At 38.6% G+C, this 975175-nt stretch overlaps 4 protein-coding genes, 1 long non-coding RNA gene and 2 pseudogenes across 29 annotated transcripts; 4 read left to right on the forward strand and 3 right to left on the reverse strand.

Moving 5' to 3' along the window:
* Positions 1-6410: 6410 nt before the first annotated feature.
* On the reverse strand, positions 6411-9890 carry GARIN6 (golgi associated RAB2 interactor family member 6). The gene is made up of 2 exons (XM_004330433.2): positions 9276-9890; positions 6411-6647 (listed from the first exon to the last, which is right to left on the reverse strand). The coding sequence occupies exons 1-2, from the start codon at positions 9888-9890 to the stop codon at positions 6411-6413; spliced, it is 852 nt and encodes a 283-aa protein (XP_004330481.2).
* Positions 9891-122482: 112592 nt separating this feature from the next.
* On the forward strand, positions 122483-166974 carry LOC141275830 (uncharacterized). Its single transcript, XR_012324241.1, has 4 exons — positions 122483-122621; positions 151438-151626; positions 165825-165964; positions 166920-166974. It is a non-coding gene; the product is annotated as an uncharacterized lncRNA (long non-coding RNA).
* Positions 166975-433701: 266727 nt separating this feature from the next.
* Positions 433702-850633, forward strand: ANKS1B (ankyrin repeat and sterile alpha motif domain containing 1B). Of its 17 annotated transcripts, none has more exons than XM_033866212.2 (13): positions 433702-433905; positions 507471-507569; positions 536193-536345; positions 764300-764407; positions 766691-766870; positions 787723-787797; positions 794033-794161; positions 796047-796118; positions 810994-811005; positions 812340-812426; positions 820692-820829; positions 845771-845938; positions 849413-850633. In XM_033866212.2, exons 1-13 carry the CDS (start codon positions 433702-433704, stop codon positions 849521-849523), a joined length of 1536 nt encoding a protein of 511 aa, XP_033722103.2. In that variant the 3' UTR covers positions 849524-850633. The 17 variants fall into 17 exon arrangements, with proteins under 17 accessions (XP_033722103.2, XP_033722108.1, XP_019773989.1 ...); XM_033866217.2 differs by having other exon boundaries at positions 849416-850633; XM_019918430.3 differs by having other exon boundaries at positions 787726-787797.
* LOC101324417 (AP-3 complex subunit sigma-2 pseudogene) lies at positions 573505-574138 on the forward strand (annotated as a pseudogene).
* APAF1 (apoptotic peptidase activating factor 1) lies at positions 849579-955807 on the reverse strand. 8 transcript variants are annotated; one of them, XR_012324237.1, is made up of 29 exons: positions 955670-955807; positions 952636-952809; positions 952316-952502; positions 951457-951654; positions 934344-934527; positions 932258-932385; positions 932017-932148; positions 929793-930031; positions 928871-929038; positions 927502-927633; positions 923655-923768; positions 922783-922967; positions 918641-918767; positions 917259-917384; positions 915185-915316; positions 911823-911948; positions 903007-903168; positions 899302-899430; positions 896550-896675; positions 892209-892328; positions 890051-890167; positions 888248-888373; positions 875877-875996; positions 875437-875562; positions 873669-873794; positions 871278-871424; positions 860532-864352; positions 851622-853492; positions 849579-849714 (listed from the first exon to the last, which is right to left on the reverse strand). XR_012324237.1 is itself a non-coding variant. In XM_019918393.3 (27 exons), the coding sequence occupies exons 2-27, from the start codon at positions 952771-952773 to the stop codon at positions 866827-866829; spliced, it is 3747 nt and encodes a 1248-aa protein (XP_019773952.1). In that variant the 5' UTR covers positions 952774-952809; positions 955670-955807; the 3' UTR covers positions 864499-866826. The 8 variants fall into 8 exon arrangements, 3 of the variants coding, with proteins under 3 accessions (XP_019773952.1, XP_073644413.1, XP_073644414.1); XR_012324236.1 differs by lacking the exons at positions 849579-849714; positions 851622-853492 and adding an exon at positions 855348-860180 and having other exon boundaries at positions 860532-860676; positions 863163-864352; XR_012324238.1 differs by lacking the exons at positions 849579-849714; positions 851622-853492 and adding an exon at positions 855348-860180 and having other exon boundaries at positions 932258-932370.
* Positions 946041-946154, reverse strand: LOC117314422 (U6 spliceosomal RNA; annotated as a pseudogene).
* Positions 955808-956547: 740 nt separating the features above from the next.
* On the forward strand, positions 956548-974878 carry IKBIP (IKBKB interacting protein). 2 transcript variants are annotated; one of them, XM_004328305.4, is made up of 3 exons: positions 956548-956723; positions 962546-962663; positions 973921-974878. In XM_004328305.4, exons 1-3 carry the CDS (start codon positions 956548-956550, stop codon positions 974674-974676), a joined length of 1050 nt encoding a protein of 349 aa, XP_004328353.1. In that variant the 3' UTR covers positions 974677-974878. The 2 variants fall into 2 exon arrangements, with proteins under 2 accessions (XP_004328353.1, XP_019773957.1); XM_019918398.3 differs by lacking the exon at positions 973921-974878 and adding an exon at positions 967034-969488.
* Positions 974879-975175: the final 297 nt, after the last annotated feature.

A 975175-nucleotide genomic window follows, 5' to 3' on the forward strand; every position in this document is an offset into this window, starting at 1 on the left:
ATTTATTGTTTATTTTTTATGAACTAGTTGCTGTCAAGCAACTAATTTTATCCGCATACAGCCCTATCAAGTAAGAACTGTTATTATGCCTGCTTTGCAGATGAGGAAACTGAGGATTAGTAAGATTATGTGATTTGCTCAGTCACACAACTTGCATGTGGCAGAGCCAGGAATGTATATCTGTTTGTATATCTTAAATGTATGTTTGTTTGACTTCAAGGCTTTTGCTCTTTGCCAGAGAGATGATGCAGTCTATCATCTCAAAGCGTGTGTGAAATAACACAATACACAAACTCTCAGAGCTATAGACGTTCAGAAGAGAGCAACATCATTTCTATTTGTGGGAAATCTGGAAAATATACGTAAGAGGTGAAATCTGAACTGTATTTTGAGGAATCAATGGGATTATAAGAGAATAATAGCTAAAGACAGTAGTTAATATTTACTGAAATCTTACTATGTTTCAGGCACTTTATATTCATTACCTTATTATCAGGAAAAAATTCTGAGGGAGGTACTACTGTACTATTTTCCCACTGCATAGGTGAGGTAAGTGAGGGGGACAGTGGTCATATCTGATGAAAATTACACTACTAAGTAGGCTAATAAGTAAGAGAGTTAGAACTTGAATCCAGGACTAATTTTAGAGCTTAAACTCTTAACCAGTACAATAGCTATATGGAGAAGTGAGGTGGGGGCATGAACAAAACATGGAACAGATTAGGAAAGGGTAAACAATTCCATTTGGGTATAGTCTGGGGTGAGTAAAATAGAGTAAGAAAAAGAACTGAAAAATAGTTTGATCATGAAACCTTGAGCCATATTAAGGAATTTTGATATTATTTGCTGTACAGTGGGAAATAATTGGAGATTTATGAGCTGGGGAGAGACATAAGCAGAGTTTTTCTTTGTGGAGGAGAAAGAGACAGAGGAAGAAAACTGATTAATCTATAAAATGTTGATAATTCTTAGCCAAGTATGTAATCATTTATAGAGCCGTACGTGTCAACCATGATGGTCAGACCAATGACTGATCATTAGTTGGTGAAGGAGATGCCCATTTGATCATTCTGTTCATTTTTGTAGACAGCATTGATCAAACATATACATGCTCTAGAGTCAGGTAGTGTGGATTAGAATCCTTTTTCTGTCACTTACCAGCTCTTGACCTTGGGTTTTACTTGACTTCTCTGTGCCTTAGTTTAGTATTGGCCTAAAAGCATTGTGTGAATTAAAATAATGAATAATAGAGTGTTCAATAGATTGTAGCTATTGTTATTATTGTATCTTACAGACAGTAACTGATTGAAGGACTACTGAAGTTCATAATTTCTCAGTTATTGAAAATTGATAAAGGGAAATTTAAGATGTGAATATAAAAATAAGTCATTTTATGAAGTCTTATTTTCTGTTTTTAAAAGTAACAGCTTTTGGGGGGAGGTGGGTGCTATTTATAATTCAGAATGTAAACTATCTTTACTAACTTCAGTAATCATGATCTATCAATGTTGTACACTGAACACTACATTCTGAATATTTTTAGACAAACCTACTGTCTTTCCAGTTTTTTAAAAAAATTCAGTCTGCTGAGTATTCAGCAGGCTCTTTGAATGTGGAATTTTTCTTCAGTTCTGACAAAATTTCTTGCATTTGTACTTTGACAACTTCTTCTCACCTTTACATGAAGCATTCTTCGTTTGATCCCCTAATTTTCTTAACTTTTAATGTCTTTAGATCTTTTGTTCTGTCCTCTGGGAAATTTGCTGTGACTTATTTTCCAGCGGTTCTATTGGATTTTATGCATTTATTTGTTTTGTAGCATTCTGTTCTTGTTTTAGGGATGCAAATATCTTCTATCTCTCTGCGGATATTATTTATAACTTTTTTCTGTATATTTATGTTGTTCTGTTAAAGCAGCAGTTCCCAACCTTTTTGGCACCAGGGACTGGTTTCATGGAAGACAGTTTTTCCACAGATGGGGGGAGGGGGATGGTTCAGGCGGTAATGCGAGTGATGGGGAGCGGCAGATGAAGCTTTGCTCACTTACCTTCTGCTGTGTGGCCCAGTTCCTAACAGGGGTCTCTGGGGGTTGGGACCCTTGTTTTAAAGGTTTCCTTCCAATATGTGGTGATCCTTGTGTTTTTGTTCATATTTAACTAAAAAATTAGGAATTGTTTATGTGGATGGAGTTTGTAGAGAGGGGGCTTCACAGTAGGCATTAAGGCATAGATGCCCCACCATTTTCCTAAATACGTACAGATCACTTTTCTTGAGAGGTCCATTTTTGCAGAGAGGAATATATTCTTGGATCCTACCTGGAGGATATGAACTTAGCTCTCATGTTCTCTAAGACAAATGTGGGAAGGCACTGGGGTAGGTTGAGAATCTTCATTTACTACATAGATGTTCACTTAATTTCATTGTTTTTAACGAGGAACCCCTCGGCTTATTGTACATAGATTCTTAAAATTCATAATCCCTTTGCTTCAACCTCATCAGAATGTAAACCTCCAATTTCTTGTCAGGTGGTAAAGGTTTAGTTTCTCAGTTGGCTGAGGTGGAGTTTCCATTCTGTTTCAGCTCCACCAGCACCTACACCTTCACAGGTAGTCAGTCTCTCTAATTCTTAACCCCTTTTGAGGGCGTTGAATCATGAATAGATCTGCTTCTTATTCTTCCTCCTTGCAGGCACTTTGTTTTCAGTTTTCTCAAGTTTGCTAAGTTAATTTGATAAATCATCTGTTTATCATTATCTAAACGTTTTCTTGATATTGCTCATCTGCTAACATCCCTCCAGTTGTCCTTGTCCTTATGGTTTAGACCATTTTTACAAAAGTTTTGCTGTCATTTAAGTGGGATTTGGGAAGTAGTAAAAGTAAATATGTATGTTTAACATGGAAGTCCTATTATTAATTTTAAAAGTATTACCCCTCTTATATGTATAACACAAAATTTTATGAAGCTCATGTTTTTTCAGAAAGGAGACTATCATTTTGGTGATAGTGAAAAATGGGCTTTTTATCAATTCCTGTTTCAATAAAGTATTTCCATGCTATTTCTCTGATTGCATTAGAAATCATAATATTTTTCTCATTTGTTGCTATTCCTGTATTTTCTTGGGTCATTTCCATGTCCTGTTCTTCAATACAAACTTTGTAATTTACCAGTCTTTTTCATCCAGCTTTTTCACTGTCAGTTTTCTTTCACTTTCAACTTCGAGTTGAATTATACATGCTTTCTGGCTGATTCACGTGGCACAGCCACATAACTATGGCTAGAATTAAGCTGACTTCTGCTTGCTAACATACACCATAAGAAATTTATGTAATTTAATTGATGTTAAGATATCTAAATGACACTGATATAATATATACATTGATATAATTAATATAGACATATAAATTTAATTTCAGAGAACTTCATCTACAATAAATTTGTCACCAGGAGAAGTGGAAGAAGAAGATGATGATGAAAACACTTGTGGGCCCTCAGGACTCTGGGAAGCATTAACTCCTTGTAATGGCTGTAGGAACCTTGGCTTCCCCATTCTTGCACAGGTAATGGTTTGCTTTCTTAAGGTACAATAAAACATAAAAATGGTTGCCTATGTTTTTAAGTAAATTTCTTTTCTTCCCCTCTGCAAATCCAATTAGTGTCTTCTTCACTTCGTAATTTTTCTTCAGTTGAAGGTCAGTAAAATGCTTATGTAATTAGCTGTACATGTATGCATATGCAAACACATAGTCTATATAAATTTTTGTGCTTGTTTTATTTTTGTCATGATGCTAGTTCCAGAAAAATTGAGTTGCTTATGAAGTTTTAGTATCTATGATTTGGAAATATTTCATTAAAAATGCTATTTTGAAATTAAATCACAATTTATATTTAAATAATAATAAAAATGATTTAAAAGGAAGCATATGAAAACTCTTTAAAAGCAGCAGTGATTATTTTTCTTAGCACAATGGAATATCATAGAATAATGTGTGCCACTGAAGATTATGCACTACAATTCAAAAATGAGACCACAACACTAAAACATCATTTACAATTTTGAAATCATTTCACTACTCATTAAGTCACTTTTAATTCTATTGTGTCACCTTCAAATTTTTGTTGTGTACTGTGGTCTGCGAGCCCTTAGAGGAGTTTCAGAAATAAATAAAATAAGCCAAACAGAATTAGGAAATGTGAAGCCACAAAGAAAATATCTCTACATGAAGACGAAAAAGCACTTAATATGAAAAACAGTGTAATGGCAAAGGTATGTATATGTAGCCACGTAGAACATGAGTGCAAAAATAATCTAGGACAGAAAATAACTCATCATATCTCAAAAATATTATTTTCTGTTTTGCAACAAATATGAAACAGTTTTGTCTAAGAAACCATTACATGTTTTTACATGTATGTCATAATTTGATCACAGCCACCCAAATTACAATATAAATTTATTGTAGCACACTAACTGGGATAATCAAATCAGCATATAGTACTTAAAGAAACTCTTCACCTTAATATGAACTATTTATAGAACTTTATGACAATTTATACTAACCATTAAAGAATTATTATCAATATATACTGGGCTATGAGATCCATAAAGGTAGAGACTATGTGTTGCTTGGTGTCTCCGATCTAATGCCAACATTGTTCCTGGCATGTTGTCAGAATTAAGTAGTAGTTGAATTAAATAATAAACAAATGTGTATGTTCTGTAGGGTTTCATTTCTTCACTTAAAGTTTTTACGTGTAGAGTTTTACCTCATATACAGAAGGGTGTACGAGAAAGGAAATTAAGAAACATAGGTTTTAATTTTATTAATATTCTCTTATCTGCTTAACAATTTATCAATAATTGAATGTTTTTACCTATTTTTTTGTTTTATAAAATTAACACCTTTGTATTTTTTATTTTAAAAGTAGAATTCTTATAAAGTAGTAGGGCTCTAAGCTATCAGTAATATATGGCTGTATCTGGGTTCTCCATTACCTTACTAAAATTTACTTTTATTTTTTTAATTTTAATTTATTTTGTTTTATTAGGTTTGGTAGTAGGCTTGGTAGTAACTTGCTTTTGGTTTACAATTTTTAAATATTTTTCTTTGACTATTTTTCTGTGGAGACTTGCATTGCTCCAATAGGTATTGAGTATTACTATTTTAGTAGTTACATTTACCATAAAATGTTTCCCAGCCTGCAGCTTTTCTTTTTTTCTTAATATTGTATGAGCGTATGTTGTGTAGTTTTTTAAACTATCAAATTCATTAAACTTCTTGGTCTTATTTTTTTGATCCATTTCATCCAGAATTCCTTTTAACAAATTTCAAATATGGCTCTATATTTGTTTTTAACTTGTTGATATATGGTTTTTCTATGACTTTCCATTTGGCAATAACTCCCATTACTTTCATTATATTTCATCCTGTTTGTCGTGGGGTTTCTTCTGAACCTCTTAATTTTCCTATTTTTAAAAACAATGACCCCCCTTTTGATATTTGTACATATATATGGCAGGAGAAATCATTATTGTATTAAAACTATTAACTGACATTGTCTGCTCTTTAAATTTATATTTTATAATTACTATGTCAAGTTTAAAAAGTATTCTTATTGGGATTTTAATTGTTACTGCATTAAATCTATAAATTTACTTGAGATGCACTATGTTTTTTTTTAATGTCTTCAATCTAACAAATCAAAAGTAGAATTCTTTTACCAGCGTTCTCTTCTAGCCTTCTTTTACTAATGTTCTCAATTTGTGATGAGCTCCCCTTTAACATTTATATGTGTGTGTGTGTGTGTATATATATATATATATATATATATATATATATATATATATATATACACACACACACATCCATATATATATATAATTACAATAAAATGTTTAATGTGTGATGGTGCAAAACTATAAAAATACTTTATTATATTTCACAACAAAATTAATGTGCAATGGTTGGCACACTAGTATAGCTTAATACATTTATAGTTTAAAACTTTGATGTCATGTTGCTTTCTAGGCTTAATTTACCTTGTCCTGCCTCCTATTGGTTGCTTCTGTCCCTGGTTATGTATTTTGGAAGTTTTAGAATTTTCTTTGGCTAATAAATGTAGATCATAGATGGATCGGGATCTTTGAGAGTAATCTTTAGCATTTTATTCTGTCATCTGTTCATTTAATCACAATATCAAGTGAAGGGAAGGTTACAGATAGTTCAGAGCCTGATTGTAAATCCCTATTTAGTTTTATTACTACCCTTTCCTGTTAATAGAGCATGTTATTAGAGCAGAGAATTTGAGTTGAGTTGTATGGTGGATGATATTGCTTTCCTCCACCATCTTAGATGAGATGTCCACCTCTGCACCATGTGCAGTGCAGGGCTTTGAGGCTCTTTCCTAAAGAGTCAGTCCTGATGGGTGGAGACCCTCTGTTCACCATCCTGTTCACTCATGTAGCCTTCACTCGGTAAGGTTGAGATGAGGGGTCTGGATACTAAGTCTTTTAGCTGTTTTGCAACATGCTTGCCAGCAGTCTCTGCTCCTGCAATCACCATACTCATGCTGCACCATGGGGAGATGCCAACAGCTCTTATTGATGGGCTAGAAGTACCCTCTGAGGACAAGAGGACTTGCAGTCCTTGCTAACAACAATATTAAGACATGTTGAAAGCAACCACTATGACCATGCTGACTGTACTTCCTCCTGGATCTAGGAAGGCTGCTCCTGCTGGGGCTGTGTTTCTCTTTTGAGTCTGCAAACATGGTTGCAGTCATATGCACAGCACCAGTGGTGGTGCCTGTTGTTACAATTGCTCCTTTTATCAGGCTCTGTAGGCTTTGTAACTGCAGAATTATGTGAACTCTTAAATGCAGTATAAGTGGGAGGCATGATGAATTCATTCCTCCCCAGCATAATCATAATAGGTGGCCCCAAACACTTCAGGGTTTATGTGAAGGCTCCTGATGCTCACTTGATCTTGATTCCTTCCATAGAAATAGGTAGCATTTGCCTAGGGAAAGACAAGTAAAATAAAGTGAGACCAGAAAGACTGCTCCCTTCTATTCCTATAGCTAAACAAAAGAGCTTATAAGAATTTTGAGCTCTCAAGTCCACTCTCCCATTTGATGCAACAGTGCCCCCTACAGTATCTCCACAGTGACCACAATGATCATCCAATTTGCTTGGACAGTTTGTGTCAGTGAGAACACTTACTAAAATACATTTTTGTTAGTATTTCTGCTGGTCAGGTGGTATGTGCTTTAATATTTTGATAGCTACTAGCAAATTGTGCACATCTCACTGTCACTGATGTATACAAAAATCAGTACAAGGCAGTCACAGGGAGACATACATTCTGCAACATGTCAGCTTAGCTGGGTTGGAGTATGTTCAAGAATAGATTGGATGATGAAATTAGAACACTCCCTAACGCCATACACAAAAATAAACTCAAAATGGATTAAAGACCTAAATGTGAGGCCAGACACTATAAAACTCTTAGAGGAAAACATAGGCAGAACACTCTATGACATAAATCACAGCAAGATCCTTTTTGACCCACCTCCTAGAGAAACGGAAATAAAAACAAAAATAAACAAATGACACCTAATGAAACTTCAAAGCTTTTTCACAGCAAAGGAAACCGTAAACAAGACGAAAAAACAACCCTCAGAATGGGAGAAAATATTTGCAAATGAATAAACGGACAAAGGATTAATCTCCAAAATATATAAACAGCTCTTGCAGCTCAATATTAAAAAACAAACAGGGCTTCCCTGGTGGCACAGTGGTTGAGAGTCCACCTGCTGATGCAGGGGACACAGGTTCATGCCTCAGTCCGGGAAGATCACACATGCCGTGGAGTGGCTAGGCCCGTGAGTCATGGCCGCTGAGCCTGCGCCTCCGGAACCTGTGCTCTGCAACGGGAGAGGCCACAACAGTGAGAGGCCCGCATACCGCAAAAAAACCCCAAAAAAACAACCCAATCAAAAAATGGGCAGAAGACCTAAATAGACATTTCTCCAAAGAAGACATACAGATGGCCAAGAGGCACATGGAAAGCTGCTCAACATCACTAATTATTAGAGAAATGCAAATCAAAACTACAATGAGGTATCACCTCACACCAATCAGAATGGCCATCGTCAAAAAATCTACAAACAATAAATGCTGGAGAGGGTATGGAGAAAAGGGAACCCTCTTGCACCGTTGTTGGGAATGTAAATTGATACAGCCACTATGGAGAATAGTATGGAGTTTCCTTAAACTAAAAATAGAACTACCATATGACCCAGCAATCCCACTACTGGCATATACCCAGAGAAAACCATAACTCAAAAAGACACATGCATCCCAATGTTCATTGCAACAGTATTTACAATTGCCAGGACATAGAAGCAACCTAAATGTCCATCAACAGATGAATTGATAAAGAAGATGTTGCACATATATACAATGGAATATTACTCAGCCATAAAAAGGAACAAAACGGTGTCATTTGCAGAGATGTAGATGGACCTAGAGACTGTCATAGAGTGAAGTAAGTCAGAAAGAGAAAAATATATTAATGTGATATCTATCTATATCTATCTATCTATCTATCTATCTATCTATCTATGGAACCTAGAAAAATGGTATACATGATCTTATTTGCAAAGCAGAAATAGAGACACAGATGTAGAGAACAAATGTATGGATACCAAGGGGGAAGGGGGGGGTGAGATGAATTGGGAGATTGTGATTGACATATATACACTATTATGTATTAAATAGATAACTAATGAGAACCTACTGTACAGCACAGGGAACTCTCCTCGGTGCTCTGTGGTGACCTAAATGGGAAGGAAATCCAAAAAAGAGGGGATATATGTATATGTGTGGCTGATTCACTTTGCTGTATAGAGAAACTGACACAGCAGTGTAAAGCAACTATACTCCAATAAAAAAATGAGAAAAGCTAGAGAAACATAAAAAAAAGAATAGATTGGATGGTCAGGATGCTGCAGATGGCAATACAATATTGGATATGAAATTAAGGGTTGCTGACAGCTAAGGAATCTCTGAAATACAGCCTTGGGAAACACTTTGGAGAAGTACTAGGAACCTCCTCAGTGTGCCATGGCCTCCAAATGAGGCTCATTTGGCCCTGAGTCCTTCCAAAAATCCATGTATTTTCCAGGTGAGCCTGTGTACCAAAGCCTCTGCAGGACCTTTAGCTCTTCTCCCTAAGCACCTTGGCCTCGTCTTTTAGAGATTGCGGAGTGCTTACCACTGGGCCCTTACTCTCTTCCTCAAACCCAGTTATGTCCAGAGTGTCCCTAGCTGGAATGACCTGGGTGCTGCTGTAAGCCTCCACTGGTGGTCTCAGGATGTAAATGAGGTTTTCCCACTGAATGAAAAGATCTCTTGTATCTGAAGGGGGACACAGCTGAAGGTAGAAAGAGCGGCCAGTGGTAAGCTTCAGGTGGAGCGGTTGTTTTTTACTGTTATGGATGGATATCTTTACAAACTTCAAGGGAAGCAGCCTGGTTAGCTCTAAGATCTGTGTAGGCTTTTTACCTCTTTCCTGGGTGGCAGGGCCATATCTGTTATAGTCATCACAGATACCAGCTGGTCGGGCCAGCAGCATGACATCAGGTAGTGTGAGGCGGGGGCTGGTACGAACGATGCCGACAGTCACCATTCGGGCCCAGTTGTGCACATCAATCACTTCTCCTTTTCTGCTGACCTGTATAAAGTCACTCTCAAACACTGGTGCATAGTGGAATATAGGGTACTCCCCCTTGTACAGGTGTCGCTGCAGTTTCCCCATGGAGGTATTAAACTTGCTCATTGCAAGGCTGCCTTCGGCTTTGTAGTATGGTAATGTATATTGGCTGTTCATCGCTATCTTTTATCAAGACAGCTCCTAGAGGCTCCTCCGCACCTTCCTTACCACACCTTGCAGGGCACCCTGTTTCCCTGGTCTCGCTGGCAGGTGGGCTAGCAGTGGTCTTCTGCAGGCTTTGTCTCTGAGTGACTGAGGACAGGGTGGGGGAGCTGATTACTAACTGCTCAGTGCTAGAGACAGTTGCTCCTGGACCTGACTGTGCCCTGCCTAGAGCATGGAGACGTCAGGACATGCAGAGGTTGAGGCCCCAGTAGATATCAGGGTGCACAGATGTTGATGTGCACAGATATTGGTATTCAGTCGTAATTCCACTGCACCTCTCCTCCAGAAACTGTAGCTTCCAACTAGGCCTAAACCCCTCACAAGGCCACACAGATCAGCAGACCACCCCTCCTCCCATGGGTGGATCTAAGGATCTTAATACGTACTGACAAATTGCTTTCAGAAAGGGTTAGACAAACTTTCTGTTAGGTATGAGTTAAAACATGCATACTGTCTTATCCAGCACTTCTAACTGCAGACAGTTAGAATTAATTGTAGACAGTTTACCTTAAAGAGAATTGGACAAGGTGGTAAACAAGCTGGACGTACAGAATGTTTATCAAGGTTTATTGTAGCAAAAAATATCATAAACAGGATTAATATCTTACAGTGAGGATTTGGTTAAATAAATTATGGAGCATTCTATGGAAGAATACTCTGAAGCCGTAAGAATGATTATGTAGTTCCCTATTTATTGAAATGAAAAGATATACCTGATTTTTTTTTTAAAGAAAAAGAGCAAAACAAACATTTCGAACTAGCTTTATACTTGTGGTCCAATTTATGTAAAATCGTCTGTGTATGTGTGTTTGGGTATGAAAGTATAATATGTTCAGTGAAATGTTTAAAGTACTTATTTCTGGATGGTGTAAATTTTATTTTCTTTATAATTTCTATTTTTTTATTAGGATATTATTTCTATTAACAGGAAGAGTAAAGCTATTTTTATTAACAATATCTATTTTTACAGCCATCAAAAATATTATGTTTTGACACACCCTCAAAATGCTGAGATTTTCCCTAGACATCTGTACCCTGACTACATGGTGAAAAGAGCCTTAAACATCACATTTATGCTCTATTCTTTACTCATTATCAAATTGGCCTACTAAAAAAGTTCTGAGAAATTTTGCCAGCTATTATAAATATTATAAATTCAGTAAGATTAAAATATCTTTATTGGCATGACAATATACATAACATGCACATACGTATGCACATAAAGCATAGTTTTTGAGTCTTCAGTTCTGTAAGTAAAAATGAACATTTTCTTCCCTTCATATTGAAGTATCTGGTTATTTCTGGTAATATGAATATTTTATTCTTTATTTATTGAGAGGCCTAGTCACATATCAATAGCAATTCTTACTGGCCTGTCCAAAGTCTTTATATTTTGATTTCCACTTCACGTCTACATTATTTATAATTAGCAAAAAGAATAAGCCTAACATACGTTTACTAATCAAACTAACCTTTCAAATGTATCCAAGAGGTTCTGGTATTTGTTGAAAGGAATAGGTACCACTGGATACAGTATAATTTAATTTAGGTGCTTTTTAAAAAGTAAAGTGAAGATATACCGATTTTCTTAAAAACACTTTTATGCTGTGCACGTATGTTACAAGATATTTATCTTAGGCTTCCACTAGACCACTGAGCTAATTGCCTTGTCTCCAGGGAAACCAGAAGCTATATTACTTGTAGGGCCTAAGGACTTTCAGGATTTTTTCCTAACCAGTTATTAGACCAACAACAGTAGAACCTCTCTTACTTGGCCTGGTAACTATGAGTATCAGTGTAGTGTTCTGGCAAATATGTCTATTTTCATGAGTCTGATGAAGTTTATCTTAAATTCCTCTAGGTATTTAGAAAACTATCTTAATATTTGCTTCAATACTTAAGAAGCTCAGATGGCTAAATAAAAATCTACCTGGAACTGAGATTAATAAATTCTTGGGAGACTAACCTAAGAAAACATTGGTACGATTTATGTCAGAGAATGTTTTGCCTATGTTCTCTTCCAGGAGTTTTATGGTGTCATGTCTTATGTATGTTTTGAGTTTATTTTTGAGTTTATTTTTGTACATGGTATGAGGGTGTGTTCTAACTTCATTGATTTACATGCAGGTGTCCGACTTTCCAAGTACCACTTGCTGAAGAGACTGTCTTTTTCCCATTTTATATTCTTGCCTCCTTTGTCAAGGATTAGTTGACCATAGGTGTGTGGGTTTATTTCTGGGCTCCCTATTCTGTTGCATTGATCCGTATGCCTGTTTCTGTACCAAAAGGTAACATGCACCCCCATGTTCATAGCAGCACTGTTCACAATAGCCAAAACATGAAAACAACTTAAATGTCCATCAACACATGAATGGATAAAGAAGTTGTGATTGTATACGTATACACAATACTGTTCAGCCATAAAAAAGAATGAAATAATGTCATTTACAGCAACATGCATACAACTGGAGATCAGCATACTAAGTGAAGTAAGTCAGAAAGAGAAAGACAAATACCATATGGTATCACTTATATGTGTAATCTAAAATATGACACAAATGAACTTATCTACAAAACTGAAACAGACTCATAGACAAAGGGAACAGACTTGTGGTTGCCAAGGGGAAGCGGGGAGGGAGAGGGATGGACTGGGGTTGGTAGATGCAAACTATTACATTTAGAATGGGTAAACAACAAGGTCCTACTGTAGAGCACAGGGAACTATATTCAATATCCTGTGATCAACTATAATGGAAAAGAATATAAAAAAAGAATGTCTACGTGTGTATTACTGAGTCACTTTGCTGCACAGCAGAGATTGGCACAAAACTGAAAATTAACTATAACTTCAATAAAAAAATTTTTTAAATAAATTATTTTTATGTAAATGCAGCAGCTCTTAGCTTTTCATAGTTAGTCATTAGACATTCTTAAAATAAATTTATGTTCCTTCTCCTCTACATAAGAGTCTGTGTCACTGGGTAAATTATTTAACCTCCCTGGGCCTTATATTTGTCATCCTTGACATTGAGATGATACTTTAGGTATCGTTTAACTCCAGAATAGTTACGGTTTTGGATAGGGGTTTAACTTTTCCCCTGTAATAAAACTACTACATACTTTGGAAATATTCCAAACAAAAATAATAAAGAATTATTCAGATATTAACAGCTCTGGGAATTTGTGATGCAATACATAATCTTATTCTGTTGCTGAATTTCTTCTTGCCAAAACTTTTAAAAGAACCAACATTTGAAATATGGAAATGGCAAAAATGTTAGTTCAGTAAGATGAGCATTCAGTGGGGGCAGTGCTTAAAACTATGTAAGTGAAAATATGAGTTAAACATTTTAAACAGAATTCAGTTAATAATGGACATGGCTGTAGTAGGCAGATTAATTCCCTCCAAAGATGCCCATATCTAATCTTTACAACTTGTGAATATGTGACCTTACATGGCAAAGGGACTTTGCAGATATGATTAAGTTAAGGATCCTGAGGTAGGGAGATACCCTGGATTATTCAGGTGGACCCAGTGTGAGCCCAATGGTCCTTATGGTGATCCAGTGGGTAAGACTTTGTGCTCCCAATGCAGGGAGCCAGGGTTTGATCCCTGCTTGGGGAACTAGATCCCGCATGCATGCCGCAATTAACAAGTCCACATGCTGCACTAAGAAGCCCGCATGCCACAACTAAGAAGCCCACATGCCACAACTAAGAAGTCCTCATGCTGCAACTAAAGATCCCACCTGCTGCAATGAAGATCCCCTGTGCCACAACAAAGACCCAGTGCAGCCAAAATAAATAAGTAAGTAAATAAATAAATATTTAAAAAAGAAAAAGGATAGAGGGTCAAAGTCAGAGAAGGATATGTGATGATGGATACAGAGGTTGAAGTGATGTGGCCATGAACCAAGGAATGTAGTTGGCTGAAAAGTAGGAAATGCATTCTCCCCTAGAGGATCCAGCCCCACCAATATCTTGATTTTAGCCCTGTGAGAATCATTTTGGACTTTTGACATTCAGAACTATAAGAGAATAAATTTCTGTTGTTTTAAGCTACTGAGTTTGTGATAATTTGTTATAGCAGCCCTGGGAAACTAACACACATTTTGGTACCTAGAAGTGGGATGCTGCTGTAACAAATACACTAAAATGTGGAAGTGGCTTTGGAGTTGGACAGTGGGTAGGAGCTGGAATAATTTTGAGTAGCATGATAGAAAAAGCCTAGATTGCCTTGAACATAAACGTGACTATTAAAGATTCTTCCAGTAGGGCTTATAAGTAACTGATATGGTACAGAAAACCTATTTTGTCTTAGAAAATACCTAAATTGTCATAAACAGCACCATACTCAATGCTGAAAAGCAGAAAGCAGTTCCTTTAAGATCAGGAACAAGACGAGGATGAACACACTTACCACTTTTATTCAGCATAGTTTTGGAAGTCCTAGCCACAAGAATCAGAAAAGAAAAATAAAAGGAATCCAAATTGAAAGGGGAAGAAATAAAGCTCTCACTGGGAATTCACTTGCAGTCTAGTGGTTAGGACTCTGCACTTCCACTGCCAGGGGCACAAGTTCAATCTCTAGTCGGGGAACTAGGATCCTGCAAGCTGCATGGCGTGGCCTAAAAACAAAATAAAACAAAACCCCCCCAAAACAACAACCAATTCTCACTGTTTGCAGATGACATGATACTATATGTAGAAATCCTAAAGTTGCCACCAAAAAACTGTTAGATATAATAAATGAATTCTGTAAAGTTACATGATAAACAATTGATATACAAAAATATGTTGTTTCTATACACCAACAATGGACTATCAGAAAGAGAAATTAAGGAAGCAGTCCCATTTAGAATTGCATCAATAAGAATAAAATACCTAGGAATAAATCCAACCAAGGAGGTAAAAGACCTGCTGTTCAGAAAACTATAAGCCTCTGCTGAAAGAAATTGAAGATGACACAAAATAATGGAAAGATACACTGTGCATATGGACTGGAAGAATTAATATTGTTAAAATAACCACACCTCCAAAGGCAATCTACAGATTCAATGCAATCTCTGTCAAAATACCCATGGCATTTTTCACAGAACTAGAACAAATAATTCTAAAATTTTTATGGAAACACAAAAGATCCTGAGCAGCCAAAACAATCTTGAGAAAGAACAAAGCTGGAGGTATCATGCTCCCTCATTTCAAACTATACTACAAAGCTATAGTAATCAAAATAATATTGTACTGGTGCAAAAACAGACACATAGATCAATGGAACGAAATAGAGATCCCAGAAATAAACCCACACTTATATGATCAATTAATCTCTGACAAATGAGGCAAGAACATACAATGGGGAAAAGACAGCCTCTTCAATAAATGGTGTTGGGAAAACTGGACAGCTACATGCAAAAGAATCAAACTGGAATACTTTCTCACACCATATACAAAAAAAACCCCTCAAAATAGATTAAAGACTTAAATACAAGACCTGAAACCATAAAACTGCTACAAGAAAACATAGACAGTATGCTCTTTGACATCAGTCTTAGCAATATTTTTTTGGTTATGTCTCCTCAGGCAAGGGAGGTAAAAGCAAAAATAAACAAATGGGACTACATTGAACTAAAAAGCTTTTGCACAGTGAGCTAAACTATCAACAAAAGAAAACAGCCTACTGAATGGGAGAAAATATTTGCAAATGGTATATCCAATAAGGGGTTAATATACAAAATATACAAATAACTCATTCAACTCAACATCAAAACAAACAACTTGATTAAAAAGTAGACAGAGGATCTGAATAGACATTTTTCCAAAGAAGGCATACAGATAGTCAACAGGCACATGAAAAGATGCTGAACATCACTAGTGGTCAGGGATATGCAAATCAAAACCGCAAAGAGATACCAGCTCACACCTGTCAGGATGGCTGTTATCAAAGACAACAAGAAAAAAAACCCAAAAAACAAATAACCAGTGTTGGCTAGGATGTAGAGACAAGGGAACCCTCCTGCACAGCTGATGCGAATGTAAACTATTGTCGTTGCTATGGAAAATAGTATGGCAGTGTCTCCAAAAATTAAAAATAGAACTAACAGACAATCCAGCAAATCTACTCCTGGGTATTTATCTGAAGAAAATGAAAACAGTAGTTTGAAAAGATATATGCACCCTTATGTTCATTGCAGCATTATTTATAATAGCCAACATATGGAAGCAGCCTAAGTGACTATCAATGGATGAATGGATAAGAAGGTGTGGTATATACATACACAATGGAATATTACTCAGCCATAAAAATATTCTTGCTGTTTGTGACACCGTGGATGGACCTAGAGGGTATCATGCTAAGAAAAATGTCAGGTAAAGAAAGATAAATACCATTGAATGTAAATGAATGAGAAAATATAAACAGATTCATAGATACAGAGAACAAACTGGCGGTTTCCAGAAAGGAGGGGGTGAAGGGCTGAGTGAAATAGGAAGAGAGGTTAAGAAGTACAGTCTTCCAGTTATAAGTCATGGGGTTGTAATGTGCATCATAGGGAATATAGTCGATAACACTAATAAATTGGTATGGTGTTAGGTGGTAACGACTTATTGTGGTGATCGTTTTGTAATACATAAAAATATTGAATCACTGTGTCATACAGCTGAAACTAATATAATATTGTAAGTCAATTATACTTCAATAAAAATACTTTATTGCTAAAAACTATCCATCATCTGATCTGAGTCTTCAGAGAGTTACAATCTTTTTGCTGGTGGAGGATTTTGCCTCAATGTCAATGGCTGCTGACTCATCAGGGTAGTATTTGCTGCAGGTTGGGGTGGCCGTGCCAATTTCTTAACATAAGATCATAATGAAGTTCGCTGCATCAACTGACTCTTCCTTTCATGAATGATTTCCCTGTAGCATGCAAGGATGTTTGATAGCATTTTACCCACAGTAAAACTTCTTTCAAAATTGGAGTCAATCCTCTCAAACCCTGCAGCTGCTCTATCAACTAATAAGTTTATGTAATATTTGAAATCCTGTTGTCATTTTAATAATCTTTACAGCATCTTCACCAGGAGTAGATTCCATCTCAAGAAACCACTCTCTTTGCTCATTCGTAAGAAGCATCTCCTCATCCATTAAAGTTTTATCATGAGACTGCAGCAATTCAGTCACATCTTCAGGCTTCACTCCTAATTCTTGTTCTCTTGCAGTTTCTACCACATCTGCAGTTACTTCCTCCACTGAAGTCTTAAACTCCTCAAAAGTCATTCATGAGGATTGAAATCAACTTCTTCGAAACTCTTGTTAATGTTAATATTTTGACCTCTTCCCATGAATCATAAATGTTCTTAGTGGCATCTAGAATGGTGAATCCTTTCCTGAAGGTTTTCAATTGACTGCCCAGATGCATCAGAGGAATCATAATCTATGACAGCTTAGCCTTACAAATGTATTTCTTAAATTGTAATACTTGAAAGTCAAAATGACTCCTTGATCCATGGGCTGCAGAATGAATATTGTGTTAGCAGGCATGAAATCAACATGAATCTTGTACATCTCTATCGGAGCTCATGGGTGATCAGGTGCTTGTCAGTAATATCTTGAAAAGAATTTTTATTTTTTCTGAATAATATCAACAGTGGACTTAAAATATTCAGTAAACCATGTTGTAAGCAGATGGACTGTCATCCAGGATTTGTTTTTCCATTTTTAGAGCATAGACAGAGTAGATTTAGCATAATTCTTTAGGGCCCTAGGATTTTAAGAATGTTAAGTGAGCATTGGCTTCAACTTGAAGTCACCAGCTGCATTAGTTCCTAATATGAGAGTCAGCCTGTCCTTTGGTGCTTTGAAGCCAGGCATTGACTGCTCTTTACCTATGAAAGTCTTCTTCTTCCAATATAAGGCTGTTTCTCTAAATCGAAAATCTGTTGTTTAGTATAGCTACCTTTATTAATTATCTTAGCTAGATCTTCTGAATAACTTGATGCAGCTTCTGCATCAACACTTGCTTCTTCACCTTACACTTTTCTTTAATTTTTTTTTTTTTTCCAGCACGCGGGCCTCCCACTGCCGTGGCCCCTCACGCCGCGGAGCACAGGCTCCAGACGCGCAGGCCCAGCGGCCATGGCTCAGGGTCCAGCCGCTCCACGGCGTGTGGGATTTTCTCGGACCGGGGCCCGAACCCGTGTCCCCTGCATCGGCAGGCGGACTCCCAACCACTGCGCCACCAGGGAAGCCCCACCTTACACTTTTATATTTTGGAGACAGCTTCTTTCCCTAAACCGCATGAACCAATTTCTGCTAGCCTTAAACTTTTCTTCTGCAGTTTACTTATCACTCTCGGCTTTCATAGCATTGAAGAGAGTTAGGGACTTGCTCTGGATTAGGCTTTGGCTTAAGGAAATGTTGTGGCTGGTTTAGTCTTCTGTCCAGACCACTGAAACTCTCTACATCAGCAATAAGGCTGTTTCACTTTCTCATTTGTATGTTCACTGCAGTAGCACTTTAAATTTTCTTCAAGGGCTTTTCCTTGGCATTCACAACTTGGCTGATTGGCGCAAGAGCCCTAGCTTTTGGACTGTCTCAGCGTTCAGGGTGTCTTCCTCACTAAGCTTAATTGTTTCTAGGCTTTGATTTAAAGTGAGATAACATGCGACTCTTCCTTTCACTTGAACACTTATAGGCCACTGTAGAGTTATTAATTGGCATAATTTCAATATTGTTGTGTCATGGAAAAAGGAGGCCTGAGGAGAGGAATAGAAAGGCTGGTTGGTGGAGCAGTCGGAACACACACATTTATCCACTGTTTTCCTTTTTACTTGGGCACTGTTCATGGAGCTCCCAAACAATTACAATAGTAACATCAAAGATCACTGATCACAGATCACCACAATATAATAATAATGAAAAAGTTTGAAATATTGTGAATTATCAAAATGTGACATGGAGACATGAAGTGAGCAAATGCTTTGGAACAAAGGCAGTTATAGACTTATTCATTGCAGGGTTGCCAGAAACTTTGAATTGGTACAAAATCTGTGAGCACAGTTACGTGCATCGCAATAAAATGAGGTATGGCTGTAAATGTATAATAATGTAAACGTATAATGTGTATAAGTATATATGCATATATATATATATATATATATATATATATACAGTGTGTATTTTTAATTCTGTAATTTATCCTGGGTTCCTTCCCGCTCCCAAATTAATGATCAGTTGTACCAGCACCATTCATTGAATAGTCCAGCCTTTCTCAATTGATTTTTTTTTTTTTGGCTGCGTTGGGTCTTCGTTGCTGTGCGCAGGCTTTCTCTCTAGTTGTGGCGAGCAGGGGCTACTCTTCGTTGTGGTTCTCAGGCTTCTCACTGCAGTGGCTTCTCTTGTTGTGGAGCACGGGCTCTAGGCACATGGGCTTCAGTAGTTGTGGCACGTGGACTCAGTAGTTGTGGCTTGCGGGCTGTAGAGTGCAGGCTCAGTAGCTGTGGCATATGGGCTTAGTTGCGCCATGGCATGTGGGATCTTCCCAGACCAGGGCTCGAACCCATGTCCCTTGCATTGGCAGGTGGATTCTTAACCACTGCGCCACCAGAGAAGTCCCTCTCTATTGATTTTAAATGTTACATTTGCGTACATTTCCCTGTTGAACTTAAAAAAAAATTGTGGTTAAATACACATTTAATATAGTAACCATTTTAAAGTATACCACCACTCTACTTTCTATCTCTTGATTTTGACTGCTCTACCTCACTTAAGTGGGATCATATCAGTATTTGTCTTTTTGTGACTGGCTGTTTTACTTAGCATAATGTCCTGAAGGTTTATCCACATTATAGCATGTTTTAGAATTTCCTTCCTTTTTACAGCTGAGTAATATTCCATTGTATCTGTGTACCACATTTTGTTATCCATTCATCCACTGATGGATTCTTGGGTGGTTTCCACCTTTTGGGTCTTGTGAATAATGCTTCTGTGAATATGGATGTGCAAATACCTCTTTGAGATCCTACTTTAAGTTCTTCGGATAAATACACAGTAGTGAAATTTCTGGATCATATGGAAATTCTAGTTTTAATTTTTCGAGGAACCACCAGACTGTTTTCTATAGTTCTGCACATCATTCATTTCCACCAGCAATGCACAAGTGTTCCAATTTCTCCACATTCTCATCAACACTTGTTATTTTCTGTTTTTTTTTTTTTTTGATAGTAGCTACTCTAATGGGCTTCAGGTGACATTTCATTGTAATGTTAATTTGCATTTCTCTAACAATTAAGTGATGTTGAGCATATTTTCATATGCTTGTTGGTCATTTGTATATCTTCTTTGAAGAATCTCTATTCAAGTCCTGTATCCATTTTAAACATTTGATTGTTATCTTTTTTTTTCTTTTTAGTTTTAACATCTTTATTGGACTACAATTGCTTTAAAATGGTGTGTTAGTTTCTGCTGTATAACAAAGTGAATCAGCTATACGTATTCATATATCCCCATATCTCCTCTCTCTGTGTCTCCCTCCCACCCCTCTAGGTGGTCACAGAGCACCAAGCTGATCACCCTGTGCTGTGTGGCTGCTTCCCACTAGCTAAATATTTTATATTTGGTAGTGTATATATGTCCATGCCATTCTCTCACTTCATCCTAGCTTACCCTTTTCCTCCCGACGTCCTGTAGTCCATTCTCTACATCTGCATCTTTATTCCTGTCCTGCCCCTAGGATCTTCAGAACCTTTTCTTTTTTGTTGTTTTTAGATTCCATATACATGTGTTAGCATACGGTATTTGTTTTTCTGTTTCTGACTTACTTCACTCTGTATGATAGACTCTAGGTCCATCCACCTCACTACAGATAACACAGTTTCATTTCTTTTTATGGCTGAGTAATATTCCATTGTATATATGTGCCACATCTTCTTTATCTGTTCATCTGTTGATGGACACTTAGGTTGCTTCCATGTGCTGGCCATTGTAAATAGAGCTGCAGTGAACATTGTGCTACATGACTCTTTTTGAATTATGATTTTTTTCAGGGTATATGCCCAGTAGTGGGATTGCTGGGTCATATGGTAGTTCTATTTTTAGATTTTATAGGAACCTCCATACTGTTCTCCATAGTGGCTGTATCAATTTACATTCCCACCAACAATGCAAGAGGGATCCCTTTTCTCCACACCCTCTCCAGCATTTATTGTTTGTAGATTTTTTGATGATGGCCATTCTGACTGGTGTGAGGTGATACCTCATTGTAGTTTTGATTTGCATTTCTCTAATGATTAGTCACGTTGAGCATCCTTTCAAGTGTTTGTTGCAATCTGTATATCTTCTTTGGATAAATGTCTATTTAGGTCTTCCATCCACTTTTTTTTTTTGCGGTACGCGGGCCTCTCACCACTGTGGCCTCTCCCGTTGTGGAGCAGACTCAGCGCAGGCTCAGCAGCCATGGCTCATGGGCCCAGCTGCTCCGCAGCATGTGGGATCCTCCCAGACTGGGGCACGAACCCATGTCCCCCACATTGGCAGGCGGACTCTCAACCACTGCGCCAGCAGGGAAGCCCTCTGCCCATTTTTTGATTGGGTTGTTTGCTTTTTTGATATTGAGCTGCATGAGCCGCTTGTATATTTTGGAGATAAATCCTTTGTCAGTTACTTCATTTGGAAATATTTTCTCCCATTCTGAGGGTTGTCTTTTCATCTTGTTTATGGTTTCCTTTGCTGTGCAAAAGCTTTTAAGTTTCATTAGGTCCCATTTGTTTACTTTTGTTTTTATTTCCATTTCTTTAGGAGGTGGGTCAAAAAGGATCTTGCTGTGATTTATGTCATAGAGTGTTCCACCTATGTTTTCCTCTAAGAGTTTTATAGTGTCTGGCCTTACATTTAGGTCTTAATCCATTTTGAGTTTATTTTTGTGTATGGTGTTACAGAGTATTCTAATTTCATTCTTTATATGTAGCTGTCCAGTTTTCCCAGCACCACTTATTGAAGAAACTGACTTTTCTTCATTGTATATTCTTGCCTCCTTTGTCATAGATTAGGTGACCATATGTGCATGAGTTTATCTCTGGGCTTTCTGTCCTGTTCCATAGATCTATATTTCTGTTTTTGTGCCAGTATCATACTGTTTTTTGTTTTTTGTTTTCAAATTGAAGCTTCTTTTATTTTTTATTATCACATCCCACTAAAAATATAAATAGTTCCCTGTGCTATATACTACATCCTTGTTTCTTATCTATTTTTTTTACATCTTTATTGGAGTATAATTGCCTTACAATGGTGTGTTAGTTTCTGCTTTATAACAAAGTCAATCAGTTATACATATACATATACATATGTTCCCATATCTCTACCCTCTTGCGTCTCCCTCCCTCCCACCCTCCCTATCCGACCCCTCTAGGTGGTCACAAAGCACCGAGCTGATCTCCCTGTGCTATGTGGCTGCTTCCCACTAGCTATCTATTTTACGTTTGGTAGTGTATATATGTCCATGCCACTCTCTCACTTTGTCACAGCTTACCCTTCCCCCTCCCCATGTCCTCACGTCCATTCTCTAGTAGGTCTGTGTCTTTATTCCTGTCTTACCCTTACGTTCTTCATGACATTTTTTTTTCTTAAATTCCATATATATGTGTTAGCATACGGTATTTGTCTTTCTCTTTCTGACTTACTTCACTCTGTATGACAGACTCTAGGTCCATCCACCTCATTACAAATAGCTCAATTTCGTTTCTTTTTATGGCTGAGTAATATTCCATTGTATATATGTGCCACATTTTCTTATCCATTAATCCGATGATGGACACTTAGATTGTTTCTGTCTCCTGGCTATTGTAAATAGAGCTGCAATGAACATTTTGGTACATGACTCTTTTTGAATTATGGTTTTCTCAGGGTATATGCCCAGTAGTGGGATTTCTGGGTCATATGGTAGCTCTGTTTGTAGTTTTTTAAAGAACCTCCATACTGTTCTACATAGTGGCTGTACCAATTCACATTCCCACCAGCAGTGCAAGAGTGTTCCCTTTTCTCCACACCCTCTCCAGCATTTATTGTTTCTAGATTTTTTGATCATGGCTGTTCTGACTGGTGTGAGATGATATCTCATTGTAGTTTTGATTTGCATTTTGATTTGCATTGATGTTGAGCATTCTTTCATGTGTTTGTTTGCAGTCTGTATATCTTCTTTGGAGAAATGTTTATTTAGGTCTTCTGCCCATTTTTGGATTGGGTTGTTTGTTTTTTTGTTATTGAGCTGCATGAGCTGCTTGTAAAATTGGAGATTAATCCTTTGTCAGTTGCTTCATTTGCAAATATTTTCTCCCGTTCTGAGGGTTGTCTTTTGGTCTTCTTTATGGTTTCCTTTGCTATGCAAAAGCTTTGAAGTTTCGTTAGGTCCCATTTGTTTATTTTTGTTTTTATTTCCATATCTCTAGGAGGTGGGTCAAAAAGGATCTTGCTGTGATTTATGTCATAGAGTGTTCTGCCTGTGTTTTCCTCTAAGAGTTTGATAGTTTCTTGCCTTACATTTACGTCTTTAATCCATTTTGAGCTTATTTTTGTGTATGGTGTTAGGGAGTGATCTAATCTCATACTTTTACATGTACCTGTCTGGTTTTCCCAGCACCACTTATTGAAGAGGCTGTCCTTTCTGCACTGTACATTCCTGCCTCCTTTATCAAAGATAAGGTGACCATATGTACATGGGTTTATCTCTGGGCTTTCTATCCTGTTCCATTGATCTGTATTTCTGTTTTTGTGCCAGTACCATACTGTCTTGATTACTGTAGCTTTGTAGTATAGTCTGAAGTCAGGGAGCCTGATTCCTCCATCTCCGTTTTTCATTTCAAGATTGCTTTGGCTATTCGGGGTCTTTTGTGATCCCATACAAATTGTAAAATTTTTTGTTCTAGTTCTGTGAAATATGCCAGTGGTAGTTTGATAGGGATTGCACTGAATCTGTAGATTCCTTTGGGTAGTAGAGTCATTTTCACACTGTTGATTCTTCCAATCCAAGAACATGGTATATCTCGCCATCTATTTGTATCATCTTTAATTTCTTTTGTGAGTGTCTTAAAATTTTCTGCATACAGGTGTTTTGTCTCCTTAGGTAGGTTTATTCCTAGATATTTTATTCTTTTTGTTGCAATGGTAAATGGGAGTGTTTTCTTGATTTCATTTTCAGACTTTTCATCATTAGTATATAGGAAGGCCAGAGATTTCTGTGCATTAATTTTGTATCCTGCTACTTTACCAAATTCATTGATTAGCTCTAGTAGTTTTCTGGTAGCATCTTCAGGATTCTCTATGAATAGTATCATGTCATCTGCAAACAGTGACAGCTTTACTTCTTCTTTTCCGATTTGGATTCCTTTTATTTCCTTTTCTTCTCAGATTGCTGTGGCTAAAACTTCCAAAACTATGTTGAATAAGAGTGGTGAGAGTGGGCAACATTGTCTTGTTCCTGATCTTAGTGGAAATGCTTTCAGTTTTTCACCATTGAGGACGATGTTGGCTGTGGGTTTGTCATATCTTTATTATGTTGAGGAAAGTTCACTCTATGCTTACTTTCTGCGGGGTTTTTATCATAAGTGGGTGTTGAATTTTGTTGAAAGCTTTCTCTGCATCTATTGAGATGACCATATGGATTTTCTCCTTCAATTTGTTAATATGGTGTATCACATTGACTAATTTGTGTATATTGAAGAATCCTTGCATTCCTGGGATAAACCCCACTTGATCATGGTGTATGATCCTTTTAATGTGCTGTTGGATTCTGTTTGCTAGTATTTTGTTAAGGATTTTTGCATCTATGTTCATCAGTGATATTGACCTGTAGTTTTTTTCTTTGTGACATCCTTGTCTGGTTTTGGTATCAGGGTGATGGTGGCCTTGTAGAATGAGTTTGGGAGTGTTCCTCCCTCTGCTATATTTTGGAAGAGTTTGAGAAGGATAGGTGTTAGCTCTTCTCTAAATGTTTGATATAGAATTCGCCTGTGAAGCCATCTGGTCCTGGGCTTTTGTTTGTTGGAAGGTTTGTAATCACAGTTTCAGTTTCAGTGCTTGGTATTGGTCTGTTCATATTTTCTGTTTCTCCATGATTCAGTCTTGGCAGTTTGTGCATTTCTAAGAATTTGTCCATTTCTTCCAGGTTGTCCATTTTATTGGCATAGAGTTGCTTGTAGTAATCTCTCATGATCTTTTGTATTTCTGCAGTGTCAGTTGTTTCTTCTCCGTTTTCATTTCTAATTCTATTGATTTGAGTCTTCTCCCTGTTTCTTGATGAGTCTGGCTAATGGTTTATCAATTTTGTTTATCTTCTCAAAGAACCAGCTTTTAGTTTTATTGATCTTTGCTATCATGTCCTTCATTTCTTTTTCATTTATTTCTGATCTTTATGATTACTTTCCTTCCGCTAACTTTGGGATTTTTTTGTTCTTCTTTCTCTAATTGACTTAGGTACAAGGTTAGGTTGTTTATTCGAGATGTTTCCTGTTTCTCCAGGTAGGATTGTATTGCTATAAACTTCCCTCTTAGAACTGCTTTTGCTGCATCCCATAGGTTTTGGGTCATCGTGTCTCCATTGTCATTTGTTTCTAGGTATTTTTTGAATTTCTCTTTGATTTCTTCAGTGATCAGTTCGTTTTTAAGTAGTGTATTTTTTAGCCTCCATGTGTTTGTATTTTTTACGGATCTTTTCCTGTAATTGATATCTAGTCTCATAGAGTTGTGGTCGGAAAAGATACTTGATACAATTTCAATTTTCTTAAATTTACCAAGGCTTGATTTGTGACCCAAGATATGAACTATCCTGGAGAATGTTCCATAAGAACTTGAGGAAAATGTATATTCTGTTGTTTTTGTATGAAATGTCCTATAAATATCAGTTAAGTCCATCTTGTTTAATGTATCATTTAAGGCTCTTGTTTCCTTATTTATTTTCATTTTGGATGATCTGTCCATTGGTGAAAGTGGGGTGTTAAAGTCCCCTACTATGAATGTGTTACTGCTGATTAACCCTTTTATGGCTGTTAGTATTTGCCTTATGTATTGAGGTGCTCCTATGTTGGGTGCATAAATATTTACAATTGTTTCATGTTCTTCTTGGATCGATCCCTTGATCATTATGTAGTGTCCTTCTTTGTCTCTTGTAATAGTCTTTATTTTAAGGTCTATTTTGTCTGATATGGGAATTGCTTCTCCAGCTTTCTTTTGGTTTCCATTTGCATGGAATATCTTTTTCCATCCCCTCACTTTCAGTCTGTATGTGTCTCTATGTCTGAAGTGGGTCTCTTGTAGGCAGCATATATATGGGTCTTGTTTTTGTATCCATTCAGCCAGTCTGTGTCTTTTGGTGGGAGCATTTATTCCATTGACATTTAAGGTAATTATCGATATGTATGTTCCTATTCCCATTTTCTCAATTGTTTTGGGTTCGTTATTATAGGTCTTTTCCTTCTCCTGTGTTTCTTGCCTAGAGAAGATCCTTTAACATAAGTTGTAAAGCTGGTTTGGTGGTGCTGAAGTCTTTCAGCTTTTGCTTGTTTGTAAAGGTTTTAATATCTCCATCAAACCTGAATGAGATCCTTGCTGGGTACAGTAATTTTTCAGCTTCATCACTTTAAATATGTCCTGCCAGTCCCTTCTGGCTTGCAGAGTTTCTGCTGGAAGATCTGCTGTTAACCTTATTGGGATTCCCTTGTGTGTTATTTGTTGTTTCTCCCTTGCTGCTTTTAATATGTTTTCTTTGTATTTAATTATTGACAGTTTGATTAATATGTGTCTTGGCGTGTTTCTCCTTGGATTTATCCTGTATGGGACTCTGTGCTTCCTGGACTTGATTAACTATTCCCTTTCCCATATTAGGGAAGTTTTCAATTATAATCTCTTCAAATATTTTCTCAATCCCTTTCTTTTTCTCTTCTTCTTCTGGAACCGCTATAATTCGAGTGTTGATGTGTTTAATGTTGTCCCAGAAGTCTGTGTCCTCAGTTCTTTTCATTCTTTATTCTTTATTCTGCTCTGCAGCAGTTATTTCCACTATTTTATCTCTAGGTCACTTATCCATTCTTCTGCCTCAGTTTTTCTGCTATTGATCCCTTCTAGAGTATTTTTAATTTCATTTATTGTGTTTTTCATCATTGCTTGTTTCATCTTTAGTTCTTCTAGGTCCTTGTTAAATGTTTCTTGCATTTTCTCTATTCTATTTCCAAGATTTTGGATCATCTTTACTATCATTATTCTGAATTGTTTTTCAGGTAGACTGCCTATTTCCTCTTCATTTGTTAGGTCTGGTGCATTTTTATCTTGCTCCTTTATCTGCTGTGTGTTTTTCTGTCTTCTTATTTTGCTTATCCTACTGTGTTTGGGGTCTCCTTTTTGCAGGCTGCAGGTTCGTAGTTCCCATTGTTTTTGGTGTCTGTCCCCAGTGGCTAAAGTTGGTTCAGTGGGTTGTGTAGGCTTCCTGGTGGAGGGGTCTAGTGCCTGTGGTCTGGTGGATTAGGCTGAATCTTGTCTTTCTTGTGAGCAGGTCCACGTTTTGTGGTGTGTTCTGGGGTGTCTGTGGACTTACTGTGATTTTAGGCAGCCTTCCTGCTAATGGGTGGTATTGTGTTCCTGTCTTGCTAATTATTTGGCATAGGGTGTCCAGCCCTGTAGGTTGCTTGTCGTTGAGTGAAGCTGGGTGTTGGTGTTGAGATGGAGATCTCTGGGAAATTTTCGCCATTTGATATTACGTGGAGCTGGGAGGTCTCTTGTGGAACAATGTCCTGAAGTTGGCTCTCCCACCTCAGAGGCAGAGCACTGACTCCTGGCTGAAGCACTAAGAGGGTTTCATCCACATGGCTCAGAATAAAAGGGAGGAAAAGTAGAAAGAAAGAAAGAAAGAGAGAGAGAGAGAGAGAGAGAGAGGGAGAGAGAGGGAGGGAGGGAGGGAGGGAGGGAGGGATGAAGGAAAGAAAGAAAGAGAGGATAAAATAAAATAAAATAAAGTAAGGTAAAATAAAATAAAGTTATTAAAATAAAAAGATAATTATTAAGAAAAAAATTTTTTTAAAAATTAAAAAAATAAAAACCAGACAGGTAGAACCGTAGGACCAATGGTGAAAGCAAAGATATACAGACAAAATCTCACACAGAAGCATACACATACACACTCACAAAAAGGGGAAAACGGGAAAAAATAATAAATCTTGCTTTCAAAGTCCACTTCCTCAATTTGGGATGATTCGTTGTCTATTCAGGTATTCCACAGATGCAGGGTACATTAAGTTGATTGTGGAGATTTAATCCGCTGCTCCTGAGGCTGCTGGGAGAGATTTCCCTTTCTCTTCTTTGCTCGCACAGCTCCCAGGATTCAGCTTTGGATTTGGCCCTGCGTCTGCCTGTAGCTCGCCAGAGGGCATCTGTTCTTCGCTCAGACAGGATGGGGTTAAAGGAGACACTTATTTGGGGGCTCTGGTTCACTCAGGGAGGGGGGAGGGAGGGTCACGGAGTGCAGGGTGAGCCTGCGGCGGCAGAGGACGGCATGATGTTGCACCAGCCTGAGGCGTGCCGTGCGTTCTCCTGGGGAAGTTGTCCCTGCACCCCGGGACCCTGGCAGTGGCAGGCTGCACAGGTTCCCCGGAAGGGAGGTGTGGATAGTAACCTGTGCTCGCACACAGGCTTCTTGGTGGCAGCAGCAGCAGCAGCCTTAGCGTCTCATGCCCATCTCTGGGGTCTGCGCTGTTAGCCACAGCTCGCGCCCGTCTCTGGAGCTCCTTTAGGCAGTGCTCTTAATCCCCTCTCCTCGCGCACCAGGAAACAAAGAGGGAAGAAAAAGTCTCTTGCCTCTTCGGCAGGTCCAGACTTTTTCCCGGACTCCCTCCCAGCTAGCCGTGGTGCACTAACCCCTTCAGGCTGTGTTCACGCCGCCAGTCCTCTCCCTGCACTCCGACTGAAGCCCGAGCCTCAGCTCCCAGCCTCGCCTGCCCCGGCGGTTGAGCAGACAAGCCTCTCGCGCTATTGAGTGCTGGTTGACACTGATCCTCTGTACGGAAATTTCTCCGCTTTGCCCTCTGCACCCCTGTTGCTGCACTCTCCTCCGCGGCTCCGAAGCTCCCCCGCTCCGCCACCCGCAGTCTCTGCCCACGAAGGGGCTTCTAGTGTGTGCAAACCTTTCATCCTTCATGGCTCCCTCCCACTGATGCAGGTCCCGTCCCTATCCTTTTGTCTCTGTTTTTTCTTTTTTCTTTTGCCCTACCCAGGTATGTGGGGAGTTTCTTGCCTTTTGGGAGGTCTGAGGTCTTTTGCCAGCGTTCAGTAGGTATTCTGTAGGAGTTGTTCCATGTTTAGATGTATTTCTGATGTATCTGTTACTGTTTGAGGGTCTCCTGCTGCTACTGTTGGGGGGCAGCAGTGGCTCACCATGGGGACAAGGGCACTGGCAGCAGAAGTTCTGGGAAGTACTCCTCGGTGAGCCCTCCAGGAGTCTGCCATTAGCCCTACCAAAGGGCTTGTAGGCTCTCGCTTATCTATTAACATACTGTTTTGATGACTGTAGCTTTGTAGTATAGTCTGAAGTCTGGGAGCCTCATTCCTTCAGCTCTGTTTTTCTTTCTCACGATTGCTTTGGCTATTTGGAGTCTTTTGTGTTTCAATGCAAATTAAAAATTTTTTTTGCTCTAATTCTGTGAAAAAATTCCATTGGTAGTTTGGTAGGAATTGTATTCAATCTGTAGATTACTTTGGGTAGTATAGTCATTTTGAGCATATTGATTCTTCTGATCAAAGAACAATGTATCACCTCATACTGGTCAGAATGACCATTATCAAAAAATCTACAAACCATAAGTGCTAGAGAGGGTGTGGGGAAAAAGGAACCCTCCTACACTGTTGGTAGGAATGTAAATTGGTACAGCCACTAAGGAGAACAGTATGGAGGTTGCTTTAAAAACTAAAAGTAGAGCTACCATATGATCCTGTAATCCTACTCCTGGATATACATTGGGAGAAAACCATAATTCGAAATGATACATGCACCCTAGTGTTCATTGCAGCACTATTTACAATAACCAGGAGATGGAAGCAATCTATATGTCCATTGACAGAGGAATGGATAAAGAAGATGTGATACATATATACAGTGGAATATCACTCAGCCATAAAAAAGAATGAAATATTGCCATTTGCAGCAATATGGATGGACCTAGAGATTGTCATACTGAGTGAAGTCAGTCAGACAGAGAAGGACAAATACCATATGATATCGCTTATATGTGGAATCTAAAAAAATGGTACAAATGAACTTATTTACAAAACAGAGATAGAGTCACAGATGTAGAAAACAAACTTACGGTTACCAGGGTGGAAAGCGGGGGTGGGAACAGGGATAAATTGGGAGATTGGGATTGACATATACACTACTATATATAAAATAGATAACTAATAAGGACCTATTGTATAGCACAGGTAACTCTTTTCAGTACTCTGTAATGACTTATATGGGAAAATAATATAAAAAAGAGTGGATATATATATAACTGATTCACTTTGCTGCACAGCAGAAACTAACACAACATTGTATATCAAGTATACTTTAATAAAAATTTTTAAAAAGTTTATGTCTAGGTGTGGGGTTTTAAAAATGTGTCATGGTGCACATAAGTCATCCCATTTGATATCAAGATTTTGTCCTTCAGTTTTGGAAAATACTTTTCTATTTTTTTTCTTTGATTTATTTCTTCCTTCACTTTTATGCTTCTCTTTTTACCTGAGTATTTACTAATTTGGTGTTGAAGTATCTGCATTCATCATTTTTGTCTTTCATTTTTCCTCTCTTTGGTTTTTCATTCTCTACTTTATTTTCCCATTCTTCATTGATTTTTATATTTTAGTATCACATTACTTCCTAAGAGTTTTTTTTTCTTATTTTGAGTTTTTTTTTTCTGAAAACATCCTGTTCTGTACTTTTTAAAAAATAAATTTATTGGGGCTTCCCTGGTGGCGCAGTGGTTGAGAGTCTGCCTGCCAATGCAGGGGACACGGGTTCGAGCCCTGCCTGGTCTGGGAAGATCCCACATGCCGCGGAGCAACTAGGCCCGTGAGCCACAGCTACTGAGCCTGCGCGTCCGGAGCCTGTGCTCCGCAACAAGAGAGGCCGCGATAGTGAGAGGCCCGCGCACCGTGATGAAGAGAAAAAAAAAAAAAAAAGAAAGAAAAAAGAAAAAGAAAAAAAAAAAGAAATAAATTTGTTTATTTATTTATTTATTGCTGTCTTGGATCTTCATTGCTGTGTGCTGGCTTTCTCTAGTTGCGGTGAGCCGGGGCTACTCTTTGTTGTGGTGCACGGGCTTCTCTTGTTGCAGAGCATGGGCTCTAGGTGCTCGGGCTTCAGTAGTTGCGGCTCGTGGGCTCAGTAGTTGTGGCTCTTGGGCTCTAGAGTGCAGGCTCAGTAGATGTGGTGCATGGGCTTAATTGCTCCGCAGCATGTGGAATCTTCCCGGATCAGGGCTTGAACCCATGTTCCCTGCATTGGCAGGCAGATTCTTAACCAGTGTGCCACCAGGGAAGTCCCCTGTTCCGTACTTTTTGGCTATGGATATTTACTTGTAAGAGCTGTTGTAAGAATGTATTTCAAATCTCATGAGTCATATTGCAGAAAGAATGCTTTTATGCTTAGCAGAGAAGGTAAAGTTGGTAGGCTTCTGGTCAATCAGCTTATAAAGGGAGTAACCATTTGGCTGAGTTAGAGGTGACAAGTGCATGACCACAGAATATTTTTTGACAGAGTGGAACACGTTGCAAGTTTTGAGTTTTTAGTGAGTTTTTAGCTAATTTTTTCAGGATCTTAATTCATTAACATGGTGTTTGAGAATTACCTACAATATGGCTCATGTTACTCTCCCCTCTGTCATGCTGAAAACTAGAGTAATTGCCAGGAGCTGGAACATATATCAACTTTCCAGATTCTGAGCGTTTCCATAAGTCTTTTTCCAGTACCTGAAATGCTCTTCATTTTTTCAAAATCTATTAACCTACCCATCCGTAGTAGGTACACAACAAATATTTCCTCTCATGCTTTTCAAACCGAAGAGACATATGGTGTCTGTATGCAAATTTGGAAAAGGAATAAATGAGAAAATAAATATTTTCTCTTGAAGACCTTCCCTGAGAAAAAAAATGATTACAACTGGAAGAATAATAATTCCCTAGTTTGGATGTGTTCTAAGAAGGCATGCTTGGTGCCCTACCTCATCTCTCACAAGCAGCCTTTAAGATGAAGAAACTGAGGTGCAGAGAAGCTAATTAACTTGTTTATGGTGATATAGTTATGAACTAGCAGAGGTGAATATTCCATCTCGGGTCTATTTGGCCCTACAGCCCAGAGGTCCTCCTTATTTTTTTAACTCTTTATCATTCAATCATGCCTTCTAAGAGTACTATTCACATGTATATCTTCAGATGTTTTTTCAACAAAAGCGTGGAAATTGGTTGACCCAGCCCTTCCTCCCTTGGAAAAGGGCATATCTGATTGTGTCAAAGATAACTGCTGAATGTCAGTTGATCATCAGTTCTATTAGGAAAAGAATTAGTGACAGTTTCTGATTATTTTAGTGTCTCCAGAAAATTCTTTTGTGGCTTATTCTGAGTTTGATCTTAGTTGCAATTAGGAATGGATTCTCTATTTACATTTAGAAATCCATTTCATATTTCTCTGTTTTTCTCTTTGTTAGTTTAATTGCATGGGTTATTCTTTCATTACTTTGCCTGCCTGATATTTCATTGTTGAATATCTGCATTTTAATTTTAAATGTGGTTCCTTTTCATATAATCTGGAAGTATGGATAGGATTTTAAAAAATGGTAACAGCTTGGTATAATCAAAGGAGTCAGGTAGACCTAAGTTTAAATCTTAGCTTTGCAACTTAGTAGGAATATGCCTTTGGTCAATCTAATAACCTGTCTATACTTTTTTCATCATTTGTAAAAGAGGGAACTTATACTTACCTCATAGGGTGATATGGAAGTTAGAGAATGTGTTTAAAACACATAGAATAATGCCAGACCCATAGTAGCCTCTCAATAAATGGCAGCCATTATTTTTTGATCCCTTTTAAAAGTATAAACCATTATACCTTTTAAGAAGTCATCTGCTTCAATATCCCCAGGGATGAAAGCATGTTCTGTAAATTCCCCGCTCTAACAGACACAAGCTGTGGGACCTCAGAAATAAATTAGTTCGAGTCTTTATTTCATCATTTGTAACATGAGGATAATAATATTACCTACATCCTAGTGACATAGTGAGGAATAAATGACATATACTGCTTATATTAAGTACTTGTAATAGTGTATAACACTCAGTAAATGCTCAATAAATGTTAACTAGTAGTAGAAACAGTAAGAGTAGAGCACTTCCTAATAATAATAAATCCTGAGTCACCTGCTGTATTTTTTCCATAGCAAAAGTTCAAATTCTTCCTTATCTGTGATAATTAATCATAATGAAGAATATAATGCAATGTGAATTACTTTTTAACTTGATTTAAAAAGTAATTTTAGGGCTCCCCTGGTGGCGCAGTGGTTGAGAGTCCGCCTGCTGATGCAGGGGACATGGGTTCGTGCCCCGGTCCGGGAAGATCCCACATGCTGCGGAGTGGCTAGGCCCGTGAGCCATGGCCGCTGAGCCTGCATGTCTGGAGGCTGTGCTATGCAACGGGAGAGGCCACAGCAGTGAGAGGCCCACATACCACAGAAAAACCCCCCCAAAAAACAGTAATTTTAAATTACAGTAATTTAGCCAGCAACCCACTCTAGCTACCTACCTACACTTGTAAGCCCTTAATAGATATTTGCTGAATGAATCGTCTGTGGCATGGGTCTGCAAACTCTCTCTTGTACAGGTCAAGTAGTGAATATTTTAGGCTTTGATGCCATATGATCTCTGTTGTAATTTATTTAATAAAAACCTTGTTTATGAAAATGGGCAGTAAGTTGGATTTTTGCTGAAGTTTACTGACCACTGGTCTATGGAATAAAGAAATTAGAACCCTAACACTGATAGTGAAATCCATGTCAGTATGGGTCTACTTGGAAATACTTCCAGGTGAGAAAATGTTTTATCCTGTCGAGAAAAATGGAAACTTAGAGAAAAGGCAAAAGTGTATTCCCTATAGGTAAGAAGTCTCTAAAGTGCCAGTTTCTAAACTTTTAAGCTCAAAGCACAATTTCTCAGAGATAATTTTAGATGTTCAACTTAAACACATTTTTCAGCAACTGAAACCACATTACAGTTGGTATAGAACTACTCTGGATTTTTAGAAACTATATTCTAAATGAGAGGTATACCCTCTGTGGCATGTGAGATGGGTACTTCTTCCAAGTGTTAGTGAACAACTAGTTGGTGCAAAACTATTAATCTATAGAAGTTAAGGCCCAGTGCAAATGCTTTTTCCTTCCTAAAGTCTTACTCAGTCCTCCCCTGCTAGAAACAATCTCCTTTTTCTTAATATTCAAATAACTTATTTTTGATATCTGTGGATCTCTCCCGTTTAATATTGTTATTTATATAGTTATCTAGTATCTATTCTTTTAGGTTGTAAGCTGCCTGAAGGCAGTGTCTGTGTTTGACAGATGTTTATGCTCCAGCATGCTCTGCCTTATGCCTTGCATGCAGCAGGCACTCAGGCCATGCTTATTGAATTCCGAATTTTTTTGTGTCCTTATAGGGAGATAAGCTAGAATGGTATAAAAAGCATTCTCTTTGGCAATCTGAGTTCTAATTCTCTCTTGATCACTTGCTAACAATATATCCAGCCTCTCTGAATCAGCCTTGATTTGCACATTTGTAAAATGAGCATAATTCCAACACTACATTGTTTTGTGAGGATTAAATGAGTTAACAAATGTCAGGTGCCTACAGAAAACCTAGCATATAAAACATTAGCCTTTATTATGTCTAAAGGATGTTTTCAGTTTTTCTTTTTGTTTTATCCACTATTCTATGATACAAATATTCTAAAAAGGACTAATTAATAACTTAATAAGTAAATGTCAACAATGCAAAAAAAGGCAAATGACATCTCCATTGAGTGGGAATTAATAAAATGTTATCATGTTGTTTTCTGCATCTGTCAACAATTTTTTTTTTTTTTTTTTTCTGTTCGCGGGCCTCTCACTGTTGTGGCCTCTCCCATTGCGGAGCACAGGCTCCGGATGCGCAGGCTCAGCAGCCATGGCTCATGGGCCCAGCCGCTCCGCGGCATGTGGGATCTTCTCGGACCGGGGCACGAACCTGTGTCCCCTGCATCGGGAGGCAGACTCTCAACCACTGCGCCACCAGGGAAGCCCCCATCAACAAATATTTTATCCATTATACTTCTTACAGTTACCTTAGCAGTGAAGATGAAGCTCTATTTAATTTGAATGAACTTCTAGAAGGAGTTCTATTTCTTGCTTTAATTCTGTGTCCAAAGTGAGATTTGGTTCTACTTACTAGGCTTCTACATTCTGAAAACAGGTAAAATTAATAGGAATTATAAGGAAACTTGTTAAAAGAAAAAGTGGTATCCATTATCTTTTTATATCCTAGTAATGATCAATATGTATTTTATACTGGAAGGGAGAAACAACCATAAATAGATGAAAGATATCACCAGCCTTATTCTTTTCTTTATTTCTGACATGTTTGTGTCTAGGTATGATAATGCACCACAACTCTTCTGTGAGACTCTGCAATCCAGCCCTGCTCAGACTAGGTCAGTGATATTCCCTTCTCCATGTGCCTCTTTCCCCTGTTCTCCTGCTTCTTACCAAACCCAGCTTTCTAGGATGGTTTTGCACTCAGCCTAATTGTGTCAGTCAGCCCCTGCAGCCTCTTGCTAGTAGCTTAACATATTAGAAAAGTGAGAAAAAAATTGCTTCTTACTGCGTGCAAGGGTGAGAGGCTGGGGTTGGTCATGAAGGGGATACATAGGACTTTAGGGAGAGAACAAGTGAAAAGGGAGAGGAAATAATAGGTGGGTAATAATGAAAGGGAAATGGTAGGGTAGATGGAGAAGAAAAAAGAAATGAAAAAGGGGAATGTAGGTTGCATTTGTAATCTTTGGCTGCAAGTGGTATATTGATTTTTCAAACATATAGTGATGATAGGAATACAAGGTGGAAGATTGTTACCTGAATGTGGAGAAGAAATTATAGAATATTATACACCTTTGATGAGCTGTTGTTCATTGCAACAAGTGGACAGCTGGCTACCTAAAATACATTGAAAATTTATTATTTTAGGGGCTGATCATTTTATGATAATCAAGTTTGTAATTTACTCTTAAATTGTTTTATGCTTTAGCAACATATAGTTAGCTTAGAAACCAGTATATATTTCATTTCATTACATTTCTTAATGTAATCTTTAGATTTTCTCAGGTCAGAACATTTCAAAGACAAGTATTTATATAACTTCTTAGATACAGTTAATAAGGCTGGTTCATTTTAATGCCTCAATTACTTCATCTATATATTGGGTTGGCCAAAAAGTTCATCCGGGTTTTTCATAGCTTACAGAAAAGCCCGAACGAACTTTTTGGCCAACCAGTACAAGAGGATTATAAATACTTAGACAGTTCTTATATGTTTAAGATAACCTCAGAAACAGCTTGGCATATCAGAAGTGCTTCTGTTGGAGATTATTTTGTTTTGTTCCTCAAAAAAATAGAAAAGGTAATATCAAAGGGCTTGCCAATTTTGTCTGTCTTTTAATTTCAGAATTTTATTTCATATTAACTTTTCAACATGAACGTTACAATTTCTTAATTCTAACTTGCTTTCATAGTTCTTTTTCCATATGTATAGTCACTTTAAAATATATTCTTATATACTTCCTCTTTACTGGATTTTTAAAATGAATTTGTTTTTTACTAGTTTTAAATAGCTCTATTGATACCTTGATATTGGGGCTCATGACAGGATAAATTCTGGGGACACTGATCATTGTCCAGCATTTGGAAGAACCTAGGCCTTGTGGACTATAAGAAATAAGTTACATCGTTCTATTTCCTTTTTCATTTTATTCTGCTTAATGAAATGTTGCTGTAGAAGAAAACATATCATAATACAGTCAATATAACAGTTTAATAGACTTAAAGAAAGAATCCTTTAATTGAGGATTATAAATGCCCTAATTGCAGCCATTCCTTTGGGGGCTATCTGAGTAAGAAGCTGCCTGGCATATTGCAGACTAGAGCATGGAACCAAGTATTCACCCTCTGCAAGGAGACTTTATGGACTAATCTCATGATGCCTCAGCCACCACTAGATGCCCGTTCTCTCAGGTCATCTATCATCACCCAAACTCTCATCTTTTTATTTCTCTCATCGAACTCAAATTCCCTTCCCTTATTCCCTACTGTCCGTAAATCAACCAAACCCTTATATTCTTATCCTCTCCTGTGAATGTTTCTTCATGTCTTGGGTTTATTCAGAAGTATTTATATTTATTTGCATATATATTAATTTATATCAGCTGCATTGTTGCCATGAAATTGGAAGACTAAACCATCTGTGTATGTTTGTAAAGAGAGTCCTAAGCCAATATTGGTACAATGGACAGCTACTATTCTTATCACTCCTTTTCTTAGGTAATCATCCCTTCAACTTATATTTACTGTTTTCTTGCTATATATTGGATATTATTTTAAGTGAGGAGGATACAGTGGTAAACATTTTTCATTCTAGTAAGGGAGACAATAGCAAGTAAAGAAATAAACAAGAAGTTTTGATAGTGATAAAATCTATGTAGAAAAAATGTAAAAGTAATGGAAATGAGTGATGGGGGCAAGAAATAGACGGAAAATTACATTGCATAGTCAAGGAGGGCCTCCCTGGGAAGGTGACATTTGAGTTGAGACCTAATGACAGGAAGGGGCTAGCCACATGAAGATATCTGTGTTAGGCAAAGTGAAGTTTCAGTTCACTTTGGGGCACTAAGGCAGAGGGGCTGCCCTATAGTGAGTTGGGGAAGTGTTAGAGGTTGAGGTCAAAGAGGTAGTTAGGGGCCAAATTTTATTGAGCTTTGTAAATCTGGGTAAAGAGTTTTGACTTTTTTGACTTTATTCTAATTCAGATGAGAAATCATCAGAGGATTTTAAGCAAGAGTTTATTTGATTTAATTTACATTAAAAATCACTCTGTATACTCCTGCCTGATTATATTAAGTATGTATCTGTGTTCATATGTGTTAGTAAAGACAAACTACCCAAGCAGAGCACCAAATTGTCAAGAAGGTTTGGTTGTTCCCTGGCTTGTAAATTAGCATTCTGCAACATATATGTTTAGTTTTTTATTATTGAAAGTATTATATGCTCTTTCAGAAAAGTGTGAAAATGAAGAAAAAATTATTGACAGTCATTTTTCAAATGAAACAATTTTGATGAATTTTTGTATTTTTTTCTTTGCAAGTTTGTGAATATGTATATATACACACACATATCTATATACATACACATGCATACATATATAGTTGTCATCATGTTTTATATACATTTTGCAGTTCTGCTTTTTTATTAAACATAGTCTATAGTTTTTATAAACATTTTTAATGAGAGAATATGTCACTAAGACATAGAAACAGTGCTGAAGAGGTAATTTTCAAGATGGAATACAAGAATAGATAGGAATTCTCCTCATTCACTGAAGATATTTTAGATAGATTCTGTGAGATTCATTTCATGGTAGACTGGGAAAGAGGCTTTAAAGCAACATTTTTTTTCTGAGTAAGAATTAATCCAGAGAATCAAATGGAATGTTTTTTGTCTCTTTGAATTAATGAAAAGCATGGGATTATTACTACTGATCTGATGTGAGAAGATAAATGAGACACGGATGAAACATGACTGAAAACCATGAACATGATTATTGCAGGTACAGGACATGTTTCCATGTGAACATACTCAGTAGAGAGATCCAATAGGAGAGATCCCACACATATGCCTCATGCATAAGAAAATTCAATTTTCAAAAAAATTGTTGGAGCATCTGTTACTTGTGAGTATAAAGAATATGGAAATCCTCTACTGAGAATGGCTTCCTTACTCAGAAATAGAGAATTAATTTGATTAGCCTCACTGATTAGGAAGTGGCTAACTCTACTTAGGAAAGGCAGGTGGTACTGATAATATTACAGAGAGGTCTCTCAGTTTTAAGGCTGCCATGCTGTATTACAGACACTGAGTTAAGCACAGGACATATCCTTAATGCATTGCCATTGGCTCTAGGCTGTCACTAGACAGAGCATGTTAATCCATTCCTTGAAGGGTCTCTCTGCTTTCTCTTCCTTTATAGCCTCTTTCATTGGGTGAGCGGGATCCTGAGGTATCTCTTTCTTTTTGGCTCTACTGCCCACAGCTGCTTAATCGAGACAGGCCAGAGAAGTAGAAAGTAGACAGCGTTTTCACACTTAAATTTGTATGCAATACAGGGAACATGCCTTGACTTTTCAGATGGAACAGAGTATGTTTTGAATTTATTTGCGATTTATTGATAAATTCACAGGGTGTATCCACATTCCATAATGGTTTGAAACAAATGAAAGAAAAATAAGTTTATAGTTGATTTTATCCTAAAAATAAAGTTATATAAGCATACTGAAATGAGGTAAGGTAAGCAAAGAACTTAGTAAGAGCTTGACATATAGAAAGTGCTCAAACACTACAGACTCTGGAGCTGGATTTCCAGGATTTAGATCCCATCTCTGTTTCTTACTGGTTGTGTGACCTTGGGCAAGTTATTGAAACTCTCTGTACCTGTTTCAATAACTATAAAATGATAACAATAATAGTACTGCTCATAGGGTTGTTCTGACAATTGAATGAGTGACTATGTAGAAAGTGTACAGAACTGTATCTGACACACAAGGAGTTTTAGATGTATTAGCTCTTATTTTGTGGTATTGTTATTTAAGAAGTTATAGGTCACTTTTGTGTCACAAAACACAATAAAATGAATACTATGTCAAATAAAAATATATCAGAAATCTTTTGCCTTCGGTAAGATAAAGGTTTTTCTTATTTGGAATAAGAATTTTCTCTATCAGCTCTGTATCTCTGGTTTTTTGAACCCATACATTTTATGACTTTATATAATTTTAGACTTAGGAAAAGGAGCTGTTGGGCTTCAGATCATATTCTCCCAAATCCAGCTAAATTCTACTGACATTTTTACAAATTGACAAATTTGTTCTAATCATCTTGTTTAAATGAATATCGTGAATAAGAAATATATAATATATTCTTTTTTATTAACATCCTTATTGGAGTATAATTGCTTTACAGTGGTGTGTTAATTTCTGCTGTATAACAAAGGAAATCAGCTATACATATACAAATACCCTCATATCTTCTCGCTCTTGCATCTCTCTCCCACCCTCCCTATCCCACTCCTCTAGGTGGTAATAGAGCACCGAGCTGATCTCCCTGTGCTATGCGGCTTCTTCCACTAGCTTCTGTTTTATATTTGATAGTGTATATATGTCCATGCCACTCCTCACTTTGTCCCAGCTTACCCTTCCCCTCCCCATATCCTCAAGTCCATTCTCTATGTCTGTGTCTTTATTCCTGTCCTGCCCCTAAGTTCTGCCCCTAAGTTCTTCAGAACCACTTAAAAAATATATTTTTTTTAGATTCCATATATATGTGTTAGCATATGGTATTTGTTTTTCTCTTTCTGACTTACTTCACTCTGTATAACAGACTCTAGGTCCATCCACCTCACTACAAATAACTCAATTTCATTTCTTTTTATGGCTGGGTAATATTCCATTGTATATATGTGCCACATCTTCTTTATTCATTCATCTGTCCGTGGACACTTAGGTTGCTTCCATGTCCTGGCTATCGTAAATAGAGCTGCAGTGAACATTGTGGTACATGACTGTTTTTGAATTATGGTTTTCTCAGGGTATATGCCCAGTAGTGGGATTGCTGGGTCGTATGGTAGTTCCAATTTTAGTTTTTTAAGGAACCTCCATACTGTTCTCCATAGTGGCTGTATCAATTTACATTCCCACCAACAGTGCAAGAGGGTTCCCTTTTCTCCACACCCTCTCCAGCATTTATTGTTTGTAGATTTTTTGATAATGGCCATTCTGACCAGTGTGAGGTGATACTTGATTGTAGTTTTGATTTGCATTTCTCTAATGATTAGTGATGTTGAGCATCCTTTCATGTGTTTGTTGCAATCTGTATATCTTCTTTGGAGAAATGTCTGTTTAGGTCTTCTGCCCATTTTTGGATTGGGTTGTTTTTTTTTTTTTGATATTGAGCTGCATGAGCTGTTTGTAAATTTTGGAGGTTCATCCTTCGTCGGTTACTTCGTTTGCAACTATTTTCTTCCATTCTGAGGGTTGTCATTTCATCTTGTTTATGGTTTCCTTTGCTGTGCAAAAGCTTTTAAATTTCTCTAGGTCCCATTTGTTTATTTTTGTTTTTATTTCCATTTCTCTAGGAGGAGGGTTAAAAGGGATCTTGCTGTAATTTCTGTCATAGAGTGTTCTGCCTATGTTTTCCTCTAAGAGTTTTATAGTGTCTGGCCTTACATTTAGGTCTTTAATCCATTTTGAGTTTATTTTCGTGTATGGTGTTAGGAAGTGTTCTAATATCATTCTTTTACATGTAGCTGTCCTTTTTGCCCAGCACCACTTATTGAAGAGGATGTCTTTTCTCCATTGTATATTCTTGCCTCCTTTATCAAAAATAAGGTGATCGTATGTGTGTGGGTTTATCTCTGTGCTTTCTGTCCTGTTCCATTGATCTATATTTCTGTTTTTGCACCAGTACCATACTATCTTGATTACTGTAGCTTTGTATTATAGTCTGAAGTCAGGGAGCCTGATTCCTCCATCTCCGTTTTTCTTTCTCGAGATTGCTTTGGCTATTTGGGGTCTTTTGTGTTTCCATACAAATTGTGAAATTTTTTGTTCTACTTCTGTGAGAAATGCCACTAGTAGTTTGATAGGGATTGCACTGAATCTGTAGATTACTTTGGGTAGTATAGTCATTTTCACATTGTTGAATCTTCCAATCCAAGAACATGGTATATCTCTTCATCTGTTTGTATCATCTTTAATTTCTTTCATCAGTGCCTTATAGTTTTCTGCATACAGGTCTTTTGTTTCCTTAGGTAGGTTTATTCCTAGACATTTTATTCGTTTTGTTGCAGTGGTAAATGGGAGTGTTTCCTTAATTTCTCTTTCAGATTTTTCATCATTGGTGTATAGGAATGCAAGAGATTTCTGTGCATTAATTTTGTATCCTGCTACTTTACCAAATTCATTGATTAGCTCTAGTAATTTTCTGGTAGCATCTTTAGGATTCTCTATGAATAGTATCATATCATCTGCAAACAGTGGCAGCTTTACTTCTTCTTTTCTGATTTGGATTATTTTTATTTCTTTTTCTTCTCTGATTGCTGTGGCTAAAACGTCCAAAACGATGTTGAATAATAGGGGTGAGAGTGGACAACCTTGTCTTGTTCCTGATCTTAGGAATGGTTTCAGTTTTTCACCACTGAGGATGATGTTGGCTGTGGGTTTGTCATATATGGCTTTTATTATGTTGAGGTAAGTTCCCTCTATGCCTAATTTCTGGAGGGTTTTCGTCATAAATGCGTGTTGAATTTTGTCAAAAGCTTTTTCTGCATCTATTGAGAAGATCATATGGATTTTCTCCTTCAATTTGTTAATATGGTGTATCACATTGATTGATTTGCGTATATTGAAGAATCCATGCATTCCTGGGATAAGCCCCACTTGATCATGGTGTATGATCCTTTTATTGTGCTGTTGGATTCTGTTTGCTAGTATTTTGTTGAGGATTTTTGCATCTATGTTCATCAGTGATATTCGCCTGTAGTTTTCTTTCTTTGTGACATCTTTGTCTGGTTTTGGTATCAGAGTGATGGTGGCCTTGGAGAATGAGTTTGGGAGTGTTCCTCCCTCTGCTATATTTCGGAAGAGTTTGAGAAGGATAGGTGTTAGTCCTTCTCTAAATGTTTGATAGAATTCGCCTGTGAAGCCATCTGGTCCTGGGTTTCTATTCGTTGGAAGATTTTTAATAAAAGTTTCAATTTCGGTGCTTGTGATTGGTCTGTTTATATTTTCTGTTTCTTCCTGGTTCAGTCTTGGAAGGTTGTGCTTTTCTAAGAATGTATCCATTTCTTACAGGTTGTCCATTTTTTTGGCATAAAGTTGCTTCTAGTAATCTCTCATGATCCTTAGTATTTCTGCAGTGTCAGTTGTTACTTCTCCTTTTTCATTTCTAATTCTGCTGATTTGAGTCTGCTCCTTTTCTTTCTTGATGAGTCTGGCTAATGGTTTATCAATTTTCTTTACCTTCCCAAAGAAGCAGCTTTTAGTTTTATTGATCTTCGCTATTGTTTCCTTCATTTCTTTTTCATTTATTTATGATCTGATCTTTATGATTTCTTTCCTTCTGCTAACTTTGGGATTTTTTTTGTTCTTCTTTCTCTAATTGCTTTAGGTGTAAGGTTAGGTTGTTCGTTTGAGATTTTTCTTGTGTCTTGAGGTAGGATTGTATTGCTATAAAATTCCATATTAGAACTGCTTTTGCTGCATCCCATAGGTTTTGGGTCGTCGTGTTTTCATTGTCATTTGTTTCTAGGTATTTTTTGATTTCCTCTTTGATTTCTTCAGTGATGTATTGGTTATTTAGTAGTGTATTTTTTAGCCTCCATGTGTTTGTATTTTTTACAGATTTCTTCCTGTAATTCATATCTAGTCTCATAGTGTTGTGGTCAGAAAAGATACTTGATACAATTTCAGTTTTCTTAAATTTACCAAGGCTTGATTTGTGACTGAAGATATGATCTATCCTAGAGAATGTTCGGTGAGCACTTGAGAAGAAAGTGTATTCTGTTGTTTTTGGATGGAATGTCCTGGGAATATCAATTAAGTCCATCTTGTTTAATGTATCATTTAAAGCTTGTGTTTCCTTATTTATTTTCATTTTGGATGATCTCTCCATTGGTGAAAGTGGGGTGTTACAGTCCCCTACTATGATTTTGTTACTGTCGATTTTCCCTTTTATGGCTGTTAGCATTTGCCTTATGGATTGAGGTGCTTCTGTGTTGGGTGTATAAATATTTACAATTGTTATATCTTCTTCTTGGATTGATCCCTTAACCATTATGTAGTGTCCTTCTTTGTCTCGTGTAATAGTCTTTATTTTAAAGTGTATTTAATTCTCATATCAGACAATATGAGAATTGCTACTCCAGCTTTCTTTTGATTTCCATTTGCATGGAATATCTGTTCCCAGCCCGTCACTTTCAGTCTGTATGTGTCCCTACATCTGAAGTGGGTCTTTTGTAGAGAGCACATAAAAGTGTCTTGTTTTTGTATACCTTCAGCCAGTCTGTGTCTTTTGGTTGGAGCATTTAATCCATTTACGTTTAAGGTAATGATAGATATGTTTGTTCCTATTACCATTTTGTTAATTGTTTTGGGTTTGTTATTGTAGGTCTTTTCCCTCCCTTGTGTTTCCTGCCTAGAGAAATTCCTTTAGCATTTGTTTTAAAGCTGGTTTGGTTGTGCCGAATTCTCTTAGCTTTTGCTTATCTGTAAAGGTTTTAATTTCTCCGTCGAATCTGAATGAGATCCTAGCTGGGTACACTAATCTTGGTTGTAGGTTTTTCCCTTTCATCACTTTAAATATGTCCTGCCAGTCTCTACTGGCTTGCAGAGTTCCTGCCGAAAGATGAGCTGTTAACATTATGGGGATTCCCTTGTATGTTATTTTTTGTTTTTCCCTTGCTGCTTATAATATTTTTTCTTTGTGTTTAATTTCTGATAATATGATTAATATGTGTCTTGGCGTGTTTCTCCTTGGATTTATCCTGTATGGGACTCTCTGCACTTCCTGGACTTGATTCACTATTTCCTTTCCTATATTAGGGAAGTTTTTAATTATAATCTCTTCAGATATTTTCTCAGTCCCTTTCTTCTTCTGGGGCCCCTGTGATTTGCATGTTGGTCCTTTTAATGTTGTTCCAGAGGTCTCTCAAGCTGTCCTCAATTCTTTTCATTCTTTTCCCTTTTTTGTTCTCTGCAGTAGTTATTTCCACTATTTTATCTTCCCGCTCACTTATCCATTCTTCTGCCTCAGTTTTTCTGCTCTTGTTTCCTTCTAGAGAAGTTTTAATTTCATGTATTGTGTTCATCATTGTTTGTTTGCTCTTTAGTTCTTCTAGGTCCTTGTTAAACATTTCTTGTATTTTCTCCATTCTATTTCCAAGATTTTGGATCATCTTTTGTATCATTACCCTGAATTCTTTTTCAGGTAGACTGCCTATTTCCTCTCCATTTGTTTAGTCTGGTGGGTTTTTACCTTGCTTCTTCATCTCCTGTGTGTTCCTGTGTCTTTTCATTTTGCTTACTTTACTGTGTTTTGGGGTCTTCTTTTTGCAGGCTGCAGGTTTGCAGTTCCCGTTGCTTTTGGTGTCTGCCGCTAGTGGCTGAGGTTGGTTCAGTGGGTTGAGTAGGCTTCCTGGTGACGGGGACTAGTGCCTGTGTTCTGGTGGTTGAGGCTGGATCTTGTCTTTCTGGTGGGACGGATCACATCTGGTGATGTGTTTTGGGGTGGCTGTGACCTTATTATGATTTTAGGCAGCCTCTGCTAATGGGTGGGGTGGTGTTCCTGTGTTGCTAGTTTTTGGCACAGGGTGTTTAGCACTGTAGCTTGCTGGTTGTTTAGTGGAGCTGGGTCTTAGGGTTGAGTTGGATATCTCTGGGAGAGCTTTCTCTGTTTGATATTTCGTGGAGCCGGGAGGTCTCTGTTGGACCAGTGTCCTGAACTCAGCTCCTCCACCTCAGAGGCACAGGCCTGACCCCCGGCCTGAGCACGAAGACCCTGTCAACCACACGGCTCAGAAGTAAAGGGAGAAAAAAAGAAGAAAGAAAGAAAAAACAAAATAAAATAATTTCAAAAAATTATGAAAAATATAAAAATTCATAAAAAAAGGAAAGAAGAGAGCAATCAAACCAATAAACAAATCCACCAATGATAACAAGTGCTAAAAACTATACTAAAAAAAAAAAACCCAAAATTGGACCAACAGAACCCTAGGACAAATGGTAAAAGCAAAGCTATACAGACAAAATCACACAAAGAAGTATATACATACCCACTCACAAAAAGAGGAAAAGGAAAAAATAATATATATTTATATATATATAAAAAAGGAAGAGAGCGACCAAGTCAATAAACAAATCTAACAATGATAATAAACTCTAAATACTAAACTAAGATAAACATAAAACCAGAAACAAATTAGATGCAGAAAGCAAACCCGAAGTCTACAGTTGCTTCCAAAGCCCACCGCCTCAATTTTGGGGTGATTTGTTGTCTATTCAGGCGTTCCACAGATGTAAGGTATATCAGGTTGATTGTGGAGGTTTAACCCACTGCTCCTGAGGCTGCTGGGAGAGATTTCCCTTTCTCTTCTTTGTTCGCACAGCTCCTAGGGTTCAGCTTTGGATTTGGCCCCACTACCGCATGTAGGTCGCCTGAGGGCGTCTGTTCCCACCCAGACAGGACAGGGTTAAAGTAGCAGCTGATTCGGGGGCTCTGGCTCACTCAGGCTGGGGGTAGGGAGGGGTACGGAATGCGGGGTGAGCCTGCAGCAGCAGAGGCCAGCATGACGTTGCAAGAGCCTGAGGCGCGCTATGTGTTCTCCTGGGGGAAGTTGTCCCTGGATCATGGGACCTTGGCAGTGGCCGGCTGCACAGGCTCCTGGGAGGGGAGGTATGGAGAGTGCCCTGTGCTCGCACACAGGCTTCTTGGTGGCTGCAGCAGCAGCTTTAGCATCTCATGCCCGTCTCTGGGGTCCGTGCTGATAGCTGCGGCTCGTGCCTGTCTCTGGAGCTTGTTTAGGCGGTGCGCTGAATCCCCTGTCCTCGCGCACCCCGAAACAGTAGTCTCTTGCCTCTTAGGCAGGTCCAGACATTTTCCCGGACTCCCTCCCAGCTAGCTGTGGTGCACTAGCCCTCTTCAGACTGTGTTCCTGCAGCCAACCCCAGTCCTCTCCCTGGGATCTGACCACCGAATTGCGAGCCTCAGCCCCCAGCTCCCACCCACCCTGGAGGGTGAGCAGACAAGGCTCTCAGGCTGGTAAGTGCTGGTTGGCACCGATTCTTTGTGTGGGAATCTCTCCACTTTGCCCTCTGCACTGCTATTGCTGCACTCTCCTCCATGGCTCTGAGGCTTCTTCCCTGCCACCACCTGTCTCAGCTAGTGATGGGGCTTCCTAATGTGTGGAAACTTTTCCTCCTTCACAGCTCCCTCCCAGAGATGCAGGTCCATCCCTATTCTTTTGTCTCTGTTTTTTCTTTTGCCCTCCCCAGGTACGTGGGGAGTTTCTTGCCTTTTGGGAAGTCTGAGGTCTTCTTCCAGCGTTTAGTAGGTGTTCTGTAGGAGTTGTTCCATGTGTAGATGTATTTCTGATGTATTTGTGGGGAGGAAGGTGATCTCTGCATCTTACTCTTCCGCCATCTTGAAGGTCTGTCCCTCACTCGTAATTCTTATAAGCAGTAACATCTTAGATTTGATGGAGAAAGGTCCTTTTGCAAAAGCACTTTTTTCCCTCAAGTCTATGTGCACGTGTCATGACAATACCTCGAAATGTCCCAGGAAGGCCTTCTGGGTGCTGGAGTAGGGAATCCGCGGGCGCCGGGCTTCTAAAGAGACAGCAAGAGCCAAGAGCTGGGCACAGGGTTAAGGGTGGAGAGCCAGCATTGGAGTAAGGGCCAGGCAACTACAGTTTTTCCCCTGGTATCAGAGGGATCTGTCCCAGAAGCTGGATGACTTGCTTACAATGGACGGTTTGTTGCGGGAGTGCGAGATGGGCACACCGTGGGGGGAGGTGGCAGGGCAGGAATCGGCCTCCAGCTCCTCTAATATATTCTTCATGCTACTGAGATACAATTGGTTTAGACATTCAGAACATTTGAATGAGAACTCATGTGTGAGAGAGTGGAATGGACATATATACACTACCAAACGTAAAATAGATAGCTAGGGGGAAGCAGCCGCATGGCACAGGGAGATCAGCTTGGTGCTTTGTGACCACCTAGAGGGGTGGGATAGGGAGGGTGGGAGGGAGGGAGACGCAAGAGGGAAGAGATATGGGAACATATGTATACGTATAACTGATTCACTTTGTTATAAAGCAGAAACTAACACACCATTGTCAAGCAATTATACTCCAATAAAAATGTTAAAAAAAAAAACGCGTGTGAAAAACTAAGTTATTGATGATAGGAATAACAGTTAAGCTATGAAATGAATTTCTTGTAGAATTTCACAGATTGATACTTTACTAATCTTGCTTTAAACAATAAACTCCAAGGACATACATTAAGTGTGATGCATGATTTCTCCAATCATAGAAACCTTCCTTCTGAACTGATTTTCTCATATATTACCTCATTAAGGATTCTATGTCTAATGCCTCCATTAAAGCTCTCTCATTGTTTTTTAAAATTTCAAACTGGAAATTAAAACAATTTCATACGAGCTTTTTTGTAACATGATCCATATAAGATTTTATCCGAGACGGATGTGTACCAGGCCTAGTCTCAGGGTCTGCTGGCCCTGTCTCACCTATCCCAAAGGCCTGAGGTTATTTGCTTTCAGATTCAACCTTTATTTTTTTAATCTAATTTTTATTTTATATTGGAGTATAGTTGATTTACAATGTTGTGTTAGTTTCAGGTGTACAGCAAAGTGATTCACTTATACATATACCTATTCTTCTCAGATTCTTTTCCCATTAAAGTTTTTTAATTGATATGTAATTGACCTTACAACACTATGTTACTTCCAGCTGCACAACATAACGATTTGAGATTTCTGTATATTGCAAAGTGATCGCCATGGTAAGTCTAGTTACCATCTGTCACCATAAGAAGTTATTACAATATTACTGACTAATTCCCCTTGCTGTACATTTTATCCATATGACTCATTTATTTTGTGACTGGAAGTTTGTACCTCTTAATCTCCCTCACCTATTTCATTCATCCCTCCACCCTTCCCCCACCCCTTTGGCAATCACCTGTTTGTTCTCTGTATCTATGAGTCCACAACATTTTTAATTTTATAAACAAGGAGACACTTATAGAAATTTAGGTGGGGTGATAGATAAGCTCTGGGTATGCTGAAAATACATATTAGTGTGTACTTTTAAAGAAAGAATGTTTTAGCCTTGGTGGAGAAACTTTGAATGGTAAAGTGATGGTTATGTTAAGTGTGTTATGTATAACATGTGGAGAAAATGTAGAATTTGGAGGCCTGGGATTGAGTTAGCTCTGTAGCTGTCTAGAGTGTCCCACCTGGACAGCTATTTAACTGCTATGACTTTCATTTTTAAAAATCTGTAAAATAAAGTTATTATACTGTATCAGCATATCCTAAGTGGTGTTGTGATTGCTAGTTTTGATTTCTAGTCTATTATTAGGCATTACTGAGATAAAGATTCCATGGTCAAATATGTTTATGGAATTGAAGAGGTTTCTTTGAGTTGATGTATATGATAAGTATCTGCAAAAGGGGGAAGACAGCAAGCAGAGTTTCTTAACTTTCATGACTGCAGAACCTTTTTCTGGTAGTGACACTATTTTTGGAATACCCTTTGGGAACTTCTGAGCTAGATTATCTTATAGATATCTCTTTATAGATAATTATCTATAGATAATTCTGTTTCTGTTACATTTGCTAATATACTTTTACTTAAGCTGTGGAATATAAGGCATAATTATTAATATTCTTGACTTCCTTGAAAAGAGTTCTATAATAAAAATTCCTGTTTTCTATTTTCATTCATTGTCACAAGCCTCTACCCACCTGGCATCTTTTTTTTTTTTCTCGCGGTACGCGGGCCTCTCACTGTTGTGGCCTCTCCCGTTGCGGAGCATAGGCTCCGGACGCGCAGGCTCAACGGCCATGGCTCACGGGCCCAGCCGCCCCGTGGCATGTGGGATCCTCCCGGACCGGGGCACGAACCCGTGTCCGCTGCATCGGCAGGCGGACTCTCAACCACTGTGCCACCAGGGAAGCCCCACCTGGCATCTCTTATATTCAATATAAAAAGGTTGAATCTTACAAATTAACTTTTCAAATTAGGATGTATTTTCTTTTTGGTGTGAAGCAAATTGTATTTGTAAAATACCACAAAAGGCAATTTCTTAGTTACTTTTTCTGCTTTTACTAAATGCATTAATATAATGAGATACTGTAAAAATTAAGCTAAAGATACAATCTTATTATGTAAAATTATCTTTTTCTCAGGCAGTGTTTAAAATTTGAGGGATGGAATAGAGTTATTAAAGGAAATATAGCAAGGGGATCTCATTTATGAAAATAAAACTGTATTGGTAAGAAAGAGGTAGAAATTTTAATTGGAAAAGTTTACACAGAATTAAAAATTTGGTAAAAAATTAAAAACCATTTTCATAGGCTAGAATAAAAGACTGAAATATGTTTTAGAATCTACTTTCGGATGATCTTTATCATCCCCATCTATTGAGCCCTACTGGACACTGGTACCACAATAAAATATTTTTGCTGACTCCATCCAAAGGGGCTTTTAATCTGGTTAGGGGCATAGAATAGATAAAAGAAATGCAGGACAGCATTTGCTGAGTTCCAGATTTTACAATTATGGCAGAAATAATGAAGAGACGTTTTGACCGATAGTTGGTATGGTCGCAGCAAATATCCTTGAATTAAGTAGAATTCAAGCTGAAGACTGACCTTTGAAAGCAGAGAGAAGGGAAGACATTACAGGGTAAAAGGAGTGATGTTAGAAAATAGGCAGGAATTCTTATGTCTTACAGGAAGCAATTCACAAATCATTTACACTGAGACAAAGGATTTTGTACATGAAGAAGAGAAGTGATATGGGGCTTCCCTGGTGGCACAGTGGTTGAGAGTCCGCCTGCTGATGCAGGGGACACGGGTTCACGCCCCGGTCTGGGAGGATCCCACATGCCACGGAGTGCCTGGGCCAGTGAGCCATGGCCGCTGAGCCTGTGCGTCCCAGAGCCTGTGCTCCGCAGCGGGAGAGGCCACGGCAGTGAGAGGCCCACGTACTGCAAAAAAAAAAAAAAAAAAAAAGAAGTGATTAAATAGGGCTGGAGATGTAGGTAGGGAATTCAGAGGACCTTAGAATTCCTTTGATTTTCTCAGGCTTTAGTTTAGATTAACTTAGACCTGCTTAGAAGCAATTTTTGACCCACTTAAGTTTTGAAATCCCTCCTGAGCTAACTTTGTGTCTTAGCATGAGTGACTGATGTCTCCTGAAGCTAATGGTTGAGGCATTGTTTCTCAGAGCAGGTATCTCTGGCCCAGAACAACACATCTATGAATAGTGATTTGATGACCACAGAAGCACCTGCTTGTTAAATCCTCAGAATCCAGAATCTTCCTGTAGCTTTTTTGTTCTCAGTCTCTGCCTGGTGCTCGCTTTTCAACAAAATTTATTGAGCACACCCTGTGCTCTCATAAAGATGATAATTTCTTTCTTCCCTTCCCACCAGTACAAAATACTACAGTTATGTGATTTGGTTTTGTGGGAGAAATGATGTAGGGCTTGGGCAGTCATGGGATGGAAAAGTTTTAAGCACCACTGGGCTAGGGTAAATTTTCATCATTGGTTCTCTAGAGGATTCATATAAGTAATAACTTTTCCTTTCCAAAGCCTTTTAGGATTGGCAGGTCTGTTCAGCATTTATGAGGTTCCTAGCACTAGGACCCTAATTACTTATGCCCAGACATAAATAGAAAAGTAAACGATCTGTTTTCTCTGAAGTAGACTTCAGTAAGTTAATTTTCCAAAATGGTGCAGGCAGTGTCTAAAGAAAGTTAGCTAATTAGATACAATCTAGGTACTCAACAATGACCAAGTTGAAGCATTCATGAAAGCATAAAAATTATGGAGGAATTGCCTTGAAACACATTGGTACCAGCAAAAAAGTAGTTTCTACTAACATCAAGTTGTTGACCATTTGAAAGTTTCCACCATAATCATGGCCAATGATTCCTAAATCTAAAATTCCAAATTTAGATGTACACATCTAAATTTCTAAATCTTTCTCTTGTTCTCCAGACTTACATATCCAGTATCTACCAGCATCTTAATTTGGATGTCACACAGACACTTCTTAATCAGCAGGTCCAAAGCCAAACTCATCCTGCCCCTCTGCACCTCCTCCAGTATTCCCTATCCTCACTTGCTCCCGCTATCTACCCACTTGCCCAAACTGGAAATTTAGGATTTATCCTGAATTGCCCCATCTCTTTCTCTATAGTCAGTCAGTAATAACCATATTCATAACTTATCCATCTCTTCCTTTTCTCCCTGAATAATTAAAAAAAGAGTCTTAAAATCTCAGGCCTTCTACTAATTTCTTTTCAAAATATTTATATTTTATATTAATATTTAATATTTTAATATTCAAAATATTAACTCTGTAAGGATCTTTCTCTAATATGCAAATATCACAGTGTCATGCTGCAAATCAGAACACTTCAACTGTACCCATCACCTATGAGATAAACTTCTCTGTAGCCAATCCAGTCATTATCATCTGGTTCCTGCTCAACTTTCTAGCCTCTTCTACTTTCTGCTATCTTACTTCTCCCATCTGCCACACCTCTCACACCCTGCATGATTCCCATGCCTCCTCCACCTCCACGAGCCTGGGTGACTCTTATCTCTGTTCTAGTAGGCTGAAAAATGACCCCCAAAGACATTGGGTCCCAATTCTTCGAACCTGTAAATGTTACCTTATTTGGAAAAAGGAGTCTTTGTAGATGTAATTAAATTAAGGATCTTGAGATAGGAAGGTTATCCTGGATTATCTGGGTGGGCCCTAAATGCAATCACATATACTCTTTTTTTTTTTTTTTTTTGTGCGGTATATGGGCCTCCCACCGTTGTGGCCTCTCCCGTTGTGGAGCACAGGCTCCGGACGTGCAGGCTCAGCGGCCATGGCTCACGGGCCCAGCCACTCCGTGGCATGCGGGATCTTCCCGGACTGGGGCATGAACCCACGTCCCCTGCATCGGCAGGTGGACTCTCAACCACTGCGCCACCAGGGAAGCCCCACATATACTCTTATAAGAGAGAGACAGAGGGAGATTTTACAGATACAGAGAAATTTCAAGATGCTGGCTTTGAAAATTGGAGTGATATGGCCACAAGCCAAGGAATGCTGGCAGTGACCAGAAGCTGGAAGAGGCAAGGGACGAATTCACCCCCAGAGTATGGCCCTGCCCACACCTTGATTTTTGCCCAGTGATAATGATTTCAGTTTTGTGGGCCTCCAAAACTGTAAGAGAATACATTTTTGTTTCTTAAGCCACAAAGCGTGTGGTAGTTTGTTACAACAGCTATAGGAAACTAACACAACTGTTACTGAATCCAACCTTATATTGTTTGAGGCACAACAGGCCAATAAATCCAGAGATGAGTTGTTGGGGTAAGGAATAGTGACTTTATTCGGAAAGCCTGTAGACGGAGAAGGTGGTGAACTAGTGTCCCAGAGAACCATCTTACCTGAGTTAGAATTCTCGCTGCTTTTATAGTAAAAGGGGAGAGGGTATGGCTGGTTGTTGCAAACTTCTCAGGTGCTGGGATCCTTTGCAGCTGTCCACCTAGGTCTGGTCACAATGTTCCTATAAACCTCCAACAGGACAAATGTTATTCTCCGTTCTGCAACTTTTTATCTCTCTATGAGTGGAAAAGTGTTACACCTTTAAAGGTCACAGCCTTGAGAATGGGCTATCTTGTATATTTCAGGCTCTAGGCAACATTTTTTTACTAAGGTTCAGAGCCCGCATGACTAAGCACAGGCAACAGAGCACAAGGGTTAGAGCTAAAGGAATAGATCCAGTATGGAGTCAGCTTTGTTCTTCCCTGTTACACAACTTCTATTCCTGTTATTTCCATGAATTCTTACTGCTCTAATACATTATTTACCCTCAACCTGGAATGCCTCTTCTCTGTCTCTTTGTCTGAAAAATTCCTGTTTATTTTTAGTGCATACTCTGTAAAGTCTTTCCAACTCTCTCTGGTAAGTCAGCACTCTTTCCCATTGTGCCTGCTGCTTGTTTGTTTGTTTTGTTGTTGCTTTTTAATATTCCTACATTTATTGTAGGAGTATAAGAGATAGTATAACTACCTCAATGGTTAGGGATACTGGCCACTTGATTCAGTTAGAGATGGTTTGAGTAACTTTGTGCAGGTTATGTTTCTAAGCTTGTTTCTTTATTTATGAAATGGGAATAATAATGGTACCAACCTTGTACATTTGTTATGAGGATTGAATGAGATAATCTATGTAAATATGATATCTGGTAAATAGTATGTGCTCAATAAATGTTAGCTGCCCATAGAGAACTGTATTTTAATTGTTTTCATGATTGTCTCTTAACTGGAGTATGAGCTCTTTGAAGAAACGGAGAATTATTTTTATACCAAGTGCCTGGCTAGTAGTTTGATTAGTATTTAATGGATAAATAAATAAAATGTATCTTTTACCATAGGCCTTACTATTAAATCATTATTCTCTTACCTGGAACTCTCAAAATGCCTAATCTGGTTTTCCTTCATCCTTCAAAAATGTGACAGTATATTTTTATCTGTAGAATTTGACAGCATATTAGCTCTCATCTCTATAATGGAGTTCTTATGGAGTTCTTTAAGACTCAGATTGTAATTCCCTACCTCTTGGTAGGGCCTTTAAAAACCAACTTTGTACATAATTCAAGAGATCCACATTTCCTTGCCCCTGTTTTACTTTATACTGAGTTCAGAGGTAGGCTGGCTGAGGGACTTAAAAGAAAAAGCAGGGCTTCCCTGGTGGCGCAGTGGTTGAGAGTCCGCCTGCCGATGCAGGGGACGCAGGTTCGTGCCCTGGTCCGGGAAGATCCCGTATGCCGCGTAGCGGCTAGGCCCGTGAGCCATGGCCGCTGAGTCTGCGTGTCCGGAGCCTGTGCTCCGCAACGGGAGAGGCCACAGCAATGAGAGGCCCACATACCGCAAAAAAAAAAAAAAAAAGAAAAAAGAAAAAGCAGTTTAACATTTAGTTAAAGAAAACTTATTCATGTGTGCAGCTCATTTGTATGGCTTTGCAATCATAGAAGCCAAGAAGTACAGAACTATTCAGTTTTATTTAACAGAAGTATTCAGGATTGCTGATTGCTGGAGATGCTATCATCTGCCTCAGTGTCCATTTTATAGGATCCATTTGACATTTTTAAAAGTCTATCAAAAATGATTGGTATCATTCATCAGAAAAATCTATTATTGTTGAAATCATCTTTGTGGAAATTCTCTTAAAATAATAATGGACATTTTTCCCTGAGGAAGCTTAAATGCAGAGTTACTTTGTACTCCATACTATTGTAAATGCCTTTCAAAATAAATGAAGTAGAGAGAATGTCTTACATGATTGCATTAAAGATCAGAAGTATGTAGAAGAGGGCTTCCCTGGTGGTGCAGTGGTTGAGAGTCTGCCTGCCGATGCAGGGGACGTGGGTTTGTGCCCTGGTCCGGGAGGATCCCACGTGCCGCGGAGCAGCTGGGCCTGTGGGCCATGGCCGCTGGGCCTGCGCGTCCAGAGCCTGTGCTGCACAATGGGAGAGGCCACAGCAGTGAGAAGCCCGTGTAACGAAAAAAAAGAAAAAAAAAAAGTATGTAGAAGAAATACTTGACAGGCTAATGACTTGAATATAATCTTGGGATTTGTTTAGTTGAGTCTTCACAAAACTCTTCATTCCTAAGGGAGTATGTTCAAATTTCCTAAAACTATTTAGTAAAAGATATGACGTAATGGTGTGTGTTCATGTAATATACTATGGTGTAATTATCTTTTTATCTCTCTCTCTTTCTCTATAACATTAAATACTTTGCAGTGATTATGTGTTACTCATATAACCTACTACCTAGCTACTATCTGACATATACCTAGTACCTAGCAGACTGCCTGGCACATTGTTAGTCATTAGGCGAATGCAATAAAAAAAACAGATAATACTGACTGTTGGCAAGGATGTGGAGAAACAAGCCCTTATGCACTGTTGATAGGAATTTAAAATTGCGCACTTACTTTGGTGAAATAGTTTTGTGGTTTCTTAAGCAGTTAAACATAAATTTATCATATGACCCAGCAATTCTACTCCTGGGAATCTGTCCAAGAGGAATGATTCTATTCTTTGCTCATCAGTGGCCTCTCTTGGTCTCCTTCCTTGTCTCCCACTCTAATCCCAACAACATAGATGCTTCCTTACTTCTCTTTTTTTGTCCTGTCCTAGGTCAAAGTAATCTAGCTAAATTAAAGATCTACATGGGTAAAGTCCAAAAGCATGAGGAGGTAGAGGTATTTTTATATATAGTAATAACTGATTTGGTAATAAATATCCACGAGAAAATTGGTAATCTTGAGAAAAAATCTAATGTACATTTTTGGGCTAGATATAGGTTCATTTTTTGGTCTCACAATTAAGGAATCACAGAATTTTACAGATAAATCATATTTTAGAGATTAAAATTACATGAAATAACTGTTAAAGCTACTGTACTGGGATGAATAGTGTCCCCCTCCTGAAAATTTGTGTCTCCTGAACCTTCAGAATGTGACTTATTTGGAAATATGCTCTTTGCAGATAATAATTAGTGAATATGAGGTCATGCTGGAGTAGGATGGATCTTAAATCCAATAAGACTTGTGTCTTTATAATAAGAGGAGAGAACACAGAGAGATACACAGATGAAAAAGGGCCATGTGATGATGGAGGCAGAGATTGGGGTAATGCAGGTGTAAGCCAAGGAATAGTGGGGATTGCTGGTATCATGAGAAGGAAGAGGCAAGGAAGAACTTTTCCCTAAAGCTTTTAGAGGAAGCACGATCCTGCTGACATCTTGACGTCAGACTTCTAATCTCCAGAACTGTGAGAGAATACATTTCTGTTGTTTTTTTCAATTTTTTGCTGATTTTACTAAGTTGTGGTACTTTGTTATGGTAGTGCTAGGCAGCCAATACACCTACATATATTGAAAATAACAACATACGTGTTTATTCATATCCAGGAGTTGATTAAATGATTTGTTTTGGGAAGGAAGTTTTTGGCTTTAAAATCATTTCATTAGCCAAACCTGGAGCCCAGCAACTCATATTTCAGAGATGCCATGCATCTATTTAAACTGATGTCACACATCTGCCAAGGAGTCAAACTGTGTTGACTGTAGACACTTGGAAAAATTTAAGTAATTTAGAAAGTTGATGAGTAAATTCTCTACAATTAATTCAGTTATAGAATGGAAGGATTCTATGACTTTCAACAACACAAAAAAGATGTATGCCATGTATTATGTGCAAAGCATGTGTGTTTTATCTTAAATTGTTTTAATTTTAAGTTGTTAAAAGGTGTCGTATGGGGACATTTTTAAATCCAGGTAGATTTACTTGAAACCTTTTCCTTTGATATGAGTTAATGTGTGGGATCATACAGTTAAAGGAATGATCTCGGAATGCTTAGCTAGGCTGTGGCAATGCTAGTTTGTTAAATTGAACATCCTTAGTTTTGTATTTTCTAAAACCACTTGATACATGATACTATTGATAGACTTTCTCATTTTCTAAAAAATACATTTTACATATTTCAGTATTTATTTATTTATTTTTGGCTGTGTTGGATCTTCGTTGCTGCGTGCGGGCTTTCTCTAGTTGTGGTGAGCGAGGGCTACTCTTCCTTGTGGTACATGGGCTTCTCATAGCAGTGGCTTCTCTTGTTGCAGAGCATGGGCTCCAGGCATGTGGGCGTCAGTAGTTGTGGCACTTGGGCTTGGTAGTTGTGGCTCACAGGCTCTAGAGCGCAGGCTCAGTACATGGGCTTAGTTGCTCCGCGGCACATGGGCTTAGTTGCTCCGCGGCATGTGGGATCTTCCTGGATCAGGGCTCAAACCTGTGTCCCCTGCATTCGCAGGTGGATTCTTAACCACTGTGCCACCAGGGAAGTCCCTATTTCAGTATTTAAAATGATATATTCATCTCATTAATTTTTACTTTTTGCTAGGAAAAGAATATAAAATACACCAGCAATTATACTATTTATCACATAATTTGCTGATGATACCAGAGCAGATGCTCATTAGAGTTCTTCAACATAGTTGTACCTATTGCAATAGGGAACAAACTTGTTAAGGTCCTTCTAACTGTATGTCCTGTGTTGTGCTGGCAACTGTAACACAACAGTTTGGGACCTCTTAACTTAAAATATTTCCAACAAAGCCAAATATTGTCAAGAATCAAGTTTCAGCTTACGAAGTCCTTCCATTTGGATCTCATGGAGTTGTTGTCTCATTTAATTCTCGTATGACCATATGAGTTACGTATTAACGTCTATTTCACAGTTGAGTAAATCTGAGGCTAATTGTTGTTATGTGACTTCCCCAAGTGGTAGAGCTCTTATTTGAGCCCTAGTCTGCACCAAAATCTATATGCTCTTTCAGGAATAACATATTGCTTTACCTTGTTTGGATTGAGTTTTAAAGCTTGTTTAAATTTACCAGACTTTATGCAAAAGATTAGAATTTGAATCCCGACTCTTCTATTTATTAACTATGTAACATTAAGCCAGTTCTCTTAACCTCAGCTTTATCTGTAGTAATCATAGCTAACTTCATCGTTCGTTGTGTGCCACTTGTTCTAAGCACTTCACAGTTGAAGTGATTCATTTAATCTTTATAACAACCCTATGAGGCAGATAAATGCCCCTATTTTACACATGGGGAAAATGAGATTCAGAGAGTTTAAGTAACTTGCCCAAAGTCACAAACTACTCAGTGACAGTGCATGGACTTTAGCATCAAAGCCTGTGTGCTGTGCTGCCTCTCTGTGAAGACAGAGATGTATAACACTCATCATGCAGCCTGGTTGTTAGCATAAATGGTGATGTGTCTGTAAGCATTTTGTAAACCAGAAAGGACTAAGGAAAGGTTAGTCATTATGAATAAGAACACTTTTCTTTAATTGTGGGGAAATGTCAGGGTAGGCAGTTTCCTTATAATAAATTTCTATGGAATTTAAATGCTATTGTCACATCCTAATCCTACTGATAAATTTCTTGAAATATTCTTTGAAGCAAGATGTGCATTTTGCCTCATTTAACAAATGAAACTAAGTGTAAATGTTGTCTCCTACTAGTTTAGCAATTCATGTTTTATAATTACTTCTTGATCGCTTGAATTGCTTTAACTAAGGATCATTTGTTGAAGTCAATTAGTGTTTTCTTTTATTAATATGCTAGTATTTGCATGAGAAGAATTCTTAAATATTTTATTTGCTATAGTGTGGTATTTATTGCAGAGAACATCTGTTCCTTTTTGATGCCTAACCATTTCACTAATGAGATGATTTTAGGTATTCTTCATAAATTATCTTATTGGGTGTCTGAATTTCAAACATTTTTCAATAAGACACTGAAATTCTAATTGCAAAATTCTGGGTTCAGTTATCTATATTTGGTCTCTGACAACCAAGGTTAATATTTTCTTTGGTAACTGTAATGCCACTTCACTTGATGAGGACTTTCATAGTCTACCTCCTTTTTCTTCTTCATCATCATCTTAATTTTCCTCTTCTTTTTTTCTTCTCTTCTTCCTATCCCCCTCCATGTCTTCTGTGGTTCAACCTTTTGATAGCCTGTATTACAAAATCTCCTCTCTAATTTCTGGCCAAGGATAAAAAGAAAAATAAAATTCTTTTCACTTTTTTTCCATTTCCAATCTTTCTTCAGATGTTAGGTCAGATCCCTTCTTCGAGTTCTGGGGTAAATAACAGAATGAAATTCCCTCACCACCCAGTAGTGAATTAATGGTCAGGCTCCTTCCATTTGGTGCTTTGTCATGACAGGACCATTCACCTCGAAGTGTTAATACTTTAGATATCATATTCACACGTTTCTAGTTGTCATTATGTAGATTGTTTCCTTGATTTAGATAATTCACCAAGATGGTCTGATCATACAGTTTTGTTAAAATGAACAGAGCTGAAACCTCTCAAAAAGGAAAACATCTTTCTCATCATAATAAAGCCACCATGATATTACTAAGAACAGAGGAGAGTCTTAAAGTATAATATCGTACTCTCCTTATTCACACAGGTTCTTTGGAAATGTGAACCCATTTTGCAGTCCATTTGAGTGTTATTTTAAATAGTTGTACACATTATTTGCTCTATTTATGAAATGTCATCATAGATATGAGGGTCTATATTCCAGTTGTGTGGGCGAGCAAGACTCACTGGCTTTGACTAGGACTGCATTGTGCCTCCTTCTCCCTGACAACCACCATCACGTTTGTGCCACCCTTTAGATCTGGGCCTTGATTGGTGAAGCCGAGAAGTATTCCTCACCCTTGAGAATGGAAAGAACATGTTAAAAGGGACCAAAGTAGCAATTCTAAATGTTTTGGGGTAGGACACTTGTATTCCCTTCAGAATTTTCCGCACTGTGGGAAAAATAATTACTCCTAGAAGCTACTTGTTGTTGGATTGATGAATAATTTTAAATGTTGTGCTGCAGTATGAAAGGAAGGTTCACCAAAAACAGATTTTGTTTATAAGAATAGATTATTATTTTAACCAACACAGAGTGTATGAAAATAACACTTGTTATGTGTCTGAAAACTGTAGTCATGGTTACTTTGACCATAAGAATATATTTTCTCTCCTCTTTATCCTGGAAAGAAATCAAAACATCTGTTTCTGAGATTTTAGGACAATAAATGGCATTAGTTTTTGTTCCAATTCAAGTATAAAGTATTTATATCAAGTGAGATAATTTCTTCAGCAAAGATGTATCTAAAAGGAATTTTAATAATTCTCTTTGATTCCTCTGGGACTAGTTCTGCAAAGTTATTGGAACAATAACTAGCCATCAAATAATAAGATCAGAATTATAGGTTTTATGGGTTTGATTACTGTTTATATCTATATATATAAATTATTTAACCAGCTTTTAAATACATATTGGGTACACGGCACAGTACCAGTGCTATGGAAGATACAAAATAAAAGAAAGGAAAAAATTATAATTGACCTGAAAGGCCTTGAACTCTAAGGAAATACAAGATATTTCTAGAGTAGAACATTGAATTTACAATAATCTGTTCAGTTTGTATGTTAAGTGCAAAGACAATTCAAAGTAAGAAAATAAACATTTAGAGTCAGGGTGATCTCCAAAAAATCAGAGATTTTAAATCTATTTTGTTCAGAATATTGTTTCTCTGATTACCACAAAAATACATGTTCATTGAAGAAAATTTGAAAAAGAAATTGCCTATTAACACCCTGAAATAAACATTGTTTGCTTCAGTGAATTCAGCTAACACTTTCTCTTTTACCTGTAGCTATTTTCTACCTGGAACATTCTTCCCAACTCTCTTCATCTGGCTAATTCTTGCTCATCCTTCAGGGCCTTATTTTAAATGGCACTTGCCCTCAAAAAAGTTTTCACACCTCCTGCATTAGGTCCTCTGCTGATATGCTCCTATTTAATCTCTGGGCTTCCTCTACATTCATGTAATATTTATGATTCTGGACTCTGTGGATGCTGGGAATACAGTGACAAACATGATAAACAGGATCTCTATCATCATTGAGTTGGCAATTGTAATGGAGACAGATAAGAAACAAACAAACAAAAAATGAATATATACATACAATTTTGTTGTAATTACATATAAATGTATATTCCTTACTAGACCACCAGCTCCATAAGGTGAAGACCATGCCTATTTTGTTTAGAGAAGTATATAGTAAATACATGTGTATGTGTGTTTTAAATGAATGGACACTGAAGGCATGAACAAATAAGTTAACCTTTTTGTGCATTTTCTCATATTAATTCATGTACATAAGTGTATGGTCAGGCCACCCAGGATGGCTGTTCTCTTGTTCTCTGTACATCCTCTGCTCAACCAATCCCTGCCTCACCTACACCCTACTCACATGACTGACCTTCCTACATACATGCCCCAGGCCCCAACTAATGATTGTTCTAGCTTTAGATAAGAACTCTCCACTCTGCTTAAAGGGGCATGCCCCTCTGCTGGTTTCCCTGGTAACTGATGAGCCAACCTGAAGTCAATTCCCCCATAACTTGTAACCTCCCCCTGCCCCTGTGAGCGAAGACTGCCGCCATGTCCTGCCAGCCATGTGCCACACACAGTGGGGTGTTGCTCCAGGACCTTGCTTCAGACGTGTAAGCTCCCCATCCATTAAACCCTTATGTCTCTGTTGCCGACTCTGGACTCTTTCTTCAGTCTTAAAGCTGGGCAAGTACAGGCCTTCCAGGCCTGCATGGTTAGCCCGATAATAAAATACAATTTTCATATATACTCAAAATTGGAATCTTTCTATGAATACATAGTATACTTTTTCCATTTAACATTATGTCCTATGTGATTAAATGTTTTAATGGTTGTATAATATTTAACTATAAGAATGTACTAGAATGATTTTTAATCATCACCTATTGAGATTCTTATTTTCACTCTTTTCCTGACTCAGAACTACACATTCATTTAGATTGTTGCCAGTAGTTTACTGTTACGAATTATGTTCTGATGAATACCTTTATGCATAAATCCTGTATCTTTGATTATATTTACTTGGAAATATTGAATCACCGGACAGAGGTTATTATCTTTTTAAGGCTTTTATATAGATTGCCCAATTGTATTCCAGAAAGGTAAGTTGTAGTTTATTAAGGGACAATTTAGATAATTTCATTAGGTTTTTTCTTTTGTTGGCTTTTTTAATCCAATAGCATTTCAATGAAGAGACTATGTAATGTATGCTTGGATTGTTTTATTTTTCTTCCCCCCTACTCAACACTTTCCAGCAGTGTTTCAACTTCTCCTATCTTTTGAGGTTAGCCATGTGATTAAAATGATCTTTTAATATTCAAAATATTAATTTTGTTGTAAGATTTTTTCTTTGTTTTTTTTAAATTAATTTTTATTGGAAATTCTTTAGGTTTTGAAACTAGCAATGGATATGACCTAATCAAAAGGAGGCTGGCAGGTGCAAGGGCACTGAACCGAGAAGTATCAACAATTAATTGTATCAACTAGAAATGCTTGTGTTATATTGTGGAGTGACGAGGGATAGGCTTGGAACTCTTGGGACAAGTGAATGCTAGATGAGAGAATTTCAGTTTTTTAAAATAGATGTTTGGAAGCCACTGTAAGATTTTGAGAAGGAGAGGGATAAAACTGTTTCTGGAGGTAAACATGTCTTTACTCAGATTAGTAACTTGGTGACTTTAAGCAATTGAATTTACTACTTAAATTTCAGCTGTGTTTCACTCACTTTCCAAACGGCTTAGGGAATCCAGATACCTTTCTGTTCTCTGTCGCATACCACTACAATGGTGGGAGATTTGTGGGAGGCTATTTCAAGTCTTCTCTACTCAGATACTTCTCTGAACCATTTTTAACCCACTGCATGGGCACACCATGTTGGACATAGCATTCCTCCCTCTCCCTCCCTTTCTTCCTCCTCCCCTCCCTTTCTTCCTCCTCCCCTCCCTTCCTTCCTCCCTCCCTCCCTTCCTTCCACTTATATTTATTAACAACATGCATGATTCTATGAAAAGCCAGCTTGAAACCTGGTCGTTCTGACTCTCAAGAGCAGTGTGTTCTGAGGACAGCTGCCTGTAGCTCTCTCTTGAACTCCACTGGTGTGTACACCTTGATGATGTTGTGGTACTGGCCTTCTGGCACCATGTGATCTGGCCCTTCCCTCTCAAAGGGGAATAGACTGGGGTCCCATTTGATGGCATCCGCATGTAGCTCCCTGGGATGCAAGTTGCAACCCCTGCAGAGCTTCCTGCTGGGGCCAAACATGGACCTGATGACATCCCTCTCCATCTTATGCTCTCACTGCTTATACAGGGAATACTTCTTTAGAAGCTGAGCTCTCATCTCATCTCTTCCAAGAGGAGTTCCACCTGAGGCTGCCGTTTCGCTTTATCCAAGAACTCACAGGGCTAATAAAATCCTCAAAGGGAATTAGCTCCTCGCTAGGCGTTTCTCTTTTTCAAATGTTCCTTTGCTGCTTGGTTTTTTTAAAGATTTAACTACCTCTCTCACAGAGGTTCTGCTGTCATGGGAACAAGTTCCCAGAAGGTCAGCAATGAAACTTTCTGGTAGGTGTCTCTAATCTATGTCTGCCAAATTCCCAAAGTGGCCATGGCCTTTAGGCTGTTTCCAGGCACACACCCTTTTGCAGTCAGGGCCCATGTGCCCCACACAGAGATCCAGACATAGCATTTCTTTAAAGAGAGTTTAGAATGTCTCTTGTTTGTGCCAGGGAAAGTGAGGAATAAATTTCACTGAGTAGAGATTCCCCTAATCTTATCGGGAAATGGAAGGTATCATAATTGAGGAGGAATGGAAACATTCATTGGTTTAATATTTCCAAAATATTGTCTCTGTTACATTATTATTAGATGTGGCATTTAAGAAAGTTTATCATGGCACTAAACTCAAGGTGAGCTGAGCGTGAAGACAGCGTGGAAGTAGGTCATATACTCTGTGCTTACCTCTAGGAAACCATTTAATTAGAGTATGATATGCTGCCCCGTAAGAAAGTTCTAGAAAATCCAATATAATTTGTAATTTCTCTGGGAAAAATCCTCAGAATATAATTTTTCTTTACTGAGAGTGCACCTGAAGTATTATCTTTATGTATAAAAGATTAAATTTTTTTCTCTAAACACAAATTTCTGGCAGCACTCTATTTTTTTTTTTTTTTTTTTTTTTTTTTTTTTGCCGTACGCGGGCCTCTCACTGTTGTGGCCTCTCCCGTTGCGGAGCACAGGCTCCGGACGCGCAGGCTCAACGGCCATGGGTCACGGGCGCAGCCGCTCCACGGCATGTGGGATCTTCTGGGACCGGGGCACGAACTCGCATCCCCTGCATCGGCAGGCGGACTCTCAACCACGGCGCCACCAGGGAAGCCCTGGCAGCACTCTATTAATCATCATAAACTTTCTCCCAGAGTTCAAAAATCCTTTTAGAAAGAGGGGAGAAAATGAATATTTTTCCTCTGTAGAATGTAAATGAACCTTTGGTGTAAGTCATGTGGCTCTATATCGAATAACCAGGCAGTTTATTAATTCTCAGGGTTTTTTAGCTCAAAGCATTTTTATGTGCATTGTAATTTGTCTTGAAGACTCAGTAGTGGTGTTGTACTGTTCTTTTTTCTATTTCCAGAGCTGAAACTTCAGATACTTGTTCTTTTCTATTAAGTTTGCATTGTTTCATTATATTTACCCTTAATATTTCAAGATTTTCTTCACAGTAGAAAGGATAGGCAGTACATTATAATATCTAACCCAGTGTGACTTGTACACTTATGCTGAAGATCTATTTAGTTCTCATCACTCCCTCTCCTCCTTTGGTGCCTACATTAATCTTTTGGTTCTTTCCTTTACTGCTTGACTGGATGACTTCTCTTTATCCTTTCAGTCCCTGAATGTTGATATTCACCACAATTGTATACCATGGATTCAACTATTTTCTACCTAAATATTTTTCCTGAGCTACAGATCCATTTAAAACTACTTATTGTATCAGCATCTTGGTCTGAATGCATCAGAAGTGCCTTATGTTGCAACATATCCAAATGTGAAAGTTCTTATATTTTCCTCTAAATTGCCTTGAAGCATTGTCATCCACCCTTAAGAAGCTGGAACATTTAGCATTTTCTGTGATCTGCTCTTTTCATTGCCATTGCACTAATTTAGGACTCATTTTCTCTTTACTGAGGTCACAAAGTTAGAAAAGATCTTATTATAATACACAAGTTTGATTCACTAAAATAAAAAAATAAAGACTGAACACTATAAAAAGGTTAGAGATGACATATTATACATCTTAATGAGCAATGATGAGCATTGTAAAATTATTCCATTTGTAATCACTTGATCCTTAGAAACTTCTTAGACTTTCTATTTCCCTCAGTTTCAGTGTCATGGCTGTACATTGATTTGCTTTTTCGTAGATATATTCATACTGAGAGGTCTTTTTCAGTATGTGCTCCTGTGTCAGATTGTGATGTTATGACATGTGATTATTGACTTCTACCACCTCAGTGTCAATGTGATCCTCGTGAAATGATCTTACAGTATATTGGAAGCATACTCTATGTATGTACCAGCAGCCTCTCTTCTTATAATACAAAAGGTAGTAAGATCTGATGCAATAGCTTCTTTACCTGCTCTGCTTTTGTTTTATCTCCTTTTTGTATTGCTAGGTAAAATATCTAGGTAGAAAAATCTAGATATCCTTTTTGTATTGCTGTCCCTTGCTCCCACTTTTTCTAATTATTCTCATCAGTAAAAACTTAAGAGTACAATCAACATCCTTTTAATAGCAAAAAGGATATATATAATACATTTTAATACAATGGATTTTTACATAAAAGGATTTGAATTTGGGAATGCATTACTGTACTTCATAGGGCTTTGTGTTGTTAACCCAATTTTCATATGCTTATGCTCATGACATTATAAAATTAAGGTGCTGTTAGCCTTTTCTGGATAAATTGTTAAATGCCTAATTTCTCCGTCTATTCTTTCTGTTTCCTTCCTTTTCTGCCTGCCTTTTTAAATTGTTACTTCTGGCAGGTGCATATTTTCCAAAATGAACACTGTTGTGAAAAAAAAAAGAGTCTCTGGGTTCTTTAAGAGCAGAAGGATGCACTTCATTTTAGTTTCTTCAGAGAAGGTGATCTCAAGAGGTCAGTGCAAACATTGCCAGGTACATTTTAAATAGTCATATGAGGGAGCAGATGTGCGCCAGTGTTGCCCTGAGGAAAAGGTATTAGTGATGTATACCTGGATCTATGTCTGTACTTTGTTTCCTCAACTAAAGTTAAAATACCTGGGATCCCACAATATTTTTGTTGTCTATCCTACCACATGGGGATATAGTATTGTGAAAGGAGATTCATAAATATTTGTTGATCCATGATCTAACCCTGCCTGAGTGTTTATACAATGCCACGTATGCTGAAGAAACAACTTGGCATTAACTGGGAAAAAAAGCCCAGCATTTATTTGTTGCTTATCTATGATTTACATAATTTTCCAATTTTACTTCACAGTCATTTATTCATGAATAAATGGAGTAATTCTAATGGGGATAAAACAGGACTGATCATAAAATAGTGTTAATAATTTATTGGAAATCTAAAGAAGCTAGATATAATATGTTTCAAATCAGTACCATTCATTAACTTTTAGCCACTGTATTATGTACAGCACCTAGCCCACTGAGAATAGTAAATGTTTATAATTAATTATAGTAATTCCCCTTTCCCATTTTATTCTCGAGGTCTACTTTGAGAAAAGAAATGGCAGTTTATATACTTCCATTTATATTTGTTGTGTTTCTTTAGGTTTTTCATTACTTAGCTCAGATACCAAGAATCAGTTGTTTTGTTTACTTCTTACAATAAAACAAAAACAAAAACAAAAAAACCTCCTACATTTTGGTTTCAGTGATTAACTGTGGTGTTCCCAGAGTAATGTAGTGTATATATAACAAAAGAATTAATGGTATAATCTTCTGGGAGTATACCTGTATGTGCTGTGTCTCTTCCTCCATCTTTAAGTCTTAGAGCACTTGGTTCCTGACAAAGCACTATATTTGGTAGTGGTACAAGAAGCATTTCTCATTTCTGGAACTAGATGCGTTCCTGCAAAGCCTTATGTAAAAGTATATGTTAAATATAATAAAGGGGGCTAAATATTTCAGGAAAATGCGGAGTGGAATATTTTGTGAAATACAGCCATCTTCACTTTTTTGAAAATAAATAGCAAACATTAATTTTGGTGCCTGACACTTTATTTCTTGTTGTTGTATTGACATGTAATTTATTTATAATGAAATTCATCTATTATAGTTATACAATTTGTTGAGTTTTGACACGTGTGTACTATATTGAAACTACCACCACAATCAGGATATAGATTTCCATTATCTGAAAAAGTTCCCTTATGTAAATTTGCAGTCAGTCCCGTCCATACCCAGGCCCCAAGCATTCTTTGATCTGTTTGCTTACTCTATAGTTATGCATTTTCTAGATGTTCATATTAATACAGTCAAGTAGTGTGCATTCTCTTGTCTTGGCTTTATTCACTCAGCATGTTTTTGAAATTCATCTGTGTATCAGTTGTTTGTTCTTTTTATTGCTGAGTAGCATTGCTTTTTATGGATATAGCAAAATTTGTTTTTGTGTGGACATAAGTTTTCAACTCCTTAGGTAAATACCAAGGAGCATGATTGCTGGATTATGTGGTAAGGATATATTTAATTTTATAAGAAACCATCCAGTTGTCTTCCAAAGTATCTGTACCATTTTGCATTCCCACCAGCAATGAATGAGAATTCCTGTTGTTTCACATTTTCCCCAGCATTTGATGTCATCAGTCTTCTGGATTTTGGCCATTCTAGTTGGTGTGTAGTGGTATCTCATTTTTAATTTTAATTAAGTCAGCTTATCAATTCTTTTTTTCATGGATTATGCCTTTGGTGTTGTTTCTAAACAGTCACCACCAAACCTAAGGTCATCTAGATTCTCTCCTATGTTATCTTCAAGGAGTTTTATAGTTTTGCACTCTATATTTAAGTCTATGATCTTTTTTTTTTTTTTGATGTGGACCATTTTTAAAGTCTTTATTGAATTTGTTACAATATTGCTTCTGTTTTATGTTTTTTGGTTTTTTGGCCATGAGGCTTGTGGGATCTTAGCTCCCCAACCAGGGATCGAAGCTACACCCCTTGCATTGGAAGGCAAAGTCTTAACCACTGGACGCCAGGGAAGTCCCATGTGATGTATTTTGAGTTAATTTTTGTGACAAGTGTAAAGTCTGTGTCTAGATTCTTTTTTTGTTGTTGTTCATTTGTTTCAGCACCATTTGTGAAGAGACTATCTTTGACCCATTATATTGCCTTTGCTCCTTTGTCAAGGATCGGTCAACTATATTTATGTGGGTCTATTTCTGGACTCTCTGTTCTGTTACATTGATCTGTTTGTCTGTTCTTTCACTAATGCCATCCTGTCTTGATTACTGTAGATTTATAATAATAATTCTTAATTGCTAATGTAAATGGTATTGTGTTTTTAATTTCAAACTCCACTGTTCATTGCTGGTATGTTAGGAAAGCAATTAATTTTTGTATATTAACTTTGTATCTTGCAACCTTTCTGTAACCACTTAGTTCCAGGAGTTTTTGGTTGATTCTCTTGGACTTTCTACATAGGCAGTCATGTCATCTGCAAATAAAGACAATTTTAATCCTTCCTTCCCAATCTATATACGTTTCATTTCCTTTTCTCTCCCAGTGGCATTAGGAAGGATTCCAGTACAATGAAAAGTAGGGTATGAGGGTTATTCTTGTCTTGTTCCTTATCTTAGTGGGAAATCTTTGAGTTTTTCAGCATTAAATGTTTTAGCTATAGGTTTTTTGTAGTTTTTTTTTTTTTTTATCGATTTGAGGAAGTTTCTCTCTATTCCTAGTTTACTGAGAGCTTTTATCATGAGTGGTTGTGAATTTTGTTAAATACTTTCCTGCATCTATTCACATGGTCATGTGATTTTTCTTCTTTAGTCTGTTAGTGTGATGGATTACATTAATTGATTTTCGAATGTTGAACCAACCTTGCATACCTAGAATAAATCCCACTTGGTTGTAGTATATAATCCTTTTTCATATTGTTGCATTTGATTTTCTAATATTTTGTTGAGGATTTTTGCATCTATGTTCATGAGACTATTGGTCTTAGTTTCTTTCTTTTGCAATATTTTTGTCTGGTTTTGATGTTAGGGCAATGCTGGCCTCAGTGAACGAATTAGACGTATTCCCTCTGCTTCTGTCTTCTGAAAGAGATTGTAGAAAATTGGTATAATTTCTTCCTTAAATGTTTGGTGGAATTTAACCAATGAACACATCTGGGCCTAGTGCTTTCTGTTTTAGAAGATTATTAATAATTAATTCAATTTCTTAATAGATAAAAGTCTGTTCGGGAAATTTGTGGTATGGACTCTAAAGAGACTAGGAGTGTCTGTTGGAGCCCAGAAGCGGGGGGATGATAAACTTGAGTGTTCCTCTTTAGTTTCTTCAATTGCAGGGGAAGGCAGTAGTTTCTGACTCAGGAAAACAATCTCAGCAACATGTGGAACGATATTGAGCTGCTAACGATGATACAGGAAGTGGGTACCTAAGTGTTGGTTCAAGAAAAGAACATGGAACTGCTTTATATCAAGTAGATTTACTAGCAAACATCTCCTCTGGAAAGTTACTGAAGTGGATGTGGTTGGCGAGTGTCAAGAAGGAAAGTTTCTTTTGGTTGGGGAGCGAAGTGGCAACTTAAAAAACAAACATTACTCACCAACGCTTTTGTTCAGAAAGCTAACGATGAAAATCAGTGTACTTACCGAATCTTATTGGGGAAGATAGTTCAAATGAAGGCAGCTTTTATATGTTGCTTCTTACAAACGATGGATTTTTTTTGTATTACAAACCTTCAGCTTGTAAAAATTCAACAAGCGATTGAAAAGGTAGACTTCCATATGGCAAAAAAGTTACAAGGACAAATCAAGTCCAGTTTTATTTCTACTGAAAATTATCATACCCTTGGTTGTCTCAGTCTTGTGGCTGGTGATTTAGCAAGCGAAATCCCTGTGATAATTGGGGGAACCGGTAATTGTACATTCTCAAAATGGGCACCAGATTCTTCTAGGAAAGGGATGACCTAAGTTAAGAGTGTTATTGATGCAGAGATTATTGAAGTTGCAAAGAAGTTCCAGCTGATGGACAATCTACTTTTTGTTTTTGATACCAATAATGTGCTGAACTTATGGGATATTTACATCCTAACTCCCATATGGAACTGGCCCTCCCTTCACATAGCAGAGTTTCTTCTCACCATAGAAGCAGATTAGCCTTCATCAATCATGTGGCAAGGGGTTACAAATCTCACATTAGTAGCTCTGACAACTACTACTGCTAATAAGATGAGAAACTTCATGGTCTATTCATTACCTATGATGGAAATACTGTATTCTTTGGAAGTATCTAGTGTTTCTTCTTTGGTCCAAACAGGAATTAGCACAGATACCATATACCTTCTGAAAGGAATTTGCAAAAATGATCCAGAACTGTCTGAAGACTCAGTCTCTGTTTTAGTACTCAGATGTCTTACAGAAGCTTTACCAGAAAACAGAGTTGGTTACTTCACAAACACAGATTTGCTGAAGCCGAGAGCTTTGCCATTCAGTTTGGACTAGATGTTAAGCTTGTTTACAAAGTAAAATCAAATGACGTATTGGAGAAACTAGCTTTGAGTTCTCTGGACACCAGTGAGCAGGCCAAATGGCAAAAACTTGTAGATGAAGCTAAGGAAAATCTGCATAAAATCCAGGACTATGAATTTGTGGTGAATTACTGCTTGGAGGCTCAATGGATAACCTATGAAACTACCCAGGAAATGCTAATTATGCCAAAACCAGACTTTTGAAGAAAGAAGATAAAACTGTTCCTGTCTATTCTGATGGCTTAAAAGAGGTACTGAGGGCTCATGCAAAGTTGACTACTTTTTATGGAGCATTTGGACAAGAAAAATTCAGTGGTAACTCTTGGATTGAATTTCTGAATAATGAAGATGACCTTAAGGATATTTTTTTACATCGAAGAGAGGGGAACCTTGTTTGTGCACAGTACCTTTGGCTGAGACATCGGACAAACTTTGAAAGCAGATTTGATGTGAAAACGCTTGAGAACTTGCTCAACTCAATTTCTACACCAGTCTCCTTGCAAAAGCTTTGTCCATGGCTTAAAAATGATGTGATCCCATTTGTGAAAAGGACTGTACCTGAAGGACAGAAAATTCTTGCAAAATGGTTGGAACAAGCAACCAGGAACCTTGAACTAACTGATAAGGCAGAGTGGCCAGAAAATGGGCTTCAACTGGCAGAGGTATTTTTTACAGCAGAAAAACCATATGAGTTAGGATTGGTGACCTCTTGGTGTTGGAGTTCCTTGGATTATCAAAACACAGAAGAAGTATGTCAGTTAAGGACTTTGTTAAATAACCTGCAAGAGTTAATCACACTGCATAGGAAATACAACTGCAATTTGGCCCTCTCTGATTCTGAGAAGGAGGATACAACCACCGTTGTATTCCGAATGTTTGATAAAGTGCTGGTCCTTGAGCTTAGTCCTTCCATCTTCTAGAAGTTTATAAGCGTTTACATGAGGGAACATGACTTGCAGGAGGAGGAACTGCTCCTTCTGAACATAGAGGATTTATTGACGAGATGTAGCTCAAAGTTCACCTCATTCTTTGATACAGCATGGGAAGCAAAAGCTATGGCAGTAATAGGATGTTTATCTGACACAGATGTAAGTAAATAGTGATCATATAGATTTTCCTTCCGAGCATTGCATCCTTTCTTAAAACTTTTTTTCTGGTCACAAAAGCAACATATATTTGTTAGGGAGAATTTGTGTAACATGAAAAAAGAATAAAAAGAAAATAAAAACAAAACAAAACAAAAAGTCTATTCAGGTTGCCTATTTCTTCTTATGTGAGTTTTGGCCACTTGTGTCTTTTAAAGCATTGGTCCCTTTCATCTAGGTTACCAAACTTGTGGGCATAAAGATGTTTGTAGTATTTCTTATTTATCCTTTTAAAGTCCATGGTATTTGTAGTGATGTACCCTCTTTCATATCTGATATTAGTCGGTTTTGTCTTTTTTTCCTTAGTTAACCTGGCCAGGGGCTTATCAGTTTTATTGATTCTTTTTCCCAAAGAACAAGATTTTGATTTTACTGATTTTCTCTACTGGTTTTCTGTTTTAAATTTCATTGATTTTGCTCTATTTTTTAAAAAATATCATTTGGAATTCTACCTTATGGTCTGGTGTTTTATTTTATTTACTTATTTATTTAAAAAAATTTTATTTATTTATTTGGTTGTGCTGCATCTTAGTTGTGGCAGGCGGGCTCCTTAGTTGCAGGTCTCGGGCTCCTTAGTTGCGGCATGCAGGCTCCTTAGTTGTGACATGCAAACTCTTAGTTGCAGCATGCATGTGAGATCTAGTTCCCTGACCAGTGATTGAACCCGGGCCCCCTGCATTGGGAGTGCAGACTCTTATCCCCTGCACCACCAGGGAAGTCCCTGATTTTGCTCTAATTTTTATTATTTCTTTTCTTCTGCTTACTTTGGATTTAACTTGCTCTTCTTTTTCTAGTTTCCCAAGATGGAAGCTTAGATGATTGATTTTAGATCTTTCTTCTTTTCTAATCTATGCATTAAAAGGTATAAATTTCCCTCTACCCACTGCTTTCCCTGGATCCCACGAATTTTGATAAGTTTTATTTTCATTTCATTTAGTTCAGAATATTTTTAATGTCTCTTGAGATTTCTCTTTTGACCTATGTGTTGTTTAGAAGAGTGTTATTTAATCTCCACGTATAATATTTGGGAATTCTCTTTCTGTTATTGATATCTCGTTTAATTTTGTTGTGATCTGAGAGCAGATATTGTATGATTTCTATTCTTTTAAGTTTATTTATTTATTTTTTATTTTTTGCGGTACGTGGGCCTCTCACTGCCGCAGCCTCTCCCATTGCGGAGCACAGGCTCCAGACAGCGCAGGCCCAGCTGCCATGGCTCACAGGCCCAGCCGCTCCGCGGCATGTGGGATCTTCCCGGACCAGGGCATCAACCCGTGTCCCCTGTGTCGGCAGACGGACTCTCAATCACTGCGCCACCAGGGAAGCCCTTTTAAGTTTATTAAAGTGTGTTTTATGGCCCAGAATATGGTCTATTTTGGTGAATGTCCATGTGATATTGAGAAGAATGTGTATTCTGCTGTTGTTGGATGAATAGATCTATAGATCTGGTATACCAAGTTGATTGGTGGTATTGAGTTCAACTATGTCCTTACTGATTTTCTGCCTGCTGGATCTGCCCATGTCTGATAGAGGGTGTTGACATCTCCAACTAAAATAATGTATTCATCTATTTCTCCCTGCAGTTCTATCAGTTTCTGCCTTCTGTATTTTGACACTCTATTGTTAGGTGCATACACAATAAAGATGATTATGCCTTCTTGGAGAATTGACTCCTTTATCATCATGTAATGCTCTTCTTTATCCTTGATAACCTTCCTCACTCTGAGGAGGTTTTCTTTTGATTTTATTTCCCCAGTGAAATAACAAACATGGCTATTAATTGAGAATGACATGAGAAATGGTATGCTGGAGGAGAAAACTGAAAGTCTGAAAGAGTCATATTGGAGAGTGGAAAATACATTTTTCTCTGAACAATGTTAGGCTGCTTTGTTTGGTTTTAGGCAGAGAGTTACATTTAGCCAGGATTGGGATTTTTCAGGTAAGTACGATAAAGAGAAAAAAGAGGTTGATTATGATGAGTGAATGTCACTATAAGTTATAAATTCTAAATTACTCCTGGCCATAGAAAAATATATAAAGTTTCATTTTATGAGGCTAACATAATGCTGGCACTTAATCCCAACTAAGATAACACCAAAGTAAAAATTTTTTAAAAATTAACTCTCTCATGTCTATGTATATCTAGGTATAATATTACAAGAGAATATAGCAATTTAATCACAAGATGATGCCCATGACCTAGTAGAATCCATTCTAGGACTGAAAGGATGGTTAAACATCAGGAAATCAATAATATCTTTCATTGCATCAATAAATTAAGGAACAAAAAGCTATATTAGTATATCAGTAGATACTGAAAATCTATTTGTGGACTAAATAGATTTTCAGTATATATTATGATTTTCTAAGACTCTACTCTTACGGGAATTTTAGCAAGTAGCTTGATTTGGATAGCATCATGTTCTATCTATTTAAGGCAACATACTTGCTCTTTTAAAAGTTTTACCTGATCAATCTCCTTATCCATAAAATAGAAATTATAAAATAAATGGAGATATTATGCTTAAATTATTTTGTGATTTAAATGATATAACACATTCAAAATGCATTGTAAGAATTAAAATGTGACATATATGTTTAATTATTGAAACATAATTATTTGTCTTATTAAAGCTCCATATGCACCTATAGTTGCTGTTATTGCAGATATGGGAATTATTATAATGTATAAAAATAATTACATATATCTACAGTTTTCTTGGGTTTTTAGGCTTACCACCTGAATTTTACCGATTTAATGTTGCCTCATAATTATATTACAGTATGAAAATTTATATTTATTGTTCTCCCAGCCTGAAGTAGTTTCCCTGTTGAATAAGCCCACAAGTACCTTGAATGCAGCACTTCAAATTTTATACATTTTGGTTAAAAGTGAAATTTCCAAATATTAGAGACTATAACTGTTGAATTTAACTTAATAATACATTAGAATTATAAAATCGATTTGAATTATAAAATTGCATGGCTTATATTTGAATAACCAGGTTTACAGAGCATGCATTAGATTTCCTGGCATAAGGTCAATCCCATGTTATCTCAGAAAACTTCAGGAAAACGTAGTGTGGGAGATGGAACACTTATTTGGAAACTTAAACTTTTATATAGTAATTAACATTTATTTTCAACTTTTAGAAAAATTTTATTTACATTTTTTATCCTTGTTTAATTTCCATTCAAGATTCTTTTAATCCAATTGCTTAAAATTTTTATGATTGCTTATTAATATTGAAAATATAATACTTGATTCCTAAACATTGGAATATAATTAACAGTAAGGGGCCTTCATCTTACAGATGGAGAAACTGAGATTCAGAGAAATTAAGCTCCCAGGGTCATAGATCTAGTTAGTGGCAAATCTAGTACTATAACCTAGTTTTCCTGATTGTCATCCCATCTCATTCTTATTTATCTTACACCAAATTCTTCTCAAATCTCTCATGGACTGGGTGTCACATGCATATATTTTATACATATTTGGATTTTATTTGATTGTTTATTTGGGGGTAGTCCAGAGAGCTAGGTAAAATGCTTTAAAAATTAAGTCTTCATAGACTATTAGACTAGCTCCTAAACACACCATTTATGTGTTTGTCTTTAGAATGTTCCATTCCCTTCTTTTTGTTTCAGGTCAACCAAGTCTTATTTATATAAAGAACACCTGTACCTAATAATAACCTGGCTATAGGAAGCCCTTAGGGCAACTCTATAATTATTGAAATAATCAAGTCCCTTTGAGAAAACTCATTTTCTGAATGATGCTATTCTCCAAAGTGTTGGATTAAACTACCTCAATTGGTAGAGATCTCAGATTTCAGAAAGCCCTTTAAATGTAGAAGAATACAAATATAGGAAACGTGTTTGTGTAGTGTATTTGGACGCTTCTGGGTTTCCTCATCACAGCATACTTAAAATAAACATTTGAGAGTTAGACAGAAATAATACCACTCTATGCAGACTGAATACTTGTCAGACACTACCTTCTCTTATTGTGATTCTAACAACACTTAATCATTATATATAAATATAGAACAGAGTTGTTCTGACCAAAATTTAAATAATATCAGTGGTACCAGTTACTGAGTCTCCAAAGTCCTTTTTAAGGGTTGAGGAGAAAGTAGGATGTGGTTAGGCTAGATTTTATAAACATGTTATACTAACTCATATTGTTTTCAAAAAGACATTTAGATATTTGAGCTTTTAAAAACTGGAATAATTCACCATTACATTATAATATCTCAATAATCTAAAAGTCTGTATAATGCACAGAAGAGCTGTACATTGTACTTTTAATAAGAAAAGTAAATCTTTTAAAAATCTCTTATAAGGTTAGTTTGAAATGCCTTATGGGGTTTGCTTTTAAGGAAGGCCTCAGCAACTTTAAAAATAAATTTGAGAACTACTTGGAAAGATGCCTAACAAGCTCTATTTTATCTGCTTTGGGAAATATGACTTTTTCCCTATTTTCTTAGATTTATTTGCTTAACATAAGTAGAACAGAATTTATATATATTATTAAACCTATCTTAAAAATTGATCATAAAAGTACATGCCTTAAATGTATTTTTAAAAAGTACATGCATGTACTTTTTTAAGGCATACTAATATCCAATTTTCTTATTATTGAAAAGTTCAAACATATTATAGAAGTAGAGAGAATAGTATGATGAAGTTCTTTGTACCAGTCACCCAGCTTCATCAGTGATCAACATTTTACCAATCTTGTTTCATTTATCCTCCCTCTTTTTTTTTTTTTCTGGAGTATTATAAAGCAAACCCCAGACAACAATCTTAACAATAAGCAATATTGTTGCTTATTAGATATGAATCTTTACACAAACTGGTGAGTGAAAGATGTTCAGAAAGTGTAAAATAGAGTGGGAGCAGAGGGGTCACACTTACTCCGGCTCCTTGGTAAACAGTGGCAGAAGTAATATGCAAGGCTTAAGAATCCTTACTCTTCACTCCTTGCCAGAGCAACCGAACAATGTTTGGTTGTGTCATGTGCACTTGTGCCCTTGTGGGGAATGATGATGGTAAGGTCCGTATGAGATGCTGAGCAACGCACCCTGCAACCTTGTTGCTGGATGGGGTTCCCTGAGATAACGACTCCTAACTGACTAGGGTATAGGAGGCTTGTAGTAGTGCTGTTGAGATCAATACCTGTGGAACAGAAGTGAAATGGAAGAAGCAGGACTGGACAGAGGGAGAAGTTGAGCTGGAAAGTAGTCTCAACAGAGGCCTTAGCCAACCCTATGGTAAATTCTGATCAGGACGGCAGACCTTCGGATCAGTAACTGGGGCAGTCCAGGGGCAGGTCACCATGGAATGGGGGTGGATATTGGATATTGGGTGAGGAGGTTGTCTTCAGCCAAGGCAATCCCTATTTATTGCTGATTACAACAAACAGCTTTCCATAAGCAGCACTCCCAGCAGCCTGGGGAATAAATCCTTCCTCCCTGAAGTGGAATCTGGGCAGCATATCAGAGTATCCACTGCACATATTTTTAGCAGGAAAATCTGTTTGTACATTTTAGGTTTTTCCTAGGTAGGAAAGTTATTAAATGCTTTTATGTGCTAGGTATTTTACATACCTTATTTTTAAAAATTTTTTATATTGGAATATAGTTGATTAACAATGTTGTGTTAGTTTCAGGTGTACAGCAAAGTGATGCAGTTATACAATTTACACACATTATTTTTAATCTTCACATCAGCTCTGTAAAATAGCTATTATATTTTTATGATAAGGAATCTGAGAGGGTAGGTGGCCTGTCCAAGTTTACACAGCTGGTATGCATGGAAGAATTGGCATTCTAACCAAATTCTCTCTGACCCTCCAGCTTTTACCACCATGCAGCATAGCCTCCCACTCTACTACAGTACTGTGTCAGCACAACTGTAATTAAAGCTCTCAGCACATGCATTATTCCTTTACTTTTTCTTTTTATCTACCAGTTAGATTAGCAATGTATGTTTTTAAAATTTAAAGTAATGTTTAAAACCTTCCAAACCTATTTGAAATTCAAGCAAAATGACTCAAGGTCTAGTAGATTTCCCAAACAGGTTGAAACATGTTCTCTATACTTCTTTTGAGCTTATTGAAACGAGGAGGTTAAAATAAAACTAACCAAAGGCATATTAATGCCTCTGTGATGATTTCTCTTTTGGATATGATGTGCTCTGGAGGAGAGCACTAGATAGTCAGTATGAATCATTGTCGTTATTCCTAGCCTTTTTAGCTACTGAATGGGAATAGAGGAGGCTGAGTTCTATTCATAACTCCTTCAGTATTCCTCCCTGAGTGATCTAGGGAAAGCCACTTAAGCCACTACATGCTTTATTTTCCTAACTTGAAAATGGCTGTAATAATATCCACTTTTCCCTTACTTTAAGTGACAGTTATAAGAGCAGATTAGATGCTTTGTGAATGCTTTGAAGCAGCTCCTTAGGAACATGATGTTTCTTAATACTTTCTGTTAGCTAATCAAATTTGTGAATTACAATCTCTCTATTATTTTCTTAGAGAATATAAAAATCTGTAGAAATATATTGCAAATGAATTTTATAAGCAAACTCATTAATATATTACTGAGAATTTTCAACAGCAGTCAAATAAACTAATTGAGTTTGAATATTAGAAAGGCATTTGACTGTTATGGTAAGCAAAATAATGGCCCTCAACAATGTCTACACTTTAATCCCCAAACCTGTGAAATGTTGCCTTACATGACAAAAGAGACTTTGCAGATGTGGTTAACCTGAGCATTTTGAGATGGGAATATTATCTTGGGTAATCTAAGTAAGTCCAATGTAATCACAAATATGCTTACAGAAGACAAGAATATCAGAATAGGAGAGAGATTTGAATATGCCATGCTGCTGACTTTGGAGGTAGAGGAACGGACCATGAACCAAATAATGCATTTCATCTCTAGAAGCTGGCAGAGGCAGGATAACAGATTCTCCTAGAACCCCCAAAAGGAATGCAGCCCTGATGACAGAACTATAAAATAATAAATTTGTGTTTTTTTAAGCCAGGAAATTGTGGTTATTTATTACAGCAGCAATAGGAAACTAATGCACAGTACTGTCATTTCATTTAACCACTGATCTTGGTTCCTATGAAATAAAAAATTGTCCTTGTTGTCAAGTCTGAGAACCACACCTGGAAAGTGGCAGGGGGTGGGTGTGTGTGTGCCTCAGGTTGCCTCCAGTGCATCTGTCCATCTCCAGATTAAATGCAGTCTCGGTTGGTAAGCCCTCTCCTAGAAGGTTTGTCCGATTACCACTTCTTGGTTAGTTAAAAGGTGGAGTATGAGCAATTATGCTCCTCTAAGAATTTCTTAGGAAAGTCTTTCCATTGAGATTTCTGTTCTACTTAGATCACAGGATGATTGGCTGCCCTTTTGTGTGTCATTGTCTTGGTCCTGATGCCTTTATCCACTCTCAGTTCCTCCTCCGAATATCTCCTGCTTCTCCATATTAAAAATCCTTTAGGGACCTCTTTATCCTCCTTCTTTGGATCAGTTCCACTGTCAATATTCTCTGCTGCTAAACTAAGGCTGTTTAGCACCACTGGAGAAAATCATGCACCTATATGGACGTATCTTGGGAAAACCTTATGATCTACAACTAAGTATGTTTGTGTATGTATGTATGTGTGTGTCATGATGGGGAAGTTGGGAGTGAGACAGCAGTTTTCTTCCTATCTTAAAGGGATATATATAGAGAGGGATTTTTAGATGTAATTAAGGTCCCTAATCGATAGATTTTAAGTTAATCAAAAGAGAGATTTTTTACTAGATGAGCTTGACCTAATCAGATGAGCTCTTTAAAGAGAGATGTTCCCTTGCTGGCCTAGAAGAAAGCAGAGTTGTAGTGTAAATTGCCTTTGACTAGGAGAGAGGCAGCCTGTAGAAACTGAAAGCCTTAGTCCTACAGCATCAAGGAACTGAATTCTTCCAATTATCTGAATGAGCTTGGAAGAGAACCCTAAGCTCTAGATGGGAATCACAGACCTGGAGCCCAGAATACAGCCTTCGAGGCTCTGAGCAGAGGTCTTATCTAAACTATGCCCAGACTCCTGAGTCAAACAACTTGGAGAAAATAACTGGATGTTGCTTTAAGCTGCTAAGTTTATGGTAATTTGTTATGCAGTAACAGAAAAGTAATACAGATTTTGGTATCAAGAGAGGCGTGTGGGGCTTCCCTGCTGGTGCAGTGGTTGAGAGTCTGCCTGCCGATGCAGGGGACACGGTTTCGTGCCCTGGCCCGGGAAGGTCCCACACGCCGCGGAGCGGCTAGGCCCGTGAGCCATGGCCGCTGAGCCTACGCGTCCGGAGCCTGTGCTCCACAATGGGAGAGCCCACAACAGTGAGAGGCCCGCGTACCACCAAAAAAAAAAAAAAAAAGAGAGGCGTGCTGCTATAATACATACCTAAAATGTATGAGTGGCTTTGGGATGGGTCAATAAGCAGAGGCCTATTGGAAAAATTTTGAGGAGCATAATAGAGGAAGCCTGAATTATTATGAACAGACAGTTGGTAGAAACCTTGACTTTGAGAACACTGCCCTGAAGGGCTCAGAAGTGAGGAGAATGTTATTGGAAACTGGAGGAAGAGGGATCCTATTATGTGCTGGCAGAAATATTAATGAAATATGTGAAACATTGTGAAATATGAATTTACACGTATAGCTAAGGAGATTTCCAAGTGAAGTACCAAAGATGACGCCTGGTTTTCTCTTGTTGCTTATAATAACATGTGAGTAGACAGAGGTAAATTGAAGGAAGAAATGTTAAACAAAAATGAACTAGGATTGAATGATTTTGAAAATTCTCAGCCTGTCCAAATGGCAGAAGATGCTATGTCTGCCAAAAGTATGGTATCAAGAAATAATTGAGTGTGTGACCATACAACCTTTTGCATTGAGAAAGATCAAAATGTCAGAGTATTCAGTCACACAAAAGCCCTCTCAGGAGATTAAAGGTATGCCTCATTGATCTTCTACATCAAACCAGGGTACCTCTGGGAGGCTTAAGAGTATTGTTCATTATCCATCTTGTCAGGAGGCCAAGGTATAGAAAAGGGATAATATTGAAAGCATCTGTGGATATGGCATTTCTCTACTAGAGTGAATCCCTGTGAAATCCATGGAAGACCCACAAAGTTCTTGAGAAATTTATTTCAGCAAAAACATTGCCAGCTTAGGCTGAAAGAGATAGAGAAGGCACAAAAGGAAAGGAGGCTGTCAAATCTCCAAAATTCTACTGGCAGGAAGCAGGCTGATAAAACTGCTGGGCAACAAACATATGCTACCTTTCGTGAAAAAGGAAAGATCACTCGAAGGGCCGAACCAAGAAGGATGGAGACTTCAGAAAATGGAGCTGAGAGCCAAGGAGAATAATTCCCAGGCCTTGAAACCTAATCAAGAAAATCCCATTTGCCCACTGGATTTCAGAACTGCTCTGGAACAGTGACTCTTTTTTACTCCCCTCTCTCCCACCCCTTTTGAACTGGAATGTAGATAGCTGTTATCCTATGCCTATCCTACCATTATTTGTTAAGAAGGTGGGGGGAAGATAACTTGTCTCTTTAGGTTTATAGGTCCATAGATGAAGAGGAATTGTGCTTCAGGAGCTGAACATAATGATTACACCCAAGCCTTATCCCCACTTGATTCAGATGATGTGGTTTCGGACTTAGAGCTGATGAGATGTTGGACTTCGAGCGGATCTGTCTTATTTACTACAATGTGTTCAATTCCATACACATAGTGCTTGGTGAATAACAGCTTATGGAATTTGTATAATTCTTCCTGAGCATTATTAGCTTGAATATCAATTTTGAAACAATAGGGAAATTAATTTTTATGATTATTTAAGAATAAGAGTCTGGTTTTTAGATAATGTTTAATTCCCACAAGTAAATGCCATCCTAAGGAAACTTGGTTGGGCACCCAAATATGTTTCTCCGGGAGACAAATAACTCTTCTGTTTCACTGAAAACCTTCTTTAGAATTTTACAGTTATCTTTTCTTTACGTGAAATCCCATGATTAATATAGAAGGTAATTAGGAGTCAGGCCTGGGAGAGACAAGGTGATCATGTTAGAAGGGTTGTTGGTAAAAGTAGTACTGGTGAGTGTAATTAATTTTAACTTCAAGAAATCTCAAGGCATGGCAAGGAGGAGATTGCAGTAATCTAGGTAGGTACTGATTCTAGTTTGTTGTGCTAAAACCAGAAATGAGTTAGGAATTAGTGGAAGAAGTAGTCCTTATAAGGATTATTAGTGGCCAGAAAATCAAAATGTGCTGTTATCCAGATAAGAATAAATTGTATTTATATATTTATTTTGGTTAGATTAAAATAGGTGTAGATTAAAATAATGCATATCTAGAACTGCAGAACTACAAAATAGAGAAAATACATGTCTATCCTATATATCATGGACAACCACTAACATGCATTTCTTAATTAATTCTCTGGTTTTTTTTTCTAGCTATGAATATACATTATTAATTTTATTATTTATTTATATGAAAATTGAGATTGTTTTATATTTAGTTTTGTAACTTGATTTTTTCACTGAGCAATCAATTTTGAGAATTTTTCTGAAATTAGATTGATCGATCTACCCCATTCTCTTTAATAACATTGCATAAATATATTAAAACATATATCTATTCTGCTGTTGATGAATATAATTTGACTATTCAATTTTCGTTTTGTAAACAGTTCTGCAATAAGTATTTTTCTATGTGCATTTTGGCATATTTCTGTGAGCTCAGTAATTCCACATGTAGGTATGAACTCCAGAGAAACTTTCATTCACCATGCATGGAAGTGTCAGTTGCACACTGTAATACTGAAGAAAAAAACAACAATAATCACAAAACTGGTAAAATCCAAATTTCCATTTTTTGGGAACCAGATGAATAAATGATGAAATGTCAATGTCTAGAAAGTGTAAAGCATAGTAGATCAATAAACCTCAGTTACTGTATCTAGCAAATGAACAAAACGTTCAAACGTGACGTTGAGTGATGAAAGCAAGTGACAGAATAAGTACATGACACCATTTTTGTAGTTTTAAAAGCACATACATCAGTACAGTACTTTGTTGTTTGTGGACAAATACTCAGTAAAAGCATAAAAAGATGGGTGGAAAAGATATATACCAACTTTATTTTAAAGGTTAGCTTTAGGAAAGGAGGGAGAGAAATGGGATCCAGGTAAAGTTCTAAGGGTATTACAACTGAATATGGGGCATTTTATTTTCTAAGAAGTCATAGAAATCTGTGTTTCACTTTGAAGAATGTGTGTATATGAAAAGAAAAGTGTATCTATGGAAGTAATGTTATAGCAAAGATGTTAAGATCATTAGATAGTGCTATTCTGTGCTTGGAGATTATAGGAAATTAACATCACAGAAAGAGGAAAATAAACAAGCAGAACTCACCATACCTTCACAGTCAATTAGAGATCAATCCCTCTTCAAAAAACATTATATTAAACGTGAAGCCATCTTCTAGCCTGTAAGAGCAGTCAAATTAGTACCCCAGATATGCCTCCGTTTTGAATTCCTTCTTAGTATTTTCATAAAGATGTTTACTTTAAACATTTTTGTGGTCTATATTACTCCCTCCTTTGCTGAACAACTGAAAAATTTGACTGAGACGTCCATTATATGTCTTTTCTTCTACAGTTACTTAATGAATCTTACTTTTAATTCCAGTTTAAAGTCCTCTGTGGGTGAAGATTTTATCTTAACTCTTTTTTGATATTACCTTTGAGCTTAAGTACTTCTATATGATTTTTCCCCCCAACTTAAGCAACAGTGCTTATCTTCACCACCCACTGAGATCTTCTTTGTTTTTAATGATGGTAGGTACCTCAGTATCATAGAAAGATCTCAGACTTTGGTTTATTAACTGTGTTACGTGGACAGGTTCCCTATCTTGCTGAACCCCAGTTCCCTCTTCTGAAAGTAAGGATAATAATAAAATCTACCCCACTGGATTGTGCAAAGGGTAAATAAGAAAATAGCTGTAACTCACCAAGTTGACATAGTGCCTGTAACACCAGCCTTTCAAAATATGCTAATTTTTATTTCCTTTCCCTACCCTGAAACAGAAAATAATAACATTAATTTTATGTGATTGTTTTAAATTATTTTTACATAAATACTTTAATTTAGGTAGCTCTTAATAGTCATCTACTTACCTGGTTGAGAGAAGTGAGGAATCCAGAACAAGTATTTGAGACATGCATTGATTTTATGTGTAAGAAGCAAGTTCCAGAATATTGTGCAAAACCAGTCCTGAATTAAAAACCTAAGCCTTCATTTTGCTGTACAGCAGAAACTAATAGAACATTTTAAATCAACTATACACCAATTTTAAAAAAAAAAAGCTCCAATAAATAAATAAATAAATAAATAAAATAAAAAGAAGGCGGGACTCAAAAATAAATAAATAAATAAAAACCCCTAAACCTTCAAGCCTAGCCTTGTACAATGCTCAATCAAGATGAAACAAAAATGACAATTCCAATCTTCAGTCAGAATGACCTAAGATGCTTACCCCTTTAAGGCTCTGAGCTTCCTTTCTTCATGGGTTATGGGATCAGTACAATAGCGAGTAGACGTTCTATCCCTTAGTTTAAAGCCTTTAGTAGATTATTTAGTAGATTATTTAGTAGATTATAAGCGAACACTACTTTTGGAGATTTTGTATATTATCTGCTCACTCAGGATGATATAGTCACTGCCTCCACTTCCTGTATTTTTCCCTTACCCTCCTTTTGGTTGATCTATTTACTGGTTCTGTAAATACAGACCCTTTAAATGGAGAAAGACTGTTTCAACATATGATGGTTAAAAAAAAATCTCCAACTCACATCCAGTCCATGGTTACCTATCTTTCCTTTCTCTTCCATCCCCTCTGCACTCGTTCAAAAACACATAACTATACCTTCTAAAGTATCTCATAGGCTTCTCATTTAGGTTACTTTTCTCCTTTAAGGTTGCTTTTTTTGTTATTCGTGGAGTTGAATTTGGATCTCTTTCTATTGCAGCTCATACAGGCTTAGGTGTGTCTTTAGGTACAGCTGGATCCAGGGGCTCAGATGAAGCCATCTGGACTTAGTCTCTCTCCCTCTCTTTTTCCCTCTGTGTCTTGGCTTTGCTTTTTTCTGTGTTGGCAGCACTCACAGACTTGCTTTTATTACATGGTTTCTACCAGCATCTCCAGGCTTACACTACTTTAACAGTTCTACCAGAAAGAGAGTTTCTTTCTCAGTTGCCCAGAAAGTCACAAGATTGAGACCCAGTGAACAGATTTTAGAATATATGGTTAGAATGCAGTGTTCCATGTGGGGAGGGCTGACTATTAAATCAGAAGAGGTAAGCAGTAGCCAGATTCTGAATAACCTTGCAAGCTACCTTAAGAAGCAGGACATATTCAGATTTTCATTTTAGTAAGATTACATAGGAACATAGGAGCTAGAAGTTATTGGATAGAGTAAAAACCATTAGGGAATTGTTGCTGTAATTCAGTTCATAGATTTTCATGGTGTGAAAAAGGTTACCGGCTGCTGTGATGGAGAGGAATATCTGCCCTTCCACTTTAGTTTCTCCATTACTTCAAGATGCACCTCAGATGTCATCACCTTTCTGAAGTCTCTTCTGCCTGTCCCAGACACTTCCGCCTGTGAGGTGAGTTCTTACAGTACCTGTCCATCAAACTACCTATCCCTCTAACTCGTAATAAGCATATCCTAAGAATCTGGCCTTGTGCTGTGTTATGGGGATACATCATAAACACAGTTTCCTGTCATGAAGGGCCTTACTTTTTAGTGGAGATCATAGTTCATTGTGAAAAGTGCTTTGATGGAGACAGAGGGCACCAAAGAACCACAGATATAAATTAGTCTGGGGTGTGGGGAAGGGACTTGTAGATTTCAGGAAAGATTTTTTTTGGATGATATGATGCTGATGAGCATAATGCTGCATTTGAAGAACTGCAGATTATTTTATATAGCTGAAATGAATGGTGATAGAGGTGGGGGTAGAAATGGTGAGAATGAAATTAAAGAAGTAGTCCAAAATCATGTATGTTAAGTGTTTACTTACACCACTGAGGGTGGTATCAACAATTACCAGCTTCCATGTCTATTGTCAGATGGCCCCAGGGGTCTGGGACGCTTAGGTTAGGGTATTTCGGAGTCTGAGTGGAACTTGAAATAGAATGCCACTTTTTTGTTGTTAAAAAATAATGCTTAGGATAGAGGGGGGCCTTCTGAATAAAATAGAATATATCAGGGCATAAAACTTAAAGTAATGATCAAATAAAGGAACACAGCAGAGTTGGATAATCAAGGGCAAGTGGCAAGACTAAAGGGGACTGCAGGGTAAAGAAATTTCCTGAATCTCTGAGCACTCTTCGCACTTCTCTCCAGAAGCTTTTTTCTAGAAGTTGTTTTTTGGAATTGGGCTCCTATACACATGAGGTTAGTGACTGGGAGTAGGGACCATATCTCAAAGGTGAAGTTTCTCAGACATAACTGTGCAAAATAATTTCTACCCAACTTCAAAATTTTGATTAAGTAAATCTAGGGAGAAGATAGGAATAAGAGTATGAATTTTGAGCAAGTACCACTGGTGATATCATGCAAGTGCTAGTTATCCTTCCACTGCTTTATGTAACCAGTATGTCTGTGAATCCTATAATTTTATTGAGACATTGAGAGAAGTGTTACACAGGAAGCTCAGTGGACAAAACACCATGGGAACTACTAGAGATCTATTTTATCTTTTATTAACTAATGAACTGCATGCTCCTCATGCAAAGTTGTTTTATCTAATTGCTATTACTAAGCTCAATTTCTTCATCTTGTACTCAAAATTCTTTGTCCGACACTTTGATTTTGCAATATTTGGTTTTCTCAGTCCATGCAGAACATCCCTAGAGCTGTCAGATAAGCACTTGTTGAATAACAAAAATAAAGGAAGATAGGAAGGAAAGAAAGAGGGGAGAGAAGGAGGTAGGAAGGGAGGGAGGAAAAATGAAATAAATTATCTTAGCGTATCTTGATTTAGCAAATTCCATTGGTTTTTATGAATACCTGTTTATTTGCTAAGACCTCAAAATTCATCTGCTAACTCAAAGAATTTTGGCAGGGACTGATACCAAACTTCCAACTCTTTTGCCTCAATTTCTATTTTAAAATTTGTAATGAAGATTTGCCCATCTTATTCCATGCAAATGGAAATCAAAAGAAAGCTGGAGTAGCAATACTCATATCAGATAAAATAGACTTTAAAATAAAGAATGTTACAAGAGACAAGGAAGGACGCTACATAAAAATCAAGGGATCAACCCAAGAAGAAGATATAACAATTATAAATATATATGCACCCAACATAGGAGCGCCTCAGTACAAAAGGCAACTGCTAACAGCTATAAAAGAGGAAATTGACAGTAACACAGTAATAGTGGGGGACTTTAACACCTCACTTACACCAATGGAAAGATCATCCAGACAGAAAATTAATAAGGAAACAAAAGCTTTAAATGACACAAAAGACCAGATAGATTTAATTGACATTTATAGGACATTCCATCTGAAAACAGCAGATTACACTTTCTTCTCAAGTGCGCACAGAACATTCTCTAGGATAGAACACATCTTGGGTCACAAATCAAGCCTCAGTAAATTTAAGAAAATTGAAATCATATCAAGCATCTTTTCCAACCACAACACTATGAGATTAGAAATAAATTACAGGAAAAAATTTGTAAAACACAAACACATGGAGGCTAAACAATACATTACTAAATAACCAAGAGATCACTGAAGAAATCAAAGAGGAAATCAAACAACACCTAGAGACAAATGACAATGAAAACATGACTATCCAAAATCTATGGGATGCAGCAAAAGCTGTTCTAAGAGGGAAGTTTATAGCACTACAATCCTATATCAAGAAACGAGAAAAATCTCAAATAAACAATCTAACCTTACACCTAAAGGAACTAGAGAAAGAAGAACGAACAAAACCCATAGTCAGTAGAAGGAAAGAAATCATAAAGATCAGAGCAGAAATAAATGAAATAGAAACAAAGAAAACAATAGCAAAGATCAGTTAAATTAAAGCTGGTTCTTTGAGAAGATAAACAAAATTGATAAACCTTTAGCCGATGTCATCAAGAAATAGAGGGGGAGGACTCATATCAATAAAATTAGAAATGAAAAAGGAGAAGTTACAGTGAACAGTGCAGAAATACTAAGCATCATAAGAGACTACTGCAAGCAACTTTATGCCAATAAAATGGACAACCTGGAAGAAATGGACAAATTCTTGGAAAGGTATAACCTTCCAAGACTGAATCAGTAAGAAATAGAAAATATGAACAGACCAAGCACAATTAATGAAATTGAAACTGTGATTAAAAATCTTCCAACAAACAAAACTCCCGGACCAGATGGCTTCAGAGGTGAATTCTATCAAACATATAGAGAAGAGCTAACACCCATCCTTCTCAAACTCTTCAAATCAATTGCAGAGGAAGGAACACTCCCACACTCATTCTATGAGGCCACCATCACCCTGATACCAAAACCAGACAAAGATACTACAAAAAAAGAAAATTACAGACCAGTATCACTGATGAATATAGATGCAAAAATCCTCAACAAAATACTAGCAAACAGAATCCAACAACACATTAAAAAGATCATACACTGTGATCAAGTGGGATTTATCCCAGGGATGCAAGGATTCTTCAACATACACAAATCAATCAATGTGATGCACCATATTAACAAATTGAAGAAGAAAAACCATATGATCATCTCAGTAGATGCAGGAAAAGCTTTTGACAAAATTCAACACCCATTTATGATAAAAACTCTCCAAAAAGCGGGCATGGAGGGAACCTACCTCATCATACTAAAGGCCATAGATGACAAACCCACACCAACATCATTCTCAATGGTGAAAAACTGAAAGCATTTCCTCTAAGATCAGGAGCAAGACAAGAATGTCCACTCTCACTACTATTATTCAACATAGTTTTGGAAGTCCTAGCCATGGCAGTCAGAGAAGGAAAAGAAATAAAAGGAATACAAATTGGAAAAGAAGTAAAACTGTCACTGTTTATAGATGACATGATACTATACATAGATAATCCTAAAGATGCCACCAGAAAACTACTAGAGCTAATCAGTGAATTTGGTAAAGTAGCAGGATACAAAATTAATGCACAGAAATCTCTTGCATTCCTATACACTAACAATGAAAGGTCAGAAAGAGAAATTAAGGAAACAATCCCATTCACCATTGCAACAAAAAGAATAAAATACCTAGGAATAAACCTACCTAAGGAGGTAAAAACCTGTACTCGGAAAACTATAAGACACTAATGAAAGAAATCAAAGATGACACAAACAGATGGAGAAATATACCATGTTTTTGGATTGGAAGCATCAGTATTGTGAAAGTGACTGTACTACCCAAAGCAATCTACAGATTCAATGCAAGCCCTATCAAATTACCAGTGACATTTTTTACAGAACTAGAACAAAAATTCTTAAAATTTGTATGGAGACACAAAAGCCCCCAAAGAGCCAAAGCAATCTTGAGGGAAAAAAACGGAGCTGGAGGAATCAGGCTCCCTGACTTCAGACTATACTACAAAGCTACAGTGATCAAGGCAATTTTGTACTGGCACAAAAGCAGAAATATAAATCAATGGAACAGGATAGAAAGCCCAGAGATAAACCCACGCACCTATGGTCAACTAATCTATGAGAAAGGAGGCAAGGATATACAATGGAGGAAAGACAGGCTCTTCAATAAGTGGTGCTGGGAAAACTGGACAGCTACATGTAAAAGAATGAAATTAGAACCCTCCCTAACAGCATACACAAAAATAAACTCAAAATGTATTAAAGAGCTAAATGTAAGACCGGACACTGTAAAACACTTAGAGGAAAACATAGGAAGAACACTCTTTGACATAAATCACAGCAAGATCTTTTTTGACCCACCTCCTAGAGTAATGGAAATAAAAACAAAAATAAACAAATGAGACTTAATGAAACTTAAAAACTTTTGCACAGCAAAGGAAACTATAAACAAGATGAAAAGACAAACCCTCAGAATGGGAGAAAATATTTGCAAATGAATCAGCAGACAAAGGATTAATGTCCAAAATATATAAACAGCTCATGCAGCTCAATATTAAAAAAACAACCCAATCAAAAAATGGTCAGAAGACCTAAATAGACATTTCTCCAGTGACGACACACAGATGGCCAAGAAGCACATGAAAAGTTGCTCAACATCACTAATTATTAGAGAAATGCAAATCAAAACTACAGTGAGGTATCTCACACCAGTAGAATGGGCATCGTCAGAAAATCTACAAACAGCAAATGCTGAAGGGAGTGTGGCAAAAAGGGAACCCTCTTGCACTGTTGGTGGGAATGTAATTTGGCATAACCACTATGGAGAACAGTATGGAGGTTCCTTAAAAACCTAAAAATAGAATTACCATATGACCCAGCAATCCCACTACTGGGCATATACTCAGAGAAAACTGTAATTCAAAAAGACACATGCACCCCAATGTTCATTGCAGCACTATTTACAATAGCCAGGTCATGGAAGCAACCTAAATGCCCATCGACAGATGAATGGATAAAGAAGATGTGGTACATATATACAATGGAATATTACTCAGCCATAAAAAGGAACAAAATTGGGTCATTTGTAGAGACATGGATAGACTTAGACTGTCATACAGAGTGAAGTAAGTCAGAAAGAGAAAAAAATATATCGTGAATTAACACATATGTGGAATCTAGAAAAATGGTACAGATCAACCAGTTTGCAAGGTAGAAATAGAGACACAGATGTAGAGCACAAACGTATGGACACCAGTGGGGGAAAGTGGGTGGTGGTGGTGGTGGGATGAATTGGGAGATTGGGATTGACATATATACACTAAAATGTATAAAATAGATAACTAATAACTTGCTCTATAAAAAAATAATAAAATTGAAATTAAAAAAAATTTTGCCCTTCTTTAGTCTTCTGTCACCCATCACACTCACTGTGATTTCTGAAGAATTACAGAAGATATTCACAACCAATATGTGTAGGTTCTTTTAGAGTCCTGAGGTATAGTGTACGTGGGCCGGAGACTTGGACTTCATTCATCTGGATTGATGGTCTCTAACTAGTATGACGTATCTTGAGTTTCAGTTCTTCTTTATATTAAGTGATATTCTATTTCCAGTTTGAAGACATTTCTTCTTGTTGGAACAGGTAGAATTAAAATTGGATGTGGTTGATTCTGCCTTATGGCTATCATTTGTTAAAGTCAAATTATTTTGTCTAGGAAGTTAGTATAAGCCTTCCTGTTCTTATAACTGTGAATATAACAAGGATAACAATGGTAAAGGCTTTTTGTCACCCATAATATTTTTATATTAGTTATATAGATGATATAGAGGTTTCAGATTCCTGAAGAAAATAGTCTAGTTTGGAAAACTGAGCACAACTCTGAATTATGTTTTCAGAATATTTTATAAACCGACCTTTAATAAGCTCTATTTCATGTCCTAGTAGTAGTTCTACAATAGGTATTTAACATAGTCATTGTTGCACTAATGTTGTTGAAAATTTACATGTAGTTTTTCTTGAGTCATATTTAACTATGTGATGGTATCCTTTTATTTGAAAGGTTTTTCTAGTATAAATTTTCTTCTAATATGGCTAGTAAATCTGGATTTTTATATATTTTTAATTTATTTTTTACTTTATATATTATATCACTCAGTTTGGATATAGGCATCTTATAATCTATTGTGTGAACTGAAAACTAAGGTACTAATGGGGCAAAAGGAGAGAACGAAATAGTTAGTTGGGGCTGGAGGGCATTTTAAGCAAGAACTGAAGGATTCTAATTGCTAGATGTGACATAATTATGAACGATGTCTGGTAAAACGATAGGTAAATCACTGCCTATTACTGATCTTCTCTAAGCTCTGCCCTCACGTCCACTTTCCCACTATTATATTTCTCCATTATATGTTCCCATGGCAGTTCTCCACTATTATACTTACCACAGTTGGAATGATTTACTTAGTGTTTAAAGTCCTAGCTAGACAATTTTGTTCCCTGTACTTATGTACTTGGCATATAGTAGGAACCCAGTATTTGTAGAATGAATATTTTTTAAACTTCTAAAATAATAATCATATCCCTAGTTTGTATGGGAGCTAATAATTGTTGAATGGCTGACCAAAGGATTGTATATGGTTAGCAAGGACAAAGGCAAAGAACTCTATCTTTCTCAGAATATTCCTTTTCTGTATTACTTTTACTTTTCACATATCTACTACCCTCTCTTGTTCTCACTCCAAAATTTCTCCATTTGAGAGTGCTGATGAATAAAGTGCCTTACTAATATTGACCCTCTAAGAAGATTTATGTTTTTAAAGAAGTTAGTATCTGAAAGAATACATTATTAATGATAAGATTTAATACACTTGTCAGAGATGGGAAAGATATTTTGTGGAATGGGTCCTTTTTGCCTCTTAAAAACCACATTCATGGTCCTGTCCCTCTCTCTCTCTCTTTCTTTTTTTCTACAGATATTTTTTGAGCACCTAATTTGTAAACTGTTGGGAATTAGAAAGCAAAATGTTTAAAAAGTGATGTGAGGGAAAGGGTCATTGGTGGAGAACCTTCCAAGACCAGGCAGAGGAATTTGGATTTGACGTTTCATGCCAAGGAAGTATTGCCTTCTTCAGCTAGAGAGTGACAGCAAAACTTCTAGAGGTTATTTAGCTAAAGTCAGTGGAACAAATTTTGATGATATGCTGTTGTATATTTCATGCTTATCTTTAAGAAGACAAGACAAAAACTAGGGAATGCTAGACCAATTTTTTAGCTAAACAACAGACAATTCAGTATTGTTCTGCAATGGGCAGCACAGTCTGATATTTTTAGTTGATTATATAAGGCAAATTTTGTTGTTATAGGTTTATAATTCCTCTCATTTAGCTATATATATATATTAAAGTTATTTGCAGCATACGAAAACATCAGAGAAGGGCATAAAAACATAGCTCAAAAGCAAAACCAACTCTCCTACAAACATTTTTGCAATTTGCAATTCCTTATTTGTTTTGCATGAAGGTATCCACTATAATAAATGTAGCATAACCTCTTTACCTTCTACCTTTAAAGACTGCTTCTCTGGAATGTAATTCTGAGATATATAAATGTTAAGTGAAAAAGAAAAAAAGTACTTGATATTTTGGAATATTTGAACAGTATATTTCTAATAGATTTTTTATGTATATAGTACTTGGAGATAATTCATTTACTCAGTAACACTCAGTTCAATTCACTAAACATTTAAGACTGAAGTGTTAGTATGTTGAACATGAAAGGCTCTTTGCCAGTCAGTAGAGTAGCTCATCTTCTGTCTCCTAGGGATACTCTTTCAGGGTCACCCACTACCCCACATAGAACCTCTGAACAGATTAGAAAAGAGCACCCCACGTGATTGATTCAGACCCCAGAGAGAACTATTGCTTGGTTGTAGTGTTCGGGCTAGAATTTCAGCCCCCAATTGCCTCCTGGGCCTGGCACCTCACAATCATACACAGCACCTCTGAGTGTTCATTGAAGTTTCCATGTTCTTCCTGGGCTTTTGTTGCTTGTTGTTCGTTTATAGAATAGTGGTCGTTTCTCCTGGGCAGAAAGATAAACTTTTTAAGGTAAGACCTTGTATTTTATATCAAAAGAAAATAAAAAAAACAGAATGAATGAACAGTACCAGGCATTTTTCATGTGTTAACTCATAATCTTCACAAGAGTCCTTTGATGTATGTGTTATTATACAAAGTTTAGTGATTAGAAAATAATGTTTAGTGGTTGGGTGACTTGCTTAAAGTCAAAAAGCTAAAAGGCAAAAAGGACAAACTCAGATGCAAGAATAGCTGCCTTAGGTTTAGTTCTGACATCAAACAGCAAACAACCTTCAACAGCCCACTTATCCCTTTGCCCCCAAATAGTACAATCACGTAAACAAACTAAAACTCATCCAACCTCATAAAGTGCCCACCAAGGAGCATGGTGAGAGAAAGGCATGAAATGGTTATTTGAATAATCCAAGGGACTGTTTTTTGTATTTTGTTTCCCTTTTGGCGTTGTTTATGTCCTTAAGGAAAAAATTCAAGAAGTAAAAGAAAGGAAGAATTCTGGGCTTGCTTTAGTCCCTTGTGAAATAAAGTAATCGATAAATGTTGGTTGAATGTTGAATACATTTGCTATAATCCATCAGAAATTAGGTATGTGCTATAACACTTTAACCTGGGAGAAAGAAAAAAAAAAAAGTCCACTTGCTTTTTCAGACCTAGAAATAGGACTAGCCAGTGGTGCCTAGAGTGGCCTGTTTTTGTCCTTTCAAGAAGAAAGGATCAAATAATTAAGATGTCCTGGCAATTAACAGTATTTTAGGAGTACATCAGTAGTTCTATGAATTACAGTAACCTCTCTCACTTCCAGTAAGTTCACCCGATGATAAATGGAGTCACATAACCAAAGAGACAGATAATTTAGCTAAGGCTCAAGGGGAGCTACAAGAATAATCAAATAACGAGAAAGTGTTTTGCAGAGGAAGAGTTAAAATAGCAGGCTTTTTCAGCCTGAGGAAGGACTTTTGAAAGAGTATTTTTGAAAACTACAAGAGGTTGTGCAGTAGAAAGGTTACCAGCAGGAGCCCATGGTGCATCAAAATCAGATGTGGAGCTTTCCAAAAATACAGATGCTCAGGTTCTACCTCACCCCAGAGCTGCTGAAGTAAAATTTCAGTGGGGGTAGGGCATGGGTGGGGCTCAGACCTATATGCTTTTTTTGTTTGTTTTGAAGTATAGTTGATTTACAATATTATGTTAGTTTCAGGTATACAGCAAAATGATTCAGTGTTTTATATATATATATATATATATATATATATATATTTCAGGTTATTTTCCATTATTACAAGATATTGAATAAGTTCCCTGTGCTATATAGTAAATTCCTGTTGTTTATCTATTTTTATATATAGTAGTTTGTATCTGCTAATCCCGTATTCCTAATTTATCCCTCCCCCACTCGCTTTCCCCTTTGATAACCTAAATTTATTTTCTGTGTCTGTGAGTCTGTTTCTGTTTTGTATACAGATTCATGTGTATTATTTTTTAGATTCTACATATAAGTAATGTCAAGTAATATTTGTCTTTGTCTGATTTCACTAAATATTGTTGCAAATGGCAATATTTCATTTTTTATAGCTGAGTAATATTTCATTGTGTGTGTGTGTGTGTGCATATATATATATATATATATATATTTATATACCACATCTTCTTAAGTCAATCTTATGTTAATGGAAACATGGGTTGTTTCTATGTCTTGGCTATTGTAAATAGTGCTGCTATGAACATTGGGGTACATGTATCTTTTCTATTTAGAGTTTTCGTCTTTTCCGGATATATTCCCAGGAGTGGGATTGCTGGATCATATGGTAGCTCTATTTTTAGTTTTTTAAGGAACCTTCCATACTGTTTTCCATAGTGGCTGCATCAATTTACACTCCCATCAACAATGCAAGAGAGTTCCCTTTCTCCACACCCTCTCCAGCATTTATTATTTGTAGCCTTTTTGATGATATCCATTCTATGTGTGAGGTGATACTTCATCATGGTTTTGATTTGTATTTCTCTAATAATTAACGATGTTGAACATCCTTTCATGTGCCTGTTGGCCATCAGTATGTCTTCTTTGAAAAAAATGTCTATTTAGGTCAGACCTCTCTGCTTTTTAAAAGCTTCAGTGATATTCCAGACACACCGCTAGGGTTTGGAACAATTGCTTTTGTCTCTTGGTCTCCCATCACAACTGACTGATCACCTGTTTGTAGACTCCTTATATTCCAGAGTCTCTTGTCATGAGATGCTTAGTGCAACTCATAGGCGGTGTAATGAAGCTTTCCTGAAAGGAAGTTCATATTGTGTTCCAGGAATGATGCTAGTTCTTTTACACAGGATATTTTATTTCATTCTCAAAACAACCTTTTGACAAAGATATTATCATACCCATTTAATAAATAAAGAAAAGAAGCTGCAGGGCTTTAGTGACTTGCCATACAAAATAAAGTACAGAAACCAGAATTTGGATCCAGAGCTGTTGGACTTCAAAACCTGCACCAGAAAATAGATCTGAAAATCTAATGCAGATTGTAATAAAAAAACCTATTAGATTGGTTGTTACTGATATCAGAACTGAGGAAGGAGAACTGAAATAACTGACAACTGACATATTTACTGATTTCAGTATTTGCCCATGGCAACAAACTATATGGTCATTCACATATTACCCACACTTATTCAGATATTAGCACGCAGTAGGTGGCACAATCCAAATACAAAGTAGTTTGGGGAAAAAAGTTGCTTTTTTTCCCCTTTTCTCGTAACACTTTGAATATCATAGTCATTCTTTTTATCCTTAAACATAGTGGCAACATCTTTAAATTGAACTACCAAATCTTGATCCCCAGCAGAGTTTAGGTTATACTTTTCTGTTTATGTCATTTGATCTTGGTCTTGCTAATGCCACAGGCTCCTCATGTGCTTACTAGACAGATAATTTAATTTTAGTATCTCTCATTAGTCTGAGTATTCCATATTGGTGTTCCTTTTTTTTTTTTTTTACCAGGAAGTTAGCATATACCTTTAGATGGTATATGCCATTTATGCCTAGAGATGTTTTTTTGACCTGACTGCTATGTCCACTGCACTCACCATTAGCCATTTTTGATTACTCACATACACACACATCTACATAAATGCACAGAATAATTACTTTATATAATACTTTTGATTAACTCCATCTTTTGCAATTTTCTTGGGATTGAGGCCTATCTATTATAACTGCTCTTGGATATACAGTTTAGTGATGAATTTATCTTATTAGTGCCATGCTTTTTCTTGAGACGCTGGCATTATTGCTTTTTAAATTCTTATCTATCAGAAAATTATTGAAGACTGTGGTGTTTAGGTAGGGGAATTTGGCAATGTTTGGTTCTCTGTTACCAGTGACAGTATTTAACTTTGTGACTATTGCAATGTAAGTTGATATCCTACTCCTATGTTCTTTTAGTTTTTGATAGTTTTACCCTTTTAATTTTTAATATTCATCTTTCATGCACATAATGTAGATTTTTGAAGGAATCCATTCTATAGTATACCAGCTCTGCCTAAGAAGTTATTTCACACAGGTTCTTAACTGAATATTTAAGTATCATTTTTTTCTGAAAACCAAAGAGGTCAGTAATCATTTATAGAACTGAATTGTCTATGAGTAGCTTTGAAAATAAATGTCTCTGTGCCCATAAATCTTGGATAAAAGACTTGTAAGTTGTTGAAAAAAATGTTTGTTTATAGACTCTTAAACAGAAGTAGCCGATGCTTTTTATTTTTCTGATGTTTAGATTTTTAGATTAAAAAATTTTTATTTTTCTGACTGAAATCTACCTTCAGAAAGAAAAATGTGCATTTTAGGATAATATGATTCTGGTGATTCTGTTGCATGTGTGAGTGAGATTCAGATCAGTGTTCCAGAGACAATCAGAACACTGTGAGATTCTAATTACTCTGAGATAAAAGTAAATTCTTTCACAAAGCCATGTGAGAGTTCTGAAACTATTCTCTAATAAGTTATGTGATTTTATAGGGAGCTACTATTTGGTAATATGAATAAAGTCATAATTCTTAGGGTCTAAACTTCACTCCAATAGTCTTTCTTTCATGGTGTGGGAGAGAAAAGCACATTTTGATCATGTCAGATTTATATAATACATTATATTCCTCTAATAACCCAGTTACACCAATCTTCTATCTGTTTCTATGAGGTTTTTTTTTAAGATTCTACATATAATTTTTTTAAGTTTCCACGTAGAAGTGAGATCAAACAGTATTTGTCTTTCTGTATGTAATTTATTTCGCTTAGCATAATGCCCTCAAGGTTCATCCATGCTGTTGCAAATGACAGGGTTTCCTTCTTTTTTATGGCTGAATAATATTCATATATATATTTAAATTAATTAAACAAGGAGGCCATTAGACTGAGGTTACTCTAATGCTGTAGCAGCCTAAATAAGCAAAACAGAATCTAAGCCTGTAAAATTGGAACCTAAGAACAATCAACCACAAACAACTAACTGGCTTCAATATATAGCCAATCAATAATTTCCTTACTTTGCTTCTGCCTTTTCTCTAGAAAAGTCTTTCCTCAAATTCTTGTCAGTGGGGTGTAGCCCTTCTAAATACTTCCAGTTTGGTGCTACCTGATTAACTTGATTTTTGCTCAAATAAACTCTTAGATTTTTAATATGCCTCAGTTTATCTTTTAACTATATGTGTGTGTGTTTTAACCATATATGACTATATATATATAACATTTTCTTTATCCATTTATCCCTTGACAAATACTTAGGTTGTTTGCTTGCATGTCTTGTCTATTTTAAATGATGCTATAGTAAACATGGAGGTGCAGGTATCTTTTGAAGATAGTGATTTTGTTTTCTTTGGATAAATACCCAGAAGTGGGATTGCTGGATCATATGGTGGTTCTATTTTTAATTTTTTGAGGAACCTCCATATTGTTTTCCATAGTGGCTGCACCAACTTACATTCCCACCAATAGTGGACACAGGTTGCCTTTTCTCTACATCCTCACCAGCACTTGTTGTCCTTGTCTTTTTGGTAACAGCCATTCTAACATGTGTGAGATGATGCCTCATTGTGGTTTTGACATGCATTTCCCTGATGATTAGTGATGTTGAGTACTTTTTTATGTATCTGTTAGCCATTTGTATATATTTTTGGGAAAAATGTTTATTCAGATCCTTTACCTATTTCTTAATTGGGTTACTTGGGGTTTTTTGCTACTGAGTTGTATGAGTTCCTTGTATTGTATATTTTGGATATTAACTTCTTAGGTTTGCAGATATTTTCTCCTGTTCCATAGGTTATCTTTTCATTTTGTTGATTGCTTCTTATATATATTTGAAAAGAGTTTGTGAAGGATTGATGTTGTTTTCTGAAATGTTTGGTTGAATTCACCGTTAAAGCTATCTGGGTCTGGCCTTATATTTATGGGAAGTTTGAAAGTTACTATATCTCTTTGCTTGTTATAGATTTGCTCAGAATTTCTATTTCTTCTTTAGTCAGTTTTAGTATTTAGTATCTTTCTAGGAATTTGTGCATTTCTTCTAGGTTATCTGATTTGTTGGCATAAAGTTATTCGTAGTATTCTCTTACAGTCCTTTTTATTTCTGTAAGTTTGATAGTGATACCCCTCTTTTATTCCCAGTCTTAGTAATTTGAGTCTTCTCCCTTTTATCTTGGTCATGCTAGCTAAATTTTTGTCAATTTTGTTTATCTTTTTCAAGATCCAACTTTTGGTTTTATTGATTTTTTTCTGTTGTTTTTACATTCTCTATTTTAATTCCATCTAATCTTTATTATCTCATTACTTCTAATTTGGATTTCCTTTTTTCCTCTAGTTTCTGAATTTTAAAGGGTATGTTATTGATTTGAGATATTTCTCTTTTTTTATTATAGCTTTATAGCTGTGGACTTCCCTTTAAGCACTTATTTATCTGTATCCTATAAATTTTAGAATGTTGTGGTTTTCTTTTCATTCACCTGAAAGTATTTTCTAATTTCTTTGTGATTTATTCTTTGACTCACTGGTTATTTAGGACAGTGTTTTTTAATCTCCATGTATTTGTGAATTTCCTAAGTTGCTTCTTTTATTGATTTCTAATTTTATTATTTTGTGGTCAGAGAATATACTTTGTATGATTTCATTCTTTTCAAATTTATTGGTACTTATTTTGTGGTCTAACATGCAGTCTATCCTGGAAAATGTTCCATGTGCACTTGAGAAGAATGTGCATTTGGTGGAATGCTCTATATATAGATGTCTGTTAGATGTAGTTGGTTTATGGTGCTGTTCAAGTGTTCTGTTTGTTTCTTGATCTGCCTGATTGTTCTGTCCATTATTGAAAGTGGAGTATTGAATTCCCCAACTATTATTGTTGAATTGTCTATTTTTCCCTTCAGTTCTCTCAGTTTTTTTTTTTTTTTTTTTGCGGTGCACGGGCCTCTTCACTGTTGTGGCCTCTCCCATTGCAGAGCACAGGCTCCAGACGCGCAGGCTCAGTGGCCATGGCTCATGGGCCCAGCCTCTCCGTGGCATGTGGGATCTTCCCAGTCCGGGGCACGAACCTGTGTCCCCTGCATCAGCAGGTGGACTCTCAACCACTGCTCTACCATGGAGGCCCCAGTTCTCTCAATTTTTGTTTCATGTGTTTTGGGACTCTCTTAGGTGCATATGTGTTTGTATATGTTCTGTCCTCCTGATGGATTGACCATTTTATCTTTATAAATTTATTAAATGTTCTATTTTAAATCTCTAGTAACAATTTCTGTCTTAAAGTTTCTTTTGTCCAATATTAGTATAGCCACTCCATCTTTCTTTGGGTTACTGTTCACATGGTATATCTTTTTCTGTCTTTTTACCTTAAATCTATTAGTGCCCTTGAATATAAAGTATGTCTCTTGTAGATGCTATGTAATTGGATTATTAAAAAAACAAAACAAAACTATCCTGCCAATCTCTGCCTTTTATTTGGAGTGTTGTATGCACTTCACTTAATGTAATTACAGATAAAGTAGGACTTACGTCTTCCATTTTATTATTTGTTTTCTATGTATTATATACTTTTAATTTCTTTTTTCCTCATTTACTGCCTTTCTTTGTATTAAATAGATATTTTCTAGTTTACCATTTTAATTTTCTTGGAGTTTCTTGTATTATTTTGTTATAGTTGTTATTTTCTTAGTGGGTGTTCTATGATTACAGTTAATATTTTAACTTAAAACAATCTATCTTGAATGAATCCCAACATAATCTCAATAGTAGTCAAAAACTTTGCTCCAGTATAGCTTCATTTCCTACCCCCTTTTGAGTTATTTTCATACAGCTCTAGATTTCATTTACATCTTTTTACATTATAAACATATCAACCCACATTTATAATTACTGCTTTATGCAGTTGTTATTTTAAAATAATATATGAGGTGAAAAGAATTACAAATAAAAATACATTTATACTGTCTCTCATATTTACCTATGTAGCTACTTTTACCCATGCTCTTTATTTCTTCATGTGGATTTGAGTTACTCTCTAGTGTTCTTCTAATTCAGGTTGAAAGTCTTCCTTTAGTATTTCTTTTAGGGCATGTCTACTAGCACTTCTCTCAATTTTTGTTTATCTGGCAATGTCATAATTTACCTTGAATTTCTGAAGGATAGTTTTGCTGAATACAGAATTCTTGGTTGACATTTTTTTCTTTCAGCATTTAGAATGTTCCAACTCACTGCCTGTAGACTCCATGATTTCTGAAAAGTTAGCTATTAATCTTATTGGGGATCCCTTCTACAAGATGAATTATTTTTCTCTTGTTACTGTCTCATGATTCTTTCTGTCTTTGTTATTCAACAATTTAACTATGTGTCTATGTGTAGATCTCTTTAAATTTATCTTTCATGAAATTTGTTGAGATTTTTGGATGTGTAGATTAATTTTTTTCCATCAAATTTGGGAAGTTTCTGGCCATTATTTTTTCAGAAATTCTTTCTGTTCCTTCTCTCTCTCCTCACTTCTAGGACTCTCATTATGCATCTGTTGGTATACTTGTTGCTGTTGCACAGTTCTCTAATGGTCTGTTATTTGTATTTATTCTTGTTTCTTTCTTTTCCTCAAACTGGATAATTTCAATTGCCCTATCTTCAAGTTTGTTGATTCATTCTTCTGCCAGCTTCAATCTACTTTTGAGTCCCTCTTGCAAATGCTTCATATCAGTTATTCTAATTAACAACTCAGAATTTCTGTCTTTTCCATTTTTAAAAATCATATCTCTATTGATACTGATTTTCTCTGTTTTCCGTTAATATCTATTCTTATACATTTCTTTAATTCTTTACAGATGATTCCTTTGGTTATTTGAACATATTTATAATATATGATTTAAAGTCTTCATCTAGTAAGTTCAAAATCTGTTCTTCTTGAGGGACAGTTTCTGCTGTTTTTTTCTCCTTTATATGGGCCTAATTTTCCTGTTTCTTTATAAGTCTTATAACTTATGTTGAAAATTGGACATTTAAAATCATATAAAATGGCAACTCTGGAAATCAGATTCCTCCCTTCCCAGGGTTTTTGTTGTTGTTGCTTTTGTTCGTTTAGTGACTCTCCTGGATTAATTCTGTCAAGTCTGAATTGTTTTTCACTGTGGCCATTTAAGTGTCTGCTGCATTAGCTTAGTGGTTACCTTACAATTTGACAGAGATTTTCTTAAATACCTTGAACCAATAAGTCTGCCTATGCCATGGACTCTGTGTGTTGAGGTCTGTCCTCAAGTTCTGGCAGCTTCTATATCTGCCTTAGCTTTACTTCCTCCTTGCACAGAACTAGTTCAGCCGGAGGTAAGAGATCAGAGTCTTCTCAGATTTTTTTCTGGGCATGCACACAGCCCTCCACATGTATGTAGCCTTTTTGGTTCATAGAAATATGCTGGAGCTTTTCAGAGACCTCTATAGGCATCTCTTTCTCCAGAGTTTCCTTTTAAGGTTTTTTGGAGAGCCTTTTATTAGCCATTGCTGGTATCACTGGCTCCAGCAGTTGTGATGTTAAACAGCTGCAACATTAAACGATTGCTGTTAATTCATTTTAACAAACACCTAGAAGATAGCGCCTTTCTCACTGAGTGAGCTCTGCATCAGGTCAAATAAAAACAAGCCCTGTAAATAGGCCTTTTCCAGGGGGCTGCTGAACATGTTAAATCTGGAGAATTCTCTGTGGCTGTAAGGATGTTTGCAGCACTCCGAAGCCATTCAACCCTCCCCCCACCCCACACACACACCCTAGTGGCTTCTTGGCTACTGGTTTAAAGACTTACTATTATTGAGAGGCTGCTAATTTTCTCCCTGTGGAACTGAGAACAAAGAAATGGGAATGGGGCAAGTTAGATTGCCACAGTGCTCACTGTTTGTACAAAAAGTCTGCTGATTTTCTGGGATAAAGTTTACATAGATTGCTACAAGTTTTTGTTATTTCCAGAGTTCTGAAAAAATTGATTTTTGACATTTTTTTGTGAATGTTCTTGTTCCTTCTATGGTGGAGTAGATTTTCAGAGATCCTTACTTCTTCTAGAAGTGCTTCCTCCCTGGCTTTTAAGAGAGTAAGCACTCCTTGCTTCTTAGAACACAATGCTTTTTTGTCGGATGAAGCAGAGTGCTGGCAAGGAGTTGACTAGAAGGTGAAATAAAGTAGATGAGATTGGTGAGTTAAGGGCTAAGCTAAAGAATTTTGTTTTGAGTAAAATTTATTTGGGAGGTACTTGAATTCATAGACCATGAATAATGTGAGGATAATGATGTTTGAAGATTATTCTAATGGTTTCACATAGAGTGAAATACAGCTGTACGAGAAGGGAGATGAGTTTAGAGGCAGTGCCAATAATCTACGTGTGTGGTGCTAAGGCCTGTCTTAACATGGCAGCTATGGACATAGAAACGCAAAGGTGGGTTAGTCATGGGATTTGGTGATCGACCGGATCTGTGGAGTAATGGAATAGAGGAGTTTCAAAAGATATAAATGTTGCTGCTCTGCTTCACAGAGATGGTGGTAGAGTAATGGTAATGAGGATAATGGAAAGCAGACGTGTGGCAAACTTTTATTTTGACATCTTCATTTCACTAACAGTCTCTTCTTAAGTTCCTTTGGCCAGTCATGGGATCATAAAGATTAAATGAATAGGTGTTGGATTTTAAAGCCAGGGTCTTATACTGTCAAAAGCTAAATATTATCAAGAGGCTTCCTAAATCACATTAATTTAGAAAAAGGAGAAGAAGAAAAGGAAAGTTTTTTGTTTGTTATTTTTAAAGTCTAAAGATATTCCAAAATGTTTATTATGTTAACTTACTTTTCTAACATGTGATTCTCTGGTAAAGCAGATGGAAGAAATCTACAGTTTTGTATTATTGAGCTTTAATTGCTGTGTGTAGAAATGATAGGTCCATAGCCTTGAATGTGTATTAATAGAGTGTATTTTAGTAGTGTATCTTTCATAAGTGAAAGAGTCTTGGGTTCAAGCACCCCTTGCTTCTTAGAACACAGTGCTTTTTTGTCAACATGTGGATTTATCATGATTTCAAATGATTTTCCTCCTTTGATTTTCCATAGCCCTTGAGGAGAGAAAGCAATAAATGAAAAATGAGATGATTATCAATGAGATGATTGCTTTAATCTCTATAATTGAGAAATGTTAATTCCTGTGTGGGATCAAAGTCCGATTTCTGGACTCTTCCCTAACCTAGGAACATTTCTCATTCAGTTGTTCACTTCATATGTGCATCTAACAAGGCTGAAACTGGAGATAGCAATACATATATCCATGTTGCCCTTGCACCATAGTCTTCTTCAATATTTTAAATAATTATATTATTCATCAGTGTTTGTGTTCTTCCAAATTTTTCAAAACATTAAATTACAGATTTGTATTATTTACCTTATTTGGAAGCTAAAGTAACAAAAATCAATTACGGTATTACCTTACTTGTTTCCATGAGTAGAGAGTAAATGACTACAAAAGAGTTTTCTTATAATTAATGTTTCTGTTAGAATAGCTCAAGGAATGGAAGGCTTTGCAGGCTATTTAGGCTGTCTTCCTTATTCTTAAGACTTAATTTTTCTTAATCTTGGTTATTTATGTTATTTATTTATTCATCTTTTTGTTAGTTGGTTAATCCAATCATTTAATATAAATTTAAAATTTTTGAGAATCTACTTTGTGCCAGGATTGTGCTGCATTGAAACACACAAAGAAGCACTATTTGGAGCACTTGCTCTCTGGGAAGACAGAATTTAGAAGTAGCTAGCAATAAAAATATCGAGTATCAATATAGGATCTGAAAATCTAGTGTGTTGTGAGATACTGAATTATCTGTATAGAATATTACTGTTGTTTTTAGATTCAGAGAAGAAAGAAAGCCATATAGGCAGTAGTACTCATGAAATGCTTCAGAGACTAAGTAAAATGTATGATTGGTTGTGAAAGAAAAGGAGAATATCTGTAGGCCTAGAAGAGTCCACTGATCCTCAAAAGAGATGATGACAGCATAAGCAAAAAGACAGAGGCAGGAATGTGACATTCAGGATGGGGGCTACCAAATACATCAGCCTAACAGAGGGTTCCTTTTGAATGGTATCCTTGGGGAGGCATTGAAAGCCTTAAGAAGTAGAACAATTACTATAAAATTCATATTTCTATTCAACAAATATTTATTGGATGATAACTGTTGTCCTCTGATAGTACTACAATCTGGGGCTATAGGCACCTACGTTTTAGGAACGATATGAAGCTATAGATCTCAAACTGGACCACTCTATGGAGGTACTATAAAGGGCTTGCAATTTCATACAGACACAAAGCTTGTCTGTAGATTACATAAATCATAGGTCTTACATATCCATATCCATTTTTATTATTTTCAAATGTGTATAAGTTTTGCTGTGATTAATAAAATGGAAATTTATTGTTGCTTTTTGCTCATGTACTTGTTTCAAACAACAGATTCTAAAAGTATAACTTACCTACTAGAGTTGGGCAGAGAATGCAGGATTCTTTCTCTTTGCTTCATATTTTCATGTGGAGAGACATTGATCAGTTTACCTGGGCTTCTCTCTGATCCAACTCACTCCTCAAGGGAGTTAATTGATTTGTAAATTTGGAAGCAGGAACTGAGCATGTGTCACTAATTCTCTTCATGATCTTCTCATCTGCAGAGAGTATGTGCAGTTAAGTTTAGCAGTAAGACACCTACCTGTTCAGGTTTGGGAGAACTGAGGCTAGTTTGTCTAATTCTGAGATATAGTAGTAGAAAGCTTGTATTGCCTTGTACCTAAGCCATGTTCTCTAGTATCTGCTCTGTCACTAGCCTATGTTGACATTTTAATCCATTTGCCTGAGTCCTTTGTTTTTATCCACGGTTTGGCTAACTGCAGTCTCTGAGCCAAATCTGACCCACGCAGGCCAAATCTGGCCAGCCTCTTCTGTTTACATATTATGTGTGTCTCTTTATTGCTACAGCAGCAGCATTGAGTAGTTGCAACAGAGATCATATGGCCTGAAAAGCCTAAATTGTTTACTCTCTGGCCCTTTGCAGAAAAGATTTGTCAACCCCTAGACTCTTATCTACAATTTGGGCAGGGAATAAGGAAGTCATTTATTGTACTCCCTAAATTTCTAAATTAATTCTAATATTATCACATAGGGGTTTGTAAAATTTTTTACTTTGAAAAACATGTTTTATCATTCAAAGTGGCGGAAACCCTTTTTGTAAAAATGGAATGGACTCAGAGGTGGGAGACTGAAGGCCTATTCAAAGTAACATAGGCATGAGTCGATGAAGTTTGAGCTAGTTTGGTGATTATGGAAACAGAAAAGTAATACTGGGTTTAGGAGTTATTATGAAGTGCAAATTTTATAAAAGTTGGTGACTCCTTCTTTATAGTAACAGTAAGCATAACAACAGGAGAAAGCAAAATGTCTCCAAGAGTTCAAACCTAGGTGACTGGGTGAATGTCCTGGGAGCAGTATATAATGTATTTTCTTATTCTGTCTGCCTTGTCTTTGGCCCTTTAAGTCACACATTCACTAACACCAGGAATAAAGATCCCAAGCATAGTTACAGTAGTCACCCAGGACTCTTCACCATTACCAGACCTACCAAAACTAAACATATGTCTATGCAACTTCACCATCAATCTACCAGTTTGTTCCTATAAATTTGGCGATGCCCTTTGTCTTCTCATTATTTAACTTAAGTCTCAGTTATTTTTCTAACAGGCTTTAATAGGTTTATCTCCTGGCTCCCTATACCTAGTTGTGAATACTTATATGTATGTGTATGTATTTTTATGTTTGAATATTCAGTTTTTCAGTTCATTTATTTGTTCAGTATTTATCTATTTTTTTTAAAATAATTTGTTTTCTGCCTCTTTCCGAGAAAGAATATGAGGCTTGGACTCCTCACATTGCAAAGAAATCCTTTCATATAAATAATCTTGGTTTCTTTCATTCTTTTTTTTTCTTTTCTTTTTCGACAATAATTAATACTTCCTAGACAATGCATTCCCTTATTCTTTTAGCCTCAAGGTTGTTTCATAAGATTTTTCCTCTTTGTCATCTTGTTATTGGTGAACTACATTCTGTTTATTTTGACTCCTTATGAAGATTATCTAGGTTTTTTATTGAGGATTTGTACTGAGCTGATCCCTATTTAGTTTGCATGGCATTTGACATATTTTCAGTTGCATTTGTGCAGTTTATTAAAGAGCTTATTCTTGTGATTCCAGCCATCTTCAGTTTCACCTGGGGTATGCAAATTTCTACACAACAGTACCAGAAATAAAAATCAAAGTTAATTTATATTTGAAATGGTATCATCACCTTCCTCAGGTGGTATTTAGGCTCACGGAATTTTTTTCTGAAAATAACATGTATTATAGTTTCAAAATAAAGATCAGGCAAAAACAAAACAGAATATGGTCACATTCCCCAGTGTTAACCAACAAGAGTTTCTAATCATTCCTTCCAGAAATATTCCATACATATAGGTGTGTACACTTTCTTTTTATAGAAACGTGAACATACATTATATATTATTCTTTCCTTTGTTTATTTGTTTTAGCTCAACATACTAGTACCTATGCATTCGTCTCACTTTTTGAATGCCTGAATAGTAATAATGGCTACATCTATTGAGCATTTAGGCACTTAGGCACTACATTAAGTACTTTATAAAATTCATTTCATTTCAAATGTATTTCATTAATTTTATTATTTTATTCACAACCACCACCAACACTTTGAGGTAGATCCTATTAGTATTCTATCCTAATATTACAGATGAAGAAACTGAGACTTTGCTAAGGCAGCTGCTTTGCTAAAAGTGGTAGAGCTAGGATTCTGACTCCACACTCTTTAATTACTATTCCAGTGTTTTTCAAGTATATTTCATCAACCATCTGCAACAATATGACCTGGGAAACTTGTAAAACAAGATCTCCAGGCTCATTGTCAGAGATTCTGATTTAGTAAAAATTTGGGAGAGAGTCACAAGTCTTGAGTTATTAACAAATGATCCAAAGTAGGTTTTATATAGTCTAAAATCTGTGGACCTCTGCATTATATATACTACATTGCCTCTTTATATGAATGGTATTTATTTATTAAACAGTCTCTTAATGATGAACCTAATTTCCAGTCCTTTAATATTATAAACAGTGCTTCAGTACACATTCTTTACATGTACATTTTTATTTGTATTTGTGAATTTAATTGTAGGAAGGATTTCTAGAAGTAGAATTTCTGGGTAAAAGAGTATGTGCACTTAAAATTTTGAAACACTTTTGGGAATTTTATTAAGAACAGCTAATCTTCTTTTCCTTGCTAGTCCCTAGTTAATTATTAATTTTCCAAGAGTAAAGATTTTAGAACACTAAAAGAGACTAATCAAAAGTTTTTTGAAGCCAGTTCCTTTTTTTAATCCTGTATTAGTTTACTAGGGATGCTGAAGCAAAGTACCACGAAGCTGCATGGCTTAAACAACAGCAATATATTTTCTGACAGTTCTGGAGGCTAAGAGTCTGAAATTGAGGTGGTGGTAGAGCCAGTTTCTTCTAAGGAGAATGTGTTCCATGCCTTTCCCCTAGCTCTGGTGGTTTGTTGGCAACCTTTGGCATTCCTTGGCTTTGGCAGCATAACTTCAGTCGTCACATGGTGTTCTCCCTGTGTACATGTCTGTCTCCAAATTTCCCCTCTTTATAGAGACACGAGTCATTGGATTAGGGGCTAACCCTAAATGACTTCATCTTAATTTAACTAATTATGTCTGCAACACCCTTATCGCCAAATAAGATTACATTCTGGGGGTTAAGACTTTGACATTTGACTTTTGGGGAGACACAGTTGAACCCAAAACATACTCAAAATAACATTCTCAGTACCCACACTGGTTTCTCAGCACTTATCTGGTGAGATTTCTATTGTGGTTTCAAATGTATAATTGACATCTCCATCTTTGAAGTCACCTCATCTTTGATCAAGAGAGTCTTAACTAAGAATCGATCTCCAGGGACACTGATTGGTAGCACTTTCCAAAGGGGGGCAATATCCTGACACCACTTACAACTCATATGATTGCCATTTGTAAAATCTGATTACAGCTTTTCTCATTCATGGCACTAAGAATCAGGCTTCCCTCCACATACTCCCCACCCCCATTTCATTATTTAACAGAAGCATTCAAAGTAGCATGTGTACATATATTTTTAGAAAGCAAGAGTGATAATCATGCAGTGCACATAAATGGTGCCTTGCAATACCATGCTCTAGGAATAATAATGGCAGTTTATCAATCTCATCTGTTCCCAGGTGAAGGAAAGATTTTAACATGGCAGAAGTCCAGGAGTCAATGCTGTCTAAAGATCTGCTTTCTAAAGGTCTACTCTAACAATTGACAAATTAGCCTGAAAGAGATTTATATCAATTCACACTTCAAATAAAACTATATAGAGTACCCATTTTTCCAAACCCTCACCAACACTGTGTATTATCTACAGCAATTTGATCAGGAATGGTATATCATGTGTTGCTTTAATTTACATATGTCTAATTAGAAATGAGATCAAGCATCTTTTCATACAAGAAATTTTTAGCTATTTATCATGAACTGCTCCTATGCTTTGCCCACTTTTCTCCTTAGGTTGATGATCTCTTTAATCCCAATTTGTAATTCTCTTTATATAATAAAGATATTATAGCCCTTTGTCACATGTGTCAAAGAATTTTCCCAAATCTGTCATGTTTCTGAATTTTTTTTTGTATTTTAGTGGCTTTATAGAAGTTTCATGTTTGTATGTACTCCAATTCACCAGTCTTTTTCTCTACAGCTCTGATTATGAGTCTGGTTATAGCTCCTTGTCAAAGGCCATTCTTATTTTAAGATTATTTTACAGGTGTATTTACTTATTATTTAAATATTTATCTGTAATTTATTTTGTTTTAAGAAATGAAGTATTAATACAGTTTTATTATTTCTTTCCAAATGACTAGTCAGTTATCTCATTGGCAATTATTATATAATCCATTGTTTTCCTACTGATTTGAAATACCATCTTTATAATATAATAAATTTTCACAAGCATTGGCGCTTTGTCTTTTTAAATTCTCTCTTCTATTTTATTGCCTTTCAGTTATTGCACCAGAACCATTTATAATTTATTTAAATATCTGATAAATGCTGATCTCCACACCCTCCATTACTTTTCTCTTTTCAAATTGATACCTAGCTATTGTCAGACATTTATTTTTCCAAATGCACTTTAGGATCACTTGTTAAGATCCAAGATGGGGTGGGAGGGAAACTATTGCAATACTACTGCATTAAATTTAAGACTAAGTGAAAGTGAAAGAATCACTATCTTTAAAATATTGAGTCATATCATAATATAGCAAGGTGTATTTTTCCATTGGAGTCCAATTTTAATGTTCCTCTCTCAACCCTTAATAATTTCTGTTGCCTCCCTATGTGTGTTGCCTTCTGCTGGTATTATTGTATTAGTTTCCTATTGCTGCAGTCACCAATGACCACAAACTTAGCAGTTTAAAAAACCCATAACTTTATTATTTTACAGTTCTGAAAGTCCAAAGTGTGTCCCACTGGGCTAAGTCCAAGGTGTTGATAGGGCTTCATTCCTTTCTGGAGTCTCTAGGGGGAGAATCTGTTTTCTTGCCTTTTCTATCGTCTATGAGCTGTGTTCATTCCTTGACTCATGGCTGCCTTACACCTTCAAAGCCAGCAATGGTCAGGCAAGTCTCTTACATTGCATCAGTCTGACACTGACTCTCCTTCCCTCTTTCATTTATAATGACTGTTGTGATACTGGGCCACCTGGATAATCCAGGATGATCTCCCCATCTCAAGATCCTTAACTTAATACATCTGCAAAGCCCCTTTTGCCATGTGACATGATATATTCACAGGTTTTGGGGATTAGGACATGGACATCTTTGAGAGGCTATTATTTTGCCTACCATTGTTATCAATTCTCCTTTCCCTAGGGTGGTTTTGTCACTCATTTTTCTCTCCCACTCAAAATCTCTTATTTTCTTAATATTCCATATTTATGTTGTAGTCTTCCTTATTTTAATGGCATTGTAAGTCTTCAGGGCATACTTTTCTTGATACTGCAGGACATGTCAGAGCAGCAAGACCACTTCCAAAAGTTTTCACCTACTGTGAATCATTTAGAATTGTGAGTCATCTCTAACTTTGAAAGAGCCATAGCCTACACTCCCTTGCATTAGTATTACTTTTCCCATTATCAGAAAAAGAATTCAGGAAGCAGTGAAAATATGCAGGTAGCTTGTATCATAGTACTAGCATAATAATTCTATTCCCACTGTCTTTTTTACCTAACATCTTCAAACTCATCTAAGTCAAACCACCATCTTCTATTCTTAGGAGATGCTTTGTATTGATCAGACTAGGCTTGAAGACTTTCAGTGGCAGAGAACCTGCTACTTGCTAAGCAGCCCATTTCATACTGGGAAGCTCTGGTAGTCAGCCTTGTTACCATCTATCTGCACTCTTTCTATCAATTCTAGTCATTCTTCTGTTTTTCAAATACTTGTGATACGTGTTTTCCTGCACCTTTTCTTATTCAATCTTTCCCCACATGACATGGGTTTGATACTCAGCACTTTCCTTACCCATGTGCAGAGAAGATAGTCCATTTCGTCTTTGCAGCTCCTCAAATGTAGGCCCCAGTACCAAGCTAAGTGTACCAGGTGTGGTTTGCTGCAGTGCTGGTTAAGCTGCTTCAGTTTCCCCTATGTGGTTAAGAAATAGCTGTATTAATAGGCAGGTTCACAGAGATGTCTTGTCAAAGTAGTCTAGAAAAGCCTCTAGGTCACCTTAATCCTAATTTAAAAAGCTACATCATTGGTACTATTGAGAAATGACCATGCCCATACCGGGTCCCTGATTGTTGCTAATAAGGTTTTTCGATTAATACAGTCTTGCACCACTTTCCAAAGGATGGTCAACATCATACAGGTAGCCTGTCTTTTACAAAATTCCTAAACCAGGGCTTCCCTGGTGGCGCAGTGGTTGAGAGTCCGCCTGCCGATGCAGGGGACACGGGTTCGTGCCCCGGTCTAGGAGGATCCCACATGCCGCGGAGCGGCTGGGCCCGTGAGCCATGGCCGCTGAGCCTGCGCGTCCGGAGCCTGCGCGTCCGGAGCCTGTGCTTCGGAGCCTGTTCTCCCGCAACGGGAGAGGCCGCAACAGTGAGAGGCCCGCGTAATGCAAAAAAAAAAAAAAAAAAAAAATTCCTAAACCAGATTATTCCCAATTCTAATTAACACAGAGGAACGGGCGCTGTCACGTTCCCTGGTTTAAATATCATTCTTATATTAAATCAGCCATTGTCACATTATGTCTTTAACTGGTGCGTTACACTCTGACTCATACTGTCAGCTGTAACTCCTGTTTCTTTTTTCATAGTATTGCTAATCTATATACCCACATACTGAATTTTTAAAAGTCATTTCTGTACTGAACCATAGGACCTCATATTTAATCACTAATAAACTTTGACTTGTTAGAATGAGCCCACTCCTGATGATTTTAAACTCTTATAGGAACACAGTGCAAACAACAAGTGAAAGCATATTTTGTAGACTTTTTATTACTAAAGTTTATTTTTCTTGAGGGGCATAATATTAATTTATTCAGTGCTCTCAGTATGCATCTTTTTTTAAGAAGCACTATTTGGTTCATACATTGCACAACTAACTATAACAGGTAGGATAAAAGTGACTAAGTAAGCATCAAAGCTAAACAGTCTCTCAGGGGCTATGAAGTTAGGCAGTATGAAGTTAGGGACCTGTTTAGGATTTGGGGACAAGCCATTAGTCCCTCAGAAAAGAGTTAGCAAAGACCAAGGCAGAGAACACAGTCTTAGGCATGCTACCATTATAAAAATTCAAGCACAGAAACAAGTCTGGGATTCAGGAACCAGGCATTCAAATAAAGGGAGACGCCAAATATCAAGAAAAAAGCAAAAGCTGCTAACCAAATTGGAGCCATATTTTGCTAGACTAGGTACAATGGAGCCTTGAAAAGTGAATCACAAACTGTTGGACCTCAATTCTTTTAATCTCTCTGGTCCATTGCCAGGATTTACCATCAAGAGTATTGTGGCAATTAACCTGTGTATCAAAATCCACATTTCTCACAATAAGGAAGAGGGCTTGAAAAGGCTAAGAGGTTGGCAGGGTTAGATACTACCTAGCAATGGGCAGAGTTGCCTCTTTCCCTTAGTTATGGCATAAAGATCTTGTCATAGTCCTTTTGTCTGGGATACAATAGTATGAAAACTAGATTTGCTGAGATAAGACCTAGGTTGTAGCCCCAAAACTTTCATTAACCAGATGTTGATTAATATTGGACACCTAATAATTCCAAGCCTTAGTTTCTGAATGGGGATAATAGTAATATTAGGAGGATTGTTATGAGAGCTAAATGCGAATCATCTGGCTAAATGAAATACTGTTTACTTTGCAGACTGTAAAACACTTCATAAGTTGCTATTCTTCTTACAGTGATTTGAATCTGTGATAGATTTTGAATGACATTATTTCAGATTTCATTAATTCAACAAATGTTTATTAAGTGCATACTATGTGAAAAAGATGGTTGTAGTCTTTGCCTCTATGGTTCTTTAATTCTAGATGAGGAATCAGGCCTTAAAATACTGACTGAAATGTTAGCTATTTTATATATTTATTTTTTAGCATATATTTGTCGAGTCCTACTATGAACATGGCACTTTGCTAGGTACTAGACAAGCAGGTCTTTAGTTATTAACCCCATTTAACTTATAGATTAATGGGATTATGTTTAACCTTTAGTTTATTCTTCCAGATCTTGTTATTTTAATGAGTTTACTACCTGGATCATTAATGCATTTAATGAAATCATTCAGCATGGAAATTCTGAGATATTATGAAAGACCATGTTAACTGTTTAAAAAGAATCAGTAGGTACTATGACTAGAACATTTTATGATTCTGTCATCAAATAAAGTTATAATGAAAGGAAATGAATTTATTTTGACCTGACTTACTCTTAGTAACTCATGCTTGTGTTTGAAAGTGAATTAATTGGGAGAGGAGCAAGACTAGAGGCAAGGAGACCAGTTTGGAAGTTGTTTAGCAGTTCAAGTGAGATACAATGGTGACCCGGACCAGGGTTGTAGTGGTGGTAGAGAGAAATGAATGTGTTTGAGATACCTAATTCAGTGTTGTATATGGGACTTGGGGAATGAGTGGGTATGATGTTGAGATAATGATTTAAGGAGAAATTGACAAAAATGTTTAAAGATGTTTTTTGAAAAATAAACATGAGGATAATCATCAGTGCTTTGATAAGGATGAATATGAGGAGAGACATAGCCTACCAGATAGTAAAATTAATTTTAAGCCTTCAGTAATCAAAGCAGTATGATTGTGATATAGAATAGACTGACATATGGAACAATTAGAAAATCCAGAAACAGATTCAGTTATATGTAAGCATATGGTATATAACTATTGTCACAGGAATTCCATTTCAAAAGAACTAGTTGAGCATGTAAACAAAGATATATGCACAAGAGTGTTCCCTTAAAAGAAAAACATTAAAATTTCAGTATGATAAGATTGACTAAATAAATTATGGCTGTGCGTGTACTGGGACTTAAATTCATCATGTAGACATGTATTTGTCATTGAAACTTGTTCAGAATACATTACTAGAGGTAAATACCAAATCAGAAAACATTACATATAATATCTGTATATATTTATATTTAATATCCTTATGTAAGACTTACAGAAAATCTCTTGAACTTTTATCCTTCTTGGGGTGGGAAAATGCAATGCCCTCCTTAAGATTTCTGTAGAATCTACAAGGCATCCAATCTCAATTCTCATGATCACCTCTTGCTATAAATTCCTATTTGTGTAGAACTTTTGATTCCATTCATTTTTCACATCTTGTGTCTATTCTTGATTCTCTGTCCCATGACTACTGGAATAGGTAATGTACCCTGGTTACTTGTATGAATGTACTTTGTACAGGAATATCCATAGCAACATTTTTCTTAATAACAAAACATCTGGGAAATGTTTAAAGGTCCGTTGTTGGGAGAATGTGTAAGTGAATTTGTGGTATACCTATATGATGGACTCCTGCATCACACTGAAAATAAATGAAACTCAGAAGCATAATATTGATTGAAAAAAGTCACAGAAGAGCAAGAGCATTTTATATTATATATATGAAATTCAAAAGCATACAGTACGAAACCATTTATTCTTTATTGATACCTACATACATAGATAAATTTTAACAGCAATCCAGGGAATTATAAACAACGTTCAGAACAAGATTTAGCCCTGGTTGCCAAGGGAAGGGGTGGGAATGGAAAGGGGAGCATGGGATGGGAGGGGCAGATCTCAGTGGTAATGATCAATCTCTTAAACATGGACACACGTGGATATATTTTATTATTTTATAATCTCATATATCCTCTTTCAAGGGATACTTGTCAGGTATTTCGTTGAATGCCCTGCTTTTTCGGTAATATAAAATATTTGGTTACAAAGGTACGGCTTTGCTATCTTTGTTTTACTGTCTCCTCCTTGCTATCTTTGTTTTACTATCTCCTTCCCTTGGGGCCCTCACTTTCCATAAGGAAGCCATGTGCGTACTGTAGACTTCTACGCCTATGAGAAATGATGGCACTCTCTTAAGAAGCAGAAGAGAGTGTACTTCATTATTGTTTAAAATAGTTGGTCTTTCCTTTGCACACACCCACATGTCTACACACAGGAAGCCATCTGGGAGAATATACACCAAAATGTTGCTGTTAGTTATCTGAGCATGCTGGGTTTTCATGTGATATTTTTTTCTCTTTCTTTATAGTTTCTAATATTTCTCTAATAAATATATATACTTAATATACTAACTCACCCTGTGTGGTTAAATTTCAAAGTAGTTTTCAAGGCCTTTAAAATCCTCATAATTCTTTATAAACATAGTAAAAGTCCAACTTAATCAAATTCATGAAGAATGGGTTGTTCTAATTTAATTTTAGGATGAACTAGGGTTTAAGCTGGAGACTCTTCTTTCATAGGCTCATTACAATCTTACTGTAATCTCATTTTTTTCACTTTTGATATGCAAAGCAGTAAACAATCATTTAAAAAAACCAGAAGAGTAAAGTAATTTACATCTTTAAAAGGCATTATCCTTTTCCTAACTGGTATTCAGATTTGTTTGAAAGGACATTAGAGACTGTTCAGTTGATCAAAATATTTACTGAGGACCCATTATGTGGCAGGAGTTATATTAGATTCTGGGGATAGAGTGGTGAACAAGAGAAATTCCAGCTTTCATGGAGTTTACAGTCACCTGGTGTGTTTTATACATAATTTTATCAATAGATAGTTCCGTGTAAACATTTCCACTTAATGAGGAGTTCTGTTGCTTTCTAGTGCTATTTTTAGCTAATTATTGTATCAGTGCATTTTTTTAATATTTATCTTTGCCTGTTATTTTATTTTATTTTTTAATTTATTTATTTACTTTTGGCTACATTGGGTCTTCGTTGCTGCGTGTGGGCTTTCTCTATTTGCGGCGAGCAGGGGCTGCTCTTTGATGCAGTGCGTGGGCTGGGCTTCTCATTGCGGTGGCTTCTCTTGTTGCGGAGCACAGGCTCTAGGTGCGCGGGCTTCAGTAGTTGTGGCATGCGGACTCTAGAGCACAGGCTCAGTAGTTGTGGCGCATGGGCTTAGTTACTCTGCGGCATGTGGGATCTTCCTGGACCAGGGTTCGAACCTGTGTCCCCTGCATTGGCAGGTGGATTCTTAACAACTGCACCACCAGGGAAGCCCTGTCAGTGCATTTTTATTTTAGAAGATAAGCAATATTGTTAATTCACAGAAAACTATTTTTTGTGTTGCCCCAAATTTGCCCTCCTTGACTAATAAACATTGCTCTTTGTTCTACTTTTAAGAACTTTAGAATAAATCTACCACAACAACTTATCCCCTTTCCCACTTTGTGGGATAGCTCTTGAAGGACAGACTTTCAAATATGTTGAGAAAACTATTATGCAGCTGTAAGGCTTCTCTGGGATAGAACACTGCAGTTCCTTTCATCATTTCTTCTGTGACATGGTTTTTAAATCACATACCATCCTGATTGCTTTCCTCTGGACGCTTTCAACTTTGTCACCCTTTGTTGTTAAAAATAAATTACTCCCAATTTCCTGCTTTCAATAGAGTAGAGTGAACATAATTGACTCTTTGATGTGTGAGGGTCTGGTATAGTCTGAAAGCAATTACACTGACCTTGAATACTTATTCTGCTATACTGTAAGTATCATTATAGAAAAAAATAGGAGCTTGTACTAAATCTTTACCAACCCTTGGATATATCTTAGAAGATTTTTTGAAAGTGAGTTAATTTTTCTTCTTGTTTGTTTTTTTCTTTTGATAGTGAAGTATGGTTTATAAAGATAACAAATATCAAAAGTAAAACATGATTAATTGTGAAATTCACCATGCAGATAATCTGTTTTTCTTTTCTAGTAAACTGTGAACTTTCTGAGGGCAAGGATTATGTCTTATTTGTTTTTTTAAATCTCCAGCAGTTAGCACAGTCCTAGATGTATATGATAGATGCCCAATAAATATTTGCTGACCATTAATGCCTTATATAAGAAGTAAAGATCTTGTAAAATGAAACAAATTCCAGTTTTTAGAATATATTGAAGAATCAGTAATATAAAATTGGACCTTAATTTTATCCTAACCTGAAAAGAGTAACCTTAGTATATTAGTTAGCAGTATTCAGCAAGGAAGTGTGTTGGGTGGGAACGCATTTACTTCTAAGTGACTGAAAACCCAATTAGCAGTGACTCAAACAATCAGAACTTTAATATTTGCTTAAGAAGCCTGAAGAAACTGGTCCTGGGGCTATTTGAGCAGCTCAGTGATACCATCTAGGTCCCAGGCTTTTTTACCCTTCTGTTGCCATTCTTGGCCTGTTAGCTTTTTGAGGTAAGAGGCTTACTGCCTATGGTTACAACATGCCTGCCCCCTCCAGACATCAAGGCTGCATGCAGAGAGAGGAAACCAAGGAAAGCCAAGGCTCTTAAAAAGCCTCTTTACATGTCTTTTCTTTGAAGAAAAAATATTTTTCCAGAAGCCTCCCAGCAAATTTCCCCTTATATCTAACTGGCCAAAACCTGAGTCATATCTCTAGGAAGCAAGCAAAGGAGTAAAGTTGTGGGAATGACTGTGGATTAGTTAAACAACAGTTTATGCCACAAGTAGAAAATACACATATATTACAAAAAGATCTCATGACAGGAGATCAGGACCTCCCCTGATAACGTCAGGGGAACCAAATTATAAAGACCCTTCTAAAAAGATCACTGATAATATTGGGGTTACACTGTTGCATAACTTATTCAAACAGATGAACCATCACCTGTCAATCACTTTTAGAAGAACTGACGAACCTTATTATTTTTTCTAGTTTTTATAAATTAAACAGGCTGTGTCTTTATCACAAAGCTATTTTTATTTTTTCTCCTTCCTTTCAGGAGTCCTATCCAAAGAAGAGGAATTACACTATGGAAATTGTACCATCTGCTTCTCTGGATACATTTCCTTCAGAAAATGAGAATTTTCTATGTGATCTCATGGACACAGCAGTTACAAAGAAACCTTGCTCCTTAGAAATTGCAAGGGCCCCTTCTCCAAGAACTGGTAATATTTCTTACTGACATTTGGACCAATTCAATTTATATGCCTGCATATGTGAAGATGTGTCATTAATATTTAGATTTCCCACAATATTTAAAAAATGAAAGTGCCCCAATATAGTCACGATGATTTTTACTTTTATTTTTTTGCATTTTGAAGTGAGTCCAGGTAAGTTAGAGCATTTTTGATGTGAAGTCTCTTAACTTCTTGACAAGACCCTCATGGAGATGGTTCTGTCATGGTGAAGACACTGAAACATTTTAACAGTGAAAAACCTTCTAGGTCAGATACAAAACATTGGGTCCTTTAGAGTTCATAGCAAATTTGGTAGCAAGAGTATTTCAATATACTTTCCTGCATCCTATCTGCTTTCAGGTTATCAAAGCATACTCAGCTACTTTGTGTATTTTATCTCTTTTGTGGTATTTTCAGATCCATTGTTTTATTTTTTGCATTATAAACTGGTGAGCAAGGCAAACAAATATTATGCCTATTTTACTGATAAGGAGATTGGAGCTAAGTGTCTTATTTAAGATCTATACATTGGGGGGCCTTTGCTTGAACATGAGTTTTTGACTACCATCATGTTTGCATTCTGTTCCTTTGCCACTGCCTCTAAGAAAGAATGCACAGTAGTTAACATGAAAGCTAATGAGGGAGGAAACCTTCAAGTGGGTGGTCAGCATATTCAAAGCTGCAAAGAAGTTGATAGGAGAAGTTCTGAGGAGAAGCTTTTTTTTTTTGGTTTGATAATCCAATTGCTGCCTATCTTTGAATAGTAAGTTTAAGAAGTGATGTGATAAAACCAGATTTCTGGAAGTTAACAGTGAGACACTCGGAAATGCAAAATAAGGAAATGGGATTGGAGAATACAGGTTACCCTTTGAAGAGGATTAGAAGAGATTTGATGCTAACATGAAAAGAAAGTGGTATGAAGGAGAAGTGGATAGTTTAGTTTAGGATAAGTAAGACTTGGTCAGGTTTACAAGTTGGAGGAATTTGCTGGTGGAGAGCAAGAGATTGAAGACAAAGAGTAAAAAGAGAACTGAATAGGTAGAAATTAAGACTGAGCTAGTCTAAGAAAACACAGACATTGCTTCTCTCAGAGAGAAGAGAAGATAGAGCATTATGAATACAAAGAAAATAGGTACTTCCATATGGGTTCAATTTCTGAGTACTGTAAAAGGTTATTGACTGAAAAGAAGAGCTAGATGTTGAGAAGCGTTAAAGTAAAATTCAGATATACCATTTTAAGTAATAGGGTATGGTACTTTATAGAAGTGAACAAGTAGATTTTTGAGAAGCATTGAGGCCAGGGTGTTGTATGAATCATAAGCATGCAGAAAGAATATTTTAGGATGAGGTAAGAGCATAATCATGAAAATAGTTAGTTTATTGAGCATTTACTGTGTGCCAGATACTATTATAAGTGCTTTATATACATTATTTCACATAATCCTTACAATGCTGTAAGGTAATAATGCCATTATTCCCAATTCACAGTGAGGAAAGTGAGGCACCAAAATATTAGGTAACCTCCCAAGGTTACGTGTTAACAGCGGATGGTTCTGGGACTTGAGCTTGTGTTGTCCACTTGTACTCTTAAATACTATCTATGTTAGTTATGCTGCTGCATTATATTAGGAGATAAAGTGGAATAGAAAGTGTGAACCAAGTACTGAAATCGTCAAGAAATGTGGAGGTATGCCTGGAAGTCCACATATGATAACAATAAAATCAGAAAAAGTATGTTATAATAGGATAGCATAATCATCAGATGAGCAGCAGATTTCGGATGAAAGTAGAATAGTGAGTGATTCAGAAGCAATCATGGAGAGTGAAGACAGTGCTGAGAGATGATAAGAATGTGAGTTGAATGAAAGATCTTCTGTAGGAGAGGTCATAGGGGAAAATAGTGGGGAAATCAGGGGCAAAGCTCAGTTAATGTAGGAAAATGGACGGTATATAAGTATGAAAATTTAAAAGAGCCTTAATTAGGGAATGGGGGTAAGGGTGTTAAGTTAGGGTTGGTGGAAGCAGGAATGAAAGCATTGTGTATTCATTAAACAATCAAAAACGAATTGAGTTCCTTCACATGCCAGGCATTGCTTTGCATGCTGAGGATACAGGGATGAAAAAGACATGGACCCAGGTAACAAGGCTAATAGGCTTAGAAAAACTCTCCTGCTGAAAACCAATAGACGTGCTGGATAAAAATACAGAAAAGGAAAACTTAAAAGCATCAAAAAGGTGACAGGAAGATTATGTAAAGCGAATAACATTTAAATTAGGAACTTCTTTTTATCAGTATATTAGTAAGAAATAATCAGGCAGTACATTGGTGAAGGTGGGAAGCCAGTGGAGCATTAAAGCCACTTTTGTCTTGAGGGAATTTGCTGAACCTGCTGTTGAACTTTGGTGCTCAGTCCTCTATGGATTTGTGTACAGAAAACAAATCTCTGTGCCTGCTCAGCATGAGGATTCTAACAGGAAATCCTTCCTCCATAGAGCTAGGAGCACAGGGGCTACACCCTCACAGTAATCAGAAATAGTCCTGCCTCATAACCTTCATTCTGAGGAGACTGCAAGGTCTGAAAAGATGATTTGTTGTGAGCAGAACAAGGGGAGAAATTCCTGAGGAGTTGTAACCATGAGCTGGTCCTCACACAGGTTTGCACCCAAAACGTATCATCCATATGGTCTAAAAAACATCAGTCCATGAATTTAGTTTAAAGTAATACCCTCAGTCATCAAGCAGAAGCAAATGTAAACGTCTAGAGAGGAATGTATTATCTTCCTAGGCCCCAAATAATTCCTATAAATACTTTTGCAATTCAGATGATCAGTTTACAAAGATTAAGCCTGAAAGAAAAAGATCCCCAAACAAGAATCAACAGAAATAAGAACGAACAGATACACACCTGAAAGACTTCACATACTGGAATTATCAGATATAGACTATAAAATGACCATGCTATTATAAATAAAAGGTAAGCTTGAAGGTATTTTGAGGAATATAAGATGGCAGATATTTTTGCTGTCATTTTTGGAAAATATAATCCTGCACAGTCTGCCCTCTGGTCACAATGATTTATATCCTTTTCCTATGCAAATTGCACTCATTTTTTCCCTCAGCATTCCCAAACATCAGCTCATTACTGCATGAACTCCCAGACTAGGTTCAGGTATGTGTGAGTCGTCCTGGTGCAGTTCTTATGGTATAGGTCCTTGACTACCTTTGCTCTTGGCAATGATGACCTGTGAACTAAAGAGACAAGTTACCAGTCTCCTGTCCCATAACATATAAGAGTGGGAAAGGCATAGGAAAACCACAATTGACACTCCCATTCAAACACAGGGAAAATAGGGCATGCAGCCATCACTAGTCTGTGGGAATTCTGAATCTAATCAAGCACAGTTACTTGATTAAGGCTTAGTACAATGGAGTAGTAATTGGTTTCTCTGGCTCTTGGTTCCACCCTCCAAGTCATTCTTCTTTTTCCATAAAAAGTAAACCATGTTTACAGCTCAGTATCTTTCTCACTTGCTTACTGTCTATAGAAGATTAGGGGTCAAAAGACCTCTTTTCATTTTTTATTATCTCTTTTCATTTTATATTACAGAGATAATCTACTGATCTACTTTCTTTTAAAACTTTGTGGACTTCCTGTGTTTCAATTTATACTCCATTAGACAAAAGCTTATATTTCAGATAAGTTTTTCTCTGCCTTGTGCTCCTTATAAGAATTCTGTGAGACAATGTCCTTGAGGTTCTTAGGAACCCTGTTATTAAACAAGGAGGATCTGTGAGGCATGCCCTTAAATCCTTAGACGGTCTTTTGTCTGGCTTAAAGTTTCTACGTGGCACTACCTGAGATCTTTCTTAGGTCTTAACATATGATCTTGTATCTCACCCACATTTGGTCATTGGCCTTATTTCTTTGAGGATTGTTTGCCATTTGGAGCAGCTAGAAATGAGAAACCCGTTTGGTTTTGTACCCAGAAATTTCTGGCCTCTTTGTATTTAGTGGGTCATTCTTTAGTTCCTCTCTCTACTGGCATGTTATCGTGGGCAGCCAGATGAAGCTGGGTTGACTTTAAATATTCTGCCTGGAAATCTCTTTAGCTAGATCATAGAATTCATTTGGTTCAGTTTCTTTTCTCAGTGTTATTGCAGAAGTCAATGTTGCCAAACTTTCCTCTACTTTATAAATGACTCCCTGCCTTTAGGTTCCAATTATTACATTTGCTGTCCTATTTAAGCCTTCAGCAACAACTTTCTCATAGCTTTTTAGACTTCCACGAATCCTCTCCTTGGCCTTTAGCCTTTCACAAGCACTCATTTTGAGGCTCTTCCAGCTTTTGCCTGCTGCCTCGTTCACAAAATTAGTGCCATGTATTTTAAATTTTTATTATGGCAGCACCCTGTTTTCAAGTATTAGAATCTGTTCTGCTTATTGATTGCTATATAACAAACCACCTCAACACTTAATGTTTGAGCATTTATTCTGCTTATAAATCTGCATTTCGGGAAGGGCTTGGCAGGGATAGCGTCTTTCTGCCCCAAGTGGTATCAACTGGGGCAACTTGACTGGGGGCTGGAGGATCTATTCTCAAGACCGATCCTTACTCATGTGGCTGGAATGGCCTACTTGGACTTCAGCATGGTATGTAAAAGTGTTCCAAGAGGAAGTATCCTAAGAGAACGAGGCAGAAGCTATGTTACTCCTTATAACTTAGCTTCAGAAGGCAACATCGCTTCCATTGTAGACAAGAGCCTGCATATATTTAACTGGAGGGAATTTAATTCCCCTTCCCTTTTATGGAAAAGTGTTATCTAAGTCATATCGTAAAAAGATATTCTTACAGATACATTTGGAAAATACAAACTTCAACAATGCCTGCGTTGTTCGTTGTTATTGTTGTTTTCTAAGTGGGATAAGAGTTAATTTGCATGGGTACATAATTTTCCCCAATTGTGTTCAATCATTTGGATTCAGTATAAAAGAAACCAATTTACTCAGCTGACCCAGGCTTAATTTATAATGATTGGTGGTCTTTGTACTTTGGGCTGTGATTGTGAATCCTAGGGTTGAGGGAGTCCAGAATTAAAAATGGAAGAATTTTTTTTTAATGATAGGAATACAGATGAATATGAGAGTCAGAGCAGTTTCTGTTCCAGTTCTAGATGGAACCTTATCAAGTGAACCTCACAAAATTCCCCTCCATAAACAACATAGCAGGTAGAAGGGAGCATCAATATAACTGTCATCTGGCTGGATGAGGAAACAGCTCACGTCTTTTCCTTCTGTTGATTCCATTAACCTGTACCTTAGGTTTTGCCTGGATCCAGTTACTTCCAAGTCTCTCATTCTGCTATGCTTAGCTTTGCCTTCTTAGGACCAACTAATTAAGCTCATGAACTTAGGGGAAGTTATGGACTTCTCTTAGAGTTACTGATGTTTTCCCTTTGTTAGTAAGTCCCTTATTATCTAAAGGTAGGACTTCTAGAAGAGGAGACCTCTCTTGATGCACATGAGTCATTTGGAGGCCCTCAGATTGAACTGGGTAGGTAACTACCCTACAGTTCCTCACTTAATAAACATTTATAGAGTGCCTCTGGTGTTCTAGGTCTCATGCTGCATGTTTCAGAAGAAACAGAGTGAAAGGTAAAAGTCCTGATACTTAGGAGCTTAGAAGTGTTAAAATTAAGGGTAATAAGTTCAATGAGAGAGGTGAGCGTAAGGTGTTCCAGGAGAGTAGAACAGGAGGTAGTGCCTGATCTGAGCCTCAAAGAAGGAAGAGTTAGATGAATGAATGGGAAATATATGGCTCTCTAGGCCAGGGAATAGTGTGTCCAGAAATTCAGATGTGTGGAAGAACTGCTGCATTCACAGACTATGCCCAATATAGCATGGTTAGAGCATAGAATGAGACTAGGGAAAAATGCATTAAAAAAGAAGTGACATGCTGAAGGTTGGATAGCAGAGTCAAACCACTGACAGACTTTAAGGAGGGACATGATAGATTTTTGTGTTTTAGAACGATCTCTCAGGAAGCAATGTGGGGGATAGATTGAACAAAGGCTAGAGGCAGGAGGATTAATTAGGAGATCAATGTGCAGTCTCAGCAGAAAATGATGATGGCCAGGAGAAAGCCAATGCCAACGAAGAGGGGGAAGCGGGAACAAAGCTGAGAGGTATGTAGGAGTGAAGCTCATCCCTTCTCCCCGTGGGATTCTGCCATTTGGAAAATAGTAGCCAAGGGAACTAAAGAATTATATCTTAGGGTATGTATTCTACAGTTTTTGGTTAACTGTGCTGGATAACTTGGCTCAGTTTTACAGACAAAATGAGGATTTCTACACATACAGGAACTGCATTCTGAAGCTTTTCCTGGAGAGAAAGAAAGACAGTGAGGAATAGAGAGAGACAAAGATAGAGATGGAGAGAGTGGAGGGATGACCATTTCTTTAGAGGGACGGTGATAAGTTGATTTGTGCCCCCATCCCCCCTACCATAAAGGTATATTGGAACCCCTAGTACTCCTAGTACCTCAGAATGTGACCTTATTTGGAGAATTGGAGACAGGATCTTTATAGAGATCATCAAGTTAAAATGAAGTCTTTAGGTGGACCCTAATCCAACATGACTCATAAAAAGGAAGACACAGACATGTGCAAAGAGGGAAGACAGTGTGAAGAGACATGGGGAGAAGATGGCCTTGTAAAAGTCAAGGAGCGAGGCCTGGAACAGATCCTTTCTTCACAACCCTCAGGAAGAACTAGTTCTGCCAACACCTTGATTTTGGACTTCCAGCCTCTAGAACTGTGAGAAAATACATTTCTCTTGTTTTAAACACCAGGTTAGTAGCAGCCTGAAGAAAGAAATACAGGGGCTGTAACTGAGCACACAAACTCAATACCTAGATGGGAGAGGTGAATTAGGGTATTGGGGTCTACAGGGGCAGATCATGCCCGGACTTGCTTGTCTCAGAGGCTGTGCAGCCTGAGGGTCTTGGCTGTAACTGCTATTGTCATTCATGGGTATGCAATATGTATTTTTCTCAGAAAATCAGTTAAGTATGGATGTTAGTTCCCTCTCTGTGGTCTCTTTTACTTATTAACTAGATGAGCTAGTATAAAACAGGTCTCATCCTGACCACAAGAAAAAATTTTTTGTCATATCAACTGGTTTAATTTAAATACGAAAGCAACTTATTAGTAAATCTGTATTCAACAAGATTTTACAATTAAACCAGAAAATGAAGCATACTCCTGCAAGGAGCATTTTACTCATGCCTCAATGACTACATATTTATATAGAATAAAGAATATTGCTCTAGTACTAGGCTCATTAAATAAAGATGAACAGAAGTCCAGTCCTTGCTTGGTAAATTTTCTAAGACTTATGTTTACTCAGTCAGTATTGAATCATATTTATTTCCCTTATTGCATTGAGCAAAGTACCTTACGTAATCGTAGTGGTGACTCAGTTACATAAATGAATGAATCATTAAATGAGTGAATGAATGAATGAATATCACCCTTAAAATAAAATGGCTATGATAGCAGAAAAATCCCTTATGAAATAGTCAGGTGCCATCAAAGATAGTGTTTTCTTATCTGCCTTTCATTTACACAGGGGAGTTTTTCCATTTTATGGTTACTAGGCAACCTGTTATTTTGAATCACTTAGTACGGGCTTTGCTTACTATGGATGCTCAATAAATCCATTTTGATTAATGAGCAATTTACAACAACACCAGTGAAGACTGTTCCAATCCTGTTGGATAAGAATAAATGATCTCTGATAAAAAGGACACAATCAATAGTACCATGCCAGGATAGTGTGCGTCTCGGTTACCTTTATTCAATTTGCTAATGTGCTCACTGAACTATGGTCAACCTGAAACAAAAATGTCATGTGGTGAATAATCCTCCACACCTCACTAAACCTCCCCCAGTATCCTGAAATAGGTCGTAGTGTGAGGGTGGTTCTATAACTTATTTATACCAAAATATTTTTTGAAACGGTGAAGCTTTCTTAATTCTAATGCCAAATTTTTGAAATTAAAAGAATTCAGACTGGACTAGGGCTAATGTTTATCTCTGCTAAGCAAGTGGGTAGTGTCAACATGAGTTCTGTGGGTATGTTTAACTCATTTAAGATAGCAAACTATCTTTAAGCCCCTTGAAAGCATTCTTCAACATACAAACACTGGCCTTGCTGATAAGAACCATTTTTATCAAACAGCAATTATTTATTTGCCATTGTCTCTGTGCTCAGTGCTGTCTTAGCCATTTATTAAGGCAGATCTCTGCGTGGTAAATTTGTAACCCAGTGTTAGTTTATAGAAGGGCAAAGAGAGAAAACTAGGGCAGCAGTACCTGCAGTGAAATCCTGGTAAATTAACCATTCTTTCATCCATATGGACAGTTAACTAATTTGAAAATGTAGTCATCTCAGTTTGATCAAATTGGGGGAAGTTTGTTTTATTTGGAAAACTACGTCCTAAACAAAAAGAACATTATCGCTTTTTTTCCTCAAACCAATTCTACTTGTTCTATACATGAATAACATGAATCATAGAATCATAAGATTTCTAAAAATACAATGAACTCTTATTAAAGTGATTATGTGGGGGATATAAGCTTTTTCTGATGTCATATATGGTATCCTGTGGAACAGAGATTCTCTGCAATGTCAGAATATGTATAATAATGAGGTAAACATTCATTAATTCATAAATTCATGCTCACCAAATTCAAGCAGGCCCTCCACACTGCATCTGTCCACTCTTCCTTTACTCTCCTCAAACCTCAGATACTTTATCCTACCTTGTCTCTTACTCTCAGCAGATGACCTCATAGTTTAATTAATAAAGAAAATTGGAGCAACAAGGACCTAATGTATGGCACAGGGAACTGTATTCAATATCTTGTAATAGCCTATAATGGAAAAGAATATGAAAAAAAATATATGTATGCATAACTGAATCACTTTGCTATACACCTGCATCTAACACAACATTGTAAATTAACTGAACTTCAAAAAATATGGTTAAAAAAAAAAGAAAATCAGAGCCATCAGGTGGAAGTTTAACGTCCTCCACCAAGTCTACAAGTACAACTGCCCCTGTACCTTCTCCTGCCTATTCCTCCTGTTAAAATAGAGGGTATTTTTCTCATGCTATGTATGGAAGGTCAGCTCCAACCTCTGTGCTCTAAGTCTCTACCTTCCCAGTAATTTGACCCTTTCATTCACTCCTTCTCTCTCCTGTGGTTTTTGTTGTTGTTTTTTTAAAATTTATTTATTTTATTTGTTTATTTTTGGCTGCGTTGCGTCTTGGTTGCTGCGCGTGGGCTTTCTCTAGTTGCGGCAAGCAGGGGCTACTCTTCGTTGTGGTGTGCAGGCTTCTCATTTTGGTGGCTTCTCACGTTGCAGAGCAATGGCTCTAGGCACGCGGGCTTCAGTAGTTGTGGCACACGGGCTCAGTAGTTGTAGCTCACGGGCTCAGTAGTTGTGGCTCATGGGCTCTAGAGTGCAGGCTCAGTAGTTGTGGTGCACAGGCTTAGTTGCTCCATGGCATGTGGGATCTTCCCGGACCAGGGCTCGAACCCGTGTCCCCTGCATTGGCAGGCAGGTTCTTAACCACTGTGCCACCAGGGAAACCCTCCTGTGTTTTTAATTGTCCTTCCCTGGGCCATGCACAGTAACATTTAAATCTGTTTAAGTTCTTTTTTTGTTTTTTTTTTTTTTTGCGGTACGCGGGCCTCTCACTGTTGTGGCCTCTCCCGTTGTGGAGCACAGGCTCCGGACGCGCAGGCTCAGCGGCCATGGCTCACGGGCCCAGCTGCTCCGTGACATGTGGGATCTTCCCGGACCGGGGCACGAACCCATGTCCCCTGCATCGGCAGGCGGACTCTCAACCACTGCACCACCAGGGAAGCCCTGTTTAAGTCTTTTTCATTTGAAAAACAATAACGAACAGAAGAAGCAACTAATAATGAAAGCGACAAATAAAGAACTAAAAAGTTCCCTGATCCCACTTGATTCCTCAGCTGCTATTCTTCTCTCTATCCCCTTCACATTCTTAGTATGTTCATTTTCTTCCTTACCTTTCACTTCTCAGCCCACCTTGTCAGGTTTCCAGTCCTCACTGCTCTGTTGAAAGGTGCTTTCTAGGAGGCCAGTGCCTCATCCATTAGGCTACTGGGGCTGACGAAAGGTGCTTTCTAAAGGTACCAATGACCTTGATGTCACAAAATCTAAAGGACATGTCTCAAACCTCATTTTTCTTCACCTCTCAGCAGCATTTCACGGGTTAGTGACACCTCCATCTTGACATCTTTTCTTCCCTTTGCTGTCCAAGGGAGATTTTCATCTTATGCTGTTCTCTCTATATATTGACAGCCGATATTTTTCTGTAAGGTTCTAAAAGTTGGGAGTTCCTCAAGGCTCAAAGTCCTCCCTTTTCTATTTACTTTTCCCTCTTCCTAAGTGATCTCATCCATAGTATGGCTTCTGTTACAGTCAACATGCTGAAGACTCCCAACTATTTCTGGTCTAGATCACTTCCTCTCAATTCCAGCCTCATCCATCTGTCCATCTATTGAATGTCTCCACTTATATGTCTCAAAAATACCTTGACCCCAAAATTACACTTATGTCTTTCCTTCCAAACTTGCTCTTCATGCAGGGTTCCTTCTCTTAGTAAATGACTTAATCATTCATCTGATTGCAGAAGGCTGTGTGTCATTCTTTCCATCTCCATCTTCGTTAGCTTCCATATTCAATCAGTCACCAAGTCTTGTGGTTTTTAACTGGAATAGGTTGTAGGGTGAGGGTAATTCTGTAACTTACTATTGATCCCTAACTACTTCTCAAATCTATCTGCTTCTCTTAATCTCTACCATCACCAATTACTCTTCTGGATTATTTTAATAATAAAATATTATTTGCCTATTTGCCTTCCTTGAATTTATTATTCATGTTGCAGCCAAATCTGAGTGCATCACTCCTCTCTTAGTGACATGCCACTGCTCTTAGAAAGATGACCCAAATCCCTAGTAAGGTTCAGAAGGCCCTGAATAAGGTGATATATTTTTTTCCTTTTCATTTCACACAATGTCCTCATGTCACACCAGTCTCTACCTTTCCAACTGGCCCTCTTTAGTTCCTTTTAGTTCTTTAATAGGGGCAGCTCCTTTCTATCTGTGGGCCTTCACATGCCTGAAGCAATGTCTGTTTCTACTGTCCCTTTTCCTTCTCCTTCTCCCAAGTAAATAACTTGTATTATTATTCAGGGAAACCCTCTTTGTGGGAACCCACACATACCTGTGCCCCAGACTAAGTATGTATATGGATGCCTCTGTTTTCTAATTTTTTAGCACCTTCTAATTTTATTTTCCTTTAGACCCCGTAGTTGTTTTTATTTTTTTATTTTTTATTTTTTATTTTTTTTTGCGGTATGTGGGCCTCTCACTGTTGTGGCCTCTCCTGTTGCAGAGCACAGGCTCCGGACGCGCAGGCTCAGCGGCCATGGCTCACGGGCCAAGCCGCTCCGCGGCATGTGGGATCTTCCCGGACCGGGGCACGAACCCGTGTCCCCTGCATCGGCAGGCGGACTCTTAACCACTGCGCCACCAAGGAAGCCCTAGACCCCTTAGTTTTGATTGAGATTATGTAATTATTTTGGGGTTACTTACTGTAATATCTGTTTTAGTTTTTTGTCTTGTAGAGTTTACCATCTTGCCTGTTCTCCAATTGCAACCATAGTTTCTAGCAAAATCGCTGCCACATAAAAGACACTCAGTAAATATTAATGAAAAAATAATAATAGCTAATGTTATTGTCTACTTATTTTATGCATATTAACTTATTTAATCTTAAGCTATATATGAAGTAAATAGTTTTATCATTACTATTTTGCAGAAAGGAAAACAAGGCACAGAAAAGCTTGGAGCTTTTTAGAAAATGGCAGTGCTGGACTTTGCATACAGGATATTTTACTCTAGAGATCATATTCTTAACCGCATTCACAGTTCATTAATTATTTATTTAGTTAAACACGTGATTCTGAGTTGTTTTTTTTTTTGATTTGCAGGATAAATCTTGAATTTCTCCTTTCAATAGAAAGAGTTGGAAACTTGTTTAGTGGTTTGGGATAGAGCTGTATTGTGCCCATCTGTGAAGTGGTACTGAGGAATGTTCTAATCAGTCTAAAATAAGTGGATGAATTGGAGACAACCCCAAAGTCAAAACAAGTGAATGCCTAAGTAATAATGATAAAAGGATAAAATCATTAAAAATAATGTTTTCAAATAATATCTACTTATTCAAATTTTTATAATGGCACATAGTTGCCCCTGAATAAATAGCTGTTGAATGAATGAATGTCTATTTACCATTTGATACAAATTTGGTTGCAAACTAATATTATGTGTATGTGCAAGGAAAAAAAAAAGACCAGGAAGATATCATAGTCATTTTACTATCTCTAGATGCTAGGATAACATGTAATTTTATTTTTTTTCATACCTTTTTTTATTGTCCAAACTTCCTACAGTTAACACATACTGTTTTTATAATTAGAAAATTAAAAATAGCTTAGTCATCTAGAAAGTTAAAGTAGCTCATGTCAAAACAATTCCCATTTATCTAGTTAATGTTAAACACGTAGGTGATTTCCATCTTTGACGAAAGAAAGTTGAATAGGCTAAGGATGGATACTGTCTATAAAATACTGAAACTTCCTTGCAATAAACCTTTATCTGTTAAAGATTGGTTTTTAACCTATGGTTTTGCTCATATTCAGAATATTTTAATTTAGATTATCTTGTTTGGTGGACTGGTTGAACACTTGACAAGAGTTATTCTCAATGCTTGTAAAAGAGAAAATATTATTATAGCTCATGGGAATTTACAATTGTGCAGTTTCAATCCACTCTGATGATTAAGCTGTTATTTCTTGGACTCCCTTATTAATGTTCTGTTTAGCAGCTTCTACATATAGCATTAAGTTGGAAATAACATTATACTAAAATTATAGTCTTAAAGAAATCTTGTATAATGCTTATAGTCTTATATTTAAAATCTTTTTTTTTTCTCCCTACGCTGTCTAGACATGTCAAATTCATCTACTGGCAAGCTCACTAATTCATTTTACAGTCTTTTCCATAGAGGCTGTGTTATTAATGTAATATTACACTAAGACTGCTAGTTCTCTCTTTAGGGACTCCTACACTCTTAATTAAGTAACATTAGCAAAATTAACTGCCACCCAACTACAGTCACATTATACATTTAAAAAGTAACCATTTTACATTAATATATTTTATACTAGATTTTATCCAATATATTACATTTTACATTTGTATTACAATACATAAATCTGAGAAACTCATAATAGATTGTTTTGTTTTTCTGTTGGTCTCTCAGAAGTAGTTTATAACAAATGGAAAAGACAGAAATAGTTTCTTCTTTTGTATTACTTTTGGGTATTGACAGACAAAGTTTGAATAGTTAAGAAGAGTAGAGAATTAAAAGTAATTTTATTTAATCTCAGTCAAGAATTAATGCACTAAAAATTTCCAGATCTATCATTTCATTACGTTTATCATCGTATCTCCTGTTGCAGTAGAGGAAACTGCATCAAAACAGATGAATAATTTGTTGAAAGAGATGAGAATTCACTGTGACTGTCAGCGTATTTATTATTCATAGCTCTTCCCCAGTGCTGCAAAGCACTGTTTAGAACTATTTTCATAAGATTCATTCATTTATTCATTCATTTGTTCCACAACTATTTATTGAGGACTTACTATTTTCCAGGTCCTTAGGTGTATGAGACATGAAGAAAAAGAAAACATATTAGACATGAAAAAATAGGAGAGGTTTTATCTATAATATATTGCTAAATAAAAGCTCAAAGCATTCTAGATACTGGGAGTCAAAAGGACTCAAATAGACCATTATTGCATCCAGAGTTACATATTTTCCTGCCAGAGTTGGCCACATTCATTCTCTGTAGGAGATCCTATTCTGTTCTTTATACACAGAACCCAGAGAAGAAACTGCAGGTGCCATTTAATCACATAGGCTTTCTATGCTTTTAATTTCTATAGAACCATTCAATTCATTACTAGATAGTCATCTAGTGTCTCTCACCTGTGAATAGAGGAAATGAAATGAGAATAAGGGAATGCTAAAAACTATGCCACAAACAAGTCAAGAGAAGTGAACTAGCTAGCATTTCTTTCCATAGAAAATTGAAAAGTACTAAGCAGACATTGTCCAAGGCAAGAATGAGGTTCCTGGATCATCATATCAGGTGAAACATACTTTGATTACTGTAACCGAGTGTGGAAAAATGTGATTCATCTAAATTCTGAGACATAGCAACACAGAAATTTTTCTGAACAGATAAGCTTATTTTGAATATCTTTTAACTAATTGTTTGCCTTAGGAAATCCTGTTGGACTGTTGTTATTTTTTAGTATAATATAAAAATTTTCAACATAGCCACTAATACAATGCTTACTTTTTCTTCTAGTAGCTTTTTAAAAATAAGTTTATGTTCTCATCATAAAATTAAATAAATTATTTTAGTAATTTTGTGCAAGAAAAGTATTTTCCCCGAATCCTACCTATCAGAGAATCTAATGTTAACATTCTGATTTATTCCTTTCCCACTTTTTTTGTTGTTGTTGCTCTGCACAGCTTTTCCATAATTGAGAATGAACATCTGGTATACATACGTTTGTATTGTATTGATTTTTAAATAAATTATATGTTTTTCTGATCATATAAGTATAATATGACCTGTCAACTTGGCAAGATCTGTCAGATTTATTTTAAAGTGACCCTTCCCCAATTTTCCAGTGTATCAAAACAATGATGAAGGATAAAATATATAATGAGAAAATTATAAATTTTGGCTTTGCTGAAAAACAAAGACAATATCTCCATGCTCAATCAGATCAGAAACACAAAATAGAAAGTGGAATCTAAATGGCAGACCAGCTGGTGACTGGGCCCAGCAATGGGAAGGGTCTGTAGGGAGATTGTATCCCTCAGGGTAATGGAATCTAAAAAGTGCTTCACCTGAAGTGGGAGCCAGAAGTCAGGCCTACTGCTGAAGTGCAGCTAGGGTGTTAAATTTCCCCCAGAGAGTAAGAAAAGTGCACTAAAGAACTAGAGAAACAAATACATTTAATGACTTTTGAATTTTTTTTTTGTTTGTTAAAAGCATTTCCAGTAAAAATTTTAAGAGAAACCACTAAAAATTAGAAACATATTTTTATATCTTCCAAACCAATAATGGAAAATAAAAGAATAAAGGAATCTTTATTAATGATAAAGTCCCTAAATCTGGAAAAAATAAGTAAAGCAAAGAGTAACCCTGGTGAACCAGAAATACAAAATAGAAAATAATTAATGAAAGACAAAGATGGTCATATTGGATGTAATTTAAAAAATCTTACTATGTGTTTTTTACAGGAGTCAAATCTAAATGAAAATGATACAACTGGGGTTAATAAAGCAAAAGATCAAGCAAAACCAACCTAAAGAAAGACGTTGAAGCAATATTATCAACCAAAATATAGTTGAAAGTTAAAAACAAAAGAGTTAAATAGAGGTACGGTATAACAACAAAAGGGTAAAACACAATACCAAGAAGGTTAAAGTCATAAATTTTTTCACACACAGCCTTGCCTTGAAATATTAGAAGCCAAAATTGATAGGACTTTGAATAAAAACTGAAATTCACAATTTGTGTAAGATTTTAATATTACCATATGTCAGAATATTGAAAAATGAAGAAACATAAAAGTGTAGACTGTTGAATAATACAATTAACAAGCTTGATTTGATATCTAGAACTCTGTACCCATCAATAGACAATACATTCGTCTTCTCACGCCAGCATAAACACTTAGAAAACTTGACCGTTTACTAGGTCACAGAGGCAGTCTCAACACATCAGGGAATCAGGCCCCCATCTCAGATTATAGTGTAATGAAATTAGGAATCAACAATAAAAAATGTAAATCATTATATTTGAAAAGTTTTTATCCCCCATTATTGGATGGCTTACAAATTATAAAAGAAATATATGCTGTACTACTGAATTAAAGCCTATAATACAATACATAATTTTATAAAGGAATCCTAATCATTTCCCCCATTTCGCCTGACCTTATTGTTCCCACTTCCTAACCCACCTTCATTTAAACAATGCTAACAGCTCAGTCTATATCCTTTAACTGTCTCCTTACACATACTAGCATGGAAAAGCACAAATATATATATACATATACATTTTGTTCATTTTTACCAAAATAGAATCATACATACCCATTAGTTTGCAACTTTCTTTTTTTTTTTAACATCTTTATTGGAGTATAATTGCTTTACAATGGTGTGTTAGTTTCTGCTTTATAACATAGTGAATCAGCTATACATATATATACCCATATCTCCTCCCTCTTGCGTCTCCCTCCCACCCTCCCTATCTGACCCCTCTAGGTGGTCACAAAGCACCAAGCTGATCTCCCTGTGCTATTCAGCTGCTTCCCACTAGCTGTATATTATTGTAACCATTCATAGAGAGTGCAGTTGTCTGCAAGCAAAGACTGTCTTTTCACTGTTAATCAGCTGTAGAAACTTGTAGGTTCTCTCCATGCAGTCATACAGTTTGAGAGGGCTAGGAGGCATGAGTTCCAGTAGACCAAGAAAGGCCTGGGGCTTTCCTAAAATGACCAGGGCTTCCCCATTCCCCTCACCTCATCTTCTTTTTCACCTTGTACTTCAATGTCTGGTGAAGTAAAGAAAAGAAATAGAGACTGGAATATAGTATGTCACAAATTTCATGATGATGGCAACTGTAATTTGCTATGGCACAGCAAACTGAAAAAGCGTTTGTTGTCTAAAAAAAATGTAAAGATAAGTTAAGTGTAAAATAATGAGGTACATTCAGTAAACGCACAGTAAATTTGATAAGAAATTTGCCCTCAACATTCAAAGAACCTGTGGAAATTACTTGCTTAAAATCAGAATTAAATGTCCAACAAAACATCTTAAAACTATTTTTAGTAGGATCCAAGCTTGTAATTTAAATTTATGTAATACCCCTTTGACTTTCTATTAATAATGCTGAGTCACGAGAGAACTTACTTAAACTGGGCAGACATAGTTTTGAAACTGAAAATATTTAATGTCAAATCAAATCAGTTCTTCTAAAAGTGATGAAAGAATTTTGTCAATGTGGATATAAATATTAAAGGAAAGTTATTGTTAAATTCAATTCAGTTATTTGAAAGATTTTAAATATGTTTAGAATAACTTGGTCATATGAATCTACTTCTTCCACTGTAATTTTTTTTTAACATCTTTATTGGGATATAATTGCTTTACAGTGGTGTATTAGTTTCTGCTTTATAACAAAGTGAATCAGTTATACATATACATATGTTCCCATATCTCTTCCCTCTTGCCTCTCCCTCCCTCCTACCCTCCCTATCCCACCCCTCCAGACAGTCACAAAGCACCGAGCTGATATCCCTGTGCTATGCGGCTGCTTCCCACTAGCTATCTACCTTACGTTTGGTAGTGTATATATGTCCATGCCTCTCTCTCGCTTTGTCACAGCTCACCCTTCGCCCTCCCCATATCCTCAAGTCCATTCTCCAGTAGGTCTGTGTCTTTATTCCTGTCTTACCCCTAGGTTCTTCATGACATATTTTTTTCTTAAATTCCATATATATGTGTTATCATACGGTATTTGTCTTTCTCTTTCTGACTTCACTCTGTATGACACTCTAGGTCTATCCACCTCATTACAAATAGCTCAATTTCGTTTCTTTTTATGGCTGAGTAATATTCCATTATATTTATGTGCCACATCTTCTTTATCCATTCATCCAATGATGGGCACTTAGGTTGTTTCCATCTCCATGCTATTGTAAATAGAGCTGCAATGAACATTTTGGTACATGACTCTTTCTGAATTATGGTTTTCTCAGGGTATATGCCCAGTAGTGGGATTGCTGGGTCATATGGTAGTTCTATTTGTAGTTTTTTAAGGAACCTCCATACTGTTCTCCGTAGTGACTGTACCAATTCACATTCCCACCAGCAGTGCAAGAGTGTTCCCTTTTCTCCACACCCTCTCCAGCATTTATTGTTTCTAGATTTTTTGATGATGGCCATTCTGACTGGTGTGAGATGATATCTCATTGTAGTTTTGATTTGCATTTCCCTAATGATTAATGATGTTGAGCATTCTTTCATGTGCTTGTTGGCAGTCTGTATATCTTCCTTGGAGAAATGTCTATTTAGGTCTTCTGCCCATTTTTGGATTGGGTTGTTTGTTTTTTTGTTATTGAGCTGCATGAGCTGCTTGTAAATTTTAGAAATTAATCCTTTGTCAGTTGCTTCATTTGCAAATATTTTCTCCCATTCTGAGGGTTGTCTTTTGGTCTTGTTTATGGTTTCCTTTGCTGTGCAAAAGCTTTGAAGTTTCATTAGGTCCCATTTGTTTATTTTTGTTTTTATTTCCATTTCTCTAGGAGGTGTGTCAAAAAGGATCTTGCTGTGATTTATGTCACAGAGTGTTCTGCCTATGTTTTCCTCTAAGACTTTGATAGTTTCTGGCCTTACATTTAGGTCTTCAATCCATTTTGAGCTTATTTTTGTATATGGTGTTAGAGAGTGATCTAATCTCATACTTTTATATGTACCTGTCCAGTTTTCCCAGCACCACTTATTGAAGAGGCTGTCCTTTCTCCACTGTACATTCCTGCCTCCTTTATCAAAGATAAGGTGACTATATGTGCGTGGGTTTAACTCTGGGCTTTCTATCCTGTTCCATTGACCTATCTTTCTGTTTTTGCGCCAGTACCATGCTGTCTTGATTACTGTAGCTTTGTAGTATAGTCTGAAGTCAAGGAGCCTGATTCCTCCAGCTCTGCTTTTCTTTCTCAAGATTGCTTTGGCTTTTCGGGGTCTTTTGTGTTTCCATACAAATTGTGAAATTTTTTGTTCTAGTTCTGTGAAAAATGCCAGTGGTAGTTTGATAGGGATTGCACTGAATCTGTAGAGTGCTTTGGGTAGTAGAGTCATTTTCACAATGTTGATTCTTCCAATCCAAGAACATGGTATATCTCTCCATCTGTTTGTATCATCTTTAATTTCTTTCATTAGTGTCTTGTAATTTTCTGCATGCAGGTCTTTTGTCTCCTTAGGTAGGTTTATTCCTAGATATTTTATTCTTTTTGTTGCAGTAGTAAATGGGAGTGTTTTCTTGATTTCACTTTCAGATTTTTCATCATTAGTGTATAGGAATGCAACAGATTTCTGTGCATTAATTTTGTATCCTGCAACTGTACCAAATTCATTGATGAGCTCTAGTAGTTTTCTGGTAGCATCTTTAGGATTCTCTATGTATAGTACCATGTCATCTGCAAACAGTGACAGCTTTACTTCTTCTTTTCCGATTTGGATTCCTTTTATTTCCTTTTCTTCTCTGATTGCTGTGGCTAAAACTTCCAAAACTATGTTGAATAAAAGTGGTGAGGGTGGGCAACCTTGTCTTGTTCCTGATCTTAGTGGAAATGCTTTCAGTTTTTCACCATTGAGGACGATGTTGGCTGTGGGTTTGTCATATATGGCCTTTATTATGTTGAGGAAAGTTCCCTCTATGCTTACTTTCTGTGGGGTTTTTATCATAAGTGGGTGTTGAATTTTGTCGAAAGCTTTCTCTGCATCTATTGAGATGATCATATGGTTTTTCTCCTTCAATTTGTTAATATGGTTTATCACATTGATGGATTTGCGTATATTGAAGAATCCTTGCATTCCTGGAATAAACCCCACTTGATGATGGTGTATGATCCTTTTAATGTGCTGTTGGATTCTGTTTGCTAGTATTTTGTTGAGGATTTTTGCATCTATGTTCATCAGTGACATTGGCCTGTAGTTTTCTTTCTTTGTGACATCCTGGTCTGGTTTCGGTATCAAGGTGATGGTGGCCTCGTAGAATGAATTTGGGAGTGTTCCTCCCTCTGCTATATTTTGGAAGAGTTTGAGAAGGATAGGTGTTAGCTCTTCTCTAAATGTTTGATAGAATTCACCTGTGAATCCATCTGGTCCTGGGATTCTGTTTGTTGGAAGATTTTTAATCACAGTTTCAATTTCAGTGCTTATGATTGGTCTGTTCATATTTTCTATTTCTTCCTGATTCAGTCTTGGCAGGTTGTGCATTTCTAAGAATTTGTCCATTTCTTCCAGGTTGTCCATTTTATTGGCATAGAGTTGCTTGTAGTAATCTCTCATGATCTTTTGTATTTCTGCAGTGTCAGTTGTTACTTCTCCTTTTTCATTTCTAATTCTGTTGATTTGAGTCTTCTCCCTTTTTTTCTTGATGAGTCTGGCTAATGGTTTATCTATTTTTTTTACCTTCTCAAAGAACCAGTTTTCAGTTTTATTGATGTTTGCTATCGTTTCCTTCATTTCTTTTTCATTTATTTCTGATCTGATTTTAATGATTTCTTTCCTTCTGCTAACTTTGGGGTTTTTTTTGTTCTTCTTTCTCTAATTGCTTTAGGTACAAGGTTAGATTGTTTACTCGAGATATTTCCTGTTTCTTAAGGTGGGCTTGTATTGCTATAAACTTCCCTCTTAGAACTGCTTTTGCTGCATCCCATAGGTTTTGGGTCATCGTGTCTCCATTGTCATTTGTTTCTAGGTATTTTTTAATTTCCTCTTTGATTTCTTCAGTGATCACTTTGTTATTAAGTAGTGTATTGTTTAGCCTCCATGGGTTTGTATTTTTTACAGGTCTTTTCCTGTGATTGATATCTACTGTCATAACATTGTGGTCGGAGAAGGTACTTGATACAATTTCAATGTTCTTAACTTTACCAAGGCTTGGTTTGTGACCCAAGATATGATCTATCTTGGAGAATGTTCCATGAGCACTTGAGAAAAATGTGTATTCTGTTGTTTTTGGATGGAGTGTCCTATAAATATCAATGAAGTCCATCTTGTTTAATGTATCATTTAAAGCTTGTGTTTCCTTATTTATTTTCATTTAAGATGATCTGTCCATTGGTGAAAGTGGGATGTTAAAGTCCCCTACTATGAATGTGTTACTGTCGATTTCCCATTTTATGGCTGTTAGTATTTGCCTTATGTATTGAGGTGCTCCTATGTTGGGTGCATAAATATTTACAATTGTTTCATGTTATTCTTGGATCGATCCCTTGATCATTATGTAGTATCCTTCTTTGTGTCTTGTAATAGTCTTTATTTTAAAGTCTATTTTGTCTGATGTGAGAATTGCTACTCCAGCTTTCTTTTGATTTCCATTTGCATAGAATATCTTTCCATCCCCTTACTTTCAGTCTGTATGTGTCTCTAGGTCTAAAGTGGGTCTCTTGTAGACAGCATATATATGGGTCTTGTTTTTGTATCCATTCAGCCAATCTGTGTCTTTTGGTGGGAGCATTTAATCCAGTTACATTTAAGGTAATTATTGATATGTATGTTCCTATTCCCATTTTCTAAATTGTTTTGGGTTCCTTATTGTAGGTCTTTTCCTTCTCTTGTGTTTCTTGCCTAGAGAAGTTCCTTTAGCATTTGTTGTATAGCTGGTTTGGTGGTGCTGAACTCTGTCAGCTTTTGCTTGTCTGTAAAGGTTTTAATTTCTCTATCAAATCTGAATGAGATCCTTGCTGGGTAGAGTAATCTTGGTTGCAGGTTTTTCTCCTTCATCACTTTAAATATGTCCTGCCACTCCCTTCTGGCTTACAGAGTTTGTGCTGAAAGATCAGCTGTTAACCTTATGGGGATTCCCTTGTGTATTTGTTGTTTTTCCCTTGCTACTTTTAAGATGCTTTCTTTGTATTTAATTTTTGACAGTTTGATTAATATGTGTCTTGGTGTATTTCTCCTTGGATTTATCCTGTATGGGACTCTCTGTGCTTCCTGAACTTGATTAACTATTCCTTTTCCCATATTAGGGAAGTTTTGAAGTATAATCTCTTCAAATATTTTCTCAGTCCCTTTCTTTTTCTCTTCTTCTTCTGGAACCCCTATAATTCGAATGTTGGTGCGTTTAATGTTGTCCCAGAGCTCTCTGAGACTGTCCTCAGTTCTTTTCATTCTTTTTTCTTTATTCTGCTCTGCAGTAGTTATTTCCACTCTTTTATCTTCCAGGTCACTTATCCGTTCTTCTGCCTCAGTTATTCTGCTAGTGATCCCATCTAGAGTATTTTTCATTTCATTTATTGTGTTGTTCATCATTGTTTGTTTCATCTTTAGTTCTTCAAGGTCCTTGTTAAATGTTTTTTGCATTTTGTCTATTCTATTTCCAAGATTTTGGATCATCTTTACTATCATTATTCTGAATTCTTTTTCAGGCAGACTGCCTATTTCCTCTTCATTTGTTAGGTTTGGTGGGTTTTTATCTTGCTCCTTCATCTGCTGTGTGTTTTTCTGTCTTCTCATTTTGCTTATCTTACTGTGTTTGGGGTCTCCTTTTTGCAGGCTGCAGGTTCATAGTTCCTGTTGTTTTTGGTGTCTGTCCCCATTGGCTAAGGTTGGTTCAGTGGGTTGTGTAGGCTTCCTGGTGGTGGGGACTAGTGCCTGTGTTCTGGTGGATGAGGCTGTATCTTGTCTTTCTGGTGGGCAGATCCACGTCTGGTGGTGTGTTTTGGGGCGTCTGTGGACTTATTATGATCTTAGGCAGCCTCTCTGCTAATGGGTGGGGTTATGTTCCTCTTTTGCTAGTTATTTGGCATAGGATGTCCAGCACTGTAGCTTGCTGGTCGTTGAGTGAAGCTGGGTGCTGGCGTTGAGATGGAGATCTCTTGGAGATTTTCTCCATTTGATATTACGTGGAGCTGGGAGGTCTCTTGTTGACCAGTGTCCTGAAGTTGGCTCTCAGGGACACAGCAGTGATTCCTAGCTGGAGCACCAAGAGCCTTTTGTCCACATGGCTCAGAGTAAAAGTGAGAAAAAGTAGAGAGAAAGAATTAGTAGAAGTAGGAAGAAAGAAAGAAAAGAAGGAAGGAAGGAAGGAAGAAAGAAAGAAGAAAAGAAGGAAAGAAAGAAAGGAGGGAGGGAGGGAGGGCCGGTGGGAGGAAGCAAGGAAGGAAGGAGGGAAGGAAGGAAAAAAGAAAGAAAGAAAGATAAAGTAAAATAAAATAAAGTTATTAAAATTAATTATTAAAAAAAATTAAAAGAAAACGGACGGATAGAACCCTAGGACAAATGGTGGAAGCAAAGCTATACAGACAAAATCTCACACAGAAGCATACACATACACACTATCAAAAAGAGGAAAAGGGGAAAAAATCATAAATCTTGCTCTCAAAGTCCACCTCCTCAATCATCAAGTTGATTGTGGAGCTTTAATCTGCTGCTTCTGAGGCTACAGGGAGAGATTTCCCTTTCTCTTCTTTCTTCGCACAGCTCCCGAGGTTCAGCTTTGGATTTGGCCGTGCCTCTGCGTGTAGGTCGCCGGAGGGCGTCTATTTTTCGCTCAGAGAGGACGAGGTTAAAGGAGCCACTGATTTGGGGGCTGTGGCTCACTCAGGCTGGGAGGAGGGAGGGGCACGGAGTGCGGGGCAAGCCTGCGGCGGCAGAGGCTGGCATGATGTTGCACCAGCCTGGGTGCAACGCGTGCCATGCGTTCTCCCAGGGAAGTTGTCCCTGGATCCCGGGAACCTGGCAGTGGCGGGCTGCACAGCCTCCCTGGAAGGGAGGTGTGGATAGTGACCTGTGCTCGCAGACAGGCTTCTTGGTGGCGGCAGCAGCAGCCTTAGCGTCTCCTGCCTGTCTGTGGGGTCCACGCTTTTTTTTTTTTTTTTTTTTTTTTTTTGGTCCACGCTTTTAACTGCGGCTCGCACCCGTCTCTGGAGCTCCTTTAAGCAGCGCTGTTAATCCTCTTTCCTCACGCAACAGGAAACAGAGGGAAGAAAAAGTCTCTTGCCTCTTCGGCTGCTCCAGACCTTTTCCTGGACTCCCTCTCTGCTAGCCGTGGTGCACTAAACCCTTCCACTGTATAAAATCTAAATACAGATCATATATTTCCAATGAAAGTTTACTGTCTGAATTGAAATATGCTGAAAGTGAAAATTACACTTCAGGTTATAAAGACTTCGTACACAAAAAGGAATATAACATATTTTATTAGTAATTGGAATAATATTTTGGATAAGTTAGGTTAAACAGATATATTAATAAAATTATTTTTATGTAGTTAAAATTTTTTTAAAAATGTGCCTACTGTCTAATTTAAAATTATATACATGCTCACATTATATTTCTGTTGGACAATGGTGCTATAGAAAAAATTAAATAATTCTGTCTTCTAGAATGGTCGATCTAAATCAGTTTTTTTTTTGTGACATCTTTATTGGAGTATAATTGCTTTACAATGGTGTGTTAGTTTCTGCTGTGTAACAAAGGGAATCAGCTATAAATATACGTATGTGCCCATATCTCCTCCCTCTTGCATCTCCCTCCCACCTTACCTATCCCAGCCCTCTACGTGGACACAAAGCACTGAGCTGATCTCCCTGTGCTATGCGGTTGCTTCCCAGTAGTTATCTATTTACATTTGGTAGTGTATATATGTCCATGCCACTCTCTCACGTTGTCACAGCTTACCCTTCCCCCTCCCCACGTCCTCAAGTCCATTCTCTACGTGTGTGTCTTTATTCCTGTCCTGCCCCTAGGTTCTTAAGAACCTTTTTTTTTTCTTAGATTCCATATGTATGTGTTAGCATACGGTATTTGTTTTTCTCTTTCTGACTTACTTCACTCTGTATAACAGACTTTAGGTAGATCCACCTCATTAAACATAACTCAATTTCGTTTCTTTTTATGGCTGAGTAATATTCCATTGTATATATGTGCCACATCTTCTTTATCCATTCATCTGTTGATGGACACTTAGATTGCTTCCATGTCCTGGCTATTGTAAATAGAGCAGGCAATGAATATTGTGGTACATGACTCTTTTTGAATTACAGTTTTCTCAGGGTATATGTCCAGTAATGAGATTGCTGGGTTGTATGGTGGTTCTAGTTTTAGTTTTATGAGGAACCTCCATACTGTTCTCCATAGTGGCTGTATCAATTTACATTCCCACTAAAAGTGCAAGAGGATTCCCTTTTCCCACACCCACTCCAGCATTTATCGTTTGTAGGTTTTGTCATGATGGCCATTCTGACTGGTGTGAGGTGATACCTCATTGTAGTTTTGATTTGCATTTCTCTAATGATTAGTGATGTTGAGCATCCTCTCATGTGTTTGTTGGCAATCTGTATATCTTCTTTGGAGAAATGTCTGTTTAGGTCTTCTGCCCATTTTTAGATTGGGTTGTTTGTTTTCTTCATATTGAGCTGCATGAGCTTCTTGTATATTTTCGAGATTAATCCTTTGTCAGTTGCTTTGTTTGCAAATATTTTCTCCCATTCTGAGGGCTGTGTTTCCGTCTTCTTTGGTTTCCTTTGCTGTGCAAAAGCTTTTAATTTGCATTAGGTCCCATCTGTTTATTTTTGTTTTTACTTCCATTTCTCTAGGAAGTGGGTCAAAAGGGATCTTGCTGTGATTTATGTCACAGAGTGTTCTGCCTATGTTTTTCTCTAAGTGTTTTACAGTGTCTGGCCTTACATTTAGGTCTTTAATCCATTTGGAGTTTATTTTTGTGTATGGTGTTAGGGAGTGTTCTAATTTCATTCTTTTACATGTAGCCGTCCTGTTTTCCCAGCACCACTTATTGAAGAGGATGTCTTTTCTCCATTGTATATTCTTGCCTCCATTATCAAAACTAAGGTGATCATATGTGCCTGGTTTTATCTCTGGGCATTCTATCCTGTTCTGTTGATCTATATTTCTGTTTCTGTGCCAGTACCATACTGTCTTGATGACTGTAGCTTTGTAGTATAGTCTGAAGTCAAGGAGCCTGATTCCTCCAGCTCTGCTTTTCTTTCTCAAGATTGCTTTGGCTTTTTGGGGTCTTTTGTGTTTCCATACGAATTGTGAAATTTTCTGTTCTAGTTCAGTGAAAAATGCCCTTGGTTGTTTGATAGGGTTTGCATTGAATCTGTAGATTTCTTTGGGTAGTTTAGTCATTTTCACAGTTTCTTCGAATCCAAGAACATGGTATACCTCTGCATTGTTTGTATAATCTCTAATTTCTTTTTTGAGTGTCTTATAGTTTTCTGCATACAGATCTTTTGTCCCTTGACGTAGGTTTCTTCCTAAGCATTTTATTCTTTTTGTTGCAATGGTAAATGGGAGTGTTTCCTTAATTTCTCTTTCAGATATTTCATCATTAGTGTATAGGAATGCAAGAGATTTCTGTGCATTAATTTTGTATCCTGCTACTTTACCAAGTTCATTGATTAGCTCTAGTAGTTTTGTGGTAGCATCTTTAGGACTCTCTATGTATAGTATCATATCATCTGCAGACAGTGACAGCTTTACTTCTTCATTTCTGATTTGGTTTCCTTGTATTTCATTTTCTTCTCTGATTGCTGTGGCTAAAACTTCCAAAATTATGTTGAATAATAGTGGTGAGAGTGGGCAACCTTGTCTTTTTCCTGATCTTAGTGGAAATAGTTTCAGTTTTTCACTATTGAGAACAATGTTGGCTGTAGGTTTGTCAGATATGGCCTTGATCATGTTGAGGTAAGTTCCTTCTGTGCCTACTTTCCAGAGGGTTTTTATTATAAATGGGTGTTGAATTTTGCCGAAAGCTTTTTCTGCATCTTTTGAGATGATCATGTGCTTTTTCTCCTTCAAATTGTTAATATGGTGTATCACATTGATTGATTTTGGTATATTGAGGAATCCTTGCATTCCTGGGATAAACCCCACTTAATCATTTTGTATGATCCTTTTAATGTGTTGTTGGATTCTGTTTGCTAGTATTTTGTTGAGGATTTTTGTATCTGTGTTCATCAGTGATATTGGCCTGTAGTTTTCTTTTTCTGTGGCATCTTTGGTTTTGGTATCAGGGTGATGGTGGCCTCGTAGAATGTGTTTGGGAGTGTTACACCCTCTGCTATATTTTGGAAGCGTTTGAGAAGGATATGTGTTAGCTCTTCTCTAAATTCTTCATAGAATTCGTCTGTGAAGCCACCTGGTCCTGGGCACTTGTTTGTTGGAAAATTTTTAATCACAGTCTCAATTTCAGTGCTTGTATTTGGTCTATTTTTCTTTTCTATTTCTTCCTGTTTCAGTCTCGGAAGGCTGTGCTTTCCTAAGAATTTGTCCATTTCTTACAGGTTGTCCATTTTATTGGTATACAGTTGCTTCTGGTAATTTCTCAAGATCTTTTGTATTTCTGCAGTTTCCGTTGTTGCTTCTTCTTTTTCATTTCTAATTCTGTTGATTTGAGTCTTCTCCCTTTTTCTCTTCATGACTCAGACTAATGGTTTATCAGTTTTATTTATCTTCTCAAAGAACCAGCTTTTAGCTTTATTGATCTTTGCTATTGTTTCCTTCATTTCTTTTTCATTTATTTCTGATCTGATCTTTATGGTTTCTTTCCTTCTGCTAACTTTGGGGGGTTTTGTTCTTCTTTCTCTAATTGCTTTAGGTGTAAGGGTAGGTTGTTTATTTGAGATTTGTATTGTTTTCTCAGGTAGGATTGTATTGCTATAAACTGCCCTCTTAGAACTGCTTTTGCTGCATCCCATAGGTTTGGGGTTGTTGTGTTTTCATTGTCATTTGTTTCTAGGTATTTTTTGATTTCCTCTTTGATTTTTTCAGTGGTCTCTTGGTTATTAAGTAGTGTATTGTTTAGCCTCCATGTGGTTGTATTTTTTTACAGATTTTTTACTCTAATTAATATATAGTCTCATAGCATTGTGGTCGCAAAAGATACTTGATAGAATTTCAGTTTTCTTAAATTTACCGCGGCTTGATTTGTGACCCAAGATATGATCTATCCTGGAGAATGTTCCATGAGCACTTGAGAAGAAAGTGTAATCTGCTGTTTTTGGATGAAACGTTCTATATATATCAATTAAGTCCATCTTGTTTAATGTATCGTTTAAACCTTATGTTTATTTATTTATTTTCATGTTTGATGATCTGTCCATTGGTGAAAGTGGGATGTTAAAGTTCCTACTATGTTGTGTTACTGTTGATTTCCCCTTTTATGGCTGTTAGCATTTTCCTTTTGTATTGAGGTGCTCCTGTGTTGGGTGCATAGATATTTACAATTGTTATATCTTCTTCTTGGATTGATCCCTTAATGATTATGTAGTGTCCTTCTTTGTCCCTTGTAATAGTCTTTATTTTAAAGTCTATTTTGTCTGATACGAGAATTGCTTCTCCAACTTTCTTTTGATTTCCATTTGCATGGAATACCTTTTTCCATCCCCTCACTTTCAGTCTGTATGTGTCCCTAGGTCTAAAGTGGGTGTCTTGTAGACAGCATGTATATGGGTCTTGTTTTTGTATCCATTCAGCCAGTCTGTGTCTTTTGGTTGGAGCATTTAATCCATTTACATTTAAGGTAATTATCGATATGTATGTTCCTCTTACCATTTTCTTAATTGTTTTGGGTTTGTTATTGTAGGTCTTTTCCTTCCCTTGTGTTTCCTGCATAGAGAAGTTCCTTTAGCATTTGTTGTAAAGCTGGTTTCACGGTGCTGAATTCTCTTAGCTTTTGCTTGTCTGTAAAAGTCTTAATTTCTCCATGAAACCTGTATGAGATCCTTGCTGGGTAGAGTAATCTTGGTTGTAGGTTTTTCCCTTTCATCACTTTAAATATGTCCTGCCACTCCCTTCTGGCTTGCAGAGTTTCTGCTGAAAGATCAGCTGTTAACCTTATGGGAATTCCCTTGTATGTTATTTGTTGTTTTGCCCTTGCTGCTTTTAATATTTTTCTGTGTATTTAATTTTTGATAATTTGATTAATATGTGTCTTGGCGTGTTTCTCCTTGGATTTATCCTGTTTGGGACTCTCTGTGCTTCCTGGACTTAATTGACTATTTCCTTTCCCATATTAGGGAAGTTTTCAACTATAGTCTCTTCAGATATTTTTTCAGTCCCTTTTTGTTTCTCTTCTCCTTCTGGGACCTCTATGATTCAAATGTTGTTGCATTTAATGTTGTTCCAGAGGTTTCGGAGGCTGTCCTCAATTCTTTTCATTCTTTTTGCTTTATTTTGCTCTGCAGTAGTTATTTCCAGTATTTTATCTTCCAGGTCACTTATCCTTTCTTCTGCCTCAGTTATTCTATTGATTTCTTCTAGAGAATTTTTAATTTCATTTATTGTGCTGTTCATTATTGTTTGTTTGCTCTTTAGTTCTTCTAAGTCCTTGTTAAACGTTTTTGTATTTTCTCCATTCTGTTTCCAAGATTTTGGATCATCTTTACTCTCATTACTCTGAATTCTTTTTCAGGTAGACTGCCTATTTCCTATTCATTTCTTTGCTCTGGTGGGTTTTTACCTTGCTCCTTCATCTGCTGTGTATTTCTCTGTCATCTCATTTTGCTTAACCTACTATGTTTGGAGTCTCCTTTTCGCAGGCTGCAGGTTCGTAATTCCTGTTGTTTTTGGTGTCTGCTCCCAGTGGTTAAGGTTGGTCTAGTGGGTTGTGTAGGCTTCTTGGTGGAGGGACTGGTGCCTGTGTTCTGATGAATGAGGCTGGATCTTGTCTTTCTGTTGGCCGGACCGCATCTGGTGGTGTGTTTTGCAGTGTCTGTGACCTTATTATGATTTTAGGCAGCCTGTCTGCTGAAGGGTGGGGTTGTGTTCCTGTCTTGCTAGTTGTTTGGCATAGGGTGTCCAGCACTGTAGGTTGCTGGTCGTTGAGTTGAGCTGGGTCTTTGCGTTGAGATGCAGATCTCTGGAAGAGTTTTGCCGTTTGATATTATGTGGGGCTGGGAGGTCTCTGGTGGACCAATGTCCTGAATTTGGCTCTCCCACCTCAGAGGCTCAGACCTGACACCCGGCCAGTGCACCAAAACCCTGTCAACCACACGGCTCAGAAGAAAAGGGCGGAACAAAAAGAAAGAAAGAAAGAAAAATAAATAATTATTTAAGTTAAGTTATTAAAATAGAAAAAGATTATTTAAAATAAAAAAATTAAAGCATAATAATAAAAGAAAGAAAGAAAGAAGAGAGCAACCAAACCAAAAAACCAATCCACCAATGATAAGAAGCGCTAAATCTGAAATCTACAGTTGCTCCCAAAGTCCACCACCTCAGTTTTGGGATTATTCATTGTCTATTCAGGTATTCCACAGGTGCAGTGTACATCAAGTCGATTATGGAGATTTTATCCACTGCTCCTGCAGCTGCTGGGAAAAATTTCCCTTTCTCTTCTTTGTTTGCACAGCTCCTGGGGTTCAGCTTTGGATTTGGCCCTGCCTCTGCATGTAGGTCACCTGAGAGAATCTGTTCACTGCCTTTTGGGAAGTCTGAGGTCTTCTGCCAGCGTTCAGTAGGTGTTCTGTAGGAGTTGTTCCACATGTAGATGTAGTTTTTATGTATTTGTGGGGAGGAAGGTGATCTCCACGCCTTATTCCTCAACCATCTTGAAGGCCTCCCTAAATCATTTTTTCTTAATTAGTTTGTAGAAAATTTTCTTTTAGCCTTACAATCTGTTACTCGTACTGCCATGCTAATTCTTAGGATTGCTGTCATTTTTGATAAGACCCCTCTTTCATATATAAGCTATAAGGTTTGGAAGACCTTTCCACACACTAACTTGTATACATTTCAAATATTTCTCCCCCACTACACAAGTATATCTGATACATGAATATTCCTGGGCCATAGTCATATCACAGTATGACTCATACTGAAACCTTACAGTCACATACAAGGTGAGTTGGCACAGGAGATGGCAGGAGTATTGCTAGAAGCCATTCTTACATGTGAGCTGTACACGGAAGGTGACTTCAAACCTCATAAGTATACCCCACTAAACTTAAACTAAATGTATCCAAAACTCATTTCCTTAGCCAGATCCCCAAAATGTCTTCAGCCATTGTAATACTACCCAGAACAGAGAGAATATGATAGAGAAATTGGAGTTGAAAGAAACAGAGTTCTTAACTTAACTGCAATTAAAATATTTCACTTTTACAAAATTTACAAGAACATTCCAGAGCCCCACCTAAACCCTTGGAAGGGGCCCATCAAAGTGCTGAACCCTGAGGCTTAAACTTCAATATTTGCCTCTGAGTGTAAACATTTTATTTCACAAAAATGGAACCATGTATATTTTCCTACTTATTATTTTTCTCACTGAACAATATTTCAAAGGACTTCCTTCAAGTCAGTTGGTATTGCTATAATTCATTCTTTTAAAGTTTGCATATTTGATGGTATTATGTATCATGATTTATTCCACCTCTGTTGATGATCATTTACTTCATTTTGCATTGTTTTCCCACTGTGAACAAAACAGCAGCAGACATTGTTGTGCACTAGTCTTATATGAAGGTACTTTTATTTCAATGAGATAAACTTCAGTGTGGGTCAATATAAGGATCATACATTCCAGTTTTCCTGGAATATTCCCTTACATGCTTGTTGACCTGGCATAATTGTTACTAGCACTCTCTTTCACTTTCAGAAGTGTCCCAGTTTGTATGATAATTGTGTGCATACCCTAGTGAAAGGATATGTATACTTTAATACCAATAATAATAGTAGCTAATATCATTGGGCAATTTTTTTATGTGCCAGACATTGCTTAAAGCACCTTGCATGTATTATCTCCTTTAGTTTCCACAAACATGCTATTATTCTTATTTTACAGATAAGGAAACTGAGGCACAGAGAAATTAAGTAACTTACCCAAGGTCACATTGCTAGGAAGTGTGGAGTCATAGTTTAAACCCTACAGCCTGGCTCCAGAGTAGGGTGGCTAATCAAGTCCCAGGACTAAAGGGGTTCCAGGATGTAGAACTTCCAGTTTTAAAACTGAGAAAGAACCTAGCAACCCAAGGTAAGTTGGTCACGCTATCCAGAGGCATTAATCTTAATGCTATTGTTTTCCAGAATGGCTGTATCTGTTTCTGTTACCAACTGTAGTTTGAGAGTAGCTTTTTCCTGCACAACTGTGATATTAAGACTCAAGATAACTTTCAATGATCCCACCTCCCAGTATTTATGTCCTCAGAAAAATCTCTTCCCCTTGTGTGTGGACTGGACCTAGTGACTTGCTTCTAATGGACAGACTATGGCAAAAATAATGGGTGTCACTTCTGAGATCAGGTTACAAAAAAGCTCTGGCTTCCGTCTTGTTAGCTCTCTCTTGCTTTCTGGCTTACTCTGATGGAAGCCACCGTCTACATTGTGGGCTGCTCTGTGGAGAGGTCCACATGACAAGAAACTGAGGGAAGCCTCTATTCAATAGCCAGTAAGAAACTAAGGCCCTCAGTCCAGCAGTTCTGTGAGAATCCAATGCTGCTAACAATCATGTGTGTGAAGCCAACTGCTCCCAGCCAAACCTCAGATGAGACCACAGACCCAGCTGACATCTTAATTGCAGCCACCTCTGTTTTTATTAGGGGATAATTTCTTCTGTATATATGTGAAACAACTGATATACTTGATTATATTACTTTCATTTTATGTTTCTTATTGATTTTAGTTTATTTTTTCTCTTTTATTCTTTTTTAAAAATTATTTTTCTGGTTTCACTGAGTTGCTAGTAATTTTTCCCCTTTGTTCACTTAGGATGTTTACTGTTTATTATAACAATAATGATGACCTTCCCTTCCACAGTCTCATAATCAAATATTTATTTTTCTAGCCTCAGATGAAAACAAGATACCAAATGTTTACTAAGACACTCTACTTTCCCCACTGATAGCTCTTTTGCCCTATGTACTAGTTAGGATATAAATTTGACTGCTGTAACAGATATCCAAAATAAATATGGTGTAAACAAGATATAATATTATTTCTCTCTCAGGAAGCATTCTAGGCATAAGCAGACCAGGGTTGGCATGTTGGCTCCATAATCTCAAGGATCCAAGCTCTACATTGTTCCTCTGCCAGCCTTAGGTTGTTCTCATTCACACCTTTTTCTCATGGCATCATTCAAGCTAAAGGGAAGAGGAATTAGGTGACAGGAAAGACACAGCCAGATCGTTTAAGGGCATACTCTGGAATTTGCACACATTGCACATTATTTCTGCTTAGCCAGAACTTAGTCATATGGCCATTGCTTCTTGCAGAGGAAGCTAGGAATTCTAGGTAGACTTGGGTCTAGCTAAGAACTGAGGATTCAATATTGAAGAATAAGAGAAGAGTAAGGGTGATAACTAGCAGCCTCCTACATTCCCCTGTAATATGGGACTTTTACAATAATTTTAATTCCCCGCTTTCAGCTCTTCTCAGAAGTAGATGTAGAATGTTCCTACCTCTTTCTTCTCTCCTTTAAACACCCAACTTCTGGAATTTTAATGGAATATTCATTGCAGTATTTCTCACCTATTTGAAGATTCTTTATTTAGAATCTTTGTTTTCATTATTTAACCATTATAAGAGAGTCTATTAGATAGATAGATAGATAGATAGATAAATATATAGTTTTATGTTTCATCATAAAAGTATGTTTCATCATACTTTTTTCCTTTTATACATCACCTATCTTAAGTGTCTGTTCTGTCCAGAGTTCTTTCTTAAGTATTTTTTCAGATGATAGTCCATTATCTTCTAGTTTTTAGTGTTGCAGATGAAAAGTTTAATGCCAGTATCATTGTCCATTATAAATAAAGTGTTATTTCCCTCTGGGAGACTGTAAGATAACCCTTTCATCCCAGAGATTTTTGCAGTGTATGACTATATATACAAAGCGTTTTGATTAATCTTGCCTAGAACTTTAAGATGCAGACTAAATACTTTATTCACTGGGGGAATTTTTAATTATACTTCAAAATTATTGATATATATCCATCTATTTCTTTTTTTTGGAATTCCTACTATTTGTATAATAAGTCTCCAGGATTTCTACCTTCATAAAATGTGTGTGTGTGTGTGTGTGTGTATATATATATATATTTTTTTTTTTTAACTTTGTAGTTTGAAGTATTTCTTCCACTTCATATTCTAGGGCACTAATTCAGTTGTTTTTGTGTGTTTTTTTTTTTACTAACTTTAAGTCATCTGAATTTTTCTGACCAGTTACTTTTTCCCCCTACAAAGTCTTTTTTAATATGCTGTACTTTAATATTTTTAAGCTCTCTTATTATTATTTGTGTTAAAATTTTTTATCTATCTCTACTAGCAGCTCTATTTTGTTAGAAATTCATTCTCAATTTTCTGTTCTTTCTTTCTCTGGTTGCTGGACCCTCTTAGGTACTTGTTTGTTTTATGTTTGTTTGTTTCTTGGTCTACTCCTTAAGGCTTAGATTTAGTTGTTTCAGAGCCTTAAGGGATGGCAGTCTCTACAATAGTGGAACATTTCGAAATCTCTGACGCTTAGAGTAAGCTGTATAGCAGTAGGCAGATCGACTATCAAAGCATCAGGAGAAAGCTTACCTGTAAACCTTTTCCAGCATTTTAGGTGAAGACACCTAACTTAGAACACCTGTTCAGCAAGTCCTTTGTTCCTTGGGGTATATGAAAGTGTACACCATGTAGGTTAATGCCAACATTTTCCCTAGAGTACCACATTCTCTGCCAGATAAGTTCTCCCTGGGATTATGGCATTCTGCACCTTGCCTGTGAGCATTTCTACACTAGTTCTAAGACTCTCATCTATCCCAGAGAGGAAACAGTGTTGTAACAGCTTTCTTGCTCTTCCCTCCAGACACAATTTGCCAGTTGGCTCCAGGAGCTGCACGGCTTGGGTTAGCTAGATGGTTTGCAGTAAGTTAAGGAAGCACATCTAAGCTACCATCTTTCTAGAACCCTCACTTGTAAATTTGAAAATTAAAAAGGAATATATTTCAAAGTAACTCAAGGATTAAAGCAAAATCATAAAGGAAATTAATCAATATTTGAAAAGGTTAATAATATTTATACATCCCTAGCAAGACTGATCAAAAGGAAAGAAAGAAGATACAAATAAATATTATTTAGAAACAAAAAGGAAGATGTAACCAAAGATTCAAGAGAGATTTTAAGAAGCCATAAGGGAATTCCCTGGCTCTCCAGTGGTTAGGATCCTGCGCTCTCACTGCCAAGGGCCAGGGTTCAATCCTGGGTTGGGGAACTAAGATCCCACAAGTTGTACAGCGAGGCCAAAAAAAAAAAAAAATTAAGAAACCATAAGGTGATATTATGAATGTTTTTATTCCAAAAATCTTTAAGACAAGATTAAATATACAAATTTGTGGAAAAAATAGAAATTACCATTCATAACTTTATACAAATAGACATTAACAGAAGGGAATTGATACTGCAAACAAATGATCAAGTTGGTTTGATAGAGAGGACCTTCAAGACGGTGGAGGAATAAGACATGGATATCACCTTCCTCCCCACAAATACATCAAAACTACATCTACATGAGGAACAACTCCTACAGAACACCTACTGAACCCTGGCAGAAGACCTCAGACTTCCCAAAAGGCAAGAAACTCCCCACATACCTGGGTAGGGCAAAAGAAGAAAATAAAAACAGAGACAAAAGAATAGGGACAGGACCTGCACCTCAGGGAGGCAGCTGTGAAGGATGAAAAGCTTCCACACACTAGGAAGCCCCTTCACTGGTGGAGAAGGGGGGTGGGCGGGGGGGGGGTTCTTCAGACCCACAGAGGAGAGCGCAGCAATAGGGGTGCAGAGGGCAAAGCGGAGAGATTCCCACACAGAGTATCAGTGCTGACCAGCCCTCACCAGCCTGAGAGGCTTGTCTGCTCACCCGCTGGGGTGGGTGGGGGCTGGGAGCTGAGGCTTGGGTTTCGGAGGTCAGGTCCCAGGGAGAGGACTGGGGTTGGCTGCGTGAACACAGCCTGAAGGGGGCTAGTGCACCACAGCTAGTGGGAGGGAGTCCAGGAAAAAGTTGTAACTTCCTAAGAGTCAAGAGAACATTGTTTTGGGGTGTACGAGGAGAGGAGATTCAGAGCACCGCCTAAATGAGCTCCAGAGACAGGCATGAGCCACGGCTATCAGCGTGGACGTCAGAGATGGGCATGAAATGCTAATGCTGCTGCTGCAGCCACCAAGAATCCTGTGAGCAAGCACAGGTCACTATCCACACACCCCCTTCCAGGGAGGCTGTGCAGCCCGCCACTGCCAGGGTCCCGTGATCCAGAGACAACTTCCCCGGGAGAACACACAGTGCGCCTCAAGCTGTTGCAATGTCATGCCAGCCTCTGCTGCTGCAGGCTTGACCTGCATTCCGTACCCCTCCCTCCTCCTGACCTGAGTGAGCCAGAGCCCCCTAATCAGCTGCTACTTTAACCCCTTCCTGTCTGGGTGGGGAACACATGCCCTCAGGCGACCTACACGCAGAGGCAGGGCCAAATCGAAAGCCGAACCCCAGGAGCTGTGCGAACAAAGAAGAGAAAGGGAAATTTCTCCCAGCAGCCTCAGGAGCAGCAGATTAAATCTACACAATCAACTTGATGTACCCTGCATCTGTGGAATACCTGAACAGACAACGAATCATCCCAAACTTAGGCAGTGGACTTTGGAACGACTGTAGACTTGAAGTTTGCTTTCTATATCTAATTTTTTCTAGTTTTATATTTATCTTAGTTTAGTATTTATTGCTTATTATCATTGGTAGGTTTGTTTGTGATTTGGTTGCTCTCTTTTTCTCCTTTTGTGAGTGTGTTTGTATATGCTTCTTTGTGCGATTTTGTCTGTATAGGTTTGCTTTTACCATTAGTCGTAGGGTTCTGTCTGTCCATTTTCTTTTAGTATGGTTTTTAGTGCTTGTTATAATCGGTGGATTTGTTTATTGGTTTGGTTGCTCTCTTCTTTTTTTTAAAATTACTTATAATTTTTCATTTCAAAAATATTTCATTTTTTATTTTAATAACTTTATTTTATTTTTTTCTTTCTTTCTTTTTTTGTTCTTCTCCTTTTTCTTCTGCGCCGTGTGGCTAACAGTCTTGGTGCTCTGGCGTGGTGTCAGGCCTGAGCCTCTGAGGTGGGAAAGCTGAGTTCAGGACATCTATCAACCAGAGACCTCCCAGTCCCTCATAATATCAACTGGTGAGAGCTCCCCCAGAGACCTCTGTCTCAAAACTAAGACCAGATTCCAGTCAATGACCAGCAAGCTACAGTGCTAGACACCCCATGACAAACAACTAGTAAGACAGGAACACAACCTCATCCATTAGAAGAGAGCTGCCTAAAATCAAAATAAGTTCACAGACACCCCAAAACCCACCACCAGATGTGGTCCTGCCCACCAGAAAGACAAGATCCAGCTCCATCCATCAGAACACAGACACCAGTCCCTCCACCAGGAAGCCCACACAATTCACTGAACCAGCCTTACCCATGCGGGCAGACACCAATAACAACGGGAACTACAAACCTGCAGCCTGCAAAAAGGAGACCCCCAAACACAGTAAGTTAAGCAAAATGAGATGACAGAGAAATACACAGCAGATGAAGGAGCAAGGTAAAAAGCCTCCAGATGAAACAAATGAAGAGGAAATAGGCAGTGTACCTGAAAATGTATTCAGAGTAATGATAGTAAAGATGATCCAAAATCTTGGAAATAGAATAGAGAAAATGCAGGAAACATTTAACAAGGGCCTAGAAGAACTAAGAACAAACAAACAATGATAAACAACACAATAAATGAAATTAAAAATTCTCTAGAAGGAATCAGTAGAATAACTGAGGCAGAAGAACAGATAAGTGACCTGGAAGATAAAATACTGGAAATAACTACTTCAGAGCAGAATAAAGAAAGAAGAATTGAGGACAGTCTCAGAGACCCGTGGGACAATATTAAATGCACCAACATTCGAATTATAGGGGTCACAGAAGAAAAAGAGAAAAAGAAAGGGACTGAGAAAATATTTGAAGAGATTAGAGTTAAAAACGTCCCTAATATGGGAAAGGAAATAGTCAAGTCCAGAAAATGCAGAGTCCCATACAGGATAAATCTAAGGAGAAACACGTCAAGACACATGCTAATCAAACTATCAAAAATTAAATACAAAGAAAAAAATTAAAAGCAGCAAGGGGAAAACAACCAATTTCATACAAGGGAATCCCCATAAGGTTAACAGCTGATTTTTCAGCAGAAGCTCTGCAAGCCAGAAGGGAGTGACAGGACATATTTAAAGTGATGAAAGGGAAAAACCTACTACCAAGATTAATCTACCTGGCAAGGATCTCATTCACATTTGACGGAGATGTTAAAACCTTTACAGACAAGCAAAAGCTAAGGGAATTCAGCACCACCAAACCAGCTTTACAACAAATGCTAAAGGAACTTCTCTAAGCAGGAAACACAAGGGAAGGAAAAGATCTACAATAACAAACCCAGAACAATTAAGAAAATGGTAATAGGAACATACATATATATAATTACCTTAAATGTAAATGGATTATGCTCCAACCAAAAGACAAAGACTGGCTGAATGGATACAAAAACAAAACCCATATATATGCTGTCTACAAGCAACCCACTTCAGACCTAGGGACACATACAGAGTGAAAGTTAGGGCATGGAAAAAGATATTCCATGTAAATGGAAATCAAAAGAAAGCTGGAGTAGCTATTTTCATATCAAACAAAATAGATTTTAAAATAAAGACTATTACAAGAGACAAAGAAGGACACTACATAATGATAAAGGAATCAATCCAGGAAGAAAATATAACAATTGTAAATATTTATGCACCCAACATAGGAGCACCTCAATACATAAAGCAAATGCTAACAGCCATAAAAGGGAAAATCGACAGTAACACAGTCATAGTACTGGATCTTAACACCCCACTTTCACAAATGGACAGGTCATCCAAAATAAAAATAAATAAGGAAACACAAACTTTAAATGATACATTAAACAAGATGGACTTAATTGATATTTATAGGACATTCCATCCAAAAACAACAGAATACACTTTCTTTTCAAGTGCTCATGGAACATTCTCCAGGATAGATCATATCTTGGGTCACAAATCAAGCCCTGGTTAATTTAAGAAAATTGAAATTGTATCAAGTATCTTTTGCAACCACAATGCTATAAGAGTAGATATCAATTACAGGAAAAAAACAGTAAAAAATACAAACACATGGAGGCTAAACAATACACTACTAAATAACCAAGAGATCACTGAAGAAATCAAAGAAGAAATCAAAAATACCTACAAACAAATAACAATGACAACATGATGACCCAACACCTATGGGATGCAGCAAAAGCGGATCTAGGGAAGTTTATAGCAGTACAATCCTACCTCAAGAAACAAGAAAATTCTCAAATAAACAACCTAACCATACCCCTAAAGCAATGAGAGAGAGAACAAGAAAACCCCTTAGCAGAAGGAAAGGAATCATAAAGATCAGATGAGAAATAAAAGAAAAAGAAATGAAGGAAACAATAACAAAGATCAATAAAAGTAAAAGCTGGTTCTTTTAGAAGATAAACAAAATTGATAAACCATTAGCCAGACTTGTCAAGAGAAAGAGGGAGAAGACTCAAATCAACAGAATTAGAAATGAAAAAGGAGAAGTAACAACTGACACTGCAGAAATACAAAGGATCATGAGAAATTACTAGAAGCAACTATATGCCAATAACATGGGCAACCTGGAAGAAATGGACAAATTCTTAGAAAAGCCCAACCTTCTGAGAGTGAACCAGGAAGAAATAGAAAAGATAAACAGACCAGTCACAAGCACTGAATTTGAAACTGTGATTGAAAATCTTCCAACAAACAAAAACCCCAGGACCAGATGGCTTCACAGGCGAATTCTATCAAACATTTAGAGAAGAGCTAACACCTATCCTTCTCAAAGCAGAGGGAGGAACACTCCCAAACTCATTCTATGATGCCACCCTCACTGTGAAACCAAAACCAGACAAAGATGCCACAGAAAAAGAAAACTACAGGCCAGTATCACTGATGAACATATATGCAAAAATCCTCAACAAAATACTAGCAAACAGAATCCAACAGCACATTAAAAAGATCATACACCATGATCAAGTGGGGTTTATTCCAGGAATGCAAGGATTCTTCAATATACGCAAATCAATCAGTGTGATACACCATATTAACAAATTGAAGGAGAAAAACCATATGATCATCTCAATAGATGCTGAAAAAGCGTTCAACAAAATTCAACACCCATTTATGATAAAAACCCTCAGGAAAGTAGGCATAGAGGGAACTTACCTCAACATAATCAGGGCCATATATGACAAACCCACAGTCAACATCTTTCTCAAAGGTGAAAAACTGAAGCCATTCCCACTAAGATCAGAAACAAGACAAGGTTGTCCACTCTCACCACTATTTTTGGAAGTTTTAGCCACAGCAATCAGAGAAGAAAAAGAAATAAAAGGAATCCAAATTGGAAAAGAAGAAGTAAAACTGTCACTGTTTGAAGATGATATGGTACTATACATAGAGAATCCTAAAGATGCTACCAGAAAACTACTAGAGCTAATCAATGAATTTGGTAAAGTAACAGGATACAAAGTTAATGCACAGAAATCTCTTGCATTCCTATACACTAATGATGAAATATCTGAAAGAGAAATTAAGGAAACACTCCCATTTACCATTGCAACAAAATGAATAAATTACCTAGAAATAAACCTACCTAAATGGACAAAAGACCTGTATGGAGAAAACTATAAGACACTGATGAAAGAAATTAAAGATGATACAAACAGATGGAGAGATATACCATGTTCTTGGATTGGAAGAATCAACATTGTGAAAATGACTCTACTACCCAAAGCAACCTACGGATTCAGTGCAATCCCTATCAAACTACCAATGGCATTTTTCACAAAACTATACTGACAACTTGCACGATTTGTATGGAAACCAAAAGACCCCGAATAGCGAAAGCAATCTTGAGAAACATAAATGGAGCTGGAGGAATCAGGCTCCGTTACTTCAGCCTATACTACAAAGTTACAGTAATCAAGACAGTATGGTACTGGAACAAAAACAGAAATATAGATCAGTGGAACAGGATAGAAAGCCCAGAGATAAACCCATGCACATATGGTGTCCTTTGATAAAGAAGGCAAGAATATATAATGGTGAAAAGATAGCCTCTTCAGTAAGTGGTGCTGGGATAACTGGACAGTTACATTTAAAAGAATGAAGTTAGAACACTCCCTAACACTATACACAAAAATAAACTCAAAATGGATTGGAGACATAAATGTAAGGCCAGACACTACAAAACTCTTGAAGGAAAACATAGGCAGAATACTCTGTGACATAAATCACGGCAATATCCTTTTTGACCCACCTCCTAGAGAAATGCAAGTAAAAACAAAAGTAAACAAATGGGACCTGATGAAACTTAAAAGCTTTTTCACAGCAAAGGAAACCATAAACAAGACAAAAAGACAACCCTCAGAATGGGAGAAAATAGTTGCAAGCGAAACAACGGACAAAGAATTAATCTCCAAAATAGACAAGCAGCTCATGCAGCTCAACATCAAAAAACAACCCAATCCAAAAATGGGCAGAAGACCTAAGTAGACATTTCTCCAAAGAAGATAGACATATTGCCAACAAACACATTAAAGGATGCTCAACATCACTAATCATTAGAGAAATGAAAATCAAATCTACAATGTGTTATCACCGCACACTGGTCAGAATGGCCATCTTCAAAAATTCTACAAACAATAAATTCTGGAGAGGGTGTGGAGAAAATGTAACCCTCTTTCATTGTTGGTGGGAATGTAAACTGATACAGCCACTGTTCAGAACAGTATGAAGGTTCCTTAAAAAACTAAAAGTAGAACTACTGTACGACCCAGCAATCCCACTTCTGGGCATATACCTGGAGAAAACCATAATTCAAAAAGTCATGTACCACAGTGTTCATTGCAACACTATTTACAATAGCCAGGACATAGAAGAAACCTACATGGAAGCAATCACAGATGAATGGATAAAGATGATGTGGCACCTATATAGAATGGAATACTACTCAGCCATAGAAAGAAACAGAATTGAGTTATTTGTAGTGAGGTGGATGGACCTAGAGTCTGTCATACAGAGTGAAGTAAGTCAGAAAGAGAAAAACAAATACTGTATGTTGACACATATATATGGAATCTAAAAAAAAAAAAAAAGGTTCTGAAGAACCTAGGGCAGGACAGGAATAAAGACACAGACGTAGAGAATGGACTTGAGGACATGGGGATGGGGAAGGGTAAGCTGGGACGAAGTGAGAGAGTGGCATGACATATATACACTACCAAATGTAAAATAGCTAGTGGGAAGCAGCCGCATAGCACAGGGAGATCAGCTCAGTGCTCTGTGACCACCTAGAGGGGTGGATTTGGGAGGGTGGGAGGGATACGCAAGGGGGAGGGGATATGGGATATATGTATACATATAGCTGATTCACTTTGTTATACAGCAGAAACTAACACACCATTGTAAAGTAGTTATACTCCAATAAAGATGTTAAAAAAAAAAAAGATCGTTTGATAGGATAGTTATACCAAACCTTAATGAACGGATAATATCAAGGCTGTACAAACTATTTAAGAAAATTCACAAAGTGGTGAACGGCCAACTTTGTGCTTGCATGACTTGGATACATAACTGGACAAGGAGTGTATAAGAAAAATATGTATGAATTAATCTCTAGTATGAAAATAGATGCATAGATTCTAAGCAAAATATTACAACATTGAATCCAGCAATTTATTAAAAAGTACGTCATGAGTAAGCAGGATTTACCTTACTACCTCAAGGATCTTTCAGACATCAGAAAATCTTTCAGTACATTTCCTCAGTTTAACAAATTAAGGGAGATAATTCATATGATCATTTTAGTATAGGGAAGGATTTCTTAGAACAGAAAGTTGCATTAGAAAAAGACTTATAAAATCAACTACATTAAAATTAAAAATAAAATTCATGGTTAGTGTAAGATACCGCAAAATGTGTTTAAAAAGCCACAGAGCAGGAGAAATGATTGCAATGTATAACACTGAGAAGGGTTTAGTACTACAAGATAATAAATAGACAGAAAAGACAACAAACAAAAACATTGAAACAGCTGACAAAGGCAATTAACTGAAGATGGATTCTGAAAGGCCAGTAAACATAGTTAACCCCAGTAACAGAGAAATTTAAGACCACTGTGAGATACCAACTTATATCCAGTCACCAGAATGACACAGAAGTTCTGATGACATGAAGTATTGTAAAGACATAGAAAAATAAGAAGTCTTGTACACAGCTAATAGGATTATAAATTGGTACTCCATATTCAAAGACAATTTAATAATATTTTAAGAATTTTGAAATGCACATATTCTCCTATCTAGCAATTCTACTTCCAGGAATAGTTCTTTAAAACAAAACGCTAAGAATCTGAAGGATGTTCATTGCAACATTGTTTGTAGGAACAAAAATTTGGGAAAAAATAAAATGTCCATAAGGAAGAGAATCACTGTGTAAATTTTAGTAAAATGGAGTATTATGCTTCAATTAAAATGAAAATACTAGGTTTACAAACATTTATTTGGATATATCTTGGGAACAATGTTAAGTGAAAAAAAGCAAGATTCAGAATTTTACACATAATATATTTCTGTAAGTATAAAACACAATATGTCCAGTATATAATGAATATATATTTGTTTCAACTCACGATATATTTTCTTTACTAAAAGTATAAATTCGCATATGGAGAATGTGTGCCAACTTTGTGATGGTGATCAACTCTTGAGAGAGGGGCAGTAGAATAGATTTATGACAGGGTAAAAGTGAGATTTTTATATGTATCTATAATGCTTTTTTAAAATATCCAATGTCTGAAACAAACATAAATAGTTAAAAGTAATATGTGCTCACTGAAGAATATTTGAGAAGTAGAAAAAATATTTTGAAAATAAAACATAATCTTACCAGCCGGAGATGAGTGTTATTAACATTTGGTGTGCTGCCTTGTAGGATTTTCTTTTCATGCACAATTTTACTTGGTTAAAATCAAGTATATATCTTATTGTAACCATAGTTGATATAGAAACTTTAATAAATGTTATAAGAAGGTTGGTTGTAGAGGAGCTTGTTGATGACATCATTGTTACTACCCTCAGTGATTTATCAGCATCTAGAAACCTTTTAAAAAATCCTAAAATACTTTTTGAAATCCTCTTCCCTCAAAGTATGGAATGAGGATTATTTTACTCCTTTACTATTTTGAAGTATCTAATCAGTTGATATAGTATCTTGCACCTGTTTATTCATCTAACACCCAGTACTTAGTTTTGGGGGTATAAAGAAAGTGAGAAACGTTCTTCCCTTCAAGGAGCTCACAGTCTTTATGGGGAGCCTTGTACATGAATAATTATAACATGATGAGCTTAATCTTAGACATATGAGGAAATGATGTAGGAATTGTCAGAGAGTTACTGACTGACAGCCAGAAAAGACTTCACTAAGAAGGTAGCATTTGAGCTGGGCCTGGCAGGATATTTAGTGAATTGTCATACAAAGGGAAAAAGGACCTACCTGTCAGAGGAAGAGTAGTTGCATCCTGAGAACCAGTGTCTTTTTCTGGAGTAGAAGATGAGTAAGGGGCAGTGGGAAAAGATGAGGGAGGAGAGAAGTGGTCGAGTATAAATTATGGCAAATCTTGTCTACCATGCTGAGGTGTTGGGAGCCAGCAGAGTAAAAGACCAGGAGTGCAGTCTTCAGATACCTATTTTAGAAAACTTACAAGGAATATTGATTTATAATTTCTTGAATAGATTCATAAAGAAAGAAGGGAGAAATTTCTTTAAAAATAAGCTCCTGATTTTTCAGGGATAAAGATAAATTTGTTTCAACTCATGATATATTTTCTTTAAGGTCAGATTATGATTTACTGTGATGGTTAGGCCTGTGCAATCCATTGAATTAATGGGATTAAAATTTGTCCTGTAGCACTCTCATTCCATGTGAAAGTTTTTGCACTGTCAATTCTCAGAACATTTACTATAGGTACCACTATATAACTTAACAATGGATTGTGGCAACAGTGAAAGTAGAAGGACTTCATCCTAGTCCATTCTTCTATTAAGTTTGTCTCTACTTTGCTAGAATGGTGGGATTTTTTTTGAGGGAAAGCAGGGATTTCACAGACTATAGAAAAACCTATATTACATCTTGAAGTTTTAAGTATATTTGGAAGAGTAACGTCAATATATTTCTTTCCCATTAGTAGTGCACTGAAGAGTAAACACTTTAATGGTTGTGTGTGTGTGTGTGTGTGTGTGTGTGTGAGTGTATATGTTATGTTGTTGTATGTCTACCAATTACTAACCTGTGTATACCGACACATTAATTGGTCAGTTCAGAGATGCCACGCGGTGTATGAACTGGGACTATTCCTCATCATAACTCTGCAAATTAGAAAATAGGTTTTGAGTATAATTACAAAAGGACTTCTGATTGCTTGTGAAAGAGGCCTCTTAGATGTACATACAATTTACAACATGTGCATCAGAAGCTCTGAGATCTTTTTTTGTCACCTAATGTTTTTCTTTTTAAAAAGCAAGACCCTTTGGGCTTTTAAAGTTCCAATCATTAGATACTTTTGCACTCATAAATAGTTATGACTTTGTAGCTAGTATTTAAGCAATATTTTGTTAACAAGAAAAAATGTCCTCAAGTTTCAAACAAAAATTTTCGCTAATGTGCAGTAAAAGCATCACTGTTTTTATGGGGACATATGAACAATTTGGAAAGTTTACATAAAAAAATGTGTATAGGAAAGCAGCCTATCGTCTGGATAGAGAGACTCTTCAATAAGAAACGACACAATAGTGTGAACATAGAATTATCTCTAGAATAGGAAAGATGAAAATCTTTGCTTCCAGTTAAATTTTACTCCTGCTGTGAGTATAAAAGAGAAAGATGAGTTAGGATTAAATAATACTTTGGTTCCAATTTTACTTTCTGGGCATCCTGAGACATTTCAATCTGATTTATAGAAGCATATGAAATGCAATCTAACTTTTCCGAAAGTATATCTAAACAAATTATAATTCTATACAATGTATTTCTTTTACAGTATGTGAAGTCTGTCGTCATGGATATCCACATAATTTGAAGAGCATAATAGCACATCAAAGGAAATATATGTTCAGATGATAATAATAGAATAAGACTAATTTGTGGCCACATCTTCCATCAAAATACCAGATAACCAAAGTAAATAGGGGTTTCTGGCTAGTGTAGATTACAAACAAAACTCTCTTTATGTAGTTGGTGATTTCCATCCAGTTTTCCCAGAATTTGCTGACATTTTGAGTAAAAACCATTAATTCCATGAAATACTTGGCACATGTTTAATTTACATGACAAATATCTTCTCAGAACTACAGTGTGTGTGTGCCTGTATGCACACACGTATTAGTATGAAACACACATCTTGCAGTGGGCATGTAAAAGAAGTAATGTAGTAAATTACAATCACTGCTTTCCATGCAAACTTTTTTTTTTTTTTTTTTTGGGGGGGCACGTGGGCCTCTGACTGTTGTGGCCTCTCCCGTTGCGGAGCACAGGCTCTGGATGCGCAGGCCCAGCGGCCATGGCTCACAGGCCCAGCCGCTCCGCGGCATGTGGGTTCCTCCCGGACCAGGATATGAACCCGCGTCCCCTGCATTGGCAGGCGGACTCTCAACCACTGCGCCACCAGGGAAGCCCTCCATGCAAACTTTTTTACAAATAATATTTGATAGGATACAACAGGCATTGATTAAATCACTTAAATTTAAGTTTGTTTTAATTGGCCTTTTAACTTCTTTGCTAAATTCTGAATATTTGAAAATTTGTTCTTGCCAGTACTTTACAAGTATATCATAGATAATAAGTAAATGATATGGAACACATTTTAAAAATACTGTTTTGTCCATAATACTGACTGTTCAAAAATTGAGTCCTGACTCCTCTTAAAATGAATCCATCTGTAATGGGTGATAGTGGCATAAAGACAAATTAGACACACTATGTCTGCCTTGAAAGAAGTCACAGTCCAGTAAAAGGGGAACAGACAAACAGAGGATATGGCATGTGGCAGGTGCACCGGGTGCTGTGGGACCACATAGGGGGGCACTTACCTCATACTTTAATATTTATTCTTCATTACACTCTTCTCCCCTCCCAGCCACACACTAGGTGTTTCAAGGGAGTCCTTGAGTGGATGCGTCTTTACCTGAGGCAAATGAAAGCCAGAAGGATATTCAGGGTCAAAAAATATGTGGAAAAGTGTGGAGCTTAGAGAGGTAAGAGGGAGCAGATCATGAAAAGCCTTGTAAAAATGAGAGAGAAAAAGAGAAGAGAGGAGGAGCTAGAAGTAAAGGAGAAGGTAATGAAGAATAAATTTGAATGTGCCAGTATGTATTTATTTACACTCCTGCCTAATTGTAGAAGGTAGAGAAAACATAGACGGTCTAGTATATGCTCGTGATTACCTACATAACATTTATTCCTTGACTTGCCCCATCCTTCTATCCTTTTTCTGTTCCCAGCAGAATCCTAGATACCCTGCTCTCCATGGCCATGCATTTGCAGAGGAGTCCTCTCTACCCCACCTCCCAGGGAACAGATGCTCATTAGTTTAAGCCAACTCTTGTTAGTGATTGGGTTAGATTTCAATGTTTGATATAAATCTGACCAATAAGAGTCTTTAAAAAACACACAAGAAAGAGATGACCCTCTTCTTCGTTTTGATATTATCATATCTGATATGATACTGGGAGCTGTTGTAGTCATCTTGGTGCCAGCTTGGGGATGAAGCATCCCATGGAGGAGGGCAGAGCTGAGAAAGCCACAGAGAGGAGGAGCCAGAGCTCTGATGTTTGGCACCTGGAGCTACCCTGGGTCTAGACTCCCTGTTACATGGCACAGTCGGTGTCCTCATTGTTTAGTCTAACTAAAGGAAAGTTTTATGTTAATTTCAGCTCAATTACCTGATCAATTAATGAGGAAACAGAAAATCCAGCTTCCTAACAAAAATTATGAGGCAAGATAGTAAAGAGGGAAAGTAGGGTAGGGCCATAAAATGAAGCATGGATAAGACCAAGGCAAACTGCTATCATAGTACATATGCTTCCATGTGTGTAAGAAAATGACATGTATGATACACTTACACACAGATATGCATATGCTTTTTCAATCTCCTTATATGAATTCCTGCAAGAACTCACAAAAAAATGGAAGTAGGGTGTGGCACCTTAGGATGGGCTTGGGCTCACTTATCATCATATAGCATATTATACTGTTTGAATGTTTAACCCTGTGAATATTTTGTTTTCACATTTGTTAAAGCAAAACCAGATGATATGCCATCCATATACTCATACAACATTTTGAGCAAAGTTTGAGAAAAATGTTCATACATTTATTTGTATTTCTCTTTTGTTAAGTACCTGTTGGTAGTTTTGGGTCCATTTTTTCTATTAGAGTGTTTTTTTTTTTCTTACCAAATGAAATGATTTTTAAGAACATATTAAATTGTTTGATAACATTAGTTTATAGCAGTTGGTTTTTTTCTCTCAGTGATTAGTACCTGATTGTTGAAAAAAATTACAAAAGGGACCACTGAGAAGAATTAGACTGAGTTCAATCGAGGTTGAATTCACCAGGAAGTAGACTTTGAGATGGAGATTGTCATACAGGAGATCAATTAAGAGTGCTCTCGGAAACAATGAATGTGGGAAAGAAGCAAGATGGGGCAGAAGGAGAGGTTAGCCTGTGATGAGTTCTCTACATAGGCACCTACAGACTCCCTAGGGATATCTGAAACTGGGATAGTCCTTCAAAATCATCCCAAGTTGGTGACTAGGCAGAGCCTTTATACTCCTCTGTTAATCAGACATCAGAAGCAGGCTGCTCCTGGAAGCGCATGTGACCTTGGGTCAAGCAAGTCTCTTCAGCTGATGCAGTTCCCAAAGAGGGCTGACAGGTGAAGACTGTCTGCCAGCAACACTTCAATCAGCTAAGGGAATAAATCTTTCAGATATGAAGGGCATATTAAAGTGTCTACCACAAATAGGATTAGAGTTTCACTCAGAATGTGTGGTAAAATAAGAGGAATGGATGTAGTTATTGGTAAGAGAGTTATTAAATGATGAATCATTATGTCTAAGCTGAATATGTAAAAAGTAAATATATGAGTTGATAGATTGAATGAAATTAGATGTATAAAAGGATTAGTTTATAGCAGTGGGATTGAACAACAGGTTTAGTGTGAGTGAGGGAAATGAGAGAGTGAAAATGATTAGATATTGTATCTATGGAATGGGTTCTTTGAGATTAAGATGCCCAAATGAAGCCACTGCTGTTCATAATGAAGTACCTGGTTTAGCCTCAGGTATGAGAACCTGAAAAGAGTTAAATCAAAGATCACATGAGTAGAAATCAGAACACTATTGGGCTTAGATGATTACTTAAACATCTACAAGGAATCTGAAGGTTCCAAGGTGAATGGCAGGCTTGGGGTGAAAAGCAGGACTGGGAAACATGTGCTAAGGCTTTGAGGCATAAAAGAGAGTACACTGAAGTTCAATAAATGATAGATATGAGTCAGTGCAGACTATAGCAGAGTCACTTTTACGAGTGTGAAAGAATCATGGAATTTAAGCCTGTGGTACAGAAGAATAAATCTCATTTCCACCTCCAACTACTATGATGCTTTCATCTGGGGTTTTAGCAAGTTCATTTTCTAACTTCCCTTAATGGAGAGTCGGTGCCTGCTTAGGAGGGATTCTGGCCTGGCAGGACAGTGCTAGGGTATGGCTTGGTCAGCTTGTTGTGAACACCAATTTGGAATGAGCAGAAGGATACAGGAGATGAATACTGGCAACCAATGAGAGTAAAATCAGAAAAAAGAATTTGTCGTCAAGACCAAACCCTGAAGCCCAAAATGGGGCTCAAAGCCAGTAGATCCTGGAAAACAAAAATCTCTCTGAGAATTGAAGCACAAATATATTCGTAAAACAAAAGATCCATGAATTGCCCAATGTGAGATAAAATATTTTATTTCTTTTATTTTTTACTTTCTTCATTTGCTTACAATTCAGTCCATAAAAGCCTTAGGAGGGGACCCATCTCCTCTGGCCTCCCTCTGCCTCTCATTTTCTTTACTGTGCATTGCCCCAGGGATCTATTTCATCTTGCTGGTAAAGGTCAAGGAATAGTCATTCTTGGCACCATCCTGGGAGAGGGATGGTGAAATTCTACTGTGTTCCAGCCAGGCTGAGCTATTTATACTTCACCAAAGGCATAATGCTCTTTCATACTTCTGCCCCATTGCTATTCTGTGTTCTTTGTTTAGAATGCTTCTCCCTCGTTGAGTGCTCGATGGCACTCATTCTTCAAGGCTGTGATTAAATATTTCTTCTTTACCTTCTCTTCTTACCCATAAACTAACTCCCTACCCTGGTCCCCTTACTCAGTTAGTGGCTCACTCTTCTGTGTTCCCATAGTGCCTGATATGTAGCGTGAATGACATAGTTTTGTGATTCTGTATTTTCCCTTCTATATTTTCCATTAAATAGGCAACAACTTCAAAATGAGGCTGAGAGTCTGTTTACCATTGTAGCCTAAACATCTAACATGTTGGCCATGTTATAAATGTAAGCCAAACACCTAACATATTAGTTATCTATTGCTGCATAGCAGCTTACCCCAAAACTTGTGGCTGAAAACAACAAATATTTATAATCTCACAGTTTCTGTGGGCCAGGAATCCAGGAGGGGCGTAGCTGGGTGGTTCTGGCACAGGGTCTCTCTGAGGTTGCAGTCAGCTGTTGGCCAGAACTGCCGTCATTCAAGGCTTGACCGGGTCTGAAGGATCCACTATCAAGCTGATACATGCAGTTATGGACAAGTTTCAGTTCCCAGCAGGCTGTTAAACTGAGGGCTTCAGTCCCTCACAGTGCCATGTGGGCCTCTCCAAAAAGCTGTTCACAGTACAATTACTTGCTTTCCTCAGTGCAAAAGAGCTGAGAAAGTGAGAACATGAGAGGACACACATAAGACAGAAGCCAGACTCTTTCTAATCTAATCCTAGAAATGACATCTCATCACAGCTGACCCTTGAGCAACACAGATTTGAACTGTGGGGGTCCAGTTATACTCGGATCTTTTTCAATAAATAAGTACTACGGGACTACACAATCTCTAGTTGGTTTAATCTGTGGTTGGCAGAACCTCAGATACAGAGGAACTGCAGAGACCGAGGGCCAGCTGGAAAGTTATACTAGGATTTTCGACTGCATAGGTGTCAGCATCCCTAACCCCAGTGTTGTTCAAAGGTCAATTGTTTTTCTGTATTTATTTGTTAGAAGCTAGTCAACAAGTTCAATACATAGTCTAGGGGTGAGAATTTAACAAAAGCATGACTACCATGAGGCAGGGATCAATCGGAACCATCTTAGAAGCTGCCTACCACACATTTTATCTGGGAAAATATCTGCTTAATCAATACTATTGAATATGTAAAGTGGTTGGTGATAGTCATGAAGGTTCAAGTGTTTCAGTTTTCAACATATTTGAAAGAATTGCTAATTTTTAAGAAACCATTACTAGGAGAAAGTAAAATGTATTAACTATTTGGAGTATTAAATAATTCTTTAAAATAATTGTTAAATATATGTATTTCAAATTTTATTTAATTTTGGCTGCGTTGGATCTTAGTTGCAGCACGTGGGATCTTTCGTTGCGACATAGGCTCTTCGTTGTGGTGCGTGGGCTTCTCTCTAGTTGTGGCGTGCGAGTTTTCTCTTCTCTAGTTGGGGCAAGCAAGCTACAGGGCGTGTGGGCTCTGTAGTTTGCGGCACGTGGGCTCTAGTTGAGGTGTGCGAGCTCAGTAGTTGCAGTGCGCGGGCTTAGTTGCCCTGCAGCATGTGGGCTCTTAGTTCCCTGACCAGGGATTGAACCCGCGTCCCCTGCATTGTAAGGCGGGTTCTTTACCACTGGACTACAGGGAAGTCCCCTAAATAATTGTTAAATATTAACTTCCTCAAATAGTACATAGGAAGTACTTTCTCACTGAAAATAATGAAGAGAAGATATTTGGGCTATTTTACTTATGATTTTCCTTCTTTCTTTCCCAGAAATGATGGTCATGTACCATTACTAAAAGTTACTTTAGAATCAAAAGATTCAGTTGGTCTTATTCATTTATTTATTCATCCATTCAGTGAGCATCTTTTGAACACTTATTGTGCACAGGGCATTGCCCTTGCTTTAGATATCATGTTATTTGTTTTACAAACCTTAAATGAATTTTTACTTTCATAATGAAACCTTAGTTTTTAATTGCATAGTGAGAAGAATGTTCGTGTATAATATGAATATGGAAAAGTAAATTTATAATATAGCATTCTTCTAGGTTTCTCCCTAAAAGGAAGGCCATTTCCATGGGAAGTACTTATGAGAGGGGCCTACAACCTATAGACTACAAATGAAATCTAGCCTATGCTTGTTTTTGTAAATAAAATTTTCTTGTAATAATACAGCCACACCTGGGAATTCCCTGGTGGTCCAGTGGTTACAACTCTACAGTTTCACTGCCAGGGGCCTGGGTTCAGTCCCTGGTCAAGGAATTAAGGTCCTGCAAGCTATGTGTCGCGGCCAAAAAAGAAAGGTAAAAAAATATATAGCCATACCCATTTGCTTACATATTGTCAATGGCTGCCTTTGTGCTGCAACAGCAGGGTTGAATAGTTATGAAAGAAACATCCTAGCCTGCAGAGCTTAAAATGTTTACAATCTGGACCTTTGCAGAAAAAGTTTGCCGATTTCTGACTTAAGGCCAACAATTAAAAATTATACTTTGGGACTCCCCTGGTGGCTCAGTGGTTAAGGCTCCATGCTCCCAATGCAGGGGGCCGGGGTTCCATCCCTGATAGGGGAACTCAGATCCCGCATGGCGCAACTAAGACCCAGCACAGCCAGATAAATAAATACTTTAAAAAATTATCCTTCATGATTTGCTAGACTAATAATTATTAAATACTTGACAATTATTTAGTGCTGTATTCAACTTTCCACAATAATACCTCAAGCCATCTATCTAGTTATAGTTATTATTATTATTATTATACATGTGTATGGTAATAATAGCAAGAGCTACTTTAATTGAGCACTTACTATGTGCCAGGCAATATGTTAAAATACACACATACATACACACATATCTTATTTATCCTTACAAAAACACCAAGAGAGGGCTTCCCTGGTGGCGCAGTGGTTGAAAGTCCGCCTGCTGATGCAGGGGACACGGGTTCGTGCCCCGGTCCGGGAAGATCCCACATGCCACGTAGCGGCTAGGCCCGTGAGCGATGGCCTCTGAGCCTGCGCGTCTGGAGCCTGTGCTCCGCAACGGGAAAGGCCACAACAGTGAGAGGCCCGCATACCACAAAAAACAAACAAAAAACACCAAGAGAAAAGCACTGTTTCACAGATGAGGAAACTGAGGTTAAAAGTGGCAGGATTTCAGGTTTGATTTATTTAATTCCAGAGCCCAAATTTGTTGTATATGTCTCCTCCATTTCTTAGTATTACCTCCATGAATATTATATTCTTTTCAAACTGAAATCTTCCTTATTCCACAACTGTGCCTCTTTCCCATCTTTCTACCTTTTGCTTCTCCTACTTCCAACTCTTGGAATGTCCTTTGCACTCATTTCTTCATGTCTGAATTTCACTAATCTGTCAGAGAGAACTCCTTAATCACCACCTCTTCCATGACGCCTTTCCTGAATCTCCAGCCAGAAGTAATCTCAGTCCTGTTTGTCAGCTACAGAGCAACTAGCATGGTTTCTGGTACACTTTAATTGTTCAGTGCATGCTATTGAATGATGTTAAAATTCTACTCTGTAACATTGCATATGAATTATTTTGTATTCATAGAATACTTTTCTTCTAAAAGCTCTAGTAAATTAGAAGGGTTTTTTTCCCCTAGGCTTGTTATCATAGAGAAAACTGACAGTCATAATGTATAATCTAATGCATAGAAAGGGAATGTGACAAGAAGATGTCTCATTTCAATCTGAAATTGCAAGTATCTTCAGTAATTTTCTCTAAGCAGTTTTTATACACCTCATTTCCTTTTCATCAGAAATGTTCTGTAGCTGCAGGTGTGAAATGCAGGTTGACCATGTAAAACCATCGTGGACATAGGCTGTCATTTTGCAAAGTCCACTGGATAATTGGTAGGTTTTTATAAATAATATAATAAAGGATATTTTAGGAATAAATCAGTTTCCTAAGACTCTTATGTATGTTCTAGAATATGCTTCTCATTTGGATTTTCTCCAAAAGGGCCATGGAATTATAAAAGCCAGATCACCTTTCTCCATGTAATTAAGGACATTTATGACAGTTGCCATTGACACACACACACAGGTTTTATTCATTTTATTTCACTTAGTATTTTTAAAAGATTGCAATGAGCTAAAAGCTGTGGAGAGAATAAAGGAAATATAAGTCACTGTGAAAATATAACCTAGTCTGGAAGAGATAATGAACAATGCAAGGTAGTATAAAATCAAATTTTCAGTGTAGTGCTGCATGTCATGGCTTCAGAAGATGGAGACAGAGTCTTTTCTAAATTTAGCACTTGATTACCCACTGTCTTGTACTATGTATTAAATTACTTACAAGAAACATTCAAGAAGCTTTTGCTTTATAGTCTGCATGGACTACCCAGCAGTTTTTTCTGGCTTTGATGCAAAATCACTTAACAGGGCCAGCCCTTGCAGTGAATCATTCCTCAAGGGATCATCTCTTATTCCTGGAATTAAAATTCTGTCCCTACCAATTTGTGTTAATAGCTAAGATACTGGTCTCAAATCCTGCCCAAGTACTCACAGTCATTACTCTAGATGTATTACCTACAAAGTACTACTATTTATTTTCTTGCTTTTCCCTCTAGATTTTCTTTCCTCTTCTATATTTTAATTTAATTCTGATAATATTTGGTTTAATAGGGAAAATGGAAACTCAAGTTTATTAACTGCATACTATGTCATTATGTGCTAGTTCTTTTTCATTTGTGTTCTCTCACCTTTTTCTGCACACATAAACCCTAGAATGTAGTTATTAATCCTCATTTTTAAAGAAAAACTGAAATCCAGAGCAGTTAAATGAATTGTCTAACATTGAACAGGCAAGTTTTCCACAGACTCCAGCATCTGGTATTAGAATGTGAGTTTGGATGCTTTTTTGAATTAATATTTACTAATAGACAAAGAGCGATATTTAATGTTGTATATTTTATTCTAACAAAAAGTTGAGTAAAAAGTAGCACAGAATTGAAGATGAAACAGACAATGGAATAGGATACCATGAGTGAGAAACAGAGACACAGAAATAGATTCATGAAGACTTCAAATATTGGAATTATCAGACAGATTAAAAACAAACCCACTTTACTTGCTGTTTCTAATCAATAAAAGCAAGCCTGAAAATGTTGTTAGGGAATTGAAAATGCTAAATGGTGATCAATGTATTTGAAAAAGAACCAAATAGAAATTTTAGAACTGAAAAGCATAACTGAAAGTAAGAAAAAGGTTTGATAGCAGACTAGACACAGCTGAAGAAAGAACCAGTAAGCTGGAAAATGAGTGTAAGAAACTATTCAGAATGCAATACAGAGAGAAAAACGATGAAAGTACAAAAGAGAGAATAAATGATAAGGAGAATAAAGTCTGACATTATTTCACTGGAGTCCAAAAGGAGAGAAAAGAGAAAATGGGGTAGAGGCAATACCTGAAGTGATATGGTAAGGAGTATATGCTCCTCCAATAGTCTTTGCTGTTTCTGCTTATCAAAACTACATCCTTTCAGTTCCTCAGGCCAAAAATCTTAGTCATGCCTGCCCTCTCTATTTCTCTTCTACCCTGTATCCAACACATCAAGAAATTCTATTAGTCTACCTTCAAGATACACCCAGAATCCAACCACTTATCACCAACTCAAATGCAAATGCCCTGATCTATCCTGGGTCACTGGTCTTAACAGATCTCCTTGCTTCCAGGTATTATACCATATAGTACACACAAGGGTACCCTAGGATGTTTTTATGGTTGACATTTTCTGTTTTTATTATTTTTTTCTTATTGTCTCCATGTTCTACTTTGTTTTTGTGGAGTTGGTTAACTCTGTTCAGAAGTAGAGACTGCCCATACCTTGACTATGGCAATAGTCTTCAGGCTCTGCCCCTTCCAGTCACTTTTGCATACCAATGGCATGCTAACCAGCAGAAGGGCAATGTGCCATCAATCTAGAATTTCTTGTCTTCCACTTACTGGAAATATAACTTTGTGATTGCCTTTTCTGTAAAAGGAGAATGGTAATAATAGAAACTACTTCAAAGAATTATTTTAAGGCTATTTCAATGAGCTTCAGTAAGTAAAAGGAATTTAACATGCTCCCTGAGCATAATAAATGCTCAATAACCATTAGCTATTATTATCATTACTATGCCAGTCTCTGCTTAAATATCTTCAATATTTTGCATTGCCTACAGAATTAAGCGTAAACTTAACATAATAGTAAACCTTCTTTTACTTATCTAAACTTAGCTCCAACTTCTTCCTAATGTAAAATACCAGCTTCATCTATGCCCTTTCCACCTCTGTGCCCTCATGTTTTATGTTCTGTCCCAGCTTTCTTGCCTGAAAAATGCAGCTTTTCACAACCATCTTCCTTCCCAGCCAGTCTGATTTCTTCTCCCCCTGCTTTTTCACCATGCTTCATTTATCTGTTATTAACTCTCAAGTTATATTGCATTATAATTTGTTTGCATGTCTGATGCCACATTTGATTGCATACTTCTCAAGGGCAGAGATTTAAAAAAATTTTACTAGACTTTATTTTTTAGAGCAGTTTTAGGTTTACAGAAAAATCAAGCAGAAGGTATAGAGATTCCTCATATACTCCCTGCTGCCACACAGGCATGGCCTCCCCCACTATCAACATCCCCCTCCAGAGTGGTACATTTGTTGCAACCAGTGAACCTACATTGACACATCATTATCATACAAAGTCCATAGTTTACACTAAGGTTCACTCTTGGTGCTGTACATTCTATGGGTTGGGACAAATGTATAATGACATATATCCATAGTTATAGTATCAGAGAGAAAAATTTCACTGCCCTAAAAATCCACTGTGTTCCACCTATTCATCCCTCCATACCTCCTAACCCCTGGCTAGAAATTCTTTTCCAATTTATCCTTTTTTGTTGTTGTTGTTTTGTTTTCTTTGTTTTTGTGGTACGCGGGCCTCTCACTGTTGTGGCCTCTCCCGTTGCGGAGCACAGGCTCCGGGCGCACAGGCTCAGCGGCCATGGCTCACGGGCCCAGCCGCTCTGCGGCATGTGGGATCTTCCCGGAACGGGGAATGAACCCGTGTCCCCTGCATCAGCAGGCGGACTCTCAACCACTGCGCCACCAGGGAAGCCCCCAATTTATCCTTTGAACATAACATAATACCTAATACATAATTGACCCCAAATAAATGTTTTTACATGTATGACTGAATGAATGAAAGGAGGAAGGGACAAATTAGAGAGAATGAACGCATCTTGTCATTCTTGCTGGCTGATGTTTTGTCTCTGTTTCAGTGGTTACTCATACTACCTTAGCCTACTCAGAAGATCACCCCCACAAACTACCGTCTTTCAGAACCTGGCTTATTTTTGAGATGCTTATTCAGACCCCACCATATATATTAAACCCGAATCAAGAGTGAGCTCTGGAAGCTTTTAAGACTTATTTTATGAATTATCTATTTAATTCAATGTATCACACTTGCATTTTTTGTTTCGTGAACCTGTGTCTGTATTCCTCAGTGAGACTAAATTATATTTTTGTGTGGTGGGTAAAGTTTCATCCCCTCACTTTTTATGAGCAAGAGGTGCCTTAATAAATTATTGCTTTTCACTTGGGATTGTAGACAATGGCCATGGAACAGAGAAACTTGCTGGTCTCTAATGAAGTCACAGTCTTAGTCACTTTTACGTCAGTTCAGCTAACTGTCTAGAACAAAATTATTGGGGACTAATTAAAAACATAACAAGGAAGTAAATTCTTTGAAGATTTGAGCTTACAACAGTTTTCCTAAAAAGTCATAGGGGATTGCCAAATTGTTGTTAAAATAATATAACTTCTGTGTGCTAGCAGGAATTATTTACAGAACATTTTCCATCCTTTCCCCAGTATTTTAAACATTCTAAAACTACATCTTTGATCTTATTTTGTTTTGACATAAATTCAGGAAGAAAATGTTATACATGTTGCTGATTTTTAAGTCATCATTTTCTTTATTTATGCTCCCCCAATACTGAACATAAGGGAAGATTACTTTGGATTTTTGAAATTTCATTCACTTAGTTTTTGACCATATAGGAAGATATATTTATCTGTGAGTGATAGTTTTTTTTTTTTTGTCTACATTATAAAACTATTTTGCACCAATATTTTTTCATCAAGTTTAATTCACTGGGATGCTTTTTTACAGTTTGAGGGATTTCTGGGAAAAATGCTTTGAGAAGCCTTGAATTGGGGTTTTATGAATCAGGGAGGTACGAAACTTCTCCTTTTAATAAAAATCAATACTCACTTGAAATATTATGGAAAAAAACTACTTCAATCATATAAAAGACATTTTTTTAGTTAAGGTTTTAGTCATTTGTATAATGGCAGTCTTAACAATTATGCTGGATGATCTATCATTATGAATTAAATAATAATACTCTTCCTTCTTGGAACATTTCTACACGGGAAGGTATTTACCATTTTAAAAGAAAACAAAGCATTCAATAAACATTATTTTTAAAATATACTGCTGAGTGTATTCCTCATTATGATCTTGTAATTAATACCAGTTTTAAGTTGAAATCTCAATTCATGTTTACTAAAGTAATTTCAAGTCTTAAAAGGTAAACTGAGTGATTAGGTTCATGGTAGTTCTATTTTTATTCACAGAGAATGCCTCTGAGGTAGCATTTACTGCTCCAGGAACTAGTAACCATAGAAACAGCTCCACAGGCCCAACACCTGACTGCTCACCTCCATCCCCTGACACTGCCCTCAAAAATATTGTAAAAGTCATTCGACCCCAGGTAAGTGTCCAGCATGACATCATCTGCACTATAATATATTTCAATTTTGAATCAGTGCATGTACACCATTTATATTGCAATGCCTGGACTATCTTATAATAAGTAAATGGATTTTCAGATTAAAAGAATGGACTTGGAAGAGATTGTTTCCTTCCCTTGGAGCTGATGATAGACGTTGAAATCTGTATTGGCTTTTGGAAAAACGAATTTGTATATTACATGAAAAAACAAATTACGCTTACAAAAAATGGCTATTTCACGTCATTTTTCTCTTACAACATTTTAATAATTTTGCTCCAATTATTGAACTGCTACATGTTTTCTGGTGTTTCCTTCTCCTTTTGTCTTCATTTCTCTGGATATGCCACATTGTTTGTGATCACTTCTTTATCCTTCGACCCCAGTTGTTTATATATACGTATTTTTTCCAGTTCTTTATGGCTTCAGACTAATTTTGTCTGTGTTTAATATTGCACCTCTCATTGCTCCTTATTTTCCTCCAGTGCTCACTTTCCTCTGGCTGTCTCTTTACCCTTTGTTCTTTTTTTCCATTCCTGTCACTTTTCTGTATGGGTTTCTTTCTCTTCCCCCTTCTCTTTCAGTTGGATATCCCAGTAGGCGGTTTGCAGGCAAGCTTTAGAAATATCATTGGGACAAGCTGTTCTGTGATATTTCATTGAAAATAGCACTTATAAAGCTGTTTGCATTATATTTTTGCCAACAGATGGACTCAGAACATGGAATTGGTGATGTTCTCAACCTGGCTTATTCTGAATGGGCCTCATAAAATCCAAGAGAGGGGAACTTTGGATCAGATCAATGCCATTCACTATCTACTTAGATATATAGTATGAACGAATACTTTGAGCCAATTTGCAGAACAAATATGTCTTTTAAGGTAGTTTTGGTCTAAATGAGCAATGATTTGTTTAATATCTAACCTTCTTTACCATAACTTACTTTGGATTATTTTATTATAATCATCATCCTCATCAGTAAAATGGCATTTAAGCTTTACATATCCACTACAGCTTGTAGAACACTTTCATACAAATTGTTTTGTTTAACCTTTATCAGTTCCAAGGGAATGTATATTTTAGTGTTATGGATAAGGATATTGGCACTCCAAAGGGGCTAAGTTGTGCAACTGATTGGAAGTTTCTTTCCTTTCTTTGGTATAATAATTAATTGTCTCCTGCCATCCTGTTCAGAGGGTAGAAAAATCCTCATTAGGTTGTATAACTTGTTACATCTTTATGAGGCTAAAACGTACAGGTTCATAGGCATAGGTAACATTTCACACAGTGTCCCAATATGTGCAGGAGAAAAATGTCTTCAATAATTCCTCTTCCTTCTCAGGGGAATTTGACCTAGTTCATTTAATTCAAGATATAACCCTCACTAAACTTAGATTTAGATGCTAAATATCACATTTATTATCATTGTCTTTCTCATTAGATGAAGGTGGTTCTGGTGTTATTGTGCAGCTGTTACATTTTCAGCATTTTAAACTATTTATGCAGGAGATTGCCCTATATATGTTAATAAAATCTATTACTAAACATATTTATCTTTATACCAGTATAAATTCTCTAATGTAAATGCATTTGATCATTAAATGAATGAAAAACAGATTCTTTTCTACATAATCTAATCAACTCTACAGGACCTTATTCCATGAATCCTCCTTTGCATACTCTATTTTGTTGTATTTTAACTTATTTTAATAAACTTTGAAGAAAACTAGAGGTAGTTTTAAAGCCAGAAATTTCATTTGACTTCATTCCTTGGTTCTGTCCATTTTTAAAAGTGTATGAAGGTAACTGGCTCCACTTTCCTTTCTTAGATGTTATAATGATGATTTAGGGAGGGAAAAATGAAGGGAGAAAGTCAGGAAACTAAGTCTGATAGTATTTAAATTAGAACCAATGCAGCCTGTATGTGTGTATGTTATAGACAATAACAGCTAAGGTATATAACTGGGAAAGAATATAACCTCAATTGGGCTACCCTTTCTTTCACCTCAGAGACATTGGTGCATTACTTATTTCTCCTCATGAGTCCTGATCTCCTGGGGTTCCTCATTCACTGTAGAGGGCAAAGAATAGAAAATTCAAGGGAAAGTAATTATGAAGGAGTTTTGGGGTAGGACATGTGATTTCAGGAAAGGGTTTAGAGACCAGAGGGTGTGGATGGGGGACAGCTAGATGGATAGAATAGAGGACTCCCTGGTGTGTTTTGACAAGTCACAGGTGTGTCAGGCATTGAACATTGTCAAGGACTACTGTTCCAAAGAACAGAGAATTATTAGTTAGCTTATATAAGAGCCTATACTGTGATCATAGGTTTAACCCTCTGAAGTGTTTGCTAATTCTCCTGGCTTTTCTGTCTGGAAATGCAAGAATGTGGTTTGATTGACTTGTGGGTATTCAAATACTTTTTTTTTTCATTTACTAATTAGAAAGTAATAACATGGTTGAAATGATCATTTCACTCTTAAAACTGGTGATGGGCCTTGAAAATAAAAGTATAAATGCAACTTTTATTCATGAATTTACATTTATCTGCCTGAGCATTAGCAGATGTGTTTAGCCTTATTGTGAGAAGAATGATATAGAATAGATGAGAGATAAAAACAGGACTTTTCATCTTATTCACTACAAATAGATACTGATTAGATAGAGCAAATTAGGTTACGTCTCCTTTGCCTGATGCATACCTTTATCTAGTCTACTTTCCATAACTATAAATGAAGAATATCCATTGTAACCAAGTTCTTGCTTTCAGTATGAGGTAGAGCTGATTATACATTTCATGTATTTCTGTTTGGTGTTTTAATTACTTGGAAGCTACAGACGTTGCGGTGCTTTGTTGAGTTTGATTCTATTTGGCATATTTATTAACTCATTAAGTCATAGCTGTTAGTTCTGCATCCCGTATTTGATCTTTTTTTTTTTTTTGCGGTACGCAGGCCTCTCACTGTTGTGGCCTCTCCTGTTGCAGAGCACAGGCTCTGGACGCACAGGCTCAGCGGCCATGGCTCACGGGCCCAGCCGCTCCGCAGCATGTGGGATCCTCCCAGACCAGGTCGCGAACCCGTGTCCCCTGCATCGGCAGGCGGACTCTCAACCACTGCGCCACCAGGGAAGCCCTGTATTTGATCTTTTTACCTTTGCTTCTTTGGGCTCTTTCATGTCTTAAAATCCTCCAGATTGTGAAACGTTCTATTTTCAATTCATAGAGCCTGAAAGATTTATGTGCTACTTGCTTCTCTTTGTTTTTCTCCAGTGTATTAACCCACAAGCCTGAGTTTCTCTATTTAGATGAATTCACAAGGCTGGGTTCACTTACTTATACTTGAAAATAAAATTATTTTTAAATTTGAAAAAATACTTGAAAAAATATTACCTTTAAAAAATTTAGGTAGGTCTATTGACATACAAGTTTTTTTTTTTTTGGCTACTAAATAATTATAGTTCCTTGTAATGGCTTTGTTTTTTTAAAGTTCTCCTGGTGAAAGTATCTTTTTCCCCTAATTGAAGAATACAATACAGTTTGATGGATTTTGACAGCTGTGTTTGTAGGTGTAACCACCACTCAAAGCAGGATATATATAGAACATTGGTGTTACCCCCAGAAAAAAGAGGTATACTTCATACCTCTTTCCAATCAATGGCCCCTATTCCTGCCTCAGAGACAACTGCTTTCTGATTTTTATCACTATTGTTAAGAATTGCTTATTCTTGGACTTTATAAAAATGGAATCCTAGAGTGTGTGTGTGTGTTTTGTGTATGTCCAGGTCTAGCTTCTTTCACTCAGTGTAATGTTTTGGGGATTCACTCATGTTATTCCTTTTTTTACTGAGTAGTATTCCATTGGATTAATATAGTACAGCTTGTTTATTCAGTCTCCTGTTGATTGATACTTGTGTTGTTTCCTGTTATTTTCTATTATGAATGAATATGCTGTGAAGTCATGTTCAAGTATTTGTAAATACATATATTTTCTTATAGATACCTAAGAGTGGGATTGTTGGGTAGTAGGGCAAATGAGTAGCTAACTTTATAAGAAACTTGCCAAGAGTTTTCCAAAGTAGTAGTTCCATTTTATAATCCCCAACAGAAATATCTGAGATTTTCAATTTCTCCACAATCTCTCCAACATTTACACTTACAGTTTTTTCATTTTAACCATTCTTATGGGTATGAAAGGATTTTTCATTATGGCTTTAATTTGCATTTTCCTGGTGACTAGTGATATTGAGCACCTTTTCCTGTGGCTGTTGCTCATTTTATATCGTTTGAGAAGTGCCTGTTCAAATCCTTTTTATGGGGTTGTTCAATTTTCTAATTGTTGATTTGTAGTAATTCTTTATAAATTCTCATGTAATTCCAAAACATATGAGACATTTGTCAGGTTTATGCACTGCAAATATTTTTCCCAGTTTGTGTTTTTTAGTGGCACCTTTTGATGAACAGAATATTTTAATTTTGGTGAGATCCAACTTATCAATTTTTTTTCATGGTTAGTGCTTTTTGTGTCTTGTCCAGGTTATAAATAAATGTACCCATATTTTTTTTTCTAGAAGCTTTCTGGTTCTGGCTTTTGCATTTAGTTCTGTGATCCGTCTCAAATCATTTTTGTATGGTGTGAGGTGGGAGTCGAGATTCATTTTTTTTCCTATGTGGAAAAAGACCTTCCTCTCCTCATTGAGTTGACTTAATGCTTTAGTACTGTTTACTACTTTAACTTTCCAATTCTTCATTGTTGGTATATAGAAATGCAAATGAGTTTTATATCATCCTTGTATCCTGCCACCTGGATAATTTCTTTTAAAAATTACAGTAGCTCCTTTAAAAATAATTTCCTTAGGGTTTTCTCCTCTCCTGTCACCTGAAAATAATGATGGTCTTACTTTTTTCTTTCTGATCTTTATGACTTTTATTTCTTTTTCTTACTGCTATGACTGCATTGCAGTGGTGCACGGAAGGGGTAAAGCCAGAAATCCTTGCCTTATTTGCTATCTTTGAGGTAAAGCATTCAGTATTTCAACATTAAGTATAAGCTATAAGCTTCTTGTATGTACCCTTCTACTTCTAGTTTGCTGAGAGTTTTTAGCATAAAAGAGTGTTTTTTCCCATTTTTTTCATTTTTTTTTCTGTGTATATTTAGATGATCATATGACTTTTTTCTCCTTTCATTCTGTTGAAGTGATAAATACATTCATTTACTTTTGAATATTAATCCAACTTTACATTTTTTTGGTTAGATACGTCTTGGTTATGATGTTTTACCCTTTTTATATAGTACTTGATGCAAGAGGCATTTTAGATAAAACATTACTGTGTGGAGAGATGGGTTAGACCTAAGGGAGTCAAAGATACCTGGTTGGCTGGGATTTTGGAATGATATTAATAGATATAGAAAAAACTTGAGCAGAAGTTTATTTTGATGAAGGAGAGGGTGGCATGATAAATTTGATTTTGTAAGCTTACTGAGTGTAAGGCATGATATACAAATTGGAATATTGGTGGGGAATTATGGTGAGAGAGGTAGGAGCTTAAGGTAAAGATTTTATAGTCATTTATAGAATTTGATGGTGAAGGGAGATAATACCAAAGGTAGTATGCTGGGAGATGTTTACACTTAAGGAAAAAAGTTAATATTTGTTGAGCAACTAATATAATTTAAGTTTCATGATTTTGGGGGGAATGGATATTATTATTGCCATTTTATAGGTGAGGAAATTGAGAACAAGGAAGTTTAAGTAATTTCTTCACATATACTTGAGAAAGAGGACCTTAGCAAAAGAGAGAGAGAAGGAACATTGACAGAGTATAAAGAAGGAAGACAAAACATTTTCATGAATATAAAGGGAGAAAAGAAAACTGAAGAAGAGATTAGTCAATACTGTCAAAATTTGCCGGGAGATGGAGGAAAAGGGAGATCAAAATGTCACTTTATTTGCTGATTATGAGGGCAAAGACCTTCAAGAATGCAAATTCCCTCAAGTGGAGAAGGTAGAAGCTTGAGATGCAAAGAGTTGAAGAGTTGGAGAAAAGCAATGCACTGACTGTAGATTAATCTTTTGAATAGGTTTGTGGTAAAAGGAAAGAAAGTATTATGGCATTGTGTTGAAAGATGGGCATGGTTAAGAAAACAGTTTTGATTTCATTTCAGGATGCAGGAAATTAAACCTCGTTGTAGAGAATAGGAAAGAGGACACTGAAAGTTGATTAGAGAGACATGAATGATGGAGACTGAAATGTTAAATTTTATAATAGAAGGAGTGACTAAATCTAATTAGCTCCAAAGTTCAAACATTCTGGCATTACTAGATGCAAGAGACACTTTGGATAAAGCATTGATTGTTAAAGTACTGCTTTCTTGGGCTATGCCCTCGGTGGTAGTTTTAGCTGGGTGTGTTTTTCCACTTCTTTCTTCTGTTTCATGACACAAATCAAATCTAAAGTAAGAGAAGAGGATGTTTGAGAAGTGACCCAAGGTGGAGGCAGAAAAAGAGACTATTTTAGTACATTATCATCGATAAATCATTCAAACAGGTGCTTAATGTTGAACATTATAACAACATATTTTAATGAACATAGATGGATACTAACAGGAAGCCAACCTTAGAAAATTTGAAAGTTCTGATTATTTTGAGGTACTCTTGGTACTGTCCAGATCCTACCACATAATTTAAATCCCATCCTAAGTAGAATTCAGCAGAATGAAATGATTCCAGGCTGCACTCTTTTGCAGCTAAGGAGGGACCCTATGAAGAAAAAACAAAGAGGCCAGAGGAGCAAAGAAAAGAAAAAGTCAAGGGCCCAGTTTTCTCAAGAGGCTAAGGGAGATTATTTGCAGAAAGATGAGCTGTTCCTGAACTCCAACCCATGATGGACTCTGTTTCGATCAGGTGACAACTCAACTTGAAGGAATTAAATACTTTGGGTATTCTCCTGGACTTTCTGTGTGCTTAATGAACTAATAATGAAGTAATTTAATAATAAACCATCCTATTTCTCCCATTATTAATGGTTTAGAACCGGGGTTGTATAAAATTCTTGCCAAATCTAGAATAACATTTTACTGGGCACTGTAGGGTTATAGAATACATATGCTAAAATTTAAAATTAGAAATGAGAGTGGGTATGTAAAAAGCAGAGGCATATAACTCAGAATGAGTATAGCATATTAGGTTGAAGCAAAAATAGATAAGGTATAAAAAGTTTTTCAAAGAGGTAATCTTTTAAAAATATCTTTATTATTGAGCATTGAACCATTTATTTCTGCTATTGCACATGTGTTTCATATATTTCTTATAAAAACCCTACAAGGTAGGTGTTTTTTCTTTATTTTACTGATTGGGTCTGAGACTAGGTTGAATAATTTTCCCAGTGTTACACAGCCACTGACTGGAAGAACTCTGATCTCCTAACTCCAGTAGTCTATTAATGTTAATTACTCATTAGGGAGAAAATAATCAAGATGGCCTATTGATATTCCAGAAGGATGATGAAGTTTGAGAGGAGAATAATAGATTAGAAAAAGGAAGAAGAGCGGAAGCATAGATGGCAACAGTTTGTAGCCTGAGGAAGGGAACCAAAGAAGACTGTATACTATCATTTGGAGTCTTGCAGCCAAAGCTAAGTAATAGGAGAAAGCTGAAAACAAAGATAATAAAACAATAGAAAATAATCTTATGTGAAAAAAAGAACATTTTGGAAAGGAAAAAAATGGAGGAAGAAGTCAGTGACCCCAACAATCAACCAGTAGTCTTCAACAAATTGGAATGTCCTGGAAAACTTTTTATTTTTATTGAAGGATAGTTGACTTACAATATTATATTAGTGTCACATGTACAGCATAGTGACTCAATGTTTTTATAGACTACATTCCATTTACAGTTATTACAAAACAATGGCTATATTTCCCTATACTGTACAGTATATATCCTTGTTGTTTATTTATTCTGTACATAGTAGTCTGTACCTCTTAATTCCCTACCCTCTTCTTGCCCCTCCCCATCCTTCTCCCCACTGGTAGGAGGTGGGAATCACCCCATATTTAGCCAGCATCATCCTAAGCAGATTCAAATGATTTAGGGAACTTAAAAAGTCTCCCAAATACGTTACCTAAAAGCTAAAGTTGCTATCTTCAGAGCCAATTGTGGATGAGACAGTGAGAGTGAGAGCATCGTCTCTCAAAGGTCACATTTCAAATGTGGGCAAATGTGATTTAATTGGCACTATAATAACATGTTGGGTCATTATAGGGCTTGTTCCCTATATCTGTGTGTCTCTTTCTGTTTTGTTATATACATTCATGTGTTTTTATGTTTTAGATTCCTCATATAAGTGGTAACATCAAGTATTTGTCTTTCTCTGTCTTATTTCACTAAGTATAATATTCTCCAGGTCCATCCACGTTGTTGCAAATGGCAGAATTTTTTCTTTTTTATGGCAGAGTAATATTCCATTATATATATATATATATATATATATTTATATATATATATATATATATATTCCCATCTTCTTTATCCATTCATCTGTTGATGGACACTTAGGTTGCTTCCATGTCTTGGCTATTGTAAACAATACTGCTATGAACATTGGGGTGCATGTGTCTTTTTTTTTTTTTTTTTTTTTTTTTGCAGTACGTGGGCCTCTCACTGTTGTGGCCTCTCCCATTGCAGAGCAACAGGCTCTGGACATGCAGGCTCAGCGGCCATGGCTCACGGGCCCAGCTGCTCCGCGGCATGTGAGATCTTCCCGGACCGGGCATGAACTCGTGTCCCCTGCATCGGCAGGCAGACTCTCAACCACTGCACCACCAGGGAAGCCCCATGTGTCTTTTTGAATTAGTGTTTTTGTTTTTTTTCAGATATATATCCTGGACAACTTTTTAACAAAATGCCTGGCCCTATCCCCCTGACCAATTAAATTGATATCTCTAAAGACAGGTATTTTATGCAATCATATGTAACATTTTGCTTTTAGTACCTTTTTTTTAAGAATTAAATTCTAATCATGCTCTGTCACATACCCTTCGTGTAACCTTTCTAACCCTCAGTTTGTCAGCAAAGTGAGGATGGTGTTTGCCTTGCCTGCTTCTCAGGGACATAGTAAAGCTCAAATCAGATAATATGTGCCATGGCACTGTGTAAATTATAAAGCTCTATAGTGACCCAACTTGTTATTAGAGTGGCAATTAAATCACATTTTCCCACATTTGAAATACAACCTTCAAGAGATGAACCTCTCACTCTCGCTGTCTCATCCACAGTTGGCTCTGACGATAGCAACTTTGGCTTTTAGGTAACGTATTTGGGAGCCTTTTTAAGTTTCCTGAATCATTTGAATCTACTTAGGATGATGCTGGCTAAATATGGGATGATCCCCACCTTCAACATTGCATGCCTTAGAGATGTCTCCATAAGATAGCCACGGGAAGTATAAACTCCTGAAATCTGGGATATGAGAGAATCCAATGAAGATAAATGGCTCAGTGTTGGGTCAGGCTGACCCAATGCAGGGGAAGGAAAAACCAGCATCCAGAAAGCATCCACTATGAACTGCATCTTCCATTAGTGACTAAAATCACCATCATTCTGTATAGAGATCGTGCCAATCACATGTCAGAGGAATATTAGTCATCCTCATTCCTCTTCTTTTGATGAAATCCTGGCTGAATTTGTCCACCAGGAAAATGGGAAGTTATTTGTTACTGACACTTTCAACATGTAAAAAGAATTTTCATTTCCTTTTCTAAGCATGAAGTATAATTCTCTGAATTTTGTGCCCACATTGCCATTGACAAACAGCAGACCTTATTGAAGTGGGGTTTTCTTTTGTGTTATTCAGGTTTCTTCTTCCATGTACATAAAAATCTCAGTGGATAAGGTTCTTTGTCATGTCTTTTTCTCTAGAGCATCTCTAGGCACTCTGAATAAGAATGCATAGATGAAAAATGCTCTGGAAAAAATTTCCTTAAAAAACAATATGTCCAGAAAGTAGAGTTGGCATTATTACTTTAAATGTCTTAAGTGGTAGATTAGAATTTGAAATCTAATCTCATCCCTCCTATTAGGTCATTTGTTATTGACTTGCACTGGGTAAAGTTAAAAGCCCCCAATTACCTCTGCCTCTAATTCATGGAAACCTGTTTGACCGCATGATGAATAGTGTACCTAATGTATGAGGCTGAAGCTAATTACTTCTATTTCCTGATCTTTGCTGTTCTGAAATTGTGGAATTTAGCTCTGCAAATATCACAGAGCCCATTGTTACTTTATTTGTTCATTCATTAAATAAACATTTAATTGAACTGTGCCTACCATATGATGGGCCTCATAAGAGGAGATTTGAATATGAAAATGACCTAAAAGAATCTTTAATCAATTGAGGGAGACTTGCTTTAAACAGATAATGTTTGGAATTTCACTGATGGAATTTATTGCTGGAATTCCCCATGGATCATCCTCAGACCCCCTTCTCTTCTCAGTCTACACGTACTCCTATATACTCGCGTCCAGTTCCAGAGCTCTAAATGCCATCTATATTCTGATTACTCCTAAATTTATATTCCAGCCCCAACCACTTTCCTGAACTCTAGGCTCATAACCAGCCAGCTAATCTAAATCTCAAATTAAATACCTAAGAAGCATTTTAAGCTTAACATTTGTGGCGCTAAACTTTGTATTTCAGTTAATAGCAGCTCAGGCTAAGAGACTTGACCCCATCGTTGATTCTTTTCTTTCTCTTACGCCCTCACATCCAATCCAACAGAAAACCCAAGAGGCCAGCAATCCTCAAAGTGTGGTTTGGGACCGCTTGGCAGTCTCCAAGACCCTTTCAGAAGATCTGTGAGGTCAAAGATATTTTCATAATAGTACAAAGAGATTTTGCCTTTTACACTCTTATTTTTACACCAGTACTTAGTGGAGTTTTCCATCGTTGCACTGTGTTGTTCAGTGACATCATAGCTCTGATGGCTCATGAAATGTGCACTTGTGTATTCTTATGTCTTAAAAGTATCTCAGTTTTAATTTTTTATATATTGAATATTTACAGATATTTTACCCTTATGAACAAACACTCTTTAGTGTTCTCAATTTTTAAGGGTGTAGAAGAGTCCTGAGATTAAAAAGCTTAAAAATTGTTCCTTTATCTTTCCTTTCAAAATATGTCTTGACTCAGGACCCTCTTATCATGTCGAATAAGCCATTAACATCTCTTAAGTGGACTTTTGAAAAAGCATGTAACAACCTAATTGGGAAAAGAATTTGAAAAAGAATAGATACATGTATATGTATAACTGAATCACTTTGCTCTACACCTGAAACTATCACAACATTGTTAATCAACTATACTCCAGTATTAAAAAAGGAAAAGAAAAAGCCTCTTAACCTGTTTTGTTTGCGGCACTGATCGTTGTGCCCTTATCATCCTTTTGCAAATCAGCAGATAGACTTACATAAATCAGATCATGTTATTTATCTGTTCAACCTTCTCATCTCACTCAGACTAAGGCTTACAACACCCTATATAATTTGATTCTCTCTTTAACCTCTTAATCTGTCTCCTGTCATTCTCTACCTAACTCATTTTACTCCAGCCAGGCCATCTCCCCTGCATGACCTCAGATAAGCCAAACAGCTCCTGCCTTAGGTTTTTTGTTCTCATCCTTGACTTGCCTGAAATGGCCTTCCCTCAGAGACCTACGTGGCTTATTATCTTTCTTCCTTCAGGTCATTATTCAGATGCCACCTCATGAAAGAAGCCGCCTCTGACCACTGAATATAAAGTAGCCACTATTTTACTTTCTATCTCCTTTATGCTATTTTTTCTTTATAACGTTTTTTCATTCCTGAATTAGCATTTATGTGTTGATTTGTTCTGTGTCTTTCTTCCTCATTTGAATGAACATTCCATGAGAATGAGAACTGTATCATATTATTATGATTATTATTATTAAATTCTCAGTCACAGCACCTAGAACAGCACCTGGTACATAATTTGTGCTCAATAAATATTTGAATTAATTAACTGAGAATGGTTGGGTAAAGGGCAGTGAAGACTATTCTAGGAAGGGGGTACTCAAATTGAACTTTATATTTGAATAAGAATTAGCTAGATGAAGTGGTAGATACATAGTCCAGGGAGCAGCATAGGATGCGTAGGGCATTTAAAGTTTTTTGACTTAATGCTCTGACAAATCCATCTAGGATATTCTAATGAGTCAAGAAGTCCCAAGCAGATGTTCTACCCTCTTCCCCTCAATCAGAATGTCCTAATCTCTACTGAGTATTCATCCTGAGTATTGTTCTTGGCGAAAGAAGGGTTTTCATTGTAAAATATATAGAGGAAATACAGGGTTAAACACTTTTCTTTACTGAAGAATTTTTCATAGCCTTCCCCCACTACCATCTCTGGAAACTCACTAATATTTTTCACAACTAGTGATCCATAAAACATAATTTGGGAAGCATGATCCAGGTCATTTGATATATTTCTTTGTAGCTGACCCGAGCAATTCCATTCTGGTTTGATTTTTTCACTCATTCTCTATGAATTCACACTGTTGAGAAAGGGAGCATGCTGACTCAGCAATAAGTAGTGTGATTCATTTAGTATGTTGTATATAGAGTGGTATCTATACATTGTCTACTTAATCTTGTAAGCAACCATGTGAGATAATAGGACCATTATGATTCCTATTTTATATATGAGGAAAAGTAAAATGAATATAGTGTGTATTGTATCATGCTGACAAACAAGTTTTAGATCAATTAAGTTAAATGCCTAAAACCCAGAAACCAGTAATTTGAAGGTTCTATATTTTTTACTATAATACGGTATTATTTTAGCATCATTCTCCTTTATACTGATTGAATTGTACTGAATAAATTTGCTTCAAACATTATATTAGGCTCTATGAGGAATAAAAACATTTACATAATTCTCTGGGCTTAGGAGACAAATTAACTACATTGCTTTCTTCTTCTCCCAGACTCAGAACCAATTGAGAGATGGGATGCAGGAGTTAAACTAATTAAAATCAAACATCATATATTTAACTTACTGATAGACTAATTGGCCAGTGTGATTCTAGGTATGTGGCCAGATGTGCTTGCCCCTGAATTAGACACACATCCCAACCTATCACTGGCATAGCTAGACAATCTACAAGGTGATTTTGTCACAGAAGAGCAGAGAATACATTATGCTGACATATTGGCTCTGAAGAGGAAAAACCCAGAAGGAGCAGAGATGAGCATGCTTAGTTAGTTTATTCCCCAAAGTCATTTTATAGCTGTGTAATTCTAGCTCCTTAGGGGAGAAATCAGTGAAGGGTAGGAGAATAGGCCAAGAGCGTTCCTCTAATGGAATTCCCCTTCTTGTGGAAATATGAGCCCAGAGAGTACAAGTTCAGCTTAATAAAAAGATAATAAGATATACTTCATTTGGTCCAGCAGCCTAGAGTGTTTGGATAATAAGACTTACTATACTTACTTGCCAGACATCATCTCACTCCAAAAATCTGCTCTTCCTTCCTTATATCAGTTAATGGCAGCACCATCTAGTCAGTTTCCCAAACCAGAAATTTAGGTTGCCCTAGATGTCTCCCTTACCTTCTCTTCCTCAGTCTAATTAGCCACCAAACCAGGATAACTCTGTTTCCCAATTATCTCCCAAAGCTTTTCGCTTTTCTTTTTTTTTTGTGGTACGCGGGCCTCTCACTGTTGTGGCCTCTCCTGTTGCAGGCTCAGCAGCCATGGCTCACGGGCCCAGCCGCTCCGCGGCATGTGGGATCTTCCCAGACTGGGGCACGAACCCGTGTCCCCTGCATATGCAGGTGGACTCTCAACCACTGCACCACCAGGGAAGCCCGGTTTTTCACTTTTCTTCACTCCCACTGCAATTGTCTCAGTTCATCTTCTCTTGACTTGATTTTTGAAATAACTCCCACAGTGTCTCCCTTGTTGTCATTCTCATCTGCTTCTAATTTACCTTCTACATTTCTCACTGTGATCTTCATGTTATTATTATTCTTCTATATTTTGAAACAATCAAAGAATTATATTACAGCAAAGTTAGAAACACAATATAAAGATCTTTTTCCTGGGGCTTCCCTGGTGGCGCAGTGGTTGAGAATCTGCCTGCCAATGCAGGGGACACGGGTTCGAGCCCTGGTCTGGGAAGATCCCACATGCCACGGAGCAGCTGGGCCCGTGAGCCACAATTACTGAGCCTGCGCGTCTGGAGCGTGTGCTCCGCAACAAGAGAGGCCGCGATAGTGAGAGGCCCGTGCACCACGATGAAGAGTGGCCCCTGCTTGCCACAACTAGAGAAAGCCCTTGCACGGAAACAAAGACCCAACACAGCCATAAATTAATTAATTAATTAATTTTTTTTAAAAAAGATCTTTTTCCTGGAACTATATGTAAGATGTTAACCTGATGCCCCATCAGCCCGAAATGCCTTAGTGTGCTATTTCTTGCAAAAAAAAAAAAAAGGACATTTAACCAGAAAATAACCCATCAAGATCAGATCATTTACCTTGATATATTACTACCATTTAATCGTAAAACCCCGTTCAAATTTTATCAATTGTCCTAATAATAACTTTGTGGTAAAATATACAGTCCAGAATCATACATTGTGTCTATTTGTCTTTTCTCTTTAATCTCTTTCAATCCGAAACAATCTCTCAGTCTTGTCTGGACTTTTAAAACCATGACACATTTGAAGATAACAAGTCAGTTATTTTATAGCATGTCCTTCAATCTGGGTTTATCTGATACTTCCTCATAATTAGATTCAGGCTATTCATCTTTGTTACAAAGATCCAGAAGTGACTCTGCATTGTTTTGTTGTTGTTGTTTATTGCATCCTATCAGGTGGTACATGATTCTGACTTGTCTTATTTCTGATATTGTTCACCTTGATCATTTAATTAACATTGTGTCTCCCAGGCTTCTTCACTGTAAACTTATTCTCTATTTTCTGTAACTTACAAGCATTTGTGGAAGAGTACTTTGAAACTATATTAATATCCCATTTACTACAAAACATTCAATTTTAAAATTTATTTATATGTATTTGTTTAGACCCATGTTTTCCTATTTTAGTCAATGAGTTTTACAACATTACTCTCATTATTTGTTTTGATACTTAAATAATTCCTGATTTTGCCAAAGGGAGCCCTCCTGTGTCCTTTTCACATATCCCCATCATTCTTGGAGTACTTTCTTACTTTTGGGAACAATAAGATATTCTAAACTTATATATAGTTTTCCAGTCCCAGATATGGAATCAGCCATTTTGCCAAGAAACCCTATTTAGTGGAAAATGGTAGTTAGATGCCAAGATTTACGCACTAGGTATATTTATTACTGTTAGGATGTCACCACTGCAAGACCCTCTCAGTGCACCGAGCTAGGAAATATTTACATGTTTGGACAATATGTATATATATGTATACATGTGTATATACAAGTATATTTATGTATATGCATTTATATTTATATACCCATCTTTATAGATATTGAAATTCATGAGTTCATAGTGATACTGTGATTTCAGTGTGAACACCACAGAATTCATTTTCATATTTATAATTTATTTTCTGATAGTTAGAAACATGACCTCCATTATCCGTAATGTATTTAGTTATTTGATCTGGTTCCTAACACCATTTAGGGCTATCCCCATATGTATACACCAGCCTCACCCCATTTGGATTCTGCCTCCCCGTGCCAGCCCACCCCCACATAGATGCCATTTCACGCTGCTCAGGGTGTGTCACACACCATGTAGTCCACCCTCCCCTTACCTTCTGTGTGCTCTGACTCTCTGCTTTGGGCTGAGCCTTGGTGAGTCCCCTCTTCACTCTGGCATTGCTTTGACTCTTCACCCCAGCTGCCCTCCACACACTGTTGAGATGTGTGACACCCAAGCCAGGCCTCTCCTCTGTGGGGCTACCCTCCTCACCTTGTGTAGGCTTTGTCCCCCAGTGCCAGATTCTCCCCCTGGGTGGCAAATGATCTTTTTACACTGTCAACCTGATCATGTTATTCACCTTTGTAAAATACTCCTAAGATGCTTATTACCTCATGGTAAAATCCAGACTCCTCAATAAGGCATTAATCCATTTATCGTCTTGTACTGTACTCCTCTTTATGACTACCATCCCCTGCATGCAATCACACTGAACTCTTACAACTCCTGAAAGGAAACTTGTTCTCTCACACTTTCTAACACAGTCTGGAATATGTTTCCTTCTTTCTATTCCTAGTTAACATCTACTCTTCCTTCAGGATAAGATCACCAAATTAACCCTTCCTTACTCCATCTCCAGTGAGATGCGCTTATCCATTCATCCATTTCACTCATATTTGCTGAATGAGTGCTATATACCAGACTTCATGCTAGGTACAGGAAATGTAACAGTGAGTCAGACAAAAAGAGGTCCCTGCCCTCAAGGAGCTTATGTTCCAGAGAAGGTCGATATACAATGATCAAGTAAACAATAAGTAAAGAATGTAATTTCAGATTGTGATAAATACTATGAACTAACTAAACAGAGTAAAACAGAAGTTGGAGGAGTAGCCAGTACTTTAGAACAGAGAAGGCCTCTCTGAGGGTGATGTTTGAGTTGGAACATGAATGAAGAGAAACAGTTAGCCATGCAAAGAGTCAGAAAGAGAATGTTCCAGGGAAAGGACATATCAATACAAAGGTCCTAATGATGAAATGAACTTGTGATAGAGGAACAGACAAAAGGCACGTGTATTAGGGGAAAGTGCTTTGAGATGAGCCTGCAGAAAATGGGGAACTAAGTAGGTCTTTGTAAAAATTGTAGATTTTACTCCAGGTGCAATTAGAGGCCATTGAAGGGCTTAAGCAAGGATGCGACATGATTTCATTTACATTTTTAAATGAAACAGAGAGCAAGCAGAAGTAGGGGAAATAATTCAGATGTTTTGTAGTCATCCAATAGAGAAAGTGCAGTTCTTGGATCAGGGTGGTGCAGTGGAGGTATAGAATAGTGAATGGTTTTGAGACACATTTTCAAAGTAGAACCCAAATATTTGCTGTTCTGTTGAATTCAGGGGATATAGGATGTGAATCAAGCATTTCTCGGTTTATGGCTTGAGCCACTGTGAAAATCATAGTGCTATTTACTGAAATAGTGAGGTCTAGGTGAAATCAAGGGATTTTTGTACAATTTGTTTTGTTTTGGTGTTGCTGGGGGTGGGGAGCAAGAGTCCAAGAGTGATTTTGGCTGCATAAAGTTTGAGATACCTTCTAGATGTCAAGTAAAGGTAAGGTTTTCTAGTCCTTCCACTATGTTCCTTAAGCATTATGTGTATACTTCCATATTATTTTTATATGGGTATTATAAGAGTCTATTTATGCAGCAAAAAAGATGAGAAAATTTTATGGAAACCATATTAATTACCTTACTATTTATAAAAGCAAAAATTGCAAATGATCCCCCACTATGTGAAATTTTTCTTCTTTGATTTTTGGTGTTTAGCAAAGAACTTGACAACAAATATTTGCTGAGTGGACTCAGGGATAACTGATGTAATTTAACATGACTTCTTAGGAAAGTTGTATGAGACAGGCACCAAACCATATTGCTATTTTACTTAAGATTATTTTTCCCTCAAATATTTCTTGAATATCAGAAAGACACTTTAAAACTCTCTTACATCTTCCATTGGATTCCATAAAAAATACAACAGAGATATCAACACAAACAGGTATCTACATAATAATTGCAGTTATACATGAAATAATAAATTAAGAGGATCATTAGATTAGTGAAAACATATGAGAAAAGACTATTTTAAATAAGTTTAATTACATAAACAAACACTAGACAATGCACTCTAACAAAATAGTGACAGTGATTAATAGCAACTTTAGAAGAGATATTTTCTTATCTTCTCATCCTTACACATCCTCTTTCTCTTTCTGTCAGAATAGTTAACCAATGATTGGCTCAGCAATCATTTCTCTATTAACTAACAAAATGTTTGAAATGATAGAGACACTGGCTGTCAATATTTCAAACTTAATCTTAGAGACACTAGCATTTACTTAACATAAAAGCCTCAAAAGTAATCCTGAAGGAAAAGGTAAATAGTCTTGACTACATAAAAATTAAAAGCTACACTGCATCAAAAAACCCCAATTAAAATAGGAAGCAAGTAGCAAATGAGCTAGAGATATTTATAGTAAATATAAACAAACTGTTAATACTCTAATAGGCGAAGCACTCTTACAAGACCATAAAGAAGACTAATACATCTATGGGAAAAAACAAAGAATATGAATAGATGATTCAAGAAAGAAAAAGATGAATATCTAATAAACATAAGGAGAAATGTTTTAACAGCCCTACATATCAAAGAAATTCAAAATTAAATTATAGCATTTTAGATTAAAAAATGGTTAAAACTTTTTAAAAAATGAAAATCCTATGGGACTTCCCTGGTGGTGCAGTGGTTAAGAACCCTCCTGCCAGTGCAGGGGACATGGGTTCGATCCCTGGTCAGGGAGGATCCCACATGCCATGGAGCAGCTAAGCTCGTGTGCCACAACTATTGAGCCTGTGCTCTAGAGCCTGCAAGCCACAACTACTGAGCCCACGTGCCGCAACTACTGAAGCCCACACACCTAGAGCCTGTGCTCCACAACAAGAGAAGCCACTGCAATGAGAAGCCCGCACACTGCAACGAGGAGTGGCCCCTGCTCGCTGCAACTAGAGAAAGCCTGAGTGCAGCAATGAAGACCCAACGCAGCCATAAATAAATAAACAAATAAATTTATTTAAAAAAGAAAGTTTGTTGTTAAAAAAAAAATCCTATGGTGAGTGTAAGGTGAAGGCATGTAGTATAGGCATTCTCATAAACTAATGGTGGAAATGTTTCTATAAATCTTCCTGGTAATGTGAATCAAGAGCCATAAAAAAAATTTATTCTATTTTTAATCTAGTAATTTCTCATCCATACCAATGAAATGCTCAGAATGAGAGAGAAATCTGTGAAACATATTCATTGCAGCACTATTTTAATAGCAGAAATTGGAATGAAAATTTTTCTGTTTGAATGTGAGATAGAATATTGAAAGATTAAATTATTTTTGAAAACTAATTTAATCACATCAGGAACTAACATGGTAACTCTAAAAATATAGTTTATTTTACAGTTAACAAATTTAGAGTCTGTATCTATTGATTACTTGCAAATTTGTAATAAATGTGTGCTCATATATGTGTGTATAAGTATGTATATAAAATGAGTGATTTAATTTTTTCTTTATTCTGTGTGTGTATGTGTGCATGCATGCATGTGTGCACGCATTGTTCGAATCTGCTTCTGCTATCTGTACAGGAGAAAAAAATTATCCAAATCAAATAGGAAGTGTAAAACTCAGATTGCTTCTTCAAGTGCTATACCATTTTTCCTAAGCCTGTTCATTCACTCCCTAGCTAAAAAACCCTTAAAGTAGGTTTGATCACTATTGCTTGATCAAATGTAAAGCCATCAAACTCACTAGGCGTTTATGACCAGGCCTCTGTCTGTTTCTAGCGTGACACCTTGAGCCTCTCTCCTCTTCTCTTCTCTCTACACCCATACCCCCATCCCAACTCTAGGGTCATTTTATTTCCTCCAAAGCACCATGCTCTTTCCAAACATATGCCATGTTTCTCCTCCAAACTCTTCCATTCTCTATTTCTTACTCCTTGCTCTGGCTTTTTACCTTTTACTCATTCTTTAGGACTCACTTAGACATCCCTTGCTCAAGGTTGCCCTCTCTGACATCCCACAGTGAATAAATGCCCACTGTCATCTCCTCATTCCTATACGTGAAAGGTACTTTACAATTTTCTGTGGAAAGAATGGCTAAAGAAGTTGTCAGAAATAAGCTTTGTGAGCCTAAGAATATTTAGTCTTCAAGAAAAAGTTTAAAAAAGTGGATAATTGAAAAAACTCTAAATGTAACGATAACTCAAAGTTTTCTTTAAACGGTTTAAAATTTGATTTAACTCATGTGCCTGTACTCTCTCCTGTCACTATAATTTTCTTTTTCTGAATTAACTGCTCCTGTGTACTGGAATGTTTATCATGATACTTTATGAATTTTTAAGAATAAGGGACTTCTCCCACTCCCACCCTGTAAGCGGTTTATTGTTGTCCATCTTTTTACCTGACACTGAATTTGAGGGTTTGGTATTTTCAAAAATTGTATTATTTTTAATCCATTTAATCTGTTTTGCTCATCTTCAGCTTTGAGTTATTTGGGAATATATATGTATTGAGTGCCAGGTCACCTAATGACTAATTTCCTTACTCACTCTGCTGTCCACATTTTAAAACTCTTTTAACAAGCGAGCTTCACCAAAATCAAGCAATAGTCATTAAGTTACAGAAGCAAAATTTTGTGGAAATCTAATCTTACCTAGAGAAATAGTACATGAAAATTAGTGTTGTCTGATGAAGAGCTTGTAACTAAAAATATGCAGTGTGATGTGATGGAAAGAATACTTACACTAAAAAATGCATAAAGAAAAAGTCATCCCTCAGTTTTAATTACCATTAATAATTAGACTTTTTCTACACACATATATTAATTTTAAAAATTTATGTCATAGTGTGTATATTGCTTTGTAACTTATTTTTCAACCTAAAGGATATATCCTCAGATTCTTTCATTACATGAAATATCATTTTTAATGCTTGCTTATGTGTCCATGATTGGTTAATTCACCAAAATGTTCTAATCTTATGTCAGGAAAAAAATATTCTTTCATTTGTTTCCTTGCTAGATAAAGTACAGTCTATAGGGCATGGTACTGGTGATAGATACTCTCTAAATCCCTTTCCTTCTTCAGGGATCCTTGGATGGAAACTGTGTCAAGGATGGGAAATTTTCAATGAGTTAAGAAATAAAAATGGAGACAGAATCCACTGCAGATGAGGGTCTCTTTTCCTCTGGCACTTTTGCTAAGGTTGTTTGGTCCAGGAGTCCCATGGTTTCTGAGGCCAACTTCACTGTTATGCCTGGAAATAGCTTAAAAAGTGGCCTTTGAGGACAATGTCAGCCCCAGCATCTGAGGCAAAAGAGAGGATATCATCATTAAAGTTACAGGAGACAACTTAGTCTTTAGTGTAGCCCAGGGTGCCCTCCCTTTTAAGGGGTCCCTCTGACATCTGCTAACTAGTATATTCTCCAGGTCAGATCCTTGATAAACATTGTGACAGTAGGGACTTGTAAGGTCATGCCATCAGACATGGATCAGCTTATCCACAGCCTTGGCAGTGTCAGTGGTCAGTGGATGCAGTGATGATATTTTGGGCAACACTATAGCCATCATACAAGCTTGCCATCCTTGGACTTACATGGGCAGTGATAGCATGGGCTATGGTCATTGGTCCCTTCACAATGCTAAAGTTGTTATAAATGACCTTGGCAGGGGAGGCAAGCAAAGCAGTTGGTGATACAGAAAGCATTGCTATCAACCTTGAGGGAGTTATCACAGTTCTCATGGTTCCTTATAATCACAAACACAGGGACATTGATAGAGTGGCAGAGATGATGACCCCCTTGGCTCTGTTCTTTAGGTGTGCCTCAGTCTTCTCCAGGGTGTGAAGATACCAGTGAAAACCACCATATACTTAGCACAAGCATTATTCTTTTTTCGGTTGTTGGGATCTTGCTTCTGGAAGATGGAGATGGGCTTCCCGTTTATCACACAATTTTGGTTCTCAGCCTTGATCATGCCCTTCTACTTGCATAGAAGAGTTATACTGGAAAGTGAAGAAGATGTAGTCTATAAAGGGTCACAAGTGATGATAATATCCATGGCACATTATAGTTATATAGGTTCTAACGTATTTTCCAGGTAATCCTTAAGATAGGACAATGTTTGATGACATGGGGGATTTTAACACTGCTGCTACTAGCACAATTAGAATATCCCAGTCATTTAAGAAAGAAAGAAGAAAATGAGGAAGGGAAGGAAAGGAGGGAAGGAGAGGGGAAGGAGAAGGAGGAAGAATAAAAAAATAAATAGAAAAAAGCAAAACAAAAATAAACATTATAAAATAAGATGACAGAAGTGAGACTAAACAGGACAGTTACATTTAGGAAATGTAGTGTTAAAGAGTTCCATTTTGAGAAAAGATTGTTGCATCAAAATGCAGACTAAAGTACGATGTTTGAAAGTGACACATATTTTAAAAAGTAAAAGAAAAATACTAAAAACTTAATGTGGAAAAGCATTTATTATGTGCAAAATGAAATGTAGTTGTCAAAAATATTTAAAACAGACAAAGTAGAATTCTAGATAAAATGCATTAGGAGGAAGCAGAATTTTTTATATTGATAAAGTATATACTCCATAATAAACATATAACAATCACAAACCCTATTTCCCTGCTTATAATATTACACTGAAATAAATACACCTCCCTCAGGTAGCAACTAAAATGTCACTTCCTTAAATAAGCTGTTCCTTATACCCCAAGTTATATTAGATCCCTCATTCTGTGTCTTCCTAGCATGCTCTAGTTTTTCACAGCACTTTTCACCTTTCCACTCCATGTCTGTCTTGTTCCCTAGAATATGAGGTCCATGAGGGAAGGCACTGTGTCTGTCTTTTAGTCAATATTGCTTGGTACTCTTTCACCTGGTAAGTGCAGAAGATGATAGAGCCAAGCTTGAGCTGTCCCAGCAGAGAAATTATTTTCCACTGATTTTTCTCTGTGTTTAGTGAGCCACTGCATCAAGGAACATTGATACCCAACTTTATGTTTTGTTTGGGTTTAAAATGTATCTAATGACCAACTTCTTTCTCCAGAGTTGCTATCTGGTGCATGCTATTCAAACTTCTAACAACCTCCTAACTTTCTTCTTGATGAAGTCACCACTGAGGTTCCTGGACCTCCTAATAAATACCATCCTTTATAAAATTGTTTATCCACAGGGGAGTAATAGAGATTATTGGGAGTGTGCTTTCTCCCCAGCTCCATGATCCATCAGTGCCTTGAGTCCTCATTTCTCCAAATCAGGGATGGGTAGCTGTTTAGAGAAGTTCTACCAGGGCCTCTGTCACTTACTTCCCATCAGAGACCCCCCTGACAGCTTTCTGCTTTAGGCACTCCTTACAGTTTCCAGAACAGCTATTTTAAATACTGATAAAATAAGTCTATGTGCTGTATTTTCTTCCAAACTGACTGACTCCCACTTTCTCTTAAACACTCACTCTGCAAATGGTAATGTATCAGTGGGGTCCTGCCACTGTCCTCTCCATTTAATTTAGTGATTCTGACAGTTGTTAAGAGATCTGTATTATGCTTTAACTTATCAGTGTCTCATCTATGCTAAATGTTGCAGTAAGGGAAGACAACAAATATTTATCACTCCTTTACTCTGAAGTCGGCATTATCTTGGTGCTTCATTTACATTATCTCAATTAACCAGACGATAATTATCCCTATTTACATATGCAAATACTGAACTGTAAATACCAGCACTAGGATTTGAATCTAACTCTGCCTTGCTCCAAATCCCATTCTGTCTTTTTAAAATGTTTTATTTTAATTTTTGGGGACACACCACGCAGCATGCGGGATCTCACTTCCCCAACCAGGTATTGAACCCATGCCCCCTGCAATGGAAACAAGGAATCTTAACCACTGGACCACCAGGGATGTCACCCATTCTGTCTTGCTAATAGGTGTCTATAAGTTTTATCCATAGGAACGAGCAGGAAACATACAGGTGCTTTTGAATTTAGGACACTAATGAATTGAGTGCTCAATTTGCTCATTGATATAAGGATGAAGGAAGAGATTTTATAGTTAGAGACCATATCAGAATTTAATGCTTTTGTTTCTTTAAGGGAACTCCAAGCAAAGTTTATATATAACTCTTGCCAATTCTTGATTATTTAGAAATTGGTTACTAAGTTTATGGGTTTTAAAAAATACTCACTTTATATCCATATATTCCTTCCTGTCAGCCTTTCAAGTATTCTTTTGCCAGAGATGCGACAGGGAGAAAAGAAAAACTTTTATTAATGTGAATTTTGATAAATATTTTCAAAAATACTTAGCACAAAAAGGAGTTGAAATTTTTAGCTAAAATTAATTTGAATGCTTATTTTCATTTAAAAAAAATCTCTATCATCCTATGACATAAATTCCTATAACACTGATTACATTTTATTCCAAGGGAAGTTCTATGTACTTATTCTTAAAACTTCATGTCATCTTAAATTCATTCATGTAAGTACTTGTTTGTCACATCTTTCTGGTTGAAACCTTAACTTCTTTCTCCCTTCTACTATTTATTTACTTCTTGGTGATAACCCTTATGGCAGTTGCTTTTACAAATATCCTGGGGAAAACGTTCTTTTAAGATATCATTTACTTACCAAACAAACAAAAAAACATTATTTTTATTATATAGAAAGACATTTTGGGCAATTATAGAGAAAAGGTAGCATGGTGTAACGTGACGTGTATGCATTGCTTTGAAGTATTGAGAGAGCTAGATTCTAAAACTCTTTGAAATTTAGAGTGTCCTCTGAGAAGTTTCAATTTCCCCGTCTGTAAAATGTGGTAAATAATATGTACTTTAGTAGAGCTATTTTGGTGTCTGCAGGGAAAAATATGTAGGATACCTGGCACAATGTGTATTTAATGAGAGCTACTATTAGTAAAGTAATGATGTAAATTGAGAACTAAAAAGCAGAATAATTTTTGTTAGAATAAAATGCAGTGCATACCACACCTTTATTTGTTAGCATCAAGGCCTGGCCCCACCCAAGAGCCTATAGGCTCCAGGGCTAAGATGCCTCAGTCCAAAGAACTAACTGGGCAGAGACACAGCCCCACCCATCAACAGACAGGCTACCTCTATACATGCCCCTTGACATGGTCCTGCCACCAGAGGGCCAAGACCGAGCTCCACCCACCAGTGGACAGGCACCAACCCCTGCTACCAGGAAACTTGTAGACCAGCTTCACCCACCAGGGGGCAGACACCGGAAGCAAGAAAACTACCATCGCACAGCCTGCATAATAAGTCTGCAAATACAGGCCAAACCCTACCCTAGGACAAGCTGACCCCTGGCCCTTGGGTGTTGAAAAGGGAGTACACTACTGAGACCTATTGAGTTCTCCTACAGAAGGCCACTTCTCTAAGGTTGAGAAATGTAACTAACCTACCATATACATAAAAATACAGATAGCAACATAGACACAATGAGATGGAAGAGGAATATGTTCCAGATGAAGGAACAAGATAAAATCCTGGAAGAACAACTAAGTGACATGGAGATAAGCAGTCTACCTGAGAAAGAGTTCAAAGTAATGATCGTAAAGATGATCCAGTAACTCAGGAGGAGAATGTATGTACAGAGTGAGAAGTTAGAAGTTTTTAACAAAGAGACATTATGAAGAACAACCAAACAGAGTTGAACAATACAATAACTGAAATGAAAAATACACTAGTAGGAATCATTAGTAGACTAAATGAGGCAGAAGAGTGAATCAATAAGCTGGAAGACAGAGTAATGAAAATCACTACCACAGAACAGAAACAAGAAAAAAGAATGAAAAGAAATGAGGACAGTTTAAGAGACCTCTGGGACAATATCAAGTGTGCTAATATTCGCATTGTAGGGGTCTCAGAAGGAGAAGAGAGAGAGAAAGGGTCTGAGAAAATATTTGAAGAGATAATAACTGAAAACTTCCCTAACCTGGGAAAGGAAACAGTCACTCAAAGTCAGGAAGCACAGAGTACCATACAGGATTAACCCAAAGAGGGACACACCAAGATACATTGTAATCAAAATGACAAAAATCAAAGTTAAAGAATATTAAAAGCAACAAGGGAAAAGTAAAAAATAACATTTCGGTAACTCTCATAAGACTATCAGCTGATTTTTTAGCAGAAACTGCAGACCAGAGGGAATGGCACGATGTATTTAAAGTAATGAAAAAGAAAAGTCTACAAACAAGAATACTTTACCCAGCAAGGCTTTTGTTCATATTTGGTGGAGAAATCAAAAGCTTTACAGACAAGCAAATGCTAAAAGAATTCAGCACTACCAAACCAGCTTTACAACAAATGCTAAAGGATCTACCCTAGGCAGAAAAGAAAAAGCCACAACTAGAAACAAGAAAAATTATAAAATGGAAAAGCTCACCAGTTTAGGGTTAGGGTTAGGGTTAGGCAAACATACAGTAAAGGTAGGGACTCATCCACACACAAAGCTAGTAGGGAGGTTATAAGACAAAGTAGTAAAATCATCTGTATCCATAATAAGCAATTAAGGGGTACACAAAACAACTAGATGTAAAATATGATACCAATAACAGTAATTGTGATGGGATGAGAGCACACATGTGGGCTATTTTAAATGCATTTGAAATTAAGAAGTCAGCAACTTAAAACAATCATGAATATATATAGACTGCTATATTAAAACCTCATGGAAACTGCAAATCAAAAAACTATAGTAGATATACAGATGAAAAAGAAAAAAGGAATTGAAACATAACACTAAAGATAGTCATCATATCACAAGAGAAGAGAACAAAGGAAGAAAGGGGGGAAAAAGACCTGCAAAAACGAAACCAAAACAATTAACAAAATGGCAATAAGAATATACATATTGATAATTACCTTAAATGTAAATGGATTAAATGCTCCAACAAAGAGACATAGAGTGGCTGAATGGTACACAAACAAGACTCATATATATGTCTGTAAGAGACTCACTTCAGATCTAGAGACACATACAGATTGAAAGTGAGGGGATGGAACAAGGTATTCCATGCAAATGGAAATCAGAAGAAAGCTGGAGTAGCAATATTCATATCAGACAAAATAAATTTTAAAATAAAGATTGTTACAAGAGACAAGGAAGGACACTCTGTAATGATCAAAGTGTCAATCCAAGAAGAAGATCATATCAATCATAAATATATATGCACTCAACATAGGAGCACCTCAATATATGAGCCAAATGTTAACAAACATAAAAGGAGAAGTGGAGGACAATAATAATGGAGGACTTTAACACCCCACTTACATCCAGATGAAAATCAGTAAGGAAACACCGGACTTGAAAACACATTAGACCAGATAGACTTAGTTGATATTTATAGAGCATTCCATCCAAAAGCAGCAGAATACACATTCTTTTCAAGTGCACATGGAACATTCTCCAAGATAGATCACATGCTGGGCCACAAAACAAGCCTTGGGTAAATTTAAGAAAATTGAAATCATATCAAGCATCTCTTCCACATCTCTTCTCTTGCGCGTCCGGAGCCTGTGCTCCACAGCAGGAGAGGCCGCAGCGGTGAGAGGCCCGCATACTGCAAAAAAAAAAACCAAAACACAATGATCTAAAACCTATGGGAGGGACTTCCCTGGCAGTCCAGTGGTTAAAGACTTCGCCTTCCAATGCAGGGGGTGTGGGTTCAATCTCTGGTTGGGGAGCAAAGATCCCACATGGCTTGTGACCAAAATACCAAAACATAAAATGGAAGCAGTATTGTAACAAATTCAAAAAAGACCTTAAAAATGGCCCACATTAAAAAAAAAAATCTTTAAAACCTATGGGACACAGCAAAAATAGTTCTAAGAGGGAAGTTTATAGTGATACAAGCTTACTTCAGGAAACAAGAAAAATCTCAAATAAACAACCTAACATTACACCGAAAGCAACTAGAGAAGAACAAACAAAACCCGAAGTTAGTAGAAGGGAAGAAATCATAAAGATCACAGCAGAAATAAATGAAATAGAGACTAAAAAACAATAGAAAAGATCAATGAAACTAAAAGCTGGTTCTTTGAAAAGATAAACAAAATTGATAAACCTTTAGCCACACTCATCAAGAAAAAAAGGGAGAGGACCCAAATCAATTCTATCAGTAAAATCAGAAATGAAAAAGAAGTTACAACTGACACCACAGAAATACAAAGAATCATAAGAGACTACTACAAGTAACTATATGCCAATAAAATGGACAACCTAGAAGAAATGGGAAAATTCTTAGAAAGGTAGACTCTCCCAAGGCTGAAGCAGGAAGAAATAGGAAACATGAACAGACCAATTACCAGTAATGAAATTGAATCAGTAATTTTAAAACTCCCAATAACCAACAGTCCAGAACCAGATGGCCTCACAGATGAATTCTACCAAACATTTAGACAAGAGTTAACACCTCTCCTTCTCAAACTATTCCAAAAAATTGCAGGGGAAGGAACATTTCTGAACTCATTCTGTGAGGCCACCATTAATTACCCTGATACCAAAAACCAGACAAAGATATCACAAAAAAAAGAAAATAAAAGGTCACTATCACTAATGAACATTGATGCAAAAATCCTCAAAAAAATACTAGCAAAACCCACAGATCAATCATTGTGATACACCACATTAACAAATTGAAGAATGAAAACCATGTGATCAACTCAATAGATACAGAAAAAGCTTTTGATAAAATTCAACATCCATTTATGTAAAAAAAAACACTCCAGAAAATGGGCATAGGGGGAACATACCTCAGCATAATAAAGACTATATATGACAAACCCACAGCTAACATCATACTCAATGGTGAAAAGCTGAAAGTATTTCCTCTAAGATCAGCAACAAGACAAGGATGCCCACTCTCGCCACTTTTATTCAACATAGTTTTGGAAGTCCTAGCCACAGCAATCAGAGAAGAAAAAGAAATAAAAGGAATCCAAATTGGAAAAGAAGAAGTAAAACCGTCACTGTTTGCAGATGACACGATACTATACAAAATCCTAAAGACACTGCCAGAAAACTATTAGAGCTCATCAATGAATTTGGTGAAGTTTCAGGATACAAAATTAATGCACAGAAATCTGTTGCATTTCTCTACACAAACAACAAAAGATCAGAAAGAGAAGTTAAGGAAAGAATCCCATTTACCATCGAATCAAAAAGAATAAAATACCTAGGAATAAACCTACCTAAGGAGGCAAAAGACCTGTACTTCAAAAACTATGACACTGATGAAAGAAATTGAAGATGACACAAACAAATGGAAAGATATACTGTGTTCTTGGACTGGAAAAATCAATATTTTAAAAATGACCATACTACCCAAGGCAGTCTACAGATTCAGTGCAACCCCTATCAAATCACCAATGGCATTTTCCACAGAACTAGAATGAAAAATTCTAAAATTTATATAGAAATATGAAACACCCTGAGTAACCAAAACAATCTTGAGAGAGAAGAATACAGCTGGAGGAATCAGACTCCCTGACTTCAGAGTATACTACAAAGCTACGGTAATCAAAACAGTATGGTACTGGCACAAAAACAGGTAGATTGATGGAAAAGGATAGAAAGCCCAGAAATAAATCCATGCACTTATGTTTAATCTATGACAAAGGAGGCAAGAATTTACAATAGAAAAAAGACAGTCTCTTCAATAAGTGGTCCTGGGAAACCTGGACAGCTACATGCAGAAGAATGAAATTAGAACATTCTCTAACATGATATACAAAAATCCACTCCAAATGGATCAGAGACTTAAATGTAATAATACTGGGTACTATAAAACTCCTAGAGCAAAACATAAGAAACCATAAACAAAACAAAAAGACAATATATGCAAATTGGGAGAAAATTGGGAGAAAATATATGCAAACAATGCAACCGTCAAGGAATTAATCTCCAATTGGTAGGAATTGTAAATTGGTGCAGCCACTTATGGAGAACAGTTTGGAGATTTCTTTAAAAACTAAAAATAGAGTTACGATAGGCTCCAGCATCCCAACTCCTGGGCATATTTCTGGAGAAAACTAATCTAAAAAGATACATGCACCCCAATGTTCATAGCAGCACTATTTACAATAGCTAAGACATGGAGGCAACCTAAATATCCATCGACAGCTGAATGGATAAAGAAGATGTGGTATATATACACAGTGGAATACTAGTTAGCCATAAAATAATGAATAATGCCATTTGCAGCAACATGGTTGGACCTAGAGATTATCATATTAAGTGAAGTAAGTCAAACAGAGAAAGACAAATACCATATAACATCACTTTTATGTGGAATCTAAAAAAAGTGATATGAATGAACTCATTTACAAAGCAGAAATAGACTCACAGATATAGAAAACAAACTTATGGTTATCAAAGGGGAAAGGTGGGGGGAGGGATAAATTAGGAGTTGGGATTAACATACACACACTCTCTATATAAAATAGATGAACAACAGGGACCTACTCTGTAGTGCAGAGAACTATATTTGGTGTATATATATATATACACTGAGTATATATATTGAATATATATATTGAATCACTTTGCTGTACACCTGAAACTAACACAACATTGTAAATCAACTATACTTCAATTAAAAAATAATGAAACAAAATAAAATTGGATGAGAGAAAAACTAAACACTGTAAAAGCAATCAATCTAATTAGAAAATGGACAACAGACATGGAGAGACATGTCACTGCAGAGGATATACAGATGGCAAATAAGCACATGAAAAGGTATTCAAATTTATTAACAGATAAGGAGAAGCAAATTAAAATAACAATGGGATGTCACTGTACTCCAATCAGAATGGCTAAAATCAAAAGTAGTAACACCACCAAATGCTGGCAAGGATATGAATGGTACAACAAATCTGGAAAACAGTTTGGCAGTTTCTTAAAACATTAAACACATTACTACCGTACTACCCAGCATGTGCACTCCTGAGAATCCATCCCAGCTATATAAAAACTTATGTTCACCAAAAGAACCTGTGCATGAATGTTTATAGCAGCACTATTCCCAATACTTGAAAACTGGAAGCAAACCAGATGTCCTTCAGTGGGTTAATTAAAGTGTGGTACATCCATAACATTGAATACTACTCAGCATTAAAAAAAAAAAAAGCTATTGATACACACAACAGTTTGGATGAGTCTCTAGAAAATTACTATGCTGAGAAAAACCAATCCCTAAAGGTTACATGCTGTATGATTCTATTTGTTCATCATTCTTGGCATGACAAAATTATAGAAATAGAGAACAGATTAGTGGTTGCCAGGAGTTAAGGAGGAAATGGGAGCAGGAGAGAAGTAGGTGTGGCTGTAAAAGGGTAACAGGAGGGATCCTTGTGGAATTGTTCTTTTTCTTGGCTGTATCAATGTCTATATCCTGGTTGTGATGTTGTACTATAGTTTTAATTATCTGTGGGGAAAACCAGGAAAAGTGCACATGCAATTTCTCTGTATTATTTCTTACAACTGCATGTGAATCTACAATTATCTCCAAACAACTAGTGTAAAAAATTAAGTTGTAAAAATAAAAGCAACATGCACCTTTATTTGTAAAAAAATTTTCTTTCACTTACACAGTGATATGAACTTCCCATTTGGGCTGCTCAGAACCTGTCTTCTATAATCCATTGCATAATTAAACTCCTGCTGTTCTTAAACTGAAGCAAATCATTAAAAATTTTTTTTTAAAGAAACTAAATTTGGGAAATAAAACTGGCCTTATTTGTAATTTTGGACACATTTGAATTTGACTTGAGCATCTTTGAAATACTAATGCATAGATATTTGAAATGCCTAATTCAAAAAATACTTTTTGCGAGATGGTCATGACTATTTTAATGCTGGGGGAAGCTTCTATAAGAGTAAACCTCATGGTTTAGAGATCAAAGGCTCTCCAGTTCTTCAGTGTCTACACTGACTCCAGAGCTACTTAACACTTGTATTGAATAAAACTAGAATAAAAATCACAGCTTTTATTACCCTTTCATGGCTGCATGTAGTCTTTCCAATTAAAGTTTGAATACGTTGTATGACAGGGGTCAGTTTTCTTACCTGAAGATAAGTTCTATATCTTTAGAAAAAGTCTTAATCATATTAACTATTATATCCATGATAAAAAATTGTACCCCATTTTAAAGTTTTTTTCCTTTCACTACAAAGAAAGAAAAATATAAACTGTTTCCAATTTGCATGACATCTATAATAAAAAGTTTAATAGTATCTACCCTTTACTGAGCTATTGTCTGCACTCCATCAAATCCCTTCTTTATACTGTTTTAAAAGTGATCAAGACAGAAAAATATGAGAATTCTAACTCAACATGTTGAACTGATCCCAACTATTTGCATCTTCTCCACCCTTACATGCAATTAAAATGGTAAAATAAATATAAAAATAAGAATAAATCCATAGTAGTGATGAAAAGCAGGGAATGATGCTATTAGAGGCATTTGGGAACTTTTGAAAGATAAAAACAAATGGCTGAGTAATATTCCATTGTACATATGTGCCACATCTTCTTTATCCATTCATCTGTCGATGGGGAAGGGTAAGCTGGGATGAAGTGAGAGAGGGGCATGGACTTATACACTACCAAATGTAAAATAGATAGCTAGTGGGAAGCAGCCATATAGAACAGGGAGATCAGCTCGGTGCTTTGTGTCCAACTAGAAGGGTGGAATAGGGAGGGTGGGAGGGAGACGAAAGAGGGCAGAGATATGGGAATATACGTATACGTATAGCTGATTCACTTTGTTATACAGCAGAAACTAACACACCATTGTAAAGCAATTATACTCCAGTAAAGATGTTAAAAAAAAATGGTGTTGGATTTAGGCAGGGATTAGTCCCAACAAGTAAAACACCTCAACAGCTTATACATGGAGCAGTTGACTTTATTTTCCTACCACATGGTAATAACTCTCTCAGTAAGGTGAAGTCAGGTGAAGCCCCTACTGTGGGAACTGGAGTAGGAGAGAGAAATGAAGCAGTATCCTAGGTAAACAAAAATGGTTTACCAGGAACACCAGATATTTGAGGAAAATTAGCAACCAAAAAGAGAGGAACCAAGATCAACAAATAAAGTAAATGACCTCTGAGAAAAACAAAAATTAATGCCAGAGAAAGATTGTAATCAGTTTCCTCAGAAAGATTTGGGAGATTATTGAACTCAGAAAATTAGGAACAGGTCATTTTTTAATGGAAAACAAGTTATTTTTTTAACTTGGAAAATAAGAAATGTTATTGAAAATTAAAAATAGGATCATCATACCTAAAGTCATAATAATATGCCTAAATGTTTCATGCCTTAATCTAATTTGTTCTGATGTATTCCCCAGAGCCTAGAACAGTGCCTGACACATGGTTGATGGTCAGTAGTATTTTTTGAATAAATTATAGAACACCAAATAGTAAAATATCCCAGAATATAAAACAAGAAAGATCAAAGAGATTCAATATCCATTTAATATGAACTCTAGACGTAGGAGAAGAAGCCACAACAGTTATTAAGAGAGTGTGGTACTAGCACAGGAATAGATCAGTGGGAACACAGTAGAGTCCAAAAATGTAAACCCAGTCTATATTTGGAAATTTAGTATATGATAAAGGTGGCATTTCAAATCAGTAAAGAAATAAGTGATGGTATTGGGACAGTAGGCTATCATTTGGTGGAAAAAATACTTAGAATTAAATTTGTCACCATGTACCATATACACAAAATATTTCAGGTTGATTAAAGTTCTAAAAATACTACTGGTCTAGCTTCCCATTTTTACCACCCCACCTCATCCCCATTTTAAAAAGTATAAGAAGGCATCTAATTTTATTGCCACTGACTTGACAGGACATCGTTTTGTGTTGATATAATTTATCAGTGGGCCAGTGTCTAGGAAGTCTGTCATCTCCATGTATTTCTACTGATGCCACTTGCTAATCTTCTGACATTCAGCTGTTTTCTCTGGGAACTCATTTTGAACCTTGGTTTTGCTTGGATAATTTAATATTAAATTGGATAATTTAATATCAATAAAGTCAACAATATTGACTTTTGTTAGCACCACTTTTTCTTTGTGCTGACACCACTGTATCCCTGTAGTCCTATTTGACATTTTTTTAAGGAGGTTGATGAGGTCCCTTTATAATTAAATTAAATGAATTCAAATGACTTAAAATCCACTTAAATCCAAGTAAGTGGATTTTTTAAAATGTCCATTAGTTTAAATAATTTGAAAATAGCAGAGGAAACATAGAAGTGGATATTTGAAACTTAGGTTTCAATCCAGAGAAAATTTGGAAATAAATGTACACATTACCTGAATCTCATTCTAGTTAGGAATTTTGTGTTCTCATCTTATTCATATGTGAATCATATCTGTCTGGGTTACAGTAATGTTATGAAATTCTTAGTATTGCATCAGAATGTTGTATTTCATTTATATTTTGATACAGCATAAAGATATTCTTAGGAACTTGGTTCTGACTGATGAAGATAATCCAAAATAAGGGTAGAGGATGTGTGCTATCCTGTATGTGACACCAGTAAATTCACACATTAGTCCCTTTAAGGTAATAACTAAGCTGGCACTGGCTTCATTGATGTGGGACCAGTGCAGTCTCAATAGGCCCCACGCTAAGAAGGGCCCTATGCTTGGGGTGTAATGCTTTTGCATAGCTGTCTAAAATTCTTAATTCTTATCTCTGAATTTGTATTTTGTAAGTGAAGTCTGTGGGAAGATGGATCACGTGCTGGGGCTTGGAGCCTTGGCTCATCTGTGGTCCCAGCTCCCGCCATCTCCCCATATTACTAGGTAGGATTCTTGGCCACCTGACCCCCCAACCCTAGTGCTCCCAGCCAGCTCACCAACTGCTGATACAGCACTGAGACCCTGAGTGTGGGGATGGTCAAGATTGAGTATATGTACTGAGTTGCAGGGCAAAACCCCTGGGTGCCTGTGAGGGTCTCCGCTCATCCTGTTAAGTGTCCCTGTGCCCAAGGGAATACAACAGTAAGTGGCAAATAAAAGCACCATGACAGATCTAGAGAGAGACCATGGAATAAAGGAAAAACTTTTTTCCCTGCTTTTGGAACAAAGAGCCCCACATTTCCATGTTGTACTGCGTCCAGCAACTCCATGTAGCTAGCCTTGACTCACAATCATTCATGTGTCTACTCAGTTTCAGGTCCTCAGAGATATTCCCTAATCACTGCATAGCAGGGATCACCAACCTTTTCTGTATGGGACCAGAGAATAAAATAGGCTTTGTGAGTCCTATGGTCTCTGCTGCAACTATTCAGCTCTGCTACAATCGCATGAAATATAAGTGAATGAGCATGACTATGTTCTGATAAAACTTTATTTATAAACATTGCAATTTGGGTTTTATATAATTTTTACCTGTCACTAATATTATTCTTCCATTTTTTTCAACCATTAAAAGATGTAAAAAATATTTTTAGCTCACATGCTTTACAAAAATAGTCAGAAGCCTGGGTTTGGCCCATGATCTATAGTTTGCTATCTCTAGTTAAGTAAATATGTGTGGGAACAAGTCCTTTGGAAGCTAGAAAGATATGAGTGCTGGACCATGGAGGCAGGGGAGATATTTTAGAGGTCCCACTTATCTTAAACATTAAAACTTGGCAAATTCCACTAGTAATTTCAGTGAATTTGTGAAAACGCTTTTTTTTTTCTTATACTGAATGACTTAGCAGGATTCCATCAGAATAGTTTTTTAAAAACAGAATATATTAAAATGAAAGTTTAAACAAATATTCCAGACCCATCCTCTTTTATCTCCATTTTTAATATCACTACCATCTCTTTATTCTTTTCTCCCATTGCTATTATTTCCCCACACAGATATCTCTTTTTTAAAAATAAATTTTTATTTATTTTATTTATTTATTTTTGGCTGTGTTGGGTCTTCGCTGCTGCACACGGGCTTTCTCTAGTTGCAATGAGCAGGGGCTACTCTTCGTTGCAGTGCGCAGGCTTCTCATTGCAGTGGCTTCTCATTGCAGAGCATGGGCTCTAGGTGCATGGGCTTCAGTAGTTGTGGCAGATGGGCTCAGTAGTTGTGGCACATGGGCTCAGTAGTTGTGGCTCACGGGCTCGAGAGCACAGGCTCAGTAGTTGTGGCACATGGGCTTAGTTGCTCTGCGGCATGTGGGATCTTCCTGGACCAGGGATCGAACCCGTGTCCCCTGCATTGGCAGGCGGATTCTCAACCACTGCGCCACCAGGGAAGCCCCCAGATATCTCTTTTTAATTCTGCCTCTGTCCTTTGTGTTTTGAGGCACCATCTACTTGTCTCTAGGTTTGAATACATGAACATTCCTTCCAATCTAAGCCCTTTGTGCTAACTACTTATGTAATCATGAGTAAATCATTTAAGTGAGCCACTGCATTCTGTGCTAGTTAGGATAAGTAGTTCTAGGGCCACCACAGGCAAACCCAGAATCTCAATAGTTTAACATAAAGGATGTTTATTTCAACTTCTCATAAAGCCCAAGTTGGGTTGAATGACCCTACTTCATCTTGCAACTACATCATCTGGAGAGTAAGAGAGGGATGGAGAAGGCTCACTTCTACTAACAGGTCAATCAGTCAGTTACATGGCCTCAACCTAAATGCACATAAGGCTGGGAAATAAAAGGGAACCTAGCTTGTGGTTTTGTTGAGCACTAAAATGATGTGTAAAATGATCCCTTAAAACAGGAGTTGGCCAACTTTTTCTCTGAAGAACCAGACAGTAAATATTTTAGGTGTTGTGGATAATATGGCCTGTGTCACAACTTCTCAAATCTATCATTGTAGTGTTGAGAGTAGTCAGAGACAATAAGTGAATGAATGAACATAGTATTCTAATAAAACTTTATTTTCATAAACAGGAGGCAGGCCAGATTTGGACCACAGGTCATAGTTTGCTGATCCCTTTCTTAGAGCATGACTAACATATAATGATTCTCATTTTTCATCATCTCAGATGCTCAGAGAACTTCGGGCAATGACTCCTCACTGCCTCAATGTTCCTGAAGCTGGCTAATGATAACCTATAGGCAGTTCTGAAGAAGCAAATAAGAATGAGGTCAGATGATCAATGGTTTCTTCCCTTTAGAATTTCCATTAGCCTGTCTCCCTTCCTCCAGATATGTTATTTGAAGCTATGATACAAGTGAGATCATAGTACTCTGTTCAAAGAAAGAAAGGGAAATATCATGTAGATTTGCATAACCGTATAGACTAAGAAGTCTATTCTGAGTCCCAATAGCATCCAAGCATATATCTTGTGTACTTCTGGTATAGGAGTGTATACATTTGTATTTCCCACAAAAATAACCTTATCATTTAGCATCTACCCAATTGAGAAATCTATGAGCCACCCTAGACTCCTCCCTTAAAATCAACCTACACATCCAATCAGACGCCAATATCTAAAGAGCTATAACCACATTAGCATCTCCTAAAAACATCTGCTATCTCCAACACTGTTGCAGCTGCTTTACCTCAGGACCCCATTATGTCTTGGCTGGAATTCTGTAACATCCTCCTAATTAGTCTCCCTTCCTCAAATTCTGCCCTTACCTGTTCATTCTCTAAACTGCTCAAATGATTTTACTGAAATACAAACCAAACTATGAAACCCTCTTGCTTAGAAATCATCCAGTGGTTCCTTAAAATATTCAGGTTAAAGACCAAACTCCTTAATATGGCATTAGAGGCCTTTATGATTTGTCCCCCTGCAACATCCAATATCTCATGGCTTGAATCCATCACTACCTTAGCATACTCTGCTCTACAGCCATACTGAACTGTTTGCAGTTTGCGCTCTCCTTCTCCCCATCCTCTTTTGTTTGCTTACCACCTCTGCTTCATCAAGAATCAACTCAGCCATCAATCACCTGCTTGTGGAAGCCTTTCCCAATCCCCTCCATAAAGTAGAGTTTCACCTTTTATATTTTGTGTCCACTTATCATGACGCTTATCACTCTACTATACTATACTGACACATAATCCTTGGATTGCTTGTCTCTTCCCTCATGCACCATCCCTCCTCCCACTTCAAGTCTATAATCACCTGGAGAAGAGGGACAATGGCTTACTCATTTTATTCCTATCATACTGCTTACCAAGGTATCCACAATTTAGTATACACTCAGCAAATATTTGTACAATGAATTAATGCAGAAGAATAGTTTGTTTGCTTTTATGATTGCATAACAAATTGCGCTTTTCATGCATTTAAAACGTTGGGTGGTCAAAGTTCAGAAACGTATTTAAGACACATAAGTAAAGGAGTCATACATATCAGTTGGCTTGATCCTTGTAATGTTTATGAGAGGGAACATTATATAAATTTGGTCTGTTGCCTTTATACAAAGTGAAACAAAAGCAAAACACAACACAATGAAACAAAACCACAATGATGGACACGCCTGTGTTTCCATTGCAGCCAGTGTCATATTCCATGCCTTTTAATTGCTGTTATATAGTCTAGTAGAAAGAACATTGAATATGAATTGAGATTCAGTACCCCCAAGGAGAGACATTTCATGAGAAACCAAGTCTGACATTGAACCCCAGTCTTTCATACTTCAAAAGCAACTGAGTCCTATGTGGGTACTAATTTGAATTTCATTACTGAGTTCATGTGTCATAATAATAAATGACTTACCCTCTTGTGTAACAATATATATGCCTTTCAACCTCTCCCATAAAAATAATGCAATGGTGAAAGTATAAAGCATATTATGATAATCTGCACACCTTATGTAAAAAAAGCTCTGTAAAATACATTTCAATATCATTGTCTATTTTAGATTATAGACTAAGTGATGTGTACTTTATAAAAAAAAAACATGAGCTGGAAGAGACAGGGTAACTTGAATATTCTGCAGGAAAATAATTGTGGAATTCAGTGATAAAATTAGCAAGTATTTTAGGGCAGTGAAAGTGTTAGTAAACCAAAAGTTCATTGTACTTTGGGGAAAGTAAAGTACAATAAACTATTACAAAGCGATTGTAGTTAATCTCTTATCAAGCATTACAAGAGATTGTTAATATTTCATTAATATGAATAAGAAGAATAAAAAGTAAGAAAACTTGGATTAATTCTTAGGAAATGTGCACAGTCCTAAGAGCCAAAGAGACTGCAGCTTTTCTGAAGGATGATGTTTGAAGCTCTGCTAAGCAGGAAAAAAAAAGTGAATATAATTAAAATTGTGGGAAAAACCAGAAAACTGCTCTAGGGAATAATCCATTACTGATAAAGGGTATAGAATATATCTGCTGTTACTCCATGATTTTACCTTTTGTGTTTAAATTGACTTTTCTTGCTATTTGGGGGTTAATTTAAATCCTTAAAAAAGAAGATCAAATTCCACTACAAATACCAAGTAGATTCTTAGATCCTGGAAAATGTGCTATACAACTTTACTTAATTCTAATGATGAAATCCCAGCATATGGTACTTGGGGACAATATCTAATGCCACCAATTCCTTGGACTATATAGAGAATAAAAAAAAATGGAACTGCCTTAATTATGTTTCAATGTTGTAAGGGCCCTTTTATTATTAGATTCTATATCCTCAGAGTCTGGCAAATGCCAAGTCCTTAATAAGTATTAGTTGAATGAAAGGTGACTCAAAATTGCAACATTCTGAATAGATCATTAAGAGAAATTCTGCGCACTGTATTTTTGCAGTCTTCTGGGAAAATCTAACAAAAAGTCTAACTTACTTTATCAACTATGCCATGATATTTTTTCATTAAACAGTTTTTTATTATTTAACTAATCAAGGGATTATTTAATGTCTCTCTGTGAAGCACAAGTATATTTTGTATATAAAAAACAGACAGTTTAACTGAAAAATATCACTTAGATTAAATTGATGGGGAGATTGGGCTGAAGAGGAACATGATCATATTAATACTCTCATCATGCTCATTTATTTTAGCCTAAACAACGAACATCTATTGTGTCTTCTCTGGATTTTCATCGAATGAATCACGGCCAAGAATATTTTGAAATCAGCACATCTACAGGGTGTACAAGCTTTACTTCCAGCCCTCCTGTTAGTCCACCCACCTCTTCTGTGGCAACCACAGAAGTCAAGAACAAGGGAACTGGCCATACAGGTAAAGTAGTCATTTATACAGCTATATTTTTGAGCTTTTAAAGCCAAAGCCTTTATGAGTTAGGGGACGTAAGAGGAATCTTCATATAAATCTCATTGTGTTTTTCGTTCACCTACATGTGTGGCAATGTAGAGGCTTACCATTTTTGTCAGAGTGTGGTGTAATATTCTTTTTGAATACACTAATGGCCTTTCAGTGGTTAGATATTAAAGATAGTGGTTTCATGCCAGGACTTTAATGGCACCACCCAAAATGTGTGGAGAAATGTAATCATCATCATATTTTCAGGTCTGACCTTTAAACAGAACCAAAATCTAACCTTTTAACAGTTGAAATGGTTTCGTATAGTATGTTACTATGGTTTCTTAATGTAATATGTCACCTCCATGTTACATCAAAAATTTTAGAATAGACTGATATTTAGTAATAATGTGGAAGGACAATGCTGAGTTGTTTTACATTGAAAAGTAAAACTTTTAATTTCACAAAATAAAATGTTTAAGGTGGGCATTTATCTACTTAAAAAAGTAGCATTTCATTATCTTACACTTAGATGGTTTGTTACATATTGTATTTAAGCATCTGAATATAAAGGCATTAGCACATGGTATATAATGAAAGAGAACAAGTTCCTGAGTCAGTTCTGTCACTGATTTGCTAGATATTTTCCATCAAATCACTTAACTTCTCTGATCTTTAATTTGCTCCTCTGAAAAGGGGAAATAATATCTACTCTTTGGGTAGTTGTAGTAATAAATGAGCTTATTTATGTGAAGCATTTTGGAAACTATGGAAATTAATATTCTTACTTAGTATTATCATTATTGCTTAATATTCTTTTTGCTTCTTTAATATTATTTTGTTTGAAATCTGTAGTAGTTTTAAGATAAGAAGAGCCTACTGTACATCTGTACTCATGCCAAGGTGGCTGACTTTTTCTTGACTTAAAAGTATAATCTAAATTAATGGGTAAATCTACTGTTTATTTTATAAATGATTGCATGCACAAAAAATTAATCTTTATAAAAATGTCAAGTATTAATAGAACAAAGACTAATACATAACACCTCACAAGCGAATTGTATGCTTCAAAACACTTCGAATAAGTGACCCAATGAATTTATTATAACAGAGAGCCATTTCAAAAGTAGCCTGAATTATAATTAAAGCTTCCTACTTGTTAGGCAACATATTATGTAATCTAAGTATCACTTAAGAATCATCAGAAAACGATGGGTAAAGGGGGAGACCTTTGGAGGTAGACAGACTTGGATGATATGAATGGGTTAGCATTTAACTAGAAACATCACCTTAGTATTAATATGTAGCAGATAGATTTGAGTTGAGATGAGATTGGAGGTAGGGAGGTAGGGAGCAGCAATGGAAAATATAAATGGATTTGAGAGATACAAGGAAAGAGTAATCAACAGGTCATGGCAACTGATCAGAGGTGTGATGGTGAGGAAGAAAAGTTCAAGGAAAGCCCTAAAGTTTATTGCTTAAGCAGATGAGTCAAATCTGACTACTATTCTTTGAAATATGGAATGTTTTTAGATGAGAAGGAAGAGAGGGATGGGTCATGTAGGACCTAACATAAGCCATTTTAAGAACTTTGGCTTTTACTCAGAGTGAAATGGGGAGTAATTTCAGGTCTTTCAGTAGAGTGACTTGATGTAACTTCTGTTTTATGAAAATTACTTCAAATCTTGTGTTGAGAATGGACTGGAGAAGGAGGATAAGTGTGAAAGCAGGAAGACCAGTAGGAGGTTATTGTAGCATTGCATTAAGATGAGAGAGGAAGTCAGTCAGCTCAGGTCAAAGGTGAAGCAGTGGAGGTGGAGAGAAATTGAGGGATGTTTTATGTATTTTTTAAGATTGAGCCTATAGGATTTCATGATAGAGTAGATATAGTGCATGAGATAAAGAGAAGAATTAAGGAAAACTGCAAGATTTTTGTCCTAAACAATTGTAAAAATGGTTTTTACTGTCATCTAACATGAGACAGGTCCTGGGAAGAGCAGATTTTGTGAACAGGGAGAAATACCAGTTCATTTTTTAAAATTGAAGTATAGTTGATTTACAATGTTGTGTTAATTTCTGCTGTATAGCAAAGTGATTCATTCTTTTTTTATATTTTCTTTTCCATTATGGTTTATCATAGGATATTGAATATAGTTCTCTGTGGTATACAGTAGGACCTTGTTGCTTATCTATTCTATATATAATAGCTTACATGTACTAAAATTAACCTCCCACCCCATCCCTTCCCCTGCCAAACTCCCTCTACCTTGGCAGTCACAAGTCTGTTTTCTATGTCCGTGAATCTGTTTGTGTTTCATAGATAGGTTCATTTGTGTCATATTTTAGATTCCACATATAAATGATATCATATGGTATTTATCTTTCTCTTTCTGACTTACTTCACTTAGTATGATAATCTCTATTTGCATCCCTGTTCCTGCAAATGGCATTATTTTGTTCTTTTTTATGGCTGAGTAGTATTCTGTTGTATATAAGTATCACATCTTCTTTATCCATTCATCTGTTGATGGATATTTTGGTTTTATGCATGTCTTGGCTATTGTGAATAGTGCTGCTATGAACATAGGGGTGCGTGTATCTTTTTGAATTAGAGTTTTGTCTGGATGTATGCCCAGGAGTGGGATTGTTGGATCATATGGTAACTATTTTTTGTTTTCTGAGGAACCTCCATATAGTTCTCCATAGTGGCTGTACCAACTTGGATTCCCCACCAACAGTTTAGGTGGGAATGAACTCCTTTTCTACCAGGAGTTCATTTTAAGTTTGAGATACCTATTAGATATCTGAATAGCTGTGTCAAGTAGGCAGCTGAAGTTTCAGTCTGAAGACAAAAAATGTGAACATTATCATTACATAGATGATATGGAGTAAGTGTAGATAGACGACTGAAACCTGAGCTTGATGAAAGAGGTGATAAAAGGCGACAACAGCAAAGGAGTGTGAGAAGGAACAAGGTAGGAGGACATCTTCTGGTGAGCGCTGTGTTATGAATTTAGATGACGTAAGTTATTAAGAAGGAGGGAATGGGAAGGGACATTCAACGTGGCAGAGGAGTAAGACGTGGAGATCACCTTCCTCCCCACAAATACATCAAAAATACATCTACATGTGGATCAACACCTACAGAACACCTACTGAAGCCTGGAAGAAGACCTCAGACTTCCCAAAAGGCAAGAAACTCCCCACATACGTGGGTAGGGCAAAAGAAAAAAGGAAAAACAGAGACAAAAGAATAGGCACAGACCTGCACCAGTGGGAGGGAGCTGTGAAGGCGGAAAAGTTTCCACACACTAGGAAGCCCCTTCACTGGTGGAAACAGGGAGTGGGTTGGGGGGAATCTTTGGAGCCATGGAGGAGAAAACAGCAACAGGGGTGAAGAAGGCAAAGTGGAGAGATTCCTGCAGAGAGAATCAGTGCTGACCAGCACTCACCAGCCTGAGAGACTTGTCTGTTCACCTGCTGGGGCGGGTGGGGGCTGGGAGCTGAGGCTCGGGCTTCAGAGGTCAGATCCCAGGGAGAGGACTGGGGTTGGCTGCATGAACACAGCCTGAAGGGAGCTTGTGTGCCACAGCTAGCGGGAGGGTGTCCAGGAAAAAGTTGTAACTTCGTAAGAGTCAGGAGAACATTGTTTTGGGGTGCGTGAGAAGAGGAGATTCAGAGCACCGCCTAAACGAGCTCCAGAGACAGGCACAAGCCACGGCTATCAGCACGGACATCAGACACAGGCATGAAACGCTAACGCTGCTGCTGCAGCCACCAAGAATCCTGTGTGCAAGCACAGGTCACTATCCACACCTCCCCTCCTGGGAGCCTGTGCAGCCCCCCACTGCCAGGGTCTCGTGATCCAGGGACAGCTTTCCCAGGAGAACACATGGTGTGCCTCAGGCTGTTGCAACGTCACACTGGCCACTGCTGCCACAGGCTTGACCTGCATTCCATACCCCTCCCTCCCCCTGGCCTCACTGAACCAGAGCCCCCTAATCAGCTGCTACTTTAACCCCTTCCTGTCTGGGTGGGGAACAGACGCCCTCAGGCGACATACATGCAGAGGTGAGGCCAAATCCAAAGCTGAACCCCAGGAGCTGTGCGAACAAAGAAGAGAAAGGGAAATCTCTCCCAGCAGCCTCAGGAGCAGCGGATTAAATCTCCACAATCAACTTGATGTACCCTGCACCTGTGGAATACCTGAATAGACAATGAATCATCCCAAAACTGAGGCGGTGGACTTTGGGAGCAACTGTAGACTTGGGGTTTGCTTTCTATGTCTAATTTGTTTCTAGTTTTGTGTTTATCTTAGTTTAGTATTTAGAGTTTATTATCATTGGTAGGTTTGTTTATTGATTTGGTTGCTCTCTTCCTTTTTATTTTATTTTATTTTAATTTATTTATTTCTTTTGCGGCACGTGGGCCTCTCACTGTTGTGGCCTCTCCCATTGCGGAGCACAGGCTCTGGACGCGCAGGCTCAGAGGCCATGGCTCACGGGCCCAGCCGCTCCGCGGCATGTGGAATCTTCCCAGACCAGGGCATGAACCCGTGTCCGCTGCAGTGGCAGGCAGACTCTCAACCACTGTGCCACCAGGGAAGCCCTATTTTATATGTATATATTTTTTCCTTTTTCTCTTTTGTGAGAATGTATGTGTATGCTTCTTTGTGTGATTTTGTCTGTATAGCTTTGCTTTACCTTTTGTCCTAGGGTTCTGTCTGTCCAGTTTTTATTCTTTTTTTTTTTTTGTATAGCTTTTAACGCCTGTTATCATTGGTAGCTTTGTTTTTTGGTTTGGTTGCTCTATTCTTTCTTTTCTTAATTTTTTATTTTTAATAATTTTTTTAATGACTTTATTTTCCTTTCTTTTCTTTCTTTCTTTCTTTCTCCCTTCCTTCCTTCCTCCCTCCCTCCCTCGCTCCTTCCCTCCCTCTCTCTCTCTCTCTCTTTCTTTCTTTCTTTCATTTTTTTTCTCCCTTTTCTTCTGAGCCATGTGGCTGAGAGGGTCTTGGTGCTCCAGGTGGGTGACAGTCCTGAGCCTCTGAGGTGGGAAAGCCGAGTTCAGGACATTGCTCCACCAGAGACCTCCTGGCTCCACATAATACCAAATGGCAAAAACTCTCCCAGAGATCTCCATCTCAATACTAACACCCAGATCCACTCAACGACCAGCAACCTACAGTGCTGGACACCCTATGCCAATCAACTAGCAAGACAGGAACTCAACCCCACCCATTAGCAGAGAGGCTGCCTAAAATCATACGAAGTTCACAGACACCCAAAAATATACCACCAGATGCAGTCCTGCCCACCAGAAAGACAAGCTCCAGCCTCATCCACCAGAACACAAGCACCAGTACCCTCTACCAGGAAGCCTACACAACCCACTGAACCAACCCTACCCACTGGGGGCACACACCAAAAACAATAGGAACTACAAACCTGCAGCCTGTGAAAAGGAGACCCCAAACACAGTAAGTGAAGCAAAATGAGAAGACAAAGAAACACACAGCAGATGAAGGAGCAAGGCAACAACCACCAGACCAAAAAAATGAAGAGGAAATAGGCAGTCTACCTGGAAAAGAATTCAGAATAATGATAGTAAAGATGATCCAAAATCTTGGAAATAGAATGGAGAAAATACAAGAAACGTTTAACAAGGGCCTAGAAGAACTAAAGAGCAAACAAACAATGATGAACAACACAATAAATGAAATTAAAAATTCTCTAAAAGGAATCAATAGCAGAATAACAGACAGAAGAACAGATAAATGACCTGAAAGATAAAATAGTGGAAATAACTACTGCAGAGCAGAATAAAGAGAAAAGAATGAAAAGAATTGACAACAATCTCAGAGACCTCTGAGACAACATTAAATGCACCAACATTTGAATTATAGGGGTTCCAGAAAAAGAAGAGAAAAAGAAAAGGACTGAGAAAATATTTGAAGAGATTAGAGTTGAAAACTTCCCTAATATGGGAAAGGAAACAGTCAATCAAGTCCAGGAAGCGCAGCAAGTCCCATACAGGATAAATCCAAGGAGAAACACACCAAGACACATTAATCAAACAATCAAAAATTAAATACAAAGAAAAAATATTAAAAGCAGCAAGGAAAAATTAACAAATAACATACAATGGAATCCCCATAAAGTTAACAGCTGATCTTTCAGCAGAAACTCTGCAAGCCAGAAGGGAGTGGCAGGACATATTTAAAGTGATGAAAGGGAAAGACCTACAACCAAGATTACTCTGCCCAGCAATGATCTCATTCAGATACGACGGAGACATTAAAACCTTTACAGACAAGCAAAAGCTAAGAGAATTCAGCACCACCAAACCACCATTACAACAAATGCTAAATGAACTTCTCTAGGCAGGAAACACAAGAGAAGGAAATGACCTACAATAACAAACCCAAAACAGTTAAGAAAATGATAATAAGAACGTACATTATTGATAATTACCTTAAATGTAAATGGATTAAATGCTCCAACCAGAAGACACAGACTGGGTGAATGGATACCAAAACAAGACACGTATACACGCTGTCTGTAAGAGACCCACTTCAGACCTAGGGACACATACAGACTAAAACTGAGGGGATGGAACAAGATATTCCATGCAAGTGGAAATGAAAAGAAAGCTGGAGTAGCAATTCTCATATCAGACAAAATAGACTTTAAAATAAAGATTATAACAAGAGGCAAAGAAGGACACTACATAATGATCAAGAGATCAATCCAAGAAGAAGATATAACAATTGTAAATATTTATGCACCCAAAATTGGAGCACCTCGATGCATAAGGCAAATGATAACAGCCATAAAAGGGGAAATTGACAGTAACACAGTCATAGTAGGGGACTTTAACACCCCACTTTCACCAATGGACAGATCATTCAAAATGAAAATAAATAAGGAAATACAAGCTTTAATGATACATTAAACAAGATGGACTTAATTGATATTTATAGGACATTCCATCCAAAAACAACAGAATACACATTTTTCTCAAGTGCTCATGGAACATTCTCCAGGGTAGATCATATTTGGGTCACAAATCAAGCCTTGGTAATTTTAAGAAAATTGAAATCGTACCAAGTATCTTTTCTGACCACAACGCTATGAGACTAGATGTCAATTACTGGAAAAAAACCTGTAAAAAATACAAACACATGGAGGCTAAACAATACACTGCTAAATAACTGAGAGATAACTGAAGAAGTCAAAGAGGAAATCAAAAAGACCTAGTAACAAATGACAATGAAAACACAGTGACCCAAAACTTATGGAATACAGCAAAAGCAGTCCTAAGAGGGAAGTTTATAGCAATACAATCCTATGTCAAGAAACAAGAAACCTCTCAAACAACCTAACTTTATACCTACAGCAATTGGAAAAAGAAGAACAGAAAAACCCAAAGTTAGCAGAAGGAAAGAAATCATAAAGGTCAAATCAGAAATAAAAGAAAAAGAAATGAAGGAAATGACGCAAAGATCAATAAAACTAAAAGCTGGTTCTTTGTGAAGATAAAGAAAATTGATAAACCATTAGTCAGACTCATCAAGAAAAAAAGGGAGAAGACTCAAATCAGTAGAATTACAAATGAAAAAGGAGAAGTAACAACTGACACTGCAGAAATACAAAGGATCAAGAGAGATTACTACAAGCAACTATATGCCAATAAAATGGACAACCTGGAAAAAATGGACAAATTCTTAGAAAAGCACAACCATCTGAGACTGAACCAGGAAGAAATAGAAAATATAAAGGGACCAATCACAAGGACTGAAATGGAAACTGTGATTAAAAATCTTCCAACAAACAAAAGCCCGGGACCAGATGGCTTCAAGGGGAATTCTATGAAACATTTACAGAAGAACTAACACCTATCCTTCTCAGATTCTTCCAAAATATAACAGGTGGATGAACACTCCCAAACACGTTCTACGAGGCTACCATCACCCTGATACCAAAACCAGACAAAGATGTCACAAAGAAAGAAAACTACAGGCCAATATCACTGCTGAACATAGATGCAAAAAACCTCAACAAAATACTAGCAAACAGAATCCAACAGCACATTAAAAGGATCATACACCATGATCAAGTGGGGTTTATCCCAGGAAAGCAAGGATTCTTCAATATATGCAAATAAATCAATGTGATACACCATATTAACAAATTGAAGGAGAAAAACCATATGATCATCTCAATAGATGCAGAAAAAGCTTTCGACAAAATTTAACACCAATTTATGATTAAAACCCTCCGGAAAGTAGACATAGAGGGAACTTACCTCAACATAATAAAGGCCATATATGACAAACCCACAGCCAACATCATTCTCAATGGTGAAAAACTGAAACCATTTCCACTAAGATCAGGAACAAGACAAGGTTGCCCACTCTCACCACTCATATTCAACATAGCTTTGGAAGTTTTAGCCACAGCAATCAGAGAAGAAAAAGAAATAAAAGGAATCCAAATCAGAAAAGAAGAAGTAAAGCTGTCACTGTTTTCAGATGACATGATACTATACATAGAGAATCCTAAAGACGCTACCAGAAAACTACTAGAGCCAATCAATGAATTTGGTAAAGTAGCAGGCTACAAAGTTAATGCACAGAACTCTCTTGTATTCCTATACACTAATGATGAAATATCTGAAAGAGAAATTAAGGAAACACTCCCCTTTTCAATTGCAACAAAAAGAATAAACTGCTTTGGAAGAAACCTACCTGAAGGGACAAAAGACCTGTATGCAGAAAACTATAAGACACTGAAGAAAGAAATTAAAGATGATACAAACAGATGGAGAGATATACCATGTTCTCGGACCGGAAGAATCAACACTGTGAAAATGACTCTACTACCCAAAGCAATCTACAGGTTCAATGCAATCCCTATCAATCTACCAATGGCATTTTTCACATAACTAGAACAAAATATTTCACAATTTGTATGGAAACACAAAAGACCCCAAATAGCCAAAGCAATCTTGAGAAAAAAAAAAAACGGAGCTGGAGGAATCAGGCTCCCTGACTTCAGACTGCATTACAAAGCTACAGTAATCAAGACAGTATGGTACTGGCATGCAAACAGAAATATAGATCAATGGAACAGGATAGAAAGCCCAGAGATAAACCCACACACATATGGTCACCTTATCTTTGATAAAGGAGCAAGAATATACAATGGAGAAAAGACAGTCTCTTCAATAAGTGGTGCTGGGAAAACGGGACAACTACATGTAAAATAATGAAGTTAGAACACTTTGTAACACCATAGACAAAAATAACTCAAAATGGATTAAAGACATTAATGTAAAGCCAGACACTATAAAACTCTTAGAGGAAAACATAAGCAGAATACTCTATGACATAAATCACAGCAAGATCCTTTTTGACCCACTTCCTAGAGAAATGCAAGTAAAAACAAAAATAAGCAGATGGGACCTAATGAAACTTAAAAGCTTTTGCTCAGCAAAGGAAACCACAAACAAACGAAAAGACAACCCTCAAAATGGGAGAAAATATTTGCAAATGAAGCAAAGAACAAAGGAGTAATCTCCAAAATATACAAGCAGCTCATGCAGCTCAACATCAAAAAAACAAACAGCTGAATCCAAAATTGAGCAGACCTAAATAGACATTTCTCCAAAGAGGATATACAGATTGCCAACAAACACATGAAAGGATCCTCAACACCACTAATCATTGGAGAAATGCAAATCAAAACTGCAATGAGGTATGACTTCATACCAGTCAGAATGGCCATCATCAAAAAATCTATAAACAATAAATTCTGGAGAGGGTGTTGAGAAAAGGGAACCCTCTTGCCCTGTTTGTGGGAATGTAAATTGATACAGCCACAATGGAGAACAGTACAGAGGTTCCTTATAAAACTAAAAATAGAACTACCATACGACCCAGCAATCTCATTACTGGGCATATACCCTGAGTAAACCATAGTTCAAAAAGAGTCATGTACCACAATGTTCACTGCAGCTCTATTTACAATAGCCAGGACATGGAAGCAACCTAAATGTCCATCAACAGATGAATGGGTGAAGAAGATGTGTCACATATATGCACTGGAATATTACTCAGCCATATAAAGAAATGAAATTGAGTTGTTTGTATGGAGGTGGGTGGACCCAGACACTGTTATATGGAGTGAAGTAAGTCAGAAAGAGAAAACAAATTCCGTATGCTAACACATATATAAGGAATCTAAAAAAAAAAAAAAAGTTCTGATGAACCTAGGGGCAGGACAGGAAGAGAGACACAGACGTAGAGAATGGACTTGAGGACACAGGGAGGGGGAAGAGTAAGCTGGGACAAACGTGAGAGAGTGGCATGGACACATATACACTACCAAATGTAAAATACATAGCTAGTGGGAAGCAGCCGCATAGCACAGGGAGATCAGTTCGGTGCTTTGTGTCCATCTATAGGTGTGGGGTAGGGCCGGTGGGAGGGAGATGCAAGAGGGAGGAGATATGGGGATATATGTATATGTATATGTATAGCTGATTCACTTTGTTATAAAGCAGAAACTAACACACCATTGTAAAGTAATTATACTCTAATAAAGATGTTAAAAAATAAAAGGAGGGAATGATCAACTCTGTCAAATGTAGCTGATAAGTTGAGTAGGATTAGCACTAAGTTAGAATTGACTAGTGATTTAACAATGTGGAGGTCACTGCTGGCCTTGACAGGAGCAATTTTGTTGGAATTAATGGGGCAAAAGCCCAACATAATGCATTTAGGAAAGAATGGGAGGAGAGAACTTAGTGCAAATATAAACTACCTTTTTAAGGGATCTCTTCATAGGAGAAATAAAAAAAATTAAAATAAAATAAATTTTTTTTAAAAAAAGGAGAAATAAGATGAAAGAGGAGAAAAAGAGGATGGGTTCTTTTAACCAAGAGAAGAGATGGTCTTTAGATAGGAGCATGGGGAATGATGGGTCTGGAAACACAGGATGTTTCCAACATGGGTGCAAATGCTGGAAAAGGATTCATGTGGTGAGAGTCTGTGGAAGATCTTTTCTGATAGTTTACATGTTCTTTATGAAGTATAAAGCAGCAACATCAGTTGAGAATGAAGATGGAGGAGGAGATGTGGAGGTTGAGGAGAGAGAAGAGGGGATAAAGGAGTTGTTCAAGGAGAAAGAGAGAGTGAATGGACAAATGGGGTATGGTATGATTGCCTGGCAGCATTAAGGGCCCATTTAAAGTTCAGGTTGAACTTAACGTTAGATTAGCCAATGTGGTTCTGTCTTTTTCTGCAGCCTAGTCCAGATTGAAGGGCACACGTGCAGAGCATGTGGGAGAGTTGAATTTTACATAGGTTGTGGTTTTGCTCATTGAGTATTTTGAAGTGATTGAAGGACTAGGAAATATTAATGCAGTGAGAATAATGTTTGACCATAGAATTGAAGATGGGGAAGTAGGAGAAAGAGGACAACAAGAGAGCAAGTTACCGTGAAAAATCCATAGGATAATTGGATTGGAGATTCCAGTGAGGTCAAAGGATTGCTGGAGTCAAGGTACCAAAGACGTGGGCTTGGATGATAGGAGATGGATTCAGAGAGTGGGATCCACATGAAACCAGGAATAGTTATAATTATTAGCAATCACAGTCTTAAAGCCATGGGAGTAAGCAGCTGAATTAGCCTCTCCCCACACAGAATAGCCTTAATACTGTAGTTAAGTCAGTACATTTTTTAGAAGAAATATTTGATATAAAGAACTGTATTTCTACATTGATCTCTGTTCATCTTATTTAAATAAATATTTCCATTTATTTAACAAATTGTGATATAGATGAACTTTACCTGAGTTTACCTCTCCTATACTTTGTCTCAATTTTCCTTGAAGTGCCAAGACCTCTCAGATTGTTCCCTGGCTGCCAAGGGCCCCCTGAGAGTGGTGTTCCATTCAAGATCACTCCTTCAGGGAGCTCTGGGCTCTTGACCACCATGCATCTTCTTGTGTAAAACTTTTTAATGACTGAGAGCCCATGTGATAAGGTACTTCAATCTCTTGGGGACCCCTAATTGTTGCCAAAGTGTTCTCTTCCCTCAAATAACAGTTTTTTTTAAAAACAGAGGTAGTAAGAAGTGGTGGAAATTTGGTTCTATTTTAAAGGTAGAGCCAACATATTTTTTGGATGGATTTGATGTAGGGTATGAGAAAATGAAAGTGACCGAAGGTATGACTCAAAGGAGTTGTGGCTCTCTTGACCTTTGGAAGGATGGATTTGGTATTATGATGAGGAAGCTTAGTTATGGATATGAAACGCCATTGGATATACAAGTAGGTAAGCTGAGTGCATAGGTAAGACAGTGATTTTTCAGTGGGGTAAGACATAGAGGGAGGAAACTATGTGATAATTTTATGTTTATCAAAAGTAAAGGGTATCAGTCACAAAAGATTGAGAAACAGTGCCTTAGACCACTGTGAATGACCTATGAGTGCTGAGTTCCTCAGTGAAATTGTCATGGACAGGTGTGTTATGAATTACTGGGAGAAAAGTAGCTGAGACTCACCAGTAATAAAACATGCTTCCTCTTTATGGAAGGTTGTTTCCAGAAAGCTCTGTGTAGATGAAGAATTTTGTGGGCTGGCACCTTTGGGCCTCTGCTAAGGAAGTTAACTACCCTGGGTAACTAATTATATCCAGTTTTGTTAGTAGTTTCAAACCATCACCTTTTTCTGGAGAAAACTGATGGGAGGGAGGAAATGTAAAAAGAGTGAAGTGGAAAAGTGTTTCTTTCCAAATGAGAGAAATAGCGAAAACAAAAGCTTTACGTGCACAGCAGCATAAGATGCTCTTCTGCAAGGGAGAAGAAACGTTTGAGGAGAACTAAAATTAGAATGGAGAAGGTGATATAGACCTTTCATGCTGCTCAGGGATTGCCAGAGAGGCAAACGAAGGCCTTCCTTTTAATTAGCTCACATGGAATGGAAATAGACCTCCTGAAGCTGAGATAATGTTATTCCAGCAGCCACTGGACACAGGCAGGTGAGGAAATCTTTGGCCTCCAGCCAACATGATGGCCAAAGCTGGGCTGCTGAGATGATCTTTGAGCTCCAAGCTGAGATTCAGGATGGGCTGATATGGAGGAAGGGTTAAGAGTTAGTGAGAATAATGGGTACTTACATCTTCAAGGTTTATTTCCTTAAAAACGTGCATTAAACAAATTATCTGAATTATTGATAGTTAAATTCAGTGCTTTAAGTAGACCAGGATTTTAGGTAGCCAAAAGAAAAACCATATCTGTGTAATAATAAAATATATTCTTAGTTCTTGATAATTCATGAAATGCCTCTCCTATGCTTACCTTTTTCCTGTCCCATCTAATATCACATGACTTTTCAACAGTGCCTTTCTGTGCACATTGCACATCACACAGAAGGCAGATATAGGTTAGTCGATGCTTGACAAAGAAAGAAAATATTGACTTTTCCAATACTTAAAAATATGAGAATATATAGTTAGCTGTTGGAGTAATGTGGTTTAGTTAGTGCATACAATCAGGTGAGAACTTGTTATTCTGAGTGAAAGTAGTTGAAATGAGACTATTGGTTTATTTGGGCAGCATTAAATAAATATATTCACTCAGTACATTGCATTATGAGAAAGTTCAGGGTGCTGAGAGAGTATCTAAGAGGGAGATTGATCTCATCTGGCGGTCTGCAGAGCTTTGCCATGGGAGAGTTGGGCTCTGAGAGACAAAGAGGAATTAATGTAGCTTCAGAAATGCTTAATAAATGTGGACATTATTATTATTTGTATTGCTGTTATTACAGTCTAAGCAGTAAGTAGAGCCTAGACTCTGAGAATTCAGTGCAAACAAAGAGCAGCCAGGTGGCAAGAGTCCAGGCAGGCAACCAGAATCTTAAATCTACAAAGTTGCTTGGAACAAGCAGGTCAACCTGCTGATGAGCAGAGTTGGAATTTTTGTTTATTCTATGCCCCGGTTTTATATGTCCTGGGGTGGAAGGGCAGGGAAAGCTAGAAGTTGTGTAACTGCTGGGGAGAGTCAGACTTCTACAAGTGCTCATTCATCCAACATTACAGCAGAGGTAAGAAAGCAAGTGTTCCAGAAAGTTCTTGTGTTGAAAGTCTTTTTTTAACAATTTAATTTTTATTAACTCAGTCTTCTCTTGCTTTACCTTCTGTTAATTCATGTGAAAATATAACTTCTTTGTTAGCTAGAATTTTCTTTGTAATTCAAATTCAGTGCTGCATATATCTTCTCTCTAATTTTCTTGTCTACTTTAGTTTGCTGATAGTTTTATATCTCTTGAAAAACTCTCCTTGCTATCAGTTATATTTGTGTGATATGTGTATGATCATTGCAGCTAAAAGTAAAATGGTAGGAGAAAAGCTGGTAGTAACTTTTTTTTAATAGAGGGGAAAGCCTTGGTACTTCCAGGTCATGCTATGGAGAAATCCCCTCTCTACCCCCTGTTAAAAACAGTTTCCAAACTGCTAAACCTTTTTCTCTATTCCCATCTTTATCTCTACAGTCTACTTTTGGGAGAACATTTTCCCCTTTTTTCTCCGCACCTGTCTATGTTGACTGGTGCCCTGTGTGTCTATGTGGGCCCCAGCCCCTTAAACGCAGACTTCTCTCATGTGTCTTGCCATCGTGAGCCAGCCCATGGCAGAACTTTTTCCAGATGTTCTCCTAGGTAACTTCCTACCTACTTAATAGACCAGATTTTTCCTGCCTTCCTTGTTCTAGGCTGTAGTGATCTCAACTCTTCTACCTGACTCTTGGCATCTGTGATAGGCAGAATTCTAAGATGGCCCCATGGTTCTCATCTCCTCCTCCCTGTATCCATACATTTTTGTGATGCCCCTCCTTTGAGTGTGTGTGGGACCTGTAACTTGCTACTTGCCAATGGCAAAGGTGATGAGGTATCACTTTCATAGTTACAGTATGTTTTATGGCAAAGATGAAGCGATTTTAAAGATGAAATTAAGGTCACTGATCATTTTAAGTTACTCAGAAGGGATTTTATCTTTGATGGGCTTGAACTAATCAGGTGATCCCTTTAAGAGGGCGTCTAGAGGTTAGCAACTTATAAGCAGCAGACTCTCTCTCTCTGTCTCCACGGCTGGCTTTGGAGAAGTAAATCATTGTGAGTACTGCAGCTGCACCCTGAGCCTCAGATAAGATCGCAGCCCTGGCCAATACCTGGATTGCAGCCTGGTGAGGCCCTGTGCAGAGGACCCAGCTAAGCCTTGCCCAGACACCTGATTCATGTAAACTGTGAGATGGTAGATGTATGTTGCTGTAAGCCATTGTTTGTTGTGATTCATTATGCAGAGATAGAAACTGAATGCAATGTCCAATGATCCCTTGATTTGGGAGCAAGAAAGACTCTTTCTCCATCTGCCTTATCTCAAGAAACCTCCCCTGAACAGCACTAGTCCCTTGCTCTCAGTGTGATTTGAGACGTGATTGAAAGTGAAGAATTGGAAAATTGTCTCCTTTATCCTACATCCTGAAGCCCAGCTCAATTAATGCATGTAGGCATTATCTATCATACCTTTTTTTTCCAAAATAATATTTTTTATTTTAATAGGCACTAAGTTGTAAAGCTAAAGTTCTAATAGTGAAATTTTAAGACAAAAGCCAGAGGGTGGGAGACTATATTAGGGATCATGCAGACCTGAGATCCCTAAATTATTGATGCTTCCCAACCAGGCCTCCTTCTCCAGGACTTGGCTTTTTCTCAAAGCTAGCAGAATTAATTTTTTCAAGCATATACCTGATTATGCCACTCCACTGTTTAAGAACCTCTTATGGCTTGTCACTATCTATATCAGAATGTCCAAATGCCTTAGCTTGCCCAACAAGGTCCTTGATAATTTGGCTCTAACTTTTTATTTACCTCTACCCAAATATACCGTGTACTCCTAAGAACATTGTTCTTAGAGTTCATGATTCTTGATTCATAATGTACTGTTCTGTCAGCTTGGAATGCCTTCCCATCTAATCTACGTGGTAAACGTGTGTGGAATTTGGCTAAGGGTAACCACCTTTGTGAAGCCTTCTCTAATTCCAACAATTCTTTATTCCATGTGCCCCCTTAGCACTCTTCACATACCTCTACTATTAGATATTTTATACAAAAGTATTTGTTTACATGTCTGTGAGCTCCTTAAATGCAGGGACCATGTCTCAGATAAGGTGAATCCCCAGTGCTTCTCGTAGTGACTGACTTACAATAGATGCTCAATAAATGGTAAATGATTGAATAATTGGATGAATATTTGCTTTGTTGGAATTCTACCACCTACTATGTGCCTATTTCTATCTATACAGTAAGGCCAGACTAGCTTTTCTCTTAACTACATTGCTTTCTTCTGAGCCACGGAGCCCACCTTTCGTTGGTTACTTCATGAAAATGCCTCAGAGAGAAATGTCATTTTTAATGTAAATTTTTTTTGCATAATTGATCTGATTTCACAGATGGAAAGACGGCAGTTATTTACATTGGGTGGCTATTCATTTTTCGTGGCTAATTATAAAGTAGTTGACCTGGCATTGTCAAAATCATTATTATCACTCTAGAAAGCAATGTATCTGGTAATGTGCACTAATTTTTAATTTCCTTCTCCTTTTTATTTTAGTGAACCAATGTCTAAAGCTTAATTTTTAAAACAACAGTAAAAACTTTAGTGATCCCTGTTCTTTCACAAAGTCAAAGCAATATATAGTATGGCTTTTTTTTTCTTTCTCCAAACTGACTTTTTCTTTACCACTGCTTTTGTTAGCTTCTGCATTAGCCATGTGTGAGACTGAGAATATTGTATTAGGACCTAGAGTCTTGAAGAAAATGAGAACTTTCAACATATTAGTGGTGATCAAAATCCAATAGGCAAACTGACTACCAATGACAGAATTCTAACCTCTGGCAAACAGTTCACAGAATCTAGAGTGAACTCTCATTTATATGTGTGTGTGAATTTTCCATGACGTAGTTCTTTTTACTTAGAAAAACTAGTAAAGTAGGAAGACAAGTATGCTACAAAGAAGCAACATTTATTCCACAGTCAATGATACAATTTTTATATTATCCACTGTTATAGATCTGAAACATGTCTATTGTATATCTGTGTTCTTTCGGTTAGCACAGATGTCTGTGTTCTCTTTATTAACTCAGATAATCAAGAGTGACTATGTAAAGCTAATAATAGATTTCAGATTTCCTTCTGGAAAGCACATAGCACACGTGAAAGGAAGCATTATTAACTAAACAAATCTCTCAGTTCCTAATGATTAGCATTTTGACAAGCTGTTGCCTTAGTTGAAGGATTTATATCATATATTACATAACTTCAAAGTATTTTTGTATTTCTTCTTGATTTGAGTACTAAGTAAATAGTACTAACTTTCATCTAAATGTAAAGGAAACCTTCAGTTCTATTTTAGTCCCCATAGCACATTTCCTAGACCATTGATAGGCCATAAATTTGCAACTGGGTTTTGTTTCTACTATTAATTATAATCATCTGGAATAGGGTAAAATTACAACAAATAATATATTAAGGCCTCTAAGCTGAATAGTTAGCTATTTACAAACAGTATATTTGCTCCCTGAGGTTGCCATGCAGAAAATTAAAACTAGAATATCAGATTCAAAGTGAACCTGAACCATTTCCCCATACCTTATATTTGATATAGTCCCTTTCAGGCAATTATTAGTTATTCTTAAAATTTTATCTTTAATATACTTATCTAAAACCAGATATTTAGTATTACATAAGAGCTGGTGTCATATGTTCATACTATCTAAGGAATCCCAAGCATATGAGCTATTGTGGTTAAGGCCTTAATTATTGGTTGGTTATAAATATAAAACTATATATAAACACTAAACAAAAATTAGTTGTATTATCACATTTATTAATATTACTAGATAGAGAAAGTTCATTCATTCATTTAGCAAATACTCATTTAGTACTTATGAAATACTAATACCCAGGCAAAATACTGGGTATACAGTAATGGAAAGACATGACCCCCTCTCCTCAAAATGTTGTGTTAAGGAAAAAATTAAAATCTATTGTTATTATATTATTATAATATGAACCTAGATCTGGGAGCATATAAATCTGCCTAGGAGAGTTAGGTAATACTTGTCCTATGACTTGAAGAATTTATCAAATGGATATTGTAGGAATATGGTGAGGGAGGAAAGGAAATAGAGAAAGGTAGAAAAAGCAGAGCCTTTAGAACCAGAGAAATTTGGACATAAGTCCTTATTTTGCCACTTAACTGTGATCTTTTCATTTCTTTTGAGATAATACAGATGGCCATACCTAACATAGGATTTTGCACATTGTAGGCACTCAATAAATATTATCCCTTCTCACCAACTTTGAGCCTCATGACAACCTTGCAGATAGATATTTAGAACTGATTGTATTATCAACATTTTAAAGCTGAGGAAAGTAGGTTCACAGTGCATCAGGAAACTTGCTTAAGGTCACACAACTAGGTTACTGGCAGAGCCAGGCCTAGAACCTAGATTTCTTGACAAAACTTTTTCCACTATGTTACAACAAGGATTCCGGCTTGTGAAAACGCTAATCATTAGGAACTGAGATATTTGTTTAGTTAATAATGCTTCCTTTCATGTGTGCTATGTGCTGTCCATGCATTTAATTATTTATTCAGTCAATAAACATTTCTTGAGCAACAACTAAATATCAGACATGTTACCGTGCACAGATGATACAGTGGGGAACAAATGACATTGCCTTCATTGAGCTGAGTCCATCAGAGAAACTGACTTCTTACCAGCAACTTCAATAAATCCTAATGAGTGTCGTGCAAGGGCACATTTAGGTGCTCTGGAATGTGTGGCAAGAAGACTTATTCTGATCAAGGAGGTCTGGCAAGTCCTGTGTGAGGAAGTAATATTTTTGTCAAGACCTAAAGAGTAAGCAGGAGTTATCTGGACGGAGAGGAGAGAATGTTTTTCCAAACAGTGGGAGGTTTGGCAAAGAAGTAAACGAGAACATGATGTGTTCAAGGGACTGAAACTGATCCAAGATAGCAGGATCAGAGAGCCTGAGTAAAAGAATGGCCAGGGGTGACTCTATAGAGATTGGCAGAGGTTATGTTGTAGGGGGCTCTACAAGCCATATTAAAGAGTCTGGATTTTATTCGAGGGGAAAAACATTGCAGTTTCCACACTACATAAAAAGTCTGGCCAGTGGGGAAATGGGGTCTGAAAACTGACTCCTTCTCTGTTCATCCCAGAGAGAAAACAGTTACTCTTTTTTTTCAAGTTTCTTACAAAGGCTCATATATAGCATACTATAGGCTTGCTGTGGTCCTAGTGGGAAAAGCACCTAAGGTTTTAAGCAGCAGAGTGATAACTGATTTGCATCTTTCCATGTTCATTCTAGCTGTGCTGTAGCTACTCTTAGAGACTGGGTGACACAATAAGTGAGACTGGGCATGGGTGAGTCAATGGCAGCTTAGATTGGGGCTTGTATCTCTGGGGGAGAAAAGAAGTGAGATGCTTAAGATCTAGACATTAAAGGATTTGTGATTGGCTATGGAAGTTAGAGGAGAAGGGTATGGGAGGAGAAAAGGATTCTCCTCACTCTCCTGGCTTGAGCAGAAAACCATAGGAATCTCCGGTACAATATCTAAGACTTTAATGTTGAGAGAAAGCTGCTGGAGTTATTATATGGTGGGAAGATGTCAAAATCAGCTGGAATAGAGGACACAATAAAAGCATTTAAAAGTCCTTTGGGGCCAACAGGCATGACATTACATTTAAGGTAATGGTTCTCTTTCATTCTTTCTTTTTTCCTTGCTGGAAAAGCTGTATCCCTTTGTTATTTTCATTTTACTTCATAGGCCATTGTATATTTCCATTTGTCTAAATTTGTTCTACAGGGACATTAGTTGTTACCTGACTTTAGTTTTAATTTAAAAGGAAAAAAACTCACTGTAATTATGAAGAAGATTGGGCATGTGAGCACCTGATTCATTTCCCTGGGTGGCACCATGACTCACCCTCATTAAAGCAGTTTTGCTTTGAGTTGCCTGATGCTGTATCAGTTTGGAACTTTCTGTGTCCTTTATGTGAACAATAAGATAAGTTTCTCTCATGGGTCATTCACTGCTCTTCATCTCTACCATGAGTCAGATGTTTGCATTTCAAAACATTATCCTGCCTGCAATTTTCCTCTTTATAAATTATGCAGAGAACTTCTACCAACAACAGATTCTCATTTACTGACTTTTTGGATTTGTATCTGTAAAACATGTTCTACTTGTTTTGGGATAATTCAGTGAACAGTTTTATGGCCAACAATAGGGTACTATTTTATTTGTTTTATCATCATTGTCTAAACATCAAGTACCTCATTAGATAAAAAACACAATCATTTGTAACTGAATTCAAACGCTGATGATTAAGTCACATGAAAAGCCCTCCCCTGATTCTTTGCCTCTAATTATATTAGGGTTCCTCCCTTTCACATTCAACCTCCTAGAAAGAGTTGTCTGTACCTCCTGGACTCATTTTCTCATCTCTCAGTCACTCCCCCAAAACTACTCTAATATTCCACTGAAATTTCCTCAGTTAGGGCCCCAAGACTGTTTATTCCTAAATATAATGGATAAAGTCTTTATCTTACTTGACCAATCGGCTACACTTAACCCATGAAACACTCTTTGCATGGGGCTGTGTTACACCACACTCTCCTGGTCTTCCTTCTACTTCTCTAGTGTCCATTTTGGTCTCCCATTCCTACAAGGTTACTGTTCTTCAAGGTTCGAAACTAGGTTCTCTCCTCCTCTCACTCTAAAGACTGCCTCCAGATGATCTCAGCCACTTTATATGGCTCTTTTGTTTAAACATGTGCTGATGTTACTCAAAGTTTTATCTCCAGGCCAAAGTGGAGTTCCAGACCTCTAAATTCATATTTCTCCTTGACCTCTCCACTGAGATGTACCACCAGTACTACAAAGTCAACGTCTCTGTGTTAGTTTCCCAGGCCTGCCAGAAAAAAGTACCACAAACTGGGTGGCTTAAAACAGTAGAAATTTATTCTCTTAAGAGTTCTGTATGCTAGAAGTTTGAAATCAAGGTGTCAGGGGCCATGCTACTCCTGAAGCCTCTTGGGAAAAATCCTTCTTAGCTACATCAGCTTCCAGGAGTTCCTTGGATTGTGGCAGCATAACCATAGTCTCTGTCCCCAATTTCTCATGGCCTTCTTCTCTGTCTCTATGTCCTTTCCTCTTCTTATAAACCCACCAGTCATTGGATTTGGGGCCCACCCTAATTGCCTTTGTTTATTTGTTTTATTTTTATTGTATCATAAGCTTCATGATTACAGAGAGTATACCTTTCTTCTGGAATCCCTGGAAACTAGTACAGTGTAGGTAAATGAATTGTTGACTAATAAATATTTATTAAGTAGAAGGATGAAGAAAAGAAGCAAAGCAATTAATCAGAAAGAACTAATCTGAAAAATGATAAGCAAGCTAAAGTAATTTTAGCTGTGAATTTTTAAAATGTGGCTAAATGTAATTTTTTCTAGTCAATATACTAACAAAGTACATTAAGAATCAGTCAAACCTTATTTTAAGCTCATTTAAGACCTTCTTCTATAGTCCTGCAAAAATACATCATTCTCATAGATGCTGGAAAATACAATTATATTCCCCACTGCCTATTTTATAACTGGGGCTCTTTACACCCCTTCTTTATTAATGAAAATGTTCCTGCTTTTGTTGATACTACAGGATGTGATATTGTTTCCTAAATATTTCTTGAACATATCTCCAAAAAGGACAAGATTAAGTAATTACTAAGCATTCTAATTACAAAAAAGAAAGAAAGAAAGAAAGAAAGGAAAGAAGAAAGAAAAAAGAAAGGAAGGAAGAAAGAAAGAAGAAGGAAGGAAGAAAGAAAGAAAGAAAGAACAAAAGAAAGAAACGAAGGAAGAAAGGGAGAAAGAAAGAAAAGAAGGAAGAAAGAAAAAGAAAGAAAAAAATGTATATCCTAATAAAATATCTCAAATGTCAGCACCAAAGAATGAAAGAAAGCACTGTTTGTAATGTATACCTGCTTACTTTTGCAAAACATTTAGGTCTCTTTACATATATAGCTGGCGAAAGCTCTGATTGAATATTTAGGCAACTAAGAAGTTAAAAGGGACCAGACATGCAGGGTTGTATCTACTTTGCCTACATTAATAAATTTTGTCCCATGAGAGGATCTGTGGTAGACCCTTGTGCTTGTAATAATTGAAAATGCCCTAGTTTCAACTAAATCAGACTAGGTTATATAGATGTTGATGAGAAGAGAAGTAAAAGTACCTCACTTTCCCACAGCATTCATTATGTAGGAAAATAAGGATTACTCTAGGGAGTTAATTGTGTTGTTTACAAGAAGGCAAGTCCTCAAAAGAAATACTAAGTCTTGGTAGTTTGCTTTACTTTGTGTTAGTCTACTTGGTATTAAATTCACACAATTTCAGAACACATAATTATAATATTCACTAATTAAACAGAAAAGTCAACCAAATTAGATACAGTAGGAAAATGTCTTGGCATAACCCAGTGAGTCTGCTAAGATTTATTGTCATTAAATTATCCTAAGTAGACACTAGCATTCACAGCTTAGTATTTATTATTCTTCATTTATTTTTAGTTCATTCTGACAAATTCAAGGCAGAAGATTCTAGCTTTACCGTATTGTGTGGGGGCCTCTAGGTACTTATATAATGACTTCTAAAGCCTTATGTAACAATTTTCTTCACTCAACAAGATTCATTTGTGAATTCTTAGTAATTTTAGAGTAGTTAAAACAGTTTTCTTCATTTCAGCAATAAAAGTTGTCATTTTCAATTAGATTTTTTTAGATAGGTCATCTCTATTATTATTAAGAAATGCTTTACATGTTTTGCATATATTAATTCATTTAATCCTCATGACAGTAGTAGGTACTATTGTCACCTATGATTTACAGATGGAGAACTAAAGCACAGAACCTTTAACTGACTTGCCCAATCATATGGCTAGAAGAGAGTGGAACTGGGATTTGCTTGCATGCATTCTGACTCGTGATCTATGCTGTTAGCCAGCACATTATCCTGCCGTTCAAAAATCGTATTATATCATATTTGTAATATATTTTAGAAAGTGCATATGACTTTTGTTTATTATAATTGTTATTAATTCATATACACTTGATCCCTTATTTCAGAATTCTAAATAGTGTAAGTGGATCTAGAGAGGCAAAGCTTTTCTCTCTCTGAGTCCGCCAAATGCTGGCAGTATCTGAGTATATTTCGGAAGTAGCTGCTTTGCTACAGAACTACTTTTTACTTTATTCAGCCAGTATTTAGGGAACACTTCTTATGCTTCAGTCACTGTTAGGCACTGGTATACAGACATAAAAGTCTCAGCCCTTACCTAAAAGGAATTCAAAGCCCAAGAAGTTTTCCTTAAAGGAGAGAGAAAATAGTGTCTTTAGCTTGTTGCTGACAGAGCGAAGGGAAGAAATGTCTGGTAACTTAAAGAAAGAGATAAGATACTATTCTAGCTCTCTGATGAAATTTCATTGCTTCTATCCATATCCCTCCATTGCATATACCATCCTGATGACACATGATTTTTGCTTAAAGATATCGCTATGGATTGTCACCAGGGAGATCCTAGAACTGAGTCAGGCAGTTATGTGTCAGACATCATGCAGGGGTCTTTCCCATGTATTAATTCATTCAATTTAATCCATATACTAATTCTCCCGTATAGGTATTGTCACCAATTAACATGAGGGATAAAAAAAAGATTAAGTAACTTTCCATGGCCCATGGAATAAAATAATAATTCAAAAAATGGATGCGAATGTATTTTGACCTCAAATTTAGAGCTACCAGTGGCAACTAGCTGATTATTTTTTTTGTGTATTTTACGTATAGACGCAAATAAAGCTCAGTAATGAAGGTCCAGAATCTACAAGTGTGTTCTCCTATTTTTAAAAAAACGAATTAAACCTAAAATGTCTTTTGCGTTTAGAAGATATCTTTCAGTTACTATTACTGTGCAGCAAGTCACTCTAAAACTTAATAGATTAAAACCACAGGAATTATTAAATTATCTTACAGTTTCCATGGCTCAGGGATTCAGGACAGTCTTAGCAGATTGGTATTGTCTCAAGGTCTCTTATGCAGTTGTAGTCAGATGGTGGCGAGAGCTAGAACAGTGTGGGGCTGGAGAATTTGGCAGCTGGTCATATATATTTCTTTTAGGTAGCCTCTGGGCTTCATTAGATCTCCCTGCATGGGCTATCTTGAGTTTCCTCAAAGCATGTTGGTCTCGGGGCAGTTGGACTACTTGTGTTGGTGATGCAGGGCTCCATTGCTAGTGTTCCAGATACAAGGTGGATGTAGCATTGCCTTTCTGACTTAGCCTCATAAGTCAAAGAGCATCACTTCTACCACACTGTACTGGTTACAAGTGACACAAACCCAGATTCAATGGAAGGGGAATTGGACTCTACTTCATAATGGGGGAGTGGCAAGATTCTAGATGAACACATGGGATAGGAGATATAGTTATGGCTATCCCTATAAGACACAGTCTTCTACAGTTCCTCCTCTAGCCCAATAATTCACATCCCTCCCACAGGCAAAATATGCTCACGTCTTCCCAAGATCCCTCAAAAGTTTCATCCTATTCAGCATTAGTCTCTGGCTTGAAGTTTTATCATCTAAATTAAGTCCAGGTATAAATATCATATGATATCACTTACATGTGGAATCTAAAAATAAAAATGATACAAATGAACTTATATACAAAACAGAAACAGACCCACAGACAGAGAAAACAAATTTATGGTTACCAAAGGGGAAATGAGGGGAAGGGATTAATTAGGAATTTGGGATTAACATATACACACTACTATATGTAAAATAGATAACCAACAAGGACCTTCTGTATAGTATAGCATGGGGAACTATACTCAATAGCATGTTATGACCTATATGGGAAAAGAATCTGAAAAAAATACATATATATGTGTATAACTGAATCACTTTGCTATACACGTGAAACTAACACAACATTGTAAATCAACTATACTTCAATAAAAATAGTGAGCTACTTGGCAAAATTTTAATATTAGGTTTTCAGGAATAAACCACAATTTCTTCTCAGGCTTTTAGGTAATTAAATTTGTTGCTAACATTACTGCCAAAATTGTGAATGCCATAATAAATTTTTTAGAGATGTGGGGAAAAATTAATTAATTAGTTAAGCCCAGGTACAGACCATTCTCTTTGGTGAGGTGCCTTAAGCAAAGCACTAAGTGCTATTCCTCTAGGTCTAGAGTCCTGTGAACTAAAGAGGTAGGTTATCTACCACCCATATATTCATACTATAATGATTGGACAAGTATCAATTAACCACAATAGACACTTCCATTTAAAAAAGATGGAAAATTATAGGCACAAGGCAGTCACTGGTCCATAGAAATTCTGAATTCATGCCAGGTACATGTTGTCGGTTCTGTGAGTAGGGCTCATTTCTACTCTTTGAGAGTTATTCTCCATGGCTGTTGGCTCTGCCCTCTGGGGTTTTATCCCCTCTGAGTCATCCTTCCTTTTTATTATAAGTGACTTATGTATAAAACTGAATAATCTCAGTTTGATTTCTGTCGACAGTTGTTCTATGGTCCAAAGGCTTCCTCTCATTCTGTGCTATCTCTGTCCCTTTTAGTTTTAAACTGGCAGTGTTTCCATCAATACAATTCTTAAAAACTTTGTGGGTTTTCTATGAATCTTATTGAGTTTCATTCTAATAGAAAAAAATCTACAGTCACAATCTGTTCAAGATAATCCATTCTCTACTTTAGGTTCCCTGTGAGTCTGCTGAGGGATAACATCCTTGTGATACTTGGAAGCCAGACCTATGAGGCATGCCTTTAAGATCCTTAGAAAGCCTTTTGTATGTCTTAAATATTCTGTGAGGTACAGCCTTGGATCTTTCTGAAGTTTTCTCAAATGATCTTACAGCCCCATACTGGATTTGATCTTTGGCTTGAAGCTCTTTCTTAATTAGAGGATCGTTTGCCATCTGGAGAGACTGGGAATGGCCTCTCAGTGTTTCAGTGCATAAATGGAAGTTACACAGCCTTTTCTGACCTAGCTAGGGAGGTCTTATACTATCATTATAAGCCAGTCACAAACTTGTCCCAATTTAAGGGGACTGGAAATAGACTGTAATTCTTAATGGGAAAATTGCAAGATTCTAGAACATATGAGTTGAGAGATATTGTTGTAACCATCTTCGGAAAATACAGTCGACCTCAAAAAATCACTATAATGTGATGAAACATTTTAAAGCAAACTTAACTAGTACTTAAACATGAAAATGCCTTAAAAGTAGTTACCCTGGGAAGATATATGCTTTTTCCTAAAAGTTTGCCTTTATGTAAATAATTTTTTTAACTTAACCATTGGAGTTGCTTTAAAAAATCTTTAGAAGATTCATTATGGCTGAATGCTGTATACTACTACAACAGTTTGTTGACAAAGAACACATATATGATGGTTTAATTTTCTTTGCTCTGGTTTGTTTCCAGACTCTGGAAATTTTCTTGTTGCTCTCTTTGGATCCCAGGGAATAAAACAGTCTAGTGTTTCCCTGAAGTGTTTCTTCAAAAACTACCAGCCATGCCAAAGACAGAGTATAATAGGAAGTTTATTTTGTTCAAGAATGATATCCTAAAGAACAATGACAAAGTGTCTTAACCATTCAACACTTCAGTTAATTCAAAAGTTAAATACAGATATATGTGTGGGTGGTGTGTGTGAGGTGAAAGATGTCTTAGATTAAATGAACGTGTAAATTTCTTTCATCAAAACTGTGTCCATGATTTAATCATCTAACTCAGAGCTGGACTAGGATTCAGGAGTAGGCTTCCTGGACAAACTGCAATTAACTAGCTGTGTGACTTCCTTAAAGCCTTTGCAACTTTATTTTAATTTGCTGAAAAATTAAATTTAATTTTTTGTCATCAAGAAATATTTGTTGAATATATTCTATTTAGAAGACATCCTTGTGCCGTTCAGTATTAAAGTAATTTAAATCATGGCATGGCTCATTGTAGGAGAGTAGCACTTGGACCATGCAATTTACTTTCGTAGAGAATATTTCTAAGATTATTCACTATGATCTGAACTCTCAGGTGACTTCCTTCTGAGAGATCCTCTTACTGATGCACTTGCAAGTACAAAGCAATAATCGGGATTCCTCTTCTCAGCAGACTCTCCTAACAAAACATTTTGAGCTTTTGATCTCTTACCCTTTCCACAACCCCCAAAATGAAAGTGCTGTCTGAAAAGCCCCAGACAAAGTGAACTTGTAATTAAAAAGGCTATACAACTGCCTCTTCAGAACAACCATTTGTTTGTGGTTAAAAAGCTATACTCACCTGAGTGTGTACCATAATCCAGGAGGAAAGCACATAAAATTCCCAGATGGTTGAATTTTCTGCTAAGGGATTTAAATCAGCATTTTAAATGTCATTCTACTCATGCAGTTTTTTTAAGAGCCTCAAAGTTTGGCATAAAATTGTTTTTTCATATGCATTAAGATCGTATGAATGTCTGAGGTCATAACTGAGTCAAGAAAGAAAAGATTTTCTATTAAGTAAAACACTAATGTTCAGAAGTTTATTTTGTACAGCAAGTGGCTTGACATCCATGTATTCACCCATCATTTCTCTAATTTTGTGGTTGAGAGTATTTGAAATGCACATGTACGAAATTCCTTCATTTAAAATTTGTCTTTAGTTGTACATCTCATGTTAGTTCCATGTGGCAATATTCCACATTCTAGTTCTTCATTTTCTTGGTATCTTTTACTGCTAACACCTAAGGATTTAGAGGAAGAGGGAGGAAGTCAAATTTCTTAAGTCGTAGAGTTTATTCAGTTTATCTCTCCTAACTATACCTTTCCTCAGCTGTCACGTATGAAAAGCAACATTACTCCACTCATTTTACTGAAAATAATCCCAAAGTTCAAAGAGTTAACTACAAATAATCCCAAAGTTCAAAGAGTTAACTACAAAGTTCATCTTGGTCCCATTTAGGAAGTATCATATTTAAAGCTTAGTTTACTTATTTTAGAGTTTTAGTTCATTATCTCTTTGTAAAACAAAACAATTGGAAATGTGATTTCTCATTATTTTGGAAAATTTGCATTTAGGAATTATGATATAATTATTATTAATAATGATAATTACTTATATTGAGTTTTTATTATGGATGAATCACCAAGCTAAGTGAATTCTGTTATCTCATTTTTCCAAGAATCCTAAGAGGTAGGCCATACCAAAATGAACATTGCACAGATGAGGAAACTTTCCAAGCTCAACAGTAAGAAGTGGTAGACCTGATTATTGACCTTAGATTTGTCACGTTCTGAAACCAATGCCCTTAACCACACCAGTGGTTCTCAACTGGGGACAATTTTGCCCGCTCCTGCGGGGGGACACTAGGCAATGGAAGGGGTTGCTACTGGCATCTAGTGGATACAGATTAGGGATGCTGAAGAACATCCTACAATGCACAAGACAGCCACCCACAGCAAAGAATTATCCAGCTCCAAATGTCAATTTGCGAAACCCTGATTTACCCAAACATTTTCAATACCAACTAATGGATTATCCTGAATCTAACTTTGTTCACCATGTAGACTTCAAGGTAAAGCCTATCCAAATAAAGACTCCAGGTGAACTTGAATTCATTGACTCTGGAAAATATTGTGAAGTAGACATCTTTATTGTTTGACAACAGAAAATATACAAATTTACAGGGAGATCTTCAAGATGGTGGAGATCACCTTCCTCCCCACAAATACATCAAAAATACATTTACATGTGGAACAACTCCTACAGAACACCTACTCAAGGCTGGCAAAAGACCTCAGACCTCCCAAAAGGCAAGAAATTCCCCATGTACCTGGGGTAGGGCAAAAGAAAAAAGAAAAAACACAGACAAAAGAATGGGGACGGGACCTGCATCTCTGGGAGGGAGCTGTGAAGGAGGAAGAGTTTCCACACACTAGGAAGCCCCTTCAATGGTGGAAACTGGGGGTGGTCCGGGGGAAGCTTCAGAGCCACGGAGGAGAGCACAGCAACAGGGGTGCAGAGGGCAAAATGGAGAGATTCCCACACAGAGGATTGGTGCCGATCAACACTCACCAGCCTGAGAGGCTTGTCTGCTTACCCGCTGGGGCAGGTGGGGGCGGGGAGCTGAGGCTCAGGCTTCGGAGGTCAGATCCCAGGGAGAAGACTGGGGTTGGCTATGTGAACACGGCCTGAAGGGGGCTAGTGCGCCACAGCTGGCGGGGAGGGTCTGGGAAAAACTCTGGACCTGCCTAAGAGGCAAGAGGCCATTGTTTCAGGGTGCATGAGGAGAGGACATCCGGAGCACTGCCAAACAAGCTCCAGTGACAGGCACTAGCCACTGCTATCAGCACAGACCCCAGATACGGCCATGAAACATTAACGCTGCTGCTGCGGCCACCGAGAATCCTGTGTGCAAGCACAGGTCACTATCCACACCTCCCCTCCTGGGAGCTTGTGCAGCCTGCCACTGCCAGGGTCCCGTCATCCCAGGACAACCCCCACAGGAGAACACACGGAGCGCCTCAGGCAGTTGCAATGTCATGCTGGCCTCTGGCGCCGCCGGCTCTCCCCCCATTCTGTACCCCTCCCTCCCCCTGGCCTAAGTGAGCCAGAGGCCCATAATCAGCCGCTCCGTTAGCCCCCTCTTGTCTGGGCAAAACACAGGCGCCAGAGGGCGACCTACATGCAGAGGTGGGGCCGAATCCAAAGCTGAACCCCAGGAGCTGTGACAACAAAGAAGAGAAAGGGAAACTGCTCTGTGCAGCCTCAGGAGCAGTGGATTAAATCTCCACAATCAACTTGCATCTGTGGAATACCTGAATAGACAACGGATCATCCAAAAATTGAGGCAGTGGAATTTCAGACCAACTGTAGACTTGGGGTTTGCTGTATGGGACTGACTAGATTCTGATTTTTATGTTTATCTTAGTATCGTTTTTGGCGCTTGTTATCATTGGTAGATATGTTTATTGGTTTAGTTGCTCTCTTCTTTCTTATTACTTTCTTTATTTTAATAACTTTTTTATTTTTCATTTTAAAAACTTTATTTTATTTTATTTTTTACTTTATTTCTTTTTTTTCTCCATTTTCTTCTGAGCCATGTGGCTGACAGTATCTTGGTGCTCTGGCCAGGTGTTAGGCCTGAGCCTCTGAGGTGGGAGAGCCAATTTCAGGACACTGGACCACCAGAGACCTCCTGGCCCCAGGTAATGTCAATTAGCGGGAGTTCACCCAGAGATCTCCGTCTCAATGCTAAGACCCAGCTCCACTCAACAACCAGCAAGCTACAGTGCTGGACACCCCATGCAAAACAACTAGCAAGACAGGAACACAACCCCACCCATTACCAGAGAGGCTGATTAAAATCATATCAAGTTTACAGACACCCCAAAACACACCACCGGAAACGGTCCTGCCCACCAGAAACACAAGATCCAGCCTCATCCACCAGAACACAGGAACCAGTCCGCTACACCAGGAAGCCTATACAACCCACTGAAACAACCTTACCCACTGAGGGCAGACACCAAGAACAACAGGAAATATGAACCTGCAGCCTGTGAAAAGGAGACCCAAACACAGTTAAGCAAAATGAGATGATAGAGAAATAGACAGGAGATGAAGGAGCAAAGTAAAAACCCACCAGACCAAACAAATGAAGAGGAAATAGGCAGTCTACCTGAAAAAGAATTCAGGGTAATGATACAAAAGATGTTCCAGAATCTTGGATACAGAATGGAGAAAATACAAGAAACGTTTAACAAGGACCTAGAAAAACTACAGAGCAAACAAACAATGAAGAACAACCCAATACATGAAATTAAAAATTCTCTAGAAGGAATCAGTAGCAGAATAACTGAGGCAGAGGAACAGATAAGTGACCTGGAAGAAAAAATAGTGGAAATAACTACCACAGAGCAGAATAAAGAGAAAAGAATGAAACGAACTGAAGAAAGTCTCAGAGACCTCTGGACAACATTACACGCACCAATATTTGAACTAGACAGGTCCCATAAGAAGAAGAGAAAAAGAAAGGGACTGAGAAAATATTTGAAGAGATTATAGTTGAAAACTTCCCTAATATGGGAAAGGAAATAGTCATTCAAATCCAGGAAGCAAGAGAGCCCCATACAGGATAAATCTAAGGAGAAACACACCAAGACACATATTAATTAGACTATCAAAAATTAAATAAGAAGTAAAACTATTAAAAGCAGCAAAGGAAAAGAAACAAATAACATACCATGGAATCCCCATAAGGTTAACAGCTGATCTTTCAGCAGAAACTCTGCAAGCCAGAAAGGAGTAGCAGGACATATTTAAAGCAATGAAAAGGTAAAACCTACAACCAAGATTACTCTACCCAGGAGGGATCTCCTTCAGATTCAGCAGAGAAATTAAAACCTTTACAGACAAGCAAAAGCTAAAGAATTCAGCACCACCAAACAAATTTTACAACAAATACTAAAGGAACTTCTCTAGGCAGGTAGCACAAGCGAAGGAAAACACCTACAACAAACCCAAAACAATTAAGAAAATGGTAATAGGAACATACACATATATATTACCTTAAATGTAAATGGATTAAATGCTCCAGCCAAAAGACATAGACTGGCTGAATGGATACAAAAACAAGACCCGTATTTATGCTGTTTACAAGATACCCACTTCAGACACAGGGACACATACAGACTGAAAGTGAGGGGATGGAAAAACATATTCCATGCAAATGGAAATCAAAAGAAAGCTGGAGTAGCAATTCTCATATCAGAAAAAATAAACTTTAAAGACTATTACAAAAGACAAAGAAGGACACTACATAATGATCAAGGGATCAATCCAAGAAGAAGATATAACAATTGTAAATATTTATGAACACAACATAGGAGCAGCTCAATCCATAAGGCAAATGCTAACAGCCATAAATGGGGAAGTCGACAGCAACACAGTAATAGTAGGGGGCTTTAACACCCCACTTTCACCAATGGACAGATCATCCAAAATGAAAATAAATGAGGAAACACAAGCTTTAAATGATGCATTAAACAAGATGGACTTAATTGATATTTATAGGACACCTCGTCCAAAAACAACAGAATACACATTTTTCTCAAGTGCTCATGGAACATTCTGTAGGATAGATCATATCTTGGGTCACAAATCAAGCCTTGGTAAATTTAAGAAAATTGAAATCGTATCAAGTATCTTTTCTGACCACAATGCTGTGAGACTAGCTATCAATTACAGGAAAATGTCTGTAAAAAACTCAGACACATGGAGACTAAAGAATACACTACTCAATAACCAAGAGATCACTGAAGAAATCAAACAGGAATTCAAAAAATACCTAGAGACAAATGACAATGAAAACACGACAGCCCAAAACCTATGAGATGCAGCAAAAGCAGTTCTAAGAATGAAGTTTATAGCAATACAATCCTACCTCAAGAAACAAGAAACATTGCAAATAAGCAACCTATCCTTGTACCTACAGCAATTAGAAAAAGAAGAACAAAAACCCAGTTAGCAGAAGGAAAGAAATCATAAAGGTCAAATCAGGAATAAAAGAAAAAGAAATGAAGGAAGCGATTGCAAAGATGAATAAAACTAAAAGCTGGTTCTTTGAGAGGATAAATAAAATTGATAAACCATTAGCCAGACTCAGCAAGAGAAAGAGGGAGAAGACTCAAATCAGTAGAATTACAAATGAAAAAGCAGAAGTAACAACTGACACTGCAGAAACACAAAGTATCGTGAGACATTACTACAAGCAGCTCTATGCCAATAAAATGGACAACCTGGAAGAAATGGACAAATTCTTAGAAAAGCACAACCTTCCGAGACTGAACCAGGAAGAAATAGAAAATATAAACAGACCAATCACAAGCACTGAAATTGAAACTGTGATTAAGTCTTCCAACAAACGAAAGCCCAGGACCAGATGGCTTCACAGGTGAATTCTATCGAACATTTACAGAAGAGCTGACACCTGTCCTTCTCAGACTCTTCCAAAATATAGTAGAGGGGGAAACACTTCCAAACTCACTCTACAAGGCTAACATCACCCTGATACCAAAAGCAGACAAAGATGTCACAGGCCAAAATCACTGAGGAAGTTAGATGCAAAAATCCTCAACAAAACACTAGCAAACAGAATCCAACAGCACATTAAAAAGATCATACACCATGATCAAGTGAGATTTATCCCAGGAATGCAAGGATTCTTCAATATACGCAGATCAATCAATGTGATACATCATATTAATAAATTGAAGGAGAAAAACCATATGATCATCTCAATAGATGCAGAAAAAGCTTTCAACAAAATTCAACACCCATTTATGATAAAAACCCTCTGGAAAGTAGACATAGAGGGAACTTACCTCAACATAATAAAGGCCATATATGACAAACCCACAGCCAACATCGTTCTCAATGGTGAAAAACTGAAACAATTTCCACTAAGATCAGGAACAAGACAAGGTTGCCCACTCTCAACACTGTTATTCTACAGAGTTTTGGAAGTCTTAGCCACAGCAGTCAGAGAAGAAAAAGAAATAAAAGGAATCCAAATTGGAAAAGAAAAAGTAAAACTGTCACTATTTGCAGATGACATGATACTATGCATAGAGAATCCTAAAGATGCTACCAGAAAACTACTAGAGCTAATCAATGAATTTGGTAAAGTAGCAGGATACAAAATTAATGCACAGAAATCTCTTGCATTCCTATACACTAATGATGAAATATCTGAATGAGAAATTAAAAAAACACTCCCATTTGCCATTGCTACAGTAAGAATAAAATACCTAGGAATAAACCTACCTAAGGAGCCAAAAGAACTGTATGCATAAAACTGTGAGACACTGATGAAAGAAATAAAAGATGATACAAACAGATGGAGAGATATACCATGTTCTTGGATTGGAAGAACCAACAATGTGAAAATGACTATACTACCCAAAGCAATCTACAAAAAAATGAAATCCCTATCAAACTACCATGGGCATTTTTCACAGAAGTAGAACCAAGAATTTCACAATTTGTCTGTAAACACAAAAGACCCCATATAGCCAAAGCAATCTTGAGAAAGAAAAATGGAGCTGGAAGAATCAGGCTCCCTGACTTCGTACTACACTACAAAGTTACAGTGATCAAGACAGTATGGTACTGACACAAAAACAGAAATATAGATCAATGGAACAGGGTAGGAAGCCCAGAGATAAACCCACACCATGTGGTCACCTTATTTTTGATAAAGGAGGCAAGAATATACAGTGGAGAAGAGACAGCCTCTTCAATAAGTGGTGCTGGGAAAACTGGACAACTACATGTAAAATAATGAAGTTAGAACCCTTCCTAACACCGTATACAAAAATAAACTGAAAATGGATTAAGACATAAATATAAGGCAGACACTATGAAACTCTTAGAGGAAAACGTAGACAGAACGCTCGATTACATAAATCACAGCAAGGTCCTTTTTGACCCACCTCCTAGAGAAAAGCAAATAAAGACAAAAATAAGCAGATGGGACCTAATGAAACTTAAAAGCTTTTGCTCACCAAAGGAAACCATAAACAAGATGAAAAAACAACCCTCAGAATGGGAGAAATTATTTGCAAACGAAGCAACTGTCAAAGGATTAATCTCCAAAATATATAGGCAGCTCATGCAGCTCAATATCAAAAAATCAAACAACCCAATTCAAAAATGGGCAGAAGACCTAAATAGACACTTCTCCAAAGAATATATACAGATTGCCAACAAACACATGAAAGGATGCTCAACATTACTAATCATTTGAGAAATGCAAATCAAAACTACAGTGAGTTATCACCTCACACCGGTCAGAATGGCCATCATCAAAAAATCTACAAATAATAAATGCTGAAGAGAGTGTAGAGAAAAGGAACCCTCTTGCACTGTTGGTGGTAATGGAAATTGATACAGCCACTATGGAGAACAGTATGGAGGTTCCTTAAAAAACTAAAAATAGAACTACCATACGACCCAGCTATCCCATTACTGGGCACATACCCTGAGAAAACCATAATTCCAAAAGAGTCAGGTACCACAATGTTCATCGCAGCACAATTTACAATAGCCAGGACATGGAAGCAACCTAAGTGTCCATCGAAAGATGAATGGATAAAGAAGATGTGGCACATATATACAATGGAGTATTACTCAGCCATAAAAAGGAACGAAATTGAGTTATGTTTATTGAGGTGGGTGGACCTAGAGACTGTCATACAGAGTGAAGTAATTCAGAAAGAGAAAAACAAATACTGTACACTAACATACATGGAATCTGAAAAAGAAAAAGAATTGTTCTGAAGAACGTAGGGGCAGGACAGGAATAAAGACGAAAAGGTAGAGAATGGACTTGAGGATACGGGGAGGGGGAATGGTAAGCTGTGATCAAATGAGAGAGTGGCATGGACATATATACACTACCAAATGTAAAATAGAAAGCTAGTGGGAAGCAGCTGCATTGCACAGGGAGATCAGCTCTGTGCTTTGTGACCACCTTTATGTGTGGAATAGGGAGGGTGGAAGGGAGCCATGAGAGGGAAGGGATAAGGGGATATATATATACATATAGCTGATTCACTTTGTTATACAGCAGAAACTAACACACCATTGTAAAGCAATTTTACTCCAATAAAGATGTTGAAAAAAAATTTACGAGCATATGAGCTGCAATTTAATCAAAGACAACAAGAAGCCAAGTCAAAGATGTATTAAATTTCCATTTAAAACACATAAACAACAAAAGTTAGCATATCAGAGAGACAAAGAAGGTGTGTGAATCTAGATCTTTTAAGATGGAGTTAAGAAAGCTTCCATTGCTATAATTTGTTCAATCAGAAAATCACTTTTTCCATTGATTTATACATTTCCTGGGACCTCTATATTTATGTAAATCATATGATAATTTCTAGATATTCCAACAAAAAGTCTCAATTAGCGTTTTCTTTGAATTAAAACAACCCAGTCGAAATCAGAATTGCTGGAACAGAAAAGATATAAAGAAGTGGCAGATTTATGTATACCCAAACCTCTCACCAAGCACACTGGTTAGTGTAGCTGGCTTTTTTTTTTTCCGTACTGAAGCCCGCGCGCCTAGAGCCCGTGCTCTGCAACAAGAGATGCCACCGCAACGAAGAGTAGCCCCCGCTCGCCACAACCAGAGAAAAGCCCACGCGCAGCAACAAAGACCCAACACAGCCAAAAAGAAAGAAAAGAAAAGAAGGAAGCTAAAAAGGAAAAAGAACTTCTCTCTTTAATACTTAGGAGCAAGAGGAAGATGGAAAGAGCCAAGAGTGAAATGTAATCCTCTAGGGGATTAAACTATAACCTCCTAGAATTTTGAAGAAAGGGATATTTATGGAAGGTTGTCTGCTCCCTTGCTGTATTCTAATAGGTGCTTTCTCTAGGAATTAGTAGTACATACACAGATAAACCAGAAATCAGTAAAGGCATTATTCATTACGGTCAGAAGTCAGATAATCTCCATTTATAGTTGGGGAACATTTACATACTAAGACATTAACTTTTCTTCAGTCTTAAACAGCAGTTGGAGGTATGAATTTTATCTTTTAATTCTTTTTTTTTCCTATTAGTCATCAATTTAATACACATCAGTGAATACATGTCAGTCCCATCACCCAATTCATCACACCACCACTCCCACCCGCCCGCCACTTCCCCCCTTGGTGTCCATATGTTTGTTCTCCACATCTGAGTCTCAATTTCTGCCCTGCAAACTGGTTCATCTGTACCATTTTTCTAGGTTCCACATATATGCATTAATACACGTTATTTGTTTTTCTCTTTCTGACTTGCTTCAGTCTGTATGACAGTCTCTAGATCCATCCACGTCTCAACAAATGACCCAATTTCGTTCTTTTTTATGGGTGAATAATAGTCCATTGTATGTATATACCACATCTTCTTTATCCATTTGTCTGTCGATGGGCACTTAGGTTGCTTCTATGACCTGGCTATTGTAAATAGTGCTGCAGTGAACATTGGGGTGCATGTGTCTTTTTGAATTATGGTTTTCTCTGGGTATATGCCCAGTAGTGGGATTGCTGGGTCATCTGTTTATTCTATTTTTAGTTCTTTAAGGAACCTCCATACTGTTCTCCATAGTGGCTGTATCAATTCACATTCCCACCAACAGTGCAAGAGGGTTCCCTTTTCTCCACACCCTCTCCAGCATTTGTTGTTTGTATATTTTCTGATGATGCCCATTCTAACTGGTATGAGGTGATACCTCATTGTAGTTTTGATTTGCGTTTCTCTAATAATTGGTGATGTTGAGCAGCTTTGCATGTGTTTCTTGGCCATCTGTATATATTCTTTGAAGAAATGTCTATTTAGGTCTTCTGCCCATTTTTGGATTCAGTTGTTTGTTTTTTTAATATTGAGCTGCATGACCTGTTTATATATTTTGGAGATTAATCCTTTGTCCGTTGATTCATTTGCAAATATTTTCTCCCATTCTGAGGGTTGTTTTTTCGTCTTGTTTATGGTTTCCTTTGCTGTGCAAAAGCTTTTAAGTTTCATTAGGTCCCATTTGTTTATTTTTGTTTTTATTTCCATTACTCTAGGAGGTGGATCAAAAAAGATATTGCTGTGATTTATGTCACAGTGTTCTTCCTATGTTTTCCTCTAAGAGTTTTATAGTGTCCAGTCTTACATTTAGGTCTCTAATCCATTTTGAGTTTATTTTTGTGTATGGTGTTAGGGAGTGTTCTAATTTCATTCTTTTACATATAGCTGTCCAGTTTTCCCAGCACCACTTATTGAAGAGACTGTCTTTTCTCCATTGTAAATTCTTGCCTCCTTTGTCATAGATGAGTTGACCATAGGTGCATGGGTTTATCTTTGGGCTTTCTATCTTGTTCCATTGATATATGTTTCTGTTTTTATGCCAGTACCATATTGTCTTGATTACTGTAGTTGTGTAGTATAGTCTGAAGTCAGGAAGTCTGATTCCTCCAGCTCTGTTTTTTTCCCTCAAGACTGCTTTGGCTATTCGAGGTCTTTTGTGTCTCCATGCAAATTTTAAGACTTTTTGTTCTAGTTCTGTAAAAAATGCCACTGGTAATTTGATAGGGATTGCATTGAATCTGTAGATTGCTTTTGGTAGTATAGTCATTTTCACAATATTGATTCTTCGAATCCAGGAACATGGTATATCTCTCCATCTGTTGGTATCATCTTTAATTTCTTTCATCAGTGTCTTACAATTTTCTGTATAGAGTTCTTTTGTCTCCCCAGGTAGGTTTATTCCTAGGTATTTTATTCTTTTTGTTGCAATGGCAAATGGGAGTGCTTCCTTAATTTCTCTTTCAGATATTTCATCATTAGTGTATAGGAATGCAAGATATTTCAGTGCATTAATTTTCTATCCTGCAACTTTACCAAATTCATTGCTTAGGTCTAGTAGTTCTCTGCTGGCATCTTTAGGTTTCTCTATGTATAGTATCATGTCATCAGCAAACAGTGACAATTTTACTTCTTCTTTTCCAATTTGTATTCCTTTTATTTCTTTTTCTTCTCTGATTGCCGTGGCTAGAACTTCCAAAACTATGTTGAATAATAATGGTGAGAGTGGACATCCTTGTCTTATTCCTGATCTTAGAGGAAATGCTTTCAGTTTTTCACCATTGAGAATGATGTTTGCTGTGGGTTTGTCGTATGTGGCCTTTATTATGTTGAGGTAGGTTCCACTTGCTTGAGAGTTTTTATCATAAACTGGTCAAAAGATTTTATCAAAAGCTTTTTCTGCATCTATTCAGATGATCATATGGTTTTTATTCTTAAATTTGTTAATATGCTGTGTCACATTGATTGATTTGCGTATATTGAAAATTCCTTGCATCCCTGGGATAAATCCCACTTGATCATGGTGTATGATCCTTTTAATGTGTTGTTGGGTTCTGTGTGCTAGTATTTTGTTGAGGTTTTTTGCATCTATATTTATCAGTGTTATTGGTCTGTAATTTTCTTTTTTTGTAGTATCTTTGTCTGGTTTTGGTATCAGGGTGATGGTGTCCTCATAGAATGAGTTTGGGAGTGTTCCTTCCTCTGCAATTTTTTGGAAGAATTTGAGAAGGGTGGGTATTAGCTCTTCTCTAAATGTTTGATAGAATTCACCTGTGAAGCCATCTGGTCCTGGACTTCTGTTCGTTTGAAGATTTTTAATTACAGTTTCAATTTCATAACTTGTGATTGGTCTGTTCATATTTTCTATTTCTTCCAGGTTCAGTCTTGGAAGGTTATACCTTTCTAAGAATTTGTCCATTTCTTCCAGGTTGTCCATTTTATCGTTATAGAGTTGCTTGTAGTAGTCTCTTAGGATGCTTTGTATTTCTGCGGTATCTGTTGTAACCTCTCCTTTTTCATTTCTAATTTTATGGAATTGGGTTCTCGCCCTCTTTTTCTTGATGACTCTGGCTAATGGTTTATCAATTTTGTTTATCTTCTCAAAGAACCAGCTTTTAGTTTTATTGATCTTTGCTATTGTTTTCTTTGTTTGTATTTCATTTAGTTCTGCTCTGATCTTTATGATTTCTTTCCTTCTGCTAACTTTGGGTTTTGTTTGTTCTTAATTCTCTAGTTCCTTTGCGTGTAAGGTTAGATTGTTTATTTGAGATTTTTTGTTGCTTCTTGGTGTAGGCTTCTATAGCTATAAACTTCCCTCTTAGAACTGCCTTTGCTGCATCCCATAGGTTTTGGATCGTTGTGTTTTCATTGTCATTTGTCTCTAGGTATTTTTTGATTTCCTCTTTGATTTCTTCAGTGATCTCTTGGTTATTTAGGAACGTAGTGTTTAGCCTCCATGTGTTTGTGTTTTTTACATTTTATTCTGTGTAATTCATTTCTCATCTCATAGCGTTGTGGTCAGAAAAGATGCATGATATGATTTCAATTTTCTTAAATTTACTAAGGCTTGATTTGTGACCCAAGATGTAATCTATCCTGGAGAATGTTCCGTGTGCACTTGAGAAGAAAGTGTAATCTGCTGTTTGGGGATGGAATGTCCTATAAATATCAATTAAACCTATCTGGTATATTTTATCATTTAAAGCTTCCGTTTTCTTATTTTTTTTCATTTTGGATGATCTGTCCATTGTTGTAGGTGAGGTGTTAAAGTCCCCCACTATTATTGTGTTACTGTCGATTTCCTCTTTTAGAGCTGTTAGCAGTTGCCTTAAGTATTGAGGTGCTCCTATGTTGTGTGCATATATATTTATAATTGTTATATCTTCTTCTTGGATTGATCCCTTGATCATTATGTAGTGTCCTTCCTTGTCTCTTGTAACATTCTTTATTTTAAAGTCTATTTTATCTGATATGAATATTGCTACTCTAGCTTTCTTGTGATTTCCATTTGCATGGAATATCGTTTTCCATCCCCTCACTTTCAGTCTGTATGTGTCCCTAGGTCTGAAGTGGGTCTCTTGTAGACAGCATATATATGGGTCTTGTTTTTGTATCCATTCAGCAAGCCTGTGTCTTTTGGTTGGAGCATTTAATCTGTTCACATTTAAGGTAATTATCAATATGTATGTTTCTATTACCATTTTCTTCATTGTTTTGGGTTTGTTTTTGTAGGTCCTTTTCTTCTCTTGCATTTCCCACTTAGATTAGTTCCTTTAGCATTTGTTGTAGAGCTGGGTTTGTGGTGCTGAAATCTCTTAGCTTTTGCTTTCTGTAAAACTTTTGATTTCTCCATCGAATCTGAATGAGATCCTTGCTGGATAGAGTAATCTTGGTTGTAGGTTCTTCCCTTTCATCACTTTAAGTATATCATCCCACTCCCTTCTGGCTGTAGAGTTTCTGCTGAGAAATCAGTTGTTAACCTTATGGGAGTTCTGTTGTATGTTATTTGTCGTTTTTCCCTTGCTGCTTTCAAGAATTTTTCTTTGTCTTTAATTTTTGCCAGTTTGATTACTATGTGTCTTGGTGTGTTTCTTCCTGGGTTTATCCTGTATGGGACTCTCTGTACTTCGTGGACTTGGGTGGCTATTTCCATTCCCATGTTGGGAAGTTTTCAATTATAATCTCTTCAAATATTTTCTCTGGTCCTTTCTCTCTCTCTCTTCTCCTTCTGGGACCTCTATAATGCGAATGTTGTTGCGTTGATTGTTGTCCCAGAGGTCTCTTAGGCTGTCTTCATTTCTTTTCATTCTTTTTTCTTTATTCTCTTCCACAGCAGTCAATTCCACCATTCTGTCTTCCAGGTCACTTATCCATTTTTCTGCCTCTGTTATTCTCCTATTGATTCCTTCTAGTGTAGTTTTCATTTCAGTTATTGTATTGTTCATCTCTGTTTGTTTGTATTGTTCATCTCTGTTTGTTTCTTCTTTAATTGTTCTAAGTCTTTGTTAAACATTTCTTGCATCTTCTCGATCTTTGCCTCCATTCTTTTCCTGAGGTCCTGGATCATCGTCACTATCATTATTCTGAATTCTTTTTCTGGAAGGTTGCCTATCTCCACTTCATTTAGTTGTTTTTCTGGGGTTTTATCTTGTTCCTTCATCTGGTACCTAGCCCTCTGCCTTTTCATCTTGTCTATCTTTCTGTGAATGTGGTTTTTGTTCCACAGGCTGGAGGATTGTAGTTCTTCTTGCTTCTGCTGTCTTCCCTTTGGTGGATTTGGCTATCTAACTAGCTGGCATTTTTTATCGTATAACTTTCTCAACGAAGGAAGTAGTGCACTGATGTTCATTCTGGCTTAGTCTTCTTATCTCAAGTGGAACCAGAGATCTAGGCCATTTCTGGACAAATCCCTTTCTTCTCTTCTAGTTCTTTAATCCAGTCCATCTACCCTTTGTCAAAGCTAGAGCTTTCTGTCTAAGTTCTCTGGGTCACTAATAGATCCTTGGTCTTGATGTATCAGAGTTGTAACATTGTAAGCAACAGACATCAGGAGGATCAAACAGAAGGTTTAAAAAAGAGCACAGAAACTAGCACAGCATTGTAAAGCAACTATACCCCAATTAATAAAAAAGAAAAAGAGCCACTAGGGATATCTAGGGAGCAGAGACAGGGTGCTGATATCTAGGGTGGCTGATGTAAAGGTCTCTTCAAAGCACAATTATTGAGATAAATCAACTTGAATAATTTTTAGTCTTTGTGTCACTCAATTAAACATTTGTGAATCTTTCCATGGAGTATCTGATTTACCTGGATTGGCTAAGGGAGGACACAGCACTGTGGTTGAGACTGTCACCCATCTAATAGAATAGGGGTAGTTTCTCAGAGAGAAAACATGATATTACTAGATGAAGGTGGATTCTAGTTAAGCAAAGATAGTAGATATCCACTACACTCATATTTCTTTTTTTCCTCTCCCAACTATCTTGAAACTCTGAGAAATATATTTATGCATCTTCCAATTTTCATACTGTATCTCTTGATGCCTCTACAGATTCCTTACCATCACATGTACATAATGGCATATTCCTGCCCTCCCCTTAAATAACTGCATAGTTCCTCCTTTTTCTCACTAGTGGGAAAGCCCACTACCACCTCCTCTGTGGAAGTCCAAGGATAGGAATTGGATATATGTAAAACTTGCAAAATGAGGATGAAGCTATACCTGAAATTTACTAATTGTCATCCTAGATATTTGAGAAGGTGGTTTTCACACTATGTTTCATGGTACTTCAAAATTCCAAGCTGAGGCCTCCCTGGTGGCCCAGTGGTTAAGAGTCAGCCTGCTAATGCAGGGGACATGGGTTCGAGCCCTGCTCCAGGAAGATCCCACATGCTGTGGAGCGACTAAGCCTGTGCACCACAACTACTGAGCCTGCGCTCTAGAGCCCGCGAGCCACAACTACTGAGCCCGAGTGCCACAACTACTGATGCCTGTGTGCCTAGAGCCTGTGCTCTGCAAAAGAGAAGCCACCCAATGAGAAACCTGCACACTGCAATGAAGAGTAGCGCCCACGCGCCGCAACTAGAGAAAAATCCCACACGCGGCAACAAAGACCCAACGCAGCCAAAAATAAAAATAAATAAATAAATTTATTTTTAAAAATTCCAAGCTCTTTCTAAAAGGATTATACTTGCTTTTAATACAGACCCTCACAGTTTTATCCATGACTGATTTCAGTATCACCCAGAAATTAGGGAGTTAAAGCAGGAAAGAGTGTAGCCCAGAATAGTATAGAAGGCACACATCTTGAAGGAATGCAGATATTCAAATATCCTGATGAAAGATGATTCTTATTTAAAAGTATCCACTAAAATGGAAAACAACAACAGCTAAAGGAAATGATAGTACGTCTGAAACCCTAGCCATGGTACCAGCATAGAAATGTAAAAAGCTGAGAAAACCTGACACACTGTACTTTTGCAGTAATATCTTAGGCGAGCCAGAAATTGTCACATACAAAATAATGTGGCTGAGTGCCTGTACACATGTTTAGAATTCGGGGATGAAGTGAGGAAGGAAACTAATATGCAGCAATTTTTCCACATATGGTAAAACCCTATTTTACAGCCTTGTTTAGGATTTGAAATGGTGGGAAAACAAATCATAAAATACCACTTACAAAGAAAGGAATTTTAAAAAGCAGAGATAATGAAACATTTTCTCTATATAAACATCTTATTCTTCCCTGAAATCACAAACAGCTGCAGTATATTCTGACTAATTACAACTGAATCGTAAGAATCACAGCATGATAAGAACCCTAAGTGGTATCAGTATGGTGCAAGTTGATTTTAAATCCTAAAATTCTATGTGATTGAGGTTTTATTCACACTTGGGTCATCAATTTTAAAGAAATAATGCTAGCGTTAATTTGGGTCATTTGCTAATGTACCTAAATGTTTTTAGCACTGTGGAATATTTTAACAAACATTAATAAAGCATTATTAGTTGAGATGCCACTTATTAAGAATTTATGATTATTATATACTGGTGGAGCTCACCTTTGCATTATCAGTGGAAATGGAAAATATTTTTCAGAGAAATGTTTGTTTCCTTGATAATAAGGGCTAACTATGTGTTTTCAGGCACCAGTTTAGCAGCAAAGATCTATTCTTTACATACGAAATTATAAAACTGAAGATTTTGGAGGGTCCTTGCAGATGAGGGAGTATACCAAGAGTGTAAATTTACTTACCTAATAAATGGACTAGTAACTAATTCATCTGATCCTTGACTTCTCAAATACACCTCTTCTCATGAATCTTACCTCTTAACGTGTATTTATAAGGATCTCTAAGGTTCAGGGACTGGGAAAGATTTAGTCCTACTCTCCCTTCTTCGTCAAACTGTTATCAAGTGTCCAGGACTTCCTATGAGCCCAATTCTTGTGATAAGTATGTAGAGATGATAGAGACAATACACAGTACAAAATCTTACCCTGAGCATTATGTGCTGCCTAGAGAAGGACAAATTAAAGGAGTTAAAAGCTAGAAAACAATCCAAAGTCCCATATAACTAAGAGGTAGGTTAGAACATAGAGGCTCTAAATGCCAAACAGAATGAACTAACTCTGAAAAGGAGCTGGAGTAATTTCACGAAGAATAACTTCATCCACCTTCTGGTTTTCCCTGGAATCCAAAACCAGGAACTGGATTGCAAAACGTGAAGACAATAGAGAATTTTGATGCGCAGTTTATCCTTGTCACTTAGAATCTTCCTTTTCACCTAAACTTCAATAGCGTGCATCTAAGTACTTTTAAGTCTTTTCTTCGACCTTAGACTTAGTTATATTCCAATACTTCTGTTATTTCAATATACAGTTTTCCCCCAAGATTCTGATAAATTATAGTCATTTTTAAAAGGCACTAAAATGTTATGAGACTGTGATATCTTACCTACAGTCCTAACAGGTAATTAAATTCCAGACCTGTGAAATTTTCGACTAGTCAATTAAAGTAATATTTCCTTTTCACCCTGAAACTAGTGTGTGATGAAACCAAGTACTTATTAATAAACCATTACTGGGCTTCCCTGGTGGCGCAGTGGTTGAGAGTCCACCTGCCGATGCAGGGGACACGGGTTCGTGCCCCGGTCGGTGAAGATCCCACATGCCGCGGAGCGGCTGGGCCCGAGAGCCACGGCCACTGAGCCTGCACATCCAGAGCCTGTGCTCCGCAACGGGAGAGGCCACAGCAGTGAGAGGCCTGCATACTGCAAAAAAAATAAAAATAAACCATTACCTTCCACCCAGAGGGCAAAAACTTTCTGGAACTGAGAAAGTGAGCCGTAACTATGTAATTTTAAAAGAATTCATTGAATATCTGCTGCCTGTCTTTTAAAGAGATTCTCAGAACTCAATTGGATCTGCTGGTCTTCCTAGGTTTCTGTCTAGCTCCTTTATAGTCTTTGCTTGAATCTCAGCCAAAATCCTTCCTGTGGATGGTCTCCCCAGTGACAATTGCTTCCTCTCTGGATTTCCTGGTGTTGACCCCATCACCATGTACCATAAACCATAATAGTAATAGCTGAGCTAGACTCTCCCCTGCCACCATCACCACTTACTGCTACCTGTTTTTGTAAGTCATGGCCAAATGCTCTAGATCCATAGATCTTTGTCTAATTGGCTGCGTTGTCAGCACCAACAGCTGAGACAGCTCCCAAGAGCCTTTTTGGCTCTAGAAGGTGAATCCGGTGCCACCCTCTCATCTCCGTGCATCAGCTTTCTCAGACTAAGTAATTTTTTGTGCCTCTTTAAATAGTATAAGCATGTTCTAGTCCCCTGCACACTCGTGTTCTTTGTATTCAGCCATATCCCATCCTATATTTGTACAATACCTTAACTACATTTTTATTACAAAAGGTTTCAAACAGAACAGTTGAAAAAATATGCTATTGAACAGAAGCCCACCACCCAACAACCTATAATCAACAGTTCACATTTGCCATATTTGCTTTATTTATCATCTATCTATCTATATCTATCCATCTTTCTACCTATTTCGCTGAATCTTTCAAAATAAATTTTAGAAATAATGTTACTCCTAAATATTTCAGTATGCATGTAGAAAAAGGGCATTCTCCTACAGAACCACAATATTATTTCACACCTGGGATAATCAGTAATAATGTATTAATTGATGTCTAACCTATCTATCTAATTTACCCATTTTTCCCCAAAATGCCCATGCAGTTGCTTTTATGAACCAGGGTTCTATCAAAATTCACATATTTCATTTGGTTGTTATATCACTTTAATTTCATTTGGTCTAGAGCAGTCTTCCCAACATCATTTTCTTCCCCATGATATTGACTTTTCTATGAGAGTAAATAAAATAGCTCACATTCTACATTTGCCTGATTGCTTTCTTGTTGGATTTTTAACTTGTTCCTTTACACTCAGTATTTCTTATAACCTGAAAATTAGATCTAAAGTCTTGGTTATATTCAGGTTAAGTATTTTTGCAAGAATATTTTATAGGTGATTCTGAGCACCTTATAATGCATCACATCAAGAGGCATACGATATCAGGTTTCTCCTCTATTGGTCACAGAAATTTGATCTCTTTTGTGTGGTTACCACCGGATCTCTCCATCGTTAAGGTTTATTTTTCACTTTGCAATTTGCTAGTGACTTGTGGTGCGAGTGAACATTGGGAGTAACACCATGCATTTCTCAATGGCCTTTCACATAAGAGTTTATCGTTCTTGATAAACTCATTGATGATCCTTTAAGGGAATAGTCATCTCATTGGGGTTGCAAAATTGTGATTCCTTTATAATACTATTTCTTGTACATTTATTGGTTGATAATCTTCTATAAAGAGCTTTCCATAGTAAAGTTGGTATGGGCAACAGCTTCTCCTCCAAAGGCAAAGAAATTCTTAATTATTTTCCTTTAATTATCAATGTTTAAAGTAAGAAGTTGGTATATTAGTTACCTCCAGTAGTGGCAAATAGGTGTCCCTCTTATTTTTTTCTCTCTTTCTCAGAGAACCACTGTGGACTTTTGAATTTTTATATATTTAATGTTTTCAATCAATGATAGTGAATAGTGCCAGAAAAAAATTTATATATATATAGTATTTCATATGGGTGTTTCTAATTAAAATTTAATGTTACAGTTTTAAATTATTTTATATTTGTATCTCTTTTCTTTAATAATGAAAATTTTGGTTCCTGAGATATTTACTTATTTATTTTATCCTATCATATAAAATAGGTTCTAAGTTATAGCACCAATTATTACTAATAACAATAAAACTATCGAGATAAATTTAAGATTTATTTGAAGTGCCTTTGTGCTTGGGATATATTCTAAGATTATAGTCTTAAAAATATAATCAGAATACTTGGGTCAAAAGTCACTTGAAATTATTTTTTCTCTGAGTTGTATTACTAATTTAAAGTAGAGTTAGGTTTATTTATTTTGATTTCTTTTCAGTTTTAAGTTTTCCTATTTTTAATATCTTTTCATATGTAATATATTTACATAGTTCAAAAGTGAAAATTACATAAAAAGAAAGATATACTCAGAAAATCTTGCTTCCTTCTATCTACCTCCTACTTCATTCTTCCCATTCATCTGCTATGTTACCATTTTTAAGTGTTTTCTTTCTGCAACACACACACACACACACACACACACACACACACACACACACACACACACACACACACACACACACACACTGTTCTGCACTTTGCTTTTTCCACTGAATACATCCTGAACATTATTCCAAATCAGCACATAGAGATAGTCTTCATTTCCTTTAAGGTCTGCAGAGTACTTCATTGGGCGTATGTGTCATACTTTATTCCACCATCCCTATTGATGGACATCTGAATTACTTTTAACCTTCTGCTGTTACCAAAAAAAATCCTTAAATAACCTTATGCATATGTTGTTTTGTATTTGTGGAGTTATGTCTCTTTAGGAAGATTTCTGGAAGTGAGGTTCTTAGGTCAAAGGAAAACGTGAGGATAAATTTTTTAGATACTGTCAAATTCCCATTCAGAGGGGTTGTGCCATTTTGCTCTCCCATTAGTAAAGTCTGCCTCACTGAGTTGTTTCAAATGTTCAGATATGTACCAATCTGATAGGTGAGAAATATCTCAGCGTAGTTTTAATTTTCATTTTTCATATTATGAGTGAGATTAAGCATCTTTTCACTTGTTCAGTAGCCATTTGTCTCTCTTTTTTATCAACTGTCCACTCTTTTGGCCCAGTGTTCTATTGGGGTTTTGAACTTTTCCTTTACTGTTTTACGATCTTTTTTATTAGAATAGAGTAGTTGTTCCCAGCTGGGAATGATTTTGCCTCCTGCCTGGCTCCCTTCCCTAGGACAATTGGCAATGTCTAGAAACATTTTTGGCTGTCACACCGGGGAAGGGGTTGCTACTGGTATCTAGTTGGAAAGGCCAAAGGTGCTGCTAAACGTTCCACAATGCATGGGGCAGCCGCCACAACAAAGAATTATCTAGCCCCAAATGTCAAAGGTGCTGAGGTTGAGAAACACTGAATGAGACCTTTGTGACATAAATTGTAAATATTTTCTCCTGATTTGTCCTCTGATTTTGCTTATAACGTTTTCTTTTCTAAGTAGTTTAATTTCTCACTATTTACTCTTATTCTTCTGATTTAAAGTCATAGGTAGAAAGGCTCTCCCAGCTCTCAGGTTGTAGTAGAATTCAATGTATTTTTTCTAGAACTTATATGGTTTTATATTTTACATTTATGTAAAATTGATCTTATAATTAATCTTGAGGTAGGTGTAAGGTAAGATTCAATTTTTTTGCTTTTCCTAAATGGCTCTCAGGCTGTACCAGTATTATCTATTCTAAAGGTCATCTTTTTCCCCAGTGCTTTGAGATGCCAACTTTATCATATACTCAATTTCCATATATTCCTAAATCTGTTTCTGGTTTTTCTATTTGTTTCATTGCCCTGTCTATTCATGAACCAATACCACACTGTTTTATTTATAGAGGCTTTACAACAGAGGGAATATGAAGCAGAGGATTAGTTATACAGATGATGGGAGCATAGAGAGGCCAAATGGGGGCAGTGAGGTGACCTAGAGACTAGCAAAAGCAGGAAGCCATTGGCATCCTTAGGCTGAGAGACAAAAGGAGATGGTGGTGTTATCAGAGCCCAGGGGCCAACAAAACCAAGGATACCATGGAACCGTGCAAAAGAAACAGTCACTAATGAGATGCTTTCCAAGGCAGAAAGGGAGAAAAATACCCCTGTCTTCTGCATTACTAACACTTTCCCATCTCTTACAAGAGCTCCCCATTGACTGTACAAGCCCACCTTGAAACCAGCTGATTTGGAAGCCTGGGGAAACACAGCCCACACAGGTCAGCCCCCTGTGATACAGAGAAGAACAGGAGAAGAACAAGGGTGGAAGCTTAGGGCAGATAGGTCCAGGTCCAGCAATACTGGCTCCCTTAGTTCAGGGGCTATTTCTGTTGATATGTGAAGGATTTTTTTAAATTGTTTGTTTTGTTTTTTGTTGCTGTCTTTTGTTCATTTTTAATACATTTTTGCTTTGATATGACCCTTATTTTAAATAATTTCTCTTTTCCCCTTTATATCCAAACCTCCAAGGAACACCTGAGTTATCTAGAGTGCCACCTTCTCTATCAGAAAAGGTACCTGATAGAGACCACCACCTTCAGTCTTAGCTGCTAAGTTCCTCTCTTCCAACTCTCCAGTATTCAGTACTGTGCTCCACCCGATCTTAGGCTGTTCTGAATATTTTCTCACACAGAATTGGACCAAGTTCCACCCTTAGACCCAGGCAAGTGTGGCCCTTGGCTCAGGCCCTGTGCTTTAAGGGTCCTAAGATTTGGGGTAACTTCTTCAAAATTTTTCTGAGGTCCTTTCTGGTGCCTTGGACTGAGCAGGGCTGACATTGCATAACAATGCTGTCTGGACCTGGCTCCCTCAATCCAGACCAGGATCTACATGGGCCCTAGTCCCCACTGCTTGCCTTTGAGGCACTCTATAACTTTCTGCTCTGCACGTGGAATTGTCCGATGCCCCCTGGGGGCTCGGACTGACACACTTCTGGGTTATCACAGGGCCTCATGGCCAATCCCAGTTCTAGTTGGGTAGCCTGGTGAATGTGTCACTCCTCCTGGCTACCACAGCATTTCTTTCATGGGATCACATGAAACTGATCCGCCAGAATAGTGCTGACTTGCTGATTTGGGTAACTCTCACTCATGTCAAACACAGGAGGAGTTTCAGGGCTGTGGGCTATCAACCATCAGTCATTGACCCTTGGGCTTGAGCTGTGGGCCTGTGCACCATCATTTCTCACTGGCTCAAGTTTGACCATTGTGATGACTCCAGTCTACAGCACTTGGGGGTGGCAGGGACTGCAAGAGGCAACTTGACGCTCTGCATTCCCAGCCACTGGCACCCAGAGTGCTCACCCCACCCCCTCAGCAGGCTCCATGCCATGTATCAGGTAATCCTCCTGGGTGATGATGCTACTGTCTTCTGACACCATTCAAGACTGTTGCTCAACATTGTCAGTGTGCCCTTCTGATTCATGTTCTCCAGATGATTCAGTGTTACTGTGCTCCCCAGGGTTAAGTCTAAGCCATGCTAAATGAAGGATGGATATTTGTTTTGCACAAATGGAACTTCTCTTCTTACACTGAGCATAGGCCCCTTGCCTATCTTCCCTACCTGTAGCAGTTTGTGGAAGGCAAGAGTAGAGTCAACACTGAAAGCAGTAACATTTTTAAGAATGTGATTTGGGCCTAAATAGTTCAAAAGGAACACGGTTGGAAGATGCACTGAGTTTACACTATAAAATGGCAATCAGTAAATTTAACGTGACCAGAAAACAAACGATCATTCTCATTTTCCGGAATACTCTGGGAATGATTTGCATTCATGATAATCATCAACAAAGCATGGTAACAATTTTGAGAGAGTCATTGAAGTCAGAATTTACAGGTGGCATGATAAATGATGCAGTGTCATGAGTAATAATATAACCAGCACTAAGTGAATGGTATTAGCACAGTACGTACAAAAGGATCTGTGTTGTTTAAATACATACAGGTTCTGGAGAGTCGTGATAATAACAATAACCATATTAGTACCTTCTCCTCATGGCTAAGGAACTTACTGGCTAAGAATGGTACATATGACAATAAAGAACATGAAGGCATAATTCCTGGATCTGAACAGGAAGAGGTAGTGACTACATACTGATTGTATAATAAAAAAATACGTTAAGTGCCTTTTCTCTACTGGTTGTTCTAAGTCTTCATTGATAAATCACTATACTTCACAAGGTGCATGAATTGTGTAATACACTTAAATCAACATCTTTATAGACAGTAATCCCACAAAAACAAACTATTTGCCCAGTACCTCACACCTGGGATGGTCCTGGTTGGACCTTCTTCTTTGGGGGGAATGCTTGTTGGTCCCTTGTATTTTACTACTCTGGGAAACCTGATTCACTATTCTCTTCAATGTGCGATTTCCCTCCCTCCCCACTAAGGTGAGGGCTGAGGAGTCAATTTTTTTGGTTTCAGATGATTATTTCTGCCACTTACATGTAAATCTACTCTAGTGTCCAAACTGTGCTCTGGGATGAGTTACGGTGATTTTATTTGCTCTCCTTGGTTTGATCTGAAAGATTTGTTGAATAATGTTGGAGGGATTCCATCAGGCAGCTTATATTATCCTATGAGAATTGAAACTCAAGCGTAAAATTCAGATTTTGTGAGTCCTGGAGCTTATATAATTTTGGAGGCCCCCTTTAAGAAGAATGATTAGGTACAGGTGTCTGGAAAGTTCTGGTGTAGATCAGGGGTCCTGAAGGTTAAGCATCATGAGCTTCTTGGTAAATCTGCCTTTGCTGGAAAAACCTTTTTTTAAAAAGAATTCTCAGTGCAAAATGTTATCTATTTCTTTTAAATTTCACCTTGTTAAATTTCTTCCTCTTGAGAACTTTTATCTATTATACAGTCTATTATTTATTCCTCTTGGCTTCATGTCATTTGTAAATTAGTATTTCATCTATTATTTCATTCATCACTGTAAAATAATGAATAAGTCAGTTAAAGGTTTCACTAAATATATTTTATTGAAATGTTTGTTACTAAGGGAAATAATCTCATCCTTCCTTTCCTACCCAGTTTCTATCTTCTCCTTTAAAGTCAACCTTCTTACCCTACTATAATCATCTTTTATTAAAAGTGAAAATTGGGAAGTCTGCTAAAGATTTATTTATAAGCTAGGTCAAGGAATATCTCCTTTATCTACATTGGCTGTAATGAGGTGAGGAAAGATCCACTTAATTTTTGTAAAATACTTGACTATTTCAGAGCAGATTTGTAACACTCTTCCAGGTTCTAAACATTCTCAGATGTCATTGACACATACAATTTGACACTAGTGGAATGGGTAATTATTTACTCTAAGATCAACTTACTTCAGGTATGTATCTTACAATTCCCTTAATTTAGTAATCAAATATGAATAAAATAACAAAGACTCCTTAAGAGTTAATTATTTTCATACTCCTGAGCCCCTACTGGGATAAAATGTATTTTTTAGAGGTTACTGAACTATTCAGAGGAGAAAATATAGAAATTAGCAGATAAATTGATTGATTCTTTTAAAGTATGTGACTATGAAAATTACACTGAAGCTTGATAGACAAAACACATATTTGGAAATAAACTTTAAAAAATATTATAGAAGATAGTTTCATAAATATGTGATATAATATGTTAGAAGACCATGGTAAAAAAAAAAAACAACGAAAAACTCAATTTCTTGTTTAATTTCTGCTTCTAACTAACTATGTAACTTTGGATATGATGTTTAGTACCTATAAATTTTAGACTTATGACCCTAGGGGTTTTTTTTTCATTTCTTCCATTCATTAGACTTAACATGGAGAGTGAGTTCTGAATCATGTATATATTTTCTACTTAAGACCCCTATCATGGGCAAAGTATTTTATGACTTTAAGCCTCAGTTACCTAACTGTAAAGGAAGTTCCTACCTCATAGGGTTTTTTGTGTGTGTGTACAGATTAGATGAGATAACATATGTAAAGTGTTCAGCAGAGAGACTAGCAGGTAATTAGAATTCATCCAATGTTGGCAGTTATAATTAGGCTTTATTGTGTCAAGTTATTTTCTAGGGATAGTAAAATTTCTGAGGCTACAGTTTCAATGAAATGCCCTCTACTTTTGAACATGCCAATGGATTTTGACAATATGCCATTTAATTTCACTGAACAGTTCAGTCATTGCCCTTGTGATGCTTTAGAATATGTCTGTAGTGCTGTTGATTCTTAGGATTTTCTTCATAATTATTCCAGGTTTATAATATTCTCAGAAAATATCTAAGTATTAACTTCCCTACATAGTATATATGTTTTGCTTCACCTTCTTTCCTGACATTTGGGATTACATAGAAACTTTCATGTGTTGATACAGGTACTTAGTCATCTTCTTGACTGCATATGCAAATGTAAAGGAAATGTGAAGATAAAATGTAGAACTCATAATTTTAAAGTAATTTTTCTTTTGAAATTAAATGTAGTCAAGTGCCTAGCTCTCTCCCACTCCCAATGCTGTTACAAAGTATAAACAAATCACCAATCATTCCAATGATTATGTAATTTTATAAGTTTTAAATAATAAATTTCAGCCAATTAATTAGAAAACACTATATAAGATATTCAAATTTGACCATTCAGACAGAGAAAATTCACTAAATCACACTAAAGCTAATTTATCAACCAAATCATATTGACAATATATTTTTTTCTTTATTTTGCTGAAATCCAGTGTATCTCTTTCTCCTTTTGTTGCTTATGCCTGTGGTGTTATATCTAAGAAACCATTGCCTACACTAATATCAGGAAGATTTCCGCCTATATTTTTTTGTTTTTTTCATTTTTGGCTGTGTTGGGTCTTTGTTGCTGCGCACAGGCTTTCTCTGGTTGGGGCAAGTGGGGGTTATTCTTCATTGCGGTGCACAGGCTTCTCATTGTGGTGGCTTCTCTTGTTGTGGAGCACAGGCTCTAGGTGCATGAGCTTCAGTAGTTGCAGCGCATGGGCTCAGTAGTTGTGGCTTGTGGACTCTAGAGCGCAGGCTCAGTAGTTGTAGCACACGGGCTTAATTGCTCTGTGTCATATCAGATCTTCCTGGACCAGGGCTCGAACCCATGTCCCCTGCATTGGCAGGTGGATTCTTAACCGCTGCGCCACCAGGGAAGTCCCTTGACCGTATATTGACAATAGTGCTGGATGATTGACCCCACACTTTCCATTTGTCTGTATCATTAACACAAATTCTTAACCACTTAATTCTGAGAAGTAGCTTCAGATACATCTGTTACCTTTCCTACAAGCATACCTTTCCTTCCTTTCTTTCCTATGTCTTATTGTGGCTGATACAGTATAATACCAGGTATTAAGGAAGGAACAAAAGCCCTGATAATAAGGAGTTGCTTAATAAAGTGTTTGGTACTAGACTTTCAAAAATAGTTTCTTTTTATTAGTTTAATAAAAAGTATACCTAGTACTTGATTAGTCAGCTTTTGCTGTGACAACAAACCACAAAATCTTAATGGCTTAACACCAATGAAAACTTATTTCTTGCTCATAGGTTTGCAAGTTGGCTGGACTGGACAGGACCCAGGCCAGGTTCAGCTGGTTTTGGGTCATTTGCACTATTCCATGTGTCTTTTCACTCAGGGACCCAGACTCAAGAAGCAACCACTATTTGGGGCATGCTTGCTTATGGCAGAGAGCATAATCTTAAGAGAGTGAGGGGAGGCATATAGTGCCTCTTGAAGCCTCTGCTTGGGTCACTACAGTGGTCCTTCCACCACATTCTTTAGGTCAAAGCATGTCACATGGCCAAGCCCAAAGTCAGTGGGGCAGAGAATTATACTTTGTACACAGGGAAGCTATGCCGAAGGAGGAAATGAGTAATTGTGAACAAAAGTGCAATCTTCTATAGTACTTACATTATTTGGTATATGACATTTGGCCTTCAGAAACCCCTAAATTCACACTCACATCACTAGGTGTTTTATATATAAGGCAGTCATAGAATTTTAGCATTTTTGAGATGAAGGGACTTTGAAGAATCTGTAATCCTACTGCTTCATTTAACAGATAAAGTAGTGTGACTTGGAGATGTTAAATGACTCTTGCCTCTGATAAGATTCTGTTAGTGGCAAAGATGGATGTGAAACCCAGCTTACCATTCTTCACAACCAATACATTCCGTCACCAATTGGTTAGTTATTTAGCCTAGCCTAGGTACTCTTCTGAGAAGTGAAAAAGAGTGAAACTTCTAATTCAGAGTAGAAAAATTAAGAGTTTACCATAGCTCTCTCCTCAGCCTATAAAGATTTAATAATTCAATTTTAGTTCTACTAAAATTAATTGTCCATTTACAGTAAACTGGGTTCTGCACAAAGGTCTTCAAGTCAAAAATATAGAAACATTAACACTTTACCAAAACCACTGAAAGGATAGAAAGACAAGACAGGACAAAGTACAATTGATATTTATGTGACTATCAAGATTATAAATTAAACACAAAATAATCAAAAGTAGTTTACACTAAGATTAACTAGTATCCAGTAGTTTCCCTTATCCACAGGGGATATGTTCCAAGACCCTCAGTGGATGCCTACGGATAGTATCAAACCCTATACTTACTGTGGTTTTTTCTTATACATACCTAAATATGATAAAGTTTAATTTATAAATTAGTATAGTAAGAGATTAACAATAATGAATAATAAAATAAAACCATTATAACAGTGTACTCTAATAAAGGTTATGTGAATGTGGTCTATCTCTCTCTTTCTAAAAATATCTTATTGTACAAATGTAAAGGCTTTTCCATCTTAACTTAGCACACACTGTGGCCATAACTTTTCCATGAGGTGCAACAGCAAAAGTAGCATGAATTTCTTTTTCTTTCTTCAGAATTTCATGGATAGAAGCTTTGTTCTTACCATAGATCATAGCAACATCAGCATATGATTTTTTTTCTTTCCTTCTTAAGTCTAGAATCATCTTTTTACGTAAAAGAAGCCCTTTACTGCTTCTCTTGGGCATATCCAAATTGCCAGCATCACTACTCCTGTGCTTTGGGGCCACTATTAAGTAAAGTAAGGGTAACTTGAACACAAGCCCTGCAATAACGAGACAGTGGATCTGATAACTGAGGTGCCTACTAAGTGACTAATGGGAAGGATATGTTGGACAAAGCGATGATCCACGTCCTGAGTGGGATGGAGCAGGATGGCACATGATTTCATCACACTACTCATAACAGTGCACAATTTAAAACTTATGAGTTATTTATTTCTGGAATTTTCCATTTAATATTTTAGGATTGAGTTTGACCGCAGATAACTGAAACTGTGGAAATAGAAACTGGATAACGGAAGGACTCTTGTACTGCCTGAAATAAATACAGACATACCTCATTTTATTGCACTTTGCTTTGAGCTTCACAAATACTGTCTTTTACAATTGCATTGAGCAAGTCTATTGGCACCATTTTTCCAACAACATTTGCTCACTTCATGTCTCTTTGTCACATTTTGGTAATTCTCACAATATTTCAAGCTTTTTCATTATTATTATATTTGTTATAGTGGTTTATGATCAATGATCCTTGATGTTACTGTTACCACTCAGATGATGGTTAGCATTTTTTTAGCAATAAAGTATATTTTAATTAAGGTATGTACATTTTTTAGATATAATGCTATTGCACGTTTACTGGACTGCAGTATAGTGTAAACATAACTTTTATATGCACTGGCAAACCAAAAAATTTGTGTGACTCACTTTATTGTGCTGGTCTGGAACCAAACCCTTAATCTATGAGGTATGCCCAGACATAAAAAGCAAAGAATCTGCTAAATGTTGCCTGATACTTGAAGAATTAATTTTCTTTGGGAACATTTTGACAAAGTGGTTAACGACATCATGTTGTGCATTCCCCACTACATAAAGTGAGTGGTATGTTTGTGAAAGCAGTTTTCAAAGATACTATAAAATTGATTATATATAAGGAAAGCATTTATTTAAAAACCTTTTTTGTATCTCTTTTAATAGTAAGAAAGCATTGTCGTAAACTTCAGAATTCCTATATAAATACTAATTGTGTCATTTTGATAAGCTTAATTTTCATGCTCTTGGCGCACTTCACTACAAATATTTTTTCCATCTTCTAAAAAGTAATAGTGATTTTATGAAAGTCACATAGAAATCAAGTAATAGACTCTGGGGAATAGTGAGGAGTGCTAGACTATCTACCTGAATTGTACTCTAAGTTAAATACAACAAGAAGAGAAGGATATGAAAGAGGAAGTGACCATGTATATTAACAGTAAATACCAGACATAAAAGTAGTAGATTAGTTCATTTCAAGCCTCTGAATTGTAAAGAAAATGCATAAAGTTGGATAACAGAGAGACATTTTATCCTTAGACTCCAAAACAAAATTAGAAACTGGATCATCAAAACATCTTGAATGAATAAAAAATGAAATATATTTAAGAAAACTTTTAAAAAGAATAGGGGAGAAGAGAGATCAACTTGCCTGCGTAATTCCTCTTCACACCTCACACCCTTTAGATTTTAGTTTTCATTTCACTTTCTTTGGTAAGCTTTTCTTTCTTCCCCAAGTCTGGACCAGTAGTGGCTCATAGCACCCTGTATCTGCCCTACGATAATCTATCTGTAATATAATTGCTGCTTGCTTGTCTAGTCCCATCTAGTACAGTCTTTTAACTTCATAGAGGAGGGACCATGTCAATTTTATCAGCTGTTCTATTTGTGGTATCTGGCACAACTCCTGGCTACATACACAGTAATCCAAAGTACTTGCTGAATGAATGAAGTGTGATGTGTGCACACGTTCATGTGCGTGGTGAGATTCAGGAACTTTCCCTACAAGGTATTAGAATGAATCAAACGTACCACATTAAAAAACTGTGGTACTAGCAGGTCTAGAAATTCATGGAACTTAATAGAATTCAAAGACCTTACTAAATATAAAACCATAATGAATTACTGTTACCACTTAAAAAATTGTAGTACTAGTAGAATGTAGCAATCCATGGAACTTAATAGATAGAATTCAAAGATGTTACTAAATATAAAAACATAATATTTTATAAAGAAAATATCAACATGGCATGGGAAGGATGAATTATTGTACAAATAATATTGAGAATCGTCACTCTTTAGGGGGGTAAAAGATTCCATTGGATCTAAGGCTTATGTTCAAATCAACACTGAATAAAGTATGGATGATGTTTTTGACTTTTACATGGAGAATTTCTAGTAATAAAAGAAATGAAGTTAATCACAAATAAAATGATCAGTATTAAGACTACATAAAAATTAAGCAGCATACTAAAATTAAGAGGCAGATGTTATACCAAAAAATTAACAAATGTTTACTATCTTAACAATAAAAAGATTTCTTAAAAATCAGTAAGAAAAACATCTCTGTCATTATAAAATTGGGTAAAAAAATAGACACTTTGAAGAATACATTCAATTGGAGGAACTTGTTCCACCTCACTAGTAATTAAATAAGCACAAATTAAAGCAGCAATATAATATAGTATAGTACAGTTATCCCTCTGTATCCATGGGTCCCGCATCCACAGATTCAACCAACTGCAGGTGGAAAATTTTCAAAAAAAATTCCAGAAAGTTGCAGAAAGCAAAACTTGAATTAGCCGTAGGCAGGCAACTCTATACATAGTATTTACATTGTATTAGGTATTTTTAAAGTATGTGGGAGGATGTGCATAGGTTATATGCAAACACTATGCTATTTTATACAGGAGACCTGAGCATCCATGGATTTTGGTCTCTGCAGGGGGTCCTAGAACCAAACCCATGCATACTGAGGGATTACTGTATATTAAAAATTAGAAAAAAAATTAAAACTTACACTAATTAATGCTGATAGGAGTAGGCTAAGAAATGCGTTCTTATCATGGACAGTGTTTAGAATGTGAATTGATACTTCTCTGGAATGTAATTTAGCAAGTATCAAAATCTTAAAAATGTTCATAATCTTTAAACTAGCAATTCCACATTTAGGAATTCATCCTATCATAACCAAAGATTTTGTTTGTAAATAGAGGGTTTTTATCATGTAATTCATTAAATAAATATTTATTAAATCCAAACTATGGATAAGACACTGTGTTAGATGTTCAGGATATAATGGTAAACAAAACAAGGCACATGCATCTAAGGGGGATGTACAAACACATAAACAGATGTAAGTATAATAGCTAGTATTTAAATAGCTTAAGTTTTCAGTCACTGTTCTAGGTGCTTTCCATATACTGTGTTGTATCCTTCCAACAACCTGATAAGGTAGGTGCTATTATAGTATTATTGAAGAACGAGAGGTCAAGTGATTTTTCTCAAAGTCACTCAGCCCATGCTGAAGATGGGATTTAAACCCAGGAGGATGGTTACATCCACACTGTTAACTGCTGTGTGAGGAGCGTTATAACAAAGAGTACATTGTTTATTATGCTAAAAAGTTGTCCAAAAATAGAAAAAGAGTTGAAGAAATAAAGCTATATTTAAATAATAGAATTTTATTCAGCCATGATAAAAAATGACATTTTAAAAAAGCTTTTGGTGATATGGGAAACATTTATAATTTTAGCTAAATCAACGTAGATAAAATGAATCCAATTTTGCTATTAAAAAGTGTTATATATAGATATGAGTACTATACATATTTATGTATTCACAAATTCTATATATAATTCACATTTATATATACATATTCATTTGACATTTGTTTCCCTCACTAGATTCTGAGTTGATGACATGATGCTTGAGTGGTTTACCCCTGTAAACCTAACAATTATCACTTTACCTGGACATAATAAATACTAAGTTTTAATTGAATGAGTAAATGAATGGGAAAAATAAAGTCTAGAAAAATATCCACCTTAAAATGCTAGCAGTAGTTTTCTCTAAATTCTGGAATTGTAGATTATTTTAATTTTCTTTGTTATACATTTTAGGTATTTCCATAATTCCCTCTAGTGAACATATATAGATTTAACTGACTTAGGTTTTTAGAGTGAAGCAGGTTCTAAAGGGAACTGGTGTTTAAACAGAATTAACAACCATCTGTCTTGGATGGCTTAGACATCAATCTGCTGGAAGATAGGAAATTTAACCAGATGATTCCCTGAAATTCTTGTTAGAAACAAGTTACCTGGTATAGCAGATATCAATTTATTGTCTCTCAGCTACAAATTTTTACCCCATTGCCTGCTCTTCAGAAACAGAGATGAGCCCTTTAAATATTTTTCTTTTGCCAGCCTGCACAGTTGAGGGCATTGGAGACACATAATAGGAGAAAGGGGGTTCTCCTTCCTGGTTCTGGGGTGCTTGCTCAGCAGGTTCCTGCAGTGTGAGCAACTTCTGCAGCATCAGGTCCTTGCAGTGCATGGTGGTCAGCAGCACCCTCCAGCCTGCAGTTTATCTCAGTGCCCACCTTGGGCAGTTTCATGGCAGAGTGACTCCAGCAAGGCACCTTCCAATGAACAGTTTTCCTTGGCCTTCTAGAGAGCAGATTTCCAGCAAGTTCTGGCAGGCTGATCTTCAGCAACTTACTCTGGCGTGGCACCCTAATCACTGCCTTGCCATTCAGTGAGACATGGCTGTTCCCTGACAGGTCTGGATCAGCCTTAGGGATGGGGACATCTTCAAGTACTCTGTCTTAGCCCTAGGGTAGTGGTGCTCCTTATCTGCTATTCCTGTATTCTTTAGAGCTCCCTTTACTCTACTAGCCAACCCTTCAATATGCCAATCCTCTGTTCTTTACATATTAAAATTTTCCTGTTCAGATTCTTGTATAGTAGTTGCTGTCTCCTGGTTGAACTCTGACTGATATACCTGGATTTTGTGAATTTCAATAATTTTATTATAATTTCCCTCCTCTTAACTAAAAAAAAAAAACAGTAAAGTTTATAATTAAAATACTACAATGGGTATGTTTATTATAGAAGTCAAGTACGATAATTATTCAACTATGGAAAAGGTGATATAAAGAAAGTCTCCTCAAAGCATATAAAATTCCAAATGAGCAAGTACATGGTGTAAGCTGGATAAATATCTCTAAATCAGGGAAGGAAGAAATGTAAGGTATTAAAGAAAAATATTCCCTCTGCAATGATAAACAGCATGAAAGCAGAGCTATTAGCAAAAAAGTTATTAACAGGGGTAAAACTATCAGAAGACAAAACGATATATGCAAATAAGAAATAAAATCAAAATCTCCATATACAGGCCACCAAATCAGAAAGCCAAACAAATAGGAGTGAGCTCCTTTTCTGCAGGGCAGTGGTGCTTATCTAATTCTGAACAATATGATTCTCTCAAATCAGTACTACTCACCTTTTTTCAAAGGACAACTTAAAAACAGCAGAATGAACCCAAACTTTCCTTAAGGAATAAGTTTGCCCCAGGAAAAATAAGTAAATAAAACTGCAAATGCAGATCTGAAGTAATTATTAAAAGGAATTACACAGAGAAATTTGCATTAAAGCTAAGGAAATAGTTCTAGCTCTATCCTAGTCTGCAGTTACCAACTATGAAACCCGAAGCACATTTACCTTATTTCATGGTAGTCATTGTGATGATGTAGAAATTCCATGGGCTTAGGCCTGGGATGGACTGGGTTTAAAGTGGAGATTCAAAGAATGGTTATCTAGAAAGATTTGGGGATAAGTTTATCAGTTAAAGGAAATAACACTTGTAAAAAATTTAACATATTGCATATAGTAAGTACATAATAATATTAGATATCATACTGTTATTAATAAGTAAGACAGCCAAAGATCATATTAATATTTTATTGGCATCACACATTATTATTTGTTCAAAATGTCTTTGAGTTTTTTTCTACAAACTATTGTACTAGGAGTGGTAGAAGAAATAAAGATTATTGGATATGCTAATACCTTCCCAACTTCTTAATTCCCTATCCCAGAAAGTGTTTGAATCATATACTTATCTTTTACTCTACTTGAAATCAACAAAAACTTGAGGTTTTTTTTTTTTCTGTCAACAGTTGTTAACTCACAGGTCCCCTCTTGTGTGATTGATTATGCAACTAAATCCACCGTTTAATCTTACTCATGTTAATATTGTGGGTATTTGGCCCAGGACACAACATCGTTTTGGCATTTGTTGTATTAGCTCTCTTTCTCAATGCTGTGATAACCAGAGATTTGATAAGCATTTCTTTTGGGTATTCATCTAAATTAGAGTTTTATGGTTCCTATTTAATGAGTATCTAGTATATGACAGACACTATGCATACATCACCTCACTTAATGCTCACCATGAAGAAATGTTGAGGCTCAGAGAAGTTCAACATCACATTCAAAGAAAGAGAAAGAGACAAACTTTGAATCTACATCTTTGATTTTTGAAGCACATGCTTTCACCATTATATTTATGGTTCCTAGTACATTAGAAATCACATGAAAAACAATTACATGTTTCCAAGGCTTTACCCAAGAATGTCTGATTCATCAGGTCCTGAGTGGAACCGAGGAATCTGTATTTGAGAATTGCTACACTATTCCATGCTGTCCCTAATGAACAGAAAAGGTCTAAGACTCATATCAGACCCCTGTGGTATATTACTATATCCTTCCTGGTTGTATAGATCCATTTATTAATACTCTCTGGATATAGTATACCATATTGTGCTATTATTTAACTTATAATTACTGTTTAGTTCATAGGAGATTTGTGATACTTCTTTTATGTTGCATGAAGCAGAAGAGAACCCCGTGTGCTGAAATAGGAGCTTAGCTGAAATCAAGATAATCTGCCTAAATGTAAATTCATCCATTCTTTGGATAATAATCCTAGTAGCTTCAACGGAAAAGAAAATTACTTTAGTATTCAACAAGTAATCTCTATAACAATGTAAAATAGATGCCCAAAGTGGTAGGATTATATACAAAGAAGAGCAGGCTACAATAGGGAAAATGAGAGTATATTATAGACAAATTCCATCCTTTTCCCAGTTACTCTGAGAGCTGGCACTAGGAGCTAGAGAAGAAAGCAACAGACTAGTGTCATCAAGGGAATCTTGCATAGAGGAAATGGATTGGATGTGAGCCGAAAGCTTACAAAATGGGTAGGTCCTGGTATAAAGATGGATGATATAGCAAGCAAAGTGAAAGAAAAGAACAATGACAACATCCAGGAATTGACATGCTGAGTGAAAGAGATCACAAGGAAACTAGACTGATCAAAGTTATGGTTTATGCTCTGGGTCCTGGGAAAGGAGATAAAATTGGGCCAGAATATAGAAAGCACTAAAAGCAGAATGGGGGAAGAGATTGAATTTAATTCGATATGACCAGAGGGACTCAGTGTAGATTTTTAACTATGAGATGACACGAGAAAGCACTGTATTAGAAGGTGATGATAGTTATATTCACTACCATTTATTATGCGCCTACTGTATGCCAGGATTTTTATAAGCAATAGATGGATTTATTCTCCTCCATAAATTTATGTGATTGGTATTATCTCAGTTTTGCAGATTAGGAAACTGAGACTTAAGGGAAATAAGAGGTTCACCCAACAGTTCACAATAAAATGTAGTGAAGCCAGCATTTCAACCATATACATCTGACTCTAAAGACCAAATGTGCTGCCTCACTTGAGATTGGTCTGGCATCCTTGTAAGATTTATACTGAAGAGAAGCAAAAGTTCCAGTTAGGAGAAAAGTAACCTGGGCTTGGGTCATGTGGTTTAGTTTTATATACATTGGACTTGAAGGGATAAGATCTCTGTTTGGGATTGATAGGGTACAATTTGAATTACAATATGAAGCAAATTACAAGGTCAAATCTCATAGGAATGTATCATGAAGTAAGTTTTTAAGAATTATTGAGAATCTTTAGCTATAGCTCTAACAGACTCTAAATTATTTAGAAAAAAAACTAGGTTCTTAAGAGAAATAGCTTTCATAAACATCAAGAGAAATTTAGCGGACCAATGTGCCAAAAAAAAAATTGCCAATGAGGGTTGAGGAACTCAACCTCTGGATGTTTAATCTTTTGAGTGAATAATTAATGGATTGGTCAGATCTCTCTAAGGTTTTTATAAATGGTGTGACTTTTATCTTCAGATGAGTCTTTTGCCTGACATAAGTGTCCTGTCAAGATAGGTATCTTGATTTCTTAGTAATCTATCACTTTGTTTTATATGAAACACAGATTACAAGAGATAATGAAAATAAGAAAGTAGGTTATAGTATAGTTTCATCACAGTCACTAAAGTCGAAGAAGAATTTTTTGGTGGCTGCAAGAAAGTATTTATGGCAAAACTCAATTCTGTGTGGTTTTCCTTAAGTCTTTCAGTGTTTCTCTGCCTGAGTAAGCTATTCTCATAGCACAGATTCTCTTCCAGATATTCCCCAGAATGTTTGATATTTATGTCATTCTTATTTGTGCTTTTGTTTTAAGCATTACTTCTCAATAGCATTATAAGATATGTATTTATTAAAACTGAATTATGTAGCATGAGGCATCCAAGTCAATGGCAGAAAAATGCTCTCCAAGCCAAGCTAGGCAGAATGATCCCCAAAAATAATGCCAGCAGCCCAATTTCACAAACCCTATATAACTCTTAGGTCATCTCCAGCCAGATGTGAATTAATTTAAAAACAAACATGAACCAATTTTATGAAGGTTATCCATACACAAAAAAATTTTACAGAGCACTTTTTTCTGGCCTAGCCTGGGTACCAACTGCAGCATTTGGTTCAGCTCAGCAGGTAATGTTTTTTTAAAAAGGTCTGCATACCCTTTTAAAGGATTTGCGTTTCTGGATCAGAATGAAAAGAGACCCACTTCCTTTCTTCCCTTTTATGTTCTTCCCCATCCCCACCATAGGAACCCACAGACACTATTTTCACTAACTCTCTGTGCAACCTGGGTCAAGTGATTTAACCTTTTTAAGGATCAGTTTCCTCCTCTTTAAAATGAAAGGTTTGAACTAAAATGATGTCTCTCTAAAGTCCTTTATACTGTTCAAGTTCCATGATTCCTTCTGACACAGCTTTATATTCTTCTGTTCTCTTTATATATATTTAGCAACCTGAATCTCTACCTCATAACTATACTAACACAATTTTCCATTGTTCCTTTAAACTATCCTCCTGCATTACAACCTACTTCATAAACTTTGTCTTCCTTCCAGTTACTATGACCTTGCCTAAAAGAAGTACCCTACATCTCCTGGAGAGAAAGAGAAGAGTTATTCCTTAGGTCCCCAGATCTTGCCCATCTGACTCCTCAGACTCCTCTATTGAGCAGTTGGCACAGTAACTATTTAACAGTACCCCAGCCAATGTCAGTGGCCAGTACCTTTGAGATAAGATGAATTAGGATCATCTTATTTGACACCTGAAAGTGTTTCCACTTTTAATCACCCTAAAATTATTAAAATTATTTGTTTTAAACACAGAAGTTTCCAGGTTGTCTTTTTTCAGAATTGGAAAGGACATGGTCCACAGCCGATAAATGTCAAAATAAATAGCTTCATCTGTTCCAAGAATTAGCCTAAATGTTTTTCTTCTTTTTAAGCCATTTGAAAACAGCAGTGATTACCATGAGAAAAGTGGTGCCTATTTAAGAGGTAATTATAAGAATATGAAATTGACAACAAAATTAGTGCTCTTAGTTGTTTTTTAAAATCAAATTAGCACTTGCACAGCAGACTGGATAAATCTCTTTCCTATTGCTTATAGCTAATTAAAATATTAATACATTTGAAATACAAAAAATGTGACTGATCATAAGCAAATATTATTTGCAAAAGATAAATTTATTGTGCACAGAAAATCACCTCTAAGGAAATTAGATACAAAGGGTATATTTAGTTCATGTAGTTGTTGCCCAACCTAACCTTTAAAACCAGTGGTTGGTAAGAATTTATTTTTTAGAAAGCTATAAATCTTTAATAGCAAGGGTTTAACTAAAGGAAAGAAAAATATAAAACCATGAATGTGTTTGCCAGAGTCTAATGTTCTTATAAAATTTCATTTAAGGGTCGAGCATTTATTATTTGAACCTCATTTAACAAAGTATACATGCAAATCTTATAATTCATATATTCCACAAACCTAAGAGCATCTTATTAAGTGGCAAAGATAATGCTAGGCAGTGGTAACACCACTGTAAATACATGGTGTCTGCCCTCAAAAAAATGTTTAGGTGGGGACAGAAAATAATTATGATGCAATATTATGGGTGTTACAATAGAAGGGTGTCTTAGCTCAGGTTGCTATAAGGGGGGCTTATAACCAAATTTCTTACAGATCTGGAGACTAGGAAGTCCAAGATCAAGGTGCCACAGATTTGGTGTCTGGTGAGGGCCTGTTTCTAGTTCATAAACTACCCTCCTTTTACTGTGTCCTCACGGAGCCGAAGGGGTGAGGGAGCTGTCTGTGATCTCTATTATAAGGGTGCTAATTCCACTCATGAGGACTCCATCCTCATGACCTAATCACCTCCCTACCTCTAAATACTATCATATCAAGGGAATAGGTTTCAATATATGAATTTTGGGGAGACACAAACATGCAGTTCATAGCACAGAGTATATGAGGTACAATGGGAGTAACTATGCTTGTCAGAAACGGAAGTTTTTTCAGAGGCTATAAATGACACTAAAAGAATAAGAATGTCAACAGATAATAGACAGAAAGGGATTAAGAATAGCATGGGCGAACTTCCCTGGCGGCGCAGTGGTTGGGGGTCCGCCTGCCGATGCGGGGGACACGGGTTCGTGCCCCGGTCCGGGAGGATCCCACATGCCGCAGAGCGGCTGGGCCCATGCTCCGTGGCCGCTGAGCCTGCGCGTCCGGAGCCTGTGCTCTGCGGTGGGAGAGGCCACAGCAGTGAGAGGCCCACGTGCCGCCAAAAAAAAAAAAAAAAAAATAGCATGGGCAATAGTACACACACATACATGCAAAATATTTTGTGTAGCCGGGGTATAGAGTTCATAGAGAGATTGCTGACAGTTGAGGCTAATCAGGAAGATCAGATAAGGAATGACCTAATAAGATTCATGTGTTTGTCAGGGTAAATAATACTAGGTGGCAGAACAATTCATAAATCCCAGTGGCTTAACAAATGTAAGTTTATTTCTTGCACACATAAAATAATTCAATTGCGTGTAAAGTGGGCACCTACCATGTGGTAATTCTGGAAGCCTGGCTTATTTTTCCTTATGGGGCCATCAGCTTCAAGAACTATCTGATTAATAATATCAAATGCTGCCTAGAGGTCAATCCAAAAAGACCTGAAAAGTGCCCACTGAGTATGGCAATTAAGTGGTCACTGGTGATGATTTCAGTAGCTGTTTCATTGGAGCATAGGGGCAGAAGCTACAAGGTAGTTAAAGGGTGAAAGAGAGGTGAGAAAGAGGAGCTAGTAAACACCAGCTACTCCATAAAAATCTTTGATATGAAGGAAAAGAGAAAACAAGGATTATAGATCAAGGGACATATCAAGACATATTTGAGGGATTATTTTATTATTTGTTTTTGTCTGTTTTTACCACGAGTGAAAATTGAACATGATTATACGTTGACGGGAAAGAACTACTAGTTTGTTCAGAGGAAAAGTTTGCAGATACTGAGAAGAAACTAATCATTGATTAAGTGAAGTCCCAGAGTAGGCAAAAGGCTGTGAGATTCAGAGGACAGATACAAGGGTTTAGCCTTACATTGGAGGCTTTATGCTCTACCCATTGACCTGGGAGAGAAGCAGATGAGAAAAGGAAAAGTAATTTTAAGACCATTTCATGAATGTCAGGGACAGTGTTTGAGGTTCAAGTATATATCTATGATAACACTTCAAATAATTAAGAAATAAACCATCTATTTTAAAACAATTATGAATCATGAGCTATTCAACATATTCCTGAAGGGTCTGGAAGGCTACTTTTCTTCATTGAATATAGCTCCTGCTCACTGAATGTGTTTGAACAGCGAGATATTTCATTTACAGACTTAAAAGATACACATATAAATTAATACATGATTTCAACCATTACTTTGGAATGTTTAATAATGTAAATCTTTGAAAAGTTTGAAAACGTATGTTACATGGGGTAGAGTAATTTTAAGGATTCTTCCTGTGTTAAGAAATGGAATATAATTGCATTTTTCTTTGGACAGAAATAGGGCAATTTGATTTTTTTTTTGTATTTGATTAAAAATATACTAAGGAACAAATCACAGCATTCTTTTTTTTAAACATCTTTACTGGAGTATAATTACTCTACAATGGTGTGTTAGTTTCTGCTTTATAACAAAGTGAATCAGTTATACATATACATATATCCCCATATCTATTCCCTCTTGCATTTCCCTCCCTCCAACCCTCCCTATCCCACCCCTCTAGGTGGTCAAAAAGCACCGAGCTGATCTCCCTGTGCTATGCGGCTGCTTCCCACCAACTATCTATTTTACGTTATGTAGTGTTTATATGTTCATGCCACTCTCTCACTTTGTCCCAGCTTACCGTTCCCCCTCCCCATGTCCTCAAGTCCATTCTCTAGTAGGTCTGCATCTTTATTCCTGTCTTGCCCCTAGGTTCTTCATGACCTTTTTTCTTTTTATAGATTCCATATATATGTGTTAGCATAAGGTATTTTTTTTTCTCTTTCTGACTTCCTTCACGCTGTATGACAGACTCTAGGTCCATCCACCTCACTACAAATAACTCAATTTCGTTTCTTTTTATGGCTGAGTAATATTCCATTGTATATATGTGCCACATCTTCTTTATCCATTCATCTGTCAATGGTCACTTAGGCTGCTTCCATGTCCCGGTGATTGTAAATAGTGCTGTGATGAACATTGTGGTATATGGCTTTTTTGAATTATGGTTTTCTCAGGGTATATGCCCAATAGTGGGATTGCTGGGTCGTGTGGTAGTTCTATTTCTGGTTTTTTAAGGAACCTCCATACTGTCCTCCATAGTGGCTGTATCAATTTCCATTCCCACCAACAGTGCAAGAGGGTTCCCGTTTCTCCACACCCTCTCCAGCATTTATTGTTTGTAGATTTTTTGATGATGGCCATTCTGACTAGTGTGGGGTGATACCTCATTGTAGTTTGTTTGTTTGTTTTTTTTTTGCAGTACGCGGGCCTCTCACTGTTGTGGCCTCTCGCATTGCAGAGCACAGGCTCTGAACACGCAGGCTCAGCGGCCATGGCCCACGGGCCCAGCCGCTCTGCGGCATGTGGGATCTTCCCAGACCGGGGCACGAACCCGTGTCCCCTGCATCGGCAGGCAGACTCCCAACCACTGCGCCACCAGGGAAGCCCCCTCATTGTAGTTTTGATTTACATTTCTCTAATGATTAGTGATGTTGAGCATCCTTTCATGTGTTTGCTGGCAATCTATATATCTTCTTTGGAGAAATGTCTATTTAGTTTTTCTGCCCATTTTTATAATGGGTTGTTTGGTCTTTTGATATTGAGCTGCATGAGCTGCTTGTATATTTTGGAGATTCATCCTTTGCCAGTTGCTTCGCTTGCAAATACTTTCTCCCATTCTGAGGGTTGTCTTTTCATGTTGTTTATGGTTTCCTTTGCTGTGCAAAAGCTTTTAAGTTCCATTAGGTCCCATTTGTTTATTTTTGGTTTTATTTCCATTTCTCTAGGAGGTGAGTCAAAAAGGATCTTGCTGTGATTTATGTCATAGAGTGTTCTGCCTATGTTTTCCTCTAAGTTATAGTTTCTGGCCTTACATTTAGGTCTTTAATCCATTTTGAGTTTATTTTTGTGTATGATGTTAGGGAGTGTTCTAATTTCATTCCTTTACATGTAGCTGTCCAGTTTTCCCAGCACCACTTACTGAAGAGGCTGTCGTTTCTCCATTGTATATTCTTGGATCCTTTATCAAAAATAAGGTGACCATATGTACGTGGGTTTATCTTTGGACTTTATATCCTGTTCCATTGATCTATATTTCTGTTTTTGTGCCAGTACCATACTGTCCTGATTACTGTAGCTTTGTAATATAGTATCTGATTCCTCCAGCTCCGTTTTTTCTCAGGATTGCTCTGGCTATTCAGGGTCTTTTGTGTTTCCACACAAATTGTGACATTTTTTCAGTTCTGTGAAAAATGCCCTTGGTAATTGGGATTGCATTGAATCTGTAGGTTGCTTTGGGTAGTATAGTCATTTTCACAATGTTGATTCTTCCAATCCAAGAACATGGTATATCTCTCCATCTGTGTGTATCATCTTTAATTTCTTTCATCAGTGTCTTATAATTTTCTGCATACATGACTTTTGTCTCTTTAGGTAGGTTTATTCCTAGGTATTTTATTCTTTTTGTTGCAATGGTAAATGGGAGTGTTTCTTTAATTTCACTTTCAGATTTTTCATCATCAGTGTATAGGACTGCAAGAGATTTCTGTGCATTTTGTATCCTGCTACTTTACAAAATTCATTGATTGTCTCTAGTAGTTTTCTGGTAGCATTTTTAGGATTCTCTATGTATAGTATCATGTCATCTGCAAACAGTGACAGCTTTATTTCTTCTTTTCCGATTTGGATTCCTTTTAGTTCTTTTTCTTCTCTGATTACTGTGGCTAAACTTCCAGAACTATGTTGAATAATAGTGGTGAAAGTGGGCAACCTTGTCTTCTTCCTGATATTAGTGGAAATGGTTTTAGTTTTTCACCATTGAGGACGATGTTGGCTGGGGGTTTGTCATATATGACCTTTATTATGTTGAGGAAAGTTCCTTCTGTGCCTACGTTCTGGAGGGTTTTTATCATAAATGGGTGTTGAATTTTGTTGAAAACTTTTTCTGCATCTATTGACATGATCATATGGTTTTTCTCCTTCAATTTGTAAATATGGTGTATCACATTGATTGATTTGCATATATTGAAGAATCCTTGCATTCCTGGGATAAACCCACTTGATTATGGTGTATAATCCTTTTAATGTGCTGTTGGATTCTGTTTGCTGATATTTTGTTGAGGATTTTTACGTCTATGTTCTTCAGTGATATTGGCCTGTGGTTTTCTTTCTTTGTGACATCTTTGTCAGGTTTTCATATCAGGGTGATGGTGGCCTCATAAAATGAGTTGGAGAGTGTCCTCCCTCTGCTATATTTTGGAAGAGTTTGAGAAGGGTGGGTGTTAGCTCTTCTCTAAAAGTTTGATAGAATTCACCTGTGAAGCCATCTAGTCCTGGGATTTCGTTTTTCGGAAGAATTTTAATCACAGTTTCCATTTCATTGCTTGTAATTGGTCTGTTCTTATTTTCTATTTCTTCCTGTTCAGTCTTGGAAGGTTGTGCTTTTCTAAGAATTTGTCCATTTCTTCCAGGTTGTCCATTTTATTGGCATATAGTTGCTTGTAGTAATCTCTCCTGATCCTTTGTATTTCTGCAGTGTCAGTTGTTACTTCTCCTTTTTCATTTCTAATTCTATTGATTTGAGTCTTCTCACTTTTTTCCTTGATGAGTCTGGCTAATGGTTTATCAATTTTGTTTATCTTCTCAAACAAAAACCTCTTAGTTTTATTGATCTTGGCTATTGTTTCCTTTGTTTCTTTTTCCTCTATTTCTGATCTGATCTTTATGATTTTTTCCTTCTACTAACTTCGGGGTTTTTCTGTTCTACTTTCTCTGATTGATTTAGGTGTAACACTAGGTTGTTTATTTGAGATGTTTCTTGTTTCTTGAGGCAGGATTGTATTGCTATAAACTTCCCTCTTAGAACTGCTTTTGCTGCATCCCATAGGTTTTGGGTTGTCATGTCTTCATTGTCATTTGTTTCTAGGTATTTTTTGATTTCCTCTTTGATTTCTTCAGTGATCTCTTGGTTATTAAATAGTGTATTGTTTGGCCTCTATGTGTTTGTATTTTTTACAGATTTTTTTCTTGTAATTGATATCTAGTCTCATAGCATTGTAGTCAGAAAAGATACTTGATACAATTTCAATTTTATTAAATTTACCAAAGCTTGATTTGTGACCCAAGGTATGATCCATCCTGGAGAATGTTCCATGAACACTTGAGGAGAAAGTGTATTCTGTTGTTTTTGGATGGAATGTCCTATAAATATCAATTAAGTCCATCTTGTTTAATGTATCATTTAAAGCTTGTGTTTCCTCATTTATTTTCATTTTGGATGATCTGTCCATTGGTTAAAGTAGGTTGTTAAAGCCCCTACTATGATTGTGTTACTGTCGATTTCCCCTTTTATGGCTGTAAGTATTTGCCTTATGTATTGAGTTGCTCCTATGTTGGGTGCATAAATATTTACAATTGTTATATCTTTTTCTTGGATTGATCCCTTGATCATTATGTAGTGTCCTTCTTTGTCTCTTGTAATAGTCTTTGTTTTAAAGTCTATTTTGTCTGATATGAGAATTGCTACTCCAGGTTTCTTTTGATTTTCATTTGCATGGAATTTCTTTTTCCATCCCCTCACTTTCAGTCTGTATGTGTCCCTAGGTCTGAAGTGGGTCTCTTGTAGACAGCATATATATGAGTCTTGTTTTTGTATCCATTCAGCCAGTCTATGTCTTTTGGTGGGAGCCTTTAATACATTTACATTTAAGGTAATTATCAATATGTATGTTTCTATTACCATTTTCTGAATTGTTTTGGGTTTGTTATTGTAGGTCTTTTCCTTCCCTTGTGTTTCCTGCATAGAGAAGTTCCTTTAGCATTTGTTGTAAAGCTGGTTTGGTGGTGCTGAATTCTCTTAGCTTTTGCTTCTCTGTAAAGCTTTTAATTTCTCTGTCTAATGTGAATGAGATCCTTGCTCAGTAGAGTAATCTTGGTTGTAGGTTTTTCTCCTTCATTACTGTAAGTATGTCCTGCCACTCCCTTCTGGCTTGCAGAGTTTCTGCTGAAAGATCAGCTGTTAACCTTATGGGGATTCTCTTGTATGTTATTGTTTTTCTCTTGCTGCTTTTAATATTTTTCTGTGTATTTAATTTTTGATAGTTTGATTAATATGTGTCTTGGCGTGTTTCTCCTTGGATTTATCCTGTATGGGACTCTCTGCACTTCCTGGACTTGATTAAGTGTTTCCTTTCCCATATTAGGGATGTTTTCAACTATGATCTCTTGAAATACTTTCTCAGTCCCTTTCTTTTTCTCTTCTTTGTCTGGGACCCCTATAATTCAAATATTGGTATGTTTAATGTCCCAGAGATCTCTGAGACTGTCCTCAATTCTTTTCATTCTTTTTTCTTTATTCTGTTCTGCAGTAGTTATTTCCACTATTTTATCTTTCAGGTCACTTATCCATTCTTCTGCCTCAGTTATTTTGCTATTCATTCCTTCTAGAGAATTTTTAATTTCATTTATTGTGTTGTTCATCATTTTTTGTTTGCTCTTTCGTTCTTCTAGGTCCTTGTTAAACGTTTCTTTTATTTTCCTCATTCTATTTCCAAGATTTTGGATCATCTTTACTGTCATTACTCTGAATTCTTTTCCAGGTAGACTGCCTATTTCCAATTCATTTGTTTTGTCTGGTGGGTTTTTACCTTGCTCCTTCATCTGCTGTGTGTTTCTCTGTCTTCTCATTTTGCTTCACTTACTGTGTTTGGGATCTGCTTTTCTCAGGCTGCAGGTTCGTAGTTCCCGTTGTTTTTGGTGTCTGCCCCCAGTGGCTAAGGTTCATTCAGTGGGTTGTATAGGCTTCCTGGTGGAAGGGACTGGTGCCTGTGTTCTTGTGGATGAGGCTGGATCTTGTCTTTCTGGTGGGCAGGACCATGTCCGGTGGTGTGTTTTGGGGTGTCTGAGACCTTTATATGATTTTAGGTGGCCTCTCTGCTAATGGCAGGGGTTATGTTCCAGTCGTTCTAGTTGTTTGGCATAGGGTGTCCACCGTTGTAGTTTGCTGGTCGTTGAGTGGAGCTGGATCTTAGCATTGAGATGGAGATCTCTGGGAGAGCTTTCGCCGTTTGATATCATATGCAGCCGGGAGGGCTCTGGGGAACCAGTGTCCTGAGCTCAGCCCTCCCACCTCAGAGGCCAAGGCCTGACACCCCGCTGCAGCACCAAGACCCTGTCAGCCACATGGCTCTCTGGGCTTCTATTTTGACAGTAACAATGTGACTCTGGATGGTGTGGGCCACTTTTTTCGCCAGTTGGCCAAGGAGAAGTGTAAGGGTGCCCAGCATCTCTTGAAAATGCAAAACCAGTGCTGTGGCTGCACCCTCTTCCAGGATGCGCAGTAGCCTTCTTAAGATGAGTGGGGTAAAACCCAGCATTCTGTGGAAGCTGCCATTCTTAGGGAGAAGAACCTGAACCAGGCATTATTGGATCTCCATAGCATTCTTAATATAAGCATTTTGTGCATTTTCCATTGTTTGAAAGGAGCTTAAGGGAAAGTTCTAAACATTTTTGTTTATTCATCAAGGCAAAATGTTATCTGAAATGCCTTATGAAAAGGAGGTGAAAGGAACCATTTGCCTAATTTTAATTATACTAAATTATTCTGTTAGTTTTACCATTTTACTTTTAGATAATTGGATCCATTCTGCTTTTCTCCTTTTAGAATCCACAGCATCCACAAAAGTGATGAATTCTAAAGTGTTAGGTAGGCTTTGAATATATTCTTATGAGCTTAGGGCAGTTTACCACTCTGGCCTCACTTTTCCTTTTCTAAATTGCAGATATTTACTGGCTCTTTTGGAATCATAGAATCTCGGTGTAAAAAGGAAGCTTGAAGGAATCACAAATACCCCATGCTAGTGCGTGCACAAGTTCAGTCACTCAGTGAACAGTTGATGAGATCCTACCTCTTTATCCTTATTCCAAGTCCATCTCTCCCTTACTGTCTATGTTCCAGCCACACTGACCTTCTCTCAATTCCCTAAGCTCCTTTCAACCTCAAGGCCTTCTCGCACTCTGTTCGTTCCATGTGCCTACAGTACTCTCTGCCTTGACCTGTCCCTTGGTCTGGCTGATACCTACTCTTCTTACAAGTTTCTATAATTCAGGTCACTTCTCTAGAGAAAGCTTTCCTTGCCTACCCACGAAAATTAGCTTAAATCCCCCATTTAAATGCTTTCTTATTTTCATATATCTTTTTGTCATATCACATGTAATAAAAGTTGTGTTTAATTAATGTGTAGTTTTTTATCTAATGACTCTGTGCCACTAAACACTAATCTCCATGAGATCAGGAACTATACCTATTTTGCTCACTCTCATTTTCCTAGGTCCTAAAAGAATGCCTAGAACATAGTAGATATTCAATAAAAGTTTTTGAATGAATGAAGAATAATGGTACCCAGCATTTGATACTGAAAAATACTTCCTGAGTCGTAAAGAATCCTTGTTCCTAAGAAACTCATACTCTATTAGGGCAGAAGTCATGTAAACATGTAATTATTAAACAGAATAGTGGCTAAGAAGGCAAATGTTGAATTGGAATGCCTGGGTTGAAATCCTGGCTTCTTCCCATACTAACTGTTTATCATTGAGCATTGACCATGATCTACCCAAGGCTCTGTTTCTTTATCTGTAAAATGGGGGAAATTATAGTGCCAGCCTATGGCAGATAATGCAGCTTGCCTTACTCACTACCCATTTCAATGCCATTATATCTCACTGTCCTACCATAGAGCCTGAAAAAAAAAGTCATACTTCATTTGTAAATTCCCTTCAAGCTAAAGTTCCACTTGGAACTTGGTTCCCCTGAGCAAACTTAGAGGCAGAAGGGGGCTGCAAAAGCAGCAGCCACACGTGACAAGCATGGTGGTAGAGATATCTGGTTCCTTTTAGACGGTTCCAGTTGAATGTCTTCAATCTAGACTTAGGTACTTATCCTGGTGGGTGAGTATTTCTTCTGGAATGGTCAGGTAGTGTGAGTAGTGTGTATTACTTCTGTTGGCGTTAACCCCGGATGCCTCATTTCTGATTGTGAAACTCCAAGCTTGTTTCTTTAGCCCTCCCAAAGATTCTGTGAGCTACATAGTACCTAGAAGAAATTCATTTCTGCTCCAAACAGCTAAAGAGGATTCCATAGTCTGCAGTCTACTCACTAATAGCTTATTGAAAGCGTTAAATGTAAGGGGAAGCTTTATCCTTGAGATTCAAATGCAAAGATTGCAGCAAATCAAACTAAGACAACCAATACTACATTTGTCAAACAACTTAATATTACTTTCTCTGATTTTCTATCAATGCCCTTCCTCAAAGTTCCTTAAGGTGTCAGTTTCTTGATTGAGTACCTGTATATGGGTATTGTTAGTTTTGACAAGTGCTCAATTAAGTTGCTATTAAAAATATATGTATATGCTATTAAAATATACATATACATATATATGTATTTAGAGAGAGAAATTTGGTTGGAAGAATATACTACTTGATTATATTGTATTATTTTTTCTTCATTTTATTATTTCTCAGAAATAAATGCATTATTACTTATATATCTTTAGAAAGACAAGTATTTTAGCTATTAATCCCTCCAGATTGGCATTGTCCTTTCATTTTTTGAAGAAGTTCTCACATGTACTAATCTCACAACAACCCTGTAAGGGATTTAGTAATATTGCCATTATACAACATGCAAACTGAAACCAAGAGAGATTAATAATTGGCAGAGTCAGAACTTGAATGCAAATCTTCTGTGTCATGTGCTTTCTTGCTTTACCACAGCTGATCAGTAGTTCATTAAGGGAAGTTCTCTGTAAAATTATATAAATTGTCATTACCAGGGCCAAATGAAAGACTCGAATTAGAGCCAGGGCTGTATCATTGATTAGCTCCACTATTTGGGGCAAACTAATAAACCTTTTTCATTTCATTTCTAGCTATTACATTGGGATACCACAAACTTCTGATCAAGATGGTCCCATAAATTCACAATACATAGCAATGAGAAACAAAGTATAAGGCTAAAAATCCGAAAGACAAGGCCCAATTCAAAAACCAGATAAACATTTCAGTGGACCAGAAATGCAATAGAACCCCAAATAGTACATAGGTTTGAGGGTTGGGGATTGTTAGATTCTGATCCAGTAGCTCAGTTTCTGTATGGCAGAGTGAGTAGAAGTGTTTTGTGCAAAACTGAAAATGTGATCCAAGGTTAAAAGCCAGGATCAGGGGCAAAGCAGGGGTCAGGAGGATGGGTGCCTGAAATCCAAAATTTAAAAATACATAAAGAAATTTAAAACTAATAAGTTCAGCCAATAAAATCAACAACCAAAACATGATTCTTTTCAGATAAATTAATTTCATGGACCATTCTAACAGGTATTTTTAAAAGCTTGAAGAGATAAATACATTTTATTTAGAAAAAACAATAAATTATTAATCAAAAACAGGAGAAATAAAACTATGAGAGGCAAATAGCTTAGAAAAGGAATTAGAGCTCTTAGAAGTGAAAAATAGTGATCACTAACAATACATGCTCTATTAGCTTATAAAATTGTAAGACCATTGTGAGGACTAAACAGGATTGTGCAAGCCTGTTTTTGTGAATTGAAATATCTTATACTGTGGAATAGGGAGAATAGTCTGGGAGATCTCTGCATAGAGGTCTCTAAGCTATGGGGCTGGCAAGGAACTGGGGTAACTCTAAGAGAGGGAAAGAAACATAAAAGAGAGAATATACTGGCAAATTTCACTTTATTTTAGAATTTGCCTGAAGAACCAGTCTTCTGGGACACCCTGACTAAGATCTGTATGTTAAGGAAGAAAGGATTTGTGCCTTTTTAAAGTGCCCATGAAACAGCCACTCCTATTTCTTGTAGAGAAAGGAGAAAGGGAAAAGGTACTACATAAATTAAGGCTATCACTATCTTTCCCTTTTAGGGAAAACAAAATCACCACCTGGAGAGGAAAATGTCTGGACATGGAAAGTTTATGTTTTTTCTAGTGTGCATTTATAGGGTAGTACGCATCTGAAATTGGGCATGCAAACCTTAATTTGTGTATGGTATATTTTCATGCAAATGTGACATGCATATCTTAGTGCTTGCTCTGTTCCACTCAAAAGTAGGTGGAGATATGAATATTACTGAGCAAGTATAATTTTCATACAAGAATTGTGTGGGCAGCTTCCATTCTGGTTAAGCATCTTAACAAAAATGAAAAGCTCAGATAAGAACAGTGGGATTTTGTAAGTGTTAATATTACAGCATAAATGTTTCTCATCACTCTCTATGCCTGTTGGGCCTTGAATTAGAAAGAAAAGAGCCATCCGGGCCAGAAGACAAATGGTAACATGGGGAAAATTGATAGACAGGAATGCTTTTTCCTATCTTTTAAAAAATATACATATATTTTTAGAGGAGAAAATGGTCATTTGGAATTCTCTGTTTTGGAAGTCAGGCCAAGCATGATGCTTGACCTAGATTATAAATATTCTATGTTCTGAAACTGAAACACTTGGAAATACTTTCTGATGAAATTCAGAATAATCTAACATGAGCAATAAAGCTCCACAGCCTCAGATCATATGAAGATTAAATCTGGCAGTGGTTGAAGTACATGAAGTGTGATCAAGCTGTACCTACCCTACAACTCACCACACGCTTTGTTTTGAAGAAACTGAGAACTGGAAATGTGACTTTTACCTCCCTACCACCTAATGAAATCAGGGATTCTGATCGACTAAACAAAACTTTTATTGTCTAAAACACATGCTAGTGGGAAAGTGGCTGGAAATGTGAAAAGGGAAGGCCATTTTCTTGAAAGTGAGTAATAACCAGTAAGCCTCTCTAGAAACATATCCAGGTCTGGGAAACAACAAAAAGGTGCATAGCAAACAATTCTGTGACAAGACTCCTATTCTGAGTTTGGGTGAGTTTGAGGAATGCAGATTCCATTTAGAACCAAACTATGGATGAGCTAAATCAGCAAGAACTTTTTTGCTTGGTGACCCAAAGAACTTTAAAAGCATCTCACCCAGTGATTGGTGCATAAGTAAAGGCTATATTTGGATGTGAAAATGGAGACACTTATAAAGATCTGATTTATGTATAAAATTGTGCCATCCTAAAACGAGTAATGAAACTGTGCTTATAATTATGCACCTGCTTCTTGAATCCATCCCTTAATTTCTATTCTTGGAGTCATCAGGGTTCTTATTACCTCTTGCCTAAAATATTGCAATAACTTTCTAACTGGCCTTCTTCCTTTAGTCTCTTCCCTGTCCACAGCATTCTCCTACTTAGAAATTTTCAGTGGCTCCCCACTGCCCACTAAGCACAAAACATGGCAGTCAGTATTTTCTATGATCTGGAGCCAAAGATACATTTCCAGCCTTACCTGCTATTACTTTTCTCCATGTGCTTTATTCTGCAGCCAAGTTGGCTAATCATCATTCCCCAAACATCCTCCAGAGTGATATTTCTAAAACACAAATGTGATCCTGTTATCACCTAACTTAAACCCTTCGGTGACTTCCTATACTGTTACTCTGTAGGATTAATCCCAAAGTTATTAGTCTGTGTGATCCTCTAAATCTGGTACCTGTCAAGCTCTCCAGTCTTTTCTCTGCTCATCAGACCCCAACCCACCCTCCTCCAAACCTATAATGAAGCCATATGGAGCTACTTAAAACTATCTAAATAGACCAACTTATTTCTTGCCCTTAAGCCTTTGTTAATGTTTTTCCCTCTGTCTTTTATACCCTTCCCTGCATCTTCCTGCCCTCAATGCCCCAGGGTCCACCTGGAAAAAAGAAAAAAAAACCTTATTATTTTTTCTAAGATTCATCTCAAGCTCATCTCCTTCACAAAAGCATTCCATTTCTATAAAACTTGATTGACATCTTCCTCACACGAACCCACTGTTCCTCCTGTAACCCCAGTACCAGGTACCTATTTTTATCATTAAAATGGTAACACTTCTTTTGCATTAACCATTTCCTAATATGTCTAAAACCTCATTAAGGGCAAGGACAGTGTCTTATTTATCTTTGTAATCCTAGCACTGCACACAATGCAAAGCACAGAATAGTGTTCAATAAATAGTAGCAAAGTGCTAACTCCTTAAGAATAGGGCCTGTGGGATACTCGTAGTGCTTAATGACTGTCTACTGAGAGAATGAATGAATAGACGGTGGATACTTATAACTTTCAGGCTGTCTTCATATGCAATAGTCAAGTCTCTCTCTCAGACAGTACACTGTGTGTTGTAGAGCGGTGCTTCTCAACCTTTAACATGTACATTAAATCACCTGCAGATCCTGGGGAAAATGGTATCTGTTTCAGTAGATCTGAGTTAGTAGATGCTGACGCTGTTGGTCCTCAGACTACACTTTGAGTGACAATGGAGGACTCTGGGGCAAGGGATTTCACATGAGAGGTTCAGGAGACATACAAGTAGCCAAAGGAACTCAACAGAAGGCAGGGGACTACTTAGTGGTGCCACAGGTGTTACATATCCAGGCAGGCTTTTGAGGCTATGCTAGGGGCTGAGGTTTTATCTTTACCACCTTTATTTCTCTAACCACACCACATGGTTTTCAGAGTCAGGCTTTTCTCCCCTTCACTCCCCCACCATGATTCAGCCTGTATAAAAGCTCCCCAGATTCCATTTTTAGACTAACCTGAAGCTGTTCTCCTCTCTGCTTTTCATAAACTTAAGTTCTCTCTGCTTTATTGCTTAAACCCTGGAAACCTAATCTTTCCAGTTTTCAGAAGCCTCTCCAGCTGCCTGAATTATTTTGCCCCCATTTTAATCAGAAACAGCTTTTCCTTTTCCAGCTAATGCACCAGCTTCACCTCTGCAAAGGCCAATTTCCCAGCTGCTGCTGCTGTGATTGATAAGTACAGATCTCATTCTGAAAGACTTGCTGCTCTCCCCTCCCACTTTCAAGAGAACATGAAGTAGTCAGGATTTTAAACTGTAGGGTGGCTTAGGAAAACACCAGCGTTCTTTCTGTTGACTGATCAAATGTCATAAAGGAAAAGCAAATGTAGGAGAGAAACTGGAGATTTGGCTGGCAGTTGCAGGAGCTTGTGAATTCATATATCATGGAAACTGCCAATCATTTGCTAGTGTCAATTTATAATTAGAGATGCCATTTTAAGGTGAATTTTGACATTTACTGCTACTAGTTGACTTTTTCCAGTAATGTCTAGTTTCACATTATAGCACTGTCTCTTCCTTCAGGAAGTTAAGTAAATCCAGAGGTTTCAGAGTCAATCCAGAAAACCATGAACACATCAGAAAACCATTTTACATCTTAATATGTAAGCCATTATTATCACACACACACACAAGCACAAGCAAATACATATTTATAATTTAATTATAAAATTTATAAAAGTGAAATTACAAAGTTTTATTATTTAGAATAAAGTTAAATGATTACAAAGCTTTTTTTTCCCCAGCAACATCCAATGGATCCATCAATACATTGTTTGAATAACCACATTCAAAATGCAGAAAAATAATGTATTTGAAATCTGTTGTCATATACTTTAACATTTCCTCCAAACTATGCACATAACCTAAACCCTAAGTATTAAATGGTTTACCTGCTGTTTAAAAATAGGCTTGTTTGATTAATTTTTCACTGAGGGGATAAAAATTGACCCAATTTTTTTATTAGTAATAAGCTGGCACATGCTTTAACCGAGTTTAGAGCTTCCACTGACTTCAAAGGAGGCATCAGTTTCTATTAGCTTCTTGAAGCATGAAAGACCAAACAGATTCACTACCTGAATGCTGGAAGCTTCTAAATGTACATTTATTTGCTCTAGATTTCAAACCCTGCTATCAGTACAAACAGTGTATCTTTAACATCTGTGATAGTCTGCCTCCATTAAAAATTAACCCTTCCCCACCCTCACTCTTTCTAAAACAGATACAATCTCAGAAAAATGATTCTTTGGAGGAAAATGCTATCTTTGTTTTAGAAAACAACCCCAAGTTGTAGAATTTCAGAGCTGGAATGAATCCTAATGACCATCCAGTTTCTCATTTTATAGCCAGGAAAGAAATAGAGTTCTGTAGAGTTGGCAAAGCCACATCTAAAGAGTGTTTCCTGGCACTCAGGCCAGGAATCTTTCCATAACCATTATTTACGGGATATGTGTATTGACTAAACCTAACAGCATTTAATTAGATCTCTAATCGACATATTTTATAAATAAAGCATTAACTCTTCCTAGAAGAGGTTTAAGTGTAACTGATAGCGCTCCTGGTAAAGGAAAATTTTCTTCCGTTAAGTCATACCACAGGTTTTCCCCTAGTCACTAGCCATTGGATTGAATCTTAACTACTTTTAATTCTCTTATGAGGTGAAAGAGAAATTTCTTAGATAAAGTAAGCTGAGGGGTTAAGTAGAAGCAGGATTCTGTTGTAAATGAGAGGACTAAGCACCTTGATTCTTAGGTTTGTATTTTATAACCAAAATACCAATATCAGTTTAAGGGAGAAATAAGCATAAGTTTAGGACTTCTGAACAATGATAACTGTGAATGAATTTTAAAGAGGGTACTATCTCTTGAAATTGTATCATATGAAGTATAAATGGAGTCTTTGGCTAATTTTAGAAAAATATTCATCACAAATATGATAACTGGTTGTATCTTTAACATATGAAGAGGCCATACAAATTTATCCAAGAAAAACACTTATAGCTAATAATAGAAAAGTGGCCTAAGACATGAACTAGCATTTACAATGAAAATGAAAAATACTTAAACCAGAAATGCAAATTTTAAATGGCTTATATTTTTCACCTATAAAAGTAACTAAATTTCTCTCCCTTTTTTCAATAATCCCTTTTTCTTTTATAAAGACATCTATTGAACAGAATGTGGTAAAATATACCATATATACTACATGTCCGTATTATACATATACTATATAATCTTTCTGAAAAATTTCTCAAAAGTATATATTAAGAACCTAAAATGTATGGATTCTTTACCTAGTAAATCCACTTCGATTCTTTACATAGTAAATCCACTTCAGGGAATATATATCTCAAGGATCAGATGCAAACCAATATTTGTGGAGATTGCTGCATGATTTGTAACAATAAAAAATTGCAATAAATAAAAATTCTCAAGCATAATTAATGGACTAAATAAATCATAAAATACCCAGAGTATTTTAATATTTTTTAATATTCCAGGAGAGAATATTATTTTATAGCCTTTGGAACCATGATTTCACATGATATATAAGGACTAAGAAAAATTTTGGCAGTATAATATTAAATGAAGAGAATAGTTTTCACCAAATATGGAAAGATTTTCAACCATTATTTCTTTCAAATATTTTTTCTGTCCTTTATGTGTTTATTTTGGGTAGTTTCAGTTGCTATATCTTCAAGTTGACTAATATTTTTTCTATAATGTCTAATTTTCCCTTTTTCCTGTCCAGTGTATTTTTTATCTCAGATGTTTATTTCTGGAAGTTTGAATCATGTCTTTTTTGACATCTTCCCAGTCGCTACTTCACTTTTTAAACACGTGGAATATAGTTTTAATTGTGTTTTAATGCTTTTATCTCCTCATGTGCTAATTCTAACATAGATCAGTTTTGGATCATTTTTGATTGATTAATTTGTCTCCTTATTGGGTCATATTTCCTGCCTGTTTGCACACCTAGTAATTTTTGATCAGATGCCAGACATTGTGAATTTTACTTTGTTTGATGCTGGATATTTTTCTATTCCTATAAATATTCTTGAGCTTTTTTCTGGAATGCAGTTAAATTATCAATACTTCAGAACTGTTTGATCCTTTTGGGTCTTACTTTATAATTATGTTAGGCCAGAACACAGCAGTACTAAATCTAAGGTTAATTATTTCCTACTACTAAGCAAGATCCTTCTGTGTATTCTACCTGGTTCTAATCTGGCTGATGGGAATGGGCACTGCTCCCAGCCCTGAATTATCAGTGGGCACTCTTACCAATAATTCTTTCAAGTGGTTCTTTCACCAGGGTTGGGTCATTTCTTCATTTTCCTGCACTGATCATTAGTGAGTTGAATATTTGAGGGAGTCTGTGGATCTTTGAAGTTTTATTTCTATGTAGCTCTCTCCTTTACATGCTTTGCCCTGACAACTCTAGTTGCCTTGGTCTTCCCATACTCTCAGCTCTTTCTCACCAACTCTGGGAGTCCACCACTCTGTCTGGGTTACCTGTTCCTGTAACACAGCTTGGAAACTCTCTCATGGCAGTAATCTGGGCAGTCATAGGACTCACTTTGTTTGCTGTCTCTCAGAATTTCTGTCCTTCATCTCCTTATGTCCAGTATCTTACAAACCATCACTTCTTACATTCTGTCTTCTGTTTTCTTCTTATTTTGGTCAGGAGGTCAAATTTGGTCTCTTGTCTAGAAGTGGAAGCCCTTACCTTTTTATGTCTGTTTTTCATGTGGTAAAGGAGAAGCCTTACTACACATGGAAAATATGAGAATATAAATAATCCCAAATTAGTTTAAAACAGATAACATGCAAAATACTAGCACATGCATACATATTCATGTTAAAAGAAGAAAATATCAAAATATTAGCAAAAGGGCTTGTTCCTGGGATTATATCTGATTTATACTTTTCTAACTTCATACTTTTCTAAATTATCTTCTAGTATGAAAATATATTAATGTTATACTAAAAATGAATATTACATAAGTATATATAACTTCTGGGAAAAGAAAGCACACTTCTATTTTGCTTGAAAAATCACGTAATAATGAGTAGCATGTACATATGAGTAACACATACACACACACACATAACACACACATAACACACACATCTGATTTCATAAAGGGGATGTGGTATACTTTCCAATGAACTAAACTCCCAGTGGTGGAGGTTGTAGGTTCTCCTTACAGGAGACCTTTCTTCAAAAGCTGAAAGCCCAGTTTTCAAGGAAGCAGAGAAAGAATATGTCATTGTTTGGTATTGGGATGGGATAATATCTAAGCTCCTTCCAATTCTGAATTTCTATGCTTGCTATTTCTTCTGAGAATACCAAAGCTTAGTAAATTATTAAATTTCAAGGACAGACTGATGCCTTTGGAAAGAGGTAACTTTGTACAGCCTCTTCATAGTCACAAATGAATATCTCTTGTGGAAATATCAGATAAAACAATTTCTGGGAATGCAATGAAAATGCATAACTGGCTAAATGAGCAATTTCATGTAATTGGGAGGAGATAAAAGTGAAAAGGCTAAAAATCAAATACAGTCTAACATAGACTCTACTTGAAAGGAACTTACTAAACTAAGTAGATTTGTAAGTACACTCTGAGGAACTCAGAAGAGTGTGCTCCAGAGAAAAGCAAAAGCAGAGAAGCATAGTGCTAGAAAGGATCATAGACATCTTCTGGTCCATTGTTTCCCAAATGAGGCTACAGACCGCCTGGGTTTGAATCCTGATTCTGCCACTTACAAGCTGCCTGACTTTGGGCAAGTTATTAACCTCTCTGTGCCACAACTTCCCATCTGTAAAATCAAGATTAAAATGGATGTTGTGAGGATTATATGAGTTAATGCAAATATAGAGCTTAGAATATCTGGCACACGGTAAGATTTAAATAAATATTGGCTATTCTAGGTATATATGGATGGATTTTTGTTTTGTTTTGCTTTTAACTGTTTCTTTTTCTTTTAACATCTTTACTGGAGTATAATTGCTTTACAATGGTGTGTTAGTTTCTGCTTTATAACAAAGTGAATCAGTTATACATATACATATATCCCCATATCTCTTCCCTCTTGCGTCTCCCTCCCCCCCCCCCCACCCTCCATATTCCACCACTCTAGGTGGTCACAGAGCACCGAGCTGATCTCCCTGTGTTATGCGGCTGCTTCCCACTGGCTATCTATTTTGCGTCTGGTAGTGTAAATATGTCCATGCCACTCTCTCACTTTGTCCCAGCTTACCCTTCCCCCTCCCCGTATGCTCAAGTCCATTCTCTAGTAGGTCTGCGTCTTTATTCCCGTCTTGCCCCTAGGTTCTTCATGACCTTTTCTTTTTTTCTTTTAGATTCCATATATATGGGTTAGCATACAGTATTTGTTTTTCTCTTTCTGACTTACTTCACTCTGTATGACAGACTCTAGGTCCATCCACCTCACTACAAATAACTCAATTTCGTTTCTTTTTATGGCTGAGTAATACCATTGTATATATGTGCCACATCTTCTTTATCCATTCATCTGTTGATAGACACTTAGGTTACTTCCATGTTCTGGCTATTATAAATAGAGCTGCAATGAATATTTTGGTACATGACTCTTTTGGAATTATAGTTTTCTCAGGGTATATGCCCAGTAGTGGGATTGCTGGGTCATATGGCAGTTCTATTTGTAGTTTTTTAAGGAACCTCCATACTGTTCTCCACAGTGGCTGTATCAATTTACATTCCCACCAACAGTGCAAGAGGGTTCCCTTTTCTCCACACCCTCTCCAGCATTTATTGTTTCTAGATTTTTTGATGATGGCCATTCTGACTGGTGTGAGATGATATCTCATTGTAGTTTTGATTTGCATTTCTCTAATGATTAATGATGTTGGGCATTCTTTCATGTGTCTGTAGCCAATCTGTATATATTCTTTGGAGAAATGTCTATTTAGGTCTTCTGCCCACTTTTGGATTGGGTTGTTTGTTTTTTATCATATTGAGCTGCATGAGCTGCTTATAAATTTTGGAGATTAATCCTTTGTCAGTTGATTCATTTGCAAATATTTTCTCCCATTCTGAGAGTTGTCTTTTCGTCTTGTTTATGGTTTCCTTTGCTGTAGAAAAGCTTTTAAGTTTCATTAGGTCCCATTTGTTGATTTTTGTTTTTATTTCCATTTCTCTAGGAGGTGGGTCAAAAAGAATCTTGCTGTGATTTATGTCATAGAGTGTTCTGCCTGTGTTTTCCTCTAAGAGTTTGATGGTGTCTGCCCTTACATTTAGATCTTTAATCCATTTTGAGTTTATTTTTGTATGCGGTGTTAGGGAGTGATCTAATCTCATGCTTTTACATGCAACTGTCTAGTTTTCCCAGCACCACTTATTGAAGAGGCTGTATTTTCTCCACTGTATATTCTTGCCTCCTTTATCGAAGATGAGCTGACCATATGTGCATGGGTTTATCTCTGGGCTTTCTATCCTGTACCATTGATCTATATTTCTGTTTTTGTGCCAGTACCATACTCTTTTTTTTTTTTTTTTTTTTTTTTTTTTTTTGCGGTATGCGGGCCTCTCACTGTTGTGGCCTCTCCCGTTGTGGAGCACAGGCTCCGGATGCGCAGGCTCAGCGGCCATGGCTCACGGGCCCAGCCGCTCTGCAGCATGTGGGATCTTCCCAGACTGGGGCATGAACCCGCGTCCCCTGCATCGGCAGGCAGACTCTCAACCACTGCGCCACCAGGGAAGCCCCATACTCTCTTGATTACTGTACTTTGTACTATAGTTTGAAGTCAGAGAGCCTGATTCCTCCAGCTCCGTATTTTTTTCTCTAGATTGCTTTAGCTATTCGGGGTCTTTTGTGTTTCCATACAAATTGTGAAATTTTTTTCTTCCAGTTCTGTCAAAAATGCCAGTGGTAGTTTGATAGGGATTGCGTTGAATCTGTAGATTGCCTTGGGTAGTAGAGTCATTTTCACAATGTTGATTCTTCCAATCTGAGAACATGGTATATCTCTCCATCTGTTTGTATCATCTTTAATTTCTTTCATCAGTGTCTTATAGTTTTCTGCATACAGGTCTTTTGTCTCCTTAGGTAGGTTTATTCCTAGATATTTTATTCTTTTTGCTGCAGTGGTAAATGGGAGTGTTTTCTTTTTCTTTTTTTTTTTTTTTTGCGGTACGCAGGCCTCTCACCGCTGCGGCCTCTCCCGTTGCGGAGCACAGGCTCCGGACGAGCAGGCTCAGTGGCCATGGCTAACGGGCCCAGCCGCTCCACGGCATGTGGGATCTTCCCGGATCGGGGCACGAACCCGTGTCCCCTGCATCGGCAGGCGGAGTCTCAACCACTGTGCCACCAGGGAAGCCCTATGGGAGTGTTTTCTTAATTTCACTTTCAGATTTTTCATCATTTGTGTATAGGAATGCAAGAGATTTCTGTGCATTAATTTTGTATCCTGCTACTTTACCAAATTCATTCACTGGCTCTAGTAGTTTTCTGGTAGCATCTTTAGGATTCTCTATGTATAGTATTACGTCATCTGCAAACAGTGACAGCTTTCCTTCTTCTTTTCCAATTTGGATTCCTTTTATTTCTTTTTCTTCTCTGATTGCTGTGGTTAAAATTCCAAAACTATGTTGAATAATAGTGGTGACAGTGGGCAACCTAGTCTTGTTCCTCACCTTAGTGGAAATGGTTTCAGTTTTTCACTGTTGAGAACGATGGTGGCTGTGGGTTTCTCATATATGGCCTTTATTATGTTGAGGAAAGTTCCCTCTATGCCTGCTTTCTGGAGGGTTTTTATCATAAATAGGTGTTGAATTTTGTTGAAAGCTTTCTCTGCATCTATTGAGATGATCATATGGTTTTTCTCCTTCAATTTGTTAATATGGTGTATCACGTTGATTGATTTGTGTATATTGAAGAATACTTGCATTCCTGGGATAAACCCTACTTGACCATAGTGTATGACATTTTAATATGCTGTTGGATTCTGTTTGCTAGTATCATGTTTAGGTTTTTGCATCTATGTTCGTCACTGATACTAGCTTGTTTTTTTCTTTGTGACATCTTTGTGTGGTTTTGGTATCAGAGTGATGGTGGCCTTGTAAAATGAGTTTGGGAGTGTTCCTCTCTCTGCTATATTTTGGAAGAGTTTGAGAAGGATAGGTGTTAGCTCTTCTGTAAATGTTTGATAGAATTCACCTGTGAAGCCATCTGCTCCTGGGCTTTGGTGTGTTGGAAGATTTTTAATCACAGTTTCAATTTCCGTGCTTGTGATTGGTCTGTTCATATTTTCTCTTTCTGCCTGGTTCAGTCTCGGAAGGTTGTGCTTTTCTAAGAATTTGTCCATTTCTTCCAGGTTGTCCAGTTTATTGCCATATAGTTGCTTGTAGTAATCTCTCATGATCGTTTGTATTTCTGCAGTGTCAGTTGTTACTTCTCCTTTTTCATTTCTAATTCTATTGATTTGAGTCTTGTCCCTTCTTTTCTTGATAAGTCTGGCTAATGGTTTATCAATTTTATCTTCTCAAAGAAACAGCTTTTAATTTTATTGATCTTTGCTATAGTTTCCTTCATTTCTTTTTCCTTTATTTCTGATCTGATCTTTATGATTTCTTTCCTTCGCTAACTGTGGGGTTTTTTTGTTTTCTTTCTCTTAATTGCTTTTGGTGTAAGGTTAGTTTCTTTATTTGAGATGTTTCTTGTCTCTTAAGGTAGAATCGTATTGCTATAAACTTCCCTCTTAGAACTGCTTTTGCTGCATCCCATTGGTTTTGGGTCATTATGTTATCATTCTCATTTGTATCTAGGTATTTTTTGATTTCCTCTTTGATTTTTTCAGTGATCTCTTGGTTATTAAGTACTATGTTGTTTAGCCTCCATGTGTTTGTATTTCTTACAGAATTTTTCCTGTAATTGATATCTAGGCTCATAGCATTGTGGTCGGAAAAGATACTTGATATGATTTCAATTTTCTTAAGTTTACCAAGGCTTGATTTGTGACCCAAGATATGATCTATCCTGGATAATGTTCCATGAGCACTTGAGAAGAATGTGTATTCTGTTGTCTTTGGATGGAATGTCCTATAAATATCAATTAAATTCCATCTTGTCTAATGTATCATTTAAAGCTTGTGTTTCCTTATTTATTTTCATTTTGGTTGATCTGTCCATTGGTGAAAGTAGGGTGTTAAAGTCCCCTACTATGAATGTGTTACTGTCAATTTCCTCTTTTATGGCTATTAGTATTTGCCTTATGTATTGAGGTGCTCGTATGTTGGGTGCATAAATTTTTACAATTGTTATATCTTCTTGGATTGATTCCTTGATCATTGTGTAGTGTTCTTCTTTGTCTCTTGTAATAGTCTTTGTTTTAAAGTCTGTTTTGTCTGATATGAGAATTGCTACTCCAACTTTCTTTTGACTTCCATTTACATGGAATATCTTTTTCCATCCCCTCACTTTCAGTCTGTATATGTCCCTAGGTGTGAAGTGGATCTCCTGTAGACAGCATATATACAGGTCTTGGTTTTGTATCCATTCAGCCAATCTATATCTTTTGGTTGGAGCATTTAATCCATTTACATTTAAGGTAATTATTGATATGTATGTTTCTATTACCATTTTCTTAATTGTTATGGGTTTATTTTTGTAGCTCTTTTCCTTCTCTTGTGTTTCCTGCCTAGAGAAGTTCCTTTAACATTTGTTGTAATGCCAGTTTGGTGGTGCTGAATTCTTTTAGTTTTTGCTTGTCTGTAAAGGTTTTAATTTCTCCGTCTAATGTGAATGATATCCTTGCTCAGTAGAGTAATCTTGTTTGTAGGTTTTTCTCCTTCATTACTGTAAATATGTCCTGCCACTCCCTTCTGGCTTGCAGAGTTTCTGCTGAAAGATCAGCTGTTAACCTTATGGGGATTCCTTTGTGTGTTATTTGTTGTTTTTCCCTTGCTGATTTTAATATTTTTTCTGTGTATTTAATTTTTGATAGTTTGATTAATATGTGTCTTGTCATGTTTCTCCTTGGATTTATCCTGTTTGGAACTCTCTGTGCTTTCTGGAGTTCATTAACTATTTCCTTTCCCATATTAGGGATGTTTTCAACTATAATCTCTTCAAATATTTTCTCAGTCCCTTTTTTTTCTCTTCTTCTTCTGGGACCCCTATAATTCGAATGTTGGTGCATTTAATGTTGTCCCAGAGGTCTCTGAGACTGTCCTCAATTCTTTTCATTCTTTTTTCTTTATTCTGCTCTGCAGTAGTTATTTCCACTATTTTATCTTTCAGGTCACTTATCCGTTCTTCTGCCTCAGTTATTCTGCCATTGATCCCTTCTAGAGAATTTTTAATTTCATGTATTGTGTTGTTCATCACTGTTTGTTTGCTCTTTAGTTCCTCTAGATCCTTGTTCAACGTTTCTTGTATTTTCTCGTTTCTATTTCCAAGATTTTGGATCATTTTTACTATCGTTATTATGAATTCTTTTTCAGGTAGACTGCCTATTTCCTCTTCATTTGTTAGGTCTGGTGGGTTTTTGCCTTGCTCCTTCATCTGCTGTGTTTTTCTGTCTTCTCATTTTGCTTCACTTACTGTGTTTGAGGTCTCCTTTTCGCAGGCTGCAGGTTCATAGTTCCCGTTGTTTTTGGTGTCTGTCCCCAGTGGCTAATGTTGGTTAAGTGGGGTGTGTAGGTTTCCTGGTGGAGGGGACTAGTGCCTGTGTTTTGGTGGATGAGGCTGGATCTTGTCTTTCTGGTGGGCCAGTCCATGTCTGGTGTGTTTGGGGTTGTCTGTGGCCTTATTATGATTTTAGGCAGGCTCTGTGCTAATGGATGGGGTCTGTTCCTGTCTTCCTAGTTGTTTGGCATAGGTTGTCCAGCACTATAGCTTGCTGATAGTTGAGTGGAGCTGGGTCTTGGCGTTGAGATGGAGATCTCTGGGAGATTTCGCCATTTGATACTACATGGAGCTTGGAGGTCTCTTGTGGACCAGTGTCCTGAACTTGGCTCTCCCACCTCAGTGGCACAGCCCTGATGCCTGGCTGGAACACCAAGAGCCTGTCCTCCACACAGCTCAGAATAAAAGGGAGAAAAGAAAGAAGATAAAGTAAAATAAAATAAAGTAAAATAAGTTATTAAAATAAAAAATAATTATTACAAAAAAATAATTTTAAGTAAAAAAAAAATGGACAGAGAGAACCCTAGGACAAATGGTGAATGCAGAGCTATACATAGAAAATCACACACAGAAGCATACACATTCACACTCACTAAAAGAGAAAAAGGGGGAAATATATATATATATATCGTTGCTCCCAAAGTCTATCTCCTCAGTTTGGGATGATTCGTTGTCTATTCAGGTATTCCACAGATGCAGGCTACATCAAGTTGATTGTGGAGATTTAATCTGCTGCTTCTGAGACTGCTGGAAGAAATTTCCCTTTCTCTTCTTTCTTCACACAGCTCCCAGGGTTCAGCTTTGGATTTGGCCCCGCCTCTGCGTGTAGGTCGCCTGAGGGCGTCTGTTCTTCGGTCAGACAGGACGGGGTTAAAGTAGCAGCTGCTTAAGGGGCTCTGGCTCACTCAGGCCGGGGGGAGGGAGGGGTACAGATGCTGGGCGAGCCTTCGGCGGTGGCAGAGGCCGACGTGACGTTTCACCAGCCTGAGGTGTGCCGTGCGTTCTTCTGGGGAATTTGTCCCTGGATCACGGGACCCTGGCAGTGGTGGGCTGCACAGGCTCCCGGGAGGGAAGGTGTGGATAGTGACCTGTGCTTGCAGACAGGCTTCTTGGTGGTGGCAGCAGCAGCCTTAGCGTCTCATGCCCGTCTCTGGGGTCCGTGCTGATAACCGCGGCTCGCGCCCGTCTCTGCAGCTCCTTCAAGCGGTGTTCTTAATCCCCTCTCCTCATGCACCAGGAAACAAAGAGACAAGAAAAAGTGTCAGCACAGTGATTCAGTTATACATATGCATATATCCATTATTTTTCAGATTCTTTTCTCATATAGGTTATCACAGAATACTGAGTAGAGTTCCCTGTGCTATGCAGTAGGTCCTTGTTGGTTATCTATTTTATATATGGTAGTGTGTGTGTGTTCATCTCAAGTTCCTGATTTATCCCTCCCCACCACGTTTTCCCTTTGGTAACCGTAAGTTTGTTTTCAAAATCTGTGAGTCTGTTTCTCTTTTGTAAATAAGTTCATTTGTATCATTTTTTAAATTAGATTGAATATAGAAGTGAAAAAAAAAAAAAAAGAAAAAAGAAAAAGTGTCTTGTCTTTTCGGCAGCTCCAGACATTTTCCCAGACTCCCTCCCAGCTAGCCGTGGCGCACTAGCCCCCTTCAGGCTCTCTTCACGCCGCCAACCCCAGTCCTCTCCCTGGGATCTGACCTCTGAAGCCCGAGCCTCAGCTCCCAGCCCCCGCCCGTCCCCGCGGGTGAGCAAAGAAGCCTCTTGGGCTGGTGAGTGCTGGTCGGCACCGATCTTCTGTGCGGGAATCTCTCCGCTTTGTCCTCAGCACCCCTGTTGCTGCGCTCTCCTCCGTGGGTCTCTGCCCGGGAAGGGTCTTCCTAGTGTGTGGAAACCTTTCCTCCTTCACAGCTCCCTCCCACTGGTGTGGGTACCGTCCCTATTCTTTTGTCTCTGTTTTTTCTTTTTTCTTTTGCCCTACCCCGGTACGTGGGGAGTTTCTTTCCTTTTGAGAGGTCTGAGGTCTTCATCCAGTGTTCAGTAGGTGTTCTGTAGTAGTTGTTCCACATGTAGATGTATTTCTGATATATTTGTGGGGAAGAAGGTGATCGCCACGTCTCACTCTTCCGCCATCTTGAAGCTCCTCTCACTGGATGGATTTTTTAAAAATTATTTTACATGTATTTAATGTGCATTCAAAAATATATAGCTCATTAAATCTGTGATTATATTAATATTATTGCTTAAGATCATTTGCAGAGGTGACCTAAGGTTAAAAACATTAATTTTTAATTAATCAAGCACTAATATGGTTGTGTGTGTACATTGCAAAAGTCATACTGGTGATATACAAAAGACTTAAATACAATGCACTCACTTAACAAATGAGAAAATGATGCCCAAAGAGGGGGAGAAAAGCACTTATTCAAGAAGTTAGAGGCAAAGTAAGATAAGGATCTAAATCACTTGAAAGTTCACCGCTTTTGCAATGTATTCTTCTAAACCTTCATTCCCACTGCTTACCCACACTTTGACTTCTGCTTTTGTGGATACAGTCAATAGTTCACTTTCTTTGGAGTTCCCTGTCTCCCCATTCCATGTCACTTATGCTATAAAGAAAATTTACTTCCACAGTTTTAGTAACTAGCCTTAAGTGTTAGCTCTGACAGACGTAATGAAATAATTAACTTATTTAGACCAAATGTGACAAATAAGGTGAATGTCATTCATTTAAGGTTAGAAATAAAACAAATAGCATGTTTATATAAAACATGAGAGCAAGAAATGGCTCTACTCAACACACTTCATGCATGAGAAGCATTCAATTCAGTGCTGGATTTGACCCTGTGTTAGAGTTAGGAAGACATAATGTCAAGAATCTGCACTGGTTAAAGGAGTAGAATTGCAAGAAATGAAAATCCTTGGCCATTGAATTCAACTCTTAAAAGTGAAATGGTAGTCAGGAAAGGAATATGGCTACATGAACGTCCCACAAAAATTGATTATGCATCAGGGTACGTGTTTCTCATTTAAGCTCCTGTCTAGTGGAGGTAAATAAATAATCACAGTACAGTGACACTTGATATCACAGAAATAGGTAAGGGTCAAGGAGTTAATTAACTCTGTCCAGAGGTTAATACAGGCTATATAGGCAAGCTGACACTTGAGTTGAATCTCATGGGTTAGGTATAATCTTCTTGGCAGATAAAGTCAAGGAGGAACAACCCAAGCTGAAGGAAAGGCAAATGTAAACACAGTGGGTGCGTTCAGGGCACTGCAAATCATTTGATATGGCTGGATCCTGGGCTACTCATAACAGGGAACAGCAAGACATGAAGAGGTAAAAGAAGATGAGAATATTTTGCAGAAGCTTTAGAATTTATCCCTTATGGGTAGGTTGAGATCCAAAATCAGTGTTACAGGCCTGTATGGCCAAGTAAATAGATGCCAAAGACAGTCTTATGGAGGCTCATAAACACATTTACCCTTGACTCATCTGTAATAAAAATATTTACCTCTCCATTCATTCATTAGGTTAATCTTTATTTGTCTGCCTATTGTGTAATGTATTAGTTCACTCAATGTTAATAAAAGATGGGAAGGCTCCTTGGTGAAAGTTAGAGGAATATAAATATGGTTTGTGTAGTCATTTTGGAATAGCATCTCATGAAAAGTCAGACAAGTTGATTTACTTGGAACAGACTGATCTAAAAAGTGACAGTTTGAAACAAGCAAAAAATTATTTCATCACTTTCTATGCAGGTGCCTTATAGCGCTTCTTGTTACCAATTTACAATTCATGAAGAGCAGGTAGTAAGATTGAGCACTCTTATATTATAAAATGGAAGGAACAATGTTGTCCACTGCCTGTAAAAGTTCCTAGATGTTACCAATGTATTTTGTTGATTAGCCTACATTTCTGACATCATTTCTTTTAAGATCAAGACTCCTAGTTGCTGGCCCTAACAGACAGCCTTTGGTGTAAAAAGGTGCATCCATTACAGAAGGGCAGTCCTAATGGTTTAAGAAATGACTCTAACCCAGATAGCCTTCAGCCTAGAAAACTGTAGGAATCATTCCTAAGATTTATTTTAATGTCATTGTCAAAATCTGTTCCTAAAATTCCACCAAATGTATCAACTATGCTCTCTAATAAAACTCATTACCATCTCTTTTTCATTTTTTCTTGTGATGTGGAGTGGAATAGTGTAGTTTGCTTTGAGGGAAAAATAATGCTCCAAAATTTGCACCCGTCAAGAGGAAATCACTCATTTCTGTCATTCTACTTGAGTATAAGATTCTTCAACACTATAAAAAGATGAAAAAAATGTAACAATAAAAAGTACCATGTTCCTCTTTCTCTCTCACCCTGCACTTATTTTTGGTATGGTTCTGACTTGTACATTGCAAGTACTTTTAAAATATTTTATGATTATAAAATTTAATGAAAAGCTTCTGAATATTTTAACCATTCAAAAATGCCTTGCACTTTTAAAAAATGTGGGCAGATTATTAATCCAACACCCTGAGCACTTTCCAGTTTGAGTAATTATATTCCACCTACCTAGGTTCCCCCTGGTGGTTTCAATTTGCATACAGCATTTTCTTCACTTCCAGTTCTAAATTCTGGTGGTGTTTACTTCCATACTGATACCTGAATGTAACACCAATCTCTGTACCCATCAATTTTTATGAAGCTGAGGAAAATATACTTAATACCTTCATATGTATGCCCTCATTTTTATAAAACACATTTAACATGTATATCCAGTGGCCCTATTTATATTGGCTTCCCTTTCTCTTTAACTCCATGGAGGCCCCCACTTACCCACAGAGTCTACATTTGCTTCTTTCTTTTTGTATAAATATATTTCAATATATTGCTAGTGTTCCTGGAAATGTTCTAGAGAAGTCATTTAGTAGGGGGTCATAAATTCCTCACTGGGCTATCTAGCTATAGATTAACATTGGCAAGAGTAAATTATGTTTGCTTAAGAAGTAATAAGAGCATAAGAGAGGATGGAATTAATAATAGTGCTATCTGAAAATACATTCGCTAATAAAAAAATGGCAACCACCACCATAACCACAACGTGATTAATAGATAATGTTTATTGAACTCTTACTATAGGTCAGGCATTCTTCTAAGTGTCTTAAATGTAATAACTCATTTAATTCTCACAAAGCCCCATTTAGGTAAGTGATATTATTTTTCTTTTTTTAAATATGGGGAAAACAAGGCACAGAGATTTTAATAATTTGCTGAGAATCATATAAGCAGTAAGTGACAGGGCTGTGATTCAAGCCTAGGTAATCTGGCTACAGAGTTTATGCTTTTATTAGTCAGTTTCTCCAGAAAAACAGAACCACTTGGATATAGAGATAGAAAAATAAATAGAAAATGATTTATTATAAATAACTGGCCCACATGATTATGGAGGTGGGCAAGTCCCGAGATCTCCAGGGTGAGTGGCAAGTTGGAGACCAAGGAGAATAGATGGCTTAGTTGTAGTCTGAGTTTGAAGATCTGAGAAATAGGAGAGCTGATAGTGTAGTTCCCATCCAAAAGCAGGCAGGCTCGGGAACAAGGAAGAACTGATGTTCTACTTCGATCCTGAAGGCAGGAAAAGAGCTGATGTCCCAGTCTGAAGGCATTCAGGCAGGAGAAATTTCCCCTACCTGAGGGAGGGTCAGTCTTTTTGTTCTATTCAGGCCTTCAGCTGACTGGATGAGGCCCACCCACATTACAGAGGGCAATCTGCTTTACTCAGTCTACCAATTTAAATGTTGATCTCATCCAAAAACATCCTCACAGGCACACCCAGAGTAAAATTGCACCAAATATATTTGACCACCCATGGCCCTGTCAAGTTGACACATAAAATTAACCATTACATTACTCTTAACCACTGTTCTGATATTTCACAATTATGTTGTATTCCAAAAATGAAAGATAATAGATGATATATTCTCCCATTTCAAAGCATGAGTTTGAACACCTGTTATTATTTCTAAGGGAAGGTTGATCATAAAACATAAATAATCAAATATTTTGAAGCCCACTCATCTCTAGGTTATCTTAAATCAGATTCCCAACATAGAAATCATGGCCAAAAGAGGTAAGAGCCTTGATTTTCTAGGTTTTCAAATGCTAAGAATCCATGTTCCCTAGCAACAATGTGTGGATCCACATAAAGGAACTTTCAAATACCATTTATAGTAAGGTTTTTTTCCCCCTGCATTGCCTCTTCATTCTAAACTCATGATTACTAAGAGAAAATGAGCTTTAGAGATTTTGAATAATGTTCCCAAGAGGACACCATGGTGTTTAGCCAAATGAACATTGCTCATAACATTGCTTAGGCTTATTTAAAGTGCCGTAGAGCTTCACTTTATTTTTTTTCTCATGGCTATAGTGATTATAATATATGGTTATTATAAATGGTTATTAGAATTAAGTGTTACTAACAATGAAAACTTTAGTGATTTGTCCTGAAATAAAATGGAAAAAGTATAAGTACCTTTATCTGTATTCTGCTCTATATGTGTATGTGTAAATAGGTATGTACATATCTGTTTATGTGTGAGTAGATATATGCTTTATGTAAATTTGTGTCTATACATATTCATACACACATAAAGATGGACCGTTTGATCCCTAATGGCAAGACTCATACTTTTGTGTTTTCTACTTGAAAATCCTGTCCCAAGAAAGATTTTTAGCTGATAATATCAGAATTTATAGGGTCATAAAAATTAGCCAGTTGTTATCACAGGAATACAGAATGTTTCAGCAGGATAAAGGAGAAAAACATATAATTATCCCAGTAGGTACTTATGATGCATTTGATAAAATTCCACACTCATAAGATTTAAAAAAAAAAATTAACAAGCTATGAATGGAAGATAGTATCTTTAAACTGATAAAAATTATCTATATAAAACAGATAGCAAATATATATCCCTGCTTATATTCAAATATGCTAGGGTCCTGGCCAATGCAATAAGAAGAAATAAGAGGCATAATGATTGTAAAGGAAGACACAAACTGAAATTACATGTGATCTATAAGGTTACATCCATAGAATATCCAAAAGAAACTACAATTAGGGAGTTCAGCAAAGATGCTAGGTATAAGATTGATATAAAAAAACCCAACAGCATTCCTGTGTACCTGTGGTAGTCTCATATATATGTGGTACATATTTTATGTATACAATATGTATTATAGACATATATCTCACATATAATATGAGATATATATATCTTCCTTCCTTCACAATAGCAACAAATCTATAAATTACCTAGGCATATATCTAATAGAAGGTACGCAAAACCTTTGTGAAAAAAACCTACAAAACATTTTTGAAAGATGTTAAAGATGTGAATAAATGAAGCAATAGACCATATCCAAAGTGGCCTGGTTCAGTATCATAGAGATGACATTTATCTCCCAATTTAAAATCTAAAGCCACTGTGATATTTCAGCAGTTTTTCATGAGGCTTTACAAGCATATACTAAAATTAATGAAGAACAAAGAAACAAAGTAAGTCAAAATGATTTCGAAAAATATGGGAGGATTGCCTTGCCAGATACCCAAACTATTGTAATTAAGATGATGTGGAATTGATGCAAAAATAGGCAAAGTGATGTTGACATGGAAAAGAATCTAGAAGCAAAACTTGTGCATAAATGGAAATTTTAGGATAAACTCCTGTGTAGCACCTACTCGGTAAAATAAAATATTATTTTATAATATTTGCCTCATTAAAGAAAAATAAAGCCCCTGTGAATCTCTTCATCAATCCAGTCCATGGAAAATGATAAACAACAAATTTAGGGTTGGAAGTGGGGAAATAGATTAAAGAGTGATATACAGAGAGCTTCAAATGTATCTGTAATATAGTATGTCTTAATAATCTGAAACAAATTTATAAAACTATATGGTGATTGTTTTCATTCTTATTCTCTATACATTTCCATAGAATTATAATATTTAAATTTGTTTTTTAGAAGTTAATGTAAAAACAATTATAGTCACCTCCATGTGATATATAGTTAAATAAGCCATAATCATTCACTTGTTCATTCAATCCTTTGATAAACTGCCAGCAGAAGATGGACTATGTTGATAGCGAACATGGTTTAGTTGATGCTGAGCTGTTTGGGATTATTCCATAGGAAAGAGTACTGAACCAATGATTGAGAGACGTGGATTCTCTGGTCTCAACTCTGAAATAAACAGGCTCTGTGACCTTGGGCAAGAATTAGCCTCTTGAGAACTTGCCTTCCACTGGAGTTAAATAAAAAGGTTGGACTGGATCATCTTTGAGGTAGCAACCCCCATTTGCACTTGAGGTTGTTGAGGGAGCAGTACACAAGAAACAGTAGCAAAATGAAAATCAAAGAACTGCTTTATCAGCAGCTTCACCAGTTGGTGAAGAACTTAAGGAAATTCTATATTGGAGCACAAGACTAAGGCCTCTTTGTCTTCCTGCCTTGCCCCCACCATACCCTCTGAAATCTAAATTATAGGTCTAAAATCTAAATTATGACTATAGCAAATGCTTGTGTGTAATCAAAATGTTACATGAAAGTAAAACAAAAACAGTCCCCCAAAGTGTGGTTCAACTTCTGTTACAGAAACAGAAGTTAAAGATGAATAGATGTTGAACTCAACAAGGGAGGACATTTTACCAGTTATGTAGGCTTCCATTTAAGGAATTCACTGCTCTAGGAAGAAATGAGTTCTCCATTATTGGAGTCTGAATATTGTGTGCCAGCAAAGTTGCCCATTGATTCAAGTCTTAAATGGAGAGATGGACTAGTGATTTTTAAGATTCCTTCCTACTCCAGGAATCTACTACTTTGATTCTAGGAAACTTTCCTTGATTTTTCAAGCTTTCTTGAGTACTGGTTCATTTAGAGAGAATCCCCTAAAAGATGTGACTTCTGATTTTAGCTGTAGAATTTCACTTAGCTTCCTAAGACGAATTTTGATGAAACAAGAATTCCTTGTTGTGTCCGTATTTCCAAGGACTGTGAGAATCTGAACCTCTACATTCCTCTCTTTCTCTCTAGAAATATTAAGAGTTTTTCTCTGCCCTTGTAACTGCAAGGAGCTACTTCTTTCAGATCTCAGATTCCGACAGGCCTTCATCCTATTGCTAGGAGGCATCACCATCCTAGGTAAACAGTACTTTGACACTGTTACATCATCCAAAGATTTTGCCATCAATTTAGTGATAGTCCTTGTTATCTAAGTCAAAGAATTAGGAAACAATTTAATTTCATTTAAATTAATATCAGCAGAAAATATACAGTCTGTAAAATAGATAACTCGTCTTTTTTATTAATTCAAGAGAGTGTCAAAGTAAAAGTTCATTGCTAAAATTCAAGATGACTTTTTTCTTTTTTTTTTTTTTTGTGGTACGCGGGCCTCTCACTGTTGTGGCCTCTCCCGTTGCGGAGCACAGGCTCCGGACGCGCAGGCTCAGCGGCCATGGCTCACAGGCCCAGCCGCTCCGTGGCATGTGGGATCTTCCCGGACCGGGGCACGAACCCGTGACCCCTGCAACGGCAGGCGGACTCCCAACCACTGCACCACCAGGGAAGACATCAAGATGACTTTTTAGTAAATTTAGAGATGAGCAAATTAAAATGGACGGCTAAACTATAACATTTCACATATTAAAAATGACCAGTGGGACTTCCCTGGTAGTCCAGTGGTAAAGAATCCACCTTCTAATGCACGTGACGCGGGTTTGATCCCTGGTTGGGGGGGCTGAGATCCCACGTGCCTCGGGGCCAAAAAACAAAAAAACATAAAAAGCAGAAGCAATATTGCAACAAATTCAATAAAGACTTAAACAAAAAAAATGACCAGTGCCAGACATGTCCTCAGAGCCTATGATAGACTGAACTCACTCAGACAGCCAGGCAACTTTCAATTATCTATTGATATATGAGCCCAGGGTGGCATTAAAAAAAAAACTACATCATTAGAATCCAAGAATATCTCATTTTATCCATTCTTGTCAGCCTTTTGAACCAAACCTTTCTGTAGAGCCGTCAGCAATAACAACATTGTCACATACAAGTTTCAACTCCTATTTCACTCTTTCTAAGAGGCAAAAACTAGTAAAAGTAAATAGTAGGAGGGAGAAAGGAGCCAAGAATCAATGCTGCACAGGAAGTGCTCAGTTAACAGAAAAATGATAGATTAGGGAGAGCAAAAAAGAACAAGCAGCTTCAGTGAAACCTATCCACCTAAGAAGGCCTTCTCTGGCTCCTCAATTTAAAATAATCTCTATCTTCTCTGACTTCGCCTAATTTTTCTTCATACAATTTAGCAACACTGAAATTATTTGTTTGATTACTTTTTTATTGTCTGTTTACCTCTCTAGAATGAGTACAGACACCTTGTTTTATAGTTCACTGCTGGAACTCCAGGGTTTAGAGCAATGCCAGTACGTAGTATACCCTCATTAAATATTTGTTTTAGTTAAATAGATAGATATATAGATGGTTGATTAATTAATTAATAGTTAATTAGAGCCTCAAGTAGGAAGTTGACTAAGAAAATATTTGGATTTTCTTCTTGAAACAGAAAACTAATCTGGGATAAATGGCAAATGACTGACAGAACCCACATTTCGTCTATAATGGGTTTTCTAAATTTAGATTTTTAAGGCAAGTCCATGGCTTCCTATAACATGCATCTCTTCATGTAACAAATGCAGTGTTTTAGATCAGTGGTAACTGAAGAGTACATTTCTAGTGCATGGCTCTCTTGGAGGTTGTTTCCTTGCCACATTTAAGTATTATGTGACCTTTATTCAGACATGACCATTGTGACCAGCATGTGCATTTGCTAAGATTGCTTAATAACCAGGTGGCCCTTCTGCATATGTCTCAAAAGCAAAAATTTAACCCAATTAGCCTAAAGAACATGATAACTAATCTTCTGGACCTCTCATGGCACTAGATTTTAAGTCCTGATGAAATTTTGCATTGTAGCCAGCTTTTAATATCATCTCCACTTTCAGCATGCTTTGGGTTATATAAAATGTGTTTTACTCATTGGATAACAGACAGTAAGCAAACCTAAACTAAATCTGTTTGTATTCAAAGTAAGTGACAATGGAAAAGCCACTGAATGGAGGGGAATTCGAACGATTCTTAGATGAAATTGTTTTCTTTCAAGCCACTATAATAATTCGTATGCTTGGAACATCACTGAAAAACAATGTCATATTTATTCTTCATTCAGTCCCTTCCTAAAAAAACTGTATACCCTGTTGACCTCTGAAGACTATTTTCAAGGGGAATTGGAGAAACTTACTTTAATTGAGCCTTCTTGACATTAATAGCTAAGTAAAATGAAATGCTTGGACTGCTCTTGCTTTATTGAAAGGCAAGTGGATACATTCTTTTGTAAAATACACATGTTCCTGGGAAGAGAGTGTATGAAGCACATTTTAGAAAACAGCTTTATGTTTTTAACACATAAAAGGACTTTACTGTTTAAATAACAACGCTGTGGCAAAATTCCCTTGTAAATCAAACAACTCTTGTGTCATGCAAATAATCAGCACCTCATTTTTTCTAAAAAGTCTATTTTTCACATAATGAAATCTCTTCACAGTGGAATAAATCTGCATTGTTGTCCCATTGGAAAGAGAATCTCTGCATCAATAAACACCACGTGACTCTCTTCTTTGTATAGAGACTGACACAGAATTAAAAACTAATGATGTTTCCCCACACCCATTCTCTGTGAGTCTGCTAGGAAGAGCTTTCATTGAACATGGTTCATCTATCCAAAACTGTTTGGACTGTCTGATATGCCCTTCCCACTCCACTTAAACAAATTCTGCCCTTTCCCCCTTTTAAGTGCAATCGCTTACTTTCTCCTCAACCTAGCTTCATTTGACCTTAGTCACTCCAACGCCTTACTATTGGTTTATATCTTGTGTGTGTGTGTGTGTGTATATGTGTGTGTAACACTGAACATGTCTTTATACAAGTGCTATTGAATAGTTGTCATTGTTTTTACGAATTTGGTGTTTCCTACTGACTGTAATGGATATGTCTTATTTTTGTATTTATTTTGTCCCAAGAGTTTATCTTTTTCTCTGATTTTAAATTCCATCAGCAAAGTCTATTCTCTTCACTCAGTGTCTGACATAGTATATACTCGATATTTTTGAATGAACTAATGAATGAGTGAATATATTATGTACATTTAATACATAAGTGTATTTTTAAAATAAATGGTAAAAACCCTTTTATCACAGGGTTTCCCATGACTCCATTTCCGTAATTCTAAAATGGTACACCAAATGCATTGCAATTCATAATTCTTGTTCAATATCCCTTTGTTTCCTTATTGTGTGAGTCATAATTCTACTGATACACTGAGAAGAGAACTCAGTTTTACACAAATGTTTTTGTCTGGTCACCAAGTAGCACTTTTTCATTTTTTCCAGTCTTTACATCTATATCAAAATCACAACTAAACTACACAACCAAACTATACATCTAAACTTTCATGTTTGTGCACCAAACCAGACCAAGACTCATCCATAGAGAGAATAAGCAAAAGTAAAGCTATGTTGTATATTTTATCTCCCTCTTACACCTGAGTTTTGAACACAATGCCTTACTTGCTAAAATTCTTCAGAATGTCTCCTTTTAATGGAAAGTGTTTTCTAAATATGTAAACAAAACAAAATTGTATGCAGCCAAACTGTAGATGCTCCAGGGAGTTTATTTTAATAGGCTTTTATCTATGTTTTTTGGTTTTGGTTTTTTTCATTTGCAAGTCTGAACTTCTGTGATGCTCTAATCTCAGTAGATGTTCAATAAGTGGGAGAAAACAAAAGGCCCAAGTAATGTGTCATCCACATTCTATTTAATGTTGAAATGATAGTTTACCTGTAATTACCTATAATTCATGTCTTTCTGAAAGGATAATGAACTGCTTTTATCATATTTAGCAGCCACTCATTAGATGGATCTGTAGGTCTGTATGAAATCATTTGGGCATCTTATAGGAATCCATTCCTCAGTCTAAATTCTTTTGGGATTTTAATACTCTTGATTAGATTTTCAGTTTTACTCCTTTTAATTTAGATTTTTTCCCTCCTTGTAAATTAATTAAGACATTCTTATTTTCCTAAAGCATAGTAAAAGTCTGGGTATTGCATAGTTTCCATCATGTGTTAGGCTGAACCATTCACATCAGACTTTTAGCATTCAGTGTGGCTTGCCCCAGAATTGATTTGATTATAGCCATCTGTACTAACCACAAAGACAAACTGGATAAACAGATTGGAGGAACTGTGATTTGCCCACCAAGGATAGGAACAGCAGTAGGTTCAGATCATTCATTGCCCCCTCTCTCAGAGAAGCAAGAAATCATAAAGCAAGTGCTCATCACTGAGTTTGTGTACCCAGGGAGATGTCAACAGCTAATATCACAAAGAAAATACAATTTGCTTAATAAAGAAGGGGAAAAAAGAGATTTTTAAAAGGTATTTATTTAGGAAATAAATTTATTTAGGAAAACTTGTTTTATTATTTGATTAATCTATTTGTCCTGAATATGGGCATGCATATATAGTATGAACTTTGGATCTTTGGAAAATTGGGTAACTGTTTACTCTGAAAGATAAGTTAAAGTTAATTTTATATAGTTAACAACAGAACTACAAACAAACAAATACATTATTCAAAAGTAATAGGATAGAAACTTAGGACCAAGAAAAATTAAAAAGTAATTATAGTTTTCCTTTTGTTACAGTTTGAAAGGAAAAGATTAAGATAATTTGTAAAAAGGTTTGCTATGAAAATTATGCCTTTATTTCATATGATACTGACATTTTTATGTTTTATACTAACTCATAAGCTCTCTCCTTCCCACTCTTCAGAAGTTACTAACATGAGATAGAATAAATGGCCTATAGTCAAAATTGCAAAAATAACTGAAAGGTCAGCTATAGCCTTGTACTTCACAGAGGCAAAATTTTTCTGCTAACAGCTTGTTTTAAAAAACAAAAATGTCTATGAAGATAAAAAGTGAGCAATTTTAGTCTCATTGCCCTGGATACTAAAAGCCTAGAAAATGGAGTTACAAAAGATGTAGAAACCATTCTTAATTTTTAATATTAGTATTTTCTAACCTTAAAGTAGAAACCTAAAGATAAAGTATATAACCTTTATGTCACTATAGTGACTAAGTATATAGGCTATGACTAGACATACAGGGTTAAGTTAAAATCCTATTCTCTTACTAGTGTAATCTAGGTGAAATTTTTCATCCTATCTGAGTCTGTTTGATAAAATGGAGAAATAAGAGTCCCCACCTCATAAGATTAATGCAAAGATAAAATGAGAGCAGGCATGCTGCCCAGTGCCTGGTGCATAAGAAACATTCAATAAATGTTAGCTGCTATAATTATACAAACCATAAATTATGAGTTGTTATACAAACATCCTACTAGCTCTCTCCTGACAACTTTAACTCTAGAACATCTGAAAGGTGCAAGCAAAGGTATAGGGAAAGAGGAAGACTGCCTCCAGGAGCCAAAGGCCTTCATGCAAAGAGTCCCTTTTTAGAACTTTAGTGACACAGACTCTCTCACACACACACACACACACACACACACACACACACACACACACACAAACACACACACACACGTTACATCTTAAAGTAACCTAGGATCATTAAAATGTGGGCTAATGATAATACATTTTAAAGAGCAGAGTCTCTAAGCCGCAGGGAAACTTCGTAAAAAATCTGGAGATTTAGATTGATCATGGAAAATTATATTTAAACATGATTACCATGTTGCCAGTGGGAAGTGCTTCTTGGAATAATCAGATTTGAGAAGGCTAATAATAGAACACTAGATCTGTAGACGCTTCTGAGTCACTTGGCTGAGGAAGGGGAAAGCTAGGCCCACCATGAGGCGAAAATATTGAATGAAGGCCACTTGAGAACCAAAATGAAAAGAAACCAGGGAAGAGAAGCTCACTGCTTTCATGATTTCCACTCTTTTCAATTGTAATTTTTTCCTTAAGCAATGAAATGATAAAATCTATGGCTTCTTGAAGGATGAGGACTCTGTTTTATTTATTTCTTATCCCCATTGCCTAGCATGCTTCCTAGCACATAATTAGTATGAGTTTAGTGGGTTAAATGAAGGTTCTGAGTGAGGGACACAGCACAATGAGGAAAATTCTATGGTTATCTACTACAAGAGATCTTGAGATGCCTTTAGGTTTTATATCTGTGTTGTATGAGCTTCTCAAGGATAGAATCCTGTTCATACATTTGAAGCATGGATATGGCTCAATAAATTGATTTTGTTGTTAGTTACTTTAAACAATCAAGCACATTAATAAAATACTTTTAGTTGTTGCCTCTGTTGCGTCAAAACTATGGCTAGCTTCTTTTATTTTAAATCAGATATTATTTTGGAAATAACCTAAAATTTCTCATGGACCTGAAACTGACTATAATGTTTGGGGAAAGATTTTATTTGTTTCAGTTTATTCATTTTCCTAAAGTCATTGTATTTTATCTCTCTTTTATGTGAGATCTCTTTTAAACTCTTCTAACAAAGTTAGTGAGACAAATTTAGGAGTGTGGTTTTTAAAAAATAATCTATATTTCAGAAATGTCATAATCTAGTCTGATAAACACAATTGGCAACCTTAAAGAGAACTGCAATTTTAAGTAACATTCATGTCCCCACAGTCTGCCCAAAGAAATAAGTTAATTTGTGCTAGTTAATATTATGACATTTCCACACTAGTCAAATATTTACTTAAAGGCACATTTATCAAATAGTCAATAATTCATTTGACAAATATTTAGGGTCTGCTTGTCAAAGGTACTTTCAGCTTTAGGGATATGAACTGAATAAGACAAGGAAGGTCTCTATTCATATAACTTATAAATTGGATAGTCAGAGGATAAGTAACTAAAGCAAATAAACAAGATTAATTTCAGGTGGTAATTAATGCTGTGAAGTCAATAAAACAGAATGTTTTGATATAAAGAGATGAGGAATGTGAATTTAAATTGGGTAGCCAGGGAAAGTTATCGCTGAGGATATTACTTTTGAGCTAAAACCTGAATGGTACAAAAGATCCAGTCATGGAGAAATCTGTGTCAAGAGAAAACCAAAAAATGTAAAGATCTCAAAGTGATAATAAACTTTTAATTTTCAAAGAGCAGAAAGATGCCACCCTAATCAAAATTCCAACAGGCATTTTTATAGACATTGGCAGGCAGATCTTCAAACTCACGTGTAATCATAAAACATGCAGCATAATCCAAAACAACTTAGAAAAAAGTTAAATTTGTAAGACTTACACTAACTTCAAGACTTACTATGTAATCACAGTCTCTAATATTGGTATCAGTATAAAGATAAATATATCAGTGGAACAGAATATAGAGTCCAGAAATAGATCCACATTTATATGACCAGTTGATTTTTTATTAAAGGTACAATTCAGTGAAGAAAGGAAGGCCTTTTCAACAAATATTCCTGGTAAAATTGAATATCATTAAAAAAAAGAGCATTGATCCATATCTCACACCATATAAAAAATTAACTCAAATGGATTATAAACATAAATGTAAAGCCTAAAACTTTAAAATTTCTAGAAGAAAATCTTTGTGACCTTGGATTAAGGCAAAGATGTATCTGAAAATTACACCAAAAGTGTAATTCATGAAAGAAAAATTTGATAAATTTGGACTTGATCAAAATTAAGAATTTTTGCCCTCAGAAGGACATTTATAAGAGAATAAGACAAACCACAGACTGAGAGAAAGTATTCCCAAATACCATATATGATAAAGGACTTAACCCTGAATATATAAAGAACTTTTAAATCTAATAATGAGGAAACAAACAGTTCAATTTAAAACAAAATGAGCAAAAGATTTCAACAGACCCCTCTCCACAGGAGATATACAGATATACAGATGACAAATAAGCATATAAAAAATAGTAAACATCATTAGTCATTAATCTAATACCTTTGACAAAGTTTAAGATTCAAAAGACTGTTCATACCAAGTGTTAGTGAGAATGTGGAACAACTGGAAGTGTCATACATTACATTGCTGGTGGAAATGTAAAACGGTATAAACACTTTGCAAAACAGTTTGGTAGTTCTTTTAGAAGTTAAATATATACCTACCATGTGTCCCAGCCATTTACTCCTAGGTATTACCCAAGAGAAATAAAAGCATATGTCTATACAGAAACACCTAGACAAATGTTCATAAGCAGCTTTATTTCTAACAGCCAAAACGTGGAAGCAACCCAAATGTTCACCAAAGGTGACTGGATAAACAAATTGTGCTATATCTATTAAATGGAATGCCATTTGGCAATAAAAAGGAATGCGTTATTGATATATGCAACAACATGGATGAACCTCAAAATGGTTATACTTAGTGAAAGAAGCTAGACCGAAAAAGAGCACATTCTGTATTATTCCATTTACGTAAAATTCCAGAAAAGGTAAGCATCCATCGTGGCAGAGAGCAGGTCATCTATTCTTGGGGGATGAGAAGACAAGGAAGGGCATAAGTGAGGAATTACAAAAGATCAAAAGAAAATTGGAGTTGATAAATATGTCTTTAATCTTGATTGTGATTATAGTTTAATGCGTGTATTCAGATGTCAAAATGTATCAAACAGTACACTTTAAATGTGTGCAGTTTGTTTTAGGCCAATTATATCTTTATATATACCAATATAACTGGAGAGTAGTGAAGGGGAGATGATCCAAGATGAAGTCAGAGAGGTGGCAGAGTCTGGATCACATAGGACCTTAAAGAGGAGGAGTATTTTGTTTCAAGTACCATGGGGGAGCCACTGGAAGATTTTAAGTAGGGAACTGATTTGATTTGATTTGATTTATATTTTTGAAGGACCATTGCAACTAATACATGAATTAATTGTAGAAGGGCAACAAAGAGACTGGTAAAAAGGTTTTGCAATAGTCCTGGCAATAGAAGGCAATGGTTTGAACTAAGGTTTGGCAGGAGTGGAGATGGAAAGAACGATATAGAGAACTATAAAATCTCACTAATATGAATGACTTTTTGGATTTTTTTAGATTTTAAGAACATATGGTTTGGAGTAGTCTTTGCAGAACACTGTTGTAGTCTAGGCTTCAGATTATCCAGCACATCCGTTCCATTGTCCTACAATCCATCTTATTAGTGACCTGTTTTCCAGCTGCTCTACTTTGGGCACTCAAGTACTAGCACTAAGTTAAAGCATCCAGGCCTTCCTTCTCTTTTTATTGCTGCCCAGTTTCTGCCTCCCAAATAGGCTATATATAATTTGAATCCAGTTCTGGGGAGTGGAGGGAGAGAAGAGGGGTAGGAACTTGAAAAAGAATCTACTTGAGCCTGGTGCTAGGATCAGAGGATCCCCCGAGATGCCTTACAGACTGCTTACTACCTTATGAGTTAAGTTCTGGTGTTACTCTGGCATTTGTCTCTTCTTTATGAAAAGTATCTCACTTAGTAATTCTTGTTGTGAAGGATAGACCCCAAAGTAATCCAGAACTTATCTAAAATTACTTAGGAAGATTCTAACCAGGAGAAAATAGAAAATTCATTCATATATGAATTAATTCATTCATTTAGTTTTTCCATTTATTCTTTCAATAAGTGTTTGGTGGTATACGTTGAAAGCAGAGAAATGAAATACAAGCAAGAGATTGTGGCTGAGTATTATTTCAGCTATCCCTGATTTATTCAGTAAACACTTTCTTTACTCATCCTAGGTAAAGCTGCTTTTTTATTTCAGAGCTAAAAACACACATATTAGCATCAAAGAAAGCATAGATTTTCTTCAAAAACAGATTATCTTGAATCTCTACAAGGTGTCTAGCTACAATAGGTTTTAACAGCTGCAGTGAAAGGTCTACTTAACCCAGCTATTTATATACAGATAGTTCTTCCATAACACTGAATAAATCCTTTGAAATGAAATTATTTGGTGAGCAGTTAAATGTTGAAGTAATGGTACACTAATGCCGGCTGATAAAGAACCTATACCACCCCTCATCTTTCAAACCCAACCCACCCCCATTCTAGTGATCACTCCCTCCTTTAGCTCTGAGTTCACTTACAAAACTGAGAAAGGAAGGAGCAAAGACAAGTACCCAATCATAGTGAGCTCTGTGATTAATATTTATAACTGATGATTGAAGAATAATGAGGTTCTTGCTACCATAGTCAACACTGCTGAACTACAGGATCCATATATGAGGATCTTACTGAGAGGCAAAATGGTAGGGAAGCATGAGAAATCTGGTATTTAACCAGAATTTCACCATATGTCGAGAATGAACAATTATTGAGGACATTCTGAGCTGTGTGTATGCTTTCCCATGCTACCTCTTTTCAGCCTTTGGCAATCCTATGACCTAGAAATTATTATCTACATTTTTCATTTGTAGAAACTGAAACTTGGAGAGATCACACAATAATGGCAACTTGGATTCAAAACATTATTGTTCTTCTCCTACCTTACCAGCTGCTCCTTCTCATTCCCTCTTTCTGGTTCTTTGACCCCTAAACACCAGAGTGCCCTGGGCTTAGTTCTTGATTGCCTTCTCTCTTTCTAGGTCTTAATCAGCCTCAGTAGTTTGCTGAGGACTCTAAGCTTTATATCTCTAATCTGTGTCTCTCTGCTTTTTATATTCAGCTGCCTACCCGACATCTCCACTTGAATGTCTAATAGACATCTCAACTTTTTACATGTCCAGAACTAAACTCCTAATTGTCACAGTCTTAAAACCTGTTCTCCCTATAGTTTTCCCCACCTTTAATGACAACTCCATCCTTTTCACTTGCTCATAACATCCTTGGAACCTCTTTTCCTTTCATCTTCCGCATCTAATGCATCAACAAATCTTGTTATTTCTACCCTCCTAACAGAATCTAACCATTTCTCATGCCACAGTCTTCTCCCACCTGGATTATTGTAATAGCCTTTTAACTGACCTTCTGATTCCACCTTGTCTTTCCTATAGTCTAATCTCAACAGAGCAGCCAGAGTAATTCTTTGAAAACACATGTCACTTCTCTCCCCAGAACTCTGCAAGACTTTTCATCTCATATATCAATGAAAACCAAAGTCCTTATAGAACAACACAAGGTTTACATGAACTGGCCCTACTACCTTGGTGACCTCATCTCTTACCACTCCCTCCTTTGCCTGCTTTGCTCCAGTCACACTAGCCTTGCTGTTTCTTGAACATACCAAGGATATTTATGCCTCAGGGGATTTGCACCTACTATTTCTTCTGGCTAGAATGCTCTTCCCTCAGGGAGCTGTATGGTTTACTCCCTTACTTCCTACAGTTCTCTACTCAAAGATTACTTTATTAAAGGTGCTTTCCCTGACCACCATAAGTAGCAACTTTCTCCCCTCACTGCACTTCCATCCCCCTTCCAGTCTTTATTTTCCTCTACTGCATGTATCATTATTTAGACATACTATGCATTTGACTTGATTTCTCTCTATCTCTCACCACTAAACATAAGCTCCATGGGAACAAGGACTTTGTTTTGTTCTTACTGAATGCCTAGCAGCTATAGCAGTGTCTGGCAGGTATTACTTTTGAATGCAACCATTATTTTTCATAGCTCAAATAAAGTTGAATATCAGCATTCTCATGGTTCAATTTAATTTTAATTTAAATTAAAAATTTAAATAAATATTTGTTTAATCGTAAGAATGAATTCAACCTATGACAGCCTATTTCCAAAGTCCATGTTCTGCCTAGTGTACAATTCTGCTTCTATATTCATGAAGTTGCTTTCTGACAAAATATTTCCTACCTTTCAGAAATTCTCTTCTTTGTTCAAAATCATGAAGTTTGGTACATTAGTTAATAGCTATTTGTACAGCTGGAAAAATATAATAAAAGTATCCTTGTGCTTGCTAATTGTTATGGAATTACCTACCAACAGATAGGGTTTGTCCTTTGTCTCTTAAGAAAATCCAGACTGGATGAGTCAGATCTGAACTCTAAACAGTGCCCCAGAATTCAGCTACTTTGGGTTAGATGGATAGCCTTCAGGTGAGCTAGTAGCTGGCCAAGGCACGGCACTCTCTACTCTCAGTTTATGACTCAGATTTTCCTCTTGCAATAATTTTTTAAATTTACAAGTGAAAAGCTATTTATTTGACTTAGTTGACTTTTAGTTACCCTTTGACTTAGAATGGATTTGCCTTCAGTTCCGTAAAAATCCAGCATTCAATATGTATAAATAATGCTAACTACTGTAACAGATAAACCCCCAAATCTCAGGGGATCTACACTGTACATGTTTATTTCTCATTCATGTTATAGTACAGAACAGACTGACTGGCTGGCTCTCTTCTCATTTTTTATTCAGGGACCCAAATACCTTACATTTTGTGGCCCTACCTTTCCTAGGTCCTTAGAATCCTCTTCATACCCACATTAAGGAAGTCAACTGCTTTACTCAGTCTACCGAATCAAAAGTTCATCTCATCCAGAAACATAATCTCTACAGACACACTCAGAATAATGAAATATTCAACATGTGTCTGCCTAAGTCACCCCGAGTGTCGATATCCATACAGCAAAAGGGAAAGAGAGTGGAGGATTACCTGACAGGTTTTCCTGAGCCAGGCCTGGATGTGGTGTGCATCACTTCTGCCTGCCTTCTCTTGGCCAGATCTCAGGTACATGGTCCCATCTAAATAGAGGGTGGCTGGGGACAAGTAATTCCTGGATAGCCAGCTGCTTCCTAGCAACACAACCAATTTATCTCATGGAAGAAAACATAAATCTTTGGAGGATGGCTTGATTTCTGATATTCTCACTTGAAAATTTATCTTTTACATCACAAAGTGTAGAACTACATCTATGGATTACTATCACTTTTATCAGTATGCTTGTGAATCAAGAGAATATGCTGAGAACGATCACAAAGCATGTTCAGATTATCTCATAAGTAAAAAAAGACAAATATCCATTGTGCAGGCCACTAGATAAGACTTGTTTGGGAATAGTTTCCAGGGAAAAACTTCACAATGGTCTGTTCCACCCCATAAGATGTGTATTCAATCTTACAGTGATCCAGAACTCACTTGTTTACCCATCTGAGTTCAAACAAGACCCAGCACCAATGAGTAATACATACCAATTTGAAGGTACTTAGCATCTTGAACTATATCCTGATTGACTAGGGTCTATTTTGCTTCCCAAGTTTTTGAACAATGCTGAGAACTCACGGATATTCCGCATAACCTCATGCCATCAGAAGTAAAGGGGAGAACTCTTTACTAAGCCATAAGTGCATTTTTGTTTCAATCTCCCTTGTTCCATGTATATACATGTAAGCTTAGACCCTCCCACTTTATTCCCTTAAATTTCTCTCCAGTAAACAATATTCTTTAACTCCTTCAAACCATTTTCTGCTGGTAAAGTTAGTATTTCTTTGGATTCTTGGCTGTTATTTTGCTCTGTGGCATCAAAATTGCTTTGCTAATGTTTCGAATCTTATGTAGTCTGTGAAGGAATCCAATGATTCTGTTTTTGGTTTTGCTTTTGCTTTTAATTTTGGTCATAGTAGGGGTAAGTAGGAATGAACTTCCTTTTACTGGTTGCTCTTGTGGGAAATAGACTCAAAATTTTAAATAAGACTTTGTCATTTACTAAGAACTACATGGCAGATAGGAATAAATGAGGGGGAATGCTCGGACACGGCCTGGAGACCATCACACCCCAGTTTTTTTAACACATCAAAACTACAGGTTCTCTTTTATAGATTAATACATACAAACCCCTTCCAAGAATTGCCTTGTGGTCATCACGGGAGGTAGGCTTTCATGGCAAGTAGGGGAGAAGGGACCTAGTAATATTCATCAAGAAAGAGGAACAAAGACATAAGCTAGCCAACTTAAAAAAGTGGTCACGGTGTTTATCCAATAAAATATTAAGGAACTATAAAAGGTTTTACTTATCCAGAGAAGTAAAACACTAAAGAATTATAAAAGGTTTTCAGTATTTGCTGAGGCATCAACTTTATTTCTCTAATTACAGATATATAGCACAATCTTATCACAAAGAGGATGATTTCTTCAGCTGGTGCCTATAGAATGCCAGGAATGTTTTATACATGATGATTTTATACATTCAATCATCAGAGCAACCCTATGAAGAAGGTACTATTATCCTCATTTTAAAGGTGGTGTATTAGTTTTCTAGGGCTGCCATAACAAAATACCACATACTGCCTTAAACAGCAAAATCTTAGTTTCTCATACTTCTGGAAGCTGGAAGTCCAAGATCAAGGTGCAGGCAGAGTTGCTGTCTTCTAAAACCTCTCTCCTTGGCTTGCAGATGGCTGCTCTCCTGTTCCCTCTTCGCATGGCTGTCCTTCTGGGCGTGTGTACCCCTGGTGTCACTTAGTGTGTCCTAATTTCTTTTTCTTGTGAGAACAGCAATCAGATAGGATTAGGGTCCATCCTCTCAGCCTCATTTTAACATAATCACCTCTCTAAAGGCTCTATCTCCAAATACAGTAACAGGGCTTAGGTACTGGGAGTTAGGGATTCAACATATGAATTTGGGGGGAACACAATTCGGCCCATAACTGATGGGGAGACTGATGTTCAGAGAAATTAATTTTATTTCCTATGGATAATAACTTATAAATAACAGAACTGAGATTCCAACTCAAGTATATCTGTCCTCAAAGCCTCTTTCCATTCTACTGCATCAGTCCAGCACGTTATAGCCAATGTGTAGGTAGGTGATTTAATGCCCCAAACATCCTGGTGAAATTAAATATTCACTCTGAGCTGCTCTAACTGTACTCCCATTCATCCAGAACTAATAAACTTCATCCTATGTCCATCTAACAAGTAAGAATCACTGTGATCTAATATGGCAAGCATGCTAAATGATTCTGGCAGAGAGAGCAGACATTATTTGTTGTTTTGGATCCAGGACAGAGTTGTCTCTTAAAAAGTTTACTTCTTAATCAACTAGTTCTAGCAATCTCATGCAAGCATCATCAAGTTCATTTTAATTTTTAAAATGTGTTATTGACATAGGGAGCCAATATCACCCAAAATAATTTCCTTTCTTGTCATGAAAAATTGAAATTGAAGATTAATTTAGCAACTTAGCTATATCAGCCTGAGATAGATTGTATTTTGAATGACCACAATAAGATCTTTCTGTTACGTACTCTTCTCTCATGGGATGTTGACATTTCTTCCATCAAAGGTGGGATTTATATTTCATACATTTGAATACGGTATGGCCAGTGTCTATAGCAGAAGTGACACTAAGTGACCTCCAAGGCTAGGTCATAAGATGCAATGTAGATTCTTCCTGGTTCCCTTGGGAAGATCTCTCTTAGAGCCCAATCAGCATGCCATGAGGAAACCAAAGGCCACGGAGAACCACATGTAGATGGGTATTCTAGCTGACGGCCCAAGTGCACTTCCAGTTGAAAGCCAGCATCACCACCAGATACATGAGTGAGAAAACCTTTGAAATTACTCCAGTTCCAACCACTGTCCTACTGAAACAGGATTTTAAGCTATTATTTTATATAGCAATAGATAACTAGAAAATATTTTAGTACCTGGAATTATGGTATTATCATCACAAAATCCTATGGCATTAGCCTTTGAACCAAATAGCAGGCAGAAACTGGAAGAGTACTGAAAAACCGTTAGTGAAAATCTGAAGGGCCTCTAGAAGAATGTTGGTGACAGTCTAAAAGGGCAAGTGTTAGCAGAAGCCTGAAGAAGCACCTAAGTAGTTTCTCAGTGGGGGTTTAGGGGAAAGTAAAGGAAATGTGGTTGGAAGCAGGAGGAAAGGAGACCTTTGTAATACAGTGGAAGAATATCTCACAACACTGTTGCCTCAGTAACATGGAAATAGTAAATGTACCTAATGATGATCTTACTAAGATTTCCAGGTAGAATATGAAAGGTGTCACCTAGCTTCTTCTTCCTATCTATGACAAAATGTGAGTGGTCAGAGATGAGCAAAAGAATGAACTGTTAAATATAAAGGAAGCAGAACAGGTTTTCCTTCTCAGTCTCTCCAGATGCCAAATGAATCCAAATTTAATAAATAGCTTCTGGGAAGAGTTCAGATCCAGAGCACTATTAGGGTAGTATGGTCTCAGGATGAATCCTAGGGTGTGAATATAAAACCCTTTATTAAGTCCTTAAAAAGATCAAAAACAATGCCTCATAGAAACTTTCAGACAAGAGGCCCAAGATCTCAAGGGCATGCCTTGAGACTCCACCCTACTAAACATTGTGATTTCTGAACCTTAAGGGCATCACAGGGAGTCACACAGCAGCCTCACAGGGAAGAGAAGAGAAGGGATATCTGGAAGAGATTTTGGATATGGATTTTATCTAATGGTGTGAGTTATAAATTAAATAAACACAAACCTCACAGTGTTTTTGAGGTATTTACTCTGGTAGAAGCACCCCCAACTTGGACTAAAAGAGACACAGAGAATGCAATGTTTGCTCCAAGGGCATTCTAGGCCTAGAAGACAGGTGAACTAATAGTAGATGGGCAATAAATAGTGTGATGCATGGGGAGAGATGCAAATTGTTTGATATTGCCAGGACATAAAGCGCAAGGGAAGGGGTAGTGGAAATTATGCCAGAACGGTAAACAAGGTTGAGTTGACAGAAGGCCTTCAAGTTAGTATATTCAAAACTCATTTGAGGACACGTTCATTTTTTTGTCCATGTCTGTAAATGGATTTATAGTTTTTCTATTTTTCTTATCTTCAGTAGTAACATCTGTGGAATCATGAGCTTAATGTACTATTTAATTGATGGTTTGTTGGAGCTTACATTAAAATATATTTGTAAAAATAACTATTAAATTAAAACATTCTTCCATGAATTACTTAAAATCATACCACTTACCATGCTGTATGCTTTGGGAATACTCATCTAGATAACAGGGAATCACTAAAATGCTTTGAGTAGTGGAGTAACATTAAATTTGCATTATAGAGAGCAACCCAGTGCAGAAAATGGATTTGAGGAAGATGAGGTTGATCTCAAGGTTATCAGTTAGGGAACTCTCATAGTTACGTAGGCAAGGTATTATAAGGGTCTGAATTAGGACACCGAAGATAGTTGTTATTTCAAGTATGTGCCAGATACCAGGTAAGAGTCTAGGTACCAGGAATTCAACAGTTGACATGGCTGACAAAGTCCCTGACCCCATAAAGTTTATATGCTAATTGAGGGGGATTATATTCTTTTTTTTTTTTTTTTTTTTTTTTTTTTTGCTGTACGCAGGCCTCTCACTGTTGTGGCCTCTCCCGTTGCAGAGCACAGGCTCCGGATGCGCAGGCCCAGGGGCCATGGCTCACGGGCCTAGCCATTCCACGGCATGTGGGATCTGCCTGGACCAGGGCACGAACCCATGTCCCCTGCATCGGCAGGCTGACTCTCAACTACTGCGCCACCAGGGAAGCCCAGGGGATTATATTCTAATTGAGGGGGTGGGAAGAGAGAAACAATAAGCAAGAAAACAAAAGTAATCTCAAGTAAATAAAATAGGAAAATTATGTATTAGAGAGTAACTAACTGGAGGAGGTAGGGGGCAGTGAAGGGTTAATGGGGTGAGGGCTGGAGAGTTTGATTACTTTAAATTAGGGATCAGAATTGAACTTTCTAAGGAGATGACTTTTGAGCTGAGACTCAATAATGAGTAGGAGAGAGGGAGACCACTGGATTTTTGAAATATATGGGAGATACAGTCAGATGGTCTGAGATACCAACTAGGTAAGAGAGAAGGAAAAGTCAAGGATTACCTAATTTCAGTGTTATTTTATTTATCGGCACTTCGATGATCAACATAACTGGGGCTTTTTCCAAGTTCTATGTAGCTTTACTTTACTTTCACTCCAGTTCTTTATTAACTTGATATCTATTACATGTTTGAATATTGGAGCTATCTTTCTTGAAAAAATTTAGTATTCATCACCCTTTGGTTTAATGCCAAAAATTCTCATCTGAAATGTCTCCATATTTTTATATCAAATGAAACAATGGCCCATTTGATTATTAAGGCCACCCTGGTGTCAACCATGTAAAATATACTTTTAAAAACCATGAACAAAGCTTTTGAATTTGTGAATTTAAATGAAAACTTTTGAATGAAAAAAAATCTGCTGATTTCATCCCAAATAAATTAATATAATCCCCAAGGGTTTGTTTAATGCAATTTTAAGCTAAATATATTCAATATTATGTTGGCACGATGGCTTCCTTTAGCAGTGTTGGAGACTGCATACAAAAAGCATTTAATTATGAATGCCATAATTTGCTCAATTGATGCCTCTGTTTTATCTGCAAGGCATAGATAATTTTTCCTAAATAAATGCAACCATGAAAATAATATTTAAAACAGAAAATAAAAATGTACTTGCTTGATATAAACCAAACACTGCATAGTCAAAATTAACTGCCATCATGGCAAGTAAGTGTCTTGCAAATTCAAATTGCAAAAATATCATCTGTTCATTTAGGAGCTATTTCCCAGATAAGATTTAGAGGATGTATTTTTATAAATAACTTGGGGATTTTAGTGAAGCTGATTTTAAAGTAATATTAAAATTGTACTCATTTGTTTATTTTTAATAGTTTTCAGCAAGCCATTACATAACAACCAACAGCACCTGATTTTATGCACAATGAATTCATAATGAGTATAAATTTCATTCTCCTCCCCCAAGCCAGAGTTTATTCCAAAGACAGAGCTTATTGTCTCAAAAGGAATTCCCCAATGGAAAAGATAATTAAAGTAGAGAATATTTGGAAATTTCAGGCCTCATTTCTTTTTGTCTTGAATGAATCCATGTTCTTGACTCTCATAATTGTTCAAGTTTGCACTTCTAAGATTTTCTTTTCCTTTTTTTAAAAATTCACTTATTTATTTTTATTGAAGTATAATTTACTTACAATGTTGTGTTAGTTTTGGGTGTACAGCAGAGTAGTTCAGTTATACATACATATATATGTTTTTTCATATTCTTTTCCCTTATAAGTTATTACAAAATATTGAGTTCCCTGTGCTATACAGTAGGTTCTTGTTGGTTATTTATTTTATATATAGTAGTGTGTATATGTTAATCCCAAACTCCTAAATTACCCTCCCCCAGCTTTCCCCTTTGATAACCATAAGTTTCTTTTGTATGTCTGTGGGTCTACTTCTGTGTTGTATATAAGTTCATTTGTATCTCTTTTTTTTTAGATTCCACATGTAAGCAATATTATATGATATTTGTCTTTCTCTGTCTGGCTTACTTAGTATGATAATCTCTAGCTCCATCCATGTTGCTGCAAATTACATTATTTCATTCTTTTTTAGAGTTGAGTAGTATTCCATTGTATAAACATCTTCTTTATCCATTCATCTGCTGATGGACATTTAGGTCACTTCCATGTCTTGGCTATTTTAAATAGTGCTTCAATGAACATTGGGGTGCATGTATCTTTTCGAATTATGGTTTTCTCCAGATACATGCCCAGGAGTGGGATTGCAGGATCATATAGTAGCTCTATTTTCAGTTTTTTTAAGGAACCTCCATACTGTTTTCCTTAGTGGCTGTACCAATTTACATTCCCACCAACAGTGTAGGAGGGTTCCCTTTTCTCCACACCCTCTCCAGCATTTATTTATAGTTTTTGGTGATGGCCATTCTGACCAGTGTAAGGTGACACCTCATTGTAGTTTGTTTCGCACAGGCTCAGCGGCCATGGCTCAGGGGCCCAGCCACTCCGCAGCATGTGGGATCTTCCCAGACCGGGGCACGAACCCGTGTCCCCTGCATCGGCAGGCGGACTCTCAACCACTGCGCCACCAGGGAAGCCCCTCATTGTAGTTTTGATTTGCATTTCTCTAGTAACTAGTGATGTTGAGCATCTTTTCATGTGCCTTTTGGCCATCTTGTATGTCTTTGGAGAAATATCTATTTAGGCCTTTTGCCCATTTTTTTGATTGGATTGTTTATTTTTTGATATTGAATTGTATGAGCTGTTTGTATATTTTGGAGATTAATCCCTTGCCGGTATTATGCCTTTCTATTACATTTCTCACTTTATACCACTACCAGCATGTGGGTCATTTTATGATCATTGTCTTTTTCTCCAACTCTTCAAGGATCTGAGTCAGGTCGTAAACACAGACTAGGGCACACAAACTATAAGGGGGTAAACTCTGTGTAGTAACCATCACAGAAAAGGCCAAGGTGGCATAGACACAGCAGCTAAACCAGTTGTGTGCCTTAAACATGGAAGGAACTGAGAATGAATCTGGTTTGATTTTTACTCAACCAATATTCCCACTTCTACTTACAATAAAATGGACAAGATCTACCCAGGGATGTGTCTGCTTAACAACTCAGGGCTCCCTGGCCCTCTTTTCAAGGCTCAAAACACTTACCTCATAGTTCTGCTATGAATTCTAGTAAGTGTTCAGAAGAACAAAGTTACTTTTGACATGATTACCACTGAGATTACTGTTTATAGAGATTCTCTATAACCTTAAAATACACACCTTCTCTGAGTCTTAAATGAAAGATTTATATAAACAGTTTTCAAAGGCAAGCCAAGAGTTCTTTTTATATTCCTTATACCTATTTTTCAAGTTTATTGAGTTATATGTGCTAATAAATTTAGACTGTAATATCAGGGTAGCAGGACTGTGGTAAAAAGAGCTCCAACTTCAGGATAAGAGACCCTGGGATTGAGTCCCACTTCTGCTGATTATTTTGGGTAAATTACTTACACCCCCACACATTACAGCCTACCTTTGCACCTTGCTTTCCACCATTCCCCTCCATGTTAATTAACCTCTCTAGGTTTGCTCATCATCTGCAAAGTGGAAATAGTAATAGCATATATCTCATAAAGTTGTTATAAGTCTTAAATAAGATAATGGAGATGAAGTACTTATGCTTGGTCCATAATAAAGATCCAATAAGTGTTAGCCATAATTTTCTGTTTGTCAGGGACCCTTATAAAGCAGATAATCTACCTATTTCTCTTGCATAGATCATTTAAACCATCTAAACCTCAGTTTCCTTAACTGTAAAATGGGGATAATAGAACCTATATCAGAGGAATATTTGGGGGATTAAATGAGATGATACACTTGAAAAAGCACTATAGAATTAAGTGAAAATGAGGTAGAATAAGATATTAAGAGGGATACAGTAGATTTCTTAGAAAAGCAGGCACTTGATTATATTTCTCTGGTTTACCTCCTTCTGTGTCCCCTCAAAAATGACCAACAGATATAAAAAATAAGGAGGAATAAACCTATGCCAGCATGGGAAATTAGTAATGGGTGACATTTACATGCCAGTAATTCACATTTCTGCAAGTAAGATTGAAGGCATACAAGATACATGATTCCCTGAATGTGAAGAAACAACTCTCCAATGTAGCAAATGAAGAAGACTTAGAAAGTTAAAGACAAGAATCAAAAATATACATAGGGGCAGCAAGGAGGTATCATTGGATCCTATCAAGTGCCAGCGGAAGCAGACCAACCGCCAAAAATCAGCAAGCAAGGATCAGGTAACAGGCTCACTCCTGACTTACACTTAGGGGAGACATTGTCACAGTTGGTTCCTAATGAGGATGACTGTGACAGATAAAGAATGAGGACACTGCCCCAGTTAACTCCTAGATGCTAACCTCAAATACAGAAAAGAAACATTGGAATAGAGAGAAGTCCCTCTTGTGACTGCTGTTAGTTCTGGTCTTCTCCCAACTCTTGATCAGTAGACCAGTGGTTCTCAATTCTTAGTGTGCATCAGAATGACGTGGATGGTTTGTTAAAACATAGATTATTAGACCCCACCCCCAGATATTGTATAGCAGAGCCTGAGAGTTTGCATTTCTAATAAGTTACTAGGAAATTCTAATGCTGCTTGCTGGTCCAGGGACCACACTTTGAGAACTACTGCTCTAGACTCACACTGCCCTTCACAGTAGATACTACTACATGGGACTATTTAAAATAAAAGTTAAATTAATAAAATAAATGGCACTGAAAATTTAATTCTTGACTTGTGCCAACTACATTTCAAATACATAAGAACCACATGTGGCTACTACTAACATATTGGTCAGCACAGATACGGAACATTTCTGTCATCACATGAAATTCTATTGGACAGCCTGCTCTAGACTATAAAATAAAACTTCAGTGAACAGGGCCAGCACCATGCACAACTACAGGAGACATGTTTGTGCTGTGGGTATGGAGGCCCCTGGAGTTATACAACATGGCACTCCTGGCAGTTCATCTAAGCTTTTCCCTTCTCTCTTCTATGGATCCTAAAGATGGAAAGAAGGACTCTCCTAATCTCTGACAGAACTCATCTCAGTTCTCCAAAGTAGACAAGCCAAGACCTTCCTCTGCAAGGAAGAGCATGAGGAAAAATAGCTAGGTATGTTAAATGATACCTCAAATAATACCTCAAAAAAGGAGCTTGTTCAAAAGAATCAAAACAACGCCATCCTATGAAATAAAATTACTCTTAAGAAAAAGGAATTTTCCAAAATACTAGTGTCAAAATGGATCTCAACAATATTCAGCAGACTAATGCTGTGTAAAACCAGAATAAGCAGTAATGAAGAGTCAAAGTTATAAAATCAGAAAGGCTTCATTTAGTTGAAGGATATTTATGTCAAATTCAAAACTATAATGGAGGTAAAAAAATACATTGGATCATGAGAAATCCAAGTCAATGAAGTAGAAGAGTAACTCAGGACATTCAGTAGATGTCTATAGATGTGTGTAGAGAAAGAAAAATTATAAGAGAAAAGACAAAAGAAAAAATCCAAGTGCTCTGATATGCATTTGATATAAGAATTTCAGAAGTTAGAGCATAACAGTAATGTTTTAAAAGCATCACTGCAAGAGAAAATAGAAGAAAACTTTCCTAAGCTAAAGAAAGTCTTAAATAATAAATCACAGAAGATTTACTGAATATAGGTAAAATTTCTAAAAGAAGTCGATTTCTGGGAAGTTTCTGAAATTTCATCATTTCAAGGATAAGGGGGAAAGTCCTAAAAGAATCCAATAGACATTACTAAAACAAAATAGGTTACCTGCGAAGGAATAAAAATTACTCTGATATCAGACAGTCCTCAACTCTAAGCACTCAGAATACAATGGAAAAGTATCTCCAGAATTCTTAGAGAAATGGGTTAGGACTCCAGATTCAAGAAATATGTGCCCAGCCAAGGTGTGCAACATAATAGAAAATAAGTCATTTTCAGATATGCATTTTAGAAAACAACCTATATTTTTTTTTTTTTTTTTTTTTTTTTTTTTTTTGCGGTACGCGGGCCTCTCACTGTTGTGGCCTCTCCCGTTGCAGAGCACAGGCTCCGGACACGCAGGCTCAGCGGCCATGGCCCAGCTGCTCCGCGGCATGTGGGGTCTTCCCAGACTGGGGCACGAACCCGTGTCCCCTGCATCGGCAGGCGGACTCCCAACCACTGCACCACCAGGGAAGCCCCAACCTATCTTTTTAAAATAATTGATCAAAAGATGAATAATAATAAAGATCTAAAGAATGGGCAAGGAAAATATGAATCTAAAAGATTCTGGAATATAAAATAAAACTTCTAAGAGATAGAATATATTTTCAAATAATTATTCTTAATATGTTTTTTAAACTTAATATAAATGTTAAAACTTTTTAAAAAGGTACAAAACATAAAATAATATAGTATAGACACTTTATCTAAAACCCCGGATTATTTTAATACACGTTGGGAAAGGGATAAGTTCAGGGAAGGGAGATAAGTATGCTAGTTTTCTCATTTTAGACATGCAAAATGGTTTAGCAGTCAAGAGCATAATTACCTAGTTCATATGCTGCTCCCCCAATTAGTGTCTGTGTAACTCTGGGGAGTTACCTAACATTCCTCACCTATGAAATGGGAATACCATAATACCCCAGAGTTATGTGGGACTGAAATCAGACAATGCATGTAAAGTACTTAGCACCTGTAAGCGCTTGGTATAGCTATTAACTTATAAAGAGAGAAATCAAAATATACTCTTGATTAATGGAGGAAATAGATCTGAAGATGAATAACATAAAAGAAACATGAAAGTAATGACTACAAGAACACACAGATTCTCTCTCTCTCCAAATTGTTATAAAAGACCAAATATGTATGTACCCTATACAAAGAAACAAGATCAAGTATATTACTTACTTGAGTGTTTCAAGGATTCACACTGTAGAGCCATTCAAATAAACATGTTCTCATTGTTCAGGTGATATCTAATTTGTTTTAATTACAAAAAATACATAGAGTGATCACAGTTTTGTTGAGGGAGAATATATGTGCATAGAAAAAAAGGCTCAAAAATATATATATACATAAGTATTAACAATAATCATTGCTGGGTATTAGAATTTGGGGTGTCTTTTTCTTCTCTCTTTTCATCAGTATTTATAGTGAACATATATCACTTTTACAAATAGGAAAAAAGATTATTTACTTTTAAATAGGTTTATTAGTAACCACTGTTAACATTTAGGTGGATATTACTCTAGAATTTTTCTTCACATGCAAATATATATATGTTTAATTAATTTACTTATTCATTCACTCAAAGAATATCTTTGAATTGATTGTGTTCTATGTTGCAGGATTTGTTGTAATCTCTGGATACAGAAGTAAAAACAAAAACAAAACAAAACGAAATCTCTACCTTCCTGGAGCTTAGTTTGGGGAGAACAGCATAAATAAATAAAATGTGTATTTTTGATATTGATAGGTGGCGTGGACAAGATATAAAGCAGGGAAGAGGATAAGGATTAGTGGCTGCCCTTTTAAATGAGGTGATCTGTGAGGGTCTCATTGAGAAAATAATGAAGTAAGGCCTTACTAGTAATAGACACTTGAAGAAGGTGTTGGAGGGGACCATGTGGCTGCCTAAGGGAAGACAGTCCCCGCAGAGGGAAGTACAAGTACAAAGGTAGTGATGCAAAAGAATGCCTAATGCGTTTGAGGAAAAACAGAGAGGCAAGATGGCTAGCTGTGGGTAAGAGAGAAGGAGAGTACTAGGCGCTCAGGTATAGAATTGGGGTGGAGTGTGCATGGGGCTAAGATCACCTGTGGCCCCATAGACTATTGTTATTCAGAGTGAACTAAGGTTCCAGTGGAAAGATGGAGGGTGAGAAATAGGCAGGTGACAGATATATTTTAAAGGAAGAGCCATCAGAATTCACTGCATGGTCGGGTACGGGGTGCGAGGGAAAACAAGGCATAAGAATGACTCTAAGGCATTTGCTGTACAAGTCTGGTGTTCAGGAAAGAAGTCAGGTTGAAAATAGAAATGTGGGAGTTGTCATTACTTAGGTGATATTTTAAGGCCTGAGATTGAGTGAGACTAACATGGAAATGAATGTAAACAGAGAAGGGAAGAGGTCCAAGTATACTAAGCCCTGGGGCACTTCAATGCTTAGACATTGGGTGACAAGGAGGAATGAGCACAGGACGGTGAGAAGGAACAGCCTGTGAAGTAGGATGAAAACCCGAAGAGTGTGGTACCTTGGGAGCTAAGTTAAAAAGCTTCGTACAGGAGGGGCGGTATCTGTATTAACTATATAGCTGGCGGATCAAGTAAGATGAGGATTAAGGAATATTCATTTTAGCAATGTGGAGATTTTGCTGACGTCGATAAAGGACGTTTCAGTGGAAGAATATGGAACAAAAGCCTATTTAGAGTGGATTTAAGAGGGTAGGAGGAGAGAAATTAGAATTGGCTCCTCTTCTGCGGCTGGAACACCACTTTCCATATTTTCTTACTTTAAGTTAATATTTCTCGTTCTGTTTTAAAGTGGTGGAAATTGCAACTTGATTGCATTTCATTTTTTCCTATCAGTGGAAAGTTACATGATGGCCCCAACCTGAAAAATACCATGAGATATTTTGCTAAATGAATATGCCATTTACCAACACTTCAGCTAAAGTGGATCTCTCCAGCTTCCATGACTAGGAGAAAACCCAAAGAAACATACAGCCTCTATGCTTAGGCTAACCGCTATTTTTGCAATGTCTTCTCTAATCAGTTGAGGGGTCATGTGAAAGATAGAAATAAATGATTGATTTTCTAGGCCATTTTACATATATTTAAAGCACATCTAGTTTTTCTCTACAGATCAAATGGAAACTAAATTAGGTTCCTGAACCCAATTCCAGTGTGTGTGTGTGTGTGTGTGTGTGTGTGTGTGTGGGCTTCCCACACCAAAAAGCAATTCGCGGACACCAGCGGGGTGTCCAGGAATTCAACTCAATTTGATACTATCTACCCAGAAATAGAATCAGATTCCACAGGTAAAAGGCTCAGCCTCACAAGACCATCCTCCACTTAAGACACCAGTTGCAACCCAGGTGTTACCTGTGTTTTTGACCAACCAGCTACAAATTGGAGATTCCAATGACGCCTTCTAACTCAGGATGCCAATGGCAAGTCCAGTTTGTTACCTGTACTTTCTGATGAGCTGGCTATAAATCAGAGATTCTCATGACTCCCTCTTTGGGTTCAATTAATTTGCTAGAATAACTCACAGAACTCAGGAAACCTGTTTACTCACTAGATTACCTATTTATTACAAAGGATATTAAAGGATATGAATCAACAGCCAGGTGAAGAGATACATAGGGCAAGGAGCTTCCATGCCCTCTCAGAGTGCACTTTCCAAATCTCCACATGTTTACCCACCCAGAAGCCCTCCAAACCCTGTCATTTTGGGGTTTTATGGAGACTTCAGTCATGATTCATTAAATCATTGCCCATTGAACTCAATCTCCAGCCCCTCTCCCCTACCGTCTAATCATATGGTTGGTTGTCCCAGCAAACAGGCCCCTAGTTACGTAAAGGCTTTCCAAAAGTCACCTTACTAACATAACAAAAGATACCTTTATAGCTCTTATCACAGGAACCAGGAACCTTGGACAAAGACTAAATATGTATTTCTTATAAATTTAAACATTAGCAGACCTGAGCAGTACTGCAGTCATCATCCCATCATTACCATGGCTATAGCACCAGACCCTTACAGAGGATTTTTATTTATAAGAAAATATTTATTTTTAATAAATAAATAAAATAAATAAATAAAAATAAATAAAATATTATTTTATATTTTATTTTATATTATATATATTATATATATAATATAATATATATTATATATATTACATATATATTATATATATAAAATTTTATTTTATTTATTTAAATAAATAAAAATAAAATAAAAAATAATAAATAAAATAAAATATTTTATTTATTTCATATATAAGAAATATGAAATATTTCTTATCATATCAACAACAGTGTTAATTTAAAATATAACACACAGGATATAAATTATCTTTAACATTTCTGTATATTTTCTATGGTGTGTCTTGTTAATAGCATTACCCTTTTGATGACTCCAGCTCTTCTGAAATGAGACATCTCTTGGGATGTATGTGAGAAAAATCTAGGCTGCTCATTGCTTACTCAGTGGTCGCCAGCCTTTTTGGCGCCAGGGACTGGTTTCATGGAAGACAATTTTTCCACGGATGGGGGTGGGGGGGATGGTTACAGGAATAGAAAACTCACAGGATACATTTGAATGTATAACATTCCCAGAGTTTTTATTGAGGATATTTGGGTTACTTGGAGTTCAAATTCAGAGTAGATCTTTTGAGAATTGAATCAGAGTAATTATTCACTTTCGGGTCATTAAAATAATTTCCATCCTATTTATATTGCAAAATTACTTTTTTTTTTCATTTAAAGATTAGAGATCTACTTTCTTGTTTGTCTTTTTTATTTCTCCAGAGCAGTTTTTTGTTTCACTTTGATAACCGGTTGGAAGAGTATAAAAACTGAAACCATTTTTAAAATAAGTTAAAAACCAAACGACCAACACACTTGAAAACAATAGACTTGAGTTGAAGGGGTTCTTTCCTCTTACCCCACTACAGACTCTTCTGTTTGGGAAAATACATGGTTATAGTGACTGCAGTATTACAAAGAAATACATTTTGGTAGTAGAGAAACAAAACCTCTTGGTTCCAAATTAGTTATTCACTGTGGGCCATTTATTCGTCTGGCTCTAGGCTATGGGAATTACTCCTAGCACAGAACTCCTTTTGAAATCCCTCAGTCCCTAGGGGGTCAGAGATAGATGAGAAACTGCCCCTGTGAACTTGGCTTATACAGGGGAAACAAAGAAGTTAGTAGTTGAGGGTAACAGAGGAAAGGCGCGTGGGAAGGATGAATGTAGCTAGCTTCCTTTGCTTGCAACAGGAGCTTCTTTCAATGCAAAAGGAATGCCAAGATAGATCAGGCACTCTACCAAAAAGATACAATAATTTAGTAATGCGGTCTGCCCAGGCAGCTTAGCAGCTGGAAATGAGTGAGCCTTGGGATTTGCTATAAATGCTGGGGAAATTGGCTGATAGCCCCTTTCCTATATTGAGCAAAGGGAGCAAGAGAAAAGATTATAAATGTTTGAAATCAGAGCCAAGTAGCATGATCTGCTCTGGTCCAGGGGTTGCCAGAACTCTAGCGTTCTCTGGCTTCTGCATTAAATGCTGAGTTTGGCACAGTGTGGGACTAATAGGCCAGGAAACAAGAGTTTACCTGGATGCATTTTCTGTAAGGCAGCTGTTGATCTTAAGTTGTTTAGGGAGGGAATTTTATTATATGCTGTATCCAATGCCATACAGCATTTAAGCATAGCAACAATCTTTGGGCTAATTGTGCCATAAGAATAAATACTCAAAGGTCACTGCTGATACTTGAAAAGGGGCCCACTGGGTGGTTTTCAAACTCCAAAACTCAGGATGCCCCAGTGGACAGCATATTGTGCTGACGACATAGGAAATTTTGAGGTAAGCCATAAACACAAAGCCGAATGGAATGGATAAAGGCAGGCTTTGGACCAGCCAGATTTATCTCCCATACTGGTGTAACCAAGCAAGGGCTCCTGTGCTCACAAAGCAGAAAGCCAAACTCTTGACAGTGGGCATTTTCAGGAAAGTAAGGGCTTACCGCAGGGCACCGAGCAAGGGAGTGGGAGACAAGCCTCAGATCCGCTCCAACTTGGTCTTTGAGTAAGGAGTTTTTAAAAGGGGAGGAACAAAGACTCCGGGATTAATCATTGTCTTGTGACATTTCTTAATCGTAGTTTAGGGAGTCAGGTTGTCTCTGGTTTACGATTCTCTGGCTAGGTAGTCTGTGGCTCGGGGGTCTGTGAGCTCATCTTGCCATAGAAAAATTAACATTAATGATGATATCTAGAATAGCAGTTTTAGTACATTGACGATGTTATCGACAACAGCAATTTTAGTCATCTGACTCTGGTTGATTAGTGTTCAGTTAGCACAGGATTGAGGTCAGAGGGGACAAGAAAGGAAATAAAGTTTTAAATAAAATCATAAACTCGGCAAGGGAACTTGGTTTTAGGAGGACTCAGTTTCACTGACTCCTGTATTTACTAGCTATGTTATTCTTCCACAGTTCAAAGTCATAAGAATACCTACTTCAGAGACTTTTGTGAGGATTAAGTGAGATAAAATGACCTTGAACATAGTAGGTACACAATAAATGTTGGTTCTCCTTACCTAATATGGAATCTTAGCCTTTGCAATTTTTGAAATAAATTCCTTTCCAGGGAGTTTGTGTTTTAAAGTAATTTTACATATCTTTGAAAACTTAATTGATCTTTGACCTTGAGAAATTAAGGGAACATGAATTCTATATAGTTGCCTCTGTGGCTCATTATTATTTGTTTTGACTCACACTTATCTCAGTGTGTAGGTGAGCTGGAAAGACATTCTTAATATTTGGATATAAATGATCATACTAGCCAGATCACATGAGCTACACGACTAGGGAAACGAGGCAGATAAATAAACTACAATAAGGGTCATATAATTTACATTATAAATTTTAAAAAGTAACACTTCTCCCAAATAGTTCGGTTTTTTTACTAAATTTATTTATTTATTTATGGCTGCATTGGGTCTTGGTTGCTGCACGTGGGCTTTCTCTAGTTGTGGTGAGCGGGGGCTACTCTTTGTTACGGCGCGTGGGCTTCTCATTGCAGTGGCTTCTCTTGTTGTGGAGCATGGTCTCTAGGCATGCAGGCGTCAGTAGTTGTGGCATGCGGGCTCAGTAGTTGTGGCGCATGGGCTTAGTTGTTCCGCAGCATGTGGGATCTTCTCGGACCAGGGCTCGAACCCATGTCCCCTGCATTGGCAGGTGGATTCTTAACCACTGCACCACCAGGGAAGTCCCCAAATATTTCTGATAAGACCTAGCACCCCTTTGAAGACTTACTGAGACATGATGACAGTATATATTATCAAAATTTAGCTCTTTGTTCTCTTTGGTTGATCTAGAGCTTAAACAGGACACTGACTAATGTGCATATTATCTTTTTTACTGAATATCATAGAGTAATTGGAATGCTTTAATACTTACCAAATCTCCATGAATTTCTTTTGTGTTTTTTTGTTTTTTTGGGTTTTTTTGCGGTATGCGGGCCTCTCACTGTTGTGGCCTCTCCCGTTGTGGAGCACAGGCTCCGGACATGCAGGCTCAGTGGCCATGGCTCACGGGCCTAGCTGCTCCATGGCATGTGGGATCTTCCCGGACCGGGGCACGAACCCGTGTCCCCTGCATTGGCAGGCAGACTCTCAACAGCTGCGCCACCAGGGAAGCCGTGTGTTTTTTATAAATATACATTTTAGAGCGATCTTACTAAAACAGGATTTGCTTAATTTGAATTCATAATTACAATAAGCTTTTTCTTCTTTTATCTAATTCTCAAGATAATTTATTGATTTGTATATTGCATCATACATTACAAAGTACCGACATACATGGCAAGGCAATTTATTATTAACTCTACCTAGTCAAAAATCTTTTAAAGAACCACATTGAAACCTTCAAGTCGTGATACACTGTCTTTTTTTTAATTGAAATCTTTATAAATGTAAATATTTACAATAAAATTATTTTGCTGCAAAGTATTATGGCAGACTAAGTGCTTTGAGAGATCCTTCTGCAGCAGTACAAATGTATTCTAAATATGACATGTTCTTTGAGATATTGCCTGCTCTAACAATCTTTGCTCTCTAAAAGTGTATGTTAGAAGACAAGAGAGTCAGTGTTGTGCTGAGTGCAGATGTCAACAATAGCACGGCTACTTGGACACTGTATTTTGGTTCAGTGGTAAGCTTGGTCAAGACTATTCAGGGAAACTCAGACCTTTTCTAATCACAGTGACAAGCTGAAATTAAGATCAAGTAGTGAAGTAACAAGAAATGATTTCTAATCACCTTGAAAAGCAAACTACTATAACTGGGTATCAGTAAAAATAGCAAACAGAGCAGAAGCAAGAAGAACTACAATCCTGCAGCCTGTGGAACAAAACCACATTCACAGAAAGATAGACAAGGTGAAAAGGCAGAGGGCTAAGTACCAGATGAAGGAACAAGATAAAACCCCAGAAAAACAACTAAGTGAAGTGGAGATAGGCAACCTTCCAGAAAAAGAATTCAGAATAACGATAGTGAACATGATCCAGGACCTTGGAAAAAGAATGGAGGCAAAGATCAAGAAGATGCAAGAAATGTTTAACAAAGATCTAGAAGAATTAAAGAACAAACAGAGATGAATAATATAATAACTGAAATGAAAACTACACTAGAAGGAATCAGTAGCAGAATAACTAAGGCAGAAGAACGAATAAGTGACCTGGAAGACAGAATGGTGGAATTCACTGCTGCAGAATAGAATAAAGAAAAAAGAATGACAAGAAATGAAGACAGCCTAAGAGACCTCTGGGACAACATTAAACTCAACAACATTTGCATTATAGGGGTCCCAGAAGGAGAAGAGAGAGAAAGGATCGGAGAAAATCTTTGAAGAGATTATAGTCGAAAGCTTCCCTAACATGGGAAAGGAAATAGCCACCCAAGTCCAGGAAGCACAGAGAGTCCCATACAGGATAAAGCCAAGGAGGAACACTCCGAGACACATACTAATCAAATTGGCAAAAATTAAAGACAAAGAAAAATTATTAAAAGCAGCAAGGGAAAAACGACAAATAACATACAACAGAACTCCCGTAAGGTTAACAGCTGATTTCTCAGCAGAAAGTCTACAAGCCAGAAGGGAGTGGCATGATATACTTAAAGTGATGAAAGGGAAGAAACTACAACGAAGATTACTCTACTCAGCAAGGATCTCATTCAGATTTGGTGGAGAAATCAAAAGCTTTACAGACAAGCAAAAGCTAAGAGAATTCAGCACCGCAAAACCAGCTCTACAACAAATGCTAAAGGAACTTATCTAAGTGGGAAACACAAGAGAAGAAAAGGACCTATAAAAATAGCAAACATATTTGCCTGATGACTGTAGGTATTGTTACTGGGTGTAGGAAATAAAGCAGTTATATATATAAAGTGTTTAAAAAAATAAAATGCCTAATCATGAAGATGAGTAAAAACAAGTACTATAAATAAATAACAGGCAAATTTGAAAAATAAATGGCATTTCTAGATTTGAAAAATATAACATTTGAAATTATTTTTAAAATTCTAAATGAACAGGTAAACAGCAGATTAAGCAGAGATGAAGAGACAATTGGTGAATTGGAAAATAAATTTAAAGAAATTATCCAAAGTATAGCACAGAGAGCCAAAGAGGCAAATATATGAGAGACATGAAGCAATATGAAGGATGGAATAAGCAGATTAACCTATCTAGTTAGAGACTGAGGATGAAATAATAAAGAATAAATAGGAGAAGAAAGTTTTTATAATTGCTGAATTTTCCCATAACTGATAAAAGTGTGAATTCATAGGTCCAAGAAACACACTGTATTCCAAACAAGATAGAGAGAAACCCATACCAAACCACATTATTGTGAAATTGAAAGATGTAGAGGAGATCTTCAAAGCAGGTAGAGAAATGATGGATCACCTACAACAAAAACACAGGTATAATGATAGCCAACTTATCAAGGAAAGATATAAGACAAAAGAGTAGAATAATACCTTCAAAATGTGAGAGAAAAAAAAATCAACCTAAATTATGAACTAAAAAAAAACCTTTTTTACATAAATGAAAGTAAAATATGAAGACATTCACAGTTAAAAAACTAAAAATATTTACTACCAAAAGCCTTTTTCCAAAAGAAAAACCTCAAGGATCACTTCAAGAAGGAGAATGATCTCAGGTCATTCTGAGGAAGGAATAGTGAATAAATAAAATGGAAACATGTATGCAAATTCAAATAAAAATAATCTGAATAAAATAATAACATCTGATTTGGAAAACTAACATACAGAATGAAAACACTGGTAACAGTATTTGTTAGAGAAATAGTGATCTAATCTCAAGTGATATAACATCTTAAAATTATTCAGGAAGAGGGTAGATAAGGTATTATTCACCTTTAGACTTTGTTAAGTTAAAAATGTATGGTAAAATTTTAAGGATGTCCAAAGAATAAAAATAAATTGTATAAAGTCCAAGCCATAGAGAGAAAAATGGAATTAGAAAAAAAACAAAAAGGGGAATAGAGGTGGAAAAAGAATATGAAAGATAGATATCAAAACGTAAAATAGTAGAACCAAGTCTAAATATGTAAAGCATCAAAATAAACATAAATTAGCTAAATTCACCAGTTAAAAGGAAGAGATGGTAGGAGGGTAGGAAAACAAAACCCAGCTTTATGCTCTTTAAAATAGACACATCAATATAGCTGAGGGCACACCCCCACACACAAAAAGGTAAAGATGAAAAAAGTTGTACCTGAGAAATATTAGCCCAATAAAATCTGGCATAGCTATATCAGTATCAGGCCAAAGAGACTTTAACACTGAAGGCATTACCAGAGTATGGAGAGTCACTATGAAATTATAGAAGGTTCAGTTCACGAGGAAAATATAAACAATTGTAAGGAAAAACAGTCATAAGTTCACTAAAACTGAGCGATTTCAACATACCTCACTTAATTAGTGGAATATTTTGATAGCTCAGTTAATAAGCTTATCTAATAAAATGCAAAGCTTTATAGCCAACAATTAGAGAATACATGCTATTCTTATGAAACATTGATAAAAACTGATCTTAACTTGGCTGGCTATAAGCAAGTTTCAATACATGTCAAAGACTCATTCATGTACACTACATTTTCTGACAACAATTAAGTTAAATTAAAGATTCCCATTTATATCCCCATAAATTTGTGATTTAAATATACATTTCCAAGTAACTCATGAGAAATACGTTAGGAGACACCATAATTCTAACTTTAAGATGTTTAGAATTAAACAAAAATGTAAATACTAAATAATCATCATAGTGAAAAAAGCATGAGTGGAACTTAGAAATTTTAAATACTTATGCTAGAAAGAAGAAATGCTGAAGGTTAATGAGCTAAATGCAAATTTAAGAAATTTTATAAGAAATGATAGAATTAGCCAGAGAAGTAGGAGAAAGAAAAGGGAAAGAACAGAAATGAATGATATAGAAAAACAATATACAAAGTCAGAAGTGGAATTTTTAATAACACTTTAAAGTAGATGTACTTTCTAGTAAAAATAGTAAAAAAAAAAAAAAAAAAGGGAGAATATAAATATAAAATGCAAATAAACTATGCTAGGAATGAGGAGGGATATAACTACAGATACTCTATAAAAAGATTCAAAAGAAAATAAGTAAAAATTATGAACAACTGTGGCAATTAATTTAATACTGAAAGAAATAGTCAAATTCTAGGTATTTGTAACTTAACAAAACTTCAGAAAGCTATAGAAACTCTAAATAGTCCTACAGACTATTAGAGAAATTCACTCAATTTCTCTAAACTATTAGAGAAATTGAGTGAATAATTTTAAATCTTCCCACAAAGAATATGTTAAGTCTAGATGATTTTAAAGGTAAATTAAATTAGCTTTTAAGAAACAGATCATTCCAATCTCATACAAACTCCTCGAGAGAAGTGAAGTGGGAATTTTCCCCAACTAGTCTTGAGACTAGTAATCTTCATATCAAAACTAGATAGCATAAGAAAGGAAAAATGAAAGGCCTGTTTCATTCATGAATATAGATGCAAAAATCTAAACAAAGTACCAGCAAACCAAATCTAGCAGGATAGCAAAAGGAAAATTCATTATGACCAATTCAACCCATTAATATACAGTTTGCTTAACATGAGAAAGTATGTTATTCCCACTAACAGATTAAAGGAGAAAAACTACATAATCAACTCAATACGTGAAGAAAAACATTTGATACAAACTCAAAATTCAATCATAATTTTTTAATTATAAAATTCTCATTAAAGTTGGAATAGAAAGGAACATACTTAACCTAATAAATGCTGCCTGCCGATTCAGGGGACGCGGGTTTGTGCCCCGGTCCGGGAAGATCCCGCATGCCGCGGAGCGGCTGGGCCCGTGAGCCATGGCCGCTGAGCCTGCGCGTCCGGAGCCTGTGCTCCGCAACGGGAGAGGCCACAACAGTGAGAGGCCCGCGTACCGCAAAAAAAAAAAAAAAAAAGTGAACATCGTTTTTAAATGGGGGCAAAAGCATTCTGCGGTAGATGCGATTAACGTTCTCAGCTCTTCACTCCCTCTTCTGCCATGTTCCTTTGTAGCGCTGTAGAGACAGTGGCATTTACATCCTCACTCAATTTACTTTAGGATGAGACACATGACTTTATTCTGTCAATCAATGTGAGAAGTAACAGTGTGCCAATTCCTAAGTGAGACCTAAAGAGGTATCACGTATTTCCACTGTGGAAAGAGAACACCATGTAGCCTCTGCACAACCACTGTACACTCATGAAATAATAAGAGTGAAAAAAGCAAATAATATCTTAGTATTTGTCTGAAAATTGTTTTGATCTCAGGGACCCCATGCATCCATGGACTACACTTTGAGAACTACTAGAATAATGTACATTTCCTATAAGCAAGTACAGTCTTAGACAACCACAATACAATCAAATCAGGAAATTGATGTTAATATATTACCATCTATACAAGTTTCAGACTCTATTCAAAATTTGCTAGTTTCCCCAATAATAATTTTTATGATGAAAGAATCTAGCTCAGGATCACACATTGCATTTAGTTGTAATGTCTCTTTAGTCTCCTTCCATCTGGAACAGTTCCTCTGACTTTCCTTGACAGTCATTACCTTGACACTTTTGAAGATTACAGGCCAGTGACTGTAGAATGTCCCACAAATTAAGTTTATTTGATGTTTCTACCTGAGTAGATCTAGGTTATGCATCTTTAGAAGGAAAATCCAGAAGTGATTCTGTGTTTTTCTCATTTCACCCTATCAGGTGGGGCAAGATTTTGATTTGCTCTATTCCTTTCGATGTTCACCTTGATCATTTGATTAAGATAGTGCCTCCCAGACTTCTTAAGTGTAGAGTTATTCTTTCTCTCTTAGTAACTAGTATTTTGTGAGGAGGTGATTTGAAATTATTTAAATTTCCCATTCCTAATCAAACTTTTAAATCATCCATTTATTTATATATGTTTATGGGTTCATGTTTTCTTATTTTATTCAGTGGGTTATAATCCATTACTGTCATTATTTATTTTGTTTCTAAAATTGTCCTTAGTTTAACCAGCCCATTCAAGCTGGCTTCCCTGTCATCTTGACATGCCTCTTCATTCTTGGAGCACTTCCTTGCTCTCTGGCACAAGGTTTTCCAGGCTCATCTTGTACTTTCTCTGCCCTGACTCTGATATCAGTCATTTCTCAATGGATCCCTGTTTCTTTTAGTGGAAAATACATTTAGAAGCTAAGTCTGGGCTTTACTTATTGCTATTGGGAGCTCAATTTCCCAGGCCCTCTCAATGGACAGAGTTAGGTATATATGTATGTAAATACACACATACACAAATATATATTTATATCTATATTTATTTATATCTATATCTATCCATTTTTCTCTCTCTATCTTGAAAATATATTGGTATCTCCAGTTACAAGCCAGCACTCTACTTTTCTCCCTCTTCATATTTCTAACTCCCTCCTTAAAAAGTGAGAAATCTGGCTCCTTACTGTAGTTGTTTATTTGATCACCCCTCTGTAAGTAAGCAGTTTCCCATATCTCCTGCCACCTCCTCCCCACTCAGGCATCTTTCTCATCCTGAGATTTGACTCCCCATGCCTGTTTATCTGTGTAAACACCCTGCTCACCTTCCTGGGACTCTAACACCTTATGGCAGGACATCCCACAGGTGGACACCCTCCTTTCACTGATGGGGCTTTGACATGTTATGCCAGGCCACCCTATGCATGAACACTTTCCTCTTCTGGACATGGACACCTTCCTCACCCTGTCTGGGTTTTGACACTCCTTGCTAGGCCACCCTTCTGCAGGGATATCCTCCTTTACTAGTTTTCTGACTCCTTCTGCCAGGCCACTCCTCCCGCATGGATTTCCTCCTCACCCCACCCGGGCTCTGACTGTCCATACTGGGTCACACCCCCGTGTGTACACCCCCTTCACCCTGCTTGGATTCCAGTGTACCATGCTGAGTTGCTCCTAAACATGGATACCACCCTTACTTTGCTTGGGCTCTGATACCCAACTCCAGGCTGCCTCTCCACTGAAGATAAGGATGCCATCTCACTCTTCTCCATCGAGTGACTTGAGGAGTGAATTGCTCATGGAGGGAAAGGATAAGGGGAAAGAAAATGATCAGCCACCTCATGGCTGAGCTTCTCTACTTACAGTATAGGTTGTTCTTTCAGAACTTTATTTTCTTAATTTCTTTTAAATAATTTTGAATTTTAAGTTACAGCTTTCAAATTATTTGGAGGCCACATTTATTTTTTGGTTTATTTTCATTAGCTTTTAAACATTCATTTTCTTCTCCTTTTCTTGCAATGTCTTTAAATAGGGTTGTATCAAAATCCTTTTTTGTTCCCCATCTTTAATGAGAAGAATGTCCTAGACTATTCAGAAGAGGCTTCTGTGTGAGAGCAGGCATGAGCCACAGTAGCTTTCTTCATGGCTCAAAGACTTTCCCTTTTTTGTTATCATGAAGTATTGAGATAATATGGGTACTTCTCTGCTTGATTAGGAAAGGCTTCCTGCTGTTATCTTGTTCTTTGCCAGAGTTGCATGCACCTTGCCTTACAAAGTAGTGCTCTCATATTTGAACACTGTATTTTGTTATTATTACATTGAAGGTCTCCCTCCTCCGGTCCTCTGCCTTCCATGCCACTCCCTCCTTCCCGTTACATGAAATTTCTTTCTCCGTGAGATCTCTGAGGTTTTCACCCTGTTCAATTCGGATTCTGCTCCTGAAAATTTTTCTTCAGAGTGAGTCTCTAGTTTACTAAAAGCATGTATTTATTGAATATTTCTGAGATTCTCAAGGGTTTAAGCCACTTCTAATTGTCTTTTTGTGGGATTTTTTCAAGTTCTGCTGGTTATTCTCAGATTCTATTGTTCAGCCTCCTGCTAAGTACTGGACCTTGTCATTTTAGGAATCAGAATCTGATGGCAGTTTCTGGGCCCCGTGGCTTGTAGGCTCCATCAATTTCCTTTTCTCTTCACCACTACCAGTTCTGGATCCTGCTGCTATCACATGATTTGGCTATGCCCATCCATTTTCCAGGGCCATGGAGATTCCTTGATACCTGCTTTATTGAAGATATCACCTATAGTTGGGTTTTTTTGTTTGTTGTTTGTTTTACTGTCATATGCTCATTTTATTCTTTTACTATAATATGTATTGTTTTTATGAGGGGACTTGGGGAAATTAATTTTTAAAAACGTACATTATTGTCATGTTCTTGCCATCAGAAATACCAAGTGATCTTTTAAAAGTGTAAATCAAATCATGTCAACCCTACCCCTACCTTCATCTCAGACCTCATCTCCAATCATTCTACCCCCCTATGATGGTTAATTTTATGTGTCAACTTGAGTGGTCCGTGGGGTGCCCAGATATTTGGTCAAACATTATTCTAGGTGTTTCTGTGAGGGTGTTTGGGGATGAGGTTAAACTTTAAATAGGTAGACTAAGTAAAGCTGATTGCCCTCTCTAACGCATGGGCCTTATCCCATCAGTTGAAGGCTTGAATAGAACCGAAAGGCTGATGTCGCCCTGAATGAGAGAATTTGTCCTGCTTGATAGTCTTTGAACTAGGAAACCAGCTTTCTTCCTGCCTTCATACTCAAACTAAAACATCATCTCTTCCTCTGTCTCAAGCCTACCAACCTTCGGATTAGAACTATACCATCAGCTCTCCTGGTTCTCAGGCCATAGGACTTGGACTGGAGCTATACCTTTCTCTTTCTGTCTCTCACTCTGACTTGTACACCACTCTCTCACCACTCTGTTGCAGCAACACTGGCCTTCTTACGGTTCAGAATACCCTTAAGGAGATTTTCATATCTTCTTCTCTCTGTCTGCAATAATAATGCCTATCTCATTGCTTTGTTTTACTTTTTTCATAGAACTTAACCATCATCAGAAATTATACTCTTTTTGATTTGCCTACAGTTGTGTCCTTTGGTGGAATGTAAGCATCCTGAGGGTGGGATATTGCCTTTGGTACTGCTGAAACTTTGGCATCTAGGACAGTGCCCAGTGGACAGAGGTATTTTATACGTATTTGTGAAATGAATTCAGAATTTATCAACATCAGCACTAGAATATCAACATCAGCACTAGAATCCCAAAGACATTTTTGATTTTCCAAAGAGGAATGCAATGACCCAATAAACAAAAGTTATGATCTATAATAAAAGAAGAAATTGCTAGTTTTCCATAATTTGTTTTCATCTTAACATGAAATTTAGGGTTTTATTGTTATTCAGGTATTTATATAGGTGATAAATATCAGAGACAAAGATGGATAAAAAAAAATATTGAACTTCTTACTATTGGATACTTACTCTGACATTTCTTTGAAATTCTAATTATTCTTTGAATAACTATCAGATTGGAATTCACACATATTTAGTTCTGTGCCTTAGCATGAAATATCCACTTGTCAAAAAAGAAGTGTGAAATTAAATGAGACATGTTATGAAAAACAGTTTAATCTATATACTTTGCCTCAGTTTCATCTAAAGAAATAGTAATAAAATGCAAAAGTTCTTTTCAAAGTATATTTTTAAAAATATACAAGCATGTCAAACTAATAATCTTTACTGAGTGTCTAATATAATAAATTACTACCACCTTTCTTTGTGAAAATGGAAACCCTCTAGATTAGAAATTGTTGTTGTAATAAAGAAACACATATTTAATGTGTTCTATGCCACAGGCATTGTTCTAACTCCTATACTTTTATTTTTTTCATTCAGCTTCACAATACTTTTATTTATATACTATTACTATCATTATTTCCAGATATGAAAATATAAACATTGCCAGAGTTTATTGTGAAGAATGTATTAATTCTTCTTTAAAACTTGGGATACAGGCTAAATCAGTTATCTATTGCCACATAGTAAACCACCCCAAACTTTGTGGCTTAAATCAACAGCCATTTATTTAGCTCATGATTCTGGTACGTGTTTTCTTCTCGCCTGGGCCAGACTCAGATAATCTTGCCTGGGCTTGTTCATGCAACCGTGGTCAATTGGCAGATTGTCCTGGAGTTGGTTAGTCCTGGTCGGCCTCACTCACATGTTGAAAGTTAGCTGGCCTTCAGCTGAAGTGACAGGGTGGCTGGTGTGTTAACCATGCCCTTTTATTTTGGAGGGATTTTTTTTTTTTTTTTTTTTTTTGATGCTTTGACATCTTGGGACCTTGCTGACTCTGCAGACACTGCCCCTCCCAGGGCTAGGTAATTCTTAAAGATAGTAAATAACTCACCTGAAGACACACTTTTCATATGCTAACCAATCTAAAACCATACTCTAACCACTTTCTTTATCAGGTTCTCACACTGGGCCACTACCCGCCTGCCCTAATCACAGCAGACCCAGGTACCAGATAACTAGGAACAATCCCTATGGCCTAGAGCCTAATGAAAAGACTTGAAGTAACCAGTCCTAAAACTGCTTACCCTGTTTTGTCCATTACTTCCCATAGAAAGCACAATAAAGGCTCTTGTCCATCTTTTCCCCCACTCATTCTGCCTCTTGACTAATACTGGTGCTTCCGCATGTGTCGTTTCCACCCCCAGTGACATGGCATGCTCCTTCCTCTTGGGATCTATGACTATAACAATGTCTTTTCAGTGGCAATTGTCTCCTAATCTGTTAGGCTCATTATACTTGGGGGAAAAAAAAAAGAAAAAAACTCCTACAATTTCAAACACCTGGGTAATGTATCATTTCATCATCCAGTGGGCTAGCCCGAGCTTGTTCACATAGCGGCAGGGTTCCAAGAGCTGCAAGAGAACAAGTCCCAGTCCATGAGTGCTTTTCAAGTCTTTCTTATATCATGCTTGCCATTGTCCCATTGACCAAAGCAAGGCACATGGCCACACTTAAAGTCGCTTGGGAGGAATGGATACAGGCTTGGGGTGTGGCTACAAGGAGCCTTTGCGGATTGGGGTCATAACTGCAATCAATCCACCCAACAGGAATTTCAGGAGGTTTCATATCAATTTCACATTGTCTTTGATCTGAGAAATCCTTAGGGTTTGGGCACTGAAATAAGTAGTATTTGCCTTTTCACAACTCTTGGCAAAAATGTTAACAACTATCACAATGCTCAGAACTATTATTCAAAAGCCTAGGCTTATGAGCTAATAACGAAATTCTCTTTTACTTAGAGAAGTGACTGCTTGTGACTAGAGCACATGGACAATATAAAGCATTTTGGAATGGCGATTGTAGTTGTTTTGATGAAACCACCGAAGGGATGGTAACCTAATAATGATATTCATAGGAAAATTTAAATAATATTATGCCCCTAAATATCTCATTATTGTGAACATGATCAGAAACCTCTTGACTGAGATTTACAGAATCTTTTTCTTATAATAGACTGACTCTTTTCAATTTTTCCTCTCAAACTTAAACCCTTTAGCCTTCTTCAGCAACTTCTCAGTAAAATTCTTCCCTATTTCAGAATTCTTCCTTCCTTCTACATTATTTATGCATTACTATCATCTCATACCAACCTGCTTATGCTGTAAAGCATTATAGGGGAGCCAAGTAGCCCAGGAAGAAAAAAGAGAAAATAAATTGGAACAGAACACCAGATTTTATTTTCTCTTAGTATTAGCTTACCTCCATGAAGCAGAAGAAATTCTTTTCATCCACTTTCCCCAAATTCCAGAAATAGTCATAAACAGGAGAAACATGTCTCTCCTCACAAAGAGCCTACTTGATTGTCCTTGAACCCTAGATTGTTCTTTTATCTTCATAGTAATATATTTTCCAAGCCAGTGGATATAGGAAATCTGATAGACCTTAGTTTGAATCTCAGCTTAACCACTTACTAGATGGGGAAACTTCAGAAGCTTAAGTTGTCTACATGTTAATTTTGACTTCTAAAAAATGGATATAATAGAGCATAAACTCTAGCCTTTAGAAAGAGTTTAAGGTTGCCTTGCCTTACGCTCCACCCATTCTTCTACCCCAAGAAGGATCTCTGTTGTGAGGGGAGGGAAAAATGGAGTTAGGAAGGACATAGGGTTGCTACATTACAAAGGGATGGAGTTTTTATGGGACGATCAAGTGCTTATAATAGTACGGGATGAATCAGATTGTTTCTCTTTTAGACTGTTGTCTCTCGGACCTGTCTTCCTGTCACTCTTGTTTCTTTCATCTCAGGATACCACTGTGTTAGGTCTAGGCAGGGGGATGTCTTCGTTTGGAAAAGCCAAACAGGAACCAGGGTGAGGTCTGGGGATATGTAAAGCCAGGAATGTACCTACTTCTATCAGCTCCAAGAAAGGCAAGAGTATACAGACCTGCGACCAAACTTCAATAAAGAAAGCCAATTTGTCTGTAGCATTCTTTGAGCAAATATCTATTGAGACTTATTGTAGTAGCCAATTTGTTTACATATTCTGGCCAAATCTCTTTTCTGTGAGAAAATCATGATTATTAATCATTTCACAGGATTGTTATGACGATCAGATGAGGGGATATAAATATTATCTCTAATTCAGTGCATGCATAGTAAATAGCCCATACCAAATAAATGTTACTTGTAAATTTATAAAAACTTTGGTGTCTTGGGTTTATAATAATAACTAACTTTTTTAAAGTGTGAGTCAGCAAGTCAAGTTTGAATTTGTTGTTATTATCTACCACATTGGCTATATTTTACTTTTTCATAAGATTAGGTTATGGGCTTATCAGGTAATTTAACTTTTGATCATGGCAAATATTTAGCTGAATTTTTTTTTCAATTTTGTTTTATTTATTTTTTTATACAGCAGGATCTCATTAGTTATCCATTTTATACATATTAGTGTATATATGTCAATCCCAATCTCCCAATTCATCATACCACCACCACCACCACCCCCTGCCATGTTCCCCGCTTGGTGTCCATACGTTTGTTCTCTACATCTGTGTCTGAATTTCTGCCCTGCAAACCAGTTCATCTGCACCATTTTTCTAGGTTCCACATATATGCATTAATATCCGATATTTGTTTTTCTCTTTCTGACTTACTTCACTCTGTATGACAGTCTCTAGATCCATCCACATCTCTACAAATGACCCAATTTCATTCCTTTTTAAGGCTGAGCAATATTCCATTGTATATATGTACTACATCTTCTTTATCCATTCGTCTGTCGATGGGCATTTAGGTTGCTTCCATATCCTGGCTGTTGTAAATAGTGCTGCAATGAACATTGGGATGCATGTGTCCTTTTGAATTATGGTTTTCTTTGGGTATATGCCCAGTAGTGGGATTGCTGGGTCGTATGGTAATTCTATTTTTAGTGTTTTAAGGAACTCCATACTGTTCTCCATACTGGCTGTATCCATTTACATTCCTACCAACAGTGCAAGAGGGTTCTCTTTTCTCCACACCCTCTCCAGCATTTGTTGTTTGTAGATTTTCTGATGATACCCATTCTAACTGGTGCGAGGTGATACCTCATTGTAGTTTTGATTTGCATTTCTCTAATGATTAGTGATGTTGAGCAGCTTTTCAAGTGCTTCTTGGCCATCTGTATGTCTTCTTTGGAGAAATGTCTATTTAGGTCTTCTGCCCACTTTTGGATTGGGTTGTTTGTTTTTTTAATATTGAGCTGCATGAGTTGTTTATATATTTTGGAGATTAATCCTTTGTCCGTTGATTCATTTGCAAATATTTTCTCCCATTCTGATGATTGTCTTTTCCTCTTGTTTGTAGTTTCCTTTGCTGTGCAAAAGCTTTTAAGTTTCATTAAGTCTCATTTGTTTATTTTTGTTTTTATTTCCATTACTCTAGGAGGTAGATCAAAAAAGATCTTGCTGTGATTTATGTCAAAGAGTGTTCTTCCTATGTTTTCCTCTAAGAGTTTTATAGTGTCCAGTCTTAGGTCTCTAATCCATTTTGAGTTTATTTTTGTGTATGGTGCTAGGGAGTGTTCTAATTTCATTCTTTTACATGTAGCTGTCCAGTTTTCCCAGCACCACTTATTGAAGAGACTGTCTTTTTTCCATTGTATATCCTTGCCTCCTTTGTCGTAGATTAGCTGACCATAGGTGCATGGGTTTATCTCTGGGCTTTCTATCCTGTTCCATTGATCTATATTTCTGTTTTTGTGCCAGTACCATACTGTCCTGATTACTGTAGCTTTGTAGTATAGTCTAAGTCAGGGAGTCTGATTCCTCCAGCTCCGTTTTTTTCCCTCAAGATCATTTTGGCTGTTCGGGTTCTTTTGTGTCTCCATACAAATTTTAAGATTTTTTGTTCTAGTTCTGTAAAAAATGCCATTGGTAATTTGATAGGGATTGCATTGAATCTGTAGATTGCATTGGGTAGTATATTCATTTTCACAATATTGATTCTTCCAATCCAAGAACATGGTATATCTCTCCATCTGTTTGTATCATCTTTAATTTCTTTCATCAGTGTCTTATAGTTTTCTGCATACAGGTCTTTTGTCTCCTTAGGTAGGTTTATTTGTAGGTAGTTTTATTCTTTTTGTTGCAGTGGTAAATAGGAGTGTTTCCTTAATTTCTCTTACATATTTTTCATCATTAGTGTATAGGAATGCAAGAGATTTCTGTGCATTAATTTTGAATCCTGCAACTTTACCAAACTCATTGATTTAGCTGAATATTAAAGTGACCAATCAAAAAAGTAAACTGACTTCCTTTGCTAATTTCTTTGGCCAGGTTTTTACACAGTATGTCTTTAAAAGACAAATTAGGTCATTAAAAAAAGGCATGGTGTATTTTAAATCTCAGCAAATGTTTATGTTTTATCTTAGAAAAAATTATAAAGAATAAAAATTATCATCTTTGGTTTCTTTTCTGCATTACATTTTCAAAGATCTAAAGAAATTGAAAAATAACTAATGCTATCATAGAAGAAAGAAAGATAGCTTTACGTTAGTAGCTCAACATCAGTTTCTTGTAAAAGACACTCAATTTTTAGTGATATTGCATTGTTTGCCTATGTTTAAGCCTGAACAAATCCTTTTTGTCTAAATCATATAATCTGTATAGAATTAATCTTAATTTTATATTTGAAGTAACACGTCCGGATTATTAGCCTTAAATTACTCCTAATTATACTTCTTTTCAAGATTTTGGTTTTGAATTTATTTCCTGGCAGAAGGGCAAAGGAATGTCATTATATATGATCTTGATTTACCTGCCTGATGTCCTACTGCACAATGATTCATTTACTCCAAGAGTTTGAACGTGGGTGTCCCATTTTAAGAAAACCTGATTTTATCCAATGTAAAACATATTCCCTGGGGACAAAGGAGAAGGGTGGGCAATTACTCAATTAATACCCGATTCATACCTTTGAAATGCACCCTAAAGTAATTCAGGAAGATCTGGTTCATACACACACAAACACACACACACACAGACACACACACACACACATTCATTTTATACATGGCACTGTAGCCTCATGGGTATTTCATAAAGTGAGGATATCACTGTGTAGCAACAAATCAAATGTCTGGACATTGCACAAGTTGTATCAGGGCTTTCAGAGTCCTTTATAAACAAGCATCCTGACCTTCTTTTTCCCTTTTGCAGATGATCTCTCTCAAGAGGAGGACAATGATCCCCCAAAAGAATATGATCCTGGGCAATTTGCAGGCCTTCTCCATGGATCCTCTCCAGCATGTGAGTCCCCTGAAAATCCATTTCATCTCTATGGGAAAAGAGATGAACGTGAAGAAGGAAAAGATGAAGTCAGTTTGACAAATAGTCCTTTGCCTTTCAAGCAGACTCCAATAGAAAATAACTCAGAACCTTTGGTAAAGAAAATTAAACCCAAAGTAGTCAGTAGAACAATTTTTCACAAAAAAAGCAACCAACTCGAAAACCATACCATTGTTGGCACAAGAACAACTAGGAGTGGATCCCGGAATGGGGACCAGTGGATTGTGAACACGGGGGGATTTGTGGAGAGAGCCTGTACCCTGGGAAGAATAAGGTCATTGCCAAAAGCCCTGATCGACATGCATTTATCAAAAAGTGTCTCTAAATCGGATTCTGATCTCATTGCCTACCCTTCGAATGCAAAAGCATCAAGAGTTAACTGGACTGAATCTTCAACTGCTGATCACAGTTCTAAAGGGAATTCTGAAAGAACGCCATCCTTCACTTCCGAATGGGAAGAAGTAAGATTTGTTCTTATTATTCCTTATTTAATGCTTTAGCATCGAGGCGGTTTTGGGAGAAGGATTTTCAGCTTTTTAAGTCTCTCAAAGGAAAAAAAATTAACAACCACATATAATTCCAAGTGGAAGGGAAAGGTTCCAGAGGTGTCACATGATAATTTCACAGTGAGTGTGAAAACAACACATGAGGGGAAATCTGTTGTTTCTATAGAAATTGATATCAAGCAGAAGTAATAACTAGCTATGAGGTACAAGAAAATGTTCACATTGTGTCCTACCAAGCATTGCAGCTGACAAATTGAGAAAAATATTTGTATTTTTGTTGCTCCATATCATTTTGTTACTTGCTAAACTCTTTGTTAGCTCATCTCCCTTCTTTAAAGTATCTTATAGTTTCAGAAGGACTTTTATAATCTTGATGATAAACAGAATGGTCCTGGCCTTTCTCCAAATACCATACAAAAAACACAAATTACTTAATATTTCCCTTTACAACTATTAGAGAGACATTAAAGAAAAATATGTTATAGTCCAGTATCACCAATTTAAGCTCTACTTAAAGACAAAGTCTTTAATTTCATAGAATTACTCAGAAAGCAAGTGCCCTTGTAAGGTTATAAAATATCATCCTTTTCCCTGACATCATTATTATATAATAAAGTAATGAAGTCTCTTGCTTTTTCTTGAATTTCTTCAAAGAATGGACCACACTCTTCCTTGGCATTTCATTCTAACATGTCACATTTTGTCTCTCAGAAGATTGTGCTGGTTGGATTAGGTTTTGAAGCACAGTAGGTCACTATAGTATTCTGAGAACTAGAAATGGAAATGGTTCTGGTATTGACATTCTGAATTGAGCTGTTAGAGAAAATCACTTAATCTCTCTGCACCTGTTTCAGGGTGAACAAAATGGGACCTTTAAGTAATGCTCACTGTCCTTTCTGAAACCTGCTGTCTTCCTAAGGTTGCTAGGATGATGAGGAGAGGGATTAAACCATAAATAGCTAAAGCTCTGACAGTCACATCTTCCTATACATTCCATAGTAGTAGATTGATAGTTTATTCAGATCTATCCATTTCTTATATTTATTAACTCTGTGAATAACATCTGGAGATCCTTTTTGGAACATGGCAGGATTAATTAACATTTAACTTACCTCTTAGCATCAGGTTGTCTCCATGCCTAGATTCTTGTGATTACATGCTACAAATCAGCTTGTGTCTGGTTAAACCATTTAACAAGAACTTGGTTCTAATGGTCATGCTTCACTGGTCAGATGAGATGCACGCTCTCAGAAGAGGAAGTATGCCCGAGAGGGTAGACATCGTCACGTGAATTTATCTTCAGCTCCTTCCCCATCTGAGTTTAAAGAATACACAATTTCTAACTTACTGACCCATGTAGGTCCAAACAAAGTTCATTTTAGGAAATACAAAGAAAAGGCAAGCTGATTTTGAAAGTTTAAGAAAGGGAAATATAATATGTATTTCTAAAAGCATTTCAAAAGATGTCTGCCTCCCTTTAAACCCTTCTCTGTCGGTCTCTTAATTGTTGAATTGCAATGGTAATAATATCAAGAATATATGCTTCTGGGAAAAAAAAGCATATATGCTTCTGGCATATGAAAGTATTTTAAAATGCAATGCTGTATGCTAAGTGAAATCAGTCAGACAGAGAGAGACAAATACTATATTATATCACATATATATGGAATCTAAAAAACATAACAAACTAGTGACTGTAACAAAAAAGAAGCAGACGTACAGATATAGAAATCAAACTAGTGGTTACCAGTGGCAGGGGAGAGGGGCAACATAGGGTGGGGGATTAAGAGGTACAAACTATTGGCTGTAAGATAGGCTCAAGGATGTATTGTACAACACAGGGAATATAGCCAATATTTTGTAATCACTGTAAATGGAAACTAACCTTTAAATTTTGTATAAAAAATAAAAATAAATTAAAAATTTTTAAATAAAAAATAAATAAAAGTGCAACACTATAAGTGAATGTAATAATTCCTTTATATGGTTTTTGTTTCTCACAGATTGACAAAATAATGAGTTCCATAGATGTTGGAATTAACAGCGAACTTGAAGAAATTAATGGTGAGAACACAAGTAAGGAAACCTCTCCTCTATGTTGTAAGGAATAAATGTGCTCAAGAACTAGCTCTGAAATGATAGGAGTCTATAGATAATTTCATGTTTTACCATAACAATAGTAGCTACAAATTATTTTTTTCCATTCATATCAAACAACTATAACCTCTAAACAACATCAATTATACTGATTTAGCAAACTGAGAGATTTTTCCCCATGTGCTATTTTACTATGCCAGTTAACATTAATGAAATTCCAACTTTATGTAGAGCTAAGTATGAAGCAATTCAAAATGTTCTAGAACATGGTAACAACACACTACTATTTCTCATTCCGTGAAACGTCCCATTCATCCTGGCCAATTGATTAACAACTTCTCCTAAATTGTAAGCTCCAGTATGGCAAGAACTGTGTGTTATTCATCTTCTTGTATCCCAGAATACCTAGCAGCGTGTCTCACAAATAGTCGGTTCTGCAATCACCCTTACAAGGTATTGTTTTCTTCCCTATAATTAAAGCTCAAGAGTGGAACGTCATTTAAAACTTGAAGTTAGTAGTGATAGTTGATGTTTCTGTAGAGATGATAAGATTAAGGTCTGTAGGAGAGAAGCCTAAATATATCACAGGGTAAACAGTTACAGTCCTTGTGGCCCTTTGATAGTCACCAGAGTCTTTTAAACAGCACTCTAAGTGACTGTTAAGCACAGGAAAGTTGGAGAAGCGCTCTCTTCTGGTGCACTGGGCCTGGGTAGACAAGAAGTGACATTGAAATCTGGGGTTGCAGTCAATGAAGGGAACATTCAGGTCTAAATGATACCCTTGCAGGAGCACCCCACTCCTTGCTCCTATGCTGGGACAAGTATGAACTTAAATTGTTCTAATATGGCTGGGCTCCATGTTAATTAAGTGATAATTTCTTTAAAAACGAGACAGTTTTTTTTTTCTAAAACACGTGTTTGTTTTAGATTTTAAAAACTGAAAAATTATGAAAAAAATTACCAAAATTGTGTGCATTTGTTTAGTGACACAAGCTTGATGGCATGTGTAGCTAGCTCTCTCACACAGAAATGCTGATAAACATTGAGGACTTTTCCAGTATCCAGAGAACTAGCCTAAGAATGTATGTTGCCATATAGTTCTTTCAGATATGCTTACAGAATAATTTCAAGAAAGCTGTAGGAATGCAGATTTTTGACTGATGTGAAGGTAAGAATGTATTTTCTTATCATAGTAAGTTCCCCGTTACTGAGAATATTCAAGCAGAGATTTAATGCTTCTCTGTTGGAAGACTTAGGTGACATTGAACATTCTAATGTAAAATTCTTCAGATAGTACCATAGAATTGCGAAAATATCATAAATTTTATTATAATGAAAATAAGTACAAATGTTAAAATTGCCACTCGGGCAAAATTGCCTTTGAAGGGCATTTTAATAATAAATAAATCCACAGATTATTTTCCCTTAAATTACCCTCGTTTCACCTCTCAGATCACCATCCTACCCACTGCCTTTATTTACTATTTTTCTACAGTGATAATGAAAATGAAGACTCAGTCCCCAAAGCATCATTACTATTAACAAAGACTGGTTCTGTATGCGCCTTAATTTTCACTTCTTAATTACACACTAGTTATGCACTAAGTGATTGACCATAACATGTGGCATTCCAATTGGCCATTAGGCCATTTGTGAATTACAGCTTTAGTGGTGCAGGCTTTTCCCTCTCGAGACTAGACAGAACTGGAGAAGTGATAGACAACCCCGTGAAGATGACATTCCACAAATAATGTATTGGGTACTGAGTGTGGCCAGGAAATCGCATGGTGGAATAAAAAGTCAGACAGAAGTGAATTCAAATATCAGTCCTGCTATTTACTAGCTGCTTGATCTTCGGCAACTCACTCAGTTTCCCCATCAACAGAAATGGAGATATTAATGTAGGATCGTCGTAGAGACATATGCAATGGCATATAAGTAGAGTATGATACATGTAGACATGTATTAAATTTTACCTCTCCCTTGCCCTATCATGAGGGAGATGCTGTTTTAGACAGTGTGGGCATATCAAGGTAACCACACATCAGCCCTTCTTTTAAGAACTTTACAATGTCAGCTAGTCTCACAGCCTTCATGTTAAATTTGCTGTATTCCCTGGAATTGTGGCGTGTCAGTTAGAGTGCAGGTCATAACAAGCCCGACAGTCAGATGGTACCAGAGAAGAGTAATTACTAAAAGAGAGCATAAAACTCCAGGCTACCCCAGCAAGGAGAAGAGGATAATCTAGATGTTTGTTTGTTTGTTCGTTTTGGCTGCGTTGGGTCTTTGTTGCTGTGCACTGGCTTTCTCTAGTTGCGGCGAGCAGGAGCTACTCTTTGTTGCGGTGCACGGGCTTCTCACTGCGGTGGCTTCTCTTATGGAGCACGGGCTCTAGGCGCGCGGGCTTCAGTAGTTGTGGTACGCGCGCTCAGTAGTTGTGGCTCACAGACTCTAGAGCGCAGGCTCAGGAGTTGTGGCGCACAGGCTTAGTTGCTTCTTGGCATGTGGGATCTTCTCAGACCAGGGATCAAACCCGTGTCCCCTGCATTGGCAGGTGGATTCTTAACCACTGTGCCACCAAGGAAGTCCCTTTAGAATGCATTGATTTAAATGTGCTAAATTATTTTTATGAAATCTGAGTATTCTCTTTTTGCTTGACAATGAGGAAGACATGTGCAGTAAAACCAATGGGAAGTCAATTTAGAGTGAGCACGAGGCAATGGTACTTTACCTAGTATTGTGTTGTCGGCATCTACAGTTTTGTTTTGGAAGGTCACTGAGCCAAGCACTACGACTGGCTTCATCACAGATGCATAGTTCTATGAGCATTTATGATGTTTGTTGCTAAAAACCTCAGAAGGTGATTGGGAGACTAAAATCATAAGCAGTGGAGATACATGATGGATCAAGGATCAGCATTAAATTTTCCATGCTGTTGCCCCTTATGTTTCATTGTTTTTGTTTGCCCTCCTCCCGCCGCGCTTGCATTTGCAATTTCAGGTATTTTTGTAAACAAAATATTTATTGGACCAGGAAGGGAGTTGGAACTCTTCCATCTTCATTCCTAAAAATATGAACCAGCTCAAAGTTTGAGCAGTCTCTATGAATTGTATAACTAGTTTCACCCATAGAAATCATTTTTCTCTCTTTTAAAAAAGTTCCTCAGCAATTATACAGTAGTTTGAAGCTTATCTGGCAGCCCCAACTCTCCAGGACTAAGATAGAAATAAAAGTAAATAACATTTACTGAATTTATTTTAGGTCAGTCCCTTAGGTTCTCACTCAGACTAATATTAATGGATGTTTTTCACAAACATAACGTCTGGTTTCCCACTTGAAATCAGACTTAAATGCCAGATAAATTGGCATTGGCAGTAGGATTCAGTTATATCAATACCTCGTATTATGTAGAACATCCTGCTCTTTGGTGGTGCTGCATATGTGATATGATAATACATTCTATGTCATCGTGTACAGCCATGTATAGGATTTTTTCAGAGAAAAGATTTTAAGGTTAGATAGATTTGGCTTCAGATCCCAATGTTGCATCTCAGTGGCTTTGTGACCTCTTTGATCTCAGTTTCTTCCCCTATAAATTCAGAGTTTTAACAACCACCTCATAAGACTCCTGCAAGGTTAAATTATACGATTGTACTACTGTAGCCTAAAACATAGCAGGTGATCAATAAATATAAATTCTCTTACTTTCTTATCCAGGTATGCATGACTTACCTTTCTAATTAGAGTGTACACCACACAGGAAGATACTTGGGAAATCTTTCTTTTTGATCAGTAAAAACTGTAGTTAAGATATAACTCTTCATATTCTAAGTTTTTTTCACGTGGAGTCTTTCTTGAAGTTTTATTTCTTAACCATTGTCTTTGTATCACAAGGAAGTACTTTCATGTTAGGAAATTTACCATATTCATTGGAACTACTTCATGTTGTCACACTTTCCAAGAATCAAGTTGATGATCTTCTTGATGAGATTGAGAATCACTTAAGTAAAGTGGAGGCAATAATTGGCTCCACAGGATCTGCTTATTGTTACACAACAGCAAATATGCAAAGTAACCAAGTGCCCAGACTTTACAGTCCAGGGGTGGCTGATAATCTTATAAACACCCTCCTATTTCTAAACTGGCCTCACTCATCTCCTGCTACAAGGACTTTAGGTATATGGACTATATTAGATTGATCTCAGGTACCTGAATATAAAAAATAGTATTTAGTTAAAACGTATTTTTTGAGGCTGGGATTTTTGTCCTTATACTTAAGATTGAATTGTATTCAAAGAGAAATATTCTAGAGTCTTATCTTTTAAAAATCTACTTTTGCCAATGTATGAATTTCATCTAAATTTTAATTATAAAGTATTTGTAAAGGATTTTACCATAGAGTACACTGTCTATATTGGATAGATAAAGCAACTCTTAAGTTATTTGCTTAAGAGAATACATAGCTCTGAAAGCAGCAGTTAACAATAATCCAGAGCCCTGCTTTCTAAGCTTTTGCTTCTCTTCCTCCAAGAGTCTGAGGGCCAGGTTACAGTGCAGGGTTCCTTATAGCCATAGAGACCTTCCATGGAGAGTTTCTAGGAATTTAGGGACTCGCTAAGGCAGAGTAAGTGTTCTCTCCTCCTGAGCTAAGCTCCACCTTCTCCCTGGTCTACAGGAACAGAGAGAGTTCACATGATCCTTTCCCCAAAGAGAGTCTGTTTCTAAGTGGCTACGGCAGATATCTCCACAGCCCCAGAAGCTGCTCCTCCCTGATGTTTTGGTTGCTTCCAGGCCCCTGATATTTACTCACACAGTTCAGATCTGCATCCGGAGGTTCTTTGCCATCAATGCAGCTGATAGCTGTGCTCCTGCTAAGGTTGCTGATGGGAATATCATTCCTCAAACTCTAGGAGAACAACTTTTTTAAAAAAATGTATTTACAGTTTCCTAGAGTTGCCCTATTAGAGAAATGACAAAGAGGAAAGAAGCTGAATTGTATTCCATTCTTACTGTGTGCCAGATGCTGTGCAGTTTACTCCTGTGAGCATTCAGTTCTCCAAATAACTCGGTGAGGTATTATTATACCCATTTTATAGATGAAGAAAGGCTAAGAAAGGGTAACTTGTCAAAGTCAACTGCTTCAAACCTAGTTTTGTTTCTTCCAGAAGTTCATACTCCTTTCAATAAAATATGTTACTATAAAGAACAACAGACAGCCCTTTGCTTCTTTCTCTTTAGTTCAATTCATGAGCATATGCACTATGGGGAGCCAACTGAGGTGTTTACATGTAAAACCAACCACTTTCCCTTAGCAAAGCCTAACTATTGGTATGGAAGACTTTAGCTTAAACCCCAAAGCCCTCCCAAAGCACAGGCCACATGGTCATATATTTAAATGAATCACAAGCCTGAATATCTCCTACCTCCCGAAAGTGAAAGCATATGCTAATAATGATTTGGGTTTCACTTATTTTCAGAGGAAGAATTTTCCTTGCCTCCAGTAATATTTTTTCCATGAACTGTTAAATGGTACATAAAAGCCTCTCTGTGAAGTGCTTTGCAACAGGCATAACTTATTTTTTATTTTTATTTCTTTTTACAGCACTATTTTTAATAGAACCAACTGGGGAAGGTGGGTAGTGGCATACGTTAGCATACAGGCACACTATTGTCTAAATCAAGAGAGGATTAATTTTTATTATTATTTTATGTAACACTTCACTGAGTAACTTAGTTTTTTTTTCAGATAGATTAAATCTAAGAAACTCCTTAATAATAGAATAACCATGTAACAGTATGAGGTACAGTAATCATTAGGCTAGCATGAGTTAACTAATCTTTATCAAGAGATAGTGTTTAATCAACCAAACAATTGTGTCCTTAGCACAATAGACACTAAAATTTATTTAACATCTTTTAATGACTATTCCAAATAGTCATTAAAAACTAAAATAACCTACATAATAAAGATTTTGATCACTAAAATATGGCTGAGATTCTCTGGTTTTGAAATTACAAGTAATATTCATATGTGAAATTTGTTTTCTCTTAAGTATAAAATAGTTGGGTGTTATTCTGTGGCCTAATATTTGCCTATGATGTATCAGTAGTTAGAACTGGTAAACTTTTTCAATTCAACGGAATATTTAACCTTCTAGAAGAGGCCTAGAGAGGTGAACAAGTGCATCTTCTACTGTAGTTATACTGAAATACTTTCCATAACATCTTTCATATATGATCAATCAACATCTGCTCACTACTTCCAGAGACAATGTATTCTATCACTGGGAAGCTCAAATTGTTAAAAACTCATTTTTTCAAGTCCCTTCTATCCATTTTTCTCTTAAAAAAATTTCCAGTGAAACAAAGGATGGATAATGGCCCATTATTTCTAATATATTATGAGTATCTTCAGGGTATGGCTGATATTTTTGCTAGACCATAGCCCTTTGCCCATTCACCATTAAGCTGAAAAACAGTGCAAAGAGTCTCCTTTATAGACACTTTAAAAATACTAGTTGCATGACTTCTATATAAATGTCAGTGCATTTTACAAAGTCCACCATTAACAACCTCATACTTGTAAGACAGTCGGAAGTAAAAATAATTGGGAGTAATTTGAAATATAGACAACAGGCCTTCATAAGTTATGGATCATCATAATGATTACTTTTAGATACAAATTTGTTTTCCCAAAATACAATGAAGAATGAAGTGATAAACATGGGTCACTTACCCATGAGAAAAACTTCATAGCTTATACTGGTTGTTTCTATGATACACTATTCTGGTAACAAAGGGCTTCTCATCTACCGGTATTTTTGATACTTAAGTATAAACTTCTAGAGAGCTATATAAATTTAAGAACAGTGGTACCCAGCAATATTACTTTTATGAATGTATCCTAAGGAAACAACAGGACAAGAGCAAAATATGTGTATATAAAGATGTTCATATCAGCATTGGTTATGGCCATTTAAGAAATAGAATCAAACCAAATCACCATTAATAGAAAATTTGTAAAATGAGTTACTGTAATTCCTTATGATGAAATGTTAAATAGCTAATTAAAAATGACATTGTATCTATATTTACTACCATGGAAATATAGCCATAATATACTACTAAGTGAAAAAAGTAGATAACCAAGTAAATTATATCCCATTTTTTAATACACATGCATGAAAAACATCTGGAAGGACATATGCAAAAAAATTAACTGAATATCACTGGGTGAGACTATCAGTGATTTTTATTTTCTGCTCTCCTAAATTTTTAGAGTGAGTGTACGTTACTTATATTTTCATTGTCTACATCATTCACTAGAAGAAAGTATATGCCAATTTAGTAAATAAATAAAATGGTAAACAAATTGAAATTTATGCAGTCACAAATATGCAACCACATATACATAAACACTTATATGTAAAACATATAAATGTTATAGCCATCAGTGGTGATTAAATTTTGCCAAGTGAACACCTTATTGAATACGTGATTAAGTCTTTTTATTAGTTCTAAGTTAAAATAGGTGTGTTTCAGTGGTTGCAGAAAGGGGATTCATTTGATTTAGTTTTTGTTACTGCAAAAACTATTTTTAAATAACAACACAAATTTTTAATATATCCATAACCCAACCCCGATCAAATGATTTTTTTTCTTTTGTCCATGTCCTGGTCTGTGTACATATTCTAGTGACCTTCTAGCCTTTGTCTATGTGCACAGTCAATTTTTATGTATTAATAATTTTATAGATAGAATTTTGCAATCTTCATTTTCATGTTACCATTTCACAAAACTCTGTTTTCTTACTTTTTTTCTTACCCCCTTGCTTTATCACTCCTATGAATATCCAATGTTAACATGGAGTATATACTTGTGCTTTTCTTCAGTTTCTTTCATGCAATTACAAACAGAAAGATGATAGATAGATAATAGATAGGTAGATGTTGCTTATGTTTTAAAAATACGAGGTCAAGCTATATACATTTCTCTGCAGCTTCTTCTCATTTAACAACAGTCATGGCTTTACCTTATTTTTATAATCTGTGAAACAAAATTGCATTGGTGAAGTTCACCGTCAGTGAGGAAGAGAGCTCTGATCTGATTACTACTCCCACCACTGAGCTAACTTGCTGTGTGACTTGGAAAATAACACCTCACAATGGACCTAAGTTTCTTAATTTGAAAATAAATGGTAGGACTATATCTTTTCCAACTCTATAATTGTATGACTCATGCTTTTATCTTTTGTTTTATGGGCATTCTTTGGCAGAGTGTCCTTCTTTAAAACTTTCCACTTAATTTCTTAAGGACAAATGATCAATAAATCTCAACTATGTGTATTTCAACTAGATTCTTCTAGGAATATTGCCAGATCCTCAATTTACATTGCTTTTAAAATATATTAATGTAATAAGTGCATATTTTAATTGAGAGAGGTGTGTAAGATATTTAAGTTCTTTGTTTTTATATGCAAAAGTGACTTTCTACGAAGCATCTCAGCTCTTTTAATAAACCTTATCGAGGAGCTTCAAGATGGAAGCTTACTCCTTCAAGGTGGAAGGAGTAAGACATGGAGATCACCTTCCTCCCCACAAATACATCAGAAATACATCTACATGTGGAGCAACTCCTACAGAACACCTACTGAACGCTGGCAGAAGACCTCAGAGCTCCCAAAAGGCAAAAAACACCCCACATACCTGGGTAGGGCAAAAGAAAAAAGAACATGCAAAGACAAAAGAATAGGGACTGGACCCGCACCAGTGGGAGGGAGCGGTGAAGGAGGAAAGGTTTCCACACACTAGAAGCCCCTTCGTGGGCGGAGACTGCGGGTGGCAGAGCGGGGAAGCTTCGCAGCCACGGAGGAGAGCACAACAACAGGGGTGCAGAGGGCAAAGTGGAGAGATTCCCACACAGAGGATTGGTGCCGACCGGCACTCACCAGCCCGAGAGGCTTGTCTGCTCATCCGCCAGGGCGGGCGGGGGCTGGGAGCTGAGGCTCGGGCTTCGGAGGTCGGTTCCCGGGAGAGGACTGGGGTTGGCTGCGTGAACACAGCCTGAAGGGGTCTAGTGCGCCACTGCTAGTCAGGAGGCAGTTGGGGAAAAAGTCTGGAGCTGGCGAAGAGGCAAGAGACTTTTTCTTGCGTCTTTGTTTCCTGGTGCGCGAGGAGAGGGGATTAAGAAGAGTGCCACTTAAAGGCGCTCCAGAGATGGGCGCAAGCCACAGCTATCAGCACGGACCCCATAGACGGGCATGGTATATAATAAGGCTGCTGCTGCCGCCACCAAGAAGCCTGTGTGCAAGCAGAGGTCACTGTCCACACCTCCCCTCCTGGGAGCCTGTGCAGCCCGCCACTGCCAGGGTCTCGTGATCGAGGGACGACTTCCCTGGGAGAACTTCCGCACAGCGTGCCTCAGGCTGGTGCAAGGTCATGCTGGCCTCGGTCGCCGCAGGCTCGACAAGCATTCCGTACCCTTCCTTTCCCCGGCCTGAGTGAGCCAGAGCCCCTGAATCAGCTGCTACATTAACCCCGTCCTGTCTCGGCGGGAAACAGACACCCTCATGTGACCTCCACGCAGAGCTGGGGCCAAATCCAAAGCTGAACCCCAGGAGCTGTGCCAACAAAGAAGAGAAAGGGAAATCTCTCCCAGCAGCCTCAGGAGCAGCCGATTAAATCTCCACAATCAACTTGATGTACCCTGCATCTGTGGAATACCTGAATAGACAACGAATCATCCCAAACTGAGGCAGTGGACTTTGGGAGCAACAATATATTTTTTCCTTCTTTTATTTTTGTGAGTGTGTATGTGTATACTTCTGTGTGTGATTTTGTCTATATAGCTTTGCTTTTACCATTTCATTTGTCCTAGTGTTCTGTCTGTACTTTTTTTTTTTTTTTTTAGTATAGTTTTTAGTGCTTGTTATCATTGGTAGATTTGTTTTTTGGTTTGGTTGCTCTCTTTCTTTCTTTTTTTAAATTAATTTTTAAATTTTTTAATTTTTTATTTTTTATTTTAATAACGTTATTTTATTTTATATTCTTCTTTCTTTCTTTCTTTTTTTCTCCCTTTTATTCTGAGACGTGTGGATGACAGGCTCTTGGTGCTTCGGCCAGTCATCAGGCCTGTGCCTCTGAGATGGGAGAGCCGAGTTCAGGACATTGGTCCACCAGAGACTTCCCAGCTCCAAGTAATATCAAATGGCAAAAATCTCCTAGAGATCTCCATCTCAATGCTAAGACCCAGCTGCACTCAATGACCAGCCAGCTACAGTGCTGGACACCCTATTGCAAAAACTAGTAAGACAGGAACACAACCCCACCCATTAGCAGAGAGGCTGCCTAAAATAATAATAAAGTCACACACACCCCAAAACACAACACCAGACATGGACGTGCCCACCAGAAAGACAAGATCCAGCCTCATACACCAGAACACAGGCACTAGTTCCCTCCATCAGGAAGCCTATACAACCCACTGAACCAACCTTAGCCACTGGGGACAGACACCAAAAACAACAGGAAATACGAACCTGCAGCCTGCGAAAAGGAGATCCCAAATACAGTAAGTGAAGCAAAATGAGAAGACAGAGAAACACACAGCAGATGAAGGAGCAAGGTAAAAACCCACCAGACCACACAAATGAAGAGGAAATAGGCAGTCTACCTGAAAAAGAATTAAGAATAATGGTAGTAAAGATGATCCAAAATCTTGGAAATAGAGTGGAGAAAATACAAGAAACGTTTAACAAGGACCTAGAAGAATTAAAGAGCACAGAAGCAATGAAGAACAACAATACATGAAATTGAAGATTCTCTAGAAGGAATCAATAGCAGAATAACTGAGGCACAAGACGAATAAGTGACCTGGAAGATAAAATAGTGGAAATAACTACCACAGAGCAGAATAAAGAAAAAAGAATGAAAAGAATTGAGGGACAGTCTCAGGGACCTCTGGGACAACATTAAACACACCAACATTCGAATTATAGGGGTCCCAGAAGAGAAAAAGAAGGGGACTGAGAAAATATTTGAAGAGATTATAGTTGAAAACTTCCCTAATATGGGAAAGGAAATAGTTAATCAAGTCCAGGAAGCACAGACAGTCCCATACAGGATAAATCCAAGGAGAAGCATGCCAAGACACATGTTAATCAAACTATCAAATATTAAACACCAAGAAAAAATATTAAAAGCAGCAAGGGAAAAACAACAAATAACACACAAGGGAATCCCCATAAGGATAACAGCTGATCTTTCAGCAGAAACTCTGCAAGCCAGAAGGCAGTTCCAGTATATATTTAAAGTGATGAAGGAGAAGAACCTACAACCAAGATTACTCTACCCAGCAAGGATCTCATTTACATTTGATGAAGATATTAAAACGTTTACAGACAAGCAAAAGCTAACAGAATACAGTACCACCAAACCAGCTTTACAACAAATGCTAAAGGAACTTCTCTACGCAACAAACACAAGAGAAGGAAAAGACCTACAATAACAAACCCAAAACAATTAAGAAAATCGTAGTAGGAACATACATATCAATAATTACCTTAAATGTAAATGAATTAAATTCTCCAACCTAAAGACATAGACTAGCTGAATGGATACAAAAACAAGACCTGTATATATGCTGTCTACAAGAGACCCACTTCAGGCCTAGGGACACATACAGACTGAAAGTGAGGGGATGGAAAAAGATATTCCATGCAAATGGAAATCAAAAGAAAGCTGGAGTAACAATTCTTATATCAGTCAACATAATTTAAAAATAAAGACTATTACAAGAGACAAAGAAGGACACTACATAATGATCAAGGGACCAATCCAGGAAGAAGATATAACAATTGTAAATATCTATATACCCAACGTAGGAGGACCTCAATACATAAGGCAACTACTAACAACCATAAAAGGGGAAATCGAAGGTAACACAATCATAGTAGGGGAACTTAACACCCCACTTTCACCAATGGACAGATCATCCAAAATGAAAATAAATAAGGAAACACAAGCTTTAAATGACACATTAAACAAGATGGACTTAATTGATATTTATGGGACATTCCATCCAAAAAAAACATAATACACTTTCTTTTCAAGTACTCATGGAACATTCTCCAGGATAGATCATATCTTGGGTCACAAATCAAGCCTTGGTAAATTTAAGAAAATTGAAATCATATTAAGTATCTTTCTGACCACAATGCTATGAGACTAGATATCAATTACAGGAAGAAATCTGTGAAAAAATAAAACATGTGGAGGCTAAACAATATACTGCTTGATAACCAAGAAATCACTGAAAAAATCAAAGAGGAAATAAAGAAAATACCTAAAAACAAATGACAATGAAAACACTATGACCCAAAACCTATGAGATGCAGCAAAAGCAGTTCTAAGAGGGAAGTTTATAGCAATACAATCCTACCTTAAGAAACAGGACACATTTCGAATAAGCAACCTAACTTTGCATCTAAAGCAATTAGAGAAAGAACAAAAAAACCCCAAAGTTAGCAGAAGGAAAAAATCATAAAGATCACATCAGAAATAAATGAAAAAGAAATGAAGGAAACAATAGAAAAGATCAATAAAACTAAAAGCTGGCTCTTTGAGAAGGTAAACAAAATTAATAAACTATTAGCCAGACTCATCAAGAATAAAAGGGAGAAGACTCAAATCAATAGAATTAGAAATGAAAAAGGAGAAGTAACAACTGACACTGCAGAAATACAAAGGGTCATGAGAGATTACTACAAGCAACTATATGCCAATAAAATGGACAACCTGGAAGAAATGGACAAATTCTTAGAAAAGCACAACCTTCTGAGACTGAACCAGGCAGAAAGAGAAAATATGAACAGACCAATCACAAGCACTGAAATTGAAACTGTGATTAAAAATCTTCCAACAAACAAAAGCGCAGGACCAGATTGCTTTACAGGAAAATTCTGTCAAACATTTAGAGAAGAGCTAACACCTATCCTTCTCAAACTCTTTGAAAATATAGCAGAGAGAGGAACACTCCCAAAGTCATTCTATGAGGCCACCATCACCCTGATAGCAAAACCAGACAGGGATGTCACAAAGAAACAAAACTACAAGCCAGTATCACTGATGAACATTCTTGCAAAAATCCTCAACAAAATATTAGCAAACAGAATCCAACAGCACATTAAAAGGATTATACACCATAATCATGTGGATTTATCCCAGGAATGCAAGGATTCTTCAATATATGCAAATCAATCAATGTGATACACCGTTTTAACAAACTGAAGGATAAAAACCATATGATCATCTCAATAGATGCAGAAAAAGCTTTTGACAAAATTCAATACCGATTTATGATAAAAACCCTCCAGAAAGTAGGTGTAGACGGAACTCTCCTCAACATAATAAAGCCCATATCTGACAAACGCACAGCCAACATCGTTCTCAATGGTGAAAAACTGAAACCATTTCCACTAAGATCAGGAACAAGACAATGTTGCCCATTCTCACCACTATTATTCTACAGAGTTTTGGAAGTTTCAGCCACAGCAATCAGAGAAGAAAAGGAAATGAAAGGAATCCAAATCAAAAAAGAAGAAGTAAAGCTGTCACTCTTTGCAGATGACATGATACTCTACATAGAGAATCCTAAAGATGCTACCAGAAAAATACTAGAGCTAATCAATGAATTTGGTAAAGTAGCAGGATACAAAATTAATACACAGAAATCTCTTGCATTCCTATAAACTAATGATGAAAAATCTGAAAGTGTGAAATTAAGGAAACACTCCCATTTAGCATTGCAACAAAAAGAATAAAATACCTAGGAGTAAACCTACTTATTGAGACAAAAGACCTGTATGCAGAAAGCTATAAGACACTGATGAAAGAAATTAAAGATGATACAAACAGATGGAGAGACATATACCATGTTCTTGGATTTGAAGAATCAACATTGTGAAATTGATTCTACTACCCGAAGCAATCTACAGATTCAGTGCAATCCCTATCAAACTACCACTGGCATTTTTCACAGAACTGGAACACAAAAGTTCACAATTTGTATGGAAACACAAAAGACCGTGAATAGTCAAAGCAATCTTGAGAAAGAAAAACGAAGCTGGAGGAATCAGGCTCCCTGACTTCAGACTATACTACAAAGCTACAGTAATCAAGACAGTATGGTACTGGCACAAAAACAGTAATGTAGATCAATGGAACAGGATAGAAAGCCGAGAGATAAACCCACACACTTATGGTCACTTTTTTTTTTGATAAAGGAGGCAAGAATATGCAGTGTAGAAAGAAAGCCTCTTCAATAAGTGGTGCTGGGAAAACTGGACAGCTACATGTAAAAAATGAAATTAGAACACTCCCTAACACCATACACAAAAAGAAACTTAAAATGGATTAAAGACCTAAATGGAAGGCCAGACACTATAAAACTCTTAGAGGAAAACATAGGCAGAACACTCTGACGTAAATCACAGCAAGATCCTTTTTGACCCACCTCGCAGAGAAATGGAAATAAGAACAAAAATAAACAAATGGGACCTAAGGAAACTTAAAAGCTTTTGCACAGCAGAGGAAATCATAAACAAGACGAAAAGACAACCCTCTGAGTGGGAGAAAATATTTGCAAATGAAGCAACTGGCAAAGGATTAATCTCCAAAATTTACATGCAGCTCAATATCAGAAAAACAAACAACCCAATCCAAAAATGGGCAGAAGTCCTAAATAGACATTTCTCCAAAGAAGATATACAGATTGCCAACAAAAACATAAAAGTATGCTCAACATCACTAATCATTAGAGAAATGCAAACAAAACTACAATGAGGTATCACCCCACAGCAGTCCAAATGGCCGTCATCAAAAAATGTACAAACAATAAATGCTGGAGAGGGTGTGGAGAAAATGGAACCCTCTTGCACTGTTGGTGGGAATGTAAATTGATACAGCCACTATGGAGAACAGTTTGGAGGTTCCTTAAAAAACTAAAAGTAAAACTACCATATGACCCAGCAATCCCACTACTGGGCATATACCCTGAGAAAACCGTAATTCAAAAAGAGTCATGTAACACAGTGTTCGTTGCAGCTTTATTTACAATAGCCAGTACATGGACGCAACCTAAGTGTCCATCGACAAATGAATAGATAAAGAAGACGTGGCACATGTGTAAGTGGAATATTACTCAGCCATAAAAAGAAGCGAAATTGAGTTATTTGTAGTGAGGTGGATGGACCTAGAGTCTGTCATACAGAGTGAAGTAAGTCAGAAAGAGAAAAACAATTACTGTATGTTAACGCATATATATGGAATCTAAAAAAAAAAAAATGGTAATGAAGAACCTAGGGGCAGGACTGGAATAAAGATGCAGACCTACTTCATAATGGACTTGAGGATACGGGGAAGGGGAAGGGGAAGCTGGGACGAAATGAGAGAGTGGCATGGACATATATACACTACCAAATGTAAAACCGATAGCTAGTGGGAAGCAGCCACATAGCACAGGGAGATCAGCTCAGTGCTTTGTGACCACCTAGAGGGGTGGGATAGGGAGGTTGGGATGGAGGGAGATGCAAGAGGGAAGAGATATGGGGATATATTTATATGATATATGATTCACTTTGTTATAACGCAGAAACTAACACACCATTGTAAAGCAGTTATACTCCAATAAAAAGAAAAAAAAAAAAAGAAACCTGAAGGAGAAGGAGAGAGAGAACATGACAGTTTGGAATACTCTGTGTGGTTCCACTGGCCTAGCGCAGTAGTTCTTGAACTTTCTGGTGTTGGGACCCCTTTATAGTGTTAAAAACTATTCGGGACCCTGAGAAGATTTTGTTTATGTGGGCCATATCTATGGATATTTATTGTAAAACACTGAGTTAAAAGTAAAAATTTTAAATGTGTTTATTAATTTAAAATAATAATAATAAGCTGATTAGGTATGAATATCAATAACGCATCTTTTATGAGTATTAAATGCATTTTCCAAAACAAAAAATAAATAAATAAAAACCTTATGTTGATTTATAGGAGACTTAAATGACTAGCCGAAATCATGTGCATTTTAGTGATGTGAATGGGAATAAATGCAGAATTTCTGATAACTGTACTTTGCCTGCTTCTTGAATCCACTAAGCTTCTTCTAAGAATCTTTATGGCAAAAAAGTAGTTAGTATTTCAATAGTGTATATTTTTCATTAGGTTGCAGGTATGGACCCAGTTCTCACCGTTGCCCATTTCTTACCCACTGACTTGGCTTGAGCCAACTGGTCAGGCAACACCCCCCAACACACAGGTTCCTGAACTTTGGCTTGCCCCCAAATCTAAGCAGGCACTAAAATGCAGACCGTTTTTCGTTAATAGTTGATTCCAAATCGGCTGACCACAGAAACTTTTCCTCTTATACCACCCTGCTCATGCTGTCTGCTCAGCCCCACCAGCTTGCTCTACTTCCCCTCAACATTCCTGCTAGTCCTGCTTACCTCTCCCTATAAAAGCAAAGCCCTTTTTCTGTTTGGCTTTGGAATGCCTAAAACCCTAAGGGAGGAGCGTTCTCCCTATTGTAAGTCTTTTTAAGTCTCTCCTTGCCTAAGTATGGATTTGTTTTTATTTGACAGTACTAAAAATTTCTTAGACCTGTCTCGGTTCACCTTTTAACTTCTCAGCCAGTTTCCTTTTCCTCTTTTAGAGTTAATTTGACCATAAAGGGTGTTTCCTCAGTATTGTTCCTTAGACTATATACTTAGAGATTTTCTCTGTGTAGCCATTGTTTTGAAAAATGTGTATATACTTGTATGTATGTGTATGTGACATGTGGATTGTATTCCTAAAATAATCAGAATTGAATATGTGACATAATTACATATGTGAGATATATACAGATTGATTTCTGTATCCATGTCTGATGCAATTCTGTATCAACCAAGAATTTCCTTAGAAAATTCCACCATTATCTCTTCACATCACACCAAATGTGCGTAATTATAAAACATAAGTGTAATACTAAAGTGTATTTTTTAACATAAGTGTTAACATACAGTACCAAATACCTTAACACTTACTGTTGCTGACATATGAAATGCTTGTTATAGTGACACTGAACCTTTATTATAAGAATAGAAGAATTCCTTACCTCATTTTCTCTATCCATTGACCCATCGATGGACATTTAGTTTGTTTCGGCATCTTGGCTATTGTGAATAATGCTACAATGAACGTGAGAGTTCAGATACCTGCTGAGATTCTGATTTCAATTCTTTTGGATAAATACCCAGAAGTGGGATTGCTGTTATCATGTGGTAGTTCTATTGATACTTTTAATATTTTGAGGAACTTCTATGCTGTTTTTCATAGCAGCTGTACCATTTTACATTCCCACCAACACTGTACAAGGGTTCCAATTTCTTCACATCCTCACCAACACTTATCTTTCTTCTTTTTGATAATAGCCATCCTAATGGATGAGAGGTGATATCTCATTGTAGTTTTGATTTGCATTTCCCTGATAAGTGATATTGAGCATCTTTTCATGAACCTGTTGGCCTGGAGGGCGTTATGCTGAGTAAAATAAGCCAGTCACAGAAGGACAAATACTGCAATACCAATTTTTTAATGTCTTAGTCCGTTCAGGCTGCTCTAACAGAATACTATAGACTGGGTGACTTACAGACAACAGGAATTTATTTCTCACAGTTCTAGAGGCAGGAAGTCCAAGATCATGGTGCCGGCAGATTGAGTGTCTGGTGAAAGCCTGCTTCCCAGTTCATGCAACTGTCTTTTTGCTGTGCCTTCACATGGCAGAAAGGGGCAAGGGAGCTCCAGTCTCTTTTACAAGGGCACTAATCCCATTCATGGGGGTTCTGCCGTCATGACCTGATAACTTCCTAAAGGCTCCACCTCCAGATACCATCACACTGGGATTAGATTTCAATATATGAATTCTGGAGGGCACAAACCTTCAATCTATAGCATAAGAGGTATCTAAAATAGTCAAACTCATAGAAACAGAGGGTAGAATGGTGGTTGCCAGCTGGGGGCAGGGGGAAATGGGCAGTTGCTGTTTAAGGAGTATAAAATGTTAGTTATCCAAGATGTGTAAATTGTAGAGGTCTGCTTTACAGCATTGTGCCTATAGTTAACAATATTGTATTATGCACTTAAAAATTTTTTAAGAGAGGGTAGATTTCATGTTAAATGTTCTTACCATGATAGAAGACAAAAACAAAAAATAAAGGAAAGAAAACAGGACTCTATTACCCTGTGCATTCACAACAAAAATTTCTTCTATGTGAGCTTCTCAAGCATTTAAATAAACCATTTGTACCTGGTATGTACTTTTGTTCTTTTTTCAGTGGAATAAGTGCTTGTAGTCTTCCTAGTGTTACTTAGAGTAGGATTCTGTATATTTACACGCTGCGTATCTTCAAAAAAGACTTGAGAAGACTTATGATAAAACACATAATTTTAGTAAAACAAAACCCCATTAAAACAATAGCAGGGCTTCCCTGGTGGCGCAGTGGTTAAGAATCTGCCTGCCAATGCAGGGGACACGGGTTCGAGCCCTGGTCTGGGAAGATCCCACATGCCACGGAGCAACTAAGCCCGTGAGCCACAACTACTGAGCCTGCACATCTGGAGCCTGTGCTCCACAACGGGAGAGGCCGTGACAGTGAGAGGCCCGCGCACCATAATGAAGAGTGGCCTCTGCTCGCTACAACTGGAGAAAGCCCTCGCACAGAAACGAAGACCCAACACAGCCAAAAATAAATTTTAAAAAAACAAAAAAAATAGCAAAAGTGAACTAGATAGTTTAAAAGAGAAAAAAAAAAAAATCTTAAGGGAAAAAAGAGAGAGAAAATATTCCAAAAAACCTAAATGAAGGAAAATGATTGAGACAAAGCATACAACTTGCCTCTGAGTTTCTTGGCAACCAAGACAAAAGTGGGCTACAAAACTGTCATTATAAGGCATATTTTCAAGGCGTGTAGAGAAAAGAACTCTTTCTTACCTTGAAGCTCTAGAAGGAATTTCCCCCATGCGTCATTTTATAAAAGATATACAACTAGATTAGGAACAATGCTTTCATTAGAATGCAGGAAAAGGGGGGAGTATTCTACCTATGACTTATACATAGCCAGGTGTACAGTGATAAGGTAGTACCTCTGTACAGACCTTTCTACTGGGGAGTTCTAGCTGCCTCCATGATATAAACAAGCACATGTTCTAGAATATCAATGTTGTTTTTTCTTACCCTTTCAAAAAATGCCCGCTTTTTTTTAACCTGTTCTATGTGTTAATGACTTGAGTATCAGGATTTGAGGAGTATGTAATAAAATTACAAGCACTATCTAAAATTTTATGTGACAGTGAGGTTGGAGAGCTACTCATCGTATGTGAAGGAGTATGAAATATGGCAACAGAAAATGTAAGAGTCCCAGTTCCATCCCTTACTGGTTGTGTGACCTTGGACAATTACTTCATCATTCTGAGCCTTTGTTATGTTATTCTTTAAAATGAGAATAATAATAAATTTCTTACTTCTTGTTATAATCAAATGAGATAATTTATATGAAAGTACTTGTAAACTGTAAAGGTCTGTTAGTTAGTATGATGTTACCTTTCTAGAAAGCTCTTCAACTTTTAAATTAGAGGTCACTGTGTTCATTCTTCTCTCCAGGCAACTGAATGTAGTTTATAAGCACTCAATAAAATAGTTGCTTTATATCCACACATAGACCATTCCCCCTCTAGAAGGTTTCTTAAAATAAATAAATGGGCTTTTCTTCTTGAAGTGACCAGGAAAATAGATTTTCTAGTTCATTTTTATATATTAAAGAAAAATTTGTTTACTTTATGAGCAAAATAAATAAGGCCATTTCCCCCACTAATAAAAACAGGAACAGGAAGAAATTCCAGGACAGTGAACTAAGATCAAGTATGTTTGCATATGCCTGGTTACAGCATAATTATTGACAGTTTGATTGTTTTTCAACCTACAGTCAAACTCTCCTCAACAAATTTGATAGCGTAGGCAGTAAATTATTTTTTAAATGGTTGTGCTGGCAACTGGTTATAATATGGAGCTTAGAGAGCCTGAAGGCAGGCAGGCCAGATATGCTGCTGTCACAGTCATCTAGACCCAAGGGAAATTGACAGTCTAGACACAGGTTTTAGCTATAGGAAAATGGGAAAGAGTGTCTGTTTGAATGTCCATTGTTTACTGATATTTAACCCTTTTTGAGTCACCAATTGCTTTGAGAGTCTGATGGAAAAAATGAGGCCTCTTGCAGGAAAAAAGCAAATACACTTTATTTTATTTTTATAACATCTTTATTGGAGTATAATTGCTTTACAATGGTGTGTTAGTTTCTGCTTTATAACAAAGTGTATCAGCTATATATCTATATCTCCCCATATCTCCTCCCTCTTGCATCTCCCTCCCACCCTCCCTATCCCACCCCTCTAGGTGGTCACAAAGCACCGAGCTGATCTCCTATGCGGCTGCCTCCCACTAGCTATCTATTTTACATTGGGTAGTATATATAAGTCCATGCCATTCTCTCACTTTGTCCCAGCTTACCCTTCCCCCTCCCCGTGTCCTCAAGTCCATTCTCTACGTCTGCGTCTTTATTCCTGTCATGCCCCTAGGTTCATCAGAACCATTTTTTTTTTTTTGATTCCATATATATGTGTTAACATACAGTAATTCTTTTTCTCTTTCTGACTTACTTCACTCTGTATGACACTCTAGGTCACTCTAGGTAGTGAGGTCCATCCACCTCACTACAAAAAACTCTATTTTGTTTTTTTCTATGGCTGAGTAATATTCCATTGTATATATGTGCCACATCTTCTTTATCCATTCATCTGTCGATGGTCACTTAGGCTGCTTCCATGTCCTGGCTACTGTAAATAGTGCTGTGATGAACATTGTGCTACATGACTCTTTTTGAATTATGGTTTTCTCAGGGTATATGCCCAGTAGTGGGATTGCTGGGTCGCATGGTATTTCTGTTTGTAGTTTTTCAAGGAACCTCCAAACTGTTCTCTATAGTGGCTGTATCAATTTACATTCCCACCAACAGTGCAAAAGGGTTCCCTTTCCTCCACACCCTCGCCAGCATTTGTTGTTTGTACATTTTTTGATGATGGCCATTCTGACAGGTGTGAGGTGATACCTCATTGTAGTTTTGATTTGCATTTCTCTAATGATAAGTGATGTTGAGCATCCTTTCATGTGTTCATTGGCAATCTGTATGTCTTCTTTGGAGAAATGTCTATTTAGGTCTTCTGCCCATTTTTGGATTGGGTTGTTTGTTTTTTTTGATATTGAGCTGCATGAGCTGCTTGTAAATTTTGGAGATTAATCCTCTGTCAGTTGCTTCGTTTGCAAATATTTTGTCCCATTCTGAGGGTTGTCTTTTTGTCTTTTTTATGTTTTCCTTTGCTGTGCAAAAGCTTTTAAGTTTCCTTAGGTCCCATATGTTTATTTTTGTTTTTATTTCCATTTCTCTCAGAGGTGGGTCAAAAAGGATCTTGCTGTGATTTATGTCATAGAGTGTTCTGCCTATGTTTTCCTCTAAGAGTTTTATAGTGTCTGGCCTTATATTTAGGTCTTTAATCCATTTTGAGTTTCTTTTTGTGTATGGTGTTAGGGAGTGTTCTAACTACAAATACACTTTAAAAGAAAATGTTTTGTTTTCAATCTCTTCCATATGTATATGTATGTGTGTGTAGATATATGTGTACAAACACATATCCATCTTGAGGGAGGATAAAAGCTGGTAGGCAAAGGAAATGTAAACATTAATGAAAAATTACCAGTTTAAGAAAAGATTTTCCAAACTCTTGAGAGTACTCCAGACTTTGAATTTCCAGAGTTGAAAGTTTTCGTAGGCATGATTAGTGCTAAAAATATCACCAAAGTCTCTCAGAGAAAGATATAGAGCCTCTGTTCCATTTGGGAATATCTGAGCATGAGTTCCTATCTTAAATAAACATCAGACATAGTCTAGATTTGGAAAAGGATTAAGTGGAACATTTCAAATTATGAGATGTCAAGTAAGAGAATTTCAGTGTGCTTAGGTTTGGTATCTCTAATACAAATTGAAGTTAAGATATATTTTATCTGCTCATGTATTCCTGAGTCAAATGTGGTTTTATGCACATTTTTGGTACAGTGATACAAAGACATGGGGATATGCCAGGCTTATTCAAATTCCTGTGTGCTAACTATGGTTTCCTTAAACCTGTGTGATCTTTATATCCTGAATTTCTTTACTGATCACCTGTATTCTCAGTTTTAAGATTTCAGACTGAAGAAAACTTTTAAAATTCATCATTTTTACTTTTTTTTTAATGCTGAGAAATTTTCTTTCTAAAGATTTTCATTTGAAATATATATGTATTCTTTCCCCCATTTTATCCCTCTATTTTAAGCTATTTTACAAATAGTAGCATATTCTATACACTGTTCTTCCTCTTACTTTTTAACCCATTAATTTAAATTAATGGAGATTATTCCATAACGGAACATAGAATACTTCCTGGTACTTAGTTGTATGAATGTAGCACAATTTATTTAACTGTCTCCCTATTGATAGGGATTGTTTACAGTATGTTGTTATTATAAACAATGCTGCAGTGAATAACCTTGTTTCTTTACACTTGCAGACATATATCTGATGGATAAATTCCTAAAAGTTAATTTGCTGGTTCAGTGTGCATGTGTATTTGTACTTTTGATAAGTATTGCCACATTGCCCTTCTTAGGGATTATAATGAGTTACCCCAACACCAGCAATAAAAGGAAGTCTGTTGTGTCCTGACCGATATATACAGTGTTATCAAACTTCTGGACTTTTACCTACTTGGCAGGTGAAAATAGTACCTCTGTGCCAATTCTTGTATTATGAGTGAAGTTGAGTTTCTTTTCATATGCTTAAGTTTCATTTATATTTACTTTTCTCTTTGAACTATCTGTTCATATCCTTTGCCCATTTTAGGGGGTGTTGTTACTCTATTTCTATTGATTTGAAGGAGTTTTTATTATTAGGCATACATCTCAGTGTATTTGACAAAGTTGCAACTACCTTTCCCCAGTTTTTTATTTATCTTATGACCTAACTTGCCATACAGAAATTTTAAATTATTTTGTAATTGATTTAATCAAGCTTTTAAAAAATTAATGATTTCAAAGTTTTGTGTTTTATTAGGAAAGCCTCTGTCACAACGACAATGTCTAAGAATCTTTGTATCATTTCTTCTAGTATTTTTATCATTTTGGTGTTTCTGTATTTGATCTGTATGTAATTTTCTCTTATACAAGGAATGAGGTATGGATCAAACTTTATTTTTTTCTTTTTATTTATTTATTTATTTTTTGCAGTACGCGGGCCTCTCACTGTTGTGGCCTCTCCCATTGCGGAGCACAGGCTCCGGACGCACAGGCCCAGCGGCCATGGCTCACGGGCCCAGCCGCTCTGCGGCATGTGGGATCTTCCTGGACGGCGGCACGAACCCGTGTCCCCTGCATCAGCAGGCGGACTCTCAACCACTGGGCCACCAGGGAGGCCCGGTGGGAGAGTTTTTAAGAGTGGGGTGAGCTAGTGGAAAAGTACTGAAGGACAGTTAAGGGGGAGGTTGTTCAATGTAATTGGGCCATCTGTGTTTGCTAATTGATACTTATTGAATAAGGCTCCTATCCTCCCATAGGCTCTGGGAGATAGGGGCAATATCTTTTTTGATGTCTACATTTCAAAGGGATGGCTTGCAACTCCTTGAGAAAGACATTCCTGGGTTGTAAAACCAGCAAGAGACTGGGAGAAGATTTACATCTCAAAGGGGCAGAGAAAGAACTTAAAATCTTGAGTTTTCTAAAGCAAGTGCTCCAAGAAAAGGGAGATTGGGCTTATAGGAAGAAACATGTCTAAAGTTTAGTCAAGCTGATCAGAACATTAACCCACAGTGGCTCTTCAGTGGTAACTCATTCATAATTCATTCGGTAACTCCTTCTGCCTGTAACTACCAGATCTCTCATGGGGATTCTCTTCCTTGAGAGTCATCTGATTACTCGGGACATTTCCACATGATCTTCTATATTTTTCAGTCAAGTTGAGTTAGAGGAATCACACTACTAAGTACAATGTTTTCATGTGATTTCATGTTTACATACATGTGTTTACATACATGGGCCAGAAAATGCCTAGGAGGTGCAAGTACTCACGGACCTTTCACATGCTATGGTATTTTGCATCAGGTTTCACGGGACTCTTACTAACTCTTAATTATAAGAGAAATAATTAACTTTTTAGGAAGCACTTAATATGAGCCAGTCACTGTTCTAAGCTCCTTACTTATATTAAGTCACAAATCCTCACAAATACTCTATGAGATGGTTATTACCTTCACTTTATAGACTACAAAACAGAGGAGCAGAGAGATTAAGTAACTTGCCCAAAGTCATTTAAACAGAAGCAATGAGATTTAAAGCCAGTCTGATTCCAGACCCCAAGATCTTAACTTCTGTGTTAAAATACTAGGCTCCTTACTTCTGAAACTGCAGGCAGTGGGTCAGAACCAGCAACTGCAGAGGCTCCTGGGCCTGACTACCACTGTGGCAGCCACTTAGCAGAAAATCTCATAATAGTCTTCTGTGAATTAGTAATCAGATACTTTTCATAAAGCACTGTGAAAGAATTCAATAAAGACACATAGGGAAATTAAAATAAGTCATTTTACTGTATCATAATTCAGAGGACTTAAGTGGAAACGTCTGTCAAGGTCAGGGAAATAGAAGAATCCTGGGGGAGGAAAAGTGAGAAAAATGATTTTTAAAAAAATTCAAAAAGCAAAAGTTAGAAGGAGAGCATCCTCTTTTTCTGAACAGCTTTGAAATGTTCATCTTAGCATCCTGGTGTTAATACGGCTTTTAGGGCAGAATGCTAGATAGTCCCTTCACCTCTCTGGAGTCTGTTTACGTGTTGCAGGACATGATGACTAAAGGTTCCTTTTTCTTCTTGTCACCTGAGCCCTCATCTTTGAACTCTTGTCTTATCACTGGGCTTGGGCAATAGTATATAGAGAAGGAAAAATAGAGATTGGGATTCAATTGAAGATCCATTACTTATTAGATGAGGCATCTTGGGCAAGACACAAATGCATTATAAGCCTCAGTTTTCTCATCTGTATAATGGAGAAAACTTTTTTAGAGCTGTCATAAGGAAAAAAGTGCCACTTGCACGTAATCATTCAACATTATGAATACTGATATGCTTTGGCAAACTTCCAGTCATCTTCGGCTGAAGAGCTCAGTGCAAAGCAGGAAGAGATTGGAACCAGGGAACAGGTCTATTTTCTAGGGCTATAGAAACAGCTGTCTGTGGACTTTATAGTGGTAGATGATGAACAAAAAGGATCACATGGTCAAGGAAAGGAAAAAGCAACCTAAGGTTATAGTCAGTATTAAGTCCATCTTAAGGAAGTTGAAGATACTAAGAGGAGAAAGGAAACATAGCAGAATTCAGGTAATCGAAATGAACATGAACCAGATTTTGAGAAACAATTTATATAAGTATTGGAGCCCAGCTTTAGGTTTGGACTCTGTTCACCAGGGAGGAGAACTAGTAACTCCAAGGCATCAAGAGTTCAAGAAAATTTAGCAGGTTCTCACGATAGAAGCTCAAAGAATCCCCTTTGTAAGACTGCTGCACTGGGTAGAGTGAGTCATGTTGTTTAGGGAGAGGGGAGGATGAGAGGGACAGGACCATGAGGGTGGAGAGGCTAATAACATAGCTTTTTTGGCTTCTGTAACAGAGACCCAAATTCATAGTGGCTTAAACAAGATAAAATTTACTTCTCTTTCACATTAAAGGCTAGATCAGTCATCTAAGGTGATATGGCACCTCCAAAATCATCATAGCCCATGTTCTTTCTGTCTGTTCTGCCAACTTTAACATATAGTTTTCACCTTTGACCTGAGATAATGTCTCCAGCTTTCACCATCCCATCCACATTCCAATAATGAGCAGGGAAAAGGACTGTATCTTTATTTTAAGGTCAGGACCCAAAGTTGGACACTTCATTTCCCTTCATGTGCCATTGGACAGAACTTAATCACATGGCCACACTGACGCTGAAAACTCAGCCCCTGTGCACCAGTGCCAAACTGAATCTCAGAGACAGAGTTTTGGGTGAAGTAGAAAAGAATAGCTTTATTGCTTTGCCAGGCAAAGGGGGACACAGCAGGCTCGTGCCCCTCAAAACTGTGTGTCCGGGCTTCCCTGGTGGCGCAGTGGTTGAGAGTCTGCCTGCTGATGCAGGGGACGAGGGTTCGTGCCCCGGTCCGGGAAGATCCCACATGCCGCGGAGTGGCTGGGCTCGTGAGCCATGGCCTCTGAGCCTGCGCGTCCGGAGCCTGTGCTCCGCAACGGGAGAGGCCACAACAGTGAGAGGCCCTCGTACCGCAAAAAAAAACAAAAAACTGTGTGTCCCAGCCCAGGGAGATTCTGTGAGGAGTTTTATAGCAATGGGTGGGGTTGCTCATAAGGATCAGGGTGTGTGCTGGGCCTGCACTCCTTTTATCTGGCCTCAGTTGGTCTCCTGATGAGCGTCTTGAGGTTATCAAACTGTGATCTCCTCTGGAATGAAGAATGCTAACATCTTCCATCTGTTGGGGGTTTTAGTTCTGTAAAGAGCTCAAAGGTATTGTTATGTGTATCCCTTGAGTGGGAACGAGGACCCTGCCCCAAGGGTGCACTATTGTTTCTTGGCTGCTCCTCCCTTGTCTCTGCATGACCTCTCTTCCCTGATTAGCAACTGTTCGAATCTTCCCTCTGGAACTTGGGGAAGGTCATGGAGTCTGGAGTCTATTCCCTACAAACAAGAAGGGTGGGGGGGGGGGGACATGGAAAGACTTCCATTCCCAGGAGCCCCACAGGGTCCTGCTCCGTTTCAGTTCCTCTGTAATAAGACGCTAAAAACAGATGAACTATATTCAATAATTAATGTTCAGTATTTTATCTTACTTGGAAATGACCTGGATATTCAGTAAACTTCCATCATTTAATTTAACTTAGCAAAATTCTAAAGTTTCAACTACCAAAAGATTTTGAAAGCTAATTTTAAGTATACATACCATAAAACATAATTATTACACCTAGAAACTCATCTTACATCTATTTAATTCATTGTTATCAACAATTATGATATGAAAATTTTATCAAAACAAGTTATTTTTCTTGCTGACACATTTTGTAACAGAGATGACATGATATAACAGGTAGAATATGTTTTATATTTAGTATTGATAACTCTAAGACATGCCTGTTTTAATTAAGCCAACTAATTTAAATTAGCCTTAATACTGAGTATTTTCCCAGATCATGTAAACTTGAAAAGCATTTGGGTTAGTTAGTTAGTTAGTTCGTTCATTCTCATTTATGAGAACTTTAGGAATACTTAATTTATAAACACTTTAATTCTAAACCAGTTAAATAGAGCTCTTCCTAAATTAGTTTTGGTAATACCATCTAAAGGTAGAAAAATATTACACATCTACAAAATACATATGTAGACACACGCAGACATACAAAAAGAAATCTTACAGTTTTGTTTTTTAAAACAATTCAGTCATGAGATGGGTACAAGAGTACAAAACTCACTGGTTTATAAAAGAATAGTTGGATCCAATTTTTGTTCTGGCAGTTGGAAAAGGTTAAGTTTATCTGTTCAAATGGCCAATTTTTTTTTTTTTTTTTTTGCTAATTCTTTTAGATAAGATTTTTAAGATTTCTCATTTGTCCAATTTCCAAATACCTCCATTTTCTTTTCTCCCCTTCTGATGAGAAGTTTCTCCCTAATGTTTACATTTCATATAATGGCTCTTAGCTCCTAGAGAAAATGGAGGTAGAATATCTACATTACAAAGTCATAGAGAAAGTATTCAAGTTTTTTCCAAGATAGAGTTTTGGGCACATATTTGCCTATTATCAGAGGTCTAGGGTAATTTAAAATTTTAAGTTCAGGACAGTTCTATTTCTAACACGTCAATATCTACAAGAATAGGAGAGGTTTAGGGATGGGCAAAAAGACAGGTGAGCTTTAAATCATTTTCTAGAGCCACATCTCCAGCCTTGAAGAGATTTGCAGGACAAAGTCAGTTGTTTCCAGTTCCCCAAAGAACTGGATTACAGCCTGAATGATAAATAGGTTGATCTGCCCTTCCAATTTGCTTCTTTTCCTCTGGGTACATAGTTTTATTTTAGCTTAGGAGAAAAGGTCTAAAAAAAATTCCTATCAGGCTCTGAATATCAGCTATGGTCAGGAGTTCAGACAGACTGGTGGCCTCCCATCTTATTTTATTCTTTAACTATGGTCCTTAGTTCTTCCTGTGGTATATCACTTACTTGCCCCGAATTCCCATTTTACCTTCCAGAAGGGAAGGTCTCAATCTCAGAGACCTGTAAGTCACAATTGTGGCAACTCTCAAAGGAGCATCAGGGAAGAGTAGAAACCTTACTGTCAGACTTACTAATTGGGATGTGTGGAAAATTCTACTGAGACTCATTTAATGAAGATTACCTTTGAACTACATATGAAGAAATGGTTTTCTGGGCCTTGAGGAGGTCCATGATAGGGATATGTGTGTAGAGAGAGAGTGAGAGAGGAACTCTAAATTAAGAAAGCAGAACTATTTCCAAGCACCAAAGCATCCCCTTGAATACAGTTAATAAACCAAATCAAAATAGTGTGTGGAAAAACTGAGACCTCAATGACAGAGTCAAAACTGAATCTACTCAGAAGAGTCAGATTTGGACTCTAAGGAAGTTTTAGAAAAATCTGAACCAGCTTATTTGCCTTTTTATGTATGCCCAAGAATTACATATGATTTTTAAAAATGCCTAAATAAGTATATTAGAACTCTTTTAATAAATACAAAATAAAAATTCTACATGGATAAAACAGCAGGTGTCATAGTCGAATTGGCGTCGCTCTGATGCGGCTTTTGTAAAATTATTAAGGGTAGACTGGAAATAACTTGTATTTTTGCATCAGATAGGTTCAGTTTAAATTCTGGTTTTAACACTTTCTAGCCCTGGGATCCTGGCATGTTTTTAGGTCTCACTGACAAAGTAAAATTAGTACAATGTGGCTAATAATATGTAAAATTTATTAAATCATTACTTTCATTTGGTAAGATTTTTAAACATTTAGTTTTAGTTTTTTATTTTACTATAAAGTCAAAAATATGTATCTCCTTAAAAAATCTATAGTTTCTTTGCCAGTTGATTTTGTAGTTTCAATAAAGTAGCATGTATTTTACAAATAAGCTTTGCTGTCACTTAGTAGAATAAGGGAAAAAAAAAGTCCAGGAGGTTTGGTGGAGTCCAAAGTCTTGGTGGAGATTGGTAGGTTTCCCCTAAGTACTAGTGTAAATATAGTATCTGACAAGGCCTTGACTTATCTTCTTTAAGAAGGCATGGTCTGAAACAACACCATGAGTCCCAGGATTTCATAACTGAATTTTTGTTTTGGTCTGTATGGTATGGCCTGCTAGTTTCATAATAATAATTAATAGTAACAGAATTTTTGATGGGCTTGCAGGGGAGCAGAATTCCCATTCTCCACCCCCCCCCCCCCCATGCAACCCCGTCCTTCCCCCAAGGTTACAGTTGATCTTCCTCAGATATCTTTCACTCATTCCTGAAGAACACAGGAAGATTTGAAATAAGCAGTATGGACTGAGAGGGCAGCAAAAACAAGCAGCTGAAATGACCTGCTGCCAGGCTGCCAGTGCCCCCTGGGAGCTCTTCGCTGGGTAGAGAGGAGCAGACCATGCAGACGCTGAAATGGCGCCACAGCCATCGGAAATCCTATTAGAGGAAGCAGGTCACTGGCGGGCGTAATTGGCCTTTTGTGACACTGCAGGAGTGGGAAATGAACCTCAGAAAAGTGAGAGAAACAACAGAAACTTCCATAGAATCTACTGTGCAGTTCAAAGAGGTAACATGGGGTGGTGGGAGAAAAGCTAGATTTGGGGGCAGCCAGACCTGGATGTGATTCGTTGCACTGGCACTCACTCTCACTGCAACTCTGGGCAAGGCTGTTGATCTTTGAGCATTGTTCATCCGTCTTCTCTAAAACGAGATAGCCATCATCAGTATGTCTCCAGGAGGACTAGAGGTGTGAATGTGAAGTGATTTAGCACAGAGCAGGCACTCAGGAAATCAAGTACATTAATGTTATTCAGTGTCAGCTGCCTGCAATAGGGAAGTCTCGGGGTACCCAAGTATAGCACTTGGCCCTGAAAGTGCTGAGGAGACTCCAGAGCCCTCAGTCCTTGAAAACTGGGAATTGTCTATGACCCTTGAAAGTGATGATTCTGTGTAAATTTTCTATTTTGTTTCCAAAGCCACATGAAGTAAAAATCAATGTTTGTTCAACAAACATTTATTGGGATGCCTGTCATGTGCTAGGCATTAGACTAGTCTCTGCAGTTTGAACAAAGATGAGCCAGACAAGAAAACTTATAAATGCTCTGAGAAAACCAGTGTTAGAAGAGGGAGGAGATATTTCTGCCAAGAGGTGCAGTCAGAGTAGGTTTTTATGCTGGGGCAAGTGAGCTGCTGGAATTTAAAGCATAGCTAGACTTTTGATTTGCTGAAAGAAACCGCACACATTTAAAGGCATGGAAACATATAGAATAAATATAGGAGATTGTTGGTTGGAATTTGAAATAATAGGAACAAAAGATGTAAATAGAGGTTAGAGCCAAACTGTGGCAAACCTTGCATTCCCAGGCTGCCTTTTTTAGGAGGTAGAGCTAGTGCATCGTTGGAGCCGTGTTTGGGAAGAATTAATCGGGCAGCAGCATGGAAGAACTGTGGCCACCCGCAGTTAGACAGAAATGCCACGTTAGACAAAATCAGTATACAGAATGGACTTTTTTCTTTTCTGTTTGCTGTTTTTCCCTGTAGCATGGTGCTCTGAATTGTACTTTGTGGCAGATTGGATTGCCTGGGAACTACAGAGAAAGTCAGTACTCTGCCTTAGGCCTTCTTAGGAAGATGCATACTGGGGTGGATATTTCTTGTCACTTCACCAAGAGGTTTGGGGTTTGCCTGGCAAAAAGAAACTGTCTGCCTGGGTTGTGAACCCCACAGGAAAAAGTGAAAAACAAGGCAGAAGAGCTCCAGGTCTGCTGTAGCCCAGGGCAGTAATTCTACCTCATTAACATTACAATGGGCCAGTCAACAAAAATTAGCCTGGCTTGCCCTCCTCTGGATGTCATCTGTTCCACCTTGTTCTTATGTTTCACACAGCTAAAGAATCCAAAGATGAGTGTGATCAATGAGCAAGCAGAATGGACGGGTCCCTCATATTTAAAATAAAATCATCTCTCTCTACTGAGGTGAACTTACTGCAGAAGGGGACTCGTTTCAACCACAGATATTTCTAAACAGTCACTCTATGCAAAGAATCTTGAAGGGCAGAAGGAATCTAGGAAAACTTTTCTGTCCTCAGAAAGATTAAGGCTTAATTTAGGAAAATGACTTGTACCTGAATAATGATGATTCAAGACAGTGTTTGACAGATTCCCGTGGGTTTCACCTAATGGGGCTTTAGGAGTTCAGAGGAGCAAGACTTCTCTTATTGATGGTGCTCAATACAGAAGGAGAAAGAATATGGAGGAGATAGAATTTTAAACGTTGACTGCTCATAGGAGGCACTATAATAGATTTTAAAGTCAGAATGGCCTGGATATAGCTTTGCCTCTAACATTGCTACTAGCAATGTGAACCTGGCAAGTTATTTAATTACTCCTGCCTACATCTACAGTTTGCGGATAGCAGTCGCCCACTTTGTAGAATTCATGTGAGGATCCAAAGAATAATGCGTGCAATTATTACTTAATGAAGTACTTGGCCTGTAGTAAATATTAAATTAACATGAATAGCTGTGGTTTTATTATGTTATTGCTGTGCTAGTGGATCCCCTGAAACTAACAGGATCTAACATTTTGAGGTTGTCCTCTGCCTGCTAGAAGTTGCCACCCCTAAACAGCTGTGGAGCCCCAGACAAATCACACACACACAGTCTCAGGGCTTTAATTACTCCTCTCTTAAAATGAGGGGAAATAGGCCCTAACACTCATGGTGGAGACTGTTCACAGGTGGAAGGACTTCAGATTATCAAACCCAACCCTTCATTTGACAGATGAGGAAACTGAAAGCCAGTCAATTTAAGCAGTTAGTCTGTTACCTCCTGACTGCTAATTCAGCTTTTTGTATGTTATTTCTTCACGGGCCAAGGTTGGAAGGCTGGGCTTCATCTACCCAATGGTACCAGCCAGAAGCTCCTAATAATCCAGGTCGTAAGCATGATTTAAAATATTAAAGTTCTAAAGTAACACCTCAGTTATAAAAGTTACCACAGCCATGGATTGTGGAAAATCACATATTCTTAGAGGAAAAAACAGCAGACATCTAGATTTTTATTTTTCTCTCCAGTGATATTTTATCAGTGAGGAATCTTACAAACCCACAGAGGTCAGATGACTTGTCCAGCATCACATGGCTAAGGAGTTGCAGAGCCATACTTAGAACCCAACTCTTCTGCTTCCTCATCAAGAGTTCTTGCCACTTTATCCCTTCCTTTTAGAAAAACAGATTCTGAAAACAGGAAAAAGACGGTAGCTGGAAAATAATGTTTATGACGTTTCATTGCCTTAGCAATGGCATATCAAATTTGAGCACTGTGAGTCACCTGGTAATCCAAACCCCTGCAGCATCTGCTTTTAGTTTTTTGGGGGGAAATTGTCAAATACAGGCATACAGCTCACCACAAAGTACTTAAAGGAAGAGAGGCCAGTAATGCAGGCGTATGCTTGAGTAGCACCCTGTTACTTTCACATTTATTTAAGGGCTTTCAGGTAGTTGAAATTATTGTGCATAAATCACTTTCCATATAGCATGAAATTAAAAACTTGATCTATGGGAATGCAGTGTGGTTTTAGGATGAAGGCGGGATTTCACTCACCTCAAAATAACTCCTGGTGTTTTCCCAGAGACCCATTGATTTATGTTATTTTTTGCTCTGTAGCCGTTTGGATTTGTCACACTTAGCAAAGTAATTTGGTTTCCTACAGGTTTTATTCTGTTTTGTAGAAACAAGAGAATCGTTTCATGTTTGGTAGCGTGAATGCATGCACTCAGAATTTTAGCCAGCCTCTTCAGAATGATACGGATTTATTTTTAGCCATATGCCCCCACCTGAAAGATTTATGCTGTTAAACATCGATATTTCTTGAAAAGTTATGCCCAAGGCATATTGCTTCTTCTTTCCAAGCTAGGAATTGAAATGTTTATGAAGCTTACTGAAAATTCACCAGGTCTGAAATCAGAGTTTATATCTCTTACCCAGTAACTAAGAGAAATAGATTTATTCAATCAACCATCCAATATCTATTTGCATTGCATTATTCTGGATAACCACTCCTATGGTTTCAATTGTGTTTTAACATGTTGCTACTGGGTACTTATGGAGTGACAGGAATCACGTTAATAAGACTCAGCCCCCACCTTCAGAGTATTCACAGTCTATCTGGGGAAACAAACTCATGAAAGAAATTCCCAGACATTTTAATGCAATATGGTAAGGTCTGTAAAAGAGATTAGCGCAGAATATATTCTAGAAGCTTGGAAGTGATGACCTAACAGAATGTGGCAGCATCAAGCAAGGCTCCCTGAAGGGGGCGAATCCTGAGCTGGAACTCATGGGAGGAGAGCCTGTGCCAGATGTCAAAAGTGGGAAAAAGCTGTCCCAGACAAAGGGACCAGGATGATTAAAGGCAAGATGACTTCTAAAAATTAAGCATTGTTGGAACAATGAGGTACAAAACAGGTAGGACCCTGATCATGAAGGACTAGTACCCTTTACCCTTCCTAAGGAGCTCACCGCTACCATGCTAAAGTTCCTTTTCAACCTGAGTATCTAATACAGGTTTGCAGATTGCTCGATTCAAGGTAGTTATAGTTATTAGAGGCCTCCATTGAACCATGCCTCTGAATATTCACACCCCTGTGTGGTTTCCTCACCTTGAATCTGGGTTGGCCCTGTGACTCTCCATCCCTAACAGAATTTGTTAGAAATAATGCATTTTAGTTCTGGGGCTTAGACTTAAGTCCTGGGATTCTTGACAACGTTGAGGTGCCTTGTAAAGAAAGCCGTCAGCCTGCAGAAAGATAATATGGAGAGGAGACAGTGTATATAGAGAGGCAGAAGCCTGAGACAACATGAAGACAGGAAAGCACAACTGTCCCAGCATCCCCCAGCAGCACCACCAGCTGAATATATCTACACCAATGACCTCCTGCAAGCTCAGCGGAAGAACTGCTTGGCTGAGCCCAGCCCATATTGCAATATCAGAACAAAATAAAATGTTTGTTGTTTTAATCCTCTAAGATTTAGGATTGTTTGTTACACAGCAATAGGTAACTGAAACCGAAATGTATTTACAAAGCCATATGACTACAGTAGACACTTAGTGGTCTGAGAGGTATCTGTGGGCTGGAGAGATTATTACCCTCCCATTACCATTTTAATCTACCAATGTGTTAATAAGATAAGAACTTGGTCCTGCTGAGGATTCAGTATGGAGTGGAATATTTCCAAATGCAAAAGCAAGAATTAATTAATTGCCTGATGTCCAAGTACTGAAATGAGAGCTAAGCATCATTTAAATCACATAAACTTTCTCTATGAATAGAGAGGTAGGGCTTTCCATGAAGTAGCCAGTGTGTGCACACATCTAAAGACCACAAAGGGATTATGGATGGAAAATACTGAAGTGAGATCTGCAGCACTTTCAGAGGATGAGCAGAAGGGAACTGAAAGCAGTCATCTAAACTGACCATGAGAATTAGGCATTTGTCCAGTTGGATTGCCACCTGATATATCCACTTATACTGACAGTTCTGTTGATTAAAAGCAAAATCAAAGCAGAAAGGGAGAAGAGAAACTCCAAAGAGCAGCCAGAGATGAACAGTCTATTGTGAAGACATATGCTGACCCCATTTTTATTTAGACTTAGAAGCCACTTTTACTCTGTTGAATTCTTACTAGACTCTTAATTATGTGTAGTTGTAATTAAAACTTTTTCTTTTATTTTCGGCTCCTAGCACAGTACCTGGTACATGTAGGTATGTACATGATAGGTATTAGTCGATTTGAATGAAAGAATAATGAATGAATGAAAGAATAATAAATGAATGAATAAATGAGGTCCAAATTTTACAACCTTCCTATTACACTTAGCAGTTTTCATTTTATATAATAACCCTTAATAAGTACCTATTTATTGAGTGATTAGAAATAGCCACTCCAGTTATTTCCTCCAGATAAAAAATTTTGGCATAAACTGTAGGTTAAGCCTTCTCATCCTCCTCTCCTTATCACAGATCACTACTGTAAATATTTGTTTTCTTTTGTTGAACCCTTTACTGAGGAATAATATTTATTACTTGACTTCCTTTGCAACAAAGGAGAGAAGAGATATATACGTGCAAAATTTATTATGCAAATTCCCTGTATACCTGAAAGATCACCTAAGTGAAAATACCTAAGTATTGCCATACACCAAAATAACTCCCTTTCTAAGAACTGGGTCTCTGGGAAATATAAATTCATTCAACTTTCCAGAAATAAGAAGCTTTCTTTAAAGAACTAAATCAATACCCATCCTGATAGCTTAAGTAATAACAAGTACGTTCCTTATTAGTCATTTTCAAACACATCTACCTTAAGAGTAGGTATTTGGTGCTTATGAGATATTTGACTATATCTTCAGAGTTCCTAGGGTTTTTTTTTTTTTTTGTCCCACCCAGGAAATAAAGTTTCAAAGACAGCCTGTCACTGTCATAGATTGTGAATACTTATTCTGCCTCCCTGACCATGTTCTTTAATCAATAACATCTTCTTATAGTCAGAAAATGATAAAATTCTTACAATCACTTATAAGATCCTGCATGATCTGGCTCCCAACTACCTTTCCTATTCATTTTCTACCATTCTCCCTTTCCTAACTCTGCTCCATGACAAAGGCCTTCTTATCGTTCTTCAAACATACCAACTTCACCACCACATTGGGCCTTTAATATGTTGCTCCCAGTGCCTGCAACACTCTTCCTCTAGGCAGCCCCACAGCTCAGCTTCCTCTCAGATGTCTTCTCAAATGGCTCTTTCAGAGAGGCTGTCCTCTTCTAAATTTTTCTGTTGAGCAGTAGCTCTTAACTTTTTATGGGTTACAGATTCTTTTGAGACTCTGATGAAAGCTAAGAAATCTCAGAAAAATGTATGATTGCATACAAAATTTTGCATATCATTTTGGGGTCTTTACTGACCACCCAGGGCTTGACCCTACTTCTTGGAGTCTGTAGATCCAAGATTAAAGCCGTAAGCTAGAGGTGATTCCAATTAAGAGTTCTGTTGCTATAAAAATCAAAACCTAGTCCAGAACAGGGGCCAGGTAGCAATTCCCAGAGCTAGTGAGTCTTGACTTCCATAGGTGCCATTTCGTCACTTGACTATGTTTTCTTTTGAGCATTTCCTAGCTCCTCCATACATTCAAGAAATACTCATTAAGTGCATAGGTGCTTAGGTTTGATCAGGAAAGAAAAACAGCAAAGTTTCTGCCGTTGTAGAACTCACATTTATTGCCTAATCCTAAGAGCTGCCTAGAATCTACACTCTAATGTAGTAAAACCTTACCTTTTTTATTGTCTAGTTTCTCTGAATTTAGACAAGGGGAAGAGACAGCACTAGGTCTCAGCTGCACCCCATGAACTCCTGCTACCATCCCTGCAGAGGTCACTCAGTAGATTCCCTACCTACGCATAGAGCAAGGGGAAAAATTTTACTTCTGCAGTCTGATAAATAGATACCTATACTTTAAAATTAAAGTACTAATTACATACCAAAAGTCATAAGATGGCAAAAAAAATAATAATTTGAAGCCACTTTCCCATTCCTGCTTAGAAAGACTGAACTCTGCTACACAGCTCTGCTATTAAATTTCAGGACACTAAAGACAAACATTTAGCCATGCTATCTAAATTGAAGCAGTTTTATAACAAGTCTGCAAAAATACTCTAACTGACTTGTAAACAGTGGTACCAGTAGTACCTTGGGCTAGGTATTTATAGATTCATGTGAAAAAGTTTATCAGAATCATAAATATCTTATCTGATTCAAAATTTACCTTATGAGCAGAAAGCATTTCAACTTTAATGTGTTACTTTCTCAGAATTGAATAAGTTAAGGTAGAATGAAGGTCTTTTTCTTTTATTTGTACCCCATCTTACTCTTTTGCAGGAAATACTTTCTTTAGAACTAAAGTGTTTCATTTAATTCATCTTCTTTAGGGCATTTACCAGAGTGCGTCTGTGTTAACTCCACAGCCAAGGGGCAGTTCTGGTCTGTGCCTGAACCAATTCATCGCTTTCTGTCTCTACACAGTTAGGCCTAGGCTGCTCTTCCTTTGCCCTTCTTCATCATTCTCTTCTCCCTGCCTAAAACATCCTCCCTGATGCTTTAGGTGAGATGGCATCAAGCCATTTGTTCTGCAATGGTCACACTTGAAGCAGTAATTGTAGAGACACACTGAGTGTGTGTCCATCCACAGGTTCTATAAAATAGGAAAAATATGGTGAGCCGCAGGAAGATCAGACCTGAAAGATGGAAGGTAGCTTTTATGCCTTCTCGTCTTTTCTTCAGGAAAACAGAAAAGCCCCAAAGTTCTATTTCTCTCCTGAACCTTATCAAGAGGAAGACTTACAGTGTGTCATTTCTTTCTCATTTTTCTGAAGTCACATTATGAATCTCACCACCTGTGTGAGTCAGCATTCTCCAGAGAAACAGAACCAATAGAATTTATACATATATATACATATCCTATATATATCACATATTAATATATATTATTCTATATTATAATATGTAATGTATATAATATAGATATAGATGTAGTAGAGTAGAATAGATAGATAGGTAGTTAGATTAGATAGATAGATACACAGATTTATTATAAGGAATTGGCTCACACAATTATAGAGGCTGACAAGTCCAGAGATCCGCAGTTGGCAAGCTGGAGACCCAGGAGAGCTGACGTGTAGTTCCAGTCTGAGTCCAAAACCCAGCAGGTTCAAGACCCAAAAAAAGCCAATGTTTCTGTCTGATTCTGAAGATCAGAAAAGACCAATGTCCTAGTTCAGCAGTCAGGCAGGAGAAGCTCTCTCTTATTTAGCCTTTTTGTTCTAGTCAGGTCTTCAATTTATTGGATGAGGCCCACCCACATAAAAGAGGAAAATATGCTTTACTCAGTCTTCCCTCAAATGTTAATCTCACCCGGAAGCACCCTCACAGACACACCCAAAATAATGTTCAGTCTGAGTAATGCCTGGGCACCTTGTGGTCAAGTTGACACATAAAATTAACCATCACACCATCCAAATTCACATGCTCCAATGGTAGGAAAGAATCTGGAGGAAGTGATCCATTTTCACCACTGATCACTGAGAACTGGCAGTGGAATATCAAGACTGGTACTTCATTTTTTTTTTTTAGTATAAAATCCAAAAGAAACAGTGCTCTAAGGTTATCTTCCGTCTGCTTTGAACTCTCCAGTTTAATGGTTTGTAAGGCTAAGGCTGATGATGAAAGGATAATAACTTTTTCTTTTTTTTTAATTCATGGCTAACATGAGGAAGTACTTTATTCAGCAAAAATGGTGAATTTTGTCTATATGTTCTATTTTGCAAGTGGTATGCTAGTTACCTATTGCTGCATAGAAAACTACCCCAAAACTTAATGACTTAAAACAACAATAGACTTATTATCTCTCACAGTTTCTGTGGGTCGGGAATTTGAGGGCAACTTAGCTGAGTAATTACTGTTCAGTATCTCTTGTGAGCTTGCAATCAAGAAATGGACCAGGGATACAATTATCTTCGAGTTTGACTGGGGACCTGATTCCAAAGTGGCTCACTTAAACAGCTGGCATTTTGGTGCTACTTGTTGCTGGGAGACCTCAGTTCTTCTCTAATTGGCTCCTCCACAGGACTGCTTGAGCGTCCTCACAGCACTGTCTGTCTCTCTTTCCCCAGAATGAGCAATTCAAGAGAGTAAGGTGGAAGCAGCAATATCATTTATGATCTAGCCTCAGAAGTCATACACTGTTACTTTTACAAAGTCCTATTTATCACATAGGATAGCCCTATTCAGTATGGAAGGGGACTACGCAAGGGAGTGAATTTCAGGAGGCAAGAATCCTTTGGGGATCATCTCGCAGGCTGGCTTTACATAAATATATTGGCCAGATTCTAGGTGATAACATTAGATATTAATTAATGCCATTAGGAAAAATACCATATTTTCCAAGTTTATTGATGTTTATAATTCAATCTAAAACCTTGCTACGTCAAGAAAGATTGATTATAACCAATTTCTTACCCCCCAAATTTATTAGTTCAGTTACTGACATAGGAGATTATATTAAGTAATTAAGACAAGATTTTCCTGTAATAAAATTGTGTCTGCTATCGTCAATGAATTTGAAAAATTTTCCACTATTGATTGATTTCCCAGCATTTTTATGATGATAGAAGTTAAATATATAATGTTATATTCATTTTCTTTTTTTGCAATATGCCGAACATTTTACAGTTTCCAACTCTTTCTCCTTCCTATTTAAATTTCAAAATGAGTAATCAGTGCAGTGACTTTTCATGCATTCACCAACAGTTATTAAAATGTATTATGCTTCTAACATTGTTTGACCTGTGGTTTACATTGGGGAATAGGATATAGTGTGTTAAATACTATGGCAGAATAATGCAGAGAATGTTGTGCAGCCAAAGGAAAGAAGTGGGCCTGGGGCTGATACTAAAGAAGGCTTCAGAGAGGAGCTAACATGTGAGTTATATTTTGAACAACGGTAGGCATTCACCAACAGACTGGGTGAGTGGGGAGGGTCAGTAGGGAAGATATTTTACATGAAATGGCCAGAATATGCAAAGCAAGAGTTCAGGACATGCTACTCCAAAATATGGCACCTTAGCATATTGCGTATTTTAAGCTGAAGGAGTTTGAGAAAACAACAGAAGCAAGAAGGTCACTTTGACCCCCTCTCCTCAGCCTTCTTCCCCGAAATAGGTTACAAGATCTTCATGTGAGAGGTGTCCTCCCTATACCCAGAGGAAAGGAACCCCTTTATCTACAAAGACAAAGCGATGCTGAAAAGAATCCTAATAAATAGCCCTTTGCTAAGTTTCCCCAAGTTACTACAATTACCTCATGCTCCTTAATCTGTCATATTCCTCCATAACTGTGCATAAAATGACCATTTCTTTGGGTCTTCATTTCCTTCTGAAAGCCCCTGTTTCACATAAAACTTATATTAAATAAAAGTTTATGCCTTTCTCCTATTAATCTGTCTTTGTCAGTTTAATTTTCAGACCTAGCCAGTGACCCTAAGAGAGTCAAGGAAAACTTTTTCCTCCTCTACAAAAGTATGAAATAACACGCCTAATGTGTTAGTTTCCTATCACTGCTGTACCAAGTTACCATAGACATGGGGCTTAAACAATACAAGTATACTATCTTTCAGTTCTGTGATAGGTCCTAAGTCTGACACAAGTCTCACTGGGCTAAAATCAAAATGTCAGTAGGACTGCTTTACTTTCTGGAGGCTCTAAGGAAGAACCCATTTCCTTGCCTTTTCCTTCTAGAGACTTCTAGAGGCCACCTACATTCTTTGGTTTGTGGCCCTCTTCCTTAGTCTCCAAAGCCAGCAACAGTGGGTCAAGTTCTTCTCACACTGCCATCTCTCTGGTTCTCCGAATCTGAGAAAGGTTCTCTGCACTTTAGAACTCATATGATTAGATTGGGCCAACCTGGATAATCCAAGATAATCTCCCCATCTGAAGGTCTTTAACCTTAATCACATCTGCAGCATACCTTTTGTCCTGTAAGATAACAGTCACAGGTTCCAAGAATTAGGGTGTGGACATCTTTGGGGGCCACTATTCTGCCTAACACAGCCTATTCAGAAAAGAGCAGAAAGTTCAGCATGGTTCGATTGTAGACTTCTTGGGAGTAAATGGCAAAAGATTAGGCTAGAAAAAGAGGCAGAGGCCAGTCCAAGGAAGTTCAAGAGTGCGAGGCTAGGGAGACTGGATATTACCTTGTATAAGGGATATTTGTTTTTTCATCTTCACAGTATTCCTCACCCCTTCTCTTATTAACAATGTTCCTGTTTTCCTTTAAAGAATTTCCCCTTGGGCATTCCACACTGATCAGACTGCCAATCATATATATTATCCCTCTGTCCACAGGATTGGATCTGTTTCATGGGCCTGCCCTCTTGGCCTTTGTAATTAATCTAAGGTGTAAACATATTATTCTCTGACGTATTATTCAGAGACTTTGCCTTGGACTTCATAAGTAATGAAAGAGAAGGTATCCCTTTTGGCCTTGAAGTTGCTAGCCAGGATGATAGAAAAATCTGAAATTATCCATGGCACTGACCTCTCATCCGAATCTCTGAGAGAAGCTCATCTGGTTATAAGAGATGCAACTATAAGAGAAAACAGAAGCAAGGAAGAAAGATCTGAGGACTGATTTAAATTCCTGGACCTGAAACTGTCCTTTTCTATTCAGTAGGTCACTTGCAATTGAGAAAGTCCTGAGTAACTCATCTTATGTGCTATGAGAGGTCTTTGAAATGATGAAAGCAATGGAGTGATGTGGTCAGGTTTGCCCTGGTGGCAACATACAGAATGGATTGTGGTAAAGACAGAGAGCCATTGCGATCTTCCAGGTGATGGCTGACGTGTGGTTAAATTAGAACAGCCAGGCCAAGGAAGCAGAGAATTTTACTATGGGGTGGTCAACAATGTCAAATGTTACAGAGAACCAGATAATAAAAACAAAAAGCATTCTTATCATTTGGCAAAGAGCTGATAATTGACAACCTTCACAAGAGTTATTTAAATGGGCTAGTAGGGGTTGAACTGTAGGAGATTGAAGAGTTGGTGCTTTAAACAATATTTTTACTGTTATATTTAATTATAAAAGTAAATAATTTTCACTGTAGAATATCCAACAAATGTACAAATAATAAAGAAAATGAAAATTACCAATAACCATGTAGCAATACTACTGTTAACAGTTTGATCATTCCCTTCCAGACAATATGTGATTCTGCATTTATCACTTAATATTAGTATCCTTGAAAATGTGACTTTTATTGGCTGCATAATATTCCATCATATGTGATGGTCAATTCTTTAGATATCTTTGAATATAAATTACAAGATTATAATAGTATTAGAATAACTTTTAAAAATATTTTCCCTTTTGCACCTTAAATTTGTACCTCACAATCAATACACTAGTAATTCTACTTTGAGTTCAGCTTTATTTTAAGGAGAATTTTTTTTAATTACCAACTGCCTGTGCATTTTTACTATCATGAGCCATTGGCTTTCCCTTTCCCTCTACTGAAGGAGCAAAGTGTGTCATTTAGCTTTCTTTTGTTCCTGAAATAGTAAAAGAATTCTTTTTTCTGTTTCCTTTTATGTCCCTTAGATGTGGCATCCTGTTTCCTACTGAGCTTTTTTGACCCAACTCCTACAAGCTTTTGCTATTTCTCTATGATCTCCTCAGGAATTTGCCCTACATTCCACTTTCTGTGGCATTTCCATTTGTACTTCATCTCCTTGTGAAGTTCTTTCTTAAAAAACTTTTATAGTCCTTGCCAATATTTTCTTATTGCACATATAACAAGTTGTGCTGCTGCTGCACTTTGGGAAGTGTTTTGCTTGATCCAATCAAAAACAGCATTTTTGACCAAATCATTGTTTGAGCTCATGGCATTCAGCTATTAGAAGTTCATGTTCAGGACTTCCCTGGTGGTCCAGTGGTTAAGACTGCAAGTTTCCACTGCAGGGGGCATGGGTTTGATCCCTGGTCTGGGGACTAAGATCCCTCATGGCACAGGCTTAAAAAAAAAAAGAAAAAAGTAAAAGAAGTTCATGTTCAAAATCACCAAAAAGGTAGATATTCAGAAGAGATTTATATATACAAGGAAACTAACATTTTTATTATGTTATTGGAGTTTTGTAACTTGTCTGACTAAATGCCCTATCTAGGAGGAGCATACAGTCAATAAAATCAGTACAATTAAAATTCTTGGTAAAATACAGATCATGACTCCACCATTTAATTTGTTGTCTTAGCTAACTGGGAATTCAGTAATATATAGTAAAAATATTTAAATAAAATGCATCAGTCAAAGCATTTAGAGAACAAGGTATGACAGCACTTTATTCCATGCCACTTTTTTTCCTAAAAGATCAAAATTATGTTTTCAAACTTTCTCCTATAGTTCTACCAACATGACTTAAAATTTTTTTTTTATTATGTAAAATTTCAAACATATACAAAAATAAAGAGAATAGTATTCAGAACACTCATGTACCTATCACCTAGCTTTAAAACCTATCAACAGAGGACCAATCTTGTTTTCCTCCATACCAAGCATTCACCCTTATATACACCTGGGGTCATTTGAAGAAAATCTTAGACTTATATTATCTCATCTGTTAATATTTTGTGTATAACTCTGAAAGATAAGGACTTAAAATAAGACCAAAATATCATTACCACATCTAAATAAAGATCAAACAATAATTCCTTAATATTCATGAGCCATTTGATGATTAAATGTCCCCAATTCTCTGTTTATTTTGTAACCTTTTGTTTGTTGAATCAGCTTGCTACCAATGTAAATTATATTACAATTGGTTGATAGGTTTCTTAAGACTCTTTTGATATATAAGTTCATACTGCACTTCTTTTTATTTTGTTCCTTGAAATTTATTTATTGATCAAATCATGCCAGATGTTTTAAAAGCTCTTTTATGAGTTCAATAATCTGTTATTTAAAAAATGGCTTCTCTCAAAAAAAAAAAAAAAGGCTTCTCTCAATATGAAACTCTATTTTTAAAACAATTAAATCCCTATTTAAACTAAAGGTAGTGCCATAACTGTAAGCTGTGTGAAGGAAGGAGTGGAGGTTTGTCTTCACTGCTGAATTTCTAGCACCTAGCACACTGATGAGCCACTTGAGATCTCTAGGAAATGGCCTAAACTCATTCATGTTGAGTATAAAATTCACTCACTCATTCATTCATTTGTTAAAAAAATATTTATTGAGGACTTGCTTTATGTTAGACAAATACATGTATTTATATGTTTATACAATACAGACATCAATTTCAAATGTACCTTAGTCTTCAAATATGTATAAATAAGAAATATTCCCGTGAATAGACATATTCTAGTTAAACTTATCTTTAAAATAATTATATCACATATAGAGCCTGACATGAATAATAAATGAAAATCTGTCTTCTTACGCTATTTCCCCAGAGATTCAGTGGCTGAATAGAGAGACCAAGAAGAAAATCAGATGAGTAATTCTTTCATCTATTATGTACTGAATATCTACAACTCTTATGTACACAGATTAAACATATTAAAGAGATTTATAATTTATTCCAGATATAAGGTAAACAATGAGAATAAGAGGAAAAGTCAAATCTGAAGAACTAGGAAGACACATCAGAACTTGATGACAGATTATCTAAGACATGAAAGACAGGAAAGAGTAAGAGTTAGTTCCAAAATTTCTAGCTTTCAATACTAGAAGAGTGAGGTAGTAAATTTCAATTGCTATGTAAAATAGCATATAAAAACTTTTCAATATATTGCACCCAAATTCTATTTATTATATTGAATACTAAAGACAGAAAGCTTTTTAATAATAATAAAACTATTAAAATAATTTGGTAATTTTTTACATAATAGTCACTATAATCTGTAGCCATAGAATTTAAGCAGATGCAATTTTATATTATACACAGATGGTTTATGTCACACTTTAGTTTGGGTAAAATATATTTAAATACATTTCCAATTATTTAAAATGTGATATTACGAGCACTCCTTTCTAGCATGCCTTGTGCAGTGGTAATCTTTTGTTACTGGAAATGAGCCCGTTTATATTTGTAAAATGCCAAAGAAAGAAATAATTCTGCACTCAACTCTGGTTTTTAGGAGCAGATAATATAACTTTAATAATGTATTGAATAGGACTGAACTTATTTTCCAGACAATACAAATTTGTTAACTAGAGCAAGTCGTAGATAATTGAATAATGTGCTGCCAACAGCTTAACGGCCTAGAGAAACAAATAGATTCTCACTAGATAATGTATATATCTTACTGACTTATTGAAACCCCCCAAAACACTTCAAAGATAGTAGGGAAATCATAGAAGGAAACTTTCAAATCATTTTAGCATTTTTAACCACAAAATTCCTACCATTGTTATGACCTTATGTTATTATAACATTCTCTTTGGCTCCCTATAGAACACAAACCAATTTAAAAATATGTAAAACAATTAACATTATCAATACTCTTTCCAGATATTATCACCACTGAGCTTTGCCATCTTTGTGATAAAATGTCAAAGTTTCAGTTCACTATATTCATTTCTTTGAGACTTAACATATACCAGAGAGCCTTCTATATATTATTTTTGAGCTCTGGTTTTATTGTACATATTTTTAAATGGCATAAATATATAGGGCCCTTATGGAGAATCAAAGTCAATGATCTCATTCTTTCTAAATCCACAGTCTTAGTGATGCTATGGCTACATTACGTGTCACTCATCCCATTCTGATGTAGTTGTTGGACCAAAACCATCAAGTCATTACTACGTGCTCTATTACTCTTTCTCTTATATTTGATGGTTTTTTATTATAAACGCGATCGCTGTACTTTATAACTGCTGAGCACTCTACAGTTGTCCACTTTATAAAATGTATGTGTATTGAAAAGTATGTACCAACTTCTATGCCTAGCACTTTACATGAATTATTTCCATTTAACCACAGAACAATCCTGTGATATAAGCATAATTTTTAACTCTCATCTTCGAGAAAAGGAACCTAAGGCTCTGGATGGCTAAGTAGCTAGTAAGTGGCAGAAGAGATTCAGTTCTATCTAACATTATTCTTCCAGTCGTTCTTTTGTGAAGCAAATAAAAGAAACACTCTACTAGGTACTATTGTGACCAAGAGATGATAAGACATGGCTTGCATCATTTAGGTGTTTAAAATCTGGTGAAATATAAGACATATACATACATAAGTATCACACAACATCAAAAATGAAAATCGCCATGTAAGAGACACCAGTGATGTTCTGTGGGAGTTTATAGGAAGAAGAAATTATTCCTACTGGGAGTACCCCAGAAGGTCTTGTGGAGGACATGGAAGAACAATGAAGGACTAATAAAATAAAGCCATGAGGATGTTGAAAATGAGGATGAGGTAGCCACAGGATACAGCATGTGGAAAGGCTAGCATGAGCAAAAACAGGCATCAAGAAGGCATGAAGCAGGTAACGAGTATAAGAAGACATTTCCTTAATATGGAGGGAAGGGAATATGAATGAAGTTGGGGAAGAGTAAGCCCAATAATGGAGACCCTTGAAAGCCATATAATGATGATGATGCCTATGATAACAATAGTCATAGTGGTAAAATAATGGCCGTTAACATTTATTGAGGATTTATCATAAGCTAAGCACTGTTCTAAGTATTATCTCATTTAAACTCTTAAAAACCCTATAAGGTAAATACTCATTATATAGATTCTCCTAATTTTATAGATGAGGAAAGGGACCCATAGAGATGTTTTGCCCATGGTCACATAGTAGTTTGCTTTTTACTTCTTAAACTTAGAAAAGTTGCCAGAGCTACATGGGCCTAAACCACCCTCTACTTACAAAATGCTATTAAAATCAAGGAAAGGAAGAAAGAGAATGCACGATTCTATTCTAGAGTATGTAACAAGTTAAAATGGACAGCTCTACTGAGATTAAGCATACAGTCTCAATAAACCTATTTTTTATCACCACATTTAGTTAATTCATAACATGTATTTGATTTGAGGATCACTGTGGTTCCTATAAATGAATGCTACAACCTAAGGTTTATTATGTTATTGCTAACCTCTTTGCCTACATTGTTTTTATATGTGGTGTTCTTTGTCATGCAAAAGCGTTATTTTTATTATCCTGATATGAATTTAGTCATGGATAGTTCAGAGGATTGGAAATGAGTCAAAGAGATACCTGGTTTTGGATGTACAGTTGAACTAGCACTTGGCCTTGATAGGATGTCATAAACTTTTGTTCCCACTATTTCACTCAAAGCACATCTAAAACTACAAAAATATTGTTGTTTTTATTGTTGTATTATTACATGGATGGTCCTAAGTTACTTATCCGTGACCCATTAGGTGAACTATGAGTACATAGTTATTTTCAATTAAACCATGTTTGATATAATCCACAGCAGAAGCCTACATTTGTCAAACCCCATAGAGAAGAAAATAGCAGCTCAAGATACAGTAGTATAGTCTATCCATGAAAGAAAGAAAAATTCATTAAACAAAATATATACATTGAGATTGAAAACGTAGATACATTCATGTAAAATTTCAGGCTGTGATCATAAAAACAGGAAGGAAGTTTTCACATATTAATACAACTATAGTAGAATCTGGGCAGACTTTGCTAACTATTCATGGACCTTAAAGATGTTATTTGACTGCTAGAATAATCCAACATAGAGTAAAGTATCCTGTGGACACAGTAGAAAGTCACATGTTGGAAAATGTTATCTGTATATTATTTTTTAAACCAAAATACACGGTGACTATAGCAAGGTAGTGACACAAAGCAGTGTCAGTGTTGCTCTTTCTAATACCAGCTAGCCATATAAATGCTACTGAGTTGATCTTAGTATTTTATTTTGTTTTATTTTTTTCAAGATTTTTTTGATGTGGACCATTTTTAAAGTTTTTATTGAATTTGTTACAATATTGCTTCTGTTTTTTTATGTTTTGTTTTTTTGGCTGCAAGGCATGTGGGATCCTAGCTCCCCAACCAGGGATTGAATCTGCACCCCCTGCATTGGAAGGCGAAGTCTTAGCCACTGGACTGGCAGGGAAGTCCCAGTGTTTTATTTTATTTTTATTTATTTTTATTATTATTTTTTTGCGGTACGCGGGCCTCTCACTGTTGTGGCCTCTCCCGTTGCGGAGCACAGGCTCCAGACACGCAGGCTCAGCGGCCATGGCTCACGGGCCCAGCCACTCCGCGGCATGTGGGATCTTCCCGGACCGGGACACGAACCCATGTCCCCTGCATCGGTAGGCAGACTCTCAACCACTGCACCACCAGGGAAGCCCCCAGTGTTTTATTTTTAAAAATTTATTTTAGGAACTTCACTGGTGGTCCAGTGGTAAAGAATCCACCTTGCAATGCAGGGGACATGGCTTTGATCCCTGGTCAGGGAACTAAGATCCCACATGCCACGGGAAAAGTAAGTCCACACGCCACAACTACTGAGCTTGCGTGCTGCAAACTACAGAGCCCACGTGCCCTGGAGCCTGTGCACCACAACTAGAGAAGAGAAAACCCGCACACCACATCTAGAGAGAAGCCCATGCACCACAATGAAGAGCCTGCATGTGGCAACAAAAGATCCCGCTGCAGCTAAGACCCAGTGCAGTCAAAAATAAATAAAATAAATAAATCTTAAAAAAAAATTATTTTAGAATCAAGAGGTGCTGGGGTAAAGACTTCCTTCACTGACCACCAATTTTTTAGATCTATCAACAACTAATCACTATTTTATACAGAGAGTAAAATATTGTTTACAAGGCCAAAAGCAAGAAATGAAATTGCTGTTTTATGATGTATCTTGGATCTTAGAGCTCAAACTGGCTTAAGCAAAAAGGTATTTTTTCAAAGTATAAAACAAATTTTTTTATATTTGAAAAACATGTAAGGGATATATCCAAAAATCTAAGGGAAACTCAAGTTTCAGGTGCAGCTTGATCCTGAGGTCTCAAAAGAGTACATTAGGACCCGGCCTCTTTCCCTTTCTCAGCTCTGTTCTCCTCCACGCTGGCTTCTTTCTCAGGCTCCAAAGTCTCTCTCATTAGTAAGAATGCCAACACCACCAAGCCTGTGTCCTCACAATGCCCTGTGTGTGTAGCAGGGGGAAGGTGGATTAACAAAAGCCTCTTGTTTTGAGTTTAACTTTTATTGTTGTGAATTGGGTCATGTGCTCAACCCTGAATGAAATACCCTGGTCAGGGGAGCATAAGTGGCCAGATGTATTAGCTGTCTATTGCTGCATAACAAATTACTATAAAATTTAGCACCTTAAAACAACACGCCTTTTTTTATCTCATAGTTTCTGTGGTCAGGAGTCTGGACATGGCTTACCCAGGTTCTTCTTTAGGCTTTCTCACAAAGCTTCAGTCTATGTGTTGGCCAGGGCAGGGGGCTCACCTGAAGGCACAACTGAGGAAGAATCCACTTCCAAGCTCATTTCCATGATTATCTGCAGGATTCGGTTCCTTTTGGGCTGTTTTGGCCGAGGGCCTCATTTCCTCGCTGGCTGTTGGCCAGCAGTTTTCCTAAATTCTTTGCCATGGGCCTCAACGTAGCAACTTGCTTCATCGAAGCCAGCAAGGGAGAGGGTCTCCTAGTAAGGTGGAAGACAGAATCTTTGTCTAATTTCTAATTTCTAATTTCTAATTCTAATCATGGAAGTGAAATCCTCATGATGTTGAGGCATTCCCTTTGTTAGAAGCAAGTTACTCAAGGGGAGGGCCAATTGCTTAAAGCTATTCATACCAGGAAACAGTAATCAATGGGGCCAGCTTACAAGCCACCTACCACAGCAGTTTAGAGGAGTATATTCATCCCTGAAGATGATATGCAAGAAATTCTTTCCAAAGCACAGGAACTGAGAGTGAGTGAGGGGGTAAGAGACCCAAGAAAATTGGGGTCATCATCAGAAGAAAAGGACAGATACTGCATGGTGAATACAACTGTCCATGACAGATTCCCAGATTTGACTCTGTGTTGTATAGAAAACAGAAAAGAAAGCTATTTTTCTACCTTCATGACTTTGAGTCATTATGCATCTCAACTTATTTTAAATTACCTAACTACATGTTTATATTATAGTATAAAGAGGTTTTGGTCTGTTAATTCAACATTTATAAGATGGTTCTTTTTAAAACTTCGGGTTTATGTTGTAATTTTCAGCCAATGCTTCAATATGAAGTAGATTAAATTTTTTGTATTTGAAGTTGCTGAGATTGTCTTAGGTGTGAAGGATTACACACAAGTTTGAGGTCCAAATTCTCTCGAAACTCATCCCACTTTACCTAAAGAAACATTTTATGGTTGATGGGAAAAATGAAACAAAACCAAGTCTTTAGCCCTGAATCTTCAAGATTTTGGTAGAAAATGGAAATAAGCATTAACCTTGAGGTTGAAAATATTTGGAGGCAGAGGGTTTCTGTTTTATAGAAATCAGAGATTTATCAGTTGTCTTTACCAAGAAAGTAAACAAGTCTCTGTCACAGAAGGTATTTACCCTGCCCATGAGATTTCAGAACAATTTAAATTGTCAGGCTAAGGTGATTGAATGAATTCGGTGTCTCGTCTTTGTTCATACTTAACCACAGTGCATCTGTTAAAGAGCAATGAGTGTTAAGTCTGACCCACAGTTTCTTAGTGAATTATTTCAAAAATGTACTTCATGGGGCTTCCCTGGTGGCGCAGTGGTTGAGAGTCCGCCTGCCGATGCAGGGGACACGGGTTCGTGTCCCGGTCCGGGAAGATCCCACATGCCACAGAGCGGCTGGGCCCGTGAGCCATGGACGCGGAGCCTGCGCGTCCGGAGCCTGTGCTCCGCAACGGGAGAGGCCACAACAGTGAGAGGCCCCCATACCGCAAAAAAACAACAACAAAAAAAATGTATTTCATGGATTTTAGACAGTACTTGACTGACTCACCAAGTTGATTTTTTGAAATTTGTTTATGACTCGGGCCAGTTATTATTAATAACACTATTAATTATTAATAACATTATTAATTATATTAATAACATTTATTATTAATAATAACATTGTATGTATTCTGTTTATTATAGGTAAATATTTATCATTATAGCTAATAATATTAGCTAATATTTATTATTACAGCAAATGGTTTTTATTATTTTTACTTATAATTGTTCAGTGAATACTGTATGCCAAATACTCTTCTAAGTACTTTCCATATTTATTAATTACTTCAATCTTCACAGCATTCATCTTAAAAAAATCATAGATTAATTTCCTTTTCACCACTCTGTAATGCATACACAGAACACTTGGAATTTTGGTATTGTCTTTCTGACAATCAAAGGTTGTTCATTTGCCAAGACTATCAAGCTAAGTTTGAACCAATTAGACAAAATCTTCTCTATGGGAAGAATCAACCCCTTGTGTTAACTTCTGCAGTTGAGGCATGGCAAGCTAAATTTCTTTCACAGGAAATTCAGTCAGCTCTTCAACCAGAGCTTACTTTGGAAGGTTCTAAGAGACTGAGGATATTTGGAATCCCCTCTGCTTAGAGACTGTCCCCTATATTTACTTGGGTTATTTTGTCTATTTGTTCTATAAGAGGAAGGGTTTACAGATTTCCTGTATCTCCCTACTTCCAGTTTCTTCTGGGCATTATGCTGTCTCTCACATCCTCCCAGATGATGTTTGTATAACAAAAATTTGATCATATCTCTCTGTTCTTTTTTTTCTTTTATTCTCATTTTATTGAAGTGTATTTGATATACAATATTATATGTTACAGGTGTACAATATAACGATTCACAATTTTCAAAGGTTATACTCAATATATAGTTATTATAAAATATTGTCTATATTTCCTGTGTTGCACAGTATATCATTGTAGCTTATTTTATATATGATAATTTGTACCTCTTAATCCCCTACCCCTCCTGTGCTCCTCCCCCACTTCCCTCTCCTCACTGGTAAGCACTAGTTTGTCCTCTATATCTGGGAGTCTGTTTCTTTTTTAATATACTCACTACTTTGTTGTATTTTATAGATTCTACACATAAGTGAGATCATACAGCGTTTGTCTCTGTCTGGCTTATTTAACTTGGCATAATGCCCTCCAAGTCCATCCATGTTGTTGCAAATGGCAAATATCTCTCTGTTCTTGAGAAAGAAAATAGTTACTCTTTTTCTTGGCATACAAGTTCCTTGATTATGTGTCTCCTACCCACCTACCTTGCCCTATCTCCTATGGCATTACCCTCCCCAGACATGCACATATAACCTTCAAATTCCAGTAATAATGAATCATTTAAATCATTTTTTTACTCAAATTAAATCATTTTTAACCCTCATACTAGTCCCTCTGCCTGGAACACCATTATATTAGTCAGGGTTCTCCAGAGAAACAGAATGAATAGGAAGTATAGATAGACATGTATAAGAGGATATTTATTATAGGAATTGGCTCACACGATTATGGAGACTGAGTTCCACAATCTGCTATCTGCAAACTGGAGACCAGGAAAGCCTGTGGTGTAATTCAGTCTGAGTCCAAAGGCCCAGGAATCAGGAGCACCAGTGCTGAAGTACAGGAGGAGATGAATGTCCCAGCTCAAGCAGAGAGTAAATCTGCTTTACTCTTTTTGTTCTAATAGACCTTTAATGGATTGGATGATGCCCACACACATTTGTGAGGGTGATCTTTACTCAATCTACAGATTCAAATGCTAAACTCCTCAGGAAACACCCTCACAGACACATCCAGAACTAGTCATTTACCAGCTCTCTGGGTAGCTCTTAGCTCAGTCAAGTTGACACATAAATTAACTATCACAGTCATCTTTTTATTTGCCTCTCAAACTCCTATTAAATCTTCGAGTCACAGATCAAATGGACTCTTCTGTAAACTCTCTACCCAAGCCAATTTAAGTATCCTTGCCTTCCTTCTACGTTTTAAGTATCTTGTACACGTCTCCATTATAGCATTCATCATCCTGCGTGGTAATTTTCTCCCCACTAGACTATAAGATCCTTGAGGGCAGAACAAGTTCCCTTTCCTCCCTGGTCCTAAAACAATGACTGGCACATAGGAGGCCCTCAATGACTTAAGGCTGTATACAGCTTCTCAGAGAAGATTCAAACATTTGCTAGTAAGCCTTAAAATAAGGGAAAATGAGAATGAAATCAAAGGAATTACAATTTTTTTCTGATCAGGTATGGCCTATGTATATTTTTTGTTGTCTGCTGGAAGATTTTAGCATTTTAGGCTTAAATTTCATTTCCTATTTTAGACCATACCCCAGAGCAGAAGTTGTCAGATCTGTTTTGTAAAGGCTGGTATTTCTTAAGTGCTCCATGAAGTTTTTAGTTCAAAATAAATTCAAGGCCTTAGGGAAAATTGAATCTGAGCTCCTGACTTCCCTTAGCATTTAAACACCAAAGCATGATCTTGGAGAATTTTCCTGTTTGAATCTTGTCTTTATGATCCAGAACTCTGTTGACCCACAACATTCCACATTTCCTGAAATAACTAATCCTTTAGCTTCTTCTGTTGTCTGCTACCTCTGCTTTGCATTTCTGTTTTTGCATTTCAGAATGGCTGTCCTTTTATCAGTGGAAGAAGCATTTTCCTTATTGCATCATCTCTCTTCCTGCTAATTTTCATTGTCAATTTTTCTCCATTAGGAAAATAGATATGTAGTTTATAGTTCTCAGCTCAGAGGATATTTAGGATTGGAAAAATGAGATATTGATACTTTTTAGTTAAAATAAAATCGTTAGGATCTTTGTTACACTACCCTATAAGGAATTAGCACTGTTCACTCCAAGCTCCTACACCTGTATTACAAGATATAAAAGACAGAAGAGCAGGCTCACATAGAAACCAACGCTATAGTTATTTGTTGAATGTGCAAATTTCTCTCCCAAATGTGGACATTGGCTTCTTAAGAAGTTTAGTGGACTCTTTTACCAGTGTCTTAAAAAATGACCAGTTTTTATTTTAAATATGCTGGAATAAATAACTTAGTAGACCCATTTGTTAACTATGAAGCTAGGAATAAGAATTATCCTTTCTTGCCATTCCTTTCCCCCCTTCTTTATTCTCTTTTTACTTTAAATGAATGTGAAGAGCAGACTGCTTGATGCGAAAGACCTGGCTATTGGTGCGTGTTAGACAAGACCAAGCCCTTAATGACATCATGGGGCTTGGGATTCTGATCACTTCACAGTACTATGAGCTTTCCTCTGTTATTTGTCCAGACTGCTTGCCCCATGCATTTTTGTCTGTTTGAAACAAAGAGAACTGGGCAAGGAGAAGCACTGATGACACTGATTGAGAGACTGAATGAACAACACAAGTATATATTCTACTGACAGTAGAGATAATTATACAGCCCTAGCATTTGAATAGCTCTTTATAGCTCAAAGTGGTTTTTCACATATGTTATTTAATTTTAGCTTCAAACAAAACCATAAGATAGGTGGGGTAAGGTGTCACCACACTTTACTGAAGAGGAACTAAGCCCCAGAAACTTGCCCACTAGAAAGGTACTCTTTATATTGCTACATGCTCCATCTCAAGAATAGAAAAAGCAAATATTTACATAATAGAGAAGAGCCAAGATTCAAACCCAGGCAAACCCGCTCCAGAGTCTGGGCCCTTAACCACCGTGCTGTACTACCTCTCACGGAGGCAGCATCTTCCTAGACACACAGCACAGGCATCCACACATTTCAGTCTGGAGAGGCTGAGCACCCATGTGGAAACAATACAGAAGCTGCAGTCTCCCAGAAGCACAGAAAAGCCCTTTGTTAGGGTGAAATAAAAATACCCAAGTGATAGGATTCACCCTTCTCCCACCCCTCAGTATTCCTTCTGGCTTCTTCTTATTGCTTTGTACTTCACAAGCCAAGAATCATAAATGTAAGATGAAGGCTGGGAAGGAGAATTAACAGAACAACTGGGAAACCCTTTTTAAAACAAACCTGCTGGTATGTGTCTGGGTAAACATTCTCCCTCCTGTAAAAGGGCAAGGTTCGTACCCTGTGCATCTGAAACAAAGAAGCAGGATAGAGTAGTAGCTAAAATCTTAGGCTCTAGAGCCAGGCTACCAGGGTTCTAGGTCCAACTGTGCAACTTTAAACAACATATGACCTTTCTGTATTTTATTTTTCTGCCCTATAAAGGAGATAATAACAATAGTACTTCACAGGGTTGTCATGGAAATAATACGAGTTAACACATGTAGACCATTTAGAACCTGACCGTAGTAAATGCAGGTTTGCTGTCATTTTGCATAATGAGATAATATTTAAAAGGCCTGACCTGTAATAAATATTAGCTCCCTTGCTTTACATATAGTTTAGATCACTGGAAAAACTCACATTCTTTGAAGAGTATTTGCCTTATGTCAGTTACCTTGGTGCTAGGATAAACAGCTATTTATTACATTTTTTAGGGATTAGCCAGTTTCTTTTTTTAACTCTTGTCCCAGGGCTCTCCTCTATCCCTTCCTAAATGTCATTTTCCTGTTTAACAAATTTGATAACAGTCACCTCTGCCAAATCATTTTACCCATCTTAACTGTTTCATCAACTTCACCCTAGGGACACCTCATTGAAACAGATAGTGTTTCTCTTTTGCTCATGGAACCTGGAGTCACTTAAGCTGTTTTCTCTAATTCATTCTCCTCTCTATACAGTCACAATAAGAAGTCATGTCTCTAGGTTTTAATTCCTCTAATCTCAATTGACATTTTCTAAGTAGTAAACCAGTTTTCTCCACTGGCCTATAAGTTACATATGTGCAGGGATGTTCAAAGCTATATCCCCACTGCCTAGCAAAATGCTAGGAACAAGAGGTACTTTATAAATATTTGTTGAAGAAATCAGTCAATGCTGAAGGAATTAATGATTAATAAAGTATCAAAAGAAGTACCCTACCGCCTCCCCAATTAACTAGAACCTAATTAAGAAATTATCTGAAATTAATCAGAATATGAATTGCCTTGTACTTTTAAAAGAAAAAATTAATTTTAGAGACCTAAACTGGTATCATGGATTTAATTTAATACAGTTATAACAGTTTCCAGACCATACCCTGGAGTAAGCATACATTCATTTCAGTGGCCTAGGCCTTCAATAGCTACATAATATACAATGAGAACAGTTATGAACATGTCAAAAGTGAGTTAGTATCATCATGCCCTTACCACATAGGGTAGGATATTGGCCTTTGAACTTACTCTTCCCACTGCCTCAAATTCTCTTTTTCCTAAATACCAGAACAGCTTGTTCCTTCACTACGTTCCAGTCTCTGTTCAAATTTCACCTTTTCAGAGAGGCATTCCTTGACAATTTTGTTTAATATGAGTCACTTTCTTCTCCTATCATTCTTTATTTCCTTTTCCTACTTTTGAAAAACTTTTAAAACTAGGTTTATTGAAGTATAATTGAACTACAATAAACTGCACATATTTAAAGTGTACAGTATGATGTTTAACAATTAGATACACCTGTGAAACCATCACCACACTCAAGACAATAAATATCCATCACCTCCAAAAGTTTCCTCATGTTCCTTTATAATCCCTTTCACTCCCCTTCTTTCCACCCCCAGGTAGTCACTGATCTATTTTCTGTCAGTATAGATAAGTTTGCATTCTCCAGAATTTTATGTAAATGGAATCATACAGAATCTACACTGTTCTGGAGGGTCTGGTTTCTCTTACTCTGCAAAATTATTTTGACATTTATTCCGTGTGATGAATGCATCAACTATTCGTTCCTTTTTATTGCTGAGTATTATTACACTGTGCTGGTATACTACAATTTGTTTATTCACCTGTTGATGGACTTTAGGCTGTTTCCAGTTGTAGGCTATTAAAAATAAGGCTGCTATAAACATTCGTAATAAAGTCTCTGCACGGCATATGCTTTTATTTATCTTAGGTAAGTACCCAACAGTAGAATAGCTGGGCCATGTAAAAGAGGTATATATGACTTTCTAAGAAGCTATCAAACTATTTCCCAAAGTGGTTGTGTCATTATACATTCCCACCAGCATTGTCTGGGAGTTCCAGCTGATTCACATCATTGTCAACACTTGGTGTGGTCAGCCTTTTTAAATTTTAGACATTCTAGTAAGTGGTATCACATTATGGTTTTCATTATAGGTTTGCACTTTCCTAATGTCTAATGATGCTGAACATCTTTTCACAGGCATATTTGCCATCCATATGTCTTCTCTGGTGAAATCTCTGTTCAGATCTTTTGCCCATTATAAAAATTCGTTTGTTTCCTTATTACTGAGTTTTGAGAGTTCTTTATATATTCTGAATACAAGTCTGTTATCACATGCAATTTGCAAATGTTTTCTTCTAGTCAGCAGTTTGCCTTTTCATTCTTGTAACAGTGTCTTTCAAAGAGCGGAATTAAAAAAAAATTTTTCATGAATCCTAATGATCATTTTTTCTTTTACAATTGTGCTTTTGTTACCTAACCCAAGTTCAAGATTTTTCCTAAATTAGTTTCCTAAATTTTCTTCTAAAAGTTTTATAGTTTTAGATTTTATATTTGGGCCTATGATTTTTAGCTAATTTTTATATATGGCATGAGATATGACTTGAAATCTATTTTTTCTGCATATGGATCTCTAACTGTTCCAGCATTATTCATTGAAAAGTCTCTCCTTTCTCCATAGAATTACCTTTGTCAAAAATAAATTGATCTTCTATATGATGTCAATTTCTAAACCCTTTATTCTGTTCTATTGATCTGCATGTCTGTATTAAATCAATACACCACTATCTTGATGACCATAGCTTTCTAGTAAGTCTTGGAGTCAAGAATTGACCTTCTCTAACTTTATTATTCTTTTTCAAAGTTATCTTGTTCATTCTTCGTCCTTTGCATTTCTGTATGAATTTTAGGAGAAGCTTGACAATTTCCACCAAAAAAACCAAAAAACCAAAAATTCCTCCTGGGATTCTTTTTAGTTTTACATTGAATCTACAGATAGATTTGGGAAGAACTAACACGTTAACAATTTTGAGTCCTCCGATTCATGAACACAGTATACCTTTCCATTTATTTAGGTCCTATATGATTTCTTTCAGAAATGCTTTGTAATTTTAAGTGTACTAGTCTGGCACATCTTTTGACAGTTCATTCCTTAGAATTTCATGTTTTTGATGCTATTGTAAATTGTGATTTTTTAATTTCAAGTTCTGATTGTTTATTGTTAGTATATAGAAATACAAATAATTTTCGATATTTATCTTGTATTCCTTATATCTTATTGATCTTATATCCTATTGATCTTGCTAATCTCATTTATTCTGTAGCTTTTATGTGAATCTCATGAGATTTTATATACAGATAATCATGTCATATGTGAACATAAACAGTTTTACTTCTTCCTTTCCAACCTGTATGCATTTTATTTATTTTTCGTGATTTATTGTGCTGGCTAGAACCTCCAGTACAATGTTAGATAGAAATGGTGAGAGTGGACATCCTTGCCTTGTTTCCTGAACATAGCAAGAACACATTCAGTCTTTCATGGTTAAGTGTGGTGCTAGCTATAGGTCATTTATCCCAGAGAAATGTAAACTTACTTTCACATAAAAAACTATACAAAAATGTTTATAACAGCTTTATTCATAAGAGCCAAAAACTGGAACCAACTCAGATGTCCTTCAATGGCTGAATCATTAAGCAAGCTATCGTACACCCATCATGGAATAGTCCCCAGCAGTACAGAGGAATGACCTATTGACAAACAGAATAATATGTATGGATTTCAAGGGAATCATGCCAAATGAAAGAAAGCCAATCCCAAAGGTTATATACTGTATGATTCCATTCATATAATATTCTTGAAATGACAAAATGATAGAGATGGAGAACAGATTAGTAGTTGCGAGAGGTTAAAGAGTGGACAGGGAGAGAGATGGCCATGGCTATGAAAAGATAGCAGAAGGGTTCCTTGTAGTGATACTGTCTTTATCTTGACTGTAGTGATGGTCACACAATCCACACATGTGATAAAATTGCATAGAACTAAACATATACACACACAGACAAATGAGTGCATGTAAACCTGGTGAAATATGAATAATAATGGATTTTATCAATACCAGCTATCTGGTTGTGATATACTACAGTTGTACAAGATGTTACCATTGGGGAAAACTGGGTGAGTCTATACAGAATCTCTTTCTTACTGTGTCTTATAACTGCATGAATATACAATTATCTCAAAATATGAACTTTTAAAAAAGAAAATGAAAAGTTGAGCCTAGAGATAACAGGCAAAGAACCGAATAAAATATCGTGTGGACTATTATGCAGCTATTTGAAAGAACAAATTAGAACTTATTTACTTGTTATAATTTCATAAAGCTTTGTCAAATGAGGAAAGTAGAGTTCAGAAACGTGTGGTAAGATTCTATTTTTAAGAAACAGTATCCAAAAATACCCCTACATATACTTCTCATGCATGTGTGTGTGTGTGTGTGTGTATATATATATATATATATATATATATACATGCATATATATTTGTACATAGCTGTGAGGTGTGTGTGTGTGTGTGTGTGTGTGATTCAGCAGTGGATAAATACATGTGAAGATACATACTAGTTTGTTAACATGAATTACCTTGATGAGAGAATGGATGATACAGATGGTTTGGAGGGACTCGGGCAAGGAGTAACCAAGAAAAATAGAAAAAGAAAAAAAAATAGAGCACTAAAAATACTAATACATAAAACAATAACAGTGTATTTTAATATGCAATTATGTGTGTGTTTTGTGTTGTTATAAATTTATAGAAAATTTAAGAACTGTTATATTGTTTTTATTATTATTATTCAATAACTGTAAATTATACAGATATAATTTACATATCATTCAGTTCACCCAAAGTGTATAATTCAGTAGTTTGTAGTATATTCAGAGTTGTACAATGATCACCACAGTGAATTTTAAAACTTTTTTATCATCCTAAAAAGAAACACCATATCCATCAACAGTCATTCCCCTTTTACTCCCAATTCCCCATCCCTATAGCGAGGCAACCACTAATCTATTTTGTTTCTATAGATTCGCCTATTATGGATATTTCATATAAATGGAATCATAAAATATATGGTATTTTGTGACTGGCTTCTTTCACTTAGCACGTTTTCAAGGTTTATCCATATCGTAGTATCTATCAGCATTTTACTTCTTTTTATTGCCAAATAATATTCCATTTTATGGATATATTACATGGTATTTCTCCATTCATGGGTAGAGCCTTGACCATGTGCATAGTCATCCAGGGATGATAATGATGATAGCAGAGTCCTCTTTGTATCTTTCCCTAATCTTTCTGTTAAGCTGTCTGCCTCATTTAGTATCACACTCAGGTATTAGCTTTCCCTAATTGCCAGCTGGATGCTCTCTTGTTTTTGACAATTCCCTTATACACAAATTGCTCCAGAGTCTGGTCCAATTGCATTTGGGCAGGAGTAGGTTTTGAGGCCAGTCTTTGAAGTTTGGTCTTACCCCAAGAGGGCATTTCTTAACTATGTCTTTCCCTTGTTCTCTAAAACTATCTGGCTACCATTTAGCTTTAGCTTGTTGTCCTAATGGCTTCTTTTAATCGCTTACCCCAAAATCTCCATTGTTTTTAATAATCACCTTGAGCTTGAACTTCCTCATACTCTATTTCAAATAAAATCAGTTCCTTGAGATAGAGCTGTCTGTATTTAAGGACGCTTTGGCAAAATCTTTGAGCCACTGCTCTGGGCACTGGGCAGGGATGGTAGCCCCTGATCTTCTCATCTCAGCCTGCCTTTCTAGACATGCAACCTCAGCCCTACAAGCAAGCTGGAATGAGGGCAATCAGGGCCTCACTATTCTTGGCCTCCCACAAGTAGGATAGAGCCTCCACTTTGTGAATAGAGGCTGCATGACCTCTCAGCTGTGTTCACCAGGAATTTAACTTCTATAACTTGGAGTTGGAGGGTATTAGAAATGCTGCTGGCCTGCCCCTTTAGATAAGATACCATATCCCTTGGATGGGCTCTGAGGCGAGAGGAGCCCATCCTCTTGGGCACACCCACCCAGAGTGGAGCTTCTTTCAAACTGAGCTAGGGAAGGAAGGGTGGGAGGGAACAGGTCATGGCTCAAGTGCCATAGACGCTCTCTGTTCTTACCAAGTTTTAGTAGATTTTCTTGAATAAATCTTTCTTCATCCTCTGTATGTTCTTAGGACAATTTCCAGAGACTTTAAATGGTGGTTTTGTTTTGGTTTTTTATCCAATTTTTTCCAGTTATGTTTGTTTGGCTGGGGAGAAGGTCCATGGAGCTCCTCACCATGCCATTCTGGAAGTGGAACCCCCAGAATTATTTTTTAAAAGACTATGCAAAAGAAATTCCTGGTTTCATCACATACACTGAACTTCGGTTTCCTTATCTGTAAGTGGGGCTAATAATCCACACCACAGTGCCTGGAACACAGTAGCCCTGAGCAACAACTGTTAGCTCTTCTTTCCCTCCTCTTAGCTTCCTTTTGGAACTTAAAGAAGTTCTAGTTGAATAAAGAGACCTGCCCAATAATGTGATGTCATGCTTAAGAATTTTAAGACTCCAAGAAAGTATTGCAAGTAAAGTAAGAAATGTATGTAAACACTATTTAAAAAGTGATCTTCAGACCCAAACAAGGGTTCTTTCAGTGGTTTGGCTCATGAGAAAATACTTTAACAGAACCAGAAACAGCATGATTCAAGGTCTCATTCTTCTTCCTTCCTCTCCCTCACCACCTCCTCCTACCCCAGTTTCTCCCAATTCACTTCCCCGCTGCATTAAAACCTTTCACCAACGTATGAGAATTACTGAGTTGAAACTGAATGATTGAATAGTTAAAAGAATAAAATTCAGTCAGTCTATATAAAGATTTGTAAAGTGATTAGTAACCAGTATTCTCTCTGAGCTGTTTCTGTACAGCAGCCTGAAACTTGAAATAAGGTCTCTCTCTCTCTCTCTCTCTCTCATACTCTCATTCTCACTCTCACTCTCTCTCTCCTTCTCTCTCTCTTTCTCTTAAGAAATGAGAATCTCACGAAAGCCATTTCCAATGTCATGTGTTCATTCATTTAACAAAGGCAATTTAATGCCTAGAATGTGTGTAGCACTCTTCTAGGTACTTGGTCCCTGGTTTGCATCTTAGGAGATGAGGTGAGATTTGAGGAGCTGGCCAATCAGCATATGCTTTACCAAACCAAAAAATTATTGTCATGTTTGCTCGATCTTTGTGTAGCTTATCCACCTACTCATAGCTTAAAATGATGAGGAGGAACAATGTGGATGTGACCCTAGGAGAGGCTGTAATTGGCGCCTACCTTTAACTCCACCGTGTACCAGCTTTAGAGCTGGCCAAGGACAAATAGTGTCTTGCTATCAACTTCTCATATAGGTAATATTGAGCAACCTGAATTCCTTAAAACAGATTCCTAAACTGCTACAAACTTTTTGACCTTCTTAAGAGATCTAGAACCCAATCGTTTCTATTTAAAAACCTAGGTATCTTCTTTAAATAAAAAATTCAGAGACTTGGGATAGACTTTAAAAAATTTTAATCTGAAACTAGGAAGATTTTATATAGTTTGGATTGTGAAATGAAAATTGCATTATTTGATTTAGCAGGTACATAAAGAATCCTTACTACTTTTAATATTAGCAAGACATATTCCTACATCCAAAAAATACATCTTGTACACAAATAACTATAATGTTAGACAAAAAATATTTGTTATAATAGATGGTCTGTAAATGCCACTTAAAACATTCCTGTTAGGGGAACTAGAAAGGGTTTCATAAAGGAAATATCATCTGATCCAAAGCCAAAGAAGAGGCATAAATGTGGGGACATAATAAAAGAAACCCAAGTATGTTACAGGCTGCCATTAAAGACAAGCCAGTGATCCCACGTGCTTGGAGCACTGGGGGAACAGAAATAAAATTAGAGGATTTGTAGAAATCATGAAGACCCCAAAATGTCATCAAAGGAGTTGGGAGTTTATTTTGAAGCCAATTGAAGCCATGCCAGAGTTTTTAAATAAAGAGTGATAATCAAAACTGTCTTAAAGAGATTATTGCGACATCCACGTATAAACTAGATTTTAAAAAATCAGAGGTAAGAAGACGAACACAGAGGCCGTAGTTGTATTACACCAGGTGGGCCTGAACTAAGAGAGCAAAATCACACTAGATGTCAGTTCCATAAATATGAAAGAGGAATTCGAATCAAGGAAATGGATGCAAGAGATACTACGATGAGGGATGAGTGGAACTTGGGAACTGATGTCAGCGGCGAGAGGGGGAGTGCAAGATGTTTTGCAGTTTAACGTCTGTGTGCTAGGGAGGTTGACAATGTTCTTCAAAAGAGAAAGGAAACAAAGAAAGATAAGATTTTGGGAAAGAAGGAAAGTCATGTTTCATTTATTCAATAAATATTTGCTGAGCACTTACTATGTGCCAGGACTGTTCTGGGGGGATGAGAGTTATCTTTAATTTTTAAAACACTTTATGTGTTAAAGGCAGTGTTCCCAGTCTGTGTGACTCCAAAGGCAGAGCTGGATTGAGTGAGTAGGAGTCAGCCAGGAAGTAAAATACCTTTCTAATAAATGGAGGCTTCTTGATAAGTAGTAAGAGCTCTGTTACAGGCAGTATTCAAGCCTAAATTGGATGATATTCTTCCAGGAACACTGTGACAAGGGATTCCTGCATTAAGAGAGAGGGTAGACTAACCTCTCTGCAAGTTCTCTCTCAATCTTAAGTAAGAGTCTATTCGTTCCATGATCTATTCCTATGGGTTCTATTATTAATCTCTGGTTTCTCTCAATTATTAAATAAATTAGTCTGTCTGCCATTCAGTAAAACTCACACATTTACATCTGCTATTCTTAAATTATTTTTGGTTAGGGCTCTTCTTCTTTATTAAAAAATTCTACCTAGTAATGTTACCTCTGTAGCTAATTTAGAATGTCAACCCTGGTAGACTGGGTTATAAATATCAGAGAGGAAAAGGATTTCTTGTGCCTAATAATATTTTTGTTTGGAAGAAGCCTCGCAAACGAGAAATGAATTATCTTGACTTCAAGATTGCGATGCAGTTTCTGTATTTTGCAGCAATTCAAGAAGAAAAAAAAAAAACCTCAGAGTGGTTCATTTTGATACAGCAAGGTAAAGAAAGAGAATAATTGTTCTCCAAACACTGTAAAGCTTTAGATCAGAAACATTTATCTGTGCTGCATTTAGAAAAAAAGAAAGGGAAGGGAAGGAAAGAAGAGCAAAAAGGGAACCTGTCAGGAGCTCCCCTATAAGCTATAGTTAAAGCTTTGCATTTCCTGGTGTTTCTTTTGAAACGTAAAATTCCACAACAAATAGCTCTGTAACGTGTAACCCATATGAAGATTCAATTCAGATTTAAGCACTTTGGTTTGCTTTTGAATCTTGCTATTTTCTGCATTTGTTTTGACTGCTCTCATCATTCAAGATTGACGGTTGGATGGGTGTGTAGGAGGAAGCAGCAGCAGCAGGCTTACAGCTTGCAGACAAAAAAAATCTGCCTTATCTGATGGCTATTATTGAAAATGCGAGGTGTAGCCTGGGCTGGGTAATGAAGGGGAGCGAGCGAGGGGGAGCAAGGAGCATGGAGCTGCATACTGATGAGTGTAGGAGTACTTGATAAAAAGAATTCTGGCTGCTGGCCGTGCACTGCTCATTGTGGAGTACTCCAACAATCACACAGAACGCAGACCAGCCCAAGCCGACAGCTTGATATGCCTTCTTCTGCTGCCTGGTTTTGGGGGCTGTGTGACGTACTGGTCGGTAGTAAAGATTAATATGTAAGAAATGTGGAGCTAGGATCAAGTCATACTCCACAGCCTGCCTGGCAAACTATGTTTTACTTCTGACTTTGCTCTCTCGCTGAGAACATTAATCTGTCAAGCTGGCGGGCTCCTTTGATAGCAACTTTCCCAGGAGCATGATGTGGCAATGCCACCTCTCAGCCCAGGACTACCGCTATTACCCCGTGGACGGCTACTCCCTGCTTAAACGCTTCCCTCTTCATCCTCTTACAGGACCCAGATGCCCTGTCCAAACAGTGGGACAATGGTTGGAAAGCATTGGGCTACCTCAGTACGAGAACCACCTGATGGCTAATGGATTTGACAATGTGCAGTTTATGGTAAGATGCTCTCTGTGGCCACGGAGCTGCCTTTTGTCTGTCTTTGCTTCTTATGTGTCTTACACGGCTCAGAGGCAGCCTGATTTGCACCAAAACCGGTCAATTTTATATACGTAACCGCATTAGAAAATCGGATGCCCTTAGGACTGAACTTACTGTGTAACATATAGGCACTTGCTGAGAAATGAGATCTATGTGCATCCGTATACATGTGTATTATATGAATGAACCGGTGAGAGTACTATTTATAGGCAGTGAAAGAAGATTAACATTTATATTCTCCCTGTCATTCTTTGTGTGATTTTTATAGATTTGTAATCTCAGAATACCCAGTTAGGTTATAGAACTCTTCAGTTAATTCTAGATTCCTAACACATATTATTTCATTTGCGCATCAGCGTTTAGTAATTAATTAGACAATTTGTTCTGTTTACGGTGTGCAGGTCATTTTTTTTCCTGGTAATTGTTCAATAAGCAGTTTAAATTGTGTGGATGACCTTTAGTTCGTTAGCAAACTGATTCAAATGTTCTATTATAGACAGCTTTCACTTACTTCACATGCTGATTGAAGAGCAATGAGGTATTGTTTATTACTTTATGTAGAAAACAAACACTTCCATCAATTAACTGTCAATATCTAGAAAGAGAGGCTGATGGACTAAGTACATTCATGTACTTCTGAATACTGGTCTGCCTGCAATCTAAACCTGATATGTGCAAACTTCCCACTGCGACGAATATAGGTGAGAAAGGAGGATGGGGAAACGTGCAGACCCATAATACAGCTTTCTGATCATTCACATACCTCCCCCAGTGCTCATCAGTTTCCCTTGTTAAGCTACGTCACAGTCCTTATTAGCTTTCTTTGCTTTTAAGGTCCCATGACACATATTACTGATCCCTAAATTTAGACAGAGCTACATAACATAGGCATGTAGCACAAAATGGCTTGCAGAAACAATCAATAGCTATGTCTAAATAAAATGCTGGGGCTGACACCTGAAGCCTATTAGTAACGAAATTGATAACACAGTACTGAGAGCTAGGCATGTCTTTTTATTTCCATTAGAGATTATTTTCTCCAAGCTTGACTTGACTATTGTAGATTTGAAAATTATTCAGACTGTTAAACTTCTGCTGCTTCTCCAAAAATGTGTGCCCCATGAGTTTTTCCTTTTAAAGCTGCATAAATGTAGTAAGACATATGAGCTCTATGTAACTGTATCCATAGAACTCTTTATGAAGCTGTTTTTATAATGAGACCTGCAGCTACTGTTATTTTTCTCATGTTTAAGAATACTGTCACAGATTAGACAGATATTGTGGGTATTAAAATAGGGGAAAAGTGAAATTGCTTCAATTGCTATAAGAGTCTTAGGACAGACTGAGCAGAATTAGGACAGACTTAGGACACTAAACAGGTGACACTAAGAATTAGAGGAACCGTCGAGTAGAATGAAAGTCTTCTCATTGTCGTTATATTTACTGCGCATTTGGATAAGTCTTTATTCTTTCTCCTTATCTCTACTTGAAATAAGACTCTCTCATTCCCACTTCTCAAACCTGTGTCCAAATTTATTCTGGTCCCATGAGAAGTTAGGTAGGTCTTTGGATTCTCTGGATTGTCTGCTTGGAAAATTTTAATTCAGCATAACTTTCCTCTGAATGTTAAACAGTTTTGAGTAAATATAATCCCTTTTTGAAAGCCCAATGCAAAGGTTAACCAAACATGTTTCCAATAAGCATTTGGAGATCGGAAAAAACATTCATGAATGAAATATGTATAAGCACTCCAAAATGTATCCAGGAGGCAAAAAATCCTGGACGTATGTGACAAAACCAAGGTCTGATCTTCTCCATAGATTGTTGTCTTTATTTTTAAAATCCAATTATTGTATATAATTTTTCAGAAATTAAGAAAACATGGTTAATTCAGAATAATCAAATACTTTCTACATGAAACAGAATTAACTTTAAAAATTTGAGTTATCATTCAGAGGAGTTAATTATGAAAATGAAGCAAATCATAAAAGTGTTACCAATCATCGCTTTACATGCTGCTGTACACCACTTATTTGCTGCTTGTATCATAAAAAAATCAATTTCTATTCTATAAAAATTATTTATTGATCTCCATAATCTAATTTAATTATGAACTTAGTTAAAGTACACTAATATGATCAGCCAACTTTAAGAAATAGATTTCATTAATGGTGAAAATAATCTGTTGGACTTGCTTAATCTGCACTCAGTATCATATTCTAGCTTTTGTTTTTCTTGAAGCACATTCTGACCTGCATTTATTCATCCTGTTGCCTAAGCAACAAGCACCACACTCCTATTAACTATGATGTAGTGCAGGTCTTATTCGCTTTTTAGAACAAGACAGTAGAGACATCAAAAGGATATAATTAATGTTGGTTGAAATATCATAGTACATCCATGCATTGATATATTTTATTTAGGAAACATTCTCAAGAGTTAATTTTTCATTTAATCAATATTCCATTCATGAATATGAGTTTCAAAGGGTTCACATAAGTAACTTTCAAAGTATTTACTGAAAGCTTTACAAATTTTTTTTGTTAACTCTGTTCTATGTACTCTTACACGTAAACACAATATATGGATGATTTATCCACATGGCTATGATTAACTTTAATAAAGATTTCTTACGTCAATTTCTAGGCATGGTTAGAAAAGAAGGACCCCCATTTATTTTAAAATATTTATCAATCATTGCTTCTCCTTTGGGCTCTTAACACTTATTCTTGATTTTATTGATGTGTCCATTTTTTAAAAATATCTGAAAGTCAGAATTCCAAACTTTTCTTTATGTAACTGGTCGTGGTTTGCAGAATAGTTTTGTACACAGTATTGACATTTATGTAGCCTTAAAAATGTAAAACAAATGGAAATTGGTACAAAGGACAGCTACAAAAGTACATCTGGTCACCTAAGACTTTGGGAAAGTCAGATCTATGTTGCAATCAAAAGTCTGAAACTTCAACACAGAAACCCTTTGTCTAAAGACTTATCCAGGCCCCACTCTACCTGTTCATTCCCTCTGATGTCATATATCATCAGCTCCCGTCTAGTTAGGCATGTCTACCTTCTACTCACTAACCTCTGGGAACGCCACCATGGTCCTCTGACATCCCACCTGTTTTCCCCAACTTTGCCACATATAGAATGTGTCTGTTTCAACATTACCTTTTTTCTTTTCACTAAGGAGTTTAAGTATGAAGTGATTATTGTACAAAATGCCCATGATGATTTGCTTTCTTATTATATATGTTTCGATCATCATGTCTTTTCCTAGTCTGATGACTGCTTCCTAAAATTTGTCTCAAACTATTAATATCTATTCTTGTCTTGATCTGCTCATTTGTACTCTCCCTCAACCCTCGCAGCTATTTCCTTTCCTTCCCCTCTGTCTTTTATCCTCTAAGATCTAACTCCGTTTCTACCCAGTTTGTATAGCTTTTCTTAAGGACTCCAGTCCTTAGCAGCCTCTCTTTTCTCTGATCTCATATAGTGGTTGTATTTGGCATGAAAAATAACATTTGGCATGCCATGATTCACTCTCTAGAATTAGGAGTTAAGTTTTCACTTGTATATATCTTGTCTCCCCAACTAGACTGGAAGCACTTCAAGTCCAAGTTCTGTGTATTCAATTTCCTTGCCTTTCTCACACTCCTAGCATAATGTTGTGTACGTAGAAATCTCCCCATAAAAACCGGATGTACAGCAGATTATTGTAGACGAACCTCTGGCCTCATTTTTAAACTGGAAGCCTTGTTTTGCCAGTGGGAACGTAGAGCATTAGTACCCTTCTTTCATTCATGCAACAAACACTCCTTAAACATTTTCAATATGCTAAGGACAGTGTTAATTACTAGGGATATAACAGTAAACAATATATCGTCTTTGACCTCAAGCAGGTTACAGTATTGCTCTCAGACATATCATATTATTTACATACACAATGCATACACATTCCTTCATATGCTCACACACACGTGACGTGTATACACACACTACATCATGGGGATCTTGCCCCTCATCCTACTGTATAATCACCATCCTTCAGCATATTACTTACCAGCAATTGTTTTTTCAGAAGCAAATTACAGTAGGCAATGGAAGAGGTAAAATCTATCATGGCACGGAGTAATGGAAAATAAAGATACCAATAACATCAAAACACTGGCAGTGTTATGGTAGATTTGTAGTCCAAAGACTGTATTAAGAAGTGTATGTTACTTGGAAAACTGACCCATAGCCTCACCATGTTCTAGCTAACAGTCATATTTGTAAACTCTAATCAAAAGGGGGGAAGAATGAAATTATACCAACTTATTTTTTTTAGCATCTCCTGCATTTTCTAGCACTTGCCGTCTAGGTTGACTTGGGGTGCTTTAACCACTGTTAAAATGTTCAAAATGTGCACAGAGTAAGATATAAAAATAATACCTGGAGCCCTACTTGAATTAGCATTTTTGTACACTTGGGTAGGTAGTATTCATAAAGAACTTAGTGAAGGTCAAAGTGAGTACTGCCTATTAGACATTGAAGTGGAGTCACAGAGCTCTAGGAAGTCATCCATTTGAACCAAAGATTTGAACAAGATTGATCTTTTAGTATTTAATTGAAACTTTTTTCATTTTTGTGGTACATTTTACATGCTAATAGACTTACTTCTTTTCTCCTCTTATAAATAACTTTTCTGTAATAAGAGCCCCATTTGCAGTTGACCTGATAAAAATGACCTTTTGAGTATCTTAGCAGCATATCATGATCCAAGTAGGAAGTTAAACTTGTGAAGCAGAAAAATAAATTGTCCCTAAAGGGTAAGACTAATAACCCCCATGATGTTTTCTTGTTTCAAATATTGTTTAAGAAAATGTTATAAAATTACTGAGATTTAGAGGCATAAGAGAAATATACCTGTCACACTCCCTACGCCTTCCTTCTGAAACAGGCTAGGCTCTGAGTTGAGTAGGTGGCTTTATATTGAAAGTGCAGCTATAATTTTCTAAACTCATTTAGGCCAGTAGTTACACACCCACTTTTGAAAAAAAAATCTTTTTTTTTCAACAACTGGCATTTAAAATCTGTTGGTAACCAACAGTCAAAGCCAGGAGGGAGTCATTCTTTATCTAGACAACAGCTTAATTACAAGTGTAACAGGCAACAGCCTCACAGTGGCGTGAGAGACAACTGAAGTAAGACTTCTCGCGTCCACTGTCTCACTTCTGTATGATTCGGTTTACTCACCTGTAAAATCAATGTAATGAGAGGTCCAGGAGAGATGTTCTTTGGACTTGTTATTTAATATTTTGAGCTCTTTAAAAATGCAGGGTACGATACTGGTGCTGGCAGAGCTATTAATTGTTCTTGTAGCTCTCATTAGCCTTGGAAGATTGCTTGTGCGGCAGAAAACTCAGAAATGAGGGCATGTGCAGGCATGGCCATCTGAGAAGGATGAATGGCCTTCAGAAAAAACAGTAGCCACAATTCTAATCTGGTGACACGAAGGACAAAAGAGCCTTTTCTTCCACCTGCAAGTTACTCTGATTACATATTTAAGCATTAAATTATGCTGCCCCATTTTCTAATAATTCAGTACTATAGCTACCATCCCTAACTAATGCTCACATGAAATGGCCTTTAATTTAGTCATGTACCATATTTGCATAATTTGATATCCAGTATTGAATCAAATGACCAGATCTCTGGGATGAGGAATTTACTTCGTGAATTTAAAAACTTGCTAAAACTGCTGAATTACAGACTAATTTTAAGAAATCCAGCCACAATCATTTTTCATTGCTTGAGAAATGGACAGATTTCTCAAACAGTGGCAATGACCTCTGTTGTCTCATTTCCAGTCACGTCCTTTACTTCTGTAACCCAGCCTGCGTCCCAGCCCTTCCACTCAGTTTGTTCTCTTTTAAGTCAGCTGTAACCTGTTTGTTGATAAATTACCACCCCCACCCCTTTCTCTTCTCACTTCATTTCTCTTTGGCCTCTTTCAATGTCTGATTCTCACTGTCTGCTCCCTATTGGTATTTATTCCCTCACTGAAGTTTGTTTGGGTTCTGTGACATTACACTGACCTTTCCAGTCACTCCTGTTCCCCTTCCTCCTCCTGCCTCTAAAGGTGGGTGGTGCTCAACTTGTCCATCCATCGGGGAGATCATTGGTTCTCATAGATCCGTAGCTGCCCCTACTCTTCACCTCTTTCTACCTGGCATCCAATACCGTCTAGCTACTCAGTAAACATTTCCATATACATGTATGTGTACCACACATTTAGCACAGACCTTGCATAGAATAAATGTCCAACAAGTGTTAAATGTTACTGCAGAGTGATTACTCCAAGGTGATCTTTCTAAAGCACACGTTTGCTCTAGCACTACTCTGCTTAAAATCTTTCAATGACTCTCAGTTCCCTAAGGGACATTATATTTACACAATTCTTAATATGGCTTTCATATTCAGGAAATGACCTTTCTGACCTTCCTGACCCAACTTATTGTCCAGCCTCATCTGTTATCATTTCCTCTCTTTACTGTTGTCTAGAACTGCTTTTTTCTTTCATTGCCTGGCCTTTGCACATGCTGTTGTCTCTGCTGAGAATGATCTTCCTTCCCCTCTTAATTCCTTTTACCCTTTAGTTCTTAGCCTAGTTGTCACTTCTTTTAACTGTCACTTCTTCCCTGACCTTCCACGTATGGGTTAGGAGCCCTTCTTCCCCACCTTGCTGCACCATATCACCAGTTTACTTGTCCAGCTACCCCACCACCTCCGCCCCACACAAACACTAGAACAGGACTCAGCAAACTTGTTTCTATAAAGGGCCGGATAGTAAATATTTTAGGTTTTGAAAGACATATGGTCTCTGTTTCAACTATTCAACACTTCTATTGTATCATGAAAGTGACCGTAGACAATACACAAATAAATGGGTGTGTTCAAATATAACTTTATTTACAAAAAAACAGGAAGATCTAGTCAATAGGCCATCATTTGCTGCTACCTTGCACTTGACTTAGAAATATGATTTGAGAGTTAGAAATATGCTTTGATCCTCTATATCTCCAGGTACAACCCCTGGCTTACACATGTAGACACAGTAAATGTTTAATGAAAGGAGGAAGGATGAAGGAAAGGAAGAAAGGAGAAAGTGAGGAAGGAATCAGGCACGCGGCTCCAGCAAGGTCCCTGAAAGCCTGTTTGGTTTACAGAGAATCCAGCCAATAGCTGAGGAAATTCAGAGCAAGATCCAGCCTTCAGGAGTCTGACAAGAGCAAAGAGGGTGTTTTTGCTCTTATCAGTCAGACTGGAGTATATTTTCAGCAAGGGAACAGTACAGGCATAGGAACTAGAAGAACACAGCTGCAGAGGAAGCCTGTTATTCCCTCTGTTTGGAATTCCTTTCTCTTCCTTCTTCACCTCACTGTGCAGCATTGTTCGTGATTGAGCTTAAGCGTCACTTCCTCCAGGAAGTATTCCCTAATGCCATTCTGTCATCTGGCTTACATGACTGCCCCTTCTCTGTGCACTCCTGGCATCCTTTTCTTAGCCTAAGGTAGGCCTTATTATATTTCATTGCAATTATGTTATCTGTTCAGATGTCTGCCTTCCACCCTAGAAAGTGAGATCCTTAGAGACAGAGTGGGTCTTATTTATCTTTGTATTCCTAAAGCCTGGTGTAAAGTAGCTTCTCAATAAATATTGATCGGATGGCATTGTTAAGTCTTATTTAGTTTCATGTAAATTATCCCATGTAATTCTCACCATATCCCTATCAGTAAGTATTAGTACCCCCATACTAATAACGAAGATAATGAGACTCAAAAAGTTTTTAAAATTCCCCAGCAGCACCTAGATTTTAAAACTAAACTGCTTTGACTTAGAAGTTCCCACTCAATTCACTAAAACCACACTGTTGCATCATTCCTCCCTTCGTTCACTCAGCAAATGTCTATAGAGCCCCTGTTAGATTGCAGACACTGAACAGGATACAGGCCCTGCCCTCCAAGCCCTCCTGGTTTGTCGTACTTCTGGTCCTCTGAGGGACCTCTTTATCTTACTTCTCCTTACTTTTCTACCTCCTCCGCACGACTTCTCAAGAGGATCTCTGTTTTTCCAAGACCAGAACTCTCACTGCCAAATACATACCTTCATGTTTTGTGTGATTTCCCTCCTACCTAACATAGCCTATCTCCTCCTGATTCCCTGTTCAAGAAAGACTCATTCCCTAAGACCCTGGTCTTTCTCCTCGCTCTGTGGAGACTTCCTCTACTGATCTGGACCCTGCCCAGCCCTTCAGCTTCACCTTTCACCCCTTTTAAACTCTGGGTGTGTTGAATTATTATAGTCTTACAATTGTGCCTCACTTGCTCACAAATCCATGTCTTTGCACACACCGTTCTCTGCCCAGAACAATACCTTCTTGCACTCATTTTTAGCCTGGGTAACTCTTATTTCAAAATGTGGCTCAGGGTTTCCTTCCTTAAAGGGGACCCTTTAAGACAAATTATTTGGTATTGCTCAAGTATTCTTCAGTGGCCTCTCATGGCACCCTGCTTATCATCCAGGGCTGAATTATCTGCTTCTTTACCTAACTTCTTCCCCTGAGAGAAAAAACAGTGTCTGGTTCAGTGTTACTTTCCCAGTCACTGGCACATAATTGGTCCTTGTATGAATTTGCTGGGGCTGCCGTAATACAGCACCACAAACTGGATAGCATAAGCTACAGGAATATACTGTCTCACAGTTCCTGAGGCTGGAAGTCTGAGATGTCAGCACATGTCAGCAGGGTTGGGTTGAGAGCTCTGAGAGGAGCATCTGTTCTATGCCTCTCTCCTTGGCTTGGAGATGCCTGTCTTCTCCCCATATTTTCATGTTGTCTTCCCTCTGTGTGTGTCTGTGTCCAAATTTCCTCTTCTTATAAGGACACCAGTCATACTGCATTCGGGTCCACCCTAATGACCTAACTTTAACTAGACTATCTCTGCAAAAACCCTGTCTTCAGATAAAGTCACATTCTGATGTACTGGGAGGTTAAGACTTCAATGTATGAATTTGAGGGAAGGACACAATCTAACCCATAGCAGTCCTCAATAAGAATGTGTGCATATGCATCCTCCGTTCATTATCCCTCACATTGCCAGGCACAGCCCATAATGGTTATTCAGTAGATATTTGCTTAATTGAATCAAAGTCAATCTACTTGAGGTTTACATGAAATTTAAAATGTGTAAAGGATCTGGTATTACTCTTTCATCAATGATAAATGCAATCTTCCTGATAGCTTATAGTTTTGCATGTATGGATAATCATATACATGGTCACACTTCTAGTTAATAGGAGAACTAGCAAGGCCAGAACCAAGATATTCCTACCTCTCTAGCCATGCACTCTTTCCATTTTACTTTGCAGCCTCTGTTGACCCCTAAATAAATCACATCTACAAGAAATATTCATTTGTTTGCCATCCTTATAGTTGATATCTATCTGATAGAGACACCCCAAAGGAATAGATGATTAAATAAGTAGTATTTTATAGGAAGGAAAGAAAATTTAACCAATTTAATATTACAACTACTATTTATCAAGAACTTGTTATATACTTTTTTCCATATATTGTATTTCCCTCTCCCACAAATGTTATAAAGTATATAGTGTTATTCCAGTTTTACAAATGACAAAAGTTAGTTATTGAGAGATTAAATATCTGGCCCAAAGCACTCATGATTCAAACCCAGGTCAATTTGAGTCCAAAGGGAAAACATTTTCAATAAGAGTTGCTCGGGCAACATATGTGGGCGAACTCAGAAAATATGGGTTCGGGAGAAACAAAAGTAGCATAAGCACTTTTTGTTCTTGGGGGGGGAAATGATGATTCAGAGGAGAACCAAGAAGAGAGGTAAGAGAGAAGAAAAACCTTGCCTCACGCAAAGAATAGGCAGTCTAGACTAAGGAAACTTACCGCTACACACAGGGTCATAAAAATAAAGGTATACCTCCAGGTCAAGTCTGTCCTCAGACCATGAGACCTTCTGAGTGGCAGTCATTCCATGCATGCAAGAGACACTGCATTAAACAGGAGCAATGTTCATGGAAGATATGTTTTGCCCTTGAGTATAATCCTTTCTAAGGTGTAATGAGTATGATTATAAATGGCTACAAATTCTTATCCACAAGAAGACTCAAGCTGGAGAGACATAGTAACAACATCTTACAGGTCATTGCTCACATGTCCCCGACTTCCTACTCCGATCTGTGTGTACCATACACATCGTAGACGTTGGGAACTATTCTTGCATTTAAGAGCATATGATCTAAAAGAGTACTGAGAAGCAAGAGCCCCGTGACTCTACTTATAAATTATAGAAGCATATTAGGAGGAGAGAAAAATGCAATGAATTATTAACATAGGCTTCTGAATATCAGGTCATTGATTTCTGCCCTTGAGTCCACAGAATTAAATTTCAGATGGTTAAACTTTTACCTTCTGTCAGACTGAGAAAAAATGATTAAGATTCATATCCAAAGCATTGTGAAACATCTTGGGTTTATAAGCCAATGTCTGTTTAGATGGCTGGCAGAGTTGTCCTTCCAGAGTTTTGAAGGAGATCTTAGACTTAGGAGGCCTAGAATCTAAAATATCTCAAGTTTTTCTTTGACAGGAGTTATACTGCTCATTTTTTTAATCAGAAAGAGGCATCCCCATGAAGAAGGAGCTGAGCATTTGGTATTCATCAGGCCTACATAGTTATATAACCCATCCAGTTGTCAGCTCAGAAAAGGTGAACAGAAACATGCAGGTTGGCCAACACCCACTTCATAAATCCCTCACAAGGAAGCACACAAAAGGCCATTCATACCAGTTCAATCATTTAAAAACTGCTGAATGAATAACAGTGAGGTTCTTCTGGTGGGAAATGAGATGAAGGGAATGTTATATAGTTTAAAAAATGTAATGCACTTACTTCCTGGTAAGTAGTTATGATATAGCAGAAATGAAAATACCATATTAAATTCTCATCATACTTCATAGTCTTTAAAACTCTTACATATATATTATCTCAATTAATGGGAGAGACAAAATAAATTCTACTTTCAGTTCTAGCATAAATGGTGTGACATTGGGTAAACCTTTTTCTCTGCAATCTCTGAACAAGCTCAGATATAACCTGATTTTTTTTTTTCAAAACCCTCCGTCAATGCTTTGTCTTCTCTAGATGCTTCTCCTGCTTACTATTCTTCCATTCACAGCCAAGCTTCTCATAAGAAATGTCTACACTTCCCGGCTTCCCCTTCTACTCAATACAGTCAGGCCTCAATACAGTTAGCCTCTGTCAGCATCCTGAAATTATTTTTAAGCGGTGACTAATGAACTACTAATTGCCAAATACAATACACTCTTTCCAGGCCTTACTTACTTCATATTTCTGTGGTCTTTGTTTCTGCCGACCACTCTTTTCCTCCTTGGCATCTCCTGCCCCAGCAACCACCCCTCCTCTGGCTCCTTTGTAGATTCCCCCTGCCTCTGCCTGTTCCCTAGTGTTCAGCCCTTTCCCTTTTCTCTTCTCACTCCACACATTCACCTTAGGTGACTCCACTTATACTAACAAAGGCAAATGTTTTCTACTTCCTATATTGTACTGAGCCCTCAAAGTATCTAAAAGTGGAATGATCTTTCCCCCAAAACTTGTCCCACAAAAAAAGCGATCAGTTGGATAGATTGATGATGAGAGATGAAGTGAGATGAGGCTAGAAAGGTAACCCCTGGATTTGACAACATAGAGACCACTGAGAACTTGCCAAGAGCATGTTCTGTGGAATAAAAGGCACAGAAGCCATATTGCATTGGATTGAAGAAGTGGTAGAGTAGACAACTCTTGAAAGAAGTTTTGCTGAGCATGGGAACACAGAAATAAGCAAGTAGCTAAAGAGTGATTTGGGTGTCAAAGGGAGGATTTTTTAAACAGGAGCGACTAGAGTCACGTTTGGCTACTAAATTGAATGATCAGGTAGAAAGGGAGTTATTGATACTGGAGAAGAAAGAGAGATTGACTGAATGAATAAAAGTGAGAGGTGTTGGGATCCAGGGACAAATGGAAGAATTGTCTTTGATGGGGACATTCCTATTGTAATAGGAGGGAAGACAGAGATAATGGGTACTATAATGATTTGTATATAAGATGATGAGAATATAGAGGTATGTTCCCTCCAATGGTTTCTAATATTTTCTAGCAAATTATGACACATTGGTGTGGAAGATTTGAAGGTAGAGAAGATATTAAAGAGTAATTTCAAAAAGTGGGAAAGAATTTACAAGGAAAACGGAGTAGAATTACAGGGCCATGTTGAGGGCTTGTTTGAGATTTGTAATCATTATGCTCAGTAGGAATTGGAAAGACAACTGTGCTCTAAGCTACAGAATTGCTTTCATACTTTGACTCCTTCTACGTGGTGTGAGACTGTGCATTAGTCATTTAACCTCCATGGGCATCAGTTTCCCGAATACAAACAGGAGATAGCACTGCCTGGTTCACAGGACTGTGGTGAGAAGTAGCTTAAGGCTACTTAAGGCTAGCTGCGTGCTTTCAGTAGGCAATGAATCATGATGGTGACAAGGGTGCCTGTTCCATTTAGCTGGCAAGCCACTTTGGAATTACTGACAGCACAGTGATGCTCAGAAATTGCCAAAAGGCCTCATTGCTCTTGCCCTCCTAATACACTGGATACAAAGGAAACGCTTCTGTGAATTATGCTAGGAACACCGAAATACCCACAACCAACCTATCTCAGTGACCTTATGTTGAATAACTCTAAAGGATGTCGGAAAGTTATGTCATTGTAATTCACACTTACTCATCACAGATCTTGATTAATCAACTGCACGTACACTCAAAGAACTGAGCCTTTCAGGTTTAATGGCCACGCAGCAGTGTATGCCAATGGCAGAGTACAACGGGACTTCCAAGGAACTAGATTGCATTTAGTGCTTTCCTTAAGAAACATACTCAAGGACACCCACCTGCTCACAGCAATAAAATGTTCCCTTAATTATGGTTGATCAAATTGTGATAATTAATTTTTATGAGAATATTTGAATACTCTAGAGTCTTGTAGCTTTGTTCTCAAGGATAACTAACCTAAACTTGCATCCAGACTATAAAGTACATTAACACATACTATGAAGTGTATTAACCAATGCAGACTTTGAAGACGGTAGCATTTTACAATATAAATTTATGTTTCAGATATGCATCTTTTATCCTTTAACATGTGTTGACAAACTAAAGTGGAAAGTAAATGAGCATTTGTGAAGGGGATCCCAGGAACATCTTTCTGAATGGACTCCTGGGAGGTTTATCCATTCATTCCTAAGGAAACACCTATTGAGTACCAAATATACTCATCAAACTGTGCTAATTGTGGTAGAGACTACAGAGAGGCATACTTACAAGCTCCTGTTAAAGATACTACAGTCTACTCAGGGAGCGAAGACTAACATAACTTAACAGCTAAATAGCAATACACATTCAAATAGCGATAAAGGACAAATGTTTTCACAGCATAGAACGCAACTGTGGGAGAAATGAGTGTTAGAATCTGTGAATCTCTCTAAGTCTTGAGAAGGAAGAGATGTTGATGAGCTGGAGTGATCAGGGAAGACTCTCTGGAGGAAGTAGGCTTGGGCAGGATTGTGTAAACAGTTAAAATGGGACCAATGATATAAGATTGAGTGGAATCATGAACAAAGGTGGTGAGACTGCAAAATGCATATAGTGTTTAAAGAACAAAAGAGATACTGATCTGGCAACCGTCCTAGGGATCATTCAGCGTCTCTATGAATTAAAGCATTACCTACCTTGTGAAATCGTGGTTCAGATGCTACACATGCACCATATGGAAAGACAGCTTAATGATCCATTGCTGTGCCCAGATAGGCTCACCCAGATGGCAGCACACACGTGCACATCACACATACAGAGAGCAAGGGAGGATGAGCATGGAAACATCTGTCTGACTGATTTGCCTTCTATTTCCAGACAATGCTGAAGAAAACGAAGTTACTTGAGTTACATTAGGTGTTTCTCCAAATAAGCCCATCTTTCTGAGGGTGAGCATACTATCTCAAAGCCAATAGCAAATGTTTTTTAGTAGTTTTATATCATCTGGAATATCCTCATATCCTCCAAAACTGAATTTATTCACCTGTTACATCCTTTGCTTCTTCAAAGATGTTCACAGCTCTCAGTTACCAATATCTAAAGAAATCATCCTCACTTTCACATTGGAATCATGACCACTGCCAAAAACACCTGTGACCTCCTCATTTCCAAAACTCAGCTTATTTGAAATGTTCCAAGAATTCAAGGGAGGAAACATTTGCTTAGCTGCCACTTTCATGTGAATATATTATGCTAGGGCTCCTAAATATAAAACTTGACAATAATAATAATAATAATAATGCTTATATAATGCTTATATTCAGGCACTGTTCTAAGTATTTCATATAAACTATTTCAATTCTGCTGAAATGAATAATATACCCATTCCCTCCTCTCATGAAGCTTACAATCTACTGGAGAAACAAGCATGAAAACAGACAAATTCCAATCAGCACTGTAACTGATTGGAACTTTAATTCAGAGTATAGTGGAGGCCCTCAAAATGAGTAACTCAGTAAAGGTTCCATAGAAGAGGTCAAGTTTATACTAACTCTTAACGGATTGGGAAAATTCACAGCCTGACAAAGGCTAAGTGATAGAGCAGCCTTTCAGGCAAGTGGAACAGCATGTAATTATCATGGAGGCACAAAGAGGGATATCTGGTGGTGTCTGGCTCCAGTTGGCGAGCAGGGGGCAAAACCAAAAAGAGGTAACACACATAAAACCAGAGAGGTCAACATGGGCCGGGTGGGGAAGAGACCATTTTTATTCCACTCCAACTTGGATGTACAGAGACCTCTCTGTGTAACTGAGGATGATGTGTTTATTTCTTTCTGTCTTTTGGTGCATGTGAATATCTGCTTTCCTTCTCCCCCTGCACCCTCGGTCCTCGTCGTTTGGAGTGCCTTAAGGAAAGGTCACTGCAGGGTCTTCTCCCTGTCACCCCTACAGGACCGCCCAGTGAGCACTCAATGGCTAATCATCAGCCTGTCGTTGTAGGTGATTATCTATGCTGCCTGGCAAGGCCGAGTCCAGGGATGCTAATTACATTGGCGTCAGTGGCGACTTCTGGTGTCAGAGATCCCACTGAAAAGCATTTTACTGATACTAATTCAGAAGACCGTTCTTTAGCTCAGGGAAAACAGTGCACTTTAAAAGCTTTAATCAGAGTTCACCCCATTTCGATAGCAGTCTTCAGAGCCGAAGTCTAAATACTAAAAATTAAGGCTCCTCTGCTTCCTGTTACCCCACAACCAAGACAACCACAGCACTAACTAGGGTCTTCCTCCCTTGTGTCCTAGAGAGCACTCTTGGAAATGAAAAAGAGGAAGAGGTTTAACAAATGGACAAGTGGATGTCCGTGACTGGTTAATTATTTGATTTATTACCTCACCCTCTTCCAGAAGATGGTTTACGATAGACATGAGGACAATTTAAACAACTACACAGCAGCAAGGGAATCCAGACAGTAGGACTGACAGAAGAGAACACACATTTTAAAAGATTTTTCGAAATAATACATATATATATATATTAAAGATCAAAACAAACGTACAAATAAAACGTAAATGCAAACCATTTCCTACCCTCTTAGCCCCACTCCTGGCCCCGCTCTCCAGAAGCGGACACCTTAAATGTTTCTATACTTAGTCTTCCGGGAGGTTATCCCCATGTGATATGCATATGCCCTTATTTCTGGCTCCTCAGCTTTAGATATCATTAACTGACATCTTGATATAAGAGATGAGTATTTAGCTCACTTATACCATCATCTCTTCTCTCTCCTATGTGCCCTCGTTCCCAATAGATTTGCAGATTAAATCATAGCCCACAAAGTCAGATGCTCTGAAATACCACTTCTTTTTATGTTTTAAATCAACTTAGTTTTGACTCCATGCCAGTGCCAGCATGAAATTCCACTGTCATCAGTATTGTCTCTATTGTCACCACATAATACTAGAGACCCAAGTGTGGCCAGGAAAATGGGGGAGGAAGCTGTGCTCTCTGGTGGTCCCTGCTGAAGCCCTCTCCTGTTGTCCAAGCTTGCAGTAGTACGTTGAAGTCCAGTATTTCTTCACCTTCATGCCACTTGTGGGTATGGAAATGCTTATCAGGGACGAAAACCCCGTACCTGGGCTCCTACTCCAACCGTGATGAGGTTGGACGTCATGATGACAGCCAGGAAACATACTATTCATGCAGTTATCTCAGCTAGAAACATGAGAGCTATCCTAGAACTTACCTTCCATTTATTTCTAATAATTGTTTCCTTTTTCCTGTCAGTTTCCTGTCTAATCATTGTTTCCTTTTTCCTGATTGCTTTTCCATTCTCTTGCATTTCTGCCTTTGTTTGTCCTTGGTTTTTCCACAGTTTCCATCATACTGTTTATTTTTTGGACCTCCTTTTTCCCAGGAACACCTCGCCAAGTCTTCCTGTCCCAAGCTGCACTCATTCTGTGGGACTGCCTCATGTTCATCATTCTGGGATTCTCTTCATTGCACCTCTGAATTCAATCCACTGTTTCTTGGTTGTTTCCCTCTCTCTCGATTTGATTTCTCATATTGCTGGAGCATGCACTCAAATAACTGTTTAAAAAAGAAATAACTGAGAAATAAAGAAGAAATAACCTTTTAAAAAAGAAAAAACTGAGAGGTGAACTTTTAAGCCCTTGTGAATCTAAAAATGTCTAGGTTCTGCCCCCATGGCTGATTAATATTGTGGTTTAGTATGCAATTCAAGACTGAATCTGATTTTTCTCAGAGCTTGGCAGGCGTTGCTCCTTTCTCTTGTAGCATTCGATGTGGTTGTGGAGAAGTCTGATCTGGTCCCTTTTCAGATGACCTTTTTCCCTCTCTGGAAATTTTCAGGATCTTCTTTTTATCCTTGGTGTCCTGATGTGACGAACATGTGTCTAAGTGGGTGTCTTTTTCATCTGTTCAACACTTTTTAGGCACTTTAAATATAAAGTGGGACATCCTCTTCCATTATTTCTTTGATTATTCCTATTCCTTCATCTTCTCTCTTGCCTTTTTGTAAACTCCTGTTAGCCAAATACTGGATTTCCTCAACCATTTCTCAATGTCTCTTATTCTTTCTCTCATATTTACCATCTCTTTCTATTTTTATCTTATATTCTAAGAGGTTGAGTTCAATCTTTAAATTGATTTTTTTTAATTTTGGCAATAATATGTTTACCTTCCCAAAGCCCTTTCTTCTTCTCTATTACTTTTTCATGGCACCCTTTTCTTTTTCCTTATATGTAACATCGTTTTGAACCTGTCAAGGGATACCAGTTTGAGGTTAGTTGTTTTTATTTTGAAATTCTCTTCTTGAAATTATCTCTAGAGTTAGTTCTTCTATTGTGCTTTGTTTTTAATTTGATCTTTCTCAGTCATACTATATACTCCATCCATGACTGGTAGTTTATGGTTTTCCGTTCACATTTCAGGAAGAGGCAATGGAAAGGCAAACTGGAAGCTCTGTGTACATAGAGAGAGAGAGAGAGAGAGAGAGAGAGAGAGAGAATGTGCATTGGGGTAGGAAGGCAATTGTTCCAGACGTAGACCTTCGGTTTTTCCCCACTTTCTGTCCATACCCCAAACTCTTCCTTCGTCCTTCCTTCCTTCTCTCAGGTTGAAACCTCTGGGGTTCCAGTGGGTGACTTGGGCTCCTTTTTTTTAAATTAATTTTTATTGGAGTATAGTTGCTTTCCAATGTTGTGTTAGCTTCTACTGCACAGCAGAATGAATTAGCCATACATATACATATATCCCCTCCTTTTTGGATTTCCCTCCCATTTAGGACACCACAGTGCATTAAGTAGTTTTCTGTGCTATACAGTATGTTCTCCTCAGTTGTCTATTTTATACATAGTATCAATAGTGTATATCTGTCAATCCCAATCTCCCAATTCCTCCCACCCCACCCCTTTCCCCCTGGGTATCCATACGTTTGTTCTCTACCCCTGTGTCTCTATTTCTGCTTTGCAGATAAGGTCAGCCATACCATTTTTCTAGATTCCACATATATGCGTTAATATACAATATTTGTTTTCCTCTTTATAACTTACTTCACTCTGTATGACACTCGATAGGTCCATCCACATCTCTACAGATGACCCAATTTTGTTCCTTTTTATAGCTGGGTAATAATACATTGTATATATGTTCCACATCTTTTTTATCCATTCCTCTGTTGATGGGCATTTAGGTTGCTTCCATGTCCTGGCTGTTGTAAATAGTGCTGCTGTGAACACTGGGGTGCATGTGTCTTTTTGAATTATGGTTTTCTCAGGGTATATGCCCAGTAGTGGAATTACTAGTTCATATAGTAGTTCTATTTTTAGTTTTTTAAGGAACTTCCATACTGTTCTCCATAGTGGCTGTATCAATTTACATTCCCACCAACAGTGTAAGAGGGTTCCCTTTTCTCCACACCCTCTCCAGCATTTATTGTTTGTAGATTTTTTGATGATGGCCATTCTGACTGGTGTGAGGTGATATCTCATTGTAGTTTTGATTTGCATTTCTCTAGTAACTAGTGATGTTGAGCATCTTTTCATGTGTTTGTTGACCGTCTGTATGTCTTCTTTGGATAAATGTCGATTTAGGTCATCCATTGGGCTCATTTTTTGATTCTGGGAACCCCCCCACGCTAAAGCTACCTCCATCTCACTGCACCATCCACTGCTTTCCCAGGCTTTTTCTGACTTCTGGAGACTTACTGAGACCTCTCATACTCATATAGCTTTTTGCCAGTTATCTTCATTGTTGTGAGATCAAGACATTTTTATTCCTTTTCCAGATCTTCACTGGGATCTAAGAGGAAAAAAGATAAACCAGTGGCCTCAGTACACATCTTAAAATGGAAGCCAGGGTCACAGTCACATGTTCCTACTTTATTCATTAAATGGTACCAAGTGAGGAAAGAGCAGTTGCCTCTAAAAAGCAGTAATAATACCATCCAGCCACAGTGCCTAAAGGAGCCCAGATATTTCTACCATAGAGAAGTACCACAGTGCGATGATTAAAAGGGTAGACTCTGCCTAGATTCAAATACCAGCCGTGAGACTTGTAAGCTATCTTACCTGGGGTAAGTTTCTTAATGTCTCTGTGCTTCAGTTTCCACATGTGGAAAGAGGCATGATAATAACTGCATACTAACCCCACAGGGTTAAGATAAGATTTGTGAGTCCAGGTACGTAAAGCACTTGGAACAGCAAGCTCCAGTGTTAGTCGTCATCATTGCTATTATTGTCCCAACGTCAGGACAGGGAGACATGGAGAAGCAGAGTCTCTGCAGCAATTTGACATCCTTCTTCTAAGATAGTAAAGGTAGCCCGGAGTAAATTGACTTTTAGGCATCTCTCATTACACCACAACGTTTCTAGCTGTTCTTGCCTTGGAGTCCTGAAGGAGGTGATGACACACTCAACTCAGAAAATATCGATGGACTGCTGTAAACATTATTGTGGACATGGAATATTATTTTTGCAGCAACATCTTGAACTAAGGGGAGAGAAGAGAAACGAGCGAGAGGTTATGAGGCCGACAGTACTGTGACTGTGTAGGAGAGGAAATGAGTAAATATCATAGAAGGCTTTGTTAAAAGCACAGATGGAGAAGTTATTTGAAGGAAAGGGATGCTTCCCAATTTTGTCCTGAAAGAGCTACAACTAAAAATTGCTATGGCACATGTACTCAGGTGCATATTATCATGATACCATCTACTTAGGAGACATGAAAAACTGAAATAAATACACAAAGAAAACATAACAATGCTCAGTTTTGGGGTTTTTTTTTAACATCTTTATTGGAGTATAATTGCTTTACAATGGTGTGTTAGTTTCTGCCTTATAACAAAGTAAATCAGCTATACATATACATACATCCCCATATCTCCTCGCTCTTGCGTCTCCCTCCCTCCCACCCTCCCTATCCCACCCCTCTAGGTGATCACAAAGCACCAGCTTATCTCCCTGTGCTATGCGGCTGCTTCCCACTAGCTAGCTATTTTACATTTGGTAGTGTATATATGTCCATGCCACTCTCTCACTTCATCCCAGCTTACCCTTCCCCCTCCCCATATCCTCAAGTCCATTCTCTATGTCTGTGTCTTTATTCCTGTCCTGCCCCTAGGTTCTTCAGAACCTTTTTTTTTTTTTAGTTTCCATATATATGTGTTAGCATACTGTATTTGTTTTTCTCTCTCTGACTTACTTCACTCTGTATGACAGACTATACAATGGAATATCACTCAGCCATAAAAAGAAATGAAATTGAGTTATTTGTAGTGAGGTAGATGGACCTAGAGTCTGTCATACAGACTGAAGTAAGACAATGCTCAGTTTTCAAGGAATTTTAGCTTAAACTTCAGCCCCAAGTCCTCTTTGAAATACCATTCCTCAGCCTCGAACAATGATTTTTAAAAATAGAGCTACCTGACCTGCTCTGAGTGGCTGCTTCCTGTGCTTTATTTCACTCGATCCCCACAACGTCTTTCTGAGGTAGACGTTAATAACTCTGCTGTAGTAGATGAGCAAACTAAGGCTCCGAGCAGATAAGTGACACACACCAATTTTCAAGCCCAGGTACGTTAGCATTACTTTTATTTTTATATATATTATTATTTTTAAGTTCTAACACCCCCTTTTCTCTGCCACTACACTTGTTTCCTTCCACCATTCACCTTTGAAATAAAATAACCTCTTCTGGATTTTATACCTAACTTCACCCCTCAAACGTTCACTATATTTTTTATATATATATAAAATTCTGCATTACTTTTTCTAAGTCTTTCTTCCTATTTCTTCCTCCTAGTTCATTTATTTAATGAAAGTGATTTCTGTTTGCCAGTGCACCTTCCCTTTGAGCTGCCCTGTTCTGTCGTCTGAGGACTCCTCACCTGGCTTCTTTCTCCCCAGCTTTCACCTGAGTGCCCCCCTCTCCCTCATTCTGCAGCCTCCAGAGAGGCCCACATTTCACCTCCTCCTCCCAGCCCCAGCACGAGTTGCAGTTCCATTCTTGCTTCCCACCAACATTTTCTGTTGCTATGGAAACCAAGAGGCAGTTCTGGAAGGAGGGGGAGTCTTGGAGCGCAGTCACTGCTGGCCTTGGAGTGGGAGGGAGATGGTAGGCGGCTGGGGTAGGGGGAGGAGGAGAAGAAGAGAGCCTAGAGAACTCAGGATCCTAACCCAACCAGTTCCTGATGGAGAAAGGGACTTCTCCACTCCCTCCGTGAGAGAAAGGGAAGGCATGGGGAGAGCAGCCCAGTGCCAGGCTGGCTTAGCAGCTGCATCTTTCGGATGGTTGAACAGAAGGAGACTGAGTGGGCAGCCCCCTGTGGTGATGGAGCCCAGTTCCCAGGCTGCTTGTAATCTGTCCTTAATTTGCCACTGAGGAAGTTAACTTTCTGTAGGTAGCTAAGGAAAAGGAAAGCTCAGGGGATCCATTATCACAGAATATAAGTATGCTTCCATTATAAATGAAGCAACAGGATAACTTACAGTCTCAGAAGATGATGAGACAGGGAGAAATGGTCTGTATCTAATGAAAAGTTTAAGCTAGAAACTAGGAAGAAAAGCTTTACAGGAATCTTTGTTCTGCAAAAACAGCTGAGACAAAGTACAGAGCATTTTCACTGAAGATAATTTAGTCCATGGCTTTAAGAAATTTATTATTTGAGCTTGGCAAAAGCCTGGGACCCTCAAACTTCATCATATAATTGAAAGGGTAAGGCTTCCGTGTGTACTGTGCAATCAGTTTGTACCAAAGGGGAGAAATGACTGAGAACTGGAATCAAAAAGTGGTAAGGTAGAAGCGGGAGTGAATTTACCTTACTCAGCATTAAGTAAGTTAAGAAAGCCAAACTAAAGGGACTCATGATATCCCATACAATATAATCACTCATTCTTTAAACCAAAGAATTTGGTTTGTTTGTTGGGGGTTTACTGTGTGTCAGGGACTGTACTAGACCCTGGCGATTGGGAGAGCAGGTGGGGAAGCAGAAGGAAGCATAAAACAAAGATCAATGAGCAACAGGCCCCTGTTTTTCTGGATCTCCCAGCTGATTGGAAGAGACAGACTCATAAACAAATTGTTACAATGCAACATAGCTGGTTTTCAGCGTAGCTGCCCTCCAAATGCTGGGGAACATAATGAAAGTCTTGCTTAACTCTCACTGTGGGAATCAGGGATGATTTCACAGAAGTGGTCTCTGAATCAGTCCTTAAAGGATGAGTTGAAGGTGCTAGCAGAAGCCCAGGAAGAATGTCTGGGCAGAGGAGACAGTGTGAAGAAGGCTTGAAGACATGACAGTGACAGTGGGCAGCATGTGCAGAAATATAGGGATATCGCTGGAGGCTCAGTGTGTGTGTGTGTCAGGAACGGGAGAGGCAGGAAAGGAGGTTAAAAAGATAAGTTAGGACCGGATCACCAGTCCATAGAATGCCATCCAATGGGGTTTAAACTTAATTCTGTAAAAAATGCTAGGAGTAGTACAGTGTCATGATAAGCTTTCTGGATTAATACCCTGACTTTGGTGGCATATGGAGGATGGATGGAGGGGAAAGAAGGACTATAAGCAGGAGGGCCTCTTAGGTGGTGAGAGAAAGTCATTGGCTATAGAGACAGACAGAATGTGACAGATTCAGAGATAGTGCGGCAGAAAAGTAGAGTGGCGTGGTGAGATTTAACCTTGGGAGTGAGAGAAGGAGAGGAGTCAAGGAGGACTGAGGCTTGTAAGTATGAACAGCCTAAGCAAGTAAAAGAGCCTTTTACAGAAGGATGTGTGCTGCCACCTACACTGGGTTCACATCCTATTCCTTCAAGCGCTGCAGGGGGAAAAAATCGATTAAATTTTACTCTACCAGCTTCCTTACCAAACGGTTCCTAAATGCAAGATTAATCTTTTGTGTTCCGCAAGTCAAAATCAGGTGTTAAGATACAAAAGTGGAACGAATTGCTGAAGACTGTTTTTAAAGTTAGTAAGCAAGTAGCGACCCTCAGTCTACCTTGACGTGCCGTTGAAACACATTGTACTGTGGCACGTGACAGAGGTCATACAATAGCATGGGTGAAACTAGACAATGAATCGACAAAGTTGATATAACTGGCCAGAAGATAAAAAAAGAGGATTATCATGTCCCTCTAAAATTAACCATGACTAAAATTTCAAATTAGATAAGGAGCTAGTACTTGTGATTTATTCAAATAATAAACACAGGAACAAATCCTGGATGAGCAGTCATCTTGATCACGTGCACATGTAAAAGTTTAAAAGTTTTCATCTTTTTCATTTTTGATGCAGTCCTCACTTCAAATCCAAATGTCAAACTGAACATCTTTTAAAATATTGAGGAGATGAATGCTGATGGATAGTCTTAAGTGGGACGATCAATACCATCTTGATAGCTTCTTTCCTTTTTTAAGCAGGCAGTATTATTACCTTGTTTATCTTCATATCCAAGTTAAGCAGACTCACTAAAAGGTTTAAACTACTTTTTGCATCTCTGTCCAGACTGATAGCATGAGGAGAATAGAGATCTACTTGCCAGCTTCTCTGCTCCCTATTCGGGTTCTGAATTTGAGCCTATGTCCTTCTCAGCTGGAATCACCATCTCTCCACCTCAAGACAGAGCCCTGCCTGCCCCTGCCATCCCAATTCTCAAGTTCCAGTGATACCTAAAGCAGCAGATATTTAAACTGTAACCCATTTTCTATGACTGCACATCAAACAGTTCTTGGTGCTAAGCTAGCCCTGCTGCACTGTCCCTGTTCTGATTGCTGTAGTGGACTCTATATCATTTCTGAGCCTCGGTCCTGTGCCTCCCTCTTTGAGTCGTGCTCCACCCTCCATGTCACATGGGCCATTTCTTTTCATCAGACGCTTTAGCCAGTGGTTTTCTTTGGATAAAATGACTGAGGCCCTGCTACCCACTGGCAGACTTAGGCCCTTCTGCCCGGACCTGTGAGCATCGCCTAACCCCGATAACCCCTAACCCGCCTAACCCGCCTAACCCCTAACCCCTAAGCACGCACACACATGCACTTGGATGCTTCTTTACCTTGGGCTGCCGACTGGAACTACCTGCTTGAACAGTGCTCTGCCACTGCTGTATCCTACTCGGGCACCATGCTCTACCCTCAAACTGGAGCTCCTCCAGCCACATCTTCAACTCAGTTCCCCAGCTCTTGTTCTGTCCTCATAGGAGGAAGTCCCCCTTTCCTGGCCCTGAAATAGCCCCACTTGCCCCATCCTGCTGCAGGACCTGATCATGCCCAGATAAAGGGCGTTTCTACCCTTTAGCCATCCTCCAGGCTCCCAGCCAGAGAGTGGCTCTGTTCTCTGGGACATTCTATCCTTTGGCTTGCTCAGTCACATCCGACACCATTCTCCACATTGCCACCACACAATGCCACTCTGCTAAGCTGCAGAACTTTTCTTGTTTTCCTGGATCCTGTCTCTGTACTCAGTCTCCCTTATATCATAAACAGTGGCAGGACTGGATTACTTCCACCCAACAAACTGGAAAATTTCTCGTAATGCCAGACCACAGGCTGGCGCTGAGTGGCTGAGAACCAGGTCAGAAAATCAAGTGTTGAGGACTTATTTCAACCAATTTGAGAGAAATGTACAGATGAACAGGCCAGTTCCTGTTTATCGACTGGACTCCCTGGAGCCATTCAAACATGTTCAAATTAGCCATCAGTGTGGCTAAGGGCTTCACCATAGTTCTGAGCATGTGTAACAGCATTCCAATAGGAAAGAATGAGTTCTTAGGTAAAGGCTTTCTTCCCTATTTCTTGGTCATCTGAATCAGAGCCCTAGATAACCATTCATGGTCTGTGTCCCAATTTCACCAACCATGCAGCTGAGGCAGGACACTAATGATACTGTCTCTTCATATGGCAAGCCACAACACTATTTATAGAACACAAGCGTTTGGACTAGGCTTTTTCAGACTCCGTTACAGTATGTAGCTATTGTATGTTTTTTACTTAGTCCACGAGGCGAGAAAGTATTATGCACATTTTATGGATGAAGAAATAGATTCAGAGAGGTTAAGCAACTTGCCCTAGGTCATTCAGCCAACTGGTGGGATAACTTGGAAGATCTGTGTAGGTGATATCAGTTTTAGTTTTTCATGTGTGGTTCACAGCATCTTTTATAATACAGTTTATAAGTGTCTTTTCAAATAAATTGTGTTAATTCTTATCTCAGCAAAAGAAAATTCAGTTTTATAAAAGGAAATATGATCTGGGGAGGGAAATGGCAGATGTGATCAAAAAAGAAAACCTTCTGAAGCATCTGCTAATAGAAGTTGTGACATAAACTAGGAGACTCAGGAGGCAGCCAAACATCCATGTAAGGGATTATTGGGTCTTCAAAGTTTCTAGAGAGAATGGAAGGCCGGCCAAGTATTTCCAAGACCACATGGCCCTTTGTGCAGCCAGGTTTATTGATTAGGCATTGCCGGTGAATTCCCTCTAGAGGAAAACGATCCCTTGGGGACAACCCTTTCAGGGTGATGTTATGTTTAAAGGGAATACGGTACTTTTATAAGCCTTCTCTGGATAAAGCATCATGTACCCTTTACTTCTCTGATGCTAGGGCTTTTTCCCCCTAGAAACTCATAGCTAACTGTTATCTCCTTTGCGAATGCTGGTAAATGATGACAATATATTTGGATCATTATTGCCATCCCGAAATCCGGAAGCAACTGTATTATTGGTGTCAGACATTGAAAAAAAATTAGGTGAGTGGGGGAAGTACTTGAGAATGGGTTGCTGCTAAATAGTGGACCACACTAAGATGTCAGATAGCCTTTACCATCTCTGTGGGCATCTCCAGTATGGGTCCTCTCCTATGTGAACCTTTCTCCATCATATTCAGCATCATCTCATCATGATATTTTACAGGCAAATTATTCAGTCTACTGAGGTGGGAGTTTGCCTGTGGGCTTGCTGAGGATGCCTTGAAGGATTGATATCTTTTAGCAGAAAGCTGAAATTCCACTTCTCAATAAATAACTTCTTCTTATAGCACATGTCAAGTATATGGATACTATGCTATAATCGTCTCCCAAGGTTAGGGTTTTTTTTTTTAATTCGAAGTTTCCATTATGACTCAAGCCTTAGCTGAATATTCATTTTTTCCCCCAGAATGTTCTTTGGATCTACTATATAAATTTGACGCCACCATCTACTGTTCTTATTTACATTTTATTTGGAACAAAAGGGGCTAGTTTCTTAGTCTGTTAGAAGGGAATTTGGAGATCATATAGAGTAACCCATTATTTATAAAAATAAGTAAGCCAAGGCACAGAGTGTTTGTGATTTTCCAAAAGTCACAGAGCTATTTCAAACTCCTCTTGGAAATAAGTAGGATATAAATAAAATTTAAAATAAATGTAGAACTGAGATGGAAGAGCCCAGGCCTCTGGAAACTTTGTTCTGTGTTCTTTCTGCTTCCCCTGGGCTTCTCAACATTACAAAGGGGGTATGGTGTGGTGCAAAGGCATAGTCAAGGTTGTTAGACAAAACATGACATATCTTTCCAATGCATCGGTTTCACTCAGTGATTTGCGGCAGGGTAAAGTGGGAGAAGGAGTAGAATCTCTTATTTTTGTAGAAAGGAAAATGAATATCTTATGGAATTGAATATAAAATTTGTTTAAATGTTAAGATTAAAATGCCAGACTTTAAAAATTTTCATGTTTGCAACTCGTTGCTCCAGGTTACACTCTCAGATACCCACTTTCATCATCTGCCATCCAGGGTGCCCATTCTCATCCCTCTGGCAGTGGGGGCACTGGAATGGGAAAATTTGAAGGGCTAGGAGGCACCATGAACCTTCCCGCTTAGAGAAATTAACCTGAAAGTAGGTGCCTCGGTCAGCTGTGTTCTCTTCTCCCAAAACTCCAAGAGTACTCACAATGTTTTCACAGGGCCCATAATATCTGGGACCACTGTGAACTGCAACCATATGTTCCAATTAATTTTCTTCGAATTTCCCAGGCTATTTTATGGGAAAAATAAAGACATCAGTACCAGGAGCTCTGTTTTATTGTAAGTCTCTTATGTAGTTGCAAAAAGTATTGAATGAATGAACAAGTTGCGTTGGAAGAGGGCCCATAGGTAGAATTTTGTTGCTAATATATACTTTTAAATCCCCTACCTTATCTTTATTAATACTGTGCTTTAAAAGATTGAGCTAATGGGCCCAGACAAGATAATAATATTTCTTAGTAAAAAAAATCTCAGAATACAGAGTACCAAGGGTGCTGAGAGGACTGCTGGTTATTACGGCAACACTTAAAGTCAGGCAAGTTGGCAGGCAGCATGAATTTATGACAACATGTTTATGGAACATGTATCATGCATAGAACATGCTAAACACTTTTCTAAATTGATTAGGCATGCATTTTGTTGTCATTTCATATTGCATACACAGTAAGTTAAGGCAGCTTGTAATATACCCAAGAAGGCAATTTTGTTAGTTATCTAAATATCTATATCTCTGTGTCATCCCACTAAATATTGAATGGAAGTCAGAAGAAAACTTGTTGACTAGAAATCTTTGAAGGCGCATGTAAAAACAAGAAAATATCTCCAGACAGAGTTGTAACAAACTAAGCAAATTGAATAACCCCAATGAAATTTATATTTTGTTTCCCTTAAGAAATTTCCTCCCATTTTTCTTGGATTGATTTCCTTCTCCAGAGTCTTCTATTCAAGATATTTTTAATAAATATTTTGATGTGACTTCAAATGTGGAAAAACATATATCTATTAAGTTTCAGGCACTGGATTTTTCCTGAATCATTTTATTAAGTTTTCACAAAATCTATTATTATCCCCAGTTTGCCTCAGGCTGAAGGAGACTAAATAATTTTCTCAGGATCACAGAGTGGTAGGAATGGCATTCAAACCCTGGTCTGACTCTAGAGAGTACATTTCCACTGTTACACACTGCCTCACAAGTATTTTTAAAACACTTCAGAGATCATCCCCGGTTACCTACCGAACTTGAAGTGCCTTTGCTAGGATGTTTCTAAGACCTCATTAACTCTTGGCCAAGTCTGGAGATTATATTAAAAGCCCCAAGATCAAAGGAACCAGGCCAGGCCCACCACCCATATCAGCTCAGCAGTGACCTCAGGAAACAAAACACCAAGTAAAACTGTTACCCTTGGCCTTTATGGTTCATTAAGTTAAATGTGCTTCATTTGTCAGCGTCTCCATAAAGGGAACAAAGGGGTAATTCTTTTCATTCACTTCTTGTTGGCCCTCAGCGACACACTCAGTGAGTGGCCGCTGTCCATCTTATGGAGATGGTTATTATTAACTTTTCCTCTCAACTACCAGGAGTCAGCACTGCACGTCCTGCTGATCCTGCTTCCGCAAAGTTCTCAGTAAATAAACTGGGTCATGCTGTACGTCAAAGTTTTCCTTATGACATATCATTTTCCTCTTTTCATCTTTTCATACAAAATGCAAGACCTTTAATGCAGAAATAAATACTCGAAGGTGTGCCTTTGATACCAACTTTATTTAGTACATTTAAAACTTCTTCTAGGACCTCATTCATTACCCCTGATCCTAGATCATCACATCACACTTCCAACTAACTCCTCCCCCTCAGTTTTTCTCTCCAGTGAGCATCCTCACGCTACTCTGGGTTTACCTTATGAAGCATAGCTAAAATTACATATCAGTTCCTAATCAAAATATCTACCTATTACTCATTACTTATGAAAAAAGTCTAAACTGTAAGTTTGACATTTAAAAAGTCATCCTCGTTGGATATACTTTTTCAGTTGATCTCCTTGACCAGACCCCTTTAAATCTCAGATTCATTTAGTCATCATTCCCTTGATATGCCATACGCTTTATGAGCCCTGTACTTTTCCCTAAGTTTTTCTTCTGCCTGCACACAATGTCCAGGGACAATTAGTTCCATTCCTAGGACTTTAACTACCACCAATGTCCAGATAATCCCCAAACCCATGACTTCACAGTAGATCTGGCTTCTTAATAGTACCTCAAACCCATTGCTATTCCCAAATCTGCTTCTTCTCTCATGTTTCCATGTCAGTGAATGACACCACTGTTTTTTTTTCAGTCATCTAAGCCAGAAACCTGAATGCCAGTCTCATCTCTACTATCTCCTTGTGGCATTTCCACACCCTGCTTTTTACTCTTTGTGACTTGATAATATTTATCTCAACAAGAATTTAAGTGAGGTCAGGAAATGTGTTATGTTTCTCATTAAATTTCTAGTGCCTAAATCAATGCCTTACACATACAGGATCTTAAAATTTTGCTGGCAAAAAGAAAAAAAGATAAATTCATTTCTTATGTATTCGTTATATTCACAGATACTGCTATTTTTTAATCATTAGTAGATTCAAAATGTATAAATGAAAGAAATTAAACAAGAAACATTGAAATAACAGCATGTGTAGTACTACATTTAAGAAAATCCACTTAGGGAAAAACAAGGCATTGACGTCAGACCTTGACTCACTGTACCCATGTGTCAATTCCAACTTTTAAGTAGGTAGGGCTGACAATGGAAGAGATTTTGCAAAAATGTCAGCAAGTGGTGCTTAGCATTGGAAGGATGCTTTAATATAGCTCTATTCTCACCAGCAGCAGCCCCCACAGAACAAAGAAATTAAGAATTTGCGAGTCTGGCGGAGGAATATCAGCAGTATTCTGACATTAGTTCTGTGGTTAGATGCTTAAAATCTCTATTAGTGTCTTGTCGCTGCTGTAGCAAATTACCCCAGACTGGATGGCTTAAAACAAAACAAAATTTCTTCACTCAAATTTCTGGAGGCCCGGAGTCTGAAATCAGTATCACTGGGCCAAAATCAGGGTGTAGACAGGGGCTCTCTCCCTCTGGAGGCTCTAGAGGAGGATCTGTTCCTCACCTCCTCCAACCTCTGGTACCTCTCAGCATTCCTTGACTTGCAGGGATTCCTTGGCATTACTCCAGTTTCTGCCTCCATGGTCACATTGCCTCCTACTCTTCTGTCTGTCAAATATCCCTCTGCCTCTAGCTTATAAGGATCCGTGTGATTGTATTTAGGGCCCATCCAAATCATCCAAGATAATCCCCTCATCTCAAGATCCTTAATCACATGTGCAAAAATCCTTTTTTTCTAAATGAGGTAATATTTACAGGTTCCAGGGACTAGGGCCTGACAGCTGTGAAGGCCATTATTCAGCCTGCTGCAGATACTGAAGTCTTCTGTAACTGCCAGCTTAAAGTAAATGCTCAGCCAACGGTGGATGCTGTTACTGTTTTGTTGCTGCTACTGTTGTTACCCTGAGACAAAAAAAAAAAAAAAAAAATGTTCTGAAGAACCTAGGGGCAGGACAGGAATAAAGACACAGACCTACTAGAGAATGGACTTGAGGACATGGGGAGGGGGAAGGGTAAGCTAGGACGAAGTGAGAGAGTGGCATGGACTTATATACAAATGTAAAATAGATAGCTAGTGGGAAGCAGCCGCATAGCACAGGGAGACCAGCTCTGTGCTTTGTGACCACCTAGAGGGGTGGGATAGGGAGGGTGGGAGGGAGACGCAAGAGGGAGGAGATATGGGGATATGTATAGCTGATTCACTTAAAGCAATTATACTCCAATAAAGATGTTTAAAAAAAAAACAACAACAAAACTTTTCTACAGAAAAAAAAAAAAAGTTGTATCAAGCCCTAAGTCATGTAGCTGTTTAGTAGAAACTAATCAGGATTGAAACTGGGTCTTCTGTAGCCCAGTTGAGTTCTCTTTTCAATACATGCATGAAATGACATGCTCTATTTTTATAAAGCGTGGAGTCATTTAAAAATAGAACAATAGCTCTCCAGCACAGGAAGGGATGGCTTAGAGATAGGATTTCACTAAAAGGACGTGCTCAGGTGTCCTGTACGAGGAAGCCAGCCTTACATCCTGTTTTTCCAGATGAGAAGTCGCAGAATCAACTTAAACACAGTTTTTACCACCGCTGCATTTAGGTTCACATGAGAACTTTGAATTCCTTAAAGGAGAATTTTTGCCAAGGAAGAGAGAACACAAAACTTCTAACAAGAATTGGACTTAAAGAGAGAAATATCATGCAGTTTTCTTTCTTTTGCACCAAAGAAGCAATGCTGATAAGACAGAATTAACAGCATGTCAGCAGATAAGCTCTTCAGCATCCTCTGGTAAAATCACATGTGCAAAAATCCTTTTTTTCTAAATGAGGTAATATTTACAGGTTCCAGGAAGAGAGCTTCAAACCAGGTGAAAATGTGGAGGAGACCTGAATATGATTTTGTTTAAGTACAGGTTTGAAGATTAAACACTTTTTGGTTTCCAGATTCTCATTAGTTTCACTTTTCGAAATATGCAGGAAAAGCAACAAAAATATATATTTTTTATCAGTGGAAAATCACTAGTTGGGAAGAAAATAAATTTTTTAAAAACATTCAGATCCAGATAATTATTATTGTTACAAAACCCATTTTGGATATCCAAATATTTTGAAAAAAAAAGCTAAGATAAAACTTCAAATGAAGTGTAAGTTTGTAAAGATCCAGTCCTCTTTATTTGTTATCCTGACACAAGCCTCCTTAGAGTGTGAACAAAAGCCTCGGACTATGAGGAGGGTTGGAGGATGCAACCGTTCCCACATTTGTGGAGTACATCCCTGCTCTTAGTCTTTCTTTCTGTGTCATTAGCCAAGATCTTGTTAAACAAAATAAAAATGCATTTTTGCTCATGTACACTTAAGTAATTTTAATGTTTTCATGTTAGTTCATTTTAAATACTATTTTTATTTTATCTGTTTATCTCCCTCCCCTTCCCCCCCAATTTCTTTTCCTGGGAAACTAAAACAATACATGAACAGTACACAAGAATATACTAATGATACAAAGAACGTAACAACACAGAGAAATATGGAGAAAACCAAATATCTCCTCCTGGATCCTGCTTTCTGTCTAACCCTACCCCCTTCTCAAATCTCTCTGTTCTCACTTGGTTCTCAGAAGCAAATCTCTGTGCTAGTTTTGTCGTTTCTTCCAGTGGTTGGATTCTGAAATGGAAGTGAGAATGAAGAAAATATTAAAATAGACTGTATTTTTTATCCCTGATTTCAAACTATACTACAAAGCTACTGTAATCAAAAAAGTATGGTACTGGCACAAAAACTGACACATAGCTCAATGGAACAAAATAGAGAGCCCAGAAATGAACTCACAGTTATACAAGCAATTAATCTATGACAAAGGAGGGAAGGATATACAATGGAGAAACGACAGTCTCTTCAATAAATTGTGTTGGAATAACTGGACAGCTACATGCAAAAGAATCAAACTGGACTACTTTCTCACACCATATGCAAAAATAAATTCAGAATGGACTAAAGACTTAAATGTAAGACCTGAAACCATAAAACTTCTAGTAGAAAATATAGGCAGTATGCTGACACTCATCTTAGCAATATTTTTTGAATATGTTTCCTCCAGCAAGGAGAACAAAAACAAAAACAAACAAATGGGACTACCTCGAACTAAAAAGCTTTCGTACAGCAGAGGAAATTTTCAACAAAATGAAAAGGCCACCTATCAAATGATATTTGCAGATATTTGCAAATGGTATATCCAGCAAGAGGTTAATATCCAAAATATACAAAGAATTCATACAACTCCATCTCAAAAAAATAAGCAACTTGATTAAAAAGTGGTCAGAGGACCTGAATAGACATTTTTCTAAAGAAGACATTTTTCCAACGGCACAAGAAAAGATGCTCAACATTGCTCATTATCAGGGAAATGCAAATCAAAACCACAATGAGATATCACCTCACACCTGACAAAATCGCTATTACCAGGAAGACAGAAATAACAGGTGCTGGTGAGGATGTGGAGAAAAGGGAATCCTTGTGCCCTGTTGGTGGGAATGTAAATTGGTACAGCCACTATGGAAATCAGTATGGAGGTTACTCAAAGATTAAAAATAGAAATACCAGGCAATCCAGCAATTCCACTTCTACGTATTTATTTGAAGAAAACAAAAACATTCATTTGAAACGATATAAGCACCTCAATGTTCATTGAAGCATTACTTACAATAGCCAAGATATGGAGGCAACCTAAGTGCCCATGGACAGATGAGGGGATAAAGAAGATGTGATATACATACACATATATATAAAACGGAATATTACTCAGCTATAAAGAAGAATGAAATCTTGCCATTTGTGACAACATGGATGCACCTAGAGCGTATCATGCTAAGTGAAAGTGCTTTCAGGCAGAGAAAGACAAATACTGTGTGATTTCACTTATATGTCGAATCTAAAAAATAAACAAATGACAAATCTAACAAAACAGAAACAGTCATAGATAAAGAGAACAAACAGCTGGTTGCCAGAGGGTAAGGGGGTGGGGGGTATGAGAGAAATAGGTGAGAGATATTAAGAGGTACAAACTTCCAGTTATAAAATAAATGACTTAAGAGAATGAAATGCGCAGTGTGGGGAATATAGTCATTAATAAATGTAACATCTTTGTATGGTGACCGATGGTAACTAGACTCATCATGCTCATTATTTTGAAATGTATAGAAATATTGAATCACTATGTTGTGCACCAGGAGCTAACATAGTGTTGTAGGTCAATTATACTTCAAACGCAAACAAGCAAACTCATGGAAAAAGAGATCAGATTTGTAGTTACCAGATGCGGGGGCTTGGGGGAAGGGGATTGGATGAAGATTGCTAAAAGGTACAAACTAGCAGTTATAAGATAAATAAGTACTAGGGATGTAATGTCCAGCATGATAAACATAATGAGCACTGCTCTATGTTGTACATGAAAGTTGTCAAGAGAGTCAATCCTGAGAGTTCTCATCAAGGAAAAAATTTCTTTTTCATTTCATTTCTTTTTCAGTTCTTCTACTTTGTAGCTCCATGAGATGATTGATATTCACAAAACTTATTGTGGTAATTATTTCATGATGTATACAAGTCAGATCATTGTGCTGTCTACCTTCAACTTATACAGTGCTGTATGTCAATTTTATCACAATAAAACTGGAAGGAAAACAACAACAAAAAACCTTAGATCCAGCACTTCTGGATAAATATAAGAGAACCCCAGGGAATTCTTCACTCTTATCAGCCCTTGAGTCCTAATAGTAAAAGATTAGTGAATTCCAAACTGAATATTTGTCCAAAATATCTGATCTTGTATTGTTAAAGTTGCCTGCAATCATCTTTAACTGCTCATTCATTTTCTTCTATCCTTTTATTGTGCATATGAGCGTTACTTTTGGTAGTGAACAAGAAATATGCCTAGTACTTAATTCGAGCAGTGAATAGTAGTTCATCTGCAGTCTGATGGGTGGGTGGGCACATAACATTGCCACACATAATGTTATATTTTAATGTGCTAAGTAGAATATTAACTCCATTCCTTAAACCTTTTATGAAAATGAAAAGATTTGAGTTAGTGACTGAATTTAGCACTAGGCACTGTATAGTCATCCCTTCAAGGAAGGGTGCTAAACAGAGCTGCATAATAAAAACTTTACTGCATTAAAATGTTCTCTATGCAGCATAATCAACTTACTGAGTTATCATTCCTTACTCAGTAATCATTCCTTACTGAGTTACGTCAACTTACAGAAGAAAAATTTCAAACTTTTTAGTGTTATAAAATCATCAATATACTCTTGCTTCCTCTTTTGGACAAGATAATAGAATTTTTATAATCTAAACCTAATTTATTATATGTTGCATTCAAATTTTCCATACACTCAGTAGATCTACATTATGTGATAATTATAATAGAGATTTTAAAATATAACTTTTTCTAGAATTTAATATTTTTGTATTTGAATCCTAGTACACATCAACTTAGAATTTGAGATTTTCTCTACAAAGGTTAAGTTACATCTTTCTAGTTAAATCATGCTCATTTAAAAATCCCTTATATCCAAATGTTTATTTTTAAAAATCTGTGTAGGAAAAATAGCAATAGGAGTAAAGATAACAAAAAAGACAGACTGTAACCACAAGAAATTCAAAATATCATGGGTGAAACATTTATATGAGCAATAGTAATAGTAGCTAAATTTTATTGAGCACTTAATGCCAAGAGCTAAGGGCCTTAGGTGTACCAGCTAACAATATAGTCACCACAAGCCTATAACATAAATAATATCTTGGTGTTTCCAGATAGCAAACTGAGCCTTAGAGAAATTGAGTGACTAGTCATAATAAGGAGTAGCTGTAAACTTTCTGAGTCCATCCTAAGCCAACACCCTAAAGCAGTTATCGTGCCCACTAGATAGAACCTGCAAACAACCTGCTACTGGAGCAGTAATCCCCAACCCCCAGGCCACGGACCAGTGGCAGTCCATGACCTGTTAGGAACCGGGCCACGCAGCAAGGGGGGAGCAGCAGGCGAGCGAGTGAAGCTTCATCTGCCCCTCCCCATCACTTGCATTACCGCCTGAACCATCACCCCTCCCCCACCCCCATTCGTGGAAAAATTCTCTTCCACGAAACTGGTCCCTGGGACCGCTGTACTGGAGCACCAAAGAGGAAGCAGTTAATTTTGTTTCTTGAGATCTGGGAATACTCTAAAGAAGTTCATATGATGTATCTCTGAGGCTACCAACAACAACATTTAAAAGTATTCACTATGTGTCAGATATTATTCTAAGACTTTACACATATTAAACTCATTCAACCCTTAGGGCAATCCTGTGCAGTAGAGACTGTTGGTATCTCCATTATAATAACGAGGAAATTGAAGGACAGATATTAAATAACTTATCCAAAGCCACACAGCTAGGAAGTAGTAGAGCCAGGATTCCCACCAAAGCAGTTTAGATTCAGAGCCATCATAATTAGCCTCTGTGATGAAGAGCTGAAAGAATACCGAGCATCAACATTTTGAAGTCACGGTTGTTATTTTAAATATTTTGATTTAACGATTCTATTTTTCAACAATTGCCACAGACAAATATATTTCAACATAATTCTGATAAAGTTTATGATGATCAGAATCATTTAACCTCTCTGATTTTCAGTTTCCAAATTAGTGAAATGAAATCTTAATGCCTACCATAGAGTTATTGTGAAGTTTCAGTATATGCATATGTGAATTCTTTACAAACTGCAAAGCATGTGCAAAATTTCAGAGAGCTATTGTCATTCCACTAACTAGGCACAAAAGTGAAAAGTTTAGAAGTCCAAAAGGGTGTTAAGGGAATTTGAAAGCTAAAACTTAGAGTGTATGGAGAGGGGTGATTATACGTGGAACTGAAGGTCACCTTTTGAAGGGTCTCTATTGCCATGCTAAAAAGTCTCTTAACTGGAATATAAGAATAAATAAATCTGACCAGAATAGATATACGATCTTATTTATGCTTTGAAAATAGCAGTTTGGACAATGATTTGGAATGGGAGATCACGGAAGGAGGAAGTTCAGTCAAGAACTTCCTACGAGGGACTTCCTTGGTGGCACAGTGGTTAAGAATCCGCCTGCCGGTGCAGAAGACACGGGTTTGAGCCCTGGCTTGGGAAGATCCCACACGCTGCGGAGTAACTAAGCCCATGCGCCACAACTACTGAGCCTGCGCTCTAGAGCCCTCAAGCCACAACTACTGAGCCCACCTGCCACAAGTACCGAAGCCCATGTGCCTAGAGCCCATGCTCCGCAACAAGAGAAGCCACCACAATGAGAAGCCCGTGCACTGCAACAGTAGCCCCTGCTCACCACAACTAGAGAAGGCCGGCGCTCAACAACAAAGAACCAAAGCAGCCAAAAGTTAATTAATTAAAAAAAAGAACCTCCTATGAAAGTCTAGTTTAGAAAGGGTGGGGGTTGGACCGAAGCATGACTTGAGTGGAAAGAAAGGAACAAGTCCAAGACATCGCGGAGGTCAAATAAACCTGACTCTGTGGTGTGGAGACTGAGGAAAGAGAAACAAGATATTCAGAGGTTTTGTCTCGGTAATTGAGTATGTTTCAGGACAGGGATCTAACCAGATTTATTTGTTAGCCCATTCATTCATTTAACAAATATTTATTGAGTTCCTCCTAATGCTAGCACTGTTCGAAGTACCGCTATCATGTGCTATTACTTTTCATCCTCAGTGACAACGTTTTCATTAGTCAGTTCATTCAGGAATTATTTTGAGCACTGTGTTTTGTACCAAGTACAAATTAAGAAACACCCCGAGTGTAAGTAACTGACCCAAGGCAATATATCACATAGAGTCAGGAGAGTCAGGAGTCTAAACTTATTCATCTGCCTCTTCCAACTACACCCCAGTTGTGTAGGGCAGATACTAGGTTTCATTTCAGACACATTAAGTTTGGGGATTCTGTGGGAAGTTGGAAATGCTGAGTTCTCATGCAATTAAAAAACATAGAGACACAGAATTAGTACTTGGATCTATATTGGTGATGGCTCAAGGCTTGTCTAGTTCTAAAACCTTGCATTAAAGGAGGGAATTGAAATAAATTCTGAAGATATTTTTTTAAAGAGCCAACTAAGTTGGGAAATAATCTAATGCATACTTGGGGTTTCATATAAGGTTTTATTTTACCTACTTACCCAGGCAGAAAATTATCTGCATATCTGTGAGTCCTGTGATACTGAGGACTGTGTCTTCCTTATATTTGTATCCCAGCACTTATAATATGCTTGGTATACAAGGTGTAACCAATGAATGTTTGATAAATGAATGAAAGACTGAAAAAAGGAACAAACGGAATAAAGCAAATAGGATGATGTGGAAAGAGCACATGGCTACAGGTAGAGAATTAAATTTCTCATGTTTATATATGTGACCCCTGTTTAGTCATTCTTTTTTTTTTTAACATCTTTATTGGAGTATAATTGCTTTACAATGGTTTGTTAGTTTCTGCTTTATAACAAAGTGAATCAGCTATACACATACATATATCCCCATATGTCCTCCCTCTTGCGTCTCCCTCCCACCCTCCCTATCCCACCCCTCTAGGTGGTCACAAAGCACCAAGCTGATCTCCCTGTGCTATGCGGCTGCTTCCCACTAGCTATCTGTTTTACATTTGGTAGTGTATATAAGTCCATGCCACTGTCTTACGTCCTTCCAGCTTACCCTTCCCCCTCCCCATGTCCTCAAGTCCATTCTCTAGTAGATCTGCGTCTTTATTCCTGTCCTGCCCCTAGGTTTTTCAGAACCTTTTTTTTTTTTTTTTTTTAGATTCCATATATATGCGTTAGCATACGGTATTTGTTTTCCTCTTTCTGACTTACTTCACTCTGCATGACAGACTCTAGGTCCATCCGCCTGACTAAAAATAACTCAATTTCGTTTCTTTTTATGGCTGAGTAATATTCCCTTGTGTATATGTGTCACATCTTCTTTATCCATTCATCTGTCGATGGACACTTAGGTTGCTTCCATGTCCTGGCTATTGTAAATAGAGCCACAGTGAACGTTGTGGTACATGACTCTTTTTGAATTATGGTTTTCTCAGGGTATATGCCCAGTAGTGGGATTGCTGGGTCGTATGGTAGTTCTATTTTTAGTTTTTTAAGGGACCTCCATACTGGCTGTATCAGTTTACATTCCCACCACTGGTTTAGTCATTCTTAAAGTTATGGATCATAATACCTGCTGTGCCTGCCTCCTTGGGTTGTGTGAGAGTCAGATGAGTTAATTGTAACAAGCAGTAAGCATCTTTGGTGTATCTATTGTGTACCAGGTATTGTGCCAGGAGTGGGGACCTACCAAGAATGAATAACATGATTCCTGCCTTCAAGAGCTCACAATGGAAAAGTAAATGCAACTAATAATAAAAAATGCAAGACTATGATCAATGGGCAAAAGGAAGGAGAAGCAACTATTTATATATATGGTATCAGGGAAGCCTTAGAAGAGGGGGTTGGCATGGGAGATGTAAAACGTCTGAAGCATTACCCAAATATAAAACAGTTGTATTTTCAAACTAGTACTATTTGTTACCATACACACGTTTTAATTATTTTAATTCAGATATTCCAGGGTCTAACCTGTGCACCTAAGAACATTTTCCTAATACCCATCAATTCTCAACATGGGCATAAGGAAAGCATTGTGATTCTGATGCCAGAAGCACGGAGTTGAAGTTTCAGCTGAGTTGCTTTGCTACCACACACAAGCATATTGTGTGAGCCTTTATTTCCTCTTCCATAAAATAGGATTAATATTATCAGTCCTGCGTAATGAAAACTAAAGTAGATGCATTGCATGAAAGCACTTTACAAATTTTAGAATGCCATATGAAATGTCATATAGGGAGAAATGCTAACCTTTGTGAACATGCTTTTGTCAGCAGTTTAGGGCTATAATTGCTCAATATTTATAGTAAATCAATCAAATGCTAATAAGTTCTGAATCTATACCTTAAACTTAATTTCAAAATTATCCTGAAGCACGATGATCTGTTGCTATTGACACAAGACACATGAGATCATATTACTGCCACCATCATCTTGTTGCCATGGTAACCATAGCAGGCTGGCAAGAAAGCTCCCTGACAGTTGAATTGGAAAGAACAAGAAAACTCAGCCCACTTCCTGCATTAAATGAATTACAAGTACATGTAAAGGAAGAAAAGAAAATTGCTAACCCTTAATCAACTGCTTTTATTTTTTTATACTTATAAGGAATACAGAGCAAATAGGGGACCTCACTTTCCCACACACTTGGTTTCAGCACTTTCACAAGGTTGGAAGGCGGCATTTAGGTACTGGCTATGAAAAAAAAAAACCTTAAAATACACATTAGCTTATATAATAGTCTTCTCTCAGGCTTGTGCAGTATTAGGCGGCAGCTGAGTCAAGCCTCTTTCATGTCTCTGGATTCAGAGCCAAAATAGAAAGCTATGAGGACACTAGCAAAAGTATCCTTCCAGCCTGAGAAATAGAAATGATACTTTGAAGAAATACCTTTTAATATTATATAAGCCAAACAGTGAACACCTGGGGGAAAAAAGGCTCACTTTTTCTTTCATTTGCAAGTCTTTGATACCATTAGAAAATATTTTTGATATACTTGATCCATTTGAAATGGTGAATTTTATGTGGTCAAAGAGAGCATTTCTATAGTCAGGTTGTCGTTCTGAAACTCAGTGCTGCTCAGTAAACATTTTCTGAGCTCTGGCTACAAGCCAGGTGCTGAGGCCACCAGGTGAATGTAAGGCATGCTCGTCGTCCTGGTCATCCTTGAGGGCGCCGATGTGCGGGCAGGGAGCTTGCACGCCGTGTGCTCAGGGCCCTGATGAGTGGAGGTTGGTGTAGAGTGCTCCTGGAGCACAGAGAAGGGACATCTTCATTTGAACGGAGAGTCAAAAAAGGCCACCTGGAGAAGGAGGAGCCTGAGTCGAGTCTAGAAAGAAGCATAATGGGGTAATTGATACAGTGAGGCAACGGCAATTTTCATTGTTTTTATCATTTTTTCCCCTCTTGAAATATTTAAGTTGAAGGAAGCTGCCCCGTCAAAAGTAAAAATTCTTAACCTACTTGAACAAATTCAGCATCCTTACTAATGACAAAAGTCATATTTCTGAAAGAGCACTTTAGTGTTCTAATATTTCTCAGAAATGCTATTATTTTTCCAACCAAGAAATAGAGAAGCTTCCTGCTTTATTTAAATGTATAAAAACAAAATGAATTTTTATTCTTTGCTTTTAAGCTCAACTCTGTGGCACAAAAGAAATGAGCATTAAAAGGGTAAATGAATAAATGACCTAGAATGATGATAAATATTTTAGAATTCTTCATAATATAAATCTCCAGTCAGTGCTTCTACTTCTGTCTCTGCAGCAGAAAATGTCAGTTTTCATCCAGGAAACTCTTGGCACGGTTTCTTGGCTGCCTTTGATATCAGGCAGGATGTATTTCTGTGATAGAATTTATTCCCAACTGCACCAGGCTTATCTGATTTCATGGTGGTAATTTTGCACCTCTTTAAAAATCTAATTTGTTTTATCCTGGGCTGATAGTACCACTCAGTAAGAGATAATTGACCAGTACCCTGGTGGTAAGGAGTTCAAATCTATTCATGAATTCATGCCTTCACTTTCAGTTTCTCATCTGTCTGACAGTGTCACAGGTTTCAGCTTTGCTGTGAGAAAGCCTTAAAAGCGATGCAAAAAGACCACGTGGATAAATAATAACGATGTGGGAATCTACCCTGGGCCCAGGGCTGGCTCTTTCTGATATTTATATTTATGGTCATAAATCTGCATGTGATTTCAAGTTCTGCCACTAATCTGTTGAGTTTTGGCCAATGAGTTACCTTCTCTGGGTTCTACTTTCCTCACCTTAAAGCGGGGATAATAGTACCACACAGGGTTGCTGTGAGGGTTCAGTGATCTCAGTGAGAATCAAAGTGCTTCACCAGTGTGAGGGACTATACAGATATTCATGGTCAGGGTCATTGTAGATGGAAGCGTCTGTCCACTGATTTAGCGTGTTGGTTACAAATATGAAGAGAACTGCCTGGAATTACTATGTTGGCTCTGGAACTTCCCAACTGAGTGACCTCAGTCATGCCCCCTTGCATCTCTATGCCTCAGCTTTCCCTTTTTAAAGGGGGGATAAATGGATGGATAAATAAATAAATGGTAAATAACATTATTATCATTTACACGTACTTTGAATCCTAAAACAATCATGCAAAGTAGGCAACATTGTCTCTGTTTCATAGAGGAGGAAACTAAAGATCCAGAGAGGATAACCTCCCCAGACACATAGGTATTAAATGTGGATTGGACCTCTGTCTTTGGTGTGTCTGCCTCCGAGGCTCATGTGCTACCCCACCATACTCTACTGCATCTAGCTCAGGGCCTCGCACACAGGAATTCGTTCATTCATTTACTTTCTGTTAATTGCACTGCTATTATATGTGATAGGTAAGGTAACCATTAGCTAGCTAAGCCTGTAATAGGAATGACTTTACTTGAACCAATTAGCTTTCTTTGTCTTTTTATAGAAACGGGTATTCTGAGAGACTAAGATAGAGGCTGAGCAAGTTCTGATGGATGAAAAACAGTAGATAAAGGTCCAGAGCTTGGGAAAATTCTGTTGCCCAGTGAGAGTTCCCTTCCAGCCCTAAGAGTAAAGGGAGAGGAGGAAGCAACTGCAGAAGACTACCAGCTCACAGTTTGGCCCTGATTGCTATCTGAGTAACAGGAGGAATTTCCTGCTTGATGACAGAAATGACCTCTTTGAGGCCGTTCTCTTCCCTTCCTCTTTCCCTATGAGTGATCAGTGCCGTATACCTGACTCTCCCTTCTCTTTTGTTCATTCCATGACTCTAGTTTCTCCCCGTGCTCTCTCAGCTTCTGAAATTCCCTAGAGAAGAACCATATTATGCCCACAGAATGTCCTACTGAAAAGATTATTCTTTTCTCTTTTCCCGTTTCCCTGTTAAATATCTTTACAGTTTCCCTCCTTACCCTCTTTTGTGTTTTAAACTCTGCTTTCTATTTTTTCTCATCAACCATTTCTCTAGTCACCTATCTTCGTATCTGTTCTCTTTTTAGCTCAAACCCTATTGCAATGTTTGTAATAAAATTGTCAACTTTAAAAGCAAAAAGAAACAAAATAAAACAAACACTGCCTTCTTTTTCTATTTATAATCTGTCTTACTATCTCTAATCTATTTTATTTTCCCCAATATTAGTACACAAATTCAATGACCATGATCACTCAACATTATTTTATATTCTTTTACATGCATCCCACTCTTTTCTTAAAGCCCCAGTTCCTGAAGGCATTTTTTCCCATTTAGATCATGCTTTCAGTCACTCATTTGTTCATTCTTCAAATGTTTATTGGCCGTCTACTGTATGTTAGTTACTGTGCTAACCACTGAGGATATTAGACTAAGACAGTTTCTATCCTCAAGGCACACAGTCTCGTTTGAGAGATAGGGACCTGGACCACTGGCTAAAATGCACTGTGATCAGTGCATGGAAGTTTGCACAAGTGCATTTACTGTCATCGTGGGTTATCTTCATAAGCTATTTCAGAATCATCATCTATCATGATGGTGCAATGGAGAAAAGTGTTGAAGTACAAGTCATAGAGGTTGTAAATACTGCTCTTGTAGTTATTGGCTGTGTTATCAGGATAAAGTCATTTGACTGTGCTGAGCCTCACATCTCATCTACAAGAGAATGGACCAATTCTTTATTTTTTCTATTCTTCCTGGAAGTGCTGGGGAAAGTTCAATGAGAAATATACAGAGGATAGAGATAGAGAAATCCTAGCTCTTAAAGGATGAGTTAAGTTTAATGTCTCTACAGTTATTATACAGTTATTATATTTTTTAAATCATTGTGTATTTACTTCCTTCTTCCTCTAGCTTCTATTCTCTAGATATCTATGTTATTCATCTACTCAGACCTCCCTGTGCCTTTATGGGAGTACTTCCTTGCAGAAATTCATCTTCTTATTGCAGCCTCAGAGAGGAAGAAACTGAGCCCCAGGAAGATTGTGGCTAACCTACAAGTGTGCCTGTTAGAACTCACTCATATGTTCCAGTCTGCAACCCAGGCCTGGCGGTTTCTCTCAGGCTCAATCTTGATGGAAGGCTAGTCTTATTTAGTTACTAGCTTCAGCTGAATCCCCTGAGTATAAAGATCATTAACATTGTATAAAGTATTTCTGTTTTCGTTATCCCATACTTTGGGATACAAGAAGTAATGCCAGGTGTTCTTTCCATAGAAATAGTTATCCCCAAAGACAGTCCTTGTGAAGTTATGGGATGTCAAGTACCTCTAGCTAACATTTTAATTTGTGCTTCATTTATAAGTCTGAAGCAACACGGTCAAGGCTCCTGATTTATCGTCTGGTATTCCAGTTGGCTTCTCTATACAGGAGTATGCCCAGTTAGTTTCCCATTCTCATCACTTTTACAGAACATCGTTACTCAAATAGTTAGGGTGTAGCTGCTACCCTTCAAAAATAAGAAATGGCTCCAGAGAAACAGATGTAAAAGTGGAACAATGGGGTTACCATCCATTACAGTTTCCAATATGTTAATTTATTTTGATAGCCTGATTTATTGTAATCAGTTCAGCTAGAGTATCCATCATTATGATGTAGTAGAGGTGGAGGGAACACTATAGCAAGAGCAGATATTTAGATGACTATTCTTGCTCTAATAGTTATTCTCAAAATAGTTACCTATCAGATCCAGTGAAATAATGTAACCAAAAGCTGAATTTAAAAATGCTCTACAGTGTATAAGTTTTGATTCTGACCATAATTATCCATGAGTCACTAAATTTGAACATTAAAAGACATCTTTGGAAACTAGAAACAACTTTAAAGGCACTCTTAGCCCAGCCCTACCACACTTATTATTTCTGTTGTTCAGTTATATGAGCTCAGCATAATATTTTAAAATATTACCTGCTAAGACATAATCCAAAATGTGATTTAGAAGCATACATTGCTTTAGGCCACTCAAATGTAGGAGGATGAGAATCCTCTGACCCTTGTCCTAATATTAGATTTTAACAGTGAACTGACAGCCTCTCAGTCACTTTCAGAGTTAGCCTTTGGAGTGCATAGTGGTGTCTCAGCTGTGAGTACTTCTAATATAGGCCTTCTTAGTTATTCCAGTGTGTTTTCTCCATTACACCATGATCCTAACTAATGACGCTAAGGAAAACATAGTAGACATTGGCTGTGTGGATACTAGAATAATGGGAAATTACTTTAGCTAGGCAATAAGGCTGCCAGTAGTAATTGATTCCCTCATAGTACCTGTTGAGTAAATCTCCCCCAGATGATAACAAGGAGCATCTGTACCGAAGTAACGATCTGAGCCCTCGCGGAGATTGCTGGAAAAGGCTCTGTTAGGGAGAATTCCTCACCCCAAGTCACAGTTTGACTCAGGGATATGAATTTGTTTGTGCAGAACTATATTCCCAGAAACGACTCATTTCTTGGGGGACCAATTCCAAAATTGGGTCTTGATCTTAATCAACCTCCTCAGAACCAGGTTACCACCAGTTGTTTCAACCCTAGACACTAAGCTCCATGAGAACATGGGCCATGCCTAATTTTCTTAACACCTCTGTCTCTAAGGCCTAAAATGGTACCAGGCAGGAGTAGTAAGTAAAATTTTGTTGTATGACAAAAATAAATGCCCCAGAGCAGAGAACTGTGTTGCCTGTGACCTTGTATTGTCTGCAGAACACTAAAACTATCCTCTTAATTCTTTCTAAAATGAAATCTGGCTTTCTGATTTCTCTCTATTTTTGCTGTCACATTTGTTTTCTAATTCTGAGATGTTAACTGTTCCTGCCTCACAGAAACATACAAACTAAAAGTGATAGTGTGTACACATGAGAAAATGGGCAAGCAAGCAGGTATTTTGCATGCTCGGGGTGCGTGGGAACAGTACAGAGAGGGGACTCTTGAGCTGACTTGGTGTTTCTCCTCCAGAACTTTAACGGCGTAAAAGTCCTCAGAAATATAATAATAGCTACTTCAATTTCTACTAACTGCGTTTAAGAGCATAAAAAATAAAAATACTTTTCTAGATTGTCTGCCATCACTTTTTTGCACTAGATGAATCTAAGGCTTTGTGTTCAGCTATTTGAAGATTCAAATTTCAAAATGTTCAGATTTACAAATAAAACCACACAAAGCCAAGTTCATTTAACAAATATTTACTGAGCAACCACTGCATGCCAGGCACTATGCTCAAGCTAGGGATAAAACAGTGAGCAAATTACTGAAAGGCACTCAACATTTATGGAGCTAACAGAGAAGAAAATGACTTAGTAGACAATGCTACTTAGCAAAAGTATTTAACCCAATTTAGGCAAATCAATCAAGAAATCCTAGAGGAAGTTATGAAAAGGAACTAGCTAAGCAAAACGAGTAGAGGGAGAGTGAAGAGAGATAGAAAGCATTCCGGGCAAAGAGAGCAACGCTGCGGAAGTCACGGAGTGCGAGGCTATACAGCTCCCAGGAAACCCCAGGTAATACCATGCAATTCAATATAACAAGTATTTATTTGGTATCCACTCTCTAACTAACCCTCTGTCAAGTAGCATGAAAAGTATAAAAGATGCGTATTAGTATGTATCTTCCCCTGGAGGATATGTGAGCTCATAGGATACTCCAAAGTGAAGACCTGAAAGAATAAAATAATACTTGGTCACATAGGATAAAGTGCCAAAATCAGGCCTACAGGATAAGTGGTAAAGAGGAAGAGATATCAATATTGCCTGAGGCTGATTCCAGAGAAGTATGTTACAGAATATAACAGAAATAATATATTACAGTCATTATTGCTGTTTGCCATTTAACGTCTTTTAAAAAGTAAAATCAACAAATAATTTCCGGGCACTTACCTAACCTTGCTCACCACCACCCCTCAACACACACACATATTCACATACACTCATATCTAATCTATAACCAAGTTTCTCTTGTTTGACCTTTATCATCTTTCACCTGAACTATTACAAACTTCCAGTTGTAAAATAAATGAGACATGAGGATGTAATGCACAGCATGGTGCCTATAGTTAATAATACTGTATTGCATACCTGAAAGTTGCTAAGAGAGTAGATCTTAAAAATTCTCATCACAAAAAAAAATTTTTTTGAGACTGTGTATGGTAACTGATGTTAACTAGACTTATTATGGTGATTATTGCAATATATACAAATATCAAATCGCTATGTTGTACACCTCAAACTAATATAATATTATATGTCAATTATACCTCAAGGGAAAAAAAGCCCTCTCATAAATCAATCTACCTTGAATCTCATTCTTTCCAAATTTTCCCTCCATCTTGCTGTCAGTTATCTTTTTAAAACCCATGTTTAATAGTATTCTCTATTAAAACCCTCAAAGGTTTTAAGGGCTCCCTGTTTTCTTACATAGCAAAGTCCAGTTTCATCAGCATATCATTCAAGCTCTCTCATTCTCTGATTCCAGACATGTCCAGCCTTATCCTCTTACCATCCACCCTGCCTTCCAGCCATGGTCTTTCACAGGTTTGTGCTTTCTCATACTGTGCCTTCTACCCATTAAAATCTTATTCACACTAAAAGCCCATTCCTAAATATTTATTAGTGATTATGTACCGGTGTTACATACATACATATTAGAATGCCCTACTGGATTTTGTACTCTTAGAAGACAGAGACTGTGTTTTGTTTGTTTTGTCTTTGTTTACCTCTAATTGCTAGCAAGTAAGTGTCTAATATGTATTGAATTAAATTGATGTATTTTAGAGAATAAGAATATGTATCTGCATTATATATATCTTTATCTACCTATTCTCCAGGAACTTAGAGTCCATTAATTGTAGGAGGTAGCTATTATTTACAGTGCACTGTCACTGCTAGAACAGATGTAGAAAAGCATTTACCTGCCCTTAAGGGATTTAATAGTTTAGTAAAAGAATGATATAAGAGTGAGTCAAAGAGATAAAAAGATGAAAAGACAAAATTGGAAAAAGAAAGGCATCAGGGCAATTGGTTGGTTGATTGAATCCTTTCTTGTTCTAAAAGTATGTAAAATAGCTTATAAAATAACATAAAAGACATCAAATAACTTAGCAAAACAGAGATAAGGGATATCACTCAAGTTGGACCTTGAAAGATCAATATAATTTTGAATATTGCAAGAAAAACTTGAGATGAAGGGGAGGACATAAGAAGTTGAGATAGGAAAGATGTTGAAGGAGTTCATGATGGATAACCTCAAACCACTCAAAATAGGAGGGGATCTTGTAAGATTGAGGGATATAAGCATAAGATTAGAGACTTGGAGAATTGTTATCAGGGAAACAGCCTTTTTTCAAGAAAAGGATTTGCCATCACTCTGTCAGTAGTTAGATAATGGGAATCTGTAGAGAACTCAAGCAGCTCAGTTGCCTGAGTTTTCCGACAGTTTCACACACAGCTCAGTTCAGGAATAGAGACAGCCTGAGAAATTGACATGTGCCCAAGACGGCAGAAGTACCAGCGAAGAAGGACTCCGCTGAGCACAGCATTCTGTGTCCTCACCCAGCCTCACATCCTTTCCTCCAGGCGCAGAGGCTGTGCTATCTTATTCAAGGCCTGCCCCTCCTACCTCCACCAGTTTTCTTTCTTCTGCCTGCTTCTCAAACTTTCCCTTTCCACTAGTATTTTCCTTTCTTCTGCCTGTAAACTTGCTTAAGCCCCTCCTATTCTTAAGAGAAAAAAGAAAGCCACTCACCCTTGATTCTGCTCCGTCTGCAGCTGTGCTCCAAATTTTCTCCTCCCTTACTCATTCAATTTTCTCTAAAGAGTTGTCTGTATTCTCTGCCTCCATGCCTTTTACTTCATAATCCTCTTTGATCTGGCTTTTGTTCCCACAGTTCTCCTGAAAAGGCTTCTCCTGTGATCCCTCCTGAGCGTCTCTGTAATTACCGAATCAAAGGACCTTTCCCACTTCTTTCAGGATCTCCGCCATATTTAACAGCCGGTTCATGTACTCATTTGTGAAACTGTTTACTCTCTTGGCTTCTGTGACAACCTTCTCTCTTTCCTCATTAACTTCCTCTTTTCCTTTCTTCTTTCATGGTGTCCCCATGGGTGCTTTCATCCATCTCATAGTTGCAGCTACCGTGTAATCTTGATCATCACCAAATCTACAACTTCAATCCAAACTCCTCCCCAAACTTCAGTTTCTTCTAACTGCCTGCCAGTTCCATAGGCACCTAACCACATACATAAAAAACACACCATTCTTCCCCACTGCACCTCCAAAATCTCTACCTCCTCTTGAAGTGTATCTCTCACCTGACCTTTTCACCATCAGTCACCCAAACAAGAGACCTGACAATCATCCTTGCTCCTCCCCTCCGTTCACTCCTACATTTAATCAATAATCCAGTTCAGCCAGCTTTAACTCTGTAGTATTCCTTCAACACAGAGCCATCGTTGCTACTACTGCCCTCCTTCAGACCTCCATTATCTCTTGTATTATTGGTGCAAGAGCTTCTTAAACAGGCTCCAGCTTCTAGTTTCCAGGTTTATCCCTTCAAATCCACACTTCAGATAGCCACTGGAGTGTGCTCTCTAAATTGTAAATGCAACAATCTCCCTTCCAGGCATAAAACCATTCATTTACCAGCTGCCCAGAGTTACAGGATGAAGCCCACTTGGTATCATAGTTTACAGGGCTCCCTATTTGTTCTTTCCTTACCTATTTTTCCAGCTTAATTAACAGCAAACTGCTTGCTGGTTTTCACTCTCACTACACTGTTTCTTGTCTCAGTGCTGTTGTTCATGCTATAACCAATCCATGTAATGCCCTCTTCTCCCTGCCTCTACTGTTTTCTATATCCTGGCTTCCTTTTACTCATCACTTAGTAGGTGACAGAGATGTCACACTCCCGAAAATGTCTATTCTGATCCATGCCTATGTACTTCAGGGATCTTTCCTCTGTATAGCCATAATTATTGCACTTGCTGTCACAAAAAAATAATTAGCAATTTATGTTCCTGTCTTCATCCCCACCCCCACCCTCATTAACTTTGAGCTCCTTTAGGAGAGAATGTCTTAATCACTTTTGAATTCTCAATGCTTAACAAAGTGTGTGCCCCATGGTAAGCACTCAGTACATGTTGTGAAATGATAGCATAAGTGAATGAGAAAGAAAGAAAGAGAAAGAAAGAAAAGGAAGGAAGAAAGAAAGAAAGAGGAAGGGAAGGAGGAAGGAAGGGAAGGGAAGAAGGGAGGGAGGGAAGAAGGAAGAAGGAAAGAAAGGGAGGAAGAAAAAAAAAAAGAGGAGCCCCAGAAGACCAGGCAAGTTACAATATGTCTCATTATTCTCACAATTTTTAAGCCAACCCTTAGAACTGCAAATGGAAATGATATCTAGCTAAAGTATGGTGAAGCATGTGTTAGGGTTAAATGATCCCCATAGTTTTTAAGGAAATGGCCCCATTTCTTCTTTCCCACCTTCTTGGAAAGGTAAAGATAAAACCACACACACACACACACAAAAAAAAAACCCACAAATAACTAGATAGACAGTGAGCTGTTCATGGGTCAGTCCACCCATGCTCCCTAACTGAGCTTATAGATCTGCTGCAGGTAAACCTGTGCAGCAAGGCAGGGACCAAGTAATTATGCAGAACTTACACACTGGGAGCACAGCCAGCTACATAATTTGTGGGACCCAGTGCGAAATGAAAATGTAGGGTTCCTTATTCAAAAAGCAGGGGTAAAAGTGCCATTAAAATTACATATAAAGCTTTTTAGTTTCTTCCTTGGTCTTTGTCTGGACTTGCCATGGTATTTTTTATTTACCATTTAATGTTCTGAGTAAAGAAAACTCAAAATTTTATGTTTTGGCATGAATTTTTCCATCTGTTTTTATATTATGCAATGCCAATTTTAAATGCAAATATTAGAGCATTTAACTCGTAAGCAGAATCACCACAATTACACAATTCCTATTTCACGACTTTAATACAAAGAGTGCACTGAGCTGGCCAAAAGAGCTAACACAAGCCAAACTCAGGAAAGCTGAAGGTCAGATGGAGGGAGGGAGAAGGCCCCTAGGCACAGAATCAGCGCAAGGGAGGACTCCCAGGCGAGGGATTCTTGTAGGGAGAGCGCAGACCCTCACAGGCACCTGGGACCCTGCTTCCTAAGCAGGCACAGGGGCTTCACTGCCCCCCCCAGCCCCCTGACCAATGCGAGCACCTCGGGCCAGGCAGGGTCTGGGAAGTTAAGCCAGGTGTCTCCCCTTACCAGGGCTCCATCGTCCCAATTTACGGGAAACAGGGGACCTGCAAGGAATTTTAAATCTCTGTGTCAGGACATGCTTGGTGCCTGGATCAAGGGTAAACTCCAGCCTGCTGCACGCCAGATGTGTCATGGTGATGCCAGCCAGTGTGGGCATAGGGGACAGCATGCCCTACCCCAAGGCGCATGGAGTATGAGTGTCCAACCCTAACCCTCCCTGTGCCTGTGCCCAGTCCCTGCTAGGGGTGAAGAGCCCAGTGGCAGCAAGGCCCAGGGCCCAGGGAGCAGTGAAGAGGTTCTCAGCGGAACCCATCCCCGAGAAGTGGCGAGAAACCCTAACACATACCCCGTTGTCCCAACAGTCTTCACTTACAAAATACAAATTCAGAGATTATGACGGATTTCAAGACAGCAACCACAGAGCATTAAACTCCAAACACAGGGCTCTTCTGAGCCTGAGGCCCTGCAGGACGCCCAATTAAGTGACTTGCCCATGGCCACAAAGCTAAGTAAATAGCAGAGCTAGGAATAAAACCTACAGTTTTTTCCACCACACATGCTGCCTCTTTCAGAATAGACTATTTCTGGCAAAACCAACATTAAACTAGAAGATTTACAGCTCTCTGTTCTTAACAACAAGAAAGATGGGGGAAAAAGGTAGTTCCTAGCAGGCATATTTTATTTTTAGCAATTTTACTTTATAAAGCAATTTCATAAACATTATGTACCACATCCCTAAAAGGTAGGCATCACTGCTATCTCCATTTTACAGATAAACAAAGGAAGCTTACTTGCCCACAGTCACTCTGCTATTAAAGAGCAAAACTGTGATGTGAACCCTGGATCTCCAAATTCCATATTCTTTCTATTAATCTCCAGTTCATTAGGAGAGACTGTAGGAAAGAAGGTTAATGCAGACCACTGGGCCAGTAGGGGAGATTCCATCCATCTGATCTCTGTGAGGCAGTTCCATATGGCAGACACTTGCCTACACACTATGGGATGTGGGGCATCTGGTTATCTGCTTCCATCATCCACTTTATGGTTGCCACAGCAACTCCACCACTTACTATGTGATCTAGTCAAGGTCCCAGTTACCTCTAAGCTCCAGTTTTCTCATCTGTAATAGGAGGATATTAATAGTAATATCAATTTCATAGATGTTTTCTGAGGATTAAAACAGTGTCTGGCCCACAGTCAACACTCAATGAATATTAACAGCCACTGTTTTATTATTATTATTAATTCATTTGGTGCAGTTGGCTGAGCCCAAGTCCCTGTCCTCTCTCATCATTATATAAATGTATCTCTTAATACTGAGCACTCATTTAAAGAAAATGACTTCCCCCCAAACAAGGAGAGTTATTCTTCAGACAATATAAGTATATGAGTAGATTTACTTCCTGCTAGAACCTCCAGAACAGATGCTGTGTTAGAAGGGAACATCTGGTCCAACTTTATCATTGTTTAGTTGAGAAAATTAAGTCCCAAGGAGGTTAAATGACTTTTCCGGGTTTACACAATGAATTAGTGATAAGCCAAGACTCCTCATTCAGTGCTCATTTCCAATTACTGTTGCTTCTGTAGGACAAATAACTCCATTGCTATCCTTGCTTTGAAATATACCTCTGCTTTTTATAATACAGAATGATTACGACAACTGTATATTCTTATTTTGTTCATTGTAACTGATACTGATGACCATTATAATGATCATTATACCATGGATAGTGATTTAAATTCATTTGTGCTCCTCGTACACATAAATTGAAGGATACCCCAGTATTATTTTCATAGTATGTTCTCTTTTTCCCTGCCGGATAGGAAATATTTTTGAGCCATATGGGATCCTAATTCTCTGAAAGCTTTTAGGCTATCAGATGTCTCAACTGACAGTCCTGGATGAAAATCAAATCATGAGAATTTGCAAAACTGAAGAAAAATTAAGAACATTTTGGTGTTATCATGTACCGGAAATTCCATCTTTATCCTTCCTTCAATTAGGAAAAAAAATCAATCATCCTGAAAATTAGAATTTTCAGTTCAAACTTTTCAACGCTTTCCTGCAAACTTACTTAGTGATCTTTAGACAGGGTGTTTTTATAATCTATACCTGACATTTTTATTTATTACTTTATTCTTTCAAGTTTTGTTTTATTCAGAATTTAGCAGACAGATGATAAAGAGAGCTGCAAAGGTGCTTAAGACATGATCATTTCTCCCAAGAAGTTTGCTATCCAATGAAGAAAACAGGAAATATAGTACCAAGTAGAAAGAAATAAGAGATTCTATGGCCTACTTAGAATCTGCTTTAACATAGGCAGTATGTGTCTATTTTAATAATCCCCAGTTTAATATGAAGAACTTTATGATGGTTTTGGTACCAGTTGAATATTTTAGAAGTAAAATCCAACAACTTCTCCCTTTAATTAGAAAAATTAGACAAGGGGACATTTAATAATTTTCACATGAGAAAGGGTATCTTCCTTTTCTTTCTCCTATCCTCATTCTGGTTGAGTAGTAGTATTTAGTGAGGAAATGATGGGAGAAAATGAGGAGAGAGTATCCTTCATAGCTAAAAAAGGATAGGGGTGTTTGTGTGCCTTGTACAAATTTTCCCTTTGCATTCAACCCAAAGCCAAATGGTGGAGCCAGGCCACTCTACAGCAGCCCGAAGGACTCTTCTTGATTGTGATTTTGCTCAGGTTTCAGTTTAACCCCTTGGTAGGGTTAGCCTCCTCCCTGTCTACCCACAGTGACCACCTCCTCAGACTTAATTCCAGTGTTGTTGTGTGTCTTAGTCCATCTGGGCTGCTATAACAACATACCATAGACTAGGTTGCTTATAAACAACGGAAAATTACTTCTCACAGTCCTGCAGAATGGGAAGTCCAAGATCAAGTTACTAGCAGATGCAGTGACTGGTGAGGGCCCACTTCCTTGTTCGTAGGTATCGATCGTTTCTCTGTGTCCTCACTTGGTGGAATAAGCAATGGATCTCTCTGGTGGCTCTTTTATAAGGGTACTAATCCCTTTTAAGAGGGCTCTACCCGCAAGACCTAAGCATCTCTCAAAAGCCCCACCTCCAAATACCATCACATTTGGGATTAGGTTTTAACATATGAATTTGGGGGAGGGGGAGAACATTCAGTCTAGAGCATGGTACAAATGATGTGTCCCACCACCAAATTTTAGAATGAAGCAAGTCAAAACAAAGTTTTCATGGGGGAAAAAGTGTTTTTCTACTAAAGACATTTCAAGAAAAATGTCCTCAAAACTAAAACCAAAATTAAATGTGGAGAAAAGTCAGGAATATTCTGGGCAACTGTTTCAGTAGTGTAATAATTATTCAGTCTCCACCAAAGACCTTCCAAGTTACAAAGGATCTGGCTACAAACTTTGACATTTCAAGAGTTCAGGGAAGAGCCACACACTGAGGCCAACCTAACATACTCCTAAGTGTTCTCGTTGTTTCTGCTCTGTTAAGATTATAGTGTGTTCAACTTTTGAGTATAAAATTCTTTCCTATAAAAAAAATCAAATTTGTGTAAAAATGTGCTTTCTTTAGAATTATGTGCAATCTCTGGATGTTCATCTTCTTCAATTAGAAGCTGAAAGCCACTCCCAAAGTTAAAATCTGTCAACCCCACGAACACCTCGGCAATTTCACATCCAGTGAATGTGAACAGAAACCAAAATCCATAGAAAATAAATTCCTTCAAGTAATCATTTTATGAGATTTCACAATTTTAAGTCAAAATGAGAAGAGGCAATTCTTTAGATTGACACCCCCTCCCAATTTGGTCCTGATAACATTCGTTCTTTGTAATACCCCTTCTCTGTTTTTCCTTTGTGATTATCACAACAAGGTCTCTCCAAGGTAAATTGTAAATACCCTGCCGCCTCCATTATGACCTCTATTACATGCCGTAGGCCATATCTTCATCGTTATTTTCACTGAGAGATTAACACTGGTCAGAATCACTTGGATACAAGAGGTGGAGAGAGCTTTAAATAACCTTTCTTATTCAGGGACTGCCCCCCGCCCCATAGCCCGTGCTTGCCTGCTTACAGATATCCAGTGGGGATGTTTGATTTGGGTAGTAATTGACTGTGGACCTCTCTCTATCACTTTGTATGAACAATTGACCCCACTCATCCTGGGGGAAGTCACAGCCACTTTCTTATGGACATGGAAAGGTACCAGGTGAATCTCTCTCTTTTAATCAGAAAAGCAAAAGCTTTTCCAAAGCTCCCCAGTGGGCAAATTTTGTCACATGTCCAGCCACAGCTTCAAGGGAGGCTGAGAACATTTAGCTTGTCCTGCCTCCATAGTAGAAGAAAGCAAGGGAGCGGGGGATCAGCCTACCAACAATGTCTGCCACACCTGCTGAGTCCATGGAGTATGGAGGTTTACGTTTCAATAGGTGCTACTCAGTATCTACAGTGTATCAATTTAGACCCCACGTCAAAGACTGTTCTGACTTTTATCTTTGCCATCTAGCTTCTCTTTTTGATTCAAATGAAAGATGATACTTGGTTTGGAAACTTGACTCCCCAGTGAGACCAGTTCCCATGTTCTCCAACAGGTCATATATTTTTTTCCCTAAATTTTTACTGTGGTAAAATATACATAACTTTTAAAAATTTACAACTTTAATCATTTTTTTGTTATTATAAAATATATTTTCTTTGTTTTATAATATATCCTTGTAGCTGATTTTATACAGAATAGTTTGTACCTCTTACCCCTATGTTGCCTGTCCCCCATTCCCTCTCAACACGTCATATTTTATCACCTTTTCCTCAGATTTTGGGGCTGTTGTTTCAATTTTGGTTGTGGAGCTCAACTTCCATATCACCCAATTCCTCCATCCATACTTCACACCATAGCCAAAGCACATTAAAAAAATGCAAGACAGTTTATGTCCTTCAATGTTTTCCATTGCGTTTAGAATAAAACCAGGGTCCTTATCAGGATCTGTAAGGCCCTGCATTATCTATGCCCTGTTTCCCCCTCAAAGTCATCTTACTAGCCTTTAACCACTAAATTCCAATCTTACTAGCCATCTGTCTGTTCCTAGAATATGCCTGGCTCTCTTCTCACCTCAGTGCTTTTGCCGCTTCTGTTCCTTTTGCCTGGAATTCCCTTCTAATGGCTCCTGTCAGGGTTGGGTTGCTCCTTCTAATCCTTCATGTCTTAGTTTACATTGCCACTTAACATAAGTCTCCCTTGTAATTTTTTCTTTTTAATCACAGCACTGTATTGATGTTCTTTATAGCAGTTTTTACTAACTGTGTGACCTTGGACAGATTATTAGGTTCTCCCTGTCTTCAATGCTTCATCTGCAAATCAGGGTAATAATTGTACCAACCTCAGGGGTTGTTGTGAGCAATCAACAAGGCAGAGCACTTAATAGTGCTTGGCATATATAAAACTTGGCTAACTGATAATTACTTGTATTATTTTTATTAGGTTATTTTTCTGTTTTCACCACTAGACAGTAAACTCCAAAAGTAGAGGGATCTTGCTGTCCTATTCTCAGTGTATCCCAGGACCTGGCCCAGTGCCTGGCACATAGTAAGTGCTCACAAAATATTAATTGAACAAATATATGTTGAATAAATAAATGAGTGGCAGGTCCTACCTCCGTGGTAGCTTTGACTCTGGACTAGACTCTGCCAGTTTGTTTCCAGAATTCAGTGGCCTCCTTTCTAAGGCTGCCAGATTCAGCAAAGAAAAATACACGATCCCAGTTAAATTGGAATTTCTGTCTTTTATCTGGCAACCCTACTTCCCTCACTACCACCTTCACCCTTAATAAGCAACGCTTTCTCTCTCTCCTTCCCTCTCTCCCTGCCTTTCTCTTCCTCTTTCCTCCTCTCCTTTTATGTTTATTTGGCTATTTCCGTATATAGCTCTCAGTGTCAGAAGACCTTATCATCCTTAAATCTGGAAATGTCTGGTCCTTGAGAGCACCATCTGTTTGAAGGACTAATGAGTCGCCTTTATTACTGGCCTACCAGTTCCCAGAGGGCTAAATTATCCACCTTCACCATCACAGGCTCCTTCTCAAGGGACTGCAACTCACCCTCTTCTCTCTGGATTCAGAACATGTTAAGTTAGGAACATAAATGTCCTTAATTCATTCTTGGAAATCCTCTACTTTATTATTTCCTTTTTAGACATCTTCCCTCCTAAATCCTGGCTTTGAAAGAGACCTACAGGAAAATTACCCAAACATAGCTCTGACCCTGAGAACTTTACTTTCCCAGTTGACCAGGCAGAGAGTTTGACAAGGCTCTGCAGAAGAGCTGACAAGTACCAACTCAATGCCATGTTGTCATTCCCCACCTCCCAGCATCATCCCGGTTCAGAACATGGCAAGTTACTTGGTGCTTTAGCCAGGAACACCCTGGATCACTTATATTAACATGCTTGGTTCTAGCTTACACTAAGGTAGTTGGAAGGAGAACTAACCACTTGACCTTTCAGGAGGTAAATAATATATTTGCAATAAAATGTGTTGGAGAAACCATGGCAGTCACTCTTAATGGTGTGTCAATATACACGTAAGGCTGTGTGTGAAAATAGGGTCATGGGAGTTACTTCTTGGCAGTGTAACACACCTGTTTGACTGGAATCTGCATCCAGAAAAGGTACCCTACTAAACACTTGGCTCTCTTTCTGTAGTGGAAGAAGCATGAGCATCAGAGTCTGACTGAATAAAACACTGATCCCAAATCTACCACATACTAACCATGTAAACCTGGCTACGTTGCTTCATAGCTCTGAGACTCAGTTTTCTTGTCTATGAAATGAAGATACTACCACTTATAGTAGAAGATCGTTGGAAGGTTTATAAATAGAAGGGCAGAGTATCTAGTACTTAGTGACTGGTTGATGGCCAGTAGTTAACTATGAATCATTTTTGGCACTTTTTCCTGTGTGTGGCTGTGCTGGTCATACCCAGGAGCAAATTTTGCTTCTCCAGGAGGAGCCTTTCCTTCTGGAGCTCTGCATCACCAGCGAGAGGTCATCTGCAAGAGGAGTCTGCTGTAAATACAAAGGTTCTATGTTCCTCTTCTGTTAAGAGCAGGGGGTCCAACCTAACCTAATCGCTGCTCACTTTGCTCTTGTGAGGCACTGGGAAATGTTCAGCATGTTAGATAGAAGAACAAAACTTAGATACCTGCCAAGATTATGTACAGCCTACCCAAGGAAAAAAAATTTTTTTTTAACTTTACAGCTTGTGATTGGAAAAGGACACAGGACAGCTGCTAACTGTTTTCCTTTCATCTCCACTTTTGGCATGTTCTTCTAATAGCTCTCCTGTCACACTCAGTCCGCAGTACAGTGGGAGCTAAACGAGTAGGACCGAGGAGTCCCCCCAATCCTATTCCCACCCCCTGCTCAGACTCAGCTGCTGGAAAAGACCATTTTAAGCATTTAATGTCCGCCCTACCCCTTTGGGAATGGCGTAACCCAGCTAGACACCACGCTTCAAAAGAGAGAGGCAAGTTGAAGCTTTGCAGTTAGTTAGGGAACATTTAGACTAGAAAAAACCCAGGTCCCTGCCAACCCTGATTCCATGATTCAGTGAACAGAAAGAACTGGAGCAGAGGAGGGAGGAATAGGTCAGATGGCTTTCCAAATGCTCTTCTATAAAGAGGGATTCATCATTGCTTAAACTCTGTAAAACCAAACATAAAAAATACTTTAGAACATTTGCTTTCAAATGTGAATTTCATATGGTTCAAAGTAAAATACAAACGGTTTAGGTCTAACCACGTTTTTTTTACTGAACCTTTTCTCTCCTGCACTAACCCCACTGGAGGCGGTGTCAGATGATAGTTATGAGAAAGACTCCTGTCAGCTATTGGGAGCAAGTTATTTAAGTACCTACCTCAGAGAGTTGTTGTGAGAATTAAATAAGGTAATATATCTAAGGCATTTAGAACAGAGCCTGGCACAAGAACTCAATACGTGTGCAATTTACTTTATGCTAACTTACACCAACTGCCATTAATGGGAAAATAGAAAGAAGACAATAGGTGTTCATATGCTTTATATTTTCGTGTGTATGTATCAGGAAAAAAGTAAGAACATACAAATAAGTTTTTTTCACATCAGCTTTTCTTCTTTCTTGTGTGAATTGTGGATTAACATCCTGAAAAATGAATAGTCTTCCTCTTTTGCCACTATGAAATTTTTGACCAGACAGTCTTTAATAAATATACATAATTCTAACACATGTTGCAAATGAATCATAATTTTAATTTATGATATCACCAAACCTTGCTCAATGCTTTAAGAAATGCATAACTGATTACTTAAATTCCCTTTCCCTCTCTCTCTCTGTAGCTTCAGAATAGATGTTTCAAAGGGGAAAAAGGCTTGAAAAATAAAAAGGAAAAAATTGGTTGTATAAAACTCATGATAATCATGTGAACTGTTAAATGCTAACCGTAAGAAACAAGTCTAAGATATAGTTTATTTATTCAAATATAGAACTTGCATATATATATAGATGATTTCTAACTTATTGCTCAGCGATGTGACATTTATTTGAATCAGTAATTCATGTGGTCTAAAAAATCTAGGAAACTTTCTTCATAAGCTAAAAACATGGAAATTTAGTTAAGTTGTGAACAAGAAATTCCACTGCAGTAGACAGGATATGTTAAAATGGAAGGCTAAGATAGAGATGTAAAAAATATACTACAGGGCTTCCCTGGTGGCGCAGTGGTTGAGAGTCCGCCTGCCGATGCAGAGGACATGGGTTCGTGCCCCGGTCCGGGAGGATCCCACATGCCACGGAGCGGCTGGGCCCGTGAGCCATGGCCGCTGAGCCTGCGCGTCCGGAGCCTGTGCTCTGCAACAGGAGAGGCCACAACAGTGAGAGGCCCATGTACCGCAAAATAAATAAATAAATAAATATATATATATATATATATATATATATATACTACAATATTTTCTTCTACTGCCGTTTCATTAATGTGAGAGAGGGAATTAAAATTGGAAGAAGCACATCATTCATTATCTGATCACTTATGGTAACTCATGTTTCTGTCTGATAAACTAAATAAAGCTTTGTTCCAACACTGATAAGGGATTATAAATCTGGTATTTATCACAGTAGTTATTATCGTTATCATGCAGCAAAGACATACATTGCATTTACCTGTAAACTGATATCAAATTGACTCAAAATCTTTATAGAAGCTTAAGGTAGCATGTTATTCCAAGAAAATCATATATAGTTTTATACCACTATGTTTTATACCACCATTTATGCTGTAAAAAAGCTATATTAAAAATAAACTAAAATATGTTTTTCCATGTGTGAATTTGCAAGATCGTGGTATCATTCATTCTACTACCGAAATATTCTATTTTAAATATTTAAGGCCACACAAACTGTAAAGAAGAATCTAATTTAGTTAATTATAGAGCAAAAGAAATCTCCTCCAATCAATAGTATCTTACTGATTTTTTTCAGTCTTGAACTGAAGAGAATAAATAACATCCAACTCAAGCTTATAATAAGAAGAAACCAGTTCTCTCTGGTCCTTAAATATGTTTCCTTAGCATTTTATATAATATGCAATGTGAAGGAAAGGCTTCTAAATGAATGTGATATGACATTAAGGTTATGAAAACGAGAACTTTGCAAGCTGAAATTCTCAGGGACAGAAAAGATCAGCAGAGATACTTCTGAGAAATGATTTCAATAAATAGCTATTCTACTTCAAATGGATCATTAAGTACGAAGCACTGCTTTTTATTCTACTTGGTCATCTTATTAGTTTATCACAGTTGAAAAAATCCAATACATAAGATATTCTCCCCATGGTCATAGAAACTTCAGCTTTCAACTCCTAGTGCATAAAATATTACATTACTTTTCTTCATTCCATGACTTAAGAAAGCAACAAAGACGCCCTGGATTAGACATTTCCTGTCAGTGAAAAAACAGCTGTTCTAAGAACACTGCCTTGGAACTTCGATCCTTTTAGAAAGTCATTAACTAAACAACTTTACCTCCTGATTATTATTCCTTAAATGTCTGTGCCATGTGCCTGGTAGCATGCTAAGAATATAGTGAATAATTTCTCAATTGGACTTGTCATTTTGGTAGCATAGATTTCTAGCCCCATAATGAAGAAACACTAATGAAAGCAGAACCAGCTACTAATTTGTTTTAATGACTGAAAAATTAGAAGAGAATTTGCTAAAGATTCTAAATTTAATGTTCATGAACTTTGACTAACAGGAACATCAGTTATGTCCTGAGAATGATTCATGAGTTTGTTTGCCTGCCTGTTTTGATTCCCTGTCACATCCTCGTTATTGCCCCATTTATGTGATTCAACTACAGTTTTCATGTCTTTGACTGTAGAGAGGCGCTGTCTAATAGAACATTCTATGATGACAGAAATGTTCTATATTTGCATTATCCAATATGTAGCCACCAGCCACATGTGGCCAATGAATCCTTGAAGTCAGGATTGAAAAGAATCAACTAGATACGGCAATTGAGAGGTCATTCTTAACATTTCATGGAGAAGTTCTATGGAGTTAATGGGAGTAAAAGCCTATTGGGGTGGGTTGAGGAGTAAATGGGAGATGAACAAATAGAGACATCATGTGTACAAGGAGATAAGGGGGTAGAGAGTGCAGTGTGATAGGTGGTTAGGGCAGACCTGATAGAACTCTACTCCAGACACCACTGATCTGACAGTCGCGTGAAAAATGGATGGAAGAAAGAGAAAGCTAGACTGTATGTTCAGCTTTTATTGAGAAAAAAAGGAATTAAGCTGAGATTTTCTAACATTCAGTGAAGGCAAATGATAATAAGAGAGTAAACTGTAGCTCCCTAGAAAGAATGGAAATTTTTATTGTCCTCGATAGCACAGCTGTTACCCAAGTACAAGCAAAATGGTTAGTTGCAAGATTTGAAACATGTGATTTTTCTCTGAAAATCTGTGAGAATCCATGATACTACAAAAACAAGGTATTCTCTGATTTCTCCTTATAAGAAATTTTGTAAGTTCCTAGTACTGAGATTGATTTGTCAAAAAAAAATGCATTCTTGCACTTCTCTATAATTACTCCTTAAAACAATTTAAGTTACAAGTTCTGAAACACTAAAATGTAGTTTCAAATTATACAATCTCTATTTACATAGAACGATACTAATCAAAAATTGGGCATGACTGAAATCATAGCATTTTAGAACTGAATGGGTGTTTGTTAAACGGCTTCATTTTATGGGTGAGGACCACAAGGCTCAGAAACAATATATGACTTAGCCATGTTTACCCAGATAAGACCTGGACCCAGGTCTTTAGACTCCAAGCCTGGTGCTATTTTGAAAAAAGACTGGCTAGATGATACACCAGGACATTTTTGCTATCCCTATATATTACAATAAGAAAGAAAATAGAAAATTTCCAATGGAATACCTCACTGGGGCCAGTGAATCCTTTTCTTTACATTTCCACAACTATGACCATTTCCTCTTGGGCACATTCTCACCATTTGCATTGTGCGTTTCACAGTTTTCGCTCATTTTTCAAAAGTGTTTGGTAATTGTCCTGTATGCTAGGATATTTGACCCAAAGAGAAGTTGTCTAACTTCCCTACAGTTCTTCAGAATGTTTCCTCACTTACTGAAGATAGATAAGGTGGTGGTTTAGAGGAAGAACAGTGGTCTCTAAAGTTTAAATATTTTTTAATGTGTATTTTTTGTTGTTCATTTTTTTTAAAACATCATTATTGGAGTATAATTGCTTTACAATAGTGTGTTAGTTTCTGCTTTATAACAAAGTGAATCAGTTATACATATACATACCTCCCCATATCCCCTCTGTCTTGCGTATCCCTCCCTCCCACCCTCCTTATCCCACCCCTGTAGGTGGTCACAAAGCTCCGAGCTGATTTCCCTGTGCTATGCGGCTGCTTCCCACTAGCTAGCTATTTTACATTTGGTAGTGTATATATGTCCATGCCACTTTCTCACTTTCTCCCAGCTTACACCTCCCCCTCCCCATATCCTCAAGACCATTCTCTAATATGTCTGCATCTTTATATCTTTATTCCCCTCTTGCCCCAGGTTCTTTTTTTTTTTCAAATTAAAATTGACCATTTTATTTATTTACTTTTTAACATTTTTTTAACATCTTTATTGTAGTATAATCGCTTTACAATGGTGTGTTAGTTTCTGCTTTATAACAAAGTGAATCAGTTATACATAAACATATGTCCCCATACCTCTTCCCTCTTGCATCTCCCTCCCTCCCACCCTCCCTATCCCACCCCTCTAGGTGGTCAAAAAGCACCGAGCTGATCTCCCTGTGCTATGTGGCTGCTTCACACTAGCATTCTGTTTTACGTTTGGTAGTGTATGTATGTTCATTCAACTCTCTCACTTTGTCGGAGCTTACCCTTCCCCCTCGCTGTATCCTCAAGTCCATTCTCTAGTAGGTCTGCATCTTTATTCCTGTCTTGCACCTAGATTCTTCATGACCTTTTTTTTTCTTTTTTTAGATGCCATATATATGTGCTATTTCTTTTTCTCTTTCTGACTTACTTCACTCTGTAACAGTCTCTAGGTCCATCCACCTCACTACAAATAACTCAGTTTCGTTCCTTCTTATGGCTGAGTAATATTCCCTTGTATATATGTGCCACATCTTCTTCATTCATTCATCTATTGATGAACACTTCGGTTGATTCCATGTCCTGGCTATTGTAAATAGAGCTGCAATGAACATTGTGGTACATGACTCTTTTTGAATTATGGTTTTCTCAGGGTATATGCCCAGTAGGGGGATTGCTCGGTTGTATGGTAGTTCTATTTTTAGTTTTTTAAGGAACCTCCATACTGTTCTCCATAATGGCTGTATCAATTTCCATTCCCACCAACACTGCAAGAGGGTTCCCTTTTCTCTACACCCTCTCCAGCATTTAGTGTTTGTAGATTTTTTGATGATGGCCATTCTGACCAGTGTGAGATGATATCTCATGGTAGTTTTGATTTGAATTTCTCTAATGATTAATGATGTTGAGCATTCTTTCATGTGTCTGTTGCAATCTGTATATCTTCTTCGCAGAAATGTCTATTTAGGTCTTCTGCCCATTTTTAGATTGGGTTGTTTGTTTTTTTAATATTGAGCTGCATGAGCTTCTTGTAAATTTTGGAGATTAATCCTTTGTCCATTGCTTTGTTTGCAAATATTTTCTCCTATTCTGAGGGTTGTCTTTTTGTCTTGTTTATGGTTTCCTATGCTGTGCAACAGTTCTTAAGTTTCATTAGGTCCCATTTGTTTATTTTTGTTTTCATTTCCATTGCTCTAGGAGGTGGGTCAAAAAGGATCTTGCTGTGATTTATGTCATAGAGTGTTCTGCCTATGTTTTCCTCTAAGAGTTTGATAGTGTCTGGCCTTACATTTAGGTCTTTAATCCATTTTGAGTTTATTTTTGTGTATGGTGTTAGGGAGTGTTGTAATTTCATTCTTTTATATGTAGCTGTCCAGTTTTCCCAGCACCACTTATTGAAGAGGCTGTCTTTTCTCCACTGTATACTTTTGCCTCCTTTATCAAAGATAAGGTGACCGTATGTGTGTGGGTTTATCTCTGGGCTTTCTCTCCTGTTCCGTGGATCTATATTTCTGTTTCTGTGCCAGTACCATACTGTCATGATTATTGTAGCTTTGTAGTAAGTCTGAAGTCAGGAAGTCTGATTCCTCCAGCTCCGTTTTTCTTTCCCAAGATTGCTTTGGCTATTCGGGGTCTCTTGTGTTTCCTTACAAATTGTGAAATTTTTTGTTCTATTTCTGTGAAAAATGCCAGTGGTAGTTTGATAGGGATTGCATTGAATCTGTAGATTCCTTTGGGTAGTAGAGTCATTTTCACAATGTTGATTCTTCCCATCCAAGAACATGGTATATCTCTCCATCTATTTGTATCATCTTTAATTTCTTTCATCAGTGTCTTATAATTTTTGCATACAGGTCTTTGTCTTCCTCGATAGGTTTATTCCTAGATATTTTATTCTTTTTGTTGCAATGGTAAATGAGAGTGTTTTCTTAATTTCACTTTCAGATTTTTCATCATTAGTGTATAGGAATGCAAGAGATTTCTGTGCATTAATGTTGTATCCTGCTACTTTACCAAATTCATTGATTAGCTCTAGTAGTTTTCTGGTAGCATCTTTAGGATTCTCTATGTATAGTATCATGTCATCTGCAAACAGTGACAGCTTTACTTCTTCTTTTCCGATTTGGATTCCTTTTATTTCTTTTTCTTCTCTGACTGCTGTGGCTAAAACTTCCAAAATTATGTTGAATAATAGTGGTAAGAGTGGGCAACCTTCTCTTGTTCCTGATCTTAGTGGAAATGGTTTCAGTTTTTCACCATTGAGTATGATGTTGGCTGTGGGTTTGTCATATATGGCCTTTATTATGTTGAGGATAGTTCCCTCTATGCCTACTTTCTGGAGGGTTTTTATCATAAATGGGTGTTGAATTTTGTCAAAAACTTTTTCTGCATCTATTGAGATGATCATATGGTTTTTCTCCTTCAATTTGTTAACATGGTGTATCATGTTGATTGATTTGCATATATGAAGAAGCCTTGCATTCCTGGGATAAACCCCACTTGATCATAGTGTATGATCCTTTTAATGTGCTGTTGGATTCTGTTTGCTAGTATTTTGTTGAGGATTTTTGCATCTATGTTATCACTGATATTGGCCTGTAGTTTTGTGACAGCTTTATCTGGTTTTGATATCAGAGTGATGGTAACCTCGTAGAATGAGTTTGGGAGTCTTCCTCCCTCTGCTATATTTTGGAAGAGTTTGAGAAGCATAGGTGTTAGCTCTTCTCTAAATGTTTGATAGAATTTGCCTGTGAAGCCATCTGGTCTTGGGCTTTTGTTTGTTAGAAGATATTTAATCACAGTTTCAATTTCAGTGCTTGTGATTGGTCTGTTCATATTTTCTATTTCTTCCTGGTTCAGTCTCGGAAGGTTCTGCATTTCTAAGAATTTGTCCATTTCTTCTAGGTTGTCCATTTTATTGGCATATAGTTGCTTGTAGTAATCTCTCATGATCCTTTGTATTTCTCCAGTGTCAGTTGTTACTTCTCCTTTTTCATTTCTAATTCTATTGATCTGATTCTTCTCCCTTTTTTTCTTGATGAGTCTGGCTAATGGTTTATCAATTTTGTTTATCTTCTCAAAGAACCAGCATTTAGTTTTATTGATCTTTGCTATCGTTTCCTTCATTTCTTGTTCCTTTATTTCTTATCTGATCTTTATGATTTCTTTCCTTCGTGATCTGTGGGGGGTTTTTGTTTTCTCTCTCTTAATTGCTTTTGGTGTAAGGTTAGGTTGTTTATTTTAGATGTTTCTTGTCTCTTAAGGTAGGATTGTATTGCTATAAACTTCCCTCTTTGAACTGCTTTTGCTGCATCCCATAGGTTTTGGGTCATAGTGATTTCATTCTCATTTGTTTCTAGGTATTTTTTGATTTCCTCTCTGATTTTTTCAGTGATCTCTTGGTTATTAAGTAGTGTGTTGTTTAGCCTCCATGTGTTTATATTTCTTACAGATTTTTTCCTGTAATTGATATCAAGGCTCATAGCGTTGTGGTCAGAAAAGATATCTGATATGATTTCAAGTTTCTTAAATTCACCAAGGCTTGATTTGTGACCCAGAATATGATCTATCCTGGAGAATGTTCCATGAGCACTTGAGAAGAATGTGTATTCTATTGTTTTTGGATGGAATGTGCTATAAATGTCAATTGAGTGGATCTTGTTTAATGTATCATTTAAAGCTTGTGTTTCCTTATTTATTTTCATTTTGGATGATCTGTCCATTGGTGAAAGTGTGGTGTTAAAGTCCCCTACTATGATTGTGTTACTACCGATTTTCCCTTTTATGGCTGTTAACATTTGCCTTATGTATTGAGGTGCTCCTATGTTGGGTGCATAAATATTTACAATTGTTATAACTTCTTCCTGGATTGGTCCCTTGATCATTATGTAGTGTCCCTCTTTTTCTATTGTAATAGTCTTTGTTTTAAAGTCAATTTTGTCTGATATGAGAATTGCTACTCCAGCTTTCTTTTGATTTCCATTTGCATGGAATTTCTTTTCCCATCCCCTCACTTTCAGTCTGTATGTGTCCCTAGGCCTGAAGTGGGTCTCTTGTAGACAGCATATATATGGGTCTTGTTTTTGTATCCATGCAGCCAATCTATGTCTTTTGGTTGGAGCATTTAATCCATTTACATTTAAGGTAATTATCGATATGTATGTTCCTCTTACCATTTTCTTAATTGTTTTGGGTTTGTTATTGTAGGTCTTTTCCTTCCCTTGTGTTTCCTGCATAGAGAAGTTTGAGAACTGTTGTAAAGCTGGTTTCACGGTGCTGAATTCTCTTAGCTTTTGCTTGTCTGTAAAGGTCTTAATTTCTCCATGAAATCTGTATGAGATCCTTGCTGGGTAGAGTAATCTTGGTTGTAGGTTTTTCCCTTTCATCACTTTAAATATGTCCTGCCACTCCCTTCTGGCTTGCAGAGTTTCTGCTGAAAGATCAGCTGTTAACCTTACGGGAATTCCCTTGTATGTTATTTGTTGTTTTGCCCTTGCTGCTTTTAATATTTTTCTGTGTATTTAATTTTTGATAGTTTGATTAATATGTGTCTTGGCGTGTTTCTCCTTGGATTTATCCTGTTTGGGACTCTCTGTGCTTCCTGGACTTCATTAACTATTTCCTTTCCCATATTAGGGAAGTTTTCAACTTTAATCTCTTCAAATATTTTCTCAATCCCTTTCTTTTTCTCTTCTTCTTCTGGGACCCCTATAATTCAAATGTTGGTGTGTTTAATGTTGTCCCAGAGGTCTCTGAGACTGTCCTCAATTCTTTTCATTCTTTTTTCTTTATTCTGCTCTGCAGTAGTTATTGCCACTATTTTATCTTCCAGGTCACTTATCCGTTCTTCTGCCTCCGTTATTCTGCTATTGATCCCTTCTAGAGAATTTTTAATTTCATTCATTGTGTTGTTAATCACTGTTTGTTTGCTCTTTAGTTCTTCTAGGTCCTTGTTAAACATTTCTTGTATATTCTCCATTCTATTTCCAAGATTTTGGATCATCTTTACTGTCATTATTCTGAATTCTTTTTCAGGTAGACTGCCTATTTCCTCTTCATTTGTTAGGTCTGGTGGGTTTTTGCCTTGCTCCTTCACCTACTGTGTGTTTCTCTGTCTTCTCATTTTGCTTAACTTACTGTGTTTGGGGGTCTCCTTTTCGCCGGCTGCAGGTTCTTAGTTCCCATTGTTTTTGGTGTCTGTCTCCAGTGGCTAAGATTGGTTCAGTGGGTTGTGTAGGCTTCCTGGTGGAGAGGACTAGTGCCTGTGTTCTGGTGGATGAGGCTGGATCTTGTCTTTCTGGTGGGCCAGTCCATGTCTGGAGATGTGTTTGAGCATGTCTGTGGCCTTTTTATGATTTTAGGCAGCCTCTGTGCTAATGGATGGGGTTCTGTTCCTGTCTTGCTAGTTGTTTGGCATAGGGTGTCCATCACTGTAGCTTGCTGGTCGTTGAGTGGAGCTGGGTCTTGGCGTTGAGATGGAGATCTCTGGGAGATTTTCGCCATTTGATATTATGTGGAGCTGGGAGGTCTCTGGTGGACCAGTGTCCTGAACTTGGTTCTCCCACCTCAGTGGCACAGCCCTGATGCCTGGCTGGAGCACCAGGAGCCTGTCCTCCACACGGCTCAGAATAAAAGGGAGGAAAAAAAGAAAGAAAGAAGGAAGAAGATAAAATAAAATAAATTAAAATAAAATAAAATAACGTTATTAAAATAAAAAATAATTATTAAGAAAAAAGTATTTTTATGTGAAAAATTATAAAACAGACAGGCAGAACCCTAGGACAAATGGTAAAAGCAAAGCTATACAGACAAAATCACACCCAGAAGCATACACATACACACCCACAAAAAGAGAAAAAGGGAAAAAATATATATATATATCGTTGCTCCCAAAGTCCACCTCCTCCATTTGGGATGATTCGTTGTCTATTCAGGTATTCCACAGATGCAGGGTACATCAAGTTGATTGTGGAGCTTTAATCCGCTGCTTCTGAGGCTGCTGGGAGAAATTTCCCTTTCTCTTCTTTGTTCGCACAGCTCCGGGGTTTCAGCTTTGGATTTGGACCCGTCTTTGCGTGTAGGTCGCCTGAGGCCGTCTGTTCTTCGCTCAGCCAGGACGGGGTTAAAGGAGCAGCTTATTCGGGGTTCCGGCTCACTCAGGCTGGGGGGAGGGAGGGGAACGGATGCGGGGCGACCCTGCGGCAGCAGAGGCCAGCGTGACGTTGCACCTGCCTGAGGCGCGCCGTGCGTTCTCCCGGGGAAGTTGTCCCTGGATCCCGGGACCCTGGCAGTGGCGGGCTGCACAGGCTCCCCGCAAGGGGGGTGTGGACAGTGACCTGTGCTTGCACACAGGATTCTTGGTGGCTGCAGCAGCAGCCTTAGCATCTCATACCCGTCTCTGGGGTTTGCGCTGATAGCCGCGGCTCTCGCCTGTCTCTGGAGCTCATTTAAGCGGTGCTCTTAATCCCCTCTCATCGATCACCAGGAAACAGAGGGAAGAAAAAGTCTCTTGCCTCTTTGGCAGCTCCAGACTTTTTCCCGGACTCCCTCCCGGCTAGCCATGGTGCACTAGCCCCTTCAGGCTGTGTTCACGCCGCCAACCCCAGTCCTCTCCCTGGCGTCTGACCTCTGAAGCCCGAGCGTCAGCTCCCAGCCCCCGCCCATCCCAGCGGGTGATCAGACAAGCCTCTCGGCCTGGTGAGTGCTGGTCGGCACCGATCCTCTGTGCGGGAATCTCTCCTCTTTGTCCTCCGCACCCCTGTTGCTGCAGTCTCCTCCGCGGCCCTGAAGCTTCCCTCCCACCTCCGCCACCCGCAGTATGGCCCCGAAGCTCCCCACCCACCTCCACCACCCGCAGTATCCGCCCGCAAAGGGGCTTCCTAGTGTGTGGAAACCTTTCCTCCTTCACAGCTCCCTCCCACTGGTGCAGGTCCCGACCCTATTCTTTTGTCTCTTTTTTTTCTTTTGCCTTACCCAGGTACGTGGGGAGTTTCTTGCCTTTGGGGAGGTCTGAGGTCTTCTGCCAGCATTCAGTAGGTGTTCTGTAGTAGTTGTTCCACATGTATATGTATTTCTGATGTATCTGTGGAGAGGAAGGTGATCTCCACGACTTACTATTCCGCCATCTTGAAGCTCCTCTGCCCCTAGGTTCTTCATGACCTTTTTTTTTTTTAGATTCCATATATATGTGTTAGCATACTGTGTTTGTTTTTCTCTTTCTGCCTTACTTCACTCTGTATGACAGACTCTAGGTCCATCCACCTCACTACAAATAACTCAATTTCATTTCCTTTTATGACTGAGTAATATTCCATTGTATATATGTGCCACATCTTCTTTATCCATTCATCTGTTGATGGACACTTAGGTTGCTTCCATGTCCTGGCTATTGTAAATAGAGCTGCAATGAACGTTTTGGTACATGACTCTTTTTGAATTATGGTTTTTGCAGGGTATATGCCCAGTGGGATTGCTGGGTTGTATGGTAGTTCTATTTTTAGTTTCTTAGGGAACCTCCATACTGTTCTCCATAGTGGCTGTATCAGTTTACATTCCCACCAATAGTGCAAGAGGGTTCCCTTTTCTCCACACCCTCTCCAGCATTTTTGTTTATAGATTTTTTGATGACGGCCATTCTGACCAGTGTGACGTGATACCTAATGGTAGTTTTGATTTGCATTTCTCTAATGATTAGTGATGTTGAGCATCCTTTCGTGTGTTTGTTGGCAATCTGTATATCTTCTTTGGAGAAATGTCTGTTTAGGTCTTCTGCCGATTTTTGGATTGGGTTGTTTGTTTTTTGATTTTGAGCTGCTTGTAAATTTTGGAGATTAATCCTTTGTCAGTTGCTTCATTTGCAAATATTTTCTCCCATTCTGAGGGTTGTCTTTTCGTATTGTTTATGATTTAAGGATTAATTTTTTTAAATCATTTTAGTATTCAAACACTGAAATCAAGTTTTCAGTATTACCTATAGATAGTAGCTAAATCAGACTATAGCATCCTGGTGTGTTTTGTGTTTGTGTAAAGAACCCAGGTTCTATATTTTGTATAAGCTTAAGTTGTGGACTGGTAATTTAGCCAGTGGAAAACCAGATAATGATCTAATACATAGGTGGCCAAAGTTTTTGTTTTTGTTTTTGTTTTTTAAGGGCCTTTTAACTCCTTTGGAAAACCCCTTAAAGAGTGAAAGTCAAACACAGAACGGCATCATATATCCCACTCATGACACACTAGTCCATTTCTGAAAATAATAACGCTTTCTCAAAATGAAGTCATTTATATCCTTAGCCATGCCCTATTGTGTGCACTGAGTACTTTATGAGAGCAGTGTTTCCTGTGGCATACTCCCAAGACTGGCTTATTTGTTAGCATTAGGCTTTTATTATCATGCTGCTCTACCTGCGTAGTTCTGCCTTCTCCAAGGTGGCCAGAGTAGCTTAAGCACAGGAATGTTACTATGCGTAGGTGGAATGTTTTTGTCTGGTGAGCGCCCATTGTAAATCCCTAGCTATGATGCCATTCTAATGACTTTAATCTTTCTAAGAACAGCCAATTCATCCATTTATAACATAGTCCGATATTAAATTGTTTACATTCATCTGTTCTGTGCCAGTCCAGGGAAAGACATTAGTCTTTGCACCATAGTAAACTGGCCCCTCCTCCTTTACTTTCTCAGGAAAAGGCATCACGGTCTACCCCTACTGCTGAAGCCTGGAACTGATGTGTATTCTGAGTTTCTCCATCATTCTGTGCATTCAATCACCAAGTCAAACTTCTTGATAGTTTTCAGATCCACTCACTTCTTTCAGTCTCCTGTGACCACTACCTTAGTCTAAGCCCACATCATCTATAGAACAACTACTGTGGTCTTCTAATGGTCTCCATGCTCCCATGATTGCCCTTTCCAGTTCATTCTCTTTTGCTTTAAATATTCATCAGTACCCACTGCTCTCCATAAATAGGTATTCTGTAATTTCTATTCATAAGTGTTTTTATTTCACACATTAGTAGGACAGACTTTGACTTGTCCATAGAAAGCAGTGATCTGAATTCTTGAACTTCTCTATAGATTTATTTAAAGGGAAACTCTAGCTTGCAAGCTCCAAAAGACTAAAATTTAGGGACAAAATAAGCCATTTATAGATTTCTGTGTTACAGGGAGTTCCCTGGCAGTTCAGTGGTTAGGACTCCACCCTCTTATTGCTGAGGGCCCAGGTTTGATCCCTTGTCAGGGCACTAAAATCCCACAAGCCTCATGGCACAGCCAAAATAAATAAATTTCTGTGTTGGAATATTAATCAGAGGTCAAGAAATCATTGAAATCAGAGAGTATCAGGACTAGACTGATCCTTGGAGATTATGTGGCTCAACCTCATCATTTTATAGGTAAGGAAATTGTGGCCCAGCCACAGAAAACAAATTGATCCTTCTAAATATGGAATCTCATCATGTAACTCCTTTTCTTAAAATCCGTCCAGGCTTCCCATTATGGTCAAGATGAAGTCTAAATTCCTCAGCGTGGCATACAACGTCTGTATAGTCTGGCCTTTCCTTATCTTTCCAGACTTACCTTTTGCTCCTCTCTCCAACTTATCCTAGAACTTGATGTTTCCAAGTAAACTGTGTTCTTTCTTACCCACATGACATTGCACATAATTTCTCCTAGTCCTTCCCATTTTGAATGCTAAATCCAAACCATCCTTCAGACATCTGATTAGACATCATCTCCCCTGCAAACATATCCCAGATCCCCTCTACACTACCAAGCATGTGTCACCATCATAGCATATTCACAGCATCCTAACTGCCTTTGAACAATCTGTTTCCATCACTGGACTGGAAGGAATAGAGAGTTGAGGGCAGGGACCTGCATCTTACTCATTGTTCTGTCCTCACATCTTGGTCAGGTATCTGACATCCAATATTTAAGATTAATTATTAATTCTCTTTTAACTTGCCTAGTATACTTCAATTATTCCATCAGCTCTTCTTACAAAATCTATTTTCAGAGGGAAAAAAAACTTGTTCATTCACCTCAATGCATAGGTCACTGATAGTTTTAAATGACAACTCTTCCTAGAAGCATATACATTTTTAGGGGAACAAGGTTTTGAGTCACAGGAATGAATTCCCAATGCAGATAATCCAACCATAAATAGTAAGCCATGAGAGTATTTGTGATGGAAAGAAAACTTTCCCAGAACCTTCAACACAGTCATATAGGTGATCTACTCTCACCTCACCCTCACAGAAGAATGACTCTATGTTTTTGTCTATAAAAATCAGATCACTTGTTGATTATTTTTCTCTGTATTAAGAAAATCATTGTTTACCCACAGTAAAAATGCCTGATTTAATTTATAACATTTCTGGTTTTGTTTCAGGGAAGCAATGTTATGGAAGATCAAGATCTGTTGGAAATTGGAATCCTTAATTCTGGGCACAGACAAAGAATTCTACAGGCAATCCAGCTCCTTCCAAAGGTAAGCCATGCTTTATTACCTTAGCCCTGAATATAGTCCCAGTGGTTTTAAGTCCAGGTGTGCAAGGGGTATTAGGATTTAGGACAATATGTCTGCATATTGATGCAACTCCTCAAAGCAGGTCTTCTTAGTCCAGCTAAACATTCAGACTCATAAGACTACTATGAGCCACAGTAGATCTATCAAGAAAGATATAATACAGGAAATGCCACTGGCTAGCAGGGCAACTTGAGAGTTTTTCTTCAGTGGGATTCTTTATGTCAGTACAAACATCAGTCCATGCCCCCCAGGTGACAGATCAGGTGCAAGAAGACAAGATCAATATAGGGTGGGTACAAGAACGTTCCTGGATCAGAAGCCTCATGCCCTTAAAGGCTCATCTCTTGTAATAACTCCATAGCCCTAGCCTCCAGGGACAAGGAACCTGCCTAATCACAAGTCATCACTCAGGGAAGTCCAAAATATCGCATCCCCATCAGGTATTTGTAGTTCATGTATAAATCTTCCCAGTCCAGATGCAATTTACCAACCAGGCATCATTTTAACTTTAAGTAGTATGTTACCTAGCAACAGAGTTAACCTTCTGTTTCCAGATGAGGTTTCATAAGAGCCTAAAACAACTGGTCTTCAGGATATGTAGGATTTTAATTGGTAAGGAAAGGGAAAGGCATTTCAGGGGCCAGCAGGAATCACATAGATAGAGGTACAGTCCAGGCAACAAACTGCCAGAAGCATTAGGGGAAGAGCGATACTCGTGTGGTTTAAAATCCAGTGGGATTTGCACAACACTGTGAATGTACTTAATGCCGCTAAAGTGTATACTTCAGGATGGTTTAAGGTGGCAAATTTTACATTTTGTTATTTCACCATGGTTTAAAAAATAATTTTTAAAAAAAGAAGAAAAAATCCAATGTGATTAAAACAATTTGGAGTCAGAGTTAAAACAGAAAAAGTAAGTTGGGTCAGGTTGGTATCAGGCTAAGGAATTTGAAATTTATTCTGTAAGCACAGGGGAATGGACATGACTAGACTGCTTTAGGCCAGTTAATTCTGAAGACTGTATACAAGAGGAATTAGAAGGAGGGAATGTTGAAGTTGGGTCATACACTTGGAAAAAGATTCAGGGGGCAAGAGTAGAGGCAGGGTAGCAGATGGACGGCAATAGATGCACCTAAATATATGAATTTATTATATATTTTGTATTCTCCTCTGTGCTTTTCCTTTCTAAGGAGGCTATAATTTCTCCTTCTCAGAATGGGAAAGATAAATACTAACCTTAGTATTTATAAATATATAAAGATAAATACTAACTGTTTCTAAGGAAGTGACATGATGAAATTTGCTGACAATGAACTGAGTTTCTACTGATAGAAACTTACCACTTTTGCAAATTCAAGGAAAGTCAAGCATACAAAGGAGTTTTAGTCATACAATTTTCTAAACTAAAAGAAAAAGAATAAAGCATCCTTAAAACTGTATCTGGAGGTAATTCTGGAGGTAATTAACATACTGTTCACCTCGCTACTTTTGTATCTTTACTTAGAATATTAGTTCCTCAGCAAGTTTTCTCCTCACTCTCAGCAAGGACTCCTGCACTGCTGTAACGCCAGAACCTGCCACAGTGCCTGCCCCCTAGGAGGCACTCAATAAATCAGTGAATGACTCCCCACTTGTCACAAATCTGCCTGCCATTTAAAGTTCAACTCAAACGGTTCTACATCACTTTTTTTTGTGAAACTTCTCCTAAAGTGAAACCACTTCTCACCACCTTAGTAATTATTACCCTAGTCCACACCAACCACCTCTAATCAGGCTACCACAATAGATTCTAACCTGTCATCTCTAGGTTAGACTACTTGAGTCAATTTCTCATTGGTCCTCTCACCTGGACAATGCATAGATGCCTAATCTCTGTCCTGGTTACCGTTCTTACCACTTTACGGTTGAATTTCCACACGGCGCCCAGAAAGAAATGTAAATCAGATCATGCCACATCCTGATTAAAATCTCCAGTGGATTCCCTTTCTCACTTAGAACAGAATCTTTATCATGACCTACGAAAGTCAGTAGGATCTGACCCCTTCCCACCAATATGACCTCATCTGTCACTCTCCCTTTCTCCCACACTCTAGTCATGTGGCTTTGTTCCAGAACATGCCAAACTCATTTTTGTCTCAAAGCCTTTTTGTATTGGTCTGTCTGCCTGGAAAGCCTTTTCTTCATATCTTCAAGTGCTCGCTCCTTGCACCATCAAATCTCTACTCAGCTGTCACCTCCTCACAGAGGGTTTTGTGCCCTCAAAGTCACACCCCTCACCTACTGTCACTGTCCTTCATATTGTCCTGCTTCAGTTTTCTTCATAGCACTTGTGGCTGCCTGAAGTTATATTATTTATTTGTTTGTTTTCTTCCTTATTTTTCATCTCACCCCCAGGATGCAAGGTCAATGAAATAAGGGACCTTGGCTATCTTTTTCCCTTTTATATATCCAGTCCCCGGAATAGTGCCTACCACATCAAAAAATAATTTGTGGAATGAAAGAATACCCTGCTCTTTCTTTCCTCTGAGATTTGATGGCCCTATGCTTGTTCTGTCTGAAGGTACTAATAATATTTTACTACTTTTATGTTATAAGCATCCTGAGGGCAGAGACAATGTCACATCCATCCTTGACCTTCCCACTGTGCTTAGCTCAATACATGCACATTAAAAGAATGAAAGAATGAGTGACTAAACGAATGAATATTTTTTCACATGTTATTCAAATATAAATATTTTAATCAAAGAATATCTCAATTTTTAAGCTGTGTCTATAATCCTGTACAGGCCATTTTGAGAAACAAAAGAACCTGAACCCAGAATTATTTGAAGAATAAATGACGTATTTATTTTTAAGAGAGAATATCATTCCCATTAGAGAAAACAATATAATAGAAATAACACAAAATTAAGCTTCTATCAAGAGGCTGATGCTGAAGTGCTTACTATGCACCCGGATGAGTAGAGAAGATATAAAAACATCCAAACCCGTGTTCAGCAGTACAAACAGAATGTTACAATGCTACAGATGGATGCTTTGCCTTCTTAGGTCATGAGCCCAACCTTTAGGTGGTCGACAGTGTAATTCCGCTGCCAGCACGTTCATTTGCATTCACTCTAACTTTGCACTGCCAAAAAATGGACAAAATGTCTCTTCATCTTGCTTGTGCAGTTTTGGTCCTCAGAATATTTGTGTCATCATCTGTCATGAGAAATACTCCATGATTGCTACCTGAGATCCTTTAATTAACATACTGTGTTTTGGAATTGGTGAGATTGTTCCTAAACAGAGAAAAGGTGGTTTGCTAAGTGCAATCTCAATGTGTTAGCACGGTTCCATGCATGTTTTTTATGCTTTATTTGTATTTGTTGTTTCAAGTTTCAAATACAGAAGTTTATTCTTTTGGTAACAATGTTTTTTCTATAATATTCCCTTTTTAATATTGAAGTATTTACCAGTGCAAAGATCTGAATGGTCTCCAGTTCATTTGATGCCCTGAACACAAAGAATGTGTTCCACGTAGACATCTTTAGAACAGTAATCACATTAATTCCTCTTCTCCATCCATTCTTTCCTGTGTTTTACAGTGCCTGACCTTTAGTAGCAAAGCTTAATTATCCATCTTCATCCAGCATCCACTTCCCTCACCAACCCCAACTCAGTCTTTCCTTAGGTCCGAAAGTTTCCCACGACTTTTACCCTTCTCTCTTTTTTTTTTTCTATCAAAGGGTAAGGATCTATTTTACATAAAGAAATATTACAAATTTATAAGTGAACCATAGGCAAATTAACAAAATAATTGCCAGAATAAGTTACAAGGCATAACATTTCAGGGGATACACTAATGGAAAATAAGCATGAAAAAATGCTTGGCCTCCTTAGTAATTGGTGCAATGCTAATTAAGATGACAATAAGATACCAGTTAATACCCACAAGACTGGCAAAATTAAGGCACCTCATCATTTCAAGTATGAGGGTGGTTGAGGTTCAATGGGAACCCTAGTACATCCCCATAGCGGTTTACATTTTTTTTTTTAACATCTTTACTGGAGTATAATTGCTTTACAATGGTGTGTTAGTTTCTGCTGTCTAACAAAGTGTATCAGCTATATGTATAGATATATCCCCATACCCCCTCCCTCTTGCATCTCCCTCCCACCCTCCCTATCCCACCCCTCTAGGTGGTCACAGAGCACCAAGCTGATCTCCCTGTGCTATGTGGCTGCTTCCCACTAGCTATTTTACATTTGGAAGTGAGAGAGTGGCATGGACATATATACACTACCTTTTCTCTTTTTAAGAAGGGACACATACCAAAAGTTCTATGAGAAGATGGCTTATTTTGTAGTTTCCTAGAAACTTTAAGCATATTGGGCTTTTTCTGTCCCCTAGACACAGGGAAATTATCTGATTACTTATCTGCAACGTGTAATTTACCTTTCTCCAGGTAAGAATTCTGTGTTGCCAAGTCTTTGGATAATCCTTTAAAATCTTTTTATAAGGGCATAATCTCTTTTGTCCTTTGACAGTATAGCACCTGGAGGTCAGGAATTCAAAGGATTATCATTTTAAAGGTTTGCAGGATTTCGTGTCAAGGCCCACAGTGTATCTGCTCTCTTAATCTCTCATCCTGAATTGAAAATGCATTTCAGCACGCTAGCAACTTTTATATCACATGCTCACTTCACTTTTTAATGTTTTTTCTTATACTTTCCTGTTTCATAATATCTTTTGGAATTACTTGGTAACTGTCTACACTCGCTATTTGCTCCCACTCATCCTTCAACCTACTTGGGTCTAACTAGTTCGTCTGCTGCCACCCCACATGACAGTGCTAAGGTCACCAGTGACCAGCAGAGCAGAAATTCCATAAGCTGCTTTCACCTCACCTTGGCTTCAGTAGGTTCTGATACTCTTGTCAGCTGTCAACCTCGTCCTCTTTCGGCCTCCACAATACCCAGTTATCTTCCTGCCTCTCTGCCATTCCCTCTCCTTGCCTGCTCATTCTCTCAGTTACATGTTGGAGTTTCTCAACACTCAAAATATTTGATGACTAGTAAGTGTAGTTATCACAGGACTCTTGATCATAGCACAGTTTCTGGTATTCATTGTTTTGTTCATTGCAACCCTACTTTATTTTACTGCATAATAAACACCTACATTTTTAAGTTCAGTTCAATTTTACCAGTATGTGTTGGGCTACATGGTTTCAATTGTTTTTTTCACAGAATGGCACTGAACACCTCTGTCCAGATAAATTATCCCCTTCCCCATCCTCAGTTTGAGATTTTGGTTTAAGAAAACAAAACAGAACAAAAACAGAGTTGTCTCTTATTCCAATAGAAAAACAAGATTCTCTGTTAGGTATCTATTGCTGTATAACAAGTTACCTCAAATCTTATTGGGATATAACAACATTTATTATCTCTGTTTCTGTGGGGAAGGAATCTAGGAGCAGCTTAGCTGGGTCTTCTGGCTCTGGGGTCTCTCACAGGACTACAGTCATCTTGAGACTCAGCTGGGGAAGATCCACTTCCTAGCTCACTCATGTGGTTGTAGGCAGGATTCTTATCTTTGGGAGATTTCGGTCTGAGGCCTCAGTGCCTCTCAAGCTATTTATTGGCTGAAGGCCTTCCTCGTTTCCTTGTCACATGGGCCCCTCCATAAAGAAACATGAAGCTAGTTTGAACAGCATAAGCGAGAGGACAAGAACACGCTAGCAAGATGAAAATCTCAGTCTTTCGTAACATCCCATCCTTTTGCCTATTCTATTCATTACAATCAAGCCACTAATCCAGCCCAAACATAGGAAGAGGTATTTACACAGTGTGTGAATACCAAGAGGTGGGATCATTGGGGCCATCTCAGAAGTCTTCCTGCTACAGATACACTTTATAATGATCCACTTTACAGTCTAGTTTCCATGTCTACCTTTGTGGTCAAAATGGAATAACCATTACATGGTTACAACAATAAAGGCATCTTTTATTTCCATGGGCCATCTTCATGGTACTATGATGTTCACAATTAGATGATTTAGTAACACATTAGTAATCACCATTCAAAAAAGAGGCACATGTCTCTAATCTGTAAAATTAGGTATAATGTAGCATGACATGACACAATCATACAGAAATTAGAGACCTTGAAGATTTGCCAATTGCACATAAAGACTTCATGATTTGAATGCCACTGATCTAAGTGATGCATACAAATCAGGAATCCTATAAAACATTACAAATTTTAAAAACATGTTCATTCTTCATTGGTGCCTCATTATTGAAAGGAGCATATTTTCATCTATATTAGGGAAGTGAATTGGTCAAACTCTCTCGGAAAATACTTTAAGGATGTTAGCAAATTAAACACATTTTTAAAAAACTAACACAGCTAGACAGTAAAAGGGACCATTTAACTTTAGACCTGATCAGAACAAATAGATAAAGGCAACAGTTGACCAAAAAAAGCTTGGGATACAGAGATATACTGGCAAGGACTGAAAACTCAAACACTTTTAAAGGCAAGACAATATGGAGTAGTGGAAATTGTGGCAAACTGGAGAGCATAAACGCTGCCCCCCCAAAACAAAATTGGTCTTGTTTCCACTTTATCAATTAAACAAAGCATTAGGGACCAGATTTGGTTATAGCTGTGACTTTGCTACCTCCAAAATTAAAGTCTTAATACAATAGAATCCCTAATTATTTCAGAGTTCAAAGGAGTATTATGAATGTGACATTATCTCAGTTTGGCTTCCTGCCCAGGATTCTGCTCTTAAAGACCCTAGTTCTTTCAAGGTGCTTGAAATTCAGATGTTTGTTGATTCTAGTCTTGATGGTTGATGAAGATGTGTGCAAGATTTAGGGGGAAATTGTACAACCAATGTAACTTTTTTAAAACTCTAGAAAGGAAGGTTCAGTCTTATTTCCCTGTCACTTAGAAAAATGATAGCAAACCATTCCTGCTTCTTCTGCTATTTTTCAGAAGGGCAACGACAAAACATAGGCTATAGGCACAGATTCTCTTGTTGTACCTTTTCACAGGGTAACTTTTCATTCCCCTGTGCCACACTCACTCTCCATCTATCCTCATTCTTTTTTCTTGCATTTCTTTCTTTTCACTGGCAGGCATCTTAAATTTCATGCCATTCGATGTTTGACCTACCACCCTGTGGACATCCAGTAAAAGATATACTCTCAAACACAATCCCACACACATATGTGCACAGTTAGTATGGCGGCCCTAACCTAAAGTTAATACACGACTGGACCCACGGTCTAACTGAGGGCATGGGGTATTCCACCTCCTGTAGGTATGGTCCTTGGTGGGAGAAGCTGTGGTGTTTCTAGAGTCTTTTCAAGATCTATTCAATTCTGTAAATGTCTTTTCATTCTGGGACAAACAGACATGCTCACTTAGATCAGTGTAAAAGATTATTTCGTTTTCAGGATAAATGTTGGTGCCATTGGAGAACGAGGAAGGAAGAAAGAGTAGTTGACCTTAAGGTCATTTGGAATAAATAAACTTTGAAGTGACAGCAAGTCATTCAGATCTTTCTTATTATTCCTTAGTCTATATAATCAGGTAATGAACTCTAGCCACTGTAACAAACAACTCCAAAATCTCAGTGGCTTAACATTATTAAATTTATTTCTCACTCATGCTAAGTCCATGGTGGTTTAGGCAGCTTTCCTCCAAGCAGAAACTCAGGGATCCAGGCTTCTTCCGTCATGTGGTTCTCCCATCTTGGAGTTCTTTGAGAGCTGCCCTAAGGGTAGGGGAGAGAGGAACATAGACGATCACACAGGATATTCTGTCGCCAGGCTTGGAAGTGCATCATTTACTTTAGACCACATTTGACTCACCAGAACTCAGTTTCATGACCCTTGCTAAACTGCCAGGTAAGCTGAGAAATATAGTCTTCCTTCACAGGAACAGCTAAATGGAATTCCTGAGAATCTAGCCATTCTGTGTCAGAAACTCCTTTTTTTCTTTCTGCACCTCAGCTGCTGCCTTTCTTCACACTAGTATTCATTCCTTAAGATTTATTCCTTGGAGAAGCCTTTTGAGACATCCTCTATCTGGGCTAGAGTGCTAATTTAACCTTCTGTGCTCCCATTACACCCGATAAAACTACCTATTGACTAGTTTGTGTCTCTCACTCAAGATTAGGATCGTTTTCATATTCATCTTCATTTCCTAAGCATGGAGCACCTGGATGTAGTAATGCTCAGTTAATATTTATTAGACTGGACTGAGCCAAACAAGAATGCAGATTAGAAATCAGTCCTGGGCTTCCCTGGTGGCGCAGTGGTTGAGAGTCTGCCTGCCAATGCAGGGGACACGGGTTCAAGCCCTGGTCTGGGAAGATCCCACATGCCGCGGAGCAACTGGGCCCGTTGAGCCACAACTACTGAGCCTGCACTCTAGAGCCTGTGCTTCACAACAAGAGAGGCCGCGATAGTGAGAGGCCCGCGTACCGCGATGAAGAGTGGCCCCCGCTTGTCGCAACTGGAAAAAGCCCTCACACAGAAACGAAGACCCAACACAGCCAAAAATAAATAAATAAATTTATAATTGCTTGTTTAATGAAAATTTAAAAAAAAGAAAGAAATCAGTCCTGAATAGGTCAAATTAGGACTCCCAGGTTAGGAAATTTCCCAGCTGAGCACCTTTATATTTAAATGTTTTACAAAGAAGTAAGGCAGGTCCTTCATGAATATAACACCCACAACCTGGTGGCCTGCATTTTCCTCCAGAGACCTCCTCCACCTTGCCCCCATGCTTTCTGTTTACAAGTGGAAACCAATAACCAGCCTGTTCTTCGGGAGTACATTGGGAGAAGGAATGGCCGCTATTTATAAAGCTCTTTGAGCCCTTTGAAATGACAAAGCCCAGTATACACAAAGTACAGAATAGCTATAGCTGTTTGGGCTGGATAGATATCCAAATAACTGCTAGACGTGAGAGCAGTGCAGTCCCAAGTTACTTATGGACGCTCCGTTCCAAGGTTTTTACACCATTTCAGAAAGCAAGGTGACTGCTGCATTCTTCCTAAGCTGAAGATGGAGGATTTGAAATGTTTTATTTTAAGTGAATTTATCTTAGAATACTTTATTATGTATACCAGCAAACTGAACTATCATTTTACTATGAACTGTGAACTATCATTACTATCATTTATCGTATCCCCCATGATATTTACAGAGAAATATGGGAGGAATTCTGCAAGTAAATAAATTCTGATCTATCGCCATTCCCAGCAGCTGTCATCCTTCACCTTTGAGAAGTTCACCCCCACTTAATAAAGAACAATGGCTCCCTTGGAATGGTAGTGCGATCAGTAGTAAGAGTAAAGGAATTTAGATATCTGAGCACTTTCTCTTCCTAATGTAATTCTTCCAAGAAAATCACAATTTAGAGCAGCAGAGGGCCTTAAAATATCCAGCTCAACCTCTCACCTGAGTCATTTCACAGGTGAGGATAAGCATCGGTCATACTAAATGGCTCGCCTCAAGGCAGATTGTTCCGTAGTGACAGAGCTGGAGCGAAAATCCCAGGTGTCTGTCCTCATGACAATTGCCTCCTGGGTGATACTTTGTTATACCTGAGACCCAAGGCTCTGAAGATGCTTGGGTATTTGTGAGAGAAACTGTAAAAGGACAAGAAAGAACCAAATGACGAAACACAGGAAAAGGAATTGATTATAAAATTGGGTTTCCTTTTAAGTTTCAGGCTGTAAAGGCAATTTTTACAACTTCCGTAGGCCACTAAACTCCATTCTCAAGACTGGAAGGGAAGGGCCGTAGCAGGGATCCAAAAGCCCTAGAAAAGCAGGAAGGAGACACTTGAAAGAGGAGAAAGGAAGACACAGACCACGTCAGCTGTCCAGCAGCCACTGGGGGTCAAGCTGCTTGTTTATCCTTGTAGGCGGCCTTAGAAAAGCTTCACTAGCAGTAGGAATTGCTGTGTCCAAGATGGAAAGGTATAATTAAGTAAAATAACTAAAATAATCTTATTTATTTTCTTCTTTAATCTGGATAGAGAGGAGGGAGAGATGGGCAAGATGGAAGGGCACTCTCTAGGAGAGAGTGAAGACACATCATTAGAGCATTAAACTATACAGAGATGACATTTTTACAGGATTAAGCCAGGAAGCAACATGGTGTAATAGTTGGTACCATGGCCAGAGCTCCCTGAGTTTGATTTCACCTGCCCCGTAGGGGTGTTCTAAGAATTAAATGAGTCAATATTTGTAAAGCACTTAAAATGGAACTTGGTACATCATATGTGCTGTATTCATATATATTAAGTAAAATTTTAAAAGAAGATTGAAGGTGAACCAAGAAAAAAAGTGAGGTTCCTTCAATCCATTAATTGTATCTGAAAATTATTACTTCAGGTATAAACAATAAGCAAAGTGGATCTCCTTTTATTTATTCATTTAATAGATATTTTATGAAATACCGACCACATGTCAGGCACTGTTCTAGATGTTGAGGATGGTGAGGAAACAGGACCTACAAGGTCATTCTCCTCATGCAGCTTATTTTAGTGGGGTATGCAAACAAAAATTAGTAAAAATATGTCCTATCAGGTAATGATTGGTGCTATGGAGAAATATTAAGCAAGGGAACAGACAGAGTGACAAGAAAGTATGAATGCTATTTTAGATGGATAAACTAGGATTCAGACCTGAGCAGTTTAACTGAGGTTCTTAACTATATTGTCTAAACATTATACTTCAAAGCACAATGAGGATACTAAGGGGATAATCCATTTAAGCTGCCTTCCAGGAACTTAGAATTTTCAAAAAGGAACTTTCTTGAGCTTTTATTTTAACCTAATTTAATTCTAGGTTAGCCACCTACTACTTGTGTCACCTTGGACATGTTACTTAAATTCTATAATCTGTTTCCTTATCTGTAAAATGGAGATAACAGTAGAACCTACCACATTAAGTTATTGTGAGTTATACATTTTCAAATGCATATGAAGTGTCTGTCACTTAGAAGGACTAAGTTAAAATTAGTCATAGCCACTTGTATTTGTTCAATAAGTGCTTACCAAATTAACAAAACTTAATAAATTTGGGGGGTTGCTCTTGCCTGGGGCCAAAAAGCAACAGAAAGGAACTCAATTACTGATATAAGAGAGTCTGTGACTGAAAATGCCCATGACTACTTTACAATAGTGAGCTTTCCATTCTTTTCATTTTCATTTCTCACAAGGCAGATTATTCCATTTTTAAATAAGAAAAGGGCAAAACTTCCAATTCTGATCATCATTCACTAAAATTAATTTTTAATATATTTAAGATTATTGTTTAACTCATCAGGAGCTAGAAAAGAAGTTATTTAAAATCATAACTAGGGCCTTCCTATCTAAGAGATTAAATGAATAAGCATAATAGCAAGACTGCTTCCTGTCTGTACCTCTTAGAGGTAATGTATTCAGTCCCCAGTGCTAAGTGGAAAGTGGGAAAAGGGTGGAGATAGAGAGTACTTTAAACAGCAAGGGCTTGGTAAATGTAGGTGGCGTAGAATGGAATGGAAATGAACTGAGAAGCTGAATGTTCAGACCGTGGCAGTGCTAAAGACATAGTGATTTCATAATAAAGCAGAATTAAGTAAATCTACGCAAGAGCTCTAAAACAACATACCCACCATTTTGAAGAGCCATTATCCCCTACCTTTCCTGTACAATTGAATTAAGTTCTACTTTAATAGTTGAATATAATTTGGCTCTATTTCTTACTTTTGATCAGTAGCAGTCAAGTGAGAAGTCTCTGTTCAATTTATATCTGCAAATGCCTTGAGCATCTACTTATGTCTCAGACACAGGACAAGGAGGAAAAGAAAAAGATGAAGTTACACAGTATCTGCCTTCAAGGAGATTACCGTCTAACAACAGAAGTCAGCGCAATATGCAAGGGGTTTTCATAAAAACAGAGCATGAACAAACTGTATTAGAAGTAAAATTACAAGCTTTGGATGTAGGGAAGGTCTCTTCTGTTCAGGGAATCAGGAGAAGGTTCCTGGAGGAGGAGACAGATAAATCAAAAAGGCATTTCTATGCACCTTAAAAACTTCCTTGTTTCGTGGGGTTTGGGGATAGCTCATGACACTCCAAGCAAAACGTGACCCAAAGTATTTGCTTAGCTTGTTCAGGCAGACAGATATGCTACTTTTTCTCCCATTTGTAATAACCACCCTCTGAAATATGCCATCAATCCAGCTGTGAATTTCATCCATCACTTTGCCCTTCAAGCTGTAATGAGTGAGTCAGATGCTTCAGACTCAAGCAGATGCCTAAAGTCAGCTTCAGCAGAGCAGGCTAAACTAGGACTGAGTTACTATTCTCCCACCCCTAAGCGAAGCAGTTTTTCAATACATGGTATTTCTTTGTGGTCATTTTCTTCGTTGGTGGTCAATGGGATTTTAGATTTCCATCTTTTAGGTTCTGGCTTGATGCTTGATCTTCTGTCACGCTACCTAAGAATCCATCTTTCACCTTTAGAAAAATGACTGGCCATTTTCACTCTCTGCCACAGATCTAGCATCTTCTATTTTAGTAAAAAGATGTTCAGCTTGCTTTTTTGTTTGTTTGTTTTGTTTTGTTTTTAGTTAACAGATAACGACTGCTCTTATCAGAGGAAATGAGTACTCAGTAACCTGCCAGATTCCTTCTTTCATGTCTTCAAGAGAAAATACATTTTACCTTTACTTGTTCTGTGAATTCATGGTGGCCTAAGTGCTAAATAGATAACACTTTAAATGATTTTAAGGCTATAATTTATGAATCACAGAGTCATAGCAGGTTAAAAGCTTTTTATTCGGTGCATCATCAGTTTTAACCCTCAACTCCTTGTCTACTTGGAGGCCACTGCTTTGTGGGAAAGAATTGTATTTACAGTTTTCTAATACTAATAGGTAAATGTATTATAGAAATTGTTGAATGTGAAATATTCTCCACAAATGTACAAGAGATTTTTGCAGTAAGTGTAGAGAAGATTGATTTCCCTGCCTTTCCCCGGGGACTCAATTACATTATCACCTACCAACCTTTATGGTGTCCACTTTCAACTGAATACTTTTCTAAGTGCTACTGATGTAAGCACGAAGTAACGGTTGACCTTACATCTCAAAGACTAGCATTTCTGGTAGGATTGGAGCCAGATGACAGAGAGCTAGGGCAACTCCAGATGCATAATGTCTGCAGATACCCACATGCCCAGATGATCGTCAGTGAATCTCTGATTCATCCATCCATTCAATCAGATAGTTCATTTTGGCCCTATGCTAGGTTCAGAGATAGGTATGAAAAAATGGATAAGACCTGGTTCCTGCCTCAAGGAGTCCTATCTGCTCTTTAGACAGAGATAGATATGTCGAAAACTAAACTACTATGCGAAAAAGAATGCTCCAAGAGGAGGGAAGAACTAAGTACGGAGGTCAGGGAAAGTTTTCTGGGTAGGTACCTGATGCTTGAGTTTAATCTCAAGGAATTAATAAGTATGTTTAGCAAATAGTTCATTAAGGGAATCACTCCAGAGAGAAGATGCTGCCTGTGTTCCGGCTAGGTCTAGAGACAGTAGGGAGAAATGGAAGCCCGTATTCATCCATTCTGTCTGTCTCTGTCACTCTGTTTCTCTCTGTCTCTCTCTTGCTCACTTTCATACACACACACACACACACACACACACACACACACACACCCACTCACACAGGCATTCACTTACTTCCCTATGTATTAACCCCAAGAGAAACTATGGAAGAAACTCCTCCCAAATTTCTCCAATGCACTCAAGTTTTGTTTCTTTTCTGGAACTTGTAAAAACTTTGGCAGTTAATTTTCTTATATTTGTATATATTTCAAATATATACACAGAAAATTGCATATTCCTGGAAGGAAAAACCTTAGACCCTTTTACATTTTTACAGTACCTAGAATGATGTTACATATAAATTTTGTGCTTAAAAATTCTTGTTGAATTAAATAAATAATTACTACTAAAACTATTGTTAAGAGCTGATTCTCTACTGGGGATTCACATAAGTCAAGCTGAAAATTCTTAGTTTGATGTCTGAGGTAACTAAAAATTCTGAGCTGACCAAAAACAAACAAAACAAACAAACAAACAATACCAGACTATGAAACTAGAAACATTTTCCTAAGAGCCAAGCTATTCTTTATTCCATCCAATGGTGGTGGAATAGTTCTTAGATTATTCCCTCATTATAGATATAAAAGGGGTTCTCAAGAATTCTAGGCAGGGCTTCAAAATGAGGTTACACTTCTCTGCATATTCTAGACCTTACTGAAATTTTTCCTAATGATTCATTCTGGGTCTCTCAAGTCATATGTGCACCATTAACCAGACCACTTGCTGACTGGCATCTGCCCTTCTCTGCCTCTCTAGCTTATTGTGGTTGATGGCTCCTGTCACCAAAGCTTGAAACAGTGCTACCAGAACTTACCAAAAGTGCTCTCAGTGCTGTTAATACCCACTGAGTGTACCAAATCTCTAGTAGTGACTGCCAAAGCCTGCTTCAGAGCTTGCAGGTGCCCAGTGAGGCAAAGGTACCAATGTCTGTGCTACTGGCTACCGTGCCCAGTATCTTCCCATCAAGGGCACTTTTGCCACTGCCAACTGACTGTTCTGCCAATGTCACTGCAGCCTGCCAGTGTGGGCACCATCACCAACTGCTGGTGCCCAATGTTCAGGGCACTAATATCTGTGATATGGCACCATCCCTGCTTGCTGATGAAGTTGCTGGTGCCAATTCTGCTGATTCCTTTTGTTCCCAAGTCCCAGAAATGTTTTGTGATGTAGATTTTGTATTGAAGCTTCTTCTTCTTAAGCCATGGTCCGTGGGAGCTAAGCCAGGGCCCATTAAGAGTGCCAGATCCTGAAATCCATGCATAATCACCCGTCTCCTCGAACATGTATCTCTTGTTCTATTAATCAAATACATATGCCTTGGCCACCTTCTTTAAGCAGAAGAGTCTTTTGAGGATGCTGGGTTGCTCATTGAAAACAGACCCATGCAAGACCAATCCTGCCATATATATTGCACATATATATTCTGTATATCCCCATGCTTGACAGATGAACACAGTGCTGTTCAAGATGAGGTCCATGCCACACAGATGCAGCCATCAAGCTGACAGGTTCCCATTCCACATCAGAGAACAAGGAACACTTTATTTTGTGTCTCAGGAAATCATCTGGAATCTGACCATTTCTTACCACCTCTCCTCTAGCACCCTGTCCAAGCCATTAGCCCTGCTTCTCCTGAGTTACTTCCAGAGCCTCTGAACAGGCCTCTCTGCTCCTACCCTTGCTTCCCTATGCACTTCTTAACACAGCAGCCAGAGTGATTCTGCTGAAATATAAGCCAAATCATGTCACTGCTCTGTGCAAATTCTTGCACTGGCTCCCTGTTTCCCACAGAATGAAAGCCGAACTCCTTACAAGGCCTTCAAAGCTCTACCTTATCTGGCCCCTGATTGCCTCTCTGACCTGTTCCCCGCCTCTCTCTGCCTGCACAAGCTGCTTCAACCCCCCTGGTTTCCTTGTTATTCCTTGAATGGACACCAGGCTCACTCCTTCCTGAGAGCCTTTGCTCTACCTATTCCCTCTATTTGGAATCCTCTCCCCCTAGTTGCCAACAAAGCAAATTTGCCCTCTTTAAATCTTTGTTCAAGTCTTGCCTTCTGAATAAGATGTCCCCTAACCACCCTATTGAATACCACATTTCCTCCTGTCCCCACAGAACCTCCAGCACTCCCAGACCTCCTCTTGTACTTTCTGTTGTCACAGCAATTATCACTTTCTGACATAACTTCCCTATTTATTATGCTATTTATTATGTTAATTATTTTCTGTCTCCCCAGTTAGAGCATAAACTCCACAATGGCTGACACCTTTTTATGTTGTATTCACTGATGCATCCAGAACAGTGCCTAGAATATAGTTGACATGCCCTATATATTTGTTGAGTGAACGAATGAATGAATGAATGAGTAGATGGGTGGATGGTTGGATGGATGGACGGATGGATAGATAGATGGGTTGTAGGTCCTCAATTTTGTAACTCCTATACTAATTTTTTGCCACCATTTGTATGATATCTTTTATACTTCCCAACCCAAGCAGAATATAAGTTATTCATTTGTATACTGCTAACTTTGGTTTTATGGTACATTTATCTGTTTGAAGTACTTCAGTGGGTGGTGTTATTATGCACATACCTAGAGGCTCTGAGAAAGGACATGGTTTTTAAATATCAAATAAATAGAATTGGTATTCAGAACATTCATTATCTTCTGAAGACTCAAGTTTGGGAAATTTTTTTTTAGTTGAGACTAATAACTTACAAACAATTTTCCTGACTGATAGTAGCATTGAAAATGCTACTATCAGTGCACTATATAAGCTACATGAAGCTACATGAATGTCAGAAAACATGTACTGTCAGAGGTAAAAAAAAAGGGATCCTTTGTCTTTTTCTAAACATAGTTCATATCAGTGGTGGAGCTTGAAAATGTGAATGATGGTGAACATTGCTCAGCACCTTATTCTGGTTGCAATAAATCCGCTTCATCTTTAATCTGAGCCCTTGTTTCATAAAAGAGATTTGCAACAAGGAAATAAATCAAAACAAATAGTGATATTTAACAGAGGGCTCTAGGGTCAATATGATCTCAACAAGGATTTTAGAAATGAAAAGATGGCAAAAGCATGTACTTTTATTGAATTTTTAAAAACACATCTTTTACCAAAAGCTTCAGAGAGAAGTACAATAAAATCATTCAACCCCAATGTTTATATGTGTACTGCGTAGTGGCTCTGTCGGTCCTTTCATCCACATCCCCACAGATCTTACCTGGCAGATAACTGCCAGGTTCTCAGGTGATGCTCCAGAGAGCAGTTACTCTATGTGTGCATAGAAGAAGCCTGATTGGCAGTCTGCTCACACTGTTTGCAAAGCGATAAAGAGATTGTTTTATGGTTGTTACTGTTGTTATGGTCATTTTTTTTTTCTACCACAGTTTATAGAACTTGCCTGTTTTGGCAGCTTCACTCCTTTAACTTGTGGTCAGTCCAGTGCCTTTTATCAAAGGGTTAATCCCTAACCCTGATGGCTAGAGGGTTGACTAGTCTGGCTAGTGCTTCTGTTTTGATCACCAATCAACCATATTGTGCTATTGGAAGTTGATCACCATGTGTCTTAAAAACATTTCTTATCTATGCACTATTTGTCCATTACTTCACGTCACGGTCTAAGACTTGTCAAAATAAGGGATACCTCAGGCCCTCTCACGGCTAGACCTTAGTTTATTTCTTTTATTCGCGAAATAGAAATCACAGGGCATTAAGAGATAGTACCCAGTCCAAAGCACTTCACTTTCCCTTTATTCCCCCAAAATGTAGTGCCAAGTAATATCCAGGTATCACCTCTTCACGCTCCTGCCCTATTCCTAAAGCTGGGAGTCTTCAATTGTCTAAACACTCAAGGACACAAAGTCGGCAAGGCTCAGTTGGTGGTGGGAAAAATTAGAGCGGTTACTATTATCTGCAATTTGTAAGTCCATAGTGACATCTAAACATAACTCACTTACCTCTGAGGGTTTAAGTTTCTCCCCATTCTTTTACAGAAATTGTCTCCATAAGAGAGTCTAATTGCAAACAAAGGGGCTTCAAGCAACAGATTTGTATATGTTACGTGTCTCCCTCCCTTGCTGCATATATACAACACAGAGACTTTATCACATTCTGCTTCCTAACAATAGTCACAGTGTATTAATCCTTTCAATTCCACAGAAAGAATAACATTACATGGAGTACCCAGAGTCTCAGACTCCATAAAGGGCATTTTCCCAAAGATCACCTAAAACCCCTCACGAATGAGATAATGTGTATGAAATCCCTTTGGGCTCTTTAAAGTCTCATATGATTGTTAGGTGGTGTCATCAATACTCTTATCCATTTCGTAGACATCTCTCCCGGCAAAGTTACACTGCAATAGCGCTTTAATGGTGATGAATAGACGTTTTCTGGGGCTCCATGGTCAGTGGATCTGCCTTTCTCTTTCATGTTCAATCAGTCTTTTAAGAGCCACTGATGAACAGCACAGAGATGTCTAAGCCCAGGTCTCAGAGCCTGTGGGAGATCTGATCCTCGCGCTACTTGATAGACCTGCGTTTGGACTTGGCAGCACGCTGTCTGCTAGCACTGTTTGGCCTGGTTTATTCTCAGGACTGCTGTTAGTCTAGGTCTTGGGTAGCAGCAGGACAGAGCAGAAGAGGCTAGAATAAGAAGCAGGAATAGAGGGACATACCCGACGATGTCAGCTGTCTGTATTACAAAACTCCTATCAGGGAGTCTGAGAGCACAGAGTACATCCAGGTAGAAGAGAGAAGCCGTGGTCCATTGCAGCATCATAGGCAAGTTTAAGTACCTGAGCCTGGCACATCGAGGCTGTTGTACCAGGACGTTTACAATAAGTGGTAGTCAGGTTTGTGTGTATCCGGGGAGCAGCATGCCACGCGGAAGGCTGCCCTTGCCCACGTGAGGACCTTTACCAGTATTTCACATATAAGAATCCAGCTCTCACCAAGTCCAAGCCAGGTAGCTTCTGTTAACACAGAAATTATTAACCCCAAAGTTATCTCTAACTATGCCTCTCATGCTGTAATTTCTAAGAAAGGCAAGCAAAAATCGCCAGAGCAGAAGGCAAGCCCCCTACCCCACCCCGATCTCCACTGCACTCTTGGACTCTTACTCCTTTGTATGTCTGACCTTCCTCAGCCCCGAATCCTCATTTGTCACTCCTTTCCATGCCTTTTCCTTGTAATTTCTAAAAACTCACTCTCCCTCCTTCTCTTCCCATACAAACTCCTCAGCAGAATCATTTAGATTGCACTTTCTACATCCTCATCTCTAACTCACACCTCAACCCAGCACAGACCAGCTTCTGGGTTCTTCTTAGTGAGGTGCAGAGACCTATTTGCCAGACGCCATGAGCACTTCTCCCTCCTCTTCTCAGCAGACCTCTGCAGATTCCAGCACTGCTGCCCACAGCCTCCTTGCAGCTTCTTTTCCCTCACTTCTCTTATTGTCTTGACTATTCCCTTTTTCGCCTCCTGCATATAATTCTTATCCTTCACTTTGAACACGTTGATTCTCCCTCAGGCCACTTCTCTTCCCATACTATCAATACATACCCTCTTCAGTCCCATCCATGTTGGATTTCAGCTCCCCCACGTGATAAAAATAACTAAGATTTATCAAGTGCTTCTTTGTGCTGAGCACTGGGCTAAACTCTACTTGCATTATTTCACTGAATGCCTATGACAACCGTCAGAGGTTCTTTCTCTCTCTCACATTACTAATCAGAAAATGGATGTTTAGGAAGGTTGAGTAGTTTACTCAAGGTCATACAGCTAATGAGTGGAAGAGCCAAGATTCCCACTTGTGCTGCTGCTGCTGCCCAAGGTTGTAAGTCCCCTCAGACTTCTCCCCCAAATTTAATGTGCTATTCCCCAACATCTTTAATTTCTCATGTCTCAAAATTATTCGTGTATTTCCTTCTATTTTCTTTTCTTTCTCAGCTGGTAATACCACCATGTACCCAGGTGTCAAAGCTAGAAACTTGAGGTTTTCTACATTTCCCCCTCTTATCCCTTGCATAGTTGTCACAAAGGGATGGTGGCATGATTGCCAGAAAGATACCAACAAAGGCAGTTAAAAGAAATGAAGTTTCTTTTAATGGCAACAGATATGAAAACTCATGGCTTCACAAAACAAAAGACAATGCAACATACTGTCAAGTGGAAATACAGGCTTCCTTTAAATGTTCTACGTGAAGTTGTCTTATTTAATTTTTAATTCTGTTTTTATTAAAGGCTAAGCCACTAAAATAGAGACTTCCTAGTGGTTTAAAGAACAGAATGCTTATTTCTCCCACATAATAGTCTGACAGTGAGCAGTCCAGGTTTACAAGTTGACTCTGCTCTGGGCAACTGTGGGAGGACCCAGGACCTTCCATCTGTTGCTCTGTCATCCCCTAAAGTATGATCCACAGACTGACAGCATCAGCATCGCCAGGAAGCTTGTCAGAAATGCAGAATCTCAGAGTCTGCCTTCAACCTATTGAATTAGAATCTGCAGGTTAAGATCTCACACATGATTCTTATGTACATTAAGGTTTGAGAAGCATTTCCCAAACTCTAGAGTATTGTTTTGCCCATGTGGACGAAGCTGGGCTGCAGACCCGGATGTTTCAGCTCAAGAGTAGATAAAAACAAAAGCAGCTCTAGAGCAAAGAACCTTTTAGGTTAAAGATGACCTGGAAGTTACACGCAGCACTTTCATTGGCATCGCCTAGGCTCAAATGTATTCTCATGGAAGCAACCAGAAGAGAAGCTAGTGTATCTCGAATCTAGTTAGGCAGACACGAGCTCAATTGAAGCCCCATTACTATGGAAGAAGAGAGAACAGTTTTGGGTGAACAACAATGGGTCTCTGTCTCAGTTTTGTAACACCTTGAGCTATAAAAATATCTGCCACATTTGTTATTGACCTTTTTGAGTTCCTTATTTTGATCTAATTACCATGCCACTATCCTAATGCTGGCTTCATAACCTGTTGCACTGAGAACTGTTTTTTAAATTTAATCCCAAATCTATTATAATGTAATTTCATTTTTTCTTCTTTTGTTTCCTTTTACTATCTTTATTGCCTTCCTCTTGCTATACCTTTTATCTTGTGGTTCTATCACTTTATAAGGTATTATCTTTGTCTCAGCAGATAAAGCTGGTTTCAGGCAGAAAGAATATCAGGCAGAGAGAATGACAGGCTATATTTATATATATATATATATATATATATATATATATATATATATATATATCTCCATACATATACAGCAAACCCAGAATATTTCAATAAAACTAACAAATTAAAAGAAAATAAAACTGTAGTGATCATGTAATCTTAGAAAACTCTTCTACGTCAGTGGTTTTCAAATATTTCTTTTTAAAGTAGAGAAAGCTTTCCTTCCTCTTCTTACCTGTGTAGAAGACTTAAAATATGAGCTATTCAGCTGAAGTAGACCAGGCAGTTTCAGAACCTGGACTGTTCACCTGTCTTATAATTGGCCCCCTTGAAGCCCCAGGACACCACAGAGCACTGTCCTAGGGTCAGTGATCTCTGCCTGCTGTGTAGCCTGTGATGTTAACAGTGTGTCCTCTCTGAGGCCAGGTTTGCCTTAAGAGGCTCCTGGAGGAAAGTCAATGCACATTTGGGCAGGAAGGAAGATCTTCGGTATAATGTACCAATATATCCTCATTTTTCCAGAGACTGAAGCTTTCTTCACTGCTATCTCTGATTTCTATCCCAACTTAGGTTTTCCCCAGACTTTGGGATTCAACTAGTTGAATCGTTTTGCCTTGTTGTGAACCCCTGTTACAATGCCTTCTGCCTGCCCACCACTCTGCCTCTCAGATTACAGACTGTGCCTGACTGCCATTCCTGCTCAGCAGTATGGCAGGCCCGGCAGCCCCTGGAGCTGTCTCTGTCTAGCCTTGTCCTGCCAGATGTGCCTGCTGGAAAGAGCGTTTAAACACTGCTAATTTGAGAAAGCAGTCATGTGCTCCGTGTGGGTACACTGAAGGAAAGAAGTGTGGCTGTCATCTGCCTTTAACCTGCATGTCCTATCTTGTCCTGTAATCGTTTTCTTTGCCTTTGGGCTTCTTTTCTCTCTACTGGATAAATAAATCTGACACTAATTTGATATTAATATACAAATTATAGAATTGTAAGACTTAGGAACTAAAAAGGAACTTTGAGATCATTGATCTAACACCCTTATTTTATAGATGGGAACACTGAAGCTTAGAGATGTGAAGTAACTTGCCCATAGTTACACAGATGGTTAATAGTAGAGTCAGGACTGCCAGGCTACAGAAACAAAGCCCAGTGCATTTTGTGATACAGCATACTACCTGGAATTGGTCCTTGGTATTTAATAGTTTTAAATAGTTATAAACATTACTGTTAGACCATAAAAAGAGCCCTCATTTTCATAATATGTGGTAAAAAATACAAATCTCCCCCACAAATGGATGCCACTAAAATTAGTCATTTTGTCTTCATGTGTTCATTAAATCACTTAATTTAATCAACATTTAGCAAATGCCTGCCATATGTGAGATGCTCTGCTGGGCACGTGAGAGACTACAAAAGTGGCTAAGACCTTGTTTCATCACCAAGAGGTCGACAGTCTAAAGAAGAAGACAGACATTCACCTCTCTAACTATAATAGAAATCAGACTTTAATAGAGCTATAATAGAGTTTTATGCAAATTACTACAGAAACCTAGTAGAAGGTATGATTAGTTTTGACTCGGGAGTAAGGGTAGCTTTGGAGAAGGCGTCACAAAAGAGACGGCATTTGAACAGGACCTTTTAAGAATGGAAAGAATTTCAGCAGAGAACAGGGGGAAAGTAGCATCCCTGGCAGAGAGAATAGCATGAGCAAAAGTATGGAAGTTAACTGGAAATACAGTGGATTATGCCCCAACAATCATACTCATAAAATAAAGAATTACTTCGTTGAGGATTAGTGAGAATGCAGTACATAGGTGTTTACTAGACGACAGTCACGTAACGTGGGTAGGATGTTGATGTTAACTTAGCTTCCCTAGTCTTTCTCAGTCTCATGTAGATGCATTTGCTGGTGGATTCATAAAGAGTTTGGAATATTTTATGTGTCAACTTGGTTAGGCCACAGTACCCAGATATTTGGTCAAACACCAGTCTAGACGTCACTGTGAAGGTATTTTTTTAGATGAAATTAACATTTCAATCAGTTAGACTTTGAGTAAAGCAGATTACCCTTCATAAGGTGGATGGACTTATCCAATCGGAGAAAAAGACTGAGGTCCTCCAAAGAAGACAAAGGAATTCTGACTGCAGACTGCCTTCAGGTTTGAGCTGCAGCATCAGTTCTTCCCTGAGTCTCCAACCTGCCCTGCACATTTCACACTTGCCAGGTTTGGGGGCTTCTGCATGTGTATATACACAGCCTATTGATTCTCTTTCTCTGGAGAACCCAGACTAATGCAAATACCAAGGGTTTTGAAATAAAAGAGTGACTCTATTAGTCAGTTTTCCCCTATATGTCAAAATATCAGTGGTTTATAGCAACAAAATATATGTATATATATTTATTTTCCTTACTCATGAGTCCGCGGGTCAGCTGTGGTTCAGCTAACTTCAGCCGGACTCACCTGAACTCCAGCGAGCTGGGGTAGACTCCAAGCTTCGGGCTAGATTTAGGTTTGCCCCACAAGTCTTCATCTTTCTTCTAGGACCAGCAGTTATGCAACTAGTCAACAATTGTTTTTCTTGTAATAGAGCATAGGACTCAAAAGGATGAGTAGATCACAGGAGTGCAGAGGCCTCATCTATAAACCACCACACTGATACTTCTGCCTGTTCCACTGGCCAAGCAAGTACATGACCAACATCAATGGGATGGAGAAGTAACTCCAGCCACATCAGGGTTCAATATAGATCCCTCAGCAAAGGGCACAGAGGCATAATTCTAATCCAGGAAGAGAGCGAAGAATTGAGACCAACAATTCAATCGACTTGAGAGACCTGGTTAGATATATTTCTGAAAAATAACTGTCAGCTGTGGGAAGGGCGAGTATAAAGATGCTAGCAGTCATAAACTCTTTCTGAAACAAAGTAGAAAAGACAAGGAGTGAGGGAAGTTGGGAGGGGTGAGAGAGGAAAGAAGAGTTTTGATTGGAAGTTGAAAAGAGTAGCAGCCAAAGGACTCAACATTATACAGTTTCAAAATAAGCGTGGGCCTAATTTAGGGCACTGGGGAGGAAGGGAACTAAGAGTTACTGAAGACATATGTATTCAAAACACTGCACTAGTTCACATAGCCTATGTCGTATGATCCTTACAATACTGCAGTAGATATTATTGTCAGATTCCAAAGTCCATTTTGGGAGAAAGGAACTGAATTGAGAGACATTTTGGAAATCAAATATATAAGACTTGTTGGCCTAATCAGATATGATGGTAAAACAGAATGGGGAAAGCTAGGTGACTCCTAAGCATCTAGGTGGGCAATAGTGTGGTGCTTCCCCATTAACTTAGTTGGGAAACACAAAAGGAGGGCCAGTTTGTGAGCTGAAAGAGATACATTTTTGCCTTGTGTTGGTGATACTATAGGACATCTATGTGAGATACTTTACAAATGGTTGGAAATTTGTATCTTAGAGCTCAAGAAGCCAATCCTGGAGAAACACTCCAGAAATAAAAGCAAAAAGCATGGAAAATGATATTAGCAAAGAAATGAATGTGTCTTGCACACACAGTTCATGTTCATGGAATGGCTAGCAAATTAACATACTGTTTAGACATGTGTCTAATGTAAACACATGTTTACTCATGTGTCTAATCATATGTATTAGTTTACATATAGCAAGTAGTGTGAAATTAGGTTGAAAAGATAAGTTTGTACCTGATCTCAGTTGTCCTAGGATGCTGGAATAGGACATTTGGGCTTTTATCAAGAAAGAACCACTATAGATTTTCGTGCAAGGGTTGACTTAAAGAGCCTGGCTTTTTGGCAGACTGATGTAGCATCATGGTATAAGCTGGACCAAAGGTAGGAGGCCAAGTGGAAGGCTATTGCATTAGTTTTTATAAGCACCAACAAGAACCTAAACAGAGTAGTGGCAGGAAGAACAGAAATGAAGGAACAGATGGAAGAATTGCTTTGAAGGTAATTGCTGTGCAGCGCAGTAACCATTCTGCATACCATTAAATACGTGTCAAGTTAGTTTTGTAACTTCACTTGGCACTAATGGTTTCCTGTCTTCAGGTATGCAGAGCCTTCATAATTTATTGTTCATCTGTTCACATATTTTTTCAATAAGGGTTATAATTTCTATGAGGGAGAGACTATAACTTGTTTTGTTCTCTACTATTCCACGACATTTATCAGAATAGGCACTGGCTAAATGTTTAACAAATGAGCAGCTGGATGAATGCTGCCCCTGCACATGTCAGTGTACCCATTCCTAGATTCTCTTCACGCTTGCTCTCTACCCTGCCCCCGTCTCTCATCTTTCCACCAAGTATTTCCCTCCCTCTCACCTCCTTAAGGCTGGTCTGGGAGAACTTGCCTCACAGGAGGAACCAGATTTCTGAGCAGTCTGCAGAAACTGATGTGACATTTTTTTTCCAGTCCTGCCTTCAACCAAGCTCAATTGACTCTCTCGTTACTATTTTTAATGTTATCTCAGACATATCCAGTAGCTTTCCAGTTACGTAAAATATTGAAAATTCAGTTCCTATCCATTTAAGCCTCCAGTTTTATTTTCTCCCCCCACCCCTACCCCATTTCAGGCTTCTGCCAAGGGACTGGTACCTCTCTCTTTTCTGATTCTAAGTTCCCTAGTGCTAGAGAAGGAGAGACTGGGGGGAAGGCATACTTCCTTACACTTGACTGGGTTTGGTTTGCAGAGCTCTGGTGAGTTTCCCGTCATTGTTCTTTGGCTAACGCTGATCACCAGCAACCTCTGTGTGGCAGGTGGCCGCTGGCTGCTCTCTTAAAGGAATGGAGTATGAATGCTTGGGGTGACCTGTGGGGACCCTACTGCACAGTTCTCTGGTGTGGGACATCTGACTCTACCCCAGCTTGATTCATCAAGATTCTCTAAGGTCGTCCCCAGTATCCACTGCTGGGGTGATCAGCTTCTTGGATGGCTAACAGCAAGACCTCCCTGCCAGGCTATTAATTTCAAAGCTAATGAGTCTCTCTTCCTTCCTTCTTCCCCTTTCTCCAGTTGTTTCCTTGTGTCAACTGGGACAGCCAGGGAGTTTCCTAAGGCTGGGGTGATTATTCAAGGTAGCAGAGTTGGTTCAACCACCTCTTAATAAGTCCTGGAGAATGCCCCTGGCCCCAATATTTTTGTAATTCTCTGTAGAATATGAAAGTATTTGATACCTTTGAGCTTCTGCTTTGGGTCCTAGTTGCCAGTTTTACACATATATATAGTATCCGGTTATTTGTAACTGCTGCCAAAACTTCATTTTGCAACTCCTGAGGTGTCATTTACATTTGTAACTACTGTGTAATAAACACTGAGTTAAGTGTTATGTGAACAAACGTTTAATGAGTAGCTAAAATGAGTCAGTCAATGTAAGAATGAAATACAAAAGTCTGATGTAGTTCAGACCCCAATGCAAAGTAATGAATTACATGGCAATATTAAAGCAGAGGACATTTCAACCTCAAAATGGAAAATGGATTGGAGAGTAGAGCAGTAGGAAAGAGAAAAGGAGAAAAGGGAACTTAAAAATGAAGGAGTAGGGCTTCCCTGGTGGCACAGTGGTTGAGAGTCTGCCTGCCGATGCAGGGGACACGGGTTCGTGCTCCAGTCCGGGAAGATCCCACATACCGCGGAGCGGCTGGGCCTGTGAGCCATGGCTGCTGAGCCTGCGCGTCCGGAGCCTGTGCTCCGCAAAGGGAGAGGCCACAACAGTGAGAGGCCCGCGTACCACAAATTTAAAAAAGTAAATAAATTTTTAAAAAAAAGGAGTAAATACCATCCCAGAAGAAGAAAAGAGAGAAAAAAAAAAGGTAGAAGAGATACTTGAAAATATAATTGCCTTGACCTTTGATTGCTCATGGCTAGGAAAAAAAAAACAGCTACAGATGACATTTTGGGGACATTGGGGAATGTTAATATGGACTATATATTAGGTAACATAATTTTATCAATGTTAGATTTATTGAGGGTGATGATACTGTGACTGTGTCGGAGAATGTTCTTGTTCTTGGGAGATGCTCCTGGAGTATCAGGGGATGAAGTTTCATGATGTCCGCAAATGGTTCAGGAGAAATGTCTTTCCAATGGTTCACCTAAAATTTAAAAAATAAGTGTTGTGTGCATGTGAATGAGTGAGTGGGTATAGAGTGAAAGGCAAAAGCCAAATGTAGTAACATCTGGTGCATCGAGATCCCGGGTATTCTGGAAGACATGGCAATGTACCACCTGTAACTCCCTTCAAGGAAGGACTTGCCCAGCATCAGGGAGAGTGGTCAGCAGACAGCCTCCAGCAATCAGCATCTTCAGGGTCTGCCTCCACGGCAGAGAGCCCTCACCAGAGCATGCTACTCCCAGGCAGCAACATCCAGTGACAGAGAGGCAGATCACAAAGACCTGTTCATATCCGTCCTGCCCCGGACACTCTACTAGCCTGAACTGTGCCAGAGCTCCCCAAATGGCTCACAGAGGTGCCATCAAGCCCCATCATAGTTCGGCCCCTCTTCTGCTTCCTCATCCCTCCTTCCGCAGATGTTGATCCCTAATAAACACTTTGCACCCTCCTCCAAGAAAAAGGAGTAAGGAGAATCTCAAAAATGAGAACACTGCATAGTGGCAGAAAGCCTGACATGTTTGAGATTAACATCTGCATCCCTGATGCCCAGACTAATCTTTTCTCTGCTCACAAATCAGAATCATGTAGATTTCCGTTAATATTTATCTCCTTGAATCTGAAGGAAGAGGAAAATCTATGTTGTATTTTGCCGGTTTTGCTGTTCCCATCATGAATTTCACTGAAGGATCACATCAAGTTGATGAGGTGCCAGCTGTCCTTAATAACTGAAGTATTAGATGTTATGGTAGGACATGCAAAGCAGCACACGTCTTAGAAGTGAGTTACTTCGAAAACCAAGAACTGCAAATTCAACTAAAATTTCAAATAAAAACCAAAAGACTAGAATAATCCATACAAAATTTTAATGCCAGAAGTTTCTCTTGCTTAAATTACTTTCACACTCCAATTTAAACTCAGAAACATTATGTTGCTGTCACACTTCTTTGTTCTCCTAAAGTAAAAAAATAAATCTTTATATAGCTGACAAAAAATAGGAATTTGTCTGCCAGCGAGTTCTCTATTCTTGTCTAACATACTGTAGGGTCTATGTAGAACACATGGTCCTTAAACACCCAAAAGCCTCTTCTTTACTGGCTTACCACAGCAGTATGTTTCTCCAGCATGTTTGCACTACCTACAGTACATGTCTTGCATAAGCATGAATTCCTTTGGATGTTTAAGTCATGCAGTATTTTCACATGCTTTGATGTTGTGCATATGAGAATTATCATCTACATTTTGGGAGTGCAGTTCCCTGTGCCTTCAGCACTGAATTTAAAACTGCTCGACTGACATCATTTTAAATTCCGTCCAACAGAATGCCAATAATGTCTGCAACAGAAGTTTGACATATTTAGTTCTCTCAAATATGGAGCTGATTTAGCAGCTAAATTGGAAATTTCTGGGTGCATTTTTGAAAACTAACTTAGCGTGAAATTATTAATAATTTAGAATTGTGCATAAAGTATTTTGGGTTTACTTATTTTCTTATCCAGAAAGATCTGTTGCTTCATATCAGGTAAATTTCCAAGATGCATTCTGCTGTTGGAACACAAAGTAAACAGCTTAAATTAATCCTAATGTGATTTTCTAATTACAGATGAGACCCATTGGCCATGATGGCTACCATCCCACATCTGTTGCTGAGTGGCTGGATTCCATTGAACTAGGTGACTACACCAAAGCCTTTCTGATTAATGGCTATACATCGATGGACCTGTTGAAAAAAATCTGGGAGGTTGAACTTATTAATGTAAGTTGGTCTCTTAAAGACACCTTAACGATTCAACACTTGATAATTCCTACCATAGGTGGGTAATTTTTCCCTTCTTTGTGACTCTTTGGACATCCAACAAGGATTTACAGGTATGCCTTCTGTTTTGAATATATGTCTCTCTGATTCTAGTCAAGCTCTACAATCATTGTCTCTTGAAGTTTTGGTGTGGGAACTAAGAGGACTCTCAGGGTGTTTTACATTATTTCAGAAAAACTTCCAAGCAGTTTCAGGCTTTCCGTTTTAGGAAATTTTGTCACTTTAGGATATGAACATGATAACAAATAGGCTCTCATTCTATTCTTTGCTCTTATTCATTTTTAAAGATTAAAGTTATCATTTTTAGTTTTTTATCTCTGTTATGTTTCCTTGTCTCTCTTCCTTAACTGCATATATAAACCCCAAACTTGAAGGGACTTTTTTCTTATTTTATAAGCTGCTGTAATATCAACATTTTATTTTCCAGGGCTTATACCTAATCTTAAATTGTTTGTTTTATTCATACACTTGGCATAGATTTTCTATAAAAACTGGCCAATATATGTTGCCGTGTATTTGAGCCCAAAGAGATCAACCAAATCTGTTTAACTGCTTTTTTTCTTTATAAATTTATTTATTTTATTTATTTTATTTTTGGCTGCGTTGGGTCCCCGTTGCTGTGTGCGGGCTCCCTCCAGTTGCAGCAAGCGGGGGCCACTCCTCGCTGTGGCGCACGGGCCTCTCACTGCGGTGGCCTCTCCCGTTGCGGAGCACAGGCTCTAGGCACGCAGGCTTCAGTAGTTGTGGCTCACAGGCTCAGTAGTTGTGGCTCGCCGGCTCTAGAGCACAGGCTCAGTAGTTGTGGCACACGGGCCCAGTTGCCCCAAGGCATGTGGGATCTTCCCGGACCAGGGCCCGAATCCATGTCCCCTGCATTGGCAGGAGGATTCTTAACCACTGCGCCACCAGGGAAGCCCTGTTTAACTGACTTTGATACTGATCATTTTCTTATTTTAGTTTTACTGCTCTTTTATTTCTAATGGCATAAAGGAATGAAAGAGATGAAAAGATAGCCTAATTATCATGCCTTCATATTTTATTTGGTATCATGAACATTTCTTTTCAAAAGTGAGAAATCATTTAATCTTTCAGAGAATTTCTTAGACTTAAGTTTTATATTCTAGTAACTGAAAAAAAAGCATTAATGAACTGAAAGACAAAGTGAATACATTTCTGCTGGTTCAAAAGCACTCTGTTCTAGTCTTTATGATATTTTCTCTCCAAAAGTCCAGTCTCTATGTACTGAATGTCATTAATTATTTTAAATTACGATTAATTAGTAGTAACTAATTATTCTTTGCTTTAAAAGTCTGTCTTAAAAATAATATCTTTTCTGGAACATCTATAAAAACTTTAATCTAAAAATCACTTCAAATGGAGAAAATTCTTGGCTTCTTCTTCTAATTTGCCATCAGCTACTCTTAGCTTTCTGTTCTTATCCTTTCACAAAAGCTTTCATTATTTCAGAAGGAACTCACTATCTCACTAAAAGCCTCTGATTAATTTTGTTGTTAGTCTGAGTGGAAGCAACTGAAACTGTATTGCTTTTTAGTTGCATCAAGGAGATTTTAGTTTTCCACTGAGAACTTGACACTCATTTTATGGCTACTCTTAGCCATTTATTAAAGGGGGATCTTCCACAGATCAAACAAACATGCTTCCAACTAAGTTGCTTTCTAGTCAATGAGAAATATCTCTATGTAACAGCTGAATAACAGCGCTCTGCACTGAAGAATGAATACTTTGGATAGATAGCACATGAGTCACTCAACTAGCATTACCAGTAATCCCTCATTGAAAAGAACAGATTCCAATAGAACTATATTATAAAATGGTTTCATTGAAGCAAGGATCATTAAAGTAAGACTATATGTCTCTCAAAATTCAAGTACTGAGGCTAACATTTAAGGTGTGGGCTTGGACCCACACTTTTCCCCAGTGCTATGTGTACCAGCAGCCTAGAGATGCCCGTTCAGTCACTGTGGTCAGGCCTTGTGAATGACTGCAGTGACTGCAGGGCAGTGATGCCGTAAGGCCCCATGTTTAATGCCAAGGCTCAGGGCATTAAATCACTACCCACAGGGCTAACCAGCCTTGAGCTGGGACAGAACAATGGCCTTTTCCACCCATACTAACTCTTTTTTGTTTGTTTGTTTTGTTTTTCAGTTCTAGAATTCCATTTGGTTCTTTTTTTTTTTTAACATCTTTATTGGAGTATAATTGCTTTACAATGTGTTAGTTTCTGCTGTGTAACAAAGTGAATCAGCTATATGTATACATATATCCCCATATCCCCTCCCTCTTGCATCTCTCTCCCAGTTATTTGTAGTGAGGTGGATGGACCTAGAGTCTGTCCACCCATAGTAACTCTTTTTTTCTTTTTTTTGGCTGCATTGGGTCTTTGTTGCCATACGCGGGCTTTCTCTAGTTGCGGCGAGCGGTGGCTGCTCTTCGTTGCGGTGTGCGGGCTTCTCATTGCGGTGGCTTCTCGTGTTGCGGAGCATGGGCTCTAGGCGTGCAGGCTTCAGTAGTTGTGGTGCACAGGCTCAGTAGTTGTGGCTCGTGGGCTCTAGAGCACAGGCTCAGTAGTTGTGGCACACGGGCTTAGTTGCTCCGTGGCATGTGGGATCTTCCTGGACCAGGGCTCGAACCCGTGTCCCCTGCATTGGCAGGCAGATTCTTAACCACTGCACCACCAGGGAAGCCCCACCCTTACTAACTCTTGAAGGTACTTTTGCTGTAATACAATCTGACTCCAATCTGGAGAGAAGTACCTGTCACAAGCATTATATCAGAATCGGAAAATATAGTCATTGTGTTTTAGACCTTGAGGCCAAATTCCTTGGGCCTGGAGTACAACATCTGCATCTAATACCAACCCAGTATATTTTCCTTAAAGTGAACTGATGGAATTTAAAGTTTGTGATGAATTTATGGGCAAATTCACACTCTTGAGGAGGCTTTGCAAGTCATTTAACTCCATAAATATACTTATTATGGACAAACTATCTGTACCTTTAGACTTGGAAATCAGAGAACAAAATTTTTACACCCTTTAGATCTGCTACAGAGTAGTTCATTTGATGGTTTAGGGCTGTTGGGTTTTAAAATGAGAGATAGGCACCATGTATACCTCCTGGCTGACGATGCTTTCGACTGGTCTCAAGTTCAAGACTTCATTTATCCCGACTAGTGAGGGAAAGTATCCAAATGTAAGATAACCTCATATATAATATATGGGCCCAGCAATTCTGTATTAAGTACCCATAATTTATTTTTTACAGCCAGAAAGGAATGTACGGTCACTTTGATTTAGAGCAAAGCCTTTTAGGGCAAGTCCCATCTTGAACCTTTGTAATGAGTGGCTAGTTTTAAGGAAACCCAATGGCTCCAATAACTTCTATTCTATGTAGAGTGAAGAGAGAAGTGCAGGTGGAGGCTGTCTTTGATATAGAGGTCTACTGAGGAGAAGAGAGGATGAGAAGACTGACTGCTGATGTAATTACAAATTACTTCCGCATCATTAAATCGTATTGACTAAGCCTCCAATTTCACATGGTATTATTCTTGATATTAAACAACTAATAATACATTCACATTGAGTATAGATTTATTCAAAGTATTTTCATGAAGAAATGAAAACTACACAAAGTTGTGACTTGAAAAGTACGAATACATTTGAAATTGTAATCTTTCCAAAAGTCCCCAAAGATCTTTTTCTTGGTGGAGCACATTAATGCCTTTGAAAAACAAGGTTATTTGAATAACCTAGTAAAGGTTTTAGTCACAAAGCTACCCAAAGTATAGGAATAGGAGAGAGTAGTGGAGATCTCATATCTTTTTTTTTTTAACATCTTTATCGGAGTATAATTGCTTTACATTGTTGTGTTAGTTTCTGCTGTATAACAAAGTGAATCAGCTATACGTATACATATATCCCCACATCCCCTCCCTCTTGCGTCTCCCTCCCACCCTCCCTATCCCACCCCTCTAGGTGATCACAAAGCACCCAGCTGGTCTCCCTGTGCTATGCGGCTGCTTCCCACTAGCTATCTATTTGACATTTGGTAGTGTATATATGTCCATGCCACTGTCTCATTTTGTCCCAGCTTACCCTTCCCCCTCCCCATATCCTCAAGTCCATTCTCTAGTAGGTCTGTGTCTTTATTCCCATCTTGCCCCTAGTTTCTTCATCACCATTTTTTTTTTAGATTCCATATATATGCATTAGCATACGATATTTGTTTTTCTCTTTCTGACGTGCTTCACTGTGTATGACAGACCCTAGGTCCATCCACCTCACTACACATAACTCAATTACATTTCTTTTTATGGCTGAGTAATATTCCATTGTATATATGTGCCACATCTTCTTTATCCATTCATCTGTCAGTGGACACTTAGGTTGCTTCCATGTCCTGGCTACTGTAAATAGTGCTGCAATGAATATTGTGGTACGTGACTCTTTTTGAATTATGGTTTTCTCCAGATACATGTCCAGGAACGGAATTGTGGGGTCGTATGGTAGTTCTATTTTTATTTTTTTAAGGAACCTCCATACTATTCTCCATAGTGGCTGTATCAATTTACATTCCCACCAACGTGCAAGAGGGTTCCCTTTTCTCCACACCCTCTCCAGCATTTATTGCTTGTAGATTTTTTGATGATGGCCATTCTGACCGGTGTGACAACTACCTCATTGTAGTTTTGATTTGCATTTCTCTAATGATTAGTGATGTTGAGCATCCTTTCGTGTGTTTGTTGGCAATCTGTGTATCTTCTTTGGAGAAATGTCTATTTACGTCTTCTGCCCATTCTTTGATTGAGTTTTTTGTTTTTTAGATATTGAGCTTCATGAGCTGCTTGTATATTTTGGAGATGAATCCTTTGTCCATTGCTTCGTCTGCAAATATTTTCTCCCATTCTGAGGGTTGTCTTTTCGTCTTGTTTATGGTTTCCTTTGGTGTGCAAAAGCTTTTAAGTTTCATTGGGTCCCATTTGTTTATTTTTGTTTTTATTTCCATTTCTCTAGGAGGTGGGTCAAAAAGGGAGATCTCATATCTTAATAGCAGCATTGTCAGCAGTGGAAATCAAGCATAAACTTTTAAGCCGTAAGATATTGCCAGTTTTACAGGCCTGTGTGGTCTAGACTTAGAAAATGAAGTCTTTGCCAATTATTGTTTCCCATATTCCCCAATCTATGCTTCATATTCAGAAGCTGACGTTTCATCAATAGCTCTGTTTTACCCCTGTGTCTGCCATGACCAAGAATAACATATTTAACATTACTTTCACTTTTGTATTGATATTTTAGTGTTGTATGAATATTGAGAGAGATTGTCAGGCAAATGTTTCCCTCTGCAGATGCTAGCTGGGTGAATCTCTAGCCTGAATCATAGTCCTCTCCAAAGGCTTGTTAGAATTAAAAACTAGTTAGCAGTGCATAAGTACATGAATTTTTTTTTTTTTTTTTTTTTTTTTACTCAGAAGGTTACTCAGGCCTTCCATATGGTATTACCAAGTTTACACAACAGTTTTTACTGCTATTGAAAAATCTCTACAGCTCTGCCAGGGGGAAATTTTAAATAAAAGGGCTACACATTTTCTGCATGAAGTAGGTATGGATAATTATAATCTCTATGAAATAATCCCTTTCCTAAACAACAACAAAAACGTATTGCAATTATGAAAAACAACATTAATTTATTTTATCACTGTGTACCTACTAAGGGGATTTTGATTAGATGAAATAAATTTGAACACTGTCCAATTTATACATCTGTGAACATCAATGTAGAACACATTATTAATTTCCCATTAGTTTTATCATTCATTTTTTACCAAGGAAATAATTCTAGTCCAGGCTTATGATCTCCTACAATATTGATAATGATAAAAGTACCCGGTGAAGAACAAAATAAAGTTCAGTCTTCAGTACATTCTTAAATCTCTGCTCATAAGTACAGGAATATCTTTAAAAATCCAACTCTGACAGTTGGTTGTGTTTTAAATACCTTTGGGTAGAAACAAAATAATTAAGGTAGCAATACCCATATGTGTCCCATGAAAATCCTTTGGGCTTATTTTTATAACAGAAAATTGATGAGCATATCATTTGCTTCTTGCCTAATAGCTGCTGAAACTATACTTACATCACTCTTTTGCGTAGGGCTGTCAGATTTCTTTTTTGTTTTTTCTTTTGCAATGTTGTTGATTCCATTTCTACCTTCCCAGGGAAATTTTGTGATAATCTAATCACTTGGAGATACACTAAGAAACTTTCAAAGTTAACATTCTAATTTTATGTTAAATCTTCAATAGTGTGACTTTATTTGCTTTAAATATAGTAGAAATATAGTCCTATCAGCATCAAATTTAGACTTATTACTTGCTTTGATGTTTTTATTTCATGACCAGAATTATAAAGTCACACTTTTCTCTGGCCTACCCTCATTGCTATAACTGAAATTAAATTTACTCCCAGAAGTTTTTTTGCATTGTGTCTGTGAGTGTGTGTTTGTATATGTGTGTATTGGATAAATGCAAATGATAACTTATAATCCCAACCAAGAAGAATAATCACCAAATTCACAAATTGCAGGGGAGGAATGGGGAGAAGAATATTATAATTCCATTTCCAGACCAATTATTTTAAGTAAAAGGTTATGCTTTCACTATAGGACATTAATAAATGAGAAGAATATTCATATTTCCACACCAGGGAGGCTACATTAGTCAACACTTCAAATGTTAACAACTTTAATCAAAGCCGAAGGCTTTAACTAAATAACTGGATATGAGTGTTCAAGTGTAGAGCAAACTTTATGTACGACCTGTGGATTTAAGCATTTTATTTACACTCATAGACGGTACAGCTGGCTCTTCACAAGCCTTCGGGACAGCTAGACACCGCCTCTGGGCTTCAGACTTTTTCAGACGCTATGTGTCAGGTAAAGCCCCTGGACTCTACCGCCCACACTCACTGCATCTAAATTGCAAGCTCTTCGCAGGACTCTCCAGAGGCTTGCCTCACTTGGCCCAAGTTTTGGAAGAAGCACCCTTCTACGTTCCTCATATGAGATGAACAATCCTCTTCCAAATAAATACTCACTTTCAAGTGATTTTTAGCCCTTTCACATATGGCATGGAGATTGATGATGGGCTAAGGCTGGTATTATTGATTCCACTATCTTTCAGCATGTTTTGCGTATCTGCACCTATCATGCTGCTCTCAACTTTGGAGCATTGACCTAAAATGAGATAAAGTTACATCACAATAAAATGCACTTAAACACTAAAACTTCATTGGAAGGAATATAGCTTTTCTTTTGCATTTAAAGTGAATTTGCATTCTTACAGTGCCTTGGGGTTAATATTATTGAATAAGCACTGCTAAGTGTTGATACTGGAATTAGTAAACACACACACACACACACACACACACACACACAATGAAAGTAAACAAGGCATTTGGCCCTGAAGAGACAGTCTAGACACTCAGCAACAAATTAATTTCATGAATAACTGAAACCCTCTGATTATAGCTATTAATGACCCATCTCTGTGCAAAAAAGAAAATCATGTTCTGAGTATCTAGAAATTTCTACCTTAAAAAAGTTATTTTAGTAGACACCGTTGTTTTTTCCCCACCCAGATTTCATTCACTCTTCTCCTGATTAAAATAGTAGCATTTCAAATTTCCTCTGAAGAAGCCACGTCCACCCTTCCACATTCCATGCCTGAACATACTACCCAGATCTAAGCCAAGCTCAGCATTCCAGCCTTTTCTCCCATTCCCACAGGCTACAAAGTATTCTTCATCAGGACCCTTATAGCATATGACAGGATTTTCTTCCTTTTAAGGCTGAATGTATATACCACATTTTCTTTAGCCATTCATCTGTTGATAGACATTTAGGTTCCTTCTACTCCTTGGCCATTATGGATAATGCTGCAATGAACATCAGTGTACAGACATCTCCGTGAGATCCTATTTTCAATTCTTTTGGATATATACCTAAAAGTAGGATTGCTAGATCATATGGTAATCCTGTTTTTAAATATTTGAGGAACCTCTAAATTGTTTTCCCTGTTGGCTGCATCATGGTCATTATTTCTTAAAATGTTGTTTTCTGCCTGGCCTTCTCTCTCCTCTCCTTTGGAAACTTCAATCACATGTATATTAGGCCATTTAAAGTTGGGCCACAACTCACCAATACTCTACTTATTTTTTTTCATTATTTTTTCTCTCTGTGATTCATTTGGATAGTTTCTATTGCTGTGTCAAGTTCACTTATCTTTTCTTCTTATGATACCTAATCTGCCATTATTAACATCCAGTGTACTTTTAATCTCAGAGATTATAGTTTTCATCTCCAGAAGTTAGACTTCAGTCTTTATTTTTCAGGTCTCTATTTAACATTCTCAGTCTTTTCTCTAACTTGTTGAACATAAAGAATGTGGTTATAATAACTGTTTTAATGCCCTTGCCTTCTAACATCTGTGTTGGTTTGGGGTCAGTTTCAGTTGATTGATTCTTCTCCTCAGTGTTCTTGGCATGCCTGGTAACTTGTATTGCATGCCAGGTGTCAACAAATTTTACCTTGTTAGGTACTGGATGTTTTTGTATTCCTATAAATATTCTTGGGCTCCATTATCAGACACAGAGAAGCTCCTTGGATATATTTTGATCCTTTCAGGTCTTACTTTTAAGATTTGTTAGGCAAAACCAGAGCATCAGTTAGTCTATGACTTATTCTTTGCACTACTGAGGCAAGATGCTTCCGAGTATTCTAACAATGCCCTGTGAATTTCCAGGTTTCCCGGTCTGAATAGTGCAGACTACTATCAGCCCTGTTTGAGCTCTACATACTACTTCCACTAATCTTTTCTGGCATTTTTTTTTTTAATCTGGCCTCAGATAGTTTCCTCATATGCATGTGCTGGTCAGCCCTCTGTCCTCTCTAGTACTCTATACAGAAAAGTCTAGCCACTTTAGTCTCCCTAGACTCTCACCTCCGTCTTCTCAATTCAAAGAGTCTTCCAGACTCCCTGGCTTCTTCTTCCCTGCATAATGGCCTGAGAATTCTCTCAAGGTGGTAAACTAGGACAATTTTAGGGTTCACTCTGTTTCTCATCTCTCAGATATCAATTTCCTTCATTGCTTCATTCCAAAAGTAGTGTTTCATAGATTTTGTCTCCATTTTCAGTTTCAGGTGAGAGCAGGGGCATTGGGGAGGTGGGGGGGAGATAAATCCAATCCTTGTTAATCCAGAAGCCCCAGTGCATGCTACTTACATTAATCCCTGTAGGCTAGGGCCCCATACCTAAACAACTGAGTCAAAATCTTTGGTGGTGGAATCTGGGCATTGGGAGTGTTTTAAAAGCTCCCCGGGTGATTTTAATGTGTAGCCTGGGTTGAAAACCACTGCTGTAGTCAGTGGGGAGCCATTAAAAGGATTTTAATCAGGAGAATGACATGATCAGAAGCAGTAGGCTGGGGCCAGAAGCCGACACACGTAAGAAGGAAGGGCTGACTGCGAGGGAAATAGGAGCTGAGTCAGCCGATTCTGCTCTGCAGCTATTTCTAGCCATGAATGTATTAGGCATGACAGCAGTAAAACCTGTGTGCCTCCTTAGAACCTGGGGGTGTCCCTGAATTTGGAGTCCATAAATATAGAGTCAATTTCCATCATCATAACCCTATGTATCTAGAAGAGGGCAAATTACAGTCAGTATTCAAGGGAGGCAAGGACAAATACAATACCTTTCAGAAATGCCTTTCAATAGTGGCTAAAATTGTTTCAGTTTGACCCTTAAAAGGCAAAGCCTTGGTTATCTGAAAATGTTACTTACTGTTTATAAAGTAAATGGTAGGACAGACTGTGTGTGTCAGTGTTTCAAATGCACCCTCTCTTCTTTCATCTTTATTTTAGAATCAGGTCACTTGACTTTGAATCCTATATCTGCCACTCAGTATGTGACATTAAAAAAGTCACTTATCAACTCTTGGTCTCAGTTTCTCCTTTTTAAATAGAAGATAATAATATCTGCTCCGCTGGCTTCATAGGTTTCCTGTGAGACTTCAAATCACATGAGAGTTTTTATTATCCATCCCGTTCTCTTCTCTCCCTGTTCTATTTTTCTTTTGCCTCTATTTTTTTCTTTCTCTCTCTCCCAGCATTAGGCTGGGAGCTGGCCAGCTCCCTTGGAGCATGCTTTCACAGCTTAGCTGCCATTTGCTTCTCGCTGTCAGTACTCACTCGTGTTAGAACACAGACAGCCGCCCTGTTTATTGTGCAGACTGTGGCCTCTAGAAATCACTGCTCAACCTCTCTCTTCCACCACTCCCAACTCCAACCCCTTCCCTCTGCCTTAGCCTCTCAGTCTCCCAGCACTGCTTAGTGCTGCTCAGAATATTTCCACTCCTGGAGTGGGTGAATGTGACAGGAATGACTCTGAGCTTTGTGTAGGAGCTGCAGGATAAAGCTGCAGAGAGCCTTCCCCATCCCACCTTTTTTTTTTTCTGACTGTGCTTAGGTATGGAATTGCTAGTGTCCTTTTTCCCCCAACTACATAGCATTGGTCCTTGACTCTCAGCCACCCAGTTCTATTTATTCTTGAAACAAACAACCTTGGGGCAGAGCAGGGTAGTGGCTCAGAGGATAGGGATGTACTTATTCTCAACCTATCATCCATAATCTTAAACCCTTCTAGAATCTATTCCAAAGTTTCAGTTTGACAATCCATAAGAGTGGGCACTTCTGACTGTGTTTTGAAGTAGTTCAGTATCTCCTTTACGTTGAAACTGCTCCATTTCCATATATAGTATCATTAATTATAATAAAGTCAGTTAATTTTTTATTCTGTATTTTGCTCAGATTTCTAATATGACATGAAGACTTTTGTTTCTTTAACTCTTTTCTGGAGATATTTAGGGCAGAGCCTGTTGCTAAGGAGATTCATTTGCATTGCAGTTAAATAGGTAAATACTGTAAACTGGCTCTGTGCTTTTTAGGAGCTTTGAGAGGGGGAATATTCTAATGAATTATTCTACAGTGTAGAAAATAAAAAAGGAAAAAGCCCTGTGCAAAATGCAAATGCAACACTTTTCATGCTATCCAGATGGAGAAATGCTTTGGGTCTTCCTTGGGAGAAGATCTGAGATCATACTGAAGAGATAAGCCTCTACCTCCTGAGATGAAAGGAAAGCCAAAGAGGTCTTTTTGTTAGAAGAAAACTGTTTAGAATTTTGAAGCCTGACATACAAGCTGCCATGGAAGAGATTGACAATAAATATAAACACTCAGAGTAAATCATAAAGGTTAATTTATCACCAAAGTAAGTATACAAGATTAATGTTAGAATCTACCCATTATAATAATAATTCAAAGCCAGGGAGAAGAGAGATGAGATAGGTGATTTTGTAGGATTTACATCTGCTTTAAAGATGTTTAAGGTTGATTTAGAATTTAAGTTTAGGCGTTTTAATAAATAGATATATTATGTTAAATTAGCTATCTGTGGTCTCAAATTTTTTTTGAACTCAAGCAAAGAGCTATTAACTTGAACTTGAAAGCATGTAAATTCCTTACTGTACAGACCTTATATCTGGCACCCTGCCGCCACCTGGTGGCGGCATACCTAAAGTACAGGGCCAGTGACTAAATCTAAAACAGTTTCTTAAATGCAGAAACTCGCTGCAAAACAGAAATTATTCAGTGCCAGTTTTATATCAATTCATTTTTCTAATATTAGTATAATGAAACATGAACCAGAAGAGTTTTATTCTTGTAGGCATCAAACACCAAATTCAAGCACCATGTATCTAAAATTGTTTAACAAAATGGGAAAAACCCTCTACTGTGCATTCCACCAATTAAACTAGTTTGGGATAACAGTGCCCTTTTAAATGTGTGTGCGTGTTTGTGTGTGTGTGTGTGTGTGTGTGTGTGTGTTGCATAAACATATATATATATTCTCTAGTAGAGTCTTTCTTAATTTTGTATTAATTGCTTAGGGGGGATAATTAGATTTCCTAAAACTTGAATAGGATCATTACCTTTTTAAAAATTCTACTTCATAGAAGCTGTGGGGAAAAAATGTAATAAGCATTTTACAGTCCTTACCCTCAAAAGAACTTCCAGGCTAATGGAGAAGTTAACCATTTACATTGGCTGTAAGAAGAGTAGTATTTAGGGGAGCTAAGTATAAAAGTGGTCTTTGCATCCCAAATGAAACACAGGGTCTCCTCCTGATTAGGGGATGGAGGTGGGCAGGAGAAAAATAAGGTGAGGTGGAGGAACCAGTAGAGTAAAAGGCAAGCAACAGTGGTAAAAGCACAGGGTCTAAAAAGAGGCTTCCGGGCTTTGACTCCCAACTATTTCTTATCATTTTACCATCTTGGGCAAGTCACTTAACTTTCTCTAAGCTTAAATTTCCTTGCATCTAAATTTTGTGTAATAACATTATCTATCTTCTAGATAATAGTGTTGTCAGGATTAGATAAAGTAATGTAGTAAAGCATTTTGCACAATGCTTTGCAAGTAGAAAGCACTCAATTTTTGTTGAATGGAGGCAAAATGGAGGGGCAGCTTCCAAGTGCCTAAAATTTATGGGAAGCATTATCCATTATCCATTGCGACAGCAGTGCTGTGCAACAAACTGTCTGAAAATGCAGTGGCTTAAAGCAATAAGCATTTGTTTCACTCACGAGTCTGTGGGTCAGTAATTTAGGCTGGACTTGGCTGGAAATTTTTTCTGATCCCAGCTGGCTCCCTCACATCAGGCAGGTGCCTCTGATCTGCTGGAGTATGAGCGTCAACTCACCTGGGATGGTCTCAGCTGAGACAAGTGGGGCAGCTCGGCTCTACTTCTTGTACCCCATCCTCTAACATACTCTCCCAGGCACATCCTATAGCAAAGAGAGAAACAAAAACGTGCAAGCACGTTTTCAGGCCTCCACTTGCCTCATATCTGCCAACAATTGGCCAAAGGAAGCTATGGGACCAACTGAGAATTAAGTTGAAAGGGGAGGATATATTTCACCTCTTGGTACAGTAAGCCGAAATGCACATAGCACATGCCTTGGATGCAAGTCAGATGAAAAATTAAGACCATTAGTTCGATCAATCCACCACAAAAGAGAAGTTTTGATTAGAGAAAAGAAGAGAGAATTTTAGAATTCTGGATGGTCTTATTGTTTCTAAGACTCCAATCAGAATATGTGAAATCAAAACGGTCTCAGAAAATCTGAAATGATTAGTGGGGCCCACAGGGGAAAAAAAAGATTTGGATAGGGCTTAAATGTATGGAGAATTTGTGGACAACCAACGTTCAACAACTAGAGTATAATAACTTAGATGATAAACACACTATGATAATGGATTTGCTAGAGCTATAAGAAGCTGAAAATTGTTGAATTAATTGACCATCAAACAAAATTATTTTAAAAAATTAAATACTGAAGTATTCGTCTAATGGAGAATCAATTTCTTGCCTTGCTCAGACACTTGTTGCACACTGACCCTTTGTTCAAAGTGGGAATGCAACAGATACTTTCTTAATTGAATGTGGTTCCTTAGGTAGCTGACGCCTCTAGACAGTCACAGGGAATAACAGCAACAATAGCAATAATAGGAGTTTTTGTACCTCTGTCTTCCCCTTCATTAAAAGTCAATCTTGCTCAAGATTTTGTCCTTAGATCTCCTTTCCCCAGTGCTGTGCTCTTGGACGGTATCACCTACGAAAAGCTTCGATTGGCACCTTCAGGTATTGATAGATGGCCGCCAAGTACACGTCTGCGGCTTTATTCTGGAGGTCCGGGATTTCGGTTCCCACAACCTCTCAGGTTTATTATCCGCCTTCTCGCTCTCAGTGAAGAAGGGGCGCTATGGAGTCATGGAGGAGACTGTGGGCTCTGGTGCTAAACTGCTAGGATTTGCATCCTGGCTCTGCCTTTATTATCATGATTGTTAACCACTATGAACTCCATCTGGGTATGGATGTATTTTGTTCACTCCTGTATCCCCAGCTCCTAGAACAGTGCCTCACACACAGTAGGTGGCAAATAAATATTTGCTGACTGGCCTAAGGTTGCTTATGTGTAAAGCAATGTGCTTAAAATATACTGAGATATTTCATCTCACCTTAATGCTATCAGATGCTCACTGTTGCCAACCCCATTTTACAGGTTGCAATGGATTGAATGTTTGTGCCCCCCCAGATTCATATCTTGAACTCTTAATCCCAATGTGATGGTATTTGTAGGCAGGTCCTTTGGGAGGTAATTAGATCGTGAGGGCAGCGCCCTCATGAATGGGATTAGGGTCCTAATAAGAAGAAACCAGAGAACTAGCTTGCTGTCTCCATCGTGTGAGGACACAGCAAGAAGCCAGCCATCTGCAACTCAAAAGAGGGCCCTTACCAGAACCCGACCACGCTGCACCCTGATCTCAGCCATCCAGCCTCCAGAACTGTACGAAATTAATTTCTGTTGTTTATGCCACCCAGTTTATGGTAATTTGTTATAGTAGCCTGAGCTGACTAAAACACAGGTGAAGTGCTGTCGGAAAAGAACTGGTTGAGGTTTGTTGAAAAAAGCCACCAGTCCTTCCTGTTTCACATTCACAAGTGTCCCGTACCCTGAAAGGAGTTGGATGAGGCTGGTCTTGAAACGGAGACATATCTAACAACAGAATGAACACCCACAATTTTTTCTCTCGTGTTCTCAGCCTTACAGAGAAATTTTCCAGCAGCGTTAGCCACGGTGGCTGCCTGAGGCAGCTTCGTTTCTTCCTAGTGGCAGCCGCTGGGGAACACATGTGGCTCAAGACGAACAGGAGTGCGGTTTCTTTTTTTAAAAATAAATTTACTTATTTTTATTTATTTATTTATTTATTTTTGGCTGGGTTGGGTCTTCGTTGCTGCACGTGGGCTTTCTCTAGTTGCAGTGAGCAGGGGCTACTCTTGGTTGTGGTGCGCGGGCTTCTCATTGCAGTGGCTTCTCTTGTTGCGGAGCACAGGCTTTAGGCACACGGGCTTCAGTAATTGCGGCATGCGGGCTCAGTAGTTGTGGCTCACGGGCTCTAGACCGGAGGCTCAGTAGTTGTGGAGCACAGGCTTAGTTGCTCCGCAGCATGTGGGATCTTCCCGGACCAGGGCTCGAACCCATGTCCCCTGCATTGGCAGGCGGATTCTTAACCACTGCGCCACCAGGGAAGCCCAGGAGTGTGGTTTCTGATCATTCACCTGCTGTAAATGATCTGCATCACCACCACATACACACGCGGACACACACATACCTGGGGGAGGGGGGAGTGTTTTACCACCTACCAAATGCCAAAAATTAATTACCAACTGTCCTTCAGAAATTGTACTAAAGAGGGAGGAAAGGCTGTGCCTCGACCTAGTTCACGCATTGGTCCTTGGAAGCCTAGAGAGGTAAGATGAGGTGGAAAGACTCCAAGTAAGCAAGCCAACCCCAGGTGGTACCCTTTCCCCCACAATTTCCCCCAAAGAGGTAAACAGATCGCCCCTCACATGTGTGTCTCCATGAGACTGGCTGCAGCAGAGAAGAGCAGGTTATGGTGTGAAAGCCACCTGAGAGAGCTAAGCCTATCAGTCATTCTCACCTATTGTGAGCTACTGTGATCAGAGTATCAGCTGACATATAACCTCACCCAGAAGGGTAGGATTTGGAGCTTTGAATATAGAGAAAGAGAGGAGGGGGATTTAGGACAAACTTAGAAATACAGAGAAGCACCAGAGGGAAAGCAGGCTTGGGTGGCAAAGTGAAAAGAGACTGGGTGCAGGGTTAGATGAGCCAAATTCAAGTGTTGCTTCCTTAATGCCTCTGGGGCAAGACACTTAACCTTTGTAACAGGCCTTATGTTTGTTTTGATTCATCCTCGTCACCCCCATCCCTGCCAGACACCAAGCTCCTTGAGGTTCTGACCTCAGAAGGCTCAAACTGTATACCCATCCCCCGCACCCTATACAAAGTGAGTGCTAAACAATATTCACTGCTTGAATTTCTGCCAGGGAAGAGCGGGGAAAGATACAGAAGAAGCCACAGGAGGCAAGGTGGTCAGAGTCAAGCTTTACCTCCTTGACAGTGGAGGGCCTGGGAGAGGCAGCCATTTCTGTGACCTGCCCCCCATCTCAGTGCCACCTCTGGGTGCTGCCATCAGCTGCAGATGCCTGGCATGTTGGGTAAAGATGCTTGAGTTGAAAGGCAAACTACACAATATAAGCATTTGTAGGGCCTCAGTGTGTCTAGAAGGTGTATAACTGAGGGTCTGATATATAAAGAAGTACATGCATTATTTATTTTAGAAGAAAATATGTATTGAACACCTACTATATGCCAGGCACTGTTCTAAGCTCTAGAAATAGAGGGGAGAACAAAACAAAAGTGACAGAGTCCCTGCTTTCGTGGAGCTTACATTCTAGAGAGGGAGGCAGACAATAAGCAGGTAACAAAACAAGTCAATGATATGATGTCAGATGGCGGCACATACTATGAAGAAACCTAAAGCAGGGTGAGAGGACAGAAAGTGACCAGATTTAAGGATGGTGGGCAGAAATGGCTTCTCTGAGGGAGTGTTACTTGGGAAGAAATCCGAACGAAATGTGAGAATAAGCCTTGCAAAGGTCAGCATTCCAGGCTGAGGGAACATCAAATGCAAACACCCTGGGCAGGATCATGCTTAGCCTGTTTGAGGAGCAGTGATGAAGCCAGCATGACTGTAAGAGCACGAGCAAGGGGCAAGGCTGGTAGAAGATGTCAGAGAGATGGCTGAGGACCAGGTAGTGTGGGTCATGGCTGTGTATTCTAAGAGTGAGTGGAAGCCATCGGAGAGGGTTTGAGAAAGGGTGTGTGACATGGTTTGGTTTATGTTTAAAGGCTCACTTTCTGTGCTGTGGGACGAACAGACCCTCAGGGGAAGTTAGGGGCTCTGACAGGGATGGTGAGAGTGAAAATCTAGCTGAGAGACTTTCCCAGTAGTCGAGGCAAGAGATGATGGCGCCTTGTGCTAAAGTGGTTGTGGTGAAGCAGGCGAAGCAGAATACTCAGTGAAGACAGAGCTGATGACTTAGGTATTGATTGTAGGAGAAATGACAGGAGTTGAGGATAACTCAGAGGCTTTGGTCTGAACTATTTCTTGAGATCGGGAATATTTGGGAGGAGATGTCAAGAGTTCTGTTGAACATGTAACTCTGAACTCCCTATAGGCCACACATTCGAAGCAGAAATGTCTAGAGAATTCCCTGTGGGTCCAGTGGTTAGGATTCTGGGCTTTCACTGCAGAGGGCCGGGTTCAATCTCAGGTCAGGAAACTAGGATCCCACAAGCCTGGCAACTCGGCCAAAAAAAAAAAAGAAATGTCTAGAAGCAATTACACATATATAGGAGTATGTAGCACATCAGCTTTTCTTTTCTTTTGAAATAAATATTTTTGATCTACACCTGAGAAAAACCAAAGTGTGGCCAAAGAAACGTTTCTGCACACTGCACCCTACTTAAGGCTCCACTGTCATGCAGAAGTTTTTCCTCTTTAGAACCTGCTATTACAGCAAACATTCAGCCTGCGGTTTGGGCAGAGTGGTGTGCCCTTTTTCCACCAACTCTCACCAGGCAGCATGTCCTCAGCTATTGATCTGCTATTTGTCAAAGAACTCAACTACACCTTTTTGTTTTTGGCTGCATTGGGCCTTCGTTGCTGCTACGCGGGCTTTCTCTAGTTGCGGTGAGCGGGGGCTACTCTTCATTTTGGTGCACGGGCTTCTCAGTGCAGTGGCTTCTCTCATTGCAGAGCACAGGCTCTAGGCGCACGGGCTTCAGCAGTTGTGACACGTGGGCTCAGTAGTTGTGGCGCAAGGGCTTAGTTGCTCCATGGCATGTGGGATCTTCCTGGACCAGGGCTCGAACCCGTGTCCCCTGCCTTGGCAGATTCTTAAACACTGCGCCACCAGGGAAGCCCTCGACCACATCTTTAAGACGGTATTCTTGAGTAGAAATAGGAGAATGACTATGAACTCTAAAAAAAATCGGTACCGGCTTTACACATAGTGATTGACAACCTGCCCGCAGCAGGGCTGTGAATTATTTCGTAGCTTTCCACCTGACTCTCTTCCCAGTCTGCCTGCTCACACTGATCTGAGAACACCTTAAAGGAAAAAAACCTCAGGGCCACTAGTCCTGACTTTTCAAAATCAGACATTAAGACATAATGACCTTCTTACATAGAATTTTAAGTAATTGCCTTAGCGTCTTATTTTTCATTAAGACCATTTACTTCACGATCATCTCTCTATGCTTCATATTTATCTAAGTATTTAGATGCTTTTGACTAAATTCAGCTCAGTAACCAAGGGGATCAGGTTGCCGTAAGAACATTTTGTTCAGTCTGCCACAGGTGTGAGGCACATGGTGCATTATAAGTTTTCAAGTGGCCAGACCTGTGGCAATGTGTACGTGGCCTACAAGACATTCTGAAGATAATGGGGTAAATGGGTTCTGGTATTTACATAGCCCTAGTCATCTCAAGACAAAAACATCTGCTCTGCTCCACTGTATTTCATGGACTCTAAAATGCCATCTATTATAAGATGCACCATTATTTTATGCATCCTTAAGAAAGAAAAAATGCTGCAAATTAAATTATGACACAGTGCCTTATGGTGATTCTGTCCAAGATATAAACCCATTACAAGAGCCTTGCACGGCTTTGCAATCTCTTTCATTTAGAGGGCTTTGTCAGTTTCTCCTGGTTTTGCTGAGTTCTGTGGCATGCAGTATGTAAATTTTTTTCACGTAGCACAGTAACAAGGCATAATATGATGTCATGTATTTATGGACATCTTCCTTTCTTCAGTCCCATACCTCACAGGTTGCTGCTTTTAAAGAAAATATGTAATTGCAATCTCTTCTCCAGTGAAGATATTTGCTTCACAAATATCAAATTACCGTCTTTTTTTATTTTAACCTTTCTAAGTACCAAGTAACTGTTCATATTAATGCCAAGATGTAGTGTAATCTTTTTAAACACAGTTAAAATGCTAATGATACTCACCACATGTAGGATCAACAATGCCCGTGGACTTTACTAACAACATGAACGGCTATGACCAAGTGTGTGTGCACAGGCGATGACAGTCATGTCACAGCAATTGTGAGGCACCATTGATTGTAAGATGCATTACCAGTTCAGAGATGGTAAAATGAGGGGAAAGTGTGTGTCTTGAAATCAGTGTAACACCGTACAGCATTGTGGGAAGGGTGCACAAATGAATAAAAGAGTTTAGGTCTTGAGTTAATATTTCCCTTTTGCTTAGGGAAAAAAAACCTCCCATTCTGTTTTCATTTCCATAGATATAAGATGATACCATGTTCATATGCCAAGAGAGACCTCAGATCTGTCAGGATGTGGCAGTATAAATAAAGTCCCTCCAGGAATCTGACTTTTTCAGTCATAGTAGTTGGCAGGGGTTGACATCACTGACTTATGCTGGTGCAGTCCCTCATGTCTCTCCCGCTTGAAAATCATTGTGCACATAGTGAAACTATCAAAACAACCCCCAGGGAATGGAGGTGCAGGCCCTGAGTGATTGGAATACTAAAAAGAAGGCAACTGCAAAGCTAACATCATTATAGCTGGGAGGATAGGATGGCTGCTGTCAGAACTGACAGGCTATCTGTACCAGGACAGCTCTGAGCAGCTTACCCAGGGGGACCTCGGTCCATTTCCGACTAGAACAGAAAGACCTGCAACCTGATCTTTCCAGAAGCCCAGCTACTTGCTCTTCATCAAACCCACTTGCCTTTTCCACTTCTTTCTGACATGTCCTTGCTCTGATCCCAGACTGGATATCATCTGATTCTTTGCAAACTCCAAATGTGTTCCCACCTCAGGGCCAATTCAGTAGCTGTTCCTGCTGCCTGTACTTAATGTACATCTTTTTTCTTCTTCCACATCATCTCAGCTCACTCATCATCTCCTAGGGTGGCCTTCGACCACCCAAACTAAAGTAGTATCTCCCCATCCTCCATCAGTTTCCATCACATTACCCAGAATGTATGTATGTTTGTTTGTTTTTATAACCCTGAAATCTCCTCATTTACCTGTCTACTTGCTAATGGCCCATTTCCCTCACCAGAGTGTATGTTCACTCCTGCATCCTCAAATGTGGAACATACAGAAGATGCTCAATAAATATTTGATCAATGTACAAGTGATCAATTTGATTCCTAATCTCTTCAGTAGTTTTTAAGTATTTGACTTGCTATCTTATTCTCCTCCAGCTCCCCTCCTCCTTCTTCTCTGTCTTGCATCAACATGACCTCAGATTTAAGTGACTCTATGACTCCTTAGATTACGTTGTCCAGTTCTCTTTTTCTGAAAGCTGACTCACAGCTGTAGACTCCAGATCTACTCTGGTCTCTACCCTGAGCCTTTCATGTGCAGGGTCTTCCCTACAAACCTCTTCTTCTCTCTTCCTGTTGCTGCTTTGTGTGACTGCAGAGCTCTGGGTGGCCTGTACTGATGTGTCTGTGAATGTCAGACAGACACAGCAACAGCAGCAATGATTAGGGTGTGCACTGACGAAGCAGCAGCTGCCAGACCCTGCCCCCACCCATCCCCACTGTCATTACCTTTCACACCTGCCCACATGGAATCAACACCCCAAGGTTCTTCCCAAGCAGCTGGAAGCTGGGGGAATTTCCAGTCCTTAGCACTTCCCTAGGGCATACACAACTTTATTGTTGAAGCTTTTCCAACTAATAGAAATCACTACTAGTACTGATTTTTTTTTAAAGCATATATTGATTTCTACTTTGTGGAAGGGATCTAAGATACATTAGAAGCTGCTGACTTTGTAGAGGTTCTCTCTGATGATGTCAAGCATAGGAATCTTTTTTTGCTCTGATTCTTACTAGCAGCGGTGTGTGTGCTCAGGGAAGTTAAGCAATAGTGATACAAGTTACTTTTTAAATTGATTTGAGTTTTGCAGACTAACCAGGCGAGAAGTTCCCTACAGACATTGGGCTCCACCACTCTGGAGTGTAAATGGCACATTACACTTAGAATATTATACACCAAGACGACCTAACTATAAACCTGCAGATAAGAAAAAAGTCCTATATATCCCTACATTTCCCACAAAGACTTACACATTAGAAAGTGCATAATCATTACTTGGTTGAATAAATGAATGGTATTGAAGAAGACAAGGATTAGTAAGAATGCAGGTCAGCTTTTAATCTTCTCTATACATAAGAATCACTTTGGGGGCTTTAAAAAACTATGGATACCCAGGCCCATCCCCAGACATATGTACTCAACTGGTTGTAGTGGGGCCTACACACACACACACACACACACACACACACACGCTTTTTTTTTTTTGCGGTACGCAGGCCTCTCACTGTTGTGGCCTCTCCCATTGCGGAGCACAGGCTCTGGACGTGCAGGCTCAGCGGCCATGGCTCACGGGCCCAGCCGCTTCGCGGCATGTGGGATCCTCCCGGACCGAGGCACGAACATGGGTCCCCTGCATCGGCAGGCGGACTCCCAACCACTGTGCCACCAGGGAAGCCCTACACATATATTTTTTAAAGGTCCCTGTGTGATTATAATGTATGAGCAGGGTTAAAAACAATTGGTCTAGATAGAAAGTAATTCATGCCCTAAAAATAATAATAACTCAGTCTGTGTTAAAGATTATGGTTAATAAATCACAAGAAATGTTTTGCCTAGGTGATATTAAATGTGGTAAATATTTTACTGCCATGATGTACTTACCTGTCTAAAGTCATCTATTTTTTACTTTACCATGAGAAATAAAGACTAGAACATAATAAGAAAAATAATTCTTTAAACTATGAAATCTAACACATATTTCAACAAACAACCTTAAATTCTGATCCAATATGACTTAAATCATAAACATTTCTTCACATGGGTTAAAAAAAATTCAAAGTTAATGAGATCCAACAAAGAAAAAGAATAGAATAATAGTTCTAGCACAGGAAGGAAGATCACTGTAATAGGATGAATGGTGGCCTTCAAAAGATGTGTTCACCTGGTTCCTGTGAGTGTGACCTTATTTGGAAAGAGAGTCTTTGTGGATGTAATTAAAGGACTCAAGACAAGATCATCCTGGATTATCTGGGTGGGCCCTAAGTCAAATAAGTGTCCTTATAAGAAGAAGCAGAGACACAGACAAAAGAACAAATATAGAGGAGAAGGTCATGTGAAGATGAGGAGATTGGAGTGATGCTGCCACAAGACAGGGAACACCTGGAGCCACCGGGAGCTGGAAGAGAGAAGAAGGGCTTCTCTCTGAGAGCCTTCTAGGGGAGAATGGCCCTGCTGACACCTTGATTTCGTACTTCTGGTCTCCAGAGCTGTGAGATAATAAATTTCTGTTTTAAGTCTTTCGGTTTGTGGTAATTTGCACGGTAGCTTTGGGAAATGAATACAATATTTTTGAAATAGTAGCTATGATATCAATTTTAAATGTTATGACCCAGAATTTGTTAAAGGAACCACACGTTGCAGTAGAACATATGCTACTTAGAGGCTGTCCTTGGTCAGCTGTAAATCATGAACCCCGTGACAGATGGTGTATGGCTTCTTCCCCCCACCACATTGTTAGGTTGAAGTAGAAATGTGGGCTTTAAAGGAATGGGAGCCAGATGCAGGAGAAGGGCAGGCCTGACCACGGGCATAAAGAGAATATTTAGGATTAAATTTGGTAAGGATTAACCATGTTTCAGCTTTTGAATGATACCATAGGTAACCAAGCTCAGTTTCATTCTCAATGTTCTTACCTGTGGCTTGAATCAGTCAGGAATGACACTGACTAGTAGTGGTTTAAGCAATACTGACATGTATGGGCTGGACAACACGAGGCCTGGAAGTAGGTACTTGCTAATGATGCCAACTAGGACCAAGGCCTTTCTGTCTTTCTGCTTTGCTTTCCTTAGTGTGAAGGTGCTTTGCCCTCATGCTTCTATTTTTTTTCACCTCAAAATTGCAAGGTGGCTACAGCAGGTCCAGGCATCATCCCAGCATGCACAGATGGAGAAATGGGAAAGGGAGCAAGGATAGAGACGTGTGTTTCTTTCACCAGGAAATCAAAAACTTGTCCAGAAACCTTCTATCAGACTCAGGTTTACACCTCAATGGCCAGACTGTGTCTGTGTCACGGCCCAACTTCAAGGAGACTGAAAAAGTGTCTTAGTTCTTTCCGACATTTGTAAGACAAAGCAGGCAAAGAAGAGGAAATTGGAACAGATTTTTTATCACGTGGTAATGTCTGCCACAGAGCTATAGGAACAGTTCTCAGAAAACAGCGGGTCTTCTGGAAAAGGCTCGTATTATTTATCAGTTATATGCAATGGAATGAAAAATCCTCAAACCCTGAATTCCTGGGTACATGATGTAGAACTGAAGAGGAAAAAGCAAATTTCTTTAACCAATTTGACTTGGAATATTTCTAGAAGGTATAGAATGATTTTCAAACTTTCCCTATAACCCCATCAAACTTATAATTATCCAAATCTTCTATCTATGTAGGGACTGTTAGGCATTTTAGATTAAGAGCACCAGACAAAGAGTAAAATCTTGACATTCCTTTTGAAAGTCAAAACAGAAGAGAAATGAAAAACAAGGAACCCTCTAGTTTGTGGCTGCTACTGTTCGTCTCTGTTCTACTGATTTTTGTTCTTGGCCCTTCTTGCAGATATACGCGTAATCTAGGGTAAAGGGATACAGAAAGAGGCAAGCTAGAAAGTTGCAGAGAGATGTTTATGTTCAGTACATTGTGGCCTCAGAATGGCCCTTCTTTGCCTCTGTATAACTCTCAGTCAGTGGGAGCTGGTGGAGGGGAGAGGGGTTGATTGGTTCACTTCCGTAGTCATTTACCATCTACCTACTGTGTGACAAGCACTGCGCGAGGTTCTGGAGAGACACTGGTGAGTAAGACTCATTTCAAAGTTCTTACCTTTGAAGAGCTCACATTCTGGAGGGGAGGGGAGAAAGTACAGTACAGAAAGTACAATACAGTGAAATGGGTGCTGTGTTCAGGGTGTACATAGGAACACGTATATCGTGGACCTTAAAACAAGACTAAGGCAGGGGGCAGGGGTCGGAAGCATCATCCTTGAGGAGGTATCCAGTACAAGAAGAAGGAAAGAGGGTTCTGCTTGGTTGGGAGGTAGCTGCAGCTGGATTGGATGCTGAGATCAGAATTTAACTCCTTTCTCAGAGGATGGGAGAGGGAAAAGATCTGGGAAAAGGCACCGGGGTAGATGGGGGAGAAAGGGAGGGCAGTGGGCTGTGGGCCCCATGCACAGCTACAAGGACCCAGAAATGGAACGTCAGAAGCAGGATATGCAGAAGCACCAGCTTCCCCACCATCGCCAAGAGGGGGTGAGGAGGAGCTTGGCTCCCTGGTGACTGCAGCCACACAGATGACATGGTGGTCTTTGGAGTGTGCCCAGGCTAACAACCAGTCCCCCGTCCTCCCAAAACAGAGTGAGTCAGTAATTGTGAGACCCAGGAGAAAAGCCCTTCCTTTGAGCCTGAGGGAAGAAAATGTAAGGACTGGGATCAACTTACAGTTCCCTAACTGTTGATGCCAGTGTCTAGGATAAATTCCTGTTACTTTCTGGAAGCATTTTAATAATGCTTTATAGTTGATAAACCTTTCACATATCTCAGATGGTTGTTTAATCATAACAGTCCAGTGAGATGGGTATTACCATTCCCATTTTACTACAGAGGAAGGGAAACTGCAGGGGACACCAAGGAACCCATGCATATTCACACATTTGGAATATGGTCTAAACTCAACATGAGCCAGAACTCAAGCCCAGGTCTCTCTGAATACAAGTGTCTTTCCATAGAGACCCCAGGGTCCCTATAGTTAATTCTTTTTTTCAACTTAACTACATGGTGTTTAAAGCTGCCTTCTCCCAGAACTTCTGTTAGACATAAGTACACCTCACACTTCTGGGTTTCTTGCCAAAGATTGAAAGAATATCCTTCTTATGCATTGCTGGGTTTCTGTTGAAAAGCCTTCCTCTGCTCCATGTTTTCTTAATCTACCACTGTAGATGATAATTGCCTTCCCCACCACTTACCCTGACATGTCCTTCACTGTAGATATTGTTGGTGGAGTGCCTGGGGAGAAAGGGAACTGGATTCCAAAGCACACACACGCAATTTGCCTTCCTACCTAGGCAACCTCATGAAGCTGCCACCCAACACCGGTGGTCCTGGCAACTTCCTCTGCATGATCACCACCCCCCTCTTTTCCTTGGGGATCAAGTGGGCAGTAAAGCCCTTTTCCAATGGAAACAAAGTTGAGTACCTTATTTAATATACAGCTATGGCTCAAAATGGGAGCAAATGAAAAGGTAGTTTTACTGGCTATTTTCTCTGTCAGAGACGGATCTCTGTCTTGTACAATCTGTACCTTGCTGGGGAAATGGGGCTTTACTCTTCCAATTCGGAAAATCCCACCCCAGAAGAGAAGCAGCGTGAATCAGTACACAGCAGCCTACTTTCGTGTCATCTTAAATATAATTACCTACCATTGGTTAAGCCAGCAAAATACTTAATTTCTTTTTTATTAAAAAATAATTATGCATATTTGCAAGTAGACAATTTATTAAGCATGGGCAATAACTGTAACTCCCAGTTTGGGTTTTCTTGATTTCTTTACATTGTTTTCTGTCTGCTGCATGAAAATTTTTATTTCAGTGAACTTGGTTGCAATCACAGGCACTCACAGTACCTTTTGAAGATAGAATATCATTTAGTGTTTGTTAAAAGAGTTATATAAAAGTCCCACAGCTGAATCTCTTCTAATTGTTCTTTCTTTAAAAAACAACCGAAGTTCACGTTGAAACAAATGTATAACATACAAGAGTAGCTGTCCTGACCATGAAAAGGGAGCCTTTTACCTATTTCTGAGCTGCCTTGCATAATGAGCAATTTGGAGAATGTAAGTAAATTTTTGTACATTATTTAAATTATGTTTTCCTTTTGTACAGATATGGCTATTGTCTTCCTCATCCAAAGATTCTTTTTATTGAAGTAAAATAACCTTCATAGGTGACGATATTCTGAAATTCAACAAGGAAATAATTCAGTAGGAGAAGGCTTATAATTTCCAATTTAGTGACAAACTTTTCTCTCAAACCTTTGGACTCAGCATCTCCCTGACATCTAGATCCATAAACAGTATAAGACCCAGAGGATGTCTCAGGAGTTTTATAACAGAAGCTAAATGGGAATCATACATATATACATTTTTTTAATTTTATTTTTTATACAGCAGGTTCTTATTAGTTATCTATTTTATACATATTAGTGTATATATGTCAATCCCAGTCTCCCAATTCATCCCATCACCACTACCCCTCCGGCATTTTCCTCCCTCGGTGTCCATACGTTTGTTCTCTACATCTGTGTCTCTGTTTCTGTCTTGCAAACCGGTTCATCTGTACCATTTTTCTAGATTCCACATATATGTGTTAATATACGATATTTGTTTTTCTCTTTCTGACTTACTTCACTCTGTATGATAGTCTGTAGATCCATCCACATTTCTACAAATGACCCAATTTCATTCCTTTTTGTGGCTGAGTAATATTCCATTGTATATATTTGCCACATCTTTATCCATTCGTCTGTCGATGGAGTTTTTGACTTTCATTCTTTGGAATTTCTCATTTCAGAAGTTCAATTTTTCATAATCAGAAGTTCCATTCCAGTTTTTTTTAAAGGCAAGGGACATGTGTTAACTTTATTTGTTTGTTTGTTTATTTACTTAAATTGGCCGTGCTGATTGCAGGATCCTAGCTCCCCAACCAGGGATCAACCCAGTCTCCCGGCAGTGGAATCGCAGAGTCCCAACCACTAGAGTGCCAGGGAATTCCCCAGGTCTTTTTTTTTTTTTTAACATCTTTATTGGAGTATAATTGCTTAACATTGTTGTGTTAGTTGCTGCTGTATACCAGAGTGAATCAGCTATACGTATACATATATCCCCATATCCCCTCCCTCTTGTGTCTCTCTCTCACCCTCCCTATCCCACCCCTCTGGGGGGTCACAAAGCACTGAGCTGATTTCCCTGTCCTATGCGGCTACTTCCCACTAGCTATCTGTTTCACATTTGATAGTGTATATATGTCAATGACGCACTCCCACTTCGTCCCAACTTACACTTGCCCCTCCCCATATCCTCAAGTCCATTCTCTACTTCTACGTCTTTATTCCTGTCCTGCCCCAAGGTTCTTCAGACCTTTTTTTTTTTTTTATAGATTCCATATATATGGGTTAGCATATGGTATTTGTTTTTCTGTTTCTGACTTACTTCACTCTGTATGACTGTCTCTAGGTCCATCCACCTCACTACAAATAACTCAATTTCGTTTCTTTTTATGGCTAAGTAATATTCCATTGTATATATGTGCCACATCTTCTTTATCCATTCATCTGTCCATGGACACTTAGGTTGCTTCCATGTCCTGGCCATTGTAAATAGTGCTGCGATGAACATTCTGGTACACGACTCTTTGAATTATGGATTTTTTCAGGGTATATGCCCACTAGTGGGATTGCTGGGTCGTATGGTAGTACTATTTTTAGTTTTTTAAAGAACCTACATACTGTTTTCCATAGAGGCTGTATCAATTTGCATTCCCACCAACAGGACAAGAGGATTCCCTTTTCTCCACACCCTCTCCAGCATTTATTGCTTGTAGATTTTTTGATGATGGCCATTCTAACCAGTGTGAGATGATATCTCATTGTAGTTTTTTGTTTTTTGTTTTTTGTTTTTTGTGGTATGCGGGCCTCTCACTGTTGTGACCTCCCGCTATTGTGACCTCTCGCGTTGCGGAGCACAGGCTCTGGACGCGCAGGCTCAGAGGCGATGGCCCACGGGCCCAGCCGCTCCGCGGCATGTGGGATCTTCCCAGACCAGGGCACGAACCCGTGTCCCCTGCATCGGCAGGCAGACTCTCAACCACTGCGCCACCAGGGAAGCCCCTCATTGTAGTTTTGATTAGCATTTCTCTAATGATTAGTGACGTTGAGCATCCTTTCATATGTTTCTTGGCAATCTGTATATCTTCTTTGGAGAAATGTCTATTTAGGTCTTCTACCCATTTTTGGATTGGGTTGTTTGTTTTTCTGATATTGAGCTGCATGAGCTGCTTGTATATTTTGGAGATTAATCTTTTGTCAGTTGCTTTGTTGGCAAATATTTTCTCCCATTCTGAGGGTTGTCTTTTCGTCTTGTTTATGGTTTCCTTTGCTGTGCAAAAGCTTTGAAGTTTCACTAGGTCCCATTTGTTTATTTTTGTTTTTATTTCCATTTCTCTAGGAGGTGGGTCAAAAGGGATCTTGCTGTGATTTATGTCATAGAGTGTTCTGCCTATGTTTTCCTCTAAGAGTTTGATAGTTTCTGGCCTTACATTTAAGTCTTTAATCCATTTTCAGTTTATTTTTGTGTATGGTGTTAGGGAGTGTTCTAATTTCATTCTTTTACATGTAGCTGTCCAGTTTTCCCAGCACCACTTATTGAAGAGGCTGTCTTTTCTCCATTGTATATCCTTACCTCCTTTATCAAATATAAGGTGATGTTATGTGCATGGGTTTATCTCTGGGCTTTCTATCCTGTTCCATTGATCTATATTTCTGTTTGCGTGCCAGTACCATACTGTCTTGATTACTGTAGCTTTGTAGTATAGTCTGAAGTCAGGAAGTCTGATTCCTCCAGCTCCATTTTTCTTTCTCAAGATTGCTTTGGCTATTCGGGGTCAGTCTTTTGTGTTTCCTTACAAATTGTGAAATTTTTTGTTCCAGTTCGGTGGAAAATGCCAGTGTAGTTTGATAGGGATTGCATTGAATCTATAGATTGCTTTGGGTAGTATAGTCATTTTCACAACATTAATTCTTCCAATCCAGGAACATGATATATCTCTCCATCTGTTTGTATCATCTTTAATTTCTTTCATCAGTGTCTTACAGTTTTCTGCATACAAATCTGTCTCCTTTGGTAGGTTTATTCCTAGGTATTTTATTCATTTTCTTGCAATGGTAAATGGGAGTGTTTCCTTAATTTCTCTTTCAGATTTTTCATCATTAGTATATAAGAATGCAAGAGATTTCTGTGCATTAATGTTGTATCCTGCTACTTTACCACATTCATTGATTAGCTCTAGTAGTTTTCTGGTAGCATTTTTAGGATTCTCTATGTATAGTATCATGTCATCTTCAAACAGTGACAGCTTTACTTCTTCTTTTCTGATTTGGATTTCTTTTATTTCTTTTTCTTCTCTGATTGCTGTGGCTAAAACTTCCAAAACTCTGTTGAATAATAGTGGTGAGAGTGGGCAACCTTGTCTTGTTCCTGATCTTATTGGAAATGGTTTCAGTTTTGCACCATTGAGAACGATGTTGGCTGTGGGTTTGTCATATATGGCCTTTATTATGTTGATGTAAGTTCCCTCTATGCCTACTTTCTGGACGTTTTTTATTGTACGTTGGTGTTGAATTTTGTTGAAAACTTTTTCTGCATCTATTGAGATTATCATATGGTTTTTCTCTTTCAATTTGTTAATATGGTGTATCATATTGATTGATTTGCATATATTGAAGAATCCTTGCATTCCTGGGAAACCCCACTTGATCATGGTGTATGATCCTTTTAATGTGCTGCTGGATTCTGTTTACTAGTATTTTGCTGAGAATTTTTGCATCTGTGTTCATCAGTGATACTGGCCTACATTGTGTTACTGTTGATTTCTCCTTTTATGGCTGTTAGCATTTGCCTTATATATTGAGGTGCTCCTATGTTGGGTGCATAAATATTTACAATTGTTACATCTTCTTCTTGGATAGATCCCGTGATCACTATCTAGTGTCCTTCTTTTTCTCTTGTAATAGTCTTTATTTTAAAGTCTATTTTGTCTGATATGAGAACTGCTACTCCAGCTTTCTTTTGATTTCCATTTGCATAGAATATCTTTTTCCATCCCCTCACTTTCAGTCTGTATGTGTCCGTGGGTCTGAAGTGGATCTCTTGTAGACAGCATATATATGGGTCTTGTTTTTGTATCCATTCAGCCAATCTGTGTCTTTTGGTGGGAGCATATAATCCATTTACATTTAAGGTAATTATCGATATGTATGTTCCTCTTACCATTTTCTTAATTGTCTTGGGTTTGTTATTGTAGGTCTTTTCCTTCTCTTGTGTTTCTTGCCTACAGAAGTTCCTTTAGCATTTGTTGTAAAGCTGGTTTGGTGGTGCTGAATTCTCTTAGCTTTTGCTTGTCTGTAAAGGTTTTAATATCTTCATCGAATCTGAATGAGATCCTTGCTGGGCAGAGTAATCTTGGTTGTAGGTTCTTCCCTTTCATCACTTTGAATATGTCCTGCCACTCCCTTCTGGCTTGCAGAGTTTCTGCTGAAAGATCAGCTGTTAACCTTATGGGGATTCCCTTGTATGTTATTTGTTGCTTTTCCCTTGCTGCTTTTAATATTTTTTCTTTGTAGGTAATTTTTGTTAGTTTGATTAGTATGTGTCTTGGGGCTTCCCTGGTGGCGCAGTGGTTGAGAGTCCACCTGCCAATACAGGGGATGCGGGTTCGTGCCCCGGTCCGGGAAGATCCCACATGCCGCGGAGCGGCTGGGCCCGTGAGCCACGGCCGCTGAGCCTGCGTGTCCGGAGCCTGTGCTCCGCAACGGGAGAGGCCACAACAGTGAGAGGCCCGTGTACCGGAAAAAAATATATATATATATGTGTCTTGGCGTGTTTCTCCTTGGATTTATCCTGTATGGACGGTACACTCTGTGCTTCCTGGACTTTGACTATTTCCTTTCCCATATTAGGGAAGTTTTCAACTATAATCTCTTCAAATATTTTCTCAGTCCCTTTCTTTTTCTCTTCTTCTTCTGGGACCCCTATACTTCGAATGTTGGTGCCTTTAATGTTGTCCCAGAGGTTTCTGAGACTGTCCTCAATTCATTTCATTCTTTTTTCTTTATTCTGCTCTGCAGTACTTATTTCCACTATTTTATCTTCCAGGTCACTTATCTGTTCTGCCTCAGTTATTCTGCTATTGATTCCTTCTAGAGAATTTTTAATTTCATTAATTTGTTGTTCATCATTGTTTGTTTGCTCTTTAGTTCTTCTAGGTCCTTTTTAAATGTTTCTTGTATTTTCTCCATTCGATTTCCAAGATTTGGATCATCTTTATTTATCATTACTCTGAATTATTTTTCAGGTAGACTGCCTATTTCCTCTTCATTTGTTTGGTCTGGTGGGTTTTTACCTTGCTCCTTCATCCGCCGCGTATTTCTCTGTCTTCTCATTTTGCTTAACTTACTGCGTTTGGAGTCTCCTTTTCGTAGGCTGCAGGTTCATAGTTCCCATTGTTTTTGGTGTCAGTCTCCAGTGGGTAAGGTTGGTTCAGTGGGCCAACCTGGTGGTGTAGGCTTCCTGGTGGAGGGGACTAGTGCCTGTGTTCTGATGGATGGGGCTAGATCTTGTCTTTCTTGTGGGCAGGACTGCATCTGGTGGTGTGTTTTGGGGTGTCTGTGAACTTAATATGATTTTAGGCAGCCTCTCTGCTAATGTGTGGAGTTGTGTTCCTGTCTTGCTGGTTGTTTGGCATGGGGTGTCCAGCACTGGAGCTTGCTGGTCATTGAGTGGAGCTGGGTCTCAGCATTGAGACGGAGATCTCTGGGAGAGCTCTTGCTGATTGATATTACGTGGGGCTGGGAGGTCTCTGGTGGTCCAGTGTGCTGAATTCAGCTCTCCCACCTCAGAGGCTCAGGCCTGACACCTGGCCAGAGCACCAAGAACCTGTCAGCCACACGACCAGGTACGTGAGGAGTTTCTTGCCTTTGGGGAAGTCTGAGGTCTTCTGCCAGCGTTCAGTAGGTGTTCTGTAGGAGTTGTTCCACATGTAGATGTATTTTTGATGTATTTGTGGGGAGGAAGGTGATCTCCACGTCTTACTCCTCCACCATCTTGTAGGTCCTCATAAATACATTTTTAAAATACACTGTCCTTTGAGGCTGTAGCAGTTGTCATAAACAATGCTTCCCAAATACTTTTACTCCCTAAAACAACACCTTGTTCTTCCAGTGAGGAAAAACAATGCTTGAATTGTTTGTCACCATGATCTTTGTCATTTCAAACAATAGAGAGTGAAATTCAGAGTCCAGAGAGTTATGTTCAGCTTTCACAATTGAGCTAGGAATAGACAAGTAGGAGGATATAAATTACAAAAATAACAAATGTTTATCAAACTTCTTTTTGTGCAAATCACTCTTCTAATTGTTTTACATATATTAATCATTTTTGATTATTTAAGTAATCCACTTAAAGAAAAGTATAGGAAATGACATTGGATACAGTTCCGAATCATAAAACAAAAAAGTTAATAAATGTGGAGTCTAGATTTTTCTTCATTGCTTCTGAAAAGAAGATTAACATCTTATTCCTTGATTATTCAGCGAAATATCTGTGAAGTCCGTATATCTTTTAATGTATGCCTATTCTAGAGTAGCTATAGCAATAACAATTGACATTTTTAAAGTACCTTGGAGATTATACAGTAAAATATATCTTCTATATAATCGTATTTATTTCTAACAAATACACTTTCAGGAAGGCAAGATGAGTATTAGTTTTCTGCTTTGCCTCTGAGGAAACTGTGGCTCAGAGAAGTTAAATAAATTGCCCAAGGCCACTGCAAAAACTGCAGACACAGGCCTGTATGACTCCAAGTCTGTGCTCTTTGCACCAGGCCACAATTAACCTGGCCTCCTGCAGGGGTGCAACATGGTTCTTTGGCATGAATTTTTCATCCATGGAATTGACAGCCTCTTTAATTTAGTGGAATATTTCACTTTGTTAAAGAAAACAACATGCTAGAAAGAGCCCTGTACTGTCAGTGCCCTAAGCAGCCTAGAACTGTTCAGCAAGTCCTTTGACCTCACTAGTTTGCCCATCTGGAGATGGAAGCGTTTGGATACATGATCTCTAAGGACCTCCAACTGATCAGCTCAAATAATTCTTTAATAAAATCCATTGTATTATTTCTGACTTCTTCCTTACTACCAATTTGGGTACAAATAATAAAGCTGAATTAAGAGGGAATTAAAGCTAGAGAAATGTCCATCTGGTTTTAAAGGTCAAAAAGGTGTCTCCAAGGTGACTGAGGGAAGGAAGAGCAGTCCAGATGGAGTGAATAGCTAGCTGTACAGATGTGTGAAACAGTGTGGGCCACTGAGGGAACACTATGCTTTCAATATTGCTAAAATGTAAAGTGCAAGGAAGCTTTTGCTAAGTGCTGAGGGTGATGGAAAGAGAGAAGATCCCAACCACACTGACCTCCCCTGACTAGAAGCTCTCCCTCAATAGGGTCCTAGATAGAAAGGGGAGAAGCTTCAACTTCAAATCAAGATTGGAGTTTTTCACTATTACATGGGATGAACATTTTTAACTACTAAACAGAGATTGCGTTTTCCTATCTAAAGTGATAAGACTGCTCACATTTTTATCCAGCAGCAGGAAGAAACCAACCCCCCTAAAAAAATGTAAGTAGTTGGGGAGAAAAGTTGCCTTGTGATTACAACCACAAATCACACCTGTTCAATGTATTAGTGTTATATCCATAGATATGAGTCAACCACCTAATAATAAGTAGGGTAAAACAGTTTATTAAAAATTTTTAAATTTATAATCAATGGAATAGTAGTACCTCAAGGTCACTGTTCTGTGTCATTATCTTTGTCTAGTTTTGTAAGTGCATGAGTTTAGGATATATGGAACCTCATTTCAGATCATGCTCAAAAACAAATTTTAGAATAAATGCCTGATATAAACTTTTTAAATGATTTTTTTCCCAGTCCTGCTACCCAGTCCATCATTCCCCTTCCCCATTGCCAGTTAATTGAGTGCTCTGATTAAGTGGGTTTGAGTAACTGTGGTTTGACCACATTGGTGGTTCTTAATACTGGCTACATACTAGAATCCCAATGTCTGGCTGCATCCCAGAACAATTAAATCAAAACCTCCGTAGTAGGAGCCAGGCATCAATATTTTTTAAAGCTCCCTGGTGATTACAAAGTACAGCCAAGCTTGAGAACCAGAGCTAATTTTTTAAAAACCAGACAAGCATTAGTATAAAACTGGCTGCCTGTTTTCCTTAGAATTTGTATATTACATGTTACCCTATTAAAATATTTAATTATGTATCAAAATAAAACTCTAGAAAAGGATCATGAAGACAATGAGATGAGCTTTGCAGTCATCATACTCAATTTAGATGAAAATGAAAAATAGGTCCATTCTATTCAGTGTTTATAGTCCTGGTCTTCCAATAATTAGTGAAGGAAGTCCATGTACCTGCAATGTATTAGCAGTTAAGTACTTATGATCATTAATTCAGTAAATAATGTTGAATCTAGTGAATTAGCAATTGTGTTCTGGTAAAAATGTTTTATACTGTGTCTTAGTAACAGTATCAAAAGAAGTCAGTCATTATGTGGGAAATATGTCTTCAACTTATTTCTAATAACAAGACCCATGGGAACTTAGAAATGCATGTATTAAACATTTGAAGGAACTTATCATTCTGTCTTTTAAATATGCTGATTGTTTTGATTATTTGATGTTAATATAGGAAAAACATGCTCAGGAGAGTTAAACCTGAACTCTTTATATAAATGACTTTTTCTAGATCGCTATTATTAAAGCCAGATGAAAAACAATCCAAATACACAAAAGCCCAATCTTACAAACTTATAAATTAGAGTGATAATTCACATTACAAAAAGGACTTTCTGCTTTACAAAAGGATTCATCCCAACATTTCTTTAACTATAGGCCAGATAGCTTTTTACAATACACATTCTCCTAGATGCTCTAAATACACTGTGAGATCCTAGTTATTTTAAGTAGTCTTCTGGTGAATCCTTTTGTTATGCCAATTTCCCTTCTAATTGATCTGTTTTGTAGATCTGTAATTTTTTTCCTGTAAATCTGAATTTGCTTAAAGCGCCCTTGACTTGTAGAAAAGGTCTTCTGCATTTAAGTTTTTGGTTGTAAAAACAATGGGCTTCCTGTTCAAGCAACATGGCAGAAGAGTTAACCTGAAAGCGTCCACTAAAACCATATGAAAATCTAGATAAAATAAAACAAATATATATGTATTTTTTTAATGAACTGCTAAGAAAGACAGAAAATAAATAGATTCTGCAGAGAATAGAAACTAAGACAGAACTGAAACTCAGAGTAGTAGAGCTGAGATCTGTCTACTCTGCAGGGGGGGACAGGTCCCTCAAGGTAAGTCTAGAGACTTGTGTTTTAACAACCACTGGAGGTCAGGAGACAAGGCCTTCTGTCCCTTTGAGGTATGGAGTCAGAATTGAGACCATCCACACAGTCTGAACCCGAGAAGAGCTCCATTCTTAATATAAATGTAAATAAGGACTTAAAAATAATCTGCCCATTGGCATAGGGAGATAAGAAGGTAGCTTGTCTTCTCAGCTTGGGTTCAGGGTAAGGGAATGGAGACTTCCTTGAGAACCCAGAACTATGGGCAAGCTCCTCACTTTAACTTTGAGTTATTAGTCTGGAAACGCTAAGCTGAAAACATTTACATAAAAATTGGTACCAGGCCAGAGATGCCTCAAGGTACTAAGAGAAATAAACAAAACATCTCTGAAGGGACATACCTTCAACTAAAGTAGTATAGTATGATGGCTTTATACTACATCAACCTAGCTAAGTTGAAACTATGTTTCTCAGAATCCCTTTCCTTGTGAGTCAAATCACAAAGGAAATTTTCTTGAGAATTGAAAGGCACAAATGAAGAAGCAGCCATTTTAGCACTCTGAAAGTCAGTATAGGACAGCAGGCATTGGCAATTTGCACATGTTACTGCTAATCTTTAAGTTACCTTATTGGTGTTGAGGACAACCTGAGTCTGCAATTCTCCAGTTCCCACTGGATTTTTTCCTTTGGCTTCCCTGTGTCCTGGGCCAAGTGTGGTTACAACCCCATAGTGAAGGGTGCAGGTTTCTGTAGGTCACCAGCATCATTTAAGTTGGAGATGATGGGAGATAAAGTCACATTCCACTTTATTCTCATGGGTTCAATTTTTTGTCCTTTGGGGTTCTAATATGACCTTACGGGTTCCAGTTTCTCCTTGTTCTCTCCCACTTCAAATTCACTTCTCATTCCTGATTCCCTGCCAAGCTAACCTATGATGACCTCAGGTCAAACACCACATGCAAAGTCAACAGTCTTACAAAGACTTCTTAACCTGCACAACATACAATTTCTCTAATGAATCCATTACTCTATTTCACTCATAATGATCTGTTTCCCTGATCAACTGCTAACTGATACACATAGGTTTCCTTCATATGAGCTCAAAACTAATTATGAACACAGAACCTAAGATTACAAAGCACACAAGAAAGAAGTTCTGTCTTATCTTTTTTGAAAGGGTCTTTGTATTGTCATTTGATTTTCTTTTTTCCTTCAGTCATTCTCTGGATCTATTTTCCTTAATCAAATAGGATTTCTAATCATTTAAGTTTTTAAAATACTATATTAGACGCAGATAAAGAGAAAATATGTGAAATGGAAAATAGATTTAATGAAATTACCCCAAATGCAGCAAAAGGGGTAAAATATAAGAGGCTCAAGTATATGTATACTCAATGACTAGTCAGTCTCATTCCTAGGTATATATCCCAGAGAAATTCTCAAATGGGTGTATAAAAACCATGTTAAAGAATGCTTATTTGAGCATTGTTTGTAAGTGGGAAGTTGGAGCTTCCAACACTGAAGAATGGCTAAGTGAAATATTCTGGTGCATATGTTAAATTAAGATGCAGCAATTTGATGCAGTAAACCAGATGAACACACAGCAAAATATATAGATCTTAAAAATAGAATGCTTAATATAAAAAGTGAAAAATAGAATAAACTACAGTATAATAACAGTTATATAAGTTAAAATACATACACAAGGGAAGGAGATGCTCTCTGGAAACAGCCAGTGGTGAAAGGAGCCTGGCGGGCAAAGATGATTCAGGTGATTCTGGTTTTCAATAACCATGTGAAGCCACGGCTGGTCCGCTTCTACCAGCATTTCCCAGAAGAAATTCAGCAGCAGATTATTCGAGAGACCTTCCATCTAGTTCTCAAGCGGGATGAGAACATCTGTAACTTCTTGGAGGGTGGAAGTTTGATTGGTGGCTCTGACTACAAACTGATTTATCAGCATTATGCTACCCTCTACTTTGCATTTGGTATGGATTCATCAGAGAGTGAACTTGGGATCTTGGACCTCATCCAGGTATGTGTAGCAGGTTTTTGTGGAGACACTGGATAAGTGTTTCGAAAATGTTTGTGAATTGGATTTGATCTTCCACATGGATGAGGTGCACTACGTTCTTCAGGAGGTGGTGATGGGTGGGATGGCGTTGGAAACAAACATGAATGAAATCGTGGCTCAGATTGAAGCTCAGAACAGGCTGGAGAAATCTGAGGGTGGCCTTTCAGCAGTGCCCGCCTGGGCCATGTCTGCCGTGAAAAACATCAACCTGCCGGAGATGCCTTGGAATATCAACATTGGTGATCTCAACATCAAGGTTCCCAACCTATCCCAGTTTGTCTGAGGGTAGAAGACGGCTGAACTGAGTCCTTGGAACCAGCAAAGCCAAGCCAGTCCTGCAGCAAAACCCGCTCTGCGCCCTGAGAAGTCCAGCCTTGGGCCCTGGCCCCTGCTGTCCTGGAGCGGGAAGGAGTCCTGTGTCCACTGCCAGCCTGTGCTTGCTTCTCACATGTGCAACCTTGCCTGTCTCTCGTACATGTGACCACTGCAGATGTGAGGGGCCCTGGCTTCCTCAGTGGGGGTCAGGTGCCCAAGCCACTCGCCCCCTTTACCTGCCACATGCAGCCACTCCCAGGGACTTCAGACTGTAGTGAGAGGCCCCCCTGCTCCCAGAACTCCACCACAAGGATGTTCTCTGACTTGAGTCTTCAACCTTAGCACCACGAGGCTCCCTGAGGTCCTGTAGCATTGACTTTCCTGGTGAGGTGCCGTAGCTAGAAAAGGGCTGACCCTCTAGATTTGGGGATGTCGTGAGTGGCAAATAAGGGCAGGATTTTATGAGATCCAGAGTTGCCTACTGGCTCTACTAGAGTTGGCACAGCCAGAATCCTTTTGTATAGCCACGCTGTCTCATCACCACCTCCTGTGGCATATACTCCCCACTGCCACAGCCCTGGCTCTGCTCTCCCAGGTGTTTATGTGCAGGACACAATCCAGATCATAAGCCTGTTGTTTGCCTGCCCCCCACATTTCTGCCAATAGGGAGGGCACACCCCACAGCCAGAGGGGTCCCCCTCAAAGAAAATCTTTGATCAAGTGGGATTTATCCCAGGGATGCAAGGATTTTGAATATACGCAAATCAATCAATGTGATACACCATATTAACAAATTGAAGAGTAAAAGCCATAGGATCATCTCGATAGATGCAGAAAAAGCTTTTGACAAAATTCAACACCCATTTATGATAAAAACTTTCCAGGAAGTGGGCATAGAGGGAACCTACCTCGACATAATACAGGCCATATACGACAAACCCACAGCAAACATTCTCAATGGTGAAAAACTGAAAGCATTTTCTCTAAGATCAGGAACAAGACAAGGATGTCCCCTCTCACCACTATTACTCAACATAGTTCTGGAAGTCCTAGCCACAGCATTCATAGAAGAAAAAGAAAAGGAATACAAATTGGAAAAGAAGAAGTAAAACTGTCACTGTTTGCAGATGACATGATACTATACATAGAAAATCCTAAAGATGCCACCAGAAAACTACTAGAGCTAATCAATGAATGTGGTAAACTTTCAGGATACAAAATTGATGCATAGAAATCTCTTGCATTCCTATACACTAACAATGAAAGATCAGAAAGAGAAATTAAGGAAACAATTCCATTCACCATTGCAACAAAAAGAATAAAATACCTAGGAATAAACCTACCTAAGGAGGTAAAAGACCTGTACTCAGAAAACTGTAAGACACTGATGAAAGAAAACAAAGATGACACAAACAGTTGGAAATATATACCATGTTCTTGGATTGGAAGACTCAATATTGTGAAAATGACTGTACTACCCAAAGCAATCTACAGATTAAATGCAATCCCTATCAAATTACTAATGGCATTTTTTACAGAAATAGAACAAAAAATCTTAAAATTTGTATGGAGACACAAAAGACCCTGAATGGCCAAAGCAATCTTGAGGGGAAAAAATGGAGCAGGAGGAATCAAACTCCCAGACATCAGACTATACTACAAAGCTACAGCAATCAAGACAATATGGTACTGGCACAAAAACAGAAATATAGATCAATGGAACAGGATAGAAAGCCCAGAGATAAACCCATGCACCTATGATCAACGAATCTGTGACAAAGGAGGCAAGAATATACAATGGAGAAAAGACAGCCTCTTCAATAAGTGGTGCTGGGAAAACTGGATAGCTACATGTAAAAGAATAAAATTAGAACACTCCCTAACACCGTACACAAAAATAAACTCAAAATGGATTAAAGACCTAAAGGTAAGACCAGATACTGTAAAACTGTTAGAGGGAAACATAGGAAGAACACTCTTTGACATATTTCACAGCAAGCTCTTTTTTGACCCACCTCTTAGAGTAATGGAGATAAAAATAAAACCAAACAAATGGTACCTAATGAAACTTAAAAGCTTTTGCACAGCAAAGGAAACTATAAACAAGATGGAAAGACAACCCTCAGAATAGGAGAAAATATTTGCAAATAGATCAATGGACAAAGGATTAATCTCCAAAATATATAAACAGCTCATGCAGCTCACTATCAAAAAAACAATCAACCCAATCAAAAATTGGCAGAAGACCTAAATAGTCATTTCTCCAAAGAAGACATACAGATGGACAAGAGCCACATGAAAAGCTGCTCAACATCACTAATTATTAGGGAAATGCAAATCAAAACTACAATGAGGTATCACCTCACACTGGTTAGAATGGACATCATCAGAAAATCTACAAACAACAAATGCTGAAGAGGTGTGGAGAAAAGGGAACACTCTTGCACTGTTGATGGGAATGTAAATTGATACAGCCACTATGGAGAACGGTATGGAGGTTCCTTAAAAAACTAAAAATAGAACTACAGTACGACGCAGCAATCCCACTACTGGGCATATGGCCAGAGAAAACCATAATTCAAAAAGACACATGCACCCCAGTGTTCATTGCAGCACTATTTACAATAACCAGGTCACAGAAGCAGCCTAAATGCCCATCGACAGATGAATGGATAAAGAAGACGTGGCACATATATACGATGGAATATTACTCAGCCATAAAAAGGAACGAAATTGGGTCATTTGTAGAGACGTGGATGGACCTAGAGATTGTCATACAGAGTGAAGTAAGTCAGAAAGAGAAAAACAAATATCGTATTTTAACACATATATGTGGAACCTAGAAAAATAGTACAGATGAACCCGTTTGCAAGGCAGAAATAGAGGCACAGATGTAGAGAACAAATGTATGGACACCAAGGCAGGAAAGTAGGGCAGGGGGTGGGTGCTGGTGGTGGTGGGATGAATTGGGAGATTGGAATTGACATATATAGATGAATATGTATATAATAGATAACTAATAAGAACCTGCTGTTTAAAAAAAAATTAAATTAAAAAGAAAGAAAGGATAGCAATTTTAATATGATAAAATAAAATCAAAGTCATAAATTTTTTTAAAAAAAGCAGGTTGAGCTCAGAGTGTGAGAAAATCCCAGTGGCTGATTGCAGTATCAGCTGGGCTGTAGGTGGCTTCCTGGGCATGGAAAAGTACAGTCCAAGATTTAAGCAGGTAGAAATACCACCAAAATCCTCAGAAAACTAAAACTGTTTATCTTCTAATATTCCAAACTCCTCTGCTCTGTTAAAGTTCTGTCAGTGACACTAAGATAATACTGATTTTCTAGGCTTTTTTTATCCCTCTTATTTCAATTTATATGGTTTTTGTTTGGAAGAAGGGAAGGAAGGAAAGAAGGAAGGGAGGGAGGAAGGAAGGAAGAGAGAAGAAAGAACTCCTGATGCTTTCTTATCCTAAGGCTTTGATCAAAGTTTATTATTTTTTAACATCTTTATTGGAATATAATTGCTTTACAATGGTGTGTTAGTTTCTGCTGTATAACAAAGTGAATCAGCTGTACATATACATATATCCCCATATCCCCTCCCTCTTGCGTCTCCCTCCCACCCTCCCTGTCCCACCCCTCTAGGTGGTCACAAAGCACCGAGCTGATCTCCCTGTGCTATGCGGCTGCTTCCCCCTAGCCATCTATTTTACATTTGGTAGTGTATATAAGTCCATGCCACTCTCTCACTTCGTCCCAGCTTACCCTTCCCCCTCCTCGTGTCCTCAGCTCAAAGTTTATTATTATGATCAGGATACAAAAGAGAATTTTCTTTTGGTCTAAGAACTGGTGCCTGGGGCCCAAAGCTGGGCAAAAGAGTTGTTAAGTGTCTCACATTACAAACAGAACATCTACCAAATATTTTCTTTAGGGCTCACTAAGTAGCAAAACTCTTCTTACTATATCAACACTCCTTCTCCCACAACCCAACCCACAGGTTAGTAAGGTGCCCACTGGGCAGGAAAATGCAGGCAGTGCAGTTACAGGTTATGGGTGGCTGAGGTTGCTGAGGGGGGCTGAACACGATTGAACCCTCTCATGTAAGGGACCCTAGAGAACCCACACATGTCCCTGAGACAGCTAACGCCGGGAGGTATGCCTTTGGTGTGAGCCAGAGAAGCAGCAAAACCAATGGAGGAAGCAAAATGCGTTACCCCATCCCATCCTCTCTCCCAGCCTCCAAAACAAGAAGCATTGGGTCTTGCAGGAAGCGGAAGGGAGGTATCCTAGAACTAGAGCAGCCCACATCAGGCCCTTGAGTTACAGGTCTAGCCATAAATGGAGCAGTGGAAAGTCTTGAACTGGATGTGAGGTTGTAATATTAAACGACCAGACAGAACTTTCAGTGACTGTATGTGCCTTCCCAACATGTCATTGAGAGATATCATGTAGAAGAGGTAGGAGATTGGACATAGAAGAGTTAGAAGCAGTGACTAGAGAGGAAAATGTGTTTCTGGCTTCCTCCTCACCATGGTCAGTCTCCTCAATAAACAGGTTATAGAAGTGTCAAAAAAAAAACAACAAAATCTGCTGCTGCGTTCATGAAAAGTCTAATGGACCTAGTATTCACTTGAATCTTCACATCTGTTTCCATGGAGACATCATTTCTGCCTACATATTTTCTAACTCACCAGGTCTGTGGTTTCTCAAGTGCTCTGATGCCAGATTAAACAATATGATTCTTTCATAACTAGTTCCTGATCATCTTCCTATAAAAACAGCTGGTGAGTAGGTAGACAGCTCCAACTCTTACGTCACATTCTTAAGGTAACTATGGATTAAAGACTTGGTCTTATTTGGAGAAAAACAAAAACAGTGGAACAAAAGCAAGAGAATAACCTATTTTTATGCTTTATTAGAGCAACTTGATATTCTGGATTTAATTGTGGAAGCTGTCCGTTTATGTATTTTTTGGCAGAGTGACTGAGAAGCGACACAACTTAATAGTTAGGAATTTGTGTGGTCCTTGGGGTTAGCTTGCCTGATAGACTAACAGTTAAAAGTGAGTGGGTTTTAAATATATATTAATTAATTAATTAATTAAAATATACACTGGCTTTCTAAGACTTACTACAAAATAAAAAGAATGTAAAATGCTCATTAATAGTATTTACATTGATTACATGTTGAAATCATAATATTTTGGATATATTGGATCACATAAAATATTGAAATTAACTTCATATAAAAAAGTGAGTGGTTTTAACTCAGTGCCTCAGTTTCTTCATATGAATAATAAGGCTAATAGTGGTATTTATACTAAATGACAGAGGAATAAGTGAATTAAGACATTTAAAGTGTTTAGAACATTGCCTGGCACATAATAAAAACACAATATTAATATTGTTTTATTAGTATCATCATGGTTATCAAAATCTACAAGCAGATCTCAAAGCATATTTGAGATTTTTTGCCTTCCCTTATTTCTGAGATTCCAGAAGCAATTTCAGACTGAGCCCACACATGGCAGGAGTTACAACAAAAGGAAGGAGACTTGTTTCTTTCCTTTTTTTTTTTATTGGGGTATAGTTGTTTTGCAATGTTGCGTTAGTTTCTACTGTACAGCGAAGTGAAGTAGACCTGCTTCTGATCGCAAGTCCATGGTCTGTTGAACAGGACTGTTGCCCCTTAACTTGCTTTGCCCTTTGGCATTGCACCCAGCACAGCCCACGTACAGATGGGCCCCAGATAAATGCTTACAGGAATGAGGAGGAAGAGGGCATAAACCTCATGAACATGCCCACCTGTGAGGCTCTACTCTTATCCTAATATGAAATCAAGTTCAAATTCATTCACGCAGGGCAGTGTTGTTAGCCATGACTCCTTCACAAGCAGATACTGTATCTCCTTTGCTAGTGTCTGGCACTCAATAAATATTTGTGAAATAAATGAATCAGTTAATTTCTCAAAGTACTGGTGCTATAGGATGGAGTAAGTTACAGCTAGAAGAAACAAAGCTTCAGCTGGCAAAATCTTAAGGCAAGTTAAGGAGAGAGAGCTTTGGTCAAAGCTCCATGATTCTGAAGGTTTGTGCTCTCTCTTTTCCTGCATCCCCGTGTAGTCTGTCTTAAAGTGTTTCTACATTGTAATATGACCAAAGTTATAGGATTTGACCTAAGCCTCAACCATGGGGCTTTGTTTGGAGGGGGTGGACAAGATGCTGATTTCTCTCCGTTTCTTCAGTCGTTGGAAAAAGACTTTCAGCATTATTGTTTATCCCCGCTATCTATTTATTCCCATGAAGAGATAGTATGCCAAACCCTTCAAATGTACTGAGCGGGCTCACAGCTCAAAATGCCATCGGCAAATCAAGTTTATCAGCATATGTTTTTGACTCACATCTGCTTTGAGTAGTGTGGCGCATGTGTTTGTGTGTGTGTGTGTGTGTGTGTGTGTGTGTGTCCCATCTGTATCAAGGTTTTATTTTATGTCTCATCCTTATAGAGCCCAAGGGCAAATACACATCCCTAAACAGAAATGCAAGTCCATTCACTATTCAAAGGGGATTTTGCTTTCCGTTTGCTTACCACATTTAAAGATGCACACAAAATTCAAGCCAAAGTAATCCAGAGGGAGAAGGAGAGATGCAGAAAGAGGACAGGGGAGTAAAAGGGCCAGACTTGAGGCATTCATGTCAAGTTGTGATGCAAATAATGTTCAGAAAGATGTGCATCAAAGTTAATCCTTCGTGTGGAGGCATCCACTTTATAATCCCGTAACTAAGCCTTTTATATGTTTCAAATTTTCCTTGCTTTCTGCACATGTTTTTAGGATGGATTAGAAATGCACTGAGCCTCCTCAGAGAAGGCTTGGGTGAATGCAGATGCAAAGGAGCAGTTTGTGCTGGGTAATTCTGACATGACATCCTGACTGTCACACTGGGCCAGGGCGGTGAAAGTGATGTTCTTACAATGCTCTCCAGCCCCGGTGCTGGGGCATGGTGGGAGCCAGTCATGATCACTCATTTGTTCCTTGTTTGATGAGCAGCTGGCTCCTGGTGGGAAGCCTTGGAGATATGCACCTATTAGGAGGTATCTGCTTCTCTTCTGTAGGTTCTCTTTTTCATTTTCTCTCATGTTACGGCAAGGGGCTTTTTATGACAACAGACTATTTTACTCTGTGGGAAATCTGTTCCTTCTGCTTCTGCTTCTGCCCTCACCGGATGTTCTTATCTGCTCCTTGCAAGGGCACAGGCAATTATAGAGCAATACATCTTCACCCACATAATTTCAGGCAAATATTGTAAAAGATGTGCAGATGGCACTGGAGAAAAACCTTCTGTCACTTCTATCTCTTTAGTTTAAAGGAAGAGATAGCAAGTTCTTTTTCAGTAAGCACCCTAACAGTTCATTCATTTATTCAGTGAGCCAACCAATGTTTATTCAGTGTCTACTTGATGCTGGTATGCGTGGGCCATACTTCTGATACTTGGCACCAGCACGTCAACCATCCTCCATGGGAGATTTTTCATGGGCCATCTCACCCCAACATAGCACCCACCTGGCTGCTCTTTAGCCCTCCCTCATTCGCCCCCTCCTTCTCATCTCTCCCCATTTTCTCATTTTTCTCAAGCAGAAAAATTGAGTCATCTTACTGCTACTTGGGTTCAAGCCATACCCTTTGGGTCTGATCTTCTCCTCCACTCATTCAGCCAAGATTTATTGAGAGCCCATGATCAAAATAGTAATAAAAGTAACAGTTTACCCTTATGTAGCGCTTACTTTGTGCTCTTTATATATATTATCTCCTTTAATCTTTGTAATAACCCTATAAAGAAGATACTGCTATAATCCCCATTTTCAAATGAGTATATTGAAGCAGGATAAAGTAACTTGCTCAGTCACACAACTGTTATAACAGCATGCTTTTGTCTAAAAGTAACAGAAAGCCCAACTTACAGTCACTGAAACAAATAAACATTTATTTCTCTCATATAACAATAACTGGGAAGTCATTTGTTCCGAGTGTTGGTTCCGTGGCTCAGCAATGTCAGGGCTAGCATCTCTGAGAACTGCCTGACCTTTTCCCTCATGAGCGCACAATGGCTGCCCTGTATCCAAGCATCATGTCCACATTTATGTTAAGAAGATGCGAGAAATGGTAGTGTTATCTGCTTCTGCCCCCTTCAGCAGGGAGTCAGAGCCTTCCAAGAATCCCTCGCTGCTTTTCTACTCACCTCTCATTGGCCAAGTCTATGTCATGTGGCCACCCCTAGCAGCAAGAGAGACTAGGAAAGTAAAATGCAAGGTCTTTTTCTTTTCATTTTCAAGCCTCTATAATGGAAGGCCGCAGGGCAAAAGGGATCTTGACATGTTTGTTAGGACAGCCAATTGGCAGCATATATGCAATGGGTAGTAAGTGGTTGAAGCAATGTGGGAAGCAGGAAGTCTGTGCTCCAGAGCATGCAGCTCTAACCATCGGGCTCTGTTGCACAACAGTGGTGCTGATTATTCCATGGTCAGTAAAAGAGACATGGTCCTGCCTCCATGGACCCAGGAAACAAAGAAGCACACCGGTAAATTTAAAATTGCAAATTCCTGTATGTGCTTAGAGTTAGAATAATGGGCTTTTCAAAATATTAGAAACAGCTAAACACTCTCTCGTTATTATCTTCATGGACCCTCAGAAGTCTGGCAACCTAGCTTGGGAAATGAAGCTCTTTATGCAGAAGCCCTTCATGTGGAAGCCCTTCCCCTGGACTTCTCTGAGGTCCTGTCCTTCCCTCTCTCTACACTCCATCCTATCGGTTGTTGTTTTGTTGTTATTATTCATGTGCCTCATCTTTTTCTGCATTTCTAAGTTTTTGCTCCATCTTTGATTCTCCCTTCTGTTCCTCTTCTTCCTTTTCTCTTCTACACACACATTTCTTAGCATTTTACTGGATACTCGGACAAGAAGAGGAATTGGGCTTTATTCTTGTGAACTGAATCGTTCCTATCTTAGCTCCCAAGGAGTTCAGAAGAGATCATCACTCTTGTAAAAATCACAGTTCGAAATTTCAGACCTCAGAGAGTGTCCACCTGACCTCCTTCACACTGTAGGGAGAAGAAACTCAGATGAGAATTGTTAGCAGACTAGTAGAGCTGCAGTCTCAGCGCCACAGATTTCCTCTGATGGCACCCATGCAGCCCCAGCCATGCAGCCTTGGGAGAGGCCAGCCCATGCACGTGCCTTTCACACATGGTGCCTGGCTGAAAATCACCAACCTCATAGCCTAAAGCCTACCATCTGCTTCACAGTTAAACAGCCCACCCACAGGTTCAAATCGCATCAACTTTCTCATTCTCCTTAGATCCTGGTGTTCTTTTTCTTTTGATACATAAAAAATCATGATATTCAATTAATGTTTGACTCAACATCAGAATTTACTAAAATTGGATGCTGTATAACCTTCTGCATCTCACCAAAGTATCTTTTCCCAGAATGTTTGTTATTTCTCTGAACCATCACCCCAAATAAAAATATGAAACATCTGTCACCACCACAGAGAGGCAGAGACCCAGCTGGCTCAGCCATGGGATACAGAATGGCCAGGACACACTGTAACCATATGAGCTACTTTGCTCCAAAAACGAAATTGATTATAAACGCGAGTTTGTGTACCCGCAGATTTATATAAAGGTCAAGCTGCTAGTGTAACCCCTTGGCTTGTGCTCTGCAGAGTTCTCTACTCTTGTTCATTGAAAAGATGCCTCTTGCATGAATGCAGATGAGGTTCTGCAGTTTACCTTGTTTGCCGACTTTCACGGAAAATTTAAAGTTCCAGGTGTATATCTCAGCAGCCAAATGTTTAACTCTGGCTGTGCTTCTAAGTGCAGCACCGTGCTAGTTGGTGAGTGTTTGGTGGGCAGGGACTTCTCTTCGAGTATTCAGGGACAGTTTTGTCTGATGATTAACAGTTACTGTTTCGGTTATAAGCCACAAAGAGATCATGACTACTGATTTCACTTTAAGGCTTATCTCAGCAGTTACAATTTAGTAATAACTAAAGCATAAGGGTAGTGCAGTAAATGGAAAATCCACTAGGTGGTCCTGGTGTTCTTCCAGCCAAAGCAGGCAGCACCAAGTACTTTACTCCATCACTTTGTATTCCAAAGGCAAAGCAAAATACAATAGTGAAAATATTTTGTCGTTGTTACTTAGTATTCATTCTAGATTATATGTAAATAGGTTATTATTTGTAGTGGTTGATCAAAGCTCCTCTAGAGTGTTGAGGATTTTTTCTCTTTTTTACATAGATACATGGATTTTAATCTTTTATACATTTTACATTTAATAGATTTTACATATAATACCTCTTTTAATATATTTCCATCTTTTAACATTTTTATGTTTACTAGAACTTGTTAGCTTATTAGCTATGCTTTCATGACATACATACTACCGCTTTCTCACCACTCCTCTAGCAATCTCTCTCATACAAGGACACAAGCTTCCAAAGGACGGAATGTATTGTCTTATGTGCAGCTTTCCTTCAAACTCAAAGCGATACAATTCTCAGTGATTGTTTTCACTTTTATTTTCAGTAACCTTATTTAAATATGATCCAGGTTCACAAGTTCCCCATAGAATTCTTGTTAGAAAATCATCCCTTATGTTTTAGAATATAATAATAAAATAAAGCTAACTTCAAAAATACACTTAAGTCTGCCTGGTTCCAAGAATCATCTCAAATTCTTTTTTTTTAATTGAAGTATAGTTGACTTACATCAAATTCTTAATCCTCTGTGAGATCTCCCTTTAACTCCTCCAGTTCTAGTGTCTTTCTAGTTCACAATTACTATTATCATGAAATCTCAGACGTCTTCCCCCAAAGCAGCCTGGGTAAATTCCCATGGTGCCAGACTCTAGGCAGAATTCCCAGGACAGATGACAGCTGTTCTTTCCACATCACACTGGAAAAGTGGCACAAGGACAGGTCACACATAGAACACCAGACAAATATCCATTTGCCCTTGAGAAGGTTCCAAAACAAAAGGCAGTGTGTGTGAACGTTATCAGAGGTAGTTAGAAAACATCACTATTTTTCATTTGAAGAGAAAAGAAACATGGCCCAATCTAAAATGAATACAAACTCCAAAGAACTTTGGGGTTTTTTGTTTGTTTGTTTTTAATTTTTCCTGGAGTATAGTTGCTTCCAAAGAACTTTGAAATGAACCTTTTCAACAAAAGAAATTTGGGAAATTTCAATAATAATTATATGAATACACTGAAAAGCAATCAAATATCAAAAGATTGAACAAGAATATAGTTGTTGTTGTTTTTTAACATAAGCGGGGGAGCAGGCCTGGGCAGAAGGAGTTCAGCTGTGATGTAGCACCACAAAGCCTTCAACCTCAGGAGCCCAGAAGTGCGTATTGCCCATCAGTGTCCCAGGTCAGATTGATAAGGCTGGGTCTTTTTTTTTGGCTGCATGGCTTGTGGGATATTAGTTCCCCAAACAAGATTGAACCTGGGCCTCAGCAGTGAGAGCACGGAGTCCTAACCACCGGACCGCCAGGGAATTCCGAAGAATATAGTTTTCTGAGATGGTAAGAATAATACACACCAAACATTTTCTAAGTGTTTGTTGGTTGCTTACTATGCCATTTCAATGTATGAAAATTGTCACCTATAAGAAGGTTGTAATTTTTAATATTTGGTTTTATTTTCAATAAGTTATAATTAATTATTGTTTCAGTTAATTCAAACAATGCAGAAATATATAGAATACAAAGTGAAAGGGTCTCCTTGCCATTTTCCTACTCCTTTCTACCTACCCAATACCAGTCCCCAGAGAAAGAGGTAACTTCTGTTAAAGATAGTTTAGTACCTATCCTTCCAGTAATTTTAAATGGCTATTAGCATATAATGATATGTGGTACGTTTTTGGTATATTGATGGTTATATTTTGGGGTGAAATTTTAGCATGTTTTTGTTATGATTCTTCTTAAAAATAATGTAAATATATTGTATATATTGTTCTAGTCCTTATATTTACACACTTAATTTTTTTTACCAAGGAATATGCTATTATTATATTCGTTTTCTCCAGTATACATTCCTTTTTTTTTTTTTAATTTATTTTTATTTTTGGCTGCGTTGGGTCTTCATTGCTGCATGTGGGCTTTCTTCAGTTGTGGAGAGCGGGGGCCACTCTTCATTGCAGTGCACGGGCCTCATTGCAGTGGCCCCTCCTTGTTGCAGAGCATGGGCTTCAGGCACGTGGGCTTCAGTAGTTGTGGCACACGAGCTCAGCCTCCCCGCGGCACGTGGGATCCTCCCAGCCCAGGGCTCGAACCCATGTCCCCTGCACTGGCAGGCTGATTCTTAACCACTGCACCACCAGGGAAGTCCCTACATTCCTTTTTTTAAAAAAAGTTCTCTAACTTAAAAAAGCTGCACATAATTAATATGTACAACTTGATGAGTTTGGAGATAAGTCTACTCCCGTGAACCCATAACCACAATCTGTGCCATGAAGCTATTAATGACTTCCAAAAGTGATGTATTTATTATTACATGTTATTACATGTGATATTACATTTGTTATATTATTAATTATATATTATTATTTATTATATATTATATTATTATTTGTTATTTTGTGATAAGAACATGTTGTATGAGATCTACCTTCTTAGCAAATTTTTGAGTACACAATACAGTAGTAACTATAGGCACTATGCTGTACAGTACCTCTTTAGGATCTATTAATCTTGTAAAACTGAAACGTTGTACCGTTTTATAAATACCTAGCTGTTTCCCCCTCCCCCAAGCCCTTGGCAACCACTCTGCTTCTATGAGTTTAACTATTTTAGATTCATCACATAAGTGATATCATGTAGTATTTTTTCTTCTGTGTCTGGCTTTTTTCACTTAGCATAATGTTCTCCAAATTCACTCATGTTGTTGTAAACGGCGGGATTTCCTTCTTTTTTAGTTATATAATATGCTACTGTATGCATATACCATGTTTTCTTTTACAGTTCATCAGTTGTTGTTTTCTTTTAACATCTTTATTGCGGTATAATTGCTTTACAATGGTGTGTTAGTTTCTGCTTTATAACCAAGTGAATCAGTTATACATATACATATGTTCCCATATCTCTTCCCTCTTGCGTCTCCCTCCCTCCCACCCTCGCTATCCCACCCCTCCAGGCGGTCACAAAGCACCGAGCTGATCTCCCTGTGCTATGCGGCTGCTTCCCACTAGCTATCTACCTTACGTTTGGTAGTGTATATATGTCCATGCCTCTCTCGCTTTGTCACAGCTTGCCCTTCCCCCTCCCCATATCCACAAGTCCGTTCTCTAGTAGGTCTGTGTCTTTATTCCTGTCTTACCCCTAGGTTCTTCATGACATTTTCTTTTCTTAAATTCCATATATATGTGTTAGCATACGGTATTTGTCTTTCTCTTTCTGACTTACTTCACTCTGTATGACAGACTCTAGGTCTATCCACCTCATTACAAATAGCTCAATTTCATTTCTTTTTATGGCTGAGTAATATTCCATTGTATGGATGTGCCACATCTTCTTTATCCATTCATCCGATGATGGACCTTAGGTTGTTTCCTTCTCCAGGCTATTGTAAATAGAGCTGCAATGAACATTTTGGTACATGACTCTTTTTGAATTATGGTTTTCTCAGGGTATATGCCCAGTAGTGGGATTGCTGGGTCATATGGTAGTTCTATTTGTAGTTTTTTAAGGAACCTCCATACTGTTCTCCATAGTGGCTGTACCAATTCACATTCCCACCAGCAGTGCAAGAGTGTTCCCTTTTCCCCACACCCTCTCCAACATTTATTGTTTCTAGATTTTTTGATGATGGCCATTCTGATTGGTGTGAGATGATATCTCATTGTAGTTTCGATTTGCATTTCTCTAATGATTAATGATGTTGAGCATTCTTTCATGTGTTTGTTGGCAGTCTGTATATCTTCTTTGGAGAAATGTCTACTTAGGTCTTTTGCCTATTTTTGTATTGGGTTGTTTGTTTTTTTGTTATTGAGCTGCATGAGCTGCTTGTAAATTTTGGAAATTAATCCTTTGTCAGTTGCTTCATTTGCAAATATTTTCTCCCATTCTGAGGGTTGTCTTTTGGTCTTGTTTATGGTTTCCTTTGCTGTGCAAAAGCTTTGAAGTTTCATCAGGTCCCATTTGTTTATTTTTGTTTTTATTTCCATTTCTCTAGGAGGTGGGTCAAAAAGGATCTTGCTGTGATTTATGTCATAGAATGTTCTGCCTATGTTTTCCTCTAAGAGTTTTATAGTATCTGGCCTTACATTTAGGTCTTTAATCCATACTGAGCTTATTTTTGTGTATGGTGTTAGGGAGTGATCTAATCTCATACTTTTACATGTACCTCTCCAGTTTTCCCAGCACCACTTACTAAAGAGGCTGTCCTTTCTCCACTGTACATTCCTGCCTCCTTTATCAAAGATAAGGTGACCATATGTGCGTGGGTTTATCTCTGGGCTTTCTATCCTGTGCCATTGATCTATCTTTCTGTTTTTGTGCAGGTACCATACTGGCTTGATTACTGTAGCTTTGTAGTATAGTCTGAAGTCAGGGAGCCTGATTCCTCCAGCTCCGTTTTTCGTTCTGAAGATTGCTTTGGCTATTCGGGGTCTTTTGTGTTTCCATACAAATAGTGAATTTTTTTGTTCTAGTTCTGTGAAAAATGCCAGTGGTATTTTGATAGGGATTGCATTGAATCTGTAGAGTGCTTTGGGTAGTAGAGTCATTTCCACAATGTTGATTCTTCCAATCCAAGAACTTGGTATATCTCTCCATCTATTTGTATCATCTTTAATTTCTTTCATCAGTGTCTTATAATTTTCTGCATACAGGTCTTTTGTCTCCTTAGGTAGGTTTATTCCTAGATATTTCATTCTTTTGGTTGCAATCGTAAATGGGAGTGTTTTCTTGATTTCTCTTTCAGATTTTTCATCATTAGTGTATAGGAATGCCAGAGATTTCTGTGCATTAATTTTGTATCCTGCTACTTTACCAAATTCACTGGTTAACTCTAGTAGTTTTCTGGTAGCATCTTTAGGATTCTCTATGTATAGTATCATGTCATCTGCAAACAGTGACAGCTTTACTTCTTCTTGGCCGATTTGGATTCCTTTTATTTCCTTTTCTTCTCTGATTGCTGTGGCTAAAAATTCCAAAACTATGTTGAATAAGAGTGGTGAGAGTGGGCAACCTTGTCTTGTTCCTGATCTTAGTGGAAACGGTTTCAGTTTTTCACCACTGAGGATGATGTTGACTGTGGGTTTGTCATATATGGCCTTTATTATGTTGAGGAAAGTTCCCTCTATGCCTACTTTCTGCAGGGTTTTTATCATAAATGGGTGTTGAATTTTGTCAAAAGCTTTCTCTGCATCTATTGAGATGATCATATGGTTTTTTTTCCTATAATTTGTTAATGTGGTTTATCACATTGATTGATTTGCGTATTTTGAAGAATCCTTGCATTCCTGGAATAAACCCCACTTGATCATGGTGTATAATCCTCTTAATGTGCTGTTGGATTCTGTTTGCTAGTATTTTGTTGAGGATTTTTGCATCTATGTTCATCAGTGATATTCGCCTGTAGTTTTCTTTCTTTGTGACATCTTTGTCTGCTTTTGGTATCAGGATGATGGTGGCCTTGTAGAATGAGTTTGGGAGTGTTCCCTCCCTCTGCTATATTTTGGAAGAGTTTGAGAAGGATAGGTTTTAGGTCTTCACTAAATGTTTGATGGAATTCGCCTGTGAAGCCATCTGGTCCTGGGCTTTTGTTTGTTGGAAGATTTTTAAACACAGTTTCAATTTCAGTGCTTGTGATGGGTCTGTTCATATTTTCTATTTCTTCCTGATTCAGTCTTGGCAGGTTGTGCATTTCTAAGAATTTGTCCATTTCTTCCAGGTTGTCCATTTTATTGGCATAGAGTTGCTTGTAGTAATCTCTTATGATCTTTTGTATTTCTGCAGTGTCAGTTGTTACTTCTCCTTTTTCGTTTCTAATTCTATTGATTTGAGTCTTCTCCGTTTTTTTCTTGATGAGTCTGACTAATGGTTTATCAATTTTCTTTATCTTCTCAAAGAACCAGGTTTTAGTTTTATTGATCTTTGCTATGGTTTCCTTCATTTCTTTTTCATTTATTTCTGGTCTGATTTTTATGATTTATTTCCTTCTGCTAACTTTGGGGGTTTTTTGTTCTTTCCCTAATTGCTGTAGGTGCAAGGTTAGGTTGTTTATTCGAGATGTTTCCTGTTTCTTAAGGTGGGCTTGTATTGCTTTAAACTTCCCTGTTAGAACTGCTTTTTCTGCATCCCATAGGTTTTGGGTCATCGTGTCTCCATTGTCATTTGGTTCGAGGTATTTTTTGATTCCCTCTTTGATTTCTTCAGTGATCACTTCGTTATTAAGTAGTGTATTGGTTAGCCTCCATGTGTTTGTATTTTTTAGAGCTCTTTTCCTGTAATTGATATCTAGTCTCATAGTGTTATGGTCGGAGAAGATACTTGATACAATTTCAATTTTCTTAAATATAACAAGGCTTGATTTGTGACTCAAGATATGATCTATCCTGGAGATGTTCCATGAGCACTTGAGAAAAATGTGTATTCTGTTGTTTTTGGATGGAGTGTCCTATAAATATCAGTCAAGTCCATCTTGTTTAATGTATCATTTTAAGCTTCTGTTTCCTTATTTATTTTCATTTTGGATGATCTGTCCATTGGTGAAAGTGGGGTGTTAAAGTACGCTACTATGAATGTGTTACTGTCAATTTCCCCTTTTATGGCTGTTAGTATTTGCCTTATGTAGTGAGGTGCTCCTATGTTGGGTGCATAAAGATTTACAATTGTTATATCTTCTTCTTGGATCGATCCCTTGATCATTATGTAGTGTCCTTCTTTGTCTCTTCTAATAGTCTTTATTTTAAAATCTATTTTGTCTGATATGGGAATTGCTACTCCAGCTTTCTTTTGGTTTCCATTTGCATAGAATATCTTTTTCCATCCCCTTACTTTCAGTCTGTATGTGTCTCTAGGTCTAAAGTGGGTCTCTTGTAGACAGCATATATATGGGTCTTGTTTTTGTATCCATTCAGCCAATCTGTGTCTTTTGGTGGGAGCATTTAGTCCATTTACGTGTAAGGTAATTATCGATATGTATGTTCCTATTCCCATTTTGTAAATTGTTTTGGGTTCGTTATTGTGGGTCTTTTCCTTCTCTTGTGTTTCTTGCCTAGATAAATTCCTTTAGCATTTGTTGTAAAGCTGGTTTGGTGGTGCTGAACTCTCTCAGCTTTTGCTTGTCTGTAAAGGTTTTAATTTCTCCATCAAATTTGAATGAGATCCTTGCTGGGTAGAGTAATCTTCGTTGCAGGTTTTTCTCCTTCATCACTTTAAATATGTCCTGCCACTTCCTTCTGGCTTGCAGAGTTTCTGCTGAAAGATCAGCTGTTAACCTTATGGGGATTTCCTTATGTGTTATTTGTTGTTTCTCCCTTGCTGCTTTTAATATGCTTTCTTTATATTTAATTTTTGACCGTTTGATTAATATGTGTCTTGGCGTGTTTCTCCTTGGATTTATCCTGTATGGGACTCTCTGTGCTTCCTGGACTTGATTAACTATTTCCTTTCCCATATTAGGGAAGTTTTCAACTATAATCTCTTCAAATATTTCCTCAGTCCCTTTCTTTTTCTCTTCTTCTTCTGGAACCCCTATAATTCGAATTTTGGTGCGTTTAATGTTGTTCCAGAGGTCTCTGAGACTGTCCTCCGTTCTTTTCATTCCTTTTTCTTTATTCTGCTCTGCAGTAATTATTTCCACTATTTTATCTTCCAGGTCACTTATCCGTTCTTTTGCCTCAGTTATTCTGCTATTGATCCCTTCTAGAGTATTTTTTATTTCATTTATTGTGTTGTTTATCGTTGCTTGTTTCCTCTTTAGTTCTTCTAGATCCTTGTTAAATGTTTCTTGCATTTTCTCTATTCTATTTCCAAGATTTTGGATCATCTTTACTATCATTATTCTGAATTATTTTTCAGGTAGACTGCCTATTTCCTCTTCATTTGTTAGGTCTGTTGGGTTTTTATCTTGCTTCTTCATCTGCGGTGTGTTTTTCTGTCTTCTCATTTTGCTTATCTTACTGTGTTTGGAGTCTCCTTTTTGCAGGCTGCAGGTTCGTAGTTCCCGTTGTTTTTGGTGTCTGTCCCCAGTGGCTAAGGTTGGTTCAGTGGGTTGTGTAGGCTTCCTGGTGGAGGGGACTAGTGCCTATGTTCTGGTGGATGAGGCTGGATCTTGTCTTTCTGGTGGGAAGGTCCACGTCTGGTGGTGTGTTTTGGGGTGTCTGTGGGCTTATTATGATTTTAGGCAGCCTCTCTGCTAATATGTGGGGTTGTGTTCCTGTTTTGCTAGTTGTTTGGCATAGGGTGTCCAACACTATAGCTTGCTGGTCGTTGAGTGTAGCTGGGTCTTAGCCTTGAGATGGAGATCTCTGGGAGATTTTCACCATTTGATATTATGTGGAGCTGGGAGGTCTCTTGTTGATCAGTGTCCTGAAGTTGGCTCTCCCACCTCAGAGGCACAGCACTGACTCCTGGCTGAAGCACCAAGAGCCTTTCATCCACACAGCTCAGAATAAAAGGGAGAAAAAGTAGAGAGAAAGAATTAGTAGAAGTAGGAAGAAAGAAAGAAAGAAAGGAAGGAAGGAAGGAAAGAAGGAATGAAGGAAGGAAGAAAGAAAGAAAGAAGAAAAGAAGGAAAGAAAGAAAGGGAGGGAGGGAGGGACAGTGGGAGGAAGGAAGGAAGGAAGGAATGAGCGAAGGAAGGAAAAAAGAAAGAAAGAAAGAAGATAAAGTAAAATAAAGTGAAATATAATAAAGTTATTAAATTAAAAAATAATTATTAAGAAAAAAAATTTAAAAAAAAAACAGACGGATAGAACCTTAGGACAAATGGTGGAAGCAAAGCTATACAGACAAACTCTCATACAGAAGCATACACATACACACTCACAAAAAGAGGAAAAGGGGAAAAATCATAAATCTTGCTCTCAAAGCCCACCTCCTTATTTTGGGATGATTCGTTGTCTATTCATGTATTCCACAGATGCAGGGTACATCAAGTTGATTGTGGAGCTTTAATCAGCTGCTCCTGAGGCTGCTGGGAGAGATTTCCCTTTCTCTTCTTTGTTCTCACAGCTCCTGGGGTTCAGCTTTGGATTTGGCCCCGCCTCTGCGTGTAGGTCGCCGGAGGGCGTCTGTTCTTCGCTCAGACAGGACGGGGTTAAAGGAGCCGCTGATTCGGGGGCTCTGGCTCCCTCAGGCCGCGGGGAGGGAGGGGCACGGAGTGCGGGGCTGAGCCTGCGGCGGCAGAGGCCAACGTGACATTGCACCAGCCTGAGGCTCGCTGTGCGTTCTCCGGGGAAGTTGTCCCTGGATCCCAGGAACCTGGCAGTGGCGGGCTGCACAGGCTCCCTGGAAGGGAGGTGTGGATAGTGACCTGTGCTCGCACACAGGCTTCTTGGTGGCGGCAGCAGCAGCCCTAGCGTCTCCTGCCCGTCTCTGGGGTCCGCGCTTTTAGCCGCGGCTCGCACCCGTCTCTGGAGCTCCTTTAAGCAGCGCTCTGAATCCCCTCTCCTCGCGCACCAGGAAACAAAGAGGGAAGAAAAAGTCTCTTGCCTCTTCGGCAGCTCCAGACCTTTTCCCGGACTCCCTCCCGGCTAGGCGTGGTGCACTAACCCCTTCAGGCTGTATTCACGCCGCCAACCCCAGTCCGCTCCCTGCGCTCCAATCAAAGCTTAAGCCTCAGCTTGCAGCCCCGCGCACCCTGGCAGGTGAGCAGACAAGCCTCTCGGGCTGGTGAGTGCCAGTCGGCACCGATCCTCTGTGCGGGAATCTCCCTGCTTTGCCTTCCGCACCCCTGTTGCTGCACTGTCTTCCGTGGCTTCGAAGCTCACCCCCTCCGCCACCCGCTGTCTCCGCCCACGTAGGGGCTTCTAGTGTGTGGAAGCCTTTCCTCCTTCACAGCTCCCTCCCACTGGTGCAGGTCCCATCCCTATTCTTTTATCTCTGTTTTTTCTTTTTTTCTTTTGCCCTACCCAGGTACGTGGGGGAGTTTCTTGCCTTTTGGGAGGTCTGAGGTCTTCTGCCAGCGTTCAGTAGGTTTTCTGTAGGAGTTGTTCCACGTGTAGATGTATTTCTGGTGTATCTGTGGGGAGGAAGGTGATCTCCATGTCTTACTCTTACGCCATCTTCCCCCCAAAATTCACAGTTCATCTGTTGATGGACATTTAGATTGCTTCTGGGCTTCCCTGGTAGTGCAGTGGTTGAGAGTCCGTCTGCCATTGCAGGGGACACGGGTTCGTGCCCAGGTCTGGGAAGATCCCACATGCCGCGGAGCGGCCAGGCCCGTGAGCCATGGCCGCTGAGCCTGTGCTCCGCAACGGGAGAGGCCACAACAGTGAGAGGCCCGCGTACTGCAAAAAAAATAATAAAAAATAGATTGCTTCTATGTCTTAGTTATTGTGAATAATGCTGCAGCATGGAAGTGCTAATATCTCTTCTAGATCCTGTTTTCATTTCCTTTGGATATATATCCAGGAGTGGAGTTTCTGGATCACATGGTAGTTCTCTTTTTAGTTTTTTGAGAAACCTTCATACTTTTTTGAGGCACACCAATTGACAACCTCACCAACAGTATACGAGGGTCCCCTTTCTCCATGTCCTTACCAGCATTTGTTATGTGATTTTTTTTTAAAATAAAAGCCGTCCTAATGAGTATGAGGTGATATCTCACTGTGGTTTTGATTTGCATTTCCCTGATGATTAGGATTGTTGAGATTTTTTTCATACATCTGCCGGCCATTTGTATGTCTTCTTTGGGTAAATGTCTATTCAAGTCCTTAGCCCAGTTTTTAACCAGGTTATCTGAGTTTTGGCTATTAAGCTGTAGGAGTTCCTTATATATTTTGCTGATTAACTCTTTATTAGATACAGAGTTGGCAAATATTTTCTTCTGTTTCGTAGGTTGCCTTTTCATTTTGTTGATTGTTTATTGTGCAAAAACTTTTTAGTTTGATGTAATCCCACTTGTCTATTTTTGCTTTTGTCATCTACGTTTTTGGTGTAATATCCAGAAAATCATTGCAAAAACTAAAGTCATTGCCAAATCAAAATTTGATGAAGCTTTTCACCTATGTTTTCTTCCCTGTGTTTTATGGTTTCAGGTCTTATGTTTAAGTCTTTAGTCCACTTTTTAAGTTTTTAAGTCTTACTTTTTTTTTTTTTTTTTTTGCGGTACCTGGGCCTCTCACTGTTGTGGCCTCTCCCGTTGTGGAGCACAGGCTCTGGATGCGCAGGCTCAGCGGCCATGGCTCACGGGCCCAGCCGCTCCGCGGCATGTGGGTTCTTCCCAGACCGGGGAACAAACCCGTGTCCCCTGCATCGGCAGGTGGACTCCCAACCACTGCACCACCAGGGAAGCCCAAGTCTTACAGTTTTTGTGTATGGCGTAAGATACGGGTCCAATTTTATTCTTTTGCATGTGGATGTCCAGTTATCCCCACACCATTTATTTACTATCTTTTCCCCATTGTGTATTCTTGACATCCTTGTCAAAGATCAGTTGACAGTTGTTTGCATGGGTTTATTTCTGGGCCATCTATTCTGTTCCATTGGTCTCTATGTCTGTTTTTATGCCTGTACCATACTGTTTTGATTACTGTAGCTTTGTATTATATTTTGAAATTGGGAAGCATGATGCCTCCAGCTGTGTTCTTCTTGCTCGAAATTGGTTTGACTACTCAGGGTCTTTTGTAGTTCCAAATGAATTTTAGGATTTTTTTCTATTTCTGTAAAAACTGTCATTGGGATTTTGATAGGGATTGTAATAAATACATAGATGGCTTTGGGTGATTAGACATTTTAATAATATTAATTCTTCCAATATGTGAACACAGGATGTCTTTCCATTTATTTGTGTCTGCTTTAATTTCTTTCATCAGTGTTTTTTAGTTTTTAGTGTACAAAGTCTTTCACTTTCTTGGTTAACTTTATTCCTAAGTATTTTAATCCTTGGAATTTATTGTAAGTGGAATTGTTTTCTTAATTTCATTTTTGGGTAATTCATTGTTAGTGTATAGTACCTAGAAATACAACTGATTTTTGAATGTTGATTCTGTATCTTGCAACTCTGCTAAATTCATATATTAGTTCTAATAGTTGTGTGTGGGGGGGAGTCTTTAGTATTTTCTACATATAAGATCATGTCATCTACAAAGATAATTTTACTTCTCCTTTCCTGATTTGGATGCCTTTTATTTCTTTTTCTTGCCTAAATGCTATAGCTAAGACTTCCAGTACAGTGTTGAATAGAAGTGGCAAGAGTGAGCATCCTTGCCTTGCTCCACATCTTAGAGGAAAAACTTTCAGTTTTTCACCATTGAGAATGATGTTAGCTATGGGCTTTTTATATATAGCCTTTATTGTGTTGTGGTAAGTACCTTCTAAGGGGAAGTCCCTAGGGTAAGTCACTAGTTTGTTGAGAGTTTTTACCATGAAAGGGTCTTGAATTTTGTCAAATGCTTTTTCTGCAGATATTGAGATGATCATGTGATTTTTATCCTTCTTTCTGTTAATGTGGTGTAGCACACTGATTGATCTGCATATGTTAAACCATCCTGGCACCCAGGGATAAATCTCACTTGGTCATGGTGTATGGTTCTTTTAATGTGCTATTAAATTTGGTTTGCTGATATTTTGTTGAAGATTTTTGCATCTGTGATTATCAAGGATATTGGCCTGTAGTTGCCTGTAGTTTTATTTTCTTGTGGTATTTTTGTCTGGCTTTGGTAACACGGTAATGCTCTCCTCATAAAAAGGAGTTCCCTCTTCTTTTATTTTTTTGAATGTTGAAGAAGGATTGGTATTTTCATAATTGAAAACCAATATTATTTCAATATAATTATAATGTAGTATTCCATTTCAAATAACATTCCTATGAATGGGGCTAAAATGAATATGGTAGACCTCCATTAGGAAGATTAAATATCATTTTGTTTATAATTAGTAATGTATTTATTTCACAGGGCAAAGTAATGGAGTAAAATTAATGTTCATCAGATTTTTAAACAGAGTTGAAAGTATTTTATAATTCACAGCTTTATCCTGCACAATATTCATCACTTTACTTTCAGCACTTAGCCAAAGAAATGACTTCTTAATTACCAAGATATATTGTAGTGAAGAATAAAATCTTTCCTACAGCTCACTGTTTCCTTGGCATATTTTAGAAAACCACTCATGTTCATCTGTTCATAAAGAAACAAAGAACTCGAGGTTGTGGAGAAAAGGGAACCCTCTTGCACTGTTGGTGGGAATGTAAATTGACACAGCCACTGTGGAGAACAGTATGGAGGTTCCTTAAAAAACTAAAAATAGAACTACCATATGACCCAGCAATCCCACTACTGGGCATATACCCTGAGAAAACCATAATTCAAAAAGAGTCATGTACCAAAATGTTCATTGCAGCTCTATTTACAATAGCCAGGTCATGGAAGCAACCTAAGTGTCCATCGACAGATGAGTGGATAAAGAAGATGTGGCACATATATACAATGGAATATTACTCAGCCATAAAAAGAAACAAAATTGAGTTATATGTAGTGAGGTGGGTGGACCTAGAGTCTGTCATACAGAGTGAAGTAAGTCAGAAAGAGAAAAACAAATACCGTATGCTAACACATATATATGGAATCTAAAAAAAAAGGTTCTGAAGAACCTAGGAGCAGGACAGGAATAAAGACGCAGATGTGGAGAAAGGACTTGAGGACACGGGGAGGGGGAATGGTAACCTGGGACGAAGTGAGAGAGTGGCATGAACATATATACACTACCAAATGTAAAACAGGTAGCTAGTGGGAAGCAGCTGCATCACACGGGGAGATCAGATTGGTGCTCTGTGACCACCTAGAGGGGTAGGATAGTGAGGGTGGGAGAGAGACGCAAGAGGGAGGGGGTATGGGGATATATGTATACATATAGCTGATTCACTTTGTTATACAGCAGAAACTAACACAACATTTTAGAGCAATTATACTCCAATGAAGATGTTAAAAAAAGTTAAAGAACTCATTCGATTAAGTTCCAAGCAGCAAGAAAAAACTGTGATGGCTGATAAATATATGGACAGGTGAGTGTAAAGGAAATGCCATCAGCGTGACTTATAAAGTAGAGGGACATTTCAAAAGAAACCAACTACAAAGAAGCAGCCTTTTATATTACTCATCGATAACTCTCAAGGGTGATGACAAACAAATCCAGAGACCTCAGAAACCACATTTCCTCCATGTTTTAAAGATGTGAGGGGAAAACAAACACATAAAATATCTTCTTTGTACAAATACATTAGCCCAAAGTCCTCAAAACAAGTCAAAGAGACAGACATTCCCTCATAGCTTTAAACTCAAAAAGATTTTGTAGATGAAGTAGAAACATCAGAAACTATTTGAGGGAAGAAGAAAAAAAGACACGAACAAGACAGACAAGGTCCTTGAGCATGGAGTTTCTATTCTAATAAAGAGAAACAGACCACAAGCAAGTAAACAAATAGATGAGATGATTTCAGATAGGGATAAGCATCATAAATAAAATTAAGCAGGCTAATGGACTATGGTAGAATTGGAGCACTATTTCAGGTTGAGTCATCAAAGAAATTCTCTTTAAGGAGGGTACATTTGATCTGAGTTCTGAATGATAACAAAAGAGCCAGACTTACCAAGATTTGGAAAAAAGCATTCCAGGCAGAGGGCACAGAAAATGTAAAGGCCACGAGATAGGAACAAGCATGACATTTCGAGGAACAGAAAGAGGGTCAATATGGTTAGAGTGTGGTGAGTGTCAGGGAGATATGTGCAGAGCAGTGGGCAGGAGCCAGGTAGGTTTTGTCCATCCATCCTGTAATCTACCCCAGCCCATGCTCCACGACATCTGTGGCCTGATTTGTCCATGCCATCCTTCTGTCACTTCATATGCAGTGTCTTCTATTATCTTTTTACATATAAATATTCTATTTTCTCAACCAGATTTTAAGTTCTCTAACAGCTGGACTGAATGCTGTCATCCATAGATCCTACAGTGCTTTGTGTATAAGTGTGTGTGTGTGTGTGTGTGTGTGTGTGTGTGTGTGAGAATATATGCTATCTAGATGGTACAGACTAGTGGTTTAGAATTTGAGCTCTGGAACCAAACTAGAATCAAATCATGGCTTTTATTACTTACTGGTTATGTGACTTTGGGCAAGTTAATATCCCAGTGACTTGGTTTTCTCATCAGTAAATGGGCGGACTAACTGTAGCTGCCTCATAGGGTGGTTGTGAGGATTAAAGAGGTTGCCAGATTGTATAACGCTTAGAACATTTAAGGATAAAGGGTACTGTGTCTGAGATGAAAACTATACCAGCAATGAACTATGAACCAGCAATTCAACACTTATGTATATAACCTGATTGAGTCTTGCGTATATACACCAAGAACTTGTATAAGAATTTTCATGGCAGTATAAAATTGAAATTCCAAAGTCCATCAATAGTAAAAATAGGTAAGCTGTGTATATTCATACAAAACAATTCCATACAGCAATGAAAATTAACAAACTAAGGTTATACACAGTATAAATGAATCTCAGGAATATAATGCAGTGAAAAAAATGCAAAAGAATATATACAAATGATTCCATTTATATTAGTTTCTTACATTCAAAAATATGCAAAACCTAACAATATATATTTAGAGAGACAAGCATATATGATAAAACTATCAAGAAAAGCAGAAGGATAATAAAAACAAAACTCAGGAGAGTAATTATCTGTAAGAGAGGGAGAGGGGGAGGGGATTAGGAAGAGCATGCAGAAGATATCAGAGATCATGATAATGTACTTTTTCTTACACTGGTGGTGGGTACACTGATGATCATTGTATTATCAGTACTTTTACTCCTGCTACTCAAAGGATAATCTGCAGAGGAGAGTATTGACATCATCTGGGATTTTGTTAGAAATGCAGAAACAGGCCCCAGACTGCATGAATCAGAATCTGCATTTTAATAAGATCCCAGATGATTGTTTGCACATTAAAGTTGGAGGATCATTCCTTTAAAATTTACATATATTTTATAAGTATTCTTTTGTATTTAATAAACATTTAATAAAAACTTACTTTAAAGTATTGATTCATGGAACATGATATCACATTCCAGTTATATCAGTGTCTAGATCTTTGAAATTCTTGATTTCTTTTTCTTATAATTTCCCCATACACTTATCAAAAATGAGCGCAGTGGGCTTCCCTGGTGGTGCAGTGGTTGAGAGTCCGCCTGCCGATGCAGGGGACACGGGTTCGTGCCCTGGTCCAGGAAGATCCCACATGCCGCAGAGCAGCTAGAAAAAAGTTAACACTTTTTGAGGAAGTCAAAATCCAGATAACCAACCATGTAGCATTTTAAATCTTCAGCATCCTATCAAAAACTATTAGACAAGCCAAGAGGCAAAAAAACATGACAGATTACTACCAGAAGAAAAAAATCATTCAATAGAAACAGACTTAGAAATGACAGAGATGATGGAACTAGCAGAAAAATATGTTAAGATATCTATCCAGTATGTGCAATTATTTAGCGGAAAACATTAACATGAGGAGAGAAATGGAAAATATTTTTAAAAGCCCAAGTGGAATTTCTAGAGATGAAAAAACACAATATCTGACATGAAAATTTAACTGTATAGGATTAAGAGCAGATTAGACACTGCAAAAGAAAAAAGTCCATGAACTTGAAGACATAACAAGAGAATCATCCAAAATGAAGTCTGTAGAGGAAAGAATGGTGAAAAAATTAACAGAGCCTCAGTGTCCTGTGGAATATCAGTCTTTGTTAAAAAAATAAGGGAGGGGGAGATATTTGACGAAATAATGGTCACCAATTTTTTAAAATTTGATATGAAAACTATAAACCCACAGATCCAACAAACACCAAGCAGGATACGCACACACACAGCCCACACCAAGGTACAGCATAATCAAATCACTAAAAGCATTAAAAAGAAAAAAAATAAAACCTTATGTACAGAGGAACAAAGATAAGAAATTCTGCAGGCTTTTTGTCATGATGAAAACAGTAGGACAATGGAACAAACATCTTTAAGATTTTGAATAAAAAAAAAGCTGTCAATTGCTATATCCAATAAATATATCCCTGAAAAATAAAAGTGAAATAAGACATTTTTAGGTGAACAACATCAGATAATTCATTGCCAGCAGAACTACACTGTTAGAAATGTTCAGGGAAGTTCTTCTGTTAGAAAGAAAAATGATACCACATAAACACTCAAATCTACACAAAGAAATGAAAAGTGCTGAAAATGGTAAATACATGTTTGGATATAAAATTTTAGCATTTAAAAAATTTACTGAAGAGATACTTGGCTGTTGGAAGCAAAAATAATAACAATGTATCATGAGGTTTATCATACATGGAAGTAAAATATGTGATAGCAATAGCATAAAGGATAGGGGAATAGAATTGAAACTGTTGTAAGGATCATATGTTATACATTAAATGATACACTATTAGAAGATAGACTATACTAAGCTAAAAATGCATATTGTAAACCTTAGGGCAACTGAAAATAAATAAAGAGGTATAACTAATAAAGCAATAGTGGAAATAAAATGGAATACTAAAACAAGTACTCCATTAATCTAAAATTAGGCAGAAACTGAGGGGGAAAGGAACAAAAATATAATGGAATAAATAGAAAACAAATGGCAAGATATAGATTTAAATTCAACTGTATCAATAACTACATTATATGTAAATTAAAAGACAAAGATTGGATTAAACTTTAAAGCAATACCCAACTATATGCTCTCTATGTAAAAAATCTACTTTAAACATAAAGACATAGATTAAAACTAAATGGACTATGTTTTTCCCAGTATGAGAATTTAAGCTATAAGAGATATTTGAAATCTCTCCCATATACTGTAATATATCCTGGTTTGATGAGCTCATCAAATACACCTATATCTTGAATATTATTCAGTCAATGTCAGTGTCTTATCACTCACTAAATTCTTTCTTAAGCTACCAATAATATCTATTGTCTATAAGTACATGAAGTATAAACTGTTATTTCCAAAATTTGAATTTTAGAGTGTCATAAACACTTTATTCCTATACTTAGATTCTCCAGTCTCTCTTGACCTAGAATATCCATCAAGAATGGTATTTTACTTTCCTGAAAGCATAAGAGTTTTTTGTTCTATGACAAGCATTTTTCTGGTATCAGATCTGACTGTTTCACTAACTGTAGGCCAGCCTCTATTTTATTTGGTTTGTAAATGTGAAGAATTTGATCACATCTTGTATAGTTTCCATTATAATATGTGGCATTTAAACACACAAAGTGAAGCTTGCATTTTTCATGCTTAAATATGAATGGATAAATGCCTTCAATTTTTCACAACTAAATTTAAACTTTCTGGAATCTTTGTCTTCAGAATGTGCTAATCATATACCACAAAATGGCGCTGACTTCTACAGAAAGTAACTCAGCCAAGGATGCTATGTTCCATCTTTGCAGTGAAATGCAAATTTCTCAAGAGATTGAATACGATTTTCTTAATAAAATAATTTTAAGTTTTACATTTAGGGCACGGAAAGCATACTAAAAATATTCTCTGAACTGCTGGAATTTTCAAGTATTAGAACTGATTATTTTCATTCACTTTAAATCTTCGCCTCTAAAATTTTTATTGTACAACACTGAATACATATATGAATAGCCGATGATGCTGTCTCTTTTCCTTACATTATTTATTTCCATTGTATTATTGCCAGCTAAAGATGGTCACACATGCTGACATATTTTCATTGATTGAAGAATGTCAATATTTCCTTCAACTTCTTTGTTCACTTTCTTACCATCCAACCTTGTCTTGACTTTGAAGCCATTGTATACCTGATATGAAAAGGAAATACTTTTGTAGGTCTAATAGCTAATTACTTCAAAACAAATAGTCAATATACAAAAAAGCTTTTAAATCCCAAACTACAAATGAGCAATTTTTCTGATTGAGAACGTTTATTAATTCAGACTCTTTTATTGTTTATCAAAATGAGTATGATTTAGTATGTGCCTTCCGTGCTTTTATTTTGGTAGCAAATATTTTCCCGAGCGGTGTGCATTTATTTTTCCTAGTGAAATTTTGTGGCACTTACATAAACTACATTCTCCAGTCTTTATTTCTCAGAAATGTCTGCTGGACTGTGAGTTCTCTGAGACTTTGTAACAGTGGTCCTCCTCTCCCAACACTTACAGTCTAGTATATAGCCAATCAATGTCTTTGTAATTGCAAGAGAAAAAGACCACTGAACCAGGATTAATTTTAGTCTATTTCATACACACTCTCCTTTGACTCAAAACCCCCTGCCTAGACAAGGTCCTTAAAGGAAACATCTTTCACTAGAAGGATTAACCTAGGCACCATCTCTTTACTGTGTCTTCTGAAAACAAATGAAAATGATCAAGAAGACTCGAGTAACTGCTTCCCAAGGACTGCTGGAAGTGTCTAGACTGGGCTCAACATGGCCAATCCCAGTAACTGTGCTTCGAGGGAGCGCCTATGTGAATTTATGCCTGCCCTGCCACAGCCCCACCCCTACCATATACCCAGGCTGCTGCTTTAGGAATAATTTCCTCAGGTTGACTTAAACTCCAGCCAGTAGTGTAGTATGCTTAATATTAACATGAGATGAATATCAGGCACATGGAGCATGACAAATGTATTTCCTTTTTTTCTTATAGCTTCAATTAGTTTTCACTTCGGGCACACAGAAGTTGGCTAATATACGTCTACCCTTCGTTTATTTGTACAAAGAAGTAATTGTCAACGACATGATTTGGATGTTGGGTAATGACTCAGCGTGACATATTTTGATGGACAAATGAAGCTTCACTGTTGTTTAGTCCATACCCCAGCCTACAGGAAGTAGGTGATCTGACCCTGTCTACACTCCCTTCTCTCTCTGCTCCAGCCACACTGGCCTTCTTGCTATTATGCAAATCACACTCAGCTTCTCTCACTATAGGTTTGGGTTTGCTTTTGCCTCAGTGTGCAATATTCTTTCTCCTGACAGTCATATGGCTGGTGCTTTCACTTCATTAAGGTTTTTGCTCAAATGCAACCTCCTCAAAGAGGCACCCCTGATCACCCTATCTAAAAAAGATAGCACACCCCCGCATGACTTTCTACCCCTTCATCGCACTTTTCACTGTGCTACGTATTTGTCTTTGATCATCATCTGTCTCCCCCACTAGAAATTAAGCTCCATGAGGGTAGAGACTTTATTTTGTGCACCATTGTACCAGTGCCTGACACATAGTAGTCACTCAGAAAACATCTGGTAAATGAAAGACAGGAAAGAAGGCAGGGAAGAAGGCAAGGAGGGAGAGAGGGAGAAAGAAAAATGATTATCCTTGTTGAAAGTGGAAGGTTCTCTTTATTTTTCTTAATATTCAGTTGAAAATTTTATTTTTTGAGTATCCCTATTCTTTTTCAAATTCTTTTCCCATTTAGGTTATTACAGAACATTGAGCAGAGTTCCCCGTGCAATACAGTAGGTCCTTGTTGGCTATTTATTTTATTTATTTATTTATTTAACATCTTTATTCAAGTATAATTGCTTTACAATGGTGTGTTAGTTTCTGCTTTATAACAAAGTGATTCAGTTATACATATACATATGTTCCCATATCTCTTCCGTCTTGAATCTCCCTCCCTCCCACCCTCCCTGTCCCACCCCTCTAGGTGGTCACAAACCACTGAGCTGATCTCCTTGTGCTATTGGCTGCTTCCCAGTAGCTATCTATTTTACGTTTGGTAGTGTATATATGTCCATGCCACTCTCTCACTTTGTCACAGCTTACCCTTCCCCCTCCCCATATCCTCAAGTCCATTTTCTAGTAGGTCTGTGTCTTTATTCCCATCTTACCCCTAGGTTCTTCATGACCTTTTTTTTTTTTTTCTTAGATTCCATATATATGTGTTAGCATACGGTATTTGTTTTTCTCCTTCTGACTTACTTCACTCTGTATGACAGTCTCCAGGTCCATCCACCTCACTACAAATAACTCAATTTCATTTCCTTTTATGGCTGAGTAATATTCCATTGTATATATGTGCCACATCTTCTTTATCCATTCATCCAATGATGGACACTTAAGTTGCTTCCATATCCTGGCTAGTGTAAATAGAGCTGCAATGAACATTGTGGTACATGACTCTTTTTGAATTATGGTTTTCTCAGGGTATATGCCCAGTAGTGGGATTGCTGGGTTGTATGGTAGTTCTATTTTTAGTTTTTTAAAGAACCTCCATACTGTTCTCCATAGTGGCTGTATCAATTTACATTCCCACCAACAGTGCAAGAGGGTTCCCTTTTCTCCACACCCTCTCCAGCATTTATTGTTTGTAGATTTTTTGATGATGGCCATTCTGACCGGTGTGAGATGATATCTCATTGTAGTTTTGATTTGCATTTCTCTAATGATTAATGATGTTGAACATTCTTTCATGTGTTTGTTGGCAATCTGGATATCGGCTATCTATTTTAAATACAGTAGTGTGTAAATGTCAATCCCAAACTCCCAATCTATCCCTCCCCCCACCTTTCTCCTTTTGTAACCATAAGTTTGTTTTCTAACCCTGTGAATCTGTTTCTGTTTGTAAATAAATTCATTTGTATCATTTTTTTAGATTCCACATATGAGCAATATCATATATTTGTCTTTCTCTATCTGACTTACTTCATGTAGTATGGTAATCTCCAGGCCCATCCATGTTGCTGCAAATGGCATTATTTCATTCTTTTTAATGGCTGAGTAATATTCCATTGTATATATGTACCATGTCTTTATCCATTCATCTGTCAATGGACATTTAGGTTGCTTCCATGTCTTGGCTATTGTAAACAGTGCCACAATGAACATGGGGGTGCATATCCTTTCGAACCATGCTTTTCTCTGGATATATGCCCAGGAGTGGGATTGATGGATCATATGGTAGCTCTATTTTCAGTTTTTTAGTGTACCTCCATACTGTTCTCCACAGTGGTTGTACCAATTTATATTCCCACCAACAGTTTAGGAGGGTTCCCTTTTCTCCACGCCCTCTCCAGCATTTATTGTTTGTAGACTTTTCAATGATGGCCATTCTGACCAGAGTGAATTGATACTTCATTGTAGTTTTGATTTGCATTTCTCTAATAATTAGCGATGTTGAGCATTTTTTCATCTGTATGTCTTCTTTGGAGAAATGTCTGTTTAGGTCTTCTGCCCATTTTTTAATTGGGTTGTTTTTTTGTTTGTTTGATATTGAGCTGCATGAGCTGTTTGTAAATTTTGGAGATTAATCCTTGTTGGCTGCATCATTTGCAAATATTTTCTCCCGTTATGTGGGTTCTCTTTTCGTTTTGTTCATGGTTTCCTTTGCTGTGCAAAAGCTTTTGAGTTCGATTAGGTCCCATTTGTGTATTTTTGGTTCTATTCCCATTACTTTAGGAGACAGATCAAAAAAGATATTGCTGCAATTTATGTCAAAGAGTGTTCTGACTATGTTTACCTCTAAGAGTTTTATAGTATCCAGTCTTACATTTAGGTCTTTAATCCATTTTGAGTTTGTTTCTGTGTATGGTGTTAGGGAGTGTTCTAATTTCATTCCTTTACACGTAGTTGTCCAGTTTTCCCAGCACCGTTTATTGAAGAGACTGCCTTTTCTCTATTGTATTGTCTTGCCTCCTTTGTCATAGATTAATTGACCTTGGGTGCATGAGTTTATTTCTGGGCTTTCTATCCTATTCCGTTGATCTATATTTCTGCGGGTTTTTTTGCCAGTACTGTATTGTTTTGATGACTATACCTTTGTAGTATAGTCTGAAGTCAGGGAGCCTGATTCCTCCAGCTCTGTTTTTCTTTCTCAAGATTGCTTTGGCTATTCAGGATCTTTTGTGTCTCCATACAAATTTTAAAATGTTTTATTCTAGTTCTGTGAAAAATGCCATTGGTAGTTTGACAGGGATTGCACTGAATCTGTAGATTGCTTTGGGTAATATAGTCATTTTGACAATATTGATTCTTCCAATCCAAGAACATGGAAGATTCTCTTTAGTTTCTATCACAGTTCTGCCGAGTGACTGCTGGTATGCAGTCCTTGGCTTCCTGAGCTGCTCCATCTGGATCAGCCTGTGAGGCCTACCTAGACCTCCAGCCCTCATGAGGTCTTAGGTGCTGAGTCCCTGTGGAATGTACTCTGTGGGTTGTGTACCATCTCCCTACCATCTCTACAGAGGAACTACTTCATGATTTTCTCAAAAGTTTGCCTTTTTCTACTATTTCTCCTTCAGTTCAACCACTCTAAAAGCTTCTGTACTACTAGGCTTTGTCTTTGGGAGACAAGGTGAGAATAATAATAGCTAACACTTATTAAGTATTTATTACGGGGTAAACAAGCACTGATCTAAGTGCTTTGCAAGTATTAGCTCATTGAATCAACCCCATGAAGTACTACAATCATCATATTACAGTTGCATAAACTGAGGTCCAGAGAGTTTAGGTAACTTTCCCCACCCATCCAGAATTTGAATATGGATAGTGTGACTCTAAAGCCCATGTTCTTAACTTTTACTCACACTGACATAACATAAACAGCACAGAGCTGGGATTTAGAAGACAACTGTTCTTGCTCTGTGACCTTAGACAATTTTCTTAACTTCTCCGAGTTAAGAACTCAGAGTTAATGTATACTCTCCTCACCTAAAAAAATCAAAATATTGGACTACATAATCTATAAAGGCTCTCCAACTCCTGCATTCTATGACTGGTTTATAATGAGTTGCATTAATTACCTGTCCCAAGAAAGATCCAGGTGGAAATACCTCAAAGGACAATCTTTCAGGACATTCTGCGCTGTCTATATCACCTGCTGGGGCTCTTATAATCTATGTGGTAACATCATAGAATGAAGAGAACATGATCTGGGTTTAAATCTTGGCGTTGCCACCCACATCTCAACTGTGCAACTTTGGGTAACTTACCTGACTGTTCTGAATCCATTTTCGTTTTAATTTGTTTGCTAATTGTTTTGTCTAAAATGAATCCAATACTACTAAACTTACAGAGTTTTCCAAAAGATTTAAGGATATAAAGTATGTAAACTTGGCTGGTAAACATTAGGTTACCCAATAAAACTTAATTTCTCTCTCACTTTTGCTCTCTACAAGTTTTGGGTGTTTTACAGAGATGTCCATGTTACCAAACAAAAAAAGTGGGTGGCAGGAAAATTTGAGGACTGTTTTAAACTTTTATTTGTGACCAGCTATATGCTTTATAAAATAAAGTAATAAAATCCAGGTTCGCCTATAACTTTGAAACAATATTTAACACACAACAATTTCCCCCTGTTCTCTGTAGATGCTAAAAATGACCTAGACTTCATTAGGATCACCAAGGCAGGTCACAAGAAGCATCTAGACAGTATTTCAGGAGCTTTATTAGAGTATAATTGCTTTACAATGGTGTGTTAGTTTAACATCTTTATTAGAGTATAATTGCTTTACAATGGTGTGTTAGTTTCTGCTTTATAACAGAGTGAATCAGCTATACATATACATATATCACCATATCTCCTCCCTCTTCGTCTCCCTCCCACCCTCCCTATCCCACCCCTCTAGGTGGTCGACAAGCACCGAGCTGATCTCCCTGTGCTATGTGGCTACTTCCCAATAGCTATCTTTTTTACATTTGGTAGTATATATAATTGCATGCCACTCGATCATTTCGTCCCAGCTAACACTTCGCCCTCCTCGCGTTCTCAAGTCCAGTCTCTACATCGGCATCTTTATTCGGTCCTGCCCCTAGGTTCTTCAGAACCACTTTTTTTTTTTTTTTTTTTTTAAGATTCCATATATATGGGTTAGCATACGGTATTTATTTTTCTCTTTCTGATGTACTTCACTCTGTATGACAGTCTCAAGGTCCATCCACCTAACTACAAATAACTCATTTCGTTTCTTTTTATGGCGGAGTAATATTCCATTGTATATATGTGCCACATCTTCTTTAACCATTCATCTGTTGATGGACACGTAGGTTGCTTCCATGTACTGGCTATTGTAAATAGAGCTTCAGTGAACCTTGTGGTACATGACTGTTCTTGAATTATGGTTTTCTCAGGGTATATGCCGAGTAGTGGGATTGCTGGGTCGTATGGTAATTCTATTTTTCGTTTTTTAAGGAACCTCCATACTGTTCCCCATAGTGGCTGTATCAATTTACATTCCCACCAACAGTGCAAAAGGATTCCCTTTTCTCCACACCCTCTCCAGCATTTATTGTTTGTAGATTTTTTGATGATGGACATTCTGACCTGTGTACGGTGATAACTCACTGTAGTTTTGATTTTCATTTCTCTAATGATTGGTGATGTTGAGCATCCCTTCATGTGTTTGTTGGCAATCTGTATATCTTCTTTGGAGAAATGTCTGTTTAGGTCTTCTGTCCATTTTTGGATTGGGTTGTTTGTTTTTTTGACACTGAGCTGCTTGTAAATTTTGGAGATTAATCTTTTGCCAGTTACTGTGTTCGCAAATATTTTCTCCCATCTGAGGATTGTCTTTTCATCTTGTTTATGGTTTCCTTTGCTGTGCAAAAGATTTTAAGTTTCATTAGGTCCCATTTGTTTATTTTTGTTTTTATTTCCATTTCTCTATGAGGTGCGTCAAAAAGGGTCTTGCTTTGATTTATGTCATACAGTGTTCTGCCTATGTTTTCCACTAGGAGTTTTATACTATCTGGCCTCAAATTTAGGTCTTTAATCCATTTTGAGTTTATTTTTGTGTATGGCGTTAGGGAGTGTTCTAATTTCATTCTTTTACATGTAGCTTTCCAGTTTTCCCAGCAGCATTTATTGAAGTGGCTGTCTTTTCTCCATTGTATATTCTTCCCTCCTTTATCAAAGATATGGTGACCATATGTGCATGGGTTTATCTCTGGGTTTTCTATCCTGTTCCATTGATCTATATTTCTGTTTTTGTGCTGCACCATACTGTCTTGATTACTGTAGCTTTGTAGTATAGCCTGAAGTCAGGAAGACTGATTCTTCCAGCTCCGTTATTCGTTCTCAAGATTGCATTGGCCATTCGGGGTCTTTTGTGTTTCCATACAAATTGTGAAATTGTTTGTTCTAGTTCTGTGAAAAATGCCATTAGTAGTTTGATAGCGATTGCATTGAATCTGTATATTGCTTTGGGTAGTAGAGTCATTTTCACAATGGTGATCCTTCCAATCCAAGAACATGGTATATCTCTCCATCTGTTTGTATCATCTTTAATTTCTTTCATCAGTGTCTTATAGTTTTCTGCATACAGGTCTTTTGTCTCCTTAGGTAAGTTTATTCCTAGATATTTTATTCTTTTTGTTGCAGTGGTAAATGGGAGTGTTTCCTTAATTTCTCTTTCAGATTTTTCATCATTCGTGTATAGGAATGCCAGAGATTTCTGTGCATTAATTTTATATCCTGCTACTTTACCAAATTCATTGATTAGCTCTAGTAGTTTTCTGGTAGCATCTTTAGGATTCTGTATGTATAGTATCATGTCATCTGCAAACAGTGACAGTTTTACTTTTTCTTTTCCGATTTGGATTCCTTTTATTTCTTTTTCCTCTCTGATTGCTGTGACTAAAACTTCCAAAACTATGTTGAATAATAGTGGTGAGAGTGGGAGACCTTCTCTTTTTCCTGACCTTAGAGGAAATGATTTCAGTTTTTCACCATTGAGAACGATGTTAGCTGTGGGTTTGTCATATATGGCCTTTATTACGTTCAGGTAAGTTCCCTCTACGCCTACACTCTGGAGGGTTTTTACCATAAATTAGTGTTGAATTTTGTCGAAAGCTTTTTCTCCATCTATTGAGATCATCATATGGTTTTTATCCTTTAATTTGTTGATATGGTTTATCACATTGATTCATTTGCGTATATTGAAGAATCCTTGCATTCCTGGGATAAACCCCACTTGATCATGGTGTATGATCCTTTTAATGTGCTGCTGGATTCTGTTTGCCAGTATTTTATTGCGGATTTTTGCATCTATGTCCATCAGTGATATTCACCTGTAGTTTTCTTTCTTTGTGACATCTTTGTCTGCGTTTGGTATCAGGGTGATGGTGGCCTCGTAGAATGAGTTTTGGAGTGTTCCTCCCTCTGCCATATTTTGGAAGAGTTTGAGAAGGATAGGTGTTAGCTCTTCTCTAAATGTTTGATAGAATTCGCCTGTGAAGCCTTCTAGTCCTGGGCTTTTGTTTGTTGAAAGATTTTTAATCACAGTCTCAATTTCAGTGCTTGTGATTGGTCTGTTTATATTTTCTATTTCTTCCTGGTTCAGTCTCAGAAGGTTGTGCTTTTCTAAGAATTTGTCCATTTCTTCCAGGTTGTCCATTTTATTGGCATATAGTTGTTTGTAGTAATCTCTCATGATCCTTTGTGTTTCTGCAGTGTCAGTTGTTACTTCTCCTTCTTCATTTCTAATTCTTTTGATTTGAGTCTTCTCCCTTTTTTCCTTGATGAATCTGGCTAATAATTTATTAATTTTGTTTCTCTTCTCAAAGGACCAGCTTTTAGTTTTATTAATCTTTGCTATCATTTCCTTCATTTCTTTGTCACTTATTTCTGATCTGTTCTTTGTGATTTCTTTCCTTCTGCTATCTTTGGAGGGTTTTTTGTTCTTCTTTCTCTAATTGATTTAGGTATAATTTTAGGTTGTTTATTTGAGATGTTTGTTGTTTCTTGAGGTAGGCTTGTATTGCTATAAACTTCCCTCTTAGAACTGCTTTTGCTGCATCCCATAGGCTTTGGGTTGTCGTGTTTTCGTTGTCATTTCTTTGTAGGTATTTTTTGATTTCCTCTTTGATTTCTTCAGTGATCTCTTGGTTATTAAATAGTGTATTGTTTAGCCTCCATGTGTTTGTATATTTTACTGATTTTTTCCCTGTAATTGATATCTAGTCTCACAGCACTGTGGTCAGAAAAGATACTTGATACAATTTCAATTTTCTTAAATTTACCAAGGCTTGATTTGTGACCCAAGATATGATGCATCCTGGAGAATGTTCCTTGAGCACTTGGGAAGAAAGTGTACTCTGATATTTTTGGGTGGAATGTCTATAAATATCAATTAAGTCCATCTTGTTTAATGTGTCATTTAAAGCTTGTGTTTCCTTATTTATTTTCATTTTGGATGATCTGTCCATTGGTGAAAGTGGGGTGTTAAAGTCCCCTACTATGATTATGTTACTGTCGATATCCCCTTTTATGGTTGTTAGCATTTGCCTTATGTATTGAGGTGCTCCTATGTTGGCTGCATAAATATTTACAACTGTTATATCTTATTCTTGGATTGATCCCTTGGTCATTATGTAGTGTCCTTCTTTGTCTCTTGTAATAGTCTTTATTTTAAAGTCTATTTTGTCTGATATGAGAATTGCTACTCCAGCTTTCTTTTGATTTCCATTTGCATGGAATACCTTTTTCCATCCCCTCAATTTCAGTCTGTATGTGTCCGTGGGTCTGAAGTGGGTCTCTTGTAGACAGCATATATATGGGTCTTGTTTTTGTATCCATTCAGCCAGTCTATGTCTTTTGATGTGAGCATTTAATCCATTTACATTTAAGGTAATTATCGATATGTATGTTTCTATTACCATTTTCTTAGTTGTTTTGGGTTTGTTATTGTAGGTCTTTTCCTTTTCTTGTGTTTCCTGCCTAGAGAAGTTCCTTTAGCATTTGTTGTAAAGCTGGTTTGGTGGTGCTGAATTCTCTTAGCTTTTGCTTGTCTGTAAAGCTTTTAATTTCTCCGTCAAATGTGAATGAGATCCTAGCTGGGTAGAGTAATCTTGGTTGTAGGTTTTTCCCTTTCATCGCTTTAAATATGTCCTGCCACTCCCTTCTGGCTTGCAGAGTTTCTGCTGAAAGATCAGCTGTTAACCTTATGGGGATTCCCTTGTATGTTATTTGTTGCTTTTCCCTTGCTGCTTTTAATATTTTTTCCTTTGTATTTAATTTTTGATAGTTTGATTAATATGTGTCTTGGCATGTTTCTCCTTGAATTTATCCTGTATGGGACTCTCTGTGCTTCTTGGACTTGATTGACTATTTCCTTTCCCATGTTAGGGAAGTTTTCAACTACAATCTCTTCAAATATTTTCTCAGTCTCTTTCTTTTTCTCTTCTTCTGGAACCCCTATAACTCGAATGTTGGTGCATTCAGTGTTGTCCCAGAGATCTCTAAGACTGTCCTCAATTCATTTCATTCTTTTTTCTTTATTCTGTCCTACAGTAGTTATTTCCACTATTTTATCTTACAGGTCACTTATCTGTTCTTCTGCCTCAGTTATTCTGCTATTGAGTCCTTCCAGAGAATTTTTAATTTCATTTATTGTGTTGTTCATCATTGTTTGTTTGCTCTTTAGTTCTTCTAAGTCCTTGTTAAATATTTGTTGTATTTTGTCCATTCTATTTCCAAGATTTTGGATCATCTTTAGTATCATTACTCTGAATTCTTTTTCAGGTAGACTGCCTATTTCCTCTTCATATATTTGTTCTGGTGTGTTTTTACCTGGCTCCTTCATCTGCTGTGTTTCTCTGTCTTCTCATTTTGCTTAACTTACTGTTTTGGGGGTCTCCTTTTCTCAGGCTGCAGGTTCCTAGTTCCTGCTGTTTTTGGTGTCTGCCCCCAGTGGCTAAGGTTGGTTCAGTGAGTTGTGTAGGCTTCCTGGTGAAGGGGACCAAGCCTGTGTTCTGGTGGATAAGGCTGGATCTTGTCTTTCTGGTGGGCGGGACTGCATCCAGTGGTGTGTTTTGGGATGTCTGTGAACTTATTATGATTTTAGGCAGCCTCTCTGCTAATGGGTGGGGTTGTGTTCCTGTCTTGGTAATTGTTTGTAGCTTGCTGGTCGTTGAGTGAGCTGGGTCTTAGTGTTGAGAAGGAGATCTCTGGGAGAGCTTTCACTGTTTGATATTACATGGAGCTAGGAGGTCTCTGGTGCACCCATGTCCTGAACTCGGCTCTACCACCTCAGAGGCACAGGCCTGACACCTGACCGGAGCACCAAGACCCTGTCAGCCACACGGCTGCTAGTGTTGGAGGTCTTCTACAGAGGCAGGGGATGGCCATGGCTCACTGTGAGGACAAGGACACTGGCAGCAGAAGTTCTGGGAAATCAGGAGTGGATGATATTTAGAGATACCTGTTTCAAGCTAAATACCAGCCTTTCTATTACATAGCATTATGTATTTCTTGGCAAGACCAGACTTCCATTTCTAATAATATTGTCTTTAGAACTTTTTTTGATCTCCTTCTGACTGCCAGAATGCCATTTTTAAATACCAACCTATTTCACAAATGCATAGCATAGCAAAGTGGACTTAAAAGCACTGGCTTGCTTCTCAGCTTCACCACTCACTAGCTGTGTGCAGTTGAACTATGTTCTCAACTTGGGAACTTCTCTGAGCCCCTGTTTCCTTACCTGATAAATGAAGATCATGATACAGTCAACCTTACCATGTTGTTATGAGACTTAAATGAGATAATGTATCGGCCTGACACAGAGTAGCCATTTGATGAAAACTGCTCAACTCTGAACCAGGAATATAGATGGGTTCATTCATTCTCAGCTCAGTAAACCATAAAAAGTTTTGAAAAAAAGTTAAAAGCAGGGAATAAGATTATTATTTCAATGTAAGCAAACCTAATTCCTGTCACTTGTCAGGGTAATGCAATGAAATAGCTAATACCTGAGCCATATATCTGCTCCTAACTACTGTGAAATTACCCAAAGGAGCCAGGCAAGCATTCTTTCTGTTGAGCCATTAAATTATCCCTCTTCTAGAAATGGACAACAACAGCTAGACCTTCTGTGTTCCATGGTGATTTGTTCTTCAGCCTTTTGTTCAGGCAGAGGGACAACCATTATTAACATAAAACCCTGTCTTCTGCTGGACTCTAGTGAAACGGGAGCCCCATTTATCTAGAAGTAGATGATCAAGGAGTAGATGCTGTCTACAAAGTCTAGAAGACTCACACATCCTTTCATTTGAATGTTAGGTAGACCTAGTAATCCATTACCTGTCAAAACCACATCATAAGACTCACTGGAATCCCCTTACACCTTAATGCACTTACAACAGTTTATACCCTCTCTTCCCCCAAATTTTGGGGTTGGTTTTATAAGAACAATGACAAAAGTATTTTGAATTTGAATATTACTTAATCAAAGAGGAGTTTCTAAAGTGGATGTTTCTTTAGGTTGTCTTTTTTATTGTTACTTTAAAAAATATTTCTGAGTACTTTATCTACTCTACACCAGGCACTTCCACATTAACTATCTCATTTAATTACAGTAGAACAATAGTTGTTAAGAACATGGGCTTTAGAATCAGAAAAATTGGGGTTCAAGTTCAGATTCTACAGTTATACCTAGAGATTTGTCATTATCATCTCTATTTCATGATAAGGAAATTGAAGCTGAGGGAGATTTTAAAACTTAATCAAAGTCACCCAGCCAGCAAGGGGCAGAGTTGGAAGTTCAACCAAGGTCTGCTTGACCAAAGTTTCTGTTTGCCAGGACTTTCCAATTGCTCTTACAGCACGGAGGCTTCTCAGACACTATAGTTCTAAAATGTTGCGCCACACTCTCCTTTGAGAATATTAAGAAATCTGTGGACTTTCTCCCCAGAAACATGTAATATATGTTTATTATGTAATAACGTATAATTTCAGGAGGTTAACAGACCTTTGAAACCCAACTTCTGGAGGTCAATGGACTTTAGATTGAGAATCCTTGCTTCTAAGCTGTGGTAGTTGTCATAGTGTCCAGAAGTGGTCTCTTCTCAATATTACTTAACCTTTCAGGAAGTAGTGACAGATCATGAGTCACACAGAAGGTAATCCATTCTTAGTCATTCCATATATATTTATTGGATATCTCCTCTGTGCCAGACACCGGTAAAGTCACTGAACATATAGCAGAGAATGAAACAGATGAAAATATCTGCTCCTCAAGAAGCTTACATCCTAGTTGGTTATTTTTTTACATGCCTACTCCCCACCCACAAATGGAGTTTCCAAGTTTCTTACCTCTCATGTTAAAATCTGGGCACACTTTTGCCCTGCTATAGTGTTTTATAGACTCAATTTTAATCAACATTAGCCAGATTATTTTCAATTGGTAAAGTTAACTTGAAGGAATTTACCTCAACACAGTAAAGGTCATAGATGAAAAGCACACAGCTAAATTCATACTCAATGGTGAAAATCTTTAAACTTTTGCTCTGAGATCTAGAACAAGACAAGGATGCCCACTCTCACCACTTCTATTCAACATAGTACTGAAAGTCCAGACCAGAACAGTTAGGCAAGGAAAAGAAATAAAGGAATCCAAATCAGAAAGGAAGAAATAAAATTATCTGTCTTCACAGGTGACATGATCTTATATGTAGAAAACCCTAAAGACTCCACACATAAAAAACTATTAAACTAATAAACAAATTCAGCAAAGTTGCAGGATAGAAAAATCTACATATGAAAATTGGTCACACATCTATACTAAAAACAAATTATCCAAAAGGAAATTTAAAAAACAATCCCATTTTTAATAACATCAATAATATAAAATAAAATACTTATGACTAAACTTAACCAAAGAGATGAAAGATTTGTATGCTGAAAACTGTAAAACACTGATGAAAGAAATTAAAGCAGGTACAAATTAAGTAGAAAGATATTTTGCGTTCATGGATTGGAAGATTTAATATTGTTAAAATGTTAATACTACAGATTCAATTTCTATCAAAATCCCAATGGCCCTTTGTTACAGAAATAGAAACAAACAATTCTAAAATTCATATGGAATCACAGAAGACCCCAAATAGCCAAAGCGATTTTGAGCAAAAAGAACAGAGCTGGATGCATCACACTTCCTGATTCCAAAGATAATACAAAGCTACAGTAATCAAAACAGTAAGGTACAAGCATAAAAAACATACATAGAGATAATGGAACAGAGTAGAGAGCCCAGAAATAAATCCATGAAAATAACTGTCAAAAGATCTTCAATAAGGATGCCAAGAATACACAATGGGGGAAAAGGTAGTCTATTCAATAAATAGGTTGGGGAAAACCGGATATCCACAGGCAAAAGAATGTAATTGGACTCTGTCTTATACCATACACAAGAATATATTCATGGGTTAAAGACTTAAATGTAAGAGCTGAAACTGTAAAACTCCTAGAAAAAAACACAGGGGAGAAGCTTCATGACATTCATCTTGGCAAAGATTTCTTGAATATGACACCAAAAGCACAGGCAACAAAAACAAAAATAGACATGTGGAACTACATCAAACTAAAAAGTTTCTACACAGAAAATGAAGCAGTCAACAAAATGGAAAGACAACCTACAGAATGGAAGAAAATATTTGCAAACCATGTATTGCCTGGTGGCACAGTGGTTAAGAATCCACCTGCCAATGCAGGGGACACGGGTTCAATCCCTGGTCTAGGAAGATCCCACATGCCACAGAGCAGTTAAGCCCATGCACCACAATTACTGAGCTTGCACTGTAGAGCCTGTGAGCCACAACTACTGAGCCTGCGTGCCACAACTACTGAAGCCCACATGCCTAGAGCCCATGCTTCACAACAAAAGAAGCCACCACAATGAGAAGCCCATGCACAACAAAGAGTAACCCTCGCTCACCACAACTAGAGAAAGCACGCACACAGCAATGAAGACCCAATGCAGCCAAAAATAAATAAATAAAATAAAATAAAATGTTAATTTCCAAAGTATATCTGGAGATCATATGTCTTCTGCAGCCTAATAGCAAAAACAACAAATAACACAATTTTAAACCGGGCTAAGGACTTGAATAGACATTTCTCCAAAGAAGACATACAAATGGCCAGTAGGTATATGAAAAAAAGCTCAACATCACTAATCAGTGGGGAAGTATACATCAAAACCACAATGAGATATCACTTCACACCTGTCAGAATGGCAATTAGCAAAAAGAGTAAAGATAACATGTGTTGGTGAGGATGTGGAGAAATGGGTTTGAATACAATGGGTGTACACAATGGGTTTGAATACAAATGGTGCAGCTACTGTGGAAAAAAGTGTGGCGGTTCCCCCCAAAATTAAAAATAAAACTACCATATGATCCAGCAATTTCACTTATGTGTATTCATCCAAAAGAAATGAAATTAGGATCTCAAGAGATACTAGCACTCCCATGTTCATAGCACATGATTCACAATAGCCAAAATGTGGAAACAACCTATATATCCATTGACAGATGAACTGATAAAGAAAATATGGTATCTAATATGATAATCTCAATAGATGCAGAAAAAGCTTTTGACAAAATTCAACACCCATTTATGATAAAAACCCTGCAGAAAGTAGGCATAGAGGGAACTTACCTCAACATAATAAAGGTCATATATGACAAACCCACAGCCAACATCGTTCTCAGTGGTGAAAAACTGAAACCGTTTCCACTAAGATCAGGAACAAGACAAGGTTGCCCACTCTCACCAGTATTATTCAACATAGTTTTGGAAGTTTTAGCCTCAGCAATCAGAGAGGAAAAAGAAATAAAAGGAATCCAAATCGGAAAAGAAGAAGTAAAAACTGTTACTGTTTGCAGATGACATGAGAGTATACATAGAGAATCCTAAAGATGCTACCAGAAAACTACTAGAGCTAATCAATGAATTTGGTAAAGTAGCAGGATACAAAATTAATGCACAGAAATCTCTGGCATTCCTATACACTAATGATGAAAAATCTGAAAGAGAAATTAAGGAAACACTCCCATTTACCATTGCAACAAAAAGAATAAAATACCTAGGAATAAACCTGTCAAAGGAGACAAAAGACCTGTATGCAGAAAACTATAAGACACTGATGAAAGAAATTAAAGATAATACAAACACATGGAGAGATATACCATGTTCTTGGATTGGAAGGATCACCATTGTGAAAATGACTCTACTACCCAAAGCAATATACAAATTCAATGCAATCCTTATCAAACTGCCACTGGCATTTTTCACAGAACTAGAACAAAAAATTTCACAGTTTGTATGGAAACACAAAAGACCCCGAATAGCCAAAGCAATCTTGAGAAAGAAAAACAGAGCTGGAAGAATCAGTCTTCCTGACTTCAGGCTACACTACAAAGCTACAGTAATCAAGACAGTATGGTACCAGCACAAAAACAGGAATATAGATCAATGGAACAGGATAGAAAGCCCAGAGATAAACCCACGCACAGGTGGTCACCTAATTTTTGATAAAAGAGGCAGTAATATACAATGGAGAAAAGACAGCCTCTTCAATAAGTGGTGCTGGGAAAACAGGACATCTACATGTAAAAGAATGGTATTAGAACACTCCCTAACACCATACACAAAAATAAGCTCAGTATGGATTAAAGACCTAAATGTAAGGCCAGACACTATAAAATTCTTACAGGAAAACATAGGCAGAACACTGTACGACTTAAATCACAGCAAGATCCTTTTGACCCACCTCCTAGAGAAATGGAAGTAAAAACAAAAATAAACAAATGGTACCTAATGAAACTTAAAAGCTTTTGCACAGCAAAGGAAACCATATACAAGACAAAAAGACAACCCTCAGAATGGGAGAAAATATTTGCCAACAAAGCAACTGACAAAGGATTAATCTCCAAAATATACAAGCAGCTCATGCAGCTCAATATCAAAAAAACAAACAACCCAATCCAAAAATGGACAGAAGACCTAAATAGACATTTCTCCAAAGAAGATATACAGATTGCCAACAAACACATGAAGGAATGCTCAACATCACTAATGCTCAACATCACTAATCATTAGAGAAATGAAAATCAAAACTACAGTGAGGTATCACCACACACAGGTCAGAATGGCCATCATCAAAAAATCTACAAACAATAAATGCTGGAGAGGGTGGGAACCCTCTTGCACTGTTGGTGGGAATGTAAATTGATACAGCCACTATGGAGAATAGTATGGAGGTTCCTTAAGAAACTAAAAATAGAACTACCGTATGACCCAGGATTCCCACTACTGGGCTTATACCCTGAGAAAACCATAATTCAAAAAGAGTCACGTACCACAGTGTTCTTTGCAGCTCCATTTACAATAGCCAGGACGTGGAAGCAACCTAAGCGTCCATCGACAGATGAATGGTTAAAGAAGATGTGGCACATATATACAATGGAATATTACTGCACCATAAAAAGAAACGAAATTGAGTTATTTGTAGTGAGGTGGATGGACCTTGAGACTGTCATACAGAGTGAAGTACATCAGAAAGAGAAAAACAAATACCATATGCTAACACATATATGTGGAATCTAAAAAAAAAAAAGTGGTTCTGAAGAACATAGGGGCAGGACAGGAATAAAGACGCAGATGTAGAGAATGGACTTGAGGACACGGAAAGGGGGAAGTGTAAGCTGGGACGAAGTGAGAGAGTGACACAGACATATATACACTACCAAATGTAAAATAGCTAGCTATTGGGAAGCAGCCGCATAGCACAGGGAGATCAGCTCAGTGCTTTGTGTCCACCTAGAGGGGTGGGAGGGAGACGCAAGAAGGAGGGGATAGGGGCATATATGTATAGGTATAGCTGATTCACTTTGTTATACAGCAGAAACTAACACAACAATGTAAAGCAATTATACTCCAATAAAGATGTTAAAAAATATATATGGTTTCTACATTCAATGGAACGTTTTTCAGCCTTAAAAACAACAACATGGATGAAACTGGAGGACATTATGCTAAGTGAAATAAGCCAGACTCAGAAGAAAAATGCTATGTAATACCACTTATATGATGACTCTAAAATAGTCAAATTTAGAGCAGACAGTAGAACAGAGGTTGCCAGAGGATAGGGGTTTGGGGGGAAATGGGGAGGTACAAAGTGTCAAAGGGTACGAAATGTCACTTATACAGGATGAGCAAGTCTGGAGATCTAGTGTTTTGCACTATGCCTCTATATATTATATATGTATAATATTAATATATGTATGCCTATAGTTAACACTGTATTGTATACTGGCAATTTTGCTGTGAGGGTAGATTTTATGTTGTGTCTTTATTACAAAAATCAGTAATAAAGAAGGAAGGAGGAAACTTGGAGGTGCTAGATATGTTTATGGCATAGATTATGATGGTTTCACAGGTGTATACTTATCTCCAAATTTAACAAGTTGTATACATTAAATATGTACAGTTTTTTGTATGTCAGCCATACCTCAATAAAATGACTTAACAAAAAAAGTTAAGTTGACTCACATTGGAGAGGTGGAAGTTATTCATTTATAATTTTGCTTAAGATTGAAGCAAATACTGACATCATTTCTATTTTCATTTATCCAGGCAGTCATTAAACAGATATTGATTGAATGCCTGCTACGTGTCAGGTTCTGTGCCAGTCCATACCGGCCCAATATTGGCAAGTCAGTATGGCCCTTTCTATGTTGCAGTTGTTTGTATAAGTAAAAGAGGAAAAGAGGAAATCTAACAGCATTCTAGAGAATAACATTAAGGGTGAGAAGAAGTATCATGGAGGAAAGTAAGGATCAGAGTAAAAACATGAAAATATAGCAAACAAAAAAAATAAATGAAGCAATTAAAGAAAAATATAGTGGAAAAGAAATAAATGATGGAACTTCTATGAGGAAATGAAAAACCGTAAATATATATTAGAAAGGCTTGTTACCTTGAAAGCAAAACTCCATTAGAGAAACAGAAAGCAGTAATTGAACATAGCAGTAACTGGATTGAACAGAGTAATGAATTGTACCTGGGAAATTTTCAGAGGCTGGAATGAAACTGAACAGAAAAAGAGATATAAAGATCAGATGGCCTGCATATCAATTTCAAATTGCTAGTTAGATGTCTATGTGAATGACTCATTGTTTCTCATTTTCTTTCCCAAAATCTTGTCTTTTGTAAATCCAGCAAAGCTGGCTGTGTAGTTAGGTAGAATGAGCCTGGGTCATCGAGTAGCCTCAGTTTAAGAACAAGTACGCTGAGTAGGATTGCATTTCTCTTTCCAAGCTCAGTAAAGCCCATCTTACAAAGTATTGGAAGCATGTCTCTGCACAATAATTCCCAGAAATGCATTTCACAGCCTTTAGTCGAATGAAATTAGTAGCTAATTTACAGCCCCAGAAGGTTTACCAGACACTTCCTCTTAAATGCAATTTGTGTTTAAAATAATGATCCCATGTGGTATTTGTTTTCTCATAAAGTGAACTTAAAAGTAAGCAAAAAAAGAGATTTCTGCTCCACAAAATCAATCATCTGGGATTTGATTGAGGTTCTTTACTTATTTATATGTTTCATCTGTGGTGGTTCATTTGGTTTACCTAGATTATTGCTTGGTAAAGGCAGTATATTTGCCGAGTATGAATATGGGGAAGAAAAGACAATTAAAATAAACAACAAGAAAATGCACACAAAGTGTTAGGCCCACATTTGGTAATTAAATTTGTCAGTGTTTCAGCTGAAATTTTATTATGCCCCTTTACCAGGAGGTGACACCATGAGCCTGTACAGTTTTCTTCTATCCTGCTTAGCTGTGGCACCTGGCCTTCTTCCCAGTCCTGTGCAGATTACTTTGACATTTCAGTTCATCCGGGTGGTTTCTTGTCATTTTCTACTTGAGAAAATTGGAGGCCGGAGAAACTAAGTGACTTCCCCACATTCCCATCTAAGTCGGCAGCAGAGCCAAGCTGCTGTTCTCAAGCATATCCTTCACCATCCAGGCGGTGGCTCAGCTTTGTTCCAGGTTTATTCACTAGGACAGGAGAGTGTGGGTGCTGCTGGAGAATGTTCTGGGGGCTGGATGTTACTGTGAGAAAACCAACGCATCATTAGAACACGTTCTTATGCAGTTCTCATCTCGTATTGAAAACTTAGTACAAGGGACATTATTCAGTTTTATTAACATTATCAGTGCTGTGCCCCGAAAAAACATTGCTTTCATGAAATAAAAGGAAAAAGTAAAGCAGAGTTCAGTTTTGATGATTTTCTTTTCTTTTTATTTTTAGGTTATTCTTTCCTGGTCCAGAAAGCCCTTACCCTCCCCATTCACTTCCCTCCTAGATACAAGCGCCACCTGTCCTTTCTGGTGGTCAGACAGCTTTCCATTATTAGTCTCAGCATTTTATTTAAAATCGTATGACCCAGTTGGAAACCAGAGGTCTATGGTTTCTTCCTAGGAGGTTTGAGAGAGACAAAGCTGCAAAGTTAGATCCCTTCCCCTCTCAGAGGCTGTATGGGAATGAGGAACGTGTATTTTTAACTCTTTTTTTGTAAGTACAAAAGAGAACCACAGTGGGCTTCCAGCCTGAGCCATTTCAGCCTAATTGTCTTCCTGACTTTTTTGTCTGACATGACTTATCTAGAACACTGGTTATCAAACTTGAGTGGGCATCAGAATCACCTGGAGGGCTTGTTAAACCACAGATTACTGAGTCCCACCCCCAGAGTTTCTGATTCTGTAGGTTAAGGGTGGGGCCTGATAATTTGCATCACTACAAATGCCCAGGTGATACTGATCTGGGGACTACACTTTGAGAACTACTGCCCTAGAGCAATGGTTTTCACATCTGGCTACATTAGAACTATCTAGGGGAGCTTTTTAAAAAAGACCAATGTGATAGAATAGCTCTGTATCTTTTTTTTCTTTTTTTTTTTTTGCTGCTCCAGACAGCTTCTGGGATCTTAGTTCTCTGACCAGGGATCAACCCGGGCGGAAGCACAGAGACCTAACTACAGTGGAAGCACAGAGTCCTAACCCCTGGACCACCAGGGAATATATACACTACCATGTGTAAAATAGCTAGCTAGTGGGAACCTGCTGTATAGCACAGGGAGCTCAGCTCGGTGCTCTGCGATGACCTAGTTGGGTGGGATGGGGGGTGGGGTGGGAGGGAGGTCCAAGAGGGAGGGGATATATGTATACATATAGGTGATTCACTTTGTTGTACAGCAGAAACTAACACAACATTGTAAAGCCACTATATTCCAATAAAAAAAATTTTTTTTAATTATTTTAATAAAAAAGACCAATGCTAGATCCCAGCCCCAGAGATACTCATTTGGGGGCAAAGGATGGACAATGGCATTTTACAAACTTTTCTGGATGATTCTTCCAACTGTGCTCCAAACCCTATGAGACGCTACGTGTCAAGTTCCCATTTGTAATCAGCGTGATTGGGAATGCAGCTTGAACTGGCGCTAGCTATGCCTTCCACCATAAACTCTCTGATGCCACTTCTTTCCTCAAAAATATCCTCTTGAATAGCCTTCTTTCAGATGAGGCTCAGCTACTAGCATAGGAAAACAAATCAGTAAGTACTGCCTGGGACAGCTTGCTGTATCCTATTAACCAATCTCTAGCCTGAAGAGGTTTCCAGGCATTTTGATAAAGGAATACATAATTTAGGTGATCAATTTGGGGCTTTCATTTCAGCCCTTGAAAGTGCCTCATGGGGGCTTCCCTGGTGGCGCAGTGGTTGAGAGTCCGCCTGCCGATGTAGGGGACACGGGTTCGTGCCCCAGTCCAGGAAGATCCCACATGCCGCGGAGAGGCTGGGCCCGTGAGCCATGGCCGCTGAGCCTGCGCGTCCGGAGCCTGTGCTCCTCAATGGGAGAGGCCACAACAGTGAGAGGCCCGCGTACCGCAAAAAAAAAAAAAAGAAGAAAGTGCCTCATGGTTTTGATGCAACTAATTCAATTATTAAGGAACATCACACAGCTCGATAGTTAATTAGATTTTTACAAACAAACAGATTCTCATGTCCTTTTCTCAGGTTCTTTCAATGACAAGATGAAATGAAATTTCTCCTAACACGAGTAAGATTCTACCCTTTACAATTCCCTGCTCAGGGCCTCTAATGCTACTGCTTTAACAGTTAAACAAAATGTTGTCTTGAGTTTTTTGGGTTTTTGGGTTTTTTTTTTTCTTTCCATGTTTCTTTCTCCTCCAACGTGTACACAGCTCTTAGAAAGATCATCTTCTATTCTTATTATCAGTGCCCTGAAGAGAAAGGAGCTTGGGTATTCATTTCATGTGTGTTACCTGAAAGGCAAAATATTATTAGGAAGACAATAATAATATTTCCCATTGTCATAGCGTCATTACTGTATTGTAAATGATGCTCAGATTAAACTAGAAAACATAGCATGTCACAGTAATTTCAACCAATAGATCACATTCACAAGCAATTAAATTTGTGGTAGAAATATGGCATGCATCTGACTTTTGCCCAATAATAAAAATAACTGACTTTTGCAATGAGCTGGTCACAATGTTGGGTGCTTTATAGACACTGCCTCGGTTAATTCTCCCAACAGTCATGAGTCTGGTACAGATTAGGAGACTGAAGTTCAGAAAGTAAAATGTCTTGCCTGCACCTAAGCAATCATGAATGTGGAAGGTCCTTGAAGCAGGATCACTATGGTATTCCCAGTGCCTGGAATAATGTAGCACTTGGGCACTCAATAAATATCTTTTGAATGACAGAATGAATAAATGAATCTGATTCTAGAGCCCATGTTATTTATCACCCATTAGGTATTCCTGCCCAAACGAATGGCCTGGGAGCAGATGTCTAGATATTAGCTAAGGGGCTGTGGGAAGAGGCACTTGCCACCCAGCCTCTACCAGATAATACACAGGACCACCCACTTTTAACTTAACACATGTCTGAGGCACGTACAGAAGTCTGTGGCTCTGCTTCCTAAACAGAGATGGGGCAGAGGCAGGGAAGAATCTTGCAATCTCAGTAGTAAATTCAAGTCACCAGCCTTGGGCTCTGACTAGGCCATATCCTGACACTTAATCTGTCTATTGTACACATCAGTAAAATCGCTAACATGCAGTAATAGAGACTGACAACCATGAAAACAGTTATAGCAAGAAAACTCCATCCATCAGTTCAATAGGAATCTAATATAAAGCTTTAGAATCAACACTTGTCTTATCTGTTCACTACATACCATCCATTCCCATACTATTACACGGGCAATTTTTGTTATAAAGTATAACCACAAGAGTCATCAAATCTATATAATTATTAAACAAGGCACTCATAATCATCACCTAGTCATAAGCCTTTGTAATCAGGATAGTCCCCGAACTTGATATGATTTTAATTTATAAAATGCTTTCTATAAAATGCATTCATTGGTATATCTAAATGTGGTGACAGATTAATAAATAATCAGCTCTGTATAGATGTAACTATATTTTAAGTAATAATAGAACAGGCAACCCTTTAAATAAATTAAACGTATTAACAGTGGCTGTGCTACCTCTTCTGTGCAGCAAACTGTCCTTCATGAATTATTTAAAGTGTTTACAGCTTATAAATATATTTATATGATTTTATAACTCTGATTGACAATCACTAATGAAATAGTACTTTAAGGTGTTCAGTACAATACAAAAGGAAAAGGCTGATCTAGTTATAATGTTTAGATGTGTGTATTTGTGTGTGCATGTATGGACACATATGTGGATTCAAAAGTGTGAGCAGTCATCATGGAAGGTTCACCCTGCTGTATCAGTGTGGGAGCTATGATTTTTATTGCAGCCAGAGTGACTTTATACTATTCTTTAATATGCTTCAGCAGTGATAACTTGGTCGTTGACTGCCTAATCACACTAGAGGTGAGGCAAGGAAGTATCCAATATTCATTTTTATAGCTCCATTATAAGATACACTGTCAGATGCAGCCTGCAAGTAAGTCAGAAAGGAGAGAACCAAGAGTGTTTTCAGGCTTTTTTTCTGGAATATTTGCTTTTAGTACTGTTACATCTTTATAAAATACAGTTATTCACCAGTGGAGCTTTCTAAAATCATCCAAATGCATATATGTGTGCATCCAGAGGAAGGTGGGGAGATACAGAGACAGACAGAGAGAGAAGAAAGAAGGAAGAGATAGAAGTTGGGGCCAGAGTTTCCAGAATTTCTTAGTCTGAGCAAAATGCTCATTCCTATCCTGAAGCACCCCTTCAGTGATGGATGCAGACAAATGAGGAAGGTTTTTCTTGACATTTAGCCTCATTACCTACCCCCATCTGTTTACATGTTCTGAATCCCTATGTATTTTCATTCCCAAGCTCTAGGATCTGCAAACAAGGGCAGGTCAGGAAGCATGGGCAGGTGTATATAAGGCAGTCATTCTGCCATCTTTCTGTGCAGTGGTAGCACTAAGGGACAGCTTAAAAGAGAGTCTTTAACCCCCACCTGTATCAATCCGCTACCAAGGTACTACAAATACATGTATGCTAATATAAGTAAAAACTGTGAGCCTGCTCTGCAAACTCAGCTGTAAGACAAGTTCCCTAGCACCCTTACCAATCAGATCACCACTCCTGAGGCCTTACTCTTTCAAAATCCTGGAGCAGCCACTGCACGTGTGTAATCCGGTACCTTCAGATTCATTCACTCTGCAGCAGGTTAACAATTATTTATCCTATTTGTGGAGCCCAAGGGCAGGGGAACAAATCCAGAAAAGGGAGGCTTTTCTACATCCTGGAATCAAGAAAAAAGGCCTATTCCATGAGCTATGATCTCCTAGTACAATATTGTGAACTGAATCTGGAACCTATTTAGAGATATCCTCACTTCTAGAGCTCTTAAGTTATTCAATACCTTTTAAGGGAGGAAACATTCTTAGAAGAGAGAAGGAGATTAAGAAAAGTGCTAATGCAAGGAAACAACATGAGCTGAAACTTAGAAGGTGAGTTGGTGTTCTCTAAGTGGCTGTGGGACAGAGGGAGGGAAAGGTAGTGGCAAGTTCAAGGCAAAGGGATCAAAGAGAAGAGGCGTGGATATTGAGAAAGTGTGGTTCCACGAGAGCAGGAACTAAGTCTGCCACATCCAGTACTGTATCCCCAGAGCTTAGCCTAGTGCTTGTAACATAAGAAGCATTCTCTATATATCTGAATATTGAATGAACAAACCAATTAACTACAGGTAGTTCAGTGTGGCTAATGGATGGGAGTGATGAGCATGGGGGGAGCAATAAACCTTCGAGATAAGCAGGGCCAGATCATGATGATCCTTATGGGCCAAGCTCTGGACTCGGGGCATTGTAGATAAAAGGAAGCCTTTGAGAAAATTTTAAGCAGACAAGTAACATGGCCACAGTTGCATTTTGGAAAATCACCCTGGGAGCTATTTGAGACTGGGAGACCAAGTAGGAGTAGACTGACATATAACCCGGGTGAGAAATGATGAGAACCTAATCTAAAAAAGCAAGAGTGAAGGCAGAGGGAAGAGGTGGATTCTACAGATGGTGTGCAAGTGGGACTGGTAAGATTTGGTGACCAATAGACACGGAGATGAGAAAATGGAAGGGATGACGTGTGACCCTCAGCTTGCATGCCTGCTGGTACCCTTCATTACGTTCACAAAGAGGGAGATTGGTTTGGGAGAAAGAGAATGAGTTCCATTTTGGATATGTTGAGGATCTAGGGAACATTCAAGGGAAGTTGGCCAGCAGGGGGCTAGGTATTTAGAAATAGAATTTAGGCAGGTCTGGTCTTGGTCAGAAGGGTCTGATTTCCAGTGTCACTCCCCCAGTGCTTCACATTACGAGGAACTGGTTAGAGGAAAATGTTGATTTATGTTTGAGGGAGTTAAACACAATTAAGATCCTGCTTATTCATTCATTCCACAAATACCCAACTGCCTCCTCAACATCTTCACTTGTCTAAAAGATATGTCAAATTCAACATGGCTAAAACTAAGTTCCTAATCTTCCCTGAAAAACTTCTCCACCTGCAGCAGCCTTCCCCCTTCCCCCCATCTCATTTGATGGAGGCTGCGTGTTTCTAGTTGCTCAGGCCAAAAATCATGAATGCGTGGACGCTAGGTGCCTCTCTGTCTCTCTTAATCCAAATCCAGCTACCAGAAAATCCTGTTGGCTCTACCCTCAGAATCTGACCACTCCTCAACTCTTTCACTGCTGCCTCTCTGAAAGGCAGCAGTGTATATCTCTTGTCTATATTGCAGCAGTGGCCTCATAATTGATATCCTGCCTCCACCCTTATCTCTATTCGGGCTTTTCTCAATATAGCAGCCAAAGAGGTCCTATCAAGATGTAAGATCTGACCTCACCTGTCCTATCATTCTCCCCCAAGCTCCTTGTATTCCAAACCCAAAAAACCTTCTTGCTGTTCCCTGTTCATTCCAGCACACGCCTGCCTCGTGGCCCATGTACTCACTATTCCATTCTCTGGGATGCTCCTCCCCCAGGTAGCTACATAATTCACCTCCTTCTCGTCCTTCATCAATCTCATTTTCTTCAAGGGAGTCTTCTCTAATTCCTTATCTAAAAGTATACCTCCCCAACATCCTTCTCTAATTTTTTTTCTACAGTACATATCACAGTCTAACTATATATTTCACCTATTTTTTTTTAATTTCTCTCTTGTTTTTCCTTTTTTTTTTTTTAAAGAAGATATTGGGGGTAGGAGTTTATTAATTAATTTATTTATTTTTGCTGTGTTGGGTCTTCGTTTCTGTGCGAGGGCTTTCTCTAGTTGTGGCAAGCGGGGGCCACTCTTCATCGCGGTGCGCGGGCCTCTCACTATCGCGGCCTCTCTTGTTGCAGAGCACAGGCTCCAGACGCGCAGGCTCAGTAGTTGAATTTCACCTATTTTATTTGCCTTTTTCGCTCCACTAGAATGCAATTTCATGAAGAGAATGAATTTTGTTTTGATGAGTGGCTTTTCCCCAGCATATATGATAGCACTAGAATAGAATATTATGTTGTGTAGATGAATATCTCAATATTCTATCTCAGTCAATAAATACTTGCTAGAGGAAAGGGAGGGAGGGAGGGAGGGAGGGAGGATGGATAGACTGAATTGCTATGTGCTGAGCATTATCAATTATGTACAGGATCATAAAATACAATTGACCTTTGAACAACACAGATTTGAACTGCATGGGTCCACTTATATGTGGATCGTTTTCAATAGTAAGTACTGCAGTACTACATGATCTGAGGTTGGTTGAATTTGGGAATGCAGAACTGCGGGTATGGAGGAACCATGGATAAGGAAGTTCCAATTATAAGTTATATGTGGATTTTCAACTGCTTGGAGGGTCAGCACCCCTAACCCTCACATTGTTCAAGGGTCAACTGTATGTGTTTCTGCCCTCCTTGAAATCTGTTGGCAGAAATAAGACACATTCCCATGCAAAAAGTTAAGGAACAGTACAAGTGCATGCTAGGGTCATCTATAACACTGTTGTATTCTTTGGGCTTTTATGAACCTAGTCTAGTGGGAAAATATAACAACACTATCTGTTCTCAGATTTCTCTTTGTTTCATTGATGGACAACATTTGCCACAAAGCAGACATTTCTCTGCTAAGCTCAGCAAAACCTCATATGTTTTTCAGACACAAAATGAAATTGTGAAATAGCAAGCTACATGAACACCACTTTGTTCTATAGCCATTTACCTTATCACTCCTTTTTGTTTGATGAACTTCCTAGAGGAAAACACTTTGTAACATGAATATTGAGATACTTATAGTTGAAAAAGTTCTTTTCATTTGAGGTTCCCTTGAAGTCATTGCCAGTTGAGTTCTTCCCTGTTTCTACTTTCAGCCTTCATATTTCTCATCTTCAGCCCTCAAAATTGAAATATGGTGGCAAATGAGTGAAAACAAAGAAACAGATCTCTGGTTTGGAGTGTCTTGTCAGTTTATCTGTTGTGTAGGGTGTCATAAATGTCCATTGGTTGACTATAGTAAGAAACATGCAGCAGAGGCCTCAGTTTAATCTCTACAATTTATTCACGTAACAAGTTATTCATTCATTTATTTATTAATTCAAATCAATAAACATGTGATGGGCAAGGAGCTGTTGATAAAAGGGTTACCAAGACACAGTCTCTGCCCTCAAGGAGCTCCCTGTCTGGGTGGTGAGAAAGGCATGCACACAGCTGTAATGCAGAGAGAAAGGTGTTTTAATGGGGGAGAGTGGAGATGCTATGGGAACACAAAGAAATTGTCACATAAGAGACTTGCTACTGCCTTCTTTGCCAACTTTAGGTGGAATCAGTTGACCTTCTCTTCATTGAAACAACAACCAATGCTTGTATTCACTTTCTAGGAGTCTTGAAGGTCTTTTCTCCCCTCTTCAAAGGAAATTAAGGGAAGGACACTAAAACCTATTTACTAAGTGCAGACTTTGCCATGAAATTGTGTTTGAGAGAGATGCAAAGAAACAAAGCAGGTTCCTAGACCTCAAGGGTCAGAAGGAGTAGAGATAAGTATATAGATCACTGTATAATTATTTTACATGTCTAAGTAGAATAGACTAGGACTTCTCAACCCACATGAATCACTTCAGGCATCTTGCTAAAATGCAGATTCAGATTCAGCAGGTCTGAGGTGGGGCCCTGAGATGCTACATTTCTAACCAGCTCCCAGGTGATGCCAGTGCTGCTGGTCATTCAGCGGCACTGTGAGGGGCAAAGATGTAGACAGTAGGCGCACAGAACCTCAGAGATGTGATTTAAATACTCAGGAAACACCATGTTAAAAAGATGAGATATGAGGTCGGCCCTGAAAAAATGAGGAGGATCTGAAAAGATAGACTGGAGAGAGGAAGAAATAAACTGAGTAACAAAGCAAGGCAGTGGAAGATACATTCCAAGACAGTGAACACAAGAGCTTTCCTGGAACAAAGAATTAATATGGGGCGAGTATTAGATAATACTGATGGAACCGTCAGTGGGGTCAGACTGTGGGAGGTTTGGTATGCCAGGCTGAAGAAGGATTTGTTGCTATAATCAAATGGACACCAGTGGGATTTGGAAGTGGGGGGAGAGAAGGGGAAGGGAAGTAACAACTTTCAATTTATATTTTAGGAACATTTAAACAGGCAAAGATTATTACAGCAGTTTAAGGATGAGGCAGCAGAGGCCCTGGATTGGAATATGGTGATGGAAATGGAAAAAAAAAAAAAGAACGTGTGTGACATAAAGGGCCTTAAAGATGCAACCTATACCAAAAGCCTTTAGATTCTCAAGTGGACATGATAGACATTTTGAAGGAAGAAGTAATAAGACATAATGAATGAACTATGAAGAATGAAGAAGTTAAAGGCAACAATGATTTTGAACTTAGATAATTAGAATGGTGATGGGAAAAATGTAGATTGAGAAAGGGGTAAGTTTGGTCAGAGAGCAGATGATGAGTTTGGATTTCGATATCAGGAATGTAAAGTACCGCAGAACTCCACGCGGAAACCTCTGGCAAACCATAAGAGATCAGAGGTGGAGATCGGGGGAGGGGTCATCACTACAGGCAAAGACATTACAAAAGTCAGCAGAGTGGTGATGATTAAAACCATGAGACAGGGGTAGGTCCCTGAGGGAGAAGGCTGAAGGTAGAGAGCCAAGGACTAGACTTAACAGGCATGTCCTTACTTAGGGAACAGAAGGACAAAATGAGCCAGCAATGTCAAAACAGACTGGTGAAAAGAGAAAATCTCAGTCCATTATCTGTACTATCCACACTGAACCAAACTTTTTGACACATAGCATTGTCTTAATTGACTTTAGCAGTATGTGAACACACTTGCATTCCATTTTTAGCACAGGCAATGCTACGCTTTGCTGATGTGTCCTCGAGAGTCATGGGTTCCAGCCCCACTATTGTCTTCTGCCTGCTCTGTGGCTTCAGATGACTCTCTTGACCTCTCGCCTCAGTACAATCACCAGTTAAAGGGGGATAAAAACACTACATTACTGCAAGCCTCACAGGTATTATGAAAAATGAAATTACATAAATAATTTTTAAAGTATAAATTTCATTGACACTTTTTCTAATTCATTAAGAATAAATGCAGTGTATATGCAATTCTCAAGCTACTAAGCCCGACTTAGATTACCAGGAGAAAAGACAAACAGAATTATTTTTCTAAATTAAAATAGCCAGATCTAGGTTTTTAAATGTATTCGCCAGATTTTATTAAGGGCTCATGGTATGCTCAGTTCTATGAGAGTCAGTGCACCAGATACAGAGTTAAAACCAACATGAGCCCTGCTATGAAAAGACTTAGAATCTAGTAAGGAAGAAGAGAAACACAAGTCATGAATAATAAAGCATGAATCAATACACAACAAATGCCATAAGACCCATACGAACCAAGTACAATTGATGTTCTGAGAAGAGGAAGTTTCTGGCTGAGGGCTAGAGAGGAGGAAGGCCTTGAACAAAGGTAAAATGTGACAGATGGAGAGGAAAGGGAGGGCATCCCACGTAGGCCCAGAGGGAAGAGGGCACAGACAGGGCTTGGGCAACGGCAAGGTGCGCAGTCAGCTTGGAACATGGAACAATTAGGGGAGCAGCAGGAGATAGATTGTAAAGGGCACAGATGCCAGGCCAAGAAGTCAGGACTTTGTTCTGTGAACAGTAGAGCAAGGGCAACAAAGGACCCAGAGAAATAAAGTAATGCAATTGGAGGCACGCTTAAGGTGGTTTGGCAAAGGGGCAGGCTTCAGAGAAAAATTGGAGACAGTAGAATTTTGGTGACATGGATGAATTTTTTAAGTTGCTCATTAAAACAGGACAGCAGTATTCTATGAATACTGTCACAGGCATATCCTTCCAAAGGAAATTAATTTCAACAGAAACATGGAAGTTCACCACCCTCTTTTCAGAATCATCCTATGTTTCATAGTTGAATGTAAAGTTCTAAAATAAAAGAAAAATATACTGTCCACTGAAGCCAGGAAGACTGGCCAGGGCAAAAAGCAATGTGTCAGCTCCAGTGGGTCAGGGCAGAAAGAAGATGGGTAGGACAGCTCAACTGTTGGTTGGTTCTAAACCCTTTGGATACCATAGCTTCCTTTGAAACTTTACATGTAGCCATATATATATGTTAAATTCTGCATACTATTTCAGGGGGTTTGTGGACCCCCTGTACCCTATCCATTGAGCCCCAGAATCTCAGATTAAGAATCTCTAAGCTGGAAAAGACAAAATTAAGGATGCTTCAGAAGCAACATAAGAAATAGCACATAAAAACCCACAATTACAGAAGTTGGGATTACCTACCCCAGATGTTTCTAGTGAGGCTCCTTGCCACAATTACCTGGGGGTTATTCCCATGGGTCAATCAAACTGTTTGGAGGTAAGACCCGAAAGTCTGAATTTTTAATTAATCGAGGTCATTGTGATAAGAAAGCAGGTTTTGAAACCTCTAATCTAGTTTCAGATGGGACACTCTAGTGTTCCTAAAGATCTTAGTAGAGATCACTTCAATATGTCATTATGGGTCTGAACTCTTAGGGAGTTACTACTTAAACCTGACCTTAAGGTCTCAAAGCATCTTCATTCACTCCTTTCACTTCATCCCTCACTCACATGGTCACCACGCACTCTTGGAAGACAACCATTCCATCCTTCAGCCTTTCATAATCCCAAACTCTCCTACTGTGCTTGTAGATATAGTAGTATCTAGTCCTATCATCATCATTACGGCTCTTGACTTTCCAGGGATCGGTGCTAATCCCAGTGTTCTAGAGGCTATCTCTTGAGAATGGGACATACTGGGGTTTCTACTGGATGTCCTCCCACAATTCAAGGGATGCTCATTCGGAAAGCCCCACAGGTCAGAAAATCAACAGATTTCCTTAACTCACCCTTGACCTCCATACTACTTCCTGATCTTGATTCTATGGCCATCTCTCTGTCTCTGCAGCAGCAATGGAAATAACTAAAGACTAAAGGACTAAAGAATAAGAAGGCAGTCATTTAATTCATGCCTCTGATGTCCAGCATTCTGGGTTATTTCAGGAAGAGAACCTATTGTAGAGTCAAGCTCTCTTAGGCAACCTAAGGCAGTGTCCTTTCCCATGAAGATGTAAACAGCATCTTTCTTTTTTCAGTTTCTTCCTCCTCCAACCCTCCCCCCGCCCCACCAGCCAAATTGAGCTACTTTGGACCGTGGTGGACCAATGAGGTTCAACTCAACCTCAGAGAGTCAAATTGAAAATTCAGGTCTTGAGCAAATTCTCTAGCTTCCTACCTCCTAGTTTTGAGTTTCCTTTTTTAACAGTCAGGTGACATTGCTTAACCAGGTCTGGTTTGCTCAGGACAAAAGAATGGAGGTAGCTGTACAAACCCGAGCAAACAGTAAAGGTTGTGAGGCACAGTCTCTAACATCTTCTTCACGTTTCCCAAAACACTTTAAGTTTCCAAACTGCCTCAAAAGTAGCTCATGCTCACACTTCAGCTTTTTAGAATATCATTCTGTTCCTGACATACTAGAAGGAGAAAGGGTGGGAAGTCAAGTAGATCAGACAGTTTCTCACTACCTGTGAACTCTTGGGCCTCTTGCCTACTCTCCCAAGAGCCTCCATAGTTTTTGGCGTGAAAGGGACATAATTATTCCTACCTCGTGAGGTTGTTGTGGATACTAATGTGGTCCATGATACAAAGCACGTAACATGGTGTCTGACTCAGAGGAAGCATTCAGTGTCACTTCCCATCCCATCCCCAGCTCTATTATCCAGATAACTGGTTAACCAGTTTAAATTGCAAGGTGCAAGGACTTAAAAGAATCTATCCCTAATACAGTTATACCTGCTACTCCAGAACATAACCCAACAATAAGAAGCTAGGTGATCATGTGCAAATGCACTTAACACTCAGAACCTCAGTTTCTTCATCCTTAAAAAAGATGTGTTTGTGTGAAAAATCTCCAAAGTTCCCTCCAGTTCTCCCCCTCACTGGTTCTACTCTAGAGATAAACTGACTCTCTCCAGTTATTACAATGCAACAAGTGTTGCTGCAGCTGTTTCCTAGAAAGGAAATAGCCCAGTAAGATTCAGAACAGAGGGGAAAGTATTTAAGTATAAACAGCAGGAGACCTAATCATTACAACCAGGTAGAAAGATATAGAGAAGAGACATAATGTTAAATTACAATTGGAGTGCAGGTAGAAATTACAGCAACAAAAGCAATACCAGCAGGAGAGGCTGACAGCAGGTTCTGCAATGTGAGACGAAATGTCATTTCCAAAGGTTTTTAATAATTGTGCTTCTGCTAGAAGATTTGTAATTACAAACATGAATAATCCTCAGCATATATCATTTCTAAAGATAGAGGTGGTAATTCTGTTCCAGATGAAGAGCTAAAGAATATCTCACACCGGTTGGTAAGTGACAGGCAGTAACAACCAGACAATTAGGTTGATGCATCAGCAAGATTGGAGTCGAAATATCCCATATACAGATGCTGAGCCCATCAGTGAGGAAGGGACATCATTGTCACATCCAGCGGCAGAAGGCTCCAGATAAAGGGAAACCACATCAGACAAAGATAAAGGGTGAGAACATTACTGCACAGGGTAGAACAGTCATCAGTTCAGTTTTACCTGAGTAAACTCTTGAAGACAATGGAGGATAATTTTATTTTCAAAAATCAGCCAAAAAAAATATTTTTTTAAGTGGGGGGAGGGTGGATGGAAAATGTAAAGCCCTGAATATCGAACCCTATGTTTGGTTGGGCTTTTCCATGTTTCTAACACTCATTGCTTATAGATAGATGACAAGCAAGCCAGGTAAATTTAAGAGTGAATGAGTTAAATTGCTTTCAGGTGGAGTCATCCTTGATTCCTTTCTTTCTCTCGCATCCCACATATTCTCTGTGAGGAAATCCTGTTGGCTCTACCTTCAAAACATATGCAGAATGGAAACCACTTCTTATCACCTTCATCGCCACTACCCTGTAATAGGACTGTGGCCTCCTAAGTGGGTTCCCCGCCCCTTCTCTTACGCCTCCAAAGTCTGTTCCCAACACAGCAGCCAGACTGATGGTTTTCACTCCTCAGCTCAGAACCCTTCCATGGCTCCCCTTTTCACTCAGGGTAAAAGGGAAAATCCTCCTTCCCTGGTCCAGAAGGTCCACAGGGCTCCCTGTCAACCTCCTCCCTCCTTTACTTCACTCCCACCACACCAGTTTCCTCTCTTCTCTCACACTCCCAGTGAAGGAAACTGCATTGGCTCTTATCACTGCCTAGAACTTTCTTCCCCGAATGTGCTCACATGTTCACCTCACTTGAGAGTTTACTCACATGGCACCTTTTTAACGAGGTGAAAGCTGACTGCCCTGCATAAGATTACAATCGGCAATTCCCATCTTTCATCCTACTGCTCCTGTCCTTCATCTTGCTCTACTGATTACCTTCTTTTTTAATTTAATTTTTATTTTACTTTGGAATGTAGTTGATTTACAATGTTGTGTTAGTTTCAGGTGTACAGCAAAGTGATTCAGTTATATATATATATATATATATATATATATATATATATATATATATATACACATGCTTTTTCAGATTCTTTTCCCATGTAGGTTATTACAGAATATTGAGTAGAGTTCCCTGTGCTATACAGTAGGTCCTTGTTGATTATCTATTTTATATATGGTAGTGTGTGATAATTCCAAACTGCTAATTTACCCCTGCCCTCCCCCTTTCCCTTTTGGTAACCATAAGTGTGTTTTCCAAGTCTGTGAATCTGCTTCTGTTTTGTAAACAAGTTCATTTGTATCATTTTTTTAGATTCCACATATAAGTGATATCATATGATATTTGTCTTTCTTTGACTTATTTCACTTAGTATGATAATCTCTAGGTCCATCCATGTTGCTGCAAATGGCATCATTTCATTCTTTCTATGGCTGAGTAATATTCCTTTGTATTTATGTACCACATCGTCTTTATCCTTTCCTCTGTTGATGGACATTTAGGTTGATTCTGTGTCTTGGCTATTGTAAATAGTGCTGCAATGAACATTGAGGTACATGTATCTTTTCGAATTATGGTTTTCTCCAGATATATGCCTAGGAGTGGGATTGCTGGGTCATATGGTAGTTCTGTTTTTAGTTTTTTAAGGAGCCTCCATAGTGATTGTACCAATTTACGTTCCCACCAACAATGTAGGAGGGTTCCCTTTTCTCCACATCCTTGCTAACATTTGTTATTTGTGGTCTTGCTCTACTGATAACCTTCTAACATACTTCTGAGCTTCCTGATTTATTATATTATTATTTGCCATTTTATGTCTTCATTCTAGAGGGCAGGGACTTTGTTTTGTTCTCTGACATAACCCACGTGCCTCCAACAGTGTCTGATACACAGCAGACATTTGTCTTTATTTGTGGAATGAATGAGTAAATATAACAGAAAATCCAACTAAAATTGGCTTAAACAAAAAGAAAACACTGTCCCATATAAGTGGAAGTTTAGAGGAATGTGTGGGGATCGGGAAGGACTCCACGTCCCTGTGATTCTTCTAGGTCAGCTACTTCATCAGGCTAACATCAAGATGTTGCAGAAGTCCTAGGACCAATTTGGGGTGGGAGAGGAAGGCTCTTTGAAACTCTCTCTTAAGAGTAAAAACACTTTAAGCAGAAGTGCCAGTGAACATCTGCTAGCATCTAATTGGCCCAACTTGAACCAGTTTTTTGCCGTTGATGTGCAGTGCTTTGCGTCATTGGGAAGAGGGATGGAAAAGCGTGATGGACTTAGCTAATGTTAATCAAGCCTCACCCCCAACCACATGGACACTTCACAATGGAGAAGGGGTGAGATGGATGGCAAGGAGGCAAACCCAGTGTCCACTCCTCAAAGTCAGCCAGGTGAGACAGGCAGGCAGGCAGAAGGGATAGGGGAAAGGACTTGTTCAAGAAAGAGAAGCTGGGAGACTGAACATTCTGAAAGCATCTCAACTGATTTCGCTGGGGCTGATGCTCTGCATTCAGTGGCACATGAGCTTTGTGATTTATTGGACTTGCTCAAGAGTATTAGAAGTCTTCATGCGGATGGCACAGAAGCCCTGCTCAAGTGTGACGGTCTCACACCACCCCTACTGATCATATTCACACAGTAAATATATTTAGGAATGAATGCAAAACAAATTTGTTATTGATTCCGGTTTCACTCAAAAACAAATATAACAAATGTTTCATACTCTTCCGGTTTGTAGCTGAGAAAACTGTGGCTGGAATACAGAATGCTGCTTGTTCTGTTTCTTTTGACTTATTAAATATGCGATGTGGGATAGGATGGGGACTTATGGGACATGGAATCTGATATTTCTGCAGTGTTTTGCCTTTTGCATAAACCGCACAGTAATGTTTATCACTCCTGCTGATTTTCAGTCAGTGATCATTCTTCCTAGGATTGGCTAGAGTCTATGTCTGTGTAGTCTCTTGAGAAAAGCTCTGGCGGGGGTTGGGGGGTGGAGAGCCTTGTCTAATCAAATTAGAAAATAAACAAAATTCCTGAGAGAGGAATGATTAAGAAGAAAAGGCTTTAGACACAATTTGTATGCACAATTTCAGGCAAACAGTGGGCAGATTATAACAAGATCATATCTATTCATTCTGTGAGAGGGACTTGGAAGTAAGTTACGAGCATTTAGATTCCCATACATAAACTCCCACACAAGTGATACTGTGGAGATCCTGACCTCTTAAAGCCATATAGCAAAAGAAGAACTTGACTTTTTTAACTCTAGAATTACTTCATTCTGTGGTTTGATTCTTTGGATAGTTTTTTTTTCTTTCTTTTTTGGGAAAGCAGAGTTGGGTTAGGAACACAGTTTTTTAAATGACTCACTGTATCTCCTAGGTTGTATGTATATATAATTGGATGGATAGATAGATAGATAGATGATAGATGACAGATAGATAGATAGATAGTTGTAGCAGGCAGAATAATGCCCCCCCAAAAAACACATACATCCTAATCCCTGTAATCTACAACTATATGTTAGGTAACATGGCAAGGATGAGTTAAGGCAGCAAATGGAAATAAGTTTGCTAAACAGTTGCCTTTAAAATAAGGAGATTTGGGCTTCCCTGGTGGTGCAATGGTTGAGAGTCCGCCTGCCGATGCAGGGGACACGGGTTCGTGCCCTGGTCCAGGAAGATTCCACATGCCGCGGAGCGGCTAGGCCCGTGAGCCATGGCTGCTGGGCCTGCGGCAACGGGAGAGGCCACAACAGTGAGAGGCCCGCGTACCGAAAAAAAAAAAAAAAAAAAAAAACACAAAAGAAAAAATAAAATAAAATAAGGAGATTTTTCTGGATTATCCCAGTGGGCCCAATATAATCATAAGGGCCCTTGAAATTGGAAGAGAGTATCAGAAGATGGGACCAGAGAGATGGCAGCATGAGAACTCAGCCTGACATTGGTGGCTTTGAAGATAAAGGGAGATGGGGATGAGCCGAGGAAATCAAGCAGCCCTTAAAGATGGAAAACATAAGGAAATGGATTCTCCCCTGGAGCCTCCAGAAGAGAATGTGCCTCGCCAACACCTTGATCTTTGCCCAGTGAGACTGGTGTCAGACTTCTGATCTGCAGAGCTGTAAGATAATAAATTTGTGTTGTCATTAATTTTGTAGTAACTTATTATAGCAGCCATAGAAAACTAATAGTTATCATTTTATAGAATCACACATGGCAAATAGAAAGGTACTGAAACAGCCTTGAGTTTGGAACATTCTCAAATGCCTAAGGAAATAGACTAAAGGCTGAACAAGATCCAACCAAATCCGCCTTATCAAACCAGAGCACATTTCAGGAATTGAGCTCTGCTCTCTGTGTTTATGGACGCTTCAAGACATAGCAGTGCACCCCCCAGTAATCACAAACCAGAAGGTGGCTGAATTGAACGTACAATTGTAAGAATGTAAAAGGAAACAAGAATTTTATTTGCTTTTCATACAGAGGCAGATTCTTATTTCTATGATCTCTATTTGCCTGAACATAAGAAATCTTGTCCTTTCCTTAAGAGTATGAGATTTTCTCATTTGAACTCCTCAAGAGTTTTAGATGAGGTTATAGTGTTGTTTCTGACCTTGACTTTCATATTTAATGGTGATAACTGATAGGAGTCCCCATCTGTAGGGGTGCTTGATGCATAATCATTCCATCTATTTTGAACAGATACTCACTGTATGCAAAGCACTGTGATAGGCAATGGAGCACAATAGTAAACAAGCTACATTCAGCCCCTGACTTCTCAGAGCCTAGGTGGCATGCAGGCACACACGAAGGTCATTACAACACAGTGTGGGAAGTGCTGTAATAGAAGAAGGACGCTTTGCTGAGGGGCACTCACCCTGGACTTGGCAGAGAGTGGTGGCTGAATAGCCGAAGGTGAGGATTTCTGGAGAGAGCGGGTCCCTTTTGCACTGCCTTCATCAGGTGGCTGATTCATGTTTGCAGAGCCGGGTCTTGCTCTCGTCTCTTTCTCCTGGTCAGCTTGAAGCCCTTGCTCAGGGAATCACCCTGTTTCTGGCTGAAGAATGGCACACTGGCCATTCAAAAACATCTTGCAAAGAGGAATTCAAAACATATTTCAAAATTATGGCTCAGTATGCTTTTTAAACTACCATCCGGCTATAGTTTAGGCTTTTTATTTTTAAACTTGCTGTGCCACAGCTGGCCAAATACCCTTTTGCTAATCTTTCTCTCTTTATATCCTGCCCATCACATTGTAGCTATAAAAAATAATGGGGTTTTTTTAGAAATTTGGGAAATTGCAAACAAGCATAAAGAACAAAGTATTTGTCACCACAATCCTACTAACCTGAGGGCATCTTTGGCCTCAGTTTTTAAATTATATACAGTTAATCCTCATTATTTGCAGGTTCCATATTTGCAAATTCACCTACTCACCAAAACTTAACTATAACCCCCAAATCTATGCTCTCAGCGCTTTCCCAGTCCTGCGTGGACCTGTGCATGTGCAGAGCAGCAAAAATTTTGAGTCCCCCATTGCACACCTTCCCAGCTAAGGTTGAACAAGGCCACATTCTGCGTTCTTGTTTCAGTTCTCATGCTGTAAACAAGTGTCAGTTTTGCAATCTACTTGGTGCCACTTTTTTCAGATTTTTGTGCTCTTTGTTGGTGACAGTGACCCCAAGCATAGTGCTGAAGTGCTGTGTTCCTGAGCACAGGGCTGTGAGGTGCTTCTGGAGAAAATACATGTGTTAGATAAGCTTCATTCAGACATGGATTGTAGGAAAGTGCACGGGGGAGGGGGTGTTGACTGTATTTGTAACACGAATTCAGTGTTAATGAATCAATGATACATATTAAATAAGGTGTCTTTAAACAGAAACACATATAAAACAATGCTACACATTGATCAGTTGACAAAACGGTTGTGACCAGAGGTTATATTTTCCCTCAGAGCAGAGATTCAGTATTTGATAATCCAGTGTTCATAGTGACGTGATAAAATAAAACTACTGCAAAGAGTAAGAATCTACTGTATTTTCTTTATGCCAAAAAAGAAGAAAGAAATCATACTATGTATTAATTTTTGTATCCTACCTTTTTTTCACCTAACCTTACGTTCTGAACATTTTTCAATGTTATTAAATTTACTTAATATATTTTAATGAGGTACTCAGCTAAATGGATCTCAATGATTTATTTCCCTCCTGCTTGATGTTAGCTTATTTTCAAAGATAATTCTTGTATACACATTTTTGTGTTTTTCATTTATTCATTCATGCATTCAACAAATATTTATAGAATACCAACTATATTTGAGGCCTCATGCATAAGGAAACAGTAATAAACAGGACAGACACCAGGCTCCGCCCTCCTGAAGTTCATAATCACATGAGAGGAAAAAATAATAAACAAGTATTTACACAGATAATTCATTAGACTAATAACAAGTGCTAGTAGAGACAAGTACAGGAGGATATAAAAGCATGTAAGGGAACCTGATCTTGATGAGGAAGGAGTGCCGTGATGAAGGGACATTTTCAGCTGAGCCCTGAGAGAACCCAGAACCAGAACATGCTAGACTCCTGCATTAGAGATAGAGGAATAGGGTATTCCTCTCTCTTCCTCGATCCCTCCACACCCTCCCCGCAGCAACAGTGAAAAGGTGCATCAGTGGGCTGTGCCCTCTATGTGCAGGTGACCATAGGGTCAGGCTCCCATCTGGCTGCCTGCCCACACCCTGTTCCACCCACACCCACAGAGGGAAAAGGAGTAGGGGGGCCATCAGGCTAGATGAAAGGATGCCTGCCTGGATAGGTTGCAGTACCTAGCAGCCAGCAGCCCCCACAGGATCCAGCTGGCAGGAGAGAAGGGTCAGATGTAACTGCAGGCATGCCCAGGGCGGCGCTTGGGCTCAGCAGTGGAGCGAGACTAACAGTCATGCTGCAGTTTAGCACTGGCTGGGACCACAGCAAAATACAGTCAAAACCCCCTCCCCGTGCACTTTCCTCTAACAGGGCAGCTGCTCAAAACTATCTTTCCCTGTTGTTTGAAAGCTCAAATTCAGAGTACAAATGGCCATTTAAGGATGTCGGTGTACAATGCCTGAACAAGTCCATAGTATTCAAGTTGAGAACCAATTAAAAACATTAGTTGACCTCACTTCATGCCTTAAGGGCAGCATTATTTTAAGAGGTCCAAGTCTTTACTTTGCCAAGGAATCTTTGAAACAATTTTCTTTGAGAGTATTTCTCCAAGAAATGTGTACACAGAACGTGAGACAATTCGAACATCAAGGAATTGAGATGTCGCGCAAAGCTTCATTATTTGGGAATTATTGGGGGAGCCTCAGTCTGAATCATACCAAGATGAATTTAAAAGAAATGCAGTTTGTACTTTTCTGAAAAGTAACACTAAGTTGGCTAACTAGCCATTGCCACTAGAGGTCCTGCCTGCCAGACTTCAATGAAGAGATAAGACTCCTTTGTAACTACAGTGGGCCCTTGTACCCACGGACTCCACAACTGCCCGTTCAACTAACCGCAATGAATTTGCCGTTGTGGAACCCACGGATACTGAGGGCCGACTGTACTTCGCCATTTTATATAAGGAATTTGAGCACGGGAGGATTTGGGTATCTGCCGGGGGTCCTGGAACCAACTTTCCATGGATACCGAGGGGTGACTCTAGTCCCTGAGTAGTGTGATTTGTAACACATACCACTGAAGTGCTTGGAAATACTTATTCTCTTAAAAAGATTAACTGCAGTGATCTTTGGCACACCATGAATTTGCTTAGAAAATTCTTTCATAACAGAAAAGAACCTTCAGCCCGTTATAGGCTAAATTGTTATCAATTCCAAAGCAGCAATGCCCAAATTAGTATGCAATGCTAGAAGTTAATTTCTATCCAGAAGGCTTTGATGTCCAGGATGCAAATTAATAATGGCTTATTTACCAGCTGTACACTGTGATTCTCTAAAAAATACAATGTTGACAACATTTGCACTAATCCTAATAAGGTTTGTCAAAAACATCCTTACAGAAACTTCAAATTTCTCACACTCTGGGCTAGTATTAGCTGATGCTCACTGAAGTTTTCACCCAGAGATGCAATTTGAAGCTAATTTGGCACTCACTCAGCTTTCTAGCAGTCCTCGGGTGAAAAAGAGAAGGAGAAAAAAAAAAGGTGTTCGTTGCAAAATCAGGATCAGACTTCATAAACTTTTGCGTTTTTGTTTTCTATGTAATCTAATTGAGATACACCTTTTCCCAGAGAGTATTTTAGATAGAACCCACACCACCTTGACTATAATATTAATAAAAATAATAACCCCTTACAGATGTGCCATTCATTACAGTTCTCAAAGTATTTCCTGTAAGACTCAACACAATTACCATTAACACCCACCACCTTCTCACCAAGGCCCTTTCCACTTCCTTGCGAATGACAAGCACATTTTCACCTTGCCCAGTCTTCATGCTCTGTGAGGGTTAGCTCCATGCTCTATGACATCCCAGAAAACTCTGCCTTTGTGAATATCATCAGCCATTCCTTCAGAGAAATGGTTTGGGTTTCTGAGACATAATCTGTTCTTAGTGAACCCATGCCAGGGGGTCTTAAACTCTCACATTTTCATTCATGTGACTTAGTAGTTTGGTCGCAGTAAATAACTGCATTTTGTGTATGTGTTTTTCCCACCAAAGATAAATTTTAACCTTACAAAGACAGTGTACTAGACTCTTCCACAACTGCAGTTGCATTTTTACGAAAAGCACTCGCTCTGTCTCCCGTTTTCCTGCGCACCTTTCTTACTCTATACATAACACTTGGAGCAGTGGTTCTCAGCTCTAGCTGCACATGAAAATCATCTGGGGAGATTTTTAAAAGCATAGATGCTTGGACTTCATCCCATACCAAGGGAATCAAAATTCCTATGAGTACGGTGTAGGTATTGGTATTTTTGGTAGCTCCCAGGTGAACTGTGCAGCCAGGGTTGAAAAACAGTGCCTACAAGGGTCAGTTAGGATTGCTTTGCTCACATCACTTTTTTTTTTTTTTAACATCTTTATTGCAGTATAATTGCTTTACAATGATGTGTTAGTTTCTGCTTTATAACAAAGTGAATCAGCTATACATATACATATATCCCCGTATCTCCTCCCTCTTGCATCTCCCTCCCACCCTCCCTATTCCACCCCTCTAGGTGATCACAAAGCACCAAGCTGATCTCCCTGTGCTATGTGGCTGCTTCCCACTAGCTATCTGTTGTACATTTGGTAGTGTATGTATGTTCATGCCACTCTCTCACTTCGTCCCAGCTTACCCTTCCCCCTCCCCATGTCCTCAGGTCCATTCTCTACCTCTGTGTCTTCCTGTCCTGCCCCTAGGTTCTTCAGAAGCTTTTTTTTTTTTAGATTCCATATATATGTGTTAGCATACGGTATTTGTTTTTCATTTTCTGACTTACTTCACTCTGTATGACAGACTCTACGTCTATCCACCTCATTACAAATAACTCAATTTCGTTTCTTTTTATGGCTGAGCAATATTCCATTGTATATATCTTCTTTATCCATTCATCTGTCGATGGACACTTAGGTTGCTTCCATGTCCTGGCCATTGTAAATAGAGCTGCAATGAACATTGTGGTACATGACTCTTTTTGAATTATGGTCTTCTCAGGTTATATGCTGAGTAGTGGGATTGCTGGGTTATATGGTAATTCTATTAGTTTTTTAAAGAACCTCCATACTGTTCTCCATAGTGGCTGTATCAATTTACATTCCCACCAACAGTGCAAGAGGGTTCCCTTTTCTCCACACCCTCTCCAGCATTTATTGTTTGTAGATTTTTTGATGATGGACATTCTGACCGCTGTGAGGTGATACCTCATTGTAGTTTTGATTTGCATTTCTCTAATGATTAGTGATGTCGAGCATCCTTTCATGTGTTTGTTGACAATCTGTATATCTTCTTTGGAGAAATGTCTGTTTAGGTCTTCTGCCCATTTTTGGATTGGGTTGATGTTTTTTGATATTGAGCTGCATGAGCTGCTTAGAAATTTTGGAGATTAATCCTTTGTCAGTTGCTTCGTTGGCAAATATTTTCTCCCATTCTGAGGGTTGTCTTTTCATCTTGTTTATGGTTTCCTTTGCTGTGCAAAAGCTTTGAAGTTTCATTAGGTCCCATTTGTTTATTTTTGTTTTTATTTCCATTTCTCTAGGAGGTGGGTCAAAAGGATCTTGCTGTGATTTATGTCATAGAGTGTTCTGCCTATGTTTTTCTCTAAGAGTTTTACAGTGTCTGGCCTTACATTTAGGTCTTTAATCCATTTTGAGTTTATTTGCTCACATCACTTGATCAAAATTTTTTAGAAAGGTATTCCAAAGAAATTCATGGGAATTTAACATATGTTAATAATAATGACTCTTTGCATTTGCCTGGAGATTTTAACATTTTATATTACTCTCACAGCTCATTTGCTATTTGCATAATTAATCAATATTTATGAAATATGTATCAGGGGCCACACTAGGTGCTAGAACAAAAAAGATGAAGAAGACATGACCCTTGCCCTTCAGAGATATACAGACTAGTAAATGAAGTCAAACAGATACACTTCTAGACAAGTCACAGGTGCCATGTATAGAGTACAATGGAAGTCCAAGGAGAGTCATCTGGTATACCTAGGAGGTTCAGAAAAGGACTCATCCAGGAGATAGCTCTTTTGCTGAGTCTTGAAAAATGAGTAGAGGGTCTCCAAGTGGAAGGTAGGGGGTTAAGAGAGGTTTCAGAAATTTCAGGCAGAGGGAGTAGAATAAGCAAAGATACCGAAGCTATGAAACATACTGGTGTGTTTGGTTAATTAGGTAGGAGGAAAGGTAGAAAAAGAAAAGAGGCTAGAGAGTTCCCAGGGCACTTAAATCCCATACTAAAGAATTTGGACCTTATCCTGGAGGCCACTATGATAAAAATCACATAACCTTATCAATAAAAAATTTTAGCACAACTTTTAATATACGTTTGTTTGTTTATAGTTTACCTTAATGGAATGCTATGTTAATATATTATAAAACATATGCCAAAGATAGAAATTTTTAAAAGGACAAGATTAAAAATAACTCTAAATGGAAGTTCTGATGTTGTCTCCTTCACTCCAGTGAATCACTTTGCACATCCCTGCAGTATGTATACCCCACTTTGAGACACTACAACAGACATGTAGAGTCAGCAAAGTGACTTAATCTATACTTCACAGAACCTGTGAGGAAGAAAAAGTAACAAAACTAAGCCCCAGAGGTAGTGATTTCTGGAGGTCATGCAGCTTGTTATAGTGTAGGGAGCCCTGGGACTCATGACTAAGCCCCAGGCCAGTGTTCCTCCTACTACCTCACATCACCTCCCTTGAGCTGTACTCCTGACCTCAAAGTCAGGAGGCTTTGGACGAGATACAGCTGTGTGTTCAATTATGTGATGCTTCCTTATGTTACAAAATATGAGAGAAATTCTGACAAAGAGACCATAAAACATCATTGGGATGAATATGAATTAGGACCACTGTATTGAGATCTAGGAGGGGAATCATTTATCTGAAATGAAAGAGGAATATATTCATCTCAGTTAACAGAGAGCTACCATGTACATGTAAGAATGAATTATCAATTTTTAAAGAGGGCAATATTGCATAGTAGATGGAAAGAGCATTGGCTTTGGAGTCAGGAGACCTGAGTTTGAATCCTAACTCTGCCACTTAATATGCTTTGTATGAACTTGGGCAACTTGCTTAAGCTGACTCAGCAGTGAAGCCCGGCTGGATGATTTTTCCCATAAGACTGATGTGAATACTAAATAAACTCTCAGTAGATGTTCTTTTTCCTCCCATTCCTCAACAAATAGAATGCCACAAATTGTGCTAACCACTAAAATTGGACTGAACATTATTCCATCCTACTTGGATCATGCACAAGGCAGGAATTTCTATTAAATCATTATTGTAAATTAAAGGAAGGCTTGCTTCTTATTGGAAAAAGTGTTGACTAGTTTTTTTTTTCTATATGTAATAATAGCTACCATTTACTGAAGGTCTACTAGGTGCCTAGGATTTTATTAGCTAGTATACATATAATATTTCATTTAATTTTTACAGCATCCTTAGTAGCAAGTACTGTTGTCCTTATTTTATAAATGAAGTTAATTGGTAGAGAGCCTACAGCTAGAATCTACTCTTATTTGTCCAAACTCTTCTCCCTTAACTATTACTTTAGGTTAAAGGGTATGAATCTAAAACCTTATTTCACAAACTCTTTCACAGAACACTAGCTTCTTGAGATATAAGTATTCTTTCCAGAGTCAAGACTGTCTATTGGGCTTCCCTGGTGGCACAGTGGTTGAGAATCCGCCTGCCAAGGCAGGGGACACGGGTTCGAGTCCTGGTCCAGGAAGATCCCACATGCTGCAGAGCAACTAAGCCCGTGCACCACAGCTGCTGAGCCTGCGCTCTAGAGCCCACGAGCCACAACTGCTGAGCCCATGTGCCACAACTACTGAAGCCCACGTGCCTAGAGCCCGTGCTCTGCAACAAGAGAAGCCACTGCAATGAGAAGCCTGCACACCACAATGAAGAGTAGCCTGGCTTGCCACAGCTAGAGAAAGCCCGTGCGCAGCAACAAATTCCCAAAGTAGCCATAAATTAGTTAATTTATTTATTTATTTATAAAATGTATTTGACCATGGAAACCTTTCTGGTTTCCAGGAATACATATTAACATCACCCAGGAAAAAATATTCAATAGCCACTAATTTTGGAAATGCTTATCTAAAGAAACTATGAGATTAATTCCATTTGATATGCTTTTTGGTATTATCAGAAAGCCAAAAACAGATGAAATATTGTTTTCCTAACCCTTTGGAAGATTTAGTAGGTTCAGGACAGGGAATACTGTATGGTTCTTTTCTATAGCAACAGTTCCACACAGATAAGCCTTTAGTCTCCACTGCTTGCTGCTCATCCATCTTGGTCCCTTTCACAAACATGAAATCTGTTTTGGAAAGACAAAACTAAAGGTATTATGGTTCTGAGCATCCTGGAGTTACGCCATCCTATTCAGGGTGAAATTCTCAGAACACAAAGAATGACTGTACTGCATATCAAACAACTCATGGGAGAAAACATCTCTCTTCCTATACACGTGGCTATGACTAAAGAAAGCTTGCTCCTTATAAAGAATTCTCAGTGGTGGAGCTGCAGGACTGATTGATGAGTGCTGCCTACCAGAGTAGGGGAAATGCAAAGAGAAGCTGCACACAAAACAGGAAGAGCACAGAGTGCCAATCTGCAATTCCCCGTGGTCCCCTGCTGGGGTCTGGAGGCTGTAGGAAAAGGACAAGACAAGGGGGAGAATGCAGAGAGAGGTGGGAGAGGATTGTAGCCAGTGAAAGCCAGGATGAGGTTGGTGTGGTTTTTCCACTATTGGACTGAGCTCTGTCAGGCAGACGCTGAACAACACAATATAGATTTAGAGCTTGTTAAGATCAGGTGCACAGGTATGTCCCTTCCCAGTAATCAACAGAAGGCTTTATGAAAGTATAATCTGGGGCACCAATTTCTTTCTGGGAAAAGTGCCTTCTTACACTTTCCTTAAAGAAATAGTATTTTGGTTTAGATTGTTGAGAAACCAATCAGAAAACAGAGAGGTTAAACTTGAGGGGGCCAATGCAGTGATGAAGGGCAGGATTGAGAAAGCCGCGCTTCCTTCCTATCATATACAGAAATGTCTAGGAAATATTTGACAACATAATACAATAAAATTTGGGTTCTTTTTTTCCCCAGAGGCAAAAGACATGGCTGTAACAGGATATCAATATAAATTTTAAACTGTAATACAGGGTATTCTATGTCAGATTTTAGAGTTAACCTATCCGTGCAGTATAAAGCCACTATTTGATGAAGGTGTATTATCCCCAAATATAATCCTAATAGAAAACAGGAGAAAGGAGTCTCTATTAAATTGCTGCTTTGTATTTACCCAGAACCTCAACTTTGGTTATTTTGCCTCTCCATTATTCTCATCTAAAGAAGTCATTTTCTTTTAACCCTACATAAATTTTTCAGGCCCTAAAAAATTATTTTTCCCCTTTGGCCAGTGACCAGAAGCCCCCAAGTTTCTCTAATTTTAAAGTTCTACTTTAATTATGTTCAAAATAGCTTGAGTTTGAAAGATATTGCTGATTGGGCTCTATGAAGTGCAAGAGATGTTAAACTTTACAGAGCATTCATCAACAACTCAAGTCACCAGTGTCCATGATGGACAGAATCAGGTTGATTTCACTTCCCAGGGTAGGAGAATACCCTAACAATTCTGATTATCCTCAGGCTATTACTCCTGGTGCCTTAAAAGCCATTCCTCAAATGTCATTTGCTGTCACCATCATTTTCTGCCAGCAAGGTAACTTCTGAATTGTCCCACTAGTGTAATATATAGCTAGCTAGCTAGATAGATAGATAGATCACGATGTATAATATATATATATATATATATATAATATATCCCGATGAAAAACATGAGTGCCCAAATTTACACAACATCATTTTTTATAATAGCTTTACTGAGATATAATTCACATACCATTAAATTCACTCTTCTATAGGGTACAATTCAGTGGGTTTTAGTGTATTCACAGAATTGTGCAACCATCACCACTATCTAATTTTAGAACATTTTCACTGTCCCAAAAAGGAACCTCATACCCACTGACAGTCACTCCCTGTTCCTCTCTCTCTCCATCCCATATATTGGAAATTTCTTTTAAATGGAATCATACAACATGTGATCTTTTTGATCAGTTTCTTTCATTTAGCATAATGTTTTCAAGGTTCATCCAAATTGTGGTATATATAAGTACTTCATTCCCTTTTATTTGCAAATTTTTATTCCATTGTACGCATATAACACAGTTTATCTATTCATCAGTTTTTGAACATTTGGATTGTTTCTACTTTTTGGCTATTTGAAAACTACTGCTATAAATATTTATGTACAAAGTTTTGTGTAGACATATATTTTCAGTTCTCTTGGGTATATACCTAGAAGTGGAATTGCTGGGTCATATGGTAAATCTAAATTTAATTTTTTGATGAACTGCCAAACTATTTTTCAAAGAGGCTACACCATTTTACAATCCCACCAGTAATGTATGAAGGTTAAAGTTTCCCCACATCTTTGTCAACACTTGTTATTGTCTGTCCTTTTTATTTTAGTCATCTTAGTAGGTGTGAAGAACTGTTTCATTGTGTTTTTGATTTGAAAATCAAATCCCTAATGACTAATGAGGTTGAGCATCTTTTCATGTGTTTATTAGTCATTTGTGTGTCTTCATTTAAGAAACGTCTATTCAGATCCTCTGCTCATTTTTTACTTGGGTTGTTTTTTTGTTACTGAGTTGTAACAGTTAATTATATATTCTAGCTAGAAGTCTCTTATCAGATACACGATTTGAAAACATTTTCTACATTTTTGTGGATTGCCTTTTCATCTTCTTGATGATGCCCTTTGAAGCATGTAAGCTTTTCATTTTCATGAAGTCTAATTTATTTATTTTTTTCTTTTGTCACTTGTGCTTTTGTCATATCCAAGAACCCATTGCCAAATTCAGTGTCATGAGGATTTATTCTTGTGTTTTCTTTAAGAGTTTTATGGTGTTAGCTCTTTCATTTATGTTACTGGAAATGTAGGTTAAATTTCATTTCCATTGTTAGCTCATTCATTTTGAATGTTTTATTATTAATCTAATCTCTATTCTTTTGAATGTGGATATCCAGTTATCCCAGAACCATTTGTTGAAGAACCTCATTTCCCCTCCATTGGATTGTCTTGACACCCTTTTCAAAAATCAGTTGACCATGTAAGAGTTTATTTCTGGGCTCTCTATTCTAGTCCATTGATCTATATTTCTATCCTTATGCCAGTACCACACTATCTTAATTACCGTAGGTTTATAGTAAATTTTGAAATCAGGAAGTGTGAATTCTCCAACTTTGTTCTTCATATTCAAAAGTTTTGAGGGTTTTTTTCTTTTAGCTTTCCTCAGTCCTTTGCATTTCCATGTGAATTTTAGGATCAGCTAGTCAATTTCTACAGATAAAGGCAGCTGAGATTTTGATACGGATTGCACTGAATCTGCTGATCAATTTGGGGAGTATTGCCATCTTAACAATATTAAGTCTTCTGATGAATGAACATGAGTTGTCTTCCCATTTATTTAGGTCTTCTTTAATTTGTTTCAATGATGTTTTGTAGTTTTCAGTATACAAGTCTTTCATCTCTTTTTAAAACTTTATTCCTCAGTATTTTCTTCTTGGTGCTATTGTACAAAGAATTGCCTCAATTTCATTTCCAAATTGGTCATTGATGACATATAGAAATACACTGTATTCCCTTTTATCAGGCAACGTTACTGAACTTGTTGATTAGTTCTAGTAGTTTGTGTACATGTGTTTGTGTGTGTGTATTCCTTAGAATTTTCTATATAGTCAATCATATAACATGCAAAGAGATCATTTTATTTCTTTCTTTTCAATCTGGATGCATCATTTTTTTTTCTTGCCTAATTATCCTGACTAGAACTTGCAGTATAATATTGAGTAGAAATGACAAAAGCAGACATCCTTGTCTTGTTCTTGATTTTAGGGGGACAGCATGCAGACTTTCACCACTAAGTATGATATTTTTTTTTTTTTTTTTTTTTTGTGGTACGCGGGCCTCTCACTGTTGTGGCCTCTCCTGTTGCGGAGCACAGGCTCCGGACGCGCAGGCTCAGCAGCTGTGGCTCACAGGCCCAGCCGCTCTGCGGCCTGCGGGATCTTCCCAGACCGGGTCAGGAACCCGTGTCCCCTGCATCAGCAGGCGGACTCCAACCACTGCACCACCAGGGAAGCCCCTAAGTATGATTTTTAACTGTGCAATATTGGTATATGGCTGGCCTTTATCTAGCATCAAGTGATTATTTTTTTTTACATCTTTATTGGAGTATAATTGCTTTACAATGGTGTGTTAGTTTCTGCTTTATAAAAAAGTGAATCAGTTATACATATACGTATGTTCCCATATCTCTTCTCTCTTGCGTCTCCCTCCCTCCCACCCTCCCTATCCCACCCCTCCAGGCAGTCACAAAGCACCAAGCTGATCTCCCTGTGCTATGCGGCTGCTTCCCACTAGCTATCTACCTTACGTTTGGTAGTGTATATACGTCCATGCCTCTCTCTCGCTTTGTCACAGCTTGCCCTTCCCCCTCCCCATATCCTCAAGTGCATTCTCTAGTAGGTCTGTGTCTTTATTCCTGTCTTACCCCTAGGTTCTTCATGACATTTTTTTCTTAAATTCCATATATATGTGTTAGCATACGGTATTTGTCTTTCTCTTTCTGACTTACTTCACTCTGTATGACAGACTCTAGGTCTATCCACCTCATTACAAATAGCTCAATTTTGTTTCTTTTTATGGCTGAGTAATATTCCATTGTATATATGTGCCACATCTTCTTTATCCATTCATCTGATGATGGACACTTAGGTTGTTTCCATCTCCGGGCTATTGTAAATAGAGCTGCAATGAACATTTTGGTATATGACTCTTTTTGAATTATGGTTTTCTCAGGGTATATGCCCAGTAGTGGGATTGCTGGGTCATATGGTAGTTCTATTTGTAGTTTTTTTAAGGAACCTCCATACTGTTCTCCACAGTGGCTGTATCAATTTACATTCCCACCAACAGTGCAAGAGGGTTCCCTTTTCTCCACACCCTCTCCAGCATTTATTGTTTCTAGATTTTTTGATGATGGCCATTCTGACTGGTGTGAGATGATATCTCATTGTAGTTTTGATTTGCATTTCTCTAATGATTAGTGATGTTGAGCATTCTTTCATGTGTTTGTTGACAGTCTGTGTATCTTCTTTGGAGAAATGTCTATTTAGGTCTTCTGCCCATTTTTGGATTGGGTTGTTTGTTTTTTTGTTATTGAGCTGCATGAGCTGCTTAGAAATTTTGGAGATTAATCCTTTGTCAGTTGCTTCATTTGCAAATATTTTCTCCCATTCTGAGGGTTGTCTTTTTGTCTTGTTTATGGTTTCCTTTGCTGTGCAAAAGCTTTGAAGTTTCATTAGGTCCCATTTGTTTATTTTTGTTTTTATTTCCATTTCTCTAGGAGGTGGGTCAAAAAGGATCTTGCTGTGATTTATGTCATAGAGTGTTCTGCCTATGTTTTCCTCTAAGAGTTTGATAGTTTCTGGCCTTACATTTAAGTCTTTAATCTATTTTGAGCTTATTTTTGTGTATGGTGTTAGGGAGTGATCTAATCTCATACTTTTACATGTACCTTGATCAATGTGTCCTGCAAATCACATTAATTCTCGCAGCTAATCAAGTGATTTTTTCAAGAAGGAATGTTGGACTGTGTGAAATGCTTTTTCTGCATCTATTAAGATAATCATGTCATTTTTGCCCTCTAATCTATTATTAATGTAATATATAATTAATGTAATATAGTAATATTACATTGATTGAAGTTTGTATACTGAGCAATCATGTCATTTTTTGTCCCTTATTCTATTAATATAATATAACATAACATAATATAATATAATATAATATAAATGTTACATTGATTGAAGTTTGTATGTTGAATAATCTTGCATTCCCAGGATGTGTTCCACTTGTTCATGGTGTATAATTCTCTTATTATGTTGCAAGATTCGGTTTGCTAATGTTTTCTCAAGAATTTTTTCATATATATTCTTAAGAGATATTTTCTTGTGGTGTCTTTGTCTCATCTTGGTATCAGGGAAATACTGGCCTCACAGAAATAGTTTGAAAGTATTCCCTCCTCTTCTATTTTTTGGAAGAGTATCTGAAGTTTGGTGTTAATTCTTTTATAAGCATTTGGTAAAATTCACCAGTGAAGTCATTTTGGCCTGGACTTTTCCTTGTGGGAGGTTTTTTTTATTACTAATCTAATCTCTATTCTTATTATACTCAAATTTTCTATTTTTTCTTAGTCCATTTCAATCATTGTGCCTTCTTTTGTCTATTTCATCTAGATTATCTAATCTGTTGGCATACAGTTGTTCACAGAATTTGCTCATGATAGTTTTTATTTCCGTTCCCTCTTTCATTCCGAATTTAGTAACTTCAGTATTCTCTCTTTTTTTCTTGGTCAGTCTACATAAGTATTTGTCAGTTTTCTGGATCTTTTCCAAGAATGAACTTTAGATTTTTCAAATTTTCTCTATTGTTTTACCCTTCTCTGTATTATCTATTTCTACTCTAATACTTATTATTTCCATTCTTCTTGCTTTGGGTTTAGTTTGCTTTTCTCTTTCTAGTATCTTTAGGTGGAAATTTAGGTTATTAATATGATATCTTTCTTTTTTGATATAGGCATTATAGCTATGAATTTTCCTCTAATAACTGTTTTAACTATATCCCATAAGCTTCAGTATGATAGATCTTCATTTTCATTATCTCATAGTATTATCTAATTTCCCTTGTGCTTTTATCCTTTGACCCATTGGTTATTTAGGAGTGTACTATTTAATGTATTTGTACTTTCACATTTTCTAAAAATTCTTCTGTTATTGATTTCTAATTTTAGTCCCCATGGTCAGAGAATATACTTTGCTGGATTTAAATCCTTTTAAATTTATTAAGGCTTGTTTTATGACCTAACATATGATCTATCCTGGATAAACATTCCATATACACTTGGGAAGACTTTTATTCTACTATTGTTGGGTAAAGTGTTCTATAGATGTTGTTATGTTTGGTTTGTAGTGTTGTTCAAATCTTCTGTTTCCTTGTTGATTTTGCCTTCTTGTCCTTTTCATTATTGAAAACAGGGTACTGATGTTTCCAACTATTGATATTATTATTATTCAATTCTATCATTTTTTGCTTCATGAATTTTAGGGCTCTGTTGTTAAGTACCTCCATATTTATAATTATTATGTCTTCCTCATGGATTGACCCATTTATCATTATAAAATTCCCTCCTTTGTCTCTGGTAACAATTTTTGTTCAAAAGTCTATTTTGTCTGATGAAAGTATAGCTATTCCAGGTCTCTTTTGGTTACTGTTTACATGGTATATCTTTTTCCATCCTTTTACTTTCAACCTATTTGTATGTTTTAATCTAAGGTGTGTCTCCCATAAGCAGCATATAGTTAGATCATGTTTTATAAATCTACTCTGCCACTCTCTGCCTTCTGTTTGGAGTGTTAAGTCCATTCATATTTACTATAATTAGTGGTGAGGTTGGATTTGTATCTGTCATTTTGCTCTTTGTTTTCTGTATTTATTTTTCTCATGTCTTTTTATTCCTCTATTCTTTGACTACTGCATTCTTTTATGTTAAATAGATATTTTCTAGTATACCATTTTAATTTCCTTATTGCTCTTTTACTGTATTTTTAAATTTGTGTTTTTAGGGTTTGCCCTAGGGATTACAATTAACATCTTAACTGAAAACAATCTAGTTTGGATTAATACCAATTTATATTCAGTTATATATAAAACTTTGCACCAGTATAGCTTCATTCCTCCTCTCCTCCTTTGTGTTGTTATTGTCATACAAATTAAACTTCATAATTATAAATCCATCAACACAGTTGTAAAATTATTGCTTTATGCAGCTGTCTTTTAAATTAGGCTGAAGAAGAAAATAGTTACAAGCAAAAAATACATTTAAACTGTCTTTTATTTTTATAAATTTGGTTATCTTTACTGGTGCTCTTTATTTCTTCGTGTGGATCTGAGTTACTGTCTAGTGTCTTTTCATTTCATCCCAAAGGTTACCCTTTACTGTTTATTGTAGGACAGGTCTCCCAATGATGAATTCTCTCAGTTTATCTGAGAATGTCTTAATTTATCCTTTGTTTTTAAAGGATAGTTTTGCTGGATATAAAATGTTTGGTTGGTAGTCTTTTTTTCAGCATTTTGAATATCTCATTCCATTGCCTTCTAGACACTAGCTTTTGATGAGAAGAAGCTGCTAATCTTCTTGAGGAGCCCTTGAACTTGATGAGTCACTTATCTCTTGCTATTTTCAATATTCTCTTTTTGTCTTTGTCTTTGGACAGTGTGACTGTGGTGTGTCAAGGTGTGGCTCTCTTTGACTTTGTACTACTTGCTTTTATTGAGCTTCTTGGATCTGCTGATAATTTTTTTCATCAAAATTGGGAAGTTTCTAGCCATTATTTCTTCATGCCCCTTTCTCTTTCTTCTCTCTTCTTGGACTCTCATTGTATATATGTTGGTACACTTGATAGCATTCCACAGGTCTCTGACATTCTGTTTGTTTTCCTTCATTCTTTTCTCCTCTGTTTCTCGAATTTATTAATCTCAATTGACTTATATTCAAGTTTGCTTATTCTTTCTTCTGTAAAGCCTTCCCTCAGTGATATTTTCATTTCAGTTATTATACTGCTTAACTCCAAAATTACTATTTTTTTAATAGTTTCTATCTCTTTATTGACATTCTATATTTGGTTATATATTATTTTCATATTTTCCTTTACTTCTTTAGACATGGTTTCCTTTAGTTATTTTAAATATATCTGCAATGGGTAGTTTAAAAATCTTGTCTATTAAGTCCAACATCCAGGGACAGTTTCTATTGACTGCTTTTTTTTTCTGTGTATGAACCATGTGTTTCTCTTTATCTGCATGTCTCTTAAGTTTTTGTTGAACTCTACATATTTTCAATAATATAATGTAGCACTCTGGAAGTCAGATTACTCCTTAGGGTTTGTTGTGATGCTGTTTGTTGATGCTGCTTATTTAGTGTTTTTCCTGGACAAATTATGTAACTGTATATTCTCTGTCAGAGCAACGGATATCTATGCTCAGTTACCTGAGTGGTCAGCTAATGACAGATATTTCCTTAAATGCTTTGGACCTTAGCCATTGCCAAGGGGCTATGGGTGTGTATTGGAGCATGCCTTTAATGTTTTAGCAGGCAATTTACAACTCTGCCTTACCCTTAATATCTTGCTTGCACATAGCCTCAAGGTCAGCCAGAGGTGAGAGATTAGGTCCTTCCCAGGTCTTTCCTGAGTATATACACAGCCCTGTACATATGCATGGCCTTCTAGATTACCAGGAATATGTTGGAGCATTTCAAACCTTCCTATGGACATTTTGTTCTCCAGTTTTTCCTATAAAGTTTTTGGTCATCCTCTATTTAGCCCTAACTAGTATCACTGCTTCTGGCAGCTGTGATGTTAAACAGTTGCTGCTGATTGTTTCAACAAATGCCCTGGGGATGTGGTATTTATTATAATAAATATAATAACAAATTTTGATGGGAGGAATTAATTTAGTGCAAGAAGTCTGAGAAGGAGATGACATAAGAGCTGGGGATGATTTATGGGCTGTAATTTGCCACACAGAATAGGAGAGTGGGCATTGAAGAAAAGAAGGCATCCCTAGAGCCCACAAAGTATTGAGACCTGGTAGTGCAGGGTGACTAATGCCCAGGAAGAAGTTATGCCTGGAAAGGGAGCATGACATAAGATAGTGAGGGACTTTAGCTAAGGAAGGCTTGGGCTACGGAAAACTAAGAAATTGAACCTTTAGTTCTTTAGGTAATGTAAAGTCATAGAAACTTCATAAGAAGAGAAAATATTCAATCATTAATTTATTCAACAAATATTTATTGAGTGTCTATTATATGATAGGCACTGTTCTATGCATTGGGGATGCAGCAGTGAACAAGACAGTAAGTCCTAACCTCATAGAGCTTACATTCTTGGGGGGAAGAAATACAATGAGAAAAAAATATTAAATATGTAATATAGATTTAGGTTGGGATACATACTTTAGAGAGAGCTTTGGAGCCTGGAGTTTAGGAGATGGCTGTGTAGGGATAGTCAAGGGAAGCCATCTCTGAGGAGGGCACAGTCACTGAAATAAGTCACTGAAATAAGAGCAAATCATCCAAAGTCTTGAGGAGCAGCAAACACAGAGAGGAGCAATGGCAAGTTTGAATACCTTGAGACAAGAACGGAATTAAGTTTTTCAAAGAAACACAAGAAAGCTTGGGAGTAAAGTAAGGGATAGAGTGATAAGAGATGAGGTCTAATAAAGACGCATGGGTCAGATAATGCTTGTGTATTAGGGTAAAGAGTTTTAGTTTTACTGTAAGTAAGGGTAAGGGAAGCCATTGGAGGAACTTAAGCAAGGAAGTGACATCATCTGATTTACATTTTCAAAGATCACTGGTTACCTGTATGAAAATGGACACTAAAGGGACAAGAGTAGAATAAAGGGGACTAATTTATTGGAGAGATTATGGTGGCCTGGATGAAGTGGTGTCTAGTGAGCTGGTGAAATATACTTGTATTTAAGTTACATTTTAAAGAGATTACTAGGAGAAAGAAAGGAATCAAGGCTGATTCCTAGTTTGTGAGCTTAAGCAACTGAGTGAACTGTGGTGCTGACAGTAGAGAAAGGGAAGAAGGGCAGAGGGAAAAATCAGGGGTTTGGTCTGGGACATACTAAATTTGAGATGTCTACTGGCTGTACTGGTACAGATGCCAAGTAGGCATTTGGATATTTGAGTCTAGTGCTTAGGAGAGAAGTCAGAACTGGGTGTAAAAATTTGCGAGTCACCAGCTGAGAGATGGCATTTGATGAGACACCTAGGGAATGTTCACTATAGTGAACAAATTTGTCATTTATGAATAAAATATCAGGATTAAGTTATGTTTGAAGCATCATTTTTATGTAGCCTGAATATAGATTTTTATTTCTCCCTTTATATACCCCAATCTCACCATCAGTATTTGCTGCTGCTTCCTTATAAACCAATTAGCTTCATATTGTCACTATGAATAATAATAGCCATTAAGCCCTCCTCAAGGCAAGCGGTAGACAGGACTGTTTAAGAAATGTCCTCTTTCCGTTCTTATGTAGAAGGTTCACATGGGAAGTTCTACATTATGCCATTCTGCTGTAGTTCATTATTCTTAACAAAGAATGTGTCAGTTGCACATAATGGAACTGTATTTTGTGTGTACAGGTCACTTTGGTTTGGAAAATTGTTAAGCAACCACTTTTTTTGTCTCTTTATCCCATCTGGACTTTGAATATTAAATTTTTTGGAACAGACTCAGCATTTGCATTAGCAAATAATGTACTTTGCCTTCCTACTCATTGAACTATGGAAATTAGTCTGCACTATTATTTGATAATCTGTTTCAAAATACTGTTTCAGTTGGCAGTGCAGGGATAATTTCCCCATGTGGTCGAGGCTATTTAGTGAATTAAGAAACAAAAGGAACCAGCCTTGATTCTGAATTCCTTTACAAAAGTCCTCAAAGCCCTCTTATAGAAGGAAATTTCCTTCTGACACCATTAGACATCTAGGATTTCACAAAGGGATTGCACGATCTCAGAATAAAACTAACAATACCCCTTCCACATTTGTGTTTGTGTCCCTAAGGCAATGTGTCCTTCGTTGGGTTGGTGGTGCACAAGAACAAGGTAAAAATAGCCTATAGGGAACAAAATAGAAATGAGAGACAGAGGGCTTGGGAGAAGCCACTTGGGTTTCCTAAAGTCAAATACACAAAAAACACTTGGAGTTAGTATGTATGTTCAAAAGTAAATACAGCCATTTTGTATAGAAGAAAATAGAGAGGAAAAGAGAAATAGAACCCCATGAGGAAAAAATGTATATATTCTTAAAACTTGTATTATCTAACTTATTAAGAAATAAATGACAGTGAATAAAAATGACACTTCTTTTAGACACTGGTAGGTTATTCTCTGGTAATGTGTGAAAAATAGCAACATGGAGGGACTACTGGTGCCTTTAAGCTTGAAATTATGTTGCAAGCCTTTCTGTGAAGTTGGGCGCTGTGCAGTGTCAGCACTGCAGTGGTGACTCCCTGCTTTCATTAGAGCCCTGCTGCTTCCTTTTCTCCTGTCCTGAGGGAAGAATGGGAGAAATAGGGAGAATCTAGGCATATGTGGCAGCATCTAAGTCTGGGGCCCACCATGCCTGACTCTCCATTTGCTTTCACATGTGATGCTTACTTGCAGCCCAAGTGAGAATAGACCAAGAAGGCAAAGCATAAACCTATTTTTAATGAATGCAGAAATAAATGACTCCTTTGGTGTCCCCCAAAGATATTAAGAACAAAAAACACAAGGAGAAGGAAGGCATTAAAAGAAAATAAATGGTTCTGATAAAAGTAGGGAAGATGAAAAATGAGAAACGGCTCTTATTTAGGGAACTAAATGATAACTGTGTCAGGCTCTGCTTTCTCTTAATAAAGAAGCAAAGCCCTACTTTCCCTCCATTGTCAAAGGTAGATTTTGTTTTCCTTCAAATATTGATTGGTGGCTGGGAGCAGTGATGAAGTGGTCAGCAACAATTTTATCATTTACCCAAAAGTGGTTTCTACAAATTCACTCTGTTTTTATAGCGTGCCTACTATATTCAAGTAGGAAATATGTTTTTTTGCATTTGTGTGTGAATTTCAGAACAGAAATCACTGGAAACTAAACCTTTAAGGAATGTTGGATTTATCAACTAAATTTTTTGTAACAAGCAAACTAAGGCCTCGCTTCATGCACCTATAGTTCGTCTTTTGGTATTGAAGCTCCTCCTAGACATTGAGGAACTCTCGGGGAATCTATTATGCATAATAAGAACGGCCATGTTTTTCCAGGAATTTCTAAGAAAATTCTATTTTTACAAAAAGTCCACAAATAAATCAGAACTTAAGTGTGTATACAACAACATCCATGTTAAGATCTCAAGAGAGAATTGTATCAATTTAATTCCTTTTTTTACGCCGTGACATAGTTACACTTACCTTTCTGATGAAGTAAATAGAATCAATGTACAGGGAGCAGGGGTTTGTATTGTCAAAGGAAAGCCTTCAATGAGTGACAGCTATGAACCAGGGATCAAAAAAGCCTCACTAAAAAGCACATAGATTCCATTATATTCAGAGCACGAGAGGAATAAAAGGTTAAAGTTATTTAAAAGGACAAGATGTGTGTATTTTAAAGTTGCACAAAGATACCTCTTGGAGTATGACATTATTAAATATTAACATCACAAAATAAAATTACAGAAAACTCTAAATAATGAAAACTCTAAATAATGAAAAATACCGTGCTCAAGCAGAAAACTCTAAATAATGAAAAATACCGTGCTCAAGCAGAAATGCCACTGGAGGGTAGATACACCAGCACCAAGCAATTGCAGAGTAATTCTCAATGTGCAAAAAGAAAGGACTAACTGAATCATTGTTTCCTTCTTGACATCTTGAAGTAATAAAAAATTGCAATACCAGACATCCCTCACATTTGCTTGAGGTTATAGGAGGAAAATATTTTTGCTCTGCAGGTGTTGTTTCTTTTAAGATCCATCCTGAAAAGTATAGAAATTTGGTTCAGACTGGAATTGATTAAAATCTAGAACTTCAAGCTCACTGAAAGGACGGTTCTATACTAAATGTCAAAAAGATCCTTTCAAATTAATCCTTGGAGTTGCCATCTTTATAGATGGAAATACTCCTCATTTACAATCACTTTCCTCAAATTAACTTCCTCGGTGAGCATAGCCTTTAAACAGACTCAACCAAAGCAGGCAAACGGATCCCAGCAGTGGGTCATCTAATAACTTTCTCAAATCACCCCACCCTCTCTGCTTCTTGAGTTGGAGGGTAGAATACGTAGGCATGGCACAGTGGGAGTCATGTGGTGTTCCTTGTATAATTAAAAGGCTCCTGAACGTCAAGCATTTGCCTTAAAACCTCATTAGAATACAGCAATAATTGACAGAATCTATAGAAAACACACTGAGCTACTTGAAGGGGTAGCATAACATTATACAGTAACGTGACTAGTAGGATGAATCCCAGGTGGAAAAACAGTGGTCAAGCAAAGAGGAAAATCATTGAAGGAATTCAAGAGATCTAAGATGGTTCCTTCAAACCGCTCTCACAGAAAGAGGTTAACAAGCCTCCCCCATCGGGTAACTTTGCGATTCTATCTAGACTTTGAGTTTGCTGAGGTCAGGAACTGTATTAGCTCAGTACTTGGGTTCATGATGGCATATGGTATAAACTCTGACATGTGGTAAATGCTCCCTAAATGTTTGTTGAGAAATGGAAAGCATGAAGGGAGAGGAGACAGGAAAGAAGGAAGGAGAGAGAGGGAAAGGGAATGTAAAAAGGAGAAAAGAAAGAATTGATGGCCGGGGAAGGAATAAAGAAATACTTTTAACAAGTCCTAGTAATTATTTTTTGCCTCCCTGGAATAGCCAAGTACATTATATACATGTCCTGGATCTTGTTTGAAAATCGAAGTTTGTATTAACTTGCTGCCATTCACAGCTTCTACAAGCAGCTGAAATTGCTGTCTAACTCTTGTGGAATGTAATTATCTTAGCACTTAGTAAAGCAGTAGAGTTTCAGGTATAAGGTATGCATTGAGATAGATGGTTTGAAGATACACTTCTAACGAGGGTTCATTGCAAGTCAGCCAGCTGTTTCTGGCCGCAAGCAGTTGATAAGGTAAGTGGACCAGGATTTAAGTGTTCTGTGTGCTTAGTAATACTCGTGGCTTTTTGGAGTAGATACGTCTCCACATTCATCAGACAACAGCCCCAACAGCTGGCAGATTTTTATCCAGATCTAGAAGCCCAGCCTTTGAAACACATCTGAAAGTGCCTTCTTCAAACAATCTGAGTGAACAGTGTGCTTTTATTCCTCTGTTCTCCAAGGTGTGAAATTTGCACAGAAGCTAAAACAGAGTAGGCAGAGACAGGCATGATGTATCTCACTGCGTTTCCCAGTATGCATCATACGACGACTTTCATTCATCCATCTAGCACTTGGGCCAGGCTGGTGTACATGTTAAAAGTTGTAAGGAAGTCACAGACCCCAGAGCATCAAATAAGAAGAAACAGACTTAGTATAAGCAAATACTTATAAAGCAAAGTTTAGTTAGAGGCAAAGCAGATGCTCTGAAATCTCTATCCCTATCCCTGAGAATGTTCTGAAAATAGAGCCCATCCAATAAGTGTGGATTGCTTTGGATAGTTTAGATAGAGTGACTTGAAGGCAAGGGATCAGGGATTATGGAAGTGAGTTTGAATCAGGCTCTACTACAGACTAATTTTGTTACCTTAAAAGAGTTCCTTGGCTCCCTGGGATTTAGTCACCTCATCTGTGAAATGATAGTAAAAATAGAAACGTAATCTTTTTTTTTTTTTTTTTTTTTTGCGGTACGCGGACCTCTCACTGTCGTGGCCTCTCCCGTTGGGGAGCACAGGCTCCGGACGCGCAGGCCCAGCGGCCATGGCTCACGGGCCCAGCCGCTCTGCGGCATGTGGGATCCTCCCAGACCAGGGCACGAACCCGTGTCCCCTGCATCGGCAGGCGGACTCCCAACCACTGCGACACCAGAGAGGCCCAGAAATGTAATCTTTTTAAAAAAATTTCTTTTATTGAAGTATAGTTGATTTACAATGTTGTGTTAGTTTCTGGTGTACAGCAAAGTGATTCAGTTATACATATATATACATTATTTATCATATTCGTTTCCCTTATGGTTTATCACAGGATATTGAATATAGTTCCCTGTGCTATACAGTGGGACCTTGTTGTTTATCCATTCTATATGGAATAGTTTGCATCCGCTAATCACGAACTCCCAGCCCATCCCTCCCCACTTCCCCTTGACAACAACAAGTCTGTTCTCTATGTCTGTGTCTGTGAGTCTGTTTCTATTTCGTAGATAAGTTCATATATTAGATTACACATATAAGTGGTAGGTATCATATGGTATTTGTTTGTCTTTCTGACTTACTTCACTTAGTATGGTAATCTCTAGTTCCATCCATATTGCTGCAAATGGCATTATTTCATTATTTTTTATGGCTGAGTAGAATCCCATTGTGTATATATAACACATCTTGTTTATCCATTCATCTGTTGGTAGACATTTAAGTTGCTTTCATGTCTTGGCAATTGTGAATAGTGCTGCAATGAACATTGAGGTGCTTGTATCTTTTTGAGTTATAGTTTTCTACAGATATATGCCCAGGAGTAGGACTGCAGGATCATATGGTACCTCTATTTTTAGTTTTTTAAGGAACCTCCATACTGTTCTCCATAGTGGCTGTACCAATTTATTAATACATTCTCACCAACAGTGTAGGAAGGTTCCCTTTTCTCCACACCCTCTCCAGCATTTGTTATCTGTAGACTATTTAATGATGGCCCATTCTGGTCAGTGTGAGGTGATACCTCATTTTAGTTTTGATTTGTATTTCTCTAGTAATTAGTGATGTTGAGCATCTTTTTATGTGCCTGTTGGCCACCTGTATGTCTTTTTTGGAGAAATGTCTATTAAGGTCTTCTGCCCTTTTTTCGATTGGGTTGTTTGTTTTTTTGTTGTTGAGTTGTATGAGCTGTTTGTGTATTTTGGAAATTAAGCTTTTGTCAGTTGCATCATTTGCAAACATTTTCTCCCATTCCGTAGGTTGTCTTTTCTTTTTTTTTTTTTTATGGTTTCCTTTGCTGTACAAAAACTTGTAAGTTTGGTTAGGTCCAATTTGTTTATTTTTTAAAATAATTCCATTTGTTTACTTTTGTTTTTATTTCTATTCCCTTGGGAGACTGACCCAAGAAAATATTGGTATGATTTATGTCAGAGAATGTTTTGCCTATGTCCTCTTCTAGGAGTCTATGGTGTCATGTCTGATATATATTTAAGTCTTTAAGCTATTTTTAGTTCATTTTTGTGTGTGGTGTGAAGGTGTGTTCTAACTTCATTGATTTACATGTGGCTGTCCTATTTATAAAGATAATCTTTAATTCATTCATTTAACAAATTATTTACTATGCACATATTTAGAAAGCATGTCACTGTGTAAACTCCACAAAAACAAGGACTTGGTTTTGATAACCATGTTCCTCAGTTCCTGGAACAGTGTCTGGCACATGGAGCGTCTTCAAAAAATATTGTTGAATGATATCATACAACAGATTAGGAAGAACAGGCTTCCTGGGTTTGAAATTTGGCTTCTCCACTGAGCTGCATGACATCAGGGCAAGTTGTTCCACCTCTCCATGCCACAGATTTCTCATCTATGAAGTGAGATGCTGGTAATAGGATCTATTTCATTGAGTTGGGTGAGGATTAAATAAGATACCATATATGGACTACATAGAACAGTGTCTGGCACTGTGATCAAATTGCCAGGTGCTTTTAAAATGATAAAAAATATTGTTAATTATGAACCAGTTATTATTAATCCATTAATAATTTTTATTGCTGTTTTTATTATTATCCGGCTACTGGATTAGGCACCGAGGATATAAAAATGAATAAGTCATGGCCCCTATCCCCAATGAGTTTGCTTACTAGAGGATCCAACTAATAAGCAAAATTATCCATACAATACAGGTTATCAGTGCAACAACAGGTGACTATGGAAGTAAAAGCAGGTGCTTCACAACACAATTTGTAGAATCAGTGAGTACTCCCTAGAGAAACTGATATGTGTGTCCTAAACTCAGTTTTTAAAACTAAATCCTCCCTGCCTAATGGAAAAGAAGCCTGTGTGTGGTCACCAGAAATCATTGTCTGCCAGAGTGAGTTCCCAGGTGAATCACAGGACACGTGTACAAATATTGTTCCCTTTCTCTTCCTTGATTTCCCCTTCTGTGATGCTTACTTTATAATATCAGATAGGGCGTAGAAGACGTGCTTGGTAAGATGCCTTCACGCCTCTGTAGGACGAGCTCTAACACAGTGGCTTTCAAACTGTGTTTCAGTGAGCCCTGGGGATCTACAGACGTCTCTTGGGCATGACCCCCTCTAAATCACAGGAAAACCAGATTAAGAAAGGATCTCCAGAACCTCCACGCTGCACTAACCATAAATATGGAAATTTGTGTATGATTTCTTTGGAAACGAGCACTCCACTGTGAAAGTTCACAATAATTTTTTGAAGTTTAAAATCCTTACAGAATCTGCCTTACAGATTCTTCTAAGAAACACCTTATCAGGGAGAACAAGGTTCCCTGATCCCAGGAAAGGCAAATGTTTGAGAAAGGAGATTTTGAGAAGCTTCTAATTCTAAATGATGAGTTTTCTCCCTGGCATATTTCCCAGCCTAAAAAGATATTTCTTTCTAATGCAGTGTTGTAGGAAGCATGGTCCAGCTAATAAAACATCAAATTTAGTGAATGGTGAAATATTACTAATTCTCCTGAAATATCAATTCATGATTTTTTACTTGGTTTCAAAGTGGATCACATATTCCAAAAAGTAAACGTTAAGTTTACATAAACAAACTGTAGTTACACGAACAAACTGTAGTTACTGCTTCATCTATATTAAGGAAGAAAACATGGATTGATCCATTGAGTCTACTCCATTTATAAGCGTATTGCATGTCCAGGCTATTTTTTATATCTTTGAAAGTTTGGAGAGCCATTAAGTGATAAAGAATACCAGGAGTTTCTATCATCTCTCTACACAAGCAAAATATGGTACCAAATCTGAAATACTCCCAAAGCCTGTCAAATGTAAATAGTCAAATGTAAATAGTTATATCATAAACATAGAAATACATCCTATTAATAAAAACCTATTTAACAAAAATACTTCCATTACATTTTAATTTTATTTACTAATACTTAGGTTAGCACTATTATCTCCCAGGTTATTCTAATAATAGTATGCAGTCATTAGTGTGCAGTTATTTGTTGAATTGATGAGTAAATCCTTACCATAACCCAGCTCTTTTATTAGTGACAAGGAAACAGGTTCAGGGAAATTTCACAACGTTCCAGGTCTAATAAGAGCTAGGATTGAAACACTGTTTGTTTTCCCAGATGCCTGTATTCTATCCAATGTGTCAGAGGAATTGGTACAATAAATATTGTATTACATACCTATTATGGGTTGAAATGTGTCCCCCAAAATTCCTGTGTTGAAGTCTTAACCTCCAGCCCCTCAGAATGTAACTTTATTTGGAAATATGTTCTTTACAGATATAATTGAGTTACACTCAGTGTACACGGTGGTAACTGGAGTTACCTGTTACACAGGTAACTGTGTAACACTCAGTTACACAGTGGTAACTGGAGTGGGCCCTGTTCCAATATGACTGGCGTCCTTTTATAAAAAGGGGAAGTTTATAGATAGACATGCACAGAGGGAGAATATTCTGTGACAATTAAAGCAGAGATGGAGGTGATGGTGCTACAAATCAAGGAATGCCGAAGGTCGCCAGCAGAGCACAAAAAGGTAATCAAAAAGCACGGAACAGATTTCCTCTCACAGCCCTCAGAAGGGGTGTGCCAACACATCTTGGACTTCTAAACTCCATAACTGTGAGACCATAAACTTCTATTTTGTTTAAGCCACCCAGCTTGTGGTACTTTGTTATGGCAGCCCCAGAAAAGTAATACACCATTATTTTCTGGGAGTTGGGTGTTGAATTAGTAGACTTTTTCCAATTCCTAAAGTTTCCCATTGTTGAAATGGAAAATCTAGAGTGTGGTCACTTTTTAGAGTGTGCCCCTACTCTCCTCTGGAACTTGGTGTTGTGTTATATACACTAACAGCTGAGTTCGAAATACAGTCAACTACTTCACAAACTAGCTTCCTTCCAGTCAGCACACTTTGAAAAAGATCTGCTGAAAATATAAGTTGAAGTTACCCTGGGCGCTAAATAAGGACAACCTGAAAAAAGAGAAGAAAAATTTCTCCCAAATGACAAAGAGTTCTCTTTTTTAAGAAATCTAATTAGATAGTTTTGAAAGACAAGCAATTGGAAAGTGGGTGTTAGAGTCCAGGAGGTACAGCGTTGTTTAAGTGTCCCATTGTAAATCAGTACAGATCCAGCTTAAGAACTGAGGGTTACTGACCCTTTGTAAGAGTTCAAGTAGGCTGAATTATTCTTATTCAGTAACCATGATTGCTGTTTAGTAAGAGAAGGTTCTGTACAGAGCACACAAATGGTGATATCCCTGCCCTGGATCATATGCTTTCCCTGGCTGTGTACTTCAATGGCTCTGTGTGTGCTCTATTCACTGCCTTGGTTATTGGAAGTCACTGATGGTTGACTGTACTGGAGAACTAGCATTCACATGGCTGAGATCTTTCTGGAACAGGATCACACAATTCCATTTTTTTAATTTTGTTCAAATTTTTCCTTCCTAAAGACTCAAATACACCAAAATAAATTCTAAGTGAACAAAAGAGTTAAATGTAAAACAAAAACATTTTTTGAAACTAGGAGAAAAAAAAAAACAGAGCCAAGTATTTTACTGGTCTAGAAAGGAGAAAAATATTTTCTCAGGAAAAAAAAAAAGGAAAATATCAATAAATTTGACTACTTGAAAAAAAAAATAAAAGGCAAACAAAAAAGTATGAGGAAGTATTTGCAAAATATGTCAGTGGGCATTGGTCTTGAAATGTGAAGAGTTGTTAGAAATCACTAAAAAAAATATGAATGCCCCAATAGATGAAATGGACAAAAGACGAACAAGCTCAATTCACAAAAGAAGAAATAAAAATGCCCCATAGCCTATAAAAAATGATGCAAATAATTGAGAGATAAAAATTAAAATGGTTGGGCTTCCCTGGTGGCGCAGTGGTTGAGAGTCCGCCTGCCAATGCAGGGGACACAGGTTCGTGCCCTGGTCCAGGAAGATCCCACATGCCACGGAGTGGCTAGGCCCGTGAGCCATGGCCACTGAGCCTGCTCGTCCGGAGCCTGTGCTCTGCAATGGGAGAGGCCACAGCAGTGAGAGGCCCGAGTAACGCAAAAAAAAAAAAAGAAAAAGAAAATTAAAATGGTTAATTGATCAAGTCTCAGTGTTGGTATAATATAATGGGCTAAAACAGACGATTTCGTATACAGCTGAAGGGAGTGATAAATCAGTACACGTACTCTCTTTCTGCAAAAAATGATTCATATGTGTCTCAAGAGCTTTCAAATGTGCATGCCCTTTGATCCAAGAACATGTTAAAGGAAGTAATCAAAAATTCTACAAATATTGATGCAAAAGATATTCATCATAGGATTTCTTGTAATACAGAAAAAGTGAAAATGATCTAACTTGAGGGGGATGGTTAAATAAATCGTGGTACATGTATCACGTGGTACAAATATTGATGCAAAAGATATTCATCATAGGATTTCTTGTAATACAGAAAAAGTGAAAATGATCTAACGTGAGGGGGGATGGTTAAATAAATCGTGGTACAAGTATCACGGTATGCTCTGCTTTGATGCATTCTCTTCCTGCTACCAACTAGCTTCCTCACGCCCTACTCTGTGTTTTCTGTGCCTCACAGCTTATATTTACTCATAACGTCTGCTTACTTAGGACTTCTGCTTGCGCCCGGTCCCCCCCGGGCTTCCTTCTGTTCTACTTTGGAGTCATTTTTTATTATCTCCTCCGTTTCTGTCCTTACAACCAAATAACTGACTCTATCTCTGCCTCCAAACATAAACTCCTGCGGGAGAGAATCTCACTCATTTAGCCAATTTACCACCTTCTCTGTGAAGAGGTCAGGAGGGCAGCAGGGAGGAGCAGTGGTGGCATCACATAGCCCAGAACACTGCTGCCCTGTCAGGAAAGAGTCCTTTATGTGGGGACTGTAAACACACCCGGTACCATCTTGGCCTGTGTAGCATAGTTCCACTGCCTGTGTATACTGACGTTAAAATAACGCTACGCTGAATTTGAATAGCTACTCTGCTTATTTTCTCTCTTCATTTTGCAAAGAAGGGCAGGGACCAAGATTTGTTTAATTTGGTAACCCCAGCACCTATTATGGTGCCTGGCATTCAGTACCCGTTTGTTGAATGATTGAGCTGTTAAAAGAATTAATGGAAATAATGTGATGCCTGGCGTGAGGTAGCTGTTCAACAAGTGTTCACTCTCACCCTCCTCCCCTCCTCTTTCTCCCAAGTCTCATTCCTCCTTTGTTCACGCAGGATTTGCTTCACTAAGTGGCCCCCAGACAAGAGCTACTTGCTAAGCTCAGAGCTATAAGACGTTTATATTATCAAGAGATTCGTTAGCTGGGCTAAATAACTCCTCACCCTGAATGCTTAGTGTAGTTCAGCTGATACTAAATAAAAAAAACAAACAAAAGTCTCCCAAACTCATGATCTACTTTTTGTATTAATTTGACTGGGTTTTGTTTTTTCCCCTCTTCATGCACATAGAGGCTGAGCAGACATAGAAAGAAAGACTAATAAATCACTGGGCACCAGACAGTGATGTACTGTCCACTTTCATTTGAGACATTGAGTCAGTGAAACTTTGGATTTGCAGCGGCACTGGCTCCCTGGAGCATAGACTGGGCAGGGAGGGCCCTGACACTTATGAGGGTGATGTAGGATGAATATTGAGGACCTGGGATCCAGACTGCCTGGGTCCAAAGCCCAGTCTTGCCACTTGTGAGCTGTGTGACATTGAGAAAGTTGCTTAACCTCTCTATACATCAGTTTCTCCATCTGTAAGACGGTTATAATAATAGTTGAATCTTAGGATTGTTGTAAGGGTTAAGTAAATTAGCATTTGCCAATATGTGGTATATAATGACATACAAATATTTGCTGTTATTATTGAGGGCCTGATATGTACCGAACATTTTCACACACATGCTCTCTTAATCTTTGTAATAGCACTGAGAAGTGGATGGTGATATCTCACTCTGTGATTAATAAACTAAACCAGGGGTCAAAGAGGTTAAGAGTATTTCTGCTATTCTAGCCAAGTGAGTTTCACCAAGGACCAGGTTCAACTACTGCGTACTGATAAGGCTTTGCTGGCCAGTTGATGGCCTACGCTGTCTCTGTTTTGTTAAATATTCTGAATATCATCCCTGATGGCCCTCATCAGTTTTTCATGCCCCATGTCTCACTGTAATTCCATTCGGAAAAGAAAACACCGTCCCTGACCTGTTTGGTAAGTGTCCAAACACGTTTGACCTCTTTCAGAATGTTTCTATGTGACTAATGTTCATTTACACTGTAGCAATTTGAAATCATTTCTTCCTCCATGGAATATGTTGGATAGATTGCCACCTCCCACCATCTCCTTTTATTGCCTTTCCGTAAGTGTGGCTGTCAGAATGGAGAGCAGCTCTTCACAGATGTAGTGAAGAGGACACAGCAGTAAGCTGATTTCGTTGTGATGTTCTTTTGGCTCAGCGCACTGAGGCATTTGTATATTCTGCTGTGACATCATTGTGACTTATCTTAGCTGATTGTCTGCCCGAAACCTTGCTTTGCTCCCTGTGGCTCAATGGCTCAGCAGTGAATCATTCTTTTTTCCTGTGTATTATGACTACAATTTTTGTTGCTTCCTGAATAATGAAAGAGTCATGCACAGGGCTTTCTTCTGAGAGGAGATCAGAACAATTAGCAAAGACACAATAATTGTCCAGCCACAGTGCATCCAGGATATGTGATGACAGGAGGGGTGTTAAGTAGGAAAGCAGAAAAGATGAGACCCAAGACCTGGTGAGAGAGCTCCAGAGATCCCTTTCACCCTCAGCACAGGATTGTTCAGTGTGTGCTAGACAGACTGAAGTTGCATCTAGTTGTGGTGACTGAGAGCTGGATGGGGAGCTAGGAAAGCTGGATCTTGATTCTGCCAGTTCACCACTGTGTTGCTGGTTAGTTACTTCACCTCACTGTGCTTCAGTTTTTTTCACTGGAAAAATTAATTCACTCATTTATTCATCCAGGCATTTTCCTTGAGTATATTTTTGAGTACTGTCTTAGTTTGCTAGGGCTACCATAACAAAGTACCACCAACTGGGTGGCTTAAAAAAACAGAATTCTACTGTCTCACAGTTCTGGAAACAAGAAGTCCAAAATCAAGTTGTCAGCAATGTGGGTTCCTTCTGAGGTCTGTGAGGGAAGTGTCTGCTCCAGAGCTCTCTCCTTGGCTTGGAAAAGATGGTCATCTCCTCCCTGTGTCTCTTCACATCATCTTCCTTCTATGCTTGTCTCTTTCTCTTCACATGGCATTCTTTTCATAAGGACACCAGTCATACTTGATTAGGAGTCTACCCTGCTCCAACTCATCTTAACTAATTACATCTGAATGACCCTAATTCCAAATAAGGTCACATTCTGAGGTACAGAGGGTTAGGATTTCAACATATGAATGGGAGGGGGGAACAAAATTCAACCCATAACAAGTCCCTTCTATGTTCTAAGCACTATTTTGATGCTGAGGATATAGCAGTGAACAAGGAAGACAAAATTCCTGACCTCACTGAGCATACATTCTAGTAGGAAAAGATAGACAAACAAAATAAATAAATAAAACATATAGTATGTTAATGGGTAATAAAATGCTTTAGCGAAAAGTCAAACAGAAAGGGATGGAGTAGGAGGGCCACAGAATCCTGGTGTAGGGGAGTCATTTTTAAACCGGGGGTACCTAGGAAAGTCCCAGTGAGAAGGTTCATTTGCATAGTCATGGAGAGACCTGGGGGATGGGGGAACGTTGGGGCTGGGTATGTTCCAGGCAGAAGGAACAGCAAATGCTAAGACCTTGAGTCAGAGGCGGGCCTGGAATGTTCAGTGAACAGTAGGGAGACCAGTGTGGTTGAAGCAGGTCAATAAGCGGGACAGTAGTAAGAAAAGAGGTCAAATAAAAGCAGGGGTGGAATAGCAAGGCCTCCGTAGGCCACAGTGAAGATGTTCTTTGGCTTTTATTCTGAAAGAACTGGGTGCTGGAGGATTTGAGTAAAGAAGTGATTGCTGAGAATTTGTATATGGCAAAAAATAGAGAGCAATGAGTGACAACCCCATGGATTTTGGCCTGAGCAACTGGCAGGGTGGATGTACCCTTAAAAGACATGAGGAAGACTGTAAGAAGAGCAGATTGGGGGTGGAAATCAGGAGTTTATGTTTTGACATGATAAGTTTGGCAGACCTGCTAGACAGCCAAGTGGGCTGGAGATGTATGTTAAGATAGTGTAAGTATGTTGACCGTCTGTAAGGCCATGAGCCTGTACAAGATCCCCAAGGAGTGAGTATAGATTGAGAAAAGAATCAGACCAAGGTCTGCACCTTGGGCCATCTGATACTTAGAGGTCGAGAGTATGAAGAGGAATTAAGAGGACAGAAATTAAGAGGACAGAAAGTGAGGCCAGAGAAGTAGGAAAACAAGGAGAATGTGGTCCTGAAAATCAAGGAGGAGGGTCTCAGGTCAGAGCTGGAAACTGAGTTTAGCAAGATGGAGGTCATTGGTCATCTTGACACATCAGTAGAGGGTGGAATGACAGCTGACTAGAATGAGTTAACGAGAGAATTGGGGACCACAGTACAGACTTGAGGAGGTTTGCTGTAAAGGGAATCAAAATATGGGTAGGACTAAAACCAGATATCTCATACTCATTTGAGATACTCATTTGAAAGGTCAGGTGGATGATATAAATGAGTGAAGTGGTATATTGTGATAGGATATGGTGCAGAAAGTGGAGAAATAAAGAGTAAATGTCCTGCCCAAAGGTGTTCTAATAAAAATACAAATAATAATGTGTCAAATAAAACATATCTTAAGGCCACCACTTTGCAAAGCCTAGACTAAATGATCTCCAAGCGTCCTTCCAGTCTTTAGTTCTACAAATCTAAGCCATGAGGAGAAATTAAGTCTAGGTCATGTTGAGCCCCTGAGCTGTAAATAGTCCTTCTTCTTTCTGAACTGGAGCTAAGCATTTGTCGTGATTCTCCTGGGATTTGTGATAGAGTCCCTTTTGTTCTTAACCAGCTTGTAAAAACTGGAAACCAGAATTGCAAAATGGGGACTTCTCAGCACCAACGTCCGTCCAACTGAACAGACAAATATTGGTTAAGCAACAGCTCTATATGCCAGGCACTGTGTTATTTGCCATAACATTTTGGACCATCCCTGTATTCAAAGAGTTTATGGATTAATGGGGGAGACAGACAAGTAAACAGGCACATGGTGTTGTGCTCTAGCACAGAGAGAAGCACGGTGTGGACTACGCGGGGTGCACCTTACTCAGCTGGGGGAGCCAGATCAGGAAGGCTTAGGGAAAAAAAAAGAAAATGGTTGTCTGGGTTGGGTGTTGAAGGATTAATTGGAGTTAGAGAGCATGGAAAGAGGAGAGGGTTACAAACATGACCACAGTGCGGGCAGTCTGATGGTGTGTGCTCATGCTGCCAGTGCACACTCTAGGGACCACTGTTCTCAGAGTAGTGGTGAAGAACACACGCTCTGAAGCCTGACTGCCTTGGTTCATAATCTCAGCTCTGCCACCTACCAATGACCTTGAATAAATGTCTTAACCTCTTTGCCTTTAAGTTTCTCTATCTCTAAAATGGAGATTATACTGGTACCTACTTAGTAGGGCTCTGGTGAGAAAAATGTTTAATAAAGCATCTAGAAGTGTACCTGGTACCAAGGATGTGCTGTGTGTTTGCTGTTATTTTTAGGGAAAGCTTTTAAGAGGAACAGTTTTCCAGGCAGAAAACCGGTGGAAGGATGTTAAAGGCAGCGAGAGTCCCAAAGGCCAAAGCACCACGTCGAGGCATCCCTGGGAATGCATCAAAGCGTTCAAGTGCGGAGAGACTAGAGCTGAGGCTAGAGAAGTAGAAAAGGTCAGGATCATATGCTCCTTTCTCCCTTTGCTTGTAAGAAATGACGTGGGCAGGAAGAACTTGAGGGTTAGCTCTAACCAAACCACAGGAAGACAGTTTGTGGCAGTGAGTAGGAGATAAGGGAGTTGATTTTCTAGGGCAATAAGCAGGTCAACCATAGAACACACTTGTGACCTCATCTCCTTTGCACACTTAAGACTGCAGGGAGCATTATGGAGTATTCTCATTTGGCATGAATCCAGTGGCTCATTGACCTGGGATCAACTGCTATCTTCTGCTTAAAAGACCACAATCTCCAAATTGATTGTAGTCCCAGGTAGTGCATTAATTTCTTACAGCAAAAGTAATCCAACTCATGCCCCTACTCCTCCTAAGGAACCACTCACTCTGTGTTTACTCAGTAAATATTTGGGGAAAGATTTGTGCTCATAATCTCAGTATGTAGATCAGGTTCTTGGGGTGGCACGGTTTACATTATAACCAGCACCGAGCACATCCAGACCTTCTCAGGCTGTGTAATGCCTTCTTTAGGGCCCTGAAAACCCTGGAGTCATCTCATTTTCATCATGTTGACCCTTAGATTCCACAAATACAATGACAGCTGTTCCTCACAGAGGCATAAATCCATTTTTTAACCCCAGAATCAAGCAGTAAACAGTTTTATAGTTAGCAGCCCAAGGGAACTTTGGCTAGGACCTTGTCATTAATGTAAAGTTCATCAGTAATATAGCACAGTTAAAAGAAAATCTACTGCAGGATTTTTATCTCCAGATGGTGGTGATGGGGGTGTCATTGAAATCCCGTAGCCCTTCCTCAGTTCTCCATATGTTGACAGAGAGCTGGTGCAGACATCTCCATAAATGTTACTGCTGTGTTTTAAGACTTCTGCCAACATTTTGCCTTACCATTTTCTATGATTTTCAGATTTGGCTACTTCAAGGACTAGAATGCTTCTTTGTTATTTCATATCTTCAGATCATATATTGGCACTGCTCTATTGGAGATTATTGGATCCATGACTAATTTTAAAGGCACTATTTACAAATTTCTCCAAATTTATTAAAGCCCACTGAATTCCTTCCCCTGCTGATTTACACATTACTTTATAAATCTGATAATTTGCAGCGACACTATTTCTGATGTATCCCATCTCTTCTTATCCTAATTAGATGGTTTTCCATTTTTCTGAGCTTTCAACATATTCTATTTCCCATTGAAATTAATTCTTTTTCTTCTGCTTTTTGGGGAACTTGATGATTAAATATATTTCAGGTGCCTACAAGTTATATCTCTTGCTCCTTTGTAATTCTGCCCCGTTTCCTCCTTTTGTTTATTATTTGTGTCTAAAATATCATTATTAACAATAGCAAACATTTATTGAATGTCCGTTCTGTGATGATGATGTTACGCTAAGTAAAATGGAGATATATAGAATGGGAAAAGTCACTATATATACATTGTGTGTGTGCGCGTGTGTGAAAGTTCACTTCCTTTCTATAATAGTCTCTCTTGTATTATTTAGAGCAAGCTCATATTTCCTTTCAGCCCCCTTCCTTTTGAATTCTAAGTTCTTTTTCCTTTGTTGTTTTGCTGATGGAACCTTGTTCAAAAAGGGCAAATAGGTAGATACAGAGTCTGTCAGGAAAAGAGTTAAAAAAAACCCTCTACTTTCCCAGCTAACTGTGGCCCACAGGCTGCTAATTAGCTTGATGGATCAGCACCTGGTCTGGTTTTCAACACTCAGAAGCCCATTGGCTGCTGGCAGCTGATTCCTGACTCCCTGAGGTTTGGAGATGTATCAACCTGAGCAAAGAGAGCTGGTACTTGATTAAAGGGTAGCTGCAGCCAATTATTCATGTGCTCCTTTGGACTTGACTTAGCTGAAGGAAGAGCCATGCCTTCAGACACATTTGAGGCAGCCTTTTGTTGCACAAAAGGTTGCATCTGCCTGGCACATTTTTCCGTTTTGGTGTCATTACAGTACAATGACTAGTACCAGTAACAATCCTACAATTATCTAAGAGATAACTAAGTTATGCTATATTTTGCGTATATTCTTGTTCTTCCTCCCCTTCTTTTTATTCCCTAGGAAGTTTTTGAAAGTCAATTTTTTTTATTCTTCTGATTTCAGTGGGGGGGTTTAAATATACATATGTGTTTATTTTACATATTGCTTTATGTGATACTGACACTCTATCTCTTCTGCTGAAGTTTCATTGACCAGAGAGGCATCAAGTATTGGGCATGGATTTGTATCTCTGCTTCACCACTTAGCAGCTGTGTGACCTCAAGCAAGGTTCTTAGCCTCTCTGCCCCTCAGATACCTCATCTGTAAACTGGAGAGCCTAATTTTCTACATCAATAGGTCATTGAAATGATTAAACAAAATCATATTAGCTTCCTTCCCTTGATAGTTACTACTCACATTGATCAGCCCTCAACATTAGAGTGTTCACTGTGTGCAGAGCCTGGTAGTGGGGCTTATGGAAAGATTTTAAACAAAACAGAATATCCATAGCTGCTGTTATACCCCACAAAAATGCATGAACAAAAAGTGAGATAACTCAGAGGAAACAAAGAATAATGTTATAACTCAGCATCAGCTCTACACTCATCTTCTTGCACCTGCATCTGCATGTCTACTTTCTTTTTTTTTTTTACATCTTTATTGGAGTATAATTGCTTTACAATGGTGTGTTAGTTTCTGCTTTATAACCAAGTGAATCAGTTATACATATACATATATTCCCATATCTCTTCCCTCTTGCGTCTCCCTCCCTCCCACCCTCCCTATCCCACCCCTCTAGGTGGGCACAAAGCACCGAGCTGATCTCCCTGTGCTATGCGGCTGCTTCCCACTAGCTATCTACCTTACGATTGGTAGTGTATCTATGTCCATGCCACTCTCTCGCTTTCTCACAGCTTACCCTTCCCCCTCCCCATATCCCCAAGTCCATTCTCTAGTAGGTCTGTGTGTTTATTCCTGTCTTACCCCTAGGTTCTTCATGACAATTTTTTTTCTTAAATTCCATATATATGTGTTAGCATACAGTATTTGTCTTTCTCTTTCTGACTTACTTCACTCTGTATGACAGAATTTAGGTCCATCCACCTCATTACAAATAGCTCAATTTTGTTTCTTTTTATGGTTGAGTAATATTCCATTGTATTTATGTGCCACATCTTCTTTATCCATTCATCTGATGATGGACACTTAGGTTGTTTCCATCTCCGGGCTATTGTAAATAGAGCTGCAGTGAACATTTTGGTACATGACTCTTTTTGAATTATGGTTTTCTCAGGGTATATGCCCAGTAGTGGGATTGCTGGGTCATATGGTAGTTCTATTTGTAGTTTTTTAAGGAACCTCCATACTGTTCTCCATAGTGGCTGTACCAATTCACATTCCCACGAGCAGTGCAAAAGTGTTCCCTTTCCTCCACACCCTCTCCAGCATTTATTGTTTCTAGATTTTTTGATGATGGCCATTCTGACTGGTGTGAGATGATATCTCATTGTAGTTTCGATTTGCATTTCTCTAATGATTAGTGATGTTGAGCATTCTTTCATGTGTTTGTTGACAGTCTGTATATCTTCTTTGGAGAAATGTTTATTTAGGTCTTCTGCCCACTTTTGGATTGGGTTGTTCATTTTTTTGCTATTGAGCTGCATGAGCTGCTTGTAAATTTTGGAGATTAACCTTTTGTCAGTTGCTTCATTTGCAAATATTTTCTCCCATTCTGAGGGTTGTCTTTTGGTCTTGTTTATGGTTTCCTTTGCTGTGCAAAAAATTTGAAGTTTCATTAGGTCCCATTTGTTTATCTTTGTTTTTATTTCCGTTTCTCTAGGAGGTGAGTCAAAAAGGATCTTGCTGTGATTTATGTCATAGAGTGTTCTGCCTATGTTTTCCTCTAAGAGTTTGATAGTTTCTGGCCTTACATTTAGGTCTTTAATCCATTTTGAGCTTATTTTTGTGTATGGTGTTAGGGAGTGATCTAATCTCATACTTTTATATGTACCTGTCCAGTTTTCCCAGCACCACTTATTGAAGAGGCTGTCCTTTCTCCACTGTACAATCCTGCCTCCTTTATCAAACATAAGGTGACCATATGTGCGTGGGTTTATCTCTGGGCTTTCTATCCTGTGCCATTGATCTATCTTTCTGTTTTTGTGCCAGTACCATACTGGCTTGATTACTGTGGCTTTGTAGTATAGTCTGAAGTCAGGGAGACTGATTCTTCCAGCTCTGTTTTTCTTTCTCAAGATTGCTTTGGCTATTCGGAGTCTTTTGTGTTTCCATACAAATTGTGAAATTTTTTGTTCTAGTTCTGTGAAAAATGCCAGTAGTAGTTTGATAGGGATTGCATTGAATCTGTAGATTGCTTTGGGTAGTAGAGTCATTTTCACAATGTTGATTCTTCCAACCCAAGAACATGGTATACCTCTCCATCTATTTGTATCATCTTTAATTTCTTTCATCAGTGTTTTATAATTTTCTGCATACAGGTCTTTTGTCTCCTTAGGTAGGTTTATTCCTAGATATTTTATTCTTTTTGTTGCAATGGTAAATGGGAGTGTTTTCCTGATTTCACTTTCAGATTTTTCATCATTAGTGTATAGGAATGCCAGAGATTTCTGTGCATTAATTTTGTATCCTGCTACTTTACCAAAATCATTGATTAGCTCTAGTAGTTTTCTGGTAGCATCTTTAGGATTCTCTATGTATAGTATCATGTCATCTGCAAACAGTGACAGCTCTACTTCTTCTTTTCTGATTTGGATTCCTTTTGTTTCCTTTTCTTCTCTGATTGCTGTGGCTAAAAATTCCAAAACTATGTTGAATAAGAGTGGTGAGAGTGGGCAACCTTGTCTTGTTCCTGATCTTAGTGGAAATGGTTTCAGTTTTTCACCATTGAGGACGATACTGGCTGTGGGTTTGTCATATATGGCCTTTATTATGTTGAGGAAAGTTCCCTCTATGCCTACTTTCTGCAGGGTTTTTATCATAAATGGGTGTTGAATTTTGTCGAAAGCTTTTTCTGCATCTATTGAGATGATCATATGGTTTTTCTCCTTCAGTTTGTTAATATGGTGTATCACATTGACTGATTTGCATATATTGAAGAATCCTTGCATTCCTGGAATAAACCCCACTTGATCATAGTGTATGATCCTTTTAATGTGCTTTTGGATTCTGTTTGCTAGTATTTTGTTGAGGATTTTTGCATCTATGTTCATCAGTGATATTGGCCTGTAGTTTTCTTTCTTTGTGACATCCTTGTCTGGTTTTGGTATCAGAGTGATGGTGGCCTCGTAGAATGAGTTTTGGAGTGTTCCTCCCTCTGCTATATTTTGGAAGAGTTTGAGAAGGATAGGTGTTAGCTCTTCTCTAAATGTTTCATAGAATTCTGTGAAGCCATCTGTTTCTGGGCTTTAGTTTGTTGGAAAAATTTTAATCACAGTTTCAATTTCAGTGCTTGTGATTGGTCTGTTCATATTTTCTATTTCTTCCTGATTCAGTCTTGGCAGGTTGTGCATTTCTAAGAATTTGTCCCTTTCTTCCAGGTTGTCCATTTTATTGGCTTGTAGTAATCTCTCATGATCTTTTGTATTTCTGCAGTGTTAGTTGTTACTTCTCTTTTTTCATTTCTAATTCTATTCATTTGAGTCTTCTCCCTTTTTTTCTTGATGAGTCTGGCTAATGGTTTATCAATTTTGTTTATCTTCTCAAAGAACCAGCTTTTAGTTTTATTGATCTTTGCTATCGTTTCCTTCATTTATTTTTCATTTATTTCTGATCTGATTTTTATGATTTCTTTCCTTCTGCTAACTTTGGGGGGTTTTTGTTCTTCTTTCTCTAATTGCTTTAGGTGCAAGGTTAGGTTGTTTATTCGAGATGTTTCCTGTTTCTTAAGGTAGGATTGTATTGCTATAAACTTCCCTCTTAGAACTGCTTTTTCTGCATCCCATAGGTTTTGGGTCATCATGTCTCCATTGTCATTTGTTTCTAGGTATTTTTTGATTTTCTCTTTGATTTCTTCAGTGATCACTTCGTTATTAAGTAGTGTATTGTTTAGCCTCCATGTGTTTGTATTTTTTACAGATCTTTTCCTGTAATTGATATCTAGTCTCATAGCGTTGTGGTCAGAAAAGATACTTGATATGATTTCAATTTTCTTAAATTTACCAAGGCTTGATTTGTGACCCAAGATATGATCTAACCTGGAGAATGTTCCATGAGCACTTGAGAAAAACGTGTATTCTGTTGTTTTTGGATGGAATGTCCTATAAATATCAATTAAGTCCATCTTATTTAATGTATCATTTAAAACTTGTGTTTCCTTATTTATTTTCATTTCGGATTATCTGTCCATGGGTGAAAGTGGGGTGTTAAAGTATGCTACTATGAATGTGTTACTGTCGATTTCCCCTTTTATGGCTGTTAGTATTTGCCTTATGTATTGAGGTGCTCCTATGTTGGGTGCATAAATATTTACAATTGTTATATCTTCTTGGATCGATCCCTTGATTATTATGTAGTGTCCTTCTTTATCTCTTCTAATAGTCTTTATTTTAAAGTCTATTTTACCTGTTATGAGAATTGCTACTCCAGCTTTCTTTTGATTTCCATTTGCATGGAATTTCTTTTTCCAACCCCTTACTTTCAGTCTGTATGTGTCTCTAGGTCTGAAGTGGATCTCTTGTAGACAGCATATATATGGGTGTTGTTTTTGTATCCATTCAGCCAATTTGTGTCTTTTGGTGGGAGCATTTAGTCCATTTACATTTAAGGTAATTAACAATATGTATGTTCCTATTCCCATTTTCTTAATTGTTTTGGGTTCGTTATTGTAGGTCTTTTCCTTCTCTTGTGTTTCTTGCCTAGAGAAGTTCCTTTAACATTTGTTGTAAAGCTGGTTTGGTGGTGCTGAACTCTCAGTTTTTGCTTGTCTGTAAAGGTTTTAATTTCTCCATCAAATCTGAATGAGATCCTTGCTGGGTAGAGTAATCTTTGTTGCAGGTTTTTCTCCTTCATCACTTTAAATATGTCCTGCCACTCCCTTCTGGCTTGCAGAGTTTCTGCTGAAAGATCAGCTGTTAACCTTATGGGGATTCCCTTGTGTGTTATTTGTTGTTTTTCCCTTGCTCCTTTAATATGTTTTCTTTGTATTTAATTTTTGACAGTTTGATTAATATGTGTCTTGGCGTATTTCTCCTTGGATTTATCCTGTATGGGACTCTCTGTGCTTCCTGGACTTGATTAACTATTTCCTTTCCCATATTAGGGAAGTTTTCAAGTATAATCTCTTCAAATATTTTCTCAGTCCCTTTCTTTTTCTCTTCTTCTTCTGGAACCCCTATAATTCGAATGTTGGTGCGTTTAATGTTGTCCCAGAGGTCTCTGAGACTGTCCTCAGTTCTTTTCATTCTTTTTTCTTTATTCTGCTCTGCAGTAGTTATTTCCACTATTTTATTTTCCAGGTCACTTATCCGTTCTTCTGCCTCAGTTATTCTGCTATTGATCCCTTCTAGAGTATTTTTAATTTCATTTATTGTGTTGTTCATCGTTGCTTGTTTCATCTTTAGTTCTTCTAGGTCCTTGTTAAATGTTTCTTGCATTTTCTCTATTCTATTTCCAAGATTTTGGGTCATCTTTACTATCATTATTCTGAATTGTTTTTCAGGTCGACTGCGTATTTCCTCTTCATTTGTTAGGTCTGTTGGGTTTTTATCTTGCTTCTTCATCTGCGGTGTGTTTTTCTGTCTTCTCATTTTGCTTATCTTACTGTGTTTGGGGTCTCCTTTTTGCAGGCTGCAGGTTTGTAGTTCCCGTTGTTTTTGGTGTCTGTCCCCAGTGGCTAAGGTTGGTTCAGTGGGTTGTGTAGGCTTCCTGGTGGAGGGGACTAGTGCCTATGTTCTGGTGGATGAGGCTGGATCTTGTCTTTCTGATGGGCAGTTCCACGTCTGGTGGTGTGTTTTGGGGTGTCTGTGAACTTATTATGATTTTAGGCGGCCTCTCTGCTAATGGGTGGGGTTGTGTTCCTGTCTTGCTAGTTGTTTGGCATAGGGTGTCCAGCACTGTAGCTTGCTGGTCGTTGAGTGAAGCTGGGTGCTGGCGTCGAGATGGAGATCTCTGGGAGATTTTTGCCATTTGATATTATGTGGAGCTGGGAGGTCTCTTGTGGACCAGTGTCCTGGAGTTGGCTCTCCCACCTCAGAGGCACAGCACTGACTCCTGGCTGCAGCACCAAGAGCCTTTCATCCACACGGCTCAGAAGAAAGAAAGAAAGAAAGAAAGAAAGAGAGAGAGAGAGAGAGGAAGGAAGGAAGGAAGGAAAAAATAAAATAAAGTAAGATGAAATAAAATAAAGTTATTAAAATAAAAAATAGTTATTAAGAAAAAATAATTTTTAAGAAAAAAACAAAACAAACAAAAAAATGGACGGATAGAACCCTAGGACAAATGGTGGAAGCAAAGCTATACAGACAAAATCTCACACAGAAGCATACACATACACACTCACAAAAAGAGGAAAAGGGGAAAAAATCATCAATCTTGCTCTCAAAGTCCACCTCCACAATTTGGGATGGTTCGTTGTCTATTCATGTATTCCACAGATGCAGGGTACATCAAGTTGATTGTGGAGCTTTAATCCGCTGCTCCTGAGGCTGCTGGGAGAGATTTCCCTTTCTCTTCTTTGTTCGCACAGCTCCTGGGGCTCAGCTTTGGATTCGGCCCCGCCTCTGCGTGTAGGTCGCCGGAGGGCGTCTGTTCTTCGCTCAGACAGGACGGGGTTAAGGGAGCAGCTGCTTTGGGGGCTCTGGCTCACTCAGGCTGGGGGGAGGGAGAGGTACGGAGTGTGGGGTGAGCCTGCGGCCGCAGAGGCCAACATGACGTTGCACCAGCCTGAGGCGCGCCGTGTGTTCTCCCGGGGAAGTTGTCCCTGGATCCCGGGACCCTAGCAGTGGCGGGCTGCACAGGCTCCCCGGAAGGGAGGTGTGGATAGTGACCTGTGCTCGCACACAGGCTTCTTGGTGGCGGCAGCAGCAGCTTAGCGTCTGGGGTCCGCGCTGTTAGCCGTGGCTCGCACCCGTCTCTGGAACTCCTTTAAGCAGCGCTCTTAATCCCGTCTCCTCGCGCACCAGGAAACAAAGAGGGAAGAAAAAGTCTCTTGCCTCTTCGGCAGGTCCAGACTTTCCTCCGGACTCCCTCCCGGCTAGCCGTGGAGCACTAGCTCCCTTCAGGCTGTGTTCACGCCGCCAACCCTAGTCCTCTCCCTGCGCTCTGACCGAAGCCCGAGCCTCAGCTCCCAGCCCAGCCCGCCCCGGTGGGTGAGCAGACAAGCCTTTTGGGCTGGTGAGTCCCAGTCGGCACCAATCCTCTGTGCGGGAATCTCCCCGCTTTGCCCTCCGCACCCCTGTTGCTGTGCTCTCCTCCGCGGCTTCAAAGCTCCCCCCTCCGCCACCCGCAGTCTCCGCCGGCGAAGGGGCTTCCTAGTGTGTGGAAACCTTTCCTCCTTCACAGCTCCCTCCCACTGGTGTAGGTCCCATCCCTATCCTTTCGTCTCTGTTTATTCTTTATTCTTTTGCCCTACCCAGGTACGTGGGGACTTTCCTGCCTTTTGAGAGGTCTGAGGTCTTCTGCCAGTGTTCAGTAGGTGTTCTGTAGGAGTTGTGCCACATGTAGATGTATTTCTGGTGTATCTGTGGGGAGGAAGGTGATCTCCGCGTCTTACTCTTCCACCATCTTCCCCTCATCTCTGCATGTCTATTTTCTGTCCATTTTCATTTGTACCAACAAGGATGCGAATCTCAATACCTCTCGAGGCCCCCATTAATCTAATCACACACAAAAGCATTAGTCAGTTAGTCTTTACCGAAGATTTCATGAAGATGGGAAAGTGGAGGGGTTTACAGCATACACCCAACACAAACAAATTTGTTTAAAGCCCCATTCAACACTTCTGTTCTCTAAGGGCCATATTGTCAGTAGCGTCCTCTTCCTGCACAAAGACTTTGCCCTCAGTGAGTCCTCTTTCTTTATCACCATCCTCCAATGACCAAGCAGACTCCTCTCCTTGTCATAAGCCCAGAATTTAAGCAACCCTCTTGAGTTACTTGAGTATGCCCACAGGGGTCTCACCCTTCTCCCCAGACAGCTCATCAAAATATTTCTTCCAAACAAATAACAGTGATAAAGTAACACAGGTGAATGAAGTTTTCTCCATCTCTCTATACATACACCATCTTATTTAATTCTCACAGTATCCTTGTAAGGTGATATTTTTGTACCTGTTTTATAGATGAGGAAACCAAAACTCAGAGAGGTTAGGGAACTACCCCAGTGTATAAGCCCTACCTTGTACATTTGTTGTGAAGATGAAATAGGATGACATATAATTCAGTGCTTGCCCCAGTGCAAGTCACAGAGATGGTAATGGTGCATCCACAAGCAGCAGTAGTAACAGCAGAAGCCGTAATAGTAGCAACATCCTTGTCCTATCTAGCTTCCATCACTAGCATAATGCATGTCAGTGACAGGGCCAGCTACATAGTTTGCAGGATCCAAAATGTGGGGCCTGGCCAGGGGTGGGGAAGTCAATTTCCCCTTCCCACAGACCCATAACCCCAACCTATGGCAGATGAGAGACTCCCTCCCCTGCCCCGCCAAGGCATACCTATCTCGAGGCCAGGATGTGCTTGGTCTTTGGGTTGGAGGAAGTGAGAGGCCCCTGCTGAGTCACTCACCGTGTTGCCCACCAAACACACTAAGAGTTGCTGCTTGGGGCAGGGATGGCCGTTGGCTTGCTTACCGCAAGAAGCCACAGGGTGGATGACCCCCACACCAAGACCACCCACCAGCACCAGGGGAGGAAGGAGAGTAAGGGCAGAGTAGAAGCCAGCCCCTGCCCCACCCTTCTCAATGCCACCTGATTGCTACCCCAGGCAAAGGGCAGCAGCATTTGCAGGGTGATCCAGGGAGGGGCCAGGGGTACCGGGGCAGGGCCCTGGGCGGCAGGAGGTAGGGAACAGACAGCTAAAAACTCATCCTAGGAAGGCAGTATCACACGTGCGCTGAGGTTCTAAGCCCCAGCAGATGCTCCATAGTCCCATCAGACTTCATTTACAAACACCAATTTGAAGTTAAAATTATTTAGAATTGCAAGACTGCAGAGCATTAAACCAATCTCTGGGCTCTTCTGAGAACTAGGCCCTATGGGACAGCACTAATCACATGCCCGTGAAGCCAGCCCTGATCACAGTGGATATGCAAGTGCTTCCAAAACTTTTAATGCTGTATAAATGTAAAGCATCATTGCTGTAATCACCAGTAGGAGATAATATTAGGCCCTAGCAACTCTGTCGGCTTTTACTTAGTAGCCCCAGATTTGTAAGAACAAAGGAGACAGCTGAGATATTTGTTTTTCCCCCAGGGAAGAAATATGTTCCCAGATATTTCAAGTGACCGTGGTCACGCATTCTGAAAACCAGAGTTTTCAGGGAGCATCCTTGCCCTCCCCACAGATCTCCTTGTAATAGATATACCAAGGAGGAGATCTGGATTCCTCCTCAGATCAGAATTGTGGATTCTCCCTTCTAAGCAGAAAAAGGAACTCCCGTCCTAGAGCTTCCCACAGCATCTGCTCCCCTCTACCCACCTCCCCAGCCTCCAGGAACAAGGGGCTCTCTGTCCCATACCTTCTATTAACTCAGAACTTGAAAAGCTGGGATGTCTCAGTGCCTTGAGTCACTCCTCAGTCCTGTAGGCCAGGCTGGGCTTCAGCACCCCTCTACACCCATGTTAGGCATAGATTTGATTTCATACATTTCGATAGAGCAGATCTGTAAGAGCATTATTTATATTTATAGGAGCATCCAGTGATTTGGAATAAACCAGTTATTAAACAACTTCTTGGTCTACATCATAATTAGAAAAAGCAGCGGAGAGAAAGGGGGAAAATGCAAATTAGAACATTCTCACCCTCCGTATCCACTAGGGACCCATTTAGTGCAAAGTTGTAATTTACTAAATGATAGCCTAAGGGCCTGAAAGAGTTAACGTGGCTTCCCACTTTATTTCCACCCAGAGAGTCATTTCTGCCCTAGGGGTACGAGGGCTCATCCTCCCCTCAGTGCAGAAGGTGTACAGACCTAGCAGCTTAAATGGATTTTCGCAGTCTGGCACTACAGACCCCACTTAAGTGTTCATTAGACAGGGGGTGAGCGCAAGTTCCACGAGGGGCTTTCTGCCCCTCCTCACCCCCACCCACACCTGGTCAGAAACTCCTGGGAGCTTACGTTCCTTTTATGCTGGGTTCTTTCCTCCGGAGCCAGTGAGGGTGACAGCAGCGCCACCACCACGTGTTAGGCTGGGCACTGCTCTGCAAGTGAGGGGATGTTTGAGAGCAAAGCTGGTGTCAGTCACTGTTCTGACATAGCCCCCTTCATAGCACCTTGCCTAACGCAGTAGCTGCAGGGTCATGAGGCTTAGAGTTAGGAATTTTGAATTCCAGCCATGGTTCTGCTGCTTACTAGCTGTGTGCCCTTGAGCAAATCGATGAACCTCTCAGGGACTCAGTTTCATTATCTATGAAACAGGAACAGTATTAGCCGTACTAACCTCTGGGTTGCTGTTTAGAGAATTAATTGAGAGAGTGTGTGAATATATTTTTTCAGCTAGAAAATATCTTATAACTGATCATTTTTTAAGGAGACAGCATGGCATAAAGAAGAAATCATGGGTCTCAGAGCCATACACCCCGTATTTAATTCCAGTGCTGTTAGATCTTGAAAAAATTACTTAACCTCTCGGAGCCTCCATAATTTCTTCATCCAGAAAAAAGACGGTAATAGAATAATAGTAACAACCCTCCAGGGTTGTTGAGGTAATGCATATAAAGTCCTAGTACATAGTAGGTACATAAGAAATATGTTTCTTCCCTTCCTGTCTCTTTCCCATTCCCAGAAACATCTTCCACAGGTATGCACTTCTCTTTAGCTCCAGAACCTCAAAGTCAGGCTCCGCTCCCCTGTGGCTCAGGCAAACTCTGCTGCATCCTCATGCTGAGTTCTCTGGCTCCTCTCCTCTGCCTCCCAAGGTGCTGGCAGGAAGAGAGAAGGGAGAACCTGATCTTGAGTGTTGAACATAAACGTGTTATTCTGACCTGCACCCATGTGACACAAGTCTATGCAAAAATTGTTCTGGATGATTTCTTGATTAACACTGATTCAGATTCTGTTAAAATTTTTAAAAATTTATAGAGCTCTCCCATGCCCTTGGAAGTATTGGCCCCACTGGTTTATAGTACCTCTTTAGGTAACTAGCAGAACCTTCATCTTTCCCCACACAAACTTGTTCCTTCCCTGTTTTTTCGCCATATGTCTAATATCCAGAAGTCATCTTGGACTCCACCTTCTCTCTTGCCCTCACCCTCCATTCAGCCACCAGGTCATTGAGATGCTACATCTTTGTATCTCCAGATCCGTCCCTATCTACTTTATCCCCACCCCCTCCCCCAGCCCTTACCTCAGCCCCGTATCATTTCTCACCTGGATTTCTGAAGTGGCTTCCAAAATCATTTTATATCAGATTGTTTTGAGAATTAAATGAGATAATAAATTTTACATTTGTTAGCATAACATAGCACAAGGCCCCTGCCCCCCAGTAGGTACAAAATAAATGGTAACTATACAAAAGTTTCAGAAAAGAAGTTCTCCCTTAGTTTAAGAAGACTTTTGTCGGAGTAAAAGCCCCAACAATGGGATAGGTTTCTTCAGTTGATAATGAGCTACCTGTCACTGGAAGAGTCCAAGTCTTGTTTGAGTAACTCTTTCACTAGAAGTTATAGAGGAGAGTCAAACATCAGATGGGAAGTTGAGATAAACTGTGTTTAAGTTCCCTTCCAAGGAAGTCAGGACACTTTCAATTACAAGTGCCAGAAACCCAACTCAAAATAAGGAATTTATTGGTTCACGAAAGAGATAAAGTCCAGAGGTTTCAGGCAAGACTGCATCCAGAGCCTCGAATGCTTTCACTGGAATCCTTCAGTCTCTCACTCCATACTTCCACTCTGCTCCCTCTGCACTGGCTGCACTCTCGGGCAGACCTTCCCCACAGGCAGGACGCTGGCAGCTCCAGACATTAAGTTCAGCACCCTAGCAATGCCTGTGTCATCAGCTCAGAAATGTCAGTGAAAAGAGTTCCCCTCTTTCCCAGTGTTTCCTGTACAGTTCTGGTCCTGACCCTCCCTGAACATACTACTGTGGCTGAGTGATGGAACCCGTTGTTAGGCCAGTGGATCACAGGTCCTCTCCATGGTCAGATCTTCTAGGGCTTTCTAGAATTTCATGGCTCAGGACTGGAGAGGTGGGTCCCCAGTGAAAAATCAGACTGTTGGTAACAAAAGTAGAGGGACTGGGTATTAAGCAGGAAAAAACAGTGAATATCAACCATACCTTCCTATCCTAAGATTCAGTTATTCCAACCCAAAATTATTATTTTAATATAATTAATGTTAATATAATTGTTATATTAATATTAATATAATCCATATAATGATATAATTAATCTTTAAATAAACTAGTATTAAAATAATGATTTTAATATGTATTATGTAATTCTTTCTCCCTTTGTCCCTCTAGTATATTTCAGTACTCCTAAGGTACATTACTACAGAATTAGCATAATGACATACCTAATCACCAAATGATAGGCTGTCTTCCCCTCCACAAAATCCTGTGGGGGGAAGAAACTTTATTATGAGTCTACTGTACAAAAGTTACTGTCCACTCTCAGGTGCGTGGGCGCTTCTTCACCTACACAGCTGATGAGCACACCAGAAGGTGCTATGGGAATGAGCTTTGTTATTTAGTTCAATTGATAAGTTGGAGTAGCCTCTTGATTCTGAAGGCTTATGAATTAATACTAGAGTGAACTTAATTCTTTGGTTAAATAATTATCGTGCTCCAGGTATTATGGTAGATTTTTTTACATGGGTGCACACATTTAATCCTTAAACAACATCCTTAAAGAACAATTATACCTATTTTACAGATGCAGGAACTGAGGTGCACCAAGGTTAGCAACTTGCTTAGAGCCTACAACTAGTAAATTATAGAGCCAGACTTGAACTCAGGTAGGAGCCCACAGCCTTCTTCTGTACATTATACTACCTCCTTAAGGTCTCCAATTACGAGTCTCCACTATGCTGTAAACCATATTTTTCTGAACAAAAAATCAGATCTCATGGTCTGACTCATTTAAAGGGAGCTGTCCTGGGAAAGCGGGAATGTACAGCCACTTAGTGAAAGAGACACCCACATCAGATTACTGCAGCATTGTCTTCTCATAGCTAACTTTGAAAGTTGCTGCCAGTGTTGTACACAGCTGTTTGGTTGGCTAAAGGTGTTGTTAGAAGGATGAGGTACTTAACACCTGTGCTGTGCGGCTGAGACAGATTCTCAGGGGCTGCTTGTAAGCAAAGTCTGCAAGCGAATGTCTTAGCTATGGCTCAGTGGAGCTGTATGCGGCTCAGGCCTTGAATGTAGTTAGCATCCAAAAGAAGTCCCTAGGTCTAATTCAGAAGACTGGGGCAGAACATTCCTGGCAGATGGGCTTCAGTGTTTACATTCATTCCCCCTGGATTCCAAGCCTGCTTGCCTTCAGGAAAAAGTGTAAAAGTCTCCTCTGCTCTGGGTTGTTAGCTTGGTAGTTAGATCTGTAAATATGCCCATGGTTAATAGGTAGTCTATAAGTTGTTTTAAATTTACTATCCAAATAAAGGAATTTTTCCACAGCAAAAGTATGATCATGCAATAAAAGTAATAAAATCTATGAGCATTGGAAGTCGGCCTATGCCTTACGTGTCTCATTAATGACAAGCAAGCGCTGAGTATAAGGGAGAGCCACGTTGCTTCTACAGTGGACACACACCGCCAACAGCTACACATGCCCAAACACCACTCAGAGCCTTCCCTAACGCTTACCTCTTGTGGAACTCCTTGATTTTGTCGCTTTGCCGTTACACAGAATCTTTCTCTCTGACTCACGTGCCATGCCCTCTATCTATACATACCAATTTTTTTTTTTTTTACAAAATTTAAAGTCCCACTTTCCACATATTAGAAGGTAAAATTCCACAATATCATGATTATAAATCCATATTCATAGTGCTCCTATCTCTACAATAGCTTAGTTCTGAAATATCTTTCTGTTAGAAACTTGTTCACGCGGTTAAAAAGATTTATTTGGGAGTGAGGTTTCCTGAAACTTTTCTATCCTAGCCAGCGGGCCATGTATCATCACACAGTGTAAAATGGAAAATGTGGGCTGTCCAGAGTTCTGACCTCAAACCTTCTCTTTCGTAATTATACACGTGGTTCTAGTTGATGACAGTTCCACTCCCAGGCCCTCCAACTACCAGGAATTAGCTGATAGCAAATCATATTTCTTGCCCTCACCTCTCTCCTCAGCTCCAGATTTATATTCTGTCTGCTTTCTGCATGTGTCTATTTGGAAAGCAACTAAAATTCAATGTCTCAAACTTTCTTTCAAGTGTTCAGTAAATATTCGCCTAATGCCTATCTGGGGTCAAGAGCTGAACATAAATTATCGCATAAGCAAGGTCCTTGATCACATGCAGTCTTATGAGAATATCCATAACTAAACAAATAATTACCAAAAAAAAAAGATAAATGCTATATTAGAAGAAGCAAAGTTACTATGAGAAAAAAAGAATTTTGTCTAGGCCAGTGCAGGACAAGGGATGTATTCAAATTTTCCTGGGGTAAGTTACATGTTAGTTGAAATCCATAAGGATTTCCAAAAGGAGTTACCCAGAGAAAGAGTTCCACAAAATTAGAGTCCATCTCTACTTTATCTTCCTATCCCTGAGCACCCAGCTCAGTGTTTGAGATCATAGGCATTCAGTGAATCTTGGCATAATGAGAAGTATTTTTATCCCACTACCATTTTAAAAAATCACTAGTATGGTATAAAGGATCACAGGACAGCTCTCTCTAGCAAATACACACACAAATACACAATTTAAAACATGTTCATTGGTAAGATTGATTCTAAGTTACCAGAGCTTTAATAAAAAGTCAAAAGGTTCTCAGTCTCTCTCTCCTCTTCATCACCTTTTAATCCTATTTACATCTGAGACAGCCTTCCTGGACTTGGTTTACTGAGCTGACGTATTTCCAGCTTTACGTTTTGTACGCTTGGAATCATAACTCTGAAGGATAGAGGCAGCTTCTATTTAAGTAGGTTTGTACCATGCCTGCTTTTTTCATGGTATTTTTAAGGTATTTTTCCCTTTGCTTAAAAATGTTCAAAACAATATAAGGGTAAGGAATTAAGAGGTACAAACAATCAGGTATAAAATAAGCTACAAGGATATATTGCACAATCTGGGGAATATAGCCAATATAATAGCTACAAATAACCTTTATAACCTTTAGAAATTGTGACTCACTATATTGTACACCTGTAACTTACATAATATTGTACATCACTATACTTCAATAAAAAATAAAATTTAAAAATGCTCAAAACAAACTAAAACCTGTAAAATATAATAATGTAGAATACTAAGATAAGCTAACATTGAGACAAGAAAGATCTTTTGCTTTAATATTCTTAAATATAAGAATATTTCTTCCTCCAGGAATCTCAAAGCAGTTCTGTTAAGTATATAATTCTAGTTGGCTTAAGACCAACAGTCAGAGATGAACCTATTACATCATGGAATCCCATGATTGAAGATCAGTTTTCTTCATAGTTTCAGGTGCTAAATCTATATAGGTCAATCAAAAAAGGAATGCCTGCCTTTTTGTTCATTGTCTTCCTAACCCAAGAAACCGTCCTCATACTAGATTTGCATGATTCCTCCACATAGCTCCGGATGGAATGATCAACCCTGTTGGCCTTTTCCCTTGTTTTTCTGGAAATTTTACTCAAACATTAAATCCCTTCCTGGTTGGGATTACTAACATTGAAGGTAATAGGTATCTATCCCTATTCTATCTCAGAATTCTAAGACATTTTTATCAGAGTGCATATCCCAATGCTGTGAATGTGAGAGGTGTTGAATAAATGTTTTCAAACAAAAACATTTTAGCTAACATTTTTGGAGTGCTTTTTATGTGCCAGATACTATAGTTAATTCTTTACAACATGTATAAGTGAGGGTTCAATCAGAGAAGCAGAACCAGTGGGAGGTGTATACTAAGAGATTTATTGCAAGGACTTGACCCATGTGATTGTGAGGACTGGCTAGGCAAGTCTGAAATCTGTAGGGCAGGCTCTCAGGAAGGGCAGGCTTAAACTCTTTGGCAGGGGCTGAAACTGCCGTTCACAGATGGAGTTTCCTTTTCTTTGGGGAAACCTCAGTTCTGCTCTTAAGGCCTTTCAACTGATTGAACCTGATTATCCAGGATAACCTCCCTTAGATAAAGTCAACTGATTACGGACTTTACTTACATCTACACAATACCTTTACAGCAACACCGAGATTAGTGTTTGATTAAGTAACTGGGGACTATAACCTAGCCAAATTGGCACATCAGAAAGACCACCCTACACGGGTAATCTCACTTCCTCCTGACCACAACTCTGTGAAGTCATTTCCTTTATTATCATATTCATTTTGCAAAGTGGAGAAGTGAAGCTGGAAAAAGTTAAGTAACTTACTCAAGATCACAAAACTACCAAGTGGAATAGCCATTACTTGAACCCACTGTCCTGTTTCCAAAGCCGGGAGCTTAACTATTTGCATAGTACTACCTCCAAACCAATGAATAAATCATTTATAATTCTATTCCTCTAAATCTGTACAGAGGACTCAAATCAGTGTTTTATGTATCTGTTTGAAATGCTACCACCATCTTTAGACTTTCTGAGACTAGACTATTCAACATGGCCTTCTGGATAATTTTTTAAACGCAAATTGGAGAATCCCAAATGTTAGTCCTTTCTGATATAAAATTGCTACTCTTAAATAAGAAGTTTATGTCAGAAGGGTTGCAATCCTGATGACCTGTAATGGAATGAATGCTTTACATTTCGCTGGAGCTATAGGGAGTTTGGGCATTTGCACTATAAGAGTCTTTTCTAAATTGTCTCATTTTTCAAGAAACAATGTATTACTTAATATAACCAGAGTACTAAAGATCAGTAGATACCCTCCAAGTAAAAGAACACAAGATTATATATCATTTGTATTTTAAATAACATAAATTGGAACTTGACTGATTTTTAGCAAAAAATAACTGAAGGAAAAAATAATTCTGACATTGAATATCCTGGAGAACCATAGTATCATGGTTAAGTGTCTGAACAAATGGCAAAAATTCATGGTTTTGCTCTGCTTCTAGTTAGGTTAGGTCATTGGGCAAGTGAATTAACCATTCTAAGTATCAATTTCCTTTTCTACAATATGAGAGAGTTTTAGAAGGTGATCTCTTACATCCTTTATGCTATCCTAGAACATAAAAATGTCTAAAATTTCAGCTATAAGTAGGCCAGAGAGTAAAAAGTCATTCTTCTGTGAATTATGCAATGTTTTGACTCCAACCAGTAGGAGATTATACTGAAAAGAACTTTATATTTTAATATGCATACCTGGAGGTCATCACCAAATTTCATTATTGCCATGCTGAAGTTAATTTCCAGGACTACAGTGTTTCATATGTGAGCTGATTATGCTGCATGGAGCATAATGTCCAGCCGCTCTGGACAGCAGCTTTCCCTCCCAGTTCCCTCAAGAAGAGTTTTCATTAGTCAGGCACAAATGCTGACAGGGAATTAGATTTCCATCATTCTCTAAAGGTGTTTCAGACACAAAATGGCCTACAGCCCCAAATTATTCTATAGTACAGAGGCTTCGACACAATACAAAAATGCTAGCATAACTCCTTTCTAAAGAGCCTGCAGTTCATCACTAATAAATGACATCTCTGATAGCCCAATATTGTTACCAGAGAACAATATCGAAAGAGAATGATGCTTTCTTTGGGAAGGCATTCTTTGGTTATTGGGAAATGTCATTCTTTGGTTATTTCCAAGATTGGGAAACTAAGAAAACACCTATTCCACCTCAAGTCACATGTGTTTCAGTTGCAGAGTGAGAAATAGAACTGAATGGCCTGACTTCCCAACCCATCAGAAGTTTGCTGATCTCAGAAAACAGACATCTGAACATGCCCCAGGCAAGAAGGCAGGTCATGTTCAGTCAGGAGTACACCAGTCAAGAAGGCAGCTCATGCCCAACCTGTTTCGCTTTCTATAGGTGTAAGACAGAAAATCAAAAAGCTTTATGAACCCCTTATGGAAATGAGAAATAGTTTCCATATGGCTAAGGGCTCACACTCTGGAGGTTGACAGGCATGAGTTTATATCCTAGCCCCATCCTTTGCTAGCGGGGTGGCTTCAGATACTGTTGCCCTGAACTTCACCAAAGCAGACAATGACATGACAGTAGACAAAACGGTGGACATTCAGTATTCCTTGCTTAAGAAAGTGGATGTTGTCCCATAACTGATAGTTGCACATCTCTCTAAACCTTTTTTTATCTGTAAAGCGAGAATAATAATAAAACCTACCTCATAGGGCTGTGAGAATTAAATGAGATAATTCACAGATGTCTGGCAAATAAGTGCTCAGTAAACGTTACCTATTATTTTAAAAATCGATTAACATTTCTATTTCAGTGTCTGATGTTTTGCAGTTGATCAAAATCGTTGTTCTTTGGTTTTGAGACAATAAACGCGTATTCAAAAAGTTTAGAAAGAAAATGTGCCCAGAACAACAGGTTGATTATAAGAACCGTTTGGAGTTCATCATGTCATACATTTCCTTAAGTACTTTTATGTAAAGTTTCTTCATTGCAACCTATTTTTCACAAACTGTTTGGGTGCTGTTACCTTGTGTTCAAACGTTGGTTATCCTCTGTGGGAATCTGTGGTTCGTATCCCAGATTAAGTGGGCAACTCACGCTTTTGGATGGAACGTTGAAACAACGAGGAACTGAAGTGTGTGGGTTGCCAGATATGTTTATTTGTATGTTATGGTATTAAGCAGTCTGTAAGCCACATACTATTTTTATTTATTTATGGCAAGGAAACACTATTGGCATTAAAAACATATATCCAGGAGGGGTTTCCCTGGTAGCGCAGTGGTTGAGAGTCCGCCTGCCGATGGACACGGGTTCGTGCCCCGGTCCAGGAAGATCTCACATGCCGCGGAGCGGCTGGGCCCGTGAGCCATGGCCGCTGAGCCTGCGCGTCCGGAGCCTGTGCTCCGCAACGGGGGAGGCCACAACATTGAGAGGCCCGCGTACCGAAAAAAAAAAAAGGAGAAAGGCCTTGTCATTTAAGGTCAGATGTATTACACTTCATTTAATTGGCATAATTTTGAAGAGAAACCTTTGCCCAAGTTAGTTTCTACAACTGTTGGTAGCAGTACAATGATAACTTCTGTGGGAACTGGGGGTGGGGGGAGAGGTGTTTGAATCGTATCAAAATCTTACTCAGAATCTTAACCGCGACCCTCCAAGTCTGCTGGGGGCCGATCACTGCCCTCAGAGAACAGCTGGAACGGTAGTGGCTCCGGGTGGTGCCACCACCCGTCACCCAAGTTGAGGAATGCTGTGGCTTCTCCTGCGTCGTGAACTCGAAGCAGCTTGGTTAGTGGGAGGAAACTCGAGGTGGCCTCGGGGACAGAGCAGAACCTGCCTTCTCCCCATCTTCCTCTTCCTGTGCCCAGCGGCGGCCACGGCGGCAGTGGCGGCAGCCGCCACTGCCGCTGCCGCCGCCGAGCTGGTCACCTGGGCGCCGGCGGAGCTGCCTGGCTGCTGCCTTGGCGGCGGCCTCTCGGAGGGCGAGGAGGGGGCGGCGAAGAGCGAGATATCCATAGTAACACAGGATGCGCTGGGCGCCGAGCGGGACCTAGTGCGGGAGGAGGAAGCCCCCGCGCGCCGGCAGCCCGCGGCGCTAGGCGCCCTGCAGCCCCCGCGCGCCGTGCCCGAGCCCGCGTCGCTCTCGCACTTTGGGTCCGACTGACTGGTAAGCCCTCCCGGGAACTAAGCCAACGCCTCCCACCCGCCCCGGCCACCCACCCCCGGGAGGCAACCGCAGAACAATAGAGAGCGCAGCCGGCCGCCCTGAAGACCGCGCTCGGGGGAGGACGCGCAGCCGCCGCGGACGCCGCCGCCTCCCGGGCTGGCGCGCGCCGCGTGGGGCCGGGCGCGTGCGAGGGCGCGCGGCGGGGTGGGGGGCGCCGCGGGGGGCGCGCACGCGGGCCCGGGGACCTCGCCGGGAGAGCCCGGCGCTCGGCGCGGCGCGGCCAGGCTCGGCGCCTCTCCGCCCCGTTCCTCGGCGCGCTCGCCCTCGCCTCGCGGCTCGCATTCGCTGGGGTGCCCAGAAAGATGCTCAGAGGCAACGGCTAGGGGAGCGGAGGTTCCTGCCACATGTCCGCGTCCTCGGGGGCCAGAGCCCGCCAGCCCTCGCGGATCCCGGCTCGCAGCCAGCCCGCGACCGCTGCCGTCGCTAGTGCCGAGGGGCTCGGGTGAGTAGCGGCGTGACTGCGGGCGGCGTGGGGTACGGCTACCCCGTCCACGGCCCCAGCTTTCCAAGATGCGGTTGTGGGAGAAAAAAAGGAAGCCGGGTCGGAGATCCGGAAAGGCTGCGTTAAGGGTTGCCGGGGCATTTGTTGCAGCCAGGCTGGCGGTCTCCACTGTGTGGGCCTGTTTTTGGTTTTTTTTTTTTTTTTGGTTTTTTTTCCCCCTCAAAAAACATGGTTTGGTTATTGCTTTTCTCTTTCGGGTTGGGCGCATTTTCCCTTTCCTTTCCTCATCTTCGGGGTTGCAAGGAGTTTGAAGCGGTAAATTGCCGGATATCTTTCCAAATGGTTTGACTTTCACGAGTAGATATTTTCCAAAGGTCATTTGTCTTCAGTATTAAAAAGCCACACCAATCCATGTAATTTCCAGGTGCGCTTTGAATCACTTTTGAGGAGTAGCTGGAAAACCAGACCCTGGAAGGGTTGCTGTTGAGCGTGCCCTCTCTCCTCGTATTTTTTATACATTATTAATCGGAGGGGAAAGTGGGCTTGGACTTAACCACTCTACGCCTTGGCGAACTGTATTAGAGCAGCAAAGACTGCAATTTGCTGCTTTCGTGAAGGTCGGATCAACATTTCCATTGAAATCCCAATTTCGGTGGTTGCAACTTGGGTGTAATTTTACTCCAGGCTAAAACTTGCCAAAGGCAAACAAGATGTTGTTTTTATAAGGATGCTGCCACCGCCGCGGTTTGGGGGTTTTTGTCGTTGCTGCTTCCCTCCAAGAAAACCAGCCACCTACAAACATGAGCCCTTAAAACAAATGGGCAGCTCAGGAAGGCTTTACATTTTCAGAGATTGTCCAGGAAGGCTCGTTCTCGCTGCAGTTATCATTTCTCCTCCCTGAGCGACTGAGATGTTAGTTTTAGGAGGCTAAAAATTCAGCCCCCAGGCTGCAGATAAGCACCCAACATATATGGGTAGATCGAAGGCATGTGAGCTTTGGGGTCCTTAACGATTCTTAAACACTTACTAGATTAGGATACTTGCTACTTGGACTCTTGCATGGAAAGGCAACGTGAGGAATTTAGGTACAACGTAAAGACTTTCCTCAACGTTGACACAATTACCAAAGGAGTCTATAAATCTCTCTGGGAGTCTTTACACTAGGGTAGCTTCACGTTGAAGTTTGGAGCCAGTTCTGAGCTTGTTTGGAGCTGGAAGGGAGAGAGAAAAGGAGATTAGGAAACCTCCCAGAGGTTCCTTCCAAACCTGTGTTCTTTGTACTCAGCAGATGAGCTTGGGCAAGGAGATGCCAGTGGTGTCTGGGTTATTTGAGTCCGTGGTGTCGATGGCTCTGTGACAGAATAGACTATAATGACTGGTGCTGGCATTGTCCCACTGCAAAGACTTCACAAGTGTGCCATTCTGTCATTCCACCCTGTCAGTCCTGAATAGTGCTTGGTGTGGTTGCAGTGATCCTCCTGGACTCAGATGGCGGAGAAAAGAGTAACTGGTACAAATGAAATTAAAACAGATTCATGCTACCGGGGCGACTTTGTGACGTATTTTAAAAAACATCGTTACAAAGACTTTTTTAACTTCAGAATGCAGGGGGAAATAATAATGTTGGATAAAAGCAGTGACGAGTCAGTGCTCCTTGCTCAAGGATAGGAACTTCCTCCTACAGTTGCTAATTGCCAAAACTTAATTTTACTGCATTAGAGTTACTTTGCTTGAAGCACTTTGGCACTTTTAGTAGAAGTAATATTTTTCTTCTTAATCAGTGACAGTAGAGTGATAATATATCCATGTATTAGGAATGAGCGACTCTGTATCATTACAGTTCCCCAAAGGGGGACCAGAGAAAGAGAACAAAGTATCTCACCTCTACTTGGAGATCAAATCTCCATTAAAATACTTTTGAAATATAGATACAGCATGGTACAATATTTAATAAGATATTTGGGGGTAACTAGTTTTTAACAAAACTTTGTAAGTGCATTTATTTGTCAGCAGTTTAAAATTATAATCACTGGACAGTTAGTATCAATCTAAAAGTTTGCAGGTTTAACTAAATTTGTATACATGTATTGAATTCTGATACATTTCTTTTCTGTTAATTTACTGCGTATGGTATAATTGGTCTGAAATGTTAGGGAATGGCTTTCTTTAAAATAGTAATATTTGTTTAAAGTTACTGTACATATTCTAAATAGAGTAAAAATTAGCAGACATTGTTCAGGAAAGGCATTCCCAATAATCATTTGCGATGTTATTGTCCTCTTTTAAATGTTGGCAAATGTTTACCAGTTTATTATTAACTCATACTCATTGCATCATTCATTGAATGAGGATTTTTGAGCACCATGTGTTTTGAAGCAGGTTTATCCTTTCTCTAAATGGAAAGCAGACATGTTCTTTAAATATTATATTGAAATAAATGTTTTGGCATTATCAGTATTTATAGCATTGGCAGAGTCTGTATAAACACCGGGTAGAGTTTACTGATGTCCCTAGTTCTAACCAGATGCTAATGTCAACATATGTCACATTAATATCCATCAAGCCAGTTAATGTCCCAGGAAGAATGAACAATTAGCAAAATTAATTAGGAGATCTGCTTGACTGAAGTCATTAATGGTCATCAGTAAAACATTTGTATTACCATAGGCATGTTTGATTTTTATACATTTTGGATTTATAGCAGTAATTCAGATTTAGCATTTACAAGTGCCACTACCAGTAATCAAAGTACAAGGTCTTCCATAAGCCACCAGTAATTAACAGAAGTGTGAACAGAAACCAGATTTATTTATTGGTTACCTATTTTTTTTTCCTTTCATGGACAATAGCCAGTAACAAAGCATAAGTGTTTGCGGTGGAATTTAATGGCAGTGGATAGCAGTAAGCCTTGGAAAAAGTGTTGCATGTGTATTTCTTTAAGTGAAAGAGTACTGTGATGTCTTTACTCTTGTATTAATATTTGATTTCTTTAAAATGATTGTTTTCAAAGTGCAATGCTGTCAATATATTTAATAATTTGCTTGAGAAAGAACATTTACATGAATGCATTTATCTTCCCACATATCTGTCAATAATGCATTGTTCCAGAAATCTATTTTTATGTAGATGGAATTTTCATGTAAAAATTAGCCTTCTTATAATTCTAGTGTGATCTGAAAACCATTCTTGTTCATCTGATTTTTGCTTTCTCTCCATGAAATCATGAGACGGTTTTTTTAGAAGTCAAACTATGATTAAGCTGAGTCTTTTTTTTCTTTAAAAAAAACTGTGAGAATAGTTTGTTTAGAAGAAAATTCAAAGTTAATTCCCTTAAAAATTTTATGTTTAGGCAGTATCTCCCGATTCTGGTATTTACAGAGCAAAGACTTACTGGTAGTTTTCTCATATGGGGATAGGAAGGAGTGCAGAGAAGATCAATACAGGATTTGATCTGGAAGAAGCAAAACTGCATGTTCTGATCCCCTCTGTTACTAAATGCTTTATAGTGTGTTTTTAGGTGAATCTCAAAACAGAATTTTTCTATAAATGGCTTTTGTGGATACGTCTCTTTTGGGTTTGGAATTAAGGTAACTAAACTGAAATTACTTACTTCACAAGACTAACCACAAGAACATGCTCTGGAAAATCAATGGCTGCATTGAGATTGTCCAGATACCCATGTTTACCACGTTCCAGCCCCTCTGTCACTATAGACAGCCACCTTTGAAGCATACAGAAATCAGTGGGCAACCGCAGCACAGTCTCAGCACTGCTTGGCCATATGTTTAAGTGGTACTCAGTTCTGTAGCTCTTATAACATTGGTCAGGGCTAGGTTTTGTGACCCTGTGAAAACTAAGACACTTGGCAGGAGAAAATTGTATTTTAAGACTATTTGAGCATCCTGTCATTTGAGCACATTTCAGTTAGAAGAATTTTTTTGTAACTGTAAGTTTTATGGTCTGTTTTTGGTTTCAATTAAGGCTTGAGCGTGACTTGCACATAGTCGTAATTGCAGCAGGTGGTATGTTTTGTGTTGTGTAATGTTCATAAAAGTCTCGTTTCCTGATGTTTAGAAATCATGACCATTTTGTAGTTATTCTTCCAGAAATACAAAATGTAACTGTAAAAATAAGCTGCTCCTCTTTAGCTCCATCATTCATTTCTTCAGAAAAGATGTGCAGACCATATGCAGCATCTCTTGGCTCTTAATACTTTTTTTTTTCTGTCTTAACTGTCAATTTAGTGTAAAAATAATTGGTTCAAATTGTTTTCTAGTAGTATAGCTTTCTCTCTGGAATGAAAGGTCTGGCATTGCGTCCTAAATATCTCCCAAGGCTTGGTTGGTACTCTTGTTATGAGTGATGCTATTTTTTTCACCCTACTGGTAGATCAGTCGTACACACTCATGCCAAACCAAATTTGGTACAAAGCTTCAAATTAGAAATAAATAGTCCCTCCCAAGTTTCAACATTATTTACACACTGGCTCTCCCTCCTTTTACATCCGCAGAACTATTCCAGATAGGAACCAAGCTGTCTTGGAAGATGCAAATTCTTAGTAGCTAACAGAAGGAACTTTTTCCCCTTCTTTTCCTGACCACTCATCACTGACTTTTTCTCTCCTCTCATTCACTGCTCTTAGCTCAGGTATCTTTCAAATCACATAATCTCTTTAATCCCTTTCATTAGGTTTCTCATTACTAAAACCTCCAGAAAATCTGTTATTTCCTCTTTTATGTTTTTGATACAGTGACCCAAGTCATGGCTGATAAGTATTTAGGGTGGTAACAGTGTTATGTCTGTTATCAAAGGAGCTGAAATCTATAAATTTTAAAGTTCTATGAATAAAAAACCAGGACCGGGAAGCTCTAAGGCCCTTCAAAATGGACCTGAAGCCCCCTTCAGAATATCCATAAATGTCTCCACCAATATGAAAGATAAATAATAATTGTAATTTGTTCATATTAAATAAATTAAAATATTTCTTTTAAATTGTATATTATGCCAGTGATAATTCATCATGTTGATTTTCTAGTATTTTTGTTGAATTTTCTAGAATTTTTCTAGAAAAAATTTTATTTTCTAGAATCTATTTTCTAGAATTTTTGTTGCATATATACAGAATTTTAGCCCAGTAGACATTCGTGGGCTCTAACGCTAATATTTAATTATTGTTTATACTGTGGCTTAGTTGAAGGAATTTGCATTCTGAATTCTAAACAACTGACCTAAAAGAGATTTGCCAACACAACCCTTTGAGAAACAGTATCTGTGTGTATTCAATTCATTCACTTGAGAAATTTTTACGGAATGTCTACTGTCTTCAAGGCACTGTTGTTAGGGCAGGAGATATAATGATGAACAGAATAGACAAGGTCTCTGTTTTGTAGAGCAGATATTTAATGGGGGAAGTTTAATACAAAACAAGTAAATAAATAAATGGAGAAGATGATCTCAGACAGTGGTAAGTGCTATGAAGGGCATATAACAGGGTGAAGTGCTTGAGGGTGTTCTGGAGGGGAATGATGCTACTTTTAAAAAGTTGTTCAGAGAAGGTCTCCCTAAGAAGGTGTCCATCAAACAGAGAATGGTGAGCAGGAACCAGCCATGCAGAGAAACCTGGGGAAGGAGCATTCAGTCAAAGGTACCCACTCACCTAAGTGCCCTTGGGGGACAGTCACAGTATGTTTGGGTAACAGAGAGCAGTACAGTGTGCCTGGGTCCTTGCCCACTCAGGTCAGCCTTGCTGGTCATGGCAAAGGGTTTGGGTTTTATTCTAAAAGCAACATGAAGCAAATGGAGAATTTAAAGCAGAAGTACAACAGCTTTACCTTTGGAAAGAATACACTGGCTGCTGTGGGAAGACTGGACAAAACCAGAGGCAGAACGGACATAGAGGAACCACATAGAAGGCTATTATAATAGTCCAGGTGAGAATTGATAGAGATTTGGGCTAGGGTAGTGACAGTTAACAAAGAAGAGCTGTGGGAAGATTCGGAGTATCAAATTGTGAAAAGCTTTTGTGAAGTTCTACAAATATAGGAAAATACAAAAAAGAAAATAACAATTCTCACAGTTCTCACCATCCAAAGTAATATCTTGGCATTTTTTAAGGAAAAATAATCACATTATTTTTTATATTTTGATATTTGATCATAAGACATAATTCAGGCGATGCACATAATAAAAATACTATAATTTTTAAATTACGCTAAACCCCACCACCCAGAAATAACCATCTTTAACATTAGACTAATATCATTTAAGGCATGTTTCTATGCATATATACAGAGGGATTGGTAGATGGATGCATGAATAGAAAGAAATGTTGATACTTTTATGGTAATGGCAATAATGGAATCATACTGGAGATGCTGTTTCTAAATAAAAAGTATTAAAATTTGTTTTCTTATGTTTAACAGCATAAAAAATGGAAGTAAGAAAAGCTAAGTAATTGTTGAACTTCTAACAAAGTTCTCCTTCCTACAAGTTATTTCCTAAAAGATCTCCCTTTATGTTTAAGAGAAATGGTTATGATTAACGGTTATTAAATGGCTATGGTTAAGAGAAATGAAAAATGTTAAGAGGTTTGAGCAGGAGTGGATTGAGATTTTGTAGGAAGGTTATTACAAGTTGGGACTCCTCTTTAAGAAAACAGAGTATATTTTACAAAAACATGATCATGTGAATGCTTTGCTGTGACCACCCCCAGGGCCAGCGAAAAACAAAACACCCACGTAGGTGAAAGGCCTTGAAGCTTAAGTAGCTTTACAGTAAATCCACCTCAGGGTTGCAATTATTATGCTTTTTAAACTACATATTCCAGCTTTAAGTACGTTATCACCCATCTCCTCTCCTCAGCTAATAATTTTAATTAATTTATGTTGATCATGTTGTAATGCTTGCTATTGTGTAAAAATAAAATCATAATTACTAAGCTTATTTAATATAAATTCTTCTATTCAAATAGACCCAGTGTTTCCCAGTCCTTTAGTATAGCTTCTCCATTTCTAAATAAGTTCTTTGATTCATCTCTTAATTGCCTAGATGTCATTGTCAATTGCTTTCTGTTCTTATTTCAAGAAAGACTTGTAGCTACTGCATTTCTGAGAGTTTTTGTTTTTGTTTTTGTTTTTTTAATATTCGAGGGTATCTTTCTGTTACTTTTATAATTGAAACAACATTGAGGCTGAGTATAATATTCTTGTGTTGTGCTCTCTTTCCCTTATAGTTTTGCAGCCATTACCCCATCGTTGAGTAGCATTCACTATTACTGTGCAGTCTGAAGCCACCCTTTGTAGGTGTTTGCTTTTTCTGCCTGGATAGCAAAGAATTCTTTCTTCATCCTCATAGTTCAGTAGCATAGCTAGGATATGTCTTGTTGAATGTTCTGTGTCAGAATTTTCTGCAATACAATGTGCTCTTTAAATCTGCTGACATTGTATCATATCTTTTATTATACATTTTATTCCATTTGTATTGTTACCTACTTTGGGGCCATCAATTATCCTTATTTTGGATCATCTTTGTCTCTCTTCCATATCTCTTAATTTCTTTATACTTTAATCTTTTTGTCATTTTCAGCAGCATTCACAGTGATTATGTCAATCCTTTCCTCTGTGTTAGTAATTCCATTTTCAGAAGTGTCTACTCTGTTTCTTGATGTTTCTAATTTATTGATTGATTCTAAAATGATGCTCTTTGGTCCTTAAATAGTTTCATTAGGTCCACAATCTCTCTTTTCATCTCATTCATTTGTTTCATTATTCTGTCTTTAGCTTCAATTTTTACTGAAATCATTCTTCTGTAGTAGAACGTTTGTGTGAGGAGGTCCTTCCTCTTATTTGAATAAATTTATTCTAGATTTGCTTCCTCATGCTATGACCCTTGCATTTTATATTCTTCCCTTCCCTCCTTCCTCTCTCCCTCCTTCCTTTTGTCCTCTCTCCTTCTGTCCTTTCCTCCTTCCTCCCTTCCTTGCATATCTGCCTTGCTATTTTTTTTCATCCGGCTGGTGCTTGGGGAGCTTTGCCCAGACATGGTGTAAGTAACTCCTTAGATCACTTCCCACCTTTTGGGGGACCAGTTTGATTTTTTTCTTTGAGCTATGTTTTACTGCCTGGACCTGTCCACTTTTCTGAAGTGGGAGGGAGTTGCCAAGGGAGGTAGAAATCGTGGAGAGAGGTAGCTCATGCCCTGTGCAGCCTTGATTACGTTTCCAGGGCTTTGCCTTCTCAGGTTTTGCAGAATGTCCCTGTTATCAGCATTCATTTCAGCAAACTGGGAAGGGGTAGGTGGGAGATACCAAGGACAGTCTTTTTATAATCAACTAAAGGGTTCCATGTGAGCTGGCAGCTACCCTGGAGGTAACCTAGGACTTCATGGGTCTCCTTATCACAGTGGGCAGCCCTGGAGTCTTCAGTTCCATGGAGTCAGCCCTTTACTCCCTTTTTCTCATTTCACATGTTTCCATCACTCCTCCATAGAGAGAGGAAACAGATAAGGATATTCACTGAGTGTGTGCTTTCTCTAAATTCAGGGTTATTACTGAGAATTCTCAGAGTTTTGTTGACTGTCTGGACAGTGAGAACAGGGTTGGGAATCAAGCAACACTGTGCCTCTTCATCCTGCTCCAGAATCTTCTCTTTCTTTCCTTGGCTGCCAGTGTTGAAGTTTGTTTATATTTGTTTATGTTCCTTTCCTTGATTGGTTACTGTTGGTATTTTTTTCATACTGTTTACTATTTTTTTTCCACATTTTGTTGGGTATTTGGGAAGGGAAGTTCTGTGAGGCAGTTTAAATTTGCCATTTAAATCAGACTCTGGGATATATTTTGGAGACAGAATTTAGATGTCTTGCTGATGAATTAATTTGAAAGATGAAGGGAAGGGAGGAGTTATGGATGATGCCTAAATTTTTGGCCTTAGCAACTGGGTGGGTGATGAACAGATTGGGCCAGTGTTGGGAGAAGGAATCAAGAGTTCTGTTTTAAGCATTTTAAATCTAAGAAACTTGATATCCATGTGGAAATGTCAAGCAGGTGGTTGGCTCTACTAGCCTGAAACCCAGGGGAAAGATGCTCAGCATATAGGTGGTACCTGAAAGCACATGCCTGGATGAGATCACCTAGGGAGAGAGAATATAATATTGGGAAATGTATAATGAATATGTACTAATCAGGATGTGTGGGTGTGTGGACTCTCCAGGCTCAGTGTAAACTCTTCTTAATCTGACAGATGTCTGAAATCTTTCAGTATAAATGTATCAGGTTAATGTTTGGTATGAATTAGTGAGAAATGTAGGTCAGGGAACATTTTGAAAGATGGGAAATTTTATACTTCTAGATCTACACAGTAACACAGTAAAGTGCTGCCTTTCAAAGATGGTTTAGACTTGCTTTTTAGCTCTTACCACATCAATTATCTGTATTTGAGGATGATAAAGATTTAATTTTAAACAAATATATAGCTTATTAGTTATGAAGACTCAATTTTTTCTTTCAAAATGAATCTATATATACATTTTTATTTAATACATACTTTTACAATTAAAATATAGCTTTTGCTTATAGTAGATGTACATTGTACATTTTAAAGCATTGCTATATTTGGAGGGAATGTGCTTAATGAAAAGGATACTGTTCTGGAAATTAGGAAACAAATTCTAGATCCAACTCCATCAGTAATAAAAATTAGCAGTATGAAACACACATAATCCTTTCAGTGTGACAGGTGCTGTTCTAAACACTTTACATAATATTTACTTTTTTAAGAAGTTGTATAGTCACACAGCTTTCAGCTACTTAATCTCCCAGGACTTTAGCCTCCTCATTTGTAAAGCCAGTGTTCCCTCTAGCTCTAAAATTCAGCATGATTTATCTTTAATTTTACAATTTTATCAAGAAACGTAAAAATGTTTTAATGATCTTATTAACCAAAGCAAATGGTAACAGACTCTTTTATAGTCAGGGGAAGATGAACCGTTATATCACAAAGGTTGACCAGTAAATTATGGAGATTTTGGTCGACTAGGATTGCATCCCAAACATACCTCCCCTTATGCTTTTGGTCACACTTTACCTAAAACATAAGGATTTTTTTTTTTTTTTTTTTTTTTTTTTTGGAGTTTGGGAGTTACTTGCCCAGTTGCTAGGTAACAAGGCAGATCTCTATAGCTTTATCTGAACACAAAGCAGATGATTTTTTAGTGACAATTGTTTATATCCAATATATTAAAGTATGCTGTATTGATAATGATTAAACTGTTGATTTATCTACTGTGCATTTGCAAGAAAGTGTGCAGTAGTTCACAAAGCTAGTTTTGTTCTAATCTTTCTCAAAAGCATTATTAATATTTGCCACTAAGAATGACCAGTTGTCTAGCAAAGAAGCAATAGCTAGATTGTTTATTTGATAATCCTTCCAGGTGGCTGATCACAATCAAAAGCATTGCCACACCTTTCTGATTAATTATGCTGTACATCTTCTGGGAGGGATGTTTTGTTCTTCTGTGGGGTCCATTCATATGTTATAAAGTTTGAATTTTGTGAAAATTGATATTCTTTATATTGCTTGTGGGAGCGATTCCTCGTACTATAATCATTCAGGAGATCTAGCTGTACACTGAGAAGTAGCAGTTGATTTAGAAGAATTGTCATTTTAAAACATTATCCAAATTTATTATTTTTTTTGTCTTTTGGTACAGAGGGGAGAAATCATAGCTGCACATCACCAATGTTACATAATCAGCAATGGTGTGTTGTTAGAGATCTTTTAACAAAAGTTACAATTAAAGAAAAGATCTGGGGGCTTCCCTGGTGACGCAGTGGTAGAGAGTCCACCTGCCATTGCAGGGGATACGGGTTCGTGCCCCGATCCGGGAAGATCCCACATGCCGCGGAGCAGCTGGGCCCGTGAGCCATGGCCACTGAGCCTGCGCATCCGGAGCCTGTGCTCCGCGACGGGAGAGGCCACAACAAGTGAGAGGCCCACGTACCACGAAAAGAAAAAAAAAAAAAAAGAAAAGATCTGCAATTCAAGTAGTATAACCAGTAAATTTCCATAATAAGGAAGGAAAAAATCTCCACTCTTTGTGGATTTTGTTCACAATATTTGCTTTTAATCAGGTGGATTTATTTGCTTGAATGTTTCTTAGTATATGCCAGGAAACATGTGAAGTATATGCTTATTCCAAATTCATTTTCCTCCCGACATTTATATTGGTAAATTTGGATGATTATTATATAGAAGTTATCCATTGAGTTAATAGTCCTTTGTCACAGTCTTTTCAACTAAAAGTCAAAAGGCTATTTTATACTGTAATGGAGAAGAGGTGTCTGTTGAGCCTTGCACTTTTGTGGTAGAGTGGCTGTAATTAGTACATCAGCTATGGGATAATTCAAAATTATGGTACAATTTCCTTTGTAGCATAAGAAATATCACAATAGGTAATGTTAGGATTCAGGTTTGTCTTAAAAGATTTAGTTTATAGGACAGTGACATAAGAAAATTCTTGGAGATTATTTGTTCACAAGTTATTTTTTGATGATAGCAGAAAGAATGCATTCTGTAGAATCAGAAATCACAGAGACAAAAATGAGTTATTACCTGTCTCTTGGGAGAACTCAAGGTAACCCTGTCTTTACAAGTCAGCACACCAGGAAGCTAGTTTATATAGAAAATAGTTTAATATGGAAAATTGTGCTTTAATAATACCTACTAATTAAACGCCTGCATTCAATAAAATATAGTTCTCGCTGCCTGAAAGCTATGAAAGCCACCTGGAATGATTCTGAATTTCTGTAGTCTTGAGTAAACCACAGGCAAGGCGTATATTTTATTGACTGTGGACTGAAGGCCTGAGCTATTTTCAAGACAATTAAACAGTAATTTATTTGACTCTTTACAGTGTTCAGTTATCACTGTGGCATTTAAATACCGAAAGTGAAATGGAAATCAGCCCTCTGATTTCTCCACTTTTCATATTCTCAGTGACATACAGTTTTGCCTAGTTTTTAGAAAACATTCTGTTATACAAACCATCACTTATTATACAAAAATTTTTAAATCATTTCAGGCAGGGAGTCGAAGCAGATGTCTGTTTGCCATATAACAGTAGTTCTCTCCTTATAGGGGAACTCACTGCAAGATTTCATTAGGTTTTTTTATCTTTCTCATAGTAATTTTGGGAAAAAAACCAAACCTGTGTTTATACAGAACTTTTAGAAACTTATCCATCTTGTTAAGCTAGGTAAACTTGTGAATTCCAGTTAAGGTTGACTTATTTCATATTCTTATTTTTGATTGTCATATTGTTACCAAAACCCAACTCCATGTGATTGCTACCTTCTTTTGTGTCTTATTTTAGAAACATTATTTGAATGGACTTTCTTCATCACCCTGTGTGTCTTTGTGATTATTGTTGCTATATCATTTTAAATGATTTTAATGGAAATCTTTTTTCTCTCTCTCAATACTGGAGCCTATCTCCTATAGAGAAACTAGGTAATCCTAAATATGAGCTGTTATTGTCTCACTTTTAGGCTTTACTTACTTTTGAAAAGGGTTCTGTGGCCATAGAAAATAACACATAGATTTGTCAGAAGATTAGCATCCTAGGATATGAAAGCTACATTCTGCAAAGCATTGGAGTTGGTTCTGTTTTGTATTGTTAACATATATTTTATACTTTTAATTATTGTTTATCACACTGTGCAAAAAAGAAAAAAGCCGAATAATCTAGTGTTCAACTCCCTTTTTGTTTATCCAGGCATTATGGGAATTTTAGCTGAGGGTGAGACTAATACTGAATAATCATTTCAAAAGCAAATGTCATTTCTGATTTTAAAAAATGATTCTAATTTGTGTGTGTGTATGTGTGTGTGTATGTGTGTGTGTGTGTGTGTGTGTGTGTGAGTGACTATGAAGATTCCAAGAGAATTTATTTGTCCAATATTCAGGGTGCCTGAAAGCCTAAATGTATTTATCCATACTATATGGATTAATAATTATTTTTAAGGATTTAAAGATTATTTTATGGCTCTTTTTCTCAGAACACCCTCAGACACTGTTTAAAGAATTTTCAACTGAGGTTTATCAAATGCCACAAAATCATAGGAGGGATAGGAATTGAAAAAAGGGAGGGGGGAGGGAAAGGAACAGAAAGCGGCAGAAATACATAAAGAAAAATGAGGAAGAGCAAAAAGTTTAAATTTTTATTATGTGTCAACAGAATACTTCGTACAAGTTGCTTCATTTCTTCTGAAGAATGGTGAGGAAAGATGGGCTTGGGAGTGCTTGTGATTCCTCGAATTGCGACTTACCTCCACCACTAATTGGCTGTGTGTGCTTTGGGGAAGTTACCAAATTGAACCTTTCAGAGCCTTATTTTCCTCATCTGTAAAACAGTCATGATGTTTACCTTGCACGGTTATTCTGAGGACTAAGAGGTTGGACAGACAGGTAGATGGATAGCCCTCTGACGCACAGTAGGTGCTGAATAAACCTCTAGCTGCTACTTTTGATAGTTCTTATATTTGTTAGAGACATTTTCTTTCATCCTTAGCCACCAAATATCAATACAGAACCAATTTTAAGACCATGAATGTTGCTTTCAAACCAACAGATCTGAAAACTTATAGCCAGGACAAGAACTTAAAGCCCAAAGCAAACCTAGAGTGGCTGACTGTGGCCTCCAGTTGTCCTCTGCATGGCCCCAGGGTGCCACTCCCACAGACAGTCTGTGCAATGTGATGCCAATTCAGTTGATCTGTTCTTGGTCTCTGCTTTTAAAGAAGCATAAAAATCAAGGCATGAAAAACTTTTTTTTTGTTCAAAACTACTTATGTGTTGTAAGTCCCCTTGTACAAAAGATGGGAAAATAACTTGTTTCCAGATCTGTTGGTTTTGGCATCCTCATATGAACCATCATCTCTCAAGGGGGTGCTCTGGCCAACAAGAGAGTTGATATATATATATATATATATATATATATAGAGAGAGAGAGAGAGAGAGAGAGAGAGAGAGAGAGAGGGAGAGAGAGGGAGAGAGAGAGCACCAAAGCAATCTTGAGGAAGAAGAACAGAGCTGGAGGTATCATGCTCCCTGATTTCCGACTATACTACAAAGCTACAGTAATCAAAACAGTGTGGTAGTGGCACAAAAACAGACACATATATCAATGGAACAGAATAGAGAGCTCAGAAATCAACCAACACACTTAGGGTCAATTAATCTGTGACAAAGGAGGGAAGAATATACAGTGGAGAAAAGATAGTCTATGCAATAAGTGGTGCTAGGAATACTGGACAGCTACATGTAAAAGAATGAAATTAGAACATTTTCTCACACCATATACAAAAATAAACTCAAAATGGATTAAAGACCTAAACGTAAGACCAGAAACGATATAACTCCTAGAAGAAAATATAGGCCGAACAGTCTTTGACATAAATCATATCAATATATTTTTTATCTGTCTCCCATGACAAAGGAAACAAAATCAGTGGGACCTAATTAAACTTAAAAGCTTTTGCACAGCAAAAGAAACCATCAACACAACAAAAAGACATCCTGCTGAATGGGAGAAACTATTTGCAAATGATATGACCAATAGGGGGTTAATATCCAAAATATATAAATATCTCATACAACTCAATATCAAAAAAAAAAAAAAACCTTTTAAAAATGGGCAGAAGACCTGAATAGACATTTTTCCAAAGAAGACATACAGATGGCCAACAGGCACATGAAAAGATGCTCAACATTGCTAATCATCAGGGAAATGTAAATCAAAACCACAATGAGATATCACCTCACACCTGTCAGAATGGCTATAGTCAAAACAAATGTTAACAAGAATGTGGAGAAAAGGGAAGCCTTGTACACTGTTGGTGAGAATGTAAATTGGTTCAGCCACTGTGGAAAACAGTATGGAGGTTCCTCAGAAAACTAAAAATAGAACTACCATACGACCCAGCAATCCCACTACTAGGCATATACCCAGAGAAAATGAAAACACCGATTCAAAAAGATACATGCACCACAATGTTCATAGCACTATTATTTACAATAGCCAAAATAGGGAGCCAACCTAAGTGTCCATCAACAGATGAATGGATAAAGAAGATGTAGTGTATATCTACAATGGAATATTACTGAGCCATAAAAAAGAATGAAATTTTGCCATTTGCAACAACATGAATGGACCTGGAGGGCATTATCCTTAGTGAAATTAGTCAGACAGAGAAAGAGAAATTCTGTACATTATCAATTATATGTGGAATCTAAAAAATAAACAAATGAATATAACAAAAGTTACCAGTGGGGGGAAGGAAGGGGGAAGGGACACCATAGGGGTAGGGGATTAAGAGGTATAAACTACTATGTAAAAAATAAATAAGCTACAGTATCTGAGGGTCTTCTGAGAAGAAGAGCCATAAAATAATCTTTAAATCCTTAAAAATAATCATTAATCCACATAGTATGGATAAATATATTTAGGCTTTCAGGCACCCTTCACGTTCCCACCTAGGCCTAGAGTATTTATGTTCAGTGAATATATGTAGAATAAATAATATTGGAGATTGGGGGACAGGTTTGTGCGTAATGCCTATATTGTTTTATCTCTCACTTAAAAATCTAAAATAAAAAATTAATTGTTGCCCCATTAGCCAGTATGACATTTGCTAGATTCTTCTTGATAAAGATAAGGGTAGCTAGACAGTTCTTAAAGGATGCCTTCTTGTTCCTAGCTTGAATCCTAACAAAACTAGAATGCCTTCATATACTAAACAAGCAAACACAAACAACACCAACCCCCCAAAACAAAACACAACAACCAAAAAAAAAAATCCTTGATCATTAAAAAAGAAATAATATTTCTTGTTTGTGACTTTATTAATTCACTCATGCTTACCATGTATAAGTCATCAAAGAAGAAGGGAGAAAGCCATTTTGGACTTCCTCTGCCACTAGTTTCCACTTACTAAACATTCAACCTGTTGTACTACCCCAGTAATAGATCAGGAAGTATTTCTTCAAGTTGATTTAAAATAAGCTTTGACTGATGTTGTTTTCCTATTATTTCTAGTAATGGAAGGGTCAACCTGATAATGTTGATATCTGTTGTTTGGAGGTAGTTCCTATCTCATTAGAAGTTTTAGATAATAAGAATCAAGATGGCATCACGACTCCTTCCTGGGCAGAACTTCCAATGATACTGCCCCATCGCTGAGACTGCTCTTTCCATATCTCTTTAGTCTCAGGAGGGATTTGTTAGGCTGTAGGTAGAACGCAACTCATTGTCTTCATAGGTGCCTATAGCTTAACTACATAGTGTTTTTATGAGCCACTCAGACCCAAACTGGCCCCATTAGATTGGCCGTGTTGCTATTCTGGTTAATTACTTGTCATCTAATTGCATTATTTAGCTATATATGCATAGTGACCCGAAGGCCAAGTGCTTTTCTTTATTGTACAATTACTCTGAATAAACTCACCGTGAAAGTAGAATTTAAATACCTGTTGTAAAATACCACTTCTGAAAGCCTGTTTTGGACTTTTTGCCAATGCTTTGATGCATTTTTAAAGAAAGCAATCTAAAAATATCATGTGATTTCTACCTGTACCCTAAAGCCATTAAATATTCTTTTCTGTGATTGCTCTTATGTTCAGTTTATTTAACTAAAAAGTTTGGTATCCCCATAGTTTCTGATTGTGAAGGTCTTTCTGCACATTCTTGATCATTTTAGTTTATTCTAATAATGTTCCCTATAGTCAAATGAAACACAAAAGTATAACCACTTTAGTTTTTCAGGCTTTCGGTAAGTGTTCTCTTCCATGTGAATTCAACAGATTCTATTTAACAGATAATTTATTGAGTTCTTTTTTTTTTTTTTTTTTGGCTGCCTTGGGTCTTCGTTGCTGCACGCGGGCTTTCTCTAGTTGTGGCGAGGGGGTGCTGCTCTTCGTTGTGGTGCGCAGGCTTCTCACTGCGGTGGCTCCTCTTGTTGTGGAGCACGGGCTCTAGGTGTGTGGGCTTCAGTAGTTGTGTCACGCGGGCTCAGTAGTTGTGGCTTGTGGGCTCTAGAGCGCAGGCTCAGTAGTTGTGGCGCACAGGCTTAGTTGTTCTGTGGCATGTGGGATCTTCCCAGACCAGGGCTTGAACCCGAGTCCCCTGCACTGGCAGGCAGATTCTTAACCACTGCGTCACCAGGGAAGCTCCATTTATTGAGTTCTTAATCTGGGATGAGCATTATGCTAGAATCCCAGAATACGAAAATGTGTTAAGTCCTGCCATGTGGGGAAGGAACAGCATGTAGACAGACAATCTATTCAATTACATGGTAGATTACAAGGTGTATTGGAGGCACCAAGGAGGCATTTCAGCTCTACCTAGAGAGTTCATGGAAGACTTCTCAGAGGAGGTGACAGTTGAGATGAGACTTTGAAGATGATCAGGAGTTCACCAGGAAAACCTGAGAAGAGGAGGAGGGAAGAAGGCACTGTAGGCAGAGAAAACAGCATGTGCAAAGGCACAGAGGAGTACACCATGTGGTGCCACTAGCAGTGTAGTGTGGGTGGGTATGAGGAAGAGGAGAGAAAGGAGGCTGTTAGACTTCAGCCTTCCTATGATGGGAAGGTGTGAAGCAGAGGTGTGATGTGATCATGCTTGTAGTTGGGAAGAGTCACTCTGGTGCAATCTGCATTCCTCATCCTCTGTTGTTTGTATTTAAAGACCAGCCCCTCCTTCAGTTTTTATTACAGTTTCTGTAAGGCTTGATCTAAACTGTAACATATTCCAGGCCAGATGAGCTGAGGAAGACTGAGTTTAAGGGCCACAGGCCAACGGGTGCCTACAGCAGTTATCCCCTACCTTGTTATAGCAACGTTTAGGTTGTGTCATCCCTGTGGTTCTTTTGTGGGCCATTCCTACCTCCTGTACAGTGCTCACAAAACCAATGAGCTTTGGATCACAAGCCCAGACTTGTCTTGATATTGGGTGCAGCCCCTGATTATGTAGATGATCTGGGTCCACTCACTCAGCATATACCTGAGGACCTGCTATGTGTCCCAGGCTGGGAACACAGAGCAGTGAGACAGCTCCTGCCTCCCACTATTTATTTGCAAACACGTAAACAATTCCAGTAGAGTACAATAAATGCCATAGTAGAGAAACTAAAGGAACAGAAAGGAGAGGAGAAAGACCAGGAAGGCTTCCTGCAGGAGACGGCATCTGCATCTCCTGAAGGAGGAGGCATATAAAGGTGGACAGGGTTGTCCAGGTGCCAGGCAAACAGACTGAAGAGCTGCTGAGAACTGAAGTGTGTCAGGCCAGAGTGTGATAAGAGAAGGAGCTAAAAGGTCAGAGGGGACCAGAGCCTCCAGGGCTGTACACAGTGCCACCCGGAGGGTTTTAAACAGGGAGAATTAACACGTTCAGCTTTGCAGAAGGATTGTTCTGAGAGCAGAGAGAGCACATTGGAGGACAAGATGGAGACAAGGAAACTGTGTCTGTTTCCCTCTGTTACTGAGCTCTGAGAGTGATGCTGGTAAAAAAAAAATAATGAGAGCTGTAGCCAAGTTAGCATCTACGGAATGTAGAGGTAAAGATGGGTCTAAAAGAGAGGCAAGGAAGCAGAATCGCCAGAGGCTGGAGGTTCAGTGGATGTGGAGAGGAATAAGAGGGCCAAGCTGAGGATGAAGAAGGGTGGTCCATAGTCCACGGATGGTACAGGTTTTCAGTGGCTGCCACTGCTGTGATAGTTACATTACTGGCTGGATTTGAATGCCACACTGGAATCCCGTAACCCTTAATATGCCTTCTCCTCCTTGATTCATTTTCATATTCTTGTCCAAAGAACACTTCTTTTATAAGCCCTGAAAATTGTTTCCACCTCTTTTATATCATTTTTCCTTCAAAACCTGCGAGGAAGGTTAGACAAGTGTCAGTTTCTTCATTTTGTAGATACACATGTCATGCACAGAATCACACAGCTAGCATGCAGAGTAGCGTTAGAATCCTTGCCTATTTCTTGCTCCTAGACCACATTGCCTGCTTTGAAGATACGTCATGAGATTATGTAATTCTGACAAAACAGAATTCATTTTTTGGTTTTCAGCAAATAGTCATCGATGAGCATCCAGAGGCAAATAGCATGTTTTTCTCTGAAATTCATCTCTTTTAAATGTGTTGTCTGCTCACAGTGAGTCTAGCTGGGAATGGCTAACATTTACAGGGGGCTCACTAGGTGCGTTACATAGCGTCCATTCATTTAATCATTTCACCTGTGGACTGGATACTAGCGTTAGCCCCTTGTTAAGTGAGGAAACCAAGGCACTGAAATGTTAAGTGACTTACTCTAGGTCACCGGCCAGCAGCAGTTGAGCCAAGGTTCACGCCAGGCATGGCGGCTTCCAAACTTCTCACCTAGCTTCTAACAAATACGTGAACTTAAGAGTGGACAAGTCCAGGACATAATCATTATTTTTCAGAACCTGCTCTGTTTGGTTAAGGTTTTTTTTTTAAACTTTGAAAAGAGATTTCTGAAAGCAGCAGCAGCAAACCTTCACAGCGGTGCTCGGGATCCTTTTAGAGTTGGTCACGACGGCGCTGGAGAAGGTTCATTTATCCAGAAATAGTTACAGGCGAGCTGGGCCTCATCGAGGACCAGATAAAAAGCAAGGGAGCGTCTCAGAGAGAGACTGAATGAGTTGTCCCTGCCCCAGAAATAGTTCATTTCAACTGTTTTAGTAGTTTTATTGCTAAACTTGAGGGTTCAAATTCATAATGGTAAAATCCAAAGTGAGTAAAAATCAGCCCTTTGGCACCTAAAAAATTATTTTGGGGTGAGTACATAATATGTCTTCGTTATGACATGGTATAAGTCATTAAAATCTCTACTTTCAATCTGTGTTACAGTTCACATTTACAGCAAAGAGCTTCTGGGTAACTTTCAGTGTTATTCATTTCTGGTTTCTTCTTTTATGTGTGCATTTTTACAAATATGTTTCCAACTGTATTTACTTTTCTAAATATATAAATATATTTGTTAGCTCTCATTTTTCTCTATGTTCAGAGCATTTTAACCGTGTTTCTCATCCCTTTGTCCATTAAATCTCCGTGTTTCCTGTCTGCAACTCTCATCCTTCCTTCTGCACAGATCATTAAAAAGAATATTCTGTCCACCCTACACAGCAGGGACCCTTGTGCCACCTCTTAACCACCTTCCTCCCAATGAGATTGATTGCACTGTATTGTTCCCCTCATTTATTATCTCCTCAGTCCTGCTTCAAGCCAAAGTTACTTCATTTTATGTAGGAAGTTGTATGAGATGTTCTTCCAAATGCTCTAATAAAATTCAAATATATCACATCTGCTCCGTTCCCTTAAACTAATAATCTTGTAATTCCATCAGAAAAGCAGTCAAATTTGGCGTGCTTTTTTCTTTTTTCCTTCCTAAAGCTCACCTTCTTATTTGTTTTTTGGGGGATTTTTTTGCGGTACACGGGCCTCTCACTGTTGTGACCTTTCCCGTTGCAGAGCACAGGCTCCGGACGCGCAGCCTCTGGACGCGCAGGCTCAGCGGCCATGGCTCGCGGGCCCAGCCACTCTGTGGCATGTGGGATCTTCCTGGACCGGGGCACGAACCCGCATCCCCTGCATTGGCAGGCGGACTCTCAACCACTGCGCCACCAGGGAAGCCCATCACCTTCTTATTACTTTTGGTTTATTCCCTCTAGATGTGAACAGATTTTTTATTACTCTCACAATATTGCAAACTTGCCAAATTACAATTTACAGGGTTACTTTCATCGTTTGAAAATCGGGCTCTCTTTTCCTTTTGCCTCATTTCGTGGTGCCTAAATCTGTGGATTCCTGTCGATTTTGTGTATCCTATATTAACCAGGCTCATTATTGATAGGGAATGGTGGTAAAAGTGAGGAGAGGCGGGCAGAGGCTGAGTCCCTGCTGCCTGTTATCTGAAGCCACCTTCTCACGCTACTCCCAGACCCTGTGATTCCTTCCCTCAAGTGAACGTTTGTCTAAACAAGTCTACACCCAGGTGTAGCCCTTTTGGGTTATGTTGTTCTGTCCCAAGCTCTCTGGTTCCACTTTTTTCAACTTCTCATCTGCAATTACTTTCTTCACTGTTCTTAAACTCATCGACAGGCACTTTCTTTCCGTAGAGTTTACTACGGTTTTTTTTAGCTTCATATAACTTAACACTTTTCTTCCCTCAATGAACACACACAACTGTTCTTCGAACTGTATTGGATATTTATTACTCTAGGCTTATTCCAGGAGGAGTGGAGACCTTGTTATTTCATTTATTCATTCATTTGTTCATTCTTTCAACCAACATTTGATGAGTACCTTCTAGGTTTCAAACACTGGGCTACAAAGATGAGTCTCGCCTTTGCAAGCAGTCACAGGATCTCGAAGGGAGGCAGCAGTGGAAGCGATTCTAACATGGTGTGATAGGTGCTATGACAGAGGTGGATTTACAAGTGTAGCAGGGGCACCACTCTGAGGAGATGAAAGCTCTGAAGAAGAATCTAACCATAGATCTGGGGGAATTGGGATGAGTTTTCTAGGCAGACAAAGGGGGAATGGCATTTCATGGGAAGATGTAGGCTTACAAGATGGTACTCTCAACTTATCCTGATTCCTCCTTCCAGAGCTGCCCATCTTTGTATTATTGACAGATCAAGGATAAACTAAAAGTCTGTGGGAAACACAGGCACAGAGACTGGAGAGAGAAAAATAAGTATTAGATTTGTGTATTAGTTTGTTAAGTTGCCATGCAAAATACCACAGACTGGTTGGCTTAAACAACAAATTTATTTTCTCACAGTTCTGGAAGCTCAAGAACAGGATTAAGGTGTCACCAAGTTTAGTGTCTTCTGAGCCCTCTCCCTTTGCCTTGCAGATACGCATCTTCTCACTGTGTCCTCGCATGGTCATCTCTCTGTGATGTCTGTGTCCTCATCTTCTCTTCTTATAAGGACATCAGTCTTATTGGGTTAGGACTCATCCTAGCAACCTCGCTTTAACCCAGTTACCTCTTTAAAGGCCCTATCTCCAAATTCAGTCACATTCAGAGGTACTGGGCTTCAACGTAGGAATTGTGGTGGGGAGACACGATTCAGCCCATAAGAGTTTGGATTTAGTCTTCGGTAGTGTTTGAACTAATGACATAACTGAACTTCAGAGTCACTTGACGTAACTAAAAGGGTATATGATGAGTTGTTATCTGCTGAGCAAAGCTATTTAAATGTTTTAAGTTTATACTGAATGTTACCATCTATGTCCTAGATTTCCCATGTGGCTCTGTTTAGAACTAAAATATTACAGAAGTCCTACCTCATTAAGTCCTATGTCCCTGAAGGCCCAGGACACGTGGCTGTATGTGAACCCTTTCAGTACTGCAGTGGAAGCCACGTCCCGTTCAGTAGCACTGATGAAATGATTCAGCGTCACATTGCTTAATTTCCAGTAATTTGTTCCCACTGCAGAGATAAATTCATTTGTCTTGATTTGGATGGATCACTGTATAGAATTTCAATATAGATAAGAATATAGTTAGTTAAAAACAGCTCCTCAAAGAGTGTAACTGCTTCTTGGATTTCCTCTGTGGAAAAAAAAATATATATTGTTACATATGAAAGTTTGAAAGGTCTTTGCATTATTAGACGTTCATAATTTTTCTAGTTTGCCTTTGGTGGTCTGACAGGAAAAGCGGTGTAACGACCACGTGATGTCAGTTCTGCTTTCAGCTGGGCGCCACACACCTTCGTGACTTGTGCAAGACCTTTAATTTTCCTGAGCTTTTGTTCTTCATTGGACAAATGTGGATGATCATATCCACATCCATCAAACTTATTTCATATTTTATACTCTTGTGTACTTTTCCAGTGTAGAAATTGTTACTGAAGTAATATGCAAGACAGTACTTAGATTTTAAATACCAGAGCTTATTTTTAAATATGAATATGTTATGTTTTCTAATGGAAGAGAATTGTGGATGATAGTATTTATAATGGGCAAAAAGTAATAATGTCTTGCCAAGAGGGAATTGATTTAGAAAAAAATTGGAAATTCAAAAGGTGTAAGAAACCTCACAGGTCGCTTATATTACATGAGGAAGCAGTCAAAAATTAGACCATTAGAGTCATTCCTCAGGTAAAATGAAAAAGATGTCTTTGAGGCAAATTTTTGAAAGGGAAAAAGACCTGGGCCCGCGGTTCAAAGAGGTAGGAGGAAATTTTGATTCACTGAGAAAGGAAGAAGTGAAATGGTGACACCTTTCTTGCCCCTATCCCAAGTCTGAATAATCAAAGGAATGACACAGGCAAGCCCAGAGTAAGTCTCCTCTTATAAAATCCCCTGGGAGGGACCTGTCTCATTATTGTCACGCAGAAGCATTTTGTAAGCACCACTGGAGCCGGCACAGCATTGAGCGTAGCACACAGGAGGTTGTGATCCTGGTCCTGCCTCCTTGTGCTGACTCAGGTGCGGAAGGATGTGATGGATATCCAGGCCATTGGATGCTGACAGCCAAGTGTTTGCATTTGTTATACAAGCTTTGTTAGGAGCGGGAAGTGGAACTTTGTTAGGAGATCACTGCCTCACTTCCAGTTAATTGGGGAAGATTGAGTGGATGGGGTGGAATAGCAGGGGTTTAGCCTGTTTCCTCATCAACTCCCAGCTGGACTCCCAGCTGCCCTAGCATCTCCTCCTAGGCAGCCCTGAATTCTGCGGCTTATTTAAATAGAGAAGAAAACATAACAGGAAGGACAGAGGGAGGGAGGAAAAGGAAATAAAGGGCATATACCCCAGAAAGTTCTTCTATCTGGGTCCTCTCTGTCTGGCAAAATGACCACCTTTATTGGATTGCGGGGGGGCCTGGGTCTGCATAGCCCTCAACCCGCCCATTACTGGGGACAGCTGTGAACATCCCCTTCCAGTGCTCAGGAAGCATGTAACTGGCCAGAATCGACATTTGTGTGCTGATCGTGAAAGCAGAGTAATAATCACAGTTAACATTTTTTTTTTTTAACATTTCTCATGGGTTGGGCCTCTTCTGCCTTCTTTAGGTGCATTATCTTGAATCTCTCTACCAATTCTAGGAGCTGGGTCCGTGATTACCCTCCTGTTACAGATAAAGAAACTGAGGCACGGGTTCTCCTAAACTCGCTTGAGAACACAGCCAGCAGGTGGCTAAGCCAGGGCAGGGGCCCAGGGCCTCCCTGTTAGCTTCTGCAGCCAGAGTGAAAAAGATAGACAAAGCCCTGATGTTGACGAGACTATTTTCTGGTTTTCGAGGCATTTTAGCATATTCCGTCATGCACTCATCACATGAAGCAGAAGGTTTTATTATACCCATTTTACGGAAAGAACTGAGGCTCAAAGGAGTTAAATGACAATGAGTGGTTGAATAACCAAATTATTAGAAAAGTAATGATGGACATGGTTTCTTTTTGTTTTAAAATTCGATTTCCCACATAAGACAAGGGTTGGCAAATATATATGTGTGTGTATACTATTGTGTGCTATTTGTAGCACAAAATCAGAATATTGCAAAACTTTAATTAGATTGTTGGTTGCTAAACCAATTAAAGGTGGTTGTCACAATTCTGGGAATCTCTAGAGCTCCAGGACTTTAGTTATTTTAATTTTCATCAGGACTGGGAATTAAATAGTAAAAGACAGGCCCCCAGGCATATCTTCCAGATGTAACTCCATCCTGAGTCTCCCAGCTCCTTTGTCATCTGAGTTGACCCAAGTCTCATCCTGACTAAGGAGTCCTTAAACTCCCCAGTCAAAAACTTCCTTCTCCCCAGGAAGGCTTGGGCTCAGGCCCTGCCCTCCTAAGCGAAAAGCTCACTCTCGTATGGATGGAAAGTGGTGCTGGGGGCAGAACACTCCTCCCCAGGCCCAGAGTCTGCTCATTTCTCAGCAAGTATTTACTGAGCACCAAGCATGGACTCACTGTGGATGGCACTGAGGGTGTAATTAACGATGAAGAGAAGCATAAAAGTTCCTGTCCTCGTGGAGCTTACTGTCTGTCTTTTGGACGTCCACAAGAGAAGAGGCAGATGCAAGGTTTGCTGTGCAAGAGAACAGAGCAGTCTGGGACTCGGCAGTGGGGCTCCTGATGGAATTTGGAGTCAGGCACCTGCATGCATATCTTCACTCTCCACCAGTCATCTTTGTGCTCTTGGACGCACTTAACATCTCCAGAGCCGCCTTATAAAAAATGGGTATACAGGGGCTTCCCTGGTGGCACAGTGGTTGAGAATCTGCCTGCCAATGCAGGGGACACAGGTTCGAGCCCTGGTCTGGGAGGATCCCACATGCCGCGGAGCAACTGGGCCCGTGAGCCACAGCTACTGAGCCTGCGCGTCTGGAGCCTGTGCTCCGCAACGAGAGAGGCCGCGATAGTGAGAGGCCCACGCACCGCGACGAAGAGTGGCCCCCGCTTGCCACAACTAGAGAAAGCCCTCGCACAGAAACGAAGACCCAGCACAGGAAAAATTAATTAATTAATTAATAAACTCCTGCCCCCAACATCTAAAAAAAAAATTAAAAATGGGTATACAGCATGTCTCTGAAAGGACAGTTTAGAAGATCAAATGAGAACAGCACATGAAGCAGCTAGCAGAGTGCCTAAAACGGGCAAGGTATTGAGTAAAGGTTAGTTCTGCGGCACCAAGTCCCCCATCCCTGCTTTTGTTCAGGCGCAGAGGCTTTTCCCATCCCAGTGCTCAGCTGGTAGGCTGTTGGACAGCTAGTCATAAATCGTAATAATAATCGCCCTCGTTTGTCAAGCATTTCTCACACAGGGCCGGGTCTCATGCTAAGTGTGTTAGCTACATCGCCCCATTTTGTAGATCTGCTTTTGGTGATTTCAGGTCTGTTTGGGGGCTTCTCTTCCTTCCTAGAGCTACCCAGCACATTCAGGGAAGTCTGTGTTTCTTATATGTGGTCTGTTTTCCCCAGAGTCAGTCAATCATGCCGTCAGTATTTGAGATAATTTGGGAAACCCCTTGTCTACATGGCCAGAGATTAATACCTGAATGCTCTGTACTCATTTAAAGCCTTTAGAGGGTTTTTGTTGTTGTGTTGTGTTTTTTTTTTTTTTTTTTTTTGAGGACTTCTTTCCTAACATGTGCATCCTGCAAAAGATTTTGAAAGCATGTCTCTGCAATATGCACCATCCATGGATCCTTCCACCTCCAGACAGCTGGATTCCTAGTCTGTAACACGAGGCAAGCCACTCCTGGGACGTTCCAAGCAGCCCACTCCTAACACCAGTGTTCCCGTTGCCTGTGCAGCCCACACTTGGTGGCTCTCCTCCAGCCTCCTCAGGCCCAGGGTGTGCTCTGCCATGAGTTATGGCTTTATTTATCTGAGTCTAGACCTTTTTCCCTCTAGACTTGGAGCACCCAGAGCCGCTAAAACATGTTTATTAATCAGTCTACACAGAATGCCTTTTGTCTCCTATCAAACCACTGATGGTTTGATAGGAGACAAAAGGAGAAGACTGTCACATTGAGGTGTTCGGGGAAGATGCTCTGCTGAAAGAGGTGGGCTCTTCTGAAGAAAACGCCTGGGTGGGATTCTGAGGCAGTTTCTAACTGGGGGTGGTGGGGGGAGCAAAGAATGCTTTACCTTCCATAAATGGCAGAAGCATTCAGAAGTAATATCCAGAAAGGAAACTGACTTACATTCCAGAAGATGCAATTTGCTTTAAGAAGTTTATGAAAGGAATGAAGATGACAGCTGCCTTTTTCCTACTGTTAGTTGCTGATTGCATTTGGTCATATTTCATTTTTCTGGATTCAGCTCTTTCCTGTCTGTATGATATTACCATTACATTTTTATGCCGTTTTAGATTTTCTTTTGTTGTCACGTGCAGGAAATGGATTACATTCTTCTTGTCTGTGAAGCCAAAGAGACTGTTTTGTTTGAGGATGGTCTCACCCTGTGAGTACTAAAGAAAGAGTACAAAAGCGATCAGGTGCTAGAAACGTCTGTGCTCAAGATGAGGCTTATTGTAATGGGTCCGGGTAATCCAGTTGACCTGAAAACTCATCCTAACCCATAGTGACAAAAGCAGCACAAATTATTCCTCTGCTCCTCTAGATGGCTGACTGTGGTTACAGATTCTGCTTCTGTAAGAAATTCCTTTTTAGAGGAGGTTATATGCAGTTTCTACTTTTATTTTCTTCCCTATCTTATCCACCTATATAATCCTCAACGTTCTGTGTGGGGATTATTCATTTGTTCATTCATTCAAGAAACATTGATGTAGCACCTCCTATGTGTCAAGCCAGGTGCTAAGTGCCGGGACATTAAAAAAAGCACAATCCCCACCCTGACTTAAAACCTAGCTGAGAGACCAAGAGAAGAAGAAGAAACTGTGGAGATACAGTGTGAATTTGCTGCAGGAGATAGGCAACAGTTCTCCTGGAAGCATGGTGGAGGGGTACCTAAACCAGAGAGAGGAAGGTCAGGAGAAACTTTCTACAGAAAGCAGCGTTGCAAGGAGAAAGCGGAGATGAGGCGGAGCTGACCAGATCATGCTTCTTAGCATGAGGAAGGTTCAGGAAGGGCTGAAGGAGGGTTGGAGAAGGTGTTTCAGGCAGAGGCAGCAGTGCTCACAGAGGCACAGGTGCCAGAGAGAATGCATTGTGTTCAGAGAATCTCATGCAGGGCCACGTGGCTGAGCACCAAGGTTGGGTGAGGTGTAGCAAGAGATGACAGTGGAGCGGTGGGCTTGAGCCAGGTGGGGGAGGGTCCCTAAGCCCTGCTTGAGGACCGCACACATCACCTCACAGGCAGTGGGGCTCCATGGGCCAATTCTAAGCTCATCTTAGCTACAGTGCTGTGTAGGAAACAGATGGGGGTGGGGCAAGACTGGACAGGAGAAAACCACCTGGAAAATCAGCAGATTAGTGGAGCTGAGAAAGGACCAGGGCCTGGATTGAGGTAGTAGTGAGATGGACCGACTGGGGCTCATCTGAGTGCTACAAAGGAAGGAGCATGGCGGCTCTGCTCAAGCCACACTGGCCTCTTTGCTGCTCCTTAAACGTGCCAGGAACATTTCTGCTTTGGACCTTTACGCTAGCTGTTATCTCAGCCTGAAGTGATTTGCACCCAGATATCTGTATGGTTCCCTCCTAATTTCCCCAAGTCTTGGCTCCAATACCACCCTCTCATCGAGCCTACTATGATCACACTGTTTAAAACTGCACCCGACCTCCCCGCCACGTACCTGAATCCCCATCACCCTGTCTTTTCCTCCTAATTTGTTCACCTCCTAATATCCTCTGTAAATTTAATTTTTTTTATGTTCATTGTTTATGATCTTTCTCCCCTGGCAGAATATAAGCTTCTTGAGGGCAGGAGTGGTTTGGTTTTGTTTGTTCACTCTTATATCCCAAGCTCTAGAACAATGCCAGGTGCATAGTAGCCACTCAACTAAGTAACATTTGTTGAATGCATAACCGGATGGATATTGAGATCAAAGATGAAAGAAGAGGCATAGATGTTGCCTAGTTCTCTTCTGCTTTGGACAGATGAATGAAGAGAGTAGGTAGTGAACTCCTCAAAAATGGAGAAAAGAGAAGAGGAACAGGAAATAGGGAAGACGGTGAGTCCCACTTGAAGCATTTGCCAAGTGGTCCAATCAAGCATCCCAAGATAGAAATGGAAGAGGACCTGAGGAAGATCACAGAAGGTTTAGGGTAAGGACTCGGGCGGGGCTGACTAGGAACCACAGTTAGCCATTAGCCATCATGAATATGTAGTGGCTGGTGGTGGGACTCTTCTCCAGTAGAAGGCAGCTCTGTGGGAGTGGAGAAGATGCTCGATTTGATTAGAGGCTGAAAACTTGGAAGGCCTGAGCAGAGGAAAGACAGGGGCAGTAAGCTGTAGGTATAAGCAGCATCCTGGGGTTTATCCTGGCTGAGGAAGGAAGGTGAATCATGAGCAGGATAAATGGCAGGGAAATAAAGGAGGATGTGAAGGGCGGGAGGTCTGGATGAGGTCTAACAACTCGGGTACTGAGAGTCCAGGTGACAGTTGGGAGGATAGAAGGAAGCAGCCAATCATTTTTCAGTCATCAGTCAAGAGATTTTTATCAGGCACTATATTAGTCAGTGTTCTCCAGAGAAACTAAGCCAATAGAATGTAAATACGGAGAGACTTACGTTAAGGAATTGGCTCACATGATTATGGAAGCTGACAAGTCCAAAATCTTCAGTTGGAGTGTTCATGCCTTCAGGCTGGCAACCCGTGGAGGAGCCAATGCTGCAGTCCGGCCTCAAAGGCCATCTGCTGGCAGAATTCCCTCTTTCTCGGGGGAGGACAGTGTTTTGTTCTATTCAGGCCTTCAGTTGATCAGCTGAAGCCCACCTGCATTTATGGAAGGTCATCTGCTTTACTCAAAGTCCCCTGATGTTGATCTCTTCCAATAACCCCCTCACAGAAACATCCTGAGTAATGTCTGACCACATATCTGGGTGCTAACTAGGAGTCCAGCTGTCTGGAGGTGGAAGGATCCACGGATGGTGCATATTGCAGAGACACACGAGAAAACCTCTAGTGGTTTTAAAGGAGCACAGAGCATTCGGATATTAATTTTTGGCTGTGTGGACAAGGTGTTTTTCAAAATACTTTAAATACTGATGGTATGACTGATTGTCCCTTGGAAAAAAATAGCAAATACATGAAAAACAGACTTCCTTGAACGTTCTGGTTATCTTTGGGAAAGAAGAGAAGAAATCTAGCAGAGCTGACACTGAAAATTAACCAGGCACCTGCTATGGGCCAGGTCTTATTGGGGAAACAGTAAGGATAAGATAGCTCCTTCCTTGGTGCAACATAGAGTGTGGAGGAAGACAGTGGCTCCTATGGCTACTGAGGTGAATAGCACTGAAGTCGTGCATCCAGGCCACCTCCAAGAGCATGAACATACTTTTATGTTTAAGATAAATCCGGTGCAGTGCATGCCTGTGTAAGTAATGCAAAATGTTGAAAGATGTTTATCCAACCCTTTTGTATCATTTACATTACAGTTAACTTTCTATCAAGATGACCATGGAAAGAGAATTCACTGATATTTGTGCACTATTTCCCTACCCCCAGAATTTCGCCAGTCACATCTTTAGCATTCTGTTCCTCAGTAACTAATATTCCAGTTTATTTCTATTCTGGTTAGGTCTCAGTGGTCCGTAGATGACATGAGAAAACAACATCTGTCAATCAAGTTGACATGAAAAGTAACAAGTTTTATTTATATGTAAGAATGCCCTCTTCCGCTCTTTCCCCTAATATTGAACCTATACAACCAACATACGTTATTCAATCCCTCCTTTAGAAAAGGGAGAGTAACAGATAACTTTCATGTGCCCTGTAAAGGAATTAAAAATTTACCGCCATAATCTGACTCATCAGGTCCCCACCTAACCGGGCATGGGACACAGAAATGCCTCGCTTGGCTTGTACTCAGGGCCGTTTGGGTTTTGCAGCCGATAGAGCATCAGTGCTCTAATTTGCAGAGCTGGTGTCTCCTGTCCATTGCCTGTGGAGAGGCTGTTAGCAGCAGAGGTCACAGAGGCTGGGGTCACACAGCTGCAGGAGAACCCTGCTGTTTTGTTCTTCTTAGGTGAGAGAGTTCAGAACCTCTTTATTATTAGTTATTATCGTTAATAAACATTTACTAATCCATTGAGGGGGTGAACTCCACTTACAGAACCTACAAACTTTATTATGCAGGGCAAGACTGGAATTGCTTGTATCCCTAAAAGTAGCTGGAAAAACCTATCTTTATATCTTTGTGATGAGGGTCTCCGGTCATACATAAGTCAAGGACTTCACAGTTGGTGAAAACCCCCAATGACATGGATGGGCTTTAGACCGTGTGGTCCACTGCGAGTGTGTTGGAGGTTATGTTTCATGATCTGTCGGTTTTCACATAGGGACTGTACTGGATCATTAAATTGTGAAACTCTGCGGTGGAGATCTATTATTTTGTACTAGGGCCAAAAAAAATCTGTGGGAACATACTTCTATCAAAATGCTCACGTTGCACATCGCATTTCGGAACTCTAAATGAGTCTTGAATGTGTGTTAATATGTGTACTATGTAAAGCAAGGTTTTCCTGAACAGTTTTTTGGGGAGCGAGAAACAGAGAGAAGGGGATGGGCATCTTGATTCATGCTTGAGAATTTAAGCCTATTCTTTTTTTTTTTTAATTTTTATTGGAGTATAGTTGATTTACAATGTTGTATTAGTTTCCAGTGTACAACAAGGTGAATCAGTTATACATATACATATATCCACTCTTTTTTAGAGTCATTCCTATATAGGCCATTACAGAGTACTGAGTAGAGTTCCCTGTGCTATATAGTAGGTCCTTATTATCTATTTTATATATAATAGTGTGTATATGTCAATCCCAATCTATCCCTCCCCCCCTTCTCCCCTGGTAACCATAAATTTGTTTTCTACATCTGTAACTCTATTCCTGTTTTGTAGATAAGTTCATCTGTACCCTTTTATTAGATTCCACATATAGGCGATATCGTATGGTATTTGTCTTTCTCTGTCTGACTTCACTCAGTATGACAATCTCTCAGTCCATCCATGTTGCTGCAAATGGCATTATTTCATTCTTTCTCATGGCCGAGTAATATTCCATTGTATATAGGTACCACATCTTCTTTATCCATTCCTCTGTTGATGGGCATTTAGGTTGCTTCCATGTCTTGGCTGTTGTAAATAGTGAACATTGGGATGCATGTATTTTTTCAAATTATGGTTTTCTCCAAATATATGCCCAAGAGTGGGACTGCTGGATCATATGGTAGCTCTATTTTTAGTTTTTAAGGAACCTCCATACTGTTCTCCATAGTAAGCCTATTGTTTTTCAATAAACAGATTTTCAGACTGCCGAACTTGTTCATATTAATACATATTAATACATTTCCCCAATATCTGAAAGTCAGTCATTGCTGAGTTACATTATTTGAGCAAAGGATTTTGTGTAAAAATTATCTATTCAGATTTAATGATGAAATTTCATGTTCTCATAGTGTGTTGTGAAGCGGAGTTCTCACTAATATAAATAATAACTACATAAAATTATTTTTCTTTTTTTATAAATTTATTTATTTATGGCTGCATTTGGTCTTCACTGCCATGCGCAGGCTTTCCCTAGTTGCGTTGAGCGGGGGCTTCTCTTCGTTGCAGTGCGCGGGCTTCTCATTGTGGTGGCTTCTCTTGCTGCGGAGCACGGGCTCTAGGTGCGCGGGCTTCAGTAGTTGTGGTACACGGGCTCAGTAGTTGTGGCATGCGGGCTCTAGAGCACAAGCTCAGTAGTTGTAGCACATGGGCTTAGCTGCTCCGCGGCATGTGAGATCTTCCCAGACCAGGGCTCGAACCCGTGTCCCCTGCATTGGCAGGCGGACTCTCAACCACTGCGCCACAAGGGAAGCCCCTCAGTTTTTCTTTTCTAGTAATAATAATAACTATGTTGAGTACTTACTATGTGCCAGTCACTGTTTACATACTCTGCATTGATAAGCTCATTTGATTCTCACCCAAACAACCTTATTATTAGCATTTTACAGATGAGACAACTGAAATGCAGAGAAAGTTAAGTAGCTCTCCCATGGATACACTGCTGGGAAGTGATAGGATAGGGTCTGAGCTCATTCCGAATGGCCCCAGAGTCTGTGCTCTTATACTATGCCAAGGTCAAGTCATTAGTTTTCTTTAGGAAAAGGAAACTTCAATGTCAGCATAACCACAACAAAATTTTATTACACTGAGGGATGACTAATGCAGTATAGAATAAAAGAGAACTGACACAAACTCTTAACCTCTAGAAATGGATACAGCAAATTTATCTGAATTTTAAAAAGAAGGAAAATGAGATTTAAAATATTAGTAGCATTTTAAACATGGGGAAACAGGAAGGTCAAGATGTTTTTTTTAAATCATCTGTTAGAGGAGAAAGCTAACCCCAAAATGACAGTGTTACTTTATGTCGTTCTTTTTCAAAGTGTGAATCTCAAAAACTGTGATTTGCAGTAGAAAAGCAGCATAGCAGAACTCAGAAGCCCCAAGATTCACTCCCGGCTTTTCTGTTAACTCCGGGTGACCTTGAACACATCACCCTCTTAGTTTGTTTCCACAACCTTAAAATCTGTTTCTTCTAGTAACTGCCAGAGTTCATGCCGGCTCTAATACTTTATATCTTCAGACTAGAAATTAGTGGAGAACTTGTACATGTTGTCTTAGAATCAAAATGCATTAACTTCTTTTCTAAGATGCTTATTCTGTTGTTTTCCTGATGAGATCAACAGCTAGACAGACTTTTTTTTCCAAACATTATTCATTGATCACATTAACTTCACCATCAGTGGCTCTTTGGTCATTTGATGAGGCTGGTGAAGTCTTCTATTTCTCCTCAAGAAGGTACTGTCGAGTCTTCGGAGCCATGTGGAACCGTTAGAGCAGCAAGCAATAAGGATGATCTAGTAAATAAGCAGTGCCTTCTCTGCCTCCCTTCTTTTTTTTTCCCCAAAGACACTAAATCTGTTTTCTCTTTATATCAGAAATTAGGCTACAAAAAGGTCCTCCCAGGAAATTGATAGGAGAAATGTTAAAATCAAGATACGGAGCTGATCCATCTGTATTAACAACACCTCTCCTGAGAGCTGGAAATCATGAAGTAGTAGCATAAATTTGGAAGGAGAATCTGTCATGATTTTACCATAAGAGAATCTAGTGGGAAAATTCAGGGTCCTTCCCACCTCAGTTAACCCAGGCGGGGGTAGGACAGATGAACTATGAAGCTTTTCAGATCGCTACAGTTCAGTCAATAATCCTTTTATGGACTTAAACCACTCTGTTCCTGTTGCCCCTTCACCTCTCAGAAAACAGCAACAATAGCAACTCATGTCAATGAAGGAGAAATGAGAGCACTTTTCATTTTTAGGGCCTTCAGCAGAAAAGCAGTCTGAGGAAGTCTTTTTCAATGCGCCTTTGACACTGTGACTCTCTTCTTCCTTTGACGGGCCTACAAAGTCCTGATCTTTTTCAACCCCTTCTAATTTTGTGCATATTTTAAGTGAGGGCTGTAGTGTGCTTCTCTATCTAGGTTTAATTAAGACATTAGTATTCATTCAGTAAGCACAAGGCAAGCTTTTATCTCCAAGGAGCAGAGATAGACCACAAAGGGCCAAACTAACTGAAGTAGAAGTATGGCATCTTGTCTTGAAATTCAGAGGCCCTGTGTTCGGCATTTGTGTGAAAAGCTGACACAGGACAGCTTCAGCATACAATGAGAAATTTGTGGTCCCTTTCCAATTCCTTTGTTCGAAGAATATATTTCAGTGTCTGTGCTCAGCATCCAGGTATGAAAACTGTGTATTAGGGTGTTCAGGACTGTGAAAACGCATAGGTTTTTAAATCTTTGAGATTGCAGAAATTGCATACATACATTAGCAGAACAGGTTTTTAAAGTCATTTTGGAATGAGGGAAAAACGTGAGTAGCCTACGTGAAACATATGGTAAGAATTGTTCATTCCATTTGCGTTTGTTTCCGAGAGCTGTACTTATTGCAGCTTATAAAATCGATTAAATTTGGCTTCTGTTTCTCTGGGCAATAAATTATTTTCTGTGTAATAAAGAAAACATGAGCCCAAAATATGTATGTGAAAATGTTTCTGTCACAAATAAAAATGTCAGCATTTTGACGCAAATATAAGCAAGATTGAAAAGTCTCTCTCCCAAAAAGCCAAAATATTAGGGAGCCTTTTCCATTTTGCTTACACTGATCTTAAGAAAAATAGAATATATAAATGTCAGTTGTTTAGAAGACCACATAAGCCTGTACTTTTATATCTCCTGGGCTGAAGTGATCTAAATGTCATCTCATACATTATCAATTTTAATTTGAACAACTAGAATGCATTGCATAAAAGATAATTTGTCCCTATTGTTACCACTGAAAACATTGAACCAACATTCAAATTATACTTTTCTAATCAAATTCTTAGTCTGATGAGTCCTGTTTGTTGTCATTCATAGCTTTACTTTTGATTCATTATTAATCACAGCTCACGTGTTCAACTGCTATAAACAGTTCATGATGGCTTATTTGTAGCTTGTAGGTTTTCTTTAATCTCCCCACATTGAATTGCAGTAGAACTCAATTCATTTGCTGGCATTATGAAATAGTTGATTAATGCCCAGGTTTTATATTGTTAGTCTTTGCTTTTTTTATATAAAGAACTGAAAAATCAGGATTTGCTGTTCTTGCCAGAAGCCAGTGAGAATTTTCAAAATATTTCTCTTTGAAGACTTGGGCTCTGATACTCTCACATATGTGAATGTTCTGTTGAAGTCGCTTTTGGTAGCTTGAGCTCCCGTAACTGTCTATTCTTACGTGTCAGGTCAGAAGTGCTGGCATTAGACCCCAAAGCTCTTCTAGAACTCAGCCCTTATTTTCCTCAGGAACCAGATGAGTTCACGGGGATGAAATGTCTTTGGCAAAATGTATCACAACAAGCTAGACACAACATTCTTTAGCAAAAAGGAAGTCCATGAAAGTAAGCATTTACCCACTTGCCTGAAGTTCCAGAAAGAGACAATAACCCTAAGAGAAACAGGAAGTCTTTTCAATAGAATTGGGTAATATATGCTCCTCTCATCCCATGGGAAACAGATGGCTCACAAGACGTGCTTCCTCAAGGAACACTGGGATAAGCTAAGGCTGTGTTTAGTTAGATCTGCCGGAGAGCCTAGGTTCAGACATCAGTTACCAGCGGTGCAAGAGCAGCATCCTGTCCCTGTTCCGTGGCTCCTTATCACCCGTGGAGTAAGGGTCAGATTCACGAGCAAAGCATTAAGACACCGAGTCTAACCCCAACCCATTCTTCCAGCCTCACCTCTCAAAGCACGGTTGAAAGAACCTTCTCTTCCATGCAGCTGGCCAGCTTTTCCTCTGAACATGCTGTGCACGTCCCAGACTCTCTCTTCTACTCTGAGCTATGCTTTCTCATTGATTCAAAGAGCTTTTTTTCCCAGAGCTACAATCCAGTGCTGTCTTCTCAGTGCAGTCCTCTCTAATCACCCCCATTTCCTTTTGGGGAGCACCGTAGTGCAATAGGTCCCAAACTGTGACCTGAAGACCCTGGGGGTGGGGAGAGGGCTTCAGGGAGAAAGTGGAGAGTACACTGAACTACTAAAACAACCCGAATCTGTCTGTGTACCAAACATTGTTAGGAACACGAATACAACTAAAAGTACAACTAATGTCACATAGAGGCAGGCTCTGACAGTAAGGCGGGAAAAACTCACTGAGAAAAATCAGGATACATCATAGTGTATTATGTAAAATGTAGCTACAAGCTTTTCCCTTTGAATATTCTTATTATTTTATGAACCATTCATTAAACTTTCTCTGCCTTGAAAATATGTATTATGGCCTTACATATGTTTCTTCAACTCACTTGCAAATACCTTGAGATCAGAAGCCATGCCATGCCTTCATTCGTTTCATGTTTACTGATCCCCATAAATAGCTCTCCAAAGCTTTATTTTATACTTCTTAAGCCTGTACTCAGGCCACCTTCATTCATTCATTCAATGACATTGCCTCTCACCGCACCAAGAGCGTGACGGTAACTAGACACGTTCTCTTAGAACTTACTGCCAGAGGGCAGAAGGAAACTTGGGGGTGAGGGGTATGTTTAGGGCATAGGTAGTGGTGGCAATTTCACAGTTATATACTTATCTCCAAACTCGTTGAGTTGTACCCATTAAATATGTACAGAGTTTTGTATGTCAGTCATACCTCAATAAGGTGGTTTTGTAACTGAAGTATAGTTGATTTACAATGTTACAGGTGTACAGCAAAGTGATTCAGTTATACATATATATATATTCTTTTTCAGATTCTTTTCCATTATAAGTTATTACAAGATAGTGAATATAATCCCCTGTGTTCTACAGTAGGACTCTGTTGTTTATCTACTTTATATATAGTAGTGTGTATCTGTTAATCCCAAACTCCTAATTTATCCCACCCCCACGTTCCCCTTTGGTAATCATAAATTTGTTTTCTATCTCCGTGAGTCTATTTCTGTTTTGTAAGTTCATTTGTATCATTATTTAGATTCCACATATAAGTGATACCATATGATATTGGTCTTTCTCTGTCTGACTAAAGTGATAGTTTAAAAAAAGAACTTACCGTTGCTCCATCTCTGGACTTACTCAATTAACACCCAGACTCACCTGCTCACAGAAACATGTGTCCCTCCTTCTCTCCAAAGCTAATCATTCTCTCTGTGTGCTGGGTCCATCCCCACCCTTCCTCTCCAAAGTCCATCCGTTCTTCCCTCCTCCTTTTAGCCTCAAGGCTCCCTGTAGTGTCCCCCTCACCCAGGTCCCCACTGCTGAAATCACTGTGCCTCCGCAGTATCAGAATATCTGCGATGCTCCAGGCATTGCTCACACTGTATCCCGTTCCTGACCCCCTCCTTCCCTGTGATCATCTTATAGCTCCTCCAAGACCTAGCTTAAAATATCCTTAGCTCCTTGGAAATCTCTTTTTAAATATCTTTTGATATAGGACTAATCACAGCCTGGCAGGTGCTTTCTTATGTACATACAGCCTTCTCCATTAGATTGAGAACTCACTGTACACAGGGGTTACGTCTTATGAATCGTTGTCTTCCCTATTGTGTGACTTTCTCACAGAGTTGGTATTTTAACAAATGCTTGTGGCATAATTTTGCCTTCTTTTCTCTCACCAGGTAGGACTTAATAAAAGTAAACACTCATGCCATATGTCGTTTGTGTTCTCAAATATAAACTTTCTTTTGATAACGTGCCTTCCTAAAGATTCTTCTAGACATAGAAGAAAATATGCTTTAAGAACTATTTTGTTTCATGCTTCTTTTGTTCCTAGCTGGTTGCAATCATCTGTCCTCCTGCGCTCACAGAGGTTATTCTGGATCTGCCTGTGGCCACCCTCCCTCATCTTACACAAACCATAGAACCTCTAGAAGGAAAAGGCAAATAATAGCCCTCACCACTGTCCTCACAGTCATAGTAAATCATAAAGCATAAGAGAAAGGCAATATTTACTACTCCTGCACCAGACACATGCACACATGCACATGCATGCACACAGCAGATCTATGAAGGAGGTATGAATATCAGCTCCATTTCACAGATGCAGAAAGCAAAGCTGGGAAAGGGGATCACCTTCCCTGAGATACAGCCTTAAATATTAGAGCTAGGAATCAAACTTGGGTCAACTTTGCATCAAAGCCAGTGTGCTTTCTATTCCTCATACTGCCTCAAAAATAGGGGGAAGTGATTAACGTTAATGGTTGTAAGGCTCATATGTACAACTGTGGTAGATTATTCATAGCTACACTGGGTATACATCATAAAAATATAAATTAGTCACTAAACTATGATGTATCAGGCCTCACATATGTTCCCAACTGCTGATATAAGTACCTTGCAGAACATCATTCGCTGAGGCATTATGTAATCTATGTTTGCAACCTTCATCTGAGACAGAGGACACTCCATGATTCAGATGAGAAAATCAAGGCCCAGAGAAGAGCAGATGCTTCCCAAAAGTCAGAATGATAGTCTCAGAGCAGCATAACTCCATCCTGGACTTGAGTGTATAGGTCTGACTAACCATGCTTTTTGAGAAACACAGTGCATCAACTAGTTTTTCTTGAGGGAGCAAAATTGACACTCCCCATAATTAAGGATTCCAAACCACAGACTAATTTGGAAGGGACACCAGGTTCACACAACAATACCAGTTGTAAGAAGAGGACAGCAAAGGCATTTTGCAGTTCAAAAATATTTGAAGACCTTGTTTTTAAAAAATCACCGGCCAACAGCCAGTTTTGAATTCTGCATCCCACTTTCCCAAACTTTTCCCACTGGTTATATATTTATATAAGTGGGCCCAGTTTTTAAGCCAATGCAATTCTAGATATTGTATATGGGTAGAATTATGAAAAAACAGATTATTTTAGCCTCCATTTATTTTCTTCATTTAGTACCTACTCTCTGTCAGCTATTCCATGTAGTTTGAGTGAAGAACCAGAAATGATCCTTTTCAACATCAGAAAATTAAATATGTTGCAGAATAGGCTTCTATTTTAAAAAATTGATGAATAAGCACATTAAGCAGTAACAAATGATGTGTAGGGATATTCAAGGCACTGAAGCCCTTCAGGATGAGAAGTTTAGCAAAATACAGCATCAGAAGAACAGGTTTTGGTGCTATAAATATGGCTACTGCATATTTCAACTCTTGGCAACTATAGCTAGGATGCAGAATTCATGTATCTTTATTTAGAATTGTCAGAGAAGATGTTTACTGAAAAACAAGTATTTTGCAAGGAAACAGTTTGTAAGGAGATAGTTTCCTTAAAAAAAAAATAAGGACTGTTTAGTAGGATTAAAATCATTCAGTGGGAAATGGGTGAAATTCTCAATGACTGCCATTGTAGTCAACACTGAGAAAGTAAAACTATTGCTTCCCTAATGTGTTTCCAAATGGAAAATGCACCCCACCTCTTGGAAGCCACCATTTTTGCAATGTCACTGGGCCATCAGAAATATATTCCTAGTATATCAAAAGTGTATAAAAAATACGTAAGAAATGACATTGCAATAAGGAACTTAGAATTCTGTTCTGAACGGTGATCTGGCTTTGGCTCCAGTGGTAAGGAAAGTGCAAGTGTTGAAATGTAACAGACTCAATTGCTTGCATAAGCTCCCTGAACCTCTTTCCTCACTTGTAAAATAGGGGATAATACTCCTTTCCATGCAGGTTGTAAGGATCTGATGTGATAAACTATGCGTAGAGCCTGGCTGTAAACTAGTCTTACGTGGCTTTCCAGCCATATCACTACATATCATCTACTCATTTTAACTCTTAACAATTTATTTCACTGGTAGAAATGCAGGGGAACAAATGCAGTTCCAGAACCTCCCATGCCCTGAAATATGTAAATTGTTTCCTACAGTACCATTTCCTGGAGTAGTTTCTATTCCCACCCCTGGCACATTCCAGATTCTCCTAGCAGTCGCACCACCCACTGAATGGTCCAAACACCTTCCTGGTCTACTTTGAGCAACTGTGAGTCCTTCTGTCTGCACAATTATTTTTATATGCCATGCATATTTAACTAGGAGAGCAAGGAAACTACTCCGAGGTTGAGGAAGAGTGGTGTTTCTGTGCTCCTCCTTTGGGGCTTGTGTGAGGATCATTCAGTTCCTTTGGTTAGCATGTCTTGCTAATGAGACCAGAGAGGTGGCCTCGGTCCACGTGTGAGCCAATCCACTGCTCCATTCCTGGTCCCAGATCGTAACGAAGCCTAACTGTGGAACAAGATCCCCCAGGTGCTGTGTGGCCCTCTGCTTTCCTGTCACTTGTCTCACCATCTCAGGCTTAGCATCATTTTTCCATTAGACCAACACATAGGTTCTAACAGCCTTCAACATGCCAGGCCCATGCTAGGTGCTGAGTTGAATCAAGTAGAGACACATCACCGTACTCTCCACGGGCCCTCAGTGGTGTTCAAAGACTTTGTCCGGCACAAGGATAACGCACATCCCACCCAACGGCCACTTGCTCCCCACCCAGTCCCCGAGGGAATTTTGCAGACACAAGTCGTATGAATATGGGTTTATTCAGAACCAAGGCTCTTTGAGAAAGTATTGAAAGCAAAAGAGTTGTAAACTCTCTGACTTTGGAAGGCAAAATGCATTCTTTTCCCATACCTCAAATCCAGATTTTCATGTTTTAGGAAAATTGACAGAAAAAACAACTCAACAAGTTCTCTGAACTGTGGTTGCCAGTCAAATGGTCCTAATACAGCATCCAGCTCCTCTCATCTTTTGCACTTTTCTAGAATTCCTTAACAGGAATCTGAATATATTTTCTTCTTTTTCTTTTTTATATCACCTTTTATAGAATGTTTTATATTTTTCAAAAGATTTCCATGTCTTTTTTGGTTCCTCATAATAACTCTGTGAATGAGGAAGGCAGGTTGTGGAGTATTAATGAAGCAAAAGTTAAGTTATGCTTTGGTTTCTTTGCAGAGGTACCTCTCCTCCCCAGCCACAAGCTGTCTGAATGTGGAATATACCTTATTCCAAATGTTCATTTTAAGAGGGGAGGCAATGTGATGGACTGACAAAAGCACAGGCTTTGTGGCAGAAAGATGTGTGTGTTTTTAATCTGGACTCTGCCACCTAGTTAATATGTCATCTTATTCCTCAGTTTCCCTGCCTGTAACCAGGGATAACAATACTGAACTCAGGGAGGGTTTGTGGGGATTAAACAAGGTGCCTGTGAGAGGCTCCTTTGCCCTCCCATGGCCACTTTTTCTCAACACTCAGGAGAGGCTGAACCCAGCAGCTACATGGAAAGAAATCCTCATTCACAAGAGCCTTGTCTTCCCCACCGACGCTGTTCCTCCCCCTTTCTGCAACACTGTTCTCCCAAGCCCAGTTTTCTGGAGTCATCCTTAAAAAACTTTCCTTTCCTTCACCATTTACAGCCAACACTCCCCATCCCTGCCCTTTCTGCTGCCAAATGTTTCTCAGATCCGCTCCCTCCTCTCATTGACACTCATTTGTTCATTCAGTGACTATGTATTGGGTACTTACTACATGCAGCCACTTCACTGGACTCTGGGGGTACACAGTGAACAAGAACTCATTCCTGGCCCTCATCCTCACTCACTTGAATTACTTCAATGCACTGGCCTGTGGACAGGATCTCCTTACTCCAATGCATTCTCAGTACTGACATCAAATTCAGTATTATAGAGCAATAGTGATCTCTGATCTTATCAACTCTAATCTCATCCTTTCCCTTCTTTAAAACTTTGGTTGACTTCCCAAAGACTTCACCATAATAAAAACAGTCCATATTTACTGAGCATGCACACCGTGCCAGGCATTCTTCTAAGCACTTTACACGTGTTGTCAAACATAATATATTTGATATAATATAATACATAATATAATTAAGTTGGAAGACCAAATTTCTTTCAAATGCCCTTAAATCTGGCCACAACCCACCTTCAAGCCTCCTGTCCTGCCACTCACATATACAGTTCTCCCTTGCCCAAAATGAGCAGGGACATAAATAAAATTGTAAACCCATAAACAGACATGTCATGTTCTTATGTTCTTGCACACGTCTGCACTTTTGCACGTGATCTCTCTTTTGCCTGAATTCCCTTCCCTTACTCCTCTACCTGGAAAACTCCTACTCATCCCTGAAAGCCTGTCTCCTACACCATGAAGATCTCCCACAGGCAGAGATTGTCACTCCCTACCCTGAGCTTTCATAACAGTGAAGATACTCACCTGGAGCATCTGTCACTTCATTTTCCCCGCTGGACCGGGAGCACCTCGAGGTGCTCCCGGTCCAGTGGGGAGCACATCCCATTCATTACATCCCATTCATTAATTACATCCCATTAATTACATCCCATTAATTTCTGTATGCCCCTAAGCACGACACAGCCGACGCTGGATACATATTTGCTGATGGATAACTGCGTGCTACAGGCTGCATTGTTGGGGTCCCTCACCAAGGTGTGACTCTCAGAGCAGAAGCTGCCAGTAAGAACCTAGAACCCTGGGACTGTACCAGTCTGTCAAGGGCACAGTGACCAACTTCTGTACAACATGCTGTGGTTCCTTAACAAGCTTTCTTGCTTCAGTGTTTTGCACTTTAAGTAGCAAAAGTAATAGAACTCCACGTTTAATTAAAACGTTGTTCCCCAAATGTAAAATAGGTAGCTAGTGGGAAGTAGTCGCATAGCACAGGGAGATCAGCTCAGTGCTTTGTGACCACCTAGAGGGGTGGGATAGGGAGGGTGGGAGGGAGATGCAAGAGGGAGGGGATATGGGGATATATGTATATGTATAGCTGATTCACTTTGTTATAAAGCAGAAACTAACACCACTGTAAAGCAATTATACCCCAATAAAAATGTTTAAAAAAATACTTTAAAAAAAACAAAAAAAAAACCGTTGTTCCCTTGTTCAGTGTGAGGTTAGGTCTTGGCCGGCCTGGGTGCTGTGAAGATGGCAGTATTGGCAGGCTGGGCAGAAAGAACTGGAGAGAGTCTTTTTTCCCCTTAAATGTTGCCTCTATCATCTCCATCACCTCCATTATGTGGAAAATAACTTCCAAGCCGCCAAAGGAAGCCTTCTGCTGAAATTTTAATCAAAGATCGAACTGAACATTTTGAAGAGGAGTATTTGCTAATGGAAGACCCAGCACTTATAATTTCTGATATTTAACACCTAATTTTCCATCTTCCCAAAAGTCTCCAGTTGTGGAGAACATGACAGTAGATCAGGAAGGATGGCAACACGAAGCTCTTCCACTTCCTGAGAGGTAATTCGGCAAAGAATTAAGCAACAAAAAATGCTTAATGCTGAGCTTTTGAAAATTGACTTTTTTCATTTAATTAAGATAGGGTTCTAAATAGTAAGTATGTCATGGGGGTGACTGTCCGTCTGTCTGTCTCATTTGGAAGTCAAGTAAATTTTCTGCAGGCATAATGATTTAATCGTCAAGTAAACTGAACTAATCAGACAAAGCCCATTTGTTCTCTTGTCTTAATGATCAATTCAGATACTCCAGCTTCCTAATAAATTGCTTGGCAGTCAGTCCAAATTAACTAGAGACATAAATCTATTTTGACCTTGTATATAGACAAGATACTAGCCATGAGGCCATTCCAAGGGATAACTTCAAATTCTAAGTTTAAACACTCTTGAATTTAAGCCCTTTCATATTGAAACGAATAGTTTATAAAACTCTTCTCCCTGCAAAAATCCTCATAAATGAGTGCAGTGTTACTATTTTAAAATTAAAACCATCTCTGTCAGCTTCTGCGTGACTAGAGATTTTGCAAGTAGCCATGTAAATGATTATAAAATGGGGGAAAAGTGTTTGAAAGTCGCATTTTATTAAATTCCTAGCTAGATGCAATTTGTTTTTCTTTCAAATTCACAATTTAAATTATTCAGCTTTTGGTTTGCCCAAATGCTGTCTTTTTTTAGGAAACAAAAACTAAGCCATGCTTATGTAAGATTTAAGTGCTTCATAAAACCACTGTATTAATAATACTTGGTTTTTAAATGTTGTGTTTGGAAAGGTAACATCTCTTTTCTCCCAGCCTCCTTAATTAGCATCTCTCATAAGCAACGTTTCCCTAAGAGACACTGCAGTCAAGGAGCTAAGGATCTTGCAATATTTACCTCTGCTCATGGTTTTCCCACAGGGAGCCTTCAACACATTCTGTCGGTGTTCAAGAGATATAAATACCATTTTTTATGAACCTTGATGAGAGAAGAGATTAAACCTAAATAAAAACAAGAATGAACTGTAAATGTCAAGTATCCTGTTTCTGGGGGGTTTTATGCTTTATTATACTTTGTTAAAAAGGAAAAATTGTACATTTTTAGAATGTTTTTATCAGTCAGTTTAATGTACTAAAATAAAATTTTTTTTTAAATGCTGGGGAAAGGAAGCCACTTTCATCTCAAGGAATTAAAATATGAGATTTTAGTAATTGAGGCATTTTGCCTGAAATACTGTTAGGAAATTCTTTTTTAAAATTGAGATTAAATACTTCTATGGCAAACAGTCATTTTTCATATATTGGAAATAAACTTTGGCATTTAAATTCATCATCAAAAATGACAAATTACTTGAATCCCATGAAGATTGAACCAGGAAGATTTAATTTAAGCCTGGGTGGAAAATTGTTGATGTAGTCAGTAGGTTTGATATTAACACTATGGCGTTTTCATCATTAATTATGCATCTCATGGCTATCAAGTGCCCACTATGTGAATAACATTATATTAATTAATTATTGACATGCCCTGTACTGTCGTCATTCTAGGGCAACATAAGAATGAATTACCAAGTTTTCATCATATGTTGTTTTCTGTCCAGCTTAATATTAGGATTATCTTGAAGTAAAAATGAATAATCTCTCACTGTGCGAATGACATTATATGAAGGTGTAATGAGTTCTGTGACAATTGCATATTAAACCCTGTTTTCAACCACATACTAAATCATTGTTTATTGCTTGGTTTTCATTGGAGGCTTGTAAATTATAATGAATTATATTGACAAGTAGGGGTATAACTTTTCCATTTGATAGTTCAGCACGTCCTTTTTAGAAAGCATTGCTCTTCTTTTTGCTTTTTTGCCTTGAGCTCATATATTTGATCAACAAGCTTACAAACCTGATACAAAATAAATATACTTCATTTTTTCATACACTGCGCTAACTTGATACTTTTTTCTTGGAGCATGACTAATTTGATACGGTCATTCAAAGGTCTATTGCTGTGATTTGTTTTGAGATCTGTTTTGGTCTGGTTTGGTTTAGTTTTGAGCCATTTTATAATAGCTGCATGTAAGGAATACAAAAAGAATAAGACTGGGCTTCCCTGGTGGCGCAGTGGTTGAGAGTCCGCCTGCCAATGCATGGGACGCGGGTTCGTGCCCCGGTCCAGGAGGGTCCCACATGCCGCAGAGCGGCTGCGCCCGTGGGCCGTGGCCACTGGGCCTGCGCCTCCGGAGCCTGTGCTCCGCCGCGGGGGAGGCCACAGCAGTGAGAGGCCCGCGTAACGCAAAAAAAAAAAAAAAAAAGAATAAGACTTATTTCTGCCTTCAAGATTTTGGTCTAGAGAAGGAAACATGCAAACACCTAGCTGTAGTACAGTATGACAGGTGGCAGGGAATTGGGTGACAGGGGTGTTGGTAGAAGTTTCATCTTTCACAAAGTAATATTTGAACTTGGTCTTGACATATTGAAAGATGAGTAGAGGTTCACCAGATAGAGAAGAGATGAAGGCCATTCCAAAAAGAAGGCACAGCTCATAAGCCTTAAAAACCTGAAGGACGAGTCCCATTTTATCACAGATTAAGTGCTCTGGCCCCCAAAGAATCCTTCAACACCAGAAACATCACTTCTTTGCATATCTTTATAAGAGAGTTTACAGCAGAGATTCTCATCCACTGCACAGGGCAACCTGGTCGCTCACCGTGGCTATCCCTCTCCACACCAGGATGGGAGAACAGGACTAGCACTGTCAGCCCCTAATGACTCCATCTTTTTAATGACTCTCCATCCTCCAGCTTTGTGAATCGTGGCTGGCCTAGGCAAGGAGAAGGAAGGAGAGAATATTAAAAGGAGCTTGCCCCTCTCCCTCAAAGAATTTTTTTTTTACAATAAACCCTCCATTAACTGGGACTTTTAGGTAGCTAATGTTGTCAGCCCTTGCTTTTGGTGCAAGAGACAATGACAAACAACTGCTCCTAAGTATTTATTAAAAAGAGAAAAACCTGGGATGCTGCTGGGGCTAATGTGCATTCCTCCGCCACCTTCTGCAGCAGCACTGTGGCCCAGTGACAAATGTCTTCACACAGCATGAATCAGATGCTATGTGATATTCCAGATATCAAGGAAAGAATTAAAGACCTTCAATTAACTGCACTTAGGCAGGGGAGGAGCAAAAGTTGTTTATGTATATATATTAGCTATATAGAGATTATTACATATTATGTATAATATATCATATATTTAGAATTTTTCCTAAATATTTACATATATTATACATATAGGCAATGTATATTATATGTTTAGGAAGAACATGTATTATATATAACATTTGGAATTCTTACATATTTTATATATTATATTTATATGTATGTTATATTACTAAATATATATATTTAGGAAGAATGCCAAATATATATAACATATTATGTATAATATAATATATAAGGTATATATATTTAGAAAAAATTCCAATAAAGACTCCAACAATGGGAAAAAGTGTCATATAAACCATAAGATACACTAATTAAATAATTGAATTAAGTGAAAAATTTGTACATTTTATATGCATATCATTATACTAAGGTTACTTAACACACCACCCCATTATCTAAAGGTAATTGAGGTTTTTTCAAGTAAATATGCAACACTGAACCACTAATGCAGCCCTTGAAAATTACCTTAATTTAAAAAAAAGTTTTTATTATCTAGGAATCATTACTGACTGACAGATTTCAGATTGCCCTCAAATTTCCCACTACCTTTTCCTGGCCAGGGCTTCCCCTTCTGGCATGAAGGATTTTGGAATAATAGTGAGAGTAAAAGGAATATAAGAAAACAGAATCATTTCTGTGGTAGATATATTAATGGATAAACTTGAAAAGACTTAGAATAAACTGCAGGGCTCATACTGTAGTAAATAAAGTACCAGTCTTTTAAATAAGCACATAGCCTTACAGCTAAATGAGTCTCTGGGAAAAGACCAACAACTTTTGAGCAGAAGATGTGGGCTGGGCACCATGCTAGGTACTTCTTCTAAAATTGTCTCACTTGAGCCTCACAGCGCCTCTGAGAGAGAAATGGCAGCAGGATATGATGATATACGTATAAAGAGCGTGAATTTTGGAAGTCAGCTCCTGACTTCGTCACCTACTTTGGCAACTTCCTAAAATCCCTGAGCCTCAGTCTGTTCACTTCTAAGATGGAGATAATCACCAAACTTGTAAGACTGAAACAGTAAGGTAAATGAGCTGATCTGTATTATATGTACATTCCTTTCCCCTTCTGACCTGTCATCTTATGTTCTTTCCACTAAAAAGAGGCACTTTTTTTGTGTTCAACTAAAAATTCCAATATTTCTCTGAACTGTGGCAAAGCCATATATTCCTCCATCTTGAACTTGAACCATTGATTTCTTTTGGAACCTTAATGTAGGACATTACATTTAACCATGTTAAATTGCATCTTTTTGGTGTCACCATGGCCTGTCGGCCTGTTGAGGGAATTTTGAATTTTGCATTGGCCTATTACCGTATTAAATATCCTTCACAGCCTTATGTCATTGAAAAATCTGATAAACGTCCCTCTTAGGTCTACTTTGATGCCATTAATAAAAATATTGAATAGAGCAGAATCCAGGGGCAGAGGCCTATGGCATTCAATCAGTGGTCCCCCCCTACAGGCTGTGACAGAGTCATTCATCAAGCCTCTTGGGTATAGCTGTACAACCAGCCGTGAATCCACTTAATTTTTCTCTCATAGAGCCCACCATCTTATAGATAATGAAAGACTTCATCAAGTGCTTTATTGAAATCAAAGACACTATATCTATGGCATTCTCCTGGTCTGTCAACCTCATACTAATATCCCTGTCAAAAAGAGGAAATTAATATAGTACAGCAAGAACTTATTTTTAATGAGACCACTGAAGTTTGAAGAGAGGCTGATGGCAGAGGTGTTCTTGCCAGAGAAAAGATGCCTGGCCAGTTGCCGAGGGCTTCGAGTTGTAACATGACGTCGATGAGTGACCAAGTTCCAGGGGTGGGCTCAGTCCTTCTGGTTCAGAAACTGGACTAAATCACACACTGAATGAACTTACCCTTTAGTGAGACTCATTCTGTGCCAGGCACTGGGCTACGTGCTTTTCATATATCTCATTTAATGCTGACACTAAGAGGGTAAGTACTATTTTTTTAACCCCATTATTCTGAATGAGTTAGGTGAAGCTGAGCGAGGCTAAACAATTGACCCAAAGCCATATATAGTAAGTGCCAGAATCAGGGCTCACACCCACGTCACCCTGACACCTAACCCTGCTCCCAGTCACTATGTTCGTCTGATAGAATCTTGTGCTTCCACGGTGTTGAGTTAGTTGACTCGAGAACAGCGTATCAACAAGATTTGCAGTCAGTTAATGTATGGTGGGAAGGCCTCTCTGTGGTCAAAGTCTCCCCACCCTCCATCTTTCACACTTCCTTTCCTGGTATCTGGGTACCAAGAGAACGGATTCTCTGATTGCCTCCCGGTGCACGTGGTATTGGAGGAAAGGGAATTTTGAGAGAGATCTTGTTTGGATCAATAGGAGACCTGATGAAATAGCCTCTGCCCAACGGCAGAGAATGCCTTTTAAGTGATCAAGGAGCTTCCTTTCTCCAGATTCAAGCTCTCTGTCCCAACAGTACTACCAAGGCCAGGCTTTTTAATTGTGTTTTATCCCCTGTTTTGCTGCTTGAATCTGCCCCCCACCCTTTCTTCCATGCCCACCCCACCCTGACACATACCTTCTTTGTTCAGCTGGGTTTCAGTATCTAAACAAAGTAGTCAAATTGCCGGTCTATTCCATTGGCGCTTTCTGAACCAAGTCATTCTGTCTCCATTCATTCTGTTGGTGTGATTAATTTAGTGCTTACAATGCAACCTTATTCCCTAGTGCTGAGAGAATCTCATTATCACCACCTGCTACCCCTACAGAGCCCATCATGGCTTCTAGTGAGCACTTCTCTCTTTTCAAACATTCACAAACCGTTTGCTGCAAGCATTTAAAAAGCATAAACATTTTTACCAAAGTGTCATCGCTAGGAAGATTAAGACTCTTAAAATATACATATTGAAAGCCATAGGTCCTCATTTACTGTAGACATGTAACAGAGAATGTCCTACTCACCCATTAGCCTGTAGCTAAACAGCACTCGGTACCTAGAGCAAAGCTGCCCTCTGGGTCACATTTCCCTTGAAATATCCTGGACACCCTGCAGTTCGAGTGTTGCTTATCCTTTAGTCCAGGTGGAAAATGGTACATTCCTAGAGGACAGCGGTTTCTCTCTGGAGCAACCTGAATTATAGCCTTCAGGAATGGCCTATTTACACCACACTTGCTGAATACTGAATACTGAGGGCTTTCTCCCAGCATTACTTCTTAAACAGCTTTATTGCGATACAATTATGGGTCATAAAAATTACCCATTTTAAGTATACAGTTCAGTGAGTTTTAGTAAATTTATACAGTTGTTCACCCATCAGTGCTCTTCGGTTTTAGAACATTTCCATCACTATAAAAAATTCCCGGGCTTCCCTGGTGGCGCAGTGGTTGAGAGTCCACCTGCCGATGCAGGGGACATGGGTTCGTGCCCCGGTCCGGGAAGATCCCACATGCCGCAGAGCGGCTGGACCCGTGAGCCATGGCCACTGAGCCTGCATGTCCGGAGCCTGTGCTCCACAACGGGAGAGGCCACAACAGTGAGAGGCCCACGTACCAAAAAAAAAAAAAAAATTCCCTCACAGCCGTTGCAGTCAGTCCTCACTCCCATTCCCACCCTAAGCAAACATTGATCTGTTTTCTCTAGATATAGTTTTATATTTCCTAAAAACATCAAAAAATGAATCATACAACATGTAATCTTATGTGTCTGGCTTCTTTCACTTAGCATAATGTTTTTGACACTCACGCACACTGTAGCATGTATCTATAGCCTGTTCTTCTTTATTTCTGAGTAGTACTCCATAGCCTGAATATACTAGATTTTACTCATCCATTTGCCAGTTGATGAGACATTTGGATTTTTTCCAGTTTTTAGCTATTATGAGTAATGTTGTCTAAACATTCATTTATAAATCTTTGTATGGACATGTCTCCATTTCTCTTGGGTTGCTGACTAGGAGTGTACTTGGTGGGTTGTATGATAAGAAACTGAGTCATAATGTGAGATATTGGCAGTTCTCCAAAACGTAGAGGTACCATTTCACGTTCCCACTAGCGATATGAAGGTTCCGGTTTCTCCACATCCTCACCGCCACTTGGTATTGTCAACCTTTTTTATTTTAGTCATTCTAGTGAGTATATAGGGACTCCAATTTTATTCTGTTATGGGATTCTTCAGGAGATAAAGATGATAAGGAGATAGCTGATAGGGGTGGGGGAAAGCAATGGAAGAAAAGGATTATAAAAAAAATCTCTCTCTCACTACCATCCTGCTTCCTCATCTTGAGCCTGTCCTTGGGACTAACAACAACATCTGCTTTCCTCAGAAATACTTTTTTTTTAACCCTTAACATCCTTTTTCCCTCCATATAGGGACTGAAATACAGTGAACACCCAATTCTAAAGTGCAGTAGTAGCTAGGTAGGCTAAGTAAAATCCATGCAAGCATTTTTTTTTTTTTTTTTTTGTGGTACACGGGCCTCTCACCGCTGTAGCCTCTCTCGCCACGGAGCACAGGCTCCGGACGCGCAGGCCCAGCGGCCATGGCTCACGGGCCCAGCCGCTCCGCGGCATGTGGGATCCTCCCGGACCGGGGCACGAACCCAAGTCCCCCGCATCGGCAGGCGGACTCCCAACCACTGCGCCACCAGGGAAGCCCCATGCAAGCATTTTTTAAACCTCAATTTGAACTAGTTTTAGATAGATTTTTGCCTCCTCCCATGCCAAATTCTTTTATCAGAGCTGCTGACAAGAAACAGAATCGACTGGTTTCAATTCATTGTCCCTTTCACTGTCCTACCCTCTGATAGAGGGTGTTACATGACAGTAAAGTAGCTAAACAGAAAGAAGGAAGCAGAAAAAGAGCAGAGAAGGAAACCATTTATAATCCAAAAATTGGATAACCAGGACCTCACCTAAGATTGCCTCTTGAGATTCAGTTTCTCTTAGAGCTCTTCTACAAATATGTTATATTCATGTATTTTGTATATCTCAGTTTAATTTATAATAAATGGGTGTGTGTTAATAATGAACTTTGTTAAACATAATTTCATTTACAATAATGGGCACATTGGGCACACAATATAATAGACCATAGTTTTATGATCTCAAAAACTGAAAAAAACTAAGTTGAAAAGTACCCTTAATAACCGTAAATATCTTGCATGGTTAGCAAAATATAAGCAAAATTGTGGCCTTTCTACTTCTTCAGATGCAGAGCATTTTTATGTATTAATAATACCGCAAAGAGATTGCAGCTTTCACATGCTATTAGCCCATCATCACATCTATAAGAATAACTTCACATGTGGGATATAGCACATAGTTCCCATTTTCTTTCTTTTTTTAAAAAAATAAATTAATCTTCTATTTATTTATTTATTTTTGGCTGTGTTGGGTCTTCGTTGCTGTGCGCGGGCTTTCTCTAGTTGTGGCGGGCAGGGGCTACTCTTCATTGTGGTGTGCGGGCTTCTCATTGTGGTGGCTTCTCTTGTTGCGGAGCACAGGCTTTAGGCGTGCAGGCTTCAGTAGTTGTGGCATGCAGGCTCAGTAGTTGTGGCTCGTAGGCTCTAGAGCGCAGGCTCAGTAGTTATGGCGCACGGGCTCAGTTGCTCCGTGGCATGTGGGATCTTCCCGGACCAGGGCTCAAATCCATGTCCCCTGCATTGGCAGACAGATTCTTAACCACTACGACACCAGGGAAGCCCCCCATTTTCTTTCATAACAAATTTTTCCTTCAATAATCCCAACAATTGCTCAAGTGCAATGCAAACCGAATTTCTCCTATGAAATTCCGATTTGCAGCAAGCTATACTTACAAGTAACTTACAGGGAAATTAGTTAGGAACTGATTCGTTGGTTGGTTGTTTGCTTGGTTGGTTTGTATTTTTTAAAAATCTTCTGGAGCAGTGTTTATATGAAAATATAATCAGAAAATTAGTACTTTCATCAAGAGGTAATTTAGAGAGCTTTGCAAATAAGCCTAAGATTCTCATTGATTTCAAAAAAGGCTTTCTACCTCCAGAACCCTTAAACGCTGAGGCAATTATACCATTAAGGCCTCTCTTTCTATGCAGAGATTATCTTGTTTCCTCGTAATTAGTATTTCCTGTTTACTGAGACAGACTACATTCAGAAACCACACATATCCCCAACTCCCAGCCCACCTCCACCCCCGTCTCACACTCTCCCTCTTTCTCACCACCCTCTGCTCTCTCTGGAATTGTGTAACTTGGAACCTCTTTTCCTTGCCGTAGGTTAACACAGTTGTGTTTTGGGTTTTGTTTTTGATTAAAGTATAGTTAACTTACAATATTATATTAGTTTCAGGTGTACAACATAGTGATTAGATATGTTTATGGATTATACTCCACATAAAGTCATTATAAATTATTGGCTGTATTCCCTGTGCTGTACATTACATCCTTGTAACTTATTTATTTTATAGCTTGTAGTTTGTACCTCTTATTCCCCTTCACCTGTCTTGCCTCACCACCACCACCCCCCAACTTCTCTCCCCTTTGGTAACCACTAGTTCTCTGTATCTGTGAGTCTGTTTCTGTTTTGCTATATTCATTTGTTTGTTTTATTTTTCAGATTCCACATATAGGTGAAAATATATAGCATTTGTCATTCTCTAGCTTATTTCACTAAGCATAACACCCTCCAGATTCATCCATGTTGCAAATGGCAAAATTTTATTCTTTTTTTTTTATGGCTGAGAAATATTCCATTGTATGTATATACCATATTTTACCTTCTTTATCCATTTATCTGTTGATGGACACAAGTTGCTTTCATATCTTGGCTGTTGTAAATAATGCTCCTACAAACATTGGGGTGCATATATCTTGTTTGAATTATTGTTTTCATTTTCTTCAGATATATACCCAGGAGTGGAATTTCTGGATCATATGGTAGTTTTATTTTTAGTTTTTTGAGGAACCTCCATACTGTTTTCCACAGTGGTTGTACCAATATACATTCCCACCGACAGTATCCTAAGGTTCCCTTCTCTCCACTTCCTCACCAACACTTGTTATTTCTTGTCTTTTTTACTACAGCCATTTTGACATGTGTGAGATGGTATTGTATTGTGGTTTTGATTTGTGTTTCCTGGATGATGAGTGATGTTGAGCACCTTTTCATGTGCCTGTAGGCCAACTGTATGTCTTCTTTGGGAAAATGTCTATTCAGGTCCTTTTCCCACTTCTTTAATTGGGTTGTTTGCTTCTTTGATACTGAGTTTTATGAGTTCTTTACATACTTTGGATATTAACCCCTTATCAGACATATCATTTGAAAATGTCTTCTCCCATTCAGTAGGTTGCCTTTTTGTTTTGTTGACGGTTTCCTTCACTGTGTGAAAGCTTTTAAGTTTGATAAGGTCCCATTTGTTTATTTTTGCTTCTACTTCCCCTGCCTAAGAAGACAGATCCAAAAAAATATTACTAAGACCTATGTCAGAAATTGTACTGCCTGTGTTTTCTTCTAGGAGTTTTTTGGTTTCAGGTCTTACATTTAGAATTTTTTATAAAATAAATCCATTTTGAGTTTATTTCTGTATATGGTATAAAATGTTCTAATTTCATTCTTTTACATGTAGCTGTCTAGTTTTCCCAGCACCACTTATTGAAGAGACTGTCTTTTCCTCATTGTATATTTTTGCCTCCTTTGTAGTAGATTAGTTAACCATATGTGCATGGGTTAATTTCTGGGCTCTCTGTTCTGGTCCATTGATCTATGTGTCTTTTTATGTGCCAGTACCACACTGTTTTGATTACTGTAGCTTTGTAGTATAGTCTGAAGTCAGAGCATGTGATACTTCCAGCTTTGTTCTTTTTTCTTAAGATTGCTTTGGCTATTCGGGGTCTTTTGTGGTCCATACAAATTTTAGGATTTTTTGTTCTAGTTCCATGAAAAATGTCATGGGTATTTTGATAGGGATTGCATTAAATCTGTAGATTGCTTTGGGTAGTATAGACATTTTAACAATACTGATTCTTCCAGTTCACAAACACAAGATGTCTTTCCATTTATTTGTATTGTCTCCAATTTCCAACACAGTTGTGTTTCGATGGCATCTGTCATACAAACTTATTTGCTGATTATTTAGTAGCAGTTGCTCTAAAAAATAATAGCAGAAGGAAAGAAAATCTGGAAAATCTAGTCACAGATTTTTGATTTTTTAGTTGAAGGGGTAGAGGTATAGGGAAGGACTTAGAGATGGTGGGAGGTAAGGGAGTTTTACATCACCCTTGGCAAGGCTGTGTAAAGGAATTTGGTGCTAAAATCAGAAGGAATAGAAAACTATTGAGAGTAGAAAGGAAAAGAAATAGGGTATAGTTGTTCCTTTCTTCTCCTCTTTGCCTGTCAGAGGTATCTCCCCTACTTCGTTTGTTGTCCATTGCAAAAGGGATCAGATTTGAGATTTCAGGGATGTCCCTTTAAGGTATACTTGCGTGCTAGATGCCATGAGGGACCCTAGGTTACAGTGACGCTGTACCTGACTTCCCAGAGCTTACAGTCTGGTTGAACAGGTAAGACACATATATATAACAAGAGAGCTAGCAGTACCCACCCTTGTATATCAAGTGTCAACAGCACAGGGCAGCCCACAAATACTAGAGAAGTTCAAAGAGAGAAGCGAGCAAGGAAGGCTTTAGGTGAATTTTAATCTCATCCTTGCAACATTCTAATGATAAAGAAGACAGGGATATTCTAGAGTATGCAAAGGTGTTATATATTTGGGCCAAAGAGATGCACATGACACAGTTGAAGACATGGAAGAGATTTGTCTGGTTGGAGTTAAAGACATTTTAGATTAATAGGAAAGAGGGCTGGAGAGGTGAAAGGCATGGTTCTTGATCTAAATCTACCCAGAGGTATCCATAATTGCACATTTAAGTAACAAAGATATTATTCAAAATTTTGCTGATAGGATTATTCAAGGATAGGGTAAGAAAGTTTTAAGTTTCTGTTGTACTTAAAAGAGAAATAATGCCCTAATTTAGTGCTTTATAATTTCCAGAGCAGCTTCCTAGCCATTCTCATTCAGTCCACAGAAATCCCTTTTAGTCTTGGAAGGCTGTGTAGTCATATATATTTAGATAGATGGGTGGATGATAGGTAGGTAGGTAGGTAAATGGATGGATGGATACATGCATAGATAATATGCAAGAATATATACACACACACATTTTAAAAAATATTTTTTCACCTACTGGATTGAGAGCCCTAGAGGACTGAATTTTTTTCTTCTTTGGTGCTCCCAAATTGCATTATATGTGGAAGACATCCAATAAATGTTTGCTGAATTAGATTATTATTGTCCCTTCAATATCACACCTCAAAGATGTTAAAGATCACTTAGCTAGAAGAAGAATTCAGGGCAAGAACAAAATGTCATGACTGTCTGCTCCAGAGGTCCTTCTATCCACCATACCATTCCAGACATGGATTATTACAGCCCAAGAAAGGAGAGAGCAAATGTCACAGTCAAAAATCGAATGCAAGTTCAAATGAGGATTTCTGGAATTGTGGGAGTTGAAATTGAATGACACACAGGCACTTTTGCCTTGATGCTCTCAGTGGAAAGTGTTTAGAAATTATTACCAGGAAGGGAGGAAAGCTTTCACATTTAATTGCAATTCCTCTGAGTTCTGCAGAGGAGAACAAACCTGATAAATTTCCATCTGAGCTTCCATTCTTGGCATTCAGAGCACTAGGAGTTTTGTTAGAAGAGGCCCCTCTGAAGGAAGATGAGCTCTCTAGATTTGCATGGGAGCTGCTGTCCTCACTTGGCAAATATCTAGAAAAGGGAAGGGGGAAATAATCTACCCTTTTAAAATGGAAGGGGGGTTCCGCATGCAGCGTGGAGCTGTTTCATTCAAAATACCATTTAAATAAAAATAAAATAAAAATCCCTCCCTAAATAAAAATCCAGAAATAAGAAGGATGCAGTCCCACAGTGATAACCAGAATCGCCTGTGTGCTCAGCACTGCTGCACGTGTAATCTCTGGAGGATTCCAGCTACCTGTGTAATTTCACGTCTGTCAGCTAAATCTGAACTCCAAAATATAACAAATGCAAAATGTGACACTGAGGAACATTATGTGGGTTTGTGATTTCTCCCTGGAGGACTGGGTCCAGCCGGCAATAAACGGATTGAGATTTCATGTGGAACATGGAGACAGACTGTCGCTACATGACTCTTCTTCATGACTCACGTGCATTCCTGCAGCGTTCTCTTGTGTTTTTCATATTGTGTCTATGCAAACATGGCAACGAAAATGGAAGTTGTAGGATGATAGCATTTATAAAGCACGTGGAATGTTTGATATTGAGAAAAGAAGCACAAGCTAAATTTCCAACAGGGAGGGGGGTGGTTAATGAATTATGACATACTTCTCAAAAGCAATAATATGGTAACATGGAGTTACTTTAAATGCCTGCTGAGGGTAGTATAAGTAGGAAAGTTCTTTAGGTTTAATATTGAGTGAAAAAAATTACAGTAAAAATTGTACTTACAGTATGACAACCGCAACACATAATCATGGGGACAAAATGAAAGGAAATGTACCTAAACACTAAGAGCCTAGGATAGCTCATCCTCTTATTTGTTTTTCTGTATTTCCTGTCTCTATAATGGGAACACAGTATTGTTATTATAATCAAAACATTAATTTTTAAAAAGAGAAAAACATGTTTAATTTATGTCACATTAAATTTAAAGAGGGAAGAAAAAGAAGTCTAGGTACCCTGACTTCCAGTTTGCTGTGACATATATTCTGATGTGACCTATTCAGTGTGAGGGTAATGTCATGATATTGTCTAGCAGAATTCCCACAGCTAAACCCAGAAACATAAATGACAGTGATATAATACTATAGGATTGTCACTCAGCACAGTTATTCACCTATTGCCAGGGTGTGCAAAGGGGTTTCTGAAGTTGTCTTCTTTAATTGATACTGGAGAAGATTCCCAGAGGCAGCTACTACTCTGATGAGTGAATACCAATATGCAGCAGGCCTGTGTTGTTTCAATTCCTTCCCTTTAACCCACATTTCTCATGATAGTTGTAATAAAAACCATTAAGAAAACATGCACTAACTTTAATTTTTTACCCATTGGAACTCAGCAGTTGGAACCACTTTCTTATCCTCATATGTATAATAATTTATTCTTTTTTTTTTTTTTTTTTTGCGGTACGCGGGCCTCTCACTGTTGTGGCCTCTCCCGTTGCAGAGCACAGGCTCCGGACGCGCAGGCTCAGCGGCCATGGCTCACGGGCCCAGCCGCTCCGCGGCATGTGGGATCCTCCCAGACCGGGGCACGAACCCGCATCCCCTGCATCAGCAGGCGGACTCTCAACCACTGCGCCACCAGGGAAGCCCAATAATTTATTCTTAGTTAATAGTTTGGCTCTGTAGTTTTTATGCCCAGTTTCTCTGTGTTTCCTCTTTGAATCCACCAAATAATTTGTGGCAGAAACTTGGTATTGGTTTTTTTGTTTGTTTGTTTGTTTTAGCATCTTTATTGGAGTATAATTGCTTTACAATGGTGTGTTAGTTTCTGCTTTATAACAAAGTGAATCAGCTATACGTATACATATATCCCCATATCTCCTCCCTCTTGTGTCTCCCTCCCACCCTCCCTACCCCACCCCTCTAGGTGATGACAAAGCACCGAGCTGATCTCCCTGTGCTACGTGGCTGCTTCCCACACATGTGGTAGTATATATAAGTCCATGCCACTCTCTCACATAGTCCCAGCTAACCCTTACCCCTTCCCGTGTCCTCAAGTCCATTCTCTACGTCTGCATCTTTATTCCTGTCCTGCCCCTAGGTTCTTCAGAACCTTTTTTTTTTTTAGATTCCATATATATGTGTTAGCATACGGTATTTATTTTTCTCTTTCTGACTTACTTCACTCTGTATGACAGTCTCTAGGTCCATCCACCTCACTACAAATAACTCAATTTCGTTTCTTTTTATGGCTGAGTAATATTCCATTGTATATATGTGCCACATCTTCTTTACCCATTCTTCTGTCGACACTTAGGTTGCTTCCATGTCCTGGCTATTGTAAATAGAGCTGCAATGAACATTGTGGTACATGACTCTTTTTGAATTATGGTTTTCTCAGGGTATATGCCCAGTAGTGGGATTGCTGGGTCGTATGGTAGTTCTATTTTTAGTTTTTTAAGGAACCTCCATACTGTTCTCCATAGTGGCTGTATCAATTTACATTGCTACCAACAGTGCAAGAGAGTTCCCTGTTCTCCATACCCTCTCTAGCATTTATTGTTTGTAGACTTTTTGATGATGGCCATTCTGACTGGTGTGAGATGATACCTCATTGTTGTTTTGATTTGCATTTCTCTAATGATTAGTGATGTTGAACATCCTTTCATGTGTTTGTTCGATATTGTTTTTTGAATTGAGCAGAATTGGCTCAATATCTTGGAATAGCTAAATCCTCAGTAGGTTGCCATTACTTTTCCTTTTACTCTGATGGGGTTCCTTCCTTTTACATGCAGTTAACTTTTCACCCAAGCAGTGATGAAAACCATACAGAATTCTTTTCTACCACAGTAACTATTGCTCCAGCTTTTTGAAAACTGAAGGTTTACAGACTGACTGCTCATGAATTATGGTGCCTGGGGTGGCAGGATCTCACTGTTTCCCTATCTGCTTACAACGATGATCAGATGTTAAGCTGTTCTCACTCAAGGCAAACCCAGCTGCCTTTGGACTTAAGTTTTCCATAATGACTATCTTTCTTTGGAATAGTCTTCCCGTTGTTTTGCCAATTGGATTTCTTACTGTCAACTTTGGAGTTTTGAAGCCAAATGTCACCCTCCCTACCTCTCTAACATTAGTCAACTTGAATTGAATCTTAGGTTCATGAGGACTTCTTGTCCTTTGTGTATATATGCATTTCATGAGGAATTCTGTAAGGTACACCCACCTGAGCTCTTTTGGCTTGAAGCTTTAACCCTGCCTTGAGCCTTGTCCAAAACTGAAACTGTATTATTTTAATGTTTTCAGATGATCGAGACCCAGTATAAATGTTTTGAACATGATAACTCAAAATAAAAATCACCATCTTATGAAGCATCATAATGTGTAGCTAATAGTGTAGCTAAGACCAAACAGTACAGAGGTTGATAGCAAGAAGAAGAGTGTGGTGAGTGGTAAAGAGCAGGTTAAGAATCAGGTGCAGATCCCAGACAGGATACCTGTTAGCGGTGAGACCTTCAACAAATTACTCAGTATTTCTAAGTCTCAGGTTTGGTATCTCTAAAATGGGAATGATACTGTTATAAGAATCAAATGAGATATTTACACATATATAGTACACTTGGAACAGTTTCTGGCACACCTGGAACATAGCAGATGTTCAATAAATGTAATCATCAGTATCTTCTGTAATATGGGATCATTTCTGGACTTCCCTGGTGGCGCAGTGGGTAAGAATCTGCCTGCCAATGCAGGGGACACGGGTTCGAGCCCTGGTCCGGGAAGATCCCACATGCCCCAAGCAACTAAGCCCATGCACCACAACTACTGAGCCTACGCTCTAGAGCCCGCGAGCCACAACTACTGAGCCTGCATGCCACAACTACTGAAGCCCGTGCGCCTAGAGCCCATGCTCCGCAACAAGAGAAGCCACCACAATGAGAAGCCTGCGCACTGCAACGAAGAGTAGCCCCCGCTGACTACAACTAGAGAAAGCCCGCACGCAGCAGTGAAAACCCAACACAGCCAAAATATAAATTAAAAAAAAAAAAGGATCATTTCTAATATAGAAGGAGAGTTACCCAGGCGTTCTTGACATGAACCATCACTCTGTGTTAATTTGTTCATTCTGTCCACCCATCTGTCTGTTTCCCTCTTCGGGCTAGTTGTGTGGAGGAGGCATCAATGGAGCTTAGTGTGGAGGAGGGCCTCAGCTTACCTCCTATTGGAGATTGAATGGTGGGATGGGAGAATAGGATGCATTCTTTTAGATTAGGTCTGATATTAAACTAATAGCTAGAAACCAGACCCATTACTACCAGTACATGTCACTTCAATGAGGGTTTTTCCAAGCTTAACCACATCTCATGATGCAAGGCACCAGCATATTTGTTTGACATCATTAACTTTATGAAAATGACCAAGTCCCTGTTTTTGCAGGTCAGATTTCCTTGCATCCTTAGAGACCACTAGCTGGAATGAGCACACCGTGAGATTGTGTCTTCTATGTGCTGGCACCGTGCTGATTATTCTCACAGTTTCACTCTTCATCTTTCCAACAACATTTGAGATTGGCATTAACTTCCTTATTTTATAGGCAAGAAAACTGGGATCAAAGGAATCAGGTAACTTGCCCAAAACTGAGCTGTCAGAGAGTAAACCAAAAGCAGCAATGGAAGTTACGCCAACTCAATTCTATCACAGTTATTTGTTATTTAGTGTCAGTTTTTTGTCAAAATAATTTTGAGTTGCTTTATTGCTATAAAAACATTTCTTGGCGGCTTCCCTGGTGGCGCAGTGGTTGAGAATCTGCCTGCTAATGCAGGGGACACGGGTTCGAGCCCTGGTCTGGGAGGATCCCACATGCTGCGGAGCAACTAGGCCCGTGAGCCACAACTACCGAGCCTGCGCATCTAGAGCCTGTGCTCTGCAACAAGAGAGGCCGCGATAGTGAGAGCCCCACGCACCGCAATGAAGAGTGGCCCCCACTTGCCACAACTAGAGAAAGCCCTTGCACAGAAACAAAGACCCAACACAGCAAAAATAAATAAATAATAAACTCCTACCCCCAACATAAAAAAAAAAAACATTTCTTGGGACTTCCTTGGTGGTCCAGTGGTAAAGAATCCGCCTTAGAATGCAGGGGATGTAGGGCTTCCCTGGTGGCGCAGTGGTTGAGAGTCTGCCTGCCGATGCAGGGGACACGGGTTCGTGCCCCAGTCCGGGAAGATCGCACATGCCGCGGAGCGGCTGGGCCCGTGAGCCATGGCCGCTGAGCCTGCGCGTCCAGAGCCCGTGCTCCACAGCGGGAGAGGCCACAACGGTGAGAGACCCGCGTACCACAAAAAAAAAAAAAATGCAAGGGACACGGGTTCAATCCCTGGTCGGGGAACTAGGTTCCCACATGCCACGGGGCAACTAAGCCCACGCACCACAGCTACTGAGCTTGCGCGCCTCAGCTAGAGAGCCTGCGTGCCGCAAACTACAGGGCCCACGCACTCTGGAACCCATGCACCACAACTACAGAGCCCACGTGCCCTGGAGCCCACGCGCCACAACTAGAGAAGAGAAAACCCACACACCACAACTAGAGAGAAGCCTGCGCGCTGCAACGGAAGATTCTACATGCCTCAACGAAGATCGCACGTGCCGCAACTAAGACCTGATGCGGCCAAAAATAAATAATAAATAAATAATAAATCTTAAAAACGTATATCTTTAAAAAAAACCCAAACATTTCTTAGCAGGTTTTAGGGGCCCAAGGCAGCACCATCAGCATCAGGTTCAATTCCCTACTGAGAGAAAGGCAGTGGAGATTTGGGGGGAGGAATTTATATCTAATAGAAGCTTTGGCAAAGTAATTGAGAATAAGAATAAAAGGGAATAAGAAAATGTAGTGGTTTTTAGACTTGCAGATACACTTGAAAAGGTTAATGTTGTAATTTTCCGAAATGGAGGAATTCTTTGATCTTGATGCTTAAAAAAAGAAGAAACAATGAAAGAATATAAGGGTATTTCTCTGGATTGTATGAACAGTATTGCCTGCAAGTAATCAGCCCGCGGACCACACTTAGCATATTTGTAAATCACCTGAAAAAAGGAGTATATGGTGAAATTCCCAAATTTGCAAGAACTACTAAGCTCCTCTGGGTAGTGAAATGCCAAGCTGGCTAATATGAATATAGAAGGATAACACAGGGTTACATGAGTGGGCAGAAAGATGGCAGATGGGCTTCTGCATGGACAACTGTAAGATAAGGAATGTAGGGAGAAATCATTCAAACCATCCTTCCAAGATTAAAGGGCTTTCAACTATCAGCTATAACAAAATGAAGAGGTTTTACAGTCAGTGTATATTTTTGTGCCTAGTTATTCCTACTGCAGCTAAAAAGCCAGCCCAAAATCAGGAGTGCTTAGAAAGGGCATTTTTAAAGGGGCATTAAAAGCAGGAAATAGTAGCCCACTCGTAAGGCCATGGTTCACTTATACCTGGAATGTTGTGAGTAATGTGTTCAGCAGACCTGAAGCATTTGGAATACAGGAGGAGAAGGTACAGAGAGAGTGGACTAAAAGGACTGCTTTATGAAAACAACCTGCAAAGATGAGAGGATTTATCAGCCTGGGAAGACGAAGGTTTATAAAATCAGAGGGATGTGGTGCAGGTAGACACACGCTGATTAACATTTACCATCCCCATCTTCGACAGACATGGGTCAGAGAGTGAATATAAAAGGAATAGAGCAAATTTGTGTTTATCAGAGAGGAAACATGGTGGGGTTAGGGATAAATTAGGAGTTTGGGATTAACATATACACACTACTATATATAAAATAGACAACCATCAGGGACCTACTGTATAGCACAGGGAACTCTACTCAATATTCTGTAATAACCTATATGGGAAAAGAATCTGAAAAAGAATGGATATATGTATATGTATAACTGAATCACTTTGCTGTACACCTGAAACTAACACAACATTGTAAATCAGCTATACTCAAATATAAAATAAAAATTAAATTAGAAATTAAAAATAAATTTGGGGGCTTCCCTGGTGGTGCAGTGGTTGAGAATCTGCCTGCTAATGCAGGGGACACGGGTTCGAGCCCTGGTCTGGGAAGATCCCACATGCCGTGGAGCAACTAGGCCCGTGAGCCACAACTACTGAGCCTGTGTGTCTGGAGCCTGTGTGTCTGGAGCCTGTGCTCCGCAACGAGAAGCCGCGATAGTGAAGAGGCCTGTGCACCGCGATGAAGAGTGGCCCCCACTTGCCACAACTAGAGAAAGCCCTCTCACAGAAACGAAGACCTAACACAGCCAAAAATAAATATAAAAATAAATAAATAAATAAAAAAGATTACTATTAATTAAAACCAGACATCCCAAGTTAATGAATTTAAAAATAAATAAATAAAGTTTTAATTAAAAAATAAATAAAAGGAATAGAGCATCATGCTGGTTTAAAATTGAAATCAGATTAGGCAGAAAGGCCAATAGGCTAACTGACAAATAGGCCAATAATAGTTCAAGGTAGCACAGGATGAGTGCCAAGGAAATGCGCACTTCAACCCCTTAAAACTTGAAAAGAGAAATTTTTTTAAAAAATCATTTTCACAATGGGTCATTCACTTTGGGAACTAGTTACCCAACAAGGGTTGTTCTATCCTGGTACTACACTTGTGCAGAAAGAGGTGAATATATTTCTTATGAAGGGATTTATAATTTGTTGTTTTAAAAAAGTCAGTAATATTTGGAGATACGCCCAAACTTTGCTGTTTGCCTTGGCATAAAACAAGTTTTGGAGTCAGGCAAACCATATTCAAATCCCAGAGCCACCACATACTAGCTCTTAGGTGGGCTACTTAACCACTCTGAACCTCAATCTCCTCCTCTGTAAAGCAAGAAGAACACCTTCCAGTTAGGAATGTTGGGATGAAGGAAAGAGTAACATTTGTAAAGCTCTGGGAAGGGCTGAGGACAGAGGCTGTCTGCAAGGCTTGGTTTCCTTTGTTATCTCTTCTACACTATGCCCTTTGCAGCCCTGTCAGATTCAAAAATCCCATCCTGGGGAGTCTCTGGTCAGGCAGTACTTGATTCTAATCCTACTTTGCTACTTTCATCTGTATTAACATTCATTCTTCCATATTCATTGAGCCCCCACTATTTCAAACATTGGTTTAGGTGTTTGGGAAATAGTAATGATAAAGATATACCTGCTGTCTGGAAGCTTACCTGGGGGAGAGGGCTACACAAACACTAAACCTGCAAATAAAGTTATTTCAGAGAATTATACGAAGAGGATCACAGGGTAGAGGGGTGAGGGCTCCGTTCTTTTAGAGAGGAGATGGGAAGGGCCTTTGTGAGAAGACAGATAACACTTAAACAACGTCCAAAGGGATGAGAAGGTGTCATTTGAAAATTGCTGGGGAACATTCCAGGCAGATGGAGAAACAAGGGTGGAGGCCCCAAGGCCAGAATGAGTGTGGAATGTTCAAAGAACAGAGAAGGCTGGAGGGGAGAGAGGAGGGGACACAGAGAAAGACAGAGGGCAGGCAGCCTTGTTGGAACTTGAGGCCAGCTCAGGACTCAGATTTTATTCTGAGCCGTAGGAAGCTATTAGAGGGACGAGGCTTGACTTCTACTTTGGAAGGGTCCTGTGGCTGCTTGGTAGAGAGTTAGACCCTAGGGCAGCCTGAGTGGCAGCACTGTCCCTGCTTTCTCTTCCTACCCACACTGCCTTGCCATTCTGTTCCTCTCTCTCTGGATCCGAGGGGACACACTGATTTCACACCACATCTCTCCCGGTGCAGAGGTAACTTTGCACAAATCTCTTTCCGCTCCTTTATCTTTTAGGACATGTAAAAATTATTTTTCTCAAGTGAAATATTTAACCCAAATATATGTCTTTTCAGGTTTTAAAAATCAATTTGATTGGCCACAGGAAACGTATCTTGGCATCTCTAGGAGACAGGCTGCACGACGACCCACCACAGAAGCCCCCTCGGTCCATCACCCTCAGGGTAAGTACCCAGCATGCTTGTTTTGTCCTCCACTCTTATCCTCGAAAATTATTTTGTGCAATAAAATAAAAATGATTGAAGCAGTGGGTCAGGAAGTACGGGCTGTTTTCCATGTAGCCTACCTCGCCTGTATAAAAAACTATCTCGCCTTTGATAGTGTTTTCTACGACAAGATTTGTTTTTCTCGGTTGGTTAAATATATATTTTTGAGATTTAAATTAACATCTGAAAAACCACCACCTTTAAAGAACCTCTCCGCCAGCCCGCATCCCACACACCCCTCTACACCAAGAGAAGAAATGAGTTTTCTGTCAAACTCCTCAAACCCACAGGTAGAAAATCGATGAGGACCAGAGTTAAGTAAAAGATCAATTTAAAATTAACCTTAGGGTCTTCTGTTTTTAAGAAGTGAAAATTTTTCAACTTTGCCCACTTCAAAAATTAAGAGCAGAGAATCTAGAACTTTATTTAGTAAACTGTTTCAGCTGTATTTTAGAATTATGGGGTAGAAAAACTAGGAGGAAGAGAGAAATAAAGTGGGAGAGGAAGGAAGGCAAGAAAGAGCAGAGGGAAGGAGACAGAGAGAGAGAAGATTGCCAGGCCGAATGGCAGCGGAAGGAGTAGCCAGTGGTCGCTGGTGTTCATGAGGCCTGTAGAAACGTTTCAAAAATTTACCATAAAGGCAGGGTCACCATGACCAGTTGGAGAGTTCCAACTCTGTTCTCTTTATTGAGTCCTGCACTTGCTTGCTTCTCATTCCTTTTCTGCAAGTGTCAGAAAGGGTAGTGATAATAAACGAACACAAAAGTAGCACTTAGATATCACTGCCAGCGATGAAATGCAGTCGAATGCCTCTTATCAGTGGACTTCAGCAAACAGTAACTACTGTCAGTATCACAGAGGATCGAGCAGGAGAGGAGCTGTTAAGATTTTTAAAGCTGATTCAGTTTTAAAGGAAAAGAAAATACACAAAGGCTTCAGGAAATGCAAGAGAATTGGCTCCAGGAGGGCCATGAGGAAAACTGACAATTGGGGCAGTTGGAATACACTGGTTTATTTGGAGGCTAGTGAAGGCTTAGGGAGTAGTGAAGATAGAAGAGGACCTATTTCTCCCTCAGTAAGAAAAGCCTCAAATAAATTGGGGGAAAATAAGACTAGAAAGGCATTATCGTTTTGCCTTTGTTTTGCTACACAAAAGAGGAGAAAGATATAGGCACCATCAGTGTAACCATCCTAAAATGACCCTCTTGAGGAGTAATTCCCTGCTACTTACCCTACTGTCTTTCCTTCCTCTGCTGAACCTCTCCCTCTGGGTCCCTGGAAGAGATTTAGGGAAACAGACAAATCAAAGACAGAAGTTCCCGAGAAAAAGTGTACGACCTTAATCCATCATAGGAGGTCCAGCACATCTTGGGGAGAAGTAGCCTGGAGAATCGGCACGATCCAATCCTCCACTTACTTGCACACATCAGAGCCCAGCTGTCTTCCCCCCTTTATCTTACTTCTTTTTTTTTTTTTTTTTTTTTTTTTTTTTTTGCGGTACGCGGGCCTCTCACTGTTGTGACCTCTCCCGTTGAGGAGCACAGGCTCCGGACGCGCAGGCTCAGTGGCCATGGCTCACGGGCCCAGCCGCTCCGCGGCATGTGGGATCTTCCCGGACCAGGGCACGAACCCATGTCCCCTGCATCGGCAGGCAGACTCTCAACCACTGCTCCACCAGGGAAGCCCCTATCTTACTTCCTGACCCGTTTCCCCCAGTTCTCTCTGCCATTGAAGCCCATCCTCTGTCATTACATGCATTGCTCTGCAGTCTGTGCGTGTGACATGCCGTTTCCATAGTGTCCTCTTCCTGGCAGGGATTGCCAGGCCACTCGCTGATGGAGGATCAACACCCATGAGGTCCCACTTTAGCTTTCTTGTCATGGCATCTACCATGGTGAGGCCCCTCTGTCCACATAGAGACACGGTGCCTTCCCTTGTAAACACAAGTGATAGTGTCAGGGGTGCCCAACATAGGTGTGCCTCTCTCCTGGGATCATCCATGGTGCTGGCTTAAGAAAACAGAGCCTGATTGTTGATATTGTAAACCTTCAACCTGAAATGCTTAGTGGGGAGGTATTGATTGTGCCTTTAATAAAATGGTAGAATGTCATCGATTCCTTGGCAGTTGATTCAGAAATGACTCCCCACCCCCGCAGTGTATCTTGTCAGTATTTCACAGTTTTGAAACCAGAGGTCAGCCACAAGAACATGGTATTTATTTCATGATGTATTTCCATTCAGGAACCCAGTGGTAATCACACTCCTCCTCAGTTGTCTCCATCACTTAGCCAAAGCACTTACACCACTGGTGGCTCCCTAGACGTTCCTCACATTATCATGCAGGGCGATGCAAGGAGGAGAAGAAATGAAAACTACTTTGATGATATTCCCCGATCAAAACTGGAGAGGCAGATGGCCCAGGTAAGGTGTTTGAAGCGTCTGTGCTGTTTTTGTCTTTCACCCACATCAAGCGATGCATTCCAGTTTTGAACAGTTGCTTACAATGGATGCCTACTGTGCACAACGTAACTGGAATTCTACCATTTTATGCCATGACTTTCGTTCTCTGCTCAGTTGAACTAGAATGAAATGGACCTTTCTGGGAATGGAATGTGTACACAGATCCCTGTTATCCATTTCTTTACTGAAGAAGTTATGTCTGATCTCTTTGCACCCAGAAAGTCTTTGCCCTAAAGGGAGTAATACTGTGTAAGAATCAAATCATAATGAAAAACTAAATCATAAAAGTCTAGATTATAGAATGTAAATTGGTCAGATGACAGGGCAAAAGTTGGGGGTGGGGGAGCATTAACTCCGAGAAGTGTGGTTCATTTTCTCCCAAGTTTACACATTTGTGTAGAATTGTACAATGGGGACTAGTTGCATCCATCTCATGCTGTCACCTCGAGTGGTTGAAAATGATGCTGCTGCCTGACACAGATAACTGAAGAGAGAGGTCTGTCCTGTTCAGACCTTTCCATGTTTTGGGTATGGATGTCCGTGTTTCGCCTGTCCGCAGGTTGCTGCTCAGGAACTCAGGTCAGCCATGACCAAATAGTGGTGCTCTTCCTAAAGCACATTCAGATGGGCAGCTAGCTCTGCAGCGTCATCCCGAGGCTCACAGCTATGCATTTGTTGACAGCTGTTGGCAGAATCAACCCTTTTCATCCTCATTCTAGGTTCAGACTGAGCGTTGAGAGGCTTCTCTGCCTCCCACACCTAAGATGCCAATCTTGAGGTGAAAATTTGACTGCAATTGCGTTGCCTTGGTTGTTAAATATTTTCCTCAGCTGTTTGGTGAGATACTGTTTTTTTTAAAGCCTTTGGTAAACATTCAGTGCTTGCCGCTCACGAAAGAAAAATGTGAAGAGAATGTTCTGGAAGCCATGGCTCTTCTGCCTGCATATGCCCTGGAGAGAAGGGGTCTGAGATATTGTGTCTCCTTTCAACTTGCTCAATATCAAATTGTTCTCAGGGTTCTTTGTGCAAAGAATAGCAATGTTGGGATTATGGAGAATCTTTTATTGAAGGGAGGTGGAAAATGTGGGAGAGACAAGAAAAGAATAATTTTCCCTCTCTCTCTTGTTAAGTATTGTCTTTTAATCCTTATTACTGTTTTCACTGATGCTTTTTTTAAATAAAGAATCTAAAAGCTTTTTTCCCCAAGATGTTCATACATTTCCTGCTATTTGTTAGTATCTGTGGATCACATATGTGGTTACATTTCTCTAATGACAGTCTTTCAGAGACATGGTTTGTTTTAACCTTGAACCATGTAGTCTTTAGTATTAATGCAAACTGGGTCTTTCCTGGACCCTTTTCTTCCCTGAGTAAGGGCGGAGCATCCATTAACAAGCATTATCTGTTACTGCCTGTGCCAAATTCAGGAACAGAATCACCTGTCTGAACTGCTTATGTAATTTATGCGAGTTCTCCACACAGTGCAGTTTTTTTCAGAGAGGAAATTAATTACTCTTTGGCCTGAGTATGCACATCAGAAGTAATCTAGCAATTGCTCCCTTATGATCTTTGTGAGATTCACAACCTAGGGGCAGTATTACCGTCTGAAGAGCCTAGATCTTTCTCTTGTCATTCCAATCAGAATGCATCCCTTTCTGGAATTGCCTTGCCCTTGAGAAAATTGAATGAACTTTTATCTGGCCAGGTGAGAAAGGCCAAAATGCACAAAGAGAAATGAGGTAAGCAGTGGATGAGTTGGGAGCTATGGGAGGTCTGTGTGAATGTGCTTATTTCCCTCCTGTGTACTGTTCACAATGATCGGATGACTGATGGAGACCTAGGCCTCCATCAGCAGCCAGGAGCTTATTAGAAGCTTTCTAACATCCCACTGCTCAATACAGCACTTTTGCTGCAGAATAAATAGGAGATGGCACTACAGGAATCCAATCGATAAGAAAAAGGGATTCTGGGATTGCAGCTCTTTAGGCTGTGTTAATTGCAGTTTTTTATTTGTCTTGAGACTTTCTCAGTCTAGAAATGCCAGAAATCGTGGAGAAATGAATGGGTACCTTTTAAAAAATAGAACCATTTCAAAGCTTTAACCTGTCAAAATATGAAATACTTGGTAATTTTGTTGTTGAACAGTTTTATTTATGTGACTTTTTCACCACTCAGCCACCCAATTGATGTTTTTTCTTATTTTTCTGCTTCTGGTCATTTGCTGTAATAATTTTTGAAATCCGTTCGCTTTTTTTTTTTTTAGAACCCATCAAACTGTCTCTAGACCACGTCTTCCCCAATGTTATGCCCTTAGCCAGTAAAGCTGAATTCAAGTCTTCTTCCTAAGGGCTTGAATTAGCAATTTTAGCAATTAAATTCCTGTAAGCAAGCAGCTAGTTACACCTCCTTCCCACCTGGAGCTCAGTCCCTGAGGTTCCTTCCCAAGGGGTTTCTCCCAAGGGGCTTACTTGAGGTTGGGTAACGCATGCCTAACCAGTCTGTTTCCCACTAAAAGGCCGAAGTCCACCTTCAGGCTTTCTTACTTACTTACTAAAAGAAAGGAAAACACAATTAAAAGAAAATCACCTGGACAAATCCTTGTTCTCAGAAACCCCTTTACTGCTTCACGTTTACCTGCGCCCCCAGAAGAGTGATTTGGAATTCTAGCCGTAGGCCAGGAACCTTAAGTTCTTGGCGGCTGCAGTAATTCCTGGCAGCATAGCTTTTGCCCAGCAGACGTGTGGAAGTGCTTTAACTTGAAAAGCCAATGCTGAAAGTTACATTGAGATAAATTTAATGTCCATTCCACCTATTAAATTTGTTCGTTAGCAAATATTTTTTTAAAAGGTAACACAGTGTTTGACTACTTGTTTTCAGTTCGAACCGATGTTTAAAATACTTGTCTTGGAATCCAGAGGGTTTTAAATAGTACGGCTATTGTTTGCTTTTATTCTGATGTAAGCAATATTGTGGCATCAAACTGTCTTAAATAAATATGTGAGAAACAAAATCAAGTTCAGTACTGATAGGATTTTTGAAACCATGAAATGTAATGATGTAAACACATCTAAACAATGGGTTGCCTATCATGCTGAAAACATAGCTTTCTAGCCTATAATTCTAAATTGGACTCAGCCCAGAAGTTCTGAAAGGCTCCCCTATTTCCATATCCCTAATAAATAAATGTTGCATTCACATTTGTATAATAATACCTTAATGCGTATAGAGCTTGCTTTTAAATTTCCAAAGTACTGTCACATCTGTCATCTCATTTTAGCACAGACAAGGTATCCTACACAACTATTTATGTGTGTGTAGCCCATGGCAGATCAGCTTTTAAGGCCAAGTTCTGTGGAGATGAGATAGTAAGTGAAAATATGAAAAATAATAACAGAAGGAGGAAAAGTATTTCCAGTATTTAGGACCTAATTGCAATATTTAGAAATTTTCTTGAGTGATATTTAGGAGAAGTCAAAACATCCTTAAAATGAATAATAAATGAGAGTAATGGAATTAATAAAGTTTAGGGACCACATTCTCCAAAGTTATGAAAAAAGGAAACGGAGTTTCCCAAAGTGAAACTTATAACCATTTATTTATAACCAAATACTTATGGAAAAATGAAATAATACTTCTATTTTCACAAAATAAAAAAGACTCCTAAACAGTAAGAGAAAACCCACACTATAGAAGTTCTTGTGTTTTGAATGCTCTCATCTAATTAGAAATATCAATATTGCCTGAGGCAGTTACCTTACCTGATGCGTACAAACCTTAGAAACAGACATTATCCACATTTCAAAGACTGGGAAACAGAAATTACATGACTTGGTGGGGGTAGCACAGCCAGAAAGAAACCAAATGAGAACTTGCCTGGGGCAATATGTCAGGCACTAGAAAGGCTTTGTCTAAATTGCTTCTAAATCACTAGAAAGTTGATTCAGTTGAAAGTCTAATATATCTTGATCCAAACAGTATTACTTAATAAGTACGACTAGATCAATTACTTCTTTATTTGAAAGCACTTTACATATTATATTAGTTCTACAAATGGTCGTTCTTTTGATTCTGTTAGAGGAAGAGAAATGGAAACTGGGCCACATAGAAGCCCTGCCATGGCCCCATCCATGTCTGAAATTCCACATGCAGTATCTTATTTAAACCTCACAGCAGCCCCTTCTATACTCAAGGAACCCAGCTGGGTGAGCGCTTTGCCTTGCAGCTGCTACGTGGCAGAGCCAGGACTCAAGCTGTCTGCCTGACCATGTCCTGTTCTATGGCCCCTGATGCCCGGTGGGCTACTTCTATTTTAAAATGATATAGAATATCTTAGTAACAGTTCAATACATACTAATTTCCCATATGCTCTAACAGATTATACATAGGAACAGTGAGCAGAATGAGGATAAAATTGCTAGTTGTTTAGTGGAAACTTACTGAATCAGCTCATGGTTCTCACCATAAAACCTTTTTTTAAAAAAATACTTAATTTAAAAAATTTTATTTTATTGAAGTATAGCCAATTTATAATATCATGTTAGTTTCAGGTATACTATGAGTCTGTTTCTGTTCGGAAAATAAGTTCATTGATATCTCTTTTTTTTAGATTCCACATATAAGTGGTATCATATGATATTTGTCTTTCTCTGTCTGGCTTATTTCACTTAGTAGGATAATAGTAGTAGTAGGATAATCTCTAGGTCCATCCATGTTGCTGCAAATGGCATTATTTCATTCTTTTTTATGGCTGAGTAATATTCCATTGTATGTATATAACCACATCTTCTTTATCCATTCATCTGTCAATGGACATTTAGGTTGCATTCATGTCTTGGCTATTGTGAATAGTGCTGCTGTGAACATAAGGGTGCATGTATCTTTTTGCATTATGGTTTTCTCCGGATATTTGCCTAGGAGTGGGATTGCTGGGTCGTATGGTAGCTTTGTTTTTAGTTTTTTAAGGAACCTCCATACTGTTCTCCATAGTGGCTGTATCAATTTACATTCCCACCAACAGTGTAGGAGGGTTCCCTTTTTTCCACACCCTCTCCAACATTTATTGTGTGTAGATTTTTTGATGATGGCCATTCTGACCGATGTGAGGTGATACCTCATTGTAGTTTTGATTTGCATTTCCCTAATAATTAGTGATGTTGAAGCATTTTTTCATGTGTTTTTTGGCTATCTGAGTGTCTTCTTTGGAGAAATGTCTATTTAAATTTTTTGTCCATTTTTTTATTGGGTTATTGGTTTTTTTGATATTAAGCTTCATGAGCTGTTTATATATTTTGGAGATAATCCCTTGTCAGTTGCTTTGTTTGCAAATATTGTCTCCCATTCTGAGGTCTGTCTTTTTGTTTTGTTTATGGTTTCTTTGCTGTGCAAAAGCTTTTAAGTTTAATTAGGCCTCATTTGTTTATTTTTGTTTTTATTTTCATTACTCTAGGAGATAGATCAAAAAAGATTATTTGTAGACTTTTTGATGCTGGCCATTCTGACAGGAGTGAAGTCATACCTCATTGTAGTTTTGATTTGCATTTCTCTAATAATTAGCAATGTTGAACATTTTTTCATGTGGCCATTGGCCATCTGTATGTTTTCTTTGGAGAAATGTCTATCTAGGCCTTCTGCTCATTTTTTGATTGGATTGTTTGTTTTTTTGATATTGAGCTGTATGAGCTGTTTGTATATTTTGGAAACTGATCCCTTGTCGGTTGCATCATTTGTAAACATTTTCTCCCATTCTGTAGGTTGTCTTTTCGTTTTGTTTATGGTTTTCTTTGCTGTGCAAAAGCTTTTAAGTTTAATTAGGTCTCATTTGTTTATTTTTATTTCCATTCCTCTTGGAGATGAGTAAAAAGATATTGCTGCGATTTATGTCAAAGAGTGTTCTGCCTATATTTTCCTCTAGGAGTTTTATAGTATCTGGCCTTACATTTAGGTCTTTAATCCATTTCCGAGTTTCTACAGTGTTTATTTGTTGATCCTCTTAGTGGAAACCCTTCCTGCACATTTGGTAGAACTCTGCCCTCCTCCCACGTTTGTGAAAAGCTTTGTAGGTAGCTGTGGGGTTTACTGCATATACAGAGAAGTTCTTGCCCGTGAGGGTTTCTCCAATTAGTGGATGCTGTTTCCTTAGCAGCATCTTCAGTTGGAGTTTTGATTTGGTTTCTTTCAGGCTGTGTGACCTGTACCAAGTCATGCGATTTCTCTGAACTTCGGTTTCCTTGTCTTTAAATCATGGATAAAGACTGCCTGGCAGGCTTGTGTGTGTCAGATAATTTATGTTTAAGTATATTCTAAACTGTAAATCACAATGTATATATAGATAGATAGATGATATGACTATCGATTCAGATATATCATCTATCAGTCCCTAATTCAAAGGTCCCTGATTCATTGTAGGGCCAGTTAATGCCAAAGACATTAGAAAGGTAAGTGCTCAGATGGTTGTAGCATTCTATAAAGACCATCCCTTTGTTCCAGTATTATTTCCATGCTTAGAATGTATATTGAGAATGGAATTGGAATTTTCCTCCTTATTATTTTAATTGTATAAATATGAAGGCTGCCAAGGAGCATCTTTCATCATGGAAAAGGGATCTGTGAAATGATCACAAAGCCAGGGAAAGCAGAGGAGAGATGGAAGAGTCCTCTGCAAATTCAGCATACAAAAGTATGTAGCAAAGGATATCTTACAGTAATAACACATTAATATTGTAACATGGTAAGAGAAAATATTAAGTGAGAAAGAAAAGATTGTTTTTGACTTAAATGAACTTTAAAACTTGTTTGAAATACAAAGTACACAAAATTGTTAACTAGAAAGCATGGATAGCCCCAAAATCCATGAGGCAAACACTGAGCCAGCCTATGAGAAAGAAGGGAGTAATTTATTCTTCTGTATTTTCTCTGGGAAAGGAAGCCTGGTGTTCCTAGAAATTCTACCCACTGCTCTCATGTTATGGAATTTACAGAATCAGCCTTCAAAAAATGGTACAACTGTGTTGAAAAGAACAGCATTTTACAAAGCGACTTTTCCCCCACTAAACAAGTTTTATTACTGAGTTACATTAGATTTTTTCAGATGTCCATGAGTTAGTGGCTAATTTTTAATTTAGATTTTCATCACCTCACCACTGCTCAGAAAAGTTCAGCGTGTCCATGACTTCAAAAATTTTTTCCATGAAGGTCTAAAGAGCAGCTTCTAATACTTAAGCACAGACAGATAATACATAACCCCAAAAAGAAGGTTAAGAATAAATTCAGTAAGCTCTTCCATCAGGAGCTTCTGATGTGACAGCTTGTTGAGTTGACAAGCTAACACACCAGCTTCAGTGATAACTTGGGATGTTGATGATATCTGTGCCCTGTTTCAAGCCAGGAGCTCTGGACCATCAGCCATCTATGCCCAAAGGCATCATGCCAAGCAAAAGTGGAAAAAGGTGCTTTCATACTTGGAATTTAAACCTGATGTGTTGTATACCTAGTTTGTTAATGTGGACGGTTAACTGCCTTTTCTCAAAATATATGCTCTCCCTATACTACAAAGCTACAGTAATCAAGACAGTATGGTACTGGCATGAAAACAGAAATATAGATCAATGGAACAGGACAGAAAACCCAGAGATAAACCCATGCACGTATGTCACCTTATCTTTGATAAAGGAGGCAAAAATATACAATGGAGAAAAGACAGCCTCTTGAATAAGTGGTGCTGGGAAAACTGGACAGCTACATGTAAAAGAATGAAATTAGAACACTCCCTAACACCATATACAAAAATAAACTCAAAATGGATTAAAGACCTAAATGTAAGGCCAGACACTATAAAACTCTTAGAGGAAAACATAGGCAGAACACTCTATGACATAAATCACAGCAAGATCCTTTTTGACCCACTTCCTAGAGAAATGGAAATAAAAACAAAAATAAACAAATGGGACCTAATGAAACTTAAAAGCTTTTGCACAGCAAAGGAAACCATAAACAAGATGAAAAGACAACTCTCAGAATGGGAGAAAATATTTGCAAACAAAGCAACGGACAGAGGATTAATCTCCAAAATATAGAAGCAGCTCATGCAGCTCAATATTAAAGAAACAAACAGCCCAATCCAAAAATGGGAAAAGACCTAAATAGACATTTCTCCAAAGAAGATATGCAGACTGCCAACAAACACATGAAAGGATGCTCAAGATCACTAATCATTAGAGAAACGCAAATTAAAACTACAATGAGGTATCACTGCACACCATTCAGAACGGCCATCATCAAAAAATCTACAAACAATAAATGCTGGAGGGGGTGTGGAGAAAAGGGAACCCTCTTGCACTGTTGGTGGGAATGTAAATTGATACAGCCACTATGGAGAACAGTATGGAGGTTCCTTAAAGAACTAAAAATAGAATTACCATATGACCCAGCAATCCCACTACTGGGCATATACCCTGAGAAAACCATAATTCAGAAAGAGTCATGTACCACAATGTTCATTGCAGCTCTATTTACAATAGTCAGGACATGGAAGCAACCTAAGTGTCCATCGACAGATGAATGGATAAAGAAGATGTGGCACATATATACAATGGAATATTACTCAGCCATAAAGAGAAATGAAATTGAGTTGTGGTGAGGTCGATGGACCTAGAGTTTGTCATATAGAGTGAAGTAAGTCAGAGAAAAATAAATACCGTATGCTAACACATATATATGGAATCTAAAAAAAACAGGTTCTGAAGAACCTAGGGGCAGGACAGGAATAAAGATGCAGACGTAGAGAATGGACTTGAGGACACGGGGAGGGGGAAAGATAAGCTGGGCCGAAGTGAGAGAGTAGCATTGACATATATACACTACCAAATGTAAAACAGATAGCTAGTGGGAAGCAGCTGCATCGTACGGGGAGATCAGCTCGGTGCTTTGTGACCATCTAGAAGTGTGGGATAGGGAGGGTGGGAGAGAGGCTCAAGAGGGAGGGCTTATGGGGATATATGTATGCATATAGCTGATTCACTTTGTTATACAGCAGAAACTAACACAACGTTGTAAATCAATTATACTCCAATAAGGATACTAAAAAAAAATTTTTTTAAGTTTATATGTATGCTCTCCCCTTGACAACTTTGGTGCCGGAAATTCCAGTATGATTATCGTCTTATGGGCAACATTGAAGTGTTACCGTCTATCCTGTACCACAGTCAAAAAATAATAATAATAGGAAGAAGTGGGAGAATCACTCAGATGGAGTCGCTTTTACGTTTTGATACTCATCTTACAAGTCTCAATTCTTTCATTCTCTTGTCAAGTCCATCAGTGAGGCACATTAGATGACCAGGAGTTTGTTCTGACTGACGCAATCAGACCTAAACACCTCCACTCTCTTTGCTAGGGAAGCTGTGATGTCTCCACCTACCCATCATGTGCTGGTACTTAACCAAGGAGAATGTTTCCAGTTAAAACCAGATCACGGATTTTTTTTTAAAACATGAACAGAAAGGATCCTATTTTCAAGTGAATAAATAATAAATTGGACAATATATAAAAACCCTGTTTTAGTGGAATTGACCTTGTGATATTTTGTGGTGCCTTAGGCTGGCTGGCATTGAGCGGCATGTTTGCCAAGAGGCACACCAGGCTATCTTTTTCCACTTGTTAAATTTTTGGAATGTTTCTTATTAGATTCAGTCCAGTTCTTGGGTCCACAGGTCAGTGTTGGCTCTTATAATCTGACCTTGATATGTTTTCAAGGGTAGGAGAATTCTCTTCTTTTCTCCTTCTTCCTTTTCTTTTTCCAGTATTAAAGAAAATAAAGGGAAGGTGTTTAATGTCTAGAGGAAATGGGGCTTCTTGTGCGGTCCTGTCTCAGTTACGTCCGTTTATGTATGACTAAAGTAATAAATCAGTAGGGACTCTTCTGAATGCATGCAGGTAACAGAAATCCAACTCAAGATGTCTTAAGCAGAAAAGGGCACATACTTGGGTCATTTTTGGTACAAAGTCCTGGTATCCTGGGTTCAGGTGCTCATATGACATCTTGGTCTCAGGCTCTTCATGTCTTAGCTCTGCTGTCCTCGGGGTTGGCTCTTTTCCCAATCAGGCTTTCTCTACATGAGGGGAGTTTCAAGTCCAATTCCTGTTAAACTGGAACCTGTGAGAAAGAGGGCTTATCTTACCAAGGGTTCCCCAAAAAGCCCCAGGATTGAGTCCCACTGGTTCAGATCAGGCTGGTTTGGCTCTTTTATGTGTCCTGATCTAATCACACAGGAGAGGAGCATGTGTGTGTGTGGTGTGTGTGTGCATGGTGTGTGCGTGGTGTGCGTGTGTGTGTGTGTGTGTGTGTGTGTGTGAGAGAGAGAGAGAGAGAGAGAGAGAGAGAGATGCGATTAGCCAGGCATAGGTCACATGCCTGGAGATGGTTTTAGCTCCACCTGAACCACAGGAACTGAGGGATGGCAAAGAAACTCCTCCTGTGGACAGGCTTTCATGAGCAGAAGTGGCCATGGTTTCTGGGCAGACAGAAATAGCAGTGGTGGACACCTGATTAAACCCATTCTGACATCCGAATTCCAAGAATATCTGATCGACAATTGTTATATTACATGGGTATTCATTTCATTTTTGCATACTTGATTTGATGAGCTTTTTTAAAATACTAGATTTGAAGTAATGAGGTCAGAGTTAAAAATTCTGTCTCTGATATCTGATACCTCTGTAACCTTCAACAAGCCTCTTAGCTACTCAGAGCCTTAGTTTTCTCTTCCTCAAGTGAGATTAAGGCCCCCTCACATTGCTGTTGTGAGGCACAAATAAAGTAGTAGTTATCACAGTAGTTTACAAAGTATACAGCTCTACGTTTGGGTGTTTTTAGAAATTATTATTATTTTGAGATAACTCTAGCTTCCTTCTACGCTATGCTTTTTCAACTGCAACTGGGAATAAATGCATTTTAAAGTAAAGCTCATAATATTTAGCGGTGTTTTACAAAACTATTTCTGTTTTCCAGCTGGTAGGCCCCAAACTAATACCTTTCCAGAGATGTGGAAACAATAGTTCTTAGGATTGCAAACACTGCACAGGAGGTTCCTATCTGTGTGATAACCTAGTTAGCATTGGAGCTCTTTGGAGAGGATTTATGGATGGTATCCATACTTAAGTACTTTTAAATACTTTATGAGTTAACATATATTAAAAATGTCATTATATTATATATTAAATTTTATTTTATTTCTCTTATAGTAAAGTATATGAGTGCTAGGGGTGAGGCCTGACTCTTCCTTATTTTTTAATTCCCTGTGATAAGCATTCCATAAATACTTGTTGACCAGATTACTTTACATAGGTATTAGGCACCACAAAACCACAGGTTTCCAGGACTCCAGCTTAGACACAAACTGGGATGGTCTCAAATCTTTTAGAGAAACAAACTACCTGGAATAGTAGCATATCGTCTGCCAGGCTTAGATCTGGTAGTTAGTTCATCGTCATTATCGTCAGAGCCAGCACTGATGAATACAACTTTAAAATGAGGAAACTGAGGCTCGGAGACTTTGTGTTGTTGACCCAAGGCCACAGAGATTGTAAGAAGCAGAGCCAGGATTTGAACCCAGGCTCTCTAGCTTCAGAGCCTGTGCTTTAACCACTGTGATGATGAACACCCGGGTTGTGTCTATACCAGCAGACATGACACATTCTAAAAATTCTAGAACCCCAAAAGGCTTCAGCGCAATTTTTTGTAGTCCTCTGACAAATTCTGTTACTAATAGCTAATACTTTATGTAAATGCAAAGTTAGTAGAGAATTGAACCTCTAAGGTGGTGTGGATAAACATTGTATTTAAAGAAGATCCTTTGCTCTTGACATCCAACTTTTCATTCTTTGCAAATCAGGGGTAGCAAACAATTGCTTCACATAACCAGTTGTGAAATGTTGTGACACCCCCCCCTTTCTGTATCGATCTCTACTTTGAGGCTTGAATGTAGTATCACAAAAATTTATAGTAACTTGCAGTATCTACATGCACTTATGGCTAGAGGATCCTTTTGTGCTTCTGTTAATGAAAAGCAGAGAGCTTTAGGGTGGGAGGGGGCCAGAAAATGTGTCTTGATGCAGCGCCCCTTCTAATACATCCTTAATAAACAGCCGCAAGTTTATTCCTGAGCTTGTCCCTGTAAGGCAGTCCCCACTTTGTGAGGCAGCCAGCCCCACCATCATCAGAAAAGTTCTAATGAATAGAACTCTTGCCTTATATTGAACTGAAAGAAGCCTCCTTAAAGCTCCCATGTAGTTAGTTAATGCTATCTTCTGAAAACACGAAGAGTAAATCTACTCCCTCTTGCTGAGAATAGTTCTTTAAGACTAAAGACAATTTGATGTCTTCCCTTCACTATATTAACCGCATCCACCTCTTGCCAATAGCATTCTGATAAGTGGGACGCAGGCTACGCAGCATCCGGATTCCCCAGCTCTGGGCATGTCAGTGCCGTTTTAGAACTTGGTCAATGCTCAATGTATCAGTGATCCTTCCCAACTATGTAATATGTTGCTTTTAAAAGTGTACCTCAGAAAAGTGTGCCTTTCAAGTAATTCCTCCAGTGTATTGATTTCAGTGCTGAACAAGGCAGAACTGAGGAAAAAGTTCTTCTGGAGAGACCTCTTAGGCTGGCATCATGCAAGAGGATTAAATCAACCAGACCTTGTTTCCCCATACATTCCACAAGGAAAACGTGAGGAAATAGTGCGGTCTCAGTAAACATCATTGAATGAATGTCCTGTCCAATACCTCTCTTTTTTTTTTTACCAGAGGCAGGAACCAATGTTGAGCATATAGTTAATAAATGGGTTGAAATTTTAAAAATGACATTGTCGATTTACAAGAAAGGAACATAATGTATATTTTAAAGAGATGTTACAGGCAGAGAACAATTAGTACTTTGCAAAATGGAATTTCTTTGCAGCAGTTCATGTTATGATAAAAAGCAGATCGGTGCAGTTCTGAATGAGTGATTAATATTTCTGCTAATGGCCCTGAAAAATGTTTGTATCAAGAGTCGTGGCATCCAAACTTTGAGGGAGAGCAAGTAAAACAGCCCATATTGCAAGAAACAGCATGATCCCAATTGACTTAAATTCCCTGCAACATCCAGGGAACCTGGGGAGCTGAACAGTAATATCTGGATTGTATAGACAGTGTTCCATTTTTTTTCCTCTGCTCTGTTTTTTCTTTTCCTGTGAAGAGATTTCATAAATAATTGTGTAATGTCATTTAGGGCTACAACCGTCATATTAGGGAATGCAGGTTATGTATTATCTCTACAAATGAATAACAGGTCACATGGCTATAGTTCTCTCCTATTTCAGCAGCTGAGAGCTTACTTTATGTGCTGTCAGTAGCAGAATCAGAGTTTACAGGGAAAGAGGGAAGAAAGATGGTGGGGGGTGGAGAAAAGGAGGGAGGAGGGGGGAGGGAAGGAGACAGGGAGGAGCGAAGCGGGGATGAAGTTAGTGAAAGAAAGCTGTAACTTTGGGCAGGCAGCAAGTAATATCAGAATTTGTATCATTTCAGTGTACTTATGATGAGACCGAATGCAGTGTTTACTTCCTCCCATTTTTGCTAGATTGATCCATTCTGACGCCAGCAATAATGGGTCACACATGGAAAGACAACTATTGGCCTGGCTTTTCATTTCCAGCAGGTGATTACCAATCTGTGCAAGAATTTCCCTGATACGGGGTCAAGTTCACAATCATGAAGGTTTGAGAAGACTGCTCATCAGAAAAGTGAAGAAATGACGGGAAGCAGGATTTTTTAGTCCAGCATTCCCTGCAAATAAAATAGTTGATCCAAAACCTTTCACAGAAAGGGCCAGTGGTAAGAAAGCCTGAACTTGTGACGTTCCCGACGTAATTGAAGAGGAGAATCACACATGGTTGTTAGAGAGTGTCTACACATTGCAGAACTCCCCCGTGAAGAGAGGAGGAGGATGGTTCCCACGTCTACGACGGTGGGACGGAAAAATAAGATGCTGGCCTGCGACTTCTGGGTAACTCAGGAGAGACAAAAGCTTCTGATTTCTGGTTTCCAGGCAGGGTTTGGTTGGTGCCCATGGAAGAGGAGGCTGCGAGGGCTGTCGCTGCTAAAGAAAAGAGGTGTTTTCTTTTGCATACGAGGTGTTTGGTGCATTGTTCCTTGACTGATCTGAATTTGTCTGACTCCATCCTTTGACAGATCTCATCTCGTTTTATTCTCTGCTCAAGGAGGCGCTGAGTTTGCTGGCTGCTGACCGAGACTTCCTTTGTTAGGGTGCCCATTTTTCTTTTGCCTTTGAAGCTGTTTTGTTCTCTCTTTAAGTTTGTTTTTGTTTCATTTTAGAAGAGCTGTCATCCAAGAGAAGAAATGGACTTCATTACTCTTTTAACTTTCACTCTGAACCTTTCGGATTTCTTGTTAGATTCTTTCTGGTCAATTTCTGAACACCCCAAAGTGTGAAAAATTATGACAAACATAAGGGAGAAACAGAGGAAAAGCTTTCTTTTTTTTTTTTTTTTTTTTTCCGAGCTAGAACAAGGCAGAAAATTTCATCTCTGAGAGAATCTGACCAGAGGGCTCTATTCACACAAGCTTCTTTATTAAACTAGCTACACAGCATCGCAGAATCCCGAAGGTTTTCAGAGCCTAATTGGTGTTACTGAGTGGGTGGAGCTATCGCCCACTTGCTGCTTCTAAGGCCCATCAGCCTCTGAATCCCAGTTTACCACATACTGGTCCTGACAAAGGAAAATGGATCATGTCCATAGCAATCCCTATTCCATAAACGTTGACTAAAAGCAGGGCTGACCCCTACTCACTTTGCGACCTATGCCTTGTACCCAATAGATGAGCAGTAATTATCTCTGGATGAATGTCAGGGTGCCAGGAAGACAGGTTCTTATGCTGTAAACGTTTTTCCACATTTTCAATTTGTGCCTGAAAGAATAATCCCTTTGCAGCGTAGAAAGCATAGACTTAATTTGGATATAATATGCTGGGTTTTGGGGGAAGACTTCTCCGAGAAGGTGACACTGGAGTAGAACGTGAGGTATGGGAGCTGGTCCTGCAGCGTCTGGAGAAGGGGAAACAAGGGCAGAGGCTTTGAAGCAAGAGTGTGCTTTGCTGTCCAGAACCGAGTGAGCAAGAGAGCAGAGAGGTAAGGGCGGGCATGGGAGCCGGAGGATGGAGATCCTTGCCGGCCGTTATTAGGACTCTGACTTTTCTTCTGAGTTAAATGGAGCAGAACAGCATGATCTGGCTTTCACTTTAAATGGATCGTTTGGGCTGTTGTATTGAGAATAAACACTAAGGGGGCAAGGACGAGAGCAATGAGTTTGGAAGCCTAATGGAAGAATCCAAGTGAGAAAAGGTAGTGACTTGGACCAGGTAGTGATAGGAGGGTGAGAAGATTTTAGAAGTAGATTCAGTAGGATTTGCTGCTGGAATGAATGTGAAATGTGAGCAAGAGGACGACCCCAACTGGAAGAAGAGGGTTGCCATTTGGTGAGATAAGAAAGCTTACAGGGAAGGTGAGGTGATCCGGAGCTTGGTTTGGGGCATTTAAGGTTAGGATACCTCTTAATCACCAAGATTAAGAGAGGTGTTAAGAAGGCAGCTGGATGTCTGAATCTGGAGTTCAGAGGAGAGATCTGGGCTGGAGACATAAATTTGGGAGTCGGGACAGGATGAGACCACCTGGTAAAGCCAGAGAAGGAAAAGGGATTGAGGTCTGATGCTCCAGGGACCAGAGGATGACGGGAGCCAGCAAAGGAGGCTGAAAAAGGAAGGAGTGATCAAGTGTCAGGAGGTCAAGGAAGATGACCAGTTGGATTTGACACAATGAAAAAAGCAGTTTCGGCAGAGTAGGCTCAGGTGAGGACGGGAGAAGGGGAAGCCGAGACCATATAGATACTTCTTGGGGGGATTTGCTTCTTAAAGAACAGGAATCGGAGCAGGAGCTCGGGGAGAATGTTGGGTCAAGGAAAGGGGCTTGTTTGCTTTTAATGGAAGATGTTTCAGTACTTACAGGGAATGTTCCAGTAAAGAAGGGAGAACAGACGGTGAAGGAGAGAGAATTTATTGTAAATTACTGGGTTGCTACCAACTGAGCAAAAAGAAGTCAACCTTTAGGAGAAAGACTTTGGATATAGGTAATACGCTTTTTAGTTTGTTACTAGATTTGAATGCAAACGTGTGGTATTTTCTGAACTGTATTCGTGGTAACCTGAGCTACATAATGGTAACAATAGCAATATGTGTGTTGCATTTTAAGAAAACATTTCCAGAATCAGGAGAGAGGTCTGAACTCAAGATAAAATTGTGTACCTCTAAAAGTGTGCTAACTTCATCACCAAAGAAATAAACATTAAATTATTGATATCTCAGTTCTAAGATCGCTATACCTTAACCCCCATTTATTTGGATTTCATGGTAATTCAAGTTCAGATCAACTAAATTAAGCTTCACAATGTATGAGGAAAAGGAACTGAGAGAAAATTAATAAGCAAATGAAATTGCAAAGGGTGTTTACTATCCTTTTACAGAATTGTTTCCAGGCTCGTACAAGCAGCTCTTTAGCATATAGGTGTGCCTCTCTCTTCAACAAAGTTAGCGGTGCTTTTTCAGCCTTTATCAGGAAAAACGAGACCATCTCTAACAAGAAGTCTGCAAGGTTAATCTCTGGTGCATTTCGCCAGAAGAGTGTTGTCAGTGATGTAGTTTACTGAAGGCACAAGTGGCAACAACAAAGTAGATCAACTAAACGTGATAATGAAGAGCAGTAATTAATGTTCCTATGGTGCTTGACCATTTGCCAAGAAATATCGAACACATTCTGTGATTCCATTCACTCAGTCAATACGTTTGATGGCTTCTGTATTCCAGGTCCTAGAAACAGAGATGTGAAAAAGTTCCCTCTCGCGTGAAGCTTACTTAGCACGAGCCACACGACGACCTGATGAAATAAGCAGGCCAAGTGCTATTCTTCTTCTTCTTTACACATGAGGACGTTCTGAAGTGTAATTAAAACTTAGATTTAAATCACTTCTGTTCTAGGAATTGGGGCCCCAGATGAAATTTTCTCACTGCTATTTTCTTTCTAAAAGCTTTTGAACACTCTGTAGTTCAATGCATGTTGTACCCTGAAGTATCATCTTCATAAATGTAATGAAATTCTGCAGGGGAAGCTCTTTTGCATTTAAAAAATTCATTCCAACACGCAGCCTGATAACCACGTGTCTAGAAGAAGAGCCATTTCATGTTATGAGGACACCAATTACAGCTGGTCTACCTTAAGCTACTGCTCTTACGCGCCTGGTAAAGTCTTTGCTACCGTCAGAATTACTGTGATGTCTGACATGTTATCAGCTTTTTAAAAAACCATCTCCATAACTAAAATACAATTAACTGCCTTTATTTTAAACTCTGTTTTTTGAATCTGACTTTTTACCATTTGCACTGAGGCACATAGTTATTGGAAATGAGAGAGGATTTCCTTTATCAAGTTTGAACATACCTTATAAGTGAAAAATAGTTATTGTAACACCTTTAAAAGGTATATAAGCCACATGGGAACTCTCTTCAGTGTATATGACTAGAGGTGGGTTTTATTTCTTCACTGAGAAAATCTTATATGGAGTTTTAAAAATAAAAATAATTATGGCACAAGACCCTCTCTTCCCTCCTTAACTTTCTGGTAACTTCTGTGACTGTTGGAAGATATATTCATGTAACAGGATGCTAAGGAGGAAATTGCCTGTAGGTACTAAGTATTGCACGTTCTAAAGAGAGAGCTGCTGATAAGGGAGCCAGACACCCTACTTGGAATTTACCAACAAGTGGTAAATCCTGCCCTGCACAGTCAGCCTCCTGTCCACAGAGTCAGAAGATCGGTGCTGGGGGCGGGCCAGGGGGGCAGAGAATTGTCTGAGCCACTGTGGAAAGAACCGAGGCTTCTCCTCCCTTCCCATGGGAGGGGAGAGAGTGCATCCCCATGCAACCCAAGCCTAAGGAGAAGGTCTCCAAGAGGAATGCTCACCCGAAGTGAGGGAACCAGCCAGAAGGGGAAACTGGTATCTCTCTCCCTAGGTGAACTTCTGGGAGCAGATGCAGATCAACCAACCTGAACTGAGGAAGAGAGAACTGGAGGGAGATGTCCTGGCAGAGAGGAGGATTGGTCACAGAGCAGACTGCTCTGCGTGGCAAGGATGTATATATGTGCTGTGGATGAGCAGTCAGGAGGCGGGGCTCGTGCACTCTCCCCTGCATCCCACCCAAGGGGCGTGCACGTGTCCTACCTAAGAAGGCTGGATGGGGTTGGGGAAAGTCAGGCTAGAGCCACATTTCTCACATCAGGGACTGTGCAGTAGGGACATCCCTCCCCAGCAAAGACCTCCAGAGAACCTCCACAGATACGGTAGAACCCAGGGCGGGGCAGCTCCTATGAGAAGGATCAGAGACCAAGTTAGTATTACCCTGAGAAGCAGTGACAACCAGCAGGGAGAATTCAGCCACTGTCAAGTAAGAGAGAGGCCCTTGTCCTTCTCCTGTATCCTCCGGCCCAGCTAAGTGCATGAAGGAGGCTGAGCTTGGCATGGGGGACATCCAAGGAGGACCGTGCCACCCTACCTCGGGTTTCTTTAAGCCTCAGGACTGGAGTGTGGTGGGGAAGGGCAAAGTTTGAATCATAAATGATATTGGAGTTTTATAAAAAAGTGAATTCTTCATAACTCAAAGTGACCAGGAGGTCATGCAGGCTGCCCAGAATGTCGATTGGCCTGTTGCCCACCAGGGAGGAGGGACTGGGCATGGCCCGTTTGGGAGGAGTTGACTGGAAAACAAAACTTTTAAGGTATTTGAACCCCTGTAGAGTTGAGACTGTTCCATGAACTGGCTCCATTTATATATATTTGTTTCAGGATTAGTAAACAGCCTCCATATAACTGAATATTCTCTCCGTCTTCTGGCGAGGTCAGTACTGGGCTGGCATTCCTCCCTAGCCATCCTGGCAGGCTGACACGTTGTGACACTTCCCTGTGTGACCACAGCAAGCCACTTAACCTCTCTGAATGTCCTTCTCTTCATCTGTCAGATGACAGGTGATCCCTGGGTTACTTCTAGCACTAAAAGTCTGTGAAAGTCGTAGAAGATGTAATTTCTGTAAAAGAACTATCTCAGAACTGTGGGTGACAGTGCTTTAAGGGTATCCTAGAAGTATGTTTGGCGCCGGTTAAGATGGTAGTCCTGCTGAAGCATGGAATTAATATATTTAAATCAGATGACACCTATTGGAGACGAGGCTGGGGGTTTAATGGCCCCAAGACTTAACTTGCTAGAGATTTAATTTTTGCAGAGAAGGAAGGGGAAGATGCCCCTGTGGAGAAAATAGCATGAAGTTTAGAGCAGAAACTGAGAATAGCAGAGCTGGTTTAAGTGGGAGGTGGTTGGAGGTGCCTTTTGGTCAGACCCCAGGTATCTTACTTTCTTAACAGAATGCCAATTACCTGACAGTCTGTCCCCAGCAAGCCATCCAGATGACAGAAGGGATGGAAAGCAAAGATGTAGGTGTGTGTGGAGCTGCCTTTGGAACCGGAGAGAGAGATGTTAAATTTCTGGTGAGCGTTTCTGGGAGGGTGGAGGTGGGGGAAACATTTAGCCAGGGATAAGCTTTCTTTTCCACAGTGCATTTGCTGATGATATTGTTCTTTGCTGGGGTTCTAAACTGTGTTGTGGTTCCATTCTTATCTCCTTCCTGCACTGATCTTTGTGCGCTCTGCTTGTGAATTCTGGGGATGTTCGCGGCGCTTAGCTGAATAAGTTCAGGCGTTCTGCCATTTTCTGTGATTCAATTTCATGGTGTCTTTTAGCTGATGGAGTTCAGGAAAAGAACTCTGTAAAGGTCAAGCCAGGAGTCTCGTTGGTTTATCTGGTGGTTTCTGCTATAACTCCTGGGAGGGTGTTGGTTCATTTGGCATTTGGTTCTAAGCAAACGTTACTGCCTTTGAATAATTGTTGGTTGTTAGATTGTTAGTGGTGTGGTAGAGAATCCGCATCATGGAGCAGATTCATTAGGCTCCCAGACACCAAATGGCATTCCCCAAAGTTTCTGGTTGAGGGACGGAGCTGAGCTTCCCAACCCCAGCCCCTCCCTGCTGTGCCTCCCTGGGGCCCCTCCACCACCACACATTCCCTCTGCTGGGCAGCAAACTGGCACTTCTCCCTTGTTAATCACAGAGCTTTGCTCTTGAGAGCTCTGGAGGGGAAAAATCTCTCTAGGTTTACCAACTTGAGCAATGACTAAGTTAGGAAAGTCATTTTATTGCATTGTTTGCTCTCGGTCATTTGAAGATAAGAAAATTAAAATGTTTGATCTGTGTTAAAGATTTTTTTCCCATCCTTCTTGAACTTCATAAAAATATTTATCCTCTGAAACGAATGACATGAAGAGGGAAGGTATTTCCGTTCTCTTCGGCAAATGTAAAACACAGTTTGCTTTTTCCAAGATGTGAATGGATTGGTAATTTCCCTTGACATAATACTAATGCATAAATGGTCTTTTTTTTTTCCAGCCAACCCAAAAGTGTTTTTAGGCAAAAGAATGACTTGAAAGTCAATTATTAAACCTCGGGCACCCTGAAAGTTTTTTTGGTGTTTTGAGTTGTTTTTTTTTTTAAGAAATATGATTCTTTGCTTTTTATTATTTTCCTCCTTCCCTTCTTTGATGCTACCTTGGTAGCTGCCGTGTTTTAAATATTGACAAGATGAGATAGTTTTCTGTTTATATCAGCAGTCGTCTGTCTGTGAGATATGGACGAATCAGAACGCTGGATTTCCTTTCTCAGCCATCCATCAGGTTCATAATGTAAGGTTACAAATGGTTATTTTTCTCTTCCTGAACTTGAGCTGTGTCGTGTGTTGCAAAGTGTCGTCAGTAGCTATAGGGACCATGTCCTGGCAATGCAGAAAATTTGTGATGTCTAACAACTCCTGAAATTTCTTTTGTCTCTTATACTTCATTCACTGTGCCTTGTGACTAGTTAACGTGCAAACGTTGTCCTAAAATAAGAAACATACTTGGTTTTGAAGTCTACAGTTAAAATCTGTCCCATGTGAGTTTGGCTTTCATCCCAGGTGTCTGCGTTAACTTGCTTTTACAGGAAAAAGGAAAAGGGTAAATTGATATATATATATACCCATGTATATATCAGTGTTATTCTTCCCCATTTTGTATTTCCCATGTCCATGGGCTATTCAGTCCTTTGTGCCTAACAATTCTTAAAGGTTCATGCACTTTACTTGTGAGAAATATTTGAGTATGATTTGCATGATATTATATATAAGTTTTATGCAAATATGGGAGGAGTATAGCCAGGAGAGGCACCATTACAGCTACAAAGTGGTTCTCAGCCTTTTTCTTTTTTTCCACTTGACAGTACTGAACTGATCTTTGGAATGTGTGTGAAATCATGACCTGTTTTACTCTGAGCTGCTTAATATTCAAATATTCACAGTTCACTTTGGCATACTTTTTAAAAATTCATTTTTGTTTGGAAAGGAAACATTTTAATGTCTGGGTTTTTTTTCCATTTTGTATTTTAAAATCCAATTCTATTTTCACACTCCGTTAAATTTCTCTTATTGGATAGCCTGCTGTCTAAGAGGTTGAGGCATTTGGTTGAGAATCACTAAGCAGAGCTCTTGGGGTGGCATGCAAAGGGCATCTTTTGAGGTGCCATGTCAGGCACACCCCTCCTCCTGTGCATGGGAATTTCTGGCACTTGGGGACCACAGTGTCTATACATTGCCTGGTACTGATGCTCCAGTGACCCAGCAGTTCCTCCTGAACACGTAAATTCTAACCAGTGCTTTTTCGTGTTCAGAAGTGGCCATCTCTGCTCTTTATCATCAAAAGGAACAAATTCAAGATAACCAGCTGCATTTGACCAAACCAGCATTCTTTATTCTTGAAGATGTTTTAAAAGAACTGCAGCAGCATCTTGCTTTCATGTGTGTGTGAATGTTTGTAGGAGACCTTTCCTTACATTCACATCCAAATACATGTGTACGTATTTATAAATATAGAGCTATATGTAGCCTTCTTCAAAGCTGTAGAGATAATGGAAAGTAAATGTAATTACATATATCATACATGTTTGGGTAGCCCATCTCTGTCATTTGTCAGAATTATTGAAAGTGAAACCTGAAAATAACAGTCGTCATTTAAAATCATTTTAGTTTTTCATTAAGTGTTCTCAGTAGAGACTAATGTTTGGTAATATTCAGATCTAAATTTACAAGCAGGTAGGTGGGAGCAGTTCCTAGTAGACAAGATTTAAAAGCTTCTATTTAAAGAATCAATTAAATCCTAATTTTAAAAATTCTTTAAAGAATAATACAAGGCCTGGAAAATACCATATCTTCCTGTTCATGTTAGGAAACTAAGTCATAATCATAGCTTTTAATTATCTACTGACGTCCTTACAAAACTGTTTTCTCAGGAAGTAAGTAAGAATATAGATGATGTTTCCCCTTTGTATTCTCAGAACATATAGAATATGTGATATCTTCAGTTTCCATTTTGGGGGGTAGAGAGCTATGTGATATGATGTTTTAGAATTATATGTCTGGTGCACATGAACTAAAACCTTGCAGTTTTACCACCCTTTGAAATAATGAAAAGATTAAAAGCTACATTTTGGAATCCGCCATCCAATAAAAAGCTCTGAAATTTTGCAAATTTTTTTCTGTGTTATAACTAAATTCAGTTAGCAGTTTTATACTTTCAGCTGGTGGTATGAGACATTTAATGTAATTACATTATATGGGGTACGGCCCAATTATAATCCTTCAAACTCAGCAGGCTATGAATTTCTAGCTGGCAGTTGGCAAATACCTCTTAAGCAGAATCAATTCTCCGTTTAAAACTTTAATCTCAAATTATGTTTTTCTTTCGTATTGGAAGGTTAATTTTTATTTGAGTTTGAAGGGGTAGTTAATAATGTACATTTTCCTCTGTTTAACTGATATATATTAAAGGAAATAAATACATACGTATATGCCAAGTAAACAAGCTTTTAATCCATGGCCAAATTCTCGGACTGTTAAGAGCATTCAATACGTGAACCTAAAGAAAAGATTTTTCTCTAAGTATTTTAAGCTTTAAAGAAATATCCTGAAGATACCTAGTAAGAGGGCCTTGGATCATTTTAATTTCTCTTCTGCAATTTCTTAAGCCTTTTAAAAAGCACTGCCAGTCACTAATAATTTACAGTATGACAGGCTTTTACCCCAGGCTTTTTCAATTTTATTTTGTTATTCTAACTAAATAGTATTGCTTCATTGTAACCCATGTTTAGATCTACTTTTCAGTAAATATAAGACTTGATTATAAACCATTATTTCAGGCAAAAGACTTTTTAAGTCTGTTTGATTTTTATTTAATATTTAACAAGCATTTTTAACTGGGAAAGTATTAATGTTTTAAACTTACCTGAAGAAATACAGATATTATCTAGATACGAATGTACTATTTAACAAGAGCTAATACTGGGCTTCAAAACTGAAATTATTTTCTATGCGAGGCAAAACCCCTTCTTTGCTTTTTGGTCTCTACAGCTCCTCCATATTAGCACTGCTCTACCTCTTTCCTGCATAGCTCATTCCTGCTGTAATTCAGCCTCCAAAAGCACGGAGACCTAAGGCACCCTTGTTCTCCAAGCACTTTTGTTTTTACTGTCCGTCAACCGGGTGAAGCTGAATGCCACCCCAAGGATCAAGGCCACATCTGCCCTTTACCATAGAGTAATGAGGAGTCCATCCATTCCCACTGAATTAATTCCAAAGAGAAAAATCAACACGTACAAGCAGAGTCTTCTAAATATTCTTAGATCTAAGGTTAAAAAAAATCAGTTGATGAATTTCCAGGAAGAAAGGAAAATTATTTCCTTATAAATTCAATTTTAAGAACACTTTTCCCTCTGTTTGAAAATGAATTTCTGGAAATAGCACTAAGTATGACAAAATTCAGTTTCTATTTCCAGAAAGGTAGATTCAGTCCCTGTAGGGAATTTTTAAAATATTTGCACTGGAGCAAAGTTTTCTGGGCCTCAAAGAAAATGAAGTAAGGATTCTGTTTCTCTTCCCTATAATTATCTCCCCCCATTGCACGTAGGGAAAGTGTGTCAGATCACTCTGGATTCAAAGCAGTGGTTTGTGATTTCTGGACAAAGTGGAGTCATAGGAGAGCAGATGATGGCGCTGCCTAAACAGATTAAATGGAAGCACCACTGATTTCTTCAAGTGGTTATCAAATAAGAGATGGAAATGATCTCCAGACTGAGGTGCTGTATGCTGGGGCTTGTAATTCCCAAAATGGCTGCTGCGACTTCTGTGGATGATGTAAATATTTGCATCGGCATTCTGCTTTCAGTATATGTGGAACTCACATTGAAATTCAATTATAAAAGTGCCTGAGTTAATTCAGCAGTTAGAGAATGAGTTTGCATATGATTTGCATGCTTAATGTACGAACACCTCAAATGTCCCCATAACCCCAGCTTCACCCACCCATCCCCACCCCTACCCCACAACCCTTGCCCCACAACCCATGGTACCCCCAGCTCCTGCCATGTCTGTTCAGGCTTTTCTGAAAACTGCCCATTGAGCTTGGCCAAGGTGAACCTCAGCTAAATGATGACAGGGCTAACGTGAAGATTGGATGCTTGCTTTGGGTTGTCACGTCAGCGGACACTGGATCGAAGGATCTTTTGAGGTCAACCAGCTCCTTTTGTATCATTCCACAAAGTTGTGTGCCAACTTCTGTTGTTCCGTTAACAGTGTTACCTGTGACTTAAATGTACAACACCTGTTTGCTATGTTGTTGTTGCTTTATCGAGGGAGGGGGGAGAACAGGGGAAAAGGTTAATGGGGGGAGATTAGAGGATGATTTGCTAGATGTGAGGAGAGCTTTTAGTTAAGAACTCACAGCTGCATGTTTCCAGAGTTTTACCTTATTTAAAGGTTATTACACTCAGCTTCAAAATAATATTGAAATTCGCATATTCTGCATTTTTAGTTTTATACTAGTTTTTTTAAGACCAAATCACAGCCAGTTGAAATAAAGACTGGAGAGATAAAAAAGATCCAGACATTTGAGAGAGAAGGAAAAGAAAAGATCAAAATAGGAAGTCAGAGGAAAACTTACTCCAAATTAATTAATTGCAATCAGTTATTGCTTTCACGAAATAACAGTTTGTATAAACATGAAGAAAAACTCAAGAATGAGTCAGGGATGGGTCATAAAACATAGGATTTCTGTTTAAAAATGCCAAAGTAAGTATTCCAGGTAAAGCCTTAACAATATCAACAGACGGGAGATGGGAGAACGGAGCCCTGTGAGAGTAAATCAGCAACTAGAACAGAACTAACACACAGAGTAGCTCAGGGCAGAGCGTAAGAGAGGAGCAGAGGGGTTCTGACTGGTCACACACTCTGGTGAGAAGCCAAGGAGATACTACGAGGCTCACTTTGCTCTTCCCGTGGTTGGGAGTCACCCATCTTAAGGAGAAAAGCTACAGGCTCTCTGCTTCATGAAAAGGCTTGTGCATTCCTCGGTCTCTGTGACAAGGCCTTTGCATTCCTAAGGGGCTCTAGAATTCTTTTGTTTTTTAAAGCCAGTTAGAAATTTCCAGACGGCAAAGCCTATGCCTAACCCTTTCCAGTAATGACAGCCACCTCGTATTCCTCCTAATGTAAGTCCAAACTGCACAGGGAAAAAGTGGAATGGTAGTCGTCTTCCCCAAAACACACATCCTATTTAAGCTACACCTGGAGACTTGGGGCTCTTAACCTTTTGAACTTTCTAGAGCATTTCAAAGAATTTAATGAAAGTTATGGACTTTTTTCCCCCAAAACATACACCTACATCCAAAATTTGGCATTCTTATCCCAGACTTCTTGAAAGTCCTCCTTAAGAAATCCTAGTGCCAACCCATTTGCCAGTACTTCTGTGGAACTTTGTCTCTAGCCAAGGTTTTATTTGGTTTTGGAGCTCATGAGACCTCTTTATACTCTTCCAGCTCCTGAGAAAGGTAATTTCTCATAATTCTGTAAGACCAACCAAATCCAAGTTAGAGGGAGAGTGGCTTTGGAAATCTGCCTGTTGTCTAGATTGAGTTATGTCCAACAAAGAACCAAATCTTGAACAATCAGAATCTTTACGAGGGAAAGGAGAAATCTCCCTACACAGGCCTTTGACTTTATAGATGCTCATACTAAACCATGACAGTAATAAAACATATCGAGGTTAACCTCATGGAAAATGATAATTAAAATGATAGAATGTCCTTCTGTCTTAGGTCTGTCTTTGTGGACATTTATGTACTATATGATATACCAGCATATGGGAATGTGCTTGTATTTGTGATTAGGGTCCTCAAGTACATGCATGTGCATGTATGACCAAACCTGGTATTTAAATATTTATTTTTCATTCATGCTTTAGGTTTTCTGAGGGAGCTGGCTGAGTATATCCAAGACAACCACAGTAGTATTGTATTGATACAAATGAATTCAGAGGAGGGAAACTAGGTATCATCCATTAGTATATTTTTCTTCTAAAATTCTGTTTAGTGTCACACCTACTGTATCTTTTCTCCAGAGATATAAAATTATTCAGAGTACATGGTACATGTCCTAACTGGGAACTGAAACCGATGGAACTGTGTATTCTGAATGCAAAAGCAGTTCAAACTAAACATTTCAGTCAAGTTTAAAAACAGAAAAGTCTTTCAAGGATTGTATGTTCTTTTCTGTTGGAACAGAAAATTAGTAAATCATTTATGAATATATTCATGTTTTATTTTAAAACTACTTACCTTAGGGTGTCATTCGAAAAATAGAATAGGTCAACTTCTTTCATACCTCAAAAATTAACTCAGCTTTGGGAAATATGATGCTAAGATATATAAAACCATAACAAACATATAATATACATTTGCACATTTACAGCACACAGGTATAAGATGAACTCAGGCCAGCTATAGGGAATGAACTTGGCCTACTGCTCATGTTACCTCTAGAATAAATGTGATTTTCAGACAGGAGACTGGGGAGAACCTTCCATTACCTTGCGACCTCCAAACGAAGCCACAGCCTCAACTCCAGTGCAGTACTGGCAACACCACCCGGAAAAGCTCATCTTCCAGTCGTGTGATTACAAAGCTTTTGTAAGTTACCCAGAATTCAGTACTTGGGTACCAGCAGGGATAGAGGGTACATTTCTAACCTGTTTACTTTTATATTGAAGGTATCCCCAAATGTCCATCACTGAAATTCCTAAAATGTTTTCCCCTTCTCTTTTTTCTTAAAGTAGCCTTCTCACCACAGAGAAAGTCCAAATAAATAGAGCTTTATAACCCTTTTAATCTTGTAAGCTCAAGGTCTGTTTTATCTCCTTATATAGTTGTATATTTTAAATTAAATGTGATAAACTGCTATCTTAAAATGGAAATGAGTATAAATACAGCACATATAGACATTTCCACTTACAAATCTCAAAACATTGGGTCTACTGCTCTATATAAATAGCAGATTCTTTTCATTGTCATCATTTGGATTATATTACAGTACTGGGCTTTTTTTTTTTTTTGAAATAGGAGAGAGAATCAGGCTTAGCTGAGAATTGTGAATGATATGAACAGGTAGATGTTCAAAAGTTACCATTGGTTTGGGGGCAGGTGGTTGTCATGACTACAGCAGGGAAAGTGGCTGAACCCAGGACAGAGCATTGCAACTGTCTCTCTTTAAAATAAATGTTTCAATTAGGACAAAGTTTCCTGATACCTTAAAAGATAAGGATTTCACCATGATCATTTTCCTTAATTTGATGAAGATGTGGATGTTCTGATTATCTCACAGTAGTTTGGGCTTTTTTTTCATTTTGTGCTCTCTGCACCCCTTTAACTGCTTATATCTTGAAGCATTGGACTCATTTCAATAGTGATCTTCCCAGAACTGGGGGATTGAAATGCCTCCCTCCTCCAAGGCTCAAATGCCAAATCCCTGAGCCTTTCTTGGAAGGCTTTGACCAAACCCTCTGCTATTGTGCCCTTGCACAACCTCTTCAAGTCAGAGACCTCCCGGGTCGGTAGGACTGATTCCCAACCCAGTTTTTGCAGAGTGCCAGGGTCTCCTCAGTCATGTCAGGAAAATAATTATTTTAATGCACTCTTTTAAAAAAGACATATAGAGCTCTTTCTGTTTTTTGAAGGGAATTAGAGAAAAATGATAAATGGGAAGAGCCCCGTTGAAGCTTCAAAAGGTTGAAGGGGAGTCAACTGATAGAAAGACAAAGTAGACATTTTGCTAAAAGCTATTTGCGCCCCCAGCCAGAATTTGAAGCATGCGTGACGATTTGCACCAAGGCAGTATTGGAGCCGATCACCTAACGGCAAAGTGGTTGGTCATTCCTGGGAGGAGACATTCAGCCCCATTCAGCCCCTCCAGTGTCAGTTTGCACCAAAGACTCAGCTCTCTGGGCTGTGGAACAACTGTGAATGACATTCCCCCTCCCCGCACGCTCCCAGCCTGTTCTCAAGTGGATCAACCACAGGGCACACAGCTGTGAATGAAAAAGGTCCAAAACTGCATCTCTGCCTCAGAACAGCCTAACGTTAATTACCTATGCAGCCAACTAAGTCCAAATGGGGTGCATGTTGCTTAGCTTCTCAGCTGTCTCATACAGCCCTGTAATTACATAGATAGTGATGTGATTTATTTTTGCAGACATAGCTGCCTCAAAAAACAAGGGAAAACATTTTTAGATGCCCCCGTTTTGCAGTTAAATATGATCTGAAAGATGGCGTCTTTAGAAACTGCTACAGTTTTATTATAAAGAGCAATTTACAGCTTTCAGAACTGTGCTTAATTCTGCTGCATTCTCTCTATACGTGCATTTATTTGTTAGAATTAGTTACCGTTAGTTTTTAAAAGTTATGCAGCAGCCTACAGCCAGGAAACCTGGCCAGTAGTACTTCTACAGTCTGCTTTTAAATTGCTACTCATATTTATATTCTGTTTTTCATAAATCGTTAAATTTTTTTTGTATTTCAGTATTTAGGTTCTATGCTGATAAAAGAGCTCAGGGGGACAGAATCAACCCAAGATGCTTGTGCAAAAATGCGGGTAAGTTTGCCAAACCATTTTATTTCTAGTCACTGAAATACTAAATACTGGCTGTGGATACAGATTGCCACTTTTCAGATTACTATTTTCTTCATCTGTTGGTCTGCTGAATCACATTGGTGTTATATAAAAAGGTGTTTGGGTTTTTTTCATGTTTTCATATTTGAGCTTATGTCACTGTAGTTTGAGCTGATGTCTATTTAATTCAGTTACTCTTATTTTTAAAGAGTTAAAGTAATTTTATATACATTGATCATTCTCCAGATTAGGAGAAAAATGACCTTTAGTTTACTACAAGAAAATGTTTTAAGCACCCACTTGACAGTCTGAGAATATTTATTGAAAAGACTGCCAACGAACTAAAAATTAACAAATGGAGAATATTGAGAGCACATTATAAAAAGCTCATTTTCCTTATGAGCCTTCTTAATTATTCATTTTTTAATGTAAGAAAAACATTCAACTCTGAGCTGAATCATATAAGGACACAATGTTGACAGAAACGGCAATTCCAAATGTCTGTGATTGGTGGCTGCTGGGTTCTGAGGAGTCTGTATTAGCCAAACTGATTCTCACTCACACTGCAGATCCATGTGACCTTTTTCTTTCATGTGTCCCTATTCTTCTTCCTCCATAGCACATGTGTAGAGGATATGGTGATATCTGACTGATGATACAAATTAAGAATATCGGACTTAGTCCATATAGCAACTAATCAGGGTCAAATTTAAGATCATTAGCAAGTGAACCCTAACTTTTGTCATTTATTTTATATGAGCACCTTTTGATGGGAAATACTTGAAAGCATATAATTTAACAGTTACAAAGGTAAACATGTAATGTCCATTGCTCACGAAAAGCTCAGTACATGTGAATCTTCATGAATTTGACACCTCAGTAATGTAAGCGTCATTTTAATATTTTGATCATTTCAGTAGCAGAAAAACTGAAACAGTTATCCTTCTATTTGATGTAGTTATACTTAAATTGTCAGGACCAGTGAATCTTTATCCCAGGTACTATTTAGATGAAAAACACTGTGACACGTGCAGCAACTCAAGTTCTAGTTCTGTTGCTGCTTACTTGCCTTAGGAGTCAGTTTTTAGTCATAATAATAATAACTGGTAGCATTTACTGCGTAGTTACAGTGTGCCAGTCTTCTGTGCTGAATACTTTTGAGTGTTCAGCTCATCCAGTCTTTACTACAAAGCTATAAAGATTAGTACAATTGTTGATCCCATTTTGCAGATGGAGAAACTGAGGTTTAGAGAGCTTAAGTAACTTTCTCAAGGTCCAGCAGTGAATAACTTGCCAATCTGAGACTGGGTCTGTCTGACTCCAGATCCCAAGCTTTTAACTACTACATTCATCTGCTTCTTCTGGGCCTCATTTTCTTAGAAAGTAAGGACATTGGACTGGATGCCCATTAGGGTTCTTCCTGGTTTTATAATTCTGGGAATCTTGTATACTAAATATCTATCTGATCTAAATTATGTCACCAGTGAACAATAAGAAATGGGAAAGGTTTTCAATCATCAAGCCTCATAATAATTTTAGAGCTATTTATGAAGATGTCTAAGAAATTAACTTGGCACCTCTGATTTAATACATCTGAGTCCAGCCACTTCGATGTGGTAATGAGCACAAATAGCGCATAGAGCACATAGCACCATTTAAAATACACCAAATCTGTGATTTGAATTTCGGTCAATTTCTTAAAATTAAGTGGATCTGAAATTTCATTTGGATAGCAATAGCAAAACCATTTTAATAGTCTCGGTGGAGAATAATTTAGTTAAATACTTGTCTGTTCCTTAAAATGAAAAGGCCATCTATTTAGAAGCCAGTCTTCTGTTCTTTGGGGTGTTTATCCAGTTTGCTGCCCTTGGTGTTATTTTGGGTAGTTTGCATGAAGATAAGAACTTTATCGCTTCTTAGGATATCATAAACCCTTATTTCCCATCTTGATTAAACAAACATCAGTCTTTGATACAGTAGCTGAAGTTGCACTCACTGGGTTCACCAGAGCCTTTCACAACCAGAAGCGCAGATTTGATCTGTTACGTGGAACTATTGAATTGTGAATTAGAGCTCTCACCAACTAAAAATGGTGTGGATCTCAACTTGCAGTTGATGTTCAGTTTGAACATCCAGTTGCTGTTTTCTCTCTTTTCAACATGGTTGCATTTCAGCCAAAAGTCCCAGTGTAATCCAGTCTCCCCAGGGGAAATACTTGAGGGCACAGATGATCTTAAAATTGATATACCGTAATGTCACTGTGCCAAAGTATGGTGCACTAAAACTTTACCTGGTTTCCTCTTTCAGTTCAATTGAAAAAAAAAAAAGTTTTCAATTCAACAGTATGAATTTTAGCTGAAATTAAAATTTCTTTCCCAGTAAGAAGTAAATCAGTGTAGTTCCTTATTCTGAGAACTATTTCCTTAAATGTGTTTTTGTTAACAAAGATGACTACAGTTCGGCTCCTGCTGTCACTGAGTACGATTCAGTGGAGGAGGCCAACATGTTAACAGTAATTCTAGGAGTAGCAGAAGTATCACCATAGAGGTGTCTTCATGTTGCCATCAGGCGTGGTCTCCTAAAATCAGTTTATTGGGATTAATAACAGTTAACAGTTGAGAACTGTGGGCCGGGCCCTGCACAAGTGAAATGTACATTAATTCATTTAATCATGAGGTTAAGTATTGCTATTGTCCCCACTTTCCATATGGGGAGACAAAGGCCAAGGAAGGTTAAGTAACTTGCCCAAGGTCACCCAGCCAGTGAGTAGTGGAACCAGGATTTGAACCCAGGCAGTCTAACTCCACCACCCATACTCGAATCCCCAGGCTGTACCACCTCTCACATGTGCCAGTGGAACGTTTATTGTCCTGAATTTTAAAATAGCTGAAAAGGTGGATCATTTATGTTGATAAAGAAAGAACTTTAGAAACCCTCAAAGAGTGTGGAAGATTAGTACCAACTAAATTAAACCATTTAGCTAACAAACATATGTAGTAATTTGGGCTACATTCCAATGTACTAACATAAATAAAAACTTCAGGAGTTTTTTTTGCATCCTTAGCAACTATAAATGTTTTTTTTTCCATAACACTTACTTTAACACATTCAGTTTGCCCCAGCAGAAACCAAACACAGTTTTCCCTTCTCTGATAGTCATGATTGGTTATTTTCTGAGTTTATCTAAACCTGTTTATTCATCTCTAAGGTCCCATCAGTTCTGAAATAAAGATAATTCTACACTACTCTCCTGGTGTTCTATTATACACCTATTATTTCAATTAAAAATACACCATAACTAACAGACATGTGTGAGATGATAGTCATTCATATCATTCTGCAGTATGGAATCACTTCTCTCTTTGTTTGTTCAGGTTAACCAGTCTCTTTCCTCTTCAAACTGTCTTAAGATTTTTTAATTAATAGACTTAACTTTTAGAGAAGTTTCGGGTTCACAAGAAAATGGGGCATAAAGCACAGAAAGGTCCTTCCATCACCACCACCCTCACAGTTTCCCCTGTTACTAACATCTTGCATTAGTGCGGTATGTTTGTCACAGTTATGAACCAATATCGATATATTATTATTAACTGAAGTCCATGGTTTACATTAGCATTCGTTCTTTATGTCATACAGTGTTTTGGGTTCTGACAAGTGCATGATGTCATGTGTCCACCATTACGCTACCGTACAGAATAGTTTCACAGCCTAAAAATCCCTTGTGCTCCACCTACTCACCCCTTCTCTCTGCTGCTACCGTAACACCTGACAACCCTGACCTTCTTGTTACATCCACAGTTTTGTCTTTTCCAGAATGTCATGTAGTTGGAATCATACAGTATGTAGCCTTTTCAGACTGGCTTCTTTCACTTAGCAGAATGCATTTAAGGTTCCTCTGTGTCTCTGGTGGCTTGATAGCTCACTTCTTTTTATCACTGAGTAATATTCCATTGTATGGATGTGCCACAGTTTGTTTATCCATTCACCTATTGAAGGCCATCCTGGTTGTTTCCAAGTTTTGGCATTTATGAATAGAGCTGCTGTAAACACTTTTATGCAGGTTTTCATTGTAAGATTCCCCCCATCCCCGGAAGAATTATCTTCTGAATTGTGTTTAGTGAAAACGAATCAATAGAAACCTGCAAGAAACCCTGATCATTTTGTAAGTAAAATTGTAGTTTTTGCCTTATCTTTTAGAGTTTTTTTTTTTTAAATAAAAGCCTACGAGACTATCCATGTCTTGCTACTGAGGCATCCTTTTAGGAAGGATCATTTCTATGAATTATTTTGCACCTTAGTGGTACAACTGGCTGCTTATTTCCTTTCCCATGATAGCTTTACAGACATGTCTATTTAAAATTAAAAATTTAAAACATATTAGTAATATGTCAGGAGTTGTGACAGATATCCGTTTAATCTGAACACATTCATTTCGTGCTGCCTTTATGTTCCTGGTTGGGTTTTCCAGCTAGATTTGGGCTCAGAGCCAGAGTCTTCCTTTCTAAAAGGGTTCCTGAGAGGAATCCTAGCTCTACGGTCCTGAACACGATCCTCCCCTAACATACTCCCCACAGAACATGGAACCTTCCCTCTGTCACACCTCACACAACACTGTGTGACATCTGGTCACACCTGCCCTGTGCCCCTTAGAAGGCAGGAACCGTGTGTGCTGTGTCCCCAGGGTCTGCTGATAATAGCTACCTTACGAAGTAGCTGTGATGGTTCCATGAAGTAATGCCTGTGAAGGGTCTAGCTCAGTAAAATCTTAAAACACGTGACCTCTTCCTCCAAACGTTGGAAAAACAAGTAAATTGATGGATAGATTTGCTTTGGATTATTTCATTTGTTTTTCCCCACCTCTGATGGGGTCCTTACCCTGATTTTCTATGTATACAGTATATATGAGAGTATTCAGAAACTTAGGGACCCTGCACTCTTCTTTCCAATTTTTAAAGGTCATTGCCAAAAGCAAGAAAAAAATGAAGGAACACTGTGGATACGATGTTACATGTAATTTTGCATTTCATATTTAGGGGAGGTAATTTGTTCCTAATTCTATTGGGAGTTGCTTCTTTTAACTAATGTGTCCACAGGACTGAACTTTACAAAGCAATAAATAGATTGCTTGGGCCTTTCAGTTCTCTTTGGCATGATTAGCTCCCACTTCAAGATTCTACGAGGTACAGTGTTTGGTGAAGTGAGGGATTTGTTCTGGCAACAGGAGGTCCTACTATTCCATTTTGCCTCCCTAGACTTACTCATACCCCATCCCCTAACCCTGACTTTTGCCCCAGGGAATATTTATCACTAATATATAGCACTCTCTCACTTCCCTCATTAAATGTACCATAAGGAAACATCTGCTACTGTAAGAGGTAGGCCATTCTATTCACTTTAATACTCTGAAATCTGACTTTCCCCTAATCCCATAGTTGACGGTTAGAAATGTTCACAGGTGTCACAGGTGTTTGCATTCAAGGACATTTCCCTAAAAAAAAAAAGAAAACAAAAGAAAAAGAAATATCTGTTCTCAACTGTAATAAGGTAGAAATCGGCCTTTCTGATGTAAGAAAGGAAATATTTTAAAATTATGTTTAAGTCAGGAATAAGCAAATCTTCCAGTGTACTTCGGTTTTGGAACCTCTATTTCCCAAAGGGCTTAGACAGTTTCACCATGGTTCAGACTTCTTGTTGAGTCTGTTCCCTTTAACTTTATATGCTTTTTAAACTTTTAATCTGGAAACAATTCTAAAGTTGAATTTTAATATAGATTTCCAAATAATCATCTGTGCCTTGATTGAAGTGTGAAGACCATCTTTTTTCTGTGTTTGCAAGGAAAGAAATTAATGGCAGAGAATGGATTGGAAAGATTGAAAAAAGGTAGAGTTTAGAATCAGGTGGAAATGTTAAATTAAGAGGCTCTTTCCTTAGGAGAGGCTCAAAGTGAAGTCATGTTTAGTCCTTCTGTCCTCATACAAATCCCTTCTCTGAGGAACTGTCATTTTCAGAAATAATTTCAGGGACTACTTCTTAGGAACCAGGCTGGGAAAAAAACCTAAAAACAACTGTTTTTTAAAAGTTTCTGTTGCCCAAGTTTCAGGAAGGAATCAAGTTTTATCTTTCACTCTCTCAAAAGTACTGCACGAGGCAGGTAAACAGAGGTCTAAGCCCTTGAATGTGGTGTGTGTGTCTGTGTGTGTGTATTAAGATAGCAATACACACAACGAAACAGCTGCCCTTCTAACCCCTGTCACTGTGCTTTGCTCGTGTGTACTTTTTGCTTCGTGAGTATTGTATTTTCCTAGGAGTCTACCCAGTGGAACACCAAACGGTCCCAATCACCGTATCCCATATCATCTTCATACCCCAGTTCTCTTAGTTTTTATTTTTGTTTTTATTACTCTCGTTACTGGCTTTTCTCCCATGTAACACCCTCACTGCTCCACATCACTGAAAGATGTCATGCGCCTCTTCTGTCTTTAATTTCCACTTGTCTGAAGCCCTCTTTCTAAACATAGTGAGTCAGTTGTTTTTGGTTCAGATACATTGTTCTGCTGAACATTCCCTGTTGCAGCCACCGTTTCACTGCAGTCCGAGTATGTTCCGCAGAGGTTATTCAGTTACGCTGACAGATTTTGATTTTACTTCTGCCCTCCTTTGCCAGTGGGGTGCTGTGCTTTGAAAAGCTAAGCGAAAGCATTAATCCTCAGAATAACAGTAATAGCCCAAATCTATTGATGTTCACTACATGCTAGGCACGGAATTATGTCATCTCACAACAGCTCCACAAAGGAGATGCTATATTAACATACCCATTTTACAGATGAAGTAACTAAGACAAAGGGAGGTTAAAATACCTAGCCACATAGTTTGAAAAGGGTGGAGCTAAGACAGAAATCCAAACATACCCTCCTGTGCTCTTACTGTAGTGAGTAGAGGAGGCCCTGGAGGAAGGAGCTTATCATTGGGTCCCTTCATAAATTCAGGATGACACCACACACACACACACACACACACACACACACACACACACACACACACACACACACACGCTCTGAAGCTGTACTTAAATGTGATAGACTGAAAAAGTCCGTGTGTTTTTGCACATGTTTACAGTTGACTTTGCTAACTTAAAAAATCTTAAATTTTTTAAACTTTACAGTTGCTTCTTACAAAAGCGATACACATTCACTATTATTCAACTTTCAAATAGGGATATAGAAAAGAGAAATAAAAACAACCCTAATTTTACCACCCAGAAGTGGTAAACACCCCTCTGTTAACACCTCGTTTGTACATAATCCTCCAGACTGATCAGTTATGCGTTTACAGGCATCACTTTTCGACAAAAAATGGAAATACTCTGAGCCTGTTTATAATCTATTTTTAAATACAATATATTTTGAAACATTTTTATTCCAATAACTGTTCATCCCCAATATTATTTGCGCTGGTTGAACAATATTCCAATCCATAACTGAACCAAACTTATTTAACCAGTTCCCCTTTTTGGTCATTAGGTCATTTTCAATTTTTTCCAATTATAACCAATACTTTGGGTAACATCCCTATACCTCAGTCTTTTGCAGCTGGTCTGATTATGTCTTTAGAATAAGCCACTAAATGTAGAATGACTGGGTCAAAGAGTATACACATCCTGAAACTCTGGGTAAGTATTGCCAAACTGCCTTGCAAAAACATTGTTCCAACTTATACTCCCAGAAGCAATCCAAGAAGACACATTGATGTTTGCTTGTCACACCTCTCAGGGGCATAACTTAATATCTTGGATGTGTTCCTAGTTGAGGATGAACTGGGGAACTTTTACGAGAAAACATACATCTCCAGCATGACCTCTGGGCTTATCAGCTCTATCTGGTCAACATCTATTCTAGACATAACTCTAGAATCTGTCTTCAGGACCCAAACTCTTTATTTTATGTGCAGAATGTTTTATACTTTCACAGTCCCCGAGGAACCAAGGGTGAATTAAATACTAGTTAATTGCTCTGAAGACCAAGAGCTGCAGCTAACTGCTAACTAAGGATTTTTGGAAATCACTTGTCAAGTGGAGCATAGTGTGTTTTGATAAATTAATGTCTCTCTGAGTTAATGTTAAGATGCAGTACACTGAGTCTATATGTATAGCAGCAGAGAACAGTTCTGACAGTGACTTTCAATCAAATTCATCAACTGCATCTTTAGAGCAGAAGTTCTCAAAGTGTGGTCCCCAGACTGGCAGCATCAGCAGCATCTGGGAACTTGCTAGAAATGCAAAATCTTAGGCCCTACCACAGACTTACTGTCTCGGTCTGTTTGGGCTGCTGGAACAAAAATACCGTATACTGGGAGAAATTTATTTCTCATAGTTCTGGAGGCTGGGAAGTCCAAGATCAAGGCACTGGCAGACTTGGTATCTGGCGAGGGCACTTTTCCTGGGTCATAGATGGCCGTCTTTTCACCATGCCCTCCTGGCAGAGGGGGCAAGTGAGCTCTTTCAGGCCTCTTTTATAAACACATAATCCCACTCATGAAGGCTCCACTCTCATGACCTAAGCACCCCGCAAAGGCCCCACCTCCTAATACCATCGCATTGGGCGTTAGGGTTCAACAAATGAACTTCGGGGGGATGCAAACATTCGGCCTGTAGCGCTTACTGAATCAGAAACTCTAGGGGTGGCACCCAACAGTCTGTTATTTACCAAGCACTCCATGTTACTTGAATGCTCTCGAAAGTTTGAGAACCACCGCCTTGGTCCACTGGGCATTCCAGTAAGGCTGCTGTGTAGATAGGCTATCCTGGTAGAACAGTCTGCCACAGTGCCTGGATACCAGCCAGGGCCAGAGGAATAGAGATAGAGGGCATTGCTTTGTGCTGTGCAGACCTGGCCAGGGTATGTGAGTTACTCCACAGTACAATAGCCGAGTCTTATGCCGGAGGAGGAGTTTGAATGGCTGCTGCTTGCCCACTGTCTCTTCTTGTCACGTGGCCTTACTTAGGCTCTGTATTCGCCCAGCCTTTGGGTCAGAGTCCTTGTGACCAGAAAAACCCTTGAGAGGTCATTTACCCTCATTTTCCAGCTAAATGAGACTTACCCCTAAGTCATTAGGGATAGATGAGGGAAACTCTTACTAAAGACCAGATGGAGAAACTTCCCAGCTGTCCCTAATAATCATTCTGTCCTCTCAAGAAGTCTTTCCTTCTCATCTCACTGCTTGCAGTTTGAGCCAATTTTCTGTTGCCAAAACGAAGTCCTAACCCTTCCCTCCTCGAAGCTGAACTCCACAAGATCTGTGACGCGTTTGCCACGCCATAGGAGTCTCTTGCTGCATCTCTGGTCACATCCGTGGTTCTCCTCCAAGGTCTTCAAAGGCCTCCATGCCTGGCTCTGAGTACCTCGGCCCTCTGAAAAGTCTCCTGAGTTCTCCGTGTGTCGAGAGGCTGGGGCAGTGGTCCTTCTTTATAAAACTGGCTTCTTCCTCGTTGCTGTACATGAATTCGTTTGCTCATTCCTTTAACAATCATGGATTTCAGCAGCTTTTAGATCAAACCCTATGAAATTGCTGATATTGAGCCATTTTTGACCCTTAAAAAAAATGACAACTTCATAGGGTTCACCTGAGACCATGTGCTAGTCATTATAAGAGAGACAAATCGAGAAAGGTGTGGGCTATCCTCAGGTGCCTGAGGGGAGCAGACAGCCCCACCCCAGAGCAGCGAGACGCCAAGGGACGGCAGAGGCTCACAGAGCAGGCGGGGGAGCAAAAGGAAAGCCGTCCCGTCGGCTGGGAGGCCAGAAAGTGACTTTGAAACTGAGCTCCAAAGGGTAAGAGTTCATGTTAAATGGCTGATTTGCGGTCTGTTTTTTCTCTCTTAATAATCCCCGCAGCGTAGCTGGTTTTGCTGCATACAAAATCACCACAATATTGCTTGTTTGGTGTATTTTTTTAATCATTTGAAAGTCACTTGAGGCTACCAAACATAATTGTTTGATCCTATTTTAATTTACTTGCTGAAACTGAATATAATAATTAAGTGTTGAAACTAAGGAAAATATTATATGGCAAAATTAATAATTATGGGGCTTCCCTGGTGGCGCAGTGGTTGAGAGTCCGGCTGCCGATGTAGGGGACGCAGGTTCATGCCCCGGTCCGGGAGGATCCCACATGCCGTGGAGCGGCTGGGCCCGTGAGCCATGTCCACTGAGCCTGCACGTCCGGAACCTGTGCTCCACAACGGGAGAGGCCACAACAGTGAGAGGCCTGCGTACCGCAAAAAAAAAAAAAAAAAATTAATAGCTATAACTCAGCACTGAATATCTAACTAGAAAGCGTTCTCAGGGTAGCCATGTGTAGGTTAAAATATGCTCTAAGTTGGATGGCAGTAGACCATTGGGAAATCTGTGCCAGTCTGTGCTTAAAATACTCCAGCAGTTATCGGGGTATTGTAAGAATGAAGAGTCAGTGACCTCCTCCCCACGGACTGCCTCACTCTTTTTCCTCTCTGTGCTGATTACTGGGCACAGTTGATTCCTGTTAAGAGCATAAATGTCACTCTGGACTCAAATCCAACATTACAGCTCACAGCTGAAGTGTTTCCAGTCCCAGTTATAAACCTCTTTGCTCTCATGCACACTTGTGAAAGTCCTGCTCTGAGATGCAAAGGTCCCTGCAATCTCACAAGGATATTCTCATACTGTTGATTCTGCATTAGAAAATGAGAAACTATTGATATTTTCAGGGTGTGCTGTAAGGCTAGAACAAAAGCTCAATGGCAAATTCTTACTTGATACAAATATTCCAAGCAGTTCATAATTTGTCATTTAAAAGGAAAAGAAAAAAGATGGTGAATTTTTGGATTCACCAAGGTTGATTCCTTCCTTGGTGAATCCAAAAATCCCTCTTGAAAAAAAAATGCTTTGAAAGTGTTCAGTTACTTTTCCTATTAAGTACAATATTTCAGAACAATATTCAGTCCACCTCCAGATAGAAAATTATCCCTGTTCTGTATGATGCTTAAAAACAATATAAATCCAAGTGCTAAATAAAGGACTGGCTTCAAATTGAAGATTCAAAAGTTGCATTTTATTTTAGGTTTCAGAAATGTAACATCTCTATATAACTAAATACTGTTTCTCTTAGAATAATAAAAGGATGGTCATCTTAATTCAGGAAATTGTGAAGAAAATGCAATGGAATATCACTCTATTCTTTCAGCTTTCAGTGGGAGAACAAGATGCTGCAAAGGTTAAGTTAATTTGGGGCATTACCCCTGAGTATGTAGCTGATTAGGTATGCAGAGGTCCTCATTACAAATTAGTCTCTCCTGTGAAGCTGGCACTGAAGGGAGGGGCTTTGAGGACTCCGGAAACCTCAGAAATTCCACAGAGTGGGGCATAGTAAAAAGCAACTAGAAACAAAAGGGAACCACAAAAGAAAGTTTGCCCTGAGCATTTTACTGAGGAAATGGGCCTGAAGAAGAGAATTCTGTTTATACAAATAAATAAAGCTTCAATGTTTAACATACACATATGGGAGTATTCACCATCCAGAAACACAGCAAAGCATGAAGATAGGTCCATAGAAACCAAGCTGCCTGAGAGCAGATGCTTTGTAACCTGAGCAGTGGTGTCCAGACTAGGTGCCTTTGTCCCTGGGCAGGAGAAGAAGGTGATGACAACACTGAAGAGAAGCTGGGGAGGGTGGGACTTCAGCTGCCTGGGACCTCACATTTTGATATCTGAAAAGCCTTCCTAAAATGAAGCACTTATTGGATTTCTTGCCTCCCTGGTTAGCCAGTGAAGACTCAGTATATTTACCTTCTTTCTGTGCGCTTTCATCTTTCATTAAAATTGTGTGTGAATAGACCTCTCTAAAGCTCTGTAAAGTACACCATCAGAAAATCCTCTAGATTGTAGAGTCCAGAAAGAGGTTGGATCCGTATCTCTTATAGAAATATAATGGCCTTAACAGAGGTGCATTACCCTGAAGACCTCCCACAGCCCCTTTGAACTCTGCGGCTGGCCAGATCCATCATCTTTTTATCTTGACTCAGTGGAAGAAGAAGTACAGTTTGGGCTGCAGGTTGGAACCTGTGGCCACCCGCAATACAGCCTGCATCGATGGGACCCCAGTGTGGCCTCCAGTTAGGAAAGCAGGGCTTCTTGCCACCCACGGAAGAGAAAGAAATGACCATCCTTTATCTTTTCTTCTTTGTTTAGCTTGGCTGGACATACGATGTGAAATCTTAGTATCAGGACAGAAATCCCCGCTGATGCCCTCATTTCAGCCTAAGAGCCTGTGTCCTGACCTGCCTGTCTTTCTAGCTCTCTGGTCCCCCTCTTGGCATTCATTGCACCGTGTTCTTTTCTGTGTCTGCTGTCACCATTGTCCTGAAGCTGCTCTTGATAAAATCAGCAACAAATTTTTCTACTTGCCCAAACCAGGGGTTTCACCCAGGAAACGCAGTAGAAGTAGCAGCCACTCCTATGTGTGCCAGCCGCTGTGCCAGGCACAGATTTTTAGGCCTTTTTAGTCCTCCTGGCATCAGGCACTGCTCCCACCTTCTAAGGAATCTTCTTCTGGACTTGTGATACTGCTGTCAGGTTTCAGATTCCTTCATTGACTCTTCTTACCCATTTCTTAAGTATTAACCATCCCCTGAGGGGTGATTCTTAGACCTCCTCTAGTTCACTCTTTGAGCCACTTTATCTGCTCCCATATCCTCAGCCACCCCCTCAATGTGGTTGGATTTCCAGATCTGAAAATGCTTATTTCCAGTTTTCTAGTGGACATCCCCACAGGATTATCACATTCGAGAGGGTTTCATGCAAAGGCACGTCCCCCTCCAGGGTTCCTATCTCGGCTGACAGCCTCTTTGTCCGCGGTCCTCCCGCTCGCCCATCTTCTGTCCGGATCAGTCAGCAGGTCCTCTTGATTCTTCTTTATCAGAATGGTGCCCGCCCCCCCCCTTCCATTCTCCAGAGCATCTACTTCAACTCAGTGCTTAGGTTCTCTCAATTGAATTTACACCACAGCTTCCTGCCTCCCTGCATTCAGCCTCTAGCTATTCCAGTCCATCCAACCACCAGAACTATCTTTTTGCAACAGAGATCTGATCCCTACTTAAAAGCTTCCAGTGGATCCCAGCTTGGTGGAGTAAGTCACAGTCTTCCAAACCTATTGTACCAGCCTCATCTCCCACCAGTTACCCAAACCCACTATATTATTTCTCATTTCCAGATGTTTATTATGTTGATTCTGCGGCTAAAACAGCCTCTGTGTCCTCTTCTGCCACATGGAAAATTCCTATCCAACCTTGAAGAGCCAGGTCGGTCACCCCTAGCAGGCAGCCGGTGTTAGTTGAATGAATGGATGAGGACTTGCCCACTTCCTCGTGCAGAGTGAGGCTCTCCCTGCTCAGCACTCTGGAAGCATTCTGTTCACATCTCTGTCCCATTTGTCAACATTTGCGTTATAGCTGCTCTCTGTATCAGACCAAGCCAGGAACGGTGACGTGTGCTTCATGTGCCCCTTCCTCTCCCTCTCCCATGGCAGACGTTGTTCCCAACCCTCTTTACGACAGCCCGGACACAGGCTCAGAATCCTTCTCAACACGGCACTAGACAACCACTCTCAGCAGACCGGAGTCTGCACACAGTCTGAGGTCTGTGTGACATCCCGCAAAGAAGACTCTGCATTTTTCCAGCACATGGGCCGCCTACCTAGTATAACCACTCAATTGCTCAATGAATGAGAAATGGGTTTTTCTCTTTTCTTTAGGGGGTTTTTCTTGATACTACATGAAGTGTTGGTATTTTAACCTTGGGTTAGGTGTATATTATTTCATGTTACAGATAGATCTGTCCACGAGAATGTACTCACAGCAAGAGATGAGCGAGGTGATTTGTTAAAACCCATTGTTACTCTTTGCAAAGAATTCTTCACACACACACACACACACACAGTCCACCAAACCACTGCCTGTTCCTTCCCCGTCTCTACAGATTCAGCCCACGGCCTTGCCTTACAGTCAGCACACTGCATGTTATTTCCTCTAGCCTTGCCTTCACTTAATCTTGCACATTGTTAAGAGTTGGTTGGATAAAGCATTAAAAAAGATAAAAGTATCCTTACATTCCAATTTCATAATATCTCTTTTCGGCAATCACAAAAGAAAACTGTTGAGTCTGGGTAATTTTAAAACTAGTTAAAAAGCACTTCGAGGGAGCTGCTTTTTTCTATACTGTATGAAACAGTTAATATTAAATAGTAATACTCTCAGTAATCCATTTTCTTTGTCTTTGACGCGGATATAGTAGCTATCAAAAAGGTGTGTCAAAAACAACCAGGAAAATGAGAAGCACCTTTTCCATGGCTCAAGTGAAAGATGAAATGTAATTATCATTATTGAGTTCAATGAGTTTCATTCACACTATCCAACCTTCTTTCATTCTGGTCACATTTTCAGAGTTTAAAAATGGAAAATGGGTAATAATAAATGAAGAAATCAAGAAAGTTCATATTTTTCTCGGTTTCCTTAATATACATAAGACAGCTGGTTGTGGAACACTCAAAGCAGAAGGCTCTTGCATGTCAGTCATCAGACGACTGTGCAATGCAATAAACAGAACGATGAGAAAACAGTAGAAGCAGAGGAGAGACAGGGTCTGGAAAAGCCTGCAGTAATCTCTAAAATTACAGTTTCCCTGCATCAACATATATCTGTAGAGCCTATTCTCTTTACCGTTTAATGAGTCTGTGCTGTCTGTGAATTACTGAAATGGTTTCCTCTCACCTTTTTATGTATTTTCTCTCCTATTATGTTCTCACCTGTCTTGTCTGGAAAATCCATCAGGCTAACTGTCAGGTAGGTTCTTCTTGATGTTTAATGTGATTATTAGGAGTATCCACAGCAGGAAATGAAGTAAACAGACTGTGAGTGACCTGTGATGAATGATGAAACTAACCAGAAAAGGCAGTTGCTAAATTACAGAGAAACTTTTTGCAGATGCATAAAACTGTAGAAGCTGCAAACTGTAAGCACATTCAGCCATTGTGAACATCTATCGTAAGAACTTAGCCTAAGGGATTACAGCAGCTCTGAATGATAAAGTAGGTTGCCTGCACTGTCCGGTTTTGCTGTGGCTGAAAATACAGCCTCTGCCCCCGAGGGCTCAGTTGTCATGGAGTGGTATCATATCCTATGTGGCCATGAGCAGTTCTGCTGTAAACTATCAGCTTTTATGGATTTGGCCAGGTCCAAGAAAAATTCACAACGATGTTTTTTGTTTTTTGTTTTTTTTGTGGTACGCGGGCCTCTCAGTGTTGTGGCCTCTCCCACTGTGGAGCACAGGCTCCGGACGCGCAGGCTCAGCGGCCATGGCTCACGGGCCCAGCCGCTCCGCGGCATGTGGGATCTTCCCGGACACACAAACTCGTGCCCCCTGCATCAGCAGGCGGACTCTCAACCACTGCGCCACCAGGGAAGCCCCACGATGTTTTCTTTTTAAAGATCTTTTTGATGTGCACCATTTTTAAAGTCTTTATTGAATTTGCTACAATATTGCTTCTGTTTTTATGTTTTGGGTTTTGGGCCACGAGGCATGTGGGATCTTAGTTTCCCGACCAGGGGTCAAACCCACACCCCGTGCATTGGAAGGCAAAGTCTTAACCACTGGACCACCAGGGAAGTCCCCACAATGATGTATTTTAGATCCCTGTTTTAAGTACGTATTCAGGCATGCCTTGTGCCTTGAAGAAAGAGAGAGACTAGGAAGAAATGGGGAGAGGTGGCATGTATTTTGTTAATGCTAAACTCATCCTTAGAGTTCAATCTGACGTGGCTTAACTCTAGTCAAAAGAATAGTTGTTTGAAATTGCATAAGGGACAGAGCTGTTCATTTCTCCCCTTGGGGTCAGGGAAAGGGCGTATTCCTTCACCCACATGGAACAGCGGAACAAGCTCTTTTTAGATCCTCAAGTGCAAAGCAGATACTTTATAAACCCAAACCATAGCTAAGCCCAGGAGGAGAGACATACATTTAAATTAGGGTGTGTTTGGTGTGTGTTTGATGTGTGTGTGTGTGTGTGTGTGTATTGTTTTTAGCTTGAGCTCATTTTTATCTTTCAAGAGAAAGAATTATATGCTGCAGTTGCCATGGAACACAGACTGCTCTAATAGCTTTCTAATTTTAATTTCAGAAGTCTACAGAGCAAATGAAGAAGGTCCCTACTATTATTCTTTCAGTCTCTTATAAAGGAGTCAAATTTATTGATGCAACAAATAAGGTGGGTACCGCACCTCTCTTTGGTTTAGACACCAGATGCAGTCCTGAGTCAATGATCTAAAATCCGTTGCTTCCCATCATACCCAACCTCCCCCATTTTAATCACTCCTCACCCCTGACTTTCATGATCCCTAAAACAACTGTACACACACACACACACACACACACACACACACGCACACAGGGGGGCACATCGCATTTGGGGGCTTGATCTAGGATTCCTACACATACTTTGCTTTCACTTTTCCCTGGTACCTTCCTTAGTAGACTGTAGCCACTCAGTATCTGGCACGTCCCTTTGGATCCAGAGAATATTAAAACAGAAAAAAAATCATGTCTAGTGTGAAAATGTACCAGTGTCATCATTCCTCCACCAGAGGAAGTGTATGTTACCAGGTGAAGGGCTAGAACATTTGTCTTTTCATTGCTCCAGAGATAGGCCTGTCCTTTCTTTTGATGTATATAATGAATACCTGACACAGGGAACCCATGCTCTGGCGTTTACATCATATAATTGCATTTCATTCTCAACTATTGAGATGGAAGCGAGGGTTCCAACCGTATTGTTTTCTTAAGAGACACAATCAGAAAAGAAGCTGAGGCCGTGCTGTGACTCTGCGGTGACTTTGTGCTCACAGTGGGAACAGCTTGTGGGCCCTGAGGTCAAGTGTAGACATCTGGGTTGCATTTTACTTAGAAAGTGTCCTTTCTTGGCAAAGGTGACAGAGTGCAGGTGCTAGACTAGAAAACTCGGGTATGACCACTCTCACCCTCCATCAATTCAAACCTGACCTGCTCCTCCTCCAGAACCCCCAAATGTCCTGCATTTTCGTCTTACGTCCTTCCAACCAAAAAAGTGTAGAAATAGGGGAAATGAGGTGATGCCCGTTGGTAAACACCATTTGTTTTCTGGACTGCCTACCTAGTCCTCCCAGCTGGACCCACTCCACTCTGGAGAAAGGAAACAAAAGTCATGAAACAGGTGAATTTAAACAATGGAAATTTAGGATCACGGCAGCTGGATTTAGATCCCGGGAAACGTCCCGTGGGCAGTGACCCTTGACCGTCTATAATAAACCTGAGCATCTGAATCGACCAGTTCAAAGCCTTCCCAGTTTGTTTTCTGTAATGAAGAAGATGGCCATGTCAGCAGTCCAATAAGGCCAAGCTCCCCAAGTCTACTTAGAGCCACCTCCCAGGTTTAGAAGCAGTTCTGAAACTCAAGCCGAAAGCTGGTAACTCAGTCTGGTCGTGCTAGTTGATGACACCCAAAGCACACTCAGAGTCAGATGCCTTCCGTGGAATGATGCTCCAACCCGGCAATATGTCATTGACAGTTACTGCCGTCAGATTACAGTTATGGAAACTCTGATCAGAAAAATCCCAGTTGATTTGCTTTTTTATTTCTTGGAAGCAACTTTAGGTGCTGGTGCACAAACTTCCTTTAGCCCTAGATTATAGTCAGTTGGCTTTAAAAGTTTCTAAACTTTATGGAACTCTGACTGAAGATAGCATTGCTTTCACTGTTATCTAAATTTCAAGAAAGGCTTTGGCATTTGGATTTTTGTTTTAACCTAACCTGGAGCAACTGTCTCTACCCCATTTGCACTTGAAAAACATGAATGGCAGTATGTTATTAGCTTATGAGTCTGACACTCTCTTAGATTAACAGCCTTAGCAGGCTTGGATTCTGACAGTTTCTGAGCAAGTGGTATTTGGCCTGAGAAGTTTCCAGAGTCTTAAGGCTGTCATCCTATGAAGCTGGTGGTATGACTGGGTGCGTCTGTATTAACTGCATCCTCTCTAACCCACTCTGCACCATCAGAGGAAGGAGAGAGCGCCATCGGCCCTGTGGCATTTTGCTTACAGACACATCAAGGGCCCTAGATCTTGATCTCCCAGACTTTGAGGGAATGCTTCTGCTTCAGTCACCAGTACTTAGATGAGTTATTCATAGATCTCTGCTCACTAATGACTACTCTGGAAATCTAAGCAATGAAAGATACGCAAAAGATAATTGTGTGAATAAAGACACTAAATAAAGAAGGCCCGCATTTCTTTCAAGCCCTTGCAGTGTGGTCCTCAGCCTGTTTTCAGAATCCAGAGCAAAGGCAAAGTGCATATGTTGGTAGCAGGTGGAACCAGCCTCTCTGTGACTATATGACAACGTGTGCCTGGCTGTTTTAGGAATTTGGGGACATCGACTTCAACACTGGGGCTGCACAGGGTCCCCATCCCAGTGTCCTGTGACGTAGTGACCTACCCCAGTCTAATGGTGGATAGGGAGAGGGTGGGTGACTCGGGGCCGTGGTCTAGGAGTTAGTGTGTGAGAAGCCTAAAGCAGAGAGCTTGTATTAGAAGGTGGAAGAAAGAAACGGTGTAGAGCTGCGTTGGTGGAGTTTGGGGAAGGCTGAGAAACACCACCAGCCAGGGCTGAAGGCCTGGTTTCAGGGGGCGCAGAGGAGCCAGTGTTGAAGAGCCTTCCTCAGGTTGTGGTATGAAAGGAACTGTGCTCATCCAGCAGTGTCTGCAGTGGCATCGTGCGTGCCACTTGGTCCTGTACAAAGACCAGCCTCTAAATTAAGACCCACAGCAGGAAAGGAGCAGATTGATAAACTCCAGGTCCTGCTTTCGGTTTGTACCAGAGATTCCTCCCCTGGGAAGCATCTGGGGGGAACCACTTTGATTTGAAGTGAAGGACTTGTGACGCATAGACATCTGTGAAGACCTCACAGTTTGTGGTGCTTGTGAGCACTAAGCCTGTAGTAAGACACAACCAGAAGTCACAGCTTATTGTTCATGTTTGATGCTTTCTTTTTTTTCAGATGCTCATCATTTTTTTAAATTTATATTTATTTATTTATTGGCTGCGTTGGGTCTTCGTTGCTGCACACGGGCTTTCTCTAGCTGTGGCGAGTGGGGGCTACTCTTTGTCGCGGTGCACGGACTTCTTATTGCAGTGGCTTCTTTTGTTGCAGAGCACGGGTTCTAGGCACACAGGCTTCAGTAGTTGTGGCACACGGGCTCAGTAGTTGTGGCTCGCAAGCTCTAGAGCGCAGGCTCAGTAGTTGTGGCGCACGGGCTTAGTTGCTCCGCATTATGTGGGATCTTCCCGGACCAGGGCTCAAACCCATGTCCCTTGCATTGGCAGGCGGATTCTTAACCACCGCGCCACCAGGGAAGTCCCCTGTACTTTATTGTTAACCGGTCCTCTCCTAACCGCCGCATCTCTGTAACCCTACCCTGGTCAGATAGAGGGGGTGTTCATCCTGCACTGGACGTAATCGAAGGCCTCAGACCTTCACTAAGTGACTGCCCTGCAGTCACACAGCTAGCTGGTCATGGAGAAGGACTAAAACTTAACTTTCCCACTCCCTAACCTAACGCTTTTTCACTTTCACTTCATGCGACCTTCCACCAGTCCGTTTGACATGCAGTGGATGCTTAATTAGGTGTTAATGACTTTTCCCCTCCTTTTAGCCCCCATTAGACTGTGTGAAAGATGTACCCTCCAGCAAAGCACTTCTTTCCTTTTACTCTAATATAAAGTACCAGCTTTGGCTGAGTTCATGGGGAAGGGTTAGGTGCCTAGCTGTAAACTTGTAAACCTGTTACCTAGCAACCTGGGAAATGAATTGAATCACTAAACCTGGTAAGAAGGAAGAAGCGGAAAATGATCTTGAATTAAAAATGGAACTTGGATTAGATCTATACTAAAATGTTACAGGTAAATCACACCAGCTTTCTGTAGATCCGTAGCCCAGAGGTACGTCAGCATGGCATTCTGCCAAGAGGGCTGCAACTGCTTAGCTCCAGACCCATCTTCAGATCAGCAGGGTCTTCCAAGAAGCGACACCGTCCGCACATCCAGTGCCTGGCTGAGGGTGGGTTGCATTTTGCCTTCCTGCTGTGACCCCCTCCTCAGTCTTCTCATCCAGCTAGATTAGGAACAATGCAGTGCCTGGGTTGGTTTGTTAGTTTGTTTTTAATTTATTTATTTTATTTATTTTTGGCTGCGTTGGGTCTTCATTGTTGTGCGTGGGCTTTGTCTAGTTGCAGCGAACGGGGGCTACTCTTCATTGCGGTGCGCGGGCTTCTCATTGCGGTGGCTTCTCTTGTTGTGGAGCACGGGCTCTAGGCACTCGGGCTTCAGCAGTTGTGGCACATGGGCTCAGCAGTTGTGGCTCGTGGGCTCTAGAGCGCAGGCTCAGTAGTTGTGGTGCACGGGCTTAGTTGCTCCACAGCATGTGGGATCTTCCCGGACCAGGGCTCGACCCATGTCCCCTGTATTGGCAGGTGGATTCTAAACCACTGCACCACCAGGGAAGCCCAATTTGTTTTGAATGTCAGCTTCAAACAGGGCTTATGCTATTTTTTTAGGCACAGATTAACTTGGAACTTTTGCCTAAACAAGTGCCAGTTGTTTTTTATAGCACATGTTTCTAAAAAGCTCAGAGTCAAGTTAAGAGTGTGTGCTGTCCTCATCTGCACCACCCTCTCTGCAGGTCTCCTCCAGGTAGCCCCCGACCAGGCTGCTGCCTCTATGTGGGGTGCTCTCTGGACGGGTGCTGCATTGTCTCCCTCATAAAAGGCCTGGCCTGTGGAGGAGACTCAGAGAAGGTCCCTACCTGTCGTAGTCAGGAGTGAGGGAAGCAGGGAGAGGCCAGTTTCTAGGCCCATCACTTCGTTATCACACCCCCTTCTGAGACCGTCTCTGTTAATTGGCTGAACCAAACAAGTCTCTTCTACACCCACCAGCCAGATACCTCTTTAGCTGTTTCTCTACATGATGAGAGGCAACAGACAAGAAAAAGAACCACTCCCTGCTGAAGGGTACTGAGCTGCCACATTTTCTAGCCAAAGAAGCGACAGGGTGACCCCAGTCCTGGCTTGAGCCTTTTAAAAGACCTCGTCTCCTTAGAAGGTGCTTAGATATGGAGGCTCAGCTGCATAAAGGCGTCCACTGTAAACTGAGGAACATCACCTGTACCTCATGATGATGTCAGTTTTTAATGTATGGAGGAGCCACTAATGACAGGGTGGAAAGAATGTATCCTTCCTTGACTTCTCCAAGGAGGAAACTGTGCAGTCTCCATCCTGTCTCCAGCTGTAGTCTCCTTAGTCTTGGAATCGTCGTACACATGGAGAACTAGCCTCACTGCTCTGCAGAGGTGGGCAGTGCAGACTGATGGCAGTGTCTCAGTGTTGCCTAATGCACGTTTGTGTGCCCCATGCACAGTGAGGCTAAGCAAACCGAAGGTCAGAGTTGGGAGCAGAGAAAGGTTTATTGCAGGGCCAAGCAAGGGGAACGGGTGGCGCATGCCCCCCAAATCTCCAAGCTCCTCAAAGGGTTTCAGCAAAACATTTTTAAAGGCCAGGTAAGGGAGGGGCGTCCCAGGGTATGTGATCAGCTCATGCACAGTTTTCTGATTGGTTGATGGTGATCAATCCTTAGGCACTGGAAGGTCTGGGGGCTACGTGCTCATGATCATCCGTAGTTAATTTCTTCCTTTTTGTGGTGGTTTTGAGCCTCTGAAAAACTCAGGGAATATGCATGAGATACTATTATCTGGGTACTTCTGAGAGGAGGTGCAGCAGAGGACATGAGGGAGGGGTATGTCCTGAGAAGGCCGCTGCTCAGTTACATCAGTAGTGAGATCCCAGGTCCTCAGCACATTCTAGCACCACGGATATATTAGGAAGTTCTGTTCAAAATACCTCCCTACACAGTCCATTGCTGTGAATTCATTTAAAAGCAAATTTTTAAAGTGCCAATTAGGATGACTGAGTGCCAATAACATGAGTTATTCTTAACTGATTGTAGAATGTCTGTATTAGCTTGCCTTTCCTCTAGTTTAGACCATGGGAACAGAGGAATTAAAGTTTCAGCAGTGGGAGAGGAGGCTGATTTGGGGACATGGAGCAACACAGAGGAGGGCGGGCCTCGGCGTTTAAAAGACAGCCCTGGGCTCCTGGAGATTAGAGAAGAGGGGGCCGGTTTCCAGAAAATTGGGAGGGAGGACCCAGAAAGAGGAAAAATGTCTTAGCACTATAGTAAATTACCACAGACTGGGTTGCTTAAACCATGAATATTTATTTCTCACAGTTTTGGAGGCTGGAAAGTCCAAGATGAAGTCACCAGCAGATTCAGTGTCTGATGAGAGCCCCCATTCCCTGCTTCATAAGTGGCCGTCTTTCTGCTGTGTTCTCACACGGCAGAGAGAGCCAGCTAGCTCTCTTGCCTTGTCTTGTAAAGGCACTAATAGCATTCACAAGAGCTCCACCCTCATGACCTAATCACATCCTAAAGGCCCACCTCCAAGCAGCATCACACTGGGGGGCTAGAATTTCAAGATACAAACTTGGGGAGGATGCAAACATGCGGTTCATAATTAAGAGAGATCTCCAAAGATACACTTTGCCTACTTAACAATTTTTCCCTGGGCCACAGTGCTGTCACACACCACTGAAAATTGTCAGGAGTGACATCTTGTGAATTGGCAAGATTCAGGGAATTCAGTGCAATGAAAATCACAGGGCACTTCACTGTTAACACTTTCCCGAGAAGCTGATCAACCTTATGCTAGTCAAAAAGAAAGTCTCAAGAACACAAAATGCCAATTTAGTTGAAAGTTGGAGCCAATGCTCTATTTTCAGTAATAGTGGATCCTGGATAGGTGAGACCAAATCCACAGGCTTCCCGAAGTAATAGCAGCCCCCAATTAAAATGATGGCGGAGGCTCTCAGCACCTGCTAACATACCTATAAAGACCACGCAGAGCTCATTAATTTTAAATTTAAGACTCACCGAGCTCCTAATTTAGTTTTCTCCTTGGAGAAATGCTATCTGGATGCCAGAAGAGGATCGGCACCTTCTATTTTGAAACTCTGTCTTGCAATAGGATGTTACTTGTTTATGGGATTCTGATTTCAATTTGAGTTATTTCTGACAGCGCTGCATGTAGCGTCAACATACAGGGTCACTGTGAAGAACGTCTTAATTTAATTTTCTTTTATGTGTTAATTCTGTAATTGCTTACCAACCACGTAGCTCAGTAGAGTGAGGGGCGTGAAGTACTTGCCGGGGGCGCTGGCAGGAAACGGCGTTTTGTAAGCAATTTTAGGCATTGATGGGTATACACGGAGCATTACATTCGCTCAGGTTATTTAAGACTGTGCAGTTACAAAGTAATTAGGGTAACTAAAGCATTGAGGGTTTTAGATCTATGACAACTGCACAAACATAAATGGGATATTGTGAGGTTAAGAAATGTTTGCATGATTATGTGAAATCTTTTGCTTCTGAAATACATCAGTGTATCAAAAGAAGTTTCTGGCTGGGTTTGCAGCCCAGGTGATGCTCCTTGGTTATTTTGTGCTTCGGGATAATGGTACTTAAACCTTTCCTCAGTTACCTCCCACCGATTATTCTTAGAGGCAAGTTGGAATGAGGGGGCTGGCAGGGAGATGGCTTGAAAAAGTGCTAGCCGAGAGAAAAAATGAAATTATATTCAACCAGTGAGAGAGAGGTGGGGCTGAGAGGTATTGCAACATCAGGCCCAGTTCCACTACCTGCCCTGCATAACTTACACTGTCTGAGTACTGGTTTCGCCACCTGTGAGCTGATGATGAGGATAACCACAGCACCACTCACAATGATACACAGCGGGTATAGTTAGCAAAGCGTTGTCATCCACGGGGCGCTGCATCTAGCATGCAGCGTGGTGTTTCCCTCATCCCACCCTTACACCTTAGTCTCCACGGAGTCTTCATGAGAGAGCACCTTGACGCGCCCTCGCCTACCTGCCTTGGCTCTGAGGAGCTAGGGGCCAGGCACAAGACAAAAGGTAAAAGATGGTGAGGGATCAGCCTCCCGGCAGGCAGAACAACATGGCAGGTGATCCTTTCCAGACAGAGTTAGCAGGAGGCGGCGCTGACTCTACATGGAAAATGGAAACAGTGAAATGCTTAGTAGTTACTATTTTTTTAAAGTGTCTGCCACCCAGACTGCTTCTGCACACAGCACCATGTGAGAACTGCTGCTCCAGGACAGGACTATTTTAGGTTGTTTTTAATTAAACGAAAGCATTCCTTCCAGACCTGGTGTACCTTTGCCCACAGATAGTGTGTTGAATCACTTTGAGTGTTGCTGCTCTAGAACATTCTAGGACGAGGGAAAGCAACTGCTTCCCAGATCATTTGCCTTGGTTCTAAAATATGCTGGTTTGCAGAGGAAAACAACGGTCGTTTGTGTCATTTCTTCCAGAACATAATTGCCGAACATGAAATTCGTAATATCTCCTGTGCTGCCCAGGACCCAGAAGACCTCTCAACATTCGCTTATATCACAAAAGATTTGAAGTCCAATCACCACTACTGTCACGTGTTTACTGCCTTCGATGTGGTGAGTAGCTACCCTCTTTGGACAAACTAAGTATTTCCCTGAATATACCTGGACATTATTAATTATTATTAAATTATTGCAATTTAGGTGCTTGGTTTGTTTACCAAGTTTTAAGGTATACCTGGCATAAGGTATTTTGCAGACTCAGCTTTTCTGAGTTTTTTCTGTATTTTCGTTCATTCATTAAAGTTAGAACTCCACTTCTATCCAGTATCTGAAATGTCATTGCTCAGTTACTAACCTCACTTTTCATATCAGACGAGTTCCTTTCTTTCTCTGGTACCAAAATATAGTAAATGTCTTCCAGCCTTTCTGTTCCTTTGCTCTGTCTTTTGGTTTCTTTGGTAGCCATTTCTAAGTAGTAGGGCATGATAGTCTAGGTTTGTTTGGAGGAAAAGTAAATTCAGTGCCTCATACAATATTTGTGGTTTTCTATATTGAATAGTAGTTAAATTAGACTTTTATAAATAATAATTGGGAACAGCAAGGTTTGGTTCATTTGAATATGGCCCGTATTCAGAAGTTAGTCTTGTAATGACGTCCTTATGGTGTTACACACCTATAGTCCTATTTGTCATTAAGTCTAAAAACTAGCCCATACATTACAAACTTGGAAAATGGAAGCAATTCTAGAAAATAACAAGTATTCCTTCTTGTACCTTCAGGATGGTACAAATTGCTCGAGGATAACTCTATTTTAGTACATTGGGCATTCTAAATTTGAAGCAGACAGAACAGAGACAGCTACAACCTTGAAATAATTTGTAATCAGAAGAATTCTAAAATGTCACTTTAATATGACAGTTCTGCTCTGCTCAAGTTTTGAGATACACACGTTTAAAGAATTACACAGAAACTGCAGTATAATAGATTCTTGAGGGGCCAGCCCACAGTTCAATGTCATGGGTAAGACTGCTTGAAGCGATCATTTTTAGTTCTGACAAACTCCCATGGACCAAGGACCACAGTAACCCAGAATTTACCCCATCCTAAGGGATGTTAGGCTCATGCCCAGAACGTTGTATCAGGCTGCGTGTGGCCCATCCCTTTCAAGTTGTGAAGATTGAAAACAGGAAAGAATGCTGTGTGCCTTTAATTTTTTTTTCTATTTTGAGAGGCATGAGGAGAATAATATACAGGTGGTCTGTGTTAACAGTAAGGACTGCAAAGCCAAACCCTCATAGGCTGCTCTAGATATCTCTGGATGCGTTTGTTTGCACGGGATCAACAGTGTTGATTAAAACCATGTCAGCATTTAGGTTTCTGGTGCCTTAGACATAACTTGCCATTCTTGTGAAATGCAATTGTTTCTTTTTTTAAGCATTTTTAAAAGTATATTTATTTATTTGGTTGCACCAGGTCTTAGTTGTGGCAGGTGGGCTCCTTAGTTGTGGCATGCAGGCTTCTTAGTTGCAGCATGCATGTGGGATCTAGTTCCCTGACCAGGGATCAAACTTGGGCCCCCTGCATTGGGAGCTCAGAGTCCCAACCACTGCACCACCAGGGAAGTCCCGCAATTGTTTCTTAAAACAGCGAAATTCCATTCTATCCACATACATTTTGGTTTGCATGATACCCCTTTCTCTGGGATTTGCCTTGGTGTCATAGAAAGAACAGGCTGCTCAGAGTTCACATCCCAACTCGCTGCCTGCTCCCTGGTCTTAGACGAGTTGCAGGACTTTTCTGAGTCCTGATTTCCTTTGTCTATAAAACAGGCACAGGGATTGTACCTTACAGGTTTTCTTTGGGATTGGAATGAAGGAACGTATGTAGAGCGTTCATAAGTAATGCGTGTTCAGTGTTTGCTTCCCCCGCACCACCTCTTCTCTCTCCTTGCCTGCTGACCTCACAGTTCACAGCCTGGACGTTTTCTGCTAAAAGACATAAGATAGATTTTCTAGAAGTGTACTTATGGTCCGAAGTTTTCCCACTGCCCTTGTGAAAGAATTGAAAAAAATAGAAGAAAAAATAAATAAAATAGAAACAATAGAAAGAAAGCATAGATTCTGTAGGCCTTCTATTGGTATATTGCATCTATATCGTGTTTTCATTGAATGTCAACATTAGTATTCCAGTATTGTCAGGATGAATTCCACCCTTCCCTGGGGTATTACAGCATTTCTTTCTCAATTGGTTTTAGAGTAATATATAATTTGCCTTCATAAGGCTATCCAAAACATTGTTCTCTATTGAAGCTAAAAATGATGCCCATGGGCCATCTGGCCTCTTGAGTTTTTCAAGCGTGTGTATATGCGACGCCAGAATACAGAAGTGAAATATGGGGGAAAACAGTCAACTGTTTAGTTTTAAGATCAACATGATGTTCCTGATACATTTGGAAAACAAGCAGAGAATTGCTTCACCTTTTGTTTTTTCATCCAGATGTTTGATTTAATGTAGACGTTCACTAGGTTAGGAGTCTGGTTTCAGCTCCAGAGGATTTTCGTCTTACATCACAAATCCACCATTTTAATCCTCTCTAGGTGAACAGTTTGTTTAACTTCAAAAATAGTAACAAAGGCCACCAGCCTTAACGTGGGCCTTCGAGCAATTTTGAGATGCACCAAGCTTTGCTTGCACTAAAAAAAAACCTCTTTGAGCGTGGATTTTGTATCTTTATGTAGGGCAGTTCAATATTCAGTCCAGTCTCGAAGCCTTAAAATTCTTTTGGTATGAACCAGTCCCCCAGGCTGCCCAAATGGCAAAAGAAAAGAAAAGAATACCTTAAGTATACATTTAGTCTTTCAGCTGATGTGTATGAGTACATGCACATTTTTAATTGCAGTTATTGCTACTTTGACCTTGTAGATCTTTTATGGGTCGCAGGAAGTTTTTATGAATATTTCTTATCACCAAGAAAACCCAATGATGTCTAGGAGGCTTCCAGTTTACGGAGAGTCGGATTTGAAATTCAGAGCCTTTTTTCCATAGAAATCCTGCGGTCTTGGAAGGGAGGCCCAAGCCCCCCTACTCATATGAGCACGTGAATTTAACGTAGTTCCTTGACTCTGGGACCTTGCGGAGCCCTTCATAGGCTCAGACACCGGGAGGGGGTGGAGTGAACCTGGCTTCCCAAGTTCATTTGGCTGTGGTAGCCTCTTTTGGGGAGAGCTTCTCACGGAGGTGGTGTTCTGCGGAACACACTTCAGGAAATGTTACGCTTTATCTTCTCTAAGCTTGTTTCCATGACTTAGAATCTATGCTAAATTCAGCTTGTGATATTTTCAGTTTTTAATGACAGGTAGATGGAAATTTTAAAAGACTAGAGCAGAAAGGGAATTAGGGTTCCCAAGAAAAGCCAGTATGTACCTACCGGCGCATTCCAGACCTACTCTGCATTCTAGACTCACTATGGTGGTAGCTGATTTCTAGTCACCTCCCCAGTGGGACACATCTCACCCACTACAGAACAAGAGGCTGCCCGACCTCCACCTTCCAGGCAGTGAAAACTTGGGGGAAGAGAGTAGGACTGTGTAGGAAAAAAGAATGTGTTACAAGACCAGGAGTTGTCAGGCTTAAAACAACGGATTCAGCTTTTCTCTTCTCCACTCTTATCTCAAATGAATGAAGGGGAAATCCATGCTGCTGAGATGACAAGAGGGAGAATGGGTATTTCAGCGGCCACCAGATCCCAAGGCTGCAGTGATCATCCTTAAAAGGCCACCGTAGGAAAGAGATAGATACAACCTAGATCATTTGGCAACTCTCATCTATGTATTATTCACTCCGTCTGGATTTCTAGGACATAGAATGGAGATAGGTAGATTCGAAAGATTTTGATGCATTCTCTGCAAGACTGTCAGATTTATTTTAAAAATCTGGGAGGGACCTCATTCACTAGTTCTAAAATACGAAAGGTTTATTTTGTTTAAATAGCATTAAAAGCCATGACTGCCGCTAAACCCTGGCTAATTCTCACTTCTCTATAAAGAACATGTTTGCAGTGTTTGATAATTTTAACCATGCTCATTTTTCTCTTACTTGCACCTCCCAAATTCTGTCATCTTCAGTGTGTACAGCTTAGACTGGTTGTGGAATGTGTAGAGAATGTCAAAGTCTTGATGCCGGTGGGCGGTGACGAGGCTCCCTCTTTCCTGTGCCTTCTTGCCTGAATGTGGGCCGTGAAAGGATCTAAACTGGAGAAACAGAGATGACCAAATGCAGGAAACCATGGTCCGCAGGGGGACAGCATTTTATAGTCGTTTCCATCGCTAGGGACCAGCAAACCTAAGCGCAGGGGAAGAACACCAGAGTCGACCACTCTGTCATAATCAGTCTAATGAAAGTGAGATTCCGGAGCCCTTTAATTTTCTCCAGTTTTATTGAGATAAAATTGGCATATAACACTGTATTCATTTTAGATGTACAGCATAAGGATTTGATATATGTATTGCTGCAAAATGATCAGCACAATAAGTTAGCATCCATCACCTCACACAGTTACACATTTTGTGTGTGTGTGTGATAAGAACTTTAAGATCTACTCCGTCAGCAACTTTCAAATGTACAATACAGGCATACCTGAAAGATACTGCAGGTTCTGTTCCAGACTACTGCAATGAATCGAATATCACAATAAAGCAAGTCACATGAATTTTTTGGTTTCCCAGTGCATATAAAAAGTATGTGTACACTGCACTGTAGCCTGTTATGTGTGCAATACCATCATGTCTAAAAAAACAATGTACATGCCTTAATTTAAAAATGCTTTGTTGCTAAAAAATGCTAACCATCATCTGAGCCTTCAGCGAGGCATAATCTTTTTGTAATGGTAACATCAAAGGTCTGATCACAGTTCACCATAAGGAATATAATCATAATGAAAAAGTTTGAAATCTTGCCAGAATTACCAAAATGGGACACAGAAACACAAAATGAGTAAATGCTGTCAGAAAGCTGGAGCCAGTAGACTTGCTCAATGCAGGGTGCCACAAGCCTTCAATTTTTTAAAATAGCAATATCTGCAAAGTGCAATAAAACGAGGTACGCCTGTACGGTACTGTTAACTATAGTCACCATGCTGTACATTGCATTCCTAGGACTTATTTGTCTTATAACTGGAAGTTTGTGCCTTTTGACCACTTTCACCCATTTCTCCCTTTCTTAAACTCGGAGATTCTTTTCGTGGAGTAGCGTAGGGTTCCGAATGGAAAGTACTTATGGCTTATGTTGCAGAGATTGTCCCACAGAGTGGGAATTTACAAGTGCAAAAGAACTTCCGTTATCGTTGATGTTAGTTGACCTCTGACAATGAAATTAATACTGTATGTGGAACTAGGTGGTCTCTTTCATTCTGTTTCTCCTTTTCTCCAACTGAAAATGGCCCTCAACCTGTTGGACTATGATACTATGAAAATAAATGGCAATGTAAGAAAATGCTGAAGTGCATAGAGCCCTTAAGATGGGACTGTCACACTCCCTGGCTAGTCTCCCACTTACAAAGTAGCAACCTACACTTAAGTAGAAGCCTTTCCCTGGCCCCTTGCAGCAGCTGAAACTCATCAAGTCAGTGGCAGGAGTGACGGAATAAAAATGGCACTTTGCTGGTGGTCCAGTGGTTAAGACTCTGCGCTCCCAATTCAGGGAGCCTGGGTTCGATCCTTGGTCTGGGAACTAGATCCCGCATGCTGCAACTAAGAGCCAGTGCAGCCAAATAAATTAAAAAAAACAAACAAAAAAAAACACGGCAGCACTCCCAGTCCTGTGGCCGTTATATACCACCTCCTCCCCCGCCCAAAAAAAAAAATAGATTAACACTGCTGCTGGGTTACATTTATCCATACCTCCTCTCCGTTGGCATAAACTGTTGAGAATTAACTAAGCCATAAAGCCAAAGGTGGGTGAATATTAAGAGAATAATTGTCACTCTTTTTTCCTCTCATCCCTATTTTTTTGAGGGTTGAGGGGGATGGATGTTATCAGAGCTTTAAATCAATCCCATTTTCTATGAAGTTAGAAAGAAAGTAGTCATTCTGACTTTTTTCACAGGTGGTTTTGCAGCATTCGTACATGTATTCGTTATAGCCCCCTCCCAAAGAACTGGAAATCAAATGTCATGTCTAGGGGTGACGCCTTTAGAATCAGCCTGGTTTTGAATCCCAGGTCGGCATCTCTTAGTTTCATAGTTTGGGCAAGAATGCCTGTAATCCTCAGTCTCCTCATCTATAAAATAGAGATAACAGCAGTACCCGCTGCCCAGGGTCACTGTAAGGATTCGGTGAGATGACACACGTCCGTGTCTAGCACACGTTCAGTCAGTCTTAGCTTCTAAGGGCAGGAGAGCAGCACCAGCAGTTACGGGGCTGGTTCTGTTCTTTCCTGTCAGACCTGTGTGAGGATTTATGTCCCAGTTTTCGGTTTACAACGTACATTTGATGCGGCGGTATCCCACACCTGAGATGAAAAGTCCAAGTCTGCATAAAATATATTTCTACATGTATTGAGTGCCTGCCGTGAGTCAGGCACACCGCACTGCTCTCCAGGATGTCTGAGTTCTGAGGGAGAATCAAGGACATAACCAATGGTTGCAGTAAAATCCTGTCTGTGCTCTCCTGCAGTTTTGCTGGCCCCAGCAGGGTGAGGGCTCCCAGAGGAGAGGGACACAGGGGCTGGAAGCTGAACGTTGAGTTTGTATGAACATGTGGGCATCTTGGAGGCCTGACAATTCATTAATGCACTTTGGAAAGATGAGGTGAGGCATTAGGCAGTCGTCTGCCATAAGCAGAGAAAAAGTCATTTTTATCACCTGTCTTGTCCATTTGAGAAAGATGTTCAACAAGCATTAAAATTTGGTAGGTAAGAAGCGTCTTGAATGTGATAAATGCCCCTTTGGAGGTATCACAAGTTGGCAAAGGGTTTACTGTAGCTTCCACTAGGGGCTTTTACTTTTGAAGAGTGGCGAGGAGTTGAAATCCAGCAAATCTCTCTTCTGCACACCCTTTCCCCAAGTCCCTGCCAAGTAACAGGACAAAGACGGATCGTGTTCCCCTTCTGCCCTGGCAGGCCAGCCCCTCCAGCATGGGTGTGAGAGGTCTGCTGTCCAGCCACCGTAGGCTGTGGTTCCATGTGGACAGGCGACCACCGGGCGTGAGTACATGATTGCTATAGAGAACCTGTAACTTTATAAGAAAGACTTTCTTGGTCTTTCACGGAGCTGATGACACTCATGTACTTGGGGTGAGGCATGACGTGAAACCTTAGCAGATGCAGTGGAATGCTCTGCCACCTTTAAAAATCTGGTTTTTGAAGACCATTTAATGGCATGCAAAAACCATTCATGATTTAATGTTGCGTGAAAAAGTGACTCATGAAACTGCGTGTAAATATCATTCTAATTTTGTTTTTAAATTCACATAAATATTCATATAGCTTATAAAAGTATTTGTGCATATATACAAATGTAAGAGGAAAAGAAACCAAAATGTAGCAGTGGCTATATCCCAGCAGTAGAATTTTGCAGGTGATTTTTAATTTTCTTCTTTATGTATTTTCAAAAATTTCTCCATGTACCCCCGTTATATTTAGAGAGAAATATTAATTTCATTATTCTTTTAGTTAGCTGGAATTAGCCCTAAAGAAACTATCTGCATTTTATCCAGTTGCTGTGTCAGCCCTGGGCTAGGTAGGCATCTTAGCAGAATTCCTGATACTTATTTCTAAATGCTGAAGACCTGTGATTGGGCAGTATTTGTTTCTATAAATATAATCAAGACTTAATCACTGACTTGTACTTGAGAGAACTAAGTAGGTAGAGCTAAGGAATGTCAATGAATTCTGTGAATATGGCCAGAATATTCTCAGTTATTTTTGCCTCAAGACGTGGATGAAGCAAGTTGTAGATGAAACCTACCCTGGCTCTTAAAAAACAAGATGTACAAGCAAAATACAGCCAGAGGAGAAACGTGGCTTCTTTCTGGAGGCCCCACCATAGACCCGTATTGAAAACGCTTTATCTTTAGGCCCAAAGGGCGTGCCCTGCACTGGTTCAGCATTTATTCAGCCAGGATCTACCTGTGGAGAGAAAATAGAAGGGAAGAATCCGCTGTGGCCATCCACAGGCAACCGTATCTTACCCTTGAGGTGCAAGTCCTCTTATCTTAGGAACCTGCCGGGCAGCGTCCTTTTTTCAGTTCCTCCAACATTTATTGCACACCTGCTATGTCCTAAGCCCTAGAGATGCAGTCAAATGAGAGGAGAGCCCTCAAGGAGCTCAGCCGGCTGGGGCATTTGGATCTATAAAGAGAAAATCCTAATAAATGCTTTACAGTCAGTGGAGCTGTGCCCATCTGAGCAGGGGCACCTGGCACAGCCTGGGGTGTCGGGGAAGGGGATTCAGAGCAGGCTCCTGGAAGACGTAATACCTCAGGTGAATCTTCAAGGTTGAGCAGTAACTCACCAGGCAAAGGGAGAGGTGGGGAACGGGCATATTGTTAAGAATGAAAGCCATTTAATAATAGACAAAATACTTGGCCATTTAGAATAGTTTTGGGGTGAGCGTTGCTGTGGGGACATCCCCTGTGGTGAAAGCCAGCCCTGTGGTCACTGCACTTCTGTGCACTGGCTGGTGGATTGTTGAGACCTGCAGTCCAGGCTTTGGAGAATGTGCTACTATTTAACATGGCATCAGCTATACATACACCTCTAAACTGAAGCTGTTGTTGGTTGGGTAAAAGACAGACAACAGCGTCTAATCAGAGAACCCTGGAGCTCCCAGTGGAGAGGGACCTAAAGGTCACCAGGACCAGACCCCCTGTCAGTGTCATCTCCTCAGTGGCAATGATAGGTACAGAGGCAGGCAGCCCAGGGCAGACTTAGCCCATGCAGGTGATCCAGGCATGGTCTTTACTCCCTGACACTGGTGCAGTAGACCTCTGAGGATCCTCTTAACACCCCGGGCTTCTTTGCACGGATACAGCCCTTTTTTCCTTGAATGTCTGTTTGCACCCTCTTCAGGTGCGGATAGCCTCTGCCGACCTCAGGAATTGCTTCTGCCGGCCCCCGGGAGCCAAAGAATATTCAGGTCCTGTAGCATTCTGAGACTATGGAATACAATTATTTGTTCCTTCAATTTTAGTCACTAAAATGTGGTGTGTTTTTGGTTTTTTGTTTTTTTTAATGCTAATGGAAAGTACCTGCAGGCAGATCAGAATGGTCCACTTGTAAACAGCAGCCTCCCAGCCTAAGCCGGCACGGCCACTCTCCCTGTGCTGTCCCCTCTCTCCTCAGCACACTTCCGCCTTTGTCACTTTAACCAGATGATGTGAGACTCGTGTCTGATGTACCTTGTCAGCCATTTTTTCAGTAAGGGGTTAAACAAAATAAGCTGTCGAATAAATGTTTAAGTGAACAAACAACCACCATTTATACTATACCTCCTTCCATAAAGGACTTAAGGCAGCCTACATGAATAGGTATGTTAAATCTGAAAATATAGATACACGTGGATCTGAAGTAGGGAAAATACACACTAAAAAGAAGATCAAGACCCAGGGGAAAGTTTTAACATCAACATGCCGACCACAGAATTCTACATTGTTACGAGAACTGAGCCATAGATTTAGCTCTGAGCTTCCTGAAGGTCAAGGCAAGTAGGAAAACACAGTCATTACATGCTTGATATTTCTTGGGTGAGGATACCCCATCCCCTCAGAAGACAAAACTTCAGTGAGAGTGATTCTGAAAGAACTTTTTTTTTTAATTGAAGCATAGTTGATTTACAGTTTCCGGTGTACAGCAAAGTGATTCAGTTATATATATATATATATATATATATATATATACGTATATATCTATTCTTTTCCATTATAGGTTATTACAAGATATTGAATATAGCACCCTGTGCTATACAGTAGGTCCTTGTTGTTTATCTATATTATATATAGTAGCGTGTATCTGTTAATCCCAAATTGCTAACTTATCCCTCCTTCCCCCTTTGGTAACCATAATTTTGTTTTCTATGTCTGTGAGTCTATTTCTGTTTTGTAAATAAGTTCATTTGTATCATTTTTTTAGACTCCACATATAAGTGATATCATATGATATTTGTCTTTCTCTGACTGCACTTAGTATGATAATTTCCAGGTCCATCCATGTTGCTGCAAATGGCATTATTTCATTCTTTTTTATGGCTGAGTTATATTCCATTGTATATATATACCACATCTTTAACCATTCATCTCTCAATGGACGTTTAGGTTGCTTCCATGTCTTGGCTATTGTAATAGTGCTGCTGTGAACATTGGGGTGCATGTAACTTTTCAAATAAGAGTTCTCGTCTTTTCCAGATATATGCCCAGGAGTGGGATTGCTGGATCATATGGTAACTGTATTTTTAGTTTTTTGTAAGGAACCTCCATACTCTTCTCCATAGTGGCTGCACCGATTTACATTCCCACCAACAGTGTAGAAGGGTTCCTTTTTCTCCACACCCTCTCTAGCATTTATTATTTGTAGACTTTTTAATGATGGCCATTCTGACTGGTATGAGGTGGTACCTCATTGTAGCTTCGATTTGTATTTCTCTAATAATTAGTGATGTTGAACATCTTTTCATGTGCCTGTTGGCCATCTGTGTGTCTTCTTTGGAGAAATGTCTGTTTAGGTCTTCTGCCTGTTTTTTGATTGGGTTGTTTGTGGTTTTTTGATACTGAGCTGTATGAGCTGTTTGTATATTTTGGAATTAATCCCTTGTCGATCGCACTGTTTGCAAATATTTTCTTCCATGCTGTAGGTTGTCTTTTAGTCTTGTTTATGGTTTCCTGTGCTGTGCAAAAGCTTTTAAGTTTAATTAGTCCCATTTGTTGCTTTTGCTTTTGTTTCCATTACTCTAGGAGATGGACCCCAAAACAATATTGCTGTGATTTATGTCAAAGAGTGTTCTGCCCGTGTCTTCCTCTAGGAGTTTTATAGTACCTAAGAGTTTATCGTATACGGGTCTTACATTTAGGTCTTTAACCCATTTTGAGTTTATTTGTGTATATGGTGTTAGAGAATGTTCTAATTTCATTCTTTTATATGTAGCTGTCCAGTTTTCCCAGCACCACTTATTAAAAAAAGACTGTCCTTTCTCCATTGTATATTCTTGCCTCTTGTTGTAGATTAATTGAGAAGTGTGGGGGGTTATTTCTGGACTCTCTATTCTGTTCCATTGACCTATGTGTCTGTTTTGTGCCAGTACCATACTGCTTTGATTACTGTAGCTTGTCATATAGTCTGAAGTCAGGGAGCCTGATTCCTCTAGCTCCGTTCTTCTTTCTTTTTTTTTTTTTTTTTTTTTTTTGTATTGGCTATTTGGGGTGTTTGGTGTTTCCATAGAAATTTAAATTTTTTTTCCAGTTCTGTGAAAAATGCCATTGGTAATTTGATAGGGATTGCATTGAATCTGTAGATTGCTTTGGGAGGTACGGTCATTTTAACAATATTGATTCTTCCAATCTAAGAACACGGTATAGCTTTCAATCTGTTTGTGTCATCTTCAATTTCTTTCATCAGCATCTTACAGTTTTCGGAGTACAGGTGTTTTGCCTCCTTAGGTAAGTTTATTCCTAGCGATTTTTTTGTTTTGTTTTGTTTTGTTTTTGATGCAATGGTGAAAGAACTTTTTGTCCTGGGTCTCCAGGAGGGGATATTGTGTGATGGTGTCTTCACCAACATTCATATGCTGAATCTCCAAAACACAAGATGGTTCCTCAGAGGGTCCTCCAGTGAAAGTGGAGGCAGAACACCAACAGACTCATGAAAGCAATAGGGCAGGACAGCCCAGTGGCACAAAACACTGTCTTATCTAAAGTCAGATCTGGGTTTGAATCCTGGTTCTGCCCCTGACTAGCTGTGTGAACTTGGCCAAGTTAATCAATCTTACTAATCATGAGTTTCTCACACATAAAATGGGGATGATAATTCCTCCTCTACAAGGTGGTTGTGAGGGTTAGATAATCCACGTCAGGCCCTTAGCTGGTCTCTGGGGTGTAGTTAACAATGTCATGTAGTAGCTGCTGCTACCACTGCGTTATCATCTGTATGAGAGGAAGTAGAATGTGGTTCACATTGACAGGTGGTCCGATTTGGTGCAGGGATCAAACCTAGCACGGCTACAAAACTGGACTGACTGCATGTCCATAAGCTAATGTCCACATAGAACATTTTCTGCTGGGTCTGATAGAAATTGGACAGAAGAGTCAACTCTTTGCTCTGGACTTGGAGTAGAGGCATTGGGTTTCCAGGTTAAAGGAAGAACTGAGTATTCTAAAATTCAGCTGAGCAGATGCTGGAATTGACATCCAATACAAAAACTGACCAAATGGATGGCCAGCCCCACTAGTACCTGGGGGTGAGCCATGGAAACACCAGAAAACAGGGCCTGGATTTTGCCTGGAAAACAGTTCCAAACCCTCTCTGCCAAAGAAGGAAAAGGCAGGTGATGGATAAAGAATAAGATTATTTTGAGCTAGAAGATTTCCTCTTATTTTTAATGCTCAAAATGCAAAAGCTTATTATTTTTTATGATTGTAAAATTATTCATCATTTGAATAAAGTTCAAAACATACAAAGAAGTATAAAGAAGAGAAAATTTGTCCACGATCTTAACACTTAGTGATAACCACTAGTAACGTTTTGATATATACTGTTTTCTATGCACATAGACAGATACCATCTATGTACGTGTACATAATTTTTACTGAGTCTTGTAACCAGTTTTTTAAATGCCTCCATTTTCATTTTAAATGGCTGCCTGGTATCTCACTGTGTAGATCTATGTAGTATACTTAATCAGTTCCCTATTGGGGGAAATTTTTAAACTACGATGAATGTTCTTGCAAATATGCCATTGAACCCTTGAGCCCAAGAGATTTTCAAACCAGGAGTTTCCAACACAGAAAAATCCTAGTGATGAGCCAATTAATATAAATTAATTACCTGGGTGCCCAGAGTTTTCCCTAGGGGACAGATTGCCTAAAGCCTATGCTTCAGTTATTCTAACACCAAAATGATGAGTGTGCTGGGTACAGCCTCGGTGACTAGGATGCAGGAGAACAATGGGGTACACCTCTTTGTCTCATCATGAGCCCCCTCTCCCTGACATCATTCAGGGAGCACTTCCTGGACACGTGTTAGAAGCCAGGCACCAGGGACTCAGCCCCTGACACAAGGAAGTAGCTCAGTAAATATCCGTGGTGATTGATGTTCAACTGCCAGTCCTGACTGCCTTAAGAAGCTCACAGTAAATACAGGCTGGCCTACAGATCGATCTAGTTTGCATAGAAAAACAAGTTTGCATCCCTGGATTACATTCAGAATCTGTCCTTAAAATATGATGGTCCTGCAAATACCTCTAATGTAGCAATTCTTAATCCACAGATCAAAATCCCAGGGGGAGAAGGGAAGGGCTTTGGAGATTGTAATGTGCCCCCATTGAATTGGGATTCCCTGCCTCCACCCTAAAGAGCCTCCATTGGAGAGGGAGTGTTGCCTTTCCTCCCTCACATCACCCCTCATCATGGGAGGGGCAGGGCCACCAGCTGAGAATCCCTGTGCTAAGGGTTCAGGGTTCACGTCAAATCATAACACCCTCTGCCTGGAGACTGGTCCAGGCATGAGACCCTCACTGCAGCCATGATGCATCCACCACCCAGGAGCTTCTGTATTTAATGTTTTTAAGTTGTTTGTTTTTGTTTGTTTTTTTTTAGCAGTTTGCAGAAGTCTATTTTTTTATTGAAGTATAGTTGATTTACAATGTTGTGTTTCTGGTGTACAGCAAAGCGATTCAGTTATACATATTTTTTTCATTATAGTTTATTACAAGATATTCAGTATAGTTCCCTGTGCTATACAGTAGGTCCTTGTTGTTTATCTGTTTTATATATAGTAGCATGTATCTGTTAATCCCAAATTCCTAATTTATCCCTCCCCCTCCTTCCCCTTTTGGTGACCATAAGTTTGTTTTCTTTGTGAGTCTGTTTCTGTTTTGTAAGTAAGTTCATTTGTATCATATTTTATATTCCACATATAAGTGATATCATATGGTATTTGTCTTTCTCTGACTTCACATAGTATGATAAGCTCTGGGTCCATCCATGTTGCTGCAGATGGAATTATTTCATTCTTTTTATGGCTGAGTAGTACTCCATTGTATATATAAACACCACATTTTCTTTATCCTTCCATCTACTGATGGACATTTAGGTTGCTTCCATGTCTTGGCCATTGTAAATAGTGCTGCTATGAACATTGGGGTGCATGTATCTTTTCAAATTCGAGTTTTCTCCAGATATATGCCCAGCAGTGAGATTGCTGGATCACATAGTAACTGTTTTTAGTTTTTTAAGGAACCTCCATACTGTTTTCCATAGCGGCTACACCAATTTACATTCTCACCAACGGTGTAGAAGGGTTCCCTTTTCCCCACACCCTCTGCAGCATTTATTCTTTGTAGACTTTTAATGATAGCAATTCTGACCAGTTTGAGGTGGTAACCTCACAGTAGTTTTGATTTGCATTTCTCTAATAATTAGTGATGTTGAGCATCTTTTCACGTGCCTACTGCCCATCTGTATGTATTCTTTAGAGAAATGTCTATTTAGGTCTGCCGAAGTCTTTTTTTTATCATTTATTTTTAATAGATCTTTATTGGAGTATAATTGCTTCACAATACTGGGCTAGTTTCTGTTGTATAACAAAGTGAATCAGCCATATGCCCCCATATGCCCTCCCTCTTGAAACCTCCCTCCCATCCTCCCTATCCCACCCCTCTAGGTCATCGCAAAGCACCGAGCTGATCTCCCTGTACTATGCTGCTGCTTCCTACTAGATAACTATTTTACATTCAGTAGTGTATATATGTCAATGCTACTCTCACTTCACCACAGCTTCCCCCTCCCACCCTGTGTCCTCAAGTCCATTCTCTATGTCTACATCTTTATTCCTGCCCTGCAACTAAGTTCATCAGTACCTTTTTTTGGTTTTTTTTTTTTAGGTTACATATATATGCGTTAGCATACGATATTTGCTTTTCTCTTTCTGACTTACTTCACTCTGTGTGACAGACTTTAGGTTCATCCACCTCACTACAAATAACTCAATTTTGTTTCTCTTTATGGCTGAGTGATATTCCATTGTATGTATGTGCCACATCTTCTTTATCCATTCATCTGTCGATGGACATTTAGGTTGGTTCTATGTCCTGGCTATCGTAAATAGTGCTGTGATGAACATTGTTGTACATGACTCTTCTTCAATTATGGTTTTCTCAGGGTATATGCCCAGTAGTGGGATTGCTGGGTCATATGGTAATTCTATTTTTAGTTTTGTAAGGAACCTCCATACCGTTTTCCATAGTGGTTGTATCAATTTACATTCCCACCAACAGTGCAGGAGGGTTCCCTTTTCACCACACCCTTTCCAGCATTTATTGTTTCTAGATTTTTTTTTGATAATGGCCATTCTGACCGGCATGAGGTGATACCTCATTATAGTTTTGATTTGCATTTCTCTAATAATTAGTGGTGTTGAGTCTTTTTATCTTAAGTATAATTCTAAGGTACAGTGATCAAGAGCACAACCTCTCAGAACACCTGGATTCACACACATCCCAGCTCAGCCAGGTTCTGGCCTCATGAACAAGTTATTTAACCTTCCTGAGCTTAATTCTCTCACATGCAAAACAAGGATGATAATGGCCCCACAGCTGTTTAATATGATAACTCCCACAGGGTTTCTGTTAGGATTAAATGAGATAGTCCATGTGCAACATGGCAAACAGTAAATAATAAATGTTGGCTGGTATTGTCATTAGGGTAAATGTTATTATGAATGATTCTCACAATAATCCACCTGCATGTGTTATTATCCCCATTTTAAAACAAACAAAAAATAACTGAGGGGCTTCCCTGGTGGCACAGTGGTTGAGAGTCCGCCTGCCGATGCAGGGGACACGGGTTTGTGCCCCAGTCCGGGAAGATCCCACATGCCGCGGAGCGGCTGGGCCCGTGAGCCATGGCCGCTGAGCCTGTGCTCTGCGGCGGGAGAGGCCACAACAGTGAGAGGCCCGCGTACCGCAAAAATAAATAAATAAATAAAATAACTGAGGCTCAGAGCATACTCTTCCCAGTAACTGCCCCCCACACCAGCCCTGAGGACACATGCACACAGGCTTCCTTCTTTCATTGGTGGTCTGTGTAAGGTAGAAAATAATGTCAATTGCCATAATAAGTGTGGTCCCAAAAAGAGACTCATGCTGGAAAGGCCAAGGCAGGTATTTTCCAACAAGCTAGGAGGGGCAGAAGGAGCCAGGGTCAGAGACAACCAGGTTACAGCATTTGAGGGATGAGAGGTAGTGAACATGAAGCTAAATTAGTTTGGATTTATGCCCGAGCAAGGTAGCAACCAGAGATGAGAGTGTGGTCATGCCAACTTGAAAGGACATTCCAGCTCTGTGGTTTGGGCTAGCATGTGAAGGGACTCCTTAGTGCTTACCGTGATGCTGTGACCAAAATGGGTCACAGGCATCAGCCACCTTCCCCGAGGCCGGGGCTGGGAGTGGAGGCTCCGACCTCCTGTGACTATGTACTGTTGCTGTTGTTGTCTATCATTTTATTGAAGTATAGTTGATTTACAATGTTGTATTAATTTCTGCTGTACAGCAAAGTGATTCAGTTATACATATATATATATTCTTTTTCATATTTTTTTCCATTATGGTTTATCACAGGATATTGAATATAGTTCCCTGTGCTATACAGTAGGACCTTGTTTATCCATTCTCTATGTAATAGTTTGCATCTGCTAAACCCAAACTCCCAATCCTTCCCTCCCCCACCCCCTCCCCCTTGGCAACCACAAGTCTGTTCTCTATGTCTGTGAGTCTATTTCTGTTTCACAGATTCCACATATAAATGATATATGGTATTTTTCTCTTTCTTACTTCACTTAGTATGATAATCTCTAGGTCCATACATATTGCTGCAAATGGCATTATTACATTCTTTTTTATGGCTGAGTAATATTCCATTGTGTTGATGTATATATATCACATCTTCTTTATCCATTCATCTGTCAATGGACATTTAGGTTGTTTCCATGTCTTGGCTATTGTGAATAGTGCTGCTATGAACATAGGGGTGCATATATCTTTTCAAATTATAGTTTTGTCTGGATATATGCACAGGAGTGGGGTTGCTGGATCATATCATGTGGCAACTCTATTTTTAGGGTTTTTTTAATTGAAGTATAATTGATTTACAATGTGTTAACTACTACTATACAACAAAGTGATTCAGTAATACATATATATATATATATATATATATATATACACATTCTTTTTTTATATTTTTTTCCCTCATGGTTTATCATAGGATATTTTTTTAATATTTATTTATTTATTTATTTAGGCTGCGCTGGGTCTTAGTTGCAGCATGCAGGACCTTTGCTGCAGCACGTGGGCTTCTTTTTTTTTTAATATTATTTATTTATTTGGTTGCACCAGGTCTTAGTTGCGGTAGGCAGGCTCCTTAATTGTGGCATGCATGCGGGATCTCATTCCCTGACCAGGGATCGAACCCGGGCCCCCTGCATTGAGAGCGTGGAGTCTTACCCACTGGACCACCAGGGAAGTCCCTATCATAAAATATTGAATACAGTTCTCTGTGCTATACAGTAGGACCTTGTTGTTTATCCATTCTGTATATTAAAGTTTATATCTGCTAACTATGACCTCCCATTCCATCCCTCCCCCAACCCCTTCCCCCTTGGCAACCACCAGTCTGTTCTCTATGTCTGTGATTCTGTTTCATAGATAGGTTCATTTATGTCATATTTTAGATTCCACATTTAAGTGATACCATATGGTATCTGTCTTTCTCTTTCTGACTTCACTTAGTATGATCTCTAGGTTCATCCATGTTTCTACAAATGGCATTATTTCATTGCTTTTTATGGCTGAGTAGTATTCCATTGTATATATGTACCACATCTTTATCCATTCATCTGTCAATGGACATTTAGGGTGTCTCCATGTCTTGGCTATTGTGAATAGTGCTGCTGTGAACATTGGGGTGCATGTATCTTTTTGAATTATAGTTTTGTCCGTATATATGCCCAGGAGTGGGACTGCTGGATCATATGGTAGCTCTGTTTTTAGTTTTTTAAGGAACCTCCATACTGTTCTCCATAGTGGCTGTACCAATTTACGTTCCCACCAACAGTGTAGGAGGGTTCCCTTTTCTCCACACCCTCTCCAGCATTGTTATTTGTAGACTTTTTAATGATGACCATTCTGACCTCTGTCAGGTGGTACCTCATTGTAGTTTTGATTTGCATTTCTTTAATAATTAGTGATTTTGAGCATCTTTTCACGTGCCTATTGGCCACCTGTATGTTGTCTTTGGAGAAATGTCTATTTAGGTGTTCCGCCCACTTTTCAATTGAGTTGTTTTTTTGTTATTGAGCTGTATGAGAAGTTTGTATATTTTGGAAATTAAGCCCTTATTGGTCACATCATTTGCAAATATTTTCTCCCAGTCTGTAGGTTATCTTTTTGTTTTGTTTATGGTTTCCTTTGCTGTGCAAAACCTTATAAGTTTGATTGGGTCCCATTTGTTTATCTTTGCTTTTATTTCTATTGCCTTGGGAGACTGACCTAAGAAAACATTGGTACAATTTATGTCAGAGAATGTTTTGCCTGTGTTCTCTTCTAGGAGTTTTACGGTGTCATGTCTTATATTTAAGTCTTTGTGTATAATGTGAGGGTATGTTCTAATCTCATTGATTTGCATGCTGTTGTCCAACTTTCCCAACACTACTTGCTGAAGATACTGTCTTTTCCCCATTGTATATTCTTGCTTCCTTGAAGATTAATTGACTGTAGGTGTATGGGTTTATTTCTGGGCTCTCTATTCTGTTCATTGATCCATATGTCTGTTTTTATGCCAGTACCACAGTTTTGATTACTGTAGCTTTGTAGTATTGCCTGAATTGTTGGGAGGGTTATGCCTCCTGTTTTGGCAATTCTGGGTCTTTTATGGTTCCATATAAATTTTAGGATTATTTGTTCTATTTCTGTGAAAAATGTCATGGGTAATTAGATAAGGATCACATTAAATCTGTAGATTGCTTTGGGCAGTATGGCCATTTTAACAAGATTAATCCTTCCAATCCAAGAGCATGGGATGTCTTTCCACTTCTTTGAATCATCTTCAATTTCGTTTATTAATGTTTTGTAGTTCTCAGCATATAAGTCTTTCACCTCCTTGGTGAGGTTTATTCCTAAGTCTTTTTTTTTTTTTTTTCTTTTGCGGTACGTGGGCCTCTCACTGTTGTGGCCTCTCCTGTTGCGGAGCACAGGCTCTGGACGCGCAGGCTCAGCTGCCATGGCTCACGGGCCCAGCCGCTCCGTGGCACGTGGGATCTTCCCGGACCAGGGCACGAACCTGTGTGCCCTGCATTGTCAGGCAGACTCTCAACCACTGCGCCACCAGGGAAGCTCCCTAAGTCTTTTTTGATGCAACTTTGAGGGACTGTTTACATTCCCTTTCTGACATCTCACTGTTAGGGTAAAGAAATGCAACCGATTTCTGTATGTTAATCCTGTATCCTGCTGCCTTGCTGAATTTGTACTGCTACTGTTCTAGTAGTTTCTGTGTGGAATTTTTAGGGTTTTCTATATATAGTATCATGTCATCTGCATATAAGGACAGTTTTACCTCTTCCCTACCAATTTGGATACGTTTTATTTCTTTTTCTTGTCTGATTGCTGTGGCTAGGACTTCCAATACTATGTTGAATAGAAGTGGTGAGAGTGGGCATCCTTGTTCCAGATTTTAGCAGGAAGGCCTTCAGAGTTTCACCACTGAGTATTATACTGGCCATGGGTTTGTCATAAATAGCTTTTATTATGTTGAGATATGTTCCCTCTATACCCACTTTTGTAAGTTTTTATCATAAATGGATGTTGAATTTTATCAAATGCTTTTTCTGCATCTATTGAGATGACCATGTGGTTTTTACCTTTTCTTTTGTTGATGTGATATATCACATTGATTGATTTGTGTATCTTGAACTATCCTCGTGATCCTGGGATGAATCCACCTTGGTCATAGTGTATGATCTTTATGTTTTGTTGGATTCAGTTTGCTAATTGTGACCAGCTCACAGGTTGATGGTTCCTCTTCCACCACCTGAATGAGGGTCCAGCCAGCCTTCCTTAGCACTGCATGGTATCCCAGTTATCTATTACTGCTTACTTAGCAAACCACCCCAAAACTTAGTGCCGTAAAACAACATGCACTTTATCACGTTTACGATTCTGAGAGTCAGGAATTTGGGCAGAGCACAGCAGTTCTGCTCTTCTGCTCCACAACATCTGGGGTCTCCACTAGGTAACTCAGATGACTGCAGATGCTGGGATGGCTTGACTGGAGCCATCTGTCTGGGGCCTTGGTCCTCTGTGTGGCATCTCCTGGAGCTTGAATGTCCAGTATCACTCCTTTGCTTCATATCTGGAGCCTGGGCTGGAGTGGCTGCAACTGCTGTTTCTCTCCAGGCAGCCTCTTCCCCTGGCCAGCCTGGACATACTCACAACATGGTGATCTCAGGGAGGTCAGACTTTTTATACATGGCTGGTTTCCCTCAGAGGGAATGTTCCATGAAAGCTGAGAGACCTCTCACAGTGTAACCTCAGAAGTCCCAGCATGTCACTTCTGCACATTCTGTTAGTTAAGAAAGTCAGTATAACCAGTCCAGATTCAAGGAGGTGGAGGAGCAATTAGCCCTCTCAACAGCCCCCCTCACAGCATGGCACGAGGCAAGGGGAATGGTGATGGCTGCCACCTTGGGGACAAGCTACCCACACGGGAGGGTAAGAACAGAGACTTTCGAAGTATAGTTGATGTGCAGTGCTTCAGGATTTCAGCACAGTGATTCAGTTTCATGTGTGTGTGTGTGTGTGTGTGTGTGTGTGTGTGTGTGTGTGTGTGTGTGTGTGTGTGTGTGTGTATGTATATTTGGTTCGAGTATAATGTTTAATGTAAGATACAGTGGATTGGCAGAGTTGATACGAAGTTAAGAGATTTACTTCTAGTCAGTAAGTTAACAACTTAGGCACCGGCATATATATATATTATATATATATATATACACACACACACACACACACGTATATAATGTTCTTTTTCAGATTCTTTTCCATTATAGGTTATTACAAGATGTTGTAATATAGTTCCCTGTGCTATATAGTAGGTTCCCTGTGCTATATAGTAGGACCTGTGCTATATAGTAGGACCTTGTTTTTCTATCTTATCTATAGTAGTGTGTATCTGTTCATCTCAAACTCCTAATTTATTCCTCCCCCCTTCCCCTTTGGTAATTTTTTTAAATTAATTAATTTGTTTATTTTTGGCTGTGCTGGGTCTTTGCTGCTGCGCGCGGGCTTTCTTTAGTTGTGGTGAGCGGGGGCGACTCTTCGTTGTGGTGCACAGGCTTCTCATTGCGGTGGCTTCTCTTGTTGCGGAACACGGGCTCTAGGTGCATGGGCTTCAGTAGTTGTGACGCACGGGCTTAGTTGCTCTGCAGCATGTGGGATCTTCCCAGACCACGGCTTAAACCCATGTCCCCTGCACTGGCAAGAGGATTCTCAACCACTGTGCCACCAGGGAAGCCCCATTTTGGTAACCTTAAGTTTTCTATATCTATCTGTGAGTCTATTTCTGTTTTATAAATAAGTTCATTTGTATCATTTTTTTAAGTTTCCACATGTAAGTGATATCATGATATTTGTCTTTCTCTGAATTACTTCACTTAATATGATTATCTCTAGGTCCATACATGTTTCTCCAAATGGAATTATTTCATTCTTTTTTATGACTGATATTCCATTATACACACACACACACACACACCACATCTTCTTTATCCATTCATCTGTCAGTGGGCATTTAGGTTGCTTCCATGCTGCTTTGAACATTGGGGTGCATGTATCTTTTTGAATCAGAGTTAAGAACACAGACTTTTGAGCCACAAATATTGGTTCATACCACTGCTCTGTAACTTTCTAGCTCTGTGATGTCAGATAAATTACTTAACCTCTCTGAGCCTCAATTTCCTCATCTATAAAATAAGAATAATGATATTCTACTACAGATGATGTACATTCTACTACAGATGTGGTAAGACTTAAAGGAGATAAATCTAGTGCTTGGTACAATGCCTAATATCTGCGAAGTCCTCACTTAATGGTAGCCATACTACCTATAGTGATAACTAGTAGTGTTATTACTCCAGCTTGCCCTTTAGATATTCATTCATTCACTCAGCAAACAAGCCTCTATTGTGATTGTGTGCCTACTGTGTGCTAGGCAGTCTCTGGCCCTGGCCTGCCACAGTTGTGAAGACAATGATATGTTGTAAGCAGAAACTAAGCCGGCTTTCAGGCTTTCTGAGCAGCATCCCTGGCTCTTCAGTGCCAGGCAGCATCTCTGGGGTCAGCAAGCATGGCTCAAAGGAGGAAGCAAGGGCTTGTCACCTAAGCCTCTCTGATCAGATTACGGTAACATTTTTGGCCCTTTCCTGTAGTGTCTTCTGCTCTCACAGTACTCTCTTCCCATTTCAAGTAGTGCGGATATTACTAAGGAGAGGCTGGAGAAATGAACCCGCCTTCCCATTCAAACGTGTGTCCTCAGGTCCCATCTGATGAGGATCTGTGCCCTCAAGGGCCCCGGTACTTTGGCTGCACAGGACTCCGCGTGCAGAGCCCCATCAGCAAGCAGCTGCTCCTTGTGGGCTGTCACTGGCATCCAGAATTGAAGCCTCCAACACCGAGGTGACAGAAAGTGCAGGAAAGGTAACCATCTCCAACTCTTTACAGATCACAAAAGAACTCTTAAAATGCAGCATTCGACATGAAACGAAAAGCAAGACGTCATGGAGAAAGAATGCAAGCCAAACTAAGGAAAAGCTGCTTGGCAGGAAACCTCACCGTCTGGTCTGGTCTCTGCGTCTTATCTCAGCAATTTCCTAACACCAGCAACTTCTTTACAATGAAAGGAGGGCAGAGCTTCTAACCCAGAAGCTTCCAAAAACCTTTAGCCTTCCCATCAAAATCTTGTGAAAATCTCACCTGCTCAAATGAACATCTTTAGCTTTCATTTGAAGACACTGGAACTTTAAGTAAATCTCACTTTCAGGAACTTGTTTCTAGGTTAACGATAAAGGAATTCACGCTTATTAAGCACCTTTGTTCTGGCATCAAAAAGCAACATGTTACAGAACTGCTGCATCTGCCATCTTTCCCTTAGTCCAGTTGCCCACCCAGAGCATGAATTATCTGTTACGTGTCCCTGACAGACAGACAGCCACTATCTCCACAGCACCTGTGGACAAGACAAGAGTCCGGACTTCATGGGGACAGCCAAAGCCCAAAGCCCCAGGCCCCCTTTCCAGGGGACCCATTGCACACCAGGCAATGGGCAACACTGGTGGTGACGCAAGTGCCAGGCGTAGGCACTGAGGGTTCAGCCCTCCTGGTGCAGCCACGGCCGGAGCTGTCTGCCAGCCCTCCACTGTCACTTGTCGGTGCATTACTGATTTCCTAGTCTGACGCGTGCTTGGAGGCAACCTCGGGCCCCGAGCTCCTTGCGGGAAGTGCTCAGCAGGCCGTGCAAGGCTGGGTCTCCAGTAAGCACACGTCTGTCTTGAGGGGCCACGGCTTCTTAACAAGTAGCTCAGAGGAGAAGACACGTCCTCTGTCAGACCAGTTCTCCCACTCAGAGGCGTTTACCCTCAGGCTTGGGCCTAAACCCCGGAAGTCCGGCGTGGATCTGAAATCTGGTCCGTCTGGAGATCCGTGGGCCTCTTCCACACGAGCCCTGACAGCCATGCCGCGTCTCCCTCCATCTTCGTCAAGTGAGAACAGTCCTCAGCGGATCTCCCCAGAATCATGGGAACCAAGATGTTCTGTGTGCTTGACTGGGGCGGAGGGAGCAGGGGTGCAACATCAGCAAAAGCAATTTCTGTGGTTTTGAGGAAAAAACCACACAGACTTTCTAGGGGTGTTCGTGAGCATGGAAACTTGGGACAGACCACGCCGGCTCTCAGCTGGTGCGGTGGTTGTAAGAAAGCTCTCTGTGACCCACAGGCATCCAGCTCTTTGATGCGCTGTGACCTCAGGGTCTTGTCGAGACCCTGCTTCTGTGGGGTCAGACCATGTCCTGTTTTCTCAGTGAGAGCAGACAGGGTGGGACTGTGCTCAGAAGAGAAGGCAGAAATGAAGTACGAATCTGGAGACGAGAAGCTAGACGTCCTGAGGGGAGTGATTGAAGGTCCGAAGGAAAGAACTTCTCTCCCAGACACTGCTTGGCATGGCATTCGAGCCTGACAGGATCTCCTGTCTCTTGCTGATTTGATAATAAAATATGGAGTGGACCCACAGGGAGAGCAAACGCCTCAAGAAATAGCTGGATAATTGGCTCTGTTTGCATGCTCGCTGTGAGTGTGAGACGCCACACCAGCATGACTAATGCCTCTCCCCTCTGCCTAAATTAGATTTTGATTGTGTCTCAGAGATGTTCACTGAATCACAGATGTTGGAAGTAAAAAGACCCCAACTTCTCAGGAACACCTCCTGTGGAGTGTGTGGGATCCTCCTCCCAGGCTGAGGGACCCCTTCCCTTCCGAGACCTGGGAGCAAAGCAGCCACCCCGGATGGAGCGGGCTCCGGGGTCCCGGCACAGGCTCCTTAGGTGGCTGTAAGCAAGTGCACCGCGGCAGTAACTGACGCCTCGTACAGACCCTAAATCGGACCCAGTGTCCTGTTTGTCAAATTTCCCCTGGCTCTCTGCCACATCAGGTGGAGCAGTTCAGGGTCCTTGCCGGTTCGCCCACTCGGTGTTCCTCAGCCACTCTGTTCTGATCTGGAAGATGCTATCATAAATGCTTTCTCATTTCTCTTGCAGAATTTAGCCTACGAGATCATCCTAACGCTGGGACAGGCATTTGAAGTTGCTTACCAGCTCGCGCTGCAAGCCAGGAAAGGGGGGCATTCCTCCACACTTCCAGAAAGCTTTGAAAACAAGCCCTCCAAGCCCATCCCCAAGCCCCGAGTCAGCATTCGCAAGTCGGTGGTAAGTAGAAAAGACAGATGTTCTGAAAACCTTGAACTGGAGGGGAGGGATCCTTGGTGCCGTTGGGGCTGGCGAGAATCCAGGGCCTGCCCTTCTTGTCCTTCTCTTGGCCTCATCCTGGCATGTGTCTGTCCTCCTCTCAGCCCAGTTCCTGCAAAGTCTTGGGGACCATCTGCCTGAACTTGGAGGCTCCCAAGAAAATTCCACTTCTTTTGTCCCTTGCAGCAGCCTGTGAGGGGACTGGGTGCTGCTGGCCTCCCGGGGGAGTCTTCCCTCAAGGTCCAGGCGATCTTGGGAAAAAGGATCCCTGAGGCCCCGGCTGCCATCCTCTAGGGGGCAAGCCTCTCACAAGCCGCTGGGCAGCAGAGAGGGTAGCAGAGGCTCTTGGGGAGGGCATCCCTGGTACCCAGCTAGAGGAGGCTGGAGGTGCAGGCTGTACGCGGGCCTGACAAGGAGGCCTAGGCGCAGGCTTCCTGCAGAGCGGGGACTGTTCAGAAGGTACTGCCCCTCCTCCCCGGCATCTGCCTCCCTCCAGAAATTTCCCCCCTTCCCTCCCACACGCTCTGCACACATCCTGTCCTAACAGACTTTCATGACTTCAAAGCAGCCTCCTCTGGTGGTAGCAATACCCAGAAGCTGGAAGCCTCCCGTCTGGTTTCTGCTGCCGTATGGCATCCTAGAAACTCGGGGACTCAGGGCAGCAGGCACCCTCAGAGGCATCGCTCAGCCCACGTATCCTTCCGCCTGTGACTCCTCCTCCTCCCCACCGAGCCCTGTCCCCGGAGTCGTGGGGAATTGTAGGGTTTTTAATGTTTGCAGAGGCACCACCCTTTGTGACCATGTGGCTTCTTGTTCACGCTCTTCTCTTTGGCCTCTACTCCTGTCTCCATTCTTGGCAACTTCAACATCCATGGGGCTGATCCTCCCAGCGTGTGGCCCCTCTGCTCCTTGACAGCTCACCTCTCAGACCTCTTCCCCCACCTCACCCTTCACTCCCACGCTCACCCCACATCACTGATCACCAGTAACTGCAAGCATCCTCTGACTTTCCTTCTGACCCCCAGTCCCCCCACCTCAGCCCCTCCCGGCCCCACTGGCTCCCAATCCTGAAGCACTCCCAGAACGGCAGACTTACAGGTTCAATTGCTCCCTCATTTCTCCTTCGAGGCTTAGCACACGTGTGTCCAGAACAGAATTCTTGATCTCTCCGCAAAGTTGCTTCTCTCTGTCTCTCCCAGCTCAGTAAATGGCATAACCGTTCACCATGTTGCTCAAGCCATAAATCTAGAAGACACCCTTGATTTCTGTCCTCCTCTCACCTGTGTCCACCCCACAAGCAGATTCCATCCGTTCAGCCCCTAAAACATCTCTCAGACCCGTCCACTCCTCTCCATTTCCTCTGTCACTCTTCCCATCCAAGCCATCACCACCAGTAATCTCCAAAATACTCCCATACATCTCCTAAAAACTCCCCTCCTCTGCCCGGCAACCAGGGTGACCTTCTTAAAACACAGATCAGATCATGGTACCACTGCCCCAATTTCCCACCACACTCCTGACACTCAGGCCTTCTTCTTCCTGGCAACAAACAAAGCTCACTCCCACCTAAGGCCTCTGTGCCCCGTGTTCCCTCCACCTGGCTTTGTCTCCCCCTTGTTTCTGCACGGCTGAGTCTGGCTTGTCATCCAGGGCCCAGCTACACAGAGAGGCTTCTCCTGGACCACCCAGGCTTCTCCTGGCTTATCCTGTTTATTGTCTATCTATCTTATCCCACAAGAAAAGCAAGTCAAATGTCCAGGAATTTTCAGAACATTTGGGGGAATTAGCTCTTAGAGTACAGTATTCATTCCTGTGTGGGCTGGATAAATCTGTTCGTGGCAGGGACCTCCATCTGACTTTTGTCTGGTCCCCATAGATTTCTTCCAGATGAGCACAAAGGGTGGGTGCCGTAAGAGCTCAGAATACTCATTTAGAAGCCTTCACTGAAAAATATGAAACGTACAGTGAATAATACTGCTGTCCTTTAACTACCCCAAGATCCTGTCCCCCTCAATAGGTGTCTGTGTTCCCTTTCCCTCGGCCCCAGTAGTTTATTTTTGAGAAACAGCCCATGATTAGACATGTAGAGTCCTCCCCACAGCCTTGTGGAGACACAGTCAAATTGCAGGTGGCCGACGGGCACAGACCCCCGCACTCTTCGGACAGCTCCCTTGCTCCGGTTTCCTGAGCAGAGCAGGTGGCCAGGGCCAGGGGGAGACATGGAAACACCAAAGAAAGAGGCAGCAATCTGGTGGAGAACTGCCCCAGGCCGCCCGTGAGAGCTCAGAACTCAAGCTTCACCCAGAAAGGGCCTGTTTAACCTTGTACACGCAGGGGCTGAAATGGTGTTGACGTTTTACAGCTCAGTTTGGTTCAAGGCTCACCCTGACCTGGGCCCACTCACCTCTTCACCCTCAGTTGTCTCCCCGCCAGGTGCCCTCGGCGACCTGACTGCAAGCCCTCAGCCGGCCTCTTTCCCTACCTCGGGGACCTTGCACATGCTGCTCCACACCCCCTGCCTTTACCAGGAAACTCTTGCTTCTCCTCCAGCTCTCCGTTTAGACATTACCTTAATTAACTTTTAAATAATGTCTAGTGAACAAGTATATATTGGGTGCCTACTGTTTAGTGGGTTGCCGGGAGCTTTTCTGAGTTTGAGGGAAACAGGAGTAAACAGAACAGACAGAATCCCACCTTCATAAGCATACATTGTAGTGGAGAATGAACAAATAAACATGATGTATGTGGCAAAAGGATTATAAAGAAGAGACAGCAGAGGAAAGCAGAAAAGTTGAGGTGCTGTTTTGCTTGGGGTAAGCTGGTGAGGATGTGATGTTTGAACTGCACCCTGATTCACATTAGGGCATAAAGCAGGCAGGTGTCTGGAGAGTATTCAGGCAGAGAGGTGATGAGCACAGAGGGTCTGGGCTGGGGCTTGGTGTACAGGGAGCAGCAGGGAGGCCGGTGTGGCTGGAGCGTAGAAAGGCAGGCGGACAGGGCCACCGTGGGTCACCTCGAGGACTCTGGGTTTATTCTGACTGTAATGGAAACCACTGGAGGCTTGAGAGGCAGGCAGGACATAGCCTGGTTCACCTTCTCTAGGAAGCCCCCCTGGCTCCTGACATGGGTCAGTGGCCTTCCTGGGTGCCCACAGAGCACCTTCTTCCCCCTCAAATCTCACTTCTCAGTAAAGTATTCCTACGTCTGCTCCCCACCTGTGTGCCTTCAAGAGCAAGGGCTGTGTCTCACTCACCATCCCCCCCGCCCAGTGCCTTGCAGTAAATGTGTATCAGAAGAACGAACAGAGGACTCTCACGCCCCCAACATCCTGAGGTCCTGCCAGAGCACAGTGATGGTTTCCAGGCAGCGTTAGGATGCATGCGTGCAACCCCAGGCAGGTACCGTATAACGGGCATCAGCCTTTCTGTTTTAAAGCAGATCGACCCATCTGAGCAAAAGACTCTGGCCAATCTGCCGTGGATTGTGGAGCCGGGACAAGAAACCAAGAGGGGAATAAATACCAAGTATGAGACCACGATTTTCTGATACTCACCGTCCTCCCGTCCTCGCGGTGCCTTGCACGCCGAGCAGTCCCGGAGCAGGCTTTCCACCCGGCGCAGGAGGAAGACTGCTGTTTGTGTGGCCTTGTCACGGGCGAAAGGCCACTGGCCATTCCTGGGGACGTTCTTTCTGCACCAGTGACAGAAAGTGCAACCAAGACTTTCCAGTCGTAACCCCTGAGAGAAATGAGTTGAGATTTGTGGCTCACTGTCCCGACTCCCCTCCCTGCTACCACCCAAGGTATTTCTAGTGACTTTGCCCCAACACTTGCTTTGCTGTATTTGGGGATAATACCTTAAGAAAAAAAATACAGGGGATCTCTAATACTGCCTAAAAGTATAAAAATCTTGGGTTTATTTTTCACTGTCAGCAGTTTTCAAGGTAGAATGAGAACAGAACTACCCCCAGAAAGCATCTGTAAAATCATTATCTCACCGAGTATCGTTTCATGCAAAAGGACAAAAAGTACCCGATTGCCAGGAAATCCTATTTCCCAATTTCTATATTTGTGGATTTTATATGTAATCAACTATGTCAGATAAAGAAAACCTTTACATCTATGGATTGATTCAAAAACTTAATGATTTAAAACAGAAGAATTTATTATGCACAGAAAAATGTGTCTTGTATTAAATATTTTTATTAAAAGAATGTTTCACTAACACATTGATAAGAAAACTAGGTTAGTTGTGAGGGATGTTTTGCTTTCATTTCAAATAACTAAATTTCTACTGCTACTACCAAGAGAACTGGCTTGGGCGTTGCAAAGTACGGTACCAGAGACGCTCACTAGAGCAGGAGATTTGGGCAAGCAGGCTGGCGTCTTACCGAAAGTGCTGACACAGCCATGAGCCTGCAAAGATTTTTGATTTTTTTTTTTTAACTTCACAGTTTTAAAAAAACATGTTAAACAAAAAATCTAGGGCTCCTGCTGTCAAGATTTCTGTCATGGAAACCTTGTTTGTTTGAGAAAGGTGTTAATAAAATTCTATTGCAAAAAAAAATTTTCTTTTCTAGAAAAACACAAATACAAAAAAAAAAATAGAGATTCCAAAGTAATAAAACTCTTTTCTTGAAACAAAATAAATAAATAAATGTTTGCTTACTCTTTGATTAAATAAAATTTACTTACATTTCATTAAGGTATTTTAATTTTTTTAATGTCTCTGTGGAGTATTTGTATGATACCATAATGTATATTTATGTAGAATCAAATTATATAAACAGTACCAATATCATTATAGAAAAAATAACGTATATTGTTCTAACCAATCATATTGTGAATCATTTTGGAGTTCATTATAATAAGCGATATTGATAAATTGTGGGATTGTCTTAATTTTTTTTAATTAACCAATATTATTTTAAACCTGAGATTATCAGTTACATTCATCAGTTGGTGAGTTTTAAAAACTAAATTTTATTTCAAACTGACAAATGTATATGGTTTTAGTTCAGTGTTGGAGAATTTTAATACAATATTAAATTACTTGAACTGAACAGTTCCTTGTATATATTTTGCCTATTCACTGTTGATATGTATGTAGTAAATTGAGAGTAAAATAACCCTAAAATATGGTACCAAAAAGAAACTGTATAGGAGCAAAGTAAATAGTAGCTTTGCTGAAAAGGAAACATGTAAATATGCTTGGGCTTCCAGTTATAAATTTTGTAATTTTTGTCATTATTTATATCCTATAAAAAAACACACAAAATAAAATGGAAACTGTACAGCTGCTGGTGCTTGGCATCATTCTGTGAGCACCTTCCCACTTCCACTTAGGATAGAAACAAAAGCCCAGCCTTCTCAGCATCCATAGCTAAAGGGATTTTTTCATTTGGCAAAATTGAGAAAATTTGCTCATTTCCAAGTTCAGCCAGGCCTTTAAAGCTTGAATTTCAGCCATAAAGCCCCCATTGTCTTTAATGTTAAAGTGGGCTGTAAGGAAGAATTACCAAAACAGAAATTGGTAAAAGGGAGGACTACCAAACTAGATTACTTTTATAGGACAACATCTACATGTTTGTCTTAGGCTGCCATAACAAAATACTGGGTGGCTTAAACAACAAATTTATTTCTCACAGTTCTGGAGGTCCTGGGAAGTCCAAGATCAAGGTGCCAGCAAGGTAGGTTTCATTCTAAGGCCCTTTTCTCCTGGCTTGGCTTGTTGGTGGCTGCTGTCTTGCTGTGTGCTCACATGAGCCTCTGTGGTGTGTGTCTGCAGAGGGTGAGGGAGCATCAAGCTCTCTGGCTTCTCTCCTTATAAAGGCACTAATCCCATCATGAGGGCCCCACCCCCATGACCCCATCTTACCCTAATTATCTCCCAAAGGCCCATTTCCAAATACTCACCATGGAGCATTAGGACATCAACATATGGATTTTGAGGGGACACAGATTTTCCATAACAACAGTCATTTTTCCTAAAACACATGTACCAGCTATGAGTCAAGTAATAAAAGGGTCATGTTAGAGACACACTGGAAAAATCAGTGATTCACATTCCATATCCTGTGACTTTCAGCAAAAGATCTCCCCACTGCTGGATCCAAGTTACTCTCCAAAACACATGCCAAACCAATCACGGGGTGCTCCCAGCCTGACATGCAGAGGCCTAGGGCTTTGAACCTGAAAGGGCTAAAACCATCCAGAGATGGGGCAACATTCACAGAGGCAGAAGGGCAGGTTTCCTGAAGGAAGGTTTGGGCTGGGATTTTAGACAGTAATGCTTTGCCTGGGCTAATTCAGCCCCTTTTTAATCTTTGCTAGCCACCAAGAGGTCAGCAACCCTCTTATTTATTATCTCTGTGGATCAATGCTTATTTGTATCAGTTATGATCCCAGCATGAAGTAGATGGCACACTCCAATTGGGAGAATTTAAGAGTTTAATAAGTAGAATACTAACAAAGGTCTTGGCAGCATGTAGGGAAACTAACCCTGGGCTGGTGTGGCCTGAAGGGAGTGGGAAAGGAAGCGGCTTGTGGAGGGGGCTTCCAGACAGGTGCTGTGGGCTTCAGAAAGGGATCCGTAATTTTAAAAACTCCCAGCAAACAAAAGTCCTAGACCAGATGGCTTCACAGGTGAATTCTACCAAACATTTAGAGTTAACGCCTATCCTTCTGAAACTATTCCAAAAAACTGCAGGGGAAGGAATACTTCTGAGCTCATTCTATGAGTCCACCATCACCCTGATACCAAAACCAGACAAAGATATCACAAAAAAAGAAAATTACAGGCCAGCATCACTGATGAATATAGATACAAACATCCTCAACAAGATACTAGCAAAAATACCTCAACAAAATACAAATCCAACAATACATTAAAAGGATCATACACCACGACCAAGTGACATTTATACCAGGGATACAAGGATTTTTCAATATCTGCAAATCAATCAGTGTGATACACCACACTCACAAATTGAAGAAAAACCATATGATCATCTCAACAGATGCAGAAAAAGCTTTCAATAAAATTCAACATCCATTTTTGATAACTCTCCAGAAAGTGGGCAAAGAGGAAACATACCTCAACATAATAAAGGCCATACATGACAAATCCACAGCTAACATCATAGAGTAAGTCCCCTACATACGAATGAGTTCCATTCCAAGCGCACATTTGTAAGTCCAATTTGTTCATAAGTCCAACAAAGTTAGCCTAGGAACCCAACTAATACAATTGGCTATATAGTACTGTAATAGGCTTATAATACTTTACACAAATAATACATAAAAAACAAACACAAAAATTAAAACATTTTTAATCTTACAGTACAGTACCTTGAAAAGTACAGTAGTACAGTACAACAGCTGGCATCCAGGGGCTGGCATCGAGTCAACAGGCAAGAAGAATTACTGACTGGAGGAGGCAGAGGAGGTGGGAGATGGTAGAGCTGAAGGATCGTCAACAACAGGAGACAGAGGGCAAGCTGCAACTTCATTCATGCCTGATGTTGATGGAACACATGTTTGCATCTTTGAAAGTTTGCAACTTGAAGGTTCATATGTAGGGGACTTACTGTACTCAATGGTGAAAAGCTGAAAGCATTCCCTCTAAGATCAGGAACAAGACAAGAATGCCCATTCTCACCACTTTTTTTCAATATAGTTTTGGAAGTCCTAGCCACAGCAATTAGACAAGAAAAAGAAGTAAAAGGAATCCAAACTGGAAAGGAAGAAGTAACACTGTCACTGTGAAAACCATTAGAAAACTATTAGAGCTCATCAATGAATTTGGTAAAGTTGCAGGATACAGAATTAATATACAGAAAATTATTGCATTCCTATATACTAACAACAAAGTATCAGAAAGAGAAATTAAGGAAACAATCCCATTTACCATCACATCAAAAAGAATAAAATACCTAGGAATAAACCTACCTAAGGAGGCAAAAGACCTGTACTCCGAAAACTATAAGACACTGATGAGACTCCAAGAAGTAGAGAAGAGACTTGTGGTTGCCAAGGGGTAGAGGGTTGGGGGAGGGATGGAGTGGGAGGTTGGGGTGAGCAGATGTAAGCTTTTAGATACAGGATGGATAAACAACAAGGTCCTACTGTATAGCACAAAGAACTATATTCAATATCCTATGATAAACCATAATGGAAAAGAATATTTAGAAAAAAGAATGTGGGCTTCCCTGGTGGTGCAGTGGGTAAGAATCTGCCTGCCAATGCAGCAGACATGGGTTCGATCCCTGGTCCAGGAAGATCCCACATGCCGTGGAGCAACTAAGCCCGTGCACCACAACTACTGAGCCTGCACTCAAGAGCCCGCGAGCCACAACTACTGAAGCCCACATGCCTAGAGCCTGTGCTCTGCAACAAGAGAAGCCACCATAGTAAGAAGCCCGCACCCCGCAACAAAGAGTAGCCCCTGCTCGCCGCAACTAGAGAAGGCCCGTGTGCAGCAACGAAGACCCAACACAGGCAAAAATAAAATAATTTTTTTTAAAAAGAGAAGACAAACTTAAAAAAAAAAAATGGGCTGAAGACCTAAATAGACATTTCTCCAAAGGAGACATACAGATGGCCAACAGGTACATGAAAATATGTTCAGCATCACTAGTTATTAGAGAAATGCAAATCAAAACTACAATGAGGTATCATCTCACACCGGTCAGAATGGACATCATCAAAAAGTCTCTAAATAATAAATGCTGGAGAGGATGTGGAGAAAAGGGAACCTGCTACACTGTTGCTGGGAATGTAAATTGGTACAATCACTATGGAGAACAGTATGAAAGTCCCCTAGAAAGCTAAAAATACAGTTACCATATGATCCAGCAATCCCATTCCTGGGCATATATCCAGAAAAGACAAGAACTCTAATTTAAAAGATAGATGCATCCCAATGTTCACAGCAGCACTATTTACAATAGCCAAGACATTGAAGCATCCTAAATGTCCACCAACAGATGAATGGATAAAGAAGATGTGGTACATATACATAATGGAATATTACTTGGCCATTAAAAAAATGAAATAATGTCATTTGCAGCAATATGGATGGATCTACAGATTATCATACTAAGCGCAGTCAGACAGAGAAAGACAGGTATCATATGACATCACATATGTGGAATCCTAAAAAATGATACAAATGAACTTTTTTACAAAACAGAAACAGACTCACAGACATAGAAAACAAACTTATGGTTACCAAAGGGGAAAGGGATAAATTAGGAGTTTGGGATTAACAGATATGCACTACTATATATAAAACAGATAAACAACAAGGACCTGATGTATAGCATAGGGAACTATATTCAATATCTTGTAATAACGTACAATGAAAAAGAATCTGGAAAAAATATATATATATGTATGAAACTGAATCACTTTGCTGTACACCTGAAACTAACACAATACTGTACACCAACTAAACTTCAATTAAAAAAAAAAATACCCTGATCTCACTCTGCACCATCCACCCTGCATTACCTAAACCCACTGGAAGCCATAGGGCAAGGAGCGCATTGATTTGGTCTACACAAGGCACTTCCAGAACCACAACAGGGCAGGGAAGAGGGAGGAGGGAGTCTGAGGGGCAAACAGAAGAGAGGCAGCCCTTGTACTGAAGGGATTTGCACCTCATTTTCTTGAAGGGGAAATTTGACACATTGGCAACTGAAATATCCATGGGGGTGGAGATCCTGGAATGTTAATATTATTCCAAAAAGGACTTCGATTCAATTACTCCATCTATTTTTTTTCTTCTTAAATGATACTCTATGATAAATTTGGGTAAATGAACCCAATGAAAATTATGCCTAGTTAGTTCATTAATAAGTCATGGAAGTGATTTTTTTCAAGACATACCAGATTTTCTGCTGGAATACTTGGGAATATTGCTGGTGCATAAAATGTTTGGATATGATGGGGCAGAAGACGGGCTTAGATAAAGAACACATGGCCAAAGTCTCAAAAATCAGCGAAAATTCATACTTGGACCCCAAGCAGCATTGCTCCTAAGCTATTTCTGAAAAGAAAAGAAAATTTGATAAGTGGGCTAGCCTCCAGAGTTGTTCTTCCACAGAACTGGAATACAATAACCGTGTTCAGAAGTCTGTATGGAATGAAGCCTCTTTTTTGTTTTTTAAGACATTAAGTTTTTCAGTTCCTTTTTTTTTTTTTTTTTTTTTTTTGCTGTACACGGGCCTCTCACTGTTGGGGCCTCTCGCATTGTGGAGCACAGGCTCCGGACGCGCAGGCTCAGCGGCCATGGCTCATAGGCCCAGCTGCTCCGCGGCATGTGGGATCTTTCCAGACCGGGGCACGAAGCCGTGTCCCTTGCATCGGCAGGCAGACTCTCAACCACTGCACCACCAAGGAAGCCTTTCAGTTCCTTTTTTATACAAGCTATTCACTGAGTATGTTTCCTATGAAAATTAAGTACTATGACAGTTATAGACACATTTTCTTAAAAGTGGGTAACCAAAAAAAAAAAAAAAAAAAAGTGGGTAACCAACCAGCAAAGGCTGGCAGAGTCTACCTGCCCCAAGGCTCCAACAGCCTCCCCCGCACTCCCTTCCAGCCATCCACACGCCCAGCTTGCCCCAGCAACAGGGTCCTGCTTCCCACAGAAACCAGTTCCAAAGCAGGGAATTTCATTAGGTCTGTTGCCCAATCACCATCCAGCATCCTACGAGATTCCATTAATACTCAAATTTTTGCAGTGGAATTAACCCTAAGACTTTGGTGCTGACCTGGGAAATGCCGGTTCCACATAACTGTTTCCTGTCTTGACCTCAAGCCAGTCTACTGACCGAGAATTCACTCTGTGTTCACCGTGGCTCCATTTTACTTAGAGTCGCTAATGCAGAGATGATCATTCCCAACCCAACACGCTGCACTCTGTTGCTCATAAATAATCATAGCTACAAATTATCATCCAGACAGTTTTTGTTTTTCTCTCCAAAACCCCAGACACCTATGTTTGTTTGTAAGAGCTTCATGGGCATTTAACTTCCCAAGCATAGTTAATGACTAATGATATAAAGACTTACACACACGTCAGACTGAGATAGAGATTCTCCATTTAACGGCTCCAGTAGGGTCACTCCAGCTGAAGGTGGCAGTACAGCCGCTGAGGTTTTCAGACAGCCGAGGAGCACACATGTCACTTCACAAGCCCAGAGCATCTTCCAAGTCCTGCCATACTGGAAAACTCGGAGTGATGTCTCAGCACCCGGTAAGAGCAAGCTGAGATGGAGCTGCTCTTAGCAACTTGAAGTCAGTTCACAACATGGTAATAAAAGCCATTCAAAACTATCCATATTCAGTACTCAATTTAATTGTCCTCTGGATGTCTCGGTGCTTCAATCAAATGCCCAACAGCTGCTCCCCAGGGAGCGTGCAGTTCTCCCTCTTGTTGCCTCTCGTCAATAAGACATATGAGGGACTTGCCTGGTGATGCGGTGGTTAAGAATCTGCCTGCCAATGCAGGGGACACGGGTTCGAGCCCTGGTCTGGGAAGATCCCACATGCCGCAGAGCAACTAAGCCCGTGCGCCACAACTACTGAGCCTGCACTCTAGAGCCTGTGAGCCACAATTACTGAGCCCACGCGCCCAGAGCCTGTGCTCCAGAAGAGAAGCCACTGCGATAAGAAGCCCAAGCACCGCAACTAAGAGTAGCAACGAAGAGTAGGCCCCACTCACTACAATTAGAGAAAGCCCGCGTGCAGCAATGAAGACCCAATGCAGCCCAAAATAAATAAATAAAAATAAAGATAGGGGCTTCCCTGGTGACGCAGTGGTTAAGAATCCACCTGCCAATGCAGGGGACACAGGTTCGAGCCCTGGTCCGGGAAGATCCCACATGCTGCGGAGCAACTAAGCCCGTGCGCCGCAAATACTGAGCCTGCGCTATAGAGCCCTGAACCACAACTACTGAAGCCCGCGCGCTTAGAGCCCTTGCTCCACAAGAGAAGCCACCACAATGAGAAGCCCGCGCATCGCAACAAAGAGTAGCCCCCACTCACCACAACTAGAGAAAGCCCGCGCACAGCAACAAAGACCCAATGCAGCCAAAAATAAATAAATAATTTTTTTTTAAATGCGTGCACAGTTTTCTCAGAGAAGAACAAAAACCAAAAAGCCCAACATGCTAGTGTTGGGTCAGGGGAGACTGGGAAGAAGGAAAGGCACAGGAAATTCAGGAATCCTGTTTTAGCAGACCATCTCTGGGGTGCGCACTTGGCAGGGAGAGGGAAGCCTGCAAACTCAGATACCTCCAGGCCACACAGGTGACATGAGTGAAGGTGGACTGTGATGATCCACGCATCCACCATCTCAGGGGGCGGCTGATGCTCAGCTCCAGCTGATGGCTGCCAGGCAGAAAAGACGACCCTGGCTCAATAGATTTTCTAAGAAATCAGGATTTTTATGTGAAACCACCAGACTTTCAAATGCTGGCAACAAGTTCAGTGTTTTTTTAAAAATTAAGTGTGGGCCAAACAAAACTCCTCTGTGGACTGGGCCTGGTCCATGAATCACCTGTCTGTGCCTTTCTGAGATTCCACCAAACTTCAACAACCTTCCACCTTGATTTCTAGTTATTAGAGGAGGTACGGTGGGCGGCTAGGGCTAGGGGATGGAAGAGACAGGGATGCAGGGGTCACTGACATTTGCTGAACTGTTCTTACATACTTGGTTTGTTTATGGGAGTATCAGGAGCTGAATTCAGGGACTAGTAGCAAAGACCAGAGATAAGAGTCTCTTAAAACAAGGGAGAGGTTGAATATTTTCTCATGTAACATGAACTTCAGAGATAAACAGTACAGGGCTAGAATGGTAGCTCCACAGTTGTGATCAAAATGCCAAGCTCCTTCTATATTTCTGCTCTGCCACCCTTAGCTTGTGGCATCCATCTACAAGGTCACCTCATGGGCACAAAATGGCTGTTAGACCATCATTCAGCGAATCCACATTCCAGGCAGGAAAAAAGACGGTAAGGAACAAAGGGCTCCTGCCTCCCAACTGAGTAAGGCAAGCTTTTAGGAGCTTTCCTGGAAGCTTCACCCTACAAGTTCTGCTTACATCTGCTACCCCTAGATAAGCAATTGGAAAATGTAGCTGTTGTTGATTTTAGCTGAGCACACTGCAGCTCCCAACAATACAGCAGTTGTGAGGAAAAGGGAGAGACTGGATATTAGGATGGCCACCAACAGTATCTGCCACAAAACAACAACAACAAAAAAACCAGTATCTGTCACAATGGGAATGTCACAGCACTAGGTAAAAGGTGAAAGCAAACAGACACAGGTGAGACACCTGAACAGAGAAAACAGTGACTGGAGGAGGAACTGGTAATACTGGTAATACTCCAACCTTGGCAGAGTTGCTCTATAAGCTAGCCATCAAATCCAAGCAGAAAACCCCCCCCCCCCCCCAAGCTGTGCTAATATGCACACCAGACATCTGTGCTGCTCGGGACGTTCCTGAGAGAGTGTCACAACAGAGCAGGTGGACAAACCATGCTGCAAAAGCAGACATCACAGGCACAGCTGGCTGTGGCACAGGAGTGGGACTGGCAATGGCTTGGTAGGCCATCCAGGGCAAGGGCGGAGGACATGGGTTCTCAACCTCCGCTGTGCTCTGGAATCACCCGGGGAACTTTCAAACATATGGATGCCTGGGTCCCATGCCTGGCAACTCTGAGTTAATGGGTCTGGAGTGAGACCTGGGTTTGGGGTGGGGGGTGGTTTTTGCAGTAAAGTGTGAGAAGCTTCACTCCTGGATGGACCAGGCCCTCCAGATCCCCTGAGAAGCTGGGTAGCCCACGTAGATCCCCACATCCGAGGCTACCACGGAAGTAGCTCCTTGAGAAGATTAAACCATTTGCTGAAGGCCACACAGCTGGGATGGTAGTGCAGCCAGGATTTGAACTTGGATCCACTTGACAGCCAAAGCAAAGCCGCTGTGACCCAAGGTCTTTTCCCCAACGCCACTCCTAATCCTCCACCACTCAAGTCCATGCATATCCCAAAAAGAATAATGTCTGGGACAGCTTTCCTGCTGAGCAAGGTCTGTCTCCTGGGAGCCAATAGCCATGAGGATAGATCCACCATGAGGTAGAGGAGGATGCCTGGAGTGAGGTGTCTTCTATGGATCAAAAGCCGCACAGTCCCAATCTGTAAACCAAGGAAATGTGGGCAGCAAAGGAATAGCAAATTGTAACTGGGACAAAGGTAATTATACTATTGAGACCTGTGTCAGATGTTTGACATATTTTTCAAGCCTCACAAAAACCTTGCAATTAGATGTTGCAGTCCTTATTTGACAAATGAGGAAACTGAGGCTCTGAGAGTTGGCACCTTTTCAAATGTAAGGAAAAGGAGAAAAGGAAATGAAATCAAGATGGCAGAAGAAACATATGGATCCAGTAGCCCCAGGGCTGCCACTAATTTGAAATGAACCCCCTAAAAGTTTCCAAGTAGAACAGGCTTCTCCACAGACCAGGTTGCAGTAGGGCTGCCACCTACCTTGCTCAGTGTTTGAATCATTTGTGAACTGAGACTAGGTTGAGCCGCGGCCAAGTGCTGGCAAATCCAAAGCATCCCCCAACCTCTGCTGTCTGTTTGGCTCCCATCAGAATGGCCCCTGCTGCTTTTTTTCCAAGAGCAATCCCTACGGGCACAGAGATGGGTTAGCCAGGATAACAGAAGTGGAAGCTCTTCAGCAGCAGAGACCACCTTTGACATCATCTCTGAGAGCTCAGGACTTAAGATCGGTCATGCATGACCCATGATGTGAATGAGTGAAATGAACAATGATTTAAGTGCAGAGCTGAAATGACGCTCCTGGATCCTCCAGCCCAGGGGGCTGTGGTGGAGACCAACAACCATGGACCGAAACCACAGCTCCCCACCTTGCATATGGGGCCCTAGTGATTTAACCTCTCTACACCTGTTTCCACATCTAGAAAACAGAGATAACAGCTTGCAGCCTTGTCGTTAGGATTTAATTAAATAATGTGTGGAAAGTGCCCAGCATGGGGCCTGACACATAAAAGGCCCTTAAAAAAATAGTAGCTCCTTCTTCCTTCCTCCTAAAAAGGATTTTTTATGTCTCAGAAAGTTGACAGAGTGCAGCAAATAAATCAGAAATGAGAAACACAGATCTCCAAAATCTTCCCCAGCTGCTGAAACTCACACCTTGACCCCTAGTCTGGGGTTCATTGGCCACGTTTCCAAGAGGATTCCACTTCCAACCGAAACACTCAACACATAGCCCAGTGGGTGTTTCCATAAAGAAAAGAAAATCGGATTTGGATTCTGGCCCTGGCTTTATCAGATTAACTGCCTGGGATGTAGTTCTTCCCCTGTAAGCTAGGACTGCATAGTCTGCAAACGCATCAGCTACTGTGAAGATAAAATAAGGGCTGGGGAGGGGAGGAAGATTTGAATCTGATGAATGTGAAAGTCTGCTCCAACTCCTCAGAGCAGCCACCTTGGTACTAAGCTGGAGTCTTCATTCACTGCTGGATGTTTCCCAGCTGATCAGTTGCTCAGAACCACCAAACCCAAACTCAGGCCCAGAATGCTCTCTCTAGACACTTACTCTAGCCCTGGTGATGAGAAATTACAGAGGCAGATTTTTCTTTTACTTCCACGTGATAAGCAGTTCTGAGGGCCTGACCTCATAAATGAAGTTACAATGAACACCAGCGACTCATTTTCCTGAATCATAACTGTAACGAAAATGTCCCAAGTTTTGGTCTGCTCACAATGCCATCTGACTCAGCAGTAAGTCCCTGTTGATGCCAAATGACTTCAAAGGCCTGGTCTCTGTTGAGTCCCATGTTTGATGCAAATTCTTCTGCCCCTGCCATGTGAATATATACAACTACACAACAATTCTTCTAGCGTTAAACTCATAGCCCCACAGCAAATGATTTTCTAATTTAGATGTTTTAATAGCTGTGTGGTATATCCATAGTCTTAAGGATAGAGGTTATGAGCAAGAAAATCCATTCAAGTGCTCTTAAGAGACTAAGAGTTATTAGAAAATCATTTTCTCCTTCTCTAAAGGTCGGTAAGTAAATTATAATAACAACACAAAACATATGTTGAATAATAGACTGCCATACTTGCCAACTTAAACACTCCAGGGATATGTTTATTCATTTCATATAATTTGGAAGCAGATCTTTTTTTATCCAAGTAAAGTTTTACTTTCCCCTAACGATGCTTCACAGCAAAATGCCAAACTAAAATGGGAAGATAAAGAAAATGCTGGTAATGTGCTACATCTTAATTTGACAGCCTCGTGACATCCTAGTGCAGAGGGAGAACACAGAATGCACTATGGGCATGTGGGCATACAGGAATTCCAATCATTCAGCAAAGATTTATTGAGGCTCCAACTGGAGCCAGGCTTCCGTTGGACTCTGGTACAAAACACCTAAGAGACCTGGCTTTCATTGAGCTTACAGTCTAATGCGGGACTCCATTAAATAAATTATATAGGTCAAAAAAACCACAACAGAGAAAAGAGGGGGCTACAAGAGGGCAGGGAAGCCTTCAGTAGAAGGATCATCTCAAGGAAAAAGATAAGAAGGAATCAGGAAAAAGAATTAGGTGGGGGAGGGCAGTATAGAAGAGAGAACCGCACATACAACGCCACAGAAGCAAGAGAGCACAAGCAGGTCCAGGATTTTAAAGACGACTGACATGATAAGCACTTTGGAAAGATCACGCAGAGGCATGACTGCTGGGAGAGAGAGTGATCGGGGAACTGTTGCCACGCAAGAGGATGGGATCCAAATAACACCAAGGAATGTGCAGTGAGCACTTTCTTGGTCCAAGCACTGAGATAAGTAAGCACTCTGTGAGCATTATCTTATTAAATCCTTACAACAATGCTGAGAGGGAGGAACCCCTACAGATAAGACAACTGCTGATATTTTCTGGGTTTCTTATTATCTCTTGTCCCCAATTTCCCCCAACAACTAAAATGTGTGTGTTTATTGCCTTGGCTGCTGCTGAAAACAGTGCTAGGCGTAGTAGATATTCAAGACATAGAGGATAGACAGGTGGCTGCACGAATAAACCAATAAAGGAATTTTGCCCAAGAGCACACAGAGTGAAGGACCCCACACCCGTTGCACTTACCACACTAAGCTGCAACTGTTAGTCCTTGCTGGTTCTTCTCAGTGTCCTGTGCCGGTCCCTCAGCTCACCAACCTCCAGACTGCCCTGGGCTCAGTCTGGGGTCTCCTGTCTTGTCTATCTACACCCATTTTGTTGCATCTGGTCCTGTGGTTTTTAAATACCATCAATTCACTGATGACTCTCAGATTTTTATCTCCATCACAGACTTTTCCTATAAAAGAACCATCTACTCAACAGCCTCAGGTGTCTTCCTAACACCTACCTCAAACTTACTTTGTCCTAAACCCTGCTCCTTTTACATAGTCTTCTCATCTCAGCTAACAGCAACTCTATTCTCCCAGTTGTTCAAGCCGGAGGCCAAAACCTTGGTATCATTCTTGACTTGTCCCTCTCACAACCTGTATCCGATCCATTAGCAACTCTTATTAACTCTTACCGTCAAAGTATACCCAGAATCCAACTTGTCACAGCCTCTCCTGCCGCCACCCCAGTCTAGCCGCCTTCATTTTGCCCAGATTATTGTAAAAGCTTCTCATTGGTCTCCCTGCTTCCCTCCTCACCTGTTCTCCTTTCAGCTGATCCTCAACTGGTTCCCACCGCCAAAGTGATCAAGTTACAGCTTACGTCAGATCTCCCCACTGCTCACACTCCTGCGCTAGCTACTATCTCAGGGTAGACATCCTCGCCATGGCCTGGGAGACCCTCCACAGAGCTGGCTACACGTCCTACTAAGCTCCCCTCGCTCAGTCTTCTCCAGCCACACCAGCCTCCATGCTGGTTCTGGAACAGACCAACCCGTCCCACTTTCCAGTCTTTGCACTTGCTGTACCCTTGCTTGGGGACTCTCTCCAGATACTTGCCTGACTCACTCCCTCCCTCACCTTTCAGGTCTGAACTCGAGTGTCACCTTCCAAACAAGCAGCTCCCTCTAGAACTGTAGCCCTCCTCCTCTCCTCACTTACATACCAACTAATCACTATAAATTTGACTGACTGACTTTTTTTCTGTCTCTCCCTAGCCCCCAACTGCAGGAGGGCAAGGACTTTGTTTTGCTCACTGCTATATCCCCAATACCTACAAAAATGCCAGGCAGTTCTCAACAAATATGTACTGAACGATAAAATGAATAAATGAATTCTCTTCTTTACAGGATCTTCTCCATGCCAGCCACACCAGGCATCAGAGACAAACTGAGGAAAAAGAAAATTTTGATAGAATTAAATTACAGATAGCTGACAAAGCATGGATAGAAGTTGATGGCTTTAATTTGAAGACTCTTTCACATTCGTTTTCTGATCAACAAAGGACAAGGAAGGAGTCTGAAACAATCTGAAAATGTTTTTCAAAAATATTTTAGAAATTTTATTTTTATAAAATGTTTTAAATTCGTGTATTAAAATGTATACCAACACACACCAAAAAATTATGTAAGCTGTATCATAAATACAAAACTAACAGTTTTCAAAACATACAAGACACATCCAATGTAAAAAAAAATCTTATATATACAAAATGCAATGTATTTCCAATACAAAAAAAATATGCTCAACCAAAAGTACAAAACAAAACCCTCCCCTTGACTGGCCACTTAAGCTGCTATGAAAGGCTTTTCTTCTTCCTTATGTTACCTGGTCTTTCTTCTCATTTTTCTTTTTAATTTATTTGTAAGATAAGAGCCAATCAAGGTGTTTTAAAAGCTGATGTTTGTTGTTATACTTTTACAGTCAAGTGACTTTTAATTCCAAAAGTTAATACTTTATACTCTGAGCTATAAATGAGTTCCTAAACATTGTATGCAAATCAAATTATGATTTGGGTACTCTAAGCAGAACATATCATTTACAGAAATTTCTTTTTATAAAATTAAGACTTTCATGTCACATTTGCTTATATCACAGTAAGCCCCTAAATTAATTCCTCAACCCACCATAAAACAAAAAAACAAAAAAACCTCCTTAACAATGTAAAATATTTTATTCACTCTCTGTATGGTTCCCTCAAATGCTAAATAGGAACATCTAATCTAAAATACATCTGGAGGGGTCTGTTCCCTCCCTACCTACCTACCCCACATCTACTAATATGCACCAACAATAGAAACTGGCTCAGTGTTTACCTACTGTTAATGCTAATACTCATCTGATTTAGTTGTTGTTGCAGCAACAAAAAATTTTGAATTTTGGTTGTTTTTTTTATGTAAGAACCACATCTATTGCTAATTTATCACCATTTCCCTTAACAATATATTTCAGGGAAAATGTTTAGATTTAAGCTACAATTAAAGTTCCTAATCAGGAAATCAAAAAAGCTAGTTACTGATGCTGATATGCTTTTTCCCTCCCTATCAAAACTATCTTTCCTGATTAAACTTGGAGGGAGGGAAGGAGAGAAGGAGGGTGAGAAGGGGAAGGAAAACAGACTGGCTGGAAGGTTAAAGGTGACATCTTGCAGTCACAATGACTCTTCCAGTACTGTGTAGAAAACCACAGAGAATTCTGTTGAAATTCACTAAGAGAAAAGCACTAGCAATGCCGTTCATCTAAAAGTAAATGGAATTAGAAGAAATTTTTTTTTTTTTTGCGGTACGCGGGCCTCTCACTGCTGTGGCCTCTCTCGTTGCGGAGCACAGGCTCCGGATGCACAGGCTCAGTGGCCATGGCTCACGGGCCCAGCCGCTCCGCGGCATGTAGGATCTTCCCAGACCGGGGCATGAACCCGTGTCCCCTGCATCGGCAGGCGGACTCTCAACCACTGTGCCACCAGGGAAGCCCAGAAAATTATTTTTTACTATTTTCTATATCTTGGAAAAATTCTGTTGTTAAAAATTATGATTAAAATTGGCTCCTCGCCAATTATTCAGATTTACTAACATTTAACTGTGGAGCAATTACTTTAAAAAAAGAGAGAAAAGTGAGGATTAAGAAAGGTTAAGTTCAGTCAAGTAGGAAGTCTGGTATGTAAAAAACCAGAGAAAGCAGGAGAGTGCCCAGTTCAGAGACTGACTGCTAGAGTCCAGGTCCAGCCCAGGGCTGCCATCAGCTAATGAGAAAAGGTAGACCAACAAAATCTACTCACTCCAACACACGTAACTTTTGCTTCACAGAGAGTACTTTTGAAAACTAAGACTCACTTATCAAGTGAATTAAAGGAAATTTTGCAAACTGTGCACGTAGACACAATATTTTTAAAGCAAGTTTAAGGGGTGCACATAAGTTCTGAGATTATATTTGTGAGAACTATACCCCCTTGGGGTAAATGTGGTTCAGAAATCAAGCCACTACTACCCTGAGGCACAGCCTGCATAATAATAATATTATTAAAATATATATTTCCTTCAAATTATTCTCATTAATTATGTCAACCAATTTGAATGCATCAAGGGAGAATTTTACCAGTGGTATAACAAGGTACATATTTACATTTTCATTTGTATCTTAAGGACAAACTGTTAAAAATGATGATGATGATGAAAAGTAAGATTAAAGGTGTGTTCATTTGGGAAAAGCTACATTAATAGTATTCATCCAACCACAAACACTTTCGTAATGAATGCAATACTGCAAAACAATTCACAGCTTTATAAAAAGTTGAAATACAGTTTCATTAGGATTTTTTTTCCAATTCAAAATTAAAAGAGTTCAACTTACATCGCTGCTTAACTATTTTACTCTAAAATCTTTAAAATATATAAAATACCAAGATTATCAACAGTCACATATGTTTTGAAGTCAGGGGACACATGTATTTTCTTAAGATTGGTTCCATTTGTGTAGAAGGTCTGTGAGGATTCCCCAGTGACAACATTCCACCACTGTTCAGAGAAAAATAAAATTCTTATTAGGTTGGCAATTATAGTGTGAGACAATCTGCAGTGCCAGCTGGATCCTTCACCCCATCACCTCCCCACTCCCAAACTAAAGCAAACACCAGGAAGGATGTCTAAGGTTTAATGCTGAATACAGTATTATCAACCCAGTTCACCATTCCTGATTAACCCTGGTGACTGCCTCACAGCTACCCTACACCTAAACCCACTGTAAGGCATGCTGGAGAAACATGCAGCCTACTCAGAGCTGCAGACAGAAGGCTACACAAAGCCCATTATGGCCATGGCTGGACTGAATTCTCCTGTCTGCATATCCTTCTCAGTGGAATGGAAAGAATGACCCTCTCTTCTCTAAAAATGCCCCTTTGCAGAAATGGACAGGAATTTTGGCAGATATCAAGACTACTGATAATACGGGCTGCAGGATAGAATGTTCTCTCTACTGAATCTTCCCTTTCACCAGGAGTGATTCAAGAGCCCATGACCAAGTTTTTTATTTAAATGTCTATACATTTATTTACTAAATAAATACTGAACATCTCAAATGTAGCAGGTGCTCTGGCCAAGTCCTTCCTTTCTCTTCCCAATTACTGAATTCACTAAGATTATAACAATATTTATATTCCTTTACTAAATGGAGATCATGAAGCTTACCTACATATCTCACAACTAAGATGAAGGCAAAAGAGACCACGTATATGAACACCTTTTGAAAAGGCCTCAGGTACATCAAGATTCTGAGTATTATGAATGCAATGATCACTTCTGTGTCCGTGGCAATGCCTAGCATTCCGCCTTGCTCGTGTGACTGGGTCAACTATTCATTAGTTATTAGTTATACTAATATTAGTTATTAGTAATGGTAACTGGTAAAAGTATACCTTGTGGACTTAAGTAAACCTCAATGAAGCAACATGTACTAACTTGAAATTTTCCAGGACTAACAATTTTGCTTTATAAAATAGCAGTGTAATCAAGACTGTAGAGGAGAGTCGCTAGAGGCAAATCGTAGAGGTAGTGAGGCCCTTAGAGATCACCTAGTCCAACTGCCTCACTTAACAAGTAAGGAAACCAGGGTTGAGAGAGAAGAAAGGCCTTGTCACTGTGGACAACACCACTAGCAGGTGGCAGAGATGGAAGAGTTATCCAGCTTCCAAACCAAGTGCACCCACTGCCTTTCCCTCTATTAAAACAGACCACTCGACTTGGAAACACTACCCCAGCCACTAATGTGAATATGGACTAAAAGACAATGATATTAAATAGGACTTATGCAGGGGACTTCTGGGCAGTGAAACTACTCCGTATAATACTACAATGGTGGACACGTGTCGTTATACATTTGTCAAAATTCACAGACTGTACAACACCAAGAGTGAACCCTAATAGAAATTATGGATTTTGGGTGATAATGACATGTCAATGAACATTCATCAGCTGTAACAAATGTACCCTCTGGTGGGGGATGTTGACAGTGGGGGAAGCTTGCACGTGGGGAAGGGGTGGGTATATGGGAACTCTGTACTTTCCATTCAGTTTTGCTGAGAAACTAAATCTGCTTTAAGGAATAAAGTAAATTTAAAAAAAATAGCAGGGATATTTTTGGAAGGAGGGATAAATTGGGAATTTGGGATTAACAGATACAAACTACTATATATAAAATAGATAAACAACAAGGACCTATTGTATAGCCCAGGGAACTATATTCAACATCTTGTAATAACCTATAATGGAAAAGAATCTGAAAAAGAATATATATATATAATATTATAATATATATATTATATTGTAATATATATTTTATATATATATATATATATATATATGAGTCACTTTGCTGTACAACTGAAACACTGTAAATCAACTATACTTCAATTTTTAAAAGATAGCTAACATTTACTCAGGGTACACTATGTGCCACCATGTATAATTATTTTACTTGTATTAACTCCTTTAACCCTCCCAACCCTATGAGGTAGGTGTTATTATTACACCCATTTTACAGATGAGAAAGTAGAGACTAAATCACCTTGTGCAAGATCACAAAGCTACTGAGTGGCAGATCCAGGCTTTGAATTCAGGTAGTCTGCCCCAAGTCTCACACTCCTGACCTTTATATTCTGTGGCCTCTATGTAATGGAAAACCTGAACTTATCATCATGTATTTCATATTTCAAATCAGCCTTTCTCCTCATGAGTATGAATTAATGTGGATTTCTTGTCATTCTAACAGTATGTACTCTGTGGCATAACACAAGTAAATTACATTTTTTTTTACTTATAAATAGGAATAATTTTGAAAGTTAAGAGCTTTTTAGCTACTGGATACCTACTTTATCTTACTGACATTCAATTCATACAGCTTGGATTATAAAGTAAACAGACTCAAAAGGCCTATTTTCTTGGACATTACAGCAGCTGTTCCTTTTTACTTTTAATTTGCTCTGTGCTCTTAGATAGTCTCATGAACATGCTGGGTAGATGCAGGCTGGGCTATATCACAACCAGTTTAACCATGCTAGTAATCAAACCAAAAGGAAGAACAGCCTGATTGCCACTGAAATATACAGACTGAATATATAGGCTATAGGCTCTTTCACCCTGAAGACATAACTTCAACATCAATTCTGCTGTTTATTTCAAGGTTCTCCAGGAACTCTGGAAATCTAGTCACTGATCTCTATCATATCTTGTAAGCCAGACTCACAATTATGTGATACCCTTCTATGGTGCCCAGAGCATCAAAAGACATGGTCTCTAGAAGCTCAGTGTCAAAGCTGAGCAGTTAAGTTTTTCAGCAGTTAATACGGCTGAAGACTCCCAGCTTCCAACACAAAGACAGCAATGTCGCTCCTCTAAGAATCATCCTCAGAACAGACTAAGAGTGCAGTTTATCTCTACACTAAAGGAGGACAAGTGGTGATAGTCTCACAATCCCCTAATAACTAAATAAAGGTGTACCTTTATTTAGGTACAGGTTAATGCAACATCTTGTAAGCAGCATTGTACTTTCAATGTAAACTTGTAAAGGAATCATAACATACATCCTCTCATAGAGCTAAAAACTGCCCTCTGATTTATCTTTTTTATAAGCTAGATTTTTACATTAAATAAAATTGCATCTACATAGGTCCCATATAACCAAAAACTTCAATTCAGTCATTCAAATATTTTTGAACATCTATACTATATGAGACAATTAATCAGAATCATCTCCTACAGTTGAATGTTTTCAGTAAGAAAAAACAGTATCGTTAAGATCTAATTCATTAGGGTCTAATTCATAAGGGATCTATTTTAAGTGATCAGTACAATACACAGTATCATCTTCAACCCCTTTTACAAGTAAATCACTACTCAAGACTCAGCTCAAGCATTCCCCTCCAATGGAAGCCTCTGCTAACTCCCAAAGGTAGAACTGTCCTCTCCTTTGTGCCTCTACTATCCTTATGCAAATGTGTCCCAGAACCCCTCTTACACTTAGAGACTTTATTTATTTACTGTCTGCTTCCTCCAAAGACTGTCAACCACCTGGGCAAGAACCAAGTCTTAAACATTGTGCCATGTAGCAGTGCCAGCACACAGTGGGCACTTAATACATTCTTAGTGAGTGGATGGATAAAAAGATTGCAAGCACCAAAAAATGACCCTGAGGCACCACAACACGCTCAACTGTGGCCTCAGTATTTGCTAATAATAAGTTTGTATAAGGCAATCTACTAAGTAATTGTAGGAAATTCACAACCTCTGTGAACATCAGTTTCCTCACCTACAAACCAAGAATGATAAAATTTAAGCCTCGCAAAGCTGGCTAATAAGATGATGTAAGTAAAGCATTTTGTAAACTATAAAGCAACATGCTGCCGCTGCTATTTTTATTATTATTACTACCACGACTACCACTACCATTACCATTAATACTTAAGAAAGGAAATTTCACAAATAAATTTTTTTAAAGACTCAACCAACACAGCTCACAATTAGTGAAGTAGAAAATAAAATTAAGTTAAACACCCCACTTTCTAGTCATTCTGATCGCCTAAGACTTTGTTTGGGGCAGGATGAGAGCTCTGGACTCAGAACATCCCTAACACTGTCATCAAAACTTCCAAGAGATCTGAAGAATGCAGCCTTGCAGATCTCAGTTTCGTCACTCAGAACGGGATAACAGTAATCACCCTTCCTCTCTGATGGGTTGTACGAGGCCCAACTGAGACACAGGAAGTGAAAATAATTTGGAAAGTAGGATACAGGCTGTTCTTTTCTTTCAGTCTTTGAGAAACCCTTACCTTAAGATATCCTCCAGCAGAAACAAGCATTTTGCTATCTGGAGAAAAGCAAAGGTCAGTCACCCAGCCTCCGTGAGTAGCAGCTCCTTCTTCTACTGAAATCGGAGCAAACAAATGAAGAAGCTCACCATTTGAGACATTCCATATCTATAAAAACAATACACAGTTCATTAACAGGGTTACTCAGAAGTTTTATATATCTATCTATCTCATTTGGAACATATTTGGAAATCTTTCTTAAAAATATAATTACAATTCAGTGATACCTTAGGAATTTTTTTAGATTACATTCCTGTGCAAATTTTTTAAAATTACTAATTATAATTAAAATGCATTACTTACAATATTTATCATTAACTATACTCCAAAAAATATAACTAAATGACTTAGAGTGACTGATTAGAATACTGTGACTCTTTCACTGAATAAAAGGAGTATAGGGCTTCCCTGGTGGCTCACTGGTTAAGAATCCGCCTGCCAATGCAAGGGACAGGGGTTTGAGCCCTGGTCTGGGAAGATCCCACATACAGTGGAGCAACTAAGCCCGTGCACCACAACTACTGAACCTGTGCTCTAGAGCCTGCAAGCCACAACTACTGAGCCTGCGCTCTAGAGCCCGTGAGCCACAACTACTGAGCCTGCACTCTAGAGCCTGCAAGCCACAATTACTGAGCCTGCGTGCTGCAACTACTGAAGCCCACGCACCTAGAGCCCGTGCCCTGCAATGAGAGGCCGCCGCAATGAGAAGCCTGCACACCTCAATGAAGATTAGCCCCCGCTCGCCGCAACTAGAGAGAGCCCGTGTGCAGCAACAAAGACCCGACGCAACCAAAAATTTTAAAAATTCAAAAAAAAAAAAAGAGTATGATGGGAGAAGCAAGGAATAAACAAAAAAGGCCTAACAAACTACCTCAAAAGAACAAAGAATTCTAGTTCAGGATCTACCACTAAGAATATTGACAGACACTATTCAAACACCTGAAGTATATATATTTTAAACAGTTAAGTCCCAGTAAGGTTTTATATATATATATATATATGTATGTATTTTTTTATATTTTATATGTATAAAATAAACAAGCAAGCAAGCATATACACATACATTCACTAAGATTAGTTTACTAAGCTCTTAAAAACAACCCAATTATTTATAGATATTAATATTTTCATTTATTTCCAGTGATACTTAATATATGAGCAGTACTCTAATTTTTCAAAGAAATTATACATCAGAATAAGAAAAACAGAGGCATAAATAGCAAAAGAAAATAATCAAAATCATCATTTGTAAATGTCCCCTGGGAAATCCAAGAGAATCAAATGGAAAAACTGATTATAAAGAATTCAGTAAGACAGCTAGATAGAAGATATATATATAAAAAATTAATAGCTTTCCTATATTTTGAAAAATCAAGAAAAACAGAAAATTTTTTTAATGTACTAAAGAAAATTTATAAATAACCCTTATTTAAAGAGACAATTTTTACCTTTAGGGGTTTCTGGAAAATGAAACACTGCCTCATAACCAGTAAAAGAGCGCTTTCATCCACAGGTGAAAACTCAGAGCAAAATGAATGTTCCCAAAGCAGTCCTGCCCCTTCGGCTGGCATGGCATTTATGAGAATGGTATACAGAAGGTTGGTTACTTAGTCCTCAAGCAAGAGAATCTTAATTTTCCTGGAAAGCCTATCTGATAATGCCCCTATTCCTGCATAATGCATACTGTCTCATTCTTCTGCATTATATACCTACCTATTCCTTGAATTTTAATTCCTCCTTCGTAAAAAACGAACAAAATAACATACAAAAAACAAGACTCTCCTGATTATACCAGTTACCAAAGCAGCCACCCCCAATGCCCAAACTTTTTCCATCAACCGCCCAATCCTTCTAACACAACCAGAGGCAGACAATCCCACGAGGATGGCAATAGGCTCCACTCTAAATGCTGACTACCTAATGGATATAGTCCTAAAGAGACCTTTCAGTGCAGGAAACAGCAGAATTGCAATTCATTTATAATCTAGACAACAATTTACAAAAATTATTTTCCTCACATTCTGCCACTAAAAACAATCTTTGGTTCAGGTCCAAGAATTAAGATGAATCATTCTCAAGCTAACAGCACAGAATCAACTGCAAATAACTAGGGCATCTGCCTCCTCACGTACATGGGAAATGCTTCACTTTAACTCTAAAATGAATTCTTTTCTGCAGTGAAGTGCAGCTGTGAACACAACGTGCATAAGAAACAGAACAAAGAATGCCTCATCCAACCAGAACCCTGGGGCCTGTGCTTCCCTGTCACATTAACAAAGGCCCCAGATATGGTACAGAGGGCTAGCCAAAGCTATAAGGAGAGCAGTGCTTTCATGTCAGCAAACACCCTACCCTGATTTCTCCGTTGTCATCTCCAGTTGCCAACAGGCTACTGTCCACAGAGAAGGCAGAGCAGCGCACGCAGCCTTTGTGGCCTCTCAATTCATGAAGAGGGGAAAGGAGTTCAAAACTCCAAATCTGGAAAGCAATTCAGATTGTTTAGGAATAGTAAATACACTCGAAATAAGCATGTATAAACCCTGCCTCGAGTGCTAGTTAGCCATAAATTCAATCATATGAAGTTCTAACATTCAACAGTTCATAAACTTTCATGAGAGGCCCAAATGCCAACTAGCAACCTGGTTCATTTTTTAGAGTTTCCCTTTAATTACTCAAGTAAACTTAAGCTCAAGGATCAAAGTCACAGCTTCCTTAACTTTAGACTTAGAAGGAAGAATAGCAAAGCAGTCTATGGAGTACAGCAGACTTGAGTGGAGTCCTGGCTCCACTATTTACTAGCTCCTTGGCCTAGGACAACCCACATAAGCTTCTCTGGCTTCAGTTTCTTCATCTGTATGATGGAGACAATAGCACCTATAGAGTGAAAATTAAATGAGATAATAGAGACTGAAATTCCTAGCAAAGGGCCTAACGTACGGCAAGAGTACTTTAAAGGTTAGTCCCTATACCATCCTACTATCTTAGCAGCCAAAGGCTGTTCTTTTCCTTCCAATATTCTCCCTGGTGGTTCTGTCATCACCATTTAACAAGCTTAAACTGAAAATGTGTTCCAGGCACTGTGAGCAAAGAACTGGTGGTGCAAAGATAACTGGATTCAGTCCCTGTCCCTGAAAAGTTTCTAGTTTAATCATAAATGTTTGAGCCAACAGTGGTATGAAGTAAATTAACACGAGTAATATGTAATAGGAACACGGAGGGTGGAGCAGCTAATCCTGCCTGAGGGCCAGGAAAGGGTTCACTGAAGGACTGACCTTAAATCTAGGTCGAGAAGAATGAGTCATAATGCTTCCAGGTAAAAAAGGATACAAGGTTGTATCAAGTGAAAGTTAACAGTGCACACAAAAAGATGGAAGTAGTAGTCTGGCACAGAGGGAACAATGTAGCAGAAAGAGGTGGTGATGGGCTAAGGAGTTGAGCTTATAAACCATCAGGTCACAGAGGAGTTTCAACAGGGAACTTGGGCAGCAGTAGGGAAGATAAACCGGAAGTACAGACCAGTGGCAGGTCCACCAATAAAAAAGGAGAGCCTGGTCTTCAGGGTGGGGACAAGGAAGAGAACAAGGATCCAGGAGACACTGAGGAGTAATCAATAGAGCACAAAAGACAGGAGAGTCCCAGGCAACTCCAGGGTTCACAGTTTGGAAAGACGGGTAGATAATGATGCCATTAACAAAGATGGTGAAAAAAAGAAGAGAATGGAGAATGGAGTATTCAATGTCCCCAACCAGGGAGCATCATTTCACTGGAATGTGATTTTTAAAAGCATCGATTTACATCAATTACAAAAAAATTTACTGTGGGTGTACAATTAAATGTAAATCTCTTTCAATGCTTTTTATTGCCTAAAATATTCAGTAGACACTGCCTTTGATTACTAACAGACAAAAGTTATCAGTAAGGGAGAAATCAAAAATCCTCAATGTCATTCACTTAATCTATTTGACACAGACTAAATGTCAATGGGCATCCTCCAAAAATTCACAAAATGAGACAGACATGTGGACAGAAACTTATTATTCTGTTTTACACATTAGTTGGACTCATAATACATAACAAATACCAAGGTCTTATGCGTGCACCTTTCAACCGATTGGCCTACCTTTGCAGTCTTGTCAGCAGAGGTAGAAGAATACTTGGTTGCATCAGGAGAAATATCACAAGAAAGAACTGTATCCTGATGACAGACAAAGTCTTTTTCTATTCTTCCAGTAATAATATTCCATACCTTCAAGGAAAAACTCAGAAGTTGACAATTAAGAACATTTTGTCTTACTGAGCATACACAGCCAGAAGACATCCTATAAACCAAGAGCTTTAGCACATTGGTTGTTCTGACCTCTTTAAGTGCCTTTTAGTACAAATGCTCATAAACACACAGCAGATGGATGACTGCAGTAGACAGAAAACAGGCATTTCTATTTTAGAAATTTAAAAATTTAAGTATTTACATATCAGCCACCTGCTTTTGGCTGTCACAATATAATCAATGCGATCAATATTAGAATATTTTTTTTAAAAGAAATGTGTGCTTCAAATTACCTTCACTGTTCCATCAAACGACCAGGAAAGCAATCTTGAATTTTTCAAGAGTTTAAAGTCTTTCACAGTTTCCTGATGGGCTTGCAGAAAGACATATTCCTCTGATTGCCAATTCCATACCTGAATATCAGAGAAATAAGTCTGCTATAACCCTTTCCCCATAATATCCCATTAGAGAGGTGGAGGTGTATCACTCGCTTATCTAAAGTCTTTCATCCTCATGGCACTTCAGTAAAATAAAGAAGAAAACCAAGTAAGAATACGGTATTCCCATTTTACAGACAGAGAAGAGAAAAGCTGGGGTTAATTAACTTGACTATGGGCAAAATAAAATATTTTTCCTCCTAAATAAAGTCTGTTTTCTTCAGTTGCTTGGAGAGCAGTTAATTATACCAGAAGATAGAGAAAAGTCACAATATGTTCATGAGCTCACCATCTGATTAAATTTTCCAAAGAAAATTATCCCAATTACATATTCACAGATTTCTAAACTTCACAAGTTAGGCCAAGTGTCCAGATTCTGGCTCCAATGAAGCTACTGAATCCTACTGGCCCTATTGCCTGGGAAGGTCAGTTGACCAGAGCAGCTTCAAACCAGGTCGTGGAATTTCTGAGCTTCAGAGATCTTGCCTAGGCCCTGATGCAATCCTCAAAATGACAAAAGTGATATAGTACATTATGTTTCACATGGCACTCCAGGAAGAACTCCTCAGATACAAGAGAAAGAGAAGAGATTGCAATGTTGGAGACAATGCGTTCATAGTAGGCTTGAGAAATGAGCTGGAACTATGATTCACAAACTGAGAAGGGCACTTCAAACAAAGAGAATGAATGCTAGAGTTAAAGCACAGGAGCAGGAAAATGTGGAAAGATTACAGGTACCTGTTCATAGTTCAATCTGACTGGAACAGGATACATAGAAGGAACAGTAGGGAAAAAAGTTGAGAAAGATATTCAAAGAAACAGCCCAGAGAGCCTGAAGCTAGACTTCTGAGCTGTGGGCAATCAGGGAGTCTCCCACAGAATTTTCTTCTATTTTTTAATATTAGGAATAAAAAGATAATGAAAAAGCAGCCACCATCTCAGGTATGCACATTAGTAATATTCTGGGTCTCCTTTTTGACTGGTGAAGGTTAAACAGTAGAAATGCCTTTAAGGCTTTTCTTACTGGGCTTAGGCAAAATTGTAAAAGAAATTCACCTCTCTTACCCCCTTTCTTTACTCCTCTGTCCTCCACATTTAGCAGTCACCCTCCCAGCCCCACCGAGCCCTGGCTCTCAGATATCTCCATCTTTTCTGTCTGAGTGTTCATTCACAGAAGCAGGGTATCTTGTATGAGAGCAAGGGACCTTAGAAGAGGAGCTGGAAGTGAGAGTAGTTCTAAAGAGGATGAAATGGGAATTTCAGCACTTTAAGAGCGCAGTAAGATATGCTGAGGTAGGGGGAAGAAACAGAAGCTTTCTGGCTCCCCAAATCGTATCAGGAAAAATGGCATCCTGTGTGACTAAACATAGAATACCCTGGACCACTACCACTAGGAAACTTCTGGCTCCCTCCTCCTACTGTCTGGGCTTTACTGGACTAGAGGATCAGTGGCTGTTACTAACAGCTCTTCCAGGTTGGCTGGCACTGCCATTCCCAGCTGTGTCTGATTCAATGTTCACTCCTGACTGAGGTTCTTACTGCTACCCTCCACACATCAAGAAGTCAGAGAGCCTTCCTGAGCAGATATAACAAAGAATTTGACAATCACTGAGGGGAAATGAAGACTAGCCTTAGCAGCTTTTGTTGCAGATGCTTTCTGATAAGGCAATGATGACAAGGATACCTTTTTTGTTGACCTCAAACATACTGTGCTAGTTGAATCACCTTATATAATAGCTAAACTTCCACCAGCATTATCAGTCACATGTATAAAGGTTAAGTTTGGGTATGTCTCTACAATTAGCTATAATTTTTGCAATGTATGCACACTGGAATTTTTTCAGCTATATAAATTTAAATTTTAAAAAATGCTAAAGAATCTTTTTATACTTGTAAGAATCAATATATTCTCATTCATTGGCTCAGGTAAACACAGCTACTACTTGGGCTTTATTTACATCAAGGTAAAAGATCAAAAACTACCAAAACAGGGCTTCCCTGGTGGCGCAGTGGTTGAGAATCTGCCTGCCAATGCAGGGGACACGGGTTCAAGACCTGGTCTGGGAAGATCCCACATGCCATGGAGCAACTAAGCCCGTGAGTCACAACTACTGAGCCTGCGCGTCTGGAGCCTGTGCTCCACAACAAGAGAGGCCACGACAGTGAGAGGGCCGCACACCGTTATGAAGAGTGGCCCCCGCTTGCACAACTAAAGAAAGCCCTCGCACAGAAACGAAGACCCAACACAGCCAAAAATAAATAAATTTTTTAAGAAAAACTACCAAAACAGACCTCAACTTTCACAATTCTAGGTGCTATAATCAAGAGAGCTGATTCTTCAAATTTTGGCAATAACTTTAATTGAGCTTGACAAAGATTTACCAAACCCCAACTACATTCCAGGCACTGGGGATACAAAGATGATTAAAATTAACCTCCAAAATGGCAACTATGTAAGGGGTTTTCAGATTTGTTAATTAACTTGATTGTGGTAATTATTTCACAATGTGTACATATATCAAATCATCACATTATGTGTCTTAAACATAATACAATTTTGCCAATTATACCTCAGTAAAGCTGCAGGGAAAAAAAAAAACCTCCAATTAATTATTTATTAAAACATTAAAAAACTATAAAACAAAAACCCAACCAGTCAATTCTTGGAAATACCTACCAAGATTTTTGTTGCATGAATGTACATGCATTAAAACATTTTAAATGTAAAAAGTATTCTGAGTAGAGCAGAAAAAGAGGATGAAACACAGCTCATTTCTACAAATAATCTAACTTGGATCCTAAAAATATTCCTAGAAATTATTTCTCCCTCTGGCTGAGAATATCTGATCTTCAAGGAGGTCATAAAACCTGTGAATTTAGCTGTTGACAGAAAGACTATACTGTATACAATGTCTCAGCAGAATTTCATCAGATGTAGCTTAGTTTTACACATTTCAAAGCCATCTAGAGAGGAAGAAAGGTGAATATTACACTGAGTTTCAGAGCTAATACACTAGTACCATGGGAGCCTATAGTAAGTAAGTTTCTGTACTAAAGGCAAATTTCATTCCAATCATATAGGACTCATAGAGACATAACATAAAAAGATTTTTTCCAAAACAGTTTTTAACAGTGTAGTTAAACATTGCCACTGTAGGAAATATATACATATGTATAAAATAAGAGAATACATACTAACTCCTGTTTGAACATACACATTTATCTCCTTCTCCTTCACTTCTAAAACCCCACTAAAATGACAAAGTCAAGAATGAGAAAGAAGGTAACAACAAAACATTGGAGGCTGTATCGCAGGAGAATGGTAACCAAGAAAACCGAATCTTAAAAGCATTAGAAAGACAAAAGCAACAAAACTGACACTACAGAACTCCCAAAATGCTCAGAAACTGAGGGCACAAAGTACATCCAGAGGTGGGAATGAGGGTGGGGCTAAAAAAAGATGTATCAGGAGTTGTGGGAAGATGGCAGTGATGCAGGCATCTCCTTGAAGCCTCCATAAGAGTAGCAAAGCAACTAAAATAGCAAATCCAAAAATGCACAGACAATATCAACAAGACTAATATCAACAAGACTTAATATCAACATGTTAAGTGACACAGTATCCCCCAAAACCACAAGATACAAGTAAGTGGGGACAAACTGAGAGCTGCAAGACTTGCACAGTAACAGCATTTGTATGGGTAGAAGCAGAGGGAAGCATAATGAGTCTGACAAACCTAAAAACAGGAGAATCTCAAAAGAGCCAAGCACCATCCACTGAAAAGTGCAAAGGACCAACAGGGAACAGCAGCAGAAACTGAGTGCAAGACTGACTGTACTGTGTGGCACAGTCTGGAAGGGCTAAAGCAGTCTAGACCCTATGAACTCTCAAAAATAACCAGGACAATCCTACAATGAGGAGAAACTGTTGGGAATAGAATCTAAAGTAAGAAAAACAAGGATGATGGCAGCAAAGGAAAGGGAAGGTCTCCATAAAAATGAGGGAAGGGGATAGAACAAAGGGATCTCATCAGAACAATGCCATTATTTTTAACACTTCATGAAAACAACAGAACACGGAACTGCAGAGCTGTGAAGAAAGAAATGTTGTCCTTCCCAATCCCTTCAAAAAGTTCAGGAAAACTAATTTCCTGTAAAAAGAAAAGAATCACTATTGAATCCCAAACAATGTTATTATGAGAAAAAAAAAGAATAAAGTGCTGAATAATACTGCTAAAACAAACCAGAAAGAAGAATCTCTGGATTAAAGGACACCAGCACAACTGAGGGTAGGATAGCAATTTTGAGAACAGGGGGATCAGTGAAGGTTTACACACTAAACGCTGAGACATTATACGATCCACACCCCCCTTCCCGCTCTCTTCCCCCACTTAGCTCTAAGAACCTATCTCCCAGGTTTATAACCTCCAGGAGAAGACCAGAGATTCCTCTCTAGGAATCTGACAAGACCAAGACAAAGACCTAAAGACACTGACAACAGAGTTTCCCCATCCAGATCACCTTTCAGAGGAGGTCTCAGTCAATACACAGAGCTCCCAGTCAGCCTTTTAGTATCCATCTCTGGGTAATGAATGATCACCACACAGCTGAGGAAGGCCTTTAAAATAAGAGGCCAAAACATCCAAATAGAAAAAAATTGGAGGGAAGAGCAACTATGCAGGAAAATGAGATTTTGAGGGAAAAAATACATGTAATATATATGACAAAATTTATACATTATTTATATACCCATCTATCCTCAGAGAAGATATTTCATCTACAAAACAAGAACACATGCTCTACAGAAAAATTAAACAAACAATAGAAAGGACTCTCCAGCATTAAAAATATAATGGTAGAAACGAAAAACTCAATGAAAGGGTTGGAAGATAAAGCTGAGGAAAACTCCCAGAAAATAGAGTATGGTACAGAAAGATGAAACATAGAAAAAAAAAACTAGATGATCAGTCCAGGAGATCCAATATCTGAATAAGGGATGTTACCAGAAAAAGGAAGCATATGGGGAGTGTGGGGGGTGGGAGTGAATCAAAGAAATAATTCAAGTAAATTTCTATGAATTGAAAAACTTAAGTTTCCAAACTGAGAAGGGATAGTGCAAGTCAAAAACAATGGATGAAACAAACACACAAAGGCACATCATCATGAAATTTCAAAATTCTGGGGACAAAGAAAAGATCCTAAAATCTTCCAGAGAGAAAGATTAGGAATCAAAATGGCTTCAGACTTCTCAACATGAGCTTTGAAACTTGGAAAAAGAAAAAAACAATGTCTTCAAGGATTTAGGGTAAAATAATTTCCAACTATTACCAAAGGTAGACTTTTCCTAAATTGCACTAAGGCAGAAAAGGCATTCATAGTACACTTGGTCTACTTAGTCATAACAATGACACTAATGACCTAAACAAACTTTTGTTGTGATTGTGTTGGGATGACAGGGATCGACAAAAGGGTGTGTGTATATGTTGGAGGTAGGACAAGTGGGAGGAGAAAAAGCTAAATTTTCATCTTAATATAAGGAATTCAGTAGATAAACCCTCAAACCTAAAAAATCAAGAATTAGCACTACAAGCATGCAGTATAGGGTCATGAAGGTAAACAGCAAAAGAAACATCTAAAAGCTAAAAGTGGTGCTTTAAGAGAAAGAGAAATGGGGGAGTCTATTTTTTATAATGAGCCTTGTAATACTATGACTTTTAAAAGTATGTGCACTTTTAAAAGTATGTGCATACTTTTCAGTGGATGGTACTTGGCTCTTTTGGGATTCTCCTGTTTTTAGGTTTGTCAGACTCATTATGCTTCCCTCTGCTTCTACCCATACAGATGCTGTTACTGTGCAAGTCTTGCAGCTCTCAGTTTGTCCCCACTTACTTGTATCTTGTGGTTTTGGGGGATACTATGTCACTTAACATGTTGATATTAAATGTACATACACACAAGTGCTTCCTCACAGAGGGGTTGGAGCTGCGGCAGACGCAGCACTGGGCAGCCCCTTCTCTGCCACCTCCTTCTCTTCCTGAGGGCTCCCCACTCCTCTTGCCCTCCGACGCTACCCAGATAACACTGAAGAAAACCTCTGTGCATAAATATTTCTCCATACTTGATTATTTTCTTAAGACAGGAATAAAAATGTTCAGTCAAAAGCCACGTGGCTAACAGGGTCTTGGTGCTCCAGCCAGGTGTCAGGCCTGTGCCTCTGAGGTGGGAGAGCCGAGCTCAGGACATTGGTCCACCAGAGACCTCCCAGCTCCACGTAATATCAAACGGCAAAAGCTCTCCCAGAGATCTCCATCTCAATGCTAAGACCCAGATCCACTCAACGACCAGCAAGCTACAAAAAACTAGCAAGACAGGAACACAACCCCACCCATTAGCAGAGAGGCTGTCTAAAACCATAATAAGGTCACAGACACCCCAAAACACACCACTGGACGCGGTCCTGCCCACCAGAAAGACAAGATCCAGCCTCATCCACCAGAACACAGGCACCAGTCTCCTCCACCAGGAAGCCTACACAACCCAATGAACCAACCTTAGACACTGGGGACAGACACCAAAAACAACGAAAACTACGAACCTGCAGCCGGCAAAAAGGAGACCCCAAACACAGTAAGTTAAGCAAAATAAGAACACAGAGAAACACACAGCAGAAGAAGGAGCAAGGTAAAAACCCACCAGACCAAACAAATGTAGAGGAAATAGGCAGTCTACCTGAAAAAGAATTCAGAGTAATGATAGTAAAGGTGATCCAAAATCTTGGAAATGGAATGCAGAAAATACAAGAAATGTTTAACAAGGACATAGAAGAACAAAAGAGCAAACAAGCAATGATGAACAACACAGTAAATGAAATTAAAATTTCTCTAGAAGGAATCAATAGCAGAATAACTGAGGCAGAAGAACAGATAAGTGATCTGGAAGATAAAATAATGGAAATAACTACCACAGAGCAGAATAAAGAATGAAAAGAATTGAGGACAGTCTCAGAGACCTCTGGGAAAACATTAAATGCACCAATATTTGAATTACAGGGGACCCAGAAGAAGAAGAGAAAAAGAAAGGGACTGAGAAAATATTTGAAGAGATTATAGTTGAAAACTTCCCTAATATGGGAAAGGAAATACTCAATCAAGTCCAGGAAGCACAGACAGTCCCATACAGGATAAATCCAAGGAGAAACATGCCAAGACACATATTAATCAAACTATCAAAAATTAAATACAAAGAAAAAATATTAAAAACAGCAAGGGAAAAACAACAAATAACATACAAGGGAATCCCCATAAGGTTAACAGCTGATCTTTCAGCAGAAACTCTGCAAGCCAGAAGGGAGTGGCAGGACATATTTAAAGTGATGAAAGGGAAAAACCTACAACCAAGATTACTCTACCCAGGAAGGATCTCATTCAGATTCAACGGAGAAATTAAAACCTTTACAGACAAGCAAAAGCTAAGAGAATTCAGCACCACCAAACCAGCTTTACAACAAAAGCTAAAGGAACTTCTCTAGGCAGGAAACACAAGAGAAGGAAAAAACCTACAATAACAAACCCAAAACAATTAAGAAAATGGTAACAGGAACATACATATTGATAATTACCTTAAATATAAATGGATTAAATGCTCCAACCAAAAGACATAGACTGGCTGAATGGATACAAAAACAAGACCCGTATATATGCTGTCTACAAGAGACCCACTTCAGACCTAGGGACACATACAGACTAAAAGTGAGGGAAAAAGATATTCCATGCAAATGGAAATCAAAATAAAGCTGGAGTAGCAATTCTCATATTAGACAAAATAGACTTTAAAACAAAGACTATTAGAAGAGACAAAGAACGACACTACATAATGATCAAGGGATCAATCCAAGAAGAAGATATAACAATTGTAAATATTTATGCACCCAACATAGGAGCACCTCAGTACATAAGGCAGATACTAACAGTCATAAAAGGGGAAATCGACAGTAACACAGTCATAGTAGGGGACTTTAACACCCCAATTTCACCAATGGACAGCTCATTCAAAGTGAAAATAAATAAGGAAACACAAGCTTTAAATGATACAATAAACAAGATGGACTTAACTGCTATTTATAGGACATTCCATGCAAAAACAACAGAATACACTTTCTTCTCAAGTGCTCATGGAACATTCTCCGAGACAGATCATATCTTGGGTCACAAATCAAGCCTTGGTAAATTTAAGAAAATTGAAATTGTATCAATATCTTCTCCAACCACAACACTATGAGACTAGGTATCGATTACACGAAAAAATCTGTAAGAAATACAAACACATGGAGGCTAAACAATACACTACTTAATAATCAAGAGATCACTGAAGAACTCAAAGAGGAAATCAAAAAATACCTAGAAACAAATGACAAAGAAAACACGATGACCCAAAACCTATGGGATGCAGCAAAACCAGTTCTAAGAGGGAAGTTTATAGCAATACAATCCTACCTCAAGAAACAAGAAATATCTCAATTAAACAACCTAACCTTACACCTAAAGCAATTCGAGAAAGAAGAACCAAAAAACCCCAAAGTTAGCAGAAGAAAAGAAATCATAAAGATCAGATCAGAAATAAATGAAAAAGAAATGAAAGAAACAATAGCAAAGATCAATAAAACTCAAAGCTGGTTCTTTGAGAAGATACACAAAATTGATAAACCATTAGCCAGACTCATCAAGAAAAAAAGAGAGAAGACTCAAATCAACAGAATTAGAAATGAAAACGGAGAAGTAACAACGGACACTGTAGAAATACAAAGGATCATGAGAGATTACTACAAGGAACTATATGTCAATAGAATGGACAACCTGGAAGAAATGGACAAATTCTTAGAAAAGCACAACCTTCTGAGACTGAAACAGGAAGAAATAGGAAATATAATCAGACCAGTCACAAACACGGAAATTGAAACTGTGATTAAAAATCTTCCAACAAACAAAAGCCCAGCACCAGATGGCTTCACAGGCGAATTCTATCAAAAATTTACAGAAGAGCTAACACCTAACCTTCTCAAACTCCTCCAAAATATAGTAGAGGGAGAAACACTCCCAAACTCATTCTATGAGGCTACCATCACCCTGATACCAAACCCAGACAAAGATGTCATAAAAAAAGAAAACTACAGGCCAATGTCACTGATGAACACAGATGCAAAAATCCTCAACAAAATACTAGCACACAGAATCCAACAGCACATTAAAAGGATCATACACCATGCTCAAGTGGGGTTTATCCCAGGAATACAAGGATTCTTCAATATATGCATATGAATCAATGTGATATACCATATTAACAATTGAAGGAGAAAAACCATATGATCATCTCAATAGATGCAGAAAAAGCTTTTAACAAAATTCAACACCCATTTATGATAAAAACCCTCCAGAAAGTAGGCATAGAGGGAACCTATCTCAACATAATAAAGGCCATATATGTCAAACCCAACAGCCAACATTGTTCTCAATGGTGAAAAACTGAAACCATTTCCACTAAGATCAGGAACAAGACAAGGTTGTCCACTCTCACCAGTATTATTCAACATAGTTTTGGAAGTTTTAGCCACAGCAATCAGAGAAGAAAAATAAATAAAAGGAATCCAAATCAGAAAGAAGAAGTAAAGCCATCACTGTTTGCAGATGACATGATACTATACATAGAGAATCCTAAAGATGCTACCAGAAAACTACTAGAGCTAATCAATGAATTTGGTAAAGTAGCAGGATACAAAATTAATGCAGAGAAATCTCTGGCATTCCTATACACTAATGATGAAAAATCTGAAAGAGAAATTAAGGAAACACTCTCATTTACCACTGCAACAAAAAGAATAAAATACCTAGGAATAAACCTACCAAAGGAGACAAAAGACTTGTATGCAGAAAACTGTAAGACACTGATGAAAGAAATTAAAGATGATACAAACAGATGGAGATATATACCATGTTCCTGGACTGGAAGAATCAACATTGTGAAAATGACTATACTACCCAAAGCAATTTACAGATTCAGTGCTATCCCTCTCAAACTACCAATGGCATTTTTCACAGAACTAGAACAAAAAGTTTCACAATTTGTATGGAAACACAAAAGACCCCAAATAGCCAAAGCAATCTTGAGAAAGAAAAACGGAGCTGGAGGAATCAGGCTCCTGGACTTCAGACTACACTACAAAGCTACAGTAATCAAGACAGTATGGTACTGGCACAAAAACAGAAATATAGATCAACGGAACAGGATAGAAAGCCCAGAGATAAACCCACGCACATATGGTCACCTTATTTTTGATAAAGGAGGCAAGGATATACAATGGAGAAAAGATAGCCTCCTCAGTAAGTGGTGCTGGGAAAACTGGACAGATACATGTAAAAGAATGAAATTAGAACACTACCTAACACCATACACAAAAATAAACTCAAAATGTATTAAAGATCTCAATGTAAGGCCAGACACTATAAAACTCTTAGAGGAAAACATAGGCAGAACATTCTATGACATAAATCACAGCAAGATCCTTTCTGACCCACCTCCTAGAGAAAGGGAAATAAAAGCAAAAATAAACAAATGGGACCCAGTGAAACTTAAAAGCTTTTGCACAGCAAAGGAAACCATAAACAAGACGAAAAGACAACCCTCAGAATGGGAGAAAATATTTGCAAACAAAGCAAGTGACAAAGAATTAATCTCCAAAATTTACAAGTAGCTCATGCAGCTCAATATCAAAAGAACAAACACTCAATCCAAAAATGGGCAGAAGACCTAAATAGACATTTCTCCAAAGAAGATATACAGATTGCCAGCAAACACATGAAAGAATGCTCAACATCATTAATCATTAGAGAAATGCAAATCAAAACTACAATGAGGTATCACCTCACACTGCTCAGAATGGCCATCATCAAAAAATCTACAAATAATAAATGCTGGAGAGGGTGTGGAGAAAAGGGAACCCTCTTGCACTGTTGGTGGGAATGTAAACTGATACAGCCTCTATGGAAAACAGTATGGAGGTTCTTTAAAAAACTAAAAATAGAACTACCATACGACCCGGCAATCCCATTACTGGGCATATACCCTGAAAAAATCCGTAATTCAAAGAGTCATGTACCACAATGTTCATCGCAGCACTATTTACAATGGCCAGGACATGGAAGCAACCTAAGTGTCCATCAACAGATGAATGGATAAAGAAGATATGTCACATATATACAATGGAATATTACTCAGCCATAAAAAGAAACCAAATTGAGTTATTTGTAGTGACGTGGATGGACCTAGAGTCTGTCATACAGAGTGAAGTAAGTCAGAAAGAGAAAAACAAATACCATATACTAACACATACATATGGAATCTAAAAAAAAAATGGTTCTGAAGAACCTAGGGGCAGGACAAGAATAAAGACGCAGATGTAGAGGATGGACTTGAGGACACAGGGAGGGGGAAGGGTAAGCTGCAACAAAGTGAAAGAGTGGCATGGACTTATATATGCTACCAAATGTAAAATAGGTAGCTAGTGGGAAGCAGCCACATAGCACAGGGAGATCAGCTCGGTGCTTTGTGACCACCTAGAGGGCTGGGATAGAGAGAGTGGGAGGGAGACGCAAGACAGAGGAGATATGGGGATGTGTGTATATGTATAGCTGATTCATTTTGTTATAAAGCAGAAATTAACACACCACTATAAAAGAATTATACCTCAATAAAGATGTTAAAATATTAAAAAATAAAAGAACATACAGTAGGCTTAAGGCCTCTAGATCCATAATCCTTCGTTATGGTAAACTATTCTTTTTTCACAGGATTTTATCCCTGTAATAAATATCTTACTCTTAAAGAAAGAATGAAATTATTTCAATTAGATTTTGCTACTGTAAAGTAAAATAGAAATTACATAAATGTGGCAAAAAGTATATTTATTGATTCAAATACGAAGGCAGGTGGGAGAATTCAAATGAATGCTTCATTTTCAAAATAAAGAATCTCCCACTAGAGGGTTCTGAGTCAAACTGCCTGCCTCACTCACAGAAAAATATGGGTTTCATTTATGCCCATGTGCATAATCTAAAGGGAAGCCCAAAATAATGTGATCTGAAAGTTTAAAATACATATCAGATTTGAGGCATAATCAAAGTGTCCCTTCATTAGAGTCAGCATTATGTATGTCAGAAATTCAACCTCCCTCTCACCTGAATTGCAGAGTCATCAGAGCTTGAGATAAGAGTCTTTGCATCAGCTGTGAACTGGATGTGCCGTACAGTGTTCTTGTGCCCAATCCTGGATTGGAAGATTCTGTTGTTTAGGAGTTCTAAAATCTTCAAAGTAAAAAACCAGAGAAAATTAATACGAAGAAATTCAGCAACACCCAGGCATTACAACCCCAAAATATTAAATCGAAACTAGACTACAGAAGGGTATAGAATTTCCATCTCAGTGCTTTCAGTTTAACTAAAGATACACAAATGAACGGCACAAATACAGACATGCACATCTATGCACACACACACATGCACACCCATAAACACCCTAAAATAAAACATTCACTGGAATGACCAGATGGCAGTAGGAACCAGTGGTCCTTCTTGAGTATTCAACTACCCAATTCATCAAACAAGTAGCAGTCTGAGCTCAGCCTCCAAAAAGAAAATGACATTCAAGATGGATGAGAAGGAAGAAAGAAAAAAATCCTGGATGAGAGACAAAGCAAGCTCTTTATAAAACAACACAGAGACAATGCAAGATAAAGGATGATGAGGGAGACAGGTAAAGGAAAAGAGCATACACGAGCAGGCTGGGAGGCAGTACACTGAGGAGACTTGAAAGGGCTAAAGATTAATATGCCAAATACAGAGAATAAGAAAGTAGAAAAGAAGTCAAAAAATAACAACTATGTCAAAAAGGCTTTCAAATAAACTCACACCAAAAAAAGTAAATATGTACTAAGTAAGCACTAGGGATGTAATGTACAACACGATAAATATAATTAACACTGCTGTATACTCTACAAGAAAGTTACTAAGAGAGTAAATCCTAAGTGTTCTCATCAAAAGGAAAAATATTTTTCTGTTTCTTTGATTTTGTGTCTATGTGAGATGGTGGATGTTCACTAAACTTACTATAATAAACATTTTATGATGTAAGTCAAATAATTATGCTGTATACCTTAAACTTACACAGTGCTGTATGTCAATTATATCTCAATAAAGCTGAAAGGTAAAAAAAACTCCTCTTTGTAGGGCAATATGGACTGGAGAATATTTGTGTAATTCCTTACGACAATGAATCCAAAGTAAAATAAATGTGGCCAGTGGCATAATTAATAAATTAAGAAACAATTCCAAAAAGCTCAGGTGAGAAAAGGAGTCAATATTCTTTTAAAAACTATTATGTAGCTAGAGAAAACTTGCTTTTGTGATGAATTTCACTTGTGATGAAATCACTTTTTTCCAAAATGATTTTTATTATACTCTTTTTCTCCTTACAAGCTTTTATTTTTATTTATTTGATCTTATTTGATAAATTAAGGATTTCAGGTGGTAAACTGGTGTACTTCTAATACCAAAAGTAGAACAGCGAGGACTGGTGAAATAGGTAAACATAAGGCACCTGCACTGATATTCCCGATGAACCTGATCAGAACCAACATGGAAACAACTTACACCCCTAAACGGCCAAGTTTCTAAGAAGAGAAAAAATGCTCTTTGCATAGTTAGCTAAATCTCTGAGAGTGTTTGATATATTTGGAGAACAGCAAGACAACTGGGCAGAGAATAAGGAACACAAAAAGACAAAAAGTATGAGAAAGAATAGTAAAAGCAATATGAAAAATATACAACTAATAGGATTGTAAGATTATTTTTAATCTAACAGAGGAATGACTAATTATCATAGAAAGATTTATTTAGTATATAAGTCTACAATGCCAGGTTTATCATTAATTTTAAATAAAAACTATACTGCACAGAATGCCTCTGCAGAAAAGAACTGAATACCTGAATGGCTCCATCTTCGCCTCCAAATGCAAGGTACTGAAGCTGTGGACTTAAGCAACAGCAACTCACTTGAGCTTCAGTCAGATAATCAATCTGACCTGTGTTTCCATTAATGAGCTAATGAAAAATAAGTCACAATCAAGTATTAGACTGTAAGAGCAGTTTTTGTTCTTTAGAACAGAGACTTCAACTGAAAAAATTAAAATGAATATAACCAACGAGAGCTCCCAGGGGGAACAACAAAACCCTATTCTATTCTCAGCAGCTGCATTTAGCACTTCACACTTTCGTTTCATTTCACTTTTGTGGTTCATATACATTTTCGTAAAATAAAACAAGCTTTAAAAGGTTTAAAAAGCAGCTACTGTGCCCACCACCTGAGACACATCTGTCTGATTTGCAATCCCACAGCTCGCTCCACACTGTTTCCCATTTCTTCACAAAGCCCATTTTAATAGGGCTATCGTTTATTAAAATACACTTCCCTGATATTTTTCAAGGGGTTTGGTGAAACAGGACTGAGACAGACATTACATAAAAAGACAAATTAAAATTAAAATGGGTTTTATATCCTCCAAATTACTCACCAAACAGTATAAATTAAGATTTTTTTCCGCTTTTTCTTCTAGGAGGAGGAGGCGTTGGAGAACAACCCATTAGCACAATTTGGGTTGTAATGCATAGACTAAGAGTACCAAGTTTCATAACCTGTACCCAAACTAATGATTATTCTTTAAAATCCCACTAATAAAAATACCTTATCACTCAACTAAAACATGTGACCTGGGAAAATATTTCTCAATCTTAAATAAACTAACTGTCAGATCTATCCCTCTAATTACAATTACAACCTAAAAGTCTTGAATTATTTTTCAATACGAAATAAGCAGTCACCTTCATTTCAGGTACAAAGATTATAGGGTCAATCAATCAAGATAGCTTTTCCTTTACAATATTTTACCCGGCATGTTCTGATCTATTAGACATTCAAAATGAAGACTGAATTACTAAAAGGTGATTATCTTCTTTCCCTCAAAAATCAATTTCCATACTTTTTTAAGTAGTGACTAAAAAATGTATGTTCACTTAAATGGAACTATTACTTGTCAGTTTAATTGTCCTCTAAACTCTCCCACAATCAATGACATAGAATAAAATATTTTTATAGTCAGATGACTTCTTGAAGTCTCAGTTATGACAACTATTAAAGAAAGGTTGCACAAATTTAATAAAGGTAATATAAGCATTGAACTTGACAAGAAAACTGTAGTGGAAAAAACCCCAAGTGGAAGAATCAGTCTGCTAAAAATCAGTAATGAGGAAATCACATTCAATTCCACATCCCAATTCATCCCAGAAATACAGGGCATTAGGAGCTCCTCATCGACACATTCAGGACAATAGTAAAACTTGTAAAATACAAAACAAGCCATATTTAGAGGAGTCTCACAGCTTGACTCTGACCCACACAGCAGATGAGAAGAAATTACCACACGCCATAGACAATTTATTCCCAGATCTCTGCTTCCTGAGTTTGGATTCCACCTTGACACTATAAAGCAGCTTACAGATTTTTGAAAATGAAAAGGACCTTACAGGTGAAGAAAGTGAGGTTCAGAGAAGTGATGCTATTTACTCAACATCACAGAACTGGCTGACGATAAAGCTTGAACTTGTACCTTGGTCTCCTCAGTGAACAGTCACTATTCCCTCTACTACATCAAGTTGAGCTTTGCAGCTTTAGAACTTGTTAAACTCCATCCTACCCTGTCAGTCTGTCTCAAGCTCTTGCTACATTTCACACCTTTCATGTGCGTGCTCCCTCTATTTCCCTCTCCTCTTCTCTATTCCATTTCTCTCTTCACTCTAGTTCCATTCCATTATCTCATCTCATTCTCTCACATGTTCTTGCCCCCTGTCTTCCAGTTACTAACAGGAGAGGAATGAGGTAAAGCAAGGTATCACCTTGTTTAATTCTAAATACTAGCATATGTGAGCCTCAGCTCAAGACCCACATATCTATAAAACTGATACCTACTGATCATCTGTTATATACTATACAATTACGCATGATCAAGTCCAAAAACAAACAAGAAAAATTTTGAATTGAGAGTTCAATCAAAACACTTTTTCCAACTATTTTCTAAAAAATACTCACTTGCAGACGTTTTATGTCATCAACTGCAAGAACCATCACTTCATTTTCTTGAAACACAACATCTATTTCTTGCTTTAACGCTACAGCAGAGTTCTTACATACTTTCTTTGTCTCCCAGAGCTGATTAAGAAATTAAAATACTAAAGTAAGATAACTGCATTCTCTGAAATAATGCAAAGACAAGTCTTAGTCTTAAAAACAATATACAATCATACCTCACTCTCCAAATGCCTATAATGCTAGAAAATTTTCAATTAGATTATAATTCAACAATAAAAATTTATTAATTACATAGTATAGGAAGAAGCAGTTATTATTAAGAGTAATGAATGCTAGAATCAAAATACCTTAGTAGGAATTCTAGTTCTACTGAAAGTTGTGACTTTGGGCAGATTACTTAACCTGGTGCTGCTCAAAGATAAGGACCTCCTGCTGTTTCTCACTGCTTGATACCAAGATAAGGAGCAAATCAGCTATATCACTAAACACACTGTTAACAGTATGCTTATGATACAGTTGATTTTTTTAAACAAGACTTTCTTGATGAAGGAAGCAGTGCATTGATTTACATTCTGGCTCAACCTTATTGAGACTGGCACTTTAAACAGCACTGACTTAACCTTTCTGTGACTGTTTCCTCAGCTGCAAAAAAGGATTGCTATGAGAATTAGCAAATTAACACAGGCACAGTACTTTGCCCAATGTCTGGCATACAGTAAATACTAAACAAATTTTAGCTAAACACAAATTTGTACAAAACACTGTATTAGATGCTACAGGGACAAACCAGGGTCTCCGGCCTCAAAGAGCTTATAATTTAAGATGTGTGAACAAGTCTGAGGGGCAGTGAAGCATTAGTGGTAAAGAGTTTTAAAATAACTCTGTGCTGGGAGATCAGCTGGGTGCTTTGTGACCACCTAGAGGGGTGGGATAGGGAGGGTGGGAGAGAGACACAAGAGGGAGGGGATATGGGGATATAAGTATACATATAGCTGATTCACTTTGTTATACAGCAGAAACTAACACACCACTGTAAAGCAACTATACTCCAATAAAGATGTTAAAAAGAAAACTCTGTGCTTAAATTTAAGGCACAATTTGATAAGTACCATAAGAAAACGACACACAGTCACATAGCATTAAAGGAGAAAGACATTTCCCCAAATGGAATACTAGGAAAGGCTTCACTGAAAGCTTGAGGGGACTTGTAGGGCTGTTAGGTTTTCGACAAGGAAAGATACAGAGAAGTAGGTTATTCCAAATGTAAGAAAACACATAGGGCTCCCCTGGTGGCGCAGTGGTTGGGAATCCGCCTGCCAATGCAGGGGACATGGGTTCGAGCCCTGGTCCGGGAGGATCCCACATGCCGCGGAGCGCTGAGCCTGCGCTCTGGAGCCCGCAAGCCACAGCTCCTGAAGCCCGAGCACCTGGAGGCTGTGCTCTGCAAAAAAGAAGCCACCGCAATGAGAAGCCCGTGCACTGCAACGAAGAGCAGCCCCTTCTCACCACAACTAGAGAAAGCCCCTGCACAACAACAAAGACCCAACGCAGCCAAAAATAAATAAATAAAATATTTTTTAAATACCTTTAAAAAAATACATAAGCAAAAGTACAGAAGCAGGGAAGTACAGGGTGTTTGGGGAAATGTGAGCAATTCAGTGTAGGTTACTTGTAGGAATAAAACAGAAGACAGACTGGTAGAGAATAGGCTGTACTGTAGAGAAGTTTAATGGCAGACTTCGGAGTACGTATTTGTTGGGTTGGCCAAAAGGTTCAGTTTTTTCCGTAAGATGGCTCTAGTAGCACTTAGGTGTCTTTAACTTCATTCGAAACAATTTTATTAGACTATATGTGACAACTGCCATATCAGCATGCATTTAAAAAAAAAGACTTATCAAAATTGGTGAATTTTTGTGTAGCTATTTTAATATTGAAGATGGAAGAAAAAAGCAACATTTTGGGCATATTATGCTTTATCATTTCAAAAAAGGTAAAAACGCAACCAAGGGCTTCCCTGGTGGTGCAGTGGTTGAGAATCTACCTGCCAATGCAGGGGACACAGGTTCGAGCCCTTGTCCAGAAAGATCCCACATTCCGCGGAGCAACTAAGCCCATGCACCACAACTACTGAACCTGTGCTCTAGAGCCTGTGAGCCACAACTACTGAGCCCGTGTGCTGCAACTACTGAAGTCCATGTGCCTAGAGCCCACGCTCCGCAACAAGAGAAGCCACCACAATGAGAAGCCCATGCACCACAACGAAGAGTAGCTCCTGCTCACCGCAATTAGAGAAAGCCCGTGCACAGCAAGGAAGACCCAACACAGCCAAAAATAAATAAATTAAATTAATTTATTTTAAAAAAAAAGAACGCAACTGAAACACAAAAGAAAAGATTTGTGCAGTGTATGGAGGAGGTGCTGTGACAGACCAAACATGTCAAAAATGGTTTGCGAAGTTTCGTGTTGGAGATTTCTTGCTGCATGATGCTCCACAGTCAGGTACACCAGTTGAAGTTGATAACGATCAAATCGAGATATTAATTGACAACAACCAACGTTATACCATGCGGGAGATAGCCGACATACTCAAAATATCCAAATCAAGCGTTGAAAATCACCTGCACCAGCTTGAATATGTTCACTGCTTTAATGTTTGGGTTCCACATAAGTGAAAAAAACCTTCTTGATCATATTTCCACATGCAATTCTCTACTGAAACATTCCGTTTGGGACGAAGTGAGAGAGTAGCATTGACATATATACACTACCAAATGTAAAATAGATAGCTAGTGAGAAGCAGCTGCATTGCACAGGGAGATCAGCTCTGTGCTTTGTGACCACCTAGAGCGGTGGAATAGGGAGGGTGGGAGGGAGACGCAAGAGGGAGGGGATATGGGGATATATGTATACGTATAGCTGATTCACTTTGTTATACAGCAGAAACTAACACAACATTGTAAAGCAATTATACTCCAATAAAGATGTTAATTAATTAATTAATAAAGCAAATTGTGACAGGCAATGAAAAGTGGATACTGTACAATAACGTGAAACGGAAGAGATCGTGGGGCAAATGAAATGAACCGTCAACAACCACACCAAAGGCTGGTCTTCATCCAAAGAAGGTGATGTTGCATATATGGTGGGACTGGAAGGGAGTTCTCTATTATGAGCTCCTTCCGGAAAACCAAACGATTAATTCCAAGAATTACTGCTCCCAATTAGACCAAATCAAAGCAGCACTCAACGGAAAGCGTCCAGACTTAGTCAACAGAAAACACATAATCTTCCATCAGGATAATGCAAGACCACATGTTTCTTTGATGACCAGGCAAACACTGTTACAGCTTGGCTGGAAAGTTCTGATTCATCTGCGTATTCACCAGATGTTGCACCTTCGGATTTCCATTTACTTAGGTCTTTACAAAATTCTCTTAATGGAAAAAATTTCAATTCCCTGGAAGACTGTAAAAGGCACCTGGAACAGTTCTCTGCTCAAAAAGATAAAAAGTTTTGGGAAGATGCAATTATGAAGTTGCCTGGAAAAATGGCAGAAGGTAGTGGAACGAAAGGGTGAATAAGTTGTTCAACAAAGTTCTTGATGAAAATGAAAAATGTGTCTTATTTTTACTCAAAAACCAAAGGCACTTTTTGGCCAACCCAATACTTCGGTAGACAAGGGAGCTACTATCTGTTTTGAGCAAAAATGACATGACTGGGGGCTTCCCTGGCAGTCCAGGGGTTAAGACTCTATGCTTCCACTGCAGGGGGCACGGGTTCGATCCCTGGTTAGGGAACTAAGCTCCTGCAAGCCACTTGGCAAAAAAAAAAAAAAATTACATGACTGTATTGTACATGAGGAATATACCTTGCAAGCAGCATGTAAAAAACCAAGAAAGAAAAGACTTGTAGCAGAGGCTAATACAAGAAAGGCAACAGCTAATGAGCACCTAAACTTGAAGTGGAAAAGTAGAAAGAAATGATAGAAAATGGAAAGGTATCAATAGAATCCATTAGAATTGGCAAGTAATTGGATGTGGGAATTCACGGTAATGGAAAGAGTCAAAAGTTACTCTGAGGACTCAAATATAATGTATTTAAATTAACCAAAATACAGTTTAATCATTGGACTTCTCCAGCACCTGGACCATGGTAACACTCAATTAACATGTACTGAATGAATGAGACTGCTATAGTCCACATAATAGCTCTTTTCAAGGATAAATATGAAACCAGCAGTTTCCTGTTTTACTTCCCTCAATACTTCCCATCAATTTCTTAACTAGGAGATTTAGCTTACCATCATTAAATGTCTAAAATGAAAATCTCAATATATCTCACCCTGATTGTCTGGTCATCAGAAGACGTCAAAAATGATGATCCATCAGGAGAAAACATCACACAATGGACCCAACTTAAATGTCCTCTACAATCAGCTACTTTTAAACATGAGTCCATATTCCACAACTACAGAATAAACACAACAAATAGGAAATCACATTCATAAGCATTTTGAATATATCAAGAATATTAAAAATAGCAAGAATGATCCAGCAATTCCACTTCCATGAATATAGCCCAAAAATACACTAGCAAAAATACAAAATAACTTGTGTGGATTATTCACTGCATTGTTATTTTTAACAGCAAAAAACTGGAAACAACTCAAATGACCATCAACAGGGAACTAACTGAATAAACTGCATTAATCACAAAATGGGATAATATGCAATCTTAAGAAAGTAATGAGAAAAACACCCTGATAACGACTAGTCTCTGGGATATGTTGTTTACACCAAAAAAGCAAAGAATGGTATATACATTTCTGCAGAAGGGTATATATGTTTCTCTCTCTCTCTCTCTCTCTCTCTCTCGCGCGCTCTCTCTCTCTCTCTCTCTCTCTCTGTGTGTGTATATATATATATATATATGCAAGCTATACTAAATGAGATAAAAAATGTGACTCTAGAGATGTGATATATATATAGATGGATATATAAGGCTATATATTATACACATAGATATCTGTTTATACATGCAAAAAGAAACATTAGGATGTTAAGACAAAAACGGTTACCTTCAGAAGGTAGGGAGGGAGAGTGGCAGGGAAGGGATAGGGATGAAAGTCAGACTTCCCTGAATAAAATTTATTATAAAGCTTTGATTTGGAGTCATACAAACATTTTATCCATTTTTTAAAAATCAATCTAAAAAAATAATAGGATGAACATAAGTGGTTTCCATATTTTACTTTCCACTGTCATCTAATCCTCATTTCAAATGACTGCAAAACCCTAAAACAAATGAATGTGCTAATTGTACATCTATATACTTCTCCTGTTATTCATGCTTATTACAAATTGTCAATGTCTATCACTAGCCTGGCTGTATTTTGTCCTGAGTTCTGCTGCAAATTACTCAAATATATTCCAGTCTAATGAAGTACCATATGTGCCTGAGTTCCTCTCATTACATTCTGAATTACAGACCTACTTTATGATTTCAGAACTAGCATGGACAAAACAAGTACTTCATCACATGCCCAGTAGTTTTCTATCAGTGAGTTCTATGGTTACCAATTCGTTATGTGAAATTTTCTCTGCCTTATCTCTGGAGTCCAATCTGGGACATACAGAGCTAAAGGCCAGAAATGAAAGTGGTTCCACAACTGAAAATTCTCCCTTGAAAATCCTTCTTTCTCTTCCCTTCTTGCTCTCTCTCATTTCTTTGTCACTCACAGCCTCCAAAACTAAGTCCCTATATTTCAAGAAGAAAGACAATGTTTCCAGGAGATTTTTAAGAATAGCAAGGGGTAAGGATTTTAGAAGTGACAGGAAAGGCCACAAGAAGGGCTGCTCCTCCACTCCTCCTAAAATCCAGACAAAACCCAGGAAGGGGAAATTTCCAAGCATGCCTACCTTGAGGATCTACGGGTAAGGTGTGAGATCTCCTAGTAGCTCTGAATCTTTCGATTCAAGACCTCTGCTGAAGAGAACACTGCCCACAGCACCTACTCTCTCCCATTGCTGCAAACAGGACTGGAGCTCGTTCACACTCATTGCCTCTGCTTCCAATGGGAAGATTCTCACAGGGAAGTTATTCAGTGTTAGTTGCACTGCTGTACTCAGAATTAGGAGGAGCTTACAGAGCTTATCCACTCACTCTCATCTTGCTTGTATCTCCATGCTGAAGGGCTATATAGCTCAGCCACTCTCCAGCCATACCTTCATGTATAGGGCAAGGTTGGTGAACTCACTAAAAAATCACTGAAACAGGCTCAGAACACTGAAGAAGTGCTTGCCATTGTCAAGCTTCCTTTGAAGGTAGCCTGTGAACCAAATGAATTTCCCTATTTTCCAAATAAAGGCCCAAACCCATCTTCTTGGACTGTAATCACAAGGGGCTTCAAATTACTTGGTGGTAAGATAAACTCAAGGAATGAGCAGTAACAAAGCTTGGAAAAACTAATCCATCTATGGAGAAAAAATATCAGGGAATTCATTGCTTTTGAAAAAATTAATACAGCAACTCACTGGGTAGAATTCTTCTAGGTATAGACACTGAGTATAAAATCCATCAGGTTAAGGGCAAAATTATAAATATAAACAAGAAATCATTTTATTCATTAGTGCTTAGCAATGAAAATTCTAGGTTAACCAATTCTAATTTTAACTTCCATCTTACCTTTCTCAATGATCTAAGAAATGTGAACTGGACTCATTTCTCATCATTTCTTTTACAGAAGAGTCTGTACCCATATTTAAGAGATGCCATGTTTCTGCCTAGGAAACCAATGGTCATGCCATTGTTTCCCCAGACCTTGGCACATACTGACTGTTCGATAAATGCCTGGTGAATGATGCTGTCTGTCATTCTCTGTTTACTGTCAAACCAATTCTTCAATCACTGCTAAAGTATTAAAGCTGTTAATGCGGCTTAATATCCTAAAGCTAAAGGTCATTATGCTATGAAGAAAACACTCTATAATATCTCAAGCAAACATCCTCAGCAGTTAATGGTTTAAGCAACCCATTCTTTGTCATCCTTGTACCTCTGAAGACCCAGACTTCACAGAGTAAATTCAACTACTCACCTCCACGCAGTACTGGGGCAAAGCCACCACTGCCAGATGGTTATGGGGGGAGAAGTCACAGTACTGGACAGTGCTATGATGGCCTGTGTGGATTTCTGCCAACAGGCCACTAGTGTGAATGTCAAACAGCTGTCAACATAAAATAGAGAGATATCTATAAAAGTAAATATGTTAAAAGATAAGCTATACCCAAAGTGAATCTAAATTTATTTCTAAAAGAATACCCTCCCATTTCAAACATAGAGTATAAGTCCTAAAAAAAATACTACAATTACTGATAATTGGCAAAATTATTAACTCATTAAAAAGATATAAATTAATATACATATACTTTTTAAATACTGCTTATCCTGAAACATGTTTCCTATAAAGGAAAACTTATCACAGATGATCGTGCTAGCCTAGGGAGAAATAAAACCTTTGTGAATACATGAATGGACTAGCCAAATTAATATACAGAACAGTTCTCCCTAATGCTCATTTATTCAAAAGAGAAAATGCCTACTCATAAATGAAGATGATCAAAATAATATAGGGCAGAGGCTTACTAAAATGAAATTAGTTCAATCATTTCTATTTCTCTTCAGAGCCTAAATTACTCCATTATCAATCATTTTCCCATTTTTGAACCAAAAAAAGCTATTTTTGAGTAATTCATTTCAATTTTTGAAAGATGTTTACATGATGAATATACTCTTCCAAAGTTTTTGCCAAATGATAAAAACGTTTATACCAATATACAGTATAACGATTTAAGGCCAAGCCATAGTCTTCAGGAAGGAAAAAAAAAAGTTTCCAGTGGAAGCCATGAAAATGTTTTGTGAATGCATAGCCCTGTGAGCACACATAGACGGTAAGCAGCATGGCATCAGGGGCCAACAATAAATGAAAGGAAATCATACTTAAAATGCTTCCCAGGACAAGTTGTTCTTAAAAATTAGTGGCTGACAGTCATAGAGGAAACTTGGCAAGTACAGAATAGGCAGCTGTCCCAATTATTGGGTAGCAAAAAGACCTAATAATAGGAGTGGGCTAATAACACAAGAGAACTGGAAAGAAATAGAGGAAAAGAATAAAGAGACCAAAGAGTAAGAACTGGAATCTATATGTAGTTAAGGGTAATCTTAGGGTAGCTTTATTTTAGCATGGTAAAATAAAGAGTTGGCCTATAGATTTTTAAAACAGGAAAGCATTTCACACAATATAAAATTATTTTCCTCTCTCACTGGACAGATAATTTTAAACATTCAAATTTTGCTCAACACCATTAGTCATTAGGGGAATGCAAACCAAACCATAACTTTACACCTAATATGACAGTTATAATTTTTAATAATGAAAAAAAGCAAGTGTTGGCAGGATGTAAAGAAATTGGAATCCTTGTACACTACTAGTGGGAACAGAAAATGGTATAGCCACTATGGAAAGGTCTGGTGATTCCTCAAAAAGCCCAGTATAAAATTACCATACGACCCAGAAATTCTACTCCTAGGTATATACACAGAAGAACTGAAAGCAGGGACTCAAACAGATACTTGTACACTAGTTCTTGTGGCATTATTCACAACAGCCAAAAGGTGAAAACAACCCAACAACAGATGAGTGGATAAACAAAATACAGCATATCCATATAAGATTATTACTCAGCCATAAAAAGAAATGAAGTTCTAACACATGCTACAACATGAATGAACCTTGAAAATGTTATGCTAAATGAAATGAGCCATACCCAAAAGGATCAATATTGTACGACTCCACTTATATGAAATATCTAGAAAAGGCAAAGTCATAGTTTAGATTAGAGGTACCAGGGGCTGAAGAGAGAGAATAGGGAGTTACTGCTTATTGGTTACAGTGTTTCTGTTTGGGACAATGAAAAAATTTTGTAAAAGTAGTGATATCTGCACAAGACTGTGAATGTAATTAATGCCACTGAATTGTGTATTTTAAAATGGTTAAAATGGCAAATTTTACAAATCTTCACATCTTGTAAATGTAGTGGTTCCTTTCTGTTCTTACAGACTTTAACATACTTAAAGACAAAAGGAGATATTTTTCTTTGGTTTCCTGCTAAAGGGGTAAAAACCTATAAGCAACCAAGATCCAAGGGTCATAACTACTAGATCAATAATAATAATATAAATGGCCCCTCAGTTTTTATACAAGTATATATATATTTTTTTCGATTTATTTTATTAATTTATTTATTTTTGGCTGCACTGGGTCTTGGTTGCTGTGCGCAGGCTTTCTCTAGTTGCGGTGCGCAGGCTTCTCATTGTGATGGCTTCTCTTGTTACAGAGCATGGGCTCTAGGTGCGCAGGCTTCAGTAGTTGTGGCGCACAGGCTTCAGCAGTTGTGGATCACGGGCTCTAGAGTGCAGGCTCAGTCCGTGTGGCGCACGGGCTTAGTTGCTCCGCAGCATGTGGGATCTTCCTGGAGCAGGGCTCAAACCCGTGTACCCTGCATTGGCGGGTGGATTCTTAACCACTGTGCCACCAGGGAAGGCCCCAACTATATGTATATTTCAACTGTGTTCTTTAAAACTGTAATCTCTTGGGTGGGGGAAATAGGGAGAGGTTGATAAAAGGATACAAACTTTTAGTTATAAGATAAATAAGGTCTGAGGATCTAATGTATAAAATGGTGACTATAGTTGATAACATTGCATAGTATAAGAGAGTAGAACTTAAATGTTTTCAACAAAAAAAAAGAAAGAAAAAGAAAAAAGGCAAATACATGAGCTGACACGTGTTAATTGGTTTGATGGGAGGAATCTCTTCACAGTATACGTTTATCAAATCATCACGTTATACACTTTAAATATTTTATAATATGTCGATTATACCACAATAAAGCTTAAAATAAAACAGAATAAACTTGTAATATCTCTTATTTAAGTCTTTAAAATTACCATCAGAATGGAATGGCACTGTGCCCTAAATTAGAATACCCAGCTCTCCTAATCACTGTGTAACTTTGGATACATTATTTGGCTTCTCTGAACCTCAGCTGCCTCATTATTATCATAGGGCTATTGCAATCTGCTGTGCCCTTTGTATATTTATATCAAAAGAAATTACACGTAAGAGCACTCTGAATACTACAAATGTAAACTATCACTTGAATTGAATAAAGAAGAAACATTTCTTTGCCATTTACCTTTCTTTGCATATCTTCCTCATTTACTTCATAGAAATTTCACAAACTTCTTCAGTTGTTGATAAGTATTTCTCTCAGTCACCAAATCATAAAATTTTACAGCTAAGAAATAACTTCGAAAATCACCTAAACCAATGTATTTCAAATGGGGGAAAGGGGGGAGAGTAATGCAGAAAGCATTCCATCCATATTTTAGATAAATTTGAGAAACACTGGTTAAACAACATAAATTGTTTCTTTATTGTAGGACTCCGGAGTCCTTAAATATGTTTGTACACACTGAAGTACCTCTAATAGCGGAAAGTAATACATAACATTTCCCAAACCCGTGACCATGGAGACCCTTCCTCACAAGGCCTATGGACATTCCCTGAAGCATAGTTCTGAGAACTATGGGAGGTTAGAGCATCTGCCCAAACTCGTTCAGCTATACTTTATATCAATAAACAGTATAAAATGCAAAAATCAATTAGATGTTTCAATTTTCTTTAAATTAGACTAAATTTGGCTTTTTAATTTTGGCTTTTTAAAATACTGGTACTTACAAAGACTTTATTTTTTGCTGCCACCATTATCCTAGCACCATCAGCAGACCATGAACAGCATTTCACTATCACTTCCATATCCTCATGAGGCTCCTCTGAATTTAGGAAGAACTGCTTCACATTAATGCTCTTCCTCTCGTTTGCTGATTTCACATCCCAAAGCTTCAATTTACAAAAATAAAAAAAGTTTAAGTTTGTTTTGATCTCAAATCACACCTCTAGAATTCCACCTGGCCTAAATGTCACACAAATTATTCAGTTCATCTAATGACTTATTTTTAATTATGCATAACTTTTCATAAGGCTTTTAAATTAAGTATTCCAGTTTCATTCAGCACCTTCCTAAAAAGAAAAAACTTAAGAGCACTGCCCAAAATGCAGAATGTATAACTACACAAAATGTTAAAAGAGCCTTGCACGGTGTGGAGGAGGCTAAAGATCAGGTGTTGACAGCAAGAATGAGCGTGGAAGAAAGAAGAGACTCACGACTTGCCACGGCTGCCCTCTGCTGGGCCAGGCATGAGGTTTGCTTCACATGCACAGCACAGACACTACACACAGGCACCCCCCCCCCAAGCTGAGTTATAACCTAGCAGAGCATCAGAGACATAAGGAAGTCCCTGAAAATAGAAAACAAAAATATGCCGAAAGGAAGCAAGCCACCTTGTGTGCTTGGTGGGGTCAGACAGGGCTCTAAAACAACTGGATCCTGAGGAATGGGATACGAAAGACTAAACCTCACTCGCTAACAGAGCCACCTGAGCAGCCCAAATGACAAAGGTCTTCAAGAAGATCCATCTTCACTCCCCTGGGCCTTGAGCAGTGTCCCAGTTCCACAGAATGATAATGGCTGCCATACACAGACCAAGGGTTGGCCAAGGAAAAGGATTTAAAAACAAAAAAAGCTGCTTCTCAGGCTTTAACTCAGCTTCCAAAGCACAGCTCCCAGGGTAAAACCCGATTTGACTGGCCAGGCACACGTTTACATCTCTCTTGAGTTTAAAGATTATGTACACTAGAAATACAGCCAAAACCAAAACCCTTCCCCTTGCAATAACTATAGGTAAACTGGATGAACCAAAAGAGACATCTAAAGTAGTTAGCCCTCCTTGACACTGAAGAGAGAAAATCTGAACATCAGTGCCAGAAGCTTCAGTCACATCAGTCAGATTATATGAGAAATCACACTCTGTTTCCCTCTTAATACGAAAAACAAAGCAATCATTGCCTGGATTTAAGAAAGAAAAAGAAAACTAACACAACCCAATTTCACTACATCTATCTAAACTACATCTTCTGCATGTGGACCTGACCTTAGCCACTATCCAAGGAGTGATGAAATTCCACATACTGAGGGACCAAGTACATACCAGCATTTCATTTTGAGCAAGTCACTGCACTGTATCCGAGGCCCATGTGAACCCTGGTCCTTGTGTGGTTCAAATGGCAATTTTTAAATAAAACTCACATTTTGAAACAGTTTATCATCAAGGCCTGAAAAACACATGCTTACCAACATGATATGCTATAAAACACTCAGAAGATTACAGAGCCATTTGGGACAGGAAATAATTTTATGGTTCTTCATCCTCTCGGAAAATAAAAGCTTTACAAGACTTTGACCTTGAAATGCTCTTATCCAGAATCATTTTGCAAGACCTCTGCTTAGTAAACGTCACTGTATCAGTGTGAACCAGCCAACGATACTGGCTTAACAGTAAAAGCTGCCACAAACACGGCAGTTCTTACCAAGAGTGCAGCAATGTCTGTCCCCTGCTGTTAGTGCTCTACAGTCACATTCTGATACCCATACCTGAAATCAAAATCCTGTCCCTGAAGACTTTTAACTTGTTTTTCTTTTGAGTTTTGAGAAGTCTTAATTCAATTTGAAGGGACACAGCAAAGGTTTATCATCTTGAACACATTTATTAACCACGATGCTAGTCACTTCGAGATTATATAAGTGAATCAGATATAGACACTACTCTCAAGGAGTTTATAGGCCAGTAAAGGAGGTAAGACAAACATATAAATGACTCTAACACAAGATATGCCAGATGTGTCATTTGAGAGGAAAAGATACAGCACAGTGGGAATGCTTTACCAGAGCCATGGGCTTGAGGAAACACTTTTTGCAGAGGGGGCCACCTCACTCTCCTCCCAGAAGATCAGCCTACTTTATACCAACTTAAGATGGACTTAAGATGGATTTCAATACCAAAAAATACCAGAGAGTCTAGGCTAAGGGGTCACCATAAGCTAAAGAACAAAATGGAAAAGCACAGACAATGAAAAGCGAGAACAAGTGCAGTCTGGGTGCAGCAGCAGGAGCCTGCACACTCCCCCACAGAGCCACTGCCTGCTCTGAGCCCCCTCCACATACTTTTACCATTTTCATGGTTTGCCTATTCACTTGCCTTTCTCCCCAGCTAGACCCTGAACAACTTCAAGCCAGGAACTATACTTTTTTTTTTTTTAAGTATTTAAAAACCAAATGCCTAGGGCTTCCCTGGTGGCACAGTGTTTGAGAGTCCGCCTGCCGATGCAGGGGACACGGGTTCGTGCCCCAGTCTGGGAAGATCCCACATGCCACGGAGCGGCTGGGCCCGTGAGCAACGGCCGCTGGGCCTGCGCGTCCGGAGTCTGTGCTCCGCAACGGGAGAGGCCACAACAGTGAGAGGTCCGCGTACCGCAAAAAAAAAAAAAAAAAAAACCAGATGCCTAGTACAGAATCTGGCACATAGTAAGTACTCAATAAATGATCAATAAATACATTTTAAGTGAAAAGACAAATTATTCCCATGTTTCAAGCACAGGTGAGTAGAGACAATAGCGTTACTGAAAGAAACAGGGTTCTGAAGATAGAACACATACATTCATCTCCACACCCTCCCAAAACCCACGTAAAACAACAGTAAAGAGAATTTTTCTCTCTAGGCATAATTCACAAAGTAAAGGAGAATGGAGGAAGATATTAGAGCGACAAAACTATAAAGGCTAGAAAGAAAAAAGACAAGTGATAAGGGGACTCCTTAAAATTGAATCCTGAGCTCACAGTGGAGAAAGCCAAGAAGTAGCCCAATTCACACCAGAGAACCCCCAAAAGGCTCAGGAAGTGTTGGGCCTAGCACCTTCCAGTAAAGATGGAGCTAACACAGGAGGAATCATCGAAAGTCCCTTGAAATCCCTTCCCCTACTCTGCCATCCAGATTGCCCTACTCTGGCTGAAGAAAAGAGGGTTAATCTACACCCAACACAGTTGAGAGCAGGGTCACCATTCTGAAAATAGGGAATTTAAGAGAAAGTCTATATTCCAAGTGTTGACATCTCTGCCTAGATATCTTCGTAGAACTTGCCAGCCAGACTTATACCCTACAGGAAGGGGACTGAAGATTTTTCTCTGAATACCCCACCAGATCAAGACAAAAGATTTAAAGAGTCTGACATTAGGAGTTCACCATCAAAAAATGACAGCCAGATAACACTACAGGGAAACCCACTATAAATAAGTTCACAATTTCCTATCAGTTTTTTGGTGCTGCACTCTTTAAATGTGTTTGTTTGTTTGTCTGTTTCTTATTATTTATTTTTGGCTGTGTTGGGTCTTCATTGTTGTGCACAGTCTTTCTCTAGTTGCAGCGAGTGGGGGCTACTCTTCATTGTGGTACACGGGCTTCTCATTGTGGTGGCTGCCCTTTGTGGCAGAGCACCACCAGCTCTAGGGCATGTGGGCTTCAGTAGCTGTGGTACACGGGCTCAGTAGTTGTGGCTCATGGGCTCTAGAGCGCAAGCTCAGTAGTTATGGCACACACGCTTAGTTGCTCTGCGGCATGTGGAATCTTCCTGGACCAGGGCTCGAACTCGTGTCGCCTGCACTGGCAGGAGGATTCTTAACCACTGCGCCACCAGGGAAGTCCCAGTGCTGCACTCTTTAAGCATGAGCACATATCCAAGGATCAGGCAAGTAAGATATAGCTCTCAAGTGCAGACAGAAACCAAAACCAACAAACAGAAGAAATAGCAACTATAAAAGAATATGAAAACTTAAAAAAAAACTATTACTAATACCCACAAAAATATAAAAGGTATTGTACCCACGAAAAAAGAATAATACTAAAAAAGAAACTGATCATAAGAATGGGTACACTTAAAAATATGATAGCAGAAATTAAAAACACAATAGAAGAAGTGAAAAATAAAGCTAAATAAATCTTCCAAAAAGTAGGACAAATGGATGAAGAAAAGAGAAAAATAAGAAAACATCCCTAATAGACATTCTAGAAAGAGAAACTAGAGAAGAATAAGTCAAATAATTAAAGGAAACCTCCAGAACTGAAGGACATGAATTTCCAAATTGAAAGACGCTATCGAGTGCCAAGCACAATAAATGAAGACAAACCCACACCAAGGCACATTATCATTAATTTTTTAAAGTACTGGGAATAAAAAAAGATCTTAAAAGTTTCAAGACAGGAAAATAGATCACATACGAATCAGAATGGCATCAAACATCTCAAGAGAAACTTTGGAAGCTAGAAGACAAGAGAGCAAGCAATGTCTCCAAAATTCTAAGGAAAAATTACTTTCTTCTGTATGCAAAAATATAAATTAATGGGTTTCCTTGGTGGCGCAGTGGTTGAGAATCCACCTGCTGATGCAGGGGACACGGGTTCGTGCCCTGGTCCAGGAAGATCTCACATGCCGCGGAGCGGCTGGGCCCATGAGCCATGGCCGCTGAGCCTGCGCGCCCAGAGCCTGTGCTCCGCAATGGGAGAGGCCACAACCGTGAGAGGCCCACGTACCCAAAAAAAAAAAAAAAAAAATATATATATATATATATATATACATATAAATTAAGTATGAAGCTAGAAGAAAGACACTTTTAGACAGACAAGTTCTCAAAACTTTACCTCCCAGAGATTCTTTCTTAGAAAGCTAGAGGAGATTTTCCACCAAGCGGAGAGGGTAAACCAAGAAATTCAGGAAACAAGGGTTTCAACTCAAGAAAAAAGCAAAAGGAACTCCCAGGATGGCAGCTGAACACTGGGAATAGTACCACCAATCATAATGGAGCAAGGTAGAACCCTCTAAGAAAGTTATTTCTAAGAAGAGAAAATGTCAAATCAAATACCTGATACATTTAAATTATTTAAGAAAGAACTTAGGCAAGGGATAGTTTGAAGGTGAATTAGTGGTATGCACATTTAAAAAATAATAGGGGGACTTCCCTGGTGGTCCAGTGGGAAGATTCCACGCTCCCAATGTAGGGGGCCAGAGTTCAATCCCTGGTTGGGGAACTAGATCCCGCATGCCTGTCGCAATTAAGAGTTCGCATGCACAACAAATAAGTCCGTGTGCTGCAACTAAGACCTGGCTCAGCCAAAATAAATAAATTTAAATAAATAAATGTCAACCTTTGGGCTTCCCTGGTGGTGCAGTGGTTAAGAATCCGCCTGCCAATGTAGGGGACACGGGTTCGAGCCCTGGTCCGGGAAGATCTCACATGCCACGGAGCAACTAAGCCCACGAGCCACAACTCCTTAGCCTGTGCTCTAGAGCCCGCAAGCCACAACTACTGAAGCCCGCACCCAGAGCCCGTGCTCCACAACAAGAGAAGCCACTGCGGTGAGAAGTCGGCACTTCACAACAAAGAGTAGCCCCCGCTGGCCGCAACTAGAGAAAGCCTGCGCGCAGCAATGAAGACCCAATGCAGCCAAAAATAAATAAATAATAAATAAATTTTAAAAATTAAAAAATAAATGTCAACCTTTAAAAAAAAATTAAACAAATGAAAAAAACAAAGCTTCACTGTTAAATATACAACATCTTTAATCCCAAAGAAAACAAAGTGTTGTACAGGAAAGGGGGAAAAAATCAACATATACTACATGGCCCAACTGTGATCAGTCACAATGATGTAAAAATCCTAAACACTGATCTAATCAAAATCCTGAAACATATAGGAAGTTTGGGGAAGAAAAAATGAAGAGTTCAGTTTGGAGCACAGTAAGTTTGAGGTCCGGCATATTATCTAAGTGACAGCAGTGAGCAGGCAGTTAAAGATGCAGGACACAGCACATAAGAGAAATGAGGGCTGGAGAGAACACATCTGAAAGTCACTCACAGAAGGGAGAAGAACTGAAGCCACAAGACCAGCTGAACTGGGACGGAAGAAAGGTGATGGAGGTAGGTAGTCAAGATTAGAATCTTGAGGAAACAGCTATATTTTAATGGGCAGGAAAAAGAGTTAAAGAAGAGGTTAGAGACACAGAAAGAGAAAGAAGAAAACATTCATGTCAAACGAGTAGAGTTTCAAAAAGGAAACAGAAGGGGGTGTAATACAACCAAAAGAATAAGGACTGGATAAAGAAAAATACCGGATTCCACACTCATCCAAAGAGCATTAGATTTTACAACAAAAAGAACGAAAACAAAATAAAACTGGATTTTACTCTTCAAGGGAATACAGGGAAGACAGGACCAGGCTAAAAAAGGGTTAAGTAATGAATAAGTAGTCAGAAGGTTGAGGCAAGTATAGGTGACTTAAGAAGTCTAGTCATAAAGGTCTAGTCAAAAAGAAAAACTGAATGACTCTTTCAGAGGATAACACAATCAAGGAAGAATCAAAGGTTTTTCACTTTTTGCTTGTATAATGCTTAGGAAGGGCCAAGAACATCTGTAGGCTGTGGGAAAGGATTCAAAAGAGAAAAAAAACTAAAGATGCAACATCGAGAGGAAATAACCAATGAGGCAAGGTCTCAGGGGAAGAAGGAAAAAAAGGAACAGTAGGCACAAGCAGAGGACTTCCTGGGCACTGAGATGAGAAAAAAAAGGGGAGTAGAGACTTCTTATGGCAATTTTTGAGAGGGCTCATGGCAGGGAGCTCTTGGGTGGTGTCAACCTTCTGAACAGGTATGAGGTAAGGTTATCTCCATAGAATGAAAGAGATACAGTGACATTGTTAGGGGCTTAAGAACAGCAGAAAAGGTTTGGAACAGGCACTATGGTGAATTCAGTTCGGGAAACAAATGGCAGCAAAGAAGGCCCAGCAGAGTTACACAGCTCAAACTTGTAGAACAGATAAATGGCCTGGTTTCACAACTTTCTTCAACATTAAGCAAACTAATAATAATGGAATCTTCCCAGAACTTGCATTAGCAATGGAGATAAGGTAAAAGGAGAACCTTCCTTGAGATATAAAATGCCTTCTGAAGTCATTCACTTAGTAAAAACCAAGAAATAACAAGCTCATAGGACTAGAAGAATCTTTCAGAAGAGGGTTGCCTTCACTGAGCCTCCTCTGATATGGTCATCCCAAAGAAGAGACAGATATTTGATATTTGTAGAGAATATGTCATAGAGGCCAGATCCATTTGGCTGAATATTCTAAGAATGCTCCAACATCTACTAGATGTCAGGAAATTATATCAAGTAGAATTCTACCCATAAAATTCCTATAACAAATTTATAAGTGGAAATCAGAAGACCAAGCAGCTTCCATCTATCGATATATATAGATACAGGTATATAGTAGATATGTATATATTTGTTCTCAGAACCAGATGGATGGATGTCATAAGAGAACACCTTCTGAAGAAGGCTTTGCATTTATTTTTTAAATTTATAAAGTTTTGAGGGTCATTAAAAACTACAGACAAGTGAATTGGAGGCCAAAAAAATTCCAAAAAAGACTAATGAAACATATATAGGGACAGTAGCTGAAATAAGCCCCCAAAATTATCTTGCCCAGAAGTGACAATTAATGTACTGGACAGGATCAGAGGTAGCAGAATGATGGAAAGTGAAGAGCCTTAGAGGTGTGCCTGATGAGCCTGGGTTTACCACAGTTTAGAATTTGGTACATATGTGTTCCAGCTAAAAACGGCAAGATGAAAACAGAGGTAGAGAGTTAATCTAGCATCTACATATTGGGATAAGGAAGGATGAGGAGTATATCTTAGAAGGCTGCTATCACACATGAGGGTATAACAGCATAAACCAGAGCAAACGCTACAGAATGGGAGGGGAAAAGGTAGACCAAGAGATGAGGAAGTCAAAGATGGATTGGATTTAACACCAAAGAAAGGAGAATCAATAAACAGGAGACCAGAATGACAGGAGAGAGGAATAAGAAAGTGGCATAGGGGGCTTCCCTGGTGGCGCAGTGGTTGAGAGTCCACCTGCCGATGCAGGGGACACGGGTTCGTGCCCCGGTCCGGGAAGATCCCACATGCCGCAGAGCGGCTGGGCCCGTGAGCCATGGCCACTGAGCCTGCGCGTCCAGAGCCTGTGCTCCGCAACAGGAGAGGCCCGCGTACTGCCAAAAAAAAAAAAAAAAGAAAAGAAAATGGCATAGGTTCTTATTGAGAAGTAAGGTGGAGATTTAAGGAAGAAGAATTCAGTTTTTTTAAAGACTATAAATTTCAGGAGGCTGAATAAGCTTTTTTCCCTAGCTCTGAGTTTTCCCCCATAAGATTTCGCAAAAACAGGAATACAGGAACATAAAAGGCAGAATAAATGAATGATAAATAAAAGCAGGACCTTTACAAATTTGATCCCATAGATCTCAAAAGATTTTATGAAACCATAAACGAAATACATGCTTAAAAATTAAGAATCAAAATTATATGAACTTTAAAGCATAAGGTAGTAAACCATTAATAAGCAATCATTATGACAACCAATTACAGTTATATTAAATATGCTCCTGGAAGTTGAAGGAAGAAGCTTTCTGTAGAAATGTGAAAAACAGAAACCTCTTTCCGTAAAACAATAAAATTATTTACAACCCATTTTAACAATGAACAAAAGCATACCTTTAATGTTCCATCAGCTGAACAACTAGCCAAAAGCTTATCATCTGGTGAAAATCTGCAGTGATTGACTGAATTTGTATGGCCAAACATGGTATTTCGACATTCTTTTTGATTCAGAGCCCAGAGCTATTTGAGAAAGATAAAAAGATAACTGAAAAACTAGCACTGAATGGGGAAAAGTTAGAAATCATGTGAAGTTCTTCCTTCCCTCCCAATTAAGCTTTTTCAGTTACAGGAAGCGTTCCATTCACAGTTTGACAAAGGTGTCAAACACAAAGGTGAACTTGTGATTAACAAGTAATGGGGCAGTCCTTAGATCAGCACCTAAATCTACTAAGGGACTTGAAGGTTTATCTAGGCTTCAGTCTGAGCACTAAACTAGCTAAACAATTACTGCCTATTTTAACAAAGTAGTTTGAAATCATTATTATTTTACTCAGCTGTATAACAAGTAATATGTAAAATAAACTGCCCAATTTTTTTAGATGCTAAGTTATCCAACTCTAAAAATAGTCATTTCTAAGATTTCCCTATGCAAACCTAGAGTCTACTAACTAGGATAAAATCTATTAACACTCTTAAAAAATGACTCAAAAATACAAAGACTGCAAAGATAGATATAAATACATTTGACGGGAAATATAAGGGATTAGAAGAGCAAGTTAAACCACCCTTCCTGGAAACAATCAACCAAATCCAGAAGGTGGGACATTCCACAGGATAAATGACTCAATTTTTCTAACAAATCAATGGCATAAAAAAAGAGATAGACGGGAAGGGGAACATTTAAAGAATAAAAGATTTAAGAGACATATCAACCAAATGCCACTTGAAGTTTGGATTCTGACTCCAATAAATATATGGTAGAAAGATATGCTTTGAGACTAATAAGGAAAAAAGAACATGGACGAGGTATATTATGAAATTACTGTTTATTATGTTAGGTATGATAATGGCATGGTATTTATGTTTTAGACCTCAGAGATTCATGCTTAAGTATTCTGAGTGAAATGATATGTTACCTGGGATTTGCTATAAAATGCTCTAATCCAAAAAAATGGGAGGTGGTGGGGGAATAAAATACAACTGGCAAATGTTGACAATTGTTGGAGCTAGACGATGGACACCACGAGAGTTACTATTCTCTCTCCTTTGGGGTATGTTTGAAAAGTATAAAAAATGTAAATAAAATGGGCAAGGGGGATTTATGCAAATTAGCTTAAACACAGAAGAAATCATTTACCTCCCAAAATTAATCTTAATAAAAATCCTTTGGAAATGATCAGTGAGTTAAGTCCTGTTCTTTATGTCCAACTCCATCCCTAGCTTCTTTTATCCCAGTCCCAGATAAACCCCATTCTGCAGATAATGCAAATTACATGCGAGCAGCATCAAATTTACATCTTTTCATTGGCTTCTCTCAGTTCAAAAAGCACAAGAAGGGCTTCCCTGGAGGCGCAGTAGTTAAGAATCCGCCTGCCAATGCAGGGGACACGGGTTCGAGCCCTGGTCCAGGAAGATCCCACATGCCACACAGCAACTAAGCCTGTGCGCCACAACTACTGAGCCTGGGCTCTAGAGCCCGCAAGCCACAACTACCGAGCCCATGCGCCGCAACTACTGAAGCCCACACGCCTAGAGCCTGTGCTCCGCAAGGAGAGAAGCCACCGCAACGAGAAGCCCGCACATGCACCAAAAAGCAGACCCGCCCTCTGCAACTAGATAAAGCCCGTGCACAGCAACAAAGACCCAACGCAGCCAAAATTTAAAAAAAAAAAGGCACAAGAAGTGTGACTTCCCTGGTGGCACGGTAGTTAAAAATCCATCTGCCAATGTGGGGGACACGGGTTCAAGCCCTGGTCCTAGAAGATCCCACATGCCGCGAAGCAAATAAACCTGTACACCACAACTACTGAGCCTGCACTCTAGAGCCCACGAGCCACAAATACTGAAGCCCACGCACCCTAGAGCCCGTGCTCTGCAACAAGAGAAGCCACCGCAATGAGAAGTCCGCACACCTCAATGAAGAGTAGCCCCTGCTCACTGCAACTGGAGAAAGCCCATGCACAGCAACAAAGACCCAACGCAGCCAAAGAAATAAATAAATTTTTTTTTTAAAAAAAAAGAACTTAAAGTTTATAAAAATAAGAGAATAGAACCCTTGCATAGGACATAGGATCCAGGACTTGAAAGAATACAATAAAATCAGATTTTTTTTTAAAAAAAAAAAGCACAAGAAGTAAGTCCTAATAGTCCTCATGGAAATGCAAGTGTGGAATGACCGGTCTTAAAGTAAAACTTGTCCTTATTCAAAACTGTTGACCAGGTTTCCCTGGTGGTACAGTGGTTAAGAATCCGCCTGCCAATGCAGGGGGCACAGGTTCAAGCCCTGGTCCGGGAAGATCCCACATGCCGCGAAGCAACTAAGCCTGTGTGCCACAACTACTGAGCTTGCACTCTAGAGCCCACGAGCCACAACTACTGAGCCTGCGTGCCACAACTACTGAAGCCCGTACGCCTAGAGCCCGTGCTCCGCAACAAGAGAAGCCACCACAATGAGAAGCCCACACACTGCAATGAAGAGTAGCCCCCACATGCAGCAACGAAAACCCAACACAGCCAAAAATAAATAAATAAAATAAATAAATTTATCTTAAAAAAATTATCAAACATATGTGGAACGAATATCTATTTCTGGTTTTAGTTTGGTTTAAATGTTTTTCTTTTCCTATCAGTACATTTTTTCCCTCCTCTTTCTGATAACAGACCCTCTCTTTCAAATCTTGAATCAAGCCCCAGTCATAATTCAAGTGGAGCTGACCTCACCTATTTGTCCCATTTCTACATGGCTAAAACCTGTGACCCCTGGCCAATTGAAGGATTCCATCCTACTGACCGCTAGGGTTATTCTGAAATGCGCATGTAACCCAAACCATGTCAACTAGAGTTTTCTCTATGGGAAAACTATGGGACCTGGGAAAGAGCGAGTTTCCCTTCTTCTGTGATTATGAGCTGTAATATCCATGTAAGCCTGGAGCTAAGGCTAGCCGAATCTGCTACACAGAAAGAGTATGCCTGAATCAACAAAAAGGGAAACAGAGTTTAGAGATGGAGGGGGGGGGTTAGAGCCTGAGAACGTATTTTAGGCATCTGGAATCAGCTATGCCTGAAGTCACACTCCTTCTAGACTTTTCAGTTACAAGAGCCAATAATAGATTTGTTGTTGTTGTTGCTTAAGCTAATATGAAAGTTTCTACCCCTGCAACCAAAAGATCCCTGATTAATACAATATATGAAAAAAAAGGAGATGTTGTGATGTATCTATCAAATTTATCTACATAATTCTCATTATCCACACTTACTTTGAGGAAGCAGTCATTTGAACCAGTGGCTAAGAGCAGGTGATTACTATTGTTGGTGAAGTGGCAGCAATTGACTTGCTCTGAGTGCTCGTCATAGGTATGTACTAGTTCCCCAGACATAGAATTCCAAACCTAAAGAGAATAGAGAAAATAAAATTTACAATACCCCTTATTTTCAAAGAGAAAACAGAGAGGCAAAGCAAATGTGAGCTGTTTTGCAGATTTTCCCAGACATGATACTAATGAATACCTCTCCCTTCCCTAAATTATGTCAGCATTTTGCCAGAATGTTATTTTTTTTAATTACCTGCAAGTCTACCTGCAAGTAATGTAAAACATTACATTTTTCAAGGGTAAGATTTCACATGTTCATATGACTTGACAGCAGGCAGAAAAGTGCTATAAAAGGGACGGAATAATGGACTTCAGATCAGAAAAATTAATCAGAGCCAATCTAAGACCTGGCTCTACCACTTATAAGTTGTGTGTCCCTAGTCAAGTCCTTAATTTACCTGCATTTCAGTTCCCCCCTCTGTAAAATGGGGATACCTGTACCCATCTTACACAATGCATGGTGTCAAATGACAAAGAATTTGGTAAGTGTTCTGCTGACTTCAAGGTACTAATAAATAAGTAAAGGCAAATGGCTCAGTGAAAAAAAATAAAGACTTTAGATTCTGAGGGAAACCTAGCTTTCAACCCTGGTGCCATCAGGCATTAGTTAATATGAGCCTGGGCAAATGACTTCATCTCTGAACCTGTTTCCTCATCTCTAAAATGGGATCAACACTTACTTTGCAATTGTAGTGAGAAATTGATAATGTAATATAAGAAAGTGTGTAGTATAAAGCCTCATGCAGTGTTCTCAGTAAAAAGTAATCATTTTCCTAGTTACTATGTAAGTAGTCTGTTTCATCACACAAACAAAAGAAATAAATTACCTAATGAATTTTCACTGGGCTTTTGGACTTTTAGAGATACTAATGTCCCTCCCATAGCATTTTCTTTTATCTTATCAAAGCACTCTCCAGAGATCCAAAGAGTTTATTTTATTTTAAAGTTCTGTAATAAGTATTTCTGCCTCTTCCTTTAAATTTCTTACAAATAGAAACTTGAGCCACATAGCTCTGACTCTGGACCACAGAATGGCCAGCTCCAAGTCTGACTCAGAACAGAGGTTATAGAGTGAATTAACTGGTTGGTTGTAAAGCCACGTAGAGAGTCCAATCTATCAAGAAGATTTTTCCAAAGTCTCAATTTAGTCTGGACACTCCGGGGTCCTCTTCAAGTAGATGCAAACTCCACAAAAACTCTCAAGCCAACTTTCTTGCTCCCAGGTCCACTAAGGCCCACCCCACCTAAACAGATTCAGCATTCCACACCCCCTTTGAAAAAAGCCCAAAATGAGGTCTCCCCTCCATTTATCAAATAAAATATTCCCCTAGACTTCACTTTCTCTTAAATTCCATAAAAATACTCTGGCTAAAAGCCAAATTTAGGGACAAGAAACAAAAAAAAGAATAATTAACAAAGATAAGAATTACCCTGTGAGTTTTCTCTTCTCTGTTTACTTTGTAGACTAGTAACCTGATTGTTAGTATGTTTATTCATCTAGTTTTGCATTGAATGTAAGCCAGCTCATAAAGGTAAAAAAAAATCTGGGTTGCATTTCACAAATTATATATTTTACAACAGGAATCGATCTCAGACAATAATTTTGTGCAGCAACACTTCCGACCACAGTACACTTAAGAGATTTCAACTGATATTTAACCCACAGACCTGTCAATAAGTGTCAGGCAAATTCATTAATCTGAAATTGTGTTTCCCAGCTGCCTGATAAATATAAATATCAGCTGTGTTTCCTAGGCTAATCAACCTAGGCATTTTTGCTTGTGCTTAAAAATAAAAAGTTTTAGACAGAATTAATTTACAATGGATAAAACTGGTTTGCCTCAAGTTAGCAGATCAATAGGCAAGAGTCCTTTAACTCTACTTACTCTAGTCCCTCTATTACAGAAAAAGAAAATAAATTCTGTGGTGATTACAACTCAAGAGGAAAATATTTCCCTACCTTCACTTTTTTATCCACTGAGCAGGTTGCTATAAATCTGTCATCTGCAGAGAATGCACAGCAAAGCACTTCATCCTCATGAGCCTTGATTTCTAGAAGTTTCTCTCCTGTTTCAGCTTTGAAAACCTATGTAAGCAACAATAAAATCTTTTTACTATACCTATTTAACCATGGGCCGTCATTCAATAAAAATATTTCTTTAAAAGATCTTTATCACTGTTATTTTGCAACAGAAATGAACCTTGGCAATATCACTGCAAAAATGAGAATTTCTGTCAGAATTCGTATGCCTTAACATAAAAAGAAAATCATCCTGCCCCCCCCCAAAAAAAAAGAAAAAAGGAACTTCCCTGGTGGTCCAGTGGTTAAGACTCCACGCTCCCACTGCAGGGGGCCCAGGATCGATCTCTGGTCAGAGAAGTAAGATCCCGCCTGCCGCATAGTGCAGCAATCAATCAATAGAGCTCACAGTAGCTTCAGTTTGGCAAATTCTTAACAATCAGTAGAAAACACTTCATTCAATATGCTTTCTGCGCTCAAAAGCCAAAATTAATAAAAGTAGTAATAAAGTACACATATAGAAATAAGGCTTACAAACATAATCTTGCAATCTTAAATTTAAATGTTTTAACTAGTTTTTGTTTCCTTCAAAATCAAAAGGTTGAGTACCAATTTAAAGAAAAGCACTCATTCATGTTTTCTGAAAACAAATGAGAAATTAAAATTCCTTCAAGCGCCTAAGGAAATAATCTAGTCCAGTTCCTATTTGCAGTCAGAAATCTACGCCCGAGCCTATGATAAAATAGGTATTTTACACAGTCACTGTTTTGTTTTTTGTTTTTTTTGCAGTACGCGGGCCTCTCACTGTTGTGGCCTCTCCTGTTGCGGAGCAACAGGCTCCGGACGCGCAGGCTCAGCGGCCATGGCTCACGGGCACAGCCGCTCCACGGCATGTGGGATCTTCCCGGACCGGGGCACGAACCCGTGTCCCCTGCATCGGCAGAAGGAATCTCAACCACTGCGCCACCAGGGAAGCCCCACAGTCACTGTTTTTTAATCAGAATCCTGTTCACTGTGCTATGAAGTCCTTATGTCTTTTAACAGTTATCAGTTCCTCATTACCCTTAGCTGTCACATGGATGACAAGAACTGACTGCTAGGGTAAAAGGCACTTCTATGTCACTTGGCAAGTTTAGAATTATGAAAATACACCACCATATCTTTTAAATCTATAGAGAAAGCTTTCATAAAATGTTCAAGAGATCTGAACATTTCTCTATTCCTAATGTGCAATTTTCTTGAATTTTAGAATTTAAATATATTCTAATATGCACAGTATTAGGTGCATGACTCTTTGAATTTTTCTCAAGAGAGAGGTTTACCTGCAAGTTTTTATCAGCTCCACAAGAAGCTATTCTTTGACCATCCTCAGAAAAGCAAGCATGGTACACAGCATCTGTATGGGGGCGGACGACCAAGCGGGAGAGATTCTTGATGTTTTCTTTGTTTCTAAATATAAGGGAAAAAATGAACAGAAATCCAATAAACAAGAGTAAAAGTAATTATTTTCTTTCAGTAATAAACTGTCTTTTAACATAGTTATGTTCCAAAAAACACAAAACTCTTAAAATTAAATTACCAATATGTAAATGACAGCACACATCACCTGAGGAAAAAAAGCATAATATAACAAAAGCAGCATTTTAAGATAAATGCTACGCTATATCAAGCAACCTGTCACGTACTACAAATATCACTGAGTTGGAAGAAATCTAGTTAATCAAATACATGTCAGTTTTTATTTTCCTCTAATACATTAATAACAACATGTGCAGAGAAAACATTATAAGAGGATAGCCTCAAAAAAATCTCCATCTTTTTCAAAAGGAAAGAGCTATAGCAAAATGAAGCTCATTTTCTAACTAAAGTATGACACTACACCCACCATTATGATGTGCACTTTAAAACCATTCTTCTCTAACTACAATTATTCAGATATAGAGAAAAAAAGTAATGTCATTTTCTTTGTATCTTAATCTACTAAATACTAAGTATTGCACTAGTAAAGATATTATTTCACAAAGGCAAAAGGATAAAGGAATGTGATGTATACTTAAAATGGGGAAAGTATTAGAACAGTGTCAGAATTCCACATACATACACCCCAGTCACTGTGAGTAAATATGTTAAGTGGTATCATGCTTATCTTAAGAGGAAAAGGTTAGGCATCAGATAAACCTAAAGGGCAACCCTGCTTCTACTACTTATTAGGTGTGTAAACTTATGCAAATTACTTAACCTAGTAAGTTTCCTTTTCCTCATATGTAAAATGTGAGTAATGATATCTGCTCTGAACAGGTATCACACACAAAACAGACCAAATGAAAAAAGGGAACACAAAGGCAGATCAGACTTAAACCTTGCCTAGAAAGTATTAAACTTCACTAGAATTGATAAAACAAACAACTGTAGAAACTAGAGTGATGAGAATCTGGAGGATAAACAGGTAAGCTACTGGCAAAGTTTAGAGAATCAGATTAAGAAAATATGTCCCCCGATCTATCTACTCAATTCCTCAAAGCTCGGAAAGTGACCTGTCACAATGATGGGCATGTGGCCAAAAAGTATTAGATAAATAACAAACGAATGCATGAATGATTTCTTTGAAAGATGAAATCAAATTACGTTTATATCAACCTAAACTTTCTACAGAAGAAAAAAAAAGCTTTCTAGTACTGAAAAATAAAGCATTCTTTGAATATGACCTGGTCAAACCCAGTTAAAAAGATACAGCTATTAATGACTAACCATCCTATTAGAGAACATCACAGGTTGAAATGCAGTTGATGAAGCGGAAAAAAAAAAACAGCAAGAAAAAGTAAAAATGACAAACTCAAAGTTCAAAAGAGAACAAGAACTAAACCAATGCCCATCTGATTATCAGACCAAGTATCACAATTCTATTTTAGTCACTAACTAAAACATGAATTCAGTCGATCTTCTACAAATTTCTCTTGAATATCAACTACATGGACCAGGCAAAATGCTAAATGCTATTTATCCTTTTCTTTTTTTTAAATAAATTTATTTATTTTTATCTATTTTTATTTTATTTTTGGCTGCATTGGGTCTTCGTTGCTGCGTGCGGGCTTTCTCTAGTTGCGGCGAGCAGGGGCTACTCTTCGTTGTGGTGCGCAGGCTTCTCATCGCGGTGGCTTCTCTTGTTGTGGCACACAGGCTCTAGATGCACGGGCTTCAGTAGTTGGGGCACGCGGGTTTCAGCAGTTGTGGCTCACGGACTCTAGAGCACAGGCTCGGTGCTGTGGCGCACAGGCTTAGTCGCTCCGCAGCATGTGGAATCTTCCCAGACCAGGACTAGACCCGTGTCCCCTGCATTGGCAGGCAGATCCTTAACCACTGCACCAAGGAAGCCCTATCCTTTTCTTTTTTAATCTTTTTTTTTTTTTTTTTTGGCCACACCACGTGCCTTGCAGGATCTTAGTTCCCCAAACAGGGATAGAACCCAGGCCCTCGGCAGTGAAAGCACAGAATCCTAACCACCGGACCACCAGGGAATTCCCTAAATGCTATTTATTCTTAAAAACAACAACTAACATTCATTGAGCACTTTCTATGATCTAGGTACTGTTCTAAGCAACCTATGTAGGTGTGTATGTTTGTGTATACACACACACTCATTTAATCCTCACAACAATGCTATGCATAGTACCACTAGGCAAGATAAGTTGAATAACTTTCTCCTAATGATACACAATTAAAAAATAGCAGAGCTGGGATTCAAGCCCAAGCGGTCTAGAGCCAGAGTCTGTTATTTTAACCTCCAAATGTTCTATACTATAGAATGGATAGAAATTATGGAAAAAAACAAGTAAACAGAAAACCACCGTAAAATGACACAATGCTATGATATTGAGCAAACAAGTATTCTAGAATACAGACAGATCTCAATTAATTAGGTGGCTGCTTCCAGGGAGAGTGAAACCTCTTCCCAAAAAAATGTTAAAGAATGGTGAACTCTGGGAAGTGAGAAGGTAGGGGAACATGAAGAGTCTCTGACTTTTCATTTTACATCCCTCTAACACTGATTTAAAAAAAAAAAAATCAGGAACATGGATTGCTTTAAAACAAAAATAAAATCAATGAAAAATTATAATTTAATTTTTTGAGGAATTCCCTGGTGGTCCAGTGTTTAGGACTTGGCACTTTCACTGCCGTGGGCCCAGGTTCAATGCTTGGTCAGGGAACTAAGATCCCACAGGTTGCATGGTGCGGCCAAAAAGTAAAATAAAATAAAATTTAATTTTTTTTAATTTAATTTTTAATTAAAAAAAATTTTTTTTAACTCTCTCCTTTACGGAACCTTACCAGAATCCCTCATCCATCCAAGCTAAATTACCCACTTCTCAGTTTTACCTCTATTTTATACATTACTTCTGTTGCATTTATCACATTATAATTATCTGTTTAAACTTCTTTCTTCACTAGTAGATTGTAAGCTCCTTGGGGAGAGCCTTAGCACCTAGTAACAGTGCTTTAGCACAGTAGAGAAACTCAAATATTTATTGAACTAAACTGAATTAGGGAAACCACCTATGGCAACCTGAATTATTTGGAAAGAAGGTCCAGGGCTATATAGATCACAGACGATATCAACCAGGAGGTCAATTTAGATATAAATTATACATGTGAAAAGACGACCATTCATACTTATCAAAAGGAGCATGAAAATAAAGCCAGACCCACAGTTTAAATCACATTCAGCAAGCCACATGAGCTCAGTCAAGTCTCAACCTCTCTGTGCCTCAATTTTCTCAATTGTAAAGTAGGGCAAATAATATTTACGTTATAAGGTTGTTTTGAAGATAAAATGAACAATGTATGTGAGCATACAGTATATAATAGGCATTAAAAAGATAGCAGTCTTACCCTTTCTTTTACAAATTGATAAGATAAGAACACAACTGAATGGCCTCTTAGGAGCTAGAAGAATCAGGATTCAGTGGAAGTTTAATATGGGCTATATGCAAGGCAAAGTTCTCATCACTTTATATCCAATATCTGATTTAAATCTTCACAAAAACAGCACTTACCTCAAAGGATTGTTATCTCTATTTCACGTATGAGAGAGAAGAGTAACCTGTAACTTGTTCAAAATCACAAAACTCTTAGGTTTTAGAACTGAGTCTCAAACCTAGGTTTGTAGCTTCAAAAACAATGCTCTTTGCTACTATACTGTATTACAGTAAGTGAAGCATTTATATTAATATTTAGGATGACTTGTCAAAAGTCATCTTATAGGCAAGCATCTATTTTTATGGACTCTGAAAATATGTATTTCTCCTATGGTTACTTCTCTAGAACTTTTCAATAAGTAAGAATGCTTATTAAAAGTTTGAGCCCTATCCAAAGTAGTTAAGTCTTCCTGGAGTGAACTTATTCACTACCTGAAAAATAATGACACAGTTAGTGCTGTTCCCTTTGGTTTCTCTCCTAACCTACTTACATCCATTCCAAGTAAAGCATTCCGTTATCGACCTCCTGCTTGGCCTTCAGCTTAGCTTGCTGATAAACTTCTGAAGTTTCCAGTTCACAGAGGCCCAGTTGTACAATATTAGGAAATGGCTGTCGTCCAAGAAGATGTCCATTTAAAGATAAAAACTCCTGGAAATTCTCACAGACTGTACCATCCTATGAACAAAATGAAATCTCTTAGAAATGTAACCAGAGCCCAAATCTGACATTTTTTTGTTTCTGTGATTTTGTCACTTTAAAGGCTTAAATATTCTCTATACGAGCTAAAATTAAATAGCCAACCATTAGGTAACAAATACATAGTGATCCTCTTCGGACTTTTAAACATAGGGTAAAAAAAAAAAATCTCATTATCTAAGTGCTACCTTCTTAACACATTCCCTTTCCTAAAAAAAACACTGAAGGGCTTCCCTGGTGATGCAGTGGTTGAGAGTCCGCCTGCCGATGCAGGGGACACGGGTTCGTGCCCCGGTCCGGGAAGATCCCACATGCCGCGGAGCGGCTGGGCCCGTGAGCCATGGCCACTGAGCCTGCGCGTCCGGAGCCCGTGCTCCGCAATGGGAGAGGCCACAACAGTGAGACGCTCGCGTAACCAAAAAAAAAAAAAAAAAAAAACAAAAAAAAAAAAAAAAAAAAAACACTGAACACTTTACTTCCCCAGCTTTCAAACCTCAATCCTATCCACAGCAGGAGAGGAAGCAAAATAATTAGAATAATCAAAGATTAAGTAAGGAAATTATCACTCTTCACCTCTGCTATTTTGTTCATCCTCACTATTAAACCTAGAATTAAATGTCAAAATGAGATGTCCTTTAAGGACTTATTTTTCATAATAATATATACCTTTTCATCCAACATATGCCTGTATTCCACAAATTCATGAATCAGATGAGCAGGGCCTACGAGCTCCGTTTTTGCTTTAATCCAATCCAGGGAAAACATTAAAGCACACAGTTCCTTAAAAAAAAAAAAAAAAGATCAGAAGCACTGTTAAAGAGATCAAAGAATTTTAAATCTACCATCATTATCCTAACACTAATGAGAGAAACTTAGCAGATGCCTAGAATTTAAGGACAAAAAGGAACATATCATTAATAGTTCCAAAGAAACAAAAAATGGACCTCACACCTTAATTCAAAATAAATTTCAGATGGATTTTTCAGACTTAAATATAAAATAGAAACTTCAAAAAATACTAGAAGAGGGCTGCCCTGGTGGCGCAATGGTTAAGAATTCACCTGCCAATGCAGGGGACACAGGTTCGAGCCCTGGTTCAGGAATATCCCACATGCTGCAGAACAACTAAGCCCATGCGCCACAACTACTGAACCTGCGCTCTAAAGCCCGCGAGCCACAACTACTGAAGCCCACGCGCCTAGAGCCTGTGCTCCCAACAAGAGAAGCCACCGCAATGCGAAGTCCACACACCACAACGAAGAGTAGCCCCCGCTCGCTGCAACTAGAGAAAGCCCTCATACAGCAAGGAAGATCCAAAAAAAAGCAGCCAAAAATAAAATAAATAAATTTAATTTAATTAAAAAAAAAATACTAGAAGATACAGATATTTACTCTTTTTGTAACCCTGGGGTTAAGGAAATTTTTATAAACATGACCCCAAAGCAAAATACCGAAAAGAAAAATAGTGGTGCATTTAACTACATAAAAACTCAAGTGTTCAATATAGTAAAAAACAATATAAATAAAATTTAAGACAAAAAATAAACCAGGAAAAAAATTTATTTACAAATGTATGATAGATGAAGGGTTAATATTTTTATAAAAATTCTAATAAAAGAGTAAGAAACAGATAAACACTCCAATAGAAAAACAGGCAAAGGCAATCAATGGATGAGAGCCAATTCACAAAACAAAAAGCACAAATAGCCAAAAATCTCACCAGTAATCAAAGAGAAACAACGAAGATTTACTATCTTTTAACATCAGATTTCTAAAGACTAAAAGGAATGATAAAAATGTTAGCTAGAATCAGAGGAAATGAACACCCTCATACACTGCTGGTAGTGATGTAAATCAGAGCACCCTTCTAGAGGACAGTTTAGCAATCTGTATTAAAATTCAAACTGTACACATCATTGACCCAGAATTACACTTATGTGCCCTAAAAAAAATAAGTCAGACAAGTGTGCTTAAGCAATCTGACCATCCACCAACCAACTGACCAATCATAATGTACCTATACAATTAAATAGTATGCAGCTTTAAAAATTATGTCAATCTATTATATATAAACTGACATAGAAAGATAACCCTGAACTACAATTAAGTAGGAAAAATAAGATATAAGACTACATTTCTATCATGATCCCATTCTGGTTTTAAAGAACAGGTGTGTGTATCTGAGCAGCAAAATGATCTGGAAAACTACACATAAAAGCATTAGCGGGCTTCCCTGGTGGCGCAGTGGTTGAGAGTCCGCCTGCCGATGCAGGGGACACGGGTTTGTGCCCTGGTCTGAGAAGATCCCACATGCCGCGGAGCGGCTGGGCCTGTGAGCCATGGCCGCTGAGCCTGCACGTCCGGAGCCTGTGCTCCACGACAGGAGAGGCCACAACAGTGAGAGGCCCGCGTACCAAAAAAAAAAAAAAAAAAAAAAGCATTAGCAATGGTTGTGATCTTCATTTTCTTCACTTAGTTTTTTCCTCAATTTTTCCAATGAAAGTAAACTATTATCTTTAAAAATCAGGAAAAAAAAGGTTAAAAAAAATGAAAGGAACTGAATCCTGTCACACTACCATACATATCAAAAGTTTTTAAAAGATGCATTGACCCAATAATTCCACTTCAAGAAATTTCCAAAGGAAATAATACAGGTGTGAAGACAAACAAGAATTTCATTACAGCATCATAAGAGTAAAAAAAAAAAAAAATGAAAACAACCTAAGTGTTCAACAATTAAAGTTCAGCTAAGTAAATCACAGCACAGATATTTATTGGAATACTGTCATTCCAATGTAGATTATTAAACGTAAACTGTATGTAACCAAGAGATTAAAGTACATAAGACTGAAAAATTATTCAAAGTATATATGGTTTTTTTTTAACATCTTTATTGGAGTATAATTGCTTTACAATGGTGTATTTCTGCTTTACAACAAAGTCAATCAGCTATACATATGCATATATCCCCATATCTCTTCCCACTTGCGTCTCTCTCCCTCCCACCCTCCCTATCCCACCCAAGTGGTCACAAAGCACAGAGCTGATTTCCCTGTGCTATGCGGCTGCTTCCCACTAGCTATCTATTTTGCATTTGGTAGTATATATATGCCCATGCCACTCTCTCACTTTGTCCCAGCTTACCCTTCCCCCTCCCCATGTCCTCAAGTCCATTCTCTAGTAGGTCTGCATCTTTATTCCCATCTTGCCCCTAGGTTCTTCATGACCATTTTTTTTTTTTAGATTCCATATATATGTGTTAGTATATGGTATTTGTTTTTCTCTTTCTGACTTACTTCACTCTGTATGACAGACTCTAGGTCTGTCCACCTCACTAAAAATAACTCAATTTTGTTTCTTTTTATGGCTGAGTAATATTCCATTGTATATATGTGCCACATCTTCTTTATCCATTCATCTGTTGATGGATACTTAGGTTGCTTCCATGTCCTGGCTATTGTAAATAGAACTGCAATGAACATTGTGGTACATGACTCTTTTTGAATTATGGTTTTCTCAGGGTATATGCCCAGTAGTGGGATTGCTGGGTCATATGGTAGTTCTATTTTTAGTTTTTTAAGGAACCTCCATACTGTTCTCCACAGTGGCTGTATCAATTTACATTCCCACCAGCGGTGCAAGAGGGTTCCCTTTTCTCAAAGTATATACGGTTTTCTAAAATGTTAACATTGTGAGTAGTTAATTGGTAGTCATAACTTCAAATATCTATGTGCTGATGATTCCCAAATTTTATCTTTAGTCCATAGTTTTCCCCAGAAATCCAGATTCATATATCCAACTATATGCTAAATATATCCAGTCAGATGTCTTAATGTCTACACCAGACTTAATATATTCCAAATGAGTTCCTAACCTTCCCTTCACTCCTGGTAAAATACTTGTTTGACCCACAGCTATCCCAAACTCAGTTCATGGCAACTCCAATCTTTAACTGCACAAGCTTGGAGTCATCTTTGACTCTTCTCTTTTTCTTACAATGTACATCAAATCCATCAGCAAATCATGATGACTCAATGCCAAATCATCACTTCCTTTCTCCTTGCACACTTTTTTCTTCTTCTGAGCACTTACTACCCCGCTAACATATGATAAATTTATTTGTCCCGTGTCAATCTCCCCCCAGAATGTAAGCTCAATGAGAGCAGGGACTTTGTGCCTGTGGTATATCCTTCATAATGAAGAACACCATCAGTACACAACAGGCACTCCATAAATATTTGCTGAATGAATGAATATACTTTCCCACTCTCCATTTCCTCTCAGAACTTAAAAACAAATCCATATTGTCCACAAAGGATAGCTACTGGTATGAAGAGACTGAATTTTTAGGTGGTTCATTTACTGCAGTTACTAAGGTACCTGCAGGTAAAAACAGTAACAAAATTACTTACACAGGTTATAACCCTATTTTTACTAATAAAAGAAAATTCTAAACATGGGACAAAATAAAAGTGAGATAAAAGAAAATAGTTTTTTAAATGAGTAATCTTACTTTGTGCATTTTAGCACTAGCCATGTGATAGGCCAGAAAATTGTACCAATACATGCAGTCCTCCTGATCCGGTGAAAGACAATGTAGCCGGAAATGTCTCTGGAACTGAGTGATTAGTTTCTTGTGTAGATCCTGAAACCCAAATGAAACATTTCAGAGGACAGAAACAATTTCATAACCTAAGCATCACAGAAACTCCAGCTTCCAAAGCTATTTAAGAATGTACAGAGAATCTCCCCACAAGATACTTATTAACTACAAAAGAAAAAAACAGTAACTTTACAGTTGAGAAACTTTAACCAAGTAATCAATGTTAATATCACTGATTAGATGTGTCAACACCCTGATATGATGCACTGAGAAGGACACAACAGCACTTCTGTGGTGTTATTGCCAAAAATATATAACCTTACTCTAGTCAAGAGAAAACATCAGACAAACCCAAACTAAGAGGGGCTTCCCTGGTGGCGCAGTGGTTGGGAGTCTGCCTGCCGATGCAGGGGACATGGGTTCATGCCCCGGTCCGGGAAGATCCCACATGCCGCGGAGCAGCTGGGCCTGTGAGCCATGCCTGCTGAGCCTGCGCGTCCGGAGCCTGTGCTCCACAACGGGAGAGGCCACAACAGTGAGAGGCCCGCGTACCGCAAAAAATAATAATAATAAAAAATAAAAGAATCTGCCTGACAATGCAGGGGACATGGGTTCAAGCCCTGGTCTGGGAAGGTCCCACATGCTGCAGAGCAACAAAGCCCATGCGCCACAACTACTGACCCTGAGCTCTAGAGCCCACGGGCCACAATTACTGAAACTCACGTGCCTAGAGCCTGTGCTCCACAACAAGAGAAGCCACTGCAATGGGAAGCCCATGGACCACAACAAAGAGTAGCCCCCCTCTCCACAACTAGAGAAAGCCCCTGCGCAGCAATGAAGACCCAAAACAGCCAAAAATAAATTAATTAAAAAAAAAAACCAAACTAAGGGACACTGTGCAAAATAACTAGTGAGTACTCTTCAAAAGTGATCATGAAAGAAAGAAAATCAAGGAATTTTCCTAGATTTGAGGAAACTAAGGAAATATGATGATATTATGCAATATAGAATACAGAATTGGATCTGAACCACAAAAAAGGACATTAGTGGGAAAGCTGGCAAAATTCAAATAAAGTCTGTGTATTAGTTAACATTTTATCAATGTTAATTTTCTGGCTCTCATAACTGTATTATAGTTATGTAAGATGTTAACATTGGGGGAAGCTAGATGAAAGTATATGCATAGAAACTGTATTATTTTGCAACTTTTCTATAAGTCTAAAATCATTTCAAAATTAAAAGTTAAGAAAAAAAAAAGAACGTACAGAGATGCAAGTACCTGAAGCTGGCTGTGATTCTTCTGTGTAAGGAAATCTACTTGAAGATCATGTAAATAATAAAGAAATGATTTTCCATTTCGATCACAGAACAAGAGAGACTTATTAACAAACTCCTGCAGTATGTCTTCAACTTCTTCAGTTTCCATATCCCAGAGGATACACAACACCTAGGAATCATTTTAAACATTTAATGTGCCACAATGTACAATGACCAGGATTGCACACAGGAGGTTAACAGACAAAAAATCATGTGTTAGGGCTTCCCTGGTGGCACAGTGGTTAAGAATCCGCCTGCCAATGCAGGGGACACAGGTTCGAGCCCTGGTCCGGGAAGAACCCACATGCCCCAGAGCAACTAAGCCCATGCGCCACAACTACTGAGCCTGCGCTCTAGAGCCCACGAGCCACAACTACTGAGCCTGCGCACCTAGAGCCCGTGCTCCAAAACAAGAGAAGCCACCACAATGAGAAGCCCGCACACCGCAACAAAGCGTAGCCCCCACTCACCGCAACTAGACAAAGCCCACGCAAAGCAACGAAGACCCAACACAGCCAAAAATAAATAAAACAAATAATTTTTTTAATTGTATTAAAAACATCATGTATTAAAGCCCTGAATAATATCTCCATTTCATAAGAAGCTCAAATACTCATCAAGATAGAAAAGAAAAAGAGTTCTAAAGAAGTCATATGCTTCTCCAGGTTCACTAGAACCACTGAGAACTAGGTAACTCATCTGAGTTCAACACCAAAGCCCATGATGGAAACTAAGAACAGTGGGATTTCTACACCCTCCAGTCCACCACCCTCAGGTACACAGGTTTTATCCTCCCAATATCCTCTGTAACAATATCCTCAGGAGTAAACCAAAGGTTATATGCCACAATACCCAATGATAAAGATTGTTGGTCCTTCTATTACCTTCGTAGGCACCTTAACATCTTTCTGAAGGATGGAAAGATCTGTGTAATAATCTTTGATGTCTTCTCTGAGCATTTCAACACTTATAGACATGGCTTCATCCAAAGCCTCATAATCATAAGATGAAGATTTCCTTATCTTCTTAAATTGCTTATTCTGAAGTTGTCTGAGGTAGTACTCCCAGCGGTTGGGAAAATCTCGTAGAAGTGCACCAATTAAAGACACTACAAGAGGTGAACCTAAAAAATAAAAAAAGTCAGTGTTATTACGGTATCATTTCCAAATTACCACTAAGAATCAATTTATCCTCAAGAAAGAATTTCTGCCACATGCTATCCAAAGCTTTAAAATATTTATAACTCTTGCATTCACTTCAGGTACTTATTCTAAAGAAGTCATTAGAAATAAGAAATATTTCACTTAAGGATATTCATTACAGTATTTAAAATAGTGAAAAATCTTAAACAATAACAGGGAAATGACTGAATAAAGTATATCACAATATTATGCCACTGGTAAATTTTCAAAAGATATTTAATAGGGCTTCCCTGGTGGCGCAGTGGTTGAGAGTCCGCCTGCCGATGCAGGGGACACAGGTTCGTGCCCTTGTCCGGGAAGATCCCTCATGCCGCGGAGCAGCTAGGCCCGTGAGCCATGGCTGCTGAGCCTGCACGTCCGGAGCCTGTGCTCCGCAATGGGAGAGGCCACAACAGTGAGAGGCCCGCGTACCGCAAAAAAAAAAAAAAAAAAGATATTTAATAACATGGGAAAATGCTCAAGATTTGCTATTAAAAAGGGTAAGATTGAAAATTATATATACCATTATAATCTCAATATTTTTTTCAAGGTTTTATATGTCCTGAAAGACTAGGAGAAATACTCTCATGATGCTAATAATTATCAGATTATGGATAATTTCTATTTTTTCTTTTTAAGTGTTTCAAAATGCACATGCATCACCTTCATAATGAATACAAATCAAGTATTTTTTCCTAAGGTTGAGATACTTTTTAAAAGTCAATTAACTCAAAAACAAGTTTGATGGAAGAAAGAAAAACAAGAAACTATTTCCAAGCATTAACAATGATGGAAAAAATAATCTTAAGAGCTGATAGATTTGACTATATAAAATTTTAAATTTCTGTGTGTCAAAAAAATACTACAAATGAAATTAAAAGGCAGACACAACTAGAAGAAAAACAGTTGGAAAAAATATGACAAAAGGTTAATAGTTTCCATAGTTAGAGTGTCAAAAAATCAATGAAAAATACTTATATCACAAAAGTGAGTCAAGGATAATTTTTTTTTAAATAAATTTATTTATTTATTTTTGGCTGCACTGGGTCTTCATTGCTGCACACAGGCTTTTCTCTAGTTGCTTCGAGCAGGCGCTACTCTTCGTTGTGGTGCACAGGCTTCTCATTGCGGTGGCTTCTCTTGTTGTGGAGCACAGGATCTAGGGGCACGGGCTTCAATAGTTGTGGCACACAGGCTCAGTAATTGTGGCTCGCAGGCTATAGAGCGCAGGCTCAGTAGTTGTGGCGCACGGGCTTAGTTGCTCCACAGCATGTGGAATCTTCCCACACCAGGGTTCAAACCCGTGTTCCCTGCATTGGCAGGTGGATTCTTAACTACTGCGCCACCAGGGAAGTCCAGGATAATTTCTTAAAATGCAATATTCAATAAAAAAGTTTAACTTCACTATTTAAAAATGCAAATTAAGAAGACAGCACCAGTTTTTACTTATCAAATTAGAACATTATTTTTATAAAATCCCAACCAGGGAATTCCCTGGCAGTCCAGTGGTTAGGACTCCATGCTTTCATCGTGGTGGCCCAAATTCAATCCCTGGTCAGGGAACTAAGATCCCAAAAGCCACGCAGCACAGCCAAAAAATAAAAAATAAAAAAATAAAATCCCAACCAAAAAAATTTTAAACTGTGACTCTCACTACATTTTTTATTCTTTGACAACAGAGGTCATGTCTTCATCTTACCCCTTTCATAACATATTGTGGGTGTTTGTTAAATATTATTTTAACTAAAGAATGAATACCAAAATATCACTATCCATGTAGGGTATCAGAGAAGAACCTAAAATACTAAATATTCTAGTAAAGCTTTTGGATGTTCATGTGTTAAACTGTTATGTTCATTAGCTTAACTTACAAAAGGGTAAATTAATATCTCTATAACCCCCTCATACACAAAATAAATAACTATACCTTTACATTCTTTTATAATACTGTGAGCTTGTTCTGGCAAATCTGCTTTCTTCATATTAACAAAAAGGGATAAAATTTCAAGTCCTTTTTCTTTTCCTAAACCACTCTCCACAGGGACTACATATTTAGGACCTGTGAAATCACAAGACATAGTAAGCAATTTGGTATGCCACATATTTAAATGTAACTGAATTATTATAAAAAGCAAATTAATAATAATAATAATAATAATAATCCTTACCCATTACTGAATCTGTAACGCTCTTGTCTCTGGTTGTAAGAAGAATCTGACACTGATTGTCAAAAGCTTTTAACACCCAAGGATCCCAAACATCATCCAAAATCAACAGAGACCTTAATAAGTAAAAACTGTATTGAGTCACTAATGACATTTATTTTAAACTTCCTTTAAAAAAAAGAGAATGCCACCAGTGTTTTCTTAAAATTTACAAAATTAAAAAAAAAATAGATGTCCATTTCATGGTTCTTTCTCTTTTCTTTGGTATCCCTTTCACAATATACCAATAAGGAAAAGAAAATTAGAGACCTTCCCTTCCTTCTACCCCAAATTACTGCATATTAAAGTTAAAGGACTTATAAAAAGAGAACTGTGTATACTTTATTATAAGTATTAGAAATAAGCCTCCTAGTGCCTAAAAAGAACTATCCAAGTAATGAGATTTTTCCAATTCAGTCTTTAAGCACCCAAACCAAGCAAGAACTGGGCTTAGGTTAGCATTAGAAAGCATCACAGAACAATGACAATATTTGACCATTTTACATACAAAACTAGCAATTTCATATGTCCCAACCTAACTGAATGCACCAGCAAATATTACTTTTCACTTGGTACACTAGTGGGCTTTTTTTCCATCCAAGAAATCAATTTGTTTACGCATAATGACAAAGAATCTGTGTGCTAATTCCTAATCAGCCCCTCCAAAAAACTTTTTTAAACTCGTCAGAACAAATGGAGAAAATAATACAACTAAAACCTGACAGTATAATTATACACTAGCGTTATTATCTGAATGGCATACTACTTCTGTACACTACAAAAAAAGACTCTAGGAATATACACAGGCTGGAAAATTACAAAAACATAAACCAAAATGATGCTGAGAGAGAAACAAAATGACTTTATATGCCATGATCTGATACATCTGAGAGTGGTTACAATATTTTCCTACACAGGAATCATTTTTATTTTTGCAAAGAAAGTAGAACTAAGGAGAAGTTACTGATCAAGAAAAGAGGAAGTGGTTAGTGGTCTCAATCCCATTTCTGCAGGAAAATGGATACTAGTGACTATCAAGGGGAGGGGGAGATAACAGAGGGATCTGGAAGAGAAAGAAGCCAGAGAGAAGGGAGCTTGCCCTCCGTAATGAGTATCCATCATAATCACTAGGAGGCTTTTTCCCAAAATTATTCCTCTCACCCAATATTCTGATATGAATCCCCTTACCAATTTGGGGAAGCACTACCATATTCAGCCACTACTACACATGAAAGTATACAGCATCATCAGGTGCATGGGGGCAATAAAAAAAACTTCAGAGCCATTACCTAATTCTCACCCAATTTACTGTTATACTCGCAAGGAATGCTTTATTAATCTTTGTACTTGTAGCACTTGACCCAGAACCTGGCACGACACTCAATGTTGGTTAAATGAACAAATAAAATAGCTGCTAGGTGGCAGAAATCAAATTGTTGACTAAATCCCTTAACTCTTAACAAAGATAGCAACTCAGTTGCTGCCTCCCTTTGGCTAATGAAAACTGTGATATAGCTGACAACAGTGCCTGGCACATAATTATAATGGCATTTATTTAATAAATTAATTAATTATTGAAATAAACAAAACAAACTCTTAAAGTACTTGGAAGTAGAAGAGTTACGTGTATACCCAAAAAGTAAGAGAACACAGTAGAAGGGTCCCTTTAAATAAATAATCCTTCCTGACTCAGTCTTTTGCAAGTTGCCTGCATGCATTTATTCTGTCTCTTGTTCTGTGTTAATCTATTAGAAATAATGTATTCAAGGTAAAAAGTCTGCATCTTTTAACAAAGACCATTCACCAACTCACCTACTTAAGGAATATTTCTTGAGAGCCTACAATGGCACACAAGAGAGAATTGGCAGGTACGATGCAAAGGTCAGTGGCAGACACTTTTTTTTAATACAAGAGAGAGGAAGAGCAGGAAGGCAATGGTTCTTTCTTAGACCCTCTACTCAACAGCAAGAAAAGGCTATGATGTTCTCAAGATGTCAGTAGTTAAGTCTCACTGTGACTTCATACACCAAATAAGTATAACCATCTGTACCTTGGATGTTTGCGCAGCATCAGAATGCGGAGACGGTCTTTAGCTTCTTCAATATTAAGTGGAAGCCTCTGGGAGAAATTCTCATCCTGATCCAACCGTGTGCAAAGATTCTGCAGTTTCATCAGAAGCCCAGATTTGTCTTGTTTCCCAACTGAAACCCAATGCACACCCCCTGGGAAACAAACTGGTGAGGAAAAGAATAATAAATTTAAGGCCTTTGAACAGCTGCCCTCCTTTGAAAGAGGAGGAAAGATTTGTTCCAATCTTCAATCTCATCACATCTTCAAACTTCTCTTGATTCAGAGTATATATGTTGCTTGTAGGGTTATTATTGAGCTTTATAGCCCAAATCTAAGAAAAGTTGCAGATGTGAAGAAACTGAAGTATGGAGTTAATCTGCTGCTTATCAGTGAAATCTCACCAAACAAAATTTCACAATCTTTATCTTATGTCATCAATGATCACTGTACAACAGTTTCTCAACGTAAGCACTCTGCACATTTGGGGCCAGATAATTCTTTGTTGTGAGGGACTGTCCTGTGCATTATAGGATATTTAACAGCCTCCCTGGCCTCTATCCACTAGATGCTAGTAGCATTTTCCCTCCCCAGTTACGACAACCAAAAATGTCTCTAAACTCTGTCACATGTCCCCTGAGGGGCTAAATCACCTCTGAGAACCACTCATGTCCAGGAACACATAAGTCACTCATTATGGTTCCCACACACTGACTTAAAAGTAAGAAGTTAGGTTCAAGTCTGGCTCTACTGCTTACTAGCTATTATATCTTTAGCAAATAACCTGTCTCATTTATTATACCAGAATAAGACTGTTTACCCCCACCTATTTCAGAGTTACTGTGAGAAATTAATAATATAAAATATGTGGTTTTGCTATGCTAAATGTAAAGGGTTATAACAGACAGGATTATTAGTGATATGGATCTGAGAGTACCTTACAAATATTAAGCTTTGAACTAGTAAGCATTATATAACAACAGACATTATTATTACTGTTACTGTCAACTTTCATCATCATTTTTGTTAATCAAGCCACAGCATATAGCATATCTTAAAATACACATTTTTACATACATATTATCAGAACCAAAAATCTTAAGCTTTCATAGACTATACGTAATCAGCTCTATATAGATATAAAAAAAGTAAGAGGGGTCCCTATGTATAAAATATGGGGAGGGACTTCCCTGGTGGTGCAGTGGTCAAGAATCCACCTGCCAATGTAGAGGACAGGGGTTCGAGCCCTGGTCCAGGAAGATCCCATATGCCACAGAGCAACTAAGCCCATGCACCACAACTACTGAGCCTGCACGCCACAACTACTGAAGCCCGTGTGCCACAACTACTGAAGCCCACGCACCTAGAGCCCATGCTCTGCCACGAGAAGCTACTGCAACAAAAAGCCTGCGCACCCCAATGAAGAGTAGCCCCCGCTTGCCACAACCAAAGAGCCCGCGCGCAGCAACGAAGACCCAATGCAGCCAAAAAAATTAATGAATAAAAATTTAAAAATAAATAAATAAAATATGGGGAACAGCAGCATTAGACCAGACCAGTGGCATTAACCATAAAGATTTATATTATATGATCATAAATGTATAAGAAAAAGCAAAAAATAGATACAAAGATAAATGAGTTTTATTACACCAAAGGGCAACTTATTTACTGACATTCACAAATAATTAAGTACAAAAAGAAATCACTATTTTAAAATTGTAATCATCTAAAAGAAATATTTGTATATATGCACAAAGATCTTCTTATGACAGACATTTATTGAACACTTTCCTAAGAGTTCTACATATTAATCTACATTTAATCCTCAGAGTAGACTATCAAGCAGATACCATTATCATCCCCATATTACAGATGAGGAAACTGAGGTACAGAAAGGTTGAATCCCAGAGCTGGGATTCAAACATCCAGTGTCAATGATCTACTTCTAAACTATTCTGCCTCCACAGGATATTCACCACAGCACTGTCTACAACAGGAAAAAACTGGAAACAACCTGCAATGTCCATCTTAATCTCTTCTTCCACTGCAGGCTTCCAAAGCCTAAGGCAGGCCAAACTGAGAAGAGGAGAACATTATATATAAGTGAAATTTAACGTATTAAATAGAACTTGACTTTTTTTTTTTTCCTTTGGCCACACCACGCAGCTTGCGGTACCTTAGCTCCCTGACCAGGGATCGAATTCGGGTCCACAGCAGTGAAAGCCCAAGTCTTAACCACTGGACCCCCAGGGAATTCCCAGGACCTGACACTTTAATTAGTGAAATGACCTGGATACTCTGAACCTGTACAAGGCCAGGGAAAGAATCAGGCCCAGAGAAGAGTTTAGAACAGGCAACGAAGGAAAAGAGTAAAGTTGTTTTCTTTTTTTTTTTTTTTTTGCGGTACACGGGCTTCTCACTGTTGTGGCCTCTCCCGTTGCGGAGCACAGGCTCCGGATGCACAGGCTCAGCGGCCATGGCTCACGGGCCCAGCCGCTCCGCGGCATGTGGGATCTTCCCGGACTGGGGCACGAACCCATGTCCCCTACATCGGCAGGCGGACTCTCAACCACTGCGCCACCAAGGAAGCCCTAAAGTTGTTTTCTGATTACACCCTACAAACCCCAATGCGATGGTTACACATCCACTAAATGAACCTAGTAAAATTGCCAAGGTTTATGATCATGAATTTAAATTGGAACTCAGTTGGGTGATTTCTTCAGCAAGGAGAAAGGAAGTAATGTCTGGATGAAGCAATGGGGATCAAGAAGAATACCTATTCCATCTCCTAGCAATAGAGAAGGAATCATCTTTCACCCAAGATAAGGAGAGACCTAAAGAGTGAAGAATATACGCTGAGGAGCAATTAAATAATGGGGAATAAAAATCTAGGCCCAAACCTAAGAGGGGGCTGATGGGATAAACAGTGAGGATATTAGGGAATTAAGGGATAAGCCCTGACAGGTCAGAAAACTGTAGTGAACTCAAAAAATAGAATAGATGGAGGTAGGCAAAGAGTAGTATAGAATGTTTAACATCAAGATTTCAAAACTGGTATCGTTTCTGGTAATGCCATGGGCCGGGATCCAGCCTGTGATCAGTGAATTATATGGCTGAAGGGGAGTGAAGAAAATGGTCACTGCAGATAAAGAAGTCAAGAAACTGAGAGGCCAAGTTTTTGGATGACGCATCCACATAGATATCAAAATTACTAAGAGTGCCAACAGGAGAAGGCCTTAAATTTATAACTAAGAACTCCAATCATCAATGAATGAGAGGGCAATAACATAACAGGGAAAGATTAGAAAAATGAACCTCAAAGGACAAAGAATTTAGCTGGAGAAGGAAGTATTAATGGCCTGGACAAGGTAACAGAGAGCAAGGACAGCATCCACCCATTTCCTGGTGCTGAAATATGTGGAACAGAAAGGGAAAAAAGTTGCTACACCACTGAAGGAGGCTATGGAGAAGGTGGTATCCTCAAGAAACTGCCCAGTTTCACATAAGGCAAGGAGGCAAATATTCTAAGAAGGGCTGATGATATAGAGGAGCTTCCTGATCACAGAGGAATCTAGAAGGTATAGCAAAGGCTTGGGAATGAGGGGAGGGGACCTAGATCAGAATTTGGCAATGAACTGAGTAGTAACTACAAGAGAATCTAAAAGATAACAAATGACCAAGAACTTCCCTGTGGTCCAGTGGGTAAGACCCCGTGCTCCCAATGCAGAGGGCCTGGGTTTGATCCCTGGTTGGGGAACTAGAGCCCGCATGCATGCCACAACTAAGAAGCCTGCGTGCCACAACAAAGACCCAGCACAGCCAAAATAATTAGATAAATATTTTTTTAAAACACAAATGACCAGAAGAAATAGAACTCTGCAGTAAGTGAGGTAAGGCAAGGCTGTGAAGCATGGTTTGATTACCAGTGCCAATGTCTTAGAAGAAGGTAAACAACAAGTCCTACTCTATTCCTGAAAGCTTCCTGACGTTCTCTAGGCTTGCTTCAGCTTGAGTCAGCACTTATGAAACAGTAAATCCGTGAGGCTTCACTTACTTTGACTATGTTACTTTTAGCTATGTTCTCTGTGTATACATGATTGTAAATGCATAGGAAAAAGTTTGGAAAAACTCACTCTAAACTGTTAACCATGACTACCACTGGTGACGAATTTAGGAGAAAGAACAGAAGGGCAAATGAAAAGAACTTTACTTCTTTTTAAATGAAGATACTACAACTGTTATGTTAAAAACACAGTTTTAAAATACCTGTTGCTCCTGAAGTGTTATTTTTTAATTTGCACTTTCTATTTAAGATTTTCTAAAATCATCCCAGGATTAAAGACAAGGCAAAGAAAGTATCCTGATACAACTAGCTAATGAATTTTTCAGATTTAAATTTAAGTACCAAGCGAGGAACCAAGATGGCGGAGTAGAAGGACGTGCTCTCACTCCCTCTTGTGAGAACACCAGAATCACAACTAGCTGCTGGCCAATGATCGACAGGAAGACACTGGAACTCACCAAAAAAGATACCCCACATGCAAAGACAAAGGAGAAGCCACAATGAGATGGTAGGAGGGGCACAAGCACAGTAAAATCAAATGCCATAACTGGTGGGTGGGTGACTCACAGACTGGAGAACACTTACACCACAGAAGTCCACCCACAGAAGTCCACCCACTAGAGTGAAGATTCTGAGCCCCACGTCAGGCTTCCCAACCTGGGGGTCCAGCAATGGGAGGAGGAATTCCCAGAGAATCAGACTTTGAAGCCTAGCAGGATTTGATTGCAGGTCTTTGACAGGACTGGGGGAAACAGACACTCCACACTTAGAGGGCACACACAAAGTAGTGTGCACATCAGGACCCAGGGGAGGAGCAGTGACCCCAGGGGAGACTGAACCAGACCTACCTGCTAGTGTTGGAGGGTCTCCTGCAGAGGTGGGGGGGGGGGGCTGTGGCTCACCCTGAGGACAAAGACACTGGTAGCAGAAGTTCTGTGAAGTACTCCTTGGCTTGAGACCTCCCAGTCTGCCATTAGCCCCACCAAAAAGCCCAGGTAGGCTCCAGTGTTGGGATGCCTCAGGCCAAACAACCAACAGGGAGGGAACCCTGCCCTATCCATCAGCAGACAAGTGGATTACAGTTTTACTGAGCTCCGCCCACCAGAGCAACAGCCAGCTCTACCCACCACAGGTCCCTCCCATCAGGAAATTTACACAAGACTCTTAGATAGCCTCATCCACCAGAGGGCAGACAGCAGAAACAAGAAGAACTACAATCCTGCAGCCTGTGGAACAAAAACCACATTCACAGACAGATAGACAAGATGAAAAGGCAGAGGGCTATGTACCAGATAAAGGAACAAGATAAAACCCCAGAAAAACAACTAAGTGAAGTGGAGATAAGCAACCTTTCAGAAAAAGAATTCAGAATAATGATAGTGAAGATGATCCAGGACCTCAGAAAAAGAATAGAGGCAAAGATCGAGAAGATGCAAGAAATGTTTAACAAAGACCTAGAAGAATTAAAGAACAAACAAACAGAGATGAACAATACAGTAAATGAAATGAAAAATACACTAGAAGGAATCAATAGCAGAATAACTGAGGCAGAAGAACGGATAAGTGACCTGGAAGACAAAATGGTGGAATTCACTGCTGAAGAACAGAATAAGAAAAAAGAATGAAAAGAAATGAAGACAGCCTAAGAGACCTCTGGGACAACATTAAATGCAACAACATTCGCATTATAGGGGTCCCAGAAGGAGAAGAGAGAGAGAAAGGACGAGAGAAAATATTTGAAGAGATGATAGGCAAAAACTTCCCTAACATGGGAAAGGAAATAGCCACCCAAGTCCAGGAAGCGCAGCAAGTCCCATACAGGATAAACCCATGGAGAAACATGCCAAGACACACAGCAATCAAATTGGCAAAAATTAAAGACAAAGAAAAATTCTTGAAAGCAGCAAGGGAAAAATGACAAATAACATACAAGGGAACTCCCATAAGGTTAACAGCTGATTTCTCAGCAGAAACTCTACAAGCCAGAAGGGAGTGGCATGATATACTTAAAGTGATGAAAGGGAAGAACCTACAACCAAGATTACTCTACCCAGCAAGGATCTCATTCAGATTCAATGGAGAAATCAAAAGCTTTACAGACAAACAAAAGGTAAGAGAATTCAGCACCACCAAACCAACTTTACAACAAATGCTAAAGGAGCTTCTCTAAGTGGGAAACAAAAGAGAAGAAAAGGACCTACAAAAACAAACTCAAAACAATTAAGAAAATGGTCATAGGAATATACATAACAATAATTACCTTAAACGTGAATGGATTAAATGCTCCAACCAAAAGACACAGGCTTGCTGAATGGATATAAAAACAAGAACCAGGGCTTCCCTGGTGGCGCAGTGGTTGAGAGTCCGCCTGCCGATGCAGGGGACACGGGTTCGTGCCCCAGTCCGGGAAGATCCCACATGCCGCAGAGCAGCTGGGCCCGTGAGCCATGGCCGCTGAGCCTGCACGTCTGGAGCCTATGCTCCGCAACGGGAGAGGCCACAACAGTGAGAGGCCCGCGTACCGCAAAAAAAAAAAAACAAGAACCCTATATATGCTATCTACAAGAGACCCACTTCAGACCTAGGGACATTACAGACTGAAAGTGAGGGGGTGAAAAAAGATATTCCATACAGATGGAAATCAAAAGAAAGCTGGAGTAGCAATACTCATATCAGATAAAATAGACTTTAAAATAAAGAATATTACAAGAGACAAAGAAGGACACTACATAATGATCAAGGAATCCAAGAAGAAGATATAACAATTATAAATATATATGCACACAACATAGGAGCACCTCAATACATAAGGCAACTGCTAACAGCTATAAAAAAGGAAATCGACAGTAACACAGTAATACTGGGGGACTTTAACACCTCACTTACACCAATGGACAGATCATCCAAAATGAAAATAAATAAGGAAACAGAAGCTTTCAATGACACAACAGACCAGATAGATTTAATTGACATTTATAGGACATTCCACCCCAAAACAGTAGATTACACTTTCTTCTCGAGTGCACAAGGACCATTCTCCAGGATAGATCACATCTTGGGTCACAAATCAAGCCTCAGTAAGTTTAAGAAAACTGAAATCTTATCAAGCATCTTTTCGGACCACAACACTATGAGATTAGAAATGAATTACAGGGAAGAAAACATAAAAAACACAAACACATGGAGGCTAAACAATACATTACTAAATAACCAACAGAACACTGAAGAAATCAAAGAGGAAATCAAAAAATACCTAGAGACAAATGACAGTGAAAACACGACGATCCAAAACCTATGGGATGCAGCAAAAGCAGTTCTAAGAGGAAAGTTTATACCTATACAAGCCTACATCAAGAAACAAGAAAAATCTCAAATAAACAATCTAACTTTACACTTAAAGGAACTAGAGAAAGAAGAACAAACAAAACCTAAAGTTAGCAGAAGGAAGGAAATCATAAAGATCAGAGCAGAAATACATGAAATAGAAACGAAGAAAACAATACCAAAGATCAAAAAAAAAAGCTGGTTCTTTGAGAAGATAAACAAAATTGATAAACCATTAGCCAGACTCATCAAGAAAAAGAAGGAGAGGACTCAAATCAATAAAATTAGAAATGAAAAAGGAGAACAACAGACACCACAGAAATACAGAGCATCCAAAGAGACTACTACAAGCAACTCTATGCCAATAAAATGGACCACCTGGAAGAAATGGACAAATCCTTACAAAGGTATAACCTTCCAAGACTGAACCAGGAAGAAATAGAAAATATGAACAGACCAATCACAAGTAATGAAATTGAAACTGTGATTAAAAATCTTCCAACAAACCAAAGTCCAGGACCAGATGGCTTCACACATGAATTCTATCAAACATTTAGAGAAGAGCTAACACCCATCCTTCTCAAACTCTTCCAAACAATTGCAGAGGAAGGAACAGGCCCAAACTCATTCTATGAGGCCACCATCACCCTGATACCAAAACCAGACAAAAATACTACAAAAAAAGAAAATTACAGACCAATATCACTGATGAATATAGATGCAAAAATCCTCAACAAAATACTAGCAAACAGAATCCAACAACACATTAAAAGGATCATACACCATGATCAAGTGGGATTTATCCCAGCGATGCAAGGATTCTTCACTATATGCAAATCAATGTGATACACCATATTAACAAACTGAAGAAGAAAAACCATATGATCATCTCAATAGATGAAGAAAAAGCTTTTGACAAAATTCATCACCCATTTATGATAAAAACTCTCCAGAAAGTGGGCATAGAGGGAACCTACCTCAACATAATAAAGGCCGTATACAACAAACCCACAGCAAACATCATTCTCAATTTTGAAAACTGAAAGTATTTCCTCTAAGATCAGGAACAAGACAAGAATATCCACTCTCACCACTATTATGCAACATAGTTTTGGAAGTCCTAGCCATGACAATCAGAGAAGAAAAAGAAATAAAAGGAATACAAATTGGAAAAGAAGAAGTAAAACTGTCACTGTTTGCAGATGACATGATACTATATATAGAGAATCCTAAAAATGCCACCAGAAAACTACTAGTGCTAATCAATCAATTTGGTAAAGTTGCAGGATACAAAGCTAATGCACAGAAATCTCTTGCATTCCTATACACTAATGATGAAAAATCTGAAAGAGAAATTAAGGAAACACTCCCATTTACCATTGCAACAAAAAGACTAAAATACCTAGGAATAAACCTACCTAGGGAGAAAAAAGACCTGTATGCAGAAAACTGTAAGACACTGATGAAAGAAATTAAAGGTGATACCAACAGATGGAGAGATATACCATGTTCTTGGATTGGAAGAATCAATATTGTGAAAATGACTATACTACCCTAAGCAATCTACAGAATCAATGCAATCCCTATCAAATTACCAATGGCATTTTTTACAGAACTAAAACAAAAATTCTTGAAATTTGTATGGAGACACAAAAGACCCCAAATAGCCAAAGCAGTCTTGAGGGAAAAAAGCAGAGCTGGAGGAATCAGACTCCCTGACTTCAGGCTATACTACAAAGCTATAGTAATCAAGACAATATGTTACTGGCACAAGAAAAGAAATATAGATCAATGGAACAGGATAGAAAGGCCAGAGATAAACCCATGCACCTATGGTCAACTAATCTATGACAAAGGAGGCAGGGATATACAAAGGAGAAAAGACAGTCTCTTCAATAAGTGGTGCTGGGAAAACTGGACAGCTACATGTAAAAGAATGAAATTAGAACACTCCTTAACACCATACACAAAAATAAACTCAAAATGGATTCGAGACCTAAATGTAAGACCGGACACTATAAAACTCTTAGAGGAAAACATAGGAAGAACACTCTTTGACATAAGTCACACCAAGATCTTTTTTGATCCACCTCCTAGAGTAACGGAAATAAAAACAAAAATAAACAAATGGGACCTAATGAAACTTAAAAGCTTTTGCACAGCAAAACAAGATGAAAAGAAGACCCTCAGAATGGGAGAAAATATTTGCAAATGAATCAATGGACAAAAGATTAATTTCCAAAATATATAAACAGCTCACGCAGCTCAATATTAAAGAAACAAACAACCCGATCCAAAAATGGGCAGAAGACCTAAATAGACATTTCTCCAAAGAAGACACACAGATTGCCAAGAAGCACATGAAAAGCTGCTCAACATCACTAATTATCAGAGAAATGCAAATCAAAACTACAGTGAGGTATCACCTCACACCAGTTAGAAAGGACATCATCAGGGCTTCCCTGGTGGCGCAGGTGTTGAGGGTCCGCCTGCTGATACAGGGGACATGGGTTCGTGCCCCGGTCCGGGAGGATCCCACGTTGTCGCGGAGCGGCTGGGCCCGTGAGCCATGGCTGCTGAGCCTGTGCATCCAGAGCCTGTGCTCCGCAACGCAAGAGGCCACAGCAGTGAGAGGCCCGCGTACCGCAAAAAAAAAAAAAAAAGAAAGAGTGGGCTTCCCTGTTGGCGCAGTGGTTGAGAGTCCGCCTGCCAATGCAGGGGACACAGGTTCGTGCCCCGGTCCGGGAAGATCCCACATACTGCAGAGCGGCTGGGCCCGTGAGCCATGGCAGCTGAGCCTGTGCGTCTGGAGCCTGTGCTCCGCAACGGGAGAGGCCACAACAGTGAGAGGCCCGCGTACCACAAAAAAAAAAAAAAAAAAAAAGAAAGGGCATCATCAGAAAATCTACAAACAACAAATGCTGGAGAGAGTGTGGAGAAAGGGAACCTTCTGGTGGGAATGTAAATTGATACAGCCACTATGGAGAACAGTATGGAGGTTCCTTAAAAAACTAAAAATAGAATTACCATATGATCCAGCAATCCCACTACTGGGCATATACCCAGAAAAAACCATATTTCAAAAAGACACATGCACCCCAATGTTCATTGCAGCACTATTTACAATAGCCAGGTCATGGAAGCAACCTAAATGCCCATTGACAGACGAATGGAGAAAGAAGATGTGGTACATACATACAATGGAATATTACTCAGCCATAAAAAGGTACAAAGTTGAGTCATTTGTTGAGACGTGGATGGATCTAGAGACCGTCATACAGAGTGAAGTAAGTCAGAAAGAGAAAAACAAATATCGTATATTAACGCATGTATGTGGAACCTAGATAAATGGTACAGATGAACCAGTTTGCAGGGCAGAAGTTCAGACACAGATGTAGAGAACAAACGTATGGACACCAAGGGGGGGAAAGCCGTGGGGGGATGGGGATGGTGGTGTGCTGAATTGGGAGATTGGGATTCACATGTATACACTGATGTGTATAAAACTGATGACTAATAAGAACCTGCTGTATAAAAAAATAAATAAAACAAAATTCAAAAAATAAATAAAAATAAATTTAAGTATCTATTATCTACAGTATAAAAGGTCTTTCTCTCCTAAATTTAAAACTAAATTAGGGCATTATTAACATACGCAAGAAAAATAAAACACTATTAGCTTTAAAAAGAAAGACAAAAAGCCCAAAAGACCAACTGATCTGCAAATCTCCTACCATCACAGTAAGACAGTTAAATACAGAAGCATTAATTTCGCATTTCAGAAAGAATCTAAACATCTTGACTATGGGCACAAGAGGGAGCAATTTAGCCTTGAATGAGGCTTGTACCTGTAATTTCATTCAGAGAAACTTAATCAGAGGAAAATTGCCTTTATTCAGAGAAAATTAACCCCTCCTACTTTCACATGAGGTTTATGCAGGTAGCAATTAATAATCTAACAGCATCAAGGAAATCTTGGGAAAGAAGGAAGCAAATAGGTAGACAGCCTCTGAAGAAAACTTTCATACTTTAAAAACTCAGCACTTAAATAAAATTGTATGAATGGTTTAAAAATACATCAACTCTTTATAATTTCCCTAAATAAATAAAGGGTTGAACTTTCAAAACGAAAGTAGGTTTCCTAAAAATGTATAGGCATAAGTAGTTAAGAACTTAATATTTTTTTTTTTTTTTTTTTTTTTTTTTGCTGTAGGTATGTGATTTATTTTATTCTTGAAGAATCCTTCCAAAAATGTTAATCAAAATAAGAACAAAAAGCCTCGGGCACGAAAGACAAATATGGAACGCTTCACGAATTTGCGTGTCATCCTTGCGCAAGGATTAGGGGCCATGCTAATCTTCTCTGTATCATTCCAATTTTAGTATATGTGCTGCCGAAGCAAGCACTTAATAGTATTAATTTACACCAAACACCGCTCTAAGATAACAAAATTTCTGTAGGAACACAGTTTTAATGAAGTTTGTAACCCATACAGTTACCCACTTACAAAAGAAAAAAAAAGGTTTTATACTACAATTAAACAGCAAAAATCTAATATTCCTATATTTTAGAATGGAAATGAACTCCAGAGATTAAAATTCATCTTTAGGGGGACTTCCCAGGCAGTCCAGTAGTTAAGACTCCACGCTTCCACTGCAGGGGGCACGGGTTCAATCCCTGGTCAGGGAACTAAGATCCTGCATGCCACGCAGCACAGCCAAAAAAAAAAAAACTTTTTTTCTTTAGGAAAGTATCTACTCTTGAACTAGTGGATATACAAAAGCAGACTCCAAATAGATTAAAAAGCTAAATATGGGGCTTCCCTGGTGGTGCAGTGGTTAAGAATCTGCCTGCCAATTCAAGGGACACAGGTTTGAGCCCTGGTCCGGGAAGATCCCATATGCCGCGGAGCAACTAAGTCTGTGCGCCACAACTACTGAGCCTGCACTCTAGAGCCTGCGAGCCACAACTACTGAAGCCCACACGCCTAGAGCCCATGCTCTGCAACAACAGAAGCCACTGCAGTGAGAAGCCCGCGCACGGCAACCAAGAGTAGCCCCTGCTCGCCACAACTAGAGAAAGCCTGAGTGCAGGAACCAAGACCCAATGCAGCCAAAAATAAAATAAATTTATTTTTTAAAAAAGCTAAATATGAATGGTAAGACTATAATAGGACTACTTAAGAAAATTCAGGAAACACAAATTAGAAGGCAAAAAAAATTAATTTGACTACATCAGAATTAAAGATTTCTATCAAGGACATCCAGGACAAAATTAATACAGATAATATAAGGAGAAAGTATTTACAAAGTCTAAAAGCAACAAGCCCTACTATCTAGAATATATAAGAAATTCCTAAAAAGCAACAAAATGGAAAAACTGACAAATGTTATCAACAAAATTTATAAACAAGGAAACCCAAAAGCCTAAAAAGCTTATGAAGAAATGGTCAAATTCAAGTTATCAGAGAAATGCAAATTAAAAGATACCACTTTACACCTGCTGGCCTGGCAAAAATTACAAAGCTGGATGATACCTAGTGTCACTAAAGAAGTGAGGATACAGGAGCCCTCACATGCTATTGATGGGAATGCACAGATTGGAGGGCAATCAAATTTGATATTTATATATCCTGTAACTTGGAGATTCTGGTCCTAGCTACATATACTCAAGAAATTCTCATATCTGTAAAAGTTCAACCGAGCTTTGCTGGGGCAGCAAAGAGTTGGAGACAATCTATATATCTATTAACTAGGGAATGAACAATAAAATGTATTGGAGGTACCCCATGGAGGATAGCAATCAGGTGTAACAAATAATATGTACATAAAACAAGGATAAATCTTAAAAACATAGTGTCAAGTGAGATAAGAAACAGAAGAAAATAATTAACATTAACAAGTATGCAAATTTAAAATATTTACATATAAACAAACATTTTACAAGAAAACATACGTTACACATACATTTACAAAGAATATACAATAAATACATTAGAAAGATCGCCTATGGGGAGGTGTAATTCTGTGATTAAATATATATTTGGTTTTCATCACTCTTCCTGGCACACAGCTCTAAGATCCTTGTAATTTCCCATATAAGAAGAGCCTTAGGGGCATCTTTTGTTATACTATTTAGTTTTGTTCCTGAAATAGCTCCAGGGTATAAAAGTGAAATGGTGTCTTACATTATTCATATAACAAGCCCCTTTTAACCACACCTGAGTTTCTGTTAATAAAGTGATTTCTGAAAAGCCCCTAGATAACCTAAGGATAGGGGCTGGTTACCAGAGGAACCAACCCCTTGATTAGAGTTGGAACTTTCAGCCCCACCCTCCAGACCTCCAGAGGAGAGGGGAGTGAGTGGCTGGAGATTGAGTTCAATCACAATCAGCCAATGATTTAATCAATCATACCTACATAATGAATGAAGACTCCATAAAAAAACCAAAAGGGCAAGATTCACAGAGCATCTGGGTTGCTGAACACAAGGAGATGTAGGAAGAGTGATACACCCAAAATGGGCACGGAAGCTCTACACCCCTTCCCACATACGTGCCCCATGCATCTCTTCCATCTGGCTGTTCCAGAGTTTTATCCTTGTATAATAAACCAGTAATCTAATAAGTATAGTTGTCAGAAGCACAGGTAACAAACAACCTGGACTAGCAATTGGCATGTGAAGGGGTTAGGGGGCAGTCTTGTAGGACTGAACCCTTAACCTATGGGATCTGATGCTATCTCCAGGTAGATAGTTTCAGAAGTGAGTTAAATCACAGGACACCCAGCTCGTGTTGAAGAATTGCTGGATGTGTGGAAAACTCACACATCTGGTGTCAGAAATGAAGCAGTGTTGTAGTTGTGTAAAGGAAACACATAGGAGTGTGTTTTCCTTTAGAGGAGGGAAATGAGAATGGGAAATTTTTAAAAGGAAATAAACACAGCAAGAAGCTAAGCCTTAGATAGACCTAATAGGATAATGGGCTATAAACTAAATATGATTTACTCAATCTTCCATACTTGAGATCTCACAAAAGCTTATAAGGGATATGAATTAAGCTCATTATGCACTGGACAATTGCTAGTATCTCTGGCATTTTCTCAAAACAAAGTGGTGAAAATCTATTCCGAGACCACAATTCATACAATATGATTCCTGGCTAGTTAATTCCATAAGTTGTTGGTCAATTTTAACCCCTAAAATTGAAAATTCACCCCAATAATATAGAGCGATTAAAACTGATTTAAAGAGCACATTTTAACCCTACAAATTGGTATATTATAAATACATAGTATTATAAATACATAGTTTAAAATAATATATAAATACATATATTATAAATACATAGATTTAAAGAGCACATTTTAACCCTATAAATTGGTATATTATAAATACATAGTTTAAAGGAAATTCATCACTATATTGAAAGGAAGACCATTTCTTCACACTAAAGAAATTTAAACCAATTTTATCCTGAAATATCCTTGGTGATCAACTTTGCAGGAGAGGGGAAAAAAAAAGTGAATAAATAAATAAATCCTTAGCCCTGAAATGTGCATGGCTCTGAGTCTCATGAAACTTCTCTACAATGACAAAGGAGAAAAACCAGGGCTTAGGAAATTAGGCCTACTTCTGACAAGAGTATGATCAATACTGTTAACAAGGGCTGTGAAGTATTAACTAAAACCAGGTGTGTACAATAGATGTGCCCTAGCCTCCAACTTTCTAAATCTCTCAGGTGCTGACTATTTACTCTATTCATTTTGTCATCTTGTCATAAACTATCTTTTTTTTTGCGGGCCTCTCACTGTTGTGGCCTCTCCCGCTGCGGAGCACAGGCTCCAGACGCACAGGCTCAGTGGCCATGGCTCACGGGCCCAGCCGCTACACGGCCTGTGGGATCTTCCCGGACCGGGTCACAAACCCGTGTCCCCTGCATCGGCAGGCGGACTCTCAACCACTGTGCCACCAGGGAAGCCCGTCATAAACTACCTTAATTGGTGATTATATATTGTAAACACAAAAAAAGTTATTAAGCACTATAAGTCAGGAACTATCTTTTTAAGTTCCCCAGAAAATGGATGGAGGCAACCAAAGACTGAGGAAGCTATATAATATTCCTGATAGGGAATACCCTGAGAACCTACCAGACTCATTAGGGTCAACAGTACACCTGCCAAATGTCCTAAATCCTCTTCTGCACCATATGTCCTTCCCCACTCCAGTAACTACCCAATACCCTTCCCACCTTCTCTACTCTCCCATCCTTGCCTAGTCGGCCTTGCAAACTTCTTTCTATTCTTCCTTCAAACTCCAGCTAAAATGTCATTTCAGGAAGCCTGTCTTGTTCATTTTCTTCCCCCAGACAGAAAGCTTCCTTCCTTTGTTCTAACTTTGTACCTTATACTTGTTTCTACTGTTCAATTTATCACACATGATGTAATTTGTTTGTATGTCTGCCTCCCTTACCAGACCGTAAGTAAATTCCTTAGATGCACAGGCTTCTTTTTGAATCCCTTTTGCCCCAAAACAGTGCCAAGATCCATAATAGGTTCTCAAGTATTTATTGAATACATGAATATCTGAAGCAAGGGAAATCAGTTGCCAGATGTCACATGAATCTATAAAGCCTGCCTGCAAAAACCCATTGGTTGTTACAGTCAACTCACAATTTTTCTTTTTCTTGAGATTACACATAAGATAAACAAGTTACTAAAGATTTTTATTTTTAAAGATAAGTAACTGATAGAATTAATTGCGGAAATGGAATTAATAGTTTATTTAATACAGATGCCAAATACATGGGAGAATCTCCCACTGGGATGGTCCTTATTGGAACCAACTTTCCAACTATCTCCTTCCCTACAACACTCTGTGCCAAAACAGACACTCAACTGACAGGAAGCTGTAAGTCTAATACTGTTGAAAGTCAGGGATACAAGCTGGACAACCTTTCAAGATACTTTGTCAACCCTACAATTCCCCCAATTATTAAGATACGAGGGAAATAGCTTCATTCCATTGATAATAAGTGCCATCTGGTAACACATGAATTTATTGGCCTGGCTAGTCAAGCCTGATTGTGACAGGCAGGGCAGAAAATAAAATTCAAATTCAATCACCTGCGGTAGGCAGAAAAATGCCCCCCCACCCCGCTCCCCCGCACCAGCCAATGATCTCCACAACATATTCCACAGAACTTGTAAATATATCACCTTACACAGCAAAAGGGACTTTGTAAATGCGATTAAATTAAGGATTCTGAGATGAGATAATCCTTGATTATCCAGTGGGGCCCATGTAATCACAAGGGCCCCTGTAAGAGGGACGCAAGAAAGTCAGGGGAGGAGATGTGATGACAGAAGCAAAGACCAGAGAAGAGAGAAAGATTTGAAGATGCTATGCACTGCCAGCTTTGAAAATGGGGAAATGGACCATGAGTCAAGGAATGCAGGCCACCTCTAGAAGCTGGGAAATGCAAGGAAAAGGATTCTCCCTAGAGCCTCCAAAAGCAACTAAGCACTGCTGACACTTGGATTTTAGCTCAGTAAGAGCTATTTTTGTCTTCTGACCTCCAGAACTTCAAGATAATAAATTTGTGTTGTTTTAAGCCCCCAAAAGTTTTGGTAATTTATTACAGCAGCAACAGGAAACTAATGCAATGCCTAAACAATATCTTCTTAGCCAGCAATGGTAATCAAAACTTACCTTCTAAGAAAGAATGATCTCGAACAGCTTCTGCAGCTAATACAGACTTCCCACAACCTGCCATTCCATATATGGTGACCCATCCCGGTTCACCACTCAGTTTGAAGAGCTTCTGCTGAATTGCATTCACTAGCTTCCTCCTAGTAACAAAAACAACGGGCCTCTGTGGTACTCCACCTTCACACAGGACTGTCCTTACTGAAATCCAAAACAAAACAAGCATGAATGAAGAGAACTCTGAAATGGTTACTCAAGTAACACCATAAAAACCAAAGAGAGCAAGGCTGAGGTCTCAGCCTCAGAATTTCCAAGAGAAGTAAGAAAATGTGGCTAGCATATTAACTTCAACTTTGATTTCTCAGAACACCCAGAACAAAAGCAAACATATACCTCTCAAGATGACTAAAGACAATGAAAATCTCCATCTGTATCTGCCCTTACTCACCCTATTCCTCCCTGACTCTCCAATCTTTTTCTCATACTAAAAACTGAGAAGAGACTGTAAAGGAAAGAATATGGAATTGCTTTCAAGAACACAGATTTCTAAAGATTCTTATTCTTTCCTATGCTTGAACTTGATAAACACAAAACTGAAGAACTTAAATAAAGGACTATAAATTGCCGTATTATCTCTAAAAATTATGGTATGTATATTATTACCTCAGCAGTAGATAGTTCACTGGGCAAGGAAATGAGAGAGGTAACATAGATGCAAATAAAAATATTTGAATTGGAAAACGATAATTTTTTCACATGCATGATTCAGTGAACTGATCAGTCTCTCTAGCAGATTTCATCTACAATAAGACCAAACTGCAGCAACGGAGCCTTTATGATAGAAAGTATCATGGATACAAACCATATGAAGTTATTCCAACTGAATCTTTGCCATTGGAAGAAGATATGACAGGAATGCCACGATGGAGAAGGTCGGCAAGATCTTTATACCCTTCATGTAGCAGAGCATTGTAGAATGATATATAGGAATAATTATCTTTTTCAAGTATCGTTTTAATTAGCATAGCTGCTCGTTGCCGTTGGGTGGGCTAAAAAAAAAAAAAGTAGTTTAGTATACTACAAAGAATATATTTGCAACATAAATTAGTGGAGACCAGTACAAGTTTTGAAATAAATTCTAAAACTTTTTAAGAAAGCATAGACTGCCTCAGAGGGCTTTACCTCATTTTTTACTTTTTCCTCCTCCGACACTGTTAAAACTCCATCACTAATCATGTGATCCATGATGTAGGATGTTTTGACGTCCCTTTCCAGGGCTTCTCTATGTTGAAGCAAACAATTTCGCGCTTTTGCATCCATCCTCCCTCAAATTTTTCCTTCTCTGTCAACCATGAGCTACAGGCAAACATCAAAATATTTGTCAAGCCAATAAAGATATGAAAAGATGTATAACCTCATTGGTAATGAAAAATGTAAAGAAAATAAGACTTCTTTTGCAAAGTTTTTTTTCCTATTTATTTAAACAGAGTTTATTTAAACTCTCCTACGTGTCCGCCCACAGAAAGGAGGACGGAAGGGGGACGCCGAAAAGAAAACGAGCAGGCTGTCTGCACCGCCGGTCACTCTGTCCTCCCCTGGGCTTCATCTATGTCCTGGCTTTCCCCAGTGGACTTTCATCAGGCAGACATGCAAAGATTTTTTTTAAATAAACAAAATCTAATGCTTTCAAAGGTGTGAGGTAATGATTATTCTTTTAAGATACCTGAGGAGAGTACAAAGTGGATGCAACTTTTCTGGAAGGCTTATAAGGTAAGATGTGTTTAAAGTAAGCATTCTCTTTAACCCAGAAATCCCACTTCTAGGAATTTACCTCAGAGAGATACTCATATATGTATGCAAAAATATCCACAAAAAGGGTTAATAGAGAGTGTTTAGGTAAGATAAAAATATTAGAACAACCTAAATGCCCATCATTCGGAGTATGGATTAAAAAAATTAGAGTATGGGGCTTCCCTGGTGGCGCAGTGGTTGAGAGTCCACCTGCTGATGCAGGGGACACGGGTTCGTGCCCCGGTCTGGGAAGATCCCACATGCCGCGGAGGGGCTGCGCCCGTGAGCCACGGCCACTGGGCCTGCGCGTCCGGAGCCTGTGCTCCGCAACAAGAGAGGCCACAACAGTGAGAGGCCCACGTACCGAAAAAAAAAAAAAAAAAAAAAAGACTCGGTACATAAGATGGAATATTATATAGCCATTTACAATAAGACATCTCCATGTACTGACATGGAAAGGTGCTCATGACATGTCACTGATTGAAAAAAATTTAAATATGATACCATGTATAGCACAAAATATGTGTTGGTCTCATATAAATGCATAGAGAGATGTTTAGAAGTCTGTTCAACAAAATGTTTGGGTTACTTCCAAGTAGCAAGATTTGGGGGGAATTTTCCCCAGTTCTTTTTTCTTCTTTTCTATACTGTCTTAATATTTTTTCAATACACATTATCATTTGTACAATTTTAAAACTTCCTTTAAGTTAAGATTTTATAAACAATGGTCATACTAAAGTCCTAATATTTATAAACTACTTGATTTCTTTACCATCATTAAGACTAAATAGAGCATTCTTGGTATTGCGTATTAGTGCTCACTCAAGATGAGTGTCAGCTGGTAGGTCTTCATTGGTAAACACATTTCTCATGTGCTTACTCCACTAATTTTTCAGCTGAGCTGCTAACTATGACAAAGCAACAGAAAATATCCTCTGATGTCATTTCTTAGACTAGGAGGACACAAAGAATAATATTCTTCACAGTATAATACTCTAAGTTCCTACCGACTTTATTTCAAATATGATGCAAATTTTTCAATAGGTATAAAACCCAGATCAGAACATTTTCAAGTTTTTAAACAGAATCTACCCAATGTAATACAGTGAGTGTCTAAATGTGTTTATTTATATACTCATTCAATAAACATTTGAGCCCCTCTTGTGTGTCAGGCCCTGAATCTACAGAGATTAAATCATACCCCTGAAGGAATTCACAATCTTGTAGGAGAGTAAAATACAGATAATTATAATGTGATGTACTAAGCGCCAAGAGATAAGTACAAGTGATTTTGAGCACACAGAAGAGGAGCAATAATCGTTAAGCTTCATTAATCAGTAATCAATAATGACTATAAAAAGTACCACCGAATGTGTCACTTTGAAACACAGGTAAGTAGAGAATTTGCCTATGCTTGTCAAGGTTCACAAAATGCCCAGTACTGGCATGAAACTGATTGATAAAAGAAAAAGTTATGGTTAGGATCAAGGCTACGTTTTTAAATGTTAGTGTTTTTATGATCTAGTTAAACATAAAACGTCCCGGGCTTCCCTGGTGGTGCAGTAGTTAAGAACCCCCCCCGCCAGTGCAGGGGACACGGGTTCGAGCCCTGGTCCGGGGGAAATTCCACATGCCGCGGAGCAACTAAGCCCGTGCGACGCAACTACTAAGCCTGCGCTCTAGAGCCCGTGAGCCACAACTACCCAGCCCGTGTTCCACAAGAGAAGCCACCGCAATGAGACGCCCACGCACAGCAACAAAGACCCAATGCAACCAAAAATAAATAATAAACTAATTACTTTTTTAAAAATCATATTAAAACATAAAACGTCCCTTAATTTTTCAGTAATAAAACTCTATTTAACAAAACAAAAATGAACTTTTTAGCTTTTGTCCAATAGCTAAGGCAATAGACACACTCTGACCATCTGAAACTAATTTCCAACTTTACCTAGCCCTATTAAAACTAAAGACGTTAAGTTTTATACGTTTTTTAACTCTGCACACATTTAGATATTCTGAACAAATTCTCAGTGTCCCACCTTCCGTAACCACATCAACATGTAAAGTCAGTACTCTGCAGGCTTGTGAAATATAAAGAACAGTTCCATCCAGGAAAACATTTCCTCTTTAGATAAGTTCACTTCCTGGTACAGTATCAGAATGATTAATAATAATTCCTTGACCCAGAATTCTGAGTCTCTAAAATCGACTACTGAACCTCCGAAGAACCGGGTTCGGGGAGAAAAGCGAGGCGCAAAGTTACCCAAACCTTCGCACCTGGGTCTTCACTGGGAAGAGAAGCCCTGAAGGGACAGACCGGAAAATCAAGGTAGGGGTGAGTGGAGGCAACGGGACTTCCAAAAGGAAATTTGGGGCTCGGGCCACAGCCCGGGGGCAGGTCGGGGCCTCACAGGTGTCTCACCTGGGCCTCCGCAGCCGGGGGGCTCCTGAAGACCCCCGGGAATCTCCGACCTGCGGAGGAGGCGTCACCCCCGCAGGCGGCCCACGCAGTCCCGGGGCGCCGAGGTGAGTATTCCAACCCAGACACAAAGGAAGGAGCGCCACTCGGACTGTCGTTCCTTCCCTCCCGCTGCGGCTGCACCCGGGCGGGAGCCCGGAGCCACTGCGGACGCCGCCGCGTCTACTTCAAGTCCTCGCGGGTCGCTGACAGCCCAGACGCCTCACCTCCGGCTCCCTCACCCCTTCTGCCCAGGAATAAAGCCAGCCTCTCCGCCTCAGGACCGTGGAGCAGTGAAAACCCGCCAGTCCGCCCCCCTGGGACGACGCCGGCCCGCGCGTGCCAAGAAACACACCCGGAACCGCTCCAGGCGTCCGTCGCCGCGCGCGCTCCGGATCCGGCTAGTGCCCGCGCGCGCAGAAAAAAGCCTCCGCCGCACCAACTGGGGCGCGCCGCGCTCCAACGAAGGGCGGACCGAGGCGGCGGCGCGCTCGACGCGCGCTGCCCCGCCCCGCCCCGCCCCGCCCCCCCCCCCCCCCCCCCCCGCCGCGTCCCGGCGGCTTGCAGACGGGTTTCCTCGCTTTTGCAGCGTTAACGCAGAAGTTTGGGGAAGTAGGATTGCCGCTTACCCCAGCTGGAGGAACTAGAAAGCGGGTGGCTGGGAGACGCTGTGGAGCAGGGAGGATGGCCGGGAGAGGAAGGGGGCTGGTTTCTGGGCGGTGTCAAGTCTGAAACGGGGCGCGGTCACCGCCGAGCCTTCCCGCGGAGGCTGAGGAGGCCACGTCTCGCTACACCAGGGTGAAGAGGCAGCCCCGGGTTTGTCATCCTCAGGACCTCCAGACATGTCTGAGGGGAAGAGCCGGAAGAGGTCGGCGCCCAAGGGAGCCCCAGCGGAGCCTGGGAAGCGAAGCGAGGACGGGAAGAGCCTCGAGGGTCGGGGCGGTGGAGGCGGGGGCTGGGCGGATCCCCGGACCGGCTTGAGCCTTCTGTCGCTGGGGACGTGCCTGGGCCTGGCCTGGTAAGTGGTCCGAGGCCGCCCGGGTGTCCGGCCTCCCGTGGTCGCCCTCTCTTCTCTGGGTCCCGCGTCTGCCCCGGCCCCGCCCGGCTCGGCGTCCCGCTAACCTCTAGCCGCCACGCTTGCGACTTCTGTTCCTCAGCATCGACCCCAGGGAAGGGACGGCCCAACCTTTATTTTAACTTTCGCTCGTTTCTCGTAATTTATTTTTGTACTGCTGGCGTGCCTCGATCGCCCAGCTGGAGCTGAGGCCAAGGTTTGGGAACGTCAACCATTAAGAAATGCAGATTCGGCCAAATTTCATTAAGCGCCTGTACAGGACAGAAGCTTTCCCGTTTTTAGAACCCGTTACTTCCTGTCCGCTGTGCATTTGGGACAAATTTGCCCCACCCCATAAATGCCTAGTGGCAACGTTTGCAACCTTAAAAGAATTCATTATGCTCTTAGAGCAACAAACGTGCATAATATAAAGTTTTGGAAGATAGCTCTTATTTTGGTTATTGTGCATGCGTTAATAAGTCTGTTCCTAAGTTACAGACTGAGTTTTAGTATAACACTTTTGTTCACCTGAAACTAAAAACTTATAGTTTTTAAACCAAGCAAATAGCGATATATTGATGTCATAGGAAAGATGAATATTAAGAAATAACCTTAAAACCAACTTATTTTGTTTTCCTCAATCATATTCTTTAGGATTAACCTATTTCGTTTTAATAACAAGACTGACTCTTTAGAGTTCCCCTCCATTTTCACTGATTTTTGAAGTATTTAGAAGATAGCTATTTATCTTCAAGAATAATTGGATTCTAGAAGCAACCCTGGATGTCCTCTCATCTAGAACATTTTTTCCTTTTTTTTGGCTGCGTTGGGTCTTTGTTACTGCGCAGGCTTTCTCTAGTTGCGGTGAGCGGGGGCTACTCTTCATTGTGGTGCGCGGGCTTCTCATTGCCGTGGCTTCTCTTGTGGAGCACGGGCTTTAGGCACACGGGCTTCAGTAGTTGCGGCATGCGGGCTCAGCAGTTGTGGCTCGTGGGCTCTAGAGCGCAGGCTCAGGAGTTGTGGCTCACGGGCTTAGTTGCTCCGTGGCATGTGGGATCTTGCCGGACCAGGGCTCGAACCCGTGTGTCCCCTGCATTGGCAGGTGGATTCTTAACCACTGCGCCACCAGGGAAGGTCTAGAACATTTTTGATGCTAGTAAATTTTGAAGTATACTTTACTGATGACTCATCCTCAGTCAATCAGTCAATAAAAGATTTGTTACAATAAAGTGAAATGTTGATTATTAAATATTCTCTCCAAAAAGAAATAAATTGTTATTTTACTAATATATTTGTTTATGGAATATTTTGATCTTAAAAGAATAAATGTACAGAACTTACTGTTTTAAATAAACTGCTTTTATGTCTTATATCGCATGACCTTCTTCAGGTAAATCAAAAACTTTGTGCTGGGAAAGTTATTCAGTACTAGAACTTAGTAGGCTAAAATATATATGTTGCTTCTTTCTAGAACCTAATACAACTGGTTTTAGTTACTGAATTTGTTCATTCTCATCCAAAGATTCATATTCATATGAGATAAATTACATCAGAAAATGCTCAACTTTTAAATAATTTAGTTAGTGTCCTAGGAAAACACACTAACAGGAATCTATAAAGGAAAACAACTGTTGAAAAGCAGACACTTCAGCTCAGGAATTTACTGTTAGTGCCTGCAGTAAAGATACAAACAAGTTATATTCAAGTAGGAAGATTTTATTTGAACTGTGTCTTTGCAAAATAATAAAACAATGCTCAAAGATTATTTCTAAAATGGGCAGATTCAATGATTGTTATTAAATGACTGTTAATTGCTCTTGTGAAATCTTTTGCGACAAGAGTTGAAGTATAAATTCTTTGGTCACAATAGCACATATGTATTCGTGGTAAATTTGGGAATTTTCTAAATAAAATGCAAACATTGGGCTTCCCTGGTGGCGCAGTGGTTGAGAGTCCGCCTGCCGATGTAGGGGGCGCGGGTTCGTGCCCCGGGCCGGGAAGATCCCACATGCCGCGGAGCGGCTGGGCCCGTGAGCCATGGCCACTGAGCCTGCGTGTCCGGAGCCTGTGCTCCGCAACGGGAGAGGCCACAACAGTCAGAGGCCCGCGTCCCGCAAAAAAAAAGAAAATGCAAACATTTAGCATCTCAGCACACTGGAATTATAACTAAGCCACTGACATTTTTACCACTAGGATTAGCACCTAAAGATTGGTCTATCAAATCTTTATTGCATGCTATTGTACTGACATTGTTCTGGTTGTTAAAATACAAAATCGAATATATGTGCCTAAATACAGCTTAGGAGTACTCTAATTTTGTCTGATTAAGTTGGGGCAGAGATTTGAACCCTTGCACTGTCCGAGGTTGATTTCAAGGCATCACTATTTCAGTATCTTCAAACCATTAGTGTTTGGATCCTTGTTTGGAAAATAAACAGAGATAATGCAACAAAAGGGTGGTACTTGAACATCTCTCTATTAAACAAAGTCCTGATAATCATCTTCTGTCAGCCTGACAATAAGATGTTGGAGATAACAGTTGCCCAGAACTATAGGGCCTGAGTGTTGGTTTGCATACGTCATTTATAAACTCTTTAAGGAAATTTTCCACGTAAGAGATTGAAGACATTCTGCTTTCAAAAAGTTTTTAAAATTTATGAAGGTACTAAACAAGACAAAACCTTAAAAGCTTATTACATAGAAATTTAGTCAACTAGAAGTTCCATTGTAAAACTTTTAAGTTTCTTCTGGAAATTTCAACAGATTTTTTAATTGCCTTTATAAAAGTTTGTCATAGCATTTGTGATAATTATGTATCAGAAGTCAAAAGCTCTTTCAACCATCAGATAATTCAGGGGTTTTTTTTCTCTAATACAACTTTCTCTATAAATCGTTTATACAGTAAAATCTTGGCTAACCCCATTTTTCAGCTTTTGTTGTTAGTGGAGTTTAATCTGAAAGACAGTTATCCTTTAATTACCTTGATTTTTAAAAATGGAATATGGTCTGTGTGTTCCTGAACTTTCAGTATTATGCTGAAAATGAAGTTGCTGTATGAAACATACAGCTAAATGGATACTGACTGTTTCTCATTACTAAGTTGAAACAGAGCCAGAGAAAAATCCTGTATATATAAATCCTCCATCAGCTGTCTGACATCTAGGCCTCCTAAAGGAGCTATGCAGAGACAAGACTCCAAGGAACTACATGGTTTATTCCCACAGGACCCTGAATCTATATGAGTTCTCTGTAAACTGCAATGGATTATGAAGAAGTCAGGAAGATTCCCTTTGTAAAGCCTACACTAAGGTGGCCAATTAATCCGGGTGCTTTTCTCATACATCCATACCTTCAAGATCTTTATCTATGATAGGGAAAAGAGGCCCCAAAACAGAGTAAGAGAATGCTGCTTTTCCTATTAGTGGGTCTCATCCATTCACTTCATCCTTTGTCTGCTATAAACCCAACCCTGGTTCAAAGTGTGACAGGCCTGGGGCTTCTATCAAGTGTTAAGTAGAAGGGAGCCCTGATCCATTTTACCACTCTAGGCTTGTCAGAGGGATGGGAAAAGCAGCTGTGCAAAGCAATTCAAAAGAAAGGGCCAAGGTACGTAAAGGGAATAGTTGACGTTTTATGTTCAAGGCACTTTAAGAGCTTTATTAATGTGAACCTGTTTAATCTCTGCAACACCCTATGAACTAAGTAGTTTTATCCCCACTTTGCAGATGAGGAAACTAGCAAAGGTAAGTTAAATAACTTGCCCAAGGTGCTTGTACAGCTAGTAAATGGCAGAGCCAAAGTTGCCTAGCTTCACATTCAACCAGTATGATATGCGGTCTACCTTTGATATTAATCCAAAAAGAGGCCAAGACCCTAGAAATAGAAATCCCTAATCCAGAATTGTTTATAATCCTTTCTTCTCCTAGAAGCTGTAGCCTTTAGCAGACCCTAATTGTTGTCTCATCTAAACGAAGGAAGATAGGGAGTAAGGAGGTCTTGAACTGCTCCTGTTAGAAAATGCCTCTGACTCATAAAAAGGAAACAAAGCACCTTGGGCATAATCTGGATGCCAGTTTCAAAAATTAATGTTTCACAATTGAAACCACCTTCTCTAGTGTACATTTTTGGCTTCTAGAAAAATCATTCTCTTCCTTAATGTTAAATGAGTTAATATTTATAATGCCCTTAGAATAGTGTCTGGCACTTGTAAGTGAAAATAAAACAAATGTATTTTAACTCAGCATCATACAGACCACTGTTGATTATTTTCATTACTAGCACTAAGTAAACTTTATACTTGTTTTTTCTTTTATGCACTATTCACATATAGAAATAGTGAATTTTATTTTTTTATTTTGGTGAGAAGCTAACCATGAAAAAAACTCTACAAATTATCATCAGAGATGGTCACTAATATGATACAGTTTTCTTCAAGCTTTTGCTTAATATTTGAATTTTGAAGAGAAGGGTGGAGATAACATTAAAAAGATTAAATAAAACAGAAAGTCCTGTAATTAATTTTTGTGGATCAACCTTCATAAGAAATCCCTCTTATAATAATGATTTTATTCTAAATGAACACACTGATCTATAGGATAAATCCATGAGGTTAACACTGGAGTAATGGATGATAAAACTAGTTCCTGAAATTAGACATTTCTTTAGACCGTCTTTCTCCTTCATCTCTGTCTGCTGGTCCCTAAAAGCCAAGAATGAAATAGCCAATCAGAAAAGAATTGTCTACACATCCTTCTTTGAAATTAGGATAATAGTGTTTTCTAATAACGAGAAGTTTTGTTTAAAAGTTCATATTAACACACAGGAGAAGTCAGTCTGTACTAATTATGTAACCTGGGCTTACTTAATTCACTGTTATCTCATAGAATAAACATTAGCCATCATCAAAAGAAATTTATTTCATCTGACATTGTAAACATTTGTTTAAAATGCAAAAACTCCATTTTAGTTTTGGACAGTTTTATAAGCAACAGTTAGCCTAATGATATTTATGAGTTTGATTCAATCACCTCTCCGTTGAGTTTTGAATCTTTAAATGTTTGTCTTGCAGTGGAAGTCATTTTTACAATAAAGTGTCAACTTGTCGTTGTCATCTTGGCTAGGAGATTTGAAAATTTACAATATCTAAGTCACATCCCAAACCAATTAAGTCAGAATTTCTGTGGTAAGACCCAGGCATTACACTTTTTTAAAGCTGCCAGGTGAGGGTTTCCCTGGTGGCGCAGTGGTTAAGAATCCGCCTGCCAGTGTAGGGAACACGGGTTCGTGCCCCGATCCAGGAAGATCCCACAAGCCGCGGAACAACTAAGCCCGTGCGCCACAACTACTGAGCCTGCGCTCTAGAGCCCGCGTGCCACAACTACTGAGCCTGTGTGCCACAACTACTGAAGCCTGCGCGTCTAGAGCCCGTGCTCCACAACAAGAGAAGCCACGGCAGTGAGAAACCTGCGCACCGCAACAAAGAGTACACCCCGCTCACCGCAACTAGAGAAAGCCCGGGCAAAGCAACGAAGACCCAACGCAGCCAAAAATATAAATAAATAAATTTTAAAAATTTAAAAAGTAAAGCTGCCAGGCGACTCCAATATGCAGTGAAGCTATTGAACCACTGGACTGCGTACTCACTCCTCCCTTCTTATAAAAGCTGCCACTACCTATACCAGAATTTATGTTGTCCTTACCAGAAGTGGGCATAAAATACTGCTTTAACATCCGAACTTAAATGGGTTTGAGTTAGGAAGTACTGATTTTTTTTCCCCCTTTTTCAGGTTTATATTTCAGCAGTCGGAGAAGTTTGCAAAGGTGGAAAACCAATACCAGTTACTGAAAATGGAAACCAACGAATTCCAAGGGCTTCAAAGTAAAATCAGTTTAATTTCAGAAAAGGTAATTATTAATTGGCATATTTGGGGAGATTTTACCGTTTTTCTTCCCCATTGCCACCCTTCTACCCCAGTTGATAAATTCTTTTTCCCTGCCTTTTAGACCATTACTACTTTAACTCTCACTGGTTTTCCTACTTCTTCACATTCTCCCTTTAATCCAACTTAGTCTTAGCTTACATTTCAAAAGGACAAGAATTTTCTAATATATGACAAATGTTATTGTTTAAAAAGACCAATATTGTCATATTGACGTGACCTCAATTTTCTATTTAAATATCAAGTATCTAGGGCACTGAAAATATTATTGATCTTTAGATATAAAATTAAAATAGGAGTAGCACTTTTTGGACTAAGATCCATCAGTTTTTTTTCTTTATTTCCACTTGGTAAGCATATATATTCATATGCATATAAGAATGACTAACCTAAAATAAATATTGATTTTTATAGACAAATGAAAATTAAAATCCATGTCTATTTTGTGTTTCTTCAAGCTGCAAATACAAGTGCATTACTACTGTGATTCTTAGAAATGTGAGACAGATAAAAAATTTTTAACTACCACATGTCTCAGGAGAAGGTCAGCTGCAACCAATAAGTCATCATGTGGGCCTTGTCTGGCTACCAGAGACCAAGCTATCATTGGGAAACATGGCTTGTTTGTTCCTTTGTTCATCACTGAGCCTTTACTCAGTGATAAGGTAGAAAAGGATTTGTGCTTGGCCCCAGGGTAAGCAAAGATGTTGCAAAAATAGAAATGAAATAGACGGCCGGCCGAAGTCCCTGCAGCCTGATGCACAGAATAAGCCTGTAGTCCCCGAAAAGATAAGAGTCATGGATTAAAATCATCCCTTACACGTGCCAGTGAATTCCATGGAGGGTGAGTTTAGAGGCCTCTGGGAAGGTGCTGCAAGAGTTGGTATTTTGACCTAGGGCTCAGGTTGGAAACTGATTGTAGTTATCGAAAGCCCTCTAATCAGAGCAAACGTAATGATAGAAAAAATTTCAGGAGATAGAAACTTCATGTACTTAAATGCTATTGAAAACATATTTTGAAGAAAGATTTCCTTTTTAAATGAAAAATTTGGCAGCAATTAAAATGCTTTTAGTGAATCTCTGCCTTGCAAGCTTGGAACCCGGTAAGGACAAAGATTTAACATATGATTAGAATTTGAAGTCAAATATTACAGGAGATTAGAGCCTGGCCTGTCGGCTATCACTCTCAGTATCTCTCCCCAGTAGCCCTCTAGTCTCCCTCTTCTAATATCTAATTACTCCTAAGCAGCTGTAAGGTGGAATACTGCCCTAAGGGGTTTTTTTTAATTTATTTATTTTTGGCTGCGTTGGGCGTTTGTTGCTGTGCGCAGGCTTTTCTCTAGTTGCTGCTAATGGGGGCTACTCTTCGTTGTGGTGCGCGAGCTTCTCACTGTGGTGGCTTCTTGTTGCGGAGCTCAGGCTCTAGGCGAGTGGGCTTCAGTAGTTGTGGCACACGGGCTCAGTAGTTGTGGCTGGCGGGCTCTAGAGCACAGGCTCAGTAGTTGTGGCTCACGGGCTTAGTTGCTCCGCGGCATGTGGGATCTTCCCAGACCAGGGCTCAAACCCGTGTCCCCTGCATTGGCAGGTGGATTCTCGACCACTGTGCCACCAGGGAAGTCCGTGTCCTAAATTTTTTGTATTAAATCTACAGTTTGGTAGACTGAGAATGTAAACCTAAGGGCTTCTCCATGCATAAATTTAAATATTCATTTTTTTCTTACTTTCCACTACGTGGCCAATTTTATAATGGGCAATGTTTTTTAATAAAACTCATGTAGATTACAAAAATGCTTTTGTAAGCAACAAGGATGTATTTTATGGCACAGGCAAATATAGCCATTTGTTTGCAATAACTTTAAATGGAGTATAATCTGTAAATCTATGTTGTACACTTGAAACTAATATAAGATTGTTAATCAACTATACTTCAATTAAAAGTAAATAAATAAATGCCTTTGAAGCAGGTATTTAAAATATCATCCTAGGATCCAAGAAATATTGTCTTCACATAGTTCGTTCTCTCCCAGTCTGCCCTAGGAGTAGTTTAACAATAGCTGACTCTTTACAAAGCTGGCCCTAAAGGCCAGCTTAATGCAGTAGGAGGGGAAAACAACTAGACATGGGCTCTCATCATAACTGTGTGACTTTGGAAAAATCACTTTAACTTCTCTTGGCCTCTATTTCATCATTTATTAAATGAGAATATCAAGATTTGTGTAAGGATCAGATGAGATACAATATATATGCAAGCTCTTTGAAAACTTCCAAGCAGTAATAAATTTAAGATATTAACTTTTGTAAAAAATGAAAAACTATTAGACTATAATGGCAGCCCATAAATGCTAGCTATTGTGGTGTGCTAGTCACTTATTGTTTGCAGATTAAGTCTTGAGACCTTTGTTATCCTGAAAAGTTGATCTTATAATTGGAGTCTCCTGGGTTATACTGCCTCCAGGTTATAGTGATGCTCTGGTGAACAGCCTAAACAAGGAATTACCTTGGATTAAGATAAGCTTGTCTCTGCAAGATGCTGCTAATAAGACAACTAAACATAACACTATTACCAATGTACAAGTATTTCTCATAGTTGGTGTTTTTAAAGGAGATTGTATTATAGCTACATGTATACATTAAAAATAATTTTTAAACAAGGTTTCAGAGTGATACTGTTATGCATTGTTCCCAGCTATCACCTGGAACTGCTTCAGGTCCTGATTGGGGTGGACCCAGGAGGCTTCTGGCCATTCTTCTTCCTAAATATCAAGAAACATGTTCTTTATACCCTGAGATACGGGGACTACAAAAAGGCATAAAACATGGTCTCTTCCCCTAAGGAATTTAGAAGCTCTCATAGCTTCTCCTGGCTAATTCATCAGTATAGGGACTATACTGTATCTTTGTTTTTATATCCAGTGTCTAGCACAAGGTCTGGCACAGAGCGAACACTCAAGAATTCTTGAATTATATGCGCTAAATGCCAAATAAGTGGCAAATATGTAATATGATAGATTCTACAGGAGTTCAGGCTCTCATGGCTAGGGTCATGGAAGAATGCTGCACTGAAAACCTGAGACCTGGTCTGAGCCTTGAAGGAAGGACAGAACTTAGCTAGACAAAGAAGGAAGGCTAACATATAGAGAAGTTATGGAATTTGGGACTTCCTCCTAGAAGTGTTAGGAAACGTTAAGGGGTTTTTAATGTTCTACCATGGTGTACATAGCAGTTTTTAAAACTTCAAATCTGGCTGTAGTGTGTAGGATGATTTAGAGGAAGTAACTAGAAGCAGCTGTTAGATAATATTTCTATAGTATTTTCCTTGATCATCGAAGTTCGGTTTGGATGCCCTATGTAAGTGCTTCCATAGCTTTCCCTGTCACAGCGCATGTAGACTTCGCTTTCTCCCCAAGTAAACTAAGCTGCTTAAGGGCAGAACTGTGTCTTGTACAGTATTATGTCTTCAACATAATGCTGCAAACATTTGATAAATTAACGATCATTTCTAGGCCTTCCTATAGTCTCTAAGGCTGTTATCTTTGTGTGAGTATAGGCTAAGAAAGAGGTCCACACCCTGGTCCTTCTATATTCTAGACTTAGGAGATGCTAGGAGCTTACCATAATTTATAGATACTTAGAACACTTTACTGTTTGACATCAGTTGTCTCTGTAAACTGATTTTTTATTCACTTTTTGCCTTTGTGATAGTTATAAGATCTGATTCTGGTAACTTTTCTGCAAGAGGTCAGTCAACAAATTTTTTTTTCAGGCAGAAAGTCTTCCAGAATCATAGAACTTAGGAAAGTTAACAAATTTTATAACTAAGTCAGTTTCTAAAAAGCCAAATAACTATTAAAATGACAACTAAGTTGCTTTCCATTGGAATAAAAAAAGAAGGAAATGTGATATACTTCAGGCTTCTTTAACATTATTTTTCTTTTGAATATCCCTCCATGAAAATGCACAAATATTTAGGATTATAAGTTCAGGTGTATACAGTTGGCCCTCTGTATCTGTGGGTTCCCCATCCAAATATTACATGAGGGACTTGAGCACCCATGGATTTTGGTATCCACAGGAATACCAGTGCCTCACAGGTGGATACCTAGGGATGAGGGACAACCATATTTTTCTACCATAGTGCTAATCTATTAAATGTGTTTAAAACATATTTTTAACAGCTTAAATATGTAACAATTGTTTTTGTCTGTATGATTCTTATGTATTTGGATATTTTAGACATCTTCAGAATTTGAACTTGGCAAGTGATTGTTAAAGTATGTTTCCCTAATATAAAAGTTATTAAGTAGCCTTGGGAATTGTTTTGTGTTATAAATGCAGCTTGCAGCTACTGAAAGTATCCTGCAGGAAGCTACATCGTCCATGTCTTTGGTGACCCAGTTTGAGCAGGAAGTATCCAGCCTCCAAAGTATCATGCATGACATTCAGAATAGTGAAGAGATGCTCACTCAAAAGATGCAAAGCCTTAATGAGAAATTCCAGAACGTTACAGATTTCTGGAAGAGAAGCCTAGAAGAAATGAATGTTAATACAGACATTTTCAAATCAGAATCAAAACATATACATTCTCAAGTTACTGTCCAAATTAACTCAGCTGAACAAGAAATAAAATTGCTCACTGAAAGGCTAAAAGATTTGGAAGATAGCACACTAAGAAATATTAGAACTATAAAAAGACAAGAAGAAGAGGATCTTCTGCGAGTAGAGGAGCAGCTTGGCTCCGACACAGAAGCACTTGAAAAGTTAGAGGAGGAACAGCATGCTCTCTTTGCCAGAGATGAAGACCTGACTAATAAACTTTCCAGCTACGAACCCAAAGCTGAAGAATGCAAGACACATTTGCCAACAATTGAAAGTGCTATTCGCTCTGTTCTCAGAGTCTCTCAGGATCTGATAGGGACAGAAAAGAAGATGGAAGACTTGACTCTTCAGATGTTTAATATGGAAGATGATATGCTGAAAGCAGTATCTGAAATAATGGAGATGCAGAAAACCCTTGAAGGAATTCAGTATGATAATAGCATATTAAAGATGCAGAATGAACTGGATGTTCTAAAAGGAAAAGTTCATGATTTTATAGTATATTCAAGTACAAGAGAAAAGGGGACTCCAGAAGAATATAATCTAGAAAATAAAGGAATTGATAGTGATTTTTGAATGCACTACATTTATCCTGATGAACCACATTATTATACATAACCTGATTAGTTCCATGCTTTTGAGTTATTTTGATATGCCTCACTTTACCCTACATTATTGGAAAATAAGTGAGGTGTCCACACAAATGTGTTATCCAGAGAGTCAAAGCTTATCTTTTTAAGCAATAAAACTTATTTCATTTTCACCATTTTAAATAGAAACATTTCTAAAATATATATTTCTCTACTTTTTTGAAGCAATATACTTAATATTTTTAAATGTTTTTCTAATAATTAATGGACATTATTGTGAATTTCATCTGTCATATTGGACCCAAATATATTAATGTCCCTAGGAGCTATTGAGGGGTGTTTACCTCCTCACTCAACCCCAGTTTGCTATTTTTCAAACCTTCTGTCTATTTCTTATACCTTTTCTGTCACCTGAAAAAGTGACCCACTGACCTGATCTTACTGTCAGGTTGATCAGTAATGTTTTCACCTCAGCCAGTTTTTCATTTCCTTCGCAATTTACTGCAGGCTAAGAATCCAGACAACCAAGTTTATAGGAATTTTGTCTAAAATAAAAGATAACATGCCTGAGGGAGAGCCTGGAATGCTTTGCTATGAATTAATATGCACTTTTTGAAAACTATGGAGACTGGGAAACATTTTTACTTTTTGTTAAGGTTCTAAACTGTTATAGATACTTGTAAGAAATTTTTTTAAAGAGTAAATGTGTTCTTTTTGAAAGTTTTCCGTATGAATTAAGTGTGCATCCTGTGAAGTATGGACTTTGGGAATATCTTTGTATACCTGGGCGTTTTTTGCTTTGTTTTTTTTTAAGGTTCTAACTGTGTTACAGACTCTTGTGTTTGCTAGGTACATGATCTCTAGATAAATTTTCTACTTACAATAAAAATACACTAATAAGCCTGTGGCCTATTTTAAAGAAGAAAAAGCAGCATAATGAGATATGATGTGATAATTATGGTAACTAAAATATGTCATTATTTTAGAGTCCCCAAACTAATTACCCAACCAAATTTGTTTTACATAGTGATTTTATTTTACACAAAATTATAAAATAGAGTCACAAAGAATAAGACATGGACATATTGAGATGAAATTAAGGGGAGGTCTAGACAGATTTTTGCAATAATGATAATCGGAAATGTGCAAGTTTGGGGAAGCGCATAACACTTTTATTGGTAAACTGATGTATCAAGGGTGTCCAAGGTTGGTGTTGAAAAAACTGAGTTAACTGCATTTGAAAGTACTGTTCTAACAACATGTTTCTTCTTGCCAATAACCAACTATAGTCCCAGTTTTATAATGCAATTTCAGTGGAATTAAACACAAAGAACTTGAAAGAAGTCAGTTACAAAAGATAGTTGTGGTCAGGTGGTTTTATCATGTAAATCTGTACATTTTTTGAAAAATCCCAAATGAGTTCTGCTTTGGGGTTAGGAAGGCCTATGGTAGACAGCCGTGGGTCATAGGCACAGCATTAATTTCTAGAATATTAACATTAAATTTCTTGACTTCTGAATATCTAAGTTCTTGTCTGTGTGTACTAACAAAATTGTATATGTTTGCTTTTATTTGCATGCTAATAAAATAGATTATAAAGTTAACTGGAACTTTGTCGTTTCAACCTCCATCCTGCCAGGGCATATGTGATCTCTTGTACTCTTTACTTTTATTTATTTATTTATTTATTTATTGGTGTGTCACCAGATTTGACACATCATTATTATTAACTACGGTATGTACCATAGTAATGGTTACAGAAAATAAATGGAAATAAGGTGGCCACTGTGCTCTATAGTGACAATTACAAGGGAAACAAAAACTGCCCTTCTACAAGTATTTCATGAGAAAATATTGTGTACATGTATATACACATGTATATATTCCTTTATTCAGGGGTTTTCCTATAAAAAATTGTCACTAGAGAGATTTAGATGTACCTAGTTTGTCTTCCTCTGTTTCTTATATTCATTTATTTAACAAAGATACTTGAAATTTCAAAAACCTTCCTGTGTATCAAATATTAAATTACATTGTTAGTTTTCCCTTTAAGGAAGATTACCATATCCTAAGACACATTTTTGTATCTTTGTAATTAATAATAAATTTTACATTAAGTTTCTGATAGAGAGTAGTGTCCATTTTTTTAATTAGCCATATAAATCACTTTTACAAAACAAACACCTAATTTTCTTAACCCTCCAATGTAAAGTTGAAAAGTATATTTGTAGTAATATTTCCTTAAATTTTGCCTAAAGATGAGAAGCTGTTGACTAAGTGTATTTTTATATTTTATAATGAAAAATGTTGATTTATTAGCCTGTATGGATTGATAGAAAAGTAAATTTGTAAGATACAAAGTTAATGGCTTTTTTTTTTTTTTTTTTTTTTTTGGCTGCACCATGCGGCTTGCAGAATCTTAGTTCCCAGACCAGGGATTGAACCCACACCCTTGGCAGTGAAAGCGTGAAGTCCTAACCACTGGACCGCCAGGGAATCTCCAATGGCATTATTTTAATTTTAATCTAATTGTAGGTCTTTGTGTGAATCTATAATCTTGGCCAAAGATTAACATGATGTCATATTCACCAAACATAATTTTTAATGCATTTCTCTGTAGATTTACCTCATATTTGCACAGTTGGCAAAAGCTCTGCAAATTCACCCAGTATCTGTGTCGCTTCAGCTATGAACTACTAATTTAACACAAATCAAAATGCTCCATCCCAGCTTTACAGAGCAGGGAAGGATAGAACCGACATTTTGGAGCCTATTATGTGTCACACTGCTAGGAGGCCTACATTCGTCATCATCCTAACAGCTCCATGTATTGAGTATGTATCTACCCTGTCCCAGTCATTGTGCTAGGCACTTTGCATGTTATCTGTTATCACAGATTCTCACCACAGCTTTGCTAGCTATGAGACCCCTTTTACAAATGAGGAAATTGAGGTTCAGCAAGATTAGGAATCTTACAATCACACTGCTGAGTCTGTCCAATTCCAGAGGCCACTGACCTCCCACTATACAGTGCAACCTGCTGCTGTTCAACCAGGGAGGGAAAAAAAAAAATCACAAGAAATCAGCTGTCAGTAGAACTATCTTGAGAATTCAGAAAGCTATAATCCAGTCAAATGCGCCCACTACTATGTTGCCATTAAACTAGACTATAAGTCCCTCAAAAGTTGTAACTGTGACCTAAAATTATTTGGGCCTTGGGCATAAGAAAGAATCAATAAATGTTTAGGGAAGAGTGAGAAAGCAGTGGAGGAGAAAAAAACCCTAGACTGGAATCTTCTAATCTAGGCTTTGCCACTGACTCTGTGTTCTTGGGCACTTTATTTTGGGGCTCAGTTTTTTAATTTGTAAAATGAAGGAATTGTACCAAATAATTTCTAAAATCTCTCCTGGCTTTAAGTGGTTTTAAACTTTAGAGATCAATAAAATTTCCAGGTCCCTTAGTACAGTCCAAAGATCCTTTAGCAAAGTTTCTGGAAGGCTGATTGGACCCACAAATCATTCCCTTGACTCACGTTGTTCTGCTTGTAGATCCAGACAACATTTAACATTGCAGGGCAGCATCTAGCTTAGTACCTTGCTCATATGATAGGAACAGGAATATTAGTAAGTATTCAAATTACTGGGTGAATCTTTCAAGCTACCAATAGACTCCAACTCTTCTGTTCATCTTAAGCAAATAGCTTAAACAAGCCATTATGTAATCTTTAAACATAATTCAGTGAAACAATTTCTAGGCTATTCCTATACTGTATTGAGTTTCTATTTTAGTGAAGACTAATAGAAGTTAGTAATAAATTGCTTTTATAGCCTACCAAGTGTGACAAAGAGGCTTACTAACAGTTTCTTAATGATCTTATACTTCTAAGAATAAATTTAGCCCTTTCTGAGATGTCTTGTTTAATGCTGTTAAGCTATCTCAACTCTACCAGATTAGATACATTAATAAATGATAACCTAGTAATGAAATAGATGAAAGTAAGCCCTCTCCTTTCACCTTTGAAAATCTTTCAGCAAATAAAATTTATTGCAAAACTTTCCCCTAAAAAATAAAATTTAAGGTTTTGCACTCACTGCTTGATTTCCTTCCTATTTGTGCACAGTAAACGTTGTTGAATCAAGATGGTTTTGATTATTAGTATAAAGCTGTAGACAATCTCCACTTTAAAACAATGCTTTCCGGGCTTCCCTAGCGGCGCAGTGGTTGAGAGTCCGCCTGCCGATGCACGGGACACGGGTTCGTGCCCCGGTCCGGGAGGATCCCACGTGCCGCGGAGCGGCTGGGCCCGTGAGCCATGGCAGCTGAGCCTGCGCGTCCGGGACCTGTGCTCCGCAACGGGAGAGGCCACAACAGTGAGAGGCCCGCGTACCGCAAAAAAATAAAAATAAATAAATAAAACAATGCTTTCCTAGAAAACAAGCTGAAAGTTAAATGTGCAAAGTGGAACAACTGACTTACATGTTATAAATGGGATTTCTTTTTTCAATGTAATCACAATGTATATCTGTGTTACAACACAGGCTTTGACAATATATTTTACATTTGTTCTTTAATTTTTTTTCTTCATAGTTTAGCATACAGCGCACAGGCTTAAGTTAATCTTCTGATTGAAACTTAATTGAAACCTGACAATTCCTATGTGTTTTATTTATTTATTTATTTTTTTCGGTATGCGGGTCTCTCACTGTTGTGGCCTCTTCCGTTGCGGAGCACAGGCTCCGGACGCGCAGGCCCAGCGGCCATGGCTCACGGGCCCAGCCGCTCCGCGGCATGTGGGATCTTCCCAGACCAGGGCACGAACCTGCGTCTCCTGCATCGGCAGGCGGACTCTCAACCACTGCGCCACCAGGGAAGCCCATGTTTTATTTTTTTTAATTAAATAAATTTGACATATAACATTGTGTAAATTTAAAGTGTACAACATGATACTGTGATACATTGATATATTCAGCCTTGAGAAAGGATATCCTGCCATTTGTGACAACATGGATAGACCTCATGCATGTATGTTTTAATTTTCAATTTTGTATTGTTTATGATACTTACCCATCTTATCACTATAATCAACACTTTAATATTCCCCTTTCCCTCTTAACTTTATTAACTGATGGTACAATGCAATAAAAATTCAAATATTAAAAATACAATAAAATAACTCAATTTCCCCAAAACTGCTATATAAACACACATACACATGCACACAACAAAAATAACAACTTGAAATGTTGCCAGGCAGTTGTGTGGCTCAAAATGTTCATCAGCTGATTTGTCCAAGTTAAATCAAAACAATTTAGAGACATCAGTATTCAATGGATGCTGGGGAAGGAGGATGGCATTGAAACATCCAAAAGCTGAGAATCACTTGTATTTGGAATCTTGGAATTTTAAAACCTTGGAGATAGTGCTTTGTTTGTTTGTTGTTTTGTTTTTTACGTATCTATCATCTCTATTAAACTACTGAACTGAGTTGAAGCCACAACCGAAGCTGTACTCATCTTTATGTTCCTCAGACTTCACATGCCTGACAACACACTAGGAACTTAAGGATTACTAATTGAATGGAATTAGTTCAATACCCCAAGAAAGTATTCATAAAAGTAATAGGACAATAAAGTCCCTTCATTCTAGCACTTGTACCTACAAACAAACTTGCATTTCAGAAGTCATGTTGTCTTGTTTGACCCCCCCCCAAATTTAGCGAAACTCATCTAGAGGGGGCTTCCTCCTCCCTTCTCCAGCAACAGAAGGTACATCATTTCCCCTCATTTAGCTCATTTTGTCACCATGCAGAGGACTGGTGGTGCCAAAATAACTGGAAAATGCCATTTGCAGTCACATGAAATTTCCTCAATGTTTCCCTTCCTATTCATTAGCAATACACTTGATGCATCTTTTACCAAATGCTTTCCAGAAGAGCAGTAACTTTATAGTTTAAAATAACACCTAAAATTTAAGTTGAATTTTAAATGTTAAGCTTTTACTCAATTTAATTATTCTGGTACTATATTTTCTTACAGTGTCAGAAGTCTGAAGCTATCATAGAACAATTGAAGTCTTTTCAAATAATTACTCATCTAAAGCGTCTACAGGAGGAGATTTATGAAGTGAAAACTTGGTCCAACAGAATAACTGAAAAGCAGGATATATTGAACAACAATTTGACCACTGTTTCTGAAGATGTTACAAAAGTAGACCAAAGTACAACTTCCATGGCAAAAGATGTCGGTCTCAAGATTACAACTGTAAAAACAGATATGCGACGTATTTCAGGTGTAGTAACTGATGTAACATCATTGACAGATTCTGTTCAAGAACTAGAAAATAAAATAGAAAAAGTAGAAAAACATACAGTAAAAAACATAGGTGATCTTCTTTCAAGTAGCATTGACCGAACAACAATGCTCCGAAAGACAGCATCTGACAATTCACAAAGAATTAACTCTGTTAAGAAGATACTTTCTGAGCTACAGAGTGATTTCAGCAAGCACACAGATAGATTTTTAAGCTTAGAAAGTGACAGAGCTAAAGTTCTGAAGACAGTGACTTTTGCAAATGATCTAAAACCAAAGGTGTATAATCTAAAGAAGGACTTTTCCCGCTTGGAACCCTTGGTAAATGATTTAACAGTACGCATTGGGAGATTGGTTACTGACTTACTACAAAGAGAGAAAGAAATTGCTTTCTTAAAAGAGAAGATATCTAACTTAACAATAGTGCGAGCTGAGATTAAGGATATGAAAGATGAAATAAAACACATTTCAGATATGGATTAGCTTGAAATTACTTAGATTAGACTGAAGAAACTTTTTAATGGGACCTCTGTCATGTTATAAAAAGACTGACAAGTCAGAAATAATGAAATTTTGGAGTAAATACTATTTTGTATTTGATTCTATTTTGTACAGTAAAAATAAAAGTTTTTGAAGGACTGAGCACTGGATTTTCCAAAATAAATATGCTCAAATGTATTTAAAACTTTATATAAAACATGTTTGCAACTTTATATAGTAAGAACCTTATGCATCCCCCTTACATATACATGCATATGTTCGCACGCACACGCGCACATGCACACACACATACACACTCAGGGTCTGCCAGTCTAGCGCTGGGAAATCTAGATGGGGCAGGATCTGAATCCCCACTTGCCCTCACTAACTGCCAAGGAGCATAGTACGTGTGGTTGGGGCCCAGCTGAAGAACTGCCCATCAGGATCAGGGCTGTAACATATATTATCCATTTAGAGTAAGAGAAACTAGAAAGGTCACAAC

Source organism: Tursiops truncatus, chromosome 11, assembly GCF_011762595.2.
Source record: "Tursiops truncatus isolate mTurTru1 chromosome 11, mTurTru1.mat.Y, whole genome shotgun sequence".
In the NCBI taxonomy this organism is placed as follows: domain Eukaryota; kingdom Metazoa; phylum Chordata; class Mammalia; order Artiodactyla; family Delphinidae; genus Tursiops; species Tursiops truncatus.

What these genes read in the sequence shown, in the direction of transcription:
- GARIN6 (XM_004330433.2), bottom strand. Translation starts at nt 9,890, where the DNA reads ATGAACAGCCAATATACATTACCATACTACAAAGCCGAAGGCAGCCTT. An exon ending in AAGAGAGTAAGGGCCCAGTG is followed by an intron (nt 6,648 to 9,275) that starts GTAAGCACTCCG and finishes TATTGTTGTTAG; the next exon opens with CAAGGACTGCAAGTCCTCTT.
- IKBIP (XM_019918398.3), top strand. Translation starts at nt 956,548, where the DNA reads ATGTCTGAGGGGAAGAGCCGGAAGAGGTCGGCGCCCAAGGGAGCCCCA. An exon ending in ACGTGCCTGGGCCTGGCCTG is followed by an intron (nt 956,724 to 962,545) that starts GTAAGTGGTCCG and finishes CCCCTTTTTCAG; the next exon opens with GTTTATATTTCAGCAGTCGG. An exon ending in TCAGTTTAATTTCAGAAAAG is followed by an intron (nt 962,664 to 967,033) that starts GTAATTATTAAT and finishes TTATAAATGCAG; the next exon opens with CTTGCAGCTACTGAAAGTAT.
- APAF1 (XM_073788312.1), bottom strand. Translation starts at nt 952,773, where the DNA reads ATGGATGCAAAAGCGCGAAATTGTTTGCTTCAACATAGAGAAGCCCTG. An exon ending in GGCATATGTTGGATGAAAAG is followed by an intron (nt 922,968 to 923,654) that starts GTATATATTATT and finishes TTTTGTTCATAG; the next exon opens with GATGGTACAGTCTGTGAGAA. An exon ending in CAGTGGATAAAAAAGTGAAG is followed by an intron (nt 915,317 to 917,258) that starts GTAGGGAAATAT and finishes TATTCTCTTTAG; the next exon opens with GTTTGGAATTCTATGTCTGG.
- ANKS1B (XM_033866212.2), top strand. Translation starts at nt 433,702, where the DNA reads ATGATGTGGCAATGCCACCTCTCAGCCCAGGACTACCGCTATTACCCC. An exon ending in TGTTTACTGCCTTCGATGTG is followed by an intron (nt 820,830 to 845,770) that starts GTGAGTAGCTAC and finishes TTTCTCTTGCAG; the next exon opens with AATTTAGCCTACGAGATCAT. An exon ending in TCAGCATTCGCAAGTCGGTG is followed by an intron (nt 845,939 to 849,412) that starts GTAAGTAGAAAA and finishes TCTGTTTTAAAG; the next exon opens with CAGATCGACCCATCTGAGCA.